The sequence below is a fragment of the Ambystoma mexicanum genome, chromosome 10 (genome assembly GCF_040938575.1).
Source record: "Ambystoma mexicanum isolate Mex_15411 chromosome 10, UKY_AmexF1_1, whole genome shotgun sequence".
NCBI classification, from domain to species: domain Eukaryota; kingdom Metazoa; phylum Chordata; class Amphibia; order Caudata; family Ambystomatidae; genus Ambystoma; species Ambystoma mexicanum.
Window position 1 is genome coordinate 1,711,677,764 of NC_090932.1, and position 1,153,433 is coordinate 1,712,831,196.

The following is a 1,153,433-nucleotide window of genomic DNA, read 5'->3' on the forward strand; positions in this document are numbered from 1 at the left end:
TGTGATATGGGATTTACATGAAAACATTACAGAACCATATAAAAAGTACAACGCTGCATGTTCAATCACCACATTCAATGAAATGTAGCATCATAAGGAACAACAATTATATTCTAAACCCTAAACATTTCAACAAAATAATTCATGAATCACTTATGGCAAATTGAAACATTAAAATACCAGTAATAGGACAAAGTTAATCAAACCTACATGCTTTCTTTAAACCCATAGTATCAGCAAGTCAATATTTACCCAATTCTGATTTCAAATAGATTTTTTAAATATTTAGGGCAGACCTTGCTTTTACAAAGGTAACACATCCATGAGTCAATTTAAATATCGCCTGGAACTCATATTCCAAAGTAGGTAAAACGTTTAAACGAAATCTTAAACTCAAATTACTATTTATTACACAAAGATTTCCGCAAAGACTTTGAAATGATGCCTAGAGGCAAGTTCAACGTAGCTAACACTGGGATGTTCGAGGAATTGAATTCTACCTATTGTGCCAGAATTTCCGCTTGAAAAAAACAGGCTGGTGGAACGTGGTCTCCTTTGAAATACAGGAGTTCTGTCAGTGTAGTCTTGCAGTGGCTCATAAAATGGGTCTCTGGTGAGAAACATTCCAGCATACATCTGTCACAAGTCTGCATAAAGGGTCTTCTTCTCAGAGTGTATTATCTTGGTGTAGAGAACATTTCTTCCAGAGCATTCAGTGAAATACGGCCCAACTCAAGGTGCATCAGGGCCATACATATCCCCTGGGGTAACTTTAAAATAGATTTCCACATGAACACATCCAGTGTCGTAACCCAGTTCCACTTTGTAATTTCAAAGGTTCCCAAGCCATAAATTAATGAAGAGAACTTTAATTTTGTAAAAATTAATAACGGGAAGAGAATCAACAATATTTGTGATCTAACTTCCATGTAGGACTATAGAGGATTAGCTTTCGTTTTCACCCTTCATGGCAAATTTTCCATTCTCGCTTTAAAATACACTTTTAATGTTGGTGGGTGCTTATGCGCACATAACGAGAGGCTGCCCACAACTTCAAGCCTTTTGGCTGGAGAGTAGATTGAGAGCCAAGAAGAATGCGGGTTTCCCAGTTCCGAACATCCCACGTGCCTGATCTTAAGCGCCTCATTTAAAAAACAGTACCCACACTAGGAGTCAATGTTAACAAGCAGTTTACTCCATTACTGGGGTGGCCACAAAGGTGTATTCTTTTATTTTATATTTTTAAAGCGCTCACACTGCCCGCGGGCATCGAGGCGCTGTTACAGGAATTGTTTGTTTTTTAGTTGCGTAATTGTTTTTTTTTGGTTGTTGTCTTAGTTGCGTATTTATAACGTGCTTAAATACCCAGAGGTTTCTAAGCGCGGACCCGGGGATCGAACCTGTGTTGCTTTGTGTTGTCTTGCTTCCAAGGCGAACACTTTGCCGCTGAGCTATCCTCCCGGGACTAATGCTATTGGGTAAACTGCAAGTGCCCACAAGGCTAAATTAGCTATACTCAATCTTTGCCTTGGTTCCAGCATGTCAAAAACCTGTTGGTGCAATTAGAACTGGAAGATCTTTGGCTGAAGCCCCAGGGAATAACCCATGTGAACTAGAAGTACTTCCCTACTTGTTTTCATTTTAATACACTGCCAAATTACATGCCAAATGGTGCTAAAATAATGCGGATTGTACCAACCACTATAGTATTGTGTTTACATAGCGCGCGCAACCTAGCCCTGAGGCATCTGGGCACATTTCTTACAGTTACATATTACATATTACATATATTTATAAAAAGAATATACCAATATTTACATATGACATTGGAATCTTTGAGATAATGGGATATAAGCACGTGGGAAAAGTAATTTACGAAGGGAGGACGCTGAAGACTAGGTGCTAGCATTGGTCTTCATTTAGGGTGAGCCAGGTTTTTATGTTATTTCTGAATTTGTGGAAGGAAGGTTCAGCTCTGAGGGTGGGAGGTAAGGTGTTCCACGTTTTGGCTCCTAGGACAGGGAAGCTTCTGCCCCCAGCCTTTTGGAGGTTAATTCTAGGTATGATGAGGCAATGGGCTTGTGAGACTCTGGACCGTCGATCCAAGGATTTAGGTTTTTTAAAAAAAAAATTACATTTTATTTGTATTTGGCAAATAAGCCTTTACAAATCTTACATCATATTATAAAATTCATACAAAATCCATTATAAAATCACAACACATAACGTACAACTAATCTATTTACATATTTACATAAAAAAGAACATAAAAATTATACATCACAACACATCAAGGGATCATACCAGCGTTTCATTTTACTTCATCATATTCAGAGCAGATGTTCACTTTGCTAATTTCACTTACTACTTTTTTGTGCATTTCACACAGTATTCATCTCCTTATTACTATTCCAATTCCTCGAGATGAGCCTGCAGAGTTTTCAAAAAACGAGTTAAGGCCATGATCAGGGCCTGTCTAGAACCCCACATACATTGTGCCCATAATATTTCTCTTGACAAATTGAATTCTTGATTAAAATATGAGGCAAAGTGCATTATATGTAAACTTTCAAAAAATGTGCAATGTATCACCAGATGTTTTAGAGTTTCTTAGACTCTATTGCAGAGAATCTGCAACCTTTAATTCGACTCATATTGTTAGTTTTCTTCCAATGTTTGGTCCTTTCATTAGTGTGGAAGAGGTCAAGCTTGAATCTTAGATATAAACTTCTAGTTTTGCTACACGGAAAGATCAACAAATATTGCATCCTAGGGGATTGTTTGTGGGAGAAACTTGTAATATCTGTGTACGATTTGTACGAAGCATTCCGCTCAATCGTTTTTGCCCAATCGTATTGCATCCATCTCATTTTTATAGTTTGTGCACGTGCACACAGATCTTCTGGTTCGTTAGCAATCAGTTTTAGATACATGTTCATTTTGTTAACATAACTTTTCAATGAGGCAGGATATTCTGTCCCAACCATTCTAGCAAAGTCCTCATAAAACGAATTAGCGGGAGGATTTATCATTTTCCCATAGTTCACCAACATTCTCCACCCAAATTTGGCTGATAATGAGTTTAACCCCAGCTCATGAAGAATCATAGTGTTGGGCAATGCTTTTGGTAGGCCCAGCACCTGTTTCCAAATTTTGCCCTGTATTTTATTTAGCATAGATGTTCAGTCTAATAAACAGAGATCTAAGCCATACAGAATAATAGGTTCTATTTTGAGAATATAGAAGTCTAGAACCGGGACTAATGAAAATGTTGCATGTCTAGTGTATATTATTTTCATTTCAGAAATTAGGTGAATTATTTTTAGGTTGAGAGTTCTGTTAAATTATATCCCAAGTATCTTGTTTGAAGGACCCTTTCTATAGATATTCCCTCCAGGTTCCAATTGTATTTACATACTTTCTTTTTGTAAGCAAACACTAGAATTACACATTTCGAGGGATTAGTTGCAAGATTATGCTCGGTGGCATATGCATCAAACAGGCTCAACTTATTTTGCAGCCCATATGGTGTCCGAGCAAATAAAATAATATCATATGCGAAAGCCAACCAGTTGATTCTTGCTTTGCCTAACTTAACAGGAAAACTCACCAATTTTTCCCAGATATTATCCATGTCCACGATATACAAACTGAAAAGTATGGCCGCAAGTTGACACCCCTGCTTGACTCCAATTTCGGTCTCATTGTAATCTGTCACTAACCCAGATTTGTTTATTCGTATCTGATACGAGGTGTGATTGTGCACCAGGGCTATCAGTCCTACCATTGCTGTGGGTATCCCATATCGTATCATTTTATGCCACAGCAATGAACGAATAACCCTGTTGAATGCGGCAGACAAATCTAGTGATGCCATGTAAATTGCTCCTGTGTCTGTGTGGTGGGAAGTTTCTAGAAGGTGGGCAAGAATGGTAGCATTTAGTGAACCCAACTTGAAAGCGTGATAACAAATTATTCTCCTTTACCCATTTTTCAAGATCCCTGAGCAGCAAAGAAGCAAACACCTTAGCAGCTACATCTATCAACGATATAGGTCGATAGTTTTCTGGACCACCAACAGGGCCTTTTTTGTAAATTGGTACGATTATTGCAGTCCACCAAGATGGAGGAATCATTTTTGTTGCAAAAATCAGATCAAATATAGCTTTTAACATTTTGGCCCAAAAGCGGGGATGGTCTTTTAGTAAACACGCGAGTAGCCCATCAGTGCCAGCAGGATTAGAGTATTTTAGTTTGTTAATCGCCCATTGCACATCTTCTATGTCCCAAGGGCAGATACTCAGAATTTTATTGTTTCAAGATCAACAGCAGAAAAGGGGTTTGGTAGCATGTATTTTTGTCTGATGTATGTAGTCCATACCTGTCCGCTAATGTTACAACAGAACTCAGATCGAGGCTTGCTTATCGGATTTCTAAGTATGTTCCATACATCCTTAGTTTCCCGTTTACATAAAAGCCTGATCAGTTTCTGATTTTCATAAAGAGTTTTGGCCAGCTTCATTCCTTTAAGGTCAAATTTGAATTTATTTTGGAACTTATTTTTCTGCCTCTGAAAGACCTCATTCTTAATACAAATTTTTTTTTGCTCTTCTAGTTTCCCTATTCCTTGTAGATTTTAATACAGCAACTTCAATGTCATATCTGTTAACATAGATGGAATTTGGCATTGACTGCTGTAGTGCTAAACCTTTAAATTAAATTCTATCACCGCAGAATAATGCTCTACTAGGGAGGAGTGATCCTGTTTACTCATTAACATCTTCTCATATTTCCATATCTCTTGGTTAACTGAATATGCAAAAGTCCTACATAGTATCGCATTCCATCTAATTGAGATTCCAGGTCTATCAACCTCTATGAGAGCCAAATTAGGTACATGATTGACTAACTCTACCGGGATCTTAAATGTTGTCTGTAGAAGCTTGTGGTCACCCAAACCTAAATCACAGATCAGCGTTGGTGCACACATGTCGACTAGGTTTCTCGAGACAGCAATGTAATCTATCGAAGACATAGCATTCCCTCTCTTCCATGTAAACTGACTTTGGTCAGGCGCATATGGGACTAAGTGAAAACCCCAGTCTGTTAAAAAGTCCATCCAGGACCTCCCGTTTTCCCGGGATCTCAAGGTTGCATTATGTTGGCTCTGGCCTGGACTTTTCCCAATTGACTCCTCCAGTAAAGCATTAAAGTCCCCACCCATTATCATCTCATACTGTTCATTTTGTAGAAATGCTTTTTGTAGTGTCTCATCCAGATAGTTTTGAATCTTTTCTATAATACAGTTCACCGGATTCCAATATATGTTCATAATAAGTATCTGATAAGGATTGTTTGTTTGTTTTATTATTTGTATTGCGCACCAACCCAGAGGTATTCGGGTGTGAAAGCATAAAGAGGGTTGTTAAGCTTAAGTTACATACAGGAATAGTACAGCTCAGGTTACAATGCTGTATACAAAAACAATAGGCAGAGCAGGTAGGTATATACAGTAAGTAACAGGAGTAGGTATGAGGCACATGGATATAGCACAGGTAATGCAGTCACATATATACAAAAGATACTAGGAGGGATGCACGTCAGGGTGAATGTCAGGTGGGGTCAGACGTCGTGTCCTTTAGCCAGTGAATGATACTAGATCTAAATTGTAGGTAGGGTAAATCTTCCCTTAAAGCAGGGGGAAACGAGTTCCAATATTGAGCTGCTTTAACAGGGAAACTGCTCCCACCGGATTTAATGAGCTTAAATCTAGGTACTAGTAGCAGGTTGGAATTAGCTTTTCTTATGGGGCGGGAGGCTGTTTATCTAATGAGTCTGTCCGTGAGGTATTGTGGGGCTGCTTGGTTAAGTGTCAGGGATGCAGTTTTAAAGAGGATTTCATCTTTTGTAGAGAGCCAATTGACGGATCTTCTAAGATCAGATATATCTGCGTTTTTGGGGAGCATTAGAGCAGCACTCAGGGCATTATTTTGGAGGGTTTGAATTTTGGAAGTAATGGATTTATTGCTGCCTAAGTATAAGGCATTGCAATAATCCAATATGGATAAGATTAGGGCTCTCGCTAAAGTGATGCAGTTGTTGGGTGATAGGAATGGCTTGGCTCCTCTGATAAGCTTACAAGTGTAGGACGTGGCAGATGCCAAAGCGTTTACTTGTTTACCAAAGGTGAGCGTGGAGTCTATGTAGAAGCCGAGAGTTTTGACTACTTTGGCCACAGTAATGATGTTATTATCAATTATGAGGGAGGCATAATTAGGACCCAGTTTTTTAATGTTGGAGGGAGTACCTAGAATGAGGAGTTCAGTTTTGTCATCATTCAGGCATAGACCGTGGGAGGCCATCCATGCCTGGAGGATGAGGTACACTCTGTTCACAAAGGCCGAATCCTTATCATAATCTCCCGTCAGAGGGATGAGGATCTGTGTATCATCTGCATAGTTTGTGTAGGTGATACCTAGACCATCTAGACCATGGGTGCACAACATGCGGCCCGCCATGCTGTTTTGTCCGGCCCGCGAGGCACAAAGACTTTCCTAATGGAGGGCGGTCCGCAAGCAGCATCGGCCGCCCTCCATTAGGAAAGTCTTTGTTGTCTTCCGGGCCGGACAAAACACTGGCCCTCATTGGCTCAGCACACACGCACCACGTCGCTCCTACGAGCCACGTAGTGCGTGTGTGCTGCACCAATGGAGTGCCAGCATTACAGCTGGCGTGGTCCATAAGGCTTGATGCCGGAAGGCATTTCAGCCTTGGACCACGCCAGCCGTAGTACGATTCCAGTTACCTCGCCAGCGTTCCAGCTTACCTGCCTTCCAGCACGTCTCCGGTAATTGGTCTGTTTGTGTTTGTGTGTCGGGTCTGTTTTGCTGTATGTTTTTTTGTGTATGTTGAGATGCGAGGGTGTGGGGGGGTGGGGTGTGGGGGGGTGTCGGATGTGTATGAATGTTTGGTTTTGAATGTTTTTTTTGTGTATGTTGAGATGCGGGTGTGGGGGGGTGTCGGATGTGTATGAATGTTTGGTTTTGAATGTTTGTTTTGTGTATGTTGAGATGCGGGGCGGGGGTGTCAGATGTGTATGAATGTTTGGTTTTGAATGTTTGTTTTGTGTATGTTGAGATGCGGGGGTGGGGGTGTCGGGTGTGCATGAATGTTTGGTTTTGAATGTTTGTTTTGTGTATGTTGAGATGCGGGGCGGGGGTTCAGATGTGTATGAATGTTTGGTTTTGAATGTTTGTTTTGTGTATGTTGAGATGCGGGGGTGGGGGTGTCGGGTGTGCATGAATGTTTGGTTTTGAATGTTTTTTTGTGTATGTTGAGATGCGGGGCGGGGGGTCAGATGTGTATGAATGTTTGGTTTTGAATGTTTGTTTTGTGTATGTTGAGATGCGGGGGTGGGGGTGTCGGGTGTGCATGAATGTTTGGTTTTGAATGTTTTTTTGTGTATGTTGAGTTGCGGGGCGGGGGGGTCAGATGTGTATGAATGTTTGGTTTTGAATGTTTGTTTTGTGTATGTTGAGATGCGGGGGTGGGGGTGTCGGGTGTGCATGAATGTTTGGTTTTGAATGTTTGTTTTGTGTATGTTGAGATGCGGGGCGGGGGGGTGTCGGATGTGTATGAATGTTTGGTTTTGAATGTTTGTTTTGTGTATGTTGAGATGCGGGGGTGGGGGGTGTGTCGGATGTGTATGAATGTTTGGTTTTGAATGTTTTTTTTGTGTATGTTGAGATGCGGGTGTGGGGGGGTGTCGGATGTGTATGAATGTTTGGTTTTGAATGGTTTTTTTGTGTATGTTGAGATGCGGGTGTGGGGGGGTGTCGGATGTGTATGAATGTTTGGTTTTGAATGTTTGTTTTGTGTATGTTGAGATGCGGGGGTGGGGGGGTGTCAGGTGTGCATGAATGTTTGTTTTGGAGTGTAAGTGCGGTGTATGTTGAGATGCAGGGTCTGTATGTGTGCATGCTTGCTAGTTTGTATGCTGATTTGGGGATTGGGGGGTTCTGGTCTGTATGGGTGCATGCTTGAGAGTGTGTGCTGAGTTGGGGGGTGGGGGGTTTGGGTCTGTATGGGTGCTTGTTTGAGAGTGTGCTGATTTGGGGGGGTGGGGGTTCGGGTCTGTATGGGTGCATGCTTGAGAGTGTGCTGATTTGGGGGGGTGGGGGTTCGGGTCTGTATGGGTGCATGTTTGAGAGTGCTGATTTGGGGGGGTTCTGGTCTGTATGGGTGCATGCTTGAGAGTGTGTGCTGAGTTGGGGGGTTTGGGTCTGTATGGGTGCATGTTTGTGTGTGTGCTGAGTTGGGGGGTGGGGGGTTCGGGTCTGTATGGGTGCATGTTTGAGAGTGTGCTTATTTGGGGGGTGGGGGGTTTGGGCCTGTATGGGTGCATGTTTGAGAGTGTGCTGATTTGAGGGGTGGGGGGTTCGGGTCTGTATGGGTGCATGCTTGAGAGTGTGCTGAGTTGGGGGGTAGGGGGTTTGGGTCTGTATGGGTGCATGTGTGAGAATGTGCTGATTTGGGGGGTGGGGTGTTCGGAGTTGAGGGAGCCATGGGGCATAGTGTTTGGTTGGTGGTGAGGGGGGCCATGGGGCATAGTGTTTGGTTGGGGTGAGGGACATGGCGCACAGTGTTTGGTTAGGGGTGAGGGGGACATGGGGCATAGTGTTTGGTTAGGGGTGGTGAGGGGGCCATGGGGCATAGTGTTTGGTTAGGGGTGGGAGCCATGGCCATAGTGTTGCACTCCAAGAGTGAACCCAATAATAAAGCAAACACAGGCACAGTTAGGAGATGTACATCCTTTGGTTTTTGAGGAAATCTGACTCAACGAAGGCCATACTCCTCTTGGGCAACCCAAACAGCAAACTATAGCAGTCCAAAATAACAGAATGTCCAATCAAGGGTCAATAAAATATATATAATTTAATTAAACAGACGATATACAATAACTAAATAGAAATAAATTATAACAATGGAAAATGTGTAGTACAAAATGTAAGTTTGAAATGCAAATAAAAACCGTTACCCCTCAAAAACATATTCTTTTTCCATGTGTTTAATACAAATTGGGTGTTGAAAAGGCCTCCTGCCACGCCCCGCCTACCGCCCCGCCCACATTTACTTTTCGGCCCACTATAGCCCTCATGTAAGGTACTTTCAGCCCTCTGTCAAAATCAGTTGTGCACCCCTGATCTAGATCATCGAAAAGGGTCTTTGTGAAGATATTGTACAGAGTGGGCGAGACGCAGGAGCCTTGGGGTACACCGCATAGTATAGGCGCGGGGTCCGCAGCTGCTAGTGGAGAGAACACTCGCATTGTTCTGTTATCAAGGAAAGACTGGATCCAAGCAACTGCCTCCTGTGAGAAGCAGGCCGCGGAGACCAGGTGGTTGCAAAGTATTGAGTGGTCCACCAGATCGAACGCGGCTGAAAGGTCGAGGAGTAGTAGGAGTGCCGTCTTACCTTTGTCTCTTAGTGTGTCTATTTGTGCCTTGAGGTCCAAGAGTGCAGTCTCAGTACCATGCTGAGGTCTGAAGCCAGACTGGCGAACGCTTAGGTGTCAGTCTAGAAAAATAGATACCACACGATTGATGAGCAATATATAGTTTGGCCGAAGACCAACCGCCTCATGTACTAAATATCGGAAATACAGACTCATAAGGTTGACCAATGTGCAGCGGTTTTGAAGTAACTAGATTCGCCATTTTGTTCTCTAACGTTTGCTCCTTGCTTTTTGTTCTAAACTGCTTAGCCGAAAACACATTCTGCTTATTCCGCTTCATAGTTGCAATTGTTGAAACAACACGAAAGAGCAAGGCCGCGAGGCCGAGAGTTATTCATTGAAACATAACGTAGGCAGCCACAGACAGGAATGCCCAATCCCCTCCCACTTATAGCCTTGGAGGAGAGCAACACGGCATTTAATCATTTCACTGATGCCAGCTAGTCTCGTTAAAATGGTAGAAATGCTAGAAAGAAACAGTTAAAGGCTTGAATTATGCCTTTCTTACGGCCCCCCTTTCCTAAGCCCAGCACAGCGTGCTGACTCCCAGGCCACGAATAGCAAATAGGAGATAGCAAGGCTTGGAATGCGACTCTTCCACCATAAGCAGCTTGCTTGCAAGGACTCGCGGGAACAAAAGTACTGTGTTCTGTTCAACAAAGAAAGATGTCTCTAGACTTGCAATGTTGCATATTGTTGCTAAAATAGATGTTCAGAGGTGTCATATTCAACGAAATTGGGCAGTGTTAGAAATGTCATAACTGATTGTAAGATGTCCATTTTGTATATATGTAACTGATGTACGTTTTTCGCTCTCTTGCGTCCCTCGGGGTCTGGAAACACACGTCGCAGGGCCTGAGACCGAGTTGGCCAACTGAGACTATTTGCTTTGCAATAAACCCTAGCTTTTGGGAATACAACCTCGTGTCTGGCGTATCAGTTCGTGTGTGGTGATATGCCTTGTTTCCACAATACGAGGGTCCCCTAGGGGCCCCTTCATAGGAGGTGGTTTTGTTCCAGGTAGTGCTGAATTTGTAGGTATGCTACTTTATCCAGGATTTTTTGTGGGAATGGCACTGTGGTTATGGGGCGGTAATTAGTTGGGATGGAGGGGTCGAGGGTTTGTTTTTTGAGGAGGGGGAGGACCCAGGAGTGTTTCAGGTTGCTAGGTATGGTACCTGATGTGAATGACGCGTTAATGAGTTTAGTAATGAAGGGGGAAAGTTCACGGGTAGCGTCTTTTATAATTTGGGCTGGACATGGGTCGCCTTGACAAATGGATGGTTTGAGGGTGAGGATAGCTTTCTCAACTTCTTTGGTAGATACCTTGCGAAAGTGGAATCTAGGGGTCAGTGATATGGGAGGGGTTAAAGTTGATTGCTGTGGTGGTGAGGTATTCGTGGCTGTCTTGGAGGTGGTACCATTGATATCAGTTTTAGAAGCAGTAATGGTATCTTTTTTATTGTTAATCTTCATCTGGAGCGTTGTTATTTTATTGGCCAAGCATTTTGTACACTCGTGCACCAGTTCTTATCCTTAAGGCAGGAGTAGGGTGCTTGAATGGGGGATTCTATCTCTTTAAGGATAGCAAACAATTCTTTAGTATTTGAATTGGCTTAGGAGATTCGGGAGTTGTAGGATGTTTGTTTAGCTAAGATAATTCCTTTTTTATAGAGGGTGGCTAGTTTATTCAGGTTGTTTTTGCTGAGGTCAGAAGGGTCTGATCTCCAGATTTTTTCGCTTAGGCGTTTCTCTTGTCGGATAGCTTTCAGATGGGGCGTAAAACATGTGTTTAAGTGTTGACGGGGTTTGCTCTTGATCTTCAGTGGGGAAATGACGTCTAAGGAAGCGAGCATCACTTCGTTGTATATTTCTACCATGGTGGCTGGGTCGGTCTGGTCTGAGATGGAGTTTAGTGTGGGAAGGATGAGGGGGATAAGGTTTTCAGGGGTAATATTTCTTTTATTTCTAGTGGGAGCGGCAGGAGCTATGTTGTTAGTATTCGTGGGTGGTGTGGCTTCTAGGGTGAAGGATATCAAATAGTGGTGGGACCATGGCTGAGGCATTATGGAGGTGATAGTGGTTGGGCAGTTGTGTTCGGCGATCCAGTCAAGGGTCCTTCCTTTGATATGCGTGGGTTCTGTGATCTTTTGGGTGAATCCTAGTTCCTCGAGGGAGTTAGTCTCCTAGGATAAGGCAGTGTGAAGAATTTTTTAAATTGTCAGATAGTAAGTTCATGAGGTCTTCCTCGAATGAATTTAGGGGGTCTGGTGGACGGTATATCAGATGAATGGTGATAGTTTGGTTGTTGCCGATGGTAAGTTTGGCCGTGAGGGATTCGCAGGAATTTGAGTTAGGAGGTGTGGAGAGTCTTAGCGTTAAATTGTTCTTAATAATTATGGCGAGTCTTATGAGGGTATAGTTGTCTGGCGTGGCTAGCATAATTGCTGGGCCTGCTGCAGGGTGGAGCCAGGATTCGGTAATGGCCAGAAGGTCTATGTTTTCATTTTGGATTATGTCTGATATATCTGTGGCATGGGCTACCATAGAGCGGGCATTTATTAATGCGCCTTTTATGCCAGTTTGGGTGGATAGAGCAGATAGCGGCTGACCTTTGTGTTGGCAATTCGAGGAGGAGGTGTGATCTCTAAAGAGTCGATGGTTAAGCTGAAGTGGGTGTTGGCCGATATTGTCTTTATGGTGTGGGATATTGGTGGTAGGCAGGGTGTCCCTGGGGCGATTAGTGGAGAGGTGGGCATTGGTTAGGGGATCATAGATTCTTGGGAGTCTGGCGCAAAGTTTAAGGTTTCTCTGTTGGATGCTACAAGGTTTAGTAGCCAATGCCGGCAAACTCAAGAGGTGCACGTGCATGTGTTAATTGGTACTGAGACTGGGACATGTTAAGATTTTGTAGGGTGATCAAGTTTAGGATAGTTCCGAGTAGAACAGTGTAGAGTGATGGCAGATACATAGTTTGTTTGTGACGTCGGCTTATGATATGATAATGATATGATGTATGATAGTTTATTTATATAGTGCCTATACACAATGTGTTTCAAAGCGCTTCAAGGCAAGGGAGGGAACAAGGGAAAATACAATGACATTCTTACAGGCCATGAACAGTAAGGATGTGAAATTAACTATCGTACTCGGCCTGACGACATTTCAGATAGTGCAAGTGCTAAGACATAGATAAGGAAGGGAGGGGGAGTGGGAAGGAAATAGAAACAGACGGGCGACTACCGTACTAGGCCGGACGACATTTCTGTAAGAGCTGGAGAAAACAAAAGGTGAGGGAGAGGGGTGCAGAAAGGGAGGGGAGGAACAAAACAAGCGACTATCATACTAGGCCTGGCGACATTTCAGATAGTGCTGGAGGGGGGTGGGGAGGAAAAAAACAGTAATGGGAGGGTGGAGGAAACAGACGAGGTTGCTATCATATTAGGTCCAGGGACAATTCTGATAGAGTAAGTGCATAGAAGAAAGTAAGGGGAGGAGATAGGAAAAGGGAGAAGGGAAAGGAGGAGAGAACAGAGAGTAAGCAGTCAAAAAGAGTGGAGAAGCAAGAGGGGAGAGCGAATACAATTGCAGAAGTCAGTAGTAACACATAATGTTGCAAGCCAGGATAAAGATGAAGATGGGAACAGCATGATTCAGGGCCACCATGAGTACAAGATGCAAAGGAAGTCCCGCATGAGAGTTGAGAAAGGGTGACGCACCATGAATGAATGAAGTCCATAAAAGTCAAATCCAGCTTTGGCCACAAGACGGTGATGGTGAAACCAGAATGTATCAGGACAGACTCCTGCAGAAGTAGGATGGAGGAGGTTGAGTGGGAGCAGGGTAGAATAATCAAGCAAAACAGGCAACACCTGTGTGCTAGAAGGGGGGGAGCACAAGGGAACATCACAGGGGGACCAGAGGGGGTGGGGATGGCCTTTGGGGACAGAGGGAGTAAACAAATGTTGGTGCATGCTTACCTGCTGTCCGAGCAGGGGGTCGGGCCCTGGGTCCTCCTGGTCCAAACAGGTACAAACAGGAATTGCCCTTTTCTTCGTCTGCCCTTCGCTTAGGACGCCCGGGCGAGAGACGCCCTTGATCTAATAGTTAAGAGCAGAAAGGAAGAGGCAGGGCTAAGAAGGTGGGTGGTGCTTGCTAAGTGGTGAAAAAGAGCGGCAAACAGGAAGGCACCAGGTGGGCGGGGCTTAGGCCAGGCTTGAGTGCTGGAACGGCTCGAGTGCTCATTGAAGTTCAAGGTTCATAGTAGGGCTAAGAGGCAGTATGCAAATAGGTAGGTACAATTGTGACACTAGGAGTTCACCTAAGTTCGAATTCACGGTGAAGGCTAAACAGTGCATCCGGTAGGTGCAGTTATGGCAATGGGTTCACCTAGATTCAAAATTCACATTTGAGGCTAAACAATGCCAAACAGGGCGAAACAGTGCAACAGGTAGGTGCAGTTATGGCAATGGGTTCACCTGGATTCAAGATTCACATTTGAGGCTAAACAGTGGCAAACATTTGAGGCTAAACAGTGCCAAACAGGGCTAAACAGTGCAACAGGTAGGTGCAGTTATGGCAATGGGTTCACCTGGATTCAAGATTCACATTTGAGGCTAAACAGTGGCAAACATTTGAGGCTAAACAGTGCCAAACAGGGCTAAACAGTGCAACAGGTAGGTGCAGTTATGGCAATGGGTTCACCTGGATTCAAAATTCACATTTGAGGCTAAACAGTGCCAAACATTTGAGGCTAAACAGTGCCAAACAGGGCTAAACAGTGCAACAGGTAGGTGCAATTATGGCAATGGGGTTCACCTAGATTCAGAAGTCGCCGTAGAGACTAAGAACGCAGTGTGCAGGCAAGTTAGCGTAGGTTTCAGCATCCTTTAACAAGTGCAATAGTTGCAGGTCACAAAGTGGGGTGGGTAATTTATCATTTATGATGAAAGTAGTCTCAGGCTAGTAGATGGGTATAGGGGGGGAGGCGTAATGATAGCCTTTAGAGTTTGTTTTGATAGGTTCCTGGTTTGCCGCGTGGGTCGCTACAAGCAATGGTATTGTGGCGGCGCTGCAGGTAGTGGAGGGGGCGAATGAGGGCTTCAGTAAGGGTGGTGGCCTCATAGGAGAGTCAGTAAAACAGATGGATATAACGGTGAATTTCTGTGCATAGTACCTTAGTCGGGCGACATACGGGAGAAGGTTCCTTCAAATAGGGATGCAGCGTTCCTGGCAGACGGCAGGGACCGGCAAGGACAGGCTGGGACAGGTGATGTGCCTTGCTTTTCGTGCCTTTGTTTTTGGGCCGGCTTTGCCTTCCGGTGATTTCCGATAGGCTACTTGGGCCGCGGTGAGGCCAATCAGCTGGTGGGGCGGGCTGCTGGCAGGCAGAAAGGCAAAAATCAAAGATTAATGATGGCGGCGGCCATCTTGAAATGGATAGAACCCTCGTGGTTCTTAATGGCGGCGAGTCGAGGCAGACGTTTTTCTTTAGTTGGTTACTTTCTTTTCAAAATATATGGCTGGCGTAGCTTCTGCACTACGCGTGCAGGTATTTTCCGACTTTGCTTCCGATGCGCGGATGATGCATATAATAATGGGCATATTAGTAGGTAAACAACCCCAGATGTATGCAAACCTCTGTGATAAGCAGTTCATCACTATTTTGGACCAAATTTGCGGTGCTGTAATTAGCTCCAAGATCCCTTTGCGGGTTGGATTTTAACGCCTGCAAAAAGCAGGCGTTAAAGTCTACAATCCGCAAAGGGACTTCGTAGTACGGCGGTAAGGGTTAACGGTCACCGGTACCATTAACGGTGACCGTTAACCCTTACCGCCGTCCGTGTAATGAGGCCCAATGTCTTGAGACTTACGCAAGGTAGGAATTTGCTGGAATACGTTTAGCAAGTGGTTGCGATTTATCCTCTCCCTTCCATTTACTTCCAACTCACTACTCCACTCAATGAACAGTTGCATTTCTTTGGATAGCTCCTCATGGGAGGGACCACTTACTAGTGACTTTTCACATCCTATCTGTTCTCCTTCACTCCCCCTGGCCTCTCTTTTCTTACACATTTGCTCTTGTATTTTCGTCTCCTTACTTATTTCACCTTTCTCAGCTATTCTAGTTTTGCCATCATTGGCGCTACTTGATTGCTTAGGCACTGCGGGCAGAGATACCATTAAGTCCTGCTTAGGCTTTTCTTTCATAGAATTACTATGCTTCAAACATATATACGGTGTTTGAGTATCTGTTTTCTTTGCAGGACCAGGCAAGGTAATTTCTCTGGCGTGTTCTCCATCACAACTGTCTTTTCTGAATGTTCTTTTATTTTTAACCATTGGGTAAAAGGCAGCCAGATTAGGCCGTTTCATGGGTACAGACTCCTCTGCCACTATGACTGTAGAGCAAACTTTCCTCCCTGTAGCAGTAGCATTTTCAGAATGGACTTGTTTCTTTTGGAGTTTTTTAACTGTCACTGGATTTTGCCCTTCTAACTGCAGTGAGTTTATAGATTCAGCATCCGACTGACTCGAGGCTGTACACCGCCCTACCTCCTGGCTTGTCCCACTCTTCGAGAGACCCTGACTATGGTCTTTTTCTTCGCAAACACAATTTTTTAAATTTTTTGCATTTGACTGCCCATCCGATGTCCGCTTTGCAGCTTTTTGTTGTTGTTTTTTAGCTCTTAATTGCAATTTCTTTGTTTTGCGTGACATAAATTATTTTCACTCTTGATTATCTTCAAGTTCCTTTTCAACTTCCTCACTCTCTTTCTTTCCCTTGGACTTTTGCTCATCTTCCTCAATAATTTTCATCAAATGGGAGGGACTAGCAGGAGTGTTAGTAATCTGAGTTACTTCAACAAGCTGCTCATCCTGTGGTGCCCAATCATCCAAGGACATCAGATTTACTTTCCTCAAGAGATTTTCTAACATCAATATTCGGTCATGATGTAATTTTGCCACTTTTATAAGTTCGATCTTGTCCATTTCATCTATTGAGGGAAAAAATCTGTCTAACTTCTGTAAGGATTTCACTTCATTACTAATATTCATCTCATAATTGTAAAGATTAGAGTCTGTCTGACAAGCCTGCGACTCCTACATCACATTCACCATCGTCGACTCAAGGGAGTCAATTGGCGTCCGAGTCATTTTGTGTGTAAGGATTCCTTGACTCGGAGTAAACCTCTCATGTGCTAGCATAAATCCTTCCAATCTGATCAATTTGCCAGTCATTTCAGCAATAGACCCTTTCATTTCTCTGATGGTATAGTGAGTACATTCATATCCCTTGTCTAACAGGTTTAGAATCCGTGTTAGCGAGGGAAATATGTGGACATTTTGATCATTTAAATCTAACATAGTTTCGTTGAGGAGGTAGTTTTCTTGGGCTTTGTCGAACAAGTGTATATTCTCTTTTCCTTTCCATAGGGAAAGGATCAAACCCACCAAAATCATTCACATTATGGATTTTCTCATCAACTCCCCCTCTACTCTCTGTGGGGGGATTAGTACCATTCACCAAATGGTTGTCATCTTCCCCCTCAAAAGGCGGTATCTTATCACACCTCATAGCGGGCACAGTACTATGTAAATGTACTTAATCTCTATGTTTTCTCGGCGTGGATACCGGGGTAGAGGGCCCTAAAGACATACATAAACGCTTGTAAAACTCCACCATAATTGCTGGAGCTAACAGAGACATAAGCTATGTCGTATGAAGATTTTATACCATCCAACATGCCGAAAGGATGGGAATGAGACTTTACAGTTTCCACACCATTCATTCGCAGTGTCCTGCGCACCATTCAGTTCACTCAAAAATAACACTTTCTCTGCACAAATCGCCGTCTGTGAAGTAGGAGTTAGTAACACTTCACTCTCGGGTTGCTCTTGGTGTCCCACTGAAGCGTTGTATGGCAACTTAGATAAGTTAGGTATTCAAGGACCACATCCCTCTCATTCTCTTTCTTTGAGATGTTTTTATTATTTATTTTCTCATTTTTATTCCCATTTCTGTGTAGGGAATCCATTTCGATTTGTTCACAGAATTGTATACAACAACTTAGCACTCAATATCTTGACTTCCACCTTACAACTATATGTACATCCACCTTATTGCGATCTCATAGATAAATCACAGAGGGGTTCAAAGAATTAGTTTCGACAGTCACCCCACTAAGAGGAACCACACTTTGTACAGTGACAAGAAGTAATACTCGTCAAAACCGGGCTATACTGCAAAAAGAAAATCGGGCTCAAAGGCTCTAGGCCCTCAGTTACCCTTTGCAGACAAGAGCGCTCTCGCAGTGGCCCAAGTTTGGAATATTTTCACATACAGGTTGTAAAGAGAGGTGGGGCTCAAAGGCTCGATGCCCGCAGTCACCTCACGCTCCCTACCTTTTCTCTTTGTGATCGTAAACACTCTCAATGTTGTGCTGTTCTCTGTACCACACCTCACACGTTCTATGTGTCAGTACAACACTGACCTAACGCTTTATCACAATGTTTCCTTTAACATGCAGCGCTCCCGGGACTCACAGAGATCACAAGCTTACCGGTACCTCACAGGCTTGTGCGCCCCTCGCATAAGCTATACTCGGCTCTAATGACTCATGAAATGTAACACACAAAGTCATCACACTTTGTTTACAGCTGGAATCTACCAAGAGCGCTATTTTCTCCTTAAGCGCTTACTCAAAACACACCTGAGCCCCTTCATATGAGAAGAGCAGGGCCTAAGCAGACGCAAGTGCACAGTCCACTTCCCCTCAAATCAGTCACTCTAAGTGCATCTTCCATAACACGTGGAGCGGTCCTTCAGACGAAGCCCACACCGCAAGAAGCGGTCTAATTCCTTCAAATGTTAGACTGAAAGTATCCTCACGCAGTTAAACAGCGACCCCTGACAGCCCTTTTACTAGGACACCAGATAGATAGACTTGCACTTCGACACTCACCGTTTGCAGCGTACCACGATGATAACACGATGCTTCAAGATGGGCTCACATGCGCTCCAGCGCCCACCGCACACAAAACACACTGCTGGGCTGCTCGGAGATGTTACACAGTCTTCCAAACACTAAGGCACAAGAGCAGCCACGTATAGACGGGGACATTTTAAGCACTTTTGGGGCCCTGGGCACGGATATCTTTAGGGCCCCCCTCCACCAAACCAAAGGAATTAAGGTATCAAGAAAACTGGTTGTGCCCCCCACCCGCCACCCGTCGCGCTCACATCCTATAGATTGATCTGTTTTCTCGCAGCATAATGAGCACATTTACTCCCTTTAAGTCCCCTTGCCCTCTTCATTCTTCCTCTAATCAGAATGAAAAACAAGTAGCCTTTCAAGACCAACATTAGCAGTCTACGAAGGGGTTACTGTTCTGGTACATACAGGATACTTTTTATCAATAACATCCAGGAAGGTACATGTAGTATTAATGCAGGATTGTATGTAAAAGGTACATGTAATCCATAATAGACAGAGATCTCACATTAGCTGCCCCAGAGAATGCAAAAGTGCTCGAGCATGGATAGAGACCACCAGTTGGAAGGAAGGAGAACACTACACATACCGTAGCATGGATAGTGGAGGCAGATTAGACGCTACCAGGAATGTGTCTTTATGCAGACAGGTTGAGATTAGAAGTGGGATATGGTTTTCAAATAGTGTTCCATTAGATATCAAAGGAACAAATGCCTGTGGTGTGTGATATAAACATGCTCACTATGAACACAGTGAAACCATGAATAAGGCTTTTATGAAGATCATACCATGAGAAGGAAATCACTCGGAAGGGCTGACCATTTTGAAAGGTTTAGGGACTGGCAATATTGAGAGGTTAGGCAATACAAGATTAAATGAGATGTCCAGGTTCACACTTTGGTGAAGGGGTGAAGCTGGGATTTCTGCCAACTCTGCAATTTCTGCATTTGAACACGTTCTTTTCCAGTTCTTACCCTGACCTAAAACAATCTCATTTTCTTAAAAAACGGAGTTGGAAAGTACACAAATCACATTACCAATCATGACAATTTTTAAACAAAATATTATAGAAGGGTGATATGCAAAATGGGAATGAAACTAGCTTCATTCTCTCCATCATCAAGGGAAGTATGTAAGAACCAGCACACCAATCAATGTGATTTAACAAATTTAATCTGGTTTTGTTTTTTGTATTTTAAAGCTGTAAATACTTCCAAAACAATGGCTTGTGACATTTTCATTTATAAACGTGCATACAAACCTTTGACTTTTCCCAAAAAGCAAACCGTTTTTTGTGTCAAACAAGCAGACCTTAAAATATACTTGCCTGAGGCCTGCAACATCTGGACCGCTCTCTTCTGTCTACCAACCCTTCCACCCAAATGGCCTACATAGGAAGAAAGATCAAGTAATGGGCTAAACGATACCAGCAGCATGCGAGAAGGCAAACCTCACAGAAGACAGCACAGTAATGTAAGATATATTAGATGATTTGAGCAGGATCACTGTATCGTCTGCTGGCAAATCCAGGATACAAACATGAACGCTGTCGGTCCATAGTCTTGAATTTGGATACTTATTAACCTCTTGGACAAACAGTTTATGCCATTGTTGGAGGCGATTGCCTAGGTTTTACAACACCCTATCTGAACAAACCAATTTCTAGACCTTCAACATACGGATGATATGTTAATTTGTCAAGTCAAGTTACTTACCAACTGGTAACGTTCTTTCGATTGGATGCTCCTCCAACGTATTCCACATCTTTGACATGTAATGTCCACAGCTGTGTACTTCGGAAACTTTTTCGGCAGAGGACGTCGTGCGTCGATGGCGTCGGGTCGATGTCCCTCAAAGGCCTCCGTCGAGGGCGACGTCGCCGGATGTTGTAAATAGGACGCACAGCGTCCATAGCCTCAGTTTATGTTTTTCCCCCATAACGTGTGGCACCAATCCAATGCCTGCTTGACTGCACATAGCCTTGCGGAAAAGTAAGCTGCAATCGCATAGGAAATTCTCCAGAGGCAGGCTCGGAGGGCGATGTGGAATACGTTGGAGGAACATCCAATCGAAAGAACCTTACCAGTTAAGTTGGTAAGTAACTTGTTCTTCGAATGGACTGTGTCCTCCAACGTATTCCACATCTTTGACAGACTCCCAAAGCAGTACCAGAAAATGGAGGGGGGAAAAGAATTTAGAGCACCCAATCAGATGGCGGAATAAAGAACCGCCTTACCAAAGGCCATATTTTGACCATGGATCGTATCCAGGGAGTAATGTTTAACAAAGGTGTGGATAGAAGCCCATGTGGCTGCATCACAAATATTCCTAATAGGAACTCCCCCGTTGTAGGGCTGTGGAAGTAGCCACGCCCCTAGTGGAATGAGCATGCAGCCCTTCAGGAGGGTCCTTACCCGCCAAACGGTAACATTCAGTAATGGTGAGGATAATCCACCTGCACAAGGTCTGTTTGGTAACAGCCTGGCCCAATCGGTGTCCAGCATATCCCACAAAGAGTTGATCGTCCACTCTGACCCTGGACATCCTAGAAATATTAAAGCTCAGAGCTCTCCTAGGATTCAACCTATGGAGTTGCTCCTCTTCCTTCACAGGATGAGGAGGAGGATAGAAAGAAGGAAGAACCACTTTCTGACTCAAGTGAAATTCAGAGGCTATCTTAGGTAGAAAGGAAGGACGTAACCTTAGTACAACCCTGTCCTTGTGGAACACAGTAAAGGGCGGCTTAGAGGAAAGTGCCTGCAATTCACTCACTCTGCGAGCGGAAGTAACTGCAACCAAGAACACTGTCTTGAAGGACAATAATCTCAAAGGACAAGAGTGCAAAGGTTTAAACGGAGCAGCCATTAGAAATTTCAAAACCAAATTCAAATCCCAAAACGGCACCTGGAAAGGGGACGGCAGGAACACATTAGCCAGTCCTTTAAGAAATTGAGAAATCAAAGGAATCTTAAAGTAAGAACATTCTTCAGACGAGCGCTTAAATATAGACAGCACCGCCAGGTAACCTTTAATGGTATCAACTTGAAGGCCCCTGTGGGCCAAAGAAAGTGAGAAAGACAAAACCATAGGAATGGAACACTGAAAAGGATCAACATTTTGTGCTCTGCACCAGTCGCAAAACTTACGCCAACAGCAACGGTACAGGGATTTTGTTGCTGGCCTTCTGGCCGAAAGCAACACCTCCATCACATCATCCGGGAGATCCCAATCCTTATATCTCAACCTTTCAGATAGCAAACATGAAGGTTGAGAGTCCTGACCTCTGGATGGAGAACCTGACCCCCCCCTGTCGCGAGAGCCGATCCTCTCGGTAGGGAAGACGGCGTGGAGGGCAGATGGACATTTCTAGAAGGTCCGGGTACCACGCTCTCCTGGCCCAATCCGGAGCAATGAGGATCATGTGGGATCCGAACCTCTAACACTTGAGGAATGGAAATGAGTACAGAAGTGGGAATGACCAATCCACTACGAATGCGTCTCCCAAGGCTCCTGTCGGAGGAAATTCCCTTGAGCAGAATCTCTCGCACTTCCGGTTGGCACTGGTGGCGAAGAGATCCACTTGCGGGGTTCCCCAAAGGGCGAAGATCCCTAGAAGGACTGCCTGAGCCAACTCCTACTCGTGAGAGATCGTGCTCTGCCTGCTCAGAGCGTCCGCCGCTGCATTTTCCTCTCCGGCCAGATGAACTGCCGAGAGCGAAATTCCCTGCTGGATGGCCCAGAACCAGAGCTGCATTGCCTCTCTGCACAACGGGAGTGACCCTACCCCCCATTTTTTGTTGAGATAATGCATGGCCACTGTGTTATCCGTCATGATCAGGACACTCTTCCCCTGCACAGATGGCAGAAAAGCCTTCAGGGCTAGCCTGATGTCCTTGAGTTCTAACAGATTGATGAGGAGTTTGGACTCCGACGGAGACTAACGACCGCTGGTGGTCCAGTCGTTAGCATGAGCGCCCCATCCTGTGATGGAAGCATCCGTCACTACAGTCACCTCCGGCCACGGTTGCCAAAACGGCTCCCCCTTCATCAGGTTCCCTTCATTGGCCCACCACAGAAGATCCTGGGAGACCGAGAATGGAATCTGAACGGGATCTGACATCTTGCCTGAGAACTGCAACCACTGCATCTTGAGGACCCACTGCAGAGATCTCATCCGCAGTCTGGCCTCTAGCACCAGAAAAATGCAGGATGACATGAAGCCGAGCAACCTTAAGAATTCGAAAGCCGGGAGACTCTGGGCTTGTTGAAACTTGTCCACCATCTGCACAATGTGATGAGCCCTCACCTTGGGAGGCTAGCATTTCCCCGATGTACTGGAGCTGTTGGGAAGGTGTCAGGTGCGACTTCTTGAAATTGAGGGAGAAGCCCAGCCTGTGGAGGGAGCGGCAGGTGAGACCGAGGTGATCCAATGCTTGCTCGGGAGAACGTGCACGGATCAGCCAGTCGTCCAGGTAGGGGTAGACGTGAATCCCCCCTTGCCTGAGATATGCTGCCACCACCACCATTAGCTTGGTGAAGACCCTCGGGCGGAGGTCAATCCGAATGGCAGGACCCGAAACTGAAAATGCAAGTCGCCAGCCGCAAACCTCAGGTACTTTCTGTGCTTGGGATGAATCGGCACATGAAAGTAAGCATCCTGTAGGTCTAAAGACACCAACCCATCCTGAAGCTGAAGGGCCTGGAGGACTTGAGAAAGAGTGACCATCTTGAACGTGTCCTTCCTGAGAAGTTTGTTCAACCAATGCAAGCCCAGTATGGGTCTCAATCCCCCATCTTTCTTTAGGATCAAAAAATAAGGTGAATACCATCCCTTGTTCCTCTCCGCTACAGGCACCAGTTCTATGGCGCCTTTCTCTAGCAGGGTCAAGATTTCCTGCACAAGGAGCGGATCCGGAAGCTTCAAAGAGAGATTCCCCGGTGGATTGTCGTGAGGCCGCTTTAGGAAAGGAAGGCAGTAGCCGTGGGCGATTGTATCCAGAACCCACGCATCTGAAGTAATGGCTCGCCACTCTTCGAGATGCTGAGACAGTCTGCCCCCAACCGGCGAACCATGGGACATGCCCTCCTGACTGTTTTGGAGCTGCTGCGGCAGCGCCTGAAGGCAAAGAGACAGCTGCTTGAACGGCTTTGGCAACTCTATTTCCCCGACCACCACGGGTACTTTTAGGTTGACCCCTTTGACTGGCGGCTCCTCTCGTTCTACCAAAGGAGGAGTATTAACGAAAAGAACCTCCCCTCCACTGCTGTCCCTTAGGATGAAAAGGCAGAGGTTGACACAGCTGCGCTTAAAGATTTTGCCGCAGCTTTTGAGGTCTGCAACCTCTCAAGGCTCTCGTCAGCCTTGCTGCCAAACAAATGCGCGCCATCAAAGGGCATGTTCAAAAGATGGGCTTGCACATCAGCGGCAAAACCCGACTTCTGCAACCACGCAAATCTGCGTATAACGGTGCTCGCAGCCATCGACCGGCTAACACCGTCACTCTGTTCGGCTGTTAACAAATCGTTGACAAAGAAATACTGCCCTTCCGGTAGTGACCCCAGCTACCTTTTGTCTCACCCCACTCCTGAGAGTTGGTGGTTCAGGCAGCTACAGCCAACTCGAGGCAGGCGGCGTACCCAAACATCCTTCCTAATAGGGACGACAAACGCTTTGACGGTTGGGCACGCAAGGTGTTTTCTGTGGGGAGTATGGCGCTGAAGTCGGCCAACTCCACCTGTGCCTTGGCAAGATTTTCACACACTCTTTGAAATTGTTTCTCTTGTGGCTGAGCATATTCCCGAAGGGGAAGAAAGGGATGGGTTCCTTGTTCTCGTGCAAGCTGGCAAGGATGCCATGTGTGAATACCTTCAGCCGTGTCCAAACCCGACTGAAGGTAGGGCATGGTTGATTAGGTGTAGGTCTGACAGTATATGGTTTTATCCATTGGTCAGGAGTTAAAGGTTGGGATTCTTCAATGAGGTCAAATTCTTGGGTTTAGTGGCAGTTCGGTCAAGTTAGAAGGTGGTGGGCTTGACACGGTCTGATCGGGGTAGATTGGTGGCCATGGATAAGGTGAAACTAGGTCCATTAGGTATGGTTTGGGCCTTCTGTTGAGGATATTTAGCGTAGCCAGGTACAATATGGCCAAAGGCCAGATCTGCCATGGCGTACAGGATGTAGGTTACCAAACTGGTTAGTGCACTTAGAATATTAAGCCAGGGATGGTACATGACCAAATTGTGATGGTTGGAGCAAGTTGAAAAGTCTGGGAAGATTATAGTAGTGACAAACTAGTGTGCGCGACAATGCTGGAGCTGTGTCTGTAGGATAAGACCTATATGGTCCCATAAGGGTATATGGGACTAGGATTATAGAACGTATACAAGGTTTTAATAACAATTTTTATACTACATACATTTTCTGTATTTAATTAACTTTTTTCTTGATTTATTGTATCTGTTATGTTCTCTTAATATGTGTATTCATGGCAAATGACAATTGTCCAATTGAAAGTAACTACCCCAGGGAGTCTGTATGCCCCATGACTGACAAATAAGAGGTGGAGCCATGCAGCTCAGTGCTCCCATCCACAGAGCAGACTAGACGATCTGGTCGACACAGCGACATAAACAGGGAAAAGGGACTCACCAATAGGAAACCCACGATGGCAGAACTAAGTTTTAAATCCTGTGGGAAGAAGCAGCAGAGGACGGCAAGTGTACCATCTGCCAAGATGTCCCTGGAAGGTCCACCGTGGTTAGGCTGGACCAAGAGACCCAAAGCAAACCAGCCAGCCAGCCAGGCGAGAAGGCTGGAGAGAGCTGCCTGGCTCATGCAGCCCAGCAGCAGGGAGCTGCTGTGGAGGCGCTGCAGTCCCTGGGAGGATCGGAAGACGCCGGAGAGAGGAGAAGCCTGCAAACAACTGAGTGGTAAGTGCCCGGAAGAGGGTGGGAATACTGGAACGGTTGCACGGCCCCAGAAAGGCAGAGAAACAATATAATATGGGTCTGGGAGCCCCACCACTTGCAAAGTTGCATCCAGAGTAATCTTTGTTTTTTGAAAATCAAGTTATGCTTACCGTGCTCACGGAGCAGCCCTTCGGCAAAATCGCCCGTCCGCTCCGTGCATCTGTGGGGAAAAACAATAAGATTGCAGTAAGTTGCCAGCGGTATGGTATGATTTTCATTTCACAGAAGTAACATTGTAAGCCATTTGAATAGGCACCCGCAGGGAGCATGTCTTTGTCCTCGAATTACAAAATGATTACAGCAGCATGCAGTAGTCTGTGAGATCGATATCAAACGGGTAGTAACCGCACATCTAAAGAACCCTCCCTTAGCTTCCCATAGCACCTCCCCGCTACCCACCGAGAGCCCATTACCCGACAAACACTCACCTCCGCTCCGAGGAAAGGACAATACTCGGACGGGGAATCGGCCAGTCACATCAGGGACAATCTTTTTCCCTGGGGATGCCAGCTGGCGTGAGAGATAGAGGACTCTGGGGACACTAAACGACCAACAACCGAGCCAGCGATTCGAAGGAGCAGACACCCAGAGAGGCGTGACAACACAGGTTATGGGGAGAATGCTCACTGATGCCGCGGCGGCATAGCTGTGTGACAGCTGCAGATGAGAAGGAAGGGATGGTTGCCATGACTTGCGGGGCTAACAAATTTAAAGGGACAAATGACTCTGCATACAAGGTCTGGGATTGGATGCCCATGGTACAACCTCCTTTAAAAGACAGGGAATTGGAATTAATGGCGTTCAATCGTGTCGTTACAGGGAGGGGAGCCACAAAGAGAAGAAGCTGCCCACTGGTGGGCCTATTAGGAGAACTCGTGGAGGGATAGGGGGGGGCGGGGGAGAATAGGAAGTCTCGCTTATTCAAGGGGGGAAACCAGTGAATTCAAGCAAAGGAGAAACTCAGACGGTAAAGTAGCCTGAAATGGACTGCCTGTCAAATGATTAAACCAACCCTTGTTGAGTCTGTCTGTCTATCTCGCACCATCACAATACAAAAGAGCTGCCACCAACATGAGTCACTCAAGGAGCAGATTGGTGGCACCTGCTCTGGGTAACAGATGAGAGTACTTTTGAAGGACCCCAACTTGAGTGTCTAAGGGACTAAACATGGAGTTTTAATGGGGACTTAATGGGGATAAAAGTGATTTGTGAACCGTGAAGTACAAAGCAAATATGGCACGGGACGCGCAGGGAATCTTAGTTGAGGACATTCACCCTTGTCAAAAGCAGTCATCCATGTATAAGCATCATTTAATATGGACCTTGAAGACATTGTTCCTTAGATAACATGCTACAACAGTTCTTGCTCTTTGACGATCCTGGATAACTTCCTCAGTGCTCCATCTGTAAGTGGAGCCTCAAAAAGACAGACCATCATTGCCAATTTAAAATATGAACTGGCATGGCAGATTGATGCCGCCGTTGCAAACTGCTGGTGTTAAGACACATGGAAGCTGGGCAAGCCTTTTTATACTGGGGAGGACATCCTTGAATTCCACAGGCAGAGTTCTGTAACCTGCGTCACCCAGATATCTTGAATGCCACCAAATATTGCCAAGGATATTTCTGCACTAGGAACATTGCCTCTTGATGGGCATAGCCCTGCAGAAACACACATTCTGTCCAAGACCCAAGACAGGCTGCCACCTGAGCCAGGAGACTTCAAAGTCCTCTGCTTCAGCACCAGAAGGAATTGTACACCCTTTAACTGTCATAAAATGCATTTGTGATGCACCCCGAGGTGTTGTCACTGCTTTAGATGGGGAGCCCCTTTCCACGGTGCCAGGGAGGTGAGGCCACTGCCAGATAATGCCCCTGGGGGTGGTACTCAGTGGGCTCTCATAGGTAGGGAGGACCAAATTGAGAGTAGTGACCATCCCGGGAGAATGCACTATCCCTTTCTCCCTCTCATCTGCCCGCAAAACCCCTCCAATTCCACACTACCTATGGACCCTATGTGCTTTTGCAACCTCTCAGGCGAGAACTACTGGGACGAGGAAGAGGCCATGAGAAATGAAGATCACCGATGTGAACCAACATACCTGTTCTAGTCTTTCGAATGATCCGATTGGCCAGCTGTCATTCAAGACACAAGAGAGGAAAATAACAATGGCGTCTTCCTCTCGGCACAGACAGAGAACCTGGCAGAGGGTCAGAGTGGAGGAGTCAACGAGATCAGGACAGAGGTACACCGAGAGCACCACGAAGCTGGAAGCGGACCTGGGAGGAAGAAAGACTTACCAGTGTCCGAGGGTGCTGGAGCGCAGAGAAACCAACGTCCAGCCGCAGGAGAGTCCCATGAGAGACAAGTGAATGCCCCGGAGAGCCATAGAAGCTGCGGAAGACCCTGGGAGACCAGAGAGCAACCAGAAGGTGCCTGCCAAAGGCATGCAGGTACAAGGGTGGCCAAATCTATGATTGGGGAGATCCAGAAGGGGCAGGAAAAGTGCACACAAATACTGAATAGATATTCAGAAAGGCAACACAGCAAGGGGAAGGGGGTCTGGGACCCAAACTGGGAAAGCATATCCTGGAAAGTAGTAGTGAGAGACCTTGGCAGGAGCGTAAACCAGTGCTGTGGGTGGAAGCGAATTCAGAGAGAAACACGTGAGGAGGAGAATGTGGAGTTCCCTACTTGGCAGGTGAGTGGACCAAGGAAGGGATACTGAGAAAAGGGTCTGAAACCTTCAGTGCGGTTTTGGCGAGAGAACCAAGCTATTGTTCGTCGTAGTACCTGGGAGCCGGCTCTGCTCAGAAAGGGTCAGGGACCGTCTGCACAGCTTGGGAGAGACCAAAGGCTATTCTTCCTCGTCGCAGTACCTGGGAGTCGGGTCTACTCAAAAAGGATCAGGGACCCTCAAGACGGCTTGGAAAAGGTATCCAGGCCATTGCTGCAGGGCCTGGGAGTCCGGCCTATCAGGTAAACGATAAGGAACAATCTTGCCCATTAAAGCCGCATACAGCTGGATGAACTCTGCAAAGACTTTGGGGAAAGGGAATCAACTCCTCGAGTCTCATGGAACGTGTGCTTGCTTCCTACACTTTTGTAACTTATTTTGAAATACAAGGTCAGGCTGCAGGTCAGCAGTCAAGAGACATTTCCCTTTTCACCTTCTGTCGAGTTTAGCTTGTGGGGGATAGATCAGGATTTGGACACAGGATGATCATCTTTACTTTGGACATTCGGACAGAGACCGTTTCATTAGCCAGTTTTTAATTAGGGTTAGTAAGGATTTTCAACAACTCACCCCCGTTTTTGTTATTAATAAAAGGCTTTGCAAATCAACATGCCAGCATTGTGTGTGACTCGTACTCCTACATCACATATTACATACCTATAATTTGAACAGTTCCAACAACAAAACAAGCCACGTAGGCCTGCAGCCACAAATTGAGCATTCATATTGATTTGGACAGGAATGCATTTCACAAGTGTGCATTCCAACTATTTGGCTTGACAGCTTCACCTTTTCAAGCACAACTGAAAATAAACTGAACATAATTGAGCCTTACACAACACATGGCATTGTTAATCTGTTTTAACTGCCAGCCACAAACGCAATGTGCATCACAATTGCATATTTCCATGTGAAAAATGCAGGATGTAAATGCAATGTGCAAAAGGCCTCTTCTAACCTGACCCATTTACAAATTGTGTTTCAAAGCAAACGCTCCCCTGCTCTGCCACAATGAGTGCACAGCCATTTTATCAGCATTATAGATATAGTCAGAGTGCCGCAATTCAAAACAAACTACTTCTGGTGAAGCACTGAAGTATTTTGAATAGACAATTGCACATTGCAAAACATACACAGCAATTGGATTGCAAATCGGGATAGAATGTTTACATACAATGTAAAATCTGAAGATATCCATGTAAACAAAAAAGATGCGAGCTGAAAAAAAACACAAAACCAGCGCAAACTATTAATTGAAACAAGGGAATAGATGCAAATGTTTTGGATAAGCAGACATTTTGTACTCTTTGGCAAAGGTCCCCCTGGTTAGAAACAGCCATGTTTACATGGATGTGATCAATAACAGGTCTGCTTCATTTCAAACATAATGAAACAAGCTGGTCATCTGTTAGGATCGGATCAGCTAACAGGGCAGTGCCTGCTCCTTTTATAAACCAGCTGGTTTAGCAGGTTGGGATGCTCTTCTGAAATTATACTGAAGGCTAGGGCAGCGAGGAAGGGGAAGAGCCTGGAGGACCACTGACCCCAGAAGACTTTACCAGCATGGGTAAGGAAGCAAGCAGAAACGATAAAGACTAGGCAAAGAATGTAATTCTAGTCAATGCATCAGCACATTCTAGTCAATGCATCAGCACTTTGCCAATTTTTCCAAATTCAGATTTGTAATGCTTGTTTCAATAATTTAAAGGCAAAGGTAAATCATACAACTGAACTGCCTTGGAAACAAGCATTAAACAGCTTTCAGATGCCCCCCCCAACTCCCAAGACAGTAAACTGCTTATTGGGCTAACATCTTGGCACATTTTCTAAACTCCTACTTCTTGACCGTTTTAATATTGTAGGGGCTGAAAATGGGCATTTTTACCCATTGTTGCAAAATAGATTTTTCTTTTCCATTGCAGCACCCTTAAGAGATAACGTGATGTATTTGTTTAAGGTTCGCCTTTAATCTTTCCCTGTGCTGGTGAAACACTGCCTTTAAGGTGGTACCGAGTTTCTGCACAGGATCCATAACTTATTCCCCTGGCTGCTTTTTGGCCAGGATAAGTGATGCCATCAAAGCAGAGGAAGAGGCAAAGTAATCTCCACAGGACAATGTCAAAGGCTTTACCTGTAATCTTTTTGATCCATGGTTGTAGATCACTTTCAGGTTATTTTTAGTTAACTGGTCAAACGACATGGAATTTCTGATTGTGCTTTAACCCTTGCCACCTAATGGGTTATCCAGGCATAGAACAGTACAGCCTTCACCCATCTCTGATTGTACGTAGTGTTAACGTTTTATATGTGAATAGAAGCGTAGGATGCTGGGTACCCATTTAACTATTTTATTTGTAATATTAGGAACTGTGTATTGTTGGAGTGTTCTGTTTTTAATGCTCACGTGTGAGTGAGAGCATTCTTAATGTTTGTCTAATCAGGAGTATAAAGGACACTATTAAAAGTGCAAATACGTGCTGTTGCTTTTCTTGCACTAAAGTCCGACACAACTTTCTCCAGAGCCTTGCTTCATGTACACCACTATTCTCTGCAGCAAAACCGGTCATAGCCCCACATCAGCATTTAGACCACGTTTGGGCTGGAGATTAGGCTCAGACATGAAAGGGTATGATGCAAATCATGACAGCACCATGGTGGCTTTGTGCTCCAAGAAGGTCTCGGCCCTCAGCAACTGTCGAGCACTTGATTTCCCCCCCCCTCACTAGAACTCCAGAAATCCAAATTCACCAATAGTTGTGTACCCTCATGTGTCCCCTGCCTCAGTCTTCAGCTCTGGAGACTTCCTCCCAAGGGCTGTACATAAGAGACTATTCATTCGCGTTTTAAAAGACAAACTGAATACAATGTCCTGCCTTATGACGACAGATCCCGTTCCCCATCTGCAGGACCATAGCAAACCTCTGTGCAAAGGACCTACTGCAGCAACTCATTTAGATATACCGAGTCTACTTCACACAGTGCAATGCACTTACCTCTAGTTCAACCACTCGCTCTCATTCTCAGAGCTGCAAACATGTCCACAAAGTGACGTTTGCGCTTTGCAACACAAGAATATAGCACTTGCACTGAAAGTAAAGCTGAAGCCTGCGGGGTTATGAGCATGGCACGCCAGTAGAACCGATACTTCTGGGTAGCTGGTGCAAGTCAATGGCACAGCCTGCAGCCAGTCCTTTGCCGCCAACGTTAAATGTTTACAGGCCGATTCATGTAAATAATGTGCGCGGAAAAACTGATGCACGCGTGCGAAAACGTGCGATTCGCAGTGAAAGAGCGAAAATCGCAGTGCAAGTGTGATTATCGCAGAGAAAACATCGCACATTGATTCATGGAAGTCCGTGCGCGAGTAAAATGTGGGATGTGCGCGGAAAAAGTGCGCGTCGCACGCTGGCGCACAGGTCATCTAACGCTGTGCAATAAGGCAACAGCGAAAGCGCACATAGCGCGGCGCACATCACAAAAGTAGGCTGAAAACGGGGCGTGACACGCAGAATGGGGAACAACTCTTGAAAATGTGGGCGTCACGGGGGAAGTACAGGAGGCAAGTGCGCGGAACGCCCACACGCTCGCCTACAACACGTATTCATGGAATCGCATAGGGAAAACCAGCGCACGGGCAAAGACGGGCACAGCCCCATACATGTACGCCACACGAAAGCAGGCGGTAGCGTCCCAGCGCCGGCATAAAATGCACGCAAAATTGTGCGCTAACCAAAAACACCTACATACAGCTCTGATGAATGTCCCATACTGGGGCCCTGTCTGACAAATGACGTGCAAAGGAGTATGCGACAAAAACAGACTCCCACTGTGTGAATAATAGCGTGTGCGTGTATTTTGGGGGTGCGCGAGAAGTTCTACACGCGATTGGGCTGGGGACGTGTATTTTAGGGGTGTGCAAGATGTTCTACACGCGATTGGGCTGGGTACGTGTATTTCAGGGGTGCGCGAGAAGTTCTACACGCGATTGTGCTGGGTACGTGCATATCAGGGGTGCACGAGATGTTCTACACCCGATTGGGCTGGGTACGTGTATTTCAGGGGTGCGCGAGAAGTTCTACACGCGATTGTGCTGGGTACGTGCATTTCAGGGGTGCGCGAGATGTTCTACACGCGATTGGGCTGGGTACGTGTATTTCAGGGGTGCGCGAGAAGTTCTACACACGATTGTGCTGGGTACGTGCATTTCAGGGGTGCGCGAGATGTTCTACACGCGATTGGGCTGGGTACGTGTATTCCAGGGTTGCGCGAGATGTTCTACACGCGATTGGACTGTGTACGTGTATTTCCGGGGCTCGCGTGTAGTTCCACACGCGATCGGGCCTGGGGGAGTGGGGTACGTGTATCTCAGGGGCTCGCGTGTGGTTGCACACGCGATCGGGCCTGGGGGAACGGGGTACGTGTATTTCAGGGGCTCGCGTGTGGTTTCACACGCGATCGGGCCTGGGTCTGGGGGAGCGGGGTACCACTCACCGTCTGCCTTAAGAACGCGTAGCCAACACCCACCCGCTGTGAAGCAATAGCGTGTGAACCCCAACCGCTGGAAAACACACGCACCGCCCCCCCCGAAAAGCACGTACAGAGAAATGGAAATCCACGTGGGATCTCCAAGCCCTGCCAGGGCAACGCCCGTGCGCGATACGTTACAGACGCGCTTACGCTGCAAGGGCCTTTGGTCCAATTAAATCGCGTACGCGTGCTGACGCGCTTACGCGCTAAGGGCCTTTCGTCGAATTACATGCAGACGTGCTGCATTTTTACGTGCCAAATCACTCCGTATCAAGCTGGCCACGCGTAAGCACACGGAAGACCACGCTCCTGCCCGAAAGGCCGAATTAATGCCCCCCAGATCCCCGAGCAGCCTCCCACGAGCCATCTGCTGCTGCCTGCCTGTCTGCCTGCCTGCCTGCTGCCACCGTGCCCTGCCATTTGGTGCCTGCACATCAGCCATCTGCAGGGTTCCAGTTGCTGTGTCCACCCCTGCTGGAACAGAAGACTCCCGACTGGGATACCATCGCTCCACAGCCCAGCCCCAGGACCCAGTTGCCCACCCACGCCTGCCTCTGGGGTTTCCATGTCGGGACCACCACCATCTGGCAGCACTGGCAACCCCCAGCCAGAGAGGCAGAGGGCCACCAGCTTCACGGCCACCGAAGTTGGTGTCCTGGTGGAGCATGTCCTGGGGCAGTATGATGCCCTCTTCGGAACAAGACGCGCCAACAGGGAAGGACGGGATCGGATCTGGGCGGACATCGTGACTGCCATCAACGCGGAGGAGGTGGCAGTCCGCTAATTCCATCATGTGAAGAAGCGCTGGGAGGATTTGAGGTCCAGGACCCTCATAAAGGCCCGGCGCCTCGTGGAGGGGGGCCCTGGCAGCCTGAGTCCCATCCAGCTGAGGGTCCTGGAACGCGTACGCCCAGCGCTCCACGCCCAGATCCTTCGGAGGCAGACCCGTCTGGAGTTGAGCGGTAAGTGGACAAGCATTGCTGTGTGAGGCAGGGCATGTTGCAGTGTGCTGGTTGTCTGATACTTGCCTGTATGTATGGGGAGCTCTATGCGTAATGGACACATGAAAGCATGCCAGTCTCTGTTCATGAACATGGGTGGGGGTGAGGGATGGGTGCTGATGCCATGTACATGTACGGTGTCCATGTCTGTGTGTCTGACCTGCGTGTCTGTGACTTGTTAATGCCAGGGATGCATGACACATGTCTGTGACAATGTTCAGATTCACTGATGCAGCCTAGTCATCCTTGTATCCACTGTGTCTGGGGTGTACAAGTCCCGATGGATGAAACTACGGTGAGGTGTGTGCATGTGATAGGCATGACCCATGATGCATGTGAGTTACAAACCGACACTGTATGTTTCAAGAGTCCCTTGGACATGTATGCTAATGTCCATAGCATGCGCCATGCCTGTTGCTGCATGTGTTTAGCCTGCACTGACCCATGTGTTGTGGAGGGACATGATGGAAGTGATGTCTGACAGTGCCACTTATCTGCTATTGCTTCATGTCTAGGGAACCATTGTACAGTACCCTGATGCTTGTGTTCTATGTCTCCCTCTACACAGCGCCAGGTGAAGAAGAGGGCAGAGACGGCGCTGTGGAGACAAGCGGCGGGGATGCCCCCACGGCTGCAGCGGAAGGGGTGGGTGAGCTCCCACAGGGGCTTGCTACCGCGAAAGACGGTGTGGAGACATCCAGGTTGGTGGTTTCCACAGAGGAGGAGGAGGCCGCCACTGAGCCGCACATGGGGCCTGGTGGGGGCATCCCTGCTGGTGCAAGTGGTGCAGTCCAGGGCCAGGGGCAGGAGGCAGCACAGGTCGCCGTGGAGGGGCCTGTGCATGTCACTGTCCCTGACACTGTGACTGCACCACCATGCACGAGCAGGGATGCCCCATCCCAGGCCCGTCCGTAGGTAGGGGGGTCGTCCATGTCATCTGACACTCCTCTACCTGCGGACGATGGGACCCCTGACCGTATGGGCAAGGTACTGATTGGGCTTGCGTTGCGCACGAAGGTCATTCGTGATGATGTGCGTGCTTCCCGGTTGGAGCACGCATGTCATCACAACTGTCATGGGCCAGTTGGGAGTGGCCATGGTCGGGGGTTTTGTGCATGTGTCGGCCTCTCTGGCGGCCCTCTCCTCCTCTGTGGAGACTATGCGCCAGTCGTTCTCCATGCTGTCTTCCGGCCCAGATGCCACCAGGGCACCCTGTGGACCTGCCCTGACCAACGCAGCCAGCTCGGTGGGGATCCCATCCCTGCCACAGTCGGGAGTCGGAGGACCAGCAGGGGTGGACACACCAGCAACTGGAGCCCAGCAGATGGAGGTTGTAACGGCATCATCTGGCAGGGCACGTGCACGACGGCGTCGGTGGATTCCATCAGCCTGGATGCCGTCGTGCTGGCAGAGGCAGTTGCGTCGGAGGCAGCGGCAGGCTCGACGTGGGAGGCATCATGGCTCGGGGCCATCTACATCGGAGGGGCAGGCATAGGCCGGAGGGCAGGAGGACCCAGGACAGGATGTGTCTTCCGTGTGGCAGCGGTTGGGCCAGCGCATAGATGCGGAGCGGCAGCGGGCGGAAGAGGCGCGGCTCGCCATGGTCAGGGCGGAGTTCTCCATGCGATGGGCGTTGAGGCGGGCTGAGTGCCTCGAGGCAACTCGCAGGGAGTTGGAGGTGGACATGGCGTTATCCCTGCGAGACCTCAGGGCCAGGACAGAGTCCCGCCTCCAGGACGTCGACATGGAGTTCGAGGATGCCCTGGCCCGCAACATCACAGAGTGAGCTGCTGGACTTGCCCGCTGCCCTTGTAAATAGTTCTTTAGTGTTAAGTTTCCTTTCTTTTTCTCATTATTTTGGTTGCGCCTGGACAATGCACCACTTTTTTGTGTATAGTTTCTTATTAGTTAGTTTTTGTTAGGTTTAATTTCATCAGTTGGGCTCATGGACCCTGGATTGTTGTATATAGTTCAACATTGGATTCTTCTTTCGTTATTTTTGATTTCACCATGGAGTAATGGTTTTCACTTTTTTTTCCGTCTTGGATTTCATTTGGAGGACTGTGACTTTGGACACCATTTCTTTTGGATTTCTTTGGATTTTGATTTCTGGTTTTTAATTATTTCATGGACATCCAGCTCTTCTGTGTTTTTATTCCCATAGTTGTTTTATTATTTAGAATCGCTTTCATTTTGTGTTTAATAGATTTTTTAATTCATACTTCCATGTGTGGTATTCTCTCATTGGTTTCATGCATGTCAAGATATGGGTTTTCACATTCACTTGCGACCATTGTGTGTGGGTGACGGACATGTGTTCATTTACATACTTGCCATTGGGGTTGTATCATGTAATTGCCCTTACTATGTGGGCGGATGGAATACTTGGTTGGGTTTTTGAGCTGGGTAGACTGGCAATAAGGGACATGATTGTGGATCGTCATGAGATGGGGGCAGGGGCACATGAGTGGGACATGAGTGGGGGCCTGCTGGCAGGTGCCCCACACTGCTGGGGGGTGGGGATGCTGGTGGACATGAGTGGGGGCCTGCTGGCAGGTGCCCCACACTGCTGGGGGTTGGGGGTGCTGGTGGACATGAGTGGGGGCCTGCTGGCAGGTGCCCCACACTGCTGGGGGGTGGGGGTGCTGGTGGACATGAGTGGGGGCCTGCTGGCAGGTGCCCCACACTGCTGGGGGGTGGGGGTGCTGGTGGACATGAGTGGGGGCCTGCTGGCAGGTGCCCCACACTGCTGGGGGGTGGGGGTGCTGGTGGACATGAGTGGGGGCCTGCTGGCAGGTGCCCCACACTGCAGGGGGGTGGGGGTGCTGGTGGACATGAGTGGGGGCCTGCTGGCAGGTGCCCCACACTGCAGGGGGGTGGGTGTGCAGGGGGACATGAGTGGGTGTTCAGTTGTGCAGGGTGACATGTGGCTTGGCTGGGGGGCATGTCCATGGGGGATGGGCTGACTGCGGGACATGACCAGGGGTGCAGGGTAGTCCCTTGTGGTGTGGGCTGCCTGCAGGGGCTGTGGAGGGTGTACAGGGTACACCTGGGAGGACCCACACTGCCAAATCACGTGTAGGACTCCCCAGCACACCTGAAATACACGTACCCAGCCCGATCGTGTGTAAAACTTCTCGCGCACCCCTGAAATACACGCACACGCTCCCCCAGGCCCGATCGCGTGTAGAATTTCTTGCGCACCCCTGAAATACACGTACCAAGCCCAATCGCGTGTAGTATTTCTCGCGCACCCCTGAAATACACGTACCCAGCACAATCGCGTGTAGTAATTCTCGCGCACCCCTGGAATACACGTACCCAGCCCGATCGCGTGTAAAACTTCTTGTGCACCCCTGAAATACACGCACACGCTCCCCCAGGCCCGATCGCATGTAGAATTTCTCGCACACCCCTGAAATACACGTACCCAGCCCAATCGCGTGTAGTATTTCTCGCGCATCCCTGAAATACACGTACCCAGCACAATCGCGTGTAGTATTTCTCGCGCACCCCTGAAATACACGTACCCAGCACAATTGCGTGTAGTAATTCTCGCGCACCCCTGGAATACACGTACCCAGCCCGATCGCGTGTAAAACTTCTTGCGCACCCCTGAAATACACGCACACGCTCCCCCAGGCCCGATCGCGTGTAGAATTTCTCGCGCACCCCTGAAATACACGTACCCAGCCCAATCGCGTGTAGTATTTCTCGCGCACCCCTGAAATACACGTACCCAGCACAATCGCGTGTAGTATTTCTCGCGCACCCCTGAAATACACGTACCCAGCACAATCTCGTGTAGTAATTCTCGCGCACCCCTGGAATACACGTACCCAGCCCGATCGCGTGTAAAACTTCTCGCGCACCCCTGAAATACACGCACACGCTCCCCCAGGCCCGATCGCGTGTAGAATTTCTCGCGCACCCTGACATACACGTACCCAGCACAATCGCGTGTAGTAATTCTCGCGCACCCCTGGAATACACATACCCAGCCCGATCGCGTGTAAAACTTCTCGTGCACCCCTGAAATACACGCACACACTCCCCCAGGCCCGATCGCATGTAGAATTTCTCGCACACCCCTGAAATACACGTACCCAGCCCAATCGCGTGTAGTATTTCTCGTGCACCCCTGAAATACACGTACCCAGCACAATCGCGTGTAGTATTTCTCGCGCACCCCTGAAATACACGTACCCAGCACAATCGCGTGTAGTAATTCTCGCGCACCCCTGGAATACACGTACCCAGCCCGATCGCGCGTAAAACTTCTTGCGCACCCCTGAAATACATGCACACGCTCCCCCAGGCCCGATCGCGTGTAGAATTTCTCGCGCACCCCTGAAATATACATACCCAGCCCAATCGCATGTAGTATTTCTCGCGCACCCCTGAAATACACGTACCCAGCACAATCGCGTGTAGTATTTCTCGCGCACCCCTGAAATACACGTACCCAGCACAATCGCGTGTAGTAATTCTCGCGCACCCCTGGAATACACGTACCCAGCCCGATTGCGTGTAAAACTTCTCGCGCACCCCTGAAATACACGCACACGCTCCCCCAGGCCCGATCGCGTGTAGAATTTCTCGCGCACCCCTGACATACACGTACCCAGCACAATCGCGTGTAGTAATTCTCGCGCACCCCTGGAATACACGTACCCAGCCGATCGCGTGTAAAACTTCTCGTGCACCCCTGAAATACACGCACACGCTCCCCCAGGCCCGATCGCATGTAGAATTTCTCGCACATCCCTGAAATACACGTACCCAGCCCAATCGCGTGTAGTATTTCTCACACACCCCTGAAATACACGTACCCAGCACAATCGTGTGTAGTATTTCTCGCGCACCCCTGAAATACACGTACCCAGCACAATCGCGTGTAGTAATTCTCGCGCACCCCTGGAATACACATACCCAGCCCGATCGAGTGTAAAACTTCTTGCGCACCCCTGAAATACACGCACACGCTCCCCCAGGCCCGATCGCGTGTAGAATTTCTCACGCACCCCTGAAATACACGTACCCAGCCCAATCGCGTGTAATATTTCTCGCGCACCCCTGAAATACACGTACCCAGCACAATCGCGTGTAGTATTTCTCGCGCACCCCTGAAATACACGTACCCAGCACAATCGCGTGTAGTAATTCTCGCGCACCCCTGGAATACACGTACCCAGCCCGATTGCATGTAAAACTTCTCGCGCACCCCTGAAATACACGCACACGCTCCCCCAGGCCCGATCGCGTGTAGAATTTCTCGCGCACCCCTGACATACACGTACCCAGCACAATCGCGTGTAGTAATTCTCGCGCACCCCTGGAATACACGTACCCAGCCGATCGCGTGTAAAACTTCTCGTGCACCCCTGAAATACACGCACACGCTCCCCCAGGCCCGATCGCATGTAGAATTTCTCGCACATCCCTGAAATACACGTACCCAGCCCAATCGCGTGTAGTATTTCTCACACACCCCTGAAATACACGTACCCAGCACAATCGCGTGTAGTAATTCTCGCGCACCCCTGGAATACACATACCCAGCCCGATCGAGTGTAAAACTTCTTGCGCACCCCTGAAATACACGCACACGCTCCCCCAGGCCCGATCGCGTGTAGAATTTCTCACGCACCCCTGAAATACACGTACCCAGCCCAATCGCGTGTAATATTTCTCGCGCACCCCTGAAATACACGTACCCAGCACAATCGCGTGTAGTATTTCTCGCGCACCCCTGAAATACACGTACCCAGCACAATCACGTGTAGTAATTCTCACGCACCCCTGGAATACACGTACTAAGCCCGATCGCGTGTAAAACTTCTCGCGCACCCCTGAAATACACGCACACGCTCCCCCATGCCCGATCACGTGTAGAATTTCTCGCGCACCCCTGACATACGCGTACCCAGCCCAATCGCGTGTAGTATTTCTCGCGCACCCCTGGAATACACGCACCCAGGCCAATCGCGTGTTACCGCGAAACCCGTAATACACGTTCCCCGCTTGACGTTTGCTGTTTGGCAGTCCGGTAAACTGGTCCAGGGTTGGCGCAGCCCTTTGCGATGGTTTGGGGATTTTTATGGCTTTTTCTTGCGCGAGGGCGTTTTTGGGGGCGTAACTGGCGCTGCTGCAGGGTCGCTGCGCCACTCTGCGCCACGGTGGCTTTAGGAGGATAAAATCCATCAATACGCTGTGCGCAGAAATTGATTTTATCGCACGCGGCTGGCGCAGACATTCGCACGGGAACGCTGTGCACGAGCCGCGTGCGACACTTTTGAGTGAAATTACATGAATCGGCCTGATATTGTCTAAGCTACTTCATGTGGATTATTTGCACATTTATTTATTGTTCATTTGAGAGGTGCTTATACAGGAAGCAAATACTGTTTCAAAGCGCCTTGGTTGCCCTTCTGATGTATAGGCGCTGTATAAATGCCCAATAAAACAATGGAACTATATTCCCTGCGCTGCTCCCCACAAACCCCATTTCCACACCCCCTCCTACACACAATACAAATACCCAAACAAATGTGCCTGCAGTTTAAGCGAACGTTCAGTGCAAGTTTCAACTGCTTCCTACACTTCTTTTATAACAAAACCATTCTGGAACGGTTTCTTTAAGGCACAGTAAAACGTAACAAAAAAGTAAAGGAGCACGGCTCCCGCCCATTTCGACCACTGATTTTATCCCATAACTCGACGATTGTCTGGAGTCTGGAGGGAAGTGAGAAAGGTTTCAGAACAGAAGATAGTTACTTGTGCAAAGCAGAGCAGATGGTGGTGGATAGACATGTAACACTAAAAGCAGGGAGACTGTCAAAGATCAGACCAGTTGACTAGTCTCCTCTGCAGCACAAGGCATCACAAAGAACTCTCAGGAGGAATTAAAAGAAAAGGAGCCATAACTCTGCACCTTCCCAATATTCTATATTTAGTCACCTTTACAGTGCCTTAGAACAGAACCATATCGCAAAACTAAAAGGCAGAAGGTCAGAGAGGCGCACCTAGATCCTTGGCTTCAAAGAAAGCCAACATGGGTGTCAGAAAGCACCAACTGCAACACTTTAGGACTCTTCCGGCTTTGACCAGAGTTAAAACAACTGAATCCATTGCAAGATAAGGAGTCCTGCTCAAAACCAACCTCCGGTGCATTGCCTCTGGATGTGAAAACCTTTGGAACAATGCACCAAATGGCCCAGGATTACACTTCACTTGTTTCTACCTTGAATTCAAAGATTCCATATCATTCCAAAAGGTGCAAGGAAAGGAAAGGATGGCTTTTAAATCCTAAAGCAGGTAACAAAACCATAAATGTTTAAAAATGGAATTCCTTTAATGTGTTCTGGTTAACAAATGTAAACCTTTTATGTTGTTACACAACAGATCTAACTCGATTCAAACCATCATAAATTAAACGGTAATTGCAAAATTCAGGACAATAAAATGTATCTACAAACAAAAAAAGATTTGACCAAAATAAGTATAAATGTATTACAGAAATCCTGAATGATACCCAATATCACTTGTATCCAGTATCTCGTGCGATTCATCCCCAAAATACTTCCGATGCCATACGCAGGGGGTTGTGTAAAAATCTACCTAAATCCATCAGCTCTCCTTGGAAAAGTCACAATACACTTTTTTAAAAATAATTGTGATATGGGATTTACATGAAAACCCTACAGAACCGTATAAAAGGTACAACGCTGCATGTTCAATCACCACATTCAATGAAATGTAGCATCATATAAGGAACAAAAAATATATTCTAAACCCTAAACATTTCTACAAAATAATTCATGATTCACTTACGGCAAATTTAAATTTTAAAATACCAGGAACAAAGTTATTCAAACCTACATGCTTTTTAAAAACCCATAGTATCAGCAAGTCTAATATTTGCCCGATTCCGATATTTCATATAGGATTTTTAAATGTCCTACTTTTTACAAAAGGTAACACATCCACGAGTCAATTTAAATTTCGCCTGGAACTCTCTCATTTCCAAGTAACTAAAGGTTTAAACGAAATTTTAAAATCAAATAACTATTTATTACACAAAGATTTCCGCAAAGACTTGGAAATAATGCCTAGAGGCAAGTTCAATGTATGTAACACTGGGATGTTCGAGGAATTGAATTCTACCTATTGTGCCAGAATTTCCGCTTGAGAAATACAGGCTGGTGGAACGTGGTCTCCTTTGCAATACAGGAGTTCTGTCAGTGTAGTCTTGCAATGTCTCATAAAATGTGTTGTTTGGTGAGAAATATTCCAGCATACATCTGTCACAAGTCTGCATAAAGGGTCTTCTTCTCAGAGTGCATTATCTTGGTGTAGAGAACATTTCTTCCAGAGGATTCAGTGAAATATGGCCCAACTCAAGGAGTATCGGGGCCATAGATAGGCCATGGGTAACTTTAAAATAGGTTTCCACGTGAACACATCCAGTGTCGTAACCCAGTTCCACTTTGTAATTTCAAAGGTTCCCAAGCCATAAATTAATGGAGAACTTTGATTTTGTAAAAATTACTAACAGGAAGAGAATCACCCATATTTGTGCATTTGTGATCTAACATCCATGTAGGACTATAGAGGATTAGCTTTCGTTTTCACCCTTTATGGCGAATTCCCCATTCTTGCTGTAAAATACACTTTATTTTGAATGTTGGTAGGTGCTTATGCGCACATAAGGGAGGATGCCCACAACGCAAGCCTTTTGGCTGGAGAGTAGATTGAGAGCCAAGAAGAATGTGGGCTTCCCAGTTCCGAACATCCCACATGCCCGATCTTAAGTGCCTCATTTAAATCAGAGTACCCACACTAGGAGGCAATGTTAAGCGGTTTACTCCATTACTGGGGTGGGCACAATGGTGTATTCTAATGCTATTGGGTAAACTGCAAGTACCCACAAGGCTAATGTAACTATACTCTACCTTTGCCTTGGTTCCAGCATGTCAAAAACCTGTTGCAAATGGAACTGGGAGATCTTTGGCTGAACCCCCAGGGAATTACCCATGGTGATCTAAAAGTACTTCCCTACTTGTTTGCATTTCATCACTCTGCCAAATTACATGCCAAATGGTGCTAAAATAATGCAGACTGTACCGAAAACTTTTAGAACGTATTGAAGGTTTTATTAACAATTTGTATACTGTATCATTTTCTCGTATTGTGTTAATGAACTATTTTTCTTGATTTATTGTATCTGGTATGTTCTCTTAATATGTCGGCACACCCACTCCCTCCTTCCCTGCAGCTCTCTGGCCGGCCTCCCTTGGCCCCCTCCCTGCCCCTACCTGCAAGGCAAAAAACCTCGGGGTCATCTTCGACTCCACACTCTCCTTCTCTCCTCATATATCTGACGTCTCTAAAAAGTCACACTACCAGCTGCACCTCCTCAGAGGTATTCTTCCCTTCCTCTCCTTCCCCCAGAAGCTCACTGTCTCCCGATCCCTGGTTCTCTCGAAGCTGGACTACTGTAACAGCCTCTATCTTAATCTGCCTGCCTCCACTCTCCGCCCTCTGCAACTCATCCAGAACAGAACTGCAAGACTTGTCCTTGGCCTCAAGCCCAGGGACCGTATCTCTCCAGGACTGAAATCTCTACACTGGCTCCCAGTGGCTGCGAGGATTAAGTTCAAAAGCCTCTGCATTGTCCACAAGGCCTTCTGAGGCCTGGGGCCTAAATACCTTCAACTCTCTCTTCCTAAATATCTTCCTTCCCGAGCCCTTCACTCATCCGTCTCCAACTCCCTCAGGGTCAGCCGCTTCTCGAAGCAACGAGCTGGGGGTAGATCTCTCTCTGCGGCAGGGGCCTCCCTCTGGAACAGCCTTCCTGCCTCCCTGAAACTTGAGGAGAACCATCTCCGGTTCCAGAAGCACCTCAAAACCTTCCTCTTTGCTTCTGCTTTCGCTCTCCCTCTCCCCTGCTAAATTCTTCACTGTAACTGCACTGAATCTGCAACTGGGCCTTCTCACCGACCTCGGTCTTGGGCCCAGCCACTCTCCACTGGCACTGCCTCCCTGGCAACCCCTGCACTGCGGGACTGTCTCTGTATCCCTACAGTCCCCCCCCTTCCCAGCACTTGTCTGCACTTACCTTGCACTTGCCACCAGCTGGCCCTATTTATTTATTTATTTTTATCCTACTTACTTTATTCTACTTACTTTGTACTACACTTCCCCCCTCCCCTTCCCCTTGCACTTTTTTCCCCTCCCCCTACCCCTGCACTTGCACGATCTGAATGACACCTGGCCTAGTAGGATCGTTTTCTGTCTTCCCCTTGTTCCCCCCTCCCTGCCTCGTCGCGCCTTGAAACACTTGTGTATAGGCGCGTTACAAATGCCATATCATATCATATCATATCATGGCAAATGACTTGTCAAATAAAAGCCACTTGAATTGAAAGTAACTACCCCAGGGAGTCTGTATGCCCCATGACTGACAAATAAGAGGTGGAGCCATGCAGATCAGTGCTCCCAACCACACAGAGCAGACTAGACAATCTGGTCGACATAGCGACAAACAGGGAAAAGGGACACACCAATAAGAGACCCACCCTGGCGGAACTGGGAGTTTTAAATCCTGTGGGAAGAAGGAAGACGCAGCAGAGAACGGGAAGTGTACTTGTCTGCCTAGTTTTCCCCGGAAGGTCTGCCGTGGTTAGGCTGGACCAAGAGACCTGAAGTGAAGCAGCCAGCCAATGAGAAGGCTGGAGAGAGAGCTGCCTGGGTCGTGCAGCCCAGCAGCAGGGAGCAGCTGTGGAGGCTGGAGAGAGGAGAAGAAGCCTGCAGACAACCGAGTGGTAAGTGCCTGGAAGAGGGTGGGAATACTGTAACGGTTGCACGGCCCCTGAAAGGCAGAGAAACAATATAATATGGGTCTGGCAGCCGCTCCCCATGCAAAGTTGCATCCAGAGTAATCTTTGTGGCAGTACCTGGTAGGATAGTGCGCCAGGGCTGCCAAGTTCCCAGGGCTGCCAAGTTCCCAGGAACGGGAAATGCGGGCCTGGGACACACATCCAGTAAAAACAATACAGAAGAATAGTTGCATACAGAACAAGACCTGGCAGGATAGCAAACAGGTTGGGCAAAGCCAAGAGGAAGCCACATCCGGGTCGAGGACCCATACAGACAAGTCTAAAGGAGACCAGAGGAAGGGAGGAATTCCCCCTGGTGTTGGAAAACTCAACAGAAAAGTCAAGGAAAAGGGAAGCATCCACCCTAGCCTTAAGAACAGTGAAAGCTAAAAGTAACCAGGGGAAGGGAGACATTCCCGCTGGCGTTGTGAAGTCTAAGGAAGACCAGGGGAAGAGCAGCATAACCCCGTGGTGTTGAGAAAATGACGAATGAGGAATCCTGGAGAAGGGAGTCATTCTCCAGGGAACGCAATAGACACATTAACTGTGGGCAATAAAGAATGGACATTTTGTAATTTGTAAACTTTTTCATCTGAAGACATTTTAAGCAGGAACTCTGATCCATAGTCCAGAAGAAGGGAGACGTTCTTGGGGTCCAAGTGGAGACATTATTTCTCTTTCAGTGTAGATCAGGCGTTAAGGGATGGAAATGGGTTTTTGACCCGACGGTGGACATTCTTTACCTGCTTTGACATTCCGACACGGCCCTTGCTATTTTCATTGAGGCAGGGAAACCCCGCTCAGAAGTTAGGGATAGTTAGGTTTTTCCTCTTTCTCTTTATTACAATAAATGTTTATAGCAATCAGCATGCCACCCTTGTGCCAGTCCCGTACCTCTGCACCCTTACACTAGTTGGAGAAAGTAGTAGAGAGGCAGGTAAAGGAGTAGGCTGAGCAGCAGTCAACTTGGCAGAGCATGAGGAGATTAGTGTTTTTGTAGAGTGTTTAGTAAGAAAATTACACTTTTCGAATGTTGAGGTTTATACGAGTGGCAGAGTCAGTGATTAATTGATGCTTGGGTAGTGGGGGGTGTGATGAATATGTTGTCACTCCTTTCCAGCAGTGACCCCTGCCTGAGAGGCCATGGGACAGCAGCCAGTTACCTGATCCTGGGGGCGGACCACATGGGGGGGAGGCGACCCTCAGACGGGTTATACAACATCATTGGATGAGATATGGTATCCCCCCGTCCCCCCATTTCCTTTTAGGGATAACCCTTCCATTCCCCATGCCTCAATGGCATCGCCATGGCTCCCTTCAACCACCCATGGAAGCTGAGAATTCCTTCCAATGTTCTATACATGTTACCAAGAACTGACTACCACTTCCAAGCATGAGAAAGTACTGCAACGAGAAAGCCTAGCAAAGTAATAAGGGTCAGTAAAGGTGAGAAGCACAAGATGCGCTCTACTGGTTGGGAGCGCATAAATATGTGCTGGGACATTATAAAACCCTAACCAGCTGACAGTAGGGGACGCTGCCTGGTGAATCCTTGTCCTCTCTGTGGTGACTGAGGGACTACTGTTCTGCAAGGGGGACCGTGGAGCCAACCGGCTCAAGGGGAAGGCCAGAGGAAGAAGACTGCAGAAGCCGGTATGCCGCGTAGAAGTCACAAGAGGGAGAGGAACATTTCCTGGAGAGCAATATCCACTTTGTCCGAACACTGAAGCACACAGCACGTGGGCAGGAGCCGCTGGCGCAGGAGCCTGCAAACTAAGTCGGTGAGTGGGGGAAGTGGGGGCAGGATGCCGGAGACCCATTTTGTGTTTATCGCAGGAGAACTGAAAGACTCCACAGAAGGCTGGTGAGTCCTCAGGAGGGAAACTGGGACACTGGGTGCTTTGGAAACCTTATCAAGGACACTTAAAGATGAAGGAAGTGCATACAAGGGAATATGAGACCCAATCTTTAAAAAGGGGAAATAACAGAATGAATGCAAGATATACACAAGTTTGCAAGTGTCTCAAGTGAAGCAGATGAGAAAGCCCTGGGCAGGAGAGTATACCAGGCAAAGGCAAGTTTCCAAATGTGTAAGCAAATCACATGAGGAAGTCCTGGTAGGAGAAGACTGTGAGTGAGAAAAGGTTACATTAAAGTGGAGAAGAAACCTTGCAGGGGACTATATTGGGTATTCTGTGAAATTGGACCCAACAACCAAGTTGTTTAATGTACAAGTTGTTCTTTTGTTGATCAGAGAATTTGAAGGAAAATTCATACCCTTAGGAGTTTTAAGTATTGTGAAGAGAGAACCTCGGCTAGGGAGCAATCCCCTGGAACTGTGACCTTTATTCATTGATAACTTGTGTTGGAGTTATGCCTTTCCTTTTGTGCTTGAACATTTGTGCACCATCAAGGCCAAAGACATTATCCTTTTCACCTTAGAGTTACTTTTAGAATGCGAGAGCCAGAGTAGTATTTCTGATACAGGACATTTTTTGCTTTGGACATCTTGACAACAGGCAGACCCTCAGTTTTGGTTGAGGTAGGACACCTCCTACAATAGGGACATCTAGCTATTTTTTAAAACCACTTATTTTGAATAAAGGTTTATAGCCAAAACTATGAGCTCTGTGTCTGTCTCATTCCTGGCTCCACACAAGGGGCACTATAAAAGACGACCCCAAGATTGCAAGCCTTGTGCAAGGGAACAAGTAGATAGAGTGGGAAGGAAATAGGCGATGGCATTGGAAGACGGGAGAAAGAGGACTTCTGTTTTTGAAGAGTTCAGCAGGATGCAGCCGAGAACCGTCCAGTGGTGAATTTCAGTGAGACAGCTCATAATCTGTTCCAAGCTGGCTGGGGTGAAGCAGGGAAAGAAGAGAAAAAGGAGTGTAAACAGCAAAAAGGGGATTGTGACAGCCAAAGGATGAGGCAAGTCTCCTTAGGGCAGAGGTATAGAAGGTGGAAAAGAGTTCCAAGGACTGATCCTTGGGGTACACCACCATGGAGAGAAGTGGGGTCAGAGGTTTGTTAGTTGGAGCTCTGGCTGGGCTGCCTTACAGCCTTTCCCTCTGGGGAAGAATGTAGACCCTGCCGGAACTGCCACTGGACGTGGGGTCATTCCGCCCACATGGGAGACAGCCACCCAGGTCCAGGGACATCACCCCCGACAAATCCTGGAGCTCTGGCTCGGCTGTGTTACAGAATTTCCCTCGGGGAAGGGATGGGGACACTGCCGGGGCTCCCTGGGACAGCCACTGCACTTAGTGATGGTCGCCCCATATGGGAGACAGCCCAACAAGGCCAGGGACTTTACCCCCAAATATCCTGGAGCTCTGGCTGGCCTGGTTTGCAGCTTATCCCTCCAAGAAAGGTTGGGGACCCTGCCAGGGCTCCCTGGGACTGCCGTTGGACTTGTGGACGGTCGACACTTTCTTTTCCACCCAGGTAGGTGCACCCTCACATGTGAGGTACCATTTTTGTCGGGACACCTGTGGGAACGCCAGAAGGTAGGACATGTGTTGGTGGTGTGTTTCGTTGGGTTGGCGGAGGGAAATGTCTGAAAATTGTGGGGGTTTTTGGCCAAATTTCTGGATGCAGGGGGTTGTGGGTAATTTATCCGGCGATTTGCGCAAGTCAGACCTCATTGGATTCTCACGGGTGTCTTCTTTTCGGAAATGCATGGTGTTCCCTGTTCTCGTTGGTGGCTTCGACACCTTAGGCCCAAATCTGTAGGTTGTCCACAAGAGCAAAATCCCGCAAAATCTGCTCTGCCGAAAGACTTGGGGTTACCAGTGTTTTAGCGTTTTCCCTTTGCGCCCAGGTAGGTGCACCCACACGAGGAACCGTTTTCATCGGGACACCTGTGGAAATGCAGGAAGGTAGGACATTTGTTGCGTTTGCTTGGTTTTCATAACGTTTTCGTACATTTGCTGCTGCACTTGTCACACAACCCTTTCATTTCCCAAATGTGACCTACATTTAGTCGCTGCTTTAGGCACTATACGCTTTTGTAACCTGCACAAGTCACCTACCCGTCAAAAGGTCTGCCTGTGACCTTTCAAAAAAGGTGTGCTTGCCCTTCCTCACCACATTTGTTTTCCTTACTTACACATGCTAGGTACATCTGTTTAGGCCGTAAGCATAAGTATACAAAAGGGAGAGCTGACCTACCCACATGGGTTGTTTCCCACACTACTAATTTCCGTCTGATTATTTTCTGCAGGTGAGGCTCATATAGAGTTTACCTCCAAACGCAGTAAATGTAGAACCCAACCAATGCTCTGGATATATCAATACGTCTATATCTCCGGCTGACCCATTTGTAGGCAATGGCACCAATCTGGAGCGGGGACCCTGTGAACCTTGCACAAGCTCCCTATAGTGCAATTGCACTACACTCGACCCCCACGCAAGGGGCCCACTCTCTTCAGTGACAACAGTAGCACTCTATCTCAAGGTGGGTGCGGCCAGCTCCGGCATCTATTTGCCACTAAATGCATTTTAGGAATTGTATATATGAACCCCCTACCCCCTTCTTTTCCTCTAAAGCGCTATATAAATAAAAATAAATACAAATACAAATATTCAATTATCGATCTACTTGTAGGCCAGGTGTAGACGTGCTTTATTTCTCCTCACGTACTCTATCCAATTTTTTTAACCAAATGCTCTCTCTTTCCTTGTAGAGCGACATCCGTAGGTCCAGATGAAGGTAGCCTTTACTGCTCGTCGAAACGTCATTGGACACGTAATTACATTGCGGCCCACCTCTAAATCATCAGGAATACATCTACCGACGTTGACCTAGGACTGGTCTCTACACACCCACAGCATTTATTAACTTACCCCTGAGTCCACCAGGAAATTATTTCATCTCCTTTGGAACTGGTTCAATACTAGAAACAGCTTATTCTGAAGCCTTACTACTAAGTACTTGTCTTCTATACCATCTCTCAAGTGGCTAGACTCCTGTAGGTGATCAATTCATTTGACTTCTTTCACCACACACGACCATGGCAGAACTAGTCTGCCTCAATTACCATGTTCACAGAACTAATGTTGATGTTTTAGGTGTCTGGTCATTTTGTATATTTAGATATGTGCATTTGGAATTAACTCTTCGCAAATATCTCTGTTCATTATGTATGTGTCATTATTTGTGACACTTGGTTTTTCTCATTTAAAGCATGTATGAATTTATATGTATGCACACCATCTGTTGGTTAAAGTCTGCAATTCAATATGTACACCATCTATTGGCGACCACCTGAAATTGAAATTGTTTCACTCTTTTTAAAGAAATGTTTATTTTGTCAAAAACAATTTCAATTAAAAATGGCTACTAAGTCAAAACAGTAGTCAACCAGTGTTATTGCTCGCCCGCTCCAGATTGGTGCCATTGCCTACAAATGGGTCAGCCGGAGATATAGACGTATTGATATATCCAGAGCATTGGTTGGGTTCTACATTTACTGCCTTTGGAGGTAAACTCTATATGAGCCTCACCTGCAGAAAATATTAGCAGTGTGGGAAACAACCCATGTGGGTAGGTCAGCTCTCCCTTTGCATACTAGTGTTTGATGCCCTTTTTTGACCTTCCCATTGTATAGAGCTTTCCCTTTTGTTTACCTAGGCCGTAAGCATAACCTGTGTACCATGGCTCAGTTTTTGGCTTGTGGTATTGCTCGTTTTGTGAAACATTACTAAAAATGTGTGATTTCCTAACTGGAAGAGTTAGTGGAAATGTAGCGGAGCATTGCTTTTCTCAAAATTCACAGAAGTCATTGCCTCACCGGGCCAACCATGTCCACCACATACCTATCTGTCATTTTCCCAATTGTTCCCCAAACTATGCAATTTTTCTCTACATAGTTGTTGCCCGACCTGCGCAAATCGCCCCTTCCTAAACCTGGAATTTTGTCTACTTTTCAGAAATGTTTGCCTTTCTATCTTCCCATTCAGCTTTCCTACCCTCTTCTTCCATTCCGTCCACGCATGTCCTATTGGGGAAAAAAAAAGGACAAAATCGCCTACGTCTCACAAAACGGCTGGCAACCATATCAAAATATTTTTTTCTGGTTTCCACTTAACCTGTTCTTGAAAGCCTCGGAAATGGCCAATTCAGAACAGCAAAGCATTTGTTCCTAGCTCATACAAGGAAAAAACCAGAGGCTTCGTTGTACACCATGTTATTGGCATTTTCTGAAAAAAAACCAAAATGTTCTCCCTTTTTGTTTTTATTCTCTCATCCCCTACAGCAAACTAGGATTCCTTGGTGGCGTTACGACTGCCTACATGTGGGAAGAAAAGGGGCAAAATGTGGCTGAGATACCTCATGTAACAAAACAGTTACAAGGGGTTGAATGGCCACATACCGAAATCCCCAAAAAAGGCCTTGGCACTGGGAGGGTGGCGGGGGGAACCCTTGGCAGTTAAGGGGTTAAAATAGCCCATAAAAGTTGGGGTAGGGTCAGGTTGGCTTTTAGGGAATAAAAAGGGATACCATGTCTCAACTGACTGTATCTCACCCCGAATCTCCAGGGACTCTCCACCCAGGTGATCCTTCCTCGCTTTTCCACCCCCAGGCTCAGGATCCAAAAGCGATGGCCTTTCCCTGACCACGTCTCTAGAGGATCCAAGGGGAGTAGGAGGGAGAATGCCCTCAGGTTTCTCACAGTACATCCACAGTTTTCCATAGAATTAAAAATACTGTTGTGCGTCTCTTGACTCCTTTGTCTCAAAAAATGTAAATGCCCAATGGAATTCGACACTTGGTTCCAAATGCTCAAAGCTTGAGTCACTGAGTGGAGCATAGATTAACAAAGGACTAGAGCTGAAACTGCACAGAAGCTCAGGGATGTGTCCTTATGCTCACTCATTGGACTAGAGCTCAGAATGCACAGAAGCTCAGTAATGGGTCCTAATGCTCACTCGTTGGACTAGAGCTCAAACTGCACAGAAGCTCAGTAATGGGTCCTAATGCTCACTTGTTGGACTAGAGCTCAAACTGCACAGAAGCTCAGCAATCGGTCCTTATGCTCACTCATTGGACTAGAGCTGAAACTGCACAGAAGCTCAGTAATGGGTCCTTATGCTCACTCATTGGACTAGAGCTGAAACTGCACAGAAGCTCAGTAATGGGTCCTTATGCTCACTCATTGGACTAGAGCTGAAACTGCACAGAAGCTCAGTAATGGGTCCTAATGCTCACTTGTTGGACTAGAGCTCAAACTGCACAGAAGCTCAGTAATGGGTCCTTATGCTCACTCATTGGACTAGAGCTGAAACTGCACAGAAGCTCAGTAATGGGTCCTTATTCTCATTCGTTGCCACAAGATTTGGTTTCAGCAGCTAAATAACTAGATCTTTATTCCGATTGATTAATTGCCACAATCACTCATTACCCAGATTCTATATAAATGGTCAGAATAGCTTGTTAATTAGGTCCTCATTAACTGAGTAAAGTATGGATTGTAGCAGTTCATTAGTTTGTCTCTTGTGCCCATCAACTGCCCCATCTTGAAGTAATGCAAGACGCTCATTAACTGACAACAGCTTTTTTAGTTTCCAAAAATAATATTTGCCCATTATGTTCCAAAGCAGCTCTAAACGATGGCGGGGGTGTATGCTCAAGTCATTGGAGGCTTCTCTCATACAACGTACTGCAAGTACCAGAAAGTGAGGGAGCAGCCGTCATGCACTCAGTCATCATGCAAACAACTCTCACCTTTGCTGTGGAAGTGCATCACAGGGCCAACCCTTTCCTGAATGCTAGTCTTGCAATTGGATGCACGTTCTCCAATGGCACCCGCCAGAGCCATCATGGCAAAATCAGCAATTGTGCACAAGCTGTGTCAGTCCGCACTTGTGTACGAGCGCGTTACAAATATCATATCATATCATATCATACTGATGTGGCCTCCATGGGAAAAGGTGGGTTAAGGGATTCACTCAATCTTTTACAAAGTCTTAAAGGGGAGATGTGTACGCAGCCATCCCCTACTGTTCGTGCTCCCCGGGTGATGTAGCTACACAGGTAAAACTGCGCTACTGCCAAATGCTGGAGGATTGTGGTTCAGAGATGGGGCACGTGCTTTCCCGCCTCCGAGGTCCCAGGCTCCTGTGCCAAATCCACCACTACCTCCACGCACTGCCGTGCCATGTTTGGTAGCTAATGTAGTTTGAGGAACTGCACATTAAACTAGGCTTCAGTTAGGTGTCCGGACGCTTTCTGGTTCACCTCACTTCCCACTAAAATCATCCTACAACATGCTCTACTTCATAGATTGGACTCTTGTAAGGCATTTTAATACACACAATGCTCTGATGCGTCTTCAAAGGATTTGCTTTTAGGGAAGCAGTAGGCTGCATCTGCGGCCACTGAAGGACTCTACCTCATTGCAACATTTCAAATGTACTAGAGATGCCAGTGTTAGTGATTAAGACGTACACAGCACGCAGTTATGAATCCTCTAGACGCATCAGTCGCAGTGTTCAGCAACTAGAATGAATGTCTTAGCTTCGCAGATGACAGCAAGAAACTCCTTCTGAAGAGTATTTATATAGACTTTCCTCAACTCCGGCTGCTCGTGATCAGCAGAGCTCAGAATAAACAACTTGCAATCTTCACTATGGCCTCCGTCTCGCTTTATGAACAATTTGTCATTTCCAATGGAAGCTACTAAAGATCCCATGGATATCCCAAAATGGCGCAAAACATTTATTGTTCTAGATTTGCCATTCCCAATGGAAGCTACTGAAGATCCCATGGATATCCTAACGCGACTCAAAACATTCATTGTTCCAGATTTGCCATTTCCACTGGAAGCTACTGAAGATCCAATGGATATTCCAAGACGGCACAAAACATTCATTGGGGGTCATTACGATTATGGTGGTAGCCATGGAGCAATTAGCTCCATGGCTGCCTCCCATACCGTGACTGTGTCCGGTGTGGTGCAATGGGGACTTACCGGTCTAGTCCGACCCTGGCGGGACCGGTAAGTCCCCATTGCACCAACCATTCCCCATTCCCATTTTAGCCCCCATAGGGCTCAATGGGAATGGGGAAGGCGCTATTTACGGGCCTGCTAATGGCAGGCCCGTAATTAGCGGCCTGGTCCCCTAACGGGACCCGTAAGGGACGTGTGATCTGACCGTCCCCTGACGGTTTCTGTTAGGGGACCTCGGAATCGGGCAGTAGGGGATTACCGGCACCGGTCTCCTTACTGGTGCCCGGTATCCCCTACCACCTGACTCGTAATGACCCCCATTGTTCCAGATTTGCCATTTCCACTGGAAGCTATTGAAGATCCCATGGATATCCTAAGTTGGTTCAAAACATTCATTGTTCCAGATTTGCCATTTCCAATGGAAGCTACTGAAGATCCCATGGATATCCTAAGACGGCTCAGAACATTCATTGTTCCAGATTTGCCATTTCCACTGGAAGCTACTGAAGATCCCATGGATATCCTAAGACGGCTCAGAACATTCATTGTTCCAGATTTGCCATTTCCAATGGAAGCTATTGAAGATCCCATGGATATCCTAAAACGGCTCAAAGCCTTCATCGTTCCAGATTTGCCATTTCCAATGGAAGCTACTAAAGATCCCATGGATATCCTAAGATGGCTCAGAACATTCATTGTTCCAGATTTGCCATTTCCAATGGAAGCTATTGAAGATCCCATGGATATCCTAACATGGCTCAAAACATTCATTGTTCCCGATTTGCCATTTTCAATGGGAGCTACTGAAGATCCCATGGATATGCTAACACGGCTCAGAACATTTATTGTTCCAGATTTGCCATTTCCAATGGAAGCTACTAAAGATCCCACGGATATCCTAAGACGGCTCAGAACATTCATTGTTCCAGATTTGCCATTTCCAATGGAAGCTACTGAAGATCCCAAGGATATCCTAACACGGCTCAAAACATTAATTGTTCCAGATTTGCCATTTCCAATGGAAGCTATTGAAGATCCCATGGATATCCTAACATGGCTCAAAACATTAATTGTTCCCGATTTGCCATTTCCAATGCAAGCTATTGAAGATCCCATGGATATCCTAAGACGGCTCAGAACAATCATTGTTCCAGATTTGCCATTTTGAATGGAAGCTTCTGAAGATCCCATGGATATCCTAACACGGCTCAAAACATTCATTGTTCCAGATTTGCCATTTCCAATGGAAGCTACTGAAGATCCCATGGATATCCTAACACGGCTCAAAACATTAATTGTTCCAGATTTGCCATTTCCAATGGGAGCTACTAAAGATCCCATGGATATCCTAAGACGGCTCAGAACATTCATTGTTCCAGATTTGCCATTTCCAATGGAAGCTATTGAAGATCCCATGGATATCCTAACATGGCTCAAAACATTCATTGTTCCAGATTTGCCATTTCCAATGGAAGCTACTGAAGATCCAAAGGATATCCTAAGACGGCTCAGAACATTCATTGTTCCAGATTTGCCATTTCCAATGGAAACTACTGAAGACCCCATGGTTATCCTAAGACAACTCAAAGCATTAATTGTTCCAGATTTGCCCTTTCCAATGGAAGCTACTGAACATCCAATGGATATCCTAAGTCGACTCAGAACATTCATTGTTCCAGATTTGCCATTTCCAATGGAAGCTTCTGAAGACCCCATGATTACCCTAAGACGGCTCAAAGCATTCATTGTTCCAGATTTGCCATTTCCAATGGAAGCTACTAAAGATCCCATGGATATCCTAACATGGCTCAAAACATTCATTGTTCCAGATTTGCCATTTCCAATGGAAGCTACTGAAGATCTAAAGGATATCCTAAGACGGCTCAGAACATTCATTGTTCCAGATTTGCCATTTCCAATGGAAACTACTGAAGACCCCATGGTTATCCTAAGACAACTCAAAGCATTAATTGTTCCAGATTTGCCATTTCCAATGGAAGCTACTGAAGATCCAAAGGATATCCTAAGACGGCTCAGAACATTCATTGTTCCAGATTTGCCATTTCCAATGGAAACTACTGAAGACCCCATGGTTATCCTAAGACAACTCAAAGCATTAATTGTTCCAGATTTGCCCTTTCCAATGGAAGCTACTGAACATCCAATGGATATCCTAAGTCGACTCAGAACATTCATTGTTCCAGATTTGCCATTTCCAATGGAAGCTTCTGAAGACCCCATGATTATCCTAAGACGGCTCAAAGCATTCATTGTTCCAGATTTGCCATTTCCAATGGAAGCTACTAAAGATCCCATGGATATCCTAACATGGCTCAAAACATTCATTGTTCCAGATTTGCCATTTCCAATGGAAGCTACTGAAGATCTAAAGGATATCCTAAGACGGCTCAGAACATTCATTGTTCCAGATTTGCCATTTCCAATGGAAACTACTGAAGACCCCATGGTTATCCTAAGACAACTCAAAGCATTAATTGTTCCAGATTTGCCCTTTCCAATGGAAGCTACTGAACATCCAATGGATATCCTAAAACGGCTCAGAACATTCATTGTTCCAGATTTGCCATTTCCAATGGAAGCTACTGACGATCCCATGGATATCCTAAGACGGCTCAAAGCATTCATTGTTCCAGATTTGCCATTTCCAATGGAAGCTACTGACAATCCCATGGATATCCTAACACGGCTCAAACATGAATTGTTTCAGATTTGCCATTTCCAATGGAAGCTACTGAAGATCCCATGGATATCCTAAAACGGCACAAAACATTAATTGTTCCAGATTTGCCATTTCCAATGGAAGCTACTAAAGATCCCATGGAAATCCTAAGACGGCTCAAAACATTCATTATTCGTGATTTGCCATTTCCACTGGAAGCTACTGACGAGCCCATGGATATCCTAAAACGGCTCAAAACATTGTTCTAGAATTGCTATTTGGGAACGGGGTTCTGCATGTTTCCCAAGGTAAATTTGGATTGAACTATGCATTTTAAGGGCACTTAAAGGTTAAGCAAACATTTCATGCTATAAGTTGATGTGACATTTTGGGATTTGCAGAAATATAAGTGGAGTGCTTAGAGAAAGTGTTAAGATGTACAAAATATATTACTCAAAAAAAGCTAAAACTTTGGCAAATAGAACATGAGCATATGTAGAAATAAATCCTTGGTGGCCATTTTAGACGGGTCAAGTGGGACTGTTTGTCATCAGAAAATAGTGGATTAATATTTCCTTGGTTGCACTATGGTGCTTGACATGATCTTGATATTTATCATTTATAATTGTTCTTTTATAACATGCTTAATACCAAGGACCAGTTTCGAAGCACAAGCCCGGGATTCAAAATGTGTTGCTATGCATTGCCTTCAGTCCAAGACAAAGGCATTTCCCCCGAGCTATCTTTCCGGCCTGATATCGTCAACAAATTATTTACAATTTTGGATATTTGTTACTTATGGATGGATTGTAATTTCTATGGTCTCATTTGACAGCAGTTTTCTGGCTTAAATAAAGGGAACTTAACATTTAATCTGAAGGCTTGAGTCTCGAACATATCCATAACACAAGCGCTCGAGAGGAAGAGACTTCCATTTGCCTCTATATGCCAACAAAGACATTAGTTCCTGTTAGGCAGAATTATATGCAGCACCCTTTGGGAACACCACACACAATTAAGACTACAAGTGACAGTACAAATTCCTCTTTGGTACAAGCCTGTACTACACAGTAAAAGTGGTAGCAATGGCTGAGCATCCAGACTTATCTCAAGAGCAAGTGAGCAGTATCAATAGTTACACAAAGGACAGCAATTACTATGATTCAAACAAACACTGACTCAAGGTTTCTGAGTAAAAGAATATACATTTATTTACGCATCAGTTGTATAACATTTCACTAAAGTAAAGCAGTTAAAAAATAATCACACTCTTAATACACCACACCACTCCCTATAGCGTCCAGACAAGATAAGCTCACAAAATGAAGTGGGAGCAAAATGGCACTCTAGTAATTAAAAAGGGAGGGAAAGACAAAGTTAGGCAGAATTAGAGAAGCACCAACAGGTAAGTAAGCAGGGCAATCTAGAAAGAGGTACTACAGTGATGGAATCAAATCAAAATAGGCTTAGGGCCAAAGTCAATAGGACAAAAGTATTTTGCTCAAGATCACACAGTGCAGGGTAGTTCGCGGTTAAATCTTTGCCAAGAGTTCCGGACAAAGTTGGTCGGCAGAAAAGTTAGTTTAAAGAGTAGAAAAGGACAAGCCCTCGGATTGGCGAAAGGTTTCACACACCTTCATCGGGGCTGGACGAAACGAACAACCGGATTTGCACAGTACCTTTAAATGGAGAAGGAGAAGAAGCTGTAGCTGAGGCGGACGTTCCTGGCAGATCCTGCAGGCTCACGGTTCCTGAAGCGACTGTCGAACTGACATGAAGTAGGAAGATTGGAGGGTCCTGCACTGCCCAGGGAAGAAACCAGCAGCAGAGCAAAGCAACGAACAAAAGGTGCGCTCCTTAAAACCCAAGCGGGGTCCGACCTTCCTGGCTATCCGGCCCACTGTAGCTCTGTACAGCGAATTCGACCAGAGGAGGGAGTCCTGGCTTGCAGTTTGGGCAAACTGGTTGGTCATTGGAGTTCGAGGATTTGGGCCTGCGGCAGGGCTTCACCGGGCAGTTCAGTCGTGGTAGGGTCCTCTTCCATCAGCTCCTCGTCGGTTCTTTCGTTCCAGTGGCGACTCTGCCTTTCCAGACCCAGAGACCTGCTTTTTATGCAGTTTTCCCCATTCACACAGCCTGGCTCTCAATCACACAGCAGGGTGGTTGTCCTGGCCACACAGTCACCTAGCCAATCAAACAGGAGTGCGACTTGGGTTACCAAGGGAACCCATGGCAGGGGTCCTAAAACCCCTCCCTCACATCATGCCTACCCAGACTTTCAGGCGCCTAAGGAGGGCTTCTGTGTAGAAGCCCACGAAGAGACGGTGAACAAAGGAACCAAACCTGGTTTGGCACGCAGAGAAAAACACAAGAAAGACATTTTCAAAAAGAAATGGCGAATAAACCCAGCCGGAACCGTATAAAAACTTATATGGTCTAGCGGGTTTAAGTTCGAGGCTACAAAGATAGCCTAAAACAATGCCAAGGTTATTTAAGATAACCACGGTAGGAAAAATAGGGTAGTTACCACTGCCACCAGTCAAGTCTTGATGAAAAGGGAGCAAAACAATGCTCCAAGAGAAACAGACAAAAAGGGATAAGTATTAACCCTTTCCAGTACTCCATGTAAGATGGTTTGTACTGTGTCTGTGGATTTAAAAAGACTAATAAAGTCAATGGCAACTTTACATGTTCTGGGAGACAGTAGTCAGTCCCAGAAAATGGAGTCTGAGTTGGGAAGTCTAAAAGACAACCCTGTGTCACTGCACTGAAGGTGCTGTGTAACACACAGTAAAACGATGATGCCTGTGGAGTAGGTGAGGCGCCATAGTCCATGAACACAAAAATGTTAAACACATACAGCAAAACACATGAAAGAGTGGTAAAAAAAAGGCTCACACTCTTACCAGGTGAAAAAAATAAATCCTAGAAATCCAGCAAAGCTGCTGACGGACTCAGTAGGTAAGGGAAATTAGCCATTCCTGAGAATTCTCCCTAACAGTTCCAAACTCAAAATCGGCTGAAAAACTACTTTATGCTGTAAGAATTCCAAAGAATGCAAATAGTAATTATAAACTCTTTGCAGAACACTCTGAAAAATCCAGCTGCAGAATAAACCAATGTAATGCAAGGTGCGTCGGTTGCGTTACAAGAAGTGTACACACAGATTCTTCACCACTGCGAGCACGTCGGTTGCGGTGCAGACCTCTCCCCCACCCTACCAGCATCTGAATTGGCAGGGGAGCCAAGCATTAAGGTGAGGCTCTCGGGCTTGAGGCACACTTGCGTTTTGTTCGTTCAACGGTGTGTAATTTGCACATCGACCACTTCACAGGAGCCAAGGGCTGCCAGCAAGGCTCGTTAACCCAGGAAACTGCAGAACGAATGGGCACATAACAGCGCAAGGCATCGATTTCATAACATCATGGGCGCCCTCTTAATCGGTACTGAAGTAGACAACCATGTCACCTTCACAAGGATTGGCTCACAATGCACCACTTCTAGCCAATCGGTAGCCGGCAGGTGACTAAGCCGGCCCCCAGCACTGAAGGCCCGCATCTAAGGCCCTGTATGTGCCTATGCGGTCCTCGGAGGGCGCAGAGGGCCCCCTTCCCTTTCCCTCCACGGCAAACCATGGAGCAGTCCTCAGGCAGGCAGCCTGATACCCCACGAAGTTGGGCCCACAACTCCACGCATCCTGCAGAATGCCTACGACTGATGGCTGAACTTTGTCATTGCCTCTCCACCAACTCTAACAATTGTTTAACCAATGTACCCTCCATTTTGCAATGCATCTGTGTGCTTTCTGGACATTTCAATGTGTGTTTTACATCTCTGCACCCGCCATCTTGTACTGAATATGTATGCTCACTCACCTTTCACTGCCCTCTTCCATCTTTACCCTGTCCTCTACTACCCGTCTCCCCCCTCTTTCCTCTTCTATGTTCACAGCACTTGCAATCTTCCCCCCCTTGCTGCCTGTCCCTCAACCCCGCCATTTTATGTCACAGCACTTGCACTATCTGAAATGTCGTCGGGTCCAGTACGGTAGTTTGTTTCTATATTCTGTCCGTTTGGTATAACAGCATGTGCTGTTCAGTTTGTACCATTATAACACTATAGCACTCACCCATTCAGAATGATTGGAAGCCTACTGAGAATGCTTTGACTGCATTGTCCCCTGTTCCCTCTCCTGCCTTGAAGCGCTTTGCAACACTGTATAGGCGCTATACACTAACCAACAAATGTAATCTTGATAAGATTACAGGCCGAATAAAAAAAAATACAAAAACTGTCAGTGCATGAAGGTTCTGGTGGGAATTTAGTGAGCATGAAGGAGCTCCCTGTATAGGATCCCAATGTGTCAATACAGAAAAACAAAATGGCTGCATGTTTTTGGATGAACATGAAGCTAAAAGGCATCTATTGCACATTGTTTGCACTGAAAATGCAGGTCAAAAGATGGAGGATCCTGCTCAGTTGGGTGAAACTACCCAATGGGAACTGGAGTGGAGTGGGCGCATCAGCCCAAAAGCTGCTCATTTATACACCACCGCTCTTTTGCTTCCAGCCGCATTGGGAGGAAGACTGCCAGCTCTCAAGTCCCCAAGAAAGTGCAGGCCGTAACCTCCCAGGAGTCCCTCCACCCCTCGCCCTTACATCCACTCACCCACACAACACCCTCCTGACCCTCCCCAGGTCCAGATGTGTGCTGCTGGGGAGTCAAGAGATGCAACAGCACTTTACTTGGGCCCTCCCAGGGCAGTCAGTGTTGGGCAGAGGATAAGGGCAAGTCCTTGTTTGCCTATTCGCCGGCTGCCCTACACTGCAGGCTCTCACCAACCCATGGGATCAAGGAGAACAGATGGTGTGATGTGCTGTCAAGTAACATTTTGCCTCTGGAATCCGTGACCCTGAGTTCTGGTCGCTGTGGGGCTTTGTTGCTATAGAGCTCTCCCGTTGTGAGGTTTTACTACTGTAGAAGCCATCACACTCTGGAGTTCAGCCACTGTGAAATCTTGCCAATCTAGGGAACCTTTTTCATGTTCTCCCTCTTGCCATTGCAGGGTCTGAACAGTGTATAACTGAGGCTCTGCCATCGATGGTGCTCTACCCACCGAGAGAATGCAAACAAAATTTTTGATAATGCGAGAGAGACTTCACCACTGTACTGTCTGGAAATTGACCTTTTTTCTCTAATCCGAGTCGCAACATGCGAGAACCTGCTGTTCGGAAACATTGTATGTAGTAGCCCTGTGGGAGACTACACCAGCCTTGTCCTCTTGGCAATAGGTAACCCAACCTTTGGTATAGGCCTGTAGTACACAGGTTGGTAGAGTGACTGAGCAGCCAGGCTCGTCTCAAGAGGGGTCAATGTGCGCTGTAGGGGTGCAACAGAGATTCACAGTGACATGTATTCAAATAACACTTCTACTCAAGTGTTCTTGACTAAAATAATGATTAATTTAACAGTCTGTTTTAAAATAAGACTTCTTTAGAATGGAGCAATATGCAACACTTAAATACACTTAAAAAATGCACTCCTTCAGTTCAGTAAGTAGATACCCTTTTGGGATGACACACAGATACTTCCTAAAAAAAGGAAACGGTTAGGGAAGGAAACAAAGGAAGAACGAACCGAGAAAACACATAAATGGTTGATAACCACGAAACGATAAATGGCAGGCTAGGCACAATTAGAATTGGCACATTAAATGTCAAGGGACTCAATTCCCCCACCAAACGTTCACTAGTTTCCAGAGAATTATTCAAAAGGGCAAAGCTCGACATACTCTTGGTGCAGGAAACCAGATATAGTAGGGGCGAAGAAAGTAGGGTCCTCCACTCCAAGAAAGGCACCGAATACTGGAGTTCAGCACCACTTAAAAAAGCTGGGGTTGGCATTCTGATCGACAAACAGCTCCGCTTTGAACTCATGAAAACCTGGACCGACGTAAGCGCAGGGCTCTCGTACTGGTCGGCAAGATACACGGTACTACCATCACGTTTGCATCCGTATACGCCCCCAATGCCGGACAGTCCAGATTTTTACAACATATACTTCCTAAAATCATGCTTGAAGCGGAAGGTGAAGTAATCATAGGAAGCGATCACAATATGTGGATAGACCCAGCAATGGACAGACAAGCCAGAAACCCAGCAGCCCCCACCCAACCAGAGGCCGGTCGCACACAAGTAACAGAAATGATAGCCGCCTACAAACTCGAGGACGCCTGGTGACACATGAATCCTCAGCAAGCAGGCTTCACCTTCTACTCAGCGCCACACGCTACATACACGAGAATCGACTACATCTATCTCACCCCGGAACTAACTGCGGCGATGTCCACATCCGAAATAACTCCGGTAACATGGTCGGACCATGACATGGTCACAGTCACTCTCAATCGACTGGCGGTCCCACACAGAAGTACGATATTGCGCTGCAATGAAACGCTTTGGAAAGATCCAATATTGCGAGAACAACTTAAGAAAGACATCGATCAGTATTTCGAGCAGAATAATACGGGCGAAGTCTCGGTGAACACGGTCTGGGAGGCAGGGAAAGCTACGTGGAGAGGGATACTCATCAAAGAAGACGCAGTAAAGAAAAGAGAACGCCAACTCATAGAAAACAAGCTCAGAAACGAAATAACTCAGCTAGACTTCAGCGCCCAGACTGCCTGCCCTGATAGACCCCAAAAAATAGAAGAAGCCAACAGCAAAAGGGAGGAATTGCGACAACTGGAAGCGGACCAAATCGTGCGCAAGCTTCAGTACTTGAAACAGAAGCACTACGAGAAAGAAGACAAGGCAGACGCCCTGCTCGCCGCCAGACTCTGCGGGCAGCATAAAGAAAGATGGGTGTCAACCATAGAAAGCAAGCCCAATTCCAATGTAGATCACCCTCCGAGCATCCCAGAGGCCTTTGCCAGTTTCTATGAAAAACTATACACTTCGGACTCCACATCACAAGAGCAAGCAATCGCAGAATATATGAGTAAGATATCTCTCCCGAGCCTGCCTCAGGATATAGCCCAAACTATCAACGCTCCCATCACTGGCGAAGAGATAGAAGAAGCAATCAAGAGGCTCCCAACGGGGAAAGCCCTCGGAAACGATGGCTACACGGCCAGCTTCTATAAAACCTTCATCAACACCCTCCTCCCGTTCATGGTTGAACTCTTCAATAACATTCTCCAATCAGGTACGGCTCTTGACTCCTTCTCCGAGGCGCTAATCACAGTCATCCCCAAAGAAGGTAAAGACTCCAAACTATGCACATCCTACCGCCCTATCTCTCTTCTAAATACGGATGCCAAAATCTATGCGAGAGTCCTCACCGCACGATTAGAGTAGCATATGCTAGCCATAATCCACAACGACCAGGTGGGATTCATCCTAGGCAGACAGGGAGCGGACTCCACTCGCAAAACCCTCCACCTGATACATGAAGCCAAGAAGTTGCCCTACACACCTGTACTGTTCTCGATCGACGCGGAGAAAGTGTTCGACAGAGTCGAATGGCGATTCCTTGAGGCCACGCTAAAGAAAATAGGTCTACCCCCGGCCCTCAGACGAGGAATCAAAGCCGTCTACACCTCACCACGGGCATCCATCGCGGTGAACTCCCAGTACTCACGCTGGTTCCCCCTGACCAGAGGAACGAGACAGGGATGCCCCCTCTCCGCCATACTATTCCCACTGTCACTGGAACCACTGGCACAGAAGATCAGAACGAGCGACGGCGTCGAGGGACTACGCGTGAGCGGCCGTGAATATAAGCTGGCCCTGTATGTAGATGACATCCTGCTTCACGTGCAGAATCCAATAACCTCTATCCCACAGGCAATTCACCTTATAGAAGAATACGGAGCACTATCAGGCTTTAAAATGAACAAATCCAAATCCATCCTCTTCCCGCTGCACGAACCGTCGCCGGAACAACAAACAGAATGTGAACGCTTGGGACTCATCATTGGCGGCCCCACATTAAAATACCTAGGCGTCAATTTGACCAGAGAAGTTGCGGACATATACGAAGCCAACTTCCCCCAACTCCTTGCTGCCCTCAACGCAGACCTCACAAAGTGGCAACCGCTCACAATTTCATGGATGGGACGTCTTAACGCTGTGAAAATGGTTAGTCTCCCACGCTTCTTGTATTCCTTTCAGGTACTCCCGGTAACGATTAGGGAGCACTTCTTTAAGCAAGTGAGAAGGGCTATAACCAGATTTCTATGGGAGGGAAAGAAACCTAGAATACCTTACAAAACCCTGATACTACCCAAGGATCAAGGAGGAGTCGGCCTCCCAGACATTGAACGATATTATCAGGCGGCCCAACTAAGAATCCTCATCCCCCACCTCAGGGACAGGAAAGACCTGCAATGGGTTCAATTGGACAACGATAATCTAACTCCCGTGACCCTTGCAGAATGGATATGGGTTCCCCGACAACAGCTTACTAGGAGATTGTGCAATCATCCAATACTAGGGACTATATGGAACATATGGAAAGTTGGAAAAGGAATGGTGGGTGTAACCATGTGTCCCTCCCCCCTGAGCCACCTCTGGGTCCCAGGGATCAGAGAAGAAATCCCAGAACACCCGAGATATCAAACTTGGTTTGACGCAGGACTTGAAAGAGTGGGCCAGTTATGGAGAAAAGACACATTCATATCCGTCACAGAGCTAGAAGAAGCCCTCCAGATACATCCCATACCGATTTTCTTATATCTGCGCTTGAAAGGCGTTATGTCCAAGAAGGAATGGAAAGACAAAATTTGAAGAGAGCTACCGCCCTTTGAGACAATCCTGGACACGGTCACCACAAACAAGGGCCTGATAGCACGCATGTACAGTGCCCTAATTTGCACCAATCAAGCCCCAAGCCTCCGTCTAAAAAAAAAGTGGGAAAAAGATTTCGGCCAGGAATTCGACCAACAAACGTGGGACAAGATTTGCAGCACCCCATCCTGGATATCAATCGCCTCCCAATACAAACTACATGCAATAAAGTTACTACACAGATGGCAGTATGACCCTCTCCGACTGTCAAAAATGTACCAAACCAACAGTCCTAAATGCTGGAGACAATGCGGAATGGAAGCTAACTACTGGCATATGTGGTGGGACTGTCCCAAAGTCTGTATATACCGGAATGAAGTCCTCGGATGGATCAAACAGATGGATGGTATCGAGAGGAACCCAGCTCCCCTCCTAATGCTGTTCGGCCTAGAGGAAGAAGAAGAGGACCTCACTAGGACCAAAGGAGTGGTGTCATCGCTCCTATTAGCAGCTAGAGCGTGCCTGGTCATCCAATGGAAGTCCACACACCTCCCAGCCAAGAAAGAATGGATACACATCGCCAGAAACATCCACACAATGGAGAAGATTACCGCAGCCCTTCACGACAAAGCGGCGCGACATGAAGAAACATGGTGTGACTTTGTCAATCAGTACATACGAAATGAATAATCAAACGAGCCCTTAAGCAACGACTGGTGAAAACAACATCCCAGAATGTCAAAGGAACAATCCCGAATACACCCCAAGAAACCTAGCCTGCCACGTAACCTATGCATAAATGAAACACACGAGAACAATGTCCCACTCTATGACTAATGCGAGCCGAACTCTTGCCGACAAATTTGTGGAAACGGGAATGCCGTCAGAGGGAGGCAGTGGGGAGGGAGGGATCTCAACACCCGCACCTTGTATGGGTGGGGAGGACAATAACATCATAATGCAAGACATTTATCCAATTGAAGTCTCGTATTGATGCACAATGTGAATTTAACCTGCTTATAAATGTCTGTATTTCTCATAAGATTAAAAATCAATAAAACTTAAATTAAAAAAAATAAAATGACCTAGGCTGTACCATCGACTCTGGCCTAAACCTCTCCCGTCAGATCAGCAATGTGTCAAAATGCCTTTGAATTTTAGGCCAATTGCACTGATTGATGTCTCGGCTAAAATCTTTGTACTTGTTCTACTAAAAGAAGTTGAAAATCACATCACCAAAAACTGTATACTTAATAAAGTTCAGACAGGCTTTAGAAAAAACATGGGGACCCAACTCAATGCCACAATTCTCGCACATTTAATAGCGGAGTCTCTTCGTCCCTATCATGGACCGATTTTCATAGCCTCATTAGATTTGTCATCTGCATTTGACTGAGTAATTCGTAGCAGACTCTGGCATAAAATGCTAAAGTATAATTTTCCACCTTCTTTAGTGGCGCTTATTGCTCTGTTACATCATATTACTTCTATCAGAGTACGGATTTCTAGCAAAGGGCTTTTGACCGAGCCGATTCCAACTGCAATTGGTGTTAAGCAAGGATGCAACCTTGCAGCAGTCCTTTTTAATTTATATCTTTCTGACATTGAGGGCATATGGGATTTCTCTAAATCCAACAACGTCCGTCTCGGCAAGCTTCAATTATCATGGCTGGCATATGCCGACCATGTGCTCCTCTTTGATAGCACACATTCGGGCCTCCAGAACAAATTGGAAGCTTTTGACTATTATTGCAGAGCAAACAATCTCGCAATAAATTCCTCCAAATCGACCATTCTTGTGCTATCTTCAAAGAAAAAGGTGCGCAAATTCTGCTGGCACATTGATTCCCAAAATGTTCAAATTGTGAAACAAACCATTTATCTAGGTTACAATTTGTCAAATAATTTTTCTGCTTTCTTTTGGCACAAGGCGTTAGCTGAAAAAGTATTACCGCTACAAAATCAAATGAAAATAATTTTTCGGAAATACTGCAAGTTTTCCTTATTGCCATTATTTGAATTTTATTCTAAAAAGGTGGAAGCAATTATTTTATATGGTCTCGATGTGTGTTTACTGGAGCTATCACCCTTTCTTAATAAACTACAAGCCAAGCTGTGGAAAGCAACCTTGGGTCTTCCTAATTATCTACCCAATGCGATTTTACGCCATGAATTAGGTTTAAATTCCTTGGCATCGCGATATAATTGGCGCATTCTCAATACATTTGTAAAAATGCGCTTTCCTTTAGTAAATTTGCTTTATGAAGACCTAATTAACATGTTGAGGGAATCCCATCCTGTGTCGATTGTAAGACTACATAAGCGTATACTGACTATACTATCTAGCATTAATATCCTTCCAGAAGATTTGCAACAGAAACTAAGCTTAGCACACAAACGCATATTTTTGAATGACTGGGCTACAACTTCTTCTCAAATAACGTCCTATTCTTCATTTACAGAATATGCACTATTTAGACACAAGCAAAAGCCTTGTTTGCAATATCTCGTCTTGTGTCCCAGTGTTGACATCCGGACATCATATATGCGCTTTCGTCTAGATCTTTTATACACGAAAGAGAGAACTAAACATTGGTTTGGTAATATTGACAACTCCTATGATATCACCTGTAGATTTTGCAAAAAGATGGAATATATTGAAACCTTAAAACACCTCTTTCTTGTATGTCCTTATTTTGAAGCAGAAAGAGTAAAAACGATTACCTCCTTTAGTGTCACGGATGACGGGAACCAACGGAGTGTCCTCCAAATCTGATAGATCAATGTCCACCTCCCCTTTCTCCTCACCTGTCTCTTTTGGAACGGTTTCTCGTCTGGAGACCTTGTTCTGGGGCTTTTTCTTCTTTGTGAAGAGGTACGGCCGTCCGCGGGAAGAAGCCACCCTGATCCCCTGATAAACAGGGAAGCAGCCGGCCCCTGTCCCGCAGAAACCAAGACGAGAGGAAAAAAGCAGCAGCTAAAAAAAACCTCTCTACGAATGTAGTTGGTACGGATGCTGTGCAGGAAGAGATGACTGGCGAGTCCGGGAAATGCAGGAGAAACCGGAGCAGGAGATTCAAGGTAAGTCTCTTGGCGCGGCAGTAAGCTGGATAGTCCGGAGATGCTGGTTCTGAACTAGGAGCAGTGCGAGGGACTGGAATGGAAGCACCGCCAGGAAACAGGAACGAGAAAGGAAGGAGAGAAGGTACCCCGAAAGGTAAGAGGGCCGAGAGGGCGGAAAGGCAGAAAAAGGGAAGGAAGGGGAAGAAGCTGAGAGAAAGGATACCGCGATAAACTCCGCGGAAAATGGCAACAGGAATAAGCACAAAAAACAACGTAGCACGGCAACCAGGAAAAGGAAACAAAGTTGCAACGCACAGAGCCCAGGAGAGGGCGTGGTTAAATACAGAAACAAGAGAAAAAGACTAGACCGCCAAACCAGGAAGTGAAAGGAAAAAGACGGAACAATCTAATGGCGCCGCCAACGCCAAGCCTTCCATAACCGCCAGCGACCACCAAAGAACGGCGGCATGACAGTATGCCCCCCCCCCCAAGGAACACCCCCCCGGCTTACCCGGGAACAGGCGGTGAAACCGCTGAATCAACGCTGGAGCGTGCACATGAGACACCGGTTCCCAGGAGTCCTCTGAGTGGGGGTACCCTTTCCAGTGGATGAGATACTCCAAGCGACCCCGCCGATAGCGGGAGTCACGAACGGAGGCCACCTCATACTCATCGGAAGGAACCACCTTGGGGACCGGGTCCCGTGGCAAAGGACGACGGTAGGGATCACCCCTACATTCCCTCAGGAGAGAGGAATGAAACACAGGATGGAGACGGTGCATGTGTTTGGGCAACTGGAGGCGGAAAGCCACTGGGTTGGTCTGGCGAAGTATGGGGAAAGGACCCAGGTACCGGGGAGACAGTTTAGAGGGGCGAAGCCAGCGAGGCAGAAACCTAGTAGATAACCAGACCTTGGTGCCCTTCCGCCATGCCGGAACGGGCTGGCGCTTAAGATTGCAGTATGATCGATACCGAAGAGCGCTTGCTCGCAAACATCCTGTAGCAGACTTGTGAGCCTCCGAGATACTAGTAAGCAGGGCATCCACAGACGGAGTGGTAGAAGGAGGAAAGGAGAGAGAAGGAATAAAGCTGGGATGGAAACCATAGGAACAAAAGAAAGGACTGAGACCTGTGGCACTGTTTTTGGCATTGTTATAGGCAAATTCCGCGGTGACCAACAGACTAACCCAATTATCCTGTTGGGCATTTGTGAAGCATCGAAGATACTGCTCCAGCGTGGCATTGGTTCTTTCAGTTTGCCCGTTAGTCTGCGGGTGGAAGCCAGATGACAACACGCGTTCCATACCCAGTCTCTCACAAAGCTCCTTCCAGAACTTTGAAGTATACTGAGAACCTCTGTCAGAAATAATCTTGTCTGGAGTACCATGTAAGCGAAATATCTCTCTGGCAAATACCGCTGCCATCTCAGCGGCAGTGGGAAGACCAGCCAAGGAAGTGAAATGTGCCATCTTAGTGAAGCAGTCGACTGTTATCATGATGCATGAACAACCTTCCGAGGGTGGCAGATCCACAATAAAATCTGTGAAAATAAGGCTCATGGGTCTTTCGGGAAGGTCCGGTTGTTGGAGAAATCCAATCTACTTTTGAGTGCAGTTTTTGGATCGACAGCATACCGGACATGACTTGACGTAGGTTGAAACATCTTTGGCCATACCGGCCCACCAGAACCTGCGATGAAGCAATTCCAAGGTGTTCTTAACACCCCTGTGTCCTGCCGTTGGATCATCGTGGCACCACTTTAAAGCCGACTGACGGGTGGAACTGTCTGGCAGAAACAATTGCTGTTGCTTGAAACATAAACCATCTTGAATGGATAAGTCCTTTGAGAGAGGAGAGGTGGACCGCGTGGCCTTGCGGACCCTTTCTAAGAAAGACTCCACCGAACAGATTACCTTGACCTCCGGAAGCATGAGACTGGGAAATTCCTTCTGAGATACGTCTGGATAGGGCTTTCTAGAAAGGGCATCAGCTAGTATGTTCTTGGAACCTGGTAAGTAAGTCAATGTGAAATCATATTGGGAGAAAAAATGCGCCCAGCGAGCCTGACGGGAGTTGACACATTCCATCTTTTGTAGAATTTTAAGATTCTTGTGGTCAGTTCTGATCTCAAAGGGATGGTTTGCTCCTTGTAGGAGATGTCTCCAATCTTCGCATGCGGATTTCATGGCCAAGAGTTCTTTTTCTATCACCGAATAGTGTGTCTGGCTGTCATTCAGTGTCCTGGACATGTAGGCAACAGGATACTCCAAACCTTCATGTTCCTGTAAAAGAGCTGCACCAATCGCCGCAGAAGAGGTGTCAGTCTCCACAATGAATCTTAGATTCTGATCTGGTTGACGAAGTACCGGGGCAGAACAGAATTCCTCCTTAAGTCATTGGAAAGCTCGGTCTGCCTCACAAGACCAGAGAAAAGGCATTGAAGACTTTTTTAACAGCCTCGTAATGGGAAGAACTCGATCCGAGAAACCTTGGATGAATTTGCGATAAAAATTGGCTAGCCCTAGGAACCTTTGGACGTCTTTGATGGAATGGGGTGTAGGCCATTGCAATATGGCGTCGATCTTAGTGAGATCCATGCGGATTCCTTCCGAAGACAGGATAAAGCCAAGGTAGTTGACCTCGGAGGCTTGAAAGATGCATTTATCAGCATTGGCCTTAAGTAGATTGTTTCGCAGTCTTTGAAGGACTTTGTGGAGATGATCAGAATGGAGTTGGGCGTTTTTAGAATAGATCAGAATGTCATCAAGATAGACGACGGCACAATGGAAAAGTAGATCAGAAAAGATGGGTTCCATGAATCTTTGGAATATCGATGGAGCGTTGACTAGGCCAAAGGGCATGACACAATATTCGTAGTGTCCGAAGGGAGTGCGAAAGGCCGTCTTCCATTCATCGCCTGCTCGTATCCGCAAAAGGTGGTAGGCTCTTCTTAAATCGATCTTGGAAAAGACTTTCGCCCCTTGAACTGCTTCCAGAATGTCTCCAATAAGTGGCATGGGATACCTATCCCTAAGCGTGACTTGGTTTAGGCCCCTATAATCAATGCAAGGACGAAGTTCATTTGAACCTTTCTTTGGAACAAAAAAAAGTGAAGCTCCAGCGGGAGAGAATGAAGGTCGGATAAGGCCATGATGTGAATTAGAATCCAGATATTCCTTGAGAGCCTTCTTTTCCTTGAGAGAAAGAGAAAACATTCGTCCAAAAGGGACAACAGCATTGGGCTGGAGAATGATCTGACAATCCTCTGGTCTATGAGGAGGTAACTCCTGCGGGCCATCGTCCGTAAACACCTCCTGATAGCGGAGATATTCTTTAGGGATGCTGTTTACCTTCAATACATCTGAACTGGATGTTATATCTGGAAAAACGTGGACAGAAGTGTGCATGGTCTGCAAAGAACATGACCGATGACAAAATGTTGAAGTAAATGACAGTTGATTCTTTGTCCAATCAATGGTTGGGTTATGCTTCCGAAGCCAAGAGATACCCAGGATTACTGGAAAATGCCCTGCTCGGATAAGGTCGAATTGAATGGTTTTGTTGTGATGGAGGATCTTCATCTGCACGGGAGGCGTGGTATGGGTGATAAGACCCGAGCTGAGTGGTCTGCCATCCACACCTTCCACCTTTTGGTCCTCGTCTTTCTGCAAACGGCGAATACCGACCTTTTCCGCCCAAACTAAGTCCATAAAGCAACCAGCAGCGCCACAATCCAGTAGTGCCAGAACCTCATAGGACTGCTGAGAGATGCATAACTCTACTCCGACCACCATGAGACGATTGTCTTCTGTAGTAAGCATGGGTGTGACTGATAAAGAAACGAAGGGACCAGGAAATCCCCCTCGGTAACTTGTCCCTACTAGTTCCGAGGACTGGCGTTTCCCGAACGTCTTGGTGGTAGGTACATTAGGGCATGCTCTAAGACTATGCTGGTTAGATCCACAATACATACACAGGTTGTTCTCCCTGCGTCTTTTTCTTTCTTCCGAGGTGAGTGGCCCTCGAGTAGTCCCAATTTGCATTGGCTCTTCTTTCGACAAACAGGTAGGAGAAGGAGAAGGAGAGGTAATCCCAGGATCAGGCGTAGCAGGAAATCCACGCTGTTTTCGACGTTCAGACCGTCGTTCTGAGAGATGGAAATCCAGCTGAACCACTGTAGACCACAAGTCGGTTAAAGTGACTGGTCTGGTTACCCTTGCCAATTCATCTTTAAGGTCTTCCCTTAATCCTCGGCGGAAAATGGTGTACTGAGCGTTCTCTTGCCAGCCTGCATCTGCAGCCACCCGTTTAAAACAGGAGATGTAGGACAGAAGATCTGAACTTCCCTGTCGAATGTCCAGTAGCTGTTCACTGGCGACTACCGCAGTCTCTTGCCTCTCGAAGGCCAATTTGAACTGGGCGGTGAAACCGGCGTAATCGTGTAGTAACGGGCTGGCACCGGTCACGAGCGGAGTAGCCCAGGAAAGAGCGTTACCCGTTAGGTTAGAAATCAGAAAACCTATGCGGGCTGCATCTGAGGCATATGTCTGAGGTCTGAAGGTGAAATAGATTATGCAAGCCTCCATGAATTCCTTAAATCCAGTAGGTGAACCATCATATTTACTGCAGGCTAAGGGCATGGGAGGCAGGTCACTCCGGGACTGTTCGAAGTGGTCGACTCTCTGTCTCAAAGCAGCGTTTTCGGCCTTCACAGCCTGTAATTCTAATGTCACATTCTGCATTGCGGTAAGAAGCTCTTGGACCTTTTCCGGAATAGACATTGTAATCTCTTTTTGGCGTTGCAAACTGTCACGGATGACGGGAACCAATGGATTGTCCTCCAAATCTGATAGATCAACGTCCACCTCCCCTTTCTCCTCACCTGTCTCTTTCGGAACGGTTTCTCGTCTGGAGACCTTGTTCTGGGGCTTTTTCTTCTTTGTGAAGAGGTACGGCCGTCCGCGGGAAGAAGCCACCCTGATCCCCTGATAAACAGGGAAGCAGCCGGCCCCCGTCCCGCAGAAACCAAGATGAGAGGAAAAAAGCAGCAGCTAAAAAAAACCTCTCTACGAATGTAGTTGGTACGGATGCTGTGCAGGAAGAGATGACTGGCGAGTCCGGGAAATGCAGGAGAAACCGGAGCAGGAGATTCAAGGTAAGTCTCTTGGCGCGGCAGTAAGCTGGATAGTCCGGAGATGCTGGTTCTGAACTGGGAGCAGTGCGAGGGACTGAAATGGAAGCACCGCCAGGAAACAGGAACGAGAAAGGAAGGAGAGAAGGTACCCCGAAAGGTAAGAGGGCCGAGAGGGCGGAAAGGCAGAAAAAGGGAAGGAAGGGGAAGAAGCTCAGAGAAAGGATACCGCGATAAACTCCGCGGAAAATGGCAACAGGAATAAGCACAAAAAACAACCTAGCACGGCAACCAGGAAAAGGAAACAAAGTTGCAACGCACAGAGCCCAGGAGAGGGCGTGGTTAAATACAGAAACAAGAGAAAAAGACTAGACCGCCAAACCAGGAAGTGAAAGGAAAAAGACGGAACAATCTAATGGCGCCGCCAACGCCAAGCCTTCCATAACCGCCAGCGACCACCAAAGAACGGCGGCATGACATTTAGCTCTACTTACACTGAATTCGGAAGGGATTTAATTTGGGCAAGATGTATGTGGGGTTCATGTAATTCCATAATTATTGCGACAGTACGCTTAGTGAAAATTATTGAGGCAGCTTTATCTATGTCTTTAGAGACTTAGAGAGTACAAGTATTGTTACTGATTTGCTTATTCATGATGCTTTTTTAATGAAAATATGACTATGCGTCATATTATGAATTTCTTGTACATAAGGTATTATGTCTCTGTTGTAAAGAAAATTGCTTATTTGGAATGTACCTGTCTGTGTAATTGTTATTGTTCTTCTTTTTTTGTTTATGTTATTAATTATGAATAATGTGTATATGTCAATTTTTAAATTTGTGTAAGTATGATCTAAAGATTAAGATGGAAATTGAATGGTGATGTAATTTTGTAAAGATGCGTAAGCATCAAAAACAAAATCACTCAATAAAAATGTTTATTAAAAAAAAATAAATGTGTCAAAATGCTGTCACTACCATCTCAAACTTCTCAGACGCATCTTTCCCTACCACTCCTTCCCGAGCAGACTTGCCGCAGTTATGTCTAATGTAATGTCGAGACTGGACTATGCCAACTCCCTATACTTAGGAGCCCCGGCTTACCGTCTTAACAAACTCCAAAGAGCGCAAAACGCTGCTGCTAAACTGTTCATCCCACTGGGTCGAAGAGACCACATCTCTCCAGCTCTCTGAACCCTCCACTGGTTCCCAGTCGGACGAAGGGCCACTTTCAAGACACTGCATCACTCACTGTGCAGTGCACAAGACCGGCCCATTATACCTGCAAGAAAAGATAAAACCATACCTTCCATCCCACACATTAAGATTAAGCACTGCCCTCCTCTTAGTGATTCCAACCTCCAACTCTGTCAGGATCGGAGGATCCGCCTTCTCAACCTTAGCCCCGACTCTGTGGAACTCGCTTCCCCCACATATTCGAAACACCCAAGACTATTTGACATTCTGCAAAGCTCTAAAAACGTGGCTCTTTCCATAATCACCAACCATGACTGCTGATACGATTGGATCCTTAGCAACTCGATGACTAATGCACAATGAAACTCCCAACAATGTCATCAATCAATACGCTCATTAATTTGGCTATTGAACTACCGTATGCCTGAAAAGCAGAATAATGATCTCCTTAGATCATATTTCCACGCAATTCTCTCTCCTTACTAATATTCACATATCCTTGCTAGTAACCCTGCCGCCTCCTCACTATACCAAACCCTCAACATAGCCTCTGTCAACTCCCTGTCCTTACTAATATTCACATATCCTTGCCCGTATCCTGCTGCCTCCTCACTATACCAGACCCTCAACATAGCCTCCGTCAACTCCCTGTCCTTACTAATATTCACATATCCTTGCCCGTATCCCTGCCGCCTCCTCACTATACCAGACCCTCAACATAGCCTCTGTCAACTCCCTGTCCTTACTAATATTCACATATCCTTGCTAGTAACCCTGCCGCCTCCTCACTATACCAAACCCTCAACATAGCCTCTGTCAACTCCCTGTCCTTACTAATATTCACATATCCTTGCTAGTATCCTGCTGCCTCCTCACTATACCAGACCCTCAACATAGCCTCCGTCAACTCCCTGTCCTTACTAATATTCACATATCCTTGCCCGTATCCCTGCCGCCTCCTCACTATACCAGACCCTCAACATAGCCTCTGTCAACTCCCTGTCCTTACTAATATTCACATATCCTTGCTAGTAACCCTGCAGCCTCCTCACTATACCAGACCCTCAACATAGCCTCCGTCAACTCCCTGTCCGCCTCAGATACACTTCTCGCTCCATGATGTCCCTAAGTACTACCACCCCCTCTCTGCCTTCCTGTGTTGTTGCTGGGTACCCCCATCCCCGTCAGGTTCCTGTGATGTCGCTATACACCGCATCCCCTACGGTCTACTGTTTACCACTGTGTGCCCCCCATACCTCTTTGGTCCCCCGTGTTGTCGCTGTGTACCCTCTGGCTCCCCATGTTGTTATTGTGTTCCCCTCTGGTTTCCTGTGCTGTCGCTGTATGGCCACCCCTCTAGTCCCCGTGATGTCGCTGTGTACCCCTCTAGCCCCCTGTCGCTGTATGCCCAGCCCCTCAAGCCCCTGTGTGCCCCTAACCCCTCCAGTTCCCCGTGTTGTTGCTGTGTACCCCCGCCCTCTGTTTCCCCGTGATGTTGCTGTTTGCCCCAGCCCCTCATTTCCCTTGTCGTCACTGTGTACCCACAACCCCTTAGGTCACCACGTTTCACTGTGTGCCCAGACCCCCTGGTTCCCATCTCGTCACTGCGCCTCCAACCCCCCTCATCCCCCGGTCCAGTGTGATGCCCCCAGCTTCTCACCTGGTCCCCTAAGATATTGCCATCTACCCCATGCCCTTTCGTGTCCCATGTTGTTGCTGTGTGCCCCCAGCCCCATCTGGTCACCCTTGATGTCGCTGTATACCCCCAGACCCTCTGGTCCCGTGATGTCTGGCCCCTGAATAGTGTTGCTGTTTGCCCCTACCCCCGGTCTCCTGCGATGCCGCTGTGTACTCAACCCCTCCGGTACTCGTGTACAGTTCCCAGGCATGCCCTCCTGTCTGTGCCCTGGCACCTGCACTGTCTAGGTGTCTGTAGACCGAGAGTAAAAGCTAGTCTTCACATGCGTGCTGTTCATGCCCTGTGGGAGGGTCTTTGCTTTCTCCCTCTTTCCCTCCCTTCTCATCGAACGCCTTCGAAGCGTATTGCGCTTAGGCGCCGTGTGCATGAACCATCATATCATATCATATCACTATGCTTACTCTCTACACCATCACACAATTAGAGTGCAGATATACCCCTCGATCAATTTGGCCTAGCTGCTCACATACGAACACTACCCCACAAATAACTCATCTAATAAAACACAGCTATATCCCATGACAAACCGGCCTAGCTGCACACATAAGCGTCCTACAGGCCTAACGCAGCCAGAACCCAGTCTGCGTGTCCACCCACCAGACTGCACACATCCAACTGATATCATCACCACCACACCCAATGCTAGGATGCAGCTACCATCAGGCAATTACATCAGCTGCACGCATAACTGGTGCACCCATGCACCCTACGACACTTACTCTCTCAACTGACCTGGACTGCAGTCCCAGAGGGCGTTCAACCTACCAGCGCTTTGAGGTCATACCAATGATATATAGAGCGCTATATAAATTCCATAACATAACAATAGGTGCCCAATAGTGTCAGGCTATTTACCTAGACATACACCCCAGTCTGTTGAGTATCATGTAACAGATTCAAAATATATATACTGTATAGCTTATGAATTATATCTTTTTTATCACTACCAAGGAGTTCGCCAGGCTGAAGTTTCAAGGCACAGCTAAATAATTCCTACTGAACAGTATGTGATGTTCCATCCCACTCTGCTAGTCCTGTCAGCAAGCATAGATGTACATGCCCCCATTTGCTTTATTGGCCCACATTCTGTATAGTTATAGGCCATTTGTAGCCGGAGAAGTTACGCTGTTTTGATCAATGTTAACACAAAGAAGCAAAGTAGTAGAGAAGCAATCAAGTTTTACGCTGATTATTTTATTCTTTACAATGAAATATGTATTAAGAGAAAATAAATTGCAAACGTCGGCAAGAATATTTTTTGGGACAACTTTGAAGCAATGGCCCTCAGAAGGAGGTTGGTATGAAATTCAGGTCACCTACACAAGCCAACGCTGAATGCTCCAATGGGGATAACTTCTCTCTAAGTGTAAAGAGATGAAAAACGTAAGGCTCAACAAAGATTGGGATGCATACAATAGCCACCAAAATGTAACGTATGACAGCATGAACATATTAATCAATAATGTATTTGGTATTTATAATGCGCCTATACAGCAAATGATGTATCAAGGCACAGATATTTATAATAGTAATGTGAAATTCAAAATGACAATGTACATGTCATCAGAGTGAACTGGACCTTCCAGCCCTTTAAGATGAGATAGCAATACCCTTGAGATAGATGGGGATGCAGAATTGTATTCAAACATCAATAATCGAAACAACTCAGGTAGTTGGCAAAAGGATAACTGTTTTAATATCAATTATCTAAAACAGGGAGTATAACGGACATCAGCAGACGTCTCTCATCACAATCCCAAAGTGTTTCATAAAAAAATCACACCTTTATAGTAAATATTCGTCATTGATGACGTTAACCTGTGTATCACAAACGTCATCCTACGTGGCAAAACTTAAATACCTATGGGTGAATGTGATAGAGTCTAAACAAATCATCTAGGTATACGATCCATACTCGTTTGGGCAGTGAAATAAAGTGATAGGCTTCTTAACATCAGGTGGGGCAACTAAGCCCTTCCCTAAAATATGTCAATATGAACGTCACTAAATATACGACGTCTATTTGGCTACACAACTATAGGACCCTTGATCATGGGGTCCTCTATCATTGGTTACTTTCCAACCTCCGTCAGTACCCTCCCAACCTAGGTTAGCAGCGCGCAGGCTGAGCGTCCAGGTGCAGATAAACTTGTCTTAACCACAGCTTCCCAACAATTAACATGACCATCCATCATCACCACAGTGGTCTGCTGTCAATTAGGGCTTTGAACTCGTCCTTGGAAAATGTTCCTTGCTACTGAAGAATTCAGTGGAGTGAAGGCACACTCTGCCTTCGTGCGTAGGTGTGACCATCATGCTCTTCCCACTTCTTCCCACTTCTTCTCCCCACGTAACTAAAGACCACGAAATTGAGCTTTCAGTGTATTAAAATGCTATTGTCTAATAGACCTCTGACCTCTTCTTGTTTCCGTCCATGACTTCTGAACAGAAGCTTTGTTCTTTCACACAATTTGTATCCAGTATCAGCTCTCCCCAGTCTGATAAGGCCTTGGCTTCTTGGCTCATCCCACCTCGCCTTTCCGAGTTTTCGCATGTAATTCACTTGTTTTTCTGATTGCGACAAATGAAAAAAACGACCTTCCTTCTTTTGCTCAGCACTACTAATGTACATAGTGGGAACATCCATCCTTTACTGACTCCAATATATATATGTACATGTTGGCGCATGCCGCACTCTATTCACTATAAAGCTAGCTTCAAGGATACTTCATCTGCTTGCGTTTCTTTGCATATTTAGACGTGTGACATTGCTTGGTATCTTCATTACTTCTGTAACATAAGCTTCTTCATCTTGATCCCAAGAGGTCATTCGTCTCGATACTCTCTTGTTGCCTTATAGAATCGTCTACAGCCTCTGGTTTCTGCATCTCTTCTCTATATACGACGTCATTATTTCTCTTCGTTTCTTCAATTTGTCCTGATTTCTTCTGGACTATCACTGGGACAGCCATCATACTGTCTCATATGGGTATGGTTGTCTCAAAGGGAACCTTTCTTCTAGGATTCTCCTTGGTATTTTTAGTTCAAAGGGCTTTGTACGTGTGTCATATTCTGGTGTCCAGCAGATTGGCAATATGGGCGAAGTGATTGAGGTGGCTATACTTAGCTCCTTCTCTACAACAGTAAGCACAATGGTCTGCAAGTTCAGGCCCAGGTATCCTGCGGAGAATCATACAATAATTGTGAGCCCAATCTAACAGTTCTTGGGGTCTGGTCACCTGAGGTGCTCCAGCACCCTGTTTCCCACAGTTCTGAGGTTGTTTTCTCCTTTGTTCTCTGTCCCAGGTGCTCGTACAAAAATTGGAGACTGTGAGTGCATTCAAGGTTTATGGGATATTGTTATTCCTGTCTCATTAAATAAGTAAACCTACACGAACCTCCCCAAACTAGAAACTGTTGAGCCACAGCTGCCCAGAGGATGGAGAACGGGATGCCAAGATGCTTACCAACTGCAGAGTGAGGCAGTTAAAGGAAGTGTGGCAAGGAAGCTGTGTCTCCAGGTGTCACAGGCCCTCTGTCTGTTACGCAGGGGCAGCACAAACTCATGCATCCCGTAGGGTTATGGCACCTGCACTATAGTAGTACACAGGCCACTGTGACCCCTCAGAGATAGAGGGTTAGGGTCCATTGGATTGGATAGGCACAGGGAGGTAGGGTAACTGGAAAGAGAGTTAGGTAGAGGGTGTGGAAAGCAAGGGGAAGTAGGGTAAGGAACAAGTTACTTACCTGTAACTGTTCTTCTCCAGCATGCGTCTGGCATGGATTCACATGCTCATGAATATTCCCTGTCACCGGAATGGGAATCCTCGGTATAAGAAAAAACAGTTTCACTTTTGTTTATAAATTGTCTTTCTCCTATAAACCAAGGACTGCGCTCCGGGTCATACTGCCCCCAGCCAATGACTGCTCTCTCCCTAAGCCCCTCCTCTGGCAGCCATCTTCAGATTTGGTAGCACGTAAAGTGGCTGTATGACCAAGAAGAGCCGCAGAGGGCCAGAAGGGAGGGTTTGCATGTGAATCCATGACAGACCGATGCTGGAGAACAACAGTTACAGGTAAGTAAATTGTTCCTTCTCCAGCATGGGGTCTGGCATGGATTCACATGCTCATAAATAAGGAACGCATAGCAGCACATACATACACGACCACGGGAGGTGGCAATGCTCAACAGAAGGAATTACTCTTAGCTCCTCACCTTCAAGCAACCAGGTTGCGTAGCACTGGTTGGCCGACTCTGGAGTCCTCTCTGAAATCCCTGTCAACGCAGTAGAATTTTGTGAAGGTGTGGATAGACCTCCACATAGCAGCCCTGCAGATGTCCAGCAGGGGCTCACCAGACAGGAACGCCGTCGTTGCAGCGATCGCTCTGGTGGAGTGGGCTCTCAGACGGCCAGCCAGCTTTTGGTTTGCCAACCAGTGACAATAAGTGATGCAGCTGGAGAGCCACCTGGATATGGAAGCCTTGGACAAGGCCTACCCATGGTTAACAGGACCAAAGTTAACAAAAAGCTGAGAAGTCTTCCGGAAACTCTTCATGCGGGCCACAGAAAACTGCAGCCCTCGAGCCACATCCAGCGAGTGCAAATTCTTTTAAGCCAGCGACGAAGGCGTCAGAAAAAACACAAGCAACACCAAGGGTTCGTTGAGATGAAATTCGGATGGAAACTTGCCCATGAAGGAGTGGTGCGTCCGCAGCACCACCCTCATCTTGTGGAAAGGGAAATAAGGCTGCTTGCAGGACAAGGCCTGGATCTCAGAAATTCTCCTGGCAGAGGTGATGGCCACGAGGAAACCTGTCTTCCAAGACAGGAACTTGAGCGGAGCTTAATGCATAGGCTCGAAAGGAGCCCCCGTGATCCTAGTTAGCACCACGTTATGCTCCCACACAGGGACAGCGCCTTCACCAGCCGGAACGATCGGAACAGTCCCTTGATGATCTCCTTGACTAGATGGTGCAACCAAATCGAAGACTGTCCTGGAGCCCTGGTGAAGCGGGAGATTGCCGCCAGATGCACCAGGATGGTGGCGTGCGCCAGCCCCAACGTAGCCAATGACAACAAGTTGGAAGGACTTGTGGGGCCGTGACCCTCAGAGGGTTAATCTTCTGCGATCGGTACGAAGTTGCAAAATGCTTCCATCTGTGTCTGTAACACTTCGGAGTCCACAACGCCCTGGCCTTGGTGAGGACCTCCCTGCAGTCCGCAGGAAGCTCCTAACAAACGATCTCGAATGCTGCAGGAGCCAGGGCTTCAGGTTCAGTGATCCTGGGTTGTGGTGCAGGATTGCGCCTCCTTCCCTGGTGAGAAGATCTACGACCACTGGTAGCTTGATTGGAGGGGAGGCTGACATGCTGAGAAGGTCCGGGTACCAGATTTACCTCGAAAACACTGGCGCGACGAGGATCATCCTGCACCGGCACCGTCTGAGTTGACTGATGACTTGTAGTAGCAGCAGCAATGGAGGGAACGCATACAGGAACAGCCCTTCACAAAAGGGAAGGTATATGCGTTCCCCATGCTCCTTGGCTGGGGTAAGCTGATGGTGAACCTCCGGCACTTGGTGTTCGTCGCAGTCGCAAACAGATTGATGTGGGGACTGCCCCACCTGAGGAAGAGGTTGTCCACTTCACCCTGCTGAAGCTCCCACTCGTGGCAAGAGCGCAGATCCCTGCTGAAGGATTCGTCAATGTTTTTGACTCCCGCCAAGTGAAAAGGAATGAGAAACATCCCCTGGGTGACGGCACAGTGTCACAATTCCTGCGCCTCACTGGAGAACGCTGGGAATCTCGTGCCCTCCTGCTTCCGGATGTAAAACATTGTGGTGGTATTGTCTGTGAAGACCCTCACCACTTGCCCTTGACGGACAGAAGAAATGACTTGACGACCCAAAACACTGCCCGTAGTTCCAGGACGTTAATGTGTAGTATCTTCTCCGATAGACATAGGCCTCTGGCGTGGAGACATCCGTTGTGGGCTCCCCAGCCCTCCAGGGATGTGACCCATCCAGTGTGACCCTCTCCTGGTACGACGGGCTCTGAAGTCTATGCCCCTGACGATTGGAGCGCACGCACCACCACCTTATTGCTCGACGGAACTTCTCATCGAGCACGACACTGTCCTTGAAGCTTCCGGACACCTGGATCCAACGGGAGTCCAGTAATTCTTCGAGTAGTTGGATAGGTACACATGAATTTTCTGTAGTCGCAGATGGGCTGCCAGCCAAGCCATGCACTTCGTAAAGACTCTGGGTGCCGACTTCAGTCCAAAAGGCGGAGCCGAAAAACAGATCCCCGTTAATCGGATGAAGAAACGATGGAGCACACGGACTCGATTGAACAAAAATAGAGTTTTCCGAGTCAAAAAGCGCAAAAAATGCAGAAGGCTCTAAGAGTGAAACACAGGACTCCCGATACTTGAATGTGCGGTAAAAATCGGAAGATGGCTGCCAGAGGAGGGGCTTAGGGAGAGGGCAATCATTGGCTGGTGGCATTATGAACCAGAGCTCAGTGAATGGTTTATAGGAGAAAGACTGTTTATAAACGAAAGTGAAACTGTTTTCACAAGCATCAGAATCCATGCCAGACTGTAATATCAGAAAGAACAAACATTTTTTATTTTTTGGATTGGTGGAGAGAAGAACCGTGCGGCATGAAGACAGAAAAAGATCATCCTAGGACCATCACCAGGTGTCAACCCACTAAAGGAAGGTGTGCACCAACCATCCAGCTTTGTGAGCGGGGATGGATAGGTGGTGAGATAAGGAATCTGCGGGAGAAGAATCCATAGAAAGAACATTACGATAAGTAATTTCTCCTTCAATGGATTGCCTTTCTCCCGCAGATTCCTCATCTGATAGACTGCCCAAGCAGTGAGGCAAGTGTAGGCGGGCAGAAAGCTATAACAACAGATTTTGAAGCACTGCCATGCCAAAACACGCATCAGCCCACCTGGCAACGTCTAGACTGTAGTGTCTAGTGATTAAGGTCCCAATCTCAGACAACAGAGGGAGTTGGCGGAAACATATTTACAAGGCCCTTTAGGAATTGGGCACAGACAAGGCCACCAACTATCCTTTGACTGTGGTGACCTGAAGGCCTGCTGAGGCCAGTTACAGAAGGAACTCCATCACTGTAGTGGTGGGACAAGAGATGGGGTCCGTCTCACGTTCCCTGCGCAACCACGCCTCAAACCTTCTCCATCTGCGCGCGTACAGAGTGCTTGACCTGTGTGCAGCCAGCAACACCTCAAGTACTTCCTCAGAGAGGTCCCAGTCATCGTATCTCATCCTCTCAAGAGCAACGAATGTAGGTTGAGGGACTCCGGGTTCGGTTGAAAAACCTGGCCTTCTGACTGGGTTAGGAGATCCGGCCACCGAGGCAACCGGAGAGGCGGGCAGATGGTTAGATCCAGAAGATCCGAGTACCACGTCCTGCTCGCCCAATCCTGGGCGATCAAGATCGTGGTGACTCCAAACCTCTTGAGCCTTCTGAGAACCCAAGGAATGACGGGAATCGGAGGGAAGGCGTAGTGGAGAGGGAAGGTCCAATTCACCAGAAACTTGTCATCTAGTGCACCATTCGCTGGGAATTCTCTTGAGCAAAACTGTCTGCACTTCCTGTTGGATTCCGTGGCAAAAAGGTCCACTGACGAGGTACTCCAGCGAGAGAAGATGTCCTCCAGGACTTCCTGGCACACTTCCCACTCGTATGAGACTGTGCTATGCCTGCTCAGAGCATCCGCCAAACTGTTCTCTGTGCCTGCCAGATGAACTGCTGAGACCGAGATCCGGTTCTCCAATGCCAAAACACGCATCAGCCCACCTGGCAACGTCTAGACTGTAGTGTCTAGTGATTAAGGTCCCAATCTCAGACAACAGAGGGAGTTGGCGGAAACATATTTACAAGGCCCTTTAGGAATTGGGCACAGACAAGGCCACCAAATATCCTTTGACTGTGGTGACCTGAAGGCCTGCTGAGGCCAGTTACAGAAGGAACTCCATCACTGTAGTGGTGGGACAAGAGATGGGGTCAGTCTCACGTTCCCTGCGCAGCCACACCTCAAACCTTCTCCACCTGCACGCATACAGAGTGCTTGACCTGTGTGCAGCCAGCAACACCTCAAGTACTTCCTCAGAGAGGTCCCAGTCATCGTATCTCATCCAATAACCAGAACCACAGCTGCATCGCCTCTCTGCACAGGGGGAGGGAGTGCACACCACCTTCCTTGTTCAGGTAGTGCATGGTCACTGTATTGTCAGTCAGAATCAGGACATGCTCCCCACCAGAGACGGAGTGAATGCCCTCAGGCCTGACCTGATGGCTGGCAACTCCAGCCTGCTGATATGCCACCTGCCTTCCATCACTGACCAGAGGCCGCTCACCTGCAAGTCCTTGCAGTGAGCGCCCCAACCCTTCATGAGGCCTAAGAGGCGGAGGAAGGACGCTGCTGGTAAGGCGGCGTGGTTCCGGAACTGGTCTACCATCTGTACAATGCTGTTGACTCTCTCCTGGGGGAGAAAGGCCTTCCCCACCCGAGTGTCTAGGACTGCCCCGGTGAACTAGAACCTCTGGACTGGTGTCATATGGGACTTCTTCAAATTCAGGGAGAAGCCCAGCCTGTGCAGTAGTAAGCAGGTGTCCTCTAGGTGAGACAGACTTCCCCTGGTTCAGGCAGTCGTCCAGGTACGGGAATAAGTGGACTCCAGATCTCCTGAGGTGAGCCGCGACTACCGCCAGGAGCTTGGTGAAGACCCTTGGAGCAGAGGGCAACCTAAAGGGACGCACCTTGAACTGATGGTGCTTGTCCCCTATGAGGAACCTCAGGAACTTCCTGTGCTTTCGATGTATCGATACGTGGGAATAAGTGTCCTGTAGCAATATGGATATTTGCTGAATATGGAGAATTGTTATTAGCTTGAAATTAACGTCCTCTTTAGGCAGACTAAGGGCGACTTTTAAGAACGGATTCCTCCAGTAAGGCATCCCCATATGAGATGAGGTGTCTGATGCTGCCCAACCAACATTGTATTGCACTTTATTAGCGAATTTGCACTTTACTATTGCACTGAGAAATGAATTGGAGTCAACACTGCACTATTGGTTTTAGTTTTGTATAGGAAGGGTGTGGTTTTATGAATATTATTATGTATGTTTTTTACTTGCTATTAGTTTTAGGATGTATTTTACAATATGCAAGATGCTAATATTGTAGATTAGTGCCTCTGAAAATGGTATGTGTGTTATATTTGTATATATCTATCGGTTGAATTTGTATGTGCGTCCCCAGTGACTAAATAAATGATACATGGTTTAAAGAAATTTAACGACTCAGGACCTATTTGGTACATGGACCTAGTCGGGTAGTTTATGGATTGAAGAGGAAGAGGGAGTAAGACTGTTTGGTTCTTTAGTTTGTGATTGTCCATTTGCTAGCTAAGGGCTGAACCTAGCGGTCTATAAATTAGCCCAATCTAGTCTCTTTTTTGTTTTCAGCAATATGGACACAGGCCAATCCTGCAATTCGAGAGCATGGAGAATTTTTCTCAACGTCACCATCTTGAACTTGTCTTTCCTTTGGAACTTATTCAAGGCCCTGAGGTCCAAAACGGGACAGCAATCTCCTCCCTTCTTGGACACTAGGAAATACTGGGAATGCAACCCAATCCTCTCTACGCGGGCAGCACCTCTTCCACGGCACCCTTCAACAACAGGACTCTCAGTTCTTCCTGGAGCTCCTGTCCCAGGTGGCTTGGAGGTGGTGGGGGTCTGTCCGGGTGTTTTCTTAAGAAGGGTAGACAATAGCCCCACTGCACGAGCTCCAGGGCCCAGGTGCCGGGGTAATCTCCTGACATTGGGGCCAATGCTCTGCCAGTCATCCACCAACTGGTAAATTGTGGGAGGAGAAAATCAAAGTGGCTTAGAGGGCGGAGTCTCCACAGCCGCTGCTTGATGACCTCTGGAAGCCCACATGCCTCTTCCGAGGCACGAGAAATGCTTCTGCCCTTGCCTGGCCCACGGGAGCTGCAACTTCCTGCCGTAACGGACATAGCGTCTGTAGCCCCTGCCCCTAGAGGCGAAGCTGAAGGCAGGTTTGGCCGGCTGCGCAGCTAGGCCCAGTGACTTTGCAGCAATCTTTGACTCCTTACATTTTTCTAGGGAGTCCACGGCCTTCTGGCCAGTCCTAGTGGAGCTGACCGGGGGGATGTAGCAGGGATGCTGACACAGGGAGGCTATTGGGTCAGCAATCGCCGGATTCAGGGGCATATCCCTTTCGGTAACTGGACCCTCATCCAGTATATCAGTCAGCTCCTGACCGTGGACTGCCGCAGCATGCAGCCCTAAGGTATCAACCACCCTATCTACTAGTGTCTGAAACTTGGCACGAGTGTGAGTATATGGCTGGCCTTGCTGAATCACTAAGCCAGGTGATGTGTCCAGCCCGCTGGCATCGTGAAGCACCTGTGCCAACTCTAAAAGTTTTGCTTGGTTGTCGAAATATTTCGATGCCCTCTGTTTCCATGTACGCGGTATCGGTTCCCCCTTGATCATCCGCGTCATCTACGCTGAAAATGGATGATATGGTACAGAAAAATGTGGTCCGGGAGAGGAGGCTAAATGATGTTTCACTGAGCGTCGGCGCCTAGTGCTTGTCCTTAGGTGCCGACAAAGTGACTGTCAGCATCGGCCTGGGCTGTGACAGCAAGATAGCATCATGAACATTCAAGTCCTGAGGTGCGCGTGAAGGCCCCGGCATTGAAGGCATCAGCGCCTTCATCAGCGTCGAGCCCGAAGGCTTCCCTGACGCCAATGGTGTCAGCGCTGGGGCATGTGTGTGGTCGGCTGTACTGAGCGCTACTGCTGCCTCCTTGGCCTGCTGCTTGGGGGGGAATACCCACGCTTGCAGTGCAAGTTTCTGAAACATTTAGAGCATTTAGACCTTACAATCTTCACACTCCTGTCAAGTGGTCAGCCCAGACGATGGCTTACCTTGTTCCGCAGAAGATTCGGAATCCCGACTTTGACGGTGGCGCCTCTTGGTCTTGTGGCTTGACGACGAGAAAGAGTGACTCCTAGAATGGGACCTCTTCTTCGTCTTATGTCAACGCTACTCACTCTCATTTTGGGGGGTAGGCCACTCCGTCTCGGCCCTAGAGGACCGGATGGTCGACCGTGGCAGAGATTTTAAAGGCAGTCGGCCCAATGCGAGTTTAGCAGCCTGCTCATGGACCAATTTCGGGTGCATCTTGGCGCAGGACTCACACTCCTCCATGTCATGACCCGTGCCGAGGCACCAGAGGCATAACTGATGCAGGTCGGTAACTGACATTTTGGAGTGGCAGTCAGAACACTGTTTGAAACCTAAAACCCGAGGCACGGACATCTTGCAGTCGAATGAAGAAAAGATTTTCGGACGAAAATGCGTCAAAGAGTCGAAGACTTGATAACCGTGTTACTAAAGCATAATTTCAAGCGTGTGGAAAAAAGGAACTGAGGTATGAGATGTAGTGACATAGTATATATAAGACGCCCAACGTAACTTCCGGAGCCGACGATCAAGCAGCAAAGCAAGGCGGATCGATGGGTGAGTCGAGGTCCACTACGCCCCCTGTTGAAGACTTTGTTCAGAAGAGCTGGAGAGGATATCTATCGGATGAGGAATCTGCAGGAGAAAGGCAATCCATTGAAAAAGTAAACCAACAAGGGGGAGCACAAGCCCTCTGAGTGCGGCTGATAGTCTACTTGGACGATATCTGCATGATGTTATAGGATGCCGAGCTGCTGCGCGAACAGGTGGAAGAGGCAGCACAGTTGCTGGAGCAGCTGGGGTTTGTGGTTAACTGGGAGAAGTCCCAAGTGACCGCCATGCGAAGCATAGAGTTCCAGGGGTTTGTTGTAGGCTCAGTGCAGGCAACGTTGAGTCTACCCTTGCAGAAAGTCAAGGACTTCAGGAAGGAAATCAAGGGGATTCTCTCCTAAACACAAGTGTCGTTGAGAGAGTTGGCCAGGGAAGTTGGGAGGCTCACGTCCTCCACCCAGGCAATCTTCCCCAGCACTCTGCATTACCGAGAACTGCAGAAGGTGAAGATCCAGCATCTGGGTCAGGGCCGCTCCTACAAGCACAAGGTCCCGCTGAGCCAGGAGATAAGGACGAAGCTGTATTGGTGGATTCAGCACATGGAGGCCTGAAATGGGAAGGCCATTTTTGGTTCTCGGTGGGACCTAGTGATAGAATCGGACAGCAGCCGTAAGGGCTGGGGAGCCCGCTGCGGGGCAATGTCGACGGGGGAGACGCTGGTCTCCCTCATCAAACAGGCTGCATATCAATTGCCTGGAACTGCAAAATGACTCCTTTGCAATTCGGAGCCTGACGCAGGACAGAGTCCACTGCTGCATCTTGCTGAAGATGGACATTGTCTCAGCAGTAAGGTACATTAATCGGCTCGGCGGAACAAAGTCCATGATGTTGGCAGAGATAGTCAAAGAATTCTGGCTGCTCTGTCTAGCCCGGAAGATCAGCATGACAGCAGAGTACTTGCCCAGGCTGGCGAACCAGGTAGCGGATTGGAATTCCTGGTACCTTAAGGGATTCCAGTGACTGCCAGCTAGACAAGGAAGTCTTTCGCAGCCTGATGTTATGTTATTTTATACAAATGTTTAAAGCGCACTACCGCCACAAAGCATCTTGGCGCTAGGACAGCTGTAATATGGAACGCCGTCTCTAACCTCAAAGAGTAAATGCAAGGTGACCCGAAACCTGTTTCAATACAAGCGGCAGAGAATTCCATAGCCGAACTGCTGCTACCGAGAAAGCTTGGCCCCCCACCCTGCATCGTCTAAAAGTAGGGACCACCAAAAGGCCTGCTGTCTGTGAGCATAAATCGCGACCCGGAAAATAGCGAATTCATTTTTCCTGCAGGTATCCGTCCCCAAGACCCTGCAAAGCGCGGTGAACCAGACACATTGATTTGAAATCAACACGCTTGGACACTGGAATCCAAGCAGGCGACATAGGGTGGGGGTAATATGAGCTCCATATAGGGAGCCTGTCACCACCTGAGCTGCTAGATTTTGGAGAAGCTGCAAACGCTGGATCAAGTACCTCGGCTAGGCAAGATACAGTGAATTGCAGTAGTCGATTCGACTGAGTATAAGGGCAGCTACTACTGGTGGATGGAGGAGAGACAGAATCAATGGAAGCACTTTCATAGAATCCGAAACTGGAAATTACAAGCTTTACAAACTGCTGCCACTTGCTTAGTCATAGACAGGGTAGCTGAGAACATCACCCCCAGATTGATTTTTTACTACCAGGACTGGAATTGACTGGAAAAGACTCCCCAAAGAGGAAGGCCAAAAGGCAGACATCCAAAGTGACAGATTAGCAGAAGCGCCCACCACCAACACTTCCGTCTGATGAGCTGGATAGGCCCCTGCGGGATGGACCTGTTCGCATCCAGGGTCAACCGACAACTGGTGCGCTTTTTCAGTTGGAGGCCAGCCCCGGAGGCAGCCACCATGGACGCGTTCCTGCAGAAATGGGGCTTAAAGCCAGTTTAAGTTTTCCCGCTATTCCCAATGATTGCAAGAACCTAGCGCAAGCGAGGAGGCAACACGTGAGGCTGGTGCTCATCACGCCAGCTTGGAGGAGTCAAGCCTTGTTCCCCGATCTGCTGACTCTGTCATGCGATGATCTGGTGTTGTTACCCAGTTGGCCAAGGATTCTTTGGTATCCGGAGGGGCTTCCCCACTCATTGATGCTTGTGGAGACCCTTCGATTGGTAGCCTGGGTGATTTCATGGGTTCCTGGAGAAAGTCAGGCCTATCGGGAGAGGCTGACCGCCTCATTGGATAATCATGGGTGCCCTGAACGACCAAGTGCTATAGAGCAGCCTGGGCGTGATGGCGCGATTGGTGTCCGGCTAGGGACGTCCATCCCGCTTCGGCGGATGTGATTTATGTGGCCCTAGCGCGCAAGCGAAGGCATTCAGGATGTCAATACCTTCCGGTCAGCCATCTCAGTGGGGCATGTGCATGTAGCAGGCGCCCCTATAGGTGAGCACGCCCTGTTCATGAGGCTGCTCAAGGGAGTACAGGCCATTTGACCTCCCAGGCCGAACAATACACGTGTGGGACATGGTTATCGTATTGAAATTCTTGCTGAGATGGCCAGACAACCACGAGCTGACCAGGAATGAGCTCTCCACCAAGTTAGCCATGCTTCTGTGTTTAGTTGCATGCAGGAGAGTGTCAGACGTAGAGGCGCTAGAACTGGACAGCAAGCCCTTCACTCTGGAGGGAGGTAACGTTTCATGTGAGGAAGAAGACCAAGATGGCTATCACTTCATTGTCATTCCCAGGTTTAATGGGGCAGCCCAAGTTGTGCCGTGTTAGAAGTCTCACAGATATGAGCCCAGGACTAATCTGCTGAGGCTCTCTGGAGAGAGCGGCCTATTTATCACATCGCAAAAGCCTTTCAAGGTGGCGTAAGTGGCCACCTTGGCCCGGTGGGTCAAATGGATCATGTTCCAAGCAGGGATTGACATAGAGAGTTTTGGGGCCCACTCAGTGCAAAGGCCTCAAAAGCCTTTGTTAGCGGAGCGCGCCTCCAAGACATAATGAAGGCTGCAGATTGAATCAACCTTCAAAATGTTTTATTTCAAGCCCGGGATCGGGTGGCCTCGTTGGAGGTAAGTAAGCTTTGAACAAGCATACAACAAGCCTCTGTGTCTCGACGTAGAATTCAGATTTTCCAGACTAACGTCCAGGAAAGTCATAATTGTATAAAAATTCTATATTCGATGCGGCTAGTAGTTTTTACCATTGTTCGTAAATTTCACAATTTACATCACATTGTATCAAAAAACTCCCCCTTGTGTACAATTCAACCAGTCTGTTACAAAAGGAATGAATTGCCATTTGCAACTGTGGGTCACTTTTTCATTGGTGCCTGAGACAATTTTATGCCCCAGTCCAACGCTGGTGGCCAACCATGCTTGGATAGTGTCATACATTCTGTTGATGTAGCTGGAGTCTTGGTCATAAATCCCTGAGAGGGGAATGAGGATTTGGGCATCATCGGCATAGTTGGTATAAGATATGTCCAGAGCGTCTAGATGGTCGAATAGTGGTTTTGTATAAATGATGTAAAATGTTGGGGAGACGCATGAACCTTGAGGGACCCCGCAGGGAACTTGAGTTGGATGGGCAGCAGTGCTTCCAGCATAGACACTGTCTGCCTGCAAGAAATTAGGCAATCCATTTGGTGAACTTGGGTGAAATGTTGGCAGCTAAAGTGAGGTGGTGGCAGAGTGTTTGGTGGTTGACCAGGTCAAACGCTGCCGATAGGTCAAGAAGAAGGAGGAGGGCTAGGTTGCCAGTGTTGTGGATATCGTTGAGTTGGTTTTTCAGGTCAAGGAGGGCAGATTCTTTGCCATGGACAGGTCTGAAGCCTGACTGGTGAGGGCTGAGGATGTTGTGTTGTTTCAGGTAGGCCTGTATTTTAATGTATGATATGATATGATATGGCATTTATAGAGAGAGGACGAAACAACAATCTTACTAGGTCTTGTGTCATTTAGATCGTGCAAGTGCTGGGAAGGGGAGAAGTGCAAGGGGGGGTAGAGAAGTGCATGTAATCAAAAGTGCAGCCAACGGGTGGCTCATGAGTGCAGAGCGAAATGGCTGTAGGGTTACAGATACAGACCCCAAGTTCTGGGGCAACCAAAAGGCAGTGCAAGGTGCAACTGTACAGGCAGGGACCTGGGCCCAAGTTCAGAGGGTGGGCAGGTGACCAGTGCATGGACCAGATGGGTCATCAGCAGGGGAGAGGCTTAACCCCGGCGAGGATTGCAAAATTCAACAAAGAGGCAACATCTAACTGCCCCAGGTGCGGCAGAGCAGATGCACACATGATGCACATGTTTTGGGAATGCGAGTCTGTGCAGAGGTTCTGGAGTGCGATCAAGCACATCAGTGTTAAGACAGGTATCACGAGGTACCAATGGACCCACAGGAATGCATTCTGGAAATGTATCCCAGAGTTGGTAAACATAAACACACTGTCAGATTTATGGACTTGGCTTGTGTTTTGGGTAAGAGATGCATCGCTATGACGTGGAAGTCAAGTAAGGGACCCAAGTATGAGGTGTGGCGCTGGAGTGTGGCGGAAACTATGGCTTGGGGCCGGGCCATAGACGTACATGGTGGCAAAGTGGGCCTCCTCTTTGAGGCATGGAAGTCCGTGGTTAATGCTGCGTTATATCCCTCAGATGACAAACCCCCGTGAACCCTGGATACCTGATGCATGGTATGCTCTCCTTTCTTGTTTACTTTATTGTACGGACAATGTGGACACAGAGACTTACACCTATATCTGAGTATGAGTTAATACTAGTGGAGGTGGGGAGAACCTGAACTACAGCGGCATAATTGGTTGGCATAATTGGTTGTTTTTTTTTATTTTTGTTTTTTTTTTGGTTGGTTGATCTTCCTTTCTACCCAACAAAACGACATATAGCAATGCGATGTGCACAACTGTTTCCTGTTTTTGCTTGTTGTTCTACTTGTTATTTGAAAATTGCCAATAAAAAACATTTACAAAAAAAATCAGCAGGGGAGAGGAAGAGAGAAAGCAGAAGCGAAGAGGAAGTTCTTAAGTTGCTTCCGGAACCGGAGATGGTTCTCATGTTTCAGAGCGGCAGGAAGGCTGTTCCAGAGGGAGGCCCCAGCCGAAGAAAGAGATCGACCACCAACTTGTTGCTTGGAGAAGCGACTGACCCAGAGGGAGTTGGAGGTGGATGAGCGAAGAGCTCGAGAAGGAAGCTATTTAGGAAGAGAGAGTTGAAGATATTGAGGCCCCATAAGGCCTTGTGGAGAATGCAGAGGGTTTTTTAACTTAATCCTCGAAGCCACTGGGAGCCAGTGCATAGATTTCAATCCTGGAGAGATACGATCCCTGGGCTTGAGGCCAAGGACAAGTCTTGCAGTCCTGTTTTGGATGAGTTGTAGAGGGCAGAAAGTAGAGGCAGGCAGATTTAACAGTGAGCTTCTGGGGGAAGGAGAGGAAAGGACGAATACCTATGAGGAGGTGCAGCTGGTAGTGTGAATTCTTAGAGACGTCAGAGATGTGAGGAGAGGAGAGTGAGGAGTCGAAGAGTGCCCTGAGGTTTTTAGCCTCACAAGTGTGAGCAGGAAGAGGGCCAAGAGAGGCCGGCCAGAGAGTGACAGGTAAGGAGAGAGCAGGTGTGCCGATGAGGAGAATCTCAGTCTTACTGGCATTAAGGCAGAGATCATTGGCAGCACACCACTACTGGATAGCAGACAGGGCAGACAGTCAGAGATGAGAGAAGGAGAAGAATGTGGCTGAAGGGAGCCTGAAAATGAGCTGAGTGTCATCCACATAGCACTGAAAGTTGGGGCAGAGAGCGGCAATGCGGTGGGCAAGAAGTGCCAGGTAATGGTTGAACAGCCAGGGAGAGAGGTTGACCCCTGGGGGACACCACAGGTAGAGGTAGAGATAGAGATAGAGGAGAGGAAGGACCCGAGTTGAACCTGGGATGGTCGGTCAGAGAGGAAAGAAGTCAGCCACGCCAGGGCCTGATCGGTGATACCAAGGTTATCACGGAGAAGGTTTAGCAGGATGGCATGGTTGACCGTGTCAAAGGCAGGAGAGAGATCAGGTAAGATGAGTACACAGGGTGTGTTGGAATCTAGGTTGGAGAGCAGGTCTTCACGGATGTTCAGGAGAGCGGTTTCCATGCTTCTGGCAGCTCTGAAGCCAGACAAGTGTAGACAACCAACAGATTCAGAGTGGTAGAGGTGTAGCACAGACTGGCAGAGATTCAGAAAGGTTGCAGGTTAGCCGCCTGTCAGATGGTTATATGTAACATGGAAGCCACAGCTATTGAGGGCAGGGTCGGACTGGGGCATACAATTGTTTCGGGTACCAATGAAAAAGTGGACCACAGATGCAAAGGGCAATTAATTCCTTTTGTGACACACGGTTTGAGTAGTATCCACGGGGGAGTCTGTGTGATGGCAATTGTACATTTAAAAAAATATTTATTCTGCAACACTGGTCAAAACTACGAGCCGCATAATGAAGCAACTTATCAAACTGGCCGACATGTGACAAAAAAGTGGCACACACCAGCATTTTGCATTTGAGGTTCGGACTGGGCATTGCCCTGTAGGCCAGTCCAAGACTGGTTGAGGGTCAGCCTGGCAGTGGTCTAGGATGGCAGGATGGCAGAGGGTCAGAAGGCAGTGGATTAGCCTGTCAGCGTAGCTTGGCTGAGGTTCAAAAAGGTAGCAGGTTTGCCTGTCAGGCTTGGCAGAGGGTCAGAAAGGTAGCAGGTTTGCCTGTCAGGGTAGGTAGCTTGGCAGAGGGTCAGAAAGGAAGCAGGTTAGCCTGTCAGGGTAGGTAGCTTGGCAGAGGGTCAAAAAATGTACTAGGTTTGCCTGTCAGGGTAGGTAGCTTGGCTGAGGTTCAAAAAGGAAGCAGGTTAGCCTGTCATGGTAGGTAGCTTGGCTGAGGGTCAGAAAGGAAGCAGATTTGCCTGTCAGGGTAGGTAGCTTGGCAGAGGGTCAGAATGGAAGCAGGTTAGCCTGTCAGGGTAGGTAGCTTGGCAGAGGGTCAGAAAGGAAGCAGGTTAGGCTGTCAGGGTAGCTTGGCAGAGGGTCAGAAAGCAAGCAGTTAGCCTGTCAGGGTAGGTAACTTGGCTGGGGGTCAGAAAGGAAGCAGGTTTGCCTGTCAGGGTAGGTATCTTGGCAGAGGATCAGAAAGGAAGCAGGTTAGCCTGTCAGGGTAGGTAGCTTGGCTGAGGGTCAGAAAGGAAGCAGGTGAACCCGTCAGGGTAGCTTGGTTGAGGGTCAGAAAGGAAGCAGGTTAGCCTGTCAGGGTAGCTTGGCAGAGGGTCAGAAAGGCAGCAGGTTTGCCTGTCAGGGTAGGTAGCTTGGCAGGGGGTCAGAAAGGAAGCAGGTTAACCTGTCAGGGTAGGTAGCTTGGCAGAGGGTCAGACAGGTAGCAGGTTTGCCTGTCAGGGTAGCTTGGCTGAGGGTCAGAAAGGAAGCAGTTAGCCTGTCAGGGTAAGTAGCTTGGCTGAGGGTCAGAAAGGAAGCAGGTTTGCCTGTCAGGGTAGGTAGCTTGGCAGAGGGTCAGAAAGGAAGCATGTTAGCCTGTCAGGGTACGTAGCTTGGCAGAGGGTCAGAAAGGAAGCAGGTTAGCCTGTCAGGGTAGGTAGCTTGGCAGAGGGTCAGAAAGGAAGCAGGTTTGCCTGTCAGGGTAGCTTGGCAGAAGGTCAGAAAGGAAGTAGTTGTGCCTGTCAGGGTAGGTAGCTTGGCAGAGGTTCAGACAGGTAGCAGGTTTGCCTGTCAGGGTAGGTAGCTTGGCTGAGGGTCAGAAAGGTAGCAGGTTAGCCTATCAGGCTAGGTAGCTTGGCAGAGGGTCAGAAAGGTAGCAGGTTAGCCTGTCAGGGTCGGTAGCTTGGCTGAGGGTCAGAAAGGAAGCAGGTTTGCCTATCAGGGTAGGTAGCTTGGCTGAGGGTCAGAAAGGAAGCAGGTTTGCCTGTCAGGGTAGGTAGCTGGCAGAGGGTCAGAAAGGAAGCAGGTTAGCCTGTCAGGGTAGGTAGCTTGGCAGAGGGTCAGAAAGGAAGCAGGTTAGACTGTCAGGGTAGGTAGCTTGGCAGAGGGTCAGAAAGGTAGCAGGTTTGCCTGTCAGGATAGGTAGCTTGGCTGAGGATCAGAAAGGTAGCAGGTTTGCCTGTCAGGATAGGTAGCTTGGCTGAGGGTCAGAAAGGAAGCAGGTTAGCCTATCAGGGTAGCTTGGCAGAAGGTCAGAAAGGTAGCAGGTTTGCCTGTCAGGAGAGGTAGCTTGGCAGAAGGTCAGAAAGGTAGCAGGTTTGCCTGTCAGGGTAGGTAGCTTGGCAGAGGGTCAGAAAGGAAGCAGGTTAGCCTGTCAGGGTATGTAGCTTGGCAGAGGGTCAGAAACGCAGCAGGTTAGCCTGTCAGGGTAGGTAGCTTGGCAGAGGGTCAGAAAGGAAGCAGGTTAGCCTGTCAGGGTAGGTAGCTTGGCAGAGGGTCAGAAAGGTAGCAGGGTTGCCTGTCAGGGTAGGTAGCTTGGCAGAGGGTCAGAAAGGAAGCAGGTTAGCCTGTCAGGGTAGGTAGCTTGGCAGAGGGTCAGAAAGGAAGCAGGTTAGATTGTCAGGGTAGGTAGCTTGGCAGAGGGTCAGAAAGGAAGCAGGTTAGATTGTCAGGGTAGGTAGCCTGGCAGAGGGTCAGAAAGGAAGTAGTTTTGCCTGTCAGGGTAGGTAGCTTGGCAGAGGGTCAGACAGGTAGCAGGTTTGCCTGTCAGGGTAGGTAGCTTGGCTGAGGGTCAGAAAGCTAGCAGGTTAGCCTATCAGGCTAGGTAGCTTGGCAGAGGGTCAGAAAGGTAGCAGGTTAGCCTGTCAGGGTAGGTAGCTTGGCTGAGGGTCAGAAAGGAAGCAGGTTAGCCTGTCAGGGTAGGTAGCTTGGCTGAGGGTCAGAAAGGAAGCAGGTTTGGCTGTCAGGGTAGGTAGCTTGGCAGAGGGTCAGAAAGGAAGCAGGTTAGCCTGTCAGGGTAGGTAGCTTGGCAGAGGGTCAGAAAGGAAGCAGGTTTGCCTGTCAGGGTAGGTAGCTTGGCAGAGGGTCAGAAAGGAAGCAGGTTAGCCTGTCAGGGTAGGTAGCCTGGCAGAGGGTCAGAAAGGAAGCAGGTTAGGCTGTCAGGGTAGCTTGGCAGAGGGTCAGAAAGGAAGCAGTTAGCCTGGCAGGGTAGGTAACTTGGCTGGGGGTCAGAAAGGAAGCAGGTTTGCCTGTCAGGGTAGGTAGCTTGGCAGAGGATCAGAAAGGAAGCAGGTTAGCCTGTCAGGGTAGGTAGCTTGGCTGAGGGTCAGAAAGGAAGCAGGTTAACCCCTTCAGGGTAGCTTGGTTGAGGGTCAGAAAGGAAGCAGGTTAGCCTGTCAGGGTAGCTTGGCAGAGGGTCAGAAAGGCAGCAGGTTTACCTGTCACGGTAGGTAGCTTGGCAGAGGGTCCGAAAGGAAGCAGGTTAACCTGTCAGGGTAGGTAGCTTGGCAGAGGGTCAGACAGGTAGCAGGTTTGCCTGTCAGGGTAGCTTGGCTGAGGGTCAGAAAGGAAGCAGTTAGCCTGTCAGGGTAAGTAGCTTGGCTGAGGGTCAGAAAGGAAGCAAGTTTGCCTGTCAGGGTAGGTAGCTTGGCAGAGGGTCAGAAAGGAAGCATGTTAGCCTGTCAGGGTAGGTAGCTTGGCAGAGGGTCAGAAAGGAAGCAGGTTAGCCTGTCAGGGTAGGTAGCTTGGCAGAGGGTCAGAAAGGAAGCAGGTTAACCTGTCAGGATAGCTTGGCAGAGGGTCAGAAAGGTAGCAGGTTTGCCTGTCAGGGTCGGTAGCTTGGCTGAGGGTCAGAAAGGTAGCAGGTTAGACTATCAGGCTAGGTAGCTTGGCAGAGGGTCAGAAAGGTAGCAGGTTAGCCTGTCAGGGTCGGTAGCTTGGCTGAGGGTCAGAAAGGAAGCAGGTTTGCCTATCAGGGTAGGTAGCTTGGCTGAGGGTCAGAAAGGAAGCAGGTTTGCCTGTCAGGGTAGGTAGCTGGCAGAGGGTCAGAAAGGAAGCAGGTTAGCCTGTCAGGGTAGGTAGCTTGGCAGAGGGTCAGAAAGGAAGCAGGTTAGCCTGTCAGGGTTGGTAGCTTGGCTGAGGGTCAGAAAGGAAGCAGGTTTGCCTATCAGGGTAGGTAGCTTGGCTGAGGGTCAGAAAGGAAGCAGGTTTGCCTGTCAGGGTAGGTAGCTGGCAGAGGGTCAGAAAGGAAGCAGGTTAGCCTGTCAGGGTAGGTAGCTTGGCAGAGGGTCAGAAAGGAAGCAGGTTAGACTGTCAGGGTAGGTAGCTTGGCAGAGGGTCAGAAAGGTAGCAGGTTTGCCTGTCAGGATAGGTAGCTTGGCTGAGGGTCAGAAAGGTAGCAGGTTTGCCTGTCAGGATAGGTAGCTTGGCTGAGGGTCAGAAAGGAAGCAGGTTAGCCTATCAGGGTAGCTTGGCAGAGGGTCAGAAAGGTAGCAGGTTTGCCTGTCAGGAGAGGTAGCTTGGCAAAAGGTCAGAAAGGTAGCAGGTTTGCCTGTCAGGGTAGGTAGCTGGCAGAGGGTCAGAAAGGAAGCAGGTTAGCCTGTCAGGGTAGGTAGCTTGGCAGAGGGTCAGAAAGGAAGCAGGTTAGACTGTCAGGGTAGGTAGCTTGGCAGAGGGTCAGAAAGTTAGCAGGTTTGCCTGTCAGGATAGGTAGCTTGGCTGAGGATCAGAAAGGTAGCAGGTTTGCCTGTCAGGATAGGTAGCTTGGCTGAGGGTCAGAAAGGAAGCAGGTTAGCCTATCAGGGTAGCTTGGCAGAAGGTCAGAAAGGTAGCAGGTTTGCCTGTCAGGAGAGGTAGCTTGGCAGAAGGTCAGAAAGGTAGCAGGTTTGCCTGTCAGGGTAGGTAGCTTGGCAGAGGGTCAGAAAGGAAGCAGGTTAGCCTGTCAGGGTATGTAGCTTGGCAGAGGGTCAGAAAGGCAGCAGGTTAGCCTGTCAGGGTAGGTAGCTTGGCAGAGGGTCAGAAAGGAAGCAGGTTAGCCTGTCAGGGTAGGTAGCTTGGCAGAGGGTCAGAAAGGTAGCAGGTTTGCCTGTCAGGGTAGGTAGCTTGGCAGAGGGTCAGAAAGGAAGCAGGTTAGCCTGTCAGGGTAGGTAGCTTGGCAGAGGGTCAGAAAGGAAGCAGGTTAGATTGTCAGGGTAGGTAGCTTGGCAGAGGGTCAGAAAGGAAGCAGGTTTGCCTGTCAGGGTAGGTAGCTTGGCAGAGGGTCAGAAAGGAAGTAGTTTTGCCTGTCAGGGTAGGTAGCTTGGCAGAGGGTCAGACAGGTAGCAGGTTTGCCTGTCAGGGTAGGTAGCTTGGCTGAGGGTCAGAAAGCTAGCAGGTTAGCCTATCAGGCTAGGTAGCTTGGCAGAGGGTCAGAAAGGTAGCAGGTTAGCCTGTCAGGGTAGGTAGCTTGGCTGAGGGTCAGAAAGGAAGCAGGTTAGCCTGTCAGGGTAGGTAGCTTGGCTGAGGGTCAGAAAGGAAGCAGGTTTGGCTGTCAGGGTAGGTAGCTTGGCAGAGGGTCAGAAAGGAAGCAGGTTTGCCTGTCAGGGTAGGTAGCTTGGCAGAGGGTCAGAAAGGAAGCAGGTTTGCCTGTCAGGGTAGGTAGCTTGGCAGAGGGTCAGAAAGGAAGCAGGTTAGCCTGTCAGGGTAGGTAGCCTGGCAGAGGGTCAGAAAGGAAGCAGGTTAGGCTGTCAGGGTAGCTTGGCAGAGGGTCAGAAAGGAAGCAGTTAGCCTGGCAGGGTAGGTAACTTGGCTGGGGGTCAGAAAGGAAGCAGGTTTGCCTGTCAGGGTAGGTAGCTTGGCAGAGGATCAGAAAGGAAGCAGGTTAGCCTGTCAGGGTAGGTAGCTTGGCTGAGGGTCAGAAAGGAAGCAGGTTAACCCCTTCAGGGTAGCTTGGTTGAGGGTCAGAAAGGAAGCAGGTTAGCCTGTCAGGGTAGCTTGGCAGAGGGTCAGAAAGGCAGCAGGTTTACCTGTCACGGTAGGTAGCTTGGCAGAGGGTCCGAAAGGAAGCAGGTTAACCTGTCAGGGTAGGTAGCTTGGCAGAGGGTCAGACAGGAAGCAGGTTTGCCTGTCAGGGTAGCTTGGCTGAGGGTCAGAAAGGAAGCAGTTAGCCTGTCAGGGTAAGTAGCTTGGCTGAGGGTCAGAAAGGAAGCAGGTTTGCCTGTCAGGGTAGGTAGCTTGGCAGAGGGTCAGAAAGGAAGCATGTTAGCCTGTCAGGGTAGGTAGCTTGGCAGAGGGTCAGAAAGGAAGCAGGTTAGCCTGTCAGGGAAGGTAGCTTGGCAGAGGGTCAGAAAGGAAGCAGGTTAACCTGTCAGGATAGCTTGGCAGAGGGTCAGAAAGGTAGCAGGTTTGCCTGTCAGGGTCGGTAGCTTGGCTGAGGGTCAGAAAGGTAGCAGGTTAGACTATCAGGCTAGGTAGCTTGGCAGAGGGTCAGAAAGGTAGCAGGTTAGCCTGTCAGGGTCGGTAGCTTGGCTGAGGGTCAGAAAGGAAGCAGGTTTGCCTATCAGGGTAGGTAGCTTGGCTGAGGGTCAGAAAGGAAGCAGGTTTGCCTGTCAGGGTAGGTAGCTGGCAGAGGGTCAGAAAGGAAGCAGGTGAGCCTGTCAGGGTAGGTAGCTTGGCAGAGGGTCAGAAAGGAAGCAGGTTAGCCTGTCAGGGTTGGTAGCTTGGCTGAGGGTCAGAAAGGAAGCAGGTTTGCCTATCAGGGTAGGTAGCTTGGCTGAGGGTCAGAAAGGAAGCAGGTTTGCCTGTCAGGGTAGGTAGCTGGCAGAGGGTCAGAAAGGAAGCAGGTTAGCCTGTCAGGGTAGGTAGCTTGGCAGAGGGTCAGAAAGGAAGCAGGTTAGACTGTCAGGGTAGGTAGCTTGGCAGAGGGTCAGAAAGGTAGCAGGTTTGCCTGTCAGGATAGGTAGCTTGGCTGAGGGTCAGAAAGGTAGCAGGTTTGCCTGTCAGGATATATAGCTTGGCTGAGGGTCAGAAAGGAAGCAGGTTAGCCTATCAGGGTAGCTTGGCAGAGGGTCAGAAAGGTAGCAGGTTTGCCTGTCAGGAGAGGTAGCTTGGCAGAAGGTCAGAAAGGTAGCAGGTTTGCCTGTCAGGGTAGGTAGCTTGGCAGAGGGTCAGAAAGGAAGCAGGTTAGATTGTCAGGGTAGGTAGCTTGGTAGAGGGTCAGAAAGGAAGCAGGTTTGCCTGTCAGGGTAGGTAGCTTGGCAGAGGGTCAGAAAGGAAGCAGGTAAGCCTGTCAGGGTAGGTAGCTTGGCAGAGGGTCAGAACGGAAGCAGGTTAGCCTGTCAGGGTAGGTAGCTTGGCAGAGGGTCAGAAAGGAAGCAGGTTAGATTGTCAGGGTAGGTAGCTTGGCAGAGGGTCAGAAAGGAAGCAAGTTTGCCTGTCAGGGTAGGTAGCTTGGCAGAGGGTCAGAAAGGAAGCAGGTAAGCCTGTCAGGGTAGGTAGCTTGGCTGAGGGTCAGAAAGGAAGCAGGTTTGCCTGTCAGGGTAGGTAGCTTGGCAGAAGGTCAGAAAGGAAGCAGGTTAGCCTGTCAGGGTAGCTTGGCAGAAGGTCTGAAAGGAAGTAGTTTTGCCTGTCAGGGTAGGTAGCTTGGCAGAGGGTCAGACAGGTAGCAGGTTTGCCTGTCAGGGTAGGTAGCTTGGCTGAGGGTCAGAAAGCTAGCAGGTTAGCCTAACAGGCTAAGTAGCTTGGCAGAGGGTCAGAAAGGTAGCAGGTTAGCCTGTCAGGGTAGGTAGCTTGGCTGAGGGTCAGAAAGGAAGCAGGTTAGCCTGTCAGGGTAGGTAGCTTGGCTGAGGGTCAGAAAGGAAGCATGTTTGCCTGTCAGGGTAGGTAGCTTGGCAGAGGGTCAGAAAGGAAGCAGGTTAGCCTCTCAGGGTAGGTAGCTTGGCAGAGGGTCAGAAAGGAAGCAGGTTAGCCTGTCAGGGTAGGTAGCTTGGCTGGGGTCAGAAAGGAAGCAGGTTTGCCTGTCAGGGTAGGTAGCTTGGCAGAGGGTCAGAAAGGAAGTAGGTTTGCCTGTCTGGGTAGGTAGCTTGGCAGAGGGTCAGAAAGGTCGCAGGTTTGCCTGTCAGGGTAGGTAGCTTGGCTGAGGGTCAGAAAGGAAGCAGGTTTGCCTGTCAGGGTAGGTAGCTTGGCAGAAGGTCAGAAAGGAAGCAGTTGTGCCTGTCAGGGTAGGTAGCTTGGCAGAGGGTCAGAAAGGAAGCAGGTTAGCCTGTCAGGGTAGTTAGCTTGGCAGAGGGTCGGAAAGGAAACAGGTTAGTCTGTCAGGGTAGGTAGATTGGCTGAGGGTCAGAAAGGAAGCAGGTTTGCCTGTCAGGGTAGGTAGCTCGGCAGAGGGTCAGAAAGGTAGCAGTTTAGCCTGTCAGGCTAGGTAGCTTGGCAGAGGGTCAGAAAGGTAGCAGGTTAGCCTGTCAGGGTAGGTAGCTTGGCTGAGGGTTAGAAAGGAAGCAGGTTAGCCTGTCAGGGTAGCTTGGCAGACGGTCAGAAAGGAAGCAGGTTAGCCTGTCAGGGTAGGTAGCTTGGCAGAGGGTCAGAAAGGAAGCAGGTTAGCCTGTCGGGGAAGGTAGCTTGGCAGAGGGTCAGAAAGGAAGCAGGTTAGCCTGTCAGGGTAGCTTGGCAGAGGGTCAGAAAGGAAGCAGGTTAGCCTGTCAGGGTAGGTAGCATGGCAGAAGGTCAGAAAGGAAGCAGGTTTGCCTGTCAGGGTAGGTAGCTTGGCAGAGGGTCAGAAAGGAAGCAGGTTAGCCTGTCAGGGTAGGTAGCTTGGCTGAGGGTCAGAATGGAAGCAGGTTAGCCTGTCAGGGTAGGTAGCTTGGCTGAGGGTCAGGAAGGAAGCAGGTTTGCCTGTCAGGGTAGGTAGCTTGGCAGAAGGTCAGAAAGGAAGCAGGTTTGCCTGCCAGGGTAGGTAGCTTGGCAGAGGGTCAGAAAGGAAGCAGGTTTGCCTGTCAGGGTAGGTAGCTTGGCTGAGGGTCAGAAAGGAAGCAGGTTTGCCTGTCAGGGTAGGTAGCTTGGCTGAGGGTCAGAAAGGAAGCAGGTTAGCCTGTCAGGGTAGGTAGCTTGGCTGAGGGTCAGAAAGGAAGCAGGTTAGCCTGTCAGGGTAGGTAGCTTGGCTGAGGGTCAGAAAGGAAGCAGGTTTGCCTGTCAGGGTAGGTAGCTTGGCAGAGGGTCAGAAAGGAAGCAGGTTAGCCTGTCAGGGTAGCTTGGCAGAAGGTCAGAAAGGAAGTAGTTGTGCCTGTCAGGGTAGGTAGCTTGGCAGAGGTTCAGACAGGTAGCAGGTTTGCCTGTCAGGGTAGGTAGCTTGGCCGAGGGTCAGAAAGGAAGCAGGTTTGCCTATCAGGGTAGGTAGCTTGGCTGAGGGTCAGAAAGGAAGCAGGTTTGCCTGTCAGGATAGGTAGCTTGGCTGAGGGTCAGAAAGGTAGCAGGTTTGCCTGTCAGGATAGGTAGCTTGGCTGAGGGTCAGAAAGGAAGCAGGTTAGCCTATCAGGGTAGCTTGGCAGAGGGTCAGAAAGGTAGCAGGTTTGCCTGTCAGGGTAGGTAGCTTGGCAGAAGGTCAGAAAGGTAGCAGGTTTGCCTGTCAGGGTAGGTAGCTTGGCAGAGGGTCAGAAAGGAAGCAGGTTAGCCTGTCAGGATAGGTAGCTTGGCAGAGGGTCAGAAAGGCAGCAGGTTAGCCTGTCAGGGTAGGTAGCTTGGCAGAGGGTCAGAAAGGAAGCAGGTTAGCCTGTCAGGGTAGGTAGCTTGGCAGAGGGTCAGAAAGGCAGCAGGTTAGCCTATCAGGGTAGGTAGCTTGGCAGAGGGTCAGAAAGGAAGCAGGTTAGCCTGTCAGGGTAGCTTGGCAGAGGGTCAGAAAGGCAGCAGGTTTGCCTGTCAGGTTAGGTAGCTTGGCTGAGGTTCAAAAAGGTCGCAGGTTAGCCTGTCATGGTAGGTAGCTTGGCAGAGGGTCAGAAAGGAAGCAGGTTAGCCTGTCAGGGTAGCTTGGCAGAGGGTCAGAAAGGAAGCAGGTTAGACTGTCAGGGTAGCTTGGCTGAGGGTCAGAAAGGAAGCAGGTTAGCCTGTCAGGGTAGGTAGCTTGGCAGGGGGTCAGAAAGGTAGCAGGTTTGCCTGTCAGGATAGTTAGCTTGGCTGAGGGTCAGAAAGGTAGCAGGTTTGCCTGTCAGGATAGGTAGCTTGGCAGAGGGTCAGAAAGGAAGCAGGTTAACCTGTCAGGGTAGCTTGGCTGAGGGTCAGAAAGGCAGCAGGTTAGCCTGTCAGGGTAGGTAGCTTGGCTGAGGGTCAGAAAGGAAGCAGGTTTGCCTGTCAGGGTAGGTAGCTTGGCTGAGGGTCAGAAAGGAAGCAGGTTTGCCTGTCAGGGTAGGTAGCTTGGCTGAGGGTCAGAAAGGAAGCAGGTTAGCCTGTCAGGGTAGGTAGCTTGGCTGAGGGTCAGAAAGGAAGCAGGTTAGCCTGTCAGGGTAGGTAGCTTGGCTGAGGGTCAGAAAGGAAGCAGGTTTGCCTGTCAGGGTAGGTAGCTTGGCAGAGGGTCAGAAAGGAAGCAGGTTAGCCTGTCAGGGTAGCTTGGCAGAAGGTCAGAAAGGAAGTAGTTGTGCCTGTCAGGGTAGGTAGCTTGGCAGAGGTTCGGACAGGTAGCAGGTTTGCCTGTCAGGGTAGGTAGCTTGGCTGAGGGTCAGAAAGGAAGCAGGTTTGCCTATCAGGGTAGGTAGCTTGGCTGAGGGTCAGAAAGGAAGCAGGTTTGCCTGTCAGGATAGGTAGCTTGGCTGAGGGTCAGAAAGGTAGCAGGTTTGCCTGTCAGGATAGGTAGCTTGGCTGAGGGTCAGAAAGGAAGCAGGTTAGCCTATCAGGGTAGCTTGGCAGAGGGTCAGAAAGGTAGCAGGTTTGCCTGTCAGGGTAGGTAGCTTGGCAGAAGGTCAGAAAGGTAGCAGGTTTGCCTGTCAGGGTAGGTAGCTTGGCAGAGGGTCAGAAAGGAAGCAGGTTAGCCTGTCAGGATAGGTAGCTTGGCAGAGGGTCAGAAAGGCAGCAGGTTAGCCTGTCAGGGTAGGTAGCTTGGCAGAGGGTCAGAAAGGAAGCAGGTTAGCCTGTCAGGGTAGGTAGCTTGGCAGAGGGTCAGAAAGGCAGCAGGTTAGCCTGTCAGGGTAGGTAGCTTGGCAGAGGGTCAGAAAGGAAGCAGGTTAGCCTGTCAGGGTAGCTTGGCAGAGGGTCAGAAAGGCAGCAGGTTTGCCTGTCAGGTTAGGTAGCTTGGCTGAGGTTCAAAAAGGTCGCAGGTTAGCCTGTCATGGTAGGTAGCTTGGCAGAGGGTCAGAAAGGAAGCAGGTTAGCCTGTCAGGGTAGCTTGGCAGAGGGTCAGAAAGGAAGCAGGTTAGACTGTCAGGGTAGCTTGGCTGAGGGTCAGAAAGGAAGCAGGTTAGCCTGTCAGGGTAGGTAGCTTGGCAGGGGGTCAGAAAGGTAGCAGGTTTGCCTGTCAGGATAGTTAGCTTGGCTGAGGGTCAGAAAGGTAGCAGGTTTGCCTGTCAGGATAGGTAGCTTGGCAGAGGGTCAGAAAGGAAGCAGGTTAACCTGTCAGGGTAGCTTGGCTGAGGGTCAGAAAGGAAGCAGGTTAGCCTGTCAGGGTAGCTTGGCAGAGGGTCAGAAAGGCAGCAGGTTAGCCTGTCAGGGTAGGTAGCTTGGCAGAGTGTCAGAAAGGCAGCAGGTTTGCCTGTCAGGGTATGTAGCTTGGCAGAGGGTCAGAAAGGCAGCAGGTTAGCCTGTCAGGGTAGCTTGGCAGAGGGTCAGAAAGGAAGCAGGTTTGCCTGTCAGGGTAGGTAGCTTGGCAGAGGGTCAGAAAGGAAGCAGGTTAACCTGTCAGGGTAGGTAGCTTGGCAGAGGGTCAGACAGGTAGCAGGTTTGCCTGTCAGGGTAGCTTGGCTGAGGGTCAGAAAGGAAGCAGTTAGCCTGTCAGGGTAGGTAGCTTGGCTGAGGGTCAGAAAGGAAGCAGGTTTGCCTGTCAGGGTAGGTAGCTTGGCAGAGGGTCAGAAAGGAAGCATGTTAGCCTGTCAGGGTAGGTAGCTTGGCAGAGGGTCAGAAAGGAAGCAGGTTAGCCTGTCAGGGTAGGTAGCTTGGCAGAGGGTCAGAAAGGAAGCAGGTTTGCCTGTCAGGATAGGTAGCTTGGCTGAGGGTCAGAAAGGAAGCAGGTTAGCCTATCAGGGTAGCTTGGCAGAGGGTCAGAAAGGTAGCAGGTTTGCCTGTCAGGATAGGTAGCTTGGCTGAGGGTCAGAAAGGAAGCAGGTTAGCCTATCAGGGTAGCTTGGCAGAGGGTCAGAAAGGTAGCAGGTTTGCCTGTCAGGAGAGGTACCTTGGCAGAAGGTCAGAAAGGTAGCAGGTTTGCCTGTCAGGGTAGGTAGCTTGGCAGAGGGTCAGAAAGGAAGCAGGTTTGCCTGTCAGGGTAGGTAGCTTGGCAGAGGGTGAGAAAGGAAGCATGTTAGCCTGTCAGGGTAGGTAGCTTGGCAGAGGGTCAGAAAGGAAGCAGGTTAGCCTGTCAGGGTAGGTAGCTTGGCAGAGGGTCAGAAAGGAAGCAGGTTAACCTGTCAGGATAGCTTGGCAGAGGGTCAGAAACGTAGCAGGTTTGCCTGTCAGGGTCGGTAGCTTGGCTGAGGGTCAGAAAGGTAGCAGGTTAGACTATCAGGCTAGGTAGCTTGGCAGAGGGTCAGAAAGGTAGCAGGTTAGCCTGTCAGGGTCGGTAGCTTGGCTGATGGTCAGAAAGGAAGCAGGTTTGCCTATCAGGGTAGGTAGCTTGGCTGAGGGTCAGAAAGGAAGCAGGTTTGCCTGTCAGGGTAGATAGCTGGCAGAGGGTCAGAAAGGAAGCAGGTTAGCCTGTCAGGGTAGGTAGCTTGGCTGAGGGTCAGAAAGGAAGCAGGTTTGCCTGTCAGGGTAGGTAGCTTGGCAGAGGGTCAGAAAGGAAGCATGTTAGCCTGTCAGGGTAGGTAGCTTGGCAGAGGGTCAGAAAGGAAGCAGGTTAGCCTGTCAGGGTAGGTAGCTTGGCAGAGGGTCAGAAAGGAAGCAGGTTTGCCTGTCAGGATAGGTAGCTTGGCTGAGGGTCAGAAAGGAAGCAGGTTAGCCTATCAGGGTAGCTTGGCAGAGGGTCAGAAAGGTAGCAGGTTTGCCTGTCAGGATAGGTAGCTTGGCTGAGGGTCAGAAAGGAAGCAGGTTAGCCTATCAGGGTAGCTTGGCAGAGGGTCAGAAAGGTAGCAGGTTTGCCTGTCAGGAGAGGTACCTTGGCAGAAGGTCAGAAAGGTAGCAGGTTTGCCTGTCAGGGTAGGTAGCTTGGCAGAGGGTCAGAAAGGAAGCAGGTTTGCCTGTCAGGGTAGGTAGCTTGGCAGAGGGTGAGAAAGGAAGCATGTTAGCCTGTCAGGGTAGGTAGCTTGGCAGAGGGTCAGAAAGGAAGCAGGTTAGCCTGTCAGGGTAGGTAGCTTGGCAGAGGGTCAGAAAGGAAGCAGGTTAACCTGTCAGGATAGCTTGGCAGAGGGTCAGAAACGTAGCAGGTTTGCCTGTCAGGGTCGGTAGCTTGGCTGAGGGTCAGAAAGGTAGCAGGTTAGACTATCAGGCTAGGTAGCTTGGCAGAGGGTCAGAAAGGTAGCAGGTTAGCCTGTCAGGGTCGGTAGCTTGGCTGATGGTCAGAAAGGAAGCAGGTTTGCCTATCAGGGTAGGTAGCTTGGCTGAGGGTCAGAAAGGAAGCAGGTTTGCCTGTCAGGGTAGATAGCTGGCAGAGGGTCAGAAAGGAAGCAGGTTAGCCTGTCAGGGTAGGTAGCTTGGCAGAGGGTCAGAAAGGAAGCAGGTTAGCCTGTCAGGGTTGGTAGCTTGGCTGAGGGTCAGAAAGGAAGCAGGTTTGCCTATCAGGGTAGGTAGCTTGGCTGAGGGTCAGAAAGGAAGCAGGTTTGCCTGTCAGGGTAGGTAGCTGGCAGAGGGTCAGAAAGGAAGCAGGTTAGCCTGTCAGGGTAGGTAGCTTGGCAGAGGGTCAGAAAGGAAGCAGGTTAGACTGTCAGGGTAGGTAGCTTGGCAGAGGGTCAGAAAGGTAGCAGGTTTGCCTGTCAGGATAGGTAGCTTGGCTGAGGGTCAGAAAGGTAGCAGGTTTGCCTGTCAGGATAGGTAGCTTGGCTGAGGGTCAGAAAGGAAGCAGGTTAGCCTATCAGGGTAGCTTGGCAGAGGGTCAGAAAGGTAGCAGGTTTGCCTGTCAGGAGAGGTAGCTTGGCAGAAGGTCAGAAAGGTAGCAGGTTTGCCTGTCAGGGTAGGTAGCTTGGCAGAGGGTCAGAAAGGAAGCAGGTTAGATTGTCAGGGTAGGTAGCTTGGTAGAGGGTCAGAAAGGAAGCAGGTTTGCCTGTCAGGGTAGGTAGCTTGGCAGAGGGTCAGAAAGGAAGCAGGTAAGCCTGTCAGGGTAGGTAGCTTGGCAGAGGGTCAGAACGGAAGCAGGTTAGCCTGTCAGGGTAGGTAGCTTGGCAGAGGGTCAGAAAGGAAGCAGGTTAGATTGTCAGGGTAGGTAGCTTGGCAGAGGGTCAGAAAGGAAGCAGGTTTGCCTGTCAGGGTAGGTAGCTTGGCAGAGGGTCAGAAAGGAAGCAGGTAAGCCTGTCAGGGTAGGTAGCTTGGCTGAGGGTCAGAAAGGAAGCAGGTTTGCCTGTCAGGGTAGGTAGCTTGGCAGAAGGTCAGAAAGGAAGCAGGTTAGCCTGTCAGGGTAGCTTGGCAGAAGGTCTGAAAGGAAGTAGTTTTGCCTGTCAGGGTAGGTAGCTTGGCAGAGGGTCAGACAGGTAGCAGGTTTGCCTGTCAGGGTAGGTAGCTTGGCTGAGGGTCAGAAAGCTAGCAGGTTAGCCTAACAGGCTAAGTAGCTTGGCAGAGGGTCAGAAAGGTAGCAGGTTAGCCTGTCAGGGTAGGTAGCTTGGCTGAGGGTCAGAAAGGAAGCAGGTTAGCCTGTCAGGGTAGGTAGCTTGGCTGAGGGTCAGAAAGGAAGCATGTTTGCCTGTCAGGGTAGGTAGCTTGGCAGAGGGTCAGAAAGGAAGCAGGTTAGCCTCTCAGGGTAGGTAGCTTGGCAGAGGGTCAGAAAGGAAGCAGGTTAGCCTGTCAGGGTAGGTAGCTTGGCTGGGGTCAGAAAGGAAGCAGGTTTGCCTGTCAGGGTAGGTAGCTTGGCAGAGGGTCAGAAAGGAAGTAGGTTTGCCTGTCTGGGTAGGTAGCTTGGCAGAGGGTCAGAAAGGTCGCAGGTTTGCCTGTCAGGGTAGGTAGCTTGGCTGAGGGTCAGAAAGGAAGCAGGTTTGCCTGTCAGGGTAGGTAGCTTGGCAGAAGGTCAGAAAGGAAGCAGTTGTGCCTGTCAGGGTAGGTAGCTTGGCAGAGGGTCAGAAAGGAAGCAGGTTAGCCTGTCAGGGTAGTTAGCTTGGCAGAGGGTCAGAAAGGAAACAGGTTAGTCTGTCAGGGTAGGTAGTTTGGCTGAGGGTCAGAAAGGAAGCAGGTTTGCCTGTCAGGGTAGGTAGCTCGGCAGAGGGTCAGAAAGGTAGCAGTTTAGCCTGTCAGGCTAGGTAGCTTGGCAGAGGGTCAGAAAGGTAGCAGGTTAGCCTGTCAGTGTAGGTAGCTTGGCTGAGGGTTAGAAAGGAAGCAGGTTAGCCTGTCAGGGTAGCTTGGCAGACGGTCAGAAAGGAAGCAGGTTAGCCTGTCAGGGTAGGTAGCTTGGCAGAGGGTCAGAAAGGAAGCAGGTTAGCCTGTCGGGGAAGGTAGCTTGGCAGAGGGTCAGAAAGGAAGCAGGTTAGCCTGTCAGGGTAGCTTGGCAGAGGGTCAGAAAGGAAGCAGGTTAGCCTGTCAGGGTAGGTAGCATGGCAGAAGGTCAGAAATGAAGCAGGTTTGCCTGTCAGGGTAGGTAGCTTGGCAGAGGGTCAGAAAGGAAGCAGGTTAGCCTGTCAGGGTAGGTAGCTTGGCTGAGGGTCAGAAAGGAAGCAGGTTAGCCTGTCAGGGTAGGTAGCTTGGCTGAGGGTCAGAAAGGAAGCAGGTTTGCCTGTCAGGGTAGGTAGCTTGGCAGAAGGTCAGAAAGGAAGCAGGTTTGCCTGCCAGGGTAGGTAGCTTGGCAGAGGGTCAGAAAGGAAGCAGGTTTGCCTGTCAGGGTAGGTAGCTTGGCTGAGGGTCAGAAAGGAAGCAGGTTTGCCTGTCAGGGTAGGTAGCTTGGCTGAGGGTCAGAAAGGAAGCAGGTTTGCCTGTCAGGGTAGGTAGCTTGGCTGAGGGTCAGAAAGGAAGCAGGTTAGCCTGTCAGGGTAGGTAGCTTGGCTGAGGGTCAGAAAGGAAGCAGGTTAGCCTGTCAGGGTAGGTAGCTTGGCTGAGGGTCAGAAAGGAAGCAGGTTTGCCTGTCAGGGTAGGTAGCTTGGCAGAGGGTCAGAAAGGAAGCAGGTTAGCCTGTCAGGGTAGCTTGGCAGAAGGTCAGAAAGGAAGTAGTTGTGCCTGTCAGGGTAGGTAGCTTGGCAGAGGTTCAGACAGGTAGCAGGTTTGCCTGTCAGGGTAGGTAGCTTGGCTGAGGGTCAGAAAGGAAGCAGGTTTGCCTATCAGGGTAGGTAGCTTGGCTGAGGGTCAGAAAGGAAGCAGGTTTGCCTGTCAGGATAGGTAGCTTGGCTGAGGGTCAGAAAGGTAGCAGGTTTGCCTGTCAGGATAGGTAGCTTGGCTGAGGGTCAGAAAGGAAGCAGGTTAGCCTATCAGGGTAGCTTGGCAGAGGGTCAGAAAGGTAGCAGGTTTGCCTGTCAGGGTAGGTAGCTGGCAGAAGGTCAGAAAGGTAGCAGGTTTGCCTGTCAGGGTAGGTAGCTTGGCAGAGGGTCAGAAAGGAAGCAGGTTAGCCTGTCAGGATAGGTAGCTTGGCAGAGGGTCAGAAAGGCAGCAGGTTAGCCTGTCAGGGTAGGTAGCTTGGCAGAGGGTCAGAAAGGAAGCAGGTTAGCCTGTCAGGGTAGGTAGCTTGGCAGAGGGTCAGAAAGGCAGCAGGTTAGCCTGTCACGGGTAGGTAGCTTGGCAGAGGGTCAGAAAGGAAGCAGGTTAGCCTGTCAGGGTAGCTTGGCAGAGGGTCAGAAAGGCAGCAGGTTTGCCTGTCAGGTTAGGTAGCTTGGCTGAGGTTCAAAAAGGTCGCAGGTTAGCCTGTCATGGTAGGTAGCTTGGCAGAGGGTCAGAAAGGAAGCAGGTTAGCCTGTCAGGGTAGCTTGGCAGAGGGTCAGAAAGGAAGCAGGTTAGACTGTCAGGGTAGCTTGGCTGAGGGTCAGAAAGGAAGCAGGTTAGCCTGTCAGGGTAGGTAGCTTGGCAGGGGGTCAGAAAGGTAGCAGGTTTGCCTGTCAGGATAGTTAGCTTGGCTGAGGGTCAGAAAGGTAGCAGGTTTGCCTGTCAGGATAGGTAGCTTGGCAGAGGGTCAGAAAGGAAGCAGGTTAACCTGTCAGGGTAGCTTGGCTGAGGGTCAGAAAGGAAGCAGGTTAGCCTGTCAGGGTAGCTTGGCAGAGGGTCAGAAAGGCAGCAGGTTAGCCTGTCAGGGTAGGTAGCTTGGCAGAGTGTCAGAAAGGCAGCAGGTTTGCCTGTCAGGGTAGGTAGCTTGGCAGAGGGTCAGAAAGGCAGCAGGTTAGCCTGTCAGGGTAGCTTGGCAGAGGGTCAGAAAGGAAGCAGGTTTGCCTGTCAGGGTAGGTAGCTTGGCAGAGGGTCAGAAAGGAAGCAGGTTAACCTGTCAGGGTAGGTAGCTTGGCAGAGGGTCAGACAGGTAGCAGGTTTGCCTGTCAGGGTAGCTTGGCTGAGGGTCAGAAAGGAAGCAGTTAGCCTGTCAGGGTAGGTAGCTTGGCTGAGGGTCAGAAAGGAAGTTGGTTTGCCTGTCAGGGTAGGTAGCTTGGCAGAGGGTCAGAAAGGAAGCATGTTAGCCTGTCAGGGTAGGTAGCTTGGCAGAGGGTCAGAAAGGAAGCAGGTTAGCCTGTCAGGGTAGGTAGCTTGGCAGAGGGTCAGAAAGGAAGCAGGTTTGCCTGTCAGGATAGGTAGCTTGGCTGAGGGTCAGAAAGGAAGCAGGTTAGCCTATCAGGGTAGCTTGGCAGAGGGTCAGAAAGGTAGCAGGTTTGCCTGTCAGGATAGGTAGCTTGGCTGAGGGTCAGAAAGGAAGCAGGTTAGCCTATCAGGGTAGCTTGGCAGAGGGTCAGAAAGGTAGCAGGTTTGCCTGTCAGGAGAGGTACCTTGGCAGAAGGTCAGAAAGGTAGCAGGTTTGCCTGTCAGGGTAGGTAGCTTGGCAGAGGGTCAGAAAGGAAGCAGGTTAGATTGTCAGGGTAGGTAGCTTGGCAGAGGGTCAGAAAGGAAGCAGGTTTGCCTGTCAGGGTAGGTAGCTTGGCAGAGGGTCAGAAAGGAAGCAGGTAAGCCTGTCACGGTAGGTAGCTTGGCAGAGGGTCAGAACGGAAGCAGGTTAGCCTGTCAGGGTAGGTAGCTTGGCAGAGGGTCAGAAAGGAAGCAGGTTAGATTGTCAGGGTAGGTAGCTTGGCAGAGGGTCAGAAAGGAAGCAGGTTTGCCTGTCAGGGTAGGTAGCTTGGCAGAGGGTCAGAAAGGAAGCAGGTAAGCCTGTCAGGGTAGGTAGCTTGGCAGAGGTTCAGAAAGGAAGCAGGTTTGCCTGTCAGGGTAGGTAGCTTGGCTGAGGGTCAGAAAGGAAGCAGGTTTGCCTGTCAGGGTAGGTAGCTTGGCAGAAGGTCAGAAAGGAAGCAGGTTAGCCGGTCAGGGTAGCTTGGCAGAAGGTCTGAAAGGAAGTAGTTTTGCCTGTCAGGGTAGGTAGCTTGGCAGAGGGTCAGACAGGTAGCAGGTTTGCCTGTCAGGGTAGGTAGCTTGGCTGAGGGTCAGAAAGCTAGCAGGTTAGCCTAACAGGCTAGGTAGCTTGGCAGAGGGTCAGAAAGGTAGCAGGTTAGCCTGTCAGGGTAGGTAGCTTGGCTGAGGGTCAGAAAGGAAGCAGGTTAGCCTGTCAGGGTAGGTAGCTTGGCTGAGGGTCAGAAAAGAAGCATGTTTGCCTGTCAGGGTAGGTAGCTTGGCAGAGGGTCAGAAAGGAAGCAGGTTAGCCTCTCAGGGTAGGTAGCTTGGCAGAGGGTCAGAAAGGAAGCAGGTTAGCCTGTCAGGGTAGGTAGCTTGGCTGGGGTCAGAAAGGAAGCAGGTTTGCCTGTCAGGGTAGGTAGCTTGGCAGAGGGTCAGAAAGGAAGTAGGTTTGCCTGTCTGGGTAGGTAGCTTGGCAGAGGGTCAGAAAGGTCGCAGGTTTGCCTGTCAGGGTAGGTAGCTTGGCTGAGGGTCAGAAAGGAAGCAGGTTTGCCTGTCAGGGTAGGTAGCTTGGCAGAAGGTCAGAAAGGAAGCAGTTGTGCCTGTCAGGGTAGGTAGCTTGGCAGAGGGTCAGAAAGGAAGCAGGTTAGCCTGTCAGGGTAGGTAGCTTGGCAGAGGGTCAGAAAGGAAACAGGTTAGTCTGTCAGGGTAGGTAGCTTGGCTGAGGGTCAGAAAGGAAGCAGGTTTGCCTGTCAGGGTAGGTAGCTCGGCAGAGGGTCAGAAAGGTAGCAGTTTAGCCTGTCAGGCTAGGTAGCTTGGCAGAGGGTCAGAAAGGTAGCAGGTTAGCCTGTCAGGGTAGGTAGCTTGGCTGAGGGTTAGAAAGGAAGCAGGTTAGCCTGTCAGGGTAGCTTGGCAAACGGTCAGAAAGGAAGCAGGTTAGCCTGTCAGGGTAGGTAGCTTGGCAGAGGGTCAGAAAGGAAGCAGGTTAGCCTGTCGGGGAATGTAGCTTGGCAGAGGGTCAGAAGGAAGCAGGTTAGCCTGTCAGGGTAGCTTGGCAGAGGGTCAGAAAGGAAGCAGGTTAGCCTGTCAGGGTAGGTAGCATGGCAGAAGGTCAGAAAGGAAGCAGGTTTGCCTGTCAGGGTAGGTAGCTTGGCAGAGGGTCAGAAAGGAAGCAGGTTAGCCTGTCAGGGTAGGTAGCTTGGCAGAGGGTCAGAAAGGAAGCAGGTTAGCCTGTCAGGGTAGGTAACTTGGCTGAGGGTCAGAAAGGAAGCAGGTTTGCCTGTCAGGGTAGGTAGCTTGGCAGAAGGTCAGAAAGGAAGCAGGTTTGCCTGCCAGGGTAGGTAGCTTGGCAGAGGGTCAGAAAGGAAGCAGGTTTGCCTGTCAGGGTAGGTAGCTTGGCTGAGGGTCAGAAAGGAAGCAGGTTTGCCTGTCAGGGTAGGTAGCTTGGCTGAGGGTCAGAAAGGAAGCAGGTTTGCCTGTCAGGGTAGGTAGCTTGGCTGAGGGTCAGAAAGGAAGCAGGTTAGCCTGTCAGGGTAGGTAGCTTGGCTGAGGGTCAGAAAGGAAGCAGGTTAGCCTGTCAGGGTAGGTAGCTTGGCTGAGGGTCAGAAAGGAAGCAGGTTTGCCTGTCAGGGTAGGTAGCTTGGCAGAGGGTCAGAAAGGAAGCAGGTTAGCCTGTCAGGGTAGCTTGGCAGAAGGTCAGAAAGGAAGTAGTTGTGCCTGTCAGGGTAGGTAGCTTGGCAGAGGTTCAGACAGGTAGCAGGTTTGCCTGTCAGGGTAGGTAGCTTGGCTGAGGGTCAGAAAGGAAGCAGGTTTGCCTATCAGGGTAGGTAGCTTGGCTGAGGGTCAGAAAGGAAGCAGGTTTGCCTGTCAGGATAGGTAGCTTGGCTGAGGGTCAGAAAGGTAGCAGGTTTGCCTGTCAGGATAGGTAGCTTGGCTGAGGGTCAGAAAGGAAGCAGGTTAGCCTATCAGGGTAGCTTGGCAGAGGGTCAGAAAGGTAGCAGGTTTGCCTGTCAGGGTAGGTAGCTTGGCAGAAGGTCAGAAAGGTAGCAGGTTTGCCTGTCAGGGTAGGTAGCTTGGCAGAGGGTCAGAAAGGAAGCAGGTTAGCCTGTCAGGATAGGTAGCTTGGCAGAGGGTCAGAAAGGGAGCAGGTTAGCCTGTCAGGGTAGGTAGCTTGGCAGAGGGTCAGAAAGGAAGCAGGTTAGCCTGTCAGGGTAGGTAGCTTGGCAGAGGGTCAGAAAGGCAGCAGGTTAGCCTGTCAGGGTAGGTAGCTTGGCAGAGGGTCAGAAAGGAAGCAGGTTAGCCTGTCAGGGTAGCTTGGCAGAGGGTCAGAAAGGTAGCAGGTTTGCCTGTCAGGGTAGGTAGCTTGGCAGAAGGTCAGAAAGGTAGCAGGTTTGCCTGTCAGGGTAGGTAGCTTGGCAGAGGGTCAGAAAGGAAGCAGGTTAGCCTGTCAGGATAGGTAGCTTGGCAGAGGGTCAGTAAGGAAGCAGGTTTGCCTGTCAGGGTAGGTAGCTTGGCAGAGGGTCAGAAAGGAAGCAGGTTAGCCTGTCAGGGTAGGTAGCTTGGCTGAGGGTCAGAAAGGAAGCAGGTTAGCCTGTCAGGGTAGGTAGCTTGGCTGAGGGTCAGAAAGGAAGCAGGTTTGCCTGTCAGGGTAGGTAGCTTGGCAGAAGGTCAGAAAGGAAGCAGGTTTGCCTTCCAGGGTAGGTAGCTTGGCAGAGGGTCAGAAAGGAAGCAGGTTTGCCTGTCAGGGTAGGTAGCTTGGCTGAGGGTCAGAAAGGAAGCAGGTTTGCCTGTCAGGGTAGGTAGCTTGGCTGAGGGTCAGAAAGGAAGCAGGTTAGCCTGTCAGGGTAGGTAGCTTGGCTGAGGGTCAGAAAGGAAGCAGGTTAGCCTGTCAGGGTAGGTAGCTTGGCTGAGGGTCAGAAAGGAAGCAGGTTTGCCTGTCAGGGTAGGTAGCTTGGCAGAGGGTCAGAAAGGAAGCAGGTTAGCCTGTCAGGGTAGCTTGGCAGAAGGTCAGAAAGGAAGTAGTTGTGCCTGTCAGGGAAGGTAGCTTGGCAGAGGTTCAGACAGGTAGCAGGTTTGCCTGTCAGGGTAGGTAGCTTGGCTGAGGGTCAGAAAGGAAGCAGGTTTGCCTATCAGGGTAGGTAGCTTGGCTAAGGGTCAGAAAGGAAGCAGGTTTGCCTGTCAGGATAGGTAGCTTGGCTGAGGGTCAGAAAGGTAGCAGGTTTGCCTGTCAGGATAGGTAGCTTGGCTGAGGGTCAGAAAGGAAGCAGGTTAGCCTATCAGGGTAGCTTGGCAGAGGGTCAGAAAGGTAGCAGGTTTGCCTGTCAGGGTAGGTAGCTTGGCAGAAGGTCAGAAAGGTAGCAGGTTAGCCTGTCAGGGTAGGTAGCTTGGCAGAGGGTCAGAAAGGAAGCAGGTTAGCCTGTCAGGATAGGTAGCTTGGCAGAGGGTCAGAAAGGGAGCAGGTTAGCCTGTCAGGGTAGGTAGCTTGGCAGAGGGTCAGAAAGGAAGCAGGTTAGCCTGTCAGGGTAGGTAGCTTGGCAGAGGGTCAGAAAGGCAGCAGGTTAGCCTGTCAGGGTATGTAGCTTGGCAGAGGGTCAGAAAGGAAGCAGGTTAGCCTGTCAGGGTAGCTTGGCAGAGGGTCAGAAAGGCAGCAGGTTTGCCTGTCAGGGTAGGTAGCTTGGCTGAGGTTCAAAAAGGTCGCAGGTTAGCCTGTCATGGTAGGTAGCTTGGCAGAGGGTCAGAAAGGAAGCAGGTTAGCCTGTCAGGGTAGCTTGGCAGAGGGTCAGAAAGGAAGCAGGTTAGACTGTCAGGGTAGCTTGGCTGAGGGTCAGAAAGGAAGCAGGTTAGCCTGTCAGGGTAGGTAGCTTGGCAGGGGGTCAGAAAGGTAGCAGGTTTGCCTGTCAGGATAGTTAGCTTGGCTGAGGGTCAGAAAGGTAGCAGGTTTGCCTGTCAGGATAGTTACCTTGGCAGAGGGTCAGAAAGGAAGCAGGTTTGCCTGTCAGGGTAGGTAGCTTGGCAGAGGGTCAGAAAGGAAGCAGGTTAGCCTGTCAGGGTAGGTAGCTTGGCAGAGGGTCAGAAAGGCAGCAGGTTAGCCTGTCAGGGTAGGTAGCTTGGCAGAGGGTCAGAAAGGAAGCAGGTTAGCCTGTCAGGGTAGCTTGGCAGAGGGTCAGAAAGGTAGCAGGTTTGCCTGTCAGGGTAGGTAGCTTGGCAGAAGGTCAGAAAGGTAGCAGGTTTGCCTGTCAGGGTAGGTAGCTTGGCAGAGGGTCAGAAAGGAAGCAGGTTAGCCTGTCAGGATAGGTAGCTTGGCAGAGGGTCAGTAAGGAAGCAGGTTTGCCTGTCAGGGTAGGTAGCTTGGCAGAGGGTCAGAAAGGAAGCAGGTTAGCCTGTCAGGGTAGGTAGCTTGGCTGAGGGTCAGAAAGGAAGCAGGTTAGCCTGTCAGGGTAGGTAGCTTGGCTGAGGGTCAGAAAGGAAGCAGGTTTGCCTGTCAGGGTAGGTAGCTTGGCAGAAGGTCAGAAAGGAAGCAGGTTTGCCTTCCAGGGTAGGTAGCTTGGCAGAGGGTCAGAAAGGAAGCAGGTTTGCCTGTCAGGGTAGGTAGCTTGGCTGAGGGTCAGAAAGGAAGCAGGTTTGCCTGTCCGGGTAGGTAGCTTGGCTGAGGGTCAGAAAGGAAGCAGGTTTGCCTGTCAGGGTAGGTAGCTTGGCTGAGGGTCAGAAAGGAAGCAGGTTAGCCTGTCAGGGTAGGTAGCTTGGCTGAGGGTCAGAAAGGAAGCAGGTTAGCCTGTCAGGGTAGGTAGCTTGGCTGAGGGTCAGAAAGGAAGCAGGTTTGCCTGTCAGGGTAGGTAGCTTGGCAGAGGGTCAGAAAGGAAGCAGGTTAGCCTTTCAGGGTAGCTTGGCAGAAGGTCAGAAAGGAAGTAGTTGTGCCTGTCAGGGTAGGTAGCTTGGCAGAGGTTCAGACAGGTAGCAGGTTTGCCTGTCAGGGTAGGTAGCTTGGCTGAGGGTCAGAAAGGAAGCAGGTTTGCCTATCAGGGTAGGTAGCTTGGCTAAGGGTCAGAAAGGAAGCAGGTTTGCCTGTCAGGATAGGTAGCTTGGCTGAGGGTCAGAAAGGTAGCAGGTTTGCCTGTCAGGATAGGTAGCTTGGCTGAGGGTCAGAAAGGAAGCAGGTTAGCCTATCAGGGTAGCTTGGCAGAGGGTCAGAAAGGTAGCAGGTTTGCCTGTCAGGGTAGGTAGCTTGGCAGAAGGTCAGAAAGGTAGCAGGTTAGCCTGTCAGGGTAGGTAGCTTGGCAGAGGGTCAGAAAGGAAGCAGGTTAGCCTGTCAGGATAGGTAGCTTGGCAGAGGGTCAGAAAGGGAGCAGGTTAGCCTGTCAGGGTAGGTAGCTTGGCAGAGGGTCAGAAAGGAAGCAGGTTAGCCTGTCAGGGTAGGTAGCTTGGCAGAGGGTCAGAAAGGCAGCAGGTTAGCCTGTCAGGGTATGTAGCTTGGCAGAGGGTCAGAAAGGAAGCAGGTTAGCCTGTCAGGGTAGCTTGGCAGAGGGTCAGAAAGGCAGCAGGTTTGCCTGTCAGGGTAGGTAGCTTGGCTGAGGTTCAAAAAGGTCGCAGGTTAGCCTGTCATGGTAGGTAGCTTGGCAGAGGGTCAGAAAGGAAGCAGGTTAGCCTGTCAGGGTAGCTTGGCAGAGGGTCAGAAAGGAAGCAGGTTAGACTGTCAGGGTAGCTTGGCTGAGGGTCAGAAAGGAAGCAGGTTAGCCTGTCAGGGTAGGTAGCTTGGCAGGGGGTCAGAAAGGTAGCAGGTTTGCCTGTCAGGATAGTTAGCTTGGCTGAGGGTCAGAAAGGTAGCAGGTTTGCCTGTCAGGATAGGTACCTTGGCAGAGGGTCAGAAAGGAAGCAGGTTAACCTGTCAGGGTAGCTTGGCTGAGGGTCAGAAAGGAAGCAGGTTAGCCTGTCAGGGTAGCTTGGCAGAGGGTCAGAAAGGCAGCAGGTTTGCCTGTCAGGGTAGGTAGCTTGGCAGAGGGTCAGAAAGGCAGCAGGTTAGCCTGTCAGGGTAGCTTGGCAGAGGGTCAGAAAGGAAGCAGGTTTGCCTGTCAGGGTAGGTAGCTTGGCAGAGGGTCAGAAAGGAAGCAGGTTAACCTGTCAGGGTAGGTAGCTTGGCAGAGGGTCAGACAGGTAGCAGGTTTGCCTGTCAGGGTAGCTTGGCTGAGGGTCAGAAAGGAAGCGGTTAGCCTGTCAGGGTAGGTAGCTTGGCTGAGGGTCAGAAAGGAAGCAGGTTTGCCTGTCAGGGTAGGTAGCTTGGCAGAGGGTCAGAAAGGAAGCATGTTAGCCTGTCAGGGTAGGTAGCTTAGCAGAGGGTCAGAAAGGAAGCAGGTTAGCCTGTCAGGGTAGGTAGCTTGGCAGAGGGTCAGAAAGGAAGCAGGTTATCCTGTCAGGATAGCTTGGCAGAGGGTCAGAAAGGTAGCAGGTTTGCTTGTCAGGGTAGGTAGCTTGGCAGAGGGTCAGAAAGGAAGCAGGTTTGCCTGTCAGGGTAGGTAGCTTGGCAGAGGATCAGAAATTAAGCAGGTTTGCCTGTCAGGGTAGCTTGGCAGAGGGTCAGAAAGGCAGCAGGTTTGCCTGTCAGGGTAGGTAGCTTGGCTGAGGTTCAAAAAGGTCGCAGGTTAGCCTGTCATGGTAGGTAGCTTGGCAGAGGGTCAGAAAGGAAGCAGGTTAGCCTGTCAGGGTAGCTTGGCAGAGGGTCAGAAAGGAAGCAGGTTAGACTGTCAGGGTAGCTTGGCTGAGGGTCAGAAAGGAAGCAGGTTAGCCTGTCAGGGTAGGTAGCTTGGCAGGGTGTCAGAAAGGTAGCAGGTTTGCCTGTCAGGATAGTTAGCTTGGCTGAGGGTCAGAAAGGTAGCAGGTTTGCCTGTCAGGATAGGTAGCTTGGCAGAGGGTCAGAAAAGAAGCAGGTTAACCTGTCAGGGTAGCTTGGCTGATGGTCAGAAAGGAAGCAGGTTAGCCTGTCAGGGTAGCTTGGCAGAGGGTCAGAAAGGCAGCAGGTTTGCCTGTCAGGGTAGGTAGCTTGGCAGAGGGTCAGAAAGGCAGCAGGTTTGCCTGTCAGGGTAGGTAGCTTGGCAGAGGGTCAGAAAGGCAGCAGGTTAGCCTGTCAGGGTAGCTTGGCAAAGGGTCAGAAAGGAAGCAGGTTTGCCTGTCAGGGTAGGTAGCTTGGCGGAGGGTCAGAAAGGAAGCAGGTTAACCTGTCAGGGTAGGTAGCTTGGCAGAGGGTCAGACAGGTAGCAGGTTTGCCTGTCAGGGTAGCTTGGCTGAGGGTCAGAAAGGAAGCAGTTAGCCTGTCAGGGTAGGTAGCTTGGCTGAGGGTCAGAAAGGAAGCAGGTTTGCCTGTCAGGGTAGGTAGCTTGGCAGAGGGTCAGAAAGGAAGCATGTTAGCCTGTCAGGGTAGGTAGCTTGGCAGAGGGTCAGAAAGGAAGCAGGTTAGCCTGTCAGGGTAGGTAGCTTGGCAGAGGGTCAGAAAGAAAGCAGGTTAACCTGTCAGGATAGCTTGGCAGAGGGTCAGAAAGGTAGCAGGTTTGCTTGTCAGGGTAGGTAGCTTGGCAGAGGATCAGAAAGGAATCAGGTTTGCCTGTCAGGGTAGGTAGCTTGGCAGAGGATCAGAAATGAAGCAGGTTTGCCTGTCAGGGTAGGTAGCTTGGCTGAGGGTCAGAAAGGAAGCAGGTTTGCCTGTCAGGGTAGGTAGCTTGGCTGAGGGTCAGAAAGGAAGCAGGTTTGCCTGTCAGGGTAGGTAGCTTGGCAGAGGGTCAGAAAGGAAGCAGGTGAGCCTGTCAGGGTAGCTTGGCAGAAGGTCAGAAAGGAAGTAGTTGTGCCTGTCAGGGTAGGTAGCTTGGCAGAGGTTCAGACAGTTAGCAGGTTTGCCTGTCAGGGTAGGTAGCTTGGCTGAGGGTCAGAAAGGTAGCAGGTTAGCCTATCAGGCTAGGTAGCTTGGCAGAGGGTCAGAAAGGTAGCAGGTTAGCCTGTCAGGGTCGGTAGATTGGCTGAGGGTCAGAAAGGAAGCAGGTTTGCCTATCAGGGTAGGTAGCTTGGCTGAGGGTCAGAAAGGAAGCAGGTTTGCCTGACAGGGTAGGTAGCTGGCAGAGGGTCAGAAAGGACGCGGGTTAGCCTGTCAGGGTAGGTAGCTTGGCAGAGGGTCAGAAAGGAAGCAGGTTAGACTGTCAGGGTAGGTAGCTTGGCAGAGGGTCAGAAAGGTAGCAGGTTTGCCTGTCAGGATAGGTATCTTGGCTGAGGGTCAGAAAGGTAGCAGGTTTGCCTGTCAGGATAGGTAGCTTGGCTGAGGGCAGAAAGGAAGCAGGTTAGCCTATCAGGGTAGCTTGGCAGAGGGTCAGAAAGGTAGCAGGTTTGCCTGTCAAGAGAGGTAGCTTGGCAGAAGGTCAGAAAGGTAGCAGGTTTGCCTGTCAGGGTAGGTAGCTTGGCAGAGGGTCAGAAAGGAAGCAGGTTAGCCTGTCAGGGTAGGTAGCTTGGCAGAGGGTCAGAAAGGCAGCAGGTTAGCCTGTCAGGGTAGGTAGCTTGGCAGGGGGTCAGAAAGGAAGCAGGTTAGCCTGTCAGGGTAAGTAGCTTGGCAGAGGGTCAGAAAGGTAGCAGGTTTGCCTGTCAGGGTAGGTAGCTTGGCAGAGGGTCAGAAAGGAAGCAGGTTAGCCTGTCAGGGTAGGTAGCTTGGCAGAGGGTCAGAAAGGAAGCAGGTTAGATTTTCAGGGTAGGTAGCTTGGCAGAGGGTCAGAAAGGAAGCAGGTTTGCCTGTCAGGGTAGGTAGCTTGGCAGAGGGTCAGAAAGGAAGCAGGTAAGCCTGTCAGGGTAGGTAGCTTGGCAGAGGTTCAGAAAGGAAGCAGGTTTGCCTGTCAGGGTAGGTAGCTTGGCTGAGGGTCAGAAAGGAAGCAGGTTTGCCTGTCAGGGTAGGTAGCTTGGCAGAAGGTCAGAAAGGAAGCAGGTTAGCCTGTCAGGGTAGCTTGGCAGAAGGTCTGAAAGGAAGTAGTTTTGCCTGTCAGGGTAGGTAGCTTGGCAGAGGGTCAGACAGGTAGCAGGTTTGCCTGTCAGGGTAGGTAGCTTGGCTGAGGGTCAGAAAGCTAGCAGGTTAGCCTATCAGGCTAGGTAGCTTGGCTGAGGGTCAGAAAGGTAGCAGGTTTGCCTGTCAGGGTAGGTTGCTTGGCTGAGGGTCAGAAAGTAAGCAGGTTAGCCTGTCAGGGATCGGATCACGTAGCTTGGCTGAGGGTCAGAAAGGAAGCAGGTTTGCCTGTCAGGGTAGGTAGCTTGGCAGAGGGTCAGAAAGGAAGCAGGTGAGCCTGTCAGGGTAGCTTGGCAGAAGGTCAGAAAGGAAGTAGTTGTGCCTGTCAGGGTAGGTAGCTTGGCAGAGGTTCAGACAGGTAGGCGGTTAGCCTATCAGGCTAGGTGGCTTGGCAGAGGGTCAGAAAGGTACCAGGTTAGCCTGTCAGGGTCGGTAGATTGGCTGAGGGTCAGAAAGGAAGCAGGTTTGCCTATCAGGGTAGGTAGCTTGGCTGAGGGTCAGAAAGGAAGCAGGTTTGCCTGACAGGGTAGGTAGCTGGCAGAGGGTCAGAAAGGACGCGGGTTAGCCTGTCAGGGTAGGTAGCTTGGCAGAGGGTCAGAAAGGTAGCAGGTTTGCCTGTCAGGATAGGTATCTTGGCTGAGGGTCAGAAAGGTAGCAGGTTTGCCTGTCAGGATAGGTAGCTTGGCTGAGGGCAGAAAGGAAGCAGGTTAGCCTATCAGGGTAGCTTGGCAGAGGGTCAGAAAGGTAGCAGGTTTGCCTGTCAAGAGAGGTAGCTTGGCAGAAGGTCAGAAAGGTAGCAGGTTTGCCTGTCAGGGTAGGTAGCTTGGCAGAGGGTCAGAAAGGAAGCAGGTTAGTCTGTCAGGGTAGGTAGCTTGGCAGAGGGTCAGAAAGGCAGCAGGTTAGCCTGTCAGGGTAGGTAGCTTGGCAGAGGGTCAGAAAGGAAGCAGGTTAGCCTGTCAGGGTAAGTAGCTTGGCAGAGGGTCAGAAAGGTAGCAGGTTTGCCTGTCAGGGTAGGTAGCTTGGCAGAGGGTCAGAAAGGAAGCAGGTTAGCCTGTCAGGGTAGGTAGCTTGGCAGAGGGTCAGAAAGGAAGCAGGTTAGATTTTCAGGGTACGTAGCTTGGCAGAGGGTCAGAAATGAAGCAGGTTTGCCTGTCAGGGTAGGTAGCTTGGCAGAGGGTCAGAAAGGAAGCAGGTAAGCCTGTCAGGGTAGGTAGCTTGGCAGAGGTTCAGAAAGGAAGCAGGTTTGCCTGTCAGGGTAGGTAGCTTGGCTGAGGGTCAGAAAGGAAGCAGGTTTGCCTGTCAGGGTAGGTAGCTTGGCAGAAGGTCAGAAAGGAAGCAGGTTAGCCTGTCAGGGTAGCTTGGCAGAAGGTCTGAAAGGAAGTAGTTTTGCCTGTCAGGGTAGGTAGCTTGGCAGAGGGTCAGACAGGTAGCAGGTTTGCCTGTCAGGGTAGGTAGCTTGGCTGAGGGTCAGAAAGCTAGCAGGTTAGCCTATCAGGCTAGGTAGCTTGGCAGAGGGTCAGAAAGGTAGCAGGTTAGCCTGTCAGGGTAGGTAGCTTGGCTGAGGGTCAGAAAGGAAGCAGGTTTGCCTGTCAGGGTAGGTAGCTTGGCAGAGGGTCAGAAAGGAGGCAGGTTAGCCTGTCAGGGTAGGTATCTTGGCAGAGGGTCTGAAAGGAAGCAGGTTAGCCTGTCAGGGTAGGTAGCTTGGCTGGGGGTCAGAAAGGAAGCAGGTTTGCCTGTCAGGGTAGGTAGCTTGGCAGAGGGTCAGAAAGGAAGTAGGTTTGCCTGTCTGGGTAGGTAGCTTGGCAGAGGGTCAGAAAGGTAGCAGGTTTGCCTGTCAGGGTAGGTAGCTTGGCTGAGGGTCAGAAAGGAAGCAGGTTTGCCTGTCAGGGTAGGTAGCTTGGCAGAAGGTCAGAAAGGAAGCAGTTGTGCCTGTCAGGGTAGGTAGCTCGGCAGAGGGTCAGAAAGGTAGCAGTTTAGCCTGTCAAGCTAGGTAGCTTCGCAGAGGGTCAGAAAGGTAGCAGGTTAGCCTGTCAGGGTAGGTAGCTTGGCTGAGGGTCAGAAAGGAAACAGGTTAGCCTGTCAGGGTAGCTTGGCAGAAGGTCAGAAAGGTAGCAGGTTTGCCTGTCAGGGTAGGTAGCTTGGCAGAGGGTCAGAAAGGAAGCAGGTTTGCCTGTCACGGTAGGTAGCTTGGCTGAGGGTCAGAAAGCTAGCAGGTTAGCCTATCAGGCTAGGTAGCTTGGCAGAGGGTCAGAAAGGTAGCAGGTTAGCCTGTCAGGGTAGGTAGCTTGGCTGAGGGTCAGAAAGGAAGCAGGTTTGCCTGTCAGGGTAGGTAGCTTGGCAGAGGGTCAGAAAGGAGGCAGGTTAGCCTGTCAGGGTAGGTATCTTGGCAGAGGGTCTGAAAGGAAGCAGGTTAGCCTGTCAGGGTAGGTAGCTTGGCTGGGGGTCAGAAAGGAAGCAGGTTTGCCTGTCAGGGTAGGTAGCTTGGAAGAGGGTCAGAAAGGAAGTAGGTTTGCCTGTCTGGGTAGGTAGCTTGGCAGAGGGTCAGAAAGGTAGCAGGTTTGCCTGTCAGGGTAGGTAGCTTGGCTGAGGGTCAGAAAGGAAGCAGGTTTGCCTGTCAGGGTAGGTAGCTTGGCAGAAGGTCAGAAAGGAAGCAGTTGTGCCTGTCAGGGTAGGTAGCTCGGCAGAGGGTCAGAAAGGTAGCAGTTTAGCCTGTCAAGCTAGGTAGCTTGGCAGAGGGTCAGAAAGGTAGCAGGTTAGCCTGTCAGGGTAGGTAGCTTGGCTGAGAGTCAGAAAGGAAACAGGTTAGCCTGTCAGGGTAGCTCTGCAGAAGGTCAGAAAGGTAGCAGGTTTGCCTGTCAGGGTAGGTAGCTTGGCAGAGGGTCAGACATGTAGCAGGTTTGCCTGTCAGGGTAGGTAGCTTGGCTGAGGGTCAGAAAGGAAGCAGGTTTGCCTATCAGGGTAGGTAGCTTGGCTGAGGGTCAGAAAGGAAGCAGGTTTGCCTGTCAGGATAGGTAGCTTGGCTGAGGGTCAGAAAGGTAGCAGGTTTGCCTGTCAGGATAGGTAGCTTGGCTGAGGGTCAGAAAGGAAGCAGGTTAGCCTATCAGGGTAGCTTGGCAGAGGGTCAGAAAGGTAGCAGGTTTGCCTGTCAGGGTAGGTAGCTTGGCAGAAGGTCAGAAAGGTAGCAGGTTTGCCTGTCAGGGTAGGTAGCTTGGCAGAGGGTCAGAAAGGAAGCAGGTTAGCCTGTCAGGATAGGTAGCTTGGCAGAGGGTCAGAAAGGGAGCAGGTTAGCCTGTCAGGGTAGGTAGCTTGGCAGAGGGTCAGAAAGGAAGCAGGTTAGCCTGTCAGGGTAGGTAGCTTGGCAGAGGGTCAGAAAGGCAGCAGGTTAGCCTGTCAGGGTAGGTAGCTTGGCAGAGGGTCAGAAAGGAAGCAGGTTAGCCTGTCAGGGTAGCTTGGCAGAGGGTCAGAAAGGTAGCAGGTTTGCCTGTTAGGGTAGGTAGCTTGGCAGAAGGTCAGAAAGGTAGCAGGTTTGCCTGTCAGGGTAGGTAGCTTGGCAGAGGGTCAGAAAGGAAGCAGGTTAGCCTGTCAGGATAGGTAGCTTGGCAGAGGGTCAGTAAGGAAGCAGGTTTGCCTGTCAGGGTAGGTAGCTTGGCAGAGGGTCAGAAAGGAAGCAGGTTAGCCTGTCAGGGTAGGTAGCTTGGCTGAGGGTCAGAAAGGAAGCAGGTTAGCCTGTCAGGGTAGGTAGCTTGGCTGAGGGTCAGAAAGGAAGCAGGTTTGCCTGTCAGGGTAGGTAGCTTGGCAGAAGGTCAGAAAGGAAGCAGGTTTGCCTTCCAGGGTAGGTAGCTTGGCAGAGGGTCAGAAAGGAAGCAGGTTTGCCTGTCAGGGTAGGTAGCTTGGCTGAGGGTCAGAAAGGAAGCAGGTTTGCCTGTCCGGGTAGGTAGCTTGGCTGAGGGTCAGAAAGGAAGCAGGTTTGCCTGTCAGGGTAGGTAGCTTGGCTGAGGGTCAGAAAGGAAGCAGGTTAGCCTGTCAGGGTAGGTAGCTTGGCTGAGGGTCAGAAAGGAAGCAGGTTAGCCTGTCAGGGTAGGTAGCTTGGCTGAGGGTCAGAAAGGAAGCAGGTTTGCCTGTCAGGGTAGGTAGCTTGGCAGAGGGTCAGAAAGGAAGCAGGTTAGCCTGTCAGGGTAGCTTGGCAGAAGGTCAGAAAGGAAGTAGTTGTGCCTGTCAGGGTAGGTAGCTTGGCAGAGGTTCAGACAGGTAGCAGGTTTGCCAGTCAGGGTAGGTAGCTTGGCTGAGGGTCAGAAAGGAAGCAGGTTTGCCTATCAGGGTAGGTAGCTTGGCTAAGGGTCAGAAAGGAAGCAGGTTTGCCTGTCAGGATAGGTAGCTTGGCTGAGGGTCAGAAAGGTAGCAGGTTTGCCTGTCAGGATAGGTAGCTTGGCTGAGGGTCAGAAAGGAAGCAGGTTAGCCTATCAGGGTAGCTTGGCAGAGGGTCAGAAAGGTAGCAGGTTTGCCTGTCAGGGTAGGTAGCTTGGCAGAAGGTCAGAAAGGTAGCAGGTTAGCCTGTCAGGGTAGGTAGCTTGGCAGAGGGTCAGAAAGGAAGCAGGTTAGCCTGTCAGGATAGGTAGCTTGGCAGAGGGTCAGAAAGGGAGCAGGTTAGCCTGTCAGGGTAGGTAGCTTGGCAGAGGGTCAGAAAGGAAGCAGGTTAGCCTGTCAGGGTAGGTAGCTTGGCAGAGGGTCAGAAAGGCAGCAGGTTAGCCTGTCAGGGTATGTAGCTTGGCAGAGGGTCAGAAAGGAAGCAGGTTAGCCTGTCAGGGTAGCTTGGCAGAGGGTCAGAAAGGCAGCAGGTTTGCCTGTCAGGGTAGGTAGCTTGGCTGAGGTTCAAAAAGGTCGCAGGTTAGCCTGTCATGGTAGGTAGCTTGGCAGAGGGTCAGAAAGGAAGCAGGTTAGCCTGTCAGGGTAGCTTGGCAGAGGGTCAGAAAGGAAGCAGGTTAGACTGTCAGGGTAGCTTGGCTGAGGGTCAGAAAGGAAGCAGGTTAGCCTGTCAGGGTAGGTAGCTTGGCAGGGGGTCAGAAAGGTAGCAGGTTTGCCTGTCAGGATAGTTAGCTTGGCTGAGGGTCAGAAAGGTAGCAGGTTTGCCTGTCAGGATGGGTACCTTGGCAGAGGGTCAGAAAGGAAGCAGGTTAACCTGTCAGGGTAGCTTGGCTGAGGGTCAGAAAGGAAGCAGGTTAGCCTGTCAGGGTAGCTTGGCAGAGGGTCAGAAAGGCAGCAGGTTTGCCTGTCAGGGTAGGTAGCTTGGCAGAGGGTCAGAAAGGCAGCAGGTTAGCCTGTCAGGGTAGCTTGGCAGAGGGTCAGAAAGGAAGCAGGTTTGCCTGTCAGGGTAGGTAGCTTGGCAGAGGGTCAGAAAGGAAGCAGGTTAACCTGTCAGGGTAGGTAGCTTGGCAGAGGGTCAGACAGGTAGCAGGTTTGCCTGTCAGGGTAGCTTGGCTGAGGGTCAGAAAGGAAGCGGTTAGCCTGTCAGGGTAGGTAGCTTGGCTGAGGGTCAGAAAGGAAGCAGGTTTGCCTGTCAGGGTAGGTAGCTTGGCAGAGGGTCAGAAAGGAAGCATGTTAGCCTGTCAGGGTAGGTAGCTTAGCAGAGGGTCAGAAAGGAAGCAGGTTAGCCTGTCAGGGTAGGTAGCTTGGCAGAGGGTCAGAAAGGAAGCAGGTTATCCTGTCAGGATAGCTTGGCAGAGGGTCAGAAAGGTAGCAGGTTTGCTTGTCAGGGTAGGTAGCTTGGCAGAGGGTCAGAAAGGAAGCAGGTTTGCCTGTCAGGGTAGGTAGCTTGGCAGAGGATCAGAAATGAAGCAGGTTTGCCTGTCAGGGTAGCTTGGCAGAGGGTCAGAAAGGCAGCAGGTTTGCCTGTCAGGGTAGGTAGCTTGGCTGAGGTTCAAAAAGGTCGCAGGTTAGCCTGTCATGGTAGGTAGCTTGGCAGAGGGTCAGAAAGGAAGCAGGTTAGCCTGTCAGGGTAGCTTGGCAGAGGGTCAGAAAGGAAGCAGGTTAGACTGTCAGGGTAGCTTGGCTGAGGGTCAGAAAGGAAGCAGGTTAGCCTGTCAGGGTAGGTAGCTTGGCAGGGGGTCAGAAAGGTAGCAGGTTTGCCTGTCAGGATAGTTAGCTTGGCTGAGGGTCAGAAAGGTAGCAGGTTTGCCTGTCAGGATAGGTAGCTTGGCAGAGGGTCAGAAAGGAAGCAGGTTAACCTGTCAGGGTAGCTTGGCTGATGGTCAGAAAGGAAGCAGGTTAGCCTGTCAGGGTAGCTTGGCAGAGGGTCAGAAAGGCAGCAGGTTTGCCTGTCAGGGTAGGTAGCTTGGCAGAGGGTCAGAAAGGCAGCAGGTTTGCCTGTCAGGGTAGGTAGCTTGGCAGAGGGTCAGAAAGGCAGCAGGTTAGCCTGTCAGGGTAGCTTGGCAGAGGGTCAGAAAGGAAGCAGGTTTGCCTGTCAGGGTAGGTAGCTTGGCGGAGGGTCAGAAAGGAAGCAGGTTAACCTGTCAGGGTAGGTAGCTTGGCAGAGGGTCAGACAGGTAGCAGGTTTGCCTGTCAGGGTAGCTTGGCTGAGGGTCAGAAAGGAAGCAGTTAGCCTGTCAGGGTAGGTAGCTTGGCTGAGGGTCAGAAAGGAAGCAGGTTTGCCTGTCAGGGTAGGTAGCTTGGCAGAGGGTCAGAAAGGAAGCATGTTAGCCTGTCAGGGTAGGTAGCTTGGCAGAGGGTCAGAAAGGAAGCAGGTTAGCCTGTCAGGGTAGGTAGCTTTGCAGAGGGTCAGAAAGAAAGCAGGTTAACCTGTCAGGATAGCTTGACAGAGGGTCAGAAAGGTAGCAGGTTTGCTTGTCAGGGTAGGTAGCTTGGCAGAGGATCAGAAAGGAATCAGGTTTGCCTGTCAGGGTAGGTAGCTTGGCAGAGGATCAGAAATGAAGCAGGTTTGCCTGTCAGGGTAGGTAGCTTGGCTGAGGGTCAGAAAGGAAGCAGGTTTGCCTGTCAGGGTAGGTAGCTTGGCTGAGGGTCAGAAAGGAAGCAGGTTTGCCTGTCAGGGTAGGTAGCTTGGCAGAGGGTCAGAAAGGAAGCAGGTGAGCCTGTCAGGGTAGCTTGGCAGAAGGTCAGAAAGGAAGTAGTTGTGCCTGTCAGGGTAGGTAGCTTGGCAGAGGTTCAGACAGGTAGCAGGTTTGCCTGTCAGGGTAGGTAGCTTGGCTGAGGGTCAGAAAGGTAGCAGGTTAGCCTATCAGGCTAGGTAGCTTGGCAGAGGGTCAGAAAGGTAGCAGGTTAGCCTGTCAGGGTCGGTAGATTGGCTGAGGGTCAGAAAGGAAGCAGGTTTGCCTATCAGGGTAGGTAGCTTGGCTGAGGGTCAGAAAGGAAGCAGGTTTGCCTGACAGGGTAGGTAGCTGGCAGAGGGTCAGAAAGGACGCGGGTTAGCCTGTCAGGGTAGGTAGCTTGGCAGAGGGTCAGAAAGGAAGCAGGTTAGACTGTCAGGGTAGGTAGCTTGGCAGAGGGTCAGAAAGGTAGCAGGTTTGCCTGTCAGGATAGGTATCTTGGCTGAGGGTCAGAAAGGTAGCAGGTTTGCCTGTCAGGATAGGTAGCTTGGCTGAGGGCAGAAAGGAAGCAGGTTAGCCTATCAGGGTAGCTTGGCAGAGGGTCAGAAAGGTAGCAGGTTTGCCTGTCAAGAGAGGTAGCTTGGCAGAAGGTCAGAAAGGTAGCAGGTTTGCCTGTCAGGGTAGGTAGCTTGGCAGAGGGTCAGAAAGGAAGCAGGTTAGCCTGTCAGGGTAGGTAGCTTGGCAGAGGGTCAGAAAGGCAGCAGGTTAGCCTGTCAGGGTAGGTAGCTTGGCAGGGGGTCAGAAAGGAAGCAGGTTAGCCTGTCAGGGTAAGTAGCTTGGCAGAGGGTCAGAAAGGTAGCAGGTTTGCCTGTCAGGGTAGGTAGCTTGGCAGAGGGTCAGAAAGGAAGCAGGTTAGCCTGTCAGGGTAGGTATCTTGGCAGAGGGTCAGAAAGGAAGCAGGTTAGATTTTCAGGGTAGGTAGCTTGGCAGAGGGTCAGAAAGGAAGCAGGTTTGCCTGTCAGGGTAGGTAGCTTGGCAGAGGGTCAGAAAGGAAGCAGGTAAGCCTGTCAGGGTAGGTAGCTTGGCAGAGGTTCAGAAAGGAAGCAGGTTTGCCTGTCAGGGTAGGTAGCTTGGCTGAGGGTCAGAAAGGAAGCAGGTTTGCCTGTCAGGGTAGGTAGCTTGGCAGAAGGTCAGAAAGGAAGCAGGTTAGCCTGTCAGGGTAGCTTGGCAGAAGGTCTGAAAGGAAGTAGTTTTGCCTGTCAGGGTAGGTAGCTTGGCAGAGGGTCAGACAGGTAGCAGGTTTGCCTGTCAGGGTAGGTAGCTTGGCTGAGGGTCAGAAAGCTAGCAGGTTAGCCTATCAGGCTAGGTAGCTTGGCTGAGGGTCAGAAAGGTAGCAGGTTTGCCTGTCAGGGTAGGTTGCTTGGCTGAGGGTCAGAAAGTAAGCAGGTTAGCCTGTCAGGGATCGGATCACGTAGCTTGGCTGAGGGTCAGAAAGGAAGCAGGTTTGCCTGTCAGGGTAGGTAGCTTGGCAGAGGGTCAGAAAGGAAGCAGGTGAGCCTGTCAGGGTAGCTTGGCAGAAGGTCAGAAAGGAAGTAGTTGTGCCTGTCAGGGTAGGTAGCTTGGCAGAGGTTCAGACAGGTAGGCGGTTAGCCTATCAGGCTAGGTGGCTTGGCAGAGGGTCAGAAAGGTACCAGGTTAGCCTGTCAGGGTCGGTAGATTGGCTGAGGGTCAGAAAGGAAGCAGGTTTGCCTATCAGGGTAGGTAGCTTGGCTGAGGGTCAGAAAGGAAGCAGGTTTGCCTGACAGGGTAGGTAGCTGGCAGAGGGTCAGAAAGGACGCGGGTTAGCCTGTCAGGGTAGGTAGCTTGGCAGAGGGTCAGAAAGGTAGCAGGTTTGCCTGTCAGGATAGGTATCTTGGCTGAGGGTCAGAAAGGTAGCAGGTTTGCCTGTCAGGATAGGTAGCTTGGCTGAGGGCAGAAAGGAAGCAGGTTAGCCTATCAGGGTAGCTTGGCAGAGGGTCAGAAAGGTAGCAGGTTTGCCTGTCAAGAGAGGTAGCTTGGCAGAAGGTCAGAAAGGTAGCAGGTTTGCCTGTCAGGGTAGGTAGCTTGGCAGAGGGTCAGAAAGGAAGCAGGTTAGTCTGTCAGGGTAGGTAGCTTGGCAGAGGGTCAGAAAGGCAGCAGGTTAGCCTGTCAGGGTAGGTAGCTTGGCAGAGGGTCAGAAAGGAAGCAGGTTAGCCTGTCAGGGTAAGTAGCTTGGCAGAGGGTCAGAAAGGTAGCAGGTTTGCCTGTCAGGGTAGGTAGCTTGGCAGAGGGTCAGAAAGGAAGCAGGTTAGCCTGTCAGGGTAGGTAGCTTGGCAGAGGGTCAGAAAGGAAGCAGGTTAGATTTTCAGGGTACGTAGCTTGGCAGAGGGTCAGAAATGAAGCAGGTTTGCCTGTCAGGGTAGGTAGCTTGGCAGAGGGTCAGAAAGGAAGCAGGTAAGCCTGTCAGGGTAGGTAGCTTGGCAGAGGTTCAGAAAGGAAGCAGGTTTGCCTGTCAGGGTAGGTAGCTTGGCTGAGGGTCAGAAAGGAAGCAGGTTTGCCTGTCAGGGTAGGTAGCTTGGCAGAAGGTCAGAAAGGAAGCAGGTTAGCCTGTCAGGGTAGCTTGGCAGAAGGTCTGAAAGGAAGTAGTTTTGCCTGTCAGGGTAGGTAGCTTGGCAGAGGGTCAGACAGGTAGCAGGTTTGCCTGTCAGGGTAGGTAGCTTGGCTGAGGGTCAGAAAGCTAGCAGGTTAGCCTATCAGGCTAGGTAGCTTGGCAGAGGGTCAGAAAGGTAGCAGGTTAGCCTGTCAGGGTAGGTAGCTTGGCTGAGGGTCAGAAAGGAAGCAGGTTTGCCTGTCAGGGTAGGTAGCTTGGCAGAGGGTCAGAAAGGAGGCAGGTTAGCCTGTCAGGGTAGGTATCTTGGCAGAGGGTCTGAAAGGAAGCAGGTTAGCCTGTCAGGGTAGGTAGCTTGGCTGGGGGTCAGAAAGGAAGCAGGTTTGCCTGTCAGGGTAGGTAGCTTGGCAGAGGGTCAGAAAGGAAGTAGGTTTGCCTGTCTGGGTAGGTAGCTTGGCAGAGGGTCAGAAAGGTAGCAGGTTTGCCTGTCAGGGTAGGTAGCTTGGCTGAGGGTCAGAAAGGAAGCAGGTTTGCCTGTCAGGGTAGGTAGCTTGGCAGAAGGTCAGAAAGGAAGCAGTTGTGCCTGTCAGGGTAGGTAGCTCGGCAGAGGGTCAGAAAGGTAGCAGTTTAGCCTGTCAAGCTAGGTAGCTTGGCAGAGGGTCAGAAAGGTAGCAGGTTAGCCTGTCAGGGTAGGTAGCTTGGCTGAGGGTCAGAAAGGAAACAGGTTAGCCTGTCAGGGTAGCTTGGCAGAAGGTCAGAAAGGTAGCAGGTTTGCCTGTCAGGGTAGGTAGCTTGGCAGAGGGTCAGAAAGGAAGCAGGTTTGCCTGTCACGGTAGGTAGCTTGGCTGAGGGTCAGAAAGCTAGCAGGTTAGCCTATCAGGCTAGGTAGCTTGGCAGAGGGTCAGAAAGGTAGCAGGTTAGCCTGTCAGGGTAGGTAGCTTGGCTGAGGGTCAGAAAGGAAGCAGGTTTGCCTGTCAGGGTAGGTAGCTTGGCAGAGGGTCAGAAAGGAGGCAGGTTAGCCTGTCAGGGTAGGTATCTTGGCAGAGGGTCTGAAAGGAAGCAGGTTAGCCTGTCAGGGTAGGTAGCTTGGCTGGGGGTCAGAAAGGAAGCAGGTTTGCCTGTCAGGGTAGGTAGCTTGGCAGAGGGTCAGAAAGGAAGTAGGTTTGCCTGTCTGGGTAGGTAGCTTGGCAGAGGGTCAGAAAGGTAGCAGGTTTGCCTGTCAGGGTAGGTAGCTTGGCTGAGGGTCAGAAAGGAAGCAGGTTTGCCTGTCAGGGTAGGTAGCTTGGCAGAAGGTCAGAAAGGAAGCAGTTGTGCCTGTCAGGGTAGGTAGCTCGGCAGAGGGTCAGAAAGGTAGCAGTTTAGCCTGTCAAGCTAGGTAGCTTGGCAGAGGGTCAGAAAGGTAGCAGGTTAGCCTGTCAGGGTAGGTAGCTTGGCTGAGGGTCAGAAAGGAAACAGGTTAGCCTGTCAGGGTAGCTCTGCAGAAGGTCAGAAAGGTAGCAGGTTTGCCTGTCAGGGTAGGTAGCTTGGCAGAGGGTCAGAAAGGAAGCAGGTTAGCCTGTCAGGGTAGGTAGCTTGGCAGAGGGTCAGAAAGGCAGCAGGTTAGCCTGTCAGGGTAGGTAGCTTGGCAGAGGGTCAGAAAGGAAGCAGGTTAGCCTGTCAGGGTAAGTAGCTTGGCAGAGGGTCAGAAAGGTAGCAGGTTTGCCTGTCAGGGTAGGTAGCTTGGCAGAGGGTCAGAAAGGAAGCAGGTTAGCCTGTCAGGGTAGGTAGCTTGGCAGAGGGTCAGAAAGGAAGCAGGTTAGATTTTCAGGGTACGTAGCTTGGCAGGGGGTCAGAAAGGAAGCAGGTTTGCCTGTCAGGGTAGGTAGCTTGGCAGAGGGTCAGAAAGGAAGCAGGTAAGCCTGTCAGGGTAGGTAGCTTGGCAGAGGTTCAGAAAGGAAGCAGGTTTGCCTGTCAGGGTAGGTAGCTTGGCTGAGGGTCAGAAAGGAAGCAGGTTTGCCTGTCAGGGTAGGTAGCTTGGCAGAAGGTCAGAAAGGAAGCAGGTTAGCCTGTCAGGGTAGCTTGGCAGAAGGTCTGAAAGGAAGTAGTTTTGCCTGTCAGAGTAGGTAGCTTGGCAGAGGGTCAGACAGGTAGCAGGTTTGCCTGTCAGGGTAGGTAGCTTGGCTGAGGGTCAGAAAGCTAGCAGGTTAGCCTATCAGGCTAGGTAGCTTGGCAGAGGGTCAGAAAGGTAGCAGGTTAGCCTGTCAGGGTAGGTAGCTTGGCTGAGGGTCAGAAAGGAAGCAGGTTTGCCTGTCAGGGTAGGTAGCTTGGCAGAGGGTCAGAAAGGAGGCAGGTTAGCCTGTCAGGGTAGGTAGCTTGGCAGAGGGTCTGAAAGGAAGCAGGTTAGCCTGTCAGGGTAGGTAGCTTGGCTGGGGGTCAGAAAGGAAGCAGGTTTGCCTGTCAGGGTAGGTAGCTTGGCAGAGGGTCAGAAAGGAAGTAGGTTTGCCTGTCTGGGTAGGTAGCTTGGCAGAGGGTCAGAAAGGTAGCAGGTTTGCCTGTCAGGGTAGGTAGCTTGGCTGAGGGTCAAAAAGGAAGCAGGTTTGCCTGTCAGGGTAGGTAGCTTGGCAGAAGGTCAGAAAGGAAGCAGTTGTGCCTGTCAGGGTAGGTAGCTTGGCAGAGGTTCAGACAGGTAGCAGGTTTGCCTGTCAGGGTAGGTAGCTTGGCTGAGGGTCGGAAAGGTAGCAGGTTAGCCTATCAGGCTAGGTAGCTTGGCAGAGGGTCAGAAAGGTAGCAGGTTAGCCTGTCAGGGTCGGTAGATTGGCTGAGGGTCAGAAAGGAAGCAGGTTTGCCTATCAGGGTAGGTAGCTTGGCTGAGGGTCAGAAAGGAAGCAGGTTTGCCTGACAGGGTAGGTAGCTGGCAGAGGGTCAGAAAGGACGCGGGTTAGCCTGTCAGGGTAGGTAGCTTGGCAGAGGGTCAGAAAGGTAGCAGGTTTGCCTGTCAGGATAGGTATCTTGGCTGAGGGTCAGAAAGGTAGCAGGTTTGCCTGTCAGGATAGGTAGCTTGGCTGAGGGCAGAAAGGAAGCAGGTTAGCCTATCAGGGTAGCTTGGCAGAGGGTCAGAAAGGTAGCAGGTTTGCCTGTCAAGAGAGGTAGCTTGGCAGAAGGTCAGAAAGGTAGCAGGTTTGCCTTACAGGGTAGGTAGCTTGGCAGAGGGTCAGAAAGGAAGCAGGTTAGCCTGTCAGGGTAGGTAGCTTGGCAGAGGGTCAGAAAGGCAGCAGGTTAGCCTGTCAGGGTAGGTAGCTTGGCAGAGGGTCAGAAAGGAAGCAGGTTAGCCTGTCAGGGTAAGTAGCTTGGCAGAGGGTCAGAAAGGTAGCAGTTTTGCCTGTCAGGGTAGGTAGCTTGGCAGAGGGTCAGAAAGGAAGCAGGTTAGCCTGTCAGGGTAGGTAGCTTGGCAGAGGGTCAGAAAGGAAGCAGGTTAGATTTTCAGGGTACGTAGCTTGGCAGAGGGTCAGAAAGGAAGCAGGTTTGCCTGTCAGGGTAGGTAGCTTGGCAGAGGGTCAGAAAGGAAGCAGGTAAGCCTGTCAGGGTAGGTAGCTTGGCAGAGGTTCAGAAAGGAAGCAGGTTTGCCTGTCAGGGTAGGTAGCTTGGCTGAGGGTCAGAAAGGAAGCAGGTTTGCCTGTCAGGGTAGGTAGCTTGGCAGAAGGTCAGAAAGGAAGCAGGTTAGCCTGTCAGGGTAGCTTGGCAGAAGGTCTGAAAGGAAGTAGTTTTGACTGTCAGGGTAGGTAGCTTGGCAGAGGGTCAGAAAGGAAGCAGGTTTGCCTGTCAGGGTAGGTAGCTTGGCTGAGGGTCAGAAAGCTAGCAGGTTAGCCTATCAGGCTAGGTAGTTTGGCAGAGGGTCAGAAAGGTAGCAGGTTAGCCTGTCAGGGTAGGTAGCTTGGCTGAGGGTCAGAAAGGAAGCAGGTTTGCCTGTCAGGGTAGGTAGCTTGGCAGAGGGTCAGAAAGGAGGCAGGTTAGCCTGTCAGGGTAGGTATCTTGGCAGAGGGTCTGAAAGGAAGCAGGTTAGCCTGTCAGGGTAGGTAGCTTGGCTGGGGGTCAGAAACGAAGCAGGTTTGCCTGTCAGGGTAGGTAGCTTGGCAGAGGGTCAGAAAGGAAGTAGGTTTGCCTGTCTGGGTAGGTAGCTTGGCAGAGGGTCAGAAAGGTAGCAGGTTTGCCTGTCAGGGTAGGTAGCTTGGCTGAGGGTCAGAAAGGAAGCAGGTTTGCCTGTCAGGGTAGGTAGCTTGGCAGAAGGTCAGAAAGGAAGCAGTTGTGCCTGTCAGGGTAGGTAGCTCGGCAGAGGGTCAGAAAGGTAGCAGTTTAGCCTGTCAAGCTAGGTAGCTTGGCAGAGGGTCAGAAAGGTAGCAGGTTAGCCTGTCAGGGTAGGTAGCTTGGCTGAGGGTCAGAAAGGAAACAGGTTAGCCTGTCAGGGTAGCTTGGCAGAAGGTCAGAAAGGTAGCAGGTTTGCCTGTCAGGGTAGGTAGCTTGGCAGAGGGTCAGAAAGGAAGCAGGTTAGCCTGTCAGGGTAGGTAGCTTGGCAGAGGGTCAGAAAGGCAGCAGGTTAGCCTGTCAGGGTAGGTAGCTTGGCAGAGGGTCAGAAAGGAAGCAGGTTAGCCTGTCAGGGTAAGTAGCTTGGCAGAGGGTCAGAAAGGTAGCAGGTTTGCCTGTCAGGGTAGGTAGCTTGGCAGAGGGTCAGAAAGGAAGCAGGTTAGCCTGTCAGGGTAGGTAGCTTGGCAGAGGGTCAGAAAGGAAGCAGGTTAGATTTTCAGGGTACGTAGCTTGGCAGAGGGTCAGAAAGGAAGCAGGTTTGCCTGTCAGGGTAGGTAGCTTGGCAGAGGGTCAGAAAGGAAGCAGGTAAGCCTGTCAGGGTAGGTAGCTTGGCAGAGGTTCAGAAATGAAGCAGGTTTGCCTGTCAGGGTAGGTAGCTTGGCTGAGGGTCAGAAAGGAAGCAGGTTTGCCTGTCAGGGTAGGTAGCTTGGCAGAAGGTCAGAAAGGAAGCAGGTTAGCCTGTCAGGGTAGCTTGGCAGAAGGTCTGAAAGGAAGTAGTTTTGCCTGTCAGAGTAGGTAGCTTGGCAGAGGGTCAGACAGGTAGCAGGTTTGCCTGTCAGGGTAGGTAGCTTGGCTGAGGGTCAGAAAGCTAGCAGGTTAGCCTATCAGGCTAGGTAGCTTGGCAGAGGGTCAGAAAGGTAGCAGGTTAGCCTGTCAGGGTAGGTAGCTTGGCTGAGGGTCAGAAAGGAAGCAGGTTTGCCTGTCAGGGTAGGTAGCTTGGCAGAGGGTCAGAAAGGAGGCAGGTTAGCCTGTCAGGGTAGGTAGCTTGGCAGAGGGTCTGAAAGGAAGCAGGTTAGCCTGTCAGGGTAGGTAGCTTGGCTGGGGGTCAGAAAGGAAGCAGGTTTGCCTGTCAGGGTAGGTAGCTTGGCAGAGGGTCAGAAAGGAAGTAGGTTTGCCTGTCTGGGTAGGTAGCTTGGCAGAGGGTCAGAAAGGTAGCAGGTTTGCCTGTCAGGGTAGGTAGCTTGGCTGAGGGTCAGAAAGGAAGCAGGTTTGCCTGTCAGGGTAGGTAGCTTGGCAGACGGTCAGAAAGGAAGCAGTTGTGCCTGTCAGGGTAGGTAGCTCGGCAGAGGGTCAGAAAGGTAGCAAATTAGCCTGTCAAGCTAGGTAGCTTGGCAGAGGGTCAGAAAGGTAGCAGGTTTGCCTGTCAGGGTAGGTAGCTTGGCTGAGGGTCAGAAAGGAAGCAGGTTAGCCTGTCAGGGTAGCTTGGCAGAGGGTCAGAAAGGAAGCAGGTTAGCCTGTCAGGGTAGGTAGCTTGGCAGAGGGTCAGAAAGGAAGCAGGTTAGCCTGTCAGGGTAGCTTGGCAGAGGGTCAGAAAGGAAGCAGGTTAGCCTGTCAGGGTAGGTATCATGGCAGAAGGTCAGAAAGGAAGCAGGTTTGCCTGTCAGGGTAGGTAGCTTGGCAGAGGTTCAGAAAGGAAGCAGGTTAGCCTGTCAGGGTAGGTAGCTTGGCTGAGGGTCAGAAAGGAAGCAGGTTAGCCTGTCAGGGTAGCTTGGCAGAAGGTCAGAAAGGAAGTAGTTGTGCCTGTCAGGGTAGGTAGCTTGGCTGAGGGTCAGAAAGGAAGCAGGTTTGCCTATCAGGGTAGGTGGCTTGGCTGAGGGTCAGAAAGGAAGCAGGTTTGCCTGTCAGGGTAGGTAGCTTGGCAGAAGGTCAGAAAGGTAGCAGGTTTGCCTGTCAGGGTAGGTAGCTTGGCAGAGGGTCAGAAAGGAAGCAGGTTAGCCTGTCAGGGTAGGTAGCTTGGCAGAGGGTCAGAAAGGAAGCAGGTTAGCCTGTCAGGGTAGCTTGGCAGAAGGTCAGAAAGGAAGTAGTTTTGCCTGTCAGGGTAGGTAGCTTGGCAGAGGGTCAGACATGTAGCAGGTTTGCCTGTCAGGGTAGGTAGCTTGGCTGAGGGTCAGAAAGCTAGCAGGTTAGCCTATCAGGCTAGGTAGCTTGGTAGAGGGTCAGAAAGGTAGCAGGTTAGCCTGTCAGGGTAGGTAGCTTGGCTGAGGGTCAGAAAGGAAGCAGGTTTGCCTGTCAGGGTAGGTAGCTTGGCTGAGGGTCAGAAAGGAAGCAGGTTTGCCTGTCAGGGTAGGTAGCTTGGCAGAGGGTCAGAAAGGAAGCAGGTTAGCCTGTCAGGGTAGGTAGCTTGGCAGAGGGTCAGAAAGGAAGCAGGTTAGCCTGTCAGGGTAGGTAGCTTGGCTGGGGGTCAGAAAGGAAGCAGGTTTGCCTGTCAGGGTAGGTAGCTTTGCAGAGGGTCAGAAAGGAAGTAGGTTTGCCTATCAGGGTAGGTAGCTTGGCAGAGGGTCAGAAAGGTAGCAGGTTTGCCTGTCAGGGAAGGTAGCCTGGCTGAGGGTCAGAAAGGAAGCAGGTTTGCCTGTCAGGGTAGGTAGCTTGGCAGAAGGTCAGAAAGGAAGCAGTTGTGCCTGTCAGGGTAGGTAGCTTGGCAGAGGGTCAGAAAGGAAGCGGGTTAGCCTGTCAGGGTAGGTAGCTTGGCTGAGGGTCAGAAAGGAAGCAGGTTTGTCTGTCAGGGTAGGTAGCTTGGCAGAAGGTCAGAAAGGAAGCAGGTTAGCCTGTCAGGGTAGCTTGGCAGAAGGTCAGAAAGGAAGTAGTTTTGCCTGTCAGGGTAGGTAGCTTGGCAGAGGGTCAGACATGTAGCAGGTTTGCCTGTCAGGGTAGGTAGCTTGGCTGAGGGTCAGAAAGCTAGCAGGTTAGCCTATCAGGCTAGGTAGCTTGGTAGAGGGTCAGAAAGGTAGCAGGTTAGCCTGTCAGGGTAGGTAGCTTGGCTGAGGGTCAGAAAGGAAGCAGGTTTGCCTGTCAGGGTAGGTAGCTTGGCTGAGGGTCAGAAAGGAAGCAGGTTTGCCTGTCAGGGTAGGTAGCTTGGCAGAGGGTCAGAAAGGAAGCAGGTTAGCCTGTCAGGGTAAGTAGCTTGGCAGAGGGTCAGAAAGGAAGCAGGTTAGCCTGTCAGGGTAGGTAGCTTGGCTGGGGGTCAGAAAGGAAGCAGGTTTGCCTGTCAGGGTAGGTAGCTTTGCAGAGGGTCAGAAAGGAAGTAGGTTTGCCTATCAGGGTAGGTAGCTTGGCAGAGGGTCAGAAAGGTAGCAGGTTTGCCTGTCAGGGAAGGTAGCCTGGCTGAGGGTCAGAAAGGAAGCAGGTTTGCCTGTCAGGGTAGGTAGCTTGGCAGAAGGTCAGAAAGGAAGCAGTTGTGCCTGTCAGGGTAGGTAGCTTGGCAGAGGGTCAGAAAGGAAGCAGGTTTGCCTGTCAGGGTAGGTAGCTTGGCAGAGGGTCAGAAAGGAAGCAGGTTAGCCTGTCAGGGTAGGTAGCTTGGCTGAGGGTCAGAAAGGAAGCAGGTTAGCCTGTCAGGGTAGCTTGGCAGAAGGTCAGAAAGGAAGTAGTTGTGCCTGTCAGGGTAGGTAGCTTGGCTGAGGGTCAGAAAGGAAGCAGGTTTGCCTATCAGGGTAGGTAGCTTGGCTGAGGGTCAGAAAGGAAGCAGGTTTGCCTGTCAGGGTAGGTAGCTTGGCAGAAGGTCAGAAAGGTAGCAGGTTTGCCTGTCAGGGTAGGTAGCTTGGCAGAGGGTCAGAAAGGAAGCAGGTTAGCCTGTCACGGTAGGTAGCTTGGCAGAGGGTCAGAAAGGCAGCAGGTTAGCCTGTCAGGGTAGGTAGCTTAGCAGAGGGTCAGAAGGAAGCAGGTTAGCCTGTCAGGGTAGGTAGCTTGGCTGAGGGTCAGAAAGGAAGCAGGTTTGCCTGTCAGGGTAGGTAGCTTGGCAGAAGGTCAGAAAGGAAGCAGGTTAGCCTGTCAGGGTAGCTTGGCAGAAGGTCAGAAAGGAAGTAGTTTTGCCTGTCAGGGTAGGTAGCTTGGCAGAGGGTCAGACATGTAGCAGGTTTGCCTGTCAGGGTAGGTAGCTTGGCTGAGGGTCAGAAAGCTAGCAGGTTAGCCTATCAGGCTAGGTAGCTTGGTAGAGGGTCAGAAAGGTAGCAGGTTAGCCTGTCAGGGTAGGTAGCTTGGCTGAGGGTCAGAAAGGAAGCAGGTTTGCCTGTCAGGGTAGGTAGCTTGGCTGAGGGTCAGAAAGGAAGCAGGTTTGCCTGTCAGGGTAGGTAGCTTGGCAGAGGGTCAGAAAGGAAGCAGGTTAGCCTGTCAAGGTAGGTAGCTTGGCAGAGGGTCAGAAAGGAAGCAGGTTAGCCTGTCAGGGTAGGTAGCTTGGCTGGGGGTCAGAAAGGAAGCAAGTTTGCCTGTCAGGGTAGGTAGCTTTGCAGAGGGTCAGAAAGGAAGTAGGTTTGCCTATCAGGGTAGGTAGCTTGGCAGAGGGTCAGAAAGGTAGCAGGTTTGCCTGTCAGGGAAGGTAGCCTGGCTGAGGGTCAGAAAGGAAGCAGGTTTGCCTGTCAGGGTAGGTAGCTTGGCAGAAGGTCAGAAAGGAAGCAGTTGTGCCTGTCAGGGTAGGTAGCTTGGCAGAGGGTCAGAAAGGAAGCAGGTTTGCCTGTCAGGGTAGGTAGCTTGGCAGAGGGTCAGAAAGGAAGCAGGTTAGCCTGTCAGGGTAGGTAGCTTGGCTGAGGGTCAGAAAGGAAGCAGGTTAGCCTGTCAGGGTAGCTTGGCAGAAGGTCAGAAAGGAAGTAGTTGTGCCTGTCAGGGTAGGTAGCTTGGCTGAGGGTCAGAAAGGAAGCAGGTTTGCCTATCAGGGTAGGTAGCTTGGCTGAGGGTCAGAAAGGAAGCAGGTTTGCCTGTCAGGGTAGGTAGCTTGGCAGAAGGTCAGAAAGGTAGCAGGTTTGCCTGTCAGGGTAGGTAGCTTGGCAGAGGGTCAGAAAGGAAGCAGGTTAGCCTGTCAGGGTAGGTAGCTTGGCAGAGGGTCAGAAAGGCAGCAGGTTAGCCTGTCAGGGTAGGTAGCTTAGCAGAGGGTCAGAAGGAAGCAGGTTAGCCTGTCAGGGTAGGTAGCTTGGCTGAGGGTCAGAAAGGAAGCAGGTTTGCCTGTCAGGGTAGGTAGCTTGGCAGAAGGTCAGAAAGGAAGCAGGTTAGCCTGTCAGGGTAGCTTGGCAGAAGGTCAGAAAGGAAGTAGTTTTGCCTGTCAGGGTAGGTAGCTTGGCAGAGGGTCAGACATGTAGCAGGTTTGCCTGTCAGGGTAGGTAGCTTGGCTGAGGGTCAGAAAGCTAGCAGGTTAGCCTATCAGGCTAGGTAGCTTGGTAGAGGGTCAGAAAGGTAGCAGGTTAGCCTGTCAGGGTAGGTAGCTTGGCTGAGGGTCAGAAAGGAAGCAGGTTTGCCTGTCAGGGTAGGTAGCTTGGCTGAGGGTCAGAAAGGTAGCAGGTTTGCCTGTCAGGGTAGGTAGCTTGGCTGAGGGTCAGGAAGGAAGCAGGTTTGCCTGTCAGGGTAGGTAGCTTGGCAGACGGTCAGAAAGGAAGCAGTTGTGCCTGTCAGGGTAGGTAGCTCGGCAGAGGGTCAGAAAGGTAGCAAATTAGCCTGTCAAGCTAGGTAGTTTGGCAGAGGGTCAGAAAGGTAGCAGGTTTGCCTGTCAGGGTAGGTAGCTTGGCTGAGGGTCAGAAAGGAAGCAGGTTAGCCTGTCAGGGTAGCTTGGCAGAGGGTCAGAAAGGAAGCAGGTTAGCCTGTCAGGGTAGGTAGCTTGGCAGAGGGTCAGAAAGGAAGCAGGTTAGCCTGTCAGGGTAGCTTGGCAGAGGGTCAGAAAGGAAGCAGGTTAGCCTGTCAGGGTAGGTATCATGGCAGAAGGTCAGAAAGGAAGCAGGTTTGCCTGTCAGGGTAGGTAGCTTGGCAGAGGTTCAGAAAGGAAGCAGGTTAGCCTGTCAGGGTAGGTAGCTTGGCTGAGGGTCAGAAAGGAAGCAGGTTAGCCTGTCAGGGTAGCTTGGCAGAAGGTCAGAAAGGAAGTAGTTGTGCCTGTCAGGGTAGGTAGCTTGGCTGAGGGTCAGAAAGGAAGCAGGTTTGCCTATCAGGGTAGGTAGCTTGGCTGAGGGTCAGAAAGGAAGCAGGTTTGCCTGTCAGGGTAGGTAGCTTGGCAGAAGGTCAGAAAGGTAGCAGGTTTGCCTGTCAGGGTAGTAGCTTGGCAGAGGGTCAGAAAGGAAGCAGGTTAGCCTGTCAGGGTAGGTAGCTTGGCAGAGGGTCAGAAAGGCAGCAGGTTAGCCTGTCAGGGTAGGTAGCTTAGCAGAGGGTCAGAAGGAAGCAGGTTAGCCTGTCAGGGTAGGTAGCTTGGCTGAGGGTCAGAAAGGAAGCAGGTTTGCCTGTCAGGGTAGGTAGCTTGGCAGAAGGTCAGAAAGGAAGCAGGTTAGCCTGTCAGGGTAGCTTGGCAGAAGGTCAGAAAGGAAGTAGTTTTGCCTGTCAGGGTAGGTAGCTTGGCAGAGGGTCAGACATGTAGCAGGTTTGCCTGTCAGGGTAGGTAGCTTGGCTGAGGGTCAGAAAGCTAGCAGGTTAGCCTATCAGGCTAGGTAGCTTGGTAGAGGGTCAGAAAGGTAGCAGGTTAGCCTGTCAGGGTAGGTAGCTTGGCTGAGGGTCAGAAAGGAAGCAGGTTTGCCTGTCAGGGTAGGTAGCTTGGCTGAGGGTCAGAAAGGAAGCAGGTTTGCCTGTCAAGGTAGGTCGCTTGGCAGAGGGTCAGAAAGGAAGCAGGTTAGCCTGTCAGGGTAGGTAGCTTGGCAGAGGGTCAGAAAGGAAGCAGGTTAGCCTGTCAGGGTAGGTAGCTTGGCTGGGGGTCAGAAAGGAAGCAGGTTTGCCTGTCAGGGTAGGTAGCTTTGCAGAGGGTCAGAAAGGAAGTAGGTTTGCCTATCAGGGTAGGTAGCTTGGCAGAGGGTCAGAAAGGTAGCAGGTTTGCCTGTCAGGGAAGGTAGCCTGGCTGAGGGTCAGAAAGGAAGCAGGTTTGCCTGTCAGGGTAGGTAGCTTGGCAGAAGGTCAGAAAGGAAGCAGTTGTGCCTGTCAGGGTAGGTAGCTTGGCAGAGGGTCAGAAAGGAAGCAGGTTAGCCTGTCAGGGTGGGTAGCTTGGCTGAGGGTCAGAAAGGAAGCAGGTTTGCCTGTCAGGGTAGGTAGCTTGGCAGAAGGTCAGAAAGGAAGCAGGTTAGCCTGTCAGGGTAGCTTGGCAGAAGGTCAGAAAGGAAGTAGTTTTGCCTGTCAGGGTAGGTAGCTTGGCAGAGGGTCAGACATGTAGCAGGTTTGCCTGTCAGGGTAGGTAGCTTGGCTGAGGGTCAGAAAGCTAGCAGGTTAGCCTATCAGGCTAGGTAGCTTGGTAGAGGGTCAGAAAGGTAGCAGGTTAGCCTGTCAGGGTAGGTAGCTTGGCTGAGGGTCAGAAAGGAAGCAGGTTTGCCTGTCAGGGTAGGTAGCTTGGCTGAGGGTCAGAAAGGAAGCAGGTTTGCCTGCCAGGGTAGGTAGCTTGGCAGAGGGTCAGAAAGGAAGCAGGTTAGCCTGTCAGGGTAGGTAGCTTGGCAGAGGGTCAGAAAGGAAGCAGGTTAGCCTGTCAGGGTAGGTAGCTTGGCTGGGGGTCAGAAAGGAAGCAGGTTTGCCTGTCAGGGTAGGTAGCTTTGCAGAGGGTCAGAAAGGAAGTAGGTTTGCCTATCAGGGTAGGTAGCTTGGCAGAGGGTCAGAAAGGTAGCAGGTTTGCCTGTCAGAGAAGGTAGCCTGGCTGAGGGTCAGAAAGGAAGCAGGTTTGCCTGTCAGGGTAGGTAGCTTGGCAGAGGGTCAGAAAGGAAGCAGGTAAGCCTGTCAGGGTAGGTAGCTTGGCAGAGGTTCAGAAAGGAAGCAGGTTTGCCTGTCAGGGTAGGTAGCTTGGCTGAGGGTCAGAAAGGAAGCAGGTTTGCCTGTCAGGGTAGGTAGCTTGGCAGAAGGTCAGAAAGGAAGCAGGTTAGCCTGTCAGGGTAGCTTGGCAGAAGGTCTGAAAGGAAGTAGTTTTGACTGTCAGGGTAGGTAGCTTGGCAGAGGGTCAGAAAGGAAGCAGGTTTGCCTGTCAGGGTAGGTAGCTTGGCTGAGGGTCAGAAAGCTAGCAGGTTAGCCTATCAGGCTAGGTAGCTTGGCAGAGGGTCAGAAAGGTAGCAGGTTAGCCTGTCAGGGTAGGTAGCTCGGCTGAGGGTCAGAAAGGAAGCAGGTTTGCCTGTCAGGGTAGGTAGCTTGGCAGAGGGTCAGAAAGGAGGCAGGTTAGCCTGTCAGGGTAGGTATCTTGGCAGAGGGTCTGAAAGGAAGCAGGTTAGCCTATCAGGGTAGGTAGCTTGGCTGGGGGTCAGAAAGGAAGCAGGTTTGCCTGTCAGGGTAGGTAGCTTGGCAGAGGGTCAGAAAGGAAGTAGGTTTGCCTGTCTGGGTAGGTAGCTTGGCAGAGGGTCAGAAAGGTAGCAGGTTTGCCTGTCAGGGTAGGTAGCTTGGCTGAGGGTCAGAAAGGAAGCAGGTTTGCCTGTCAGGGTAGGTAGCTTGGCAGAAGGTCAGAAAGGAAGCAGTTGTGCCTGTCAGGGTAGGTAGCTCGGCAGAGGGTCAGAAAGGTAGCAGTTTAGCCTGTCAAGCTAGGTAGCTTGGCAGAGGGTCAGAAAGGTAGCAGGTTAGCCTGTCAGGGTAGGTAGCTTGGCTGAGGGTCAGAAAGGAAACAGGTTAGCCTGTCAGGGTAGCTTGGCAGAAGGTCAGAAAGGTAGCAGGTTTGCCTGTCAGGGTAGGTAGCTTGGCAGAGGGTCAGAAAGGAAGCAGGTTAGCCTGTCAGGGTAGGTAGCTTGGCAGAGGGTCAGAAAGGCAGCAGGTTAGCCTGTCAGGGTAGGTAGCTTGGCAGAGGGTCAGAAAGGAAGCAGGTTAGCCTGTCAGGGTAAGTAGCTTGGCAGAGGGTCAGAAAGGTAGCAGGTTTGCCTGTCAGGGTAGGTAGCTTGGCAGAGGGTCAGAAAGGAAGCAGGTTAGCCTGTCAGGGTAGGTAGCTTGGCAGAGGGTCAGAAAGGAAGCAGGTTAGATTTTCAGGGTACGTAGCTTGGCAGAGGGTCAGAAAGGAAGCAGGTTTGCCTGTCAGGGTAGGTAGCTTGGCAGAGGGTCAGAAAGGAAGCAGGTAAGCCTGTCAGGGTAGGTAGCTTGGCAGAGGTTCAGAAAGGAAGCAGGTTTGCCTGTCAGGGTAGGTAGCTTGGCTGAGGGTCAGAAAGGAAGCAGGTTTGCCTGTCAGGGTAGGTAGCTTGGCAGAAGGTCAGAAAGGAAGCAGGTTAGCCTGTCAGGGTAGCTTGGCAGAAGGTCTGAAAGGAAGTAGTTTTGCCTGTCAGAGTAGGTAGCTTGGCAGAGGGTCAGACAGGTAGCAGGTTTGCCTGTCAGGGTAGGTAGCTTGGCTGAGGGTCAGAAAGCTAGCAGGTTAGCCTATCAGGCTAGGTAGCTTGGCAGAGGGTCAGAAAGGTAGCAGGTTAGCCTGTCAGGGTAGGTAGCTTGGCTGAGGGTCAGAAAGGAAGCAGGTTTGCCTGTCAGGGTAGGTAGCTTGGCAGAGGGTCAGAAAGGAGGCAGGTTAGCCTGTCAGGGTAGGTAGCTTGGCAGAGGGTCTGAAAGGAAGCAGGTTAGCCTGTCAGGGTAGGTAGCTTGGCTGGGGGTCAGAAAGGAAGCAGGTTTGCCTGTCAGGGTAGGGAGCTTGGCAGAGGGTCAGAAAGGAAGTAGGTTTGCCTGTCTGGGTAGGTAGCTTGGCAGAGGGTCAGAAAGGTAGCAGGTTTGCCTGTCAGGGTAGGTAGCTTGGCTGAGGGTCAGAAAGGAAGCAGGTTTGCCTGTCAGGGTAGGTAGCTTGGCAGAGGGTCAGAAAGGAAGCAGGTTAGCCTGTCAGGGTAGGTAGCTTGGCAGAGGGTCAGAAAGGAAGCAGGTTAGCCTGTCAGGGTAGCTTGGCAGAGGGTCAGAAAGGAAGCAGGTTAGCCTGTCAGGGTAGGTATCATGGCAGAAGTTCAGAAAGGAAGCAGGTTTGCCTGTCAGGGTAGGTAGCTTGGCAGAGGTTCAGAAAGGAAGCGGGTTAGCCTGTCAGGGTAGGTAGCTTGGCTGAGGGTCAGAAAGGAAGCAGGTTAGCCTGTCAGGGTAGCTTGGCAGAAGGTCAGAAAGGAAGTAGTTGTGCCTGTCAGGGTAGGTAGCTTGGCTGAGGGTCAGAAAGGAAGCAGGTTTGCCTATCAGGGTAGGTAGCTTGGCTGAGGGTCAGAAAGGAAGCAGGTTTGCCTGGCAGGGTAGGTAGCTTGGCAGAAGGTCAGAAAGGTAGCAGGTTTGCCTGTCAGGGTAGGTAGCTTGGCAGAGGGTCAGAAAGGAAGCAGGTTAGCCTGTCAGGGTAGGTAGCTTGGCAGAGGGTCAGAAAGGCAGCAGGTTAGCCTGTCAGGGTAGGTAGCTTAGCAGAGGGTCAGAAGGAAGCAGGTTAGCCTGTCAGGGTAGGTAGCTTGGCTGAGGGTCAGAAAGGAAGCAGGTTTGCCTGTCAGGGTAGGTAGCTTGGCAGAATGTCAGAAAGGAAGCAGGTTAGCCTGTCAGGGTAGCTTGGCAGAAGGTCAGAAAGGAAGTAGTTTTGCCTGTCAGGGTAGGTAGCTTGGCAGAGGGTCAGACATGTAGCAGGTTTGCCTGTCAGGGTAGGTAGCTTGGCTGAGGGTCAGAAAGCTAGCAGGTTAGCCTATCAGGCTAGGTAGCTTGGTAGAGGGTCAGAAAGGTAGCAGGTTAGCCTGTCAGGGTAGGTAGCTTGGCTGAGGGTCAGAAAGGAAGCAGGTTTGCCTGTCAGGGTAAGTAGCTTGGCTGAGGGTCAGAAAGGAAGCAGGTTTGCCTGTCAGGGTAGGTAGCTTGGCAGAGGGTCAGAAAGGAAGCAGGTTAGCCTGTCAGGGTAGGTAGCTTGGCAGAGGGTCAGAAAGGAAGCAGGTTAGCCTGTCAGGGTAGGTAGCTTGGCTGGGGGTCAGAAAGGAAGCAGGTTTGCCTGTCAGGGTAGGTAGCTTTGCAGAGGGTCAGAAAGGAAGTAGGTTTGCCTATCAGGGTAGGTAGCTTGGCAGAGGGTCAGAAAGGTAGCAGGTTTGCCTGTCAGGGAAGGTAGCCTGGCTGAGGGTCAGAAAGGAAGCAGGTTTGCCTGTCAGGGTAGGTAGCTTGGCAGAAGGTCAGAAAGGAAGCAGTTGTGCCTGTCAGGGTAGGTAGCTTGGCAGAGGGTCAGAAAGGAAGCGGGTTAGCCTGTCAGGGTAGGTAGCTTGGCTGAGGGTCAGAAAGGAAGCAGGTTTGCCTGTCAGGGTAGGTAGCTTGGCAGAAGGTCAGAAAGGAAGCAGGTTAGCCTGTCAGGGTAGCTTGGCAGAAGGTCAGAAAGGAAGTAGTTTTGCCTGTCAGGGTAGGTAGCTTGGCAGAGGGTCAGACATGTAGCAGGTTTGCCTGTCAGGGTAGGTAGCTTGGCTGAGGGTCAGAAAGCTAGCAGGTTAGCCTATCAGGCTAGGTAGCTTGGTAGAGGGTCAGAAAGGTAGCAGGTTAGCCTGTCAGGGTAGGTAGCTTGGCTGAGGGTCAGAAAGGAAGCAGGTTTGCCTGTCAGGGTAGGTAGCTTGGCTGAGGGTCAGAAAGGAAGCAGGTTTGCCTGCCAGGGTAGGTAGCTTGGCAGAGGGTCAGAAAGGAAGCAGGTTAGCCTGTCAGGGTAGGTAGCTTGGCAGAGGGTCAGAAAGGAAGCAGGTTAGCCTGTCAGGGTAGGTAGCTTGGCTGGGGGTCAGAAAGGAAGCAGGTTTGCCTGTCAGGGTAGGTAGCTTTGCAGAGGGTCAGAAAGGAAGTAGGTTTGCCTATCAGGGTAGGTAGCTTGGCAGAGGGTCAGAAAGGTAGCAGGTTTGCCTGTCAGAGAAGGTAGCCTGGCTGAGGGTCAGAAAGGAAGCAGGTTTGCCTGTCAGGGTAGGTAGCTTGGCAGAGGGTCAGAAAGGAAGCAGGTAAGCCTGTCAGGGTAGGTAGCTTGGCAGAGGTTCAGAAAGGAAGCAGGTTTGCCTGTCAGGGTAGGTAGCTTGGCTGAGGGTCAGAAAGGAAGCAGGTTTGCCTGTCAGGGTAGGTAGCTTGGCAGAAGGTCAGAAAGGAAGCAGGTTAGCCTGTCAGGGTAGCTTGGCAGAAGGTCTGAAAGGAAGTAGTTTTGACTGTCAGGGTAGGTAGCTTGGTAGAGGGTCAGAAAGGAAGCAGGTTTGCCTGTCAGGGTAGGTAGCTTGGCTGAGGGTCAGAAAGCTAGCAGGTTAGCCTATCAGGCTAGGTAGCTTGGCAGAGGGTCAGAAAGGTAGCAGGTTAGCCTGTCAGGGTAGGTAGCTCGGCTGAGGGTCAGAAAGGAAGCAGGTTTGCCTGTCAGGGTAGGTAGCTTGGCAGAGGGTCAGAAAGGAGGCAGGTTAGCCTGTCAGGGTAGGTATCTTGGCAGAGGGTCTGAAAGGAAGCAGGTTAGCCTGTCAGGGTAGGTAGCTTGGCTGGGGGTCAGAAAGGAAGCAGGTTTGCCTGTCAGGGTAGGTAGCTTGGCAGAGGGTCAGAAAGGAAGTAGGTTTGCCTGTCTGGGTAGGTAGCTTGGCAGAGGGTCAGAAAGGTAGCAGGTTTGCCTGTCAGGGTAGGTAGCTTGGCTGAGGGTCAGAAAGGAAGCAGGTTTGCCTGTCAGGGTAGGTAGCTTGGCAGAAGGTCAGAAAGGAAGCAGTTGTGCCTGTCAGGGTAGGTAGCTCGGCAGAGGGTCAGAAAGGTAGCAGTTTAGCCTGTCAAGCTAGGTAGCTTGGCAGAGGGTCAGAAAGGTAGCAGGTTAGCCTGTCAGGGTAGGTAGCTTGGCTGAGGGTCAGAAAGGAAACAGGTTAGCCTGTCAGGGTAGCTTGGCAGAAGGTCAGAAAGGTAGCAGGTTTGCCTGTCAGGGTAGGTAGCTTGGCAGAGGGTCAGAAAGGAAGCAGGTTAGCCTGTCAGGGTAGGTAGCTTGGCAGAGGGTCAGAAAGGCAGCAGGTTAGCCTGTCAGGGTAGGTAGCTTGGCAGAGGGTCAGAAAGGAAGCAGGTTAGCCTGTCAGGGTAAGTAGCTTGGCAGAGGGTCAGAAAGGTAGCAGGTTTGCCTGTCAGGGTAGGTAGCTTGGCAGAGGGTCAGAAAGGAAGCAGGTTAGCCTGTCAGGGTAGGTAGCTTGGCAGAGGGTCAGAAAGGAAGCAGGTTAGATTTTCAGGGTACGTAGCTTGGCAGAGGGTCAGAAAGGAAGCAGGTTTGCCTGTCAGGGTAGGTAGCTTGGCAGAGGGTCAGAAAGGAAGCAGGTAAGCCTGTCAGGGTAGGTAGCTTGGCAGAGGTTCAGAAAGGAAGCAGGTTTGCCTGTCAGGGTAGGTAGCTTGGCTGAGGGTCAGAAAGGAAGCAGGTTTGCCTGTCAGGGTAGGTAGCTTGGCAGAAGGTCAGAAAGGAAGCAGGTTAGCCTGTCAGGGTAGCTTGGCAGAAGGTCTGAAAGGAAGTAGTTTTGCCTGTCAGAGTAGGTAGCTTGGCAGAGGGTCAGACAGGTAGCAGGTTTGCCTGTCAGGGTAGGTAGCTTGGCTGAGGGTCAGAAAGCTAGCAGGTTAGCCTATCAGGCTAGGTAGCTTGGCAGAGGGTCAGAAAGGTAGCAGGTTAGCCTGTCAGGGTAGGTAGCTTGGCTGAGGGTCAGAAAGGAAGCAGGTTTGCCTGTCAGGGTAGGTAGCTTGGCAGAGGGTCAGAAAGGAGGCAGGTTAGCCTGTCAGGGTAGGTAGCTTGGCAGAGGGTCTGAAAGGAAGCAGGTTAGCCTGTCAGGGTAGGTAGCTTGGCTGGGGGTCAGAAAGGAAGCAGGTTTGCCTGTCAGGGTAGGGAGCTTGGCAGAGGGTCAGAAAGGAAGTAGGTTTGCCTGTCTGGGTAGGTAGCTTGGCAGAGGGTCAGAAAGGTAGCAGGTTTGCCTGTCAGGGTAGGTAGCTTGGCTGAGGGTCAGAAAGGAAGCAGGTTTGCCTGTCAGGGTAGGTAGCTTGGCAGAGGGTCAGAAAGGAAGCAGGTTAGCCTGTCAGGGTAGGTAGCTTGGCAGAGGGTCAGAAAGGAAGCAGGTTAGCCTGTCAGGGTAGCTTGGCAGAGGGTCCGAAAGGAAGCAGGTTAGCCTGTCAGGGTAGGTATCATGGCAGAAGTTCAGAAAGGAAGCAGGTTTGCCTGTCAGGGTAGGTAGCTTGGCAGAGGTTCAGAAAGGAAGCGGGTTAGCCTGTCAGGGTAGGTAGCTTGGCTGAGGGTCAGAAAGGAAGCAGGTTAGCCTGTCAGGGTAGCTTGGCAGAAGGTCAGAAAGGAAGTAGTTGTGCCTGTCAGGGTAGGTAGCTTGGCTGAGGGTCAGAAAGGAAGCAGGTTTGCCTATCAGGGTAGGTAGCTTGGCTGAGGGTCAGAAAGGAAGCAGGTTTGCCTGGCAGGGTAGGTAGCTTGGCAGAAGGTCAGAAAGGTAGCAGGTTTGCCTGTCAGGGTAGGTAGCTTGGCAGAGGGTCAGAAAGGAAGCAGGTTAGCCTGTCAGGGTAGGTAGCTTGGCAGAGGGTCAGAAAGGCAGCAGGTTAGCCTGTCAGGGTAGGTAGCTTAGCAGAGGGTCAGAAGGAAGCAGGTTAGCCTGTCAGGGTAGGTAGCTTGGCTGAGGGTCAGAAAGGAAGCAGGTTTGCCTGTCAGGGTAGGTAGCTTGGCAGAATGTCAGAAAGGAAGCAGGTTAGCCTGTCAGGGTAGCTTGGCAGAAGGTCAGAAAGGAAGTAGTTTTGCCTGTCAGGGTAGGTAGCTTGGCAGAGGGTCAGACATGTAGCAGGTTTGCCTGTCAGGGTAGGTAGCTTGGCTGAGGGTCAGAAAGCTAGCAGGTTAGCCTATCAGGCTAGGTAGCTTGGTAGAGGGTCAGAAAGGTAGCAGGTTAGCCTGTCAGGGTAGGTAGCTTGGCTGAGGGTCAGAAAGGAAGCAGGTTTGCCTGTCAGGGTAGGTAGCTTGGCTGAGGGTCAGAAAGGAAGCAGGTTTGCCTGTCAGGGTAGGTAGCTTGGCAGAGGGTCAGAAAGGAAGCAGGTTAGCCTGTCAGGGTAGGTAGCTTGGCAGAGGGTCAGAAAGGAAGCAGGTTAGCCTGTCAGGGTAGGTAGCTTGGCTGGGGGTCAGAAAGGAAGCAGGTTTGCCTGTCAGGGTAGGTAGCTTTGCAGAGGGTCAGAAAGGAAGTAGGTTTGCCTATCAGGGTAGGTAGCTTGGCAGAGGGTCAGAAAGGTAGCAGGTTTGCCTGTCAGGGAAGGTAGCCTGGCTGAGGGTCAGAAAGGAAGCAGGTTTGCCTGTCAGGGTAGGTAGCTTGGCAGAAGGTCAGAAAGGAAGCAGTTGTGCCTGTCAGGGTAGGTAGCTTGGCAGAGGGTCAGAAAGGAAGCGGGTTAGCCTGTCAGGGTAGGTAGCTTGGCTGAGGGTCAGAAAGGAAGCAGGTTTGTCTGTCAGGGTAGGTAGCTTGGCAGAAGGTCAGAAAGGAAGCAGGTTAGCCTGTCAGGGTAGCTTGGCAGAAGGTCAGAAAGGAAGTAGTTTTGCCTGTCAGGGTAGGTAGCTTGGCAGAGGGTCAGACATGTAGCAGGTTTGCCTGTCAGGGTAGGTAGCTTGGCTGAGGGTCAGAAAGCTAGAAGGTTAGCCTATCAGGCTAGGTAGCTTGGTAGAGGGTCAGAAAGGTAGCAGGTTAGCCTGTCAGGGTAGGTAGCTTGGCTGAGGGTCAGAAAGGAAGCAGGTTTGCCTGTCAGGGTAGGTAGCTTGGCTGAGGGTCAGAAAGGAAGCAGGTTTGCCTGTCAGGGTAGGTAGCTTGGCAGAGGGTCAGAAAGGAAGCAGGTTAGCCTGTCAGGGTAGGTAGCTTGGCAGAGGGTCAGAAAGGAAGCAGGTTAGCCTGTCAGGGTAGGTAGCTTGGCTGGGGGTCAGAAAGGAAGCAGGTTTGCCTGTCAGGGTAGGTAGCTTTGCAGAGGGTCAGAAAGGAAGTAGGTTTGCCTATCAGGGTAGGTAGCTTGGCAGAGGGTCAGAAAGGTAGCAGGTTTGCCTGTCAGGGAAGGTAGCCTGGCTGAGGGTCAGAAAGGAAGCAGGTTTGCCTGTCAGGGTAGGTAGCTTGGCAGAAGGTCAGAAAGGAAGCAGTTGTGCCTGTCAGGGTAGGTAGCTTGGCAGAGGGTCAGAAAGGAAGCAGGTTTGCCTGTCAGGGTAGGTAGCTTGGCAGAGGGTCAGAAAGGACGCAGGTTAGCCTGTCAGGGTAGGTAGCTTGGCTGAGGGTCAGAAAGGAAGCAGGTTAGCCTGTCAGGGTAGCTTGGCAGAAGGTCAGAAAGGAAGTAGTTGTGCCTGTCAGGGTAGGTAGCTTGGCTGAGGGTCAGAAAGGAAGCAGGTTTGCCTATCAGGGTAGGTAGCTTGGCTGAGGGTCAGAAAGGAAGCAGGTTTGCCTGTCAGGGTAGGTAGCTTGGCAGAAGGTCAGAAAGGTAGCAGGTTTGCCTGTCAGGGTAGGTAGCTTGGCAGAGGGTCAGAAAGGAAGCAGGTTAGCCTGTCAGGGTAGGTAGCTTGGCAGAGGGTCAGAAAGGCAGCAGGTTAGCCTGTCAGGGTAGGTAGCTTAGCAGAGGGTCAGAAAGGAAGCAGGTTTGCCTGTCAGGGTAGGTAGCTTGGCTGAGGGTCAGAAAGGAAGCAGGTTAGCCTGTCAGGGTAGCTTGGCAGAAGGTCAGAAAGGAAGTAGTTGTGCCTGTCAGGGTAGGTAGCTTGGCTGAGGGTCAGAAAGGAAGCAGGTTTGCCTATCAGGGTAGGTAGCTTGGCTGAGGGTCAGAAAGGAAGCAGGTTTGCCTGTCAGGGTAGGTAGCTTGGCAGAAGGTCAGAAAGGTAGCAGGTTTGCCTGTCAGGGTAGGTAGCTTGGCAGAGGGTCAGAAAGGAAGCAGGTTAGCCTGTCAGGGTAGGTAGCTTGGCAGAGGGTCAGAAAGGCAGCAGGTTAGCCTGTCAGGGTAGGTAGCTTAGCAGAGGGTCAGAAGGAAGCAGGTTAGCCTGTCAGGGTAGGTAGCTTGGCTGAGGGTCAGAAAGGAAGCAGGTTTGCCTGTCAGGGTAGGTAGCTTGGCAGAAGGTCAGAAAGGAAGCAGGTTAGCCTGTCAGGGTAGCTTGGCAGAAGGTCAGAAAGGAAGTAGTTTTGCCTGTCAGGGTAGGTAGCTTGGCAGAGGGTCAGACATGTAGCAGGTTTGCCTGTCAGGGTAGGTAGCTTGGCTGACGGTCAGAAAGCTAGCAGGTTAGCCTATCAGGCTAGGTAGCTTGGTAGAGGGTCAGAAAGGTAGCAGGTTAGCCTGTCAGGGTAGGTAGCTTGGCTGAGGGTCAGAAAGGAAGCAGGTTTGCCTGTCAGGGTAGGTAGCTTGGCTGAGGGTCAGAAAGGTAGCAGGTTTGCCTGTCAGGGTAGGTAGCTTGGCTGAGGGTCAGAAAGGAAGCAGGTTTGCCTGTCAGGGTAGGTAGCTTGGCAGACGGTCAGAAAGGAAGCAGTTGTGCCTGTCAGGGTAGGTAGCTCGGCAGAGGGTCAGAAAGGTAGCAAATTAGCCTGTCAAGCTAGGTAGCTTGGCAGAGGGTCAGAAAGGTAGCAGGTTTGCCTGTCAGGGTAGGTAGCTTGGCTGAGGGTCAGAAAGGAAGCAGGTTAGCCTGTCAGGGTAGCTTGGCAGAGGGTCAGAAAGGAAGCAGGTTAGCCTGTCAGGGTAGGTAGCTTGGCAGAGGGTCAGAAAGGAAGCAGGTTAGCCTGTCAGGGTAGCTTGGCAGAGGGTCAGAAAGGAAGCAGGTTAGCCTGTCAGGGTAGGTATCATGGCAGAAGGTCAGAAAGGAAGCAGGTTTGCCTGTCAGGGTAGGTAGCTTGGCAGAGGTTCAGAAAGGAAGCAGGTTAGCCTGTCAGGGTAGGTAGCTTGGCTGAGGGTCAGAAAGGAAGCAGGTTAGCCTGTCAGGGTAGCTTGGCAGAAGGTCAGAAAGGAAGTAGTTGTGCCTGTCAGGGTAGGTAGCTTGGCTGAGGGTCAGAAAGGAAGCAGGTTTGCCTATCAGGGTAGGTAGCTTGGCTGAGGGTCAGAAAGGAAGCAGGTTTGCCTGTCAGGGTAGGTAGCTTGGCAGAAGGTCAGAAAGGTAGCAGGTTTGCCTGTCAGGGTAGGTAGCTTGGCAGAGGGTCAGAAAGGAAGCAGGTTAGCCTGTCAGGGTAGGTAGCTTGGCAGAGGGTCAGAAAGGCAGCAGGTTAGCCTGTCAGGGTAGGTAGCTTAGCAGAGGGTCAGAAGGAAGCAGGTTAGCCTGTCAGGGTAGGTAGCTTGGCTGAGGGTCAGAAAGGAAGCAGGTTTGCCTGTCAGGGTAGGTAGCTTGGCAGAAGGTCAGAAAGGAAGCAGGTTAGCCTGTCAGGGTAGCTTGGCAGAAGGTCAGAAAGGAAGTAGTTTTGCCTGTCAGGGTAGGTAGCTTGGCAGAGGGTCAGACATGTAGCAGGTTTGCCTGTCAGGGTAGGTAGCTTGGCTGAGGGTCAGAAAGCTAGCAGGTTAGCCTATCAGGCTAGGTAGCTTGGTAGAGGGTCAGAAAGGTAGCAGGTTAGCCTGTCAGGGTAGGTAGCTTGGCTGAGGGTCAGAAAGGAAGCAGGTTTGCCTGTCAGGGTAGGTAGCTTGGCTGAGGGTCAGAAAGGAAGCAGGTTTGCCTGTCAGGGTAGGTAGCTTGGCAGAGGGTCAGAAAGGAAGCAGGTTAGCCTGTCAGGGTAGGTAGCTTGGCAGAGGGTCAGAAAGGAAGCAGGTTAGCCTGTCAGGGTAGGTAGCTTGGCTGGGGGTCAGAAAGGAAGCAGGTTTGCCTGTCAGGGTAGGTAGCTTTGCAGAGGGTCAGAAAGGAAGTAGGTTTGCCTATCAGGGTAGGTAGCTTGGCAGAGGGTCAGAAAGGTAGCAGGTTTGCCTGTCAGGGAAGGTAGCCTGGCTGAGGGTCAGAAAGGAAGCAGGTTTGCCTGTCAGGGTAGGTAGCTTGGCAGAAGGTCAGAAAGGAAGCAGTTGTGCCTGTCAGGGTAGGTAGCTTGGCAGAGGGTCAGAAAGGAAGCAGGTTAGCCTGTCAGGGTAGGTAGCTTGGCTGAGGGTCAGAAAGGAAGCAGGTTTGCCTGTCAGGGTAGGTAGCTTGGCAGAAGGTCAGAAAGGAAGCAGGTTAGCCTGTCAGGGTAGCTTGGCAGAAGGTCAGAAAGGAAGTAGTTTTGCCTGTCAGGGTAGGTAGCTTGGCAGAGGGTCAGACATGTAGCAGGTTTGCCTGTCAGGGTAGGTAGCTTGGCTGAGGGTCAGAAAGCTAGCAGGTTAGCCTATCAGGCTAGGTAGCTTGGTAGAGGGTCAGAAAGGTAGCAGGTTAGCCTGTCAGGGTAGGTAGCTTGGCTGAGGGTCAGAAAGGAAGCAGGTTTGCCTGTCAGGGTAGGTAGCTTGGCTGAGGGTCAGAAAGGAAGCAGGTTTGCCTGTCAGGGTAGGTAGCTTGGCAGAGGGTCAGAAAGGAAGCAGGTTAGCTTGTCAGGGTAGGTAGCTTGGCAGAGGGTCAGAAAGGAAGCAGGTTAGCCTGTCAGGGTAGGTAGCTTGGCTGGGGGTCAGAAAGGAAGCAGGTTTGCCTGTCAGGGTAGGTAGCTTTGCAGAGGGTCAGAAAGGAAGTAGGTTTGCCTATCAGGGTAGGTAGCTTGGCAGAGGGTCAGAAAGGTAGCAGGTTTGCCTGTCAGAGAAGGTAGCCTGGCTGAGGGTCAGAAAGGAAGCAGGTTTGCCTGTCAGGGTAGGTAGCTTGGCAGAAGGTCAGAAAGGAAGCAGTTGTGCCTGTCAGGGTAGGTAGCTTGGCAGAGGGTCAGAAAGGAAGCAGGTTTGCCTGTCAGGGTAGGTAGCTTGGCAGAGGGTCAGAAAGGAAGCAGGTTAGCCTGTCAGGGTAGGTAGCTTGGCTGAGGGTCAGAAAGGAAGCAGGTTAGCCTGTCAGGGTAGCTTGGCAGAAGGTCAGAAAGGAAGTAGTTGTGCCTGTCAGGGTAGGTAGCTTGGCTGAGGGTCAGAAAGGAAGCAGGTTTGCCTATCAGGGTAGGTAGCTTGGCTGAGGGTCAGAAAGGAAGCAGGTTTGCCTGTCAGGGTAGGTAGCTTGGCAGAAGGTCAGAAAGGTAGCAGGTTTGCCTGTCAGGGTAGGTAGCTTGGCAGAGGGTCAGAAAGGAAGCAGGTTAGCCTGTCAGGGTAGGTAGCTTGGCAGAGGGTCAGAAAGAAGCAGGTTAGCCTGTCAGGGTAGGTAGCTTAGCAGAGGGTCAGAAGGAAGCAGGTTAGCCTGTCAGGGTAGGTAGCTTGGCTGAGGGTCAGAAAGGAAGCAGGTTTGCCTGTCAGGGTAGGTAGCTTGGCAGAAGGTCAGAAAGGAAGCAGGTTAGCCTGTCAGGGTAGCTTGGCAGAAGGTCAGAAAGGAAGTAGTTTTGCCTGTCAGGGTAGGTAGCTTGGCAGAGGGTCAGACATGTAGCAGGTTTGCCTGTCAGGGTAGGTAGCTTGGCTGAGGGTCAGAAAGCTAGCAGGTTAGCCTATCAGGCTAGGTAGCTTGGTAGAGGGTCAGAAAGGTAGCAGGTTAGCCTGTCAGGGTAGGTAGCTTGGCTGAGGGTCAGAAAGGAAGCAGGTTTGCCTGTCAGGGTAGGTAGCATGGCTGAGGGTCAGAAAGGAAGCAGGTTTGCCTGTCAGGGTAGGTAGCTTGGCAGAGGGTCAGAAAGGAAGCAGGTTAGCCTGCCAGGGTAGGTAGCTTGTCAGAGGGTCAGAAAGGAAGCAGGTTAGCCTGTCAGGGAAGGTAGCCTGGCTGAGGGTCAGAAAGGAAGCAGGTTTGCCTGTCAGGGTAGGTAGCTTGGCAGAAGGTCAGAAAGGAAGCAGTTGTCCCTGTCAGGGTAGGTAGCTTGGCAGAGGGTCAGAAAGGAAGCAGGTTTGCCTGTCAGGCTAGGTAGCTTGGCAGAGGGTCAGAAAGGAAGCAGGTTAGCCTGTCAGGGTAGGTAGCTTGGCTGAGGGTCAGAAAGGAAGCAGGTTAGCCTGTCAGGGTAGCTTGGCAGACGGTCAGAAAGGAAGTAGTTGTGCCTGTCAGGGTAGGTAGCTTGGCTGAGGGTCAGAAAGGAAGCAGGTTTGCCTATCAGGGTAGGTAGCTTGGCTGAGGGTCAGAAAGGAAGCAGGTTTGCCTGTCAGGGTAGGTAGCTTGGCAGAAGGTCAGAAAGGTAGCAGGTTTGCCTGTCAGGGTAGGTAGCTTGGCAGAGGGTCAGAAAGGAAGCAGGTTAGCCTGTCAGGGTAGGTAGCTTGGCAGAGGGTCAGAAAGGCAGCAGGTTAGCCTGTCAGGGTAGGTAGCTTAGCAGAGGGTCAGAAGGAAGCAGGTTAGCCTGTCAGGGTAGGTAGCTTGGCTGAGGGTCAGAAAGGAAGCAGGTTTGCCTGTCAGGGTAGGTAGCTTGGCAGAAGGTCAGAAAGTAAGCAGGTTAGCCTGTCAGGGTAGCTTGGCAGAAGGTCAGAAAGGAAGTAGTTTTGCCTGTCAGGGTAGGTAGCTTGGCAGAGGGTCAGACATGTAGCAGGTTTGCCTGTCAGGGTAGGTAGCTTGGCTGAGGGTCAGAAAGCTAGCAGGTTAGCCTATCAGGCTAGGTAGCTTGGTAGAGGGTCAGAAAGGTAGCAGGTTAGCCTGTCAGGGTAGGTAGCTTGGCTGAGGGTCAGAAAGGAAGCAGGTTTGCCTGTCAGGGTAGGTAGCTTGGCTGAGGGTCAGAAAGGAAGCAGGTTTGCCTGTCATGGTAGGTAGCTTGGCAGAGGGTCAGAAAGGAAGCAGGTTTGCCTGTCAGGGTAGGTAGCTTGGCAGAGGGTCAGAAAGGAAGCAGGTTACCCTGTCAGGGTAGGTAGCTTGGCAGAGGGTCAGAAAGGAAGCAGGTTAGCCTGTCAGGGTAGGTAGCTTGGCTGGGGGTCAGAAAGGGAGCAGGTTTGCCTGTCAGGGTAGGTAGCTTTGCAGAGGGTCAGAAAGGAAGTAGGTTTGCCTATCAGGGTAGGTAGCTTGGCAGAGGGTCAGAAAGGTAGCAGGTTTGCCTGTCAGGGAAGGTAGCCTGGCTGAGGGTCAGAAAGGAAGCAGGTTTGCCTGTCAGGGTAGGTAGCTTGGCAGAAGGTCAGAAAGGAAGCAGTTGTGCCTGTCAGGGTAGGTAGCTTGGCAGAGGGTCAGAAAGGAAGCAGGTTAGCCTGTCAGGGTAGGTAGCTTGGCAGAGGGTCAGAAAGGAAACAGGTTAGTCTGTCAGGGTAGGTAGCCTGACAGAGGGTCAGACAGGTAGCAGGTTATCCTGTCAGGGTAGGTAGCTTGGCTGAGGGTCAGAAAGGAAGCAGGTTTGCCTGTCAGGGTAGGTAGCTCGGCAGAGGGTCAGAAAGGTAGCAGTTTAGCCTGTCAGGCTAGGTAGCTTGGCAGAGGGTCCGAAAGGTAGCAGGTTAGCCTGTCAGGGTAGGTAGCTTGGCTGAGGGTCAGAAAGGAAGCAGGTTAGCCTGTCAGGGTAGCTTGGCAGAGGGTCAGAAAGGAAGCAGGTTAGGCTGTCAGGGTAGGTAGCTTGGCAGAGGGTCAGAAAGGAAACAGGTTAGCCTGCCAGGGTAGGTAGCTTGGCAGAGGGTCAGAAAGGAAGCAGGTTAGCCTGTCAGGGTAGCTTGGCAGAGGGTCAGAAAGGGAGCAGGTTAGCCTGTCAGGGTAGGTAGCATGGCAGAAGGTCAGAAAGGAAGCAGGTTTGCCTGTCAGGGTAGGTAGCTTGGCAGAGGGTCAGAAAGGAAGCAGGTTAGCCTGTCAGGGTAGGTAGCTTGGCTGAGGGTCAGAAAGGAAGCAGGTTAGCCTGTCAGGGTAGGTAGCTTGGCTGAGGGTCAGAAAGGAAGCAGGTTTGCCTGTCAGGGTAGGTAGCTTGGCAGAAGGTCAGAAAGGAAGCAGGTTTGCCTGCCAGGGTAGGTAGCTTGGCAGAGGGTCAGAAAGGAAGCAGGTTAGCCTGTCACGGTAGGTAGCTTGGCTGAGGGTCAGAAAGGAAGCAGGTTTGCCTGTCAGGGTAGGTAGCTTGGCAGAGGGTCAGAAAGGTAGCAGTTTAGCCTCTTGGGCTAGGTAGCTTGGCAGAGGGTCAGAAAGGTAGCAGGTTAGCCTGTCAGAGTAGGTAGCTTGGCAGAGGGTCAGAAAGGAAGCAGGTTTGCCTGTCAGGGTAGGTAGCTTGGCCGAGGGTCAGAAAGGAAGCAGGTTTGCCTGTCAGGGTTGGTAGCTTGGCAGAGGATCAGAAAGGAAGCAGGTTAGCCTGTCAGGGTAGGTAGCTTGGCTGAGGGTCAGAAAGGAAGCAGGTTTGCCTTTCAGGGTAGGTAGCTTGGCAGAGGGTCAGAAAGGAAGCAGGTTAGCCTGTCAGGGTAGGTAGCTTGGCTGAGGGTCAGAAAGGAAGCAGGTTAGCCTGTCAGGGTAGGTAGCTTGGCAGAAGGTCAGAAAGGAAGCAGTTTAGCCTGTCAGGCTAGGTAGCTTGGCAGAGGGTCAGAAATGAAGCGGGTTTGCCTGTCAGGGTAGGTAGCTTGGCTGAGGGTCAGAAAGGAAGCAGGTTTGCCTGTCAGGGTAGATAGTTTGGCTGAGGGTCAGAAAGGAAACAGGTTAGCCTGTCAGGGTAGGTAGCCTGGCAGAGGGTCAGACAGGTAGCAGGTTAGCCTGTCAGGGTAGGTAGCTTGGCTAGGGTCGGAAAGGAAGCAGGTTTGCCTGTCAGGGTAGGTAGCTTGGCTGAGGGTCAGAAAGGAAGCAGGTTAGCCTGTCAGGGTAGGTAGCTTGGCAGAAGGTCAGAAAGGAAGCAGTTTAGCCTGTCAGGCTAGGTAGCTTGGCAGAGGGTCAGAAATGAAGCGGGTTTGCCTGTCAGGGTAGGTAGCTTGGCTGAGGGTCAGAAAGGAAGCAGGTTTTCCTGTTAGGGTAGATAGTTTGGCAGAGGGTCAGAAAGGAAACAGGTTAGCCTGTCAGGGTAGGTAGCCTGGCAGAGGGTCCGAAAGGAAGCAGGTTTGCCTGTCAGGGTAGGTAGCTTGGCAGAGGGTCAGAAAGGAAGCTGGTTAGCCTGTCAGGGTAGCTTAGCAGAGGGTCAGAAAGGAAGCAGGTTTGCCTGTCAGGGTAGGTAGCCTGGCAGAGGGTCAGACAGGTAGCGGGTTAGCCTGTCAGGGTAGGTAGCTTGGCTAGGGTCAGAAAGGAAGCAGGTTTGCCTGTCAGGGTAGGTAGCTTGGCAGAGGGTCAGAAAGGAAGCAGGTTTGCCTGTCAGGGTCGCTTGGCAGAGGGTTATATGTAACGTGGAAGTCACAGCTGTTGAGAGTCAGCCTGTCAGGGGCAACATCCACATTAAGTTACCTTTGATCATTTTAATATGCCATGGACAGCAACTTTTGAAAAATATTCTTTAGGAAAAAAAATAGATTGTACACCATGACACTTGTACCTATAAGGTCATGCCACCGTAATAAGTGACTAGACCGACTGCACCAAAATGCTATTCTAGCCAGATAGCACATATGCTGAAGAAAGAACCAAGTGCGCACATAAGCCCCTACCCTTGGATGTGAAAGTACACATAATATGGTTATATCATGGCTCACATCTGTGTGGGAGGGGGCTGATGTGAGCATTTGATTTTGCTGCAGCAGATGGGCTATGGATGTCATGAAAGTAGCAGCTTTCATGTTTTACTGTGTTTATGTAAGTACATTTTTCAGCATCTGCACAGTAAAACTTTAATGCTGCCAGTTTCAGTAAAGGCTTCCCTCCTCACCTCTCTGCCAATAGCAAGCGTGCACATCAGTCCCTTCCAGGGGTGCACCTAGGCTAAAATGTCAGGGATGGGGGGTCTAACCCTGCAAATAACGGTGGAGGCGCTAACTTCAGAGAATGTGGAGCATGGGCAAACGTACTTCTGTGGGGGCAACTAACTTCTTTCCACATTTCAATGACACTATTCTAGTGAAGCTTCAATGTTAAAAATAGTTAAGTTTTCCCTTTACCTCTGAAAGCACCCACTTAAGGACTGCTGTGATAATGAGCAGTCTCCCGTGCCCCCCTCTACCCTTACATACATATATTCATTTTATTTTGACATCTATTTTTAATTTTTTTGTTTCGTTTTATTAAGGTTTTCAAACACATTAAACATATGAGGGAAACATTACTTAATACACAATATGAGCATCAACTTTTCATCTCCTTTTTCCCCCAAACAAAACCTCATTGCCTTTGCTATAGCTCCCCTTCCTCCCTTCCTCCTTCTCCCCCCATGGAACAGAGTCTTCTACTACATTTGTCAATTTCCATTGGCCTCACGGCCATGGTGTGTGGGCCGGTTGACCTTTGAAATCCAAAAGTGGTTTAGGCCGCTGCCTTAAGGTCGACCTTTATTTTTATTTTGTTTTTTGGTTTTTGTTTTTTTTTGTTTTTTTTAACAAACCCGACCTTTTTATCTTTTTTTTTCTTTTTCTTTTTTTGAACAAACCCGACCTTTATTTACTTTTTATTTTGATTTTGGTTCTACTCAGACGAGAGTTTGCAACAGAGTGTGTTGTCAATGTCTGGGTGTGACCAGCGATTCCATATACTCGGTACTCTCCTAAATTCTCCCCATAGCATTTCATATGGGGTGGATTTCCCATGGAGAGTTGCGGTTATCATTTCCGTTGTACAAATAATATTGGCAACATGAATCCTTAACCCCTTTCCATTGCATCACAAGGCAGGCCTGTGCCGCTAGTAGGAGAGATGCTGCTAGCCCCTTCAACCTTGTGTGCTCCCCCTCATATTCCTCCATCCCAAATAGTATAAGAAGTGGTTCATTAGTACGTTGGATCCCATCCAGTTCCCTGATCACCCCAAAACCTTGTCCCAGAATACCTTTATATGGGACATCCCCACAATATATGCCCGTAATCTACCCTCTCACCACATTGGCGCCAGCACAGGGGACTAGTTGACTGAAACATCTTGGATAATCTATGTGGGTCATATTGCCACCTGCGCAGGAGCTTAATAGGGTGTAATTTATCCTGGCTTGAAATCGACTTTTGTGAGGCCCCTTCGCAGATCTTCCCCCACAGGCCGGGGTCTATTTCGGATCCGAGATCCCCTTCCCATCTAAGCCTCAGGGTTTCAGTTGACCTCTTCCCTGCATCTCTCAAAGCCCTCTACATGGCAGAGATCACGCTGTTTGAGTAACTCCTTTTATCTAGAAGTTCTTTGTTAGGGATAATTTTTTTAAATGTGCTCATTCCCTCCACCTTAGAGACCCCCAGCAACTTTGCTGGATTTTGAGGACTTGATTTTTTTAACCTGGAGAGAGTGTGACCCTTTTTCCCACTCTCTTGTGTGTTGTAATGTGATTGTGTACACTTTGTTTTCTTTGGTTATGGAGTCTGACAAACTCCATAGGCATCATCTTTTACATTGTGTCACACAGCACCTTCAGTGCAGTGACACAGGGAAGCCTTTCATGCTTTCCAAAGGTTTAACTACCTTCTCTGGGATAAACTACTATTTCCCAGAGCAGTAAAGTGAAATTGACTTTACTTACCGTTGTACATTTCTAGACCCAGCACACCGTACCTTACAATAGAGGGCTGGAGGGGTTACGTAGTATCCCCTGTGTCTAGCTACTCATGTAACATTTTTATGTTACCCTTTTCTCACAGAATGGCTGGTGGCAGTGGTTTCGTTATGAACTACCATGGTTTGCATTTACTGCAGCTGTTCGCAGCTCCGGTAACGCTAAACCGCGGGAGCCATCTTTTTCAAAATGGTGCAGAGACATCTTTGTCATAATGGTCCTCGGTCTTCTTTTTTCGCCATATCTTTGTGGAAAGGTCCTTCTAGAGATTTTCTCTGCGCGCCAAACCAGGTTTGGTCTCTTTGTTCATTTCGCCTTTGGTGGGCTTCAGGAGTGAAACCCGCCTCTGGCTCCAGAGTGTCTGGGGTAGGAAGGAAGTGAGGGAGGTGCCCGAAACGACTTAGTCTCTTAGGAGACCCAAATGCACTTTGTGGTGATTTATTTATTTATTTTAATTTGATTTATTTTAATTTTTGTAACGTGCCAACATGCCCGCGGACCTCGGGGCGCATTGGCTAGCTGACTGTCCGGCAAGGACAGCCACCCTGCTGGGTGAGTGACAGCTAGGCTGGAATGAATGGGAGAGAACTGAATAAAAGGCGAGTCTTTTGGCTTGGAAGGCAGAGTCCACCACTGGACGAAGGAACCGAAGAAGAGCTTGAAGAGGACGCCTGCTGCAACTCCTAGACAGTTGGTTTGCCCAGTGAAGCCCTGTTGCAGTGCCGAAATGCCAAGTTTGCATCGACAGAGAAGCCCCTGCAAGGACGACTTCTCCCTTTGAGTTGGTGGGACCAATCGACTCCAAAGTAGCCACCTGGGCACCCATCTCGGAGCTGGTTGACTGGTCCACAGAGTTGCTGCTGGAAACCGTATCGCCAGGGAGCCAGGGAGCCAGGGAGAGGAACACCAGATTGTGTGCGTTACTTTTAAGCTGAATCAAAAATTAGTCATGGACGCCCCTCTATGAGAATGAACACAGCAAAAATGGCCTGTTCTTTGGCATGGTACCCACTCTAGAGTCCACAGCCACACGTTAGCTCACTGTACCTTTCACAGATGGGAAATATCCATTTGCATATCAGTCTTTGTCACGCCCACATGGGCAGTCCAGCACTGAAATGCTATGGCAATTCCCTTCTGAACAAGAGTACCAACAGCAACCCCATACATGTGTTTCAGCCTTGTTGGGCATCATCAGTGAGGTGGAGATGTGCCTCTCTAAGCGCAGTGAGCAAGGGGTCCACGTCTGGATGACCCTAGGAAACTAAGGGTGACTAAACCTAAGTCCCTAGAAAAAATCAAAATTAGTCATGGGTGCCCCTCTATGAGAACGAACATGGCAAAAATTGCCTGTTCTTTGGGATGGTACCCACTCTAGAGTCCGCAGCCACACTTTAGCTCACTGTACCTTTCGCAGATGGAAAATATCCATTTGCATATCAGTCTTTGTCCCGCCCACACGGGCAGTCCAGCACCGAAATGCTATGGCAATTCCCTTCTGAACAAGAGTACCAACAGCAACCCCATAGACGTGTTTCAGCCTTGTTGGGCATCATCAGTGTATGTGTATGTGTGTGTGTACGTGTATGTGGTTGCTGTTGGTACTCTTGTTCAGAAGGGAATTGCCATAGCATTTCGGTGCTGGACTGCCCGTGTGGGCGTGACAAAGACTGATATGCAAATGGATATTACCCATCTACGAAAGGTACAGTGGGCTAAAGTGTGGCTGCGGACTCTAAAGTGGGTACCTTCCCATAGAACAGGCCATTTTTGCCTTGTTCGTTATCATAGAGGGGCACCGATGACTATTTTTTGATAACTTTTAAGCTGGCCTAAAGCTTTTGGAAGATCCTCTGGACTCCCACGAAGTAGGACCGACCAAGCCTGAGCCCCCTCAGCCGAGTGCGGGACACCAGAAGCCAGGAAAGTCCACCTTGACAGCCAGGAATCACGTTGTTGCTATCTGCTGTAGATCCGAGTAGCTGAAACGCGAAACAGCCACTGAAAGTGAAGTTTGCCGGTTGCAAGTTTTGACCGTCCCAGTGCAGTGCAGGAGTCCCCCGACGTCCTCCCTCTTGTCCCCACGACTGAGGCCCAGGAACAGCGAGATCTGCAGATTCATCAGATGCATCTTTTTCGTTCATTCCAAGGTACTGTAAAACAAGTCTGAGAGAACTTACCTCTCACTGTAAAAGTGCTTGAAACCTCTACAACTCACAAGTCTAATCAGCTTGTGGCCCTACATTTGATTCTTCTTTTCTTCAAAGACTCCTAAGTACTTGTGAAAAGACCTTTCCATTTACTCACCAGAAGTGCTTGATCCTCTACAAGACTTTAGCCCTTTGACTTTGGCTTAGCCTATTGAATTGAATACTCTTCTAGTGAACTCTAAAAGTATTTACACTGCTTATGAATATTTGTGGTCTCTTGTATTCTAAATAACCTTTGTCTTTTACAAACTTCTTAGAGTATTCTGAATACCAACAGTAAGATATTAATGTCCCCAGCACCCTAGTTACTGAAGTCACCTGTGGGTGTAGGTTGTGTAGGTGGGCCATCCCAAAAGGGTCTTTTCTGAAGTATTGAAGTGTATTTGTGTGTTACTATTTTGTTGCTCCCTTCTGAAGAAGGCTTTATAACTGACTGATAAATAAATTAATAATTGTTTATGCAAGAAACCTTGATTATAGGAGTTTATTTGAATACCTGTAACTGTGAACCTCTGTGTAACTCTATTACTGCTCACATTTCCCCTCTTGAGATAAACCTGGCTGCTCAACACGCTACCGAAACTGTGTAGTACAAGCTTTTCCCAAAGGTTGGTTTGCCTATACCTGTAGTCATAGTTGTTTGTAGTGTTCCCAGAGGGTACTGCATACAAACTTTGCCTAACACTCTTCAAATGGGGTAAGGTCTCTCTGGATCTTCTCCCTCCATTTGTCCCTCGTGAAGATCCCTTTGAGCTGAAGAAAGGGAAAGACCGGTAGAGGGCCCATCTTTAGTGCCTCATCTAGTTCTGTGATCGTAACAAAAGTGCCTCCCCTCCAGAGTTGTCCCACTCTCTCTAGCCCTGCTTCAAACCAGGATTGGAATCTTTAGTGATCAGGGATGTCTTCTCGACCCCGGGTGCCCAGATGTGACTTAAGGGAGAGGGCCATGTTGTGATCCCCCGCATGTCAACACCTTCCCACCAGATTTCCCATATAGTGCCCTGTATTGGGTTGTCTCTAATCCTGCGTGTGAGCTTGTTTTGCGGAAGCCATAGCCATTCCGCCACCGTGGCTGGGGACAAGCTAACGTTATCTAGATCGTTCCACTGAAGTCCTTTCTGCCCTCTGAGGTGGGAGATGAGGACTCTTAACTGCGCCGCCTAGTAGTACTTCTGGAGATCTGGGAGGCCTACCCCACCCCTGTCTTTGGGTAATGTTAAGACCTCATATGAGACTCTCGCCCTTTTTCCCTGCCACAAAAACCTCAGGATGGCCCTCTTTACCTCACTAAAGAAAGGTTTCGGAAGACGAATCGGGAGTATTTGAATTGGATATAGGAACCTGGGCAGGCACACCATCTTCATTGTGTTAAGTCTCCCAAGTCAGGATATAGTGAGCTTCTCCCATTTTTCTAGGTCGGCCCAGAAGCTCGAGAGAAGGGAAGGAAAGTTGGCATCATATAGGGTATCTAAATCTCTTGTTAAATGTATTCCCAAGTAGCGAAGGGTGTCACCACCAATCATCAGCCCGGGCGAGGCAAATCTGCCAGTGTCCACCTGCTCGGGTTTCTGGAGCGGGGATAGAATTGACTTGGCCTGTTTGATCTTAAAACCAGCCAATGCGCCATACTGTTCAATCATGTGAATTGCCCTAGGTATGGATGTGACAGGGTTCTGTATACGTAGCAGCAGATTTTCTGCCTATAAGGCTACTTTGTATTCTCTTCCACTCACCTTCAGTCCATCCACCTGTGGGTCTTCTCTAAGTCTCTGAGCCAAAGGCTCAAGAGACAGAGCAAACAGTATCGCAGAGAGGGGGAACCCCTGCCGTGTTCCACTGCCCAGGTCAAACCATTGAGAATAGTCACCGTTAACCGATACTGACGCCTTGGGAGGGTGGTGGGAGGGGAGTATAAACCGCCTTGACACCCCTTCTAAACCTTGAACCCAGTCCAACCTTGCCCAGGACCGCCTCCAGGATATCGAACGCCTTTTCCGCATCTACTGAAAGGAAGACATGGTCCCCTACCATGTTTTGTGACTTGTGATTCAAATGTGTAACATCTTCCACATCGTATCTGTGCCTTGTCGCCCAATATAGACTCAACTTGGTCCGGGTGTATCAGCTGAGGCATGTGTGTTTCAAGCCTTGCTGCAAGTACTCTTGTGTAGATCTTGGCATCAAGGTTTAATAGCGAGATGGGGCAGTAGTATCCACATTTCTTGGGGTCCCTGCCCTCCTTGGGGATCACGGTGATGAGCGCACGCGAGAAAGATTCAGGGGCTATTCCCATCTCGAGAATATCATTGAATAATTCAACCAAGAAGGGGTGGAGAGAAGAGAGGAAAGACCTATAGAACCCCATCGTGTAACCATCTTCCCCAAGGGCCTTCCCTAGCGACAGTCTCTTTACAGCTTTCTTGATTTCTTCAGGAGTAATTGTGGCGTCAAGTTCGTCAGTCTCTTCACGAAATAGTTTTGGCATCTATACGGTCCCTATGTATTCATCTATTTCCGACCGGACTTGGCCAGTCTCAGACTTATATAGGTTCTCATAAAATTTTGCAAATGCTTCCGGGATTCCCTCTGTCCCTGAATTATAAGCACCCTCCCCCTCTACTATGGTCGCCGCCGCTCTATCAACGTGCTGTCCCCGGTGTCTGGCAGTCAACAGTGTGTTCGCCTTGTCTCCTTTCTCATAAAACTTCTGTTTAAGAAGTTGCACCTTCCAGACTGTCTGGCCTTCTTTCAGGGAACAAAGCTCTTCTCTCTTACGTTTGGCTTCCTGGACCTTGAGCTCCCTCTCATCCGTGGCGTTTCACGTTGCTCTATCCAGGTGTGCTATCTCTTTTCGCAAAATCTTTTCTATTAGGGCCCTCTCTCTCTTTTTCCTGGCACCCTCCCTGATCAAGATCCCCCGCTATGTTGCCTTTCCCGCCTCCCACACCGTCGCCTTTGAAATTTCTCCTGTGTTGTTCGTTTTGAAGTGTTCCATTATTTCCCCCTCCATCTCAGTTCGGAAGACCAGGTCCTTCCACAATGACTCGTTGCATTTCCACTTCGGTCCTTATGTGGGAGACCTGCCCAGTCTAAATCTACCGTGACCATGATGTCATGATCGGACCATGGGATTGGGGAGATTTCAGATTGCATTGCGACCTCCCACAGCCCACCCGTGATATACAAATCGTCGATCCTGGTGAATGTCCCATGTGGTGTGGAATAGAAGGTATACCCTTTCTAGTTCAGGTGGAAACCTTGCCATGTATCTCTTAGCCCGTAAACATCAAGTATTTCCATGATCCCCGCCCGACCCCTATCCTGCGGGTCTCTTGTTTCGGGATTGCCCACCTGCCTGTCAAGTTTAATGTCGGCCAGGAGGTTGAAACCCCCCCTCCAATATTACATGGCCAGAGGCCTCCAACATTATTTTTGGAAGTGTTCTCTGCAAAAAATGGGATTGGCCCATATTCGAGGGAGTACACCGTTGCCGGTGTGAATGAAACTTTCTGTACAGTGCCCAGCAACATAAGAGCCCTACCTTCCACGTCTGCCCATACCTTGTTTACTTCCAAATTCAGATCTTTCCTAATGACAAGAATCCCCAAACCAGCCTTTCTCAGGGGGCCCGAACCCCAGTATTCCACCCCTGATCTCAGACCCAGGATCCTACGTTCCTTTCCTCGTGCATATTTGGTTTCTTGCAGAAACAACACGTCAAGTGTCGCTCTTCGAAACTCTCTGGCTACTAGAGACCTTTTCGAAGGCGAGTTCAACCCCTTAACGTTAATTGTCCCTATCCTGAGGAGGCTGTTCATTTGAGAACTGAAATGTACTGCCATTTCTTTCGTAATGTATCCGGTGGGGTCTTATTAAGCCCTGGCAGCCAAGCAAATAATTCATCACACACACCATCATTTGTAGGCCCCATTCCTACCCTGTCCACTAGCCCTACCCTTCCCCGAAAGGGTGTCCGATACTGCCAGGTAAATATCACCAGGCTGAGTCCAGACCACCAGCGGGAACCAGATACCTCTCGGTCCCCTCGTATAACAACCTCATTAACATTGAGCCCCCTCTGTCCCCCCCTCCAATTAACTTCAAACACAAAAGAAACAACACACGGATTCAGACGCACCCCAAAAATTCTCCCGGTGGTCATACTCCCTCTGCCATTACCTCAACAGACTCGATATAACCCGGGGCTCCCACGGTCTCCATCCCTTACTGCCTAGATTCCCCAATACCACTCTAGCCCAACGTTACCATAACAGCGTGAGGTCCGGGCGTCGATACTTAATCCAGCATTTGTGGAGCCTAATTTTCTGGTTCTGACGAGAGTCTCCAGGAAATCCCAAGGCCCTACCTTCTCACAGTGAGTCTGGGGCATTCAGAAATTAGTCATGCCCTGAGGTTCCCACCTTCGGACTAGCGCGTAGTCCTGCGCCAGCGGGATCCATTTATTTACGGGGTACTAAAGTTCTTAGGTTCAGTGCTCCGCTACTTCCAGAGATTTTTAGCCATCCGTCCCTGGGGAGGCATTCATTCTCCTGTATTTTCTGGAGCCTGGTATGTGTCTCCGTCTAGGCTCTTGGATCTGCCATTGTCTGTTGTCCTCTCGCCTTCTGTCTGTTTCTGCTCGCTTTCCTGATTGCCCAAGAGTTCGTCCATGCAGTTTTTGATGTATCCCTCTGTCCTCAACCTCTCCTTTCGTTCCTCCAGTTCAAATGTAAGAGAGAATGGGTACCCACATCTGTAGCAGATTCCTTGATCCTTCAGCCATTTCGTAAGTGGCATGCACATTCGTCTCAGGGCCATGGTCAGTGAAGACAGGTCTTGGAAGATTGTCACTCTGGCTGCGTCAAGGGTGACTGCGCCACTGCGTTTAGCCTTTTTGTAAATCCTGGCCCTGTCACCGTAATTGTGGAACCAGACCAGGATGGTCCTCTGGCCGCCAGCAGCTCCCCCTGCTCTGTGAATCCTTTCTATTTTTGCCTCATCGATGGATTCATCTTCAAATAAGAGCTTCATAATGTTGTCTAGCGTCCTTTTCAGGTCGTGTTCAGATTCCCTCTCCGGAATCCCAAACAGTCTTAGGTTATCCCGCCGTTCCCGATTTTCCAAATTGCCCATCTTTAGGCGGAATTCTTCTTCCCGGGTCTCTATGTCAGCTATCCTCTGATCCATCTATGTCTTGAGAGTGTTCAGGGAGGTCTGACTGTTTTCAACACCTTTGAGTCCCTCTTCCATCTTATCGATCCTGTGGGTGATTCTGTCGACCTTTCCCCCAATGTCTGCTCTCATGTTTTTGATTTCCTCCAACAAAGCTGCCACATCTCCTTTGGTTGCAGCGGAGTCCGTCTCTGATGCCGCCATGGTGTACTTATGTGGGATCTCGAGTTTTGTACCTGAATGTGGCTTCTCCCTTATTTCCATGCACTAGGATTCAGGCGCTTGTGCGTCGACTTCTGCCCTCTCAGTGAATTATCTCTTTGTCTTCAAACAATACTGACCCTCACAGTGTAATGGTTCAAACGGCGGTCTGGGTTCTCCTCGTTTTGGGTGTTCATTCTAGTGGCCTTGTGGCAGGCACACGGCCCTTTGTCGGGCGCCCACACCACAAGAGGGGTACTGTTCCAAGGGGCAGGAAGTGCTTCTCTATTCCAAGGATGTGGTTGCAGTTGCTTGAGTTATTCCTCGCTCCAGAATACCGAATGAGGGTACACGCCCCAATACTGGGGGCCCAACCCTTCGAAACGCCAGTCTGCATCTTTCACGCAGGTTTCTGAGGGTGAGGAGGGGGACTCTTCGTGCCCTGAGGATGGTGAAGAGCTCTTTTGTTCTACATTTGGCATTCTCAATTCTGTTGTCACAGGTCTCTTTTTTTGGCCCTGAGGATAGCGGTTTTGTAGGAGGTGGCCGCAACCGTGAAAAGAATTTTGTTGGCCTGGTTGGGTTTTTCTCCAGGTGGCTTCCGCCGCTCGTTTGGCATTCCGAAGGATTTTAAGCTCAGGGGTGAACCATTTGTTCAGGTGGGCTGCTGGTTTGGCTTTGGTGAGTTTGATAGGAGCAATGATATCTACTGCTGAATGGAGTGTTTTATTGTAGAGGTCAGCGAGTTGATCCGCATCAAGGTTGGAGTAGTTTGCGGGAGCAAGAATGCTGTGGATTAGAGGACAAAGGCTCTGCAAAGTGATGTTGCGGTTACCCTGGTGAGGGTTTGTGGGATGGTAGCTGGAGGGGTATTCGGTTGCGTCTTCCCTTGGATGGAGAAGGAGATGGCGTGGTGGTCAGACCACGCGATTGGTTCATTTTTAAGGATGGAGATGGAGCAGTTGTGATCCGCCAACCAGTCCAATGTTCGGCCTTTGTTATGAGTAGGGGCTGTAATCCTCTGTTTGAACCCTAGTTGGGAGATCGTGTTTTCTAGGGATAGCGCATTGGCATCATTAGGATCACTGAGGCCCAAGTTGAGGTCCCCTAGTAGGATGACTTGAGATCCTGTTTTCGTATTAGTGGTCAGGAGGTCTGATATCTCTTCCTCAAATGAGGAGCTGGGGCCTTGTGGTCTGTAGACGAGGTGCATAAGGATGGATTGTGTAGCGGAAAGTTGGAATTTAGCTGACAGAGGTTCGGCAGACCAGAAGCTGGGCAGGCGGGTCGTTCTAAGGCCAAGGGATGTTTTGGCGATAAAAGCTACTCCTCCTCCTTTACCTGAATCCCTGTCGTTCCTTAGTATAGAATAGCCCTCTAGAATGGCAAGGGATAGTGCAGGGCCTGCTGCTTGATGTAGCCATGTCTCAGTAATAGCCAGGAAGTGCAGGCTGTTAGCGGAGATGTAGTCTGCGATGTCAAGTGCATGGGCGGCCAGTGATCGAGTGTTGATGAGAGCACCTTTGATTAAAGAGTGTTCAGTTATGCCAGTGTTTTTTTTTGGGAGTTGTCCAGGATTTGCGAGGGGTTGGCTTGTACTTGGTTAGGGTGAGAGTGAGAGGGGTGTTTTTTGATGGGAGACCTTGATGGTATGAGCCGGGTACCGAGTCTCAGGTTTCTGTCCTTTAGAGGGCACGGGATCCATGGAGTGGGAGGAGCAGTAAATTGGCAAATCCATTCTAATGGGCTAATGAGGCAGTTTGGGGGCTCATTTTGTAAGGTATCAACATGCCGCATAGGTCTAGTGAGACGTTGATGTAGGGGTGATTGGGGTGATTGAGGAGGAGGGTTGTGTTGTTGGGGTGGGTGAAGTGTTGCCGTTAGGATGAGAATAGTTATGACGAGGTTTGCTGTGAACAGACTGTTTGGGTCTGGGCTTCGCTGGAGTTTGTTCTGGCACAGTGGGCAGGTACGAACAGGAGCCGTGGCAGGAATTTTGTTGGGCAGAATGGGCTAGCTCAGTTGTGGAGGTACAGTTTAGGCTAGTACCGGTTAGGCACAGTGTGCAGTGTGGATACAGTAGGCTGGTTCACTTGGGTAGAATACCCCGTATCCTAGTTCAGATTGGGCACAGTGGGCTACAAAAAGCTGGAGGTACAATCATGCAGAATTTCGCATCGAGGTAGACCTGGCTGGGTATATAGGTACACTCCGATAAGATTTGGCAGCAGCGCAGACCTGGCTGGGCATATAGGTACACTCCGATAAGATTTGGCAGCAGCGCAGACCTGGCTGGGCATATAGGTACAATCAGACAGGATTTGGCTGCAGCGCAGGCCTGGCTGGGCATAAAGGTACAATCAGACAAGATTTGGCAGCAGCGCAGGCCTGGCTGGGCATAAAGGTACACTCCGATAAGATTTGGCAGCAGCGCAGACCTGGCTGGGCATATAGGTACAATCAGACAGGATTTGGCAGCAGTGCAGGCCTGACTGGGCATATAGGTACAATCAGACAAGATTTGGCTGCAGCGCAGGCCTGGCTGGGCATAAAGGTACAATCAGACAAGATTTGGCAGCAGCGCAGGCCTGGCTGGGCATAGTGTTTGGGCGGACACTGTGGGGAGGGGAGAACTTCATACTTCTTCAAACTGGGGGGCTGGGCTCCTAGGGGGTCTGAAGTTGTGTTGGGGTTGCTAAACGTTTTTAAAAATTAAGATAACTTTTTAATATAACATGGATTATGAAGGTGGTTGTTTTTAATAGAAAATCTGCTTGTATTGTAAAGCGCGGGGTGGGGAGGGGCATGGTCTCCCTTTGTGGGGGCGGGGGCTCGTATGAGTTTGAATACCACTGCTAGAATGTTATAGGGTGGCGCCGCTAAGGGCCTCTTTCTTTCCCCTTTTGCACAGACTCTAACATAGCTCTCAACCTTTCACAACTGCTTGGAGGGTGAGAGCCTGGGTTGGACACCGGAGGTGGCGCCCGGTGTTACAGGAAGTGACATCACAGGAAGGTGTGCACAAAAGATCCCAATATTAACTAAGTAGGGTGCTGCAACACTAGGCCCTTTTGCATGCAACCATTGTACCAAGTAAATGCAGTTAAAAAATACAAACATATTTTTATTCTGTACAGTTTATATTTTGTTCCCCCAGAAGAGCACCTGTAAGACGGTGCTGAAGCAGTGGACATAGGGCATTTTTGCCACTAATAGCAATGGGGATGGAAATTGTAATGTTATGCAAGCAGCACTTGGGATCTGTGGAATAATCAGGTTCTGTAAGGCCAACACTGAACAGGAGGCCTGTGGCAGGTGTTGGCTAGTGTGTTGTCACCAGTGGTGTACCGCGCGGGGTGGATAGCTCCCCGCACCAGCTCTTTTGAGAGCCTGACCAGGATTTTTGTCAGCGGGTCATTTCTACCGTTCAGCACCTCAATGAGGGTGCCCAACGGGAAAGGTGTCCCACTGGGAGGACAACCTGTGCTGAGCAATTCGTGCTCAGCATGCTCATTGTCCTGGCAGCAGGATACGTTACCCTTTCTGAACGGGAGAGGTGTCCTGCTGCCAGGACAATGTCCCAGGGCGCTCCGGGCAGCAGAAGAGCTCTCATGTTGCTCTGTGTCAACAGAGCATTTCAATGTAAGCCATTAGGCACTGATGGGAGGGAGGGGGTGACTATTACAGGGACTTTTGTCCCTTTAGAAATGTGCATGGTAGGAAGTGATCAGCAGTGAGAAGGAAAGGGTGCATAATGGTGCATGCTTTATTCATTTATTTGTGTTTTTATTTTAACAGCGTGTTTAATACTTGTGTGAAATAATGACTATGGCTTTACCCAAGGGGGATTTGTTAGGCACACATTAACCTGCATGATGCTATTGTGACTTTGCATGCAGAATGGGGAGAATAAAACTAAAGCCACACTCTTATTGCTCAACATATTTCTATAATGATGTATATAATGTAAAGCTAATTATGAAAGGCACGTTTACAAATTTAGTATTATTTAAGCACTTGAAATGCAAAGGGAAACCTTAATAAATATCTCTATCAACTAAACCTGTGAAGAAGTGGTCAGTTGCTTAAATTGTCAACATCCCAGTTCCACCATTTAACCAAATGGTGTGATCCTGGGCAGATCTGCAGCTCTGTAAGTGTTTTACTCTGCAAGTGTTTTATTGCAGAGCGTATGTTAATATATCATGCTGTTATTTTAAAAAGACCTGCCTACACTATAGAGTGGATCCAAATATAACAATCGTGCAATTTAGGTATTTTGAACCACAAAGTTATTTGCCACTTAGCTTACTTATGGCAACTTATTCTAAAGTATACTTCCATGGTGCCTCCAAATATCAAAGACTGATACAAAGTCCTTTTCTGTGAAGTCACTTCTGTTGGTGCAATCCATATGCAAGTTAGGAGGTTTGTATGTATTTTGCCCCAGAGCGCCTGGACAGAGCTCTAATAGATGAGTTCCCTGCATCTGTAATGATTTGCAGTTTTTTTTGTTATGTGTTAAAATGCCATCTGCCATTAATGTTAACAAAAATCAGAAATGTATTTTAAACTTGAAAAAGTGGCCAGGCAGTCACTCTCTCTGTCCACTTTTTCAAATTTAAAATACATTTGCGAAATTAATATCTGACTAGCATTGTGCTTGGCATCTATCTGCTAGAAACTGCGAGCATGCTGAAGCCATAGAGCAGAAGAGGGAGAGTATTACCCCATGTCTACTTCAGCAGGGCCTACATGGGCATGGCCTGCATGGGCATGGCCACATGGGCTGCAGGGCCTACATGGGCATGGCCTGCATGGGCATGGCCACATGGGCTGCAGGGCCTGCATGGGCATGGCCACATGGGCTGCAGGGCCTACATGGGCATGGCCTGCATGGGCATGGCCACATGGGCTGCAGGGCCTGCATGGGCATGGCCACATGGGCTGCAGGGCCTACATGGGCATGGCCTGCATGGGCATGGCCACATGGGCTTCAGGGCCTACATGGGCATGGCCTGCATGGGCATGGCCACATGGGCTGCAGGGCCTGCATGGGCATGGCCACATGGGCTTCAGGGCCTACATGGCCATGGCCTGCATGGCCTACATGGGCATGGCCTGCATGGGCTGCAGGGCCTACATGGGCATGGCCTGCATGGGCATGGCCACATGGGCTGCAGGGCCTACATGGGCATGGCCTGCATGGGCATGGCCACATGGGCTTCAGGGCCTACATGGGCATGGCCTGCATGGGCATGGCCACATGGGCTGCAGGGCCTGCATGGGCATGGCCTACATGATGGGCTGCAGGGCCTACATGGGCTGCAGGGCCTACATGGCATGGCACGACTGTCCACACAAGGAGTCCTGGAAGAGCCGTAGCTCGGCGGATCCGAGGCCCTCTCAGCAGTGCCCACGAAGCCAGGAGGCGTCAGGTGCTGCAGCACCTCACGTTGCCTGCAATGGCGGAGAGAATCACTTGGCAGCCAGCGGTGAACGCTTTGGCGGCGAGTTGAGAGCTGTGCTCTAATCTGCCAAGATGTCCGAAAAAGCAGACATGGCAGAGGGTGAGAAATTCAGAAAGGCAGGAGAAAACCAGACTGCCATGAAGGGAGAGTGGGTACAGCTATGCAACGGCAAGCCACATTTATTGGCAAATGTACTTTTCATTCATTATGAGAGCAACATTTTTTTAGAATCTTCTATTTTGGTTAACTTTTTTTAATCGGCTGTTAAATGGATTTTATTTTCGAGTAGATGAGATGATTGTAGTGAATTTTCGTGAATTTTCATTATATTTAGATCACGTGACGCAAGTATAATTATGATTATATTATAAGTTTAATACGGAGGAGCCCCCGAAGCGGCCTTCACAGCTGAGGCACATCTTCGTATGACATTCCATCAACATTCTGGAATGTCACACGAAGACGTAACTATGGCAACAATCTACATTCTTACAATGATAGGAAATAAAACCGTGATAACAACGCTGTGTGTGAGGCGGCGGCTGTCGCAGCAGAATGAGCGAAAAATGCCCGCCAGAAAAGGGCCCTTTGGGTTCCTGCCCTGGCCCCGCCGCGCATGCGCAGAGGCGGCCCCGCGCAGGCGCGCATGCGCAGAGGCGGCCCCGCCGCGCATGCGCAGTACGCGGGGAAGGAGGCGGTTGGCGCAGCAGCGCCACCTTCGCTTGGAGGCTGGCAGCGCGTGCTGAGGAGAGCGCGCCTGACTGACTGAGGCGGCCCGGCCCCCCCTCAGCACTGGGCTTGAGAGGGACCCCCATCGCCGACACAGGTAAGTGCCGGGGCCCACGAGTGTGCGCTGCTCCGCGGGGGCACCGGGGCCCCGGGCGGGCCGCAGAGAAGAGGCGCAGGACGGACGTCTCTCTCTGGCGGCCCGGGTAAAAAAACAAGAGGCTGCATCTGTCCCTCATGGTTCGGGTGGGTGTATTTGCAAGAAGGTTGCACGGATGTAGATGTACACTCCACAAACCCGCCAACATTCTGCGACCAAAACGATGTAGAATATTTCAACTTTCAAAAATGACATCACAGGAAATTACAAAACGTATATTGTTGGCACCACTGCAGCCTTCTAAAATACACAACCCATCAAACAGCACAACATGGAAAGATGCTCAAATGTTTAAAATGTATACTTCTGAATGGTAAGTTAACACCGAATTCAATGGCCTAACTTCACAGAAAGTAATCACACAGAGCTGGTGGGCAACGTTTGCCACTGCTCTGTAGCAGCAGCCCGGGCAGTACATATGTATTCCTGCAGTGCAAGATGAATAACTGAACAACATGGAGACTGATGCCCTCCTCAGTCTGATAGGCAGATGCTGTGTGACGGTGGAACGCTCTGCCACTTGCCTTCACTGGTGGTTCATCTAAGGTCTGTACCGGCAAGAGTGCAGAGCCGAGTCATGTAGCTGTCAGGTCAGTGGATTGATCTGAGCCCATCACTCACACTTATCACTTTCCCGCCCACCACACAGGCAGATGAATTGCCTTAGCGTCACCTAAATTACCGACCACGGTAAAAAGCAGTAGGATCTGTTGCTCAAATCTGTAGGTGGTAGGACTGCTTAAAAAAGTAGGGTAAAGCCGCCCTAGTGGCCACTTAACTAACAATATTTGGGGGTGGATTGCTCCAGTTCCGTTACTCCTGCTTCTACATATATTACGCTTTCTGTTAATGCTAGACAACTATGAATACATTTTCACTATATTCCAGTCCATAACGAGCTCAAGGCCCGCATATTAATCAATGTTCAACTAGTCTCATTCCCCTGTGTAAACAGGATCACCCACCCACTTACCCCCCTGTGTCAATGGTGCAAGTTCCTCAGGAATCACCATCTCGCCGGCCTCGGTCCGCCTCTCTTTCCAGCCAACCCTGCAAATACAACCATGTCATCACCTCCTCTGGAGTATCAAAGAAGAGAGCTTTGCTCTTATGCAACACTTTAAGCTTCGCCGGGTACAGAAGCATGTACTTGATGCTTGCTTCGCGCAGCCTCCTTTTGACGGCCACATAGTTGTATCTCTGCCGCTGCACCAGCATCGTATAATCCGGGTATGCCGTGACGTTAGTGGATGCTCTTTCTATTGTTCCGCCTTTACGAAAAATTCCAGGATCTTTTCCCTGTCCCTATAATTCAAAATCCTCGTGATGATCGGTCTCGGTGGAGCCCCAGGTCGTGGTTTCCTCATCAAGGCACGATGCGCTCATTCCACCGTGAACCCCTGCGATAGTTTGTCAGCTCCTATCTCCTGGAGGATCATGTTCTCCACGTAGTTCGTGGGGTCCTGGCCTTCTTCTCCCTCCGGCAGGCCGACCACCCGTATGTTATTTCTTCTCGCCCTCCCTTCCGCTTCTTCCACTCGATTTTCAAGATTGGCCACCTGCTGTTTTAGCACATGGACTTCCTTGGCATTACTTGTGCTAACCTCTGTGTTGGTCTTTACTGCGCTTTCCAAACCACTGGTTCTTTCAGCCAGCGCTCTTACATCTTGCCTTAACAGAGTGAGTTCAGTCCCCAACGCATCCATTTTATTTTCAAGGGCTGTCCGTAGGTCCGCCATTGCCAAGCCCCATTTCGTGCTCGGCTCCGTTATAGCCTCCAGGATCTGATGTTTGTCTCCCTCTGGGGCTTCCTCTGTAGAAGCCGTATCCTTGCTCTGCGCCAACGTAGTAGGGGTCCTCTGCGTCTTCGCGAAGACCTCCATTGTAGATTGTTTGGTCTTAGTCTTTGCTGTTCTCGCCGACATGTTTTCACCCTTCGTACGTGTGCTGCACCGGCTCAATGTTGTTGTTAACTCCACAAGTTTTGCCGGTTGTTAGGGTCTTTATCTTCTGATTTTTGTTTACTTGTGTCCCATGCAATTGCTATTCAAATGGGTTGCAGCCTCCCACGTATTCCCTACCACTGACCTAAGCCTCCATAGTCGAGTTGCCTGGGCCCATGTGACATGTGCAAGGTCAGGCGTCTTCTTTAAATAATGGTGTTCACTTCTAGCAATCAGTACCTGGCCTTTTTCAGTGCCCCACTGTGCTTCTACTAGTGGTGCGCCAACGTGCACTCCACTAGCTTCCTATGTCTCACAGGCCATTTTATGCAAGCTTACTCTGTATCTGTATCACATTCCAGCATCAACCCTCCTGCATCCACCTCTGCGCATCTGCTGGCCATATCATTTGGTAATGCACATATGCGGGCTTATGGTCATTTAATCACTCAGCCACAGCTTTCCGTATTAACTATGCAGCGGGGCCTTATGACACGGCCGTCTCAGTCTGCAGCGCCTTCTCAAGCTACTTTGCGCTGCTGTGCTATTTCAAGTCCATGTAGCACAAGGCCGTTCCACTGGCAGCCCTTTCCATCGGTGCCGTTGACTTCCCTTTCCTCGCGAGCGCGCCCACACTGCACACAGGCCGGCGCCACGTTCACTTTTCGCTGCCAGCTGACCCAGTTATTTGAAGCGAGACGTTCCCAGCAGACGCTCGCTGGGGCACCGCTTCGTCAATGTGGGGTCCAGGGCCCACCTAGCGTCCTTCAAATACGGTCGGTGCCCCTGATTTCACACGCAGTGGGGTCCGGCCGTAATGTGTGTGCCTGCAAGCTGCCTCCGTTTCGCTGATTCAAGCGATTCCATACCTCAAAGTCGCCGTCGCCAATCCGCCTCGGGGTTTCAATATACTGACACAGTTTCACCAGGACACACAGTATCCGTGCTCAGGCAGACGCCTGCGGTCGCTCGATAAAATGCAAAGAGTCAGTTTCATTTCGGTTCAGCTTTTCCTTTGTGTGCCGCCATCTTGGCGACAAAGTATCTTCACAGCTGCAGTTTAGAAAACCATTTTCCTCGCGATCTGCAGGCCCAGCTCACTCTCCCTTTCAGATTCCTGTAGCACATATATTCCGATGCTCAGTCCTATTATTTCAGGGCACGCGTGCCAGTTTAAAAAGCGTAATTTAGCGAGATGTCGTCGGATCATCAGGAGCCCAGCACGGAGCACTTCCTATTCCATTTCTAGTTAGCCACGCGCCCCCCTCCCTCCAAATATTTAATCTGAACAACAGTGGGTTATGTTATGTTAAGAAAATGTGTAAAGCGTAAAAACGCACAGAGGCATCTTGGCGCTAACTGCAGGCAAGTGGGGGAGGAGAAGCCAAAAACATTAAAACAAATAACACTTGAGAGAATGCCAACATGATGGGTGGTTGTCCCTAGTACGGAGTGGCAGCGGGAGAGTTCCAAAGTGTAGCAGCTGCTATAGAGAACTAAGAGGAAATCAGACGAGGCCTTAAATGCTGCATGGTATTTGAAATCTGAAGTGTGTTCTTATCCAGGAGATGGAAATCATGGCTATTTGTTTTACAGGACAGGCAGAATCACTGTTCCTACGGAGTCATTCATTACAAAGAAAGAGGAAAACCCACACCCGATCCACTCTCCGGAAACAGAAGCAAGGAAAGAAAGTCTCGGCTGAGTCGTATGCCTAGGTATGGAATCTACACGTCCCCTTCTCCTTACCTTGCTCTGCTCCAATTCCTAAGTCCAGGAATCACATTGTATATTACCAATAATATGAAAATGTTACAAACCTCAGAATTATACCTTAAAATGTTTATCCTGTGAACATACTCTATTATGTCATTTAAATCCAATAACAAAGCGATACCAAAAGCTGTGCTGGTTGTAGCCTTATCTTCAAGCAATAACTTTTTTGTTGTTGGGGTCACAACACATTTACTGCCTGATTGGAGAATTAATTACACTGATTTTGTAGATTCTTTCCAAACCACAGGGGTCCTCTCTGCGGATGGAAACACTGATTATGTGCTTATCTCTCCACTGGCTCCCTGTGGCTGCAAGAATCAAGTTCAAGACCCTCTGCATAGTCTGCAAGGCTTTCTGGGGCAGAGGACCGCCCTATCTACAATGCTTTCTTCTTAAATACTCTCCCTCTAGAGCCGTCCGCTCATCCTCCTCCAACTCTCTGCGGGTGAGACACTTTTCCAAACAGAGATTTAGGGGTTGATCTTTATTCTCTGCAGGTGCCTCCCTCTGGAACAGCCTCCCTGCCTCTCTCCGTCTTGAGCCGGAGCACCTTAAGTTCTGGAAACTCCTCAAGACCTTCCTCTTCTCTTCCTCCTTCTCTCTCCCTCTCCCCTGCTAACCTCCCACTCCTTCTCTTCCGAACTGTTCAGCTTTTACTGACGTTGCCTGGTTCACGTCCAGAACCAGTCCTAGGCACCCCCTCCAGTCTTGCACTTGCCTCCGGGCCTCTGCACTTTGTTCAACATTATTGCACTTACTGCCTATGATCCATGAGAGGGGTAACCACTCTGCAATTAGCCCAGGGCGCTGCTGGTCTGGGTGCATTTGTCCCCTCCTCCCTTCCTTGCCTTTCTGTCTGTACACTTGCATGCCCTGAAAGTAGTTGGACTAGTAAGTTAGTTGTTCTGGCCCTCTCATCCCCCTTTTTTGTCTCTTCCCAGCCTGATCACGCCTGAAACACTTTATGCACTTGCACTAGGAGTAATGCCGCCAAGCCTAGTACGCTCGTTTTTCTGTTAGATCATTTGGAAACTCAAGGCCCAATGACTACTGTTTTCCCTTGTTCCCTTCTCGCCTTGAAGCGCTTTGAAGCACTCCACATGTGTATAAGCACTGTACAAATAATAAACAATAAATAAATAAAATAAATAGAGAACCCTTGTGACATTGAAGGCAAAGTACAGTATCTTAAAAGCTATGACGACCTCCGAGAAACCGATGAAACTGAATCAGACGAGTGTTACACGCTTAATTCTACAGCAATAGATTTCTAGGCTGTTTTTGAGCACTCAGCTTTTCCATTCTGACAATGTTTCAAATACTGTCAGCTAAAAAGGGTTACACACAAACTGTAATTAAAATATGTAATCGCTAGGTGTAGGTTTAAACCTTTTTATTTTGCGATTGTTTAAAACGCACAATCTGTAATTTCTGAAACACTGAGCATTATCAGCTTGTTTTTGTGATTTTGTTTGAGGGAAGATGAAGCCTCAGCTTCAGTTTTTGTTGCTCATTGTGGAGAGGAAATAGGAGGAGGGTACATGCACTCAGAGCCAGGTGAGTTAATACTGACCCTAAGGAAGTCTTTGTGAGAGCAGTAAATGAAGGCATTGCTGGTGGAGCTCATTTTGCAGTCTGACTGGGAACAGCGACACATGATAGGTTTTTGTTCTTTTGATAAAAGAGTACTTTCTTTTCAGATTTCAATCTAGGGCAATGGACTGCATATTTGCACAGCGCAAAAAGAACACATGCTAGTTTCTAGGTGCTGCTAAGGTCCCTGAAGATTGATTATAAAAACCAAACATCAATTGATGTGCAAGAGGTGATCCTTTGGGCTAATAGAAAGTATATTGGTGAGACGTTGTGAGTGTTGCTGTACACGGCGGGTACAGGCAACTGGATGGATGTTGCGCTCAGGCGGTGGCGGCCATTTTGGGCGTCTGCTTACAGGGGCTTTCAGATTTTCTCGGTCGCCTGGCCAGATGGGGATGGTAAACCTAGTCGGCCAGAGCCCTCCACCTCACAGATTCGGTCGAGGTGCTTGGTTGGCTTGTTATCCCCAGAAATCAGGATATTAACACAGGATTTATTCGGCGCCTGCGGGAGCTCAGCGGGCTCACATCCACATCTTTCGCGTGCAGGCCACGCCCCCATCCCATCCTTTTTTTTTGAAGGGGATACCAAATATAATGGCTAATATAGGGTTGTAATATTTGGTATCCCCTTGATTTTGAGGGGTAACATTTAACAACGCACTGCTTGAACTATCCCTTGCATTGGGGAGGGGAGTACATCATAAGCCTACACTGTGACAGCTTCTGGAAGCCATCCCATCCTTTTTTTGAAGGGGATACCAAATATAATGGCTAATATAGGGTTGTAATATTTGGTATCCCCTTGATTTTGAGGGGTAACATTTAACAAAGCACTGCTTGAACTATCCCTTGCATTGGGGAACGGGAGTACATCATAAGCCTACACTGTGACAGCTTCTGGAAGCCATCTCATCCTTTTTCTGAAGGGGATACCAAATATTACAGCTAATATAGGGTTGTAATATTCGGTATCCCCTTGATTTGGAGGGGTAACATTTAACAATGCACTGCTTGAACTATCCCTTGCATTGGGGAGGGGAGTACATCATAAGCCTACACTGTGACAGCTTCTGGAAGCCATCCAATCCTTTTTTTGAAGGGGATACCAAATATAATGGCTAATATAGGGTTGTAATATTTGGTATCCCCTTGATTTTGAGGGGTAACATTTAACAACGCACTGTTTGAACTATCCCTTGAATTGGGGAGGGGAGTACATAATTTCTGTGCTCTGTGACTCTGGGCCAGCCCAACGGGTGCTCGGGGCACCAACACACAATTAATGTGGCAGGGATTTCCCTGATCGTCGTGGTCACACGACAAGACCGCAGCTGTCGTGGGCTCCCGGACAAGCAGCTGCTCTGCGATCACACAGAGGGCCAGTGGCCTGGTGGCACCCAGGTTACACATGCTGGTCTGCAGGCACCCAGACTAGCAGGGCCACAGGCCTATGATCACACGGGGTTGGCCTGCAGGCCCAGCACAACGAGACACAGAGACAGAGTGCCATTACATTTAGTCTACCGCCATGGTATTGCACATGCGTGCAGAGGCTCCTTCTTTTCCCAGTCAGGTATGAGGCTGTCATGACACATCCTTAGAGGGGCAATACATATTCTTAAAAGGGAAACACCACAAATACTCCCACTATGCTATGAGATGTGTAATATATATATATTGTCAGTCTCATTTATTGTGCGATTTATCTGCGTTTCATGTCAACCCTGTAAAATGAAATATTATTTAGATGTGTTTTACGTGCCTGCCATGATGACTGCACCGCTACACCACACCCTCTACAGTGAACCCATCTATCGGGTCAATTTCCCTAAGGACGTAGTATTCCGGAGTATTTTTTCAATTTCCAAGCGTAGTTTGTGTACCCATTTCCATCACTGTTGGCAGCTGTGATTTATTAAGCTACTAATAACCATATAACCTACCAAGTGTTGGCAGCTGTGATTTCTTGAGCTACAAATAACCATATAACCAACTAAGTTTAATTTAACTCAATACAGTTCAGCTGAATGATCAAGTAACAGTGCCATACCGAGCCCGGGGTTGCGGGGGGGGGCACGTTGCCACCCCACACACTCTTTTTAGAGCCTGACCAGGACTTTCATCAGTGGGCCACCCTTCCTGGTCGGCACCTCAATGAGGGTGCCCAATGAGAAAGGTGTCCCCCTGGCAGGACAATGTGTGCTCAGTAATTCCTGCTCAGCGCAGTAATTGTCCTGGCAGCAGGACACCTTGTCTTTCTGAAACCTCTGGCAGGACAATGTCCCAAGGAGCTCAGGGCAGCAGCAGAGAGGCTCTCAAGTTGCTCTGTGTCAACAGAGCATTTCAATGTGAACCATTAGGCACTGCTGAGAGGGAGGGTGGACTATTAGCAAGGACTGTAGTCCCTTTAGAAATGTGCATGGCAGGGAGTTATCAGGTGTAATAATAATAATATCTTTAATGTGATTTAGTTTAAATAATAAACTTTACACATATACTGTTACAACACAACTCATGGTACATGAACCTATATCCTTATTTCTTCTTCATTAACTTGACGACTATACTCATATTGAAATGCCTGGTCTATATTACTATAGAAATGAACAGATCAGTTTCATGAAATAATCTATTATACCCATCCTCCCCCCTCATCCTGTTCCCATCTGTCTCCTGTATGTCTCCTGTATGTCTCCTAGTATGTCTCCCCATATTTCTATGCTTCTCTTCATATTAGTTACTCTTTGCAGACTTGATTTACAACTACTCATATATAATTAGTAATATCTACAACTTCAAGTCTACTCTAGTTTAAATTGCACATTAGTGAATTTAACTAATGAATATGTCATAAGAAATCATAATATTGTTGTCAAGATCATTCACTCTGTTAATCCTTTATGGTTACCCGTTTCTTTCAAAGTCTGTAACTTGTTAGCACATGTATTATACTCAATATTTAGAACAATAAAAATCATTAAAATAAAAAAAAAATACATTTTATATCAAAATCAAATGAAGCACCACACAACAGTAGTCTTTGTCTCTTAGTCTTGGTATATTATATAACACGTTAACCTCATTCTTCATTACCACAGTCTCCATACGCCAGCTTGGCCTGTGTATGTCATGACAGGCCTCATAGTGATACACCCAGTTTGACTTCCACCTTCAGCCACACATTATAGAGCGCAGTTAACAGATGCATGCTTTCGATATTAACACAATGGTTCCAAAACGACATCTCCCCTATAGTATCCCAGTTGTGTACATACTTTCCAAGGTAATATTTTATGTCACCCACCATTGCATGGCATTCAGTGAGGACATGCTTAGCTGATTCAGGTAATTCCTGCTTCTGGCAGAGGCGACAGAATCGCTGTTCTTTAGGTATCTTATCTATCACCCCCGTAGTCATCTTGGTGGGAAGATGTTCTAATCTTAATAGGAGTATAAATCTTCTGAGCCTATTGGACGGGCATAGTATCAGATATTGTTGCGGCTTCTTAAATGTGTATAACCTAGATTGCACAAAATTATACCTTTTCAGCTTGCGGAGATGTTCGTAATTCTCCAGCCAGTCCCATAGCTCTACCCATCTTCCCAATACAGCCTGCATTGCCTCCGTATAAGGCCCTGCTCGGTGTGACCAACAGATGTCCCTCAACATTTGTTCCATCTGGTTTGCCAGTTGGCAGGTAGAACTTTCTTTATTGATTTCCAGGGCGACTGTCGTCAATAGAGCATTTCCCGTTTCATTCACAATTTTTAAATATAGCCCTGCTCTCTTTTTCAAGACCAATGCTTTTAAAGATATCAGTCCGAGCTCAAGTATTAGAAGAGCCATTGGAATACAGGTCGGGAGTCCCAATACCGTCCTCCAATATTTTCCCTCAATGAGTTGTAGCCAGTTCAGCTCCAGTTGAATCAGTGCTTCTAACCCATACACCATCATAGGAGAGAATACTTGGATATATAGATGGCGAGTTCCCCAAAGGGTATAGCCTCCCTGTATTATTGTGATACTTTTGATGAGGGCTGTAATTTGAGCTGCTCTTATCATACGGTTACGCTTAGATATGAGATATTCGCCTTTAGGTTCAAAATCGATTCCGAGGTATCTATACACAGGAACATATGTGATTTCGACGCTATTAATATAGAGCTTAACACGTGTAGTTCTTTTACTTGTATATTTTTATTTTTATTTATTTTTATTTATTTATTTGTAATGCGCCGGTAACTCGCAAATTTCGGGGCGCAGAGACATGGACACGAAGACAAACAGAAATGTGACGAGACAGTTCCTAATGAAATCAAGGATTAGTGGGTCAGGGATGGCGGGGTCAATTAAAGAAGTAGTTAGGTTCTTTCCTTATGTGGACTGGTAGGTTGTTCCAGATGCCTGCTGTAATGACTGGGAAAGATTTTCCTAGTCCAGACCTACGTTTGTGTGGCATCACTGCGATCCTGTTTTGATCTGTGGATCTTGGGGCGCGGCTTGGAACATAAGGACGTACTTTGCATTTTAGGTAGCCTGGTGCCTTCTGTGAGCTATTGTAAGCGCCTTGAAGTGGGTTCTACTCTCCACTTTGAGCCAGTGTAATTCCTTCCCGGAGTTACTGATGTGGTCTGATTTAGATTTGCCTTTGATTATTCTAACTGCGTTATTTTGGATGATCTGGAACGCCTGTATGCTTTTTTTGTTGGCTCCTAGCATAAGTGTGTTCCCATAATCTAATCTGGAGAGGACAGTTGCTCTGGCTACTGTGGCACAGTTGTTCTCTGAAAGGTACGGTCTAATGGCTCTGAGGAGTCTCAAGTAATAGTTACATGTTTTTTTTATGTACTGAGTTTGGGCTTCTGCTCCTAGAGATGCTTCCATCATCATGCCCAGGGTTTTTACTTTTTCAAGTACTTTGATGTTGACGTCTTTGATCCTAAAGTTTGCGTAGTCTTGGGGCAGTGTGTTTCTGGCTTGGGTGGATCCAAAGACCATCAGCTCTGTTTTGCTGCTGTTCAAACACATCCAGTTGGAATCCATCCATTGTTCTATGATGTTATATATTCTGATTAGATTGTCGTTGTCAGTTTTATGGTCCCCGCTAAGTTCTAGCACCAGCTGCGTATCATCCGCATAGTTGGTGAAAACTATATCTGCATGATCTAGAATGTAGCATAGGTATCTAATATAGAGGTTGAACAGCAGTGGGGACATGTGGCTCCCTGGGGAACCCCGCAGAGGATCTCCCTTTCCATGGAGAATTTGTCTCCCCAGTGTACTCGAGATGTCCTGTTTTTTAAAAAAGACATTATCCATGTTTTTGCCGCTTGTGAGCAGTTTGCCGTTTTGCCTAGAGCTACTTCGAGCAGATTATGATCTAGTAAATCGAAGGCGGCACTGAGGTCTAACAAGATGAGAAGTCCCGTTTTTCCCTTGTCTAAGATGCTGAGCATCTTTGTCTGTAAGTCCAGCATAGCTGATTCAGTGCTATGAGATGGTCTGAACCCAGATTGTTGGGGGTGTTGTGCATCGGAGGCCTCAATGTGTGCCTGTAATTGTGCGGTGGCTACTTTGTCCATGATCTTAAGCAGGAAGTTACAGTTGGTTATTGGCCTAAGGTTGCTTGGGTCTCTTGGATCCAAGCCAGGTTTTTTTATTAATGGCGTAACTGTGACTTTTTTTATGGCCTGGGGGACTTGTTGGTCCTTGAAGGAAGTGTTGACAATTTTAGCAAGTGTAGGGGCGAAGATGTCTGGGTTTTCTATAATTATTTTGGCGGGTAGGATGTTTTCCGCGCACGAAGTAGGTTTCATAGAGACAAGTGTTTTTTTCATCTCTTCTGTAGTGATGAACGAGAAGTGAAAGGGTTCTATGTTCTCAAGAGGTTTTTCTGCTGGCATTTTGATGATATTAGGTTTGTTTAGTTGTGATTTTGTCTCTAGCCTTTTCTAGTTTCTCAAAAAAAGCCTTTTGGGTGTTGTCACATTCCTGTTGTGAAGGTGAGAACGGTGGCGAAATGGCAGGGGGTTTGTCTAAGGACTTCAAGATATTAAAAAGTTTACTTGAGGTATTTTCTGCTGCCATAATTTGTTTGTTAAAATACTGTTTCTTAGCCTCTATTATTTCTTTCTTGTATTTTGATTCAATAGTTTTCCATTTTTCCCTATTTTCAGGTGTAGGATTTTTTTTCCAGGTGTTTTCCAGTTTTCTTTTGGTTCCCTTAAACCCGGATAGTTCTTTGGAGAACCATTCTTGCAATTTGCTTTTGGTTCTAAATGTTTTAGTCTGTAAGGGTGCATTTTGCTCTACTAACATTTTGAGATAGTCTAAGAGGGTAGACATCATAATGTCGCATGACTCCTCTTCTTTGGTACTGGTGGTGAAGTCTTTTATGCAGGATTCCAGTTGTTCTTTCTTGATGTTTTTAAAGTTCCTTTGCATAATTTTTTAGGGGGATTGGGATTTTTTCCTTTGGGCCTGGGGAGAGAGACCTGAAATGAGACACTGTAATGGTCTGACCAAATACAAGGTTTGGTTAGGTAGTCGTGTGTTTCGAGGTTATTGGTGATTATCCAATCCAGTTGATGACCATTTTTCATGGTTGGTTCTTTATTTGTGATGGTGTGGTCTATGTTTCTTTCTAGATTGATGGCGTCTTTGTCAGCCTGGTTGCCGTACCATCTATTAAGATCTCCGACCGCCAGTGTGGCGCAGTTTGGTCCTTTGAGGAGGTTTAGGAGATGGATAAAGTTATCATTGAATTCCGGGGTGGGAGATGGTGGTCGATAGACTACCAGTAGGTTGAGGCAATTATTTTCAGTGGGCATGTGCTTGAGGTGAATCATTTCGCATCCACCGCATGAGGATTTGCCTTGGAAGAGAGCAATAAAGCTTTTAGCGATAACTGCGACTCCTCCTCCTTTACCGGTTTCCCTGTTGGTACAATAGATTACATACCCATCAGGGACAGCAATGTCGCAAGTAGGGCCTATGGGATCAGTGAGCCAGGTTTCAGTGATACAAAAGATGTCAATGTTCTCCTCAATGATCCTATCATGGATACATTGGGCGTGTTTATTGAGTGATTGTGTATTAAGTAGGCAGATTTTTAAATCGGTGATACTTTTTGTAGTGGTAGGTATAGCTGACAACTGAGTGGCTAGGGGTTTGTTTTTTATTTGTTGTCTTTTGATTGCAAGTTCCTCTTTGTTGCTGTTTTGTTTTTTGTCCTGGATAAGTCGGGTGGCTATCGTGGCTTTGTTTAAGCGGAAAAGTTTTTGTTGCTCAAGGAGCAGGGTGTTCAAAGGAAGGAGGCCCATTTTGGCCTGGTTTCAAAGCAAGGAAATGTATGTTGTATGGCTCTCTTGGTTCAACTGGGATGTGCGACAGCCTCGTTTTCAACCAATCACTCAGACCGCCCGATAGCAGTTTTAGGCTTATGCAGCCACAGCTGCTTGTTGTGTCGCCGACCCCCAGTGTAGCAAAGCCAGCTTTGCGCCCCTCACCATAGAGCCCAGGTAGTGATGTAAACAGATAGTGAATCCCACACACTGCACGCCTTTATCCGTCTGATGCAGCACTACAGTGCCAACAGCGTACTTCTTATTAGTGCATGCCAATGGGCATTGGACAGTCCCTGTTCGCAGTTGGGCACCAGCAGACTTCAATATTCATGCCCCTGTCTTCACATCTAATTCAGTTCTCAGCCAATCAGATGGGGGATAACCTCTTGCTGCTTATGTGGGCTGTCCCCGTCTACTCTTCAAGACCTGCGTTGGAGCCTCAGTTTGTACGGCTAGTACTAGCCACTGAGACCAGTGATGTACAGGCTCACCCCGCTTTGCGCAGTCCCACAACGCTGGTTTCCACAGCTCGCCCACCGCACTTTAACCACTTCTCGGTGGAGACCTCTTCTCAGTGCCTTAAGCAGCGGGATTTTCAACCCCTTGCAAGCTGCTCAGGTCGCAGTGCTAGTGCTTCCAGAGTGTTTATTGCGCCAATAGCCAGTTATGGAGTTATGGTAGCCTTATAGTTCAGGAGACTCCAGCTCACTCCCCTCACGTGTGCAATGCTGTAGCAGTCTTACCCGCAGCCGCGTACCTTACTATTGATGTTCCTTAATTACTTCCATGAGTTGCAGGCAACGCGCACACCAGGTTTCAGCGGGGCATGAAACTACCCGTTTCGCCCACAGTGAACCGCGTCTAATGTGAGATCAGTTGCCGGCCGTGCCCCCAGCACTTTGCGACAGCCTCATAGTGCGCTCCTCCTCACATGGTCCGAGATCCTCCTGTACCCCCACAGGCTCCGCTCGTTCACTTGCTGCGTACCACCTGCCTCAGTATACGTGCAACGGTATGGCGCCAGATAGCCTCAGCTCACCTTTCAGACAGGGATCACACGTCTGGGCTCAATGACTCCAGCCCGGTCCACCGCTGCACGCTTCTATTGCACTCTCTAGTTCGGGGAGGCGCTGTCTTGTCTGGAGTCAGCACTGAGCTCGTTCCGCATTCGCAGGCTCGTGGGACAGGCCTGTCGACCGCAACCCCTCCTCACCCACAGAGTCAAATCACGGATCCGTCCGCCATCTTACACATCAGGGCCCGTTACTTTTAACCTTCTTTCCTGCAATGTAAACGCTCTGATTTTTTCCAGTATTCCGCTCAGAGGTGGCCGGACCACTTCACACGTCCGGAGATATGTTTGCAATGGTCCTGCAGGCTATGGGCACTGCGCTCCACTGTGGGGCCGAGGTCCCCGAGTCTAGAAGGGGGATGGGGCTCGTGTGTCGTCGCTGCAGGCACAGTGGGAAATCTCGTTTTTTTTAACGAGTCCGATGCCTATTTTCATACGGACCCTGCTTCGTGTAGTATTCAGCCTCCGGGGGGGTCAAGTAGTGGGGGCTTTCACTGCGTTACGGCACTCAAGACGCGGAGCTCACTTGAAAGAGGCGAGTATCCCTGCGCCCCCTGGTGGCATTATATATCTTTATATATTATTATATATTATATATCATTATATATCTTATCACATGGGTTTTCTCTACATTAATAGCGAGGCCATTGTTTCCAGAGTATTCCCAAAGGGCTAGGGCTGATCGACGTAGTCCACTAATGGTGTGATCAACTATCACCAGATCATCAGCATATGCAAGAACCGGGCAAGGGATTTTGCCAATGCTCGGAGGGCAATTATTAGCCAAGGCTATTGTCAGGGGTACATCATGTACATATAAATTGTACACTAAGGGGGCAGTCACACACCCCTGTTTCACCCCTCTGTTCTGTAGGACTTCATCGGACATATGGTCTTCCTGGTCTAATTTTAATTTCACCTTAGTATTCTGGTGTAATAACCTGAGATAATACAGGAGGTCTTCTGGGCAGCCTAGTTTTTGTAGCTTCATCCATAGTTTCTCTCTGGGAATAGAATCAAATGCTGCCTTAAAATCGACATAAAGCGCGTACAGGGGGGGTTGCCCACTCTGTCGCGCCCTACTGCGCATAATGTCCATAACCAGAAGGTTATGGGTGGTGGAATAGCCTTGCCTGAAACCGCATTGAAACTTGCATAAGATGTTAGATCAATCCACCCATAGCTGTCATTTTTTCAATATTAGTGAGGCAAATAATTTGCTAGTGGTGTCGAGCATAGAGAGTAATCTAGTTTTTTTATTTTAAACAATTTTTATTATTTAAAAAAACAAACAACATTACAACCTTTTAGGACGTTCATAGTCCGTATCACATATCATATTACACAGAGATATTTACTGTCCTCCCCCCTCCTTCCCCTAAACTCGAGCCGTCACATCTGTGCCATCTACATGAGCATCTTCGGGAATCTCAGTGCTCGTCGACTCATCCGAGTCTTCTGTTTCGTGATTGTCCTGGTGAGGGTTCACCATTGAGGTCACCAGTTGCCTCCAGGCTATCAGGGGGCCTACTTCCTCCTCTCCTCCCCTGGTAACAGCTTCAAACCATATCACAGTTTCTGCTTCTGCCCATCTCAAGAGGTCCGCCCACCAAATCTCCACCCTAGGCCTGTGGGCCGCCTTCCAACTCATTGCGATTCTCCGCTTGGCCAGAACGTAGGCCAGATCTTTCATTTTACTGATATGTTTTGAAGTACATGGTCTGGAAAAAATCCCAAGCATGCATGCCCAAGCAGACCTCACATCAAGTTCCACTACCCCGCCAGAATCTCTGTATCTCAGGGCAGGCCCAGAACATGTGCAGCAATCCTGCCTCCTCCTCCCCGCACCTGGGGCATTTCTGTATAGCCGAGCCTCCAAACCTGGCTATTCTTCTGGGGTCAAATAGGCTCTATGGGTGACATACAGCTGGATCTGCTGGAGCCTCGCGTTCCGGGACACCTTCTTGTGGTACCTTTGGGCTCCACCCCACTGTCCCTCTGTCATAGGTTCTCCCACCTCCTCCTCCCAGGCATTCCTCAGTTGGGGCAGCTCCTTCCCTGCCTTCGTACTCAGGAGCTCATATATCCTTGATATTTCCTGCCCCCCCTCAGAGACGTCATACATCATTTCCAAAGTGGCATCAGGTTCTTCCGTTAACACCGTCTCAGGCCACCTCTCCCTCACCCGTTTAATAAGCCTAGTGTAAGTAATATATTGGCCTCCATGCACCCCTGTCTCCTCCTGCAACCTCTGAAATTCCACTGCCTCCCCGTCCCGCCATATATCTCCGAGGGTAGCTATGCCCACCGGTTCCCAGTATCTGCGGACCCCTTTAAGCAGTTGGGAGTCTGCCCCACATAGCGCCACCAGCGGGACTTGCTGTGAAAGCGGGTCTGGGTCGCCCACTGTTCTCCATGCTCTGCGCCAGATCTCCCAGCCCAGCATCAACAATCTCCCCATCTCCGCCACTTTTGTTCTATGCAGCCACATTGTCTCGTTTAGGAAGTAAGGGGCAGAGTCACCTCGTAAAAGCCTGGCTTCCGCAGTCTTCCGCAGACAACCACCTAGCCACATATAACAGCTGTCCCGCTAAGTAGTACAATTCGAAATTCGGCAGGTTTATGCCCCCCTTATCACTTGTATTTTGCAGTTTCCACAGGGCAACCCTATTCCTGGAGTTGCCCCATAGGAAGCCCCTACACATGCTGTGAAGTCTCACAAAAAAGCGTCTGGGAACAAGGAACGCTTGTTCCCAAAAGTCTGGGCAAAACCACCATTTTGAGCAGGGCTGCTCTTCCCACCATGCCCAGGGGTAGTCGAGACCAGAACACCATGCTATTCTTAATGCCCTCGACTGCCTTCACTGTATTATGTTTGTGCTCTATCTCTATCCTATGGTAAATGTTTACGCCCAGATACCGGAATGTCACCGGCTGCCAGGGTATCTGCAGGATGGGTAATCTCTCCAGTGGGGTGTTCCTATATCTACCCAAGGGGAACAAACTGGACTTCCCGGGGTTCACTGATATGCCCGAGAGGGTGGCATAACGGTTCATCACCTCCAACACATACTGTAGGTTCTCCTCAGGGTAGCGCAGATAGAGGAGCATATCGTCTGCATACAATGATATCAGGTGTGTGCCGCCTGTCGTTCGGATCCCCCACCTCCCCGCATTGTTGCCGCAGGCATATTGCCAGCGGCTCTAATGCCAAAATGTATAACATGGGCGACCAGGGACATCCCTGTCTGGTCCCCCTGCTGAGCTGCCATTTATCAGAGATGATGGTTCCCGTTTTAACTGTTAGGCGGAAACCTGTGCAGTTCCCTCTGGGAACACTGCAAAAGATTTAGGACTACAGGTGTTGGCAGTAAACCCACTTGGTAGCAGTCTGCACCACACAGATTCACTGTTGGTAGCTGTGGCTGAGCAGTCAGACTTCCCTCAAGAAGAGTTAGGCAGTATGTAAAGTATACACAATAGGCACTTGGTCATAATAGCACAAGCAAACACTGACAAGAGCTTTAGGGTTTCAAGGTATATAATTATTTATTTAAAAAGACACACTTAAAGAAACACTCCAGCACTAGATTCAAAAAAGATACTTCTAAACACACTGTTACTATTATCTGGATACTCCACAAATTCCCTATCAGACAACTCTCGGTTAACACCACTTATTTCCAGACAGAGGTGAGCGCTTAACGAAAGATGGCACTCTGATAGGTTAATGAATTGGGAGGGAAAAAGCAGAGATTAGGAGAGCACACAACACATAGGCTTTAGGACGAGTATGCAAGGCAAGAAAAGGTCGAGTCTATCGGTGGGCCAAAGTCCATAGGCTGGGCCCGCTCTTAGAGAGAGTTAGGCACAAATGTGTCCAGGATCACACGGATTAGACAAAGTCAAAAGTCTTGCAAATAGTCTTTAATGACAGAAAGTGAGCTTAAGAAAAGATTAGTTAGGGTGTCCCAGGCTAACCAGGATCGAGAGCCGAGGGCTAAAACTACCTCGTACAATCGGTTGCAAGGGAAGCCGGGCGGAACACAGTACCTTATGTGGAAAGGATCCTCCAGCGGTGGCAGACGTTCCTGGCAGTCGGTGTAAGTCGCAGCGTCGTCTCGAGGCAGAGGAGGTCTCGACGAAGAAGAAGATGAAGGTCGTTGCACTGCCAGGGATGAGGCCAGCCGTGGGGTTACCCAGCCACAGGGTACAACCCTTTGTTCGCGGTTGTGGTAAATTGCGGTATTCCGGCTACCAAAAGTGCTTGGCACAGGTAGGTCGGACACGAAAGGTTCCAGGAGCGAAAAAGGAAGACAGAAACTGGTTGTCCCCACCAGTCAAAGGAAGAAGACTCTCCGGTCTGGAGATCTCCTCTGTCGTTGGGAGTGAAGAGTCAGTTCAGCAGGGCTCCACCGGTGGTGTTGTCTTGGCAGGTCGGCTCAGCAGCTCCCTCGTCGGATTCTTAGGTCCTGTGGCGACTTCTGAAGAACCAGTCCCAAAGACCCTGCTTTTATGCAGGAAACCCCCATTCATTCAGCCTAGCTGTCACTCAAACATGCTAAGTGGTGAGCGGGGCGGCTCACCACTTGGGCCAATCACACCAGAGTGCGACATGAGTTGGCAAGGCAACTCAGTCCAGGGTGCCTAAACCCCCTCCCACAACCCCTGTGGTACCCAGACAGAATGGCACCACTTTGGAGGGCCTCTGTGTAGAAGCCCGCCAAAAGTGGAACAAAGGGCTCAACGTTGGGTCAGACTCACAGAAGAAAACACCTACGCCATTTTAGAACCGAGTTTCGGCAAAAACTACCAACCTGAGAATTAATAATAATTAAATAAACCGGCGGTATGTTCGAGGCTACCGTAAATAATTAAATAAAGATAGTAGCCTAGAACAATGGGAAAATCCCATAGGGAAATATTCGCGGTTGAATATTTCCAGTAGTATCCACTGCCACCAGCCAAAAGGGGGGACAGAGACGTGCCCCCTCGAACAACAGACCCCGGGGCAATTGAATTGCCCCGACCAGTATGTCCACAATAAGATGGTTTGTACTGGTTCTGTTGAGAATTTAAGACTAGTAAAGTCAATGGTGACTTTACATGCCCTGGGAGACAGTAGTCAGTCCCAGGGTATGGAGTCTATGTTGGGGGGTCTCTAAGACACCCCTGTGTTACTGCACCGAGGGTGCTGTGTAACACACATCACAAAAACACATGAAGCCCTATGGAGTAAAAGACCCCATAGCCCATTAAACACATATAGATTCAAAGGAACACACGCCAATCATGTCCAAGAGTGAGGGTAAAAGAGTATCACTCTTGGCAGGAGAAAAAAATAACCCCAAAAAATCCAGCAAAGCTGCTGGGGGACTCACTAGGTTAGGAAATTCAGCCTAAACAGAGAATTCTCCCTAACATTAACTCTCGCAATCGGGGAGCTATATAACATCTGGACCCATCTGGTATATCCTGGCCCATCCCGTATCCCTTCAGGGCCGCTTTCAACCATGGCCACCTCACTGAATCGAATGCTTTGACCGCGTCCAATGGCACGATAGCCAGTTCACCCGGGTCTCCTTCGGCCTGATCAATAATATGGTGCAGCCTCCTATGGTTATCTGTAATGTTTCTACCGGGGACATAGCCTGTTTGGTCTGAGTGTATCAGCTTGCCAATTACCCTCTTTAACCTATTGGCCAGCACTGCCGTGAGTATTTTGATTGAGCATAGACAGGGGCCTGTAAGACCCGCAGTCCACGTCTGGCTTGCCTGGTTTCAGGAGCGGGATGATTACTGCCTCACGGAGAGACGCCAGCAGTTCCCCTTGCTCATAGGCCTCATTAAACATGGCAAGTAGCGGCTGAAGTAGCTCCTGCTTATATGTTTTATAAAACTCACTGGGTAACCCATCCGACCCAGGCGCTTTACATGTGGGCAGGTGTTGGATCACCATCTCCAATTCGTCTGAGGTGATGGGGGCGTCTAGCGCCGCACGTTCCAAATCATCTAAGGTGGGCAGCCCTATGTCCTCTATTGTTTCTTGTATTTCTTGGCTCATTTCTTCTCCTGCATCCTCGTATAGTCGTCTATAATACTTGAGGAACTCCCCATTTACTTCTTCCTGGGTATTATAGATTTGGCCTTCCGCGTCCTTGACCTCTCTGATCATCGGACGGGGGGTCTCGTTTTTGTATAACCAGGCTAGTAATCTACCCGGCTTGTCTCCCCCTGCATGTAGCCTCTCTGTATATTTGTTGTAATTTAGTCTGCATAATCTGTCCCAGAGTTCACTACAGGTCATCTGTAAATCCCTAATCCTGGCGCTGTCCCCACTGGTGGTCCCCCCACTTTGTATCAAGCCCTCTAGCTCTCTTTCTGTTTCTTGCAGTTCCCGTTCAATACCCCCTTGGACCCCATTGGATTTGGATATAGCCACCCCGCGCACCACCACCTTAAATGCTTCCCATACTGTTCCCTCGGAGCGTACACTGCCGGTGTTAATTTAAAAATATTCCTCAATAGCCTCCCTCAGGTCCTCTCGAAATCCCGAATCCTGTAAGGCCTCAGTTCTGAGCCTCCATGTCGGGATCCGCGCTCTGGGGGGTTGATGTCGCCATTCGACGACCAAAGGTGAATGGTCGGACAGCACCCGGGCCTTGTATTCCACGCCCACCATTTCTCCCATAATCCCGGCATTCGCAAACACATAATCCAGCCTTGTGTAAAGGTCCTGAGGTGCTGCATAGTGCGAATAATGCCTGTCCTCTGGGTGCAGTCGTCTCCACACATCCTCTAGGCCAAGGTCTGTCAGCAGTGTCAACAACGACTTGGCTGCCGGCACCGGCTTTTCTAGTTTGTCATCTGACCTGTCTTCCCTGGGATTCAGGGTGGAATTAAAGTCCCCTCCCCACACCGTTGCGCCACCCACCATGGGGCTAATTTTGCTATATAGGGATCTGAAGTATGCCGCTGTGTCATGGTTGGGGGCGTACAAATTTATGATGTTTACTTCTCTATTTTCCAGGAGTCCCGCCACCACCACCATCCTGCCCTCTGGGTCTATCGTCGAGCTGAGCAGCTGAAATGGCACGTGTGGTGCCACCCATGTAATTACCCCTCTTGCATATGCAGAGTATGTGGCCCCTATGACATTGCCTCTCCATTTTCTCTTGACCACCTCCAGCTTCTCTTTAGTGAGGTGGGTCTCCTGTAGCAGAGCTATGTCAATCTGCATCCTCCTCAGGTACATCATCACCTTATTACATTTTAGGTAACTATTGAGGCCCCGCACATTCCAGGTAACAATTCTGAGATTACCCGATGCCATTGGCATGATGCATGCAATACAGATCCCACTTCCGTCTCAGTGCCCCTAGGCTCGTTCCCCAGTTCAAACTTCCCCCCCAATTCAAACTTCCTAAAACTACAAACACTCCCAACTTCCCTTCCCTCCTCCCCCCCGCTTCCCTTTCCTCAACTACAACAAACCACCGCACACAAGCCCTTCCCTCCCCCCCCCGCCCTACCCGAAAAAATGCCCAGCTCCATCCCTGGATCTCAGGCTCCCCCTGCGTTTGGACCTACCCTGGAACCCCAGGCCAAGACCCCAGCAGGGTGTCACCACACTATTGGTGACCTAACTAACTTCTAAATGGGGTGTAAAGACTAGCGCTGCAAGGCTCCATAATGAAGCAATAGTCACAGTGCTCATGTTTCATTTTCTATTCCAGTCTAGTTCTACTGGCCAATGGGCCTCATCAATGACTATAATGAAGTCCCATAGTCCCCAGCCGCACCTCCGTCAGGCGCCCCGCCCCCACTGTGCATTAGTTATCTCCTCCATCTTCTCCTCTCATCTGGGTGTCCGACTCCTGGGGGCAGCCTTGCATATCGAGCCATCCCATGGCCGCCTCCGGAGTTTCAAAAAATAAAGTTCTGTTTTTGTGAAAGACTTTCAATTTTGCCGGGTAAAGCAACATGTACTTAAGGTCGGCTTCTCTCAATCTCCTCTTGATGGCCCCAAAGTTCATTCGGCTCCGCTGCACCATCAAAGTATAGTCCGGGTAGGCCGTTGTGTGCCGCCCCCTTTGAATTGTACCACCTTTGCGGAAGTGCTCCAGTATCCTTTCTCGATCCCGGTAGTTGAGGGTTTTGGCGATCACTGGCCTAGGTGGGTTACCCGGCGGCGGCTTCCTCATCAGAGCCCTATGCGCCCTTTCCACCGGGAACCCCTGAGACAGGACCCCTCCAGGTATCTCCTGCAGCAACATGGATTCGATAAACTCCGTGGGGTTGTGGCCTTCTGCTCCCTCCGGCAAGCCCATAATGCGGATGTTATTTCTCCGGGCCCGTCCTTCCGCTTCCTCCACCCTGTTTTCCAAATTACCCACCCGCTGCAACGGGGCGTGTAGTTCCGACTTGTGTGAAGCAAAGTGCGCCGTGTTCAGGCTCACCTCTTTCTCAAGGTTCTCGGTGCGCTCCGCCAGTGACCTTACATCCTGCCGGAGAAGGTTCACCTCTTCCTGCACTTCTCCGACTTTGCGGTCCAGCGCTGTTTTTAGTTCAGTCACAGCCAATTCAAGCTTGGCCTCCCATGCCAACTTCAAGTCTGCAATTGCAGCCAGGACCTCTTGGTTTGTGCCCACGACGGCCATGCTGCTAGCAGGGGGCCTGTCCTTGCTCCTGGCACCTTCCGGGCGGCGTCCTGGCGTATTCGTCCAGCGTAGGCTGTTTCCCTTTGAGTGTTGGAGGTTTGTTGGACATGGCGCTTCAGCTATATATAATAGGTCAGCCCCACCACTCGTGGTCTGCAGTTCCAGCGGGGCGACCCGTTTCAGTCTCTCGTGTTTAAGGCAGCCTCCTCAGAAGTGTTCCGAGCCTAGCCCTTATTTGCCGCAATGGATTGTGCTCTCCCACATAATCCAATGAGTCCTCCACGGGGATGCCCTATGACTCTTATCCGGATCACCGGCGAGTGACTACTGCCACTGAAGGCCCCAGTTTCAGTTATCGGGCCCCACCCATGGGTCTTGCCGCCTCTAGCCACATCCTGGGCCCACAAGTCAATTCCTTTATACTTCTACGGAGATGCCCTATGATCCGTGTCCGGATCACCGGCGGATGACTGCCACAATTGCAGGCCCCAGTTTCAATTGTCAGGACACACACATGGGCCTTGCAGCCTCCATTCACACCCTGAGTCCACCATACACCAGGCTTGCTGGCCGGCTAGCGCGTGGCCTTTTGATCATGGGCCCCGTTTTCTATTGACATTTATTTGGGCTACGCGCCCATTGGAGACATTGTATCCTCAATTGCCAGCCGGTCTGCTCCTCCCCTCCTTCCTTGCTGTTGGGGCAGTGCCGGGATGCCAGCGATGGTCATGTATCTGGCCTTAGGATTTGCACCATTAAATGTATTGTGGTACAGTGTAGGTTGCTGTAGACAATTCACAGACCCAATGCTGGCCTTCTAAACACTGCTCATTCAAGTTGTTGCAGGCAAGCGTGCGTTTATTCATTCGGTGCTCAGTTAGTGTCACGCTCACATTCGCCTCTGCAGCTTCGTCTGGCCGGATTCCTTCTCCCTCCCGCTCCTCATGTGGGGCGCTATAACTGCTCCGTTACCCAGCCGCTCGCTTGTGCCTTACCCGCAGGCTCCGCACCATCCAACTGGGCCGATGCCCGTCACGGTCCCCTGCACGACCCGAACTTCCTCACGCAGGCTGTAGGGAGCCTGCGAGCGGGCGTCTCAGTCAGTCCCGGCGCCGCCGTCCCAGCTCCCGGCGGTCCGCTCAGGACTGGGGCCCACCTCTCCCCCTCGTCCACCAGATGCTTCGGGGCACTTGTCCTGTTCGGGCCGCGTGGTCCGCTTTGTTCCACACGACTCCGGCGCAGTCCTAGTGCCGGCAGTCCCTCCGTCTCGCGCTGTCTTCGGGGGTTTTTCTCCCGATTCCAGGCAGCCCAGAGCACTTGTGCACGCCGGTGGCACGCCTCAGGGTGTAATGTCCCACGGCTCCGCCTGCCCCTGAGTCTATTTCCCAGTAAGCGCCTCCATAGATCTGCTGCTCTCTTCTTCTTTGTCTCCGAGGATCGCCATTTTTTATTTTCCGGTCCTCATCTCATCCGGGCTTCGCGCGCTTCCATCAGCTGTTCTAAATGTCATGCAGGCTCCAGAATGACACCGGGTGTTCACTTAGTTTTCTGAAGCTGATGCTTATGTTTCCATGCTCGCCAGTCCAGTGCAACTGCACTTTATCAACGGATGATTGTAGGATCACCAGGAGCCCCGCAACAAGCAAGTCTGCTCGCATGGCCTTGTAGCCACGCCCCCCCAGAGAGTAATCTATAGTTATTAGGATCCAGGCGATTTCCCTTTTTAAATATTGGTATTAGGATCGCCGACTCCCAGGAGCGCGGGACCTTGCCTACACTCAAAATCTTCACAAACAAGATATTGAGCAGAGTAGCCCAAAAGTCGGGATGGCTCTTAATTACAATATTGGCCAGTCCGTTAGGTCCAGGGGCCCTAGAAGATTTCAACAATTTGATCTCGGACAAGATTGAGTCATAAGAGATATCTATAGTGGGTTCAGATGGTATTTTACTTACCAACGTTGTTTCCTCAAACTTGGTTGCTATATTACGGTTCTCCAGAAACCTAATCCACTCGGCACTACCAATGGGGTTTGCTGTCTGTCGTGTCTTATTCCCCCTAGCTTCATTTAGTAAAGCCCAGATGTTACATGCTTTCCTCGAGCAGACGGTCTGCACTAACCTTTGCCATGTTTTATTTCTATCTAAACTTCTCTTAGCCTTTATATCTGCCCGATATCTGTTCTTTAATCTCTTAATAGTAGAGAGATAGGTCTCCCATGTCATGCTAGATTTCTTAGCTCGTCTGAGTTCCGCCCTCAACGATCTCTTTGCGTCTCGGATGTATCTATCATATGTAGGAGGTTTCCCCTGTTCGCTGATCATAGCTCTTACTGGGGTTGATGCATGTTTGTCAGCGAGCAGGTGAATCCATTCCTCAACGTCATCAATGGACATCACGTTGAATTCTTCAAAATCCGGGTAGCAATCATTGTTTAGGGCTTCCGCCGCTCGTTGTACATTCCTGTCGGACCACCGAATGCTGGTGCCTGCATGATTCACTTTTATGTTCCCCATGCTACTCAGTTGGATATCAGCTTCTGGAGTGTCAAATGAACATGCCAAAATGGCATGATCACTCCAGTTGTTTGGTACAACAGCCATATCGTTAACAGGAAGTAACATACTCGAGGAAACAAAGATGTAGTCCAATGTACTGACCAATGGTCCATTGTTCCATGTATGTTTACCTGGATGATCACTTTTCGTTCAACCATTGATCATCTCAAGCTCCCAATTTTGAAAGAATTGCACCCAGCCTCACCCTTCCCCCTCTACTTTACGATGCACCATTAGACATTGTGAATGCAGTTTTGGGTTGTTAGTTCTCAGTTCTCCCCCTAACATATGAGCATAAAGTCTCCAACCACACAAACATCAGCATTCTCTTGAATTGTTAACCAGTTAGCCAGAAGCTCATGCAGGGCTTCCTGTATTGGCTCTCTCATCACTGCCCCAGGTGGATTATATAGGCAAACCACTAGCAATCTATCAGAACTCCCCTTGCCTTTATGCGCTATTTCAACAGCGATCATGTGGTCGTCTTGGCTTGCATCAATCCTCCTAGAGCAAAAGATATTAGACGCCCCAATCCATAGTCCCCCATTGGGCCGTCCCCTTTCTCCTCTTTTAGCAAATGTCTGATAACCCTTGAACCCATCCAAGAACAAGGAGTTCATTGCCAATGTTTCTTGCAGACAGATGCAATTGTGTGTAATTAACTGGGTCATCAGCCCCTTTGGATTTAATAAATGGGCAAAGCCCCGGCAGTTCCATGACACCAAAGATCATTTTCATTTGCATGCTGTGACCATAGGTAGTGCCTCCGCCAACCACTTCAGCACAGATTGTACATCTGTCAGTTCCACCTTCTTTCCAATTGGAAGGCTAGGGCAGGCGACTATAGAGTCAGCTGAAACTGTTTCCGGCTTCTGGCAGCTGGGTTCGTTGTACTTCAAGTCCGCATCTATCTCGATATCCACTGTCCTCAGCTCTTCTTTATGTGTCCCTAATAATTGGGCTGTAGATATAAATTTACAGTGCAATGCTGACACCTTAGGGTTGGATCCTGACAATGGTTCCAGGAATTGAAAATCATCAGATTGTAGTACTCTTAATTGGGGCACTGAAAACATTCTCTTCAGAAATTCCGAACATGAGAGCCATGTACATTCGCCACTTTGATATAGATTTTTAATGAGACAAATGCGATTTCCCCAAACTTCATCGCCCTCTTTAATAGATTCTGAAGTAGAGAATGCCGGATTGAATGGACTGCCTTGGACACTCGCAGCCTTGGAGGTGTTTAAGGGAATAAGATCTTCCTCAGGTAAAGACTCGATAATCGAAGTCTCTAGTTCCAAGGCCCCGTGTGGGGCTTCCACATCCTTCGCTATCAGCCAGCTAGTCAATCGGCCATCCCCCAAAGCATTCCGTTTCTTGGCACGGGCAGCTCTCTTTTTAGCTTTTTTAGAACGAAGAGAAGTCATCACCGGCTCTGTCAAAGGTGACCCGTGGCTGCTCGCTCTTTTCCCCCTGGGTGCTTACCTGGCCATTCTTCGCTGCTTGCGTGTAAGTGGAACGTCTGTGTATTCCAATAGAACTGGATCTGGGTCCGGTACTTGTTGGTGCTGTGTCTCGTTCGCAATCTGAATGGCTTCTGATACATTACATTCAACCTCCTCGACCACATTCTGTCTTTGTGCATTATCATTGATCAATGCATCCGTGTTTGCCAATGTACGCCCAGAAATCTGTAGTAAAATGTTTAATGCAAACTGCAGAGACACCACAGATGCGTGTAGTTCAGCAGTTTCCATAGCACCGGGATAGCTGTTACTTACTCTTTCCACTTCAATGTCAGAGGTAGTATCAATGATTAAATTGGGTGAGGCAGATAATCTGCCCATGGTCCCCACAAGATTAGATGGGTCTACATGATCTTTAGACTGTCTCTCCATCTGTGGGATATCCATGCTCCCAATAGGCACTGCTAGCTGTGGGGCCATGCCTCTCTTTATGCTCAGGCATAGATCTAAAAGGGAGTTATTATCAATGTCTTCAAAGTTCAACGAGCTGCCCAAAAATAGAGGTGTTCGTCTCGCGCACAATTGGAGCATCCAGAGCTGTAGAGTTTATTTCAACTGGGGGATTCAAGGGGAAAAAATCCTGTGATCCTACCTTGATTGGCAGGAATACCCTTCTTGGGTTTATTCTTCTTGCCTTTCAATTCGTCTACGGAAACCACCATAGCTTGCTCCTTCTTTTTTCTTCTTAGGGTATAATTAGAAAGAGTGGGCTTTTTTGTAGGTGCCATTCACTTGTGTCTTTGTAGACACTGCTCACGCCTAATTTACCCCAAACCGGGTGCAAACGGCTATGTTATAGGCTAGTAGAGGTTCAGCTCACAACTGTTTAAAGAGCAGATCACAAAGAGACTATCTTAGTTGAGACAGGGTTCAGGATCAAAGGGAATAAATCCCCATAGTCTCCTGACCACTGCCGCTAGCTATGTCTCAGCTCTTAGATTGGGAAGGGGGTGCAAATTACCGTGGCTGGAAAGGTGCCCAATCTGTGCTGGAACAGTAGCCACAACACACGCCCATAGATTCTTGCTGCTCCCAGTATCAATAGACTGCGCTACGCCGCACCTCGAGAAGCACAGCCGAGCCACCCCAGACAACAACCTTTAGGATAGTCAAAGACTGCCTTATATAGCTTTATATGGCAGATCACAAAGATGAAGGGTGGAGCGTGTAGCTGTAGCCGTAGTTACGGAGGGGCCCAACCTGTGCTGATGTGAACAGCCACAACACCCAGCCATATGAGGCTCACCTGTGCCCAAAGATTCTAGCTGCTCCCAGTTTCAACGGACAGCACGGCACAGCAGGCAATACCACCAGGTCACCACAGCCCGCTACCTACGAGGCCATTCAGCTATAGCCCCGCTCTCCGCTCCGCTCTCGGCTCCTGCTCTCAACTCTCAGCTCTTCACCAAAACAGCGGCGATAGCAGCACGCTTGCTTCCTCGCTTCCTCACCGGAGTCGGGGGAGTCAGAGAAAGGGACCCTCACTTTCCGAGGAGCAGCGTGCTACACGCAATGCCGGACGAACGCAGTAGGCGTGTCAAGCCGCACCTCAGCTTGCAGAAAACAGAATAAGGCCGCCTCCGACACTCCGCCAGTGATCAGGTGTGAGAAGGTTGCATAATGCTTCAGGCTTTATGAAATAATGACTATGGCTTTACCCAAGGGGGATTTGTTAGGCTCAAATGAATCTGCATGATGCTATTGTGACTTTGCATGCAGGATGGGGAGAATAAAACCAAATCCATCCTCTTATTGCTCAACATATTTCTATAATGATGTATAGTGTAAAGTTAATAATGAAAGGGACGTTTGTTATGTAATGTGCTTTGCTTACAAGGCATTGATATAAATAAAGTAGTATTTAAGCACATGAAATGCAAAGGGAAACCTTAATAAATATCTATATGAACTAAAACTGTGAAGATTGTATGCCTGGTTCTGCTTTGTTGCATGTCTTTGGGTAGGCAGCTGGTGATCACCTATGACCATGGTATGCCTGGTTCTGGTGTGTAGCATGTCTTGGGGTGGGCAGCTGGTGATCACCTATGACCATGGTATGCCATGTTCTGCTTTGTTGCATGTCTTGGGGTGGGCAGCTGGTGATCACCTATGACCATGGTATGCCTGGTTCTGGTGTGTAGCATGTCTTGGGGAGGGCAGCTGGTGATCACCTATGACCATGCTGTGCCTGGTTCTGCTTTGTTGCATGACTTTGTGTGGGCAGCTGGTGATTACCTATGACCATGGTGTGCCTGGTTCTGGTGTGTTGCATGTCTTGGGGTGGGCAGCTGGTGTTCACCTATGAGCATGGTATGCATGGTTGTGGTGTGTTGAATGTCTTGGGGTGGGCAGCTGGTGATCACCTATGACCATGATATGCCTGGTTCCTGATTGTTGCATGTCTTTGGGAGGGCAGCCGGTGATCACCTATGACCATGCTGTGCCTGGTTCTGGTGTGTTGCATGTCTTGGGGTGGGCAGCTGGTGATCGCCTATTACCATGGCATGCCTGGTTCTGCTTTGTTGCATGTCTTGGGGTGGGCAGCTGGTGATCCCCTATGACCATGGTGTGCCTGGTTCTGGTGTGTTGCATGTCTTTGGGTGGGCAGTTGGTGATCACCTATGACCATGCCGTGCCTGGTTCTGGTGTGTAACATGCCTTGGGCTGGACAGATGATCATCACCTATGACCATGCTGTGCCTGGTTCTGGTGTGTTACATGTCTTGGGGTGGGCAGCTGGTGATCGCCTATTACCATGGTATGCCTGGTTCTGCTTTGTTGCATGTCTTGGGGTGGGCAGCTGGTGATCCCCTATGACCATGGTATGCCTGGTTCTGGTGTGTTGCATGTCTTGGGGTGGGCAGCTGGTGGTCGCCTATGACCATGGTGTGCCTGGTTCTGGTGTGTTGCATGTCTTTGGGTAGGCAGCTGGTGATCACGTATGACCATGGTATGCCTGGTTCTGCTTTGTTGCATGTCTTGGGGAGGGCAGCTGGTGATCACCTATGACCATGGTATGCATGGTTGTGGTGTGTTGCATGTCTTGGGGTGGGCAGCTGGTGATCACCTATGACCATGGTATGCCTGGTTCTGCTTTGTTGCATGTCTTGGGGTGGGCAGCTGGTGATTGCCTATGACCATGGTATGCCTGGTTCTGCTTTGTTGCATGTCTTGGGGTGGGCAGCTGGTGATCGCCTATTACCATGGTATGCCTGGTTCTGCTTAGTTGCATGTCTTGGGGTGGGCAGCTGGTGATCCCCTATGACCGTGGTATGCCTGGTTCTGGTGTGTTGCATGTCTTGGGGTGGGCAGGTGGTGATCACGTATGACCATGGTATGCCTGGTTCTGGTTTGTTGCATGTCTTGGGGTGGGAAGCTGGTGGTCACCTATGACCATGGTATGCCTGGTTCTGGTGTGTTGCATGTCTTGGGGTGGGCAGCTGGTGATCACCTATGAACATGGTATGCCTGGTTCTGCTTTGTTGCATGTCTTGGGGTGAGCAGCTGGTGATCACCTATGACCATGGTATGCCTGGTTCTGGTGTGTTGCATGTCTTGGGGTGGGCAGCTGGTGATCACCTATGACAATGATATGCCTGGTTCTGCTTTGTTGCATGTCTTTGCGTAGGCAGCTGGCGATCACCTATGAGCATGCTATGCCTGGTTCTGCTTTGTTGCATGTCTTGGGGTGGGCAGCTGGTGATCACCTATGAACATGGTATGCCTGGTTCTGGTGTGTTGCATGTCTTGGGGTGGGCAGTTGGTGATCACCTATGAGCATGCTATGCCTGGTTCTGCTTTGGTGCATGTCTTGGGGTGGGCAGCTGGTGATCGTTTATGACCATGTTGTGCCTGGTTCTGGTGTGTTGCATGTCTTTGGGTGGGCAGCTGGTGATCGCCTATGACCATGCTGTGCCTGGTTCTGGTGTGTAGCATGTCTTGGGGTGGGCAGCTGGTGATCGCCTATGACCATGCTGTGCCTGGTTCTGGTGTGTAGCATGTCTTGGGGTGGGCAGCTAGTGATCACCTATGACTATGGTGTGCCTGATTCTGGTGTGTTGCATGTCTTTGGGTGGGCAGTTGGTGATCACCTATGACCATGGTGTGCCTGGTTCTCGTGTGTTGCATGTCTTTGGGTGGGCAGCTGTTGATCACCTATGACCATGCCGTGCCTGGTTCTGGTGTGTAACATGCCTTGGGCTGGACAGATGATCATCACCTATGACCATGCTGTGCCTGGTTCTGGTGTGTTACATGTCTTGGGGTGGGTTGCTGGTGATTGCCTATGACCATGGTATGCCTGGTTCTGCTTTGTTGCATGTCTTGGGGTGGGCAGCTTGTGATCACCTATGACCATGGTATGCCTGGTTCTGGTGTGTTGCATGTCTTGGGGTGGGCAGCTGGTGATCACCTATGAACATGGTATGCCTGGTTCTGCTTTGTTGCATGTCTTGGGGTGGGCAGCTTGTGATCACCTATGACCATGGTATGCCTGGTTCTGGTGTGTTGCATGTCTTGGGGTGGGCAGCTGGTGATCGCCTATGACCATGCTGTGCCTGGTTCTGGTGTGTAGCATGTCTTGGGGTGGGCAGCTGGTGATCGCCTATGACCATGCTGTGCCTGGTTCTGGTGTGTAGCATGTCTTGGGGTGGGCAGCTGGTGATCGCCTATGACCATGCTGTTCCTGGTTCTGGTGTGTTGCATGTCTTGGGGTGGGCAGCTGGTGTTTACCTATGAGCATGGTGTGCCTGGTTCTGGTGTGTTGCATGTCTTGGGGTGGGCAGCTGGTGATCGCCTATGACCATGCTGTGCCTGGTACTGGTGTGTACCATGTCTTGGGGTGGGCAGCTAGTGATCACCTATGACTATGCAATGCCTGGTTCTGTTGTGATGCATGTCTTGGAGTGGGCAGCTCTGGTGATCGCCTATGACCATGGTATGCCTGGTTCTGCTTTGTTGCATGTCTTTGAGTAGGCAGCTGGTGATCGCCTATGACCATGCTGTGCCTGGTTCTGGTGTGTTGCATGTCTTGGGGTGGGCAGCTGGTGATCACCTATGACCATGGTGTGCCTGATTCTGGTGTGTTGCATGTCTTTGGGTGGGCAGTTGGTGATCACCTATGACCATGGTGTGCCTGGTTCTGGTGTGTTGCATGTCTTTGGGTGGGCAGCTGGTGATCGCCTATGACCATGCTGTGCCTGGTTCTGGTGTGTTGCATGTCTTCGGGTGGGCAGCTGGTGATCACCTATGACCATGGTGTGCCTGATTCTGGTGTGTTGCATGTCTTTGGGTGGGCAGTTGGTGATCACCTATGACCATGCCGTGCCTGGTTCTGGTGTGTAACATGCCTTGGGCTGGACAGATGATCATCACCTATGACCATGCTGTGCCTGGTTCTGGTGTGTTACATGTCTTGGGGTGGGTAGCTGGTGATTGCCTATGACCATGGTATGCCTGGTTCTGCTTTGTTGCATGTCTTGGGGTGGGCAGCTGGTGATCACCTATGAGCATGGTATGCCTGGTTCTGCTTTGTTGCAGGTCTTGGAGTGGGCAGCTTGTGATCGCCTATGCACATGGTATGCCTGGTTCTGCTTTGTTGCATGTCTTGGGGTGGGCAGCTGGTGATCCTCTATGACCGTGGTATGCCTGGTTCTGGTGTGTTGCATGTCTTGGGGTGGGCAGCTGGTTGTGGCCTATGACCATGGTGTGCCTGGTTCTGGTGTGTTGCATGTCTTTGGGTAGGCAGGCGGTGATCACGTATGACTATGGTATGCCTGGTTCTGCTTTGTTGCATGTCTTGGGGTGGGCAGCTTGTGGTCACCTATGACCATGGTATGCCTGGTTCTGGTGTGTTCCATGTCTTGGGGTGGGCAGCTGGTGATCACCTATGAACATGGTATGCCTGGTTCTGCTTTGTTGCATGTCTTGGGGTGAGCAGCTGGTGATCACCTATGACCATGGTATGCCTGGTTCTGGTGTGTTGCATGTCTTGGGGTGGGCAGCTGGTGATCACCTATGACCATGATATGCCTGGTTCTGCTTTGTTGCATGTCTTTGGGTAGGCAGCTGGTGATCACCTACGAGCATGCTATGCCTGGTTCTGCTTTGTTGCATGTATTGGGGTGGGCAGCTGGTGATCGGTTATGACCATGTTGTGCCTGGTTCTGGTGTGTTGCATGTCTTGGGGTGGGCAGCTGGTGATCGCCTATGACCATGCTGTGCCTGGTTCTGGTGTGTAGCATGTCTTGGGGTGGGCAGCTGGTGTTCGCCTACGACCATGCTGTGCCTGGTTCTGGTGTGTAGCATGTCTTGGGGTGGGCAGCTAGTGATCACCTATGACTATGCTATGCCTGGTTCTGTTGTGATGCGTGTCTTGGAGTGGGCAGCTCTGGTGATCGCCTATGACCATGGCATGCCTGGTTCTGCTTTGTTGCATGTCTTTGGGTAGGCAGCTGGTGATCGCCTATGACCATGCTGTGCCTGGTTCTGGTGTGTTGCATGTCTTGGGGTGGGCAGCTGGTGATCACCTATGACCATGGTGTGCCTGATTCTGGTGTGTTGCTTGTCTTTGGGTGGGCAGCTATTGATCACCTATGACCATGCCGTGCCTGGTTCTGGTGTGTAACATGCCTTGGGCTGGACAGATGATCATCACCTATGACCATGCTGTGCCTGGTTCTGGTGTGTTACATGTCTTGGGGTGGGTAGCTGGTGATTGCCTATGACCATGGTATGCCTGGTTCTGCTTTGTTGCATGTCTTGGGGTGGGCAGCTGGTGATCACCTATGACCATGGTATGCCTGGTTCTGGTGTGTTGCATGTCTTGGGGTGGGCAGCTTGTGATCACCTATGAACATGGTATGCCTGGTTCTGCTTTGTTGCATGTCTTGGGTTGAGCAGCTGGTGATCACCTATGACCATGGTATGCCTGGTTCTGGTGTGTTGCGTGTCTTGGGGTGGGCAGCTGGTGATCACCTATGAGCATGGTATGCCTGGTTCTGGTGTGTTGCATGTGATCGCCTATGCACATGGTATGCCTGGTTCTGGTGTGTTGCATGTCTTGGGGTGGGCAGCTGGTGATCACCTATGGCCATGATATGCCTGGTTCTGCTTTGTTGCTTGTCTTTGGGTAGACAGCTGGTGATCACCTATGACCATGCTGTGCCTGGTTCTGCTTTGTTGCATGTCTTGGGGTGGGCAGCTGGTGATCGCCTATGACCATGGTGTGCCTGGTTCTGCTTTGTTGCATGTCTTGGGGTGGGCAGCTGGTGATCGCCTATGACCATGGCATGCCTGGTTCTGCTTTGTTGCATGTCTTGGGGTCGGCAGCTGGTGATCGCCTATGACTATGCTGTGCCTGGCTCTGCTTTGTTGCTTGTCTTGGTGTGGGCAGCTGGTGATCGCCTATTACCATGGTATGCCTGGTTCTGCTTTGTTGCATGTCTTGGGGTGGGCAGCTGGTGATCCCCTATGACCGTGGTATGCCTGGTTCTGGTGTGTTGCATGTCTTGGGGTGGGCAGCTGGTTGTGGCCTATGACCATGGTGTGCCTGGTTCTGGTGTGTTGCATGTCTTTGGGTAGGCAGGCGGTGATCACGTATGACTATGGTATGCCTGGTTCCGCTTTGTTGCATGTCTTGGGGTGGGCAGCTTGTGGTCACCTATGACCATGGTATGCCTGGTTCTGGTGTGTTGCATGTCTTGGGGTGGGCAGCTGGTGATCACCTATGAACATGGTATGCCTGGTTCTGCTATGTTGCATGTCTTGGGGTGAGCAGCTGGTGATCACCTATGACCATGGTATGCCTGGTTCTGGTGTGTTGCATGTCTTGGGGTGGGCAGCTGGTGATCACCTATGACCATGATATGCCTGGTTCTGCTTTGTTGCATGTCTTTGGGTAGGCAGCTGGTGATCACCTATGAGCATGCTATGCCTGGTTCTGCTTTGTTGCATGTCTTTGGGTAGGCAGCTGGTGATCACCTATGAGCATGCTATGCCTGGTTCTGGTGTGTTGCATGTCTTGGGGTGGGCAGCTGGTGATCGCCTATGACCATGCTGTGCCTGGTTCTGGTGTGTAGCATGTCTTGGGGTGGGCAGCTGGTGTTCGCCTACGACCATGCTGTGCCTGGTTCTGGTGTGTAGCATGTCTTGGGATGGGCAGCTAGTGATCACCTATGACTATGCTATGCCTGGTTCTGTTGTGATGCGTGTCTTGGAGTGGGCAGCTCTGGTGATCGCCTATGACCATGGCATGCCTGGTTCTGCTTTGTTGCATGTCTTGGGGTGGGCAGCTGGTGATCACCTATGACCATGGTGTGCCTGATTCTGGTGTGTTGCTTGTCTTTGGGTGGGCAGTTGGTGATCACCTATGACCATGGTGTGCCTGGTTCTGGTGTGTTGCATGTCTTTGGGTGGGGAGCTGTTGATCACCTATGACCATGCCGTGCCTGGTTCTGGTGTGTAACATGCCTTGGGCTGGACAGATGATCATCACCTATGACCATGCTGTGCCTGGTTCTGGTGTGTTACATGTCTTGGGGTGGGTAGCTGGTGATTGCCTATGACCATGGTATGCCTGGTTCTGCTTTGTTGCATGTCTTGGGGTGGGCAGCTGGTGATCACCTATGACCATGGTATGCCTGGTTCTGGTGTGTTGCATGTCTTGGGGTGGGCAGCTTGTGATCACCTATGAACATGGTATGCCTGGTTCTGCTTTGTTGCATGTCTTGGGTTGAGCAGCTGGTGATCACCTATGACCATGGTATGCCTGGTTCTGGTGTGTTGCGTGTCTTGGGGTGGGCAGCTGGTGATCACCTATGAGCATGGTATGCCTGGTTCTGCTTTGTTGCATGTCTTGGAGTGGGCAGCTTGTGATCGCCTATGCACATGGTATGCCTGGTTCTGGTGTGTTGCATGTCTTGGGGTGGGCAGCTGGTGATCACCTATGAGCATGGTATGCATGGTTGTGGTGTGTTGCATGTCTTGGGGTGGGCAGCTGGTGATCACCTATGAGCATGGTATGCCTGGTTCTGCTTTGTTGCATGTCTTGGGGTGGGCAGCTGGTGATCGCCTATGACCATGGTGTGCCTGGTTCTGCTTTGTTGCATTTCTTGGGGTGGACAGCTGGTGATCACCTATGACAAGGTATACATGGTTGTGGTGTGTTGCATGTCTTGGGGTGGGCAGCTGGTGATCACCTATGACCATGATATGCCTGGTTCCGGATTGTTGCATGTCTTTGGGAGGTCAGCTGGTGATCACCTATGACCATGGTATGCCTGGTTCTGCTTTGTTGCATGTCTTGGGGTGGGCAGCTGGTGATCGCCTATGACCATGCTGTGCCTGGTACTGGTGTGTACCATGTCTTGGGGTGGGCAGCTAGTGATCACCTATGACTATGCAATGCCTGGTTCTGTTGTGATGCATGTCTTGGAGTGGGCAGCTCTGGTGATCGCCTATGACCATGGTATGCCTGGTTCTGCTTTGTTGCATGTCTTTGAGTAGGCAGCTGGTGATCGCCTATGACCATGCTGTGCCTGGTTCTGGTGTGTTGCATGTCTTGGGGTGGGCAGCTGGTGATCACCTATGACCATGGTGTGCCTGATTCTGGTGTGTTGCATGTCTTTGGGTGGGCAGTTGGTGATCACCTATGACCATGGTGTGCCTGGTTCTGGTGTGTTGCATGTCTTTGGGTGGGCAGCTGGTGATCGCCTATGACCATGCTGTGCCTGGTTCTGGTGTGTTGCATGTCTTCGGGTGGGCAGTTGGTGATCACCTATGACCATGCCGTGCCTGGTTCTGGTGTGTAACATGCCTTGGGCTGGACAGATGATCATCACCTATGACCATGCTGTGCCTGGTTCTGGTGTGTTACATGTCTTGGGGTGGGTAGCTGGTGATTGCCTATGACCATGGTATGCCTGGTTCTGGTGTGTTGCATGTCTTTGGGTGGGCAGTTGGTGATCACCTATGACCATGGTATGCCTGGTTCTGGTGTGTTGCATGTCTTTGGGTGGGCAGTTGGTGATCACCTATGACCATGCCGTGCCTGGTTCTGGTGTGTAACATGCCTTGGGCTGGACAGATGATCATCACCTATGACCATGCTGTGCCTGGTTCTGGTGTGTTACATGTCTTGGGGTGGGTAGCTGGTGATTGCCTATGACCATGGTATGCCTGGTTCTGCTTTGTTGCATGTCTTGGGGTGGGCAGCTGGTGATCACCTATGAGCATGGTATGCCTGGTTCTGCTTTGTTGCAGGTCTTGGAGTGGGCAGCTTGTGATCGCCTATGCACATGGTATGCCTGGTTCTGCTTTGTTGCATGTCTTGGGGTGGGCAGCTGGTGATCCTCTATGACCGTGGTATGCCTGGTTCTGGTGTGTTGCATGTCTTGGGGTGGGCAGCTGGTTGTGGCCTATGACCATGGTGTGCCTGGTTCTGGTGTGTTGCATGTCTTTGGGTAGGCAGGCGGTGATCACGTATGACTATGGTATGCCTGGTTCTGCTTTGTTGCATGTCTTGGGGTGGGCAGCTTGTGGTCACCTATGACCATGGTATGCCTGGTTCTGGTGTGTTCCATGTCTTGGGGTGGGCAGCTGGTGATCACCTATGAACATGGTATGCCTGGTTCTGCTTTGTTGCATGTCTTGGGGTGAGCAGCTGGTGATCACCTATGACCATGGTATGCCTGGTTCTGGTGTGTTGCATGTCTTGGGGTGGGCAGCTGGTGATCACCTATGACCATGATATGCCTGGTTCTGCTTTGTTGCATGTCTTTGGGTAGGCAGCTGGTGATCACCTACGAGCATGCTATGCCTGGTTCTGCTTTGTTGCATGTATTGGGGTGGGCAGCTGGTGATCGGTTATGACCATGTTGTGCCTGGTTCTGGTGTGTTGCATGTCTTGGGGTGGGCAGCTGGTGATCGCCTATGACCATGCTGTGCCTGGTTCTGGTGTGTAGCATGTCTTGGGGTGGGCAGCTGGTGTTCGCCTACGACCATGCTGTGCCTGGTTCTGGTGTGTAACATGTCTTGGGGTGGGCAGCTAGTGATCACCTATGACTATGCTATGCCTGGTTCTGTTGTGATGCGTGTCTTGGAGTGGGCAGCTCTGGTGATCGCCTATGACCATGGCATGCCTGGTTCTGCTTTGTTGCATGTCTTTGGGTAGGCAGCTGGTGATCGCCTATGACCATGCTGTGCCTGGTTCTGGTGTGTTGCATGTCTTGGGGTGGGCAGCTGGTGATCACCTATGACCATGGTGTGCCTGATTCTGGTGTGTTGCTTGTCTTTGGGTGGGCAGCTATTGATCACCTATGACCATGCCGTGCCTGGTTCTGGTGTGTAACATGCCTTGGGCTGGACAGATGATCATCACCTATGACCATGCTGTGCCTGGTTCTGGTGTGTTACATGTCTTGGGGTGGGTAGCTGGTGATTGCCTATGACCATGGTATGCCTGGTTCTGCTTTGTTGCATGTCTTGGGGTGGGCAGCTGGTGATCACCTATGACCATGGTATGCCTGGTTCTGGTGTGTTGCATGTCTTGGGGTGGGCAGCTTGTGATCACCTATGAACATGGTATGCCTGGTTCTGCTTTGTTGCATGTCTTGGGTTGAGCAGCTGGTGATCACCTATGACCATGGTATGCCTGGTTCTGGTGTGTTGCGTGTCTTGGGGTGGGCAGCTGGTGATCACCTATGAGCATGGTATGCCTGGTTCTGGTGTGTTGCATGTGATCGCCTATGCACATGGTATGCCTGGTTCTGGTGTGTTGCATGTCTTGGGGTGGGCAGCTGGTGATCACCTATGGCCATGATATGCCTGGTTCTGCTTTGTTGCTTGTCTTTGGGTAGACAGCTGGTGATCACCTATGACCATGCTGTGCCTGGTTCTGCTTTGTTGCATGTCTTGGGGTGGGCAGCTGGTGATCGCCTATGACCATGGTGTGCCTGGTTCTGCTTTGTTGCATGTCTTGGGGTGGGCAGCTGGTGATCGCCTATGACCATGGCATGCCTGGTTCTGCTTTGTTGCATGTCTTGGGGTCGGCAGCTGGTGATCGCCTATGACTATGCTGTGCCTGGCTCTGCTTTGTTGCTTGTCTTGGTGTGGGCAGCTGGTGATCGCCTATTACCATGGTATGCCTGGTTCTGCTTTGTTGCATGTCTTGGGGTGGGCAGCTGGTGATCCCCTATGACCGTGGTATGCCTGGTTCTGGTGTGTTGCATGTCTTGGGGTGGGCAGCTGGTTGTGGCCTATGACCATGGTGTGCCTGGTTCTGGTGTGTTGCATGTCTTTGGGTAGGCAGGCGGTGATCACGTATGACTATGGTATGCCTGGTTCCGCTTTGTTGCATGTCTTGGGGTGGGCAGCTTGTGGTCACCTATGACCATGGTATGCCTGGTTCTGGTGTGTTGCATGTCTTGGGGTGGGCAGCTGGTGATCACCTATGAACATGGTATGCCTGGTTCTGCTATGTTGCATGTCTTGGGGTGAGCAGCTGGTGATCACCTATGACCATGGTATGCCTGGTTCTGGTGTGTTGCATGTCTTGGGGTGGGCAGCTGGTGATCACCTATGACCATGATATGCCTGGTTCTGCTTTGTTGCATGTCTTTGGGTAGGCAGCTGGTGATCACCTATGAGCATGCTATGCCTGGTTCTGCTTTGTTGCATGTCTTTGGGTAGGCAGCTGGTGATCACCTATGAGCATGCTATGCCTGGTTCTGGTGTGTTGCATGTCTTGGGGTGGGCAGCTGGTGATCGCCTATGACCATGCTGTGCCTGGTTCTGGTGTGTAGCATGTCTTGGGGTGGGCAGCTGGTGTTCGCCTACGACCATGCTGTGCCTGGTTCTGGTGTGTAGCATGTCTTTGGGTGGGCAGTTGGTGATCACCTATGACCATGGTGTGCCTGGTTCTGGTGTGTTGCATGTCTTTGGGTGGGGAGCTGTTGATCACCTATGACCATGCCGTGCCTGGTTCTGGTGTGTAACATGCCTTGGGCTGGACAGATGATCATCACCTATGACCATGCTGTGCCTGGTTCTGGTGTGTTACATGTCTTGGGGTGGGTAGCTGGTGATTGCCTATGACCATGGTATGCCTGGTTCTGCTTTGTTGCATGTCTTGGGGTGGGCAGCTGGTGATCACCTATGACCATGGTATGCCTGGTTCTGGTGTGTTGCATGTCTTGGGGTGGGCAGCTTGTGATCACCTATGAACATGGTATGCCTGGTTCTGCTTTGTTGCATGTCTTGGGGTCGGCAGCTGGTGATCGCCTATGACTATGCTGTGCCTGGCTCTGCTTTGTTGCTTGTCTTGGTGTGGGCAGCTGGTGATCGCCTATTACCATGGTATGCCTGGTTCTGCTTTGTTGCATGTCTTGGGGTGGGCAGCTGGTGATCCCCTATGACCGTGGTATGCCTGGTTCTGGTGTGTTGCATGTCTTGGGGTGGGCAGCTGGTGGTCGCCTATGACCATGGTGTGCCTGGTTCTGGTGTGTTGCATGTCTTTGGGTAGGCAGGTGGTGATCACGTATGACCATGGTATGCCTGGTTCTGCTTTGTTGCATGTCTTGGGGTGGGCAGCTGGTGATCACCTATGACCATGGTATGCCTGGTTCTGGTGTGTTGCATGTCTTGGGGTGGGCAGCTGGTGATCACCTATGAACATGGTATGCCTGGTTCTGCTTTGTTGCATGTCTTGGGGTAGGCAGCTGGTGATCACCTATGACCATGGTATGCCTGGTTCTGGTGTGTAGGCAGTGGTACCGCCTCTACCTTGGGCCTGCCTCCGACCCTTCCACCTGTGCCTCCCTTGTCTCCATTTGACAAGACTCCAGCAGTGCCAGACGTCGATGTGACGCCGGTCGATCCTGATGCGCTGGACGACCCACAGGCAGATCAGGATAGTGAGGACCAGCCCCGCTCTGTCTGAGCATTCCATGACTGGGTCTTGAACATGATGTCTCTCCTTGACATCCCAGTACATGAGGCACCCGCTCCGCAGGAGGGGTGCTTTCCGGGGCATTCAGCTTGTCTCTGCAGGAGCGTACCGGCCTGTTTCTTCAGAGGGATGTTCTGGCCGAGGCTCGCAAGGTCTGGGGTAAGCCCCACACCGGGCTGCATATCAGCAAAAGATTTGATGCCCGTTACAGGCTCCACACATCTGAAGAAGTAGCCTTGGCATCGGGTTCGCTCCGTTCCTCTACAGTTGTAGCGGCCACCACTCTGCAAGCCAGTCCGGCCTCTGTGACTTCTGCAGCTGCAGCTCAGGTTTTGGCCAAGGAAGACAAATTGTTAGACTCCTTGGGCAAGAAGGTTTTTGCTAATTCGGCGCTGCAGTTGGGTCAGGCTAACGCAGAGCTCATCTTGGCGGCGGCCAATATGAAATTGTGGAGAGATTTGGCTGATTTCCAGGAGTTCATTCCTGTGGACAGGCTGGAAGAGTTTAAGAGCGGCCTATGGGGCGCTAAAGGTCTGGCGCAGGATATACTGGAGGCCGCTGTGCTTCATGTTGATACCTCAGTGTTAGGTAGAATTCTCATAAATGGCTGATTTCCCTTACCTAATGAGTCCCTCAGCAGCTTTGCTGGATTTCTAGGGTTTATTTTTTACACCTTGGAGCATTGTTTCGCTCCCTTTCCATTAAGACTTGGCTGGTGGCAGTGGTAACTACCCTATTATTTCTACCGCGGGTATTTTATATAACCATGGTATTGTTTTAGGCTATTATATTAGCCTCGAACTTAAACCCGCTTGACCATATTGATTTTAATATTGTTCCGGCTGGGTTTAGTCGCCATTTCTTTTTGGTAAAGTATTTCTCGTGTTTCACTCTGCGCGCCAAACCAGGTTTGGTCCCTTTGTTCACTGTCTTTTCGCGGGCTTCTGCACAGAAGCCCTCCTTTAGGCGCCTGAAAGTCTGGATAGGCAGGATGTGAGGGAGGGGTCTTCGGACCCCTGCCATGGGTTCCCTTGGTAACCCAAGTCGCACTCCTGTTTGATTGGTTAGGGGACTGTCCGGCTAGGACAGTCACCCCTGCTGTGTGATTGACAGCCAGGCTGTGTGAATGGGTGAAAACTGCATAAAAAGCAGGTCTCTGGGACTGGAAGAGCAGAGTCGCCACTGGAACGAAAGAACCAACAAGGAGCTGATGGAAGAGGACCCCTACCACGACTGAACCGCCCGGTGAAGCCCTGCTGCAGGTCCAAGTCCTCAAACTCCAATGACAGAGAAGATCCTCCAGGAAACTTCTTCCCTTGAGCTGGTGGGATCAACCAGTTCGCCTAAACTTTAAGCCAGGACCCCTCCTCTGGTCGAATTCGCTGTACAGAGCTACAGTGGGCCGGAGAGCCAGGAAGGTCAGACCCTGCTTGGGTTTTAAGGAGTGCACCTTTTATTTGTTGTTTTGCTCCGCTGCTGTTTTCTTCCCTGGGTAGCGCAGGACCCTCCAGCTTCCTACTTCGTGTCAGTCCGACAGTCGCTTCAGGAACCATGAGCCTGCAGGAACTACCAGGAACGTCCGCCGCAGTGAGAGCTTCCTCTCCGTTTTAAGGTACTGTGCAAATCCGGTTGTTCGTTTCGTTCAGCCACGGTGAAAGTGTGTGAAATCTTTCTCCAAACCGAGGGCTTGTCCTTCTCTTCTCTTCGAACTAACTTTTCTACCAACCAACCTCGTCCAGCACCCGCGAACTACCCTGAACTCTGTGATCTTGACCAAAAGACTTTTGACCCATTGACTTTGGCCCTAAGCCGTTTCTACCTGATGCTATCACTGTAGTTTCTATTGTTCAATTGCCCTGAGTACTTACCTGTTGGTGTGGTTCAATTTCTACCTAACTTTGTTTTTCCCTCCCATTTAAATTGCTGGAGTGCCATTTTGCTCCCACTTCATTTTGTGAGCTTAACTTGTCTGGAATTTATGGGAAGTGGTGTGGTGTATTAAGAGTGTGATTTTTAAGACTGCTTATAATAGTGTAATGTTATTCAACTGAAGAGTGAAATAAATGTATATTCTTTTACTTGGAAAACTTGAGTCAGTGTCTGCCTGAACCATAGTAATTGTCCTTTGTGTAAATATTTTGATACTGCTCACTTACTCTTGAGATAAGTCTGGCTGCTCAGTCACTGCTACCACTTTTTCTTTGTGGCACAGGCTTGTACCAAAGGTCAATATGTGCTGCTCCTTGTAGTCTTAATCCTGTGTAGTGTTCCCAAAGGGTACTGCATAGGATTCTGCCTAACACTGGTGTACAGCGGTGAGGATCAAAGTATAGTAATTACACTTAGAGTGCTGCTATTACCTTGGATCAACTAACCACAAGGCTAACATCACTAAAAAGCAATATTAATCATGTCAGATATGGGTAACCACAATCAGGAGACCCTCCTGAGTTACACTGCAGATCATTTAAGAAACCTGTGTAAAGAAAGGAAACTCTCTGCTAAAGGCAAAATGTCAGAATTAGTTCAAAAGTTGTTAAAGAACCAAAGTCTAGGGAGTGGGTCTGAAATACCTGACTCTCTAGCAAATGTGGAAAGTATTGAGGATGATGATATGTCTATTAATGATGAGTTGGAAGAGGCAGATGTGTCTCCTAATGTAGGCCTCTCTGCTCCCTTGCCTGCTCAGCAACCTCAACCCATGTCCACTGGGACCCCCACAGGTCCTACACTCAGTCCTGAGTTCATTGTTCTAGAAAAGATGAGGCTTGAATTGGAATTCAAACGGTTAAATGCTCAAACTGAACAGAAACATCAAGAACTTAAACTCAGAGAAATGGAGTTGAATCATAAACTTGAAATGAAGAAATTGTCTCTTGAGAATGCTTCTCTCCCAGAGTCCTCTAGGTCTTCCAGTCCTAAGTGACCCTGTATGCCTAAAGAAATTATGGATATGTATGATGTTAAGATTGATATTATGGATTGGTTGGCAATGTTTGAATATAGCCATGGGATTCAAGACATTACAGGGAATCAGTTGCTTCCCTGGCTCTTCTCTAGGCTACCCCCATGTTGCATCTGATGTTGTAATGGAAGTGGGGGAGGTGGATTGACTGGATTATGAGTGTGTGAAGCTAGCTTTAATTGCTAGATTTGGGAAGACCCATTCCCAGTACCTTAAGAGGTTTAGGACCCTCAAAAAGCATGATGGTACCCCTTGGGCTACCTGGGTATGTGAATGTTTGAAAAACTTAGATGGGTGGATTAAGGGTTACAGAGTGAACACCTATGAAGGTCTGAGGAATCTTGTTATGTTGGAGTCTATTTTTGATGCCTGCTCTCCTGAGCTCAGACAGCACTTGGCTGATTCTAAAGAGATAGCTCTGAGGAAGTTAGCTAAGGCTTCTGACTTGTGGGCTGCCAACAGGGCTACTCACAAGGATTCTGGGGCAACTCAGAAGAAGGATGAGGGAAAGCAGCCAAAGAAAGATAACAAGGAGAATTTGAATACCTCCCATCCAGAAGAGGCCCCCAAACATAACCAGGATAAGCCACATGGGAAACCAAATAGGGCTAGTGAATCCTCTGGTGCTCAACCAGAGGGAGGCCAGCAGAAGCCCCCATTCCAGAGAGCATTTCGTAAATGCTATGTCTGTGGGTCAACTGACCATATCAAAGGTGATCCCAGGTGCAAGGGTACACCTGCAGGGATCAGCACTGCCTCCTTAGCCTTCTCCCCAGATGAAGAAGTACAAAGTGCTAGTGCTCACTTTGCACTATTTGCTGAAGCACCCTTGGACAGTATTCTTGTCAATGGCCAGGATACTCCTGCCAGGAGAGACACTGGGGCCAGAACAGTAGTGGATGAAAGCTTTTTCAAGCCTGAGGATGTTGCCAAGGCACCCAAAGGTCCCACTACATTTTCTGGAGGCCCTGTCCAGTTGGTTCCAATTCTGCCAGCTCTCATTCAGTGTAATAACATGACAGTGAGGATTCCTGTCAGTGTCCAGGTAACTGGGAAAGTCCTGTTGGAGAATGATTTAAAAGCTCTAGGAGTAGTATCCAGTACTCCCAGGCCTCCCAGTAAGGAGAAACAGAACCAAACCAAATTGGCTAGAGAGGCAACCTTAAGAGACCACTCTGAGTCTGTGGGAACCTCTACAGAGAACCCCACTACAAGCCGCAAGCCCTGGTGTTAGTAAGTTGACCTCTAACCCAGGCAAATCTGAGGCTAGTATAGTAGGGAAATGGGAGCCCCAACCGAGCTCCATCATTGCCCATCCAAGTTTAAAGTCTTTGACTCCCCCTTCTCCTGGGGAAGAGGTGGATAGACAAATTGGACCCCTCTCTAGGCCTGTGAGAACTGGTAATTCTCAAAACTAGTGGAAATCCAGGAAAAATAGGCCTAAGGCTAAACACATTAAGGCTATTGTGGCTTCTACTGAAGACTCCAATGAAAATCCTAGTATTAGGAAGGAAACTTCTAAAATAGGTAAGGTCAGATCTTAGAGGAAGTGGCAACATGTACCTTGCTTGACCACAGCCCCTCCAACCAATATACCTGAGACCAAACCTGCTCTTGTAAGAGAGGTGGTGAGGAACCATGGAGGCCCCTCTAGATCTAAGGGATTCCTTTCTAAGGACCCCTTGAAAAAGCCTATGGTAAGTTCAGAGGTTGTTACAACTTCTGAGGGACTGTTAGATCAGATCCCCTATACATTTAGAAAGAGTGATGTACCTCAACAGGTTTGTAGGTCGTATAGTCTACAAATAAAGACTGTTACCACCAAAATGCTGCTGGGGTCTCTAGGATGTTTTTAACCGACTAGAGGTAGAGATTCATGCAGGAGATAAGTCTGGCTGCTCATTCACTGCTATCACTTTTTCTTTGTGGCACAGGCTTGTACCAAAGGTGAATTTGTGCTGCTCCTTGTAGTCTTAATTTTGGGTAGTGTTCCCAAAGGGTACTGCATGGGATTCTGCCTAACACTCGGCTCGAGGCCTCATGTTGGGGGTAGACCCCTCTCGTCAGGCTTGGCTTCATGCAACAAAGTTTTCGAAGGAGGTCCAAGATAAAGTTCTGGACCTGCCTTTTGACGGCAAAGAGTTGTTTCATTCCTCAACGGATGATGAGCTGACAAAGACTAAGGCCAGCACACAGAATGCAAGGTCTCTCTCGGTCCTAGTGAAGGCCCCAGTCAAAGCTCAGAGATCTGCATCTCAGTCTCGATTCTCCTCAGGCTTTGGGGGTTTTCAAGACCGCAGGTCGCGTAGAACTGATCCTCCGGCTGGTGGCTCCCGTCGAAAGCAGCAACAGGGCCGATTTGTCTCTCGGTCATTAGCCTCCACTTCAGGGACAGGTTGTCTCGCCGCCGAAAAATCTACCAAATGATATTTTTTTGCACCCACACGTGACTCATGTGGGAGGACGGATTGCATCTCATCTGGAGGCGTGGCAGACCATCACCGAAGATCGGTGGGTTTTGTCCATCGCTCGGGCTGGCTTCCGCTTGCCCCTCCCCCTCCCACCCTTCAATCCTCCCTTTCAACAGTCGGGGATGCCCTCCCTCATGGCCGAGGTCCAGAAGCTTCTAGACCTCAAGGCGGTGGAACCCGTTCCCCTAGCGGAGCGAGGGGAGGGCTTCTACTCTCGTCTGTTTACGGTGCCCAAACCCAACCTGGCTGGCCTGCGCACCATCCTCGACCTTTCCCAGTTCAACCTTTCTCTTCCCCAAGAGAAATTCAAGATGATCACGCCCTGCCAGATAAAGTCCTCTCTTCAGAAGGGCGACTGGCTCAGTGTGGTGGACCTTCATGACGCGTACATGCATATCCTGATTTGGGGTCCGCATCGCAAATATCTGCGATTCTCCCTGGGAAAGGAGCACTTCCAGTTTCGAGTGCTCCCATTTGGTCTCAGCTTGGCGCTGCGTGTCTTCACAAAGATGATGTCGGTCATCACAGCTTTTCTTCGGCTACAGGGTATCCATGTATATCCGTATTTGGACAACTGGCTTCTACACAGTCCTTGTCCATTGAAAGTTTCGAGCAACCTCCAGTCTCTTTTTCAGCTCCTGTTCTGTCTTGGGTTGTCGGTGAACTGGCGGAAGTCTTCCATGATGGTCTCTCAGGACCTGATTTTCCTGGGTTTCCGTTGGAACACGATAGACTGCAGGGTGCACGTGACTGTGGACAGAATGGCAGATCTATAGGCCATGTGTCAGATTTTCATTCGGTCAGAGAGCATGTCGGCCTGGTGGTTCCAGAGGCTCCTGGACCTCATGACCTTGTGCATGCTTGCTCTTCCCCTTGTGCGTCTCAAGATGAGGCGCATGCAGATGGCTCTTCAGAGCTCCTGGCTTCAGGCAGTGGATCCGGATAACAAAATGATTCCGGTTCCGCCCTTCATGATGACAGACCTTCGTTGGTGGTCTTCTTCCAGCAATCTGTCGGTGGGTGCCCCTTTTCAGGATTCCTGCCCACAGACGACTATCACGACGGACTCCTCCTCCTTGGGGTGGGGCGCGACCCTGGATCATCTTCAGGTTTCCGACCTGTGGTTGCCGCAGGACAGACTGCTTCCCATAAATCATTTGGAGCTTTTGCCGATTTTCCTGGTGCTCAAAGCGTTCAAGCCAGGCATTGTGAACAAAGTGGTCCGCATCTGCACGGACAATGCAGTATCCATGTTTTACATCAACAAACAGGGTGATACAAAGTCTCCTCCCCTTGTGGATCTTGCCATCCATATCTGGGAATGGGCCATTCAGCATGGTGTTTGGCTGTTGGCTGTACACATTCCGGGCCAGCTGAATGTCACTGCGGACTCTCTCAGCCGGCAAGTGGTGGTCAGTTACGAGTGGGAACTGAACACGGAGAGCCTCTGACATATTTCGGCATTGGGGTACTCCAGAAGTGGACCTCTTTGCGACATGGTCGAACAGGAAACTTCCTCTTTATGCTTCCAGGAAAGGACTCGGAGAGGAGCTCTTCTCTGGGGGATGCTCTCGAGATTCCGTGGCACAACATGAGGGCCTATGCCTTCCCGCCTCTTCCTCTAATTCATCGGGCGCTGTACAAGCTAAGGAAAATGACGAATTGCATTCTCTTGTTCTCTCGAAGCTGGACTACTGTAACAACCTCTATCTAAATCTGCCTGCCTCTACTCTCCGCCCGCTGCAACTCATCCAGAACAGGACTGCGAGACTTGTCCTTGGCCTCAAGCCCAGGGACCGTATCTCTCCAGGACTGAAATCGCTACACTGGCTCCCTGTGGCTGCGAGGATTAAGTTCAAAACCCTCTGCATTGTCCACAAGGCCTTCTGGGGCCTTGGGCCAAAATACCTTCAACTCTCTCTTCCTAAATATCTTCCTTCTCGAGCTCTTCGCTCTGCCGCCTCCAATTCCCTCAGGGTCAGCCACTTCTCCAAGCAACGAGTTGGTGGGAGATCTCTCTCCGCAGCAGGGGCCTCCCTCTGGAACAGCCTTCCTGCCTCCCTGAAACTTGAGGAGAACCATCTCCGGTTCCGGAAGCACCTCAAAACCTTCCTCTTTGCTTCTGCTTTCTCTCCCCCTGTCCCCTGCTAAACCACTGAAACTGTACTGAATCAGCAACTGGGCCACTCACCAATCTCGGTCCTTGGCCCAGCCACTCTCCCCTGCACTGCCTCCCTGGCAACCCCTGCACTGCGGGACTGTCTCTGTATCCCTACAGCCCCCCTTCCCAGCACTTGTCTGCACTTATCCTGCAGTTGCCACCAGCTGGCCCTTATTATTTATCTTGTATTTTACTAATCACTTTGTACTGCACTTTCCCCTCTCCCTTTCCCCCTTGCACTTTTCCCGTTCCCCCCTACCCATGCACTTGCACAATCTGAATGACACCTGGCCTAGTATGATCGTTTGTCTCCCCGTGTTCCCCCCTCCCTGCCTTGTCGTGCCTTGAAACACTTGTGTATAGGCGCGTTAAAAATGCCATATCATATCCTATCATATCATAGCCCCTTGGTGGCCAGCCAGGTTCTGGTTTTCGGAACTTCAGTATCTGTCTGTGTACCCCCCGATCAGGCTTCCTCTGATTCCCAATCTACTTCACCAGAGCGACCAGCAGTTGTGGCAACCCGCCCCACAATCGTTCAGCTTGGCGGCCTGGTGCCTGAGTTCAAATCCTTAGGACGTTTCAACTTGTCCGCGGATAATATGCGTATCATCCAGGCGGCCAGGAAACATTCGACGAGGTCTCGGTATAGGAGCTCCGGTTTTGCCACTGGTGTTTAGCTAAGAAGCTGGACCCCAGACATGCTACTATTGACACGGTTCTGTCTTTTGTTTCTCATCTGGCAGCCTCAGGCATCCATGTCTTCTCTTGTAGGACTTATCGGCTATTGCCGCTTACCTGTCCACGGACACATGCTCCTTTTCATGGACAAATCCTGTCATTAAGTGGCATTTTGCAGGTTTATTGCACCTTTATCCTCCTGTTCGCAGCCCACATCCAAGGTGGGATCTGAATGTGGTCCTCACTGCCTTATGCCATAAGCCTTTTGAGCCCATGGCTACGGTGGACTTAAAGTTTCTTTCGTGGAAAATGGCTTTCCTGATTGCGGTGACTTTGGCAAGGCGTGTAAGTGAGCTTCAGGCCTTGTCGATAGAACAACCTTTCCTCACCTTTCATAAGAATAAGTTTGTACTCTGGACTAATCCTTTGTTCCTTCCGGAGCTGGTATCCGATTTTCATCTGAACCAATCTATTTCGCTACCTGTCTTCTTCCCTGACCCGGCCTCAGATGCCGAGAGGGTATTGCACAATTTGGATGTCCGGAGAGCTCTTAGGTTCTACTTAGACAGAACATCTGAACTTAGGAACTCTTCCCAGCTCTTTGTGACCTTCGGAGATCCAAAGGGAAAGCCGGCCTCAAAAGCCACCATATCCTGGTGGATTGCTTCCTGTATTTCAGAGGCGTATACCGTTCAGGGCCTTCAGCCTCCGAAGGGAATTCATGCCCATCTTGTGCGGGGCAAGGCGGCTGCCGTTGCCTTCCAGAAATATGTTCCCTGGGAAACCATTGCCAGAGCAGCTACCTGGGCTTCCCCATCAGCTTTTTGTAAGCATTACTGTTTATAGCTGAGCTCCAGGGCCGATGCTCAGTTTGGTCAGGCTGTTCTTAAGAACCTCTTTCAGTAAGGGAGTCCATCCACCCGTTTCCTGTGAGAGTGCTTGGTAAGCTCCCAAAAGTATGGAGGAAAGGGGATGGGACGTAGGAGTATATCAAAGTTACTCAGCATAGTGACTATCTTACTCCTAGTCCATAGTCCCCTTTCATCCAGATGCCTGCCCGCCGTCCCCTCTAATAAGTATCCTCTGTTATTGCTTAAAGGTCTCAGACCTGGCGATAGAAAAGGACTGAAGGGCGATGCGCGGGGCAGAGCTCAGGAGGGTGGGGTTACGGCTACATGCAGTAACCCGCGTAAAAAGAGAAGAAGGACACAGTTTTTTACAAATTTGATGTTTTTTTACAAAAAGTGCTCTGGGTTCGTCCCACATGACGGAATGTCGGAATGTCCCAAAAGTATGGAGGAAAGGGGACTATGGACTAGGAGTAAAATAGTCACTACAGTGAGTAACTTTGTTAAATTACTCCATTGAAATTCACGGTTCAAGATTGTTGCAATTCAAAATCAACCATCTTGCTCCTGGTGTTTTTATTTAACTGTTATAGTCATTAAAGTGGCGCCTCAAAAGAATTATTTTTCTTGTAACTAAAAACCGAATTTGTCTGTGTATTGTGTGCATTACCAAACAAATTCCTATTTGCATCTGTCCTATTAAACCCAAACCGTTGTTCCCATTGTGAGCAATCCCTTTTGCCTAGAAGTCTACCTGTTATGTGCCTCTGTCCTTGTCATTGAAAACCGATTGGCCTATTTTAAGCTAATACCCTTCCCTGAGCTGCCTGTCATTGTAAACCTCAGCATAAACAAATTTCCATTTGCCACTGTATTTTCCCTTTGCATTTGTTTCCTCCCAAAACCAATGTTCCCACTTCATATCTATTTTTGCCCTGGTGTGCTGATTAGTATTCTCTAAACTTTCGCTATCTCCTAAGTGTAAGCAATACACATTTCTTTCTATTCTGTCCCGTAGCAGTTCTGTGAAATAACCAAAATTCTATTCTTCCATTTTGCTCCAAAAACAGCTTTTTCCTTTCTTTGCTGGCTTCCCATCTGGTGGTGGTGGGCCTTACGCCAAATCCGATTTTCTCTCTCTATTGCTACTCCTTGCCACTGCCTTCCATTCAAAGGAATCAAGTTTAATTGATGTTTGGTGGTGAGTGTTGCAGAGGGGAGTGCTAAACCCTGGTGCTATCACTTTGCCATTAAATACCTGAGTGAACTGTAATAGGATATATTAACCTGGTTGTTCTGTAGAGATCATTGCATTTTGTGTTGCCACAACATTGGTGGCTGCTGTATTTTGATTATTTTCGGTAAAGGTAAAGGCACTCGTCCAAGAGACATTCGTCCACGAAGCACTCGTCGACGGATAGGCTACCGTCCACGAAATCTTCCACGCATTCGTCAACGGATAAAGGCAAGCCACCGTCCACGAAATCTTCGTCCACGGAACTGCCGTAGACGAGGCCGTTGTCGATGAAATCTTCGACCACGGCTCCGTGAGTTTTTTTACCGACGGAAGAAATAGGGCCCAAAACGCCCCTCGCTGATGCCACTATTACGCCAACCAATGAAGACAGTCTTCCTGAGTCTTTAGAAGCACCGCCTCAGTTTGTGGACGCTCTTGAACCACAGGGAACACAATTATCTCCCTTAGGAGAAATGACAAAGCTACCTGACGTCATCCTGCAAGAGGAGTTTTCAGACACTGAGTGTGTTGAGGAACAGCATTGCCTTACACCTAAGGAACACAACCCTCCTTTGCAACCTACTACAGAGATGCCTGCTGATCCTTATGACCCTGTGCTAATGTTATCAATACAAAGGATCATGGAAGAGTTCAACACACGCCAGCATGAAAAAAGCAAGGCAGCTGTACAGAGAGAGTCCAACCTTCAGCACAGGGAGTTTTCACCTCGGCAAAGCACGCCAAGACATTCGCCTTCCAGGAGTAGGCCACAGAAAAGGGTGCGTTCACCCGAGCCACCGCGCAGGTCTAGGAGCAGGACACTTAGTGCTTCACCGACAAGGGTCCCTTCTCCAGCATCGTCACACAGGACAAGGTCTCCAACTAAAGGTCCAACGATTGTACCACCCTCTGTTTCGGTCTCAGACTGGGAAGAAGATCCTTTCAGAGAATTTTCTGAACCAGAAGAAGGCGTGTTAGGGAGAATTTTCATTTCATGGCTAATTTCCCTTACCTAGTGAGTCCCTCAGCAGCTTTGCTGGATCTCTGGAGTTATTTTCTTCCACTTGGTAAGAGTGTGAGCTTTTCCCCCACTCTTGCTTGTGTTTTGCTATGTGTTTTTACCTGTTTTTGTGATTGTGGACTCTGGAGTACACCACTTCAGCAGTCCCCTTCTTTTGTGTGTCACACAGCACCTTCAGTGCAGTGACACAGGGTTGTCATTCAGACTTCCCACCGACTCCATTTCTGAGGCTGACTACTGTCCCCCAGAAAAGCGTAAAGTTACCATTAACTTTACTTAGTCAAATTTAACCACAGATCCAGTACACACCATCTTACATGGAGTGCTGGAAAGGGTTACTCATTAGCCCTTTGTATCTGTACCTCCCAGAGCGTTGTTTCGCTCTTTTAACATTTAGACATGGCTGGTGGCAGTGGTATCTACCCTAATTTTCTACCGTGGTTATCTTATATAACCGTGGTAATATTGTAGGCTATTGTATTAGCCTCGAACTTAAACCCGCTTGACCAAATGCTTTTTCTTTTGGCTGCGGTGCGGTGTATTCCCCATTTCTTTTTGTTAAACTCCTTGTGTTTTACTTTGCGCGGCAAACCAGGTTTGCCTTCTTTGTGCACTGTCTTTTGGCGGGCTTCTGCCAAGAAGCCCTCCTCAAGGCGCCTTGGTGTCTAGGTGGGCTGAATGTGAGGGAGGGGTGTAGTCACCCCCTGCACAGGGTATCCTAGGGAACCCAAGTCGCACTTTGTCATGATTGGCCAGGGTGGTTGTCCGGGCTGGACAACCCCCCTGCTGGGTGATTGACAGCCAGGCTGTGTGAATGGGGGATTTTCACATAAAAGGCAGGTCTCTTGGGCTGGAAGTCAGAGAGTCACTACTGGAACTACAAGGAACCGAAGAGAAGCGGAGGAGAGGTCGACTGCTGCAACTATCCCGTCCCGGTGAAGCCCTGCTGCAGTCCTGAGCTATCTACCCTTCAACGACTAAGAGGAGATCCAGTCCGGAGTCTTCTTCCCTTGAGCCTGGTGGGGATAACCAACTCATCTTCTTCAGCCAGAGGTCCCCTTCGTGGTTGAAATTGCTGCACACTGCTGTAGTGGTCTGGATAGCCACCTGAAGAGCCTCTCCTGTTTTTAAGGAGCGCACCTTTTATTCATCGTCGCTGCTGCCGGCCTCATCCCTGTGTGGTGTAGACCCCCTTCATCGTCCTTCTTCGTGCCGAAGCCAGGAATCGTGGTTCCGCAGGAAACTACCAGGAACAACTGCCGTGGCACCAGCTTCGTCTTTGAAAAGGTACTGTGTCCTGCTTGAGGAATCTTGGGTGAAATCCCTATTTCGAATGGATTGTGTCCTCCCACGTATTCCTCATCTTATGATAATTCGTTATCTCCAGCTTCGTTGCTTCGGAAAAGAAATTTCTCGGCAGAGGGCGCTGTGCTCAAGGTCGTGGCGTCGATTGTCCCTCGACGGGCTCTGTACTCTGTCGACGTCACTGATGGTATAAATAGCTCGAGCCGCGCCCGTTGCTTCAGTTCCGTTTTTCCGATCGCTTCGCTATCGAGAACGGCGCGCTTTGAGATTTTCTGTGGAAAATGTCGTCTTCTACGTCTTCGACACCCAAGACTGGGTTTAAGAAGTGCATCGACTGTGGATCGAAAATGTCGATTACGGATCCTCACCGAGTTTGTCTTTGGTGCCTCGGTTCAAGTCATCGAACCGACGACTGTGGCTCCTGTCAGTTTATGACGGAGAAGGCCCTTCGTGAGAGGAGAGGTAAACTGTCGGTGGGGAGGGAAGCTTCTAAAGCTAAGGCTGTGTCCAAAAAACATAAAAAAATCGACCGATTCGAAGGAATCGGATCGCCATAGACTTTCCAAGAGATCTCGATCTCGTAGCAGATCAAGACGCTCTTCGTCTTCCTCGTCTAAAAAAGTGAAGAGGAGACATAGATCTCCCTCATCATCTTCCGAGTCATCGACTGAAGAAATTCGATGTCCGACAAAATCGGATTCCCCCAGAAAATGGGAGGAATTTCGAAAAAAGATGATGAGGTATTCGAGAATGCAGCCCGACCCCCTCGAATAAACCTCAGAAGAGCCATACCCCTAAAATCGCTCCATTGGACGACAAAGGGAAGTCGAAAACTACTATGGTTAAGGCCAGTAGTGTCGAGGATACTCGAAAAACTCGAGTCGACGCCAAGTCGTCGAGGACTCTTCGAGAGTTGAGTACCTCTCCGGTGCCACACAAAAAACATAAGTCTTCCAAGACTTCCACGACTTCGTCGACGCCATCGGCGTCGATTGCTTCGGCATCGAAGCCAAAAGCGTCTTCGACGCCTGTGTTGAAGTCCTCATAGAAGTCATCGAAGATTCCTTCGACAACTTCGAAGGATTTTTCCATTCCTTCGACAAATATTGTGGAGGAAGAGAGGAGATTTACTCCATTACCCAGATCTGACTTTTATAAGTCTATGTCCTCAATTTATGAGGAATCTGGCTCAGAGGATGAGGAAGTCTCTTCTTTTGGAGTACAGTATGGCACAAGGCAAGTTCCAGAGGAACTTATAGATCCAGAGTCTAGAATGAGAGACCTGAGTGACACTCTGCATTCTGCTAGTGGCATTGACACGTCACCAGAATTAGTTTGCCAAACCTGATCCTGCAGAACACGCAGATTCAGGGTACAGGAGTTTTATGACTAGAGTAATTGAATATATGGGTTGGGGTAACACTTCACCCGTTTTTGAACAGGATGATATGACAGACATAATTGTCAGAGTTCCTCAAAAAGATCCAGTTCTCCCTTTCCAGAAGGCTCTTCAGAGGACAGTGGAAAAGAACTGGGAAAATCCGGAAAGTATTGCTGCTGCAAACAGCAATTTTCCCAAGAAATATAGACCAGCTGGCTCTGATCCTGAATACTTAAACAGGCATCCGACTCCAGAAAGTCTAGTTATTCAGGCAGCATCTACATCAAAACAAACAGCATATCCCACTATCCCTCCGGATAGAGAGGATAAAAAAGTTGATGCTTGGGCCCGTAAAGTTTTCACCTCAGGCAGCATGGCCCTTAAATCAACTAATGTCACCTGTACCCTGGCCAGGTTCACCCATACCCTGTGGGACTGTATTTCAGCGGCGGCTGAACATATTCCGGAAGGCGAGGAAAGGGAAGGCTTCCTGAATATAGTCAAAGACGGGAAGGAGGCAATGGGGGAATGTCTCCAGTCTGGACTGGATACTGCTGAAAGTATCAGCAGATCCATGGCTGCAAGCACGGTTCTACGCAGATTTGCGTGGTTGAGGAAGTCGGGGTTTGCACCAGATGTGCAGGCCAGACTCCTCAACATGCCTTTTGATGGCTCGAGGCTGTTTGGCAGTAAGGCTGATGAAAGCCTAGAAAAACTCCACACCTCGAAAGCGGCAGCTAAATCTCTTAGTGCCTCCATGCGCCAGCCTCAGAAACCCTATTCCGGCTCATCTTCCTGGAGGGGTCGTTCTTTTCGATACTACTCCTCTTTTGGTAGAGGTAGAGGACAGGCTTTTCAAAGAGGCAAAAGAAATTTCCCTCGTGGTGCACGAGGAAGAGGTGCAAAATCAGCCTCAGGAGCGGCATCTTTGCCCTCAGCCACTCCTGCAGCCGCCTCCAAATCTCTCTGAGACCTTATTACACAAAACCCCAGTGGGAGGCAGGATCTCTCAGCATCTGAAGGAATGGCGGGGCATTACCTCAGATGCTTGGGCCCTGGAAACAGTAGCTCAAGGTTACTGTCTCCCCTTCCAAAGAAGGCCTCAGAATCATCCACCAGGAGCCATCTCCGTCAAAATTCCAGACCCGCTCCTGTTGCAGGAAATTTTAACCCTGCTAGAGAAAGGTGCTATAGAACAAGTACCTGTAGCGGAGAGGAACAGGGGTTGGTACTCCCCATACTTTCTCATCCCAAAAAAGGACGGAGGATTGAGACCCATCTTGGACTTAAGAAACTTGAACAAGTTCCTCAGGAAGGACAAGTTCAAGATGGTGTCCCTTTCTCAGATCCTTCAGGCTCTACAACTCCAAGACTAGTTGGTATCATTGGACCTTCAGGATGCTTACTTTCATGTGTCAATCCATCCCAAGCACAGAAAGTACCTGAGGTTCGCGATTGGCAACTCTCATTATCAGTTTCGAGTTCTGCCATTCGGGTTGACCTCCGCCCCAAGGGTTTTCACCAAATTAATGGCGGTGGTGGCAGCGAGTCTCAGGAGAGCGGGGATTCACGTCTACCCCTACCTGGACGATAGGTTGATCAGAGCACGTTCTCCCGAACAAGCTCAGGAACATCTTTCGATCACCTGCCACTTCCTTCACAAATTGGGCTTCTCCCTCAATTTCAAGAAGTCCCACATGATACCATCCCAAAAGCTCCAATTTATCGGAGCAGTCTTGGATACTTCCTCGGGAAAAGCCTCGCTTCCCGAGTTGAGAGCTCTCCACATTCTGCAGATGGTCACAGTAATTGCGGTCCCTTTGTGTAATCTCTTCTACTGCTCATATACTCTTGAGATAAGCCTGGCTGCTCCGCTACTGCTACCACTTTAAAATAGTAGTACAGGCTTGTACCAAAGGTAAAACTTGTATTGCCACCTGTAGTCTTAATTGTGTGTAGTGGTCCCTAAGGGCACTGCACAGGATTCTGCCTAACTAGGCGAAATCACGCAAGAGCCAGATACTAGCGAATGGGAATATTACATTGTCAAAAAGCCCAGAAAGAATGATTCTCTGGATGGCTCTTCACCGCCGGACGATCTAGTCTCCTTTCATACTAACATCGGCAAAGCCGCAGAATTGTTCCAGTTAACAAGTCACATCGGAGGAGAAGAAGTCGGTGCTCTATGAGCACAGGGACAAACGTAGGAGAACTGTGACTACATTCCTCGCCTCGACACCATCTGGGAGTCCGGATCCAAGATATTGGCCACACCCTTATCCACTCCGGCTCTAGTTTCCAGGCCAGAGAAAAAATACAAGGCTCCGGAGTCTGCACCTCTTTGTCTACGAGGTCATACAAAACCGGACTCTGTCGTCACAGTAGCAGTTAGGAAAAAGTTGGCCAATCCAGCATCGCCTTTATCAGCCCCACCGGACAAGGACAGTCGCAAACTAGAGGCTATGGGCAGGAAAGTGTCTGCATCAGCATTGCTTACCATCAGAGCGGGCAACGCTCTGGCCATGACGGCGAGATTCAACCGCAAGTTTTGGCTCTGCATGTCCAAGCTGGCCAAACAGCTACCTGTAGAACTCCAGGAGGAAGCCAGGTCAATTATCGCCGATGGGGAAGCAGCTTCGGATCACATGATTGACGCTGCAGTCGATGTGGCGGAGTTAGGTTTCCAGCAGATGGCCCACGGTACGGTGCTGAGAAGATAGGCCTGGATGAAGGCTACCAATTTCAGGCCTGAAGTCCAAGCGCAGATATTGGACATGCCCTTCGATGGTCAAGAACTCTTTGGGAAAAAGATCGATGACCACCTCAAAGGAATCAAAACAGACACGTACACGGCACGTGCCATCAGCTCCTTGAAAGACAAAGACAAGGATCGCTGGTCGTTTCGTCCTTTTCGAGGTTCATCCTTGAAGTACAGAGGGTTTAATTGCCCTTCCTACGGCCAGAATTCGCAAAGTAGTTCATACCAGGACACCAAATACCAATCTTCCAATAAGTACGCCCAGAGAGGGAGGCGGGGCTCCGCTCAAGGAAAGCCGCAGAGCAAACAAAACTGACAGTCCAGCTCCTCCCCCTCAACGTCACACCCCGGTGGGGGGAAGGGTGAGCCAGTTCTTTCAACGCTGGCAGTCAATAACATCTGACAAATGGGTTTTGCAGGTGGTCCGCGAGGGACACACATTAGAATTTCTAAACCAGCCCCCTTCCTTGCCCCCGACACCGCGCAAGGTGCATATGTTAAAGCAAGTCATGTCCGAAATCCAGAAACTGCTGCACAAGGCAGCAATAGAGCCAGTTTCTTACTCTCTAAGGGGGAAGGGTTTCTACTCCCGTTTCTTCCTCATCAAAAAGAAGAATGGTCAATGGCGCCCCATCTTGGACCCGAGAGCGCTAAACAAATATATCAAGCGCATCAAATTCAAGATGATAACTTTGCAAGGAGTGCTCCCTTGGCTAAACATGCACGATTTCTTGGCCACTCTGGACTTGGAGGACACATACTTCCACGTACCAATCCACCCAGCACACAGAAAATTCTTCAGGTTCACTGTGGACGATCTTCATTTTCAATTTTGAGTGCTCCCGTTCGGTCTGAGATCAGCTCCGAGAGTGTTCACAAAATTCCTGGCACCAGTGGCTGCAAAACTCAGAAGGACAGGAACAGAAGTCTTTCTATATCTGGACGACTGGTTGATAAGAGCGAGTTCCGCCTCAAGCGCACGTTTGGCAGTTTCAAAGACAACAAATCTCCTAAGAGGGTTAGGTTTCGCCATAAACAACACAAAGTCCTGCCCTGTTCCCAGCGAGACAGTTTTGTTCCTTGGAGCCGAGCTAGACACCAACATTCCCAGGGTGAGACCGTCGGCAGAAAGAGCAACAGCAATTCTCCGCTTGACCTCGTGGTTCTTAAGGAGAGATGCGACATCGGTGCGCTCTTACAAATCCCTCCTGGGCATGATGTCCTCATGTATATTCCTCATACCAAATTGCAGGCTTCGCATGAGGCCTGTTCAGGAGGCACTGGACCACCAATGGAAACAGGCTCTTGGCTCTTGGGAGGACATCATCCAGATCCAACGACGCTGCACAAGGCTCTTCGATGGTGGAACGTTCCGCAGAACCTCTTACAAGGGATGCCGTTTCAGGCACCAACATTGACCCTTCTCTTGAGGACGGACGCGTTTCTTTCGGGCTCGGGGGCTCATCTTGCGGACCTACAAACCAAGGGTTCCTGGTCACCCCAGGAGTCCCAACTCCACGTCAACGTGTTGGAACTCAGGGCCATACGGTGGGCACTGAAAGCTTTCCTACCCTAGTAGCGGAGCAGGTGCTCACTGTGCAGACAGTCAACACGACCTCAATGCACTACACAAACAAGCAAGGAGGCACGAGGTCGGAGATTTTATCCCAAGAAGCTCAACTACTATGGACATGGACCTTGCATCACGGTGTCCAAATCAATGCAGAACACCTTCCGGGAGTGGACAGTGTCCTAGCGGACAAACTGAGCAGGGACTACACGTCTTCTCACGAGTGGGAGCTGCACTAAAAGGAAGCCCAACGGTTCTTCGCCTTATGGGGCCAGCCACATCTCGATCTTTTTGCCAACAGGGCCAACAAATGCAGAGTGTTCGCCTCCAGGTACCCAGAGAGTCAATCAGTAGGGGACGCGTTCTCAGTGGATTGGACGGGGAAATTCCTTTCCCCCTTTCCCCTCATCTCCAGAATACTACGCAGACTGAAAGAGCAGAAGTATTCCATGATCCTAATTACAACAGACTGGGCACGGTAGGTTTGGTACTCGACCCTGCAGCACCTGTCCCGATGGCCCCTGATTCTCCTCAAAGTGCATCAGTATCTATTGACGCAACAGAACCGCAAGCTTCTCCATCACGATCCAGTGAGCCTGTCGCTCAAGGCCTGGTTCCTGAGCAGCGTAAGGTAATGAATCTCAATCTGCCTGTGGAATGCTGGTATATAATCAGGGCCTCAAGGGCTCCTTCTACACGCATCACTTACACTAGGAAATGGACTCGTTTTTCCAAGTGGTGTGAGACATATGCTATTGATCCTCTCATCACTTCGGTTGAGCAAGTACTTCCCTACTTATTGCACTTAGCCAAAGCAGGTCTTTCACTGTCTTCAATCAAGGTCCACCTATCGGCCATTATGGCATACACGACGGCCCAGGAGACGCAGTCCTTACTCTCCCTCCCGGCCGTTAAGGTCTTCCTTAAAGGTCTTTTGCGTACATACCCGCCTACGCCCACGCCGGTTCCAGCCTGAAGCTTGAACACTGTGCTAACAGTCCTCATGGAGCCTCCTTACGAGCCTATCCACAGGTGCGACATAAAAATAAAATTCTTGTCTTGGAAAACGGCTTTCTTGATAGCCATTGCTTCGGCCAGGAGGATCAGTGAGTTGCAAGCCTTATCTTCTGAACCTCCTTTTACCTTGTTCCATAAGGACCATGTCATTTTAAGACCACTCCCTAAGTTCCTTCCGAAGGTAGTATCGGAAAGGACGCTCACAGAACGCATTGTCTTACCAACTTTCTTCCAGAATCATTCTTCGGAAGCAGAACGAACATTGCATTCTCTGGACATAGCAAGAGTTTTAAAGTTCTATTTGCAAAGGACTAGAGAGTTCCGTTCTTCAAATAGACTGTTCATCGCCTTCTCTGGCCATACAAGGGGCCAGCATATTTCCAAATTTCCAAAAAAGGTCTGACCTGCTGGGTCTCTTCTTGCATCACCCACTGCCATCAGACGGAAGGCGACCTCCTTTCCAAACCACCCTCAGCGCACTCCACCAGAGGCAGAGCGGCATCAACAGCATTCCACGCAGGGGTGGCCTTGAAGGACATATGCAGAGCCGCCACTTGGAGCACTCTGCACACGTTCGCTAAACACTACTGCCTGGCTGAAGATACCAACAAAGAAACTGGACAGGCAGTGCTCCGCCATCTCTTTCCATAAGGTAGGACCAGCCTCCTTTTCCCACCTTTCCCTGAGTATGTAACCGTTGTGTTGCTGCATGGTAAAGGTTTGATCAGAAATATGTTTTCTGTATATTGCAAATATGGATACGATGGAGGCATGTTTTTAACTGATTGGTATTCTATTCAAGCATCTGAATCTATGAAAGATCCAATGCTGGCAAAGTCTTAGTTACTTAACTGTAACTGTATTTCGAATGGATTGTGTCCTCCCACGTATTCCTCATCTTATGATAAATCGTTATCCTGCCAGCTTTGCTGCTTTGGAAACATTTTTTCAGCAGAGGGCGCTGTGCACGAGGTTGTGGGGTCGATGTCCCTCGACAGGCTCCATACCGTGTCGACGTCACCATCAGTATAAATAGCTTGTGCCGCGGCCTTTGGCTTCAGTTTTGTTTTTCCGATTGCTTCGCTCTCGAGAACGGTGCGCTTTGAAATTTTCTTCTGAAAATGTTGTCTTCTTCTACCCCTTCTACTCCCAAGACGGGGTTCAAAAAGTGTATCGACTGCAGATCGAAATGTCGATCTCAGATCCTCACCGCGTTTGTCTCTGGTGCCTAGGTTCAAACCATCGAACCGGCGACTGTGGCTCCTGTCAGTCGATAACGGAGAAGGCCCTTCGTGAGAGGAAAGGTAAACCGGCAGTGGGGTGGGAAGCTTCTAAGGCCTCGAAGGCCTCGTCAAAAAAACATTAAAAAATCGAGCGATTCGAAAGAATCGGATCGTCGTAGACACTCTAAGAGATCCCGATCTTGTAGTAGATTGAGGTGCTCTTCATCTTCCTCCTCAAAAAGAGTAAAAAAGGGACATAGATCTCCCTCTTCATCATCGGATTCATCTACTGAACTGGTTCGATGCCCGACAAAGTCTGATTCCCCAAGAAAATGGGAAGATTTTAGAAGGAAGATGATGGAGGTCTTTGAGAATGCGGCCTCGACCCTCTCAAAGAAACCTCAGAAGAGCCAGACCCCTGTCGCTCCATCGGACGACATAGGGAAGTCAGGAACTACTGTGGTAAAACCCAGTAGTATGGACGAAACTCAGAAAAACTCGAGTCGACGCCAAGTCATCGAAGACTCCTCGAGAGTCGAGGATTTCTCCGACACCATTCAAAAAACAGAAGTCGTTGAAAACATCCACGACTTCGTCGACGCCATCGGCGCTGACAGCTTCGACATCGAAGCCAAAAGCGTCCTTGACGCCTGTGTCGAAGACATCATCGGTGTCCTTGAAGATTCCTTCGATACCATCGAAGGTTATGTCGATTCCTTCGACTAAACCTCTTGAACAAGACAGGAGATTTACTCCTTTACCAAAATCAGACTTTTTTAAGTCTTCAATTTTTGAAGAAAGTGGCTTTGAAGGAGAGGATGTTTCTCCTTTTGGAGTACAATATGGTACTAGAGAGGTCCCAGAACAACTTATCGATCCAGAATCGAAAATGAGAGCACTCTGCTAGTGGCATTGATACGTCACCTGAGTTAGAGTTTGCAAAACCTGACCCTGCAGAATATGCAGATTGGGGGTACATGAGTTTAATGAATAGAGTGGTGGAATACATGGGCTGGGGTAGAGCCTCACCCACTTTTGATCAGGACGATATGACGGACATAATTATTCGGGCCCCCAGAAGAATCCAGTTCTCCCCTTCCATAGGGCACTTCAGAGAACAGTGGAAAAGAACTGGGAAGTTCTTGATAATATTGCTGCAGTAAACAGTAATTTTCCCAAAAAATATAGAACTTCTAGTTCTGATCCTGAATATTTAAACAGACATCCCACTCCAGAAAGTCTGGTTATTCAAGCTGCAACTACCGCAAGACAGACTGCATATCCTTCTATCCCCCCGGATAGAGCGGATAAGAAGGTGGATGCTTGGGCCCGTAAAGTGTTTACTTCGGGTAGCATGGCTCTAAAGTCAACTAATGTCACCTGTACCCTGGCCAGGTTCACCCATACCCTGTGGGACTGCATTTCGGCGGCGGCTGATCATATTCCGGAAGGCGAGGAAAGGGAAGGCTTCCTGAATATTGTCAAAGATGGAAAGGAGGCAATGGGGGAATGTCTCCAGTCTGGATTGGATACTGCTGATAGTATCAGCAGATCCATGGCTGCAAGCACAGTGCTACGCAGATTTGCGTTTTTGAGGAAGTCGGGGTTCGCACCAGATGTGCAGGCCAGGCTTCTCAACAAACCTTTTGATGGCTTGAGACTGTTTGGTAGTAAGGCTGACGAAAGCCTAGAAAAACTACAGACCTCAAAAGCGGCAGTTAAATCTCTTAGCGCCTCCATGCGACAGCCCCAGAAACCCTATTCGGGCTCATCTTCCTGGAGGGGTCGTTCTTTTCGGAACTACTCCTCTTTTGGTAGAGGAAGAGGACAAGCTTTTCAAAGAGGCAAGAGAAATGTCACCCGTGGTGGACGAGGAAAGACTGCAAAGCCAACCTCAGGAACGGCAGCCGCCTCCAAATCACTCTGAGACCTTGTTACACAAAACCCCAGTGGGAGGCAGGATCTCTCAGCATCTAAAGGAATGGCGGGGCATTACCTCAGATGGTTGGGCACTGGAAACAGTAGCTCAGGGTTACTGTCTCCCCTTCCTAAAAAGGCCTCAGGACCATCCACCGGGAACCAACTCTGTCAAAATTCCAGATCCGCTCCTGTTGCAGGAAATTTTAACCCTGCTAGAGAAAGGTACTATAGAACAGGTACCTATAGTGGAGAGGAACAAGGGTTGGTACTCCCCATACTTTCTCATCCCAAAGAAGGACGGAGGATTGAGACCCATCTTGGACTTAAGAAACTTGAACAAGTTCCTCAGGAAGTAAAAGTTCAAGATGGTAACCCTTTCTCAGATCCATCAGGCTCTCCAACTCCAAGACTGGTTGGTATCATTGGACCTTCAGGATGCTTACTTTCATGTGCCAATCCATTTCAGGCACAGAAAGTACCTGAGGTTCGCGATTGGCAATTCTCACTATCAGTTTCGAGTTCTGCCATTCGGGTTGACCTCCGCCTGAGGGTTTTCACCAAATTGATGGCGGTGGTGGCAGCGAGTCTCAGGAGAGGGGGGATTCACGTCTACACCTACCTGGACGATTGGTTGATCAGAGCACGTTCTCCCGAACAAGCTCAGGAACATTTATCCATCACCTGTCCTTCCTTCACAAACTGGGCTTCTCCATCAATTTCAAGAAGTCCCACTTGATACCATCCCAAGAGCTTCAATTTATCGGAGCAGTTTTGGACACTTCCTCGGGCAAAGCCTCGCCTCCCGAGATGAGAGCTCTCCACATTCTGCAGATGGTAGCAAAGTTCCAGAATGCCCAGCATCTGCCGGCCTTTGATTTTCTGAGGTTGCTCGGCCTCATGGCATCCTGCATTTTTCTGGTGCCAGAGGCCAGATTGAGAATGAGATCCCTTCAATGGGCCCTCAGAACTCAGTGGTCCCAGTTCTCAGGGAATATGTCGGATCATCTGCAAGTCCCGAGCGCAGTTGCTCAGGATCTACTATGGTGCGCTTGCAACGACAACATCCTCAAGGGAGAATCTTTTTGGCAACCATGGCCGGAGATAACAGTAGTAACCAACGCCTCACTCACGGGGTGGGGAGCCCATACCAACGATCTGACAATCAGCGCTCGTTGGTCTCCATCGGAGTCCAAACTACACATCAACCTATTGGAGCTGAGGGCAATCAGACTAGCGCTGAAGGCCTTTCTGCCCTCTGTACATGGAAAAAATGTCCTGTTAATGACGGACAACACAGTGGCCATGTACTACCTCAACAAGGGAGGAGGTGTAGGGTCACTACCACTCTGCAAAGAGGCAATGCAGCTCTGGTTCTGGGCAATACGAGAAGGAATCTCTCTATCGGCAGTTCACCTAGCCGGAGAGCAGAACACGGCGGCAGATGCTCTGAGCAGGCAGAGCACAGTCTCCCACGAGTGGAAGCTAGCTCAGGAAGTCCTTCTGGAGATCTTCGCCCTTTGGGGAACCCCTCAAGTGGATCTGTTCGCCACCGCGTTCAACCGGAAGGGCGAGCAGTACTGCCCAAGGGAATTTCCTCAAAGAGGAGCTCTCGGAGACGCATTTGTGGTGGAGTGGAAGTTTCCACTGCTGTACGCGTTTCCTCCAGTCCCCGTGATTCCTCAAGTAATCAGGAGGTTGAGAAAGTTCAGGAAAACCATGATCCTAATTGCCCCGGATTGGGCCAGGAGGACGTGCTACCTGGACCTTCTGGACATGTCCATCTGCTCTCCAATACGTCTTCCGCAAAGAGAGGATCTTCTCTCGCAAGAGGAAGGTCGGGTTCTCCATCCAGAGGTCAAGACACTCAACCTTCATGCATGATTTCTGAGAGGTTGAGATACAAGGATTGGGATCTTCCGGATGACGTAATGGAGATTTTGCTTTCGGCCAGAAGGCCAGCAACAAAATCCTTGTACCAGTGTCGTTGGACCAAGTTCAGTAACTGGTGCAAAGATAAGGATGTGGACCCTTTTCAACGTGGCACCCCAATGGTGCGTTCATTCCTATTGCATCTAGCCAATCTGGGGCTCCAAATTGGAACGATTAAAGGATATCTAGCTGCGCTGTCCATTTTCAAGCGCTCCTCGGAAGAGGTTTCTTACTTCAAAATTCCATTGATAATTCAATTCCTGAAAAGGCTCACTAATGTAAACCCTCCAGTCCCTTTTTATGTCCCAACTTGGGATTTAAATCTAGTACTTAAGTTTCTAACTTGTATACCTTTTGAGCCTCTGCACTCTTGTCCCTTGAGGCTTCTAACATGACTGTCCTTCTTGTGGCCTTAACATCAGCCCGCAGGGTTAGTGAACTACAGGCTCTCTCATGTAAAACTCCATATACTACTTTTTACAAGGACAAGGTTGTTCTTAAAGTTAAACCCTCTTTCTTACCAAAAGTAGTTTCTGACTTCCATTTGTCACAAAAAATCATATTACCAACTTTCTATCCTCCTCCTCATTTGGGAAAAGAAGAGGAGAGACTGCATAGACTAGACCCCAAAAGGGCTCTCAGTTTTTACATTTCAAGAATGTCAAAATTACGTCAAGATGACCAACTTTTTGTAGGTTATACAGGTCATAAATTGGGATTAGCGGTGACAAAACAAACCATATCCCGCTGGATCATTCTGGCTATAATTGAGTGCTACAGATTGGCGGGAAAGGACCTCCCAGATGGGCTTCGAGCCCATTCCACTAGGGGGATGGCTACTTCTGAGGCTCTGAAGAGGGGATTCCCTACAGCAGATATTTGTTCAGCTGCAACATGGACATCAATGCATACCTTCATTATGCATTATTGCTTAGATGCTTCTTCCCCCAATGAGCGTTTATTTGCCAAGGCGGTACTTCATTCCGTCCATGAAAACAATAACTAGTACTCCCACCTCCAAAATTACCACTGCTATGGGAGTCTATCATAAGATGAGGAATACGTGGGAGGACACAATCCATTCGAAGAACAAGTTACTTACCAAATGTAACGTTCTTTCGACTGGATGTTCCTCCCACGTATTCCTCATCGCCCCTCCCATCCTACCCCGCAGTACAGTTTGTGTTTCTTACACTTTCCTCTCACGAAGAGTCTATCAGTCATGAGGCACGCCTGGGTGTTCCTCGAATATTTCCGCGAAAAAACAGTACGTAAGCCAACGGGCGCGGCACGAGCTATTTATACTGATGGTGACATCGACACGGTACGGAGCCCGTCGAGGGACATCGATGCCATGACCTCGTGCACAGCGCTCCCTCTGCCGAAAAAAAAATTCCAAAGCAGTGAAGCTGGCAGGATAATGATTTATCATAAGATGAGGAATACGTGGGAGGAACATCCAGTCGAAAGATTGTTACAGTTGGTAAGTAACTTGTTCTTCGAAGGGATTGTGTCCTCCGATGTATTCCTTATCTATGATAATTGTATCTCCAGCTTGCTGGACTCGGAAAATATTTTCCCAGTAGAGGGCGCTGCGCGTCGACGTCCGTCGAGTAAGTGTCCGTCGACAGCCACCGTATTGATGCCGACATCATCATGCCCATAAATAGTCACGCGCAGCGTCCGTTGCTCAGTTCCGTTTTTCCGCGCTTCGTGTGCCTCGGAATACCGTTGCTCAGTTCTTCAGTCGAATATATAATCCTTTATTACCTCGAAATACGACTCGTACTCGATGGCTTCCTCCTCCGACCTGACGACTCCTCGGTCTGGTTTCAAAAAATGCCGAGACTGCGGGAAGAAAATGTCGTTGACGGATCCTCACAGGATCTGTTTGTGGTGTCTGGGAGTCGAACACCAGTGTTCGGAGTGCGAGGAATGCCTATCCATGACGGCGAAAGCCTTGAAGGAGCGTAAGGGGAAGCTCGAGAGAGGTAGGTCAGTTTTAACTTCCTCGAAAGTTTCCGCGGTAGAGTCGAGACATTCGTCTCCTCACCATCGAAAGCACTCTCGGTCTAGATCTCGAAGTGGCTCCCACCACTCGTCGACATCTAGACACTCAAAGAAGAGACGTAGAAGATCCCCTTCATCGTCTTCTTCGAGTTCCCCTGAAAAAATACCTTGCCCCACAAAACACAGCTCTCAGGCTGAGTGGGAGGAATTCAGAAAAAAGATGCTAAGCGTCTTCGAGAAAGCGGCCTCGACCCCCTCGAAGACAGCTGAGGGTGATACCCCGGGTAAAAATCCCAAAAAATCTAAATGCTGCGAGTCGCAGCACCCGGCGAAAGAGTCCACCCGAAAGCGCCACGAGCCATCGGGAAGTAAAGCATCTTCGACGCCATCGTCGAAAGCCCCTTCGAAGCATAGATCGGCGCCATGGACGCCGTTATCGAAGGGTTGTTCGACACATCCGTCGATCGAGTCGATGCCGGCGTCGACGCCGACATCGACGCCGATAAAAGAAAAAACCTCGGCTACTCTACAGCCAACGGTTAGACAAAGAGCCTCCGACACGACGCCGAGAGCGTCGTCGACATCCTCGAGCAGGATTCCAATCCTCTCGAGTTCTTCGAGGCCTCTTCCAGTTTTCTCGACGCCTTTGACGGCGCCTTCGAGGACTTTCACATCGGTGTCGACGACATCGACCTTTTCAAGGCCAGTGATGATGGGTCCTTCTGCCTTAGAGATGGGTTTCATACCTTTTCACAGGCCAGAGCACCCCCCTTTAACTTCAATTTATGAGGAAAGGGAAGACTCGGATCAAGATTTTGGCCTGCAGAGGACCACATCACCACAACCAGAGACTTTTGGCTCTGAGGAAAGAAGGTTGAAAGATCTTCAGGATGTGCTACAGGAGGCAAGTGGTTTAGACACTTCCCCTGAAGTGGAATTTATAAAACCAGACCCAGGAGAACACACTGAAACTCCTTATAGAACTCTAATGTCAAGAATAATGGAGTTCATGGGTTGGTCTGCACCTTCACCTGTTTTTCAGCAGGATGATCTTACTGACATTCTGGATAAAGGTCCATAGGAGGATCCTGTGGTTCCATTTCACTCTGCCTTACAGAGAAGGATCTTAACCAATTGGGAAACTCCTGAGGTTATCCCTGCGGTTAACAAGAAATTGTCAACAAAATACAGGGTATCTACTTCTGACCCTGAATACCTATCAAAACACCCTACTCCAGAGAGTTTGGTGGTACAGGCAGCAACTTCATCAGGCAGTACATCTGCATATCCCACTGCTCCACAGGACAGGGATGATAAAAAAATATGATGCCATGGCTAAGAAAGTCTTTTCTGCCTGTAGCATGGCTTTCAAATCTATTAATGCGACTTGTACGCTCGCTAGGTTCAGCCAAACTCTTTGGGAGTGTGCTTCATCAGCGGCTGACTGCCTCCAGGAAGGAGAAGAAAGGGACGCATTTTTAAATATCATCAGAGATGGTAAAGATGCAATGTGTGAGTCCCTGCAAACTGGCATTGATTCTGGTGACAGTATTAGTAGGGCCATGGCGGCAAGTACCACAATCCGCAGGCATGCGTGGTTGAGAAAGTCCGGCTTTGCTTCTGACGTACAGGCCAGACTTTTAAATATGCCCTTTGACGGCTCTACCCTATTCGGCAAAAAGGCGGATGACTGTTTGGAAAAACTGCAAACATCCAAAGCAGTGGCCAAGTCATTAGGAGCTGCAATCCGCCAAACTACTTTTCGTCCCTCAGGATCATCGTGGAGAGGACAGTCCTTTCGCTACTATTCCTCATATGGAAGAGGCAGAGGACGGCCGGCTCAAAGAGGCCAAGGAAGATTTACCCGTGGTGGACGGGGTAGAGGAAAGAAAGCCGCATCAGCAGGAGCAGGAGCCGCTTTACCTTCGGCAAATGCATCAGCCGCTCCCAAACCACTCTGAGGTCTCCCCTCACAGGACACCTGTAGGGGGCAGGTTAACTCACCATCTGACGGAATGGCAGGCTATTACGTCAGATGCTTGGGCTCTGGAGACAGTGGCCCAAGGTTACTGCCTGCCTTTTCTACGCACCCCTCAGAGTCACCACCGGGGAACAACTCTTTGAAGATTCCAGATCCGCTCCTTTTGCAGGATATTCTAGACCTGCTAGAGAAAGGTGCCATAGAACCGGTACCTGCAGCGGAAAGGAACAAGGGTTGGTACTCCCCCTACTTCATAATACCGAAGAAGGACGGAGGACTGAGACCCATCTTGGACTTACGAGAATTGAACAAGTTCCTCAGAAAGGACAAGTTCAAGATGGTGACTCTCTCTCAGATCCTTCAGGCCCTCCAGCTTCAGGACTGGTTGGTATCTCTGGACCTCCAGGATGCTTATTTCCATGTGCCGATTCATCCCAAGCACAGGAGATACCTGAGGTTCGCAATTGGCAACTCTCATTATCAATTTCGAGTTCTGCCATATGGGCTGACCTCCGCCCCGAGGGTCTTTACCAAGCTGATGTCGGTTGTGGCTGCAAGTCTAAGGAGGGAAGGGATTCACGTCTACCCCTACCTAGACGACTGGTTGATCAGAGCTGTATCTTCGGAACAAGTTCAGATACAACTAGATTATGTCTGCCACTTCCTTCACAAGCTGGGCTTCTCCCTCAATTTAAAGAAGTCACAGATGATACCATCACAGAGACTCCAGTTCATTGGAGCAGTCCTGGACACTTCCCTGGGAAAAGCCTCGCCACCAGAGGTGAGGGCTCAAGATATTCTGCAGATGGTCACCAGGTTTCAGAATGCCCAACTTCTCCCAGCCTACGACTTTTTGAGGTTGCTAGGCCTCATGGCATCCTGCATATTCCTTGTGCCAGAGGCTCGCCTGAGAATGAGATCTCTTCAGTGGGCACTAAAAACTCAGTGGAGTCACAGTTCTCAGGAAGGATGACAGATCTACTTCAGATCCCGGTCAGAGTGGCTCAAGATCTTCATGTGGTGGGACGGTCGGGAGAACATTCTGAAAGGAGAACTGTTTTGGCAACCATGGCCGGAGATTACAGTAGTCACAGATGCCTCACTCACGGGGTGGGGAGCCCATGCCAACGACTTGACCATCAGCGGTTGTTGGTCTCCATCGGAGTCCAGACTACATATCAACCTGTTGGAGCTGAGAGCCATCAGACTAGCACTGAAGGCTTTTCTGCCATCTGTACGGGGGAGAAACGTCCTGATAATGACGGACAATACAGTGGCCATGCACTACCTCAACAAAAGAGGCGTAGGTTCGCTACCACTGTGCAGAGAGGCAATGCAGCTCTGGTTTTGGGCAATCCAGGAAGGGATCTCTCTATCGGCAATTCACCTAGCTGGAGAGAAGAACTTGACAGCGGACGCTCTGAGCAGGCAGAACACAGTCTCCCACGAGTGGGAGATAGCTCAGGAAGTCCTTCAAGAGATCTTCGCCCTTTGGGGAACCCCTCAAGTGGATCTGTTCGCCACCAGTATCAACAGGAAGTGCGACAGGTTCTGCTCAAGGGAATTTCCCCCGAGAGGAGCTCTAGGAGACGCGTTCGTAGTGGACTGGGAGTTCCCACTTCTGTACGCGTTTCCTCCGGTCCCTGTCATTCCTCAAATGATCAGGAGGTTGAGAAGGTTTCGGAAGACCATGATCCTAATTGCCCCAGATTGGGCCAGGAGATCGTGGTACCCGGACCTTCTAGAGATGTCCATCTGCCCTCCAATTCGTCTTCCATACAGAGAAGACCTGCTCTCACAGAAGGGAGGTCAGGTTCTCTATCCAGCCATCAAGACCCTCAACCTTCACGCTTGGTATCTGAAAGGTTGAGGTACAAGGATTGGGACCTTCCAGATGACGTCATGGAGGTGTTGCTTTCGGCCAGAAGGCCAGCAACTAAAACTCTATACCGCTGCCGTTGGAATAAGTTTTGCAGCTGGTGCAGAGAAAAGAATATCGAACCCTTTTCATGTGGTACACCTGCGGTGTTATCCTTCTTACTTTACTTGGCAAATTCAGGCCTTCAAGTTGGCACTATTAAGGGCTATCTCGCAGCGCTATCAATCTTCAAGCGCACTGCAGAGGAGCCTTCATATTTCAAAATTCCATTAGTGGTACAATACCTGAAAGGACTAACTAATGTGTATCCTCCAAGACCATTCCAAGTCCCCTTATGGGACTTAAATCTAGTTTTAAACTTCCTAAAGGGTGCTCCATTTGAACCACTCCACTCTTGTTCATTGAAGTTTCTCACCCTCAAAACTGTCTTATTAATAGCATTAACATCTGCTAGAAGGGTTAGCGAGTTACAAGCCCTATCTTGTAAACCTCCTCATACAATTTTTCATAAGGACAAAATTGTTCTATAGGTGAAGCCTAACTTCCTCCCAAAGGTAGTTTCTGAATTTCACATCACTCAGAAGATTACTTAACCTTCATTCTATCCTCCTCCCCATCCGGGGAAAGAGGAAGAGAGACTACACAGGCTGGACCCTAAGCGAGCCTTGAGTTTTTATATCAGCAGACTTGCTAAGATTAGGCAAGCAGACCAACTCTTCGTAGGTTACGCAGGACATAAGTTGGGATTACCAATAACGAAACAAACCATTTCCAGATGGATTATTTTGGCCATTTTGGAATGCTACAAATTGGCAGGAAAGGAGCCCCCTCAAAATCTAAGGGCTCATTCAACCAGGGGTATCGCAGTCTCCTCAGCTCTCCAAAGAGGGGTGCTAATTTGAGACATATGTGCGGCTGCCTGGATTCCTCCTATAGTCAAGAGACTAGATTTGGCAAAGCTGTGCTACACTCTGTCCATTCTTAGAGGGTAACATGGCATATCTTACTCCCGCCTCCATTCATATACTACTGCTATGGGAGTCTATCATAGATAAGGAATACGTCGGAGGACACAGTCCCTTCGAAGAACAAGTTACTTCTTACCTGGTAATGTTCTTTCGATGGGATGTTCCTCCGACGTATTCCTTATCGCCCCTCCCATCCATCCCTGCAGTAACATTTCCCTTGTGGTTGCAGCTTACGCTCCTTCAAGGGTAGTAACTAATTCATGCAAAAACACTATCTTACTCTACAAAACGGAACTGAGCAACGGACGCTGCGCATGACTATTTATGGGCATGATGACGTCGGCGTCGATACGGTGGCTGTCGACGGACACCTACTCGACGGACGTTGACGCGCAGCGCCCTCTACTGGGAACATTTTTTCCGAGGCCAGCAAGCTGGAGATACAATTATCATAGATAAGGAATACGTCGGAGGAACATCCCATCGAAAGAACGTTACCAGGTAAGAAGTAACTTGTTCTTCTCCAGCATTGGTTTCTTTCATAGATTCACAGGCACCCACCTGCCTCCCCTGAGAGGCTTCTCCTACGCTCAGCATCCATCATACTGTAGTCTCTACGGTTCAGAATCTGAATATGGCTGCCGGGGGCGGAGCTTAAGCCCTGCCACCTCATTGGTTGGGTTCATAAAGGACCAAAGTGAGGTGGTGGGACTACACAATAGAATGGCTCATAGGCCATAATCGACTATGTACATGCATTGCTAATTGGCAATGGGTGTATATTAAAAATGTTTTAATAATTATTTTTATCACTGAGGATTCCTGGTCTGACGACGGGGAATATTCAAGCATGTGAATCTATGAAAGATTCCAATGCTGGAGAAATACAGTTATGTGAAAACAGGAAAATAATATGAGGCCCGGAAGCCCAAAAGGAAACACACCAACACAGGTTACAAAGAAACATACAAGTAGTTTATTTCAAGTAACAACAGTTACCAAGTCAATTGACAAATGGATAGCTATTCGGCTCTCAGTATAACACACGAACTTCAACGAGGGTTCGGTATGCTTAGTGAGAGACCGCACATAGGAACACCCAGGTGTTTTATACAGTTTGTGCGGTCCTCGTCCAACCCCCTTACAAGTTAACTATTCTGTGAAATGCAATACGGGTCTAGGGTTTCTTGCCAGGTCAAACTGTTAATATATGCGTACTTGATTAGTTTTGCTGATATAGGTGGTACATTTACATATAGGTCAACAGTAGGACAAGGTCTCAGTTCGCGACCCCGACAAGTGGCCTGCAGGCATATTAAACATTCAACTGTATGGAGGTCACAACGGCCAGAATCTATTCGAAAACGTCATTCGGCCTCCATTTTGGTGTTCAGGGTGACTTCTATATTACAATATAGCCTAAAATGGCGGCTTGATTCAAGATGGCGGCTTACATTGGTTTCTCTGAGGTCAAGACATTGCCATGGAGTTTATTCGCACACGATGCTTAGACAACTTGGCGTAGGCCAATATAAACATGAACATTACAATAGGAGGCATAACATAATTCCAATTTCCGACAAACCCTCCTTTTGGCCTATGCCAAGTGCTAAACTACTTTTGGTGTCTTTGCAAATAACTCCATACATCGTCGTCCATACATCCTGAATCACTACCCGAAATGTCTATAGCCATTAGGTCGTTCACCAGAATTTCTTGTAGCACATATTCCTTAGATGTTGTATCTGGGGCGTACATTTTATGTCCTATCGTGCTTACCGCCTGAGCACAACATCCCCCTAGCATCGCACATATACTAGGCAGACATTGGATACAGCAACAAAGGAATAGCAGAATCCCCAAAATAGCCAATAGGACAGAAAGCACCTTCCAACCCCAGGATCGTAAGGAGTCCCACAGCCAAGCACTGAGACTCCAATCTCCCACAGGAACATGTACTTCTGAACTAAGGACGTGCAAGTTCTGTATTGCCTTGAAAATTGTCGGGGAAGAATCTGGCACGAAAACACAGCAAGCGGACCCCACTAATTTACATACTCCACCCCGCTCTGCCAGAATGACATCTAATGCCATCCGGTTTTGGAGCGCTACTAATCTTATCGCTTTCTGTTCCAGTGTCATATTATAGAGTATATCCATGGTCCGGTTGATGGTTCTCTCCAGTACTCTTGCTAATCAGAATTCGCTATCTGTCCCCAAAATGGCACGACTGACTTCGCTATATCTCCCAAGATTTGTCCAGGGGTATCACCATTCTCGTCCCGCCGTGGACGAGCCTTGGAAACTTCCAAGGTGCTAGCTATGAATACCCCAGGTAACAGGATCCCTAAATAACAAGTTCCCTGCCAATCCTTGGGCAACCATGGAAATGCTGTATTACCGCAAACGAAATAGACTGGCCCCCCTACATACAAAGGCCTGTTCTCCCTGGTCAAATTTACTATATTCGCACAACCTTCAAAATCACCCATTGACCGGGTACCATTCCTCTGTACACAGAAGGGAACTGAATCAGGGCTATGATTAATAGAGTAGGAAGGAGGCACGGCATCCTTATTGCCTATCGGAGCCATTTTAAAGGAAATTAGAGTTTGGAAAGGAAGAGACAGTTTGTCAGATGGCCTAATAGAAGCAACATTAGGCTTACTTCTATTTGCAAAAAGCGAACATCCCAGGGGAGTCAATACACGTTTCTCAAAATCATTCAAATTAGTTCCATCGAAGTTCCCCGAGATGCTATCATTCCAACGGCCAAAGAATAGTGCTCTAAGAGAGGCATAGCAAGCAGTTGTTAAAGGTAAAGGGTGAATATACCATCCTAGCCCCTTATCCCCATGTTGCGGTAAATGAGTGCAGATCCAGCAGTTGCTCTTATTAAAAATGGCATGTGTTGAACTCATAATTAACATTAAGGTGTTATTGTGATACTTTCGTCTATGCTGGGAGTCCCTAGGTGACAGAGTATGAAGGTTGACAGAGGGTGTCTGAACAGTAGGTACAATTTTACTTGGCAAAAGAGGCTCTAGAGGATAAATCTCCTCTACATACCAAAGTCCCACGGCAGTGACTATCAAAATCCCAATTATTATCATCACAATACAGCAATGCGTTTTCGGGGCCCAGGCACATTGTTCATTGTCCGAGTTGGTCACCCCCTTATTTACAAGTCCAATACGAGCGGTGGTGGTGGCAGACATCGTAGTTGTTCAATCGACGACCCCAATGTTCGTTGCTGGCGACACTACTGCCGCGCGACTTCTTAGTCCTTCCCCAACCCTAGCCAGCAGAGTTCCCCTTTTCAAACTTTTTTCTTTGCAAAAAAAAAAAATCTCTCAATGACTCTTCTTTTTCCAATTGCACAGGCAAGACCTGTGCTGTAGTTCTATTTTTTCCGTCGGTGGTTGTATCTGGTAGCTCCCGGTACTACTTGATCCGGAAATAAGGTAACGTCACTTCCTGAGGGAAGCAACGTATCAGAGGCAACGGAAGTTGCGGGGTTTGAAACAGTGTTTTCCGGCAATGGCTTTTCCGGAGAGTGTGGGGACGAAATGGAAGGTTCCCCAAGCTCCTTGGGCTTAGAGATTCTCCGACACACTCACAGTGCTATTTGCTGCTCCAAGATCAGAGATTGTAGCATCGGCAAGGGGTTCTGCTTCTTCTGTAACGTGCGGCGTCGGGTGAGGAAGTTTCTTGACATGTGTCGCGTGGATCCAATTCTTCTTTCCTGCCACCCGCACTGCTGTCTGGGTGACCAACAGCACCTGGTAGGGTCCCCGCCACCGGGGCGCGAGGCAAGAGGACCTGTCGTAGGCCTTCACCAGGACCCACCTTCCAGGCTGAATATTGTGTCCCGGGCCCGCAAACCGTAAAGGTAAAGCTGATCGAACCTGATGATAAATGAAATACAGATTTTTAGTCAACTGGTTACAGTAGTCGGCAAGTAATACATTCTCAACATCCCTCAGCGCTTTCGGTTTTGGAAGGCCCCAGATATTAGCAGGCCTCCCCATCACCACTTCATATGGAGAGAGCCCAGTCTTAGTTTGAGGGGTAGTACGCATGGCTAACAACACAATAGCTAAGGCGTCCGGCCATTTCAATTTGGTGCCGGCACACGTTTTAGCAAGCTTATTCTTTAGAATACCATTATGTCTCTCTACCAACCCAGCACTTTGAGGATGTCTAGCCGAATGGAATCGTTTTTTAATACCTAATGTTGTGCACATCTGCAAGATTACTGCTGCAACAAAATGTGGACCGTTGTCTGACCAGATGACTCTTGGCAACCCGAATCGTGGGAAGAACTCTTTCACCATCATTTTCGCAGTGGTCACGGCAGTAGCATCTTTAACGGGAAAAGCCTCAACCCATTTACTAAAGGCACAAATGACCACAAGGACATATTTTAGATTGTTACACCGCTCCATCTCAATAAAATCAAAGTGGATGACCTCGAAGGGGACAGAAGGAGGCCCAAAACTTCCCCTTGGAGTTGCTGTCCCCTTCCCCACATTGTGCTGCAAGCAAATCATGCAATTCTGAACAAAACTCTGAGCAATCTTTGAAATGTTATCATTTACCCAGACTTCCTCTAACATTTTCGTGATCTGCTGAGCACACACATGCGTAGGACCGTGTGCCATGGTAACCATCATTAGCACATATGAAGTAGGGAGCAACCATTTTCCTTCAATCGTGTCCACCCAACACCCATCTTTGTCTAGTCTCCCCATCCCTTCAGCCCACCTTTTGGATTCTTCCATTGTGGCATCAGCTTGGATATCTCGTACAGACCCAATACCCTCATCCATTACATAAGCATCTCTTGTTTCTCTTAAGGCATACATGTCTGTACTAAGGTCTGTGGCCGTTTGCCTGGCTATCTGATCAGCAAAAGCGTTCCCTTTCCCTATATCATCTATGACCTTGCGATGCGCTGCGCACTTCATAATCGCTAACTGACTAGGGAGCGCGAGTGCCGAGAGCAATTGCACTATGAGGGGGCCATGCTGAATCTTGGTCCCATGTGAGGTTAGGAACCCTCTTTCCGACCACAGCCTCCCAAAGTTGTGAGCCACCCCAAAGGCATACTGGCTATCAGTATATATATTTACTGTACGCCCTTTGGAGAGTTCACAAGCTCGGGTCAGCGCTATAATCTCTGTGGCCTGCGCGGAGTTATGCAGAACTCTCTTGGTTTCAACAACCGTATTCAATGTAGTAACTGCATAAGCAGCTGTAGATGTACCATCCGGAAGTTTGAAACAGGTGCCATCACAAAACAGCTCCCCTTCCGCATTATTCAAAGGAGTATCTGTAAGGTCCACTCTGCCCTTTGTTTCCTGTTCAGTCGTATACAGGCAGTCATGTGACTCTTCGTCACTGCAAACAGTATTTTGCGGGAAAGGTAGGAGTTCAGCCGGATTAAGAACACAGCACCTCTTAATTTGAATGTGGGGAGCAAACAAAATCAATTCATATCTCGTCAGCCGTGCAGAGGTGAGGTGTTGAGTTTGAGTTTTATTCAATAGAACATCTACAGAGTGGGGCACCATTAGGGTTAAATCATGCCTTAGGGCCATTCCCTCACTCTGTTTTACCGACGCGGCAGCAGCAGCGACAGCTCGCAAACATCTTGGCAAAGCGCATGCGACAGGATCGAGGGCGGAAGAGTAGTAATCGCACGGTCTATTCTTCCCTCCATGTTCCTGCGTTAATACAGCCAAAGCACATCCATCACATTCATGCACAAACAACACAAAGGCCTTATTGTAATTTGGAGTACACAGAACCGGTGCAGAGCATAATGCGGTTTTGAGAAGCTCAAATGATCGTTGATGTTCCGACTTCCATGGCAGCGGCGAAGAAATGCCCTTCTTCGTCAAGGCCAACATCGGTTTTATCACTAGTGAAAAGTTCGGGATCCACAGCCTACAGTAAGAAGCCATGCCTATTAAGGCTCTGACTTCCTTCTGTGTATTTGGGACAGACATGCCAGAAATGTGTTTTATTCTTTCAGGTGTCAATCTTCTTCCCTCCTTTGACAGGAGGTAGCCTAGATAGGCGACCTCCTGGCAACAATACTGAAATTTCTTAAGCGAAGCTTTATGACCATGTTTAGCCAAATGGATAAGCAGTAATACAGTGCCTTCTTTACAAGCAGTTTCAGAATCTGCAGCTAGAAGCAAATCATCGACATACTGAAGCAGTGTACAAGTAGGGGGCAATTCAAGGGTATCAAGCTGCTCTTTTAGAGCCCTACTATAAATACTAGGACTTTCAGTATACCCTTGGGGTGCACGAGTGAATGTGAACGAGCGTCCCCCCAAAGTGAACACGAACAAATATCTACTATCGTTGTGTATAGGAATACTGAAGAAAGCATTCTTCAGATCCACAACACTAAAGTGAGTAGCTGTAGCAGGGATCATGGTTAATATCGTTGTTACATCAGGCACAATTGGAAATTGTGGAGCGACAACTTTATTAATAGCGCGCAGATCTATTATGAAGCGGAATGGAATTGCATTGTCGCCTTTTTTGTACACGGGTAGAATCGGACTATTACATAAACTACCTGCAATCTCCTCAATCACCCCTCGATGCACAAAATCAGAAACAATGCACTTCAAAGCACGCTCACCCTCAACTGAGATTTTATATTGCGGAATGCGTGGTAGTTTAACTCCATGTTTCAAAACTATCTTAACGGGTTCAACCTGTAAAACCCCAACATCATTGTCGTCAATCGCCCACAAACATTCCGGGACAATGCTAAATTCAGGAGGCAAAGGTCGAGTCAAAAACTGAGAGTTGGGAAGTTGCTGTGGTGAAATCGTCAATCACACTCCATCAGAGGAACAATGAATCACCGCATTTCATTTCTTTAACAGATTTAACCCCAGCAAATTCTCTCCACAGTTTGAAGTCAAGAGGAATGGACAGTGATCCGTAAAGGGACCCAAAGAAACAGGCACCGGCGAAGAAACCGGACAAACGACTGGCGTGCCAGAAAACCCTACAGAGACATTAGTTTGCCCTGACAGTGGAATGTTTGGAACCCGAGAATGATCAATGGAGCACTTCTGTGCTCCAGTGTCTATCAAGAACTGATGTTTCCTATTCCCCACTAGCATTTCAACGTAGGGACCTTTCTGACTAACGGGAATAGGTGAAGGTTCCAAACCCTGCTTCGGGCAATCCTAACGAAACAAAATGTCGTCGAAAGAAAGCTCTTCAGAAAGGTAAGCAGCAGAAGGGTGATCAAATATGTTTCTTGTGTCCACACTCGAAGTCTGATTGTCCCGTGAAAAAGGTTGCTGAGGATCTCGTGAGAATTGACCTCTATCAGGGCCCCCCACCCCGGGGCGACCTCTGGGTCGTCTACCCATATTCCCAAATGTGTTGTTCGACCTCTGTCGAAGGACGGGACATTGTGCACGCCAATGACCTTCCTGGCGACAATAGGCACACTGGTTAACATTCACAGGACCCAAGGGGACATTCCCTTGCGGAACATACTGACCTCTGGTCTGTGATTTACCTCCTCTGGGATTTCTAACAATTTGCTGTAACAATACTTTAGTTTTCAAGACTCCCTTCCTCTTCTCGACTCTTATCTTTTTCATTATTGACACGGTTCTCGTAATACTGAGCCATGTGCAATACTTCAGATTGCGATTTTGCCTGCCAAGCGCTCTCAGAGGACATAATCTGTGACTGGATGTCAGGCAATAATCCACACACAAATTTGTCCACAAACAACCTTTTCCCAGACTCTGTGCCCAAGTCCTGTCCACTGAAATCAGAGAATACCTGTTCGAATCGATTAAAGAATTCGGTGGCACCCTCAGATTTTCCTTGAACACAGGCTGTAAGCTTGTCCCAAATAATTCTTTTCTCAGGAATCACGGTTTTTAATTTTGCAACAATTCTATCAGGCAAAGTAAGTATTACCTGAGGCGGTTTCTCACCAGCTGTCTTTCCCCATCAAGCCTAGTTATGTTAGCCCAAATATCTCCCAACCCAGGTACATCATCTATTGTTCGAACCTGCTTCCATAAATCTACGGGCAGGAGTACGGGGAATAACAAGTCAATATCACTTAAGGTGAACACTGAAGACTGCAAAACGGACTCTATCTCTTTGTAGAATCCTGTCGGATTTTTCCTAATATCAGGAATTGATTGTCTAATAGTGTTCACTTCCTGTCGCGAAAATGGGACGTGAACAAACTGTGATACATAATGTGCGGGAATGTCCACAGCTGGTGCACCTGTCCCAACATTAGCGGGAATCTCAACCTTTGGGACAAATGTCGGAGGAACCTCTCTCTTAGGCAACTGAGATATAGGTAATTCCGATCGCTTACTAAGCAACAGAGCCAGGTCGAGCGCTAAGGCAGTTGAAGAAGTGTCGAGCGAGAAAGCCCTTTTACAAATACCCAATAGCTCTGTGGGACAACTAACCTTCTTCCTTACACATTCATCCTGTAGATACTCCACCATCACCTGAATCACCTTCCTCTGCATTTCTACTGTATACTGACTATAAGTGTCATATACTTCATCTGGAGGTATCGATGAATCCGAAATCCATCGAATCGCATCTTTTGTACAGATTCGTACTTCCTCAGATGCCGATTTACGACACGGAAGAAATCGTTTCTGCATATACATACTATCATCTTCATCATCCTCATTCCGCAATTTTTCTAAGTCCCTCCTGTACTCAAATAACCTCTCGACATGTCCATATACTTTCTCCTTAGTGTCCCTTGAGAGTGCTAAAGCATTCAGATCCCTCAACCCTTGTGGGAGATCTGCATTATGTAATCTACCCCACATTACACATAAATGAGTCCCCAAACCTTCAATAAAACATTTTTCTTGGGAAAATTGTCCATATTTGATAATGTGGAAAAAACATTAGCTTGATCATCCTTCTCCATACAATGCTTAGCCCATGCAAACAATTCCTGTTTCTTTTCTGCAGGGACAGTATTCCGAGTGACAACCTTTGACCCCGCTCCCTGATCAACTACAGTCGGTACAGAACCACTCGGGAGCGGAGGTGCGGGCAAATTCAATGGAGGTGTAACTACTGGCGCAAGGGGAAGAGGTGGTAGAGTAGGTGGAGGAACAACAACTGGAGGAATAGGAACAGTAGGTTGAACAGGGAGAGCAGGAATAACAGCAGGAAGAGGCAAGGCAACAGGGAGAGGAACATACGGAGGTGGCGCTGAGGCACCAGGCCTTCGTTCATTCAGCAATTTATTAATAAATTCGTCGGAAACATGAAAATCTTTAGAGGGATACATTTTCTGGATACCGAGTGAGAAAGCCCTTTCCATACTCCTAACTGACTCTGAATGCTTTTCTTGATCATATAACAGCGCCTTCTCGGCGTTCGTTTTATGACGACGTTCATATTTTTCCCTACTTTTAAGCTGCTGCAATGCTTCTTTTTTCCAATTCTGCAAAACATCAAATGCTGCAGGTCTGGCCTTCTTCTTTAACAAGACCGACTCTAGGTATTCAATACGAGGGATCTCAAAACTACCATTGATTGGCCACTGAAATTCGGAGGCATGTCTGGTTTGTCTGTGCCAAATTTCATTAAATACTATACTTCCAATGCCATGCTTACAGTCCATAGTACACGCCGGCGACCCCTCCTGTGGTGCGGGACGGCTAAATTCCAAAGATTGTCGATCACTGCGGAACAGTGCCCTAAAGCAGCTAGACAATTTCCCAGGCATTTCTCAAAAAACTGGTGCTACCTGGTCAATAATTGTGTCTGCAGATACAATACACCAAATTCAAATTGTCAGGGTTAAATTAAGAGCCGGGTCACGACTACACCTGACCAAACCTAAGGAGGACCGTACGGTTTACCAAAGAACTTACCTAACGAATTTTACCCTGTGTTTGGTGGTTTCGGCAAATCTGCCCACCTCAAAAAATGGACCCTCGTCAAGATGCCGTTTCAGACCACACGGCTATCGTCCAAGGATCGGATCGTGCAGCGCTGCTGAGGTGTCGCGTCTTGTTCAGTCGGGCCCACAGTATCACACCGTCCGATCCCGGTCCGATAGCCTGCGTCAACCTTCAATGATCCGGCATCAATCTTGAGGGTCCCTATTCGGGCGCCAACTGTGAAAACAGGAAAATAATATGAGGCCGGGAAGCCCAAAAGGAAACACACCAACACAGGTTACAAAGAAACATACAAGTACTTTATTTCAAGTAACAACAGTTACCAAGTCAATTGACAAACGGATAGCTATTCGGCTCTCAGTATAACACACGAACTTCAACGAGGGTTCGGTATGCTTAGTGAGAGACCGCACATAGGAACACCCAGGTGTTTTATACAGTTTGTGCGGTCCTCGTCCAACCCCCTTACAAGTTAACCATTCTGTGAAATGCAATACGGGTTTAGGGTTTCTTGCCAGGTCAAACTGTTAATATATGCGTACTTGATTAGTTTTGCTGATATAGGTGGTAAATTTACATATAGGTCAACAGTAGGACAAGGTCTCAGTTCGCGACCCCGACAAGTGGCCTGCAGGCATATTAAACATTCAACTGTATGGAGGTCACAACAGCCAGAATCTATTCGAAAATGTCATTCGGCCTCCATTTTGGTGTTCAGGGTGACTTCTATATTACAATAGAGCCTAAAATGGCGGCTTGATTCAAGATGGCGGCTTACATTGGTTTCTCTGAGGTCAAGACCTTGCCATGGAGTTTATTCGCACACGATGCTTAGACAACTTGGCGTAGGCCAATATAAACATGAACATTACAATAGGAGGCATAACATAATTCCAATTTCCGACAGTTACAGGTAAGTAACTAAGACTTCTTTACTCTGCAGCCTATACAGTAATTAAACATTAGCATAACTTCACATTTAGAGTTACAGATATTTAATATGACACCTTCTCGCCGCAATTACCTGTGTGACCTCTGCCCCAAGCCAAGAGGAAATTAAGAACTAAATACTGCCAAGGATAAGTGTGCTTGCTTTCTCATTGAATTCACAAAGTATCCTTTAGGGTAAACACTTTCTCCAGGATTGGATCTTTCATGGATTCACATGCTGTGAATATTCCCCGTCGTCAGGCTGGGAAACCCCGGTAACTTTAACTTAGTAGTTTTCCTATGGAAAAAATGTGACAGCTTGAGTGTCCCATCATCGTCGTTGTGGGTGCTTTTGGCAGCACCAATGGGACGTCGAGTGTATAGCTCTGCCCCAGCAGCTTCCCCTCAGATTTTAACTTCTCCAGATGGAGGATGTCCTATAACGGATGTCTGCTTGAGGGGGGAGACTGGAGGCCGCATGTGAATCCATGAAAGATACCAACGCTGGAGAAATGGATTTACAGGTATGAAACTATTCCCTTCTTTACTGCTTTATACTCAAAAGACTTAATGCTTAGATGGGATGAAATGCTTGATCAAAGTTTACCTTGCATCCTAAAATCATTTTAGCTTGCATTCCCTTTTTTTACTGAAGATTTCATTGAATGTGTTTTTATAGCACTATTTTTATCCCATGGTCAAACTGCCTTGAGAATTATCTTTCTTAAAACATAAACTGTCATAACTTGTAATTCATTTTCTTTTCCTTTAAACAAACTATTTGTTTGTCTGCCTACAGGTGTTCACCCTACAACTCCCAATTGCCTTCTAAAATGGCCAACGCCACTCTGAAGAGAATAGTCCTCCTCCAATGATGCCTGAAAACTAGAAAATGAAACAAAGTGCTTCTGACTTGGATTCTGAAAAAACAACAATTGAGATAAGTGCCTTTATAATTGCTGTGAGTGTGCACAGAGTACTCGCGTCACAGCGAAGATGCCCAACTTCAGGAAACATTTGCGGGCAACTTTGTGAGAGAACTTGTCAGCTCGCACTTCTGTCCTAACGCCCATATATACTGCTGCAGCATTTACTGATAGTTCATATACTGATACAATTTCTTCCTAAGAAATATGGTTTTAAATTGTTCTCTAAAATGCTGCGACAGTAAGTAGATTCCTGAGCTGATTCTCCAGGTAGACTTGTTTCAAAGCTTTTCTCTTGAAATGTTTACATGAATTAGGCCTCTGAGTAGGAGTAAAAAACACAGGTTATATCTTCTCCAGTGAAACTGATGAAAGGCTGTGTTAGGAATTTCAGAACCTGGAAGCCCAGGCAAACTTGGAGGCTGCATTAATAGCAATCACCTCTTCAAAGACGGCCGCCGCCCAGAGGCATTATTTCCACCAGACATTATCAGACTAGTGTAATTCCACCTTCCTCCAGCAGGGGGATCAGCAACATAAAACGCAGCAGAGACATTGCTCGCTGCGTTGCTACTTTCCTAGCATGCTTCCTGGAACTCCCTCAAGCTGTTACCTGAGCGACCATGGACCCAGCCTTCCCGAACCCGGTAATCACTTTCCCTCTTTTGCTCTGCTTGCGGGCCCCCTCACAGCATCTATCCCTTCCATCCTTTGTGCTTTCCTACTCTACCCGTCCATTTCTTTTCCTGCTGCCCTTCAGCTCCACCAATTCCTTTCCCTCTTTTTGCCTTCCTGCTTGCGCCTTCTAAGCGCAAAAGTACAAACAGCCCTTCGGCTGCACCAATCATCTCTTTAATCCTCTCAGCTTTCTTGAGCTCATTACTTGCGCGAACGTTCTCTACGACTCCGCCGTACATCTTCATTCTGAAGTGCTTTCATCACTGCGCTCGTCAGCGCAAAATTGCCACTACTAATCTGCTCTGCTGTACCTCATCTTCATTCTGAGTTACTTTCTTTACTGCGCTCGTCGTTGCGAATTTGCCACCATTAATCTGCTCTGCTGGGCCTCTGTTCTTTCTGCATGACTTGGTTATATCTGTGCTAACTCTTTCCTCATTGATACGTGCAGGCCAGCGCTCTGTGTATTTCTTCTCACATAGGCATAATTCCATGCCCATGTTGCATTGCAACAGCTCGCAGACGTGGTTGCCTCATTCCATCCTTTGCGTAATTTCCTTTTCTGCATCCTGGACCTGACATCATATCTTCCTCCTCTTCTGGACCACGGATCTTCCAACCACCATCCCGTCCCTCAGAAGACAGCCGGGCTACTCATCCGACCGTAGAGGAACCATACCACTCTGGGGGTTTTTCCCTTCAATTGTGTTTTTCCCCCATTCCTGCAAGACCCTCTGTTATTATCCAGAGGTCTGACAGGAATAGGGATTGGCCTACTCTCATCCCTCAGACTTCGCCTGATACCTAAGGTCAGTGAATTACTAAACCTAACAGGCGGTTAGAAAAGTGAGTTCTTCCAATCTGGTCTCAACATTCTATTTTGGAGCTACTCCTGTGAGAACCCCCCATCTTGGCTTGGGCTAGATCCCAATTCTCCATCTTGTGGAGAGTAGTCCGCATATCTCTGCAGCAAATCATTAAGGAAACAAGGGTTGTACAAAAGGGACTACTTTAACCCTGCTACTTAGTCTGTAAATCCTTACCCCCAACATGGAGCTAGCCACCAGCCTTCCTATGCCCCTGACAGTAACCCCTCACAAGGACCTGTTCCAGAGCCTGGTTTCAACGGGAACCTTGTAGGTAGAGACTTTAGGGACTCCATTAGTTTTCTCCAGTGGAGGTTTAAGGAGCTCACAATACTAATTTGGAACAATTTAAGGGTTTCCATTTATAAGCCCTACATCCCCTCAGTAGCAGCAGAGGATACACATGTATCTATGTGAGCATGATTTTATAGTATGAGGTGCTGCATATTGTGGCAGTCTTGAAGCGAGAAGAGATCCTGTGTTGTTTTTTAATTTTTCCAATTCCCCTTTCCCTCTCTGCTGACCTGTGGGGCACTGTTACTAACCAGTGGTCCACAGAGCAGTAGGAAGGGAACTGCAGGGTTCAGCAGCTCCTATGGAGAAGGGGAGACCAGGACCTCAACCTCCAGGTGTAATACCTTTAGGCTAGCTTTATTTGTATTTATTTATTATTTATATATTGCCTTACGCCAAGGTGCTGTACAGAACCAATTTACAGTACAAATGGATTTGAGACATAATAAAAGAAATAAACAATACATAAGCAGTTCAATAAAAAAGAGGTAAAGTAGTAGAAAGTTTTTCATGGCAGAATGAAAGCAGAGTAAGAATCAATAGAGCGAAGAGAGAGAAGAAGAGCATTCCAGTGAAAGGGAGCAAGCACAGAAAAGAACGAAAATGTGATTGCGCACAAGGAGGACGCGGAACAGATAACAGAGAGATTGAGAGCGAACATAAAAGGAAACCAGGGATGCAAGATAGATTGGCACAAGGCCATGAAGAGATTCAAATACCATACAGAGAACATTGAATTTAAGTCATGAATGGAAAGATAGCCGTCCAAGAGAAGATAGCGAGGTAGAAATAGAATCACGAGGGGAAAGCAAATAGAGAAGACAAAATGAGGAGTTAAAGAGTAGTGTAGAGCAATAGAGTAACTTTGTGAAAATAAGTGACCAAATCAAAGGTTTAGTAGCACTAAAGGTAAGAAGGGACCTAACCTTACATTAAACAAAATGAAATTGACAAGAATGACGGGAAATAGAACTATGGTGAGAAAAAGATAGATCTTGTCAAGGTGAAAGCCAAGATTACGGGCAGTAAGGGAGATGGGAATAGCAGAAATACAAGCCGAGAGATTCATATGAATAGTAGGAGTAAAAGAAGAGAAAGACAAGAAAAGTTGGGTATCATCAGCATAGACGTGATGAGATAACCCAATGTAGGAAATAATGGAAGCAAGAGGCAAGGTATAAATGGAAAAAAGAAAAAGACCACAAACAGATCCCTGTGAGACACTGTGAGAAAGCGGAGAGGCATCAGAGCAAGTTTCGGCCGATTAGATAAGACTAAAACCAAGATAATACAGAACCAGAGAAACCAAAGGAAGAGACAGACTGGAGAAGGAACTTATGGTCCACGTATGTTACCTCAACAGGGTATTTAGCACTTTGCTCTGACGCTTTATAAAGCATCCTTCAGGTTTGCAGTGTTTCCATTCAATGTTTGTGCTGGCACTAGGGGGCAGAATTCAAACCGTTTCCAATAATACCCCTTGATAGATCTATTTTCATGGTGAATAGGTGTTCTTCCTTCTTGGCCAGCGTGTCAAAAGCCCCATGTTTATTGTAAGGCAGTGTGATAAAAGTGGCCCCATCAAAATTGTCTCTACCCATCAGCAGCTACTAATCCTCTTTCTTAGACTAGTTCAGGAGTTCAGAAAACCCATAGCTAAGGGACTTAGGCACTTCAGTGCATGCACTTCAAAAATTTAGTAGTAAAACCATACTCCCAAGCGTACCGAGGTAAACAAACACAAATAAATCGATTATGATTACTCTCCTTCGAAATAAGACATCTCCTCCTGATATTTTCCCCCTTTAATGTATTTTGTTTTTTGGAGACTGCTTGACCCTTTTGATCAGTTTCCACCCCACTCGCTGAGCGCACTCCAGTATAGATAGTTACGGGACCCTCACCCTGACCAAGTATCCTGAAAGAACGAAACGCTGGAGGCCCAGTGTTTACAGGGAGTGTGAAGTCACAGAGACAGGAATCCCTATCCCATCAGCCATGCAACCACTACCTTTTCGTGGTGGACAGAGCGCCCCTCCAACGATGCTGAAACTACAACGCTGAGGAAACAGCAAGACTTTCAGCTTACCTGCTGCCATAAATGGTCCCAGAAAGAGTGAGGGCTGAGAGTGGGAGGTCAGATGCGTTGAGAAGCCGAGGAAACAGCTCCCCTGCAGACTGAAAGGTAACGGGGAGAACTGTGAGGCCACTGGGGATTAGTTATGAAGCAGGCAAAACTGGTCTTAGTGAAATTGTGAGGCATTTAATTTAAAGTTGATGAAGTGGAACTGTAATGTGAGAAAGAGAATCGCAAATAAATCTAAACGAGATAGCTCTACGACCGGGGCTCAAATACCCTGGAAAGAGGGGCAGGTACCCCATAAATCAAGAAATAAAGTGGAGAATATTGGAGAGTATTCTATGACTGTGAAGAAAAGCCAGGGGAACTACTTAAGGGAAAAATACTCAGACTTCTTCCTCTCCTCTAAGACCCAACAAGGCATTTCACAACTAAGAAGATATATGTTACTGAACTCAAAAGAGTATAGTAACCCGAATTGGAGAAGAATAAAGAGACCATAAAGAGGGTACTGGAAAACTATACCTAAAGGTGAAGGAATATCCAAAGATATGGTGAAAGAGTGGCAAGAACTGATACAGGAAGTGGCAAGAGACTATGTAAGAATAGCCTACCAAAATGGTGCAGGGTTCAGCTCGCAGTAAATCAAATGTACTGAAAGCAGCAGGGACCATGCGCCTGAAATGGATTCGTAACGAATGCAGGAAGTCCATTAACGAGTAGCCGAGGTTAGATACCGGGAAGACAGTGCTGAAGGAAAGGGTACTGGGTTGTCAGAGCAGGAAGACAGAGTACCAAGATACAAATCCGGGATGCCAAGAAGTGGTCCAGAAGCCAGGAAGTCAGAACGTCGGGAAGTCAGGCAGAACAGTAGTTAGAACGGGAAACAGCAACCATGCCGGGCGAACGCGACAGTTAAGGAGCGTTGCCTGGCAACTGCGAGGAAGCTTTAACCAGTAGCTTCCGTGTCATGCGGGAGACGCGATGACGTGTACCCCGCTCTTGGACCGCTAGAAACTGTAGTTTCCCACCGGCGCTGCCCCTGTGAGAGATGCCAGGGCAGTTGCCAACGTTTTATTGCAGAACGCACAACCAGCTTTCCATGAAGCAAGGGTGATTCCTGACAGTGAGCCACTGTGCCCCACGGGCTCTATACTGGACACTACCTTTTTAGCACCTGGCTTACAAAATAATGGAAAACATTTCGGGTTCTTAGAGTCCTTTTGTTGAGGCCTTTTGTTGCTATTCAATGGTGTCTGAGTACTTAATGTAATCCGTTGCACTACCGTGCCCCTCAGCATGCAAAATGTGCCAGATCCTGTGACAGTAACAGTCAGTTTTGTCTTGTGCAACTAGCAGCCGATGGGGGGGAACACACTTCAACCATTTCATCAGTGTGAGTCTACTTTTTGCGGGATAGCTTTGACTCCAAACATTTTGATCATTTTGCCAGAGCCCCAAGAGGTGTGGAGTTTAACCGCCTAGTATGTTGGTGTTCTACAGTGATACATGTAGTTTTGAATATGATCCTGGCAGGGAGGAGGAGCCAGTGAAGCATGCACAGTGTTGGAGAGCTATGGCCGAATTTGCTGGCACCTTTAATGAGGCCCGCTGCAGTGCGGAGCGCTACTTTGATGGGGGCCTTATTCGAAATAGTAAAGCACTGCTCTAAGCCAACACCTGTCCCAGAGGAGCAGGACTCACAAGACAAATGCAATGGAATAAACACCTTCTTCATAAACGCAAGTGATAAAATCAAGGGTCACATCGATGCCTCAAAGCCAGACAAAGCCCTGCTATCCATCCCCCCCAAACTCCAGGCACTGTCCTCCTGGACAGACTGCTCCTTCCTCTCTCCTGAGTATCTCTCAGGCACACTCACTACACTCAACCCCACTACGTACATGGATGACCTGCCCCCAGAGTCCCTCATTAAAGAACTCACTGGCCCAGCACTTAACACACTCCTCTGTACTGCAAAAGCCTCCCTCAGTGAAGATACATTCCCAGACATGTTGAAGACCGGTCTCATACAACCCCTTATCAAAAAACCCTGACTTTGACGGAGTGATAGGTTTTAGGCCGTTGGCTACTCTGCCAATGGTTGAGGGACCCAGGTCGGTGGATTGTAAAGTGGAACAAAAGCAACACTGCAGAGTATACTGTTCAATTAATGATTTTTATTTGAATAAAATGTAAATTAGGGCGCTATCGCCTAGTGTCACAGTCAGAGCCACAATAACAAGCCTGGTGCAGAACCGTCCTTGACCCTTTCCGCTATTAAAATATGTTTCCAAGACGACCCTGGATCTTATCGAATCGTCCTCCGGATGAGGGGAGGTGTCGAGTCTCCGGGATCTTAAATTGTCCTCCGGATGAGGGGAGGTGTCGGGTCTCCGGGATCTTAAATTGTCCTCCGGATGAGGGGAGGTGTCGGGTCTTGGCACCTCCATCACTGCAAAAGTGTCTCTCGACGACCTCCTGGGTATCGTACCCGACTCCGCTCCATTGTCCTGCTTCTCATATCGGGGCTGCCCGACCTGGGCATCGTTCCTCGCTGTGTACGATCCTCTGAACTGCAAACTTCCTCTCCCGGGGCACAGATTTAAAGGCTGTAGGGCAATGATGCCACAAGGGACTGCCAGCAGAGGCGTGTGATGTGATGAGTGATGTCCTAAGAGGCTGCCGGGGCAGGGGATGTGATAATTCTACATGCAGATGCCCTGGTCATGTGCCACCAGACATTTCCGCGCAAATACAAGTAGGAAGGTCTCCTAACCCATACCTCCACCTACCACCGCACCTGCCTTTTACTCTAATTAGACTCGCCACTCATTTATCCTTGTTTACTGTACTGTCGTTTGTGGACCTACATTTCATCACAGCCATAAGCAATGGCACCTCGTACTACCCTGTGGTGCCTCCATGAAGCCACGCCCCCTCATTCTTGTGACGCTGCTCCTTCACGTGAGCGTCTTCCCTTAAAGGCCCCGCCTTCTCTCCCTCCTCCCACTCCTACAGGTTCGCTCGATCCCAAGTTGCCGTGGGAACAGCGTGATGTTCCAGCCGGCCGGCGCTGCGGCGCTGGTGACGTTAGACAGCAAGCTTGCGCGGCTGAGCGTATATGAGGGCCGCGCGGACTGCAGTCCTTGTGTCAGTTCTGGGAGCAGGGTGAGCCCCCTGTGCGGAGCGAGGCCCCTGCATCGGCAGCACGTGACCATAAAATCCATTGATCCGATGAGCCCACCTTTTCAAGCAATACTTTCAAGAGGCATATTTCTGAGACAGATTGAAATCTATGTAGAGTTGCTCTGGGCAGATCTGTAAAACGGGCAATCACGTCTCTTGCATATAGTCTTCCCACCTTTGGAATTCCATTCTACCAACATCAGAAAATGATCTAACCCTCTGAGGTTATCAAAAGGCTACACGAAATTCTATATCCAGTTTGACTCTTATGCAGCTTATTCGAAGGGTAGATGATGTTCTTGGAATGGGAAGATTAGGGGGGATGCTCGTCTCAGAATGTTAGTCACAGGCAAAGGATCACACTTCTGAACTGGACAGAGAAAAGAGCATCATTCATCGGGAATGAAACGCGTTTTATAGTTTTGTTTTCACAATCATAAAACAGCAATACAAAGAACATTGGCAAGTTTTACTTAATGAATAAATACCTGCACTTCATCAAAAATCCAAGTTATCCTTTGCACATCTTCTAAGTTTCCTCACGTAACCCAAAATCTGTCTAATACAAATATCCAAGCATTTCCTTCCAAATCACTCTAAATTCATCTGATACCGTTGCATGATATAGCTTACTTTCTCTGCAGACAAATATTATTACTAGAACCTTATGCCCACTGTAGGGGCCATTACAGTCCCTGGCTATCAAATGCCCTGCGAAAGAACAAGAATAAAGATCAGTTACTTCAATGGATTTTGTAGTCAAACAACAAAATATATTTCAGGGCTTCCTAAATATCTAAGCAAAGAAACAAATAAAGAAAGAGTGAAGTGTTTTCTGAATCCAGGTTACAGAGTTTCACGTTAGGCCAAACCCCTATAAATTGGCAAACAAATTGCTGATGAACTAATACACCAACTGATGACACATAGATCAGCTTAATTTGGAGAAAATGTTACCGGATTGCAGGATGGATCCATGAAGCTTTCCTCTCAGGCACCCGTATCAACAATACTTAATCAGCCCTCCGTGGCTGATATCATATATATATATATAACATTTTCTAGCAAGACATACAGAATACGCTATATCATCAGCCAATTGGAAAGATAATGTCAAGGTTATGTGGTACCCAAACACGATATGCATCGTGAAACTAATGCATTCCTTGTAAACACACCACTGGGTGCACAGTATAAGTTAACTCGCAGCCAGATATCAGCCGTATGAACAGGTAACATATTATATGTTATCTACATGTCTGGAATCAAATCACAAACTCTGTAAATCACCTATTGCACTAGGCCAATATGGCCGAAATGCAATTCTGGGTTTGCAGCATTTTAGGAAAACTAGTCCTTTTATTGTGTCTACACCTAAACTTTCTTGCCTGCCCCTCTTTCATGTCTTTTAAATGGGTGTTTGACAATGAGGCAAATCATTGTGAACAAGCAACGAGTTGGCCGCAGAACGCGTGAACATCTCGGCAAGCTAATTGTTGCACTTGGGAGGACCCATGTATTTTGGTCTTTTTTGAATTTTTAAAGGAAGGAAGATATTTTTTGGCAACTAAGGTTTGGACCCGGCAGCATTTTTTCCAATGTGGATTGATTTTGCCTGAAACTTCTGTGGAGAGTACAGCTCAAATCTCTTGCATGCAATGGCAGTATTGTAAACATTATTACACGCTGGAACGTGTCGGCGCGGAGCGGAGCACCAGTGTCAACATTGGAGGAGGAGCATGCGGCTAACACATGCAAAGTTGACTTTGTGTCCCGCTGTTGCTCGGATTGCAGCACAAGAACACGACAACAAACGTGAGTACGGGGCAGCAGCCAGAAAACACTTTTGCAAAACGGACCCACACGTTGAAGAACGGGTGGAAAAGTGGAGCAGGGGAAGTGCGGAGGCTGCGCTGGGAAGTGGGACAGTGTTTAAACGAGAAGATTTCTTGCAACCCTTATTCCTTGTAATAGTACACGACTCAGACTACAAAGACTTTTGAACAGAGTTCCACAGCTAGGCAGTTCATGTCAGTTTTCTCACACATGCTGTGTGGGTTTCCAGGCAGAATTAATAAATAGATGAGCCGGTACTTCCACACCTTGGCTACTTCCTTTCCAGGGAAATAGCAAACATGGCCAACTCCCAAGTGCACAAAGAAGCAACATGACGGGCACAAGCCCTCACATTATTTAATGAAACATTGAAGCCAACCAAAAAAGATACGTCTTTTGCAGCAACGCCTAAAAATGACAGCGAGATCGGCCTGCTTAAAGAACTAGAAAAACTGCAACGCAAGGAAGTGAGCAAGTGGTGGGAAGAACATTCACTCAAAAACTACATAGAAGTGGGTAGAATACCACGTGGGTTGAGAATCCTAACCATTCCATCATTTGAAGAACAGGATCCACTTATGTTACAAGAATGGAGTGACGCCACAAATGGATGTTCAAAGACTTTCCTATTGTTGCTTATAAAATATGCAGGCAGTGACCGTTCTGGACTGTTAGAAAAAATAACTGAAGTGGAAGAAAAACTGAAACTACTAACAGAAACGGAAGAGGGGAGGAAGCTAAAGAGTACTATGGAGAAGAACTTAACACAATACGAGGAAGAAATTAAACAAAGAAAACAAAGAAAGTTTCTACAGGACAAGGAGGACTATGAAACAGGGAGAGTATACACTTTTGCAAAAAGGTTTGAACAACTGAGACAAGCATCACTAAATGAGCCACCATCAGTCACCGAAGAAAGCACAGCAAGCACTAGTGAAACTTCCTCATTATCAGAATCAGATCTGAAGGGGAGTGATTTGGAGGAACCACAGACACGTTTACATTTTTTAGACGAAATGCGCTTGCTGCGCCGAGACGGAAAAAAGAACAAACAAAAAGAGGTGGAAGTGCAAATCGGGGCAAAGGACGAGGCGGCCGAAACAAACGAGGAGGGGACAAAGGAACAGGAGGTTCCCTGAACAATATGCCGGCTACATCTCTGCGCTCTGGCAAATGAGTGGTGGCATTGAACCCAATGAGGGTATTTTCAAGATAATAAATTTGTCGAACCATACTCCAATTGCTACCCAGCATAAAGTACTAAGTTTGGGTCTTAACTTCTGTCCGAACGCGACAAATGAATACGTAGAGACCAGAATAGATCTAGATCATTTTATCCGAAAAGTACGACTCAAGACATTTTTTGCAACCAATAGCTGGCACCAACGCAAAAAGGAGGCACAAACAGGAAGAACGCAAATTGAAATCAGAGAATTGGACATATTGTCTGATCTCATGGAACTTGAAAGAGGCACAGTCATGGGAGGAGCAATTGGGCCCATATATCTTACAGAAGTAGGAACTAACACAGATTGGAGGGCAAAAAGCAGTTTCAAATCTAAATCCAGATTTAACCCTACTACGAATGTCGGAAGCAACATTGAGGTGTTTCATAGTCTAGTAATTGACGACCTAAAAAGTTTACGCAGAATAACCAAGTATCTAACACTCAAAGACAACTTAACATTGAACGAGAGACGAGCCCTGCAAGAACTTCAGGAGCTGAAGAACTGCATAATTAAACCCTCTTATAAGGGGCGAAACATAGTCTTACTCAATAGAGATGAATACATTAAAGAGGCGTACAACCACAACTCAACGACACAAGCTGCTACATGAAATTAAAGTCCAATCCCATGATAGAACTGGAACAGACAGTGATATCATTCCTTGACAGATGGGAACAAAGGGGCATCATATCTGAAGAAACTTCAACATTTTTGGGGATCAGTCATGCCATAACACCCACTATATACTTTTTACCGAAAGTTCACAAAAATCTGAAAAATCCACCTGGGAGACCCATAGTCTGTCTCATAGGGTCAGCTTTGGAAAATGTGTCCAAATACACATTTGAAGTATTGTTTCCTTTCATTTCTGCACTTCCGTCATACATAAAAGATATTAAAGATTTTTTGCGCAAAATTGAAAATATCCCTTGGGAAGCGGAATACTTAATGACAACGATGGATGTTTCCTTATACACATCCATCGGACATGAGGATGGAAAAAGAGCGTGCCTACATTATTTGAACACTAAATCATTGAATTACTTGGAACATACTCAAATGGTGATGGACATTATCGATCTATGTTTAACTAATAACGCCTTCCTCTTTAACGATTAATATTTTAGACAGGTCCAAGGGACCGCAATGGGCACAACATTTGCACCCTCATATGCCAACCTCATGATGGGAGCATGGGAGGAACTAGAGGTCTGGACGGATACAAACCAAGAATTCACACAGAATGTTGTCTTGTGGCTCAGACACATCGATGATCTGTTCATTATCTGGAACGCGACTGCAAAGTGTTGGCTGAAATATGTTGAAAAATTGAATCAAAATTCTAAAAACTTAAGATTCACCGAAACTCACAGCAGGACATTAATCACCTTCCTTGATGTAAATGTAAGAATAGTGAACAACAAAATCACGTGCGAATTACATAGGAAAAAGGTGGGCTCAAATACACCACTACATGCGCTCAGTGGACACCCGAAGAGTCTGATTTGGAGTGTCCCCTATGGTGAATTTGTTAAACTAAGAAGGAACAACACCACCTTAGAAGCATATGATAAAGAGAGCAAAATCACGGCCGCAGGTTTTCAACGACAGATGTATCCCAAACGAGTCATTGAAAGGGCTTTTCTGAAAGCTAGACAGCTAGAAAGACAGACCTTACTGACAAGCTGTCACAAAAAACAGGAACCAGAGGAAGAAAAAAACAACATAAGGGCTATCCTCACGTTCGACAGACAAGCTAAAACAATTCGACACATTCTGCAAAAACATTGGAACATTCTTTTAGCAGACCCAGACCTCGCAAAAAGTCTCAAAAGTCACCCACAGATAAATTTTAGAAGAAACAGATCATTCAAAGACATCCTTGTCCAGAGTTTTATGTCCAAAAAAGAACGAAAGACACAAACAAACTGGTCGACCACGAAAAAGAAGGGGTTCCATAAGTGCACAAAGTGCAATATTTGCAAATATGCGATTAACTCTGAAGCTTTTACACATCCGGTGACAGGCCAAAGAGTTGGGATCCAACAATGGATCACATGCGAAACTGACCATGTGGTATATGCCCTTAGCTGTCCCTGCCAGAAATGGTATATTGGCAGCACGAAGTGTAAATTAAAAATCCGTATCCAACAACACGTGCGTGCAATTCTTAACAATGACGCAAACTACCCAATGGCTAAACACTTCTCTGATTGTCACCAAAGTAACATTGAGAGTTTTAGTTTCTTTGGACTACATAAAATAGAAATGGGCCCGAGGGGAGGTAACAAGGAGAAAATGTTGAGACAAAAAGAAACACGTTGTATTCTTGACTTTGAAAGCAAACAACCTACTGGACATATTATCGACGAAGAGTTGTATACTTTTCCTGGGTGCTAACAAACTCCGATGGTCCCTGCTACATGGGTACATAGGTATTTGTGAGGGCAAATAGGTGAAGAACAATGGGAGTCCCCTACCTAATATTGAAAGAGAAGTCACTCCTCTGCATGCTGAAAGCTTTCTGGAACCCGACAAAACGTCTGCACATAAAAGATGTGATCATGGTTAATCGTAATAGTACGAATGCCAGCAATGTTTTAATTAAGGTTTTAAATTTCAAATGTGCTTTTTAGGTGATTGTTTCTATTGCACTTGTGTCTATGAAAAGTATTGAATTATATTTTGACGAGGGAGAAGGCGAAGAAGGGGTTAGAAAAGGTGGCTGTAATTACCATGCAAAACTGTTTTGGTGACTATGCTGATTAGTATCGAACAAATGCGAGTACAAAATTGATCTACTGGGGTACATACAAGAGATGTGTTGCACAATGAATAACCATGACCTGCACTATGCACTTTATTGGTATCTGAAAAACTGATACGTTGGTATAAAAGTTGGCACTTTGCACTAATGGTAGTATGCTGCTAGAGCACTTCGCACTTTAAGAAAGCAATGTATGAAGCTATTTGTGATGGTTCAAATATGACGTAGGAAATCATGTCTTTTGCACTATGTACTTATGTTCCATATGCCAGGTATGTACTAGGCACTTGTGAGGCATTCATGTATGCTATTGAACTCTAGCATGGAAGAGAAGCTTACATGTCAAATGTTTCGTGGCACTATGCACTTTATTGCTCTGAGAATATGCTGCTAACGCACCCAGCACTTTAATTTTAAAAGTATGCTGCCAGCACACATAGTACCCCTATTCAGGACCTCTATGTGTAATGCTTTTTTAAATCACTGAAACATTTAAAGTATTTTATGGGCACATGCCCTAATACCATTTTCTAGCAAGAGATACAGAATACCCTATATCATCAGCCAATTGGAAAGATAATGGGCCTCATTACAACCCAGGCGGTGGACCATGGTGCTATTAGCACCATGGTCCATGCCGGATTCCGCCATGGTGAATGGCGGAATTACCGCCCCATTCCAAGGTTGGCGGGGTGGTAATTCCCCATTCACCAAGGCCCCTTCCCCATTCCCATTTTTGGCCCATAGGGCTCAATGGGAATGGGGAAGGCGGTAATTACAGCACCGTAAATTACGGTGCCGTAATTACCTCCAAGGTCCCTTTGCGGGTTCGTTTTTTAACGCCTGCTAAAAACAGGCATTAAAGTGCAACCCGCAAAGGGACCTCGTAATGAGGCGTTAAGGGTTTAACGGCGCCAACACCTTTTACAGCGCTGTTAACCCCTTAACGCCTGGGTTGTAATGAGGCCCAATGTCAAGGTTATGTGGTACCCAAACACGATATGCATCGTGAAACTAATGCATTCCTTGTAAACACACCATTGGGTGCACAGTATAAGTTAACTCGCAGCCAGATATCAGCCGTATAAACAGGTAACATATTATATGTTACCTACATGTCTGGAATCAAATCACAAAATCTGTAAATCCCCTATTGCACTAGGCCAATATGGCCGAAATGCAATTCTGGGTTTGCAGCATTTTAGGAAAACTAGTCCTTTTATTGTGTCTACACCTAAACTTTCTTGCCTGCCCCTCTTTCATGTCTTTTAAATGGGTGTTTGACAATGAGTCAAATCGCTGTGAACAAGCGGCGAGTTGGCCGCGGAACGCGTGAACGTCTCAGCAAGCTAATTGTTGCACTTGGGAGGACCCATGTATTCTTTTTTGAATTTTTAAAGGATTTCCATGTTTGGTCTACTTTACGATTTTCCCTGTTCTTAAAAATAAAGGAAGATATTTTTTGGCAACTAAAGTGTGGACACGGCAGCATTTTTTCCAATGTGGATTGAGTTTGCCTGAAACTTCTGTGGAGAGTGCAGCTCGAATCTCCTGCATGCAATGGCAGTATTGTGTGTGTGTGTGTGTGTATGTGTATATATATATTTCTGATGTTTGTTAATCTGCTTAGAATCACATGCTGTGCATAGGTCCGACATCCAGTGGTCACTGCGGAGTATTGCATTTTGTTTTTCGTAGTCGAAAAGGGACGTCGACAAGGCGTGTCTGAAACACTATCCCTATAGTGACGTGCGTTGTACCCACAATCCCTCACGTGTCGAGGTCCCTCAGATTGTTTTTTTCCGCCCAGCTACTGGTCGCCTTTACGCGGAGCTCCTCGAGAGACATTGCAAATTTCATCTCCTCGACCTTTGGTCGTTTTCTCATTAATATCAAACATATACTCCCTCCCTCGACGCAGTTGTGAAGCTGTTCTCCGCCGAGCAAGATCTTCGACGGAGGGTCGAGCGGAGGAGATCCTTCGGCGTTGCCGAACACGTGGCCTGGCCTCGCAGGCCATATACAGTAGGGAGAGTGGGGTCGTGGGACATCTCTGGTTCTTTTCTGAGAATGCCTTTCCCTTTCCCCTTCCTTTCCCTTCGGGTGGTTATCACGATTTATTACCTCCGCTATGGAGAGGACACCCTTTAGATTTTGCCCGCTTTGCAAAGGCAAATTTACTTGGAAGGACAAGCATTCACGGTGTAACCGCTGCTTGCCCCTCGATCACAAGGAGGAAGGTTGCGCGGCTTGTCGGCTTCTTAAGCCTAAAACTCTAAAAGACCGTAGGGTTAAAAGGTGGGCGGCCTACGCGATGTCGAAGGCCGAAGGTTCACCCGCCGCTGCTACCACCGACAGTGATGAGGAACGCGATAACACGACCTCCGCTACGGAAGTCGAAAACCCCTCTAAGGAGCGCTCGTGCGCTTCGTCGTCTGTCCCCGGCCCCGACGGGCTCGGCTCACGCCCTGCTTATGGGGATGAACGCCCCGGCGACATTGACGCACACAAAAACACACTTAAGCACACAACCCACGGCTCTTCTTCGTCTAAGACGAAGAGAGCTTTGGCACCCAAGGAGACGCAGGTTCCACCGGCGGCCTCCTCGGACCGTTCGGGTTCGAAGCCCCTCTCGCAACCGCAGCCGCGACCAGCGACTGGGCTTTCGGCAAATAAGGGCGCCGCCCCCAAACCATCGGCCGGCGCGCATCAACAAAAGGCGCATGCCGCCGTAGAGCGATCGACAACCGTAGCGTCGAAAACGCAGGCCTCCGCTGACAAACGAGTCGCCGACAAACGAGTCGCCGAGAGCTTGGCGAGGATCGCTGTAGCCGACGCCCATAAGCGTACGCCGAAGGACACGTCGAGCGCTACGCAGAAGTCAAAAGACACGCCGAAAAAGCCCGAAGAAAGGCAGGGACTACCCCCTTCAGTCGGGGGGTCACCCAGCACACCTGAAGGCTTTTCGGAGGGCGACGGGACACTTTCCTCGACGCTTTGGGAGAGGTCGAGCCGTTTTCAACTAGATGACTCTATTTTTCCCCCGCCAGACCGCTCTGGGGTACCCCATGAAACCATGGAAAGACTCCACCTCTGTATGGAGAGGATGGAAAGGTTTATGAATACCCAGACCTCTCAAACTCCCAAGAGGACTAGAGAAGGGCTTCAGGAGGACCCCAGGGCCAAATATCCGAGGCTAGTCGATCCCCAGGTGGACACAGCCTCAGACTTCCATAATGTATACGACCTCACTGGAGAGGAACATTACTTGGAGGAGGAGGATGATTTCATGGACGATGAAGAAAGACAGAACCAGGAGGAATGTCTGGAAGACAGGCCAGACATTATAGAAGAAGACTTCGGAGAAGGACCTTCGCACCCCTGGCAATCCCCATCAGTATATTCCGACACTGATGTCCTAAACCTAAATCCTCCTGACAATTCACCGGTTAGGAACACGTCTCCAATTGACGATCAGCCCACTTTCAATGCACTGTTGCGCAGAGCAGCAGCACATTTCGAACTGGACACTGGGGAGCTCTCTCCAGAATTGGACTTTGTGGAAAGAGTAATTAAAGAGAAACCCCCGGTCAGCCAGACCATTCCCCTCCTAGCTTCAGTGAAGAGAAGAATCATCCCTTAGCTGGCCACTCCCGCATTAATCAGAGGGGTCAATCCGAGAATTGAAAAACTTTTCACTCCTTCTCCCTCAGACCCGCTCTACATTAGGGGACATTCCATTCCGGATTCCCTAGTAGTATCTAATACTAGAAAGAGGGCAGGGGTACCACTTTCCACCAGTGAGGCACCCCCTGACAAGGAGGGCAAAAGGCTATATGCCCTTGCAAAAAGAGTAACTTCCTCGGCTGCCTTCTCAGCAAGAATTGCGAACAACAATTCTTTGCTTGCTAGCTATGCAGACGCGCAGTGGGCCAAACTGCTCAAGGACGCCGAGGAAGCACCGGAGCCTTTACGTACACGCCTACTTTCAACTATTGGCGAAGGAACCCAGGTGAACCAGAGCATTGTAAAAATCTCTCTGGACGCGGCAGAAACAGCGGGACGTTCCCTGGTGCAGGGAATACTCCTAAAACGCCATGTATGGCTGCGCAACTCAGGGTTTAAACCGGAGACACAGGCGTCTTTAATAAATAAACCTGTGGAAGACTCTACCCTCTTCGGGAAAGCGGTGGATGAAGCTCTAGAGATGGCTAAAAAAGAGTTCGATACTATCAAGACTCTTGACCAAATCTCTAAGCCCACTACCAGACGCGGCTATGGCAACAAACGCTTTTTTCGTGGCCAACAACAACAACAAAGTCAGCATCAACAATACCCTGCCACCAATTACCAGACCAATAGTGGGCAGTACAGCCAAAGAGGCCAGCGCCGGGGTAAAGGGAGAGGTCGGGGATCCCCCCCCAGAGGCTCCCAAGCCCCCAACAACTCCAAGTGACGCGAAGATTCGCGTCCCCTCCCATGCAACACCGGTCGGGGGCCGGATAACATCCTTTCCTCCTGCATGGGAGGAGATAACATCAGACCGTTGGGTACTTTCCACCGTAGCCCACGGATACTGTATCGAATTCAACAGTTCCCCATCCTACAGACCCCCGAGGGGACGTCGCATGACACCGGAACATCTTGCCATCCTTCTCCAAGAAGTACAACAACTGCTGGAAAAGGGAGCCATAGAGGTCGTGCCTCTATCTCAGGTAACGGAAGGTATTTATTCAGTGTACTTCCTTGTACCCAAAAAGGATCTAACCATGCGCCCTGTATTAGATCTGCGCCCAGCGAACAAGTTTATCAAACCCCAAAAGTTTCGTATGGTAACCTTACAGGAAGTGATCCCACTGCTTTCTCAGGGAGATTACATGACAACATTGGACATGAAAGATGCATACTTTCATATTTTAATGTTGCCAGCGCACAGAAAATACCTCAGGTTCATGATAGAGGACAAACACTACCAGTTCAAAGTGCTACCCTTCGGCATAGCATCAGCACCAAGGGTATTCACGAAGGTGCTGGCAGTGGCAGCGGCCCACCTGCGCAGGTTGTCCATCCCAGTTTACCCTTACCTCGACGACTGGCTCATAACAGGGGATTCTTACGAAACATGCTTCTCCAATACCCAAAAGACGGTAGACCTTTTGTTCCAGTTGGGCTTCTCCATCAACGAAAAGAAGTCCAGTTTAGACCCCAGTCAAATCAAGCAATTCCTAGGGGCTCTAATTCAAACAAAGGACGGCCTCGTCTTCACCTCCAAAGAGAGGGTCCAAAACATGCTGTTTCAGATCCCTCAATATGTGACCGGTCGAGAGGTGACGGTACGCAAAGCAATGCGCTTGCTAGGAATGATGGCGTCGTGTATTTATTTGGTACCTCACGCGCGCCTGCGCATGCGCCCAATGCAAGAGTGGCTCAACAGCCAGTGGTGTCAGGCCAGCGGACTATGGGAGGATCTAGTAGTGGTCTCGCAAGCCTTGGTTCTCTCGCTACGGTGGTGGACAAAGGAAAACATGGAAAAAGGGAAACCCTTTGCCATACCCGCGGCGGAAGCCACTCTAACCACAGACGCATCCCTCACAGGATGGGGGGGCGCACCTATCCCATCAGACTGCTCACGGAGTGTGGACTCCGAACGTAGCATCCAAACACATAAATCTACTGGAGCTACTAGCTGTGTTCAAGGCGCTAAGAGCCTTCCAGGAACACCTACAAGGCAAAACAGTAATGGTCCTTACAGACAGCACCACAGCCATGTACTACATCAACAAGCAGGGGGGCACCCACTCTCCAGGCCTGTCCAAGCTGGCCCAGAATATATGGAAGTGGGCTCTCAAACAGGACATGTTCCTACTATCACTACATGTACCCGGGGAACTCAATCTGCTGGCAGACAGACTCAGCAGAGATTTCCCCCTGCCCGAAGAGTACGAATGGCGCCTGCACGAAGACATCGTCTTCGACGTCTTCACACAATGGGGATTCCCAGAAATAGACCTGTTCGCAACCCTGGAAAACTCACAATGCCTAAATTACACCTCCAGGTATCCCCAGAACCAATCCAAGGGGAACGGTCTGTCGATGCAATGGTCAGGGAAATTTGTTTACGCTTTTCCCCCGACTCCCCTTCTCAACAGGGTGGTGCACAAGATGCACCAGGAACAAGTAACCATGATACTAGTGGCCCCAATGTGGGCCCGTCAACCATGGTTCGCTCACTTGATGGAAATGTCTCTATCTCCCCCAGTGAGACTCCCCTGCCCGTACAACATGCTGTCTCAGGACAAGGGCAGGACTCTGCATCCATGCCCCCAGAACATGAACTTAGCAGCTTGGCTCCTGAAATCATAGAGTTCGGACATCTACAGCTCCCGCAAAAATGCATGGACATCCTCAAGGAAGCCAGAAAACCTAACACTCGCCACTGCTATTCTAGCAAGTGGAAAAGATTTGTTATCTGGTGCAGGAGTTAAAGCATCAATCCTATTGACTGCTCTCCCACACATGTTGTCCTATACCTGACCCACCTTTTGGATTCAGGTCTAGTGTTTAACTCCATTAAAATCCACCTAGCGGCCCTTTCTGCATACACCACTTCCCAACTCAAGGTGTCGTGGTGGAGGATCCCTGTTATAAAAGCCTTCATGGAGGGAGTAAAGAGAATACACCCCCCGATAGCTGACCCAGCTCCCGGATGGGACCTTAATGTGGTACTTACCAGACTCATGGGCTCGCCATTCGAACCCATGCACAAAGCATCTCTTAAACACCTCACTCTTAAGACTGCTTTTTTAATAGCTATCACCTCCATCAGGAGAGTAAGTGAACTTCAGGCTCTTTCTATTCTAGACCCCTTCGTTACAGTTCACAGAGATAAGGTGGTTCTACGCACTCACCCTAGGTTTGCCCCTAAATTTATTTCTAAATTCCACGTAAACCAATCTATAGAACTACCAACGTTCTTTCAAAATCCTTCCAATTTGGGAGAAAGGACTCTGCACACACTAGATGTACGCAGAGCAGTCATGTTCTAGATGGAAAGAACCAGACCACTGAGGAAGACTAATCAGTTCTTCGTCTCGGTGGCAGCAGGAAGAGAAGGAGATGCGATTTCAAAGTCCACTATTTCTAGATGGATGGTTCAATGCATCACTCTCTGCTATACTCTTGCTAAGAGAGAACTGCCCTTTAGGCCAAGAGCACACTCTACTCGAGGCACGGGGGCATCCATAGCATTCATTGCAAATGTTCCCCTTGAGTCCATCTGCAAAGCGGCTACCTGGAGTTCTGTGCACACCTTTACAAAACACTACTGTCTAGATGCACACTCTAGATCTGACTCCCAGGTGGGACAGGCAGTATTACGACACCTTTTCTCTACTGTTCCTTCTCATAACCCACCGCCAACTCCGGGTACTGCTCGCTAGTCTATGCACAGCATGTGATTCTAAGCAGATTAACAAACATCAGAAGACAATGCATTACTTACCGTAAAAGCATTTCTGATGGTTGTATCTGCTTAGATTCACATGCGCCCACCCTTCCTCCCCGCTCGGATGGAAGGAACATAGACTTCCTTTATATATCTCTCTCTTTTCTGTACTCACTCACGTCTAGAAGGCTCCCTCAGGGCAGAAAAATACAAACAGAGGGACCTCGACGCGTGAGGGATTGTGGGTACAACGCACGTCACTATAGGGTTAGTGTTTCAGGCACGCCTTGTCGACGTCCCTTTTCGACTACGAAAAACAAAATGCAATACTCCGCAGTGACCACTGGATGTCGGACCTATGCACAGCATGTGAATCTAAGCAGATACAACCATCAGAAATGCTTTTACGGTAAGTAATGCATTGTCATAAATATATATATATATATTCAGTGAAAAAACTTTGTTAAAGGGACGTTACGGTTAAGTTGCACTAATAAAAACCTATGAAATTCAGTGAAAAAACTTAGTTAAAGGGACGTTATGGTTCAAAGTAAAACCGAAAACCCCCTGAAATTCGGCAGTTATGGTAAGATAAGCAACCATAACTCGCGCCACCGTGCACTGCTAACACTAACACCCAGGACATCAAAGATGACATCACTGATGACATCACATGTCTGGCTCCCCCCTTTTTTCCTTTACTGACATATCTAGGCCACATGGTTTTGCTCAGTAACAGTCAAGTTGCCTCATTACGACCCTGGCGCTAAAGGATTACCGGTACCTGTAAGGGTACCGGTACCGGTAATCCCTTAGCGCCTGGTTACAAGGTCCCTTTGCGGGTCCCTTTGCGGGTTCCCACCTTAACGGCTGGTTTTACCAGCCGTTAAGGATTGGACCCGCAAAGGGACCTTGGTGCTAATTACGGTACCTTCACAGTACGCAAAACTCTAATAAGAAAGCAGTTATCATTTCACTATTCAACATGGCAAGATTATGAATATTGCACCTTCATCATGTATGCTGCACACACTGCCTATGTTTCTGCATAAGTAGCTTACTATACTGGATAGAACTTCATAATAGAATGCTATTTATATCAATGCATTGCTTAATGCACTAATTAGCTCATGATATTTATCCCAATGATCCTTGACAGGTTTTGGTCAGCATTATAAGAATCCCTTGTACAGAGTTTTCATGAAAAGTAAATGCACATGTGATGTCATCAATGACATTTGTGATGTCATCTTTGATGTCCTGGGTGTTAGTGTTAGCAGTGCACGGTGGCGCGAGTTATGGTTGCTTATTTTACCATAACTGCCGAATTTCAGGGGTTTTTCGGTTTTACTTTGAACCATAACGTCCCTTTAACAAAGTTTTTTCACTGAATTTCATAGGTTTTTAGTAGCACAACTTAACCATAATATCCCTGACTTCATATACATGTAACATAGAACATACTGAACCCCTATCTAGTGATTTTGATGTCCGCAGACTACCGCTATGTCCATGGACATATCGAAAATCTGAGCGTGGTTAATGTAAATTTAAATAGTGTGCCACATTTCCCCTTTGAAGTTGGCTCTGAAAAGAGACGTTCTTTTTTGTTTTTTTTACAGATGCTTGACAGACACCTGTTATTTTGTATTTTTTTTCTTGTTTTTTTTTCTTACTTTACTCCTAAAATCTTCACATAACCTTCTCCAAAGCAACCCTTACATTCCAAAATAGAAAGGCATTTCCTGTAAAAGATAAAGAGATGCCATCTTCTTTAAAATTAACAGCATTACTGGCATCAATATTCTCATTATCACAGAAGAACATACCAGCTCTAAGCATGACGGCACGCATGCCTCGGTTGATGACACACCTAGCAATGTTTTGCTGAGGACAAAAAACTGAACTATTGTCCCATATTGCCCTAGGTAGTAATCCAGAAAAAATTACTTTCGCATTTGGAAGGATCTTCATTACGGCTTCAACCAAGCGCTCCAAATCAGCCAACAAAGTAATGGACAGCACCATAGTGCAAAACGACCACATGCGGACTGTTCATCGTGGCCATATCCTCACAAACCCTGTACATTGCAATCAGGCACAGTGCTCCACACCACCTCCACTCCTTTCACATCAAAGTTCTTTTCAACATGCCTGCATTGAGCGTATTGTTGTAAAGAATGCACAAACATATCTCCAAGCACTAACACCCTGACTTTCTCTACTCCTGCCATCTTCGCCACACACAGTCTCTTTCAACACAAATCCACAACCTCGACATCTGATTGGCTGATCGTACAGTCTTCTTTCCATGTTCGATTTCCTGTAAAAACCCGGATGTACCACGCCCTGTCCACGATCAGCGGCGGTGTCCGCGGACGGCGTCCACTTTACTCTGCCCCATTCCCTCATTGCATACAGCTAAGCAATCACACAATATGAAGAACGTCCTCAGAACACCCCCATTTTCTGAATTTTCGAACATTTCAGGACAATTATCATTTTATTATTCAACATATTAAAATTACAAATATTATACTTTCATCTTGTACTCTGCACACAATGCTATGTTTCTCCATTAGTAGTTCAGTATACTAGATAGAATCCCATAATACAATGCTATTTATATCAATGCATCAGTCAAAGCACTATAACGGTATGATATTTATTGCAATGATCCTTGACACTTTTTTCGCAACATTATCATAAAAATCCCTAGTACACAAATTCCATGAAAAGTACATACACATGTGATGTCATCTTTGATGTCCTGGGTGTTAATCTTTGCAGTGCAGGGTGGTGGCGCGAGTTATTGCGCACAGCTTACCATAACGTCGATTTTCAGGGGTCTTTCGGCTGTACTTAGAACCATAACGTCTCTTAAACAAACTTTTTTTAATATCACGCAAACAATATACAAACATGGCGTGCAAAAACCAACTTCTCACAGACGTCTTTACACAGAATGTTGCAAAGTAAGAATTTATGCTCGTTCACAGTGAAGGTCAGCTGCTTCCATTTTTTTCTCGTGCCCCGGAGAGGCTCACGAAGCGGACTATAAGGTTGTATTGTGTTTTGACCTTGACAGACAGAGATTGCGATGAAAGACTTCTCTTGGAGTGTTGCTAAGAGGTAAGAGACGATAAGGATGAACTTTCTGAAACGAAACCACTTTTATATATTATATCACTATGCGAAAGATTGTTCGCACACGCGGAGTCGTATTTTGGGACTGCACAACTCGTAGACAATGGAAATTTCAATTCTAATGTAAGTAACCCTTTAGATTATTTTATACCAAATATAATTACAATAGCGTAGCATTAAAGACCGCTTAAGTCGAACTTCTTCGTTCAAAGTTGCATAATGTTTTCTACTGCGCACTATCACTGCCGAATTGATCCCCTGTCGTTTAGAGGGCTCTGAAAAAGGCAGACGACACAGGGTGGGTTAATAGAAATAATGTAACCGGTCTATAGGCGGTCAAGGCTCTACTCGCTGTGCCACTTCACTGTAGCCTGTCAAGTGGCACAGCGAGTACAACGCTCGCTTTGACATCCGTGCACAGCCTGCTAACGCAAGTTCGAATCCCGGCAAGGCCAAACTCAGCCTCTCATCCTTCCGTGGTAGATAAATGAGCACCACACACCGTGGGTAATAATAAGCACCGCTTAGATACCTCACGGTTCTTAGCGCTATATGAATTGGAAAATATTATTATTTTATTATTAACATACTCCGTTGCACTATCTTCGATAGCAAATAGTTTCACGCCCTAATAAATAAAATGATGATTTTTAATGAAGATCGTCTGGTGACACTAATTTATGTTTTTAAAAACGGATATATGGCCCCATTTTGCCTGTGCCACGACTTCCAGACTCCAGGGGATGGGGTCTTCAACTGCCAGGTGCAGGTCGAGATCAGCAACTTCATAACCCTCACCATTTTATCGGCTACAAACAACATACCAACCAATAGGGTGGTCTAATGGCTCGTTGTTGGAGCAACCTTCCGATTATCAGAGCGACCATTTACTGCTTTTATCATAAACCAACAGCCTATCTACCGCAAAGGAACAACGCGTGCATCAAAATAAACTTTTGCTGATCGACAGCAGAGACAATAGCAAATCGCTGAATATTCACTAAACATTTCATGTGAAATAAATGTACTTTACCAAATGTACAATCCTGCTGTTTACTTTTAAACCACACTTTCATATTCCGAATTGTGTCACACTGTGTTGTAAGCTGATCTAACACCCTCTGTACCGCAAAGGAACATCGCGTGCCTCAACATGAACTTTTGCGGATCGACAACAAAGACAAATGCAAATTGCTGAATATTCTCTAAACATTTGATGTCAAATAAATGTACTTTACAAAATGTACAATCTTGCTGTCTGCTTTTAAATCACTGTTTCATATTCCAAATTGTGGCGCGCTGTGTTGTGACATAATATGTGTTGTCTTCCGGGTTCTCTGTAAAGTCGCTTAGGACTGGAGAGGACTGGGCGCGTTTCATGACGCACCCTGTAACGTCACGGAGAGAGGCGGGGAATATGAATGCTATGATAATATCAGGCTTAGGGGCGGGAGATATGATTTAGTGTCGCAAAAGCAAGTCAGCCAGGTCAATTGTGCCAGTCATAGGATTATCACATAATGTCGGCGCACACCAGCCGGATTTATCATTTCTTTAGTGGACAAAAAGTCGGTTGACGCCCATAGGAAATTGTACTATCAGCGGACAAAAGGAGTGGTCTTAAAACACTTTCACCCTGACAACGAACAATACAAACAACGTTCTCAGAACACCCCCATTTTGGGTAATTGCAACCATTTCGGGACACCGCGAGTGTTCTTAGAACACATTCAACTAGACAGATTACAATATGGACAGCGTCCTGAGGACACCCCCAGTTTGTGTATTTACGAACAATTAAGTACACCGCGAGTGTTGATAGCTCATTTTTCTCCAGCATGGGGTCTGACATGGATTCACATGCTCATGAATATTCCCCGTCGTCAGGCTGGGAATCCTCGGTAAAGGAAAAACCAGTATCAGTTTTGTTTCTGATCTGTCTTTCGTAGTAGTAACCAATCACTGGTCTCTGCGTCATACTGACCACAGCCAATGACTGCCCTCTACCTAAGCACCGCCTCTGGCAGCCATCTTCAGATTTTTACCGCACGTTCATGTGTTGGGATCCTCGTGCTATTGCTCTCGAGCGTTAGTGCTATTTTTTTCACGTTTTTTCTCAAAAACTTTGTTTTTTCGGTCAAAAGAGCCTCAAGCTCCACCGATTCTCCATCCGATCAACGGGGACCCGTGTCGGATTCGTCTGCGCCCCTCAAGGGTGAAGATTTCGTCGAGCTACGCTTTTGGAGGACTCCAGAAGTTTCTCAGGCCCGGTCATGGCCCAGGAGAAGGGAAGCTCGACGCCCGGAAAGCTGTTCAGGGTCTGCCCTGGATGCCAGCTGCAGAACGTCTTCAAGGAGGACGAACACTCTTTTTGTCTTTACTGCCTACATGAGGACAAGACGCACGTGGAGAAGGACTGTGCGTTTTGCGGCAACATGTCGGAGCGGACCATGAAGGACCGCCATCAACGTCTCGCCAACTGGCTGGGAGGGAAGAGCCCGTCCGGCGAGAAGAAGAGGAAGAAATCCGAGCGGTCTTCTAAGACCTTTGAGGACGCCCCGGCGACGGGGGTCCAACATAAGGCCAAGCACCGCGAGTCCGCTGGCACCGGGAGCGCCGAACGGTCGGGCTCTCCGGGCGCCAGGCAGGGCGCACCCTCCCCGGCACCATCAACCACGAGCCAACGCTCTGGGTCGGGTAAGAGGAAGGCCGAGCACCCGGCGAAGCTCCTGGAGAGGCCCCGGTCGAGCTCGAAGGCGGAGGGGGAGCGAGGCAGTGTCCCCCCCCTCAAGGATAAGGCGGTGAGCGCACCTAAGGTGGTGAAGGCCTTAATCCATCCGGCCAAGCCCTCTATCGAAACTGTCGCGGCGGCCCTGGCTCAGCCTGTGGAGGCTACACCAGTGGTGGCGACCTCGGGGCTCAGAGTCTCCCTGCCACCTCGGAGGGAGTCCTCTTTTGTGCCCATCGATAGGACCCCCGTGAAATCCCCCGTGGGGAAGAAAAAGGGGGGGCAGGGCGTCGTAGATTCGGCCTCAACCTCGGAGGAGGAGCTGGTCGAGGTCTTAAGCCACGGCCTCGGCGTGGAAGAAGACCGGCCCGTCGGGATGGATCCCGACGCAGGTGACGACGACATCGTCGAGGGTACCGACGGGGCCCCTGATCGCCCGTCGGATTCCCCTCTGCCAGCGCCGCGAGACAACTCGGCGGCCATTTTGTTGGCTATACAGTCCTTATGCTCAGAGATAAGGACGAGACTACCGTTGCCGACGGAACCTCTCCCGTCGGGGGACCCAGAACCGGGACCTTCTGGTGTTCCCCCTACCAAGAAAAGAAGGATCCACCCTCCGCCTCCTTTTCAGCCGTCGCGCCCCTTCCAGCCCTCCTCCCCGTCCACCCGAGGGGATGATACGGGGACGGACACGGCAGCGACGGGTACGGACGACGAGGTATACGACGAGGATGTACCGTCGTCGCCTCCCACCAGGGCTTCTCCGCCCGACGAGATTGGATCGTTCCACTCTATGATCACCAGGGCATCCGAGCTTTTCCAACTCTGCCCTGAGGAGAAGAAGAAGGAAGGTTTCCTTTATCAGCGGCGCGAGGCCAAGAGGAAGACGGTCCTCGCAGTGCCTCTATTGGACGACATTTGGGATGAGGGCCTCACCCTCCTCAAGAACCCTTCCACGACGCCAGCTAGAAGAGACCGGTACGAGAAGAAGTACCGGGTCCCGGACACGGCCCCCCTGTGCCTCCGGGCGCAGCCTACCCCGGACTCCGTCGTCTCCGCGGCGGCCAGGAAAAAAGCGGGGGAGGGGTGCGGCCTCCACATCGACTTCCCCACCGGACGGCGAGGGAAAGAAATTGGACGCTATGGGACGCAGAGTCATCTCGTCTGCGGCGACGACGATTAAATCGGCCAACGCCTTGGCTATCGTGGCCCGCTACGACAGGGAGCTCTGGTACAAACTGGCTCCCCTGCTGGACTTCTTGCCGGACGACAAGAGGGCAGAGGCCCTGGAGATCCTGCAGGAAGGTGAGGTGGCTTCGGACCACGCCATTACCGTTGCGACGGACATCGCCGACACTGGGTTCCGCCAGTTGGGCAACGGCGTTTGCCTTAGGCGGCCTGGATGGCTCAAGGCTACGGACTTCCGTCAAGACGTTCAGACCAGAGTCCTGGACATGCCCTTCGATGGGAACAACCTGTTTGGGAAAACAGTGGACGATTCCCTTCAGGCCATCAAAGCGGACACCGAGACGGCCCGGGCCCTTGGAGTTCTGCAACAACGACGGACGCCCTTTCGGAGCAGCGGAGGCAAGGGCGCCTCCAAAAGTTCCGGCGGCGGTTTCTCCACCTACCGTCAGGCGGCCCGCTCGTCGGCTCAGGAGGCCTACAGAGGACGAGGCAAGTCTGGCGGACCCCGCCGTCGTCGCCAAGGAGGTCAAGGCGGCAAAGCCTCGTCAAAGCAGGATTGAACCGGCCGTGAATAAGTATGCAATAATATGTATTTCTAGTTTTCACAATTAAAATACTTTAGTTATGATTACCTGATAATCCTCTGCAAATGCCAAGAGGATATTTTCTTATAATATTATTAGTTTTCTCTGGTGAATTACTCTTTAAAAAGAATAGCACTCAAAGTTAAATTTGTTCAACAAGTGTTCATATTCCTTATAAATAGAATGTGCACCATTTAATTTTAAATGAGAACTCTTCTTCTTTCAGAACTACTTGAGACTCAAATAAAAAAATAAAGTAGAGAGTTCTTTAGTATGTCTTGAAGTCATAACTCATTAGTTGAACTGTATCTCAGTTTTATGGATCACAAGGCAGAAGCAAAATTAACTGAACCATTAAGGATTAAACCGAACTGAGTTCCTTCTTTTCCTTTAAGAATTGTTACTGTTGACGTCACTCTGGTGAGTTTTCAAAAGATGACATTTGATTATACAGTTTTAAATAAATTGCATCTGAAGAACTGAATTCTTGTCTTGAAATAAACTCTGTATAGTTGTTAATTCAAAAAATGTTTCTTTGTTCTAAAACTCTTACTTCCATAGAACATTTCACTTAAAAATAGTAATTTGTTAGTTGCATTGAAAAGGAGCTTTCAAAAAATCAATTTCACTCAAAGGAAAGTCTCTGTCTAATGCAGTTCAGTCACTGCGCACGCGTAATAGCGTTCATGAGGAATGTAAACAAGCGAACTGAAAACTAGACGTTCGCGTAGCCACAAAAAATAAGTAAAAAATGAAACTTCAGGCAAAAACAAGAATCGCTTACCTTATCTTCAAGTCCCAACCCTGAAAGGATTTACAAAAGGAAACGAGCATCCGCACAACGCTGAATCTGTTCAGAACAACACCGTCACACGCGGCAGTCACACGTGACCCAAAATACGCAGCTCATCAACCAGAAACAAAAGAAGGAAGACGAAAGGATTCTCTAGAGGTAAGCAGATTTAAAATTAGATTAAGCAACTAATTACATTTTAAAACAACACGTGCATAAAAATGCTAGCGCTAATAACAACACATGCATAAAAATGACCGCGTGATAAAAAATAAAGCAAGAGTCAAAAATAATTAAAACCCTAAATAATCTGGATCATATGAACAAAGAATGAAGTGTCTTAAGTAAGAATATTTCTTTCCACACAGAATCCACAATTATCCATGAAGTGGTACTTAGCTTTTGAACTGGAGTTTCATGTAGATGCACTTTAAGTCTTCGTAAAACAGAATCGAAATCTTCTTTCTTTAGAGTTGAGAAGAATCCAAAACAGGTTCTTTCAGAATACTTTTCTTTTCTTGAAGAAAAAAGGCTCTAGGCATAAAACTCAGGAGAACACAGAAACATGACTTGTTTTCAAGAATCACAAAATGAAAGGCAGTTTAGAATGTTCAGGTTTAGCCTTTGTTTTTCTCTCAACCAATCATGGCTCTGGCTGCTTTCCACCATCTTGGCTTGGGCTCCCAACTGCACACTGAAACTAAAGTTAAGGCCTAACCAGAAAATAGAAGGAAACTTAATCATAAATAAAATATTAACCTTTATTTTTTCTCAAGGACTAGTATTAACTTTTATTTCTTTATTTCTCATGGACCTGCCTTTGTCCCGAGACCTGACAGGTATTGGTTCATGGTCAGATCAGAGGAGTCGTATTTGTGCTTATAACATTTTGCTTTATTATTGCTTTTGCAATTCCACAAGGCAAATTAGAAACATCTTAGTGGCAGATAACGCCAGTTGTTGAACATTGGTGAGTGCATACAGCCGACGCGCGTTTTGGCCTAAGTCTTTTTCAGGGCCAAGTTGAGTAGTATCGTGAGCTCTGATTAGGGCTGATAGCTGGTCCTCCTGTGTCCGGGTGCCAGTGGGGCTGATTAGCCTGATCTGGCGCCGCGATTGGCGGAGGGGAGCGTAGATGCTGTTTCACGAGGATTGCGTGAAACAGGATCTACGCTCCCCTCCGCCGACCAATACCTAAGCGTAACTGCTATATTCTTGGACTATTGAATCCCCCCAGCGCCTGTCATTATCCATAGGTTTGTCATCCCACCTAATTATACGTTTCAGCATTACTCTACAATTTAAGGATAATTTTAATATTTTTTGTGTTGGAGATTGAATTTTCAAAGGTATTTATTCTTGTTGTGGCTTGCTGACACATGGGTAGTCATACCATGTACGTCCAGTTTGTCTGTGGTGCAAATTCCATTATTGGTTGCATTTCTTTTTTTAACATTGTTTCATTGAATTTGAAACAGCTTGCAAGAGTTGGCATTAAGGCCATACAATTGACATTTTTGTGCGCCAATTGTTCCATAACATCAGTAGCACATGCGTTATCGCCATAAAGTGCATGAATGTGCCGGTTTTTCAATATTGCTTGTGCTTCTTGAGATAGTACACCAACTCTTAATACTTTTTAAAATGTTGGCGTAAGTGAGATCTGCAGATTGACGCATGTTTTCTGTTAATTCTCTGTATTCGAAATGTTGCCAAAGGTTGACATTTCCTATGTTGCCAACAGTTTTACGGCAGAGTTTGTGTCCTAAGGTTTTAAAGAATAGGTTCACCTTTCACTGGTGTCAATTGTAGAAGATCTCCGAAAACGATAATGTGTTTCCCTGCAAAGAGTTCTTCGTACTTTGTTTTAAGTACTTCTTGCAATCTGAGGTGAATCAAAGCCAACATTAAGTTGGAGACCATGCCCACTTCATCTATTAGTAGCATTTTCATTTGTTTTAACACTCTGCGTAGTTCCATTGCAGCTTCTGCAGAAAGTTTGTAATAGTTATGTTATGTTATGTTAAGGGATTTGTAATGCGCACCTGGTACCCGAAGGCCGATGGGCGCATAGTCTAATTTGTTTTGGTGTTCTACTGGAAGGAGTAGTAATCGGTGTAAAGTGACACCGCCTATGTTGTAGGCAGCTAAACCTGTGGGGGCAGTTACAACAGCTGACAGTTTGTTGTTTGTCAATTGTTGAAGGAACTTGCTGATGATTTTAATTAAGAATGTTTTTCCTGACCCAGCTTCACCACTGACGTACAGTAGTATAGGTTTGTAATTTTGGCAGGTACATTCTTTATTTTGGTGTTGTACACCATGTGCAATTTCTTTTGTTACTTCTTCAAAAATGGTGCGCTGATCTTTGTTAAGTTTTGATTGCAGTACAGTTAAGTCTTATATATCTTCTTCATAGTGACACATGGTGTTTTCCACTTCTATCATAGCTAATTCTGCCTCATTTGCTATTAGTGGCTGTCCTAGTGGTTCTTGACTTCCTGTTACAGAAGGTTGACTACTGTCGGAAGAGTCTTTATTTAGTTGGGGCCGAAGTTCTTCTTCGTGTTGCTGTTCATTGTGCAACATTGTTTTGTACTGCGTAAAGTTCACATCGGTGATAGTGCTTTCATTTGCTTTGAAAGCATCTTCATAGCAGTCATAGTTATCTAGTATCTGTTCCTCTTTTCTCCATGGTTTAAAAAGTTGTAGCAAGGACATGTAATATAGTTCTTTCTGTTGAGGAGTTTTTAATGACAATTTGACATGATTAATTAAGCTTCGTTTGGTAAGTTTCACTAAGCTGCCTTCACAATCTGTCACTCTATCTACCTTTGCTTTCATCGGGTTTTACATTATTTTTGTATGCAAAGTTTTGAGCTATGTGGTATAGACACATGGTTTCCAAAGTGGTACTCCTGTTTGGATAGTATGTGTCCAGTAAATTGTTTTTTTAAATTTCTTGGCTGTTGGGATCATTTTTGGCAATTGTTTCTATGTCTTCATATGATTTCAGAACTCTTTTCCTAGATTTAGCAGGACCAAGACTTAGCCATACTATGTTTTCTGATTTTCCATCCAAAGCAGTGCCAGTTAAATGATCTGCAGCTTCATAGGCGCCACATTCTCTATGAGAGAGCATTTTTATGCCTAGGCTGTACAATTTCTGAGCTAGTGTTTTGTCTGATGATAGGTCATTCCAGAGGTCTTGAAGCTCTGTTTTTTCTGCTTTTGTTAAGTAGGCTGTAACATATCGTGCAACTGCAGTGGAATTGTCTGCAATGTACTGCATATCTATGTTTGCATTCCATAAGAGGGCAATGATTGCATTGTAATCATTGATATATTTTGATTCTTCTGTTCTTTTTATGTAATACGTGTTCTTAGGTGATTTACCTTTAACACTATGTCGAACTGAAGACATGAAGTTGTTCACTTCACCTGTTTCTGTAACTGGTCTAAGGAAACCAAAGCGGCATTTGGTGTACTATTTCCCTTTGCTTTTCTATTTGCGACGACAGTATTTGCCACATTTGTGTCTTTGAAATTGTAAAATCTGTCTATGAAGGTCACTATGTGTCCGTTGTGAAGGGATTTCACAAGTGACATATTTTTGGATGAACTGCAAAACAGTGGCATCACTGTCCTGACCAAATTTAGGTGCACCTTTGATCCATAAAAGCATGTGAATATGTGGTGCTCCTCTGGCTTGGTATTCTTTTCTCCAAAAGAAGTGTTGCACTTCTCCAAAGGGAGGAACAGTTTTATTACAAATAAAGTGTAGCATAGCAATGAAACGATGATGGAAATATCTTGACACATTAACAGGATCTAGAGAGCAAAGTTCTCCAGGTGTTAGTATATCTATGTTGATTTTGTTGTTGTTTGATATGTGTAGGAAATCATGTAAATCTTCCCATGCATACTCTGCACAACTTAATGTAACAAACCAAGCGGGTGGTCCAAGGTTTCTGATCATACAACGTACATCTCCGTGCAGTTGGAACGAGTACTCTTTCGTACCACGCATGTTTGCAAACAGATTTGTTATACTTAATTGTAAACCATCATCTTTTTCTTGCACTTTTTGCATTAATTGCGTAGCTGACATATTTTGAAAGTGGGTTCCAGATTTCAATATGTGTGCAACTCCATAACATAGGGTTGCTAGTTCACTTTCAAAGAGTAGGTGGAATATGTATTCCACATTTTGTCTAAATCTGGGATCTTGAAATACATTCGTAATGAGCGGTATTTTGATGCTGTAATCTGAGTGGGTCTATCATCGTATCTTCCGCCTTTGCCAGTAGGAAATAGCAGTGGAAAAGCATGTGCTTGTATACTTTTTTCTTATATGCTCATTGGTGACCCTTTGGTTTGTCACATTTGGTAAGTTTCTAGTGCATCATCTATGCTCTCAGTAGAGTGCAATGGATGAATTGTGTAATGGTCCAAAAAAGTGGATACTGCAGCAGGATCCAGAAGTTCATATTGACCAGTTTCTGATGACTCTTTAATTATTTCAGTTGTTTCCCTTAAGCTTTCTTCAATATTTATTTCTTTGTAGTATTCGTTATTGTCTTTCAGGTATTGCAAGGCTTGTCTAACTTTATGTAAGTCCACCAGTTGTTGCCAATTTTTTTTGTCTTTTGTTGGTACACCATTTACTAAGACAATTAAACAATGCTCTATTGGACGTTGCACTCCTAGAGTGTGCACATTTTTTGTCCGATCTAATGGCAAATAAACTACTTTGCCACGAATGCCTTTCACCAATTCAGATGGATTTAATTTTGCTGAAGGCGTATTATTGCTTGAAATTGGTGAACTGTTTGAATTATGATGATCTCATACAAATTGAGTTGTTGCAGGGCTTTTGGTAGTGGGAATAATTCCAAATTATTTGTGATAGCACGTGAAGGAGTTTGGTTGTTGTCCAGTTTTGTAGTGCAGTAACTGCAACATATTAGGGGTTCACTTATTTGGTATTTGTTTTCTGCTAAAAGGTAGAGAGCTAATTCAAACCATTTGGAATCTTCATTGTCTTCTATTTTGTATGTTACATCTATAGTTTTTGTGTTCCTTTTGTAAAACGTTCTGCGGCAACACACACACACACACATGGTTTGGTATTTCAGCCGATGTACTTTTAAATTTTAGTATTTCTTTTTTGTATGTGTGTAATAGAAGGTTGCTATGTGCAGAATTGTTGCTAGTCTGTTCTAAAACTATTGCATTTTGTAAGTGGCTTCCACTTCCAAAATATTTTCTCTGGATACGGTCGATTTCTTCTTGTAGGTATTTGGGTGTACCATGCAGAAGAGTGTTATTTAAATTGGCTAATTCTAAAGCTGGACCTTCAGCATAGTACAGTTTATACACTAGATTTCTTACATGTGAATGATGGATTGATATCCTTTTGATGTCATGGAAGGTGCTTTTGCAATAGGTCCTGCAATGCAGGCTAATGAATGTCCTTGTAGTCCTGTGTATTTGCGCACTGGACAGATATCCATATTTTGCAGCACTTTCATTTTGATTTTGTCCTTACCTTTCACATACTGATTGAGGAACTGACGTAAAGATTTGAAAGATTTGTTAGGAATGTTACACATTGACGTGCACAGCCATTTGTATACTGGACAGTCTGGTTCAGTCGAATGGAGAGGTCATTCTGAGTTTTCAGGGGATACTTTTGTAAGCAATGTTTCTTATTCCATGATGGTAGTATTGATTTTGTTTGTATGCTTCTTCAGTCAAATATGGTTCTGTGGTTGTTGTGTGACTCCATTCACCTCCACAAATATTTAAGAAGTTATTTTTGTTGACATTCCGTTTATTGAGAAGTTTCTTTTGTAGTTTAGTACTTAGTTTTGTTAGTGGTTTCATCCTATTTAACACTAAAATAAATAACTTCCTTTTCAGAAGGAATGCACTGTCTACGAGAACTTGTAGGATTAATTTTCTACGGTAGGTTTTAAGGATGAGGATGATTTAGTTCCTCTTCTTATTAGATTCTGAAGGACTCTGGCGAAACATTTTTGCTAAAATACTTTTTTTACTATGGGTTCTTGCTGCTGTATCAGGATTCATAGGAGCATTGTTAGCAGTACTGGTAACCGATTTTTTGTAAAGCGCTTTTTGTTTGGTGCCACATTTTGATAGATGAGCCAAAGTTTCGGTAGTTGAAGCTTCCTTTGTTTTGCTAAATGACTGTATTAGCTGTTTTGTTTCAACCTTCTGTACAAACTCTGCTAGAGATGGATGCTTACTTTGGACACTTTTATTTTCATTTGCTCTATTTCTGCGTTCCTTTCTACGGACTTGCTATTTGGTAGGCATTCTTTGGGGTCTGTTGAAAAAAAAGAAGGCATGGTTTGGTCTGTTTTACAATGTATGTGTGCTGTGTGCATGCGTGCATGAGTTTGATGGGGAAGCTGTTTGTGATGGTGTGTGAATGTGCATTGGGCAGTTACAATGAGTTGGGAAGGCTATTTTTCTGTTTGCATATTACTACACTGTGCTTCAGATGAAAGTAGAAAGTGAGGTAGTGGTGAGGCGAAGCATTAATAGTAAACGTAATGGTATAACATTAAAACAACTATTTGTTTTGTAGTACTAACATGCTAAGCCTTCTGTATGTTGTTTGTTTTCCAAAACCACAGGGATTTGTGTGCCATTCTGACTGTTATTCTTTGTTCAATAAATGGGGATGTGTGGGTAGAATGGTTCTATGTTTTTTTGGTGTGCAAATTTCATAAATAACCCACACATTCTCTTTGAGGAACAGTAAGAATATGAAGGTAGTACTGTACTTACTTTTTTTTGCGGAATGACCAGGTTTCTTCGGATATGTTGTTTGCAGTGTAGATGCTGTTGATTTTCAGGAGAGTAGTCTTTACTGCAATTGTAAAAGGAAGAAGACAGCAAGTTTGTGTGTTTAAAGCAGTGCTGTTAATGTACACGTTCATTTTGCATCTTTCGTCTAAGTATTCTCCTTTCATATCTCAATACAGTGCATGTGTGCATTTCATTTCACTATGTGCAGCCTTTATATGTTATTTGCAGTATGTTACTTGAACCTGCTTCGCAAATGAGTACAATTTGCACTTCATGAAATTCCCTTGTTTTTTTTTAAGCTGTATTTTCCATAGCAGAGAGGTTTGTAAGTGGTAGGTCATTAAAGTAGATGGGGAAAAATTTGACTACTTTCATATTATAACTACGAATGCGAAAAATCGGGATAACCTCAGAGGGAGATATCACCACAGAAATTGGGAACGTTTATTTTTTTCATACGATCGCATTGGAAGTAGCATTAATTTAGGCAGAAGACAGTAACAAATTGTGACATTTTCAAATGGAAAATCAAGTTTCCCGCCTAAATCGGGAGGGTTGTTACGTATGTATAGGTTATGCGGGAGACAGTAAGAAGTACTGCGGTTTCTCAATGATAAATCGGAAGTCTTGCACTTAAAGGGGAAGCGTTGGTATGTATTGCCTATGCACATTTAGTGGTATTAATTTGTTTAAATAAAATCATAAGGGTTGCACATGTTCTGTGACTAAAATATGCATACCTGTTCTTTGTACTCATGCATGAGTGTATGCATGGAGCTGTAAGTCGAAATCCGCAACACTTGCACAGTAATTTTTGCAGTAGGTGCTTTGTAGTGATATGCGACTTGCATTCAGAGCGATGAATAGTTCATTTGAAGTGCGAAACTCTGATGACGGAGTTACATGTAGAGATCTTGAATGTGATTGGTGGATGAATTGTGACTGCTTAGCTGTGTCCAATGAGGGAATAGATTTGCGAGTGATGTGGAAAGGGTAGAAGGACTGGCTAAGAGTTACGTGCCGCACGGCCACCGCGCTTGTCCGCGGGTAGGGCGGGCCACATACGGGGTTCTACAGCAAATCCAGCATGTAAAGGGGACTGTAGGCATCAGCCAATCAGATGTTCACATTGTTCATTTGTGTCGAAAGACAGTACGTGTAGTGAAGATGGCAGAGGTGGAGACAGTCAGGGTGTTGGTGCTCTGAGATATTTTTCTCCACGGTTTACAGCACTATTCCGAAAGTAGGCATGTGGCACACAATTTCGATGTCAGAGGAGTGGAGGTGGTATAGAGCGCTGCAACTGATTGCAATGTTGCGGCAATTCTCCAAGATTGCCGAGACATGCGTAGGATGACCATTCCCCATGTGGTAGTTTTGCACTACGGTGCTTGCCATTTGGGCTACGTGAGTTCACGTTCTTTGTTGGAAGATTTGGAACACCCTCTTAGGTTGGTGGAAATGCCCTGCCATTAGGGGAGAGTCGTCCCTGCTGCGTCACTCAACCTTCAACCTCACAACTTGCCCCAAAGATCCAGAATTTAAAAGAGTGCATGGAAGTTCTGAAATAGCCACCGCCCCCATGCCCTGACCTTCCCACACAAACACACTGCAAAGCCCCCGGAGTTACTCAATGTCAGAGTCGATCATTTGTGATGGGGGAAGGGAGAGACAGTGTGTGGGCAGTAGGCTGAACCCTTGGCACTTAGTCTGCAGCACAGGCGGGACTCCACCGAGCAGAACAGAATGAGAACCTCTCACCCAAGCAAGAGCAGCAGCTGCCAGGAGCACCCAAAAGTGCCCCGGAAATGAAAGCTTGGGCACTCCCAGACCCCCTCCTCCACTGCCCTTGGCCACAGCTGAGCTATCCAACCTCTGTGAGTAGCCCAGCTTGCTCTCTGCCTTTGCGTCAAGGCCTGCAGTCACTCTGCCTGTGTGCTGCGGCAGGGCAGCACACAGGCAGAGAAAGCAGACGTGCGCATATATATCTCTTCTCCCGGCTGCTGCCAGCATACTTCCCTCAGTGGCTTTGCTCTCAGTGGGAAGGAAACACATCAGCTGGCCCGGGGCCAGAGAAAATGAAACAAAAACACACCAGAGGTTCAGTTCTCCCAAAGCAGTTCTACATGATGAAAAGGTGTCTGCAGAGGTGGTGTGGTGGAGTGGATCGGGGGCGTGGCAATGGAGAATACTAGTGGCACTGGAAGTGATGGAGTCTGTTGGAGAAGCGGTAAACTCTAGGAGATGCTTCCTGTTGGAGGAGACTGGTGGTCTGTGAATGAGATAAGGTCTGGTAGAGGAGATGAGGTCCATAGAGGAGAATGATGGTCTGTGGAATAGATAATTTAGAAGGGATTGTGTCCTCTGACGTATTTCTTATCTTTGATGTTAATCCTTCCAGCTTGCTGGCCTCGGAAATTTTTTTCAGCAGAGGGCGCTGCGCGTCGAAGTCCCTCGAGTCGATGTCCCTCGACAGCCTCCGTATCGATGCCGACGTCATCGTGTATATAAATAGCTTGCGCAGCGTCCGTTACTCAGTTCCGTTTTTCCGCGTGTTTGTGGGCCTCGGAATCGTGTTACTCAGTTCGTTATTCAAGAAGATACGTATTCCTCAAGTATATCTTACCCTTTTCGATGGCTTCCTCATTCCTCATCTGAACCGTCGACCCAACGGTCCGGCTTCAAAAAGTGTTGAGATTGTGGAAAAAAGATGTCGTTGACAGATCCTCACAGGATCTGTTTGTGGTGCCTGGGATCGGAGCACCATTGTTCAGAATGCGAGGACTGCATGTCCATGACGACGAAAGCCTTAAAAGAGCGTAAGGGTAAGATTATTAAAACTTCTACTTCTTCGAAGGTTTTCTCGGCAGAGTCGAGACATTAGTCTCCTCGCCATCACAGGAAACATTCTCGTTCGAGGTCTCGAAGTAGTTCCCATCACTCTTCGAGATCCAAACATTCGAAAAAGAGGCGTTGAAGATCTCCCTCTTCTTCGTCTTCTTCTGTTTCCCCGGAAAGGGTCACCTGCCCCACAAAATACAGCTCTCCAGCTAAGTGGGAGGAATTCAGATTAAAAATGCTTAACGTCTTCGAGTAACCGGCCTCGACCCCCTCGGAGACGGCTAAAGGTGATACCCTGGGTGAAAGACCCAAAAAATCTAAACGCTGCGAGTCGTTGCACCCGGCGACAAAAACTGCCCGAGAGAGTCACAAATCCTCGAGAAAAGGCAATAAGACTGCGTCATCGATGCCATCGTCGAAGGCCGCTTCGATTCATAAAACTGCGTCATCGACGCCATTGTCGAAGGACCTATCGACGCATAGATCGGTCGAATCGATGCTGTCCTCGACGCCGATGTCGACGCCGATAAAGAATAAGCCTACGGCTGTCACTATTTCGCAGCCAGTAATCACACCGAGGGCTCCCATCATGACTTCGAGAATGTCGTCGATAACCTCGACAACTCTGAGTAGGATTCCGATTCTCTCGAGTTCTTCGAGGTCCTGTCATACCTTGTCGACGCCTTTTTCGTTTTCTTCGAAACCTTTGACTTCTACGTCGACAGCGTCGACGTTTTCTCAACCAGTTACTACTAGCTTGGCCCCTTCTGCTTTAGAAATGGGTTCTAAGCCCTTTCCAAGGACAGACTACTTCAGAGCCTTGTCCTCTATTTATGAAGAAGGGGAGGATTCTGATCAGGAAAGACCTTTCGGGCTGCAGAGAACTATAACACCTGTACCAGAAGAGTTTATCTCTGAAGAAAATAGGTTGAAGGACCTTCAAGAGTCCTTACATGATGCAAGTGGGCTAGATACTTCCCCAGAAGTAGAATTTGCCAAACCAGACCCAGGGGAACATGCTGAGACCCCTTATAGAACCTTAATGGCCAGAATAATAGAATTCATGGGTTGGTCTACACCTTTACCTGCTTTTCAACAAGATGACCTTACAGACATCCTAATTAAAGGCCCACAGGAAGATCCTGTGGTTCCATTCCATTCTGCATTACAGAGGAAAATATCAGTCAACTGGGAAACTCCTGAAGTTATCCCGGCAGTTAACAAAAAACTATCTGCAAAATATAGGGTATCTGCTTCTGACCCTGAATATTTGTCCAAACATCCAACTCCAGAGAGTCTGGTTGTTCAAGCAGCAACTTCATCAAACAGTAGATCTGCATACCCTAATGTTCCACAAGACAGGGATGACAAGAGATTTGACGCTATGTCAAAAAAGGTCTTTTCCGCGTGTAGCATGGCACTTAAATCCATCAATGCTACTTGTACGCTCGCAAGATTCAGCCATACACTTTGGGAGTGTGCTTCATCAGCGGATGACTGTCTCCCGGACGGAGAAGAAAGGGAAGCCTTTTTAAATATCATTAAATATGGTAAAGACGCAATGTGCGAATCCCTTCAAACTGGCATTGATTCTGCTGACAGTATCAGCAGGGCCATGGCGGCAAGCACCACAATCCGTAGATTTGCGTGGTTGCGGAAGTCTGGTTTTGCTCCAGATGTGCAGGCCAGACTCCTGAACATGCCTTTTGATGGCACTTCTTTATTTGGGAAGACGGCTGATGACAGCCTAGAGAAACTGCAGACATCCAAAGCTGCAGCGAAATCCCTTGGGGCTGCAATCAGACAGACTCCAAATCGTCCTTCAGGAGATTCCTGGAGGGGTAAGCCTTGTCGCTTCTATTCCTCATTTGGAAGAGGCAGAGGACAGCCATCCCAAAGAGGCCAGAGACGCTTTGCCCGTGGTAGAGGGGGCAAAGATACAAAAGCCGCAACAACAGCAGGCGCCGCTTTACCTTCGGCATCTGCGTCAGCCGCTTCTAAATCCCTCTGAGGTCCCCCTCACAAGACACCAGTAGGGGGCAGGTTAACTCAACATCTGACAGAATGGCAGGCTATTACGTCAGATGCTTGGGCATTGGAAACAGTTGCCCATGGTTACTGCCTGCCCTTCCTACACATTCCTCAGAGTCACCCACCGGGGAACAACTCTTTGATCCGCTCCTTATGCTGGAGATTGTAGACCTGCTAGAGAAGGGTGCCATAAAACCGGTACCCGTAGTGGAGAGGAACAAGGGTTGGTATTCCCCCTACTTCCTAGTACCGAAGAAGGACGGAGGACTGAGACCCATCTTGGACTTGCGAGAATTGAACAAGTTCCTCAGGAAGGACAAATTCAAGATGATAACTCTTTCTCAGATCCTTCAGGCCCTCCAGCTTCAGGACTGGTTGGTATCTCTAGACCTTCAGGATGCTTATTTCCATGTGCCAGTCCATCTCAAACACAGGAAATACCTGAGGTTCGCAATTGGCAACTCTCACTATCAATTTCGAGTTCTGCCATTTGGGCTGACCTCCGCCCGAGGGTCTTCACCAAACTAATGGCGGTTGTGGCTGCATGTCTAAGGAGGGATGGGATTCACGTCTACCCCTACCTGGACGACTGGTTGATCAGAGCAGTATCTTCGGAACAAGCTCTGAATCACCTAGATTATGTCTACCACTTCCTCCACAAGCTGGGCTTCTCCCTCAACTTAAAGAAGTCACAGATGATACCATTGCAGAGACTCCAGTTCATTGGAGCAGTCCTGGACACTTCCCTGGGAAAAGCCTCGCCACCAGAGGTGAGGGCTCAAGATATTCTACAGATGGTCACCAAGTTTCAAATTGCCCAACGTCTACCAGCCTTCGACTTTTTGAGGTTGCTAGGTCTCATGGCATCCTGCATCTTCCTTGTGCCAGAGGCTCGCCTGAGAATGAGATCCCTCCAGTGGGCACTAAGAACCCAATTCTCAGGGAGAATGACAGATCTCCTTCAGATCCCACACAAAGTGGCTCAAGACCTTCAGTGGTGGGCCTGTCGGAAGAACATTTTGAAAGGAGAACTGTTTTGGCAACCATGGCCGGAGATAACAGTAGTCACGGATGCCTCACTCACGGGGTGGGGAGCTCATGTCAATAACTTGACCATCAGCGGTCGTTGGTCTCCATCGGAGTCCAGACTACACATCAACCTGTTAGAGCTGGGAGCAATCAGACTAGCGCTGAAAGCTTTTCTGCCATCAGTACAGGGGAAGAATGTCCTGATAATGACGGACAACACAGTGGCCATGCACTACCTCAACAAAAGAGGAGGCGTAGGGTCACTGCCACTGTGCAGAGAGGCAATGCAGCTCTGGTTTTGGGCAATTCGAGAAGGAATCTCTCTATCGGCTGTACATCTAGCTGGGGAGAAGAACTTGACGGCGGACGCTCTGAGCAGGCAGAGTACAGTTTCCCATGAGTGGGAACTAGCTCAGGGCGTCCTTCAAGAGATCTTCACCCTTTGGGGAACCCCTCAGGTGGATCTTTTCGCCACCAGCATGAACAGAAAGTGCGATCAGATTTGTTCAAGGGAATTTCCCCCGAGAGGAGCTCTAGGGGACGCGTTCGTAGTGGACTGGAAGTTCCCACTCCTGTACGCATTTCCTCCAGTCCCTGTCATTCCGCAAATGATCAGGAGGTTGAGAAGATTCCGGAAAGCCATGATCCTAATTGCCCCGGATTGGGCCAGGAGAACGTGGCACCCGGACCTTCTGGACATGTCCATCTGCCCTCCAATTCGTCTTCCGCTAAGAGAGGACCTTCTCTCGCAGAAAGGAGGTCAGGTTCTCCATCCAGACATCAGAACCCTTAACCTTCACGCTTGGTTTCTGAAAGGTTGAGATACAAGGATTGGGATCTCCCGGATGACGTCATGGAGGTGTTGCTTTCGGCGAGAAGGCCAGCAACAAAAACTCTATACCGCTGCCGTTGGAAAAAAATTTGCAGCTGGTGCAGAGAAAAGAATATTGAACCCTTTTCATGCAATACACCTATGGTGTTATTATTCTTGCTTTACTTAGCAAATTCAGGTCTTCAAGTTGGTACAATTAAGGGCTATCTTGCAACGCTGTCAATCTTTAAGCGTACTGCTGAGGAGCCTTCATATTTCAAGTTACCTTTAGTAATTCAATTTCTGAAGGGATTAACTAATGTTTATCCCCCAAAACCTTTTCAGGTTCCATTGTGGGACCTAAATACAGTCCTGAAATGTCTAATGGGTACTCCTTTTGAACCACATTCTTGTTCATTAAGGTTTCTTACGCTGAAAACAGTTTTTCTTGTAGCTATATCATCTGCCAGGAGAGTGAGCGAATTACAAGCTCTATCTTGCAAACCTCCTCATACAATCTTTCATAAAGACAAGGTTGTTTTACAAGTGAAGCCTAATTTCCTCCCAAAGGTGGTCTCTGAATTCCACATTACTCAAAAAATAACTTGACCTTTGTTCTTTCCTCCTCCCCACCCAGGGAAAGAGGAAGAAAGGTTACACAGGCTAGATCCAAGGCGTGCTTTGAGTTTTTATATTAGCAGACTTGCTAGGATAAGACAAGCAGACCAATGGTTTGTAGGATACACAGGGCACAAATTAGGTTTACCAATTACAAAACAGACCATTTCAAGGTGGATTATTTTAACCTTCCTAGAATGTTACAAATTAGCAGGAAAAGAGCCCCCTCAACATCTTAGGGCTCATTCAACCAGAGGTATCGCTGCCTCTTCTCCTCTCCAAAGAGGAGTCCCAATAAGAGACATATGTGCGGCTGCCACATGGTCGTCCGCACATACCTTTACTAAATTTTACAGCCTGGACTCCTCCTCTAGTCAGGAAACAAGATTTGGGAAAGCTGTGTTGCACTCTGCATTCTTAAAAGGAAATAATCCATTCTTACTCCCACCTCCTGTTTACATTACTGCTATGGGAGTCTATCAAAGATAAGGAATACGTCGGAGGACACAATCCCTTCGAAGAACAAGTTACTTTCTTACCTTGTAACGTTCTTTCGATGGGATGTTCCTCCGACGTATTCCTTATCGCCCCTCCCATCCATCCCCGCAGTAAGAACTTTCCTTGTAATTGCAGCTTACGCTCTTTCAAGGTTAATAACCATGTCATACAAAATAATTTGCAAGCTTCAAAACTGAACTGAGTAACAGACACTGCGCCAGCTATTTATATACACGACGACGTCGGCATCGATACGGAGGCTGACGAGGGACATCGACTCGAGGGACTTTGACGCGCAGCGCCCTCTGCTGGAAAAAATTTCCGAGGCCAGAAAGCTGGAAGGATTAACATCAAAGATAAGGAATACGTCGGAGGAACATCCCATCGAAAGAACGTTACAAGGTAAGAAAGTAACTTGTTCGTCTAGTGACGATGTGGTCTAATGGAGGAGATGTGGTCTGAAGGAGTGTGGCGGTCTGTGGAGGAGATTGGTCTGGTGGAGATGTGGTGGGATGGAGAGCGTGGTCGTGTGTAGAAGATCTAGCTTCCTGGATGTGTGGTTTCATGCTACAGATGTGGTCTAGTTCTTAAATTGCAGACTAAAGCAAATATCTAGATTCTAACCCCGGATTTCCTGTTTAGCCACACTGTGTGATCCTGGGCAAATCCCTCTGTGTCTCAGTCACCCATCTGCCGAGTGCTTGCAACCATTCTGAGCAGCACTACTCCAGGGCTCATGCGAAGGTACCCGCTGGTGGACGGAGTCCCCTCCTCCCCACACTTTTTCAGAGGGCAACTTGATATGCTAATTTCTGGTGACCATTCAATTGGTATGCTAATGAGTCCCCCACTTTCTTTTAAGACTTAACCCCTGACTACTACGAACTGAGTAAAAAGACAACTGTGTAAAGTGCCTGAGGCTACCTTTTAATAATCTCTTTCTCGTGGTTTTAAACTGCTCCCTCCACATATGAACTCGTTGAGCGAACTCTGTAGGGAGTCCGGAGAGTCCTGCGGCGAGACTCTTATGCTTGTGGGTAACCAACAAATGCCTGGCCCAGGCAAGTACATTTAGTCAGCAGTAGAAGACATAGAGGCCATCAAGGTGCATGCAGAGTGTAAGAGCTGCAGCAGGGGAGACAGGCAGACACTGAAATATGGAGACATCGTGGGAGATGTACAGACTGCCAGCCAAGTACAGTCAGGCAGCAGGGGAGACAAGCAGACACATAGAGGTGCAGGTAGACTGGAAGTTCTACAGATACCCAGTCCCTAAACAGACCAGTATCAGGACCACAGGCATGAAGACCTCAAACGGACAACTGTGATGTCAGGGTACCCCTAAAGAGACCCACAGAGACCACGCACAGACCACTCCAGGGCCCAGCAGCACAAGACCTCAAATAGAGCGCTGTAGGTCCTGCGGCCCTGCAGAACCCAAACAGCTTTCGGTGGGGTTAGGACACCCCAGACAGATCAGTAGTATGATTACTGGCACAGGGACCCTAAACAGATCACTGCAAGGACCACAGATATATCACTGTAAGGGTCACAGGTCCAGGCACCCTGGACAGATCACTTCCCAGCTCACAAGTATGCACTGCCGTCAAAGTGATGTTGTGCCTGCACACACACACATACAATGTCAAACACACAAAGACACTATTCTACATACAGATATACATGGTCATAGCCTAAGCCTATAAACCCAAAACGGAGCACTGTGAGGCCAGGGGAGCCCACAAAGGCCAAAGTGAGGGCCAGACCTGCAGATGTCTAAGAGACAGCCAGAAGACCCCCCAAAAGATTACGAGACTACAGGGAGAATGGAGTGTCGCCCAAAGGACATCAGGCCTCATTACCTGTGAAATAATGGAGGAAAATGGTGACGATCATTAGAACTAGTGACCAAGAAATTATTGGAGGAATTTGAAATAGTGCACTCTGTTTGCCGCTGTTGAGGTTCAATTGGAATTCCCTTTCTAGGGCTGTGCAGCGGCAGAGGAACAACAATGCCTGTCTTCCTTCGGGGGAGCGGAGGACCAGTTCTAAATCTGTCCTCTCTGCCGCTCCTCGCCGATGTAAATTTCTTTTTTTTTTTTTAGTTATTTCTTTATTCCACAGTAAATGTAAATAAAAACATGAACAATTCATAACTTTTTACAAAACAATTAACAATTATCCCATTGTCACATCGTCTACCAATATAACATCAAATCAATTAACTGTGTACATATTAAACAACAATGAAAAAGCCCCAGATTCAATAAATATCCAGAAATGTACCCCAAATTTTCTCGAAAATATTCAGATTCTTTTGTCTCCTAAATATCACCCTCTCTACACTCGACAAAGAATGCATTTCGGATATCCAATCAGATGACATTGGAATTGTTTCTGATTTCCACACCCTTAAGATCAACGTTTTACCAACCAATGCCCCCCTGAACAGACATTTTTTGTGTGACTGTGTGAGTTCATCCAAAAAATTGTTACCACCTGAATCATCGTTTCAAAATCTAGTGCGATGTCAATTCCTAACACACATAAACACATTCCACATATATCAGACCAAAATCCACGGACTCTCGAACAGTGCCATAACATGTGCTCCAATGTACCAACATCACTCAAACACTTCCAACATTCATCAGACTCAGACATTCCATGCCTCTACATCCTTTCCGGACTCCAGTATACCCTGTTCAATATCTTGATCTGTCTAGATCTTTCACCCAAATTTATTGAACATAGTCTCACATTAATACACATCTCCATCCACTCCCACTCCGTGATATCGCACCCTAGCCAACGACTCCATTCTTCTCTCAAATGCACATTTTCTTTATATTTCGAAACAATATGCTTACAAATCCTGCTAGCAAGTTCACTTTCACCATGCTTTCTCATTATAGTTAACAGTTCTAAATTCAGATCATCCTCCCATTTCACCAACCCAATACTGCTCTTCAAGCGTTTGTAGTCACACTCCAAAAAATTTGCTATATGTCACTTCTCAATCACCTCTCTTTTCGTTAGCCATTTCCCATTCTGCCGCATATCACCAATCCAGTTCACTCCGGCTAAGAACCATTCCACCCAGAACAACATCCTTCCTTTCTCCTTAATAGCTGAATTGAACCAAATCGATGCTTGCGGCGAGCGTATAGCATCAGAACCCACTAATTCATACAACTGTTTCCAACATTTCCTCAAAAATTCTGTTACAGGATTCCTCTGAGTCACCTTACTCGACGTAGTCAGAACTGCTCTTGGTAATAGCGGACCCACCAATCCCATTTAAGCAACCGTCCAGTCATCTGTTACCGCTTCTAGAAATGGTATAATAAACTGACATGAATAAGCCAAATGATAGGCATGAAAATTTGGCAAGCCCAACCCCCCTGAAGTTTCCATAATTGCAACTTCGGGGCTTTTTTATCCCATATAAATGACTGTATCAAAAAGTCTATTTCCTTCCATATTGAGGATTTAATCTCCAATGGTAAAATGCTAAGCATGTAGTTAATTTTAGGTGCAGCAGTCATCTTCAAAGCATTGGCCTTACCCCACAACGAAAGTCTCAACAAAGACCACCTCTCCAGATTAGCTTTAAACTCTCTGCACACCTCACCCATGTTTTCTTCAACCATGCTCTCCACAAATGGGATGAGCCAAATTCCTAGATACTTCATCCTCCTCTCACACCATTGGAATCCCAAATTTGAAATAAATATTTTATCACAAGTAGGCGTCAACGGCATCACCTCTGATTTTGAGCAATTCATTTTATACCCCGCCACCTTATAAAAATGATCCAGCAATTCCAATAAGTTAGGTAATGACTCCTTCAGATCTCTTAGAATTAACAGGAAATCATCCGCAAAGAACCATATTTTTTGTCCCACCCCTTGAAAACCATTGCCCTTAATATCCATTCTCTGCCTCAATGTAATAGCCAAAGGTTCTAAAGCCAAAACAAATAGCAACGGTGATAAGGGGCAACCCTGTCTAGTACCTCTTTTCAAAAGAAAGGGAGTAGACCACAAACCATTAGTCCTTACATCAGCTGTTGGCAGAGGATACAAAAGGCGTATCCAGGAAATAAAACTTTCTCCTAGATTCATCTTAGTAAAAACAGACAAGAGATACCCCTAAAGAGACCCACAGAGACCACACACAGACCACTCCAGGGCCCAGCAGCACAGATACCTCCAATAGAGCGCTGTGGGGCCTGCGGCCCTGCAGAACCCAAACAGCTTTCGGTGCGGGTAGGACACCCCAGACAGACCAATAGTATGATTACTGGCACAGGGTCCCTAAACAGATCACTGCAAGGACCACAGATATATCACTGTAAGGGTCACAGGTCCAGAACCCTGGACAGACCACTTCCCAGCTCACAGTTATACACTGCCGTTGAAGTGATGTTGTGCATGCACACACACACATACAATGCCAAACACATAAAGACACTATTCTACATACAGATATACATGGCCATAGCCTAGGCCTATAAACCCAAAACAGAGCACTGAGAGGCCAGGTGAGCCCACAAAGGCCAAAGTGAGGGCCAGACCTGGAGATGTCTAAGAGACAGCCAGAAGACCCCCCCAAAAGATTACGAGACCACAGGCCTCTTTCAACAAACAGATCACTGTGAAAGTGGGATCCTCCAACTAGACCCCACTCAGAACCACAGGTCTGTGGACCCCCATATCATAGCTGTGAAACTCAAGCTTGTATGATATATGATCAGGCATTTATAACGCACCTGTACAAGTGTTTCTAGGCGCAACAAGACAAGGAGGGGGGAACCAAAGGTAGGGACAAAACGACGATCTTTCTAGGCCGTGTGTCAATCTGATCATACAACAGCGGGGAAGAGAGAAGGGAGAAGTGCAGGTAAATCAATAAGTGCGGCCAGCAGGTGGCTCATAAGTGCAGTGAGAAGGGACTGCAGGGTTGCAGAACAGACCCTCAAGTGCTGGGGGACCACGGAGGCAGTGCGAGGACAACTGGACAAGTATCCTGGGCCTGACTTCTGAGGGTATCCAGGTGACCAGTGCGCGGAGCAGTCAGGTACGTCAGCAGGGGATCGAAGAGAGAAAGTGGAAGCGAAAAGGAAGGTATTGAGTTGCTTCCGGAACCAGAGGTGGTTCTGCTCACGTTTGAGAGAAGCATGGAGGCTGTTCCAGAGGAAGGCCCCAACCGAGGAGAGAAATCTGCCCCCAACTCTCTGCTTGGAGGAGCGTCTGACCCAGGAGAGAGACGCAGAGAAGCCAGGCACTGCAGCCAGTGTGACATGGAAGATACCTAGAGAAGCCAGGTACTGCAGCCATTGTGAAGGGGGAGAGACCCAGAGAGGTCAGGAACTGCAGGCTTTGCGACAGGGATGGGAACCAGAGAGGCCAGGCGACTGCAGCCACTGCAACACAGGGAAGATACCCAGAGAAGCCAGGCACTGCAGCCAGTGCGGCTGCAGCCACTGCAACACAGGGAAGATACCTAGAGAAGCCAGGTACTGCAGGCTGTGCGTCAGGGGAAAGATCCAGAGAGGCCAGGCGGCTGCAGCACTGCAGCACAGGGAAGATACCCAGAGAAGCCAGGCAGTGCAGCCAGTGTGACATGGAAGATACCTAGAAAAGCCAGGTACTGCAGCCAGTGTGAAGGGGGAGAGACTCAGAGAGGCCAAGCGGCTGCAGCCACTGGCTGTATACAGATCGTGCAAGTGCGGGAGGGCAAAGGAGGGGCAGGGGACCAAGTGCGCCAGTCAGTAGAGACTGGTGAAGTGTGGAGAGAAGCTCTCCTGGTTTATTTCAAGTGCAGTGGGGTGCGGGACCTTGCGGCAAGTGCAGAAGGACTGGCAGGGGTGCCTGGGACCTGTAAGACTCTGAGGTACACCAGGCGGCCAGTCAATAAGCTATGTGGAAGGAGGGAGAGAAGGAAGAGCAGGGAGCTAGGTTAGCAGGGTAGGGTGGGCAAGAAGGAAGAGGAGAAGGGGAAGGTCTTGAGGAGTTTCCGGAACTTGAGAATTTCAGGCTCAAGGAAGAGGGTGACAGGGAGGCTGTTCCAGAGGGAGGCACCTGCTGAGGAAAGCGATCTCCCTTCAAATCTCTGCTTGGCGAACCAGCTCACTCGCAGAAGGTTGGAGGACGATGAGTGGAGGGCTCAAGAGGAACAGTATTTAGTAAGGCAACATTGATGGTAAGTAGGTCCCAGGCCCCAGAAAGCCTTGTGGACAATGCAGAGGGTCTTAAATTTGATCTTTGCAGCCAAAGGGAGCCAGTCAAGGGATTTCAGCGCCGGAGAGATGCGGTCCCTAAGCTTGAGGCCAAGGATAAGTCTTGCGTTTCTATTCTGTATGAGTTGCAGAGGACGCAGGGCGGAAGCAGGGAGGTTGAGGAAGAGGTTGTTGCGGTAGTCCAGCCTGGAGAGAACTAGGCCTCTGGAGACAGTGAGCCGCTGAGGGAAAGTGAGAAAAGGTAGTGTACCTCTAAGAAGTTGTAGTTGATAGTTAGATTTTTTTTGAAATGTCAGAAATGTGAGAGGAGAAGGAGCGAGTGGAGTTGAAAATGACCCCAAGGTTTTTGGCCTCACTAGTGGGGGTAGGCACAGGGCCAAGGGAGGCCGGCCAGAGTAAGAGGGGGAAAGCCAGAGCCGGTGTCCCAATGCGAACAATCTTAGTTTTACTGGCATTGAGACAAAGGTCGTTTGCAGCACTCCATGACTGAATAGCGGACAGACACTCAGATATGAGTGAGGAGGAGGAGGTGGCTGAGGGGAGCCTAAAGGACAGTTGCATGTCATCCACATAACACTGGAAATTAGAGGTGAAAGTGGCAATAATACGAGCCAGGGCAGCCATGTAGACGTTGAAGAACCAGGGGGATAGGTTAGAACCCTGGGAACGCCGCAGGTTGAGTGGTGATATTCGAGGGAAAGGCACCAAGTTCGACCTGGGATGGGCGGTCGGAGGGAAAAGAGGTTAACCAAGCCAGAGCCTGAATGTGATTCCCAAGGTGTCACAAAGCCGTGAGACCAGGATGTTGTGGTTAACCATGTTAAAGGTGGAGGAGAGATCGAGAAGAGGGAGGACAGAGGGAGTGTTAGTGTCAAGATTTGAGAGCAGGTCTTCACAGGTGCTCAGAAGAGCAGTTTCTGTGCCTCTGGATGCTCTAAAGCCGGACTGATGCCGTGGAAACATTGATTCCGTGTGGAAGTTTAGCTGAGAGATAGCCAGCTTCTCCCAGAGTTTGCCCGGGAAAGGAGTGATAGAGATCGAGCGGTAGTGAGATGTAATGGAAGGGTCAGCAGAGGGTTTCTTGAGAAGAGGGTGCACAAGGGTGTGCTTGAGAGCAGTTAGGAAAACTCCAGTGGAAAAGGAGAGGTTGCAAAGGTCAGCTAAGGCTGGTACGAGGGAATCAATGTTGTCCTTGACAGTTTTGGATGGGCAAGGTTCAACTTGCTTGGATGAAACCTTCATAGACCGGACTTGTCTGGTGACCGCATCAGGTGTGATGGGAGAGAGAGAAGAGAGTGGAGGTGGGGCCAAGGGAGGCACGGGTGCTGGTGTGTACTGTGCACACCACAGCACACACCACAGTAGGGGGAAGGGAGGAGAGGATGTCTTGGCTTTTTTGTGGTGAAGTGTGCTGCCAGGGAGTGACTGAGGAGGAGGCTGCTGCAGGATTGGCCAGTTCCTTGCAGTCTTTGAAAAGTTTGGCCATGTTGTTTGATGCCGCTGAGATGCAGGCTTGAATAAAGACTCTTTTCTTGGAGCTGATGCAGAGTCGATATTGCCTTTGAAGATGGCTGCATGCCAGTTTGTTAGATGGTCCACTAGACAAATTCCATTTCCGCTCAGCTTCCCTGCACTTGCGTTTAAGGGCAGCCACGTCGGAGTCGTACCAAGAGTTGCACATTTTGGAAGGCTTCAGTTGGACCCTCATGACAGGGGCAAGAATATCAAGAGTGTTAGAGATAGAGAGATTAAGGGCAGAGAGGGCTGTGTCAGGGTGGGAGGAAATGGAGGAGAGTAGGTGGAGGCAAAGGCAGCCACAGTCACTTTTGTCATGGGTCTGGCGATCTTGAAGCCGAGAGGCTGTGCCAGGTGAGTTGCTGCCAGAGGAGAGGAGAGCTTCAGGTGAGTTGATAGAAGAGAGTGGTCAGTCCTAGAGAGAGGCATAGTGAGAGGGATAGAGAGTTGGATGCCAGTAGAGATGAGAGCATCCAACGTGTGGCCCATGGTATGAGTACAACCAGAGGGTAGAATAGAGAGGGAGAGAGAGTCACATAAATTATGGAAAGGTCCAGGAGGAGGAGAGTAGAGAAGAGGCTAGGTCGGCCCATTCCGAGAGGAAGAGAGTGAGCTGTCCAGGTTGCCGATAGAAGGTGGCCATGAGGAGAGAAGATTCAGAAGAGAGTGAGAGCCTACAGACAAGGCATTCCAAAGAGGAGTAGGTCTGAATGGGGATAATAGACACAGATATCCATTCAGGGAACATCAGTGCTACTTCACCACCTGCCTTCTTCAACCTGGGTGCAGAAAAGATTTTGTAGCCTTTAGGGAGGAGAGTGTCAAAGCTTGTGACAGAGCAGTTTTTTAACCATGTTTCAGTGATGGCAAGCACATCAAGAACCATGAGTTTGAGGAGGTTGCAGATATTAGTTGAGTGTTTTACAGCAGAGCGAGTGTTAGGGGTGGCAATGTGGAGTGGCTTGCCATCCTTAAAGGTCTTCCGTGGGGGGTTGCATGGGACAGTGCACCCCGCCCCCTGAGGGTGGAAAGAGGGCCAGAGAGATAGTAGTGGATGGAGGAGGAGTCAAGGCCGAAGGGGGGTTCGGGACAGAAGAGCGAGGCCCTGGCATCTGAACAGATGATACGGAAGGTGTAGTGGGTAAGGGGGCCTGCATAGAGGAGGAGGAAGGCACAGTGGGCAAGTGAGCCTGGCTGGAGGGGGAGGTAAGATTAGAGAGGCGATAGAGGAGCCTGTCAAAGAGAAGAAGGTTGGGTTCAGGACGCTGAACCATGATGGTTCTTTTGAAATAGACATTAATGATGACTCTGGAAATGGTGGAGAGGTCAAAGAGGACCTCCCAGCGAGTGCCACCATAATGGGAGAAGAGGCGATAGGATAGAGAAAACTGACCATGTAGCGAGTCCAAAGGTCAGGAGAGTTTATGAAGAAGAGGATGTCAATGACAGTCTCTCTGGCGGAAGCCTTGACACTGGTGTATGCAATAGGAAGGCCTGGGTTGGAGCTCAGGGTGTCCTTCTTAAGTTTCTTCCAGCCAGATTTAGTGATAGGAGAAGGATAGATGAGCGTGAAGCAGTTGGAGCGGATAGGAGAGATAGATAGCGACATGGTAGGCAGAAGAAGGGGGGAGGAAGACACTTGCCAGACTGAAGCCCTAATGCATTTGGTGGAGGCGGAGGGGGAGGCAGAGGCAGGTGCGCCTTGTCTGTCATGAATGGCCGTTTTCGACCCTTCTGGACTACTTGGTCCATGATGCATCGCGGCATAAACTCTGCGACATTCCAAGATGGCAGCCGAAGCAGGACTGTGGCGGTCTAGTCTTGCTTGCTACAGTTCCTAGATATTCAGCACGCCCCCGCGGCTCCACGCGTCTCAACTCAACCCATACGAGTCACAGACGTTGTTCGAGTTCGCTCCTTGCTCTTGTACTTCTTACTCCCTGTTCCTGGACCCCCCCCCTCTTTTCTATCTCTTACCTTTGTGGATTCTCTCTCCTGGATGTTGCGCTTGTTCCTGGAATTGCACGTTGTCGGCTTGGCAGCCGGCTTCCACGCTGGAACCCGAGGACTTGCGTTCCGGGTTATACAAATCCCGGTCAGTGAAGAAGAAGGAAGCCTCGTCCCAGAAGGAAAAGAAGGTGAGAAAAAAGAGAGCTTCTGACAGATTGAGACGCCCAGAAATTGATACGGAATTAGACATGGAAGCGGCAGTCCAGGACCTCATGAGAGGCATGCAAGAATTAACCACTGAGGTTCAGAATCTTAAAGCAGAAAATGCAGCCTTAAAGCAGCTAGTTCTATCCCGGGATTCAGCAGTTAAGGAAAGCGTGTTAGTAGGAGGTATTGTGGACAAATATGATGGATCATCCAGGCCCCTACGTTCTTTCCTTGATGCCTGTTTGGTGCACTTCACTTTCAAACCTTACTACTTTTCGACGCCACGAGCAAAGGTTGGATTTATGATATCCCACTTAACGGGTAACGCATTAACCTGGGCTACTCCCTTGGTCAATGCGGAAGACCCGCTCCTGGACAATTATGAAGGATTTGTGGATGCCCTAAAGGAAATGTTCGATCGACCAGAGCTTGTGTGTAGTGCTCAGGAAAGACTTCTTGATTTTAAGCAAGGAAGTCAGGACATGCTCTCCTATGTGACTCGCTTCAAGCAATTAATCAAGGAAGCGGATTGGTCACAAGAAGCCAGTTTTACCCTCTTTAGGAGGGGTTTAAATGATGAAGTCAAGGATGAATTAGCAAGAGTGGCACGTCCAGGAAGCTTCCAGGCCCTTATGGATCTTTCCTTGCAGATTGATTTTAGGATCCAGGAGAGAAAGGCTGAGAAAAAAAAAGTGAAAACATTTCCAAAGCCAACCAGCGAATACCCATCTACCAAAGAGACCACTGTTCCGCGCACCCCTGATCCAGAACCTATGCAACTGGGTGCATTCAGGGGACCTATTTATCCACAAGAAAGACTTCGCCGAATCGATACAGGTCTCTGTAGGTACTGTGCTTCAGACAAGCATCTGGTGAGAGAATGTCCCATAGCTCCACCCCAGCGTTCGGGAAACGCCAGCTCCCGATCCTAAACGGAGCACAGCTTCGGGAGAAAGATGCCTGCTCTGCATCCGTTCCTTCCTTGAATACTCCTGGACAGAATACCCTAGTGCTTCTTCAAACTGTTCTGATGATTTCAGAGAATGTATCATTCCCCATCCTGGCACTCGTGGACTGCGGTGCCATGGGAGTTCATCAATCAAGAATGGGCCGCAGTCCATAATATTCCGAGAGAACTCAAAGACATGATACAACCAGTGGAAGGAATCGATGGTAGATCATTGTCTTCAGGTCCTATCACTCACCATACAAAGGAACTACAACTGTCAATAAACACCCACCATGAAAGGCTACGATTTGACATTATAAGAGCTGCCCATTACCCCATGGTGTTAGGCATGCCCTGGTTACAAAGACACAATCCTTACATCAATTGGACTGCAGGTTCATTGTTTCTTGGTTCAGAATTTTGTATGTCCCACTGTTTATCTCAGGAAACATCCAGGATCTCAACAGTGAATTCTCAAAACACTGAAGCTTCATCCTTATGTGTGTCTAATATAACACAAGTGCCTGAATCTTACCGGTCCTACTCCGATGTATTTTCATCAGACATTGTTCAAAATCTTCCGCCCCACAGACCCGAGGATTGTGCCATTGAAAGGGATTCTTCTGCCGTGATTCTCTTTGGAAGAATGTTTATACTCTCCGAACCTGAGAAGAAGGCCTTACGAGAGTACCTGGATACCAACTTGGCAAATGGCACTATCAGGACTTCAAAATCACCCGCTGGTGCATCCTTGTTCTTTGTTCCTAAGAAGAATACTAAAGAGTTAAGACCCTGTTTGGATTATCGTGGATTAAATCAATGCACCCTAAAGGACCGCTACCCATTACCACTCATATCAGACATCCTGGAGGCTGTTCGAGGAGCTGTTATTTTTTACCAAACTTGACCTTAGGGGAGCCTACCATCTTATTCGAATCAAGGAAGGTGATGAATGGAAGACCGCTTTTAGAAAACCCTTTGGTCACTTCAAATACTTGGTCATGCCCTTCGGCCTTGCTAACGCTCCTGCGGTTTTTCAACGTTTCATGGATAGAGTATTCTCGGATATGCTGTTCCTTTTTGTTATTGTATACCTGGATGATATATTGATCTATTCCAAAGAACCCCAGATTCACCAAGAGCATGTCAAGGCAGTATTACAGCGTTTACGAGAAAACAAACTCCTGGCGAAACCTGAAAAATGTTTATTCCATGTTCAAACCGTTCATTATCTTGGATTCGTGCTTAGTCCTAACGGAATTGGAATGGAACCAGAGAAGGTTGATTCTATATTATCCTGACCAGCACCAACCACGGTGAAACAGATACAATCTTTCCTGAGACTTGCCAATTTCTACAGAAAATTCATTCCTGCCTTTTCCGAAATTGTACATCCCATTGTGGCGCTTTTGAAGAAGGATACACCATTCAACTGGTCAACAGAACAAGACAAGGCCTTCCAATACTTAAAGAAAAGGTTCACTGAAGCTCCTATCCTTGCCCAACCTGACATTAACTGAATCTTCCTGGTGGAAACCGATGCTTCTGATTATGCCATTGGGGCAGTCTTAAAACAAGAGTTTGAAGACAAAATGGAACATCCAATTGCCTACCTCTCCCGGACCTTGACTCCCAGCGAAAGTCATTATTCCGTCCTTGAGAAGGAGTTGTTAGCCATTCGACAAGCATTCACTGATTGGCGTCACCTACTCCTGGGAGCCAAGCACCCTGTACAAGTACGAACAGATCATCGAAATTTTCAAGTGTTACAATCTATGGAGTGCAGAAACAGCAGGCAGGCGCGTTGGGCCTTCTTTTTTGCACAATACCAATTTCAAATCAACCATCTTCCTGGAATTAACAACATCGTCGCTGACGCCTTGTCCAGACGTCCAGACTACGAACCTATCGAAGTCAGAACCTTTCCCAAGATGTTTCCTAAAACTGTGTTTGTGGCTCAAGCCAGTCTCATCCTGGAAGATATCCGTGTTCATACTCCCACCTCACACCTCTGGAAGGAATACACCCAGAGTAATTGTTGGAACCTAAACACTAAGGATGGTTACCTCTTCAAAGATCAACGATTAGTCATTCCAACACAACCCTTGAGAGACAGGATTATGAACCTATGTCATGACACCTTCCATTCAGGACATCGAGGCATTACCACAACCATCCATCTTGTACAGAGACAGTTTTGGTGGCCAAGAATGAATACTGACATCAGATCCTATATTCAATCATGTGCTGTGTGTAACCAAAACAAACACGATAACAGGAAACCTGCAGGACTCCTCCATCAACCTACATTACCTACATGTCCTTGGGAAATCATTGCTACAGATTTCATCGTGGAATTGCCTCCATCCCGGGGTTACACGACCACAATGGTAACAATTGATTTATTTACCCATACAGCTCATTTCACTTCACTGTTCAAGCTGCCCTCTTCGCTTGAACTTGCCGGCATATTTCTTGAACACATCTTTCGACTCCATGGATTACCGTCCAAGATCATCTCTGACAGAGGTCCTCAGTACATATCCCAATTCTGGAAACAACTTTGCCAGATACTAGGCATTCAACGGGCACTGTCTTCCGGATACCATCCCCAGACCAACGGCATCACAGAAAGGACAAACCAGACATTGGAACAATATCTTCGCTGTTTTTCCAGCAAGGTCCAGGATGACTGGTCTCTCTTGATCCCGGTAGCTGAATTCGCCTACAACAACTCAGATCACTCAGCCATCAAGACAAGACCTTTTTTTGCAGCCAAGGATTCCATCCGGCGGTTTTACCATCCATTTTGCCACATCCTACTCCGGTACCAGCAGTTGATTCCTGGATTGAAAGCTTGGTGAATGTGCACAAGGATGCTAAGGACCATCTAGAAAAGGCCAAATAGCTGTTAAACGGTATGCAGATGTCAAGCGAAGACCTGGCCCTTCTTATTCTGCAGGGGACCAGGTCTGGCTATCCTCCAGGCTCCTTCCTCGACATCTGCGACCTAACAACCTCGCACCTAGGTATTATGGTCCTTTTACCATCAAAGAGGTCATTAACCCAGTGGCATATCGACTTCAACTCCCGGATTCCTGGAGAAGAATCCATCTGGTGTTCCACACCTCCTTATTGAAACCATACACACAATCTGCACGGTCAGTTCCTAGGCCTAATCTTGTACTTGTTAATGAGCAAGTTGAATTCGAAATTTCCAGGATATGTGATTCCAGATACAGAGGAGGACAGCTTCAATACTTGGTTGAGTGGAAAGGATATCCCCCAGTGAACGTACTTGGGAACCGGTTTCTAATATGAATGCTCCTCACTTACTACAAAGATTTCACCGTATACATCCTGGCAAACCCGGTGGTTCCGTTCTCAGGAGGAGGCATGCTGTCATAAATGGCCGTTTTCGACCCTTCTGGACTACTTGGTCCATGATGCATCGCGGCATAAACTCTGCGACATTCCAAGATGGCCGCCGAAGCAGGACTGTGGCGGTCTAGTCTTGCTTGCTACAGTTCCTAGATATTCAGCATGCCCCCGCGGCTCCGCGCGTCTCAACTCAACCCATACGAGTCACAGACGTTGTTCGAGTTCGCTCCTTGCTCTTGTACTTCTTACTCCCTGTTCCTGGACCCCCCCCTCTTTTCTATCTCTTACCTTCGTGGATTCTCTCTCCTGGATGTAGCGCTCATTCCTGGAATTGCACGTTGTCGGCTTGGCAGCCGGCTTCCACTGTCATGCCTGCGCCATGGGCGCATACATTGGCGATCAATATGGACAAATTGTTATTCAGTTATCTGCAGAAAACTCTTGGATCAACCGCTATTCACTTCTTGGACCTTATTCCCCATTTGCGAGACTTTGGTGCCTTTCTATTTTTCCCAACAAACTACACTTACCACAATGCACTTGGCTATAACTATCTATTCCTGGCTATTCCTATTTGTCATCATTGTAACTACAATCCCCAGAAGCACTAGGGATCAGCTCTGCTTACATCAGCTCAGGAACAGAGAGGGAGGAGGCAGATTGTTTGCAGGTGTGCTGATCCAGGTTCTGCCAATTAGCCTGCCTCTGTGCTCGGCAGGGCAGTATAAAGGCTGCTGCCTGCAGAGGCTCAGTCTCTTGCATTAAGAGTCCTTCCAGCACCCTTTTGCTTCGTGTTACTTACCTTGTATGCTGTTTCCTGCTTACACCTGCTTGTTCCAGTGCCCTGCCGGGCTTTCTGCATTGCAGCCGATCATGCTGTGCTGCCTTCTACCTACAGCCCTAGCCTTTTGGGCTCCCTGCCTCAGCCCTGCTCCTCTGGGCGTCCTGCCTTGCAGCCTGCTGCTGCCTACAGCCCTAGCCTTTTGGGCTCCCTGCCTCAGCCCTGCCCCTCTGGGCATCCAGCCTTGCAGCCTGCTACACCCTGCTGCCTACAGCCCTAGTCTTTTGGGCTCCCTGCCTCAGCCCTACTCCTCTGGGCGTCCTGCCTTGCAGCCTGCTACACCCTGCTGCCTACAGCCCTAGTCTTTTGGGCTCCCTGCCTCAGCCCTACTCCTTTGGGCGTCCTGCCTTGCAGCTTGCTTCACCCTGCTGCCTACAGCCCAAGCCTTTGGGCTCCCTGCCTTGCAGTCTGCATCTCTCCACTGCTTACTGCCCTTGTCCTCTGGAACCCCTGTCTCGCAGCTTGCTACACCCCTCTGCCTTCAGCCCTTGTCCTTTGGGCTCCTTGTCTTGCAGCCTGCCTTACTCTGCTGCCTACAGCCCTTTTTCCTTTGGGCTCCCTTCCTTACAGCCCTGCTCCTTTGGGCTTGCTCCTTGCTGTCCTGCTCTCCTGAGCTCTCTACCTTGCACCCTACAGTCCTCTGCAATCCACAACTGTTTACCTGCATTTATTACTTTCAGTTATTGCAGACCCCCTGTTTCCTGGCTGCTGCTCCCTTGCTTTCTTTCTCATTTTTGACCCTCAGTTCTTTATCCCTGTCCAATTCAGTTATACTACTTTCCTTTCATTTCCTTCTGCTAGTTTGCTAATCGACTTCCCTACTCCTGGATTTGTCTGTTATTGTCTTCTCTTGTATCGTTTGTAGACCCCTTTGTACAGGGCTTGTCTGTTGGTTCCCGGCAAGCAACCTCTGCCCCTTCCCTTGTCTAGTTTCTGTGTTACAGACACCTACAGCTGTTGTTCCCAGCCATGAGCAAACAGCGTGGGCCTCTGTTATAGCAAACTGTGCAGAAGGCTAGAGTTTATCCTAAGGTCCGTGGAATACTCTTTCCCTATATCTGCATACACCCCAAGAGGGAATCCATTCTGTTGTACCTTTATTTCCTTGCTACACTTGCCTACTCTTTGTTTCTCTCTTACTTTCCGCTGTGTGTGTACTTTCTGTCCACCTTACTTCTGCACAACCACCCAAATCCTTCCTGGGTGTCCTGTGCCACTCTTAACAGAGTGTCATCCGTGACAGAATGCAAGAGCTAAGAATTTCTTGTTCCATAGGCAGGAAAGGCACACACGGACCAAGGACACTTTCCTTTCGAGTTAAGAAACCTTTGCAAAAATCTATAGTCTCCCTAAAGAACAGTCTCGCCTTAGTAAACAAAGATTTACAAGCAAGGTACTACACTCACTGGCTTGCTGACCCTTCTTCCATGTATAACTATTATGACGTTTGCGACTACGATCCACAGACCTTATCTGTTGAAGAGCTACAGCAAGATAACAAATTCTTACAGATCTGTTTAGCCCAAACAGTGAAAAACACTCCTGCATCTTCTGACAATTCTTCTAACACCGCTACAACCGAATTTTCTGCTACACCAGATTCTGAAACTTTAGATCAGGCTAATGGAACTTACCTGCTACAAGAACAACTTCTACGCATAAAAAGAAAGACCGAAGATCTTTATGATGACTTTGTTTATTTACATAGTAAAAATTCAATGAAGGGACATGATATTCCAGGCTTTCTGACATTATCTCCTACACCCGACATTCTGTCTCTAGAGATCGACATAATAAGGCCTGGAATTGCCACGCAGAAAATGATACAGATTTATTCCATGCAGATGGAAGACCTATATCTAGCACATGCATCCCTTCTAAAGTCTGACACAGCTCTTTCACTTTCCAGCCACAGTAACTCAGGTTGTAGTACAGACAGTAAAGAATCAACTCCTTCGGTGGGCCAAATCACTCACACTGACATTACACCAAAAGTCAAGTGTAATCTTCTGATTGGAGATGCTTCTGAGTCAAAGGACTGTTCCGCTCTTACCCCTGACTGCTGTCCATTACTCACACTTACAGCCTCTTCTGAAGTGATCATATCAGAAATGTACTCTGCTTCTAAGGGTTCTTGTATTCCAGACCACGATTCAAATTCTGATCAATACCCGGTACCTGTCTGGAATCCAGCCTTTTCATCAGTCAATACCCCAGACCCACCTAGCAGTCTGAGCACACCAGGCTTTGAAGATCAGCCTTCAGAACGCCTACCCTATCCTGAACCCACATCTGTTATACTACCGGTTACTGTATCTGCTAGCCCAATCTCTGCTGCTCCTCCTGCTAATACTTCTAAATCTGCTACTGTTGCAGCATCTCACATCACTCTTTCTGCAGCAGAAGCACCCCCTTCCTCTCTGCCTGCAAGGACAGAACCTGTTGCTAAGTCTGATAACAACTCTTCTTTTAGGACTACAGCACCGGTTGTTCCTGCTGGTGCCTCTGCAGCACTTAGACTACCAGATTCTACTCTATCGTACTCAGGTGCGTCACTGCCCGCTGGTTCTTCTATGGCACCCACACTCCCAGTTGCTACTGCATCGGAACTATCTACAGCCATTCATGATCTCTCTGCTGCGGTGGCTTCTGAACTTCCTACAAATCATGGAGAACCCGCCACTGTGACTCCTGAATTTTCTGCGGATAATCTTGACTTTGCCAGTGCTGATTCTGATACCTTGGAAACCCTACCCAGAGCAACCAACTCTGCTGTGCCTCTAGCTTCACCTTTCAACACCTTACTGTTGCCTTTCAAAGCAAGATTTGCCATGGAGCCTACAGCAGTCTCTCACAGCTCCTCTGTCCATAAACACACTGTTGGGTTTTGTGCTCCAAAGACTTTGTCATTTCTGAATTCTACCCCAAGGGTTCAGAACATTGGTACTGTCCCCGTTCTTCAAGACTCTCACCTTGCAAACTCAAACAGTTTTTGGTGCCTCATGATGTGCCTTTTTGGTATGAGACTCTTTCACGGTGTGATAGACATTCTTCTTGTTGGTCGGTCTTCAGGGGGCCTGGAGAGGGGCCTGGAGAGGAGCATACTGTCATGCCTGCGCCATGGGCGCATGCATTGGCGATCAATATGGACAAATTGTTATTCAGTTATCTGCAGAAAACTCTTGGATCAACCGCTATTCACTTCTTGGACCTTATTCCACATTTGCGAGACTTTGGTGCCTTTCTATTTTTCCCAACAAACTACACTTACCACAATGCACTTGGCTATAACAATCTATTCCTGGCTATTCCTATTTGTCATCATTGGAACTACAATCCCCAGAAGCCCTAGGGATCAGCTCTGCTTACACCAGCTCAGGAACAGAGAGGGAGGAGGCAGATTGTTTGCAGGTGTGCTGATCCAGGTGCTGCCAATTAGCCTGCCTCTGTGCTGGGCAGGGCAGTATAAAGACTGCTGCCTGCAGAGGCTCAGTCTCTTGCATTAAGAGTCCTTCCAGCACCCTTTTGCTTCGTGTTACTTACCTTGTATGCTGTTTCCTGCTTACACCTGCTTGTTCCAGTGCCCTGCCAGGCTTTCTGCATTGCAGCCGATCACGCTCTGCTGCCTTCTACCTACAGCCCTAGCCTTTTGGGCTCCCTGCCTCAGCCCTGCTCCTCTGGGCGTCCTGGCTTGCAGCCTGCTACACCCTGCTGCCTACAGCCCTAGCCTTTTGGGCTCCCTGACTCAGCCCTGCTCCTCTGGGCGTCCAGCCTTACAGCCTGCTACACCCTGCTGCCTACAGCCCTAGTCTGTTGGGCTCCCTGCCTCAGCCCTACTCCTCTGGGCGTCCTGCCTTGCAGCCTGCTACACCCTGCTGCCTACAGCCCTAGTCTTTTGGGCTCCCTGCTTCAGCCCTACTCCTCTGGGCGTCCTGCCTTGCAGCTTGCTACACCCTGCTGCCTACAGCCCGAGCCTTTGGGCTCCCTGCCTTGCAGTCCGCATCTCTACCCTGCTTACTGCCCTTGTCCTCTGGAACCCCTGTCTCGCAGCTTGCTACACCCCTCTGCCTTCAGCCCTTGTCCTTTGGGCTCCTTGTCTTGCAGCCTGCCTCACTCCGCTGCCTACAGCCCTTTTTCCTTTGGGCTCCCTTCCTTACAGCCCTGCTCCTTAGGGCTTGCTCCTTGCTGTCCTGCTCTCCTGAGCTCTCTACCTTGCACCCTACAGTCCTCTGCAATCCACAACTGTTTACCTGCATTTATTACGTTCAGTTATTGCAGCCCCCCTGTTTCCTGGCTGCTGCTCCCTTGGTTTCTTTCTCATTATTGACCCTCAGTTCTTTATCCCTGTCCAATTCAGTTATACTACTTTCCTTTCATTTCCTTCTGCTAGTTTGCTAATCGACTTCCCTACTCCTGGATTTGTCTGTTATTGTCTTCTCTTGTATCGTTTGTAGACCCCTTTGTACAGGGCTTGTCTGTTGGTTCCCGGCAAGCAACCTCTGCCCCTTCCCTTGTCTAGTTTCTGTGTTACAGACACCTACAGCTGTTGTTCCCAGCTATGAGCAAACAGCGTGGGCCTCTGTTATAGCAAACTGTGCAGAAGGCTAGAGTTTATCCTAAGGTCCTTGGAATACTCTTTCCCTATATCTGCATACACCCCAAGAGGGAATCCATTCTGTTGTACCTTTATTTCCTTGCTACACTTGCCTACTCTTTGTTTCTCTCTTACTTTCCGCTGTGTGTGTACTTTCTGTCCACCTTACTTCTGCACAACCACCCAAATCCTTCCTGGGTGTCCTGTGCCACTCTTAACAGAGTGTCATCCGTGACATCCACGCTGGAACCCGAGGACTCGCGTTCCGGGTTATACAAATCCTGGTCGGTGAAGAAGAAGGAAGCCTCGTCCCAGAAGGAAAAGAAGGTGAGAAAAAAGAGAGCTTCTGACATTGTGGGGGCACAAACAGCCGCAAAGCACAATCAAAATTGGTTGTCCAGCATGGAAGATGAAATGCAGTACACTCGACAGGCTAAATGCGACTTTAGGACAGGGCAGGTGACACAATCAGTTAATGTCAGGGATAGATAAGATGAAGAACAGATGCAGTAAAGTGAGAGGTCATCAGACCCGGTGTAGAGCGAAGGATTTGAGAGCTAGTACACGGATCTGACCTTCAGAAGAGTGCTTGGAAGTGAATTTGTCACCATGTGTCCAGGGAACATGGTGTTTTCCTTGGCCTCCATATGTATATTGGTGGTGTGTAGGAGAGGACCCCCAAAGACCCAGCAAGACCCGGCCAGACAGCGAACAGACAGGGGCCTTAGGAGTGGGCCTTGGTAAGGGGGCCGGCTAAGCCTGCGGTCCCCGACTGGCTTCACATGGAAGTTCAACAGCCAGCACACGATCAAAGAAAGTACTTCAGGCTCCCAGCCTAAGCAGAGAAGAAAAGCAGAATGGCCATGATGAAAGCACTGCATGTCTGCTGCATGGGCAGGCGAAAAATCAGAAGAAGACACAATATGTCCATGAAACAGGCAGCAGGATGGTAAAAACACACTGCCAGGTGATGTGATGTTGTAGCGCTCAAATTATACTAATGTGGGATTGTATATCCTTGTGCGTCTATGTCTGTGGGAGTGTATGTCTGTGGGAAAGTGTGCCTGAGTGTGCTCTATGTATCTGGGAGAGCGTGTGCTTATGTCCGTGGAACAGTGAGTAGGTCTGTGAGATTGCATGTCCTTGGAAGTGTGTTTCTATGTCTGAGGTAGTGCATGTATGTGGTATTGTATGTCTGACCATGGGAGTGTATGTCTGCCAAAGGGTGCACCCAGGGCTTTAAGTGGGCCAGGGCCAACTGGACCGAGCCTCAGCAAGCTCTGAAATCTCGTTTTGAGGCAGGGTCCTCCCGGGATTTACTAATCTCCCCTAGCAGTCCCGCCAACTACATGACAAGGATTGTTTCTAAAGCCTGAAGTTCTCGCTCCTGTGCGAAAGCTTCATGCTTCTGAAAAAAATGCCTTTCATCCATAATGGTGGCGCCGCACCTGCGAGGCATCCGTTCGAGCAAGAGATGCCCGTGGGCCGGCGCCACCATTATGGAGAGAAACCTGTGGCCGCTGGAAGCAGAGGCCTTGCTTTCTAAATCCTGAAGCTTCCGAGGTATTTGCGGGAGTTTCAGTCTTTAGGAAAAAAGCCTCAGCTTCCAGGGCCTCACCTTTTCCGCTTTAATGGGGACACTGCCCCTCCCCAGCTGGCGAGGGGCAGCGCCACCATTAAGGCTGAATAGGCGAGGTGCTGTCCCTTGCAGGCAAGCCTATAGAATATAAATGCAGAGATTGGCACCCTCTTCCTCAATGTGAGAGGGTGCTGATCTTTACAAAAGGCTGCCTGCCGGGGGTGCCTGTAGTCCACTGAGCTGGGGCTCGTCAAGGGGGGCGTGGCCTAATAGGCTAGCAGGTGACCACCTGCCGTTTTGCCACGCCCCTTGTTTTGCAGTGCCATTTAAGCCACTGGCTGAGCGTATATCTGGGAGAGAGTGCTTATTTGTGTGTGGACTGTATATACTTGTGTGTCTATGTTTGTGGTTGTGTGAGTCTTTGTTCGAGGGTTTTTTTGTTGCTGGCAGAGCGTGTGTTTGTGATTGGTAGGGCGTGTTTCTTTCTTGGTGGAAACTGAGAACCGTGTCCATAAACGTGGTCGCTGTAGAGTGTGCCCATGTATGTAGGGAGCGTGGGTCTATGTACACGAGAAGACCTGTATTTGCAGAAGTTACAAGGCAGGGGGGTGATAACGTAGTCGTGCGAGTTTACTGGTCATACGCCAAGTAATACGCAATTAATTGTGACATGAATTGAAGCGTTATATTTTCTTGACACAGTGTTTGTGGGGTAAGGGGACAGGCTGTGTTTGTAGGAACGGAAACAACGGGCTAAGAGGGGGAAAAGGGGGGCACGCAGCGACTAGGGGTGGAAGGGGGACTGGGATGAGGATGTGGAGTGGACAATGGAGTAAGAGAGAAGATGCAATAGAGTGGGGGGAGACAGAGGTGGGAGAGAAGGAGGGAATGGGTCAGTAAAAAGGCGGCCTGAATGGAGGGAAGATGTGGGGAAAGGTTTTCGAGAGGAGAGAAGAAAAGGGGGGTGGGGAGACGGATAGGGCGGGAAGGCAGGCGGGAGCAGGGCATAGAGATGGAGGAAGGGAGAATGGAGTGTCGCCCCCATACACAGAACTAGTGACCGCAGTGGGAAATTAAACCAGCAACCCGTGAAATGTGACTACAGTGTGATTTAGGAAAATAGAGGCAGTTTGTCATATACTTCCCAAGACAGTGAGAGATACACTCTACGCAACAACATTACATTTGGCCACTGTCACATTAATTGTAGCTTGTCAATGCATAAAGGATATCAGGCCTTATTACCGTTATCTTTGGTGCTGCAAAAAGATGTTCACAAGAAAGGTGATCACTGAGAGTCCAATAGGAACTAGAATGTGTTTGTTCCATATGCATGTTTGAGCAGTTTGTTGTTCTTTTAGGAGTTTTTGTAAAGCTTGTTTTCTTCTTCGGCAGTGGTCCAATTTCTTTTTTGTGGTGCAATATAGGGCTAAGACCCTTCGTACTTCAGCCCGGCTTTTCCGTAAGAGCTGCTTGGTTGTGCCTGCTCGGGGTGTGGAGTCACCCCCGGCTGATGGGCCTGCTCGGGGTGTGGAGTCCCGATCTTGGGGTCGGGTTGGTGCCTGGCCTTCTCGGGATCGGGTTGGTGCCTGGCCTTATCGGGATCGGGTTGATGCCTGGCCTTCTCGGGATCAGGTTGATGCCTGGCCTTCTCGGGATCAGGTTGATGCCTGGCCTTCTCGGGATCGGGATCAGGTTGGTGCCTGGCTTTCTCGGGATCGGAAAATAGAGGCACTTTGTCATATACTTACCAGGACTGTGAGAGATACACTCTACGCAGCAACATTACATTTCGACACTGTTACATTCATTGTATCTTGTCAATTCACAAAGGATATCAGGACTTATCACTTCATTTTTGCGCTGTAAAAAGGTGTTGAATATGAATGTGATCAGCGTGAGTGCGATAGGTATTATCATTTCTGTTATCCATCTCCATCGTGCTGCTTCTTTTTTTGCGTTCAGGAGTTGCTGTAGCGATTTTCTGGCTTCCCTGCAGCGCTTTAATTTTTTTTGGGACATCCAGTAAAGGGCCATGGCCTTCTTAAGAGCAGCCCTGCATCTGATTAAGGCTTGTCTCGTTGAAGGGGCTCCACGGCCACGCGGGGCTCCTCGAGCTTGTAGGACTGGAGCGCGGCCACGCGCGGCTCCTCGAGCTTGTAGGACTGGAGCACGGCCAACGTCACACAATCCAAATGTCGAACACAATTTGGGGATTTCAAAAGTACAGCCAAAGGTGTTCTTGGAAAAGCAATATTCCACACCATGTCAATCCTATATAGAACATCATTCCAATATCCATTCACCTTTGTGCAATCCCATAACATATGTAACATGGTGCCCCTTTCCTTCAAACAACCCCAACACTTATCACTATCACTCAGGCCAAATCTATACATTCTATCTGGAGCCCAATAAAGTCGTCCTAAAATTCTCTGTTGAATGTAGCGTAAATTCATGTCCACTTTCGCCTTTATCGGGACTCTCCATATGTTTTCCCATTCTTTCAAAGACAAATCTACTCCTAACTCATTAGACCATGCAAGCCTCAAGTTATCCCAGGAATCAACTGAATGACCCTCCACCGGGAAGAGTTTCAAAAAGCTTGACACTTTATGGGGAGCAGCCACAATAAAATCACATCTCTCGGGTCTTTGTACCAGAGGAGTGGACATCATATTTCGTCTTTCAATTAACAACGTTTTTAACAAGTTATACCTTCTTTGTTCCCGCTTTTGTAGGCCATACTTCCTTTGTAGGTACTCAAAGGTTTGCATCCCCCCCACCATCATTACACAAAACATCTTCTAGCAACAATATGCCTCTGTTGATCCAACTCCTCCAACACAACATTCAATTATCAATTTGTAAGCCTGGATGGAGGCCTCCCCGTACACGTACAACCCTTGACCACTACTCAAAATCAATGAAGTGACAGCATCCTTTGAAGATAATACCGTTTGTAAATTCACAACTTGTTTGGGTACCCTACTGAAAGAATACAGACTTTTAAGGAGAAACGGTCTCATTTTGTATTCTTCAATCCGAGCCCAAAGTGGAGTCCCCAACACAATTGTAGAAAAATAAAAAGCCGATTTCTTTGTCAAAAAACCTTTATAATAATTATCAAGTACAGGGTAACCAAACCCTCCATCATTAAAACTTCGAACCATAAGATACCTTGGTATCTTGGGTCTTTTCCCAATAGCCCACAGAAAATTTTGAAAAATTCTATCTACTCGACCCAAAACCTTCTTGGTGAATCTTAATGGAAGTGACTGAATGACGTATAAGACTTTAGGCAAGAGAACCATTTTGATGGCATTAATCTTAGCCCAAATAGATAATGAAAGCCTTCCCCATTTACAAATATCCCGCCAAAGAATATCTATGACTCTATCTAGATTAAACCCAGCCATGTCTTTTACGTCTCTAGTGAGATATACCCCTACATATTTCACACATTCATTTTCCCATTTGCAGTTCCAGTCCATCAACTGGTTATGTACAGGAGTATTCCGTACTGGAAATACCACAGTTTTTCCCCAGTTTATTTTGTAACCTGAGAGTCTACCAACCTCCTCAATCATATTTCTCAAAACAGTACCCCCCTCCTCAGGGTTGCCAAGAACAATCGTAACATCATCTGCATAGGCTAGCATTTTAATTTCGAGCTCCCCCACTCTAAACCCCGAAAGACACAGAGCATGTCGAATATAAATTAAAAAAGGCTCCAAAGCCAAATTAAAAAGATAAGGTGACAAAGGACACCCCTGACGTGTGCCCTTAAAAAGCTTAAAAGAAGCTGACAAGACTCTATTTACCCTAACCCTGGCACTGATATCCGACTGTAGTGCTCCAACTGCATTAATGAACAGAGGGCCAAAACCCATCCTCAACAGAGTGAAATTTAAATTTGGCGCGCACCTGTGAAGTACTGTTGGCTGTTGAGGAACTCTGCTAATCTCGACTGAAATTCGGACCGGAGGACGGTTATTGTGGCTGCACCACTTTCGACAGTGAAGTGCACTGGACCTTTAAGAAAAGAGCTTGAGCTCGCGCTCACGTGACCTCTACATCCCGCCCCTGGGACAAGTTAAATATCCAGCCCCCTGCGCACCCTGCACGCGCACCTGTGAAGTACTGAAGTACTGTTGGCTGTTGAGGAACTCTGCTAATCTCGATTGAAATTCGGACCGGAGGACGGTTATTGTGGCTGCACCACTTTCGACAGTGAAGTGCACTGGACCTTTAAGAAAAATAATTGCTTACGAGCATCCTGACCTGTGCTATGCTTAATATTGTCACCCTTTAAAGTTGTGCAGTGCGTGCATTGTATTAATTATACAAGTTGTTTCCTTTTCTGTGACACCTCCCCTTAGTGTGTTCACTAAAGCCCGCCCTTTGTTTCCATCTTAGGAGCTTGAGCTCACGCTCACGTGACCTCTACATCCCGCCCCTGGGACAAGTTAAATATCCAGCCCCCTGCGCACCCTGCGCGCGCACCTGTGAAGTACTGAAGTACTGTTGGCTGTTAGCTGTGCGATGCGCGTTGCGCGGTAAGCAGGGGGTTGGTGTATCTGTGTGAAGCTTTGATTTCAATTTTTGTTTGGCTATATACGCTTTTCCATTACGCCAACTTATTGAAGGTGTTGCATATTGAGAAAAGAAAAGTTGCTAATTAGAAAAATGGCCGGGGGACTGCGCAGTAAAGGCAATGAGTTTGTCTTGCTTTCCACTCCCCCCCCCCCTGACATCTACCAGCATTGATGCAATGATTTGTAAAGGTCGAACTTCCTATATTGAACCTAATAAGTTGGAAGTTGAAACCTTGAGTGAAATTGGTGAAACTATTCTTCAGTCGAACCCGGCATCTCATGCTGTGATGATTCACGTTACTGAAATTAGTCCATTCTCCTCCATCTCCACCGCACTCTCCCCCGTGCATAATAAGCTAAATCGCCCACTTAGCCAACATATTGATTTAGTGCATGAAACCTGTCCACTATCTCTAGAGACTAATCAAGTCTCTAATGAACTCCATGACTGCACTATGGAAAAGATGGCTGCCCTTGACGAACGAATATCTCATGCCATATCTACGTTAACCCCGTTAGTCTGTTCCCCTCTGAAAAAGCAGCAAGTGATAAATTCACGTATGATAGGAGACCTAAGCTTCAGTAACGAACTTGACAATGAGGGGCACCGAGGCACTGATAGTGCGTTGCTGCCACCCCGTTTATCATTTTCTTCTGAACTGCCTGATGTATCGATCAGGCCCACTCAATTAGATCTATCAGAAGCGTATGCTCGGCCTATCGAGAATGATACCCAATCTCCGTGTACCTTTCCAGTGATCATCAAAATACTTGACCTACTGGACAAAGGACACAACCTGACTCATTTGGAACTAAAAAACGTTAAAGTGACATTACGTTCCCAAATGGATAAGATTGAGGGGTTTATTATTGCTGCTGACACAATAAGATCTATGAATAGTCAAGCAACGTCATATGTTCCGGCACTGTCACTGCCCAGCATCGACATAGGAGATAAGTCTCCCTTACATCCAGCTCCAATCCCTGTTAGCCAAAGCTGTAATTGCTCCCAAGGGATCATTGAATTGAAAGCATCCGTCGACGCAGTGAATTCGTTGATTTCATCACATTTTGCTTCGTTGCCCCAACAGGAATATTCTCCGGATAGTCCTTCAACCCTTGTGAAAGCAATTAACGAGCAAAATCAGAAGGATCAGGGTGATTCCCATGTGGGAGAGAACTTACCCTTTATGTCACGCCGTGCAAAAAAAACACATTTGAGAGCAACGAAAAGATTCTTAAAGAGGCGAAAAGAAGCCTTGGCTAAGCAGTTAAATGGCAAGAAAGATACCAATGTGTTACCACTATTACCTGATTTCGTACATACCACAGGCCTTGAAGGAGTGATAGCTATCTCTGATGAAGATGGCATCGATGTTCAGCAGCTATCTAGGGAGAGTCAGGAAGCACTTACACCGATGCCTAACCTCAAAGTATCATCCATAGGAGCAATTGAAAAGGTGAAGCCACCCTTTAACACATGTAAGAAAATAATGAAGGGGTCAAGCCCTGACGTAAAGTCAAGTGGTACCGCACGGAATGCCTCCATGGCTAAATCTGAAATAAGAACGAATGAAACAGAGTACAGGGACTAAAACACTTATGACCACAAAAATGAAAGCTAATTTAACCAGTTACTTTCCGGTAAAGGGAAGAAGTTGTACGACTAGGAATGTACCTATATCTGAACAATCCTCTTGCACTTCTATTATGGTGATAAATCCACCATTGACAAAATCATATAGCGCTGCCTGTTCTCAGGTAGCACAGGGACTGGAGCCCCCACCGTTAGCAAAGATGTGTAATAAAATCAATGTACCAAACATGTTTAACGGTGTGGGCAAAACTGCATTAGTAGAAGCTCCAGTTGCAAAAGACAAATCTGATTATGTTGTAATTATTAGTGATAGAGAAAAATCACCCCTGCCAAACTTGGATGAGATGAAGAAATCCACCATTTCCTCCAAAATTCAAATTTCCAATGAAAAGGAGGTCTCTAAAACGTCTTCAACTACCAATCGCATATTTATACATGGCCCTGCCCTAAGCAGAGCATTGCCTAGAACAAGTAACGTGGAGACTGTTAATATTTCTCATGATCCGCTTAATATTCTGAACAAGGCTCTCCAAGATGGTACATTCAACGTAGAAACATTGATGCAGCTTTCCACTTTTATACCAGTGGAGGCAGGAGGGATGGAAGGTACATCACTACCCAGTTTGGCAAGGAGAATTGTTGAAGACACTGATAATGACCACCTAGAATCTCAGAGATCTCCCCCCATAATGCCTGCACATTCTGTTTCATCTATACATGTGCCGCAGCCTCGAACTGCAATTGCCCCTGCACTTTCAACTGATAAGAACAGTCAGATACCTACAAACAAAGCGAATGAAGTATCATATCTGGTTGGCTTTGAAGGGGATGCGACCATTATGGATGGGAAGCGTATTAATCGCTCTTATTTTAGCTCTTTTTGCTCGCATCCCCCAACTGCGAATAATACAGTCACAGGATATTTTGAGACTATCAATGGCCCAGACCAATAATTATAGAGCTGTGTGCTACCTGAGCTCAGAATCTATCTTAAAATTCCTCTGGTTCAACCGTGAGGTGTTGAAAAACCATGGACTCAGGCTATTTACCTTTCAACTGGAAGCTACTGCAGACGATTTTCTTTCATATGTCGATCCCATGCTGACTAAAACAATGCTATCAGATGAGACTATTCAGGCATCTAATTCTAATGTCGAACCTGACTTGCAGGCTTTAATTTTGCAGATAGCAACATCGACTGCCATGCCATGGCTGGAACCATTATTCAATGTAATAGTGGGGTCTTCCAAGCTGCAGGCAAAGTCATAGCCTCCAGATAGAATCCCTTTCAACGTTCTTTCATGGAATACATGCGGCTTTTCTAATCTCATGTCTTGGTGCTCTTTGCTAGCGCTCAGGGATGAACCTACCATTTTGATCTTACAGGAAACTATGCAGATGAATATTCTCACAATTCCAGGTTATAATACATATTGCATGCCTGCAAAGAGGTCACAACAAGGTCGCCCAAGCGGGGGACTTGCTATAGCGGTCCACAATTCTGTTAACCTAAAGTCAAAACGGATATGGGAATCTACGAGCTTACTAGGGGTACTAGTGGAAACCTACTCAAAGATAGCACCATTTATCCTTATATTATCTTTATATTGGAATCCTGCTGTAGTGGCACTTGATGCAATACTGGAAGAACTAGATGATTGTTTATCAAACATATCTAATAACCATCAATCTCTTGAAATTATTCTTGGTGGGGATTTCAATTGCGACTGTAGGGACCCAAGTGGGCATGGATTTATCAAATCCTCGTCCCTATCATCTGGAAGGGGCTCGAAATTTAGAGAGCTTTTGGGTGATTGGGATATGGACATGATACTAAATGGAGATGATGAATCGCAAATTACTTGGTCACGTGGAAATAAGTCATCAACTATTGACTTCACATTTACCACAAGGATGCTTACAGTTTTCACTTCATCCCTGCAGACCAGTCAAATTTTAGGCAGTGATCATGCCCGGATCTCGTGCATGCTCAACGTGGAATGTGAACTACTAGCCATTGAACCAGCTTTGGCTTTGATAGAGAATGATCGCCCATTGATATCCGTAAGATGGAACCATAACCTATGCATCCAATTTGTCAAATATGTCTCGTCTGAGGCACATGCTCTTATCTACTTGAACACCACTAATATAATGCTAACTATTCAGTCCCTTACGGAACTGTTTAAGAAAGCACTTATTCATTTTAATAAGAAATATATCAAGGTGGAACATTTCCATCCGTTCAATGCTACATGCAAATCTTTAAAAAGAGGAAAAAATAAGGCTCTAAGACAACTCAAAATTACTTCTTTGGGAGTGTTCAACTATCAAATGAAGCGCTGCCAAATTTTGAAATCTTATAAGCAAGACCTTAGGAATGCTCGTATCTTAAATTACAACAGGGAGAACTGTAATCTTATAAAAGCAGTAGCATTGCATGATACTAGAGCGATTTGGCGAGCTCTGAGGAGCGGTGATAAATCTTCTATACTGGTAACGCATAATTGCATTTCCAATCAAGACTGGGAAGCTTATATATTAGGCAAATACCAGATGCCCATTGAATTTGAAGCTGTACCAGGCCTTGAGCTTTGTTACAGTAAGATTGCTCGCTTGGAATGGTCTCTGACTGATATTAAATGGGCAATCTCGAAACTCTCCTTTTCTAAATCTGCCGGCCCGGATGGCCTTCCCCCGTGCCTTTACAAAACCGACCCTGAATTCTGGGCAAGTTTTTTGAAAATCAAATTTGAATCCATTATCAACACCGGCATCACTCCAGCTTCATGGTCCTCTGCGAACATTGTACCTATTTTTAAAAAGGGCGATCCTGCACTTCCACAAAACTATAGACCCATTTTGTTGATTGATACCGATGCGAAGTTATTTTCTATCTTACTTCTATACGAATTAGAAAAATGTATAGCTGATAACGATCTGTATTCAAGATACCAAACCGGATTTAGGAGAGGAATGAGCTCTTCCCTAAATGCTGCTATCATGGCCCACATGATAGAGAGCACACGAGTGGGCCAAACTGTCTATGTGGCTATGATAGACATGACGGCAGCTTTTGACAATGTAATTCGCAATCTATTGTGGAACAAAATGCGCAAGATGGGAATCCCGTCTGTCTTACTTTATTGGATCACTAAACTTCACTCGAATACTTCGTATCGAATTAAGATCTCAGTCGATGGACATACTACAGATCCGATTAAAACTTTGATTGGCCTCAAGCAAGGTTGTAATCTTGCGGCAACATTCTTCAATCTTTACCTCGCAGATTTAGATAAAGAGTGGGAATGTCACAATTTGTTCTCAGTAAAAGTCGGCTCCTTACGCCTTAAATGGATGGCCTTTGCAGACGACATTGTTATTCTCGATCCTACACCTGTGGGTTTACAAAAGAAACTTTTATTGTTTGAAGAATTTGCTATGGCCCATAATTTGGCCCCGAATCCTGCAAAAACTGCGATTCTAAAATTTACTTTCGTTCCAAAAATTCTTTATATGAAGATTTGCATGGATTGATAGACTCTTCCAATTTGGCGTCTTTTGCTAGATACAAATCTACCATGGAATATTTACTGAATTTGTTGAGTATCTCCATAGTAGATGTCCATCAGCGACCGGCTTATGCCAAAAAAAACTGTTTGAACAAGATTGGAGGCTGACAATAGAAAGGATTGCGCTTTATAAAATGCACAGGGAATATGGTATGTTTACCAAACCTCGTCTGCCAAGATTCGATCATGTAACTCTCTTCCCATGCAACTTCATAACGAAGGCTTATATATGGTTTAGAATGAACCTGTATTACACCAGAGAGAGAACTGCTAATTGGAGCAGCTATGGCGGTATACATACTAATTGTCGTTTTCCTGAATGCAATGAACCATTGGAAACGTTGAAGCATTTAATCCTTGAATGCCCTCATTTCAAATCTATGCCCACGAACCGCCTGATGAAATTTGTTAACATCGATTTTGAAGAGTGCTTACAATTCCTTTGGGCACGGATGATGCAAGGTGTGCATAAACCTCTTGTCTTTGAACTGGTCAGCTTTTGCAAGTATATCGAAAAAGAACTTCATAAATATGCGATATAAATGTTTTATCTTTAAGAATTGTAAAATCTATTTTAATTGTAAATATGATAACAAGTATGAATATAATCATTTTTATTGTGTTTTTACTAAACTTATTTTTGTAAAGGTCCAATAATTGTAATTGAACCATACACAAATAAAAAGAAAGAGTGAAAACTAAGAATGTCCAATTTACACTATCAAACGCTTTCTCTGCATCCAAAAAAATAAAGAGAAAGTTTCCTGTTTCTGTGTTTGACAGGTTCAGAATGTCAAGGAGGGTTCAAATATTGTCATAACCATAGTGATGCTTCATAAAACCTACTAAGACCTTTTTACAGCAGCCCGGCTTCTGGCTAAGGCCTGTCTCGTTGCGGTTCTCCTAGATTCATCTTAGTAAGAACAGACAAGAGATACCCCAAAAGAGACCCACAGAGACCACACACAGACCACTCCAGGGCCCAGCAGCGCAGAGACCTCAAATAGAGCACGGTGGGGCCTGCGGCCCTGCAGAACCCAAACAGCTTTCGGTGGGGGTAGGACACCCCAGACAGACCAATAGTATGATTACTGGCACAGGGACCCTAAACAGATCACTGCAAGGACCACAGATATATCATTCTAAGGGTCACAGGTCCAGATACCCTGGACAGATCACTTCCCAGCTCACAGGTATGCACTGCCGTCGAAGTGATGTTGTGCCTGCACACACACACACATACAATGCCAAACACACAAAGACACTATTCTACATACAGATATACATGGTCATAGCCTAGGCCTATAAACCCAAAACAGAGCACTGTGAGGCAAGGGGAGCCCACAAAGGCCAAAGTGAGAGCCAGACCTGCAGATGTCTAAGAGACAGCCAGAAGACCCCCCCAAAAGATTACGAGACTACAGGGAGAATGGAGTGTCGGCCAAAGGACATCAGGCCTCATTACCTGTGAAATAATGGAGGAAAATGGTGACGATCATTAGAACTAGTGACTAAGAAATTATTGGAGGAATTTGAAATAGTGCACTCTGTGTGCCGCTGTTGAGGTTCAATTGTAATTCCCTTTCGAAGGGATTGTGTCCTCCGACGTATTCCTTATCTTAGATATAAATCCTTCAGCTTTGCTGGCCTCGGAAAATTTTTTCGCCAGAGGGCGCTGCGCGTCGATGATCGCCGAGTCGATGACCCTCGACGGCCTCCGTGCCGACGTCGACGTCATCCTGCCTATAAAGGCCGCGCGCAGCGTCCGTTGCTCAGTTCCGTTTTTCCGCGCTTCGTTGTGCCTCGGAACACCGTTGCTCAGTTCTCGTCAAGATAACGTATATAATAACTACTATTTACCTCGATATCGATGGCATCCTCCTCCGACCCGACGACCCCTCGGTCCGGTTTCAAAAAGTGCCGAGACTGCGGGAAGAAAATGTCGTTGACGGACCCTCACAGGGTCTGTTTGTGGTGTCTGGGAATCACGCACCAGAGTTCGGAGTGTGAGGAATGCCTTTCCATGACGGCGAAAGCCTTGAAGGAGCGTAGGGGGAAGCTCGAGAGAGGTAGGTCAACTTTAACTTCCTCGAAAGCTTCTTCGGTAGAGTCGAGACGTTCGTCTCCTCACCATAAAAAACACTCTCGATCTAGATCACGAAGTGGCTCCCACCACTCGTCGACATCGAGACACTCGAAGAAGAGACGTAGGAGATCCCCTTCGTCATCTTCGTCGAGTTCTCCTGAGAGAGTTCATTGCCCCACAAAACGCAGCTCGCAAGCTGAGTGGGAGGAATTCAGGAAAAAGATGCTAAGCGTCTTCGAGAAAGCGGCCTCGTCCCCCTCGAAGACAGCTGAGGGTGATACCCCGGGTAAAAAACCCAAAAAATCTAAACGCCGCGAGTCGCAGTACCCGGCGGAAAAGTCAACCCGAAAGCGCCTCGAGCCATCGGGAGATAAAGCATCATCGACGCCATCGTCGAAAACTCCTTCGAAACAGAGGTCGGCGCCATCGACGCCGTTGTCGAAGGATTCATCGGCGCATCAGTCGATCGAGTCGACGCCGACGTCGACGCCGATATCGACGCCGGTGAAGGAAAGAACCACGGCTACTCCACAGCCAACGGTTAGACAAAAGACCTCCGACTCGACGCCGAGAACGTCGACGTCGTTCTCGAGCAAGACTCCGATCCTTTCGAGTTCTTCGAGGCCTAGTACACATTTCTCGACGCTTTTCACGGCGCCTTCGAGTACTTTCACGTCGGTGTCGACGACATCGACGTTTTCAAGGCCTGTGATGATGGCTCCTTCTGCATTGGAAATGGGGTTTATACCATTCCAAAAACCAATGTATCCCCCTTTAACCTCGATTTTTGAGGAAAGGGAGGATTCAGACCAAGATATTGATTTACAGAGGACCACATCACCAGAGCCAGAGACTTTCGCCTCTGAGGAAGGAAGATTAAAAAATCTTCAGGATGCACTTCAGGAAGCTAGTGGCTTGGACACTTCTCCTGAAGCAGAATTTATCAAACCAGACCCAGGAGAACATGCGGAGACTCCATATAGAGCTCTGATGTCTAGAATCATAGAATTTATGGGTTGGTCTGCACCTTCTCCTGCCTTTCAGCAGGATGATCTCACTGACATACTGGACAAGGGCCCACAGGAGGATCCTGTGGTTCCATTTCACTCTGCTCTACAGAGAAGGATTTTGACAAACTGGGAAACGCCAGAAATTATCCCGGCAGTAAATAAAAAACTGTCAACAAAATACAGGGTGGCTAGTTCTGACCCTGAATATTTGTCAAAACACCCTACTCCTGAGAGCTTGGTTGTACAGGCTGCAACCTCATCAGGCAGCACATCTGCATACCCCACTGCTCCGCAGGATAGGGATGACAAAAAATATGATGCCATGGCTAAGAAGGTTTTTTCTGCCTGTAGCATGGCGTTAAAGTCTATTAACGCGACCTGTACGCTCGCTAGGTTCAGCCACACCCTTTGGGAGTGCGCTTCATCAGCGGCTGACTGCCTCCAAGAAGGAGAGGAAAGGGACGCATTTTTAAACATCATCAGGGATGGTAAAGATGCGATGTGCGAGACCCTACAAACTGGCCTAGATTCTGCTGACAGTATCAGCAGGGCCATGGCGGCAAGTACCACAATCCGCAGGCATGCGTGGTTGAGGAAGTCTGGTTTTGCCTCTGACGTGCAGACCAGGCTTTTGAATATGCCCTTTGACGGTTCTACCCTCTTTGGAAAGAAGGCGGATGACAGTTTGGAGAAACTGCAAACGTCCAAGGCAGCAGCCAAGTCATTGGGAGCTGCTATCCGTCAGAATACCTTTCGTCCTTCGGGATCATCGTGGAGAGGACGGTCCTTTCGTTACTATTCCTCATATGGAAGGGGCAGGGGACGACCGGCTCAAAGAGGCCAAGGAAGATTTACCCGTGGTGGACGGGGTAGGGGAAAGAAAGCCGCACCCGCAGGAGCAGGAGCCACTTTACCTTCGGCAACTGCATCAGCCGCTTCAAAACCACTCTGAGGTCTCCCCTCACAGAACACCAGTAGGGGGCAGGTTAACTCACCATCTGACGGAATGGCAGGCTATTACGTCAGATGCTTGGGCTCTGGAGACAGTAGCCCAAGGTTACTGCCTGCCCTTCCTACATATCCCTCAGAGTCATCCACCGGGGAACAACCCTTTGAAGCTTCCAGATCCGCTCCTCTTGCAGGAGGTTTTAGACCTGCTAGAGAAAGGTGCCATAGAACTGGTACCTGTAGCGGAAAGGAACAAGGGTTGGTACTCCCCCTACTTCATAATACCGAAGAAGGACGGAGGACTGAGACCCATCTTAGACTTACGGGAATTGAACAAATTCCTCCGAAAGGACAAGTTCAAGATGGTGACTCTCTCTCAGATCCTTCAGGCCCTCCAGCTTCAGGACTGGTTGGTATCTCTAGACCTCCAGGACGCTTATTTCCATGTGCCGATCCATCCCAGGCACAGGAGATACCTGAGGTTCGCAATTGGCAGCTCTCATTATCAATTTCGAGTTCTGCCATTTGGGCTAACCTCCGCCCCGAGGGTCTTTACCAAGCTAATGTCGGTTGTGGCTGCAAGTCTAAGGAGGGAAGGGATTCATGTCTACCCTTACCTAGACGATTGGTTGATCAGAGCTGTATCTTCGGAACAGGCTCAGAGACAACTAGATTATGTTTGCCACTTCCTTCACAAGCTGGGCTTCTCCCTCAATTTAAAGAAGTCACAGATGATACCATCACAGAGACTCCAATTCATTGGAGCAGTCCTGGACACTTCCCTGGGAAAAGCCTTGCCACCAGAGGTGAGGGCTCGAGATATTCTGCAGATGGTCATCAGATTTCAGAATGCCCAATATCTCCCAGCCTACGACTTTCTGAGGTTGCTAGGCCTCATGGCATCCTGCATATTCCTCGTGCCGGAGGCTCGCCTGAGAATGAGATCCCTCCAGTGGGCACTGAGAACTCAGTGGTCACAGTTCTCAGGAAGGATGACAGATCTCCTTCGGATCCCGGTCAAAGTAGCCCGAGACCTTCAGTGGTGGGCCTGTCGGGAGAACATCCTGAAAGGAGAAATGTTTTGGCAACCATGGCCGGAGATAACAGTAGTCACGGATGCCTCACTCACGGGGTGGGGAGCTCACGCCAACGACTTGACCATCAGCGGTCGTTGGTCTCCATCGGAGTCCAGACTACATATCAACCTGTTGGAGCTGAGAGCCATCAGACTAGCGCTGAAGGCTTTTCTGCCGTCTGTACGGGGAAGAAACGTCCTAATAATGACGGACAATACAGTGGCCATGCACTACCTCAACAAAAGAGGAGGCGTAGGCTCACTACCACTGTGCAGAGAGGCGATGCAGCTCTGGTTTTGGGCAATTCAGGAAGGAATCTCTCTATCGGCAATTCACCTAGCCGGAGAGAAGAACTTGACAGCGGACGCTCTGAGCAGGCAGAGCACAGTCTCTCACGAGTGGGAGATAGCTCAGGAAGTCCTTCAAGAGATCTTCGCCCTTTGGGGAACCCCTCAAGTGGATCTGTTCGCCACCAGTATCAACAGGAAGTGCGACAGATTTTGCTCAAGGGAATTTCCCCCGAGAGGAGCTCTAGGAGATGCGTTCGTAGTGGACTGGGAGTTCCCACTTCTGTACGCGTTCCCTCCGGTCCCTGTCATTCCTCAAATGATCAGGAGGTTGAGAAGGTTTCGGAAGACCATGATCCTAATTGCCCCGGATTGGGCCAGGAGAACGTGGTACCCGGACCTTCTAGACATGTCCATCTGCCCTCCAATTCGACTGCCATACAGAGAGGATCTTCTCTCGCAGAAGGAAGGTCAGGTTCTCCATCCAGCCATCAAGACCCTCAACCTTCACGCTTGGTGTCTGAAAGGTTGAGGTACAAGGATTGGGACCTTCCGGATGATGTTATGGAGGTGTTGCTTTCGGCCAGAAGGCCGGCAACTAAAACTCTATACCGCTGCCGTTGGAACAAATTTTGCAGCTGGTGCAGAGAAAAGAATATTGAACCCTTTTCTTGTGGTACACCTATGGTGTTGTCATTCTTACTTTACCTGGCTAATTCAGGCCTACAGGTTGGCACAATTAAGGGCTATCTCGCAGCGCTATCAATCTTTAAGCGCACTGCAGAGGAGCCTTCATACTTCAAAATTCCATTGGTAATACAATACCTAAAAGGATTAACTAATGTTTATCCCCCGAAACCTTTTCAAGTTCCCTTATGGGATTTAAACCTAATTTTAAACTTCCTAAAGGGTGCCCCTTTTGAACCACTACACTCTTGTTCATTGAAGCTTCTCACCCTCAAAACTGTTTTGCTAATAGCATTGACATCTGCTAGAAGGGTTAGCGAGTTGCAAGCCTTATCGTGTAAACCTCCACATACAATCTTTTACAAGGACAAAGTTGTTCTTCAGGTGAAGCCTAACTTCCTCCCGAAGGTAGTCTCGGAGTTTCACATCACTCAGAAGATTATATTACCTTCTTTCTACCCTCCTCCTCATCCGGGGAAGGAGGAAGAGAGACTGCACAGGCTGGACCCTAAGCGAGCCTTGAGCTTCTATATCAGCAGATTGGCTAAGATCAGACAAGCAGACCAACTCTTTGTAGGTTATGCAGGACATAAGTTGGGCCTTCCAATAACAAAACAAACCATCTCCAGATGGATTATTTTAGCCATTCTGGAATGCTACAAATTGGCAGGAAAGGAGCCTCCTCAAAATCTAAGGGCTCATTCTACCAGGGGTATCGCAACATCCTCAGCCCTTCAAAGAGGGGTGCCAATTCGAGATATATGTGCGGCTGCCACATGGTCGTCCGCACATACATTTACCAAATTCTATAGCCTGGATTCCTCCTCTAGTCAAGAAACTAGATTCGGCAAGGCTGTGTTACACTCTGTCCATTCTGGAAGGGTAACATAACTTTTATTACTCCCGCCTCCAGTCACAATACCACTGCTATGGGAGTCTATCTAAGATAAGGAATACGTCGGAGGACACAATCCCTTCGAAGAACTAGTTACTCTTACCTTGTAACGTTCTTTCGATGGGATGTTCCTCCGACGTATTCCTTATCGACCCTCCCATCCATCCCCGCAGTATGACTTCCTGTGGGTTTGCAGCCTATGCTCCTTCAAGGTGATTAGTCTAATCCAAAAACATTACTGGGGACTACAAAACGGAACTGAGCAACGGACGCTGCGCGCGGCCTTTATAGGCAGGATGACGTCGACGTCGGCACGGAGGCCGTCGAGGGTCATCGACTCGGCGATCATCGACGCGCAGCGCCCTCTGGCGAAAAAATTTTCCGAGGCCAGCAAAGCTGAAGGATTTATATCTAAGATAAGGAATACGTCGGAGGAACATCCCATCGAAAGAACGTTACAAGGTAAGAGTAACTAGTTCTTCTATGGCTGTGCAGCGGCGGAGGAACAACAATGCCTGTCTTCCTTCGGGGGAGCGGAGGAGCAGTTCTAAATCTGTCCTCACAGCCGCTCTTCGCCGATGTAAATTTTTAAATTTCTTTTTTTTTTAGTTATTTCTTTATTCCACAGTAAATGTAAATAAAAACATGAACAATTCATAACTTTTTACAAAACAATTAACCATTATCCCATTGTCACATCATCTACCAATATAACATCAAATCAATTAACTGTGTACATATTAAACAACAATGAAAAAGCCCAGATTCAATAAATATCCAGAAATGTACCCCAAATTTTTGCTAAAATGTTCAGATTCTTTTGTCTCCTAAATATCACCCTCTCTACTCTCGACAAAGAATGCATTTCGGATATCCAATCTGATGACATTGGAATTGTTTCTGATCAACTTTTTACTAACCAATGCCCCCCTGAACAGAATTTATTTTTGTGACTGTGAGTTCATCCAACAAATTGCTACCACCTAAAATCATTCATTTAAAATCTAGTGCAATGTCAATTCCTAACATATAAACACATTCCACATATATCAGACCAAAATCCACGGACTCTCGAACAGTGCCATAACATGTGCTCCAATGTACCAACATCACTCAAACACTTTCAACATTCATCAGACATTCCACGCCTCACCATCCTTTCCGGACTCCAGTATACCCTGTTTAATATCTTGATCCGTCTAGATCTTTCACCCACATTTATTGAACCTAGTCTCACATTACTACACATCTCCATCCACTCCGACTCCGTGATATCGCATCCTAGCCTACGACTCCATTCTTCTCTCATATGCACATTTTCTTTATATTTGGAAACAATATGCTTATAAATCCTGCTAACAAGTCCACTTTCACCATGCTTTCTCATCATAGTTAACAGTTCTAAATTCAGATCTTCCTCCCATTTCACCAACCCAATACTGCTCTTCAAGCGTTTGTAGTCACACTACGAAAAATTCGCTATATGTCACTTCTCAATCACCTCTCTTTTCGTTAGCCATTTCCCATTCTGCCGTATATCACCAATCCAGTTCACTCCGGCTAAGAACCATTCCACCCAGGACAACATCCTTCCTTTCTCCTTAATAGCTGAATTGAACCAAATTGATGCTTGCGGCGAGCGTATAGCATCAGCACCTACTAATTCATACAACTGTTTCCAACATTTCCTCAAAGATTCTGTTACAGGATTCCTCTGAGTCACCTTACTCGACGTAGTCAGAACTGCTCTTGGTAATAGCGGACCCACCAATCCCATTTAAGCAATCGTCCAGTCATTTGTTACCGCTTCTAGAAATGGTTTAATAAACTGACATGGATAAGCCAAATGATATGCATGAAAATTTGGCAAGCCCAACCCCCCCTGAAGTTTCCATGATTGCAACCTCGGGGCTTTTTTATCCCATATAAATGACTGTATCAAAAAGTCTATTTCCTTCCATATTGAGGATTTAATCTCCAATGGTAAAATGCTAAGCATGTAGTTAATTTTAGGTGCAGCAGTCATCTTCAAAGCATTGGCCTTACCCCACAACGAAAGTCTCAACAAAGACCACCTCTCCAGATTAGCTTTAAACTCTCTGCACACCTCACCCATGTTTTCTTCAACCATGCTCTCCACAAATGGGGTGAGCCAAATTCCTAGATACTTCATCCTCCTCTCACACCATTGGAATCCCAAATTTGAAATAAATATTTTATCACAAGTAGGCGTCAACGGCATCACCTCTGATTTTGAGCAATTCATTTTATACCCCGCCACCTTATAAAAATGATCCAGCAATTCCAATAAGTTAGGTAATGACTCCTTCAGATCTCTTAGAATTAACAGGAAATCATCTGCAAAGAACCATATTTTTTGTCCCACCCCTTGAAAACCATTGCCCTTAATATCCATTCTCTGCCTCAATGCAATAGCCAAAGGTTCTAAAGCCAAAACAAATAGCAACGGTGATAAGGGGCAACCCTGTCTAGTACCTCTTTTCAAAAGAAATGGAGTAGACTGCAAACCATTAGTCCTTACATCAGCTGTTGGCAGTGGATACAAAAGGCGTATCCAGGAAATAAAACTTTCTCCTAGATTCATCTTAGTAAGAACAGACAAGAGATGCCCCTAAAGAGACCCACAGAGACCACACACAGACCAATCCAGGGCCCAGCAGCACAGATACCTCAAATAGAGCGCTGTGGGGCCTGCGGCCCTGCAGAACCCAAACAGCTTTTGGTGCGGGTAGGACACCCCAGACAGACCAATAGTATGATTACTGGCACAGGGTCCCTAAACAGATCACTGCAAGGACCACAGATATATCACTGTAAGGGTCACAGGTCCAGAACCCTGGACAGACCACTTCCCAGCTCACAGTTATACACTGCCGTTGAAGTGATGTTGTGCCTGCACACACACACACACATACAATGTCAAACACATAAAGACACTATTCTACATACAGATATACATGGCCATAGCCTAGGCCTATAAACCCAAAACAGAGCACTGAGAGGCCAGGGGAGCCCACAAAGGCCAAAGTGAGGGCCAGACCTACAGATGTCTAAGAGACAGCCAGAAGACCCCCCAAAAGATTACGAGACCACAGGCCTCTTTCAACAAACAGATCACTGTGAAAGTGGGATCCTCCAACTAGACCCCACTCAGAACCACAGGTCTGTGGACCCCCATATCATAGCTGTGAAACTCAAGCCTGTATGATATGAAATGATCAGGCATTTATAACGAACCTGTACACAAGTGTTTCTAGGCGCAACAAGACAAGGAGGGGGGGAAACAAAGGTAGGGACAAAACGACGATCTTTCTAGGCCGTGTGTCAATCTGATCATGCAAGTGCGGGGAAGAGAGAAGGGGGAGGTGAAGAGAGAAGTGCAGGTAAATCAATAGGTGCGGCCAGCAGGTGGCTCATAAGTGCAGTGAGAAGGGATTGCAGGGTTGCAGAACAGACCCTCAAGTGCTGGAGGACCGCGGAGGCAGTGCGAGGGCAACTGGACAAGTATCCTGGGCCTGACTTCTGAGGGTATCCAGGTGACCAGTGCGCGGAGCAGTCAGGTACGTCAGCAGGGGATCGAAGAGAGAAAGTGGAAGCGAAAGTTAAGGTATTGAGTTGCTTCCGGAACCAGGGGTGGTTCTGCTCACGTTTGAGAGAAGCATGGAGGCTGTTCCAGAGGAAGGCCCCAACCGAGGAGAGAAATCTGCCCCCAACTCTCTGCTTGGAGAAGCATCTGACCCAGGAGAGAGACGCAGAGAAGCCAGGCACTACAGCCAGTGTGACATGGAAGATACCTAGAGAAGCCAGGTACTGCAGCCATTGTGAAGGGGGAGAGACCCAGAGAGGTCAGGAACTGCAGGCTGTGCGACAGGGATGGGAACCAGAGAGGCCAGGCGACTGCAGCCACTGCAACACAGGGAAGATACCCAGAGAAGCCAGGCAGTGCAGCCAGTGTGACATGGAAGATACCTAGAAAAGCCAGGTACTGCAGCCAGTGTGAAGGGGGAGAGACCCAGAGAGGCCAAGCGGCTGCAGCCACTGGCTGTATACAGATCGTGCAAGTGCGGGAGGGCAAAGGAGGGGCAGTGGACCAAGTGCGCCAGTCAGTAGAGACTGGTGAAGTGTGGAGAGAAGCTCTCCTGGTTTATTTCAAGTGCAGTGGGGTGCGGGACCTTGCGGCAAGTGCAGAAGGACTGGCAGGGGTGCCTGGGACCTGTAAGACTCTGAGGTACACCAGGCGGCCAGTCAATAAGCTATGTGGAAGGAGGGAGAGAAGGAAGAGCAGGGAGCTAGGTTAGCAGGGTAGGGTGGGCAAGAAGGAAGAGGAGAAGGGGAAGGTCTTGAGGAGTTTCCGGAACTTGAGAATTTCAGGCTCAAGGAAGAGGGTGACAGGGAGGCTGTTCCAGAGGGAGGCACCTGCTGAGGAAAGCGATCTCCCTTCAAATCTCTGCTTGGCGAACCAGCTCACTCGCAGAAGGTTGGAGGACGATGAGTGGAGGCCTCAAGAGGAACAGTATTTAGGAAGGCAACATTGATGGTAAGTAGGTCCCAGGCCCCAGAAAGCCTTGTGGACAATGCAGAGGGTCTTAAATTTGATCTTTGCAGCCAAAGGGAGCCAGTCAAGGGATTTCAGCGCCGGAGAGATGCGGTCCCTAAGCTTGAGGCCAAGGATAAGTCTTGCGTTTCTATTCTGTATGAGTTGCAGAGGACGCAGGGCGGAAGCAGGGAGGTTGAGGAAGAGGTTGTTGCGGTAGTCCAGCCTGGAGAGAACTAGGCCTCTGGAGACAGTGAGCCGCTGAGGGAAAGTGAGAAAAGGCAGTGTACCTCTAAGAAGTTGTAGTTGATAGTTAGATTTTTTTTGAAATGTCAGAAATGTGAGAGGAGAAGGAGCGAGTGGAGTCGAAAATGACCCCAAGGTTTTTGGCCTCACAAGTGGGGGTAGGCACAGGGCCAAGGGAGGCCGGCCAGAGTTCGAGGGGGGAAAGCCGGAGCCGGTGTCCCAATGCGAACAATCTCAGTTTTACTGGCATTGAGACAAAGGCCGTTTGCAGCACTCCATGACTGAATAGCGGACAGACACTCAGATATGAGTGAGGAGGAGGAGGTGGCTGAGGGGAGCCTAAAGGACAGTTGCATGTCATCCACATAACACTGGAAATTAGAGGTGAAAGTGGCAATAATACGAGCCAGGGCAGCCATGTAGACATTGAAGAACCAGGGGGATAGGTTAGAACCCTGGGAACGCCGCAGGTTGAGTGGTGATATTCGAGAGAAAGGCACCAAGTTTGACCTGGGATGGGCGGTCGGAGGGAAAAGAGGTTAACCAAGCCAGAGCCTGACCTGTGATTCCCAAGGTGTCACAAAGCCGTGAGACTAAAGGTGGAGGAGAGATCAAGAAGAGTGAGGACAGAGGGAGTGTTAGTGTCAAGATTTGAGAGCAGGTCTTCACAGGTGCTCAGAAGAGCAGTTTCTGTGCCTCTGGATGCTCTAAAGCCAGACTGATGCCGTGGAAACATTGATTCCGTGTGGAAGTTTAGCTGAGAGATAGCCAGCTTCTCCCAGAGTTTGCCCGGGAAAGGAGTGATAGAGATCGGGCGGTAGTGAGATGTAATGGAAGGGTCAGCAGAGGGTTTCTTGAGAAGAGGGTGCACAAGGGAGTGCTTGAGAGCAGTTAGGAAAACTCCAGTGGAAAAGGAGAGGTTGCAAAGGTCAGCTAAGGCTGGTGCGAGGGAATCAATGTTGTCCTTGACAGTTTTGGATGGGCAAGGTTCAACTTGCTTGGATGAGGCCTTCATAGACCGGACTTGTCTGGTGACCTCATCAGGTGTGATGGGAGAGAGAAGAGAGTGGAGGTGGGGCCAAGGGAGGCACAGGTGCTTCTGTGTGCTGTGCACACCACATTAGGGGGAAGGGAGCAGAGGATGTCTTGGCTTTTTTGTGGTGAAGTGTGCTGCCAGGGAGTGACAGAGGAGGAGGAGGCTGCTGCAGGATTGGCCATTTCCTTGCAGTCTTTGAAAAGTTTGGCCATGTTGTTTGATGCCGCTGAGATGCAGGCTTGAATAAAGACTCTTTTCTTGGAGCTGATGCAGAGTCGATATTGCCTTTGAAGGTGTCTGCATGCCAGTTTGTCAGATGGTCCACTAGACAAATTCCATTTCCTCTCAGCTTCCCTGCACTTGCGTTTAAGGGCAGCCACGTCGGAGTCGTACCAAGAGTTGCACATTTTGGAAGGCTTCAGTTGGACCCTCATGACGGGCAAGAATATCAAGAGTGTTAGAGATAGAGAGATTAAGGGCAGAGAGGGCTGTGTCAGGGTGGGAGGAAATGGAGGAGAGTAGGTGGAGGCAAAGGCAGCCACAGTCACTTTTGTCATGGGTCTGGCGATCTTGAAGCCGAGAGGCTGTGCCAGGTGAGTTGCTGCCAGAGGAGAGGAGAGCTTCAGGTGAGTTGATAGAAGAGAGTGGTCAGTCCTAGAGAGAGGCATAGTGAGAGGGATAGAGAGTTGGATGCCAGTGGAGATGAGAGCATCCAACGTGTGGCCCATGGTATGAGTACAACCAGAGGGTAGAATAGAGAGGGAGAGAGAGTCACATAAATTATGGAAAGGTCCAGGAGGAGGAGAGTAGAGAAGAGGCTAGGTCGGCCCATTCCGAGAGGAAGAGAGTGAGCTGTCCAGGTTGCCGATAGAAGGTGGCCATGAGGAGAGAAGATTCAGGAGAGAGTGAGAGCCTACAGACTAGGCATTCGAAAGAGGAGTAGGTCTGAATGGGGATAATAGACACAGATATCCATTCAGGGAAGATCAGTGCTACTTCACCACCTGCCCTCTTCAACCTGGGTGCAGAAAAGATTTTGTAGCCTTTAGGGAGGAGAGTGTCAAAGCTTGTGACAGAGCAGTTTTGTAACCATGATTCAGTGATGGCAAGCACATCAAGATCCATGAGTTTGAGGAGGTTGCAGATATTAGTTGAGTGTTTTACAGCAGAGCGAGTGTTAGGGGTGGCAATGTGGAGTGGCTTGCCATCCTTAAAGGTCTTCCGTGGGGGGTTGCATGGGACAGTGCACCCCGCCCCCCGAGGGTGGAAAGAGGGCCAGAGAGATAGTAGTGGATGGAGGAGGAGTCAAGGCCGAAAGGGGGTTCGGGACAGAAGAGCGAGGCCCAGGCATCTGAACAGATGATACGGAAGGTGTAGTGGGTAAGGGGGCCTGCATAGAGGAGGAGGAAGGCACAGTGGGCAAGTGAGCCTGGCTGGAGGGGGAGGTAAGATTAGAGAGGCGATAGAGGAGCCTGTCAAAGAGAAGAAGGTTGGGTTGAGGATGCTGAACCATGATGGTTCTGTTGAAATAGACATTAATGATGACTCTGGAAATGGTGGAGAGGTCAAAGAGGACCTCCCAGCGAGTGCCACCATAATGGGAGAAGAGGCGATAGGATAGAGAAAACTGACCATGTAGCGAGTCCAAAGGTCAGGAGAGTTTACGAAGAAGAGGATGACAATGACAGTCTCTCTGGCGGAAGCCTTGACACAGGTGTCTGCAATAGGAAGGCCTGGGTTGGAGCTCAGGGTGTCCTTCTTAAGTTTCTTCCAGCCAGATTTAGTGATAGGAGAAGGATAGATGAGCGTGAAGCAGTTGGAGCGGATAGGAGAGATAGATAGCGACATGGTAGGCAGAAGAAGGGGGGAGGAAGACACTTGCCAGACAGAAGCCCTAATGCACTTGGAGGAGGTGGAGGGGGAGGCAGAGGGAGGTGCGCCTTGTGGGGGCACAAACAGCCGCAAAGCACAATCAAAATTGGTTGTCCAGCATGGAAGATGAAATGCAGTACACTCGACAGGCTAAATGCGACTTTAAGACGGGGCAGGTGACACAATCAGTTAATGTCAGGGCTAGATAAGATGAAGAACAGATGCAGTAAAGTTGGGTGACCCCAACAAAATCAAAACACACTGGTCAAAGACCCATACAAGACAGAAGAAACACACCCAGTGCAAGAAGAGAACCCATGATAATACAAGGGGGTCTGGGACCCACACAGAAGAGAAAAGCTAGCAAACAAGTCAGGGAAACTGAGACAGCCCAGAGGAACCTGGGACTCATGTAAGTAAGAAAACAAGGTGCAAGAAAGTAATACAAGGGGCCGAGAACCCATTACCAAAAAATGAGACACTTTCTGGAATTGCAAGTTCTCCAGTCAAGTCTGGCAGGCTAGTACATCAGACTTGGCGCTAAAATATTATTTTTCTGGAGAAAGGAACAGGGGAAGAGATTTCCCTATGATATTTGAGTGCTGTGTTTTGTAATAAGATCTACAGTGAAATCTGGCAGGATGGTGCACCAGACTTCACACATTGCTTTACTAAAGGGAAGAAGAAGGGGAAGAGACTCCTCCCACCCCCGCTATACTTGGGAACTGTTTTTTACAGAGTCACTCATTGTGTTTTCTCATCAAGAACTGAACATTAAAAATCTGTATCCAGAACTAGAGAAGCCTTGTTCTGGATGAAGACACCCAGGTTTTCCTTAGTTTAGCATGTAAGGGATGAAAATAGGGTTGGACACAGGACAGTGCACATTTTAGTTTAGAAGACATCCCGATTTGTTGAGGAAGGGCAACCCCTCATAGAAATAGGGCAAATGGGTTTTCCTTTTTTAACTTGTATATAAATAAGTCTCTACCTACAAGCATGCCACCACTATGTCAGACTCGTACTTCTGCACCCTTACAGATGGAAGATAGAATTTAGAGTGGCGGCCCCCTGTTTTGTAGCGCTCATTCAACAGTCAAAAGTCAAAGAATTGAGAGAAGTGGGCTCTGAATGACTAAATTTACTTACATGTGAAGCCGCAAGGCTCTTTGTATCATTATCCAACTTGAACTGCTTTACACATTATTTTAATATTTTATTTTAATTAGCATTTCGTTCCCTACTAGTTACTTATATGAGCTCCTGCTTGGGAGTAGCATGGACGCTTTTCTCTTTACTTTTAGGTGCCATTTTTGTTCTTTGTCGGTCCTACTAGTGCCTGGGCTCAATTTCTCATCTACTATCTGGCACAGGCAGCCCCCTTATTGGTAGCACTGATCTGACTTTCTGAAGCCAGAAACTTTATGGAGACAGGCCCTACCTTGCTTACTTGTGAAGTGGCAAGGCTATTAGCAACATTAGCCCATTTCAGCCACTCTACACATTCTTTTAATTATTTTAGCTCGCATTTTATTTCCCTTATGACTTTGTTCATTGTATGAGCTAGTGCTCTGGGTTGTCTGGCCCTTTTTCACTTTTCTTTATTTATTGCCCATTTTTGTTCCTTGTAGGTCCTCCTGGACTGGCGTATGCCTGGACTACCATTTCCCCTTCTACCAGCTAATGTGCTGTTGTGACTACATTCACTGCTTTCTTACCTTAGCAGTCCAGTCAGAATTCAATATTTTGAGTACCTATTATTTTAATGTGTTATGTTAGCTCACATTTTATTTCCCTTATGACTTTGTTCCTTGTATGAGCTAGTGCTCTGGGTTGCCTGGCCCATTTTCACTTTCCTTTATTGCCCATTTCTGTTCCTTGTAGGTCCTCTTGGACTGTGGAGTATGCCTGGACTCCCATTTCCCTTCTACCAGCTAATGTGCTGTTGTGACTACATTCACTGCTCTCTGACCTTAGCAGTCCTGTCAGAATTCAATATTTTGAGTACCTATTATTTTAATTTGTTAATTTAGTTCGCATTTTATTTCCCTTATGAATTTGTTCTTTGTATGAGCTAGTGCTCTGGGTTGCCTGGCCCATTTTCACTTTCCTTTATTGCCCATTTTTGTTCCTTATAGGTCCTCCTGGACTGGGGTATGCCTGGACTCCCAGTTCCATTCTACCAGCTAATGTGCTGTTGTGACTACATTCATTGCTTTCTAACCTTAGCAGTCCTGTCAGAATTCAATATTTTGAGTACTTATTATTTCAGTTTGTTATTTTAGCTCGCTTTTTATTTCCCTTATGACTTTGTTCCTTGTATGAGCTAGTGCTCCGGGTTGCCTGGCCCATTTTCACTTTGCTTTATTGCCCATTTTTGTTCCTTGTAGGTCCTCTTGGACTGTGGAGTGTGCCTGCACTCCCGTTTCCCTTCTATCAGCTAATGTGCTGTAGTGACTGCATTCACTGCTCTCTGACCTTAGCAGTCCTGTCAGAATTCAATATTTTGAGTTTCTATTTTAATTTGTTAATTTAACTCGCATTTTATTTCCCTTATGACTTTGTTCCTTGTATGAGCTAGTGCTCTGGGTTGCTTGGCCCATTTTCACTTTCCTTTATTGCCCATTTTTGTTCCTTGTAGGTCCTCTTGGACTGTGGAGTGTGCCTGGACTCCCGTTTCCCTTCTACCAGCTAATGTGCTGTTGTGACTACATTCACTGATCTCTGACCTTAGCAGTCCAGTCAGAATTCAATATTTTGAGTACCTATTATTTTAATGTGTTATGTTAGCTCACATTTGTTTTCCCTTATGACTTTGTTCCTTGTATGAGCTAGTGCTCTGGGTTGCCTGGCCCATTTTCACTTTCCTTTATTGCCCATTTTTGTTCCTTGTAGGTCCTCTTGGACTGTGGAGTGTGCCTGGACTCCCATTTCCCTTCTACCAGCTAATGTGCTGTTGTGACTACATTCACTGATCTCTGACCTTAGCAGTCCAGTCAGAATTCAATATTTTGAGTACCTATTATTTTAATGTGTTATGTTAGCTCACATTTTATTTCCCTTATGACTTTGTTCCTTGTATGAGCTAGTGCTCTGGGTTGCCTGGCCCATTTTCACTTTCCTTTATTGCCCATTTTTGTTCCTTGTAGGTCCTCTTGGACTGTGGAGTATGCCTGGACTCCTATTTCCCTTCTACCAGCTAATGTGCTGTTGTGACTACATTCACTGCTTTCTTACCTTAGCAGTCCTGTCAGAATTCAATATTTTGAGTACCTTTTATTTTAATTTGTTAATTTAGCTCGCATTTTTTTTCTCTTGTGACTTTGTTCCTTGTATGAGCTAGTGCTCTGGGTTACTTGGCCCATTTTCACTTTTCTTTATTTATTGCCCATTTTTGTTCCTTGTAGGTCCTCCTGGACTGGAGTATGCCTGGACTCCCATTTCCCTTCTACCAGCTAATGTGCTGTTGTGACTACATTCACTGCTCTCTGACCTTAGCAGTCCTGTCAGAATTCAATATTTTGAGTACCTATTATTTTAATTTGTTAATTTAGTTTGCATTTTATTTCCCTTATGAATTTGTTCTTTGTATGAGCTAGTGCTCTGGGTTGCCTGGCCCATTTTCACTTTCCTTTATTGCCCAGTTTTGTTCCTTGTAGGTCCTCCTGGACTGGGGTATGCCTGGACTCCCATTTCCCTTCTACCAGCTAATGTGCTGTTGTGACTACATTCACTGCTTTCTAACCTTAGCAGTCCTGTCAGAATTCAATATTTTGAGTACCTATTATTTTAGTTTATTATTTTAGCTCGCTTTTTATTTCCCTTATGACTTTGTTCCTTGTATGAGCTAGTGCTCTGGGTTGCCTGGCTCATTTTCACTTTCCTTTATTGCCCATTTTTGTTCCTTGTAGGTCCTCTTGGGCTGTGGAGTGTGCCTGGACTCCCATTTCCCTTCTACCAGCTAATGTGCTGTTGTGACTACATTCATTGCTTTCTGACCTTAGTAGTCCTGTCAGAATTCAATATTTTGAGTATCTAATATTTTAATTTGTTAATTTAGCTCGCATTTTATTTCCCTTATGACTTTGTTCCTTGTATGAGCTAGTGCTCTGGGTTGCCTGGCCCATTTTCACTTTCCTTTATTGCCCATTTTTGTTCCTTGTAGGTCCTCTTGGACTGTGGAGTGTGCCTGTACTCCCATTTCCCTTCTACCAGCTAATGTGCTGTTGTGACTACATTCACTGCTCTCTGACCTTAGCAGTCCTGTCAGAATTCAATATTTTGAGTATCTATTATTTTAATTTGTTATTTTAGCTCACATTTTATTTCCCTTATGACTTTGTTCCTTGTATGAGCTAGTGCTCTGGGTTGCCTGGCCCATTTTCACTTTACTTTATTGCTCATTTTTGTTCCTTGTAGGTCTTCCTGGACTGGAGTATGCCTGGACTCCCATTTCCCTTCTACCAGCTAATGTGCTGTTGTGACTACATTCACTGCTCTCTGACCTTAGCAGTCCTGTCAGAATTCAATAGTTTGAGTACCTATTATTTTAATGTGTTATTTTAGTTAGCATTTTATTTCCCTTATGACTTTGTTCCATGTATGAGCTAGTGCTCTGGGTTGCCTGGCCCATTTTCACTTTGCTTTATTGCCCATTTTTGTTCCTTGTAGGTCTTCTTGGACTGTGGAGTGTGCTTCCACTCCCATTTCCCTTATATGAAGCAATGTACTGTTGTGACTAAATTCACTGCTCTCTGACCTTAGCAGTCCAGTCAGAATTCAACCTTTGCGTACCTATTCTTTTAATTAGTTGCTTTATGGTTTTGTTCCTTGTATTAGCTAGTACTTGAAGGGGGAGGGATTGGGGTTGAGGGGGTCAGTGCTTGGACTCTGTTTCCCATCTACCAGCTTAAGTTCAGCGGGTGGTAGGTAAATTCCATATTCTATGGTGGACATAATATAGATGGGTGGCCATCTAAATGGCTTTGGGCAGTCACATGAGTGCAACTAAATTCTTTATGGAGGTGGCCATGGCCTGGCTGAATCTAAATCTACCTGTGAGTCAGCAATGCCCTTACCAGCCTTGTTTGATTTCAACCTTGGTGTACTGTAAGGGTGCAGAAGGAGGAGACTGACACACACGTGGTATAGTCCTTGATATAAACTTTTATTGTTTAAGAAATTAAAGCGAAAACCTAACTTTATGTAACTCGTTTCCCTACCTCAACTAAATGACTAATTGCTATGTCAGAATGTCCATGTAAATCAATAGTCTCCACCATCCTGTGTCAAACAAAACCCCCACTTCTGTTCCTTACACTTAACATTAAACTAAAGATAAAATAGATCTTGGTTCAGCAGAATGACTCCCTTCCTCTGGACTGTGAGTAGACGTGTGTTCCCAAGTATTGGTTTCTTCCTGGGGGAATAGCTCTCTTCCCCTGGCCTTTTCTCTTGTAGCTTCAAATACACAGCTCTCAAATGTTAGAAGGGTCCCCTGACCCTGGTCACTTTTCGTCTTTGATTGGATTCACTTGGTAACCAAGTACTGCGACGAGGAAGATGATTCATGTGACTTGCTGATTTCGGGTCCCAGGACCCTGGCTTCTCTCTCTGTTCAGTTGGGCCCACTTGGTTCACTCTTCTGCAGAGTATGACCCTGAGGAAGATGCCCCGCTTCCTGGTTTGGGTCCCCGATACCTGTGTCTCACTCTCTGGAGGCGAGTGGTTTTTGTTAGGCTGCAGGGCTGAGAAAGTGTTCCTCGGATATAGGACACCTCTGCCATCTGCCCTGTGTCCCTACCGGGCCTCCCGAACTTCCCTGTAGCTGCTGTTGGAATCGGGTAGCTCTCCAGTACTTCCTGCGATTGGCCGTCCTTGTGGCGGCAGTGGCTTTCGTTCTCCCTTGGTTCGTTGGCGGCTCTGGTCTGCAGTCTGCTTCTCACAGCCTCGCCATCACACGGTTCTTCAGGACTGGTGGGGAGGTTGCTTCCTGCGCGTCATCCTCCGGACTTCCACGGCTGCTCACCTGCGTCCGCCACTCTGCCTGGCTCTTCTCTGGACAAGATTCGAAACTCCCGGGTTCGTCACTGGCTGAAGACAAGTCATTCTTAGGTTTCCTTTTTGTTATGCAGGCTCCAGCATAGTGCAACGTCCACACCTGCAGTAATTCTTTGCTCTATAAGAGCACAGATAAATGTTCACAGCCCCAGCACACTACGTGAAGAAACCTCAGACCCTGGAAGGCAATTATTCACACATACACACACACACTCAGCTAGATTATAAAATGGCTCTTTTATGACCTATTTATTCATCAAAAGCATACAGAAATGAATAGAAACAAGAATAAGTAATACAAATGGTTTTGATAAAATACTTCACTGTTGACACAGCTTTAAAGTACACCCTCATCTCATCAAACTGCACTGAAAGCTCCCACACAGGCAGGCAGAGAGATCTTGTGCAGAAACGGGCCTTGGAGCGATGCATCCATCCTCCAGCGAAGTTTTCTCTGTATGACTGCTCGGGTGTCCCCTCTTCTTAAACCATTGCAAATGCATGATGGCATTTTCTAGAACTTTCTGGCTTTTCCCAAGTCTCTAGCAGTTGAATGTAGCCATGTGCCCGCCGCCGGAGTGACTCATGGCAACCCCCAAGCAGCAAAGCTTTCCCTTTCTCATGAGAGCGTGAAAACAGCTACATACATTTTCTTCAGCTTTGCAAGATTCCCTCGCAATGTTATCAAATACCAGCTTGCACCTTCTTCAGAACAGTCCTTGAAGCAATGCAGAAGCAAGAAAACATGTTTGCCAGTAGAAGAATACAAACCATGTTATGAGTTCACATCAAATGCAGCTTTCACTGAGGCCTGTAGAAAATTTGCAGATTTCACTGAGGCCCGAAGCACATGTCCATTATGGCTCTGGGAGACCCCAAAATGCACTGCACACAGGCGCCATGTTTTACAAGCATTGGCTGTCATATCAGTCCGTATCACTCTTCTGGGCAACCTCGTTCCAGTACTTGTCAGGAAAAGCCTCATGGCTCTCAATGATCTTCTTCCTCCCCGTACTTCTGGTTAGGTTAACCTTGCAGATGTTAAAGAAGTACATGGGTCTACTCTCTCTAGGGGAGCTTGTGTTTGAACAGTGTTTTTAAGGACTGTTGGGGTGTTGGAGGGTATTGGTGGATGGTGGTGGCTAAACCGCATTCTCCTGAGCTGTTCTCCCTTGTGCCCAGAGGGGATGTGTCTTCCCGCTGGGTACCACTCCTAGGGGACTACCGGGTAGAGCCTCACCACCCTGGCCTCTTGTGGAGGTGCTTACCCTCGTGGAGGAGTGACATCTCTGGATTCGTCACAGTACCTATTCTTTTAATTAGCTTGAGTTGGCAATTTGTTTTTCTTATCACTTGTTTCCTTGTATGAGCTAGCGCTTTGGGGTTACCTGGCACCTTTTCTCTGTGAATTGCTCATGTTCTTTACTTGTAATACCTCCTGCACCGTGTAGTGCATGGTTTCCCATTTGTCAGCTAACATTAATTACCGTCACCGATTAATTGATAATTCCAAAATGGTTGATCGAGTTTATAGAAGTGGCTCCTTTATCCAACTGGGCCGGCTACATAATCGGTACTGGGCGGTTTACGGAAGAGGGGTTGGTGTGCCGGTGCAGTTGATGTACCAGACACACGTCTGCCTCCCATCCATGCTGGCAATGGACACAGGGCTGAAAAAGCTGCTGGCCCACTGATTTCTTAAACATAAAATGAGCTTTGCTTTAACCAGGCACGTCATATGTAGTAAAGTAAATGTTTCTCTGAAAAGAGTTTAACATTCTTGTAGAAGCTGTGGCAATTGTCTGAAACAAGTATACAGTGTGGTAATGCCAAGCAACGTCACACAATGAATGTGTTTTGAAAAGGTATTATTTAAATGTCAGGAAACCAACATAGGAACTAGAGAAATAGCAATGTTCCCAAAGCAAACTGTTGAGGATGGCGTAACACAGAGGGGTTTTCTGTGGATTTCCACTGCCTCCACAGATTAAAAAAATCAGGTTACGAACCTTGTGATTTTTACGAGTCCTTGCTACTCTACAAGCACTTTACAAAACATGTTCCAACAATGTGGCCTACATAAGGTTCCAAGTCCTAATCTTAAGCAGTCAAAACTTGAACACACCATAACATCACTCAAACACTTTCAACATTCATCAGACTCAGACATTCCATGCCTCACCATCCTGAATGCCAACACCGCCAGGTCAGTCAATTTCCACTGTGTTTGCCCTTGGAAGTCTGCAGAGGGCTAATTCTAAGCCGATTTAATAGTTTGGTCCAGTGGTAGTGGAATAGTATGGGATTTACGTGTGGGTCCAAGTTTTCTTCTAATTGTAAGGCCTTTCTATGCTGATGTAAATTTCGGCACAGTAGTATTAGCCTTAGTGTTGCGGCTCTTTGATGTCTTCTTATCCTCCGGGCTGTGCGCCTTCGGCGCCTCTGCTCTCTTCTTTCTTGTTCTGCCTGTATTAGGAAGCGTTGCTGAAAGACGCTAGTAAGTATTGCTCGGCTTGCTTCTACGATCGCTACCTCCATCGATACTATGACAAGCACGAGCGAAACCCACGTGGTGCAGAGTAGCCCACGTGGTGAGGCGGAGCGTTGCTATGCTTCGTTTCTCCATTACGTTGTATTGAATGTGACCCTCGCGTCGGGGGCAGTCGGTAATGCCCCCGCCGCGAGGGACAAATAGCTATTAGTGCTCCGTCCCGCAAGATCTGCGTGACCGGGGCACTAAAAGCAATTTTTCTGTCACGAAAAGCTGCAGCATTTCGTCACAGAAAAAAAAGAAGCGACCAAGAAAATGGCCACCATGGAAAGGGAAAACGGAGTCCGTTTTCCCTTTCCATGGCGGCCATCGGGAGCGGACGAGCTGGGAACAAAAGTTTTACCCTTAAGATCAACTTTTTACCAACCAATGCCCCCCTGAACAGAATTTTTTTTTGTGACTGTGTGAGTTCATCCAACAAATTGTTACCACCTAAAATCATTGTTTTAAAATCTAGTGCGATGTCAATTCCTAACACACATAAACAAATTCCACATATATCAGACCAAAATCCACAGACTCTCGAAAAGTGCCGTAACATGTGCTCCAATGTACCAACATCACTCAAACACTTTCAACATTCATCATCATCAGACTCAGACATTCCACGCCTCACCATCCTGAATGCCAACACCGCCAGGTCAGTCAATTTCCACGGTGTTTGCCCTGGGAGTCTGCGGAGGGCTAATTCTATGCCGATTAATAGTTTGGTCCAGTGGTAGTGGAATAGTATGGGATTTACGTGTGGGTCCAGGTTTTCTTCTAATTGTAAGGCGTCTCTATGCTGATGTAAATTTCGGCACAGTAGTATTAGCCTTAGTGTTGCGGCTCTTTGATGTCTTCTTATCCTTCGGGCTGTGCGCCTTCGGCGCCTCTGCTCTCTTCTTTCTTGTTCTGCCTGTATTAGTAAGCGTTGCTGAAGGACGCTAGTAAGTATTGCTCGGCTTGCTTCTACGATCGCTACCTCCATCGTTACTATGACAAGCACGATCAAAACCATATTTTTTGTCCCACCCCTTGAAAACCATTGCACTTAATATCCATTCTCTGCCTCAATGCAATAGCCAAAGGTTCTAAATCCAAAACAAATAGCAACGGTGATAAGGGACAACCCTGTCTAGTACCTCTTTTCAAAAGAAATGGAGTAGACCGCAAACCATTAGTCCTTACATCAGCTGTTGGCAGAGTATACAAAAGGCGTATCCAGGAAATAAAACTTTCTCCTAGATTCATCTTAGAAAGAACAGACAAGAGATACCCCTAAAGAGACCCACAGAGACCACACACAGACCACGCCAGGGCCCAGGAGCGCAGAGACCTCAAACAGATCGCTGTGGGGCCTGCGGCCCTGCAGAACCCAAACAGCTTTCGGTGCGGGTAGGACACCCCAGACAGACCAATAGTATGATTACTGGCACAGGGACCCTAAACACATCACTGCAAGGACCACAGATATATCACTGTAAGGGTCATAGGTCCAGACACCCTGGACAGATCACTTCCCAGCTCACAGGTATGTACTGCCATTGAAGTGATGTTGTGCCTGCACACACACACACATACAATGCCAAACACAAAGACACTATTTCTACATACAGATATACATGGTCATAGCCTAGTCCTATAAACCCAAAACAGCACTGTGAGGCCAGGGGAGCCCACAAAGGCCAAAGTGAGGGCCAGACCTGCAGAGACAGCCAGAACCCCCCCCCCCCAAAAGATTATGAGACAACATGGAGAATGAAGTGTCGGCCAAAGGACATCAGGCCTCATTACCTGTGTAATAACGGATGAAAATGTTGCCGATGGTTGCCACCAGTGCAGTAGAAATGACTTGTAGTGCATTTAATGGTGCACTCTGTGTGCAGTCCAATTCCCTTTCAAGGGTTTGCAATAGGTGGAGGCACAGTGTTGCTTCCTGGGCTGTTCTCTCTGCCGCTGTTCTCTCTGCCGCTATTCTCTCTGCCGCTCTTCTGGCCTCTGCCTGGCAATGTCTTCTTGCCCATCTTCATTCGAGTTGCAGCCTCCTCTGAAGTAGCTGTCTCTCCCTTCTCAATCTTTCTACCATCTGTCCAGAAGTTCACGATCTGTGATGGTATAATTAACCTCCGCCGGAGCCAACCTCTTAGAAAAATAAGCCACAGGATGCAACTGTCCTGTTAGTTGATGTCTTTGTGATAACACGGCACCCACTGCTGCATTTGATGCATCTGCTTCCAGGAAAAAAGGTTGAGCAGGACGGGAATGGATCAAAATTGGAGCCTCAGTGAAATTCCTTTTAAGATCTTGAAATGCAGATTCAGTTTGATCTGACCATTCAAATTTCAATCCTTTTCGTAACAATCTCGTGATGGGAGAGACCTTCAAAGAGAAATCTTTGATGAATCGCCGATAAAAATTTGCAAAACATAAAAAACTTTGCACCTCTTTAACGGTAGTTGGAGACGGCCAATCAGAAACTGCTTGAACCTTTCGAAATTCCATTTCCAGACCCTGAGGAGAAATTACAAATCCCCAAAACTCTACCTCCTTAGTGTGAAATTGGGACTTCTCCAACTTGGCAAAAAGATGATTGTCTCTCAATTTTTGCAAAACTCTCAACATGTTCTTGATGTATAGTCTCATCTTGAGAATAAATTAAAATGTCATCAATGTAAACAATAACGAAAACATCCAAAAATTCCCAGAGGACTTCATTAATGAAAAATTGAAAAGCCGCAGGTGCGTTGCAAAAACCAAAGGGCATGACCAAATATTCAAATAGCCCAAATTTCGTTTTGAAAGCGGTCTTCCATTCATCTCCTTCACGAACCCTTATGAGATGGTAAGCCCTCCGTAAATCCAATTTTGTGAAAACATTTGCCCCTTGGATTTGATCAAGCATGACAGAAATTAGTGGAAGAGGGTAACGGTTCTTAATTGTGATACGGTTAAGTGCACGAAAGTCAATGCAAGTTCTTAACGTTTTATCCTTCTTAGGAACAAAAAAGAGCGGCGAGGCTGCAGGAGACTGCGATGGTCTAATAAACCCCTTTGCCAGATTTTCCTCCAGATACTCTTTAAGATGTTCATTTTCTTTTTCAGTAAGAGCATATACACGACTACAAGGTATGGGAGCCCCCACTTCCAAGTCAATTTTACAGTCGTAGGGTCGATGGGGTGGTAATTCATCAGCCTCAACTTGGTCAAACACGTTCCAAAACTCCTCATAACACCCAGGTAATTGTCCCACTACTGCTCCAATACTAGTCTTCCCTGCACCACCTTCAGCCTACCAAACAGCATCATTACCTACTCCCTCCCTAGCAATCAAATTTTCCTCACAGGACTTGTTTCCATCATCAAAGCAATGTGACAAGCACAAATTTGAACCAAAACGGATTGACCGTTTCTCCCAATCCACTATAGGGTTATGCAACGTAAGCCATGGCATACCCAGAATCAATAACAATTGTGGAGCATCGATCAATTCAAAAGCTAACTCTTCCCCATGTCCACCTTCAATTTCCATCCATAAGAGTACCGTCTCATGAGTTATTGGTCCTGAAGAGAGTTGAGTTCCATCTACCGCCCTGACCTGTTCTGGACTATCCTTCACACTGACTGGAATACCTAAAGACTTGGCCAACCCCCAGTCCATAAAATTTCCTGTGGCAACTGAATCTAACATAGCAGGTCCGTTCCCTTTAACCTTCCCAGCCAAGTATAAGGATACGTTCAAGGTGATATGAGGAACTGCAGACTGTACAGAATTAGCAACAAGTTGTGGATGAGGCGAAGAGACAGGAACCCTTCGAACAATCCTGGGACAATCCTTAAGAAGATGGCCTAACTTTCCACAATACATACACAAGCCCTCTCTGACTCTCTTTTCTCTTTCCTCTTTAGACAAAGGGCCTCTAGGTTTTGAATTTCCTTCCTTATTTCCAAAAGAAGGTTTAAATTCCCTATTGACAAAAGTTCCTTTTGGTCTCTCAGGTCTAAGACAAGGCTTAACATCCAACTGAACCTTCCTTCGCTCTCCTCTACGTTCACCAAGTCTGAAATCCAATTGCATTACCAAAGTGATAAGGTCCTCACAGGACGCAGGTCTCAAGAATATTGGACAAGGCATCTTTTAAATCATCTCTCTACCCTCTATAAAACAAGGCAGATCTCTTTTCCTCCGGCCAGTTCGACTCCAACACCAGAGATTGAAACTGAGTTATGTAACTAATCAAATCTTTACTTCCCTGCCGTAATTCCAATAACTCTGTATCAATTTCCTGAGAAAGAGAACGTCTGTCAAACATTCTACCAAATTCTCTCATGAAACCTTTAAAATCAGTCAAAAAAGGACTCAGCTGATTAACAAGTAGAACAGACCACGCTGTTGCCTCACCAGATAAATATGACAAAACAAATGCCACCTTTGATGTTCCAGTGGTAAAAACCTCAGGTCGGCATAAGAAATGTAATTGACATTGCGTGACAAATACTGAAAATGTTTTAGAATCTCCCCCATAACGCTCTGTAGCTGGAATATGAGAATGATGACAACTTCTAATTCCACCAAAATTGTCTTTTCTGTCTCTGACCACCGGCTTATCCATGTGTGTAAGAACAGGTGGGCCTATATCCGCACCTAACTCTTCCGGTAACAGAGTACCTTGAACCTGTAATTCACTAACCTTCTCTACTAAGGCTTCCACCTTCGAATTCAAAAACTTATTATCATTTCTGACAGCCCTTAACTCCTGTCTGATCTCAAACAAAACCTCCCATAAAGCACTAAGTGAAAGACCTGTGGGATCCATAACAGCTCAGATGGAAATTTCACCTTGGGCCTTTCATACTGTCATGTCCTCTTCTGGCTTTCCGTAGGAGCTGCTGGACCCCACAGTCCCTCAATAGCTGCCTAGTGTTCCACTACCTGATTATACAGTGGAATTCAATTCAGCTAGAGGGGGAAGGGGAGATGGGACAAAATAACAGAGCTCTTCTCGCTTCTCTACCAGATGCACCCTGTATAGTAAGTAAGGGGTTAATACATCTTACTTTACAATAAATATATTTCTGAACTCAAATCAAACATTCAAATACCTGTGTATGCTCCGCAAAATGCCTGGAGAATAATTACTTTTATATTTGCAGATTAACTTGCTGCTCAAAAGTTCCAAATTCTTCTTTCATTTGTACTATGACTTGCCATGGAATGTTTTCTTTCAAAGAGATCCTATTTCTGCCTTCTTTTATCTTAATTAAATCTGCTTCAGTTTGTTTGCTTGTATTCACATTTTCTCCAATAAATGTAGTTGCCAAAAAAGAAACTCTGCTTAACTTTTGCCTTTTCCTTTGCTCCAAAATATAGTTAAACTTGCATTAAATCAGTATACTTAATCTTTTTACCTAAACTGATAATATACCTAAATATGTAATACTCCTAAACACTCTTGATGAGTGAACTTCATAAAACAACCTGTAGGGGCAGACTTTTATGTAGCACGCATGCGCGCATATCCAAAAATGAAATAAGAATTGAAACTTTTGTTTTTCAACATTAAAATGATAGCTTTCGTGCCGCTTGAGTCTTTAAGGTAAATCCAAAAGATGAATTCATTTAATTTCAAATGACAGTTTTATAATGTGCCAACACGAAAATCCTCCATTACATGCAGACTGCTGGGAACTGAGTAACTGTTTGTTTCTTTACCTCGCGCACTAACTGAAACAAAAACAGTGCGCAGGCGAAAATAAACAAACCATTAATTGTCTGCCAAAAACTATGCTTCTTCTGCTATGATATGATATGACATGATATGGCATTTATAACGCGCCTATACACAAGTGTTTCAAGGCGCGACGAGGCGGGGGGGGGACACGGGGAGACAGACAACGATCCTACTAGGCCAGGTGACATTCAGACCGCGCAAGTGCAAGGGTAGAGGGGACTGGGAAAAGTGCAAGGGGAAGGGGAGAGGGGGAAAGTGCTGAACATGGTTAGTATAATACAAGATAAATAATAGGGCCAGCTAGTGGTAAGTGCAAAGGAAGTGCAGTACATGGTTAGTAGAAACAAGATAAATAATAGGGCCAGCTGGTGGCAAGTGCAAGGTAAGTGCCGGGAGAAGGGGCTGTGGGATACAGAGACAGACCCGTAGTGCAGGTAGGCAGTGCAGGGAAGAGTAGCTGGGCCAAGGACCGAGATCAGTGAGTGGCCCAGTAGCAGATTCGGAGCAGGTTCAGTGATTTTAGCAGGGGAGAGAGGGAGAGAAAGCGGAGGCAAAGAGGAAGGTTTTGAGGTGCTTCCGGAACCGAAGATGGTTCTCCTCAAGTTTCAGGGAGGCAGGAAGGCTGTTCCAGAGGGAGGCCCCTGCTGCGGAGAGAGATCTACCCCCAGCTCGTTGCTTGGAGAAGCGGCTGACCCTGAGGTAGTTTGGAGGTGGCTCTCTGAACACGGAGACACGAGCAGTCAATTTAAACACCTTTTTTAAAGAGGCTTTCACTCGCTTATGTAAGCGAGCCAGAAAATGTGTAACCAAAGTCTTTTTTAAAATGAAAAAATTTCACTTAAGGCAAAATAAAAAAAATATATTCACAGATTGCCTTCTTCGAATCAAATCACGCTGCTTTCATAAATTAAGTTTAACAAATTCAATTAAATAATAGCGCATCGCCTGTCTAATTGCAGCGCTCCCACCAGATTAGTAGATAGATGTCTTCTGAAGTTTTCTTTTCAGCATTTTCTCAGGAACAGTTCTTATTATAATGAGTCTTGAGGGAGCTAAATTAAACAGGACTTAACATAAGGGAATTTAGATGAAAGGCAGTTGGGACTTGGGCAGGAAGCCCAAACATCCCTCAACATTCTCAATTAGAACCCAGCTGTCCAGAGCCTCCATTTTGGACTGGGCTCAATCCCAATCCTCCATTTTGAGCACATTGCTCAGCAGATCTCTGTGAAAAGTGATTAAGGAAAACTGACATTCCCTTTATAATACTCCCACTGCCACACCTCAAGGTACAAACAGCACCACCCAGCCTAGAACCAAACCCAGTTCTACCACCAGATCCCCTGATGCCCCTGACAGCTAGTCTCAAGTCTAATTCCCTTTCTAGGGCTTCCAAGTGGCGGAGGAACAAGAATGCTTGTGTTGCTTCATGGGAGCGGAGGAGCAACTCTAAAGGTGTCCTCTCTGCCGCTCTTCTTCGCCAATATAAATTCCTTATGGCCGCTGCCTGGCGGCGTCTTAGTGCCCTTCTTCGTTGCAGCCTCCTCTGATGTAATAGCCTTCTCCGTCTCAATCTTTCTACTATCTGTCGGTACCTCCTGTTACTTCGCTCCATTGGTAACGACTAGACATTTGAAAAATGGACTATAGCAACGGTCCGCCTCTGCTGCGTCACGTGGGCTGCTCTGCACCACGTGGGTTTTGCACGAGCGAGAAGGTGCAGCGGCAAGGCGTTGCACGAGCGGGAGAGATTCCTATAGTTAGGGTGGCAGTCCAGGTAAATCGCCCGGAGTCCCGCAAGTTTCTTCATTTTAGAAACCCCGTCCGGGGTTTGCATGGTTAGGCGACTATGATAAAAAAAATTGCAATTATTTTTCACAACACGTTCAGAATCGAACACCATACCTTCCTTTCAGGCACAAGTCACAACACTTACTGTGTGTTACTGCGGGAGGGGGCTGCGGGGGCTTCCTCAGTGGTTGAGGGCTATGTACTGGCTCTCGTGAGGTCGCCACGGAGGAGGGCAAAGTTGAGCGCAGCAGGTTCGGAGGGGGATCTTGTGAGTTCTTCCCAGGCAGCTTGAAGTGCAGCGGTTATTTCTGCCAGCCGGTGTTGTATGCTATCCTGCATTCCCATGGTAGCTTGTGGGAGGCAGTGTTCGGCAATCTTCGGAGCCACGCTCACTTGGATGCCCCGCCCACCTACAGCCATACAAACAGTGTACAAATGAAAAATGAGAAAATACAGCGGCATAGCCCGCCCTCCAACAGCTCCGTTCCTGGGATTGGCCAGTGATGTCTTTGTAGCTCCGCCCCTGCCCAGAATATCATAAAAAAAGGGCAGGCACGCAACAAAATGTTAGCTGCTAACAGTTCAAAGGATCAGAAACATGGGACGCATTTTGTTTCTTCACAGTGTCACAGCCTCTCCTAGACACAGAGTCCGCATAATAAACCCAACAACACGTTTATTTTTCTTTTGTCATGGGCAGCCGAGGCTTGCTTATTCATAATGGTGACTTTCCAACTGAAAGACCACCAGTCACCTTGCAAATCTGTTACAGGGAAAGTGAGCAGCACAATAAAGCACCCTTTTAAAATGTGTTCACACCCATAACGTCTAATAGCTTGATATCCTAAAACGTAAAGTGTGCTTTCATGTCCTCAGTTGAATGTTCTTAAAACCATGCATAACAACACGCTGGAGGTTTGAGACAAATCTCCAAACCAAAGTGATTTTTGTAGCCTCTTTTATTGTGTGTCTTAAAGCGCTGAAAATAAAGTGAGTACATGGATATTTTCCTTTTGCATCTAATAGTTTTCCATTCAGGATGTGGAAAATAAAGGTACACTGACATTATTTTGGCTCAACATGCTGCTATAAGTATTTAGATGTTGTCATGATGCTTTACTATGCAATTTGTGGATTTTGCAGGTAAACTCTATAGGACAGTATTATTGTAGGTCTTGACACCCAAAACTTACATTTTTGTTCCAAGTAAAGCGTGGAAGAAGATGGCCGTGCCCAAATTGCAGAGTGGGTTAAAATCCCTGCTTCGCTGTTTAGCGTAAGTGTGTGATCCTGGGCAAATAATGTAATCTCACAGTGGGCCTCATTACAAGTCCAGCGGTAACCCTGCCGGTGCTACCAGCGGGTTGCCGCCGGACTTGCAATATTTAGTGGCACCTGGCTTGCCGGAAACACCGGGGGATTACAACCCCAGTGTTCCGGGAAGTCAGGCACCGGTAAATGGTAAATCCCCATTCCCATTTGAGTCCCGTAGGACTCAATGGGAATGGGGATGACGGAAGCACCGGTGCAGGTGCTCCGTGAAAGTCTGCGGGCGGGTGCCATTCCGCCCGCCAGGTCTGACCCTTATGGGCGGGACGGCACCCACCCGCAGGCTCACAGTGTGTCGGTCCGCTAACAATGGGCCCGATTCATAGATTCCAGCGCAGAAGCAACGCAAGGGCCGCGCGCCGAGAGGCAGCATGCGCCATATGGGGCACAAAGCAGAATCTGAGCGCCATGCGTATTCATGGATTTCCCGAGCCATTACCACCCGTGGCGCAGTGCACATCCATCTGTGCCAGTAACGCCCCCAACACCGCCCCTTGCGCAGGAAAAAGCAAGTGAAATGGCCAATACGGCGCAAGACCCTGCGCCATCCGTGGGCCAGCACACAGCCCCTCTCCATCGTAATAACGTGAAAAATCGGAGCGTACCCCGCTCGCGCCAGCCAAATTGTGTGAAAAGGCCCTCACGTACCCCTGCAAAATTCCGTAACCCGCTCGCGCCAGCCAAAACGTGTGAAAAGGCCCTCACGTACCCCCGCGAAATCGCCTACCCCGCTCGCACAAGCCAAATCGTGTGAAATGGCCATCTCCTACCCCCGCGAAATTGGCTACCCCGCTCGCGCCAGCCAAACCGCGTGAAAAGGCCCTCGTGTACACCCGCGAAATCGGTTACCCCTCGCGCCAGCTAAATCGCATGAAAATGCCCTCGCGTACACCCGCAAAATTGCGTACCATGCTCGCGCCAGCCAAATCGCGTTAAAAGGGCCGGCCGTGCTGCCATCAGCCGAGAACACACCCATAGGCAGCCCACAAAAAGGTACCCATCACCCGGGACCATACCCGCAAGCAGCCCACACCACAAGGGATGCCCCCATCACCCGTGACCATACCCGCAGGCAGCCCACACCACATGGGCCCCCCCATCACCCGTGATCATACTCCGCAGGCAGCCCACACCACAAGGGACCCCCATCACCCGTGACCATACCCCACAGGCAGCCCACCTGTGACCATACCCGCAGGCAGCCCACACAACAAGGGTTCCCCCATCACCCATGACCATACCCGCAGGCAGCCCACACCACAAGGGACCCCACCATCACCTGTGACCATACCCGCAGGCAGCCCACACCACATGGGACCCCCATCACCCGTGACCACACCCGCAGGCAGCCCACACCACAAGGGACCCCACCATCACCCCTGACCATACCCACAGGCTGCCCACACCACAAGGGACCCCCCATCACCCGTGACCATACCCCGTAGGCAGCCCACCCGTGACCATACCCCCGCAGGCAGCCCGCACCACAAGGGATCACCTGTGACCATATCCGCAGGCAGCCCACACCACAAGGGACCCCCCATCACCCGTGACCATTCCCGCAGGCAGCCCACCACAAGGGACCCCACCATCACCCGTGACCATACCCGCAGGCAGCGCACACAACAAGGGACCCCACCATCACCCCTGACCATACTCGCAGGCAGCCCACACCACAAGGGACCCCATCACCCCTGACCATACCCGCAGGCAGCCCACACCGCAAAGGATCCCACCATCACCCCTGACCATACCCGGAGGCAGCCCACACCACAGGGGACTCCCCATCACCCGTGACCATACCCGCAGGCAGCCCACACCACAAGGGACCCCACCATCACCCGTGACCATACCCGCAGGCAGCCCACACCACATGGGACCCCCCCATCACCCGTGACCATACCCCGCAGGCAGCCCACACCACAAGGGACCCCCATCACCCATGACCATACCCTGCAGGCAGCCCACCCATGACCATACCCACAGGCAGCCCACACCACAAGGGACCCCGCCCATCCCCTGTGACCCTACCCGCAGGCAGCCCACACCACAAGGGACCCCACCATCACCCCTGACCATACCCGCAGGCAGCCGACACCACAAGGGACCCCACCATCACCTGTGACCATACCTGCAGGCAGCCCACACCACATGGGACCCCCCATCACCCGTGACCATACCCCGCAGGCAGCCCACACCACAAGAGATCCCACAATCACCCCTGACCATAACTGCAGACAGCCCACACAACAAGGTACCCCACCATCACCCATTACCATACCCGCAGGCAGCCCACACCACAAGGGACCCCACAATCACCCCTGACCATACCCGCAGTCAGCCCACACCACAAGGGATCACCCATGACCATAACCGCAGGCAGCCCACATTTCAAGGGACCGCACCATCATCCGTCACCATTTCCGCAGGCAGCCCACACCACAAGGGACCCCCCCATCACCCGTGACCATACCCGCAGGCAGCCCACACCACATGGGACCCCCCCATCACCCGTGATCATACCCCGCAGGCAGCCCCCACCACAAGGGACTCCCATCACCCGTGACCATAACCACAGGCAGCCCACACCACAAGGGACCCGCCCATCACCCGTGACCATACACCCAGGCAGCCCACACCACAAGGGACCCCACCATCACCCCTGACCATACCCGCAGGCAGCCCACACCACAAGGGACCCCACCATCACCTGTGACCATGCCCGCAGGCAGCCCACACCACATGGGACCCCCATCACCCATGACCATACCCCGCAGGCAGCGTACCCGTGACCATACTCGCAGGCAGCCCACACCACAAGGGATCCCACCATCACCCCTGACCATAACTGCAGGCAGCCCACACAACAAGGTACCCCACCATCACCCATTACCATACCCGCAGGCAGGTAACAGAGTGCCTGCCTTTAAATCTTTAAACATTGTTCCAGAAATCCCGGGAAAGGCAGCAGCAGCAGGGCCATCATGCCTTACATTGGAGAGCCACAACCATGGCTTTCCCCCTCCCCCCATCAAGGGGAAGATTTGTGCTATAGAGGGAGTTGTTTCCAGTCACCTGCCAGTAAAATCAAGTGCGAAAAATACAAGTACCAGAATCCTCAGAGCTAATTAACTTGCCACACCTGAAAAAGAAATGCAGACCCGCCTTAAAAAACAAAGAAACTCAGCCTCCCTGAAGATTGATGAAGTCATGAAAACGTGCGTTAGGAGGAGAAGCTAAAGACTGGTAACAGAGCGCCTGCCTTTACATCTTTAAACATTGTTCCAGAAATCCCGGGAAAGGCAGCAGCAGCAGGGCCATCATGCCTTACATTGGAGAGCCACAACCATGGCTTTCCCCCTCCCCCCATCAAGGGGAAGATTTGTGCTATGGAGGGAGTTGTTTCCAGTCACCTGCCAGTAAAATGAAGTGCGAAAAATACAAGTACCAGAATCCTCAGAGCTAATTAACTTGCCACACCTGAAAAAGAAATGCAGACCCGCCTGAAAAAACAAAGAAACTCAGCCTCCCTGAAGATTGATGAAGTCATGAAAATGTGTGTTAGGAGGAGAAGCTAAAGACTGGTAACAGAGCGCCTGCCTTTACATCTTTAAACATTGTTCCAGAAATTCCGGGAAAGGCAGCAGCAGCAGCAGGGCCATCATGCCTTACATTGGAAAGCCACAACCATGGCTTTCCCCCTCCCCCCATCAAGGGGAAGATTTGTGCTATGGAGGGAGTTTCCAGTCACCTGCCAGTAAAATCAAGTTGGAAAAATACAAGTACCAGAATCCTCAGAGCTAATTAACTTGCCACACTTGAAAAAGAAATGCACACCCCCCTGAAAAAACAACGAAACTTAGCCTCCCTGAAGATTGATGAAGTCATGAAAACGTGCGTTAGGAGGAGAAGCTAAAGACTGGTAACAGAGCGCCTGCCTTTACATCTTTGAATATTGTTCCAGAAATCCCGGGAAAGGCAGCAGCAGCAGCAGGGCAATCATCCCTTACATTGGAGAGCCACAACCATGGCTCCCCCCCCCCATCAAGGGGAAGATTTGTGCTATGGAGGGAGTTGTTTCCAGTCACCTGCCAGTAAAATCAAGTGCGAAAAATACAAGTACCAGAATCCTCAGAGCTAATTAACTTGCCACACCTGAAAAAGAAATGCAGACCCGCCTGAAAAAACAAAGAAACTCAGCCTCCCTGAAGATTAATGAAGTCATGAAAACGTGGGTTAGGAGGAGAAGCTAAAGACTGGTAACAGAGCGCCTGCCTTTACATGTTTAAACATTGTTCCAGAAATCCCGGGAAAGGCAGCAGCAGCAGGGCCATCATGCCTTACATTGGAGAGCCACAACCATGGCTTTCCCCGTCCCCCCATCAATGGGAAGATTTGTGCTATGGAGGGAGTTGTTTCCAGTCACCTGCCAGTAAAATCAAGTGTGAAAAATACAAGTACCAGAATCCTCAGAGCTAATTAACTTGCCACACCTGAAAAAGAAATGCAGACCCGCCTGAAAAAACAAAGAAACTCAGCCTCCCTGAAGATTGATGAAGTCATGAAAACGTGCGTTAGGAGGAGAAGCTAAAGACTGGTAACAGAGCGCCTGCCTTTACATCTTTAAACATTGTTCCAGAAATCCCGGGAAAGGCAGCAGCAGCAGCAGGGACATCATACATTACATTGGAAAACAACAACTGTTGGCTTTCCCCCTCCCCCCATCAAGGGGAAGGTTTGTGCTATGGAAGGAGTTGTTTCCAGTCACCTGCCAGTAAAATCAAGTGCGAAAAATACAAGTACCAGAATCCTCAGAGCTAATTAACTTGCCACACCTGAAAAAGAAATGCAGACCCGCCTGAAAAAACAAAGAAACTCAGCCTCCCTGAAGATTGATGAAGTCATGAAAACGTGCGTTAGGAGGAGAAGCTAAAGACTGGTAACAGAGCGCCTGCCTTTACATCTTTAAACATTGTTCCAGAAATCCCGGGAAAGGCAGCAGCAGCAGCAGGGCCATCATGCCTTACATTGGAGAGCCACAACCATGGCTTTCCCCCTCCCCCCATCAAGGGGAAGATTTGTGCTATGGAGGGAGTTGTTTCCAGTCACCTGCCAGTAAAATCAAGTGCGAAAAATACAAGTACCGGAATCCTCAGAGCTAATTAACTTGCCACACCTGAAAAAGAAATGCAGACCCGCCTGAAAAAACAAAGAAACTCAGCCTCCCTGAAGATTGATGAAGTCATGAAAACGTGCGTTAGGAGGAGAAGCTAAAAACTGGTAACAGAGCGCCTGCCTTTACATCTTTAAACATTGTTCCAGAAATCCCGGGAAAGGCAGCAGCAGCAGGGCCATCGTGCCTTACATTGGAGAGCCACAACCATGGCTTTCCCTCTACCCCATCAAGGGGAAGATTTGTGCTATGGAGGGAGTTGTTTCCAGTCACCTTCCAGTAAAATCAAGTGCGAAAAATACAAGTACCAGAATCCTCAGAGCTAATTAACTTGCCACACCTGAAAAAGAAATGCAGACCAGCCTGAAAAAACAAAGAAACTCAGCCTCCCTGAAGATTGATGAAGTCATGAAAACGTGTGTTAGGAGGAGAAGCTAAAGACTGGTAACAGAGCACCTGCCTTTACATCTTTAAACATTGTTCCAGAAATCCCGGGAAAGGCAGCAGCAGCAGGGCCATCATGCCTTACATTGGAGAGCCACAACGATGGATTCCCCCCCCCCCATCAAGGGGAAGATGTGTGCTATGGAGGGAGTTGTTTCCAGTCACCTGCCAGTAAAATCAAGTGCGAAAAATACAAGTACCAGAATCCTCAGAGCTAATTAACTTGCCACACCTGAAAAAGAAATGCAGACCCGCCTGAAAAAACAAAGAAACTCAGCCTCCCTGAAGATTGATGAAGAGCGCCTGCCTTTACATCTTTAAACATTGTTCCAGAAATCCCGGGAAAGGCAGCAGCAGCAGGGCCATCGTGCCTTACATTGGAGAGCCACAACCATGGATTTCCCCCTCCCCCCATCAAGGGGAAGATTTGTGCTACGGAGGGAGTTGTTTCCAGTCACCTGCCAGTAAAATCAAGTGCGAAAAATACAAGTACCAGAATCCTCAGAGCTAATTAACTTGCCAAACCTGAAAAAGAAATGCAGACCAGCCTGAAAAAACAAATAAACTCAGCCTCCCTGAAGATTGATGAAGTCATGAAAACGTGCGTTAGGAGGAGAAGCTAAAGACTGGTAACAGAGCACTTGCCTTTACATCTTTAAACATTGTTCCAGAAATCCCGGGAAAGGCAGCAGCAGCAGGGCCTTCGTGCCTTACATTGGAGAGCCACAACCATGGATTTCCCCCTCCCCCCATCAAGGGGAAGATTTGTGCTATGGAGGGAGTTGTTTCCAGTCACCTGCCAGTAAAATCAAGTGCGAAAAATACAAGTACCAGAATCCTCAGAGCTAATTAACTTGCCACACCTGAAAAAGAAATGCAGACCCGCCTGAAAAAACAAAGAAACTCAGCCTCCCTGAAGATTGATGAAGTCATGAAAACGTGCGTTAGGAGGAGAAGCTAAAGAATGGTAACAGAGCGCCTGCCTTTACATCTTTAAACATTGTTCCAGAAATCCCGGGAAAGGCAGCAGCAGGGCCATCATGCCTTACATTGGAGAGCCACAACCATGGCTTTCCCCCTACCCCATCAAGGAGAAGATTTGTGCTATGGAGGGAGTTGTTTCCAGTCACCTGCCAGTAAAATCAAGTGCGAAAAATACAAGTACCAGAATCCTCAGAGCTAATTAACTTGCCACACCTGAAAAAGAAATGCAGACCCGCCTGAAAAAACAAAGAAACTCAGCCTCCCTGAAGATTGATGAAGTCATGAAAACGTGCGTTAGGAGGAGAAGCTAAAGAATGGTAACAGAGCGTCTGCCTTTACATCTTTAACCATTGTTCCAGAAATCCCGGGAAAGGCAGTAGCAGGGCCATCATGCCTTACATTGGAGAGCCACAACCATGGCTTTCCCCCTACCCCATCAAGGGGAAGATTTGTGCTATGGAGGGAGTTGTTTCCAGTCACCTGCCAGTAAAATCAAGTGCGAAAAATACAAGTACCAGAAACTCAGAGCTAATTAACTTGCCACACCTGAAAAAGAAATGCAGACCCGCCTGAAAAAACAAAGAAACTCAGCCTCCCTGAAGATTGATGAAGTCATGAAAACGTGCGTTAGGAGGAGAAGCTAAAGAATGGTAACAGAGCGCCTGCCTTTACATCTTTAAACATTTTTCCAGAAATCCCGGGAAAGGCAGCAGCAGGGCCATCATGCCTTACATTGGAGAGCCACAACCATGGCTTTCCCCTACCCCATCAAGGGGAAGATTTGTGCTATGGAGGGAGTTGTTTCCAGTCACCTGCCAGTAAAATCAAGTGCGAAAAATACAAGTACCAGAATCCTCAGAGCTAATTAACTTGCCACACCTGAAAAAGAAATGCAGACCCGCCTGAAAAAACAAAGAAACTCAGCCTCCCTGAAGATTGATGAAGTCATGAAAACGTGCGTTAGGAGGAGAAGCTAAAGCCTGGTAACAGAGCGCCTGCCTTTACATCTTTAAACATTGTTCCAGAAATCCCGGGAAAGGCAGCAGCAGGGCCATCATGCCTTGCATTGGAAAGCCACAACCATGGCTTTCCCCCTCCCCCCATCAAGGGGAAGATTTGTGCTATGGAGGGAGTTGTTTCCAGTCACCTGCCAGTAAAATCAAGTGCGAAAAATACAAGTACCAGAATCCTCAGAGCTAATTAACTTGCCACGCCTGAAAAAGAAATGCAGACCCGCCTGAAAAAACAAAGAAACTCAGCCTCCCTGAAGATTGATGAAGTCATGAAAACGTGCGTTAGGAGGAGAAGCTAAAGACTGGTAACAGAGCGCCTGCCTTTACATCTTTAAACATTGTTCCAGAAATCCCGGGAAAGGCAGCAGCAGCAGGGCCATCATGCCTTACATTGGAGAGCCACAACCATGGATTCCCCCCCATCAAGGGGAAGATTTGTGCTATGGAGGGAGTTGTTTCCAGTCACCTGCCAGTAAAATCAAGTGCGAAAAATACAAGTACCAGAATCCTCAGAGCTAATTAACTTGCCACACCTGAAAAAGAAATGCAGACCCGCCTGAAAAAACAAAGAAACTCAGCCTCCCTGAAGATTGATGAAGAGCGCCTGCCTTTACATCTTTAAACATTGTTCCAGAAATCCCGGGAAAGGCAGCAGCAGCAGGGCCATCATGCCTTACATTGGAGAGCCACAACCATGGCTTTCCCCCTCCCCCCATCAAGGGGAAGATTTGTGCTATGGAGGGAGTTTCCAGTCACCTGCCAGTAAAATCAAGTGCGAAAAATACAAGTACCAGAATCCTCAGAGCTAATTAACTTGCCACACCTGAAAAAGAAATGCAGACCCGCCTGAAAAAACAAAGAAACTCAGCCTCCCTGAAGATTGATGAAGTCATGAAAACGTGCGTTAGGAGGAGAAGCTAAAGACTGGTAACAGAGCGCCTGCCTTTACATCTTTGAATATTGTTCCAGAAATCCCGGGAAAGGCAGCAGCAGCAGCAGGGCCATCATCCCTTACATTGGAGAGCCACAACCATGGCTCCCCCCCCCCCATCAAGGGGAAGATTTGTGCTATGGAGGGAGTTGTTTCCAGTCACCTGCCAGTAAAATCAAGTGCGAAAAATACAAGTACCAGAATCCTCAGAGCTAATTAACTTGCCACACCTGAAAAAGAAATGCAGACCCGCCTGAAAAAACAAAGAAACTCAGCCTCCCTGAAGATTAATGAAGTCATGAAAACGTGGGTTAGGAGGAGAAGCTAAAGACTGGTAACAGAGCGCCTGCCTTTACATCTTTAAACATTGTTCCAGAAATCCCGGGAAAGGCAGCAGCAGCAGCAGGGACATCATACATTACATTGGAAAACAACAACTGTTGGCTTTCCCCCTCCCCCCATCAAGGGGAAGGTTTGTGCTATGGAGGGAGTTGTTTCCAGTCACCTGCCAGTAAAATCAAGTGCGAAAAATACAAGTACCAGAATCCTCAGAGCTAATTAACTTGCCACACCTGAAAAAGAAATGCAGACCCGCCTGAAAAAACAAAGAAACTCAGCCTCCCTGAAGATTGATGAAGTCATGAAAACGTGCGTTAGGAGGAGAAGCTAAAGACTGGTAACAGAGCGCCTGCCTTTACATCTTTAAACATTGTTCCAGAAATCCCGGGAAAGGCAGCAGCAGCAGCAGGGCCATCATGCCTTACATTGGAGAGCCACAACCATGGCTTTCCCCCTCCCCCCATCAAGGGGAAGATTTGTGCTATGGAGGGAGTTGTTTCCAGTCACCTGCCAGTAAAATCAAGTGCGAAAAATACAAGTACCGGAATCCTCAGAGCTAATTAACTTGCCACACCTGAAAAAGAAATGCAGACCCGCCTGAAAAAACAAAGAAACACAGCCTCCCTGAAGATTGATGAAGTCATGAAAACGTGCGTTAGGAGAAGCTAAAAACTGGTAACAGAGCGCCTGCCTTTACATCTTTAAACATTGTTCCAGAAATCCCGGGAAAGGCAGCAGCAGCAGGGCCATCATGCCTTACATTGGAGAGCCACAGCCATGGCTTTCCCCCTCCCCCTATCAAGGGGAAGATTTGTGCTATGGAGGGAGTTGTTTCCAGTCACCTGCCAGTAAAATCAAGTGCGAAAAATACAAGTACCAGAATCCTCAGAGCTAATTAACTTGCCACACCTGAAAAAGAAATGCAGACCAGCCTGAAAAAACAAAGAAACTCAGCCTCCCTGAAGATTGATGAAGTCATGAAAACGTGTGTTAGGAGGAGAAGCTAAAGACTGGTAACAGAGCACCTGCCTTTACATCTTTAAACATTGTTCCAGAAATCCCGGGAAAGGCAGCAGCAGCAGGGCCATCATGCCTTACATTGGAGAGCCACAACGATGGATTCCCCCCCCCATCAAGGGGAAGATTTGTGCTATGGAGGGAGTTGTTTCCAGTCACCTGCCAGTAAAATCAAGTGCGAAAAATACAAGTTACAGAATCCTCAGAGCTAATTAACTTGCCACACCTGAAAAAAAAATGCAGACCCGCCTGAAAAAACAAAGAAACTCAGCCTCCCTGAAGATTGATGAAGTCATGAAAACGTGCGTTAGGAGGAGAAGCTAAAGAATGGTAACAGAGCGCCTGCCTTTACATCTTTAAACATTGTTCCAGAAATCCCGGGAAAGGCAGCAGCAGGGCCATCATGCCTTACATTGGAGAGCCACAACCATGGCTTTCCCCTACCCCATCAAGGGGAAGATTTGTGCTATGGAGGGAGTTGTTTCCAGTCACCTGCCAGTAAAATCAAGTGCGAAAAATACAAGTACCAGAATCCTCAGAGCTAATTAACTTGCCACACCTGAAAAAGAAATGCAGACCCGCCTGAAAAAACAAAGCAACTCAGCCTCCCTGAAGATTGATGAAGTCATGAAAACGTGCGTTAGGAGGAGAAACTAAAGCCTGGTAACAGAGCGCCTGCCTTTACATCTTTAAACATTGTTCCAGAAATCCCGGGAAAGGCAGCAGCAGGGCCATCATGCCTTACATTGGAAAGCCACAACCATGGCTTTCCCCCTCCCCCCATCAAGGGGAAGATTTGTGCTATGGAGGGAGTTGTTTCCAGTCACCTGCCAGTAAAATCAAGTGCGAAAAATACAAGTACCAGAATCCTCAGAGCTAATTAACTTGCCACGCCTGAAAAAGAAATGCAGACCCGCCTGAAAAAACAAAGAAACTCAGCCTCCCTGAAGATTGATGAAGTCATGAAAACGTGCGTTAGGAGGAGAAGCTAAAGACTGGTAACAGAGCGCCTGCCTTTACATCTTTAAACATTGTTCCAGAAATCCCGGGAAAGGCAGCAGCAGCAGGGCCATCATGCCTTACATTGGAGAGCCACAACCATGGATTCCCCCCCATCAAGGGGAAGATTTGTGCTATGGAGGGAGTTGTTTCCAGTCACCTGCCAGTAAAATCAAGTGCGAAAAATACAAGTACCAGAATCCTCAGAGCTAATTAACTTGCCACACCTGAAAAAGAAATGCAGACCCGCCTGAAAAAACAAAGAAACTCAGCCTCCCTGAAGATTGATGAAGAGCGCCTGCCTTTACATCTTTAAACATTGTTCCAGAAATCCCGGGAAAGGCAGCAGCAGCAGGGCCATCATGCCTTACATTGGAGAGCCACAACCATGGCTTTCCCCCTCCCCCCATCAAGGGGAAGATTTGTGCTATGGAGGGAGTTTCCAGTCACCTGCCAGTAAAATCAAGTGCGAAAAATACAAGTACCAGAATCCTCAGAGCTAATTAACTTGCCACACCTGAAAAAGAAATGCAGACCCGCCTGAAAAAACAAATAAACTCAGCCTCCCTGAAGATTGATGAAGTCATGAAAACGTGCGTTAGGAGGAGAAGCTAAAGACTGGTAACAGAGCGCCTGCCTTTACATCTTTGAATATTGTTCCAGAAATCCCGGGAAAGGCAGCAGCAGCAGCAGGGCCATCATCCCTTACATTGGAGAGCCACAACCATGGCTCCCCCCCCCCCATCAAGGGGAAGATTTGTGCTATGGAGGGAGTTGTTTCCAGTCACCTGCCAGTAAAATCAAGTGCGAAAAATACAAGTACCAGAATCCTCAGAGCTAATTAACTTGCCACACCTGAAAAAGAAATGCAGACCCGCCTGAAAAAACAAAGAAACTCAGCCTCCCTGAAGATTAATGAAGTCATGAAAACGTGGGTTAGGAGGAGAAGCTAAAGACTGGTAACAGAGCGCCTGCCTTTACATCTTTAAACATTGTTCCAGAAATCCCGGGAAAGGCAGCAGCAGCAGGGCCATCATGCCTTACATTGGAGAGCCACAACCATGGCTTTCCCCCTCCCCCCATCAAGGGGAAGATTTGTGCTATGGAGGGAGTTGTTTCCAGTCACCTGCCAGTAAAATCAAGTGTGAAAAATACAAGTACCAGAATCCTCAGAGCTAATTAACTTGCCACACCTGAAAAAGAAATGCAGACCCGCCTGAAAAAACAAAGAAACTCAGCCTCCCCGAAGATTGATGAAGTCATGAAAACGTGCGTTAGGAGGAGAAGCTAAAGACTGGTAACAGAGCGCCTGCCTTTACATCTTTAAACATTGTTCCAGAAATCCCGGGAAAGGCAGCAGCAGCAGCAGGGACATCATACATTACATTGGAAAACAACAACTGTTGGCTTTCCCCCTCCCCCCATCAAGGGGAAGGTTTGTGCTATGGAGGGAGTTGTTTCCAGTCACCTGCCAGTAAAATCAAGTGCGAAAAATACAAGTACCAGAATCCTCAGAGCTAATTAACTTGCCACACCTGAAAAAGAAATGCAGACCCGCCTGAAAAAACAAAGAAACTCAGCCTCCCTGAAGATTGATGAAGTCATGAAAACGTGCGTTAGGAGGAGAAGCTAAAGACTGGTAACAGAGCGCCTGCCTTTACATCTTTAAACATTGGTCCAGAAATCCCGGGAAAGGCAGCAGCAGCAGCAGGGCCATCATGCCTTACATTGGAGAGCCACAACCATGGCTTTCCCCCTCCCCCCATCAAGGGGAAGATTTGTGCTATGGAGGGAGTTGTTTCCAGTCACCTGCCAGTAAAATCAAGTGCGAAAAATACAAGTACCGGAATCCTCAGAGCTAATTAACTTGCCACACCTGAAAAAGAAATGCAGACCCGCCTGAAAAAACAAAGAAACTCAGCCTCCCTGAAGATTGATGAAGTCATGAAAACGTGCGTTAGGAGGAGAAGCTAAAAACTGGTAACAGAGCGCCTGCCTTTACATCTTTAAACATTGTTCCAGAAATCCCGGGAAAGGCAGCAGCAGCAGGGCCATCATGCCTTACATTGGAGAGCCACAGCCATGGCTTTCCCCCTCCCCCTATCAAGGGGAAGATTTGTGCTATGGAGGGAGTTGTTTCCAGTCACCTGCCAGTAAAATCAAGTTAGAAAAATACAAGTACCAGAATCCTCAGAGCTAATTAACTTGCCACACCTGAAAAAGAAATGCAGACCCGCCTGAAAAAACAAAGAAACTCAGCCTCCCTCAAGATTGATGAAGTCATGAAAACGTGTGTTAGGAGGAGAAGCTAAAGACTGGTAACAGAGCGCCTGCCTTTACATCTTTAAACATTGTTCCAGATATCCCGGGAAAGGCAGCAGCAGCAGGGCCATCGTGCCTTACATTGGAGAGCCACAACCATGGCTTTCCCCCTACCCCATCAAGGGGAAGATTTGTGCTATGGAGGGAGTTGTTTCCAGTCACCTGCCAGTAAAATCAAGTGCGAAAAATACAAGTACCAGAATCCTCAGAGCTAATTAACTTGCCACACCTGAAAAAGAAATGCAGACCAGCCTGAAAAAACAAAGAAACTCAGCCACCCTGAAGATAGATGAAGTCATGAAAACGTGTGTTAGGAGGAGAAGCTAAAGACTGGTAACAGAGCACCTGCCTTTACATCTTTAAACATTGTTCCAGAAATCCCGGGAAAGGCAGCAGCAGCAGGGCCATCATGCCTTACATTGGAGAGCCACAACGATGGATTCCCCCCCCCCCCATCAAGGGGAAGATTTGTGCTATGGAGGGAGTTGTTTCCAGTCACCTGCCAGTAAAATCAAGTGCGAAAAATACAAGTACCAGAATCCTCAGAGCTAATTAACTTGCCACACCTGAAAAAGAAATGCAGACCCGCCTGAAAAAACAAAGAAACTCAGCCTCCCTGAAGATTGATGAAGAGCGCCTGTCTTTACATCTTTAAACATTGTTCCAGAAATCCCGGGAAAGGCAGCAGCAGCAGGGCCATCGTGCCTTACATTGGAGAGCCACAACCATGGATTTCCCCTCCCCCCATCAAGGGGAAGATTTGTGCTATGGAGGGAGTTGTTTCCAGTCACCTGCCAGTAAAATCAAGTGCGAAAAATACAAGTACCAGAATCCTCAGAGCTAATTAACTTGCCAAACCTGAAAAAGAAATGCAGACCAGCCTGAAAAAACAAATAAACTCAGCCTCCCTGAAGATTGATGAAGTCATGAAAACGTGCGTTAGGAGGAGAAGCTAAAGACTGGTAACAGAGCACTTGCCTTTACATCTTTAAACATTGTTCCAGAAATCCCGGGAAAGGCAGCAGCAGCAGGGCCATCGTGCCTTACATTGGAGAGCCACAACCATGGATTTCCCCCTCGCCCCATCAAGGGGAAGATTTGTGCTATGGAGGGAGTTGTTTCCAGTCACCTGCCAGTAAAATCAAGTGTGAAAAATACAAGTACCAGAATCCTCAGAGCTAATTAACTTGCCACACCTGAAAAAGAAATGCAGACCCGCCTGAAAAAACAAAGAAACTCAGCCTCCCTGAAGATTGATGAAGTCATGAAAACGTGCGTTAGGAGGAGAAGCTAAAGAATGGTAACAGAGCGCCTGCCTTTACATCTTTAAACATTGTTCCAGAAATCCCGGGAAAGGCAGCAGCAGGGCCATCATGCCTTACATTGGAGAGCCGCAACCATGGCTTTCCCCCTACCCCATCAAGGGGAAGATTTGTGCTATGGAGGGAGTTGTTTCCAGTCACCTGCCAGTAAAATCAAGTGCGAAAAATACAAGTACCAGAATCCTCAGAGCTAATTAACTTGCCACACCTGAAAAAGAAATGCAGACCCGCCTGAAAAAACAAAGAAACTCAGCCTCCCTGAAGATTGATGAAGTCATGAAAACGTGCGTTAGGAGGAGAAGCTAAAGAATGGTAACAGAGCGCCTGCCTTTACATCTTTAAACATTGTTCCAGAAATCCCGGGAAAGGCAGCAGCAGGGCCATCATGCCTTACATTGGAGAGCAACAACCATGGCTTTCCCCTACCCCATCAAGGGGAAGATTTGTGCTATGGAGGGAGTTGTTTCCAGTCACCTGCCAGTAAAATCAAGTGCGAAAAATACAAGTACCAGAATCCTCAGAGCTAATTAACTTGCCACACCTGAAAAAGAAATGCAGACCCGCCTGAAAAAACAAAGAAACTCAGCCTCCCTGAAGATTGATGAAGTCATGAAAACGTGCGTTAGGAGGAGAAGCTAAAGACTGGTAACAGAGCGCCTGCCTTTACATCTTTAAACATTGTTCCGGAAATCCCGGGAAAGGCAGCAGCAGGGCCATCATGTCTTACATTGGAAAGCCACAACCATGGCTTTCCCCCTCCCCCCATCAAGGGGAAGATTTGTGCTATGGAGGGAGTTGTTTCCAGTCACCTGCCAGTAAAATCAAGTGCGAAAAATATAAGTACCAGAATCCTCAGAGCTAATTAACTTGCCACGCCTGAAAAAGAAATGCAGACCCGCCTGAAAAAACAAAGAAACTCAGCCTCCCTGAAGATTGATGAAGTCATGAAAATGTGCGTTAGGAGGAGAAGCTAAAGACTGGTAACAGAGCGCCTGCCTTTACATCTTTAAACATTGTTCCAGAAATCCCGGGAAAGGCAGCAGCAGCAGGGCCATCATGCCTTACATTGGAGAGCCACAACCATGGATTCCCCCCCCATCAAGGGGAAGATTTGTGCTATGGAGGGAGTTGTTTCCAGTCACCTGCCAGTAAAATCAAGTGCGAAAAATACAAGTACCAGAATCCTCAGAGCTAATTAACTTGCCACACCTGAAAAAGAAATGCAGACCCGCCTGAAAAAACAAAGAAACTCAGCCTCCCTGAAGATTGATGAAGAGCGCCTGCCTTTACATCTTTAAACATTGTTCCAGAAATCCCGGGAAAGGCAGCAGCAGCAGGGCCATCATGCCTTACATTGGAGAGCCACAACCATGGCTTTCCCCCTCCCCCCATCAAGGGGAAGATTTGTGCTATGGAGGGAGTTTCCAGTCACCTGCCAGTAAAATCAAGTGCGAAAAATACAAGTACCAGAATCCTCAGAGCTAATTAACTTGCCACACCTGAAAAAGAAATGCAGACCCGCCTGAAAAAACAAATAAACTCAGCCTCCCTGAAGATTGATGAAGTCATGAAAACGTGCGTTAGGAGGAGAAGCTAACGACTGGTAACAGAGCGCCTGCCTTTACATCTTTGAATATTGTTCCAGAAATCCCGGGAAAGGCAGCAGCAGCAGCAGGGCCATCATCCCTTACATTGGAGAGCCACAACCATGGCTCCCCCCCCCCCCATCAAGGGGAAGATTTGTGCTATGGAGGGAGTTGTTTCCAGTCACCTGCCAGTAAAATCAAGTGCGAAAAATACAAGTACCAGAATCCTCAGAGCTAATTAACTTGCCACACCTGAAAAAGAAATGCAGACCCGCCTGAAAAAACAAAGAAACTCAGCCTCCCTGAAGATTAATGAAGTCAGGAAAACGTGGGTTAGGAGGAGAAGCTAAAGACTGGTAACAGAGCGCCTGCCTTTACATCTTTAAACATTGTTCCAGAAATCCCGGGAAAGGCAGCAGCAGCAGGGCCATCATGCCTTACATTGGAGAGCCACAACCATGGCTTTCCCCCTCCCCCCATCAAGGGGAAGATTTGTGCTATGGAGGGAGTTGTTTCCAGTCAACTGCCAGTAAAATCAAGTGTGAAAAATACAAGTACCAGAATCCTCAGAGCTAATTAACTTGCCACACCTGAAAAAGAAATGCAGACCCGCCTGAAAAAACAAAGAAACTCAGCCTCCCTGAAGATTGATGAAGTCATGAAAACGTGCGTTAGGAGGAGAAGCTAAAGACTGGTAACAGAGCGCCGGCCTTTACATCTTTAAACATTGTTCCAGAAATCCCGGGAAAGGCAGCAGCAGGGCCATCATGCCTTACATTGGAGAGCCACAACCATGGCTTTCCCCCTCCCCCCATCAAGGGGAAGATTTGTGCTATGGAGGGAGTTGTTTCCAGTCACCTGCCAGTAAAATCAAGTGCGAAAAATACAAGTACCGGAATCCTCAGAGCTAATTAACTTGCCACACCTGAAAAAGAAATGCAGACCCGCCTGAAAAAACAAAGAAACTCAGCCTCCCTGAAGATTGATGAAGTCATGAAAACGTGCGTTAGGAGGAGAAGCTAAAAACTGGTAACAGAGCGCCTGCCTTTACATCTTTAAACATTGTTCCAGAAATCCCGGGAAAGGCAGCAGCAGCAGGGCCATCATGCCTTACATTGGAGAGCCACAGCCATGGCTTTCCCCCTCCCCCTATCAAGGGGAAGATTTGTGCTATGGAGGGAGTTGTTTCCAGTCACCTGCCAGTAAAATCAAGTTAGAAAAATACAAGTACCAGAATCCTCAGAGCTAATTAACTTGCCACACCTGAAAAAGAAATGCAGACCCGCCTGAAAAAACAAAGAAACTCAGCCTCCCTGAAGATTGATGAAGTCATGAAAACGTGTGTTAGGAGGAGAAGCTAAAGACTGGTAACAGAGCGCCTGCCTTTACATCTTTAAACATTGTTCCAGATATCCCGGGAAAGGCAGCAGCAGCAGGGCCATCGTGCCTTACATTGGAGAGCCACAACCATGGCTTTCCCCCTACCCCATCAAGGGGAAGATTTGTGCTATGGAGGGAGTTGTTTCCAGTCACCTGCCAGTAAAATCAAGTGCGAAAAATACAAGTACCAGAATCCTCAGAGCTAATTAACTTGCCACACCTGAAAAAGAAATGCAGACCAGCCTGAAAAAACAAAGAAACTCAGCCTCCCTGAAGATTGATGAAGTCATGAAAACGTGTGTTAGGAGGAGAAGCTAAAGACTGGTAACAGAGCACCTGCCTTTACATCTTTAAACATTGTTCCAGAAATCCCGGGAAAGGCAGCAGCAGCAGGGCCATCATGCCTTACATTGGAGAGCCACAACGATGGATTCCCCCCCCCCCATCAAGGGGAAGATTTGTGCTATGGAGGGAGTTGTTTCCAGTCACCTGCCAGTAAAATCAAGTGCGAAAAATACAAGTACCAGAATCCTCAGAGCTAATTAACTTGCCACACCTGAAAAAGAAATGCAGACCCGCCTGAAAAAACAAAGAAACTCAGCCTCCCTGAAGATTGATGAAGAGCGCCTGCCTTTACATCTTTAAACATTGTTCCAGAAATCCCGGGAAAGGCAGCAGCAGCAGGGCCATCGTGCCTTACATTGGAGAGCCACAACCATGGATTTCCCCCTCCCCCCATCAAGGGGAAGATTTGTGCTATGGAGGGAGTTGTTTCCAGTCACCTGCCAGTAAAATCAAGTGCGAAAAATACAAGTACCAGAATCCTCAGAGCTAATTAACTTGCCAAACCTGAAAAAGAAATGCAGACCAGCCTGAAAAAACAAATAAACTCAGCCTCCCTGAAGATTGATGAAGTCATGAAAACGTGCGTTAGGAGGAGAAGCTAAAGACTGGTAACAGAGCACTTGCCTTTACATCTTTAAACATTGTTCCAGAAATCCCGGGAAAGGCAGCAGCAGGGCCATCATGCCTTACATTGGAGAGCCACAACCATGGCTTTCCCCCCTACCCCATCAAGGGGAAGATTTGTGCTATGGAGGGAGTTGTTTCCAGTCACCTGCCAGTAAAATCAAGTGCGAAAAATACAAGTACCAGAATCCTCAGAGCTAATTAACTTGCCACACCTGAAAAAGAAATGCAGACCCGCCTGAAAAAACAAAGAAACTCAGCCTCCCTGAAGATTGATGAAGTCATGAAAACGTGCGTTAGGAGGAGAAGCTAAAGAATGGTAACAGAGCGCCTGCCTTTACATCTTTAAACATTGTTCCAGAAATCCCGGGAAAGGCAGCAGCAGGGCCATCATGCCTTACATTGGAGAGCCACAACCATGGCTTTCCCCCTCCCCCCATCAAGGGGAAGATTTGTGCTATGGAGGGAGTTGTTTCCAGTCACCTGCCAGTAAAATCAAGTGCGAAAAATACAAGTACCAGAATCCTCAGAGCTAATTAACTTGCCACACCTGAAAAAGAAATGCAGACCCGCCTGAAAAAACAAAGAAACTCAGCCTCCCTGAAGATTGATGAAGTCATGAAAACGTGCATTAGGAGGAGAAGCTAAAGACTGGTAACAGAGCGCCTGCCTTTACATCTTTAAACATTGTTCCAGAAATCCCGGGAAAGGCAGCAGCCGGGCCATCATGCCTTACATTGGAAAGCCACAACCATGGCTTTCCCCCTCCCCCCATCAAGGGGAAGATTTGTGCTATGGAGGGAGTTGTTTCCAGTCACCTGCCAGTAAAATCAAGTGCGAAAAATACAAGTACCAGAATCCTCAGAGCTAATTAACTTGCCACACCTGAAAAAGAAATGCAGACCCACCTGAAAAAACAAAGAAACTCAGCCTCCCTGAAGATTGATGAAGTCATGAAAACGTGCGTTAGGAGGAGAAGCTAAAGACTGGTAACAGAGCGCCTGCCTTTACATCTTTAAACATTGTTCCAGAAATCCCGGGAAAGGCAGCAGCAGCAGGGCCATCATGCCTTACATTGGAGAGCCACAACCATGGATTCCCCCCATCAAGGGTAAGATTTGTGCTATGGAGGGAGTTGTTTCCAGTCACCTGCCAGTAAAATCAAGTGCGAAAAATACAAGTACCAGAATCCTCAGAGCTAATTAACTTGCCACACCTGAAAAAGAAATGCAGACCCGCCTGAAAAAACAAAGAAACTCAGCCTCCCTGAAGATTGATGAAGTCATGAAAACGTGCGTTAGGAGGAGAAGCTAAAGACTGGTAACAGAGCGCCTGCCTTTACATCTTTAAACATTGTTCCAGAAATCCCGGGAAAGGCAGCAGCAGGGCCATCATGCCTTACATTGGAAAGCCACAACCATGGCTTTCCCCCTCCCCCCATCAAGGGGAAGATTTGTGCTATGGAGGGAGTTGTTTCCAGTCACCTGCCAGTAAAATCAAGTGCGAAAAATACAAGTACCAGAATCCTCAGAGCTAATTAACTTGCCACACCTGAAAAAGAAATGCAGACCCGCCTGAAAAAACAAAGAAACTCAGCCTCCCTGAAGATTGATGAAGTCATGAAAACGTGCGTTAGGAGGAGAAGCTAAAGAATGGTAACAGAGCGCCTGCCTTTACATCTTTAAACATTGTTCCAGAAATCCCGGGAAAGGCAGCAGCAGGGCCATCATGCCTTACATTGGAGAGCCACAACCATGGCTTTCCCCCTACCCCATCAAGGGGAAGATTTGTGCTATGGAGGGAGTTGTTTCCAGTCACCTGCCAGTAAAATCAAGTGCGAAAAATACAAGTACCAGAATCCTCAGAGCTAATTAACTTGCCACACCTGAAAAAGAAATGCAGACCCGCCTGAAAAAACAAAGAAACTCGGCCTCCCTGAAGATTGATGAAGTCATGAAAACGTGCGTTAGGAGGAGAAGCTAAAGAATGGTAACAGAGCGCCTGCCTTTACATCTTTAAACATTGTTCCAGAAATCCTGGGAAAGGCAGCAGCAGGGCCGTCATGCCTTACATTGGAGAGCCACAACCATGGCTTTCCCCTACCCCATCAAGGGGAAGATTTGTGCTATGGAGGGAGTTGTTTCCAGTCACCTGCCAGTAAAATCAAGTGCGAAAAATACAAGTACCAGAATCCTCCGAGCTAATTAACTTGCCACACCTGAAAAAGAAATGCAGACCCGCCTGAAAAAACAAAGAAACTCAGCCTCCGTGAAGATTGATGAAGTCATGAAAACGTGCGTTAGGAGGAGAAGCTAAAGACTGGTAACAGAGCGCCTGCCTTTACATCTTTAAACATTGTTCCAGAAATCCCGGGAAAGGCAGCAGCAGGGCCATCATGCCTTACATTGGAAAGCCACAACCATGGCTTTCACCCTCCCCCATCAAGGGGAAGATGTGTGCTATGGAGGGAGTTGTTTCCAGTCACCTGCCAGTAAAATCAAGTGCGAAAAATACAAGTACCAGAATCCTCAGAGCTAATTAACTTGCCACACCTGAAAAAGAAATGCAGACCCGCCTGAAAAAATAAAGAAACTCAGCCTCCCTGAAGATTGATGAAGTCATGAAAACGTGCGTTAGGAGGAGAAGCTAAAGACTGGTAACAGAGCGCCTGCCTTTACATCTTTAAACATTGTTCCAGAAATCCCGGGAAAGGCAGCAGCAGCAGGGCCATCATGCCTTACATTGGAGAGCCACAACCATGGATTCCCCCCCATCAAGGGTAAGATTTGTGCTATGGAGGGAGTTGTTTCCAGTCACCTGCCAGTAAAATCAAGTGCGAAAAATACAAGTACCAGAATCCTCAGAGCTAATTAACTTGCCACACCTGAAAAAGAAATGCAGACCCGCCTGAAAAAACAAAGAAACTCAGCCTCCCTGAAGATTGATGAAGAGCGCCTGCCTTTACATCTTAAAACATTGTTCCAGAAATCCCGGGAAAGGCAGCAGCAGCAGGGCCATCATGCCTTACATTGGAGAGCCACAACCATGGCTTTCCCCCTCCCCCCATCAATGGGAAGATTTGTGCTATGGAGGGAGTTGTTTCCAGTCACCTGCCAGTAAAATCCAGTGCGAAAAATACAAGTACCAGAATCCTCAGAGCTAATTAACTTGCCAGACCTGAAAAAGAAATGCAGACCCGCCTGAAAAAACAAAGAAACTCAGCCTCCCTGAAGATTGATGAAGTCATGAAAACGTGCGTTAGGAGGAGAAGCTAAAGACTGGTAACAGAGCACCTGCCTTTACATCTTTAAACATTTTTCCAGAAATCCCGGGAAAGACAGCAGCAGCAGGGCCATCGTGCCTTACATTGGAGAGTCACAACCATGGATTTCCCCCTCCCCCATCAAGGGGAAGATTTGTGCTATGGAGGGAGTTGTTTCCAGTTACCTGCCAGTAAAATCAAGTGCGAAAAATACAAGTACCAGAATCCTCAGAGCTAATTAACTTGCCACACCTGAAAAAGAAATGCAGACCAGCCTGAAAAAACAAATAAACTCAGCCTCCCTGAAGATTGATGAAGTCATGAAAACGTGCGTTAGGAGGAGAAGCTAAAGACTGGTAACAGAGCACCTGCCTTTACATCTTTAAACATTGTTCCAGAAATCCCGGGAAAGGCAGCAGCAGCAGGGCCATCGTGCCTTACATTGGAGAGCCACAACCATGGCTTTCCCCCTACCCCATCAAGGGGAAGATTTGTGCTATGGAGGGAGTTGTTTCCAGTCACCTGCCAGTAAAATCAAGTGCGAAAAATACAAGTACCAGAATCCTCAGAGCTAATTAACTTGCCACACCTGAAAAAGAAATGCAGACCCGCCTGAAAAAACAGAAACTCAGCCTCCCTGAAGATTGATGAAGTCATGAAAACGTGCATTAGGAGGAGAAGCTAAAGACTGGTAACAGAGCGCATGCCTTTACATCTTTAAACATTGTTCCAGAAACCCGGGAAAGGCAGCAGCAGCAGGGCCATCATGCCTTACATTGGAGAGCCACAACCATGGATTCCCCCCCGCCCCATCAAGGGGAAGATTTGTGCTATGGAGGGAGTTGTTTCCAGTTACCTGCCAGTAAAATCAAGTGCGAAAAATACAAGTACCAGAATCCTCAGAGCTAATTAACTTGCCACACCTGAAAAAGAAATGCAGACCAGCCTGAAAAAACAAATAAACTCAGCCTCCCTGAATATTGATGAAGTCATGAAAACGTGCGTTAGGAGGAGAAGCTAAAGACTGGTAACAGAGCACCTGCCTTTACATCTTTAAACATTGTTCCAGAAATCCCGGGAAAGGCAGCAGCAGCAGGGCCATCATGCCTTACATTGGAGAGCCACAACCATGGATTTCCCCCTCCCCCCATCAAGGGGAAGATTTGTGCTATGGAGGGAGTTGTTTCCAGTTACCTGCCAGTAAAATCAAGTGCGAAAAATACAAGTACCAGAATCCTCAGAGCTAATTAACTTGCCACACCTGAAAAAGAAATGCAGACCCGCCTGAAAAAACAAAGAAACTCAGCCTCCCTGAAGATTGATGAAGTCATGAAAACGTGCGTTAGGAGGAGAAGCTAAAGAATGGTAACAGAGCGCCTGCCTTTACATCTTTAAACATTGTTCCAGAAATCCCGGGAAAGGCAGCAGCAGGGCCATCATGCCTTACATTGGAGAGCCACAACCATGGATTCCCCCCCATCAAGGGGAAGATTTGTGCTATGGAGGGAGTTGTTTCCAGTCACCTGCCAGTAAAATCAAGTGCGAAAAATACAAGTACCAGAATCCTCAGAGCTAATTAACTTGCCACACCTGAAAAAGAAATGCAGACCCGCCTGAAAAAACAAAGAAACTCAGCCTCCCTGAAGATTGATGAAGAGCGCCTGCCTTTACATCTTTAAACATTGTTCCAGAAATCCCGGGAAAGTCAGCAGCAGCAGGGCCATCATGCCTTACATTGGAGAGCCACAACCATGGCTTTCCCCCTCCCCCCATCAAGGGGAAGATTTGTGCTATGGAGGGAGTTTCCAGTCACCTGCCAGTAAAATCAAGTGCGAAAAATACAAGTACCAGAATCCTCAGAGCTAATTAACTTGCCACACCTGAAAAAGAAATGCAGACCCGCCTGAAAAAACAAATAAACTCAGCCTCCCTGAAGATTGATGAAGTCATGAAAACGTGCGTTAGGAGGAGAAGCTAAAGACTGGTAACAGAGCACCTGCCTTTACATCTTTAAACATTGTTCCAGAAATCCCGGGAAAGGCAGCAGCAGCAGGGCCATCGTGCCTTACATTGGAGAGCCACAGCCATGGATTTCCCCCTCCCCCCATCAAGGGGAAGATTTGTGCTATGGAGGGAGTTGTTTCCAGTCACCTGCCAGTAAAATCAAGTGCGAAAAATACAAGTACCAGAATCCTCAGAGCTAATTAACTTGCCACACCTGAAAAAGAAATTCAGACCAGCCTGAAAAAACAAATAAACTCAGCCTCCCTGAAGATTGATGAAGTCATGAAAACGTGTGTTAGGAGGAGAAGCTAAAGACTGGTAACAGAGCACCTGCCTTTACATCTTTAAACATTATTCCAGAAATCCCGGGAAAGGCAGCAGCAGCAGGGCCATCGTGCCTTACATTGGAGAGCCTTAACCATGGATTTCCCCCTCCCCCCATCAAGGGGAAGATTTGTGCTATGGAGGGAGTTGTTTCCAGTTACCTGCCAGTAAAATCAAGTGCGAAAAATACAAGTACCAGAATCCTCAGAGCTAATTAACTTGCCACACCTGAAAAAGAAATGCAGACCAGCCTGAAAAAACAAAGAAACTCAGCCTCCCTGAAGATTGATGAAGAGCGCCTGCCTTTACATCTTTAAACATTGTTCCAGAAATCCCGGGAAAGGCAGCAGCAGCAGGGCCATCATACCTTACATTGGAGAGCCACAACCATGGCTTTCCCCCTCCCCCCATCAAGGGGAAGATTTGTGCTATGGAGGGAGTTTCCAGTCACCTGCCAGTAAAATCAAGTGCGAAAAATACAAGTACCAGAATCCTCAGAGCTAATTAACTTGCCACACCTGAAAAATAAATGCAGACCCGCCTGAAAAAACAAATAAACTCAGCCTCCCTGAAGATTGATGAAGTCATGAAAACGTGCGTTAGGAGGAGAAGCTAAAGACTGGTAACAGAGCACCTGCCTTTACATCTTTAAACATTGTTCCAGAAATCCCGGGAAAGGCAGCAGCAGCAGGGCCATCGTGCCTTACATTGGAGAGCCACAACCATGGATTTTCCCCTCCCCCCATCAAGGGGAAGATTTGTGCTATGGAGGGAGTTGTTTCCAGTTACCTGCCAGTAAAATCAAGTGCGAAAAATACAAGCACCAGAATCCTCAGAGCTAATTAACTTGCCACACCTGAAAAAGAAATGCAGACCCGCCTGAAAAAACAAAAGAAACTCAGCCTCCCTGAAGATTGATGAAGTCATGAAAAGGTGCGTTAGGAGGAGAAGCTAAAGAATGGTAACGGAGCGCCTGCCTTTACATCTTTAAACATTGTTCCAGAAATCCCGGGAAAGGCAGCAGCAGGGCCATCATGCCTTACATAGGAAAGCCACAACCATGGCTTTCCCCCTCCCCCATCAAGGGGAAGATTTGTGTTATGGAGGGAGTTGTTTCCAGTCACCTGCCAGTAAAATCAAGTGCGAAAAATACAAGTACCAGAATCCTCAGAGCTAATTAACTTGCCACACCTGAAAAAGAAATGCAGACCCGCCTGAAAAAACAAAGAAACTCAGCCTCTCTGAAGATTGATGAAGTCATGAAAACGTGCGTTAGGAGGAGAAGCTAAAGACTGGTAACAGAGCGCCTGCCTTTACATCTTTAAACATTGTTCCAGAAATCCCGGGAAAGGCAGCAGCAGGGCCATCATGCCTTACATAGGAAAGCCACAACCATGGCTTTCCCCCTCCCCATCAAGGGGAAGATTTGTGCTATGGAGGGAGTTGTTTCCAGTCACCTGCCAGTAAAATCAAGTGCGAAAAATACAAGTACCAGAATCCTCAGAGCTAATTAACTTGCCACACCTGAAAAAGAAATGCAGACCCGCCTGAAAAAACAAAGAAACTCAGCCTCCCTGAAGATTGATGAAGAGCGCCTGCCTTTATATCTTTAAACATTGTTCCAGAAATCCCGGGAAAGGCAGCAGCAGCAGGGCCATCATGCCTTACATTGGAGAGCCACAACCATGGCTTTCCCCCTCCCCCCATCAAGGGGAAGATTTGTGCTATGGAGGGAGTTTCCAGTCACCTGCCAGTAAAATCAAGTGCGAAAAATACAAGTACCAGAATCCTCAGAGCTAATAAACTTGCCACACCTGAAAAAGAAATGCAGACCCGCCTGAAAAAACAAAGAAACTCAGCCTCCCTGAAGATTGATGAAGTCATGAAAACGTGCGTTAGGAGGAGAAGCTAAAGAACGGTAAAAGAGCGCCTGCCTTTACATCTTTAAACATTGTTCCAGAAATCCCGGGAAAGGCAGCAGCAAGGCCATCATGCATTACATTGGAGAGCCACAACCATGGCTTTCCCCCTACCCCATCAAGGGGAAGATTTGTGCTATGGAGGGAGTTGTTTCCAGTCACCTGCCAGTAAAATCAAGTGCGATAAATACAAGTACCATAATCCTCAGAGCTAATTAACTTGCCACACCTGAAAAAGAAATGCAGACCCGCCCGAAAAAACAAAGAAACTCAGCCTCCCTGAAGATTGATGAAGTCATGAAAACGTGCGTTAGGAGGAGAAGCTAAAGACTGGTAACAGAGCGCCTGCCTTTACATCTTTAAACATTGTTCCAGAAATCCCGGGAAAGGCAGCAGCAGCAGGGCCATCATGCCTTACAATGGAGAGCCACAACCATGGCTTTCCCCCTCCCCCCATCAAGGGGAAGATTTGTGCTATGGAGGGAGTTGTTTCCAGTCACCTGCCAGTAAAATCAAGTGCGAAAAATACAAGTACCAGAATCCTCAGAGCTAATTAACTTGCCACACCTGAAAAAGAAATGCAGACCCGCCTGAAAAAACAAAGAAACTCTGCCGCCCTTAAGATTGATGAAGAGCGCCTGCCTTTACATCTTTAAACATTGTTCCAGAAATCCCGGGAAAGGCAGCAGCAGCAGGGCCATCATGCCTTACATTGGAGAGCCACAACCATGGCTTTCCCCCTCCCCCCATCAAGGGGAAGATTTGTGCTATGGAGGGAGTTTCTAGTCACCTGCCAGTAAAATCAAGTGCGAAAAATACAAGTACCAGAATCCTCAGAGCTAATTAACTTGCCACACCTGAAAAAGAAATGCAGACCCGCCTGAAAAAACAAATAAACTCAGCCTCCCTGAAGATTGATGAAGTCATGAAAACGTGCGTTAGGAGGAGAAGCTAAAGACTGGTAACAGAGCACCTGCCTTTACATCTTTAAACATTGTTCCAGAAATCCCGGGAAAGGCAGCAGCAGCAGGGCCATCGTGCCTTACATTGGAGAGCCACAACCATGGATTTCCCCCTCCCCCCATCAAGGGGAAGATTTGTGCTATGGAGGGAGTTGTTTCCAGTCACCTGCCAGTAAAATAAAGTGCGAAAAATACAAGTACCAGAATCCTCAGAGCTAATTAACTTGCCACACCTGAAAAAGAAATGCAGACCAGCCTGAAAAAACAAATAAACTCAGCCTCCCTGAAGATTGATGAAGTCATGAAAACGTGCGTTAGGAGGAGAAGCTAAAGACTGGTAACAGAGCACCTGCCTTTACATCTTTAAACATTGTTCCAGAAATCCCGGGAAAGGCAGCAGCAGCAGGGCCATCGTGCCTTACATTGGAGAGCCACAACCATGGCTTTCCCCCTCCCCCCATCAAGGGGAAGATTTGTGCTATGGAGGGAGTTGTTTCCAGTCACCTGCCAGTAAAATCAAGTGCGAAAAATACAAGTACCAGAATCCTCAGAGCTAATTAACTTGCCACACCTGAAAAAGAAATGCAGACCCGCCTGAAAAAACAAAGAAACTCGGCCTCCCTGAAGATTGATGAAGTCATGAAAACGTGGGTTAGGAGGAGAAGCTAAAGACTGGTAACAGAGCGCCTGCCTTTACATCTTTAAACATTGTTCCAGAAATCCCGGGAAAGGCAGCAGCAGGGCCATCATGCCTTACATTGGAAAGCCACAACCATGGCTTTCCCCCTCCCCCCATCAAGGGGAAGATTTGTGCTATGGAGGGAGTTGTTTCCAGTCACCTGCCAGTAAAATCAAGTGCGAAAAATACAAGTACCAGAATCCTCAGAGCTAATTAACTTGCCACACCTGAAAAAGAAATGCAGACCCGCCTGAAAAAACAAAGAAACTCAGCCTCCCTGAAGATTGATGAAGTCATGAAAACGTGCGTTAGGAGGAGAAGCTAAAGACTGGTAACAGAGCGCCTGCCTTTACATCTTTAAACATTGTTCCAGAAATCCCGGGAAAGGCAGCAGCAGCAGGGCCATCATGCCTTACATTGGAGAGCCACAACCATGGATTCCCCCCCCATCAAGGGGAAGATTTGTGCTATGGAGGGAGTTGTTTCCAGTCACCTGCCAGTAAAATCAAGTGCAAAAAATACAAGTACCAGAATCCTCAGAGCTAATTAACTTGCCACACCTGAAAAAGAAATGCAGACCAGCCTGAAAAAACAAATAAACTCAGCCTCCCTGAACATTGATGAAGTCATGAAAACGTGCTTTAGGAGGAGAAGCTAAAGACTGGTAACAGAGCGCCTGCCTTTACATCTTTAAACATTGTTCCAGAAATCCCGGGAAAGGCAGCAGCAGCAGGGCCATCATGCCTTACAATGGAGAGCCACAACCATGGCTTTCCCACTCCCCCCATCAAGGGGAAGATTTGTGCTATGGAGGGAGTTGTTTCCAGTCACCTGCCAGTAAAATCAAGTGCGAAAAATACAAGTACCAGAATCCTCAGAGCTAATTAACTTGCCACACCTGAAAAAGAAATGCAGACCCGCCTGAAAAAACAAAGAAACTCAGCCTCCCTGAAGATTGATGAAGAGCGCCTGCCTTTACATCTTTAAACATTGTTCCAGAAATCCCGGGAAAGGCAGCAGCAGCAGGGCCATCATGCCTTACATTGGAGAGCCACAACCATGGCTTTCCCCCTCCCCCCATCAAGGGGAAGATTTGTGCTATGGAGGGAGTTTCCAGTCACCTGCCAGTAAAATCAAGTGCGAAAAATACAAGTACCAGAATCCTCAGAGCTAATTAACTTGCCACACCTGAAAAAGAAATGCAGACCCGCCTAAAAAAACAAATAAACTCAGCCTCCCTGAAGATTGATGAAGTCATGAAAACGTGCGTTAGGAGGAGAAGCTAAAGACTGGTAACAGAGCACCTGCCTTTACATCTTTAAACATTGATCCAGAAATCCCGGGAAAGGCAGCAGCAGCAGGGCCATCGTGCCTTACATTGGAGAGCCACAACCATGGATTTCCCCCTCCCCCCATCAAGGGGAAGATTTGTGCTATGGAGGGAGTTGTTTCCAGTCACCTGCCAGTAAAATCAAGTGCGAAAAATACAAGTACCAGAATCCTCAGAGCTAATTAACTTGCCACACCTGAAAAAGAAATGCAGACCCGCCTGAAAAAACAAAGAAACTCAGCCTCCCTGAAGATTGATGAAGTCATGAAAACGTGCGTTAGGAGGAGAAGCTAAAGACTGGTAACAGAGCGCCTGCCTTTACATCTTTAAACATTGTTCCAGAAATCCCGGGAAAGGCAGCAGCAGGGCCATCATGCCTTACATTGGAGAGCCACAACCATGGCTTTCCCCTTCCCCCCATCAAGGGGAAGATTTGTGCTATGGAGGGAGTTGTTTCCAGTCACCTGCCAGTAAAATCAAGTGCGAAAAATACAAGTACCAGAATCCTCAGAGCTAATTAACTTGCCACACCTGAAAAAGAAATGCAGACCCGCCTGAAAAAACAAAGAAACTCAGCCTCCCTGAAGATTGATGAAGTCATGAAAACGTGCGTTAGGAGGAGAAGCTAAAGACTGGTAACAGAGCACCTGCCTTTACATCTTTAAACATTGTTCCAGAAATCCCGGGAAAGGCAGCAGCAGCAGGGCCATCGTGCCTTACATTGGAGCCACAACCATGGATTTCCCCCTCCCCCCATCAAGGGGAAGATTTGTGCTATGGAGGGAGTTGTTTCCAGTCACCTGCCAGTAAAATCAAGTGCGAAAAATACAAGTACCAGAATCCTCAGAGCTAATTAACTTGCCACACCTGAAAAAGAAATGCAGACCAGCCTGAAAAAACAAATAAACTCAGCCTCCCTGAAGATTGATGAAGTCATGAAAACGTGCGTTAGGAGGAGAAGCTAAAGACTGGTAACAGAGCACCTGCCTTTACATCTTTAAACATTGTTCCAGAAATCCCGGGAAAGGCAGCAGCAGCAGGGCCATCGTGCCTTACATTGGAGAGCCACAACCATGGATTTCCCCCTCCCCCCATCAAGGGGAAGATTTTTGCTATGGAGGGAGTTGTTTCCAGTCACCTGCCAGTAAAATCAAGTGCGAAAAATACAAGTACCAGAATCCTCAGAGCTAATTAACTTGCCACACCTGAAAAAGAAATGCAGACCAGCCTGAAAAAACAAATAAACCCATCCTCCCTGAAGATTGATGAAGTCATGAAAACGTGCGTTAGGAGGAGAAGCTAAAGACTGGTAACAGAGCACCTGCCTTTACATCTTTAAACATTGTTCCAGAAATCCCGGGAAAGGCAGCAGCAGCAGGGCCATCATGCCTTACATTGGAGAGCCACAACCATGGCTTTCCCCCTCCCCCCATTAAGGGGAAGATTTGTGCTATGGAGGGAGTTGTTTCCAGTCACCTGCCAGTAAAATCAAGTGCGAAAAATACAAGTACCAGAATCCTCAGAGCTAATTAACTTGCCACACCTGAAAAAGAAATGCAGACCTGCCTGAAAAAACAAAGAAACTCAGCCTCCCTGAAGATTGATGAAGTCATGAAAACGTGCGTTAGGAGGAGAAGCTAAAGACTGGTAACAGAGCGCCTGCCTTTACATCTTTAAACATTGTTCCAGAAATCCCGGGAAAGGCAGCAGCAGCAGGGCCATCATGCCTTACATTGGAGAGCCACAACCATGGCTTTCCCCCTTCCCCCCATCAAGGGGAAGATTTGTGCTATGGAGGGAGTTGTTTCCAGTCACCTGCCAGTAAAATCAAGTGCGAAAATTACAAGTACCAGAATCCTCAGAGCTAATTAACTTGCCACACCTGAAAAAGAAATGCAGACCCGCCTGAAAAAACAAAGAAACTCAGCCTCCCTGAAGATTGATGAAGTCATGAAAACGTGCGTTAGGAGGAGAAGCTAAAGACTGGTAACAGAGCGCCTGCCTTTACATCTTTAAACATTGTTCCCGAACGCCCGGGAAAGGCAGCAGCAGCAGGGCCATCCTGCCTTACATTGGAGGGCCACAACCATGGCTTTCTCCCTCCCCCATCAAGGGGAAGATTTGTGCTATGGAGGGAGTTGTTTCCAGTCACCTGCCAGTAAAATCAAGTGCGAAAAATACAAGTACCAGAATCCTCAGAGCTAATTAACTTGCCACACCTGAAAAAGAAATGCAGACCCGCCTGAAAAAACAAAGAAACTCATTCTCCCTGAAGATTGATGAAGTCATGAAAACGTGCGTTAGGAGGAGAAGCTAAAGACTGGTAACAGAGCGCCTGCCTTTACATCTTTAAACATTGTTCCAGAAATCCCGGGAAAGGCAGCAGCAGCAGCGCCATCATGCCTTACATTGGAGAGCCACAACCATGGCTTTCCCCCTACCCCCATCAAGGGGAAGATTTGTGCTATGGAGGGAGTTGTTTCCAGTCACCTGCCAGTAAAATCAAGTGCGAAAAATACAAGTACCAGAATCCTCAGAGCTAATTAACTTGCCACACCTGAAAAAGAAATGCAGACCCGCCTGAAAAAACAAAGAAACTCAGCCTCCCTGAAGATTGATGAAGTCATGAAAACGTGTGTTAGGAGGAGAAGCTAAAGACTGGTAACAGAGCGCCTGCCTTTACATCTTTAAACATTGTTCCAGAAATCCCGGGAAAGGCAGCAGCAGCAGGGCCATCATGCCTTACATTGGAGAGCCACAACCATGGCTTTCCCCCTCCCCACTCAAGGGGAAGATTTGTGCTATGGAGGGAGTTGTTTCCAGTCACCTGCCAGTAAAATCAAGTGCGAAAAATACAAGTACCAGAATCCTCAGAGCTAATTAACTTGCCACACCTGAAAAAGAAATGCAGACCCACCTGAATAAACAAAGAAACTCAGCCTCCCTGAAGATTGATGAAGCCATGAAAACGTGCGTTAGGAGGAGAAGCTAAAGACTGGTAACAGAGCGCCTGCCGGTCAATTCTCTCTGCTGTTCTGAAAAGTTCTCAATATCAGCTATCATAGATGCAGTAAATTGTCTACATTTTGTTCCTGTCCAAGAAATTTGGTTCCCCGCTTGATTAACATTAATATTATACTCAAACCCAATATTAGACACAGGTGGCACAATAATACTTATATCCACGGACAAGATGCAATGATCGCTCACAGTGGTCTCAATGCACTGTATATTACCTGAGGAATTAAACAGGTCCCCTGAACATATGATATAATCGAGGATTGAATTGCAGCCTCTGGCTCTCCAAGTTGGCTGAATATTTGTCAGGATTTCCAAACCCCACGTCTCAGCGAAGTGGGACCACATCCTCCCCCTACCTATTAGCTTATCAACCCTAGGATTTTGTTCCCCCAATTTGCTAATCAACACTTCGCCCGTGAACAGGTCCCCCTGTATAGTAGCATTGAGATCACCTGCGATCACCACCTGGCCTCCTGTATTAGTTACCAACCAGTTCTGCACTAAAAAGTCTAAATTACATAGTTCCAGGCATAGTTGCTTGTCCGACAAATCAGCCGGGTTCCAGTAAATGTTAACCAACAAAAAAGGTGTAACCCTGTTGTTATATAACTGTACAAAGCCCACTGCCAGAAAATGATGTGCAAAGGCCCATTCTGCCATAATTTTAGGATGCAAATGGTTCTTTACTGCAATAAATAGGCCTCCTTTAGGACGACCCCTGCCACCACCTTGGGCACAAAGTGAGCACACCGTAAATCCCTCCCAACATAGAGTGACTTTGACCACGTTTCTTGGATAAACAGTAAGTCGTATTGTGCCGAATCCCCCATTAGATTCACATTATTTAGGAGATTTGCCGACCCTCTCGAATTCCAAGTTAACAATTTCAGAGTACCATTTTTCTTTACTAGAGTGGCTTCCCTAGTTTTTTAAGATTATCAATGGACTCTCTCAGGGACAAGGCGAGCCATCTCCAATCCTTTACCCTCTCCTCCTTCCTTTCTCCTTCGTAATTGTTCAAAGGATTATCCCTCTGTTCTCTGCCTGAATTTCTAGATGTCCCACTTGGATGAGACTGGGTCTGTACATATTCAAAAATATCAAAGCCCCTACGATACAGTTCCTCTGCTTCCTTCATCAAAAGGTTTCTAACCCTAGGGGTCCCTTGCGTTCTGGAAACAAGGCAAATAACCATACGCAAAAAGATACGCCAGACACGAGGTTGTTATCCCAATGCTAGGGTTTATTGCGAATAAAATAGTCTCAATTGGCCAATTGGTCTCACGCCCCTGCGACGTGTATCTCAAGACCTCGAGGGACGCAAGAGAGCGAACAACACATCGCAGTAACATATATACAAAATGTTCTCCATGTAATCAGTATATGACACATTTATTACCACCCCTCTCTGAGTTCCTTTGAACTCGGGGTGATGATGGACAGTGCTGTTAGCATGACATCTTTGAATATGTACTTTAATAACAATATGCAACAGTATTGTATCAAATGAGCAACATGGCGGGCACAGAGACATATTTCTGTTGTTGAACAGAACATTGTGCTTTTGTTCGCTAAGTATCTTCGGAGCCCTGCTATCTGTGGGTTTCTATTCGTGTCCTGGGAGCCGACATGCTCTATGGGCTACTCGGAAAAGGGGAAAAGGGGGGGCCGTGGAAAGTCTATCATTCAGGCCTCTTGCTGCCTTATTCTAGTGTTTTAACAGTGTCTAACAAGTCTGGCTGGCAGCTGTGGTACGATAAAAATGCTCCACGGCCCTTCTTCAAGGCTACAGGGAGGGAGTGTGAGCATTCCTCTCGGTGGCGGATAAGAACAGTTTCAGCAAATTCTCCAGCCTTGCAGCCCTTGCCCCTTCGTGCACAGACAACCATAGATAATAAAAGATCGGAGTAAACAGAATCTTCAAGAACCGTGAGCTGCACAGCAATGAAACAGAAGGCAAAATAAGCAATGGTTATAAGAGCTAAACGGCAATCCTTGCTTATTAAAATGGCTGCACATTGGTCAAGCATATCATGGCATAGCATAGTTCAGCAATTTCCATCGTTCTGCGCATGAGACGGTTTGGCCTTCGGCCACCAAAATACATTAGTTATACCGGAATGAAAGGTGTTCAACTTTTCTAGACTGACAGTATCACAATACGAACATAGTCCAGTCTCTGTCTATGTATATAGTCAACCAGATATATGTCCGAAGTTTCAATTAAACTTAAGTTTGGAATCTGACCCAATAGGGACAAAATATGTGGTCTATTTAAGGAGGTGTTGTACTGGTCCCGAAACAATGTAGTCAGTACTAGTGCCAGGAGGTCTGGTCTCACCGGATCCTTCAGGTCCAATACCTGAGATTGATGGAGCTAATCCTTCTCCTTCCTCACATTTTCCCTTCCATAAACCTCTCCCTTCCCTCCATCACAATATTCTTCATAGGTCTCCTCCCCCATATTATTCTGTCGCAGTTCCCTCCCAATGTTCGGTACCTCCTGCAGTTGTTTGTCTCTTAAAACCCTTAATATATTTTGATATAGGGATTCATCATTTGCGTTCTCCTTTATTTTGCCTGCAAGTATCTGGTTCTCCTGGTGGACGCTGTTTCCCATCTGAACCCCCCCAATGACTTCCCCGGTCAAATCACCCGGATGCTTTAACCCACTCTCCACTCCCAATTCTTGGTTACCAAGGATGGGATCCTCCAAGATCATACTCAGCTGAATTTTAAGTACATTGCCTGGAGGAATCTTCCAGTCCCTACTCCCCAATCCCTCCTTCACTGCAATAGGGATTATATTCCTTCCCGGGGCTTTCTTCTTGGGTATATCATTCATCTTCGTGATATTTTTAGACATGGATCCCTCCTTGCTAATACAGCGATTAATGTCTTTATCTTTAACAGGCCACCCCATATTCGTTGTAATTTCCTGAGGGGGAACCACATTGAAGATTTCATATACCTCATCATTTTTGTTTTTGTTTTTCAGTGTTTCACAGAGTTGTCGATCCCCTTGTACATATATAAACTTTGCGTGGCTTGATCCTTCATCTTCTCGGAGGTGCTTCCCACCTCCCTTCGACTCTTTTTATTCTGCTGTTGTATATTACCTCTCATTGGAGATTCCTCCAGATCCTCGCCCTGACTAATATTTCTCATAAATTTTCTGGATGATTTGGGCATTATACCACTTTTATTAGCATTTTTATTTTTTGTTTGGCAATTTTTTTGGTCTGTCTTTTAGACAGTTTAAATTCATTCATCGGAACCACCTGCCCGTAAGTCCCCGTTGTAGCATCCGGACCAATTAGGTCAATTTCCTCCATTAAGATAGTTCCCCCATCTCGACCACATCACGGGATGGTTCCTGTGAGGCATCGACCATAATTATCTCTCCCGGGCGAGGCTCTGTAGCAAGGTCCATCGGCCTTACATCCCCTTCCCACTCTTTCCTGAGAGATTTTAACAGTATCTGATATTCCGTCTGGTAATATTTTGATTTCAGCGATTAGATTTGCCAAACACCCCGTTTGCTTACGAAGTTCCGACAAAATTAAGCTGTTAAAGATAGTCATCATAACCGTGAATTCCAACGGGGAGGCATTCTATCCCATCTCATTTGTCTTCTCCTTATCAAAAGTAGTGCCATTAGAGAAGTCCAACAATTTATCATAATTCAAATTATCATAGATGGCATTATTATTGCATTTACAAGTATTTTCTTGCTCTTTATTTCTGTTGGTTACAACATTATCCTTGCACTTAGGAGGATTCACTTGCTCTTTATTTCTATTGGTTACGACATTATCCTTGCACTTAGGAGTATTCACTTGCTCTTTATTTCTATTGGTTACAACATTATCCTTGCACTTAGGAGTATTCACTTGCTCTTTATTTCTATTGGTTACAACATTATCCTTGCACTTAGGAGTATTCACTTGCTCTTTATTTCTATTATTTGCCATCCCCATAGGTTGTTCAGGGTTCCCTATATCATCCTCCCCAAAGAGCGATTGAGAGGAATCAACCAAGTCCTCATTCATTTTCTCCAGAAGGGACCGTTCTTGGGCAATTTTTAAGAATTCGGCCTCTTGCGAGGGATCAATTTGGTCCTCAGCCTGATTATCTAACTGGGGACCTTGTTGTGCACATTGAAGTAGATCTACCTCCTCCTCATTGGCCTCAGGCAACGGTAAAGCAGCTGCCCTGGCCAAACTCGCCCTTCTAGTCCTTACTGCCACAAAGAAATCCGCCCTCGCATCTTTGCGGGGCGGAAGTTTAGCTTTCCCCATTTCACACACCAGGAGGTGCTTAAAGCTGATTCAAACTTCAAACATACCAATTCACCTTAACACCACACACCCCCTAAGCAACACAACACAACACCCCCGGCTCCTATACAGTTCCGCAAATTGAACCTCACAAGGTTCAGCAAATTGAGCCCCACCAAAGTTCAGCAAAATTGCACCCACCTCAGTTTAGCGATCTGAAACCCACCAAAGTTCCACCAATTGAAATCAACAATATGAAAAAGCTCACACATTCACCACATTACCCTTGTGTGAGAAACGATGGAAAAAGCAGATGTGCTAACAATATATATGAATGAGCTTTACATGCGTTTTAGCATACCTTCCTAAAACTCTTTTCATTAGGAGAGGCAACGCCAGCATAGCATACAGAAAGGAAAAAAATTAAGGAAAACACAATGCTATTATCAGACCCGCCGGTCAGTCATATGCTTTGAAGTATTGTTGTTAACAATCCCGTTGCTCAATGCACACAGGTTTTTACTTGATGGATAAAAAAAGGGGGGCTCCTTACTTCTGCCGCACAGGCCAACAGCCGCACTTCCAAAGCACTTCGGATGCGCGCGCGAGATGCTCGTGCACCAGTGCTTTTGAGGAAGAGGCTGTGGGAGGAGAGCGGGCGGGAGACAGGAGGCGGAGCAATCTGGCCTGGGCTGGGAGAAAGGAAACAGAATAGGGAGTGGGTTACACCCTCACGGCTCAGCAAGACACAGCAAAACCCACGGCAAAACCCACGGTTTTGCAAGTTAACAATAATCACCTAAGTGAATTCCCAATGGAGTGTGGACAGTCTTTCAGCAGCGCGTTACACGGCAATGCAAGCTTCCTCTTGCTGACTCCGTGCAGTAACAAAGTCGTCACAGGCCAGTCACAGGAATCACCAGTCCAGAGCTCCCAGCCCAACAGCCGCACTTCCAAAGCACTTCGGATGCGCAAATGATATTGTGATGCTGGAAATGCCTTATGGAGGGACAAGGCCACCTAGTCCTTGTCCTACCACTTCCCTGTGTGTGTTTTCTTTGTATTCTGCCACTGAGGTCCAGCTGGACCTCTGGCACTGCAGCTCTCTATGTTTTCCTTTTGGTGAACAACACCCATGGGATACCCTTATGGCACCGATGGGTGGGGGGAAACCCTTGTACCCCCTAGTTGCGTTTCTGGGTAGCTGTGTGTTTCCCAAAGAGCAGGGTATGGGCTGGTGGCAGCTACATGCTGACTTGACAGTGTCTCTGAGTGTCCTCCATTTTTGGAACACCCAGGACCTGCCATAGTGATCAGTGGATTCCTGACAGAAGGCAAGATGGCCCCTGTGGCCTCTTGGTTTCTATTGCCTTTAACCTTGTTTGCCAAAGTCCTGGGGAACCCTTCCTCCTGAATGGCTGATGGGTGGAAACACAATGTATGTCTGGTGCTTTCCCCCTGACTGGATGTTGGGTGGAAATACCATATATGGCTCTGGGGCTGCCTCCTGTCAGACTGACTGGAGCCTTCCCAGAGGCTGTGTGTTGTGGGTACACCCTAGGGGTGGGACCTGTGTGAATGGAGTCTGAAGTGAACATACACTGTGTTATGGGTGACTGGGTGTGGGGTGTGTGACACAGTGCCTGAGACAGCCCTGACTGAAACTGACATGAATGCAGTGTAGTGTGCAACGAATCACCACCCCATGATTGTTTAAGTGATCCCTTGAGCGATATTCCATCATGTGACTGCGCGTGTTTCAAAAATTACCTATAACACATCGATTACCAGACATGCAATTACTACCTTAGAGAGCATTGTAAGGAGTAAGAGAATTCGCGATGACTTGACGCAAGCTGCGGAAACAATTGCACTAACTAAAGGTTGTGAACTTTTTGAAAACTGAACATAATACATTAATAACCATATGCAACCTCCTGCATTAATACATTTATCTAATACATTAATAGCCAGCACGCCGTGGGCATGGTACATCATTTTTAGTTGACTTTGGATTGGTTGGGTTTTGATTTGATATATAGAGTTGGAATTCAAGATGGCCATTTGATTGTACGATCATTGTCTGCCCCTAACTTTCCGAAACACGAAGCGAAATGATACCCCTAGACGCCAAGCGAGAAGCAGCATGAAAAATAGGAGAGGGACAAACAATCGGTGATTTGAATACTAAGATGATAATAGTGCAGTCGAAAGAAATATCCTGTATGATAGAGAATAGGATTGTTATTAACAAAGAACTGAAGGCCGAGAGTGGGTTGAGGGCTCCGCTGAGAAAATCGGAGGATTGGTTGGGTGAATGAAGAGACAGAATGTAGGGTGTGCTCCTTAAAGAGAAAGCAAGCGATGAAGAATTGTATGTTAAAATATCTACCTGTTTTCCTCCATCTGTTATGGCCTAAATAATACAAAAGTTGCGGAAACCAAAGCCAAAACCCGATCAGAGGGGACCGAGACGTGCCCCCTCGAACAACAGACCCCGGGGCAATCGAATTGCCCCGATAAGTACGTCCACAATAAGATGGTTTGTACTGGTTCTGTTCAGAATTTAAGACTAGTAAAGTCAATGGTGACTTTACATGCCCTGGGAGACAGTAGTCAGTCCCAGGGTATGGAGTCTATGTTTGGGGGCCACTATGACACCCCTGTGTTACGGCACTGAGGGTGCTGTGTAACACACATCACAAAAACACATGAAGCCCTATGGAGTAAAAGACCCCATAGCCCATTAAACACATCTAGAGTCAAAGACACACTCTCAAATCATGTCCAAGAGAGAGGGTAAAAGAGTCTCACTCTGGGCAGGATAAAAAAAGAAACCCAAGCTGGGGGACTCACTAGGTTAGGAAATTCAGCCTAAACAGAGAATTCTCCCTAACACTGCCCCCCCGCCCCAGACTAAGGGACAGGAGGATTTAATCCACTCCTGGATGAATCTCATACCTCTAGTCGATGACATACATCCTAGAGAGACCATCAGCATTTTGGTGGTGACACCCTGACCTGTGCTCAATGGTAAAATCAAACCCTTGCAGGCAGATTGACCATCTCAATAGTTTTGGATTTTCCCCTTTCATTTGCATCAACCATCTCAAGGGTTGTTGGTCTGTCTGAATGACAAAAGTAGAACCATACAAGTATGGCCTAAACTTCTTCAGAGCCCACACAATAGCAAAGCATTCTCTTTCGATTGTTGCCCACCTTGTCTCAGGATCCTTCAGCTTTCTGCTGATGAAGCAAATGGGGTGCTCCCTACCTTTCTCATCCAGTTGACTAAGGACTGCACCTATACCTACATTGGAAGCATCAGTTTGTACAATGAAAGTTTGGTGGTAGTCAGGAGCTCTCAGTACTGGTGCTTGGCACAGAGCTTTCTTTAGGTTTTCAAATGCCTGTTTGCACTCCTCATTCCATTTGACCTTTTTAGGGAATTTTGGAGAGGAGATTACATTCAGTGGAGAAGCTATGGTCCCATAGTTCTCAATGAAATTCCTGTAGTACCCAGTGAGGCCTAAGAAGGCTCTCACCTGGGTCTGAGTAGTAGGTGTTGTCCAATTTTGCACAGCTTCAATCTTACTGAGCAAAGGCCTTATTTCTCCACCTCCTACCTCATGCCCAAGGTAGACCACATTACTCTGTCCAATCTGGCATTTACTAGCCTTTATGGTCAGATGGGCCTGTTCCAGAGCCTGCAAAACATGTCCAAGGTGGTTCACATGTTCCTCCCAGGAGTGGCTGAAGACTGCAATGTCATCCAAGTATGCCATGCAGAAGTCCCCCATCCCAGCTAGAACTTGGTTCACCATCCTCTGAAATGTAGCAGGTGCATTTTTCAGTCCAAAAGGCATAACCTTGAATTGGTATAAGCCAACTGGGGTAGAAAATGCAGTTCTCTCCTTGGCATGGTCTGTCAGGGCTATTTGCCAATAGCCTGACGTAAGGTCAAATGTGCTGAGGTACTTGGCTGAGCCAAGTCTATCCACCAACTCATCTGTCCTTGGCAAAGGGTGGGCATCAGTCTTAGTGACTGCATTAAGAGCTCTATAGTCCACACAGAATTTCAATTCTTTGGATCCTGCCTTTGGTACTAACACCACTGAGCTAGACCATGGACTAGTAGAGGGCTCTATTACCCCGAGATCAAGCATCTTCTTGACCTCACCTTTGATGTGGGTTCTGACATGTTCTGACATCCTGTACTCTCTACTTTTGACTGGCAGACAGTCACCAGTGAGAATATCATGCTGTCCCCAAGGGGTCAAGCCTGGTGAAAGTGAGAACAGGGAGGCAAACTGATTTAACATAGATTTGCACTCCTCCTGTTGCTCAGGGGTCAGATCTGAAGAGAGATTAACTCCTTCAACCTTTTCGTCCAAAGGTAAGCCTCTGAGGAGGTCAGGTAGAGCTTCACTCTCCTCCTCCTTTTCTGATGAAGCTAGAAGCAAGGCTCCTACTTCAGGTCTAGAGACATAGGCTTTGAGGCGGTTTGTGTGGAAGACTCTGGGAGCTTCCCTGGGTTTGCCCAGATCCACCAGATAGTTGACCTCTCCAAGTTTTCCCACAACCTTGAAGGGTCCCTTCCATTTATCTTGCAAGGCCCTCTGCCTTGTTGGAAGCATAACTAGAACTAGCTGTTCTTGAGTAAACTCAACCATGTTAGACTTCTGATCTTGCCAATGTTTGACCAGAGCCTGTACAGCTTTCAAGTAATCACTTGCTTCTGTCATCATTTGTGACCTTCACTCTCAGAGGGTGATACAACCCAACTGGGTCCGTGAGGAGGTCTTCTCTTTGTGGCAACACTCGTGGATAGTCGGCTATCAGTTCCATCAGTGCTGGAAACCAGACTTGCGACTTCCATATCGGGACTATTATTAGCATATTCGCTGCCTCCCTGCGAACTTTCGTTAAAGCTCTGCTTATCATTATAAATGGAGGAAACGCATATAGTGTTTGTCCTTTCCAATCTTGCAGAAAAGCATCTGTCCCTGCTGCTGCTGGGTCCAGCCTCCAGCTGAAAAATCTGCTCTTCTGAGCGTTCAGTCTGGACGCAAATAGATCTGTGTGTATCGGCCCTCAGAGCTTCTCTATCTGCAGGAAGGTTGCTCTGTCCAGCCTCCAGTCGCTGGAGTCTGTTAGATGTCTGGAATTCCAGTCTGCCACTACGTTCTGGGCGCCTGGTAAATACTCTGCCGTCACTGCTGTTCCTGACTCCAGACAGGAGTGCCAGAAGTCCTTGGCTATCTCCGCTAACAATCTGGACTTCGTCCCTCCTAAGTGATTTATGTATCTGACTGCTGAGATGTTGTCCATCAGGATACACAAATTTACTTTGTCCTTGGTGAAGGCCTTGATCGCAAAAGAGCCGGCCAATAATTCCAGGCAGTTTATGTGCAGTTTGAGCTCCTCCGAGCTCCATCTGCCTCCCGTTTGCTGAATCAGCAAGGGTGGCCGTGGAGCAGGAGGTAGCTATGGCGACAAAGGCCCATACACGCAGGAATACTCTAAAATCAATGCGAGCGCGGTAGAAGAGTAGGGTGCGACTGAATGCCCATGCTGCAGATAGGACTGCCCAAATGTTGCTCCAGCCAAGAGTCATACTACAGCAAAGGCAATAAGGCATATAGTTCCCTTGCTGCTAAATTGCATAAGCAGCAGGCCAGGAATTACATAGCGCAACTGCAAGAGGAGGGGGAGAATTGCAAGGGGGTTGGGGGAGAGAAACTAGGTGTAATGGAAGCCAACTACCAACGATTGGTGGAATCAGAGTGTTTGCAGCCCATGGACCAGGAGATGTTTATTCGGCGAGTGCGTTTGCACCAGTTGTCCGAAGAGGACAGGATGGGGTTGGAGGTACTGACAACGGTGGAGGAGGGGGGCATTGATTCACTGCCCCCAACAAGGCACTAGGCCCCAATGGATTTGGGAATGGTTTATAGGGCTTTTAAACCATGGCCGGTTGGGCCGCTGGCTAGGCGGTTTACTCTCATTTGGGACACCAGAAGGATCTCCCGGCATATGGGTACAACGCTGATACTCAAGCCTAACAAAGACCCACCATAATGCAACAGACTGGATGGGCTAAGAGGGGCAAAAGGGGGGCACGCAGCGACTAGGGATTGAAGGGGGGACTGGGATGAGGATGTGGATAGTGGAGTAAGAGAGAAGTTGCAATAGAGTGAGGGGAGACAGAGGTGGGAGAGAAGGAGGGAATGGGTCAGTAAAACGGCGGCCTGAATGGAGGGAAGATGTGGGGAAACATTTGTGAGAGGAGAGAAGGAAAGGGGGGTGGGGAGACAGATAGGGCGGTAAGATAGGTGGGAGCAGGGCATAGAGATGGGGGAAGGGAGAATGGAGTGCTGCCCCCATACACAGAACTAGTGACCGCTGTGGGAAATTAAACCAGCAACCCGTGAAATGTGCGTGCAGTGTGACTTAGGGAAATAGAGGCACTTTGTCATATACTTCCCAGGACAGTGAGAGATACACTCTACGCAGCAACATTACATTTGGACACTGTCACATTCATTGTAGCTTGTCAATGCATAAAGGATATCAAGCTTTCTTACCATTATGTTTGGCGCTGCCAAATCAAGTGTAGAATAAAGTTCAGCACTGTGAATATAGTAGGAATAACAAAGTTTTGGTTCCACATTGCCGCATGTTCTTGTTCTTTTATGTGATGTTTTAATGCTGTTTGTTTTGCTCTGCACCGGCGCAATTTTCTTTTGGTGCTGCGGTATTTCTTTAAAACATGTCTTAATTTAGCCTGGCTGTGTAATAGCTCCTCGTTTGTGTCTGGTTGGGATGATGGCTTGTCAAAATTCCGGATGTTAGGCAGGTATGCTGCGCATGGAACCATCTGTTCCATGCTGCGTCGTAGCTCCTTCTAGTCGACGGAGCCCAAGACTCTGCGATGAGGCTTGCAGCTTGTGCGGAAATTCCTGGGAGATTCCAGCGTCTCCTGCTATCCTGCACGCCATCAGCGGCATCGTCCCCTTCACTCTCAGAGGGTGATACGACCCAACTGGGTCCGTGAGGAGGTCTTCTCTTTCTGGCAACACTCGTGGATAGTCGACTATCAGTTCCATCAGTGCTGGAAACCAGACTTGCGACTTCCATATCGGGACTATTATTAGCATATTCGCTGCCTCCCTGCGAACTTTCGTTAAAGCTCTGCTTATCATTATAAATGGAGGAAACGCATATAGTGTTTGTCCTTTCCAATCTTGCAGAAAAGCATCTGTCCCTGCTGCTGCTGGGTCCAGCCTCCAGCTGAAAAATCTGCTCTTCTGAGCGTTCAGTCTGGACGCAAATAGATCTGTGTGTATCGGCCCTCAGAGCTTCTCTATCTGCAGGAAGGTTGCTCTGTCCAGCCTCCAGTCGATGGAGTCTGTTAGATGTCTGGAATTCCAGTCTGCCACTACGTTCTGGGCGCCTGGTAAATACTCTGCCGTCACTGCTGTTCCTGACTCCAGACAGGAGTGCCAGAAGTCCTTGGCTATCTCCGCTAACAATCTGGACTTCGTCCCTCCTAAGTGATTTATGTATCTGACTGCTGAGATGTTGTCCATCAGGATACACAAATTTACTTTGTCCTTGGTGAAGGCCTTGATCGCAAAAGAGCCGGCCAATAATTCCAGGCAGTTTATGTGCAGTTTGAGCTCCTCCGAGCTCCATCTGCCTCCCGTTTGCTGAATCAGCAAGGGTGGCCGTGGAGCAGGAGGTAGCTATGGCGACAGAGGGCCATACACGCAGGAATACTCTAAAATCAATGCGAGCACGGTAGAAGAGTAGGGTGCGACTGAATGCCCATGCTGCAGATAGGACTGCCCAAATGTTGCTCCAGCCAAGAGTCATACTACAGCAAAGGCAATAAGGCATATAGTTCCCTTGCTGCTAAATTGCATAAGCAGCAGGCCAGGAATTACATAGCGCAACTGCAAGAGGAGGGGGAGAATTGCAGGGGGGTTGGGGGAGAGAAACTAGGTGTAATGGAAGCCAACTACCAACGATTGATGGAATCAGAGTGTTTGCAGCCCATGGACCAGGAGATGTTTATTCGGCGAGTGCGTTTGCACCAGTTGTCCGAAGAGGACAGGATGGGGTTGGAGGTACTGACAACGGTGGAGGAGGGGGGCATTGATTCACTCCCCCCAACAAGGCACTAGGCCCCAATGGATTTGGGAATGGTTTATAGGGCTTTTAAACCATGGCCGGTTGGACCGCTGGCTAGGCGGTTTACTCTCATTTGGGACACCGGAAGGATCTCCCGGCATATGGGTACAACGCTGATACTCAAGCCTAACAAAGACCCACCATAATGCAACAGACTGGATGGGCTAAGAGGGGCAAAAGGGGGGCACGCAGCGACTAGGGATTGAAGGGGGGACTGGGATGAGGATGTGGATAGTGGAGTAAGAGAGAAGATGCAATAGAGTGGGGGAGACAGAGGTGGGAGAGAAGGAGGGAAAAGGTCAGTAAAACGGCGGCCTGAATGGAGGGAAGATGTGGGGAAATATTTGTGAGAGGAGAGAAGGAAAGGGGAGTGGGGAGACGGATAGGGCGGTACGATAGGTGGGATCAGGGCATAGAGATGGGGGAAGGGAGAATGGAGTGCTGCCCCCATACACAGAACTAGTGACCGCTGTGGGAAATTAAACCAGCAACCCGTGAAATGTGCGTGCAGTGTGACTTAGGGAAATAGAGGCACTTTGTCATATACTTCCCAGGACAGTGAGAGATACACTCTACGCAGCAACATTACATTTGGACACTGTCACATTCATTGTAGCTTGTCAATGCATAAAGGATATCAAGCTTTCTTACCATTATGTTTGGCGCTGCCAAATCAAGTGTAGAATAAAGTTCAGCACCGTGAATATAGTAGGAATAACAAGGTTTTGGTTCCACATTGCCGCATGTTCTTGTTCTTTTATGTGATGTTTTAATGCTGTTTGTTTTGCTCTGCACCGGCGCAATTTTCTTTTGGTGCTGCGGTATTTCTTTAAAACATGTCTTAATTTAGCCTGGCTGTGTAATAGCTCCTCGTTTGTGTCTGGTTGGGATGATGGCTTGTCAAAATTCCAGATGTTAGGCAGATATGCTGAGCATGGAACCATCTGTTCCATGCTGCGTCGTAGCTCCTTCTAGTCGACGGAGCCCAAGACTCTGCGATGAGGCTTGCAGCTTGTGCGGAAATTCCCGGGAGATTCCAGCGTCTCCTGCTATCCTGCACGCCATCAGCGGCATCGTCCCCTTCACTCTCAGAGGGTGATACGACCCAACTGGGTCCATGAGGAGGTCTTCTCTTTGTGGCAACACTCGTGGATAGTCGGCTATCAGTTCCATCAGTGCTGGAAACCAGACTTGCGACTTCCATATCGGGACTATTATTATCATATTCGCTGCCTCCCTGCAAACTTTCGTTAAAGCTCTGCTTATCATTATAAATGGAGGAAACGCATATAGTGTTTGTCCTTTCCAATCTTCCAGAAAAGCATCTGTCCCTGCTGCTGCTGGGTCCAGCCTCCAGCTGAAAAATCTGCTCTTCTGAGCGTTCAGTCTGGACGCAAATAGATCTGTGTGTATCGGCCCCCAGAGCTTCTCTATCTGCAGGAAGGTTGCTCTGTCCAGCCTCCAGTCGATGGAGTCTGTTAGATGTCTGGAATTCCAGTCTGCCACTACGTTCTGGGCGCCTGGTAAATACTCTGCCGTCACTGCTGTTCCTGACTCCAGACAGGAGTGCCAGAAGTCCTTGGCTATCTCCGCTAACAATCTGGACTTCGTCCCTCCTAAGTGATTTATGTATCTGACTGCTGAGATGTTGTCCATCAGGATACATGAATTTACTTTGTCCTTGGTGAAGGCCTTGATCGCAAAAGAGCCGGCCAATAATTCCAGGCAGTTTATGTGCAGTTTGAGCTCCTCCGAGCTCCATCTGCCTCCCGTTTGCTGAATCAGCAAGGGTGGCCGTGGAGCAGGAGGTAGCTATGGCGACAGAGGCCCATACAGGCAGGAATACTCTAAAATCAATGCGAGCACGGTAGAAGAGTAGGGTGCGACTGAATGCCCATGCTGCAGATAGGACTGCCCAAATGTTGCTCCAGCCAAGAGTCATACTACAGCAAAGGCAATAAGGCATATAGTTCCCTTGCTGCTAAATTGCATAAGCAGCAGGCCAGGAATTACATAGCGCAACTGCAAGAGGAGGGGGAGAATTGCAGGGGGGTTGGGGGAGAGAAACTAGGTGTAATGGAAGCCAACTACCAACGATTGGTGGAATCAGAGTGTTTGCAGCCCATGGACCAGGAGATGTTTATTCGGCGAGTGCGTTTGCACCAGTTGTCCGAAGAGGACAGGATGGGGTTGGAGGTACTGACAACGGTGGAGGAGGGGGGCATTGATTCACTCCCCCCAACAAGGCACTAGGCCCCAATGGATTTGGGAATGGTTTATAGGGCTTTTAAACCATGGCCGGTTGGACCGCTGGCTAGGCGGTTTACTCTCATTTGGGACACCGGAAGGATCTCCCGGCATATGGGTACAACGCTGATACTCAAGCCTAACAAAGACCCACCATAATGCAACAGACTGGATGGGCTAAGAGGGGCAAAAGGGGGGCACGCAGCGACTAGGGATTGAAGGGGGGACTGGGATGAGGATGTGGATAGTGGAGTAAGAGAGAAGATGCAATAGAGTGGGGGGAGACAGAGGTGGGAGAGAAGGAGGGAATAGGTCAGTAAAACGGCGGCCTGAATGGAGGGAAGATGTGGGGAAATATTTGTGAGAGGAGAGAAGGCAAGGGGGGTGGGGAGACGGATAGGGCGGTAAGATAGGTGGGATCAGGGCATAGAGATGGGGGAAGGGAGAATGGAGTGCTGCCCCCATACACAGAACTAGTGACCGCTGTGGGAAATTAAACCAGCAACCCGTGAAATGTGCGTGCAGTGTGACTTAGGGAAATAGAGGCACTTTGTCATATACTTCCCAGGACAGTGAGAGATACACTCTACGCAGCAACATTACATTTGGACACTGTCACATTCATTGTAGCTTGTCAATGCATAAAGGATATCAAGCTTTCTTACCATTATGTTTGGCGCTGCCAAATCAAGTGTAGAATAAAGTTCAGCACTGTGAATATAGTAGGAATAACAAAGTTTTGGTTCCACATTGCCGCATGTTCTTGTTCTTTTATGTGATGTTTTAATGCTGTTTGTTTTGCTCTGCACCGGCGCAATTATCTTTTGGTGCTGCGGTATTTCTTTAAAACATGTCTTAATTTAGCCTGGCTGTGTAATAGCTCCTTGTTTGTGTCTGTTTGGGATGATGGCTTGTCAAAATTCCGGATGTTAGGCAGGTATGCTGAGCATGGAACCATCTGTTCCATGCTGCGTCGTAGCTCCTTCTAGTCGACGGAGCCCAAGACTCTGCGATGAGGCTTGCAGCTTGTGCGGAAATTCCCGGGAGATTCCAGCGTCTCCTGCTATCCTGCACGCCATCAGCGGCATCGTCCCCTTCACTCTCAGAGGGTGATACGACCCAACTGGGTCCATGAGGAGGTCTTCTCTTTGTGGCAACACTCGTGGATAGTCGCTATCAGTTCCATCAGTGCTGGAAACCAGACTTGCGACTTCCATATCGGGACTATTATTAGCATATTCGCTGCCTCCCTGCGAACTTTCGTTAAAGCTCTGCTTATCATTATAAATGGAGGAAACGCATATAGTGTTTGTCCTTTCCAATCTTGCAGAAAAGCATCTGTCCCTGCTGCTGCTGGGTCCAGCCTCCAGCTGAAAAATCTGCTCTTCTGAGCGTTCAGTCTGGACGCAAATAGATCTGTGTGTATCGGCCCCCAGAGCTTCTCTATCTGCAGGAAGGGTTGCTCTGTCCAGCCTCCAGTCGCTGGAGTCTGTTAGATGTCTGGAATTCCAGTCTGCCACTACGTTCTGGGCGCCTGGTAAATACTCTGCCGTCACTGCTGTTCCTGACTCCAGACAGGAGTGCCAGAAGTCCTTGGCTATCTCCGCTAACAATCTGGACTTCGTCCCTCCTAAGTGATTTATGTATCTGACTGCTGAGATGTTGTCCATCAGGATACATGAATTTACTTTGTCCTTGGTGAAGGCCTTGATCGCAAAAGAGCCGGCCAATAATTCCAGGCAGTTTATGTGCAGTTTGAGCTCCTCCGAGCTCCATCTGCCTCCCGTTTGCTGAATCAGCAAGGGTGGCCGTGGAGCAGGAGGTAGCTATGGCGACAGAGGCCCATACAGGCAGGAATACTCTAAAATCAATGCGAGCACGGTAGAAGAGTAGGGTGCGACTGAATGCCCATGCTGCAGATAGGACTGCCCAAATGTTGCTCCAGCCAAGAGTCATACTACAGCAAAGGCAATAAGGCATATAGTTCCCTTGCTGCTAAATTGCATAAGCAGCAGGCCAGGAATTACATAGCGCAACTGCAAGAGGAGGGGGAGAATTGCAGGGGGGTTGGGGGAGAGAAACTAGGTGTAATGGAAGCCAACTACCAACGATTGGTGGAATCAGAGTGTTTGCAGCCCATGGACCAGGAGATGTTTATTCGGCGAGTGCGTTTGCACCAGTTGTCCGAAGAGGACAGGATGGGGTTGGAGGTACTGACAACGGTGGAGGAGGGGGGCATTGATTCACTCCCCCCAACAAGGCACTAGGCCCCAATGGATTTGGGAATGGTTTATAGGGCTTTTAAACCATGGCCGGTTGGACCGCTGGCTAGGCGGTTTACTCTCATTTGGGACACCGGAAGGATCTCCCGGCATATGGGTACAACGCTGATACTCAAGCCTAACAAAGACCCACCATAATGCAACAGACTGGATGGGCTAAGAGGGGCAAAAGGGGGGCACGCAGCGACTAGGGATTGAAGGGGGGACTGGGATGAGGATGTGGATAGTGGAGTAAGAGAGAAGATGCAATAGAGTGGGGGAGACAGAGGTGGGAGAGAAGGAGGGAAAAGGTCAGTAAAACGGCGGCCTGAATGGAGGGAAGATGTGGGGAAATATTTGTGAGAGGAGAGAAGGAAAGGGGAGTGGGGAGACGGATAGGGCGGTAAGATAGGTGGGATCAGGGCATAGAGATGGGGGAAGGGAGAATGGAGTGCTGCCCCCATACACAGAACTAGTGACCGCTGTGGGAAATTAAACCAGCAACCCGTGAAATGTGCGTGCAGTGTGACTTAGGGAAATAGAGGCACTTTGTCATATACTTCCCAGGACAGTGAGAGATACACTCTACGCAGCAACATTACATTTGGACACTGTCACATTCATTGTAGCTTGTCAATGCATAAAGGATATCAAGCTTTCTTACCATTATGTTTGGCGCTGCCAAATCAAGTGTAGAATAAAGTTCAGCACCGTGAATATAGTAGGAATAACAAAGTTTTGGTTCCACATTGCCGCATGTTCTTGTTCTTTTATGTGATGTTTTAATGCTGTTTGTTTTGCTCTGCACCGGCGCAATTTTCTTTTGGTGCTGCGGTATTTCTTTAAAACATGTCTTAATTTAGCCTGGCTGTGTAATAGCTCCTTGTTTGTGTCTGGTTGGGATGATGGCTTGTCAAAATTCCGGATGTTAGGCAGGTATGCTGAGCATGGAACCATCTGTTCCATGCTGCGTCGTAGCTCCTTCTAGTCGACGGAGCCCAAGACTCTGCGATGAGGCTTGCAGCTTGTGCGGAAATTCCCGGGAGATTCCAGCGTCTCCTGCTATCCTGCACTCCATCAGCGGCATCGTCCCCTTCACTCTCAGAGGGTGATACGACCCAACTGGGTCCATGAGGAGGTCTTCTCTTTGTGGCAACACTCGTGGATAGTCGGCTATCAGTTCCATCAGTGCTGGAAACCAGACTTGCGACTTCCATATCGGGACTATTATTAGCATATTCGCTGCCTCCCTGCGAACTTTCGTTAAAGCTCTGCTTATCATTATAAATGGAGGAAACGCATATAGTGTCAGGCTTAAGAACTTCCTCCCCCTCCTCCTCACCTGGCTCCTCAGAGGTATACTCTATTGGGATGGTCTCGGTCTTCTTTCCTTCCTTCCGTGACGTAAGGGTGTCCCTCTTGGGTGTCCTGATCTTCTTTTCGTGCAAGTAGGGTCTGGCCCCTCCGGAGGCCACTTTGGCAGAGAAGAAACCCTAACCGCGGGGACCCCCAGGGCGCCAGCCCTAAACAGGGAAAAAGCACAAAGGCGGAAAAAACCCTGTAATTTCTGATGGGTTCAGTTGGCTGTGATAACTTCCTTGATGACCTGAAGGCAGCCGGTGTTGGTAGAATTCAAGGGAAGGTTTGATGGTGGCAGGAGTTTGATGAATAGCTGGAAAAGGAGGGTTAACGAAAATGGAAAGGAGTAGAAGAAAAACCCGATAGTGACAGGGACCAGGGAATAGAGAGAAACAGTCAGAGCCAGTAAGTAAGTACCGAACAAGGAGCAGTAAGGTGCTTACGGAGCGGGAACCGCTCAATAAACTAAATAGAGGTGCCGGAACCGGCTACCGAAAAGGGCGTAATAAAGGTAGTCTAGCCAGGTACAAAACGGGAAGACAGAAAACCAGGTAGAGTGTGCAAACAACCTTAGAAAGGAACTAGAGATAAACAGGAGGAAGTAAATTATTAGGACACAGGAAACAAAAAATCTATACTGGAAAGACTGGAGGTGGCAAGAATAGCAACGGATAAGGAGCAGGCAACGGGAGGATACGAAAGGTAGAAAGGAAGTAGACGATCCGACGAGACGGACCAGGAAAGCTGAAAAGGAAAAGACGGGAAGAGGCAATGAGAATTTAACGGACAAAACTTCCTCTCGAACCGTAGCGTTGGTAAACAGATACAACGCATCGGTCGGTGGGAGGAGTCAGCATATAAGGACTCGTCCGCCATCTTGGGTGAGGACTGAAACGCGCGTGCGACGATCAATGCCTCCAGCGTTTCCAGACCCTCCAACTCGTCCGCCATCTTGGGTGAGGACTGAAACGCGCGTGCAACAATCAATGCCTCCAGCGTTTCCAGACCCTCCAATCCAAGTTCCTGACAGTATGCCCCCTTCTTCTCGGAGATCCCCCGGGTTTGCCCGGATGAAGTCGGTGGAATTGTCGTACTAATTGTGGGGCATGAACATGGCTCACTGGTTCCCAAGTCCGCTCTTCCACTGGATAACCCTTCCAGTGGACCAGATAGTACAGTCGTCCTTTAAGGTATCTGGAATCCACTAAATGGGATACTTCATATTCGTCGGGGGCAGGAGACACTTGAGTACGCCCTCTGAACACGGGCCTCTCGAAAGGGTCCTCCTTATGTTCTTTCAAAAGGGAAACGTGGAAGACTGGGTGCACCCTTTTGAGATATTCCGGAAGCTTGAGCTTAAATGCCACAGGGTTTATTTGTTGTAAAATTGGAAATGGTCCAAGGAAGCGCGAGGAGAATTTGCCTTTATGAACCCATCTCGGCAGGAATCTGGTGGATAACCAGACCAACTGCCCTATCTTCCATGCAGGATTGCCACTCCTTCCCTTGTCTGCCCATTTCTTTTGTGACTGTTGACTTACTTGATGTGCTTCTTTGGCCAATCTGTGTACATTTAGTAAGTCCTGTAGAACTCCCTCAAGAGCTGGGATTTGGTAGAAGGAGGGGTAAGCCAAGGTAAGTGTTGGGGATGGTACCCATATGTACAATAGAAGGGACTCATCTGGATCGAGGTATGTAAGGCGTTATTATAGGCAAATTCTGCTTGAGGGAGGAAACGGTACCATTCTTCTTGTTGAGGACTGCAGAAGCATCGGAGATATTGTTCAAGGCTGGCGTTTAACCTTTCTGTTTGTCCATTGCTTTGCGGGTGATACCCTGAAGAGAGAGCCTTGTGAATACCCAGGATTTGGCAGAGAGAGGTCCAAAATTTGGATGTGAATTGGGGGCCTCTGTCCGACACGATGGTTCTGGGTAAACCATGTAGACGGACTATGTCCTGGAGAAAGGTAGCTGCCATCTCGGAGGCAGACGGTATCTGTTTGAAAGCAGAAAAATGGGCCAATTTGCTGAATGAGTCAATGGTCACCATGATGACTGTCATGCCATAGGATGAAGGGAGGTCTACTATAAAATCAGTGGATATGTGCTCCCAAGGGCGGTTTGGTAAGGAATGTTGCTGCAACAAACCTAGGGGTTTTCCAGTTCGGTATTTGTTCGAGGCACAGACTGAACAAGTAGAAACATACTGAATTACATCCCTTCTTAATGTTGGCCACCAAAAACCTCTCCGTAGGAGGTCATAGGTCTTCCTTATGCCTGAGTGTCCTGTTAAAGGCGTATCATGACACCAAGACAATATCTGTGCCTGTAGTTTCTTGGTCGGAATATAGAGTGCACTTTCATGGTAATACATTCCGTCCTTGTCTCGGCTCACTTTAGATGGAAACTCCGTGCACATCTGATACTGTGGTACCAGATCTTGTAGAAAGGAAACCGTAGATGCCAACACAGTAAGTTTTGGGAAAATAAGCTCCTGTCCCTTATAGGAACCAGATTCTTCTCCCAGGCTTCTTGACAAGGCGTCAGCCTTCTTATTCTCCGTTCCTGGTATGTATGTAATAACGAAATCATTCTGTAAAAAGAAATAAGCCCATCTGGCATGTCTGGCGTTGGAACATTCCATCTGCTGCAAAACCCGAAGGTTGCGATGATCCGTTCGAATGGTAAATTGATGGTTAGCTCCCTGTAGTAGATGTCTCCACTCTTGACAGGCCAATTTAATCGCCAAAAGCTCCTTCTCGATGACAGAATAATTGCGTTCGCTACAGGTAAGTGTCTTAGAATAGTATGCTACAGGGTGTTCATATCCATCTTCCTGCTCTTGAAGTAGGACTGCCCCCACAGCTCCTGAAGAGGCGTCCGTCTCCAGAATGTACGGACTGGTCGGATCAGGTTGGACCAAGATGGGTGCTGTAGAAAAGCATTTCTTTAGAAATTGGAGCGCCCTTTGGGGTTCATCGCCAAAAATGAACTTAACACCCTTCTTCAATAAAGAGGTCAGAGGTAACACCTTGTTGGAGAAGTTGGGGATGAACCTCCGATAAAAATTGGCCAATCCTAAGAAGCTCTGTAGCTCCTTGATGTTACCTGGATTCTTCCACTCCGTAATGGCCCTTACCTTGTTGGCATCCATTTCGATACCTCCTTTGGACAAAACGAATCCCAAGTAGGACACAGAGGTGGATTCGAAAATGCATTTCTCTGGTTTAACCAGCAACTGATGGGATTGAAGACGTTGTAGGACCTGCTTGACCAATGATCTGTGATCTGGAAGAGTCTTGGAGAAGACGAGAATGTCATCAAGATACACTACCACGGATACAAATAGCATATCCGAAAAAACCTTGTCCATGTACCTTTGGAACACTGCTGGAGCATTTACTAGGCCAAACGGCATCACTCTATACTCGAAGAGTCCAAAAGGGGTACGGAACGCTGTCTTCCATTCGTCCCCCTGTCTTATTCTCAGAAGGTGATAAGCTCCTCTAAGGTCAAGCTTAGTAAAGTATTCCGCTCCTTGAACCGCCTCCAGGATATCTCGAATCAAGGGCATGGGGTATCTATCCCGGATGGTGACCTTGTTCAAGCCCCGGTAATCTATACAAGGGCGAAGTTCAGCTGAGTCTTTTTTCGGAATGAAGAACAACGAAGCTCCACAAGCAGACTTAGATTCTTGGATGAGTCCGTTCTGTATGTTTGCGTCAAGGTAATCCCTTAATGCCTTCCTTTCGGTTAACGACAGTGGATACATCCTCCCAAAGGGAACCACTGCATCTGGTGTTAGGTCTATGCAGCAGTCTTCCGCTCTATGTGGTGGGAGTTGTCGGGGTATGGTATCTAGGAATACCTCAGAGAATTCCTGATAGTGGAGAGGAACAGAAGCAACAGTGATCCGTTCTGGGATTCTGCTTATGGAAGACTCCGGTTTCTTTGAAACCGATGGTAATTCAAAACAGTGAGATTTACAAAACTTGGAGTCGAAGTGCACCTTGTTGGCGGTCCAATCTATATGAGGGTTGTGCCTCCTTAACCATGGAATACCGATAACCAAAGGAAAATGGGCTGCTCGGATCTGATCGAAGACCAGAAACTCCTCGTGGTGTTTTAACTGCATTCTCAAGGGGATTGTCTCCTTAGTTATCGGCCCAGACGACAAGGGTCTACCGTCGACCCCTTCCACTGGAATAGGTGTGGCCTTGGTTCTAGTGGATACAAGATGTTCCGCTGCCCACTTGGAGTCTATAAAGTTCCCTGCTGCTCCACAGTCAAGCATAGCTAATACTTCAGTGGGACCGGCCTCTGTCAGCCAAAGGTGAACTCGGAACACCATCAAACTGCAATCCTCCGGAGTGTTTACTGCTCTTGTATGGTTGCAAGGGTGTTGAAGACTTCCCCCGATACTTCCCTTGCTGTAGATCGGGGGTTGTAGTTTCCCTGTCTTCTAGGAGGTACTTCAGGACAATTTCTTAATAGGTGCTTTGAAGAGCCGCAATACATACACAACCCATAGTCTCTTCTTCTCTTTCTTTCTTCCTGCGTTAACGGTCCTCGGGTTGTTCCGATCTGCATAGGTTCATCAGGGGGATGAGAAGACCTGGTAGGAGGATTAGATGAGGGTAGAGGGGTTGGTCGAGCTGTGCCTCGGTTTCTTCTTCTTTCGGATCGTCTTTCCTTCAAACGAAACTCTATCTGAAGGGACAATGTAACAAGGTTCTGAAAAGACACAGGTCGGGCTACTCGGGCTAGCTCATCCTTGATATCTTCATGAAGGCCGCGTCGATATATGGTTTGCTGGGCGGAATCTGGCCAATCCGCCTTGGCTGCCAGTCTCTGAAAACGGGAGAGATAGGTCTGGACATCAGTGTTTCCTTGTTCGACATCTAAGATTGCTTCTAAAGAAGAGTAAAACACCTCCGGTCTGTCGAAGCGTTCCTTAAACACCTCCGTAAAACGATCATAGTCGTCCAAAATTGGTTCATTTCTGGTGACAAATGGTGTAGCCCATGAAAGTGCATTTCCCATTAGATTGGCTATTATAAACCCAACCTTTGATCGAGCAGTCTCGTAGGTGTGGCTACGAAAGGCAAAATATACCTTGCATGCATCGAGGAAATCCTTCATTCCTCCGGGGTGCCCATCATACTTGCCAAAGGATAGAGGCATCGTAGGCAAGTCTCCACGGCCGTCACGATGCATTACAACCTGTTGTCGGAGGGTGATATTTTCAGTTCTTAAGGTCTGGACCTCCATCGTTAGATTCTGCATGGCTGCCACTAGTTCCTGATACTGTTCCAATGACGCCATGGTGGATTCTGGGCGTTGTATTCTGTCAGGCTTAAGAACTTCCTCCCCCTCCTCCTCACCTGGCTCCTCAGAGGTATACTCTATTGGGATGGTCTCGGTCTTCTTTCCTTCCTTCCGTGACGTAAGGGTGTCCCTCTTGGGTGTCCTGATCTTCTTTTCGTGCAAGTAGGGTCTGGCCCCTCCGGAGGCCACTTTGGCAGAGAAGAAACCCTAACCGCGGGGACCCCCAGGGGGCCAGCCCTAAACAGGGAAAAAGCACAAAGGCGGAAAAAACCCTGTAATTTCTGATGGGTTCAGTTGGCTGTGATAACTTCCTTGATGACCTGAAGGCAGCCGGTGTTGGTAGAATTCAAGGGAAGGTTTGATGGTGGCAGGAGTTTGATGAATAGCTGGAAAAGGAGGGTTAACGAAAATGGAAAGGAGTAGAAGAAAAACCCGATAGTGACAGGGACCAGGGAATAGAGAGAAACAGTCAGAGCCAGTAAGTAAGTACCGAACAAGGAGCAGTAAGGTGCTTACGGAGCGGGAACCGCTCAATAAACTAAATAGAGGTGCCGGAACCGGCTACCGAAAAGGGCGTAATAAAGGTAGTCTAGCCAGGTACAAAACGGGAAGACAGAAAACCAGGTAGAGTGTGCAAACAACCTTAGAAAGGAACTAGAGATAAACAGGAGGAAGTAAATTATTAGGACACAGGAAACAAAAAATCTATACTGGAAAGACTGGAGGTGGCAAGAATAGCAACGGATAAGGAGCAGGCAACGGGAGGATACGAAAGGTAGAAAGGAAGTAGACGATCCGACGAGACGGACCAGGAAAGCTGAAAAGGAAAAGACGGGAAGAGGCAATGAGAATTTAACGGACAAAACTTCCTCTCGAACCGTAGCGTTGGTAAACAGATACAACGCATCGGTCGGTGGGAGGAGTCAGCATATAAGGACTCGTCCGCCATCTTGGGTGAGGACTGAAACGCGCGTGCGACGATCAATGCCTCCAGCGTTTCCAGACCCTCCAACTCGTCCGCCATCTTGGGTGAGGACTGAAACGCGCGTGCGACAATCAATGCCTCCAGCGTTTCCAGACCCTCCAATCCAAGTTCCTGACATATAGTGTTTGTCCTTTCCAATCTTGCAGAAAAGCATCTGTCCCTGCTGCTGCTGGGTCCAGCCTCCAGCTGAAAAATCTGCTCTTCTGAGCGTTCAGTCTGGACGCAAATAGATCTGTGTGTATCGGCCCTCAAAGCTTCTCTATCTGCAGGAAGGTTGCTCTGTCCAGCCTCCAGTCGCTGGAGTCTGTTAGATGTCTGGAATTCCAGTCTGCCACTACGTTCTGGGCGCCTGGTAAATACTCTGCCGTCACTGCTGTTCCTGACTCCAGACAGGAGTGCCAGAAGTCCTTGGCTATCTCCGCTAACAATCTGGACTTCGTCCCTCCTAAGTGATTTATGTATCTGACTGCTGAGATGTTGTCCATCAGGATACACAAATTTACTTTGTCCTTGGTGAAGGCCTTGATCGCAAAAGAGCCGGCCAATAATTCCAGGCAGTTTATGTGCAGTTTGAGCTCCTCTGAGCTCCATCTGCCTCCTGTTTGCTGAATCAGCAAGGGTGGCCGTGGAGCAGGAGGTAGCTATGACGACAGAGGCCCATACACGCAGGAATACTCTAAAATCAATGCGAGCACGGTAGAAGAGTAGGGTGCGACTGAATGCCCATGCTGCAGATAGGACTGCCCAAATGTTGCTCCAGCCAAGAGTCATACTACAGCAAAGGCAATAAGGCATATAGTTCCCTTGCTGCTAAATTGCATAAGCAGCAGGCCAGGAATTACATAGCACAACTGCAAGAGGAGGGGGAGAATTGCAGGGGGGTTGGGGGAGAGAAACTAGGTGTAATGGAAGCCAACTACCAACGATTGGTGGAATCAGAGTGTTTGCAGCCCATGGACCAGGAGATGTTTATTCGGCGAGTGCGTTTGCACCAGTTGTCCGAAGAGGACAGGATGGGGTTGGAGGTACTGACAACGGTGGAGGAGGGGGGGCATTGATTCACTCCCCCCAACAAGGCACTATGCCCCAATGGATTTGGGAATGGTTTATAGGGCTTTTAAACCATGGCCGGTTGGACCGCTGGCTAGGCGGTTTACTCTCATTTGGGACACCGGAAGGATCTCCCGGCATATGGGTACAACGCTGATACTCAAGCCTAACAAAGACCCACCATAATGCAACAGACTGGATGGGCTAAGAGGGGCAAAAGGGGGGCACGCAGCGACTAGGGATTGAAGGGGGGACTGGGATGAGGATGTGGATAGTGGAGTAAGAGAGAAGATGCAATAGAGTGGGGGGAGACGGAGGTGGGAGAGAAGGAGGGAATAGGTCAGTAAAACGGCGGCCTGAATGGAGGGAAGATGTGGGGAAATATTTGTGAGAGGAGAGAAGGAAAGGGGGGTGGGGAGACGGATAGGGCGGTAAGATAGGTGGGATCAGGGCATAGAGATGGGGGAAGGGAGAATGGAGTGCTGCCCCCATACACAGAACTAGTGACCGCTGTGGGAAATTAAACCAGCAACCCGTGAAATGTGCGTGCAGTGTGACTTAGGGAAATAGAGGCACTTTGTCATATACTTCCCAGGACAGTGAGAGATACACTCTACGCAGCAACATTACATTTGGACACTGTCACATTCATTGTAGCTTGTCAATGCATAAAGGATATCAAGCTTTCTTACCATTATGTTTGGCGCTGCCAAATCAAGTGTAGAATAAAGTTCAGCACCGTGAATATAGTAGGAATAACAAAGTTTTGGTTCCACATTGCCGCATGTTCTTGTTCTTTTATGTGATGTTTTAATGCTGTTTGTTTTGCTCTGCACCGGCGCAATTTTCTTTTGGTGCTGCGGTATTTCTTTAAAACATGTCTTAATTTAGCCTGGCTGTGTAATAGCTCCTCGTTTGTGTCTGGTTGGGATGATGGCTTGTCAAAATTCCGGATGTTAGGCAGGTATGCTGAGCATGGAACCATCTGTTCCATGCTGCGTCGTAGCTCCTTCTAGTCGACGGAGCCCAAGACTCTGCGATGAGGCTTGCAGCTTGTGCGGAAATTCCCGGGAGATTCCAGCGTCTCCTGCTATCCTGCACGCCATCAGCGGCATCGTCCCCTTCACTCTCAGAGGGTGATACGACCCAACTGGGTCCATGAGGAGGTCTTCTCTTTGTGGCAACACTCGTGGATAGTCGGCTATCAGTTCCATCAGTGCTGGAAACCAGACTTGCGACTTCCATATCGGGACTATTATTATCATATTCGCTGCCTCCCTGCGAACTTTCGTTAAAGCTCTGCTTATCATTATAAATGGAGGAAACGCATATAGTGTTTGTCCTTTCCAATCTTGCAGAAAAGCATCTGTCCCTGCTGCTGCTGGGTCCAGCCTCCAGCTGAAAAATCTGCTCTTCTGAGCGTTCAGTCTGGACGCAAATAGATCTGTGTGTATCGGCCCTCAGAGCTTCTCTATCTGCAGGAAGGTTGCTCTGTCCAGCCTCCAGTCGCTGGAGTCTGTTAGATGTCTGGAATTCCAGTCTGCCACTACGTTCTGGGCGCCTGGTAAATACTCTGCCGTCACTGCTGTTCCTGACTCCAGACAGGAGTGCCAGAAGTCCTTGGCTATCTCCGCTAACAATCTGGACTTCGTCCCTCCTAAGTGATTTATGTATCTGACTCCTGAGATGTTGTCCATCAGGATACACAAATTTACTTTGTCCTTGGTGAAGGCCTTGATCGCAAAAGAGCCGGCCAATAATTCCAGGCAGTTTATGTGCAGTTTGAGCTCCTCTGAGCTCCATCTGCCTCCCGTTTGCTGAATCAGCAAGGGTGGCCGTGGAGCAGGAGGTAGCTATGGCGACAGAGGGCCATACACGCAGGAATACTCTAAAATCAATGCGAGCACGGTAGAAGAGTAGGGTGCGACTGAATGCCCATGCTGCAGATAGGACTGCCCAAATGTTGCTCCAGCCAAGAGTCATACTACAGCAAAGGCAATAAGGCATATAGTTCCCTTGCTGCTAAATTGCATAAGCAGCAGGCCAGGAATTACATAGCGCAACTGCAAGAGGAGGGGGAGAATTGCAGGGGGGTTGGGGGAGAGAAACTAGGTGTAATGGAAGCCAACTACCAACGATTGATGGAATCAGAGTGTTTGCAGCCCATGGACCAGGAGATGTTTATTCGGCGAGTGCGTTTGCACCAGTTGTCCGAAGAGGACAGGATGGGGTTGGAGGTACTGACAACGGTGGAGGAGGGGGGCATTGATTCACTGCCCCCAACAAGGCACTAGGCCCCAATGGATTTGGGAATGGTTTATAGGGCTTTTAAACCATGGCCGGTTGGACCGCTGGCTAGGCGGTTTACTCTCATTTGGGACACCGGAAGGATCTCCCGGCATATGGGTACAACGCTGATACTCAAGCCTAACAAAGACCCACCATAATGCAACAGACTGGATGGGCTAAGAGGGGCAAAAGGGGGGCACGGTGCGACTAGGGATTGAAGGGGGGACTGGGATGAGGATGTGGATAGTGGAGTAAGAGAGAAGTTGCAATAGAGTGGGGGGAGACAGAGGTGGGAGAGAAGGAGGGAATGGGTCAGTAAAACGGCGGCCTGAATGGAGGGAAGATGTGGGGAAATATTTGTGAGAGGAGAGAAGGAAAGGGGGGTGGGGAGACAGATAGGGCGGTAAGATAGGTGGGATCAGGGCATAGAGATGGGGGAAGGGAGAATGGAGTGCTGCCCCCATACACAGAACTAGTGACCGCTGTGGGAAATTAAACCAGCAACCCGTGAAATGTGCGTGCAGTGTGACTTAGGGAAATAGAGGCACTTTGTCATATACTTCCCAGGACAGTGAGAGATACACTCTACGCAGCAACATTACATTTGGACACTGTCACATTCATTGTAGCTTGTCAATGCATAAAGGATATCAAGCTTTCTTACCATTATGTTTGGCGCTGCCAAATCAAGTGTAGAATAAAGTTCAGCACCGTGAATATAGTAGGAATAACAAAGTTTTGGTTCCACATTGCCGCATGTTCTTGTTCTTTTATGTGATGTTTTAATGCTGTTTGTTTTGCTCTGCACCGGCGCAATTTTCTTTTGGTGCTGCGGTATTTCTTTAAAACATGTCTTAATTTAGCCTGGCTGTGTAATAGCTCCTTGTTTGTGTCTGGTTGGGATGATGGCTTGTCAAAATTCCGGATGTTAGGCAGGTATGCTGAGCATGGAACCATCTGTTCCATGCTGCGTCGTAGCTCCTTCTAGTCGACGGAGCCCAAGACTCTGCGATGAGGCTTGCAGCTTGTGCGGAAATTCCCGGGAGATTCCAGCGTCTCCTGCTATCCTGCACGCCATCAGCGGCATCGTCCCCTTCACTCTCAGAGGGTGATACGACCCAACTGGGTCCGTGAGGAGGTCTTCTCTTTGTGGCAACACTCGTGGATAGTCGGCTATCAGTTCCATCAGTGCTGGAAACCAGACTTGCGACTTCCATATCGGGACTATTATTAGCATATTCGCTGCCTCCCTGCGAACTTTCGTTAAAGCTCTGCTTATCATTATAAATGGAGGAAACGCATATAGTGTTTGTCCTTTCCAATCTTGCAGAAAAGCATCTGTCCCTGCTGCTGCTGGGTCCAGCCTCCAGCTGAAAAATCTGCTCTTCTGAGCGTTCAGTCTGGACGCAAATAGATCTGTGTGTATCGGCCCTCAAAGCTTCTCTATCTGCAGGAAGGTTGCTCTGTCCAGCCTCCAGTCGCTGGAGTCTGTTAGATGTCTGGAATTCCAGTCTGCCACTACGTTCTGGGCGCCTGGTAAATACTCTGCCGTCACTGCTGTTCCTGACTCCAGACAGGAGTGCCAGAAGTCCTTGGCTATCTCCGCTAACAATCTGGACTTCGTCCCTCCTAAGTGATTTATGTATCTGACTGCTGAGATGTTGTCCATCAGGATACACGAATTTACTTTGTCCTTGGTGAAGGCCTTGATCGCAAAAGAGCCGGCCAATAATTCCAGGCAGTTTATGTGCAGTTTGAGCTCCTCTGAGCTCCATCTGCCTCCTGTTTGCTGAATCAGCAAGGGTGGCCGTGGAGCAGGAGGTAGCTATGGCGACAGAGGCCCATACACGCAGGAATACTCTAAAATCAATGCGAGCACGGTAGAAGAGTAGGGTGCGACTGAATGCCCATGCTGCAGATAGGACTGCCCAAATGTTGCTCCAGCCAAGAGTCATACTACAGCAAAGGCAATAAGGCATATAGTTCCCTTGCTGCTAAATTGCATAAGCAGCAGGCCAGGAATTACATAGCACAACTGCAAGAGGAGGGGGAGAATTGCAGGGGGGTTGGAGGAGAGAAACTAGGTGTAATGGAAGCCAACTACCAACGATTGGTGGAATCAGAGTGTTTGCAGCCCATGGACCAGGAGATGTTTATTCGGCGAGTGCGTTTGCACCAGTTGTCCGAAGAGGACAGGATGGGGTTGGAGGTACTGACAACGGTGGAGGAGGGGGGGCATTGATTCACTCCCCCCAACAAGGCACTATGCCCCAATGGATTTGGGAATGGTTTATAGGGCTTTTAAACCATGGCCGGTTGGACCGCTGGCTAGGCGGTTTACTCTCATTTGGGACACCGGAAGGATCTCCCGGCATATGGGTACAACGCTGATACTCAAGCCTAACAAAGACCCACCATAATGCAACAGACTGGATGGGCTAAGAGGGGCAAAAGGGGGGCACGCAGCGACTAGGGATTGAAGGGGGGACTGGGATGAGGATGTGGATAGTGGAGTAAGAGAGAAGATGCAATAGAGTGGGGGGAGACAGAGGTGGGAGAGAAGGAGGGAATAGGTCAGTAAAACGGCGGCCTGAATGGAGGGAAGATGTGGGGAAATATTTGTGAGAGGAGAGAAGGAAAGGGGGGTGGGGAGACGGATAGGGCGGTAAGATAGGTGGGATCAGGGCATAGAGATGGGGGAAGGGAGAATGGAGTGCTGCCCCCATACACAGAACTAGTGACCGCTGTGGGAAATTAAACCAGCAACCCGTGAAATGTGCGTGCAGTGTGACTTAGGGAAATAGAGGCACTTTGTCATATACTTCCCAGGACAGTGAGAGATACACTCTACGCAGCAACATTGCATTTGGACACTGTCACATTCATTGTAGCTTGTCAATGCATAAAGGATATCAAGCTTTCTTACCATTATGTTTGGCGCTGCCAAATCAAGTGTAGAATAAAGTTCAGCACCGTGAATATAGTAGGAATAACAAAGTTTTGGTTCCACATTGCCGCATGTTCTTGTTCTTTTATGTGATGTTTTAATGCTGTTTGTTTTGCTCTGCACCGGCGCAATTTTCTTTTGGTGCTGCGGTATTTCTTTAAAACATGTCTTAATTTAGCCTGGCTGTGTAATAGCTCCTCGTTTGTGTCTGGTTGGGATGATGGCTTGTCAAAATTCCGGATGTTAGGCAGGTATGCTGAGCATGGAACCATCTGTTCCATGCTGCGTCGTAGCTCCTTCTAGTCGACGGAGCCCAAGACTCTGCGATGAGGCTTGCAGCTTGTGCGGAAATTCCCGGGAGATTCCAGCGTCTCCTGCTATCCTGCACGCCATCAGCGGCATCGTCCCCTTCACTCTCAGAGGGTGATACGACCCAACTGGGTCCGCGAGGAGGTCTTCTCTTTCTGGCAACACTCGTGGATAGTCGACTATCAGTTCCATCAGTGCTGGAAACCAGACTTGCGACTTCCATATCGGGACTATTATTAGCATATTCGCTGCCTCCCTGCGAACTTTCGTTAAAGCTCTGCTTATCATTATAAATGGAGGAAACGCATATAGTGTTTGTCCTTTCCAATCTTGCAGAAAAGCATCTGTCCCTGCTGCTGCTGGGTCCAGCCTCCAGCTGAAAAATCTGCTCTTCTGAGCGTTCAGTCTGGACGCAAATAGATCTGTGTGTATCGGCCCTCAGAGCTTCTCTATCTGCAGGAAGGTTGCTCTGTCCAGCCTCCAGTCGCTGGAGTCTGTTAGATGTCTGGAATTCCAGTCTGCCACTACGTTCTGGGCGCCTGGTAAATACTCTGCCGTCACTGCTGTTCCTGACTCCAGACAGGAGTGCCAGAAGTCCTTGGCTATCTCCGCTAACAATCTGGACTTCGTCCCTCCTAAGTGATTTATGTATCTGACTGCTGAGATGTTGTCCATCAGGATACACAAATTTACTTTGTCCTTGGTGAAGGCCTTGATCGCAAAAGAGCCGGCCAATAATTCCAGGCAGTTTATGTGCAGTTTGAGCTCCTCCGAGCTCCATCTGCCTCCCGTTTGCTGAATCAGCAAGGGTGGCCGTGGAGCAGGAGGTAGCTATGGCGACAGAGGCCCATACACGCAGGAATACTCTAAAATCAATGCGAGCACGGTAGAAGAGTAGGGTGCGACTGAATGCCCATGCTGCAGATAGGACTGCCCAAATGTTGCTCCAGCCAAGAGTCATACTACAGCAAAGGCAATAAGGCATATAGTTCCCTTGCTGCTAAATTGCATAAGCAGCAGGCCAGGAATTACATAGCACAACTGCAAGAGGAGGGGGAGAATTGCAGGGGGGTTGGGGGAGAGAAACTAGGTGTAATGGAAGCCAACTACCAACGATTGGTGGAATCAGAGTGTTTGCAGCCCATGGACCAGGAGATGTTTATTCGGCGAGTGCGTTTGCACCAGTTGTCCGAAGAGGACAGGATGGGGTTGGAGGTACTGACAACGGTGGAGGAGGGGGGGCATTGATTCACTCCCCCCAACAAGGCACTATGCCCCAATGGATTTGGGAATGGTTTATAGGGCTTTTAAACCATGGCCGGTTGGACCGCTGGCTAGGCGGTTTACTCTCATTTGGGACACCGGAAGGATCTCCCGGCATATGGGTACAACGCTGATACTCAAGCCTAACAAAGACCCACCATAATGCAACAGACTGGATGGGCTAAGAGGGGCAAAAGGGGGGCACGCAGCGACTAGGGATTGAAGGGGGGACTGGGATGAGGATGTGGATAGTGGAGTAAGAGAGAAGATGCAATAGAGTGGGGGGAGACAGAGGTGGGAGAGAAGGAGGGAATAGGTCAGTAAAACGGCGGCCTGAATGGAGGGAAGATGTGGGGAAATATTTGTGAGAGGAGAGAAGGAAAGGGGGTGGGGAGACGGATAGGGCGGTAAGATAGGTGGGATCAGGGCATAGAGATGGGGGAAGGGAGAATGGAGTGCTGCCCCCATACACAGAACTAGTGACCGCTGTGGGAAATTAAACCAGCAACCCGTGAAATGTGCGTGCAGTGTGACTTAGGGAAATAGAGGCACTTTGTCATATACTTCCCAGGACAGTGAGAGATACACTCTACGCAGCAACATTACATTTGGACACTGTCACATTCATTGTAGCTTGTCAATGCATAAAGGATATCAAGCTTTCTTACCATTATGTTTGGCGCTGCCAAATCAAGTGTAGAATAAAGTTCAGCACCGTGAATATAGTAGGAATAACAAAGTTTTGGTTCCACATTGCCGCATGTTCTTGTTCTTTTATGTGATGTTTTAATGCTGTTTGTTTTGCTCTGCACCGGCGCAATTTTCTTTTGGTGCTGCGGTATTTCTTTAAAACATGTCTTAATTTAGCCTGGCTGTGTAATAGCTCCTCGTTTGTGTCTGGTTGGGATGATGGCTTGTCAAAATTCCGGATGTTAGGCAGGTTTGCTGAGCATGGAACCATCTGTTCCATGCTGCGTCGTAGCTCCTTCTAGTCGACGGAGCCCAAGACTCTGCGATGAGGCTTGCAGCTTGTGCAGAAATTCCCGGGAGATTCCAGCGTCTCCTGCTATCCTGCACGCCATCAGCGGCATCGTCCCCTTCAATCTCATAGGGTGATATGACCCAACTGGGTCCATGAGGAGGTCTTCTCTTTGTGGCAACACTCGTGGATAGTCGGCTATCAGTTCCATCAGTGCTGGAAACCAGACTTGCGACTTCCATATCGGGACTATTATTATCATATTCGCTGCCTCCCTGCGAACTTTCGTTAAAGCTCTGCTTATCATTATAAATGGAGGAAACGCATATAGTGTTTGTCCTTTCCAATCTTGCAGAAAAGCATCTGTCCCTGCTGCTGCTGGGTCCAGCCTCCAGCTGAAAAATCTGCTCTTCTGAGCGTTCAGTCTGGACGCAAATAGATCTGTGTGTATCGGCCCCCAGAGCTTCTCTATCTGCAGGAAGGTTTGCTCTGTCCAGCCTCCAGTCGCTGGAGTCTGTTAGATGTCTGGAATTCCAGTCTGCCACTACGTTCTGGGCGCCTGGTAAATACTCTGCCGTCACTGCTGTTCCTGACTCCAGACAGGAGTGCCAGAAGTCCTTGGCTATCTCCGCTAACAATCTGGACTTCGTCCCTCCTAAGTGATTTATGTATCTGACTGCTGAGATGTTGTCCATCAGGATACATGAATTTACTTTGTCCTTGGTGAAGGCCTTGATCGCAAAAGAGCCGGCCAATAATTCCAGGCAGTTTATGTGCAGTTTGAGCTCCTCCGAGCTCCATCTGCCTCCCGTTTGCTGAATCAGCAAGGGTGGCCGTGGAGCAGGAGGTAGCTATGGCGACAGAGGCCCATACACGCAGGAATACTCTAAAATCAATGCGAGCACGGTAGAAGAGTAGGGTGCGACTGAATGCCCATGCTGCAGATAGGACTGCCCAAATGTTGCTCCAGCCAAGAGTCATACTACAGCAAAGGCAATAAGGCATATAGTTCCCTTGCTGCTAAATTGCATAAGCAGCAGGCCAGGAATTACATAGCACAACTGCAAGAGGAGGGGGAGAATTGCAGGGGGGTTGGGGGAGAGAAACTAGGTGTAATGGAAGCCAACTACCAACGATTGGTGGAATCAGAGTGTTTGCAGCCCATGGACCAGGAGATGTTTATTCTGCGAGTGCGTTTGCACCAGTTATCCGAAGAGGACAGGATGGGGTTGGAGGTACTGACAACGGTGGAGGAGGGGGGCATTGATTCACTCCCCCCAACAAGGCACTATGCCCCAATGGATTTGGGAATGGTTTATAGGGCTTTTAAACCATGGCCGGTTGGACCGCTGGCTAGGCGGTTTACTCTCATTTGGGACACCGGAAGGATCTCCCGGCATATGGGTACAACGCTGATACTCAAGCCTAACAAAGACCCACCATAATGCAACAGACTGGATGGGCTAAGAGGGGCAAAAGGGGGGCACGCAGCGACTAGGGATTGAAGGGGGGACTGGGATGAGGATGTGGATAGTGGAGTAAGAGAGAAGATGCAATAGAGTGGGGGGAGACAGAGGTGGGAGAGAAGGAGGGAATAGGTCAGTAAAACGGCGGCCTGAATGGAGGGAAGATGTGGGGAAATATTTGTGAGAGGAGAGAAGGAAAGGGGGTGGGGAGACGGATAGGGCGGTAAGATAGGTGGGATCAGGGCATAGAGATGGGGGAAGGGAGAATGGAGTGCTGCCCCCATACACAGAACTAGTGACCGCTGTGGGAAATTAAACCAGCAACCCGTGAAATGTGCGTGCAGTGTGACTTAGGGAAATAGAGGCACTTTGTCATATACTTCCCAGGACAGTGAGAGATACACTCTACGCAGCAACATTACATTTGGACACTGTCACATTCATTGTAGCTTGTCAATGCATAAAGGATATCAAGCTTTCTTACCATTATGTTTGGCGCTGCCAAATCAAGTGTAGAATAAAGTTCAGCACCGTGAATATAGTAGGAATAACAAAGTTTTGGTTCCACATTGCCGCATGTTCTTGTTCTTTTATGTGATGTTTTAATGCTGTTTGTTTTGCTCTGCACCGGCGCAATTATCTTTTGGTGCTGCGGTATTTCTTTAAAACATGTCTTAATTTAGCCTGGCTGTGTAATAGCTCCTCGTTTGTGTCTGGTTGGGATGATGGCTTGTCAAAATTCCGGATGTTAGGCAGGTATGCTGAGCATGGAACCATCTGTTCCATGCTGCGTCGTAGCTCCTTCTAGTCGACGGAGCCCAAGACTCTGCGATGAGGCTTGCAGCTTGTGCGGAAATTCCCGGGAGATTCCAGCGTCTCCTGCTATCCTGCACGCCATCAGCGGCATCGTCCCCTTCACTCTCAGAGGGTGATACGACCCAACTGGGTCCATGAGGAGGTCTTCTCTTTGTGGCAACACTCGTGGATAGTCGGCTATCAGTTGCATCAGTGCTGGAAACCAGACTTGCGACTTCCATATCGGGACTATTATTATCATATTCGCTGCCTCCCTGCGAACTTTCGTTAAAGCTCTGCTTATCATTATAAATGGAGGAAACGCATATAGTGTTTGTCCTTTCCAATCTTGCAGAAAAGCATCTGTCCCTGCTGCTGCTGGGTCCAGCCTCCAGCTGAAAAATCTGCTCTTCTGAGCGTTCAGTCTGGACGCAAATAGATCTGTGTGTATCGGCCCCCAGAGCTTCTCTATCTGCAGGAAGGGTTGCTCTGTCCAGCCTCCAGTCGCTGGAGTCTGTTAGATGTCTGGAATTCCAGTCTGCCACTACGTTCTGGGCGCCTGTTAAATACTCTGCCGTCACTGCTGTTCCTGACTCCAGACAGGAGTGCCAGAAGTCCTTGGCTATCTCCGCTAACAATCTGGACTTCGTCCCTCCTAAGTGATTTATGTATCTGACTGCTGAGATGTTGTCCATCAGGATACATGAATTTACTTTGTCCTTGGTGAAGGCCTTGATCGCAAAAGAGCCGGCCAATAATTCCAGGCAGTTTATGTGCAGTTTGAGCTCCTCCGAGCTCCATCTGCCTCCCGTTTGCTGAATCAGCAAGGGTGGCCGTGGAGCAGGAGGTAGCTATGGCGACAGAGGCCCATACAGGCAGGAATACTCTAAAATCAATGCGAGCACGGTAGAAGAGTAGGGTGCGACTGAATGCCCATGCTGCAGATAGGACTGCCCAAATGTTGCTCCAGCCAAGAGTCATACTACAGCAAAGGCAATAAGGCATATAGTTCCCTTGCTGCTAAATTGCATAAGCAGCAGGCCAGGAATTACATAGCACAACTGCAAGAGGAGGGGGAGAATTGCAGGGGGTTGGGGGAGAGAAACTAGGTGTAATGGAAGCCAACTACCAACGATTGGTGGAATCAGAGTGTTTGCAGCCCATGGACCAGGAGATGTTTATTCGGCGAGTGCGTTTGCACCAGTTGTCCGAAGAGGACAGGATGGGGTTGGAGGTACTGACAACGGTGGAGGAGGGGGTGCATTGATTCACTCCCCCCAACAAGGCACTATGCCCCAATGGATTTGGGAATGGTTTATAGGGCTTTTAAACCATGGCTGGTTGGACCGCTGGCTAGGCGGTTTACTCTCATTTGGGACACCGGAAGGATCTCCCGGCATATGGGTACAACGCTGATACTCAAGCCTAACAAAGACCCACCATAATGCAACAGACTGGATGGGCTAAGAGGGGCAAAAGGGGGGCACGCAGCGACTAGGGATTGAAGGGGGGACTGGGATGAGGATGTGGATAGTGGAGTAAGAGAGAAGATGCAATAGAGTGGGGGGAGACAGAGGTGGGAGAGAAGGAGGGAATAGGTCAGTAAAACGGCGGCCTGAATGGAGGGAAGATGTGGGGAAATATTTGTGAGAGGAGAGAAGGAAAGGGGGTGGGGAGACGGATAGGGCGGTAAGATAGGTGGGATCAGGGCATAGAGATGGGGGAAGGGAGAATGGAGTGCTGCCCCCATACACAGAACTAGTGACCGCTGTGGGAAATTAAACCAGCAACCCGTGAAATGTGCGTGCAGTGTGACTTAGGGAAATAGAGGCACTTTGTCATATACTTCCCAGGACAGTGAGAGATACACTCTACGCAGCAACATTACATTTGGACACTGTCACATTCATTGTAGCTTGTCAATGCATAAAGGATATCAAGCTTTCTTACCATTATGTTTGGCGCTGCCAAATCAAGTGTAGAATAAAGTTCAGCACCGTGAATATAGTAGGAATAACAAAGTTTTGGTTCCACATTGCCGCATGTTCTTGTTCTTTTATGTGATGTTTTAATGCTGTTTGTTTTGCTCTGCACCGGCGCAATTTTCTTTTGGTGCTGCGGTATTTCTTTAAAACATGTCTTAATTTAGCCTGGCTGTGTAATAGCTCCTCGTTTGTGTCTGGTTGGGATGATGGCTTGTCAAAATTCCGGATGTTAGGCAGGTTTGCTGAGCATGGAACCATCTGTTCCATGCTGCGTCGTAGCTCCTTCTAGTCGACGGAGCCCAAGACTCTGCGATGAGGCTTGCAGCTTGTGCGGAAATTCCCGGGAGATTCCAGCGTCTCCTGCTATCCTGCACGCCATCAGCGGCATCGTCCCCTTCAATCTCATAGGGTGATACGACCCAACTGGGTCCATGAGGAGGTCTTCTCTTTGTGGCAACACTCGTGGATAGTCGGCTATCAGTTCAATCAGTGCTGGAAACCAGACTTGCGACTTCCATATCGGGACTATTATTATCATATTCGCTGCCTCCCTGCGAACTTTCGTTAAAGCTCTGCTTATCATTATAAATGGAGGAAACGCATATAGTGTTTGTCCTTTCCAATCTTGCAGAAAAGCATCTGTCCCTGCTGCTGCTGGGTCCAGCCTCCAGCTGAAAAATCTGCTCTTCTGAGCGTTCAGTCTGGACGCAAATAGATCTGTGTGTATCGGCCCCCAGAGCTTCTCTATCTGCAGGAAGGGTTGCTCTGTCCAGCCTCCAGTCGCTGGAGTCTGTTAGATGTCTGGAATTCCAGTCTGCCACTACGTTCTGGGCGCCTGGTAAATACTCTGCCGTCACTGCTGTTCCTGACTCCAGACAGGAGTGCCAGAAGTCCTTGGCTATCTCCGCTAACAATCTGGACTTCGTCCCTCCTAAGTGATTTATGTATCTGACTGCTGAGATGTTGTCCATCAGGATACATGAATTTACTTTGTCCTTGGTGAAGGCCTTGATCGCAAAAGAGCCGGCCAATAATTCCAGGCAGTTTATGTGCAGTTTGAGCTCCTCCGAGCTCCATCTGCCTCCCGTTTGCTGAATCAGCAAGGGTGGCCGTGGAGCAGGAGGTAGCTATGGCGACAGAGGCCCATACACGCAGGAATACTCTAAAATCAATGCGAGCACGGTAGAAGAGTAGGGTGCGACTGAATGCCCATGCTGCAGATAGGACTGCCCAAATGTTGCTCCAGCCAAGAGTCATACTACAGCAAAGGCAATAAGGCATATAGTTCCCTTGCTGCTAAATTGCATCAGCAGCAGGACAGGAATTACATAGCACAACTGCAAGAGGAGGGGGAGAATTGCAGGGGGGTTGGGGGAGAGAAACTAGGTGTAATGGAAGCCAACTACCAACGATTGGTGGAATCAGAGTGTTTGCAGCCCATGGACCAGGAGATGTTTATTCGGCGAGTGCGTTTGCACCAGTTATCCGAAGAGGACAGGATGGGGTTGGAGGTACTGACAACGGTGGAGGAGGGGGGCATTGATTCACTCCCCCCAACAAGGCACTATGCCCCAATGGATTTGGGAATGGTTTATAGGGCTTTTAAACCATGGCCGGTTGGACCGCTGGCTAGGCGGTTTACTCTCATTTGGGACACCGGAAGGATCTCCCGGCATATGGGTACAACGCTGATACTCAAGCCTAACAAAGACCCACCATAATGCAACAGACTGGATGGGCTAAGAGGGGCAAAAGGGGGGCACGCAGCGACTAGGGATTGAAGGGGGGACTGGGATGAGGATGTGGATAGTGGAGTAAGAGAGAAGATGCAATAGAGTGGGGGGAGACAGAGGTGGGAGAGAAGGAGGGAATAGGTCAGTAAAACGGCGGCCTGAATGGAGGGAAGATGTGGGGAAATATTTGTGAGAGGAGAGAAGGAAAGGGGGGTGGGGAGACAGATAGGGCGGTAAGATAGGTGGGAGCAGGGCATAGAGATGGGGGAAGGGAGAATGGAGTGCTGCCCCCATACACAGAACTAGTGACCGCTGTGGGAAATTAAACCAGCAACCCGTGAAATGTGCGTGCAGTGTGACTTAGGGAAATAGAGGCACTTTGTCATATACTTCCCAGGACAGTGAGAGATACACTCTACGCAGCAACATTACATTTGGACACTGTCACATTCATTGTAGCTTGTCAATGCATAAAGGATATCAAGCTTTCTTACCATTATGTTTGGCGCTGCCAAATCAAGTGTAGAATAAAGTTCAGCACCGTGAATATAGTAGGAATAACAAAGTTTTGGTTCCACATTGCCGCATGTTCTTGTTCTTTTATGTGATGTTTTAATGCTGTTTGTTTTGCTCTGCACCGGCGCAATTTTCTTTTGGTGCTGCGGTATTTCTTTAAAACATGTCTTAATTTAGCCTGGCTGTGTAATAGCTCCTCGTTTGTGTCTGGTTGGGATGATGGCTTGTCAAAATTCCGGATGTTAGGCAGGTATGCTGAGCATGGAACCATCTGTTCCATGCTGCGTCGTAGCTCCTTCTAGTCGACGGAGCCCAAGACTCTGCGATGAGGCTTGCAGCTTGTGCGGAAATTCCCGGGAGATTCCAGCGTCTCCTGCTATCCTGCACGCCATCAGCGGCATCGTCCCCTTCACTCTCAGAGGGTGATACGACCCAACTGGGTCCATGGGGAGGTCTTCTCTTTGTGGCAACACTCGTGGATAGTCGGCTATCATTCCATCAGTGCTGGAAACCAGACTTGCGACTTCCATATCGGGACTATTATTATCATATTCGCTGCCTCCCTGCGAACTTTCGTTAAAGCTCTGCTTATCATTATAAATGGAGGAAACGCATATAGTGTTTGTCCTTTCCAATCTTGCAGAAAAGCATCTGTCCCTGCTGCTGCTGGGTCCAGCCTCCAGCTGAAAAATCTGCTCTTCTGAGCGTTCAGTCTGGACGCAAATAGATCTGTGTGTATCGGCCCCCAGAGCTTCTCTATCTGCAGGAAGGGTTGCTCTGTCCAGCCTCCAGTCGCTGGAGTCTGTTAGTTGTCTGGAATTCCAGTCTGCCACTACGTTCTGGGCGCCTGTTAAATACTCTGCCGTCACTGCTGTTCCTGACTCCAGACAGGAGTGCCAGAAGTCCTTGGCTATCTCCGCTAACAATCTGGACTTCGTCCCTCCTAAGTGATTTATGTATCTGACTGCTGAGATGTTGTCCATCAGGATACATGAATTTACTTTGTCCTTGGTGAAGGCCTTGATCGCAAAAGAGCCGGCCAATAATTCCAGGCAGTTTATGTGCAGTTTGAGCTCCTCCGAGCTCCATCTGCCTCCCGTTTGCTGAATCAGCAAGGGTGGCCGTGGAGCAGGAGGTAGCTATGGCGACAGAGGCCCATACAGGCAGGAATACTCTAAAATCAATGCGAGCATGGTAGAAGAGTAGGGTGCGACTGAATGCCCATGCTGCAGATAGGACTGCCCAAATGTTGCTCCAGCCAAGAGTCATACTACAGCAAAGGCAATAAGGCATATAGTTCCCTTGCTGCTAAATTGCATAAGCAGCAGGCCAGGAATTACATAGCGCAACTGCAAGAGGAGGGGGAGAATTGCAGGGGGGTTGGGGGAGAGAAACTAGGTGTAATGGAAGCCAACTACCAACGATTGGTGGAATCAGAGTGTTTGCAGCCCATGGACCAGGAGATGTTTATTCGGCGAGTGCGTTTGCACCAGTTGTCCGAAGAGGACAGGATGGGGTTGGAGGTACTGACAACGGTGGAGGAGGGGGGCATTGATTCACTCCCCCCAACAAGGCACTAGGCCCCAATGGATTTGGGAATGGTTTATAGGGCTTTTAAACCATGGCCGGTTGGACCGCTGGCTAGGCGGTTTACTCTCATTTGGGACACCGGAAGGATCTCCCGGCATATGGGTACAACGCTGATACTCAAGCCTAACAAAGACCCACCATAATGCAACAGACTGGATGGGCTAAGAGGGGCAAAAGGGGGGCACGCAGCGACTAGGGATTGAAGGGGGGACTGGGATGAGGATGTGGATAGTGGAGTAAGAGAGAAGATGCAATAGAGTGGGGGAGACAGAGGTGGGAGAGAAGGAGGGAAAAGGTCAGTAAAACGGCGGCCTGAATGGAGGGAAGATGTGGGGAAATATTTGTGAGAGGAGAGAAGGAAAGGGGAGTGGGGAGACGGATAGGGCGGTAAGATAGGTGGGATCAGGGCATAGAGATGGGGGAAGGGAGAATGGAGTGCTGCCCCCATACACAGAACTAGTGACCGCTGTGGGAAATTAAACCAGCAACCCGTGAAATGTGCGTGCAGTGTGACTTAGGGAAATAGAGGCACTTTGTCATATACTTCCCAGGACAGTGAGAGATACACTCTACGCAGCAACATTACATTTGGACACTGTCACATTCATTGTAGCTTGTCAATGCATAAAGGATATCAAGCTTTCTTACCATTATGTTTGGCGCTGCCAAATCAAGTGTAGAATAAAGTTCAGCACCGTGAATATAGTAGGAATAACAAAGTTTTGGTTCCACATTGCCGCATGTTCTTGTTCTTTTATGTGATGTTTTAATGCTGTTTGTTTTGCTCTGCACCGGCGCAATTTTCTTTTGGTGCTGCGGTATTTCTTTAAAACATGTCTTAATTTAGCCTGGCTGTGTAATAGCTCCTTGTTTGTGTCTGGTTGGGATGATGGCTTGTCAAAATTCCGGATGTTAGGCAGGTATGCTGAGCATGGAACCATCTGTTCCATGCTGCGTCGTAGCTCCTTCTAGTCGACGGAGCCCAAGACTCTGCGATGAGGCTTGCAGCTTGTGCGGAAATTCCTGGGAGATTCCAGCGTCTCCTGCTATCCTGCACGCCATCAGCGGCATCGTCCCCTTCACTCTCAGAGGGTGATACGACCCAACTGGGTCCGTGAGGAGGTCTTCTCTTTGTGGCAACACTCGTGGATAGTCGGCTATCAGTTCCATCAGTGCTGGAAACCAGACTTGCGACTTCCATATCGGGACTATTATTATCATATTCGCTGCCTCCCTGCAAACTTTCGTTAAAGCTCTGCTTATCATTATAAATGGAGGAAACGCATATAGTGTTTGTCCTTTCCAATCTTGCAGAAAAGCATCTGTCCCTGCTGCTGCTGGGTCCAGCCTCCAGCTGAAAAATCTGCTCTTCTGAGCGTTCAGTCTGGACGCAAATAGATCTGTGTGTATCGGCCCCCAGAGCTTCTCTATCTGCAGGAAGGTTGCTCTGTCCAGCCTCCAGTCGCTGGAGTCTGTTAGATGTCTGGAATTCCAGTCTGCCACTACGTTCTGGGCGCCTGGTAAATACTCTGCCGTCACTGCTGTTCCTGACTCCAGACAGGAGTGCCAGAAGTCCTTGGCTATCTCCGCTAACAATCTGGACTTCGTCCCTCCTAAGTGATTTATGTATCTGACTGCTGAGATGTTGTCCATCAGGATACATGAATTTACTTTGTCCTTGGTGAAGGCCTTGATCGCAAAAGAGCCGGCCAATAATTCCAGGCAGTTTATGTGCAGTTTGAGCTCCTCCGAGCTCCATCTGCCTCCCGTTTGCTGAATCAGCAAGGGTGGCCGTGGAGCAGGAGGTAGCTATGGCGACAGAGGCACATACAGGCAGGAATACTCTAAAATCAATGCGAGCACGGTAGAAGAGTAGGGTGCGACTGAATGCCCATGCTGCAGATAGGACTGCCCAAATGTTGCTCCAGCCAAGAGTCATACTACAGCAAAGGCAATAAGGCATATAGTTCCCTTGCTGCTAAATTGCATAAGCAGCAGGCCAGGAATTACATAGCGCAACTGCAAGAGGAGGGGGAGAATTGCAGGGGGGTTGGGGGAGAGAAACTAGGTGTAATGGAAGCCAACTACCAACGATTGGTGGAATCAGAGTGTTTGCAGCCCATGGACCAGGAGATGTTTATTCGGCGAGTGCGTTTGCACCAGTTGTCCGAAGAGGACAGGATGGGGTTGGAGGTACTGACAACGGTGGAGGAGGGGGGCAGTGATTCACTCCCACCAACAAGGCACTAGGCCCCACTGGATTTGGGAATGGTTTATAGGGCTTTTAAACCATGGCCGGTTGGACCGCTGGCTAGGCGGTTTACTCTCATTTGGGACACCGGAAGGATCTCCCGGCATATGGGTACAACGCTGATACTCAAGCCTAACAAAGACCCACCATAATGCAACAGACTGGATGGGCTAAGAGGGGCAAAAGGGGGGCACGCAGCGACTAGGGATTGAAGGGGGGACTGGGATGAGGATGTGGATAGTGGAGTAAGAGAGAAGTTGCAATAGAGTGGGGGGAGACAGAGGTGGGAGAGAAGGAGGGAATGGGTCAGTAAAACGGCGGCCTGAATGGAGGGAAGATGTGGGGAAATATTTGTGAGAGGAGAGAAGGAAAGGTGGGTGGGGAGACAGATAGGGCGGTAAGATAGGTGGGAGCAGGGCATAGAGATGGGGGAAGGGAGAATGGAGTGCTGCCCCCATACACAGAACTAGTGACCGCTGTGGGAAATTAAACCAGCAACCCGTGAAATGTGCGTGCAGTGTGACTTAGGGAAATAGAGGCACTTTGTCATATACTTCCCAGGACAGTGAGAGATACACTCTACGCAGCAACATTACATTTGGACACTGTCACATTCATTGTAGCTTGTCAATGCATAAAGGATATCAAGCTTTCTTACCATTATGTTTGGCGCTGCCAAATCAAGTGTAGAATAAAGTTCAGCACCGTGAATATAGTAGGAATAACAAAGTTTTGGTTCCACATTGCCGCATGTTCTTGTTCTTTTATGTGATGTTTTAATGCTGTTTGTTTTGCTCTGCACCGGCGCAATTTTCTTTTGGTGCTGCGGTATTTCTTTAAAACATGTCTTAATTTAGCCTGGCTGTGTAATAGCTCCTCGTTTGTGTCTGGTTGGGATGATGGCTTGTCAAAATTCCGGATGTTAGGCAGGTATGCTGAGCATGGAACCATCTGTTCCATGCTGCGTCGTAGCTCCTTCTAGTCGACGGAGCCCAAGACTCTGCGATGAGGCTTGCAGCTTGTGCGGAAATTCCCGGGAGATTCCAGCGTCTCCTGCTATCCTGCACGCCATCAGCGGCATCGTCCCCTTCACTCTCAGAGGGTGATACGACCCAACTGGGTCCATGAGGAGGTCTTCTCTTTGTGGCAACACTCGTGGATAGTCGGCTATCAGTTCCATCAGTGCTGGAAACCAGACTTGCGACTTCCATATCGGGACTATTATTATCATATTCGCTGCCTCCCTGCGAACTTTCGTTAAAGCTCTGCTTATCATTATAAATGGAGGAAACGCATATAGTGTTTGTCCTTTCCAATCTTGCAGAAAAGCATCTGTCCCTGCTGCTGCTGGGTCCAGCCTCCAGCTGAAAAATCTGCTCTTCTGAGCGTTCAGTCTGGACGCAAATAGATCTGTGTGTATCGGCCCCCAGAGCTTCTCTATCTGCAGGAAGGGTTGCTCTGTCCAGCCTCCAGTCGCTGGAGTCTGTTAGATGTCTGGAATTCCAGTCTGCCACTACGTTCTGGGCGCCTGGTAAATACTCTGCCGTCACTGCTGTTCCTGACTCCAGACAGGAGTGCCAGAAGTCCTTGGCTATCTCCGCTAACAATCTGGACTTCGTCCCTCCTAAGTGATTTATGTATCTGACTGCTGAGATGTTGTCCATCAGGATACATGAATTTACTTTGTCCTTGGTGAAGGCCTTGATCGCAAAAGAGCCGGCCAATAATTCCAGGCAGTTTATGTGCAGTTTGAGCTCCTCCGAGCTCCATCTGCCTCCCGTTTGCTGAATCAGCAATGGTGGCCGTGGAGCAGGAGGTAGCTATGGCGACAGAGGCCCATACAGGCAGGAATACTCTAAAATCAATGCGAGCACGGTAGAAGAGTAGGGTGCGACTGAATGCCCATGCTGCAGATAGGACTGCCCAAATGTTGCTCCAGCCAAGAGTCATACTACAGCAAAGGCAATAAGGCATATAGTTCCCTTGCTGCTAAATTGCATAAGCAGCAGGCCAGGAATTACATAGCGCAACTGCAAGAGGAGGGGGAGAATTGCAGGGGGGTTGGGGGAGAGAAACTAGGTGTAATGGAAGCCAACTACCAACGATTGGTGGAATCAGAGTGTTTGCAGCCCATGGACCAGGAGATGTTTATTCGGCGAGTGCGTTTGCACCAGTTGTCCGAAGAGGACAGGATGGGGTTGGAGGTACTGACAACGGTGGAGGAGGAGGGCATTGATTCACTCCCCCAAACAAGGCACTAGGCCCCAATGGATTTGGGAATGGTTTATAGGGCTTTTAAACCATGGCCGGTTGGACCGCTGGCTAGGTGGTTTACTCTCATTTGGGACACAGGAAGGATCTCCCGGCATATGGGTACAACGCTGATACTCAAGCCTAACAAAGACCCACCATAATGCAACAGACTGGATGGGCTAAGAGGGGCAAAAGGGGGGCACGCAGCGACTAGGGATTGAAGGGGGGACTGGGATGAGGATGTGGATAGTGGAGTAAGAGAGAAGATGCAATAGAGTGGGGGGAGACAGAGGTGGGAGAGAAGGAGGGAATATGTCAGTAAAACGGCGGCCTGAATGGAGGGAAGATGTGGGGAAATATTTGTGAGAGGAGAGAAGGAAAGGGGGGTGGGGAGACGGATAGGGCGGTAAGATAGGTGGGATCAGGGCATAGAGATGGGGGAAGGGAGAATGGAGTGCTGCCCCCATACACAGAACTAGTGACCGCTGTGGGAAATTAAACCAGCAACCCGTGAAATGTGCGTGCAGTGTGACTTAGGGAAATAGAGGCACTTTGTCATATACTTCCCAGGACAGTGAGAGATACACTCTACGCAGCAACATTACATTTGGACACTGTCACATTCATTGTAGCTTGTCAATGCATAAAGGATATCAAGCTTTCTTACCATTATGTTTGGCGCTGCCAAATCAAGTGTAGAATAAAGTTCAGCACCGTGAATATAGTAGGAATAACAAAGTTTTGGTTCCACATTGCCGCATGTTCTTGTTCTTTTATGTGATGTTTTAATGCTGTTTGTTTTGCTCTGCACCGGCGCAATTTTCTTTTGGTGCTGCGGTATTTCTTTAAAACATGTCTTAATTTAGCCTGGCTGTGTAATAGCTCCTCGTTTGTGTCTGGTTGGGATGATGGCTTGTCAAAATTCCGGATGTTAGGCAGGTATGCTGAGCATGGAACCATCTGTTCCATGCTGCGTCGTAGCTCCTTCTAGTCGACGGAGCCCAAGACTCTGCGATGAGGCTTGCAGCTTGTGCGGAAATTCCCGGCAGATTCCAGCGTCTCCTGCTATCCTGCACGCCATCAGCGGCATCGTCCCCTTCACTCTCAGAGGGTGATACGACCCAACTGGGTCCATGAGGAGGTCTTCTCTTTGTGGCAACACTCGTGGATAGTCGGCTATCAGTTCCATCAGTGCTGGAAACCAGACTTGCGACTTCCATATCGGGACTATTATTATCATATTCGCTGCCTCCCTGCGAACTTTCGTTAAAGCTCTGCTTATCATTATAAATGCAGGAAACGCATATAGTGTTTGTCCTTTCCAATCTTGCAGAAAAGCATCTGTCCCTGCTGCTGCTGGGTCCAGCCTCCAGCTGAAAAATCTGCTCTTCTGAGCGTTCAGTCTGGACGCAAATAGATCTGTGTGTATCGGCCCCCAGAGCTTCTCTATCTGCAGGAAGGGTTGCTCTGTCCAGCCTCCAGTCGCTGGAGTCTGTTAGATGTCTGGAATTCCAGTCTGCCACTACGTTCTGGGCGCCTGGTAAATACTCTGCCGTCACTGCTGTTCCTGACTCCAGACAGGAGTGCCAGAAGTCCTTGGCTATCTCCGCTAACAATCTGGACTTCGTCCCTCCTAAGTGATTTATGTATCTGACTGCTGAGATGTTGTCCATCAGGATACATGAATTTACTTTGTCCTTGGTGAAGGCCTTGATCGCAAAAGAGCCGGCCAATAATTCCAGGCAGTTTATGTGCAGTTTGAGCTCCTCCGAGCTCCATCTGCCTCCCGTTTGCTGAATCAGCAAGGGTGGCCGTGGAGCAGGAGGTAGCTATGGCGACAGAGGCCCATACACGCAGGAATACTCTAAAATCAATGCGAACACGGTAGGAGAGTAGGGTGCGACTGAATGCCCATGCTGCAGATAGGACTGCCCAAATGTTGCTCCAGCCAAGAGTCATACTACAGCAAAGGCAATAAGGCATATAGTTCCCTTGCTGCTAAATTGCATAAGCAGCAGGCCAGGAATTACATAGCACAACTGCAAGAGGAGGGGGAGAATTGCAGGGGGGTTGGGGGAGAGAAACTAGGTGTAATGGAAGCCAACTACCAACGATTGGTGGAATCAGAGTGTTTGCAGCCCATGGACCAGGAGATGTTTATTCTGCGAGTGCGTTTGCACCAGTTATCCGAAGAGGACAGGATGGGGTTGGAGGTACTGACAACGGTGGAGGAGGGGGGCATTGATTCACTCCCCCCAACAAGGCACTATGCCCCAATGGATTTGGGAATGGTTTATAGGGCTTTTAAACCATGGCCGTGTCGGGGGTAAATTCTGCCGGGGTCGGCCGGGCCGTCCGCAGACCTCCGGGCAGGGAGGCCCCAACTCCTCCCGTATATCCCAGATGAGACAGAGTACGAGACACACACAAGGAGCAAAGTGACTCTGCTGTTTATTTAGACAAAACGGCAGGGATGGGTCAAGGAACGTACGCGTCCGTCCTGACACACACACAATCGAGGGCTCGCAGGCCCTTTTTACTGTATTATGACGCGCTACTTGCGTCACTTCAGAAAGATAACAAAAAACCTATTGCCACTCTTAATTGGTTGCTCGAGTGGTAGGGTTAGTATAGCACACATATAGAGAATGATATTAGTGGATAAGATGTAGTCAGGTGGTATATCTGGGCTGTCCCTACAATTAGATACATAAGAATTGTTACATGAAGACTCCTGAGGATTGGCTAATGTTACTGACGTCTGAGATAAGAGCCCCATGTTCTGATTGGTGCATCCGTGAGCCTCCCAGCCTGGGACCACCGTCGTTCCCAGCTCTCGGTGCACCTGTGATTGCAACAATGTTTCAATATGGGTACGTGCAGACAATGTGAGGATTTATTCATAGGTGGAAGGCTGACCGCTCCCACTGTAGCAGATGTCCATTGAGCCTTTCAAGTGTATCGGCCTGTGTCTCGTAGTGAGGGACCCAGACGCCTTTTCTCTCCTGGGTTTTGGCATCTCGTCAGGTTCGGCTTGGTCACGTGGGGAGGGACCGTGAAAGAGGCAGAATTCTGCACAATTAATATTGTTTTTCCTACTGCGCGTCTGGTTTAATTTGCCGGCGTGACTTTATCCTTGGGGCGCGGAGTGCGAAGTTGCAACATCGTGCCTTTGATGATTTGTTCTTGGATGTGGGTTTGCAACATTGCGACCTTGGCTGGTTGCTCCACCGTGTTCTTTCTGCAGGATCAGCAACCTGACTCTTGCTTTGCTAACGTCCACTGGAGCTCTTGTTTGAGGCCTACTCGGGCCTGGTGCTTGCATAGGTGCTTTTAGGTTATAGTGGCATATATTTTCATGACCAGTATCGTGTTTCCATTATACCTCTCATGGTGGTAACGGGTTTCAAGAGAAGCGTGAGCAAGCGTTATAGATGAATTCTTGATGCGTCTTGCGTTTCTGCATTCTGAAAACCTATGTTAAAAAAATAATAAAGATGCACGTCCGTGAATATGCCTGTCGCCTACGTCAGAGCACTGAGTATGTTCTTCGTGTAGATTGGTGTGGAAATGTTCAGTGTGTATATCTGTACAGATGTGCTTCCCGTTGTCTAGGTCGTCATGGCATCTCTAACGACGTGTGGATTTTAGTCTAGCTGATCCGAGCCGCAGGCGTCGGCATGGCCAGTGCGGGCTGCTGGGCAGGTAGATGGACACATCCGTATGTTCCTGTACCAGGGTACCTGGTCATCTGGTAACTGGACAAACTCTTCTCGCGGCGGGTGTCTGGGCCGTGACCCTCTAGGCCAAACGCGAGAGGTGAAGGACGGGAGCCTGGTCTTCCATTCTCCCACTTCAGTCCCCCCTCTGGTCGACTTGTCGACCACAAACATATCCTTCTCGTTATCTCCTCGTACCCTCCATATCTTTGTTATCCCTCCGAGATGTCCATAATGGTTTACATGATCTTCAAATGACCAATACATATATTCACATGTTCCTCCAGGAGTACAGTATACCCATCTCCCTATGTAGCTCCTGGGGTTCCGTGGATTCTCGATCTTCACTGATGGTGGGTCTAGATGGTTGGTGATGATTTGGGTGCGCAACTTCTCCCTCTCTTGTATTATCACACCTGTATGCTGGCCGTCATCTGCTGGCATTAAGGGGTGCATTCCCACCATTTCCAGCAACTCGTCAGTCGTGCGTGCCTTCCGGGCCTTCCAAAATCTAATTATGATCAGAGTAGCTCCAGCCAAGATAGTACACCCCACTATTATTTTCAGTCCGTCTGACAGCCAAGATGGCATCCATGACCATAATAGTGAGAACCAGCTCTTATCCTTGTTTACACCGTTACTTTCATCCATCATTTTGGAGTGCATCTGGGCCAATTGTGAAACTGCTTCTGTCAGTGTTCCATTGTCAGCATCATTGGCAGGTATGAACGTGCAGCAAGATTGTCCTATCTTTGCACAAACTCCTCCCTCCATTGCTGTGAGAAGGTCCAATACATATCTGTTCTGGAGTGCTACCATCCTTACAGCTCGCAGCTCCTCTTTAATTGCGTTGAACCCATTTACTGTTGAATTGATGGTCATCATTAGTTCCCATCTGGTTATTTGGAGCCATTTTGCGTTTGCGTAGGCCTGCAGTCCCGGATGTATTATTGAGGAGAAGAACATTGCTGCTCTGCTGAATAGTCTGTGTTCTGGCGGTATTGATGTTAGTTCCGTTTCCGACCTTCCCCACAGGTAATTTCCTGTCAGTGGCTCTCCTTGTCTTTTTCTCCTATTTAGGACAGTATCATTGCTGTTGGTCCTGTTCTCTTGCTCCTTCTGAAGTGGTGCAGATCTCTTTCTTCTCTTATCCCCTTCATCCATTTTCGGAAATTTCGCCACATCGACATTCTTCTTAGGTACCACTAGTGATGGTACATTGACGTGTACCATTGTGCACACACCATTCCACAGGGGAGGCAGTGTATGATATGCCCTTTCTCCACAGGCCCAATAATGGTCCATTATTACTGCTGTTCCCGCTCCCCCCTCAGGTAACTCCATGACGCTCGCACAATTGGTGTTATATCCTACGTTCACCTCTCCTTTATGTTGGTAGCATACTTTGGGCGCAGTCAATGGTAGTATTGTTATTGGGTCTTCATCTTCTTCTACCCACGTGAGCATTGGTACATACTTGATCCACGTCGTCCAACATCGATGATTGTGTGTCTCGATGGTTGAGATAGTTTCTTTTGTTACCATGTTGCTGCCAACCACTCCTATCTCCCAGCTGTTGCCCAGATACACCTTTCCTGTTATCGCCAGTAGCGGCCTCTCCCAGCATCCTTGTTTACCCGGAACTTCAGTGGCGTACCAATCACATGGTAGATACTGCAGTGTTACCTTCTTTGTTTCTCCTTTTGCAGGGCCACTCGTTATGTATCTGAATGCTTCAGCGTGTAGACTGGTCTTGTGATAACTCAGATAGGTCTTGAGGAAGTTGTTTTCATATGGGTATGAGTCTCGTGTTTTCCATGTCATGTGCACTACTGTTCCTTGAAATCTTCCTTTCGTTTGGAACAGGGCCAAATATATTATGCACCGTGCTATTTTTTCATCTATTTCTGTGGCAACAAATGTTCGTGAAGCGCTCATGGCGTATGGTATTAATGAGCAAACGTAGCAGCTATCCTCAGTTGTCTGCTTACCAATGCGGGTCATGTGCTGGTACCATATGTTGTTTGCGACGTGTGCTGAATCTTGTACATAATTATCAATACCTTTATTGTCTGAGTATGTGCTGCGTTTAACTTTATTTTGCTTGGGTGCAAGGTTACTATTACCACCTGACGTAACACCTGTTGCAGCAGGGGACGGGGGTATATTAGGTTTAGGTGCAGCAATAAAATCAATAGCATAGCTGTACTGCCATACAGAGGCAGCCAAAAACCCGGTGATCATAAAAATCCCTATTATTTTTATTACATATGCTAATTTCACCGGCATTTTGCTCTTACCTTGCTGCAGTCCTGGCAGCTTATTCTTGCGACGTTACAGTTGCCCGCCTAAAAATTCTCAAAAGTGCTCGTTATTAAATGTTAGTTTTAAGCTCTCCCTATCAAGTAGTCATTCAGTGCCCAGGCGAAGAGCTGCTCCCACGCTACTCTAAGTGATGGGTCTCTTAAGACCGGCAAGTATGGGTGGAGGTGGGGCATGTGATATTCTATGGCCAGGAGGAAGGCTGTGTAGTAGACACGTACCCTTCTCCTTTTTAAGTATGTTGGCCTCTTTATTTCGTACACGAACTGGTGTGACAATTCTTCTGGGTAGTTATCGTCTGGCAGCACCATCTACACCTGCACACTGAATTTGTTAATTATCTTTCTTAACGATACAATATTACGCAGTTCCTGTATGTGCGAGAGAAAAAGGAGAACATTCACGTGTTTACATGTGTATTAGTGCAAGCATGTCCTTCAGTTTTAGTTACAACTGTTCTTAGCAGTCAATGGGGGGGGGGTTTGTGCTCAAATGACGGAAGTATTTTTACTCTTTGAGCGAGTGATCATGGGGTGGGCAGTATGGGGATCACCCCCTTCTTCGTCAGTTATTCTCTCCGAGGGAACAATTGGGTCGTTGTCTGTGGTGGAACTTTCTTCCGCTGTAGGGGATGTGGTTGCTGTTCTTCCAATGGACCTGTCGTTGGCGCTGGGGCGGGTCTGCAGTTTGTAGATCTTTACGTCATGTAGGTGGTTCCAGGCACGCTTATCCTTTAGTTTTACTGCTCTTGTTGATACGTCCTCTACCAGATGGGGGCCAGTGAACCTCTTCTGGTTCCACTTTCTATTGAAATTGCGAAGTAGTACGTGGTCACCTTTGGCAAGTTTGCACGAGTTCTCCTTTCCCAATTCCGTACTTTCGTCTTTTTCTTGATTGCTGGTAGACCCGCCCCGTGTGCGCTCGAGCTGTTGAGACACAAACACGACACTAGTAATCAAAGAAGACACATATTGATACATTTCATCACCTAACACATTCGCTGAACTTTCGTGGTCGGTGAATGCCCTTGATGTTGGTGTTAGGGGAAGGCGCATTTGACGTCCAGTGACCACTTCGTGAGGGGTGAGGTGGTGGTCGGACCCTGGCCTGTTTCTAAGTTCAAACAATGCTAACGGAAGGCAATACAACCAACTTTTCTTTGTTGTTTGTTGTATTTTAGCAATTGCTTCCTTCAATAAGCCATTCAGGCGTTCACATACACCATTAGCCTGTGGGTGGTATGCACATGCAAATTTGTGTTTAATGTTCAGCAGGGATGTGATATGCTGGAACATTTCATTTGCGAAATGGGGGCCGTTGTCTGATCTTAACACCTCGCACACTCCCCACCTGGGGAAGACCTCCCTTACTATGAATTTGGCTGCTCTAAACGCATCAGGGTGTGAACAGGGCCCTGCTTCAATCCACCTAGAAAATGGGCATACTACTACAATCATATACCTATTACCTTGACATATGTTGATCATATCAACATAGTCAATGTGAAGGTGCCGAAAAGGTCCTTCTGGCCGGGGTATGGTACCTCTTATCACTTTTAAAGTATGACCGGCCGTAAACTGTTGACATGTGAGGCAATTGCTGATAAAATTTGACACATGAGAGGTTAACTCGGGACAAAACCAATCTTCTCTAATTCGTGCTGCAATTATTTCCTTGCCTGTATGGGCAGGGTGATGTAATTGGCTCAGGGCGGTATTTAACAGTGCCAACGGTATTACAACTTTCCCAGTGCCACCCTGGCGCCATAGTGCGTCAGTTGGTGACATTGTGCATCCTCTTTTCACCCATACTTCTTTTTCGGCCATTGGTGCAGCCGCTTGTAGTTCCATAATCTGTGTGGCTGGGAGATGGGTGTACCCTTCTCTTATTAACATCTCCCTAGCTATTCCCCTCCCTCTCCCTCTCTGTGAGTCTGTGGGGTTCCACATCTCACCAAAATATGCAGCATATTTCGCATGTGCGTCTGCTGCTGCATTTCCTTTTGATACGTAGTCTTCTCCATTGGTGTGTGCGGTGCATTTTACTAGGGCTAGTTCTTGGGGGTCGTTTATTACTTCAATTAGTTCAGCCAACAAAAGGGCATGTTGTACTGGAGTGCCATCAGCTCTCCTAAACCCTCTTCTTCTCCATTTTGATAGCCCTGAGTGGACAGTGGATGTAACATATGCACTGTCGGAATATATAGTTACTCTTTTATTAAAACTTTCCTTTAATGCCAATATTAGTGCAACGAGTTCCGCGGCTTGAGCAGAGTAATGCTGTGGTAATTGTACACACTTCATAGCCACACACACCGGCGCCTCCATCATTTTTACTACTGCTGCCCCAGTCCTTCTTATCCCATCTCCTTGATCAATAGTTGATGACCCATCAATAAACAAAAGCTCACCTCCTTCTAGTGCGTTTTCTTCAACTTTCCTAGTACATGAGTACATTTCAGTTACTTGGGTGCAGTCGTGGGCGTAATCGCCCTCTTCAATTACTTCTGCTAGGAACCTTGCAGGGTTAACCGTGCTACATCTAACAATTGCTAGTTCAGCTTTAGACAAAATAATCTCATAACCTGATGCCCTCTGTGTTGTTAGTGTGGACTTAGGTTTAGTCAATATCGCAAATAATGCATGTTCCACAAATAGTGTAGTTGGACACCCCATAGTTATTGCTGATGCTTTTTCTACTGCAAAAGCAGCTGCAGCAAGACCTTGTTCACAAGAGAAGTGGCCTAACATTATAGGGTCTAAGTGACCGCTGTAAAATGCTACTGGTTTATAGCCCATGCTAGTTTTTTGGGCCAACACTGCTTTCATCACTGCTGAGTCGCAATGTGAAAATATAAAGAAGCGCCGCTCATAGTCTGGGGATGCCAGTACTGGAGCAGTTGATATCGCGTCCTTTAATTCGTCAAATGCCTCCCTCATTTCCATAGTCCATCCCAACTTTTTCTCCCCTTTATTTGCTACCTTCAAACCCTCAAGCAGGGGTCCTATGTATGAGCTATAATCAAATACCCATGCTCTACAGTAGTTGCACAGCCCCAGAAATTGCTGCAGTTCTCTCACAGTCTGTGGCACGGGAGTGCTTGAGATGGCCTGTGCTCTTTGTGGTGCAATCCTTCTTCCATGTTGGGATATCAGTTGGCCAATGTAAAGTACCTGTTCCTGACAGTATTGTATCTTTTCCATGTCTACCTTGTACCCCTTTTCGGCCAATATTGTCAACATTTTTAAGGAGTCCTCTCTACATTTGCTTTCGTTTATACTGCAAATTATTATGTCGTCCACATACTGTAACACTGTGCTTTCCACCTCAACGTTACCCAAATCCATCTGTATTACTCTATTGAAAATTGAGGGTGATTCACAATACCCCTGTGGTAATCTGGTATGTTTCCACTTTGTATTTCGGTAAGTGAAGCTTGTCAAATCTTGTGAGTCTGGGTGTAATGGTATTGAGAAAAAAGCATTTTTAAGGTCAATCACTGTAAATCGTGATGCTTCTGCTGGAATGCCACACAATATTGTGGCCGGGTTTGCTGTTACTGGATACTCTGCTTCTACTATGTTGTTCAAGGGTCTGAGGTCCTGTATGAAGCGCCAAGACCCCCCTTTAGCCTTGCGCACCGGGTACACAGCTGTGTTACATGGTGATTCTGAGGGGACCAATATGCCATTGTTTATAAGGGCCGTTATGGTTTCATATATGCCCTCATCTGCCTCTTTTGACAATGGGTACTGTTTCACTCTTGGCAGTATGGCACCTTTTTTCAATTTTATCCTTACACCCCCTATGCTTTTTATGCATCCCACGTCATAAGGGCTAATAGTCCATAATGATTTGGGCACCTTTGACATATCCTCCTTAAAAAATGGGACTGGGGTGCCTGCGGGTGCCTCAAGTGCCATTGCAATTTTCTGTGCTACTTGTTTGTGAGCCACTCTTAGCCATATTTCTACACTCATCATGAACACCATTTCATTTTCTTCCTTTTCTTCTGAGAACAGCTCTTCATCTGACACCTGGGTCAGCCTACACCCTTCTGCTAGTGCTATCACCGCCCTCCATGCTCTCCCTTCTTTATCTTGGGCGTGCACAGCAACATAATCAGCCGTTGCAATAATGCTCTCAATGTCCACTACAAACACCTTCCCTTCTAGTTCATTAACTGGTGTTTCTGGTCGGAATAGATAGGCTGCTGGTCTCCTCCATATTTTCCCTTCTATCCCTGGCATCCATGCAAATGCCATGTCTGTGCCATATTGGAATATCTCGCCATCCAGTGGCTCCGCCCTAATCGCTGTCTGTCCACAGTATGCTTGCAAAATCTGTCGTGCTGCGAGCATGTTAATCCCTGGAGTAGAGCAAATTATGCCATCCTCTGTAAAGGAGATCGTCATATTCAACCTGTTCATTATGTCTCTCCCCAGTATATTTACTGGCGAGGCACTATAATACAAAAGTGGGACTGACAGATCATAATCTCCAATAGATAAGGGAACGTTATCAGTAAATGGAACCAACCCTTTAGCCCCAGAAAATCCTTGGGTGTTCATGGCTTCGCCTGACATCTTAAATTTACCTTCCCTTATGCAAGACCGGGTTGCCCCGGTGTCAACAAGGAATGATAATTTTTTGTCACCTATCGTTACCTCTATGCGTGGCTCCTCCGCACTATTAGGTGTTACTGACAGGATGGGACACACCAAGGCCGTCTGTGGGCTGGCCTATTGGGGGTACAATGATTGGCCATTCCCTGTGTAAGGGTTGTGCCCCAACACCGACACCCCACCCAATTGTGTTCGTTCAGTTTGAGGTGGTGGTTGTATTACCGCCACTTGTTGTTCTTGCGGCGTCAGTTGCTGTGTTATTTGTTGTTGTGGCAGTGAATAGGTTTGTGGCTGTCGTGTTTGTTGTTGTTGGTCACTCCCTTGTTGTGACATCTGCTGTTGTTGCATGCCCTGCTGTTCTTGTGAGGTCCTAGGTTGTGCTTGTTCATTCCATGCTGGTGTTCCTGGCCTGACCCTACATGTACGTGACATGTGTCCTAGTAGTCCGCAGCTCCAACACACGGGTGGTTCCCTGTTTTGCCATGGGAAGCTCCCTGTGTTGTCCTGGTATACGGGTTGCCCTGTGGGGTAGTAATTTCTGAGTCCCCCAGCCTGTTGCTGGGTATTATATCCATATCCTCTCCCCTTCATAAACCCTCCTCTCCCTCTGTTATAACTATAATACCCAGTTCCTTGCATTGGGTACCCTCCTCCCATGTTCGGTGTGTGTGATTGCAGAGGCGGCACTTGCTGTATTACACCTTGTGGGGGCGCTATTTGAGCTGGATCTTGTGCAGCCACTACTTGCGTTGGGCTTTGGGCCATTGGTGTGGGTGTAGTTATTAGTGCCCCTTCCATTGTATATTTAGTAAGTTTTTTCTGTACTAATTTGGCCTCTTCTGTTTTCCTGTCCTCCTCCTTTTGTTTCATTTTCCCTTGCCATGTCCTGCAGTGATGTACTATAGTCAGTTGTATTTCTGGCCATGGTTTTGCTTCCATTCCCACTACTTTCTTTAACTGTTTCTGAACTCCTTCTGGGAGCCCTTGTACTAGTATATGATAAAATATGGCTGGTGTTTTGTCCCATTGTTCTCTAGTTTCCATGCGCCACTTCTCTTGAATATCCTGGATATAATCAACAGGATCCTCATTTTCACCCATCTTACGGGAAGTAATGGCTCCTATGTCTGATGTGTCTGGGTACTGCACTCTCAGTGCCTGCCATAGCGCATGTCTGCAGTTTGCAAATGGTGCCCCATCATGCGATGTGTTTGTTATTGTTACCCCATGGAATCCCGCTCTTTTCCAAATGTCATCCGCTCTATCCCCTAATATTGATATTAACAGGCCCTTCACATCTCCTACTGCTAGTTTCTGTCCTGCGGTGTGTTTTTCCATTTCATATATCCACTTACCCGCCCCTCCACTTAGTGATGGGAGCCTACATTTTATATTTTCCTTATCCGTATGTTTCCAAGGTACATACTGTGGTCTAACCCCTCCTCTCTCCAGCAGTGGCATTAAATTCTGTCTTGTGTCACCCTTTACGCTCCACGATATTGAGTCTTCACACCCCTCCTCTTCCCCCATTTCTTTTACTACCTCAAATTCTTCCTTACTACCTCTGCCCCTACCTCCCTCTTCTTCCTTTCCCCTTCTTTCATCATTTCCTGTGTTCAATATGGGTATGTTTATTTGTCTATCTTGCCTGCGACTAGGGAGGTCCCTTAGCCGACATGCATAAGGTGTAAGTTCGTTCATGAAGGGCGCGAGCTTTATTCTGTGCAGAGAGCGTGCGGTGGTTGAACATGTAGGTAGTGACGTGGGAGGGCGGCGTGATGGGGATGTGGGTGGCGTGGTTTCATTGGTTTGTGTTTCCCCTATTCTTTTCGTTTCCTCCTTACTTCTCTCCAGCTCCTCCCCTCTTCTACTTATCCAGGGCGAATCTATGTTTGTTCTAGTGAGGTACAGTTTATCTAAGCTTTCCCTTTCACTCTTTCTTCCATCCTTCTCCACTCCTTCTTCCTCCTCACTGCAAAAATCATTTATAAATGGCACCCCCCACTCTGCCTTTTTTCCTTTTATTGTTACTGTTTTCAAATCTATTAGATCTCTTTCTCCCCTTTCGTTGTTACCAACTGTCCCCCCTAGTGCTGATGTCGTTGCTACCTCCCTACTTTTATATACATCTCCCCATCTTTCACTCTCCCTACCCCTCCCTTCTCTTCCTTCTTCACTTCTCTCCTCCATTTCCCTACTATTTTCCTCCCTTTTCCTTTTTAATTCCTCCATTACTTCGTTGCTCATCTGTTCCAATATCCTTTCATCCTCCCTCTTCCTTTCCCATTTCACCCTTTCTCTTTCTACTATACTCTCTATTACCTTCTCCTCTTCATATTTTTTAGCTGTCTCAGATATTATCCTCCTCCTCCATATTTCCATTTCTTTTTCCTTTTCTTCTTCTTCCTTCTTCTCTCTCAGTACTACTCTTGATACCCTATCTGCTGCTGCTTTTACCCTTTCAACTTCTCTCTTTTGCTCCTCACTTCGTTCCCTTAATCTTTCCAATTCGTCCTTTCCTTCTTTCCTTTTCCTCACTCTCTCTCTTTCCTTCTTCTCAAGTTGTTTGATCAGTTCATTCTGCTCATCCCTTAGTTTTGCTAATCTTTCCTCCAAAATCTCTTCTTTCTGCCGTAGTAGCTCCTCTCCCCTCATTTCACTCTCTCTGGCACTATCCTTGTTTGTTCTCCTTACCGCCTCCCTTTCTTCTCCACTTAGTGAGCCTCGTAATTTCAACAATATCTGTGCAGCTACCCACTCATCGTTTCCTATCTCTACAGTCTGCTCTTCTCTAATCCTCCCTTCCCCCATTGGTATCTTCCCATGAGCCACATATGGTGGAGGGCTGTATGCCGGGTTTGAGTATCCTTCAGCCGCCCTTAACTGTCCTTCTATTTCTCCTAATTCTCTTAAGGGGTACAACCCTCCTCCCTCCGTTTTCACTCCAGGTGTTATGGGTATCTCATTGCTCGGTTCCTTTTTTATGTCATCTGATTTATCAACCTTTTCTCCTCCCTGTCTTTCGTTCCCCGTATTCTTTGTGCTTTCGCACTCCTTTTCCCCACCCGTTCCTTCTTTCTTAATCTCCTTTTCTTCCGGTATTTCCCCCATAGTGAACATCCCATTTGGTCCTGGTCGAGACCCCTGGAACATCCTCCATAAGTTAAACACCTCCACGTGGTTTGCCAACTTCTTCCCCTTGTATGTATTGTGCAGATGGTTCAGTAGTGAATGTTGGGCATATGGATCGAAACTACCATTAGGCGGCCATGGTGTTAACATTTTGTTGTCTGTCCCCTGGGTCCACTCTATGCTGTACTTAATTAACTTCTCCCTGTGTGGTGGTAGTGTGGTGCATATGTGCTGTAGTGGGGTAGTGAGGGTGTTCCCCCACCCTCCCGACCCTCTCCCATATGACATGGTTGCACTCCCCTAGTTACCCTCCCCCTTACTAGCAGTTTACAATATACAACCGTGTATTGCTTACCTCGCCCCGCAAGTGTGGGGACTTACGACAATCCTTTGACAATTATGCAATAATAATAAATATGATGTTATATTATATTCCTTCCCCTACGGCCCCCTGCGGCCGAAGCGCACGCAGCCCCCTGCGGCTGCGTACCCCTTACGACGATCTTATACAGTCGTCCTGTTTCTCCGTTCTCCTCCCCCTTTTACACTTGCCGTGGCCGGCGTTCTCCGTGCGCAGCCACGCCTCCTTCCCCTTCTTCTTTCGATCCACTGGTTTATAGTTTATCTCCGTATCAGCTCCTTTATCATGCTTCTCTTCCCCACCACTCTCAAACCCAATGTTCCTTGTGCTCGCGATATCCTATTAAATCCCTACTGGTGACGTCACCGATTTCTTCGAGCTACTGGTACACTTGCAATCTACCCCGCTAACCCTACAGCTGTCTTCCTGTCTCTCCTGGAACAAGGTAATCTCATCAATACTATAACCGGACTGCGCACGCTGCGTCGCCTCGCGTGTGATACGCCCCTCAACAGGAGGGCTTAACCAGCCAATTATCTTCCGTTTTGGGCAACTACGTAACTAGCCACCGCCCACAGGGAAACGTCATCTACCTATCGAGTTTCTTGCTCGAACAATAGGGAACCTCATCTACTCATTGAATAATAAATATCAAATCGTAGGAAACCACACACCCACCCTCACACGTAGTCGCGATTTAGGCCAATCAGTGTCTTACGAGCAGCTGCACGTAATGTTTTCGTGCCCCGCCCCCCTCTTTCTCGTAACGTTAGCTCACTGTTACGAGCGGCTGCACGTGATGTTTTTCGTGCCCCGCCCCCCTCTTTCGCATAACGTTAGCCGACTATTCTCGCACTCGTTTCACTACCATTCATTCCATTAACAACACTCAGTTAAACCTTCGCCCCATATCTATACAATACCTCCCTCCTCCCTTATTTACTTCCTCCCCCTCCCTCACAATTTCACATTGCTTGTTGTGCGTGTCATGCTCACCAAGTTCTCTCGATGCAGGGCCGCTCGACTGCGTGCACCCCTCCAAGCGGCTCGCCACCTCCCCTCGTCTGGACCACGTCTGGACACTCGCCGACTGCGGGCGGGATACTTCTCAACCGGCACCCGAGGGCCAATATCCGGATTGCGCTGTCCGGTCTTCTCGCAGCTCCGCGATGGTCCTGTAGTCCTCCGAAGGGGGCAACGGCAGAGGGGGCCGCGCCGCCGGGCCTCCTCGCAACGGGAGTGCCTGGAAAAATTAAAAATAAAAGTCGATCTCAAACAGATCTCAGCAGTGCCTCCAACTTGTCGGGGGTAAATTCTGCCGGGGTCGGCCGGGCCGTCCGCAGACCTCCGGGCAGGGAGGCCCCAACTCCTCCCGTATATCCCAGATGAGACAGAGTACGAGACACACACAAGGAGCAAAGTGACTCTGCTGTTTATTTAGACAAAACGGCAGGGATGGGTCAAGGAACGTACGCGTCCGTCCTGACACACACACAATCGAGGGCTCGCAGGCCCTTTTTACTGTATTATGACGCGCTACTTGCGTCACTTCAGAAAGATAACAAAAAACCTATTGCCACTCTTAATTGGTTGCTCGAGTGGTAGGGTTAGTATAGCACACATATAGAGAATGATATTAGTGGATAAGATGTAGTCAGGTGGTATATCTGGGCTGTCCCTACAATTAGATACATAAGAATTGTTACATGAAGACTCCTGAGGATTGGCTAATGTTACTGACGTCTGAGATAAGAGCCCCATGTTCTGATTGGTGCATCCGTGAGCCTCCCAGCCTGGGACCACCGTCGTTCCCAGCTCTCGGTGCACCTGTGATTGCAACAATGTTTCAATATGGGTACGTGCAGACAATGTGAGGATTTATTCATAGGTGGAAGGCTGACCGCTCCCACTGTAGCAGATGTCCATTGAGCCTTTCAAGTGTATCGGCCTGTGTCTCGTAGTGAGGGACCCAGACGCCTTTTCTCTCCTGGGTTTTGGCATCTCGTCAGGTTCGGCTTGGTCACGTGGGGAGGGACCGTGAAAGAGGCAGAATTCTGCACAATTAATATTGTTTTTCCTACTGCGCGTCTGGTTTAATTTGCCGGCGTGACTTTATCCTTGGGGCGCGGAGTGCGAAGTTGCAACATCGTGCCTTTGATGATTTGTTCTTGGATGTGGGTTTGCAACATTGCGACCTTGGCTGGTTGCTCCACCGTGTTCTTTCTGCAGGATCAGCAACCTGACTCTTGCTTTGCTAACGTCCACTGGAGCTCTTGTTTGAGGCCTACTCGGGCCTGGTGCTTGCATAGGTGCTTTTAGGTTATAGTGGCATATATTTTCATGACCAGTATCGTGTTTCCATTATACCTCTCATGGTGGTAACGGGTTTCAAGAGAAGCGTGAGCAAGCGTTATAGATGAATTCTTGATGCGTCTTGCGTTTCTGCATTCTGAAAACCTATGTTAAAAAAATAATAAAGATGCACGTCCGTGAATATGCCTGTCGCCTACGTCAGAGCACTGAGTATGTTCTTCGTGTAGATTGGTGTGGAAATGTTCAGTGTGTATATCTGTACAGATGTGCTTCCCGTTGTCTAGGTCGTCATGGCATCTCTAACGACGTGTGGATTTTAGTCTAGCTGATCCGAGCCGCAGGCATCGGCATGGCCAGTGCGGGCTGCTGGGCAGGTAGATGGACACATCCGTATGTTCCTGTACCAGGGTACCTGGTCATCTGGTAACTGGACAAACTCTTCTCGCGGCGGGTGTCTGGGCCGTGACCCTCTAGGCCAAACGCGAGAGGTGAAGGACGGGAGCCTGGTCTTCCATTCTCCCACTTCAGCCGGTTGGACCGCTGGCTAGGCGGTTTACTCTCATTTGGGACACCGGAAGGATCTCCCGGCATATGGGTACAACGCTGATACTCAAGCCTAACAAAGACCCACCATAATGCAACAGACTGGATGGGCTAAGAGGGGCAAAAGGGGGGCACGCAGCGACTAGGGATTGAAGGGGGGACTGGGATGAGGATGTGGATAGTGGAGTAAGAGAGAAGATGCAATAGAGTGGGGGGAGACAGAGGTGGGAGAGAAGGAGGGAATAGGTCAGTAAAACGGCGGCCTGAATGGAGGGAAGATGTAGGGAAATATTTGTGAGAGGAGAGAAGGAAAGGGGGGTGGGGAGACGGATAGGGCGGTAAGATAGGTGGGATCAGGGCATAGAGATGGGGGAAGGGAGAATGGAGTGCTGCCCCCATACACAGAACTAGTGACCGCTGTGGGAAATTAAACCAGCAACCCGTGAAATGTGCGTGCAGTGTGACTTAGGGAAATAGAGGCACTTTGTCATATACTTCCCAGGACAGTGAGAGATACACTCTACGCAGCAACATTACATTTGGACACTGTCACATTCATTGTAGCTTGTCAATGCATAAAGGAAATCAAGCTTTCTTACCATTATGTTTGGCGCTGCCAAATCAAGTGTAGAATAAAGTTCAGCACCGTGAATATAGTAGGAATAACAAAGTTTTGGTTCCACATTGCCGCATGTTCTTGTTCTTTTATGTGATGTTTTAATGCTGTTTGTTTTGCTCTGCACCGGCGCAATTTTCTTTTGGTGCTGCGGTATTTCTTTAAAACATGTCTTAATTTAGCCTGGCTGTGTAATAGCTCCTTGTTTGTGTCTGGTTGGGATGATGGCTTGTCAAAATTCCGGATGTTAGGCAGGTATGCTGAGCATGGAACCATCTGTTCCATGCTGCGTCGTAGCTCCTTCTAGTCGACGGAGCCCAAGACTCTGCGATGAGGCTTGCAGCTTGTGCGGAAATTCCCGGGAGATTCCAGCGTCTCCTGCTATCCTGCACGCCATCAGCGGCATCGTCCCCTTCACTCTCAGAGGGTGATACGACCCAACTGGGTCCGTGAGGAGGTCTTCTCTTTGTGGCAACACTCGTGGATAGTCGGCTATCAGTTCCATCAGTGCTGGAAACCAGACTTGCGACTTCCATATCGGGACTATTATTATCATATTCGCTGCCTCCCTGCGAACTTTCGTTAAAGCTCTGCTTATCATTATAAATGGAGGAAACGCATATAGTGTTTGTCCTTTCCAATCTTGCAGAAAAGCATCTGTCCCTGCTGCTGCTGGGTCCAGCCTCCAGCTGAAAAATCTGCTCTTCTGAGCGTTCAGTCTGGACGCAAATAGATCTGTGTGTATCGGCCCCCAGAGCTTCTCTATCTGCAGGAAGGGTTGCTCTGTCCAGCCTCCAGTCGCTGGAGTCTGTTAGATGTCTGGAATTCCAGTCTGCCACTACGTTCTGGGCGCCTGGTAAATACTCTGCCGTCACTGCTGTTCCTGACTCCAGACAGGAGTGCCAGAAGTCCTTGGCTATCTCCGCTAACAATCTGGACTTCGTCCCTCCTAAGTGATTTATGTATCTGACTGCTGAGATGTTGTCCATCAGGATACATGAATTTACTTTGTCCTTGGTGAAGGCCTTGATCGCAAAAGAGCCGGCCAATAATTCCAGGCAGTTTATGTGCAGTTTGAGCTCCTCCGAGCTCCATCTGCCTCCCGTTTGCTGAATCAGCAAGGGTGGCCGTGGAGCAGGAGGTAGCTATGGCGACAGAGGCCCATACACGCAGGAATACTCTAAAATCAATGCGAGCACGGTAGAAGAGTAGGGTGCGACTGAATGCCCATGCTGCAGATAGGACTGCCCAAATGTTGCTCCAGCCAAGAGTCATACTACAGCAAAGGCAATAAGGCATATAGTTCCCTTGCTGCTAAATTGCATAAGCAGCAGGCCAGGAATTACATAGCACAACTGCAAGAGGAGGGGGAGAATTGCAGGGGGGTTGGGGGAGAGAAACTAGGTGTAATGGAAGCCAACTACCAACGATTGGTGGAATCAGAGTGTTTGCAGCCCATGGACCAGGAGATGTTTATTCGGCGAGTGCGTCTGCACCAGTTATCCGAAGAGGACAGGATGGGGTTGGAGGTACTGACAACGGTGGAGGAGGGGGGCATTGATTCACTCCCCCCAACAAGGCACTATGCCCCAATGGATTTGGGAATGGTTTATAGGGCTTTTAAACCATGGCCGGTTGGACCGCTGGCTAGGCGGTTTACTCTCATTTGGGACACCGGAAGGATCTCCCGGCATATGGGTACAACGCTGATACTCAAGCCTAACAAAGACCCACCATAATGCAACAGACTGGATGGGCTAAGAGGGGCAAAAGGGGGTCACGCAGCGACTAGGGATTGAAGGGGGGACTGGGATGAGGATGTGGATAGTGGAGTAAGAGAGAAGATGCAATAGAGTGGGGGAGACAGAGGTGGGAGAGAAGGAGGGAAAAGGTCAGTAAAACGGCGGCCTGAATGGAGGGAAGATGTGGGGAAATATTTGTGAGAGGAGAGAAGGAAAGGGGAGTGGGGAGACGGATAGGGCGGTAAGATAGGTGGGATCAGGGCATAGAGATGGGGGAAGGGAGAATGGAGTGCTGCCCCCATACACAGAACTAGTGACCGCTGTGGGAAATTAAACCAGCAACCCGTGAAATGTGCGTGCAGTGTGACTTAGGGAAATAGAGGCACTTTGTCATATACTTCCCAGGACAGTGAGAGATACACTCTACGCAGCAACATTACATTTGGACACTGTCACATTCATTGTAGCTTGTCAATGCATAAAGGATATCAAGCTTTCTTACCATTATGTTTGGCGCTGCCAAATCAAGTGTAGAATAAAGTTCAGCACCGTGAATATAGTAGGAATAACAAAGTTTTGGTTCCACATTGCCGCATGTTCTTGTTCTTTTATGTGATGTTTTAATGCTGTTTGTTTTGCTCTGCACCGGCGCAATTTTCTTTTGGTGCTGCGGTATTTCTTTAAAACATGTCTTATTTAGCCTGGCTGTGTAATAGCTCCTCGTTTGTGTCTGGTTGGGATGATGGCTTGTCAAAATTCCGGATGTTAGGCAGGTATGCCGAGCATGGAACCATCTGTTCCATGCTGCGTCGTAGCTCCTTCTAGTCGACGGAGCCCAAGACTCTGCGATGAGGCTTGCAGCTTGTGCGGAAATTCCCGGGAGATTCCAGCGTCTCCTGCTATCCTGCACGCCATCAGCGGCATCGTCCCCTTCACTCTCAGAGGGTGATACGACCCAACTGGGTCCGTGAGGAGGTCTTCTCTTTCTGGCAACACTCGTGGATAGTCGACTATCAGTTCCATCAGTGCTGGAAACCAGACTTGCGACTTCCATATCGGGACTATTATTAGCATATTCGCTGCCTCCCTGCGAACTTTCGTTAAAGCTCTGCTTATCATTATAAATGGAGGAAACGCATATAGTGTTTGTCCTTTCCAATCTTGCAGAAAAGCATCTGTCCCTGCTGCTGCTGGGTCCAGCCTCCAGCTGAAAAATCTGCTCTTCTGAGCGTTCAGTCTGGACGCAAATAGATCTGGGTGTATCGGCCCTCAGAGCTTCTCTATCTGCAGGAAGGTTGCTCTGTCCAGCCTCCAGTCGCTGGAGTCTGTTAGATGTCTGGAATTCCAGTCTGCCACTACGTTCTGGGCGCCTGGTAAATACTCTGCCGTCACTGCTGTTCCTGACTCCAGACAGGAGTGCCAGAAGTCCTTGGCTATCTCCGCTAACAATCTGGACTTCGTCCCTCCTAAGTGATTTATGTATCTGACTGCTGAGATGTTGTCCATCAGGATACACAAATTTACTTTGTCCTTGGTGAAGGCCTTGATCGCAAAAGAGCCGGCCAATAATTCCAGGCAGTTTATGTGCAGTTTGAGCTCCTCCGAGCTCCATCTGCCTCCCGTTTGCTGAATCAGCAAGGGTGGCCGTGGAGCAGGAGGTAGCTATGGCGACAGAGGCCCATACACGCAGGAATACTCTAAAATCAATGCGAGCACGGTAGAAGAGTAGGGTGCGACTGAATGCCCATGCTGCAGATAGGACTGCCCAAATGTTGCTCCAGCCAAGAGTCATACTACAGCAAAGGCAATAAGGCATATAGTTCCCTTGCTGCTAAATTGCATAAGCAGCAGGCCAGGAATTACATAGCGCAACTGCAAGAGGAGGGGGAGAATTGCAGGGGGGTTGGGGGAGAGAAACTAGGTGTAATGGAAGCCAACTACCAACGATTGATGGAATCAGAGTGTTTGCAGCCCATGGACCAGGAGATGTTTATTCGGCGAGTGCGTTTGCACCAGTTGTCCGAAGAGGACAGGATGGGGTTGGAGGTACTGACAACGGTGGAGGAGGGGGGCATTGATTCACTGCCCCCAACAAGGCACTAGGCCCCAATGGATTTGGGAATGGTTTATAGGGCTTTTAAACCATGGCCGGTTGGACCGCTGGCTAGGCGGTTTACTCTCATTTGGGACACCGGAAGGATCTCCCGGCATATGGGTACAACGCTGATACTCAAGCCTAACAAAGACCCACCATAATGCAACAGACTGGATGGGCTAAGAGGGGCAAAAGGGGGGCACGCAGCGACTAGGGATTGAAGGGGGGACTGGGATGAGGATGTGGATAGTGGAGTAAGAGAGAAGTTGCAATAGAGTGGGGGGAGACAGAGGTGGGAGAGAAGGAGGGAATGGGTCAGTAAAACGGCGGCCTGAATGGAGGGAAGATGTGGGGAAATATTTGTGAGAGGAGAGAAGGAAAGGGGGGTGGGGAGACAGATAGGGCGGTAAGATAGGTGGGAGCAGGGCATAGAGATGGGGGAAGGGAGAATGGAGTGCTGCCCCCATACACAGAACTAGTGACCGCTGTGGGAAATTAAACCAGCAACCTGTGAAATGTGCGTGCAGTGTGACTTAGGGAAATAGAGGCACTTTGTCATATACTTCCCAGGACAGTGAGAGATACACTCTACGCAGCAACATTACATTTGGACACTGTCACATTCATTGTAGCTTGTCAATGCATAAAGGATATCAAGCTTTCTTACCATTATGTTTGGCGCTGCCAAATCAAGTGTAGAATAAAGTTCAGCACCGTGAATATAGTAGGAATAACAAAGTTTTGGTTCCACATTGCCGCATGTTCTTGTTCTTTTATGTGATGTTTTAATGCTGTTTGTTTTGCTCTGCACCGGCGCAATTTTCTTTTGGTGCTGCGGTATTTCTTTAAAACATGTCTTAATTTAGCCTGGCTGTGTAATAGCTCCTCGTTTGTGTCTGGTTGGGATGATGGCTTGTCAAAATTCCGGATGTTAGGCAGGTATGCTGAGCATGGAACCATCTGTTCCATGCTGCGTCGTAGCTCCTTCTAGTCGACAGAGCCCAAGACTCTGCGATGAGGCTTGCAGCTTGTGCGGAAATTCCCGGGAGATTCCAGCGTCTCCTGCTATCCTGCACGCCATCAGCGGCATCGTCCCCTTCACTCTCAGAGGGTGATACGACCCAACTGGGTCCATGAGGAGGTCTTCTCTTTGTGGCAACACTCGTGGATAGTCGGCTATCAGTTCCATCAGTGCTGGAAACCAGACTTGCGACTTCCATATCGGGACTATTATTATCATATTCGCTGCCTCCCTGCGAACTTTCGTTAAAGCTCTGCTTATCATTATAAATGGAGGAAACGCATATAGTGTTTGTCCTTTCCAATCTTGCAGAAAAGCATCTGTCCCTGCTGCTGCTGGGTCCAGCCTCCAGCTGAAAAATCTGCTCTTCTGAGCGTTCAGTCTGGACGCAAATAGATCTGTGTGTATCGGCCCCCAGAGCTTCTCTATCTGCAGGAAGGGTTGCTCTGTCCAGCCTCCAGTCGCTGGAGTCTGTTAGATGTCTGGAATTCCAGTCTGCCACTACGTTCTGGGTGCCTGGTAAATACTCTGCCGTCACTGCTGTTCCTGACTCCAGACAGGAGTGCCAGAAGTCCTTGGCTATCTCCGCTAACAATCTGGACTTCGTCCCTCCTAAGTGATTTATGTATCTGACTGCTGAGATGTTGTCCATCAGGATACATGAATTTACTTTGTCCTTGGTGAAGGCCTTGATCGCAAAAGAGCCGGCCAATAATTCCAGGCAGTTTATGTGCAGTTTGAGCTCCTCCGAGCTCCATCTGCCTCCCGTTTGCTGAATCAGCAAGGGTGGCCGTGGAGCAGGAGGTAGCTATGGCGACAGAGGCCCATACAGGCAGGAATACTCTAAAATCAATGCGAGCACGGTAGAAGAGTAGGGTGCGACTGAATGCCCATGCTGCAGATAGGACTGCCCAAATGTTGCTCCAGCCAAGAGTCATACTACAGCAAAGGCAATAAGGCATATAGTTCCCTTGCTGCTAAATTGCATAAGCAGCAGGCCAGGAATTACATAGCGCAACTGCAAGAGGAGGGGGAGAATTGCAGGGGGGTTGGGGGAGAGAAACTAGGTGTAATGGAAGCCAACTACCAACGATTGGTGGAATCAGAGTGTTTGCAGCCCATGGACCAGGAGATGTTTATTCGTCGAGTGCGTTTGCACCAGTTGTCCGAAGAGGACAGGATGGGGTTGGAGGTACTGACAACGGTGGAGGAGGAGGGCATTGATTCACTCCCCCAAACAAGGCACTAGGCCCCAATGGATTTGGGAATGGTTTATAGGGCTTTTAAACCATGGCCGGTTGGACCGCTGGCTAGGTGGTTTACTCTCATTTGGGACACAGGAAGGATCTCCCGGCATATGGGTACAACGCTGATACTCAAGCCTAACAAAGACCCACCATAATGCAACAGACTGGATGGGCTAAGAGGGGCAAAAGGGGGGCACGCAGCGACTAGGGATTGAAGGGGGGACTGGGATGAGGATGTGGATAGTGGAGTAAGAGAGAAGATGCAATAGAGTGGGGGGAGACAGAGGTGGGAGAGAAGGAGGGAATAGGTCAGTAAAACGGCGGCCTGAATGGAGGGAAGATGTGGGGAAATATTTGTGAGAGGAGAGAAGGAAAGGGGGGCGGGGAGACGGATAGGGCGGTAAGATAGGTGGGATCAGGGCATAGAGATGGGGGAAGGGAGAATGGAGTGCTGGCCCCATACACAGAACTAGTGACCGCTGTGGGAAATTAAACCAGCAACCCGTGAAATGTGCATGCAGTGTGACTTAGGGAAATAGAGGCACTTTGTCATATACTTCCCAGGACAGTGAGAGATACACTCTACGCAGCAACATTACATTTGGACACTGTCACATTCATTATAGCTTGTCAATGCATAAAGGATATCAAGCTTTCTTACCTTTATGTTTGGCGCTGCCAAATCAAGTGTAGAATAAAGTTCAGCACCGTGAATATAGTAGGAATAACAAAGTTTTGGTTCCACATTGCCGCATGTTCTTGTTCTTTTATGTGATGTTTTAATGCTGTTTGTTTTGCTCTGCACCGGCGCAATTTTCTTTTGGTGCTGCGGTATTTCTTTAAAACATGTCTTAATTTAGCCTGGCTGTGTAATAGCTCCTTGTTTGTGTCTGGTTGGGATGATGGCTTGTCAAAATTCCGGATGTTAGGCAGGTATGCTGAGCATGGAACCATCTGTTCCATGCTGCGTCGTAGCTCCTTCTAGTCGACGGAGCCCAAGACTCTGCGATGAGGCTTGCAGCTTGTGCGGAAATTCCCGGGAGATTCCAGCGTCTCCTGCTATCCTGCACGCCATCAGCGGCATCGTCCCCTTCACTCTCAGAGGGTGATACGACCCAACTGGGTCCGTGAGGAGGTCTTCTCTTTGTGGCAACACTCGTGGATAGTCGGCTATCAGTTCCATCAGTGCTGGAAACCAGACTTGCGACTTCCATATCGGGACTATTATTATCATATTCGCTGCCTCCCTGCGAACTTTCGTTAAAGCTCTGCTTATCATTATAAATGGCGGAAACGCATATAGTGTTTGTCCTTTCCAATCTTGCAGAAAAGCATCTGTCCCTGCTGCTGCTGGGTCCAGCCTCCAGCTGAAAAATCTGCTCTTCTGAGCGTTCAGTCTGGACGCAAATAGATCTGTGTGTATCGGCCCTCAGAGCTTCTCTATCTGCAGGAAGGTTGCTCTGTCCAGCCTCCAGTCGCTGGAGTCTGTTAGATGTCTGGAATTCCAGTCTGCCACTACGTTCTGGGCGCCTGGTAAATACTCTGCCGTCACTGCTGTTCCTGACTCCAGACAGGAGTGCCAGAAGTCCTTGGCTATCTCCGCTAACAATCTGGACTTCGTCCCTCCTAAGTGATTTATGTATCTGACTGCTGAGATGTTGTCCATCAGGATACACAAATTTACTTTGTCCTTGGTGAAGGCCTTGATCGCAAAAGAGCCGGCCAATAATTCCAGGCAGTTTATGTGCAGTTTGAGCTCCTCCGAGCTCCATCTGCCTCCCGTTTGCTGAATCAGCAAGGGTGGCCGTGGAGCAGGAGGTAGCTATGGCGACAGAGGCCCATACACGCAGGAATACTCTAAAATCAATGCGAGCACGGTAGAAGAGTAGGGTGCGACTGAATGCCCATGCTGCAGATAGGACTGCCCAAATGTTGCTCCAGCCAAGAGTCATACTACAGCAAAGGCAATAAGGCATATAGTTCCCTTGCTGCTAAATTGCATAAGCAGCAGGCCAGGAATTACATAGCACAACTGCAAGAGGAGGGGGAGAATTGCAGGGGGGTTGGGGGGGAGAAACTAGGTGTAATGGAAGCCAACTACCAACGATTGGTGGAATCAGAGTGTTTGCAGCCCATGGACCAGGAGATGTTTATTCGGCGAGTGCGTTTGCACCAGTTGTCCGAAGAGGACAGGATGGGGTTGGAGGTACTGACAACGGTGGAGGAGGGGGGGCATTGATTCACTCCCCCCAACAAGGCACTATGCCCCAATGGATTTGGGAATGGTTTATAGGGCTTTTAAACCATGGCCGGTTGGACCGCTGGCTAGGCGGTTTACTCTCATTTGGGACACCGGAAGGATCTCCCGGCATATGGGTACAACGCTGATACTCAAGCCTAACAAAGACCCACCATAATGCAACAGACTGGATGGGCTAAGAGGGGCAAAAGGGGGGCACGCAGCGACTAGGGATTGAAGGGGGGACTGGGATGAGGATGTGGATAGTGGAGTAAGAGAGAAGATGCAATAGAGTGGGGGGAGACAGAGGTGGGAGAGAAGGAGGGAATAGGTCAGTAAAACGGCGGCCTGAATGGAGGGAAGATGTGGGGAAATATTTGTGAGAGGAGAGAAGGAAAGGGGGTGGGGAGACGGATAGGGCGGTAAGATAGGTGGGATCAGGGCATAGAGATGGGGGAAGGGAGAATGGAGTGCTGCCCCCATACACAGAACTAGTGACCGCTGTGGGAAATTAAACCAGCAACCCGTGAAATGTGCGTGCAGTGTGACTTAGGGAAATAGAGGCACTTTGTCATATACTTCCCAGGACAGTGAGAGATACACTCTACGCAGCAACATTACATTTGGACACTGTCACATTCATTGTAGCTTGTCAATGCATAAAGGATATCAAGCTTTCTTACCATTATGTTTGGCGCTGCCAAATCAAGTGTAGAATAAAGTTCAGCACCGTGAATATAGTAGGAATAACAAAGTTTTGGTTCCACATTGCCGCATGTTCTTGTTCTTTTATGTGATGTTTTAATGCTGTTTGTTTTGCTCTGCACCGGCGCAATTTTCTTTTGGTGCTGCGGTATTTCTTTAAAACATGTCTTAATTTAGCCTGGCTGTGTAATAGCTCCTCGTTTGTGTCTGGTTGGGATGATGGCTTGGCAAAATTCCGGATGTTAGGCAGGTATGCTGAGCATGGAACCATCTGTTCCATGCTGCGTCGTAGCTCCTTCTAGTCGACGGAGCCCAAGACTCTGCGATGAGGCTTGCAGCTTGTGCGGAAATTCCCGGGAGATTCCAGCGTCTCCTGCTATCCTGCACGCCATCAGCGGCATCGTCCCCTTCACTCTCAGAGGGTGATACGACCCAACTGGGTCCATGAGGAGGTCTTCTCTTTGTGGCAACACTCGTGGATAGTCGGCTATCAGTTCCATCAGTGCTGGAAACCAGACTTGCGACTTCCATATCGGGACTATTATTATCATATTCGCTGCCTCCCTGCGAACTTTCGTTAAAGCTCTGCTTATCATTATAAATGGAGGAAACGCATATAGTGTTTGTCCTTTCCAATCTTGCAGAAAAGCATCTGTCCCTGCTGCTGCTGGGTCCAGCCTCCAGCTGAAAAATCTGCTCTTCTGAGCGTTCAGTCTGGACGCAAATAGATCTGTGTGTATCGGCCCCCAGAGCTTCTCTATCTGCAGGAAGGGTTGCTCTGTCCAGCCTCCAGTCGCTGGAGTCTGTTAGATGTCTGGAATTCCAGTCTGCCACTACGTTCTGGGCGCCTGGTAAATACTCTGCCGTCACTGCTGTTCCTGACTCCAGACAGGAGTGCCAGAAGTCCTTGGCTATCTCCGCTAACAATCTGGACTTCGTCCCTCCTAAGTGATTTATGTATCTGACTGCTGAGATGTTGTCCATCAGGATACATGAATTTACTTTGTCCTTGGTGAAGGCCTTGATCGCAAAAGAGCCGGCCAATAATTCCAGGCAGTTTATGTGCAGTTTGAGCTCCTCCGAGCTCCATCTGCCTCCCGTTTGCTGAATCAGCAAGGGTGGCCGTGGAGCAGGAGGTAGCTATGGCGACAGAGGCCCATACACGCAGGAATACTCTAAAATCAATGCGAGCACGGTAGAAGAGTAGGGTGCGACTGAATGCCCATGCTGCAGATAGGACTGCCCAAATGTTGCTCCAGCCAAGAGTCATACTACAGCAAAGGCAATAAGGCATATAGTTCCCTTGCTGCTAAATTGCATAAGCAGCAGGCCAGGAATTACATAGCACAACTGCAAGAGGAGGGGGAGAATTGCAGGGGGGTTGGGGGAGAGAAACTAGGTGTAATGGAAGCCAACTACCAACGATTGGTGGAATCAGAGTGTTTGCAGCCCATGGACCAGGAGATGTTTATTCGGCGAGTGCGTTTGCACCAGTTGTCCGAAGAGGACAGGATGGGGTTGGAGGTACTGACAACGGTGGAGGAGGGGGGGCATTGATTCACTCCCCCCAACAAGGCACTATGCCCCAATGGATTTGGGGATGGTTTATAGGGCTTTTAAACCATGGCCGGTTGGACCGCTGGCTAGGCGGTTTACTCTCATTTGGGACACCGGAAGGATCTCCCGGCATATGGGTACAACACTGATACTCAAGCCTAACAAAGACCCACCATAATGCAACAGACTGGATGGGCTAAGAGGGGCAAAAGGGGGGCACGCAGCGACTAGGGATTGAAGGGGGGACTGGGATGAGGATGTGGATAGTGGAGTAAGAGAGAAGATGCAATAGAGTGGGGGGAGACAGAGGTGGGAGAGAAGGAGGGAATAGGTCAGTAAAACGGCGGCCTGAATGGAGGGAAGATGTGGGGAAATATTTGTGAGAGGAGAGAAGGAAAGGGGGTGGGGAGACGGATAGGGCGGTAAGATAGGTGGGATCAGGGCATAGAGATGGGGGAAGGGAGAATGGAGTGCTGCCCCCATACACAGAACTAGTGACCGCTGTGGGAAATTAAACCAGCAACCCGTGAAATGTGCGTGCAGTGTGACTTAGGGAAATAGAGGCACTTTGTCATATACTTCCCAGGACAGTGAGAGATACACTCTACGCAGCAACATTACATTTGGACACTGTCACATTCATTGTAGCTTGTCAATGCATAAAGGATATCAAGCTTTCTTACCATTATGTTTGGCGCTGCCAAATCAAGTGTAGAATAAAGTTCAGCACCGTGAATATAGTAGGAATAACAAAGTTTTGGTTCCACATTGCCGCATGTTCTTGTTCTTTTATGTGATGTTTTAATGCTGTTTGTTTTGCTCTGCACCGGCGCAATTTTCTTTTGGTGCTGCGGTATTTCTTTAAAACATGTCTTAATTTAGCCTGGCTGTGTAATAGCTCCTCGTTTGTGTCTGGTTGGGATGATGGCTTGTCAAAATTCCGGATGTTAGGCAGGTATGCTGAGCATGGAACCATCTGTTCCATGCTGCGTCGTAGCTCCTTCTAGTCGACGGAGCCCAAGACTCTGCGATGAGGCTTGCAGCTTGTGCGGAAATTCCCGGGAGATTCCAGCGTCTCCTGCTATCCTGCACGCCATCAGCGGCATCGTCCCCTTCACTCTCAGAGGGTGATACGACCCAACTGGGTCCATGAGGAGGTCTTCTCTTTGTGGCAACACTCGTGGATAGTCGGCTATCAGTTCCATCAGTGCTGGAAACCAGACTTGCGACTTCCATATCGGGACTATTATTATCATATTCGCTGCCTCCCTGCGAACTTTCGTTAAAGCTCTGCTTATCATTATAAATGGAGGAAACGCATATAGTGTTTGTCCTTTCCAATCTTGCAGAAAAGCATCTGTCCCTGCTGCTGCTGGGTCCAGCCTCCAGCTGAAAAATCTGCTCTTCTGAGCGTTCAGTCTGGACGCAAATAGATCTGTGTGTATCGGCCCCCAGAGCTTCTCTATCTGCAGGAAGGGTTGCTCTGTCCAGCCTCCAGTCGCTGGAGTCTGTTAGATGTCTGGAATTCCAGTCTGCCACTACGTTCTGGGCGCCTGGTAAATACTCTGCCGTCACTGCTGTTCCTGACTCCAGACAGGAGTGCCAGAAGTCCTTGGCTATCTCCGCTAACAATCTGGACTTCGTCCCTCCTAAGTGATTTATGTATCTGACTGCTGAGATGTTGTCCATCAGGATACATGAATTTACTTTGTCCTTGGTGAAGGCCTTGATCGCAAAAGAGCCGGCCAATAATTCCAGGCAGTTTATGTGCAGTTTGAGCTCCTCCGAGCTCCATCTGCCTCCCGTTTGCTGAATCAGCAAGGGTGGCCGTGGAGCAGGAGGTAGCTATGGCGACAGAGGCCCATACACGCAGGAATACTCTAAAATCAATGCGAGCACGGTAGAAGAGTAGGGTGCGACTGAATGCCCATGCTGCAGATAGGACTGCCCAAATGTTGCTCCAGCCAAGAGTCATACTACAGCAAAGGCAATAAGGCATATAGTTCCCTTGCTGCTAAATTGCATAAGCAGCAGGCCAGGAATTACATAGCACAACTGCAAGAGGAGGGGGAGAATTGCAGGGGGGTTGGGGGAGAGAAACTAGGTGTAATGGAAGCCAACTACCAACGATTGGTGGAATCAGAGTGTTTGCAGCCCATGGACCAGGAGATGTTTATTCGGCGAGTGCGTTTGCACCAGTTATCCGAAGAGGACAGGATGGGGTTGGAGGTACTGACAACGGTGGAGGAGGGGGGCATTGATTCACTCCCCCCAACAAGGCACTATGCCCCAATGGATTTGGGAATGTTTTATAGGGCTTTTAAACCATGGCCGGTTGGACCGCTGGCTAGGCGGTTTACTCTCATTTGGGACACCGGAAGGATCTCCCGGCATATGGGTACAACGCTGATACTCAAGCCTAACAAAGACCCACCATAATGCAACAGACTGGATGGGCTAAGAGGGGCAAAAGGGGGGCACGCAGCGACTAGGGATTGAAGGGGGGACTGGGATGAGGATGTGGATAGTGGAGTAAGAGAGAAGATGCAATAGAGTGGGGGGAGACAGAGGTGGGAGAGAAGGAGGGAATAGGTCAGTAAAACGGCGGCCTGAATGGAGGGAAGATGTGGGGAAATATTTGTGAGAGGAGAGAAGGAAAGGGGGGTGGGGAGACGGATAGGGCGGTAAGATAGGTGGGATCAGGGCATAGAGATGGGGGAAGGGAGAATGGAGTGCTGCCCCCATACACAGAACTAGTGACCGCTGTGGGAAATTAAACCAGCAACCCGTGAAATGTGCGTGCAGTGTGACTTAGGGAAATAGAGGCACTTTGTCATATACTTCCCAGGACAGTGAGAGATACACTCTACGCAGCAACATTACATTTGGACACTGTCACATTCATTGTAGCTTGTCAATGCATAAAGGATATCAAGCTTTCTTACCATTATGTTTGGCGCTGCCAAATCAAGTGTAGAATAAAGTTCAGCACCGTGAATATAGTAGGAATAACAAAGTTTTGGTTCCACATTGCCGCATGTTCTTGTTCTTTTATGTGATGTTTTAATGCTGTTTGTTTTGCTCTGCACCGGCGCAATTTTCTTTTGGTGCTGCGGTATTTCTTTAAAACATGTCTTAATTTAGCCTGGCTGTGTAATAGCTCCTCGTTTGTGTCTGGTTGGGATGATGGCTTGTCAAAATTCCAGATGTTAGGCAGGTATGCTGAGCATGGAACCATCTGTTCCATGCTGCGTCGTAGCTCCTTCTAGTCGACGGAGCCCAAGACTCTGCGATGAGGCTTGCAGCTTGTGCGGAAATTCCCGGGAGATTCCAGCGTCTCCTGCTATCCTGCACGCCATCAGCGGCATCGTCCCCTTCACTCTCAGAGGGTGATACGACCCAACTGGGTCCATGAGGAGGTCTTCTCTTTGTGGCAACACTCGTGGATAGTCGGCTATCATTCCATCAGTGCTGGAAACCAGACTTGCGACTTCCATATCGGGACTATTATTATCATATTCGCTGCCTCCCTGCGAACTTTCGTTAAAGCTCTGCTTATCATTATAAATGGAGGAAACGCATATAGTGTTTGTCCTTTCCAATCTTGCAGAAAAGCATCTGTCCCTGCTGCTGCTGGGTCCAGCCTCCAGCTGAAAAATCTGCTCTTCTGAGCGTTCAGTCTGGACGCAAATAGATCTGTGTGTATCGGCCCCCAGAGCTTCTCTATCTGCAGGAAGGGTTGCTCTGTCCAGCCTCCAGTCGCTGGAGTCTGTTAGATGTCTGGAATTCCAGTCTGCCACTACGTTCTGGGCGCCTGGTAAATACTCTGCCGTCACTGCTGTTCCTGACTCCAGACAGGAGTGCCAGAAGTCCTTGGCTATCTCCGCTAACAATCTGGACTTCGTCCCTCCTAAGTGATTTATGTATCTGACTGCTGAGATGTTGTCCATCAGGATACATGAATTTACTTTGTCCTTGGTGAAGGCCTTGATCGCAAAAGAGCCGGCCAATAATTCCAGGCAGTTTATGTGCAGTTTGAGCTCCTCCGAGCTCCATCTGCCTCCCGTTTGCTGAATCAGCAAGGGTGGCCGTGGAGCAGGAGGTAGCTATGGCGACAGAGGCCCATACACGCAGGAATACTCTAAAATCAATGCGAGCACGGTAGAAGAGTAGGGTGCGACTGAATGCCCATGCTGCAGATAGGACTGCCCAAATGTTGCTCCAGCCAAGAGTCATACTACAGCAAAGGCAATAAGGCATATAGTTCCCTTGCTGCTAAATTGCATAAGCAGCAGGCCAGGAATTACATAGCGCAACTGCAAGAGGAGGGGGAGAATTGCAGGGGGGTTGGGGGAGAGAAACTAGGTGTAATGGAAGCCAACTACCAACGATTGATGGAATCAGAGTGTTTGCAGCCCATGGACCAGGAGATGTTTATTCGGCGAGTGCGTTTGCACCAGTTGTCCGAAGAGGACAGGATGGGGTTGGAGGTACTGACAACGGTGGAGGAGGGGGGCATTGATTCACTGCCCCCAACAAGGCACTAGGCCCCAATGGATTTGGGAATGGTTTATAGGGCTTTTAAACCATGGCCGGTTGGACCGCTGGCTAGGCGGTTTACTCTCATTTGGGACACCGGAAGGATCTCCCGGCATATGGGTACAACGCTGATACTCAAGCCTAACAAAGACCCACCATAATGCAACAGACTGGATGGGCTAAGAGGGGCAAAAGGGGGGCACGCAGCGACTAGGGATTGAAGGGGGGACTGGGATGAGGATGTGGATAGTGGAGTAAGAGAGAAGTTGCAATAGAGTGGGGGGAGACAGAGGTGGGAGAGAAGGAGGGAATGGGTCAGTAAAACGGCGGCCTGAATGGAGGGAAGATGTGGGGAAATATTTGTGAGAGGAGAGAAGGAAAGGGGGGTGGGGAGACAGATAGGGCGGTAAGATAGGTGGGATCAGGGCATAGAGATGGGGGAAGGGAGAATGGAGTGCTGCCCCCATACACAGAACTAGTGACCGCTGTGGGAAATTAAACCAGCAACCCGTGAAATGTGCGTGCAGTGTGACTTAGGGAAATAGAGGCACTTTGTCATATACTTCCCAGGACAGTGAGAGATACACTCTACGCAGCAACATTACATTTGGACACTGTCACATTCATTGTAGCTTGTCAATGCATAAAGGATATCAAGCTTTCTTACCATTATGTTTGGCGCTGCCAAATCAAGTGTAGAATAAAGTTCAGCACCGTGAATATAGTAGGAATAACAAAGTTTTGGTTCCACATTGCCGCATGTTCTTGTTCTTTTATGTGATGTTTTAATGCTGTTTGTTTTGCTCTGCACCGGCGCAATTTTCTTTTGGTGCTGCGGTATTTCTTTAAAACATGTCTTAATTTAGCCTGGCTGTGTAATAGCTCCTCGTTTGTGTCTGGTTGGGATGATGGCTTGTCAAAATTCCAGATGTTAGGCAGGTATGCTGAGCATGGAACCATCTGTTCCATGCTGCGTCGTAGCTCCTTCTAGTCGACGGAGCCCAAGACTCTGCGATGAGGCTTGCAGCTTGTGCGGAAATTCCCGGGAGATTCCAGCGTCTCCTGCTATCCTGCACGCCATCAGCGGCATCGTCCCCTTCACTCTCAGAGGGTGATACGACCCAACTGGGTCCATGAGGAGGTCTTCTCTTTGTGGCAACACTCGTGGATAGTCGGCTATCATTCCATCAGTGCTGGAAACCAGACTTGCGACTTCCATATCGGGACTATTATTATCATATTCGCTGCCTCCCTGCGAACTTTCGTTAAAGCTCTGCTTATCATTATAAATGGAGGAAACGCATATAGTGTTTGTCCTTTCCAATCTTGCAGAAAAGCATCTGTCCCTGCTGCTGCTGGGTCCAGCCTCCAGCTGAAAAATCTGCTCTTCTGAGCGTTCAGTCTGGACGCAAATAGATCTGTGTGTATCGGCCCCCAGAGCTTCTCTATCTGCAGGAAGGGTTGCTCTGTCCAGCCTCCAGTCGCTGGAGTCTGTTAGATGTCTGGAATTCCAGTCTGCCACTACGTTCTGGGCGCCTGGTAAATACTCTGCCGTCACTGCTGTTCCTGACTCCAGACAGGAGTGCCAGAAGTCCTTGGCTATCTCCGCTAACAATCTGGACTTCGTCCCTCCTAAGTGATTTATGTATCTGACTGCTGAGATGTTGTCCATCAGGATACATGAATTTACTTTGTCCTTGGTGAAGGCCTTGATCGCAAAAGAGCCGGCCAATAATTCCAGGCAGTTTATGTGCAGTTTGAGCTCCTCCGAGCTCCATCTGCCTCCCGTTTGCTGAATCAGCAAGGGTGGCCGTGGAGCAGGAGGTAGCTATGGCGACAGAGGCCCATACACGCAGGAATACTCTAAAATCAATGCGAGCACGGTAGAAGAGTAGGGTGCGACTGAATGCCCATGCTGCAGATAGGACTGCCCAAATGTTGCTCCAGCCAAGAGTCATACTACAGCAAAGGCAATAAGGCATATAGTTCCCTTGCTGCTAAATTGCATAAGCAGCAGGCCAGGAATTACATAGCGCAACTGCAAGAGGAGGGGGAGAATTGCAGGGGGGTTGGGGGAGAGAAACTAGGTGTAATGGAAGCCAACTACCAACGATTGATGGAATCAGAGTGTTTGCAGCCCATGGACCAGGAGATGTTTATTCGGCGAGTGCGTTTGCACCAGTTGTCCGAAGAGGACAGGATGGGGTTGGAGGTACTGACAACGGTGGAGGAGGGGGGCATTGATTCACTGCCCCCAACAAGGCACTAGGCCCCAATGGATTTGGGAATGGTTTATAGGGCTTTTAAACCATGGCCGGTTGGACCGCTGGCTAGGCGGTTTACTCTCATTTGGGACACCGGAAGGATCTCCCGGCATATGGGTACAACGCTGATACTCAAGCCTAACAAAGACCCACCATAATGCAACAGACTGGATGGGCTAAGAGGGGCAAAAGGGGGGCACGCAGCGACTAGGGATTGAAGGGGGGACTGGGATGAGGATGTGGATAGTGGAGTAAGAGAGAAGTTGCAATAGAGTGGGGGGAGACAGAGGTGGGAGAGAAGGAGGGAATGGGTCAGTAAAACGGCGGCCTGAATGGAGGGAAGATGTGGGGAAATATTTGTGAGAGGAGAGAAGGAAAGGGGGGTGGGGAGACAGATAGGGCGGTAAGATAGGTGGGAGCAGGGCATAGAGATGGGGGAAGGGAGAATGGAGTGCTGCCCCCATACACAGAACTAGTGACCGCTGTGGGAAATTAAACCAGCAACCCGTGAAATGTGCGTGCAGTGTGACTTAGGGAAATAGAGGCACTTTGTCATATACTTCCCAGGACAGTGAGAGATACACTCTACGCAGCAACATTACATTTGGACACTGTCACATTCATTGTAGCTTGTCAATGCATAAAGGATATCAAGCTTTCTTACCATTATGTTTGGCGCTGCCAAATCAAGTGTAGAATAAAGTTCAGCACCGTGAATATAGTAGGAATAACAAAGTTTTGGTTCCACATTGCCGCATGTTCTTGTTCTTTTATGTGATGTTTTAATGCTGTTTGTTTTGCTCTGCACCGGCGCAATTTTCTTTTGGTGCTGCGGTATTTCTTTAAAACATGTCTTAATTTAGCCTGGCTGTGTAATAGCTCCTCGTTTGTGTCTGGTTGGGATGATGGCTTGTCAAAATTCCGGATGTTAGGCAGGTATGCTGAGCATGGAACCATCTGTTCCATGCTGCGTCGTAGCTCCTTCTAGTCGACGGAGCCCAAGACTCTGCGATGAGGCTTGCAGCTTGTGCGGAAATTCCCGGGAGATTCCAGCGTCTCCTGCTATCCTGCACGCCATCAGCGGCATCGTCCCCTTCACTCTCAGAGGGTGATACTACCCAACTGGGTCCATGAGGAGGTCTTCTCTTTGTGGCAACACTCGTGGATAGTCGGCTATCAGTTCCATCAGTGCTGGAAACCAGACTTGCGACTTCCATATCGGGACTATTATTATCATATTCGCTGCCTCCCTGCGAACTTTCGTTAAAGCTCTGCTTATCATTATAAATGGAGGAAACGCATATAGTGTTTGTCCTTTCCAATCTTGCAGAAAAGCATCTGTCCCTGCTGCTGCTGGGTCCAGCCTCCAGCTGAAAAATCTGCTCTTCTGAGCGTTCAGTCTGGACGCAAATAGATCTGTGTGTATCGGCCCCCAGAGCTTCTCTATCTGCAGGAAGGGTTGCTCTGTCCAGCCTCCAGTCGCTGGAGTCTGTTAGATGTCTGGAATTCCAGTCTGCCACTACGTTCTGGGCGCCTGGTAAATACTCTGCCGTCACTGCTGTTCCTGACTCCAGACAGGAGTGCCAGAAGTCCTTGGCTATCTCCGCTAACAATCTGGACTTCGTCCCTCCTAAGTGATTTATGTATCTGACTGCTGAGATGTTGTCCATCAGGATACATGAATTTACTTTGTCCTTGGTGAAGGCCTTGATCGCAAAAGAGCCGGCCAATAATTCCAGGCAGTTTATGTGCAGTTTGAGCTCCTCCGAGCTCCATCTGCCTCCCGTTTGCTGAATCAGCAAGGGTGGCCGTGGAGCAGGAGGTAGCTATGGCGACAGAGGCCCATACAGGCAGGAATACTCTAAAATCAATGCGAGCACGGTAGAAGAGTAGGGTGCGACTGAATGCCCATGCTGCAGATAGGACTGCCCAAATGTTGCTCCAGCCAAGAGTCATACTACAGCAAAGGCAATAAGGCATATAGTTCCCTTGCTGCTAAATTGCATAAGCAGCAGGCCAGGAATTACATAGCGCAACTGCAAGAGGAGGGGGAGAATTGCAGGGGGGTTGGGGGAGAGAAACTAGGTGTAATGGAAGCCAACTACCAACGATTGGTGGAATCAGAGTGTTTGCAGCCCATGGACCAGGAGATGTTTATTCGGCGAGTGCGTTTGCACCAGTTGTCCGAAGAGGACAGGATGGGGTTGGAGGTACTGACAACGGTGGAGGAGGAGGGCATTGATTCACTCCCCCAAACAAGGCACTAGGCCCCAATGGATTTGGGAATGGTTTATAGGGCTTTTAAACCATGGCCGGTTGGACCGCTGGCTAGGTGGTTTACTCTCATTTGGGACACAGGAAGGATCTCCCGGCATATTGGTACAACGCTGATACTCAAGCCTAACAAAGACCCACCATAATGCAACAGACTGGATGGGCTAAGAGGGGCAAAAGGGGGGCACGCAGCGACTAGGGATTGAAGGGGGGACTGGGATGAGGATGTGGATAGTGGAGTAAGAGAGAAGATGCAATAGAGTGGGGGGAGACAGAGGTGGGAGAGAAGGAGGGAATAGGTCAGTAAAACGGCGGCCTGAATGGAGGGAAGATGTGGGGAAATATTTGTGAGAGGAGAGAAGGAAAGGGGGGTGGGGAGACGGATAGGGCGGTAAGATAGGTGGGATCAGGGCATAGAGATGGGGGAAGGGAGAATGGAGTGCTGGCCCCATACACAGAACTAGTGACCGCTGTGGGAAATTAAACCAGCAACCCGTGAAATGTGCGTGCAGTGTGACTTAGGGAAATAGAGGCACTTTGTCATATACTTCCCAGGACAGTGAGAGATACACTCTACGCAGCAACATTACATTTGGACACTGTCACATTCATTATAGCTTGTCAATGCATAAAGGATATCAAGCTTTCTTACCTTTATGTTTGGCGCTGCCAAATCAAGTGTAGAATAAAGTTCAGCACCGTGAATATAGTAGGAATAACAAAGTTTTGGTTCCAGATTGCCGCATGTTCTTGTTCTTTTATGTGATGTTTTAATGCTGTTTGTTTTGCTCTGCACCGGCGCAATTTTCTTTTGGTGCTGCGGTATTTCTTTAAAACATGTCTTAATTTAGCCTGGCTGTGTAATAGCTCCTTTTTTGTGTCTGGTTGGGATGATGGCTTGTCAAAATTCCGGATGTTAGGCAGGTATGCTGAGCATGGAACCATCTGTTCCATGCTGCGTCGTAGCTCCTTCTAGTCGACGGAGCCCAAGACTCTGCGATGAGGCTTGCAGCTTGTGCGGAAATTCCCGGGAGATTCCAGCGTCTCCTGCTATCCTGCACGCCATTAGCGGCATCCTCCCCTTCACTCTCAGAGGGTGATACGACCCAACTGGGTCCGTGAGGAGGTCTTCTCTTTGTGGCAACACTCGTGGATAGTCGGCTATCAGTTCCATCAGTGCTGGAAACCAGACTTGCGACTTCCATATCGGGACTATTATTAGCATATTCGCTGCCTCCCTGCGAACTTTCGTTAAAGCTCTGCTTATCATTATAAATGGCGGAAACGCATATAGTGTTTGTCCTTTCCAATCTTGCAGAAAAGCATCTGTCCCTGCTGCTGCTGGGTCCAGCCTCCAGCTGAAAAATCTGCTCTTCTGAGCGTTCAGTCTGGACGCAAATAGATCTGTGTGTATCGGCCCTCAGAGCTTCTCTATCTGCAGGAAGGTTGCTCTGTCCAGCCTCCAGTCGCTGGAGTCTGTTAGATGTCTGGAATTCCAGTCTGCCACTACGTTCTGGGCGCCTGGTAAATACTCTGCCGTCACTGCTGTTCCTGACTCCAGACAGGAGTGCCAGAAGTCCTTGGCTATCTCCGCTAACAATCTGGACTTCGTCCCTCCTAAGTGATTTATGTATCTGACTGCTGAGATGTTGTCCATCAGGATACACAAATTTACTTTGTCCTTGGTGAAGGCCTTGATCGCAAAAGAGCCGGCCAATAATTCCAGGCAGTTTATGTGCAGTTTGAGCTCCTCCGAGCTCCATCTGCCTCCCGTTTGCTGAATCAGCAAGGGTGGCCGTGGAGCAGGAGGTAGCTATGGCGACAGAGGCCCATACACGCAGGAATACTCTAAAATCAATGCGAGCACGGTAGAAGAGTAGGGTGCGACTGAATGCCCATGCTGCAGATAGGACTGCCCAAATGTTGCTCCAGCCAAGAGTCATACTACAGCAAAGGCAATAAGGCATATAGTTCCCTTGCTGCTAAATTGCATAAGCAGCAGGCCAGGAATTACATAGCACAACTGCAAGAGGAGGGGGAGAATTGCAGGGGGGTTGGGGGAGAGAAACTAGGTGTAATGGAAGCCAACTACCAACGATTGGTGGAATCAGAGTGTTTGCAGCCCATGGACCAGGAGATGTTTATTCGGCGAGTGCGTTTGCACCAGTTGTCCGAAGAGGACAGGATGGGGTTGGAGGTACTGACAACGGTGGAGGAGGGGGGGCATTGATTCACTCCCCCCAACAAGGCACTATGCCCCAATGGATTTGGGAATGGTTTATAGGGCTTTTAAACCATGGCCGGTTGGACCGCTGGCTAGGCGGTTTACTCTCATTTGGGACACCGGAAGGATCTCCCGGCATATGGGTACAACGCTGATACTCAAGCCTAACAAAGACCCACCATAATGCAACAGACTGGATGGGCTAAGAGGGGCAAAAGGGGGGCACGCAGCGACTAGGGATTGAAGGGGGGACTGGGATGAGGATGTGGATAGTGGAGTAAGAGAGAAGATGCAATAGAGTGGGGGGAGACAGAGGTGGGAGAGAAGGAGGGAATAGGTCAGTAAAACGGCGGCCTGAATGGAGGGAAGATGTGGGGAAATATTTGTGAGAGGAGAGAAGGAAAGGGGGTGGGGAGACGGATAGGGCGGTAAGATAGGTGGGATCAGGGCATAGAGATGGGGGAAGGGAGAATGGAGTGCTGCCCCCATACACAGAACTAGTGACCGCTGTGGGAAATTAAACCAGCAACCCGTGAAATGTGCGTGCAGTGTGACTTAGGGAAATAGAGGCACTTTGTCATATACTTCCCAGGACAGTGAGAGATACACTCTACGCAGCAACATTACATTTGGACACTGTCACATTCATTGTAGCTTGTCAATGCATAAAGGATATCAAGCTTTCTTACCATTATGTTTGGCGCTGCCAAATCAAGTGTAGAATAAAGTTCAGCACCGTGAATATAGTAGGAATAACAAAGTTTTGGTTCCACATTGCCGCATGTTCTTGTTCTTTTATGTGATGTTTTAATGCTTTTTGTTTTGCTCTGCACCGGCGCAATTTTCTTTTGGTGCTGCGGTATTTCTTTAAAACATGTCTTAATTTAGCCTGGCTGTGTAATAGCTCCTCGTTTGTGTCTGGTTGGGATGATGGCTTGTCAAAATTCCGGATGTTAGGCAGGTATGCTGAGCATGGAACCATCTGTTCCATGCTGCGTCGTAGCTCCTTCTAGTCGACGGAGCCCAAGACTCTGCGATGAGGCTTGCAGCTTGTGCGGAAATTCCCGGGAGATTCCAGCGTCTCCTGCTATCCTGCACGCCATCAGCGGCATCGTCCCCTTCACTCTCAGAGGGTGATACGACCCAACTGGGTCCGTGAGGAGGTCTTCTCTTTGTGGCAACACTCGTGGATAGTCGGCTATCAGTTCCATCAGTGCTGGAAACCAGACTTGCGACTTCCATATCGGGACTATTATTATCATATTCGCTGCCTCCCTGCGAACTTTCGTTAAAGCTCTGCTTATCATTATAAATGGAGGAAACGCATATAGTGTTTGTCCTTTCCAATCTTGCAGAAAAGCATCTGTCCCTGCTGCTGCTGGGTCCAGCCTCCAGCTGAAAAATCTGCTCTTCTGAGCGTTCAGTCTGGACGCAAATAGATCTGTGTGTATCGGCCCCCAGAGCTTCTCTATCTGCAGGAAGGGTTGCTCTGTCCAGCCTCCAGTCGCTGGAGTCTGTTAGATGTCTGGAATTCCAGTCTGCCACTACGTTCTGGGCGCCTGGTAAATACTCTGCCGTCACTGCTGTTCCTGACTCCAGACAGGAGTGCCAGAAGTCCTTGGCTATCTCCGCTAACAATCTGGACTTCGTCCCTCCTAAGTGATTTATGTATCTGACTGCTGAGATGTTGTCCATCAGGATACATGAATTTACTTTGTCCTTGGTGAAGGCCTTGATCGCAAAAGAGCCGGCCAATAATTCCAGGCAGTTTATGTGCAGTTTGAGCTCCTCCGAGCTCCATCTGCCTCCCGTTTGCTGAATCAGCAAGGGTGGCCGTGGAGCAGGAGGTAGCTATGGCGACAGAGGCCCATACACGCAGGAATACTCTAAAATCAATGCGAGCACGGTAGAAGAGTAGGGTGCGACTGAATGCCCATGCTGCAGATAGGACTGCCCAAATGTTGCTCCAGCCAAGAGTCATACTACAGCAAAGGCAATAAGGCATATAGTTCCCTTGCTGCTAAATTGCATAAGCAGCAGGCCAGGAATTACATAGCACAACTGCAAGAGGAGGGGGAGAATTGCAGGGGGGTTGGGGGAGAGAAACTAGGTGTAATGGAAGCCAACTACCAACGATTGGTGGAATCAGAGTGTTTGCAGCCCATGGACCAGGAGATGTTTATTCGGCGAGTGCGTTTGCACCAGTTATCCGAAGAGGACAGGATGGGGTTGGAGGTACTGACAACGGTGGAGGAGGGGGGCATTGATTCACTCCCCCCAACAAGGCACTATGCCCCAATGGATTTGGGAATGTTTTATAGGGCTTTTAAACCATGGCCGGTTGGACCGCTGGCTAGGCGGTTTACTCTCATTTGGGACACCGGAAGGATCTCCCGGCATATGGGTACAACGCTGATACTCAAGCCTAACAAAGACCCACCATAATGCAACAGACTGGATGGGCTAAGAGGGGCAAAAGGGGGGCACGCAGCGACTAGGGATTGAAGGGGGGACTGGGATGAGGATGTGGATAGTGGAGTAAGAGAGAAGATGCAATAGAGTGGGGGGAGACAGAGGTGGGAGAGAAGGAGGGAATAGGTCAGTAAAACGGCGGCCTGAATGGAGGGAAGATGTGGGGAAATATTTGTGAGAGGAGAGAAGGAAAGGGGGGTGGGGAGACGGATAGGGCGGTAAGATAGGTGGGATCAGGGCATAGAGATGGGGGAAGGGAGAATGGAGTGCTGCCCCCATACACAGAACTAGTGACCGCTGTGGGAAATTAAACCAGCAACCCGTGAAATGTGCGTGCAGTGTGACTTAGGGAAATAGAGGCACTTTGTCATATACTTCCCAGGACAGTGAGAGATACACTCTACGCAGCAACATTACATTTGGACACTGTCACATTCATTGTAGCTTGTCAATGCATAAAGGATATCAAGCTTTCTTACCATTATGTTTGGCGCTGCCAAATCAAGTGTAGAATAAAGTTCAGCACCGTGAATATAGTAGGAATAACAAAGTTTTGGTTCCACATTGCCGCATGTTCTTGTTCTTTTATGTGATGTTTTAATGCTGTTTGTTTTGCTCTGCACCGGCGCAATTTTCTTTTGGTGCTGCGGTATTTCTTTAAAACATGTCTTAATTTAGCCTGGCTGTGTAATAGCTCCTCGTTTGTGTCTGGTTGGGATGATGGCTTGTCAAAATTCCAGATGTTAGGCAGGTATGCTGAGCATGGAACCATCTGTTCCATGCTGCGTCGTAGCTCCTTCTAGTCGACGGAGCCCAAGACTCTGCGATGAGGCTTGCAGCTTGTGCGGAAATTCCCGGGAGATTCCAGCGTCTCCTGCTATCCTGCACGCCATCAGCGGCATCGTCCCCTTCACTCTCAGAGGGTGATACGACCCAACTGGGTCCATGAGGAGGTCTTCTCTTTGTGGCAACACTCGTGGATAGTCGGCTATCATTCCATCAGTGCTGGAAACCAGACTTGCGACTTCCATATCGGGACTATTATTATCATATTCGCTGCCTCCCTGCGAACTTTCGTTAAAGCTCTGCTTATCATTATAAATGGAGGAAACGCATATAGTGTTTGTCCTTTCCAATCTTGCAGAAAAGCATCTGTCCCTGCTGCTGCTGGGTCCAGCCTCCAGCTGAAAAATCTGCTCTTCTGAGCGTTCAGTCTGGACGCAAATAGATCTGTGTGTATCGGCCCCCAGAGCTTCTCTATCTGCAGGAATGGTTGCTCTGTCCAGCCTCCAGTCGCTGGAGTCTGTTAGATGTCTGGAATTCCAGTCTGCCACTACGTTCTGGGCGCCTGGTAAATACTCTGCCGTCACTGCTGTTCCTGACTCCAGACAGGAGTGCCAGAAGTCCTTGGCTATCTCCGCTAACAATCTGGACTTCGTCCCTCCTAAGTGATTTATGTATCTGACTGCTGAGATGTTGTCCATCAGGATACATGAATTTACTTTGTCCTTGGTGAAGGCCTTGATCGCAAAAGAGCCGGCCAATAATTCCAGGCAGTTTATGTGCAGTTTGAGCTCCTCCGAGCTCCATCTGCCTCCCGTTTGCTGAATCAGCAAGGGTGGCCGTGGAGCAGGAGGTAGCTATGGCGACAGAGGCCCATACACGCAGGAATACTCTAAAATCAATGCGAGCACGGTAGAAGAGTAGGGTGCGACTGAATGCCCATGCTGCAGATAGGACTGCCCAAATGTTGCTCCAGCCAAGAGTCATACTACAGCAAAGGCAATAAGGCATATAGTTCCCTTGCTGCTAAATTGCATAAGCAGCAGGCCAGGAATTACATAGCACAACTGCAAGAGGAGGGGGAGAATTGCAGGGGGGTTGGGGGAGAGAAACTAGGTGTAATGGAAGCCAACTACCAACGATTGGTGGAATCAGAGTGTTTGCAGCCCATGGACCAGGAGATGTTTATTCGGCGAGTGCGTTTGCACCAGTTGTCCGAAGAGGACAGGATGGGGTTGGAGGTACTGACAACGGTGGAGGAGGGGGGGCATTGATTCACTCCCCCCAACAAGGCACTATGCCCCAATGGATTTGGGAATGGTTTATAGGGCTTTTAAACCATGGCCGGTTGGACCGCTGGCTAGGCGGTTTACTCTCATTTGGGACACCGGAAGGATCTCCCGGCATATGGGTACAACACTGATACTCAAGCCTAACAAAGACCCACCATAATGCAACAGACTGGATGGGCTAAGAGGGGCAAAAGGGGGGCACGCAGCGACTAGGGATTGAAGGGGGGACTGGGATGAGGATGTGGATAGTGGAGTAAGAGAGAAGATGCAATAGAGTGGGGGGAGACAGAGGTGGGAGAGAAGGAGGGAATAGGTCAGTAAAACGGCGGCCTGAATGGAGGGAAGATGTGGGGAAATATTTGTGAGAGGAGAGAAGGAAAGGGGGTGGGGAGACGGATAGGGCGGTAAGATAGGTGGGATCAGGGCATAGAGATGGGGGAAGGGAGAATGGAGTGCTGCCCCCATACACAGAACTAGTGACCGCTGTGGGAAATTAAACCAGCAACCCGTGAAATGTGCGTGCAGTGTGACTTAGGGAAATAGAGGCACTTTGTCATATACTTCCCAGGACAGTGAGAGATACACTCTACGCAGCAACATTACATTTGGACACTGTCACATTCATTGTAGCTTGTCAATGCATAAAGGATATCAAGCTTTCTTACCATTATGTTTGGCGCTGCCAAATCAAGTGTAGAATAAAGTTCAGCACCGTGAATATAGTAGGAATAACAAAGTTTTGGTTCCACATTGCCGCATGTTCTTGTTCTTTTATGTGATGTTTTAATGCTGTTTGTTTTGCTCTGCACCGGCGCAATTTTCTTTTGGTGCTGCGGTATTTCTTTAAAACATGTCTTAATTTAGCCTGGCTGTGTAATAGCTCCTCGTTTGTGTCTGGTTGGGATGATGGCTTGTCAAAATTCCGGATGTTAGGCAGGTATGCTGAGCATGGAACCATCTGTTGTATGCTGAGCATGGAACCATCTGTTCCATGCTGCGTCGTAGCTCCTTCTAGTCGACGGAGCCCAAGACTCTGCGATGAGGCTTGCAGCTTGTGCGGAAATTCCCGGGAGATTCCAGCGTCTCCTGCTATCCTGCACGCCATCAGCGGCATCGTCCCCTTCACTCTCAGAGGGTGATACGACCCAACTGGGTCCATGAGGAGGTCTTCTCTTTGTGGCAACACTCGTGGATAGTCGGCTATCATTCCATCAGTGCTGGAAACCAGACTTGCGACTTCCATATCGGGACTATTATTATCATATTCGCTGCCTCCCTGCGAACTTTCGTTAAAGCTCTGCTTATCATTATAAATGGAGGAAACGCATATAGTGTTTGTCCTTTCCAATCTTGCAGAAAAGCATCTGTCCCTGCTGCTGCTGGGTCCAGCCTCCAGCTGAAAAATCTGCTCTTCTGAGCGTTCAGTCTGGACGCAAATAGATCTGTGTGTATCGGCCCCCAGAGCTTCTCTATCTGCAGGAAGGGTTGCTCTGTCCAGCCTCCAGTCGCTGGAGTCTGTTAGATGTCTGGAATTCCAGTCTGCCACTACGTTCTGGGCGCCTGGTAAATACTCTGCCGTCACTGCTGTTCCTGACTCCAGACAGGAGTGCCAGAAGTCCTTGGCTATCTCCGCTAACAATCTGGACTTCGTCCCTCCTAAGTGATTTATGTATCTGACTGCTGAGATGTTGTCCATCAGGATACATGAATTTACTTTGTCCTTGGTGAAGGCCTTGATCGCAAAAGAGCCGGCCAATAATTCCAGGCAGTTTATGTGCAGTTTGAGCTCCTCCGAGCTCCATCTGCCTCCCGTTTGCTGAATCAGCAAGGGTGGCCGTGGAGCAGGAGGTAGCTATGGCGACAGAGGCCCATACAAGCAGGAATACTCTAAAATCAATGCGAGCATGGTAGAAGAGTAGGGTGCGACTGAATGCCCATGCTGCAGATAGGACTGCCCAAATGTTGCTCCAGCCAAGAGTCATACTACAGCAAAGGCAATAAGGCATATAGTTCCCTTGCTGCTAAATTGCATAAGCAGCAGGCCAGGAATTACATAGCGCAACTGCAAGAGGAGGGGGAGAATTGCAGGGGGGTTGGGGGAGAGAAACTAGGTGTAATGGAAGCCAACTACCAACGATTGGTGGAATCAGAGTGTTTGCAGCCCATGGACCAGGAGATGTTTATTCGGCGAGTGCGTTTGCACCAGTTGTCCGAAGAGGACAGGATGGGGTTGGAGGTACTGACAACGGTGGAGGAGGGGGGCATTGATTCACTCCCCCCAACAAGGCACTAGGCCCCAATGGATTTGGGAATGGTTTATAGGGCTTTTAAACCATGGCCGGTTGGACCGCTGGCTAGGCGGTTTACTCTCATTTGGGACACCGGAAGGATCTCCCGGCATATGGGTACAACGCTGATACTCAAGCCTAACAAAGACCCACCATAATGCAACAGACTGGATGGGCTAAGAGGGGCAAAAGGGGGGCACGCAGCGACTAGGGATTGAAGGGGGGACTGGGATGAGGATGTGGATAGTGGAGTAAGAGAGAAGATGCAATAGAGTGGGGGAGACAGAGGTGGGAGAGAAGGAGGGAAAAGGTCAGTAAAACGGCGGCCTGAATGGAGGGAAGATGTGGGGAAATATTTGTGAGAGGAGAGAAGGAAAGGGGAGTGGGGAGACGGATAGGGCGGTAAGATAGGTGGGATCAGGGCATAGAGATGGGGGAAGGGAGAATGGAGTGCTGCCCCCATACACAGAACTAGTGACCGCTGTGGGAAATTAAACCAGCAACCCGTGAAATGTGCGTGCAGTGTGACTTAGGGAAATAGAGGCACTTTGTCATATACTTCCCAGGACAGTGAGAGATACACTCTACGCAGCAACATTACATTTGGACACTGTCACATTCATTGTAGCTTGTCAATGCATAAAGGATATCAAGCTTTCTTACCATTATGTTTGGCGCTGCCAAATCAAGTGTAGAATAAAGTTCAGCACCGTGAATATAGTAGGAATAACAAAGTTTTGGTTCCACATTGCCGCATGTTCTTGTTCTTTTATGTGATGTTTTAATGCTGTTTGTTTTGCTCTGCACCGGCGCAATTTTCTTTTGGTGCTGCGGTATTTCTTTAAAACATGTCTTAATTTAGCCTGGCTGTGTAATAGCTCCTTGTTTGTGTCTGGTTGGGATGATGGCTTGTCAAAATTCCGGATGTTAGGCAGGTATGCTGAGCATGGAACCATCTGTTCCATGCTGCGTCGTAGCTCCTTCTAGTCGACGGAGCCCAAGACTCTGCGATGAGGCTTGCAGCTTGTGCGGAAATTCCCGGGAGATTCCAGCGTCTCCTGCTATCCTGCACGCCATCAGCGGCATCGTCCCCTTCACTCTCAGAGGGTGATACGACCCAACTGGGTCCGTGAGGAGGTCTTCTCTTTGTGGCAACACTCGTGGATAGTCGGCTATCAGTTCCATCAGTGCTGGAAACCAGACTTGCGACTTCCATATCGGGACTATTATTATCATATTCGCTGCCTCCCTGCGAACTTTCGTTAAAGCTCTGCTTATCATTATAAATGGAGGAAACGCATATAGTGTTTGTCCTTTCCAATCTTGCAGAAAAGCATCTGTCCCTGCTGCTGCTGGGTCCAGCCTCCAGCTGAAAAATATGCTCTTCTGAGCGTTCAGTCTGGACACAAATAGATCTGTGTGTATCGGCCCTCAGAGCTTCTCTATCTGCAGGAAGGTTGCTCTGTCCAGCCTCCAGTCGCTGGAGTCTGTTAGATGTCTGGAATTCCAGTCTGCCACTACGTTCTGGGCGCCTGGTAAATACTCTGCCGTCACTGCTGTTCCTGACTCCAGACAGGAGTGCCAGAAGTCCTTGGCTATCTCCGCTAACAATCTGGACTTCGTCCCTCCTAAGTGATTTATGTATCTGACTGCTGAGATGTTGTCCATCAGGATACACAAATTTACTTTCTCCTTGGTGAAGGCCTTGATCGCAAAAGAGCCGGCCAATAATTCCAGGCAGTTTATGTGCAGTTTGAGCTCCTCCGAGCTCCATCTGCCTCCCGTTTGCTGAATCAGCAAGGGTGGCCGTGGAGCAGGAGGTAGCTATGGCGACAGAGGCCCATACACGCAGGAATACTCTAAAATCAATGCGAGCACGGTAGAAGAGTAGGGTGCGACTGAATGCCCATGCTGCAGATTGGACTCCCCAAATGTTGCTCCAGCCAAGAGTCATACTACAGCAAAGGCAATAAGGCATATAGTTCCCTTGCTGCTAAATTGCATAAGCAGCAGGCCAGGAATTATATAGCGCAACTGCAAGAGGAGGGGGAGAATTGCAGGGGGGTTGGGGGAGAGAAACTAGGTGTAATGGAAGCCAACTACCAACGATTGGTGGAATCAGAGTGTTTGCAGCCCATGGACCAGGAGATGTTTATTCGGCGAGTGCGTTTGCACCAGTTGTCCGAAGAGGACAGGATGGGGTTGGAGGTACTGACAACGGTGGAGGAGGGGGGCATTGATTCACTGCCCCCAACAAGGCACTAGGCCCCAATGGATTTGGGAATGGTTTATAGGGCTTTTAAACCATGGCCGGTTGGACCGCTGGCTAGGCGGTTTACTCTCATTTGGGACACCGGAAGGATCTCCCGGCATATGGGTACAACGCTGATACTCAAGCCTAACAAAGACCCACCATAATGCAACAGACTGGATGGGCTAAGAGGGGCAAAAGGGGGGCACGCAGCGACTAGGGATTGAAGGGGGGACTGGGATGAGGATGTGGATAGTGGAGTAAGAGAGAAGATGCAATAGAGTGGGGGGAGACAGAGGTGGGAGAGAAGGAGGGAATAGGTCAGTAAAACGGCGGCCTGAATGGAGGGAAGATGTGGGGAAATATTTGTGAGAGGAGAGAAGGAAAGGGGGGTGGGGAGACGGATAGGGCGGTAAGATAGGTGGGATCAGGGCATAGAGATGGGGGAAGGGAGAATGGAGTGCTGCCCCCATACACAGAACTAGTGACCGCTGTGGGAAATTAAACCAGCAACCCGTGAAATGTGCGTGCAGTCTGACTTAGGGAAATAGAGGCACTTTGTCATATACTTCCCAGGACAGTGAGAGATACACTCTACGCAGCAACATTACATTTGGACACTGTCACATTCATTGTAGCTTGTCAATGCATAAAGGATATCAAGCTTTCTTACCATTATGTTTGGCGCTGCCAAATCAAGTGTAGAATAAAGTTCAGCACCGTGAATATAGTAGGAATAACAAAGTTTTGGTTCCACATTGCCACATGTTCTTGTTCTTTTATGTGATGTTTTAATGCTGTTTGTTTTGCTCTGCACCGGCGCAATTTTCTTTTGGTGCTGCGGTATTTCTTTAAAACATGTCTTAATTTAGCCTGGCTGTGTAATAGCTCCTCGTTTGTGTCTGGTTGGGATGATGGCTTGTCTTGTAGGGGTTGGGATGATGGCTTGTCTTGTAGGGGTTGGGATGATGGCTTGTCTTGTAGGGGTTGGGATGATGGCTTGTCTTGTAGGGGTTGGGATTGGGTTGACTGGATTTCTTGCGGTGTGGAGGTGCGTGATCTCTCCATTTTTTTTAACGGTAATCTGAGAAAAGGACCTCTTCCTCACGTGACTCCGACGCTTCCGGAGCACGTTCAGTGAGCGGGGGCTACGTGGGAATTGTGAACGCTCTGGCTACCTGTGCAGCTGATGGGGAGAGCATTTTAATTGGGACGGCAGGAACATCCCAGCTGCGCCCATAGTAGATTTGCCTCACAATGCGCCCAGAAGCGTGTTTCTTGGAACTGTTAAGGGAGGGGGGGGGGCATGCAAGTGAGCGTGGCTCCGAAGAGTGCGGGGGCAGAACACGAAACACGGGCAGGATAAGAATCGTCCCTCCCCCTACTCACCGGTATGGTGGTAGCTGCTGCGTGGAGCCCGCACCGCTCTCCGTGCTCTGGTGCGTCCCAAGGTGGTCTCAGGATGTGTGGGGGCGTGGCGTGGGGGGGTTGGTGGCTGCACCCCAGCTGACAGCAAAGCCTGCTCTGCCATCTCTATGGTCAACCTGAGGGAGGAGCTGGAGGTGCTGGGGTACAGCCCGGGGCTCATTTCCCTAGACTCCCGGGCACTCTACTGCACCTGGCTGCTCGCCCTCTCCAGCAATGCGGCCTCTCCGTCCCCGGCTCCTACTTCCCCCACCCGCCACCCCACGGAGCCGCTGAGTCCGGGCGCCGTGGGACGCCCTAGAGCAGGAAGCTAAGGAGCTGCGCCCCGCCTGCCCCTCCTGGAGGTGAGCATACCTGCCTAACATCTGGAATTTTTCCGGAGACTCCGGAATTTTAAGCATATCTCCGGGTCTCCGGAAAAGTCCTGTGAATCTCAGGAATTTTGAGATTCTTTCCGGGTCCCGTAATATTCTCCACCTGATTGGCTGCCGTCGGTAGCCAATCGGGTGGAGAAGTGGCCGGGACCCGGAAACAGCGCCCAATGCGACCCCCGACCCCTGTAATAGTGCTTTCAATCCATATAATTGGATTGAAAGCAGTATTATTACGGCGGCGGTGCCACGTTCATTTTGCTTACCAAAATCATTCATTCAATGCTATAGTAAGCAAAATGAAGGCGGCGCCGCAGCAGTAATAATGCGGCTTTCAATCCAGTGATATGGATTGAAAGCAGCATTATTTTGGCGGCGACGGCGCCTTCAGTTTGCTTACTATAGCATTGAATGAATTATTTTCAATGCTATAGTAAGCAAACTGAAGCATACAACAACCGAGTTTACCTGTTGGGCGTGTGGGCGGAGCCATGTGCAAACGGGTGGAGTCTTGTGTGGCTGTGGGCGGGGCATACATCTCAGGAATTTTGATTTTCAAAGGTAGGCAGGTATGGAGGTGAGTGCGGCCCCTGTAAGGGAGTTTGGGGGGGGGAGCACAGAGTCACGCTGCCTCTTAGAACCTTGCATGCTGGGGCCTGTGCCCTATTGTCGGAACCCAATGCTAGCTTTGGGGCAGAAATCGAACCTCCTGTATTTCTCATCTTCAGAGCTTAGTCCTCGCTGGTGGGACTTATATTTTCTCTGTAGTGGCCAGGAGTGCACACGGTGCAGGGATGTGGGTGTGCTCACACAGTGCACATGGAGCAAGGATGTGGTATGTGGGGCAGTCGGGAGTGCACACGGTGCAGGGATGTTGGTGTGCTCACACAGTGCACATGGGGCAGGGGTGTGGTATGTGGGGCAGTCGGGAGCGCACACGGTGCAGGTATGTGGGTGTGCTCACACAGTGCACATGGGGCAGGGGTGTGGTATGTGGGGCAGTCGGGAGCGCACACGGTGCAGGGATGTGGGTGTGCTCACACAGTGCACATGGAGCAAGGATGTGGTATGTGGGGCAGTCGGGAGCGCACTCGGAGCAGGGATGTGGGTGTGCTCACACAGTGCACATGGAGCAGATATGTGGGGCAGTCGGGAGCGCACTCGGAGCAGGGATGTGGGTGTGCTCACACAGTGCACATGGGGCAGGGGTGTGGTATGTTGAGCAGTCGGGAGCGCGCTCGGAGCAGGGATGTGGGTGTGCTCACACAGTGCACATGGAGCAGATATGTGGGGCAGTCGGGAGCGCACTCGGAGCAGGGATGTGGGTGTGCTCACACAGTGCACATGGGGCAGGTGTGTGGTATGTGGGGCAGTGGGTGTGCTCACACAGTGCACATGGAGCAAGGATGTGGTATGTGGGGCAGTCGTGAGCGCCCTCGGAGCAGGGATGTGGGTGTGCTCACACAGTGCACATGGAGCAGATATGTGGGGCAGTCGGGAGCGCACTCGGAGCAGGGATGTGGGTGTGCTCACACAGTGCACATGGGGCAGGGGTGTGGTATGTGGGGCAGTGGGGAGTGCACACGGTGCAGGGATGTGGGTGTGCTCACACAGTGCACATGTGGCAGGGGTGTGGTATGTTGCGCAGTCGGGCGCGCGCTCAGAGCAGGGATGTGGGTGTGCTCACACAGTGCACATGGGGCAGAGGTGTGGTATGTGGGGCAGTCAGGCGCGCACTCGCAGCAGGGATGTGGGTGTGCTCACACAGTGCACATGGAGCAGGGGTGTGGGGCAGTCGGGAGCGCGCTCGGAGCAGGGATGTGGGTGTGCTCACAGTGCACTTGAGGCAGGGGTGTGGTATGTGGGGCAGTCGGGAGCGCACTCGGAGCAGGGATGTGGGTGTGCTCACACAGTGCACATGGAGCAGGGATGTGGGGCAGTCGGGAGCGCACTCGGAGCAGGGATGTGGGTGTGCTCACACAGTGCACATGGGGCAGGGGTGTGGTATGTGGGGCAGTCGGGAGCGCACACAGTGCATTGATGTGGGTGTGCTCACACAGTGCACATGGAGCAAGGATGTGGTATGTGGGGCAGTCGGGAGCGCACTCGGAGCAGGGATGTGGGTGTGCTCACACAATGCACATGGAGCAGATATGTGGGGCAGTCGGGAGCGCACTCGGAGCAGGGACGTGGGTGTGCTCACACAGTGTACATGGAGTTCAGCCGAGTTGTTAGATGCCGCAGAGATGCGGGCTTGGATATGAGCTCTCTTCTTGGTGAGGACAGAGCCGGTATTGCCTTTGGAGCAGGCCAGTTTGTAAGAGGATGCACATGAAGCCCACCATGCCCTCTCGGCCACCCTGCACTTGTGTTTGAGGGTGACTAGGTCAGAGTCGTACTAGGAGTTGCACGTGGCTTTTGGCGGATCCTCACGACAGGGGCAAGAACATCGAGAGTATCGTATGACAGAGTGGAGCATGGAAAGGGCTGTGTCCGGGTGTGAGTCAGCCAAAGGGGGAGGGGAGTAGGTGAGAAAGTGGTGGGTAGGATGACCGAGAAGGTGGGTGGCAGTGCTGGAGTTGGCTTGGCCTGTGGAGTAGAGTGAGCTGGGAGGAAAGGAGAAAGTGATCACTGCAGGAGAGTGAAGTGGTGAGAGGGATAGAAAGGGGAAGGTCTGAGATCAGAGCATCCAGAGTGTGCCCTGCAGAGTGAGTCGGACCAGAGGGGAGAATAGAGAGTGAGAGTTACAGAGGTTGCGAATAGAGAGTGAGATTTACAGAGGTTGCGAAAGAGTCCAGAGGAAGGACAGGAAGCATCCAGGTGGATGTTAAAGTCTCCAAGAAGGAGGAGTGAAGTGGTTGAGGCCAGGAGGGAAGAGGAGAAGTCCGCCCACTCAGAGGAAGGAGGAGATCTGACCAGGTGGGCGATAGATAGCCACAGTAAGGGAATGCACCATAGAGTAGGTAGGTAGAGGAGCGAAGAGGAAGGGGAGAATACTAGGGAAGGACACAGGGCAGGGTGCAAGCAGACGGGACAGAGATGAGACAGGTAGACGATTGGACAATACTACCGACACTTAGACACTAAAGACTTTCACAATGCAATTTTAAATACCTTCGCAATGCAATCATAAACACACATGAGAACACACCCAAGTTTGAGAGTCTGCTATGTGGACAGGGAAGTGCAGGGTGGAGTGGGGGTCTAAACCTTGTTAACGCTGGCAACTGGCTTCACCTGCAGACAGCTCCAGGAGCCACCCTTTGCCTGGGGCCCTTAGCCACAGGGGCTGCCAGGCAGGGTTGCCCTAGGGAGGGTCAATTAGGACCAGCGAGATCCAATCAGGGGAGGAGGCGGGCAGCGGGAGGGAAGGAGGAAGAATCCATGTGGGCACCGGGCCCAGGGGAGCAAAAACACACCGAAAATAAATTACAGGCCCAAGGGGGGTCGTGGCAAGAGCCCCACTCACTGCAGTGTCATAGGTTTGACTATCACCAACCAGGTCCCTTTTTTTAGAAAGGGACAGACCCGAAGAGGGTAAAGGAAAATACACAAAGACAGACAACAGTAACCAAAAGGACCTAGTAGTGAACATCTCCAAGTATGAGTGGTCAAGATTTGAATTGAGTGGGTTATAGAAGGGGTTTCATGTGTGCCACAACATAGTCGCTTTAAGGAAACTCAAATGAAAAGGTTTTTTGACTCATTAGAGGAAGCTATTAGCAGCAAGGAGGGCTCTGAATTTCCGGAAATGGCACAGAAGAGTACTTTTGACCCACCTGTACAGAACACGATTTTGACGCCTTTGACAAAAAAGTACTCTAGAGATCTAAAATGATCAACCGAAGAAGCAAAGTAATTTCAGCAATAGAGAGACGGGGACAGGTGCCGAGAGGATTGTTGGATAACACAAGGTTGATTTTTAAACTGGCAGACAAAAGGTGGGGCACTTGTCCTTCGTGACAAAGCTGATTACTTGAATGATGCCAAGAGGCAATTGTCTGATGGTGAGACGTACCAGGAGATCTCCTATGACCCCACAGAGAAGGGTAGGACATTAATCACGCAAGTCCTGGATGAGGCCGAGAGTAGAAGAGTCATCTCTGAGCGCACAAGAAGGTTCTTGGAAACTACTCATCCAGTGATGCCGGTTTTTTATATCCTACCCAAGATTCACAAGTTTGATTAATCCACCGGGATGCCCGATATTGCAGCAATGGGCAGTCTATTGGAACCACTTGCCAAGTTTTTGGATAAGGGAATATAACCACTAGTATAAAATATATTACTTTCACCTGTCAGGGACCAGCATGGGAGCAGCCATGGCTCGGAGTTATGCAAACACCTACATGCTCTACTTAGACACAGACCCCATCTTGAACTCGCCCAGATGGATGCAGCATCTTCCCATCTTTGTATGGTTTACATACAGTGTCTTTGGCATCTGGAACAGACCCGTTAGCGAATTGATAGTTTTTTTTTTTTTAAATGATGAACCAAATGCACCCAAGAATAAGGTTCACTACTCAGCACAGTGAAACCAAGATACATTTTTGGGATATAGAGATATATCATGAGAAGAATCAGCACAGTGAAACCAAGATACATTTTTGGGATATAGAGATATATCATGAGAAGAATCAGCACAGTGAAACCAAGATACATTTTTGGGATATAGAGATATATCATGAGAAGAATCAGCACAGTGAAACCAAGATACATTTTTGGGATATAGAGATATCATGAGAACAATGGGCTGGACACCAGGATCTTCACAAAGCCGACAGACAAATAGTTTGCTGCTAGCAGCCAGCTTCCATCCCCAACGAACGATTGATAATGTACCACTCATTACATTTTTTGAGGTATCTAAGGAACATTCCAACACAGAGGAATATAAAAAAACAAGTGCAAGAACTACAGGGCAAATTCCTGGAATGAAAATACAATAATGAGAAAGTGAAGATATCGAGGAAGTCCCGATTGACAATGAAAGCTCCCAAGGCTAGTCCACCTCTGGTACATATGACAACACACTCAATACAGAGTGCCAGAATCAAGAATCTTATTAAACACTGGGCCATGATGCGAATTGACCCTACCTTACAGAGACTATCCGGAAGCTCCCACGTTCTCCTATAGTAATAGTCAGGCCCTCCGCAACACACTGGTGAGAGCAGATACAGCACCATCCAAAAGATCTAAAGGCCATAACGGAACACCATCCTGCTGAAATTGTCAACATTGCAGCAATGCTATCAAGGGAAACAAGATCACATCTGCACGCAGGCAGAAAAATTGACCCGAGACACTCATGTACGCGTGAATCCACTAATGTGGTGTATGCACTGTTAGGGAGAATTCTCATAAATGGTTGATTTCCCTTACCCGAGTCCCTCAGCAGCTTTGCTGGATTTCTAGGATTTCTGTCTTTTGTGTAACTATCTGATACTGCTCACTTACTCTTGAGATAAGTCTTCCTGCTCTGCTACCACTTTAACTGTGTAGTACAGGCTTGTATCAAAGGTGAAATTGTACTGTCACTTGTAGTCTTAATTGTGAGTGGTGTTCCCAAAGGGTACTGCATATAAGTCTGCCTAACATGCACTGAGATGCCCCTGTGGGTATTATGTGGGAATGACAATGCGCAAGGCAAAGGAAAGATGGGAGGAGCATACTTTGAACAAAATTTGAAATCCCCGGTTGCAACACATGTTGAGGCAAGACATAATGTAGCACAACTTAAATGTGTTATGTTAGAACACTTTTCCCTACACAATAGAGGTTGTGACCTCTGCAGAAAATTACTTCAAAGGGAGATAGCTTGGATAGAGTTAGAGGACACTTGCCCCTAGCGGGGTGCATTGTGAATGGGACCTCATGTTCTGTCTAGATTGTGAGCAGGATTTACCCCGAGAGAATTGAGATACTAGGCCGGCCGCTGTATGGAAGCTACTGCTCAGACCCCCATATATGTGCTGTGACAAACTGAGTAGGCCCTAAGATTCTTTGTACAGAACTCTTGACATGCACTGTTACATGATTTTGGGACAAACCTATATGGGATTATAAGGAACTGACCATTGCAGGGTAGTTGAGGCATTGATTTACCCCAAGAGCCCTAGAGAGTGAGCAGGATACATATGAGAAAACTGAAGGACTGGTGTACTTTTAGGGGGAAACAGTATATGACATTACACAGGATTGCGGATTAAGACTTTGGTTGGACTGTCACTAGGATTACTGTTCTAATGGGACTCAACAGTTATGTATCGAATTGTCTGTGCATGTGCAAATAGCAGTATTGATTGGGCCTACAGGCACAATAGAAAGTGAGCAGGGGAATCCTGCGAGGGTCGGAGGGCAGGGGTCCGTCTGACCGATAGGTGAATCGGGTTGTGTAGTAAGGTTGCAGTAATGAGAAATATCGACTGCTCGACCAGGGCTGGAGCGGCTTTAAGAAATGTGTCCTGATGGGATGCATGGGTCCGTAACTGGATTCACGCTAGACACAACCTATCGGTCACGTGATGTATACAATGTACCGGACAAATTAGGCAGGTCTATCCTCTGCTCTTTTAATTGAGTCGACTGCTTATTTGAATAGCACAATGTTTCAAAGCACTTCAAGGGGGGAGAGTACATGGGAGAATACAGTTACATTCTTACAGGTCCTTGAAACAAATCTCAATGTGAAAAATAACTATCACATCATAAGCGATAGTACAAGTGCATGAAATAATAAGGGAGAGGCGAGGAAGGAAAAAAAGGAGACAAGGCTAGCAGTCGCATTGCTATGCCTGACGGCAATTGTTGCAGTGCAAGAATGACGGGGGGAGGGGAGAGAAGGGAAGAGGAACGAACAATTGAATATCTTAACGGGACAATGCCTGATCAAGGTAGTGTTGGGAGGAGAAAACAAGAGGGGGGGCAGACAAGCTGTCATCAAAGGTCAAGAGACAATGATAAGAGTAAGTGCTAAAATGAAGAAAGGTGAAGGGGGGGAGGGCTGAACAGAGAGACTCAGGGGGCCAAGTGTGGGGGCACAACAGTAGGAAAAAGGGGCACACAGGGACCGGGGACACACAGCGGGACACGGGGGGGGCACACAGTGGGACACGGGGAACCAGCGGGACACGGGGAACAGAGGGGGGGTACACAGGGATCAGGGGGGACACAGGGACCAGGGGGTGGCACACAAACAGGGACCATGGGGGGGGGCGCACACACACAGGGACCAGGGGGGGGCACACACACAGGGACCAGGGGGGGCACACACACAGGGACCAGGGGGGGGCACACACACAGGGACCAGGGGGGGCACACACACAGGGACCAGGGGGGGGCACACACACAGGGACCAGGGGGGGGGCACACACACAGGGACCAGGGGGGGCACACACACACAGGGACCAGGGGGGGACACACACACACAGGGACCAGGGGGACACACACACACACACACAGGGTCCAGGGGGGGACACACACACACACACAGGGACCGGGACACACACACACACACACACACACAGGGACCAGGGGGGAGGACACACACACAGGGACCGGGGGGGGGGAGGATACACACACAGGGACCAGGGGGGGGGGGGACACACACAGGGACCAGGGGGGGGGAGGACACACACAGGGACCAGGGGGGGGAGGACACACACACAGGGACCAGGGGGGTGGAGGACACACACAGGGACCAGGGGGGGGCACACACACAGGGACCAGGGGGGCACACACACACAGGGACCAGGGGGGACACACACACACACACAGGGACCAGGGGGACACACACACACACACACACACACACACACAGGGACCAGGGGGACACGCACACACACACACAGGGACCAGGGGACACACACACAGGGACCAGGGGGGGGGGGGCGCACACACACAGAGGGACCGGGGGGGGCGCACACACACAGGGACCAGGGGGGGGACGCACACACAGGGACCAGGGGGGGGGGGCGCACACACACAGGGACCAGGGGGGACACAGGGACCCGTGGGGGCACAACAGCGGGACACAGGGACCCGTGGGGCACAGGAACCAGCAGGACACGGGGGGGGATCAGTGGGGGCACAACAGCAGGGGCACAGGAACCAGCGGGACACAGAGACCAGGGGGGGCACACACACACAGGGACCAGGGGGGACACACACAGGGACCAGGGGGGAACACACACACAGGGACCAGCAGGGCACGGGGGGGGGGAAATCAGTGGGGGCACAACAGCAGGACAAGGGGGATCAGGGGGGGCACAACAGTGGGGGACACAGGAACCAGCGGGACACGGGGACCAGCAGGGGCACACAGAGGGACACGGGGACCAGTGGTATTTTATGTTGCCCATTTCTTACCTTAACTCACACAAAGGAATTGTTTCAATGCATAGTTGAAAAGCCCTATGAGAACTTGAGAATAGGCCAGTGCACCCCTGGGAGCCTGCGCACATGGGGGGGTCAGGGGATGGTAATCGGCTAGTCCCCCCTGGCTGCCTGTGCGCTTGGGGGTGGGGGGTGTGGGGAATGGAATAGGCCAGTGCACCCCTGAGAGCCTGCGCACATGGGGGGGGGGGGGGGCTCAGGGGATGGTAATAGGCTAGTCCCCCTTGGCTGCCTGTGCACATGGGGGGGTGGGGGAATGGGAATAGGCCAGTCCCACTCTGGCAGCCTGTGCACCTGGGGGGGAATAGGAATAGGCCAGTGCCCCCCTGGCAGCCTGTGTGCCTGGGGGTGGGGAATAGGAATAGGCCAGTGCACCCCTGGCAGCCTGTGCACCTGGGGGTGGGGGAACTGGGAATAGGCCAGTCCCCCTCTGGCAGCCTGTGTGCATAGGGGTGTGGGGGGATGGGAACAGGCCAGTCCCCCCTGGCTGCCTGTGCGCTTGGGGTGGGGGGAATGGGAATAGGCCAGTGCACCCCTGGGAGCCTGCGCACATGGGGGGTGGGGGGAATGGGAATAGGCCGGTGTCCCTCTGGCAGCCTGTGCACATGGGGGGGTCAGGGGATGGTAATAGGCCAGTCCCCCCTGACAGCCTGTGCGCCTGGGGGGGGAATAGGAATAGGCCAGTGCCCCCCTGGCAGCCTGGGGGGTGGGGAATAGGAATAGGCCAGTGCCCCCCTGGCAGCCTGTGCACCAGGGGTTGGGGGGACCGGGAATAGGCCAGTCCCCCTCTGGCAGCCTGTGTGCATAGGGGTGTGGGGGGATGGGAACAGGCCAGTCCCCCTCTGGCAGCCTGTGCACATGGAGGGGGTGGGGGAATGGGAATAGGCCAGTGCCCCTCTGGCAGCCTGTGCACATGGGGGGGGTCAGGGCATGGTAATAGGCCAGTCCCCCCTGACAGCCTGTGTGCAGGAATAGGCCAGTGCACCCCTGGCAGCCTGTGCACCTGGGGGTGGGGGAACTGGGAATAGGCCAGTCCCCCTCTGGCAGCCTGTGTGCATAGGGGTGTGGGGGGATGGGAACAGGCCAGTCCCCCCTGGCTGCCTGTGCGCTTGGGGTGGGGGGAATGGGAATAGGCCAGTGCACCCCTGGGAGCCTGCGCACATGGGGGGTGGGGGGAATGGGAATAGGCCGGTGTCCCTCTGGCAGCCTGTGCACATGGGGGGGTCAGGGGATGGTAATAGGCCAGTCCCCCCTGACAGCCTGTGCGCCTGGGGGGGATAGGAATAGGCCAGTGCCCCCCTGGCAGCCTGGGGGGTGGGGAATAGGAATAGGCCAGTGCCCCCCTGGCAGCCTGTGCACCAGGGGTTGGGGGGACCGGGAATAGGCCAGTCCCCATCTGGCAGCCTGTGTGCATAGGGGTGTGGGGGGGATGGGAACAGGCCAGCCCCCCTCTGGCAGCCTGTGCACATGGAGGGGGTGGGGGAATGGGAATAGGCCAGTGCCCCTCTGGCAGCCTGTGCACATGGGGGGGGGGGGTCAGGGGATGGTAATAGGCCAGTCCCCCCTGACAGCCTGTGTGCAGGAATAGGCCAGTGCCCCCCTGGCAGCCTGTGCACCAGGGGGTGGGGGACTGGGAATAGGCCAGTCCCCCTCTGGCACCTGTGTGCATAGGGGTGTGGGGGATGGGAACAGGCCAGTCCCCCTCTGGCAGCCTGTGCACATGGGGGGGGTGGGGAATGGGCATAGGCCAGTCCCCCTCTGGCAGCCTGTGCACATGGGAGGGTGGGGGAATGGGAATAGGCCAGTGCCCCCCTGGCAGCCTGTGCACATGGGGTGGTGGGGGAATGGGAATAGGCCAGTGCCCCCCCCCCCCTGGCAGCCTGTGCACATGGGGGGTGGGGGAATGGGAATAGGCCAGTTCCCCCCCTGGCAGCCTGTGTGCCTGGGGGGTGGGGAATAGGAATAGGCCAGTGCACCCCTGGCAGCCTGTGCACCAGCGGGTGGAGGGACTGGGAATAGGCCAGTCCCCCTCTGGCAGACTGGGACTCAGGTGGGGGGGGGGTGCAGTGTTGATCACCTGAGAAACACAAAGCGCCTAGAAGCAAGTCTGCAGTGTGGACGGCGGAGGGGCCCCCGGCGAGGGGAAGGAGGCGCTGGAGCGGCCGCCCCGCTGCAGAGGGCGCATAGCCGGGCACAGTGGAAGGGCCTGGAGTCCAGGGAAATGGGCCCCGGTCGGTACCCCAGCGCCTCCAGCTCCTCACGCAGCTCAACGTTAGACAGGGCGCCTCCCACGGGTCAGTCAGCCGGCCCGCACTGCGGGGGGCCCCGGCGCACTTAAAGGCGCCGTGTAGCGGCCTGGCACGCCTGTGTTGTATGCTATGGCCCATGTCCAGCCGCGCCTCAGAGGGCGGCTGCCAATACCGAGGGACACCAACTCTATGCTCAAATGAACGGGCTCACAGCTCCTCCCTTTATAGCGCCTCCTGTAATCACCGCCTTGCTACACCTGGCGCCGCCTCCGACAATGAAACGCGTGCGATTGCCTCCTCCCCCCTGTTCTGGCTCCGCACCTGCAAGGCGGCACCAGGTGCAAATGTGCCGTCATCACCAGGAAAGGCGCTACTTCAGGATGTGCTGCGAGGCGCCTTCCAGGCACTATGGAGCACTATGGGAGACGCTGCAGCCCTGAGGTTCACTAATAATAATAATAATAATTTGGCATTTATATAGCGCTACGAACCCTCAGGTATCTGAGCACTGCTTATTATTACCCACGGTGTGTGGTGCTCATTTATCGACCTCGGAAGGATGAAAGGCTGAGTTTGGCCCAGCCGGGATTCGAACCTGCGTTGGCAAGCTCTGCACGGATGTCAAAGCGAGCACTCTACTCGCTGTGCCACTTGACCGGCTATGTGGGGGCAGTAAGAGCTGTTGGGCAGCCTGGGTGAAGAAAAGCCATGGGCCACTCAGTGGAGCAGCCCACTTGAAGACAGCGGCACATTGCTGAGGGTGCGGGCCTTGCCCGAAGCTACAAAAAGGACACTGGTGCAGCGATGATCCAAGGCGGTGTCCCCTGTTGACATGGGGACACCACCTGACTGCAAGATGGCAATGCAGGCTGTGCAGTGATGGACCACACGCTCATTGGGCTGCCCTGAAGATTTCTAAAGAGCTGCAGGTGCAGCAGTGGGGACTACGGGTGGACCCCCACTCACACAGTGGGCCGGCCAGTACATATATAGGAGTGCAGGGGCGCAGAGACAGTGGGTGGTCCATTGTGGTGGACTGAGCCACCCTGAAGAAAGGCCAGCAAAGCAACCAGAAAGCAAGATATTACACATTTCTTTTTTACCTACCTTTTGGCAGTTTAAAAAAAATAATAATAAACTACTGGACAGATTTACACCAAATTTACAAAAGCACTCGTTTGGGACAAAGTTGCTGCTCCTGGTGCAAAATTGGTGAAAATCCATCGAACAGTATGGGCTGTAGGCGTAAGCAAACATTTGTTCCCATTGTGTCTATGAGGAATTCCACACATTTTAAGTTATAAGCCGCCCAAAAAGTGCTCTGCCTATGGGTTGAGCAGCTTAACCTTAACTAAAGGGCTGCTACCACAGGCCCTGTCATATACTATATATGTATTTATAACACCAAGAAAGTTATCGCCTGAAATGTGCTCAGAACTGGAGGTGAACTTCCAGCGATGGCTACTAGGTGGCGCTGTGCAATGTGTGACTTGGCTCAAATTGACTTTCATACATATATAAATGGGGTAGAGTGGATTCTGGCTGGCTCCAAACAAACTTTATTTCCAAACAAATACCAGAATTCCTTGCTGCAACATCCTAGTACTTACCAGAGGGATTCAAACTTACACACCTGAATCCAATCAGCCTCCCTGAAGATTGCAGAGGCATATTATTATTATTATTATTAAAGTGTGCTTAGAGGAGAACATTGCTGGACAGTTGAGCTGATTGCAGCTGTATATTTATCATTAAGAAGTAGATTACACTTTTAAGTAGGGAGTAGGACAGTTAACGGGAATGTTAAGTAGGTGTAGGTTGTTGTAGGGAGTATATGAAAAAAGGCAATAGAGGGGAGGTACCCTGGTGTGAGGTAGTGGGGAGGATGTGGCAGCCTGCCTGAGGCCCCTGGCCTCAAACGCCATGTGGGTAGTACCGGACTTAGGTAGGGGGTCTGTTGCATCAGGCTCACCCCAAGGGTCCCTGAAACCCCTCCAAGGAAGGGTGACATGATTTGACAGGTCCCCATCTAGTTGGAGCCCACGCCACGGTAATCCTAGGGAAACTAAAATTGTTTTGTAATAAAGAAGGGTCCCTCCGTTGAGATCCCTATGAAATTCACTCTGGTGACTGTGTCCATTAGTGATCTAAGAACTCGGGGTGTAGCCCATCTCCTGCAAAGGGGGGTGGGAGGGTTTCCATGGGAACTGCCCCTGACCTGGGCCAGGCATGGATGCTCCCTGGCTTGGGTGGAGGCCGGCAAACCTGGGCTAAACTGTATCTTTCAAAGATTCACATTCTGTGAATATCCCCAGTTTTTAGGCTGGGAAGCCTTGGTAACAGAGCAGTTTACCTGCAACTTCAGTCACTTTATTGCTCTATTGTCATCCTTTTGGGTCATACTGCCAACACCCAATGGAAAGGGCTACCTTCGCTCCACCCCTGGAGGTCATCTTCAGATTTTACCGCACGTTTCGTGTTTGGAGTCCTCTACAACGCTCTTCATTCGAAATGATAAATATTTACAAAGCACTGTTCAAAAGTTTTTCAATGCCGGATCCTATATCTCAGTGCCGAGGAGTTTTACTCAGCATTGTTCCAGCCAGTCAGCGCTCCTCCCACCCACGGGAAAGCAGTCTTTAGGAACTACGCCATTCAGGCCTACGGCAATGACTGAGGCAAAGAAGAAAAGTTTTTCAGGGCCTGCGGCCTAAAGAATGTCTTCTTGGAGGATCTGCATGAGATGCGCCTCTACTGCCTCCACCCTCATCACATCATTGAATAGTGTGAAATGTGTCAGTCCTCCCATAAATCCCAGAGGGACCGTCATCAGAGACTGGTGGCATGCCACGTCGATGCCAGTGAGGCCTCTGACTCTGCATCCGTACAGAGTCATGCTTCTCCAACCGTAGAAGTAGTATATAGAGCAAGAAACTCCCGAATCCTTTTATTCCAGGATGTTTCATCATTGTATCCACACCATTCCTATGGCTTTTAGTTTTGATTAGGCCACGTCCGAAGGAACCAGACAAAATCTAAATAAAGAGTACATCACCACCACTGAAGGCAAATTACACTTCCTTTCCAGTAGACTAAGCCAAGTAAGATGGAAAGGTCCACGCTCCATTGATTTACTAGCCTTAGTCGACAAATGTCCAACTTGAAAAAACAAATGCAATGAAAAACATAAAAACAACCCTTAAAATGTTAATACATACAATTAAAACCAGCACTTCAATCTATACACATATATACGAGTCCATTAATGCAGAGATGTTAACAAGCATACACAAATCCAGAAAAGAAAAGTATCATGAACACAAACAGTTGCCATATTACTTAAGTTACTTTTCTTTAAGTAAGCAACCATGCTCTAAATACAGAAGGTGCTCCTGTGAAAATCTCTTGCATACAGCCCCTGCCCTTGACAAAGATGTATGCCAAGCAGCCACTAAGGTTTCTCCGCCAAATCTCATACAATGGGCAGAAAACCAAAGTGCAGCACCATCTCCCTGTCTGTAATGCACAATGTGCATTTGTCACTGCTCAACACTCACTATGCCACCTTTTCTTAGTTCTCCCTTCTCCCCCAGCCCCTCCAATGGTCCGTATCCTAGATTCTGTACAGCATGCTGCCCTGGAATAAATAGCACTCACTATGCCACCTTATCTTAGTTCTCCCTTCACCCCCTCCAATGCTCAGCATCCTAGATTCTGTACAGCATGCTGCCCTGGAATAAATAGCACTCACTATGCCACCTTATCTTAGTTCTCCCTTCACCCCCTCCAATGCTCAGCATCCTAGATTCTGTACAACATGCTGCCCTGGAATAAATAGCACTCACTATGCCACCTTATCTTAGTTCTCCCTTCTCCCCCACCCCCGCCAATGCTCAGTATCCTAGATTCTGTACAGCATGCTGCCCTGGAATAAATAGCACTCACTATGCCACCTTATCTTAGTTTTCCCTTCTCCCCCACCCCCGCCAATGCTCAGCATGCTGCCCTGGAATAAATAGCACTCACTATGCCACCTTATCTTAGTTCTCCCTTCTCCCCCACCCTCTCCAATTCTCAGTATCCTAGATCCTGTACAGCATGCTGCCCCGGAATAAATAACACTCACTATGTCACCTTATCTTAGTTCTGCCTTCTCACCCAGCCCTCCAATGCTCAGTATCCTATATTCTGTACAGCATGCTGCCCTGGAATAAATAGCACTCACTATGCCAATTTATCTTAGTTCTCCCTTCTCCGTGTCTTGTTCTGCAGAACACTGGTGTACCCCTGCCCCAGCCATTCCTGCAACATGGCCGCCGACTCGATCTCACCAACAGGCACTGGACTACAAAGGGTAACAGGCGCCCCTCACCAGAAAGAGCACGGCACGATAACCTGTTCAGTGGTTTTTACCCACTTTGAGAGTCCGCAGCCATCGCCTTTTGCTCACTATACATTTCTCAAAGGAGGAATATCCATTTGCATATCATTCCTTGTCCTGCCCACAAAGGCAGTCCAGCGCCGAAATGAAGGGCAAACCTCCTTTGAACAAGAGTACCAACAGCAACCCCATACACGTGTTTCAGCCTTGTTGGGCCTCATCAGTGAGGTGGAGCTGTGCCTCTGAGCACAGTGAGAAAGGGGTCCACGTCTGGGTTCCCCCAGGTAACTTAGGGTGACCAACCTCAGGTTCCTTTAAAAATAAAAAAAAGGTAGTGTCTCATTTAAAACCAAGTACCCACACTGGGAGGCAATGTTAACAAGCGGGTTACTCCATTACTGGGGTGGGCGAAATGGTGTATTCTAATGCTATTGGGTAAACTGCAAGTGCCCACAAGGCTAATGTAGCTATACTCGAGCTTTGCCTTGGTTCCAGCATGTCAAAAACCTGTTGGTGCAAATGGAACTGGAGATCTTTGGCTGAACCCCCAGGGAATTACCCACGGTGATCTAGAAGTACTTCGCTACTCGTTTGCATTTCATCACCCTGTCAAATTACATGCCAAATGGTGCTAAAATAATGCGGAATGTACCAACCACTATTGTATTGTATTTATATAGCGCAACCAAGCCCTGGGGCATCCGGGCACATTTCTTACAGTTACATAGAGAATTTACACTTGCATATTACATATATTTATAAAAAGAATATACCAATATTTACATATAACATTGAAAATCATTATACAGGAGACATTCATTGTAATCTTTGAGATAATGGGATATAAGCACGTGGGAAAAGTAATTTACGAAGGGAGGACGCTGAAGACTAGGTGCTAGTATTGGTCTTCATTTAGGGTGAGCCAGGTTTTTATGTTGTTTCTGAATTTGTGGAAGGAAGGTTCAGCTCTGAGGGTGGGAGGTAAGGTGTTCCAAGTTTTGGCTCCTAGGACAAGGAAGCTTCGCCCCCAGCCTTTTGGAGTTTAAATCTAGGTATGAGGCAATTGGGTTGTGAGACTCTGGACGGTCGATCCGAGGATTTAGATTTGAATTTGTCGCAAAGATACATGGGTGCTAGATTATTTAGGCATTTGAAGGTGAGTGATAATGTTTTGAGTCTAATTCTTTGGTTAATAGAGAGCCAGTGGACATTACGTTTCAACTCTGAGATATGGAGTGATCTAGGAAAATTGGTCGCTGCTCTAAGCGCTATGTTTTGAAGGATTTGTAACTTCTTTAGGTTGTGTTGGCTGGTAACTAGCTGTAATGCATTACAATAGTCTAATTTAGTTAGGACTAGTGCCCTGGCTAGGGTAATGCAATAATCTGTGGTCAGAAATGGGCTACAAGCGTTTGAGCTTGCACGTGTAAACCGTAGTAGAGGCAGTTGCGTTGATTTGTCTGGATAGTGAGAAAAAAGAGTCGATCTATATACCTAAGGTTTTCACATCCTTAGATAACTTGATACCGTCAGTGTTGAGTGCATTGAACCTTTTGTCAAGTCTAGCTTGGGTTCCTACAAGGAGTAACTGTCTTATCTTCGTTAAGACAGAGTCCATGTTTATCCATCCAAGCTTCAATGAATAAGTAGATGTCATTTAGCGTCTATGTGGTAGTCACTTCTGATGCGGAATCAGGATTTGGGTGTCATCTGCGTAATTAGTATAGGAGACACCCAAATGGTCTAGGTCATCAAATAGAGGCTTTGTGAATATATTATAAAGCGTGGGGATACGCAGGAACCCTGCGGGACGCCACATGTGACAGGAATAGGTGTGGCAGATGCAGTCGGTGCAAAAACTCGTAGTTCTGTTATTAAGGAAGGATTGGATCCACGAGGTGGCATCGTCTGAGAAATGTGCCGCTGTCAAGAGATGGTTGCAGAGTGTGTTATGGTCCACCAAGTCGAAGGCAGCTGATAGGTCTAGCAACATAAGGAGTGCTAAGTTGCCTTCATCTTTTATAGTTTCTATTTGTTTTCCCAGTTCTATCAGGGGAGTTTCCGTTCCATGTCTAGGTCGGGAGCCTGATTGTCGGAGCCCTGGTAGGTTTTTACTTTCCAGTTGATGCTCTATCTGTAGGTAGGCAGCCCTATCCAGGAAGGGTACTGTGGCAATCGGTCTATAGTCAGGGTGTTTGGTTCCAGGGAGGGTTTCTTTAATAGTAGCAAGACCCAGGCGTCCTTGAGATTGGTTGGTACCGAATTAGTTGCAAAGGAGGCATTTAATACTGCGGTAATGAAGGGTGCAAGATCCTTCACCGTCTCTTTGATCATAGTTGCTGGACAGACATCGCCCCGGCATCTAGACTGTTTTAGGCTAAGGATGATATCCTCAACTTCCTTAGTGCCAAGGTGGAGAATCTCAATAGATCCTGCTGATTCTGTAGTGGTGATTGTGTTGCAAGTTGGGGTAAGTTATTGCCAAGACTAGTTTTTTTAGTCTCTATTTTAGTTTGGAGGTGCTCAATTTTATCAGAGATCGCTTTCTGAATGTTATTGCACCATGTGAGGTCTTTAGTGCAAGAGATAGATGGTACGGTAGGAGATTCTGATTCTCTGAGTATACTAAATAATTCTATCGTGTTGGATTTAGCTTGATCGTTGTAGGAGTCGCATTTGGCTAAGAAGATAGCTGTTTTATAAGTGGATGAGGCTGTAGTAAAGTTATCTTTATTGGCTGATGAGGGGAGGTTTCTCCAACTGGTTTCAGCAGCTCTTTTGTTCTTGCGCACGGTTCTAAGATGAGGTCAAGTGTTTAGGTGTGAGCAAGCTTTTGCATTACGCATTTTTTGTGGTGCAATCTGATTGATAGCATTAAGTATTGTAAAGGTCCACAAGGGCAGCAGGGTCATCGTTCGATGTGGAGAAGTTAGTAATTGTTTGAAGAAGCGGGCGTAGCTTATGAGCCGTTATGTTCTGCATATTTCGGCTAGTCTGGATCGTGCCACTAGTTAATTAGGATTAGATTTAATGCCGTTTTGTAAGGTGAAGAGAATAGCATAAGGGTCGGACCAAGCTCAAGGCTGGTTAGATAGAATGTGGACGTCGCAATTGGTATCTGTGATCCAGTCTAATAGTCTGCCTTTATTATGGGTAGGTTGGGAAACCGGTTGTGAAAGGCCCAGTCCTGAAATATGATTAGCAATGGTTGACGCGTTGATGTCTTTGGGGTTGTGCAATCCTAGGTTAAAGTCTCCTAGGAGCATGACTTGTGAGCCTAGCCTGGAGTTAGCTGTGAGGCGTGAGGTTATGTCTTCATCAAATGTGGAACTTGGGACTGGGGGTCTGTACATAAGGTGCATAGTTCTAGTTTTTTGGTGGGCGACAAAGGTAGCTTGATTGTAAGTAGTTCTCCAGAGATCAAGGTTTGAATCGGGACAGGTCTAAGTCCTAAGGAGGTTTTTGCGATGAAGGCTATGCCACCGCCTTTCACCGCCGTTCTATCCTGTCTGATAATCCTGTAATTGTCTGGGATAGCTAGTGAGAGCAGTGGCCCAGATGTATGGCTAAAGAATAGAGGTCATTGGTAGTTATAAAGTCATTGGGCCTCATTCCGAGTATGGCGGTAAGGGATAGCGGCCACCGCTAACGAGAGCGGTGGCGGTAATCCCCTACCGCCATACTCCGAGTTCCCTTTGCGCCATGGAGGTTTTAACACCTGCTTTTAGCAGGTGTTAAAAACCATGGCGCTAAGGGACCTTGATGTTAATTACGCCACCGTAATTTACGGTGGCGTAATTAACGCCTTCCCCACTCCCATTATGCCCTATGGGGCAAGAATGGGAATGGGGAAGGGTAAATGGGGATTGGGGAATTACCGCCCCGCCAACCTTGGAATGGGGCGGTAATTCCGCCATCCACCAAGGCGCTGCCGTTCCGGGTACGGCGTCAACCAAGGCGTTAATAGCGCCATTGGTTAGTGCCGTACTCGGAATGAGGCCCATTGATGTCTAGAGCGTGGGCTGTTAGCGATCTGGCATTAATGAGTCCCCTATGATAGGGAGCATTTTATCATCAATGGACACTTTGCTTGCCTGAAGGTTTTTGCATAGGTATGGCGATTTATTTTAGGCGTCTTATTAGTTATGCTAGCTTCTTTCTGACCTGTAGGTGTACGTTTGGAGCTGGTTATATGAGAACTTCTAGTTGAGGATTGGTTGCTTTTGGTAAATCTATAGCCCAGTCTATAATTTCTGGTTGTGATAGGGCATGGTCGATTAGGTGTAGGGGTTGGGTATTCAACGAGGTCAAATTCAGTTTTGTGGCAGTTAGGTCAAGTTGAGGTAAGAAGGTGGTGGGCATGACACTGTCTGATCGGGGTAGATTGGGGGCCATGGATAAGGTGAAACTAGGTCCATTAGGTATGGTAAGGGCATTCCGTCAAGGAGCTTTACCGTAGCCAGGTACAATAGTGCCAAAGGCCGGATCTGCCATGGCGTACAGGATGTAGGTTATCAAACTGGTTAGTTCGCTTACAGTATTAAGCCAGGGATGGTACATGACGAAATTGTGATGGTTGGAGCAAGTTGAAAGGTCCAGGAAGATTATAGTAGTGACAAGAGTAGGCGCGACAATGTTGGAGCGATGTCTGTAGGATAAGACCTCAGCGTAAGGCTATACGGGACTAGGATTTTAGAACTTATGCAAGGTTTTAATAACAATTTTTATACTATTTAATTTTTCTGTATTGTCTTAATGAACTATCTTTGTTGATTTATTGCATCCGTTATGTTCTCTTAATATGTGTATTCATGGCAAATGACAATTGTCCAATTGAAAGTAACTACCCCAGGGAGTCTGTATGCCCCATGACTGACAAATAAGAGGTGGAGCCATGCAGCTCAGTGCTCCCATCCACACAGAGCAGACTAGACGATCTGGTCGACACATCGACAAACAGGCAAAAGGGACTCACCAATAGGAGACCCATCATGGCAGAACTAAGTTTAAGATCCTTTGGGAAGAAGCAGCAGAGGATTGCAAGTGTACCAGTTTGCCAAGTTGTACCCGGAAGGTCCACCGTGGTTAGGCTGGACCAAGAGACCCAAAGCGGAGCAGCCAGCCAGGCGAGAAGGCTGAAGAGAGCTGGCTGGGTCGCGCAGTACAGCAGCCGGGAGCTGCTGTGGAGATGCCGCAGTCCCTGGGAGGATCAGAAGACGCCGGAGAGAGGAGAAGAAGCCTGCAGACAAACTCAGTGTCCGAAGAGGGTGGGAATACTGGAACGGTTGCACGGCCCCAGAAAGGCAGAGAAACAATATAATATGGGTCTGGGAGCCCCACCACTTGCAAAGTTGCATCCAGAGTAATCTTTGTTTTTTAAAATTCAAGTTATGCTTACCGTGCTCACTGAGCCGCCCTACAAAATCTGCCGTCCGCTCCGTGCATCTGTGGGGAAAAACAATAAGATTGCAGTAGGTTGCCAGCGGGTTGGTATGATTTTCATTTCACAGAAGTAACATTGGAAGCCATTTGAATAGGCACATGCAGGGAACATATCTTTGTCCTCGGATTACAAAATGATTACAGCAGCATGCAGTAGTCTGTGAGATTAACACTGAACAGGTAGTTGCAGCACATCTAAAGAACCCTCCCTCAGCTTCCAATAGTAGCTCGCCGCTACCCACTGAGAGCCCATTACCCGACACTCACCTCAGCTCTGAGGAAACGCTAGGACTGAGACAGGGAATCGGTCAGTCACATCAGGGATGATCTTATTCCCTGGGGATGCCGGCTGGCGTGAGAGACAGAGGACTCTGGGGACACTAAACGACCAACGGAGCCAGCGATGCGAAGGAGCAGATACCCAGAGAGGCGTGACAACACAGGGTATGGGGGAGAATGCTCACTGATGCCGCGGGGGCATAGCTGTGTGACAGCTGCAGATGAGCAGGAAAGGATGGTTGCCATGACCGGCAGGGCTAACAAATGTAAAGGGACAAATGACTCTGCATACAAGGACTGGGATTGGATGCCCATGGTACAACCTCCTTTAAAAGACAGGGAATTGGAATTAATGGCGTTCACTCGTGTCATTACAGGGAGGGGAGCCACAAAGAGAAGGAGTTGCGCACTGGTGGGCCTATTAGGAGAACTTGTGGGGGGACGAGGGGGTGGGGAGAATAGTAAGTCTCACTTATTCAAGGGGGAAAACCAGTGAACTCAAGCGAAGAAGAAACACAGAGGATAAAGTAGCCTGAAAACTGATTAGCCTGAAATGGACTGCCTGTCAAATGATTAAACCAACTCTTGTTGAGTCTGGCTGTCTATCTTGCACCATCACAATACAAAAGAGCTGCCACCAACATGAGTCACTGAAGGAGCTGATCGGTGGCACCCGCTCTGAGTAACAGATTAGAGAGTACTTTTGAGGGACCCCAACTTGAGTGTCTAAGGGACTCAACATGGAGTTTTAATGAGGACTTAATGGGGATAAAAGTGATTTGTGAACCGTGAAGTACAAAGCAAATATGGCACGGGACGTGCAGGGATTCTTAGATGAGGACATTCACCCATGTCAAAGACCGCATTCAGGAAGGCAGTCATCCATGTAAAAGCATCATTTAATATGGACCTTGAAGACATTGCTCCTTAGATAACATGCTACAACAGTTCTTGATCTTTGACTATCCTGGATTACTACCTCAGTGCTCCATCTGTAAGTGGAGCCTCAAAAAGACAGACCAGCATTGCCAATTTAAAATATGAACTGGCATGGCAGATTGATGCCGCCGTTGCCATCTGTTTGTGTAAAGACAAATGGAAGCTCGGCAAGCCTTTTTATACTGGGAGGACATCCTTGAATTCCACAGGCAGAGTTCTGTAACCTGCGCCACCCAGATATCTTGAATGCCACCAAACATTGCCAAGGATATTTCTGCACCAGGAACATTGCCTCTTGATGGGCATAGTCTTGCAGCAACACATTCTGTGTAAGACCTAAGCCAGGCTGCCCCCTGAGCCCGGAGACATCAAAGGCCTCTGCTTCAGCACCAGAAGGAATTGTACACCATTTAACTGTCATAAACTGCATTTTTGATGAACCCCGAGGTGTTGTCACTGCTTTAGATGGGGAGCCCCTCCCTTCCCATGGGGCCAGGGAGGTGAGGCTGCTACCAGATAGTCCCCCTGAGGGTGGTACTCAGCGGGCTCTCCTGGGTAGGGAGGACCAAATTGAGAGTAGTGACCATCCCAGGAGAATGCAGTATCCCTTTCTCCCTCCCACCTGCCCTCAAAACCCCTCCAATTCCACACTACCTTTGGCCACCATATGCCTTTGCAACCTCTCAGGCGAGAACTACTGGATGAGGAAGAAGCCACGAGGAATGAAGACCACCGATGTGAATCAACATGCCTGTTAAAGTCTTTTGAATGATCCGATTGGCCAGCTGTCATTCAAGACACGAGAGAGGAAAATAACAATGGCGTCTTCCTCACGGCACAGACAGATAACCTGGCAGAGGGTCAGAGTGGAGGAGCCAATGAGATTCGGGACAGAGGTGCACCGAGAGCACCACAAAGCTGGAAGTGGACCTGGGAGAAAGAAAGACTTCAGTGTCCGAGGGTGCTGGAGCGCAGAGAAACCAACGTCGAGCTGCAGGAGAGTCCCACGAGAGACAAGTGAATGCCCCGGAGAGCCATAGAAGTGGAAGACCCTGGGAGACCAGAGTGCAACCAGAAGGTGACTGCCAAAGCCATGCAGGTACAAGGGTGGCCAAACCTATGGGTGGGGAGAACCAGAGGGGAGAGGAAAAGTGCACACAAATACTGAATAGATATTCAGAAAGGCAAGACAGCAAGGCGAAGGGGGTCTGGGACCCGAACTGGGAAAGCATATCCTGGAAAGTAGTAGTGAGAAAAGCAATCTTTGTGAGTGGGAGACCTTGGCAGGAGCGTAAACCAGTGCTGTGGGTGGAAGCGAATTCAGAGAGAAACACGTGAGGAGGAGAATGTGGAGTTCCCTACTTGGCAGGTGAGTGGACCAAGGAAGGGATACTGAGAAAAGGGTCTGAAACCCTCAGTGCAGCTTTGGGGAGAGAACCAAGCTATTGTTGGCATAGTACCTGGGAGCCGGCTCTGCTCAGAAAGGGTCAGGGACCTTCTGCACAGCTTGGGAGAGACCAAAGCTATTCTTCCTCGTCGCAGTACCTGGGAGCCAGGTCTACTCACAAAGGATCAGGGACCCTCAAGACGGCTTGGAAAAGGTATCCAGGCCATTGCTGCAGGGCCTGGGAGTCCGGCCTATCAGGTAAACGATAAGGAACTATCTTGACCATTAAAGGCGCATACAGCTGGATGAACTCTGCAAAGACTTTGGGGAAAGGGAATCAACTCCTCGAGTCTCATGGAACTTGTGCTTGCTTTCTACACTTTTGTAACTTATTTTGAAATACAAGGTCAGGCTGCAGGTCAGCAGTCAAGAGACATTTCCCTTTTCACCTTCTGTTGAGTTTAGCTTGTGGGGGATTGGTCAGGATTTGGACACAGGATCGCGATCTTTACTTTGGACATTCGGACAGAGACCGTTTCATTAGCCAGTTTTTAATTAGGGTTAGTAAGGATTTTCAACAACTCACCCCCGTTTTTGTTATTAATAAAAGGCTTTGCAAATCAACATGCCAGCATTGTGTGCGACTCGTACTCCTACATCACATATTACATACCTATAATTTGAACAGTTCCAACAACAAAACAAGCCACATAGGCCTGCAGCCACAAATGAAGCATTCCTATTGATTTGGACAGGAATGCATTTCACATGTGCGCATTCCAACTATTTGGCTTGACAGCTTCACCTTTTCAAGCACAACTGAAAATAAACTGAACATAATTGAGCCTTACAGAACTCATGGCATTGTTAATCTGTTTTAACTGCCAGCCACAAACGCAATGTGCATCACAATTGCATATTTCCATGTGAAAAATGCAGGATGTAAATGCAATGTGCAAAAGGCCTCTTCTAACCTGACCCATTTACAAATTGTGTTTCAAAGCAAACGCTCCCCCCTGCTCTGCCACACTGAGTGCACTGCCATTTTATCAGCATTATAGATATAGTCAGAGTGCCGCAATTCAAAACAAAATTACTTCTGGTGAAGCACTGAAGTATTTTGAACAGACAATTGCACATTGCAAAACATACACAGCAATTGGATTGCAAATCGGGATAGAATGTTTACATACAATGTAAAATCTGAAGATATCCATGTAAACAAAAAAGATGCGAGCTGGAAAAAAACACAAAACCAGCGCAAACTATTAATTGAAACAAGGGAATAGATGCAAATATTTTGGGTAAGCAGACATTTTGTACTCTTTGGCAAAGGTCCCCCTGGTTAGAAACAGCCATGTTTACATGGATATGATCAATAACGGGTTGGCTTCATTTCAAACATAATGAAACAAGCTGGTTATCTGTTAGGTTCGGATCAGCTAACAGGGCAGTGCCTGCTCCTTTTATAAACCAGCTGGTTTAGCAGGTTGGGATGCTCTTCTGAAATTATACTGAAGGCTAGGGCAGCGAGGAAGGGGAAGAGCCTGGAGGACCACTGACCCCAGAAGACTTTACCAGCATGGGTAAGGAAGCAAGCAGAAACGATAAAGACTAGGCAAAGAATGTAATTCTAGTCAATGCATCAGCACTTTGCCAATTTTTCCAAATTCAGATTTGTAATGCTTGTTTCAATAATTTAAAGGCAAAGGTAAATCATACAACTGAACTGCCTTGGAAACAAGCATTAAACAGCTTTCAGATGCCCCCCCCCCCAACTCCCAAGACAGTAAACTGCTTATTGGGCTAACATCTTGGCACATTTTCTAAACTCCTACTTCTTGACCGTTTTAATATTGTAGGGGCTGAAAATGGGCATTTTTACCCATTGTTGCAAAATAGATTTTTCTTTTCCATTGCAGCACCCTTAAGAGATAACGTGATGTATTTGTTTAAGGTTCGCCTTTAATCTTTCCCTGTGCTGGTGAAACACTGCCTTTAAGGTGGTACCGAGTTTCTGCACAGGATCCATAACTGATTCCCCCGGCTGCTTTTTGGCCAGGATAAGTGATGCCATCAAAGCAGAGGAAGAGGGAAAGTAATCTCCACAGGACAATGTCAAAGGCTTTACCTGTAATCTTTTTGATCCATGGTTGTAGATCACTTTCAGGTTATTTTTAGTTAACTGGTCAAACGACATGGAATTTCTGATTGTGCTTTAACCCTTGCCACCTAATGGGTTATCCAGGCATAGAACAGTACAGCCTTCACCCATCTCTGATTGTACGTAGTGTTAACGTTTTATATGTGAATAGAAGCGTAGGATGCTGGGTACCCATTTAACTATTTTATTTGTAATATTAGGAACTGTGTATTGTTGGAGTGTTCTGTTTTTAATGCTCACGTGTGAGTGAGAGCATTCTTAATGTTTGTCTAATCAGGAGTATAAAGGACACTATTAAAAGTGCAAATACCTGCTGTTGCTTTTCTTGCACTAAAGTCCGACACAACTTTCTCCAGAGCCTTGCTTCATGTACACCACTATTCTCTGCAGCAAAACCGGTCATAGCCCCACATCAGCATTTAGACCACGTTTGGGCTGGAGATTAGGCTCAGACATGAAAGGGTATGATGCAAATCATGACAGCACCATGGTGGCTTTGTGCTCCAAGAAGGTCTCGGCCCTCAGCAACTGTCGAGCACTTGATTTCCCCCCCCCTCACTAGAACTCCAGAAATCCAAATTCACCAATAGTTGTGTACCCTCATGTGTCCCCTGCCTCAGTCTTCAGCTCTGGAGACTTCCTCCCAAGGGCTGTACATAAGAGACTATTCATTCGCGTTTTAAAAGACAAACTGAATACAATGTCCTGCCTTATGACGACAGACCCCGTTCCCCATCTGCAGGACCATAGCAAATTTCCTTGCAAAGGACCTACTGCAGCAACTCATTTAGATATACCCAATCTAATTCACACAGTGCAATGGACTTACCTCTAGTTCAACCACTCGCTCTCATTCTCAGAGCTGCAAACATGTCCACAAAGTGACATGTTTGCACTTTGCAACACAATAATATAGCACTTGCACTGAAAGTAAAGCTGAAGCCTGCAGGGTTATGAGCATGGCACGCCAGTAGAACCGATACTTCTGGGTAGCTGGTGCAAGTCAATGGCACAGCCTGCAGTCAACATGAGATTGTCAGCCGGCCCTTTGCCGCCAATGTTAAATGCATAGAGTTTAAAATTTCAGAGCCTGCCAAGCTACTTCATGTGGATTATTTGCACATTTATTTCTCACATGGTAGGCACTTCTACAGGAAGCAAATACTGTTTCAAAGCTCCCTGGTTGCCCATCTAATGTATAGGCGCTTTATAAATACCCAATTAAAAAAATTGAACTATATTCCCTGCCCTGCTCCCCACAAACTCCATTGCCACGCCCCCTCCTACACACAATACAAATATCCAAACAAATGTGCCTGCAGTTTAAGCGAACGTTCAGTGCAAGTTTCAACTGCTTCCTACACTTCTTTTAAAACAAAACCATTCCGGAACGGTTTCTTTAAATAAAAAAAAAGCAAAGGCACAGGAAAATGTAATAAAAAAGTAAAGGAGCACGGCTCCCGTCCACTTCGGCCCCCGATTATATCCCATAACTCGATGAACTGGAGTTGAGGGAAGAGAAAGGTTTCAGCAGAGAAGATAATTACTTGTGCGACGTGGAGAGGATGGTTGGACAGTCCTGCGACACTAAAAGCAGAGAGAATGTCAAAGATCAGACCAGTTGACTAGCCTCCTCAGCAGCACAAGGCACCACCTAGAACTCTCAGGTGGATTTAAAAGAAAAGGAGCCATAACTCTGCACCTTTGCAATATTTTATATTTAGTCAACATTGTTAGGCAGAAACCTGTGCAGTTCGCTTAGGGAGCACTACAGAACATTAAGACTACAGGTATATACAATAAATCCCCTTTGGTATCAGTCTGTACCACAAACATTTAGTTGGTAGCTGTGGCTAAGCAGTCAGACTTATCTCAAGAGGGAGATGAGCGGTATTCAGGGTTTACACAATAGGGCTACAGTACTATGGAACAAGGAAAAACTGACTAAAGCTTTGTATCAAAACTAATATATATTTATTTTACACTCTTAAGTCAACACACCAATCACTATAATTAAAGCAAGTTAAAACAGTCAAGAAAAGTATACACAACTCCCTATTTGAATTGTAGACACGTTTGAGCAAGAGTGAAAACTGAGCAAAACGGCACAGTGTAAATCAAGCAGAAATGGCACTCTAACAATTTCTTCAGAGGGGGGGGAAAGGCCAAGCTATATAGGGTTAGACTCCTAAACACACCAGCAACACTTCCCAATCGGATTGTGAACAAGTTAGGCAAGGCAGTACTTTAGCATCAGCAATACTTTGGTGAAAACCGAGCATAATGGCACTTCAACAATATAGAAAGGGGAAGGAAAGGTGGTTATAAGTGTTTAGGTACACCTACACATCTAGAGAAGGCAGTTGTAACAGATTTAGCCAGAGTCAAGAGGCTTGTGCCAGAGTCTATGGTACAGGCAAAGTGCCTAGGTTCAAAATGTTCTAGTTGCTGCAGTCAATTCTTTGTTAAAGATTGAAAATGCGGTTACAGAAAGTCAAAAGATCATGTTAGACGGTAGGGGCGGCCAACCCAGAAGGTAAGTAAAGGATTTAAAACACCTTTAGTAGTACCCAACTAAACGGGAGGCCTGGCGGAACAATGTACCTTGAAAGTGGAAGAGGCTCCTGCGGTGGCAGTAGTTCCTGGCAGTTCCTGCAGTTCGGGAGATCCAGCAAAGGAAGAGAGGCTCTCGTCGTGGAGGAAGGTTTGAGTTACTGCACTGCCCAGGGATGAAGCCAGCCGCGGGGTGATGCCAAATCAGAATAAAAGGTACGCTCCTTTAAATCGCGGTCGTGGTGGACGGGTGCCTGGCTATCCGGTCTCCTAGTGCTTGGCACTGGCGATTCGACCATGGCAGGTTCCGGAAGGTAATTGGCAAACTGGTTGGCCCCACCAGCTCAAGACTCTTGCAGGTGAAGATCTTCGAGTTGTTGGAGAAAAGTGGTAAGGATCTGCAGCAGGGCTTCACTGGTGGTTCAGTCGTTGCAGATGTCTTCAGCTTCTCTCCTCTTTGGCTTCTTAGTTCCAGTGGTGACGTCTTGTCCTCCAGTCCTCAGGTCCCTGCTTTTATGCAGAAAAACCCCCATTCATACAGCCTAGCTGGCACTCACACAGTGGGGTGGCTATCCTGGCGGGATAACCCCCCAGCCTATCAGGGCAGAGTGCGACTTGGGTTGGCTAGGTAACCCTGTCCAGGTTGCCTATTTCCCCTCCCACACATCTGGTCTACCCCAGACTCAGTGGCGCCGAAAGGAGGGCTTCTGTGCAGAAGCCCTCCAAAAGGACGAACAAGGATTCCCGACCTGGGTTTGGATTTCAGAGAAAGACACGAGAAAGAAATATTATCGAAGATCTGGCAATAAAAACCTACCTGAGTAAAGTTAGTATTAGAATAAACCGGCGGTATGTTAGAGGATGTCAGTAAATGTGGTAGCCTCAAACAATGGGAAAATCCCATAGGGAAATATTTGCGGTCGAATATTTACGGTAGTAACCACTGCCACCAGCCAGAAACTTTTGAGAGGGACTGTACGGTACCCCCTCGAAAATGAACACAAGGGTAAAACTATTAACCCTTTCCAGTACTTCCATAATACGATGGGTTGTACTGGTTTTGTTCATAACTATTGACTAGTAAAGTCAATGGTAACTTTACATGCCCTGGGAGACAGTAGTCAGTCCCAGGGTATGGAGACTATGTTTGGGGTCGCTACGACACCCCTGTGTCACTGCACTGAGGGTGCAGTGTAACACACATGTAAAAAGATGATACCTATGAGGGTGAGAAAAACCCCATAGACCATAAGCTTACAAAATAGCCTAAGACACACATCAGCAACTTGTCTAAGAGTGGGAAAAAGGAGTCTCACTCTTAGCAGGAGAAAAAAAATAAACCCTTCAAATCCAGCAAAGCTGCTGGGGGACTCTATAGGTAAGGGAAATTAGCCTTAGAAGAGAATTCTCCCTAACAAACGTTAGTCCCTTAGAACAGAACCATATCACAACACTAAAAGGCAAGTGGTCAGAGAGGCGCACCAAGATCCTTGGCTTCCAAGAATGCCAACATGAGTGTCAGAAAGCACCAACTGCAACACTTTAGGACTCTTCAGACTGTGACTAGAGTAAAACAACTGAAACCATTGCCAGATGAGGAGTTCTGATCCAACCCTACCTCGGGTGCATTTCCCCTGGATGTGAAAACCTTTTAAACAATGCACCAAATGTCCCAGGATTACACTTCACTTGTTTCTACCTTGAATTCAAAAATACCATATTATTCCAAAAGGATGCAAGAAAAAGAAAGGATGACTTTTAAATCCCATAACGCAGATAACAAAGCAATACATTTATTTAATGTGTTCTGGTTTACAAATCTAAATCTTTTATAATGTTACACAACAACAGATCTAACTTGATTTAAATAATCCTACATTAAACGGTAATTGCAAAATACAGTCTTCTTGTAGTTTCAGGAGAATACATTTCAGTTACATGGATCTACAAACCAAAAAGGTTTGACCAAAATGCAAGTACCAATATCACTCGTATCCGTTATCTTCTGCAGTGCATGCCATACGCAGGAGGTTGTGTAAAAATCTACCTTAATCCATAAGCTCTCCTTGGAAAAGTCACAATACACTTTTTAAAAAAATAAAAAGTACAACGCTGCATATTCAATCACAACATTCAATGAGATTTATCAACATAAGGAACAAAAATTATATTCTAAACCCTAAACATTTCTACAAAATAATTCATGAAACACCAATGGCAAATTGAAACGTTAAAATACCAGTAATAGGAAGAAAGTTAATCAAATCAACATGCTTTTTTTTAAACCCATAGTATCTGCAAATTAATATTTACCCGATTCCCATATTTCATATAGGATTTTTAAATGTTTGGGGCTGGCCTTGGTTTTTACAAAGGTAACACATTTGTGAGTCAATTTAAATATTGCCTGAAACTCATTTCCAAAGTATTTAAACGAAAACTTAAAATCAAATAACTATTTATTACACAAAGATTTCCGCAAAGACTTTGAAATAATGCCTAGAGGCAAGTTCAATGTAGGTAACACACTGGGATGTTCGAGGATTTGAATTCTACCTGTTGTGAAACAATTTCTGCTTGAGAAATACAGGCTGGTTGAAGGTGGTCTCCTTTGAAATACAGGAGTTCTGTCAGTGTAGTCTAGCAATGGCTCATAAAATGTGTGTCTGGTGAGAAACATTCCAGCCTACACCTGTCACAAGTCTGCATAAAGGGTCTTCTTCTCAGAGTGCATTATCTTGGTGTAGAGAACATTTCTTCCAGAGGATTCAGTGAAATACGGCCCAACTCAAGGAGTATCGGACCATACATATCCCTTGGGGTAACTTTAAAATAGGTTTCCACATGAACACATCCAGTGTCGTAACCCAGTTCCACTTTGCAATTTCAAAGGTTCCCAAGCCATAAATTAATGAAGAGAACTTTATGTAAAAATTAACAGGAAGAGAATCTCCCATATTTGTGATCTAACTTCCATGTAGGACTATAGAGGATTAGAGCTTTCGTTTTCAGCCTCTATGGTGAATTCTCCATTCTTGCTTTAAAATACACTTTATTTTGAATGTTGGTGGGTGTTTATGCACATAAGGAGAGGCTGCCCACAACTTCAAGCCTTTTGGTTGGAGAGTAGATTGAGAGCCAAGAAGAATCCGGGCTTCCCAGTTCCGAACATCCCACATGCCCGATCTTAAGTACCCACACAAGGAGGCAATGTTAACAAGCCGGTTACTCCATTACTGGGGGGGGGGGGGGGACAACGCCGTATTCTTATGCTATTGGGTAAACTGCAAGTGCCCACATCGCTAATGTAGCTATATTCGATCTTTGCCTTGGTTACAGCATGTCGAAAATCTGTTGGTGCAAATGAAACTGTGAGATCTTTGGCTGAACCCCCAGGGAATTACCCATGGTGATCTATAAGTACTTCCCTACTTGTTTGCATTTTATCACCCTGTCAAATTACATGCCAAATGGTGCTAAAAGAATGCGGATTGTACCGACCACTAGGATTTTAGAACATATTCAAGGTTTTAATAATTTTTATACTATATAATTTTTTTGTATTGTCTTAATGAACTATTTTTCTTGATTTATTGTATATGTTATGTTCTCTTAATATGTGTATTTATGGCAAATGTCCAATAAAAGCCAATTGAATTGAAAGTAACTACCCCAGGGCGTCTGTATGCCCCATGACTGACGAATAAGAGCTGGATCCATGTAGATCAGAGCTCCCATCCATGGAGCAGACTAGACAATCTGGTCGACACAGTGACATAAACAGGGAAAAGGGCCTCACCAATAGGAGACCCACCCTTGCAGAACTGGAAGTTTTAAATCCTGTGGGAAGAAGCAGCAGAGGACGGGAACTGTACCAGTCTGCCGAGATGTACCCGGAAGGTCCGCCGTGGTTAGGCTGGACCAAGAGACCCAAAGCTGAGCAGCCAGACAGGCGAGAAGGCTGGCGAGAGCTGCCAGGGTTGCGCTGCTGTGGAGGCGCTGAAGTCCGTGGGAGGATCGGAAGATGCCAGAGAGAGGATAAGAAGGCTGCAGACAACCGAGTGGTAAGCGCCTGGAAGAGGGCGGGAATACTGGAATGGTTGTACGGCCCCAGAAAGGCAGAGAAACAATATAATATGGGTCTGGGAGCCCCACCCCATGCAAAGTTGCATCCAGAGTAATCTTTGTGGCAGTACCTGGTAGGACAGTGCACCAAGTTCCCAAGAACGAGAAATGAAGGCCTGGGACAGATCCGGTAAAATCAATACAGAAGAATTGTTGCATACAGAACAAGACCTGGCAGGATAGTGAACAGGTTGGGCAAAGCCAAGAGGAAGCCACATCCGGGTCGAGGACCCATACAGACAAGTCTAAAGGAGGCCCGGGGAAGGGAGGCATTCCCCCTGGTGTTGGAAAACCTGACAGAGAAGTCAAGGAAAATTGAGGCATTCCCATAGCCTTAAGAACTGTGAAAGCAAAAAGTAACCAGGGGAAGGGAGACATTCCCGCTGGCGATGTGAAGTCTAAGGAAGACCAGGGGAAGAGCAGCATACGCCCTGGTGATGTGAAGTCTAAGGAAGACCAGGGGAAGGGCAGCATACGCCCTGGTGATGTGAAGTCTAAGGAAGACCAGGGGAAAAGAGACATTCCTGCTGGCGATTTGAAGTCTAAGGAAGACCAGGGGAAGGGAGACATTCCCGCTGGCGATGTGAAGTCTAAGGAAGACCAGGGGAAGAGCAGCATACGCCCTGGTGATGTGAAGTCTAAGGAAGACCAGGGGAAGAACAGCATACGCCCTGGCGATGTGAAGTCTAAGGAAGACCAGGGGAAGAGCAGCATACGCCCTGGCGATGTGAAGTCTAAGGAAGACCAGGGGAAGGGCAGCATATGCCCTGGTGATGTGAAGTCTAAGGAATACCAGGGGAAGGGAGACATTCCCGCTGGTGATGTGAAGTCTAAGGAAGACCAGGGGAAGGGAGACATTCCCGCTGGTGATGTGAAGTCTAAGGAAGACCACGGAAGAGCAGCATACGCCCTGGTGTTGAGAACATGACAAATGAGGAATCCTGGAGAAGGGAGTCATTCTTCAGGGAACCCAATAGAGGCATTAACTGTGTGGGCAATAATGAATGGGCATTTTGTCATTTGCAAGCTTTGTTTTTCATCTAAAGACATTTTAACCAGGAACTCTGATCCATAGTCCAGAAGAAGGGAGACATTCTTTGGGACCAAGAAGAGACATTATTTTTCTTTAAGTGTAGATTAGGCGTTAAGGGATGGAAATTGGTTTTTGAGACAACGGTGGACATCAACACGGCGGCCCTTGCTATTTTCACTGAGGCAGGGAAATCCCTCTTAGAAGTTGGGGATAGTTCGGTTTTTCCTTTCTTTTCAATAAAGGTTTATAGCAATCAGCATGCCACCCTTGTGCCAGTCCCATACCTCTGCACCATTACACTAGTTGGAGAGAGTAGTAAAGAGGTAGGTAGAGGAGTAGGCTTGAGCAGCAGTCACCTTGGCGGAGCAGGAGGAGATTAGCGTTTTTGTAGAGTGTTTAGTAAGGAAATGACACTTTCCGAATGTTGAGGTTTACACGAGTGGCAGAGTCAGTGATTCATTGTTGCTTGGGGAGTGGCAGGTGTGATGAATGTTGTCACTACTTTCCCAGCGGTGACCTCTCCCCGAGTGGCCAGGGGACGGCAGCCACTACCTGATCCTGGGGGCAGTCCACATGGGGGGAGACGACCCTCCGAGGGGTTATACGACATCATTAGATGAGACGTGGAGCCTCTTCCCCCTACCTGAGCCCCTCATTTCCTCTTAGGGATACCCCTTCGATTCCCCATGCTTTAATGGCATTACCATGGCTCCCTTCAACCACCCATGGAAGCTGAGAATTCCTTCCAAGTTCTATAAATGTTGCCAAGTACCGACTACCACTTCCAAGCATGTGAAAGTACTGCAACGAGAAAGCCGAGCAGAGTAATAAGGATCAGTAAAGGTGAGAAGCACAAGACGTGCTCTAAGTGGTTGTGAGCGCATAATGTGCTGGGACATTAAAAACCCTAACCAGCCGACAGGTAGGGGATGCTGCCTGGTGAATCCTTGTCCTCTCGGTGCTGACCGAGGGACTACTGTTCTGTAAGGGGGATCGTGGAGCCAACCGGCTCAAGGGGAAGGCCAAAGGAAGACTGCAGAAGCCGATCTGCCACGTAGAAGCCACAAGAAGGATAGGAAAACTTCCTGGAGACCAGTATCCACATTACCTGAACCCTGAAGCACACAGCAGGTGGGTATGAGCCGTGGATGCAGGAGCCGACAAACTAAGTCCATGAGCCGCAGAAGTGGGGGCGGGATGCCCAAGACCCACTTCACATTTATCCCAGGAAACCCGAAACACTCCACAGAAAGCCGGTGAATCCTCAGGAGGGAAACCGGGACACATCCTTACCAAAGACGCCACAGAATGCGGGTGAGCTGGTGAGCCCTCGAGCAGGGAGCTGGGATCCCAGGGCACTTTGGCAACCTTATCAAGGACATTTAAATATAAAGAAAGTGCATACAAGGGAATATGAGACCCTATGTTTAAAAGGGGGAAACAGAATTAATGCAAGAAATACACAAGTTTGCAAGTGTGTCAAGTGAAGCAGATGAGAAAGCCCTGGGCAGGAGAGTATACCAGGCAAAGTCAAGTTGCCAAATATGTAAGTAAATCTCATGGGGAAGACCGGGTAGGAGAAGACACCAGGCAAAGTAAAGTGTGTGAGAAAAGGTTACATTAAAGTGGAGAAGAAACCTTGCAGGGGAGTACATTGGGTATCCTGTGAAATTGGAACTAACAACCAAGTTGTTTAATGTATAAATTGTTCTTTTGTTAATCAGCGAATTCCAAGGACGATTCATACCCTTAGGAGTTTATAGTATTGTGAAGAGAAAACCTGGGGTAGGGAGCAATCCCCTGGAACTGTGAACATTGAGGCAATAAGCCCCGAGACAGCGGGCCAATACGGCCCCAGGTAATGGCCCCGGGCCTGTAGTTAACGAATCCCCTGGGGCTTTACCGTGGGTGGTATTGGCCCGCTGTTGAGGGGCTTATAACCATTAGTACCCGGATCGTTAGAACGGGGTACTAATAGCATGTTATTCTGCTCTGAAACTGCACTGGCTTTTGCTCATATGTTCTGGGGAAACTGAAATGTCCTTCAGACTGTCAGTACTGGGAAACATTGTTTCCGTTAGTTGTGTTACTGTGTTAATAGTTTATCACTTGTGGTAACTTTTCATCATTGTACAATGCAGCTTACACTGCAGTACAATGGGGTGCATTTTTGTTTTTCCCTAGACTAACACTCAGGATTTTTGGTTCCTCTAGGTGTGCTAAAAGGATAAGCTGGTGGCAGCAGTGACTTAACCCCACTTTTTGGGGCTTTTAGTTTTAGCTTTACTGCGTTTACCGCATTTGGCTACTAACTGGCTAGTGTCCAAACATGGCCGTGCCACATGGTTTTTCACCTGTCCTTTTGCCATCTTGTTCTTTAGCCTTCTTCCTGGCCTGAGAGGCTAGGAACATACTTATAAGAACTTCCAGTGCCCGGGAAAGCAGAAGGTTTTGGCGGTCTACTGGAGGGCTGTGTGTGGGTTTGCTGGCAGGATAGGGGCTGGGACTGTCTGATCCCAATCCACAAACTGGTTTCAGTGTGTCTGAGTGGTATGCATTAATGTTCCTGCCAGTGGTCCCGATTGGACCTCTGCTGGTGTATGAGGACTAGTCCTGCTATCGGCTAATGAGGGCAGCAGCTCTTACCTGGCTTTTAGGATAAGACGAGGACCCCTGCGCCCATTCTTCAGAGATCCTGGAGAAACCTGAAGGAGCCAAGTATCCTGCCCGGCTGTGAGACCTGCGAAGAAACCGGAGACCCAACTGAAGGAGGCCTGGCAACCAACTTCTGCTCCTGTCCTGGAGGAGCCCTGTCTTGCTTGTGATCTTCAGCAGTCCTGCGAAGGAGCTGCAACCCTTGGAGTGAAGGGACCATCCATTCCAGACGTCTGCTCGATTACCTGCCAAAGGAAGCCTTTGGAAGTGCCTTGGAGCGATCCGGTGGCTGACTAGCTTCGTTTTTTGGGCTACCGTGCTGCTGGCGTCACCGAACTGAGTTTGTCTGAAACTGGGGGGATCCTCAGGGTTCTATGTGATTTCATTGCTGGCAATTTCATCGCAGGTTTTTTGCCGCAGATTTTTTGTCGGAAAAACCCCCATTTTTTTTTCTCTTTTTTTTTATAAACCCGAACACCCACACCAATTTAAAAAGAAATGTACCCCCCCAAAAAATGCGATTTTTTTTTTTTTTTTTTTGTCCCTTTGTGCCGCTGTGCTGCGGTGACCACCGTATGAAATCGCTTACCTGACCAGAGTCCAGTCCTGTGAGGGGTCCTGCATAGAGTTTTGCTGCATTCTTCAATCGAGAGTCCTTGCAAGAGTGAAAGATACCAACCAGAGATCAGCTCAAACATGTAACCCCAGGGAATCTAGGACTGTGACTTTCAGCGGGAAAAGGAAATGCCCACTGAAATACAACACTTTGTTCCAATCCTCAAAGCTCAAGTCACTGAGTGGAGCCCAGATCAACAAAGGACTAGAGCTCAAACTGCACAGAAGCTCAGTAATGGGTACTTATGCTCACTCATTGGACTAGAGCTCAAACTGCACAGAAGCTCAGTAATGGGTCCTTATGCTCACTCATTGGACTAGAGCTCAAACTGCACAGAAGCTCAGTAATGGGTCCCAATGCTCACCCGTTGACTAGAGCACAGACTGCAAAGACACTCAGCAATGGGTCTTTATGCTTAGTCATTGGACTAGAGCTCAAACCGCACAGAAGCTCAGTAATGGGTCCTTATTCTCACCTGTTGCCACAAGATTTGACTGCAGCAGCTCAATAACTAGATCTTTATTCCGATTAATTGCCACAATCACTCATTACCTAGATTCTTGATAAATGGTCAGAATAGCTCGTTATTAGGTCCTCATTAACTGCGTAAAGTATGGATTGTAGCAGTTCATTAGTTGGTGTCTTGTGTCCATCAACTGCCCCATCTTGAAATACTGCAAGACGCTCATTAACTGACAGATTTATTATTTTCAATTAAGTATTTGCCCATTACTTCCCAAAGCAGCTCTAAACGATGGCGGGGGTGTATGCTCAAGTCATTGGGGGCCGCTCCCACACAACCTGCTGCAAGTACCAGAAAGTGAGGGAGCAGCCATCACGCACTCAGCCATCATGCACTCAACTCTCGCCTTTGCTGCATAAGTGCATCACAGCGCCAACCCTTTCCTGAATGCTGGTCTTGCAATTGGACAGGTTCTCCAATGGCACCCGCCAGAGCCATCACAGCACAATCAGCAATTGTGCAAAAGCTGTGTCGGCTCATACCGATGTGGCCTCCATGGGAAAAGCTGGGATAAGGAATTCACACAATCTTTTACGAAGTCTTAAAGGGGAGATGTTTACGCAGCCATCCCCTGCTGTTCGTGTTCCCCCGGGTGATGTAGCTACACAGGTAAAACTGCGCTACTGCCAAATGCTGGCGGATTGTCCTTTAGGTTCAGAGATGGGGCACGTGCTTTCCCACCTCCAAGGTCCCAGGCTCCTGTGCCAAATCCACCACCACTACGCACTGCAGTGGCATGTTTGGTAGCTAATGTAGTTTGAGGAACTGCACATTAAACTAGGCTTCAGTTAGGTGTCCGGACGCTTTCTGGTTCACCTCACTTCCCACTAAAATCATCTTAAAACATGCTCTACTTCATAGATTGGACTCTTGTAAGGCATTTTAATACACACAATGCTCTGATACGTCTCAAAGGATTTGCTTTTAGGGAAGCAGTAGGCTGCATCTGCGGCCACTGAAGGACTCTACCTCATTGCAACATTTCAAATGTACTAGAGATGCCAGTGTTAATGATTAAGATGTGCACAGCACGCAGTTATGAATCCTCTAGAAGCATCAGTCGCAGTGTTCAGCAACTAGAATGAATTTCTTAGCTTCGCAGATGACAGCAAGAAACTCCTTCTGAAGAGTATTTATATAGACTTTCCTCGACTCCGGCTGCTCGTGATCAGCAGAGCTCAGAATAAACAACTTGCAATCTTCACAATGCCCTCAGTCTCGCTTTATGAACGATTTGCCATTTCCACTGGAAGCTACTGAAGATCCCATGGATATCCTAAAACGGCTCAAAACATTCATTATATCAGATTTGCCATTTGGGACCGGGATCGCCATGTTTCCTGAGGTAAATTTGGATTGAACTATGCATTTTAAGGGCACTTAAAGGGTTAAGCAAACATTTCATGCTACAGGTAGGTAAATCAAACAGTGGCGTTTTGGGAATTGGCAGGAATATAAGTGGGATGCTTAGAGAAAGTGTTAAAAAATACAAAATATATTACTCAAAAAAAGCGAAGACTTTGGCAAATAGAACAGGAGCATATGTAGAACAAATTCCTTAGTGGCTGTTTTCGTCGAGTCAAGTGGGACTGTGTCATCAGAAGATCGTGGATTAATACTTTCCTTGGTTGCACTATGGTGCATGACGTGATCTTGATATTTATAATTGTTCTTATATAACGCAGTTTCCAAGCACGAGCCCAGGATTCAGAATTTGTGTCGCTATGCATGGTCTTGCTTCCAAGACAAACGCGTTGCCCCGAGCTATCTTCCCAGCCTGATATCGTCAAGATGGTCACCAACGAAGTGTATACAATTTTGAATATGTGTTACTTATGGATGGATTGTGATTTCTATGGTCTCATTCCACAGATTTACTGGTTTTAAAAAAGTGACCTTAACATCGGAATGCTTGAGTCTCGAACATATCCATAACACAAGCGCTCGAGAGGAAGAGACTTCCATTTGCCTCTATATGCCAACAAAGACTTTTGTTCCGAGCTCAAAATCGGCTGAAAAGCTACTTGATGCTGTAAGAATTCCAAATGAATGCAAATAGTCATTATGAACTCCTTGCAGAACACTCTAAAATCCAGCTGCAGAAGAAATAAACCAATGTAATGCAAGGTGTGTCTGTTGCGTTACAAGAAGTGTACACACCGATTCCTCAAGACTACGAGCACAGCTGTTGCTGCGCAGACCTCTCCCCACCCTACCAGCATCTGAACTCGCTCTGACAGGGGAGCCAAGCATTAAGGTAAGGCTCTTGGGCATGGGGCACACTTGCGCTTCGTTCGGCGGTGTGTAATTTGCACATCGCCACTTAACGTGGCCACGGGCTGCCAGCAAGTCTCTTTAACCCAGGAAACTGCAGAACGAACATGCGCATTGTAGCGCAAGACAGGGATTTCTTAACATCATGGCCGCCCTCTTCATTGGCACTGGAGTACCTTCTTGTTAGGGTGACTCCCGAAACCCAAAGCCGGTGATTGCCATTGATTGAGATGTTCGCCAAAATAAGCACCAATCAGCCATCCACCTCCACTAGATCTCATCCCACCTACCTGTCTCCCGCACAAACTGAAGCAGGAACCTACACTGTTCATCCACCACCCCTCTTTTCCAACTGAACAGATCAGATAACCCCTGTACAACCACCCGAATGCCACTCGTCCGGATTTTGAGCGATTCCCGCTGCACATCAAACCTCACACAGTCCAACATATGAGACGCTGTCTCCGGGCACCTGCAAGCCTCACACGCCGCCGATGCAACTCTACCCATCAAACACTTCCATCCAGCCAACCCTGCATGACCAACCCTAAGGCGATTCAACATAGTTTCCTCCCTTCATATCAACTCTACCCCCCCAAACGCACAAACCTGCTCCTCCCTGCACACTGCATACAACTGCCGTCCCTTTGAACTCACATCCCACCGATCGTGCCACATATCCTTAATTTTTCCACGCACCATCACCTGTACCTCAGCCACACTCGATAGGACTTTCACATCCACCTCCCCACCGCAACGTAGCCCCATACGCAGCCCGATCCACCAAATTACCCAAGACCCCACAATGACCGGGAACCCAAGCCAACTCCACCACGGTACCCCCTGCAACACACTCCTCTAATCGCCGTCTAAGAGCACAACTATATCCCTCCTATCACCATTCCCCTCCTTGATAGCCAACAACACACATCGAATCCACAAACATAACCACCCTAGCCAACTGTTTCCCCATAATCCGAAGCACCGCCATATTAACAGTCATCAACTCTGCCATGCAGACGTATACATCATCCGACAACCTAGCCACCCAAAGCTCCTCATCCGCCTGAAACTAGCAAGCCATACCAACCCTGTTCCTCTCCGGATTCCTGGAACCATCCGTATATACCTGAGTGCCAACTTTCCCCTCCACATACTGCACCGCCAATCTCTTAATCACCCCTCGATCGCCACCTTAGCCAAATCCAAACAGACAATTGGATCATGCTGCATCCAAACCAGCCCGATCCACATCTTCCACCACACACAACCCCTCCACCCCCAATCGTTTCACCAGCTTGTCCGCATGGAATCCAAAAGTCCCCCCTTTCCTCTCCCAACTTCCACTCTTATAAGCATGCATCCAAATAACCGCCAGCCACTTCTTCACAGGATGCCACACACTGAGGGACGTACAACGCAACCTCTACCTAGCACTCCGCTCCTCCCTTCTCAAATCCAATGGCAACATCCCTGCCAACACTTGCACAGCCTCTGTGGGGGATGACCAAACCGTCCCAGTCACAATTCTCATTGCCCTTGCCTGGACACCATCCAACACATTAAGCTGAGTCCTACTATTACTGCACTGCAGGTGAACTCCGAACTCCAGCACACTCCTGACCAACCCCACATACAACATCCTCATACTCCTCTGCCCACCACCCCACTCCTGACCCAACACCGCCTTCAACAAATGAAGACGCTGTTTCCACTTTTCCACTTGCAACTTCCTTAACAGGCACTCATCCAAGAGCACACCAAGATACCGGAATTCTGACACCCGGACCAACACATCCCCGCTGTACTTGAGATCCAAACTGACACCACAACGTCGCCTGTTAAACAACATACACACAGTTTTAGAGGAGGACACCTTAAATCCCCAATCCTGACACCACCTTTCCATTACCTCCAAAGCCTCCTGCAACCTTCCTTGATTCACTCCTCCCACCTTACCCCTTGCCCAAATCACTCCATCATCTGCATAGAATCCCACCTGACAACCACACTCCCGAACTCTCTCTATAAGGCCATCCACAGCTACAAGAAACAATAGAGCTGATAACACTACCCTGGGGCGTCCCATTTTATATCAAAAACTCTCAGGACAACACATCTCCAACACGCACCCGAAACACCCTATTCATCAGAAAATCCTAAATCCAGGAAAACATCTTCCCCTCAACACCTTTCTCTCGCAACACAAATAGCAACCCATCCCTCCACACCATATCATACACCTTATCCACATCAACAAAGATCGCCCCCACCATTTCCCGACAGGACAATGTCTCCTCCACATCTGTTGCCAATGCCACAGCTGCATCCATCACGGATCTAGAATTACGGAACCCATGCTGAAACACTCAGCCGCTGCTCCGACTCAGGAAAGTGCACCAGACTGCCAAACACCATTTTTTCCATCACCTTGCACAGAACAGAAGTCAAAGCAATGGGCCGATCGGACCCACACAAGCCAGCCGGCTTCCCCAATTTCAGAATCAGCAGGATGACAGCCCTCTTCCACCCACTAGGCAGTGTACCGTGACCCCACAGAACATTAAACAGCCACAACACCTCCAGCAAGCAAACGTCCGGCAAATGCTGCAAATAAATATAACACACCCCATCCTCACTTGAATCCCGTCGGCCCCTTAGCACAGCCCGTAACTCACTCAAAGTGAAAGACATATCCATACTGGATGGCCACTTGTCCACATTTCTCATCGCACCCTGATTAACAGCCATGAACTCTGCCATTTTCCATCTGGACACCAGAGAATAATTTTCCGTGCTGTGCACACCCGCAAAATACTTTCCAAGTACTTCCACTTTACCACCATATCACACCCCACATCTGTAATTACCGAAATTCAAGTTCCACCTCTCGCCTGCCCGGACATACGCTGAAACCTCGCCCACACCTTTGACAAACATGATTCACTAGAGAGAGTACTACAAAAATTCCTCCAATACGCTTATGACATGGAATCACCTTCTGCACCAGTGCCCTAGCGTTTTTATACGCGACAATGTCCCCCACCGCTTTAGTATGCATGGCCTTCCACCGCCTCCTCTTCCTATGCTGAACAGCCACTGTACATTCTGACGACCACCACGGGACTTCCGGAAAAACTTACCTCGAGACGGGGCCACTTCTGCCACAACTCAGATATCTTGCAGAGCCAAATCCATTGCATACAGTTGGTGGCACCCCCACCCCCCTGAGCATCACCCAACACCATAACACCCATCAACCTGCTACACCCCTCTCCAAACTTCACCCAATCCAAATTACGGAAGTTACACGCCCTCGGGGCAGGACTTGCCGACTTAACCACCCTGACATCTACCTCTACGGATATAGACCCATGATCACTCCCCATCTCCCCATCCGTCCTCAGTTTCCAAACACTTAGAAACCATAGATGCTGATACCCATGTCAAATCCAAACAAGATCCCATACCGGAATGAACATCAGTCCTGGTATGCCCCGGCGAGTTCAATAAAACAAGCCCACACTCAGGAGCCAGCACCTCCAGACTGGCCCCATTAACATCTGTCACAGCACTCTTCCACAATGTATTGTGACAGTTAAAATACCCACAAAAATATATCTGTCACGCTGCCCCAAGGCCTGCTCCAAAGCCTCCATATCAAGAGGTCTACACGGATTGTAGAAGTTCAAAACCACCAACACATTAGAACCCGTAAACAACCTCACACCAATCAATTCCAACTTCCCTCCAAACTCAAGGTCAGAACACTGAATACCAATGTTCAGCAAAATGCAAACCCCCTCCCCACGACCCGCCACACTTTCCTAAACATACCCCCGAAAGAGAAAATGAATACCCTCCCTCAACCACGTGTCCTGAACACACACACAACCTCAACATCAGCCAACTCTTTCTTCAACTCCTGCCCATTCACAAACAAACTCCTCCCATTCCATTGCCACAGCCTCAGACCCCTGAACCCTCATGGGGGACATCACCACCACTCATCGTATGTACATCCTTATCTGTGAGATTTCCAATCCTTAAATACATCTTTGCTGCCTTCACCACTGCCTGTAACCTGTCCGATTTCGACAGACAACCAGCCGTCATATTAATAGTTGCGATAATAAAACACAACAAATCCTCTATTCTGATCTTGACACCCCCTCCAATCACCCCTCAAACTCCAAAGACTGAATCTCCCCCCACCTGCTTCACCATTGCAGCAGGACTACCCACCACAACCGCCTGCTCCTCCCGCACCTTCTGAACTGCTGCTGCATAACTGATGTTATGACTCACCTTAGTGCTCACAACCTTACTGGCCTCCACCTGTGCAACACACCCCCTACAAGAAGCAACATGATCCCCACTATAATTGCAACACTTCGGTGTACAAACCAAAACACACTCCTTAATATCATAGGGACCACACACTTACCACACCTCCTCTCCCTCCTACAAGACTGTGCCACATGACCATACTGACAATTCTAGCACCTAAGGGGGGCTGGGACATAAGGCTTCACCCGAAAATGCTGAAACCCCAAAAACACATGCTCCGCACCTCTCTCAGCCTAAACCGAATAGCCACAGTTGTAGAAATTACACCGCCATCAGGATCTTTCCTACCCAACATCCACACCTCCAAAACCACCACCTCCTGCAAGGAACTCACAATATTCCTGTCATGCACACAAGGAGGTACCCCATAAATCACTCCCTTACACACCACACCGCACCACCCTGTTCTGACATGGAAACAGGATGTCTCCCAAGACATCCCAAATCCAACGCATTGTTCCAGGTCACCTCACATCACACCCTTAACCAACAAACGCCCCCACTAATTGCCTGGACAGACTGCACAGCAGCAATCCCTTTCTGGACCCACTCAGATACCACGAAAGGGCTAACACCACTAAGACCCGGATCGGGCTTCGTCGACTTTATGACCACCTGCCAACCTGACTCTGCCTCCATGGATTCAACCGCAGCCTCACACCCACCCACATACTGCTGTCTACCACCAGAACCCCCACTGCCCTCCGATCCACAGGGGATCTACTACGAAGCAGCGCCTCACTTTCATCCCCAAAAGACCCCCCCCCCCTTCCTCCTCCCAACATCAACACTCCTCCCAGCATTAACACCAACACCTGCCAAACACTGGTGACCACCACCTGTACCCAATTTCCCTTTCCCACCATCACTCTTGCCATTCTTCTTCCCACCTTCCCCCCCGCATTCCTAAGGGACCCCCTTGTCAGATGCACCACCACCCCCTGTAGACCCATGGGTCCCCTTACCGCCAAATGTATCACTCTTACCAGACGCAGGCTGTACGCCATCTTGCACCCCCACACCACCGCCCGCAGCCGCTGTCTCCAGAGTATTTCCCTTGCCCACTCATAACGGCAGGCAGGGACACCCACCACACACGTACCAACAACAAACTAGCATGTCACTTTCGACCTCCCAAACACCGAACACACACAACCCCCTCCAGCAACAAAGCACGCCACCTTTGCAACAACAAAAAAAAAGCCTGCCACTCCCATAGCAACCCGGCATGTCCCGCTGCACCTCACCCTTCTTCCTCGAAGTGCTCCCGCCTCCGCAAAAACGCACCTCCTCGCGCATCCAGCTCGCACCGGCAGCACCCCGGAAGTATCACCCCAGGAAGTGCATCCCACCGGAGTACCTCCAAGGGTTCCCAAGACAGCCATGTCACCTTCACACAGATTGGTTCACAATGCACCCCTTCTAACCAATCGGTAGCTGGCAGGCGACTAAGCCGTCCCTCAGCACCGAAGGCCCGCCTCTGAGGCCCTGATTGTGCCTATGCGGGCCTAGAAGGGCACACAGGGCACCTTCCTCCCCCCACCTCCACAGCAAACCATGGAGCAGTCCTCGGGCAGGCAGCCTGTAACACTACGAAGTCGGGCCCGCAACTCCACGCATCCTGCAGAATGCCTGTGAGCGATGGCTGAACTTTGTCATTGCCTCTCCACCAACTCTAAGAACTGTTGAACCAATGTACCCTCCATTTTTCAATGCATCTGTGTTCTTTCTGGACATTTGAATGTGTGTTTTACATCTCTGCACCCGCCATCTTGTACTGCACATGTATGCTCACTCACCTTTCACTACCCTCTTCCATCTTTACCCTGTCCTCTACTACCCGTCTCCCCCCTATTTCCTCTTCTATGTTCACAGCACTTGCATTCTTCTCCCCCTTCATTTTATGTCGCAGCACTTGCACTATCGGAAATGTCGTCAGGCCTTGTACAGTAGTTTTCTATATTCTGTCCGTTTCCTATAACAGCATGTGCTGCTCAGTTTGTAACACTATAGCACTCGCCCATTCTGAAGGACTCGAAGCCTAGTGAGAATGTTCTTTGACTGCATTGTCCCCTGTTCCCTCTCCTGCCTCGAAGCGCTTTGAAACACTGTATAGGTGCTATACAAATAATCAATAAATAAATGTAATCTTGATAAGATTACAGGCCAGATTAACTGTCAGTGCATGAAGGTTCTGATGGGAAGTCAGCGAGCACGAAGGAGCTCCCGGTACAGGATCCCAATGTGGCAGTTGTTAGGCAGAATTATATGCAGTACCCTTTGGGAACACCACACACAATTAAGACTACAAGTGACAGTACAATTTCACCTTTGGTACAATCCTGTACTACACAGTTATAGTGGTAGCAGTAGCGGAGCAGCCAGACTTCTCTCGAGAGTAAGTGAGCAGTATCAAATAGTTACACAAAGGATAGCAATTACTATGGTTCAGGCAAACACTGACTCAAGGTTTCTAAGTAAAAGAGTATACATTTACTCAACAGTTGTATAACATTTAACTATTCTAAGCAAGTTAAAAATCACAATAATAAATACACCACACCACTTTGCTTAAATTCCAGACAAGTTAAGCTCACAAAATGAAGTGGGAGCAAAATGGCATTCCAGCAATTTAAAAGGGAGGGAAAGACAAAGTTATTAGAATTTAGGCAAAACCAACAGGTAAGTACTCAGGGCAATTGAACAAGCGAGACTACACTGAGGAGATCAGCTAGCAAAGGCCTAGGTACAAAGTCAATGGGTCAAAAGTCTTTTGCTCAAGATCACACAGTTCAGGGTAGTTTGCGGTAAAGTTTGTGGCACAGATTCCGGACGAGGTTGGTTGGTAGAAAAGTTAGTTCGAAAAGAAGGACAAGCCCTCAGATTGGAGAAAGATTTCAAACACTTTCACCGCGGCTGAACGAAACGAACAACCGGATTTGCACAGTACCTTAAAACGGAGTGCGAACTGTAGCTGAGGCAGACGTTCCTGGTAGTTCCTGCAGGCTCACAGTTCCTGAAGCGACACTGATCAGAAGTAGGAAGACTGGAGGGTCCTGCACTACGCAGGGAAGAAACCAGCAGCAGAGCAAAGCAACAAATAAAAGGTGCGCTCCTTAAAACCCAATCAGGGTCTGACCTTCCTGGCTATCCGGCCCACTGTAGCTCTGTACAGTGAATTCAACCAGAGGAGGGGTCCTGGCTTGTAGTTTGGGCGAACTGGTTGGTCCCACCAGCTCAAGGGAAGAGGTTTCCTGGAGGATCTTCTCTGTCATCGGATTCAGAGATTCAGACCTGCAGCATGGCTTCACCGGGCGGTTCAGTCGTGGTAGGGATACTCTTCTTCCAGTTCCTCGTTGGTTCTTTCGTTCCAGTGGCAACTCTGCTCTTCCAGTCCCAGAGACCTGCTTTTTATGCAGTTTTCCCCCATTCATTTAGCCTGGCTGTCATTCACACAGCAGGGTGGCTGGCCTGGCAAGGCCAGTCCCCTTAGCCAATCAGACAGGAGTGCGACTTGGGTTACCAAGGGAACCCATGGCAGGGGTCCGAAGATCCCTCCCTCACATCCTGCCTACCTAGACTATCAGGCGCCTGTGCAGAAGCGGAACCAGAGGACCAGAGAGCAGACATGGATACACATAGTGAGAGTGGCAGTGAGGTGTGGGGGCTCTGGAACCGGAGGACCAAAGATCAGACATGGATACACACAGTGAGAGTGGCAGTGAGAAGCGTGGGGGTTCCGGAACCGGAGGCCCAGAGAGCAAACATGGATACACATAGTGAGAGTGGCAGTGAGAGACGTGGGGGCTCCGGAACCGGAGGACCAAAGAGCAGACATGGATACACACAGTGAGTGGCAGTGAGAGGCATGGGGCCTCTGGAACCGGAGGACCAGAGAGCAGACATGGATACACCTAGTGAGAGTGGCAGTGAGTGGCGTGGGGGCTCCGGAACCGGAGGACCAGAGAGCAGACATGGATACACATAGTGAGAGTGGCAGTGAGAGGCCTGGGGGCGCCGGAACCGGAGGACCAGACAGCTGACATGGATACACACAGTGAGAGTGGCAGTGAGAGGCGTGGGGGCCCCGGAACCAGAGGACCAGAGAGCAGACATGGATACACATAGTGAGAGTGGCAGTGAGAGGCGTGGGGGCTCCGGAATCGGAGGACCAGAGCGCAGACATGGATAAACATCGTGAGAGTGGCAGTGAGAGGCGTGGGGGCTCCGGAGGACCAGAGAGCAGACAGGGATACACCTAGTGAGAGTGGCAGTGAGACGTGGGGGCTCCGGAACCGGAGGACCAGGGAGCAGACATGGATACACATAGTGAGAGTGGCAGTGAGAGGCGTGGGGGCTCCGGAACCGGAGGCCCAGAGAGCAGACATGGATACACCTAGTGAGAGTGGCAGTGAGAGGCGTGGGGGCTCCGGAACCGGAGGACCAGAGAGCAGACATGGATACACATAGTGAGAGTGGCAGTGAGAGGCATGGGGGCTCCGGAACCGGAGGACCAGAGAGCAGACCTGAATACACAGTGAGAGTGGCAGCGAGAGGTGTGGTGGCTCTGGGACCAGAGAGCAGACATGGATACACATAGTGAGAGTGGCAGTGAGAGGCGTGGGGGCTCTGGGACCAGAGAGCAGACATGGATACACATAGTGAGAGTGGCAGTGAGAGGTGTGGGGGCTCCGGAACCGGAGGACCAGAGAGCAGACATGGATACACATAGTGAGAGTGGCAGTGAGAGGTGTGGGGGCTCCGGAACTGGAGGACCAGAGAGCAGACATGGATACACATAGTGAGAGTGGCAGTAAGAGGCGTGGGGGCTCTGGAACCGGAGGACCATAGAGCAGACATGGATACACAGTGAGAGTGGCAGTGAGAGGCGTGGGAGCTCTGGGACCAGAGAGCAGACATGGATACACCTAGTGAGAGTGGCAGTGAGAGACGCAGGGGCTCCGGAACCGGAGGACCAGAGAGCAGACATGGATACACAGTGAGAGTGGCAGTGAGAGGTGTGGGGGCTCCGGAACCAGAGGACCAGAGAGCAGACATGGATACACACAGTGAGAGTGGCAGTGAGAGATGCAGGGGCTCCGGAACCGGAGGACCAGCGAGCAGACATGGATACACAGTGAGAGTGGCAGTGAGAGGTGTGGGGGCTCCGGAACCGGAGGACCAGAGATCAGACATGGATACAGACAGTGAGAGGTGTGGGGGCTCTGGAACCGGAGGACCAGAGAGCAGACATGGATACACCTAGTGAGAGTGGCACTGAGAGGCGTGGGGGCTCCGGAGGACCAGAGAGCAGACATGGATACACCTAGTGAGAATGGCACTGAGAGGCGTGGGGGCTCCGGAGCCCCAGAGAGCAGACATGGATACACATAGTGAGAGTGGCAGTGAGGTGTGGGGGCGCCGGAACCGGAGGACCAGAGAGCTGACATGGATACACACAGTGAGAGTGGCAGTGAGAGGCGTGGGGGCTCCGGAATCGGAGGACCAGAGAGCAGACATGGATAAACATCGTGAGAGTGGCAGTGAGAGGTGTGGGGGCTCCGGAGGCCCAGAGAGCAGACATGGATACACCTAGTGAGAGTGGCAGTGAGAGGCGTGGGGGCTCCGGAACGGGAGGACCAGAGAGCAGACATGGATACACACAGTGAGAGTGGCAATGAGACGTGTGGGGGCTCCGGAACCAGAGGACCAGAGAGCAGACATGGATACACATAGTGAGAGTGGCAGTGAGGCCTGGGGGCGCCAGAACCGGAGGACCAGAGAGCAGACATGGATACACACAGTGATAGTGGCAGTGAGGCCTGGGGGCGCCAGAACCAGAGGACCAGAGAGCAGACATGGATACACACAGTGAGAGTGGCAGTGAGAGGCGTGGGGGCTCTGGAACCAGAGGACCAGAGAGCAGACATGGATACACATAGTGAGAGTGGCAGTGAGAGGCGTGGGGCTCCAGCACCGGAGGACCCAAGAGCAGACATGGATACACCTAGTGAGAGTGGCAGTGAGAGGCGTGGGGGCTCCGGAACCGGAGGACCATAGAGCAGACATGGATACACATAGTGAGAGTGGCAGTGAGAGGCGTGGGGGCTCCGGAACCGGAGGACCATAGGGCAGACATGGATACACACAGTGAGAGTGGCAGTGAGAGGCGTGGGGGCTCTGGGACCAGAGAGCAGACATCGATACACATAGTGAGAGTGGCAGTGAGAGGCGTGGGGGCTCTGGGACCAGAGAGCAGACATGGATACACATAGTGAGAGTGGCAGTGAGGCATGGGGGCTCTGGAACCGGAGGACCAGGGAGCAGACATGGATACACCTAGTGAGAGTGGCACTGAGAGGCATGGGGGCTCCGGAACCGGAGGACCAGAGAGCAGACATGGATACACATGGTGAGTGGCAGTGAGAGGCGTGGGGCCTCCGGAACCGCAGGTCCAGAGAGCAGACATGGATACACACAGTGAGAGTGGGGGCTCGAGAACCATAGGACGCAGATCTGTTGTATCCGGTGGAATTAGTGGAAGCAACACAAGCTGCCTCTCTTTGTTGGTCTATGAGGACATGTCTGCAGAAGACCTTCAGGGTCGTTAGTTTGGACAAAGGACACAAGAGTACGGTAAAAACCACTAACTTTTTGCCCCATCAGAGAAGATTCTAATTCCATCAATGAAGCAGTGCGATCTGGGCTCATGGCTGAACTTACGGCTTTGGTGCCTTGATAATTACACACCTCACTTCCACCACACTTCACCACACGGATAAAAGGCGGAGCACGAAAGCACACTTTGAGCAAGGCCAAACGCACAAGGAAGCAGCTATTCCGGGATGGCAGTAAAATGAGTAGAAAGGCGGCGAGACCAGAGAGTATGACAAGGAGGGAGTTACCCTTGTCCTTTTCACAAACTGATTGCGACTTATAAGAAGCCTCAAGGAAAAGAAACCCAAGACCAGAAATCACAGCTGACCAACGGTGTAGCGTGTGTCAATGGTACACGGGGCCCTCCCGCATTGATAGCCAAGACGGGGAGAAGCGATTGCCACCGTGGTACTTTCCTTGACTCCGACAGAAAAACCACACCAACAAGTTCAGCAGAAGCCGGTGAGTCACGAGAAACTGATAGCTAACAGGACTGCGTTATGCACAAGGTTGCAAGCGGCAACATTGTATGAACCAAGAACTTGTGTGCGATTGAACTTTATGAAATCCAGTTAGGTACCACATACAGAGTGGTTTGGCGCGTGAAGGTCTCAATTTGGTACCCCCAGCCCCTGCCCAGCATTAAATATTGAATGGTGAAATTGAAGTGGTCCTGCAGAGGGCTAAGTTAAATCCTGTGCACATTCGAAAGACTGATTCTCTACGAACTGAAATTGGTCTGAGCCCGGAAGAGGGGGGCCAATTGGTCAAAAGGGGATCTGAGTCGAAAAGAGGGGGATCCAGGGTGAACAGTAAAACTCACTGTGAAGATATTATTGTGGCAAATGTGAACTCAACTGAGGGAGACCTGCAAATTAAAGTTGGTCTGAACCCGACTGAGGGAGGCTAATTGTGAAAGAAGGATCTGAGCCTGGCTGAGGGGGATCCCGGGCGACAATTGCACAGACTTCAATATTGGAAAGGAAATGTTGTTTTGGTGCATCAGGCCCTTGGAAGCAAGAAACTTTGAATAAAAGACTTGGGCACAGAAGGCTCTGATGTTGGTGAAGGGAATTGTGACCTCATGCCAAGAAGCCCATGAGTGTGCTGTGCTCGAGTGACCCGCCTTGTCCCGTGCTAAAAATGTGGGGAAGTGAGGTCAATGGCCTAAACATCCTGACTTATCACTTTTTGTTGTGAACATTATCCCACATTATTTTGTAGCATAACAGTAAGGATTGGCAATAGGTTTTTTAAGTATAGGCCCTTTTTATTTGACTATACTCCACTGGACTATTAGATCGTCGTAGCTTGCTCCCATCTTAGGTTTAGATAGGCATTTTTCACACCCCTGATAAAGTTCAATTAGCACCCTTGATCTGTGATCGCTTGCGTTTTACTTTGATACCATGCCATCCTTACACTATGGAGCAGCATAGACTATAGACAGGCCATTAGGTATAGTAACCATGGCCCTCACAGCAAGGCCTTTTCTGGCATGTATGTTCCCCCTGTACCTCCTTCTCTACTCAAGATCTCAGAGAGCTCTAAAGGTAATTGTGGTTCAAGTGTCCCTCGTGATCGCCTGGCTGAAGATGATGCTCGCTGGGAGTGGCCATTGACCGTTACAGCAGAGAACGGCCACACGTTCCTAGTCAGCATTTGTTATGTTGACGTGGAACACGAGGGGACACATCTATTTGAACAAGAAGGCCTATTTGAAGTGATTTATAGTCTCTGTATTACTGCATTGCAAGAAACCTGGCTCACTTCGCCACTATTGAGGGATGGAACACTATCAATAAATCAGCAATACAGGGACCTGGGGGAAGGCCTAAGGGCGGCTTACTTCTTATTGATGCACCTTGTGGAAGTTGAAAGACCAATTCCATTTTGGCTGGTAAATTAACACTTACTGATAGTGAACACAGGGATACGAGAGTGAGGTTATATTACTGTGTATGATCCCCCACATGAGTCGCATTGTGGAATCCTCAAGGAGCCCTTGCTCCTCAACCTTGCACGTTCCATTCCTGCCCTCCTAAGTGGTGATCTTAATGCAAGGGTGCCAAGCGATGGCCCTACGGGCGGCCATGAGCAAGAGCCGAGTTCTGCCCCAAGTGTTACTGGTAGGTAGCGTGAGTTGGGCCAATCTGCTTTACTCGTTTGGTTTTATCATGGTGGCAATCTTCCTTCTGATGTGCCTCCTCAATATACCTGGACTTCTAATGTCAGAGCTGCCATTATTGATTATATGTTTGTCTCCTATCTGCACTCATTGATTATGGATAGGAGCACTGTTCAAAGGCATGTAGTGACCACTACTCATCTCTAGTCTGGACTAGCCCTCCTATATGTCATGAGCAACAAAGCACTATTAGTGCCAATCATCGGTTAAATCATATTACATGGACTTCCAACTGCTTAACAATGGTCGGTGTTGTGGCTAATCTCCTACTCACAACATAATGCCAAGAGGGAATTGCTGTCCAAAACGTTGCAGGTTAGGGAGGCGGCAGATATGGTCAAATCACCTAATTTCTCTGAGTGGGCAGACCTCTCCTCCTCCCTCCTGGCCTCTACCACTCAACCCCTCCTCCTCAGGGACCTCAATATACATTTAGAATGTCCTTGTTCCTCCTCTAATCTTCCGTGACCTCTGCAACTCCCTCTCCCTGTCCATCCTCCCCTCTGGCCCGACTCACTCTGCAGGGCACACACTCAATGTCTTTATCTACTCTGACCTCCCCCTCTCCATCCCTCCGACTACTCCTCTCTCCTCTAGCGATCACTCCCTCCTCTCATCTCATCTCTCCCTCTCTTACCCCCAAGCCAAGCCCACCCTAAAACTGCCACCTACCTTCTCGGACATCCGGCCCATGAAGCGTGTGTCAGTTGAGGCTTTTGCCGCCACTTTCTCTCCCCCTCCACCTTTGGCTGTCTCACATCCTGACACCGCCCTGTCTCTGCTCTACTCTTCAATGTCTGATATTCTTGATGCTCTTGCCCCCGTCATGATGATCTGTTTGAAGTCCAAAGCCAAGTGCAATTCCTGGTATGACTCCGACCTAGCAACACTTAAACGTAAGTGTAGGGCGGCTGAGAGGAAATGGAGGGCTTTCCTGTTCATCCTCTGACAAACTGGCCTGTCATCTGCTACAAAGGCAATGCCGACTCTCTGTTCTCACCAAGAAGAGAGTCCACATTCAAGCTCGTGTATCTGCGGCACCTAACAACTCGGTGAAACTCTTAAATCTGCAAGGAGCTGGCCAACACTGCTGCAGCCTCTACCCCTCCTGTTGCCTCCCAGGCTCTTTGCAATGCCTTTGCCTCTCACTTCATTAAAAGAACCCAGGACATCCTGTCCACCCTCTCCACCCACACCCCTCCTCTCCACTCTCCATCTGTGCTTGCTGACCCTCCTTTAGCCACCCCCCAACATCCTTCTCGTCCTTTCCTCTTTTCTCCCCTGATGAGGTCGCTAGACAAGTCCGATCTATGAAAGCCTCGTCAAAAAAGGTTCATCCCTGTTCCTCTAAAACCATCAAGGACCACACTGACACTGTGGCTCCGGCCCTTGCTGATTTTTGCAACCACTCCTTTGCCTCAGGATCCTCCCCCTCCCCTCTGATGCACTCCCTTCTGTATCCTGTTCTCAAGAAACCCATAGCTGATCCTTCTTGTCCAACTATCGCCAAATTTCTATTACTCCCTTTCTGGGCAAACTCCTGGAAAAGTTGGCCATCCCAGCTTGAATTTCATTCCAATTGGGTTGGCTGTCTCCACGACCACCAGTCTCTCTTCAGAGCTGCCATAAGCATGGAAACTGTTCTCCTGAACATCCGTGAAGATCTGTTCTCCAACCTTGACTAACATTCCCTCTCTCCTCATACATCTCTCTTCTGCCTTGGACACAGTCAACCATACCATCCTGCTCAACCGTCTGTGATAACCTGGATATCACTGATCAGGCTTTGGCCTGGCTGACCTCTTTCCTCTGTGATCGACCCTCCCGGGTCCTTCCTATCATCTATCGTCCTCTCTACCGGTGATGTTCCCCAGGGGTCTAACCTCTCGCCCTGGCTTTTCAACCAATACCTGGCAACTCTCGCCCACTGCATTGCCATTTTATGCTCAGATTTCCAGTGCTACGCTGACGACAACTCATTCTCAGGCTGCCCTCGGCCACCTCCTCTCCCTCTCTAATCGCCTAACTGCCATTCAAGATAGGTGTGCCGCCAATGATCTTTGTCTGAAAGCCAGCAAAACGGAGATCCTCCTCCTCGGCACACCTTCACCATCCTTTCCCCTCACTCTCTGGCCGGCCTGCCTTGGCCCTCCTCCTACCCCCACCTGCGAGATTAAGAACCTCAGGGTCATCTTTGACTCCACACTTTCCTTCTCCGCCCACATCTCTGATGTCTCTAAAAAAGTCAAACTTCTTACTGCACCTCCTTAAAGGCACTCTTCCTTTCCTCTCCTTCCCCCAGAAGCTCATGGTCTTCCAAGCTCTGGTTCTCTCTAGGTTGGACTATTAGAACAGCCTCTTTCTAAATCTACCTGCCTCTACTCTCTGCCCTTTCCAACTAATCCAGAACAGGACTGCGAGACTTGTCCTTGGCCTCAAGCCCTGGGATCATATCTCCAGCTCTGGAATCCCTCCATTGGCTCCCAGTGAATGCAAGGATTAAATTCAAAACCCTCTGCATTGTCCACAAGGCTTTCTGGGGCCTGGGTCCAAAATACCTTCAGCTATCCCTCCGCAAATACATCCCCTCTCGAGCTCTTCGCTCCTCTACCTCCAGGTCAGTCATTTTTCAAAGAAACGAGCTGGGGTAGATCTCGGTCTTCGGCTGGGCCTCCCTCTGGAACAGCCTCCCTGCCACTCTGGAACTTGAGGAGAACCATCTCTGGTTCCGGAAGCACCACAAGACCTTCCTCTTCTGCCTTCGCTCCCCCTCTCCCTGCTGATCTGTTCTCTTGGTACCGTGCACCTGGCCACCCTCTGTCCTCCGGGCCCAGGTACCTGCTCAACCTGCCACCTCCCGCACTGCCTCCGGGCCACCCCTTGCACTGGGGTTTGTATCTGTACCCATACAGACCCCCTTTTTCTTCCTGCACTTATCAGACCTACCCTATCTGCTGCATTAAACCTAGCACTTGCCAATTGCTGGCTGCACTACCACGGTTTGTTGCCTTTATTATTTAATTATTATTTATCTGTTTCTCATTTGCTTCACACTTTCCACTTCTCCCCTTCCATGCACTTTTCCCCTCCCCCATGCACTTGCGCGTTCTCAATGTCACTGGGCCTAGTAAGATCATTGTTTTGTTGTCCCCTGTTCCCCTGCCTTGTCGCACTCTGAAACACTATATATGAGCGCGATAGAAATAAAAAGTCAATATCAATATGGGAATATCCAAATACAAAAGCTATGTCGAGGAGATTAAAAGCAGCATCTTGAAAAATGAAGGAAGATCACTTAGAAAGTGTGCTGATTCAAGTAAGACTGTACATCGTCATGAATTTGACATAGTATTGAGAGATAGGAAAAGGCAACTTGGATCTGATGTGCAAGAAAAATAATAACACTTGTACAGTGTAGCCATGATCTTTCATGCATCGAGGACCCAGGTTGCTTTTGTTCTGCCATGAGGGAGTCTGAAGAGAATGCGTGAGTAAGTACAGAAGGATAGGAGAGATGTCTATGCTCTTTCAACTGCAAGCAGGGAGGAAGGGTGCGTGCATGTGAATCCAAGCAGATACAAACACCAGAAATAGGATTACGGTGAGTAATGCATGGCTGCTTATGCTGGTTGCTTAGAATCACATGCTGTGCATAGACTAGCGAGCAGTACCAGGAGATGGTGGGATGTTGGAAGGAACAGCGGCAAAAAGAGGTCATAACCCCACCTGAGAATCAGTCTTAGAATGCATCTAAGCAGGAATGTTCTGTAAAGATGCGACTAGAAATCCAGGTAGCCGCTTTGCAAATAGCATCTATGTGCAATGAAGGCATAAGTAGCTCCTGTGCCTCGCGTATAATGTAATCTACACGTATAAGGTGGAACTCTTCTGAAGAGTAACATCTGGATACATCCAACAATCCATTTTGAGACAGGATGCCCTTCTCTACCAGAGGCAATGGAGACAATGGATCCGTCTTCCAAAGTTGTTTTGTTTTATCGAGGTAGCACATTACTGCTCTCCTGACATCCAGTGTATGGAGACTTCTTTCAGCTGAAAGATGGATTTTGAAAGAAAGCTGGACGTTCTATGGCTTGATTTACATGGAATTTGGAGATTAATTTAGGTACAAAGCATGGATGTGTGTGATAAGAAGTAATAGCTACCAGACAGGCAGTCTTATAGGGGAGAAACCGAAGACTCGCTTTGTGCATTGGCTCAAAAGGAGGGCCCATAAATCTAGCAAGGACGACATTCAAGTTCCATCCAGGAGTTGGATTAGACATGGGGGGTGAAGTCTTTTCACCACTTCCATAAAAGCCTTAATTACAGGGATTTTCCACCGGGAAACCTTGCTTTGAGAGGTAGTGTAAGCAGAGAGGGCCGCAAGGTGGACCTTTAGTGAGTTCAAAACTAGTCCTGAGTCTAAGAGGGGAGTAACATAAAGGACTATGGGTGGGAGAACAGTCAATAGATTGATGTTGCGAGTACCACACTAAATGACAAATCGTTTCCATTTGTTGTAATAGCAATGTCTGGTATTTGGTTTACACGACTCTTTAAGAATGTACATACATCTTTGAGGCAGCTGAAAATGGCCAAACTCTATGACCTCAGGAGCCAAGCTTCTATGTTAAGTTTGAGGCCATGGGTGCAGTGTTGTCCCTCGATCTTGGGACAGCATGTTGTAGGGGCACGGCAGTGTCACTGGAGGGCAAAGTGACATTTGCTTGAGATGCGAGAACTACGACTGATGCACCGACATTGGTGCTATTGGAATCAGTAACTTGTTCCTGGTGCATCTTGAGAATTATCATGTTGGGGGAGCGAGGGGGTGAGGCGTAAGCAAATCTCTGACCATTTGATCCAGAGACTGTTCCCCGTGGACATTTTTTGTGTATACCTGTAGATGTAGTCTGGGCATTGTGCGCTGTCCAGTGTTGCAAACAGGTCGATGTCTGCATGCCCCCATTGTGAAAAGACGTGCAAAAACATGCCTGTGGTGCCGCCTGTAAGAACTAGAACGGTTTTCCCCTGCAGCTGTTGAAGATTTTTAGGGCTTTAACACTGCTAGAAGTTCTAACAGGTTGATATGTTTGCCACGGATTGTGCCCACGTACTGTTTGATGTGTGGTGGAGAAGGTGTGCTCCCCACCCTAACAGATGCGTGTGTGGTGAGTGGCCTCTACTGCAGGGTTGGTGAATGATTTCCCCGTCACAAGGTTTTCCTTGTCCACCACTGCAGTGATAGTACAAGGTGTTTTGAGACAACCACTAGGTCATTCCACTGACCGCTTGCTTGACACCATTAGCTCGAGGGCCACTCTTGCATCGGGCACATGCGCAGACGGGCATATGGCACCAGAAAAATACAGGAAGCCATCATTCCTTTGGCTGCATGGCTTTCCGTCCAGTTATCCGACCGGCTATATACACACTTAGGAATTTGGAACAAAATGTTGGACCCTCTCGTTGGAGGGGAAGACAAGCCTGTTTTCTGCTGAATTAGAGCTCCTAGAAATTGTTTCACTTGGCTGAGGACAAGACTTGACTTTCGTGTTGATGGAGAACCCCAGTTGGAAGGGTAGGTCTATAGTCTTTTGGGCGTTTTCTAGACATGCTTGATGCATGTTTCCCGTTATTAGCCAGTCTTCTAGATAAGGGTACACCAAAATGGACTGTCTGCATAAGGGAGCCACCGCCAGAACCTTGGTAAAAATCCGTGCGCTGAGGCAATGGCGGAGGAAGGACTTTGAACTGATAGTGGGCCTCATTCCAAGTCTGGCGGTCCGTTAATAAGGATGCCGGTATCAACGTACCAGCACCCTTTCCGGACTGCCAGACTACGAGATTGCCTGCTCTGACTTGCCGGGATTATCGGCCCATGCAGGCATGGTTTTCACGGAAGCCCTGGCACCATCGTGAATGGTGCTGGTGCTTTCGTGTCCCTATTCCCGTGGAGTCCTACGGGACTCCAGGGGAATGGAGACTTACAGTTTCTGCCGCCTGACATCCGGCCCATTGCCACCTGTAATGTCCCAGTGCCAGCACGGTAGCACTAGCGGGTTACTGCTGACCTCGCAATGAGGCCCAGTGTCACGTTTTGAACCAGAGATACTTTGTGCGCTGGCAACATTGAAATCTGAAAGTATGCTTCTTTCATATCCAAGGTGGCTATGTAATCCTGTGCTCCAGCAGTGGAATTACATCCTGCAGAGTGGTCATCCTGAACCTCTGAGGCTTGACATACTTGGTCTAATATAGGGTGCATGGTTCGATCCTTTTTGGGTACAAGGAAGTATATTGAACAGAGCCCCATTCACCTGATCTGGGACGAGTTATATCGATCTTTGGCAGCACGGCCTCCACTCTGCTTGAAGGATAAGATTGTCTTGAGTTATTTTTCTGGTCTTTGGCAGGTGGTACGGAGGTGTCTGCAGGAACTCGATCCGGTATCCCTCAGCCACTGTTTTCAGCACCCACTTTTCTGATGTAATCCCCTCCCATGTTTGGGTGAAGGGTTATCCGACCCCCTACCCGAGATGTATGGGAGGGTACCTGGACTAGAGAGTTTTGTTGGCAGGGGAGCCTGTGACTGCTGCATTTCCATCTCTTCCTTTGCCACAGCAAAAAATTGAGTGGTTTGATAGATGCTTGGCGAACCTTGAGTGGAGTACCAGGGTGAACCCCCTGTGACGTAGGCCGCCGGCGTAGCTCTGGGAAAGGACTGCCCTCAAAAGGACCGGCGGGTGTTGAAAACCCTGCGTTGCAGGTAAGGTTTGTTAGATATTTGATTTCATGACTACAGTTTCGTGCCCTTTCTTTGACATCTTGAGTGCTTCGTCAACTGCCTTCCCAAACAAAGCAGAATCCTATATAGGTTTGATAAGGGAAGCCCGAGTCTCTGGTTTGAACCCTGAGTTTTGTAACCATGCGTGGCACTTCAATCGAGTTCCCTCAGCTAAGACTCTGCCAGCTGTTTCCGCATAGTCTAAAGTTTGTTAAAAATATGTTAGGTGACTTGTCTTCCCTCCTAAACAATAGTGAGCAATTTGGGACTTGGCTGGCTCAGGGATACTTTCCAGGCCCTCTTGTACAAGGCCCCATTGAACAGCTTTAAAACTGGCAAGCAAAGTAGTCCGGTTTGCAATACGCGAGGTATAAGCTGCTGAAGTTGAGATCCTTTCGCCCAAGGTGTACAACTTCTTGCATTCTTTGCCTCACCCGACGACAGTGGGACTGCCGCACCTTGCCCCGATTGTAGTAACGACTAGTGAATCAGGAACAGAATGTCCCCGAGTGTACAGGGGATCCGAGGAAGCAGGTCTAAAAAAGAAAAAAGAATTTGAACTCGCGGATTGACTGCTTGGGTCAGAAGGCGTAAGCAGAGAAGGGGCAATTTGCTTCTTTATAGCGTTAAGTAAAAGACTAGATTGACTCACCGGCTTCTCTTTCCTCAGCAAAGTCAGGGTCAGGCACAGTCTCCCGAGTGAGAACCTTAAAATGTTCTGCCGCTTTCTTCAGAATATTATTAACAGCAGCTGATCATCAATGGGAGATGTGTCTTGAGGCTGCACCACATATTGTCTGGCTCAGCCTCATAAGTGGGGGTTGCAGGCCAAGACCCCTGATCATGGTCGTCCTGAAGCCAAGTGTCTGGGTCCTGGGAAATAGGGTCCTGGACGTGGTCTCCTTGGTCTGGGACATAATACAAATCGTCAATGGGATCATATTGATCTTGAAAAATATCAGTGTGTTTAGGTATAGGTGAAGCAGCTTGAAAAGAAGGGGGCTGAAGTCAAGGAGAATTAAATGGCCCAGGGCCTTCAAGGGATGAGAACTATTAGGAACTCAGTCAGAAAAAGAAATACCTTTTCTGACTGTCTCGATGGTCTGCTCAAATTTCTCCTTTGTTCATTTAAATTGTTATTTATAACACGCTTAATACTGAGAAGTTTCTAAGCGTGGACCCGGGAATCGAACCTGTGGTGTTCCATGTTGTCTTGCTTCCAAGATGAGCACGTTGTCCCTGAGCTATCCTCCTGCCCCATGTCCCTGTTTCAGGAGTTTCAGTGAGGGGAAAACAATGTCATCTTGTCTAGGACTTTTGTTTCTTTGTAAGAACTGAGACAAACTGGAAGAGGCTTGTACATAACCTTGTGACAAAGTAGGAGAGAAGTCCTGGGTCCCAGTACTAAGAGTGTGAGTTTGCTAAGGTTTTTAAGAAAGTTTCTCCCTTAACTCAGGGTGAGTTTAAAGTATCGACATGTCCTAAACATCCAAAGGTTTAGGGAAATGCACCTCTAACTTCAAGTGGAGGAAGAAGCGCAAGCGCGGTGGTTTGAGAACCAGTAGAATCTGCACGTTTTGTTGTGGGTGTCGACGTACCTGTAGGTGCGGTTGGCTTTTTCGACGGTATAGTTAAGGAATGCCTGTGGGTTGTGTGTTTAGCCTTTGTGTGAGCATGTGTGCCCCTGTCACCAGTGGGTGCGTCCCCCATAGCAGTGTGTTTTACGTGCCCGTCCCCAGCCCCGCAAGGCATGCCGAAGTCTGAAGACTCTACTACAATGTTTTCGGCATCCAAGTCTGTGGCTACTGGATTGTTCCTTGTCCGACATGATGCACCGGTGGGGGAATGGGATTCTGCCTGCATTGAGTATGTCACCCACTGCTTAGTGCACCGTGCTTTAGTGTTTTAGGCTTTAAGAGTTGACAGGCCTTGCAATGCAGTTAGTCGTAGTCACGAGGCAAACTGTTACCCTCTACGAGTGACCTCCAAGGGAACTTCCTGTTACAGGAATGGCAACATTTGATGGCGTTCTCTCCATAACCAAATATAATAGAAAAAGCAGCCAGACACGGGAAAGCATAAGGAAGGTAAAGAAAAGGCATTCTCTAAAGAAGAATGTCGAGAATAAGACCCTCCCACTCCCTAACGTTGAAGGCTGACGCCTGATGAAAACCACAGCCAGTCATCGAGAGTCTGGAAGAGGTCTTCAGACGGTAGAGGGAGACCGAAGGGACGTTGAAAGTACGTTGAATATTAAAGTATGTCGAATATTAACTGTTGGCTCCAATATTAGCAATATATCAGTAGCAAGCTACGAGTTCCGCATTACGTGACCGACCAGTATGGTGGAAAAAAACCAATCTGGGGGCCCTCGACGTGTGAAGGATCATGGGCACTACACATCACAGTAGAGATAGTGTTACAAACACGCCCAGTCTACATCCCTTTTCAAACTTCAAAACAAGATACAATTCTCCGTGATTACCACTAGATGTCGGACTATATGCACAGCATGCGATTCTAAGCAGATTCACAAGCATCAGAAGTATACATATACAAAAATCTAGGGCAGAATTGGTACTTTATCCAGATAAAGGTCTCCGTGGGCTAACGTAGAGGCTCCGCCCATCTCCACAGTCCAGCCATTTGCATATACCGATGCACTGCATACACACATTGAAAGTAAACAGATATTGTGGAGGACAGTAAACGGCAATGTCTGAATATTGAGCTGCAGTGAAGTGAAAGGCCAAAATCTAAACTGCACGTAGAACGGTACAGCGCTCTCCTGCTATAAGTGTGGGTGTGGGGCGGGCAATCAGATATGAATCTAGCTGCCCGCCCACCCTCTTCCCAGTGTCCTGTGTCAGGTGGGAGCATTAAGAGCTGAGGAATGCAGCCATCATACATCATGGTGGGGAAGAGAGCCTAATGGGTCCACATTTTATCCTTTTGCCAGACTCATTCTTTCAGCCATATTTTCTCATGGAGGTAGTGGGAAGGCATCACGAAGCAGACAGGAAACAGATGAAAGTTTACCTCTCAATTCTTTATTAACTTAAAATGTAGGATGGGAAAAGGCCTAACTTGCCCTATGCTAAGGTAGAATTACCTACCTAAAGAAAACTAAGGATAGTCTGTCAGGAAGTCCAAAGAAAATATCTGTGTCCAAAACCTACACTTGCCCTCACACATAAATAGATGTAATGTGTAGGGATATCGGCTTCAAAATAAATAGTGTTCAAATAAGAGTTCCGCGCTTCGTCCAGCTCTTAATCTCAAACCAGGTTTCCTTCCCCAAGTTCAAGACAGTTCAGTTTTCCAAAACACAATCCTCAGAACACTTCTCAACTCTTGATATAGAAACTTTTCACCAGTTCATGTATTCAATTCTGTTCCTTGGATTCAGGTCAGACACGCTATTCAAATACAAGCTTCTTTACATATTCTTTTCATTGGCTTTTTCCATTGCAACGGTGTACCTGTTCTAGGCGCAGTTGTCGGACCATACGGTCCACCCATTACAGGTCACGCAACCAGTACACCTAGATGGCGTCCTTTTCACCAACACGTTGCCACTGCTCTTGACAATCCTTGTTCACCAATGCTTTTTCTCTCCAAGTGTCACAAACTTGATTTCACCCAGATCAGTATTCCAAGGTGGTTATTCTCATTTGATTCGGTATACAACTAAATAACTTGCTTTCATTCACCTTAGTGTTCATTGCGTGTTAGCCTGCCAACCCGGTGTCCCCTTTGCTTGGTTGACTCAACGGTCAGAGCAGTGTCTTTGAGGCATCCTGCCGCCACTGCGTGGCACCTCGTTCGGCATCCCAGCGGTTCTCTGTGGCTTCACTCACACAGCGATGCTGCTCCTGCAGCTTGGGCTTCAGGCAACTGCTTTGCCTGTTAAACACTGGTTCTCCTCTCGAGGTCTGCCACCGGCCTCCAGCATCCCTCAGCTTCACTTCCTGCTGCATACACACTGCATCCTTCAAAGGGTCTCGAGCACTCTGCTTGCCATGGCACTTTCCCGGAGGGTTCTGCATTCACCAAGCAGTTCACAACACTGCTTCCACCGCTGACTCTTTTCACGTCTGGCTTTTAAAGTTCCCACCATCAGGATTGGTCAAAAAGAAAAAGACTACACCGCTCATTGTGAAAACGGGAATCTTGCATTACTCTTGGTGGCCTCCTCCGTGTCTCAGTACACAATTGATGTGTGTGCGTGTATGTGAGTGTTAATAACGTGACAACGAATCCCTCTAGCGGCCCTCTTCCTCGTCGCAGTACTAACTGGTATTTCCTGGGGAAGGTTCTCAGGGAACAGGGAAATGACTGACAGTAGTCTACAAGGGATTGGGGACAGAAGACTTCAGTATGAAAGGGAAATGGGGGATACCATGTCTCACACCCACTCCCCAAGTCTTCACGCAGGTGGTCCTCCCTCGCATATCCACCCCCACGGTTAGGATCCAAGAGCAATGGCATTTCCCTGGCCAGCCGAGATGAGGATGCCCTCAGGTTCCTCACAGTAGCCATCTCCTCACTCACCAACCCCCCCACCCCATGCACCCCCGTCCACCACCCCTCCCCGAGAGATTGCTGCGCAAGTGACACCAATATCCAGCCATTGTACCCTGGATATGCCCCAGGGTGCAAAAGGTCTTCACCCTCGCTGTGGTGGGCGGACATGGCCACTAACAGCCTACCGCCTTCACTTCGCTTGGACCTACCTAGGCTCGGACTGGCGGGCCATTACCAGCCAAGTCTGCGCCCCACAGCGGGGGTGAAACCCATCGTAAACTCAGGTATTCTGTGCATTCAGGGGCAATCTTGGTAAACTGAACACAACACTTACACTGAAAAACAGTATGCCAGTAGAGAGCACGCTTGCAAAAACCTAGAACTTGAAAGAAATATGTATGTGGCTGTCGCAGTAGACATTAAGCTCCATACTAAATAATTAATAAAAGTTGTAGCTGCAGTCAGGAGAATATGGAAACCAGGGTATTCATGATTTGCTACAAAGTGGTCCTGCAACGGGTCAAGCCAAACCCCATGCACATTCGAATGTCTTCGATACTTGATGTTAAAATTGATATTGGTCTGAGCCCGGCTGACAGACTAATTGTGTTGAAAGGATCTGAGCCCAGCTTAGAGGGGGATCTGGGGTGAACAGTCAGTCACCCAAAAAAGAATAACCTGCAAACATTGTGTGAAAATAGTGCAAGGTGAAAGACAGGCTGGATAGAGGGAAGCCTGTGCAGAACTTTGTACTAAGGACCTGAGCCCGGTTTAGGCGGACAAAAGTAACAGTTCCTCTGAAAAAGGTCAAGGGCACTTCCCTCCTTGCAATCTCCTTTTGTTTTGCCCTCTTCCTCCTAGTGTTAAACTGCCATCTTGGAACTGCTGCTTTGTGTGCTTTGGCTTTCTCAGAGAGCTTGTGTGCTCCGCCTTTTATCCGTGTGGCTAAGTGTAACGGAAGTCAGGTGTGTGTGATGCTCAGTAATTGCCAGACCATAAATTGGGACATGTCAGGTATGCTGCTTGGGTGTTAGTCTGCTTTCCATAGCGGGCGGTCTGTGTGAAAGTGGTAATGTTGTAAAAGAAAAAATTAAAATAAATAAAAAGGCGGGGGGAAGAGTTCCTACGTATCCCACCTGGCAGGATGGGGTAAAGGTATTACAGGGAAGTGTATTCTGTGTCTCACCATCTGGTGTCCCACTCCCCGAAGACCCCTCACCCAGGTGATCCTCCCGCACTGGTCCACCCCCAGGAAGTGGATCCAAAAGCGATGGCCACGTCCTGGCCACCTGGATGACAGATCACCCGGGGACCAGCGCAGGAGACACCTTCTGGTTTCTCCCAACTCTGCCAAAAGGTTACATTTCAAAATCTCTATGTGGGGGTGAATTCAACCAAACCAGGTTATTACTCTTTACACCTTCAGATTCTGCCTGTGTCCATTTGCCTCAGCTAAGGGGTACCATTGCCTCCAGGGGTGCCAAGGGGTTCTATTGCCTCCAGGGGTGCCATGGGGTACCATTGCCTCCAGGGGTGCCAAGGGGTACCATTGCCTCCAGGGGTGCCATGGGGTACCATTGCCTCCAGGGGTGCCATGGGGTACCATTGCCTCCAGGGGTGCCAAGGGGTACCATTGCCTCCAGGGGTGCCAAGGGGTACCATTGCCTCCAGGGGTGCCATGGGGTACCATTGCCTCCAGGGGTGCCATGGGGTACCATTGCCTCCAGGGGGGCTAAAGGGTACCATTGCCTCCAGGGGGGCCAAGGGGTACCATTGCCTCCAGGGGTGCCAAGGGGTACCATTGCCTCCAGGGGTGCCATGGGGTACCATTGCCTCCAGGGGTGCTAAGGGGTACTATTGCCTCCAGGGGTGGGCAACATATGACTTGGAACTGGCATGAATCAGATTTATTGCCCCCAAAGCAGTGGTTTAATTCTAGTAAAATATTCAGCTTCTTGGATAGCGGACTGTAAGCAACAATGTTCTTTTGCAGCTTCCCCTCCAATGACATCAATGTAACCGTCCCCCCCATGCCTCCCCCTAACCTTTGGCTATTCTTTGCTTCCTGTCCTGACTTCTGAAGGTAAGTAAATCACTTTGATCTGCTTTACTTTCCTTGCTCATCAAATCTTTTTGTGGGTGCTGGTCAGCCACCGAGGCTACCCAGTGCAGTACTATTTATGAAATGCCCATTCCCAGGCAATGCTTTGACTTTTCTGGGCAAAGCGGTAGAATCTGTCCGAATGCGAGGGCTGGACCCATATAGTCCTAATCCATGCTCTGGCCATGGATAGGTCTGTTGCTGGGCGATTGTGGGGCAAGGGGCAGTCCAGGACTGAACAGCCCTTGCCAGTTCAAATGGTGCAGATCCTTTCCGCTAGAGGACTGGTGGCAACCCTGGCTCAAATTCAGGATATAAGGAATACTCCTGCAGCCCACAGGAAACTTCCAGCATTGCCTCCATCCAAGTCCCAATCTCCTTAACACCCACAATGGGGGATTAGGGATGGTGGGACCAACAAGTCCAGACCCTTGGAGCCTTTGCAAGTGTCCCAGAACCATCCTAAGGGCTGACCAGCGCCATTCAAGTCCTCTGCTGTGCAGGAGTCCCCATTCCGGGTTTCGTCTTGAAACTCTGCAGGTCTCCAGTATGTGGTCCAAGACCATTCCTGCTTTAGCTGCTGCTCTCCATCTCCAAGAGGTGCCTTCAAGCGACAGTGTCTTGGTCCTCACCACATGAGCCATCCGCCAGTGCCTCAATGCAGTGTTCTTTGCTACTGCCCACTCCATAATGTCCAAGGGGACTCTCGGTCGTCGTAGGACTTGTGCTGGTGTTCATCTAAGGTGTCTGTTACGAAGATGTATCAGTTTTATGCTTAGTCCCCTCTCCTAGTGAGACCCCCAGTGCTTTTTGCTGCACTTCTGGACCTTTGTTGTTCTCCTGAATGAGGGGAGCCTTTCCCCACTCATTCATTCCTATTTGCTGTAACCATGGGGACTTTGTTCTTTATGTTGTACCTTATTTTATGGAGTCTTGCTTTCCTCCACTTCTCTTAAAGGCATCGTTGTTACACTTTTGCAGCACACAGCTCCCCAGGTGCAGTGTTGCTGGGAACCCTTTGGGTTCTCCTTTTACTATTCTTAAGGAAAGAGGGGTACTTTGTATCCCTCCTAAAACTTTAACTTCTGAGAGATCAGCACACCCCACCTTATGGGGAGTGCTGAGGGGATGCTCAGTCCCTGTAACTGAATTTGGGTTGAGAGATGGGAGAGTTTAGTGCTGATGTAGACGTTTTACACATGGTACGAGTCAGCATCACAGACTGCTTGGAAGTTTAGTGGGACTGGTGGGGAAGAGTGCAGAGGGGCCTTGAATTCTGAGATCTTGGTATTGCTGGTTGTTTCAGTAGAAGGATTTTTTGACCTTCCGTATTTTTACCCTGTAAGCTCCGATCTAACTGGCTTAGACAGCTCTATTCTGGGGAGATGTGGCAGGCCACCATTTGCGCTCCAGGATGTGGTTAAGTGTTTTGAGGGATTTGAGAGTAAACCATCTGGGGAGGGGCCTCGTCTGTGGGAGGAGGATCTGGAGGGGGCGAGTGGTTTGAGGGCATCAGAGAGCCAAAGGTCAAAGTGGCTGATGGAGAGCAGACCTCCCTGGAGAGGTAGAGAGATTGGCTAGGGAGGCCAGCAGGGAGTCAGCCAAGTCCGGAGTAACTATGACCTTGTTCCACAGCGGGAAGTGGGTGGACAGTCTGCTGTTAGTCCCGCGGGCAGGGGGGTGGCAATTGATTGAGAGAAGAAGATGCTGCCTGGTCCGTGGAGATTAGATGTTGGGGGGCATCATGGAGATCAGATTGGAGGGGATGAACATTGCATCTAGGGTATGTCCTGCAGTGTGCGTGGCGCCTGAAATCAGTTGGGTCATGTGGAGGGCTTCCAGGATGTCTAGGAGTGTTCGAGTCCTGGGATTATGTGGAGGCATTGAACCATACATTGATATCTCCCAGCATGGTGAGGGAGGGGTAGGTGCGCTATGGAGTCACTAAGAGAAGTTTTGGTTATAGCCTGGTGGTCTGTATAGGAGTAGTACGGTGTTTGATGAGGAATTTCACTAGGCATGACTCGCAGTCTGCGTTGCAGGCTTGTTCCTTGGAGTGTGAGACGGTGAGGGGTAGTTTGTTGAGGATGGCGATCCTGCCTGCTCTGCTGGTTCTGTTATGTACCATTAATGTGTAGCTGGGGGGGAGGGGATGCAATTGAAACCAGGTTTCTATGATAAAGAGGATATCTGGACTTTTAGAGGAAACTAAGTTGAATATGATGTTAACTCCCATCATCCATCACTCCCTTATCCCTCCCTCCCTTCCTCTTGATTTTCTTCTTTATTTTTTCTTTTGTTCCTTCCTCTCCCATCCTCCCCTTTGTTTCATGGGCATCTTTACTCTCCTCCTTTCCTTCCTCTCACATTGTTTCCTTCCTGTGTCCCTACCATCTTTCCTCTTAACATTACCCCCATCCTTCTACCCTCCTTGTTTTTGTCTCTTCTACCATTCCTCCTTATTTCTTTCCTTCCTCACTCTAATTCCTACCCCATTGTAATATTGGGAAATAGCAGTTAAAGATAAATTACTGTGCATGGGTCAACAGGCTAGGGTGCACTCGAGTCAAGTGCGATGATGGGCGCTGCAGCATTCTTGAATCACAGCTGATACCAAAGGGCAGCTGCATCAACAAGCCCTTAGTCGAGACAGCACGAGAGTGTGATAAATCCATGTTCAGACAGAAGCATTTAATCTAAGCATGCATCAAGCCCACATCAGGGTCTGTCTAGGTATAGGTCTCACGGGATTAGGGGCCAGGAATTACAAAGCTTGTCTGTGTTGTCTAGTCCTGCAGGTAAGGTGCCAGGAAAGGGTGATGTCCGCTAGCATGCAGTTTCAGCTACGACTTAATAATGCCACAATTCACCACAACCATGGTGCCACCACACCTCATGCCGTTCAGACAATCCCCAATCTAAAGCAACGCCACAATACATTTATCACCTCCCCAATTCTACAGCGTGAGAACCAACCCTCGTTAAATCAGGGTAATGCACCTAGACTACTGAGGTGCGATTGCTGGCTGGAAAATTAAGAAAACCGGTCCTCAGCGCACCACGTGATGCTCATACCAGTATGACACTGCGTGCTGCAGAACTGGCACAAGTGATAACCTGGCTTTAGATAGTTGTATTTAGACTTTAGTGAAGTGAGAAGCTCTCACTTTCCACAACTTCCTGTTTTCTGTCGAAAGCCCTGAGCAAACATGCTCTACACCAGAAATCATGCATTCAAAGGAAACGGGGTGCAATAAACCTTATGACCTTCAGGCACACAAATGGCCCAAGAAAACAGGCCTTGATGCAACTTCAGAAAGGGTCCTCAAAGCAGCCACTGAGTCTGAACCATACACAGCCTCCAAGAGGTCTCTTACTGGGGGGCCGGTAACAACACTTGCAATGCACAGGGAAGCACAGAGAAAACATTGTTTCATATCATTGAGTATTGGCGTTCAGCCTTGCAAGTGCACAGGCACAATAACAGAACAGGAAGGATATGTACATTCAACCATACATCCAATATCTATTAAAGCAGGCTGTTTGGAATAAGGGCCAGCGTTTAGATGTCAGAGACCGTGACTAACGTTGGAATAAACAAAACTGAGCTTTTAAGAGAATAATGACCGTACGCCTCAGGTATCAGCAAATGCAACTGTCTGCCCGCATAAATGTTCTTTTTATTTCACCCACCCTGGACCTGCAAAGGTAAGGAGGAAGCAGTGTGCATGACATTCTGGGAAATAGTTTTTTAAAATGAAATTAGTTTTGCTGATTGCCTTAAACCCCATATTCTGGATATATAGTACATTCTGAAATACAATCCTAGGGCTTACAAAACGCGACAGCCGTATGCTGCAAAGTTTGGAAACAAGGTCAAACACTAGGCTCCAAAGCCAACAGTTTGGACTGAGAGCGGAAAGACCACATTATGACAAATTATAGTGCACACTTGTGCTTGCCACACTTTATACCTAATGCAGAAGTACAATTGACTGTCCTATAATTGTACACTGGAACTTAGGAAATCGCTCTTGCAAGAAGCACTGTGCATTGGACACTCCTAGTCAACGGGCATGCACAGCATACACATACATGCAGCAATATTTACTAGAGTTTAAGGAATATTTCCATTTCTGTAAACGAAAATTATGAAGCTGTGTCCTGGCCTGTACCGTTTTGTCCATGTTGAATTTCAGACATTTTTAGAAGATGAGCACTTTCGCTCATTGGTTAAAAAGAGACACGTGGCGTGGATGCACTTCATTTTCAGTCTCAGAGCTTTCAAAGAGGCGTGATCATGACCTGATAAGTGTGACTGACAATCTCACTGCATGAAGGATCCAGCAGATACCATACCAGACCCAGGGCAGCCGAGGTCAAAACCGAGCTTCCTGCACATATTTACTGCGACACCGACGCCACGTAAATACTGTATCGTCACCACACCCTCCCGAGCCCACCCAATTTAAACCTTTGCAATTAACCGCCTTCATCGTGCTTTTTTAACACTGACACACGGAGTAGGATCAAATGCCTTTACTACTGGGCAGCACTGAGTGTTTTTACCACAGAACACCATCACATTCACATGCCTTTAACACAAAGCAGCACTGACAGGAGCATAGCACCTTTGACAGCAGCGTAAACATCTTTCGCTGAGTAGCATCACAGAGCAGCGTCCATGTTTTATACATTAGGCTGCACATTTGGTAGCTGTCCTGACTTTGCTGCAGCAGTTAACCACATCAGAAACAGTCCCGACTGATTTGCCTAAACTGTTGTCGGACCTCCTCCATTTGTAGAGCCCTCCAGCGAGTAGCACTCCAAAGAAGTGAGGGCCCAGGCTGTCTTAAAAGGGATAGACAAGCGCAGACTCTCTGACTTGCGACCAGAAACCCAGTGCTCACAAGCGAGCATCAGTGGGGCTGCCTCCAACAAACCAACTGAGCTGCACCATAAAGGCCTTATGCACAGACAAGCAACATGGACAGCCATGTCCCCAACACCCCCTGGAACCACATTATGAGAAATCGGATTAAATTGAATACTTGGGGCCAGGCTTGATAGAATATGGAGAGTGCAGACAGGAAGATACAGGTAAAAGGGGAATGGGAAATTTGAGCAGGTCCACGCTTCAATTAGTAGAATGAAAGACTGCACAATGATAACATTTCTGAAAACTTCACATCAACCTGGATAGGACCCTTCACCTTTCGCTGCACCCGGTCTGTCCAGGGAAGCTCTTCCACGTGGGCCAAGTCCACACTACTTTAAGCGTGTGTTCTGGCATTCATTCAAATTGGCAATCCTGCACGTGCACATTTATGTACACACAAATGGGTCATGTTACAATTCAGTGTTCCCCTCTCCCATGGTGCACTTTCATTAGGACTAGGACTGCTACATAGGCCGGCCCTCCACCGCTGTCTAGCCCACAGTGAGCCAGGTGTTGCAAGCAATGACCCACGCAGACCAGGACACGGTTCCCTTCTGCACCAGCTCTGGCTACAGCATCGTGTAAGTCATCTCATGCTCCCACCACCATATGCCATGGATGGAGGGGTGCTGCTGCCTGCAACAGGTGTTTGAGAAAACCTGTTCTTCACTCAATTAGTCTAATTGGAAATGTGATTTCTTTTTTGTCATGCTGACACGACGATTGCACAGCTGTGAAACGCACTTAGTGGCAGTGCTCTGGCCCTTTCTCGGCTAGCAGAGATAGTAACAATTCATTACAGACACTTCATTTGACTGTTCTCGTTCAGAGTGACTGCCTCTTCTGACTCCCGCTGGCACATTCAATTTTATGTTTTTATTACTTACTTTGTGTAACCCACATGCACAAATTTTGTCTACAGAGACTCCGCAGTTTACGGCTCGACCAGGCAGCTCGAATAGACCCCTCGCTGTCGGGTGTGCTTTGCTTGAGGCCTGCTCCCTCCTCTGTCAGCAACACTTCCTTACTAATATCTGCGCATTGTGCTGGTGTGGCATGCAGCAACACACCAATGCACATGACGGCACACGCATCTTGAGCATGATTGCCTACCACTGCCAGCCTGCTACATATCAACAGGCCCCCTGCCCTGAGAGAGCGAAGGCTCAAGAGTCATCTCCAGGTCAGAACCGCCCTGCCCCCACCAAAGGCAGGCAAAAGCAAACTTGATGTAGAGCCCACACCCCACAATAGGAATTGTTGGTGTTCTCGAAGAGAACGTGAAGCTGCCTGCCAGGAGCCAAGCCAGTGGATGGCCAGGGCACTGGCAGGCCCACGACTCATGCCATTTGTGCATCAAAGAAAAATGACTTAGTAAGTGTTAACTTTTCTCTGATGATGTTCTCCGACTGACACTGTGCATTCTAATCATAAATACATCAGTTTGCCACAGTGCGGCGAGCTGGCGGCAGGCTGAGTAAGGCAACATAACAAGTACAACTTCAGTTACAAAAATCCAGCCCAGCTGCATGGATATTAACGTGGCTCATAAAACCGGCCCCAGAGTGGCTTATAAAACCGGCCTCAGGGCCATTCAACGTACATTTGGATTCTGCCAGTGGCAGAATGGCAGATAGGCCAGTCTGCCCCCGTTTCTGCCCAAAGCTGTGAGAAGCCATTAAAATGTGGCGTTTTAAACTGCATATACACGGGCATTATTGCAGTAATTTATTTTCCCTTTCTAAAACACCTTGACTAAGGTGCTGTACAAGTATTAATGAGATGGTATAGGGAACAGATCAAGAATAGGGAAGATAAGAAAAAGGAGATGACCCAGGATGAAAGTCATGAGTAAACTGCAGGGATTAATCAAATCTATGGAGAGCAACTGGAGGTTTAGTACAGAGCAAAGTCCATTTCTTGGCACAAACAATCAAGGGAGAAAAAACAAATCAATTTATAAAGACTGAAAAATAAAGGAATGTGTCAGACGCGGGCAGGGAATGGGGACCAAGCAGCTGAAAGAAGGGTGCAGAGCAACGGTCTTTGGGCGAGCAGGCACCACAAACAAGGGAGACTCAACAACATGAGGTCAGGATGCCAGTAGCACAAAGTCCAAACTCTCCCAGAATTCAAAGACTGCTGAGACCCTTGCACTTTGGCTTCTCCCATGCACCCTTACTTCATTCCCACTTGGCTTCTCCCGAGGATCCATGCCAGTAAGGTGGGATCGGGCAGGCAGCAGCACCATCAGGTACCAATGCAAGCAGATGGAAAATGCTGCAGGTGACAAAGTGAAGCAGGAACAGAGCTGCAAATGGCAGCACAAACACGCATTAAAAAAGCCAGGATGTTACATTACACTATGGTGCCTTTCTTTAAAGTGGTCCAAGTTCGATGTTTGGGCACACCAAGAGTTAAAAAAAAAAGAAAAAAAAAAAAAGAAGGGAGGCAAATTTCTGTTTGAGAGCTAAGACACATGGAGGCAAACTAGATTATAGACCTATGCACTCTCCAACCCGGAAGGCCATGGAAGTGAGGAACTTCACCTGTTCCTTACTGACCAATAACGACAAAACTATGCTGCTTTGGAACTGTGAAGGCTCCATTTCCACAGGACTGAACTGCAAATGTGCACATTCCTTGCTTAAGTACTTAGATCGACCCTATATGGTGTTGGAAGAAGTTAGTAATAGTTTTTGGTACTAGATGATATAATACATTATACTGCTTTCAATGTTCTAAAACCCAATTACAAAATGAAGACGAGGCAGACGTTGGGGATTGATCCAGTAATGAAGATGTCCATGATCCATTTGTGGGAAACATAGTAACAGTATTGATAGGGTTGCTAGGCTGACTTGGTCCCATGAATTGGGCAGTCTGTGTTGAAATGTTTCATGGCATCAAACATGTCAATAAGCGAGCTGGTCAAAGTGAAGAAAGCCATTTTATGCCATTCAAAGATGGCCCCCAGATTATCCCAGTGGCACCATGCAATGTTGTCTTAACACTGCAGATAACGTGGGGAGTGTACAAAAGATTTTACCCTTGACCGGCATGCTTGTCCCACTAAATGGAGATACTGTATATTTCTATGCCCAGTGCCTCCTGCCTTCTCTGGTTCCATAAACAACGGAGGGGAATGAACAATCCTAGAACAGGTGATTCTTCAGTTAACAAATAAAACTTGTGATGACCGGGTACTGCTTGAGTGTAGGAGTGCTTTACGAATGTACAGTTCTTAAGATATAAAATGGCCAAAATATGATTGTGTGGAGAAGAAAGAGACGAGCATTAAAAAGAAAGAGGCAGAATAAGGAGTATGAGGGAGTCCATGCAAGAACAGTGAGCTAGAATGTGGGCTGAAATTCCCTGCCTGGTGCTGCGGACGAACCAATGTGGTGACTGAAGGAGCCAGTTGCCCCTCTGACAAGTGGATATTGGACCCTGGGGCGGTAGCTCTGACTGACCATTGTGGTTACTCAAGGAGCCAGTTAACGCTCTGACAAGTGGATATTGGACCCTGGGGAGGTAGCTCTGTCTGAGATGGCGGTGCTCCCTGGGAATCTGGAGGAAGTCATCTTGAGCACATACCTACATTTCTATAAATAGTTTAATATGTGCAAGAGTCAACTGACCTAATCTACTTGGGTGGGTGGATAAAACACCAAGAGGTAATGGGAGCGGCTCTGGGATTTCTTGACAGTAAAAACATAGAATCACCTTCAGGGCCTGGCCATTCCTAGTTCATATAGAGACGAGGAGGCAGAAAGTGGGTGGAGGCAAATGTGTGATTGAGCCCCCTATCTGGTTCTGGTTTGGGTGACTTAGGGGGCAGGGTGACATCTTGGGACAGTGGGGGAGCATGGACAGGATCCTTACATCACCTTACCTTTGTCCCCTTTCAGGTGACAATCCCAGGCCCTCACCACAGGCTGCTCCTGAGGGATTTGACTCTCTACACCCCATCAGCCCATTAGGGCACATCACCCCTGAAAGTCCTGGTCCTACCCAAAACTCTTATGCGACCTCTCAGGGCAATAATAAGGCACCCCATCCAGAGTTAAGAGAACCTAATGTTCCCTCAGGGCAGAAGCAAAGGATCCAAGCTAGAACTGGACCAGCTTCCCCTAGAGAGCATCAAAGGAGCCATTTCACAGAGTTTGCTGGAGTCCCGTGTAATTCCACAGCTCCACAGATACAATGTTGCCAATCTGGGTTTTCCAGAATACTGAAGATTCTACACAGGAACCCAAGTCACATAATCGCTGTTCCCCAGCCTTCAGTTCACAATACGGAGACAAAGCCTGGATGAACTCTCTCAACGGTGATCTGCAGGCGCTGGCAAATATCCTAGTGAAATTTGTTTAGGTTTGCGGGATCCCACCAAATCTGCCCAAGTGTCCTTTAAGAGCTTTAACTCTTCGGGGACGTTCTGGGGAAGTACAAGCAGGGTCAGGCTAATTCTTGGGGGAAAAACCCCACAAAATCAAAAAAAGGCTCCAGGAAGGGAGAGACAGGTTAAGGGAAATGAGGAGACAGGCCATGCTGAGAGGAGGACAGCACATTAAACTCAGCAGTAAGATATGGGTTTGAAACTGGGTAAGAAGAACTCCGCCTTTCATTCTTCTGAAGTTGATCAAATTAGAAAAGTTGAAGTGGGGCATTGTAAGATTGCATGTCAGACCAGCAGTCGGGCATGCCTGGGTCTGCATTCCATCATTCAGAGGTCGACACTTTGAGTATTATTGAGGGTTATGATATTTCAATATAAGGGATTCTTGCCACATGGACCTCTGAAGAGCCGAAGGTCTGGGGAACAGTCAGTCATGCATTAGTGGGTGTCATCCTGCAGAGTTTGCTTCCATGAGGTTATTTCATAGGGAGAGCCATGGCTCCAGGTCAACAACCTCAAAGGCCAGTAGGACTGAGGCAGAGTCAGTCACTTGTCAAGCATTCATGATATAGACGCCAACCTTCCTTATAGGGATTTAGTCCTGTGGGATATGAAAAGTCATTTATAATGTGCCTGTGCACAAGTGTTTCTAGGCTCGACAAAAGAAGGGAGGGAAGACAAGGCAACGATCTTACTAGGCCTTGTGCCATTCAGATCATGCAAGTGCAAGGGATGGGGAAGAGGAAAGTGCCGGGGGGGGCGGTGGGGAATAGGGGAAGTGCAGTCAGGTCAGCAATGTGTAACGCTCACCTGGTATCCACGGGGACGCCACTCAGCCTGTCTGGACTTCCGACCACTTCAAACCCTTCCTTGGAATCTGCTCAACCAAACACTGGGTCTGAAACACAGGATTGCCAGAGGTCAACTCCCTATTGGTTTTGCTTGTCTGACCTCCCCTTCTTCCGTGGGTCCTCTCCTCACCTTGTTTTCTGATGTGGGGCGCTCTCCGTCCTGCCTTCAGTGCAGGGGTGCGTTGGGTGCTGCGGGCTGGATGATGCCTAGTTGCTTCACTGGCACGGGCCCGGTGGACAGGTCTTGCTGTGACTTCAGCCCGACCGGTAAGTGGAATGAGCCTTGCGAAAGGTTCTGATGGCTCTAGTCTCTTTATACTGTGTCTTTCCTTCCTTAGGTGGTGAAGGACTTGAGGATGGCAAGGTGCTGCTGAGGTGAGTAAGAGTGCGGAGTGCGATGCTAGTTGGTTTCCTTCACACTAACCAATGTTAGTTTTTTCTGTGTCGTTTTAGGTGCCGCAGTAACCCAGCATGGAAGCGAGCTGAGGAGATGAGCTGCGATAAGTAAGCGCGATGTGCGGCGCCTCTTAAATGTTTTTGCGCTATCTGATGTGTCTTTGCCCCTTTTCAGATCAGCGGAATGCTCCGGAACCGAAGAAGTCCGCTCGGCAGGAATTCAGGTAAGGAACTAACTCCTTGCCGTTTCGAGAGAGTTAAGGTATTGCTGATTGCTTACTAATGCTTTTCTTCTGTTCTTCTCTCCTTTCGTAGGCGCGGCGTGCCGAGATGAAGATGGCACCGCCGATGGACTCCGCAAGACTGGGGGAAGAGCTGGGCAGAAGCTGGATGCTCTTCAAGGTGAGTATTGTTAATGATGCTCTTGCAGGAACGCTGGCGGGGAAGAAAGAAGTAGGCCTCTTTGAGAGAGATCCGAGCACAGTGAGTGTCACGCTGCAGGTGCAGAGAAACGCTAAGCAAGTTTCTTGTGCCAGGCGTGGTTTAAATAGTCTGTAGGTATCCCAGGAATCCCTGGGCTGAGCCACACCCAAAAGGCTAGACTGCTCTTTCAGTTCAGGGAACTGAATTACATGGGGGGCATCCATTGGCCCATAATACATTGCAAGTCCAATGCTAAGTGGATCTTAGGGCTGTGTGTGAGATTGGTGCGAAAGGCGCCAAGTCTGAGTCCAAGTAGGTCTCTGGGGAGATGGAGAGGCCCTTAGAGGCCAACTAGGTGATCGTGGCCTGGCTCCAGCTGGACATGCCGGAGGGCTGGGGGCAGGAATCGTGACACATAGCTCCAAGTAAGAGCATCCAGGGCAGCGTGTCTCTGGTTAAGTGCAAGGGGGAAGGGGACAGCCCCTAAGTGCGCGGTAGGCCCAGAGGCAGTGCAGGGGAGGCTGGTCATGGAGGAGCATGGTGCCCAGTGAGAGACTGAGGGTAGTCAAGCAACCCGTTGGTACAGCAGACGGGTGGCTCAGCAAGAGGGAGCGAGAAAGGAGAAAGGGAAGGCCTTGAGACGGTTCTGGAACTTCCGGTGGGCCGGCTCAAGTTTGAGAGGGGCAGGGAGACCGTTCCAGGGGGAGGCACCTGAAGAGGAGAGAGATCTACCCCTCCCCCCCACACACTCTGCTTGGAGAAGCATCTCACCACCAGAGAGTCAGAGGTAGCTGCGCGAAGGGCTTGAGAGGGAAGGTATTTAGGAAGAGGGTTGGATGTAGTGCGGGCCCCAGAAAGCCTTTCAAACGATGCAGAGGGTCTTGAACTTACTTGATCCTTGCAGCCACTGGGAGCCAGTGGAGTGATTTCAAGGCTGTAGAGATCCGGTCCCTGGGCTGGAGGCTAAGGACAAGTTTCACAGTCCTGTTCTGGATTAGGTGCAGAGGGCTGAGAGTAGAGGAAGGTAGGTTGACAATGAGGCTGTTGCAGTAGTCCAGCCTAGAGAGAACCAGGGCTCTGGAGAAAGCTTCTGGGGGAAAGTGAGAAAAGAAGAATACCTCAGAGAAGGTGCAGCTGGTAGTGGCCCTTCTTGACACAGTCCGTGATAGGAGGAGAGTGTGGAGTTGAAAATGACGCCAAAGTTACTTGCCTCAATGGAAGACGAAGGAAGATGGCCCAGGGAGGGCGGCCAGAGAAAGGGGAAAGCGGAAGTAGGAGGCCCCAATGAGAAGGATCTCTGTCTTACTGCCATTAAGGCCAAGACCGTTGGAGGCGCACCAATCCAATCACGGATAGACATTCGGGAACAAGCGAGAGAGGAGGCCGAGTGGAGGCCCAAAGAGCTGGGCGTCATCTGCATAAAACTGAAAGTTAGAGGAGAAAGATCAGGTGGGCCAAAGGGGCCAAGTAGACATTGAAGAGCCAGGGTGAGAGGTTAGAGCGCTGGGGAACACCACATGTGGAGAGGGAGGTGGTGGAGAGAATGACCCAAGTTGGACCGGAGGTCGGTCGGTCTAGGAGGAAGGAGGACAATCATTCCAGGGTCAGACCCGTGATGACGAGGTTCACACTGAGTCCACTTATCAGGATGGCACCATTGACTATCGAATGCAGAGGAAAGATCAAGGAGGAGGAGGACATAAGAAGGCTGGAGTCAAGATTAACAAGCAGATCGTCACAGGTGTTCAGGAGAGCAGTTTGTGCCCTGGGCTGTTCCGAAGCCAGACTGATTGTCATGGAGATAACCAACAGATTCAGTGTGGAGGGTAAGCTGGGAGGTAGCCAACTTTTCCAGAAAAGGAGTGATGAGATCGGGCGATAGTTTGCTGGGCAGGTAGGAACGGCAGAAGGCTTTAGGAGGGGGTTGGTGGGTGCACAAGCTAGTGCTTGAGGAGAGGGGAACGATCCAGTGGCAAAGAAGTGATTGCAGAAATCGGCCAAGGCTGGCGCGACGGTGACAATGTGGTCCTTGATGGTTCTGGAGGAGCAGGGTAGCACCTGTTTGGACAACACTTTCATAGATTGGACTGGTCTAGAAACATTGGAGAGAAAGGAGAGGGAGAGGCGTCCAGAGGAGGGCCAAGAGAGGGAGAGGAAGAGGGGAGTGATGACTTGATGTCCTGAGTTTGAGGTGAAGTGAGAATCCAGAGCTGTACAGTGGGCCTGGAAGGGAACAGGAGAGGTGGAGGGTCCAGCAGGATTGGCCAGTTCCTTGCAGATCAGCCGTGTTAGAGGCCGCAGACTTGGATGTGGACTCTTCATGGATAGGACAGAAAGGTCTATCATTATAGCAATCTTATGAGCTCTGTACATGGGACAATCTTGAACAGCTACAGTAATAGGCCTATTCTCAAAACATGTGTTGGTGCAAGTCATGAGATGTGCAAGTGCATTTCAGCCCTTGTGCCCTCTTCACAAAGTAACTTTCTTATTTTGCATTTAGTTTAATTACAAAACCTCAAGCACTTTTCTATAGAACAAGATTTCAAAGGAGAAAAAAAACACATTTAAGATGTAGTGATATCATACATGTTTTTAAAGTGTTCGAAAAACAAGCATATATAAAAAGACATTTCATTTACCTTACATAATTTCCATATAAAAAATGAAATTCAATCAATAGCTCGATCTTCTTTAATGCTAAATTCCATATAGCAAATGCAGCAGCAGTAATCACTACAGATTGCGCCCCAATGAGTGTAGACCAAAATTGATCACCACGTATATTTTCAATGCAGCCAACATATTCACCATATCCCCTCTGATAACATTTTTTCACGGCTGGGCAAACAGTTAGGACATGGCGGCTTGTTTCAGTATCCCTTTGACAGAGCATAGAGAGAAGATCTTGTGTTCTGGAAGAATGCTAAGAGTTCAAATACTCATAGTGGGAAGAATATCGAATCGAAGAAGCATAATGAAGCACTTCAATTCAGCAGAACAGATTTTAATTAGGTAACTACTTGGTTTATTTCTGGTAAAGGTCTGGTAAGAGTATTGTCTATATCTTTTATAATTATGTAGTTTATTGATATTCCAAGTGGTGTTCCATTGAGTTTTGGCTTTAATTATCGCTTCATAATTAAGGTATCGAAAATATCATGTTCAATTTCCAAGATTGTTAGATGATCTATACTGAAAGTTTTAAAATTCTATATAAATGAGTTGTTGTTCTCTGTATCCAATCTTTCGCCCAAGATTTGTAACAGTGGGTTAGAAATGCGATGATTTCGCAGTTTAGCGTGAAGCAAGACTGATACTCCAAAAGGAGTTAAACGATGGCAGATCGTATTCGGGCCTTTGTAAAGTCTACAAAACAGCAGAAAAGGTTAGTCCTTCTTAGTGACATGCTTTGCAATAGGAAATTGGAGTGTACAAATATTTGTAATTGTGCTCAAGGATTTTCTGAAACCTGTTCTGGAAAACACTAAGTAGTTTTGACTCGAGTCCATCATTGCCAATCAGCAATAATTTGATGGCTCTAGACTATTACCTTTTCTTAAAAATTGGTACCAAAACCAAAATTTTCTCCAGTTTACTGGAATAGTACCAGTCTGCTATTTGTGTATAGCAAACTTGCAGTATTTGCGCCCATAATTCTGGCTGTTCTTTAAAGACTATATTGGGCACACCGCCCGGGCCCCTCCCCCTACCCATAAGGGAGGCTTTGGTATTACTTATTAGTAAAAGGTTTTCTTCTTAAAGTTGAAATAGGAAGGACATTGTATCGTATTTGCTGTTGCCAGTATTTCATCACGGTCAACATACAGGGCAACAGGTTCAAAGTTGCCTTGAGTACAATAAAACTCCTGTATATGTTTAAACCATATCTCCTGAGATAGAGGATTAAGTTCAATGGGAGACAATGCTTTAAGGAAGTCTTACTGGGACCAGAATTTCCTCTCATTATGCGTTCTTAACCATTGGAACGGTTTTAGCCAATTGAGTTATGGACAGAGAGCTTATGTTGAGAGCTTATGTTGTTTCAGGCAATTTCTATATTCTCCAGCATGGGGTCTGGCATGGATTCACATGCTCATGAATATTCCCCGTCGTCAGGCTGGGAATCCTCGGTAAAGAAAAAACCAGTATCAGTTTCGTTTCTGATCTGTCTTTCGTAGTAATAACCAATCACTGGTCTCTGCGTCATACTGACCACAGCCAATGACTGCCCTCTACCTAAGCACCGCCTCTGGCAGCCATCTTCAGATTTTTACTGCACGTTCATGTGTTGGGATCCTCGTGCTATTGCTCTCGAGCGTTAGTGCTATTTTTTCACGTTTTTTGCTCAAAAACTTCGTTTTTTCGGTCAAAAGAGCCTCAAGCTCCACCGACTCTCTATCCGATCAACGGGGACCCGTGTCGGATTCGTCTGCGCCCCTCAAGGGTGAAGATTTCGTCGAGCTACGCTTTGGAGGGCTCCAGAAGCTTCTCAGGCCCGGACATGGCCCAGGAGAAGGGAAGCTCGACGCCCGGAAAGCTGTTCAGGGTCTGCCCTGGATGCCAGCTGCAGAACGTCTTTAAGGAGGACGAGCACTCCTTTTGTCTCTACTGCTTACATGAGGACAAGACGCACGTGGAGAAGGACTCTGCGTTTTGCGGCAATATGTCGGAGCGGACCATGAAGGACCGCCATCAACGTCTCGCCAACTGGCTGGAAGGGAAGAGCCTGTCAGGCGAGAAGAAGAGGAAGAAATCCGAGCGGTCTTCTAAGACCTTTGAGGACGCCCCGGCGACGGGGGTCTAACACAAGGCCAAGCACCGCGAGTCCGCTGGCACCGGGAGCGCCGAACGGTCGGGCTCTACGGGCGCCAGGCTGGGCGCACCCTCCCCGGCACATCAACCACGAGCCAACGCTCTGGGTCAGGTAAGAGGAAGGGCGAGCACCCGGCAAAGCTCCTGGAGAGGCCCCGGTCGAGCTCGAAGGCCCCATCGGAGGGGGAGCGAGGCAGTGTCCCCCCCCTCAAGGATAAGGCGGTGAGCGCACCTAAGGTGGTGAAGGCCTTAATCCATCCGGCCAAGCCCTCTATCGATACTGTCGCGGCGACCCTGGCTCAGCCTGTGGAGGCTACACCAGTGGTGGCGACCTCGGGGCTCAGAGTTTCCCTGCCACCTCGGAGGGAGTCCTCTTTTGTGCCCATCGATAGGACCCCCGTGAAATCCCCGGCGGGGAAGAAGAAGGGGGGGCAGGGCGTCGTCGTAGATTCGGCTTCAACCTCGGAGGAAGAGCTGATCGAGGTCTTAAGCCACGGCCTTGGCGTGGAAGAAGACCGGCCCGTCGGGTTGGATCCCGACGCAGGTGACGACGACATCGTCGAGGGTGCCGATGGGGCCCCTGATCGCCCGTCGGATTCCCCTCTGCCAGCGCCGCAGGACAACTCGGCGGCCATTTTGTTGGCTATACAGTCCTTATGCTCAGAGATAAGGACGAGACTACCGTTGCCGACGGAGGAACCTCTCCCGTCGGGGGAGCCTGAACCGGGACCTTCTGGCGTTCCCCCACCCAAGAAAAGAAGGATTCACCCTCCACCTCCTTTTCAGCCGTCGCGCACCGTCCAGCCCTCCTCCCCGTCCACCCGAGGGGATGATACGGGGACTGACACGGCAGCGACGGGTACGGACGACGAGGTATACGACAAGGATCTACCGTCGTCACCTCCCACCAGGGCTTCTCCGCCCGACGAGATTGGTTCGTTCCACTCCATGATCGCCAGGGCATCCGAGCTTTTCCAACTCTGCCCTGAGGAGAAGAAAAAGGAAGGATTCCTTTATCAACGGCGCGAGGCCAAGAGGAAGACGGTCCTCGCGGTGCCTCTACTGGATGACATTTGGGATGAGGGCCTCGCCCTCCTCAAGAACCCTTCCACGACGCCAGCTAGAAGAGACCGGTACGAGAAGAAGTACCGGGTCCCGGACGCGGCCCCCCTGTGCCTCTGGGCGCAGCCTACCCCGGACTCCGTCGTCTCCGCGGCAGCCAGGAAGAAAGCGGGGGGGGGGGTGCGGCCTCCACATCGACTTCCCCACCGGACGGCGAGGGAAAGAAATTGGACGCTATGGGACGCAGGGTCATCTCGTCTGCAGCGACGACGATTAAAGCGGCCAACGCCTTGGCTATCGTGGCCCGCTACGACAGGGAGCTATGGTACAAACTGGCTCCCCTGCTGGGCTTCCTACCGGACGACAAGAGGGCGGATGCCGTGGAGATCCTACAGGAAGGTGAGGTGGCTTCGGACCACGCCATCACTATTGCGACGGACATCGCCGACACTGGGTTTCGCCAGTTGGGCAACGGCGTGTGCCTTAGGCGGCGTGGATGGCTCAAGGCTACAGACTTCCGTCAAGACGTACAGACCAGAGTCCTGGACATGCCGTTCGATGGGAACAACCTGTTTGGGAAAACAGTGGACGATTCCCTTTAGGCCATTAAAGCGGACACTGAGACGGCCCGGGCCCTTGGGGTTCTACAGCAACGACGGACGCCCTTTCGGAGCAGCGGAGGCAAGGGCGCCTCCAAAGGTTCCGGCGGCGGTTTCTCTACCTACCGTCAAGCGGCCCGCTCGTCGTCTCAAGAGGCCTACAGAGGACGAGGCAAGTCTGGAGGACCCCGCCGTCGTCGCCAAGGAGGTCAAGGCGGCAAAGCCTCGTCGAAACAGGATTGAACCGGCCGTGGGGTCGGGCCCCCACCGAAGCACCCCGGTGGGAGGCCGACTGGCGAACTTCGTCAGCGTGTGGGAGTCCATCTCCACCGACCGTTGGGTGCTGGACGCCTTAGCCCGGGGCCGCGCGCTCGAGTTTCAAAGAAGGTGCCCGCGCGTCCCCCCCATGGCCAGGAGAGAGCTTCACGTCCCTCAGCTTCTCCTGGAGGTAAAGGCGTTGCTCAGGAAGGGCGCCATCGAACTCGTCCCAAAGAGGCTTCGGGGCTCCGGAGTTTACTCGAGATACTTCCTCGTGAAGAAGAAGACGGGAGGATGGCGCCCCATCCTAGACCTGCGACGTCTGAACAAGTTCATCAAGGCGCAGAAGTTCCGGATGGTCACCCTCCAGCACGTCCTGGGTCAGCTGGAGGAAGGAGACTTCCTGTCGTCGTTGGATTTGGAGGATGCCTACTTCCATATTCCCATCCTAAAGGGGCACCGAAAATTCCTCAGGTTTGTGGTCCAAGGGCGTCACTACCAGTTCAAAGCCCTCCCCTTCGGACTACGGTCGGCACCCAGGGTATTTACTAAGTGCCTTGCACCGGTGGCGGCGCAGCTGCGCCGCGAGGGGATCCACGTCTACCCCTACCTGGACGACTGGCTCATCCGAGCCAAGACGAGGGAGCTCGCCGTGGAGCACACGGCAAGGACCGTCCAACTTCTCACGGACCTGGGATTCTCCGTGAACTACGCCAAGTCCCACCTGGTACCCGTGCAAAACGCACTGTTTCTGGGAGCGAAGCTCGACACAGTGTCCCTTCTGGCCTCCCCTTCGGAGGAAAGGACCAGGTCCATCCTGGGCAAGGTACAGCGGATGTTGGTTTCCGACGCGGCCAAGGTGAGGTCCATCAAGTCCCTCCTCGGAATGATGTCCTCTTGCATCTACCTCATTCCCATGTGCAGGCTCCGGATGCGCCCGTTGCAGGAGTTCCTGGACGCGCGCTGGATCCAAACGACGGGCGGCTTCGAGGAGAGGATCACACTCGACGAGAGTTTCCGCCGAGCGGTCCGGTGGTGGGGCACCCGCGCGCATCTGACGGCGGGCATGGACTTCCAGACCCCAGACCACCAGGAGACAGTGACCACGGATGCCTCCCTGGAAGGGTGGGGAGCACACACCGAAAATCTGCACGCGAGAGGCCTCTGGCTCCCGACGGAGAAGTCCCTCCATATCAACGTCCTGGAGCTCCGTGCAGTGTTCTGGGCCCTCAGGTCCTTCCTTCTGTCCCTCAAGGGCAAGGTGGTGAGGATCTTCACCGACAACACCACCACCATGTTTTACATCAGGAAACAGGGCGGAGCCAGGTCCCCAGCACTGTCCAAGGAGGCGCAGGACCTGTGGCATTGGGCCGTCGCCCAAAGGATGTTTCTGGTGCCGTTTCATCTGGCAGGGATAAAAAACACCATCGCCGACTCACTCAGCAGTGAGCTGCGCTCGTGCCACGAGTGGGAACTACGGCAGGATCTAGTGGATCGCCTCTTCCGACGGTGGGGCACACCCCAGATCGACCTGTTCGCGACGGCGACGAACTCCCAAGTGCCGGAGGTTCGCCAGCAGGTTTCCCCAGGCGAGGAGCATGGGCGATGCTTTCTCGTTCCCCTGGGAGGGCCTGTTCCCCTAGGCGTTCCCTCCTTTGACACTGCTAATCCGGCTCGTCAACCAGCTCAAGAGGTCACGGTGCAGGATGTTCCTCGGCGCACCTGCGTGGCCGAGGCAGATATGGTTCCCGGACCTTCTGGACTTATCAGCGTCCCCGCCAATCAGGCTGCCGTTGGACGCGGATCTACTCTCCAGGGAAGGAGGCGCCATCCTCCACCACGACCCGAAATCGCTGAACTTGCAGGCCTGGCTCCTGCAGCGCTAGAGTTTGGAGGATACGACATACCGGCCGACTGCAGAGAGGTTCTTGCAAAGGCCAGGGCGTCCTCGACTCTTAAATGCTACGGACACAAATGGAAGAGGTTCTCTGTCTGGTGCCACGCACAGAAGATTAACCCTCTACGGATTATGGCTCCCCAGGTACTGCCGTACCTGCTGACGCTGGCCAAAGCTGGACTGGCACACGCGTCCATCAAGATTCATCTTGCTGCGATCTCCCGATACACCAGGACCACGGGCCGGACGTCCTTGTGGTCTCATCGTCTGGTGGAAGAGTTCATGAAGGGACTGTTCAGATCGTTCCCGCCGGTGAAGGCTCCGGCCCCGGCGTGGGAGCTCAACGTGGTGCTGACCAAGCTCATGGGACCTCCGTTCGAGCCTCTGCACTCGGCCCCGTTGAAGTTTCTGTCGTGGAAAACAGCGTTTCTTGTGGCCATCACCTCCGCACGACGGGTGGGAGAGATCCAGGCCCTTTCCTGCAATGCCCCGTACTTGACTTTTCACGACACGAGGGTAGTGCTCAGGACGCACCCCTCCTTCATGCCCAAGGTACCGTCGGACTTCCATCTCAACGAACCCTTGGTGTTGCCTGTGTTCTTCCCGTCGCCTTCGTCGCCGGCTGAGAGGACTTTGCACTCGCTGGATGTGGCTAGAGCGCTGAAGTTCTACGTGGACCGCACGAAGTGTTTTCGGAAGACGTCACAACTCTTTATGAATTTTGGACCTGTCAATCAGGGGAAGGCTCTCTCGAAGGCTTCCATTTCCAGATGGCTCTCCGGCTGTGTCATGTACTGTCATCGGTTGGCAAACCGACCGCTGCCTGGCCGTCCGAGAGCCCATTCCACCAGAGCGATCGCAGCCACCACGGTGTTCCTTTCTGGTGTGCCCCTGCTGGACATATGCAGGGCTGCTACGTGGAGGTCGACGCACACCTTCACGAAATTCTACTGCGTCGATCGGGATTCCAGGGAGGAGTCCAGGGTCGGCCAAGCAGTGCTGCGCAACCTGTTCGCCTGAGGTGAGCCTGGTGAGGAGGTAAGATGCTTAATGTTGGGTTTGATGTAATGCTTAATGTTGAGCCTTTGCCACCTCCCGTGGTTGTGCATGTGTGTACTGCTATGTATTCTTTATTCATGAGCATGTGAATCCATGCCAAACCCCATGCTGGAGAAGGAACAAGTTACTTACCTGTAACTGTTGTTCTCCAGCATGGGTCTGGCATGGATTCACATGCGAACCCTCCCGCCTACCCCTCTGCGGCTCTTCACTTGGTCATACTGCCACTTCACGTGCTTCCAAATCTGAAGATGGCTGCCAGAGGCGGTGCTTAGGTAGAGGGCAGTCATTGGCTGTGGTCAGTATGACGCAGAGACCAGTGATTGGTTATTACTACGAAAGACAGATCAGAAACGAAACTGATACTGGTTTTTTCTTTACCGAGGATTCCCAGCCTGACGACGGGAATATTCATGAGCATGTGAATCCATGCCAGACCCATGCTGGAGAACAACAGTTACAGGTAAGTAACTTGTTCCTTTTGTAGTCAGATGTGTTAAAATGTTCAGTTTTACCTTGGCTTTCAGACCAGGGTTGGCTCTAATAGCTGCTCTGTCCATTTGAAGTACAATCTTCGTTCAGTCTATAGAAGGGAGCGCTATTTTTAAAAGTATCAGTGATACTAATCCGGTTCTTTATTGGCAAAAAACTGTTTTGACGGTAACCATTTTACCCAGATCGCAGAGCTCAAGGCTTCTACCAGGCTTGTTTGCGCACAAGATAACATCTAGTTTGTAATTTGAATATTCTTGGGAGTCCAACGCAAACAATTGCGGATGTTAACAGAAATGTCCAGCTTTCTAAAAGTTTGCTTAGACTGGTTTATTGCATCCATAGACTAGCCAAGGACTGTGTGGTCACTCAATCTATTATGCATCAGTTTCGTAGAACTGCATCTGGTCTTGAGATCCAAAGTCAGCAAAACATAATCAATGTGTGGCTTTACAATCCCATTAGACCAAGTATAATTACTCGATTATGGGTCCATAGGCAAGAAATCAAGAAACGTTAAGTCAAAATTGGCCATAGTTTGTGCCACAAGCTTCGAGCAAATTAGTCTACTATGGTGGCTAGGTGCAAATCTTGTTAAGGTCTCCAGTGATCACTACTCTGCCAGCAGAGGACCATTGACATCTAGAGATTTCTAAAGTTTCTTGGATGATTTTCGTTGATAATCCTTCCTCCCGGGGGGGTGGGGGGGGGGGAATCAAAGATTAAAGTTCTATCGGATTTGATAGTAGATGAGTGTAAGATACCCATCAACACAAATGGTGAATTGGAGCAATATGGAAAAGGGGTGGTCAGGTTTAGACTTGATATAGCCCCAATTGCCAATTCACCACTGGTCCTTCCTTTCTTTGAGGGAATCGCTGCTTGGGAAAGAACGTGAAAGCCGCCAATGGTGAATGCTTTGGTGCACCCGGTTTCTTGTAAAGCGAAGACGTCCTGTCTGTTAGTAAGTCATTACCCTCCGGGGGTACCAGGAAGGAGCGAAAGCCTTGAATGTGCCATGAAAGCCAATAATGTTCTGTAGTTGATTGGTTAATTTGCATCATTTAATGGACTTTCTGGCATCCAGTATTCCCAGTCAAAGTTCCTTTGAATGTGTGCATCATAGAGATCAAACTACATACTACTACACTAGCACAATACCATAGGGCACAAAGAATACCACATGGCTTGAGGGTCTCCCTGGAACCCACCCTCTAAAAACAAACCAACCTTTGTAAAAACGCTGGTGACAGATTCTAAATGAATGTTCCTTGGACCTCATTTTATTAACGATTGATGAACTAGCACAAAACCCCAGTACCTTGGGTGAAGAGAATTGATCAAAGTCACTGAGAGGCAGTTTGTCCCAGGAATAAATTCTAGAAGAGACTAATTAAAAATTGGGTAAATATAAGAAGCCAAAAAGAGCAGAAAATGCAGGAGGGACACAGGACTATAAATTAGACAGTTTACAGTTGGCAAGAATACTATGGACAGAGTTCCTAAGCTCAACTGTTCCAAAACCTAGAATTCCGAATGCAGAAGCATACTCTGACGCCTTGAATACAGAGTTGGAGACCACTCCAGGGATTGAAGTAGCTGCTTCGGCGACGCCATTGATATATGATATGATATGGCATTTATAATGCGCCTATACACAAGGGTTTCAAGGCGCGATGAGGCAAGGCAGGGGAACAGAAGGAAGACGGACAGCGATCCTACTAGGCCAGGTGTCATTCAGATCGCACAAATGCATGGGAGGGGGAAGTGGTAAAGTACGGGGGGAAGGGGAGGGGACAGTGCAGTACATAATAGAATAAATAACACTAAGTAAAAGTACGGTCAGCAGGTGGCAAGTGCAGGGGTAAGTGCAGATAACAGCTGTCAAGTGCTGGTAGTGGGACTGTAGGGATACAGAAACAGTCCCCAAGTGCAGGGGTTGCCAGGAAGGCAGTGCAGGTGTGCGACTGGCGGGGGAGGGGACCTGGGCCCGAGATCAGAAGGTGGCCAAGTAACCAGTGCAGTTTCAGTTTTGGTCATAAAGTCAGCAGGGGTGAGGAGGAGAAAAAGCAAAAGCAAAGAAAGGTTTTGAGGTGCTTCCGGAACCAGAGATGATTCTCCTCATGTTTCAGGGAGGCTGTTTCAGAGGGAGGCCCCAGCCGAAGAAAGATCTACCGTCAACTCGTTACTTGGTGAAGCGATTGACCCTGAGGGAGTTGGAGGCAGATGAGCGAAGAGCTCGAGAAGGAAGAGAGAGTTTAATGTATTGAGGCCCCAGAAGGCCTTGTGGACAATGCAGAGGGTTTTGAACTTAATCCTTGCAGCCACTGGGAGCCAATGGAGAGATAGTCCTGGAGAGATACGATCCATGGTCTCGCAGTCCTGTTTTTGATGAGTTGCAGAGGGCCGAGAGTAGAAGCAGGCAGATTTAGAAAGAGGCTGTTGCAATAGTCCAGCCTAGAGAGAACCAGAGCTCTGGAGACGGTGAGATTCTGGGGGAAGGAGAGGAAGGGAAGAATACCTCTGAGGAGGTGCAGCTGGTAGTGTGACTTCTTAGAGAAGTCAGATGTGGGGACAGAAGGAGAGTGTGGAGTCGAAGATGACCCCAAGGTCATTAGCCTCGCAGGTGGGAGCAGGAAGAGGGCCAAGTGAGGCCGGCCAGGGAGTGACCGGAAAGGAGGGAGCAGGTGTGCCAATGAGGAGAAACTCAGTCTTACTGGCATTAAGGCAGAGATCATTGGCAGCACACCACTTCTGGATAGCGGAGAGACAGTCGGAGACGAGAGAGGGAGAAGAGGAGGCTGAAGGTAGCCTGAAAATGAGCTGAGTGTCATCCGCATAGCAGTGAAAGTTGGGGCATAGCGCGGCAATGCGGTGGGCAAGAAGTGCAAGGTATTGGTTGAACAGCCAGGGAGAGAGATTAGAACCCTGGGGAACACCACAGGTAGATATATAGATAGAGGAGAGGAAAGACCCAAGTTGAACCTGTGAGGGTTAATCAGAGAGGAAAGAAGTCAGCCACGCCAGGGCCTGACCGGTGATTCCCAGGTTGTCATGGAGACGGTTGAGCAGGATGGCATGGTTGACCGTGTCAAAGGCAGAAGAAAGATCAAGTAAGATGAGGACACAGGTGGTGTTGGAATCAAGGTTGGAGAATAGGTCTTCACGGATGTTCAGGAGAGCAGTTTCCATGCTTCTGGCGGCTCTGAAGCCAGAATGATGGTCATGGAGGCAACCAACAGATTCAGTGTGAAGATTGAGCTGGGAGATGGCCAGCTTTTCCAGGTGTTTTCCCAGGAAAGGAGTGATGGAGTTTTGCCGATCGTTAGCTGGGAAGGACGGGTCGGCAGAGGGTTTCTTAAGAGGGTGCACAAGGGAGTGATTCAGGGGGATGGGAAGACTCCAGTGGCGAAGGAGTGGTTGCAGAAGTCACCTAGAGCAGGGGCCAGGGAGTCAATGTGGTCCGTGATAGTTTTGGAGGAACAGGGAGGAACCTGCTTTGGCAAGACTTTCATAGATCGGACTTGTCTAGAAACCTTGTCTGGGGAGAACAGTGGAAAGGCAGAGAAGGAGGGAGGAGAGGTGGCCGAAGAAGGGCCAGAGGAGGAGCTGGGAATAGAGGGAGGAGGGCGAGAGGAGCAGAGAGAGGACAGGATGTCCTGAGTTTTAGAGATGAAATGAGAAGCCAGTGCTGTGCAGAGGGCCTTGGAAGGGACAGGAGAAGTAGAGACTGCTGCAGGATTGGCCGGTTCCTTGCAGATTTGAAAGAGTTCAGCCGAGTTGTTAGATGCCGCAGAGATGCAGGCATGGATATGAGCTCTCTTCTTGGTGAGGACAGAGCCGGTATTGCCTTTGGAGCAGGCAGCAGGCCAGTTTGTAAGAGGATGTACATGAAGCCCACCATTTCCTCTCAGCCACCCTGCACTTGTGTTTGAGGGTGACAAGGTCTGAGTCGTACTAAAAGTTGCACTTGGCTTTTGGCTTCAGGCGGATCCTCATGACAGGGGCAAGAACATAGAGAGTATCAGATATGGCAGAGTGGAGCATGGAAAGGGCTGTGTCCGGATGTGAGTCAGCCAAAGGGGGAGGTGAGAAAGTGGTGGGGAAAGCCTCAACTGACACACGCTTCATGGGTCGGATGACAGAGAAGGTGGGTGGCAGTGCTGGAGTTGGCTTGGCCTGTGGAGTAGAGGGTGAGCTGGGAGGAAAGGAGAAAGTGATCACTGCAGGAGAGGGAAGTGGTGAGAGGGATAGAAAGGGGAAGGTTGGAGATCAGAGCATCCAGAGTGTGCCCTGCAGAGTGAGTCGGACCAGAGGGGAGAATAGAGAGTGAGAGTTACAGAGGTTGCGAAAGAGTCCAGAGGAAGGACAGGAAGCATCCAGGTGGATGTTAGTCTCCAAGAAGGAGGAGTGAAGTGGTTGAGGCCAGGAGGGAAGAGGAGAGGTCCACCCACTCAGAGGAAGGTGGAGATCTGACCAGGTGGGCGATAGATAGCCACAGTAAGGGAATGCACCATAGAGTAGGTAGAGGGGCGAAGAGGAAGGGAGAGGGAAGGGGAGAATACTAGGGAAGGACACAGGGCATGGTGCGAGTAGACAGGACAGAGAGAGACGAGACAGGTAGACGATGGACAAGACTACCAACACTTAGACACTAAAGACTTTCACAATGCAATTTTAAATACCTTTGCAATGCAATCATAAAAACACATGAGAACACACCTATGTTTGAGAGTCTGCTATGTGGACAGGGAAGTGCAGGCTGGAGTGAGGGTCCAAACCTGGTTGATGCTGGCAACTGGCTTCCCCTGCAGACACAGCCAGGAGCAGCCCTTTGCCTGGGGCACTTAGCTGCAGGGGCTGCTGGGCAGGGGGCTGCCCTAGGGAGGGTGGACCAGTGAGATCCCATCAGGGGAGGAGGCGGGCAGCGGGCTGGGAGGCGGCAGGGAAGGAGGAAGAATCCACGTGGGCGCCAGGCCCAGTGGAGCAAAAAACACACAGAAAACAAATTACAGGCTCAAGAAGGGTCGTGGCAAGAGCCCCACTCACTGCAGTGTCATAAGCTTGACTATCACCAACCAGGTCCCTTTTTGTTAGAAAGGGAAAGACCCGAAGAGGGTAAAGGAAAATACACAAAGACAGACAACAGTAACCAAAAGGACCTAGTAGTGAACATCTCCAAGTATCAGTGGTCAAGATTTGAAGTGAGTGGGTTATAGAAGGGGTTTCATTTGTGCCACAACATAGTCTCTTTAAAGAAAAATAGACTTAATCAAACTGATGAGGAAACTCAAATTAAAAGGTTTTTGACTCGGAGGAAGCTATTACCAGCAAGGAGGGCTCTGAATTCCTGGAAATAGCACAGAAGAGTACTTTTGACCCACATGTACAGAACACGATTTTGTCGCCCTTTGACAAAAAAGTACTCTAGTGATTTAAGATGAGCAACCGAAGAAACAAAGTAATTTCAGCAATAGAGAGACGGGGACAGGTGCCGAGAGGATTGTTGGATAACACAAGGTAGATTTTTAAACACGCAGACAAAGGTGGGGCACTTGTCCTTATTGACAAAGCGGATTACTTGAAGGATGCCAAGAGGCAATTGTCTGATGGTGAGACGTAGCAGGAGATCTCCTATGACCCCACGGAGAAGGGTAGGACATTAATCACGCAAGTCCTGGATGAGGCCAAGAGCAGAAGAGTCATCTCTGAGCGCACAAGAAGGTTCTTGGAAACTACTCATCCAGTGATGCCGGTTTTTTATATCCTACCCAAGATTCACAAGAGTTTGATTAATCCACCGGGATGCCCGATATTGCAGCAATGGGCAGTCTATTGGAACCACTTGCCAAGTTTTTGGATAAGGGAATATAACCACTAGTATAAAATATATTACTTTCACCTGTCAGGGACCAGCATGGGAGCAGCCATGGCTCGGAGTTATGCAAACACCTACATGCTCTACATAAGACACAGACCCCATCTTGAACTCGCCCAGATGGATGCAGCATCTTCCCATCTTTGTACGGTTTACATACAGTGTCTTTGGCATCTGGAACAGACCCGTTAGCAAATTGATACAGTTTTTTTTTTTAATGATGAACCAAATGCACCCAAGAATAAGGTTCACTACTCAGCACAGTGAAACCAAGATACATTTTTTGGATATAGAGATATATCATGAGAAGAATCAGCACAGTGAAACCAAGATACATTTTTGGGATATAGAGATATATCATGAGAAGAATCAGCACAGTGAAACCAAGATACATTTTTGGGATATAGAGATATCATGAGAACAATGGGCTGGACACCAGGATCTTCACAAAGCCGACAGACAAATAGTTTGCTGCTAGCAGCCAGCTTCCATCCCCAACGAACGATTGATAATGTACCACTCATTACATTTTTGAGGTATCTAAGGAACATTCCAACACAGAGGAATATAAAAAACAAGTGCAAGAACTACAGGGCAAATTCCTGGAATGAAAATACAATAATGAGAAAGTGAAGATATCGAGGGAGTCCCGATTGACAATGAAAGCTCCCAAGGCTAGTCCACCTCTGGTACATATGACAACACACTCAATACAGAGTGCCAGAATCAAGAATCTTATTAAACACTGGGCCATGATGCGAATTGACCCTACCTTACAGAGACTATCCGGAAGCTCCCACGTTCTCCTATAGTAATAGTCAGGCCCTCCGCAACACACTGGTGAGAACAGATACAGCACCATCCAAAAGATCACTATACCCGAACACAACCCTGCTGCAATTGTCAACGTTGCGGCAATGCCATCAAGGGAAACAAGACCACACATCCGCATGCAGGCAGAAAAATGTACCCAAGACACTCATGTACGCGTGAATACACTAATGTGGGGTATGCACTGAGATGCCCCTGTGGGTATTATGTGGGAATGACAATGCGGAAGGGAAAGGAAAGATGGGCAGAGCATACATTGAACAAAATTTGAAATCCCCGGTTGCAACACATGTTGAGGCAGGGCATAATGTAGCGCAACTTAAATGTGTTATGTTGGAACACTGTTTCCCTACACAATAGAAGTGGTGACTTCTGCAGGAAACTACTTCAAAGGGAGATATCTTGGATAGAGTTAGTGGACACATGCCCCTAGGGGGATGCATTGGGAATAGACCTCATGTTCTGTCTAGATTGTGAGCAGGATTTACCGGAGAGAATTAAGATACTTGGCCGGCCGCCGTATGGAAGCTACAGGTCAGACCCCCATATATGTGCTGTGACAAACTGAGTAGGACCTAAGATTCTTTGTACAGAACTCTTGACATTCGCTACTGTTACATGATTTTTGGACAAACCTATTTGGGATTATAACGAACTGGCCATTGCAGGGTAGTTCGATGCATTGATTTACCTCAAGAGCCGTAGAGAGTGAGCAGGATCCATATGAGAAAACTGAAGGACTTGTGTCCTTTTAGGGGGAACAGTATGTGGCATTACACAGGATCAAGGATTAAGATTTTGGTTGGACTGTCACTAGGATTACTGTTCTAATGGGACTTGCATTGAACCCGATGGGAAAACAAACACAATGTTTGTTTGGTGGCAAACGGAACGTGAAACTACGCACGTGAAACCATTCTTCAAAAACACGTGGTGGAGATACCACAAGGACCAAATTAAAATAACAGAATTGCGTGATACCCGCCATCTCGTTTTAATGGCCCCCCAAGAAAGGGCAACGAAAAAACACAGCTGGCCCCAAAAAGATCCTGCTGCGCACCTGACTGGCACTAAGGCGATCCCGCCGCACGTATAGTAAGCGCATTTCACATATAAACCATTCCCATATAAATACCGTTCTTCGTGGAAGCATGGACATATACATATGCAGCCTTTCAGCCAAACAATTCCCATTAAACTGCCAAACCTATTGACAAAAGACCCCAACTGCATTCTGGGACTTGTAGTCTCAGTAGGTATCATGGGGAACTATACGTACAAAAACCATGCATCAAGGAAACCCGAAATTCACAACAATTTCGTGCAGTGTCCCTGCCTTTAAAAACGGATCCTTTAATGCATCATAAGTCAGACACAATCGTAATTTCCCTAAATCACATTTGGACGCAGTGGCCCATGCCGCATGCTGCCCCCCAAAATCAAATGATGCATGGTTCGCCCACTGAAACGTGCGCCGACCCACAGCCTCAACAAAACTCTAATCTTAACATTCCAGAAGAATCCTGCCTGCAGAAACATCCTTTTACACTTTCATTACTGAACGCGGGCAGTTCCAAATTAACATTCTTCAAAATACTCCTGGATATCAGTGGAAGACAGGCAAAAGAAGAAGAAATAAAGAAGAAACGCATACAGAATGCGGGGGAGGGGGGGTAATGATACCGCCCGCGCACCATTACCTAAAATGCACATCGATGGCATTGAAAGAAGAGGGAACGTCCGACACCGAGGCCCAAACTTCTCCTTTGGAAACATAGGCCCAGAAGTGATCCGTGACTAGGGCGAAACAAGGTGCCCATAGTGTTAGCACTGTATGAGAAGGGGAAATGAAGCAACCCCCAGCCCTGCGCGACAATGCCCTTTACATCCCCCATTTAATGAATCGTGCGTCTGCCCGCTATAAGACAGTACGGCAAGCGCGCCATCCTGTATATAGACATTTAAATACCGTAGAGTGGCACGGCACCGCGCCCACTGGTCAAAACCAGAAATAAATCCCAGACAGTGCCCTCCTGCACCACCCGTGCACCACCCACCAGACCCTGAACTTGCTGCTGCTGCCTGGGCTGCATTGAACGCATGAAATGAAACACTTCATTTCTTCAGCCATACTAGCACCGCGAAGGTGCGTGCTCAGTGTTCCTGCTTTCACGCCCATTAGCTCCAGCAGCCAGATGAGCAAATCCGGCCCCGCGAGGCCCCCTTCCGCCCGCCAGCAGCCGCCCTTTCTGTTCACAGTGCTAAGCACTTCAGGCCCCATTACAGCGTTTAACGAGAGCCTTTCAATAAAGTGCAAGGACTCGACGCGTGGCTTTCTGCATGTCATTGTCACCCATACTACCAGGCACACTCTGCCCCCCTTGCCCTGGCCCAAAGGGAAGCATACACCCAGTGCCCACTAACCTGCCCCCAGGTTGCGACCCCGAAGCTGCATGACGCCGCAGTGCCACCCCTCCTTCTGCTCTAGCACCCCCATGCCATGCACGCTGGCAAGCCGGAGCAGACATCAGCGAACTACTCCGAGGCCTTGGAGCGACTGGCCCGCCCAGCCATACAAGAGGTTATGTGTCACCCCCCCCCCAAGGCAAGGGGGGAGGGTAGCCATGACAGAGAGCCCCACAGCCCTGTCCCCTGGCCCTCCCCCACACTTACCTATAGGAGGGGGAGGGTAGCCACGACAGAGAGCCCCACAGCTCTTTCCCCTGGCCTTCCCCCACACTTACCTATAAAATAGGACCTGTAGCACCACAGAGGCAAGGGGGGAGGGTAGCCACGACAGAGAACCCCCCCACAGCCCTGTCCCCTGGCCCTCCCCCACACTTACCTATAAACTAGGACCTCTAGCACCACAGAGGCAAGGGGGAGGGTAGCCACGACAGAGAGCCCCACAGCCCTGTCCCCTGGCCCTCCCCCACACTTACCTATAAACTAGGACCTCTAGCACCACAGAGGCAAGGGGGGAGGGTAGCCACGACAGAGAGCCCCACAGCTCTGTCCCCTGGCCTTCCCCCACACTTAGCTATAAAATAGGACCTGTAGCACCACAGAGGCAAGGGGGGAGGGTAGCCACGACAGAGAACCCCCCCACAGCCCTGTCCCCTGGCCCTCCCCCACACTTACCTATAAACTAGGACCTCTAGCACTACAGAGGCAAAGGGGGAGGGTAGCCACGACAGAGAGCCCACCCACAGCCCTGTCCCCTGGCCCTCCCCCAACCTACCTATAAACTAGGACCTCTAGCACCACAGAGGCAAGGGGGGAGGGTAGCCATGACAGAGAGCCCCACAGCCCTGTCCCTCCCCCATACTAACCTATAGGAGGGGGAGGGTAGCCACGACAGAGGGCCCCACAGCTCTGTCCCCTGGCCTTCCCCCACACTTACCTATAAAATAGGACCTGTAGCACCACAGAGGCAGGGGGGAGGGTAGCCACGACAGAGAACCCCCGCACAGCCCTGTCCCCTGGCCCTCCCCCACACTTACCTATAAACTAGGACCTCTAGCACTACAGAGGCAAGGGGGGAGGGTAGCCACGACAGAGAACCCCCCACAGCCCTGTCCCCTGGCCCTCCCCCACACTTACCTATAAACTAGGACCTCTAGCACTACAGAGGCAAGGGGGGAAGGTAGCCATGACAGAGAGCCCCCCCACAGCCCTGTCCCCTGGCCCTCCCCCACACTTACCTAAAAACTAGGACCTCTAGCACTACAGAGGCAAGGGGGGAGGGTAGACACGACAGAGAGCCCCACAGCCCTGTCCCCTGGCCCTCCCCCACACTTACCTATAAACTAGGACCTCTAGCACTACAGAGGCAAGGGGGGAGGGTAGCCACGACAGAGAGCCCCACAGCCCTGTCCCCTGGCCCTCCCCCACACTTAGCTATAAACTTTTGCACATGTCCTGAGCATGCAACACATGAATGAGTGTCTGTACTGGGACTGGTGGGTGATTACTTGGATTGGGCTCAGACCAATCCACTGACCCGACAGCTGCGTGACTGTGCTCCCAGCCCCGCCCCCTTTTCTCACGCGTTTCTGGCTAGTCTTGTGTCCACCTCCCCTTACAGGGGCCCCACTCACCACAAGAGGGGCAGGCGGGGCGCAGCTCTCTCCCTTCCCGCTTTAGGGCGTCCCACGGCGCCTGGACCCAGCGGCGCCGTGTGGGGGGGAAGCCCCATATGAGGGTGGGGGCGGCAGAGGGGCCCCCCAGCAAGGGGAAGGAGGAGCGGGGGATGGAGAGGCCGCCCTGCTTGTGAGTATGCTTAGCCGGGCACAGTAGAGTGCCCGGGAGTCTCTAGTAATCGGCCCTGGGCTGTACCCCAGCGCCTCCAGCTCTTCCCTCAGTTTGGCATCAGACACGGCAGGGCAGGCCCTGCGCAGCGGCTGCCCTAATATAAGCCTCCTCCCGCGGGTCAGTCAGCCGGGCCGGGTCGCGGGGGGCCCCTACGCACTTAAAGCCGCTGTGTAGCAGCCTGCCGCGCCTGCACTGCATTACACTCACCTCTTCAGGATGGATGCATGCAGCTGAACTTGGCCGGGCAAGCGTGTGGGCTCGGGCCAGGACCCCCAACGGCGAGGCAGTGTCACAAGTGTGTGCCTCCTGCAGCCAATGTGCTGTAAAATGGGCCGTTTCATTTGCCTCACATTGTTTGCGTGTTAAAACTTAAACAATTAGAATGGCCATAAAGTATGCATGATGTGTGAGGCCCAAGCAGCACTTGGCGTTCTGCTCCTCAACCCTAAAATGGGAGGCGTGATCCCCTGCTTTGAACATTTGGGGTGAAAATGATGCAGTGGAGCAACTTTCTTCATAAATCCTGTCAGTGCTGCCTTTCGAACTCACCCCTCCCCCGCAATTCTCATTAACAGAGCAACGCAATCTGTGGCAGTTAAGGAGGACACATGGGGGGGGGGGGTAGGGAGAATGGGGGGCGGCAGTGTAAGCGAGGGAGGGGACAAGAGAAGCCTTGAGAGAGGGGAAGAGAAAACATCTAAGTCCGGCAAAGTGATGGGGAAAAACAAAAAGGGGAGAGGAGACCGGCAGGTGCATGAGAAAGATGAAAGGAGGGCAGCAGGCACTGAGGGAAGAGGAGAAAAACAGCCAAAAAGCTAAGAAGCGATTCAGGGAGGCCCCCAGCAACTGTCCCGCTGGCCATCTTGTGATAATCAGCAGGTATGTCTGAAGAGGAACACATGTGTTCTTGAGTCACAGATCCTTACTAGATGAGTATCGGGGCTAGGCCACAACAGGCAGTTCTTTCCTGTGATCTCTTCAAGGCCATACGCACTTCAGATCATTTCCTTTCATGTGACGTCATTTCCTGTGATGTCATCATTATGCTAATTACTATTTTTGAAACTTTAAGATTCCTACAGACTTTTGGTCACAGAATGTTGGCATGTATGAGACTGGCGCAGGGTCAAAGCTCTCATGACAACATTAGTTTGGGCCGGGAAGCAACCTTGGGTGGCATACGGGACCCTGGTTAAGCCCTAAGAGGTGGGAGGGCTGGATTATCCTGACGTACAGGTGCATTACGCCACTTGGTGGTACGCGGACCAGCACAAATACCCCCATCAAGAAGGCGGTCGTACACCCAGCAATTTGAGAGCCATATTTTGGGGGAAATGCACCTATGTAAGGAATCAGATACAGGCGATAGCCACAACCCAGGCAGCCAGAAAGAAAATGGCGAAGAGGGTTGGGCTGGGCAGGCTGTATTCTCCAGCATTCTCCATATTCCACGTGGAGGCTGTTCCCTTAACTCAAGACTTTTTCAATCAGCAGCACTTTGAAGCACTGGGGTTAAACACACTGGGGGGGCCTCTTCCCAGACAGTGACCTGATATCACTACAGCAACTGCAGGAGAGGGACCCTGCCAACAATCTTATATCCTTCCTACATGTGAGACTCAAAACCACACTGAGACAGCACATCGCAAGAGGCCCTCACGGTCCACTGTTCTCTCCCTTAGCAGAACATATAACCCCCCCCCTCCCCTAGCTTCAATAAGATGGTGTCTGCAGTCTACAGACTGCTCAAGACTCAGACATGGGCCACAACTGGCAGCCAGGGAGAGATGGGAGGCTTCCCATCAGGACACACTCGCAGAAGAACAGTGGACACTAACTAGGACTGTAGGCCTGAACGCACTCCAGATATCTTCATCAGTCTTACCACGCCCCTTCGAGTTACCCAAATAAAATAGCACTGCATCCCCTCACTAGGAAAGGTGCAACACAGAGGATGCAGAATTCCTACACTTACCCGGGGGATGCCCGAAGGTGAAGGAATGGGGGTCTCAGATAATTGCCATTACTTGTAATATAACTGACTTGGTACTGCCTGCTGCTCCCAAGGTCTGGCTTTTGGGGCTGTTTAACAATGTAGGCACATGTTTGAGGAGATTTCTGAGCTTGGCTTCCATTTAAGTCAGATCCCTTGTAGTGTGAGGGTGGTATAGGGGATCGTCTCCTACAACCGAGTATTGGCTATGGCTCCTACACCCCAGCATTGGCTATGGCTCCCACACTCCAGCATTGGCTACGGCTCCTACACTCCAGCATTGGCTACGGCTCCTACACCCCAGCATTGGCTACAGCTTCTACACCCCAGCACTGGCTATGGCTCCTACACCCCAGCATTGGCTACGGCTCCTACACCCCAGCATTGGCTACGGCTCCTACGCCCCAGCATTGGCTACGGCTCCTACGCCCCAGCATCCGCAAAGTTAGTCCCCACCACCTGATTCCCCAGTGTCCAGACCATGTCAATGAATAGACTCTGTGATGGCAGAAAGGTGGAAGGGAAAAGTCACTTTATGTGATCAATCGATACGAAGGTCCGCAAGGTTAGTCCCCACCACCTGATTCCCCAGTGTCCAGACCATGTCAATGCATGGACTCTGTGATCGCAGAAAGGTGGAAGGGAAAAGTCACCTGATGTCATCAATCAATAAAAAGGTCCGCAAGGTTAGTCCCCACCACCTGATTCCCCAGTGTCCAGACCATGTCAATTTGTGGACACTGTGATCGCAGAAGGGTGGAAGGGAAAGTCACTTTATGTCATCAATCGATTCGAAGGTCCGCAAGGTTAGTCCCCACCACCTGATTCCCAGTATACAGACCATGTCAATGCATGGACTCTGTGATCTCAGAAAGGTGGAAGGGAAAAGTCACCAGATGTCATCAATGGATACGAAGTTCACCAGGTTAGCCCCCACCACCCGATTCCCCACTGTCCAGACCATGTCAATGCATGGACTCTGTGATCTCAGAAAGGTGGAAGGGAACATTCACCTGATGTCATCAATCGATTTGAAGGTCCGCCAGGTTAGTCCCCAACACCTGATTCCCCACTGTCCAGAACATGTCAATGCATGGACTCTCTGATCACAGAAAGGTGGAAGGGAAAAGTCACTTCATGTCGTGAATTGATAGGACGGTCTGCAAGGTTAGCCCCCACCAGCCGATTCCCCACTGTCCAGACCATGTCAATGCATGGACTCTGTGATCACAGAAAGGTGGAAGGGAACATTCACCTGATGTCGTCAATTGATAGGAGGGTCTGCAAGGCTAGTCCCCACCACCTGATTCCCCAGTGTCCAGATCATGCCAATGAATGAACACTGCGATCGCAGAAAGGTGGAAAAGAAAGGTCACCTGATGCCATCAATCGATACGAAGGTCCGCCAGGTTAGTCCCCACCACCTGATTCCCCACTGTCCAGACCATGTCAATGCATTAATACTGTTATCAGAAAATGGTGGCAGGGAAAGATCACCTGATGTTGTCAATCGATATGAAGGTCTGCAAGGTTAATCCCCTCCACCTGTTTATCCACTGTCCAGACCATGTCAATGCATGAACACTGTGATCGCAGAAAGGTGGAAGGGAAAAGTCACCTGATGTCGTCAATTGATAGGAGGGTCTGCAAGGTTTGTCCCCACCACCTGATTCCCCAGTGTCCAGATCATGCCAATGCATGAACACTGTGATCACAGAATGGTGGGAAAAAGGTCACCTGATGTCATCAATCAATATGAAGGTCTGCAAGGGTAGTCCCCACCACCTGATTCCCCACTGTCCAGACCATGTCAAAGCATGGACTCTGTGTTCACAGAAAGGTGGAAGGGAAAAGTCACATGCTGTCATCAATCGATACAAAGGTCCGCAATGTTAGTCCCCACCACCTGATTCCCCAGTGTCCAGACCACGTCAATGCATGGACTCTGTGATCGCAGAAAGGTGGAAGGGAAAAGTCACATGATGTCATCAATCGATACGAAGTTCCACAAGGTTAGTCCCCACCACCGATTCCCCACTGTCCAGACCATGTCAAAGCATGGACTCTGTGTTCACAGAAAGGGGCAAGGGAAAAGTCACATGCTGTCATCAATCGATACAAAGGTCCGCAAGGTTGGTCCCCACCACCTGATTCCCCAGTGTCCAGACCACGTCAATGCATGGACTCTGATCGCAGAAAGGTGGAAGGGAAAAGTCACATGATATCATCAATCGATATGAAGGTCCACCAGGTTACTCCCCACCACCTGATTCCCAGTATACAGACCATGTCAATGCATGGACTCTGATTGTAGAAAGGTGGAAGGGAAAAGTCACCAGATGTCATCAATGGATACGAAGTTCGCCAGGTTAGCCCCCACCACCCGATTCCCCACTGTCCAGACCATGTCAATGCATGGACTCTGTGATCTTAGAAAGGTGGAAGGGAACATTCACCTGATATCAATCGATTTGAAGGTCCGCCAGGTTACTCCCCACCACCTGATTCCCCACTGTCCAGACCATGTCAATGCATGGACTCTGTGATCTCAGAAAGGTGGAAGAGAAAAGTCACATGATGTCATCAATCAATAAAAAGGTCTGCAAGGTTAGTCCCCACCACCTGATTCCCCAGTGTCCAGACCATATCAATGCATGAACACTGTGATCGCAGAAAGGTGGAAGGGAAAGGTCACCTAATGTCATCAATCAATAAAAAGGTACGCAAGGTTAGTCCCCACCACCTGATTCCCCAGTGTCCAGACCATGTCAATGTGTGGACACTCTGATCGCAGAAAGGTGGAAGGGAAAGTCATTTTATGTCATCAATAGATACGAAGGTCCGCAAGGTTAGTCCCCACCACCTGATTCCCCAGTATCCAGTCATGTCAATGCATGGACTCTGTGATCGCAGAAAGGTGGAAGGGAAGAGTCACCTGATGTCATCAATCGATTTGAAGGTCCGCCAGGTTAGTCTCCAACACCTGATTCCCCACTGTCCAGAACATGTCAATGCATGGACTCTCTGATCACAGAAAGGTGGAAGGGGAAAGTCACTTCATGTCGTGAATTGATAGGACGGTCGGCAAGGTTAGTCCCCAGCACCTGATTCCCCACTGTCCAGACCATGTCAATGCATGGAATCTGTGATCGCAGAAAGGTGGAAGGGAAAAGTCACCTGATGTCGTCAATTGATAGGAGGGTCTGCAAGGTTAGTCCACACCACCTCATTCTCCATTGTGCAGACCATGTCTGGAGAGGCCAAGCCTCTCCATTTCAAACAGCAAGGAGCGGTGTAAAGTTGAGATCTACTGCTTTGGGGGAGGCTAATCTAGAATATGTCTGGAGAGCCCAAGCCTCTCCACTTCAAACAGCAAGGCGCGGTGTAAAGTTGAGGTCTTTGTTAGACACAATCACCTGCAGTACCCTTTGGGAACACTACAGGTAAATAGGACTACAAATGTAAGCACAATTTCACCTTTGGTACAAGCCCGTACTACACAGTAAAGTGGTAGCGATGGCTGAGCAGGACTGTGATGCATGGACTGTGATCGCAGAAAGGTGGAAGGGAAAAGTCACCTGATGTCATCAATCGATACGAAGGTCCGCATGGTTAGTCCCCACCACCTGATTCCCCAGTGTCCAGACCATGTCAATGCGTGGACACTGTGATTGCAGAAAGGTGGAAGGGAAAGTCACTTTATGTCATCAATCGATACGAAGGTCCGCAAGGTTAGTCCCCACCACCTGATTCCCCAGTATCCAGACCATGTCAATGCATGGACTCTGTGATCGTGTCATGACGCGCGCGCCATGGAAGCTATGGAGCCAATGGAAGGGCTGATTCCGTTTCTCCCACCAGCAGTCTAGTCTCCCACGCACCGCACGTCACCGTCATGACGCACTTAAATAGGCGTCACACGCGGAAGTATATGCGTTGCAACCTTGCTTCCTCGCCAGGTTCGTACGCTAGTACTCCGCTCTTGCTCCGCTTGAGATTTCCCCTCTTGCTTCCTCTTGTCCGCCCGCTGTGATTGCCGGCTCGTCTCCGAGCCCCTTTCCCTTCTGGTGCTCTCTCCTCTCCTCTTTCCCCCCGCTCGAGCAGCCCGTGTTTCCTTCCCCCGCTCGAGTGCCTTTCCTTGTGTGTTTCCCTGCTTATGTGCGCACAGCTGCCATCGTACGCTCCTTCCACCGCAGCACTCTGCAGCCTTCTTCCTCATTCCTCGGCTAATGTATCCCTCCAAGCAGCTGCTCCGGATACCCACACTAGCCCGCTTCCAGCAGTGCCTTCTGGGAATTGGAGTCCTCTCATCTTCCTCAACGGAAAGCCTCCTGCCATTACATCCGTGGTGCAGACTACATTCCAGCACACCAGGGTTTTTCAGCCACGCTTTTCCCTGGTTTTGGGGGCAGACTCCCTGAGGGCCCCCTCTACCTTGCTGTCTGCCAGCAGGCAAGGTGGCCTCCAGTGGAGATCGTCCCAAGTTCAACAAGACAGGACTGGACCTCTGGAGAGAAAGAAGGGCCATAGACACGGACAGTTCCTCAGCAGAACCCAGTACAGGTGAGGAGGAAGAGGAGGGAACCAAAGAGGGTATTTGTCAAGCACCCAATACTTCATCGCATGACAGTTTGCAACGCAAAAGGATGGCTAGCTTAGAGCAGTATTAAGAACTGGTCAATGCCATACAGGGTGTCAGAATCGTTCTTGCCCTCGTAGTGTAGCCGAGGAATTCTTCTGACCAATCTACCCAACTAGTTGATTTATTTACAACCAGTACTGCGGATTGGCCAAAAGATGGAGTACCAATGACGAACCTGGAACCACAGGAAACCGAATACAGCGACACGGTATACCCCAAGAGCATAGGCGAGAACCCCAGGCCACTGTAAGAAAAGCAGAACAATGCTATTCGTAACAGTCCTTTAATATGCAATTCGTAATATTACTGGGTTGTACAACAAACAAGACGTTCACTAACCTGGTCGTTATCGTGAGACAACGAAAAGCGGTGGGAACCGGGTAAGTAACTGGGAGGCAGTCCAGAGTTGAGCAGCGTGATCAGGTTACTTGACAACAAGAGCAAAGAAGTCCAAGATGTTCCTTAAAATTCCAAAAATCCACACACCTATCCCGACGGCACGCGGACGCCTAACGGGTACAACAAAGCAGTCTCTAGTCCATGTACCAGAGAGCAGGATCCAAATAACAATGTTCAAAGTTCCAAGAAAAGAAGCAGAGTTCCTAAAACGTTCCGAGGTCGATTAGCTATGCGGGCAGTGAAGGTACAAAAGGGTGCAAGGCAAGAAATCCTGTAACGGTCCGTGGTCGTGCAATTCAGGAAGGCAACAAAGTATCAAGGAGTGAGCGAGGCAAGTACAATAGCGGTCCGAGGTCTGGCAGCGTGGCAGGCAGTGAAGGTACCAGGGGTAGATCCAAAATCAATCCGTGAGCAATCCAGGTCCAGAGTCGAGGGAGAGCAGTATTCAAGGGAAACATGGGAACAAGGCAAGAAATCTAGGGACAGAAAACACGCCGTAGAATACAAGATTCAGAAGCGCCGATATGCTGTAAGGCGGAGCTTAAATAACAGTCACATGATGACAATGCGACGCTCATCAGCATGCTAGACGAAACAGGAAGTACCGACAGGACGCCAACGTTTCCATGCCAACTTCCAAGCTCCCGGCAGCCGCGAACTCACGGGAACGGTAACCACAGATCCTTTGCACGAACAAGCTTCAGAGTAAGCTCGTTTATTAACTGTTTTAACTATATTGCGACCCAACACAGTTGAATATCGCCAATATCTGACAGTTTCCTTCCCCAAAGAAGCTCCTCCTCTCCGAGCCCTCCAAAAACGAGACAACAAAACAGGGGCATGAACGTTCTCCGCCGGTTCCCAGGTACGATCCTCCGGACCGTAGCCTTTCCAGTCAACATAGTAGAGTCTCTTACCATTCCGAACTTTGGTATCCAGAACTGCTGACACTTCGTACTCCACAGCTCCCCGTACCCTAACAGGTGGGGGATGTGATGGGAGTCGGGTAGCGGGATGACATGGTTTTATTAGAGACACATGGAACACCGGATGAAGCTTCCATGACTGTGGAAGAACCAAGCGTACCACGGCCGGGTTGATGACTTGCGACACCGCATAAGGACCAATAAAGCGTGGAAGCAAGGACTTCCAACCAGGTAAACGCAAGTTACACGTACACAACCACACCTTCATGCCAGGTTGGTAGACAGGGGCAGGAGAACGATGCCTATCAGCATAAACCTTAGCCTTCTCTTGAGCAACTCCCAGATGCCGTTTCACGCTAACATGGGTGTCGGAGATGTCTCTAACACAGGCAAGGGCAGCCGGATTATGTATAGGAACGTCAGGAACCAGAGGCAAGGAACACGGATGTTGCCCATAAAGGGCAAAGAAGGGAGAAACTTGCGTAGCCGTGTGAAGGGAATTGTTGTAAGCGAACTCTGCCAAAGACAAAACGGAAACCCAATCCTCCTGGCGCTGAAAAATGAGACACCTTAATGTCATGACTACGGGGTTCCCTCTCAATTTCCTGGGTGGCCGCTTACAAGTCCTGGTCAAGGAATAGGTAGGGTGGGGCTCTTCCTCATCAACCAACATGGCCGCCTGATGTTACAACCACTAGATTGGGCAAGCGGTCTAGTTTTCTGTCACTCTGGAGTACTTAAGCCCCTCCCCCCTTGTTCAACGGCGCTTCGCGTCTTCAGCTGTGTCAGCGGACACTTACCGCGGTTCATCCCTCTGACAGGAATTCCTCAGTTTCCCTTGTAATCCATAGATACCCTCTCTGTAGTGCCATGGCCATTGTTTTCCTGTTCCATTCCGCGGCAACAATTCTGTGAACTCTGTGTGGAGTTTGCGTTCGTCAGTGTGTGAGCTGGCGGAGACGCATTTCCTTTTGGGTGTTTGGTTTGTGAGGAGATTTTCGAGGCACTCATTCCTGGTCGGTCTCCTTCCACAGCAAGTATTCATTACCCATTTTTTCCTCTATACCGATTTATCGGTTCCTAAAAGGCTAGTGCGCTGTGTACATTGTTCTTATAGGGTGAGTGTATGTTTAACCACCGTATCGTATTAGCCTTACGGAGCTAGGGGGTTGTGAGGAGATTTTTTGTTCTATGAACAGAAGTGTTCCGTTTTTTCTGTCACAGTTAGGTACACTAATTCGACACATTAAGGAACATAAAATGTTTAGGGTTGTGCACATTCGGTTTTAGACACAGTAAGGTTTTTTCTTGTTAGTAGTTTGTTGCAATACCATTCCTGACTGGGTATATTTTAGGAGTAGCACCTTTGAGATATTTTTAGGATTTCCAGAGAACAACCCTTCCTCTTCAGTCACGGTTGTGTTGTTGAAAATAGGTTATTCTCTTTCCACCTCACCATAGTCATTTATTTATAACCGAAAATTCATATTGGGCAGTCTATCTTCCCTAGTTTTGACCCTTCTTCAGAACATGCACCCCTGCACAGAAACAGGATGGAGAGCTAACCAAATCACCAACTAAGGTAACGGAACTACACAGTTTTAAGAATTTGAACCTTTTAATATTTTCACTACATTAGAACTCTTTTCCTTCATTTTGTGTGGTAATTTGTTTTTGTGGTATAGAAAGAGAGTCCAGTTGGGGTAGTGAACAAAAGATAACTGCGCACCCTGAGAAGTTCAGAATATCACGTGGTGTCCCTGAGGAGTCTAAGGTAAGCGTTACAGAACGCGAAGCGCCATAAAAAAATACTCCGCCTGGGCATCATGGGAACTTCTGAGGTAGACCAGTTAGCTCAACTATTGGGAGAACTTAGAGCTGAAGTCCATGCAGCCCGGACCGAAACCGGTGCTCTTAGAAGGGAACTGGGAATCAATAGGGAACGAACTGAAGAATTGGCTCGCCAGTTATTACAGAATCAGGCGGGACAGGTTCCCCTTCCCCAAAGTAATGCCCAAGCTTCCTCATCAACATCGCCTTCAGTTCCAGTCCAAGTGGTGATTCTAGGGAATATTCCCTTGGCCCCTCCCGAAAGATTCACGGGGAACCCAAAAAGGTTTGCAGTGTTTTTAAATCAGTGCAGACTACATTTTTTGTGCAGACCTGGCGTGTTCTCCACTGACCAATCAAAGGTTGCCTTTGTGTTGTCTTATTTAGGTGGTCATGCAGCCGATTGGTCCATTCCTTTGGTTAATCGGGATGATCCCGTGTTACAGAACTTTTCAGAATTCCAACGAGAGTTAGAGAAACTGTTTGCTCGCCATTCACAAGGTCAGGCATTGGACAATGAGTTACTGTCACTTAAGCAGGGCAATCAGGAGCTGCTTGCATATGTAGCCACTTTTAATCGATTAGTGGCAGAAACAAATTGGCCTACAGAAAAGAGAGTGACGTTGTTTTATCGTGGTCTGCGCAATGAGCTGAAGGATGTTCTCGCTCAAGTTGTCAATCCGCCTGAATGTCTCACAGAATTCATAGATCTGACGATTCAGTTGGATCATCGTCTTCAGGATAGGAGGACGGATCGAGCTCGTCAGGACAGTCGACCCTTTGTAGTCCGTCCAAGAGAACCAGTGTCGAAGTCAGGATTGGATGTTCCCAATGAACCCATGCAGTTGGGCGGAATTCGAGGCCCTATTTCCCAAGCAGAAAGAGAGAAGAGACGACAACTACAGTTGTGTTTGTATTGTGGCAAGGCCGGTCACTTTTTAAAGGGTTGTCCAGTAAAACCTTCACGGAAGCCTTTAGGAGGAATTAATCCGGATAAAAAAGAACAGACCGCGGAAAACTCCAGTGCCCGACAAGTCTAGAGGTCCGCTTGTCGAGCATGGAAAAGGTTGCAGCGACCTCACACTTCGTGTGTCCTATAGTCCTTTCTTGCCAGAAGAACCCCACAGAGAGGCATGCATTAGTTGCATACATAGACTGTGGGGCCATTGGCAACTACATGGATCAACATCTGGCTAGTAAATTGGGATTCCCTTTGAGGAATAAGTTGGAAGCTGAAAATGTTTCCGGGGTGGATGGCACACCTTTGGTGTCAGGCCCCGTAACCCAGTGCACTGACCCCCTCATGATGCTTTGCCAGGAAGAACACAGGGAGAGGATCTCTTTTGACCTGATTCAAGCTCCTCAATTCCAGATCATCTTGGGAATACCTTGGTTGGAGAAGCATAACCCTGTGATCGATTGGTGTTCCCGGACATTGACGTTTAACTCCAAATGTCAGAGTATGTGTTTTTCTGCAGAAGGTTCGAAAAACGCCAGGCAGTTTGAGATAACAAGCAACACCACTTTAGGTCTCATCGGTTCGTTACCAGTAGAATACAAAAGATTCCAGGCTATTTTTCAAGAAGAACGGCAGGCGGAAATTTTGCCCCCGCACAGACCATATGACTGTCAAATCGATCTCATTCCAGGGGCTCAGCTTCCTTGCAGCAGAATATATGCCCTCACTGAAAAAGAAAATGCGCATCTGAAGTCTTATCTGGATCAATACCTGGCCAATGGGTTTATTAGACCGTCCAAGTCACCGGTGGCATCTCCTCTTTTTTTTGTGCCCAAGAAGGAAGGGGATTTGCGAACCTGCATAGATTACAGAGCACTGAATCAAATCACTGTGAAGAACCGCTATCCTCTTCCCCTTATTTCGACTTTGCTGGATCAGGTGAAGCAGGCACGAATATTCACCAACCTTGATCTTAGAGGTGCCTATCATCTCATTCGTATTAAGAAAGGTGAGGAGTGGAAAACCGCTTTTCGAACACGATTCGGCCTCTTCGAGTATCAAGTCATGCCCTTCGGGCTTTGCAATGCTCCTGCTGCCTTTCAGTCCTTTATGAATGATATCTTTAGAGAACTACTGGACATCTGTGTGGTGGTCTATGTGGATGACATTCTAATTTTCTCTGCGAACCTGGCGGATCATGTTAAGCACGTCACATCGGTGCTTCAAAGGCTCCAAGAAAATTCTCTGTATGTGAAATTGGAGAAGTGTCATTTCCATGTCCCCGAAATTGAATTCTTGGGGTTCATTCTATCTTCAAGTGGAATCAAAATGGATAACAGAAAAGTTGATGCCATCCTGTCTTGGCCTGCTCCAACTTCTGTCAAAGGAATCCAGAGTTTTCTGGGATTTGCAAATTTCTATAGGCGGTTTATTTCTGATTTCTCTCGCCTAGTTCATCCTATCACCTTCAGCCCAGGAGTGCGAAATGGAAAGGCGGATGCCTTGTCACGAATGGGTAACGGGGAAGAAGCCTATGTGCCGGTGAATCCTGTGGAGATAATTTCTGGAGAAAAAATCCTGGGAGTAATGAACACGACAGACTCTGCCCTTGAAGAATTAAAAATGGAAATTCAAAACCACCTTACGCAGGATGAATTGTTGAACTGGGAATCCAGAGGAGAAGGCTTTACTGTGCAGGAGGGCCTTCCCTTTTATCAGGAACGGTTGTACTTGCCCACGCCACAACTGCAAGAAAAGGTGGTTACCAACTACCATGACGCTCTTTTGGAAGGTCACCCCGGAATCAAAAAGACCATGGAGAAGGTTAAGAGGTCATATTGGTGGCCTACTTGGAGAAAAGATATCATTCAGCATTTGAAAACTTGTGGTAACTGCGCTCAAAACAAGAATCAAAAAAAGAAACCTGCTGGCTTGCTTCTGCCGTTGAATGTGCCACCAACCCCTTGGCACACCATCTCCATGGACTTCATCACAGATTTGCCTCCTTGTGAAGGGTTTGACACGATCATGGTGGTGGTGGACTTGTTCTCCAAGATGGCGCATTTTATAGCATTGAAAGGATTACCATCAGCCTCAGTGCTGGCAAAAACCTTTTTGGAGAATATTGTGAAGCTGCATGGATTTCCTACGGTGATAATCTCTGATCGAGGAAGCCAATTTGTCTCCAAGTTTTGGAGAAAATGTTGTGAATTGGCTAAAATCGATGTACGTTTGTCCACCAGTCATCATCCCCAAATTGACGGTCAAACTGAGCGAACCAATCAAACCTTGGAGCAGTACCTTAGATGTATGTTACATCAACTAGAAGACACCTGGCTGAACGTTTTGTGGATAACTGAATATGCATATAACAATTCTGTCCATTCCTCCACTGGTTTGAGTCCTTTTTACACCTTGCATGGTCGACATCCACGTACCTCAGTTTACGATCCACCGGAACCGTTAGAAATGCCAGCAGTAAAATCTCTGCATGAAAAAATCACCACTGCCATAGCTCAAGCTCGAGAACAATTATCTGTGGCTAAAGAATCCCAGAAGAAATTTGCTGATGACAAAAGATGTGTTGCACCAGAGTATGAAGTGGGAAATTTGGTTTGGTTAGCCACTCGAAATCTGACCTTGAAGGGATCTAGAAAATTCCTTCCCCGCTTCCTGGGACCTTTTGCTATTGAAAAAATCATCAATCCTGTGGCCATGAAGCTAACCCTTCCAAAAACCATGAAAATCCATTCAGTATTTCATGTATCCCTTTTAAAACCTGTTAATCCAAACACACGAATTTCCGAAGCACCAGCCCCTGTAGTTGTAGATAATGACCAACTAGAATATGAAGTCAAGGCCATCTTAGATTCTAAGATTGTGCGTAATAAGCTATTCTACTTAGTGGATTGGAAGGGTTATGGCCCTCAAGACAGAACTTGGGAACCATGCGAGAATGTTCATGCCCCTAGGTTACTCAGAACCTTTCACCGCAACCACCCGTCCAAACCAGGGAGGGGGGAATTCAGTTTAGGAGGGGCCTTGGGGGGGAATACTGTCATGACTACGGGGTTCCCTCTCAAAAGAATTTCCAAAATTTCCTGGGTGGCCGCTTACAAGTCCTGGTCAAGGAATAGGTAGGGTGGGGCTCTTCCTCATCAACCAACATGGCCGCCTGATGTTACAACCACTAGATTGGGCAAGCGGTCTAGTTTTCTGTCACTCTGGAGTACTTAAGCCCCTCCCCCCTTGTTCAACGGCACTTCGCGTCTTCAGCTGTGTCAGCGGACGCTTACCGCGGTTCATCCCTCTGACAGGAATTCCTCAGTTTCCCTTGTAATCCATAGATACCCTCTCTGTAGTGCCATGGCCATTGTTTTCCTGTTCCATTCCGCGGCAACAATTCTGTGAACTCTGTGTGGAGTTTGCGTTCGTCAGTGTGTGAGCTGGCGGAGACGCATTTCCTTTTGGGTGTTTGGTTTGTGAGGAGATTTTCGAGGCACTCATTCCTGTTCGGTCTCCTTCCACAGCAAGTATTCATTACCCATTTTTTCCTCTATACCGATTTATCGGTTCCTAAAAGGCTAGTGCGCTGTGTACATTGTTCTTATAGGGTGAGTGTATGTTTAACCACCGTATCGTATTAGCCTTACGGAGCTAGGGGGTTGTGAGGAGATTTTTTGTTCTATGAACAGAAGTGTTCCGTTTTTTCTGTCACAGTTAGGTACACTAATTCGACACATTAAGGAACATAAAATGTTTAGGGTTGTGCACATTCGGTTTTAGACACAGTAAGGTTTTTTTCTTGTTAGTAGTTTGTTGCAATACCATTCCTGACTGGGTATATTTTAGGAGTAGCACCTTTGAGATATTTTTAGGATTTCCAGAGAACAACCCTTCCTCTTCAGTCACGGTTGTGTTGTTGAAAATAGGTTATTCTCTTTCCACCTCACCATAGTCATTTATTTATAACCGAAAATTCATATTGGGCAGTCTATCTTCCCTAGTTTTGACCCTTCTTCAGAACATGCACCCCTGCACAGAAACAGGATGGAGAGCTAACCAAATCACCAACTAAGGTAACGGAACTACACAGTTTTAAGAATTTGAACCTTTTAATATTTTCACTACATTAGAACTCTTTTCCTTCATTTCGTGTGGTAATTTGTTTTTGTGGTATAGAAAGAGAGTCCAGTTGGGGTAGTGAACAAAAGATAACTGCGCACCCTGAGAAGTTCAGAATATCACGTGGTGTCCCTGAGGAGTCTAAGGTAAGCGTTACACTTAAGTACTGTTCTATCGTAGCATTAAGTCGCTCTGTCTGACCATCCGTCTGAGGATGGTAGGCACTAGAAAATAGAGCCTCAACACCCAAGGCGGCGGTCAAGGCCCTCCAGAAACGTGAGGTGAACTGAGGACCACGGTCTGAGATTATAAGCGAAGGTAGACCAAACAACCTGAGAACATTCCATAGAAAGAGATCTGCCAGTTTAGGAGCTGTTGGGATCCCCTGACAGGGAACAAATACTGCCATTTTGGTGAAATAATCGATTACCACCCAGATAGTATCGAAACCTTCCACCATAGGCAATTCCACCACAAAATCCATGGAGATGAATAACCAAGGACGGTCCGGAAGGGGCATCGGTTGTAAGAGACCAACAGGTTTGCCATATGAAGATTTGCATTGGGCGCAAACCGAACATGTAGCTATATACTCAATGACGTCTTGAAGCAGGGACGGCCACCAACACCATCTTTTCAATAGATCCGCAGTCTTCCTGATACCGGGATGTGCGGCCAACGAGGAATCATGACACCATTGTATCGCACTGCGTCGCGTTTCCAGCGTAGGCAAAAAGATTTTACCCTGTTTATAGGGCAAGGAATTTACTATGTCCAAACCGTGAGTGACCACCTCTGGCGGATCGGTTCGAAGCCATTCCTGAAGCCTGGATTTCATTGATGGACGCAGGGAACAACCACACACCACCTGAGTTGGTAACATAGGAGCACTGGTGATGGGAGAAGATTCTGCAGGTCCGTGAAGGCGAGAGAGAGCATCAGCCTTAGAATTCTGAGACCCAGGACGATAGGAAATGGTGAAATCGAACATTGAAAAGAACTCATGCCAACGTGCATGACGTGCAGTAGTGCATTTTACGGATTGAAGAGCCAATAAATTCCTATGGTCGGTGAAAACCTGGACTGGTGATTGAGAGCCCAACAAATGATGCCTCCAGACCAAAAAGGCGTCCCGGATGGCTAACAACTCACGCTCTGTGATGGTATAATTCCTTTCATAAGAAGTGAGCTTTCTGGAATGAAAGGCGACAGGATGGAGACCAGTATCATCTGGGCAATGTTGAGAAAGGATCGCACCCAGGGCAACATCCGATGCATCTGCCTCTACAATAAATGCCTGGGTCGGATCGGGATGTTGAAGGACCGGTGCTGAGGTGAAAGCAGACTTCAGGGAGTCAAAAGCCTGTTGTGCTTCGTGATACCAGTGGAAGGATTTCTTAGAACTCGTCAAGGCTGTAAGTGAACACACAATGGCTGAAAAGTCCTGAATAAAGCGCCTATAAAAGTTTGCGAATCCCAGAAATGATTGCAATGCCTTCAAATTGTTAGGGACCGGCCAATCCAAAATGGCAGAGACTTTAGATCTACTCATTTGAACTCCTTTGTGGGTGATGTTATACCCTAGGAATTCCACCTCTTGCACATGGAAGAGGTGGAATGCACTTCTCCATTTTAGCGTAAAGCTGGTTGTCACGTAGACGTTGTAAGACCTTGCTAACATGTCCCACGTGAGTGTCATAGGTGGGAGAATAAATCAGGATGTCGTCCAAATAAACGACCAAATATTGATCCAGCATATCATGAAACACTTTGTTGATAAAATACTGGAACGTAGTTGGGGCATTGCTTAGACCGAACGGCATCACAGTGTATTCATAGAGACCGTACTTAGTGTTAAAAGCGGTCTTCCATTCATCCCCATCTCGTATGCGCACCAGGTTATACGCCCCACGTAGATCTTACTTAGTAAAGATCTTGGCCGAGCCGAGTTGATCAAGCAAAACTGATATTAGAGGTATCGGATATTGATTCCTGACTGTTATAGCATTTAATGCCCGGTAATCAATGCATGGGCGAAGGTCCCCCTCCTTCTTTGGGACAAAGAACAGAGGGGAAGCCGCCGGAGAACGTGAAGGCCGGATGAAACCTGATTTTAAGGATTTGTCAATATATTCCTTAAGAATGACATCTTCCTTAGGTGTTAAGGAATAAATCCGGCCTGATGGTATCTTGGCCCCCGGAACCAATTCTATAGGACAATCGTATGGCCTGTGAGGTGAGAGGATTTCCGACCCACCTGCGTCAAACACATCCTGATACTCCCGATACTCCGAGGGTAGGTGGGTGTTAACAACAGCCCCGATCGTGGAAGCAGAATCCATGAGTGCAAAGCTAGGGCTGGAGGACTTTTGACATGGTGTCAGGCAGAACCGCTCATAATGATCTGAAAGGAAACTCACTTCCCCAGTGTGCCAATCCACCACCGGGTTATGAAGTTTCAACCATGGAAGCCCAAGGATCGCTTTCAACTGCGGGGCCGAAATTAGGTCAACCGTGATTTTTTCCATATGACCGCATTCCGTTCTCATAACCAATTCACTAGTTCGTTCAGTCACGGGACCTGAAACAAGTGATGAGCCGTCAACCGCATTAACAGCCTCAGGACAGTCCTTGGGAACGACCTGTATAACCAACTCCTGGGCATAATCATTGTCGATATAGTTGCCTGTAGCACCTGAGTCCAAAACAACTGAAACAACTCGTCTCCCCAGAGAAGCGGAAGTCAGTGTCACTGATAAACAGTGATGAGTAGAACTGATGGGGTCACTAAGAAAACCACCCGGCAACTGGACCCTATTTATTGCCGGGCTTTCGCGTTTCCCTGTTTCTTGACAGGTTTCTTTGAACATGAACGCAATAAATGTTCTGATGACCCATAATAGAAACAAAGACCGTTCTTTCTTCTGTGTTCCCTGGTTTCCGCTGACAAGGGACCTCTTAATACTCCTATTTGCATGGGTTCTGGGGGTCCAACCACAGGTGTGGAAGCAGTATTCACGAGCGGAGGAGTGGGTCTTCTTTCTCATTTTCTCTCTGCTTGTCTGGAGTCGACTTGTAATACCAGGTCAAGCAGTTCAGGAAAAGCAGTAGGGATTACAGGTACTGTGGCCAGTGTATCCTTAAGGGAATCAGACAACCCCTTATAAAACAAAGAAGATTTCTTTTCCTCCGGCCAGTTAGTTTCAGCAACCAACTGGTTGAATTTGGCCAAATAAACCAATAGAGGGGTGTTTCCCTGTTGTAACCCCAGCAATTGCAGGTCGGTAGCTTGTGTGGCATACCGCGTATCAAAAACCCGACTCATAGCCTCAATCAATGCATCACAATTGTACAAGAGATGGCTCCCGTCCTCTAGTAACGGGTTGGCCCATGCCGCTGCCGTGCCACCCAAATGCGATAATAAAAAGGCCACCTTAGTGGTAGAATCCGGAAAAGAGGCAGGTCTGCACAGAAAGTGCAACCTACACTGATTCAGGAATGTTCGGTATGTCTTGGGATCTCCTGAAAACCGCTCTGGCGGGGCCAGGGGAAACTGTGCGGTCATGTACACGGGTCCGGAATCATGACTGGCAGGCGGTAATCCAGACCCAGATGCTACCGCGGGAGACGACGCCCCCGCACCTGTAGACTGGATACCAGCCTGTAGCTCATTCCTGCGTCTTTCGGTGGCAATGTGAACATTAGCCATTTCAGTACGCAATTCAGCCACCATTTGCATGATGGCTGCCAAGGAGTCATTGGCATCCATTGTAGAAGGCTTCTGAATATGTCAGAATCGTTCTTGCCCTCGTAGTGTAGTCGAGGAATTCTTCTGACCAATCTACCCAACAAGTTGATTTATTTACAACCAGAACTGCGGATTGGCCAAAAGATGGAGTACCAATGACGAACCTGGAACCACAGGAAACCGAATACAGCGACACGGTATATCCCAAGAGCATAGGCGAGAACCCCAGGCCACTGTAAGAAAAGCAGAACAATGCTATTCGTAACAGTCCTTTAATATGCAATTCGTAATATTACTGGGTTGTACAACAAACAAGACGTTCACTAACCTGGTCGTTATCGTGAGACAACGAAAAGCGGGGGGAACCGGGTAAGTAACTGGGAGGCAGTCCAGAGTTGAGCAGCGTGATCAGGTTACTTGACAACAAGAGCAAAGAAGTCCAAGATGTTCCTTAAAAGTCCAAAAATCCACACACATATCCCGACGGCACGCGGACGCCTAACGGGTACAACAAAGCAGTCTCTAGTCCATGTACCAGAGAGCAGGATCCAAATAACAATGTTCAAAGTTCCAAGAAAAGAAGCAGAGTTCCTAAAACGTTCTGAGGTCGATTAGCTATGCGGGCAGTGAAGGTACAAAAGGGTGCAAGAAATCCTGTAACGGTCCGTGGTCGTGCAATTCAGGAAGGCAACAAAGTATCATGGAGTGAGCGAGGCAAGTATAATAGCGGTCCGAGGTCTGGCAGTGAAGGTACCAGGGGTAGATCCAAAATCAATCCGTGAGCAATCCAGGTCCAGAGTCGAGGGAGAGCAGTATTCAAGGGAAACATGGGAACAAGGCAAGAAATCTAGGGACAGAAAACACGCCGTAGAATACAAGATTCAGAAGCGCCGATATGCTGTAAGGCGGAGCTTAAATAACAGTCACATGATGACAATGCGACGCTCATCAGCGTGCTAGACGAAAATAGGAAGTACCGACAGGACGCCAACGTTTCCATGCCAACTTCCAAGCTCCCGGCAGCCGCAAACTCACGGGAACAGTAACCACAGATCCTTTGCACGAACGAGCTTCAGAGTAAGCTCGTTTATTAACTATATTGCGACCCAACACAGTTGAATATCGCCAATATCTGACACAGGGGATAACTGCCGAGCTCCAAATCATGAAGGTAGAAAACACAGCGCTTAAGGCTGACAATGCCGCTCTGAGACAACAAATGATACTGAGAGAAGAAGTTCGGGGAGATCTCCCACCTATGCCCTTACCCTGTGGGAAGTATGAAGGAAACCCCAAGAGGATTAAGGAATTCCTCGACGCCTGTAGGGTATACTTCACTTATCGCCCTAAGATGTATGAATTTGACCAGGCAAAGGTAGGCTTCCTCGTCTCAAACCTTGGGGGCAACGCCCTCGCTTGGGCCACCCCGTTGGTCAACAAAGCTGACCCTGTGTTGAATGATTACAATGCCTTTGTTCTACGATTCAGAGAACGCTTTGAAAGGTCTGAAGCCTTATACGCTTCTTATGAAGACATACTAGACCTTAAACAAGGTCTTTCTGATGTACAAACCTATGCTTCGAACTTCCAGAGGGTAGCTTTGGAGACAGGATGGCCTGACTCAGCTAAACAAACTCTCTTTCGGAGAGGGTTACATGAAGACTTGAAGGATGAACTCTCTCGGGTAGCCAGACCCTCCTCCTTCCAAGAACTGGTAGCCCTAGCCCTCCAGATGGAATATCGGATATCCGAAAGACGAGCAGAAAGAAGAAAGACCAGACCCAATCCGCTTTCTACTCCCTCCTCCTACTCGCTAACCGCTCCAGACAGATCTCATTCCCAGACTGAAGAGCCCATGCAAATAGGTGCAGCGAGGGGACCCCTTAGTGCTGCAGAAAGAAAGAGACGTAAAGACCTAAGCTTGTGTATGTACTGCGGTTCTGAGAAGCACCTGCTAAGAGACTGTCCGGACGTACCTCCCAGAAGATCGGGAAACGAAAGACCCCGACCCTGAGCAGGGACACGGAAGGGGCTTCACTGGCTAATCCCTGTGTTACAAGTCCACCCATAACTTGTACCCCCTCAAACCAACTTATGGTCCTGAAGATCGTCCTGGAATGGACCTCAACCCAAGCAGTAGAGTGTCTAGCTATGCTAGACTGGGGTGCAGCTGGGAAATTTATGGACGACCTATGGGCTAGTAAATACGCCATTCCCAGAAGAGAAAAGCCACAACCCATACCCGTAGAAGGGGTGGATGGTACCCCATTGTCTTCCGGTCTCATCCGACAGGAAACCACAGAAGTCACAGTTAAGATGAAGACTCACCATGAAACCCTGGTATTTGATCTGATAAAGGCAGCCCACTTCCCAGTGATACTCGGGATACCTTGATTAAGAAAGCACAATCCGGGAATCGACTGGGTAACTAACATTGTGGAATTCAGGTCAGACCTTTGTATGCAGTCCTGCTTGAAAGAAGTAGGGCAGCATTCACATCAGGGTGATACAGTGCCTGCGAGGAGTATCAACTCCGTTCCTGTGACCTATCAAGAATTTACCGACATCTTTACAGACACTCTACCCAGACCTCTTCCTCCACATCGAGCCGAGGATTGTAAGATCGATCTTATACCTAATTCGGTAGTTCCATTTGGGAGAATGTATCCCTTATCCCTTCCGGAGAAGGAAGCATTAAGGGACTACCTAGCAAGCAATTTACAGAATGGCTTGATACAGGAATCAACTTCTTCGGCTGGAGCTTCCCTGTTCTTTATACCAAAAAGGGGAACCAAGGAACTCAGACCTTGTATTGACTTCAGGGGCCTGAATAGCCAAACCATTCGAGATAGATACCCGATGCCTCTAATAAAGGAGATCATGGAAGCAGTACAAGGGGCAAAATGGTTTACCAAATTAGACCTTAGAGGAGCCTATCATCTCCTACGTATCAAACAAGGGGACGAATGGAAGACCGCCTTTCGTACTTCCTTAGGTCATTTTGAGTACAAGGTGATGCCCTTTGGGTTGGTCAACGCGCCAGCCCAGTTCCAAAGATTTATGGACAAAGTTTTCAGTGATCACCTGTTTAAGTCCACAGTAGTCTACTTGGATGACATCTTGGTTTACTCTCACACGTTAGAACAACATCGTCTACATGTATGGGAAGTGCTCAAGAGACTCCGAGACCACCACCTATTAGCCAAACCTGAGAAGTGTCTTTTCGAGGTTTCTACAGTTCCGTATTTGGGCTTTATTCTGTCAGAAGACCGCCTTGAGATAGACCCTAACAAGACAGCCTCCATTAACAATTGGCCTGTTCCCAGCTCAGACAAGGACATCCAGAGGTTCTTGGGTCTGACAAATTTCTATCGGAAATTCATCACAAGCTTCTCCAACACAGTCCTACCTATTACAGCTTTGTTAAAGAAGGGGGTGAAGTTCCATTGGACGCCAGAAGCAGATTCCGCCTTTCATTAGCTCAAACAAGCATTTACCTCTGCATCTATCCTCAGGCAGCCTGATCAGTCTCAGCCCTTTATCGTAGAAGCTGACGCCTCACAAGGGGCTATTGGGGCAGCTCTACTACAACGGAAGGAGGATCAACTCGAACATCCCATCGCCTATTATTCCAGAACACTCACCTCCAGTGAAAGAAACTATTCGGTGATTGAAAAAGAACTGTTAGCAATCAAACAGGCTTGTGAGGAGTGGCGTCATCTGTTGCAAGGAGCGAGATACCCGTTTCAAGCTCGGACTGATCACAGGAACCTCAGTATTCTCCAACAGATGGAATGCAGGAACTCTCGTCATGCTCGTTGGGCTTATTACTACTCCCAATTCGATTTCGTACTCACATACTTACCTGGTAAAGAAAACCACTTAGCCGATGCACTCTCCCGCAGCCACGGAGAAGGATCAGGGAATTACGCAGAAGAGGAATGTCTGCTCAATGGGAAGAGATTCATCGGAACCGTCAATAAATACTTACAACAAGTTCTGGAAGCCCAAAAGACCGCCTCTCTTCCAAGAAACCCTTCTCTGACCTACAAAGGAGAATACCTGTTTAAGGACGACTTGCTTTACCTGCCCACCCAAGAACTCCAGAACCAAGCAATTTTGTGGTACCATGACCTGCCCATGGCTGGTCACAAAGGACGTACTGCTACACTGGATCTGCTTAAGAGGAATTTCTGGTGGCCAAAGATGAATAAAGACGTAGTGGAGTATGTCTCTTCCTGTCCCATATGTGCTCAAAGCAAACACAGTATGGCTAAACCATTGGGGCTTCTGCAACAAGATGAACCACCTGCCGGGCCCTGGCAACATATATCCATGGATTTTATCGTTGAGCTACCCAAATCGGAAGGATATTCAGCTATCATGGTAGTGGTCGACTCCTTCAGTAAGCTGGCTCATTTCATTCCCCTTAGAGGCACTCCTGCACAACCACAGCGAACGTATTCTTAAAGGAGATAGTCCGTCTCCATGGACTACCATCCTCGATTGTGTCTAATAGAGGAACACAGTTCACCTCCAAGTTCTGGACAACCTAGTGTAAACAGTTGCATATTCAGAGAGCGTTATCTTCTGGCTTTCACCCCAAAACAAACGGACAGACCGAACGCCTCAACGCTACACTTGAACAGTTTCTTAGGTGTTACTGCAACCAGACTCAGGACAACTGGTATCATCTCTTATCGGTTGCAGAATTCTCTTACAACAACACCAAACATACTGCAATCGGAATGAGTCCTTTCAAATGTACCTATGGGTACGAACCCAAACACATCCCATTTCCTACGGTTCAACCCACCAATGTCCCTACCATAGCCCAACTACTGGACACTCTTAAACAAACTCATAAATCTGCTCAAGAAACTCTGTTAGCCAGTCATCAGACTTACAAGAGATGGGCTGATAAAAGCAGAAGACCAAATCCCGATTGGAAGAAAATAGACAAGGTATGGTTGTCCACTAGATATCTCCCTAGGAGAGTCCATCCAGGTAAATTCACTCCGAGATATATTGGACCGTTTTCCATAGAACAACTGATCAATCCTGTGGCCTTTCGGTTAAACCTTCTGCACTCTCTTCGAAGAATACATCCAGTATTCCATACCTCGCTTCTTAAAGACAATAAACTTGATCCTTTTTTGAGAACCATCAGAAGAAAGATACCCAGTGTGGATGACGACACCCAAGAGTATGAGGTTTCACGCATCTTGGACTCTCGATACAAACACAGAGTCCTACAATACCTCATACTGTGGAAGGGATACCCTTGGACGGAAAGATCGTGGGAACCAGCCAAAAATCTACATGCCTCCAGACTCCTACGCATATTCCACAGACACCATCCAGGTAAGCCTGTAGGAAGGCCTAGGCGAAGGGGTTATACTGTCATGACGCGCGCGCCATGGAAGCTATGGAGCCAATGGAAGGGCTGATTCCGTTTCTCCCACCAGCAGTCTAGTCTCCCACGCACGTCACCGTCATGACGCACTTAAATAGGCGTCACACGCGGAAGTATACGCGTTGCAACCTTGTTCCTCGCCAGGTTCGTACGCTAGTACTCCGCTCTTGCTCCGCTTGAGATTTCACCTCTTGCTTCCTCTTGTCCGCCCGCTGTGATTGTCGGCTTGTCTCTGAGCCCCTTTCCCTTCTGGTGCTCTCTCCTCTCCTCTTTCCCCCCGCTCGAGCAGCCCGTGTTTCCTTCCCCCGCTCGAGTGCCTTTCCATGTGTGTTTCCCGGCTTATGTGCGCACAGCTGCCATCGTACGCTCCTTCCACCGCAGCACTCTGCAGCCTTTTTCCTCATTCCTCGGCTACTGTATCCCTCCAAGCAGCTGCTCCGGATACCCACACTAGCCCGCTTCCAGCAGTGCCTTCTGGGAATTGGAGTCCTCTCATCTTCCTCAACGGAAAGCCTCCTGCCATTACATCCGTGGTGCAGACTACATTCCAGCACACCAGGGTTTTTCAGCCACGCTTTTCCCTGGTTTTGGGGGCAGACTCCCTGAGGGCCCCCCCTGCCCTGCTGTCTGCCAGCAGGCAAGGTGGCCCCCGGTGGAGCTCGTCCCAAGTTCAACAAGACAGGACTGGACCTCTGGAGAGAAAGAAGGGCCATAGGCACGGACAGTCCCTCAGCAGAACCCAGTACAGGTGAGGAGGAAGAGGAGGGAACCAAAGAGGGTATTTGTCAAGCACCCAATACTTCATCGCATGACAGATCGCAGAAAGGTGGAAGGGAAAAGTCACCCGATGTCATCAATGGATACGAAGGTCCGCCAGGTTAGTCCCCACCACCTGACTCCTCACTGTCCAGACCATGTCAATGCATGAAATCTGTGATCGGAGAAAGGTGGAAGGGAAGAGTCACCTGATGTCATCAATCGGTTTTAAGGTCCGCCAGATTAGTCCCCAACACCTGACTCTCCCTTCAAACTATCGCATTCTGCACCATGACCGTCCACCTCCTAAGCGCGGTGGAGGCATTGCAGTCATCTCTAAAGATACATATATGGTTCCCAGATACCATGCCCACATACATTAAGTATTGAAGCCCTCCTCTGTCGGTGCATACTTTCGCCTTCGAGCGTTACTCACCTCCTGCTCATTTACCGCCCTCCGGGTCCCATAGGCCCTTTTGGGAAAGACTTCGCCGATCTTGTAGCTGATCTAAATATGCATTACACCAATCTTGTGATATTAGGTGACTTTAATCTACATTTTAATCTACCTAGATCGGACGAACTCAATTCCTTTTTTGACCTCCATTTCTGCCAACTGATTCAAGCCCCCACCCACCTCCATGGTAATATCCTTGACCTGGTATTTGTGTTGCATTGGCATGATCTGGACACTGGGGAATCAGGTGGTGGGGAATAACCTTGCAGACCCTCCTATCAATTGACGACATCAGGTGACTTTTCCCTTCCACCTTTCTGTGATCACAGAGTCCATGCACAGGCATGGTCTGGACAGTGGAGAATTAGGTTGTGGGGACTTACCTTGCAGACCTTTGTATCGATTGATACATCATGTGACTTTTCCCTTCCACCTTTCTGCGATCACAGAGTCCATACATTGACATGGTCTCCACAGTTGGGAATCAGGTGGTGGGGACTAACCTTGCGGACCTTCGTATCGATTGATGACATCAGGTGATCTTTCCCTTCCACCTTTCTGCGATCACAGAGTCGACACACTGACATGGTCTGGACATTGGGGAATCAGGTGTTGTGGACTAACCTGGTGGACCTTAAAATCGATTGATGACATCAGGTGACTCTTCCCTTCCACCTTTCTCCGATCACAGATTTCATGCATTGACATGGTCTGGACAGTGAGGAGTCAGGTGGTGGGGACTAACCTGGCGGACCTTCGTATCCATTGATGACATCGGGTGACTTTTCCCTTCCACCTTTCTGCGATCACAGAGTCCATGCATTGACATGGTCTGGACACTGGGGAATCAGGTGGTGGGGTAACCTTGCGGACCTTTTTATTCATTGATGACATCAGGTGACTTTTCCCTTCCACCTTTCTGAGATCACAGAGTCCATGCATTGACATGGTCTGGACACTGGGGAATCAGGTTATGGGGACTAACCTTGCAGACCTTTTTATTGATTGATGACATCAGGTGACTTTTCCCTTCCACCTTTCTGTGATCACAGAGTCCATGCACAGACATGGTCTGGACAGTGGAGAATTAGGTTGTGGGGACTTACCTTGCAGACCTTTGTATCGATTGATACATCATGTGACTTTTCCCTTCCACCTTTCTGCGATCACAGAGTCCATACATTGACATGGTCTCCACAGTTGGGAATCAGGTGGTGGGGACTAACCTTGCGGACCTTCGTATCGATTGATGACATCAGGTATTGTTTCCCTTCCCCCTTTCTGCGATCACAGAGTCGACACACTGACATGGTCTGGACATTGGGGAATCAGGTGTTGTGGACTAACCTGGTGGACCTTAAAATCGATTGATGACATCAGGTGACTCTTCCCTTCCTCCTTTCTCCGATCACAGATTTCATGCATTGACATGGTCTGGACAGTGAGGAGTCAGGTGGTGGGGACTAACCTGGCGGACCTTCGTATCCATTGATGACATCGGGTGACTTTTCCCTTCCACCTTTCTGCGATCACAGAGTCCATGCATTGACATGGTCTGGACACTGGGGAATCAGGTGGTGGGGTAACCTTGCGGACCTTTTTATTGATTGATGACATCAGGTGACTTTTCCCTTCCACCTTTCTGAGATCACAGAGTCCATGCATTGACATGGTCTGGACACTGGGCAATCAGGTTATGGGGACTAACCTTGCGGACCTTTTTATTGATTGATGACATCAGGTGACTTTTCCCTTCCACTTTTCTGCGATCACATAGCATGCATTGACATGGGGCCTCATTACACGGTAGGCGGTAAAAATTGGAATTTTACGGCATGGCGCCATTAGCGTGTCCGCCCTCGCAAGAGGCCGCTAATAGCGTCCCATCACGAGTACGCGGACATGAGCATAGCGCCATGCCGTAAATGACCGTTCCGCCCTGCCGCTAAATACCCCAAAAAGCCCCTTACCGGCGCCCGCAAAACCGCCGATAGCGCCTCCGCCCTCCCGCTACCTGTAAATAGCGGTCACCGCTATTACCGGTCACCGTTAAAAGGCAGAACCGGAAATAACGTCATCGCACAGGAACGGGAAAGAGCACAGCGGCCATCTTTAAAAGCACAATCCATTGCCATCCTCTGCATCCAGGACATATATCCAGGCAACTCCGACCAGGAACCATACCGGATAGCTCAAGGATGCCGAAGGCGCTTAAAAAAACTGCTGATCGCCAGCGCAAAGAAAAGTTTTCTAATGAGGAACTTATGATGCTGACCACCACACTTGCTGCAAATGCAGAAGTAGTATTTGTGAACGATATGCGACGGGAGGCCCTCCTTAAGAAGAAGGCCGTCTGGGCCAAAGTCGCGCAAAAAGTCAGTGCGGTGGGCACCACCACCCGGAGTGTCAGGGAATGCCGCAAGAGGTGGGACGACCTGCGGGTGCGTGTGCGCAATATTTTATCTGTGAACCGCAACATGGCAATGGCCACAGGAGGTGGCGCAGAGTCCCCCTTGAAGATGAAGGAGTGGGAGGAGATATGTGCCTCCACAATTGGAGTCGAGTCGATAGAGGGGGTCGGCGATATGGAGCATGGCGTGGCCGTTTCATCGGATGGAGGTGAGTGTATACACCCAAAAATGCGCAGTGAAGGGTGAGGGGTCCCACAATCATGTGTCCATATGAATGCCGTGGATCCAGCCACAAACAGACATGCATGCATCATCACATACCCGCCAACACAGGGCCAATCATGCATGAGCCAGCCAACATCCCCATTCCATGCCTCCACAATGATGACCCCAAAATGCATCAAACTGCATGACGTATACATCTGCCATAATGCAGGTAGACCCATAGATGATGATTTACCCTTTTTATCACCCCTGCAGGATCACACACGGAAAATGAGGAGCCACGCACGTCAGGACCCACTCCCACACCCATGTAAAAAGCCAGGAGGGATGCCACCGGGGACCACGCAACATCCTCTAGGGGACCCAAGAGTAGTGACCGGGACAAAGGCAGCAGGAGCAGCAGTGCCACGCAGCCAGAGGCCATGCCTGCCGCTGTTGTGGTAACCACGGCAGTGTGTCTCCCATCAATTGAAGGCAGCATGGAGGGAGTGCACTCTGCTGCCACCAGCTCTACGGGTGAGGCAGCAGCCACTGCCCCACTTTCCGATGCAGAGGAAGCACCGGTGATTGAGGATCTGAGTCAGATCCCCATCCCGACACGCCACTTACTCACATCCCCAATGTTTTCACCAGGTCCGTTTAGCCAAGGCAGATCGCCCACCCACACACATGATGTGTCATGGAGCCCCCTGGAATCCACACCTGATGCCAGTGCTATTGATCCAGGCGCATCAGCCATTCCACCGGCAGACACCGTGCAACTTGACCTATCAGCCATCTTCCAGAGGCAGACCGAAATGGCTGGTCTGGTAGGTCAACATGTGGCTGAGACAGGGCGCCTGAGGGAGGACATTGGTGCATTCGCACGGCAGACGAGGGAGGGCATGGAGGCATGCACCAACCGGATCTGCAATGAGATGGGGCAACTCAGGCAGGCCATGAACCGCATTGCAGAGGCTATTGAGCGCAGATGTCCACTCCCTACCCAGGAGGAAACAGGCCCAGCCTCCTCTGGGAGTTCACGGCAAACAAGCCCCCTACGCCGCTCTATGCGCAACCTCAGGTGCACAACATCGCAAACACCCGAAGAAGGAGCGGACAAATAGGGCCATCAAGGAATATCGGCCACATTTGGGGAAGGACATGTTCACGCCTTGAGACTCGCGTGGGAGTGTTGTGGGGGGGGGTGTATTCGGGGGTGTTGTGGGGGGAGGGGGGTGAGGGTGTATTCGGGGGTGTTGTGGGGGGAGGGGGGAGGGTGTATTCGGGGGTGTTGTGGGGGGAGGGGGGTGAGGGTGTTTGCACAGTTGGGGTAATGCACTTTCTGTTCACGTTATGTTCAAAATACACTCTTCTGCAGTTGAAAAACAGGCATGGTCTCCATCATTGTGTATGTGTGATTTTCTTTGGGAGAAGGCCCTTTGTGGGCCTCAAGACGGCCACAAGGGCAACAATGCACATCTCTCCATGCATGATATTCCACCTTTGTTCCTGATGCTATTCCTGATTCAGATGCTGACGCGGATCCTGTCCCGCCATGCCATCGCCTCTTGCATGTCCGGGCTGGGCATTTCAACAATACTCATCCACATCCACATCATGCTCATCTGGTGTTTGCATGGTGCCATGGGCACATTCTATCAGATGCACATTTAGTTGTGCCTTACACATACCATGGTCATCTTCGCCTTGATTCCGGGGGTTTGTTGGCTGCCCTTGTGGTGTTTCTGGGTGCCCCGGTGGTGCTTGCTGCGCCAGTCTCGACCTCCTCCTCCTCCTCCTACTCCTACGTCTCTTCGGTGCTGCCTGTTGTTGTTGGTGCTGCACTGCATTCATGTACGCAGGCCCATGTCATGCTGCTGGTGTTGGGACCATCTTGCTGTGGGAAGGGGTGTGGGAAGGGGTGTGGTGTGCTCTTTAGTGCTGGCTGTCTCCATTGACTCCACCTGTGCTGGTTGTGTCCACCTGGGGCAGATGGGAACACTGCTCAGGTCTCTTAACGTGTGGTTTTCGATGCTGTTATTAGCTCCATGCCGGTAAATGCTTTTTGGGTCTTTGGGATGCCGGTATTGCCGTGTACGCATGGGTTGTGATTGCGTGCTATTAGCGCCATGGCGCTATTTACGGTGTGGGGGTCGCGCGCAAGCGGCCACGCCGCTATTGGTGGCGCCGTACTTTACGGGTCCACTAATAGCGGTGGGTCCGGGTCGTGATCGGCTTGGAAAAAACAGTTACCGGCATTTCGTTACCGGTAACGGTATTCCCTTACCGCCTACCGTGTAATGAGGCCCATGGTCTGGAGACTGGGGAATCAGGTGGTGGGGACTAACCTTGCAGACCTTCGTATAGATTGACATTAGGTGACTTTTCTCTTTCACGTTTCTGCGATCAAAGTGTTAATGCGTTGACATGGACTGGACACTGGGGAATCAGGTGGTGGGGACAAACCTTGCGGACCTTTGTATCGATTGATGACATCAGGTGACTTTTCCCTTCCACCTTTCTGCGATCACAGTCCATGCATCACAGTCCTGCTCAGCCATCGTTACCACTTTACTGTGTAGTACGGGCTTGTACCAAAGGTGAAATTGTGCTTACACTTGTAGTCCTATTTACCTGCAGTGTTCCCAAAGGGTACTGCAGGTGATTGTGCCTAACATAGACCTCAACTTTACACCGCTACTTGCTGTTTGAAATGGAGAGGCTTGGGCTCTCCAGACATGGGGCCTCATCACAACTTGGGCGGTAACCCTTAAATCCGGCGGTAGCGCTATTACCGCCGGATTTAAGGGTCCGCCGAATCAGGGCCTCGGCAGATTTCGCTCCAGCTCTGAGCTGGTGTGAAATCCGCTGAGAATTCGCGCTATTACCGCCGGCGGGAAATCCGCCGGCGGTAAGAGCGCGAAAATTCCCCATTGAGCCCAATGGGAAATGGGGCATTCCCGAATGGGCTCAATGGGGAATAGAGACTTCCAAGTCCGCCCAAGTCGTGATCCCGCGCTATTAGCGCCGGGGGCTATGGCGGTCGTGCTAATAGCCCCCGCGCTAATAGCGTTACCGTTACCGCCCAGTCGTGATGAGGCCCATGGTCTGCACAATGGAGAATCAGGTGGTGTGGACTAACCTTGTGGACCTTCATATCGATTGATGACATCATGTGACTTTTCCCTTCCACCTTTCTGCGATCACAGAGTCCATGCATTGAATTGGTCATTACAATGGGGAATTGGGTGGTGGGGACTAACCTTGTGGACCTTCGTATCGATTGATGACATCATGTGACTTTTCCCTTCCACCTTTCTGCGATCACAGGGTCCATGCATTGACATGGCCTGGACAGTGGGGAATCGGTTGGTGGGGACTAACCTCGCAGACCTTTGTATCGATTGATGACATCATGTTACTTTTCCCTTCCACCTTTCTATGATCACAGTGCTCATGCATGGACATGGTCTGGACAGTGGATAAACAGGTGGAGGGGATTAACCTTGCAGACCTTCATATCGATTGACGACAACAGGTGATCTTTCCCTGGCACCATTTTCTGATCACAGTATTAATGCATTGACATGGTCTGAACAGTGGGAAATCAGGTGGTGGGGACTATACTGGCGGACCTTCGTATTGATTGATGGCATCAGGTGACCTTTCTTTTCCACCTTTCTGCGATCGCAGTGTTCATGCATTGGCATAATCTGAACACTGGGAAATTAGGTGGTGGGGACTAACCTTGCAGACCCTCCTATCAATTGACGACATCAGGTGACTTTTCCCTTCCACCTTTCTGCGATCACAGCTTCCATGTATTGACATGGTCTGGACAGTGGGGAATCAGGTGGTGGGGACTTACCTTACAGACCTTTTTATCGATTGATACATCATGTGACTTTTCCCTTCCACCTTTCTGCGAACACAGAGTCCATACATTGACATGGTCTGCACAGTTGGAAATCAGGTGGTGGGGACTAAGCTTGCGGACCTTTGTATCGATTGATGACAACCGGTTGATCTTTCCCTTCCACCTTTCTGTGATCATAGAGTCGACACACTGACATGGTCTGGACATTGGGGAATCAGGTGGTGTGGACTAACCTTGCAGACCGTCCTATCAATTCATGACATGAGGCGACTTTTCCCTTCCACCTTTCTGTGATCAGAGAGTCCATGCATTGACATGGTCTGGACAGTGTGGAATCAGGTGTTGGGGACTAACCTGGCGGACCTTCAAATAGATTGATGACATCAGGTGACTTTTCCCTTCCACCTTTCTGCGATCACAGAGTCCATGCATTGACATGGTCTGGATACTGGGGAATCAGGTGGTGGGGACTAACCTTGCGGACCTTCGTATCTATTGATGACATAAAATGACTTTCCCTTCCACCTTTCTGCGATCACAGTGTCCACGCATTGACATGGTCTGGACACAGGGGAATCAGGTGGTGGGGACTAACCTTGCAGACGTTTTTATTGATTGATGACATGAGGTGACTTTTCCCTTCCACCTTTCTGAGATCACAGAGTCCATGCATTGACATGGTCTGTACAGTGGGGAATCAGGTGGTGGGGAGTAACCTGGCGGACCTTCAAATCGATTGATGACATCAGGTGCATGTTCCCTTCCACCTTTCTGAGATCACAGAGTCCATGCATTGACATGGTCTGGACAGTGGGGAATCGGGTGGTGGGGGCTAACCTGGCGGACCTTCGTATCCATTGATGACATCTGGTGACTTCTCCCTTCCACCTTTCTGCGATCACAGAGTCCATGCATTGACATGGTCTGTACACTGGGAATCAGGTGTGGGGACTAACCTTGCGGACCTTCGTATCGATTGATGACATTAAGTGACTTTCCCTTCCACCTTTCTGCGATCACAGTGTCCACGAATTGACATGGTCTGGACACTGGGGAATCAGGTGGTGGGGACTAACCTTGCGGACCTTTTTTATTGATTGATGATATCAGGTGACTTTTCCCTTCCACCTTTCTGCGATCACAGAGTCCATGCATTGACATGGTATGGACACTGGGGAATCAGGTGGTGGGGATTAACCTTGTGGACCTTTTTTCGATTGATGACAGCATATGAATTTTCCCTTCCACCTTTCTGCGATCACAGAGTCCATGCATTGACATGGTCTGGAGACTGTGGAATCAGGTGGTGGGGACTAACCTTGTAGACCTTCGTATTGATTGACGACATCAGGTGACTTTTCTCTTTCACTTTTCTGCGATCAAAGTGTTCATGCATTGACATGGTCTGGACACCGGGGAATCAGGTGGTAGGGACTAACCTTGCGGACCTTCGTATCGATTGATGACATCAGGTGACTTTTCCCTTTCACCTTTCTGCGATCACAGTCCATGCATCACAGTCCTACTCAGCCATCGCTACCACTTTACTGTGTAGTACGGGCTTGAACCAAAGGTGAAATTGTGCTTACACTTGTAGTCCTAATTACCTGTAGTGTTCCCAAAGGGCACTGCAGGTGATTCTGCCTAACGTAGACCTCAACTTTACACCGTTGCTTGCTGTTTGAAGTGGAGAGGCTTCGGCTCTCCAGACATATTCTAGATTAGCCTCCCCCACAGGAGTATACCTCAACTTTACACCGCTCCTTGCTGTTTGAAATGGAGAGGCTTGGGCTCTCCAGACATGGTCTGCAGAATGGAGAATCAGGTGGTGTGGACTAACCTTGTAGACCTTCATATCGATTGATGACATCATGTGACTTTTCCCTTCCACCTTTCTGCGATCACAGAGTCCATGCGTTGAGTTGGTCTGGACAATGGGGAATCGGATGGTGGGGACTAACCTTGTGGACCTTCGTATCGATTGATGACATCATGTGACTTTTCCCTTCCACCTTTCTGCGATCACAGAGTCCATGCATTAACATGGTCTGGACACTGGGGAATCAGGTGGTGTGGACTAACCTTGTGGACCTTCATATCGATTGATGACATCATGTGACTTTTCCTTTACACCTTTCTGCGATCACAGTGTCCATGCATTGACATGGTCTGGACACTGGGGAATCAGGTGGTGGGGACTAACCTTGCGGACCTTTGTATCGATTGATGACAGCATGTGACTTTTTGTCACGATTATCACCTTCCGCCCCCTGCTCCTCACCTGAAGATTCTTCTTGGCTTTCTTGAACCCTGAATGGCTTCTTACGTAGCACCTTGGGAGGTTCCTTTGATTGTTTCTCCTTTGACTTCCTGTCATGCAAGTAAGGTCTGGCTCCCTCGGAGGCCACCTCGACAGGGAGTGGGACCTGTCTTGAGGGGGGCCCCGAGGAGCCAAGCCCCAAAAGACAGGGAAAAAGCCTATGGACGGCACCAAAAAACCCTGCTGGTGGTTCTCGGAAGTCTTTAAAGTTCGAATGCGAAGAGTAACCGGCAAGTCCCAGGAACGAGCACAATGAAATGTCCAGTTAATTGGGAGGAGTTGCAGTCCACTGCAACTTGTAACATCAAGGATTGTGAAATACCAGGAAGAAAGATGAAAAGCTGAAAGACAAAGGGAAGAAAAAGGAAGAGCAGAAGGTAAGTAGAGTCCCAACCCCAAAGCAAGACAGAACACCGGAGCAAAAAGGGGGGAGCGCAAGGAGGTGTGAGATGAGCGGAGGAGACCGTGAGTCGGAACGGCCAGACGCCGAAGGTAAGGTAGTAGGTAGAAAGGACGAGCGGCGGACGCCGCGGAAAGGAAACAGAAAAGGCAAAAATTAGTTGGCAAGGTAAGCGAAGGAACAAAGGCAGGACAACAGTAACAGTAGTCGGCTGAGAGGAAAGTCGAGCGAGCATATCGAAAGGAATCACAGATACAACGCGCAGGGGAGTGGGCGGGGCCAGCTTAAGTAACGGTGGCCGCCATGTTGGTAGAGGGCTAGACCGATACTATCGGTTTCTTCATAGTTTCCAGTTGTGCCATAGTTTCCAGGGGCGGATCATGACAGTATGACCTCTCCCTCCCCGGAATCCCCCTGGTTTACCTGGATACCTCAGATGGAACCTTTTTACGAGTCTGGGTGCGTGGAGATGGTACTTGGGTTCCCAAGTCCTTTCCTCTTCAGAATAACCCTTCCAATGGACCAGGTATTGGAGTCTTCCTTGATGATAACGTGAATCCACTAAGTAATCCACCTCATATTCTTGGGATTCTTGTACCTCTGGAGACTTGGTCTTCTGGGTCTTACGGTGAAAGGGATCCTCCTTGTGTTCCTTGAGTAATGAGGTGTGGAAGACTGGATGTACTCTTTGAAGACCCTTAGGTAAGCGTAGTTCATAGGCTACGGGGTTGATCTGTCTGACGATAGGATACGGTCCCAGGAAACGAGGTGCAAACTTGCCTGTGTGTATCCATCTCGGAAGGTGTTTGGTAGACAACCAAACTCTTTGTCCAGGCTTCCATTCCGTATTGGACCGTCTGCCTCTGTCTGCCCATCTCTTCTGTGTAATCCGACTGCCTTCCAGAGCTTCTTTAGCAGCTCTATGAACATCCTTGAGTTCTGACAGTCTGTCGTCTATGGCGGGAGATTTGGTAGGCTGCATCCCAGTCCAGGGCAGTTGTTGCGGATGATACCCGTAAGTGCAGTAAAACAGACTCATGTGAATGGACGTGTGGTAGTTATTGTTGTAGGCGAATTCTGCCTGAGAGAGAAAGGCCAACCATCTTTCTTGTTTGTGGCTACAGAAACACCTCAGGTATTGTTCCAACCCAGCATTGAGTCTCTCTGTCTGACCGTTTGTTTGTGGGTGAAATCCTGAGGACAGCGCTCGGTTGATGCCCAATTGATGACATAGCATTGTCCAGAATTTGGAGGTGAATTGGGTTCCGCGGTCAGAAATGATGGTCCGAGGCAACCCATGGAGGCGTATAATGTCTCTAAGAAAGACCGAGGCTGTTTCTGGAGCTGACGGGAGACCTGGGAGTGCAGAAAAGTGGGCCATCTTACTGTAGGTATCTACAGTGACCATAATCGCTGTCATGTCCTCGGATCTTGGCAGATCCACAATGAAATCCATGGAAATTAGTTCCCAAGGTCTCGTGGGTAGGATGGGCTGCTGTAACCGACCTAACGGTTTCCCTGTTTGGTATTTGTTGGCAGCGCATACGGGACAGGTGGTAACATATCTCTTGACGTCCTTGGGTAGTCCTGCCCACCAGAACCTGCGACTTATGAGTTCCTGTGTTTTCTTGATTCCTGGATGACCTGCCAGAGGGGTGTCGTGACACCATGATAGTACCTGTTCTTTGAGCTCCCTGGAAGGGAGGAATAGTTCTGTACCGTGGTAGAGCAGACCATCATTAGCCTGTGTGACAGAGGTTGGCATAACCGATAGATGTCTGTATTGGTTTACCAAATCATGAAGCAGAGGCACGACCCTGGCAGTAATCTTTAGATTCGGGAACAAAAGGTTGTACTCTTGCCGTGGGTTAATATCCTCTTCTTGACATCTGGAGAGTGTGTCTGCCATCTTGTTTTCGGTACCTGGTACGTACGAAATGGTGAACTCAAACTGGGAGAAGTAATAGGCCCACCTGGCATGTCGAGCATTAGTGCACTCTATTTGCTGCAGAACACGAAGGTTGCGGTGGTCTGTAAGGATTTGGAAAGGATAAGTGGCTCCCAGAAGAAGGTGCCTCCACTCTTGACAAGCCGACTTGATGGCAAGCAGTTCCCTTTCCAAGACAGAATAATTACGTTCGCTCTTCGTCATAGTCCTTGAGTAGTAGGCAACAGCATGTTTGAGACCATCGTCCGTTCTTTGAAGAAGTACTGCTCCTAGTGCTCCTCCAGATGCGTCTGTTTCTACAATAAAGGGTCTGGTTTGATCTGGTTGTACCAGTATGGGAGCCGAAGTGAATAACTCCTTAAGGCTAACGAATGCCTTCCTTTGATCTGGACCAAAAACGTACCTAACTCCCTTCTTGAGAAGTCCTGTAATGGGTAACATCAGGTCGGAGAAGTTCGGAATGAATTGGTGATAAAAATTGGCCAAACGCAAGAATATCTGAACCTCCTTAACCCCTTTGGGTTCCTTCCACTCGATGATGGCTCTTATCTTCTCGGGTTCCATCTGGATACCTTCTTTGGATAGGATATAGCCTAGATAAGAGACGGATGTAACCTCGAACTGGCACTTCTCGGGTTTTACCAGAAGGTGGTTGGCCTGGAGTCGATGTAACACTTGTCTGACATGATCTTGGTGTTCTTGAAGTCTTTCAGAGTAGATAAGGATGTCTTCCAGATATATCACAACTGACACAACTGACACAAACAACAAGTCGGAAAATATCTTATCGATGAATCTTTGGAAGACTGCTGGGGCGTTCACAAAACCAAAGGGCATGACCCGGTATTCGTACAACCCAAATGAGGTACGAAATGCAGTCTTCCATTCATCGCCGGTCCTTATCCTGAGAAGATGATAGGCTCCCCTGAGGTCTAGTTTCGTGAAGTATGATGCCCCCCTGACGGTTTCCAGAATATCCCTGATTAAAGGCATTGGATAGCGGTCACGAACAGTGATCTGGTTGAGTCCCCTGTAATCTATACAAGGCCGTAATTCTGTGGTGTCTTTTTTGGGGATGAAGAATAACGAAGCTCCACCTGACGATCGGGATTCCTGAATTAGTCCGTTCTGTAGGTTATCGTCCAAGTAGATTCTCAAGGCTTGTTTTTCGGATGGGGATAATGGGTACATTCTACCAAAGGGTACCATGGACCCTGGGTGGAAATTTAAGGCACAGTCCTCTGGTCTATTAGGAGGTAAGAGCTTGGGTACAATGTCCTGAAATACCTCAGCATATTCCTGGTACCGCAGGGGAATAGCGGCTACTACCTTAAGCTGGGGTGTGCGGTGTTCTTTGTCTTCCTTCCCAGTGGGAGGATAGATGGTGCAGTGGTCCTTACAATAAGTGGAGTCAAAACGCACCTTATTGGTGGTCCAATCAATCTGAGGGTTGTGGCGCCTAAGCCACGGTATGCCTATCACCAAAGGGAAATGTGCTGCTAGTATTAGGTCGAAAATCATGGATTCGTGGTGTTCTCCCAAGACCAAGTGTAAGGGTAAAGTCTCGGAATCAATGGGACCTGAGGACAAGGGTTCTCCGTCTACTCCTTCTACCGGGATGGGTTTCTCCTTGCGTCTAATAGCGATCTGTTGTGCCTTTGCCCATTCGATATCCATGAAGTTTCCTGCGGCTCCGCAGTCCAACATTGCAAGAACTTCTATGGGAGAGGATTCTGTAATCCATAGTTGTACCCGAAAGATCATCAGGCTGTTGTCTTCCCCTAATTCCGAGGGTCTGGTAAGGTTGCAAGGGCTACTTCTTGCTCCCCCGAGACCACCCTTGCAAAGGACCGGGGGTTGGAGTTTTCCTTTCTTCGTGGAGGTACCTCAGAGCAGTCTCTGAGTAAATGTTTCGATGAACCGCAATATAGAGGGAGACCGGAGTCTCTTCTTCTCTTACGTTCAACAGGTGTCAAAGGACCTCGGGCTGTTCCTATCTGCATAGGTTCTTCTGAGGTAGGCTGGTCTCTGTGAGGATGCGGAGCAGGGTTAGGTGATGGTATATAAAGTCGAGGTCTTCTTCTTTCTTGCCTGCATTCGGATAGTCGGTATTCCAATTGTAGGGTCAGTGTCGTAAGATCCTGGAACCACTGTGGGCGGGCTACCCTTGCCAACTCGTCCTTAAATTCGTCCTGGAGACCTCTCCTGAAAATTGTTTGCTTGGCCGAATCAAGCCAGTCAGTCTTGGCAGCTAGTCTCAGGAATCAGGTTAGGTAGGTCTGCACGTCTGTGTTCCCCTGTTTAACATCGAGTATTGCCTCCAGTGAGATGTATAGAACCTCAGGTCGATCGAATCTCCCCTTGAAGAGATCCACAAACAGGTCATAGTTGTTAAGAGCGGGATCGTTTCTGGTCACCAAAGGGGTGGCCCACGTCAAAGCGTTACCTGTTAGGTTGACGATGAGGAAACCGACCTTAGCTCTGGCAGCTTCAAAGGCATGAGGTCGAAAAATGAAGTGGACTTGACAGGCATCAAGGAATTCCTTGAGACCGCCGGGATACCCATCATACTTCCCAAAGGTCAGGGGCATCGGCGGCAAGTCTCCCTGGTCATCTCTATGGAGGACCACCTGTTGGCATAAAGCTGCATTCTCAGTCTTCAGGGCTTGTACTTCTAAGGTTAAACCTTGTAAGGCGGCAACCAACTCTTGGTACTGTTCCAAAGAAGCCATCGGTATGTTTGGGCGTTGTATTCTGTCACGATTATCACCTTCCGCCCCCTGCTCCTCACCTGAAAATTCTTCTTGGCTTTCTTGAACCCTGAATGGCTTCTTACGTAGCACCTTGGGAGGTTCCTTTGATTGTTTCTCCTTTGACTTCCTGTCATGCAAGTAAGGTCTGGCTCCCTCGGAGGCCACCTCGACAGGGAGTGGGACCTGTCTTGAGGGGACCCCGAGGAGCCAAGCTCCAAAAGACATTGAAAAATCCGATGGACGGCACCAAAAAACCCTGCTGGTGGTTCTCGGAAGTCTTTAAAGTTTGAATGCGAAGAGTAACCGGCAAGTCCCCGGAACGAGCACAATGAAATGTCCAGTTAATTGGGAGGAGTTGCAGTCCACTGCAACTTGTAACATCAAGGATTGTGAAATACCAGGAAGAAAGATGAAAAGCTGAAAGACAAAGGGAAGAAAAAGGAAGAGCAGAAGGTAAGTAGAGTCCCAACCCCAAGGCAAGACAGAACACTGGAGCAAAAAGGGGGGAGCGCGAGGAGGCGTGAGATGAGCGGAGGAGACCGCGAGTCGGAACGGCCCGACGCCGAAGGTAAGGTAGTAGGTAGAAAGGACGAGCGGCGGACGCCGAAACAGAAAAGGCAAAAATTTGTTGGCAAGGTAAGCGAAGGAACAAAGGCAGGACAACAGTAACAGTAGTCGGCTGAGAGGAAAGTCGAGCGAGCGTATCGAAAGGAATCACAGATACAACGCACAGGGGAGTGGGCGGGGCCAGCTTAAGTAACGGTGGCCGCCATGTTGGTAGAGGGCTAGACCGATACTATCGGTTTCTTTGTAGTTTCCAGTTGTGCCATAGTTTCCAGGGGCGGATCATGACACTTTTCCCTTCCACCTTTCTGCGATCACAGAGTCCATGCATTGACATGGTCTGGACAGTGGGGAATCGATTGGTGGGGACTAACCTCGCAGACCTTTGTATCGATTGATGACATCATGTTACTTTTCCCTTCCACCTTTCTGTGATCACAGTGTTCATGCATTGACATGGTCGAGACACTGGGGAATCAGGTTGTGGGGACTAACCTTGCAGATCTTCGTATCGATTGATGACATCAGGTGACTTTTCCTCCCACCTTTCTGCAATCACAGTGTTCATGCATTGACATGTTCTGGACAGTGGGAATCAGGTGGTAAGGACTAACCTTGCATATCTACGTATCGATTGATGACATCATGTGATTTTCTCTTCCACCTTTCTTTGATCACAGAGTCCATGCACTGACCTGGTCTGAACAGGTGGGAATCAGGCGGTGGGGACTAACCTTGCGGACCTTTGTATCGATTGAGGACAGCATGTGACTTTTCCTTTCCGCCCTTCTGTGATCAGAGAGTCCATGCACAGACATGGTATGGACACGGGGGAATAAGGTGCTGGCAGTAACCTTGCAGACCTTCCTATCGATTGATGACATCATGTGACTTTTCCCTTCCACCTTTCTGCAATCACAGTGTTCATGTATTGACATGGTCTGGACACTGGGGAATCAGTTGGTGGGGACTAACCTTGCGGACCTTCGTATCGATTGATGACATCAGGTGGCTTTTCCCTTCCACCTTTCTGCGATCACAGTCCATGCATCACAGTCCTGCTCAGCCATCGCAACCACTTTACTGTGTAGTACGGGCTTGTACCAAAGGTGAAATTGTGCTTACACTTGTAGTCCTAATTACCTGTAGTGTTCCCAAAGGGTACTGCAGGTGATTCTGCCTAACATAGACCTCAACTTTACACCGCTCCTTGCTGTTTGAAATGGAGAGGCTTGGGCTCTCCAGACATGGTCTGCACAATGGAGAATCAGGTGGTGTGGACTAACCTTGTGGACCTTCATATCGATTGATGACATCATGTGACTTTTCCCTTCCACCTTGCGATCACAGCGTCCATGCATTGACTTGGTCTGGACAATGGGGAATCGGGTGGTGGGGACTAACCTTGTGGGCCTTCGTATCGATTGATGACATCATGTGACTTTTCCCTTCCACCTTTCTGCGTTTACAGAGTCCATGCATTGACATGGTCTGGACACTGGGGAATCAGGTGGTGGGGACTAACCTCAGGTGATCTTTCCCTTCCACCTTTCTGCGATCACAGAGTCGACACACTGACATGGTCTGGCCATGGGGAATCAGGTGGTGGGGACTAACCTTGTGGACCTTCGTATCGATTGATGACATCAGGTGATCTTTCCCTTCCACCTTTCTGCGATCACAGAGTTGGCACACTGACATGGTCTGGACATTGGGGAATCAGGTGGTGGGGACTAACCTTGCGGACCTTTGTATCGATTGATGAAATCATGTGACTTTTTCCGTCCACCATTCTGCGATCACAGAGTCCATGCATTGACATGGTCTGGACAGAGGGGAATCAGGTGGTGGGGACTAACCTTGCGGACCTTTATATCGATTGATGACATCATGTGACTTTTTCCGTCCACCTTTCTGCGATCACATAGTCCATGCATTGACATGGTCTGGACACTGGGGAATCAGGTGCTGGGGACTAACCTTCCAGACCGTCCTATCAATTCACGACATGAGGTGACTTTTCCCTTCCACCTTTCTGTGATCAGAGAGTCCATGCATTGACATGGTCTGGACAGAGGGGAATCAGGTGGTGGGGACTGACCTTCCAGACCGTCCTATCAATTCACGACATGAGGTGACTTTTCCCTTCCACCTTTCTGTGATCAGAGAGTCCATGCATTGACATGGTCTGGACAGTGGGGAATCAGGTGCTGGGGACTAACCTTGCGGATCTTCGTATCGATTGATGACATCATGTGACTTTTCCCTTCCACCTTTCTGCGATCACAGAGTCCATGCATTGACATGGTCTGGACAGTGTGGGAAGCAGGTGGTGGGGACTAACCTTGCGGACCTTTGTATCGATTGATGACATCATGTGACTTTTTCCAACCACCTTTCTGTGATCAGAGAGTCCATGCATTGACATGGTCTGGACAGTGGGGAATCAGGTGGTGGGGACTAACCTTGCAGACCTTTATATCGATTGATGACATCATGTGACTTTTTCCGTCCACCTTTCTGCGATCACATAGTCCATGCATTGACATGGTCTGGACAGTGGGGAATCAGGTGGTGTGGACTGACCTTCCAGACCGTCCTATCAATTCACAACATGAGGTGACTTTTCCCTTCAACCTTTCTGTGATCAGAGAGTCCATGCATTGACATGGTCTGGACACTGGGGAATCAGGTGCTGGGGACTAACCTTCCAGACCGTCCTATCAATTCACGACATGAGGTGACTTTTCCCTTCCACCTTTCTGTGATCAGAGAGTCCATGCATTGACATGGTCTGGACAGAGGGGAATCGGGTGGTGGGGACTGACCTTCCAGACCGTCCTATCAATTCACGACATGAGGTGACTTTTCCCTTCCACCTTTCTGTGATCAGAGAGTCCATACATTGACATGGTCTGGACAGTGGGGAATCAGGTGCTGGGGACTAACCTTGCAGATCTTCGTATCGATTGATGACATCATGTGACTTTTCCCTTCCACCTTTCTGCGATCACAGAGTCCATGCATTGACATGGTCTGGACAGTGTGGGAAGCAGGTGGTGGGGACTAACCTTGCGGACCTTTGTATCGATTGATGACATCATGTGACTTTTTCCGTCCACCTTTCTGTGATCAGAGAGTCCATGCATTGACATGGTCTGGACAGTGGGGAATCAGGTGGTGGGGACTGACCATCCAGACCGTCCTATCAATTCACGACATGAGGTGACTTTTCCCTTCCACCTTTCTGTGATCACAGAGTCCATGCATTGACATGGTCTGGACAGTGGGGAATCAGGTGCTGGGGACTAACCTTGTGGACCTTCATATCGATTGATGACATCATGAGACTTTTCCTTTCCACCTTTTTGCGATCACAGAGTCCATGAATTGCCATGGTCTATACAGAGGGGAATCAGGTGCTGGGGACTAACCTTGCCTACCTTTGTATCGATTGATGACATCATGTGACTTTTTCTGTCCACCTTTCTGTGATCAGAGAGTCCATGCATTGACATGGTCTGGACAGTGGGGAATCAGGTGCTGGGGACTAACCTTGTGGACCTTCATATCGATTGATGACATCATGAGACTTTTCCTTTCCACCTTTCTGTGATCACAGAGTCCATGCATTGACATGGTCTGGACAGAGGGGAATCGGGTGCTGGGGACTAACCTTGTGGACCTTCATATCGATTGATGACATCATGAGACTTTTCCTTTCCACCTTTCTGTGATCAGAGAGTCCATGCATTGACATGGTCTGGACACTGGGGAATCAGGTGGTGGGGACTAACCTTGCAGACCGTCCTATCAATTCACCACATGAGGTGACTTTTCCCTTCCACCTTTCTGTGATCAGAGAGTCCATGCATTGACATGGTCTGGAGTGTGAGGAGTCAGGTGCTGGGGACTAACCTTGCGGATCTTCGTATCGATTGATGACATCATGTGACTTTTTCCGTCCACCTTTCTGTGATCAGAGAGTCCATGCATTGACATGGTCTGGACACTGGGGAATCAGTTGGTGGGGACTAACCTTGCAGACCGTCCTATCAATTCACGACATGAAGTGACTTTTCCCTTCCACCTTTCTGTGATCAGAGAGTCCATGCATTGACATGGTCTGGAGTGTCGGGAGTCAGGTGGTGAGGACTAACCTTGCGGACCTTTGTATCGATTGATGACATCATGTGACTTTTTCCGTCCACCTTTCTGTGATCAGAGAGTCCATGCATTGACATGGTCTGGACACTGGGGAATCAGTTGGTGGGGACTAACCTTGCAGACCGTCCTATCAATTCACGACATGAGGCGACGTTTCCCTTCCACCTTTCTCCCTCTGTCAGTTGGAAATTGAGCTGGACAAAGGGGGGACCGGTGGATGTTTCCTTCCCTCATTTACTTGTCTTATTTGTAACCTTATTACCTTCTGTATAATCCGAACCCACTAAAGTCAAGTAACCAATCTTAACGCTGTGCTAATGGTTCAATTTGATAAAAAGATTTTTTTTTAAATGTCAGGTGTAATGAAAACAGGCTGACAAGCCTACCTGATGCAGCATAATCGTTCATTTCAAAATCAAGAAACGATGCAATTTGGTCGGGCTCCTATCCCCTGATTATGCTTCTTAACGTTGATGATGGGTTTAGCCTCTCCCAGCACAGAGCATTGATTATTTGCTTGGACATGAACTGGATATGTTTTGGTGGAATGGATGGAATGGATGGAATGGAATGGATGGATGTATGGAATGGAATGGAATGGAATGGAATGAATGAATGAATGGAATGGATGAAATGGAATGGATGAAATGGAATGGATGAAATGGATAGAAAGGATGGATGGAATGGATAGAATCAGGTGCTGGGGACTAACCTTGCAGACCTTCCTATCAATTGATGACATCATGTGACTTTTCCCTTCCACCTTTCTGTGATCACATTGTTCATGCATTTACATGGTCTGGACAATGGATAAACAGGTGGAGGGGATTAACCTTGCAGACCTTCGTATCGATTGACGACATCAGGTGATCTTTCCCTGCCACCATTTTCTGATCACAGTATTAATGCATTGACATGTCTGAACAGTGGGGAATCAGGTGGTGGGGACTCACCTGGCGGAGATTCGTATCAATTGATGGCATCAGGTGACCTTTCTTTTCCACCTTTCTGCGATCACAGAGTCCATACATTGACATGGTCTGCACAGTTGGGAGTCAGGTGGTGGGGACTAACCTTGCAAAAGGTGGTAGGGAAATGTCACCTGATGTCATCAATCAATAAAAAGGTCTGCAAGGTTAGTCCCCACCACCTGATTCCCCAGTGTCCAGACCATGTCAATTCGTGTACACTGTGATCACAGAAAGGTGGAAAAGAAAGGTCACCTGATGCCATCAATCGATACGAAGGTCCGCCAGGTTAGTCCCCATCACCTCATTCCCCACTGTCCTGATCATGTCAATGCATTAATACTGTGCAGAAAATGGTGGCAGGGAAAGATCACCTGATGTTGTCACTCGATACGAAGGTCTGCAAGGTTAATCCCCTCCACCTGTTTATCCACTGTCCAGACCATGTCAATGCATGAACACTGTGATCACAGAAAGGTGGAAGGGAAAAGTAACATGATGTCATCAATCAATACGAAGGTCTGCAAGGTTAGTCCCCACCACCTGATTCCCCAATGTAAAGACCATGTCAGTGTGTCGACTCTGTGATCGCAGAAAGGTGGAAGGGGAAGATCACCTGATGTCATCAATCGATACGAAGGTCTGCAAGGTTAGTCCCCACCACCTGATTCCCAACTGTGCAGACCATGTCAATGTATGGACTCTGTGATCGCAGAAAGGTGGAAGCGAAAAGTCACATGATGTATCAATCGATACAAAGGTCTGCAAGGTAAGTCCCCACCATCTGATTCTCCACTGTCCAGACCATGTCAATGCATTAATACTGTGCAGAAAATGGTGGCAGGGAAAGATCACCTGATGTTGTCACTCGATACGAAGGTCTGCAAGGTTAATCCCCTCCACCTGTTTATCCACTGTCCAGACCATGTCAATGCATGAACACTATGATCACAGAAAGGTGGAAGGGAAAAGTAACATGATGTCATCAATCGATACAAAGGTCTGCGAGGTTAGTCCCCACTTACCGATTCCCCACTGGCCAGACCATGTCAATGCATGGACTCTGTGATCACAGAAAGGTGGAAAAAAGGTCACCTGATGTCATCAACCAATATGAGGGTCCGCAAGGGTAGTCCCCACCACCTGCTTCCCCACTGTCCAGACCATGTCAATGCATGGACTCTGTGTTCGCAGAAAGGTGGAAAGGAAAAGTCACATGCTGTCATCAATCGATACAAAGGTCCGCAAGGTTGGTCCCCACCACCTGATTCCCCAGTGTCCAGACCATTTCAATGCATGGACTCTGTGATCGCAGAAAGGTGGAAGGGAAAAGTCACATGATGTCATTAATCGATACGAAGGTCCACAAGGTTAGTCCCCACCACCCGATTCCCCATTGTCCAGACCAAGTCAATGCATGGACTCTGTGATCGCAGAAAGGTGGAAGGGAAAGTCACTTTATGTCATCAATCGATACAAAGGTCTGCAAGGTTAGTCCCCACCACATGATTCCCCATTGTCCAGACCAAGTCAATGCATGGACTCTGTGATCGCAGAAAGGTGGAAGGGAAAGTCACTTTATGTCATCAATCGATACAAAGGTCCACAAGGTTAGTCCCCACCACCCGATTCCCCATTGTCCAGACCAAGTCAATGCATGGACTCTGTGATCGCAGAAAGGTGGAAGGGAAAGTCACTTTATGTCATCAATCGATACAAAGGTCTGCAAGGTTAGTCCCCACCACATGATTCCGTGTGTACAGACCATGTCAATGCATGGACTCTGTGATCGCAAAAAGGTGGAAGGGAAAAGTCACCCGATGTCATCAATGGATACGGAGGTCCGCAAGGTTAGTCCACACCACCTGATTCCCCAGTGTCCAGAGCATGTCAATGCATGGACTCTGTGATCGCAGAAAGGTGGAAGGGAAAAGTCAACTGATGTCGTCAATTGATAGGAGGGTCTGCAAGGTTAGTCCCCACCACCTGATTCCCAAGTGTCCAGATCATGCCAATGCATGAACACTGCGATCACAGAAAGGTGGAAAAGAAAGGTCACCTGATGCCATCAATCGATACGAAGGTCCGCCAGGTTAGTCCCCACCACCTGATTTCCCACTGTTCCGACCATGTCAATGCATTAATACTGTTATCAGAAAATGGTGGCAGGGAAAGATCACCTGATGTTGTCAATCGATATGAAGGTCTACAAGGTTAATCCCCTCCACCTGTTTATCCACTGTCCAGACCATGTCAATGCATGAACACTGTGATCACAGAAAGGAGGAAGGGAAAAGTAACATGATGTCATCAATCGATACAAAGGTCTGCGAGGTTAGTCCCCACCAACGGATTCCCCACTGTCCAGCCCATGTCAATGCATGGACTCTATGATCACAGAAAGGTGGAAAAAAGGTCACCTGATGTCATCAACCAATATGAAGGTCCGCAAGGTTAGTCCACACCACCTGATTCTCCATTGTGCAGACCATGTCTGGAGAGCCCAAGCCTCTCCATTTCAAACAGCAAGGAGTGGTGTAAAGTTGAGGTCTACTCCTGTGGGGGAGGCTAATCTAGAATATGTCTGGAGAGCCCAAGCCTCTCCACTTCAAACAGCAAGGAGCGGTGTAAAGTTGAGGTCTATGTTAGGCAGAATCACCTGCAGTACCCTTTGGGAACACTACAGGTAATTAGGACTGCAAGTGTAAGTACAATTTCACCTTTGGTACAAGCCCGTACTACACAGTAAAGTGGTAGCGATGGCTGAGCAGGACTGTGATGCATGGACTGTGATCGCAGAAAGGCGGAAGGGAAAAGTCACCTGATGTCATCAACCGACACGAAGGTCTGCAAGGTTAGTCCCCACCACCTGATTCCCCAGTGTCCAGACCATGTCAACGCATGAACACTGTGATCGCAGATAGGTGGAAGGGAAAATTCACATGCTGTCATCAATCGATGCAAAGGTCCGCAAGGTTAGTCCCCACCACCTGACTCCCCACTGTCCAGACCATGTCAATGCATGGACTCTCTGATCACAAAAAGGTGGAAGGGAAAAGTCACCTGATGTCGTCAATTGATAGGAGGGTCTGCAAGGTTAGTCCCCACCACCTGATTCCCCACTGTCCAGACCATGTCAATGCATGTACGCTGTGATCGCAGAAAGGTGGAAGGGAAAAGTCACCTGATGTCGCCAATTGATAGGAGGGTATGCAAGGTTAGTCCCCACCACCTGATTTCCCAGTGTCAAGATCATGCCAATGCAGGAACACTGCGATCGCAGAAAGGTGGAAAAGAAAGGTCACCTGATGCAATCAATCGATACGAAGGTCCGACAGGTTAGTCCCCACCACCTGATTCCCCACTGTTCAGACCATGTCAATGCATTAATACTGTGATCAGAAAATGGTGGCAGGGAAAGATCACCTGATGGAGTCAATCGATAAGAAGGTCTGCAAGGTTAATCCCCTCCACCTGTTTATCCACTGTCCAGACCATGTCAATGCATGAACACTCTGATCACAGAAAGGTGGAAGGGAAAAGTCACATGATGTCATCAATCGATACAAAGGTCCGCAAGGTTAGTCCCCACCACCTGATTCCCCAAAGTCCAGACCATGTCAGTGTGTCGACTCTGTGATTGCAGAAAGGTGGAAGGGAAAGATCTTCTGATATCATCAATCGATACGAAGGTCCGCAAGGTTAGTCCCCACCACCTGATTCCCCACTGTCCAGACCATGTCAATGCATGGACTCCGTTATCACAGAAAGGTGGAAGGGAAAAGTCACATGATGTCATCAATCGATAGGTAGGTCTGCAAGGTTAGTCCCCATCACGTGATTCCCCTCTATCCAGACCATGTCTTTGCATGGACTCTCTGATCACAGAAAGGTGGAAGGGAAAAGTCACATGCTGTCATCAATCGATACAAAGATCCGCAAGGTTAGTCCCCACCACCTGATTCCCACCTGTTCAGACCATGTCATTGATGGACACTGTGATCGCAGAAAGGTGGGAGGAAAAGTCACCTGATGTCATCAATCGATACGAAGATCCGCAAAGTTAGTCCCCAGCACCTGATTCCCCTCCGTCCAGACCATGTTTGTGCATGGACTCTCTGATCACAGAAAGGTGGAAGGGAAAAGTCACATGCTGTCATCAATCTATACAAAGGTCCGCAAGGTTAGTCCCCACCACCTGATTCCCAACTGTTCAGACCATGTCAGTGCATGGACTCTGTGATCGCAGAAAGGTGGAAGGGAAAATCACATGATGTCATCAATCGATACGTAGATATGCAAGGTTAGTCCTCACCACCTGATTCCCAATGTCCAGAACATGTCAATGCATGAACACTGTGATCGCAGAAAGGTGGAAAGGAAAAGTCACATGATGTCATCAATCGATATGAAGGTCCACAAGGTTAGTCCACACCACCTGATTCCCCAGTGTCCAGACCATGTCAATGCATGGACTCTGTGATCGCAGAAAGGTGGAAGGGAAAAGTCATATGATGTCATCAATCGATACGAAGGTCCCCAAGGTTAGTCCCCACCACCCGATTCCCCATTTTCCAGACCATGTCAATGCATGGACTCTGTGATCGGAGAAAGGTGGAAAGAAAAGTCACATGATGTCATCAATCGATATGAAGGTCCACAAGGTTAGTCCACACCACCTGATTCCCCAGTGTCCAGACCATGTCAATGCATGGGCCCTCATTACAACCCAGGCGGTAAGTATTCTACATTTCCGGCATGGCATAAATAACGTGTCCGCCCTGGTCCGAAGCCGTAAAATGTGGCACATTACGACCCATCGTGCACAAGCATTACGCCATGCCGGTAATGTAAACTACGCCATGGCGTAAATGCCCCCAAAACGGCACCTACCAGCATCGTACGCCGCGCAAGGTGCACTACCGCCACCCCTGCCACCGATCTTAGCAGCGACCGTAATTAGCGGTCACCGCAATTAGCGGTGACTGTAAATAAGCGGAACGGGAAGTAGCGTCATCGCGGCGGAACGGGAAAGAGCACGGCGGCCATCTTTAAAAACACAATCCATTGGCATCCTCCGCAACCAGTGGACATCCGACCCTGAGACCCGGCAAAACCCATTACCTACCCATTTCCTGCTAGAAAATGCCAAAAGTTGTTAAAAAAGCCTGTGACCGCCAGTGGCAAGACCGTTTCACAAGGGAGGAGCTCAATATGTTGGCGGAGACCCTCCAGGAGAATTCCGCTGTGGTCTTTTCTCCACAAATGACCAGGCCGGCAATTGCTAAGAAGAAGGCCACATGGGCCCTAGTTGCACAGCGGGTCAGTGCTGTGGGAACCGTACCCCGCAACGCGAGGCAGTGCCGGAAGCGGTGGGACGATCTCCGGCTCCGCGTCAGGAGCATCCTATCGGCTAACCGCAACATGGGCATGGCAACCGGGGGAGGATCGGAGTCCCCAATTAAACTTCAGCCCTGGGAGGAAATCTGTGCCTCTACAATCGGCCTGGAGAGCATTGAAGGGGTAGGAGGAATGGAGAGAGGAGCACCGACATCAGGCGATGGAGGTAGGTGCCTCAAATCAAGCCATGCTAAAGTCACTGAAGTCCATTCATGTGAAGCACAATGTTGCCCTATAGTGTAAATGCAACACATCAGCAGGAGACTGCCTACAGCCACATCCGACCCCCACCCTGTACACATGCAGTATGCACACCCTAACTGCAGGCACCCACATACCTCCATGCTACTTCCACACAAAAGGGAGACAACCTGTATGCCCCTGCCTCAAATGTGCCGCATCTGGTAACCAACATGATGTCAGTCATCACGATGCCCGCTCAATGTCCGCAGACCCATCAATAACACTCTTCCTCCTTTGCTCCACCACAGGCTCAAATTCCGACCTCGATGATGAGGACAACCCTGACACCACACCTGCCAAGAGGGCCAGGACCACAGTGCCCACACAACAACCCTCCACCTCTGCTGTAGCAACCAAAACCCCACAGCAGACAAAATCTGTTGCCAAAAAACAGGACAGGCCACTGACAGGCACCCCAGCAGGCAGCACGGTAGCAGAAGCAGAAGACATCCCCCAAATGGTGCCCACAGAAGGGACAGGTTCAGCAGGAAGCAGCACTATTGGTGAAACTGCTGTCATTGCAGCTTGCTCCGACAGTGATGCAGGGAATGAAGAGGATATTGATGTGGGACTCCCCACTGCCCACCCTCATTCCCCCTACCTGTCCCAAAGCAGCCCGCATGAGGATGCCACACAGGATCAATTTGATGAGGAGGATTGGCCATCCCCCCCCAAGCCCTGTTGAAAGTCTGCAGGAGGGGAGCAGCCCCATGGACACACCACAGGCAATAGCCATGGCACAGAAGAACCAACAGACCCTGGAGGAGATAATAACACGCCAGCACCAACTCTCCTCGCTCCTTAAAGAGCATGTCACAGAATGTGGGGGTGCAAGGGCAGCCATGGAACAATGCACAGAGACCCTGAGGGCAGCAATGGAGCAAAGCACCGAAACCCTGAGGGCTGAAATGCAGTCCTCCACAAAGGACATTTGTGCCGAACGTGCCGCCATGCGGCACATGCTCTCTGAGCTAGCACACTCTATTCGGGACATGCATTCAAATGAGCAGCCAGGCACCTCCTCCGCTGCCAGTTCTACCCTGAGCAGCCCCGTCCGCCGATCGGGCAGGAACCTGCGGAGCACAGGCAGGGGTGCCCCGGGGTCTGGGAGAGGGGGCTGCCAATAGTGGCTGCCCGGTGCAATAATACATTAGCCACTTAATCACAGGGGGTGTTGGGGAGTTCGGGGGGGAGGGGGGAGTGGGTGTGTTGGGGAGTTCAGGGGGGAGGGGGGAGGAGGAGTGGGTGTGTTGGGGAGTTCAGGGGGGAGGGGGGAGTGGGTGTGTTAGCCAAAATCACATTCAAAATACACTTTTCCTTTTTGCACTAATCACATGTATGGACATTGCTCTTTGCGTATGTGTGATTTATTGGTGAACAGTCCCCAGTGTCCATATGACAGACACACACAGTGCCACAATTGTCATCTCCATGTGACACCCTCCATCCGCCTGTGCTAGAAACATTGGTTGATCAGAGTACTACGCATTTCACGCCCCTCCTGTGCATCGCCGCCTACCTGAGGTGCTGCCACATCCCCACCCTCCTCATCCTCATCGTCAGGTGGTTGCAGTTCTGCGTCAGGGGGCAGGGGCACATTTCGTCTGACGCACATATTGTGTAGCATGACACATGCCATGACGTCCTTTGCAACCTTCTCATGGCGGTACAGGAGTGCCCCGCCAGACCTGCTGAGGCAGCGAAAACGTGCCTTCAGTAGGCCGAATGCCTGCTCAATCACCATACGGGTACATGCATGTGCACGGTTGAAGTCCTCCTCGTGCTGGTTCTGTGGGTTCCGGACTTGTGTAAGGAGCCACCTCTTCAGGGGATAGCCTGCATCACCTGTATGTGGGCAACAATGTATGTGTCAGTGATGACATCTAATTCTAAACATGACGTGCCACCATGGCTGCATTCAACTGTTACTTTGGACCAATTTTAATTGCACTAATGGATTCACACTATGCAACCGGTATATGTTCATGGCTCTCATGGACTGTTTTGGATGCCAACAAACAATGTATGCAGGGGGGTCAAGTGCCTTGTGAGTGCCCATCCACTGTGTCTGTTCATGCCGTTTGTTTAGGTGACCTGGCACGTGTCCTGTGATGTCAACACTCACATGATTGCAACATTGCTGTCAGCCTCATTATGATCCCAGTGAACAATACTGATGTTGATAGGGATATTTTGTGGGCCTTGCTGTCTGTGTTATGGTGTATTGATGTTTCTGTTTGTCATGTGCCTCCTTTGTGCGCTGTTATGGGGGACAGGCCTTTCAGTAGATGGTGTTTGGTGACGTGCATGTAGGTGCACTTCGTTGGAGTCAATGTGGTCTGAATTGGTACAATGCACTTGCAGATGGTTGTGTCATGGTTGGGACACACCATCATTCACATGGTAAGGCTGCTTACATCAGGCATTGTGTTTACAGGTGTCAGATGACGTTTGTGCTGCTTTAGGGTATGATCTGGCTACATTGTCTCGGCTAGTCGCAGCCAGGTGAAGTATGCATCATTCCCCCCCCCCTTTCTGCCAGGTGAAGTATGCATCATTACCCCCCCTTTCTGCCAGGTCAAGTATGCATCATCCCCTCCCCCCTTTCTGCCAGGTGAAGTATGCATCATTCCCCCACCCTTTCTGCCAGGTGAAGTATGCATTGGTACGTCGATCACCTACCCACTTCACATTTCCATGGTCATGACATGAGACTCACCGAGTAGCCAGGATCTTGGCCCTGCATGTCGCTCCATGTAGCGTGGTATTGTGGAGTTCCTCAGGACCATTGAATCATGGGTTGATCCGGGGAATCGGGCACAACAATGTGTGAGGATCCTGTTGGAGTCACAGACCATTTGCACGTTGATTGAGTGAAATAGTTTACGGTTGCGGTACGGTACCTCCATGGCATGTGGGACCAACAATTCCACATGGGTGCAGTCGATGGCACCAATGCAACCAGGTATGCCGGCTAGTGCATGGAAACCCACTTTGGAGTTCGCAATCTCCTAGTCAGACCGTGGTAATGAGATGTGGTCGTCTGTGTGCTTGAGGAGGGCATCGAGCACTTGGATCAGTGTACGTGAGAATAATGGTTGTGAAATGCCATGCAAGTGCCCCACTGTGTGCTGGTAGGTGCCTGTGGCCAGGAAGTGGAGAACAGACACTACCTTCAGTAGGGGTGGGATGGCGGTTGGTGTTTCTATCATGCTGACGATGTCGTTGTGTGTCATGTCCACGATGACGGTGATGGTGTCCCGGTCCAAACGGTACAGGGTGTGATCTGCTCAGCGGTGAGGTTGAATGGACTGGCTCTAATGCGTGGGATTGTGGGCTGCCTGCGTGGTGGTACTGGCTGTGCTGGTGGGGCTTGCTGGCCCTGTCTTGCCCTCCTTCTCCTCCTGCGTCTCCTCTGTGCAGCTTGTTGTTGTTGTAGTTGAAGTTGTAGCACTTGCATTGCTACCAGGTCCCCCAGCCCACACATTGCTAGTCCTATTGGAATCATTGTGAAGTGTGACTGGGTGTGGGAAGGGGTGGGGTGTGCTCTTTTTGTACTTGCTGAGTCTGTATTGCCTCCACCTGTGCTGATTCTGTGCACCTGTGGCAGCTGGATTCAATGCACATGGCCATTTACGGTTGGTTCGCGATGGCGTAATTAGCGCCATGGCGGTAAGGTACTTAACGGGCTGTGTGATGGCGTTAGGAGCATGTCCGCTTGCTTCGTGATTCGCGTAGCTTTGCGGCATGCCAGTATTTACGCCGTGGCCGGTCGCGTGCGCGCGACCTTGTTGCAGTTAGTGGCGGCGTTAAGTACGATGCCGCTAATGGCATCGTAGTTAATGGTCATGGGTCATGATCGGACCTAGCGGAAAACGATGCCGGAAATCATTTACCGGCATCGTTTTTCACTTACCGCCTGGGTTGTAATGAGGGCCATGGACTCTGTGATCGCAGAAAGGTGGAAAGGAAAAGTCACATGAGGTAATCAATCGATATGAAGTTCGACAAAGTTAGTCCACTCCACCTGATTCCCCAGTGTCCAGACCATGTCAATGCATGGACTCTGTGATCGCAGAAAGGTGGAAGGGAAAAGTCACCCGATGTCATCAATGGATACGAAGGTCCGCCAGGTTAGTCCCCACCACCTGATTCCCCAGTGTCCAGACCATGTCAATGCATGGACTCTGTGATCGCAAAAAGGTGGATGGAAAAATTCACTGATGTCATCAATCGATACAAAGGTCCGCAAGGTTAGTCCCCACCACCTGATTCCCCAATGTCCAGACCATGTCAATGCATTAATACTGTGATCAGAAAATGGTGGCAGGGAAAGATCACCTGATGTCGTCAATCGATAAGAAGGTATGCAAGGTTAATCCCCTCCACCTGTTTATCCACTGTCCAGACCATGTAAATGCATGAACACTGTGATCACAGAAAGGTGGAAGGGAAAATTCACATGATGTCATCAGTCGTTAGGAAGGTCTGCAAGGTTAGTCCCCATCACCTGATTCCCCAGTGTCAAAATCATGCCAGTGCATGAACACTGCGATCGCAGAAAGGTGGAAAAGAAAGGTCACCTGATGCAATCAATCGATACGAAGATCCGCCAGGTTAGTCCCCACCACCTGATTCCCCACTGTTCAGACCATGTCAATGCATTAATACTGTGATCAGAAAATGGTGGCAGGGAAAGATCACCTGATGTCGTCAATCGATAAGAAGGTCTGCAAGGTTAATCCCCTCCACCTGTTTATCCACTGCCCAGACCATGTCAATGCATGAACACTCTGATCACAGAAAGGTGGAAGGGAAAAGTCACATGATGTCATCAATCGATACAAAGGTCCGCAAGGTTAGTCCCCACCACCTGATTCCCCAATGTCCAGACCATGTCAGTGTGTCGACTCTGTGATCGCAGAAAGGTGCAAGGGAAAGATCTTCTGATGTCATCAATCGATACGAAGGTCCGCAAGGTTAGTCGCCACCACCTGATTCCCAACTGTGCAGACCATGTCAATGTATGGACACTGTGATCGCAGAAAGGTGAAAGGGAAAAGTCACATGATGTATCAATCGATACGAAGGTCCGCCAGGTTAGTCCCCATCACCTGATTCCCCTTTGTCCAGACCATGGGCCTCATTACACGGTAGGCGGTGAGCCATGGCGCTATTAGCGCCATGGCTCATGCCGGTAAAATACCGGCACCGCCTTGGCGGAAAGGGGATTTCCAAGTTTGGAGGGGCGGTAAATCCCCTTTCCGCCATTGCCCTTCCCCGTTCCCATTTCTGCCCCATAGGGCTCTATGGAAATGGGGAAGGCGCTAATTACGGCACCGCAATTTTGCGGTGCCGTAATTAGCTCCGAGGTCCCTTAGCGGGTTGGATTTTAACGCCTGCAAGAAGCAGGCGTTAAATCCTCCAACCCGCAAAGGGACCTCGTAGTACGGCGGTAAGGGTTAACGGTCACCGTTGCCATTAACGGTGACCGTTAACCCTTACCGCCGTCCGTGTAATGAGGCCCCATGTCTGTGCATGGACTCTGTGATCGCAGAAAGGTGGAAGGGAAAATCACATGATGTCATCAATCGATACGTAGATATGCAAGGTTAGTCCTCACCACCTGATTCCCAATGTCCAGAACATGTCAATGCATGAACACTGTGATCGCAGAAAGGTGGAAAGAAAAAGTCACATGATGTCATCAATCGATATGAACGTCCACAAGGTTAGTCCACACCACCTGATTCCCCAATGTCCAGACCATGTCAATGCATTAATACTGTGATCAGAAAATGGTGGCAGGGAAAGATCACCTGATGTCGTCAATCGATAAGAAGGTCTGCAAGGTTAATCCCCACCACCTGTTTATCCACTGTCCAGAACATGTAAATGCATGAACACTGTGATCACAGAAAGGTGGAAGGGAAAATTCACATGATGTCATCAGTCGTTAGGAAGGTCTGCAAGGTTAGTCCCCATCACCTGATTCCCCTCTGTCCAGACAATGTCTGTGCATGGACTCTAGGATCGCAGAAAGGTGGAAGGTAAAAGTCACCTGATGTCATCAATTGATAGGAGGGTCTGCAAGGTTAGTCGCCACCACCTGATTCCCCAGTGTCAAGATCATGCTAGTGCATGAACACTGCGATCGCAGAAAGGTGTAAAAGAAAGGTCACCTGATGCAATCAATCGATACGAAGGTCCGCCAGGTTAGTCCCCACCACCTGATTCCCCACTGTTCAGACCATGTCAATGCATTAATACTGTGATCAGAAAATGGTGGCAGGGAAAGATCACCTGATGTCGTCAATCGATAAGAAGGTCTGCAAGGTTAATCCCCTCCACCTGTTTATCCACTGTCCAGGCCATGTAAATGCATGAACACTGTGATCACAGAAAGGTGGAAGGGAAAATTCACATGATGTCATTAGTCGTTAGGAAGGTCTGCAAGGTTAGTCCTCATCACCTGATTCCCCTCTGTCCAGACAATGTCTGTGCATGGACTCTAGGATCGCAGAAAGGTGGAAGGTAAAAGTCACCTGATGTCATCAATTGATAGGAGGGTCTGCAAGGTTAGTCCCCACCACCTGATTCCCCAGTGTCAAGATCATGCCAGTGCATGAACACTGCGATCGCAGAAAGGTGTAAAAGAAAGGTCACCTGATGCAATCAATCGATACGAAGGTCCGCCAGGTGAGTCCCCACCACCTGATTCCCCACTGTTCAGACCATGTCAATGCATTAATACTGTGATCAGAAAATGGTGGCAGGGAAAGATCACCTGATGTCGTCAATCGATAAGAAGGTCTGCAAGGTTAATCCCCTCCACCTGTTTATCCACTGTCAAGACCATGTAAATGCATGAACACTGTGATCACAGAAAGGTGGAAGGGAAAATTCACATGATGTCATCAGTCGTTAGGAAGGTCTGCAAGGTTAGTCCCCATCACCTGATTCCCCTCTGTCCAGACAATGTCTGTGCATGGACTCTAGGATCGCAGAAAGGTGGAAGGGAAAAGTCACCTGATGTCATCAATTGATAGGAGGGTCTGCAAGGTTAGTCCCCACCACCTGATTCCCCAGTGTCAAGATCATGCCAGTGCATGAACACTGCGATCGCAGAAAGGTGGAAAAGAAAGGTCACCTGATGCATTCAATCGATACGAAGGTCCGCCAGGTTAGTCCCCACCACCTGATTCCCCACTGTTCAGACCATGTCAATGCATTAATATTGTGATCAGAAAATGGTGGCAGGGAAAGATCACCTGATGTCGTCAATCGATAAGAAGGTCTGCAAGGTTAATCCCCTCCACCTGTTTATCCACTGTCCAGACCATGTCAATGCATGAACACTCTGATCACAGAAAGGTGGAAGGGAAAAGTCGCATGATGTCATCAATCGATACAAAGGTCCGCCAGGTTAGTCCCCACCACCTGATTCCCCACTGTTCAGACCATGTCAATGCATTAATATTGTGATCAGAAAATGGTGGCAGGGAAAGATCACCTGATGTCGTCAATCGATAAGAAGGTCTGCAAGGTTAATCCCCTCCACCTGTTTATCCACTGTCCAGACCATGTCAATGCATGAACACTCTGATCACAGAAAGGTGGAAGGGAAAAGTCGCATGATGTCATCAATCGATACAAAGGTCCGCAAGGTTAGTCCCCACCACCTGATTCCCCAAGGTCCAGACCATGTCAGTGTGTCGACTCTGTGATCGCAGAAAGGTGGAAGGCAAAGGTCTTCTGATGTCATCAATCGATACGAAGGTCCGCAAGGTTAGTCCCCACCACCTGATTCCCCAATGTCCAGACCATGTCAGTGTGTCGACTCTGCGATCGCAGAAAGGTGGAAGGGAAAGATCTTCTGATGTCATCAATCGATACGAAGGTCCGCAAGGTTAGTCGCCACCACCTGATTCCCAACTGTGCAGACCATGTCAATGTATGGACACTGTGATCGCAGAAAGGTGAAAGGGAAAAGTCACATGATGTATCAATCGATACGAAGGTCCGCCAGGTAAGTCCCCATCACCTCATTCCCCACTGTCCAGACCATGTCAATGCATGAACTCTGTGATCACAGAAAGGTGGAAGGGAAAAGTCACATGATGTCATCAATCGATAGGAAGGTCTGCAAGGTTAGTCCCCAGCACCTGATTCCCCTCTGTCCAGACCATGTCTGTGCATGGACTCTGTGATCGCAGAAAGGTGGAAGGGAAATCACATGATGTCATCAATCGATACGTAGATATGCAAGGTTAGTCCTCACCACCTGATTCCCAATGTCCAGAACATGTCAATGCATGAACACTGTGATCGCAGAAAGGTGGAAAGGAAAAGTCACATGATGTCATCAATCGATATGAACGTCCACAAGGTTAGTCCACACCACCTGATTCCCCAGTGTCCAGACCATGTCAATGCATGAACTCTGTGATCGCAGAAAGGTGGAAGGGAAAAGTCACATGATGTCATCAATCGATACGAAGGTCCACATGGTTAGTCCCCACCACCCGATTCCCCATTGTCCAGAACAAGTCAATGCATGGACTCTGTGATCTCAGAAAGGTGGAAGGGAAAAGTCACATGCTGTCATCAATCGATACAAAGGTCCGCAAGGTTAGTCCCCACCACCTGACTCCCCACTGTCCAGACCATGTCAATGCATGGACTCTCTGATCACAGAAAGGTGGAAGGGAAAAGTCACCTCATGTCGTGAATTGATAGGACGGTCTGCAAGGTTAGTCCCCACCACCTGATTCCCCAGTGTCCAGACCATGTCAATGCATGGACTCTGTGATCACAGAAAGGTGGAAGGGAAAAGTCTTATGATGTCATCAATCGATACGAAGGTCCACAAGGTTAGTCCCCACCACCAGATTCCCCATTGTCCAGCCCAAGTCAATGCATGGACTCTGTGATCGCAGAAAGGTGGAAGGGAAAAGTCACCCGATGTCATCAATGGCTACGAAGGTCCGCCAGGTTAGTCCCCACCACCTGACTCCCCACACTCCAGACAATGTCAATGCATGAAATCTGTGATCGCAGAAAGGTGGAAAAGAAAGGTCACCTGATGCAATCAATCGATACGAAGGTCCGCCAGTTTAGTCCCCACCACCTGATTCCCCACTCTTCAGACCATGTCAATGAATTAATACTGTGATCAGAAAATGGTGGCAGGGAAAGATCACCTGATGTCGTCAATCGATAAGAAGGTCTGCAAGGTTAATCCCCTCCACCTGTTTATCCACTGTCCAGACCATGTCAATGCATGAACACTGTGATCACAGAAAGGTGGAAGGGAAAAGTCACACGATGTCATCAATCGATAGGAAGGTCTGCAAGGTTAGTCCCCATCACCTGATTCCCCTCTGTCAAGACCATGTCTGTGCATGGACTCTGTGATCGCAGAAAGGTGGATGGGAAAAGTCACCTGATGTCGTCAATTGATAGGAGGGTCTGCAAGGTTAGTCCCCTCCACCTGATTCCCCAGTGTCAAGATCATGCCAGTGCATGAACACTGCGATCGCAGAAAGGTGGAAGCGAAAAGTCACATGATGTATCAATCGATACAAAGGTCTGCAAGGTAAGTGCCCACCACCTGATTCCCCACTGTCCAGACCATGTCAATGCATGGACTCTGTGATCACAGAAAGGTGGAAGGGAAAAGTCACCTGATGTCGTCAATTGATAGGAGGGTCTGCAAGGTTAGTCCCCACCACCTGATTCTCCAGTGTCAAGATCATGCCAATGCATGAACACTGCGATCGCAGAAAGGTGGAAAAGATAGGTCACCTGATGCAATCAATCGATACGAAGGTCCGCCAGGTTAGTCCCCACCATCTGATTCCCCACTGTTCAGACCATGTCAATGCATTAATACTGTGATCAGAAAATGGTGGCAGGGAAAGATCACCTGATGTCGTCAATCTATAAGAAGGTCTGCAAGGTTAATCCCCTCCACCTGTTTATCCACTGTCCAGACCATGTCAATGCATGAACGCTGTGATCACAGAAAGGTGGAAGGGAAAAGTCACATGATGTCATCAATCGATACAAAGGTCCGCAAGGTTAGTCCCCACCACCTGATTCCCCAATGTCCAGACCATGTCAGTGTGTCGACTCTGTGATTGCAGAAAGGTGGAAGGGAAAGATCTTCTGATGTCATCAATCGATACGAAGGTCCGCAAGGTCAGTCACCACCACCTAATTCCCCACTGTCCAGACCATGTCAATGCATGGACTCCGTGATCACAGAAAGGTGGAAGGGAAAAGTCACATGATGTCATCAATCGATAGGTAGGTCTGCAAGGTTAGTCCCCACCACCTGATTCCCACCTGTTCAGACCATGTCATTGATGGACTCTGTGATCGCAGAAAGGTGGGAAGAAAAGTCACCTGATGTCATCAATCGATACGAAGATCCGCAAAGTTAGTCCCCAGCACTTGATTCCCCTCTGTCCAGACCATGTTTGTGCATGGACTCTCTGATCGCAGAAAGGTGGAAGGGAAAATCACATGATGTCATCAATCGATACGTAGATATGCAAGGTTAGTCCTCACCACCTGATTCCCAATGTCCAGAACATGTCAATGCATGAACACTGTGATCGCAGAAAGGTGGAAAGGAAAAGTAACATGATGTCATCAATCGATATGAAGGTCCACAAGGTTAGTCCACACCACCTGATTCCCCACTGTCCAGACCATGTCAATGCATGGACTCTGTCATCGCAGAAAGGTGGAAGGGAAAAGTCACATGATGTCATCAATTGATACGAAGGTCCACAAGGTTAGTCCCCACCACCCGATTCCCCATTGTCCAGACCAAGTCAATGCATGGACTCTGTGATCGCAGAAAGGTGGAAGGGAAAAGTCACATGCTGTCATCAATCGATACAAAGGTCTGAAAGGTTAGTCCCCACCACCTGATTCCCCAGTGTCCAGACCATGTCAATGCATGGACTCTCTGATCGCAGAAAGATGGAAAGCAAAAGTCACATGATGTCATCAATTGATATGAAGGTCCACAAGGTTAGTCCACACCACCTGATTCCCCAGTGTCCAGACCATGTCAATGCATGGACTCTGCGATCGCAGAAAGCTGGAAAGGAAAAGTCACATGAGGTAATCAATCGATATGAAGTTCGACAAGGTTAGTCCACACCACCTGATTCCCCAGTGTCTAGACCATGTCAATGCATGGACTCTGTGATCGCAGAAAGGTGGAAGGGAAAAGTCTCATGATGTCCTCAATCAATACGAAGGTCCACAAGGATAGTACCCACCACCAGATTCCCCATTGTCCAGACCAAGTCAATGCATGGACTCTGTGATCGCAGAAAGGTGGAAGGGAAAAGTCATATGCTGTCATCAATCGATACAAAGGTCTGCAAGGTTACTCCCCACCACCTGATTCCCCAGTGTCCAGACCATGTCAATGCATGGACTCTGCGATCGCAGAAAGGTGGAAAGGAAAAATCACATGAGGTAATCAATCGATATGAAGTTCGACAAGGTTAGTCCACACCACCTGATTCCCCAGTGTCTAGACCATGTCAATGCATGGACTCTGTGATCGCAGAAAGGTGGAAGGGAAAAGTCTCATGATGTCATCAATCAATACGAAGGTCCACAAGGTTAGTCCCTACCACCAGATTCCCCATTGTCCAGACCAAGTCAATGCATGGACTCTGTGATCGCAGAAAGGTGGAAGGGAAAAGTCACCCGATGTCATCAATAGATACGAAGGTCCGCCAGGTTATTCCCCACCACCTGACTCCCCACACTCCAGACCATGTCAATGCATGAAATCTGTGATCGCAGAAAGGTGGAAGGGAAGAGTCACCTGATGTCATCAATCGATTTGAAGGTCCGCCAGGTTAGTCCCCAACACCTGATTCCCCACTGTCCAGACCATGTCAATGCATGGACTCTCTGATCACAGAAAGGTGGAAGGGAAAAGTCACCCCATGTCGTGAATTGATAGGACGGTCTGCAAGGTTAGTCCCCACCACCTGATTCCCCAGTGTCCAGACCATGTCATTGATGGACTCTGTGATCGCAGAAAGATGGGAAGAAAAGTCACCTGATGTTATCAATCGATACGAAGATCCGCAAAGTTAGTCCCCAGCACCTGATTCCCCTCTGTCCAGACCATGTTTGTGCATGGACTCCGTGATCACAGAAAGGTGGAAGTGAAAAGTCACATGATGTCATTAATCGATAGGTAGGTCTGCAAGGTTAGTCCCCACCACCTGATACCCACCTGTTCAGACCATGTCATTGATGGACTCTGTAATCGCAGAAAGGTCGGAAGAAAAGTCACCTGATGTCATCAATCGATACGAAGATCCGCAAAGTTAGTCCCCAGCTCCTGATTCCCCTCTGTCCAGACCATGTTTGTGCATGGACTCTCTGATCGCAGAAAGGTGGAAGGGAAAATCACATGGGGCCTCATTACGACCCAGGCGGTAAGGGGTTTACGGTGGCGTAAACAGCGCCGACCCTTACCGCCTGATTCCGAGGTCCCTTAGCGCCATGGAGGATTTAACACCTGCTTTTAGCAGGTGTTAAAATCCATGGCGCTAAGGGACCTTGTTGTTAATTACGCCACCGTAATTTACTGTGGCGTAATTAACGCCTTCCCCACTCCCATTATGCCCTATGGGGCAAAAATGGGAATGGGGAAGGGTAAATGGGGATTGGGGACTTACCGCCCCGCCAACCTCGGAATGGGGCGGTAAGTCCGCCAACCACCATGGCGTAAACGTAGTTTACGCCATGGTGGTAAAGGTACGACCTAGGCGGTAACTTACCGCCTGGGTCGTAATGAGGCCCATGATGTCATCAATCGATACGTAGATATGCAAGGTTAGTCCTCACCATCTGATTCCCAATGTCCAGAACATGTCAATGCATGAACACTGTGATCGCAGAAAGGTGGAAAGGAAAAGTCACATGATGTCATCAATCGATATGAAGGTCCACAAGGTTAGTCCACACCACCTGATTCCCCAGTGTCCAGACCATGTCAATGCATGGACTCTGTGATCGCAGAAAAGTGGAAGGGAAAAGTCACATGATGTCATCAATTCATACGAAGGTCCACAAGGTTAGTCCCCACCACCCGATTCCCCATTGTCCAGACCAAGTAAATGCAGGGACTCTGTGATCGCAGAAAGGTGGAAGGGAAAAGTCACATGCTGTCATCAATTGATACAAAGGTCTGCAAGGTTAGTCCCCACCACCTTATTCCCCAGTGTCCAGACCATGTCAATGCATGGACTCTCTGATCGCAGAAAGATGGAAAGGAAAAGTCACATGATGTCATCAATCGATATGAAGGTCCACAAGGTTAGTCCACACCACCTGATTCCCCAGTGTCCAGACCATGTCAATGCATGGACTCTGTGATCGCAGAAAGGTGGAAAGGAAAAGTCACATGAGGTAATCAATCGATATGAAGTTCAAAAAGGTTAGTCCACACCACCTGATTCCCCAGTGTCCAGACCATGTCAATGCATGGACTCTGTGATCGCAGAAAGGTGGAAGGGAAAACTCTCATGATGTCATCAGTCAATACGAAGGTCCACAAGGTTAGTCCCCACCACCAGATTCCCCATTGTACAGACCAAGTCAATGCATGGACTCTGTGATCGCAGAAAGGTGGAAGGGAAAAGTCACCCGATGGCATCAATGGATACGAAGGTCCACCAGGTTATTCCCCACCACCTGACTCCCCACACTCCAGACCATGTCAATGCATGAAATCTGTGATCGCAGAAAGGTGGAAGGGAAGAGTCACCTGATGTCATCAATCGATTTGAAGGTCCGCCAGGTTAGTCCCCAACACCTGATTCCCCACTGTCCAGACCATGTCAATGCATGGACTCTCTGATCACAGAAAGGTGGAAGGGAAAAGTCACCTCATGTCGTGAATTGATAGGACGGTCTGCAAGGTTAGTCCCCACCACCTGATTCCCCAGTGTCCAGACCATGTCAATACATGGACTCTGTGATCGCAGAAAGGTGGACGGAAAAATTCACATGATGTCATCAATCGATACAAAGGTCCGCAAGGTTAGTCCCCACCACCTGATTCCCCAATGTCCAGTCCATGTCAATGCATTAATACTGTGATCAGAAAATGGTGGCAGGGAAAGATCACCTGATGTCGTCAATCGATAAGTAGGTCTGCAAGGTTAATCCCCTCCACCTGTTTATCCACCGTCCAGACCATGTAAATGCATGAACACTGTGATCACCGAAAGGTGGAAGGGAAAATTCACATGATGTCATCAGTCGTTAGGAAGGTCTGCAAGGTTAGTCCCCATCACCTTATTCCCTTCTGTCCAGACCATGTCTGTGCATGGACTCTCTGATCACAGAAAGGTGGAAGGGAAAAGTCACCTCATATCGTGAATTGATAGGATGGTCTGCAAGGTTAGTCCCCACCACCTGATTCCCCAGTGTCCAGACCATGTCATTGATGGACTCTGTGATCGCAGAAAGATGGGAAGAAAAGTCTCCTGATGTTATCAATCGATACGAAGATCCGCAAAGTTAGTCCCCAGCACCTGATTCCCCTCTGTCCAGACCATGTTTGTGCATGGACTCCGTGATCACAGAAAGGTGGAAGTGAAAAGTCACATGATGTCATTAATCGATAGGTAGGTCTGCAAGGTTAGTCCCCACCACCTGATACCCACCTGTTCAGACCATGTCATTGATGGACTCTGTAATCGCAGAAAGGTCGGAAGAAAAGTCACCTGATGTCATCAATCGATACGAAGATCCGCAAAGTTAGTCCCCAGCTCCTGATTCCCCTCTGTCCAGACCATGTTTGTGCATGGACTCTCTGATCGCAGAAAGGTGGAAGGGAAAATCACATGGGGCCTCATTACGACCCAGGCGGTAAGGGGTTTACGGCGGCGTAAACAGCGCCGACCCTTACCGCCTGATTCCGAGGTCCCTTAGCGCCATGGAGGATTTAACACCTGCTTTTAGCAGGTGTTAAAATCCATGGCGCTAAGGGACCTTGTTGTTAATTACGCCACCGTAATTTACTGTGGCGTAATTAACGCCTTCCCCACTCCCATTATGCCCTATGGGGCAAAAATGGGAATGGGGAAGGGTAAATGGGGATTGGGGACTTACCGCCCCGCCAACCTCGGAATGGGGCGGTAAGTCCGCCAACCACCATGGCGTAAACATAGTTTACGCCATGGTGGTAAAGGTACGACCTAGGCGGTAACTTACCGCCTGGGTCGTAATGAGGCCCATGATGTCATTAATCGATACGTAGATATGCAAGGTTAGTCCTCACCATCTGATTCCCAATGTCCAGAACATGTCAATGCATGAACACTGTGATCGCAGAAAGGTGGAAAGGAAAAGTCACATGATGTCATCAATCGATATGAAAGTCCACAAGGTTAGTCCACACCACCTGATTCCCCAGTGTCCAGACCATGTCAATGCATGAAATCTGTGATCACAGAAAGGTGGAAGGGAAGAGTCACCTGATGTCATCAATCGATTTGAAGGTCCGCCAGGTTAGTCCCCAACACCTGATTCCCCACTGTCCAGACCATGTCAATGCATGGACTCTCTGATCACAGAAAGGTGGAAGGGAAAAGTCACCTCATGTCGTGAATTGATAGGACGGTCTGCAAGGTTAGTCCCCACCACCTGATTCCCCAGTGTCCAGACCATGTCATTGATGGACTCTGTGATCGCAGAAAGATGGGAAGAAAAGTCACCTGATGTTATCAATCGATACGAAGATCCGCAAAGTTAGTCCCCAGCACCTGATTCCCCTCTGTCCAGACCATGTTTGTGCATGGACTCCGTGATCACAGAAAGGTGGAAGTGAAAAGTCACATGATGTCATTAATCGATAGGTAGGTCTGCAAGGTTAGTCCCCACCACCTGATACCCACCTGTTCAGACCATGTCATTGATGGACTCTGTAATCGCAGAAAGGTCGGAAGAAAAGTCACCTGATGTCATCAATCGATACGAAGATCCGCAAAGTTAGTCCCCAGCTCCTGATTCCCCTCTGTCCAGACCATGTTTGTGCATGGACTCTCTGATCGCAGAAAGGTGGAAGGGAAAATCACATGGGGCCTCATTACGACCCAGGCGGTAAGGGGTTTACGGCGGCGTAAACAGCGCCGACCCTTACCGCCTGATTCCGAGGTCCCTTAGCGCCATGGAGGATTTAACACCTGCTTTTAGCAGGTGTTAAAATCCATGGCGCTAAGGGACCTTGTTGTTAATTACGCCACCGTAATTTACTGTGGTGTAATTAACGCCTTCCCCACTCCCATTATGCCCTATGGGGCAAAAATGGGAATGGGGAAGGGTAAATGGGGATTGGGGACTTACCGTACCGCCCCGCCAACCTCGGAATGGGGCGGTAAGTCCGCCAACCACCATGGCGTAAACATAGTTTACGCCATGGTGGTAAAGGTACGACCTAGGCGGTAACTTACCGCCTGGGTCGTAATGAGGCCCATGATGTCATCATTCGATACGTAGATATGCAAGGTTAGTCCTCACCATCTGATTCCCAATGTCCAGAACATGTCAATGCATGAACACTGTGATCGCAGAAAGGTGGAAAGGAAAAGTCACATGATGTCATCAATCGATATGAAGGTCCACAAGGTTAGTCCACACCACCTGATTCCCCAGTGTCCAGACCATGTCAATGCATGAAATCTGTGATCGCAGAAAGGTGGAAGGGAAGAGTCACCTGATGTCATCAATCGATTTGAAGGTCCGCCAGGTTAGTCCCCAACACCTGATTCCCCACTGTCCAGACCATGTCAATGCATGGACTCTCTGATCACAGAAAGGTGGAAGGGAAAAGTCACCTCATGTCGTGAATTGATAGGACGGTCTGCAAGGTTAGTCCCCACCACCTGATTCCCCAGTGTCCAGACCATGTCATTGATGGACTCTGTGATCGCAGAAAGATGGGAAGAAAAGTCACCTGATGTTATCAATCGATACGAAGATCCGCAAAGTTAGTCCCCAGCACCTGATTCCCCTCTGTCCAGACCATGTTTGTGCATGGACTTCGTGATCACAGAAAGGTGGAAGTGAAAAGTCACATGATGTCATTAATCGATAGGTAGGTCTGCAAGGTTAGTCCCCACCACCTGATACCCACCTGTTCAGACCATGTCATTGATGGACTCTGTAATCGCAGAAAGGTCGGAAGAAAAGTCACCTGATGTCATCAATCGATACGAAGATCCGCAAAGTTCCGCAACCTGATTCCCCACTGTCCAGACCATGTCAATGCATGGACTCTCTGATCACAGAAAGGTGGAAGGGAAAAGTCACCTCATGTCGTGAATTGATAGGACGGTCTGCAAGGTTAGTCCCCACCACCTGATTCCCCAATGTCCAGTCCATGTCAATGCATTAATACTGTGATCAGAAAATGGTGGCAGGGAAAGATCACCTGATGTCGTCAATCGATAAGTAGGTCTGCAAGGTTAATCCCCTCCACCTGTTTATCCACCGTCCAGACCATGTAAATGCATGAACACTGTGATCACCGAAAGGTGGAAGGGAAAATTCACATGATGTCATCAGTCGTTAGGAAGGTCTGCAAGGTTAGTCCCCATCACCTTATTCCCTTCTGTCCAGACCATGTCTGTGCATGGACTCTCTGAACACAGAAAGGTGGAAGGGAAAAGTCACCTCATATCGTGAATTGATAGGATGGTCTGCAAGGTTAGTCCTCACCACCTAATTCCCCAGTGTCAAGATCATGCCAGTGCATGAACAATGCGATCGCAGAAAGGTGGAAAAGAAAGGTCACCTGATGCAATCAATCGATACGAAGGTCCGCCAGGTTAGTCCCCACCACCTGATTCCCCACTGTTCAGACCATGTCAATGCATGAATATTGTGATCAGAAAATGGTGGCAGGGAAAGATCACCTGATGTCGTCAATCGATAAGAAGGTCTGCAAGGTTAATCCCCTCCACCTTTTATCCCCTGTCCAGACCATGTCAATGCATGAACACTCTGATCACAGAAAGGTGGAAGGGAAAAGTCACATGATGTCATCAATCGATACAAAGGTCCGCAAGGTTAGTCCCCACCACCTGATTCCCCAATGTCCAGACCATGTCAGTGTGTCGACTCTGTGATCGCAGAAAGGTGGAAGGGAAAGATCTTTTGATGTCATCAATCGATACGAAGGTCCACAAGGTTAGTCGCCACCACCTGATTCCCAACTGTGCAGACCATGTCAATGTATGGACACTGTGATCGCAGAAAGGTGAAAGGGAAAAGTCACATGATGTATCAATCGATACGAGGTCCGCCAGGTTAGTCCCTATCACCTCATTCCCCACTGTCCAGAGCATGTCAATGCATTAATACTGTGCAGAAAATTGTGGCAGGGAAAGATCACCTGATGTTGTCACTCGATAGGAAGGTCTGCAAGGTTAATCCCCTCCACCTGTTTACCCACTGTCCAGACCATTTCAATGCATGAACACTGTGATCACAGAAAGGTGGAAGGGAAAACTCACATGATGTCATCAATCGATAGGAAGGTCTGCAAGGTTAGTGCCCATCACCTGATTCCCCTCTGTCCAGACCATGTCTGTGCATGGACTCTGTGATCGCAGAAAGGTGGAAGGGAAAAGTCACCCGATGTCATCAATGGATACGAAGGTCCGCCAGGTTAGTCCCCACCACCTGACTCCCCACACTCCAGACCATGTCAATGCATGAAATCTGTGATCGCAGAAAGGTGGAAGGGAAGAGTCACCTGATGTCATCAATCGATAGGAAGGTCTGCAAGGTTAGTCCCAATCACCTGATTCCCCTCTGTCCAGACCATGTCTGTGCATGGACTCTGTGATCGCAGAAAGGTGGAAGGGAAAAGTCACCTGATGTCGTCAATTGATAACAGGGTCTGCAAGGTTAGTCCCCACCACCTGATTCCCCAGTGTCAAGATCATGCCAGTGCATGAACACTGCGATCGCAGAAAGGTGGAAGCGAAAAGTCACATGATGTATCAATCGATACAAAGGTCGGCAAGGTAAGTCCCTACCACCTGATTCCCCACTGTCCAGACCATGTCAATGCATGTACGCTGTGATCGCAGAAAGGTGGAAGGGAAAAGTCACCTAATGTCTTCAATAGATAGGAGGGTCTGCAAGGTTAGTCCCCACCACCTAATTCCCCAGTGTGAAGATCATGCCAATGCATGAACACTGCGATCGCAGAAAGGTGGAAAAGAAAGGTCACCTGATGCAATCAATCGATACGAAGGTCCGCCAGGTTAGTCCCCACCACCTGATTCCCCACTGTTCAGACCATGTCAATGCATTAATACTGTGATCAGAAAATGGTGGCAGGGAAAGATCACCTGATGTCGTCAATCGATAAGAAGGTCTGCAGGGTTAATCCCCTCCACCTGTTTATCCACTGTCCAGACCATGTCAATGCATGAACACTGTGATCGCAGAAAGGTGGAAGGGAAAAGTCACACAATGTCATCAAATGATAGGAAGGTCTGCAAGGTTAGTCCCCATCACCTGATTCCCCTCTGTCAAGACCATGTCTGTGCATGGACTCTGTGATCGCAGAAAGGTGGGAGGGAAAAGTCACCTGATGTCGTCAATTGATAGGAGGGTCTGCAAGGTTAGTCCCCACCATCTGATTCTCCAGTGTCAAGATCATGCCAATGCATGAACACTGCGATTGCAGAAAGGTGGAATAGAAAGGTCACCTGATGCAATCAATCGATACGAAGGTCCGCCAGGTTAGTCCCCACCATCTGATTCCCCACTGTTCAGACCATGTCAATGCATTAATACTGTGATCAGAAAATGGTGGCAGGGAAAGATCACCTGATGTCGTCAATCGATAAGAAGGTCTGCAAGGTTAATCCCCTCCACATGTTTATCCACTGTCCAGACCATGTCAATGCATGAACACTGTGATCACAGAAAGGTGGAAGGGAAAAGTCACATGATGTCATCAATCGATACAAAGGTCCGCAAGGTTAGTCCCGACCACCTGATTCCCAAATGTCCAGACCATGTCAGTGTGTCGACTCTGTGATTGCAGAAAGTTGGAAGGGAAAGATCTTCTGATGTCATCAATCGATACGAAGGTCCGCAAGGTTAGTCCCCACCACCTGATTCCCCACTGTCCAGACCATGTCAGTGCATGGACTCCGTGATCACAGAAAGGTGGAAGGGAAAAGTCACATGATGTCATCAATCGATAGGTAGGTCTGCAAGGTTAGTCCCCACCACCTGATTCCCACCTGTTCAGACCATGTCATTGATGGACTCTGTGATCGCAGAAAGGTGGGAAGAAAAGTCACCTGATGTCATCAATCGATACGAAGATCCGCAAAGTTAGTCCCCAGCACCTGATTCCCCTCTGTCCAGACCATGTTTGTGCATGGACTCTCTGATCGCAGAAAGGTGGAAGGGAAAATCACATGATGTCATCAATCGATACGTAGATATGCAAGGTTAGTCCTCACCACCTGATTCCCAATGTCCAGAACATGTCAATGCATGAACACTGTGATCGCAGAAAGGTGGAAAGGAAAAGTCACATGATGTCATCAATCGATATGAAGGTCCACAAGGTTAGTCCACACCACCTGATTCCCCTCTGTCCAGACCATGTTTGTGCATGGACTCTCTGATCGCAGAAAGGTGGAAGGGAAAATCACATGGGGCCTCATTACGACCCAGGCGGTAAGGGGTTTACGGCGGCGTAAACAGCGCCGACCCTTACCGCCTGATTCCGAGGTCCCTTAGCGCCATGGAGGATTTAACACCTGCTTTTAGCAGGTGTTAAAATCCATGGCGCTAAGGGACCTTGTTGTTAATTACGCCACCGTAATTTACGGTGGCGTAATTAACGCCTTCCGCACTCCCATTATGCCCTATGGGGCAAAAATGGGAATGGGGAAGGGTAAATGGGGATTGGGGACTTACCGCCCCGCCAACATCGGAATGGGGCGGTAAGTCCGCCAACCACCATGGCGTAAACGTAGTTTATGCCATGGTGGTAAAGGTACGACCCAGGCGGTAACTTACAGCCTGGGTCGTAATGAGGCCCATGATGTCATCAATCGATACGTAGATATGCAAGGTTAGTCCTCACCATCTGATTCCGAATGTCCAGACCATGTCAATGCATGGACTCTGTGATCGCAGAAAGGTGGAAGGGAAAAGTGACATGATGTCATCAATTCATACGAAGGTCCACAAGGTTAGTCCCCACCACCCGATTCCCCATTGTCCAGACCAAGTCAATGCATGGACTCTGTGATCGCAGAAAGGTGGAAGGGAAAAGTCACATGCTGTCATCAATCGATACAAAGGTCTGCAAGGTTAGTCCCCACCACCTGATTCCCCAGTGTCCAGACCATGTCAATGCATGGACTCTCTGATCGCAGAAAGATGGAAAGGAAAAGTCACATGATGTCATCAATCGATATGAAGGTCCACAAGGTTAGTCCACACCACCTGATTCCCCAGTGTCCAGACCATGTCAATGCATGGACTCTGTGATCGCAGAAAGGTGGAAAGGAAAAGTCACATGAGGTAATCAATCGATATGAAGTTCGAAAAGGTTATTCCACACCACCTGATTCCCCACTGTCCAGACCATGTCAATGCATGGACTCTGTGATCGCAGAAAGGTGGAAGGGAAAATTCTCATGATGTCATCAATCAATACGAAGGTCCACAAGGTTAGTCCCCACCACCAGATTCCCCATTGTCCAGACCAAGTCAATGCATGGACTCTGTGATCGCAGAAAGGTGGAAGGGAAAAGTCACCCGATGTCATCAATGGATACGAAGGTCCGCCAGGTTATTCCCCACCACCTGACTCCCCACACTCCAGACCATGTCAATGCATGAAATCTGTGATCGCAGAACGGTGGAAGGGAAGAGTCACCTGATGTCATCAATCGATTTGAAGGTCCGCCAGGTTAGTCCCCAACACCTGATTCCCCACTGTCCAGACCATGTCAATGCATGGACTCTCTGATCACAGAAAGGTGGAAGGGAAAAGTCACCTCATGTCGTGAATTGATAGGACGGTCTGCAAGGTTAGTCCCCACCACCTGATTCCCCAGTGTCCAGACCATGTCAATACATGGACTCTGTGATCGCAGAAAGGTGGACGGAAAAATTCACATGATGTCATTGTCATGACCACTGCTTCCAAAGAGTCAGGACCTACCCAACATCCTTGGAAGCAGGCTCATAACATATACTAGCGGCACCAGCAAGTCCCAATAGGGACCTTTTGGACCTTGTCCTGGCACCGGTGGTGCCAGGCTCATAGCATGGACCCGTCCCGGCACAGGAAGCGCCGGGCTCATAACAAGTGTGAAAGTGCTTGGGTGGACCTACCTGCAGCAGACCATGCTGCTTACTTACCAGCAAGATGATGTTTCACTCTCTTCTGGCAGGGACTACTTTTCCTTCTGGGTGGGGCAGGCTCCACTCCCTGGATCATTGATGCTGGAACCCTTCTGGAAGCAGGAACTCTTTTGCCTGGGCGAGGCTGTGGAAGAAGACCCCTAAGCACTCCTATGGACTATTTAAACCACACCCGATTGGTGCAATGTGCTTCGCGTTATTCTACATCTGCAGCAGGACGCTCACCGTGTCAGCTCCAGCGAATCTTCAGTTCCGGATCCTGTGAATACGAAAATTACCTGCTGGGAACCAATCCTCAGTCTTCAACAGCTCCTGCAAAACAAAAGGCACAGGTTTGGCAAAGGCAAAGTTAGCGGTTCAACTTACCCGATCCATCGGCAGCATTCAAGGCGTTTTTTCTGCATATCTCGTCCGGCATCGGGCCTGCAAAGACAAAGAACATTGGTTAGTAACGCTTAGTTACAAAACTGCTTACCTGTGTTACGCTCGCTCCAACTCTGCTCGCGCTGCATTCCGGCACCTGTAAAGACAAAAGAGACATTAAGGTGCATTCTACAGCCCTAGAGCAGCCTTTGTACTTACGTGCCTTCGCATTCACCATCTTCTTGTTACGCTCTCTGCCACGAACCTGGGGGGAGCATTTTCTTCGGCACCGACAGCATCTGAAAGGGAAAAGACATAGGCCCTCATTACGACCCTGGCGGAAAGTAACCGACCGGACCGCCATAGCGTAAATAGCGTTTCCGCCATTGCACGACGGAGTAAAGTGCGGCTAATTCTGACCCATCGGGCACGAGCACTACGCCATGGCGGAAGTGCAAAGTCCGCGATGGCGAAAATGTCCCCAAAACGCCCCTCACCGCCGTCGTACGGCGCCCTAGGTGCAATTCCGCCACCCATCATAGCGGTCACCGTAATGAGCGGCAATCGGAAAATACGGTGACCGTAAATATACGGAAACGGAAGTAAAAACATGGTCCCGGAACGGGAAACAGCACGCCGTACACCTATAAAATCAGAATTCCCACACAACCATTAAAAATACTACCCTGAGACACATCCCAACCCGTTAGCCACCCTAGTGAAAACAATAAAAATGGGAAAAGTAGCGAAAAAAGCGTGCGACCGCAAGCGGCAGGTCCACTTCTCCCCTGAGGAACTCACCGTGCTCACAGAGACCCTCCAGGAGAATGCTGCCGTCGTCTTCTCGACGCAAATGACCAGGACGGCACTTGCAAACAAGAAGGCCATATGGGCCCTGGTGGCACAGCGGGTAAGTGTGGTGGGTACCGCACCCCGCAACCCACAGCAATGCAGAAAGCGATGGGACGACTTGCGATACGCGTACGGAGCATACTATCCGCCAACCGTAACATTGCCACAGCTACCGGGGGAGGATCGGAATCACCCATCAAGTTGACCCCCTGGGAAGAAATCTGTGCCTCCACCATTGGAATGGAGAGTATAGAGGGAGTCGGAGGGATGGAGAAAGGAGTGCAGACATCCGAAGAATCAGGTAGGTGGGCCAAATAAAACAATGCTAAATCCACAATGTCCAATCATGTGTCCACATAGTGCAACAGAAACACATGTCCAGGAGAACGTCCACATACATTGGCCTGATAGCGCACTTTAAAAGTCACATTAAATACATAAATAATTAAAAATCCTAAAAACACCCTCTACACGTGCAGCAGGCACACCCTAACTGCAGGCTGCAAAACAACTGCATCCTCAATCCACACAAAAATTAAACCACCTCCAAGGCCCTGACCCAAATCACCCTCAGGTACCACCCCAATGCATGTGATACATTGCCATTCCAATTTCCACAGACCCATTAATAACGCTCGCCCTCCTTTACTCCACCACAGGGTCCGATTCAAACGACGAGCTCCAGGACACCCCTACCAGCACACCTGCAAAGAGGGCCAAGACCAACGGCCAAAGACCCTCCACCTCAGCTGCACGGATCAAGACACGGCAGCAGCACAAATCAAGTGGCAGCACACAGGAGGGAACTTCAACAGGCACCCCAGCAGCCAGCATGCCCACAACAGCACCACCACAGGTCCCCCCAATGGATGCCACAGAAGGCACTGCTTCTGGTGGCAGCAGCACCATAGGTGACACTGCATTAATGGCAGCATGCTCCGACACAGAAAACGGGGATGTCGATCTAGGATCCATCCATGACCTGTCTCAATCCCCCTGTTTGTTTCATCCCGTACACCATGAGGATACCACGCAGGGGCACCCACAAGACGACGACTGGCCATCCCCCACAAGCCCTGTGTCAAGGCAACATGAGGTGATCAGCCCCTCTGTGACACCACCGCAAATGGCCATGGCCCAGCAGAGGCAACAGTCCCTCGACCAGGTGATCGTGCAACAGCAGCAACTGGCCACGCTCCTCAAGGACCATGCTGATGAATGTGGGGGTACTAAGGCAGCCATAGAAACATCTACTGAGACACTTAGGGCAGAAATGGAGAGAAGCACCGAGAGCCTGAGGGTACAAATGGAGAGAAGCACCGAGAGCCTGAGTGGGGAACTGCATGCGACGTCCAAAGACGTATGTGCTGAACTTGCCGCTGTGCGCCGTGTGCTCACTGAGCTCTCACAAACCCTTAGGGACATGCATGGACGTGAGCAGGCAGAGACATCATCCGTTGCAAGTTCCGTCCAGGGCAGCCCCCAACGTAGATCTGGGAGGAACCTGCGCTCCACAGGCAGGGGTGCCCCTGATACCCGGAGAGGGGGCTTGCAATAGCGTCTGCCCACTGACAATGAGCATCTTTGGACACTGGTGTTCGGGGGGGAGGTAGGAGGGTGGAGGGGGTGTGTTGGGCTTACTTGGGTGGCGGGTCGATGGGGTGTGTAACATAATTTCACATATGCTATAAACATTTCACAATCATCCAATGAGATGTGTGGACATTGATCTTTGTGTATGAGGCCTTTATAGGCGTACAGGCCATATTGTGCATGTTCCAGACACACACAGTGCCACAAGTCCCGTGTCCATGTATCAGCCACCAGGTGTGAGTGCTAGAAGCATGAATCTATGAGAATCTGACGAATTTCACGGCCCTCCTGTGCCTCGCGGACTCCTTGAGGTGCTGCCACATCCCCACCCTCATCATGACCATCTTCAGGTGCTTGCAGTTCTGCGTCAGGGGGCATGGGCACATTTCTACGTACGCACATGTTGTGTAGCATGACACATGCCATGACCATCTTTGCAACCTTCTCATGGCGGTACAGGAGTGCCCCGCCAGACCTGCTGAGGCAGCGGAAACAACCTTTCAGTAGGCCGAATGCCTGTTCTATGACTACACGGGTACGTGAGTGGGCATGGTTGTAGTCCTCCTCATGCTGGTTCTGTGGGTTCCGGAGTGGTGTAAGGAGCCATCTCTTCAGTGGATACCCGGCATCACCTGTATGTGGACAATAAAGGATGTTTGTGGAATGACATTGCTACGTACGCACCCCCCCCCTTCCTGCCAGGTTATTGCCGCATCACATACCCCACATTATCATGCATGAAATGAGACTCACCGAGTAGCCAGGATCTGTTCCCTGCGTGTCGCTCCATGTAGCGTGGTATTGTAGAGTTCCTCAAGACCATAGAATCATGGGTTGATCCAGGAAATCGGGCACAACAATGTGTAATGATCCTGTTGGAGTCACACACCATTTGTACATTAAGAGAATGATATTGTTTTCGGTTGCGGTACTGGGCCTCCATGGCATGTGGGACAACCAATTCCACATGGGTGCAGTCGATGGCACCAATGCAACCCGGTATGCCGGCAAGTGCATGGAATCCCACTTTTGTGTTCGTAATTTCCTGCTGCGAGCGTGGTAGAGAGATGTAGTCGTCTGCGTGCTTCAGGAGGGCATCGAGCACTTGCAATAGTGTCCGTGACAACAGTGGCTGTGAAATGCCATACAACTGTCCGACTGTGTGCTGGTAGGTGCCTGTGGCCAGGAAGTGGAGTACAGACACCACCTTCAGTAGGGGTGGGATGGCGGTTGGGCTATCTATCATGCTGACAAGGTCAGCGTGTGTCATGTCCACAATGGCGGTTATGGTGTCCGGGTCCAAACGGTAGAGGGTGTGGATCTGCTCATCAGTGAGGTTGAACGGATGTGCTCGGAGGCGTGGGATTGCGGGCTGCCTGCGTGGTGGTAGTGGCTGTGCTGGTGGGCCTTGCTGGCCCTGCCTTGCCCTCCTCCTCCTCCTGCGTCTCCTCTGTGCGGTAGGTTGTTGTAGTAGTTGGTGTTCGTCTTCTTCTTGAAGTTGGAGTACTTGCAGTGCTATCAGGTCCCCCAGGGCCAACATCGCTAATCCTGCCGGTAGCATTTTGGAGTGGGTGTGGTTGTGGGAGGGGGTTGGGTGTGCAATTTATGTGTCTTCAGGCTGTATAGCCTCCACCTGTGGTGATTCATTCCACCTGTGCAAGCTGCTATCCCCTTTGGGCGAGCACGTCCCGCACACAACGCTGCAATTCGACGCATGGCATCTTGCTATTACAATCATGTATTTAATCCCGATGGCAGTGAAATATTGGTTCATATGTTCATTCTGCTATGGTCCCATTGTTTCACATACTATCTTTGCAGTCGCGAACAAACTTGTGAAGGGTCAGTGGAATGTAGTACTCGATTAACGGTGGACCCTCATGCAGCACTGTACCGAGGTTCACCGACGGGCGGGGCGTCCCATTTGTGAGTGAAGCCAGTTGCCATTTTCACACACTGCCGCACTACACGGATGGATTTGTGATTTCAAGCGGTCACAGATGCCTTTTCGACGTGATGTTGCAAATGAGGAATTCAAAGGACAGCGCTTTCGGTTTTCAGCTAGCGGCGAGGAGACGCCCACAGGTCTGACTGCAGATATAAAGTTCTATTGTTTAATGTCCTTCGGACAGGGGCCATAGCGAGAATGCAATGATTGATATGAATAGTATGGGATGCGCAATAGCGTAGTGGACGATAAGGCCGGACGTTCCCAAATACATGTTACTTCACAACACTGGAATTCCGGGCTGGAGCACAGTGGATTTTGCAGACTGCATTACGCACAGACTCAATGGAAATTTCACATGTTATGTGAGTAAATAATCAGGCGTTTTCATACCGGGATGAGGGAATGATGTATGGATGCATGGACAGATGATTTAATAGTGAGTTTGCCATGTACATGGCTTTTTGGAATCTATCCACTTCCCCTGCGCTATGTGATGCAGGGCTGCCATAGTGGGACCATCGTCTATCTGCCCTTGTTGAACCCTCCCTGTCTCGACGCGCCTTCAAACACTTGTGTCTATGCACGTTACTAATCCCATCTAATGTATTCTGTTTTAACAGACGCATGCACACAAACACTCGTTTGTAATAGTGTTTTCACCTCGATTTATATAGTTATGATTCGCAAGTGATTTTTGGGTGGGAATAATCCTTTTGAGTGGGCTAGCATGCATATGGCTGTGGATTTAGTGTGATCATTGAAGTGAGTAATTCAAATGAAGTTCTGATGGCCATACTATTCTTTTTCATTTCATTTGGGTGACAGGTATCTCCTCCCCTTTTGCCACTGCCATCTGTATGCCACTCCTGCAGATGGATTTTACTCCCGACACCTGCTGCTTCGTGTTAATCAGTGGAGCACCATTACGATCTTATGGGACGATCGCCAATGGGCCACATGCCCTTACGCAGTACTAGTGGCTAGGAGCAACATATCGACCTTTCAGCTGGACTAGTGCCTACCTAATGGGACGGCCCTGCGGTTCTAGGCGCTTCCATGTTGCCTTTTTGAACGTGAATGTAGCCCCTGTGTACCATGAAGGAACAGGGCGTCACACAAGAAGAAGCTGGTCATTTATTGCGGATGCAGCCCACAATGATGAAATATATTTTGGAGTTCATGACCTAATAGCTGTATGGGCTTGGTGATTTTGTTGTGCATTAAATTTTGTTTATGATATTGACCGTGTAGCGTTATTCTTTGCAAGTAATGTAGCATATTCCTATTTGTGGAGCGATGTATTGTGAGAAGATCTGCATTGGGTTCCGGCTTCTGAGTATAGTTGCGTGGTACTGTACTGGGCGCATTTGCCTACGAAGCCCAGTGAGGTCAGGGATAGGGGCTACCATTATGACTGTTTTAATGATGTCATGCTCAGGGGCGGGGGATTAGCTTTTGTGTAACAGATGCCGGTCAGCCAGGTGGATTGGTGGAATGATGTGATTATCAGAATATGGCTGGTCACAGGTGCCTGTGTTTGCGTGCGTTTCTTGGAGGGAGACTGAGGTCATGTCCATTGGAATAGCTTCTGTATTCGTGCCATCTGTGCCCTGCAGCTCCCATTGGCCCCTCTTGAGATGAGCCTGGCTGCTCAGTCACTCTGCCAACTTGAGTGGTACATGCTTATGCTGATGGTTGGTTTGTTTACTGGCAGGAGTACAGGGCTGGTGCCGTCTCATTCAGGATACTGCTTTGAATGTTGCCTTACACTGGTGTCAGGCGATGGGGGGCCTGTTTTTGTTTGTCTCATATTTCAGTTCATGTTGCTGTACTTGAACCTTCACATGCCTGTGCTGCATCAGTACGGCAATGGTGCCATGGCAAATATGGATGGCCACTCAGAAGGCACTTGGAGCCCCTAGATTCATTTGTTCGTTGGCATGCATGGGTGACTTGTACATTTCACTGGTTGCATTGTGTGACTTCATTGCACCTACGAGGAGTTGTGCAATGTGGCCAGGGAGTGGTGTACAGGCACTCAGTAGGGCCTTTTACGGTTGGTTCGCGATGCCGTACTTCTCACCATGGCGGAATGGTACTTTCCGCCATGCTTGATGGCGTTAGGTAAATGTCCGCTAGGGTCAGAATTCGCGTACCGTTGCGCCATGGTGGTAATTACGGTTTGGCATGGCGCGCGTGCGCGTACTTGGTGCAGTTAGCGTTGGCGTTCACTACGGTGTCGCTAATGGCATCGTACTTTACGGTGACGGGTCATAATCGCACCGAGCGCTATTCGATGGCGGTATTGCATTTCCGCCATCGTTTTTCGATTTCCGCCAGGGTCGTAATGAGGGCCATAGACATTAAGGAGATAAGACATTTGAAGCGAGCAATCTAAAGGGAACTTTAATACTTACAAGTCACGCTCGTGCAGCACACGGCGGCATCGCTCTCAACTTACCCTCTGCAATTAAGAGGCTGAACTCATATCCAGTGAAGTAACTGGACCCAGCGCCCCTGCATGAGACGCAGGATGGAGAGCCCAGCATTCACCTATTTAAGGTGAGCACAACAATCGACCGAGTACCATGGGGAGAGAGGGTGAGAGGGGCTTGGAACTTCTCCCAACCTTCCAGCCACTAATACCTTGATTTTCCACTTGCAGACACCTCACCCTTCAGGTCAAACTTTCGGTGAGAAAGGGGCCAAATCCGGGAGCCAAACGAATCCTACGCCTGACGTTGAAGACGGTTTCACCGCCCAGTCAAGACCCGCGCCTCCGAGGGAACCAGGTGAGCGTTACAGAACGCGAAGCCATACCACATATTTCCCGCCCAGGCGCAATGGAAACTTCAGACACAGACCAATTGGCCCAGTTGCTCGGGGAGTTGAGAGCAGAAGTACACGCAGCGCGCCAGGAAACAAATGCCCTAAGGAGGGAGTTAGTGGTTTCTAAGGAACGAACAGACGATTTGGCTAGACAATTGTTGCAAGCCCAAGCGGGACAAACTCCTCTGCCTACCCCTGGGGGGAGCCATGCTCCAACGACTTCCTCTAATCCGGTGCAAATTAATCTACCAGGAAATGTACCTTTGGCCCCGCCCGACCGCTTTTCAGGTGATCCGAAAAGATATGCTGTGTTCATCAATCAGTGTCGTTTGCACTTTTTGTGTAGACCTGCCGCTTTTCCAACGGACCAGGCTAAGGTGGCCTTCGTGCTCTCATTTCTTAGTGGCAGTGCCGCAGATTGGTCTATTCCTTTAGTGACTCAGGATAACCCAATTCTTTACAATTTCCAGGACTTCCAAGCTAGTATGGAAAGATTGTTCGCAAGACATTCTCAGGGACAGGCCCTGGACAATGAACTTCTTTCACTACGACAGGGCAATCACGATCTTCTGGCCTACATTGCATCATTTAACAGACTAGTGGTTGAAACCGGATGGCCTGAGGATAAGAGGATCACCCTTTTCTACAGAGGCCTGCGTGGAGAACTCAAAGACGTTCTGGCTCAGGTGGTGAACCCTCCACAAGACTGTTCCGAATACATCGATCTGGTGGTTCAATTGGATCATAGAATACAAAATCGAAAAGCCGATCATTCCAGAATTGAGACTCGAACTTTTTCAAGACCACAGAGTTCCGCTAAAGGAAATGATACCGTGGAACCCATGCAGATTGGGGTTGTGAAAGGACCTCTAACCCAAAAGGAAAGGGAAAGGAGAAGACAACTGCAATTGTGCCTCTATTGCGGAAACTCAGGGCATTTCCTTCAAGATTGCCCAGTGAAACCAAGGAAGAAGATAGTAGGAGCTTCCGATAAAGGTGCCAAGGGTTCAGAGTCGGAAAACGACCTCGCCCGACAAGTGTAGAGGTCCGCTTGCCGAGCGTTAAAACCAGTTCTTTGACCTCGCATTTCATCATGCCCATGGTCCTCGTGAGTCCAGAACAACCCAATCGTATGTATGCCATTAAAGCATACATTGATAGTGGCGCAATCGGCAATTACGTGGACTGTGAATTGGCCGCCAGGATGAATCTATCTCTTTGTCCTAAGACGGTGAAAGACATCATCACCACCGTGGATGGTACGGAAATAGCTTCCGGACCAGTAACTCACACCACCATGGAAGTGACGTTGGTAAGCCAAGATGGACATCAAGAGAAGATCGTGTTTGATGTGATCAAGGCTCCGCAGTTTCAAGTTATCCTGGGAATCCCTTGGTTGGAGAAACACAATCCCCAAATCGATTGGCGAGCAAAGACAATCCGGTTTCCAGAATGCGCTCCTACCTGTTATCCTCAGCCTACCACTAAGCTAGTAGCAACTACTTCTGAGAGTCATCACCTGCCTCCTGAATACCGGGAATTTCAGGATGTCTTTCGGAAAGATCAAGCTTATTCGCTGCCTCCTCACAGATCATACGACTGCCAGATAGACTTGGTTCCGGGATCCACTCCTCCGTGCAGTCGAATTTATGCCCTCACAGAACCTGAAAATCTTCACCTGAGGCAGTATTTGGACCAGTACCTGGCTAATGGATTTATCCGTCCTTCGAAGTCCCCAGCCTCTTCAGCTTTGTTCTTCGTTCCAAAAAAAGAAGGAGACCTGAGAACATGTATAGATTACCGTGCCCTGAACCAGATTACGATTAAGAACAGATATCCGTTACCATTGATCCCTGAACTTCTTGACCAAGTTAAAAGTGCCTGTATCTACACAAAGCTGGACCTCAGAGGAGCTTACCATTTAGTACGAATAAAAGAGGGCGACGAATGGAAGACGGCCTTTCGTACTAAATATGGACTGTTCGAGTATCAAGTAATGCCCTTTGGGTTATGCAACGCACCGGCTGCTTTTCAGTATTTTATGAATGACGTCCTCAGAGAGCTCATCGACGTATGTGTAGTTGTCTATATTGATGACATTCTGGTCTACTCGTCCTCTGAGGCGGATCATCGAAAACACGTCACAGCAGTACTGGAGAGGCTCCGAAAACACAGACTTTTTGCAAAGCTGGAGAAATGCGTTTTTCATGTCACGGAGGTCGAATTTTTGGGATTTATTTTGTCACCTAATGGAGTCCACATGGACTCAAGAAAAGTGGACGCTATCATTAAGTGGCCCTCACCAACGTCTGTGAAAGGAGTTCAAAGCATGTTGGGCTTTGCCAACTTTTATCGTAGATTTATTCCTGATTTTTCTCAAGTATTCCAACCCATTACTGCCCTTCTCAGAAAGAATAAACGTTTCGAGTGGTCTACGGAGGCTGAACAAGCTTTTCAGGAACTAAAAACAAAATTCACCTCGGCTCCAGTTTTAATACATCCTCGCCCGGAACTTCCCTATATTGTGGAGACTGATGCTTCCAGTCTCGCAATGGGAGCAGTGCTCTCGCAAAGAGACCCAGAAACAAACCAGTTACACCCAGTAGCATTTTGGTCCCGCAAATTTTCGGCTCCCGAAAACTATACCATTACAGATAAGGAACCTTTGGCTATTAAGTCCGCCTTTAAAGCCTGGCGGCATTATCTCCTGGGAGCCCGACACACAGTCACCGTCATCACGGATCATCGTAATTTACAGTACCTTAAATCAGCCAAAGCTCAATCCTCTAGACAACTTCGCTGGGCATTATTTTTTGCCGAATTCGACTTTGTGATAATTTACCGACCAGGCAACAAGAATGGTAAAGCAGATGCTCTCTCCCGAATTGGAGTAGATGAACTCACGACCAAACCTGAACCAGTACCCATAATTCCGGAACAGAGAATCCTGGGTTTGATAAGTGCACAAACCATTGAAGACATTGAAGCTAAAGTTAAAGAACTTCTGACTCCAGCAGAAGTGCAAGACTGGCAACTCAAGGGAAAAGATTTCACAATGGATAAGAACTTACTATACTTTCGAGGAAGATTATATCTACCATGTACCAATTTACAAAGACAGGTGATCTCTTGTTACCATGACTCCTTAATGGAAGGACATCCCGGCATTGCCAAAACGTCGGAAAAGATAAAAAGACATTTCTGGTGGCCGTCTTGGAGAAAGGACATTAAGGATTTCATAAATTCCTGTGGTGTGTGCGCTCAAAGCAAAAGCCAGAAGGAGAAGCCTGCAGGTCTCTTACATCCAATAGACATTCCTCCACACCCATGGCATACTCTCTACATGGACTTCATCACGGATTTACCACTATGCTCCGGATTTAATACAATCTTAGTGATTGTGGACCTATTCTCGAAGATGGCTCATTTTATCCCATTGAAAGGGTTACCTACAGCTTCAATTCTGGCCCGAGAGTTCCTCGAAAACATCGTTCGGTTGCACGGCTTTCCTTCAGTTTTAATCTCAGATAGAGGAAGTCAATTTATTTCCCACTTCTGGCGGAGTTGTTGTCGCCTAGCCCAAATTGACATAAGGCTTTCAACCAGCCATCATCCCCAGACCGACGGGCAGACCGAGAGGACCAACCAAACCCTGGAACAGTATCTGCGCTGCATGTTACAACAGTCGGAGGGCACTTGGAAAGACATTCTCTGGATTGCGGAGTACGCTTATAATAATTCAGTCCATGCCGGAACCGGAAAAACTCCTTTTTTTCTTTTATATGGACTCCACCCTCGCACTTCAAATCTTGATCCACCTCAAAATCTTGGGACACCCGCTGTAGATCATCTGCATTCTACAATCACTCAAGCCTTTGAAGAGGCCACGTCTCACCTTAAGCAGGCCAAGGAACAATACAAGAAGTGTGCGGACATACATCGAAAGGAAGCTCCTCAATATCTTGTGGGAGATCAAGTCTGGCTATCCACCAAACATTTACCTCTAAAAGGACCGCGTACTTTCAATCCGCGATACCTGGGACCTTACCCTATCACTGCCATAATTAATCCAGTGGCAGTTAAATTAGGCCTACCTGCCCATATGAAAATACATCCAGTTTTCTACGTTTCTGTACTAAAACCCTTGCAACCTGGAACCCGTTTGACGAAATCTCCAGACCCTATTCTTGTGGACGGAGAACTGGAATTCGAAATACAAGACATCTTAGACTCCAAGATTTCCAAATCAAAATTATACTATCTGATTGACTGGAAAGGTTATGGCCCCCAGGAACGATCTTGGGAACCGTCGGAACATGTTCATGCACCCCGTCTGGTTAAGAAGTTTCATCGAACTTTTCCTGATAAACCGAAACCCCCGGAGAAGACGAATTTGGGAGGGGCCTTGAGGGGGGGTGCTGTCATGACCACTGCTTCCAAAGAGTCAGGACCTACCCAACATCCTTGGAAGGAGGCTCATAACATATTCTATCGGCACCAGCAAGTCCCAATAGGGACCTTTTGGACCTTGTCCTGGCACCGGTGGTGCCAGGCTCATAGCATGGACCCGTTCCGGCACAGGAAGCGCCGGGCTCATAACAAGTGTGAAAGTGCTTGGGTGGACCTACCTGCAGCAGACCATGCTGCTTACTTACCAGCAAGATGATGTTTCACTCTCTTCTGGCAGGGACTACTTTTCCTTCTGGGTGGGGCAGGCACCACTCCCTGGATCATTGATGCTGGACCCCTTCTGGAAGCAGGAACTCTTTTGCCTGAGCGAGGCTGTGGAAGAAGACACCTAAGCACTCCTATGGACTATTTAAACCACACCCGATTGGTGCAATGTGCTTCGCGTTATTCTGCATCTGCAGCAGGACGCTCACCGTGTCAGCTCCAGCGAATCTTCAGTTCCGGATCCTGTGAATACGAAAATTACCTGCTGGGAACCAATCCTCAGTCTTCAACAGCTCCTGCAAAACAAAAGGCACAGGTTTGGCAAAGGCAAAGTAAGCGGTTCAACATACCCGATCCATCGGCAGCATTCAAGGCGTTTTTTCTGCATATCTCGTCTGGCATCGGGCCTGCAAAGACAAAGAACATTGGTTAGTAACGCTTAGTTACAAAACTGCTTACCTGTGTTACGCTCGCTCCAACTCTGCTCGCGCTGCATTCCGGCACCTGTAAAGACAAAAGAGACATTAAGGTGCATTCTACAGCCCTAGAGCAGCCTTTCTACTTACGTGCCTTCGCATTCACCATCTTCTTGTTACGCTCTCTGCCACGAACCTGGGGGGAGCATTTTCTTCGGCACCGACAGCATCTGAAAGGGAAAAGACATAGACATTAAGGAGATAAGACATTTGAAGAGAGCAATCTAAAGGGAACTTTAATACTTACAAGTCACGCTCGTGCAGCACACGGCGGCATCGCTCTCAACTTACCCTCTGCAATTAAGAGGCTGAACTCATATCCAGTGACGTAACTGGACCCAGCGCCCCTGCATGAGACGCAGGATGGAGAGCCCAGCATTCACCTATTTAAGGTGAGCACAACAATCGACCGAGTACCACGGGGAGAGAGGGAGAGAGGGGCTTGGAACTTCTCCCAACCTTCCAGCCACTAATACCTTGATTTTCCACTTGCAGACACCTCACCCTTCAGGTCAAACTTTCGGTGAGAAAGGGGCCAAATCCGGGAGCCAAACGAATCCTACGCCTGACGTTGAAGACGGTTTCACCGCCCAGTCAAGACCTGCACCTCCGAGGGAACCAGGTGAGCGTTACAGTCATCAATCAATACAAAGGTCCGCAAGGTTAGTCCCCACCACCTGATTCCCCAATGTCCAGTCCATGTCAATGCATCAATACTGTGATCAGAAAATGGTGGCAGGGAAAGATCACCTGATGTCGTCAATCGATAAGTAGGTCTGCAAGGTTAATCCCCTCCACCTGTTTATCCACCGTCCAGACCATGTAAATGCATGAACACTGTGATCACAGAAAGGTGGAAGGGAAAATTCACATGATGTCATCAGTTGTTAGGAAGGTCTGCAAGGTTAGTCCCCATCACCTGATTCCCTTCTGTCCAGACCATGTCTGTGCATGGACTCTCTGATCACAGAAAGGTGGAAGGGAAAAGTCACCTCATATCGTGAATTGATAGGATGGTCTGCAAGGTTAGTCCCCACCACCTGATTCCCCAGTTTCAAGATCATGCCAGTGCATGAACAATGCGATCGCAGAAAGGTGGAAAAGAAAGGTCACCTGATGCAATCAATCGATACGAAGGTCCGCCAGGTTAGTCCCCACCACCTGATTCCCCACTGTTCAGACCATGTCAATGCATTAATACTGTGATCAGAAAATGGTGGCAGGGAAAGATCACCTGATGTCGTCAATCGATAAGAAGGTCTGCAAGTTTAATCCCCTCCACCTGTTTATCCCCTGTCCAGACCATGTCAATGCATGAACACTCTGATCACAGAAAGGTGGAAGGGAAAAGTCACATGATGTCATCAATCGATACAAAGGTCCGCAAGGTTAGTCCCCACCACCTGATTCCCCAATGTCCAGACCATGTCAGTGTGTCGACTCTGTGATCGCAGAAAGGTGGAAGGGAAAGATCTTTTGATATCATCAATCGATACGAAGGTCCACAAGGTTAGTCGCCACCACCTGATTTCCAACTGTGCAGACCATGTCAATGTATGGACACTGTGATCGCAGAAAGGTGAAAGGGAAAAGTCACATGATGTATCAATCGATACGAGGTCCGCCAGGTTAGTCCCTATCACCTCATTCCCCACTGTCCAGAGCATGTCAATGCATTAATACTGTACAGAAAATTGTGGCAGGGAAATATCACCTGATGTTGTCACTCGATACGAAGGTCTGCAAGGTTAATCCCCTCCACCTGTTTATCCACTGTCCAGACCATGTCAATGCATGAACACTGTGATCACAGAAAGGTGGAAGGGAAAAGTCACATGATGTCATCAGTTGTTAGGAAGGTCTGCAAGGTTAGTCCCCATCACCTGATTCCCTTCTGTCCAGACCATGTCTGTGCATGGACTCTCTGATCACAGAAAGGTAGAAGGGAAAAGTCACCCGATGTCATCAATGGATACGAAGGTCCGCCAGGTTAGTCCCCACCACCTGACTCCCCACACTCCAGACCATGTCAATGCATGAAATCTGTGATCGCAGAAAGGTGGAAGGGAAGAGTCACCTGATGTCATCAATCGATAGGAAGGTCTGCAAGGTTAGTCCCAATCACCTGATTCCCCTCTGTCCAGACCATGTCTGTGCATGGACTCTGTGATCGCAGAAAGGTGGAAGGGAAAAGTCACCTGATGTCGTCAATTGATAGGAGGGTCTGCAAGGTTAGTCCCCACCACCTGATTCTCCAGTGTCAAGATCATGCCAGTGTATGAACACTGCGATCGCAGAAAGGTGGAAGCGAAAAGTCACATGATGTATCAATCGATACAAAGGTCGGCAAGGTAAGTCCCCACCACCTGATTCCCCACTGTCCAGACCATGTCAATGCATGTACGCTGTGATCGCAGAAAGGTGGAAGGGAAAAGTCACCTGATGTCTTCAATAGATAGGAGGGTCTGCAAGGTTAGTCCCCACCACCTGATTCCCCAGTGTGAAGATCATGCCAATGCATGAACACTGCGATCGCAGAAAGGTGGAAAAGAAAGGTCACCTGATGCAATCAATCGATACGAAGGTCCGCCAGGTTAGTCCCCACCACCTGATTCCCCACTGTTCAGACCATGTCAATGCATTAATACTTTGATCAGAAAATGGTGGCAGGGAAAGATCACCTGATGTCGTCAATCGATAAGAAGGTCTGCAAGGTTAATCCCCTCCACCTGTTTATCCCCTGTCCAGACCATGTCAATGCATGAACACTCTGATCACAGAAAGGTGGAAGGGAAAAGTCACATGATGTCATCAATCGATACAAAGGTCCGCAAGGTTAGTCCCCACCACCTGATTCCCCAATGTCCAGACCATGTCAGTGTGTCGACTCTGTGATCGCAGAAAGGTGGAAGGGAAAGATCTTTTGATGTCATCAATCGATACGAAGGTCCACAAGGTTAGTCGCCACCACCTGATTCCCAACTGTGCAGACCATGTCAATGTATGGACACTGTGATCGCAGAAAGGTGAAAGGGAAAAGTCACATGATGTATCAATCGATACGAGGTCTGCCAGGTTAGTCCCTATCACCTCATTCCCCACTGTCCAGAGCATGTCAATGCATTAATACTGTGCAGAAAATTGTGGCAGGGAAAGATCACCTGATGTTGTCACTCGATACGAAGGTCTGCAAGGTTAATCCCCTCCACTTGTTTATCCACTGTCCAGACCATGTCAATGCATGAACACTGTGATCACAGAAAGGTGGAAGGGAAGAGTCACCTGATGTCATCAATCGATTTAAAGGTCCGCCAGATTAGTCCCCACCACCTGACTCCCCAATGTCCAGACCATGTCAATGCATGAAATCTCTGATCACAGAAAGGTGGAAGGGAAAAGTCACCTCATGTCGTGAATTGATAGGACGGTCTGCAAGGTTAGTCCCCACCACCTGATTCCCCAGTGTCCAGACCATGTCAATGCATGAACACTGCGATCGCAGAAAGTTGGGAAAGAAAGGTCACCTGATGCAATCAATCGATACGAAGGTCCGCCAGGTTAGTCCCCAACACCTGAATCCCCACTGTTCAGACCATGTCAATGCATTAATACTTTGATCAGAAAATGGTGGCAGGGAAAGATCACCTGATGTCGTCAATCGATAAGAAGGTCTGCAAGGTTAATCCCCTCCATCTGTTTATCCACTGTCCAGACCATGTCAATGCATGTACGCTGTGATCGCAGAAAGGTGGAAGGGAAAAGTCACCTGATGTCTTCAATCGATAGGAAAGTCTGCAAGGTTAGTCCCCACCACCTGATTCCCCAATGTCCAGACCATATCAGTGTGTCGACTCTGTTATCGCAGAAAGGTGGAAGGGAAAGATCTTCTGATGTCATCAATCGATACGAAGGTCCGCAAGGTTAGTCGCCACCACTTGATTCCCAACTGTGCAGACCATGTCAATGTATGATCTCTGTGATCGCAGAAAGGTGAAAGGGAAAAGTCACATGATGTATCAATCGATACAAAGGTCTGCAAGGTTAGTCCCCACCACCTGATTCCCCAGTGTCCAGACCATGTCAATGCATGAACTCTGTGATCACAGAAAGGTGGAAAAGCAAGGTCACCTGATGCCATCAATCAATACGAAGGTCCGCCAGGTTAGTCCCCATCACCTCATTCCCCACTGTCCAGACCATGTCAATGCATTAATACTGTGCAGAAAATGGTGGCAGGGAAAGATCACCTTATGTTGTCACTCGATACGAAGGTCTGCAAGGTTAATCCCCTCCACCTGTTTATCCACTGTCCAGACCATGTCAATGCATGAACACTGTGATCAGAGAAAGGTGGAAGGGAAAAGTCACATGATGTCATCAATCGATAGGAAGGTCTGCAAGGTTAGTCCCCAGCACCTGATTCCCCTCTGTCCAGACCATGTCTGTGCATGGACTCTCTGATCACAGAAAGGTGAAAGGGAAAAGTCACCTGATGTCACCAATCAATACGAAGGTCCACAAGGTTAGTCCCAACCACCTGATTCCCCAGTGTCCAGACCATGTCAATGCATGGACTCTGTGATCGCAGAAAGGTGGAAGGAAAAGATCACCTGATGTCATCAATCGATACGAAGGTCCGCAAGGTTAGTCCCCACCACCTGATTCCCTACTGTCCATACCATGTCAATGCATGGACTCCGTGATCACAGAAAGGTGGAAGGGAAAAGTCACATGATGTCATCAATCAATAGGAAGGTCTGCAACTTTAGTCCCCAGCACCTGATTCCCCTCTGTCCAGACCATGTCTGTGCATGGACTCCGTGATCGTAGAAAGGTGGAAGGGAAAAGTCACATGATGTCATCAATCGATACGAAGGTCCACAAGGTTAGTCCCCACCACCCGATTACCCATTGTACAGACCAAGTCAATGCATGGACTCTGTGATCGCAGAAAGGTGGAAGGGAAAAGGCTCATGATTGCATCAATCAATACGAAGGTCCACAAGGTTAGTCCACACCACCTGATTCCCCAGTGTCCAGACCATGTCAATGCATGGACTCTGTGATCGCAGAAAGGTGGAAGGGAAAAGGCTCATGATGTCATCAATCAATACGAAGGTCCACAAGGTTAGTCACCACCACCCGATTCCCCATTGTCCAGACCAAGTCAATGCATGGACACTGTGATCGCAGAAAGTTGGAAGGGAAAAGTCACATGATGTGATCAATCGATATGAAGGTCCACAAGGTTAGTCCACACCACCTGATTCTCCATTGTGGAGACCATGTCTGGAGAGCCCAAGCCTCTCCATTTCAAACAGCAAGTAGCGGTGTAAAGTTGAGGTCTACTCCTGTGGGGGAGGCTAATCTAGAATATGTCTGGAGAGCACAAGCCTCTCCACTTCAAACAGCAAGGAGTGGTGTAAAGTTGAGGTCTTTGTTAGGCAGAATCACCTGCAGTACCCTTTGGGAACACTACAGGTAATTAGGACTACAAGTGTAAGCACAATTTCACCTTTAGTACAAGCCCGTACTACACAGTAAAGTGGTAGCGATGGCTGAGCAGGATTGTGATGCATGGACTGTGGTCGTAGAAAGGTGGAAGGGAAAAGTCACCTGATGTCATCAATCGACACGAAGGTCCGCAAGGTTAGTCCCCACCACCAGATTTCCCAGTGTCCAGACCATGTCAATGCATGAAAACTGTGATCGCAGAAACGTGAAAGAGAAAAGTCACCTGATGTCAATCAATACGAAGGCCTGCAAGGTTAGTCCCCACCACCTGATTCCACAGTCTCCAGACCATGTCAATGCATGGACTCTGTGATCGCAGAAAGGTGGAAGGGAAAAGTCACCCGATGTCATCAATGGATACGAAGGTCCGCTGGGTTAGCCCCCACCACCGGATTCCCCACTGTCCAGACCATGTCAATGCATAGACTCTGTGATCTCAGAAAGGTGGAAGGGAAAAGTCACCTTATGTCATCAATCAATAAAAAGGTCCGCAAGGTCACCCCACCACCTCATTCCCCAGTGTCCAGACCATGTCAATGGATGGACTCTGCGATCGCAGAAAGGTGGAAAAGAAAGGTCACCTGATGCCATCAATTGATACGAAGGTCCGCCAGGTTAGTCCCCACCACCTGATTCCCCACTGTTCAGACCATGTCAATGCATTAATACTGTGATCAGAAAATGGTGGCAGTGAAAGATCACCTGATGTCGTCAATCGATACGAAGGTCTGCAAGGTTAATCCCCTCTACCTGTTTATCCATCGTCCATACCATGTCAATACATGAACACTGTGATCACAGAAAGGTGGAAGGGAAAAGTCACATGATGTCATAAATTGATAGGAAGGTCTGCAAGGTTAGTCCCCAGCACCTGATTCGCCTCTGTCCAGACCATGTCTGTGCATGGACTCTCTAATCACAAAAAGGTGAAAGGGAAAAGTCACATGCTGTCATCAATCAATAGGAAGGTCTGCAAGGTTAGTCCCCAGCACCTGATTCGCCTCTGTCCAGACCATGTCTGTGCATGGACTCTCTGATCACAGAAAGGTGGAAGGGAAAAGTCACATGCTGTCATCAATCGATACAAAGGACCGCAAGGTTAGTCCCCACCACCTGATTCCCACCTGTTCAGACCATGTCAGTGCATGGACTCTGTGATCGCAGAAAGGTGGAAGGGAAAATCACATGATGTCATCAATCGATACGTAGATATGCAAGGTTAGTCCTCACCACCTGATTCCCACTGTCCAGAACATGTCAGTGCATGAACTCCGTGATCACAGAAAGGTGGAAGGGAAACGTCACATGATGTCATCAATCAATAGGAAGGTCTGCAAGGTTAGTCCCCAGCACCTGATTCCCCTCTGTCCAGACCATGTCTGTGCATGGACTCTCTGATCACAGAAAGGTGGAAGGGAAAGATCACCTGATGTCATCAATCAATACAAAGGTCCGCAAGGTTAGTGCCCACCATCTGATTCCTAACTGTGCAGACCATGTCAATGCATGGACTTCACCATCGACACCATCAAGATACCTGTATCAGACAGACTCAGTCAAAACTCTTGGAGTCTATCTAGACTCTAACCTTTCCATGGACAGACAAGTCAACGCCATTGCCTCCTCAGCCGCATATCATGCTAAACTGATCAACGCAGTCAGGCCTTTCCTCTCCAAAGAGAACTGCACAAACATAGCCAGAGCCATCACCGGCTCCAGGCTAGACTACTGTAATATACTCTTCCTAGGAACCTCTAAAAGAAACTTGGAGAGGCTACAAGTCATCCAGAATAGTGCTCTCCGAGCAGCCCAAGGTATTGCCAAAAGGGACCACATCTCAGAAGCCAGAAAACTAGCCCACTGGCTCCCAATAAAGGAGAGAATAATTTTCAAAGCTCTCACACTGACACACAAATGCATCCATCTCACTGCCCCCGACTACCTCTCACAAAGAATCCACCCCGTCGCCTCTACAAGGCCAACAAGATCACCCTACACCAACATGCTCTCTGTGCCATTAGTAAAAAGATCCAGAGCAGGTGGATCTAGCTTCCCCTATCTCGCACCCACTCATTGGAATGCCCTACCTCCCACCATCCGCAGTGAGCCCTCCCTCCTAGCCTTCCGCAAAGCATTGAAAACCACCCTCTTCTCATAAGGTCCCTCGCAGCAGCATGAATACCAACCATAGGACCCACTGCTTAAATTGTATTGACCAACCGCATAATCTGCAATGATAACCGTGCTTGTTCCTTTCTGTAATATGCCTCTTGTTGATACCATGCCTGTAACTAAGCTCATGCAAGTAACAGCGCCTCAATGCCCCTGGGCTGCTTGCGTGCTATACAAATTTCAATAAATAAATTTAAAAAAAATGGACACTGTGATCGCAGAAAGGTGGAAAGGAAAAGTCACATGATGTCATCAATCGATATGAAGGTCCACAAGGTTAGTCCACACCACCTGATTCCCCAGTGTCCACACCATGTCAATGCATGGACTCCGTGATCGTAGAAAGGTGGAAGGGAAAAGTCACATGATGTCATCAATCGATACGAAGGTCCACAAGGTTAGTCCCCACCACCCGATTCCCCATTGTCTAGACCAAGTCAATGCATGGACTCTGTGATCGCAGAAAGGTGGAAGGGAAAAGTCACATGCTGTCATCAGTCGTTAGGAAGGTCTGCAAGGTTAGTCCCCATCACCTTATTCCCTTCTGTCCAGACCATGTCTGTGCATGGACTCTCTGATCACAGAAAGGTGGAAGGGAAAAGTCACCTCATATCGTGAATTGATAGGATGGTCTGCAAGGTTAGTCCCCACCACCTGATTCCCCAGTGTCAAGATCATGCCAGTGCATGAACAATGCGATCGCAGAAAGGTGGAAAAGAAAGGTCACCTGATGCAATCAATCGATACGAAGGTCCGCCAGGTTAGTCCCCACCACCTGATTCCCCACTGTTCAGACCATGTCAATGCATTAATACTGTGATCAGAAAATGGTGGCAGGGAAAGATCACCTGATGTCGTCAATCGATAAGAAGGTCTGCAAGGTTAATCCCCTCCACCTGTTTATCCCCTCTCCAGACCATGTCAATGCATGAACACTCTGATCACAGAAAGGTGGAAGGGAAAAGTCACATGATGTCATCAATCGATACAAAGGTCCGCAAGGTTAGTCCCCACCACCTGATTCCCCAATGTCCAGACCATGTCAGTGTGTCGACTCTGTGATCACAGAAAGGTGGAAGGGAAAGATCTTTTGATGTCATCAATCGATACGAAGGTCCACAAGGTTAGTCGCCACCACCTGATTCCCAACTGTGCAGACCATGTCAATGTATGGACACTGTGATCGCAGAAAGGTGAAAGGGAAAAGTCACATGATGTATCAATCGATACGAGGCCGCCAGGTTAGTCCCTATCACCTCATTCCCCACTGTCCAGAGCATGTCAATGCATTAATACTGTGCAGAAAATTGTGGCAGGGAAAGATCACCTGATGTTGTCACTTGATACGAACGTCTGCAAGGTTAATCCCCTCCACCTGTTTATCCACTGTCCAGACCATGTCAATGCATGAACACTGTGATCACAGAAAGGTGGAAGGGAAAAGTCACATGATGTCATCAATCGATAGGAAGGTCTGCAAGGTTAGTCCCCATCACCTGATTCCCCTCTGTCCAGACCATGTCTGTGCATGGACTCTGTGATCGCAGAAAGGTGGAAGGGAAAAGTCACCCGATGTCATCAATGGATACGAAGGTCCGCCAGGTTAGTCCCCACCACCTGACTCCCCACACTCCAGACCATGTCAATGCATGAAATCTGTGATCGCAGAAAGGTGGAAGGGAAGAGTCACCTGATGTCATCAATCGATAGGAAGGTCTGCAAGGTTAGTCCCAATCACCTGATTCCCCTCTGTCCAGACCATGTCTGTGCATGGACTCTGTGATCGCAGAAAGGTGGAAGGGAAAAGTCACCTGATGTCGTCAATTGATAGGAGGGTCTGCAAGGTTAGTCCCCATCACCTGATTCCCCAGTGTCAACATCATGCCAGTGCATGAACACTGCGATCGCAGAAAGGTGGAAGCGAAAAGTCACATGATGTATCAATCGATACAAAGGTCGGCAAGGTAAGCCCCCACCACCTGATTCCCCACTGTCCAGACCATGTCAATGCTTGTACGCTGTGATCGCAGAAAGGTGGAAGGGAAAAGTCACCTGATGTCTTCAATAGATAGTAGGGTCTGCAAGGTTAGTCCCCACCACCTGATTCCCCAGTGTCCAGACCATGTCAATGCATGAACACTGCGATCGCAGAAAGTTGGAAAAGAAAGGTCACCTGATGCAATCAATCGATACGAAGGTCCGCCAGGTTAGTCCCCACCAAATGATTCCCCACTGTTCAGACCATGTCAATGCATTAATACTGTGATCAGAAAATGGTGGCAGGGAAAGATCACCTGATGTCGTCAATCGATAAGAAGGTCTGCAAGGTTAATCCCCTCCACCTGTTTATCCACTGTCCAGACCATGTCAATGCATGAACACTGTGATCACAGAAAGGTGGAAGGGAAAAGTCACATGATGTCATCAATCGATACAAAGGTCCGCAAGGTTAGTCCCCACCACCTGATTCCCCAATGTCCAGACCATGTCAGTGTGTCGACTCTGTGATCGCAGAAAGGTGGTAGGGAAAGATCTTTTGATGTCATCAATCAATACGAAGGTCCACAAGGTTAGTCGCCACCACCTGATTCCCAACTGTGCATACCATGTCAATGTATGGACACTGTGATCGCAGAAAGGTGAAAGGGAATAGTCACATGATGTATCAATCGATACGAGGTCCGCCAGGTTACTCCCTATCACCTCATTCCCCACTGTCCAGAGCATGTCAATGCATTAATACTGTGCAGAAAATTGTGGCAGGGAAAGATCACCTGATGTTGTCACTCGATACGAAGGTCTACAAGGTTAATCCCCTCCACCTGTTTATCCACTGTCCAGACCATGTCAATGCATGAACACTGTGATCACAGAAAGGTGGAAGGGAAAAGTCACATGATGTCATCAATCGATAGGAAGGTCTGCAAGGTTAGTCCCCATCACCTGATTCCCCTCTGTCCAGACCATGTCTGTGCATGGACTCTGTGATCGCAGAAAGGTGGAAGGGAAAAGTCACCCGATGTCATCAATGGATACGAAGGTCCGCCAGGTTAGTCCCCACCACCTGACTCCCCACACTCCAGACCATGTCAATGCATGAAATCTGTGATCGCAGAAAGGTGGAAGGGAAGAGTCACCTGATGTCATCAATCGATAGGAAGGTCTGCAAGGTTAGTCCCAAACACCTGATTCCCCTCTGTCCAGACCATGTCTGTGCATGGACTCTGTGATCGCAGAAAGGTGGAAGGGAAAAGTCACCTGATGTCGTCAATTGATAGGAGGGTCTGCAAGGTTAGTCCCCACCACCTGATTCCCCAGTGTCAAGATCATGCCAGTGCATGAACACTGGGATCGCAGAAAGGTGGAAGCGAAAAGTCACATGATGTATCAATCGATACAAAGGTCGGCAAGGTAAGTCCCCACCACCTGATTCCCCACTGATGATGTCATCAATCGATACGAATGTCCACAAGGTTAGTCCACACCACCTGATTCCCCAGTGTCCAGACGATGTCAATGCATGGACTCTGTGATCGCAGAAAGGTGGAAGGGAAAAGTCTTATGATGTCATCAATCGATACGAATGTCCACAAGGTTAGTCCCCACCACCAGATTCCCCATTGTCCAGCCCAAGGCAATGCATGGACTCTGTGATCGCAGAAAGGTGGAAGGGAAAAGTCACCCGATGTCATCAATGGATACGAAGGTCCGCCAGGTTAGTCCCCACCACCTGACTCCCCACACTCCAGACCATGTCAATGCATGAAATCTGTGATCGCAGAAAGGTGGAAGGGAAGAGTCACCTGATGTCATCAATCGATAGGAAGGTCTGCAAGGTTAGTCCCAAACACCTGATTCCCCTCTGTCCAGACCATGTCTGTGCATGGACTCTGTGATCGCAGAAAGGTGGAAGGGAAAAGTCACCTGATGTCGTCAATTGATAGGAGGGTCTGCAAGGTTAGTCCCCACCACCTGATTCCCCAGTGTCAAGATCATGCCAGTGCATGAACACTGGGATCGCAGAAAGGTGGAAGCGAAAAGTCACATGATGTATCAATCGATACAAAGGTCGGCAAGGTAAGTCCCCACCACCTGATTCCCCACTGATGATGTCATCAATCGATACGAATGTCCACAAGGTTAGTCCACACCACCTGATTCCCCAGTGTCCAGACGATGTCAATGCATGGACTCTGTGATCGCAGAAAGGTGGAAGGGAAAAGTCTTATGATGTCATCAATCGATACGAATGTCCACAAGGTTAGTCCCCACCACCAGATTCCCCATTGTCCAGCCCAAGGCAATGCATGGACTCTGTGATCGCAGAAAGGTGGAAGGGAAAAGTCAACCTATGTCATCAATGGATACGAAGGTCCGCCAGGTTAGTCCCCACCACCTGACTCCCCACACTCCAGACCATGTCAATGCATGAAATCTGTGATCGCAGAAAGGTGGAAGGGAAGAGTCACCTGATGTCATCAATCGATTTGAAGGTCCGCCAGGTTAGTCCCCAACAACTGATTCCCCACTGTCCAGACCATGTCAATGCATGGACTCTCTGATCACAGAAAGGTGTAAGGGAAAAGTCACCTCATGTCGTGAATTGATAGGACGGTCTGCAAGGTTAGTCCTCACCACCTGATTCCCCAGTGTCCAGACCATGTCAATGCATGGACTCTGTGATCGCAGAAAGGTGGAAGGAAAAGATCACCTGATGTCATCAATCGATACGAAGGTCCACATGGTTAGTCCCCACCACCCGATTCCCCATTGTCCAGACCATGTCAATGCATGAAATCTCTGATCACAGAAAGGTGGAAGGGAAAAGTCACCTCATGTCGTGAATTGATAGGACGGTCTGCAAGGTTAGTCCCCACCACCTGATTCCCCAGTGTCCGGACCATGTCAATGCATGAACACTGCGATCGCAGAAAGTTGGAAAAGAAAGGTCACCTGATGCAATCAATCGATACGAAGGTCCGCCAGGTTAGTCCCCAACACCTGGTTCCCCACTGTCCAGACCATGTCAATGCATTAATACTTTGATCAGAAAATGGTGGCAGGGAAAGATCACCTGATGTCGTCAATCGATAAGAAGGTCTGCAAGGTTAATCCCCTCCATCTGTTTATCCACTGTCCAGACCATGTCAATGCATGAACACTGTGATCACAGAAAGGTGGAAGGGAAAAGTCACATGCTGTCATCAGTCGATAGGAAAGTCTGCAAGGTTAGTCCCCAGCACCTGATTCCCCTCTGTCCAGACCATGTCTGTGCATGGACTCTCTGATCACAGAAAGGTGGAAAGGAAAAGTCACATGATGTCATCAATCGATACAAAGGTCCGCAAGGTTAGTCGCCACCACTTGATTCCCAACTGTGCAGACCATGTCAATGTATGATCTCTGTGATCGCAGAAAGGTGAAAGGGAAAAGTCACATGATGTATCAATCGATACAAAGGTCTGCAAGGTTAGTCCCCATCACCTCATTTCCCACTGTCCAGACCATGTCAATGCATTAATACTGTGCAGAAAATGGTGGCAGGGAAAGATTACCTTATGTTGTCACTCGATACGAATGTCTGCAAGGTTAATCCCCTCCACCTGTTTATCCACTGTCCAGACCATGTCAATGCATGAACACTGTGATCAGAGAAAGGTGGAAGGGAAAAGTCACATGATGTCATCAATCGATAGGAAGGTCTACAAGGTTAGTCCCCAGCACCTGATTCCCCTCTGTCCAGACCATGTCTGTGCATGGACTCCGTGATCGTTGAAAGGTGGAAGGGAAAAGATCACCTGATGTCATCAATCGATACGAAGGTCCACAAGGTTAGTCCCCACCACCCGATTACCCATTGTCCAGACCAAGTCAATGCATGGACTCTGTGATCGCAGAAAGGTGGAAGGGAAAAGTCACATGCTGTCATCAATCGATACAAAGGTCCGCAAGGTTAGTCCCCACCACCTGATTCCCCAGTGTCCAGACGATGTCAATGCATGGACTCTGTGATCGCAGAAAGGTGGAAGGGAAAAGTCTTATGATGTCATCAATCGATACGAATGTCCACAAGGTTAGTCCCCACCACCAGATTCCCCATTGTCCAGCCCAAGGCAATGCATGGACTCTGTGATCGCAGAAAGGTGGAAGGGAAAAGTCAACCTATGTCATCAATGGATACGAAGGTCCGCCAGGTTAGTCCCCACCACCTGACTCCCCACACTCCAGACCATGTCAATGCATGAAATCTGTGATCGCAGAAAGGTGGAAGGGAAGAGTCACCTGATGTCATCAATCGATTTGAAGGTCCGCCAGGTTAGTCCCCAACACCTCATTCCCCACTGTCCAGACCATGTCAATGCATGGACTCTCTGATCACAGAAAGGTGTAAGGGAAAAGTCACCTCATGTCGTGAATTGATAGGACGGTCTGCAAGGTTAGTCCTCACCACCTGATTCCCCAGTGTCCAGACCATGTCAATGCATGGACTCTGTGATCGCAGAAAGGTGGAAGGAAAAGATCACCTGATGTCATCAATCGATACGAAGGTCCACATGGTTAGTCCCCACCACCCGATTCCCCATTGTCCAGACCATGTCAATGCATGAAATCTCTGATCACAGAAAGGTGGAAGGGAAAAGTCACCTCATGTCGTGAATTGATAGGACGGTCTGCAAGGTTAGTCCCCACCACCTGATTCCCCAGTGTCCGGACCATGTCAATGCATGAACACTGCGATCGCAGAAAGTTGGAAAAGAAAGGTCACCTGATGCAATCAATCGATACGAAGGTCCGCCAGGTTAGTCCCCAACACCTGGTTCCCCACTGTTCAGACCATGTCAATGCATTAATACTTTGATCAGAAAATGGTGGCAGGGAAAGATCACCTGATGTCGTCAATCGATAAGAAGGTCTGCAAGGTTAATCCCCTCCATCTGTTTATCCACTGTCCAGACCATGTCAATGCATGAACACTGTGATCACAGAAAGGTGGAAGGGAAAAGTCACATGCTGTCATCAGTCGATAGGAAAGTCTGCAAGGTTAGTCCCCAGCACCTGATTCCCCTCTGTCCAGACCATGTCTGTGCATGGACTCTCTGATCACAGAAAGGTGGAAAGGAAAAGTCACATGATGTCATCAATCGATACAAAGGTCCGCAAGGTTAGTCGCCACCACTTGATTCCCAACTGTGCAGACCATGTCAATGTATGAACTCTGTGATCGCAGAAAGGTGAAAGGGAAAAGTCACATGATGTATCAATCGATACAAAGGTCTGCAAGGTTAGTCCCCATCACCTCATTTCCCACTGTCCAGACCATGTCAAAGCATTAATACTGTGCAGAAAATGGTGGCAGGGAAAGATTACCTTATGTTGTCACTCGATACGAATGTCTGCAAGGTTAATCCCCTCCACCTGTTTATCCACTGTCCAGACCATGTCAATGCATGAACACTGTGATCAGAGAAAGGTGGAAGGGAAAAGTCACATGATGTCATCAATCGATAGGAAGGTCTACAAGGTTAGTCCCCAGCACCTGATTCCCCTCTGTCCAGACCATGTCTGTGCATGGACTCCGTGATCGTTGAAAGGTGGAAGGGAAAAGATCACCTGATGTCATCAATCGATACGAAGGTCCACAAGGTTAGTCCCCACCACCCGATTACCCATTGTCCAGACCAAGTCAATGCATGGACTCTGTGATCGCAGAAAGGTGGAAGGGAAAAGTCACATGCTGTCATCAATCGATACAAAGGTCCGCAAGGTTAGTCCCCACCACCTGATTCCCCAGTGTCCAGACCATGTCAATGCATGGACTCTGTGCTCGCAGAAAGGTAGAAAGGAAAAGTCACATGATGTCATCAATCGATATGAAGGTCCACAAGGTTAGTCCACACCACCTGGTTCCCCAGTGTCCAGACCATGTCAATGCATGGACTCTGTGATCGCAGAAAGGTGGAAGGGAAAAGGCTCATGATTGCATCAATCAAGACGAAGGTCCACAAGGTTAGTCCACACCACCTGATTCCCCAGTGTCCAGACCATGTCAATGCATGGACTCTGTGATCGCAGAAAGGTGGAAGGGAAAAGGCTCATGATGTCATTAATCAATACGAAGGTCCACAAGGTTAGTCACCACCACCCGATTCCCCATTGTCCAGACCAAGTCAATGCATGGACACTGTGATCGCAGAAAGTTGGAAGGGAAAAGTCACATGATGTGATCAATCGATATGAAGGTCCACAAGGTTAGTCCACACCACCTGATTCTCCATTGTGCAGACCATGTCTGGAGAGCCCAAGCCTCTCCATTTCAAACAGCAAGGAGCGGTGTAAAGTTGAGGTCTACTCCTGTGGGGGAGGCTAATCTAGAATATGTCTGGAGAGCAAAAGCCTCTCCACTTCAAACAGCAAGGAGTGGTGTAAAGTTGAGGTCTTTGTTAGGCAGAATCACCTGCAGTACCCTTTGGGAACACTACAGGTAATTAGGACTACAAGTGTAAGCACAATTTCATCTTTAGTACAAGCCCGTACTACACAGTAAAGTGGTAGCGATGGCTGAGCAGGATTGTGATGCATGGACTGTGATCACAGAAAGGTGGAAGGGAAAAGTCACCTGATGTCATCAATCGACACGAAGGTCCGCAAGGTTAGTCCCCACCACCGGATTCCCCAGTGTCCAGACCATGTCAATGCATGAAAACTGTGATCGCAGAAACGTGAAAGAGAAAAGTCACCTGATGTCGTCAATCAATACGAAGGTCTGCAAGGTTAGTGCCCACCACCTGATTCCACAGTCTCAGACCATGTCAATGCATGGACTCTGTGATTGCAGAAAGGTGGAAGGGAAAAGTCACCCGATGTCATCAATGGATACGAAGGTCCGCTGGGTTAGCCCCCACCACCGGATTCCCCACTGTCCAGACCATGTCAATGCATAGACTCTGTGATCTCAGAAAGGTGGAAAGGAAAAGTCACCTGATGTCATCAATCAATAAAAAGGTCCGCAAGGTCACCCCACCACCTCATTGCCCAGTGTCCAGACCATGTCAATGGATGGACTCTGCGATCGCAGAAAGGTGGAAAAGAAAGGTCACCTGATGCCATCAATTGATACGAAGGTCCGCCAGGTTAGTCCCCACCACCTGATTCCCCACTGTTCAGACCATGTCAATGCATTAATACTGTGATCAGAAAATGGTGGCAGTGAAAGATCACCTGATGTCGTCAATCGATACGAAGGTCTGCAAGGTTAATCCCCTCCACCTGTTTATCCATCGTCCATACCATGTCAATACATGAACACTGTGATCACAGAAAGGTGGAAGGGAAAAGTCACATGATGTCATAAATTGATAGGAAGGTCTGCAAGGTTAGTCCCCAGCACCTGATTCGCCTCTGTCCAGACCATGTCTGTGCATGGACTCTCTAATCACAAAAAGGTGAAAGGGAAAAGTCACATGCTGTCATCAATCAATAGGAAGGTCGGCAAGGTAAGTCCCCACCACCTGATTCCCCACTGTCCAGACCATATCAATGCATGTACGCTGTGATCGCAGAAAGGTGGAAGGGAAAAGTCACCTGATGTCTTCAATAGATAGGAGGGTCTGCAAGGTTAGTCCCCACCACCTGATTCCCCACTGTTCAGACCATGTCAATGCATTAATACTGTGATCAGAAAATGGTGGCAGGGAAAGATCACCTGATGTCGTCAATCGATAAGAAGGTCTGCAAGGTTAATCCCCTCCACCTGTTTATCCACTGTCCAGACCATGTCAATGCATGAACACTGTGATCACAGAAAGGTGGAAGGGAAAAGTCACATGATGTCATCAATCGATAGGAAGGTCTGCAAGGTTAGTCCCCATCACCTGATTCCCCTCTGTCCAGACCATGTCTGTGCATGGACTCTGTGATCGCAGAAAGGTGGAAGCGAAAATCACATGATGTCATCAATCGATACGTAGATATGCAAGGTTAGTCCTCACCACCTGATTCCCAATGTCCAGAACATGTCAATGCATGAATACTGTGATCGCAGAAAGGTGGAAAGGAAAAGCCACATGATGGCATCAATCGATATGAACGTCCACAAGGTTAGTCCACACCACCTGATTCCCCACTGTCCAGACCATGTCAATGCATGGACTCTGTGATCGCAGAAAGGTGGAAGGGAAAAGTCACATGATGTCATCAATCGATACGAAGGTCCACATGGTTAGTCCCCACCACCCGATTCCCCATTGTCCAGACCAAGTCAATGCATGGACTCTCTGATCACAGAAAGGTGGAAGGGAAAAGTCACCTCATATCGTGAATTGATAGGATGGTCTGCAAGGTTAGTCCCCACCACCTGATTCCCCAGTGTCAAGATCATGCCAGTGCATGAACAATGCGATTGCAGAAAGGTGGAAAAGAAAGGTCACCTGATGCAATCAATCGATACGAAGGTCCGCCAGGTTAGTCCCCACCACCTGATTCCCCACTGTTCAGACCATGTCAATGCATTAATACTGTGATCAGAAAATGGTGGCAGGGAAAGATCACCTGATGTCGTCAATCGATAAGAAGGTCTGCAAGGTTAATCCCCTCCACCTGTTTATCCCCTGTCCAGACCATGTCAATGCATGAACACTCTGATCACAGAAAGGTGGAAGGGAAAAGTCACATGATGTCATCAATCGATACAAAGGTCCACAAGGTTAGTCCCCACCACCTGATTCCCCAATGTCCAGACCATGTCAGTGTGTCGACTCTGTGATCGCAGAAAGGTGGAAGGGAAAGATCTTTTGATGTCATCAATCGATACGAAGGTCCACAAGGTTAGTCGCCACCACCTGATTCCCAACTGTGCAGACCATGTCAATGTATGGACACTGTGATCGCAGAAAGGTGAAAGGGAAAAGTCACATGAATGTATCAATCGATACGAGGTCCGCCAGGTTAGTCCCTATCACCTCATTCCCCACTGTCCAGAGCATGTCAATGCATTAATACTGTGCAGAAAATTGTGGCAGGGAAAGATCACCTGATGTTGTCACTTGATACGAAGGTCTGCAAGGTTAATCCCCTCCACCTGTTTATCCACTGTCCAGAACATGTCAATGCATGAACACTGTGATCACAGAAAGGTGGAAGGGAAAAGTCACATGATGTCATCAATCGATAGGAAGGTCTGCAAGGTTAGTCCCAATCACCTGATTCCCCTCTGTCCAGACCATGTCTGTGCATGGAGTCTGTGATCGCAGAAAGGTGGAAGGGAAAAGTCACCTGATGTCGTCAATTGATAGGAGGGTCTGCAAGGTTAGTCCCCACCACCTGATTCCCCAGTGTCAAGATCATGCCAGTGCATGAACACTGCGATCGCAGAAAGGTGGAAGCGAAAAGTCACATGATGTATCAATTGATACAAAGGTCGGCAAGGTAAGTCCCCACCACCTGATTCCCCACTGATGATGTCATCAATCGATACGAATGTCCACAAGGTTAGTCCACACCACCTGATTCCCCAGTGTCCAGACGATGTCAATGCATGGACTCTGTGATCGCAGAAAGGTGGAAGGGAAAAGTCACATGCTGTCATCAGTCGATAGGAAAGTCTGCAAGGTTAGTCCCCAGCACCTGATTCCCCTCTGTCCAGACCATGTCTGTGCATGGACTCTCTGATCACAGAAAGGTGGAAAGGAAAAGTCACATGATGTCATCAATCGATACAAAGGTCCGCAAGGTTAGTCGCCACCACTTGATTCCCAACTGTGCAGACCATGTCAATGTATGATCTCTGTGATCGCAGAAAGGTGAAAGGGAAAAGTCACATGATGTATCAATCGATACAAAGGTCTGCAAGGTTAGTCCCCATCACCTCATTTCCCACTGTCCAGACCATGTCAATGCATTAATACTGTGCAGAAAATGGTGGCAGGGAAAGATTACCTTATGTTGTCACTCGATACGAATGTCTGCAAGGTTAATCCCCTCCACCTGTTTATCCACTGTCCAGACCATGTCAATGCATGAACACTGTGATCAGAGAAAGGTGGAAGGGAAAAGTCACATGATGTCATCAATCGATAGGAAGGTCTACAAGGTTAGTCCCCAGCACCTGATTCCCCTCTGTCCAGACCATGTCTGTGCATGGACTCCGTGATCGTTGAAAGGTGGAAGGGAAAAGATCACCTGATGTCATCAATCGATACGAAGGTCCACAAGGTTAGTCCCCACCACCCGATTACCCATTGTCCAGACCAAGTCAATGCATGGACTCTGTGATCGCAGAAAGGTGGAAGGGAAAAGTCACATGCTGTCATCAATCGATACAAAGGTCCGCAAGGTTAGTCCCCACCACCTGATTCCCCAGTGTCCAGACGATGTCAATGCATGGACTCTGTGATCGCAGAAAGGTGGAAGGGAAAAGTCTTATGATGTCATCAATCGATACGAATGTCCACAAGGTTAGTCCCCACCACCAGATTCCCCATTGTCCAGCCCAAGGCAATGCATGGACTCTGTGATCGCAGAAAGGTGGAAGGGAAAAGTCAACCTATGTCATCAATGGATACGAAGGTCCGCCAGGTTAGTCCCCACCACCTGACTCCCCACACTCCAGACCATGTCAATGCATGAAATCTGTGATCGCAGAAAGGTGGAAGGGAAGAGTCACCTGATGTCATCAATCGATTTGAAGGTCCGCCAGGTTAGTCCCCAACACCTCATTCCCCACTGTCCAGACCATGTCAATGCATGGACTCTCTGATCACAGAAAGGTGTAAGGGAAAAGTCACCTCATGTCGTGAATTGATAGGACGGTCTGCAAGGTTAGTCCTCACCACCTGATTCCCCAGTGTCCAGACCATGTCAATGCATGGACTCTGTGATCGCAGAAAGGTGGAAGGAAAAGATCACCTGATGTCATCAATCGATACGAAGGTCCACATGGTTAGTCCCCACCACCCGATTCCCCATTGTCCAGACCATGTCAATGCATGAAATCTCTGATCACAGAAAGGTGGAAGGGAAAAGTCACCTCATGTCGTGAATTGATAGGACGGTCTGCAAGGTTAGTCCCCACCACCTGATTCCCCAGTGTCCGGACCATGTCAATGCATGAACACTGCGATCGCAGAAAGTTGGAAAAGAAAGGTCACCTGATGCAATCAATCGATACGAAGGTCCGCCAGGTTAGTCCCCAACACCTGGTTCCCCACTGTTCAGACCATGTCAATGCATTAATACTTTGATCAGAAAATGGTGGCAGGGAAAGATCACCTGATGTCGTCAATCGATAAGAAGGTCTGCAAGGTTAATCCCCTCCATCTGTTTATCCACTGTCCAGACCATGTCAATGCATGAACACTGTGATCACAGAAAGGTGGAAGGGAAAAGTCACATGCTGTCATCAGTCGATAGGAAAGTCTGCAAGGTTAGTCCCCAGCACCTGATTCCCCTCTGTCCAGACCATGTCTGTGCATGGACTCTCTGATCACAGAAAGGTGGAAAGGAAAAGTCACATGATGTCATCAATCGATACAAAGGTCCGCAAGGTTAGTCGCCACCACTTGATTCCCAACTGTGCAGACCATGTCAATGTATGAACTCTGTGATCGCAGAAAGGTGAAAGGGAAAAGTCACATGATGTATCAATCGATACAAAGGTCTGCAAGGTTAGTCCCCATCACCTCATTTCCCACTGTCCAGACCATGTCAATGCATTAATACTGTGCAGAAAATGGTGGCAGGGAAAGATTACCTTATGTTGTCACTCGATACGAATGTCTGCAAGGTTAATCCCCTCCACCTGTTTATCCACTGTCCAGACCATGTCAATGCATGAACACTGTGATCAGAGAAAGGTGGAAGGGAAAAGTCACATGATGTCATCAATCGATAGGAAGGTCTACAAGGTTAGTCCCCAGCACCTGATTCCCCTCTGTCCAGACCATGTCTGTGCATGGACTCCGTGATCGTTGAAAGGTGGAAGGGAAAAGATCACCTGATGTCATCAATCGATACGAAGGTCCACAAGGTTAGTCCCCACCACCCGATTACCCATTGTCCAGACCAAGTCAATGCATGGACTCTGTGATCGCAGAAAGGTGGAAGGGAAAAGTCACATGCTGTCATCAATCGATACAAAGGTCCGCAAGGTTAGTCCCCACCACCTGATTCCCCAGTGTCCAGACCATGTCAATGCATGGACTCTGTGCTCGCAGAAAGGTAGAAAGGAAAAGTCACATGATGTCATCAATCGATATGAAGGTCCACAAGGTTAGTCCACACCACCTGGTTCCCCAGTGTCCAGACCATGTCAATGCATGGACTCTGTGATCGCAGAAAGGTGGAAGGGAAAAGGCTCATGATTGCATCAATCAAGACGAAGGTCCACAAGGTTAGTCCACACCACCTGATTCCCCAGTGTCCAGACCATGTCAATGCATGGACTCTGTGATCGCAGAAAGGTGGAAGGGAAAAGGCTCATGATGTCATTAATCAATACGAAGGTCCACAAGGTTAGTCACCACCACCCGATTCCCCATTGTCCAGACCAAGTCAATGCATGGACACTGTGATCGCAGAAAGTTGGAAGGGAAAAGTCACATGATGTGATCAATCGATATGAAGGTCCACAAGGTTAGTCCACACCACCTGATTCTCCATTGTGCAGACCATGTCTGGAGAGCCCAAGCCTCTCCATTTCAAACAGCAAGGAGCGGTGTAAAGTTGAGGTCTACTCCTGTGGGGGAGGCTAATCTAGAATATGTCTGGAGAGCAAAAGCCTCTCCACTTCAAACAGCAAGGAGTGGTGTAAAGTTGAGGTCTTTGTTAGGCAGAATCACCTGCAGTACCCTTTGGGAACACTACAGGTAATTAGGACTACAAGTGTAAGCACAATTTCATCTTTAGTACAAGCCCGTACTACACAGTAAAGTGGTAGCGATGGCTGAGCAGGATTGTGATGCATGGACTGTGATCACAGAAAGGTGGAAGGGAAAAGTCACCTGATGTCATCAATCGACACGAAGGTCCGCAAGGTTAGTCCCCACCACCGGATTCCCCAGTGTCCAGACCATGTCAATGCATGAAAACTGTGATCGCAGAAACGTGAAAGAGAAAAGTCACCTGATGTCGTCAATCAATACGAAGGTCTGCAAGGTTAGTGCCCACCACCTGATTCCACAGTCTCAGACCATGTCAATGCATGGACTCTGTGATTGCAGAAAGGTGGAAGGGAAAAGTCACCCGATGTCATCAATGGATACGAAGGTCCGCTGGGTTAGCCCCCACCACCGGATTCCCCACTGTCCAGACCATGTCAATGCATAGACTCTGTGATCTCAGAAAGGTGGAAAGGAAAAGTCACCTGATGTCATCAATCAATAAAAAGGTCCGCAAGGTCACCCCACCACCTCATTGCCCAGTGTCCAGACCATGTCAATGGATGGACTCTGCGATCGCAGAAAGGTGGAAAAGAAAGGTCACCTGATGCCATCAATTGATACGAAGGTCCGCCAGGTTAGTCCCCACCACCTGATTCCCCACTGTTCAGACCATGTCAATGCATTAATACTGTGATCAGAAAATGGTGGCAGTGAAAGATCACCTGATGTCGTCAATCGATACGAAGGTCTGCAAGGTTAATCCCCTCCACCTGTTTATCCATCGTCCATACCATGTCAATACATGAACACTGTGATCACAGAAAGGTGGAAGGGAAAAGTCACATGATGTCATAAATTGATAGGAAGGTCTGCAAGGTTAGTCCCCAGCACCTGATTCGCCTCTGTCCAGACCATGTCTGTGCATGGACTCTCTAATCACAAAAAGGTGAAAGGGAAAAGTCACATGCTGTCATCAATCAATAGGAAGGTCGGCAAGGTAAGTCCCCACCACCTGATTCCCCACTGTCCAGACCATATCAATGCATGTACGCTGTGATCGCAGAAAGGTGGAAGGGAAAAGTCACCTGATGTCTTCAATAGATAGGAGGGTCTGCAAGGTTAGTCCCCACCACCTGATTCCCCACTGTTCAGACCATGTCAATGCATTAATACTGTGATCAGAAAATGGTGGCAGGGAAAGATCACCTGATGTCGTCAATCGATAAGAAGGTCTGCAAGGTTAATCCCCTCCACCTGTTTATCCACTGTCCAGACCATGTCAATGCATGAACACTGTGATCACAGAAAGGTGGAAGGGAAAAGTCACATGATGTCATCAATCGATAGGAAGGTCTGCAAGGTTAGTCCCCATCACCTGATTCCCAATGTCCAGAACATGTCAATGCATGAATACTGTGATCGCAGAAAGGTGGAAAGGAAAAGCCACATGATGGCATCAATCGATATGAACGTCCACAAGGTTAGTCCACACCACCTGATTCCCCACTGTCCAGACCATGTCAATGCATGGACTCTGTGATCGCAGAAAGGTGGAAGGGAAAAGTCACATGATGTCATCAATCGATACGAAGGTCCACATGGTTAGTCCCCACCACCCGATTCCCCATTGTCCAGACCAAGTCAATGCATGGACTCTCTGATCACAGAAAGGTGGAAGGGAAAAGTCACCTCATATCGTGAATTGATAGGATGGTCTGCAAGGTTAGTCCCCACCACCTGATTCCCCAGTGTCAAGATCATGCCAGTGCATGAACAATGCGATTGCAGAAAGGTGGAAAAGAAAGGTCACCTGATGCAATCAATCGATACGAAGGTCCGCCAGGTTAGTCCCCACCACCTGATTCCCCACTGTTCAGACCATGTCAATGCATTAATACTGTGATCAGAAAATGGTGGCAGGGAAAGATCACCTGATGTCGTCAATCGATAAGAAGGTCTGCAAGGTTAATCCCCTCCACCTGTTTATCCCCTGTCCAGACCATGTCAATGCATGAACACTCTGATCACAGAAAGGTGGAAGGGAAAAGTCACATGATGTCATCAATCGATACAAAGGTCCACAAGGTTAGTCCCCACCACCTGATTCCCCAATGTCCAGACCATGTCAGTGTGTCGACTCTGTGATCGCAGAAAGGTGGAAGGGAAAGATCTTTTGATGTCATCAATCGATACGAAGGTCCACAAGGTTAGTCGCCACCACCTGATTCCCAACTGTGCAGACCATGTCAATGTATGGACACTGTGATCGCAGAAAGGTGAAAGGGAAAAGTCACATGAATGTATCAATCGATACGAGGTCCGCCAGGTTAGTCCCTATCACCTCATTCCCCACTGTCCAGAGCATGTCAATGCATTAATACTGTGCAGAAAATTGTGGCAGGGAAAGATCACCTGATGTTGTCACTTGATACGAAGGTCTGCAAGGTTAATCCCCTCCACCTGTTTATCCACTGTCCAGAACATGTCAATGCATGAACACTGTGATCACAGAAAGGTGGAAGGGAAAAGTCACATGATGTCATCAATCGATAGGAAGGTCTGCAAGGTTAGTCCCAATCACCTGATTCCCCTCTGTCCAGACCATGTCTGTGCATGGAGTCTGTGATCGCAGAAAGGTGGAAGGGAAAAGTCACCTGATGTCGTCAATTGATAGGAGGGTCTGCAAGGTTAGTCCCCACCACCTGATTCCCCAGTGTCAAGATCATGCCAGTGCATGAACACTGCGATTGCAGAAAGGTGGAAGCGAAAAGTCACATGATGTATCAATTGATACAAAGGTCGGCAAGGTAAGTCCCCACCACCTGATTCCCCACTGATGATGTCATCAATCGATACGAATGTCCACAAGGTTAGTCCACACCACCTGATTCCCCAGTGTCCAGACGATGTCAATGCATGGACTCTGTGATCGCAGAAAGGTGGAAGGGAAAAGTCACATGCTGTCATCAGTCGATAGGAAAGTCTGCAAGGTTAGTCCCCAGCACCTGATTCCCCTCTGTCCAGACCATGTCTGTGCATGGACTCTCTGATCACAGAAAGGTGGAAAGGAAAAGTCACATGATGTCATCAATCGATACAAAGGTCCGCAAGGTTAGTCGCCACCACTTGATTCCCAACTGTGCAGACCATGTCAATGTATGATCTCTGTGATCGCAGAAAGGTGAAAGGGAAAAGTCACATGATGTATCAATCGATACAAAGGTCTGCAAGGTTAGTCCCCATCACCTCATTTCCCACTGTCCAGACCATGTCAATGCATTAATACTGTGCAGAAAATGGTGGCAGGGAAAGATTACCTTATGTTGTCACTCGATACGAATGTCTGCAAGGTTAATCCCCTCCACCTGTTTATCCACTGTCCAGACCATGTCAATGCATGAACACTGTGATCAGAGAAAGGTGGAAGGGAAAAGTCACATGATGTCATCAATCGATAGGAAGGTCTACAAGGTTAGTCCCCAGCACCTGATTCCCCTCTGTCCAGACCATGTCTGTGCATGGACTCCGTGATCGTTGAAAGGTGGAAGGGAAAAGATCACCTGATGTCATCAATCGATACGAAGGTCCACAAGGTTAGTCCCCACCACCCGATTACCCATTGTCCAGACCAAGTCAATGCATGGACTCTGTGATCGCAGAAAGGTGGAAGGGAAAAGTCACATGCTGTCATCAATCGATACAAAGGTCCGCAAGGTTAGTCCCCACCACCTGATTCCCCAGTGTCCAGACGATGTCAATGCATGGACTCTGTGATCGCAGAAAGGTGGAAGGGAAAAGTCTTATGATGTCATCAATCGATACGAATGTCCACAAGGTTAGTCCCCACCACCAGATTCCCCATTGTCCAGCCCAAGGCAATGCATGGACTCTGTGATCGCAGAAAGGTGGAAGGGAAAAGTCAACCTATGTCATCAATGGATACGAAGGTCCGCCAGGTTAGTCCCCACCACCTGACTCCCCACACTCCAGACCATGTCAATGCATGAAATCTGTGATCGCAGAAAGGTGGAAGGGAAGAGTCACCTGATGTCATCAATCGATTTGAAGGTCCGCCAGGTTAGTCCCCAACACCTCATTCCCCACTGTCCAGACCATGTCAATGCATGGACTCTCTGATCACAGAAAGGTGTAAGGGAAAAGTCACCTCATGTCGTGAATTGATAGGACGGTCTGCAAGGTTAGTCCTCACCACCTGATTCCCCAGTGTCCAGACCATGTCAATGCATGGACTCTGTGATCGCAGAAAGGTGGAAGGAAAAGATCACCTGATGTCATCAATCGATACGAAGGTCCACATGGTTAGTCCCCACCACCCGATTCCCCATTGTCCAGACCATGTCAATGCATGAAATCTCTGATCACAGAAAGGTGGAAGGGAAAAGTCACCTCATGTCGTGAATTGATAGGACGGTCTGCAAGGTTAGTCCCCACCACCTGATTCCCCAGTGTCCGGACCATGTCAATGCATGAACACTGCGATCGCAGAAAGTTGGAAAAGAAAGGTCACCTGATGCAATCAATCGATACGAAGGTCCGCCAGGTTAGTCCCCAACACCTGGTTCCCCACTGTTCAGACCATGTCAATGCATTAATACTTTGATCAGAAAATGGTGGCAGGGAAAGATCACCTGATGTCGTCAATCGATAAGAAGGTCTGCAAGGTTAATCCCCTCCATCTGTTTATCCACTGTCCAGACCATGTCAATGCATGAACACTGTGATCACAGAAAGGTGGAAGGGAAAAGTCACATGCTGTCATCAGTCGATAGGAAAGTCTGCAAGGTTAGTCCCCAGCACCTGATTCCCCTCTGTCCAGACCATGTCTGTGCATGGACTCTCTGATCACAGAAAGGTGGAAAGGAAAAGTCACATGATGTCATCAATCGATACAAAGGTCCGCAAGGTTAGTCGCCACCACTTGATTCCCAACTGTGCAGACCATGTCAATGTATGAACTCTGTGATCGCAGAAAGGTGAAAGGGAAAAGTCACATGATGTATCAATCGATACAAAGGTCTGCAAGGTTAGTCCCCATCACCTCATTTCCCACTGTCCAGACCATGTCAATGCATTAATACTGTGCAGAAAATGGTGGCAGGGAAAGATTACCTTATGTTGTCACTCGATACGAATGTCTGCAAGGTTAATCCCCTCCACCTGTTTATCCACTGTCCAGACCATGTCAATGCATGAACACTGTGATCAGAGAAAGGTGGAAGGGAAAAGTCACATGATGTCATCAATCGATAGGAAGGTCTACAAGGTTAGTCCCCAGCACCTGATTCCCCTCTGTCCAGACCATGTCTGTGCATGGACTCCGTGATCGTTGAAAGGTGGAAGGGAAAAGATCACCTGATGTCATCAATCGATACGAAGGTCCACAAGGTTAGTCCCCACCACCCGATTACCCATTGTCCAGACCAAGTCAATGCATGGACTCTGTGATCGCAGAAAGGTGGAAGGGAAAAGTCACATGCTGTCATCAATCGATACAAAGGTCCGCAAGGTTAGTCCCCACCACCTGATTCCCCAGTGTCCAGACCATGTCAATGCATGGACTCTGTGCTCGCAGAAAGGTAGAAAGGAAAAGTCACATGATGTCATCAATCGATATGAAGGTCCACAAGGTTAGTCCACACCACCTGGTTCCCCAGTGTCCAGACCATGTCAATGCATGGACTCTGTGATCGCAGAAAGGTGGAAGGGAAAAGGCTCATGATTGCATCAATCAAGACGAAGGTCCACAAGGTTAGTCCACACCACCTGATTCCCCAGTGTCCAGACCATGTCAATGCATGGACTCTGTGATCGCAGAAAGGTGGAAGGGAAAAGGCTCATGATGTCATTAATCAATACGAAGGTCCACAAGGTTAGTCACCACCACCCGATTCCCCATTGTCCAGACCAAGTCAATGCATGGACACTGTGATCGCAGAAAGTTGGAAGGGAAAAGTCACATGATGTGATCAATCGATATGAAGGTCCACAAGGTTAGTCCACACCACCTGATTCTCCATTGTGCAGACCATGTCTGGAGAGCCCAAGCCTCTCCATTTCAAACAGCAAGGAGCGGTGTAAAGTTGAGGTCTACTCCTGTGGGGGAGGCTAATCTAGAATATGTCTGGAGAGCAAAAGCCTCTCCACTTCAAACAGCAAGGAGTGGTGTAAAGTTGAGGTCTTTGTTAGGCAGAATCACCTGCAGTACCCTTTGGGAACACTACAGGTAATTAGGACTACAAGTGTAAGCACAATTTCATCTTTAGTACAAGCCCGTACTACACAGTAAAGTGGTAGCGATGGCTGAGCAGGATTGTGATGCATGGACTGTGATCACAGAAAGGTGGAAGGGAAAAGTCACCTGATGTCATCAATCGACACGAAGGTCCGCAAGGTTAGTCCCCACCACCGGATTCCCCAGTGTCCAGACCATGTCAATGCATGAAAACTGTGATCGCAGAAACGTGAAAGAGAAAAGTCACCTGATGTCGTCAATCAATACGAAGGTCTGCAAGGTTAGTGCCCACCACCTGATTCCACAGTCTCAGACCATGTCAATGCATGGACTCTGTGATTGCAGAAAGGTGGAAGGGAAAAGTCACCCGATGTCATCAATGGATACGAAGGTCCGCTGGGTTAGCCCCCACCACCGGATTCCCCACTGTCCAGACCATGTCAATGCATAGACTCTGTGATCTCAGAAAGGTGGAAAGGAAAAGTCACCTGATGTCATCAATCAATAAAAAGGTCCGCAAGGTCACCCCACCACCTCATTGCCCAGTGTCCAGACCATGTCAATGGATGGACTCTGCGATCGCAGAAAGGTGGAAAAGAAAGGTCACCTGATGCCATCAATTGATACGAAGGTCCGCCAGGTTAGTCCCCACCACCTGATTCCCCACTGTTCAGACCATGTCAATGCATTAATACTGTGATCAGAAAATGGTGGCAGTGAAAGATCACCTGATGTCGTCAATCGATACGAAGGTCTGCAAGGTTAATCCCCTCCACCTGTTTATCCATCGTCCATACCATGTCAATACATGAACACTGTGATCACAGAAAGGTGGAAGGGAAAAGTCACATGATGTCATAAATTGATAGGAAGGTCTGCAAGGTTAGTCCCCAGCACCTGATTCGCCTCTGTCCAGACCATGTCTGTGCATGGACTCTCTAATCACAAAAAGGTGAAAGGGAAAAGTCACATGCTGTCATCAATCAATAGGAAGGTCGGCAAGGTAAGTCCCCACCACCTGATTCCCCACTGTCCAGACCATATCAATGCATGTACGCTGTGATCGCAGAAAGGTGGAAGGGAAAAGTCACCTGATGTCTTCAATAGATAGGAGGGTCTGCAAGGTTAGTCCCCACCACCTGATTCCCCACTGTTCAGACCATGTCAATGCATTAATACTGTGATCAGAAAATGGTGGCAGGGAAAGATCACCTGATGTCGTCAATCGATAAGAAGGTCTGCAAGGTTAATCCCCTCCACCTGTTTATCCACTGTCCAGACCATGTCAATGCATGAACACTGTGATCACAGAAAGGTGGAAGGGAAAAGTCACATGATGTCATCAATCGATAGGAAGGTCTGCAAGGTTAGTCCCCATCACCTGATTCCCCTCTGTCCAGACCATGTCTGTGCATGGACTCTGTGATCGCAGAAAGGTGGAAGCGAAAATCACATGATGTCATCAATCGATACGTAGATATGCAAGGTTAGTCCTCACCACCTGATTCCCAATGTCCAGAACATGTCAATGCATGAATACTGTGATCGCAGAAAGGTGGAAAGGAAAAGCCACATGATGGCATCAATCGATATGAACGTCCACAAGGTTAGTCCACACCACCTGATTCCCCACTGTCCAGACCATGTCAATGCATGGACTCTGTGATCGCAGAAAGGTGGAAGGGAAAAGTCACATGATGTCATCAATCGATACGAAGGTCCACATGGTTAGTCCCCACCACCCGATTCCCCATTGTCCAGACCAAGTCAATGCATGGACTCTCTGATCACAGAAAGGTGGAAGGGAAAAGTCACCTCATATCGTGAATTGATAGGATGGTCTGCAAGGTTAGTCCCCACCACCTGATTCCCCAGTGTCAAGATCATGCCAGTGCATGAACAATGCGATTGCAGAAAGGTGGAAAAGAAAGGTCACCTGATGCAATCAATCGATACGAAGGTCCGCCAGGTTAGTCCCCACCACCTGATTCCCCACTGTTCAGACCATGTCAATGCATTAATACTGTGATCAGAAAATGGTGGCAGGGAAAGATCACCTGATGTCGTCAATCGATAAGAAGGTCTGCAAGGTTAATCCCCTCCACCTGTTTATCCCCTGTCCAGACCATGTCAATGCATGAACACTCTGATCACAGAAAGGTGGAAGGGAAAAGTCACATGATGTCATCAATCGATACAAAGGTCCACAAGGTTAGTCCCCACCACCTGATTCCCCAATGTCCAGACCATGTCAGTGTGTCGACTCTGTGATCGCAGAAAGGTGGAAGGGAAAGATCTTTTGATGTCATCAATCGATACGAAGGTCCACAAGGTTAGTCGCCACCACCTGATTCCCAACTGTGCAGACCATGTCAATGTATGGACACTGTGATCGCAGAAAGGTGAAAGGGAAAAGTCACATGAATGTATCAATCGATACGAGGTCCGCCAGGTTAGTCCCTATCACCTCATTCCCCACTGTCCAGAGCATGTCAATGCATTAATACTGTGCAGAAAATTGTGGCAGGGAAAGATCACCTGATGTTGTCACTTGATACGAAGGTCTGCAAGGTTAATCCCCTCCACCTGTTTATCCACTGTCCAGAACATGTCAATGCATGAACACTGTGATCACAGAAAGGTGGAAGGGAAAAGTCACATGATGTCATCAATCGATAGGAAGGTCTGCAAGGTTAGTCCCAATCACCTGATTCCCCTCTGTCCAGACCATGTCTGTGCATGGAGTCTGTGATCGCAGAAAGGTGGAAGGGAAAAGTCACCTGATGTCGTCAATTGATAGGAGGGTCTGCAAGGTTAGTCCCCACCACCTGATTCCCCAGTGTCAAGATCATGCCAGTGCATGAACACTGCGATCGCAGAAAGGTGGAAGCGAAAAGTCACATGATGTATCAATTGATACAAAGGTCGGCAAGGTAAGTCCCCACCACCTGATTCCCCACTGATGATGTCATCAATCGATACGAATGTCCACAAGGTTAGTCCACACCACCTGATTCCCCAGTGTCCAGACGATGTCAATGCATGGACTCTGTGATCGCAGAAAGGTGGAAGGGAAAAGTCTTATGATGTCATCAATCGATACGAATGTCCACAAGGTTAGTCCCCACCACCAGATTCCCCATTGTCCAGCCCAAGGCAATGCATGGACTCTGTGATCGCAGAAAGGTGGAAGGGAAAAGTCAACCTATGTCATCAATGGATACGAAGGTCCGCCAGGTTAGTCCTCACCACCTGACTCCCCACACTCCAGACCATGTCAATGCATGAAATCTGTGATCGCAGAAAGGTGGAAGGGAAGAGTCACCTGATGTCATCAATCGATTTGAAGGTCCGCCAGGTTAGTCCCCAACACCTGATTCCCCACTGTCCAGACCATGTCAATGCATGGACTCTCTGATCACAGAAAGGTGTAAGGGAAAAGTCACCTCATGTCGTGAATTGATAGGACGGTCTGCAAGGTTAGTCCTCACCACCTGATTCCCCAGTGTCCAGACCATGTCAATGCATGGACTCTGTGATCACAGAAAGGTGGAAGGTAAAAGTCACACGATGTCATCAATGGATACGAAGGTCCGCCAGGTTATTTATCCCCCACCATCCAATTCCCCACTGTCCAGACCATGTCAATGCATGGACACTGTGATCGCAGAAAGGTGGAAGGGAAAAGTCACCTGATGTCATCAATCAATAAAAAGGTCCGCAAGGTTAGTCCCTACCACCTGATTCCCCAGTGTCCAGACCATGTCAATGCATGGACTCTGTGATCTCAGAAAGGTGGAAGGGAAAAGTCACCTGATGTCATCAGTCAATAAAAAGGTCTGCAAGGTTACCCCACCACCTGATTCCCCAGTGTCCAGACCATGTCAATGCGTGGACACTGTGATCGCAGTAAGGTGGAAGGGAAAAGTCACCCGATGTCATCAATGGATACAAAGGTCCGCCAGGTTAGTCCCCACCACCTGACTCCCCAATAACCAGACCATGTCAATGCATGAAATCTGTGATCGCAGAAAGGTGGAAGGGAAGAGTCATCTGATGTAATCAATCGATTTAAAGGTCCGCCAGGTTAGTCCCCACCACCTGACTCCCCAATGTCCAGACCATGTCAATGCATGAAATCTCTGATCACAGAAAGGTGGAAGGGAAAAGTCACCTCATGTCGTGAATTGATAGGACGGTCTGCAAGGTTAGTCCCCACCACCTGATTCCCCAGTGTCCAGACCATGTCAATGCATGAACACTGCGATCGCAGAAAGTTGGAAAAGAAAGGTCACCTGATGCAATCAATCGATACGAAGGTCCGCCAGGTTAGTCCCCAACACCTGATTCCCCACTGTTCAGACCATGTCAATGCATTAATACTTTGATCAGAAAATGGTGGCAGGGAAAGATCACCTGATGTCGTCAATCGATAAGAAGGTCTGCAAGGTTAATCCCCTCATCTGTTTATCCACTGTCCAGACCATGTCAATGCATGAACACTGTGATCACAGAAAGGTGGAAGGGAAAAGTCACATGCTGTCATCAATCGATAGGAAAGTCTGCAAGGTTAGTCCCCAGCACCTGATTCCCCTCTGTCCAGACCATGTCTGTGCATGGACTCTCTGATCACAGAAAGGTGAAAGGGAAAAGTCACCTGATGTCACCAATCAATACGAAGGTCCGCAAGGTTAGTCCCAACCACCTGATTCCCCAGTGTCCAGACCATGTCAATGCATGGACTCTGTGACCGCAGAAAGGTGGAAGGAAAAGATCACCTGATGTCATCAATCGATACGAAGGTCCGCAAGGTTAGTCCCCACCACCTGATTCCCTACTGTCCATACCATGTCAATGCATGGACTCCGTGATCACAGAAAGGTGGAAGGGAAAAGTCACATGATGTCATCAATCAATAGGAAGGTCTGCAACTTTAGTCCCCAGCACCTGATTCCCCTCTGTCCAGACCATGTCTGTGCATGGACTCCGTGATCGTTGAAAGGTGGAAGGGAAAAGTCACATGATGTCATCAATCGATACGAAGGTCCACAAGGTTAGTCCCCACCACCCGATTACCCATTGTCCAGACCAAGTCAATGCATGGACTCTGTGATCGCAGAAAGGTGGAAGGGAAAAGTCACATGCTGTCATCAATCGATACAAAGGTCCGCAAGGTTAGTCCCCACCACCTGATTCCCCAGTGTCCAGACCATGTCAATGCATGGACTCTGTGATCGCAGAAAGGTGGAAGGGAAAAGGCTCATGATTGCATCAATCAAGACGAAGGTCCACAAGGTTAGTCCACACCACCTGATTCCCCAGTGTCCAGACCATGTCAATGCATGGACTCTGTGATCGCAGAAAGGTGGAAGGGAAAAGGCTCATGATGTCATCAATCAATACGAAGGTCCACAAGGTTAGTCACCACCACCCGATTCCCCATTGTCCAGACCAAGTCAATGCATGGACACTGTGATCGCAGAAAGTTGGAAGGGAAAAGTCACATGATGTGATCAATCGATATGAAGGTCCACAAGGTTAGTCCACACCACCTGATTCTCCATTGTGCAGACCATGTCTGGAGAGCCCAAGCCTCTCCATTTCAAACAGCAAGGAGCGGTGTAAAGTTTAGGTCTACTCCTGTGGGGGAGGCTAATCTAGAATATGTCTGGAGAGCAAAAGCCTCTCCACTTCAAACAGCAAGGAGTGGTGTAAAGTTGAGGTCTTTGTTAGGCAGAATCACCTGCAGTACCCTTTGGGAACACTACAGGTAATTAGGACTACAAGTATAAGCACGATTTCACCTTTAGTACAAGCCCGTACTACACAGTAAAGTGGTAGCGATGGCTGAGCAGGATTGTGATGCATGGACTGTGATCGCAGAAAGGTGGAAGGGAAAAGTCACCTGATGTCATCAATCGACACGAAGGTCCGCAAGGTTAGTCCCCACCACCGGATTCCCCAGTGTCCAGACCATGTCAATGCATGAAAACTGTGATCGCAGAAACGTGAAAGAGAAAAGTCACCTGATGTCGTCAATCAATACGAAGGTCTGCAACGTTAGTCCCCACCACCTGATTCCACAGTCTCAGACCATGTCAATGCATGGACTCTGTGATCGCAGAAAGGTGGAAGGGAAAAGTAACCCGATGTCATCAATGGATACGAAGGTCCGCTGGGTTAGCCCCCACCACCGGATTCCCCACTGTCCAGACCATGTCAATGCATAGACTCTGTGATCTCAGAAAGGTGGAAGGGAAAAGTCACCTGATGTCATCAATCAATAAAAAGGTCCGCAAGGTCACCCCACCACCTCATTGCTCAGTGTCCAGACAATGGATGGACTCTGCGATCGCAGAAAGGTGGAAGGGAAAAGTCACCTGATGTCGTCAATTGATAGGAGGGTCTGCAAGGTTAGTCCCCACCACCTGATTCCCCAGTGTCAAGATCATGCCAGTGCATGAACACTGCGATCGCAGAAAGGTGGAAGCGAAAAGTCACATGATGTATCAATCGATACAAAGGTCGGCAAGGTAAGTCCCCACCACCTGATTCCCCACTGTCCAGACCATGTCAATGCATGTACGCTGTGATCGCAGAAAGGTGGAAGGGAAAAGTCACCGGATGTCTTCAATAGATAGGAGGGTCTGCAAGGTTAGTCCCCACCACCTGATTCCTCAGTGTGAAGATCATGCCAATGCATGAACACAGCGATCGCAGAAAGGTGGAAAAGAAAGGTCACCTGATGCAATCAATCGATACGAAGGTCCGCTAAATTAGTCCCCACCACCTGATTCCCCACTGTTCAGACCATGTCAATGCATTAATACTGTGATCAGAAAATGGTGGCAGGGAAAGATCACCTGATGTCGTCAATCGATAAGAAGGTCTGCAAGGTTAATCCCCTCCACCTGTTTATCCACTGTCCAGACCATGTCAATGCATGAACACTGTGATCACAGAAAGGTGGAAGGGAAAAGTCACATGATGTCATTAATCGATAGGAAGGTCTGCAAGGTTAGTCCCCATCACCTGATTCCCCTCTGTCCAGACCATGTCTGTGCATGGACTCTGTGATCGCAGAAAGGTGGAAGGGAAAATCACATGATGTCATCAATCGATACGTAGATATGCAAGGTTAGTCCTCACCACCTGATTCCCAATGTCCAGAACATGTCAATGCATGAACACTGTGATCGCAGAAAGGTGGAAAGGAAAAGCCACATGATGTCATCAATCGATATGAACGTCCACAAGGTTAGTCCACACCACCTGATTCCCCACTGTCCAGACCATGTCAATGCATGGACTCTGTGATCGCAGAAAGGTGGAAGGGAAAAGTCACATGATGTCATCAATCGATACGAAGGTCCACATGGTTAGTCCCCACCACCCGATTCCCCATTGTCCAGACCAAGTCAATGCATGGACTCTGTGATCGCAGAAAGGTGGAAGGGAAAAGTCACATGCTGTCATCAATCGATACAAAGGTCCGCAAGGTTAGTCCCCACCACCTGACTCCCCACTGTCCAGACCATGTCAATGCATGGACTCTCTGATCACAGAAAGGTGGAAGGGAAAAGTCACCTCATGTCGTGAATTGATAGGACGGTCTGCAAGGTTAGTCCCCACCACCTGATTCCCACCTGTTCAGACCATGTCAGTGCATGCACTCTGTGATCGCAGAAAGGTGGAAGGGAAAATCACATGATGTCATCAATCGATACGTAGATATGCAAGGTTAGTCCTCACCACCTGATTCCCACTGTCCAGAACATGACAGTGCATGAACTCCGTGATCACAGAAAGGTGGAAGGGAAACGTCACATGATGTCATCAATCAATAGGAAGGTCTGCAAGGTTAGTCCCCAGCACCTGATTCCCCTCTGTCCAGACCATGTCTGTGCATGGACTCTCTGATCACAGAAAGGTGGAAGGGAAAGATCACCTGATGTCATCAATCGATACAAAGGTCCGCAAGTTTAGTCCCCACCACCTGATTCCTAACTGTGCAGACCATGTCAATGCATGGACACTGGCCCTCATTACGACCCTGGCGGAAATCGAAAAACGATGGCGGAAATGCAATACCGCCATCGAATAGCGCTCGGTGCGATTATGACCCGTCACCGTAAAGTACGATGCCATTAGCGACACCGTAGTGAACGCCAACGCTAACTGCACCAAGTACGCACACGCGCGCCATGCCAAACCGTAATTACCACCATGGCGCAACGGTACGCGAATTCTGACCCTAGCGGACATGTACCTAACGCCATCAAGCATGGCGGAAAGTACCATTCCGCCATGGTGAGAAGTACAGCATCGCGAACCAACCGTAAACGGCCCTACTGAGTGCCTGTACACCACTCCCTGGCCACATTGCACAACTCCTCGTAGGTGCAATGAAGTCACACAATGCAACCAGTGAAATGTACAAGTCACCCATGCATGCCAACGAACAAATGAATCTAGGGGCTCCAAGTGCCTTGTGAGTGGCCATCCATATTTGCCATGGCACCATTGCCGCACTGATGCAGCACAGGCATGTGAAGGGTCAAGTCCAGCAACATGAACAGAAAAATGAGACAAACAAAAACAGGCCCCCCCATCGACTGACACCAGTGTAAGGCAACATTCAAAGCAGTATCCTGAGTGACACTGCACCAGCCCTGTACTCCTGCCAGTAAACAAACCAACCATCAGCATAAGCATGTACCACACAAGTTGGCAGAGTGACTGAGCAGCCAGGCTCATCTCAAGAGGGGCCAATGGGAGCTGCAGGGCACAGATGGCACGAATACAGAAGCTATTCAAATGGACATGACCTCAGTCTCCCTCCAAGAAACGCACGCAAACACAGGCACCTGTGACCAGCCATATTCTGATAATCACATCATTCCACCAATCCACCTGGCTGACCGGCATCTGTTACACAAAAGCTAATCCCCCGCCCCTGAGCATGACATCATTAAAACAGTCATAATGGCCGCCCCTATCCCTGACCTCACTGGGCTTCGTAGGCAAACGCGCCCAGTACAGTACCACGCAACTATACTCCGAAGCTGGAACCCAATGCAGATCTCCTCACAATACATCGCTCCACAAATAGGAATATGCTACATCACTTGCAAAGAAGAACGCTACACGGTTAATATCAGAATAGAAATTTAATGCACAACAAAATCACCAAGGCCATACAGCCATTAGGTCATGAACTCCAAAATATATTTCATTATTGTGGGCTGCATCCGCAATAAATGACCAGCTTCTTCTTGTGTGACGCCCTGTTCCTTCATGGTACATAGGGGCTACATTCACGTTCAAAAAGGCAACATGGAAGCGCCTAGAACCGCAGGGCCGTCCCATTAGGTAGGCACTAGTCCAGCTGAAAGGTCCATATGTTGCTCCTAGCCACTAGTACTGCGTAAGGGCATGCGGCCCATTGGCGATCGTCCCATAAGATCGTAATGGTGCTCCACTGATTAACACGAAGCAGCAGGTGTCGGGAGTAAAAGCCATCTGCAGGAGTGGCATACAGATGGCAGCGGCAAAAGGGGAGGAGATACCTGTCACCCAAATGAAATGAAAAAGAATAGTATGGGCATCAGAACTTCATTTGAATTACTCACTTCAATGATCACACTAAATCCACAGCCATATACATGCTAGCCCACTCCAAAGGATTATTTCCACCCAAAAACCACTTGCGAATCATAACTATATAAATCGAGGTGAAAACCCTATTACAAACGAGTGTTTGTGTGCATGCGTCTGTTAAAACAGAATCCATTAGATGGGATTAGTAACGTGCATAGACACAAGTGTTTGAAGGTGCGTGGAGACAGGGAGGGTTCAACAAGGGCAGATAGACGATGGTCCCACTATGGCAGCTCTGCATCACATAGCGCAGGGGAGGTGGATAGATTCCAAAAAGCCCTGTACATGGCAAACTCTCCATTAAATCATCTGTCCATGCATCCATACATCATTCCCTCATCCCGGTATGAAAACGCCTGATTTTATACTCACATAACATGTGAAATTTCCATTGAGTCTGTGCGTTATGCAGTCTGCAAAATCCACTGTGCTCCAGCCCGTAATTCCAGTGTTGTGAAGTAACATGTATTTGGGAACGTCCGGCCTCATCGTCCACTACGCTATTGCGCATCCCATACTATTCATACCAAGGACATTGAACAATAGAACGTTATATTTGCAGTCAGACCTGTGGGCATCTCCTCGCCGCTAGCTGAAAACCGAAAGCGCCGTCCTTCGAATTCCTCATTTGCAACATCACGTCGAAAAGGCATCTGTGACCGCTTGAAATCACAAATTCATCCATGTAGTGCGGCAGTGTGTGAAAATGGCAACTGGCTTCACTCACAAATGGGACGCCCCGCCCTTCGGTGAACCTCGGTACAGTGCTGCATGAGGGTCCACCGTTAATCGAGTACTACATTCCACTGACCCTTCACAAGTTTGTTCGCGACTGCAAAGATAGTATGTGAAACAATGGGACCATAGCAGAATGAACATATGAACCAATATTTCACTGCCATCGGGAACAAATACATGATTGTAATAGCAAGATGCCATTCGTCGAATTGCAGCGTTGTGTGCGGGACGTGCTCGCCCACAGGGGATTGCAGCTTGCACAGGTGGAATGAATCACCACAGGTGGAGGCTATACAGCCTGAAAACACATAAATTGCACACCCAACCCCCTCCCACAACCACACCCACTCCAAAATGCTACCGGCAGGACTAGCGATGTTGGCCCTGGGGGACCTGATAGCACTGCAAGTACTCCAACTTCAAGAAGAAGACGAACACCAACTACTACAACAACCGGCCGCACAGAGGAGACGCAGGAGGAGGAGGAGGGCAAGGCAGGGCCAGCAAGGGCCGCTAGCACAGCCACTACCACCACGCAGGCAGCCCGCAATCCCACGCCTTCGAGCACATCCGTTCAACCTCACTGCTGAGCAGATCCACACCCTCTACCGTTTGGACCGGGACACCATAACCGCCATTGTGGACATGACACAGGCTGACCTTGTCAGCATGATAGATAGCCCAACCGCCATCCCACCCCTACTGAAGGTGGTGTCTGTACTCCACTTCCTGGCCACAGGCACCTACCAGCACACAGTCGGACAGTTGCATGGCATTTCACAGCCAGTGTTCTCACGGACACTATTGCAAGTGCTCGATGCCCTCCTGAAGCATGCAGACGACTACATCTCTCTACCACGCTCGGAGCAGGAAATTACGAACACAAAAGTGGGATTCCATGCACTTGGCGGCATACCGGGTTGCATTGGTGCCATCGACTGCACCCATGTGGAATTGGTCGTCCCACATGCCATGGAGGCTCAGTACCGCAACCGAAAACAATTTCATTCTCTTAATGTACAAATGGTGTGTGACTCCAACAGGATCATTACACATTGTTGTGCCCGATTTCCTGGATCAACCCATGATTCTATGGTCTTGAGGAACTCTACAATACCACGCTACATGGAGCGACACGCAGGGAACAGATCCTGGCTACTCGGTGAGTCTCATTTCATGCATGATAATGTGGGGTATGTGATGCGGCAATGACCTGGCAGGAAGGGGTGGGTGCGTACGTAGCAATGTCATTCCACAAACATCCTTTATTGTCCACATACAGGTGATGCCGGGTATCCACTGAAGAGATGGCTCCTTACACCACTCCGGAACCCACAGAACCAGCATGAGGAGGACTACAACCATGCCCACTCACGTACCCGTGTAGTCATAGAACAGGCATTCGGCCTACTGAAGACTCGTTTCCGCTGCCTCAGCAGGTCTGGCGGGGCACTCCTGTACCGCCATGAGAAGGTTGCAAAGATGGTCATGGCATGTGTCATGCTACACAACATGTGCGTACGTAGAAATGTGCCCATGCCCCCTGACGCAGAACTGCAAGCACCTGAAGATGGTCATGATGAGGGTGGGGATGTGGCAGCACCTCAAGGAGTCCGCGAGGCACAGGAGGGCCGTGACATTCGTCAGCATATCATAGATGCATGCTTCTAGCACTCACGCCTGGTGGCTGATACATGGACACGGGACTTGTGGCACAGTGTGTGTCTGGAACATGCACAATATGGACTGTACGCCTATAAAGGCCTCGTACACAAAGATCAATGTCCACACATCTCATTGGATGATCGTGCATTGTTTATAGCATATGTGAAATTATGTTACACACCCCATCGACCCGCCACCCAAGTGAGCCCAACACACCCCCTCCACCCTCCTACCTCCCCCCCGAACACCAGTGTCCGAAGATGCTCATTGTCAGTTTGCAGACGCTATTGCAAGCCCCCTCTCCGGGTATCAGGGGCACCCCTGCCTGTGGAGCGCAGGTTCCTCCCAGATCTACGTTGGGGGCTGCCCTGGACGGAACTTGCAACGGATGATGTCTCTGCCTGCTCACGTCCATGCATGTCCCTAAGGGTTTGTGAGAGCTCAGTGAGCACAGCGGCAAGTTCAGCACATACGTCTTTGGACGTCGCATGCAGTTCCCCCCTCAGGCTCTCGGTGCTTCTCTCCATTTGTGCCCTTAGTGTCTCTGTACTTCTCTCCATTTCTGCCCTAAGTGTCTCAGTTGATGTTTCTATGGCTGCCTTAGTACCCCCACATTCATCAGCATGGTCCTTGAGGAGCGTGGCCAGTTGCTGCTGTTGCACGATCACCTGGTCGAGGGACTGTTGCCTCTGCTGTGCCATGGCCATTTGCGGTGGTGTCACAGAGGGGCTGGTCACCTCATGTTGCCTTGCCACAGGGCTTGTGGGGGATGGCCAGTCATCGTCTTGTGGGTGCCCCTGCGTGGTATCCTCATGGTGTACGGGATGGAACAAACAGGGGGATTGAGACAGGTCATGGATGGATCTTACTTCGACATCCCCGTTTTCTGTGTCGGAGCATGCTGCCATTAATGCAGTGTCACCTATGGTGCTGCTGCCACCAGAAGCAGTGCCTTCTGTGGCATCCATTGGGGGGACCTGTGGTGGTGCTGTTGTGGGCATGCTGGCTGCTGGGGTGCCTGTTGAAGTTCCCTCCTGTGTGCTGCCACTTGATTTGTGCTGCTGCCGTGTCTTGATCCGTGCAGCTGAGGTGGAGGGTCTTTGGCCGTTGGTCTTGGCCCTCTTTGCAGGTGTGCTGGTAGGGGTGTCCTGGAGCTCGTCGTTTGAATCGGACCCTGTGGTGGAGTAAAGGAGGGCGAGCGTTATTAATGGGTCTGTGGAAATTGGAATGGCAATGTATCACATGCATTGGGGTGGTACCTGAGGGTGATTTGGGTTGGGGCCTTGGAGGTGGTTTCATTTTTGTGTGGATTGAGGATGCAGTTGTTTTGCAGCCTGCAGTTAGGGTGTGCCTGCTGCACGTGTAGAGGGTGTTTTTAGGATTTTTAATTATTTATGTATTTAATGTGACTTTTAAAGTGCGCTATCAGGCCAATGTATGTGGACGTTCTCCTGGACATGTGTTTCTGTTGCACTATGTGGACACATGGTACTTCACATGATTGGACATTGTGGATTTAGCATTGTTTTATTTGGCCCACCTACCTGATTCTTCGGATGTCTGCACTCCTTTCTCCATCCCTCCGAATCCCTCTATACTCTCCATTCCAATGGTGGAGGCACAGATTTCTTCCCAGGGGGTCAACTTGATGGGTGATTCCGATCCTCCCCCGGTAGCTGTGGCAATGTCACGGTTGGCGGATAGTATGCTCCGTACGCGTATCCGCAAGTCGTCCCATCGCTTTCTGCATTGCTGTGGGTTGCGGGGTGCGGTCCCCACCGCACTTACCCGCTGTGCCACCAGGGCCCATATGGCTTTCTTGTTCGCAAGTGCCGTCCTGGTCATTTGCGTCGAGAAGACGACGGCAGCATTCTCCTGGAGGGTCTCTGTGAGCACGGTGAGTTCCTCACGGGAGAAGTGGACCAGCCGCTTGCGGTCGCACGCTTTTTTCGCTACTTTTCCCATTTTTATTGCTTTCACTAGGGTGGATGACGGGTTGGGATAAGTCTCAGGTAGTATTTTTAATGGTTGTGTGGAAATTGTGATTTTATAGGTGTACGGCGTGCTGTTTCCCGTTCCGGGACCATGTTTTTACTTCCGTTTCCGTATATTTACGGTCACCGTACTTTCCGATTGCCGCTCATTGCGGTGACCGCTAAGATGGGTGGCGGAATTGCACCTAGGGCGCCGTACGGCAGCAGTGAGGGCCGTTTTGGGGACATTTACGCCATCGCGGACTTTGCAGGTCAGTCACTTTCCGCCAGGGTCGTAATGAGGGCCACTGTGATCGCAGAAAGGTGGAAAGGAAAAGTCACATGATGTCATCAATCGATATGAAGGTCCACAAGGTTAGTCCACACCACCTGATTCCCCAGTGTCCACACCATGTCAATGCATGGACTCCGTGATCGTAGAAAGGTGGAAGGGAAAAGTCACATGATGTCATCAATCGATACGAAGGTCCACAAGGTTAGTCCCCACCACCCGATTCCCCATTGTCCAGACCAAGTCAATGCATGGACTCTGTGATCGCAGAAAGGTGGAAGGGAAAAGTCACATGCTGTCATCAGTCGTTAGGAAGGTCTGCAAGGTTAGTCCCCATCACCTTATTCCCTTCTGTCCAGACCATGTCAATGCATGAAATCTCTGATCACAGAAAGGTGGAAGGGAAAAGTCACCTCATGTCGTGAATTGATAGGACGGTCTGCAAGGTTAGTCCCCACCACCTGATTCCCCAGTGTCCAGACCATGTCAATGCATGAACACTGCGATCGCAGAAAGTTGGAAAAGAAAGGTCACCTGATGCAATCAATCGATACGAAGGTCCGCCAGGTTAGTCCCCAACACCTCATTCCCCACTGTTCAGACCATGTCAATGCATTAATACTTTGATCAGAAAATGGTGGCAGGGAAAGATCACCTGATGTCGTCAATCGATAAGAAGGTCTGCAAGGTTAATCCCCTCCATCTGTTTATCCACTGTCCAGACCATGTCAATGCATGAACACTGTGATCACAGAAAGGTGGAAGGGAAAAGTCACATGCTGTCATCAATCGATAGGAAAGTCTGCAAGGTTAGTCCCCAGCACCTGATTCCCCTCTGTCCAGACCATGTCTGTGCATGGACTCTCTGATCACAGAAAGGTGGAAAGGAAAAGTCACATGATGTCATCAATCGATACAAAGGTCCGCAAGGTTAGTCGCCACCACTTGATTCCCAACTGTGCAGACCATGTCAATGTATGATCTCTGTGATCGCAGAAAGGTGAAAGGGAAAAGTCACATGATGTATCAATCGATACAAAGGTCTGCAAGGTTAGTCCCCATCACCTCATTTCCCACTGTCCAGACCATGTCAATGCATTAATACTGTGCAGAAAATGGTGGCAGGGAAAGATCACCTTATGTTGTCACTCGATACGAAGGTCTGCAAGGTTAATCCCCTCCACCTGTTTATCCACTGTCCAGACCATGTCAATAAATGAACACTGTGATCAGAGAAAGGTGGAAGGGAAAAGTCACATGATGTCATCAATCGATAGGAAGGTCTGCAAGGTTAGTCCCCAGCACCTGATTCCCCTCTGTCCAGACCATGTCTGTGCATGGACTCTCTGATCACAGAAAGGTGAAAGGGAAAAGTCACCTGATGTCACCAATCAATACGAAGGTCCGCAAGGTTAGTCCACGCCACCTGATTCCCTACTGTCCATACCATGTCAATGCATGGACTCCGTGATCACAGAAAGGTGGAAGGGAAAAGTCACATGATGTCATCAATCAATAGGAAGGTCTGCAACTTTAGTCCCCAGCACCTGATTCCCCTCTGTCCAGACCATGTCTGTGCATGGACTCCGTGATCGTTGAAAGGTGGAAGGGAAAAGTCACATGATGTCATCAATCGATACGAAGGTCCACAAGGTTAGTCCCCACCACCCGATTACCCATTGTCCAGACCAAGTCAATGCATGGACTCTGTGATCGCAGAAAGGTGGAAGGGAAAAGTCACATGCTGTCATCAATCGATACAAAGGTCCGCAAGGTTAGTCCCCACCACCTGATTCCCCAGTGTCCAGACCATGTCAATGCATGGACTCTGTGATCGCAGAAAGGTAGAAAGGAAAAGTCACATGATGTCATCAATCGATATGAAGGTCCACAAGGTTAGTCCACACCACCTGATTCCCCAGTGTCCAGACCATGTCAATGCATGGACTCTGTGATCGCAGAAAGGTGGAAGGGAAAAGGCTCATGATTGCATCAATCAAGACGAAGGTCCACAAGGTTAGTCCTCACCACCTGATTCCCCAGTGTCCAGACCATGTCAATGCATGGACTCTGTGATCGCAGAAAGGTGGAAGGGAAAAGGCTCATGATGTCATCAATCAATACGAAGGTCCACAAGGTTAGTCACCACCACCCGATTCCCCATTGTCCAGACCAAGTCAATGCATGGACACTGTGATCGCAGAAAGCTGGAAGGGAAAAGTCACATGATGTGATCAATCGATATGAAGGTCCACAAGGTTAGTCCACACCACCTGATTCTCCATTGTGCAGACCATGTCTGGAGAGCCAAAGCCTCTCCATTTCAAACAGCAAGGAGCGGTGTAAAGTTGAGGTCTACTCCTGTGGGGGAGGCTAATCTAGAATATGTCTGGAGAGCAAAAGCCTCTCCACTTCAAACAGCAAGGAGTGGTGTAAAGTTGAGGTCTTTGTTAGGCAGAATCACCTGCAGTACCCTTTGGGAACACTACAGGTAATTAGGACTACAAGTATAAGCACAATTTCACCTTTAGTACAAGCCCGTACTACACAGTAAAGTGGTAGCGATGGCTGAGCAGGATTGTGATGCATGGACTGTGATCGCAGAAAGGTGGAAGGGAAAAGTCACCTGATGTCATCAATCGACACGAAGGTCCGCAAGGTTAGTCCCCACCACCGGATTCCCCAGTGTCCAGACCATGTCAATGCATGAAAACTGTGATCGCAGAAACGTGAAAGAGAAAAGTCACCTGATGTCGTCAATCAATACGAAGGTCTGCAAGGTTAGTCCCCACCACCAGATTCCACAGTCTCAGACCATGTCAATGCATGGACTCTGTGATCGCAGAAAGGTGGAAGGGAAAAGTAACCCGATGTCATCAATGGATACGAAGGTCCGCTGGGTTATCCCCCACCACCGGATTCCCCACTGTCCAGACCATGTCAATGCATAGACTCTGTGATCTCAGAAAGGTGGAAGGGAAAAGTCACCTGATGTCATCAATCAATAAAAAGGTCCGCAAGGTCACCCCACCACCTCATTGCCCAGTGTCCAGACCATGTCAATGGATGGACTCTGCGATCGCAGAAAGGTGGAAGGGAAAAGTCACCTGATGTCGTCAATTGATAGGAGGGTCTGCAAGGTTAGTCCCCACCACCTGATTCCCCAGTGTCAAGATCATGCCAGTGCATGAACACTGCGATCGCAGAAAGGTGGAAGCGAAAAGTCACATGATGTATCAATCGATACAAAGGTCGGCAAGGTAAGTCCCCACCACCTGATTCCCCACTGTCCAGACCATGTCAATGCATGTACGCTGTGATCGCAGAAAGGTGGAAGGGAAAAGTCACCTGATGTCTTCAATAGATAGGAGGGTCTGCAAGGTTAGTCCCCACCACCTGATTCCCCAGTGTGAAGATCATGCCAATGCATGAACACTGCGATCGCAGAAAGGTGGAAAAGAAAGGTCACCTGATGCAATCAATCGATACGAAGGTCCGCCAGGTTAGTTCCCACCACCTGATTCCCCACTGTTCAGACCATGTCAATGCATTAATACTGTGATCAGAAAATGGTGGCAGGGAAAGATCACCTGATGTCGTCAATCGATAAGAAGGTCTGCAAGGTTAATCCCCTCCACCTGTTTATCCACTGTCCAGACCATGTCAATGCATGAACACTGTGATCACAGAAAGGTGGAAGGGAAAAGTCACATGATGTCATCAATCGATAGGAAGGTCTGCAAGGTTAGTCCCCATCACCTGATTCCCCTCTGTCCAGACCATGTCTGTGCATGGACTCTATGATCGCAGAAAGGTGGAAGGGAAAATCACATGATGTCATCAATCGATACGTAGATATGCAAGGTTAGTCCTCACCACCTGATTCCCAATGTCCAGAACATGTCAATGCATGAACACTGTGATCGCAGAAAGGTGGAAAGGAAAAGTCACATGATGTCATCAATCGATATGAACGTCCACAAGGTTAGTCCCCACCACCTGATTCCCCACTGTCCAGACCATGTCAATGCATGGACTCTGTGATCGCAGAAAGGTGGAAGGGAAAAGTCACATGATGTCATCAATCGATACGAAGGTCCACATGGTTAGTCCCCACCACCCGATTCCCCATTGTCCAGACCAAGTCAATGCATGGACTCTGTGATCGCAGAAAGGTGGAAGGGAAAAGTCACATGCTGTCATCAATCGATACAAAGGTCCGCAAGGTTAGTCCCCACCACCTGACTCCCCACTGTCCAGACCATGTCAATGCATGGACTCTATGATCACAGAAAGGTGGAAGGGAAAAGTCACCTCATGTCGTGAATTGATAGGACGGTCTGCAAGGTTAGTCCCCACCACCTGATTCCCACCTGTTCAGACCATGTCAGTGCATGGACTCTGTGATCGCAGAAAGGTGGAAGGGAAAATCACATGATGTCATCAATCGATACGTAGATATGCAAGGTTAGTCCTCACCACCTGATTCCCACTGTCCAGAGCATGTCAGTGCATGAACTCCGTGATCACAGAAAGGTGGAAGGGAAACGTCACATGATGTCATCAATCGATACAAAGGTCCGCAAGGTTAGTCCCCACCACCTGATTCCTAACTGTGCAGACCATGTCAATGCATGGACACTGTGATCGCAGAAAGGTGGAAAGGAAAAGTCACATGATGTCATCAATCGATATGAAGGTCCACAAGGTTAGTCCACACCACCTGATTCCCCAGTGTCCACACCATGTCAATGCATGGACTCCGTGATCGTAGAAAGGTGGAAGGGAAAAGTCACATGATGTCATCAATCGATACGAAGGTCCACAAGGTTAGTCCCCACCACCCGATTCCCCATTGTCCAGACCAAGTCAATGCATGGACTCTGTGATCGCAGAAAGGTGGAAGCGAAAAGTCACATGCTGTCATCAGTCGTTAGGAAGGTCTGCAAGGTTAGTCCCCATCACCTTATTCCCTTCTGTCCAGACCATGTCTGTGCATGGACTCTCTGATCACAGAAAGGTGGAAGGGAAAAGTCACCTCATATCGTGAATCGATAGGATGGTCTGCAAGGTTAGTCCCCACCACCTGATTCCCCAGTGTCAAGATCATGCCAGTGCATGAACAACGCGATCGCAGAAAGGTGGAAAAGAAAGGTCACCTGATGCAATCAATCGATACGAAGGTCCGCCAGGTTAGTCCCCACCACCTGATTCCCCACTGTTCAGACCATGTCAATGCATTAATACTGTGATCAGAAAATGGTGGCAGGTAAAGATCACCTGATGTCGTCAATCGATAAGAAGGTCTGCAAGGTTAATCCCCTCCACCTGTTTATCCCCTGTCCAGACCATGTCAATGCATGAACACTCTGATCACAGAAAGGTGGAAGGGAAAAGTCACATGATGTCATCAATCGATACAAAGGTCCGCAAGGTTAGTCCCCACCACCTGATTCCCCAATGTCCAGACCATGTCAGTGTGTCGACTCTGTGATCGCAGAAAGGTGGAAGGGAAAAGTCAGATGATGTATCAATCGATACGAGGTCCGCCAGGTTAGTCCCTATCACCTCGTCCCCACTCTCCAGAGCATGTCAATGCATTAATACTGTGCAGAAAATTGTGGCAGGGAAAGATCACCTGATGTTGTCACTTGATACGAAGGTCTGCAAGGTTAATCCCCTCCACCTGTTTATCTACTGTCCAGACCATGTCAATGCATGAACACTGTGATCACAGAAAGGTGGAAGGGAAAAGTCACATGATGTCATCAATCGATAGGAAGGTCTGCAAGGTTAGTCCCCATCACCTGATTCCCCTCTGTCCAGACCATGTCTGTGCATGGACTCTGTGATCGCAGAAAGGTGGAAGGGAAAAGTCACCCGATGTCATCAATGGATACGAAGGTCCGCCAGGTTAGTCCCCACCACCTGACTCCCCACACTCCAGACCATGTCAATGCATGAAATCTGTGATCGCAGAAAGGTGGAAGGGAAGAGTCACCTGATGTCATCAATCGATAGGAAGGTCTGCAAGGTTAGTCCCAATCACCTGATTTCCCTCTGTCCAGACCATGCCTGTGCATGGACTCTGTGATCGCAGAAAGGTGGAAGGGAAAAGTCACCTGATGTCGTCAATTGATAGGAGGGTCTGCAAGGTTAGTCCCCACCACCTGATTCCCCAGTGTCAAGATCATGCCAGTGCATGAACACTGCGATCGCAGAAAGGTGGAAGCGAAAAGTCACATGATGTATCAATCGATACAAAGGTCGGCAAGGTAAGTCCCCACCACCTGATTCCCCACTGTCCAGACCATGTCAATGCATGTACGCTGTGATCGCAGAAAGGTGGAAGGGAAAAGTCACCTGATGTCTTCAATAGATAGGAGGGTCTGCAAGGTTAGTCCCCACCACCTGATTCCCCAGTGTGAAGATCATGCCAATGCATGAACACTGCGATCGCAGAAAGGTGGAAAAGAAAGGTCACCTGATGCAATCAATCGATACGAAGGTCCGCCAGGTTAGTCCCCACCACCTGATTCCCCACTGTTCAGACCATGTCAATGCATTAATACTGTGATCAGAAAATGGTGGCAGGGAAAGATCACCTGATGTCGTCAATCGATAAGAAGGTCTGCAAGGTTAATCCCCTCCACCTGTTTATCCACTGTCCAGACCATGTCAATGCATGAACACTGTGATCACAGAAAGGTGGAAGGGAAAAGTCACATGATGTCATCAATCGATAGGAAGGTCTGCAAGCTTAGTCCCCACCACCTGATTCCCCTCTGTCCAGACCATGTCTGTGCATGGACTCTGTGATCACAGAAAGGTGGAAGGGAAAATCACATGATGTCATCAATCGATACGTAGATATGCAAGGTTAGTCCTCACCACCTGATTCCCAATGTCCAGAACATGTCAATGCATGAACAATGTGATCGCAGAAAGGTGGAAAGGAAAAGTCACATGATGTCATCAATCGATATGAATGTCCACAAGGTTAGTCCACAGCGCCTGATTCCCCACTGTCCAGACCATGTCAATGCATGGACTCTGTGATCGCAGAAAGGTGGAAGGGAAAAGTCACATGTTGTCATCAATCGATACGAAGGTCCACATGGTTAGTCCCCACCACCCGATTCCCCATTGTCCAGACCAAGTCAATGCATGGACTCTGTGATCGCAGAAAGGTGGAAGGGAAAAGTCACATGCTGTCATCAATCGATACAAAGGTCCGCAAGGTTAGTCCCCACCACCTGACTCCCCACTGTCCAGACCATGTCAATGCATGGACTCTCTGATCACAGAAAGGTGGAAGGGAAAAGTCACCTCATGTCGTGAATTGATAGGACGGTCTGCAAGGTTAGTCCCCACCACCTGATTCCCCATTTTCCAGACCATGTCAATGCATGGACTCTGTGATCGCAGAAAGGTGGAAAGGAAAAGTCACATGAGGTAATCAATCGATATGAAGTTCAACAAGGTTAGTCCACACCACCTGATTCCCCAGTGTCCAGACGATGTCAATGCATGGACTCTGTGATCGCAGAAAGGTGGAAGGGAAAAGTCTTATGATGTCATCAATCGATACGAATGTCCACAAGGTTAGTCCCCACCACCAGATTCCCCATTGTCCAGCCCAAGGCAATGCATGGACTCTGTGATCGCAGAAAGGTGGAAGGGAAAAGTCAACCTATGTCATCAATGGATACGAAGGTCCGCCAGGTTAGTCCCCACCACCTGACTCCCCACACTCCAGACCATGTCAATGCATGAAATCTGTGATCGCAGAAAGGTGGAAGGGAAGAGTCACCTGATGTCATCAATCGATTTGAAGGTCCGCCAGGTTAGTCCCCAACACCTGATTCCCTACTGTCCAGACCATGTCAATGCATGGACTCTCTGATCACAGAAAGGTGTAAGGGAAAAGTCACCTCATGTCGTGAATTGATAGGACGGTCTGCAAGGTTAGTCCTCACCACCTGATTCCCCAGTGTCCAGACCATGTCAATGCATGGACTCTGTGATCTCAGAAAGGTGGAAGGGAAAAGTCACCTGATGTCATCAGTCAATAAAAAGGTCTGCAAGGTTACCCCACCACCTGATTCCCCAGTGTCCAGACCATGTCAATGCGTGGACACTGTGATCGCAGTAAGGTGGAAGGGAAAAGTCACCCGATGTCATCAATGGATACAAAGGTCCGCCAGGTTAGTCCCCACCACCTGACTCCCCACACTCCAGACCATGTCAATGCATGAAATCTGTGATCGCAGAAAGGTGGAAGGGAAGAGTCACCTGATGTCATCAATCGATAGGAAGGTCTGCAAGGTTAGTCCCAATCACCTGATTTCCCTCTGTCCAGACCATGCCTGTGCATGGACTCTGTGATCGCAGAAAGGTGGAAGGGAAAAGTCACCTGATGTCGTCAATTGATAGGAGGGTCTGCAAGGTTAGTCCCCACCACCTGATTCCCCAGTGTCAAGATCATGCCAGTGCATGAACACTGCGATCGCAGAAAGGTGGAAGCGAAAAGTCACATGATGTATCAATCGATACAAAGGTCGGCAAGGTAAGTCCCCACCACCTGATTCCCCACTGTCCAGACCATGTCAATGCATGTACGCTGTGATCGCAGAAAGGTGGAAGGGAAAAGTCACCTGATGTCTTCAATAGATAGGAGGGTCTTCAAGGTTAGTCCCCACCACCTGATTCCCCAGTGTGAAGATCATGCCAATGCATGAACACTGCGATCGCAGAAAGGTGGAAAAGAAAGGTCACCTGATGCAATCAATCGATACGAAGGTCCGCCAGGTTAGTCCCCACCACCTGATTCCCCACTGTTCAGACCATGTCAATGCATTAATACTGTGATCAGAAAATGGTGGCAGGGAAAGATCACCTGATGTCGTCAATCGATAAGAAGGTCTGCAAGGTTAATCCCCTCCACCTGTTTATCCACTGTCCAGACCATGTCAATGCATGAACACTGTGATCACAGAAAGGTGGAAGGGAAAAGTCACATGATGTCATCAATCGATAGGAAGGTCTGCAAGCTTAGTCCCCACCACCTGATTCCCCTCTGTCCAGACCATGTCTGTGCATGGACTCTGTGATCACAGAAAGGTGGAAGGGAAAATCACATGATGTCATCAATCGATACGTAGATATGCAAGGTTAGTCCTCACCACCTGATTCCCAATGTCCAGAACATGTCAATGCATGAACAATGTGATCGCAGAAAGGTGGAAAGGAAAAGTCACATGATGTCATCAATCGATATGAATGTCCACAAGGTTAGTCCACAGCGCCTGATTCCCCACTGTCCAGACCATGTCAATGCATGGACTCTGTGATCGCAGAAAGGTGGAAGGGAAAAGTCACATGTTGTCATCAATCGATACGAAGGTCCACATGGTTAGTCCCCACCACCCGATTCCCCATTGTCCAGACCAAGTCAATGCATGGACTCTGTGATCGCAAAAAGGTGGAAGGGAAAAGTCACATGCTGTCATCAATCGATACAAAGGTCCGCAAGGTTAGTCCCCACCACCTGACTCCCCACTGTCCAGACCATGTCAATGCATGGACTCTCTGATCACAGAAAGGTGGAAGGGAAAAGTCACCTCATGTCGTGAATTGATAGGACGGTCTGCAAGGTTAGTCCCCACCACCTGATTCCCCATTTTCCAGACCATGTCAATGCATGGACTCTGTGATCGCAGAAAGGTGGAAAGGAAAAGTCACATGAGGTAATCAATCGATACGAAGTTCAACAAGGTTAGTCCACACCACCTGATTCCCCAGTGTCCAGACGATGTCAATGCATGGACTCTGTGATCGCAGAAAGGTGGAAGGGAAAAGTCTTATGATGTCATCAATCGATACGAATGTCCACAAGGTTAGTCCCCACCACCAGATTCCCCATTGTCCAGCCCAAGGCAATGCATGGACTCTGTGATCGCAGAAAGGTGGAAGGGAAAAGTCAACCTATGTCATCAATGGATACGAAGGTCCGCCAGGTTAGTCCCCACCACCTGACTCCCCACACTCCAGACCATGTCAATGCATGAAATCTGTGATCGCAGAAAGGTGGAAGGGAAGAGTCACCTGATGTCATCAGTCAATAAAAAGGTCTGCAAGGTTACCCCACCACCTGATTCCCCAGTGTCCAGACCATGTCAATGCATGGACTCTGTGATCTCAGAAAGGTGGAAGGGAAAAGTCACCTGATGTCATCAGTCAATAAAAAGGTCTGCAAGGTTACCCCACCACCTGATTCCCCAGTGTCCAGACCATGTCAATGCGTGGACACTGTGATCGCAGTAAGGTGGAAGGGAAAAGTCACCCGATGTCATCAATGGATACAAAGGTCCGCCAGGTTAGTCCCCACCACCTGACTCCCCAATAACCAGACCATGTCAATGCATGAAATCTGTGATCGCAGAAAGGTGGAAGGGAAGAGTCACCTGATGTAATCAATCGATTTAAAGGTCTGCCAGGTTAGTCCCCACCACCTGACTCCCCAATGTCCAGACCATGTCAATGCATGAAATCTCTGATCACAGAAAGGTGGAAGGGAAAAGTCACCTCATGTCGTGAATTGATAGGACGGTCTGCAAGGTTAGTCCCCACCACCTGATTCCCCAGTGTCCAGACCATGTCAATGCATGAACACTGCGATCGCAGAAAGTTGGAAAAGAAAGGTCACCTGATGCAATCAATCGATACGAAGGTCCGCCAGGTTAGTCCCCAACACCTGATTCCCCACTGTTCAGACCATGTCAATGCATTAATACTTTGATCAGAAAATGGTGGCAGGGAAAGATCACCTGATGTCGTCAATCGATAAGAAGGTCTGCAAGGTTAATCCCCTCCATCTGTTTATCCACTGTCCAGACCATGTCAATGCATGAACACTGTGATCACAGAAAGTTGGAAGGGAAAAGTCACATGCTGTCATCAATCGATAGGAAAGTCTGCAAGGTTAGTCCCCAGCACCTGATTCCCCTCTGTCCAGACCATGTCTGTGCATGGACTCTCTGATCACAGAAAGGTGGAAGGGAAAAGTCACATGATGTCATCAATCGATAGGAAAGCCTGCAAGGTTAGTCCTCAGCACCTGATTCCCCTCTGTCCAGACCATGTCTGTGGATGGACTCTCTGATCACAGAAAGGTGGAAAGGAAAAGTCACATGATGTCATCAATCGATACAAAGGTCCGCAAGGTTAGTCCCCACCACCTGATTCCCCAATGTCCAGACCATGTCAGTGTGTCGACTCTGTTATCGCAGAAAGGTGGAAGGTAAAGATCTTCTGATGTCATCAATCGATACGAAGGTCCGCAAGGTTAGTCGCCACCACTTGATTCCCAACTGTGCAAACCATGTCAATGTATGATCTCTGTGATCGCAGAAAGGTGAAAGGGAAAAGTCACATGATGTATCATTCGATACAAAGGTCTGCAAGGTTAGTCCCTACCACCTGATTATCCACTGTCCAGACCATGTCAATGCATGAACACTGTGATCAGAGAAAGGTGGAAGGGAAAAGTCACATGATGTCATCAATCGATAGGAAGGTCTGCAAGGTTAGTCCCCAGCATCTGATTCCCCTGTGTCCAGACCATGTCTGTGCATGGACTCTCTGATCACAGAAAGGTGAAAGGGAAAAGTCACCTGATGTCATCAATCGATACGAAGGTCCGCAAGGTTAGTCCCCACCACCTGATTCCCTACTGTCCATACCATGTCAATGCATGGACTCCGTGATCACAGAAAGGTGGAAGGGAAAAGTCACATGATGTCATCAATCAATAGGAAGGTCTGCAACTTTAGTCCCCAGCACCTGATCCCCCTCTGTCCAGACCATGTCTGTGCATGGACTCCGTGATCGTAGAAAGGTGGAAGGCGCACCCGTGTAAAGCCCCGTTAAGTCCCGCTTTGCCGCGGACTTCTCTCCAGCGCTTTCCCGAGGACTGTGGATTTGTTTGCTGCATCTACTACAAGACCCAGCAGGCTTCACTGCACTAAGGGCTGGGAGGAGCTATATAAGCTCAGGGGCGCGCACAACGTGCGCGCGCACCCGTGTAAAGCCCCGTTAAGTCCCGCTTTGCCGCGGACTTCTCTCCAGCGCTTTCCCGAGGACTGTGGATTTGTTTGCTGCATCTACTACAAGACCCAGCAGGTGAAAGAGTGAACTGTATGAAGAAATACTAACTGCAAAATAGACTGCAAAACAGACTATAATACACTTCTCCTTTATTTAGGCTTCACTGCACTAAGGGCTGGGAGGAGCTATATAAGCTCAGGGGCGCGCGCACCGCGCGCGCGCACCCGTGTAAAGCCCCGTTAAGTCCCGCTTTGCCGCTTCGCTGCGGCAACGCGGTCAGTGCCGGTCATTTAAGTTGTTATTTTGTCTTGCGGTTAGACAGCTAGACAATAAGAAGGCGCATTGTAACAAAGTGCTATAAAAACTTTGTGGTGTCGAAATAGAGGCACTACTGTGTAAACATGTACACACTTCGTACTGGCATGCCATGTACGGAACGAGTGCGTGCCCTACTGGAGTCCACCTCAAGAGACAGTCCAGCGTCTTCTACAAAAATGGTACGACCGTCTGTTAAAAGTGCTCCATGGGACAAGCGAATAAAGAAGAGAAGACCACGACTTGATTCCGTCATGGGTGATTTGAGAAACTTTGGGTTTAACATCTCTCGGACTCCACGCCCTGTGGCGAGAATGCCTGAACTTAATAATCTAAGTGTATCAAATATAGAGGCGCAGCCCCTCTGTATTGAATTGGAGGTGGGCCCTGCCAGCAATCTGCCGTGAATCCACAGCTGGTAACGGTTACAAATGGTGGTAATGAGGTGGAGGAACAGTTATGTAATATCTCACTGTCTGACTCGATGATGCTGCAGAATGCTCGATCAGGGGTTGCTAGTTTAACTCCCCTCCTTAAAGATAGCTAGGATGCTGATGTTGTTAAAGATGTTGCAATCATAGAGCTAGAGTCATCGGACTCTTGTTTTGTGGCCAAGGAAGACGAATCTGATCTTTCTAAATCTCCAGCGCTATTTAATACTGGAGATATTTCCGAATCTGAAAGTTCGATTTCATTCATTCCGCCGACCCCTAGGAGACTAATCAGAAACAGCTCGGTTAAAAGTCAGGACCCTGTGACAAAAAAAGAAGCTCCAGTAACATTGGAAATTATGAACATGGCATTGATGTCCTTGGCTAGATTATTTGAAACTCTAGATTCAAAAATTAATGTGATACAAGATAATGTTAATAATCTCAAAAGATCACAGAAGGCATTCGGTCTGTCCTTGGCCCGGAAACAAGAATCTGACTCCGAGCAGGCAGCTCTTTTCTCAAAGAAATTGGGTATGTTGTTATTAACATGTAAAAAAACAGATGACAAACTAAACGGCAAATTGGGCTCAGTTACAGTTGGGGAAAACACACGGAATGTTAATACTGCGGTGCCTTTTGTTGAGGGCATCATAAGAGAAGTAACAGCTGAGGAGACCATGAATGCATCTCTGGTGTTACAGTCAGGTCCAGGGATAAGAATAGCAAAATCTGTTGACGGTGTGAGGAAAGGAAATCTTGTGAAGATGACAGTAACGGTTCCCTCATGCGACCAGTTTGGGCCGAGTGAAGAGGAAGCAGAGGTTCTAATAGCTGATGATTCAAAAACAAGAGAAATACAGCAGTCAAAAGGGGCTTAAACGATTTTTGCGAAAAAGTCTAAGGGCCTCTCTAATCAAGCGCAGACAAATGCAAAGAAGTCAAAAAATCAAAAGTCCAAAATAATGACTTCGACTGGGACTACGAAACAATTCTTTAAATCTCTATCCAAACCAGATAGATGCTCAATGTTAGCTTCCAATGCGATTACAAAAAAATATCAGAACTTATCTCAAGAAAGACAAAGAAGGATGAATAAGGGTACGGACCCCCACCCTGTAGCTCCCCCTTATGCTCCCCTAGACGAGTTGGTGCATATTGCGCAGGAGCTAGAGGGTGGAGCCAGAAAGGTATCGGCCCAGACTCAAGTGCCAACTGTACTAAAGAATAATCAAGTGAAAGTTGACCCAGTGCCTAATGCAATAGTTAATACGGAGGATCTTAGAAAGGCTGTGGATGAGTATATGAGCCAATACCATCCTAAGCCGCTTTTGACTCATCCCCTGTCTCGGATTTCTATTCCATCAGTGGAAAAACCTGAGCTAGAGTGCGATGAGAATACTAACGCTGAGAGGGCCCTTCCTAGTCATGAAGCAAAGTTCTCTAACAATGACTTACTAATAACCAAAGCAACTTCGGATGCTCAAGACAATCTGCAAAATAACATCTTATGCACAATTAAAGACTGTCTAGTTGCTCTGACTTCAGAACAAAAAATTGTTAAATCGTCCTTGAAGGCAATGAGGAATGGCCATTCTGATGTGGTAAATTCATCTCATGAAGGAAGTACCTCTAAAAATGTTTCGTTTAAATCCCCATTGGAGGAGACAAATTGTGACATGAATAGAGAAACATCAAGCAAGCAGAGTTACCCTGTTGTCAAGGCACTGCCCATGAGTAAAAAGCCCACCCAGTTGTTTTCTTTGTTTCTTTGCTGTCGTGGGGGTCCCTTTCCAACATATACAATGAACAGAGGAAGTATTATGCAAATATTTTCAGACATCCCAAATTTGGAGGATATCTCCTCACGGGATGTGGTACAAGTTGAGTTCCCTGATGATAATGATCCAACGGTGTCCTGCATATGTTTAAGCTCTCGTATTATTTATAATATCATCTGGTCTGCTAGATCTGAACTGTTTGATTTGGGCTTCAACTTAATTCCAACCACAAAAGATTCCCTACCGGTGGAAGCTACCTTTAAACCTGCTAGTCAGGTGACTAATGGTGAGCATACCTCAGGTAGGGGATGTAGTTGTGGGAAAGCGTAACTAGAAACCGATTATTCCGAGGCCCGAGGTCAGAAAATGGTAGTCATGAGCTGGAATACTAGGGGACATAAACATCTGTTAAATGACACTAATTGTGATGTCAAAGAGTGTGATCTAGTTCTTATGCAAGAAACTTGGCTAACCGTCCCCCTATCATGGGAGAACCATTATGTCCATTTAGTACCAGCAATTAAGGGACAAAAAGGCAGACCCATGTCTGGTTTGGCAATCATTTCCAATATGTCCACGATAAGTATTATCTCTGAGAGGCCCAATCCAAACCCTTATTTGCAATGCTCAGTAATAATGTTCCAAAAACTGAAATTCTTAGTCATAAACATATATTGGAACCCAATTGCAATTGCAACTCCTACTTTCCTCAATGATTTGAATGCATTGATGGAAGACACTATAACTATCCCAGATATTGTGCATGTAATATTAGCTGGGGATCTGAACATACATCTGTTAGCACCTTCTAAGAAAAGAAATATGGATCGGGTCTCGCTGTGGAGGGAATTTATTAATACTTGGGATCTAGTTATGCTAAATGGAGCAGTGGAAACTGATGATCCTCCATTGTATACTTGGTCTTGTGGTACTCAAAATGCTATAATTGACTACATGTATGTTGATAGAGGGCTGTTTGAGAAAATCTCTGAGTTTAGGGTAGTTCCCACCACTGCGAGTGATCATTGGATTCTGAGGGCTGAGTTTTTAATTCAAACTAAGGAAGAACTTCGCTCTAGCCGAAATCAATTAAGTGGCCTAATTATAAATCCTCAACGAAACAGACTTCATTGGTCAAGTGATGCACTGCAAACATTTGTGTGCAGTGTAACAAATGACCACCAGCGACTGTCAAGAGGTCTGAACATTACTGATTATCATGATAAAATGCATCTTTTTGTCCCTGTTTCAACCCCAGATATTAAGAAGAGTAAGTGTAATATCCATGTATTTGATCTGGCCATTAGGGAGAGAAAGAGGCAACATCGAAAACAGAAAAGGCAGATTTATCATTTACCGGTACATTGTCGAGAGCTGGCCCTACGCAAATTGAAGACTAAATATAGAAATTGGATCCGAGGTCATAAAGCAGTTATGTTGCAACAGGATGGAGAAAGGTGGTTACAGATGGCTAAAACTAAAAATACATCACAAATCTGGAAAATGATAAATAATGGAGTGGGTGCTCCCCAACTAACAGCTCAACTTAATGGTGTGTCGGAGAAAAGTTGGGTCACTTATTTCTCCAGTATTTATGATCTTCCATCCAATAATACTCCGAAGCTGGATTGGAAAGTAAATAATCCATCTTTTCAGATTAATTTTGATCGCGAAGATGTTTTGTTTTACATCAACAAAGCTAGTTCTTCAAGAGCTCCAGGGCCTGACGGCTTGTCAAATTATGTCTTAAAACAGAATCCGGAACTATGGGCGTCTATTCTTTACGCTGTCTTCCAAACCCTGCAAATAAAACAGGCAGTTCCTCCATCGTGGTGTAAGGCCATTACAGTGCCAATTTATAAGAAGGGCGATCGAGCGAATCCTGCAAGTTATCGTCCGATTTCTCTTCTTGACGCCCCGGCAAGATCTTCAGTAGAATTGTCTTAAGAGATCTCAACAATTGGGCGTCAGAAGAGAATCGGCGAGACCCATTTCAAACTGGTTTTGTGGTAGGTCTTGGCACTAGTATCAACATAACGACTCTTAATGCAATCAAAGAGCTGAATGCCATAAGAAACCAACCAATATACTTGGCGTATGTTGATTTTCGAGTAGCTTTTGACTCGGTAGATCGAAGCATGCTATTCGGAAAACTGCTAAAATTTGGTTGTCCAACCTCACTTGTGTATCTAATATATTTACTTCATTCAAACACCTCAATGAAAGTTAAATTGAACTTAGAAGGACTTTTATCGGAAGAAATACCCACCAAACGCGGCCTGAAACAAGGCTGCATTCTAGCCTCTACATTGTTTAATTTGTTTATACTTGATTTGGGCAATGAATTCAGCAACGTTGTGAATGATGCTCCGAAACTTGGCAACCAGATCATTGCATGGCTTTTGTATGCAGACGACTTAGTTCTCATTTCACAAACGCCGAGAGGCCTACAAAACATGCTTGATAAACTGGATCAGTATGTTGCCAAGAATAATTTGACCCTAAACCTGGAAAAAACACAAGTGATGGAACTGGGGAGGCATAGATCTAGATCGAAGAAACAGTATTGTTGGTATCTGAACAACCAAAAGTTGAATGTAGTTAATGAATATAAATACTTAGGTGTCATATTTAGCAATTCTCCTATTAACATGCCTCAGAGAGACAGTATAAAGGGTAAACTGTCGACTTTAATATCGCAAGCGAGGATTTTACAATATAAATATGGCAGTTTTCATGCAAGCACATACTTATTTTCTACCAGCAGAAAGTAATTCCTATTGTTACCTATGGATCTGAATCCTGGTCGCCCCTGCAGGCCGGTTATTGGGACAAAATTGAGGCAAGGTTTTGGAAAAAAGTATTGAATCTCCCAGACTCAAGCCCAACGGCATTGCTTCGTTTTGAGTTGGGAATCCTCTCGGTGAATATTCAAGCATCCTGGAAGAGATGTTGCTTATTTCGAAAATGTGTGTTGGGTCTATCTAGCAATAGTGTATTAAGAACTCTGGCAGATTATCTATTGCGATCGGAACATTTATTCCCTTCAAACTGGAGAGCGGCTGTTTTAGCGGACCTAACAGAAGCAAACATCTCATTAGATCTTTTACTATCTAATCCCACCAAAGCCAAAACAAAACTGTATCAACTGGATTGGCACTTAACTCAACAGAACTGTGTAAAACTAAAAGACTTTGATAGAGCTCTGTTTGGGCATAAGAAAATCCGGCAAACTGCTGACTATTTATTAAAATGTCCCTCACACAAATTGAGAAATCAAATATTGAGGTTTCGCCTGAATTTATGGCCAACTAAACAAATCTTATTAAGGAGGGGTATTATTAAGATAGACTCCTCATTCTGTCGATTCTGCAATGATGGGAAAACCAAAGAAACCTTGAAACATTTATTGATAGAATGTGTTGCACTCCAATTGCAGAGAAAAGACATACTTGACAAATTAACAAGGTACCATTACACAAGTCGCTCTAACGATGAGCTATGGCAGGAGCTGTTCGCGACCTCAAAGATAACTGTAAGAATAGCCACTATCCAATTTCTAAATAAAATACTGTGTCCAATATATCCAAGTAAGTAAGCCGTTTGGTTAATGGAAAAAAATTGGGTGAAATTTGGCTCTCTATGTACATCGATAACCATTTGAATATGAAGTGCTTATATCTAATTTTAATATGTTATTATTGTCTGACTCATAGAATTAGACATGCTAACTGGAAGTGGTTTCATAGGAGGTTTTACTTATTTTTCTCTTAATCATCAGTTAAGCAAATGTATTTTTTATCTTATTTGTCAAATTCGTTTTTCTTATGATATCTGTGTTTTTATTTGATGTATGTTTTGAAAGGTTGATATAATCAGCCATCCAAAATAAAAAAATAAAAAAATAATAAAGAAAGGTGGAAGGCAAAAGTCACATGATGTCATCAATCGATACGATGGTCCACAAGGTTAGTCCCCACCACCCGATTACCCATTGTCCAGACCAAGTCAATGCATGGACTCTGTGATCGCAGAAAGGTGGAAGGAAAAAGTTACATGCTGTCATCAATCGATACAAAGGTCTGCAAGGTTAGTCCCCACCACCTGATCTCCAGTGTCCAGACCATGTCAATGCATGGACTCTGTGATCGCAGAAAGGTAGAAAGGAAAAGTCACATGGTGTCATCAATCGATATGAAGGTCCACAAGGTTAGTCCACACCACCTGATTCCCCAGTGTCCAGACCATGTCAATGCATGGACTCTGTGATCGCAGAAAGGTGGAAGGGAAAAGGCTCATGATTGCATCAATCAATACGAAGGTCCACAAGGTTAGTCCACACCACCTGATTCCCCAGTGTCCAGACCATGTCAATGCATGGACTCTGTGATCGCAGAAAGGTGGAAGGGAAAAGGCTCATGATGTCATCAATCAATACGAAGGTCCACAAGGTTAGTCACCACCACCCGATTCCCCATTGTCCAGACCAAGTCAATGCATGGACACTGTGATCGCAGAAAGTTGGAAGGGAAAAGTCACATGATGTGATCAATCGATATGAAGGTCCACAAGGTTAGTCCACACCACCTGATTTTCCATTGTGCAGACCATGTCTGGAGAGCCCAAGCCTCTCCATTTCAAACAGCAAGTAGCGGTGTAAAGTTGAGGTCTACTCCTGTGGGGGAGGCTAATCTAGAATATGTCTGGAGAGCACAAGCCTCTCCACTTCAAACAGCAAGGAGCGGTGTAAAGTTGAGGTCTTTGTTAGGCAGAATCACCTGCAGTACCCTTTGGGAACACTACAGGTAATTAGGACTACAAGTGTAAGCACAATTTCACCTTTAGTACAAGCCCGTACTACACAGTAAAGTGGTAGCGATGGCTGAGCAGGATTGTCATGCATGGACTGTGATCGCAGAAAGGTGGAAGGGAAAAGTCACCTGATGTCATCAATCGACACGAAGGTCCGCAAGGTTAGTCCCCACCACCGGATTCCCCAGTGTCCAGACCATGTCAATGCATGAAAACTGTGATCGCAGAAACGTAAAAGAAAAAAGTCACCTGATGTCGTCAATCAATACGAAGGTCTGCAAGGTTAGTCCCCACCACCTGATTCCACAGTCTCCAGACCATGTCAATGCATGGACTCTGTGATCGCAGAAAGGTGGAAGGGAAAAGTCACCCGATGTCATCAATGGATACGAAGGTCCGCTGGGTTAGCCCCCAACCACCGGATTCCCCACTGTCCAGACCATGTCAATGCATAGACTCTGTGATCTCAGAAAGGTGGAAGGGAAAAGTCACCTGATGTCATCAATCAATAAAAAGGTCCGCAAGGTCACCCCACAGCCTCATTCCCCAGTGTCCAGACCATGTCAATGGATGGACTCTGCGATCGCAGAAAGGTGGAAAAGAAAGGTCACCTGATGCCATCAATTGATACGAAGGTCCGCCAGGTTAGTCCCCACCACCTGATTCCCCACTGTTCAGACCATGTCAATGCATTAATACTGTGATCAGAAAATGGTGGCAGTGAAAGATCACCTGATGTCGTCAATCGATACGAAGGTCTGCAAGGTTAATCCCCTCCACCTGTTTATCCATCGTCCATACCATGTCAATACATGAACACTGTGATTACAGAAAGGTGGAAGGGAAAAGTCACATGATGTCATAAATTGATAGGAAGGTCTGCAAGGTTAGTCCCCAGCACCTGATTCGCCTCTGTCCAGACCATGTCTGTGCATGGACTCTCTAATCACAAAAAGGTGAAAGGGAAAAGTCACATGCTGTCATCAATCAATAGGAAGGTCTGCAAGGTTAGTCCCCAGCACCTGATTCCCCTCTGTCCAGACCATGTCTGTGCATGGACTCTCTGATCACAGAAAGGTGGAAGGGAAAAGTCACATGCTGTCATCAATCGATACAAAGGACCGCAAGGTTAGTCCCCACCACCTGATTCCCACCTGTTCAGACCATGTCAGTGATTGGACTCTGTGATCGCAGACAGGTGGAAGGGAAAATCACATGCTGTCATCAATCGATACAAAGGTCCGCAAGGTTAGTCCCCACCACCTGATTCCTAACTGTGCAGACCATGTCAGTGCATGGACACTGTGATCGCAGAAAGGTGGAAAGGAAAAGTCACATGATGTCATCAATCGATATGAAGGTCCACAAGGTTATTCCACACCACCTGATTCCCCAGTGTCCACACCATGTCAATGCATGGACTCCGTGATCGTAGAAAGGTGGAAGGGAAAAGTCACATGATGTCATCAATCGATACGAAGGTCCACAAGGTTAGTCCCCACCACCCGATTCCCCATTGTCCAGACCAAGTCAATGCATGGACTCTGTGATCGCAGAAAGGTGGAAGGGAAAAGTCACATGCTGTCTGTCATCAGTCGTTAGGAAGGTCTGCAAGGTTAGTCCCCATCACCTTATTCCCTTCTGTCCAGACCATGTCTGGGCATGGACTCTCTGATCACAGAAAGGTGGAAGGGAAAAGTCACCTCATATCGTGAATTGATAGGATGGTCTGCAAGGTTAGTCCCCACCACCTGATTCCCCAGTGTCAAGGTCATGCCAGTGCATGAACAATGCGATCGCAGAAAGGTGGAAAAGAAAGGTCACCTGATGCAATCAATCGATACGAAGGTCCGCCAGGTTAGTCCCCACCACCTGATTCCCCACTGTTCAGGCCATGTCAATGCATTAATACTGTGATCAGAAAATGGTGGCAGGGAAAGATCACCTGATGTCGTCAATCGATAAGAAGGTCTGCAAGGTTAATCCCCTCCAACTGTTTATCCCCTGTCCAGACCATGTCAATGCATGAACACTCTGATCACAGAAAGGTGGAAGGGAAAAGTCACATGATGTCATCAATCGATACAAAGGTCCGCAAGGTTAGTCCCCACCACCTGATTCCCCAATGTCCAGACCATGTCAGTGTGTCGACTCTGTGATCGCAGAAAGGTGGAAGGGAAAAGTCACATGATGTCATCAATCGATACGAAGGTCCACAAGGTTAGTCGCCACCACCTGATTCCCAACTGTGCAGACCATGTCAATGTATGGACACTGTGATCGCAGAAAGGTGAAAGGGAAAAGTCACATGATGTATCAATCGATACGAGGTCCGCCAGGTTAGTCCCTATCACCTCATTCCCCACTGTCCAGAGCATGTCAATGCATTAATACTGTGCAGAAAATTGTGGCAGGGAAAGATCACCTGATGTTGTCACTTGATACGAAGGTCTGCAAGGTTAATCCCCTCCACCTGTTTATCCACTGTCCAGACCATGTCAATGCATGAACACTGTGATCACAGAAAGGTGGAAGGGAAAAGTCACATGATGTCATCAATCGATAGGAAAGTCTGCAAGGTTAGTCCCCATCACCTGATTCCCCTCTGTCCAGACCATGTCTGTGCATGGACTCTGTGATCGCAGAAAGGTGGAAGGGAAAAGTCACCCGATGTCATCAATGGATACGAAGGTCCGCCAGGTTAGTCCCCACCACCTGACTCCCCACACTCCAGACCATGTCAATGCATGAAATCTGTGATCGCAGAAAGGTGGAATGGAAGAGTCACCTGATGTCATCAATTGATAGGAGGGTCTGAAAGGTTAGTCCCCACCACCTGATTCCCCAGTGTCAAGATCATGCCAGTGCATGAACACTGCGATCGCAGAAAGGTGGAAGCGAAAAGTCACATGATGTATCAATCGATACAAAGGTCGGCAAGGTAAGTCCCCACCACCTGATTCCCCACTGTCCAGACCATGTCAATGCATGTACGCTGTGATCGCAGAAAGGTGGAAGGGAAAAGTCACCTGATGTCTTCAATAGATAGGAGGGTCTGCAAGGTTAGTCCCCACCACCTGATTCCCCAGTGTGAAGATCATGCCAATGCATGAACACTGCGATCACCTGATGCAATCAATCGATACAAAGGTCTGCCAGGTTAGTCCCCACCACCTGATTCCCCACTGTTCAGACCATGTCAATGCATTAATACTGTGATCAGAAAATGGTGGCAGGGAAAGATCACCTGATGTCGTCAATCGATAAGAAGGTCTGCAAGGTTAATCCCCTCCACCTGTTTATCCACTGTCCAGACCATGTCAATGCATGAACACTGTGATCACAGAAAGGTGGAAGGGAAAATTCACATGATGTCATCAATCGATAGGAAGGTCTGCAAGGTTAGTCCCCATCACCTGATTCCCCTCTGTCCAGACCATGTCTGTGCATGGACTCTGTGATCGCAGAAAGGTGGAAGGGAAAATCACATGATGTCATCAATCGATACGTAGATATGCAAGGTTAGTCCTCACCAGCTGATTCCCAATGTCCAGAACATGTCAATGCATGAACACTGTGATCGCAGAAAGGTGGAAAGGAAAAGTCACATGATGTCATCAATCGATATGAACGTCCACAAGGTTAGTCCACACCACCTGATTCCCCACTGTCCAGACCATGTCAATGCATGGACTCTGTGATCGCAGAAAGGTGGAAGGGAAAAGTCACATGATGTCATCAATCGATACGAAGGTCCACATGGTTAGTCCCCACCACCCGATTCCCCATTGTCCAGACCAAGTCAATGCATGGACTCTGTGATCGCAGAAAGGTGGAAGGGGAAAGTCACATGCTGTCATCAATCGATACAAAGGTCCGCAAGGTTAGTCCCCACCACCTGACTCCCCACAGTCCAGACCATGTCAATGCATGGACTTTCTGATCACAGAAAGGTGGAAGGGAAAAGTCACCTCATGTTGTGAATTGATAGGACGGTCTGCAAGGTTAGTCCCCACCACCTGATTCCCCATTTTCCAGACCATGTCAATGCATGGACTCTGTGATCGCAGAAAGGTGGAAGGGAAAAGTCTTATGATGTCATCAATCGATATGAAGTTCAACAAGGTTAGTCCACACCACCTGATTCCCCAGTGTCCAGACGATGTCAATGCATGGACTCTGTGATCGCAGAAAGGTGGAAGGGAAAAGTCTTATGATGTCATCAATCGATACGAATGTCCACAAGGTTAGTCCCCACCACCAGATTCCCCATTGTCCAGCCCAAGGCAATGCATGGACTCTGTGATCGCAGAAAGGTGGAAGGGAAAAGTCACCCTATGTCATCAATGGATACGAAGGTCCGCCAGGTTAGTCCCCACCACCTGACTCCCCACACTCCAGACCATGTCAATGCATGAAATCTGTGATCGCAGAAAGGTGGAAGGGAAGAGTCACCTGATGTCATCAATCGATTTGAAGGTCCGCCAGGTTAGTCCCCAACACCTGATTCCCCACTGTCCAGACCATGTCAATACATGGACTCTGTGATCACAGAAAGGTGGAAGGTAAAAGTCACACGATGTCATCAATGGATACGAAGGTCCGCCAGGTTATCCCCCACCACCCAATTCCCCACTGTCCAGACCATGTCAATGCATGGACTCTCTGATCGCAGAAAGGTGGAAGGGAAAAGTCACCTGATGTCATCAATCAATAAAAAGGTCCGCAAGGTTAGTCCCTGCCACCTGATTCCCCAGTGTCCAGACCATGTCAATGCATGGACTCTATGATCTCAGAAAGGTGGAAGGGAAAAGTCACCTGATGTCATCAATCAATAAAAAGGTCTGCAAGGTTACCCCACCACCTGATTCCCCAGTGTCCAGACCATGTCAATGCGTGGACACTGTGATCGCAGTAAGGTGGAAGGGAAAAGTCACCCGATGTCATCAATGGATACAAAGGTCCGCCAGGTTAGTCCCCACCACCTGACTCCCCAATAACCAGACCATGTCAATGCATGAAATCTGTGATCGCAGAAAGGTGGAAGATAAGAGTCACCTGATGTCATCAATCGATTTAAAGGTCCGCCAGGTTAGTCCCCACCACCTGACTCCCCAATGTCCAGACCATGTCAATGCATGAAATCTCTGATCACAGAAAGGTGGAAGGGAAAAGTCACCTCATGTCGTGAATTGATAGGACGGTCTGCAAGGTTAGTCCCCACCACCTGATTCCCCAGTGTCCAGACCATGTCAATGCATGAACACTGCGATCGCAGAAAGTTGGAAAAGAAAGGTCACCTGATGCAATCAATCGATACGAAGGTCCGCCAGGTTAGTCCCCAACACCTGATTCCCCACTGTTCTGACCATGTCAATGCATTAATACTTTGATCAGAAAATGGTGGCAGGGAAAGATCACCTGATGTCGTCAATCGATAAGAAGGTCTGCAAGGTTAATCCCCTCCATCTGTTTATCCACTGTCCAGACCATGTCAATGCATGAACACTGTGATCACAGAAAGGTGGAAGGGAAAAGTCACATGCTGTCATCAATCGATAGGAAAGTCTGCAAGGTTAGTCCCCAGCACCTGATTCCCCTCTGTCCAGACCATGTCTGTGCATGGACTCTCTGATCACAGAAAGGTGGAAGGGAAAAGTCACATGCTGTCATGCTGTCATCAATCAATACGAAGGTCCACAAGGTCAGTCACCAGCACCCGATTCCCCATTGTCCAGACCAAGTCAATGCATGGACACTGTGATCGCAGAAAGTTGGAAGGGAAAAGTCACATGATGTGATCAATCGATATGAAGGTCCACAAGGTTAGTCCACACCACCTGATTCTCCATTGTGCAGACCATGTCTGGAGAGCCCCAGCCTCTCCATTTCAAACAGCAAGGAGCGGTGTAAAGTTGAGGTCTACTCCTGTGGGGGAGGGTAATCTAGAATATGTCTGGAGAGCACAATCCTCTCCACTTCAAACAGCAAGGAGCGGTGTAAAGTTGAGGTCTATGTTAGGCAGAATCACCTACAGTACCCTTTGGGAACACTACAGGTAATTAGGACTACAAGTGTAAGCACAATTTCACCTTTAGTACAAGCCCGTACTACACAGTAAAGTGGTAGCGATGGCTGAGCAGGATTGTGATGCATGGACTGTGATCGCAGAAAGGTGGAAGGGAAAAGTCACCTGATGTCATCAATCGACACGAAGGTCCGCAAGGTTTGTCCCCACCACCGGATTCCCCAGTGTCCAGACCATGTCAATGCATGAAAACTGTGATCGCAGAAACGTGAAAGAGAAAAGTCACCTGATGTCGTCAATCAATACGAAGGTCTGCAAGGTTAGTCCCCACCACCTGATTCCACAGTCTCAGACCATGTCAATGCATGGACTCTGTGATCGCAGAAAGGTGAAAGGGAAAAGTCACCCGATGTCATCAATGGATACGAAGGTCCGCTGGGTTAGCCCCCACCACCGGATTCCCCACTGTCCAGACCATGTCAATGCATAGACTGTGATCTCAGAAAGGTGGAAGGGAAAAGTCACCTGATGTCATCAATCAATAAAAAGGTCCGCAAGGTCACCCCACCACCTCATTCCCCAGTGTCCAGACCATGTCAATGGATGGACTCTGCGATCGCAGAAAGGTGGAAAAGAAAGGTCACCTGATGCCATCAATTGATACGAAGGTCCGCCAGGTTTGTCCCCACCACCTGATTCCCCACTGTTCAGACCATGTCAATGCATTAATACTGTGATGAGAAAATGGTGGCAGTGAAAGATCACCTGATGTCGTCAATCGATACGAAGGTCTGCAAGGTTAATCCCCTCCACCTGTTTATCCATCGTCCATACCATGTCAATACATGAACACTGTGATCACAGAAAGGTGGAAGGGAAAAGTCACATGATGTCATAAATTGATAGCAAGGTCTGCAAGGTTAGTCCCCAGCACCTGATTCGCCTTTGTCCAGACCATGACTGTGCATGGACTCTCTAATCACAAAAAGGTGAAAGGGAAAAGTCACATGCTGTCATCAATCGATACAAAGGACCGCAAGGTTAGTCCCCACCACCTGATTCCCACCTGTTCAGACCATGTCAGTGCATGCACTCTGTGATCGCAGAAAGGTGGAAGGGAAAATCACATGATGTCATCAATCGATACGTAGATATGCAAGTTTAGTCCTCACCACCTGATTCCCACTGTCCAGAACATGTCAGTGCATGAACTCCGTGATCACAGAAAGGTGGAAGGGAAACGTCACATGATGTCATCAATCGATACAAAGGTCCGCAAGGTTAGTCCCCACCACCTGATTCCTAACTGTGCAGACCATGTCAATGCATGGACACTGTGATCGCAGAAAGGTGGAAAGGAAAGGTCACATGATGTCATCAATCGATATGAAGGTCCACAAGGTTAGTCCACACCACCTGATTCCCCAGTGTCCACACCATGTCAATGCATGGACTCCGTGATCGTAGAAAGGTGGAAGGGAAAAGTCACATGATGTCATCAATCGATACGAAGGTCCACAAGGTTAGTCCCCACCACCCGATTCCCCATTGTCCAGACCAAGTCAATGCATGGACTCTGTGATCGCAGAAAGGTGGAAGGGAAAAGTCACATGCTGTCATCAGTCGTTAGAAAGGTCTGCAAGGTTAGTCCCCAGCACCTGATTCCCCTCTGTCCAGACCATGTCTGTGCATGGACTCTCTGATCACAGAAAGGTGGAAGGGAAACGTCACCTCATATCGTGAATTGATAGGATGGTCTGCAAGGTTAGTCCCCACCACCTGATTCCCCAGTGTCAAGATCATGCCAGTGCATGAACAATGCGATCGCAGAAAGGTGGAAAAGAAAGGTTACCTGATGCAATCAATCGATACGAAGGTCCGCCAGGTTAGTCCCCACCACCTGATTCTCCACTGTTCAGACCATGTCAATGCATTAATACTGTGATCAGAAAATGGTGGCAGGGAAAGATCACCTGATGTCGTCAATCGATAAGAAGGTCTGCAAGGTTAATCCCCTCCACCTGTTTATCCCCTGTCCAGACCATGTCAATGCATGAACACTCTGATCACAGAAAGGTGGAAGGGAAAAGTCACATGATGTCATCAATCGATACAAAGGTCCGCAAGGTTAGTCCCCACCACATGATTCCCCAATGTCCAGACCATGTCAGTGTGTCGACTCTGTGATCGCAGAAAGGTGGAAGAGAAAGATCTTTTGATGTCATCAATCGATACGAGGTCCACAAGGTTAGTCCCTATCACCTCATTCCCCACTGTCCAGAGCATGTCAATGCATTAATACTGTGCAGAAAATTGTGGCAGGGAAAGATCACCTGATGTTGTCACTCGATACGAAGGTCTGCAAGGTTAATCCCCTCCACCTGTTTATCCACTGTCCAGACCATGTCAATGCATGAACACTGTGATCACAGAAAGGTGGAAGGTAAAAGTCACACGATGTCATCAATGGATACGAAGGTCTGCAAGGTTAGTCCCGATCACCTGATTCCCCTCTGTCCAGACCATGTCTGTGCATGGACTCTGATCGCAGAAAGGTGGAAGGGAAAAGTCACCCGATGTCATCAATGGATACGAAGGTCCGCCAGGTTAGTCCCCACCACCTGACTCCCCACACTCCAGACCATGTCAATGCATGAAATCTGTGATCGCAGAAAGGTGGAAGGGAAGAGTCACCTGATGTCATCAATCGATTTGAAGGTCCGCCAGGTTGGTCCCCAACACCTGATTCCCCACTGTCCAGACCATGTCAATGCATGGACTCTCTGATCACAGAAAGGTGTAAGGGAAAAGTCACCTCATGTCGTGAATTGATAGGACGGTCTGCAAGGTTAGTCCTCACCACCTGATTCCCCAGTGTCCAGACCATGTCAATGCATGGACTCTGTGATCACAGAAAGGTGGAAGGTAAAAGTCACACAATGTCATCAATGGATACGAAGATCCGCCAGGTTATCCCCCACCACCCAATTCCCCACTGTCCAGACCATGTCAATGCATGGACACTGTGATCGCAGAAAGGTGGAAGGGAAAAGTCACCTGATGTCATCAATCAATAAAAAGGTCCGCAAGGTTAGTCCCTACCACCTGATTCCCCAGTGTCCAGACCATGTCAATGCATGGACTCTGTGATCTCAGAAAGGTGGAAGGGAAAAGTCACCTGATGTCATCAATCAATAAAAAGGTCTGCAAGGTTACCCCACCACCTGATTCCCCACTGTCCAGACCATGTCAATGCGTGGACACTGTGATCGCAGTAAGGTGGAAGGGAAAAGTCACCCGATGTCATCAATGGATACAAAGGTCCGCCAGGTTAGTCCCCACCACCTGACTCCCCAATAACCAGACCATGTCAATGCATGAAATCTGTGATCGCAGAAAGGTGGAAGGGAAGAGTCACCTGATGTCATCAATCGATTTAAAGGTCCGCCAGGTTAGTCCCCACCACCTGACTCCCCAATGTCCAGACCATGTCAATGCATGAAATCTCTGATCACAGAAAGGTGGAAGGGAAAAGTCACCTCATGTCATGAATTGATAGGACGGTCTGCAAGGTTAGTCCCCACCACCTGATTCCCCAGTGTCCAGACCATGTCAATGCATGGACACTGCGATCGCAGAAAGTTGGAAATTGAAGGTCACCTGATGCAATCAATCGATACGAAGGTCCGCCAGGTTAGTCCCCAACACCTGATTCCCCACTGTTCAGACCATGTCAATGCATTAATACTTTGATCAGAAAATGGTGGCAGGGAAAGATCACCTGATGTCGTCAATCGATAAGAAGGTCTGCAAGGTTAATCCCCTCCATCTGTTTATCCACTGTCCAGACCATGTCAATGCATGAACACTGTGATCACAGAAAGGTGGAAGGGAAAAGTCACATGCTGTCATCAATCAATAGGAAAGTCTGCAAGGTTAGTCCCCAGCACCTGATTCCCCTCTGTCCAGACCATGGGCCTCATTACACGGTAGGCGGTAACCATGGCGCTATTAGCGCCATGGTTGCCGCCGGTACCGTACCGAGTCCGCCTTGGTGGATGGCGGAATTACCGCCCTACTCCAAGGTGAGCGGGGGAGGTAATTCCCCAATCCCCATTTACCCTTCCCCATTCCCATTTTTGCCCCATAGGGCATAATGGGAATGGGGAAGGTGCTAATTACGGTACCGCAAATTGCGGTACCGTAATTAGCTCTGAGGTCCCTTTGCGGGTCCCGTCCTTAACGCCTGGAAAAACCAGGCGTTAAGGGAGGACCCGCAAAGGGACCTCGTAGTAAGGCGGTAAGGGTTTACCAGTACCGGTGCCCTTACCGGTACCGGTAAACCCTTACCGCCTACCGTGTAATGAGGCCCCATGTCTGTGCATGGACTCTCTGATCACAGAAAGGTGGAAGGGAAAAGTCACATGATGTCATCAATTGATACAAAGGTCCGCAAGGTTAGTCCCCACCACCTGATTCCCCAAGTCCAGACTATGTCAATGTATGATCTCTGTGATCGCAGAAAGGTGAAAGGGAAAAGTCACATGATGTATCAATCGATACAAAGGTCTGCAAGGTTAGTCCCCACCACCTGATTCCCCAGTGTCCAGACCATGTCAATGCATGAACTCTGTGATCACAGAAAGGTGGAAAAGCAAGGTCACCTGATGCCATCAATCAATACGAAGGTCTGCCAGGTTAGTCCCCATCACCTCATTCCCCACTGTCCAGACCATGTCAATGCATTAATACTGTGCAGAAAATGGTGGCAGGGAAAGATCATCTTATGTTGTCACTCGATACGAAGGTCTGCAAGGTTAATCCCCTCCACCTGTTTATCCACTGTCCAGACCATGTCAATGCATGAACACTGTGATCAGAGAAAGGTGGAAGGGAAAAGTCACATGATGTCATCAATCGATAGGAAGGTCTGCAAGGTTAGTCCCCAGCACCTGATTCCCCTCTGTCCAGACCATGTCTGTGCATGGACTCTCTGATCACAGAAAGGTGGAAGGGAAAAGTCACATGATGTCATCAATCAATACGAAGGTCCGCAAGGTTAGTCCCAACCACCTGATTCCCCAGTGTCCAGACCATGTCAATGCATGGACTCTGTGATCGCAGAAAGGTGGAAGGAAAAGATCACCTGATGTCATCAATCGATACGAAGGTCCGCAAGGTTAGTCCCCATCACCTGATTCCCTACTGTCCATACCATGTCAATGCATGGACTCCATGATCACAGAAAGGTGGAAGGGAAAAGTCACATGATGTCATCAATCAATAGGAAGGTCTGCAACTTTAGTCCCCAGCACCTGATTCCCCTCTGTCCAGACCATGTCTGTGCATGGACTCCGTGATCGTAGAAAGGGGAAGGGAAAAGTCACATGATGTCATCAATCGATACGAAGGTCCACAAGGTTAGTCCCCACCACCCGATTACCCATTGTCCAGACCAAGTCAATGCATGGACTCTGTGATCGCAGAAAGGTGGAAGGGAAAAGTCACATGCTGTCATCAATCGATACAAAGGTCCGCAAGGTTAGTCCCCACCACCTGATTCCCCAGTGTCCAGACCATGTCAATGCATGGACTCTGTGATCGCAGAAAGGTAGAAAGGAAAAGTCACATGATGTCATCAATCGATATGAAGGTCCACAAGGTTAGTCCACACCACCTGATTCCCCAGTGTCCAGACCATGTCAATGCATGGACTCTGTGATCGCAGAAAGGTGGAAGGGAAAAGGCTCATGATGTCATCAATCAATACGAAGGTCCACAATGTTAGTCACCACCACCCGATTCCCCATTTTCCAGACCAAGTCAATGCATGGACACTGTGATCGCAGAAAGTTGGAAGGGAAAAGTCACATGATGTGATCAATCGATATGAAGGTCCAGAAGGTTAGTCCACACCACCTGATTCTCCATTGTGCAGACCATGTCTGGAGAGCCCAAGCCTCTCCATTTCAAACAGCAAGGAGCGGTGTAAAGTTGAGGTCTACTCCTGTGGGGGAGACTAATCTAGAATATGTCTGGAGAGCACAAGCCTCTCCACTTCAAACAGCAAGGAGCGGTGTAAAGTTGAGGTCTATGTTAGGCAGAATCACCTGCAGTACCCTTTGGGAACACTACAGGTAATTAGGACTACAAGTGTAAGCACAATTTAACCTTTAGTACAAGCCGGTACTACACAGTAAAGTGGTAGCGATGGCTGAGCAGGATTGTGATGCATGGACTGTGATCGCAGAAAGGTGGAAGGGAAAAGTCACCTGATGTCATCAATCGACACGAAGGTCCGCAAGGTTAGTCCCCACCACTGGATTCCCCAGTGTCCAGACCATGTCAATGCATAAAAACTGTGATTGCAGAAACGTGAAAGAGAAAAGTCACCTGATGTCGTCAATCAATACGAAGGTCTGCAAGGTTAGTCCCCACCACCTGATTCCACAGTCTCCAGACCATGTCAATGCATAGACTCTGTGATCTCAGAAAGGTGGAAGGGAAAAGTCACCTGATGTCATCAATCAATAAAAAGGTCCGCAAGGTCACCCCACCACCTCATTCCCCAGTGTCCACACCATGTCAATGGATGGACTCTGCGATCACAGAAAGGTGGAAAAGAAAGGTCACCTGATGCCATCAATTGATACGAAGGTCCGCCAGGTTAGTCCCCACCACCTGATTCCCCACTGTTCAGACGATGTCAATGCATTAATACTGTGATGAGAAAATGGTGGCAGTGAAAGATCACCTGATGTCGTCAATCGATACGAAGGTCTGCAAGGTTAATCCCCTCCACCTGTTTATCCATCGTCCATACCATGTCAATACATGAACACTGTGATCACAGAAAGGTGGAAGGGAAAAGTCACATGATGTCATAAATTGATAGGAAGGTCTGCAGGGTTAGTCCCCAGCACCTGATTCGCCTCTGTCCAGACCATGTCTGTGCATGGACTCTCTAATCACAAAAACGTGAAAGGGAAAAGTCAAATGCTGTCATCAATCAATAGGAAGGTCTGCAAGGTTAGTCCCCAGCACCTGATTCCCCTCTGTCCAGACCATGTCTGTGCATGGACTCTCTCATCACAGAAAGGTGGAAGGGAAAAGTCACATGCTGTCATCAATCGATACAAAGGACCGCAAGGTTAGTCCCCACCACCTGATTCCCCAAGTCCAGACCATGTCAATGTATGATCTCTGTGATCGCAGAAAGGTGAAAGGGAAAAGTCACATGATGTATCAATCGATACAAAGGTCTGCAAGGTTAATCCCCTCCACCTGTTTATCCATCGTCCATACCATGTCAATACATGAACACTGTGATCACAGAAAGGTGGAAGGGAAAAGTCACCTGATGCCATCAATTGATACGAAGGTCCGCCAGGTTAGTCCCCACCACCTGATTCCCCACTGTTCAGACCATGTCAATGCATTAATACTGTGATGAGAAAATGGTGGCAGTGAAAGATCACCTGATGTCGTCAATCGATACGAAGGTCTGCAAGGTTAATCCCCTCCACCTGTTTATCCATCGTCCATACCATGTCAATACATGAACACTGTGATCACAGAAAGGTGGAAGGGAAAAGTCACATGATGTCATAAATTGATAGGAAGGTCTGCAGGGTTAGTCCCCAGCACCTGATTCGCCTCTGTCCAGACCATGTCTGTGCATGGACTCTCTAATCACAAAAACGTGAAAGGGAAAAGTCAAATGCTGTCATCAATCAATAGGAAGGTCTGCAAGGTTAGTCCCCAGCACCTGATTCCCCTCTGTCCAGACCATGTCTGTGCATGGACTCTCTCATCACAGAAAGGTGGAAGGGAAAAGTCACATGCTGTCATCAATCGATACAAAGGACCACAAGGTTAGTCCCCACCACCTGATTCCCACCTGTTCAGACCATGTCAGTGCATGGACTCTGTGATCGCAGAAAGGTGGAAGGGAAAATCACACGATGTCATCAATCGATACGTAGATATGCAAGGTTAGTCCTCACCACCTGATTCCCACTGTCCAGAACATGTCAGTGCATGAACTCCGTGATCACAGAAAGGTGGAAGGGAAACGTCACATGATGTCATCAATCAATAGGAAGGTCAGCAAGGTTAGTCCCCACCACCTGATTCCTAACTTTGCAGACCATGTCAATGCATGGACACTGTGATCGCAGAAAGGTGGAAAGGAAAAGTCACATGATGTCATCAATCGATATGAAGGTCCACAAGGTTAGTCCACACCACCTGATTCCCCAGTGTCCACACCATGTCAATGCATGGACTCCGTGATCATAGAAAGGTGGAAGGGAAAAGTCACATGATGTCATCAATCGATACAAAGGTCCACAAGGTTAGTCCCCACCACCCGATTCCCCATTGTCCAGACCAAGTCAATGCATGGACTCTGTGATCGCAGAAAGGTGGAAGGGAAAAGTCACATGATGTCATCAATCGATACAAAGGTCCGCAAGGTTAGTCCCCACCACCTGATTCCCCAATGTCCAGACCATGTCAGTGTGTCGACTCTGTGATCGCAGAAAGATGGCAGGGAAAGATCTTTTGATGTCATCAATCGATACGAAGGTCCACAAGGTTAGTCGCCACCACCTGATTCCCAACTGTGCAGACCATGTCAATGTATGGACACTGTGATCGCAGAAAGGTGAAAGGGAAAAGTCACATGATGTATCAATCGATACGAGGTCCGCCAGGTTAGTCCCTATCACCTCATTCCCCACTGTCCAGAGCATGTCAATGCATTAATACTGTGCAGAAAATTGTGGCAGGGAAAGATCACCTGATGTTGTCACTCGATATGAGGGTCTGCAAGGTTAATACCCTCCACCTGTTTATCCACTGTCCAGACCATGTCAATGCATGAACACTGTGATCACAGAAAGGTGGAAGGGAAAAGTCACATGATGTCATCAATCGATAGGAAGGTCTGCAAGGTTAGTCCCCATCACCTGATTCCCCTCTGTCCAGACCATGTCTGTGCATGGACTCTGTGATCGCAGAAAGGTGGAAGGGAAAAGTCACCCGATGTCATCAATGGATACGAAGTTCCGCCAGGTTAGTCCCCACCACCTGACTCCCCACACTCCAGACCATGTCAATGCATGAAATCTGTGATCGCAGAAAGGTGGAAGGAAGAGTCACCTGATGTCATCAATCGATAGGAAGGTCTGCAAGGTTAGTCCCAATCACCTGATTCCCCTCTGTCCAGACCATGTCTGTGCATGGACTCTGTGATCGCAGAAAGGTGGAAGGGAAAAGTCACCTTATGTCGTCAATTGATAGGAGGGTCTGCAAGGTTAGTCCCCACCACCTGATTCCCCAGTGTCAAGATCATGCCAGTGCATGAACACTGCGATCGCAGAAAGGTGGAAGCGAAAAGTCACATGATGTATCAATCGATACAAAGGTCGGAAAGGTAAGTCCCCACCACCTGATTCCCCACTGTCCAGACCATGTCAATGCATGTACGCTGTGATTGCAGAAAGGTGGAAGGGAAAAGTCACCAGATGTCTTCAATAGATAGGAGGGTCTGCAAGGTTAGTCCCCACCACCTGATTCCCCAGTGTGAAGATCATGCCAATGCATGAACACTGCGATCGCAGAAAGGTGGAAAAGAAAGGTCACCTGATGCAATCAATCGATACGAAGGTCCGCCAGGTTACTCCCCACCACCTGATTCCCCACTGTTCAGACCATGTCAATGCATTAATACTGTGATCAGAAAATGGTGGCAGGGAAAGATCACCTGATGTCGTCAATCGATAAGAAGGTCTGCAAGGTTAATCCCCTCCACCTGTTTATCCACTGTCCAGACCATGTCAATGCATGAACACTGTGATCACAGAAAGGTGGAAGGGAAAAGTCACATGATGTCATCAATCGATAGGAAGGTCTGGAAGGTTAGTCCCCTTCACCTGATTCCCCTCTGTCCAGACCATGTCTGTGCATGGACTCTGTGATCGCAGAAAAGTGGAAGGGAAAATCACATGATGTCATCAATCGATACGTAGATATGCAAGGTTAGTCCTCACCACCTGATTCCCAATGTCCAGAACATGTCAATGCATGAACACTTTGATCGCAGAAAGGTGGAAAGGAAAAGTCACATGATGTCATCAATCGATATGAACGTCCACAAGGTTAGTCCACACCACCTGATTCCCCACTGTCCTAACCAAGGCAATGCATGGACTCTGTGATCGCTGTCATCAATCGATAGAAAGGTCTGCAAGGTTAGTCCCCACCACCTGACTCCCCACTGTCCAGACCATGTCAATGCATGGACTCTCTGATCACAGAAAGGTGGAAGGGAAAAGTCACCTCATGTCGTGAATTGATAGGACGGTCTGCAAGGTTAGTCCCCACCACCTGATTCCCCATTTTCCAGACCATGTCAATGCATGGACTCTGTGATCGCAGAAAGGTGGAAGAGAAAAGTCTTATGATGTCATCAATCGATACGAATGTCCACAAGGTTAGTCCCCACCACCAGATTCCCCATTGTCCAGCCCAAGGCAATGCATGGACTCTGTGATCGCAGAAAGGTGGAAAGGAAAACTCACCTTATGTCATCAATGGATACGAAGGTCCGCCAGGTTAGTCCCCACCACCTGATTCCCCAGTGTCCAGACCATGTCAATGCATGGACTCTGTGATCGCAGAAAGGTAGAAAGGAAAAGTCACCCGATGTCATCAATGGATACAAAGGTCCACCAGGTTAGTCCCCACCACCTGACTCCCCAATAACCAGACCATGTCAATGCATGAAATCTGTGATTGCAGAAAGGATGAAGGGAAGAGTCACCTGATGTCATCAATCGATTTAAAGGTCCGCCAGGTTAGTCCCCACCACCTGATTCCCCAATGTCCAGACCATGTCAATGCATGGACTCTGTGATCTCAGAAAGGTGGAAGGGAAAAGTCACCTGATGTCATCAATCAATAAAAAGGTCCGCAAGGTTAGTCCCTACCACCTGATTCCCCAGTGTCCAGACCATGTCAATGCATGGACTCTGTGATCTCAGAAAGGTGGAAGGGAAAAGTCACCTGATGTCATCAATCAATAAAAAGGTCTGCAAGGTTACCCCACCACCTGATTCCCCAGTGTCCAGACCATGTCAATGCGTGGACACTGTGATCGCAGTAAGGTGGAAGGGAAAAGTCACCCGATGTCATCAATGGATACAAAGGTCCGCCAGGTTAGTCCCCACCACCTGACTCCCCAGTGTCCAGACCATGTCAATGCATGGACACTGCGATCGCAGAAAGTTGGAAAAGAAAGGTCACCTGATGCAATCAATCGATACGAAGGTCCGCCAGGTTAGTCCCCAACACCTGATTCCCCACTGTTCAGACCATGTCAATGCATTAATACTTTGATCAGAAAATGGTGGCAGGGAAAGATCACCTGATGTCGTCAATCGATAAGAAGGTCTGCAAGGTTAATCCTCTACATCTGTTTATCCACTGTCCAGACCATGTCAATGCATGAACACTGTGATCACAGAAAGGTGGAAGGGAAAAGTCACATGCTGTCATCAATCAATAGGAAAGTCTGCAAGGTTAGTCCCCAGCACCTGATTCCCCTCTGTCCAGACCATGGGCCTCATTACACGGTAGGCGGTAACCATGGCCCTATTAGCGCCATGGTTGCCGCCGGTACCGTACCGAGTCCGCCTTGGTGGATGGCGGAATTACCGCCCTACTCCAAGGTGAGCGGGGGCGGCAATTCCCCAATCCCCATTTACCCTTCCCCATTCCCATTTTTGCCCCATAGGGCATAATGGGAATGGGGAAGGTGCTAATTACGGTACCGCAAATTGCGGTACCATAATTAGCTCTGAGGTCCCTTTGCGGGTCCCGTCCTTAACGCCTGGAAAAACCAGGCGTTAAGGGAGGACCCGCAAAGGGACCTCGTAGTAAGGCGGTAAGGGTTTACCGGTACCGGTGCCCTTACCGGTACCGGTAAACCCTTACCGCCTACCGTGTAATGAGGCCCCATGTCTGTGCATGGACTCTCTGATCACAGAAAGGTGGAAGGGAAAAGTCACATGATGTCATCAATCGATACAAAGGTCCGCAAGGTTAGTCCCCACCACCTGATTCCCCAAGTCCAGACCATGTCAATGTATGATCTCTGTGATCGCAGAAAGGTGAAAGGGAAAAGTCACATGATGTATCAATCGATACAAAGGTCTGCAAGGTTAGTCCCCACCACCTGATTCCCCAGTGTCCAGACCATGTCAATGCATGAACTCTGTGATCACAGAAAGGTGGAAAAGCAAGGTCACCTGATGCCATCAATCAATACGAAGGTCCGCCAGGTTAGTCCCCATCACCTCATTCCCCACTGTCCAGACCATGTCAATGCATTAATACTGTGCAGAAAATGGTGGCAGGGAAAGATCATCTTATGTTGTCACTCGATACGAAGGTCTGCAAGGTTAATCCCCTCCCCCTGTTTATCCACTGTCCAGACCATGTCAATGCATGAACACTGTGATCAGAGAAAGGTGGAAGGGAAAAGTCACATGATGTCATCAATCGATAGGAAGGTCTGCAAGGTTAGTCCCCAGCACCTGATTCCCCTCTGTCCAGACCATGTCTGTGCATGGACTCTCTGATCACAGAAAGGCGGAAGGAAAAGATCACCTGATGTCATCAATCGATAGGAAGGTCTGCAAGGTTAGTCCCCATCACCTGATTCCCTACTGTCCATACCATGTCAATGCATGGACTCCATGATCACAGAAAGGTGGAAGGGAAAAGTCACATGATGTCATCAATCAATAGGAAGGTCTGCAAGGTTAGTCCCCAGCACCTGATTCCCCTCTGTCCAGACCATGTCTGTGCATGGACTCCGTGATCGTAGAAAGGTGGAAGGGAAAAGTCACATGATGTCATCAATCGATATGAAGGTCCACAAGGTTAGTCCCCACCACCCGATTACCCATTGTCCAGACCAAGTCAATGCATGGACTCTGTGATCGCAGAAAGGTGGAAGGGAAAAGTCACATGCTGTCATCAATCGATACAAAGGTCCACAAGGTTAGTCCCCACCACCTGATTCCCCAGTGTCCAGACCATGTCAATGCATGGACTCTGTGATCGCAGAAAGGTAGAAAGGAAAAGTCACATGATGTCATCAATCGATATTAAGGTCCACAAGGTTAGTCCACACCACCTGATTCCCCAGTGTCCAGACCATGTCAATGCATGGACTCTGTGATCGCAGAAAGGTGGAAGGGAAAAGGCTCATGATGTCATCAATCAATACGAAGGTCCAGAAGGTTAGTCCACACCACCTGATTCTCCATTGTGCAGACCATGTCTGGAGAGCCCAAGCCTCTCCATTTCAAACAGCAAGGAGCGGTGTAAAGTTGAGGTCTACTCCTGTGGGGGAGGCTAATCTAGAATATGTCTGGAGAGCACAAGCCTCTCCACTTCAAACAGCAAGGAGCGGTGTAAAGTTGAGGTCTATGTTAGGCAGAATCACCTGCAGTACCCTTTGGGAACACTACAGGTAATTAGGACTACAAGTGTAAGCACAATTTAACCTTTAGTACAAGCCCGTACTACACAGTAAAGTGGTAGCGATGGCTGAGCAGGATTGTGATGCATGGACTGTGATCGCAGAAAGGTGGAAGGGAAAAGTCACCTGATGTCATCAATCGACACGAAGGTCCGCAAGGTTAGTCCCCACCACCGGATTCCCCAGTGTCCAGACCATGTCAATGCATAAAAACTGTGATCGCAGAAACGTGAAAGAGAAAAGTCACCTGATGTCGTCAATCAATACGAAGGTCTGCAAGGTTAGTCCCCACCACCTGATTCCACAGTCTCCAGACCATGTCAATGCATGGACTCTGTGATCGCAGAAAGGTGGAAGGGAAAAGTCACCCGATGTCATCAATGGGTACGAAGGTCCGCTGGGTTAGCCCCCACCACCGGATTCCCCACTGTCCAGACCATGTCAATGCATAGACTCTGTGATCTCAGAAAGGTGGAAGGGAAAAGTCACCTGATGTCATCAATCAATAAAAAGGTCCGCAAGGTTACCCCACCACCTGATTCCCCAGTGTCCAGACCATGTCAATGCATGGACACTGTGATCTCAGAAAGGTGGAAGGGAAAAGTCACCTGATGTCATCAATCAATAAAAAGGTCTGCAAGGTCACCCCACCACCTCATTCCCCAGTGTCCAGACCATGTCAATGGATGGACTCTGTGATCACAGAAAGGTGGAAGGGAAAAGTCACATGATGTCATAAATTTATAGGAAGGTCTGCAGGGTTAGTCCCCAGCACCTGATTCGCCTCTGTCCAGACCATGTCTGTGCATGGACTCTCTAATCACAAAAAGGTGAAAGGGAAAAGTCACATGCTGTCATCAATCAATAGGAAGGTCTGCAAGGTTAGTCCCCAGCACCTGATTCCCCTCTGTCCAGACCATGTCTGTGCATGGACTCTCTGATCACAGAAAGGTGGAAGGGAAAAGTCACATGCTGTCATCAATTGATACAAAGGACCACAAGTTTAGTCCCCACCACCTGATTCCCACCTGTTCAGACCATGTCAGTGCATGGACTCTGTGATCGCAGAAAGGTGGAAGGGAAAATCACACGATGTCATCAATCGATACGTAGATATGCAAGGTTAGTCCTCACCACCTGATTCCCACTGTCCAGAACATGTCAGTGCATGAACTCCGTGATCACAGAAAGGTGGAAGGGAAACGTCACATGATGTCATCAATCAATAGGAAGGTCAGCAAGGTTAGTCCCCACCACCTGATTCCTAACTTTGCAGACCATGTCAATGCATGGACACTGTGATCGCAGAAAGGTGGAAAGGAAAAGTCACATGATGTCATCAATCGATATGAAGGTCCACAAGGTTAGTCCACACCACCTGATTCCCCAGTGTCCACACCATGTCAATGCATGGACTCCGTGATCGTAGAAAGGTGGAAGGGAAAAGTCACATGATGTCATCAATCGATACAAAGGTCCACAAGGTTAGTCCCCACCACCCGATTCCCCATTGTCCAGACCAAGTCAATGCATGGACTCTGTGATCGCAGAAAGGTGGAAGGGAAAAGTCACATGATGTCATCAATCGATACAAAGGTCCGCAAGGTTAGTCCCCACCACCTGATTCCCCAATGTCCAGACCATGTCAGTGTGTCGACTCTGTGATCGCAGAAAGGTGGCAGGGAAAGATCTTTTGATGTCATCAATCGATACGAAGGTCCACAAGGTTAGTCGCCACCACCTGATTCCCAACTGTGCAGACCATGTCAATGTATGGACACTGTGATCGCAGAAAGGTGAAAGGGAAAAGTCACATGATGTATCAATCGATACGAGGTCCGCCAGGTTAGTCCCTATCACCTCATTCCCCACTGTCCAGAGCATGTCAATGCATTAATACTGTGCAGAAAATTGTGGCAGGGAAAGATCACCTGATGTTGTCACTCGATACGAAGGTCTGCAAGGTTAATCCCCTCCACCTGTTTATCCACTGTCCAGACCATGTCAATGCATGAACACTGTGATCACAGAAAGGTGGAAGGGAAAAGTCACATGATGTCATCAATCAATAGGAAGGTCTGCAAGGTTAGTCCCCATCACCTGATTCCCCTCTGTCCAGACCATGTCTGTGCATGGACTCTGTGATCGCAGAAAGGTGGAAGGGAAAAGTCACCCGATGTCATCAATGGATACGAAGTTCCGCCAGGTTAGTCCCCACCACCTGACTCCCCACACTCCAGACCATGTCAATGCATGAAATCTGTGATCGCAGAAAGGTGGAAGGAAGAGTCACCTGATGTCATCAATCGATAGGAAGGTCTGCAAGGTTAGTCCCAATCACCTGATTCCCCTCTGTCCAGACCATGTCTGTGCATGGACTCTGTGATCGCAGAAAGGTGGAAGGGAAAAGTCACCTTATGTCGTCAATTGATAGGAGGGTCTGCAAGGTTAGTCCCCACCACCTGATTCCCCAGTGTCAAGATCATGCCAGTGCATGAACACTGCGATCGCAGAAAGGTGGAAGCGAAAAGTCACATGATGTATCAATCGATACAAAGGTCGGAAAGGTAAGTCCCCACCACCTGATTCCCCACTGTCCAGACCATGTCAATGCATGTACGCTGTGATTGCAGAAAGGTGGAAGGGAAAAGTTACCAGATGTCTTCAATAGATAGGAGGGTCTGCAAGGTTAGTCCCCACCACCTGATTCCCCAGTGTGAAGATCATGCCAATGCATGAACACTGCGATCGCAGAAAGGTGGAAAAGAAAGGTCACCTGATGCAATCAATCGATACGAAGGTCCGCCAGGTTACTCCCCACCACCTGATTCCCCACTGTTCAGACCATGTCAATGCATTAATACTGTGATCAGAAAATGGTGGCAGGGAAAGATCACCTGATGTCGTCAATCGATAAGAAGGTCTGCAAGGTTAATCCCCTCCACCTGTTTATCCACTGTCCAGACCATGTCAATGCATGAACACTGTGATCACAGAAAGGTGGAAGGGAAAAGTCACATGATGTCATCAATCGATAGGAAGGTCTGGAAGGTTAGTCCCCTTCACCTGATTCCCCTCTGTCCAGACCATGTCTGTGCATGGACTCTGTGATCGCAGAAAAGTGGAAGGGAAAATCACATGATGTCATCAATCGATACGTAGATATGCAAGGTTAGTCCTCACCACCTGATTCCCAATGTCCAGAACATGTCAATGCATGAACACTTTGATCGCAGAAAGGTGGAAAGGAAAAGTCACATGATGTCATCAATCGATATGAACGTCCACAAGGTTAGTCCACACCACCTGATTCCCCACTGTCCTAACCAAGGCAATGCATGGACTCTGTGATCGCTGTCATCAATCGATAGAAAGGTCTGCAAGGTTAGTCCCCACCACCTGACTCCCCACTGTCCAGACCATGTCAATGCATGGACTCTCTGATCACAGAAAGGTGGAAGGGAAAAGTCACCTCATGTCGTGAATTGATAGGACGGTCTGCAAGGTTAGTCCCCACCACCTGATTCCCCATTTTCCAGACCATGTCAATGCATGGACTCTGTGATCGCAGAAAGGTGGAAGAGAAAAGTCTTATGATGTCATCAATCGATACGAATGTCCACAAGGTTAGTCCCCACCACCAGATTCCCCATTGTCCAGCCCAAGGCAATGCATGGACTCTGTGATCGCAGAAAGGTGGAAAGGAAAACTCACCTTATGTCATCAATGGATACGAAGGTCCGCCAGGTTAGTCCCCACCACCTGATTCCCCAGTGTCCAGACCATGTCAATGCATGGACTCTGTGATCGCAGAAAGGTAGAAAGGAAAAGTCACCCGATGTCATCAATGGATACAAAGGTCCACCAGGTTAGTCCCCACCACCTGACTCCCCAATAACCAGACCATGTCAATGCATGAAATCTGTGATTGCAGAAAGGATGAAGGGAAGAGTCACCTGATGTCATCAATCGATTTAAAGGTCCGCCAGGTTAGTCCCCACCACCTGATTCCCCAATGTCCAGACCATGTCAATGCATGGACTCTGTGATCTCAGAAAGGTGGAAGGGAAAAGTCACCTGATGTCATCAATCAATAAAAAGGTCCGCAAGGTTAGTCCCTACCACCTGATTCCCCAGTGTCCAGACCATGTCAATGCATGGACTCTGTGATCTCAGAAAGGTGGAAGGGAAAAGTCACCTGATGTCATCAATCAATAAAAAGGTCTGCAAGGTTACCCCACCACCTGATTCCCCAGTGTCCAGACCATGTCAATGCGTGGACACTGTGATCGCAGTAAGGTGGAAGGGAAAAGTCACCCGATGTCATCAATGGATACAAAGGTCCGCCAGGTTAGTCCCCACCACCTGACTCCCCAGTGTCCAGACCATGTCAATGCATGGACACTGCGATCGCAGAAAGTTGGAAAAGAAAGGTCACCTGATGCAATCAATCGATACGAAGGTCCGCCAGGTTAGTCCCCAACACCTGATTCCCCACTGTTCAGACCATGTCAATGCATTAATACTTTGATCAGAAAATGGTGGCAGGGAAAGATCACCTGATGTCGTCAATCGATAAGAAGGTCTGCAAGGTTAATCCTCTACATCTGTTTATCCACTGTCCAGACCATGTCAATGCATGAACACTGTGATCACAGAAAGGTGGAAGGGAAAAGTCACATGCTGTCATCAATCAATAGGAAAGTCTGCAAGGTTAGTCCCCAGCACCTGATTCCCCTCTGTCCAGACCATGGGCCTCATTACACGGTAGGCGGTAACCATGGCCCTATTAGCGCCATGGTTGCCGCCGGTACCGTACCGAGTCCGCCTTGGTGGATGGCGGAATTACCGCCCTACTCCAAGGTGAGCGGGGGCGGCAATTCCCCAATCCCCATTTACCCTTCCCCATTCCCATTTTTGCCCCATAGGGCATAATGGGAATGGGGAAGGTGCTAATTACGGTACCGCAAATTGCGGTACCATAATTAGCTCTGAGGTCCCTTTGCGGGTCCCGTCCTTAACGCCTGGAAAAACCAGGCGTTAAGGGAGGACCCGCAAAGGGACCTCGTAGTAAGGCGGTAAGGGTTTACCGGTACCGGTGCCCTTACCGGTACCGGTAAACCCTTACCGCCTACCGTGTAATGAGGCCCCATGTCTGTGCATGGACTCTCTGATCACAGAAAGGTGGAAGGGAAAAGTCACATGATGTCATCAATCGATACAAAGGTCCGCAAGGTTAGTCCCCACCACCTGATTCCCCAAGTCCAGACCATGTCAATGTATGATCTCTGTGATCGCAGAAAGGTGAAAGGGAAAAGTCACATGATGTATCAATCGATACAAAGGTCTGCAAGGTTAGTCCCCACCACCTGATTCCCCAGTGTCCAGACCATGTCAATGCATGAACTCTGTGATCACAGAAAGGTGGAAAAGCAAGGTCACCTGATGCCATCAATCAATACGAAGGTCCGCCAGGTTAGTCCCCATCACCTCATTCCCCACTGTCCAGACCATGTCAATGCATTAATACTGTGCAGAAAATGGTGGCAGGGAAAGATCATCTTATGTTGTCACTCGATACGAAGGTCTGCAAGGTTAATCCCCTCCCCCTGTTTATCCACTGTCCAGACCATGTCAATGCATGAACACTGTGATCAGAGAAAGGTGGAAGGGAAAAGTCACATGATGTCATCAATCGATAGGAAGGTCTGCAAGGTTAGTCCCCAGCACCTGATTCCCCTCTGTCCAGACCATGTCTGTGCATGGACTCTCTGATCACAGAAAGGCGGAAGGAAAAGATCACCTGATGTCATCAATCGATAGGAAGGTCTGCAAGGTTAGTCCCCATCACCTGATTCCCTACTGTCCATACCATGTCAATGCATGGACTCCATGATCACAGAAAGGTGGAAGGGAAAAGTCACATGATGTCATCAATCAATAGGAAGGTCTGCAAGGTTAGTCCCCAGCACCTGATTCCCCTCTGTCCAGACCATGTCTGTGCATGGACTCCGTGATCGTAGAAAGGTGGAAGGGAAAAGTCACATGATGTCATCAATCGATATGAAGGTCCACAAGGTTAGTCCCCACCACCCGATTACCCATTGTCCAGACCAAGTCAATGCATGGACTCTGTGATCGCAGAAAGGTGGAAGGGAAAAGTCACATGCTGTCATCAATCGATACAAAGGTCCACAAGGTTAGTCCCCACCACCTGATTCCCCAGTGTCCAGACCATGTCAATGCATGGACTCTGTGATCGCAGAAAGGTAGAAAGGAAAAGTCACATGATGTCATCAATCGATATTAAGGTCCACAAGGTTAGTCCACACCACCTGATTCCCCAGTGTCCAGACCATGTCAATGCATGGACTCTGTGATCGCAGAAAGGTGGAAGGGAAAAGGCTCATGATGTCATCAATCAATACGAAGGTCCAGAAGGTTAGTCCACACCACCTGATTCTCCATTGTGCAGACCATGTCTGGAGAGCCCAAGCCTCTCCATTTCAAACAGCAAGGAGCGGTGTAAAGTTGAGGTCTACTCCTGTGGGGGAGGCTAATCTAGAATATGTCTGGAGAGCACAAGCCTCTCCACTTCAAACAGCAAGGAGCGGTGTAAAGTTGAGGTCTATGTTAGGCAGAATCACCTGCAGTACCCTTTGGGAACACTACAGGTAATTAGGACTACAAGTGTAAGCACAATTTAACCTTTAGTACAAGCCCGTACTACACAGTAAAGTGGTAGCGATGGCTGAGCAGGATTGTGATGCATGGACTGTGATCGCAGAAAGGTGGAAGGGAAAAGTCACCTGATGTCATCAATCGACACGAAGGTCCGCAAGGTTAGTCCCCACCACCGGATTCCCCAGTGTCCAGACCATGTCAATGCATAAAAACTGTGATCGCAGAAACGTGAAAGAGAAAAGTCACCTGATGTCGTCAATCAATACGAAGGTCTGCAAGGTTAGTCCCCACCACCTGATTCCACAGTCTCCAGACCATGTCAATGCATGGACTCTGTGATCGCAGAAAGGTGGAAGGGAAAAGTCACCCGATGTCATCAATGGGTACGAAGGTCCGCTGGGTTAGCCCCCACCACCGGATTCCCCACTGTCCAGACCATGTCAATGCATAGACTCTGTGATCTCAGAAAGGTGGAAGGGAAAAGTCACCTGATGTCATCAATCAATAAAAAGGTCCGCAAGGTTACCCCACCACCTGATTCCCCAGTGTCCAGACCATGTCAATGCATGGACACTGTGATCTCAGAAAGGTGGAAGGGAAAAGTCACCTGATGTCATCAATCAATAAAAAGGTCTGCAAGGTCACCCCACCACCTCATTCCCCAGTGTCCAGACCATGTCAATGGATGGACTCTGTGATCACAGAAAGGTGGAAGGGAAAAGTCACATGATGTCATAAATTTATAGGAAGGTCTGCAGGGTTAGTCCCCAGCACCTGATTCGCCTCTGTCCAGACCATGTCTGTGCATGGACTCTCTAATCACAAAAAGGTGAAAGGGAAAAGTCACATGCTGTCATCAATCAATAGGAAGGTCTGCAAGGTTAGTCCCCAGCACCTGATTCCCCTCTGTCCAGACCATGTCTGTGCATGGACTCTCTGATCACAGAAAGGTGGAAGGGAAAAGTCACATGCTGTCATCAATTGATACAAAGGACCACAAGTTTAGTCCCCACCACCTGATTCCCACCTGTTCAGACCATGTCAGTGCATGGACTCTGTGATCGCAGAAAGGTGGAAGGGAAAATCACACGATGTCATCAATCGATACGTAGATATGCAAGGTTAGTCCTCACCACCTGATTCCCACTGTCCAGAACATGTCAGTGCATGAACTCCGTGATCACAGAAAGGTGGAAGGGAAACGTCACATGATGTCATCAATCAATAGGAAGGTCAGCAAGGTTAGTCCCCACCACCTGATTCCTAACTTTGCAGACCATGTCAATGCATGGACACTGTGATCGCAGAAAGGTGGAAAGGAAAAGTCACATGATGTCATCAATCGATATGAAGGTCCACAAGGTTAGTCCACACCACCTGATTCCCCAGTGTCCACACCATGTCAATGCATGGACTCCGTGATCGTAGAAAGGTGGAAGGGAAAAGTCACATGATGTCATCAATCGATACAAAGGTCCACAAGGTTAGTCCCCACCACCCGATTCCCCATTGTCCAGACCAAGTCAATGCATGGACTCTGTGATCGCAGAAAGGTGGAAGGGAAAAGTCACATGATGTCATCAATCGATACAAAGGTCCGCAAGGTTAGTCCCCACCACCTGATTCCCCAATGTCCAGACCATGTCAGTGTGTCGACTCTGTGATCGCAGAAAGGTGGCAGGGAAAGATCTTTTGATGTCATCAATCGATACGAAGGTCCACAAGGTTAGTCGCCACCACCTGATTCCCAACTGTGCAGACCATGTCAATGTATGGACACTGTGATCGCAGAAAGGTGAAAGGGAAAAGTCACATGATGTATCAATCGATACGAGGTCCGCCAGGTTAGTCCCTATCACCTCATTCCCCACTGTCCAGAGCATGTCAATGCATTAATACTGTGCAGAAAATTGTGGCAGGGAAAGATCACCTGATGTTGTCACTCGATACGAAGGTCTGCAAGGTTAATCCCCTCCACCTGTTTATCCACTGTCCAGACCATGTCAATGCATGAACACTGTGATCACAGAAAGGTGGAAGGGAAAAGTCACATGATGTCATCAATCAATAGGAAGGTCTGCAAGGTTAGTCCCCATCACCTGATTCCCCTCTGTCCAGACCATGTCTGTGCATGGACTCTGTGATCGCAGAAAGGTGGAAGGGAAAAGTCACCCGATGTCATCAATGGATACGAAGTTCCGCCAGGTTAGTCCCCACCACCTGACTCCCCACACTCCAGACCATGTCAATGCATGAAATCTGTGATCGCAGAAAGGTGGAAGGAAGAGTCACCTGATGTCATCAATCGATAGGAAGGTCTGCAAGGTTAGTCCCAATCACCTGATTCCCCTCTGTCCAGACCATGTCTGTGCATGGACTCTGTGATCGCAGAAAGGTGGAAGGGAAAAGTCACCTTATGTCGTCAATTGATAGGAGGGTCTGCAAGGTTAGTCCCCACCACCTGATTCCCCAGTGTCAAGATCATGCCAGTGCATGAACACTGCGATCGCAGAAAGGTGGAAGCGAAAAGTCACATGATGTATCAATCGATACAAAGGTCGGAAAGGTAAGTCCCCACCACCTGATTCCCCACTGTCCAGACCATGTCAATGCATGTACGCTGTGATTGCAGAAAGGTGGAAGGGAAAAGTCACCAGATGTCTTCAATAGATAGGAGGGTCTGCAAGGTTAGTCCCCACCACCTGATTCCCCAGTGTGAAGATCATGCCAATGCATGAACACTGCGATCGCAGAAAGGTGGAAAAGAAAGGTCACCTGATGCAATCAATCGATACGAAGGTCCGCCAGGTTACTCCCCACCACCTGATTCCCCACTGTTCAGACCATGTCAATGCATTAATACTGTGATCAGAAAATGGTGGCAGGGAAAGATCACCTGATGTCGTCAATCGATAAGAAGGTCTGCAAGGTTAATCCCCTCCACCTGTTTATCCACTGTCCAGACCATGTCAATGCATGAACACTGTGATCACAGAAAGGTGGAAGGGAAAAGTCACATGATGTCATCAATCGATAGGAAGGTCTGGAAGGTTAGTCCCCTTCACCTGATTCCCCTCTGTCCAGACCATGTCTGTGCATGGACTCTGTGATCGCAGAAAGGTGGAAGGGAAAATCACATGATGTCATCAATCGATACGTAGATATGCAAGGTTAGTCCTCACCACCTGATTCCCAATGTCCAGAACATGTCAATGCATGAACACTGTGATCGCAGAAAGGTGGAAAGGAAAAGCCACATGATGTCATCAATCGATATGAACGTCCACAAGGTTAGTCCACACCACCTGATTCCCCACTGTCCAGACCATGTCAATGCATGGACTCTGTGATCGCAGAAAGGTGGAAGGGAAAAGTCTTATGATGTCATCAATCGATACGAATGTCCACATGGTTAGTCCCCACCACCCGATTCCCCATTGTCCAGACCAAGTCAATGCATGGACTCTGTGATCTCAGAAAGGTGGAAGGGAAAAGTCACATGCTGTCATCAATCGATACAAAGGTCTGCAAGGTTAGTCCCCACCACCTGACTCCCCACTGTCCAGACCATGTCAATGCATGGACTCTCTGATCACAGAAAGGTGGAAGGGAAAAGTCACCTCATGTCGTGAATTGATAGGACGGTCTGCAAGGTTAGTCCCCACCACCTGATTCCCCATTTTCCAGACCATGTCAATGCATGGACTCTGTGATCGCAGAAAGGTGGAAGAGAAAAGTCTTATGATGTCATCAATCGATACGAATGTCCACAAGGTTAGTCCCCACCACCAGATTCCCCATTGTCCAGCCCAAGGCAATGCATGGACTCTGTGATCGCAGAAAGGTGGAAAGGAAAAGTCACATGAGGTAATCAATCGATATGAAGTTCAACAAGGTTAGTCCACACCACCTGATTCCCCAGTGTCCAGACGATGTCAATGCATGGACTCTGTGATCGCAGAAAGGTGGAAGGGAAAAGTCTTATGATGTCATCAATCTATACGAATGTCCACAAGGTTAGTCCCCACCACCAGATTCCCCATTGTCCAGCCCAAGGCAATGCATGGACTCTGTGATCGCAGAAAGGTGGAAGGGAAAAGTCACCTTATGTCATCAATGGATACGAAGGGTCGCCAGGTTAGTCCCCACCACCTGACTCCCCACACTCCAGACCATGTCAATGCATGAAATCTGTGATCACAGAAAGGTGGAAGGGAAGAGTCACCTGATGTCATCAATCGATTTGAAGGTCCGCCAGGTTAGTCCCCAACACCTGATTCCCCACTGTCCAGACCATGTCAATGCATGGACTCTCTGATCACAGAAAGGTGTAGGGGAAAAGTCACCTCATGTCGTGAATTGATAGGATGGTCTGCAAGGTTAGTCCTCACCACCTGATTCCCCAGTGTCCAGACCATGTCAATGCATGGACTCTGTGATCACAGAAAGGTGGAAGGTAAAAGTCACACAATGTCATCAATGGATACGAAGGTCCGCCAGGTTATCCCCCACCACCCAATTCCCCACTGTCAAGACCATGTCAATGCATGGACACTGTGATCGCAGAAAGGTGGAAGGGAAAAGTCACCTGATGTCATCAATCAATAAAAAGGTCTGCAAGGTTAGTCCCTACCACCTGATTCCCCAGTGTCCAGACCATGTCAATGCATGGACTCTGTGATCTCAGAAAGGTGGAAGGGAAAAGTCACCTGATGTCATCAATCAATAAAAAGGTCTGCAAGGTTACCCCACCACCTGATTCCCCAGTGTCCAGACCATGTCAATGCGTGGACACTGTGATCGCAGAAAGGTGGAAGGGAAAAGTCACCTGATGTCATGAATCAATAAAAAGGTCTGCAAGGTTAGTCCCCATCACCTGATTCCCTACTGTCCATACCATGTCAATGCATGGACTCCATGATCACAGAAAGGTGGAAGGGAAAAGTCACATGATGTCATCAATCAATAGGAAGGTCTGCAAGGTTAGTCCCCAGCACCTGATTCCCCTCTGTCCAGACCATGTCTGTGCATGGACTCCGTGATCGTAGAAAGGTGGAAGGGAAAAGTCACATGATGTCATCAATCGATACGAAGGTCCACAAGGTTAGTCCCCACCACCCGATTACCCATTGTCCAGACCAAGTCAATGCATGGACTCTGTGATCGCAGAAAGGTGGAAGGGAAAAGTCACATGCTGTCATCAATCGATACAAAGGTCCGCAAGGTTAGTCCCCACCACCTGATTCCCCAGTGTCCAGACCATGTCAATGCATGGACTCTGTGATCGCAGAAAGGTAGAAAGGAAAAGTCACATGATGTCATCAATCGATATTAAGGTCCACAAGGTTAGTCCACACCACCTGATTCCCCAGTGTCCAGACCATGTCAATGCATGGACTCTGTGATCGCAGAAAGGTGGAAGGGAAAAGGCTCATGATGTCATCAATCAATACGAAGGTCCAGAAGGTTAGTCCACACCACCTGATTCTCCATTGTGCAGACCATGTCTGGAGAGCCCAAGCCTCTCCATTTCAAACAGCAAGGAGCGGTGTAAAGTTGAGGTCTACTCCTGTGGGGGAGGCTAATCTAGAATATGTCTGGAGAGCACAAGCCTCTCCACTTCAAACAGCAAGGAGCGGTGTAAAGTTGAGGTCTATGTTAGGCAGAATCACCTGCAGTACCCTTTGGGAACACTACAGGTAATTAGGACTACAAGTGTAAGCACAATTTAACCTTTAGTACAAGCCCGTACTACACAGTAAAGTGGTAGCGATGGCTGAGCAGGATTGTGATGCATGGACTGTGATCGCAGAAAGGTGGAAGGGAAAAGTCACCTGATGTCATCAATCGACACGAAGGTCCGCAAGGTTAGTCCCCACCACCGGATTCCCCAGTGTCCAGACCATGTCAATGCATAAAAACTGTGATTGCAGAAACGTGAAAGAGAAAAGTCACCTGATGTCGTCAATCAATACGAAGGTCTGCAAGGTTAGTCCCCACCACCTGATTCCACAGTCTCCAGACCATGTCAATGCATGGACTCTGTGATCGCAGAAAGGTGGAAGGGAAAAGTCACCCGATGTCATCAATGGGTACGAAGGTCCGCTGGGTTAGCCCCCACCACCGGATTCCCCACTGTCCAGACCATGTCAATGCATAGACTCTGTGATCTCAGAAAGGTGGAAGGGAAAAGTCACCTGATGTCATCAATCAATAAAAAGGTCCGCAAGGTTACCCCACCACCTGATTCCCCAGTGTCCAGACCATGTCAATGCATGGACACTGTGATCTCAGAAAGGTGGAAGGGAAAAGTCACCTGATGTCATCAATCAATAAAAAGGTCTGCAAGGTCACCCCACCACCTCATTCCCCAGTGTCCAGACCATGTCAATGGATGGACTCTGCGATCACAGAAAGGTGGAAAAGAAAGGTCACCTGATGCCATCAATTGATACGAAGGTCCGCCAGGTTAGTCTCCACCACCTGATTCCCCACTGTTCAGACCATGTCAATGCATTAATACTGTGATGAGAAAATGGTGGCAGTGAAAGATCACCTGATGTCGTCAATCGATACGAAGGTCTGCAAGGTTAATCCCCTCCACCTGTTTATCCATCGTCCATACCATGTCAATACATGAACACTGTGATCACAGAAAGGTGGAAGGGAAAAGTCACATGATGTCATAAATTTATAGGAAGGTCTGCAGGGTTAGTCCCCAGCACCTGATTCGCCTCTGTCCAGACCATGTCTGTGCATGGACTCTCTAATCACAAAAAGGTGAAAGGGAAAAGTCACATGCTGTCATCAATCAATAGGAAGGTCTGCAAGGTTAGTCCCCAGCACCTGATTCCCCTCTGTCCAGACCATGTCTGTGCATGGACTCTCTGATCACAGAAAGGTGGAAGGGAAAAGTCACATGCTGTCATCAATCGATACAAAGGACCACAAGTTTAGTCCCCACCACCTGATTCCCACCTGTTCAGACCATGTCAGTGCATGGACTCTGTGATCGCAGAAAGGTGGAAGGGAAAATCACACGATGTCATCAATCGATACGTAGATATGCAAGGTTAGTCCTCACCACCTGATTCCCACTGTCCAGAACATGTCAGTGCATGAACTCCGTGATCACAGAAAGGTGGAAGGGAAACGTCACATGATGTCATCAATCAATAGGAAGGTCAGCAAGGTTAGTCCCCACCACCTGATTCCTAACTTTGCAGACCATGTCAATGCATGGACACTGTGATCGCAGAAAGGTGGAAAGGAAAAGTCACATGATGTCATCAATCGATATGAAGGTCCACAAGGTTAGTCCACACCACCTGATTCCCCAGTGTCCACACCATGTCAATGCATGGACTCCGTGATCGTAGAAAGGTGGAAGGGAAAAGTCACATGATGTCATCAATCGATACAAAGGTCCACAAGGTTAGTCCCCACCACCCGATTCCCCATTGTCCAGACCAAGTCAATGCATGGACTCTGTGATCGCAGAAAGGTGGAAGGGAAAAGTCACATGATGTCATCAATCGATACAAAGGTCCGCAAGGTTAGTCCCCACCACCTGATTCCCCAATGTCCAGACCATGTCAGTGTGTCGACTCTGTGATCGCAGAAAGGTGGCAGGGAAAGATCTTTTGATGTCATCAATCGATACGAAGGTCCACAAGGTTAGTCGCCACCACCTGATTCCCAACTGTGCAGACCATGTCAATGTATGGACACTGTGATCGCAGAAAGGTGAAAGGGAAAAGTCACATGATGTATCAATCGATACGAGGTCCGCCAGGTTAGTCCCTATCACCTCATTCCCCACTGTCCAGAGCATGTCAATGCATTAATACTGTGCAGAAAATTGTGGCAGGGAAAGATCACCTGATGTTGTCACTCGATACGAAGGTCTGCAAGGTTAATCCCCTCCACCTGTTTATCCACTGTCCAGATCATGTCAATGCATGAACACTGTGATCACAGAAAGGTGGAAGGGAAAAGTCACATGATGTCATCAATCGATAGGAAGGTCTGCAAGGTTAGTCCCCATCACCTGATTCCCCTCTGTCCAGACCATGTCTGTGCATGGACTCTGTGATCGCAGAAAGGTGGAAGGGAAAAGTCACCCGATGTCATCAATGGATACGAAGTTCCGCCAGGTTAGTCCCCACCACCTGACTCCCCACACTCCAGACCATGTCAATGCATGAAATCTGTGATCGCAGAAAGGTGGAAGGGAAGAGTCACCTGATGTCATCAATCGATAGGAAGGTCTGCAAGGTTAGTCCCAATCACCTGATTCCCCTCTGTCCAGACCATGTCTGTGCATGGACTCTGTGATCGCAGAAAGGTGGAAGGGAAAAGTCACCTTATGTCGTCAATTGATAGGAGGGTCTGCAAGGTTAGTCCCCACCACCTGATTCCCCAGTGTCAAGATCATGCCAGTTCATGAACACTGCGATCGCAGAAAGGTGGAAGCGAAAAGTCACATGATGTATCAATCGATACAAAGGTCGGAAAGGTAAGTCCCCACCACCTGATTCCCCACTGTCCAGACCATGTCAATGCATGTACGCTGTGATTGCAGAAAGGTGGAAGGGAAAAGTCACCAGATGTCTTCAATAGATAGGAGGGTCTGCAAGGTTAGTCCCCACCACCTGATTCCCCAGTGTGAAGATCATGCCAATGCATGAACACTGCGATCGCAGAAAGGTGGAAAAGAAAGGTCACCTGATGCAATCAATCGATACGAAGGTCCGCCAGGTTACTCCCCACCACCTGATTCCCCACTGTTCAGACCATGTCAATGCATTAATACTGTGATCAGAAAATGTTGGCAGGGAAAGATCACCTGATGTCGTCAATCGATAAGAAGGTCTGCAAGGTTAATCCCCTCCACCTGTTTATCCACTGTCCAGACCATGTCAATGCATGAACACTGTGATCACAGAAAGGTGGAAGGGAAAAGTCACATGATGTCATCAATCGATAGGAAGGTCTGGAAGGTTAGTCCCCTTCACCTGATTCCCCTCTGTCCAGACCATGTCTGTGCATGGACTCTGTGATCGCAGAAAGGTGGAAGGGAAAATCACATGATGTCATCAATCGATACGTAGATATGCAAGGTTAGTCCTCACCACCTGATTCCCAATGTCCAGAACATGTCAATGCATGAACACTGTGATCGCAGAAAGGTGGAAAGGAAAAGCCACATGATGTCATCAATCGATATGAACGTCCACAAGGTTAGTCCACACCACCTGATTCCCCACTGTCCAGACCATGTCAATGCATGGACTCTGTGATCGCAGAAAGGTGGAAGGGAAAAGTCTTATGATGTCATCAATCGATACGAATGTCCACATGGTTAGTCCCCACCACCCGATTCCCCATTGTCCAGACCAAGTCAATGCATGGACTCTGTGATCTCAGAAAGGTGGAAGGGAAAAGTCACATGCTGTCATCAATCGATACAAAGGTCTGCAAGGTTAGTCCCCACCACCTGACTCCCCACTGTCCAGACCATGTCAATGCATGGACTCTCTGATCACAGAAAGGTGGAAGGGAAAAGTCACCTCATGTCGTGAATTGATAGGATGGTCTGCAAGGTTAGTCCCCACCACCTGATTCCCCATTTTCCAGACCATGTCAATGCATGGACTCTGTGATCGCAGAAAGGTGGAAGAGAAAAGTCTTATGATGTCATCAATCGATACGAATGTCCACAAGGTTAGTCCCCACCACCAGATTCCCCATTGTCCAGCCCAAGGCAATGCATGGACTCTGTGATCGCAGAAAGGTGGAAAGGAAAAGTCACATGAGGTAATCAATCGATATGAAGTTCAACAAGGTTAGTCCACACCACCTGATTCCCCAGTGTCCAGACGATGTCAATGCATGGACTCTGTGATCGCAGAAAGGTGGAAGGGAAAAGTCTTATGATGTCATCAATCTATACGAATGTCCACAAGGTTAGTCCCCACCACCAGATTCCCCATTGTCCAGCCCAAGGCAATGCATGGACTCTGTGATCGCAGAAAGGTGGAAGGGAAAAGTCACCTTATGTCATCAATGGATACGAAGGTCCGCCAGGTTAGTCCCCACCACCTGACTCCCCACACTCCAGACCATGTCAATGCATGAAATCTGTGATCACAGAAAGGTGGAAGGGAAGAGTCACCTGATGCCATCAATCGATTTGAAGGTCCGCCAGGTTAGTCCCCAACACCTGATTCCCCACTGTCCAGACCATGTCAATGCATGGACTCTCTGATCACAGAAAGGTGTAGGGGAAAAGTCACCTCATGTCGTGAATTGATAGGATGGTCTGCAAGGTTAGTCCTCACCACCTGATTCCCCAGTGTCCAGACCATGTCAATGCATGGACTCTGTGATCACAGAAAGGTGGAAGGTAAAAGTCACACAATGTCATAAATGGATACGAAGGTCCGCCAGGTTATCCCCCACCACCCAATTCCCCAATAAAAAGGTCTGCAAGGTTACCCCACCACCTGATTCCCCAGTGTCCAGACCATGTCAATGCGTGGACACTGTGATCGCAGAAAGGTCAATGCATGGACACTGTGATCGCAGAAAGGTGGAAGGGAAAAGTCACCTGATGTCATCAATCAATAAAAAGGTCTGCAAGGTTAGTCCCTACCACCTGATTCCCCAGTGTCCAGACCATGTCAATGCATGGACTCTGTGATCTCAGAAAGGTGGAAGGGAAAAGTCACCTGATGTCATCAATCAATAAAAAGGTCTGCAAGGTTACCCCACCACCTGATTCCCCAGTGTCCAGACCATGTCAATGCGTGGACACTGTGATCGCAGAAAGGTGGAAGGGAAAAGTCACCTGATGTCATCAATCAATAAAAAGGTCCACCAGGTTAGTCCCCACCACCTGACTCCCCAATAACCAGACCATGTCAATGCATGAAATCTGTGATTGCAGAAAGGTGGAAGGGAAGAGTCACCTGATGTCATCAATCGATTTAAAGGTCCGCCAGGTTAGTCCCCACCACCTGACTCCCCAATGTCCAGACCATGTCAATGCATGAAATCTCTGATCACAGAAAGGTGGAAGGGAAAAGTCACCTCATGTCGTGAATTGATAGGACGGTCTGCAAGGTTAGTCCCCAGCACCTGATTCCCCTCTGTCCAGACCATGTCAATGCATGGACTCCGTGATCACAGAAAGGTGGAAGGGAAAAGTCACATGCTGTCATCAATCGATAGGAAAGTCTGCAAGGTTAGTACCCACCACCTGATTCCCTACTGTCCATACCATGTCAATCCATGGACTCCGTGATCACAGAAAGGTGGAAGGGAAAAGTCAAATGATGTCATCAATTAATAGGAAGGTCTGCAACTTTAGTCCCCAGCACCTGATTCCCCTCTGTCCAGACCATGTCTGTGCATGGACTCCGTGATCGTAGAAAGGTGGAAGGGAAAAGTCACATGATGTCATCAATCGATACGAAGGTCCACAAGGTTAGTCCCCACCACCCGATTACCCATTGTCCAGACCAAGTCAATGCATGGACTCTGTGATCGCAGAAAGGTGGAAGGGAAAAGTCACATGCTGTCATCAATCGATACAAAGGTCCGCAAGGTTAGGCCCCACCACCTGATTCCCCAGTGTCCAGACCATGTCAATGCATTAATACTGTGATCAGAAAATGTTGGCAGGGAAAGATCACCTGATGTCGTCAATCGATAAGAAGGTCTGCAAGGTTAATCCCCTCCACCTGTTTATCCACTGTCCAGACCATGTCAATGCATGAACACTGTGATCACAGAAAGGTGGAAGGGAAAAGTCACATGATGTCATCAATCGATAGGAAGGTCTGGAAGGTTAGTCCCCTTCACCTGATTCCCCTCTGTCCAGACCATGTCTGTGCATGGACTCTGTGATCGCAGAAAGGTGGAAGGGAAAATCACATGATGTCATCAATCGATACGTAGATATGCAAGGTTAGTCCTCACCACCTGATTCCCAATGTCCAGAACATGTCAATGCATGAACACTGTGATCGCAGAAAGGTGGAAAGGAAAAGCCACATGATGTCATCAATCGATATGAACGTCCACAAGGTTAGTCCACACCACCTGATTCCCCACTGTCCAGACCATGTCAATGCATGGACTCTGTGATCGCAGAAAGGTGGAAGGGAAAAGTCTTATGATGTCATCAATCGATACGAATGTCCACATGGTTAGTCCCCACCACACGATTCCCCATTGTCCAGACCAAGTCAATGCATGGACTCTGTGATCTCAGAAAGGTGGAAGGGAAAAGTCACATGCTGTCATCAATCGATACAAAGGTCTGCAAGGTTAGTCCCCACCACCTGACTCCCCACTGTCCAGACCATGTCAATGCATGGACTCTCTGATCACAGAAAGGTGGAAGGGAAAAGTCACCTCATGTCGTGAATTGATAGGATGGTCTGCAAGGTTAGTCCCCACCACCTGATTCCCCATTTTCCAGACCATGTCAATGCATGGACTCTGTGATCGCAGAAAGGTGGAAGAGAAAAGTCTTATGATGTCATCAATCGATACGAATGTCCACAAGGTTAGTCCCCACCACCAGATTCCCCATTGTCCAGCCCAAGGCAATGCATGGACTCTGTGATCGCAGAAAGGTGGAAAGGAAAAGTCACATGAGGTAATCAATCGATATGAAGTTCAACAAGGTTAGTCCACACCACCTGATTCCCCAGTGTCCAGACGATGTCAATGCATGGACTCTGTGATCGCAGAAAGGTGGAAGGGAAAAGTCTTATGATGTCATCAATCTATACGAATGTCCACAAGGTTAGTCCCCACCACCAGATTCCCCATTGTCCAGCCCAAGGCAATGCATGGACTCTGTGATCGCAGAAAGGTGGAAGGGAAAAGTCACCTTATGTCATCAATGGATACGAAGGTCCGCCAGGTTAGTCCCCACCACCTGACTCCCCACACTCCAGACCATGTCAATGCATGAAATCTGTGATCACAGAAAGGTGGAAGGGAAGAGTCACCTGATGTCATCAATCGATTTGAAGGTCCGCCAGGTTAGTCCCCAACACCTGATTCCCCACTGTCCAGACCATGTCAATGCATGGACTCTCTGATCACAGAAAGGTGTAGGGGAAAAGTCACCTCATGTCGTGAATTGATAGGATGGTCTGCAAGGTTAGTCCTCACCACCTGATTCCCCAGTGTCCAGACCATGTCAATGCATGGACTCTGTGATCACAGAAAGGTGGAAGGTAAAAGTCACACAATGTCATCAATGGATACGAAGGTCCGCCAGGTTATCCCCCACCACCCAATTCCCCACTGTCAAGACCATGTCAATGCATGGACACTGTGATCGCAGAAAGGTGGAAGGGAAAAGTCACCTGATGTCATCAATCAATAAAAAGGTCTGCAAGGTTAGTCCCTACCACCTGATTCCCCAGTGTCCAGACCATGTCAATGCGTGGACACTGTGATCGCAGAAAGGTGGAAGGGAAAAGTCACTCGATGTCATCAATGGATACAAAGGTCCACCAGGTTAGTCCCCACCACCTGACTCCCCAATAACCAGACCATGTCAATGCATGAAATCTGTGATTGCAGAAAGGTGGAAGGGAAGAGTCACCTGATGTCATCAATCGATTTAAAGGTCCGCCAGGTTAGTCCCCACCACCTGACTCCCCAATGTCCAGACCATGTCAATGCATGAAATCTCTGATCACAGAAAGGTGGAAGGGAAAAGTCACCTCATGTCGTGAATTGATAGGACGGTCTGCAAGGTTAGTCCCCAGCACCTGATTCCCCTCTGTCCAGACCATGTCAATGCATGGACTCCGTGATCACAGAAAGGTGGAAGGGAAAAGTCACATGCTGTCATCAATCGATAGGAAAGTCTGCAAGGTTAGTACCCACCACCTGATTCCCTACTGTCCATACCATGTCAATCCATGGACTCCGTGATCACAGAAAGGTGGAAGGGAAAAGTCAAATGATGTCATCAATTAATAGGAAGGTCTGCAACTTTAGTCCCCAGCACCTGATTCCCCTCTGTCCAGACCATGTCTGTGCATGGACTCCGTGATCGTAGAAAGGTGGAAGGGAAAAGTCACATGATGTCATCAATCGATACGAAGGTCCACAAGGTTAGTCCCCACCACCCGATTACCCATTGTCCAGACCAAGTCAATGCATGGACTCTGTGATCGCAGAAAGGTGGAAGGGAAAAGTCACATGCTGTCATCAATCGATACAAAGGTCCGCAAGGTTAGTCCCCACCACCTGATTCCCCAGTGTCCAGACCATGTCAATGCATGGACTCTGTGATCGCAGAAAGGTAGAAAGGAAAAGTCACATGATGTCATCAATCGATATGAAGGTCCACAAGGTTAGTCCACACTACCTGATTCCCCAGTGTCCAGACCATGTCAATGCATGGACTCTGTGATCGCAGAAAGGTGGAAGGGAAAAGGCTCATGATTGCATCAATCAATACGAAGGTCCACAAGGTTAATCCACACCACCTGATTCCCCAGTGTCCAGCCATGTCAATGCATGGAATCTGTGATCGCAGAAAGGTGGAAGGGAAAAGGCTCATGATGTCATCAATCAATACGAAGGTCCACAAGGTTAGTCACCACCACCCGATTCCCCATTGTCCAGACCAAGTCAATGCATGGACACTGTGATCGCAGAAAGTTGGAAAAGCAAGGTCACCTGATGCCATCAATCAATACGAAGGTCCGCCAGGTTAGTCCCCATCACCTCATTCCCCACTGTCCAGACCATGTCAATGCATTAATACTGTGCAGAAAATGGTGGCAGGGAAAGATCACCTGATGTTGTCACTCGATACGAAGGTCTGCAAGGTTAATCCCCTCCACCTGTTTATCCACTGTCCAGACCATGAACACTGTGATCAGAGAAAGGTTGAAGGGAAAAGTCACATGCTGTCATCAATCGATAGGAAAGTCTGCAAGGTTAGTCCCCACCACCTGATTCCCTACTGTCCATACCATGTCAATGCATGGACTCCGTGATCACAGAAAGGTGGAAGGGAAAAGTCAAATGATGTCATCAATTAATAGGAAGGTCTGCAACTTTAGTCCCCAGCACCTGATTCCCCTCTGTCCAGTCCATGTCTGTGCATGGACTCCGTGATCGTAGAAAGGTGGAAGGGAAAAGTCACATGATGTCATCAATCGATACGAAGGTCCACAAGGTTAGTCCCCACCACCTGATTCCCCACTGTCCAGCCCATGTCAATGCATGGACTCTCTGATCACAGAAAGGTGTAGGGGAAAAGTCACCTCATGTCGTGAATTGATAGGACGGTCTGCAAGGTTAGTCCTCACCACCTGATTCCCCAGTGTCCAGACCATGTCAATGCATGGACTCTGTGATCACAGAAAGGTGGAAGGTAAAAGTCACACGATGTCATCAATGGATACGAAGGTCCGCCAGGTTATCCCCCACCACCCAATTCCCCACTGTCCAGACCATGTCAATGCATGGACACTGTGATCGCAGAAAGGTGGAAGGGAAAAGTCACCTGATGTCATCAATCAATAAAAAGGTCTGCAAGGTTAGTCCCTACCACCTGATTCCCCAGTGTCCAGACCATGTCAATGCATGGACTCTGTGATCTCAGAAAGGTGGAAGGGAAAAGTCACCTGATGTCATCAATCAATAAAAAGGTCTGCAAGGTTACCCCACCACCTGATTCCCCAGTGTCCAGACCATGTCAATGCGTGGACACTGTGATCGCAGAAAGGTGGAAGGGAAAAGTCACTCGATGTCATCAATGGATACAAAGGTCCACCAGGTTAGTCCCCACCACCTGACTCCCCAATAACCAGACCATGTCAATGCATGAAATCTGTGATTGCAGAAAGGTGGAAGGGAAGAGTCACCTGATGTCATCAATCGATTTAAAGGTCCGCCAGGTTAGTCCCCACCACCTGACTCCCCAATGTCCAGACCATGTCAATGCATGAAATCTCTGATCACAGAAAGGTGGAAGGGAAAAGTCACCTCATGTCGTGAATTGATAGGACGGTCTGCAAGGTTAGTCCCCAGCACCTGATTCCCCTCTGTCCAGACCATGTCTGTGCATGGACTCTCTGATCGCAGAAAGGTGAAAGGGAAAAGTCACATGATGTATCAATCGATACAAAGGTCCGCAAGGTTAGTCCCCACCACCTGATTCCCCAGTGTCCAGACCATGTCAATGCATGAACTCTGTGATCACAGAAAGGTGGAAAAGCAAGGTCACCTGATGCCATCAATCAATACGAAGGTCCGCTAGGTTAGTCCCCATCACCTCATTCCCCACTGTCCAGACCATGTCAATGCATTAATACTGTGCAGAAAATGGTGGCAGGGAAAGATCACCTGATGTTGTCACTCGATACGAAGGTCTGCAAGGGTAATCCCCTCCACCTGTTTATCCACTGTCCAGACCATGAACACTGTGATCAGAGAAAGGTGGAAGGGAAAAGTCACATGCTGTCATCAATCGATAGGAAAGTCTGCAAGGTTAGTCCCCACCACCTGATTCCTACTGTCCATACCATGTCAATGCATGGACTCCGTGATCACAGAAAGGTGGAAGGGAAAAGTCAAATGATGTCATCAATTAATAGGAAGGTCTGCAACTTTAGTCCCCAGCACCTGATTCCCCTCTGTCCAGACCATGTCTGTGCATGGACTCCGTGATCGTAGAAAGGTGGAAGGGAAAAGTCACATGATGTCATCAATCGATACGAAGGTCCACAAGGTTAGTCCCCACCACCCGATTACCCATTGTCCAGACCAAGTCAATGCATGGACTCTGTGATCGCAGAAAGGTGGAAGGGAAAAGTCACATGCTGTCATCTATCGATACAAAGGTCCGCAAGGTTAGTCCCCACCACCTGATTCCCCAGTGTCCAGACCATGTCAATGCATGGACTCTGTGATCGCAGAAAGGTGGAAGGGAAAAGTCACATGCTGTCATCAATCGATACAAAGGTCTGCAAGGTTAGTCCACACTACCTGATTCCCCAGTGTCCAGACCATGTCAATGCATGGACTCTGTGATCGCAGAAAGGTGGAAGGGAAAAGGCTCATGATTGCATCAATCAATACGAAGGTCCACAAGGTTAGTCCACACCACCTGATTCCCCAGTGTCCAGACCATGTCAATGCATGGACTCTGTGATCGCAGAAAGGTGGAAGGGAAAAGGCTCATGATGTCATCAATCAATACGAAGGTCCACAAGGTTAGTCACCACCACCCGATTCCCCATTGTCCAGACCAAGTCAATGCATGGACACTGTGATCGCAGAAAGTTGGAAAAGCAAGGTCACCTGATGCCATCAATCAATACGAAGGTCCGCCAGGTTAGTCCCCATCACCTCATTCCCCACTGTCCATACCATGTCAATGCATTAATACTGTGCAGAAAATGGTGGCAGGGAAAGATCACCTGATGTTGTCACTCGATACGAAGGTCTGCAAGGTTAATCCCCTCCACCTGTTTATCCACTGTCCAGACCATGAACACTGTGATCAGAGAAAGGTGGAAGGGAAAAGTCACATGCTGTCATCAATCGATAGGAAAGTCTGCAAGGTTAGTCCCCACCACCTGATTCCCTACTGTCCATACCATGTCAATGCATGGACTCCGTGATCACAGAAAGGTGGAAGGGAAAAGTCAAATGATGTCATCAATTAATAGGAAGGTCTGCAACTTTAGTCCCCAGCACCTGATTCCCCTCTGTCCAGACCATGTCTGTGCATGGACTCCGTGATCGTAGAAAGGTGGAAGGGAAAAGTCACATGATGTCATCAATTGATACGAAGGTCCACAAGGTTAGTCCCCACCACCCGATTACCCATTGTCCAGACCAAGTCAATGCATGGACTCTGTGATCGCAGAAAGGTGGAAGGGAAAAGTCACATGCTGTCATCAATCGATACAAAGGTCCGCAAGGTTAGTCCCCACCACCTGATTCCCCAGTGTCCAGACCATGTCAATGCATGGACTCTGTGATCGCAGAAAGGTAGAAAGGAAAAGTCACATGATGTCATCAATCGATATGAAGGTCCACAAGGTTAGTCCACACTACCTGATTCCCCAGTGTCCAGACCATGTCAATGCATGGACTCTGTGATCGCAGAAAGGTGGAAGGGAAAAGGCTCATGATTGCATCAATCAATACGAAGGTCCACAAGGTTAGTCCACACCACCTGATTCCCCAGTGTCCAGACCATGTCAATGCATGGACTCTGTGATCGCAGAAAGGTGGAAGGGAAAAGGCTCATGATGTCATCAATCAATACGAAGGTCCACAAGGTTAGTCACCACCACCCGATTCCCCATTGTCCAGACCATGTCAATGCATGGACACTGTGATCGCAGAAAGTTGGAAGGGAAAAGTCACATGATGTCATCAATCGATATGAAGGTCCACAAGGTTAGTCCACACCACCTGATTCTCCATTGTGCAGACCATGTCTGGAGAGCCCAAGCCTCTCCATTTCAAACAGCAAGGAGCGGTGTAAAGTTGAGGTCTACTCCTGTGGGGGAGGCTAATCTAGAATATGTCTGGAGAGCACAAGCCTCTCCACTTCAAACAACAAGGAGCGGTGTAAAGTTGAGGTCTATGTTAGGCAGAATCACCTGCAATACCCTTTGGGAACACTACAGGTAATTAGGACTACAAGTGTAAGCACAATTTCACCTTTAGTACAAGCCCGTACTACACAGTAAAGTGGTAGCGATGGCTGAGCAGGATTGTGATGCATGGACTGTGATCGCAGAAAGGTGGAAGGGAAAAGTCACCTGATATCATCAATCGACACGAAGGTCCGCAAGGTTAGTCCCCACCACCGGATTCCCCAGTGTCCAGACCATGTCAATGCATGAAAACTGTGATCGCAGAAACGTGAAAGAGAAAAGTCACCTGATGTCGTCAATCAATACGAAGGTCTGCAAGGTTAGTCCCCACCACCTGATTCCACAGTCTCCAGACCATGTCAATGCATGGACTCTGTGATCGCAGAAAGGTGGAAGGGAAAAGTCACCCGATGTCATCAATGGATACGAAGGTCCGCTGGGTTAGCCCCCACCACCGGATTCCCCACTGTCCAGACCATGTCAATGCATAGACTCTGTGATCTCAGAAAGGTGGAAGGGAAAAGTCACCTGATGTCATCAATCAATAAAAAGGTCCGCAAGGTCACCCCACCACCTCATTCCCCAGTGTCCAGACGATGTCAATGGATGGACTCTGCGATCGCAGAAAGGTGGAAAAGAAAGGTCACCTGATGCCATCAATTGATACGAAGGTCCGCCAGGTTAGTCCCCACCACCTGATTCCCCACTGTTCAGACCATGTCAATGCATTAATACTGTGATCAGAAAATGGTGGCAGTGAAAGATCACCTGATGTTGTCAATCGATACGAAGGTCTGCAAGGTTAATCCCCTCCACCTTTTTATCCATCGTCCATACCATGTCACTACATGAACACTGTGATCACAGAAAGGTGGAAGGGAAAAGTCAAATGATGTCATCAATAAATAGGAAGGTCTGCAACTTTAGTCCCCAGCACCTGATTCCCCTCTGTCCAGACCATGTCTGTGCATGGACTCCGTGATCGTAGAAAGGTGGAAGGGAAAAGTCACATGATGTCATCAATCGATACGAAGGTCCACAAGGTTAGTCCCCACCACCAGATTCCCCATTGTCCAGCCCAAGGCAATGCATGGACTCTGTGATCGCAGAAAGGTGGAAGGGAAAAGTCACCTTATGTCATCAATGGATACGAAGGTCCACCAGGTTAGTCCCCACCACCTGACTCCCCACACTCCACACCATGTCAATGCATGAAATCTGTGATCACAGAAAGGTGGAAGGGAAGAGTCATCTGATGTCATCAATCGATTTGAAGGTCCGCCAGGTTAGTCCCCAACACCTGATTCCCCACTGTCCAGACCATGTCAATGCATGGACTCTCTGATCACAGAAAGGTGTAGGGGAAAAGTCACCTCATGTCGTGAATTGATAGGACGGTCTGCAAGGTTAGTCCTCACCACCTGATTCCCCAGTGTCCAGACCATGTCAATGCATGGACTCTGTGATCACAGAAAGGTGGAAGGTAAAAGTCACACAATGTCATCAATGGATACGAAGGTCCGCCAGGTTATCCCCCACCACCCAATTCCCCACTGTCCAGACCATGTCAATGCATGGACACTGTGATCGCAGAAAGGTGGAAGGGAAAAGTCACCTGATGTCATCAATCAATAAAAAGGTCTGCAAGGTTAGTCCCTACCACCTGATTCCCCAGTGTCCAGACCATGTCAATGCATGGACTCTGTGATCTCAGAAAGGTGGAAGGGAAAAGTCACCTGATGTCATCAATCAATAAAAAGGTCTGCAAGGTTACCCCACCACCTGATTCCCCAGTGTCCAGACCATGTCAATGCGTGGACACTGTGATCGCAGAAAGGTGGAAGGGAAAAGTCACCCGATGTCATCAATGGATACAAAGGTCCACCAGGTTAGTCCCCACCACCTGACTCCCCAATAACCAGACCATGTCAATGCATGAAATCTGTGATTGCAGAAAGGTGGAAGGGAAGAGTCACCTGATGTCATCAATCGATTTAAAGGTCCGCCAGGTTAGTCCCCACCACCTGACTCCCCAATGTCCAGACCATGTCAATGCATGAAATCTCTGATCACAGAAAGGTGGAAGGGAAAAGTCACCTCATGTCGTGAATTGATAGGACGGTCTGCAAGGTTAGTCCCCACCACCTGATTCCCCAGTGTCCAGACCATGTCAATGCATGAACACTGCGATCGCAGAAAGTTGGAAAAGAAAGGTCACCTGATGCAATCAATCGATTCGAAGGTCCACCAGGTTAGTCCCCAACACCTGATTCCCCACTGTTCAGACCATGTCAATGCATTAATACTTTGATCAGAAAATGGTGGCAGTGAAAGATCACCTGATGTCATCAATCGATAAGAAGGTCTGCAAGGTTAATCCCCTCCATCTGTTTATCCACTGTCCAGACCATGTCAATGCATGAACACTGTGATCGCAGAAAGGTGGAAAGGAAAAGTCTTATGATGTCATCAATCGATACGAATGTCCACAAGGTTAGTCCCTACCACCTGATTCCCCAGTGTCCAGACCATGTCAATGCGTGGACACTGTGATCGCAGAAAGGTGGAAGGGAAAAGTCACCCGATGTCATCAATGGATACAAAGGTCCACCAGGTTAGTCCCCACCACCTGACTCCCCAATAACCAGACCATGTCAATGCATGAAATCTGTGATTGCAGAAAGGTGGAAGGGAAGAGTCACCTGATGTCATCAATCGATTTAAAGGTCCGCCAGGTTAGTCCCCACCACCTGACTCCCCAATGTCCAGACCATGTCAATGCATGAAATCTCTGATCACAGAAAGGTGGAAGGGAAAAGTCACCTCATGTCGTGAATTGATAGGACGGTCTGCAAGGTTAGTCCTCAGCACCTGATTCCCCTCTGTCCAGACCATGTCAATGCATGGACTCCGTGATCACAGAAAGGTGGAAGGGAAAAGTCACATGCTGTCATCAATCGATAGGAAAGTCTGCAAGGTTAGTCCCCACCACCTGATTCCCTACTGTCCATACCATGTCAATGCATGGACTCCGTGATCACAGAAAGGTGGAAGGGAAAAGTCAAATGATGTCATCAATTAATAGGAAGGTCTGCAACTTTAGTCCCCAGCACCTGATTCCCCTCTGTCCAGACCATGCCTGTGCATGGACTCTGTGATCGTAGAAAGGTGGAAGGGAAAAGTCACATGATGTCATCAATCGATACGAAGGTCCACAAGGTTAGTCCCCACCACCCGATTACCCATTGTCCAGACCAAGTCAATGCATGGACTCTGTGATCGCAGAAAGGTGGAAGGGAAAAGTCACACGCTGTCATCAATCGATACAAAGGTCCGCAAGGTTAGTCCCCACCACCTGATTCCCCAGTGTCCAGACCATGTCAATGCATGGACTCTGTGATCGCAGAAAGGTAGAAAGGAAAAGTCACATGATGTCATCAATCGATATGAAGGTCCACAAGGTTTGTCCACACTACCTGATTCCCCAGTGTCCAGACCATGTCAATGCATGGACTCTGTGATCGCAGAAAGGTGGAAGGGAAAAGGCTCATGATTGCATCAATCAATACGAAGGTCCACAAGGTTAGTCCACACCACCTGATTCCCCAGTGTCCAGACCATGTCAATGCATGGACTCTGTGATCGCAGAAAGGTGGAAGGGAAAAGGCTCATGATGTCATCAATCAATACGAAGGTCCACAAGGTTAGTCACCACCACCCGATTCCCCATTGTCCAGACCAAGTCAATGCATGGACACTGTGATCGCAGAAAGTTGGAAAAGCAAGGTCACCTGATGCCATCAATCAATACGAAGGTCCGCCAGGATAGTCCCCATCACCTCATTCCCCACTGTCCATACCATGTCAATGCATTAATACTGTGCAGAAAATGGTGGCAGGGAAAGATCACCTGATGTTGTCACTCGATACGAAGGTCTGCAAGGTTAATCCCCTCCACCTGTTTATCCACTGTCCAGACCATGAACACTGTGATCAGAGAAAGATGGAAGGGAAAAGTCACATGCTGTCATCAATTGATAGGAAAGTCTGCAAGGTTAGTCCCCACCACCTGATTCCCTACTGTCCATACCATGTCAATGCATGGACTCCGTGATCACAGAAAGGTGGAAGGGAAAAGTCAAATGATGTCATCAATTAATAGGAAGGTCTGCAACTTTAGTCCCCAGCACCTGATTCCCCTCTGTCCAGACCATGTCTGTGCATGGACTCCGTGATCGTAGAAAGGTGGAAGGGAAAAGTCACATGATGTCATCAATCGATACGAAGGTCCACAAGGTTAGTCCCCACCACCTGATTCCCCACTGTCCAGACCATGTCAATGCATGGACTCTCTGATCACAGAAAGGTGTAGGGGAAAAGTCACCTCATGTCGTGAATTGATAGGACGGTCTGCAAGGTTAGTCCTCACCACCTGATTCCCCAGTGTCCAGACCATGTCAATGCATGGACTCTGTGATCACAGAAACGTGGAAGGTAAAAGTCACACGATGTCATCAATGGATACGAAGGTCCGCCAGGTTATCCCCCACCACCCAATTCCCCACTGTCCAGACCATGTCAATGCATGGACACTGTGATCGCAGAAAGGTGGAAGGGAAAAGTCACCTGATGTCATCAATCAATAAAAAGGTCTGCAAGGTTAGTCCCTACCACCTGATTCCCCAGTGTCCAGACCATGTCAATGCATGGACTCTGTGATCTCAGAAAGGTGGAAGGGAAAAGTCACCTGATGTCATCAATCAATAAAAAGGTCTGCAAGGTTACCCCACCACCTGATTCCCCAGTGTCCAGACCATGTCAATGCGTGGACACTGTGATCGCAGAAAGGTGGAAGGGAAAAGTCACCCGATGTCATCAATGGATACAAAGGTCCACCAGGTTAGTCCCCACCACCTGACTCCCCAATAACCAGACAATGTCAATGCATGAAATCTGTGATTGCAGAAAGGTGGAAGGGAAGATTCACCTGATGTCATCAATCGATTTAAAGGACCGCCAGGTTAGTCCTCACCACCTGACTCCCCAATGTCCAGACCATGTCAATGCATGAAATCTCTGATCACAGAAAGGTGGAAGGGAAAAGTCACCTCATGTCGTGAATTGATAGGACGGTCTGCAAGGTTAGTCCCCAGCACCTGATTCCCCTCTGTCCAGACCATGTCTGTGCATGGACTCTCTGATCGCAGAAAGGTGAAAGGGAAAAGTCACATGATGTATCAATCGATACAAAGGTCCGCAAGGTTAGTCCCCACCACCTGATTCCCCAGTGTCCAGACCATGTCAATGCATGAACTCTGTGATCACAGAAAGGTGGAAAAGCAAGGTCACCTGATGCCATCAATCAATACGAAGGTCCGCCAGGTTAGTCCACATCACCTCATTCCCCACTGTCCAGACCATGTCAATGCATTAATACTGTGCAGAAAATGGTGGCAGGGAAAGATCACCTGATGTTGTCACTCGATACGAAGGTCTGCAAGGGTAATCCCCTCCACCTGTTTATCCACTGTCCAGACCATGAACACTGTGATCAGAGAAAGGTGGAAGGGAAAAGTCACATGCTGTTATCAATCGATAGGAAAGTCTGCAAGGTTAGTCCCCACCACCTGATTCCCTACTGTCCATACCATGTCAATGCATGGACTCCGTGATCACAGAAAGGTGGAAGGGAAAAGTCAAATGATGTCATCAATTAATAGGAAGGTCTGCAACTTTAGTCCCCAGCACCTGATTCCCCTCTGTCCAGACCATGTCTGTGCATGGACTCCGTGATCGTAGAAAGATGGAAGGAAAAAGTCACATGATGTCATCAATCGATACGAAGGTCCACAAGGTTAGTCCCCACCACCCGATTACCCATTGTCCAGACCAAGTCAATGCATGGACTCTGTGATCGCAGAAAGGTGGAAGGGAAAAGTCACATGCTGTCATCAATCGATACAAAGGTCCGCAAGGTTAGTCCCCACCACCTGATTCCCCAGTGTCCAGACCATGTCAATGCATGGACTCTGTGATCGCAGAAAGGTAGAAAGGAAAAGTCACATGATGTCATCAATCGATATGAAGGTCCACAAGGTTAGTCCACACTACCTGATTCCCCAGTGTCCAAACCATGTCAATGCATGGACTCTGTGATCGCAGAAAGGTGGAAGGGAAAAGGCTCATGATTGCATCTATCAATACGAAGGTCCACAAGGTTAGTCCACACCACCTGATTCCCCAGTGTCCAGACCATGTCAATGCATGGACTCTGTGATCGCAGAAAGGTGGAAGGGAAAAGGCTCATGATGTCATCAATCAATACGAAGGTCCACAAGGTTAGTCACCACCACCCGATTCCCCATTGTCCAGACCAAGTCAATGCATGGACACTGTGATCGCAGAAAGTTGGAAAAGCAAGGTCACCTGATGCCATCAATCAATACGAAGGTCCACCAGGTTAGTCCCCATCACCTCATTCCCCACTGTCCATACCATGTCAATGCATTAATACTGTGCAGAAAATGGTGGCAGGGAAAGATCACCTGATGTTGTCACTCGATACGAAGGTCTGCAAGGTTAATCCCCTCCACCTGTTTATCCACTGTCCAGACCATGAACACTGTGATCAGAGAAAGGTGGAAGGGAAAAGTCACATGCTGTCATCAATCGATAGGAAAGTCTGCAAGGTTAGTCCCCACCACCTGATTCCCTACTGTCCATACCATGTCAATGCATGGACTCCGTGATCACAGAAAGGTGGAAGGGAAAAGTCAAATGATGTCATCAATTAATAGGAAGGTCTGCAACTTTAGTCCCCAGCACCTGATTCCCCTCTGTCCAGACCATGTCTGTGCATGGACTCCGTGATCGTAGAAAGGTGGAAGGGAAAAGTCACATGATGTCATCAATTGATACGAAGGTCCACAAGGTTAGTCCCCACCACCCGATTACCCATTGTCCAGACCAAGTCAATGCATGGACTCTGTGATCGCAGAAAGGTGGAAGGGAAAAGTCACATGCTGTCATCAATCGATACAAAGGTCCGCAAGGTTAGTCCCCACCACCTGATTCCCCAGTGTCCAGACCATGTCAATGCATGGACTCTGTGATCGCAGAAAGGTAGAAAGGAAAAGTCACATGATGTCATCAATCGATATGAAGGTCCACAAGGTTAGTCCACACTACCTGATTCCCCAGTGTCCAGACCATGTCAATGCATGGACTCTGTGATCACAGAAAGGTGGAAGGGAAAAGGCTCATGATTACATCAATCAATACGAAGGTCCACAAGGTTAGTCCACACCACCTGATTCCCCAGTGTCCAGACCATGTCAATGCATGGACTCTGTGATCGCAGAAAGGTGGAAGGGAAAAGGCTCATGATGTCATCAATCAATACAAAGGTCCACAAGGTTAGTCACCACCACCCGATTCCCCATTGTCCAGACCAAGTCAATGCATGGACACTGTGATCGCAGAAAGTTGGAAGGGAAAAGTCACATGATGTGATCAATCGATATGAAGGTCCACAAGGTTAGTCCACACCACCTGATTCTCCATTGTGCAGACCATGTCTGGAGAGCCCAAGCCTCTCCATTTCAAACAGCAAGGAGCGGTGTAAAGTTGAGGTCTACTCCTGTGGGGGAGGCTAATCTAGAATATGTCTGGAGAGCACAAGCCTCTCCACTTCAAACAGCAAGGAGCGGTGTAAAGTTGAGGTCTATGTTAGGCAGAATCACCTGCAATACCCTTTGGGAACACTACAGGTAATTAGGACTACAAGTGTAAGCACAATTTCACCTTTAGTACAAGCCCGTACTACACAGTAAAGTGGTAGCGATGGCTGAGCAGGATTGTGATGCATGGACTGTGATCGCAGAAAGGTGGAAGGGAAAAGTCACCTGATATCATCAATCGACACGAAGGTCCGCAAGGTTAGTCCCCACCACCGGATTCCCCAGTGTCCAGACCATGTCAATGCATGAAAACTGTGATCGCAGAAACGTGAAAGAGAAAAGTCACCTGATGTCGTCAATCAATACGAAGGTCTGCAAGGTTAGTCCCCAACACCTGATTCCACAGTCTCCAGACCATGTCAATGCATGGACTCTTTGATCGCAGAAAGGTGGAAGGGAAAAGTCACCCGATGTCATCAATGGATACGAAGGTCCGCTGGGTTAGCCCCCACCACCGGATTCCCCACTGTCCAGACCATGTCAATGCATAGACTCTGTGATCTCAGAAAGGTGGAAGGGAAAAGTCACCTGATGTCATCAATCAATACGAAGGTCTGCAAGGTTAGTCCCCAACACCTGATTCCACAGTCTCCAGACCATGTCAATGCATGGACTCTTTGATCGCAGAAACGTGGAAAAGAAAGGTCACCTGATGCCATCAATTGATACGAAGGTCCGCCAGGTTAGTCCCCACCACCTGATTCCCCACTGTTCAGACCATGTCAATGCATTAATACTGTGATCAGAAAATGGTGGCAGTGAAAGATCACCTGATGTCGTCAATCGATACGAAGGTCTGCAAGGTTAATCCCCTCCACCTGTTTATCCATCGTCCATACCATGTCAATACATGAACACTGTGATCACAGAAAGGTGGAAGGGAAAAGTCAAATGATGTCATCAATTAATAGGAAGGTCTGCAACTTTAGTCCCCAGCACCTGATTCCCCTCTGTCCAGACCATGTCTGTGCATGGACTCCGTGATCGTAGAAAGGTGGAAGGGAAAAGTCACATGATGTCATCAATCGATACGAAGGTCCACAAGGTTAGTCCCCACCACCAGATTCCCCATTGTCCAGCCCAAGGCAATGCATGGACTCTGTGATCGCAGAAAGGTGGAAGGGAAAAGTCACCTTATGTCATCAATGGATACGAAGGTCCGCCAGGTTAGTCCCCACCACCTGACTCCCCACACTCCAGACCATGTCAATGCATGAAATCTGTGATCACAGAAAGGTGGAAGGGAAGAGTCACCTGATGTCATCAATCGATTTGAAGGTCCGCCAGGTTAGTCCCCAACACCTGATTCCCCACTGTCCAGACCATGTCAATGCATGGACTCTCTGATCACAGAAAGGTGTAGGGGAAAAGTCACCTCATGTCGTGAATTGATAGGACGGTCTGCAAGGTTGATCCTCACCACCTGATTCCCCAGTGTCCAGACCATGTCAATGCATGGACTCTGTGATCACAGAAAGGTGGAAGGTAAAAGTCACACGATGTCATCAATGGATACGAAGGTCCGCCAGGTTATCCCCCACCACCCAATTCCCCACTGTCCAGACCATGTCAATGCATGGACACTGTGATCGCAGAAAGGTGGAAGGGAAAAGTCACCTGATGTCATCAATCAATAAAAAGGTCTGCAAGGTTAGTCCCTACCACCTGATTCCCCAGTGTCCAGACCATGTCAATGCATGGACTCTGTGATCTCAGAAAGGTGGAAGGGAAAAGTCACCTGATGTCATCAATCAATAAAAAGGTCTGCAAGGTTACCCCACCACCTGATTCCCCATTGTCCAGACCATGTCAATGCGTGGACACTGTGATCGCAGAAAGGTGGAAGGGAAAAGTCACCCGATGTCATCAATGGATACAAAGGTCCACCAGGTTAGTCCCCACCACCTGACTCCCCAATAACCAGACCATGTCAATGCATGAAATCTGTGATTGCAGAAAGGTGGAAGGGAAGAGTCACCTGATGTCATCAATCGATTTAAAGGTCCGCCAGGTTAGTCCCCACCACCTGACTCCCCAATGTCCAGACCATGTCAATGCATGAAATCTCTGATCACAGAAAGGTGGAAGGGAAAAGTCACCTCATGTCGTGAATTGATAGGACGGTCTGCAAGGTTAGTCCCCACCACCTGATTCCCCAGTGTCCAGACCATGTCAATGCATGAACACTGCGATCACAGAAAGTTGGAAAAGAAAGGTCACCTGATGCAATCAATCGATTCGAAGGTCCACCAGGTTAGTCCCCAACACCTGATTCCCCACTGTTCAGACCATGTCAATGCATTAATACTTTGATCAGAAAATGGTGGCAGTGAAAGATCACCTGATGTCATCAATCGATAAGAAGGTCTGCAAGGTTAATCCCCTCCATCTGTTTATCCACTGTCCAGACCATGTCAATGCATGAACACTGTGATCGCAGAAAGGTGGAAGGGAAAAGTCTTATGATGTCATCAATCGATACGAATGTCCACAAGGTTAGTCCCCACCACCAGATTCCCCATTGTCCAGCCCAAGGCAATGCATGGACTCTGTGATCGCAGAAAGGTGGAAGGGAAAAGTCACCTTATGTCATCAATGGATACGAAGGTCCGCCAGGTTATTCCCCACCACCTGACTCCCCACACTCCAGACCATGTCAATGCATGAAATCTGTGATCGCAGAAAGGTGGAAGGGAAGAGTCACCTGATGTCATCAATCGATTTGAAGGTCTGCCAGGTTAGTCCCCAACACTTGATTCCCCACTGTCCAGACCATGTCAATGCATGGACTCTCTGATCACAGAAAGGTGGAAGGGAAAAGTCACCTCATGTCGTGAATTGATAGGACAGTCTGCAAGGTTAGTTCCCACCACCTGATTCCCCAGTGTCCAGACCATGTCAATACATGGACTCTGTGATCGCAAAAAGGTGGACGGAAAAATTCACATGATGTCATCAATCAATACAAAGGTCCGCAAGGTTAGTCCCCACCACCTGATTCCCCAATGTCCAGTCCATGTCATTGCATTAATACTGTGATCAGAAAATGGTGGCAGGGAAAGATCACCTGATGTCGTCAATTGATAAGTAGGTCTGCAAGGTTAATCCCCTCCACCTGTTTATCTACCGTCCAGGCCATGTAAATGCATGAACACTGTGATCACAGAAAGGTGGAAGGGAAAATTCACATGATGTCATCAGTCGTTAGGAAGGTCTGCAAGGTTAGTCCCCATCACCTGATTCCCTTCTGTCCAGACCATGTCTGTGCATGGACTCTCTGATCACAGAAAGGTGGAAGGGAAAAGTCACCTCATATCGTGAATTGATAGGATGGTCTGCAAGGTTAGTCCCCACCACCTGATTCCCCAGTGTCAAGATCATGCCAGTGCATGAACAATGCGATCGCAGAAAGGTGGAAGGGAAAAGTCACCTGATGCAATCAATCGATACGAAGGTCTGCCAGGTTAGTCCCCACCACCTGATTCCCCACTGTTCAGACCATGTCAATGCATGAACACTCTGATCACAGAAAGGTGGAAGGGAAAAGTCACATGATGTCATCAATCGATACAAAGGTCCGCAAGGTTAGTCCCCACCACCTGATTCCCCAATGTCCAGACCATGTCAATGCATGGACTCTGTGATCGCAGAAAGGTAGAAAGGAAAAGTCACATGATGTCATCAATCGATATGAAGGTCCACAAGGTTAGTCCACACTACCTGATTCCCCAGTGTCCAGACCATGTCAATGCATGGACTCTGTGATCGCAGAAAGGTGGAAGGGAAAAGGCTCATGATTGCATCAATCAATACGAAGGTCCACAAGGTTAGTCCACACCACCTGATTCCCCAGTGTCCAGACCATGTCAATGCATGGACTCTGTGATCGCAGAAAGGTGGAAGGGAAAAGGCTCATGATGTCATCAATCAATACGAAGGTCCACAAGGTTAGTCACCACCACCCGATTCCCCATTGTCCAGACCATGTCAATGCATGGACACTGTGATCGCAGAAAGTTGGAAGGGAAAAGTCACATGATGTCATCAATCGATATGAAGGTCCACAAGGTTAGTCCACACCACCTGATTCTCCATTGTGCAGACCATGTCTGGAGAGCCCAAGCCTCTCCATTTCAAACAGCAAGGAGCGGTGTAAAGTTGAGGTCTACTCCTGTGGGGGAGGCTAATCTAGAATATGTCTGGAGAGCACAAGCCTCTCCACTTCAAACAACAAGGAGCGGTGTAAAGTTGAGGTCTATGTTAGGCAGAATCACCTGCAATACCCTTTGGGAACACTACAGGTAATTAGGACTACAAGTGTAAGCACAATTTCACCTTTAGTACAAGCCCGTACTACACAGTAAAGTGGTAGCGATGGCTGAGCAGGATTGTGATGCATGGACTGTGATCGCAGAAAGGTGGAAGGGAAAAGTCACCTGATATCATCAATCGACACGAAGGTCCGCAAGGTTAGTCCCCACCACCGGATTCCCCAGTGTCCAGACCATGTCAATGCATGAAAACTGTGATCGCAGAAACGTGAAAGAGAAAAGTCACCTGATGTCGTCAATCAATACGAAGGTCTGCAAGGTTAGTCCCCACCACCTGATTCCACAGTCTCCAGACCATGTCAATGCATGGACTCTGTGATCGCAGAAAGGTGGAAGGGAAAAGTCACCCGATGTCATCAATGGATACGAAGGTCCGCTGGGTTAGCCCCCACCACCGGATTCCCCACTGTCCAGACCATGTCAATGCATAGACTCTGTGATCTCAGAAAGGTGGAAGGGAAAAGTCACCTGATGTCATCAATCAATAAAAAGGTCCGCAAGGTCACCCCACCACCTCATTCCCCAGTGTCCAGACGATGTCAATGGATGGACTCTGCGATCGCAGAAAGGTGGAAAAGAAAGGTCACCTGATGCCATCAATTGATACGAAGGTCCGCCAGGTTAGTCCCCACCACCTGATTCCCCACTGTTCAGACCATGTCAATGCATTAATACTGTGATCAGAAAATGGTGGCAGTGAAAGATCACCTGATGTTGTCAATCGATACGAAGGTCTGCAAGGTTAATCCCCTCCACCTTTTTATCCATCGTCCATACCATGTCACTACATGAACACTGTGATCACAGAAAGGTGGAAGGGAAAAGTCAAATGATGTCATCAATAAATAGGAAGGTCTGCAACTTTAGTCCCCAGCACCTGATTCCCCTCTGTCCAGACCATGTCTGTGCATGGACTCCGTGATCGTAGAAAGGTGGAAGGGAAAAGTCACATGATGTCATCAATCGATACGAAGGTCCACAAGGTTAGTCCCCACCACCAGATTCCCCATTGTCCAGCCCAAGGCAATGCATGGACTCTGTGATCGCAGAAAGGTGGAAGGGAAAAGTCACCTTATGTCATCAATGGATACGAAGGTCCACCAGGTTAGTCCCCACCACCTGACTCCCCACACTCCACACCATGTCAATGCATGAAATCTGTGATCACAGAAAGGTGGAAGGGAAGAGTCATCTGATGTCATCAATCGATTTGAAGGTCCGCCAGGTTAGTCCCCAACACCTGATTCCCCACTGTCCAGACCATGTCAATGCATGGACTCTCTGATCACAGAAAGGTGTAGGGGAAAAGTCACCTCATGTCGTGAATTGATAGGACGGTCTGCAAGGTTAGTCCTCACCACCTGATTCCCCAGTGTCCAGACCATGTCAATGCATGGACTCTGTGATCACAGAAAGGTGGAAGGTAAAAGTCACACAATGTCATCAATGGATACGAAGGTCCGCCAGGTTATCCCCCACCACCCAATTCCCCACTGTCCAGACCATGTCAATGCATGGACACTGTGATCGCAGAAAGGTGGAAGGGAAAAGTCACCTGATGTCATCAATCAATAAAAAGGTCTGCAAGGTTAGTCCCTACCACCTGATTCCCCAGTGTCCAGACCATGTCAATGCATGGACTCTGTGATCTCAGAAAGGTGGAAGGGAAAAGTCACCTGATGTCATCAATCAATAAAAAGGTCTGCAAGGTTACCCCACCACCTGATTCCCCAGTGTCCAGACCATGTCAATGCGTGGACACTGTGATCGCAGAAAGGTGGAAGGGAAAAGTCACCCGATGTCATCAATGGATACAAAGGTCCACCAGGTTAGTCCCCACCACCTGACTCCCCAATAACCAGACCATGTCAATGCATGAAATCTGTGATTGCAGAAAGGTGGAAGGGAAGAGTCACCTGATGTCATCAATCGATTTAAAGGTCCGCCAGGTTAGTCCCCACCACCTGACTCCCCAATGTCCAGACCATGTCAATGCATGAAATCTCTGATCACAGAAAGGTGGAAGGGAAAAGTCACCTCATGTCGTGAATTGATAGGACGGTCTGCAAGGTTAGTCCCCACCACCTGATTCCCCAGTGTCCAGACCATGTCAATGCATGAACACTGCGATCGCAGAAAGTTGGAAAAGAAAGGTCACCTGATGCAATCAATCGATTCGAAGGTCCACCAGGTTAGTCCCCAACACCTGATTCCCCACTGTTCAGACCATGTCAATGCATTAATACTTTGATCAGAAAATGGTGGCAGTGAAAGATCACCTGATGTCATCAATCGATAAGAAGGTCTGCAAGGTTAATCCCCTCCATCTGTTTATCCACTGTCCAGACCATGTCAATGCATGAACACTGTGATCGCAGAAAGGTGGAAAGGAAAAGTCTTATGATGTCATCAATCGATACGAATGTCCACAAGGTTAGTCCCTACCACCTGATTCCCCAGTGTCCAGACCATGTCAATGCGTGGACACTGTGATCGCAGAAAGGTGGAAGGGAAAAGTCACCCGATGTCATCAATGGATACAAAGGTCCACCAGGTTAGTCCCCACCACCTGACTCCCCAATAACCAGACCATGTCAATGCATGAAATCTGTGATTGCAGAAAGGTGGAAGGGAAGAGTCACCTGATGTCATCAATCGATTTAAAGGTCCGCCAGGTTAGTCCCCACCACCTGACTCCCCAATGTCCAGACCATGTCAATGCATGAAATCTCTGATCACAGAAAGGTGGAAGGGAAAAGTCACCTCATGTCGTGAATTGATAGGACGGTCTGCAAGGTTAGTCCTCAGCACCTGATTCCCCTCTGTCCAGACCATGTCAATGCATGGACTCCGTGATCACAGAAAGGTGGAAGGGAAAAGTCACATGCTGTCATCAATCGATAGGAAAGTCTGCAAGGTTAGTCCCCACCACCTGATTCCCTACTGTCCATACCATGTCAATGCATGGACTCCGTGATCACAGAAAGGTGGAAGGGAAAAGTCAAATGATGTCATCAATTAATAGGAAGGTCTGCAACTTTAGTCCCCAGCACCTGATTCCCCTCTGTCCAGACCATGCCTGTGCATGGACTCTGTGATCGTAGAAAGGTGGAAGGGAAAAGTCACATGATGTCATCAATCGATACGAAGGTCCACAAGGTTAGTCCCCACCACCCGATTACCCATTGTCCAGACCAAGTCAATGCATGGACTCTGTGATCGCAGAAAGGTGGAAGGGAAAAGTCACACGCTGTCATCAATCGATACAAAGGTCCGCAAGGTTAGTCCCCACCACCTGATTCCCCAGTGTCCAGACCATGTCAATGCATGGACTCTGTGATCGCAGAAAGGTAGAAAGGAAAAGTCACATGATGTCATCAATCGATATGAAGGTCCACAAGGTTTGTCCACACTACCTGATTCCCCAGTGTCCAGACCATGTCAATGCATGGACTCTGTGATCGCAGAAAGGTGGAAGGGAAAAGGCTCATGATTGCATCAATCAATACGAAGGTCCACAAGGTTAGTCCACACCACCTGATTCCCCAGTGTCCAGACCATGTCAATGCATGGACTCTGTGATCGCAGAAAGGTGGAAGGGAAAAGGCTCATGATGTCATCAATCAATACGAAGGTCCACAAGGTTAGTCACCACCACCCGATTCCCCATTGTCCAGACCAAGTCAATGCATGGACACTGTGATCGCAGAAAGTTGGAAAAGCAAGGTCACCTGATGCCATCAATCAATACGAAGGTCCGCCAGGATAGTCCCCATCACCTCATTCCCCACTGTCCATACCATGTCAATGCATTAATACTGTGCAGAAAATGGTGGCAGGGAAAGATCACCTGATGTTGTCACTCGATACGAAGGTCTGCAAGGTTAATCCCCTCCACCTGTTTATCCACTGTCCAGACCATGAACACTGTGATCAGAGAAAGATGGAAGGGAAAAGTCACATGCTGTCATCAATTGATAGGAAAGTCTGCAAGGTTAGTCCCCACCACCTGATTCCCTACTGTCCATACCATGTCAATGCATGGACTCCGTGATCACAGAAAGGTGGAAGGGAAAAGTCAAATGATGTCATCAATTAATAGGAAGGTCTGCAACTTTAGTCCCCAGCACCTGATTCCCCTCTGTCCAGACCATGTCTGTGCATGGACTCCGTGATCGTAGAAAGGTGGAAGGGAAAAGTCACATGATGTCATCAATCGATACGAAGGTCCACAAGGTTAGTCCCCACCACCTGATTCCCCACTGTCCAGACCATGTCAATGCATGGACTCTCTGATCACAGAAAGGTGTAGGGGAAAAGTCACCTCATGTCGTGAATTGATAGGACGGTCTGCAAGGTTAGTCCTCACCACCTGATTCCCCAGTGTCCAGACCATGTCAATGCATGGACTCTGTGATCACAGAAACGTGGAAGGTAAAAGTCACACGATGTCATCAATGGATACGAAGGTCCGCCAGGTTATCCCCCACCACCCAATTCCCCACTGTCCAGACCATGTCAATGCATGGACACTGTGATCGCAGAAAGGTGGAAGGGAAAAGTCACCTGATGTCATCAATCAATAAAAAGGTCTGCAAGGTTAGTCCCTACCACCTGATTCCCCAGTGTCCAGACCATGTCAATGCATGGACTCTGTGATCTCAGAAAGGTGGAAGGGAAAAGTCACCTGATGTCATCAATCAATAAAAAGGTCTGCAAGGTTACCCCACCACCTGATTCCCCAGTGTCCAGACCATGTCAATGCGTGGACACTGTGATCGCAGAAAGGTGGAAGGGAAAAGTCACCCGATGTCATCAATGGATACAAAGGTCCACCAGGTTAGTCCCCACCACCTGACTCCCCAATAACCAGACAATGTCAATGCATGAAATCTGTGATTGCAGAAAGGTGGAAGGGAAGATTCACCTGATGTCATCAATCGATTTAAAGGACCGCCAGGTTAGTCCTCACCACCTGACTCCCCAATGTCCAGACCATGTCAATGCATGAAATCTCTGATCACAGAAAGGTGGAAGGGAAAAGTCACCTCATGTCGTGAATTGATAGGACAGTCTGCAAGGTTAGTCCCCAGCACCTGATTCCCCTCTGTCCAGACCATGTCTGTGCATGGACTCTCTGATCGCAGAAAGGTGAAAGGGAAAAGTCACATGATGTATCAATCGATACAAAGGTCCGCAAGGTTAGTCCCCACCACCTGATTCCCCAGTGTCCAGACCATGTCAATGCATGAACTCTGTGATCACAGAAAGGTGGAAAAGCAAGGTCACCTGATGCCATCAATCAATACGAAGGTCCGCCAGGTTAGTCCACATCACCTCATTCCCCACTGTCCAGACCATGTCAATGCATTAATACTGTGCAGAAAATGGTGGCAGGGAAAGATCACCTGATGTTGTCACTCGATACGAAGGTCTGCAAGGGTAATCCCCTCCACCTGTTTATCCACTGTCCAGACCATGAACACTGTGATCAGAGAAAGGTGGAAGGGAAAAGTCACATGCTGTTATCAATCGATAGGAAAGTCTGCAAGGTTAGTCCCCACCACCTGATTCCCTACTGTCCATACCATGTCAATGCATGGACTCCGTGATCACAGAAAGGTGGAAGGGAAAAGTCAAATGATGTCATCAATTAATAGGAAGGTCTGCAACTTTAGTCCCCAGCACCTGATTCCCCTCTGTCCAGACCATGTCTGTGCATGGACTCCGTGATCGTAGAAAGATGGAAGGAAAAAGTCACATGATGTCATCAATCGATACGAAGGTCCACAAGGTTAGTCCCCACCACCCGATTACCCATTGTCCAGACCAAGTCAATGCATGGACTCTGTGATCGCAGAAAGGTGGAAGGGAAAAGTCACATGCTGTCATCAATCGATACAAAGGTCCGCAAGGTTAGTCCCCACCACCTGATTCCCCAGTGTCCAGACCATGTCAATGCATGGACTCTGTGATCGCAGAAAGGTAGAAAGGAAAAGTCACATGATGTCATCAATCGATATGAAGGTCCACAAGGTTAGTCCACACTACCTGATTCCCCAGTGTCCAAACCATGTCAATGCATGGACTCTGTGATCGCAGAAAGGTGGAAGGGAAAAGGCTCATGATTGCATCTATCAATACGAAGGTCCACAAGGTTAGTCCACACCACCTGATTCCCCAGTGTCCAGACCATGTCAATGCATGGACTCTGTGATCGCAGAAAGGTGGAAGGGAAAAGGCTCATGATGTCATCAATCAATACGAAGGTCCACAAGGTTAGTCACCACCACCCGATTCCCCATTGTCCAGACCAAGTCAATGCATGGACACTGTGATCGCAGAAAGTTGGAAAAGCAAGGTCACCTGATGCCATCAATCAATACGAAGGTCCACCAGGTTAGTCCCCATCACCTCATTCCCCACTGTCCATACCATGTCAATGCATTAATACTGTGCAGAAAATGGTGGCAGGGAAAGATCACCTGATGTTGTCACTCGATACGAAGGTCTGCAAGGTTAATCCCCTCCACCTGTTTATCCACTGTCCAGACCATGAACACTGTGATCAGAGAAAGGTGGAAGGGAAAAGTCACATGCTGTCATCAATCGATAGGAAAGTCTGCAAGGTTAGTCCCCACCACCTGATTCCCTACTGTCCATACCATGTCAATGCATGGACTCCGTGATCACAGAAAGGTGGAAGGGAAAAGTCAAATGATGTCATCAATTAATAGGAAGGTCTGCAACTTTAGTCCCCAGCACCTGATTCCCCTCTGTCCAGACCATGTCTGTGCATGGACTCCGTGATCGTAGAAAGGTGGAAGGGAAAAGTCACATGATGTCATCAATTGATACGAAGGTCCACAAGGTTAGTCCCCACCACCCGATTACCCATTGTCCAGACCAAGTCAATGCATGGACTCTGTGATCGCAGAAAGGTGGAAGGGAAAAGTCACATGCTGTCATCAATCGATACAAAGGTCCGCAAGGTTAGTCCCCACCACCTGATTCCCCAGTGTCCAGACCATGTCAATGCATGGACTCTGTGATCGCAGAAAGGTAGAAAGGAAAAGTCACATGATGTCATCAATCGATATGAAGGTCCACAAGGTTAGTCCACACTACCTGATTCCCCAGTGTCCAGACCATGTCAATGCATGGACTCTGTGATCACAGAAAGGTGGAAGGGAAAAGGCTCATGATTACATCAATCAATACGAAGGTCCACAAGGTTAGTCCACACCACCTGATTCCCCAGTGTCCAGACCATGTCAATGCATGGACTCTGTGATCGCAGAAAGGTGGAAGGGAAAAGGCTCATGATGTCATCAATCAATACAAAGGTCCACAAGGTTAGTCACCACCACCCGATTCCCCATTGTCCAGACCAAGTCAATGCATGGACACTGTGATCGCAGAAAGTTGGAAGGGAAAAGTCACATGATGTGATCAATCGATATGAAGGTCCACAAGGTTAGTCCACACCACCTGATTCTCCATTGTGCAGACCATGTCTGGAGAGCCCAAGCCTCTCCATTTCAAACAGCAAGGAGCGGTGTAAAGTTGAGGTCTACTCCTGTGGGGGAGGCTAATCTAGAATATGTCTGGAGAGCACAAGCCTCTCCACTTCAAACAGCAAGGAGCGGTGTAAAGTTGAGGTCTATGTTAGGCAGAATCACCTGCAATACCCTTTGGGAACACTACAGGTAATTAGGACTACAAGTGTAAGCACAATTTCACCTTTAGTACAAGCCCGTACTACACAGTAAAGTGGTAGCGATGGCTGAGCAGGATTGTGATGCATGGACTGTGATCGCAGAAAGGTGGAAGGGAAAAGTCACCTGATATCATCAATCGACACGAAGGTCCGCAAGGTTAGTCCCCACCACCGGATTCCCCAGTGTCCAGACCATGTCAATGCATGAAAACTGTGATCGCAGAAACGTGAAAGAGAAAAGTCACCTGATGTCGTCAATCAATACGAAGGTCTGCAAGGTTAGTCCCCAACACCTGATTCCACAGTCTCCAGACCATGTCAATGCATGGACTCTTTGATCGCAGAAAGGTGGAAGGGAAAAGTCACCCGATGTCATCAATGGATACGAAGGTCCGCTGGGTTAGCCCCCACCACCGGATTCCCCACTGTCCAGACCATGTCAATGCATAGACTCTGTGATCTCAGAAAGGTGGAAGGGAAAAGTCACCTGATGTCATCAATCAATACGAAGGTCTGCAAGGTTAGTCCCCAACACCTGATTCCACAGTCTCCAGACCATGTCAATGCATGGACTCTTTGATCGCAGAAACGTGGAAAAGAAAGGTCACCTGATGCCATCAATTGATACGAAGGTCCGCCAGGTTAGTCCCCACCACCTGATTCCCCACTGTTCAGACCATGTCAATGCATTAATACTGTGATCAGAAAATGGTGGCAGTGAAAGATCACCTGATGTCGTCAATCGATACGAAGGTCTGCAAGGTTAATCCCCTCCACCTGTTTATCCATCGTCCATACCATGTCAATACATGAACACTGTGATCACAGAAAGGTGGAAGGGAAAAGTCAAATGATGTCATCAATTAATAGGAAGGTCTGCAACTTTAGTCCCCAGCACCTGATTCCCCTCTGTCCAGACCATGTCTGTGCATGGACTCCGTGATCGTAGAAAGGTGGAAGGGAAAAGTCACATGATGTCATCAATCGATACGAAGGTCCACAAGGTTAGTCCCCACCACCAGATTCCCCATTGTCCAGCCCAAGGCAATGCATGGACTCTGTGATCGCAGAAAGGTGGAAGGGAAAAGTCACCTTATGTCATCAATGGATACGAAGGTCCGCCAGGTTAGTCCCCACCACCTGACTCCCCACACTCCAGACCATGTCAATGCATGAAATCTGTGATCACAGAAAGGTGGAAGGGAAGAGTCACCTGATGTCATCAATCGATTTGAAGGTCCGCCAGGTTAGTCCCCAACACCTGATTCCCCACTGTCCAGACCATGTCAATGCATGGACTCTCTGATCACAGAAAGGTGTAGGGGAAAAGTCACCTCATGTCGTGAATTGATAGGACGGTCTGCAAGGTTGATCCTCACCACCTGATTCCCCAGTGTCCAGACCATGTCAATGCATGGACTCTGTGATCACAGAAAGGTGGAAGGTAAAAGTCACACGATGTCATCAATGGATACGAAGGTCCGCCAGGTTATCCCCCACCACCCAATTCCCCACTGTCCAGACCATGTCAATGCATGGACACTGTGATCGCAGAAAGGTGGAAGGGAAAAGTCACCTGATGTCATCAATCAATAAAAAGGTCTGCAAGGTTAGTCCCTACCACCTGATTCCCCAGTGTCCAGACCATGTCAATGCATGGACTCTGTGATCTCAGAAAGGTGGAAGGGAAAAGTCACCTGATGTCATCAATCAATAAAAAGGTCTGCAAGGTTACCCCACCACCTGATTCCCCATTGTCCAGACCATGTCAATGCGTGGACACTGTGATCGCAGAAAGGTGGAAGGGAAAAGTCACCCGATGTCATCAATGGATACAAAGGTCCACCAGGTTAGTCCCCACCACCTGACTCCCCAATAACCAGACCATGTCAATGCATGAAATCTGTGATTGCAGAAAGGTGGAAGGGAAGAGTCACCTGATGTCATCAATCGATTTAAAGGTCCGCCAGGTTAGTCCCCACCACCTGACTCCCCAATGTCCAGACCATGTCAATGCATGAAATCTCTGATCACAGAAAGGTGGAAGGGAAAAGTCACCTCATGTCGTGAATTGATAGGACGGTCTGCAAGGTTAGTCCCCACCACCTGATTCCCCAGTGTCCAGACCATGTCAATGCATGAACACTGCGATCACAGAAAGTTGGAAAAGAAAGGTCACCTGATGCAATCAATCGATTCGAAGGTCCACCAGGTTAGTCCCCAACACCTGATTCCCCACTGTTCAGACCATGTCAATGCATTAATACTTTGATCAGAAAATGGTGGCAGTGAAAGATCACCTGATGTCATCAATCGATAAGAAGGTCTGCAAGGTTAATCCCCTCCATCTGTTTATCCACTGTCCAGACCATGTCAATGCATGAACACTGTGATCGCAGAAAGGTGGAAGGGAAAAGTCTTATGATGTCATCAATCGATACGAATGTCCACAAGGTTAGTCCCCACCACCAGATTCCCCATTGTCCAGCCCAAGGCAATGCATGGACTCTGTGATCGCAGAAAGGTGGAAGGGAAAAGTCACCTTATGTCATCAATGGATACGAAGGTCCGCCAGGTTATTCCCCACCACCTGACTCCCCACACTCCAGACCATGTCAATGCATGAAATCTGTGATCGCAGAAAGGTGGAAGGGAAGAGTCACCTGATGTCATCAATCGATTTGAAGGTCTGCCAGGTTAGTCCCCAACACTTGATTCCCCACTGTCCAGACCATGTCAATGCATGGACTCTCTGATCACAGAAAGGTGGAAGGGAAAAGTCACCTCATGTCGTGAATTGATAGGACAGTCTGCAAGGTTAGTTCCCACCACCTGATTCCCCAGTGTCCAGACCATGTCAATACATGGACTCTGTGATCGCAAAAAGGTGGACGGAAAAATTCACATGATGTCATCAATCAATACAAAGGTCCGCAAGGTTAGTCCCCACCACCTGATTCCCCAATGTCCAGTCCATGTCAATGCATTAATACTGTGATCAGAAAATGGTGGCAGGGAAAGATCACCTGATGTCGTCAATTGATAAGTAGGTCTGCAAGGTTAATCCCCTCCACCTGTTTATCTACCGTCCAGGCCATGTAAATGCATGAACACTGTGATCACAGAAAGGTGGAAGGGAAAATTCACATGATGTCATCAGTCGTTAGGAAGGTCTGCAAGGTTAGTCCCCATCACCTGATTCCCTTCTGTCCAGACCATGTCTGTGCATGGACTCTCTGATCACAGAAAGGTGGAAGGGAAAAGTCACCTCATATCGTGAATTGATAGGATGGTCTGCAAGGTTAGTCCCCACCACCTGATTCCCCAGTGTCAAGATCATGCCAGTGCATGAACAATGCGATCGCAGAAAGGTGGAAGGGAAAAGTCACCTGATGCAATCAATCGATACGAAGGTCTGCCAGGTTAGTCCCCACCACCTGATTCCCCACTGTTCAGACCATGTCAATGCATGAACACTCTGATCACAGAAAGGTGGAAGGGAAAAGTCACATGATGTCATCAATCGATACAAAGGTCCGCAAGGTTAGTCCCCACCACCTGATTCCCCAATGTCCAGACCATGTCAATGTATGGACACTGTGATCGCAGAAAGGTGAAGGGAAAGATCTTTTGATGTCATCAATCGATACGAAGGTCCACAAGGTTAGTCCGCACCACCTGATTCCCAACTGTGCAGACCATGTCAATGTATGGACACTGTGATCGCAGAAAGGTGAAAGGGAAAAGTCACATGATGTATCAATCGATACGAGGTCCGCCAGGTTAATCCCTATCACCTCATTCCCCACTGTCCAGAGCATTGCAATGCATTAATACTGTGCAGAAAATTGTGGCAGGGAAAGATCACCTGATGTTGTCACTTGATACGAAGGTCTACAAGGTTAATCCCCTCCACCTGTTTATCCACTGTCCAGACCATGTCAATGCATGAACACTGTGATCACAGAAAGGTGGAAGGGAAAAGTCACATGATGTCATCAATCGATAGGAAGGTCTGCAAGGTTAGTCCCCATCTCCTGATTCCCCTCTGTCCAGACCATGTCTGTGCATGGACTCTGTGATCGCAGAAAGGTGGAAGGGAAAAGTCACCCGATGTCATCAATGGATACGAAGGTCCGCCAGGTTATTCCCCACCACCTGACTCCCCACACTCCAGACCATGTCTGTGCATGGATCTGTGATCGCAGAAAGGTGGAAGGGAAAAGTCACCTGATGTCGTCAATTGATAGGAGGGTCTGCAAGATTAGTCCCCACCACCTGATTCCCCAGTGTCAAGATCATGCCAGTGCATGAACACTGCGATCGCAGAAAGGTGGAAGCGAAAAGTCACATGATGTATCAATCGATAGAAAGGTCGGCAAGGTAAGTCCCCACCACCTGATTCCCCACTGTCCAGACCATGTCAATGCATGTACGCTGTGATCGCAGAAAGGTGGAAGGGAAAAGTCACCTGATGTCTTCAATAGATAGGAGGGTCTGCAAGGTTAGTCCCCACCACCTGATTCCCCAGTGTGAAGATCATGTCAATGCATGAACACTGCGATCGCAGAAAGGTGGAAAAGAAAGGTCACCTGATGCAATCAATCGATACGAAGGTCCGCCAGGTTAGTCCCCACCACCTGATTCCCCACTGTTCAGACCATGTCAATGCATTAATACTGTGATCAGAAAATGGTGGCAGGGAAAGATCACCTGATGTCGTCAATCGATAAGAAGGTCTGCAAGGTTAATCCCCTCCACCTGTTTATCCATCGTCCATACCATGTCAATGCATGAACACTGTGATCACAGAATGGTGGAAGGGAAAAGTCACATGCTGTCATCAATCAATAGGAAGGTCTGCAAGGTTAGTCCCCAGCACCTGATTCCCCTCTGTCCAGACTATGTCAATGTATGGACACTGTGATCGCAGAAAGGTGAAAGGGAAAAGTCACATGATGTATCAATCGATATGAGGTCCGCCAGGTTAGTCCCTATCACCTCATTCCCCACTGTCCAGAGCATGTCAATGCATTAATACTGTGCAGAAAATTGTGGCAGGGAAAGATCACCTGATGTTGTCACTCGATACAAAGGTCTGCAAGGTTAATCCCCTCCACCTGTTTATCCACTGTCGAGACCATGTCAATGCATGAACACTGTGATCACAGAAAGGTGGAAGGGAAAAGTCACATGATGTCATCAATCGATAGGAAGGTCTGCAAGGTTAGTCCCCATCACCTGATTCCCCTCTCTCCAGACCATGGCCCTCATTACAACTGAGGTGCTAAGTGCACCAACTTTACCACCATGGTGTAAACTATGTTTACACCATGGTGGATGGCGGATTTACCGCCCCATTACAAGGTGAGTGGGGCGGTAAATCCCCATTTCCCATTTTCCCTTCCCCATTCCCATTTTTGCCCCATAGGGCATAATGGGAGTGGGGAAGGCGCTAATTACGGCACCGTAAATTACGGTGCCGTAATTAGCACCAAGGTGCCTTAGCACCATGGAACTTAACGCCTGCAAAAAGCAGGCGTTAAGGTGGGAATCAGGCGTTAAGGGTTAACGGTGGCGTTAACCCTTAATGCCTGAGTTGTAATGAGGGCCCATGTCTGTGCATGGACTCTGTGATCGCAGAAAGGTGGAAGGGAAAAGTCACCCGATGTCATCAATCGATAGGAAGGTCTGCAAGGTTAATCCCCTCCACCTGTTTATCCACTGTCCAGACCATGTCAATGCATGAACACTGTGATCACAGAAAGGTGGAAGGGAAAAGTCACATGATGTCATCAATCGATAGGAAGGTCTGCAAGGTTAGTCCCCATCTCCTGATTCCCCTCTGTCCAGACCATATCTGTGCATGGACTCTGTGATCGCAGAAAGGTGGAAGGGAAAAGTCACCCGATGTCATCAATGGATACGAAGGTCCGCCAGGTTATTCCCCACCACCTGACTCCCCACACTCCAGACCATGTCAATGCATGGAATCTGTGATCGCAGAAAGGTGGAAGGGAAGAGTCACCTGATGTCATCAATCGATAGGAAGGTCTGCAAGGTTAGTCCCAATCACCTGATTCCCCTCTGTCCAGACCATGTCTGTGCATGGACTCTGTGATCGCAGAAAGGTGGAAGGGAAAAGTCACCTGATGTCGTCAATTGATAGGAGGGTCTGCAAGGTTAGTCCCCACCACCTGATTCCCCAGTGTCAAGATCATGCCAGTGCATGAACACTGAGATCGCAGAAAGGTGGAAGCGAAAAGTCACATGATGTATCAATCGATAGAAAGGTCGGCAAGGTAAGTCCCCACCACCTGATTCCCCACTGTCCAGACCATGTCAATGCATGTACGCTGTGATCGCAGAAAGGTGGAAGGGAAAAGTCACCTGATGTCTTCAATAGATAGGAGGGTCTGCAAGGTTAGTCCCCACCACCTGATTCCCCAGTGTGAAGATCATGCCAATGCATGAACACTGCGATCGCAGAAAGGTGGAAAAGAAAGGTCACCTGATGCAATCAATCGATACGAAGGTCCGCCAGGTTAGTCCCCACCACCTGATTCCCCACTGTTCAGACCATGTCAATGCATTAATACTGTGATCAGAAAATGGTGGCAGGGAAAGATCACCTGATGTCGTCAATCGATAAGAAGGTCTGCAAGGTTAATCCCCTCCACCTGTTTATCCATCGTCCATACCATGTCAATGCATGAACACTGTGATCACAGAATGGTGGAAGGGAAAAGTCACATGATGTCATCAATCGATAGGAAGGTCTGCAAAGTTAGTCCCCATCACCTGATTCCCCTCTGTCCAGACCATGTCTGTGCATGGACTCTCTGATCACAGAAAGGTGAAAGGGAAAAGTCACATGCTGTCATCAATCAATAGGAAGGTCTGCAAGGTTAGTCCCCAGCACCTGATTCCCCTCTGTCCAGACCATGTCAATGTATGGACACTGTGATCGCAGAAAGGTGAAAGGGAAAAGTCACATGATGTATCAATCGATACGAGGTCCGCCAGGTTAGTCCCTATCACCTCATTCCCCACTGTCCAGAGCATGTCAATGCATTAATACTGTGCAGAAAATTGTGGCAGGGAAAGATCACCTGATGTTGTCACTCGATACAAAGGTCTGCAAGGTTAATCCCCTCCACCTGTTTATCCACTGTCGAGACCATGTCAATGCATGAACACTGTGATCACAGAAAGGTGGAAGGGAAAAGTCACATGATGTCATCAATCGATAGGAAGGTCTGCAAGGTTAGTCCCCATCACCTGATTCCCCTCTCTCCAGACCATGGCCCTCATTACAACTGAGGTGCTAAGTGCACCAACTTTACCACCATGGTGTAAACTATGTTTACACCATGGTGGATGGCGGATTTACCGCCCCATTACAAGGTGAGTGGGGCGGTAAATCCCCATTTCCCATTTTCCCTTCCCCATTCCCATTTTTGCCCCATAGGGCATAATGGGAGTGGGGAAGGCGCTAATTACGGCACCGTAAATTACGGTGCCGTAATTAGCACCAAGGTGCCTTAGCACCATGGAACTTAACGCCTGCAAAAAGCAGGCGTTAAGGTGGGAATCAGGCGTTAAGGGTTAACGGTGGCGTTAACCCTTAACGCCTGAGTTGTAATGAGGGCCCATGTCTGTGCATGGACTCTGTGATCGCAGAAAGGTGGAAGGGAAAAGTCACCCGATGTCATCAATGGATACGAAGGGCCGCCAGGTTAGTCCCCAACACCTGACTCCCCACACTCCAGACCATGTCAATGCATGAAATCTGTGATCGCAGAAAGGTGGAAGGGAAGAGTCACCTGATGTCATCAATCGATAGGAAGGTCTGCAAGGTTAGTCCCAATCACCTGATTCCCCTCTGTCCAGACCATGTCTGTGCATGGACTCTGTGATCGCAGAAAGGTGGAAGGGAAAAGTCACCCGATGTCATCAATGGATACGAAGGTCCGCCAGGTTAGTCCCCACCACCTGACTCCCCACACTCCAGACCATGTCAATGCATGAAATCTGTGATCGCAGAAAGGTGGAAGGGAAGAGTCACCTGATGTCATCAATCGATAGGAAGGTCTGCAAGGTTAGTCCCAATCACCTGATTCCCCTCTGTCCAGACCATGTCAATGCATTAATACTGTGATCAGAAAATGGTGGCAGGGAAAGATCACCTGATGTCGTCAATCGATAAGAAGGTCTGCAAGGTTAATCCCCTCCACCTGTTTATCCATCGTCCATACCATGTCAATGCATGAACACTGTGATCACAGAATGGTGGAAGGGAAAAGTCACCTGATGTCATCAATCGATAGGAAGGTCTGCAAAGTTAGTCCCCATCACCTGATTCCCCTCTGTCCAGACCATGTCTGTGCATGGACTCTCTGATCACTGAAAGGTGAAAGGGAAAAGTCACATGCTGTCATCAATCAATAGGAAGGTCTGCAAGGTTAGTCCCCAGCACCTGATTCCCCTCTGTCCAGACCATGTCAATGTATGGACACTGTGATCGCAGAAAGGTGAAAGGGAAAAGTCACATGATGTATCAATCGATACGAGGTCCGCCAGGTTAGTCCCTATCACCTCATTCCCCACTGTCCAGAGCATGTCAATGCATTAATACTGTGCAGAAAATTGTGGCAGGGAAAGATCACCTGATGTTGTCACTCGATACGAAGGTCTGCAAGGTTAATCCCCTCCACCTGTTTATCCACTGTCGAGACCATGTCAATGCATGAACACTGTGATCACAGAAAGGTGGAAGGGAAAAGTCACATGATGTCATCAATCGATAGGAAGGTCTGCAAGGTTAGTCCCCATCACCTGATTCCCCTCTCTCCAGACCATGGCCCTCATTACAACTGAGGTGCTAAGTGCACCAACTTTACCACCATGGTGTAAACTACGTTTACACCATGGTGGATGGCGGATTTACCGCCCATTACAAGGTGAGTGGGGCGGTAAATCCCCATTTCCCATTTTCCCTTCCCCATTCCCATTTTTGCCCCATAGGGCATAATGGGAGTGGGGAAGGCGCTAATTACGGCACCGTAAATTACGGTGCCGTAATTAGCACCAAGGTGCCTTAGCACCATGGAACTTAACGCCTGCAAAAAGCAGGCGTTAAGGTGGGAATCAGGCGTTAAGGGTTAACGGTGGCGTTAACCCTTAACGCCTGAGTTGTAATGAGGGCCCATGTCTGTGCATGGACTCTGTGATCTCAGAAAGGTGGAAGGGAAAAGTCACCCGATGTCATCAATGGATACGAAGGGCCGCCAGGTTAGTCCCCAACACCTGACTCCCCACACTACAGACCATGTCAATGCATGAAATCTGTGATCGCAGAAAGGTGGAAGGGAAGAGTCACCTGATGTCATCAATCGATAGGAAGGTCTGCAAGGTTAGTCCCAATCACCTGATTCCCCTCTGTCCAGACCATGTCTGTGCATGGACTCTGTGATCGCAGAAAGGTGGAAGGGAAAAGTCACCCAATGTCATCAATGGATACGAAGGTCCGCCAGGTTAGTCCCCACCACCTGACTCCCCACACTCCAGACCATGTCAATGCATGAAATCTGTGATCGCAGAAAGGTGGAAGGGAAGAGTCACCTGATGTCATCAATCGATAGGAAGGTCTGCAAGGTTAGTCCCAATCACCTGATTCCCCTCTGTCCAGACCATGTCTGTGCATGGACTCTGTGATCGCAGAAAGGTGGAAGGGAAAAGTCACCTGATGTCGTCAATTGATAGGAGGGTCTGCAAGGTTAGTCCCCACCACCTGATTCCCCAGTCTCAAGATCATGCCAGTGCATGAACACTGCGATCGCAGAAAGGTGGAAGCGAAAAGTCACATGATGTATCAATCGATACAAAGGTCGGCAAGGTAAGTCCCCACCACCTGATTCCCCACTGTCCAGACCATGTCAATGCATGTACGCTGTGATCGCAGAAAGGTGGAAGGGAAAAGTCACCTGATGTCTTCAAAAGATAGGAGGGTCTGCAAAGTTAGTCCCCACCACCTGATTCCCCAGTGTGAAGATCATGCCAATGCATGAACACTGCGATCACCTGATGCAATCAATCGATACCAAGGTCCGCCAGGTTAGTCCCCACCACCTGATTCCCCACTGTTCAGACCATGTCAATGCATTAATTCTGTGATCAGAAAATGGTGGCAGGGAAAGATCACCTGATGTCGTCAATCGATAAGAAGGTCTGCAAGGTTAATCCCCTCCACCTGTTTATCCACTGTCCAGACCATGTCAATGCATGAACACTGTGATCACAGAAAGGTGGAAGGGAAAATTCACATGATGTCATCAATCGATAGGAAGGTCTGCAAGGTTAGTCCCCATCACCTGATTCCCCTCTGTCCAGACCATGTCTGTGCATGGACTCTGTGATCGCAGAAAGGTGGAAGGGAAAATCACATGATGTCATCAATCGATACGTAGATATGCAAGGTTAGTCCTCACCACCTGATTCCCAATGTCCAGAACATGTCAATGCATGAACACTGTGATCGCAGAAAGGTGGAAAGGAAAAGTCACATGATGTCATCAATCGATATGAACGTCCACAAGGTTAGTCCACACCACCTGATTCCCCACTGTCCAGACCATGTCAATGCATGGACTCTGTGATCGCAGAAAGGTGGAAGGGAAAAGTCACATGATGTCATCAATCGATACGAAGGTCCACATGGTTAGTCCCCACCACCCGATTCCCCATTGTCCAGACCAAGTCAATGCATGGACTCTGTGATCGCAGAAAGGTAGAAGGGAAAAGTCACATGCTGTCATCAATCGATACAAAGGTCCGCAAGGTTAGTCCCCACCACCTGACTCCCCACTGTCCAGACCATGTCAATGCATGGACTCTCTGATCACAGAAAGGTGGAAGGGAAAAGTCACCTCATGTTGTGAATTGATAGGACGGTCTGCAAGGTTAGTCCCCACCACCTGATTCCCCATTTTCCAGACCATGTCAATGCATGGACTCTGTGATCGCAGAAAGGTGGAAGGGAAAAGTCTTATGATGTCATCAATCGATATGAAGTTCAACAAGGTTAGTCCACACCACCTGATTCCCCAGTGTCCAGACGATGTCAATGCATGGACTCTGTGATCGCAGAAAGGTGGAAGGGAAAAGTCTTATGATGTCATTAATTGATACGAATGTCCACAAGGTTAGTCCCCACCACCAGATTCCCCATTGTCCAGCCCAAGGCAATGCATGGACTCTGTGATCGCAGAAAGGTGGAAGGGAAAAGTCACCCTATGTCATCAATGGATACGAAGGTCCGCCAGGTTAGTCCCCACCACCTGACTCCCCACACTCCAGACCATGTCAATGCATGAAATCTGTGATCGCAGAAAGGTGGAAGGGAAGAGTCACCTGATGTCATCAATCGATTTGAAGGTCCGCCAGGTTAGTCCCCAACACCTGATTCCCCACTGTCATGACCATGTCAATGCATGGACTCTCTGATCACAGAAAGGTGTAAGGGAAAAGTCACCTCATGTCGTGAATTGATAGGACGGTCTGCAAGGTTAGTCCACACCACCTGATTCCCCAGTGTCCAGACCATGTCAATGCATGGACTCTGTGATCACAGAAAGGTGGAAGGTAAAAGTCACACGATGTCATCAATGGATACGAAAGTCCGCCAGGTTATCCCCCACCACCCGATTCCCCACTGTCCAGACCATGTCAATGCATGGACACTGTGATCGCAGAAAGGTGGAAGGGAAAAGTCACCTGATGTCATCAATCAATAAAAAGGTCCGCAAGGTTAGTCCCTACCACCTGATTCCCCAGTGTCCAGACCATGTCAATGCATGGACTCTGTGATCTCAGAAAGGTGGAAAGGAAAAGTCACCTGATGTCATCAATCAATAAAGAGGTCTGCAAGGTTACCCCACCACCTGATTCCCCAGTGTCCAGACCATGTCAATGCGTGGACACTGTGATCGCAGTAAGGTGGAAGGGAAAAGTCACCCGATGTCATCAATGGATACAAAGGTCCGCAAGGTTAGTCCCCACCACCTGACTCCCCAATAACCAGACCATGTCAATGCATGAAATCTGTGATCGCAGAAAGGTGGAAGGGAAGAGTCACCTGATGTCATCAATTGATTTAAAGGTCCGCCAGGTTAGTCCCCACCACCTGACTCCCCAATGTCCAGACCATGTCAATGCATGAAATCTCTGATCACAGAAAGGTGGAAGGGAAAAGTCACCTCATGTCGTGAATTGATAGGACGGTCTGCAAGGTTAGTCCCCACCACCTGATTCCCCAGTGTCCAGACCATTTCAATGCATGAACACTGCGATCGCAGAAAGTTGGAAAAGAAAGGTCACCTGATGCAATCAATCGATACGAAGGTCCGCCAGGTTAGTCCCCAACACCTGATTCCCCACTGTTCTGACCATGTCAATGCATTAATACTTTGATCAGAAAATGGTGGCAGGGAAAGATCACCTGATGTCGTCAATCGATAAGAAGGTCTGCAAGGTTAATCCCCTCCATCTGTTTATCCACTGTCCAGACCATGTCAATGCATGAACACTGTGATCACAGAACCATGCCAATGCATGGACTCTGTGATCGCAGAAAGGTGGAAGGGAAAAGGCTCATGATGTCATCAATCAATATGAAGGTCCACAAGGTTAGTCACCACCACTCGATTTCCCATTGTCCAGACCAAGTCAATGCATGGACACTGTGATCGCAGAAAGTTGGAAGGGAAAAGTCACATGATGTGATCAATCGATATGAAGGTCCACAAGGTTAGTCCACACCACCTGATTCTCCATTGTGCAGACCATGTCTGGAGAGCCCAAGCCTCTCCATTTCAAACAGCAAAGAGCGGTGTAAAGTTGAGGTCTACTCCTGTGGGGGAGGCTAATCTAGAATATGTCTGGAGAGCACAAGCCTCTCCACTTCAAACAGCAAGGAGCGGTGTGAGGTTGAGGTCTATGTTAGGCAGAATCACCTGCAGTACCCTTTGGGAACACTACAGGTAATTAGGACTACAAGTGTAAGCACAATTTCACCTTTAGTACAAGCCCGTACTACACAGTAAAGTGGTAGCGATGGCTGAGCAGGATTGTGATGCATGGACTGTGATCGCAGAAAGGTGGAAGGGAAAAGTCACCTGATGTCATCAATCGACACAAAGGTCCGCAAGGTTAATCCCCACCACTGGATTCCCCAGTGTCCAGACCATGTCAATGCATGAAAACTGTGATCGCAGAAACGTGAAAGAGAAAAGTCACCTGATGTCGTCAATCAATACGAAGGTCTGCAAGGTTAGTCCCCACCACCTGATTCCACAGTCTCCAGACCATGTCAATGCATGGACTTTGCGATCGCAGAAAGGTGGAAAAGAAAGGTCACCTGATGCCATCAATTGATACGAAGGTCCGCCAAGTTAGTCCCCACCACCTGATTCCCCACTGTTCAGACCATGTCAATGCATTAATACTGTGATCAGAAAATGGTGGCAGTGAAAGATCACCTGATGTCGTCAATCGATACGAAGGTCTGCAAGGTTAATCCCCTCCACCTGTTTATCCATCGTCCATACCATGTCAATACATGAACACTGTGATCACAGAAAGGTGGAAGGGAAAAGTCACATGATGTCATAAATTGATAGGAAGGTCTGCAAGGTTAGTCCCCAGCACCTGATTCGCCTCTGTACAGACCATGTCTGTGCATGGACTCTCTAATCACAAAAAGGTGAAAGGGAAAAGTCACATGATGTCATCAATCGATACGTAGATATGCAAGGTTAGTCCTCACCACCTGATTCCCACTGTCCAGAACATGTCAGTGCATGAACTCCGTGATCACAGAAAGGTGGAAGGGAAACGTCACCTGATGTCATCAATCGATACAAAGGTCCGCAAGGTTAGTCCCCACCACCTGATTCCTAACTGTGCAGACCATGGGCCTCATTACGACCCAGGCGGTAAGTTACCGCCTGGGCCGTGACTTTACCACCATGGCGTAAACTAAGTTTACGCCATGGTGGTTGGCGGATTTACCGCCCCACTCCAACCTTGGCGGGGCGGTAAATCCCCATTTTCCCATTTACCCTTCCCCATTCCCATTTTTGCCCCATAGGGCATAATGGGAGTGGGGAAGGCGTTAATTACGCCACCGTAAATTACGGTGGCGTAATTAACTCCATGGTCCCTTAGCGCCATGGATTTTAACACCTGCTAAAAGCAGGTGTTAAAACCTCCATGGCGCTAAGGGACCTCGTACTCAGGCGGTAAGGGTCGGCGCTGTTTACGCCGCCGTAAAACCCTTACCGCCTGGGTCGTAATGAGGCCCCATGTCAATGCATGGACACTGTGATCGCAGAAAGGTGGAAAGGAAAAGTCACATGATGTCATCAATCGATATGAAGGTCCACAAGGTTAGTCCACACCACCTGATTCCCCAGTGTCCACACCATGTCAATGCATGGACTCCGTGATCGTAGAAAGGTGGAAGGGAAAAGTCACATGATGTCATCAATCGATACGAAGGTCCACAAGGTTAGTCCCCACCACCCGATTCCCCATTGTCCAGACCAAGTCAATGCATGGACTCTGTGATCGCAGAAAGGTGGAAGGGAAAAGTCTCATGCTGTCATCAGTCGTTAGGAAGGTCTGCAAGGTTAGTCCCCATCACCTTATTCCCTTCTGTCCAGACCATGTCTGTGCATGGACTCTCTGATCACAGAAAGGTGGAAGAGAAAAGTCACCTCATATCGTGAATTGATAGGATGGTCTGCAAGGTCCCCACCACCTGATTCCCCAGTGTCAAGATCATGCCAGTGCATGAACAATGCGATCGCAGAAAGGTGGAAAAGAAAGGTCACCTGATGCAATCAATCGATACGAAGGTCTGCCAGGTTATTCCCCACCACCTGATTCCCCACTGTTCAGACCATGTCAATGCATTAATACTGTGATCAGAAAATGGTGGCAGGGAAAGATCACCTGATGTCGTCAATCGATAAGAAGGTCTGCAAGGTTAATCCCCTCCACCTGTTTATTCCCTGTCCAGACCATGTCAATGCATGAACACTCTGATCACAGAAAGGTGGAAGGGAAAAGTCACATGATGTCATCAATCGATACAAAGGTCCGCAAGGTTAGTCCCCACCACCTGATTCCCCAATTTTTATTCATTTATTTATTTATTTATTTATTTGTTTATTTGTTACACGCCCAGACCCTCGGGTGTCACGGCGAGGTTATAAGATAGCTTAGCAATTAGTCACATTCAAACATTACATTGGTTGCATTACATGATATAGGTTACAACATATTCACAACAATATACAGTGGCCTAAGTATTCACGACAGTATCCGATGGAGGGGTCCTATCTTAGGGTGCTAATATTGGTTGAATAACCAGGTTTTTAGCTGTTTCTTAAAGAGCGTGAAGGAAGCTGCTTTTTGATGGTGATGGGTAGGGTGTTCCAGTGTTTGGGGGCTAAAGTGGTGAAGCTGCTGCCCCCTGCTCGAGTGGTTTTGAATCGGGGGGGTCCAGGAGGAGTTTGTCGTTGGATCTCAGTAATCTTATGTTAGTTTTAGGATGCAGGGTGTTATTGAGGTAGATAGGTCCTTTTTTTGTAATGCATTTGTGGGTGATGCATAGTGTTTTGAAAATGATGCGGGCTTTGATGGGGAGCCAGTGGGCATCTTTCCTGGTCTTGGATATATGGTCTGATTTTTTTATGCCTAGCGCTGCCCTCAGAACTTTGTTTTGCAGAAGTTGCATTTTGGCTAGGTTGGTGTTGGAGGTGCCCAGTAGTAATACATTACAGTAGTCCAATTTTGATAGGACCAGTGCTCTGGACAGGGTGAGGCAGTTTGCTGGGGTCAGAAATTGTCGGCTGAGTGCGATTAATTTGGACGTGTAGGCCGTGGAAGAGGAAAGTGCATTGATCTGTTTGGTCATGGTCAGGCTAGCTTCGAGGTAGACGCCCAGTGTTTTTACTTGTTTTGAAACTGGGATATTGGTGCCGTCGATGTTGATGGTTGAGTATTCTGGCTGAAGGGTTGCTAATTTGGCTGGAGCTCCTACGATGAGGACTTCCGTCTTCTCATCGTTAAGACATAGGCTGTTTAATGCCATCCAGTTTTGTATGATGACGTAAATTTTATTGATTGCTAAAGTGTCCTGGTCATAGTTGCCTGTAAGAGGTATAAGGATCTGGGTGTCATCCGCAAAATTGGTGTAAATGACACCCATATCGTCAAGTGCTGAGAACAGGAGCTTGGTATATGCGTTATACAGCGTGGGAGAAAGGCAAGAGCCTTGGGGCACTCCTATGGGTACTGGGATGGGGTTGGCTGCTTCTTTGCCTATGGACACTCTGGAGGTGCGGTCAGTTAAGAATGATTTCACCCAAGCAGTGGCTGCCCCAGAGAAATTGAATTCACGGGCAAGTGAGTTGCAGAGTTTGTCGTGGTCCACCAAGTCGAACGCTGCTGAGAGGTCCAACAACAGGAGAATGCAAAGTTTCCCTGAATCTCTAATGGCATCCATCTGGATTTTGAGGTCCAAGAGAGCTGCTTCAGTGCTGTGGTTGGGCCTGAAGCCTGATTGTCTGGTGCCGAGGAGCTGGTTAGATTCTAAATGGGTTTGAATTTGGTTGTAGGCTAGTTTGTCGATGATTTTGAGTAAGAATGGGACCGTGGTTATGGGGCGATAGTTAGTTGGAATGGTGGGGTCTAGATTTGATTTTTTTAGAAGTGGTGTAACCCAGGCTTCTTTAATGCAAGTCGGAACTGTATTGGAGTTGAATGAGGCATTGACAAATTTGGTGATAAGGGGGGTCAAGGTGGGTGCACAGGCTTTAACTAGTTTGGCTAGGAAAGTATCTCCTTTGCAGTTGGATGCTTTTAGTTTGGAGATAGTATCGAGTACGAGATTGTGGGTGACTGGTGTGAATTGGAAGGGGGGGTTGGAGTTGTCACTGGAAAGGGTACAGGGGTTAGGGAAGGGGGGGGGTTTGTAGCTAGGAGTAATTTTTTGGAGTTGATTTTGTTTTGTAACGTAGTGATTTTGGAGGCAAGAGCATCTTGAATGGTGGTACACCATTCTTTGCTTGTGTTAGTGGATGTGACGGTCGGGAGTGGATTTTCAAGTTCTCTAAGGATAGAGAAGAGTTCTTTGGAGTCGGATGCTGCATTGCTAATGCGAGCATTGTAGGCGTTAGCTTTATGAGAGATGATAGCTGATTTGTAGAGGGTATTTGCGTCTTTGAATGCTTTGGCTGGGTCCGGGGAGGGATGTTTATTATGGGCATGCTCAAGAGAGCGTTTTTTCCTTCTAAGGGCGATTAATTCCTCGTTGAACCAGAAGTTAGATTTTTTGTTGAGGCGCCTTAGTTTGGAGGTTACAGGTGCTATGGTGTTAATCGCTGTGGAGAGGCATTTGTGGTAGTACTCAGCGAGAGTAGTTGTGTCATTGCTGAGGATTGAGTGGGTATCTAGCAATTTGTTCAAGGTGGGGTCGAAGTTCTCAGCTGTGAGCTTTTTGGAGTTTCTGCTTTCGATGATGTCCATAGATATGTTCTTGGGTGTGCAAGGGTCGTCACTAGTGATAGTAAATTCTATGCAGAAGTGGTCTGACCAATTCAGTGCGGTAATCTGGCCTAAGGTGATGTTGGTGTTGAGGGTGAGGATCCAATCAAGGGTTCTGCCCTTGGTATGGGTGGGGACATTGACGTGTTGGCAGAAGTTCATGTCATTTATTGCCAGGATGAGGGCGGTTGCTTTGGTGTCTTGGTTATCATTAAAACCTAGATTCAAGTCACCAATGATGATACATTTCGTTTTGGGTTTGAGGAGGGGCGCCAGTATTAGTGGGATGTCTGTTTCTGGGTGGCTGTTTGTGCTAGGGGCTCTATAGATGACCACTATGTTAATTGTGGTGTTTTCATTCAATGAGAGTTTGGCGAGTAGTAGTTCGTACCCTGAGATTATTTCAATGGAACTTGATCTAAGTTTGATAGTGTTTTTTGCTATGATGGCCACACCGCCTCCTGGAGTGGTGGTTCTATCAGATCTGAGAATGGTGTAGTCTGGTGGAATAGCCAATGCTAGCAGAGGGCCTGATGCTAGGTGTAGCCAGGTTTCTGTGATTACTAACATGTCAAGGTCAAGTTCGATGATGAGGTCATGAATATCAATGGCGTGGGCTCCAAGGGAGCGGGCATTGATGAGAGCATTTTTTAGACTAATGGGAGGGTTGGGCTCCTTAGTGGGAGTATTTATGGTTGGTGGGCCACTTAGTGGAGTAGTTTTAGTTGCTCTAGGCTGGGTGTGTTTGTCGTTTGTTGTGTGGGCCGTGGGTTTAGGTGATCTGGGAGGCTGGGTCATGGTAGTAGGGTTGCGGTGTGGTGGCCTTGTGCGAGCTCTTAAACAGGGTGTTCTCTCGTATCCTAGGATAGGGTGTGTTTTACCATTGCTTGAGGGGTTGAGGTGTGCATGTGGATCATCAGTGGTGGTCGAGGTGGGATGGTGTTCCTTACTGGTTGCGTAGGAGTCTTTGAGCCTGGAAAAGAGAATGGAGGAGGATGGGAAGGGAGGTGTGGTAGGGAGGAAGGGGGAAGGACAGGGGATGGGATTGTGTCTTGGGCAGGCTAGTTTGGTGAGGCCATTACTGAGGGCGAGGAAGTGAGTGCCAGTGCACGGGGTGTCCGCTCGGACAAGGCAGAAGGGGAACATAATGCACAATATCCAACTTAACATAGCTAGGGATATAGGGGGTGGTGTAAAATGAGGCTCGGCTCGCTTTAATGCCCAATTGGGCTAGATACAGTAGTTAACAGTGAAATACTGTTAGGCTAATAGCAAGAATCCTAGGAGGGCCTGTGAGCGGTCAGGAGCGACCATAAGGCACAACACAATATCACAGTGGTCTCTGAGCGACCATAAGGCACAACACAAAATCACAGTGGTCTCTGAGCGACCATAAGGCACAACACAAAATCACAGTGGTCTGTGAGCGACCATACCATTGGCAAACGACCAGGAGGGTCTCGAATGGGTCAAAAGGTGTATTCGTAGAGGACCATGTTTATGCAGTAGGTGGTGAGAAACACACTGTTCAGGGCTGCTGAAGCTGTAACAGTACTATGAAGGTCTGCCTAATGTGGGCGCTAAATTTCAAATAAACACGGAGAGCTGGATAGGCTATTTCAATTGGGCATACTGGACAGAGAATAGTATATGCACAGTGGCTAAGATTCAAGTAGCAAGGGCCCAGTGGGTAGCAGAAACTAAGTTACACAAAATTAAGGAGGGCATGGTTCAGTATAGTCTCCATAGGCTGCAATGACTACGATACTCATGGGCACAGTGGGCAGAAATCAGCATAGGCGCAGTGGGCTGCAGTGACTAAGGTGCAAGTAGCAAGGCACGCAGGGCTATAATGATTGCATTTCAAATGGCATAGGAACAGTGCAGGCAACAAGGTAAAAGCAGGTGACCATATCGCTGGCAGTGATGGATAGCATATTATAGCTACCTATTGAACTGTGATGGGCAAGCCTGAGCACCCATGTAGTGGCTAGTTTCAACACATATGGGGAATACCTTATTGAAAAAGTGCAGTCATTATGGTAAGTCGAGCCTCGTGCTTTGGGACTGTGAAAGCTGCACGATAGTGGGCAGAGTTATATGAGCACAGCTCGCAGCAGCGCAAGAAGTGATACAGGATGGCTCTATGTCATTAGTTGGAGCGTAGATACTGGATCACGATTTCAAAGTTTTTCGTTTCCCTACTGGAGGTGCAAATTGAGGCCCCAAGGCTTACCGTGATAGGGGCCCACCGTAGAGAAGGACGAGGCTCCCTCCGAACTGACTTTAGTGAACAGGGGTGAAGGGAAGGGCACTTCCTCGCCTTCCAGTCGCCAAACAGGCGCAAACAGGGCCTTTATACGGCCTTAATGCAGGCCGCCGGCGCATCCGCCTGCCGGCGGATTCTGGATTCAAAATATGGGGCAGATCGAGGCTCAGCCTTGCTGTGGCGCCGCGTCGCGCCCGGCATGGGCGGGTCCGGCGGAAGATTGGGACACGGTCAGGCAGGCCGTGTGATGCCGGTCTGCGCTACAGCCTGGTGTCCGTGGCTGCGGGATGGGAGGGGGGCACCTGCCCGCTACCCTCGAAGGTCATCTTGCAGTGGGGGACCTGGGCGCAAACAGGGCCTTTATACGGCCTTAATGCAGGCCGCCAGCGCATCCGCCTGCCGGCGGATTCTGGATTCAAAATATGGGGCAGATCGAGGCTCAGCCTCGCTGTGGCGCCGCGTCGCGCCCGGCATGGGCGGGTCAGGCGGAAGATTGGGAAACGGTCAGGCAGGCCGTGTGATGCCGGTCTGCGCTACAGCCTGGTGTCCGTGGCTGCGGGATGGGAGGGGGGCTCCTGCCCGCTACCCTCGAAGGTCATCTTGCAGTGGGGGACCTGGGCGCAAACAGGGCCTTTATACGGCCTTAATGCAGGCCGCCGGCGCATCCGCCTGCCGGCGGATTCTGGATTCAAAATATGGGGCAGATCGAGGCTCAGCCTCGCTGTGGCGCCGTGTCGCGCCCGGCATGGGCGGGTCAGGCGGAAGATTGGGACACGGTCAGGCAGGCCGTGTGATGCCGGTCTGCGCTACAGCCTGGTGTCCGTGGCTGCGGGATGGGAGGGGGGCTCCTGCCCGCTACCCTCGAAGGTCATCTTGCAGTGGGGGACCTGGGCGCAAACAGCGCCTTTATACGGCCTTAATGCAGGCCGCCGGCGCATCCGCCTGCCGGCGGATTCTGGATTCAAAATATGGGGCAGATCGAGGCTCAGCCTCGCTGTGGCGCCGCGTCGCGCCCGGCATGGGCGGGTCAGGCGGAAGATTGGGACACGGTCAGGCAGGCCGTGTGATGCCGGTCTGCGCTACAGCCTGGTGTCCGTGGCTGCGGGATGGGAGGGGGGCTCCTGCCCGCTACCCTCGAAGGTCATCTTGCAGTGGGGGACCTGGGCGCAAACAGGGCCTTTATACGGCCTTAATGCAGGCCACCGGCGCATCCGCCTGCCGGCGGATTCTGGATTCAAAATATGGGGCAGATCGAGGCTCAGCCTCGCTGTGGCGCCGCGTCGCGCCCGGCATGGGCGGGTCAGGCGGAAGATTGGGACACGGTTAGGCAGGCCGTGTGATGCCGGTCTGCGCTACAGCCTGGTGTCCGTGGCTGCGGGATGGGAGGGGCGCTCCTGCCCGCTACCCTCGAAGGTCATCTTGCATCCGGCGGCCTGCATTAAGACCAATGTCCAGACCATGTCAGTGTGTCGACTCTGTGATCGCAGAAAGGTGGAAGGGAAAAGTCACCCGATGTCATCAATGGATACGAAGGTCCGCCAGGTTAGTCCCCACCACCTGACTCCCCACACTCCAGACCATGTCAATGCATGAAATCTGTGATCGCAGAAAGGTGGAAGGGAAGAGTCACCTGATGTCATCAATCGATAGGAAGGTCTGCAAGGTTAGTCCCAATCACCTGATTCCCCTCTGTCCAGACCATGTCTGTGCATGGACTCTGTGATCGCAGAAAGGTGGAAGGGAAAAGTCACCTGATGTCGTCAATTGATAGGAGGGTCTGCAAGGTTAGTCCCCACCACCTGATTCCCCAGTGTCAAGATCATGCCAGTGCATGAACACTGCGATCGCAGAAAGGTGGAAGCGAAAAGTCACATGATGTATCAATCGATACAAAGGTCGGCAAGATAAGTCCCCACCACCTGATTCCCCACTGTCCAGACCATGTCAATGCATGTACGCTGTGATCGCAGAAAGGTGGAAGGGAAAAGTCACCTGATGTCTACAATAGATAGGAGGGTCTGCAAGGTTAGTCCCCACCACCTGATTCCCCAGTGTGAAGATCATGCCAATGCATGAACACTGCGATCGCAGAAAGGTGGAAAAGAAAGGTCACCTGATGCAATCAATCGATACGAAGGTCCGCCAGGTTAGTCCCCACCACCTGATTCCCCACTGTTCAGACCATGTCAATGCATTAATACTGTGATCAGAAAATGGTGTCAGGGAAAGATCACCTGATGTCGTCAATCGATAAGAAGGTCTGCAAGGTTAATCCCCTCCACCTGTTTATCCACTGTCCAGACCATGTCAATGCATGAACACTGTGATCACAGAAAGGTGGAAGGGAAAAGTCACATGATGTCATCAATCGATAGGAAGGTCTGCAAGGTTAGTCCCCATCACCTGATTCCCCTCTGTCCAGACCATGTCTGTGCATGGACTCTGTGATCGCAGAAAGGTGGAAGGGAAAATCACATGATGTCATCAATCGATACGTAGATATGCAAGGTTAGTCCTCACCACCTGATTCCCAATGTCCAGAACATGTCAATGCATGAACACTGTGATCGCAGAAAGGTGGAAAGGAAAAGTCACATGATGTCATCAATCGATATGAACGTCCACAAGGTTAGTCCACACCACCTGATTCCCCACTGTCCAGACCATGTCAATGCATGGACTCTGTGATCGCAGAAAGGTGGAAGGGAAAAGTCACATGATGTCATCAATCGATACGAAGGTCCACATGGTTAGTCCCCACCACCTGATTCCCCATTGTCCAGACCAAGTCAATGCATGGACTCTGTGATCGCAGAAAGGTGGAAGGGAAAAGTCACATGCTGTCATCAATCGACGATACAAAGGTCCGCAAGGTTAGTCTCCACCACCTGATTCCCCATTTTCCAGACCATGTCAATGCATGGACTCTGTGATCGCAGAAAGGTGGAAAGGAAAAGTCACATGAGGTAATCAATCGATATGAAGTTCAACAAGGTTAGTCCACACCACCTGATTCCCCAGTGTCCAGACGATGTCAATGCATGGACTCTGTGATCGCAGAAAGGTGGAAGGGAAAAGTCTTATGATGTCATCAATCGATACGAATGTCCACAAGGTTAGTCCCCACCACCAGATTCCCCATTGTCCAGCCCAAGGCAATGCATGGACTCTGTGATCGCAGAAAGGTGGAAGGGAAAAGTCACCCTATGTCATCAATGGATACGAAGGTCCGCCAGGTTAGTCCCCACCACCTGACTCCCCACACTCCAGACCATGTCAATGCATGAAATCTGTGATCGCAGAAAGGTGGAAGGGAAGAATCACCTGATGTCATCAATCGATTTGAAGGTCCGCCAGGTTAGTCCCCAACACCTGATTCCCCACTGTCCAGACCATGTCAATGCATGGACTCTCTGATCACAGAAAGGTGGAAGGTAAAAGTCACACGATGTCATCAATGGATACGAAGGTCCTCCAGGTTATCCCCCACCACCCAATTCCCCACTGTCCAGACCATGTCAATGCATGGACACTGTGATCGCAGAAAGGTGGAAGGGAACAGTCACCTGATGTCATCAATCAATAAAAAGGTCCGCAAGGTTAGTCCCTACCACCTGATTCCCCAGTGTCCAGACCATGTCAATGCATGGACTCTGTGATCTCAGAAAGGTGGAAGGGAAAAGTCACCTGATGTCATCAATCAATAAAAAGGTCTGCAAGGTTACCCCACCACCTGATTCCCCAATAACCAGACCATGTCAATGCATGAAATCTGTGATCGCAGAAAGGTGGAAGGGAAGAGCCACCTGATGTCATCAATCGATTTAAAGGTTGCCAGGTTAGTCCACACCACCTGACTCCCCCATGTCCAGACCATGTCAATGCATGAAATCTCTGATCACAGAAATGTGGAAGGGAAAAGTCACCTCATGTCGTGAATTGATAGGACGGTCTGCAAGGTTAGTCCCCACCACCTGATTCCCCAGTGTCCAGACCATGTCAATGCATGAACACTGCGATCGCAGAAAGTTGGAAAAGAAAGGTCACCTGATGTCACGTCCCTGGTCCTGCCCTCCTCCCGTCACTCACCAGGCACCATCCGTTCCCGTACCCACCACCCACACCAACGGGGAAGACACGGCAGGCGGGATGTCCGAGGGGGCAGAACCACCTCTTTCCGCCCATTTCCATGCTGGCGCTTGCCATGGCGTCTCATCCATGCCCGACGGCTCCGGCGTCGTCGGCTCCAGCTTCCACGCACGGGGGAACCTGATCGCGTCTCGCTCAGACGATCACGTGACTGGTCACGGGATCGTCTGTAGCCGACGCTGGCGTCCACATCGGACGAACACCAATCACTGATGGCGTCCGACCATCACGTGACGCTCCTGTGCGGTCACGTGCCCTGTCATGTGATCTAACTTTCCTTCAAAAAGAGCTGAGAGGAAACACTCAGTGCCTCACAGCTGTTTCCACCAGAGACCTGTTCGGCATTACCCTTGTTCTTCTTGATACACTTTGGAACTCGACCACGGACCGTTACTTGGACTTGTCTTGGATTTCCCTTTTGTTTCAACGCATCTTCTGGACCCTTGGAACTCTTGACCCCCCTTTCTGGCCCTGGAATTGCTCTGGATTACCCTTCTGTTTTGGCGAACTTCTACCCACGCAATTCCTGTCGATCACGTTTTGTCTCCTGAGTCATTTGGGGTTCACCACCTGGACCTTGGATGGACTTGCTATCTGGTCACGCTCTGGCTACCGGTGTGAGTTTAAGGAAGTGCTGTACATCCCAGCCTGCTGTCGGTCTTCCCTCGTTGTCTATTCAGGTTTACTACCTGTCCTATCATCCCCAGGGTAAGCTTTGTCGTTTTTCCTTGTTTGCTTGCACTGCCATTATTGTTCAAAGTATACCTGATCCTAACCTTTGCCTTACAGCACTCAGGGGTCCTTCCGGTGTTCCTGGTATCTGATTGACGACGCCACTCATCACCTGTGGCCTCAAAGATTGCTAGGGCAGTATTCTTTACCTGCTCGAGCGGTACTTGGGGACGGAGGTAGTTTATAGCTGCACGACCATCAAGGCGGATCACCAAGATCAGAACACCTGATGCAATCAATCGATACGAAGGTCCGCCAGGTTAGTCCCCATCACCTCATTCCCCACTGTCCAGACCATGTCAATGCATTAATACTGTGCAGAAAATGGTGGCAGGGAAAGATCACCTTATGTTGTCACTCGATACGAAGGTCTGCAAGGTTAATCCCCTCCACCTGTTTATCCACTGTCCAGACCATGTCAATGCATGAACACTGTGATCAGAGAAAGGTGGAAGGGGAAAGTCACATGATGTCATCAATCGATAGGAAGGTCTGCATGGTTAGTCCCCAGCACCTGATTCCCCTCTGTCCAGACCATGTCTGTGCATGGACTCTCTGATCACAGAAAGGTGAAAGGGAAAAGTCACCTGATGTCACCAATCAATACGAAGGTCCGCAAGGTTAGTCCCCACCACCTGATTCCCTACTGTCCATACCATGTCAATGCATGGACTCCGTGATCACAGAAAGGTGGAAAGGAAAAGTCACATGATGTCATCAATCAATAGGAAGGTCTGCAACTTTAGTCCCCAGGACCTGATTCCCCTCTATCCAGACCATGTCTGTGCATGGACTCCGTGATCGTAGAAAGGTGGAAGGGAAAAGTCACATGATGTCATCAATCGATACGAAGGTCCACAAGGTTAGTCCCCACCAGCCGATTACCCATTGTCCAGACCAAGTCAATGCATGGACTCTGTGATCGCAGAAAGGTGGAAGGGAAAAGTCACATGCTGTCATCAATCGATACAAAGGTCCGCAAGGTTAGTCCCCACCACCTGATTCCCCAGTGTCCAGACCATGTCAATGCATGGACTCTGTGATCGCAGAAAGGTAGAAAGGAAAAGTCACATGATGTCATCAATCGATATGAAGGTCCACAAGGTTAGTCCACACCACCTGATTCCCCAGTGTCCAGACCATGTCAATGCATGGACTCTGTGATCGCAGAAAGGTGGAAGGGAAAAGGCTCATGATTGCATCAATCAATACGAAGGTCCACAAGGTTAGTCCACACCACCTGATTCCCCAGTGTCCAGACCATGTCAATGCATGGACTCTGTGATCGCAGAAAGGTGGAAGGGAAAAGGCTCATGATGTCATCAATCAATACGAAGGTCCACAAGGTTAGTCACCACCACCCGATTCCCCATTGTCCAGACCAAGTCAATGCATGGACACTGTGATCGCAGAAAGTTGGAAGGGAAAAGTCACATGATGTGATCAATCGATATGAAGGTCCACAAGGTTAGTCCACACCACCTGATTCTCCATTGTGCAGACCATGTCTGGAGAGCCCAAGCCTCTCCATTTCAAACAGCAATGAGCGGTGTAAAGTTGAGGTCTACTCCTGTGGGGGGGGCTAATCTAGAATATGACTGGAGAGCACAAGCCTCTCCACTTCAAACAGCAAGGAGCGGTGTAAGGTTGAGGTCTATGTTAGGCAGAATCACCTGCAGTACCCTTTGGGAACACTACAGGTAATTAGGACTACAAGTGTAAGCACAATTTCACCTTTAGTACAAGCCCGTACTACACAGTAAAGTGGTAGCGATGGCTGAGCAGGATTGTGATGCATGGACTGTGATCGCAGAAAGGTGGAAGGGAAAAGTCACCTGATGACATCAATCGACACGAAGGTCCGCAAGGTTAGTCCCCACCACCGGATTCCCCAGTGTCCAGACCATGTCAATGCATGAAAACCGTGATCGCAGAAACGTGAAAGAGAAAAGTCACCTGATGTCGTCAATCAATACGAAGGTCTGCAAGGTTAGTCCCCACCACCTGATTCCACAGTCTCCAGACCATGTCAATGCATGGACTCTGTGATCGCAGAAAGGTGGAAGGGAAAAGTCACCCGATGTCATCAATGGATACGAAGGTCCACTGGGTTAGCCCCCACCACCGGATTCCCCACTGTCCAGACCATGTCAATGCATAGACTCTGTGATCTCAGAAAGGTGAAGGGAAAAGTCACCTGATGTCATCAATCAATAAAAAGGTCTGCAAGGTCACCCCACCACCTCATTCCCCAGTGTCCAGACCATGTCAATGGATGGACTCTGCGATCGCAGAAAGGTGGAAAAGAAAGGTCACCTGATGCCATCAATTGATACGAAGGTCCGCCAGGTTAGTCCCCACCACCTGATTCCCCACTGTTCAGACCATGGGCCTCATTCCGAGGCTGGCGGTAAGGGTTAACGGTCACCGTTAATGGCAACGGTGACCGTTAACACTTACCACCATATTCCGAGTTCCCTTTTGTGGGTTGGCATTTAACGCCTGCTTTTAGCAGGCGTTAAAAATCCAACCCGCAAAGGGACCTTGGAGTAAATTACGGCACCGTAATTTACCGTGCCGTAATTTACTCCTTCCCCATTCCCATTGAGCCCTATGGGGGCAGGAATGGGGATGGGGAACCGGTATGGTGAATGGGGAATTACCGGTCCCTCCAACCTTGGAATGGACCGGTAATTACTCCATTCACCATGCCGGATTTCCATGGAGTAAATAGCTCCATGGTTGCTTACCATGGTGCTCTTTACTCCATGGATAACGCCAGCCTCGGAATGAGGCCCCATGTCAATGCATTAATACTGTGATCAGAAAATGGTGGCAGTGAAAGATCACCTGATGTCGTCAATCGATACGAAAGTCTGCAAGGTTAATCCCCTCCACCTGTTTATCCATCGTCCATACCATGTCAATACATGAACACTGTGATCACAGAAAGGTGGAAGGGAAAAGTCACATGATGTCATAAATTGATAGGAAGGTCTACAAGGTTAGTCCCCAGCACCTGATTCGCCTCTGTCCAGACCATGTCTGTGCATGGACTCTCTAATCACAAAAAGGTGAAAGGGAAAAGTCACATGATGTCATCAATCGATACGTAGATATGCAAGGTTAGTCCTCACCACCTGATTCCCACTGTCCAGAACATGTCAGTGCATGAACTCCGTGATCACAGAAAGGTTGAAGGGAAACGTCACATGATGTCATCAATCAATAGGAAGGTCTGCAAGGTTAGTCCCCAGCACCTGATTCCCATCTGTCCAGACCATGTCTGTGCATGGACTCTCTGATCACAGAAAGGTGGAAGGGAAAAGTCACATGATGTCATCAATCTCTACAAAGGTCCGCAAGGTTAGTCCCCACCACCTGATTCCTAACTGTGCAGACCATGTCAATGCATGGACACTGTGATCGCAGAAAGGTGGAAAGGAAAAGTCACATGATGTCATCAATCGATATGAAGGTCCACAAGGTTAGTCCACACCACCTGATTCCCCAGTGTCCACACCATGTCAATGCATGGACTCCGTGATCGTAGAAAGGTGGAAGGGAAAAGTCACATGATGTCATCAATCGATACGAAGGTCCACAAGGTTAGTCCCCACCACCCGATTGCCCATTGTCCAGACCAAGTCAATGCATGGACTCTGTGATCGCAGAAAGGTGGAAGGGAAAAGTCACATGCTGTCATCAGTCGTTAGGAAGGTCTGCAAGGTTAGTCCCCATCACCTTATTCCCCAGTGTCAAGATCATGCCAGTGCATGAACACTGCGATCGCAGAAAGGTGGAAGCGAAAAGTCACATGATGTATCAATCGATACAAAGGTCGGCAAGGTAAGTCCCCACCACCTGATTCCCCACTCTCCAGACCATGTCTGTGCATGGACTCTCTGATCACAGAAAGGTGGAAGGGAAAAGTCACCTCATATCGTGAATTGATAGGATGGTCTGCAAGGTCCCCACCACCTGATTCCCCAGTGTCAAGATCATGCCAGTGCATTAATACTGTGATCAGAAAATGGTGGCAGGGAAAGATCACCTGATGTCGTCAATTGATAAGAAGGTCTGCAAGGTTAATCCCCTCCACCTGTTTATCCCCTGTCCAGACCATGTCAATGCATGAACACTCTGATCACAGAAAGGTGGAAGGGAAAAGTCACATGATGTCATCAATCGATACGAAGGTCCACAAGGTTAGTCGCCACCACCTGATTCCCAACTGTGCAGACCATGTCAATGTATGGACACTGTGATCGCAGAAAGGTGAAAGGGAAAAGTCACATGATGTATCAATCGATACGAGGTCCGCCAGGTTAGTCCCTATCACCTTATTCCCCACTGTCCAGAGCATGTCAATGCATTAATATTGTGCAGAAAATTGTGGCAGGGAAAGATCACCTGATGTTGTCACTCGATACGAAGGTCTGCAAGGTTAATCCCCTCCACCTGTTTATCCACTGTCCAGACCATGTCAATGCATGAACACTGTGATCACAGAAAGGTGGAAGGGAAAAGTCACATGATGTCATCAATCGGTAGGAAGGTCTGCAAGGTTAGTCCCCATCACCTGATTCCCCTCTGTCCAGACCATGTCTGTGCATGGACTCTGTGATCGCAGAAAGGTGGAAGGGAAAAGTCACCCGATGTCATCAATGGATACGAAGGTCCGCCAGGTTAGTCCCCACCACCTGACTCCCCACACTCCAGACCATGTCAATGCATGGAATCTGTGATCGCAGAAAGGTGGAAGGGAAGAGTCACCTGATGTCATCAATCGATAGGAAGGTCTGCAAGGTTAGTCCCAATCACCTGATTCCCCTCTGTCCAGACCATGTCTGTGCATGGACTCTGTGATCGCAGAAAGGTGGAAGGGAAAAGTCACCTGATGTCGTCAATTGATAGGAGGGTCTGCAAGGTTAGTCCCCACCACCTGATTCCCCAGTGTCAAGATCATGCCAGTGCATGAACACTGCGATCGCAGAAAGGTGGAAGCGAAAAGTCACATGATGTATCAATCGATACAAAGGTCGGCAAGGTAAGTCCCCACCACCTGATTCCCCACTCTCCAGACCATGTCAATGCATGTACGCTGTGATCGCAGAAAGGTGGAAGGGAAAAGTCACCTGATGTCTTCAATAGATAGGAGGGTCTGCAAGGTTAGTCCCCACCACCTGATTCCCCAGTGTGAAGATCATGCCAATGCATGAACACTTCGATCGCAGAAAGGTGGAAAAGAAAGGTCACCTGATGCAATCAATCGATACGAAGGTCCGCCAGGTTAGTCCCCACCACCTGATTCCCCACTGTTCAGACCATGTCAATGCATTAATACTGTGATCAGAAAATGGTGGCAGGGAAAGATCACCTGATGTCGTCAATCGATAAGAAGGTCTGCAAGGTTAATCCCCTCCACCTGTTTATCCACTGTCTAGACCATGTCAATGCATGAACACTGTGATCACAGAAAGGTGGAAGGGAAAAGTCACATGATGTCATCAATCGATAGGAAGGTCTGCAAGGTTAGTCCCCATCACCTGATTCCCCTCTGTCCAGACCATGTCTGTGCATGGACTCTGTGATCGCAGAAAGGTGGAAGCGAAAATCACATGATGTCATCAATCGATACGTAGATATGCAAGGTTAGTCCTCACCACCTGATTCCCAATGTCCAGAACATGTCAATGCATGAACACTGTGATCGCAGAAAGGTGGAAAGGAAAAGTCACATGATGTCATCAATCGATATGAACGTCCACAAGGTTAGTCCACACCACCTGATTCCCCACTGTCCAGACCATGTCAATGCATGGACTCTGTGATCGCAGAAAGGTGGAAGGGAAAAGTCACATGATGTCATCAATCGATACGAAGGTCCACATGGTTAGTCCCCACCACCCGATTCCCCATTGTCCAGACCAAGTCAATGCATGGACTCTGTGATCGCAGAAAGGTGGAAGGGAAAAGTCACATGCTGTCATCAATCGATACAAAGGTCCGCAAGGTTAGTCCCCACCACCTGACTCCCCACTGTCCAGACAATGTCAATGCATGGACTCTCTGATCACAGAAAGGTGGAAGGGAAAAGTCACCTCATGTCGTGAATTGATAGGACGGTCTGCAAGGTTAGTCCCCACCACCTGATTCCCCATTTTCCAGACCATGTCAATGCATGGACTCTGTGATCGCAGAAAGGTGGAAAGGAAAAGTCACATGAGGTAATCAATCGATATGAAGTTCAACAAGGTTAGTCCACACCACCTGATTCCCCAGTGTCCAGACAATGTCAATGCATGGACCCTGTGATCACAGAAAGGTGGAAGGGAAAAGTCTTATGATGTTATCAATCGATACGAATGTCCACAAGGTTAGTCCCCACCACCAGATTCCCCATTGTCCAGCCCAAGGCAATGCATGGACTCTGTGATCGCAGAAAGGTGGAAGGGAAAAGTCACCCTATGTCATCAATGGATACAAAGGTCCGCCAGGTTAGTCCCCACCACCTGACTCCCCACACTCCAGACCATGTCAATGCATGAAATCTGTGATCGCAGAAAGGTGGAAGGGAAGAGTCACCTGATGTCATCAATCGATTTGAAGGTCCGCCAGGTTAGTCCCCAACACCTGATTCCCCACTGTCCAGACCATGTCAATGCATGGACTCTCTGATCACAGAAAGGTTTAAGGGAAAAGTCACCTCATGTCGTGAATTGATAGGACGGTCTGCAAGGTTAGTCCTCACCACCTGATTCCCCAGTGTCCAGACCATGTCAATGCATGGACTCTGTGATCACAGAAAGGTGGAAGGTAAAAGTCACACGATGTCATCAATGGATACGAAGGTCCGCCATGTTATCCCCCACCACCCAATTCCCCACTGTCCAGACCATGTCAATGTATGGACACTGTGATCGCAGAAAGGTGAAAGGGAAAAGTCACATGATGTATCAATCGATACGAGGTCCGCCAGGTTAGTCCCTATCACCTCATTCCCCACTGTCCAGAGCATGTCAATGCATTAATACTGTGCAGAAAATTGTGGCAGGGAAAGATCACCTGATGTTGTCACTCGATACGAAGGTCTGCAAGGTTAATCCCCTCCACCTGTTTATCCACTGTCCAGACCATGTCAATGCATGAACACTGTGATCACAGAAAGGTGGAAGGTAAAAGTCACACGATGTCATCAATGGATACGAAGGTCCGCCAGGTTATCCCCCACCACCCAATTCCCCACTGTCCAGACCATGTCAATGCATGGACACTGTGATCGCAGAAAGGTGGAAGGGAAAAGTCACCTGATGTCATCAATCAATAAAAAGGTCCGCAAGGTTAGTCCCTACCACCTGATTCCCCAGTGTCCAGACCATGTCAATGCATGGACTCTGTGATCTCAGAAAGGTGGAAGGGAAAAGTCACCTGATGTCATCAATCAATAAAAAGGTCTGCAAGGTTACCCCACCACCTGATTCCCCAGTGTCCAGACCATGTCAATGCGTGAACATTGTGATCGCAGTAAGGTGGAAGGGAAAAGTCACCCGATGTCATCAATGGATACAAAGGTCTGCCAGGTTAGTCCACACCACCTGACACCCCAATAACCAGACCATGTCAATGCATGAACTCTGTGATCGCAGAAAGGTGGAAGGGAAGAGCCAACTGATGTCATCAATCGATACAAAGGTCGGCAAGGTAAGTCCCCACCACCTGATTCCCCACTGTCCAGACCATGTCAATGCATGTACGCTGTGATCGCAGAAAGGTGGAAGGGGAAAGTCAACTGATGTCTTCAATAGATAGGAGGGTCTGCAAGGTTAGTCCCCACCACCTGATTCCCCAGTGTGAAGATCATGCCAATGCATGAACACTGCGATCGCAGAAAGGTGGAAAAGAAAGGTCACCTGATGCAATCAATCGATACAAAGGTCCGCCAGGTTAGTCCCCACCACCTGATTCCCCACTGTTCAGACCATGTCAATGCATTGATACTGTGATCAGAAAATGGTGGCAGGGAAAGATCACCTGATGTCGTCAATCGATAAGAAGGTCTGCAAGGTTAATCCCCTCCACCTGTTTATCCACTGTCTAGACCATGTCAATGCATGAACACTGTGATCACAGAAAGGTGGAAGGGAAAAGTCACATGATGTCATCAATCGATAGGAAGGTCTGCAAGGTTAGTCCCCATCACCTGATTCCCCTCTGTCCAGACCATGTCTTTGCATGGACTCTGTGATCGCAGAAAGGTGGAAGGGAAAATCACATGATGTCATCAATCGATACGTAGATATGCAAGGTTAGTCCTCACCACCTGATTCCCAATGTCCAGAACATGTCAATGCATGAACACTGTGATCGCAGAAAGGTGGAAAGGAAAAGTCACATGATGTCATCAATCGATATGAACGTCCACAAGGTTAGTCCACACCACCTGATTCCCCACTGTCCAGACCATGTCAGTGCATGGACTCTGTGATCGCAGAAAGGTGGAAGGGAAAAGTCACCCGATGTCATCAATGGATACGAAGGTCCGCCAGGTTAGTCCCCACCACCTGACTCCCCACACTCCAGACCATGTCAATGCATGAAATCTGTGATCGCAGAAAGGTGGAAGGGAAGAGTCACCTGATTTCATCAATCGATAGGAAGGTCTGCAAGGTTAGTCCCAATCACCTGATTCCCCTCTGTCCAGACCATGTCTGTGCATGGACTCTGTGATCGCAGAAAGGTGGAAGGGAAAAGACACCTGATGTCGTCAATTGATAGGAGGGTCTGCAAGGTTAGTCTCCACCACCTGATTCCCCAGTGTCAAGATCATGCCAGTGCATGAACACTGCGATCGCAGAAAGGTGGAAGCGAAAAGTCACATGATGTATCAATCGATACAAAGGTCGGCAAGGTAAGTCCCCACCACCTGATTCCCCACTGTCCAGACCATGTCAATGCATGTACGCTGTGATCGCAGAAAGGTGGAAGGGAAAAGTCACCTGATGTCTTCAATAGATAGGAGGGTCTGCAAGGTTAGTCCCCACCACCTGATTCCCCAGTGTGAAGATCATGCCAATGCATGAACACTGCGATCGCAGAAAGGTGGAAAAGAAAGGTCACCTGATGCAATCAATCGATACGAAGGTCCGCCAGGTTAGTCCCCACCACCTGATTCCCCACTGTTCAGACCATGTCAATGCATTGATACTGTGATCAGAAAATGGTGGCAGGGAAAGATCACCTGATGTCGTCAATCGATAAGAAGGTCTGCAAGGTTAATCCCCTCCACCTGTTTATCCACTGTCTAGACCATGTCAATGCATGAACACTGTGATCACAGAAAGGTGGAAGGGAAAAGTCACATGATGTCATCAATCGATAGGAAGGTCTGCAAGGTTAGTCCCCATCTCCTGATTCCCCTCTGTCCAGACCATGTCTGTGCATGGACTCTGTGATCGCAGAAAGGTGGAAGGGAAAAGTCACCCGATGTCATCAATGGATACGAAGGTCCGCCAGGTTAGTCCCCACCACCTGACTCCCCACACTCCAGACCATGTCAATGCATGAAATCTGTGATCGCAGAAAGGTGGAAGGGAAGAGTCACCTGATTTCATCAATCGATAGGAAGGTCTGCAAGGTTAGTCCCAATCACCTGATTCCCCTCTGTCCAGACCATGTCTGTGCATGGACTCTGTGATCGCAGAAAGGTGGAAGGGAAAAGACACCTGATGTCGTCAATTGATAGGAGGGTCTGCAAGGTTAGTCTCCACCACCTGATTCCCCAGTGTCAAGATCATGCCAGTGCATGAACACTGCGATCGCAGAAAGGTGGAAGCGAAAAGTCACATGATGTATCAATCGATACAAAGGTCGGCAAGGTAAGTCCCCACCACCTGATTCCCCACTGTCCAGACCATGTCAATGCATGTACGCTGTGATCGCAGAAAGGTGGAAGGGAAAAGTCACCTGATGTCTTCAATAGATAGGAGGGTCTGCAAGGTTAGTCCCCACGACCTGATTCCCCAGTGTGAAGATCATGCCAATGCATGAACACTGCGATCGCAGAAAGGTGGAAAAGAAAGGTCACCTGATGCAATCAATCGATACGAAGGTCCGCCAGGTTAGTCCCCACCACCTGATTCCCCACTGTTCAGACCATGTCAATGCATTGATACTGTGATCAGAAAATGGTGGCAGGGAAAGATCACCTGATGTCGTCAATCGATAAGAAGGTCTGCAAGGTTAATCCCCTCCACCTGTTTATCCACTGTCTAGACCATGTCAATGCATGAACACTGTGATCACAGAAAGGTGGAAGGGAAAAGTCACATGATGTCATCAATCGATAGGAAGGTCTGCAAGGTTAGTCCCCATCACCTGATTCCCCTCTGTCCAGACCATGTCTGTGCATGGACTCTGTGATCGCAGAAAGGTGGAAGGGAAAATCACATGATGTCATCAATCGATACGTAGATATGCAAGGTTAGTCCTCACCACCTGATTCCCAATGTCCAGAACATGTCAATGCATGAACACTGTGATCGCAGAAAGGTGGAAAGGAAAAGTCACATGATGTCATCAATCGATATGAACGTCCACAAGGTTAGTCCACACCACCTGATTCCCCACTGTCCAGACCATGTCAATGCATGGACTCTGTGATCGCAGAAAGGTGGAAGGGAAAAGTCACATGATGTCATCAATCGATACGAAGGTCCACATGGTTAGTCCCCACCACCCGATTCCCCATTGTCCAGACCAAGTCAATGCATGGACTCTGTGATCGCAGAAAGGTGGAAGGGAAAAGTCACATGCTGTCATCAATCGATACAAAGGTCCGCAAGGTTAGTCCCCACCACCTGATTCCCCTCTGTCCAGACCATGTCTGTGCATGGACTCTGTGATCGCAGAAAGGTGGAAGGGAAAAGACACCTGATGTCGTCAATTGATAGGAGGGTCTGCAAGGTTAGTCTCCACCACCTGATTGCCCAGTGTCAAGATCATGCCAGTGCATGAACACTGCGATCGCAGAAAGGTGGAAGCGAAAAGTCACATGATGTATCAATCGATACAAAAGTCGGCAAGGTAAGTCCCCACCACCTGATTCCCCACTGTCCAGACCATGTCAATGCATGTACGCTGTGATCGCAGAAAGGTGGAAGGGGAAAGTCAACTGATGTCTTCAATAGATAGGAGGGTCTGCAAGGTTAGTCCCCACCACCTGATTCCCCAGTGTGAAGATCATGCCAATGCATGAACACTGCGATCGCAGAAAGGTGGAAAAGAAAGGTCACCTGATGCAATCAATCGATACGAAGGTCCGCCAGGTTAGTCCCCACCACCTGATTCCCCACTGTTCAGACCATGTCAATGCATTGATACTGTGATCAGAAAATGGTGGCAGGGAAAGATCACCTGATGTCGTCAATCGATAAGAAGGTCTGCAAGGTTAATCCCCTCCACCTGTTTATCCACTGTCTAGACCATGTCAATGCATGAACACTGTGATCACAGAAAGGTGGAAGGGAAAAGTCACATGATGTCATCAATCGATAGGAAGGTCTGCAAGGTTAGTCCCCATCACCTGATTCCCCTCTGTCCAGACCATGTCTTTGCATGGACTCTGTGATCGCAGAAAGGTGGAAGGGAAAATCACATGATGTCATCAATCGATACGTAGATATGCAAGGTTAGTCCTCACCACCTGATTCCCAATGTCCAGAACATGTCAATGCATGAACACTGTGATCGCAGAAAGGTGGAAAGGAAAAGTCACATGATGTCATCAATCGATATGAACGTCCACACCACCTGATTCCCCACTGTCCAGACCATGTCAGTGCATGGACTCTGTGATCGCAGAAAGGTGGAAGGGAAAAGTCACCCGATGTCATCAATGGATACGAAGGTCCGCCAGGTTAGTCCCCACCACCTGACTCCCCACACTCCAGACCATGTCAATGCATGAAATCTGTGATCGCAGAAAGGTGGAAGGGAAGAGTCACCTGATTTCATCAATCGATAGGAAGGTCTGCAAGGTTAGTCCCAATCACCTGATTCCCCTCTGTCCAGACCATGTCTGTGCATGGACTCTGTGATCGCAGAAAGGTGGAAGGGAAAAGACACCTGATGTCGTCAATTGATAGGAGGGTCTGCAAGGTTAGTCTCCACCACCTGATTGCCCAGTGTCAAGATCATGCCAGTGCATGAACACTGCGATCGCAGAAAGGTGGAAGCGAAAAGTCACATGATGTATCAATCGATACAAAAGTCGGCAAGGTAAGTCCCCACCACCTGATTCCCCACTGTCCAGACCATGTCAATGCATGTACGCTGTGATCGCAGAAAGGTGGAAGGGGAAAGTCAACTGATGTCTTCAATAGATAGGAGGGTCTGCAAGGTTAGTCCCCACCACCTGATTCCCCAGTGTGAAGATCATGCCAATGCATGAACACTGCGATCGCAGAAAGGTGGAAAAGAAAGGTCACCTGATGCAATCAATCGATACAAAGGTCCGCCAGGTTAGTCCCCACCACCTGATTCCCCACTGTTCAGACCATGTCAATGCATTGATACTGTGATCAGAAAATGGTGGCAGGGAAAGATCACCTGATGTCGTCAATCGATAAGAAGGTCTGCAAGGTTAATCCCCTCCACCTGTTTATCCACTGTCTAGACCATGTCAATGCATGAACACTGTGATCACAGAAAGGTGGAAGGGAAAAGTCACATGATGTCATCAATCGATAGGAAGGTCTGCAAGGTTAGTCCCCATCACCTGATTCCCCTCTGTCCAGACCATGTCTTTGCATGGACTCTGTGATCGCAGAAAGGTGGAAGGGAAAATCACATGATGTCATCAATCGATACGTAGATATGCAAGGTTAGTCCTCACCACCTGATTCCCAATGTCCAGAACATGTCAATGCATGAACACTGTGATCGCAGAAAGGTGGAAAGGAAAAGTCACATGATGTCATCAATCGATATGAACGTCCACAAGGTTAGTCCACACCACCTGATTCCCCACTGTCCAGACCATGTCAGTGCATGGACTCTGTGATCGCAGAAAGGTGGAAGGGAAAAGTCACCCGATGTCATCAATGGATACGAAGGTCCGCCAGGTTAGTCCCCACCACCTGACTCCCCACACTCCAGACCATGTCAATGCATGAAATCTGTGATCGCAGAAAGGTGGAAGGGAAGAGTCACCTGATTTCATCAATCGATAGGAAGGTCTGCAAGGTTAGTCCCAATCACCTGATTCCCCTCTGTCCAGACCATGTCTGTGCATGGACTCTGTGATCGCAGAAAGGTGGAAGGGAAAAGACACCTGATGTCGTCAATTGATAGGAGGGTCTGCAAGGTTAGTCTCCACCACCTGATTCCCCAGTGTCAAGATCATGCCAGTGCATGAACACTGCGATCGCAGAAAGGTGGAAGCGAAAAGTCACATGATGTATCAATCGATACAAAGGTCGGCAAGGTAAGTCCCCACCACCTGATTCCCCACTGTCCAGACCATGTCAATGCATGTACGCTGTGATCGCAGAAAGGTGGAAGGGAAAAGTCACCTGATGTCTTCAATAGATAGGAGGGTCTGCAAGGTTAGTCCCCACCACCTGATTCCCCAGTGTGAAGATCATGCCAATGCATGAACACTGCGATCGCAGAAAGGTGGAAAAGAAAGGTCACCTGATGCAATCAATCGATACGAAGGTCCGCCAGGTTAGTCCCCACCACCTGATTCCCCACTGTTCAGACCATGTCAATGCATTGATACTGTGATCAGAAAATGGTGGCAGGGAAAGATCACCTGATGTCGTCAATCGATAAGAAGGTCTGCAAGGTTAATCCCCTCCACCTGTTTATCCACTGTCTAGACCATGTCAATGCATGAACACTGTGATCACAGAAAGGTGGAAGGGAAAAGTCACATGATGTCATCAATCGATAGGAAGGTCTGCAAGGTTAGTCCCCATCTCCTGATTCCCCTCTGTCCAGACCATGTCTGTGCATGGACTCTGTGATCGCAGAAAGGTGGAAGGGAAAAGTCACCCGATGTCATCAATGGATACGAAGGTCCGCCAGGTTAGTCCCCACCACCTGACTCCCCACACTCCAGACCATGTCAATGCATGAAATCTGTGATCGCAGAAAGGTGGAAGGGAAGAGTCACCTGATTTCATCAATCGATAGGAAGGTCTGCAAGGTTAGTCCCAATCACCTGATTCCCCTCTGTCCAGACCATGTCTGTGCATGGACTCTGTGATCGCAGAAAGGTGGAAGGGAAAAGACACCTGATGTCGTCAATTGATAGGAGGGTCTGCAAGGTTAGTCTCCACCACCTGATTCCCCAGTGTCAAGATCATGCCAGTGCATGAACACTGCGATCGCAGAAAGGTGGAAGCGAAAAGTCACATGATGTATCAATCGATACAAAGGTCGGCAAGGTAAGTCCCCACCACCTGATTCCCCACTGTCCAGACCATGTCAATGCATGTACGCTGTGATCGCAGAAAGGTGGAAGGGAAAAGTCACCTGATGTCTTCAATAGATAGGAGGGTCTGCAAGGTTAGTCCCCACGACCTGATTCCCCAGTGTGAAGATCATGCCAATGCATGAACACTGCGATCGCAGAAAGGTGGAAAAGAAAGGTCACCTGATGCAATCAATCGATACGAAGGTCCGCCAGGTTAGTCCCCACCACCTGATTCCCCACTGTTCAGACCATGTCAATGCATTGATACTGTGATCAGAAAATGGTGGCAGGGAAAGATCACCTGATGTCGTCAATCGATAAGAAGGTCTGCAAGGTTAATCCCCTCCACCTGTTTATCCACTGTCTAGACCATGTCAATGCATGAACACTGTGATCACAGAAAGGTGGAAGGGAAAAGTCACATGATGTCATCAATCGATAGGAAGGTCTGCAAGGTTAGTCCCCATCACCTGATTCCCCTCTGTCCAGACCATGTCTGTGCATGGACTCTGTGATCGCAGAAAGGTGGAAGGGAAAATCACATGATGTCATCAATCGATACGTAGATATGCAAGGTTAGTCCTCACCACCTGATTCCCAATGTCCAGAACATGTCAATGCATGAACACTGTGATCGCAGAAAGGTGGAAAGGAAAAGTCACATGATGTCATCAATCGATATGAACGTCCACAAGGTTAGTCCACACCACCTGATTCCCCACTGTCCAGACCATGTCAATGCATGGACTCTGTGATCGCAGAAAGGTGGAAGGGAAAAGTCACATGATGTCATCAATCGATACGAAGGTCCACATGGTTAGTCCCCACCACCCGATTCCCCATTGTCCAGACCAAGTCAATGCATGGACTCTGTGATCGCAGAAAGGTGGAAGGGAAAAGTCACATGATGTCATCAATCGATACAAAGGTCCGAAAGGTTAGTCCCCACCACCTGATTCCCCTCTGTCCAGACCATGTCTGTGCATGGACTCTGTGATCGCAGAAAGGTGGAAGGGAAAAGACACCTGATGTCGTCAATTGATAGGAGGGTCTGCAAGGTTAGTCTCCACCACCTGATTGCCCAGTGTCAAGATCATGCCAGTGCATGAACACTGCGATCGCAGAAAGGTGGAAGCGAAAAGTCACATGATGTATCAATCGATACAAAAGTCGGCAAGGTAAGTCCCCACCACCTGATTCCCCACTGTCCAGACCATGTCAATGCATGTACGCTGTGATCGCAGAAAGGTGGAAGGGGAAAGTCAACTGATGTCTTCAATAGATAGGAGGGTCTGCAAGGTTAGTCCCCACCACCTGATTCCCCAGTGTGAAGATCATGCCAATGCATGAACACTGCGATCGCAGAAAGGTGGAAAAGAAAGGTCACCTGATGCAATCAATCGATACGAAGGTCCGCCAGGTTAGTCCCCACCACCTGATTCCCCACTGTTCAGACCATGTCAATGCATTGATACTGTGATCAGAAAATGGTGGCAGGGAAAGATCACCTGATGTCGTCAATCGATAAGAAGGTCTGCAAGGTTAATCCCCTCCACCTGTTTATCCACTGTCTAGACCATGTCAATGCATGAACACTGTGATCACAGAAAGGTGGAAGGGAAAAGTCACATGATGTCATCAATCGATAGGAAGGTCTGCAAGGTTAGTCCCCATCACCTGATTCCCCTCTGTCCAGACCATGTCTTTGCATGGACTCTGTGATCGCAGAAAGGTGGAAGGGAAAATCACATGATGTCATCAATCGATACGTAGATATGCAAGGTTAGTCCTCACCACCTGATTCCCAATGTCCAGAACATGTCAATGCATGAACACTGTGATCGCAGAAAGGTGGAAAGGAAAAGTCACATGATGTCATCAATCGATATGAACGTCCACACCACCTGATTCCCCACTGTCCAGACCATGTCAGTGCATGGACTCTGTGATCGCAGAAAGGTGGAAGGGAAAAGTCACCCGATGTCATCAATGGATACGAAGGTCCGCCAGGTTAGTCCCCACCACCTGACTCCCCACACTCCAGACCATGTCAATGCATGAAATCTGTGATCGCAGAAAGGTGGAAGGGAAGAGTCACCTGATTTCATCAATCGATAGGAAGGTCTGCAAGGTTAGTCCCAATCACCTGATTCCCCTCTGTCCAGACCATGTCTGTGCATGGACTCTGTGATCGCAGAAAGGTGGAAGGGAAAAGACACCTGATGTCGTCAATTGATAGGAGGGTCTGCAAGGTTAGTCTCCACCACCTGATTCCCCAGTGTCAAGATCATGCCAGTGCATGAACACTGCGATCGCAGAAAGGTGGAAGCGAAAAGTCACATGATGTATCAATCGATACAAAGGTCGGCAAGGTAAGTCCCCACCACCTGATTCCCCACTGTCCAGACCATGTCAATGCATGTACGCTGTGATCGCAGAAAGGTGGAAGGGAAAAGTCACCTGATGTCTTCAATAGATAGGAGGGTCTGCAAGGTTAGTCCCCACCACCTGATTCCCCAGTGTGAAGATCATGCCAATGCATGAACACTGCGATCGCAGAAAGGTGGAAAAGAAAGGTCACCTGATGCAATCAATCGATACGAAGGTCCGCCAGGTTAGTCCCCACCACCTGATTCCCCACTGTTCAGACCATGTCAATGCATTGATACTGTGATCAGAAAATGGTGGCAGGGAAAGATCACCTGATGTCGTCAATCGATAAGAAGGTCTGCAAGGTTAATCCCCTCCACCTGTTTATCCACTGTCTAGACCATGTCAATGCATGAACACTGTGATCACAGAAAGGTGGAAGGGAAAAGTCACATGATGTCATCAATCGATAGGAAGGTCTGCAAGGTTAGTCCCCATCACCTGATTCCCCTCTGTCCAGACCATGTCTGTGCATGGACTCTGTGATCGCAGAAAGGTGGAAGGGAAAATCACATGATGTCATCAATCGATACGTAGATATGCAAGGTTAGTCCTCACCACCTGATTCCCAATGTCCAGAACATGTCAATGCATGAACACTGTGATCGCAGAAAGGTGGAAAGGAAAAGTCACATGATGTCATCAATCGATATGAACGTCCACAAGGTTAGTCCACACCACCTGATTCCCCACTGTCCAGACCATGTCAATGCATGGACTCTGTGATCGCAGAAAGGTGGAAGGGAAAAGTCACATGATGTCATCAATCGATACGAAGGTCCACATGGTTAGTCCCCACCACCCGATTCCCCATTGTCCAGACCAAGTCAATGCATGGACTCTGTGATCGCAGAAAGGTGGAAGGGAAAAGTCACATGCTGTCATCAATCGATACAAAGGTCCGCAAGGTTAGTCCCCACCACCTGACTCCCCACTGTCCAGACCATGTCAATGCATGGACTCTCTGATCACAGAAAGGTGGAAGGGAAAAGTCACCTCATGTCGTGAATTGATAGGACGGTCTGCAAGGTTAGTCCCCACCACCTGATTCCCCATTTTCCAGACCATGTCAATGCATGGACTCTGTGATCGCAGAAAGGTGGAAAGGAAAAGTCACATGAGGTAATCAATCGATATGAAGGTCCGCAAGGTTAGTCCACACCACCTGATTCCCCACTGTCCAGACCATGTCAATGCATGGACTCTCTGATCACAGAAAGGTGGAAGGGAAAAGTCACCTCATGTCGTGAAATGATAGGACGGTCTGTAAGGTTAGTCCCCACCACCTGATTCCCCAATTTCCAGAACATGTCAATGCATGAACACTGTGATCGCAGAAAGGTGGAAAGGAAAAGTCACATGATGTCATCAATCGATATGAACGTCCACAAGGTTAGTCCACACCACCTGATTCCCCACTGTCCAGACCATGTCAATGCATGGACTCTGTGATCGCAGAAAGGTGGAAGGGAAAAGTCACATGATGTCATCAATCGATACGAAGGTCCACATGGTTAGTCCCCACCACCCGATTCCCCATTGTCCAGACCAAGTCAATGCATGGACTCTGTGATCGCAGAAAGGTGGAAGGGAAAAGTCACATGCTGTCATCAATCGATACAAAGGTCCGCAAGGTTAGTCCCCACCACCTGACTCCCCACTGTCCTGACCATGTCAATGCATGGACTCTCTGATCACAGAAAGGTGGAAGGGAAAAGTCACCTCATGTCGTGAATTGATAGGACGGTCTGCAAGGTTAGTCCACACCACCTGATTCCCCAGTGTCCAGACGATGTCAATGCATGGACTCTGTGATCGCAGAAAGGTGGAAGGGAAAAGTCTTATGATGTCATCAATCGATATGAATGTCCACAAGGTTAGTCCCCACCACCAGATTCCCCATTGTCCAGCCCAAGGCAATGCATGGACTCTGTGATCACAGAAAGGTGGAAGGAAAAAGTCACCCTATGTCATCAATGGATACGAAGGTCTGCCAGGTTAGTCCACACCACCTGATTCCCCACTGTCCAGACCATGTCAATGCATGGACTCTGTGATCACAGAAAGGTGGAAGGTAAAAGTCACACGATGTCATCAATGGATACGAAGGTCCGCCAGGTTATCCCCCACCACCCAATTCCCCACTGTCCAGACCATGTCAATGCATGGACACTGTGATCGCAGAAAGGTAGAAGGGAAAAGTCACCTGATGTCATCAATCAATAAAAAGGTCCGCAAGGTTAGTCCCCAGCACCTGATTCCCCAGTGTCCAGACCATGTCAATGCATGAAATCTGTGATCGCAGAAAGGTGGAAGGGAGAAGTCACCTGATGTCATCAATCGATTTAAAGGTCCGCCAGGTTAGTCCCCACCACCTGACTCCCCAATCTCCAGACCATGTCAATGCAAGAAATCTCTGATCACAGAAAGGTGGAAGGGAAAAGTCACCTCATGTCGTGAATTGATAAGACGGTCTGCAAGGTTAGTCCCCACCACCTGATTCCCCAGTGTCCAGACCATGGCCCTCATTATGACCCTGGCGGAAATCGAAAAACGATGGCGGAGATGCAATACCGCCATCGAATAGCGCTCGGTGCGACTATGACCCGCCACCGCAAAGTACGAAGCCATTAGCGACACCGCAGTGAACGGCAACGCTAACTGCACCAAGTACGCGCGCGCGCGCCATGCCAAACCGTAAATACCACCATGGCGCAAGGGTACGCGAATTCCGACCCTAGCGGACATGTACCTAACGCCATCAAGCATGGCGGAAAGCACCATTCCGCCATGGTGAGAACTACGGCATCGCGAATCAACCGTAAACGGCCCCACTGAGTGCCTGTACACCGCTCCCTGCCCACAAAGTACAACTCCCCGTAGGTGCAATGAAGTCACAATGCAACCAGTGAAATGTACAAGTCACCCATGCATGCCAACGAACAAAAGACTCACAAGAGGGGCCAATGGGAGCTGCAGGGCACAGATGGCACGAATACAGAAGCCATTCCAATGGACATGACCACAGTCCCCCCCCCCGAAACGCACGCAAACACAGGCACCTGTGACCAGCAATATTCCGAAAATCACAACATTCCACCAGTCCACCTGGCTGACCGGCGTCTGTTACACAAAACCCAATCCCCCGCCCCTGAGCATGACAACATTCAAACAGTCATATTGGCAGCCCCCATCCCTGACCTCACTGGGCTCCGTAGGCAAACGCGCCCAGCACAGTACCACGCGACTATACTCCGAAACCGGAACCCAATGCAGATCTCCTCACAATACATCGCACCCAAAATAGGAATATGCCACATCACTCGCAAATAAGAACGCTACACGGCCCATATCAGAATACAAATTTAATGCACAACTAATTCACCAAGCTCATACAGCCATTAGTCCATGAACTCAAAAACACATATCACCATTGTGGGCTGCATCCGCAAGGAATGACCAGCTACTACTTGTGTGACGCCCTGTTCCATCATGGTACACAGAGCCACATTCACGTACGAAAAGGCAACATGGAAGCGCACTGAACCGCAGGCCCGTCCCAATGGGGAGGCACTAGTCCAACTGAAAGGCCGAAATGTTGCTCCGAGCCACTAGTACTGCGTAAGGGCATGTGGCCCATTGGCGATCGTCCCATAAGATCGTAATGCTGCTCCACTGATTAACACGAAGCAGCAGGTGTCGTGAGTAAACGCCATCTGCAGGAGTGGCATACAGATGGCAGTGGCAAAAGGGGAGGAGATACCTGTCAACCAAAAGAAAAGAAAAAGAACAGAATGGCCATCAGAACTACATTCGAACAACTCACTCCAATGATCACACTAAATCCACAGCCATATGCATGCTAGCCCACTCCAAAGGATCATCACCACCCCAAAACCACTTGCGACTCATAACCATCTATATCGAGGTGTAAACACCATCACAAACGAGTGTACCTGTGCATGCGACTGTCAAAACAGATTCCATCAGATGGGAATGTTAACGTGCATGGACACAAGTGTCTGAAGGCGCGTCGAGACAGGGAGGGCTCAACAAGGCCAGATAGACGATGGTCCCACTATGGCAGCCCTGCATCACATAGCGCAGGGGAGGCGGATAGATCCCAAGAAGCACTGTACATGGCAAACCCTGTATCAAATCACCTGCCCATGCATCCATTCATCATTCCCTCATCCTGTTATAAAAACGCCTGAAAATGTACTCACAAAACATTCGATTTTTCCATTGAGTCTGCGTTATGCAGCCTGCAAAATCCACAGTGCCCCAGCCCGTAATTCCAGTGTTGTGAAGTTACATGTATTTGGGAACGTCCGGCCTCATCGGCCACGTCACGATTGCGCATCCCAAACTATTCATATCAATCATTGCTTCCTCGCCATGGCCTCTGTCTCAAGGACATCGAACAATAGAACGTTATATTTGCAGTCAGACCTGTGGGCATCTCCTCTCCGCTAGCCGAAAACCGAAAGCGCCGGCCTTCGAATTCCTCATTTGCAACATCACGTCGAAAAGGCATCTGTGGCCGTTTGAACTCACAAATTAATCCATCTAGTGCGGCTGTGTGTGAAAATGGTAACTGCCATCACCCACTAATGGGACGCCCCGCCCGTCGTTGCAACTCGGTACAGTGATGCATGAGGGCCCACCGTTACTCGAGTACTACGTTCCACTGACCCATCACAAGTCTGTTCGCGACTGCAAAGATTGTATGTGAAACAATGGGACCATAGCCGAATGTACATAACAACAAATGTTACACGGCCATCGGGTACAAATACATGATTGCAATAGCAAGATGCCATTCCTCGAATAGCAGCGTTGTGTGCGGGACGTGCTTGCCCAAAGGGGAGAGCAGCTTGCACAGGTGGAATGAATCAACACAGGTGGAGGCCATACAGCCTGATAACACATAAAGTGCACACCCAGTCTCCTCCCACAACCACACCCACTCCGAAATGCTACCGGCAGGACTCGCGATGTTGGCCCTGGGGGACCTGATAGCACTGCAAGTACTCCAACTCCAAGAAGAAGACGAACACCAACTACAACCGGCCGCACGGAGGAGACGCAGGAGGAGGAGGAGGCCAAGGCAGGGCCCGCAAGGGCCGCCAGCACAGCCACTACCACCACGCAGGCAGCCCGCAATCCCACGCCTCCGAGCACATCCGTTCAACCTCACTGATGAGCAGATCCACACCCTCTACCGTTTGGACCAGGACACCATAGCCGCCATAGTGGACATGACACAGGCTGACCTTGTCAGCATGATAGATAGCCCAACCGCCATCCCACCCCTACTGAAGGTGGTGTCTGTACTCCACTTCCTGGCCACAGGCACCTACCAGCACACAGTCGGACAGTTGCATGGCATTTCTCAGCCACTGTTCTCACGGACACTATTGCAAGTGCTCGATGCCCTCCTGAAGCACGCAGACGACTACATCTCTTTACCACGCTCGGAGCAGGAAATTACCAACACCAAAGTGGGATATCATGCACTTGCCGGCATTCCGGGTTGCATTGGTGCCATCGACTGCACCCATGTGGAATTGGTAGTCCCACATGCCATGGAGGCCCAGTACCGCAACCGAAAACAATTTCATTCCCTGAATGTACAGATGGTGTGTGACTCCAACAGGATCATTACACATTGTTGTGACAGATTCCCTGGATCAACCCATGATTCTATGGTCTTGAGGAACTCTACTATACCACGCTACATGGAGCGACACGCAGGGAACAGATCCTGGCTACTCGGTGAGTCTCTTTTCATGCATGATGATGTGGGGTATGTGATGCGGCAATGACCTAGCAGGAGGGGGGGGGGGTGTGCGTACGTAGCAATGGCATTCCACATCATACTTTATCGTCCACATACAGGTGATGCTGGGTATCCACTGAAGAGATGGCTCCTCACACCAGTCCGGAACCCACGGGACCAGCAAGAGGAGGACTACAACCATGCCCACTCACGTACCCGTGTGGTCATTGAACAGGCATTCGGCCTACTGAAGACTCGTTTCCGCTGCCTCAGCAGGTCTGGCGGGGCACTCCTGTACCGCCATGAGAAGGTTGCAAAGATGGTGATGGCATGTGTCATGCTCCACAACATGTGCGTACGTAGAAATGTGCCCATGCCCCCTGACGCAGAACTGCAAGCACCTGATGATGGTCATGATGAGGGTGGGGATGTGGCAGCACCTCAAGGAGTCTGCGAGGCACCGGAGGGCCGTGACATTCGTCAGCATCTCATTGATGCATGCTTCTAGCACTCACGCCTGGTGGCTGATACATGGACACGGGACTCGTGGCACTGTGTGTGTCTGGTACCTGCACAATATGGACTGTACGCCTATGATGGCCTAGTACATAATGATCATTGTCGACACATCTCATTGGTTGATCGTGCACTTGTTTATGGCATATGTGATATCATGTTGAACACCCTATCGACCCGCCACCCAAGTGAGCCCAACACACCCCCTCCACCCTCCTACCTCCCCCCCCGAACACCAGTGTCCAAAGATGCTCATTGTCAGTGGGCTGTCGCTATTGCAAGCCCCCTCTGCGGGTATCAGGGGCACCCCTGCCTGTGGAGCGCAGGTTCCTCCCAGATCTACGTTGGGGGCTGCCCTGGACGGAACTTGCAACGGATGATGTCTCTGCCTGCTCACGTCCATGCATGTCCCTAAGGGTTTGTGAGAGCTCAGTGAGCACACGGCGCACTGCGGCAAGTTCGGCACATACGTCTTTGGACGTCGCATGCAGTTCCCCCCTCAGGCTCTCGGTGCTTCTCTCCATTTGGACTCTCAGGCTCTCGGTGCTACTCTCCATTTGTGCCCTTAGTGTCTCTGTACCTCTCTCCATTTCTGCCCTAAGTGTCTCAGTTGATGTTTCTATGTCTGCCTTAGTGCCCCCACATACATCGGCATGGTCCTTGAGGAGCGTGGCCAGTTGCTGCTGTTGCACGATTAACTGGTCGAGGGACTGTTGCCTCTGCTGGGCCATGGACATTTGCGGGGGTGTCACAGAGGGGCTGTTGACCTCATGTTGCCTTGCCACAGGGCTTGGGTGGGATGGCCAGTCGTCGTCTTGTGGGTGCCCCTGCGTGGTATCCTCATGTTGTACGGGATGGGACAGACAGGGGGATTGGGACAGGTCATGGATGGATCTGACTTCGACATCCCCGTCTTCTGTGTCGGAGCATGCTGCCATCAATGGGGTGTCACCTATGGTGCTGCTGCCACCAGAGGCAGTGCCTTCTGTGGCATCCGTTTTGGGGGACCTGTGGTGGTGGTGTTGTGGGCATGCTGGCTGCTGGGGTGCCTGTTGATGTTCCCTCCTCTGTGCTGCCACCTGATGTGTGCTGCTGCCGTGTCTTGAAGCGTGCAGCTGAGGTGGAGGGTCTTTGGCCGTTGGTCTTGGCCCTCTTTGCAGGTGTGCTGGTAGGGGTGTCCTGATGCTCGTCGTTTGGATCGGACCCTGTGGTGGAGTAAAGGAGGGCGAGGGTTAATAATGGGTCTGTGGGTATTGGAATGGCATTGTATCACATGCATTGGGGTGGTACATGAGGGTGATTTGGGTCGGGGCCTTGGAGGTGCTTTCATTTGTGTGTGGGGTGAGGGTGCAGTTGTTTGGCAGCCTGCAGTTAGGGTGTGCCTGCTGGACGTGTGGTGGGTGTTTTAGGGGTTTTTAATTATTTATGTATTTATTGTGGTTTTAAAGTGCGCTATGAGGGCGATGTGTGTGTACGTTCTCCTGGACATGTGTTTCTGTTGCACTATGTGGACACATGGTAGTTCACATGATTGGACATTGTGGATTTAGCATTGTTTTATCTGGCCCACCTACCTGATTCTTCTGATGTCTGCACTCCTTTCTCCATCCCTCCGACTCCCTCAATGCTCTCCATTCCGATGGTGGAGGCACAGATTTCTTCCCAGGGGGTCAACTTGATGGGTGATTCAGGACCTCCCCCGGTGGCTGTGGCAATGTTGCGGTTGGCAGAGAGTATGCTGCGGACGCGTATCCGCAGGTCGTCCCACCGCTTTCTGCATTGCTGTGGGTTGCGGGGTGCGGTCCCCACCGCGCTTACCCGCTGTGCCACCAGAGCCCATATGGCCTTCTTGTTCGCAAGTGCCGTCCTGGTCATTTGCGTGGAGAAGACGACGGCAGCATTCTCCTGGAGGGTCTCTGTTAGCACGGTGAGTTCCTCACGGGAGAAGTGGACCTGCCGCTTGCGGTCGCACGCTTTCTTCGCTACTTTTCCCATTTTTCTTGGTTTCGCTAGGGTGGATGACGGGTTGGGGTGTGTCTCGGGGTAGTGTTTTTAGTGGTTGTGTGGTTTTAGTGGTTTTATAGGTGTACGGCGGGATGTTTCCCGTTCCGGGCCCATGTTTTTACTTCCGTTTCCGTATATTTCCGGTCATCGTACTTTCCGGTAGGCGCACTCTGCGGTGTCCGCTGTGATGGGTGGCGGTATGGCACCTAGGGCGACGTACGGCGGCGGTGTGGGCCGTTTTGGGGTCATTTCCGCCATCGCGGACTTTGCACTTCCGCCATGGCGTGGTGCTCGTGCCCGATGGGTCGGAATGGACCGCTCTTTGCTCCTTCGTGCAATGGCGGAAACGCTATTTACGCTGTTGCGGTCCGGTCAGTCACTTTCCGCCAGGGTCGTAATGAGGGCCCATGTCAATGCATGAACACTGCGATCGCAGAAAGTTGGAAAAGAAAGGTCACCTGATGCAATCAATCGATACGAAGGTCCGCCAGGTTAGTCCCCAACACCTGATTCCCCACTGTTCAGACCATGTCAATGCATTAATACTTTGATCAGAAAATGGTGGCAGGGAAAGATCACCTGATGTCGTCAATCGATAAGAAGGTCTGCAAGGTTAATCCCCTCCATCTGTTTATCCACTGTCCAGACCATGTCAATGCATGAACACTGTGATCACAGAAAGGTGGAAGGGAAAAGTCACATGCTGTCATCAATCGATAGGAAAGTCTGCAAGGTTAGTCCCCACCACCTGATTCCCTACTGTCCAGACTATGTCAATGCATGGACTCCGTGATCACAGAAAGGTGGAAGTGAAAACTTAAATGATGTCATCAATTAATAGGAAGGTCTGGAACTTTAGTCCCCAGCACCTGATTCCCCTCTGTCCAGACCATGTCTGTGCATGGACTCCGTGATCGTAGAAAGGTGGAAGGGAAAAGTCACATGATGTCATCAATCGATACGAAGGTCCACAAGGTTAGTCCCCACCACCCGATTACCCATTGTCTAGACCAAGTCAATGCATGGACTCTGTGATCGCAGAAAGGTGGAAGGGAAAAGTCACATGCTGTCATCAATCGATACAAAGGTCCGCAAGGTTAGTCCCCACCACCTGATTCCCCAGTGTCCAGACCATGTAAATGCATGGACTCTGTGATCGCAGAAAGGTAGAAAGGAAAAGTCACATGATGTCATCAATCGATATGAAGGTCCACAAGGTTAGTCCAAACCACCTGATTCCCCAGTGTCCAGACCATGTCAATGCATGGACTCTGTGATCGCAGAAAGGTGGAAAGGAAAAGTCACCTGATGTTGTCAATTGATAGGAGGGTCTGCAAGGTTAGTCCCCACCACCTGATTCCCCAGTGTCCAGACCATGTAAATGCATGGACTCTGTGATCGCAGAAAGGTAGAAAGGAAAAGTCACATGATGTCATCAATCGATACAAAGGTCCGCAAGGTTAGTACCCACTACCTGATTCCCCAGTGTCCAGACCATGTCAATGCATGGACTCTGTGATCGCAGAAAGGTGGAAGGGAAAAGGCTCATGATGTCATCAATCAATACGAAGGTCCACAAGGTTAGTCCACACCACCTGATTCCCCAGTGTCCAGACCATGTCAATGCATGGACTCTGTGATCGCAGAAAGGTGGAAGGGAAAACGCTCATGATTGCATCAATCAATACGAAGGTCCACAAGGTTAGTCCACACCACCTGATTCCCCAGTGTCCAGACCATGTCAATGCATGGACTCTGTGATCGCAGAAAAGTGGAAGGGAAAACGCTCATTATTGCATCCATCAATACCAAGGTCCACAAGGTTAGTCCACACCACCTGATTCCCCAGTGTCCAGACCATGTCAATGCATGGACTCTGTGATCGCAGAAAGGTGGAAGGGAAAAGGCTCATGATGTCATCAATCAATACGAAGGTCCACAAGGTTAGTCCACACCACCTGATTCCCCAGTGTCCAGACCATGTCAATGCATGGACTCTGTGATCGCAGAAAGGTGGAAGGGAAAACGCTCATGATTGCATCAATCAATACGAAGGTCCACAAGGTTAGTCCACACCACCTGATTCCCCAGTGTCCAGACCATGTCAATGCATGGACTCTGTGATCGCAGAAAGGTGGAAGGGAAAAGGCTCATGATGTCATCAATCAATACCAAGGTCCACAAGGTTAGTCACCACCTCCCGATTCCCCATTGTCCAGACCAAGTCAATGCATGGACACTGTGATCGCAGAAAGGTGGAAGGGAAAAGTCACATGATGTGATCAATCGATATGAAGGTCCACAAGGTCAGTCCACACCACCTGATTCTCCATTGTGCAGACCATGTCTGGAGAGCCCAAGCCTCTCCGTTTCAAACAGCAAGGAGCGGTGTAAAGTTGAGGTCTACTGTGGGGGAGGCTAATCTAGAATATGTCTGGAGAGCACAAGCCTCTCCACTTCAAACAGCAAGGAGCGGTGTAAAGTTGAGGTCTATGTTAGGCAGAATCACCTGCAGTACCCTTTGGGAACACTACAGGTAATTAGGACTACAAGTGTAAGCACAATTTCACCTTTAGTACAAGCCCGTACTACACAGTAAAGTAGTAGCGATGGCTGAGCAGGATTGTGATGCATGGACTGTGATCGCAGAAAGGTGGAAGGGAAAAGTCACCTGATGTCATCAATCGACACGAAGGTCCGCAAGGTTAGTCTCCACCACCGGATTCCCCAGTGTCCAGACCATGTCAATGCATGAAAACTGTGATCGCAGAAAGGTGAAAGAGAAAAGTCACCTGATGTCGTCAATCAATACGAAGGTCTGCAAGGTTAGTCCCCACCACCTGATTCCACAATCTCCAGACCATGTCAATGCATGGACTCTGTTATCGCAGAAAGGTGGAAGGGAAAAGTCACCCGATGTCATCAATGGATACGAAGGTCCGCTGGGTTAGCCCCCACCACCGGATTCCCCACTGTCCAGACCATGTCAATGCATAGACTCTGTGATCTCAGAAAGGTGGAAGGGAAAAGTCACCTGATGTCATCAATCAATAAAAAGGTCCGCAAGGTCACCCCACCACCTCATTCCCCAGTGTCCAGACCATGTCAATGGATGGACTCTGCGATCGCAGAAAGGTGGAAAAGAAAGGTCACCTGATGCCATCAATTGATACGAAGGTCCGCCAGGTTAGTCCCCACCACCTGATTCCCCACTGTTCAGACCATGTCAATGCATTAATACTGTGATCAGAAAATGGTGGCAGTGAAAGATCACCTGATGTCCTCAATCGATACGAAGGTCTGCAAGGTTAATCCCCTCCACCTGTTTATCCATCGTCCATACCATGTCAATACATGAACACTGTGATCACAGAAAGGTGGAAGGGAAAAGTCACATGATGTCATAAATTGATAGGAAGGTCTGCAAGGTTAGTCCCCAGCACCTGATTCGCCTCTGTCCAGACCATGTCTGTGCATGGACTCTCTAATCACAAAAAGGTGAAAGGGAAAAGTCACATGCTGTCATCAATCAATAGGAAGGTCTGCAAGGTTAGTCCCCAGCACCTGATTCCCCTCTGTCCAGACCATGGGCCTCATTACGACTCAGGCGGTAAGGGGTTTACGGCGGCGTAAACAGCGCCGACCCTTACCGCCTGAGTACGATGTCCCTTAGCGCCATGGCGGATTTAACACCTGCTTTTAGCAGGTGTTAAAATCCATGGCGCTAAAGGACCATGGAGTTAATTACGCCACCGTAATTTACGGTGACGTAATTAACGCCTTCCCCACTCCCATTATGCCCTATGGGGCAAAAATGGGAATGGGGAAGGGTAAATGGGGATTGGGGACTTACCGCCCCGCCGACCTCGGAATGGGGCGGTAAGTCCGCCTACCACCATGGCGTAAACGTAGTTTACGCCATGGTGGTAAAGTCACGGCCCAGGTGGTAACTTACCGCCTGGGTCGTAATGAGGCCCCATGTCTGTGCATGGACTCTCTGATCACAGAAAGGTGGAAGGGAAAAGTCACATGCTATCATCAATCGATACAAAGGACCGCAAGGTTAGTCCCCACCACCTGATTCCCACCTGTTCAGACCATGTCAGTGCATGGACTCTGTGATCGCAGAAAGGTGGAAGGGAAAATCACATGATGTCATCAATCGATACATAGATATGCAAGGTTAGTCCTCACCACCTGATTCCCACTGTCCAGAACATGTCAGTGCATGAACTCCGTGATCACAGAAAGGTGGAAGGGAAACATCACATGATGTCATCAATCAATAGGAAGGTCTGCAAGGTTAGTCCCCAGCACCTGATTCCCATCTGTCCAGACCATGTCTGTGCATGGACTCTGTGATCGCAGAAAGGTGGAAGGAAAAAGTCACATGATGTCATCAATCGATATGAAGGTCCACAAGGTTAGTCCACACCACCTGATTTCCCAGTGTCCACACCATGTCAATGCATGGACTCCGTGATCGTAGAAAGGTGGAAGGGAAAAGTCACATGATGTCATCAATCGATACAAAGGTCCACAAGGTTAGTCCCCACCACCCGATTCCCCATTGTCCAGACCAAGTCAATGCATGGACTCTGTGATCGCAGAAAGGTGGAAGGGAAAAGTCACATGCTGTCATCAGTCGTTAGGAAGGTCTGCAAGGTTAGTTCCCAACACCTTATTCCCTTCTGTCCAGACCATGTCTGTGCATGGACTCTCTGATCACAGAAAGGTGGAAGGGAAAAGTCACCTCATATTGTGAATTGATAGGATGGTCTGCAAGGTTAGTCCCCACCACCTGATTCCCCAGTGTCAAGATCATGCCAGTGCATGAACAATGCGATCGCAGAAAGGTGGAAAAGAAAGGTCACCTGATGCAATCAATCGATACGAAGGTCCGCCAGGTTAGTCCCCACCACCTGATTCCCCACTGTTCAGGCCATGTTAATGCATTAATACTGTGATCAGAAAATGGTGGCAGGGAAAGATCACCTGATGTCGTCAATCGATAAGAAGGTCCGCAAGGTTAATCCCCTCCACCTGTTTATCCCCTGTCCAGACCATGTCAGGGTGTCGACTCTGTGATCGCAGAAAGGTGAAAGGGAAAAGTCACATGATGTATCAATCGATACGAGGTCCGCCAGGTTTGTCCCTATCACCTCATTCCCCACTGTCCAGAGCATGTCAATGCATTAATACTGTGCAGAAAATTGTGGCAGGGAAAGATCACCTGATGTTGTCACTCGATACGAAGGTCTTCAAGGTTAATCCCCTCCACCTGTTTATCCACTGTCCAGACCATGTCAATGCATGAACACTGTGATCACAGAAAGGTGGAAGGGAAAAGTCACATGATGTCATCAATCGGTAGGAAGGTCTGCAAGGTTAGTCCCCATCACCTGATTCCCCTCTGTCCAGACCATGTCTGTGCATGGACTCTGTGATCGCAGAAAGGTGGAAGGGAAAAGTCACCCGATGTCATCAATGGATACGAAGGTCCGCCAGGTTAGTCCCCACCACCTGACTCCCCACACTCCAGACCATGTCAATGCATGAAATCTGTGATCGCAGAAAGGTGGAAGGGAAAAGTCACCCGATGTCATCAATGGATACGAAGGTCCACCAGGTTAGTCCCCACCATCTGACTCCCCACACTCCAGACCATGTCAATGCATGAAATCTGTGATCGCAGAAAGGTGGAAGGGAAAAGTCACCCGATGTCATCAATGGATACGAAGGTCCGCCAGGATAGTCCCCACCATCTGACTCCCCACACTCAAGACCATGTCAATGCATGAAATCTGTGATCGCAGAAAGGTGGAAGGGAAAAGTCACCTGATGTCGTCAATTGATAGGAGGGTCTGCAAGGTTAGTCCCCACCACCTGATTCCCCAGTGTCAAGATCATGCCAGTGCATGAACACTGCGATCGCAGAAAGGTGGAAGGGAAAAGTCACATGATGTCATCAATCGATACGAAGGTCCACATGGTTAGTCCCCACCACCCGATTCCCCATTGTCCAGACCAAGTCAATGCATGGACTCTGTGATCGCAGAAAGGTGGAAGGGAAAAGTCACATGCTGTCATCAATCGATACAAAGGTCCGCAAGGTTAGTCCCCACCACCTGACTCCCCACTGTCCAGACCATGTCAATGCATGGACTCTCTGATCACAGAAAGGTGGAAGGGAAAAGTCACCTCATGTCGTGAATTGATAGGACGGTCTGCAAGGTTAGTCCCCACCACCTGATTCCCCATTTTCCAGACCATGTCAATGCATGGACTCTGTGATCGCAGAAAGGTGGAAAGGAAAAGTCACATGAGGTAATCAATCGATATGAAGTTCAACAAGGTTAGTCCACACCACCTGATTCCCCAGTGTCCAGACAATGTCAATGCATGGACCCTGTGATCACAGAAAGGTGGAAGGGAAAAGTCTTATGATGTTATCAATCGATACGAATGTCCACAAGGTTAGTCCCCACCACCAGATTCCCCATTGTCCAGCCCAAGGCAATGCATGGACTCTGTGATCGCAGAAAGGTGGAAGGGAAAAGTCACCCTATGTCATCAATGGATACAAAGGTCCGCCAGGTTAGTCCCCACCACCTGACTCCCCACACTCCAGACCATGTCAATGCATGAAATCTGTGATCGCAGAAAGGTGGAAGGGAAGAGTCACCTGATGTCATCAATCGATTTGAAGGTCCGCCAGGTTAGTCCCCAACACCTGATTCCCCACTGTCCAGACCATGTCAATGCATGGACTTTCTGATCACAGAAAGGTTTAAGGGAAAAGTCACCTCATGTCGTGAATTGATAGGACGGTCTGCAAGGTTAGTCCTCACCACCTGATTCCCCAGTGTCCAGACCATGTCAATGCATGGACTCTGTGATCACAGAAAGGTGGAAGGTAAAAGTCACACGATGTCATCAATGGATACGAAGGTCCGCCAGGTTATCCCCCACCACCCAATTCCCCACTGTCCAGACCATGTCAATGTATGGACACTGTGATCGCAGAAAGGTGAAAGGGAAAAGTCACATGATGTATCAATCGATACGAGGTCCGCCAGGTTAGTCCCTATCACCTCATTCCCCACTGTCCAGAGCATGTCAATGCATTAATACTGTGCAGAAAATTGTGGCAGGGAAAGATCACCTGATGTTGTCACTCGATACGAAGGTCTGCAAGGTTAATCCCCTCCACCTGTTTATCCACTGTCCAGACCATGTCAATGCATGAACACTGTGATCACAGAAAGGTGGAAGGTAAAAGTCACACGATGTCATCAATGGATACGAAGGTCCGCCAGGTTATCCCCCACCACCCAATTCCCCACTGTCCAGACCATGTCAATGCATGGACACTGTGATCGCAGAAAGGTGGAAGGGAAAAGTCACCTGATGTCATCAATCAATAAAAAGGTCCGCAAGGTTAGTCCCTACCACCTGATTCCCCAGTGTCCAGACCATGTCAATGCATGGACTCTGTGATCTCAGAAAGGTGGAAGGGAAAAGTCACCTGATGTCATCAATCAATAAAAAGGTCTGCAAGGTTACCCCACCACCTGATTCCCCAGTGTCCAGACCATGTCAATGCGTGGACATTGTGATCGCAGTAAGGTGGAAGGGAAAAGTCACCCGATGTCATCAATGGATACAAAGGTCTGCCAGGTTAGTCCACACCACCTGACACCCCAATAACCAGACCATGTCAATGCATGAACTCTGTGATCGCAGAAAGGTGGAAGGGAAGAGCCACCTGATGTCATCAATCGATTTAAAGGTCCGCCAGGTTAGTCCCCACCACCTGACTCCCCAATGTCCAGACCATGTCAATGCATGAAATCTCTGATCACAGAAAGGTGGAAGGGAAAAGTCACCTCATGTCGTGAATTGATAGGACGGTCTGCAAAGTTAGTCCCCACCACCTGATTCCCCAGTGTCCAGACCATGTCAATGCATGAACACTGCGATCGCAGAAAGTTGGAAAAGAAAGGTCACCTGATGCAATCAATCGATACGAAGGTCCGCCAGGTTAGTCCCCACGACCTGATTCCCCACTGTTCAGACCATGTCAATGCATTAATACTGTGATCAGAAAATGGTGGCAGGGAAAGATCACCTGATGTCGTCAATCGATAAGAAGGTCTGCAAGGTTAATCCCCTCCACCTGTTTATCCCCTGTACAGACCATGTCAATGCATGAACACTCTGATCACAGAAAGGTGGAAGGGAAAAGTCACATGATGTCATCAATCGATACAAAGGTCCGCAAGGTTAGTCCCCACCACCTGATTCCCCAACTGTGCAGACCATGTCAATGTATGGACACTGTGATCGCAGAAAGGTGAAAGGGAAAAGTCACATGATGTATCAATCGATACGAGGTCCGCCAGGTTAGTCCCTATCACCTCATTCCCCACTGTCCAGAGCATGTCAATGCATTAATACTGTGCAGAAAATTGTGGCAGGGAAAGATCACCTGATGTTGTCACTCGATACGAAGGTCTGCAATTTTAATCCCCTCCACCTGTTTATCCACTGTCCAGACCATGTCAATGCATGAACACTGTGATCACAGAAAGGTGAAGGGAAAAGTCACATGATGTCATAAATCGATAGGAAGGTCTGCAAGGTTAGACCCCATCACCTGATTCCCCTCTGTCCAGAGCATGTCTGTGCATGGACTCTGTGATCGCAGAAAGGTGGAAGGGAAAAGTCACCCGATGTCATCAATGGATACGAAGGTCCGCCAGGTTAGTACCCACCACCTGACTCCCCACACTCCAGACCATGTCAATGCATGAAATCTGTGATCGCAGAAAGGTGGAAGGGAAGAGTCACCTGATGTCATCAATCGATAGGAAGGTCTGCAAGGTTAGTCCCAATCACCTGATTCCCCTCTGTCCAGACCATGTCTGTGCATGGACTCTGTGATCGCAGAAAGGTGGAAGGGAAAAGTCACCTGATGTCGTCAATTGATAGGAGGGTCTGCAAGGTAAGTCCCCACCACCTGATTCCCCACTGTTCAGACCATGTCAATGCATGTACGCTGTGATCGCAGAAAGTGGAAGGGAAAAGTCACCTGATGTCTTCAATAGATAGGAGGGTCTGCAAGGTTAGTCCCCACCACCTGATTCCCCAGTGTGAAGATCATGCCAATGCATGAACACTGCGATCGCAGAAAGGTGGAAAAGAAAGGTCACCTGATGCAATCAATCGATACGAAGGTCTGCCAGGTTAGTCCCCACCACCTGATTCCCCACTGTTCAGACCATGTCAATGCGTTAATACTGTGATCAGAAAATGGTGGCAGGGAAAGATCACCTGATGTCGTCAATCGATAAGAAGGTCTGCAAGGTTAATCCCCTCCACCTGTTTATCCACTGTCCAGACCATGTCAATGCATGAACACTGTGATCACAGAAAGGTAGAAGGGAAAAGTCACATGATGTCATCAATCGATAGGAAGGTCTGCAAGGTTAGTCCCCATCACCTGATTCCCCTCTGTCCAGACCATGTCTTTGCATGGACTCTGTGATCGCAGAAAGGTGGAAGGGAAAATCACATGATGTCATCAATCGATACGTAGATATGCAAGGTTAGTCCTCACCACCTGATTCCCAATGTCCAGAACATGTCAATGCATGAACACTGTGATCGCAGAAAGGTGGAAAGGAAAAGTCACATGATGTCATCAATCGATATGAACGTCCACAAGGTTAGTCCACACCACCTGATTCCCCACTGTCCAGACCATGTCAGTGCATGGACTCTGTGATCGCAGAAAGGTGGAAGGGAAAAGTCACCCGATGTCATCAATGGATACGAAGGTCCGCCAGGTTAGTCCCCACCACCTGACTCCCCACACTCCAGACCATGTCAATGCATGAAATCTGTGATCGCAGAAAGGTGGAAGGGAAGAGTCACCTGATTTCATCAATCGATAGGAAGGTCTGCAAGGTTAGTCCCAATCACCTGATTCCCCTCTGTCCAGACCATGTCTGTGCATGGACTCTGTGATCGCAGAAAGGTGGAAGGGAAAAGACACCTGATGTCGTCAATTGATAGGAGGGTCTGCAAGGTTAGTCTCCACCACCTGATTGCCCAGTGTCAAGATCATGCCAGTGCATGAACACTGCGATCGCAGAAAGGTGGAAGCGAAAAGTCACATGATGTATCAATCGATACAAAGGTCGGCAAGGTAAGTCCCCACCACCTGATTCCCCACTGTCCAGACCATGTCAATGCATGTACGCTGTGATCGCAGAAAGGTGGAAGGGGAAAGTCAACTGATGTCTTCAATAGATAGGAGGGTCTGCAAGGTTAGTCCCCACCACCTGATTCCCCAGTGTGAAGATCATGCCAATGCATGAACACTGCGATCGCAGAAAGGTGGAAAAGAAAGGTCACCTGATGCAATCAATCGATACGAAGGTCCGCCAGGTTAGTCCCCACCACCTGATTCCCCACTGTTCAGACCATGTCAATGCATTGATACTGTGATCAGAAAATGGTGGCAGGGAAAGATCACCTGATGTCGTCAATCGATAAGAAGGTCTGCAAGGTTAATCCCCTCCACCTGTTTATCCACTGTCTAGACCATGTCAATGCATGAACACTGTGATCACAGAAAGGTGGAAGGGAAAAGTCACATGATGTCATCAATCGATAGGAAGGTCTGCAAGGTTAGTCCCCATCACCTGATTCCCCTCTGTCCAGACCATGTCTTTGCATGGACTCTGTGATCGCAGAAAGGTGGAAGGGAAAATCACATGATGTCATCAATCGATACGTAGATATGCAAGGTTAGTCCTCACCACCTGATTCCCAATGTCCAGAACATGTCAATGCATGAACACTGTGATCGCAGAAAGGTGGAAAGGAAAAGTCACATGATGTCATCAATCGATATGAACGTCCACAAGGTTAGTCCACACCACCTGATTCCCCACTGTCCAGACCATGTCAGTGCATGGACTCTGTGATCGCAGAAAGGTGGAAGGGAAAAGTCACCCGATGTCATCAATGGATACGAAGGTCCGCCAGGTTAGTCACCACCACCTGACTCCCCACACTCCAGACCATGTCAATGCATGAAATCTGTGATCGCAGAAAGGTGGAAGGGAAGAGTCACCTGATTTCATCAATCGATAGGAAGGTCTGCAAGGTTAGTCCCAATCACCTGATTCCCCTCTGTCCAGACCATGTCTGTGCATGGACTCTGTGATCGCAGAAAGGTGGAAGGGAAAAGACACCTGATGTCGTCAATTGATAGGAGGGTCTGCAAGGTTAGTCTCCACCACCTGATTGCCCAGTGTCAAGATCATGCCAGTGCATGAACACTGCGATCGCAGAAAGGTGGAAGCGAAAAGTCACATGATGTATCAATCGATACAAAAGTCGGCAAGGTAAGTCCCCACCACCTGATTCCCCACTGTCCAGACCATGTCAATGCATGTACGCTGTGATCGCAGAAAGGTGGAAGGGGAAAGTCAACTGATGTCTTCAATAGATAGGAGGGTCTGCAAGGTTAGTCCCCACCACCTGATTCCCCAGTGTGAAGATCATGCCAATGCATGAACACTGCGATCGCAGAAAGGTGGAAAAGAAAGGTCACCTGATGCAATCAATCGATACGAAGGTCCGCCAGGTTAGTCCCCACCACCTGATTCCCCACTGTTCAGACCATGTCAATGCATTGATACTGTGATCAGAAAATGGTGGCAGGGAAAGATCACCTGATGTCGTCAATCGATAAGAAGGTCTGCAAGGTTAATCCCCTCCACCTGTTTATCCACTGTCTAGACCATGTCAATGCATGAACACTGTGATCACAGAAAGGTGGAAGGGAAAAGTCACATGATGTCATCAATCGATAGGAAGGTCTGCAAGGTTAGTCCCCATCACCTGATTCCCCTCTGTCCAGACCATGTCTTTGCATGGACTCTGTGATCGCAGAAAGGTGGAAGGGAAAATCACATGATGTCATCAATCGATACGTAGATATGCAAGGTTAGTCCTCACCACCTGATTCCCAATGTCCAGAACATGTCAATGCATGAACACTGTGATCGCAGAAAGGTGGAAAGGAAAAGTCACATGATGTCATCAATCGATATGAACGTCCACAAGGTTAGTCCACACCACCTGATTCCCCACTGTCCAGACCATGTCAGTGCATGGACTCTGTGATCGCAGAAAGGTGGAAGGGAAAAGTCACCCGATGTCATCAATGGATACGAAGGTCCGCCAGGTTAGTCCCCACCACCTGACTCCCCACACTCCAGACCATGTCAATGCATGAAATCTGTGATCGCAGAAAGGTGGAAGGGAAGAGTCACCTGATTTCATCAATCGATAGGAAGGTCTGCAAGGTTAGTCCCAATCACCTGATTCCCCTCTGTCCAGACCATGTCTGTGCATGGACTCTGTGATCGCAGAAAGGTGGAAGGGAAAAGACACCTGATGTCGTCAATTGATAGGAGGGTCTGCAAGGTTAGTCTCCACCACCTGATTCCCCAGTGTCAAGATCATGCCAGTGCATGAACACTGCGATCGCAGAAAGGTGGAAGCGAAAAGTCACATGATGTATCAATCGATACAAAGGTCGGCAAGGTAAGTCCCCACCACCTGATTCCCCACTGTCCAGACCATGTCAATGCATGTACGCTGTGATCGCAGAAAGGTGGAAGGGAAAAGTCACCTGATGTCTTCAATAGATAGGAGGGTCTGCAAGGTTAGTCCCCACCACCTGATTCCCCAGTGTGAAGATCATGCCAATGCATGAACACTGCGATCGCAGAAAGGTGGAAAAGAAAGGTCACCTGATGCAATCAATCGATACGAAGGTCCGCCAGGTTAGTCCCCACCACCTGATTCCCCACTGTTCAGACCATGTCAATGCATTGATACTGTGATCAGAAAATGGTGGCAGGGAAAGATCACCTGATGTCGTCAATCGATAAGAAGGTCTGCAAGGTTAATCCCCTCCACCTGTTTATCCACTGTCTAGACCATGTCAATGCATGAACACTGTGATCACAGAAAGGTGGAAGGGAAAAGTCACATGATGTCATCAATCGATAGGAAGGTCTGCAAGGTTAGTCCCCATCACCTGATTCCCCTCTGTCCAGACCATGTCTGTGCATGGACTCTGTGATCGCAGAAAGGTGGAAGGGAAAATCACATGATGTCATCAATCGATACGTAGATATGCAAGGTTAGTCCTCACCACCTGATTCCCAATGTCCAGAACATGTCAATGCATGAACACTGTGATCGCAGAAAGGTGGAAAGGAAAAGTCACATGATGTCATCAATCGATACGAAGGTCCACATGGTTAGTCCCCACCACCCGATTCCCCATTGTCCAGACCAAGTCAATGCATGGACTCTGTGATCGCAGAAAGGTGGAAGGGAAAAGTCACATGCTGTCATCAATCGATACAAAGGTCCGCAAGGTTAGTCCCCACCACCTGACTCCCCACTGTCCAGACCATGTCAATGCATGGACTCTCTGATCACAGAAAGGTGGAAGGGAAAAGTCACCTCATGTCGTGAATTGATAGGACGGTCTGCAAGGTTAGTCCCCACCACCTGATTCCCCATTTTCCAGACCATGTCAATGCATGGACTCTGTGATCGCAGAAAGGTGGAAAGGAAAAGTCACATGAGGTAATCAATCGATATGAAGGTCCACAAGGTTAGTCCACACCACCTGATTCCCCACTGTCCAGACCATGTCAATGCATGGACTCTCTGATCACAGAAAGGTGGAAGGGAAAAGTCACCTCATGTCGTGAAATGATAGGACGGTCTGTAAGGTTAGTCCCCACCACCTGATTCCCCAATTTCCAGAACATGTCAATGCATGAACACTGTGATCGCAGAAAGGTGGAAAGGAAAAGTCACATGATGTCATCAATCGATATGAACGTCCACAAGGTTAGTCCACACCACCTGATTCCCCAATTTCCAGAACATGTCAATGCATGGACTCTGTGATCGCAGAAAGGTGGAAGGGAAAAGTCACATGATGTCATCAATCGATACGAAGGTCCACATGGTTAGTCCCCACCACCCGATTCCCCATTGTCCAGACCAAGTCAATGCATGGACTCTGTGATCGCAGAAAGGTGGAAGGGAAAAGTCACATGCTGTCATCAATCGATACAAAGGTCCGCAAGGTTAGTCCCCACCACCTGATTCCCCACTGTTCAGACCATGTCAATGCATTGATACTGTGATCAGAAAATGGTGGCAGGGAAAGATCACCTGATGTCGTCAATCGATAAGAAGGTCTGCAAGGTTAATCCCCTCCACCTGTTTATCCACTGTCTAGACCATGTCAATGCATGAACACTGTGATCACAGAAAGGTGGAAGGGAAAAGTCACATGATGTCATCAATCGATAGGAAGGTCTGCAAGGTTAGTCCCCATCACCTGATTCCCCTCTGTCCAGACCATGTCTTTGCATGGACTCTGTGATCGCAGAAAGGTGGAAGGGAAAATCACATGATGTCATCAATCGATACGTAGATATGCAAGGTTAGTCCTCACCACCTGATTCCCAATGTCCAGAACATGTCAATGCATGAACACTGTGATCGCAGAAAGGTGGAAAGGAAAAGTCACATGATGTCATCAATCGATATGAACGTCCACAAGGTTATTCCACACCACCTGATTCCCCACTGTCCAGACCATGTCAGTGCATGGACTCTGTGATCGCAGAAAGGTGGAAGGGAAAAGTCACCCGATGTCATCAATGGATACGAAGGTCCGCCAGGTTAGTCCCCACCACCTGACTCCCCACACTCCAGACCATGTCAATGCATGAAATCTGTGATCGCAGAAAGGTGGAAGGGAAGAGTCACCTGATTTCATCAATCGATAGGAAGGTCTGCAAGGTTAGTCCCAATCACCTGATTCCCCTCTGTCCAGACCATGTCTGTGCATGGACTCTGTGATCGCAGAAAGGTGGAAGGGAAAAGACACCTGATGTCGTCAATTGATAGGAGGGTCTGCAAGGTTAGTCTCCACCACCTGATTGCCCAGTGTCAAGATCATGCCAGTGCATGAACACTGCGATCGCAGAAAGGTGGAAGCGAAAAGTCACATGATGTATCAATCGATACAAAAGTCGGCAAGGTAAGTCCCCACCACCTGATTCCCCACTGGCCAGACCATGTCAATGCATGTACGCTGTGATCGCAGAAAGGTGGAAGGGGAAAGTCAACTGATGTCTTCAATAGATAGGAGGGTCTGCAAGGTTAGTCCCCACCACCTGATTCCCCAGTGTGAAGATCATGCCAATGCATGAACACTGCGATCGCAGAAAGGTGGAAAAGAAAGGTCACCTGATGCAATCAATCGATACGAAGGTCCGCCAGGTTAGTCCCCACCACCTGATTCCCCACTGTTCAGACCATGTCAATGCATTGATACTGTGATCAGAAAATGGTGGCAGGGAAAGATCACCTGATGTCGTCAATCGATAAGAAGGTCTGCAAGGTTAATCCCCTCCACCTGTTTATCCACTGTCTAGACCATGTCAATGCATGAACACTGTGATCACAGAAAGGTGGAAGGGAAAAGTCACATGATGTCATCAATCGATAGGAAGGTCTGCAAGGTTAGTCCCCATCACCTGATTCCCCTCTGTCCAGACCATGTCTTTGCATGGACTCTGTGATCGCAGAAAGGTGGAAGGGAAAATCACATGATGTCATCAATCGATACGTAGATATGCAAGGTTAGTCCTCACCACCTGATTCCCAATGTCCAGAACATGTCAATGCATGAACACTGTGATCGCAGAAAGGTGGAAAGGAAAAGTCACATGATGTCATCAATCGATATGAACGTCCACAAGGTTAGTCCACACCACCTGATTCCCCACTGTCCAGACCATGTCAGTGCATGGACTCTGTGATCGCAGAAAGGTGGAAGGGAAAAGTCACCCGATGTCATCAATGGATACGAAGGTCCGCCAGGTTAGTCCCCACCACCTGACTCCCCACACTCCAGACCATGTCAATGCATGAAATCTGTGATCGCAGAAAGGTGGAAGGGAAGAGTCACCTGATTTCATCAATCGATAGGAAGGTCTGCAAGGTTAGTCCCAATCACCTGATTCCCCTCTGTCCAGACCATGTCTGTGCATGGACTCTGTGATCGCAGAAAGGTGGAAGGGAAAAGACACCTGATGTCGTCAATTGATAGGAGGGTCTGCAAGGTTAGTCTCCACCACCTGATTCCCCAGTGTCAAGATCATGCCAGTGCATGAACACTGCGATCGCAGAAAGGTGGAAGCGAAAAGTCACATGATGTATCAATCGATACAAAGGTCGGCAAGGTAAGTCCCCACCACCTGATTCCCCACTGTCCAGACCATGTCAATGCATGTACGCTGTGATCGCAGAAAGGTGGAAGGGAAAAGTCACCTGATGTCTTCAATAGATAGGAGGGTCTGCAAGGTTAGTCCCCACCACCTGATTCCCCAGTGTGAAGATCATGCCAATGCATGAACACTGCGATCGCAGAAAGGTGGAAAAGAAAGGTCACCTGATGCAATCAATCGATACGAAGTTCCGCCAGGTTAGTCCCCACCACCTGATTCCCCACTGTTCAGACCATGTCAATGCATTGATACTGTGATCAGAAAATGGTGGCAGGGAAAGATCACCTGATGTCGTCAATCGATAAGAAGGTCTGCAAGGTTAATCCCCTCCACCTGTTTATCCACTGTCTAGACCATGTCAATGCATGAACACTGTGATCACAGAAAGGTGGAAGGGAAAAGTCACATGATGTCATCAATCGATAGGAAGGTCTGCAAGGTTAGTCCCCATCACCTGATTCCCCTCTGTCCAGACCATGTCTGTGCATGGACTCTGTGATCGCAGAAAGGTGGAAGGGAAAATCACATGATGTCATCAATCGATACGTAGATATGCAAGGTTAGTCCTCACCACCTGATTCCCAATGTCCAGAACATGTCAATGCATGAACACTGTGATCGCAGAAAGGTGGAAAGGAAAAGTCACATGATGTCATCAATCGATATGAACGTCCACAAGGTTAGTCCACACCACTTGATTCCCCACTGTCCAGACCATGTCAATGCATGGACTCTGTGATCGCAGAAAGGTGGAAGGGAAAAGTCACATGATGTCATCAATCGATACGAAGGTCCACATGGTTAGTCCCCACCACCCGATTCCCCATTGTCCAGACCAAGTCAATGCATGGACTCTGTGATCGCAGAAAGGTGGAAGGGAAAAGTCACATGCTGTCATCAATCGATGCAAAGGTCCGCAAGGTTAGTCCCCACCACCTGACTCCCCACTGTCCAGACCATGTCAATGCATGGACTCTCTGATCACAGAAAGGTGGAAGGGAAAAGTCACCTCATGTCGAGAATTGATAGGACGGTCTGCAAGGTTAGTCCCCACCACCTGATTCCCCATTTTCCAGACCATGTCAATGCATGGACTCTGTGATCGCAGAAAGGTGGAAAGGAAAAGTCACATGAGGTAATCAATCGATATGAAGGTCCACAAGGTTAGTCCACACCACCTGATTCCCCACTGTCCAGACCATGTCAATGCATGGACTCTCTGATCACAGAAAGGTGGAAGGGAAAAGTCACCTCATGTCGTGAAATGATAGGACGGTCTGTAAGGTTAGTCCCCACCACCTGATTCCCCAATTTCCAGAACATGTCAATGCATGAACACTGTGATCGCAGAAAGGTGGAAAGGAAAAGTCACATGATGTCATCAATCGATATGAACGTCCACAAGGTTAGTCCACACCACCTGATTCCCCACTGTCCAGACCATGTCAATGCATGGACTCTGTGATCGCAGAAAGGTGGAAGGGAAAAGTCACATGATGTCATCAATCGATACGAAGGTCCACATGGTTAGTCCCCACCACCCGATTCCCCATTGTCCAGACCAAGTCAATGCATGGACTCTGTGATCGCAGAAAGGTGGAAGGGAAAAGTCACATGCTGTCATCAATCGATACAAAGGTCCGCAAGGTTAGTCCCCACCACCTGACTCCCCACTGTCCTGACCATGTCAATGCATGGACTCTCTGATCACAGAAAGGTGGAAGGGAAAAGTCACCTCATGTCGTGAATTGATAGGACGGTCTGCAAGGTTAGTCCACACCACCTGATTCCCCAGTGTCCAGACGATGTCAATGCATGGACTCTGTGATCGCAGAAAGGTGGAAGGGAAAAGTCTTATGATGTCATCAATCGATACGAATGTCCACAAGGTTAGTCCCCACCACCAGATTCCCCATTGTCCAGCCCAAGGCAATGCATGGACTCTGTGATCGCAGAAAGGTGGAAGGAAAAAGTCACCCTATGTCATCAATGGATACGAAGGTCTGCCAGGTTAGTCCACACCACCTGATTCCCCACTGTCCAGACCATGTCAATGCATGGACTCTGTGATCACAGAAAGGTGGAAGGTAAAAGTCACACGATGTCATCAATGGATACGAAGGTCCGCCAGGTTATCCCCCACCACCCAATTCCCCACTGTCCAGACCATGTCAATGCATGGACACTGTGATCGCAGAAAGGTAGAAGGGAAAAGTCACCTGATGTCATCAATCAATAAAAAGGTCCGCAAGGTTAGTCCCCAGCACCTGATTCCCCAGTGTCCAGACCATGTCAATGCATGAAATCTGTGATCGCAGAAAGGTGGAAGGGAGAAGTCACCTGATGTCATCAATCGATTTAAAGGTCCGCCAGGTTAGTCCCCACCACCTGACTCCCCAATCTCCAGACCATGTCAATGCAAGAAATCTCTGATCACAGAAAGGTGGAAGGGAAAAGTCACCTCATGTCGTGAATTGATAGGACGGTCTGCAAGGTTAGTCCCCACCACCTGATTCCCCAGTGTCCAGACCATGTCAATGCATGAACACTGCGATCGCAGAAAGTTGGAAAAGAAAGGTCACCTGATGCAATCAATCGATACGAAGGTCCGCCAGGTTAGTCCCCAACACCTGATTCCCCACTGTTCAGACCATGTCAATGCATTAATACTTTGATCAGAAAATGGTGGCAGGGAAAGATCACCTGATGTCGTCAATCGATAAGAAGGTCTGCAAGGTTAATCCCCTCCATCTGTTTATCCACTGTCCAGACCATGTCAATGCATGAACACTGTGATCACAGAAAGGTGGAAGGGAAAAGTCACATGCTGTCATCAATCGATAGGAAAGTCTGCAAGGTTAGTCCCCACCACCTGATTCCCTACTGTCCAGACTATGTCAATGCATGGACTCCGTGATCACAGAAAGGTGGAAGTGAAAACTTAAATGATGTCATCAATTAATAGGAAGGTCTGGAACTTTAGTCCCCAGCACCTGATTCCCCTCTGTCCAGACCATGTCTGTGCATGGACTCCGTGATCGTAGAAAGGTGGAAGGGAAAAGTCACATGATGTCATCAATCGATACGAAGGTCCACAAGGTTAGTCCCCACCACCCGATTACCCATTGTCCAGACCAAGTCAATGCATGGACTCTGTGATCGCAGAAAGGTGGAAGGGAAAAGTCACATGCTGTCATCAATCGATACAAAGGTCCGCAAGGTTAGTCCCCACCACCTGATTCCCCAGTGTCCAGACCATGTAAATGCATGGACTCTGTGATCGCAGAAAGGTAGAAAGGAAAAGTCACATGATGTCATCAATCGATATGAAGGTCCACAAGGTTAGTCCAAACCACCTGATTCCCCAGTGTCCAGACCATGTCAATGCATGGACTCTGTGATCGCAGAAAGGTGGAAAGGAAAAGTCACCTGATGTTGTCAATTGATAGGAGGGTCTGCAAGGTTAGTCCCCACCACCTGATTCCCCAGTGTCCAGACCATGTAAATGCATGGACTCTGTGATCGCAGAAAGGTAGAAAGGAAAAGTCACATGATGTCATCAATCGATACAAAGGTCCGCAAGGTTAGTACCCACTACCTGATTCCCCAGTGTCCAGACCATGTCAATGCATGGACTCTGTGATCGCAGAAAGGTGGAAGGGAAAAGGCTCATGATGTCATCAATCAATACGAAGGTCCACAAGGTTAGTCCACACCACCTGATTCCCCAGTGTCCAGACCATGTCAATGCATGGACTCTGTGATCGCAGAAAGGTGGAAGGGAAAACGCTCATGATTGCATCAATCAATACGAAGGTCCACAAGGTTAGTCCACACCACCTGATTCCCCAGTGTCCAGACCATGTCAATGCATGGACTCTGTGATCGCAGAAAAGTGGAAGGGAAAACGCTCATTATTGCATCCATCAATACCAAGGTCCACAAGGTTAGTCCACACCACCTGATTCCCCAGTGTCCAGACCATGTCAATGCATGGACTCTGTGATCGCAGAAAGGTGGAAGGGAAAAGGCTCATGATGTCATCAATCAATACGAAGGTCCACAAGGTTAGTCCACACCACCTGATTCCCCAGTGTCCAGACCATGTCAATGCATGGACTCTGTGATCGCAGAAAGGTGGAAGGGAAAACGCTCATGATTGCATCAATCAATACGAAGGTCCACAAGGTTAGTCCACACCACCTGATTCCCCAGTGTCCAGACCATGTCAATGCATGGACTCTGTGATCGCAGAAAGGTGGAAGGGAAAAGGCTCATGATGTCATCAATCAATACCAAGGTCCACAAGGTTAGTCACCACCTCCCGATTCCCCATTGTCCAGACCAAGTCAATGCATGGACACTGTGATCGCAGAAAGGTGGAAGGGAAAAGTCACATGATGTGATCAATCGATATGAAGGTCCACAAGGTCAGTCCACACCACCTGATTCTCCATTGTGCAGACCATGTCTGGAGAGCCCAAGCCTCTCCGTTTCAAACAGCAAGGAGCGGTGTAAAGTTGAGGTCTACTGTGGGGGAGGCTAATCTAGAATATGTCTGGAGAGCACAAGCCTCTCCACTTCAAACAGCAAGGAGCGGTGTAAAGTTGAGGTCTATGTTAGGCAGAATCACCTGCAGTACCCTTTGGGAACACTACAGGTAATTAGGACTACAAGTGTAAGCACAATTTCACCTTTAGTACAAGCCCGTACTACACAGTAAAGTAGTAGCGATGGCTGAGCAGGATTGTGATGCATGGACTGTGATCGCAGAAAGGTGGAAGGGAAAAGTCACCTGATGTCATCAATCGACACGAAGGTCCGCAAGGTTAGTCTCCACCACCGGATTCCCCAGTGTCCAGACCATGTCAATGCATGAAAACTGTGATCGCAGAAAGGTGAAAGAGAAAAGTCACCTGATGTCGTCAATCAATACGAAGGTCTGCAAGGTTAGTCCCCACCACCTGATTCCCCTCTGTCCAGACCATGTCTGTGCATGGACTCTGTGATCGCAGAAAGGTGGAAGGGAAAAGACACCTGATGTCGTCAATTGATAGGAGGGTCTGCAAGGTTAGTCTCCACCACCTGATTGCCCAGTGTCAAGATCATGCCAGTGCATGAACACTGCGATCGCAGAAAGGTGGAAGCGAAAAGTCACATGATGTATCAATCGATACAAAGGTCGGCAAGGTAAGTCCCCACCACCTGATTCCCCACTGTCCAGACCATGTCAATGCATGTACGCTGTGATCGCAGAAAGGTGGAAGGGGAAAGTCAACTGATGTCTTCAATAGATAGGAGGGTCTGCAAGGTTAGTCCCCACCACCTGATTCCCCAGTGTGAAGATCATGCCAATGCATGAACACTGCGATCGCAGAAAGGTGGAAAAGAAAGGTCACCTGATGCAATCAATCGATACGAAGGTCCGCCAGGTTAGTCCCCACCACCTGATTCCCCACTGTTCAGACCATGTCAATGCATTGATACTGTGATCAGAAAATGGTGGCAGGGAAAGATCACCTGATGTCGTCAATCGATAAGAAGGTCTGCAAGGTTAATCCCCTCCACCTGTTTATCCACTGTCTAGACCATGTCAATGCATGAACACTGTGATCACAGAAAGGTGGAAGGGAAAAGTCACATGATGTCATCAATCGATAGGAAGGTCTGCAAGGTTAGTCCCCATCACCTGATTCCCCTCTGTCCAGACCATGTCTTTGCATGGACTCTGTGATCGCAGAAAGGTGGAAGGGAAAATCACATGATGTCATCAATCGATACGTAGATATGCAAGGTTAGTCCTCACCACCTGATTCCCAATGTCCAGAACATGTCAATGCATGAACACTGTGATCGCAGAAAGGTGGAAAGGAAAAGTCACATGATGTCATCAATCGATATGAACGTCCACAAGGTTAGTCCACACCACCTGATTCCCCACTGTCCAGACCATGTCAGTGCATGGACTCTGTGATCGCAGAAAGGTGGAAGGGAAAAGTCACCCGATGTCATCAATGGATACGAAGGTCCGCCAGGTTAGTCACCACCACCTGACTCCCCACACTCCAGACCATGTCAATGCATGAAATCTGTGATCGCAGAAAGGTGGAAGGGAAGAGTCACCTGATTTCATCAATCGATAGGAAGGTCTGCAAGGTTAGTCCCAATCACCTGATTCCCCTCTGTCCAGACCATGTCTGTGCATGGACTCTGTGATCGCAGAAAGGTGGAAGGGAAAAGACACCTGATGTCGTCAATTGATAGGAGGGTCTGCAAGGTTAGTCTCCACCACCTGATTGCCCAGTGTCAAGATCATGCCAGTGCATGAACACTGCGATCGCAGAAAGGTGGAAGCGAAAAGTCACATGATGTATCAATCGATACAAAAGTCGGCAAGGTAAGTCCCCACCACCTGATTCCCCACTGTCCAGACCATGTCAATGCATGTACGCTGTGATCGCAGAAAGGTGGAAGGGGAAAGTCAACTGATGTCTTCAATAGATAGGAGGGTCTGCAAGGTTAGTCCCCACCACCTGATTCCCCAGTGTGAAGATCATGCCAATGCATGAACACTGCGATCGCAGAAAGGTGGAAAAGAAAGGTCACCTGATGCAATCAATCGATACGAAGGTCCGCCAGGTTAGTCCCCACCACCTGATTCCCCACTGTTCAGACCATGTCAATGCATTGATACTGTGATCAGAAAATGGTGGCAGGGAAAGATCACCTGATGTCGTCAATCGATAAGAAGGTCTGCAAGGTTAATCCCCTCCACCTGTTTATCCACTGTCTAGACCATGTCAATGCATGAACACTGTGATCACAGAAAGGTGGAAGGGAAAAGTCACATGATGTCATCAATCGATAGGAAGGTCTGCAAGGTTAGTCCCCATCACCTGATTCCCCTCTGTCCAGACCATGTCTTTGCATGGACTCTGTGATCGCAGAAAGGTGGAAGGGAAAATCACATGATGTCATCAATCGATACGTAGATATGCAAGGTTAGTCCTCACCACCTGATTCCCAATGTCCAGAACATGTCAATGCATGAACACTGTGATCGCAGAAAGGTGGAAAGGAAAAGTCACATGATGTCATCAATCGATATGAACGTCCACAAGGTTAGTCCACACCACCTGATTCCCCACTGTCCAGACCATGTCAGTGCATGGACTCTGTGATCGCAGAAAGGTGGAAGGGAAAAGTCACCCGATGTCATCAATGGATACGAAGGTCCGCCAGGTTAGTCCCCACCACCTGACTCCCCACACTCCAGACCATGTCAATGCATGAAATCTGTGATCGCAGAAAGGTGGAAGGGAAGAGTCACCTGATTTCATCAATCGATAGGAAGGTCTGCAAGGTTAGTCCCAATCACCTGATTCCCCTCTGTCCAGACCATGTCTGTGCATGGACTCTGTGATCGCAGAAAGGTGGAAGGGAAAAGACACCTGATGTCGTCAATTGATAGGAGGGTCTGCAAGGTTAGTCTCCACCACCTGATTCCCCAGTGTCAAGATCATGCCAGTGCATGAACACTGCGATCGCAGAAAGGTGGAAGCGAAAAGTCACATGATGTATCAATCGATACAAAGGTCGGCAAGGTAAGTCCCCACCACCTGATTCCCCACTGTCCAGACCATGTCAATGCATGTACGCTGTGATCGCAGAAAGGTGGAAGGGAAAAGTCACCTGATGTCTTCAATAGATAGGAGGGTCTGCAAGGTTAGTCCCCACCACCTGATTCCCCAGTGTGAAGATCATGCCAATGCATGAACACTGCGATCGCAGAAAGGTGGAAAAGAAAGGTCACCTGATGCAATCAATCGATACGAAGGTCCGCCAGGTTAGTCCCCACCACCTGATTCCCCACTGTTCAGACCATGTCAATGCATTGATACTGTGATCAGAAAATGGTGGCAGGGAAAGATCACCTGATGTCGTCAATCGATAAGAAGGTCTGCAAGGTTAATCCCCTCCACCTGTTTATCCACTGTCTAGACCATGTCAATGCATGAACACTGTGATCACAGAAAGGTGGAAGGGAAAAGTCACATGATGTCATCAATCGATAGGAAGGTCTGCAAGGTTAGTCCCCATCACCTGATTCCCCTCTGTCCAGACCATGTCTGTGCATGGACTCTGTGATCGCAGAAAGGTGGAAGGGAAAATCACATGATGTCATCAATCGATACGTAGATATGCAAGGTTAGTCCTCACCACCTGATTCCCAATGTCCAGAACATGTCAATGCATGAACACTGTGATCGCAGAAAGGTGGAAAGGAAAAGTCACATGATGTCATCAATCGATATGAACGTCTACAAGGTTAGTCCACACCACCTGATTCCCCACTGTCCAGACCATGTCAATGCATGGACTCTGTGATCGCAGAAAGGTGGAAGGGAAAAGTCACATGATGTCATCAATCGATACGAAGGTCCACATGGTTAGTCCCCACCACCCGATTCCCCATTGTCCAGACCAAGTCAATGCATGGACTCTGTGATCGCAGAAAGGTGGAAGGGAAAAGTCACATGCTGTCATCAATCGATACAAAGGTCCGCAAGGTTAGTCCCCACCACCTGACTCCCCACTGTCCAGACCATGTCAATGCATGGACTCTCTGATCACAGAAAGGTGGAAGGGAAAAGTCACCTCATGTCGTGAATTGATAGGACGGTCTGCAAGGTTAGTCCCCACCACCTGATTCCCCATTTTCCAGACCATGTCAATGCATGGACTCTGTGATCGCAGAAAGGTGGAAAGGAAAAGTCACATGAGGTAATCAATCGATATGAAGGTCCACAAGGTTAGTCCACACCACCTGATTCCCCACTGTCCAGACCATGTCAATGCATGGACTCTCTGATCACAGAAAGGTGGAAGGGAAAAGTCACCTCATGTCGTGAAATGATAGGACGGTCTGTAAGGTTAGTCCCCACCACCTGATTCCCCAATTTCCAGAACATGTCAATGCATGAACACTGTGATCGCAGAAAGGTGGAAAGGAAAAGTCACATGATGTCATCAATCGATATGAACGTCCACAAGGTTAGTCCACACCACCTGATTCCCCAATTTCCAGAACATGTCAATGCATGGACTCTGTGATCGCAGAAAGGTGGAAGGGAAAAGTCACATGATGTCATCAATCGATACGAAGGTCCACATGGTTAGTCCCCACCACCCGATTCCCCATTGTCCAGACCAAGTCAATGCATGGACTCTGTGATCGCAGAAAGGTGGAAGGGAAAAGTCACATGCTGTCATCAATCGATACAAAGGTCCGCAAGGTTAGTCCCCACCACCTGATTCCCCACTGTTCAGACCATGTCAATGCATTGATACTGTGATCAGAAAATGGTGGCAGGGAAAGATCACCTGATGTCGTCAATCGATAAGAAGGTCTGCAAGGTTAATCCCCTCCACCTGTTTATCCACTGTCTAGACCATGTCAATGCATGAACACTGTGATCACAGAAAGGTGGAAGGGAAAAGTCACATGATGTCATCAATCGATAGGAAGGTCTGCAAGGTTAGTCCCCATCACCTGATTCCCCTCTGTCCAGACCATGTCTTTGCATGGACTCTGTGATCGCAGAAAGGTGGAAGGGAAAATCACATGATGTCATCAATCGATACGTAGATATGCAAGGTTAGTCCTCACCACCTGATTCCCAATGTCCAGAACATGTCAATGCATGAACACTGTGATCGCAGAAAGGTGGAAAGGAAAAGTCACATGATGTCATCAATCGATATGAACGTCCACAAGGTTATTCCACACCACCTGATTCCCCACTGTCCAGACCATGTCAGTGCATGGACTCTGTGATCGCAGAAAGGTGGAAGGGAAAAGTCACCCGATGTCATCAATGGATACGAAGGTCCGCCAGGTTAGTCCCCACCACCTGACTCCCCACACTCCAGACCATGTCAATGCATGAAATCTGTGATCGCAGAAAGGTGGAAGGGAAGAGTCACCTGATTTCATCAATCGATAGGAAGGTCTGCAAGGTTAGTCCCAATCACCTGATTCCCCTCTGTCCAGACCATGTCTGTGCATGGACTCTGTGATCGCAGAAAGGTGGAAGGGAAAAGACACCTGATGTCGTCAATTGATAGGAGGGTCTGCAAGGTTAGTCTCCACCACCTGATTGCCCAGTGTCAAGATCATGCCAGTGCATGAACACTGCGATCGCAGAAAGGTGGAAGCGAAAAGTCACATGATGTATCAATCGATACAAAAGTCGGCAAGGTAAGTCCCCACCACCTGATTCCCCACTGGCCAGACCATGTCAATGCATGTACGCTGTGATCGCAGAAAGGTGGAAGGGGAAAGTCAACTGATGTCTTCAATAGATAGGAGGGTCTGCAAGGTTAGTCCCCACCACCTGATTCCCCAGTGTGAAGATCATGCCAATGCATGAACACTGCGATCGCAGAAAGGTGGAAAAGAAAGGTCACCTGATGCAATCAATCGATACGAAGGTCCGCCAGGTTAGTCCCCACCACCTGATTCCCCACTGTTCAGACCATGTCAATGCATTGATACTGTGATCAGAAAATGGTGGCAGGGAAAGATCACCTGATGTCGTCAATCGATAAGAAGGTCTGCAAGGTTAATCCCCTCCACCTGTTTATCCACTGTCTAGACCATGTCAATGCATGAACACTGTGATCACAGAAAGGTGGAAGGGAAAAGTCACATGATGTCATCAATCGATAGGAAGGTCTGCAAGGTTAGTCCCCATCACCTGATTCCCCTCTGTCCAGACCATGTCTTTGCATGGACTCTGTGATCGCAGAAAGGTGGAAGGGAAAATCACATGATGTCATCAATCGATACGTAGATATGCAAGGTTAGTCCTCACCACCTGATTCCCAATGTCCAGAACATGTCAATGCATGAACACTGTGATCGCAGAAAGGTGGAAAGGAAAAGTCACATGATGTCATCAATCGATATGAACGTCCACAAGGTTAGTCCACACCACCTGATTCCCCACTGTCCAGACCATGTCAGTGCATGGACTCTGTGATCGCAGAAAGGTGGAAGGGAAAAGTCACCCGATGTCATCAATGGATACGAAGGTCCGCCAGGTTAGTCCCCACCACCTGACTCCCCACACTCCAGACCATGTCAATGCATGAAATCTGTGATCGCAGAAAGGTGGAAGGGAAGAGTCACCTGATTTCATCAATCGATAGGAAGGTCTGCAAGGTTAGTCCCAATCACCTGATTCCCCTCTGTCCAGACCATGTCTGTGCATGGACTCTGTGATCGCAGAAAGGTGGAAGGGAAAAGACACCTGATGTCGTCAATTGATAGGAGGGTCTGCAAGGTTAGTCTCCACCACCTGATTCCCCAGTGTCAAGATCATGCCAGTGCATGAACACTGCGATCGCAGAAAGGTGGAAGCGAAAAGTCACATGATGTATCAATCGATACAAAGGTCGGCAAGGTAAGTCCCCACCACCTGATTCCCCACTGTCCAGACCATGTCAATGCATGTACGCTGTGATCGCAGAAAGGTGGAAGGGAAAAGTCACCTGATGTCTTCAATAGATAGGAGGGTCTGCAAGGTTAGTCCCCACCACCTGATTCCCCAGTGTGAAGATCATGCCAATGCATGAACACTGCGATCGCAGAAAGGTGGAAAAGAAAGGTCACCTGATGCAATCAATCGATACGAAGTTCCGCCAGGTTAGTCCCCACCACCTGATTCCCCACTGTTCAGACCATGTCAATGCATTGATACTGTGATCAGAAAATGGTGGCAGGGAAAGATCACCTGATGTCGTCAATCGATAAGAAGGTCTGCAAGGTTAATCCCCTCCACCTGTTTATCCACTGTCTAGACCATGTCAATGCATGAACACTGTGATCACAGAAAGGTGGAAGGGAAAAGTCACATGATGTCATCAATCGATAGGAAGGTCTGCAAGGTTAGTCCCCATCACCTGATTCCCCTCTGTCCAGACCATGTCTGTGCATGGACTCTGTGATCGCAGAAAGGTGGAAGGGAAAATCACATGATGTCATCAATCGATACGTAGATATGCAAGGTTAGTCCTCACCACCTGATTCCCAATGTCCAGAACATGTCAATGCATGAACACTGTGATCGCAGAAAGGTGGAAAGGAAAAGTCACATGATGTCATCAATCGATATGAACGTCCACAAGGTTAGTCCACACCACTTGATTCCCCACTGTCCAGACCATGTCAATGCATGGACTCTGTGATCGCAGAAAGGTGGAAGGGAAAAGTCACATGATGTCATCAATCGATACGAAGGTCCACATGGTTAGTCCCCACCACCCGATTCCCCATTGTCCAGACCAAGTCAATGCATGGACTCTGTGATCGCAGAAAGGTGGAAGGGAAAAGTCACATGCTGTCATCAATCGATACAAAGGTCCGCAAGGTTAGTCCCCACCACCTGACTCCCCACTGTCCAGACCATGTCAATGCATGGACTCTCTGATCACAGAAAGGTGGAAGGGAAAAGTCACCTCATGTCGAGAATTGATAGGACGGTCTGCAAGGTTAGTCCCCACCACCTGATTCCCCATTTTCCAGACCATGTCAATGCATGGACTCTGTGATCGCAGAAAGGTGGAAAGGAAAAGTCACATGAGGTAATCAATCGATATGAAGGTCCACAAGGTTAGTCCACACCACCTGATTCCCCACTGTCCAGACCATGTCAATGCATGGACTCTCTGATCACAGAAAGGTGGAAGGGAAAAGTCACCTCATGTCGTGAAATGATAGGACGGTCTGTAAGGTTAGTCCCCACCACCTGATTCCCCAATTTCCAGAACATGTCAATGCATGAACACTGTGATCGCAGAAAGGTGGAAAGGAAAAGTCACATGATGTCATCAATCGATATGAACGTCCACAAGGTTAGTCCACACCACCTGATTCCCCACTGTCCAGACCATGTCAATGCATGGACTCTGTGATCGCAGAAAGGTGGAAGGGAAAAGTCACATGATGTCATCAATCGATACGAAGGTCCACATGGTTAGTCCCCACCACCCGATTCCCCATTGTCCAGACCAAGTCAATGCATGGACTCTGTGATCGCAGAAAGGTGGAAGGGAAAAGTCACATGCTGTCATCAATCGATACAAAGGTCCGCAAGGTTAGTCCCCACCACCTGACTCCCCACTGTCCTGACCATGTCAATGCATGGACTCTCTGATCACAGAAAGGTGGAAGGGAAAAGTCACCTCATGTCGTGAATTGATAGGACGGTCTGCAAGGTTAGTCCACACCACCTGATTCCCCAGTGTCCAGACGATGTCAATGCATGGACTCTGTGATCGCAGAAAGGTGGAAGGGAAAAGTCTTATGATGTCATCAATCGATACGAATGTCCACAAGGTTAGTCCCCACCACCAGATTCCCCATTGTCCAGCCCAAGGCAATGCATGGACTCTGTGATCGCAGAAAGGTGGAAGGAAAAAGTCACCCTATGTCATCAATGGATACGAAGGTCTGCCAGGTTAGTCCACACCACCTGATTCCCCACTGTCCAGACCATGTCAATGCATGGACTCTGTGATCACAGAAAGGTGGAAGGTAAAAGTCACACGATGTCATCAATGGATACGAAGGTCCGCCAGGTTATCCCCCACCACCCAATTCCCCACTGTCCAGACCATGTCAATGCATGGACACTGTGATCGCAGAAAGGTAGAAGGGAAAAGTCACCTGATGTCATCAATCAATAAAAAGGTCCGCAAGGTTAGTCCCCAGCACCTGATTCCCCAGTGTCCAGACCATGTCAATGCATGAAATCTGTGATCGCAGAAAGGTGGAAGGGAGAAGTCACCTGATGTCATCAATCGATTTAAAGGTCCGCCAGGTTAGTCCCCACCACCTGACTCCCCAATCTCCAGACCATGTCAATGCAAGAAATCTCTGATCACAGAAAGGTGGAAGGGAAAAGTCACCTCATGTCGTGAATTGATAGGACGGTCTGCAAGGTTAGTCCCCACCACCTGATTCCCCAGTGTCCAGACCATGTCAATGCATGAACACTGCGATCGCAGAAAGTTGGAAAAGAAAGGTCACCTGATGCAATCAATCGATACGAAGGTCCGCCAGGTTAGTCCCCAACACCTGATTCCCCACTGTTCAGACCATGTCAATGCATTAATACTTTGATCAGAAAATGGTGGCAGGGAAAGATCACCTGATGTCGTCAATCGATAAGAAGGTCTGCAAGGTTAATCCCCTCCATCTGTTTATCCACTGTCCAGACCATGTCAATGCATGAACACTGTGATCACAGAAAGGTGGAAGGGAAAAGTCACATGCTGTCATCAATCGATAGGAAAGTCTGCAAGGTTAGTCCCCACCACCTGATTCCCTACTGTCCAGACTATGTCAATGCATGGACTCCGTGATCACAGAAAGGTGGAAGTGAAAACTTAAATGATGTCATCAATTAATAGGAAGGTCTGGAACTTTAGTCCCCAGCACCTGATTCCCCTCTGTCCAGACCATGTCTGTGCATGGACTCCGTGATCGTAGAAAGGTGGAAGGGAAAAGTCACATGATGTCATCAATCGATACGAAGGTCCACAAGGTTAGTCCCCACCACCCGATTACCCATTGTCCAGACCAAGTCAATGCATGGACTCTGTGATCGCAGAAAGGTGGAAGGGAAAAGTCACATGCTGTCATCAATCGATACAAAGGTCCGCAAGGTTAGTCCCCACCACCTGATTCCCCAGTGTCCAGACCATGTAAATGCATGGACTCTGTGATCGCAGAAAGGTAGAAAGGAAAAGTCACATGATGTCATCAATCGATATGAAGGTCCACAAGGTTAGTCCAAACCACCTGATTCCCCAGTGTCCAGACCATGTCAATGCATGGACTCTGTGATCGCAGAAAGGTGGAAAGGAAAAGTCACCTGATGTTGTCAATTGATAGGAGGGTCTGCAAGGTTAGTCCCCACCACCTGATTCCCCAGTGTCCAGACCATGTAAATGCATGGACTCTGTGATCGCAGAAAGGTAGAAAGGAAAAGTCACATGATGTCATCAATCGATACAAAGGTCCGCAAGGTTAGTACCCACTACCTGATTCCCCAGTGTCCAGACCATGTCAATGCATGGACTCTGTGATCGCAGAAAGGTGGAAGGGAAAAGGCTCATGATGTCATCAATCAATACGAAGGTCCACAAGGTTAGTCCACACCACCTGATTCCCCAGTGTCCAGACCATGTCAATGCATGGACTCTGTGATCGCAGAAAGGTGGAAGGGAAAACGCTCATGATTGCATCAATCAATACGAAGGTCCACAAGGTTAGTCCACACCACCTGATTCCCCAGTGTCCAGACCATGTCAATGCATGGACTCTGTGATCGCAGAAAAGTGGAAGGGAAAACGCTCATTATTGCATCCATCAATACCAAGGTCCACAAGGTTAGTCCACACCACCTGATTCCCCAGTGTCCAGACCATGTCAATGCATGGACTCTGTGATCGCAGAAAGGTGGAAGGGAAAAGGCTCATGATGTCATCAATCAATACGAAGGTCCACAAGGTTAGTCCACACCACCTGATTCCCCAGTGTCCAGACCATGTCAATGCATGGACTCTGTGATCGCAGAAAGGTGGAAGGGAAAACGCTCATGATTGCATCAATCAATACGAAGGTCCACAAGGTTAGTCCACACCACCTGATTCCCCAGTGTCCAGACCATGTCAATGCATGGACTCTGTGATCGCAGAAAGGTGGAAGGGAAAAGGCTCATGATGTCATCAATCAATACCAAGGTCCACAAGGTTAGTCACCACCTCCCGATTCCCCATTGTCCAGACCAAGTCAATGCATGGACACTGTGATCGCAGAAAGGTGGAAGGGAAAAGTCACATGATGTGATCAATCGATATGAAGGTCCACAAGGTCAGTCCACACCACCTGATTCTCCATTGTGCAGACCATGTCTGGAGAGCCCAAGCCTCTCCGTTTCAAACAGCAAGGAGCGGTGTAAAGTTGAGGTCTACTGTGGGGGAGGCTAATCTAGAATATGTCTGGAGAGCACAAGCCTCTCCACTTCAAACAGCAAGGAGCGGTGTAAAGTTGAGGTCTATGTTAGGCAGAATCACCTGCAGTACCCTTTGGGAACACTACAGGTAATTAGGACTACAAGTGTAAGCACAATTTCACCTTTAGTACAAGCCCGTACTACACAGTAAAGTAGTAGCGATGGCTGAGCAGGATTGTGATGCATGGACTGTGATCGCAGAAAGGTGGAAGGGAAAAGTCACCTGATGTCATCAATCGACACGAAGGTCCGCAAGGTTAGTCTCCACCACCGGATTCCCCAGTGTCCAGACCATGTCAATGCATGAAAACTGTGATCGCAGAAAGGTGAAAGAGAAAAGTCACCTGATGTCGTCAATCAATACGAAGGTCTGCAAGGTTAGTCCCCACCACCTGATTCCACAATCTCCAGACCATGTCAATGCATGGACTCTGTTATTGCAGAAAGGTGGAAGGGAAAAGTCACCCGATGTCATCAATGGATACGAAGGTCCGCTGGGTTAGCCCCCACCACCGGATTCCCCACTGTCCAGACCATGTCAATGCATAGACTCTGTGATCTCAGAAAGGTGGAAGGGAAAAGTCACCTGATGTCATCAATCAATAAAAAGGTCCGCAAGGTCACCCCACCACCTCATTCCCCAGTGTCCAGACCATGTCAATGGATGGACTCTGCGATCGCAGAAAGGTGGAAAAGAAAGGTCACCTGATGCCATCAATTGATACGAAGGTCCGCCAGGTTAGTCCCCACCACCTGATTCTCCACTGTTCAGACCATGTCAATGCATTAATACTGTGATCAGAAAATGGTGGCAGTGAAAGATCACCTGATGTCGTCAATCGATACGAAGGTCTGCAAGGTTAATCCCCTCCACCTGTTTATCCATCGTCCATACCATGTCAATACATGAACACTGTGATCACAGAAAGGTGGAAGGGAAAAGTCACATGATGTCATAAATTGATAGGAAGGTCTGCAAGGTTAGTCCCCAGCACCTGATTCGCCTCTGTCCAGACCATGTCTGTGCATGGACTCTCTAATCACAAAAAGGTGAAAGGGAAAAGTCACATGCTGTCATCAATCAATAGGAAGGTCTGCAAGGTTAGTCCCCAGCACCTGATTCCCCTCTGTCCAGACCATGGGCCTCATTACGACTCAGGCGGTAAGGGGTTTACGGCGGCGTAAACAGCGCCGACCCTTACCGCCTGAGTACGATGTCCCTTAGCGCCATGGCGGATATAACACCTGCTTTTAGCAGGTGTTAAAATCCATGGCGCTAAAGGACCATGGAGTTAATTACGCCACCGTAATTTACGGTGACGTAATTAACGCCTTCCCCACTCCCATTATGCCCTATGGGGAAAAAATGGGAATGGGGAAGGGTAAATGGGGATTGGGGACTTACCGCCCCGCCGACCTCGGAATGGGGCGGTAAGTCCGCCTACCACCATGGCGTAAACGTAGTTTACGCCATGGTGGTAAAGTCACGGCCCAGGTGGTAACTTACCGCCTGGGTCGTAATGAGGCCCCATGTCTGTGCATGGACTCTCTGATCACAGAAAGGTGGAAGGGAAAAGTCACATGCTGTCATCAATCGATACAAAGGACCGCAAGGTTAGTCCCCACCACCTGATTCCCACCTGTTCAGACCATGTCAGTGCATGGACTCTGTGATCGCAGAAAGGTGGAAGGGAAAATCACATGATGTCATCAATCGATACATAGATATGCAAGGTTAGTCCTCACCACCTGATTCCCACTGTCCAGAACATGTCAGTGCATGAACTCCGTGATCACAGAAAGGTGGAAGGGAAACATCACATGATGTCATCAATCAATAGGAAGGTCTGCAAGGTTAGTCCCCAGCACCTGATTCCCATCTGTCCAGACCATGTCTGTGCATGGACTCTGTGATCGCAGAAAGGTGGAAGGAAAAAGTCACATGATGTCATCAATCGATATGAAGGTCCACAAGGTTAGTCCACACCACCTGATTTCCCAGTGTCCACACCATGTCAATGCATGGACTCCGTGATCGTAGAAAGGTGGAAGGGAAAAGTCACATGATGTCATCAATCGATACAAAGGTCCACAAGGTTAGTCCCCACCACCCGATTCCCCATTGTCCAGACCAAGTCAATGCATGGACTCTGTGATCGCAGAAAGGTGGAAGGGAAAAGTCACATGCTGTCATCAGTCATTAGGAAGGTCTGCAAGGTTAGTTCCCATCACCTTATTCCCTTCTGTCCAGACCATGTCTGTGCATGGACTCTCTGATCACAGAAAGGTGGAAGGGAAAAGTCACCTCATATTGTGAATTGATAGGATGGTCTGCAAGGTTAGTCCCCACCACCTGATTCCCCAGTGTCAAGATCATGCCAGTGCATGAACAATGCGATCGCAGAAAGGTGGAAAAGAAAGGTCACCTGATGCAATCAATCGATACGAAGGTCCGCCAGGTTAGTCCCCACAACCTGATTCCCCACTGTTCAGGCCATGTTAATGCATTAATACTGTGATCAGAAAATGGTGGCAGGGAAAGATCACCTGATGTCGTCAATCGATAAGAAGGTCCGCAAGGTTAATCCCCTCCACCTGTTTATCCCCTGTCCAGACCATGTCAGTGTGTCGACTCTGTGATCGCAGAAAGGTGAAAGGGAAAAGTCACATGATGTATCAATCGATACGAGGTCCGCCAGGTTAGTCCCCACCACCTGATTCCCCACTGTTCAGACCATGTCAATGCATGAACACTGTGATCACAGAAAGGTGGAAGGGAAAAGTCACATGATGTCATCAATCGGTAGGAAGGTCTGCAAGGTTAGTCCCCATCACCTGATTCCCCTCTGTCCAGACCATGTCTGTGCATGGACTCTGTGATCGCAGAAAGGTGGAAGGGAAAAGTCACCCGATGTCATCAATGGATACGAAGGTCCGCCAGGTTAGTCCCCACCACCTGACTCCCCACACTCCAGACCATGTCAATGCATGAAATCTGTGATCGCAGAAAGGTGGAAGGGAAAAGTCACCCGATGTCATCAATGGATACGAAGGTCCACCAGGTTAGTCCCCACCATCTGACTCCCCACACTCCAGACCATGTCAATGCATGAAATCTGTGATCGCAGAAAGGTGGAAGGGAAAAGTCACCCGATGTCATCAATGGATACGAAGGTCCGCCAGGATAGTCCCCACCATCTGACTCCCCACACTCAAGACCATGTCAATGCATGAAATCTGTGATCGCAGAAAGGTGGAAGGGAAAAGTCACCTGATGTCGTCAATTGATAGGAGGGTCTGCAAGGTTAGTCCCCACCACCTGATTCCCCAGTGTCAAGATCATGCCAGTGCATGAACACTGCGATCGCAGAAAGGTGGAAGGGAAAAGTCACATGATGTATCAATCGATACAAAGGTCGGCAAGGTAAGTCCCCACCACCTGATTCTCCACTGTCCAGACCATGTCAATGCATGTACGCTGTGATCGCAGAAAGGTGGAAGGGAAAAGTCACCTGATGTCTTCAATAGATAGGAGGGTCTGCAAGGTTAGTCCCCACCACATGATTCACCAGTGTGAAGATCATGCCAATGCATGAACACTGCGATCGCAGAAAGGTGGAAAAGAAAGGTCACCTGATGCAATCAATCGATACGAAGGTCCGCCAGGTTAGTCCCCACCACCTGATTCCCCACTGTTCAGACCATGTCAATGCATTAATACTGTGATCAGAAAATGGTGGCAGGGAAAGATCACCTGATGTCGTCAATCGATAAGAAGGTCTGCAAGGTTAATCCCCTCCACCTGTTTATCCACGGTCCAGACCATGTCAATGCATGAACACTGTGATCACAGAATGGTGGAAGGGAAAAGTCACATGATGTCATCAATCGATAGGAAGGTCTGCAAAGTTAGTCCCCATCACCTGATTCCCCTCTGTCCAGACCATGTCTGTGCATGGACTCTGTGATCCCAGAAAGGTGGAAGGGAAAATCACATGATGTCATCGATCGATACGTAGATATGCAAGGTTAGTCCTCACCACCTGATTCCCAATGCATGAACACTGTGATCGCAGAAAGGTGGAAAGGAAAAGTCACATGATGTCATCAATCGATATGAACGTCCACAAGGTTAGTCCACACCACCTCATTCCCCACTGTCCAGACCATGTCAATGCATGGACTTTGTGATCGCAGAAAGGTGGAAGGGAAAAGTCACATGATGTCATCAATCGATACGAAGGTCCACATGGTTAGTCCCCACCACCCGATTCCCCATTGTCCAGACCAAGTCAATGCATGGATTCTGTGATCGCAGAAAGGTGGAAGGGAAAAGTCACATGCTGTCATCAATCGATACAAAGGTCCGCAAGGTTAGTCCCCACCACCTGACTCCCCACTGTCCAGACCATGTCAATGCATGGACTCTCTGATCACAGAAAGGTGGAAGGGAAAAGTCACCTCATGTCGTGAATTGATAGGACGGTCTGCAAGGTTAGTCCCCACCTTCCCCATTTTCCAGACCATGTCAATGCATGGACTCTGTGATCGCAGAACGGTGGAAAGGAAAAGTCACATGAGGTAATCAATCGATATGAAGTTCAACAAAGTTAGTCCACACCACCTGATTCCCCAGTGTCCAGACGATGTCAATGCATGGACTCTGTGATCGCAGAAAGGTGGAAGGGAAAAGTCTTATGATGTCATCAATCGATACGAATGTCCACAAGGTTAGTCCCCACCACCAGATTCCCCATTGTCCAGCCCAAGGCAATGCATGGACTCTGTGATCGCAGAAAGGTGGAAGGGAAAAGTCACCCTATGTCATCAATGGATACGAAGGTCCGCCAGGTTAGTCCCCACCACCTGACTCCCCACACTCCAGACCATGTCAATGCATGAAATCTGTGATCGCAGAAAGGTGGAAGGGAAAAGTCACCCGATGTCATCAATGGATACGAAGGTCCGCCAGGTTAGTCCCCATCATCTGACTCCCCACACTCCAGACCATGTCAATGCATGAAATCTGTGATCGCAGAAAGGTGGAAGGGAAAAGTCACCCGATGTCATCAATGGATACGAAGGTCCACCAGGTTAGTCCCCACCATTTGACTCCCCACACTCCAGACCATGTCAATGCATGAAATCTGTGATCGCAGAAAGGTGGAAGGGAAAAGTCACCTGATGTCGTCAATTGATAGGAGGGTCTGCAAGGTTAGTCCCCACCACCTGATTCCCCAGTGTCAAGATCATGCCAGTGCATGAACACTGCGATCGCAGAAAGGTGGAAGGGAAAAGTCACATGATGTATCAATCGATACAAAGGTCGGCAAGGTAAGTCCCCACCACCTGATTCCCCACTGTCCAGACCATGTCAATGCATGTACGCTGTGATCGCAGAAAGGTGGAAGGGAAAAGTCACCTGATGTCTTCAATAGATAGGAGGGTCTGCAAGGTTAGTCCCCACCACCTGATTCACCAGTGTGAAAATCATGCCAATGCATGAACACTGCGATCGCAGAAAGGTGGAAAAGAAAGGTCACCTGATGCAATCAATCGATACGAAGGTCCGCCAGGTTAGTCCCCACCACCTGATTCCCCACTGTTCAGACCATGTCAATGCATTAATACTGTGATCAGAAAATGGTGGCAGGGAAAGATCACCTGATGTCGTCAATCGATAAGAAGGTCTGCAAGGTTAATCCCCTCCACCTGTTTATCCACGGTCCAGACCATGTCAATGCATGAACACTGTGATCACAGAATGGTGGAAGGGAAAAGTCACATGATGTCATCAATCGATAGGAAGGTCTGCAAAGTTAGTCCCCATCAGCTGATTCCCCTCTGTCCAGACCATGTCTGTGCATGGACTCTGTGATCCCAGAAAGGTGGAAGGGAAAATCACATGATGTCATCAATCGATACGTAGATATGCAAGGTTAGTCCTCACCACCTGATTCCCAATGTCCAGAACATGTCAATGCATGAACACTGTGATCGCAGAAAGGTGGAAAGGAAAAGTCACATGATGTCATCAATCGATATGAACGTCCACAAGGTTAGTCCACACCACCGGATTCCCCACTGTCCAGACCATGTCAATGCATGGACTTTGTGATCGCAGAAAGGTGGGAGGGAAAAGTCACATGATGTCATCAATCGATACGAAGGTCCACATGGTTAGTCCCCACCACCCGATTCCCCATTGTCCAGACCAAGTCAATGCATGGACTCTGTGATCGCAGAAAGGTGGAAGGGAAAAGTCACATGCTGTCATCAATCGATACAAAGGTCCACAAGGTTAGTCCCCACCACCTGACTCCCCACTGTCCAGACCAAGTCAATGCATGGACTCTCTGATCACAGAAAGGTGGAAGGGAAAAGTCACCTCATGTCGTGAATTGATAGGACGGTCTGCAAGGTTAGTCCCCACCTTCCCCATTTTCCAGACCATGTCAATGCATGGACTCTGTGATCGCAGAAAGGTGGAAAGGAAAAGTCACATGAGGTAATCAATCGATATGAAGTTCAACAAGGTTAGTCCACACCACCTGATTCCCCAGTGTCCAGACGATGTCAATGCATGGACTCTGTGATCGCAGAAAGGTGGAAGGGAAAAGTCTTATGATGTCATCAATCGATACGAATGTCCACAAGGTTAGTCCCCACCACTAGATTCCCCATTGTCCAGCCCAAGGCAATGCATGGACTCTGTGATCGCAGAAAGGTGGAAGGGAAAAGTCACCCTATGTCATCAATGGATACGAAGGTCCGCCAGGTTAGTCCCCACCACCTGACTCCCCACACTCCAGACCATGTCAATGCATGAAATCTGTGATCGCAGAAAGGTGGAAGGGAAGAGTCACCTGATGTCATCAATCGATTTGAAGGTCCGCCAGGTTAGTCCCCAACACCTGATTCCCCACTGTCCAGACCATGTCAATGCATGGACTCTCTGATCACAGAAAGGTGTAAGGGAAAAGTCACCTCATGTCGTGAATTGATAGGACGGTCTGCAAGGTTAGTCCTCACCACCTGATTCCCCAGTGTCCAGACCATGTCAATGCATGGACTCTGTGATCACCGAAAGGTGGAAGGTAAAAGTCACACGATGTCATCAATGGATACGAAGGTCCGCCAGGTTATCCCCCACCACCCAATTCCCCACTGTCCAGACCATGTCAATGCATGGACACTGTGATCGCAGAAAGGTGGAAGGGAAAAGTCACCTGATGTCATCAATCAATAAAAAGGTCCGCAAGGTTAGTCCCTACCACCTGATTCCCCAGTGTCCAGACCATGTCAATGCATGGACTCTGTGATCTCAGAAAGGTGGAAGGGAAAAGTCACCTGATGTCATCAATCAATAAAAAGGTCTGCAAGGTTACCCCACCACCTGATTCCCCAGTGTCCAGACCATGTCAATGCGTGGACACTGTGATCGCAGAAAGGTGGAAGGGAAAAGTCACCCGATGTCATCAATGGATACAAAGGTCTGCCAGGTTAGTCCCCACCACCTGACTCCCCAATAACCAGACCATGTCAATGCATGAAATCTGTGATCGCAGAAAGGTGGAAGGGAAGAGTCACCTGATGTCATCAATCGATTTAAAGGTCCGCCAGGTTAGTCCCCACCACCTGACTCCCCAATGTCCAGACCATGTCAATGCATAAAATCTCTGATCACAGAAAGGTGGAAGGGAAAAGTCACCTCATGTCGTGAATTGATAGGACGGTCTGCAAGGTTAGTCCCCACCACCTGATTCCCCAGTGTCCAGACCATGTCAAAGCATGAACACTGCGATCGCAGAAAGTTGGAAAAGAAAGGTCACCTGATGCAATCAATCGATACGAAGGTCCGCCAGGTTAGTCCCCAACACCTGATTCCCCACTGTTCAGACCATGTCAATGCATTAATACTTTGATCAGAAAATGGTGGCAGGGAAAGATCACCTGATGTCGTCAATTGATAAGAAGGTCTGCAAGGTTAATCCCCTCCATCTGTTTATCCACTGTCCAGACCATGTCAATGCATGAACACTGTGATCACAGAAAGGTGGAAGGGAAAAGTCACATGATGTCATCAATCGATAGGAAGGTCTGCAAGGTTAGTCCCCAGCACCTGATTCCCCTCTGTCCAGACCATGTCTGTGCATGGACTCTCTGATCACAGAAAGGTGGAAGGGAAAAGTCACATGATGTCATCAATCGATGCAAAGGTCCGCAAGGTTAGTCCCCACCACCTGATTCCCCAATGTCCAGACCATATCAGTGTGTCGACTCTGTTATCGCAGAAAGGTGGAAGGGAAAAGTCACATGATGTATCAATCGATACAAAGGTCCGCAAGGTTAGTCCCCACCACCTGATTCCCCAATGTCCAGACCATATCAGTGTGTCGACTCTGTTATCGCAGAAAGGTGGAAGGGAAAAGTCACATGATGTATCAATTGATACAAATGTCTGCAAGGTTAGTCCCCACCACCTGATTCCCCACTGTCCAGACCATGTCAATGCATGAACTCTGTGATCACAGAAAGGTGGAAAAGCAAGGTCACCTGATGCCATCAATCAATACGAAGGTCCGCCAGGTTAGTCCCCATCACCTCATTCCCCACTGTCCAGACCATGTCAATGCATTAATACTGTGCAGAAAATGGTGGCAGGGAAAGATCACCTGATGTTGTCACTCGATACGAAGGTCTGTAAGGTTAATCCCCTCCACCTGTTTATCCACTGTCCAGACCATGTCAATGCATGAACACTGTGATCAGAGAAAGGTGGAAGGGAAAAGTCACATGATGTCATCAATCGATAGGAAGGTCTGCAAGGTTAGTCCCCAGCACCTGATTCCCCTCTGTCCAGACCATGTCAATGCATGGACTCCGTGATCACAGAAAGGTGGAAGGGAAAAGTCAAATGATGTCATCAATTAATAGGAAGGTCTGCAACTTTAGTCCCCAGCACCTGATTCCCCTCTGTCCAGACCATGTCTGTGCATGGACTCCGTGATCGTAGAAAGGTGGAAGGGAAAAGTCACATGATGTCATCAATCGATACGAAGGTCCACAAGGTTAGTCCTCACCACCCGATTACCCATTGTCCAGACCAAGTCAATGCATGGACTCTGTGATCTCAGAAAGGTGGAAGGGAAAAGTCACATGCTGTCATCAATCGATACAAAGGTCCGCAAGATTAGTCCCCACCACCTGATTCCCCAGTGTCCACACCATGTCAATGCATGGACTCTGTGATCGCAGAAAGGTAGAAAGGAAAAGTCACATGATGTCATCAATCGATATGAAGGTCCACAAGGTTAGTCCACACCACCTGATTCCCCAGTGTCCAGACCATGTCAATGCATGGACTCTGTGATCGCAGAAAGGTGGACGGGAAAAGGCTCATGATTGCATCAATCAATACAAAGGTCCACAAGGTTAGTCAACACCACCTGATTCCCCAGTGTCCAGACCATGTCAATGCATGGACTCTGTGATCACAGAAAGGTGGAAGGGAAAAGGCTCATGATGGCATCAATCTATACGAAGGTCCACAAGGTTAGTCACCACCACCCGATTCCCCATTGTCCAGACCAAGTCAATGCATGGACACTGTGATCGCAGAAAGTTGGAAGGGAAAAGTCACATGATGTGATAAATCGATATGAAGGTCCACAAGGTTAGTCCACACCACCTGATTCTCCATTGTGCAGACCATGTCTGGAGAGCCCAAGCCTCTCCATTTCAAACAGCAAGGAGCGGTGTAAAGTTGAGGTCTACTCCTGTGGGGGAGGCTAATCTAGAATATGTCTGGAGAGCACAAGCCTCTCCACTTCAAACAGCAAGGAGCGGTGTAAAGTTGAGGTCTATGTTAGGCAGAATCACCTGCAGTACCCTTTGGGAACACTACAGGTAATTAGGACTACAAGTGTAAGCACAATTTCACCTTTAGTACAAGCCCGTACTACACAGTAAAGTGGTAGCGATGGCTGAGCAGGATTGTGATGCATGGACTGTGATCGCAGAAAGGTGGAAGGGAAAAGTCACCCTATGTCATCAATCGACACGAAGGTCTGCAAGGTTAGTCCCCACCACCGGATTCCCCAGTGTCCAGACCAAGTCAATGCATGAAAACTGTGATCGCAGAAACGTGAAAGAGAAAAGTCACCTGATGTCGTCAATCAATACGAAGGTCTGCAAGGTTAGGCCCCACCACCTGATTCCACAGTCTCCAGACCATGTCAATGCATGGACTCTGTGATCGCAGAAAGGTGGAAGGGAAAAGTCACCCGATGTCATCAATGGATACGAAGGTCCGCTGGGTTAGCCCCCACCACCGGATTCCCCACTGTCCAGACCATGTCAATGCATAGACTCTGTGATCTCAGAAAGGTGGAAGGGAAAAGTCACCTGATGTCATCAATCAATAAAAAGGTCTGCAAGGTCACCCCACCACCTCATTCCCCAGTGTCCAGACCATGTCAATGGATGGACTCTGCGATCGCAGAAAGGTGGAAAATAAAGGTCACCTGATGCCATCAATTGATACGAAGGTCCGCCAGGTTAGTCCCCACCACCTGATTCCCCACTGTTCAGACCATATCAATGCATTAATACTGTGATCAGAAAATGGTGGCAGTGAAAGATCACCTGATGTCGTCAATCGATACGAAGGTCTGCAAGGTTAATCCCCTCCACCTGTTTATCCATCGTCCATACCATGTCAATACATGAACACTGTGATCACAGAAAGGTGGAAGGGAAAAGTCACATGATGTCATAAATTGATAGGAAGGTCTGCAAGGTTAGTCCCCAGCACCTGATTCGCCTCTGTCCAGACCATGTCTGTGCATGGACTCTCTAATCACAAAAAGGTGAAAGGGAAAAGTCACATGCTGTCATCAATCAATAGGAAGGTCTGCAAGGTTAGTCCCCAGCACCTGATTCCCCTCTGTCCAGACCATGTCTGTGCATGGACTCTCTGATCACAGAAAGGTGGAAGGGAAAAGTCACATGATGTCATCAATCGATACAAAGGTCCGCAAGGTTAGTCCCCACCACCTGATTCCCCAATGTCCAGACCATATCAGTGTGTCGACTCTGTTATCGCAGAAAGGTGGAAGGGAAAAGTCACATGATGTATCAATCGATACAAAGGTCCGCAAGGTTAGTCCCCACCACCTGATTCCCCAATGTCCAGACCATATCAGTGTGTCGACTCTGTTATCGCAGAAAGGTGGAAGGGAAAAGTCACATGATCTATCAATCGATACAAAGGTCTGCAAGGTTAGTCCCCACCACCTGATTCGCCACTGTCCAGACCATGTCAATGCATGAACTCTGTGATCACAGAAAGGTGGAAAAGCAAGGTCACCTGATGCCATCAATCAATACGAAGGTCCGCCAGGTTAGTCCCCATCATCTCATTCCCCACTGTCCAGACCATGTCAATGCATTAATACTGTGCAGAAAATGGTGGCAGGGAAAGATCACCTGATGTTGTCACTCGATACGAAGGTCTGCAAGGTTAATCCCCTCCACCTGTTTATCCACTGTCCAGACCATGTCAATGCATGAACACTGTGATCAGAGAAAGTTGGAAGGGAAAAGTCACATGATGTCATCAATCGATAGGAAGGTCTGCAAGGTTAGTCCCCAGCACCTGATTCCCCTCTGTCCAGACCATGTCTGTGCATGGACTCTGTGATCGCAGAAAGGTGGAAGGAAAAGATCACCTGATGTCATCAATCGATACGAAGGTCCGCAAGGTTAGTCCCCACCACCTTATTCCCTACTGTCCATACCATGTCAATGCATGGACTCCGTGATCACAGAAAGGTGGAAGGGAAAAGTCAAATGATGTCATCAATTAATAGGAAGGTCTGCAACTTTAGTCCCCAGCACCTGATTCCCCGCTGTCCAGACCATGTCTGTGAATGGACTCCGTGATCGTAGAAAGGTGGAAGGGAAAAGTCACATGATGTCATCAATCGATACGAAGGTCCACAAGGTTAGTCCCCACCACCCGATTACCCATTGTCCAGACCAAGTCAATGCATGGACTCTGTGATCGCAGAAAGGTGGAAGGGAAAAGTCACATGCTGTCATCAATCGATACAAAGGTCCGCAAGGTTAGTCCCCACCACCTGATTCCCCAGTGTCCAGACCATGTCAATGCATGGACTCTGTGATCGCAGAAAGGTAGAAAGGAAAAGTCACATGATGTCATCAATCGATATGAAGGTCCACAAGGTTAGTCCACACCACCTGATTCCCCAGTGTCCAGACCATGTCAATGCATGGACTCTGTGATCGCAGAAAGGTGGAAGGGAAAAGGCTCATGATTGCATCAATCAATACGAAGGTCCACAAGGTTAGTCCACACCACCTGATTCTCCAGTGTCCAGACCATGTCAATGCATGGACTCTGTGATCACAGAAAGGTGGAAGGGAAAAGGCTCATGATGTCATCAATCAATACGAAGGTCCACAAGGTTAGTCACCACCACCCGATTCCCCATTGTCCAGACCAAGTCAATGCATGGACACTGTGATCGCAGAAAGTTGGAAGGGAAAAGTCACATGATGTGATCAATCGATATGAAGGTCCACAAGGTTAGTCCACACCACCTGATTCTCCATTGTGCAGACCATGTCTGGAGAGCCCAAGCCTCTCCATTTCAAACAGCAAGGAGCGGTGTAAAGTTGAGGTCTACTCCTGTGGGGGAGGCTAATCTAGAATATGTCTGGAGAGCACAAGCCTCTCCACTTCAAACAGCAAGGAGCGGTGTAAAGTTGAGGTCTATGTTAGGCAGAATCACCTGCAGTACCCTTTGGGAACACTACAGGTAATTAGGACTACAAGTGTAAGCACAATTTCACCTTTAGTACAAGCCCGTACTACACAGTAAAGTGGTAGCGATGGCTGAGCAGGATTGTGATGCATGGACTGTGATCGCAGAAAGGTGGAAGGGAAAAGTCACCTGATGTCATCAATCGACACGAAGGCCCACAAGGTTAGTCTCACCACCGGATTCCCCAGTGTCCAGACCATGTCAATGCATGAAAACTGTGATCGCAGAAACGTGAAAGAGAAAAGTCACCTGATGTCGTCAATCAATACGAAGGTCTGCAAGGTTAGTCCCCACCACCTGATTCCACAGTCTCCAGACCATGTCAATGCATGGACTCTGTGATCGCAGAAAGGTGGAAGGGAAAAGTCACCCGATGTCATCAATGGATACGAAGGTCCGCTGGGTTTGCCCCCACCACCGGATTCCCACTGTCCAGACCATGTCAATGCATAGACTCTGTGATCTCAGAAAGGTGGAAGGGAAAAGTCACCTGATGTCATCAATCAATAAAAAGGTCCGCAAGGTCACCCCACCACCTCATTCCCCAGTGTCCAGACCATGTCAATGGATGGACTCTGCGATCGCAGAAAGGTGGAAAAGAAAGGTCACCTGATGCCATCAATTGATACGAAGGTCCGCCAGGTTAGTCCCCACCACCTGATTCCCCACTGTTCAGACCATGTCAATGCATGAATACTGTGATCAGAAAATGGTGGCAGTGAAAGATCACCTGATGTCGTCAATCGATACGAAGGTCTGCAAGGTTAATCCCCTCCACCTGTTTATCCATCGTCCATACCATGTCAATACATGAACACTGTGATCACAGAAAGGTGGAAGGGAAAAGTCACATGATGTCATAAATTGATAGGAAGGTCTGCAAGGTTAGTCCCCAGCACCTGATTCGCCTCTGTCCAGACCATGTCTGTGCATAGACTCTCTAATCACAAAAAGGTGAAAGGGAAAAGTCACATGCTGTCATCAATCAATAGGAAGGTCTGCAAGGTTAGTCCCCAGCACCTGATTCCCCTCTGTCCAGACCATGTCTGTGCATGGACTCTCTGATCACAGAAAGGTGGAAGGGAAAAGTCACATGCTGTCATCAATCGATACAAAGGACCGCAAGGTTAGTCCCCACCACCTCATTCCCACCTGTTCAGACCATGTCAGTGCATGGACTCTGTGATCGCAGAAAGGTGGAAGGGAAAATCACATGATGTCATCAATCGATATGTATATATTCAAGGTTAGTCCTCACCACCTGATTCCCACTGTCCAGAACATGTCAGTACATGAACTCCGTGATCACAGAAAGGTGGAAGGGAAAATCACCTGATGTCATCAATCGATACAAAGGTCTGCAAGGTTAGTCCCCACCACCTGATTCCTAACTGTGCAGACCATGTCAATGCATGGACACTGTGATCGCAGAAAGGTGGAAAGGAAAAGGCACATGATGTCATCAATCGATATGAAGGTCCACAAGGTTAGTCCACACCACCTGATTCCCCAGTGTCCACACCATGTCAATGCATGGACTCTGTGATCGTATAAAGGTGGAAGGGAAAAGTCACATGATGTCATCAATCGATACGAAGGTCCACAAGGTTAGTCCCCACCACCCGATTCCCCATTGTCCAGACCAAGTCAATGCATGGACTCTGTGATCGCAGAAAGGTGGAAGGGAAAAGTCACATGCCGTCATCAATCGATACAAAGGTCCGCAAGGTTAGTCCCCACCACCTGATTCCCCAGTGTCCAGACCATGTCAATGCATGGACTCTGTGATCGCAGAAAGGTAGAAAGGAAAAGTCACATGATGTCATCAATCGATATGAAGGTCCACAAGGTTAGTCCACACCACCTGATTCCCCAGTGTCCAGACCATGTCAATGCATGGACTCTGTGATCGCAGAAAGGTGGAAGGGAAAAGGCTCATGATTGCATCAATCAATACGAAGGTCCACAAAGTTAGTCCACACCACCTGATTCCGCAGTGTCCAGACCATGTCAATGCATGGACTCTGTGATCGCAGAAAGGTGGAAGGGAAAAGGCTCATGATGTCATCAATCAATACGAAGGTCCACAAGGTTAGTCACCACCACCCGATTCCCCATTGTCCAGACCAAGTCAATGCATGGACACTGTGATCGCAGAAAGTTGGAAGGGAAAAGTCACATGATGTGATCAATCGATATGAAGGTCCACAAGGTTAGTCCACACCACCTGATTCTCCATTGTGCAGACCATGTCTGGAGAGCCCAAGTCTCTCCATTTCAAACAGCAAGGAGCGGTGTAAAGTTGAGGTCTATGTTAGGCAGAATCACCTGCAATACCCTTTGGGAACACTACAGGTAATTAGGACTACAAGTGTAAGCACAATTTCACCTTTAGTACAAGCCCGTACTACACATTAAAGTGGTAGCGATGGCTGAGCAGGATTGTGATGCATGGACTGTGATCGTAGAAAGGTGGAAGGGAAAAGTCACCTGATGTCATCAATCGACACGAAGGCCCACAAGGTTAGTCCCCACCACCTCATTCCCACCTGTTCAGACCATGTCAGTGCATGGACTCTGTGATCGCAGAAAGGTGGAAGGGAAAATCACATGATGTCATCAATCGATATGTATATATGCAAGGTTAGTCCTCACCACCTGATTCCCACTGTCCAGAACATGTCAGTACATGAACTCCGTGATCACAGAAAGGTGGAAGGGAAAATCACCTGATGTCATCAATCGATACAAAGGTCTGCAAGGTTAGTCCCCACCACCTGATTCCTAACTGTGCAGACCATGTCAATGCATGGACACTGTGATCGCAGAAAGGTGGAAAGGAAAAGTCACATGATGTCATCAATCGATATGAAGGTCCACAAGGTTAGTCCACACCACCTGATTCCCCAGTGTCCACACCATGTCAATGCATGGACTCTGTGATCGTATAAAGGTGGAAGGGAAAAGTCACATGATGTCATCAATCGATACGAAGGTCCACAAGGTTAGTCCCCACCACCCGATTCCCCATTGTCCAGACCAAGTCAATGCATGGACTCTGTGATCGCAGAAAGGTGGAAGGGAAAAGTCACATGCCGTCATCAATCGATACAAAGGTCCGCAAGGTTAGTCCCCACCACCTGATTCCCCAGTGTCCAGACCATGTCAATGCATGGACTCTGTGATCGCAGAAAGGTAGAAAGGAAAAGTCACATGATGTCATCAATCGATATGAAGGTCCACAAGGTTAGTCCACACCACCTGATTCCCCAGTGTCCAGACCATGTCAATGCATGGACTCTGTGATCGCAGAAAGGTGGAAGGGAAAAGGCTCATGATTGCATCAATCAATACGAAGGTCCACAAAGTTAGTCCACACCACCTGATTCCGCAGTGTCCAGACCATGTCAATGCATGGACTCTGTGATCGCAGAAAGGTGGAAGGGAAAAGGCTCATGATGTCATCAATCAATACGAAGGTCCACAAGGTTAGTCACCACCACCCGATTCCCCATTGTCCAGACCAATTCAATGCATGGACACTGTGATCGCAGAAAGTTGGAAGGGAAAAGTCACATGATGTGATCAATCGATATGAAGGTCCACAAGGTTAGTCCACACCACCTGATTCTCCATTGTGCAGACCATGTCTGGAGAGCCCAAGTCTCTCCATTTCAAACAGCAAGGAGCGGTGTAAAGTTGAGGTCTATGTTAGGCAGAATCACCTGCAATACCCTTTGGGAACACTACAGGTAATTAGGACTACAAGTGTAAGCACAATTTCACCTTTAGTACAAGCCCGTACTACACATTAAAGTGGTAGCGATGGCTGAGCAGGATTGTGATGCATGGACTGTGATCGCAGAAAGGTGGAAGGGAAAAGTCACCTGATGTCATCAATCGACACGAAGGTCCGCAAGGTTAGTCCCCACCACCGGATTCCGCAGTGTCCAGACCATGTCAATGCATGAAAACTGTGATCGCAGAAACGTGAAAGAGAAAAGTCACCTGGTGTCGTCAATCAATACGAAGGTCTGCAAGGTTAGTCCCCACCACCTGATTCCACAGTCTCCAGACCATGTCAATGCATGGACTCTGTGATCGCAGAAAGGTGGAAGGGAAAAGGCTCATGATGTCATCAATCAATACGAAGGTCCACAAGTTTAGTCCACACCACCTGATTCCCCAGTGTCCACACCATGTCAATGCATGGACTCCGTGATCGTAGAAAGGTGGAAGGGAAAAGTCACATGATGTCATCAATCGATACGAAGGTCCACAAGGTTAGTCCCCACCACCCGATTCCCCATTGTCCAGACCAAGTCAATGCATGGACTCTGTGATCGCAGAAAGGTGGAAGGGAAAAGTCACATGCTGTCATCAATCGATACAAAGGTCCGCAAGGTTAGTCCCGACCACCCGATTCCCCAGTGTGCAGACCATGTCAATGCATGGACTCTGTGATCGCAGAAAGGTGGAAAGGAAAAGTCACATGATGTCATCAATCGATATGAAGGTCCACAAGGTTAGTCCACACCACCTGATTCCCCAGTGTCCTGACCATGTCAATGCATGGACTCTGTGATCACAGAAAGGTGGAAGGGAAAAGGCTCATAATTTCATCAATCAATACAAAGGTCCACAAGGTTAGTCCACACCACCTGATTCCCCAGTGTCCAGACCATGTCAATGCATGAACACTGTGATCGCAGAAAGGTGGGAGGAAAAGTCTCATGATGTCATCAATCAATACGAAGGTCCACAAGGTTAGTCCCCACCACCCGATTCCCCATTGTCCAGACCAAGTCAATGCATGAACACTGTGATCACAGAAAGGTGGAAGGGAAAAGTCACATGATGTCATCAATCGGTAGGAAGGTCTGCAAGGTTAGTCCCCATCACCTGATTCCCCTCTGTCCAGACCATGTCTGTGCATGGATTCTGTGATCGCAGAAAGGTGGAAGGGAAAAGTCACCCGATGTCATCAATGGATATGAAGGTCCGCCAGGTTAGTCCCCACCACCTGACTCCCCACACTCCAGACCATGTCACTGCATGAAATCTGTGATCGCAGAAAGGTGGAAGGGAAAAGTCACCCGATGTCATCAATGGATACGAAGGTCCGCCAGGTTAGTCCCCACCATCTGACTCCCCACACTCCAGACCATGTCAATGCATGAAATCTGTGATCGCAGAAAGGTGGAAGGGAAAAGTCACCCGATGTCATCAATGGATACGAAGGTCCGCCAGGATAGTCCCCACCATCTGACTCCCCACACTCAAGACCATGTCAATGCATGAAATCTGTGATCGCAGAAAGGTGGAAGGGAAAAGTCACCTGATGTCGTCAATTGATAGGAGGGTCTGCAAGGTTAGTCCCCACCACCTGATTCCCCAGTGTCAAGATCATGCCAGTGCATGAACACTGCGATCGCAGAAAGGTGGAAGGGAAAAGTCACATGATGTATCAATCGATACAAAGGTCGGCAAGGTAAGTCCCCACCACCTGATTCCCCACTGTCCAGACCATGTCAATGCATGTACGCTGTGATCGCAGAAAGGTGGAAGGGAAAAGTCACCTGATGTCTTCAATAGATAGGAGGGTCTGCAAGGTTAGTCCCCACCACATGATTCACCAGTGTGAAGATCATGCCAATGCATGAACACTGCGATCGCAGAAAGGTGGAAAAGAAAGGTCACCTGATGCAATCAATCGATACGAAGGTCCGCCAGGTTAGTCCCCACCACCTGATTCCCCACTGTTCAGACCATGTCAATGCATTAATACTGTGATCAGAAAATGGTGGCAGGGAAAGATCACCTGATGTCGTCAATCGATAAGAAGGTCTGCAAGGTTAATCCCCTCCACCTGTTTATCCAATGTCCAGACCATGTCAATGCATGAACACTGTGATCACAGAATGGTGGAAGGGAAAAGTCACATGATGTCAACAATCGATAGGAAGGTCTGCAAAGTTAGTCCCCATCACCTGATTCCCCTCTGTCCAGACCATGTCTGTGCATGGACTCTGTGATCCCAGAAAGGTGGAAGGGAAAATCACATGATGTCATCGATCGATACGTAGATATGCAAGGTTAGTCCTCACCACCTGATTCCCAATGCATGAACACTGTGATCGCAGAAAGGTGGAAAGGAAAAGTCACATGATGTCATCAATCGATATGAACGTCCACAAGGTTAGTCCACACCACCTGATTCCCCACTGTCCAGACCATGTCAATGCATGGACTTTGTGATCGCAGAAAGGTGGAAGGGAAAAGTCACATGATGTCATCAATCGATACGAAGGTCCACATGGTTAGTCCCCACCACCCGATTCCCCATTGTCCAGACCAAGTCAATGCATGGACTCTGTGATCGCAGAAAGGTGGAAGGGAAAAGTCACATGCTGTCATCAATCGATACAAAGGTCCGCAAGGTTAGTCCCCACCACCTGACTCCCCACTGTCCAGACCATGTCAATGCATGGACTCTCTGATCACAGAAAGGTGGAAGGGAAAAGTCACCTCATGTCGTGAATTGATAGGACGGTCTGCAAGGTTAATCCCGACCTTCCCCATTTTCCAGACCATGTCAATGCATGGACTCTGTGATCGCAGAAAGGTGGAAAGGAAAAGTCACATGATGTAATCAATCGATATGAAGTTCAACAAGGTTAGTCCACACCACCTGATTCCCCAGTGTCCAGACGATGTCAATGCATGGACTCTGTGATCGCAGAAAGGTGGAAGGGAAAAGTCTTATGATGTCATCAATCGATACGAATGTCCACAAGGTTAGTCCCCACCACCAGATTCCCCATTGTCCAGCCCAAGGCAATGCATGGACTCTGTGATCGCAGAAAGGTGGAAGGGAAAAGTCACCCTATGTCATCAATGGATACGAAGGTCCGCCAGGTTAGTCCCCACCACCTGACTCCCCACACTCCAGACCATGTCAATGCATGAAATCTGTGATCGCAGAAAGGTGGAAGGGAAAAGTCACCCGATGTCATCAATGGATACGAAGGTCCGCCAGGTTAGTCCCCATCATCTGACTCCCCACACTCCAGACCATGTCAATGCATGAAATCTGTGATCGCAGAAAGGTGGAAGGGAAAAGTCACCCGATGTCATCAATGGATACGAAGGTCCACCAGGTTAGTCCCCACCATTTGACTCCCCACACTCCAGACCATGTCAATGCATGAAATCTGTGATCGCAGAAAGGTGGAAGGGAAAAGTCACCTGATGTCGTCAATTGATAGGAGGGTCTGCAAGGTTAGTCCCCACCACCTGATTCCCCAGTGTCAAGATCATGCCAGTGCATGAACACTGCGATCGCAGAAAGGTGGAAGGGAAAAGTCACATGATGTATCAATCGATACAAAGGTCGGCAAGGTAAGTCCCCACCACCTGATTCCCCACTGTCCAGACCATGTCAATGCATGTACGCTGTGATCGCAGAAAGGTGGAAGGGAAAAGTCACCTGATGTCTTCAATAGATAGGAGGGTCTGCAAGGTTAGTCCCCACCACCTGATTCACCAGTGTGAAAATCATGCCAATGCATGAACACTGCGATCGCAGAAAGGTGGAAAAGAAAGGTCACCTGATGCAATCAATCGATACGAAGGTCCGCCAGGTTAGTCCCCACCACCTGATTCCCCACTGTTCAGACCATGTCAATGCATTAATACTGTGATCAGAAAATGGTGACAGGGAAAGATCACCTGATGTCGTCAATCGATAAGAAGGTCTGCAAGGTTAATCCCCTCCACCTGTTTATCCACGGTCCAGACCATGTCAATGCATGAACACTGTGATCACAGAATGGTGGAAGGGAAAAGTCACATGATGTCATCAATCGATAGGAAGGTCTGCAAAGTTAGTCCCCATCACCTGATTCCCCTCTGTCCAGACCATGTCTGTGCATGGACTCTGTGATCCCAGAAAGGTGGAAGGGAAAATCACATGATGTCATCAATCGATACGTAGATATGCAAGGTTAGTCCTCACCACCTGATTCCCAATGTCCAGAACATGTCAATGCATGAACACTGTGATCGCAGAAAGGTGGAAAGGAAAAGTCACATGATGTCATCAATCGATATGAACGTCCACAAGGTTAGTCCACACCACCTGATTCCCCACTGTCCAGACCATGTCAATGCATGGACTTTGTGATCGCAGAAAGGTGGAAGGGAAAAGTCACATGATGTCATCAATCGATACGAAGGTCCACATGGTTAGTCCCCACCACCCGATTCCCCATTGTCCAGACCAAGTCAATGCATGGACTCTGTGATCGCAGAAAGGTGGAAGGGAAAAGTCACATGCTGTCATCAATCGATACAAAGGTCCGCAAGGTTAGTCCCCACCACCTGACTCCCCACTGTCCAGACCATGTCAATGCATGGACTCTCTGATCACAGAAAGGTGGAAGGGAAAAGTCACCTCATGTCGTGAATTGATAGGACGGTCTGCAAGGTTGGTCCCCAACACCTGATTCCCCACTGTCCAGCCCAAGGCAATGCATGGACTCTGTGATCGCAGAAAGGTGGAAGGGAAAAGTCACCCTATGTCATCAATGGATACGAAGGTCCGCCAGGTTAGTCCCCACCACCTGACTCCCCACACTCCAGACCATGTCAATGCATGAAATCTGTGATCGCAGAAAGGTGGAAGGGAAGAGTCACCTGATGTCATCAATCGATTTGAAGGTCCGCCAGGTTAGTCCCCAACACCTGATTCCCCACTGTCCAGACCATGTCAATGCATGGACTCTCTGATCACAGAAAGGTGTAAGGGAAAAGTCACCTCATGTCGTGAATTGATAGGACGGTCTGCAAGGTTAGTCCTCACCACCTGATTCCCCAGTGTCCAGACCATGTCAATGCATGGACTCTGTGATCACCGAAAGGTGGAAGGTAAAAGTCACACGATGTCATAAATGGATACGAAGGTCCGCCAGGTTATCCCCCACCACCCAATTCCCCACTGTCCAGACCATGTCAATGCATGGACTCTGTGATCTCAGAAAGGTGGAAGGGAAAAGTCACCTGATGTCATCAATCAATAAAAAGGTCTGCAAGGTTACCCCACCACCTGATTCCCCAGTGTCCAGACCATGTCAATGCGTGGACACTGTGATCGCAGAAAGGTGGAAGGGAAAAGTCACCCGATGTCATCAATGGATACAAAGGTCCGCCAGGTTAGTCCCCACCACCTGACTCCCCAATAACCAGACCATGTCAATGCATGAAATCTGTGATCGCAGAAAGGTGGAAGGGAAGAGTCACCTGATGTCATCAATCGAATTAAAGGTCCGCCAGGTTAGTCCCCACCACCTGACTCCCCAATGTCCAGACCATGTCAATGCATGAAATCTCTGATCACAGAAAGGTGGAAGGGAAAAGTCACCTCATGTCGTGAATTGATAGGACGGTCTGCAAGGTTAGTCCCCACCACCTGATTCCCCAGTGTCCAGACCATGTCAAAGCATGAACACTGCGATCGCAGAAAGTTGGAAAAGAAAGGTCACCTGATGCAATCAATCGATACGAAGGTCCGCCAGGTTAGTCCCCAACACCTGATTCCCCACTGTTCAGACCATGTCAATGCATTAATACTTTGATCAGAAAATGGTGGCAGGGAAAGATCACCTGATGTCGTCAATTGATAAGAAGGTCTGCAAGGTTAATCCCCTCCATCTGTTTATCCACTGTCCAGACCATGTCAATGCATGAACACTGTGATCACAGAAAGGTGGAAGGGAAAAGTCACATGATGTCATCAATCGATAGGAAGGTCTGCAAGGTTAGTCCCCAGCACCTGATTCCCCTCTGTCCAGACCATGTCTGTGCATGGACTCTCTGATCACAGAAAGGTGGAAGGGAAAAGTCACATGATGTCATCAATCGATGCAAAGGTCCGCAAGGTTAGTCCCCACCACCTGATTCCCCAATGTCCAGACCATATCAGTGTGTCGACTCTGTTATCGCAGAAAGGTGGAAGGGAAAAGTCACATGATGTATCAATCGATACAAAGGTCCGCAAGGTTAGTCCCCACCACCTGATTCCCCAATGTCCAGACCATATCAGTGTGTCGACTCTGTTATCGCAGAAAGGTGGAAGGGAAAAGTCACATGATGTATCAATCGATACAAATGTCTGCAAGGTTAGTCCCCACCACCTGATTCCCCACTGTCCAGACCATGTCAATGCATGAACTCTGTGATCACAGAAAGGTGGAAAAGCAAGGTCACCTGATGCCATCAATCAATACGAAGGTCCGCCAGGTTAGTCCCCATCACCTCATTCCCCACTGTCCAGACCATGTCAATGCATTAATACTGTGCAGAAAATGGTGGCAGGGAAAGATCACCTGATGTTGTCACTCGATACGAAGGTCTGCAAGGTTAATCCCCTCCAACTGTTTATCCACTGTCCAGACCATGTCAATGCATGAACACTGTGATCAGAGAAAGGTGGAAGGGAAAAGTCACATGATGTCATCAATCGATAGGAAGGTCTGCAAGGTTAGTCCCCAGCACCTGATTCCCCTCTGTCCAGACCATGTCTGTGCATGGACTCTCTGATCACAGAAAGGTGAAAGGGAAAAGTCACCTGATGTCACCAATCAATACGAAGGTCCGCAAGGTTAGTCCCCACCACCTGATTCCCTACTGTCCATACCATGTCAATGCATGGACTCCGTGATCACAGAAAGGTGGAAGGGAAAAGTCAAATGATGTCATCAATTAATAGGAAGGTCTGCAACTTTAGTCCCCAGCACCTGATTCCCCTCTGTCCAGACCATGTCTGTGCATGGACTCCGTGATCGTAGAAAGGTGGAAGGGAAAAGTCACATGATGTCATCAATCGATACGAAGGTCCACAAGGTTAGTCCTCACCACCCGATTACCCATTGTCCAGACCAAGTCAATGCATGGACTCTGTGATCTCAGAAAGTTGGAAGGGAAAAGTCACATGCTGTCATCAATCGATACAAAGGTCCGCAAGGTTAGTCCCCACCACCTGATTCCCCAGTGTCCACACCATGTCAATGCATGGACTCTGTGATCGCAGAAAGGTAGAAAGGAAAAGTCACATGATGTCATCAATCGATATGAAGGTCCACAAGGTTAGTCCACACCACCTGATTCCCCAGTGTCCAGACCATGTCAATGCATGGACTCTGTGATCGCAGAAAGGTGGACGGGAAAAGGCTCATGATTGCATCAATCAATACAAAGGTCCACAAGGTTAGTCAACACCACCTGATTCCCCAGTGTCCAGACCATGTCAATGCATGGACTCTGTGATCACAGAAAGGTGGAAGGGAAAAGGCTCATGATGGCATCAATCTATACGAAGGTCCACAAGGTTAGTCACCACCACCCGATTCCCCATTGTCCAGACCAAGTCAATGCATGGACACTGTGATCGCAGAAAGTTGGAAGGGAAAAGTCACATGATGTGATAAATCGATATGAAGGTCCACAAGGTTAGTCCACACCACCTGATTCTCCATTGTGCAGACCATGTCTGGAGAGCCCAAGCCTCTCCATTTCAAACAGCAAGGAGCGGTGTAAAGTTGAGGTCTACTCCTGTGGGGGAGGCTAATCTAGAATATGTCTGGAGAGCACAAGCCTCTCCACTTCAAACAGCAAGGAGCGGTGTAAAGTTGAGGTCTATGTTAGGCAGAATCACCTGCAGTACCCTTTGGGAACACTACAGGTAATTAGGACTACAAGTGTAAGCACAATTTCACCTTTAGTACAAGCCCGTACTACACAGTAAAGTGGTAGCGATGGCTGAGCAGGATTGTGATGCATGGACTGTGATCGCAGAAAGGTGGAAGGGAAAAGTCACCCTATGTCATCAATCGACACGAAGGTCTGCAAGGTTAGTCCCCACCACCGGATTCCCCAGTGTCCAGACCATGTCAATGCATGAAAACTGTGATCGCAGAAACGTGAAAGAGAAAAGTCACCTGATGTCGTCAATCAATACGAAGGTCTGCAAGGTTAGTCCCCACCACCTGATTCCACAGTCTCCAGACCATGTCAATGCATGGACTCTGTGATCGCAGAAAGGTGGAAGGGAAAAGTCACCCGATGTCATCAATGGATACGAAGGTCCGCTGGGTTAGCCCCCACCACCGGATTCCCCACTGTCCAGACCATGTCAATGCATAGACTCTGTGATCTCAGAAAGGTGGAAGGGAAAAGTCACCTGATGTCATCAATCAATAAAAAGGTCCGCAAGGTCACCCCACCACCTCATTCCCCAGTGTCCAGACCATGTCAATGGATGGACTCTGCGATCGCAGAAAGGTGGAAAAGAAAGGTCACCTGATGCCATCAATTGATACGAAGGTCCGCCAGGTTAGTCCCCACCACCTGATTCCCCACTGTTCAGACCATGTCAATGCATTAATACTGTGATCAGAAAATGGTGGCAGTGAAAGATCACCTGATGTCGTCAATCGATACGAAGGTCTGCAAGGTTAATCCCCTCCACCTGTTTATCCATCGTCCATACCATGTCAATACATGAACACTGTGATCACAGAAAGGTGGAAGGGAAAAGTCACATGATGTCATAAATTGATAGGAAGGTCTGCAAGGTTAGTCCCCAGCACCTGATTCGCCTCTGTCCAGACCATGTCTGTGCATAGATTCTCTAATCACAAAAAGGTGAAAGGGAAAAGTCACATGCTGTCATCAATCAATAGGAAGGTCTGCAAGGTTAGTCCCCAGCACCTGATTCCCCTCTGTCCAGACCATGTCTGTGCATGGACTCTCTGATCACAGAAAGGTGGAAGGGAAAAGTCACATGCTGTCATCAATCGATACAAAGGACCGCAAGGTTAGTCCCCACCACCTCATTCCCACCTGTTCAGACCATGTCAGTGCATGGACTCTGTGATCGCAGAAAGGTGGAAGGGAAAATCACATGATGTCATCAATCGATATGTATATATGCAAGGTTAGTCCTCACCACCTGATTCCCACTGTCCAGAACATGTCAGTACATGAACTCCGTGATCACAGAAAGGTGGAAGGGAAAATCACCTGATGTCATCAATCGATACAAAGGTCTGCAAGGTTAGTCCCCACCACCTGATTCCTAACTGTGCAGACCATGTCAATGCATGGACACTGTGATCGCAGAAAGGTGGAAAGGAAAAGTCACATGATGTCATCAATCGATATGAAGGTCCACAAGGTTAGTCCACACCACCTGATTCCCCAGTGTCCACACCATGTCAATGCATGGACTCTGTGATCGTATAAAGGTGGAAGGGAAAAGTCACATGATGTCATCAATCGATACGAAGGTCCACAAGGTTAGTCCCCACCACCCGATTCCCCATTGTCCAGACCAAGTCAATGCATGGACTCTGTGATCGCAGAAAGGTGGAAGGGAAAAGTCACATGCCGTCATCAATCGATACAAAGGTCCGCAAGGTTAGTCCCCACCACCTGATTCCCCAGTGTCCAGACCATGTCAATGCATGGACTCTGTGATCGCAGAAAGGTAGAAAGGAAAAGTCACATGATGTCATCAATCGATATGAAGGTCCACAAGGTTAGTCCACACCACCTGATTCCCCAGTGTCCAGACCATGTCAATGCATGGACTCTGTGATCGCAGAAAGGTGGAAGGGAAAAGGCTCATGATTGCATCAATCAATACGAAGGTCCACAAAGTTAGTCCACACCACCTGATTCCGCAGTGTCCAGACCATGTCAATGCATGGACTCTGTGATCACAGAAAGGTGGAAGGGAAAAGGCTCATGATGTCATCAATCAATACGAAGGTCCACAAGGTTAGTCACCACCACCCGATTCCCCATTGTCCAGACCAAGTCAATGCATGGACACTGTGATCGCAGAAAGTTGGAAGGGAAAAGTCACATGATGTGATCAATCGATATGAAGGTCCACAAGGTTAGTCCACACCACCTGATTCTCCATTGTACAGACCATGTCTGGAGAGCCCAAGTCTCTCCATTTCAAACAGCAAGGAGCGGTGTAAAGTTGAGGTCTATGTTAGGCAGAATCACCTGCAATACCCTTTGGGAACACTACAGGTAATTAGGACTACAAGTGTAAGCACAATTTCACCTTTAGTACAAGCCCGTACTACACATTAAAGTGGTAGCGATGGCTGAGCAGGATTGTGATGCATGGACTGTGATCGCAGAAAGGTGGAAGGGAAAAGTCACCTGATGTCATCAATCGACACGAAGGTCCGCAAGGTTAGTCCCCACCACCGGATTCCGCAGTGTCCAGACCATGTCAATGCATGAAAACTGTGATCGCAGAAACGTGAAAGAGAAAAGTCACCTGGTGTCGTCAATCAATACGAAGGTCTGCAAGGTTAGTCCCCACCACCTGATTCCACAGTCTCCAGACCATGTCAATGCATGGACTCTGTGATCGCAGAAAGGTGGAAGGGAAAAGGCTCATGATGTCATCAATCAATACGAAGGTCCACAAGTTTAGTCCACACCACCTGATTCCCCAGTGTCCACACCATGTCAATGCATGGACTCCGTGATCGTAGAAAGGTGGAAGGGAAAAGTCACATGATGTCATCAATCGATACGAAGGTCCACAAGGTTAGTCCCCACCACCCGATTCCCCATTGTCCAGACCAAGTCAATGCATGGACTCTGTGATCGCAGAAAGGTGGAAGGGAAAAGTCACATGCTGTCATCAATCGATACAAAGGTCCGCAAGGTTAGTCCCGACCACCCGATTCCCCAGTGTGCAGACCATGTCAATGCATGGACTCTGTGATGGCAGAAAGGTGGAAAGGAAAAGTCACATGATGTCATCAATCGATATGAAGGTCCACAAGGTTAGTCCACACCACCTGATTCCCCAGTGTCCTGACCATGTCAATGCATGGACTCTGTGATCGCACAAAGGTGGAAGGGAAAAGGCTCATAATTTCATCAATCAATACGAAGGTCCACAAGGTTAGTCCACACCACCTGATTCCCCAGTGTCCAGACCATGTCAATGCATGAACACTGTGATCGCAGAAAGGTGGGAGGAAAAGTCTCATGATGTCATCAATCAATACGAAGGTCCACAAGGTTAGTCCCCACCACCCGATTCCCCATTGTCCAGACCAAGTCAATGCATGGACACTGTGATCGCAGAAATTTGGAAGGGAAAAATCACATGATGTGATCAATCGATATGAAGGTCCACCAGGTTAGTCCACACCACCTGATTCTCCATTGTGCAGACCATGTCTGGAGAGCCCAAGCCTCTCCATTTCAAACAGCAAGGAGCGGTGTAAAGTTGAGGTCTACTCCTGTGGGGGAGGCTAATCTAGAATATGTCTGGAGAGCACAAGCCTCTCCACTTCAAACAGCAAGGAGCGGTGTAAAGTTGAGGTCTATGTTAGGCAGAATCACCTGCAGTACCCCTTGGGAACACTACAGGTAATTAGGACTACAAGTGTAAGCACAATTTCACCTTTGGTACAAGCCCGTACTACACAGTAAAGTGGTAGCGATGGCTGAGCAGGACTGTGATGCATGGACTGTGATCGCAGAAAGGTGGAAGGGAAAAGTCACCTGATGTCGTCAATTGATAGGAGGGTCTGCAAGGTTAGTCCCCACCACCTGATTCCCCAGTGTCCAGATCATGCCAATGCATGAACACCGCGATCGCAGAAAGGTGGAAAAGAAATGTCACCTGATACCATCAATTGATACAAAGGTCCGCCAGGTTAGTCCATACACCTGATTCCCCAGTGTCCAGACCATGTCAATGCATGGACTCTTTGATCGCAGAAAGGTGGACGGAAAAAGTCAAATGATGTCATCAATCGATACAAAGGTCCACAAGGTTAGTCTCCACCACCAGATTCCCAACTGTGCAAACCATGTCAATGTATGGACTCTGTGATCGCAGAAAGGTCTAAGAGAAAAGTCACATGATGTATCAATCGATACAAAGGTCCGCCAGGTTAGTCCCCACCAGCTGACTCCCCACTGTCCAGACCATGTCAATGCATGGACTCTGTGATCACAGAAAGTTGGAAGGGAAAATTCACCTGATGTCATCAATCGATACGAAGGTCCGCCAGGTTAGTCCATACACCTGATTCCCCACTGTTCAGACCATGTCAATGCATTAATACTGTGATCAGAAAATGGTGGCAGGGAAAGATCACCTGATGTCGTCAATCGATACGAAGGTCTGCAAGGTTAATCCCCTCCACCTGTTTATCCACTGTCCAGACCATGTCAATGCATGAACACTCTGATCACAGGAAGGTGGAAGGGAAAATTCACCTGATGTCATCAATAGATACGAAGGTCAGCAAGGTTAGTCCCAACCACCTGATTCCCCAGTGTCCACGCCATGTCAATGCATAGACTCTGTGATCGCAGAAAGGTGGAAGGGAAAAGTCACCCGATGTCATCAATGGATACGAAGGTCTGCCAGGTTAGCCCCCACCACCCGATTCCCCAACTGTCCAGACCATGTCAATGCATGGACTCTGTGATCTCAGAAAGGTGGAAGGGAAAAGTCACCTGATGTCATCAATCAATAAAAAGGTCTGCAAGGTCCCCCCACGACCTGATTCCCCAGTGTCCAGACCATGTCAATGCGTGGACACTGTGATCACAGAAAGGTGGAAGGGAAAAGTCACATGATGTCATCAATCGATAGGAAGGTCTGCAAGGTTAGTCCCCAGCACCCGATTCCCCAACTGTCCAGACCATGTCAATGCATGGACTCTGTGATCTCAGAAAGGTGGAAGGGAAAAGTCACCTGATGTCATCAATCAATAAAAAGGTCTGCAAGGTCCCCCCACGACCTGAATCCCCACTGTCCAGACCATGTCTGTGCATGGACTCGCTGATCACAGAAAGGTGGAAGGGAAAAGTCACCTGATGTCACAAACAATCAATACGTAGATATGCAAGGTTAGTCCTCACCAACTGATTCCCACTGTCCAGAACATGTCAATGCATGAACACTGTGATCGCAGAAAGGTGGCAGGGAAAAGTCACTTGATGTCATCAATCGATAGGAAGGTCTGCAAGGTTTGTCCCCAGCACCCGAATCCCCTCTGTCCAGACCATGTCTGTGCATGGACTCTGTGATCGCAGATGTCAGAAAGCTCAGTAATGTCTTCTTCCTCTTGTGAAGAGTCTGATTCCCCGTCCTCCCCTTCCTCCTCACCTCTGATTTTCCGGCGTAATGTGAGCTTCGGGTTTTCCTTGGTACGAGTCTTCACCTTTTTTTTATGAAGATAAGGACGACCGTGAAAGGACGCCACAGTGACACCCCAAGGGTGAACTGTGGCTACCCTCCTCAGCCGTAAGACAGTGGGGAAAAGCCAAAGGCACAAAAAAAACCAGAATGATGCTTCTCTGTTTTAGCGATGGATTGTTACTAGGAAACTCCAGGAGTGGCAAGCTATAGAGTACAATTGGTAACTGCAGTTCCGGAGGTGGAAGAAGACGGATGGCCTCGAACGGAGTAAACAGGTAATGCTAGAAGAAAGCTCTGGTGACACCAAATCAGTAGAGGCATAGGCAAGCTATCCAATAGACAGGCAGTGGTCGGTACACAGGAAAACAAGGATAGGCCGATAAGGATTAGGCAAGGAAGTCCGTAGAAACAAGCAGAGGTCGGTAACAGGAAGACCGAGGGCTAAAGGGAAAAAGAAAGGGGCTGGGTGTTGCGGAGCAAAACTCAGAGGAGGAAACAAGTAGACGGGAAGAACAACACAAGGCGGGAGGCAAGGACGGGAGGAAGACGGGAACGGAAAAGTAGCGAGGAGGGGCGAGGTAAGCAGGGAACGGGAGGAAGTAGCTAGAAAGTAGAAAGGGGGAAGGACGGGGAGACGGGACCAAGGGCAAGAGAAACAAATCTGTGGAGAGAGCTCAAAAGCACGGCAGCGCAGGCGATCAGGGTAGACTGTTTGTTGCAACGCATCCGAAACCGGAAATGGGAGGCTAAAGAGCTGGCGTCGGAATGCGTTGCACAAAAAAGACTAGACCCGTAATCCGCGCTTCGCCGTACGTGAAGGAACCAGCAATGGAGGGCGCAACTTCCATTTAGACCAAAGTCGCCAGGTTCCCTGAGGTGTGACAGCATGCCCCTTCCTAAGATCCACCCCTCCTGGTTTACTTGGATGACTACCGTGGAACTTATGTAACAGTAGGGGAGTATTCAAATGAGCCCTAGGTTCCCAGGTGTTTTCAGAACTAGGGTATCCTTTCCAGTGAACTAGATACTCTAGGCGCCCTCTGTGATACCGGGAGTCACATATCTGAGCCACCTCGTAAACATCTTTAGAAGGATCCTTAGGTATTGAAGTGTTGCTCGTCTTTCGGGCCCATCTATCTTCCACAAAGGTCTTCAATTGAGAAGTGTGAAACACTGGATGAACTCGACGTAAGCGTGCAGGTAGCTGTAGGCGAAAGGCTACAGGGTTGATGACTTGGGTAATCTTGTATGGTCCAATGTATCTAGGGGACAGCTTAGATGGACGTACCCAACGTGGTAGGAATTTAGTTGACAAGAGTACCTTAGAACCAACATCCCATTCAGGAACTGGTCTGCGGTGTTTATCAGCTTGGGATCTGTTTCTTTCTCGGGCCTCCGTCAATCCCAGTCTAGCCTTGTTATGTGCCTCTCGAATAATTGTCAAGGTAGCTTTGGCAGAAGGTACAGAGGTTTCTATGTGAGCTAATGGAAGTAGGGTGCGGGGATGGTAACCATACGTACAATAGAAGGGGCTAATCCCGAGGGCAGAGTGTCTAGTGTGATTGTAAGAGAATTCTGCCGTCGGAAGTAATTGGACCCAATTGTCTTGCTGTTGGTTCACAAAACACCGGAGATACTGCTCTAAAGTACCATTGAGGCGCTCCGTCTGCCCGTTGGATTGTGGATGAAATCCTGAGGTAAGAGCTCTTTCTATACCTAACCTTTTACAGAGAGCAGACCAGAAATGAGATGTGTATTGGCTACCTCGGTCCGAGATTATCTTGGTTGGTAGTCCGTGTAACTTGAATATGTCTCGCAGGAAGATCTCTGCCATACCAGAGGCAGAAGGAACTCTGGGTAATGGTGAGAAATGTGCCAACTTAGTGAAAAAATCGATTACCACCATTATACAGGTACAACCTTGTGACTCAGGCAAATCCACAATGAAGTCGGTAGAGACTGTGGTCCGTGGGCCAGTAGGAATGGCACAGGGTTCCAACAGTCCCAAAGGTCGTTGAGTAGAGGATTTGTTCCGAAGGCAGGTGGTACAAGACTGGACATATTGTTTGGTATCTTCCCTCATGTTGGGCCAAAAGAAATACCGTACCAGGTACTCTTGAGTGCAACGAATGCCCCGATGGCCAGCAAACTTGGAGTCACGACACCAAGATAGGGCGGTCTTCCTTAATGATGGAGTGGGCAGGTACAATTTGTCGTTCACCAGATACAGTCCGTCTTTAATGATGTACTCAGTCATGTTGCCATGCATTTCATCTTCGAATCTTCCTTCTGAACTGTCCTTGACTTGTTGCAGAAACTTAGATATGACTCCTATCCGTTGAGACCTTGAAAACATCAACTCCGTCGCGGATTCCGGTTCAGACAAATAGTCACTGCGTCGGGACAGGGCGTCAGCCACCAGGTTTTGTTCGCCCGGTATGTAGGTAATATCGAAGTCGAACTGGGCAAAGAAATGTGCCCACCTTGCCTGCCTTGTATTCTAGCATTCAAATTGGCGTAATACCTGCAGATTTTTGTGATCCGTTCGAAGGGTAAAAGGGTGTTTCCCACCTTGGAGAAGGTGGCGCCATTCAGCACAGGCTAATTTCATAGCGAGTAATTCCTGTTCTATCACCGAGTACTTCCGTTGGCTGGTGTTTAGGGTTTTGGAGAAATAGGACACTGGGTGTTCCTTACCATGATGTTCTTGTAGTAAGACCGCTCCTACCGCGGCTGAAGAGGCGTCAGTCTCCACCATGAAGGGATAGTGCTGGTCCGGCTGTCTTAAAACGGGAGCCGAACAGAAAGTCTGTTTGAGTTGTTGAAAACTCTTCTCGTCCTGGGGAGACCATTGGAACGGAGAGGAGGACTGCTTGAGTAGGGAGGTCATCGGGAGTACCAGTGGTGAGAAATTTGGGAGGAATTTTCGGTATAAATTAGAAAGGCTGAGAAATCTCTGGATGTCCTTAACAGTCATAGGGGATGGCCAGTCAAGGATGGAATTGACTTTTTGTGGGTCCATGGCTATGCCCTCAGAAGAAAGGATATAACCTAAGTAGGAGATGGACCTAGCCGAAAAGACACACTTTTCAAGTTTGACCGAGAGATGATTGTCTTTTAATCTGTGAAACACCTCCTGGACATGAATATTATGCTCTTCTTGGGTGAGAGAAAAGACTAGGACATCATCAAGATAAATGATGATTGAGTGCCCCAGGAGATCAGAAAAGAGTCTGTCCATAAAGCGTTGGAAAATGGAGGGAGCATTGACAAGGCCAAAAGGCATTACTTGATACTCATAAAGCCCGAAGGGGGTCCTGAACGCGGTTTTCCACTCATCCCCTGATTGGACACGTAACAGATGGTAAGCGTTACGAAGATCCAGTTTAGTGAATACTGTGGCCGACTGAACGGCGTGAATGATTTCGGATATAAGTGGCATGGGATATCTGTCCCTTGTAGTTACTTTATTTAGCCCCCTGTAATCGATACACGGACGTAGCTCATGTGTGTCTTTATTGGGGATAAAAAATAAAGAGGCTCCTGCAGGAGATCTAGAAGGTCTGATTAAGTCATTTGCCAGGTTCTTGTCGAGATATTCTCGAAGATACTTTCTTTCTTGGAGAGTTAAAGGATACATCCGGCAAAAGGGGACCAGAGCCCCGGAATGAAGATCTATCCTGCAATCTTCGGGTCTGTCTGGAGGAAGTTCAAGAGGAATCTTCTCCGTCACTACATCAGTGTATTCTTTTAGATAGGAGGGTAAACAATGTATGGTCTTGGACTCCACTCCACAGGAGGTTCGCACCGCAGCAAAGGTTGGTTTAGGCAGACAGTTCGTCTTACAGAAGGTGGAGTGGAAACTTAGTAGGTTTCTGGTCCAATCAATGGTGGGGTTGTGACGGCGAAGCCAGCCTATGCCCAAAATAAGAGGGAAGTGGGCTGCTCGGATGATGTCAAAGGATAGACGTTCTGAATGTTGCATGATACACATGGTAAGGACTTCCGTAGAATGTGTGATGAGGCCTGAGCTTAAAGGCTCGCCGTCAACTCCCTCTACTTTATGATCCTCGGTCTTGGCTACTCGTATCAGTCCTTGGCTTTCTGCCCACTGGGTATCAATGAAGTTGCCTGTGGCCCCGCAATCTAGGAGGGCCTGAGTTTGAATCGATGTCTTGCCTACCAGTAGGGTAACTGCCATCACCATGAGACGGTCATCGTCGGTGCATTCCAAGGTAGTGATAGAAAGAGTAACAAAGGGACTAGGATTATTCCCGCGGTAGTGCGTCCCCAAACTTACCAAGGGTGCTTGTTTCCCGAGATTCTCGGGGGTATATCTGGACAGTCTCGAAGTAAATGAGTCGAGGACCCACAGTACATACACAAGTTTCCCTCTCGTCTTCTCTTGCGTTCTTCAACCGTGAGGGGAGCACGGGTGGTACCAATCTGCATGGGCTCTTCTCGAGCGGAGCGTGTCGAGGAAGGTGATGTCAGAGGGAGGGGAACTGGGGGTATAGAGGTCCCAATCTTTATTCTTCGACGCTCAGTACGTCATTCTGTTAACCGAAAATCAATCCGTAATGTGGCTGTAATAAGATCTGTGAAGGTGAGAGGTCTTTCTATACGTGCTAGTTCGTCTTTTAACTCTTCTCGCAGGCCTCTCCGGAATATGGTATATTGTGCCTGTTCTTGCCAACCAGCCTCAGCAGCAATCTGTTTAAATAATGTGATATAGGACTTTAAGTCTGAGTTCCCTTGTCTGATGTCTAAAAGATCCTCGGAGGCCAAATAAGTGCTCTTGGTGCGTAGGAAGGTCAGTTTCATCAATTTCTTGAAAGCTTCATAATCTTGTAGTACGGGATCAGCTCTGTTGACCAGCGGGGTGGCCCAGGCCAGTGCATTGCCTGACATGTGAGTAATCATGAACCCAACCTTAGCATGTCCTGAAGAGAACGTTTGGGAGCGAAAGGAAAAATGCAGGTTACAGGCATCCAAAAACTCCTTTAGTCTCTTGGGTGTTCCATCAAACTTCCCTGAGACTAGTGGTAATGGAGGCAGATCCGTAGTAGGGGGGTCCCGCTCCTCCATTCTCTGTTGTAAAGTGGCATTAGCGCCCTTGAGATTTTGGACTTCTAAATTCAGGTTCTGGACTGCTGCCACTAACTCTAGCACCTGTTGCGGCGTGGCCATGTTGGTCTGTTGGCGTTGCAAACTGTCAGAAAGCTCAGTAATGTCTTCTTCCTCTTGTGAAGAGTCTGATTCCCCGTCCTCCCCTTCCTCCTCACCTATGATTTTCCGGCGTAATGTGAGCTTCGGGTTTTCCTTAGTACAAGTCTTCACCTTTTTTTTATGAAGATAAGGACGACCGTGAAAGGACGCCACAGTGACACCCCAAGGGTGAACTGTGGCTACCCTCCTCAGCCGTAAGACAGTGGGGAAAAAGCCAAAGGCACAAAAAACCCCAGTATGATGCTTCTCTGTTGTAGCGATGGATTGTTACTAGGAAACTCCAGGAGTAGCAAGCTATAGAGTACAATTGGTAACTGCAGTTCCGGAGGTGGAAGAAGACGGATGGCCTGGAACGGAGTAAACAGGTAATGCTAGAAGAAAGTTCTGGTGACACCAAATCAGTAGAGGCATAGGCAAGCAATCCAATAGACAGGCAGTGGTCGGTACACAGGAAAACAAGGATAGGCCGATAAGGATTAGGCAAGGAAGTCCGTAGAAACAGGCAGAGGTCGGTAACAGGAAGACCGAGGGCTAATGGGAAAAAGAAAGGGGCTGGGTGTTGCGGAGCAAAACTTAGAGGAGGAAACAAGTAGACGGGAAGAACAACACAAGGCGGGAGGCAAGGACGGGAGGAAGACGGGAACGGAAAAGTAGCGAGGAGGGGCGAGGTAAGCAGGGAACGGGAGGAAGTAGCTAGAAAGTAGAAAGGGGGAAGGACAGGGAGACGGGACCAAGGGCAAGAGAAACAAATCTGTGGAGAGAGCTCGAAAGCACGGCAGCGCAGGCGATCAGGGTAGACTGTTCGTTGCAACGCATCCGAAACTGGAAATGGGAGGCTAAAGAGCTGGCGTCGGAATGCGTTGCACAAAAAAGACTAGACCCGTAATCCGCGCTTCGCCGTACGTGAAGGAACCAGCAATGGAGGGCGCAACTTCCATTTAGACCAAAGTCGCCAGGTTCCCTGAGGTTTGACAGCAGAAAGGTGGAAGGGAAAAGTCACATGCTGTCATCAATCGATACGAAGATCCGCAAGGTTAGTCCCCACCACCTGATTCCCCTTTGTCTAGACCATGTCAATGCATGAACACTGTGATTGCAGAAAGTTGGAAGGGAAAGTCACATGATGTCATCAATCGATACAAAGGTCTGCGAGGTTAGTCCCCACCAACCGATTCCCCACTGTCCAGACCATATCAATGCATGAACACTGTGATCACAGAAAGGTGGAAGGGAAAAGTCACATGATATCATCAATCGATAGGAAGGTCTGCAAGGTTACTCCCCAGCACCTGATTCCCCTCTGTCCAGACCCTGTCTTTGCATGGACTCTCTGATCACAGAAAGGTGGAAAGGAAAAGTCACATACTGTCATCAATCAATACGAAGATCCGCAAGGTTAGTGCCCAACACCTGATTCCCCAATGTCCAGACCATGTCAATGCATGAAAACTGTGATCGCAGAAACGTGAAAGAGAAAAGTCACCTGATGTCGTCAATCAATACAAAGGTCTGCAAGGTTAGTCCCCACCACCTGATTCCACAGTCTACAGACCATGTCAATGCATGGACTCTGTGATCGCAGAAAGGTGGAAGGGAAAAGTCACCCGATGTCATCAATGGATACGAAGGTCCGCTGGGTGAGCCCCCACCACCCGATTTCCCACTGTCCAGACCATGTCAATGCATGGACTCTGCGATCGCAGAAAGGTGGAAAAGAAAGGTCACCTGATGCTATGAATTGATACGAAGGTCCGCCAGGTTAGTCCCCACCACCTGATTCCCCACTGTTCAGACCATGTCAACGCATTAATACTGTGATCAGAAAATGGTGGCAGGGAAAGATCACCTGATGTCGTCAATCGATACGAAGGTCTGCAAGGTTAATCCCCTCCACCTGTTTATCCATCGTCCATACCATGTCAATGCATGAACACTGTGATCACAGAAAGGTGGAAGGGAAAAGTCACATGATGTCATCAATTGATAGGAAGGTCTGCAAGGTTAGTCCCCAGCACCTGATTCGCCTCTGTCCAGACCATGTCTGTGCATGGACTCTCTGATCACAAAAAGGTGAAAGGGTAAAGTCACATGCTGTCATCAATCAATACAAAGGTCTGCAAGGTTAGTCCCCACCACCTGATTCCCCAGTGTCCAGACCATGTCAATGCATGGACTCTGTGATCGCAGAAAGGTGGAAGGGAAAAGTCACATGATGTCATCAATCGATACGAAGGTCCACAAGGTTAGTCCTGTAACACTCACCTGAAAACTCTGCAGGAACCCTCTGGAACTCCAACTGACTTCTACCTTCCTGGGAACTAGACACTGAATTTCTGTGAAGAAAATAACAATTTCCCTTCCTTAGTTTTCTCCTGTAAAACAGAAGGTCAAAACTGGTAATATGGGAGCCAGCAAATATCTCACCTTGGTATTTAATTAGTTGAGCTCTCCATCCTGTTTTATACAGGGGCGCAAGTTCTGAAGAGGGGACACTGGATAACAGTTTCTTTTGAAAGGGACTAAATGGCACTAAAACAATGACATAAACCCTATGCTAATTGAACCTAAAAGGGGGCAATAAGCTGAGGTGTAATGCAAGTGTAGAATTACAGAAAAAACTACCTCACTACACTACGAGACGGAAACAGGAAAACACCCTATCACTGAGCGTAATAGGAACCTTAGTGTGACCAAAATTTTCTGACTAGAATATCCGCTTCCCAGACAAAACTCCACAGGAAAAGGGCGCGAAACCGCCAAAAACAACGTAATATCCTGAAGATGCGTGAGGAATTCAAATAACATTCATCCACAATTTCAATGTATCTGATAAGGCAACAAGGCAACAAAAACGAAGCAAATGCATTTGCATATAATAGGTGTACTTGCATGAGAGAAGACTGCTACGAACTGAGAGCTGAGGAGAACGCTATGACAGGACTTCAACTATGGACTGTGACTGAGCCGGGAACGGCAGCAACTGGAAAACACAGGAAGGGAGCTGATAACTAATTAAAGTTACTCAAGGAATGAATGGAATTTTCTGAGGACAAGGTATATTGAGCGGTGACAGGGAACGGAGGTACGCGGCGAGCGTTCAGTCTGAACTCAGACAAACGACGCGAAGCGTGAGCCTCCTGAGGGGCGGGGCTTAAATAGCTGGCACAAGAAAACAACTAGACCCGCTAACTAACTGACCAGAGGAGCCACCTAGCGGCCATTAAAGAAACTCAACCAACCATTAATATGGGGAGTTAGAATCAATAACTAGCTAGGGCAAATAAATTCCCTATGAACCTGCAACTCTTAGGACAAGTATGGGAAAATAAACTAACCTGTGGTCATGACAGTACCCCTCCTCAAGGACTCTCCTCCCGGTTTATTGGGGTGATTCTGATGAAACTTTTTTAACAATCTTGTGGCATGTATGTTTTCTTTAGGTTCCCAGGATCTATCTAAGGGACCGTAACCCTTCCAGTCAATCAGATAAAAAACCTTGCGCCTGACAATCTTAGAGTCTAAAATATCCTTCACTTCATATTCAGATTGATTGTCTTCAAACTCAACGGGAGCAGGAGCTGGTTCTAAACGAGTATCTGGCGTTACTGGTTTCAGTAAAGACACATGAAAAACTGGATGAATTTGCATCTTCCGAGGAAGGGTCAATTTCATTGCCACTGGGTTGATGATGGCTTCTATGGAGAACGGACCCAAAAATCGAGGAAGAAATTTCTTTGAACCTTTCAACATCAAATTTCTGGAGGATAGCCACACAGAGTCTCCGCCTTGAAACCTAGGAGCTACACTTCGATGGCGATCAGCAAACTTCTTCTGACTTTCCTTGGCTGCGGACAAGCTAGCTTGAGCCCTAGTGTGGGCCGTTGAGATGAATTCATGGAGAGTTTTCACAGCAGGCATCTCTAAAGGTTCTGGAGGGTCAAAGGCTGAAGTTCGAGGATGTTTGCCATGTAATGTATAGAATGGAGTAAGCCCAGTAGAGGAATGAGTTGAATTGTTGTAAGCATATTCTGCCACCCACAATATATCCAACCAAGAGTCTTCTGTTTGGTGAAGCATGCATCGTAAATACTGTTCTAAGGTCTGGTTAGTGCGCTCCATCTGACCATCGGTTTGGGGATGATGGCTGGTGGATAGTCGAACATCAATCTTGGCCAGAGCACAACATTGCCTCCAAAATTTAGAAACAAATTGACTACCACGATCTGAGATTACAATGGAGGGAAAACCATGCGCCTTAACAATATTCTCCAGAAATATCTTGGCCAATCCAGAAGCTGTCGGAAGTCCTTGGACTGTGATAAAATGTGCCATCTTGGAGAATAAGTCAACCACCACTAGAATGGTGTCAAAACCCCTACATGGAGGAAGATCGGTAATAAAATCCATTGACACGGTATGCCAAGGACTCGGTGGTACATCCAATGGTTGAAAAATACCGGCCGGTCTTTTCTTAGTATTCTTATTTTGTGCACAGGTTCCACAGGTTTGAATAAATTGAATGACATCTTTGCGCCATGTAGGCCACCAGTAGTGTCTCTTGATTTTTTCCAAAGACTTTGTGACCCCTGGATGTCCCTCAATCAAGGAGCTATGGTAGTTAGCAATTACTTGTCTTCTCAATTCTTCAGTAGGTAGGTACAAGCGATTTTGATAATGCGGGATATCCTCCTGCAGGGTGAATTGATCGCCTCGATTTGTCCAGGTAAGCAGCTCTTCAGGAACCACATTCCTCTTGACTTCCTTCCGCAGTTCTTCATAAAAAGGGTCTGAAGTGTTTAGCAATCCTAAAACCCTGTCTCCAGCAATGATGTTGTTTGGAACTTGGGGAGCAAAGGTCTCATCTTCATTGCCAATCCGGGACAAGGCGTCGGCCTTCCCATTTCGAACTCCTGGCCGAAAAGTGATGACAAAGTCGTACTCTGCGAAGAATAAAGCCCATCGCAGTTGTCTAGCCGATTGGGCCTTGACTGAGCGGAGATACTGCAAGTTTCGGTGGTCGGTAAGGATGGTGACGGTGTATTGGGCACCAAGCAAATAATGTCTCCATTCCTTTAAGGCGCACTTGATTGCCAACAGTTCCCTGTCGGTAATGGTATAATTTCGTTCTGCAGCTGAAATTTTTTTCGACCAAAACGCCACTGGATGCAAAACTTGAGTCTGTGGATCTCGTTGAGACAAAACAGCCCCCATGGCAGCACTCGAGGCATCAGTCTCTACAATAAAAGGTAAGTCAGGACGAGGATGTCTCAAAATAGGAGCCTCAGTAAACTTGGACTTGAGAGTCTGAAAAGCAATGGTGGCCTCTGTTGTCCAGGCAAACTTCTGATTCTTTCTAAGCAAGGACGTGATTGGATGAACCAACTGCGAGAAATTTTCCACAAATCTTCTATAGAAATTTGCAAAACCTAAAAAACTTTGGACTCCTTTCACCGAAGTTGGAACTGGCCATGAAAGAATCGCCTCTACCTTACGAACATCCATCTTCACTCCTTGAGAGGACAGCACAAACCCTAGAAACTCTACTTCAGGAACATGAAATGAACACTTTTCCATCTTCACAAAAAGGGAGTGCTCTCGCAATCTTTTCAAAACTGCTGAAACGTGATTCACATGCTCCGAGAGGGTTGCTGAAAAGATCAAGATATCGTCAATATATACTACTGCGCAGACATCGAGCAAATCTTTCAAAACGTCATTCATAAAGCACTGAAATGCTGCTGGAGCGTTGCATAACCCGAATGGCATGACTTGGTATTCGAAGAGGCCATACTTTGTGCGAAAGGCAGTCTTCCACTCGTCGCCTTCCTTCACTCGGATCAGGTGATACGCCCCTCTAAGATCCAGCTTGGTGAATATCTGAGATCCTTTAATTTGGTCCAACAAATTTGAAATGAGGGGAATAGGATATTGATTCTTGACAGTAATCTGGTTGAGTGCTCGGTAATCGATGCAAGTTCTGAGATCGCCTTCCTTCTTTGCAACAAAAAAAAGAGGCGAAGCAGCAGGAGACTTAGAGGGTCGGATGAAACCATTGGCTAAGTATTGGTCTAAGTATTTCTTTAGGTGAGCATCTTCTTTCTCCGTTAGTGAATAAATCCGACTACACGGAATTTCACTTCCAGGAAGAAGATCAATCTGACAATCATAGGGCCGATGTGGAGGAAGCTCCTCGGCCAATTTCTCTTCAAAGACGTCTCAAAATTCTGCATACTCGTGAGGTAGTAAGCCGATGATTCCTAACGTTGATACAGAGACCTTCTCCATTAAACGGGAATCATCCTGGGTGTTTGTTTTACAGCAAGATTCTCTACACTCAGCAGCAAAGGTCAAAGACCGAGTTCGCCAATCAATCCTTGGGTTATGTTTCTCCAACCAGGGTAAGCCAAGTATAATTTGGAGTTGGGGAGCGCTAATAAGGTCGAACGTGATTCTCTCTTCATGTTTTCCCTGACAACACATAATAAGGTTCTCCGTGCATTGAGTAATAGGACCTGAAGCCAAGGGCGTACCATCGACTGCTGATACATTTTCAGCTTCGTGCTTGTTCGTACAAGGAAAACCCATCCTAGTTGCCAAATCGATATCCATGTAATTCCCAACTGCTCCACAATCGATGTAGGCTTGCAAAGTCTGCATTCTGGTGGGCTGTTTCGTACTGGATAAGGTAATGGGAAAAACAAAATGTGAGGTCACCAAACCTTTTTCCATGCTCGACAAGTTGACCTCTACACTTGTCGGGCACTGGAGTTTTCCGAACCCGAGTCCTTCTTGTCTGGGTTAACACCTCCAATAGGCTTCCTGGAAGGTTTAATAGGACACTCCTTGAGAAAATGACTAGCCTTACCACAGTAAAGACACAACTGTTGTTGGCGTCTCTTGTCTCTTTCAGCTTGTGATATCGGTCCTCTGACGGCTCCCAACTGCATGGGTTCAACGGAACTCTCTGAACTGGTTCTCAACTGATTTTCCTTGGGACGCACAAAATAAGTTCTGTTTTCTGAACGAGAGCGATCCATTCTTCTGTCTTGCAATCTTTGGTCAAGTTGTACCGTTAGATCAATGAATTCTGCAATTCCTTCTGGAGGATTCACCACCTGAGCCAGGACGTCCTTCAATTCATTACGTAATCCTCTCTGAAATAAGGTGGTTCTTTTCTCTGTGGGCCAGTTTGTTTCTGCCACCAATCTGTTAAAGGTTGCTACATATGCCAACAAATCCTGGTTACCTTGGCGAAGTGAAAGCAACTCATTATCCAGAGCCTGACCCTGAGCATGACGTGCAAACAATTTCTCCATCTCCTTCTGAAATTCTACAAGATTTCTCAAAATCCGATCATCCCTATTTACTAACGGGATTGACCAATCAGCTGCATAACCACCCAAATAGGATAATATAAACGCTACCTTGGCCTGATCAGAAGGAAATACCCCAGGGCGACAGAGGAAATGAAGCTGGCATTGGTTGAGAAAAACCGCAAACTTCTTAGGATCTCCTAGAAAGCGTTCAGGAGGAGCTAATGGGATATTGCCGGGAACAATTACTTGAACTGGTGAGGGAGGCGTGACTGAAACGGGGGCAGATGCACTGGGAGAAGGCAAGGGAGTTTGACCCGCTTGGGCTTGCAACATCTGACGAGCTAACTCCTCAGTGCGATCCCGGTTAACAATTAATTCTCTCCGGAGAGCACTGGTTTCTGAGCGGGCTGCATGGACCTCAGCCCTTAGTTCTCCCAATAACTGAGCCAACTGGTCTACTTCTGGAGTTTCCATAATGTCCAGGCAGAGTATTTTTTTTAAAAGCGGCTTCGCGTTCTGTAACGCTCACCTGAAAACTCTGCAGGAACCCTCTGGAACTCCAACTGACTTCTACCTTCCTGGGAACTAGACACTGAATTTCTGTGAAGAAAATAAAAATTTCCCTTCCTTAGTTTTCTCCTGTAAAACAGAAGGTCAAAACTGGTAATATGGGAGCCAGCAAATATCTCACCTTGGTATTTAATTAGTTGAGCTCTCCATCCTGTTTTATACAGGGGCGCAAGTTCTGAAGAGGGGACACTGGATAACAGTTTCTTTTGAAAGGGACTAAATGGCACTAAAACAATGACATAAACCCTATGCTAATTGAACCTAAAAGGGGGCAATAAGCTGAGGTGTAATGCAAGTGTAGAATTACAGAAAAAACTACCTCACTACAATACGAGACGGAAACAGGAAAACACCCTATCACTGAGCGTAATAGGATCCTTAGTGTGACCAAAATTTTCTGACTAGAATATCCGCTTCCCAGACAAAACTCCACAGGAAAAGGGCGCGAAACCGCCAAAAACAACGTAATATCCTGAAGATGCGTGAGGAATTCAAATAACATTCATCCACAATTTCAATGTATCTGATAAGGCAACAAGGCAACAAAAACGAAGCAAATGCATTTGCATATAATAGGTGTACTTGCATGAGAGAAGACTGCTACGAACTGAGAGCTGAGGAGAACGCTATGACAGGACTTCAACTATGGACTGTGACTGAGCCGGGAACGGCAGCAACTGGAAAACACAGGAAGGGAGCTGATAACTAATTAAAGTTACTCAAGGAATGAATGGAATTTTCTGAGGACAAGGTATATTGAGCGGTGACAGGGAACGGAGGTACGCGGCGAGCGTTCAGTCTGAACTCAGACAAACGACGCGAAGCGTGAGCCTCCTGAGGGGCGGGGCTTAAATAGCTGGCACAAGAAAACAACTAGACCCGCTAACTAACTGACCAGAGGAGCCACCTAGCGGCCATTTAAGAAACTCAACCAACCATTAATATGGGGAGTTAGAATCAATAACTAGCTAGGGCAAATAAATTCCCTATGAACCTGCAACTCTTAGGACAAGTATGGGAAAATAAACTAACCTGTGGTCATGACAAGTCCCCACCACCTGATTCCCCAGTGTCCAGACCATGTCAATGCATGGACTCTGTGATCGCAGAAAGGTGGAAAGGAAAAGTCACGTGATGTCATCAATCGATATGAAGGTCCACAAGGTTAGTCCCCACCACCTGATTCCCCAGTCTCCAGACCATGTGAATGCATGGAATCTGTGATCGCAGAAAGGTGGAAGGGAAAAGTCACCCGATGTCATCAATGGATACGAAGGTTTGCTGGGTTAGCCCCCACCACCCGATTCCCCACTGTCCAGACCATGTCAATGCCACGACTCTGTGATCTCAGAAAGGTGGAAGGGAAAAGTCACCTGATGTCATCAATCAATAAAAATGTCCGCAAGGTCACCCCACCACCTGATTCCCCACTGTTCAGTCCATGTCAATGCATTAATACTGTGATCACACAAAGGTGGAAGGGATAAGTCACATGATGTCATCAATCGATAGGAAGGTCTGCAAGGTCAGTCCCCAGCACCTGATTCCCCTCTGTCCAGACCATGTCTGTGCATGGACTCTCTGATCACAGAAAGGTGGAAGGGAAAAGTCACATGATGTCATCAATCGATACAAAGGTTAATGTTAATGTTAAAGGACATTTGTACCACGCACTATCACCACCGGAGTGGTCCCCTGGCGCTCTGGCGGCTCTGAAAAAGGGAGGGAGAGGTGGGTTAGTGGGTGGAGGCTGGAAAAGTGCAAGATTGCAGTGATGTGCTGTTGGCAGCCTCAGCCCAGTGGTTCCGTCGGCTGGGCCTGGGGTGTATGCGGCCGGTAGTCTTTGTGTGCTGATATGCGAGTCTATGTGTGTTTTTTGTTTTGTTGTTGCAGTGTAGTGAAGTTCGTGCGGTTTGTTGTGCTGGAGGTTTGTGGTTGTGTTTTGTTTGGAGTTTGAGAGGTGTATGCAGAGAAGGAGATTGTTAGTGGTATTGGTTAGTTGGTATCTCTATCCTGGATTGACCAGTTGGGCTCGCTTAGTCTCACACGATGGGGTGCTTGCGCACCCTGTGCGTGAGAAGGTTTGTGCCCGTTTTGCATTCAAGGCCCCTTGAGCATTTAGCTGCCCCCTCCGCCCGCTCCCTCAATAACCTTGCATGCTCCTCACCCCCACCCACATGGCCAGCGCACCAGCTAGTGTCCGTACTTCAGATTGTGTGGTGATTGGTGGTATCTCGCCCGTTCCACAATCCAGTGGTACCTAGTTGTAGCTGTACGGGCGGTGGGGGATGGTAAGGATTGGCTGGGGTTGTAGCCTCACTCTCCCTGGGTCTCGCAGGTGGACCCCTCTGTCCAGCGTCACCCCTACTGGTGCTCAGAGTACTTCTGTCGGTTCTAGGGGCTTGTAAATGTCCTTTCCTGTTGAGTCATTTGTCTTACTGTTGTTTCGGTTTTAGTCTCTGGTATTGAAGAGCCAGGTTTTCAGTAATTTTCTGAATTTTAGGTGATCTTTGGTGTTCCTTATTACTTTTGGGATGTTGTTCCAGGTTTTCGCGGCTAAGTGGTAGAAGGCGGTGCCTCCGAGTTTTTTCTTGATGTAAGGTTTTAGTTCCAGTCGGATTTCGTTGGTTGACCTGAGCGGTCTCGTTATCTTGTAGATTGTTATTTTCTTTTGTAGGAATTCTGCTCCTTGTCCGTAGATTGCCCTGTGCGTTATGCACATTGTTTTGAAGGTGATACGGTGTTTTACTGGGAGCCAGTGTAGTGTTTTTAGGGCCGGGGTGATGTGGTCTCTTCTGGATAGTTTGAGGAGTAGTCTGGCTGCTGTGTTTTGGATCCGTTGTAGCTTCTTCAGTAGGTGTTCCGGTATACTGAGATAGAGGCTGTTTGCATAGTCGATACTTGACATGATGAGGCCGACGATAGTGAGTGTTTTGTGTGTGAAGGAGAGGAAAGGTAGTATTTTTCTTGCCGTGTGGAGGAGGAAGAAGCAAAGGTCCACAAGGTTAGTCCCCACCACCAACTGATTCCCCAATGTCCAGACCATGTCAGTGGGCCTCATTACATGGAAGGCTGTAGCCATGGCGCTATTAGCGCCATGGCTACCCCCTTACCGCCGTCGGAGGCTGGGTTCCCGGAATAGGGGCTTACCGGCCTACTCCGACCTTTGCGGGACCGGTAAATCCCCATTCAAGGAACCATTCCCCATTCCCATTGAGCCCCGATAGGGCTCAAAGGGAATGGGGAAGGAGCAAATAACGGTACCGCAATTTGCGGTACTGTTATTTGCACTGAAGTCCCTCAGCGGGTCCTGTCCTTAACCTGTGGTCTGACCACACGTTAAGGACGGGACCCGCTGAAGGACCTCGTAGTAGGGCGGTAGGGATTACCGGTACCGGTGCCCTTACCGGTGCCGGTAATCCCCTACCGCCTTCCGTGTAAAGAGGCCCAGTATGTCGACTCTGTGATCGCTAGAAAGGTGGAAGGGAAAGGTCACCTGATGCCATCAATTGATACGAAGGTCCGCCAGGTTAGTCCCCATCACCTCATTCCCCAATGTCCAGACCATGTCAATGCATTAATACTGTGCAGAAAATGGTGGCAGGGAAAGATCACCTGATGTTGTCACTCGATACGAAGGTCTGCAAGGTTAATCCCCTCCACCTGTTTATCCACTGTCCAGACCATGTCAATGCATGAACACTGTGATCGCAGAAAGGTGGTAGGAAAAGTCTCATGATGTCATCAATCAATACGAAGGTCCACAAGGTTAGTCCCCACCACCCGATTCCCCATTGTCCAGACCAAGTCAATGCATGGACTCTGTGATCGCAGAAAGGTGGAAGGGAAAAGTCACATGATGTCATCAATCGATAGGAAGGTCTGCAAGGTTTGTCCCCAGCACCCGAATCCCCTCTGTCCAGACCATGTCTGTGCATGGACTCTCTGATCACAGAGAGGTGAAAAGGAAAAGTCACCTGATGTCACCAATCAATACGAAGGTCCGCAAGGTTAGTCCCCACCACCTGATTCCCCACTGTCCAGACCATGTCAATGCATGGACTCTCTGATCACAGAAAGGTGGAAGGGAAAAGTCACCTCATGTCGTGAATTGATAGGACGGTCTGCAAGGTTAGTCCCCACCTCCTGATTCCCACCTGTTCAGACCATGTCAGTGCATGAAATCTGTGATCGCAGAAAGGTGGAAGGGAAAATCACATGATGTCATCAATCGATACGTAGATATGCAAGGTTAGTACTCACCAACTGATTCCCACTGTCCAGAACATGTCAATGCATGAACACTGTGATCGCAGAAAGGGTGGAGGAAAAGTCACCTGATGTCATCAATCGATACGAAGGTCCGCCAGGTTAGTCCCCACCACCTGATTCCCCACTGTCCAGACCATGTCAATGCATTAATACTGTGCAGAAAATGGTGGCAGGGAAAGATCACCTGATGTCGTAAATCGATACGAAGATCTGCAAGATTAATCCCCTCCACCTGTTTATCCACTGTCCAGACCATGTCAATGCATGAACACTGTGATCACAGAAAGGTGGAAGGGAAAAGTCACATGATATCATCAATCGATAGGAAGGTCTGCAAGGTTAGTCCCCAGCAGCTGAATCCCCTCTGTCCAGACCATGGGCCTCATCACGACCTGAGCTGTAGGGCTGGCGCTATTAGCGCGGGGGGCTATTAGCGCGACCGCCATAGTCCCCGGCGCTAAAAGCACGGGATCACGAGTTGGGCGGACTTGGAAGTCCCCATTCCCCATTGAGCCCATTCGGGAATGCCCCATTTCCCATTGGGCTCAATGGGGAATTTTCGCGCTCTTACCGCCGGCGGATTTCCCGCCGGCGGTAATAGCGCGAATTTTCAGCGGATTTCCCCCCAGCTCAGAGCTGGGGAGAAATCCGCTGAAGCCTTGATTCGGCGGACCCTTAAATTCAGCGGTAATAGCGCTACCGCCGGATTTAAGGGTTACCGCCGAAGTCGTGATGAGTCCCCATGTCAGTGCATGGACTCTCTGATCACAGAAAGGTGAAAAGGAAAAGTCACCTCATGTCACCAATCGATAGGAAGGTCCACAAGGTTAGTCCACACCACCTGATTCCCCACTGTCCACACCATATCTGTGCATGCACTCTCTGATCACAGAAAGGTGAAAAGGAAAAGTCACCTGATGTCACCAATGAATACGAAGGTCCACAAGGTTAGTCCACACCACCTGATTCCCCACTGTCCAGACCATGTCAATGCATGGACTCCGTGATCACAGAAAGGTGGAAGGGAAAAGTCACATGATGTCATCAATCGATAGGAAGGTCTGCAAGGTTAGTCCCCGGCACCTGATTCCCCTCTGTCCAGACCATGTCTGTGCATGGACTCTCTGATCACAGAAAGGTGGAAGGGAAAAGTCACCTGATGTCACCAATCAGTACGTAGATATGCAAGGTTAGACCTCACCAACTGATTCCCACTGTCCAGAACATGTCAATGCATGAACACTGTGATCGTAGAAAGGTGGGAGGAAAAGTCACCTGATGTCATCAATCGATACGAAGATCCGCAAGGTTAGTCCCCACCACCTGATTCCCCTCTGTCCAGACCATGTCAACGCATGAACACTGTGATCACAGAAAGGTGGAAGGGAAAAGTCACATGATGTCATCAATCGATAGGAAGGTCTGCAAGGTTTGTCCCCAGCACCCGAATCCCCTTTGTCCAGACCATGGGGGTCATTCCGAGCATGGAGGTAAGGTACAAACCATGCCGGTAATGATTTACCGGCATGGTTTCCCGCTCCATGCCATTCCGACCCCTCAGACCGTAAATTACGGCACTCTAAACTACAATGCCGTAATTTACGGTCTTGGGTCGCGCGCGCGCCCCACCATGGTGGAATTAACGGCATGGCGTAAACCGGAGCTGATCTCAAGTAAGGAGCACACGTAAATTACGGCCTCCTCAAGGCCGTAAAGTACCTTACCGGCATGGAGTACATACAGGCATCTCAGAGAAGGAGTAAAGAACCCTGAGCAGTGGGAACCAGAGCCACAGGTGCACACATGAAACACAGACGGAGGCCAGGAGTCTGCCACAGCAGAAAAGGAACACACCCAGACACCACCCCCTCCCACACCAAGATGACACCAATCGAACAAGCAAGGCCACAACCACACAAACCCCTGCAACAACACCACACCCCCCAACTGAGGAGACACAGGGGTAGAAGGAGGGGGGAGACAGGCCCTGCATGCAGCACCAGTGCAGCCTCCGTTGCCACCCCAGCAGCCCCCATGCACACGCAGCATGTCCGGCCGCTCTAGTAGAAGTCCTACCAGATAGACACCCCTGACCACCTAGACTGTGACACCGTCACCACCATATTGCGCCACAGACACAAGAAAAGCAAGCACCATACAAATGTACAGTGCCAACCCGGCACAAGTGATGGTGTTGCCTTTGCCCCACACTCATGCCAAAGGCACCCACCAGCACGCAGTGGCATGTCACAACCGTCCATCATGCGGCCACATATACAAGTGCCGTTACACCTCCCCAAGCACACAAGGGTCCACCAATCCCCAACATGGACCACCCATGAGATACACAACAGTAAAGCTGGACCTAATGCAAATGGAGGCATACCAAATGACAATGGTGCCCCTGACAGCACCCACAGGTCGTTTGTGGACCAGCTTGGCATGCACGTTGCGGACAGCAACTGCAAACAATACCACTCCCCCTACGTGCAGATGGAATGCAATGCTAACAAGAACCGCACACATGGGTGGGCCCGACACCAAACAACTACACATGACTCAAAGGGCCAGCTGATCACCACGCTACCGCGCCACATGGCCCAACATGCCAGATGACCTGTCTGGCTGGCTGTTGAGTCGTCTGACTGTGTCATGCAAGTGCACTGGTGCCACGGGCTGGTGCCTGCATGAACCAACTGTGTTGAAACGATGAAGCCATTGTACGGCGTTCACCCCGACAACAAACCTGCCACAGAACCAGTGCAACGGCACATATGAACAGATTCCCACTTTGCCAGAATAAGGCACCCACATCACACTACATCTCCACCAACTGACAAGGGCTAAGCACACTACACCAGCACCACTCATTGGCGGACACCGCAACCGTAAGCGCATATCAGAGGACACACTGCACATGCACAATGTGGCATCCCCCAGCCTGGCACCACATTGGAGACCCATCCCTGGGAGTGGAATTCACGGAGGGCAGCAGGGGTACGATATCACGTCACCAGCACGGCACCCCCATAGGAGTGTTGGGAATCACCATAGAATGGATCAGAGCAGGATGATGACCATGATCCACAGACTACAGCCATCACACCCAAATAAGAATGTACACAGTACACAGCACCACAATGATCCGACATCAGGACAGCAGCATGCAACAAAGGAACATGTACCCCAAGATGTCCACACCATCGTTCAGGGACCATCATGTAGACACAACACCCCACTGCATTACATTGCATCGGACACATATTTGTGTCCCTGATCGTGCCCAATACATCCATGGACATGTCCATATGGCCATCATTGAAAACCTGCCATGACAGTCAAGTACTGTTCTCCACCATGACAGTCCACACAGCCACCCCATTTTGCGACACATGCAGCTGTTGTTGGCTGTCCCTTGACAGCAAGCCACATGACCCCTGTTATGAACCCCCTGAACAAGCCCATGGGGCAACCAGACTATGGCCATACCTGTGCATGCGTGTAGATGAAGCAGTCACCAGGCTTGTGTGATGCACATATGTGCCGGCGAACCAGGACTGGTGGCTGACCCCTCCACTGATATCTGGTGTCGAATGGGCCCATGCCATATGTGCAGATGGACAAAAAGTGCATCCCTACGTGAGCGGCTATCACCCCTGACCTGGTACTGCTACAACCACAGGACGATGCGGTGAAGGCGGAGGGTGAAGTGCCAACAAAGGTTCATTGAGGCTGTGCACTTGAGGGACTATGCTCTGTACTAACAGTGGACAAGGTCTCCAGGACACAAGTCAGTAGAGTGTGTCATGACATGGGCACACAGGGCAACGGACTCGTGCATACTTGTACACCATGCACTGGCAGTAGTCAATGAACAAATGTGCAATAATGAATGTCCACAACGGTTGAACTTTGCGACACCAATTGTGTATTGTGATAAAAAAAAGAAATAATAGTGCTTACATCAGCAACTGGCCATGCCCCCTCCCCCCAACTCCAGAACACAACATCACCCCCCTCCCCCAACTCCAGAACACAACATCACCCCCCTCCCCACTCCCCCCAACTCCAGAACACATCACCCCCCTCCCCCCAACTCCAGAGCAGTCGTCCCATGTAGGATGTGGGTCCCACATGTGGCAGGAATGCCTAATGTCTCTTGCCCCCCTTGTCTGGGGGAGGCAAATCCCGTTGACGCAAGGAACGCCGAGTGCGCCTCTCCGGGCTGCATTGCGTGGCCTCCCTGGTCGCGGACGTGTCCTCCTGCTGTGGCTCGGTATTTTGATGCCCTGTCTCAAGGGCATTTGCTATGCGATTAAGGACATGGCATAGCCGGGTCGTGCTGTCCGTCATAGAGTCGCACAATCTGGTGGTGCAGTCGGTGAGGGACTGCTGCATTTGAATTAGTCCTTCCGGCAGTTCTACCCTGGACTGGCGATTGTCCTCAATGTAGTTCTCAATGAGATCACTCAACTGGCGCACTCGGTGCTGTTCAAGAGAAGGGAGACCATCTGAGGATCCACTTGCACCAGCATGCTCTGCAGGGGGTGGTATGGGTGGACTGGGAGGAACGACGTCATACCCCTGCGGGTCAAGTTCCAGACTGTGCACAGGTGATGGTGCATCCCCGGAGTCACTGCATGACGCCAGGGTCACAAGGCATGGCTCCGGCCTGTGCATACTGTCTTGGTCGTCCTCTGACATGGGCCCCTGGATGGGTGGCAGGCTGGGCTCCCACTCATCCGGTGCGGTAGCAGCAGCCTCCCCTGAGACGCTCGACTGTGCCGAGCTAGGGGTTTGCACAGTTGCTGCCGACGATGCTGTGTGGGTTGCTGGTCTGCCAGCTTCAAGTGGCCTTTCCGTAGGCTGGGGGGTGGTTTTTTTGCTGCTGGCTTCGGCCTGACCCTGCCAGTACCCGCGGAGGTGCTTGGCCGGCTTTCTTGGGGCTCTGTGCTGTCATGGTCTGTGCCTGTGGGGGTAGGAGAGAGGGACAACATTAGTGTATGTGCAATGTCCTATTTGCATACATGCTTGCATGGACATTTCGGTCATTTACGGTTGGTTCAGTTTGGGGGGTAGCTATAGCAGTGGTACATGTGCATGGTGATGACATACACACAATTTTGGGAGTGATTCGTTGTGCCCTGTTCATGTACATTTTGGCTGGTACTATGCCTACCACGCTGGACAGTGTGCATGATGGGCTGTGCAAGTCAATGCACTATGGTTGATGTGCGTTATGTACTCGCACTTGGGCCAGCATTAGGCGGCACTTGCCTCCGCATTTGGTGGATGGGGGGATGCATTGGATGGGGGGAGGGCAACACGAGAGGGTGCCTTCGATGGCCCCTGGGTCAGTTTACATCATGCAATGGACATTGCCAGTGTACACTGTCGACACTCACCTCCTTCTGCAGAAGTCGTTCCCCCGCACTCCATGGTCCCCACGCCCTCAATGGATTCAGTGCCAATGAGCTCCGCACAGGTCTCCTCCCACGGCTCAAGTTGGACTGCAGTACTTGGCCCACCTCCCGTCTGCAGGGCCTGGCTGCGGTTGCTGGAGAGGAGGCCCCGCACCCGCAGGTCGTCCCACCGGTTGCGGCAGTCCCTATGGGTGCGGGGGGTGTTGCCAACAGCGTTCACCCTCTGTGCCAGTTCCGCCCAGATGGTCTTCTTGCGGAGGGTCAATTCCTTCCGCATGTCGCTGCTGAAGACTACATCTGCATGCTCTGCCAGGTAGTCTACCATGGCCTGGAGTTCATCGGGGCAGAATCTCTGCTTGCGGATGCGATCCGCCGCCCTTTTTGGTGCTTTCGGCATGTCCTGCGGTGCCTGGTCCAGTTCCCAACTTTAGTTTCCTCACAGGGCTGCTGTCAGCTACGGATGGCAATGGATTGTGTTTTTAAAGATGGCCGCCGCTCTCCTTCCCGTTCCTGTGCGATGTCGTAATTTCCGGTTCCTTTTTTTTTTTTCGGTGACCGTAATTTACGGTCTCCGTAAATTACGGTCACCGTTATGCACTGACGCTAATGCTTACAGGGCGGTGTTGTACTTTACGTGTCGCTGCATGCCGGTAGGGGTTTTTCGGGGGGTTTGCGGCAGGCCGCGCTGTCCTTTTCCGGCATGGCGGAAAGCGCGTGTCCGAGAGCTCGGAATGGGACGAAATTTTCGGTCTTCAACCAGCACGGTGTCGTACTTTACGCCATGCCGGAAAGTACCGATACTTACCGGCATGGCTCGGAATGAGGGCCCATGTCTGTGCATGGACTCTCTGATCACAGAAAGGTGAAAAGGACCATGGGCCTCATCACGACCTCAGCTGTAGGGCTGGCGCTATTAGCGCGGGGGCTATTAGCGCGACCGCCATAGTCCCCGGCGCTAAAAGCACGGGATCACGAGTTGGGCGGACTTGGAAGTCCCCATTCCCCATTGAGCCCATTCGGGAATGCCCCATTCCCCATTGGGCTCAATGGGGAATTTTCACGCTCTTACCGCCGGCGGATTTCCCGCCGGCGGTAATAGCGCGAATTTTCAGCGGATTTCCCCCCAGCTCAGAGCTGGGGAGAAATCCGCTGAAGCCCTGATTCGGCGGACCCTTAAATTCAGCGGTAATAGCGCTACCGACGGATTTAAGGGTTACCGCCGAAGTCGTGATGAGTCCCCATGTCAGTGCATGGACTCTCTGATCACAGAAAGGTGAAAAGGAAAAGTCACCTCATGTCACCAATCGATAGGAAGGTCTGCAAGGTTAGTCCCCAGCACCTGAATCCCCTCTGTCCAGACCATATCTGTGCATGCACTCTCTGATCACAGAAAGGTGAAAAGGAAAAGTCACCTGATGTCACCAATCAATACGAAGGTCTGCAAGGTTACCCCACCACCTGATTCCCCAGTGTCCAGACCATGTCAATGCATGGACTCTGTGATCGCAGAAAGGTGGAAGGGAAAAGTCACATGCTGTCATCAATCGATACGAAGGTCCGCAAGGTTAGTCTCCACCACCTGATTCCCACCTGTTCAGACCATGTCAGTGCATGGACTCTGTGATCGCAGAAAGGTGGAAGGGAAAAGTCACTTCATGTCGTGAATTCGATAGGACGGTCTGCAAGGTTAGTCCCCACCACCTGATTCCCCAGTGTCCAGACCATGTCAATGCATGGACTCTGTGATCGCAGAAAAGTGGAAGGGAAAGGTCATCTGATGTCATCAATCGATACGAAGGTCCGCAAGGTTAGTCCCCACCACCTGATTCCCAACTCTGCAGACCAAGTCAATGGGCCTCATTATAACTCGCCCGGTATGGAAACAACGGTGGCGGTAAACCCGCCGCCCCCATTGTTTCCATGCCGGGCGATCACAACTCCTGCATGCGGGAGGTGATGTTCCCGCTGTTAGGCAGAAACCTGTGCAGTTCCCTTTGGGACCACTGCAAAAGATTTAAGACCACAGGTGTTTGGCCATGAACCCACTTGGTAGCAGTCTGTACCACACAGATTCACTGTGGTAGCTGTGGCTGAGCAGCCAGACTTCCCTCAAGAAGAGTTAAAGTTGTATGTAGAGTATACACAATAGGTACCAAGGCACAATAGTCAATCAAACACAGATAAGAGCTTTAGTATTCAAAAGGTATATGATTATTTATTAAAAAGACACACTTGGAAGAAATACTTTAGCACTAAAATGAAAAACACTTCAAGAAACACTGTTACTATTAGATACTCCACAAATTACCTATCAGACAAGTCTTGGTTAACACCACTTATTTCCAGACAGAGGTGAGCGCTTAACGAAAGATGGCACTCTGATAAGTTAATGAATTTTGGAGGGAAAAAAAGAAACACAAAGGTTTAGGAAAGCACACCACACACAGGCTTTAGAACGAAATGCAAGGCAAGAGAAGGTCGAGTCTATCAGTGGCCAAAGTCCATAGGCCGGGCAGCTCTTTGAGAGAGTCAAGCACAAATGTGTTCAGGTTTACACGAAATAGACAAAGTTAAAAGTCTTGCAAGAGAGTTCTTAAAGACAGCAGTGAACTTCAGAAAATATTAGTTAGGGTGTCCCAGGCCAACCAGGATCGAGAGCCGAGGACTAAATCTACCTCGTACAATCGGTTGCAAGGGAAGCCGGGCGGAACACAGTACCTGAAGCGGAGAGGATCCTCCAGCGGGGGCAGACGTTCTTGGCAGTGGGTGCAAAGTGCAGCTTCGTCCAGAGGAAGAGGAGTTCTCGTCGAAGAAGACAGAAGAAGGTTGTTGCACTGCCAGGGATGAAACCAGCCGGGGAGGTCACTCAGCTACCGAGTACAACCCTTTCTTCGCAGTAGGAGCAAATCGGTGCAATTCCGGCTACCAAAAGTGCTACCAAAAGGAAGACCGGTTGTCCCCACCAGTCAAAGGAAGAAGACTCTCCGGGCGGGAGATCCTCTCTGTCGTTAGGGGTGCAAAGTCGGTTCTGCAGGGCTCCACCGGTGGTGTCGTCGTGGCAGGTCGGCTCAGCAGCTCCTTCGTCGGATTCTTGGTCCTGTGGCGACTTCTGAAGAACCAGTCCCAGAGACCCTGCTTTTATGCAGCAAACCCCCATTCATTCAGCCTAGCTGTCACTCAAACATGCTAAGTGGTGAGCGGGGTCGCTCACCACTTGGGCCAATCACACCAGAGTGCGACATGAGTTGGCAAGGCAACTCAGTCCCGGGTGCCTAAACCCCTCCCACACTCCCAGTGGTACCCAGACAGAATGGCACCACTTTGGAGGGCTTCTGTGCAGAAGCCCGCCAAAAGTGGAACAAAGGGCTCAACTTTGGGTCCGAGTCACAGAAGCAAACACATACGCCATTTTAGAACCGAGTTTCGGCAAAAAATACCAACCGGAGAATTAACAATAAATAAATAAACCGGCGGTATGTTCGAGGCTACCGTAAATAATTAAATAAAGGAAATAGCCTCGAACAATGGGAAATCCCATAGGGAAATATTCGTGGTTGAATATTTCGAGTAGTATCCACTGCCACCAGCCAAAACTCGATCAGGGGGGACGGAGACGTGCCCCCTCGAACAACAGACCCCGGGGCAATCGAATTGCCCCGACCAGTACGTCTACAATAAGATGGTTTGTACTGGTTCTGTTAAGAATTTGAGACTAATAAAGTCAATGGTGACTTTACATGCCCTGGGAGACAGTAGTCAGTCCCAGGGTATGGACTCTATGTTTGGGGGTCTCTAAGACACCCCTGTGTTACGGCACTGAGGGTGCTGTGTAACACACATCACAAAAACACATGAAGCCCTATGGAGTAAAAGACCCCATAGCCCATAAAACACATTTAGAGTCAAAGGAACACTCAAATCATGTCCAAGAGTGAGGGTTAAAAGAGTCTCACTCTTGGCAGGAGAAAAAAATAAACCTAAGAAATCCAGCAAAGCTGCTGGGGGACTCACTAGGTTGGGAAATTCAGCCTAAACAGAGAATTCTCCCTAACACTCGCCCCCCCAGACTAAGGGACAGGAGGATTTAATCCACTCCTGGATGAATCTCATACCTCTAGTCGATGACATACATCCTAGAGAGACCATCAGCATTTTGGTGGTGACACCCTGACATGTGCTCAATGGTGAAATCAAACCCTTGCAGGCAGATTGACCATCTCAATAGTTTTGGATTTTCCCCTTTCATTTGCATTAACCATCTCAAGGGTTGGTGGTCTGTCTGAATGACAAAAGTAGAACCATACAAGTGTGGCCTAAACTTCTTCAGAGCCCACACAATAGCAAAAGCACTCTCTTTCGATTGTTGCCCACCTTGTCTCCGGATCCTTCAGCTTTCTGCTGATGAAGCAAATGGGGTGCTCCCTACCTTTCTCATCCAGTTGGCTAAGGACTGCACCTTTACCTACATTGGAAGCATCAGTCTGTACAATGAAAGTTTGGTGATAGTCAGGAGCTCTCAGTGCTGGTGCTTGGCACAGAGCTTTCTTGAGGTTTTCAAATGCCTGATTGCACTCCTCATTCCATTTTACCTTTTTGGGGAATTTAGGAGAGGAGATGACATTCAGTGGAGAAGCTATGGTCCCATAGTTCTCAATGAAATTCCTATAGTACCCAGTGAGGCCTAGGAAGGCTCTCACCTGAGTCTGAGTTGTAGGTGTTGTCCAATTCTGCACAGCTTCTATCTTGCTGAGCAGAGGCCTTATGTCTCCACCTCCTACCTCATGCCCAAGGTAGACCACTTTACTCTGTCCAATCTGGCATTTACTAGCCTTTATGGTCAGATGGGCCTGTTCCGGAGCCTGCAAAACATGTCCAAGGTGGTTCACATGTTCCTCCCAGGAGTGGCTGAAGACTGCAATGTCATCCAAGTATGCCATGCAGATGTCCTCCATCCCAGCTAGAACTTGGTTTACCACCCTCTGAAATGTAGCAGGTGCATTCTTCAGTCCAAAAGGCATAACCTTGAATTGGTATAAGCCAACTTGGGTAGAAAATGCAGTTTTCTCCTTGGCATGGTCTGTCAGGGCTATTTGCCAATAGCCTGACGTAAGGTCAAATGTGCTGAGGTACTTGGCTGAGCCAAGTCTATCCACCAGCTCATCTGTCCTTGGCAAAGGGTGGGCATCAGTCTTAGTGACTGCATTCAGAGCTCTATAGTCCACACAGAATCTCAACTCTTTGGATCCTGCCTTTGGTACTAACACCACTGGGCTAGACCATGGACTAGTAGAGGACTATATTACCCCGAGATCAAGCATCTTCTTGACCTCACCTGTGATGTGGGTTCTGACATTTTCTGACATTCTATACCCTCTGCTTTTGACTGGCAGACAGTCACCAGTGAGAATATCATGCTGGCCCCAAGGGGTCAAGCCTGGTGAAAGTGAGAACAGGGGGGCAAACTGATTTAACATGGATTTGCACTCCTCCTGTTGCTCAGGGGTCAGATCTGAAGAGAGATTTACTCCTTCAACCTTTTCGTCCAAAGGTAAGCCTCTGAGGAGGTCAGGTAGAGCTTCATTCTCCTCCTCCTCCTCTGATGAAGCTAGAAGCAAGGCTCCTACTTCAGGTCTAGAGATATAGGCTTTGAGGCGGTTGGTGTGGAAGACTCTGGGAGCTTCCCTGGGCCTTCCCAGATCCACCAGATAGTTGACCTCTCCAAGTTTTCCCACAACCCTGAAGGGTCCCATCCACTTATCTTGCAAGGCCCTCTGCCTTGTAGGTAACATCACGAGAACTAGCTGGTCCTGCGTAAACTCAACCATGTTAGCCTTCTGATCATGCCAATGTTTGACCAGGGCTTGTCCAGCTTTCAAGTTGTCACTTGCTTCTGTCATCAGGTGTGACATTCTCCTCCGGAGACCTATCACGTAGGCAGTCACTCTGACTGGCTTGGGGGAAGGAGCACTCTCCAACCCCTCCTTGATCAGGGCCAATGGACCTCTGACCGGATGACCATAGAGAAGCTCAAAGGGAGAATAACCTACTCCCTCCTGAGGGACTTCTCTATAAGCAAAGAGAAGGCATGGCAGTAGAAGGTCCCACTTTCTTTTAAGGGGTTCTTCCAAAGCACCTATCATGCTCTTCATGGTTCTGTTGAACCTTTCCACCAATCCATTTGTTTGAGGGTGGTAAGCAGTTGACAACTTATAAGTAACTCCACAGGTTTTCCACATGGCTTTCGTGTAGTTGGACATAAAGTTAGATCCTCTGTCGGAGATTACTTCCTTAGGAAACCCAACCCTGGTAAAAATACCAAGGAGGGCCTTAGCCACAGCCGGAGCTGTGATAGTCCTCATAGGAATGGCCTCAGGGTATCTAGTAGCATGGTCTACTACAACAAGTATAAACCTGTTGCCTGAGGGAGTTGGGGGATCAAGGGGACCAACAATGTCAATCCCTACCCTCTCAAATGGGACTCCCACAACTGGGAGAGGCACTAATGGTGCCACATTCTTGGAACCCACCTTACCAGAAGTCTGGCAGGTATGGCAGCTCCTACAATACTTATCTACTTTGGCCCCCATCTTTGGCCAATAAAAGTAGAGAGAGAGCCTTTCCTTGGTCTTCTTAAAACTTAAGTGACCAGCCAAAGGTATCTCATGGGCTAGTTGTAAGAACTGTTGTCTGTTTTCTTGGGGTACTACAAGGCGCTTGTAGTCCCCAGGTTCAGACTCAATTGGTTCACTGTAGAAGAGGCCATCTTCCCAGTGTAACCTGTACTTCCCAGGCTCTTGCCCTTCAGCCTGAGAAGCTGCCTGGTGGCGGAGACCCTCCAGAGTTGGACATTCTCTTTGGCCCTTTCGAAAAGCTGATCTGCTGGGTCCACCTTCTGCCAGTAAAGACTGAAGCTCAGGATGGTCAGCTGAATCCAAATCTCCAATAAGGTCTGGGCCTCCTACTAGCTCTTCCTCAGAGTCTAGTTCAACCACACAGGGCTGGACCACCCTCTCAGCCTCAGCTGGAGGGGGAGTTACTGGTGTAACTTTGGACAACCTGGGGGAAGTCCTGGTTGGGAGCACTGGGGTGCTTGCTGGTGGCTGTTTCCTGGGAGTCTTGGGTTGCCCCTTGGCTCCTGATCTGGTTACTACTGCAGTAGTTGTCTCCAGTGGAGAAGGAGTGATCTCTTTCTTCATCATCTCCTCAACACAACCCCTTAAGGTCCTTTCTCTTGCAGTCTGAGTTAACTCCCTTAACCTTTTATTGGGGGGTCTGGGGGTAGGTGACACAACTCCAAGAGCTTTCAAGTCGTTACCCAACAGTACCCTCCCAGGTACCTCACATTGTACACTGACAGGTATTTTTACAGTCATATCATTGCACTGGATGAGAACTGGTAACTGGGGACACATCTGCACAGGTCCACCAGCTAACTTGGTGAGGCATTTGGGGGCCTTAGCAACCTCCTCTGCCTTGAAAAATGATTCATCCACCACAGTTATGCTGGCTCCAGTGTCCCTAATGGCAGGGGTCTCCTGACCATTCACCTGGACACTGTCCTTATAATACTCTTTAGTATTATCTGGGATAGAATTATACACATCTAAATTCTGTTGTTACCACAACCCCAGAGAGACTAAAGAAACACTGGCTGAGACTCCAATGGGTTCATCAGCCAGTAGTAGAAAGTTTCCACTTGCCATTTGGACTTCCTCTTCTTGAGCGAAGGCTAAGGAGACAAGTTGGACCCCTGAAGGTTTACCCTTACATCTGGGATCTCCTTTCACATGGTCAGTGGCCTTACAAACATAGCATGAGCCAAAGGCTCGTTGGAATGGAGGCTTGTTCTGACCCCCTTCTGGTCTGGGACCAGAAGGTACACTAGCCTGATTAGGTTTTCCCTTTGGGACCACTGCAAAAGATTTAAGACCACAGGTGTTTGGCAATGAACCCACTTGGTAGCAGTCTGTACCACACAGATTCACTGTGGTAGCTGTGGCTGAGCAGCCAGACTTCCCTCAAGAAGAGTTAAAGTTGTATGTAGAGTATACACAATAGGTACCAAGGCACAATAGTCAATCAAACACAGACAAGAGCTTTAGTATTCAAAAGGTATATGATTATTTATTAAAAAGACAAACTTGGAACAAATACTTTAGCACTAAGATGAAAAACACTTCAAGAAAAACTGTTACTATAAGATACTCCACAAGTTCCCTATCAGACAAGTCTTAGTTAACACCACTTATTTCCAGACAGAGGTGAGCGCTTAACGAAAGATGGCACTCTGATAAGTTAACGAATTTTGGAGGGAAAAAAAGAAACAAAGGTTTAGGAAAGCACACCACACACAGGCTTTAGAACGAAATGCAAGGCAAGAGAAGGTCGAGTCTATCAGTGGCCAAAGTCCATAGGCCGGGCAGCTCTTTGAGAGAGTCAAGCACAAATGTGTTCAGGTTTACACGAAATAGACAAAGTTAAAAGTCTTGCAAGAGAGTTCTTAAAGACAGCAGTGAACTTCAGAAAAGATTAGTTAGGGTGTCCCAGGCCAACCAGGATCGAGAGCCGAGGACTAAATCTACCTCGTACAATCGGTTGCAAGGGAAGCCGGGCGGAACACAGTACCTGAAGCGGAGAGGATCCTCCAGCGGGGGCAGACGTTCCTGGCAGTGGGTGCAAAGTGCAGCTTCGTCCAGAGGAAGAGGAGTTCTCGTCGAAGAAGACAGAAGAAGGTCGTTGCACTGCCAGGGATGAAACCAGCCGGGGAGGTCACTCAGCTACAGAGTACAACCCTTTCTTCGCGGTAGGAGCAAATCGGTGCAATTCCGGCTACCAAAAGTGCTTGGCACAGGTAGGTCGGACACGAAGTTGGTTCCAGGGGCGAAAAAAGGAAGGAAGACCGGTTGTCCCCACCAGTCAAGGGAAGAAGACTCTCCGGGCGGGAGATCCTCTCTGTCGTTAGGGGTGCAAAGTCGGTTCTGCAGGGCTCCACCGGTGGTGTCGTCGTGGCAGGTCAGCTCAGCAGCTCCTTCGTCGGATTCTTGGTCCTGTGGCGACTTCTGAAGAACCAGTCCCAGAGACCCTGCTTTTATGCAGCAAACCCCCATTCATTCAGCCTAGCTGTCACTCAAACATGCTAAGTGGTGAGCGGGGTCGCTCACCACTTGGGCCAATCACACCAGAGTGCGACATGAGTTGGCAAGGCAACTCAGTCCTGGGTGCCTAAACCCCCTCCCACACCCCCTGTGGTACCCAGACAGAATGGCACCACTTTGGAGGGCTTCTGTGCAGAAGCCCGCCAAAAGTGGAACAAAGGGCTCAACATTGGGTCCGAGTCACAGAAGCAAACACATACGCCATTTTAGAACCGAGTTTCGGCAGAAAATATCAACCGTAGAATTAATAATAAATAAATAAACCGGCGGTATGTTCGAGGCTACCGTAAATAATTAAATAAAGGAAATAGCCTCGAACAATGGGAAATCCCATAGGGAAATATTTGCGGTTGAATATTTCGAGTAGTATCCACTGCCACCAGCCAAGACTCGATCAGGGGGGACGGAGACGTGCCCCCTCGAACAACAGACCCCTGGGCAATCGAATTGCCCCGACCAGTACGTCCACAATAAGATGGTTTGTACTGGTTCTGTTAAGAATTTGAGACTAGTAAAGTCAATGGTGACTTTACATGCCCTGGGAGACAGTAGTCAGTCCCAGGGTATGGAATCTATGTTTGGGGGTCTCTAAGACACCCCTGTGTTACGGCACTGAGGGTGCTGTGTAACACACATCACAAAAACACATGAAGCCCTATGGAGTAAAAAAACCCATAGCCCATAAAACACATTTAAGTGTCAAAGGAACACTCAAATCATGTCCAAGAGTGAGGGTTAAAAGAGTCTCACTCTTGGCAGGAGAAAAAAATAAACCCAAGAAATCCAGCAAAGCTGCCTGGGAACTCACTAGGTTGGGAAATTCAGCCTAAACAGAGAATTCTCCCTAACACCCGCCAGGTCTGACCTGGCGAGTTAAACACCGCCCGCCTGCAGGCGGACGAGGAAACACCGGCAGCATTACGAGATGCTGCCGGTGTTTCCATGTTCCCCATTCCCATTGAGTCCCATAGGACTCAATGGGAATGGGGATTAACACCATTCCGCCTCCGTGATTCCTGGGAAACCGGGGTTGTAATGCCCCGGTAATTCTGGGAATCACAGAGGCGGAATGGTAATACAAGTCTGGCGGTAACCAGGCGGTTTTACCGCCGCGGTTACCGCCGGACTCATAATGAGGCCCAATGTATGGACTCTGTGATCGCAGAAAGGTGGAAGGGAAAAGTCACATGCTGTATCAATCGATACAAAGGTCCGCAAGGTTAGTCCCCACCACCTAATTCTCCACTGTCCAGAGCATGTCAATGCATGGACTCTGTGATCACAGAAAGGTGGAAAAGAAAGGTCACCTGATGCCATCAATCGATACAAAGGTCCGCCAGGTTAGTCCCCACCACCTGATTCCCCACTGTTCAGACCATGTCAATGCATTAATACTGTGATCAGAAAATGGTGGCAGGGAAAGATCACCTGATGTCGTCAATCGATAATAAGGTCTGCAAGGTTAATCCCCTCCACCTGTTTATCCACTGTCCAGACCAAGTCAATGCATGAACACTGTGATCACAGAAAGGTGGAAGGGAAAATTCACATGATGTCATCAATCGATAGGAAAGCCTGCAAGGTTAGTCCTCAGCACCTGATTCCCCTCTGTCCAGACAATGTCTGTGCATGGACTCTCTGATCACAGAAAGGTGGAAGGGAAAAGTCACATGATGTCATCAATCGAAACAAAAATCCGGAAGGTTAGTCCCCACCACCTGATTCCCCAGTCTCCAGACCATGTCAGTGCATGTTCTGAGATCGCAGAAAGGTGGAAGGGAAAAATCACATGCTGTCATCAATCGATACGAAGGTCCACAAGGTTAATCCCCACCACCTGATTCCCCAGTGTACAGACCATGTCAATGCATGGACTATGTGGTCGCAGAAAGGTAGAAGGGAAAAGTCACCCGATGTCATCAATGGATATGAAGGTCCGCCAGGTTAGTCCCAACCACCTGATTCCCCACTGTCCAGACCATGTCAATGCATGAAATCTGTGATCGCAGAAAGGTGGAAGGGAAGAGTCACCTGATGTCATCAATCGATTTGAAGGTCCGCCAGGTTAGTCCCCAACACCTGATTCCCCACTGTCCAGACCATGTCAATGCATGGACTCTCTGATCACAGAAAGGTGGAAGGGAAAAGTCACCTCATGTCGTGAATTGATAGGAAGGTCTGCAAGGTTACCCCACCACCTGATTCCCCATTGTCCAGACCATGTCAATTCATGGACTCTGTGATCACAGAAAGGTGGAAAAAAGGTCACCTGATGTCATCAATCAATATGAAGGTCCATAAGGGTAGTCCCCACCACCTGATTCCCCACTGTCCAGACCATGTCAATGCATGGACTCTGTGTTCGCAGAAAGGTGGAAGGGAAAAGTCACATGCTGCCATCAATTGATACAAAGGTCCACAAGGTTAGTCCACACCACCTGATTCTCCATTGTGCAGACCATGTCTGGAGAGCCCAAGCCTCTCCATTTCAAACAGCAAGGAGCGGTGTAAAGTTGAGGTCTATGTTAGGCAGAATCACCTGCAGTACCCTTTGGGAACACTAGAGGTAATTAGGACTACAAGTGTAAGCACAATTTCACCTTTGGTACAAGCCCGTACTACACAGTAAAGTGGTAGCGATGGCTGAGCAGGACTGTGATGCATGGACTGTGATCGGAGAAAGGTGGAAGGGAAAAGTCACCTGATGTCATCAATCGATACGAAGGTCCGCAAGGTTAGTCCCCACCACCTGATTCCCCAGTGTCCAGACCATGTCAACGCATGAACACTGTGATCGCAGAAACGTGAAAGAGAAAAGTCACCTGATGTCGTCAATCAATACAAAGGTCCGCAAGGTTAGTCCCCACCACCTGATTCCCCAGTGTCCAGACCATGTCAATGCATGGACTCTCTGATCACAGAAAGGTGTAAGGGAAAAGTCACCTCATGTCGTGAATTGATAGGACGGTCTGCAAGGTTAGTCCCCACCACCTGATTCCCAACTGTGCAGACCAAGTCAATGGGCCTCATTATAACTCGCCCGGTATGGAAACAACAGTGGCGGTAAACTCGCCGCCCCCGTTGTTTCCATGCCGGGCGATCACAACTCCTGCATGCGGGAGGTGATGTTCCCGCCAGGTCTGACCTGACGGGTTTAACACCGCCCGCCTGCAGGCGGACGAGGAAACACCGGCAGCATTACGAGATGCTGCCGGTGTTTCCATGATCCCCATTCCCATTGAGTCCCATAGGACTCAAAGGGAATGGGGATTAACACCATTCCGCCTCCGTGATTCCCGGGAAACCGGGGTTGTAATGCCCCGGTAATTCCGGGAATCACGGAGGCGGAATGGTAATACGAGTCTGGCGGTAACCAGGTGGTTTTACCGCCGCGGTTACCGCCGGACTCGTAATGAGGCCCAATGTATGGACTCTGTGATCGCAGAAAGGTGGAAGGGAAAAGTCACATGAAGTCATCAATCGATACAAAGGTCCGCAAGGTTAGTCCCCACCACCTGATTCCCAACTATGCAGACCATGTCAATGTATGGACGCTGTTATCGCAGAAAGGTGGAAGGGAAAAGTCACCTGATGTCATCAATCAATAAAAAGGTCCGCAAGGTTAGTCCCCACCACCTGATTCCCAACTGTGCAGACCATGACAATGTATGGAGTCTGTGATCGCAAAAAGGTGGAATTGAAAAGTAACATTATGTCATCAATCAATACGTAGATATGCAAGGTTAGTCCTCACCACGTGATTCCCACTGTCCAGAACATGTCAGTGCATGAACACTGTGATCGCAGAAAGGTGGGAGGAAAAGTCACCTGATGTCATCAATCGATACAATGATCCGCAAGGTTAGTCCCCACCACCTGATTCCCCAGTGTCTAGACCATGTCTATGCATGAACACTGTGATTGCAGAAAGTTGCAAGGGAAAAGTCACATGATGTCATCAATCAATACAAAGGTATGAGAGGTTAGTTCTCACCAACCGATTCCCCACTGTCCAGACCAAGTCAATGCATGGACTCTGTGATCACAGAAAGGTGGAAAAAAGGTCACCTGATGTCATCAATCGATACAAAGGTCCGCAAGGTTAGTCCCCACCAACTGATTCCCCAGTGTCCAGACCATGTCAATGCATGGACTCTGTGATCGCAGAAAGGTGGAAGGGAAAAGTCCCATGATTTCATCAATCCATACGAAGGTCCACAAGAATAGTCCCCACCATCCGATTCCCCAGTGTCCAGACCAAGTCAATGCATGGACTCTGTGATCGCAGAAAGGTGGAAGGGAAAAGTCACATGCTGTCAACAATCGATACAAAGGTCCGCAAGGTTAGTACCCACCACCTGATTCCCCAGTGTCCAGACCATGTCAATGCATGGACTCTGTGATCGCAGAAAGGTGGAAAGAAAAGTCACATGATGTCATCAATCGATATGAAGGTCCACAAGGTTAGTCCACACCACCTGATTCCCCAGTGTCCAGACCATGTCAATGCATGGACTCTGTGATCGCAGAAAGGTGGAAGGGAAAAGTCTCAAGATGTCATCAATCAATACGAAGGTCCACAAGGTTAGTCCACACCACCAGATTCCCCATTGTCCAGACCAAGTCAATGCATGGACTCTGATCGCAGAAAGGTGGAAGGGAAAAGTCACTCGATGTCATCAATGGATAGGAAGGTCCGCCAGGTTAGTCCCCACCACCTGACTCCCCACACTCCAGACCATGTCAATGCATGAAATCTGTGATCGCAGAAAGGTGGAAGGGAAGAGTCACCTGTTGTCATCAATCGATTTGAAGGTGCGCCAGGATAGTCCCCAACACCTGATTCCCCACTGTCCAGACCATGTCAATGCATGGACTCTCTGATCACAGAAAGGTGGAAGGGAAAAGTCACCTCATGTCAAGAATTGATAGGACGGTCTGCAAGGTTAGTCCCCACCACCTGATTCCCCAGTGTCCATACCATGTCAATGTATGGACTCTGTCATTGCAGAAAGGTGGAAAGGAAAAGTCACATGATGTCATCAATCGATACAAAGGTCCGCAAGGTTAGTCCCCACAACCTGATCCCCCAATGTCCAGACCATGTCAGTGTGTCGACTCTGTGATCGCAGAAAGGTAGAAGGGAAAGATCACCTGATGTCATCAATCGATACGAAGGTTCGCAAGGTTAGTCCCCACCACCTGATTCCCCAGTGTCCAGACCATGTCAATGCATGGACTCTGTGATCGCAGAAAGGTGGAAGGGAAAAGTCACATGATTTCATCAATCGATATAAAGGTCCACAAGGTTAGTCCCCACCACCCGATTCCCCATTGTCCAAACCAAGTCGATGCATGGACTCTGTGATCGCAGAAAGGTGGAAGGGAAAAGTCACATGCTGTCATCAATCGATACAAAGGTCCGCAAGGTTAGTACCCACCACCTGATTCCCCAGTGTACAGACCATGTCAATGCATGGACTCTGTGATCGCAGAAAGGTGGAATGAAAAGTCACATGATGTCATCAATCGATATGAAGGTCCACAATGTTAGTCCACACCACCTGATTCCCCAGTGTCCAGACCATGTCAATGCATGGACACTGTGATCGCAGAAAGGTGGAAGGGAAAAGTCTCATGATGTCATCAATCAATACGAAGGTCCACAAGGTTAGTCCCCACCACCAGATTCCCCATTGTCCAGACCAAGTCAATGCATGGACTCTGTGATCGCAGAAAGGTAGAAGGGAAGAGTCACCTGATGTCATCAATCGATTTGAAGGTCCGCCAGGTTAGTCCCCAACACCTGATTCCCCACTGTCCAGACCATGTCAATGCATGGACTGTGATCGCAGAAAGGTGGACGGAAAAAGTCACATGATGTCATTAATCGATACAAAGGTCCGCAAGGTTAGTCCCCATCACCTGACTCCCCACACTCCAGACCATGTCAAAGCATAGACTCTCTGATCACAGAAAGGTGGAAGGTAAAAGTCACCTCATGTCGTGAATTGATAGGACGGTCTGCAAGGTTAGTCCCCACCACCTGATTCCCCATTGTCCAGACCATGTCAATGCATGGACTGTGTGATCGCAGAAAGGTGGACGGAAAAAGTCACATGATGTCTTCAATCGATACAAAGGTCCGCAAGGTTAGTCCCCATCACCTGACTCCCCACACTCCAGACCATGTCAATGCATGGACTCTCTGATCACAGAAAGGTGAAAGGTAAAAGTCACCTCATGTCGTGAATTGATAGGACGGTCTGCAAGGTTAGTCCCCACCACCTGATTCCCCAGTGTCCAGACCATGTCAATGCATGGACTCTGTGATCGCAGAAAGGTGGACGGAAAAAGTCACATGATGTATCAATCGATACAAAGGTCCGCAAGGTTAGTCCCCACCACCTGATTCCCCAATGTCCAGACCATGTCAGTGTGTCGACTCTGTAATCGCAGAAAGGTGGAAGGGAAAGATCACCTGATATCATCAATTGATACGAAGGTCCGCAAGGTTAGTCCCCACCACCTGATTCCCAACTGTGCAGACCATGTCAATGTATGGACTCTGTGATCGCAGAAAGGTGGAAAGGAAAAGTCACATGATGTCATCAATCGATACGAAGGTCTGCAAGGTTAGTCCCCAGCACCTGATTCTCCACTGTCCAGACCATGTCAATGTATGAACTCTGTGATCACAGAAAGGTGGAAAAGAAAGGTCACCTGATGCCATCAATCGATACGAAGGTCTGCCAGGTTTGTCCCCATCACCTGATTCCCCACTGTCCAGACCATGTCAATGCATTAATACTGTGCAGAAAATGGTTGCAGGGAAAGATCACCTGATTTTGTCACTCGATACGAAGGTTTGCAAGGTTAATCCCCTCCACCTGTTTATCCATTGTCCAGACCATGTCAATGCATGAACACTGTGATCACAGAAAGGTGGAAGGGAAAAGTCACATGATGTCATCAATTGATAGGAAGGTCTGCAAGGTTAGACCCCAGCACCTGATTCCCCTCTGTCCAGACCATGTCTGTGCATGGACTCTCTGATCACAGAAAGGTGAAAGGGAAAAGTCACATGCTGTCATCAATCGATACAAAGGTCCGCAAGGTTAGTCCCCCCCACCTGATTCCCCAGTGTCCAGACCATGTCAATGCATGGACTCTGTGATCGCAGAAAGGTGGAAAGAAAAGTCACATGATGTTATCAATAGATATGAAGGTCCACAAGGTTAGTCCACACCACCTGATTCCCCAGTGTCCAGACCATGTCAATGCATGGACTCTGTGATCGCAGAAAGGTGGAAGGGAAAAGTCTCATGATGTCATCAATCAATACGAAGGTCCACAAGGTTAGTCCCCACCACCAGATTCCCCATTGTCCAGACCAAGTCAATGCATGGACTCTGTGATCGCAGAAAGGTGGAAGGGAAAAGTCACCCGATGTCATCAATGGATACGAAGGTCCGCCAGGTTAGTCCCCACCACCTGACTCCCCACACTACAGACCATGTCAATGCATGAAATCTGTGATCGCAGAAAGGTGGAATGGAAGAGTCACCTGATGTCATCAATCGATTTGAAGGTCCGCCAGCTTAGTCCCCAACACCTGATTGCCCACTGTCCAGACCATGTCAATGCATGGACTCTCTAATCACAGAAAGGTGGAAGGGAAAAGTCACCTCATGTCGTGAATTGATAGGACGGTCTGCAAGGTTAGTCCCCACCACCTGATTCCCCAGTGTCCAGACCATGTCAATGCATGGACTCTGTGATCGCAGAAAGGTGGACGGAAAAATTAACATGATGTCATCAATCGATACAAACGTCTGCAAGGTTAGTCCCCACCACCTGATTCCCCAATGTCCAGACCATGTCAGTGTATCGACTCTGTGATCGCAAAAAGGTAGAAGGGAAAGATCACCTGATGTCATCAATCGATTCGAAGGTCCGCAAGGTTAGTCCCCACCACCTGATTCCCAACTGTGCAGACCATGACAATGTATGGAGTCTGTGATCGCAAAAAGGTGGAATTGAAAAGTAACATTATGTCATCAATCAATACGTAGATATGCAAGGTTAGTCCTCACCACGTGATTCCCACTGTCCAGAACATGTCAGTGCATGAACACTGTGATCGCAGAAAGGTGGGAGGAAAAGTCACCTGATGTCATCAATCGATACAATGATCCGCAAGGTTAGTCCCCACCACCTGATTCCCCAGTGTCTAGACCATGTCTATGCATGAACACTGTGATTGCAGAAAGTTGCAAGGGAAAAGTCACATGATGTCATCAATCAATACAAAGGTATGAGAGGTTAGTTCTCACCAACCGATTCCCCACTGTCCAGACCATGTCAATGCATGGACTCTGTGATCACAGAAAGGTGGAAAAAAGGTCACCTGATGTCATCAATCGATACAAAGGTCCGCAAGGTTAGTCCCCACCAACTGATTCCCCAGTGTCCAGACCATGTCAATGCATTGACTCTGTGATCGCAGAAAGGTGGAAGGGAAAAGTCCCATGATTTCATCAATCCATACGAAGGTCCACAAGAATAGTCCCCACCATCCGATTCCCCAGTGTCCAGACCAAGTCAATGCATGGACTCTGTGATCGCAGAAAGGTGGAAGGGAAAAGTCACATGCTGTCAACAATCGATACAAAGGTCCGCAAGGTTAGTACCCACCACCTGATTCCCCAGTGTCCAGACCATGTCAATGCATGGACTCTGTGATCGCAGAAAGGTGGAAAGAAAAGTCACATGATGTCATCAATCGATATGAAGGTCCACAAGGTTAGTCCACACCACCTGATTCCCCAGTGTCCAGACCATGTCAATGCATGGACTCTGTGATCGCAGAAAGGTGGAAGGGAAAAGTCTCATGATGTCATCAATCAATACGAAGGTCCACAAGGTTAGTCCACACCACCAGATTCCCCATTGTCCAGACCAAGTCAATGCATGGACTCTGATCGCAGAAAGGTGGAAGGGAAAAGTCACTCGATGTCATCAATGGATACGAAGGTCCGCCAGGTTAGTCCCCACCACCTGACTCCCCACACTCCAGACCATGTCAATGCATGAAATCTGTGATCGCAGAAAGGTGGAAGGGAAGAGTCACCTGATGTCATCAATCGATTTGAAGGTGCGCCAGGATAGTCCCCAACACCTGATTCCCCACTGTCCAGACCATGTCAATGCATGGACTCTCTGATCACAGAAAGGTGGAAGGGAAAAGTCACCTCATGTCAAGAATTGATAGGACGGTCTGCAAGGTTAGTCCCCACCACCTGATTCCCCAGTGTCCATACCATGTCAGTGTATCGACTCTGTGATCGCAGAAACGTGGAAGGGAAAGATCACCTGATGTCATCAATCGATACGAAGGTTCGCAAGGTTAGTCCCCACCACCTGATTCCCAACTGTGCAGACCATGTCAATGTATGGACTCTGTCATTGCAGAAAGGTGGAAAGGAAAAGTCACATGATGTCATCAATCGATACAAAGGTCCGCAAGGTTAGTCCCCACAACCTGATTCCCCAATGTCCAGACCATGTCAGTGTGTCGACTCTGTGATCGCAGAAAGGTAGAAGGGAAAGATCACCTGATGTCATCAATCGATACGAAGGTTCGCAAGGTTAGTCCCCACCACCTGATTCCCAACTGTGCAGACCATGTCAATGTATGGACTCTGTCATTGCAGAAAGGTGGAAAGGAAAGGTCACATGATGCCATCAATCGATATGAAGGTCCACAAGGTTAGTCCACACCACCTGATTCCCCAGTGTCCAGACCATGTCAATGCATGGACTCTGTGATCGCAGAAAGGTGGAAGGGAAAAGTCACATGATTTCATCAATCGATACAAAGGTCCACAAGGTTAGTCCCCACCACCCGATTCCCCATTGTCCAAACCAAGTCGATGCATGGACTCTGTGATCGCAGAAAGGTGGAAGGGAAAAGTCACATGCTGTCATCAATCGATTTGAAGGTCCGCCAGGTTAGTCCCCAACACCTGATTCCCCACTGTCCAGACCATGTCAATGCATGGACTGTGATCGCAGAAAGGTGGACGGAAAAAGTCACATGATGTCATCAATCGATACAAAGGTCCGCAAGGTTAGTCCCCATCACCTGACTCCCCACACTCCAGACCATGTCAAAGCATAGACTCTCTGATCACAGAAAGGTGGAAGGTAAAACTCACCTCATGTCGTGAATTGATAGGACGGTCTGCAAGGTTAGTCCCCACCACCTGATTCCCCAGTGTCCAGACCATGTCAATGCATGGACTGTGTGATCGCAGAAAGGTGGACGGAAAAAGTCACATGATGTCTTCAATCGATACAAAGGTCCGCAAGGTTAGTCCCCATCACCTGACTCCCCACACTCCACACCATGTCAATGCATGGACTCTCTGATCACAGAAAGGTGGAAGGTAAAAGTCACCTCATGTCGTGAATTGATAGGACGGTCTGCAAGGTTAGTCCCCACCACCTGATTCCCCAGTGTCCAGACCATGTCAATGCATGGACTCTGTGATCGCAGACAGGTGGACGGAAAAAGTCACATGATGTATCAATCGATACAAAGGTCCGCAAGGTTAGTCCCCACCACCTGATTCCCCAATGTCCAGACCATGTCAGTGTGTCGACTCTGTAATCGCAGAAAGGTAGATGGGAAAGATCACCTGATATCATCAATTGATACGAAGGTCCGCAAGGTTAGTCCCCACCACCTGATTCCCAACTGTGCAGACCATGTCAATGTATGGACTCTGTGATCACAGAAAGGTGGAAAGGAAAAGTCACATGATGTCATCAATCGATAGGAAGGTCTGCAAGGTTAGTCCCCAGCACCTGATTCTCCACTGTCCAGACCATGTCAATGTATGAACTCTGTGATCACAGAAAGGTGGAAAAGAAAGGTCACCTGATGCCATCAATCGATACGAAGGTCTGCCAGGTTAGTCCCCATCACCTGATTCCCCACTGTCCAGACCATGTCAATGCATTAATACTGTGCAGAAAATGGTTGCAGGGAAAGATCACCTGATTTTGTCACTCGATACGAAGGTTTGCAAGGTTAATCCCCTCCACCTGTTTATCCATTGTCCAGACCATGTCAATGCATGAGCACTGTGATCACAGAAAGGTGGAAGGGAAAAGTCACATGATGTCATCAATTGATAGGAAGGTCTGCAAGGTTAGACCCCAGCACCTGATTCCCCTCTGTCCAGACCATGTCTGTGCATGGACTCTCTGATCACAGAAAGGTGAAAGGGAAAAGTCACATGCTGTCATCAATCGATACAAAGGTCCGCAAGGTTAGTCCCCACCACCTGATTCCCCAATGTCCAGACCATGTCAATGCATGGTCTCTGTGATCGCAGAAAGGTGGAAAGGAAAAGTCTCATGATGTCATCAATCGATATGAAGGTCCACAAGGTTAGTCCACACCACCTGATTCCCCATTGTCCAGACCATGTCAATGCATGGACTCTGTGATCGCAGAAAGGTGGAAGGGAAAAGTCACATGATGTCATCAATCTATACGAAGGTCCACACGGTTAGTCCCCACCACCTGATTCCCCATTGTCCAGACCAAGTCAATGCATGGACTCTGTGATCGCAGAAAGGTGGAAGGGAAAAGTCATATGCTGTCATCATTCGATACAAAGGTCCGCAAGGTTAGTCCCCACCACCTGATTCCCCAGTGTCCAGACCATGTCAATGCATGGACTCTGTGATCGCAGAAAGGTGGACAGAAAAATTCACATGATGTCATCAATCGATACAAAGGTCCGCAAGGTTAGTCCCCACCACCTGATTCCCCAAAGTCCAGACCATGTCAGTGTGTCGACTCTGTTATCGCAGAAAGGTAGAAGGGAAAGATCACCTGATGTCATCAATCGATTCGAAGGTCTGCAAGGTTAGTCCCCACCACCTGATTCCCAATTGTGCAGACCATGACAATGGCCCTCATTACGACCCTGGCGGAAAGGGTTTACGCCAGCGTAAATCATGGCGTACCCTTCCGCCTTACTACGAGTTCCCGTAGCGCCATGGAGCCTTTTTCGCCTGCTTTTTCCGGGCGGAAAAATCCATGGCGCTACGGGACCTTGATGTTAATTACGCCACTGTAATTTACGGTGGCGTAATTAACGCCTTCCCCACTCCCATTATGCCCTATGGGGCAAAAATGGGAATGGGGAAGGGCAAAATGGGGATTGGGGACTTACCTCCCCGCCAAGGTCGGAATGGGGCCGTAAGTCCGCCAACCCCCATGGCGGTGTTGGCAGCTTTGCGCCATGGTCCATGGTGCAAATTGCACCATGGATCTCCGCCAGGGTCGTAATGAGGGCCAATGTATGGAGTCTGTGATCGCAGAAAGGTGGAAGTGAAAAGTCACATGATGTCATCAATCGATACGTAGATATGCAAGGTTAGTCCTCACCACGTGATTCCCACTGTCCAGAACATGTCAGTGCATGAACACTGTGATCGCAGAAAGGTGGGAGGAAAAGTCACCTGATGTCATCAATCGATACGATGATCCGCAAGGTTAGTCCCCACCACCTGATTCCCCAGTGTCTAGACCATGTCTATGCATGAACACTGTGATTGCAGAAAGGTGCAAGGGAAAAGTCACATGATGTCATCAATCGATACAAAGGTCTGAGGGGTTAGTTCTCACCAACCGATTCCCCACTGTCCAGACCATGTCAATGCATGGACTCTGTGATCACAGAAGGGTGGAAAAAAGGTCACCTGATGTCATCAATCGATACAAAGGTCTGCAAGGTTAGTCCCCACCAACTGATTCCCCAGTGTCCTGACCATAACAATCCATGGACTCTGTCATCGCAGAAAGGTGGAAGGGAAAAGTCCCATGATTTCATCAATCGATATGAAGGTCCACAAGAATAGTCCCCACCATCCGATTCCCCATTGTCCAGACCAAGTCAATGCATGGACTCTGTGATCACAGAAAGGTGGAAGGGAAAAGTCACATGCTTTCAACTATCGATACAAAGGTCCGCAAGGTTAGTACCCACCACCTGATTCCCCAGTGTCCAGACCATGTCAATGCATGGACTCTGTGATCGCAGAAAGGTGGAAAGAAAAGTCACATGATGTCATCAATCGATATGAAGGTCCACAAGGATAGTCCACACCACCTGATTCCCCAGTGTCCAGACCATGTCAATGCATGGACTCTGTGATCGCAGAAAGGTGGAAGGGAAAAGTCTCATGATGTCATCAATCAATACGAAGGTCCACAAGGTTAGTCCCCACCACCAGATTCCCCATTGTCCAGACCAAGTCAATGCATGGACTCTGATCGCAGAAAGGTGGAAGGGAAAAGTCACTCGATGTCATCAATGGATATGAAGGTCCGCCAGGTTAGTCCCCACCACCTGACTCCCCACACTCCAGACCATGTCAATGCATGAAATCTGTGATCGCAGAAAGGTGGAAGGGAAGAGTCAACAGATGTCATCAATCGATTTGAAGGTGCGCCAGGATAGTCCCCAACACCTGATTCCCCACTGTCTAGACCATGTCAATGCATGGACTCTCTGATCACAGAAAGGTGGAAGGGAAAAGTCACCTCATGTCAAGAATTGATAGGACGGTCTGCAAGGTTAGTCCCCACCACCTGATTCCCCAGTGTCCAGACCATGTCAGTGTGTCGACTCTGTGATCGCAGAAAGGTAGAAGGGAAACATCACCTGATGTCATCAATCGATACGAAGGTTCGCAAGGTTAGTCCCCACCACCTGATTCCCAACTGTGCAGACCATGTCAATGTATGGACTCTGTGATCACAGAAAGGTGGAAGGGAAAAGTCACATGATTTCATCAATCGATACAAAGGTCCACAAGGTTAGTCCCCACCACCCGATTCACCATTGTTCAAACCAAGTCAATGCATGGACTCTGTGATCGCAGAAAGGTGGAAGGGAAAAGTCACATGCTGTCATCAATCGATACAAAGGTCCGCAAGGTTAGTACCCACCACCTGATTCCCCAGTGTCCAGACCATGTCAATGCATGGACTCTGTGATCGCAGAAAGGTGGAATGAAAAGTCACATGATGTCATCAATCGATATGAAGGTCCACAAGGTTAGTCCACACCACTTGATTCCCCAGTGTCCAGACCATGTCAATGCATGGACACTGTGATCGCAGAAAGGTGGAAGGGAAAAGTCTCATGATGTCATCAATCAATACAAAGGTCCACAAGGTTAGTCCCCACCACCGGATTCCCCATTGTCCAGACCAAGTCAATGCATGGACTCTGTGATTGCAGAAAGGTGGAAGGGAAAAGTCACTCGATGTCATCAATGGATACGAAGGTCCGCCAGGTTAGTCCCCCCCACCTGACTCTCACACTCCAGACCATGTCAATGCATGAAATCTGTGATCGCAGAAAGGTGGAAGGGAAGAGTCACCTGATGTCATCAATCGATTTGAAGGTCCACAAGGTTAGTCCACACCACCTGATTCCCCAGTGTCCAGACCATGTCAATGCATGGACTCTGTGATTGCAGAAAGGTGGAAGGGAAAAGTCACATGATTTCATCAATCGATGCAAAGGTCCACAAGGTTAGTCCCCACCACCCGATTCCCCATTGTCCAAACCAAGTCGATGCATGGACTCTGTGATCGCAGAAAGGTGGAAGGGAAAAGTCACATGCTGTCATCAATTGATACAAAGGTCCGCAAGGTTAGTACCCACCACCTGATTCCCCAGTGTACAGAGCATGTCAATGCATGGACTCTGTGATCGCAGAAAGGTGGAATGAAAAGTCACATGATGTCATCAATCGATATGAAGGTCCACAAGGTTAGTCCACACCACCTGATTCCCCAGTGTCCAGACCATGTCAATGCATGGACACTGTGATCGCAGAAAGGTGGAAGGGAAAAGTCTCATGATGTCATCAATCAATACGAAGGTCCACAAGGTTAGTCCCCACCACCAGATTCCCCATTGTCCAGACCAAGTCAATGCATGGACTCTGTGATCGCAGAAAGGTGGAAGGGAAGAGTCACCTGATGTCATCAATCGATTTGAAGGTCCGCCAGGTTAGTCCACAACACCTGATTCCCCACTGTCCAGACCATGTCAATGCATGGACTGTGATCGCAGAAAGGTGGACGGAAAAATTCACATGATGTCATCAATCGATACAAAGGTCCGCAAGGTTAGTCCCCATCACCTGACTCCCCACACTCCAGACCATGTCAAAGCATGGACTCTCTGATCACAGAAAGGTGGAAGGTAAAAGTCACCTCATGTCGTGAATTGATAGGACGGTCTGCAAGGTTAGTCCCCACCACCTGATTCCCCACTGTCCAGACCATGTCAATGCATTAATATTGTGCAGAAAATGGTGGCAGGGAAAGATCACCTGATGTTGTCACTCGATACAAAGGTCTGAAAGGTTAGTCCCCACCACCTGTTTATCCACTGTCCAGACCATGTCAATGCATGAACTCTGTGATCACAGAAAGGTGGAAAAGAAAGGTCACCTGATGCCATCAATCGATACGAAGGTCCGCCAGGTTAGTCCCCAGCACCTGATTCCCCTCTGTCCAGACCATGTCTGTGCATGTAGTCTGTGATCGCAGAAAGGTGGAAGGGAAAAGTCACCTGATGTCGTCAATTGATAGGAGGGTCTGCAAGGTTAGTCCCCACCACCTGATTACCCAGTGTCATGATCATGCCAGTGCATGAACACTGCGATCGCAGAAAGGTGGAAAAGAAAGGTCACCTGATGAAATCAATCGATACGAAGGTCCGCCAGGTTAGTCCCCATCACCTGATTCCCCACTGTCCAGACCATGTCAATGCATTAATACTGTGCAGAAAATGGTGGCAGGGAAAGATCACCTGATTTTGTCACTCGATACGAAGGTTTGCAAGGTTAATCCCCTCCACCTGTTTATCCATTGTCCAGACCATGTCAATGCATGAACACTGTGATCACAGAAAGGTGGAAGGGAAAAGTCACATGATGTCATCAATTGATAGGAAGGTCTGCAAGGTTAGACCCCAGCACCTGATTCCCCTTTGTCCAGACCATGTCTGTGCATGGACTCTCTGATCACAGAAAGGTGAAAGGGAAAAGTCACATGCTGTCATCAATCGATACAAAGGTCTGCAAGGTTAGTCCCCACCACCTGATTCCCCAATGTCCAGACCATGTCAATGCATGGTCTCTGTGATCACAGAAAGGTGGAAAGGAAAAGTCTCATGATGTCATCAATCGATATGAAGGTCCACAAGGTTAGTCCACGCCACCTGATTCCCCATTGTCCAGACCATGTCAATGCATGGACTCTGTGATCGCAGAAAGGTGGAAGGGAAAAGTCACATGATGTCATCAATCTATACGAAGGTCCACACGGTTAGTCCCCACCACCTGATTCCCCATTGTCCAGACCAAGTCAATGCATGGACTCTGTGATCGCAGAAAGGTGGAAGGGAAAAGTCATATGCTGTCATCATTCGATACAAAGGTCCGCAAGGTTAGTCGCCACCACCTGATTCCCCAGAGTCCAGACCATGTCAATGCATGGACTCTGTGATCGCAGAAAGGTGGACGGAAAAATTCACATGATGTCATCATTCGATACAAAGGTCCGCAAGGTTAGTCCCCACCACCTGATTCCCCAAAGTCCAGACCATGTCAGTGTGTCGACTCTGTTATCGCAGAAAGGTAGAAGGGAAAGATCACCTGATGTCATCAATCGATTCGAAGGTCTGCAAGGTTAGTCCCCACCACCTGATTCCCAACTGTGCAGACCATGACAATGTATGGAGTCTGTGATCGCAGAAAGGTGGAAGTCAAAAGTCACATGATGTCATCAATCGATACGTAGATATGCAAGGTTAGTCCTCACCACGTGATTCCCACTGTCCAGAACATGTCAGTGCATGAACACTGTGATCGCAGAAAGGTGGGAGGAAAAGTCACCTGATGTCATCAATCAATACGATGATCCGCAAGGTTAGTCCCCACCACCTGATTCCCCAGTGTCTAGACCATGTCTATGCATGAACACTGTGATTGCAGAAAGGTGCAAGGGAAAAGTCACATGATGTCATCAATCGATACAAAGGTCTGAGAGGTTAGTTCTCATCAACCTATTCCCCACTGTCCAGACAATGTCAATGCATGGACTCTGTGATCACAGAAGGGTGGAAAAAAGGTCACCTGATGTCATCAATCGATACAAAGGTCCGCAAGGTTAGTCCCCACCAACTGATTCCCCAGTGTCCTGACCATGTTAATGCATGGACTCTGTCATCGCAGAAAGGTGGAAAGGAAAACCCACATGACGTCATCAATCGATATGAAGGTCCACAAGGTTAGTCCACACCACCTGATTCCCCAGTGTCCAGACCATGTCAATGCATGGACTCTGTGATCGCAGAAAGGTGGAAGGGAAAAGTCCCATGATTTCATCAATCGATACGAAGGTCCACAAGAATAGTCCCCACCATCCGATTCCCCATTGTTCAGACCAAGTCAATGCATGGACTCTGTGATCACAGAAAGGTGGAAGGGAAAAGTCACATGCTGTCAACAATCGATACAAAGGTCCGCAAGGTTAGTACCCACCACCTGATTCCCCAGTGTCCAGACCGTGTCAATGCATGGACTCTGTGATCGCAGAAAGGTGGAAAGAAAAGTCACATGATGTCATCAATCGATATGAAGGTCCACAAGGTTAGTCCACACCACCTGATTCCCCAGTGTCCAGACCATGTCAATGCATGGACTCTGTGATCGCAGAAAGGTGGAAGGGAAAAGTCTCATGATGTCATCAATCAATACGAAGGTCCACAAGGTTAGTCCCCACCACCAGATTCCCCATTGTCCAGACCAAGTCAATGCATGAAATCTGTGATCGCAGAAAGGTGGAAGGGAAGAGTCAACTGATGTCATCAATCGATTTGAAGGTGTGCCAGGATAGTCCCCAACACCTGATTCCCCACTGTCTAGACCATGTCAATGCATGGACTCTCTGATCACAGAAAGGTGGAAGTGAAAAGTCACATGATGTCATCAATCGATACGAAGGTTCGCAAGGTTAGTCCCCACCACCCGATTCCCCAATGTCCAGACCATGTCAGTGTGTCGACTCTGTGATCGCAGAAAGGTAGAAGGGAAACATCACCTGATGTCATCAATCGATACGAAGGTTCGCAAGGTTAGTCCCCACCACCTGATTCCCAACTGTGCAGACCATGTCAATGTATGGACTCTGTGATCACAGAAAGGTGGAAGGGAAAAGTCACATGATTTCATCAATCGATACAAAGGTCCGCAAGGTTAGTCCCCACCACCCGATTCCCCATTGTTCAAACCAAGTCAATGCATGGACTCTGTGATCGCAGAAAGGTGGAAGGGAAAAGTCATATGCTGTCATCAATCGATACAAAGGTCCGCAAGGTTAGTACCCACCACCTGATTCCCCAGTGTCCAGACCATGTCAATGCATGGACTCTGTGATCGCAGAAAGGTGGAATGAAAAGTCACATGATGTCATCAATCGATATGAAGGTCCACAAGGTTAGTCCACACCACCTGATTCCCCAGTGTCCAGACCATGTCAATGCATGGACACTGTGATCGCAGAAAGGTGGAAGGGAAAAGTCTCATGATGTCATCAATCAATACAAAGGTCCACAAGGTTAGTCCCCACCACCAGATTCCCCATTGTCCAGACCAAGTCAATGCATGGACTCTGTGATCGCAGAAAGGTGGAAGGGAAAAGTCACTCGATGTCATCAATGGATACGAAGTTCCGCCAGGTTAGTCCCCCCCACCTGACTCTCACACTCCAGACCATGTCAATGCATGAAATCTGTGATCGCAGAAAGGTGGAAGGGAAGAGTCACCTGATGTCATCAATCGATTTGAAGGTCTGCCAGGTTAGTCCCCAAAACCTGATTCCCCACTGTCCAGACCATGTCAATGCATTGACTGTGTGATCGCAGAAAGGTGGACGGAAAAAGTCACATGATGTCATCAATCGATACAAAGGTCCGCAAGGTTAGTCCCCATCACCTGACTCCCCACACTCCAGACCATGTCAATGCATGGACTCTCTGATCACAGAAAGGTGGAAGGTAAAAGTCACCTCATGTCGTGAATTGATAGGACAGTCTGCAAGGTTAGTCCCCACCACCTGATTCCCCAGTGTCCAGACCATGTCAATGCATGGACTCTGTGATCGCAGAAAGGTGGACGGAAAAAGTCACATGATGTCTTCAATCGATACAAAGGTCCGCAAGGTTAGTCCCCACCACCTGATTCCCAACTGTGCAGACCATGTCAATGTATGGACTCTGTGATCGCAGAAAGGTGGAAGGGAAAAGTTATATGCTGTCATCATTCGATACAAAGGTCCGCAAGGTTAGTCCCCACCACCTGATTCCCCAGTGTCCAGACCATGTCAATGTATGAACTCTGTGATCACAGAAAGGTGGAAAAGAAAGGTCACCTGATGCCATCAATCGATACGAAGGTCTGCCAGGTTAGTCCCCATCACCTGATTCCCCACTGTCCAGACCATGTCAATGCATTAATACTGTGCAGAAAATATTGGCAGGGAAAGATCACCTGATTTTGTCACTCGATACAAAGGTTTGCAAGGTTAATCCCCTCCACCGGTTTATCCATTGTCCAGACCATGTCAATGCATGAACACTGTGATCACAGAAAGGTGGAAGGGAAAAGTCACATGATGTCATCAATTGATAGGAAGGTCTGCAAGGTTAGTCCCCAGCACCTGATTCCCCTCTGTCCAGACCATGTCTGTGCATGGACTCTCTGATCACAGAAAGGTGAAAGGGAAAAGTCACATGCTGTCATCAATCGATACAAAGGTCCGCAAGGTTAGTCCCCACCACCTGATTCCCCAATGTCCAGACCATGTCAATGCATGGTCTCTGTGATCGCAGAAAGGTGGAAAGGAAAAGTCTCATGATGTCATCATTCGATACAAAGGGCCGCAAGGTTAGTCCCCACCACCTGATTCCCCAGTGTCCAGACCATGTCAATGCATGGACTCTGTGATCGCAGAAAGGTGGAAAGGAAAATTCACATGATGTCATCAATCGATATGAAGGTCCACAAGGTTAGTCTCCACCACCTGATTCCCCAGTCTCCAGACCATGTCAATGCATGGACTCTGTGATCGCAGAAAGGTGGAAGGGAAAAGTCACCCGATGTCATCAATGGATACGAAGGTCCTGTTGGGTATTTTGTGGATATTTGGGGCCTGGCGGTATTTTCTTACCGCCAAAATATATTTAGCAATAATCACTCTCTGTATTCATATTGGGTCATGTATAACAACAATACAGTGCATTATTTCAGAACTCAGACATATTTGGATGGTATGCGTGGTTGGTTTGCGTGGTTATAGTGGTGAGCATAATTCCTTTGTTCTATTTGTGGCCCCAACATCCAGAACCCCTTGTTCTTGTTTAGATTTTTCTTGTGATCACCAGAGAGACCTCAGGCCTACATTTCAGGAATACCACATCTTCGGATTTAGTGTGCCACCATGGGCGATTCTCACTGAATTATTTACAACAGTGAGCTATATGTGGTAATTTTCACAAACTTATATACTCAAGTGAATTATGTCCAGAGAGTCTCTCTTCCCGTTGACTCATTTACCTCTAACAGGCTATCTCCCAAACAGTTATTCATAATTGTTCATACTGAACAGAATCATGCACACAGCTGCTTTAAAAATTACAATTGCACTGTTTAAACTTTTCCCCACCATAAAGAAAAGAGAAAAATAAAGCACACTATCTGTCTGCTTTCAGATATTCTTCATATTATAAATTGCATTTAACTATGATTATACTCTTTTTACAAAAATAAATGAGATAGCACAGTCAATGTTGTCAGTAACAAAATGAGAATAGAACGACAAGAGCATTCTAATTCGCAACTTTAAACATGTTGATAAAACATTGGAATTCCCCCTCCTACACTGACTGAAGAGCTTCGCACACACACACTACCCCCACACGCTGCAGAGTAATTACCTTATCTATTCCGCATGTGCTTTTCTCTGGCTGTTTTCTTTCTGAATGTGGCAATTCCCTTGAAGAGCACCCCCAGTGAAAACAGGCATCTGTTCTTAAACCGGGGTTATTGACTGGAACTCCCAGCTTCTGCAATGTAGTTGGGATCTGCTTCTCCCTCAATTATGAACTGCCCAGCCAGCAAGAAAGGTCCTTCTCCCAGCTCTGCCAAAATCCTCTGTCCCTTTACTTCCCCCAGATTCTGCAGCAAAAGCCTAGTCACAGCCTCTAACATGATGCTTGATGTGACGTGCTCCAATCAGAATCAATCATGTTCTTTCCTCCTACTCTCAACAATAGCTTTGCTTGTCCAGTTGCAACTGTAACAAGCTGATTTCCTACTTACTCGAGGTCTTTGCTTCCTGCAGTTACTGTGGACAGAGCACAGAAATGCAAAGAGAAAAAAAACTTGAATGTGTGTTTAAAACTGATTTTCAGAGTCTGCCTCATTTTGCAGTGAAGACACATTTTTTTATTAATGAGTTATTATTATGTTAGTTTTGTTAATAAGGTTAGTTTATTAATTATCAAATGTGTCTCTTGCAACATAGGCATTTCAGGTGAAAAATAGCGCGCGTTTTGAATGTACAAATGTGTGCTTTTAACTGTGAAAAAAATGATTTGCATTCTATATGTAAAAATCGTTTTTGACTGAATAATCTGCCCTCACTTATATGTCCATGTTACACTGGCAACACATAGCTTGAAACAATTGCATCATAGCAATACACCAAACCCATGTATTGGTGCTGCATAAAAAAAAACATGCTACACATTGATCCTGTGCAGTAGTTCTGTACTCTGTGCTGTAAAACACTCCAAATAGTCCTACATACCCCTCCTTTTTCTGAGGATTTGGCCCTTGTCCAAGCCAAGCCACAATCGGAAGAAATCCAACTTGCCCCCTTTCTTCTTTTCACAATGTAGCAATCCAACAAAATGAATATTCTCGTGCATAAATGAAAAAGTTGCAATCAACACAATATTAAAGTTCATTTGAGTCCCTCAGTTCATAAAATGTTCTACATTCGCCTTCCCAATGGAAGTATCTTTAGTCCAGTGTTTCAAATTTATAAGTCAATTGAAAACAATAAAATAAAACAACTAACTAAAACAAATAATTAACATAACAGATTAAAATAAATAATTAAAATAATAAATACGTGGAACTCCATATGCCAGGACACTTGTCTGCTTCTGATATGTCCCGACCAGGGATGTTGCATCATTTGGTTCATTCGAGTACTCTTTCACCTTGGCATTCTTGGATCCTTTTTTCCATAGGAGTCATCTCTTTTGGCATTCTGGTTATTTTGTCTTCACCTCCACCTGGAGACAGGCATCTTTTGGTCTTCATCCAGGGGACTCCAGGACTCCATCGTCTCCCGTGGCCTCTGTTCCCGGAACCTCTGACCAAATAATGTTAATTTTCTAAATCAAATAGAAAAGAAACAAATTAAGTACATAGCACAATACTAACTTCACCCTGTTGCCAAAAATAAAATATGGTTGGTAAAAATATTTCACCTTCTTTTTTTTTTTTTCTGAAATTAAACACAGGTTAAAAGAAAACAAACATATATAAAACAACATTTAACATTCAATCCATCTTCATTCTGCATACTAATCCCATTTTTTTTATATAATATATGTTTGCATTATCTGCATGTGTTGTTCTTTTGCATAGGTTATGCGGGTATCCGCAGAATGACCCTGGTCCCCGCCCTCAAGAAAACGGAGATTCGTTCACACAAGGTCGCACTTGAGTTTCTTCTGAGTGCCGAGTCAGTTTTTACATCCTGGGCTCTGTTGACCTTTTTAAAAAGAGGGATGTTTTTTAGAAAGAACTTATTAAATCTGCAAGGGGGGGTAGTTAGTGCTACTAATTTTTACAATGAACTGTGTATGGGGAAAAGTGGTTGAGTCTTGTTTTATGCTTGATTATAATGTATAACTTTTAAATATCCCCTCCCGATTGGCAAGTAAGTGCCAGTTATTTTTTTTATTATTGTAGATTGTGACTTGTAATTTTCGGTATCTACTTTTATCTGTCTTTTATATAATTGGTGTCTTTGTAATGTTGAAAACGTGTAATTTATCTCTTTTTGTCGTTTAATGGAAGTTTTTATACTTCCGAATAAACTTGTTTGATTGATTGATATATATATACATATATTACAGTGTTTATGTGCCATTATAACAATCAACTTTTTAACTTCTCTGTCACTACCTCCTGACTGTACCCATTTATTTTACCTTTTTGTGTTCAAGGGACTTTATCTGTTTCTACATGCTCAAGCTGCCTGATCTTGTGTCTGGGATGGCATGGCTTGATCTGATTTACATGGACAAACTGCTCTATCTCTGTTTCACCTTCATTCTTCAAAATTTGATAAACTACAGGAGAGATCTTATCTATAATTCGAAATGGCCCTTGCCAGGCTGCTAAAAAGTTAGCATTTTTCTGTTTACTTTTTCCAAAATGAAACTTGTACACCTGATCCCCAACACTGTATTCCTTTACTGATGTCTTTTTATCATAGTATTACTTTGCACTGTCAGCAGCTCTTTCCAGATTTCTCTGCACAAAAGCAAATGCCTGTTGCAAATGCTTCCTCAGTTCATCAATGTACTCATGAACTGTGGATGCACTCACAAGTGTTTGCTCGTGTGTTCTGTATAGCAGGTGTTGTGGTAACACCATTTTCCTACCTGTCAAGACCTCATGGGGGCTAACACCTGTTGCTTTGGCAGGAGTTGATCTGATTGCCATTAAGACTAAAGGTAGACGTAAATCCCAGCTGGAACCTGCTTCTGCCACAAATTTCTTTAAAATATCCACAACAGACCTATTGCTCCTTTCAACTCCACCTTAAGACGCGGCCTGATATGCGATATGTAGTTTCCTTTTCACACCCAGTATTTGCCATACCTTACTAATTAGAGTACTTGTGAAATGACTTCCTCTATCTGACTCAATTCTTTGTGGTAACCCAAACCTTGAGAACACATGGTTCACCAGCAATGTGGCTGCTGTTTGCGCACTACAATCTGGTGCAGGAATGCATTCAATCCACTTCGACATCAAACATACCACACTTAAAATATAACGGTTTACTCTGCTCGACCTTTTTAAAGGGCCTACATAGTCTATTTGCAAATCTGACCATGGAAGAGTTAGGCCTCTTTTCATTAATGGGGCTCTATGCATTGGTGAAGCAGGTTTAAATTGGGCGCATACTAGACATCCTCTAGTATATAATTCCACATCTTGGGACATATGTGGCCAGTAAGCATAATCTTTTAGTATATCCAGTGTTTTTTGTGAACCTCTGTGGCCTGCAGTTATGGCATCATGTGCATGGTGTAGCATCAGCCCTCTGAATGAAAGGGGTACCACCCACTGTATTTGTCCTGTTAAGGACTCTCTGATCATGAGTCCATCTTGTAATCTAATTTGTTTTTTATTCTTTAATAACACTCTCAACTCTTCTTTTCCCATGCAATCATTTTCTGTTAAAGGGTTTTGTTCAGGATCTATTAAATGATTGTAATAGATCCCCAAAATTCGATCATTCTTTTGTGCCTGAATCAAATCTTTGTCTGGCGTGTCATGACTCCACTGTACCACTGGTTGATCTACCTCCTTTGGTGCTTTAGAACGTGTTACTGCATCAATTTGTATTTCACCAAGTAAATCATCAATAGGTAGCAATTCTCCCATCACAGCCCCAATTTTAGCCAGGTGGTCTGCCTTATCATTTCCCTCCTTATCCTCTCCTGGTGTTTTTAAATGCCCACGAATTTTTCTCCAGTATATTTTTAAATCATTCTCTGACACCAATTTGTCTATGGCTTGTATCATTTTTCCATGTTTAAGTGGCTTTTTGTTGTATGTAATCATGCCTCTCGCTTTCCAGCCCGGTAAATACTCCACAAAGCTATTTCGTGCATAGTCAGAATCAGTCACCAGGACAATTTCACTGAACTTTTTATCAACTGCGGTAGCAATTGCTTTATAAATGGCTGACAACTCCGCCACTTGACAGCTCCTAGCTCCAATCCTCATCCCTATACTGGGAACCCCTTCACATTTCAACCAGACATTTCCTATTCCTGACACTAATTGTTTATTACTGTCATTTTCAATGTGAAAAGCACAACCATCCACATATACAGTTGGCAAATCCTTGAATGTTTTTTCATCAAAAGCTTTGTGTGGTGATTGTTCAAATTCCTGCAGACTAGTTTCCACCTCCATTTCATGTTCAGCTGCGCAGTCATGTAAGTCAGCTAACCCTTGAGAATTTGGGCTCTTTTTATTTTGTCCATATCTCACTTCTACAGGAAAACCTTGTAATGCCAGCGTCCATGAAGTGATTCTGGATTGCGCTAGATTACCTGACCTAATTCTTTTACTCTCTAAAAACTGCAAAGGTTAATGATTTGTTTCAATAATCACCTTTTCTCCCTGAACAATGGGGCGGAAATGTTGTAGCGCCCACACAGTGGTTAATAGGGCCTTTTCACATTCATTGAACTTCTTTTCGACTTGGGAAAATGCTTTACTTGCATAGGCAATAGTTTTGTGATTCAAATCGTGTTTTTGTGATAACACTGCTGACATACAATGTTCAGAAAAACCTATCTCTATAAAAAAAATCCCTGTCCTTTATGGGATATGCTAAACATGGTGCCTTTACAAGACATTTCTTTAATATAGCTACTGCCTCAGACTGCTCTTTTTCCCATTTACAGGGAGTATTCAGTTTAAGCAGTTTAGTCAATGGTTGAGTGATTTCAGCATAATTATCAATGAACTTTCTGTTATAGCCTGTCATCCCTAATAAACCTTTTACTCCTTTCACATTTTTAGGATCTTTTAATCGTTGTATGGCCTCTATCTTCTTCTTTTGTGGATTTAGCCCATGTTCAGTCACTTCATGGCCTAGAAAGTTCACTTTTTTCTTGCACCATTGTGCTTTTTGCAAAGATACTTTGGCGCCTGCTTTCTGCAATTGGCCAAGCACATGTCTTATTTCATCAAAAGGCTTTTCAGACCTTCATTTTTTATCAGGACATCGTCCACATAAACTATTGTTCCTCTTTCCGCTGCATCAGGCATGGCCTTTCTCAGAAATATGCCAAATTCACTCCCACTATTGATGTACCCGAACTGAGCTCTAAGCCATGCGTATTGAGTCTTATCAAACGAAAAGGAAAATAAATTCTGTATCTCCTCTGCCAATGGCACACACCAATAGCCAGAGGTGAGATACAATGTGGTAAATACTTTTGAACCCTGTACCTGAGCTAGGCCCTGATCAATGAATGGCAGTGGCCATCTGGATACTGGTACTCTTTTATTTAACTCCCTCAAGTCTGCACATAGCCGCCATTGACCGTTTGGCTTTAACACACCTAATATAGGTGTATTGGATGTGCTATGAATGGGCCTGATGATTCCCCGCGATTCAAAATTTTTAATAATCTCTGCCAATGATTCTAAACATGCCAGCGGTAGTCTATACTGGCGTACAAATACTGGACTTCTACTACACCCTTCTGGTAGTGTGGCCACATGTAAATCAGTTAAACCACAATCATAAGCATCTTTTGCAAATACATCCTTAAACTCCATAAATATCTCCCTCAGATTGTTTCTATCCTCATTGCTTTCACACGCATCCGCTAATAAAATCTGCTCTTCTACCATTTTGGAATATTCTGGAAAATCTTCTGGTAAGGGAATCTCGGCACTCTCCTCTAACTGTGTGGCTGTGTCTTTTTGTAAAGCTGCCACCTTTAAATATTTTGGCATATCAGCTTCCATTTCAATGGGCTGATTTTCTGTTTCATTTTCATTTAAATCAAATGTTATGCAATCCTCTTGATGGCAGCACACTGTCTCATTTGAATCATAAGGGTACACAGAATGCATTTTAAATATTCCTTTGGGTTGAGAATTTAGGTATTCTGGCAACTCACCTTTGGCATCTACATACCTTTCAGGTATATTTCCAATCACCATGTTATTTAGATCTGCAGTATAATGTGATTTTCGTATAGCCATTCCTAATGGAGAGTTTTCCTCTAAAAGAATATCTTGACAACCTTTACTATTCAACATAATTTTTACAGACCCTTCACCAATATTTACCAATGGAGTGCATTCATAATCCAGCCCTTGCTGTTTTATGGATTCATTCAGGCACACAAATGCATCAGAATCTTTCATCTGCTGTCCATTCTTACACCTCAGTGTTATCGCAACCTGTTTGGTGAATGCAGTGATAATAGTATCCTTCCTCATCTGTAATTCAACTGCATATGGGACCAGCTGTGCGCAATGATAAGCCCTTCTTTTGTCTTCAAATTCAGGTGCAGGCCCACCTAGGCGCGACCATATTTTTTGATTAAGGAAGTCTAACACCATACACATTCTGTGCATGATGTCATTGCCCATGTAAAAGTCATTTTGTGCTCCACTCACTATCCACACATTATGGTGAATTGTTTTTTGCCCAATGTTAATTTTCAGCATGCACCTGCCTGCAATTCGGTTTTCAAAATCTGGACTGTCCAAACCAGAGACATATTGGTACTTAATTCTAAATTTCGGGATCTCTTCCCTTTCTATCATTTTTTGCAATAATTTCTCATTAATGTAACTCCTTTCCTGTTCAAGCGCTAAAGTGGCTTTTATTGTTTTAAAACAGTCATTTATACCAACATGGACCCATGGTTGCTCATCTTCCATGTGTATTTCAGCCAGAGTGGTAATGTGTTTTTCTGAATCTGTTTTAGGAGCAATATTCTGTTTGCATGTTTTCTCTTTTAAATAAAAACGTAATGTGTGCTCATCTATGGCAGTCTGCCAATTTTTCCTCGGGTCCAAGTATATTTGTACAGGTAGTTTTTCATTGTCACTCTGTATTTTGTCTTGACACATCAATATAACAGTGACACTAGGTATGCAACTATTCTGGAGGTATACCTCCACTGTATCATTTGTTTTGGCAACGGTGTGATATTCATTTATGTTGTTGTTTTGTGATTTTAATTTCTTAGGCCTCAGTGGTTTTTTGGTTAAGGACCACAGTACTCCATTTACCCCATCTATGAGAGGAGATAATCTTTTCAGGCAATCTGTTCCCATCAGAAATGGAATTTCACAAATAGATGTGACCAATACCTCTTGTTTCATTCTGTGCTTTCCTATTTTTATGTCAACCTCAGTGACACCTATAATGGGCACCTCCTCCCCGTTAAAGTTATGCACTGGACCTTGATTTTCCTTCACTGTGATCTGATTCTGTGGGGATCTCCCTTCATTGATACTCTTTACCAATTCTTTAGACATAATTGTGGCCTGTGCGCCAGTGTCAATCATTGCAAATGTTTGGCATTTTTCTTCTACAGTGATGGGAGCATAATACCTGTCTTCAAATTCCTCTAACACACATAAGAAATGCGAATTCTTACTGATTTCAGGGCTCACCTTTCTCAGCCCTTTTTCATTTTTTGCTAAGCACATTGGTAAATGAAAAGACATTTTTCCCTCATTTTTGCCCATTTCCGCGCGAGATACTTTATTCATTTCTCCATTTTTAGAGGTTTTTTGGAGTGTGGCCACTGTTCGCCCATCCATCCAGGCATCATCAGAGGTCACACCACAATTCTCCAACTGAACATGTGTAACAACATCATTCAGCAATTTCTCATTGTTTAATTCTGTGCATTTGTGATCATTTATTGTGGTATTAGCCCTTTCAAATTCTTCAAAAATACGTGGCTCAAAAAATTCTTCAGATGATTGACTTATACCCTCCTTTTGAGTATTCCCTTTTTCTGCCTGTATCTGGTCATTGTTTTGATTGCCCAGGGAAGGGGCTACAGCATCCCCACTTACTCCCTGTTCACTGGTATTCCCCATGTATGAGTCATTTTTTTTAAATCTGTCTCTTTGTTCTTTTGGAACTTCAGGTGTTTCTTTTTTGTTTGCACAAACCTTCAATGTTTGATTTAACTCCAGGTTAAACCGTACCTCCTTTTTAGAATTATTTGTACTTTCTGTCACCTGTTCATTTACTGGCACTTTCACTTTTAAATCATTAGGCATCTCATAGTCGTTATGCAAAATTACATCAGAGCAATCTGTCTTTTTGGTACTGCAGGTATCATGAGTACTTAGTCACTTTTCGGAAGCCCCCCGGTCATTGTTATGGCCATCAGCCCCTTCTTTGGAAGGTTGTTTTTGCGCTGTATATAGCTTTCCTATTTGTTCAGCTAACATTTTCACTTGGGCCTCAAGGCACTGGAACCTTTCCATCTCTCTAGAATCCTCTTTCTGTGGCCTAGGTCGATATTGGTTGTTTTCCCCCTGATTGGATCTATTCTGATACCTCTCAGGTGATTGATTTCTGTTGGGATGGTTTCTGAACTCTTGATTCATTTGTTGAGGGGAGCGGGGCATGCCTATCCTTTGATTATATTCCCCTGGTGGGCAATCATTGTACTGATGTGGATTGTAGTTTATGTTCTGTCTCATGTCCTGTCTATCAGGTTGTGGGTACTGGCCCCTATGTTGATTCCCATTATCAGCAAATCGATCCACATATCGGGGTCTGTCCTGATTACCATATATCATGGTGTTGGGATCAAATCTGCTCTGTGTCCCCAATGTCTGGTAGGGACCATCATTTCTTTGATCTTGATTTTGTCTTTGGTTATTATTCATACCTGACATATCAGGCCGATATCCTGCTCGGGGTCTATCCCCTAAATACCTAGGGCTGATGTAGCTCTCCCTATTACTAGGATCATGTGATTGGAACGTTGGTACAGGAAATGACGATCTTTGTTGATTACCCCTTTGTTCAGGTGTCACATTATTTTTGCCTGGACTTTGAGCAGACTCAAGGGACATTTTGGCTGACCTGATTTCCATTACTGTGGCTGAGGGTTCTTTAGATTTAGGTCTAGTATCTTTCATTTTATCATTTTCTCTACCCTGACAATAGAGTACCTCATATAGTTTTGTGCTTTGATGTACAATCCATTCAAGGGACTTATCACGGTCATATTCACGGATTAATTGGGATATAATGGGCCTCATTCCGAGTACGGCGCTAACCAATGGCGCTATTAACGCCTTGGTTGATGCCGTACCCGGACCGGCAGCGCCTTGGTGGTTGGCGGAATTACCGCCCCATTCCAAGGTTGGCGGGGCGGTAATTCCCCAATCCCCATTTACCCTTCCCCATTCCCATTCTTGCCCCATAGGGCATAATGGGAGTGGGGAAGGCGTCAATTACGCCACCGTAAATTACGGTGGCGTAATTAACATCAAGGTCCCTTAGCGCCATGGTATTTAACGCCTGCTAAAAGCAGGTGTTAAAAGCACCATGGCGCTAAGGGAACTCGGAGTATGGCGGTAAGGGATTACCGCCACCGCTCTCGTTAGCGGTGGCCGCTATCCCTTACCGCCATACTCGGAATGAGGCCCAATGTCTTTCTGTAGCCCATAGAAGTAGGCAGTTTTAAACTCATTAGAATTGGTGTCAAAAGATACATCACAGCGGGAAAATGCTCTTTTTAAGTCTTGTAAAAACTGGTGAGGGGATGTATTAGGCCCAGCAGTGATTGTGTAGGCAACTTTCTTTGCCTCCTGCAATGACTGGAAAGGAGAAAAATGACGCCTGATTTCTTTTTCAAACTCTGCCCATGTCATATTCTGCTGTTCATTCAATCCTCTTATGATACTGGCTGTCGGGGCATCTAAAGTTAAATGAAAATACTGCCTATACTGTTCCTTAGGTATCTAGAGCGCTTTAAAAATGTTGTGCACCGCTTCTAAATGATCCTCAATGCAGCACTCACCTCCCTTTTTAAATGGTTTGATCAGAGCCTTAACAGATTTCATTATTTTTATGGGGCTACTTGTTGCAATGCATGGAATTGCACCATTTTGTGATTCAATCCTGGTTTCAGGTGTATGGGATTGGTGGCGGCCCCCACTGGGTGTATCAATTCCCCCAAGGGCGCTGCAGCCAAGTTCAGTCACCGGCCCAGTCACTGGGGCACTAACTCTTTGGGTAGAAATAGAATTCACCTCAACTCCATTGAAGGTGGTTCCTTGCCATTTATTCTGGGACCTGGGAATGCACATTTGTTGTTCTAAGTCCTTACACTTTTTAAGGAGCCTGTTTGCTTCGTTTTGCAAATAGTTATTTTCATCACTCATTTTATTAATCACCTCTTGCATATCGCACATTTGCATTTGGCATTCATTGAACTCTTTATTTCTCTTGTCTCTTTCTTGAGTCATTTTAATCATTTCTTGTCCTGCACTCTGGAGATCATTTTCTTTTTCAAAATGTTCTTTTTGTAAAATCTGCATTTCAAAAATAACCTCATCTTTATCCTGTCTAATGTGGTCCACTAAGGCTTTTAAGTGTACCAATTCTTGCTCACTGTCTTCAAACTGTTTCTTGCTTTTGCACAATTGAGAATCAAAATCCCTGCATTTTAACTGCATGTCTTTTTGGCATAAATCCAATTCTGCTCTTAACATTTCCTCTTTCTTATTTGCCCCATCTAGGTCTTTCTTTAATCTGTTAATTAGCTGGGTATCATTTTCTTGCATTCGCAGGGACCTATTCAAAATAAACCAGATCTTGGCGCACAGCCGTACCAGACAATCTTTTTCTACATGTTTATCAGCTGCATTCAATAACCTTAGAAGACAGACATGAACTATGCTGCCTTCAGCAAAGATACTGGGCCTCATTACGAGTTGGCCGTGGCGGAATGCGTTGTATCCGTGACGACGGCAACTCCACTTCCGCGACCGCAAGGTTGCGGAAAGAAGGGCCGATTACGGCACTTGGGTCGCGCACAACACACCGAGGCGCAAACGGAGTGTCCGCCGTCATGTAAACACCCACGCACATGGAATGTATGCCACAGTAAACGGTGCAAAATCTGTGTCCGCATCCGCCGACACGGAAACACCAGAGGCGGAAACACCACCTGCACGCGCAAAAACAGGGAGGCGGCCATATAAATACGCACAATCCACTGCCATCCTCAGACCACAGGTCAGAATACCTCCCCGAGACTGACAACTATTCGAATGGCATCCAGGATACCAGCACGCAGACAGCGAAAGTCGCGCTTCAGTGAGGCTGAGCTCACAGTTCTGGTAGACCACATTGTTGAACATGTGGAAATGACCTTCAGTGCCGACCAGCGGCGCGCCACTCAGCAACGGCGCAAGGACGTGTGGGCGAAGGCAGCACGCAAGTGCACAGCGGTCGGTGTGACCATACGCTCTGTGAAGGAGTGCCATAAGAGGTGGGATGACCTCAGGCTCCGGGTGCGCAACCTCATCACTGCACACCGCCAACACAGCAGCAGAACTGGTGGAGGCCCTGCATCCCCTCTCAAGTTGCAACCGTGGAGGAACGCTGCAGCAGTGTCATGCACCTCGAAGGCATCCACGGCATAGGAGATGCAGAGGCAGGAGTGAGCCCACTTGCACATGCTGGTAAGTGCACATAGTACAAAGCCATAAGTGTGAATGGGAGTGACCCAATGGACCCACTCACAATGCCCCCCCCCAACAGGGCAGGAGTGACCCAATGGACCCACTCACAATGCCCCCCCCAACAGGGCAGGAGTGACCCAATGGACCCACTGACTAGCCAGATGACAAGAAACACATACCCCAAGCATGTACCCTGAAAATGCACACAGTGCGTGCCTGACTGGAAGCAGACACACACACACCTGAGTGCATCAATAGTCACAAGTGTGTACATGCAAGTGGCCATGTATTATCATGTTTGATGCATGTGATGGACACATCTAGTAACATCACACAACTAACAGCATGCCCTCTGTATCCCCACAGCCGAGACAAGTGACAGCGACGACGGCCAAGATGCAACGCAGCGGCCACCTGCACGCGCCCAACTTAGCACTTCGGCCCAGGAGGCTGATGCCAGCTGCTCCCGCACACATGCACTGGCTACATCTGGCAGACCGGCTACATCTGGCACACCGGCTACATCTGGCACACCGGCTACATCTGGCACACCGGCCACACCGGCTACATCTGGCAGACCGGCTACATCTGGCACACCGGCCACACCAGCTACATCTGGCAGACCGGCTACATCTGGCACACCGGCCACACCGTCTACATCTGGCAGACCGGCTACATCTGGCACACTGGCCACACCGGCTACATCTGGCACACCGGCCACACCGGCTACATCTGGCACACCGGCTACATCTGGCACACCGGCAGACGCCACCATCCCCATGCAGGCACCCACCCCGGATACGCAGCCCATCTACACAGCTGAGGAGGGTGCATCAAGTGATGGAAGTGCCCCGGACATGCAGGCCGAAGCAGTACAACAGGGTGAGGGGGACTACATGGATGAGGTGTCACCCTTCCATGGCCTCCAGTACAGCCCCCCAGAAATGCACAGCCCCATGCGCCCCCAACTCCCTCCATGGCTGAGCTCAGTACACGCTTTCAGCACTACGAGCAACAACAGGCCACCCTGATGCAGCTGGTGGAAAGTCAGCTGGAGGAGGCCAGGCTGCAGCGTGAGGAGGCCAGGCTACAGCGGGAGGAGGCAGTGCATCAGCGTGAGGAGGCCAGGCTACAGCGTGAGGAGGCCAGGCTGCAGCGTGAGAGCAATGCCACGTCGGTGCGGCGGCTCTCCAGGTCTATTGGACGATTTGCATCCACTATTGTCACCCTGGCACGAGATATCAGGGATGGGAACACTGTGCAAACCAGCATTGCTGAATCACTGTTGGTAGCCCATCAGGCGTTCCAAGGGCGCCTGTCCACAGTGACACCGACAGTCACCACAACCAGCACCACCCCATCCAGCTCTGCCACTGCCAGCCCACGTAGGCGTTCTAGTCGGCTGACTGGATCCGCCAGCAAGGACACGGCACCGCTTAAGCACCCCCGCAAATAGTGCCATGTGGGGATGCCAGTGAACATGACATTTGTGTACACCATGGGTGTAGGGTGGTGGTTACGTGTGGGTGGTGGGTGCGCACGGGTGTACAGTTTACCTACCAAATGCACATTTCTTATCTGCGATTTGTAAATATTAAACCATCGAAAACTTTCACAATGAGTGTACATCTGTCATTTCATATGCAGTCCAATTACATTTGATTTCCGTCTGTCCCTAACTTATTATTGTCCCTACGGGTCGGCCATGTGTCATCAAACATCAATCGGTAGATCGTAGATGACGTTGCAATGGACCTTACCCGATTTACCGTCCACTAAACGAACGGAAATCTCAATCGAACATTAATAGACAATCATCTCCATATTCATGGTTCACAAGGGATGCAGTGCACGCGGACAATATGCAAAGATGGAGTGTAATAATCAAGTTCTCAGGGATGGCTTCACACAGAATGTTGCAAAGTAAGAATGTATGCACGTTCACAGTGAAGGTCAGCTGCCTCAATTCATTGCTCGCGGCCCAGACTGTCCCACGGCTCGCAGTATAAGGTCTGATTGTTTTTTGACCTTGAGACACAGGGACCGTGCCGACCGGCTCCATGATCAAATCAGCCATACCAAACTCGCCCTTACCAACCTGGGCCACGAAGATACGTCAGAGTGGTGGAAGAAGTATACCCCGAAGAAGAATATCAACAATACGAGACACGGGAACCCGAGCCGCAGATACACGACGAGTATGATGGACCACCTCCACCCAGGCAAGTGTCATACACAGGGCCTCAAGGCTATGCAGACTATGATGGAGGCCAATATGACCCGCATACCCAAGACGAATTTGTTAACCTAATACTAGATGAAGAAGTGGCACGGGAAGCACCCAGAATACAAGTCGAGATCTGCAACCAACAATTCTGCTTCTTAATCGACTCTGGTGCAACGGTCAACATCATGTGTGAAAAGGAATTCCAACAGCTACTCAACAGGCCTGCGCTGACCCAGACCACTTCCAAAATTTACCAGTGGGGCGCCGACACACCCTTATGCTGCACTGGGTCATTCCAAAGACGCCTCACATTCGGGGGCAGAACCACCACCACCGTAATCCACGTCATCAGGAGCCCGACTAAAGGCAGGTGCCTATTGAGCTACAAAACAGCATCACAGCTAGGTCTGATCAACATACTGGTCCATGAAGGTGATCTCATCAACTCTGCTGAACCGCAAACCTCACAACCAGCTCAAATATGCCACGTAGATCAAGGGGCTCTCACGCCCACCGTCTTAACCAAAGATGACATCATAAAGGAATTTCCCGACATTTGCCGTGGCCTAGGCAAACTGAACGGCCCGCTCATAAAGTTACACATAAATCCAGAAATTCACCCGGTGCACAACACCCACGGAGAGTGGGATTTCACCTACAAGAAGCCGTTTCGAAAGAAATACATCAGCTCTTGAAGGATGACATCATCGAACCGGCAACCGGACCCACCCCATGGGTGTCCCCTCTCGTAATCGTGCCGAAGGAAGGCGGCCGACTCAGACTATGCGTGGACATGAGGGTGGCCAATACGGCCATACAACTGGAACGGCACCCTGGTCCAAAAATTGAGGACATGATAGTCCAACTGAACAAGGCAGTCCTGTTCTCGAAGCTGGACCTCAACCAAGGGTACCACCAGCTGGTTCTTCACCCGGACTCACGACCAATCACCACATTTGCATCCCACGAAGGCCTATTCCGTTACAAGAGACTCAACTTTGGTATATCCTCCGCTGCTGAAGTCTTCCACGAGACGGTGAGGCAAATCATTCGACCCATCAAAGGGACGTTAAACTACAGTGACGACATCCTCGTTTTCGGAAAGACTTGGCAGGAACATGATGAGGCCTTACGGGCTACCTGTGAGGCGTTACGGAAAGCGGGTCTGACCCTAAATGTAGAGAAATGCCGGTTTGGAAAGGCCAAGCTCAAGTTTTTTGGCCACATCTTCTCGGCCGACGGGATGACCCCTGACCCTGACAAGGTTGTGACCATCCTCCACCTGGAAAAAGCCAACCAGGCGACAGACATCAGGTCGTTCCTGGGCATGGCGGGGTACTGTGCTCGCTACATACCGCAATTTGCGACCATCACAGAACCACTGAGACGCTTACTGCAAAAAGATGTCCCCTTTCACTGGACGGAGGAGTGCCAAGGTACATTTGACGACATCAAACAATCACTGGCGGAAGCCAGGAAGCTGGCATACTTTGATCCAGACTGGCATACTGAGATCGTGGTTGATGCCAGTCCCATGGGTTTGGGCGCAATTTTCGCGCAGACTAGTGGCCAGGAAACGTACCCCCGCCATGTGGTCGCCTACGCCAGCAGAGCTCTGGCTCCCCCAGAATCGGCCTACTCCCAGGCAGAAAAAGAGAGTCTGGCTGCCGTCTTGGCCTGTGAACACTTCCATCACTTTGGCCCTCATTACGACCCTGGCGGAATAGGAAAAACGATGGCGGAAATGTAATACCGCCATCGAATAGCGCCCGTTGCGATCATGACCCGTCACCGTAAAGTACGATGCCATTAGCGACACCGCAGTGAACGCCAACACTAACTGCACCAAGTACGCGCACGCGCGCCTTGCAAAACCGTAATTACCTCCATGGCGCAACGGTACGCGAATTCCGACCCTAGCGTACATGTACTTTACGCCATCAAGCATGGCGGAAAGTACCATTCCGCCATGGTGAGAAATACGGCATCGCGAACCAACCGTAAATGGCCCTACTGAGTGCCTGTACTCCACTCCCTGCCCACATTGCACAACTCCTCGTAGGCGCAATGCAGTCACACCATGCAACCAGTGAAATGCACAAGTCACCCAAGCATGCCAACGAACAAATGCATGCAGGGGCCCCAAGTGCCCTGTGAGTGGCCACCCACAATTGGCAACACACCATTGCCGTACCGATGCAGCACAGGCATCTGAAGGTGCAAGTACACCAAAATGAACTGAAGATACCATCATGACACAAAACAACAACTGTCCCCCATCGCCTGCCACCAGTGCAAATCAACATCCAAAGCAGCAACCTGAGGGAGACTGCACCAGCCCTGTACACATGCCAGTAGTCAAACCGACCATCAGCATAAGCAGGTACCACACAACTGTACCCAGGAGCCGGAACCCAATGCAGAACACCTCACAAAACATCGCGCCACAAAACGGAATATGCCACATTACTAGCAAAGAATAACGCTACACGGTTAACATCTGAATACAAATTTAATGCACATCGAAATCACCAAGGACATACAGCCATTAGAACAGGAACTCACAAATGATCAGCATTACTGTGGGCTGCATCCGCAATAAATGACCAGCTACCCCAAGTGTGACGCCCTGTACCCTCATGGCACACAGGGGCAACATCAACCTCCAAAAAGGCAACATGGAAGCGCCTAGGACCGCAGGGCCGTCCCATGAGGTAGGCACTAGTCCAGCTGGAAGCTAGGTATGCTGCACCTAGCCACAAGTACTGCGTAAGGGCATGTGGGCCATTGGCGATCGTCCCATAAGATCGTAATGGTGCTCCACTGATTAACTCGAAGATGCAGGTGTCGACTGTAGAAGCCATCTGCAGGAGTGGCGTACAGATGGCAGCGGCAGAAGGGGAGGAGATACCTGTCACCCAAAAGAAAAAAGAAGATAGAATGGGCATCCGAACTTCATATGTATTACTCACATCAATCAACACACCAAACCTACAACCACATGCATGTTAGCCCACTCATAAGGACCAATTGCACCCAAAAACCACTAGCGAATCATAACGACCCAAATCGATGTGAATACTCCATTACAAACGAGTGTCTGTGTGCATGCGCCTGTCAGAACAGGATGCATCAGATGGGATCATCAACGTGCATAGACACAAGTGATTGAAGGCGCGTCGAGACAGGGAGGGTACAACAAGGGCAGACAGACGATCGTCCTACCATGGCAGCCTTGCATCACATAGCGCAGGGGAAGGGGATAGATTCCAAATACCCATGTACATGGCAGACTCCCAATTAAATTAACTGTCCATGCATCCATTCATCATTCCCTCATCCCGTTATGAAGACGCCTGAATATTCACTCACATTACATTCGAAATTTCCATTGAGTCTGTGCGTAATGCAGCCTTCAAAATCCACTGTGCTCCTGGCCGGATTCCTTGTGTAGTGAAGTCACATGTATATGGGAACGTCCTGCCTTATCGTCCACTACGCTATAGCGCATCCCATTCAAATCATATCATTCATTGCATTCCCGTCATGGGCCCTGTCCCAAGGACATTCAACAATAGAACGTTACTTTTCCAGTCAGACCTGTGGGCGTCTCCACGCCACTAGTCGAAAACCGAAAGCGCTGCCCTTCGAATTCCTAATTTGCAACATCACGTTCAAAAGGCAGCTGTGGACGCTTGCATCCACAAATACATCTATGCAGTGCGGCTGTGTGTGAAAATGGCAACTGGCCACAATCACTGATGGGACTCCCCGCCGTCGGTTAACGTCTGTGCAGTGCTGCATGAGGGTCCACCGCTGATCGGGCACTACATTCCACCGACCCTTCAGAAGTCTGCTCTCAAATGCAAATGTAGTATGTGCAACAATGTGACCATAGCAGAATTAGCGTATAAACCAATATTCCACTGCCATCGGGATTAAGAACATGAATGCAAATGCAAGATGCCATGCGTCTAATTGCAGCGTCGTGTGCGGGACGTGCTCGCACGAAAGGCATTGCAGCTGACACAGGTGGAATGAATCACCACAGGTGAAGGCAATACAGCCTGTAAACACATAAATTGCACACCCAACCCCCTCCCACAACCACACCCACTCCAGAATGCTACCGGCAGGACTAGCGATTTTGGGCCTGGGGAACCTGATTGCACTGCAAGTACTCCAACTTGAAGAAGAAGACGAACGCCAACTACTACAACAAGCGGCCGCACAGAGGAGACGCAGGAGGAGGAGGAGGAGGAGGAGGAGGAGGGCAAGGCATGGCCAGCAAGCCCCACCAGCACAGCCACTACCACCACGCAGGCAGCCTGCAATCCCACGCCTCCGAGCTAATCCGTTCAACCTCACGGCTGAGCAGATCCACACCCTCTACCGTTTGGACCAGGACACCATAACCGCCATTGTCGACATGACACACGCTGACCTTGTCAGCATGATAGATAGCCCAACCGCCATCCCACCCCTACTGAAGGTGGTGTCTGTACTACACTTCCTGGCCACAGGCACCTACCAGCACACAGTTGGACAGTTGCATGGCATTTCACAGCCACTATTCTCACGGACACTATTCCAAGTACTTGATGCCCTCCTGAAGCACTCAGATGACTACATCACTTTACCACACACGGAGCAAGAGCTTACAAACACAAAAGTGGGATTCCATGCACTTGGCGGCATACCGGGTTGCATTGGTGCCATCGACTGCACCCATGTGGAATTGGTTGTCCCACATGCCATGGAGGCCTAGTACCGCAACCATAAGCAGTATCATTCTATCAATGTACAAATGGTGTGTGACTCCAACAGGATCTTCACACATTGTTCTGCCCGATTTCCAGGATCAACACATGATTCTATGGTCTTGCGGAACTCTAGAATACCACGCTACATGGAGCTACACGCAGGGCGCCGATCCTGGCTACTTGGTGAGTCTCATTAAATGCATGTTTATGTGGGGTAGGTGATGCGTGAGTGACCTGGCAGGAAGGGGGGGGGATGCGTACGTAGTAATGACATTCCACAAACATCCTTTGTTGTCCACATGCAGGTGATGGCGGGTATCCACTGAAGAGATGGCTCCTTACACCAATCCGGAACCCACGGGACCAGTATGAGGAGGACTACAACCATGCCCACTCACGTACCCGTGTGGTCATAGAACAGGCATTCGGCCTACTGAAGGGTCGTTTCCGCTGCCTCAGCAGGTCTGGCGGGGCACTCCTGTACCGCCATGAGAAGGTGGCAAAGATGGTCATGGCATGTGTCATGCTACACAACATGTGCGTACGTAGGAATGTGGCCATGCCCCCCGACGCAGAACTGCTAGCACCTGAAGATGGTCATGATGAGGGTGGGGATGTGGCAGCACCTCAAGGGGTCCACGAGGCACAGGAGGCCCGTGAGATCCGTCAAAATCTCATAGATGTATGCTTCTAGCACTCACGCCTGGTGGCTGTTACATGGACACGGGACTTGTGGCGCTGTGTGTGTCTGGAACATGCACAATGTGGACTGTACGCCAAGATAGGCCTCGTACACAGAGATCAATGTCCACGCTACTCATTTGATGGATGTGAAGATTTGTATTGCAGATGTGAAATGACATTACACACCCAATCGACCCGCCACCCGATGAAGCACAACACACCCCCTCCACCCTCCTACCCCCCCCCACACACACCAGTGTCCAATGGCGCTCAATGTCAGAGGGCTGACGCTATTGCAAGCCCCCTTTCCGGGTATCAGGGGCACCCCTGCCTGTGTAGCGGCGGGTCCTCCCAGATCTACGTTGGGGGCTGCCCTGGACGGAACTTGCAACGGATGATGTCTCTGCCTGCTCACATCCATGCATGTCCCTGAGGGTTTGTGAGAGCTCAGTGAGCACACGGCGCACAGCGGCAAGTTCACCACATACGTCTTTGGTCGTCGCATGCAGTTCCCCCCTCAGGCTCTCGGTGCTTCTCTGCATTTCTGCCCTCAGGCTCTCGGTACTTCTCTCCATTTCTGCCCTAAGTGTCTCAGTAGAGGTTTCAATGGCTGCCTTGGTACCCCCACATTCAGCAGCATGCTCCTTGAGGAGCGTGGCCAGTTGCTGCTGTTGCTCTACCATCTGCTCGAGTGACTGTTGCCTCTGCTGGGCCATGCCCATTTGCGGTGGTGTCACAGAGGGGCTGGACGCCTCATGTTGCCTTGCAACAGGCCTTGTGGGGGTTGGCCAGTCGTCGTCTTGTGGGTGCCCCTGCGTGGTTTCCTCATGGTGTACGGGATGGAACAAACAGGGGGATTGTGACAGGTCATGGCTGTGTCCTGCTTCGACAGCACCGTTTTCTGTGTCGGAGCATGCTGGCATGTATGCAGTGTCACCTGGGGTGCTGCTGCCACCAGAAGCAGTGCCTTCTGTGGCATCCATTGGGGGTACCTGTGGTGCTGATGTTGTGGACATGCTGGCTGCTGGGGTGCCTGTTGGAGTCCCCTCCAGTGTGCTGCCACTCGATTTGTGCAGCTGCCGTGTCTTGATCCGTGCAGCTGAGGTGGAGGGTCTTTGGCCGTTGGTCTTGGCCCTCTTTGCAGGTGTGCTGGTAGGGGTGTCCTGGAGCTCGTCGTTGGAATCGGACCCTGTGGTGGAGTAAAGGAGGGCGAGCGTTATTCATGGGTCTGTGGTATTGGAATGGCAATTGCATCACATGCATTGGGGTGGTACCTGGGGGTGATTTGGGTCAGGGCCTTGGGGGTGGTCTCATTTCTGTGTGAATTGGGGATGCAGTTATTTTGCAGTCTGCAGTTAGGGTGTGCATGGTGCACATGTAGAGTGTGTTTGTGGGAATTTTAATTATTTATTTGTTTAATCTGGCTTTTAAGGGTCGCTGTCATGGCAATGTATGTGGTCGTTCTCCTGGACATGTGTTTCTGTTGCACTATGGGGACACGTGGTACTTCACATGGTTGGTGAATGTGGATTTGGCATAGTTTAATTTGGGCCACCTACCTGATTCTTCTGATGTCTGCACTCCTTTCTCCATCCCTCCGACTCCCTCTATGCTCTCCATTCCAATGGTGGAGGCACAGATTTCTTCCCAGGGGGTCAACTTGATGGGTGATTCCGATCCTCCCCCGGTAGCTGTGGCAATGTTCCGGTTGGCAGAGAGTATGCTCCGGACGCGTATCCGTAGGTCGTCCCATCGCTTTCTGCATTGCTGTGGGTTGCGGGGTGCGGTCCCCACCGCACTTACCCGCTGTGCCACCAGGGCCCATATAGCCTTCTTGTTCGCAAGTGACGTCCTGGTCATTTGCGTGGAGAAGACGACGGCAGCAGCATTCTCCTGGAGGGTCTCAGTGAGCACGGTGAGTTCCTCGTGGGAGAAGTGGACCTGCCGCTTGCGGTCGCACGCTTTTTTTGCTACTTTGCCCATATTTATTATTTTACCTGGGGTGGCTAACGGGTTGGGATGTGTCTCAGGGTCGGATTTTTAATGGTTGTGTTGGGATTCTCTATTTATAGGTGTGCGGCGTGCAGTTTCCCGTTCCGGCCCCATGTTTTTACTTCCGTTTCCGTATATTTACGGTGACCGTATTTTGCGCTGACCGCTCATTACGGTGTCCGCTTGGATGGGTGGCGGAATTGCACCTAGGGCGAAGTACGACGGCGGTAAGGGGCGTTTTGGGGTCATTTCCGCCATCGCGGACTTTGCACTTCCGCCATGGCGTGATGCTCATGCCCGATGGGTCGGAATTGGCCGCACTTTCCTCCGTCGTGCCGTGGCGGAAACGCTATTTACGCTATGGCGGTCATGTCAGTCACTTTCCGCCAGGGTCGTAATGAGGGCCTTTGTCATCGGCAAGAAGTTCACCCTCATCACGGACCACCAGGCTCTCCTGTCCCTGTTTGGCAACCCGCGGACCAAGATGCCCCCCAGGATCGAGCGGTGGGGAATACGCCTGCAAGAATATGACTTCGAAATAATACACAGACCGGGGGGTGAGAACAACCCAGCTGATTACCTTTCGTGACACCCGGTCGGCATGCCGGCCCAGAGAAATGGAGATGCAGAATACATCAGCTACGTTACCGCAAATGCCCTGCCTCCAGCCATTTCCATCGAGACGGTGGCCGCAGCCTCAGTGGCTGACCCGTCTATGGCCCTAGCCATCAGCCATCAGTCTGACACGCAACAACAAGTGGAAAGAGTTCAGAAGAGCAGTTCAGACACATCCGGGACCCAGTCGTGACGAGCTCGAGAGACTGGCAAGAGTACACGTGGAACTGGCAGTCCAAGATGACGTCATCCTACTAAGAGGATGTAAAATAGTCATTCCCAACACCTTAAGAGCGGAAGTTATCAAAACGGCTCACGAAGGGCACAGAGGAGCAGAGAACACGAAGAGGTTGCTGCGGTACCATGTGTGGTTCCCGTTCATGGACGATATGGTCGACCGGTGGGTACGCAATTGCATAGCATGTCAATGCACCTCTAGACCAGAGCCACCAAACCCCCTCAGGATAACTACGATCCCGGACCACCCGTGGGAACGAGTCGCAACAGACTTCTATGGTCCGACAGAAGCTGGAGACTACCTGCTGCTCCTCATCGATGAACATTCTCGCTTCCCCATAGTGAAGCGAGTGAAATCCACAGTGTTCGCACACATGGCAGCAATGTTTGATGAAGTTATGAGTGGGGGATCCCCGACACGATAAAATCGGACAATGGCCATGAATTTGGTGTGTTTGCAAAACATATGGGGTTTCGACACCAGAAGGTATCCCCGAGATGGCCCCAGGCAAATGGCATGGCCGAAAGGTTCATGGCCTCCATCAAAAAGACCATGCAAAGAGCATGCCTTGAAAGGGCTGACCCCCACCAGGCGTTGTGCAGAATGCTGAGGGATTACCGGAACACGCCCCATGAAGCCACCAACAAAACCCCAGCAGAGCTCATGGTGAAGTACAGAGTAAAAACCAGAGTCGTAAACAATCCAGCGCTGTAGCCAAAACCAGACCCAGAGATTGCTCGAAGGGATGAAGCAAGGAAAGAAAAGGCACGTGAACAGACGGACCAAAGAAGAAGAGCACAACCCAAAGACTTTCAGATAGGCAATGAAGTGTGGGTGCAGCAAACAGTACCCAAAAAGACAGACCCTTTATTCTCGCCAGAGCCGCTACAAGTCATAGCCGTAAAAGGGACCATGGTAACAGCGGCAAATGATGAGAAAGAGGTGACAAGGAACAGCTCGCTGTTCAAGCATGCTGTGAAAGGAACGGAAGAAGAGCGACCACCCATCGATCCAGACCCAGAAGAGTGTGAGACGCGAGATGAAGAATGGGTCCCCCTCGAGCTACAAGCTCTTTGTCAACCTCACCCTGCATCCCAGGTTGACGGCGACCACGGCCAATGGTCGCGAGGACGACCCCAAAGGACAATCAAGAAACCTCCCAGGTTAGAGGAGGAGTGTTGGAAGTTGAAGAGTCCATAAAGTTGTTGACACAAAGACAATCACCTGTTATAGTTGTAAGGACATTTGTCCTAGGGTGTTGTTGCCGTGTACTGGCCCCTTAAGGGAAGACACGGCCCGGGAATACGTCACTCGGGAAGTGACGTGAGAGGGAGGAGGATGGAATGGGAAAAGGCAGTTTCCTGTATGTCGGAATAAAGAAGAGACGAACCTTTCCACGCTGGCTCCTCCATTTATTTCCAGCCGAGTAAGGCGGCTAACAAACATAAGGGAGGATAAGGATGCAAAACCTGAAACTAGACCGACTTCCATGTTTGTTCACTATAATAAATTTCATTGTCACAGACGGAGTGGTATCCAGGGACTGCATAAAGGCTTGACAATGGAAATTGGAAATATTATGTAAGTAACACTTTCGATGATTACATACCGGAATATTTTTACAATAGCGTCGCGTTCAAGCCAGGTCAAGTAGTACTTGTTCGTTCAGTGTGCATTCTGTACCGCGCACTATGAACGCCGAAGTGGTAGCCTGGCGCTCAGGCGGCTCTGAATGATGCAGAGGGGGGGGTTAGTGTGAGTAACGTAACATACTCCGTTGCACTATCCTCGCTAGTCAATAGTCATATGGCAAACAAATATTAAGCTTAATGTCAATGTAGATCAGCAGAAGATACTAATTTCTGTATTTCGTCACAGGTACGTCGTTCCCTACTGCCCATGCCACCATTACCAGACACCGTCCGACCGGTTCTACAACTGCCAGGTGCAGCTACATGTGAACAACTTCACCACCCTGACCATTTTATGGGACGATCGGCAAGGACCAATATGCCCTCACGCGGTACTAGCGGCTAGGAGCAACATAACAATCGTTACAGTGTTGTAGTGCCTCGTTGTTGGAACAGCCTTGCGATCATCAGTGCGACCATAGTGCTTCTTTCATCCTGAACCAACACGTACCGCAATGGAACAGCGCGTTACTCAGGATGAACATTTGGGGATCGAGAGCAAACACAAATGAAAAGCACTGATTATCCTCGGAACATTTGTTGGCAAATAAATGTACTTTACCAAATGTACAATCTTGCTGATTTCTTTCTATGCGCTGTTTCATATTCCGAAATTGTGGCGCGCTGTGTAGTGAGATGAGCTGTGTTGCTTACCGGCCTCTGTGTAAGGTCGCGTAGGACTGGAGTCGACTGGGCGCATTTGGCTATGCGGCCCAGTTACGTCACGGAGGGAGGCGTGGAATATGAATGCCTGGTTGATGTCAGGCGCAGGGGCGGGAGATGTGATTAAGCCCCGCAGGGCCAGGTCAGCCAGGGCGATGGGGCAAGTGATAGGATTGTCACATGATGTCGGCGCACAGCAGCCTGAATCTTCGTTTCTTCAGTGTACGAGAAGTCGGGTAGGGTCCATCGTTCATATTCATGCATTTCTATCATGTAGAGCATGATTGTTATGCATTTCATTTCATTCATGCATTCATCCATGCATGTAGGAACATGGCCGAGCCGTAGGGATAATTAGGATATTGGCAGGTAAATACCCTTTATTCATTTAGTGCCATCACCTTGTACAAGTCATGCTGTGGATGTGCTGTCTCTCAAAAGTAGATGCGAATCAGTGCATCACGTGCTCGTTGTCCATCTAGTGGACCCCCAGGAGGTGGTTGTGCTATCCCATCCCCATCTCCCTAACCATTCCCGTCTCCGTCACCATCCCCGTCTCCATCACCATCCCCATCTTCATCATCACCGCCTGGGGGCATTGGAATGTTCCTGCGCAGGCACAGATTGTGCAGCATGGCACAGACGAGCGTAATTTTACCCGTCTTCACTGGGCTGTACAGCAGTGCTCCGCCAGATCGGCTCAAACAGCGGAACCGGGCCTTCAGTAGTCCAAATGTCCTCTCAATGATGCCACGTGTGCGGGCATGTGCCCTGTTGTACGCATCCTCATGCCTGTCCCTTGGCCTCCATACAGGCATCATCAGCCATGGCGTGAGCGCATATCCCGCATCTCCTACATGGGATGGAGAAGTGGGAGACATGTAAGTGTTTGTAATATCATGTCTACATCAGATGCAGTGCAATCTTGTGTCATTGTTCATTCATGCGTATGTGTCATGCTGTGTTTTCACTGATGTGTGTTGATCTACTATGGACATCATGGTGGGGGTTTGCAGCTGGACATTGACAGATGCATTGGTGTGCATGTGGCTCGTGAGTGGGGCATTGTGCAGTGATGTGCACACATGGCAGGGTCACTCCACAGTGATGATATAGTACATGCAGGACGTCTCATGTACAGCCATCATGTGCATTGTGAGGGCTGTGTTGCTTTTTATGGGTGGGGGTTAGCTGTGGCTCCAGGTGTGTGTGTCAGCGGGAGTTCAGGCTGTGTGTGTCAGGTGGCAGGGTGTGTACGGCCACACTGTGGCTACCTGTCATGTGTTGCTTTGTGAAGTATGGGTTCTGCTGTCTATTCAGTGGATGGGCGGGGGTGATGCATGTGCAGTCGCAGCAGCCCACTCACGTAGCTCATTGCCCTGGTCACACACACACACCCCACTCACACAGGTCCGGAGCATTGGCAGCTGTACTCACCTAATAGCCATGTGCTTTGTCCAGCATAGCGTCCCATGTACCGTGGCAATGTTGAATTCCGCTGTACCATGGAGTCATGTGTTGAGCCCGGGAAACGTGCGCAGCAATGTGTAATGATTTGCGTGGCATCACATACCATCTGGACATTCAGTGAGTGGTACTGTTTCCTGTTGCGAAACACCATCTCGATTGCACGTGGTACTGTCAGCTCAATGTGCGTGCAGTCGACTGCACCTATGCAATTTGGCATGCCTGCTATGGCATGGAAGGGCAACTTGGTGGCAATCACCTGGGGGAGGGCACGGGGTAGGGCAATCTGTTCTGACACATGGCGCAACAGGGCATCCAGTACCTGTACCAGGATTATTGAGAAACAGGGTTGTGATAGGCCGTGCAGCTCATCGACCGTGTGTTGATAGGTACCGGTGCCAAGAAAGTGCAGTACAGACACCACCTTCAGGAGGGGGGGGTGGCGGTGGGGGTGTCTATGTGGCTGCTGATGTCGTCCTCTATCAGGCCGGTGATGTACAGGATTGTTGGACGGTCCAGCCGGTATAATGTGTGGATCTGTCTTGGGGTGAGGTTCCAGGGTGAGGCCCTGATGCGTGGTATTGCAGGCTGCCTGCGGGGTGCAGCCGGCTGGACTATGGGGTTTGCCATGGGTACAGGGTTAGCTGGTTGCCGCCTGCGCCTCCTACGCCTCCTCCTCCTCCTCCTCTGCAACATTACTGCCATCATGTGCAGTTCTGCCTGTTGGTTGAGTAGGCCCAGTCCCAATGCTGCTAGTGCTGCTGCATGCATGGTTCTGTCTTGAGTTGGGCTGTGTGTGGCCCTTTTGTAGGCTAGCAGTGGGCCACTGGGTCCAGCTGGCCTGTTTTGGTGCACCTGTGGCCATATTCTGGACCCCAGGCACAGTTTAACGTCATGTTCGCTGTGGCGGCGGTACCGCCAGCGTGATCACGGTTTTAACAGAATTTTGTTGGCGGTGTTTCCATGTCCGCACTACTTCTGAAACTTGCGGTGTTTCGTGTTGCTGGCGACGGAGGGGTTTCCGTGCAGGCGTAGTTTACGGGAGCTTTGACTCCGCGGTGGCGTATGGGGGTGATGCTGTTTACGGGTTCGCAGGTCATGATTAGGCGGACGCGGAAACGGTGCCGGATTGGTTATACCGGCGGCGTTAATTCTGCCACGGCCAACTCGTAATGAGGCCCACTGTCTAGTTTTTCTTTCTGCACTTCACCATGAATGCGGTCGTGCCATTCTGTGGCATTGTTCGACGACCACGTCCCATGTGCAAATAACTTTGCCTCTAAATATTGCACTAGCTCTAGGAATGTGGCTTCCATTTGAGACATTCTGAAATTCGTTTTTAGTGGCACACTGCTATTATAAAATGGGTTCCCTTTAATGTGCAAATGGCAGTGTGAGACACGCTTGCCACGCCTAGTAGGTACTCTATAATCACTTTCCCGGCCAACGCACCATAAATATGTTGGGTATTTTGTGGATATTTGGGGCATGGCGGTATTTTCTTACCGCCAAAATATATTTAGCAATAATCACTCTCGTATTCATATTGGGTCATGTATAACAACAATACAGTGCATTATTTCAGAACTCAGACATATTTGGATGGTATGCGTGGTTGGTTTGCGTGGTTATAGTGGTGAGCATAATTCCTTTGTTCTATTTGTGGCCCCAACATCCAGAACCCCTTGTTTTTGTTTAGATTGTTCTTGTGATCACTAGAGAGACCTCAGGCCTACATTTCAGGAATACCACATCTTCAGATTTAGTGTACCACCATGGGCGATTCTCACTGAATTATTTACAACAGTGAGCTATATGTGGTAATTTTCACAAACTTATATACGCAAGTGAATTATGTCCAGAGAGTCTCTCTTCCCGTTGACTCATTTACCTCCAACAGGCTATCTCCCAAACAGTTATTCATAATTGTTCATACTGAATAGAATCATGCACACAGCTGCTTTAAAAATGACAATTGCACTGTTTAAACTTTTCCCCACCACAAAGAAAAGAGAAAAAGAAAGCACACTATCTGTCTGCTTTCAGATATTCTTTATATTATAAATTGCATTTAACTATGATTATACTCTTTTTACAAAAATAAATGAGATAGCACAGTCAATGTTGTCAGTAACAAAATGAGAATAGAATGACAAGAGCATTCTAATTCGCAACTTTAAACATGTTGATAAAACATTGGAATTCCCTCTCCTACACTGACTGAAGAGCTTCGCACACATACACTGCCCCCACACGCTGCAGAGTAATTACCTTATCTATTCCGCATGTGCTTTTCTCTGGCTGTTTTCTTTCTGAATGTGGCAATTCCCTTGAAAAGCACCCCCAGTGAAAACAGGCATCTGTTCTTAAACCGGGGTTATTGACTGGAACTCCCAGCTTCTGCAATGTAGTTGGGATCTGCTTCTCCCTCAATTATGAACTGCCCAGCCAGCAAGAAAGGTCCTTCTCCCAGCTCTGCCAAAATCCTCTGTCCCTTTACTTCCCCCAGATTCTGCAGCAAAAGCCTAGTCACAGCCTCTAACATGATGCTTGATGTGACGTGCTCCAATCAGAATCAATCATGTTCTATCCTCCTACTCTCAACAATAGCTTTGCTTGTCCAGTTGCAACTGTAACAAGCTGATTTCATGCTCACTCGAGGTCTTTGCTTCCTGCAGTTACTGGGGACAGGGCACAGAAATGCAAAGAAAAAAAAAACTTGAATGTGTGTTTAAAACTGATTTTCAGAGTCTGCCTCATTTTGCAGTGAAGACACATTTTTTTATTAATGAGTTATAATTATGTTAGGTTTGTTAATAAGGTTAGTTTATTAATTATCAAATGTGTCTCTTGCAACATAGGCATTTCAGGTGAAAAATACTGCGCGTTTTGAATGTACAAATGTGTGCTTTTAACTGTGAAAAAAATTATTTGCATTCTATATATAAAAATCGTTTTTGACTGAATAATCTGCCCTCACTTATATGTCCATGTTACACTGGCAACATATAGCTTGAAACAATTGCATCATAGCAATGCACCAAACCCATGTATTGGTGCTGCATAAAAAAAAACATGCTACACATTGATCCTGTGCAGTAGTTCTGTACTCTGTGCTGTAAAACACTCCAAATAGTCCTACAGTCCGCTGGGTTAGCCCCCACCACCCGATTCCCCACTGTCCAGACCATGTCAATGCATGGACTCTGTGATCTCAGAAAGATGGAAGGGAAAAGTCACCTGATGTCATCAATCAATAAAAAGGTCCGCAAGGTTAGTCCCCACCACCTCATTCCCCAATGTCCAGACCATGTCAATGCATTAATACTGTGCAGAAAATGGTGGCAGGGAAAGATCACCTGATGACGTCAATTGATACGAAGGTCTGCAAGGTTAATCCCCTCCACCTGTTTATCCACTTTCCAGACCATGTCAATGCATGAACACTGTGATCACAGAAAGGTGGAAGGGAAAAGTCACATGATGTCATCAATCGATACAAAGATCCGCAAGGTTAGTCCCCACCACCTGATTCCACAATGTCCAGACCATGTCAGTGGGCCTCATTACACGGAAGGCGGTAGCCATGGCGCTATTAGCGCCATGGCTATACCCTTACCGCTGTCGGAGGCCGGGTTCCCGGAATAGGGACTTACCGGCCTACTCAGACCTTTGCGGGACCAGTAAGTGCCCATTCTGGGAACCATTCCCATTTGAGCCCCCTATAGGGCTCAATGGGAATGGGGCAGTAGCAAATAACGGTACCGCAATTTGCGGTACCATTATTTGCACTGAAGTCCCTCAACGGGTCCTGTCCTTAACGTGTGGTCTGATCACACGTTAAGGACGGGACCCGCTGAAGGACCTCGTAGTAGGGCGGTGGGGATTACCGGCACTGGTGCCCTTACCGGTGCCGGTAATCCCCTACCGCCTTCCGTGTAATGAGGCCCAGTATGCCGACTCTGTGATCGCAAGAAAGGTGGAAGGGAAAGGTCACCTGATGCCATCAATCGATACAAAGGTCCGCCAGGTTAGTCCCCATCACCTGATTCCCCACTGTCCAGACCATATCAATGCATTAATACTGTGCAGAAAATGGTGGCAGGGAAAGATCACCTGATTTTGTCACTCGATACGAAGGTCTGCAAGGTTAATCCCCTCCACCTATTTATCCATTGTCCAGACCATGTCAATGCATGAACACTGTGATCACAGAAAGGTGGAAGGGAAAAGTCACATGATGTCATCAATTGATAGGAAGGTCTGCAAGGTTAGTCCCCAGCACCTGATTCCCCTCTGTCCGGACCATGTCTATGCATGGACTCTCTGATCACAGAAAGGTGAAAGGGAAAAGTCACATGCTGTCATCAATCGATACAAAGGTCCACAAGGTTAGTCCCCACCACCTGATTCCCCAGTGTCCAGAGCATGTCAATGCATGGTCTCTGTGATCGCAGAAAGGTGGAAAGGAAAAGTCACATGATGTCATCAATCGATATGAAGGTCCACAAGGTTAGTCCACACCACCTGATTCCCCATTGTCCAGACCATGTCAATGCATGGACTCTGTGATCGCAGAAAGGTGGAAGGGAAAAGTCACATGATGTCATCAATCGAGACGAAGGTCCACAAGCTTAGTCTCCACCACCCGATTCCCCATTGTCCAGACCAAGTCAATGCATGGACTCTGTGATCGCAGAAAGGTGGAAAGGAAAAGTCACATGATGTCATCAATCGATATGAAGGTCCACAAGGTTAGTCCACACCACCTGATTCTCCATTGTGCAGACCATGGGCCTCATCACGACTTTGGAGGTAACCCTTAAATGCGGCGGTCGCGCTATTACCGCCGGATTTAAGGGTCTGCCGAATCAGGGCTTCGGCGGATTTCGCCCCAGCTCTGAGCTGGGGGGAAATCTGCCGAAAATTCGCGCTATTACCGCCGGCGGGAAATCCGCCGACGGTAAGAGCGCGAAATTTCCCCATTGAGCCCAATGGGGAATGGGGCATTCCCGAATGGGCTCAATGGGGAATGGTGAATTACTTTACCGCCGAACTCGTGATCCGGGGCTATTAGTCATCAATGGATACGAAGGTCCGCTGGGTTAGCCCCCACCTCCCGATTCCCCACTGTCCAGACCATGTCAATGCCACGACTCTGATCTCAGAAAGGTGGAAGGGAAAAGTCACCTGATGTCATCAATCAATAAAAAGGTCCGCAAGGTCACCCCACCACCTCATTCCCCAGTGTCCAGACCATGTCAATGTATGGAATCTGTGATCGCAGAAAGGTGGAAAAGAAAGGTCACCTGATGCCATCAATTGATATGTAGGTCCTAAAGGTTACACCCCACCACCTGATTCCCCACTGTCCAGACCATGTCAATGAATGGACTCTGTGATCGCAGAAAGGTTGAAGGGAAAAGTCACATGCTGTCATCAATCGGTACAAAGGTCCACAAGGTTAGTCCCCACCACCTGATTCCCACCTGTCCAGACCATGTCAATGCATGGACTCTGTGATCGCAGAAAGGTTGAAGGGAAAAGTCACATGCTGTCATCAATCGATACGAAGATCCCCAAGGTTAGTCCCCACCACCTGATTAGCCAGTGTCTAGACCATGTATATGCATGAACACTGTGATTGCAGAAAGGTGCAAGGGAAAAGTCACATGATGTCATCAATCGATACAAAGGTCTGAGAGGTTAGTTCTCACCAACCGATTCCCCACTGTCCAGACCATGTCAATGCATGGACTCTGTGATCACAGAAAGGTGGGAAAAAGGTCACTTGATGTCATCAATCAATATGAAGGTCCGCAAAGGTAGTCCCCACCACCTGACTCCCCACACTCCAGACCATGTCAATGCATGAAATCTGTGATCGCAGAAAGGTGGAAGGGAAGAGTCACCTGATGTCATCAATCGATTTGAAAGTCCGCCAGGTTAGTCCCCAACACCTGATTCCCCACTGTCCAGACCATGTCAATGCATGGACACTCTGATCACAGAAAGGTGGAAGAGAAAAGTCACCTCATGTCGAGAATTGATAGGACGGTCTGCAAGGTTAGTCCCCACCACCTGATTCCCCAGTGTCCAGAGAATGTCTGTGCATGGACTCTATGATCACAGAAAGGTGGAAGGGAAAAGTCACATGATATCATCAATCGATACAAAGGTCCGCAAGGATAGTCCCCACCACCTGATTCCCCAATGTCCAGACCATGCATGGACTCTGTGATCGCAGAAAGGTGGAAGGGAAAAGTCACATGTATCTGGTCAGATCATTTTTCTGTAAGTTTTCAGTCAGATCATAACCATACTAATAGCTCGAATAATCTGCCAATATCGCCTATCCTGTCAAGGAATATACGCAAAATCACGCAAGATGACTTTTGCACCACGGTTATACCTCTACTACCATCTCTAGAGATGTTCATGCCACTTGGTGATTTTGTAGCAAAAATAACATCTGCTCTTCATACTGCATTGGAAATATTGGCCCCACTCATATCATCCAACAAAAAAAAAGGAAAAAAAGCGGCCTATATTCCTTTCTCAGTTGAAATAACTGAGGCTCGCTCGAAAAAACGCCAATTGGAACGTCAATGGAGCAAACAGCCTTCTGAGTCTAGCCTTGAATTTTACAAGCGGGCCCTCCTACACTATAAGTCACTCATCCGCTCCACGAAAGAATTGCATCTCAACTCAAGGGTCTCTAAAGCCAAATCTAGCTCTAAAGAGCTCTTTAGCATCCTCCAGGAGCTTAAAGGCTGCACCTCAACATCGCTGTCTCCAGCGGACAGCGCTTGGTGTAAAAATATTCATAATAGTTTCACAAATAAAACCTTAACGCATCAAAATAACATCAGTGCTCAGGTTAAACTATTATCTAAAACCACTATTACGTTGGATAACTTGGATTCCTCCAACGATGCCCCTGTTTTTACTTTTAAATCTGTATCTATAGAAGATGTCATTGATACTGTTTTCAAATTGAAACCAACCTCCTGTAAAGGAGATGTCTTTCCAGCTTCCTTATTCAAAGAACATATCCATACTCTCGCCCCATGGATTACCACTTTTGTGAATAGATCCTTTCAGGAATCTTATGTCCCCGAGAACATAAAGGAAGCATGGGTTACACCTCTACTTAAGAAGGAAAATTTGGACCCTGCAGAGGCGGGTAATTATCGCCCAATTACCAATGTTCCCTTTTTGTTGAAAATTTTAGATAAAATCGCGTACTGCCAATATCAAACTTTCGTCGAAGAACATGACATACTGGCGTCACAACAATCTGGGTTTCGTCCTGATCATGGGACTGAGACTGCGCTCTTTGATTTAAAATCTTATATTGCCGGTCTTGTTGACAAAGGTCATACAGCCCTGTTGCTTTTACTAGATCTATCGGCCGCGTTCGACTTAGTTGATCACCAACTCTTGGCCGATAGACTAATCACTATTGGTAAATGTTCCCCAGAAGCTTCAGCTTGGTTTAAATCATTTTTGGGCCCACGAAACATGAGGGTAACAAACGATAATGCTCATTCTATAGCATCCCTTTTGTTATGCGGTGTCCCACAGGGATCATGTCTTTCCCCATTACTTTTTAACATTTACTCACGTCTTCTCTGCGCTCTTCTGTCAACCATGGGAATTTATTTTGCCAACTATGCCGACGACACGCAGATTGTTGTCCAACTTACTGGTGAGTACTCGAAAGATGCCGAACATATCAATGCTATCTTTGCTGAAATCCAGAGGTGGATGGCATTTAACTCATTAGCCCTTAACAACGCCAAGACTGAGCTGCTGATCTTAGGCACTCAGCAGAGATTAAAGAAACTTGATATGAAGTACGACAACTTCCTGATAGGCCAACACGTTATTGCTGTTTCCAAATCTGTAAAAAGTTTAGGGGTCTTTTTTGACCCTCAGTTATCTTTCACCCGTCAGGTTAATTACCTTAAATCTTCCTGCCACTATTACATCCAGCTCCTATGGCAGATTCGTCAGTTTCTATCTAAAGAAAATCTTGCCTTGATCGCAGCTGCCATTGTATACTGCAAGCTTGACTATTGTAATAGCCTGATGATTGGTACCTCGCAAGCCAACGTGAAAACCATGCAGATTATTCAAAACAGTGCAGTTCGGGCTGTAATAGGCCTTAAGCGCAATATGCACATCTCCGATGCTAGGCGTAGCCTACATTGGGTGCCAGTTAAATAGCGCCTTGATCATAAAGGTTTATCCATTGTCTTTAAATATCTGTTCGGTCAAGCACCATCCTATCTTACAGCTAGGCTTAGAAAGAAGAAAGCTACCCGCTCTTTGCGTTCGAATAGTAATATCATCTTGGCTCAATCACCATTTGCTCTGAAAAGATTTGGCGGTGTTAGTTTTGACTCTTGGGCTCCGGCTCTATGGAACTCACTTCCTAGCTATTTGGCTAACAGCGACTCCTTGCCTACCTTTAAGAAGCAACTAAAGACCTTGTTTGATAAAGGTTAGGACACTTTCAACTTTTTCCGACCCTGCACTCTGGTATCTGGTCTCTCTTCTGCCTTCTCTTCATCATGACTGGCCTGTGTGATGACTGGCATCCCTTGGTCACTGTGTTTTTGTTCTGCTTGTTTGTCACTGTTATTTGTTGTCTGCTCTCTTTCTCTCTTCTGTGATCGCCCTGAGGCCTTTGGGTTAGTGGCGCAATACAAGAGCATAGATAGATAGATAGATAGATGATTTCATCTATCGATACGAAGGTCCACAAGGTTAGTCCCCACCACCCGATTCCCCATTGTCCAGACCAAGTCAATGCATGGACTCTATGATCGCAGAAAGGTGGAAGGGAAAAGTCACATGCTGTCATCAATCGATACAAAGGTCCGCAAGGTTAGTACCCACCACCTGATTCCCCAGTGTCCAGACCATGTCAATGCAAGGACTCTGTGATCGCAGAAAGGTGGAAAGAAAAGTCACATGATTTCATCAATCGATATGAAGGTCCACAAGGTTAGTCCACACCACCTTATTCCTCAGTGTCCAGACCATGTCAATGCATGGACTCTGTCATCGCAGAAAGGTGGAAAGGAAAACCCACATGACGTCATCAAACGATATGAAGGTCCGCAAGGTTAGTCCACACCACCTGATTCCCCAGTGTCCAGACCATGTCAATGCATGGACTCTGTGATCGCAAAACGGTGAAAGGGAAAAGTTTCATGATGTCATCAATCAATACGAAGGTCCACAAGGTTAGTCCCCACCACCAGATTCCCCATTGTCCAGACCAAGTCAATGCATGGACTCTGTGATTGCAGAAAGGTAGAAGGGAAAAGTCACTCGATGTCATCAATGGATACGAAGGTCCGCCAGGTTAGTCCCCACCACCTGACTCCCACACTCCAGACCATGTCAATGCATGAAATCTGTGATTGCAGAAAGGTGGAAGGGAAGAGTCACCTGATGTCATCAATCGATTTGAAGGTCCGCCAGGTTAGTCCCCAACACCTGATTCCCCACTGTCCAGACCATGTCAATGCATGGACTGTGTGATCGCAGAAAGGTGGACGGAAAAAGTCACATGATGTCATCAATCGATACAAAGGTCCGCAAGGTTAGTCCCCATCACCTGACTCCCCACACTCCAGACCATGTCAATGCATGGACTCTCTGATCACAGAAAGGTGGAAGGTAAAAGTCACCTCATGTCGTGAATTGATAGGACGGTCTGCAAGGTTAGTCCCCACCACCTGATTCCCCAGTGTCCAGACCATGTCAATGCATGGACTCTGTGATCGCAGAAAGGTGGACGGAAAAAGTCACATGGTGTCTTCAATCGATACAAAGGTCCGCAAGGTTAGTCCCCATCACCTGACTCCCCACACTCCAGACCATGTCAATGCATGGACTCTCTGATCACAGAAAGGTGGAAGGTAAAAGTCACCTCATGTCGTGAATTGATAGGACGGTCTGCAAGGTTAGTCCCCACCACCTGATTCCCCAGTGTCCAGACCATGTCAATGCATGAACACTGCGATCGCAGAAAGGTGGACGGAAAAAGTCCCATGATGTCTTCAATCGATACAAAGGTCCGCAAGGTTAGTCCCCATCACCTGACTCCCCACACTCCAGACCATGTCAATGCATGGACTCTCTGATCACAGAAAGGTGGAAGGGAAAAGTCACTCGATGTCATCAATGGATACGAAGGTCCGCCAGGTTAGTCCCCACCACCTGACTCCCACACTCCAGACCATGTCAATGCATGAAATCTGTGATTGCAGAAAGGTGGAAGGGAAGAGTCACCTGATGTCATCAATCGATTTGAAGGTCCGCCAGGTTAGTCCCCAACACCTGATTCCCCACTGTCCAGACCATGTCAATGCATGGACTGTGTGATCGCAGAAAGGTGGACGGAAAAAGTCACATGATGTCATCAATCGATACAAAGGTCCGCAAGGTTAGTCCCCATCACCTGACTCCCCACACTCCAGACCATGTCAATGCATGGACTCTCTGATCACAGAAAGGTGGAAGGTAAAAGTCACCTCATGTCGTGAATTGATAGGACGGTCTGCAAGGTTAGTCCCCACCACCTGATTCCCCAGTGTCCAGACCATGTCAATGCATGGACTCTGTGATCGCAGAAAGGTGGATGGAAAAAGTCACATGGTGTCTTCAATCGATACAAAGGTCCGCAAGGTTAGTCCCCATCACCTGACTCCCCACACTCCAGACCATGTCAATGCATGGACTCTCTGATCACAGAAAGGTGGAAGGTAAAAGTCACCTCATGTCGTGAATTGATAGGACGGTCTGCAAGGTTAGTCCCCACCACCTGATTCCCCAGTGTCCAGACCATGTCAATGCATGAACACTGCGATCGCAGAAAGGTGGACGGAAAAAGTCACATGATGTCTTCAATCGATACAAAGGTCCGCAAGGTTAGTCCCCATCACCTGACTCCCCACACTCCAGACCATGTCAATGCATGGACTCTCTGATCACAGAAAGGTGGAAGGTAAAAGTCACCTCATGTCGTGAATTGATAGGACGGTCTGCAAGGTTAGTCCCCACCACCTGATTCCCCAGTTTCCAGACCATGTCAATGCATGGACTCTGTGATCTGTGATCGCAGAAAGGTGGACGGAAAAAGTCACATGTTGTATCAATCGATACAAAGGTCCGCAAGGTTAGTCCCCACCACCTGATTCCCCAATGTCCAGACCATGTCAGTGTGTCGACTCTGTGATCGCAGAAAGGTGGAAAAGAAAGGTCACCTGATGCCATCAATCGATACGAAGGTCTGCCAGGTTAGTCCCCATCACCTGATTCCCCACTGTCCAGACCATGTCAATGCATTAATACTGTGCAGAAAATGGTGGCAGGGAAAGATCACCTGATTTTGTCACTCGATACGAAGGTTTGCAAGGTAAATCCCCTCCACCTGTTTATCCATTGTCCAGACCATGTCAATGCATGAACACTGTGATCACAGAAAGGTGGAAGGGAAAAGTCACATGATGTCATCAATCGATAGGAAGGTCTGCAAGGTTAGTCCCCAGCACCTGATTCCCCTCTGTCCAGACCATGTCTGTGCATGGACTCTCTGATCACAGAAAGGTGAAAGGGAAAAGTCACATGCTGTCATCAATCGATACAAAGGTCCGCAAGGTTAGTCCCCACCACCTGATTCCACAATGTCCAGACCATGTCAATGCATGGTCTCTGTGAGCGCAGAAAGGTGGAAAGGAAAAGTCTCATGATGTCATCAATCGATGTGAAGGTCCATAAGGTTAGTCCACACCACCTGATTCCCCATTGTCCAGACCATGTCAATGCATGGACTCTGTGATCGCAGAAAGGTGGAAGGGAAAAGTCACATGATGTCATCAATCTATACGAAGGTCCACACGGTTAGTCCCCACCACCTGATTCCCCATTGTCCAGACCAAGTCAATGCATGGACTCTGTGATCGCAGAAAGGTGGAAGGGAAAAGTCACATGATGTCATCAATCGATAGGAAGGTCTGCAAGGTTAGTCCCCAGCACCTGATTCTCCACTGTCCAGACCATGTCAATGTATGAACTCTGTGATCACAGAAAGGTGGAAAAGAAAAGTCACATGATGTCATCAATCGATACGAAGGTCTGCCAGGTTAGTCCCCATCACCTGATTCCCCACTGTCCAGAATATGTCAATGCATTAATACTGTGCAGAAAATGGTGGCAGGGAAAGATCACCTGATTTTGTCACTCGATACGAAGGTTTGCAAGGTTAATCCCCTCCACCTGTTTATCCATTGTCCAGACCATGTCAATGCATGAACACTGTGATCACAGAAAGGTGGAAGGGAAGAGTCACCTGATGTCATCAATCGATAGGAAGGTCTGCAAGGTTAGTCCCCAGCACCTGATTCCCCTCTGTCCAGACCATGTCTGTGCATGGACTCTCTGATCACAGAAAGGTGAAAGGGAAAAGCCACATGCTGTCATCAATCGATACAAAGGTCCGCAAGGTTAGTCCCCACCACCTGATTCCACAATGTCCAGACCATGTCAATGCATGGTCTCTGTGAGCGCAGAAAGGTGGAAAGGAAAAGTCTCATGATGTCATCAATCGATGTGAAGGTCCACAAGGTTAGTCCACACCACCTGATTCCCCATTGTCCAGACCATGTCAATGCATGGACTCTGTGATCGCAGAAAGGTGGAAGGGAAAAGTCACATGATGTCATCAATCTATACGAAGGTCCACACGGTTAGTCCCCACCACCTGATTCCCCATTGTCCAGACCAAGTCAATTCATGGACTCTGTGATCGCAGAAAGGTGGAAGGGAAAAGTCATATGCATTCATCATTCGATACAAAGGTCCGCAAGGTTAGTCCCCACCACCTGATTCCCCAGTGTCCAGACCATGTCAATGCATGGACTCTGTGATCGCAGAAAGGTGGAAAGGAAAATTCACATGATGTCATCAATCGATATGAAGGTCCACAAGGTTAGTCCCCACCACCTGATTCCCCAGTCTCCAGACCATGTCAATGCATGGACTCTGTGATCGCAGAAAGGTGGAAGGGAAAAGTCACCCGATGTCATCAATGGATACGAAGGTCCTGTTGGGTATTTTGTGGATATTTGGGGCCTGGCGGTATTTTCTTACCGCCAAAATATATTTAGCAATAATCACTCTCTGTATTCATATTGGGTCATGTATAACAACAATACAGTGCATTATTTCAGAACTCAGACATATTTGGATGGTATGCGTGGTTGGTTTGCTTGGTTATAGTGGTGAGCATAATTCCTTTGTTCTATTTGTGGCCCCAACATCCAGAACCCCTTGTTTTTTTTTAGATTGTTCTTGTGATCACTAGAGAGACCTCAGGCCTACATTTCAGGAATACCACATCTTCAGATTTAGTGTACCACCATGGGCGATTCTCACTGAATTATTTACAACAGTGAGCTATATGTGGTAATTTTCACAAACTTATATACGCAAGTGAATTATGTCCAGAGAGTCTCTCTTCCCGTTGACTCATTTACCTCCAACAGGCTATCTCCCAAACAGTTATTCATAATTGTTCATACTGAATAGAATCATGCACACAGCTGCTTTAAAAATGACAATTGCACTGTTTAAACTTTTCCCCACCACAAAGAAAAGAGAAAAAGAAAGCACACTATCTGTCTGCTTTCAGATATTCTTTATATTATAAATTGCATTTAACTATGATTATACTCTTTTTACAAAAATAAATGAGATAGCACAGTCAATGTTGTCAGTAACAAAATGAGAATAGAACGACAAGAGCATTCTAATTCGCAACTTTAAACATGTTGATAAAACATTGGAATTACCCCTCCTACACTGACTGAAGAGCTTCGCACACATACACTGCCCCCACACGCTGCAGAGTAATTACCTTATCTATTCCGCATGTGCTTTTCTCTGGCTGTTTTCTTTCTGAATGTGGCAATTCCCTTGAAGAGCACCCCCAGTGAAAACAGGCATCTGTTCTTAAACCGGGGTTATTGACTGGAACTCCCAGCTTCTGCAATGTAGTTGGGATCTGCTTCTCCCTCAATTATGAACTGCCCAGCCAGCAAGAAAGGTCCTTCTCCCAGCTCTGCCGAAATCCTCTGTCCCTTTACTTCCCCCAGATTCTGCAGCAAAAGCCTAGTCACAGCCTCTAACATGATGCTTGATGTGACGTGCTCCAATCAGAATCAATCATGTTCTATCCTCCTCCTCTCAACAATAGCTTTGCTTGTCCAGTTGCAACTGTAACAAGCTGATTTCCTGCTTACTCGAGGTCTTTGCTTCCTGCAGTTACTGTGGACAGAGCACAGAAATGCAAAGAAAAAAAAAACTTGAATGTGTGTTTAAAACTGACTTTCAGAGTCTGCCTCATTTTGCAGTGAAGACACATTTTTTTATTAATGAGTTATAATTATGTTAGTTTTGTTAATAAGGTTAGTTTATTAATTATCAAATGTGTCTCTTGCAACATAGGCATTTCAGGTGAAAAATAGCGCGCGTTTTGAATGTACGAATGTGTGCTTTTAACTGTGAAAAAAATTATTTGCATTCTATATGTAAAAATCGTTTTTGACTGAATAATCTGCCCTCACTTATATGTCCATGTTACACTGGCAACATATAGCTTGAAACAATTGCATCAAAGCAATGCACCAAACCCATGTATTGGTGCTGCATAAAAAAAACATGCTACACATTGATCCTGTGCAGTAGTTCTGTACTCTGTGCTGTAAAACACTCCAAATAGTCCTACATACCCCTCCTTTTTCTGAGGATTTGGCCCTTGTCCAAGCCAAGCCACAATCGGAAGAAATCCAACTTGCCCCCTTTCTTCTTTTCACAATGTAGCAATCCAACAAAATGAATATTCTCGTGCATAAATGAAAAAGTTGCAATCAACACAATATTAAAGTTCATTTGAGTCCCTCAGTTCATAAAATGTTCTACATTCGCCTTCCCAATGGAAGTGTCTTTAGTCCAGTGTTTCAAATTTATAAGTCAATTGAAAACAATAAAATAAAACAACTAACTAAAACAAATAATTAACATAACAGATTAAAATAAATAATTAAAATAATAAATACGTGGAACTCCATATGCCAGGACACTTGTCTGCTTCTGATATGTCCCGACCAGGGATGTTGCATCATTTGGTTCATTCGAGTACTCTTTCACCTTGGCATTCTTGGATCCTTTTTTCCATAGGAGTCATCTCTTTTGGCATTCTGGTTATTTTGTCTTCACCTCCACCTGGAGACAGGCATCTTTTGGTCTTCATCCAGGGGACTCCAGGACTCCATCGTCTCCCGTGGCCTCTGTTCCCGGAACCTCTGACCAAATAATGTTAATTTTCTAAATCAAATAGAAAAGAAACAAATTAAGTACATAGCACAATACTAACTTCACCCTTTTGCCAAAAATAAAATATGGTTGGTAAAAATATTTCACCTTCTTTTTTTTTTTTCTGAAATTAAACACAGGTTAAAAGAAAACAAACATATATAAAACAACATTTAACATTCAATCCATCTTCATTCTGCATACCAATCCCATTTTTTTTTATATAATATATGTTTGCATTATCTATATTTTATATATATATATATTTATATACATATATTACAGTGTTTATGTGCCATTATAACAATCAACTTTTTAACTTCTCTGTCACTACCTCCTGACTGTACCCATTTATTTTACCTTTTTGTGTTCAAGGGACTTTATCTGTTTCTACATGCTCAAGCTGCCTGATCTCGTGTCTGGGATGGCATGGCTTGATCTGATTTACATGGACAAACTCCTCTATCTCTGTTTCACCTTCATTCTTCAAAATTTGATAAACTACAGGAGAGATCTTATCTATAATTCGAAATGGCCCTTGCCAGGCTGCTAAAAATTTAGCATTTTTCTGTTTACTTTTTCCAAAATGAAACTTGTACACCTGATCCCCAACACTGTATTCCTTTACTGATGTCTTTTTATCATAGTATGACTTTGCACTGTCAGCAGCTCTTTCCAGATTTCTCTGCACAAAAGCAAATGCATGTTGCAAATGCTTCCTCAGTTCATCAATGTACTCATGAACTGTGGATGCACTCACAAGTGTTTGCTCATGTGTTCTGTATCGCAGGTGTTGTGGTAACACCATTTTCGTACCTGTCAAGACCTCATGGGGGCTAACACCTGTTGCTTTGGCAGGAGTTGATCTGATTGCCATTAAGGCTAAAGGTAGAAGTAAATCCCAGCTGGAACCTGCTTCTGCCACAAGTTTCTTTAAAATATCCACAACAGACCTATTGACCCTTTCAACTCCACCTGAAGACGCGGCCCGATATGCGATATGTAGTTTCCTTTTCACACCCAGTATTTGCCATACCTTACTCATTAGAGTACTTGTGAAATGACTTCCTCTATCTGACTCAATTCTTTGTGGTAACCCAAACCTTGAGAACACATGGTTCACCCGCAATGTGGCTGCTGTTTGCGCACTACAATCTGGTGCAGGAATGCATTCAATCCACTTCGACATCAAACATATCACACTTAAAATATAACGGTTTCCTCTGCTCGACCTTTTTAAAGGGCCTACATAGTCTATTTGCAAATCTGACCATGGAAGAGTTAGGCCTCTTTTCATTAATGGGGCTCTATGCATTGGTGAAGCAGGTTTAAATTGGGCGCATACTAGACATCCTCTAGTATATAGTTCCACATCTTGGGACATATGTGGCCAGTAAGCATAATCTTTTAGTACTTCCAGTGTTTTTTGTGAACCTCTGTGGCCTGCAGTTATGGCATCATGTGCATGGTGTAGCATTAGTCCTCTGAATGAAAGGGGTACCACCCACTGTATCTGTCCTGTTATGGACTCTCTAATCAACAGTCCATCTTGTAATCTAATTCGTTTTTTATTCTTTAATAACACCCTCAACTCTTCTTTTCCCATGCAATCATTTTCTGTTAAAGGGTTTTGTTCAGGATCTATTAAATGATTGTAATAGATCCCCAAAATTCGATCATTCTTTTGTGCCTGAATCAAATCTTGGTCTGGCGTGTCATGACTCCACCGTACCACTGGTTGATCTACCTTCTTTGGTGCTTTAGAACGTGTTACTGCATCAATTTGTATTTCACCCAGTAAATCATCAATAGGTAGCAATTCTCCCATCACAGCCCCAATTTTAGCCAGGTGGTCTGCCTTATCATTTCCCTCCTTATCCTCTCCTGGTGTTTTTAAATGCCCACGAATTTTTCTCCAGTATATTTTTAAATCATTCTCTGACACCAATTTGTCTATGGCTTGTATCATTTTTCCATGTTTAAGTGGCTTTTTGTTGTATGTAATCATGCCTCTCGCTTTCCAGCCCGGTAAATACTCCACAAAGCTATTTCGTGCATAGTCAGAATCAGTCACCAGGACAATTTCACTGAACTTTTTATCAACTGCGGTAGCAATTGCTTTATAAATGGCTGCAAACTCCGCCACTTGACTGCTCCTAGCTCCAATCCTCATCCCTATACTGGGAACACCTTCACATTTCAACCAGACATTTCCTATTCCTGACACTAATTGTTTATTACTGTCATTTTCAATGTGAAAAGCACAACCATCCACATATACAGTTGGCAAATCATTGAATGTTTTTTCATCAAAAGCTTTGTGTGGTGATTGTTCAAATTCATGCAGACTAGTTTCCACTTCCATTTCATTTGATATTTGTTCAGCTGCGCAGTCATGTAAGTCAGCTAACCCTTGAGCAATTGGGCTCTTCTTATTTTGTCCATATCTCACTTCTACAGGAAAACCTTGTAATGCCAGCGTCCATGAAGTGATTCTGGATTGCGCTAGATTACCTGACCTAATTCTTTTACTCTCTAAAAACTGCAAAGATGGATGATTTGTTTCAATAATCACCTTTTCTCCCTGAACAATGGGGCGGAAATGTTGTAGCGCCCACACAGTGGTTAATAGGGCCTTTTCACATTCATTGAACTTCTTTTCAACTTGGGAAAATGCTTTACTTGCATAGGCAATGGTTCTGTGATTCAAATCGTGTTTTTGTGATAACACTGCTGACATACAATGTTCAGAAAAACCTATCTCTATAAAAAAAATCCCTGTCCTTTATAGGATATGCTAAACATGGTGCCTTTACAAGACATTTCTTTAATATAGCTACTGCCTCAGACTGCTCTTTTTCCCATTTCCAGGGAGTATTCCGTTTAAGCAGTTTAGTCAATGGTTGAGTGATTTCAGCATAATTTTCAATGAACTTTCTGTTATAGCCTGTCATCCCTAATAAACTTTTTAATCCTTTCACATTTTTAGGATCTTTTAATCTTTGTATGGCCTCTATCTTCTTCTTTTGTGGATTTAGCCCATGTTCAGTCACTTCATGGCCTAGAAAGTTCACTTTTTTCTTGCACCATTGTGCTTTTTGCAAAGATACTTTGGCGCCTACTTTCTGCAATTGGCCAAGCACATGTCTTATTTCATCAAAATGGCTTTTCAGACCTTCATTTATTATCAGGACATCGTCCACATAAACTATTGTTCCTCTTTCCGCTGCATCAGGCATGGCCTTTCTCAGAAATATGCCAAATTCACTCCCACTATTGATGTACCCGAACGGAGCTCTAAGCCATGCGTATTGAGTCTTATCAAACGAAAATGAAAATAAATTCTGTATCTCCTCTGCCAATGGCACACACCAATATCCAGAGGTGAGATCTAATGTGGTAAATACTTTTGAACCATGTACCTGAGCTAGGCCCTGATCAATGAATGGCAGTGGCCATCTGGATACTGGTACTCTTTTATTTAACTCCCTCAAGTCTGCACATAGCCGCCATTGACCGTTTGGCTTTAACACACCTAATATAGGTGTATTGGATGTGCTATGAATGGGCCTGATGATCCCCCGCGATTCAAAATTTTTAATAATCTCTGCCAATGATTCTAAACATGCCAGCGGTAGTCTATACTGGCGTACAAATACTCGACTTCTACTACACCCTTCTGGTAGTGTGGCCACATGTAAATCAGTTAAACCACAATCATAAGCATCTTTTGCAAATACATCCTTAAAGTCCATAAATATCTCCCTCAGATTGTCCCTATCCTCATTGCTTTCACACGCATCCGCTAATAAAATCTGCTCTTCTACCATTTTGGAATATTCTGGAAAATCTTCTGGTAAGGGAATCTCGGCACTCTCCTCTAACTGTGTGGCTGTGTCTTTTTGCTTCCATTTCTGTTTCATTTTCATTTAAATCAAATGTTATGCAATCCTGTTGATGGCAGCACACTGTCTCATTTGAATCATAAGGGTACACAGAATGCATTTTAAATATTCCTTTGGGTTGAGAATTTAGGTATTCTGGCAACTCACCTTTGGCATCTACATAGCTTTCAGGTATATTTCCAATCACCATGTTATTTAGATCTGCAGTATAATGTGATTTTCGTATAGCCATTCCTAATGGAGAGTTTTCCTCTAAAAGAATATCTTGACAACCTTAACTATTCAACATAATTTTTACAGACCCTTCACCAATATTTACCAATGGAGTGCATTCATAATCCAGCCCTTGCTGTCTTATGGATTCATTCAGGCACACAAATGCATCAGAATCTTTCATCTGCTGTCCATTCTTACACCTCAGTGTTATCGCAACCTGTTTGTTGAATGCAGTGATAATAGTATCCTTCCTCATCTGTAATTCAACTGCATATGGGACCAGCTGTGCGCAATGATAAGCCCTTCTTTTGTCTTCAAATTCAGGTGCAGGCCCACCTAGGCGCGACCATATTTTTTGATTAAGGAAGTCTAACACCATACACATTCTGTGCATGATGTCATTGCCCATGTAAAAGTCATTTTGTGCTCCACTCACTATCCACACATTATGGTGAATTGTTTTTTGCCCAATGTTAATTTTCAGCATGCACCTGCCTGCAATTCGGTTTTCAAAATCTGGACTGTCCAAACCAGAGACATATTGGTACTTAATTCTAAATTTCGGGATCTCTTCCCTTTCTATCATTTTTTGCAATAATTTCTCATTAATGTAACTCCTTTCCTGTTCAAGCGCTAAAGTGGCTTTTATTGTTTTAAAACAGTCATTTATACCAACATGGACCCATGGTTGCTCATCTTCCATGTGTATTTCAGCCAGAGTGGTAATGTGTTTTTCTGAATCTGTTTTAGGAGCAATATTCTGTTTGCATGTTTTCTCTTTTAAATAAAAACGTAATGTGTGCTCATCTATGGCAGTCTGCCAATTTTTCCTCGGGTCCAAGTATATTTGTACAGGTAGTTTTTCATTGTCGCTCTGTATTTTGTCTTGACACATCAATATAACAGTGACACTAGGTATGCAACTATTCTGGAGGTATACCTCCACTGTATCATTTGTTTTGGCAACGGTGTGATATTCATTTATGTTGTTGTTTTGTGATTTTAATGTCTTAGGCCTCAGTGGTTTTTTGGTTAAGGACCACAGTACTCCATTTACCCCATCTATGACAGGAGATAATCTTTTCAGGCAATCTGTTCCCATCAGAAATGGAATTTCACAAATAGATGTGATCAATACCTCTTGTTTCATTCTGTGCTTTCCTATTTTTATGTCAACCTCAGTGACACCTATAATGGGCACCTCCTCCCCGTTAAAGTTATCCACTGGACCTTGATTTTCCTTCACTGTCATCTGATTCTGTGGGGATCTCCCTTCATTGATGCTCTTTACCAATTCTTTAGACATAATTGTGGCCTGTGCGCCAGTGTCAATCATTGCAAATGTTTGGCATTTTTCTTCTACAGTGATGGGAGCATAATACCTGTCTTCAAATTCCTCTAACAAACATAAGAAATGCGAATTCTTACTGATTTCAGGGCTCACCTTTCTCAGCCCTTTTTCATTTTTGGCTAAGCACATTGGTAAATGAAAAGACATTTTTCCCTCATTTTTGCCCATTTCCGCGCGAGATACTTTATTCATTTCTCCATTTTTAGAGGTTTTTTGGAGTGTGGCCACTGTTCGCCCATCCATCCAGGCATCATCAGGGGCCACATTACAACTTTCCAACTGAACATGTGTAACAACATCATTCAGCAATTTCTCATTGTTTAATTCTGTGCATTTGTGATCATTTATTGTGGTATCAGCCCTTTCAAATTCTTCAAAAATACGTGGCTCAAAAAATTCTTCAGATGATTGACTTATACCCTCCTTTTGAGTATTTCCTTTTTCTGCCTGTATCTGGTCATTGTTTTGATTGCCCAGGGAAGGGGCTACAGCATCCCCACTTACTCCCTGTTCACTCGTATTCCCCATGTATGAGTCATTTTTTTTAAATCTGTCTCTTTGTTCTTTTGGAACTTCAGGTGTTTCTTTTTTGTTTGCACAAACCTTCAATGTTTGATTTAACTCCAGGTTAAACCGTACCTCCTTTTTAGAATTATTTGTACTTTCTGTCACCTGTTCATTTACTGGCACTTTCACTTTTAAATCATTAGGCATCTCATAGTCGTTATGCAAAATTACATCAGAGCAATCTGTCTTTTTGGTACTGCAGGTATCATGAGTACTTAGTCACTTTTCGGAAGCCCCCCGGTCATTGTTATGGCCATCAGCCCCTTCTTTGGAAGGTTGTTTTTGCGCTGTATATAGCTTTCCTATTTGTTCAGCTAACATTTTCACTTGGGCCTCAAGGCACTGGAACCTTTCCATCTCTCTAGAATCCTCTTTCTGTGGCCTAGGTCGATATTGGTTGTTTTCCCCCTGATTGGATCTATTCTGATACCTCTCAGGTGATTGATTTCTGTTGGGATGGTTTCTGAACTCTTGATTCATTTTTTGAGGGGAGCGGGGCATGCCTATCCTTTGATTATATTCCCCTGGTGGGCAATCATTGTACTGACGTGGATTGTAGTTTATGTTCTGTCTCATGTCCTGTCTCTCAGGTTGTGGGTACTGGCCCCTATGTTGATTCCCATTATCAGCAAATCGATCCACATATCGGGGTCTGTCCTGATTACCATATATCATGGTGTTGGGATCAAATCTGCTCTGTGTCCCCAATGTCTGATAGGGACCATCATTTCTTTGATCTTGGTTTTGTCTCTGGTTATTATTCATACCTGACATATCAGGCCGATATCCTGCTCGGGGTCTATCCCCTAAATACCTAGGGCTGATGTAGCTCTCCCTATTACTAGGATCATGTGATTGCAACATTGGTACAGGAAATGACGATCTTTGTTGATTACCCCTTTGTTCAGGTGTCACATTATTTTTGCCTGGACTTTGAGCAGACTCAAGGGACATTTTGGCTGACCTGATTTCCATTACTGTGGCTGAGGGTTCTTTAGATTTAGGTCTAGTATCTTTCATTTTATCATTTTCTCTACCCTGACAATAGAGTACCTCATATAGTTTTGTGCTTTGATGTACAATCCATTCAAGGGACTTATCACGGTCAAATTCACGGATTAATTGGGATATAATGTCTTTCTGTAGCCCATAGAAGTAGGCAGTTTTAAACTCATTAGAATTGGTGTCAAAAGATACATCAAAGCGGGAAAATGCTCTTTTTAAGTCTTGTAAAAACTGGTGAGGGGATGTATTAGGCCCAGCAGTGATTGTGTAGGCAACTTTCTTTGCCTCCTGCAATGACTGGAAAGGAGAAAAATGACGCCTGATTTCTTTTTCAAACTCTGCCCATGTCATATTCTGCTGTTCATTCAATCCTCTTATGATACTGGCTGTCGGGGCATCTAAAGTTAAATGAAAATACTGCCTATACTGTTCCTTAGGTATCTAGAGCGCTTTAAAAATGTTGTGCACCGCTTCTAAATGATCCTCAATGCAGCACTCACCTCCCTTTTTAAATGGTTTGATCAGAGCCTTAACAGATTTCATTATTTTTATGGGGCTACTTGTTGCAATGCATGGAATTGCACCATTTTGTGATTCAATCCTGGTTTCAGGTGTATGGGATTGGTGGCGGCCCCCACTGGGTGTATCAATTCCCCCAAGGGCGCTGCAGCCAAGTTCAGTCACCGGCCCAGTCACTGGGGCACTAACTCTTTGGGTAGAAATAGAATTCACCTCAACTCCATTGAAGGTGGTTCCTTGCCATTTATTCTGGGACCTGGGAATGCACATTTGTTGTTCTAAGTCCTTACACTTTTTAAGGAGCCTGTTTGCTTCGTTTTGCAAATAGTTATTTTCATCACTCATTTTATTAATCACCTCCTGCATATAGCACATTTGCATTTGGCATTCATTGAACTCTTTATTTCTCTTGTCTCTTTCTTGAGTCATTTTAATCATTTCTTGTCCTGCACTCTGGAGATCATTTTCTTTTTCAAAATGTTATTTTTGTAAAATCTGCATTTCAGAAATAACCTCATCTTTATCCTGTCTAATGTGGTCCACTAAGGCTTTTAAGTGTACCAATTCTTGCTCACTGTCTTCCAACTGTTTCTTGCTTTTGCACAATTGAGAATCAAAATCCCTGCATTTTAACTGCATGTCTTTTTGGCATACATCCAATTCTGCTCTTAACATTTCCTCTTTCTTATTTGCCCCATCTAGGTCATTTTTTAATCTGTTAATTAGCTGGGTATCATTTTCTTGCATTCGCAGGGACCTATTCAAAATAAACCAGATCTTGGCGCACAGCCGTACCAGACAATCTTTTTCTACATGTTTATCAGCTGCATTCAATAACCTTAGAAGACAGACATGAACTATGCTGCCTTCAGCAATGATACTGGGCCTCATTACGAGTTGGCCGTGGCGGAATGCGTTGTATCCGTGACGACGGCAACTCCACTTCTGCGACCGCAAGGTTGCGGAAGAAGGGCCGATTACGGCACTTGGGTCGCGCACAACACACCGAGGCGGAAACGGAGTGTCCGCCGTCATGTAAACACCCACGCACATGGAATGTACGCCACAGTAAACGGTGCAAAATCCGTGTTCGCATCCGCCGACACGGAAACACCAGAGGCGGAAACACCACCTGCACGCGCAAAAACAGGGAGGCGGCCATATAAATACGCACAATCCACTGCCATCCTCAGACCACAGGTCAGAATACCTCCCCGAGACTGACAACTATTCGAATGGCATCCAGGATACCAGCACGCAGACAGCGAAAGTCGCGCTTCAGTAAGGCTGAGCTCACAGTTCTGGTAGACCACATTGTTGAACATGCGGAAATGCTCTTCAGTGCCGACCAGCGGCGCGCCACTCAGCAACGGCGCAAGGACGTGTGGGCGAAGGCAGCACGCAAGTGCACAGCAGTCGGTGTGACCCACTCTCTGTGAAGGAGTGCCATAAGAGGTGGGATGACCTCAGGCTCCGGGTGCGCAACCTCATCACTGCACACCGCCAACACAGCAGCGGAACTGGCGGAGGCCCTGCATCCCCTCTCAAGTTGCAACCGTGGGAGGAACGCTGCAGCAGTGTCGTGCACCTCAAAGGCATCCACGGCATAGGAGATGCAGAGGCAGGAGTGAGCCCACCTGCACATGCTGGTAAGTGCACATAGTACAAAGCCATAAGTGTGAATGGGAGTGACCCAATGGACCCACTCACAATGCCCCCCCCCCAACAGGGCAGGAGTGACCCAATGGACCCACTCACAATGCCCCCCCCAACAGGGCAGGAGTGACCTAATGGACCCACTGACTAGCCAGATGACAAGAAACACATACCCCAAGCATGTACCCTGAAAATGCACACAGTGCGTGCCTGACTGGAAGCAGACACACACACACCTGAGTGCATCAATAGCCACAAGTGTGTACATGCAAGTGGCCATGTATTATCATGTTTGATGCATGTGATGGACACATCTAGTAACATCACACAACTAACAGCATGCCCTCTGTATCCCCACAGCCGAGACAAGTGACAGCGACTACGGCCAAGATGCAACGCAGCGGCCACCTGCACGCGCCCAACTTAGCACTTCGGCCCAGGAGGATGATGCCAGCTGCTCCCGCACACATGCACCGGCTACATCTGGCAGACCAGCTACATCTGGCACACCGGCTACATCTGGCAGACCGGCTACATCTGGCACACCGGCCACACTGGCTACATCTGGCAGACCAGCTACATCTGGCACACCAGCCACACCAGCTGCATCTGGCAGACCGGCTACATCTGGCACACCGGCCACACCGGCTACATCTGGCAGACCGGCTACATCTGGCACACTGGCCACACCGGCTACATCTGGCACACCGGCCACACCGGCTACATCTGGCACACCGGCCACACCGGCTTCATCTGGCACACCGGTACATCTGGCACACCAGCAGACGCCACCATCCCCATGCAGGCACCCACCCTGGCCCCGGCTGATGATACGCAGCCCATCTACACAGCTGAGGAGGGTGCATCAAGTGATGGAAGTGCCCCGGACATGCAGGCCGAAGCAGTACAACAGGGTGAGGGGGACTACATGGATGAGGTGTCACCCTTCCATGGTCTCCAGTACAGCCCCCCAGAAATGCACAGCCCCATGCGCTCCCCAACTCCCTCCATGGCTGAGCTCAGTACACGCTTTCAGCACTACGAGCAACAACAGGCCACCCTGACGCAGCTGGTGGAAAGTCAGCTGGAGGAGGCCAGGCTGCAGCGTGAGGCGGCCAGGCTACAGCGGAAGGAGGCAGTGCATCAGCGTGAGGAGGCCAGGCTGCAGCGGGAGGAGGCCAGGCTACAGCGTGAGGAGGCCAGGCTGCAGCGTGAGAGCAATGCCACGTCGGTGCGGCGGCTCTCCAGGTCTATTGGACGATTTGCATCCACCATTGTCACCCTGGCACTAGATATCAGGGATGGGAACACTGTGCAATCCAGCATTGCTGAATCACTGTTGGTAGCCCATCAGGTGTTCCAAGGGCGCCTGTCCACAGTGACACCGACAGTCACCACAACCAGCACCACCCCATCCAGCTCTGCCACTGCCAGCCCACGTAGGCGTTCTAGTCGGCTGACTGGATCCGCCAGCAAGGACACGGCACCGCTTAAGCACCCCCGCAAATAGTGCCATGTGGGGATGCCAGTGAACATGACATTTGTGTACACCATGGGTGTAGGGTGGTGGTTACGTGTGGGTGGTGGGTGCGCACGGGTGTACAGTTTACCTACCAAATGCACATTTCTTATCTGTGATTTGTAAATATTAAACCATCGAAAACTTTCACAATGTGTGTACATCTGTCATTTCATATGCAGTCCAATTACATTTGATTTCCGTCTGTCCCTAACTTATTATTGTCCCTACGGGTCGGCCATGTGTCATCAAACATCAATCGGTAGATCATAGATGACGTTGCAATGGACCTTACCCGATTTACCGTCCACTAAACGAACGGAAATCTCAATCGAACATTAATAGACAATCATCTCCATATTCATCGTTCACAAGGGATGCAGTGCACGCGGACAATATGCAAAGATGGAGTGTAATAATCAAGTTCTCAGGGATGGCTTCACACAGAATGTTGCAAAGTAAGAATGTATGCACGTTCACAGTGAAGGTCAGCTGCCTCAATTCATTGCTCGCGGCCCAGACTCTCCCACGACTCGCAGTATAAGGTCTGATTGTTTTTTGACCTTGAGACACAGGGACCGTGCCGACCGGCTCCACGATCAAATCAGCCATACCAAACTCGCCCTTACCAACTCGGGCCACGAAGATACGTCAGAGTGGTGGAAGAAGTATACCCCGAAGAAGAATATCAACAATACGAGACACGGGAACCCGAGCCGCAGATACACGACGAGTATGATGGACCACCTCCACCCAGGCAAGTGTCATACACAGGGCCTCAAGGCTATGCAGACTATGATGGAGGCCAATATGACCCGCATACCCAAGATGAATTTGTTAACCTAATACTAGATGAAGAAGTGGCACGGGAAGCACCCAGAATACAAGTCGAGATCTGCAACCAACAATTCTGCTTCTTAATCGACTCTGGTGCAACGGTCAACATCATGTGTGAAAAGGAATTCCAACAGCTACTCAACAGGCCTGCGCTGACCCAGACCACTTCCAAAATTTACCAGTGGGGCGCCGACACACCCTTATGCTGCACTGGGTCATTCCAAAGACGCCTCACATTCGGGGGCAGAACCATCACCACCGTAATCCACGTCATCAGGAGCCCGACTAAAGGCAGGTGCCTATTGAGCTACAAAACAGCATCACAGCTAGGTCTGATCAACATACTGGTCCATGAAGGTGATCTCATCAACTCTGCTGAACCGCAAACCTCACAACCAGCTCAAATATGCCACGTAGATCAAGGGGCTCTCACGCCCACCGTCTTAACCAAAGATGACATCATAAAGGAATTTCCCGACATTTGCCGTGGCCTAGGCAAACTTAACGGCCCGCTCATAAAGTTACACATAAATCCAGAAATTCACCCGGTGCCACAACACCCACGGAGAGTGGGATTTCACCTACAAGAAGCCGTTTCGAAAGAAATACATCAGCTCTTGAAGGATGACATCATCGAACCGCCAACCGGACCCACCCCATGGGTGTCCCCTCTCGTAATCGTGCCGAAGGAAGGCGGCCGACTCAGACTATGCGTGGACATGAGGGTGGCCAATACGGCCATACAACTGGAACGGCACCCTGGTCCAAAAATTGAGGACATGATAGTCCAACTGAACAAGGCAGTCCTGTTCTCGAAGCTGGACCTCAACCAAGGGTACCACCAGCTGGTTCTTCACCCGGACTCACGACCAATCACCACATTTGCATCCCACGAAGGCCTATTCCGTTACAAGAGACTCAACTTTGGTATATCCTCGGCTGCTGAAGTCTTCCACGAGACGGTGAGGCAAATCATTCGACCCATCAAAGGGACGTTAAACTACAGTGACGACATCCTCGTTTTCGGAAAGACTTGGCAGGAACATGATGAGGCCCTACGGGCTACCTGTGAGGCGTTACGGAAAGCGGGTCTGACCCTAAATGTAGAGAAATGCCGGTTTGGAAAGGCCAAGCTCAAGTTTTTTGGCCACATCTTCTCGGCCGACGGGATGACCCCTGACCCTGACAAGGTTGCGACCATCCTCCACCTGGAAAAACCCAACCAGGCGACAGACATCAGGTCGTTCCTGGGCATGGCGGGGTACTGTGCTCGCTACATACCGCAATTTGCGACCATCACAGAACCACTGAGATGCTTACTGCAAAAGGATGTCCCCTTTCACTGGACGGAGGAGTGCCAAGGTGCATTTGACGACATCAAACAATCACTGGCGGAAGCCAGGAAGCTGGCATACTTTGATCCGGACTGGCATACTGAGATCGTGGTTGATGCCAGTCCCGTGGGTTTGGGCGCGATTCTCGCCCAGACTAGTGGCCAGGACACGTACCCCCGCCATGTGGTCGCCTATGCCAGCAGAGCTCTGGCTCCCCCAGAATCGGCCTACTCCCAGGCAGAAAAAGAGAGTCTGGCTGCCCTCTGGGCCTGTGAACACTTCCATCACTTTGTCATCGGCAAGAAGTTCACCCTCATCACGGACCACCAGGCTCTCCTGTCCCTGTTTGGCAACCCGCGGACCAAGATGCCCCCCAGGATCGAGCGGTGGGGAATACGCCTGCAAGAATATGACTTCGAAATAATACACAGACCGGGGGGTGAGAACAACCCAGCTGATTACCTTTCGCGACACCCAGTCGGCATGCCGGCCCAGAGAAATGGAGATGCAGAATACATCAGCTACGTTACCGCAAATGCCCTGCCTCCAGCCATTTCCATCGAGACGGTGGCCGCAGCCTCACCGGCTGACCCGTCTATGGCCGTAGCCATCAGTCTGACACGCAACAACAAGTGGAAAGAGTTCAGAAGAGCAGTTCAGACACATTGGGAGCCAGTCGTGACGAGCTCGAGAGACTGGCAAGAGTACACGTGGAACTGGCAGTCCAAGATGACGTCATCCTACTAAGAGGATGTAAAATAGTCATTCCCAACACCTTAAGAGCGGAAGTTATCAAAACGGCTCACGAAGGGCACAGAGGAGCAGAGAACACAAAGAGGTTGCTGCGGTGCCATGTGTGGTTCCCGTTCATGGACGATATGGTCGACCGGTGGGTACGCAATTGCATAGCATGTCAATGCACCTCTAGACCAGAGCCACCAAACCCCCTCAGGATAACTACGATCCCGGACCACCCGTGGGAACGAGTCGCAACAGACTTCTATGGTCCGACAGAAGCTGGATACTACCTGCTACTCCTCATCGATGAACATTCTCGCTTCCCCATAGTGAAGCGAGTGAAATCCACAGTGTTCGCACACATGGCAGCAACATTTGATGAAGTTATCAGTGAGTGGGTGATCCCCGACACGATAAAATCGGACAATGGACCGCCGTTCAGTGGCCATGAATTTGGTGTGTTTGCAAAACATATGGGGTTTCGACACCAGAAGGTATCCCCGAGATGGCCCCAGGCAAATGGCATGGCCGAAAGGTTCATGGCCTCCATCAAAAATACCATGCAAAGAGCACGCCTCGAAGGGGCTGACCCCCACCAGGCGTTGTGCAGAATGCTGAGGGATTACCGGAACACGCCCCATGAAGCCACCAACAAAACCCCAGCAGAGCTCATGGTGAAGTACAGAATAAAAACCAGAGTCGTAAACAATCCAGCACTGAGGCCAAAACCAGACCCAGAGATTGCTCGAAGGGATGAAGCAAGGAAAGAAAAGGCACGTGAACAGACGGACCAAAGAAGAAGAGCACAACCCAAAGACTTTCAGATAGGCGATGAAGTGTGGGTTCAGCAAACAGTACGCAAAAAGACAGACCCTTTATTCTCGCCAGAGCCGCTACAAGTCATAGCCGTAAAAGGGACCATGGTAACAGCGGCGAACGACGAGAAAGAGGTGACAAGGAACAGCTCGCTGTTCAAGCCTGCTGTGAAAGGAACGGAAGAAGAGCGACCACCCATCGATCCAGACCCAGAAGAGTGTGAGACGCGAGATGAAGAATGGGTCCCCCTCGAGCTACAAGCTCTTTGTCAACCTCACCCTGCATCCCAGGTTGACGGCGACCACAGCCAATGGTCGCGAGGACGACCCCAAAGGACAATCAAGAAACCTCCCAGGTTAGTGGAGGAGTGTTGAAAGTTGAAGAGTCCATAAAGTTGTTGACACAAAGACAATCACCTGTTATAGTTGTAAGGACATTTGTCCGGGGGTGTTGTTGCCGTGTACTGGCCCCTTAAGGGAAGACACGGCCCGGGAATACGTCACTCGGGAAGTGACGTGAGAGGGAGGAGGATGGAATGGGAAAAGGCAGTTTCCTGTATGTCGGAATAAAGAAGAGACGCACCTTTCCACGCTGGCTCCTCCATTTATTTCCAGCCGCGTAAGGCGGCTAACAAACGTAAGGGAGGATAAGGATGCAAAACCTGAAACTAGACCGACTTCCATGTTTGTTCACTATAATAAATTACGTTGTCACAGATGGAGTGGTATCCAGGGACTGCATAACGGCTTGACAATGGAAATTGGAAATATTATGTAAGTAACACTTTCGATGATTACATACCGGAATATTTTCACAATAGCGTCGCGTTCAAGCCAGGTCAAGTAGTACTTGTTCGTTCAGTGTGCATTCTGTACCGCGCACTATGAACGCCGAAGTGGTAGCCTGGCGCTCAGGCGGCTCTGAATGATGCAGAGGAGAGGGGGGGGGTTAGTGTGAGTAACGTAACATACTCCGTTGCACTATCCTCGCTAGTCAATAGTCATATGGCAAACAAATATTAAGCTTAATGTCAATGTAGATCGGCAGAAGATACTAATTTCTGTATTTCGTCACAGGTACGTCATTCCCTACTGCCCATGCCACCATTACCAGACACCGTCCGACCGGTTCTACAACTGCCAGGTGCAGCTACATGTGAACAACTTCACCACCCTGACCATTTTATGGGACGATCGGCAAGGACCAATATGCCCTCATGCGGTACTAGCGGCTAGGAGCAACATAACAATCGTTACAGTGTTGTAGTGCCTCGTTGTTGGAACAGCCTTGCGATCATCAGTGCGACCATAGTGCTTCTTTCATCCTGAACCAACACGTACCGCAATGGAACAGCGTGTGACTCAGGATGAACATTTGCGGATCGAGAGCAAACACAAATGCAAAGCGCCGATTATCCTCGGAACATTTGATGGCAAATAAATGTACTTTACCAAATGTACAATCTTGCTGATTTCTTTCTATGCGCTGTTTCATATTCCGAAATTGTGGCGCGCTGTGTAGTGAGATGAGCTGTGTTGCTTACCGGCCTCTGTGTAAGGTCGCGTAGGACTGGAGTCGACTGGGCGCATTTGGCTATGCGGCCCAGTTACGTCACGGAGGGAGGCGTGGAATATGAATTCCTGGTTGATGTCAGGCGCAGGGGCGGCAGATGTGATTAAGCCCCGCAGGGCCAGGTCAGCCAGGGCGATGGGGCAAGTGATAGGATTGTCACATGATGTCGGCGCACAGCAGCCTGAATCTTCGTTTCTTCAGTGTACGAGAAGTCGGGTAGGGTCCATCGTTCATATTCATGCATTTCTATCATGTAGAGCATGATTGTCATGCATTTCATTTCATTCATGCATTCATCCATGCATGTAGGAACATGGCCGAGCCGTAGGGATAATTACGATATTGGCAGGTAAATACCCTTTATTCATTTAGTGCCATCACCTTGTACAAGTCATGCTGTGGATGTGCTGTCTCTCAAAAGTAGATGCGAATCAGTGCATCACGTGCTCGTTGTCCATCTAGTGGACCCCCGGGAGGTGGTTGTGCCATCCCATCCCCATCCCCGTCTCCGTCACCATCCCCGTCTCCGTCACCATCCCCGTCACCATCCCCATCTTCATCATCACCGTCTGGGGGCATTGGAATGTTCCTGCGCAGGCACAGATTGTGCAGCATGGCACAGACGAGCGTAATTTTACCCGTCTTCACTGGGCTGTACAGCAGTGCTCTGCCAGATCGGCTCAAACAGCGGAACCGGGCCTTCAGTAGTCCAAATGTCCTCTCTATGATGCCACGTGTGCGGGCTTGTGCCCTGTTGTACGCATCCTCATGCCTGTCCCTTGGCCTCCGTACAGGCGTCATCAGCCATGGCGTGAGCGCATATCCCGCATCTCCTACATGGGATGGAGAAGTGGGAGACATGTAAGTGTTTGTAATATCATGTCTACATTAGATGCAGTGCAATCTTGTGTCATTGTTCATTCATGCGTATGTGTCATGCTGTGTTTTCACTGATGTGTGTTGATCTACTATGGACATCATGGTGGGGGTTTGCAGCTGGACATTGACCGATGCATTGGTGTGCATGTGGCTCGTGAGTGGGGCATTGTGCAGTGATGTGCACACATGGCAGGGTCACTCCACAGTGATGATATAGTACATGCAGGACGTCTCATGTACAGCCATCATGTGCATTGTGAGGGCTGTGTTGCTTTTTATGGGTGGGGGTTAGCTGTGGCTCCAGGTGTGTGTGTCAGCGGGAGTTCAGGCTGTGTGTGTCAGGTGGCAGGGTGTGTACGGCCACACTGTGGCTACCTGTCATGTGTTGCTTTGTGAAGTATGGGTTCTGCTGTCTATTCAGTGGATGGGCGGGGGGTGATGCATGTGCAGTCCCAGCAGCGCACTCACGTAGCTCATTGCCCTGGTCACACACACACACACCCCACTCACACAGGTCCGGAGCATTGGCAGCTGTACTCACCTAATAGCCATGTGCTTTGTCCAGCATAGCGTCCCATGTACCGTGGCAATGTTGAATTCCGCAGTACCATGGAGTCATGTGTTGAGACGGGAAACGTGCGCAGCAATGTGTAATGATTTGCGTGGCATCACATACCACCTGGACATTCAGTGAGTGGTACTGTTTCCTGTTGCGAAACACCATCTCGATTGCACGTGGTACTGTCATCTCAATGTGGGTGCAGTCGACTGCACCTATGTAATTTGGCATGCCTGCTATGGCATGGAAGGGCAACTTGGTGGCAATCACCTGGGGGAGGGCACGGGGTAGGGCAATCTGTTCTGACACATGGCGCAACAGGGCATCCAGTACCTGTACCAGGATTATTGAGAAACAGGGTTGTGATAGGCCGTGCAGCTCACCGACCGTGTGTTGATAGGTACCGGTGCCAAGAAAGTGCAGTACAGACACGACCTTCAGGAGGGGGGGGATGGCGGTGGGGGTGTCTATGTGGCTGCTGATGTCGTCCTCTATCAGGCCGGTGATGTACAGGATTTTTGGACGGTCCAGCTGGTATAATGTGTGGATCTGTCCTGGGGTGAGGTTCCAGGGTGAGGCCCTGATGCGTGGTATTGCAGGCTGCCTGCGGGGTGCAGCCGGCTGGACTATGGGGTTTGCCATGCGTACAGGGTTAGCTGGTTGCCGCCTGCGCCTCCTACGCCTCCTCCTCCTCTGCAACATTACTGCCATCATGTGCAGTGCTGCCTGTTGGTTGAGTAGGCCCAGTCCCAATGCTGCTAGTGCTGCTGCATGCATGGTTCTGTCTTGAGTTGGGCTGTGTGGTGCCCTTTTGTAGGCTAGCAGTGGGCCGCTGGGTCCAGCTGGCCTGTTTTGGTGCACCTGTGGCCATATTCTGGACCCCAGGCACAGTTTAACGTCATGTTCGCTGTGGCGGCGGTACCACCAGCGTGATCACGGTTTTAACGGAATTTTGTTGGCGGTGTTTCCATGTCCGCACTACTTGTGAAACTTGCGGTGTTTCGTGTTGCCGGCGACAGAGGGGTTTCCGTGCAGGCGTAGTTTACGGGAGCTTTGACTCCGCGGTGGCGGATGGGGGTGATGCTGTTTACGGGTTCGCAGGTCATGATTAGGCAGACGCGGAAACGGTGCCGGATTGGTTATACCGGCTGCGTTAATTCCGCCACAGCCAACTCGTAATGAGGCCCACTGTCTAGTTTTTCTTTCTGCACTTCACCATGAATGCGGTCGTGCCATTCTGTGGCATTGTTCGACGACCACGTCCCATGTGCAAATAACTTTGCCTCTAAATATTGCACTAGCTCTGGGAATGTGGCTTCCACTTGAGACATTCTGAAATTCGTTTTTAGTGGCACACTGCTATTATAAAATGGGGTCCCTTTAATGTGCAAATGGCAGTGTGAGACATGCTTGCCACGCCCAGTAGGTACTCTATAATCACTTTCCCGGCCAACGCACCATAAATATGTTGGGTATTTTGTGGATATTTGGGGCATGGCGGTATTTTCTTACCGCCAAAATATATTTAGCAATAATCACTCTCGTATTCATATTGGGTCATGTATAACAACAATACAGTGCATTATTTCAGAACTCAGACATATTTGGATGGTATGCGTGGTTGGTTTGCGTGGTTATAGTGGTGGGCATAATTCCTTTGTTCTATTTGTGGCCCCAACATCCAGAACCCCTTGTTTTTGTTTAGATTATTCTTGTGATCACTAGAGAGACCTCAGGCCTACATTTCAGGAATACCACATCTTCAGATTTAGTGTACCACCATGGGCGATTCTCACTGAATTATTTACAACAGTGAGCTATATGTGGTAATTTTCACAAACTTATATACGCAAGTGAATTATGTTCAGAGAGTCTCTCTTCCCGTTGACTCATTTACCTCCAACAGGCTATCTCCCAAACAGTTATTCATAATTGTTCATACTGAATAGAATCATGCACACAGCTGCTTTAAAAATGACAATTGCACTGTTTAAACTTTTCCCCACCACAAAGAAAAGAGAAAAAGAAAGCACACTACCTGTCTGCTTTCAGATATTCTTTATATTATAAATTGCATTTAACTATGATTATACTCTTTTCACAAAAATAAATGAGATAGCACAGTCAATGTTGTCAGTAACAAAATGAGAATAGAACGACAAGAGCATTCTAATTCGCAACTTTAAACATGTTGATAAAACATTGGAATTCCCCCTCCTACACTGACTGAAGAGCTTCGCACACATACATTGCCCCCACACGCTGCAGAGTAATTACCTTATCTATTCCGCATGTGCTTTTCTCCGGCTGTTTTCTTTCTGAATGTGGCAATTCCCTTGAAGAGCACCCCCAGTGAAAACAGGCATCTGTTCTTAAACCGGGGTTATTGACTGGAACTCCCAGCTTCAGCAATGTAGTTGGGATCTGCTTCTCCCTCAATTATGAACTGCCCAGCCAGCAAGAAAGGTCCTTCTCCCAGCTCTGCCAAAATCCTCTGTCCCTTTACTTCCCCCAGATTCTGCAGCAAAAGCCTAGTCACAGCCTCTAACATGATGCTTGATGTGACGTGCTCCAATCAGAATCAATCATGTTCTATCCTCCTACTCTCAACAATAGCTTTGCTTGTCCAGTTGCAACTGTAACAAGCTGATTTCCTGCTCACTCGAGGTCTTTGCTTCCTGCAGTTACTGTGGACAAAGCACAGAAATGCAAAGAAAAAAAAACTTGAATGTGTGTTTAAAACTGACTTTCAGAGTCTGCCTCATTTTGCAGTGAAGACACATTTTTTTATTAATGAGTTATAATTATGTTAGTTTTGTTAATAAGGTTAGTTTATTAATTATCAAATGTGTCTCTTGCAACATAGGCATTTCAGGTGAAAAATACTGCGCGTTTTGAATGTACAAATGTGTGCTTTTAACTGTGAAAAAAATTATTTGCATTCTATATATAAAAATCGTTTTTGACTGAATAATCTACCCTCACTTATATGTCCATGTTACACTGGCAACATATAGCTTGAAACAATTGCATCATAGCAATGCACCAAACCCATGTATTGGTGCTGCATAAAAAAAAAACATGCTACACATTGATCCTGTGCAGTAGTTCTGTACTCTGTGCTGTAAAACACTCCAAATAGTCCTACAGTCCGCTGGGTTAGCCCCCACCACCCGATTCCCCACTGTCCAGACCATGTCAATGCATGGACTCTGTGATCTCAGAAAGATGGAAGGGAAAAGTCACCTGATGTCATCAATCAATAAAAAGGTCCGCAAGGTCACCCGACCACCTGATTCCCCATTGTCCAGACCATGTCAATGCATGGACACTGTGATCGCAGAAAGGTCGAAGGGAAAGTCACTTTATGTCATCAATCGATACGACGGTCTGCAAGGTTAGTCCCCACCACCTGATTCCCCATTGTCCAGACCATGTCAATGGATGGACTCTGCGATCGCAGAAAGGTGGAAGGGAAAAGTCACCTGATGTCGTCAATTGATAGGAGGGTCTGCAAGGTTAGTCCCCACCACCTGATTCCCCAGTGTCAAGATCATGCCAGTGCATGAACACTGCGATCGCAGAAAGGTGGAAGGGAAAAGTCACCTGATGTCGTCAATTGATAGGAGGGTCTGCAAGGTAAGTCCCCACCACCTGATTCCCCACTGTCCAGACCATGTCAATGCATTAATACTGTGCAGAAAATGGTGGCAGGGAAAGATCACCTGATTTTGTCACTCGATACGAAGGTCTGCAAGGTTAATCCCCTCCACCTATTTATCCATTGTCCAGACCATGTCAATGCATGAACACTATGATCACAGAAAGGTGGAAGGGAAAAGTCACATGATGTCATCAATTGATAGGAAGGTCTGCAAGGTTAGTCCCCAGCACCTGATTCCCCTCTGTCCGGACCATGTCTATGCATGGACTCTCTGATCACAGAAAGGTGAAAGGGAAAAGTCACATAATGTATCAATCGATACAAAGGTCTGCAAGGTTAGTTCCCACCACCTGATTCCCCCTTGTCCAGACCAAGTCAATGCATGGACTCTGTGATCGCAGAGAGGTGGAAGGGAAAAGTCACATAATGTATCAATCGATACAAAGGTCCACAAGGTTAGTCCCCACCACCAGATTCCCCCTTGTCCAGACCAAGTCAATGCATGGACTCTGTGATCGCAGAAAGGTGGACGGTAAAAGTCACCTCATGTCGTGAATTGATAGGACGGTCTGCAAGGTTAGTCCCCATCACCTGATTCCCCACTGTCCAGACCATGTCAATGCATTAATACTGTGCAGAAAATGGTGGCAGGGAAAGATCACCTGATGTTGTCACTCGATATGAAGGTCTGCAAGGTTAATCCCCTCCACCGGTTTATCCATTGTCCAGACCATGTCTGTGCATGGACTCTCTGATCACAGAAAGGTGAAAGGGAAAAGTCACCTGATGTCACCAATCAATACATAGATATGCAAGGTTAGTCCTCACCACCTGATTCCCACTGTCCAGACCATGTCAATGCATGAACACTGTGATCACAGAAAGGTGGAAGGGAAAAGTCACATGATGTCATCAATCGATACAAAGGTCTGCAAGGTTAGTCCCCAGCACCTGATTCCCCAATGTCCAGACCATGTCTATGCATGGACTCTCTGATCACAGAAAGGTGAAAGGGAAAAGTCACATGCTGTCATCAATCGATACAAAGGTCCGCAAGGTTAGTCCCCACCACCTGATTCCCCAGTGTCCAGACCATGTCAATGCATGGACTCTGTGATCGCAGAAAGGTGGAAAGGAAAAGTCACATGATGTCATCAATCGATATGAAGGTCCACAAGGTTAGTCCACACCACCTGATTCCCCAGTGTCCAGACCATGTCAATGCATGGACTCTGTGATCGCAGAAAGGTGGAAGGGAAAAGTCACATGCTGTCATCAATCGATACAAAGGTCCGTTGGGTTAGCCCCCACCACCCGATTCCCCACTGTCCAGACCATGTCAATGCATGGACTCTGTGATCGCAGAAAGGTAGAAGGGAAAAGTCACCCGATGTCATCAATGGATACGAAGGTCCGCTGGGTTAGCCCCCACCACCCGATTCCCCACTGTCCAGATCATGTCAATGCATGGACTCTGTGATCTCAGAAAGGTGGAAGGAAAAAGTCACCTGTCGTCATCAATCAATAAAAAGGTCCGCAAGGTCACTCCACCACCTGATTCCCCAGTGTCCAGACCATGTCAATGCATGGACTCTGTGATCGCAGAGAGGTGGAAGGGAAAAGTCACATGATGTCATCAATCGATACGAAGGTCTGCCAGGTTAGTCCCCACCACCTGATTCCCCACTGTTCAGACCATGTCAATGCATTAATACTGTGATCAGAAAATGGTGGCAGGGAAAGATCACCTGATGTCGTCAATCGATACGAAGGTCTGCAAGGTTAATCCCCTCCACCTGTTTATCCACTGTCCAGACCATGTCAATGCATGAACACTGTGATCACAGAAAGGTGGAAGGGAAAAGTCACATGATGTCATCAATCGATACAAAGGTCCACAAGGTTAGTCCCCACCACCTGATTCCCCAATGTCCAGACCATGTCAGTGGGCCTCATTACACGGAAGGCTGAAGCCATGGTGCTATTAGCACTATGGCTACCCCCTTACTGCCGTCGGAGGCCCGGTTCCCGGAATAGGGATTTACCGGCCTACTCCGACCTTTGCGGGACCGGTAAATCCCCATTCCGGGAACCATTCCCCATTCCCATTTGAGCCCCCATAGGGCTCAATGGGAATGGGGAAGGAGCAAATAACGGTGCCGCAATTTGCGGTACCGTTATTTGCACTGAAGTCCCTCAGCGGGTCCTGTCCTTAACCTGTAGTCTGACCACACGTTAAGGACGGGACCCGCTGAGGGACCTCGTAGTAGGGCGGTAGGGATTACCGGTACCGGTGCCCTTACCGGTGCCGGTAATACACTACCGCCTTCCGTGTAATGAGGACGAGTATGTCGACTCTGTGATCGCAAGAAAGGTGGAAGGGAAAGATCACCTGATGTCATCAATTGATACGAAGGTCCGCCAGGTTAGTCCCCACCACCTGATTCCCCACTGTGCAGACCATGTCAATGCATTAATACTGTGATCAGAAAATGGTGGCAGTGAAAGATCACCTGATGTCGTCAATCGAAACGAAGGTCTGCAAGGTTAATCCCCTCCACCTGTTTATCCATCGTCCATACCATGTCAATACATGAACACTGTGATCACAGAAAGGTGGAAGGGAAAAGTCACATGATGTCATCAATCGATACGAAGGTCCACAAGGTTAGTCCCCACCACCTGATTCCCCATTGTCCAGACCATGTCTGTGCATGGAATCTGTGATCGCAGAAAGGTGGAAGGGAAAGGTCACCTGATGTCATCAATCGATACGAAGGTCCGCAAGGTTAGTCCTCACCACCTGATTCCCACTGTCCAGACCATGTCAATGCATGAACACTGTGATCACAGAAAGGTGGAGGGAAAAGTCACAAGATGTCATCAATCGATACGAAGGTCTGCCAGATTAGTCCCCAGGGACAACGTGATCGCCTTGGAAGCAAGAAGTCACCGAGCACCACAGGTTCGATCCCCGGGTCCGCGCTTAGAAACCTCTGGGTATTAAGCGCATTATAAATAACCTATCATATCATATCATATGATAACACCTGATTCCCCTCTGTCCAGAGCATGTCAATGCATGAACTCTGTGATCGCAGAAAGGTGGAAGGGAAAAGTCTCATGATGTCATCAATCGATATGAAGGTCCACCAGGTTAGTCCCCACCACCTGATTCCCCACTGTCCAGACCATGTCAATGCATTAATACTGTGCAGAAAATGGTGGCAGGGAAAGATCACCTGATGTCGTCAATCGATACGAAGACCTGCAAGGTTAATCCCCTCCACCTGTTTATCCACTGTCCAGACCATGTCAATGCATGAACACTGTGATCACAGAAAGGTGGACAGAGAAAAGTCACATGATGTCATCAATCGATAGGAACGTCTGCAAGGTTAGTCCCCAGCACCTGATTCCCATCTGTCCAGACCATGTCTGTGCATGGACTCTCTGATCACAGAAAGGTGGAAGGGAAAAGTCACCCGATGTCACAAATCAATACGTAGATATGCAAGGGTAGTCCTCACCAACTGATTCCCACTGTCCAGAACATGTCAATGCATGAACACTGTGATCGCAGAAAGGTGGGAGGAAAAGTCACCTGATGTCACCAATCGATAGGAAGATCCGCAAGGTTAGTCCCCACCACCTGATTCCCTTCTGTCCAGACCATGTCAATGCATGAACACTGTGATCACAGAAAGGTGGAAGGGAAAAGTCACATGATGTCATCAATCGATAGGAAGGTCTGCAAGGTTTGTCCCCAGCACCTGAATCCCCTCTGTCCAGACCATGTCTGTGCAGGGACTCTCTGATCACAGAAAGGTGAAAAGGAAAAGTCACCTGATGTCACCAATCAATACGAAGGTCCACAAGGTTAGTCCCCACCACCCGATTCCCCAATGTCCAGACCATGTCAATGCATGGACTCTGTGATCACAGAAAGGTGGAAGGGAAAAGTCACATGCTGTCATCAATCGATACAAAGGTCTGCAAGGTTAGTCCCCACCACCTGATTGCCACCTGTTCAGACCATGTCAGTGCATGGACTCTGATCGCAGAAAGGTGGAAGGGAAAATCACATGATGTCATGAATCGATAGGAAGGTCTGCAAGTTTAGTCCCCAGGACCTGATTCCCCTATGTCCAGACCATGTCTGTGCATGGACTCTCTGATCACAGAAAGGTGGAAGGGAAAAGTCACCTGATGTCACCAATCAATACGTAGATATGCAAGGTTAGTCCTCACCAACTGATTCCCACTGTCCAGAACATGTCAATGCATGAACACTGTGATCACAGAAAGGTGGAAGGGAAAAGTTACATGATGTCATCAATCGATACAAAGGTCTGTGAGGTTTGTCCCCAGCACCTGAATCCCCTCTGTCCAGACCATGTCTGTGCAGGGACTCTCTGATCACAGAAAGGTGAAAAGGAAAAGTCACCTGATGTCACCAATCAATACGAAGGTCCACAAGGTTAGTCTCCACCACCTGATTCCCCAGTGTCCAGACCATGTCAATGCATGGACTCTGTGATCGGAGAAAGGTGGAAAGGAAAAGTCACATGATGTCATCAATCGATATGAAGGTCCACAAGGTTAGTCCCCACCACCTGATGCCCCATTGTCCAGACCATGTCAATGCATGGACTCTGTGATCGCAGAAAGTTGGAAGGGAAAAGTCACATGATATCATCTATCGATACGAAGATCCGCAAGGTTAGTCCCCAGCACCTGAATCCCCTCTGTCCAGACCATGTCTGTGCATGGACTCTGTGATCGCAGAAAGGTGGAAGGGAAAAGTCACATGCTGTCATAAATCGATACAAAGGTCCGCAAGGTTAGTCCCCACCACTGGATTCCCCAGTGTCCAGACCATGTCAATGCATGAAAATTGTGATCGCAGAAACGTGAAAGAGAAAAGTCACTTGATGTCGTCAATCAATACCAAGGTCTGCAAGGTTAGTTCCCACCACCTGATTCCCCAGTCTCCAGACCATGTCAATGCGTGGACTCTGTGATCGCAGAAAGGTGGAAAGGAAAAGTCACCCGATGTCATCAATGGATACGAAGGTCTGCCAAGTTAGCCCCCACCACCCGATTCCCCACTGTCCAGACCATGTCAATGCATGGACTCTGTGATCTCAGAAAGGTGGAAGGGAAAAGTCACCTGATGTCATCAATCAATATAAAGGTCTGCAAGGTTAGTCCCCATCACCTCATTCCCCACTGTCCTGACCATGTCAATGCATTAATACTGTGCAGAAAATGGTGGCAGGGAAAGATCACCTGATGTTGTCAATCGATACAAAGGTCTGCAAGGTTAATCCCCTCCACCTGTTTATACACTGTCCAGACCATGTCAATGCATGAACACTGTGTTCACAGAAAGGTGGAAGGGAAAAGTCACATGATGTCATCAATCGATAGGAAGGGCTGCAAGGTTAGTCCCCAGCACCTGATTCCCCACTGTCCAGACCATGTCAATGCATGGACTCTGTGATCGCAGAAAGGTGGAGGGAAAAGTCACCTGCTGTCATCAATCGATACAAAGGTCCGCAAGGTTAATCCCCACCACCTGATTCCCACCTGTTCAGACCATGTCAGTGCATGGACTCTGTGATCGCAGAAAGGTGGAAGGGAAAATCACATGATGTCATCAATCGATACGAAGATCCGCAAGGTAAGTCCCCACCACCTGATTCTCCTTTGTCTAGACCATGTCAATGCATGGACTCTCTGATCACAGAAAGGTGGAAGGGAAAATAACCTGATGTCGTCAATTGATAGGAGGGTCTGCCAGGTTAGTCCCCAACGCCTGATTCCCCACTGTCTAGACCATGTCAATGCATGGACTCTCTGATCACAGAAAGATGGAAGGGAAAAGTCACCTGATGTCGTCAATCGATATGAAGGTCTGCAAGGTTAATCCCCCTCCACCAATTTATCCACTGTTCAGACCATGCCAATGCATGAACACTGGTCACAGAAAGGTGGAAGGGAAAAGTAACATGATGTCATCAATCGATACAAAGTTCTGCAAGGTTAGTCCCCACCAACCGATTCCCCACTGTCCAGATCATGTCAATGCATGAACTATTTGATCACAGAAAGGTGGAAAAAAGGTCACCTGATGTCATCAATCATCAGCACCCAGTTCCTCCCGGTCCAGTGGGGGGGTAGCCCTGATCTTTCCTGAGTGGATTCCTGCCTCTATCATTCCCACTCAGACCTACTCCTCTTTTGAATGCCTTGTCTGTAGGCTTTCTCTCTTGCCTACCCATTCTCTTACTGTGGTTACCATCTACCGGCCTCCTGGTCAAATCACCTCAATTTCTCTCTGAGTGGGCAGACCTCTCCTCCTCCCTCCTGGCCTCTACCACTCAACTCCTCCTCCTCGGTGACCTAAATATACATTTAGACTCTCCTTGGTCCTCCTCTGTACTCTTCCGTGACCTCTGCGACTCCCTCTCCCTGTCCATCCTCCCCTCTGGCCCGACTCACTCTGCAGGGCACACACTTGATGTCTTGATCTCCTCTGACCTGCCCCTCTCCATCCCTCTGACCACTCCTCTCTCCTGGAGCGATCACTCCCTCCTCATCTCATCTCTCCCTCTCTTCCCCCCAAGCCAAGCCTACCCCAACACTGCCACCTACCTTCTCGGACATCCGGCCCATGAAGCGTGTGTCAGTTGAGGTTTTTGCCGCCACTTTCTCCCCCCCTCCACCTTTGGCTGTCTCACATCCTGACACCGCCCTGTCTCTGCTCTACTCTTCAATTTCTGATACGCTTGATGCTCTTGCCCCTGTCATGAGGATCCGTTTGAAGTCCAAAGCCAAGTGCAATTCCTGGTATGACTCTGACCTAGCTACACTTAAACGTAAGTGTAGGGCAGCTGAGAGGAAATGGAGGACTTCCCGTTTATCCTCTGACAAACTGACCTGTCGCCTGCTACAAAGGCAATACCGACTCTCTGTCCTCACCAAGATGAGAGTCCACATTCAAGCTCGTGTCTCTGCGGCATCTAACAACTCGGCCAAACTCTTTAAAATCTGCAAGGAGCTGGCCAACCCTGCTGCAGTCTCTACCTTTCCTGTTGCCTCCCAGGCTCTTTGCAATGCCCTTGCCTCTCACTTCATTTAAAAAACCCAGGACATCCTGTCCACCCTCTCTACCCACACCCCTCCTCTTCCCTCTCCATCTGTGCTTGCTGACCCTCCTTTAGCCACCCTCCCACCATCCTTCTCGTCCTTTCCTCTTTTCAACCCTGACGAGGTTGCTAGACAAGTCCGATCTATGAAAGCCTCTTCAAAACAGGTTCATCCCTGTTCCTCTAAAACCATCAAGGACCACATTGAGACCCTCGCTTCGGCCCTTGCTGATTTTTGCAACCACTCCTTTGCCTCCGGATCCTTCCCCTCCCCTCTGAAGCACACCTTTGTGCATCCTCTTCTCAAGAAACCCACAGCTGATCCTTCTTGTCCAGCTAACTATCGCCCAATTTCCATTACTCCCTTTCTTGGCAAACTCCTGGAAAAGTTGGCCATCTCTCAGCTTAACCTTCATTCCAATTCTGTTGGTCGTCTCCATGACCACCAGTCTGGCTTCAGAGCTGCCAGAAGCACGGAAACTGCTCTCCTGAAAAACCTTGAAGATCTGCTCTCCAACATTGACTCTAACATTCCCTCTGTCCTCATCCTCCTCGATCTCTCTTCTGCCTTCGACACGGTCAACCATACCATCCTGCTCAACCGTCTCCGTGAAAACCTGGGTATCACTGATCAGACTCTGGCCTGGCTGACTTCTTTCCTCTCAGATCGACCCTCCAAGGCCCAACTTGGGTCCTTCCTTTCATCTATCTTCCTCTCTACCTGTGGTGTTCCCCAGGGGTCTAACCTCTCGCCCTGGCTTTTCAACCAATACCTGGCAACTCTCGCCCACTGCATTGCCATTTTATGCTCAAATTTCCAGTGCTACGCTGACGACACTCAACTCATTTTCAGGTTGCCCTCTGCCACCTCCTCTCCCTCTCTCATCTCTGATTGCCTAACTGCCATTCAAGATTGGTGTGCCGCCAATGATCTTAGTCTGAATGCCAGCAAGATGGAGATCCTCCTCATCGGCACACCTTCACCATCCTTTCCCCTCACTCTCTGGCCGGCCTCCCTTGGCCCTCCTCCTACCCCCACCTGCGAGGCTAAGAACCTTGGGGTCATCTTTGACTCCACCCTTTCCTTCTCCGCCCACATCTCTGAGGTCTCTAAAAAGTCAAATTTCTGACTGCACCTCCTCAGAGGTACTCTGCCTTTCCTCTCCTTCCCCCAGAAGCTCATGGTATCCCAAGCTCTGGTTCTCTCTAGCTTGGACTATTGTAACAGCCTTTTTCTAAATCTACCTGCCTCTACTCTCCGCCCTCTGCAACTAATCCAGAACAGGACTGCGAGACTTGTCCTTGGCCTCAAGCCCTGGGATCGTATCTCTCCAGCTCTGAAATCTCCCCACTGGCTCCCAGTGGATGCAAGGATTAAATTCAAAACCTCTGCATTGTCCACAAGGCTTTCTGGGGCATGGGTCCAAAATACCTTCAGCTATCCCTCCGCAAATACCTCCCCTCTCAAGCTCTTCGCTCCTCTACCTCCATCTCCCTCAGGGTCAGTCGTTTTTCTAAGAAACGAGCTGGGGGTAGATCTCTGTCTTCGGCTGGGGCCTCCCTCTGGAACAGCCTCCCTGCCACTCTAAAACTTGAGGAGAACCATCTCCAGTTCCGGAAGCACCTCTTAAGGACGGGACCCGCAAAGGGACTTTGGTGCTAATAACGGTACCGCAATTAGCGGTACCGTTATTAGCGCCTTCCCCATTCCCATTGAGCCCTATGGGGGCTCAAATTGGAATGGGGAAGGGCCCTGGTGAATGGGGAATTACCGCCCCCGCCAACCTTGGAATGGGGTGGTAATAGCTCCATTCACCAGGGCGGAGTCGGTATGGGTTTGGAGGCAGCCATGGCGCTAATATCGCCATGGCTACCACCAAACTCGTAATGACCCCCCATGTCAATGCATGGACTCTGTGATCGCAGAAAGGTGGAAGGGAAAAGTCACCCGATGTCATCAACGATACGAAGGTCCGCCAGGTTAGTCCCCACCACCTGATTCCCCACTGTCCAGACCATGTCAATGCATGAAATCTGTGATCGCAGAAAGGTGGAAGGGAAGAGTCACCTGATGTCATCAATCGATTTGAAGGTCCGCCAGGTTAGTCCCCAACACCTGATTCCCCACTGTCCAGACCATGTCAATGCATGGACTCTCTGATCACAGAAAGGTGGAAGAGAAAAGTCACCTCATGTCGTGAATTGACAGGACGGTCTGCAAGGTTAGTCCCCACCACCTGATTCCCCAGTGTCCAGACCATGTCAATGCATGGACTCTGTGATCGCAGAAAGGTGGACGGAAAAATCACATGATGTCATCAATCGATACAAAGGTCCGCAAGGTTAGTCCCCACCAGCTGATTCCCCACTGTCCAGACCATGTCTGTGCATGGACTCTCTGATCACAGAAAGGTGGAAGGGAAAAGTCACATGCTGTCATCAATCGATGCAAAGGTCCGCAAGGTTAGTCCCCACCACCTGATTCCTACCTGTTCAGACCTGTTCAGACCATGTCAGTGCATGGACTCTGTGATCGCAGAAAGGTGGAAGGGAAAATCACATGATGTCATCAATCGGCACGTGGATATGCAAGGTTAGTCCTCACCACCTGATTCTCACTGTCCAGAACATGTCAATGCATGAACACTGTGATTGCAGAAAGGTGGAAGGGAAAAGTCACATGATGTCATCAGTCGATACAAAGGTCCGCAAGGTTAGTCCCCACCACCTGATTCCCCAGTGTCCAGACCATGATAATGGATGCTCTGTGATCACAGAAAGGTGGAAGGGAAAAGTCACATGATGTCATCAATCGATACGAAGGTCTACAAGGTTAGTCCCCACCACCTGATTCCCCACTGTCCAGACCATGTCAATGCATCGACTCTGTGATCGCAGAAAGGTGGAAGGGAAAAGTCACATGCTGTCATCAATCGATACAAAGGTCCGCAAGGTTAGTCCCCACCACCTGATTCCCCACTGTCCAGACCATGTCAATGCATCGACTCTGTGATCGCAAAAAGGTGGGAGGGAAAAGTCACATGATGTCATCAATCGATACGAAGGTCCACAAGGTTAGTCCCCAACACCTGATTCCCCAGCTCTGTGATCGCTCCTTGAAACACTTGTGTATAGGCGCGCTATTAATGCTATATCATATCATATCATATCGCAGAAAGGTGGAAGGGAAAAGTCACTGGGCCTCATTACACGGTAGGTGGTAGCCATGGTGCTATTAGCGCCATGGCTACCCCTTAACGCCTTCTGGGTCCGGCATGGCTGTATGGGGACTTACCGGGTCATTCCGACCCTGGGGGACCCAGTAAATCCCCATGTCAAATACCATTCCCCATTCCCATTTGAGCCCCCATAGGGCTCAATGGGAATGGGGAAAGAGCTAATAACGGTACCGTTATTTGCTCTGAAGTCCCTCAGCGGCTCCCTTCCTTAACGTGTGGTCAGACCACACATTAAGGACGGGACCCGCTGAGGGACCTCGTAGTAGGGCGATAGGGGATTACCGGCACCGGTGCCCTTACCGGTGCCGGTAATCCCCTACCGCCATCCGTGTAATGAGGCCCACTGTCTTAAATGTCTTAAAATATGCAAATAACAAGGGGGATATTTCTCCTTTGGGAAAGAAAGTGAGCTAAAGAATCTGGGTAAGGCTCTCGTAACCGGGACTAATATCCGGCAGAGGGACTCCCAACTCCCCTTGTTTTTTGCATATTTAAGTAACTTTGGGTCTCACCCTAAGTTACGAGGGGAATCCAGATGTGGGCCCCTTGCTCACTATTCTTAGAGAGGCACAGCTCCACCCTACTGATGAGGTCCAACCAGCCCGAAACACGTGTCTGGGGTTACTGTTGGTACTCTTGTGTTACGCTCACCTGATATGCCCGGGGGCGTCTGGAAGGCTCTGAGATCTGGAACCCCGGATGCGTAGTTGCCCAGTGCTGAATAATGAATCTGCAATTACAGAAGGGAGGATTTGTGATAACTGTCTCTAATGGGTGAATCTCCCTCCTCCCTATGACCGATCCCTTCCCACAGGGTCTTTCTCACCTTAGTTATTTGTAGGGTGAGCTATCCGTCCTGCGTTTCTTGTGCAGGGGCGCTTGATGTTTGTTGGTGGGCTGCCCAAGTTGCTTCACTGGTGCAGTGCGCCTCCTTAGGGCCCAGGCCTGCTGTTACCCCGAATCTGCTGCTTGGCAGGTAGGTTGGTTAATTGTAAGTCTTTGTTCTGTTTGTGTTGGGATTCCGATAATGTCTTTATCTCCTTCTTTTCAGGTGCGACGGTCTTGATGCTGGCTTGCCGGATGGAGAGGCATGTTCCTAGGTAAGAGAAAGCGCAAAGCGCAGCGCCTTTATTGTCTTTTAAAGCTAACCTGTGTTTTCTTCTTCTTCTCCTCACAGGCCGCTGTGGTGCTGCGAGTGGATGAGAGCGCGATGAAAAACAGGCCTCCGGAATCCATTAAGGTAAGTACAGCGCTGCGTGGTTGTTTAATATTGAAAGCGAACCTGAATATGTCTCTTTTCCTTTGCAGATGTTGCTGTGGTGCTCCGGATGGAAACGCGGCGTAGCGGGATGGAATTCAGGTAAGACTGATGGAATTCGATGTTTTGGAAGCGCACGCGTTCTAATATTGTTTTTCCTTTTCTCGCTATTGCAGGTCGCGATGTTCGAGCAGCAGTGGTGGTAGCAGTTCGCCGGAAGTCCTTAAGCTAGTACTCACAGGTGAGTGATGTTTCTTCTTCTCTCGGTTTCCACAGATTGCAGCCCAGTTGCGATGCTGAGTGCTGGATGGTGTTTTCTCAGGTAAGACAGAATAATCTTGTTCTTGTTCTTGCAGGATTACAGGAAGATGCTGAAGACCAAGAGCTGGACACAGTGAGCGTCACACTGCTGGTTGCAGAATAACGTGAAGCGTGTTCTGCAGTTAGGGTGTGGTTTATATAGCCCAGGTAAAGTAGTACCAGGGAAAGTAGTTCCAGGCCTGCCACACCCAAAACACTAGACCGCATGGCTTGTTTCTTAGAACTAGGCTGTGTGGGTGCTTCCATGTTGGATTTAAAGGCCCATGTACATAAATGGGACCTATTTTGAATAGCCCTTCCTTCCTACATATGGGCCTGGTGCCAAAGGCACCAGGACTGGCTCCAGGAGCCCTTTTGCAATGGTTTTAAGGCCCTCAGGGTGCTGGCGGGAGCCTGCTTGTGGCACAACTTGTGCCCCCTAACTGTGGTCATGACAGCACTCCCCCCCTCAAATTCAGGCTCTCCATCAACCAGCACATGTTTTGGTGGTGTTAAGACTCGGGTTCCTGGTTGTACAGGTTTTATAAGAGATACATGGAACACGAGATGAATTCGCATACTTGGTGGTAAGGCTAACTTGACGGCCACAGGATTTATCACCGATTTGATGGTATAGGGTCCTATATATCTTGGGCGAAAGGTCCGGGTACCTTTTATGGGCACATGTTTTGATGCTAACCAGACCTCGTCTCCGACTTGATAATCGGGAGCTTTCTTTCGATGCTGGTCCGAGAATTTTTTTTGTCTGTCTTTGGAAATGAGGACTTCATTAAACATCAAAAGACAATTCTGCTATTGAACCTCAAAACACACAATACAATGTATGCTTGCTTTACTATGTAATTAGCTGGGTTTTTGTGTTTTCAGCGTTTAAATATATACAGGTGGGATCAAATGGCCTTAGAGAAATAATGAAAGGTATATTCTGTCACAATGTAGAAAGCTGCCGGCTGGATGTCACATCACCTTTACTTTCTTGCAAAGGAGAAAAGACACATTTACTCTCAAAGTTTAAAAATAGTGAGTAAAATACTTCGACTTCCAAATCTTATCTGGAGCACTGGTATCACTGCTGTGACAAGGGAGATTACTCCTGAGTGCTTCTTGACTCTTGGTTCTCTGGGTATCACTGCTGTGAAGAGGGAGATTACTCCTGAGTGGTGCTTGACTATTGGTTCTCTGGGTATCACTACTGTGACAAGGGAGATTACTCCTTAGTTCTCTGGGTATCACTACTGTAATGATTGAGATTACTCCCGAGTGCTTCTTGACTCTTGGTTCTCTGGGTATCACCTCTGTGATGAGGGAGATTACTCCTGAGTGGTGCTTGACTCTTGGTTCTCTGGGTATCACTGCTGTGACAAGGGAGATTACTCCTGAGTGCTTCTTGACTCTTGGTTCTCTGGGTATCACTGCTGTGACAAGGGAGATTACTCCTGAGTGCTTCTTGACTCTTGGTTCTCTGGGTATCACTTCTGTGAAGAGGGAGATTACTCCTGAGTGGTGCTTCACTATTGGTTCTCTGGGTATCACTACTGTGACAAGGGAGATTACTCCTTAGTTCTCTGGGTATCACTACTGTAATGATTGAGATTACTCCCGAGTGCTTCTTGACTCTTGGTTCTCTGGGTATCACCTCTGTGATGAGGGAGATTACTCCTGAGTGGTGCTTGACTCTTGGTTCTCTGGGTAACACTGCTGTGACAAGGGAGTGAAGTGGGAAAATGGGACGATACCCTCCCGCCAGTCTCATCCAGACCATGGCCCAGAGGAGCACGACCTAGACATCCCGCACAAGACAAGTTTTCTACCTTCCAGATGACAAACTACCCTGGTTCAGAAACATACGAGGGGTATGTCCAACAGTCTCCCCGACTGAAGCTGACACCTGCAATATGGATTAACTCGACTAAGAACAACAGTTAAAGGAAACGAGTATCCACATTGTTAGAGATGCCATGACGACATAGCCAATAGACAGAAACAGACAAGAACATACGTGCCACCATGCACATTGGTCACTCACACACCAACCCACACGAAGAACATACTCAGTGCTATGACGTAGCGGACTGTCAGACCCACGGACAAGCATCGTTGTTATTTTTCACATAGGCCCTACAGCATTGCAGAAACGCAAGATGCCTGAAGAGTTTGTGTACATGCTTGCTGACGCTTCTCCACCACCCATTTCCATGACGATGCCACTATGTATATACAATGCTGCTTATGACACTTTGTCACCCTGCGATATCTACACTATGGATCATGCATCACTGCCCATGTACCAGGCCCGAGTAGGCCGCAAGCAAGAGTCCCCAGGCAGGAGCCTTGTAACGGAAATCCGCACAAAGCCAGGAGTACAAGTGCTGACCATGCAGAACGAGCCTCCAACAAGAGCCTTAAGCAAAGGCCATAATGTTGCAACTAGCACGCCGCGAGCATGGTGCCAAGGTTACACCTGCAAACACCAAGCCCTCAGAGACCAAATACAAAATCAAATGCTCATAATTCTGCTCCAGCTACGGTCTCTACACACGTGACCAAGCCGAACTGACAAGATGCCAGGGCCGAAGTCGCCAGGGTCCCATGGTCGAGACACAGGTTGCAACAATGAAGTGACTCGATGGACACCTACAGCGATGGGAACGACCCGATAACAAGCCTGTCAGCAGACCTGTCCGTTGCCTGCACAAACACATAGTTGCACATTGTTGCCAATGACAGGTACACCATGAGCTGGGAACGACGATGGTCCCAGGCTTGGGGGCTCGTGGGGTAACCAATCAGAACACAGGGGGCTTAGCACTGACGCCATTTCTCTTAGCCAATCAACGAAGGCCCCCTTGTAACTAATTTCATGTAACAATTGTTAGGGACAGCCCAAGTATACCACCTGACCTGTCTCCTTCCAATCCTCTTCTTTCCTATACTGTCTCTATACTAAGCCTACTACTCGAGGAGCCAATCACGAGTAGCAGTAGGTTCTTGCAAACCTTTCCCAGGTGACGCAGGAAACGCGTCATATCGTAGTAAAAAGGGCCTGCGAGCCCCACTAATGTTGAGACGGTTTTGTCGTATGCATGCGAACTAAACGTATCCCTGTTGTTATTATAATAAACAACAGTGTCAGCCTTGCTTCTTGTGTGTGTCTCATACTCTGTTGGGGACGCGGGAGGAGTTGGGGCCTCCCTGCCCGGAGGTCCGTGGACGGCTCTGCCGGCCCCGGGAAAATCACCTCAACAGGAGATTACTCCTTAGTTCTCTGGGTAACACTACTGTAATGATTGAGATTACTCCCGAGTGCTTCTTGACTCTTGGTTCTCTGGGTATCACCTCTGTGATGAGGGAGATTACTCCTGAGTGGTGCTTGACTCTTGGTTCTCTGGGTATCACTGCTGTGACAAGGGAGATTACTCCTGAGTGCTTCTTGACTCTTGGTTCTCTGGGTATCACTGCTGTGACAAGGGAGATTACTCCTGAGTGCTTCTTGACTCTTGGTTCTCTGGGTATCACTTCTGTGAAGAGGGAGATTACTCCTGAGTGGTGCTTCACTATTGGTTCTCTGGGTATCACTACTGTGACAAGGGAGATTACTCCTTAGTTCTCTGGGTATCACTACTGTAATGATTGAGATTACTCCCGAGTGCTTCTTGACTCTTGGTTCTCTGGGTATCACCTCTGTGATGAGGGAGATTACTCCTGAGTGGTGCTTGACTCTTGGTTCTCTGGGTAACACTGCTGTGACAAGGGAGTGAAGTGGGAAAATGGGACGATACCCTCCCGCCAGTCTCATCCAGACCATGGCCCAGAGGAGCACGACCTAGACATCCCGCACAAGACAAGTTTTCTACCTTCCAGATGACAAACTACCCTGGTTCAGAAACATACGAGGGGTATGTCCAACAGTCTCCCCGACTGAAGCTGACACCTGCAATATGGATTAACTCGACTAAGAACAACAGTTAAAGGAAACGAGTATCCACATTGTTAGAGATGCCATGACGACATAGCCAATAGACAGAAACAGACAAGAACATACGTGCCACCATGCACATTGGTCACTCACACACCAACCCACACGAAGAACATACTCAGTGCTATGACGTAGCGGACTGTCAGACCCACGGACAAGCATCGTTGTTATTTTTCACATAGGCCCTACAGCATTGCAGAAACGCAAGATGCCTGAAGAGTTTGTGTACATGCTTGCTGACGCTTCTCCACCACCCATTTCCATGACGATGCCACTATGTATATACAATGCTGCTTATGACACTTTGTCACCCTGCGATATCTACACTATGGATCATGCATCACTGCCCATGTACCAGGCCCGAGTAGGCCGCAAGCAAGAGTCCCCAGGCAGGAGCCTTGTAACGGAAATCCGCACAAAGCCAGGAGTACAAGTGCTGACCATGCAGAACGAGCCTCCAACAAGAGCCTTAAGCAAAGGCCATAATGTTGCAACTAGCACGCCGCGAGCATGGTGCCAAGGTTACACCTGCAAACACCAAGCCCTCAGAGACCAAATACAAAATCAAATGCTCATAATTCTGCTCCAGCTACGGTCTCTACACACGTGACCAAGCCGAACTGACAAGATGCCAGGGCCGAAGTCGCCAGGGTCCCATGGTCGAGACACAGGTTGCAACAATGAAGTGACTCGATGGACACCTACAGCGATGGGAACGACCCGATAACAAGCCTGTGAGCAGACCTGTCCGTTGCCTGCACAAACACATAGTTGCACATTGTTGCCAATGACAGGTACACCATGAGCTGGGAACGACGATGGTCCCAGGCTTGGGGGCTCGTGGGGTAACCAATCAGAACACAGGGGGCTTAGCACTGACGCCATTTCTCTTAGCCAATCAACGAAGGCCCCCTTGTAACTAATTTCATGTAACAATTGTTAGGGACAGCCCAAGTATACCACCTGACCTGTCTCCTTCCAATCCTCTTCTTTCCTATACTGTCTCTATACTAAGCCTACTACTCGAGGAGCCAATCACGAGTAGCAGTAGGTTCTTGCAAACCTTTCCCAGGTGACGCAGGAAACGCGTCATATCGTAGTAAAAAGGGCCTGCGAGCCCCACTAATGTTGAGACGGTTTTGTCCTATGCATGCGAACTAAACGTATCCCTGTTGTTATTATAATAAACAACAGTGTCAGCCTTGCTTCTTGTGTGTGTCTCATACTCTGTTGGGGACGCGGGAGGAGTTGGGGCCTCCCTGCCCGGAGGTCCGTGGACGGCTCTGCCGGCCCCGGGAAAATCACCTCAACAGGAGATTACTCCTTAGTTCTCTGGGTAACACTACTGCAATGAGGGAGATTACTCCTAAGTGTCTGGGTATCACTACTGTGATGAGGGAGATTACTCCTGAGTGCTTCTTGACAAATGTTCTCTGGGTATCACTGCTTTGATGAGGCAGATTACTCCCAAGTGGTTCTTGACTCTTGGTTCTCTGGGTAGCACTGCTGTGACAAGGGAGATTACTCCTTAGATCTCTGGGTAACACTACTGTAATGATTGAGATTACTCCCGAGTGCTTCTTGGCAAAAGTTCTCTGGGTATCACTGCTTTGATGAGGCAGATTACTCCCGAGTGGTTCTTGACTCTTGATTCTCTGGGTATCAGTGCTGTGAAAAGGGAGATTACTCCTTACTTCTCTGGGTATCACTACTGTAATGATTGAGATTACTCCTGAGTGCTTCTTTACTCTTGGTTCTCTGGGTATCACCTCTGTGATGAGGGAGATTACTCCTGAGTGGTGCTTGACTCTTGGTTCTCTGGGTATCACTGCTGTGACAAGGGAGATTACTCCTTAGTTCTCTGGGTAACACTACTGCAATGAGGGAGATTACTCCCAAGTGCTTCTTGACACTTAATTCTCTGGGTATCACTACTGTGATGAGGGAGATTACTCCCGAGTGGTTCTTGACTCTTGGTTCTCTGGGTATCACTACTGTGATGAGGGAGATTACTCCTGAGTGCTTCTTGACTCTTGATTCTCTGGGTACTACTGCTGTGAAGAGGGAGATAACTCCTGAGTGGTTCTTGACTCTTGGTTCTCTGGGTATCACTACTGTGAAGAGGGAGATTACACCCGAGTGGTTCTTCAGTCTTGGTTCTCTGGGTATCACTGCAGTGACAAGGGAGATTACTACTGAGTGGTGCTTGACTCATGGTTCTTTGGGTATCACTACTGTGATGAGGAGGATTACGCCAGAGGGCTTCTTCAGCATCAGTAGCTTTGATATTGCTACTGGAATGAGGGAGATGACTCCTGAGTGCTTCTTGACACTTAGTTATCTGGGTATCACTACTGTGATGAGGGAGATTACTCCTGAGTGCTTCTTGACACTTAGTTCTCTGGGCATCACTGTTGTGAAAAGGGAGATTATTCCTGAGTGGTGCTTGACTCTTGGTTCTCTGGGTATCACTGCTGTGACAAGGGCGATTACTCCTTAGTTCTCTGGGTAACACTACTGCAATGAGGGAGATTACTCCCAAGTGCTTCTTGACACTTAATTCTCTGGGTATCACTACTGTGATGAGGGAGATTACTCCCGAGTGGTTCTTGACTCTTGGTTCTCTGGGTATCACTACTGTGATGAGGGAGATTACTCCTGAGTGCTTCTTGACTCTTGATTCTCTGGGTACTACTGCTGTGAAGAGGGAGATAACTCCTGAGTGGTTCTTGACTCTTGGTTCTCTGGGTATCACTACTGTGAAGAGGGAGATTACACCCGAGTGGTTCTTCAGTCTTGGTTCTCTGGGTATCACTGCAGTGACAAGGGAGATTACTACTGAGTGGTGCTTGACTCTTGGTTCTTTGGGTATCACTACTGTGATGAGGAGGATTACGCCAGAGGGCTTCTTCAGCATCAGTAGCTTTGATATTGCTACTGGAATGAGGGAGATGACTCCTGAGTGCTTCTTGACACTTAGTTATCTGGGTATCACTTCTGTGATGAGGGAGATTACTCCTGAGTGCTTCTTGACACTTAGTTCTCTGGGCATCACTGTTGTGAAAAGGGAGATTATTCCTGAGTGGTGCTTGACTCTTGGTTCTCTGGGTATCACTGCTGTGACAAGGGAGATTACTCCTGAGTGGTGCTTGACTCTTGGTTCTCTGGGTATCACTACTGTGACAAGGGAGATTTCTCCTGAGTGCTCCTTGACTCTTGGTTCTCTGGGTATCACTTCTATTAAAAGGGAGATTACTCCTTAGTTCTCTGGGTATCACTACTGTGTATCACTACTGTAATGAGGGATATTACTCCCGAGTGCTTCTTGACACTTACTTCCCTGGGTATCACTACTGTGATGAGGGAGATTACTCCTGAGTGGTTCTTGACTCTTGGTTCTCTGGGTATCACTGCTGTGACAAGGGAGATTACTCCTGAGTGGTGCTTGACTCTTGGTTCTCTGGGTATCACTGCTGTGACAAGTGTCAGAATGCACCAAAGTATCAACTGAAAAGGATACAATATTCAAAAGGATACAGGAGGTAGGGTCTTCCGGATCCCTGTTCACCCGACTTGATAGTCGTGAAGTCAACAAAGACCTTCCAAATGATACAACCCTCTGGCTGATAAAACAGGCAGAGCGATGGATCACTGGAAAGGGCGTGGGTAAGGTATAGTAATCCAGCCTGGGACAAATTAAAGTATCATGAATAACTGCTCCAACCTGAGTATGATGAGTTAGATAATGACAGGAATGATCACACTGACCTGTATCTCTGGGTAGAACAATCCTGAAGTCTCTTGATGGATTTGAAATGAAGAACAAACGACAGGGAAGGGAAAATTAGTAAGGGAGACTTATCCCGGACGGAACGAGGCTCACGCTAGATACGGGTTGAATTCACCACAGGATAGCGTCCAAAGTTCAGTTCAAAGTCACTTCCAATAATCCTTGAAAGGCTTCCTTCCCACTTAGGGATCAATCCTTCTGTTAATTCCACAGATGCAGGAGTTAGAAGAAAATAGCGTTTGAAGACAACGTGAGCGTGTGGATTTACACGCGGGCAGGAATCGCGCAGCCTGGGCCAGCCGCGTGTGAAGACAACGTGCGCGTGTGGATTTTCACGCGGGCAGGATTCGCGCAGCCTTGGCCAGCCGCACTTGAAGACGAAGAGCGCGTGTGGATTTTACACGCGGGCAGGATTCACGCAGCCTGGGCCGGCCGCACTTGAAGACGAAGAGCGCGTGTGGATGTTACACGCGGGCAGGATTTACGCAACCTTGGCCAGCCGCGTATGAAGACAAAGAGCGCGTGTGGAATTTACACGCGGGCAGGATTCACGCAGCCTGGGCCGGCCGCACTTGAAGACGAAGAGCGCGTGTGGATTTTACACGCGGGCAGGATTCACGCAGCCTTGGCCAGCCGCGTATGAAGACAAAGAGCGCGTGTGGATTTTACACGCGGGCAGGATTCACGCAGCCTTGGCCAGCCGCGTATGAAGACAAAGAGCGCGTGTGGATTTTACACGCGGGCAGGATCCACGCAGCCTTGGCCAGCCGCGTGTGAAGACAAGGAGCGCGTGTGGATTATCACGCGAAGGGATAGCTCCAGGAATCAGCGTATGGCGGAACACACGCTATCGAAGGCCCAAAAGTAGCTGTAGGAATATACCAGGATGTAGATCAGAGGTTCAGCTACACGACGCCAATAGAGACGATCAGAAGCAGCGAGTGAAGTTTCTACGCTGCTTAAATACGTGATACCGTAGTTCACGTGTGAAGTTAGCGACGTGAAAAGTGTAAACGTCGTTTTCCCGGTAATGTATCGAATAGCCTCCATTTGGAGTAGAACGGTCTAGCTGTTCTACGAGCGTAGCGTCCAGCATGCATGACACAAGGGAGATTACTCCTGAGTGGTGCTTGACTCTTGGTTCTCTGGGTATCACTACTGTGAAAAGGGAGATTACTCCTTACTTCTCTGGGTATCACTACTGTAATGATTGAGATTACTCCTGAGTGCTTCTTGACTCTTGGTTCTCTGAGTATCACCTCTGTGATGAGGGAGATTACTCCTGAGTGGTGCTTGACTCTTGGTTCTCTGGGTATCACTGCTGTGACAAGGGAGATTACTCCTTAGTTCTCTGGGTAACACTACTGTAATGATTGAGATTACTCCTGAGTGCTTCTTGGCAAAAGTTCTCTGGGTATCACTGCTTTGATGAGGCAGATTACTCCCGAGTGGTTCTTGACTATTGGTTCTCTGGGTATCAGTGCTGTGAAAAGGGAGATTACTCCTTACTTCTCTGGGTATCACTACTGTAATGAGGGAGATTACTCCTGAGTGCTTCTTGACACTTAGTTCTCTGGGTATCACTACTGTGATGTGTTACGCTCACCTGGTCTCTGCAGAGGCTTTGGGGCACGGTTGCAGCCCTCCCTGTAATTCAATCACCCCCCCTTCAGGCCTCTCCCTCAGTAGAAAAGCTGTGAGTGGTGGTAGGCGGTGATACTGCTCCTGCGTGGAGATAAGAGTGTGTGAGTGTGCCAATCTGTGATTGTTGTAGCTCTCAAACCCTTCACCCCAAAGTATGGTTTCTGTGAGCCTACGCCGGCCCATAAAGCTCACCTGTGAATTATGGAAGACAAGCTCTCCGTCCTGCTACTTCTGGCAGGGGTGCGTCGAATGGGATCTAGTTCCTTCACTGATCCCTGTTAAGGATTAGTCCAGTCCATCTGCGACTATGCGTCTCCTTATGATTGGTAAGTCTTTCTTGAGCTCTTGTGATGCTGTTTGTTCTGTTTAATGTCTTTATATGTTGTTCCTATTTATGCCCGCAATAATGTCTCTCTTCTGTTTTCTTCCCTTAGATGGAAATGCGGCCTCAATGCAGCTGTGAGATGCGAGACGCGGCCGGATGGAAGATTGATGCTACCGCAATGTTCAACAGCAGGTAAGTGATGGTTTAAGGAAAAGTGTGAAGTATGGCGAAGCGCAACCTTAAACTGACTGTTTTATTGATGTCTAACCTTGTCTTCTGTTTTTCCTTTTAGGCGCTGCTGTTGACGGTGGAGCGTGTCGTGCTGCGGTGCTAAGATAAGGATTTCGGCATTCCAGAAAGAGTAAAGATGAATACTTGGTTCGCCGAAGTGATGTAGAGGTAAGAACAGCTTCCCCCAGTTGGTAAGTATGCTGGCAGGAAGCAGGATGTCCAGGAAGCAGGATCTTCAAAGGTAAGTCTGACCTCAGGCGACGGTGAGCGTTACGCTGCTTGCAAGTGCAGAATAACGCGAAGCGTCTGCCTTGAGGATCAGGGCAGCTTATATAGCTGAGATCGTGGGCACGCCCATTAGGGCCGGCTTACCAGCCACACCCTGCCACCCCTAGAGAGTGAGCACGTGCAAAGGCAATCCATTAGCAGCCACACACAAGAATACACTTGGGGCTGCTTAATGGATGGAATTTTCAAGGTTAATGCATCTGAAGTGCTATGTCCATAATAAAAGCTTTTTGGTGTTAAATGGATGTTCTTGTTTACTTTTGTTCATGAGCCTGGCGCCAAAGCGCCAGGACAGTGTCCACGCAGGTCTCCTGTGCATGCGACCCCTGCATGCCAGTGCCCCTGACTTCATGACCATGACAGCATTCCCCCTCAAGACCCCTCTCAAGGGTGGTTCTCCTCCCGGTCCTGGTGTGGTGAGATTATTGCGATGGAACTGTCTGATTAAACGCGGAGCATGGACGTGTTCACTGTGTTCCCAAGTTCGGTCTTGAGGTCCGTAACCTTTACAGTCAATTAGGTAATACAATTTTGATCGAACCAGTTTGGAGTACAGGATGGATTTGACTTCATATTCTGGTTGTCCATCTACTACTTCGGGCTCTGCCGGAGAACTAAGCCGTGTATTGGATTTCATTGGTTTGAGGAGAGAGACATGAAATACGGGGTGAATTTTCATGTGAGATGGTAACTCCAATTTCATGGCCACAGGATTGATTATGGACTTTATAGTATAGGGGCCCAGGTATCTTGGGCAGAAAGCTCTTGGCCCCTTCAGGGGAATATATTTGGATGCTAACCACACCTTTGCTCCAATCTGGTAGGCGGGAGCTTCCTTGCAATGTCGATCAGCAAACAGTTTTTGTCTTTCCTTGGCCTGGTCAGATGCTCTGTCGCCACCTTAAGAACCTGAGGGATGGTTTTATGCAAGTTTTTTTATGGCTGGCATTTCCAGGATATCGGGTGGATGAAATACTGATGTCCTCGGATGTCTGCCATGCACAGTGTAGAATGGAGTTTGCCCTGTGCTTGTGTGAACTGAGTTGTTGTATGCATACTCAGCTATCCAGAGTACATTTTTCCAAGAATCCTCGGACTGTTGCAACATACACCTGAGATATTGCTCTAAAGTTTGGTTGGTTCGTTCAGTTTGCCCATCAGTTTGAGGGTGATGGCTTGTGGACAACCGGAGATCGATTTTGGCAATCGTACAACACTTTCTCCAAAAGGCAGAAACAAATTGAGTTCCGCGATTAGATACTAATATTGATGGAAATCCATGCAATCGAACAATTTGCTCTAGGAACACAGAAGCGAGAGTTGACGCAGTTGGGAGTCCCTTCAGACGGATGAAATGGGCCATTTTGGAGAATAAATCCACAACGACTAATATGGTGTTGTATCCATGGATCTATGTGATCACTGCGCCGCCCATAACTGCGCCGGCCGAAATGCCGACGCCAGTTACGGCGCAGCACAGTGATCACAGTGCCCACTTCCCCGGCCTGCTTTTCCCTTCCTACCCCCCAACCCCAACCCCCAACTTACCTTTCACGGCGGCACACTTCTGTGTGTGCCGCCTGCACCCTGATATCCCTGCGGCATCAGCTCCTCCCACTAACGTGGGTAAGAGCTGACGCCACAGGGTGCTTTTCTTTTTTTTTTTTCTTTCGTGTCCCTTGCTTACCAAAATGGTAAGCAGGGGACACCCCCGCAACCCCTGACTTCCGTTACGGCACCCAAGCAGAGCGGGGGACACCCCTGCAACCCCCGCTCTGCTTGGGCGCAGTAAATGTCGCCCTCATTTTGTGTGCCCCAAAGTCGAAGTAACTGCGGGGGCGCACAAATGAGGGCGACATTTTTGTACGATTCCGTATCCATTGCAGGGTGGAAGATCTGTGATGAAGTCCATCGACAGGGTATGCCAAGGTGCTGGCGGTACTGCTAGGGGATGTGGTAAGACAGCAGGGTTCTGTTTCTGAGACTTGTGTTGTGCACAGACACTGCAGATTTCAATAAATTGGGCAATGGCCCTCATTACGACCCTGGCGGAGAGGGGTTTACGCCAGCGTAATGCATGGCGTACCTCTCCGCCTTACTACGACTTCCCGTAGCGCCATGGTGATTTTTACGCCTGCTTTTTGCAGGCGGAAAAATCCATGGCGCTACGGGACTCGTTGTTAATTACGCCACCGTAATTTACGGTGGCGTAATTAACGCCTTCCCCACTCCCATTATACCCTATGGGGAAAAAATAGGAATGGGGATGGGTAAATGGGGATTGGGGACTAACCGCCCCGCCAAGGTCGGAATGGGGCGGTAAGTCCGCCAACCCCCATGGCGGAGTTGGCAGCTCTGCGCCATGGTCCATGGTGCAAATTGCACCATGGATCTCCGCCAGGGTCGTAATGAGGGCCAATGTCTTTTCACCAGGTTGGCCACCAGTAGTTTTGTTTTACCTTAGCCTGAGTTTTGGCTATTCCTGCGTGTCCTTCCACTAATGAATCGTGTTAATTTGTGATGATTTGCTTTTGCAGTTCTTGGTCTTGGACATATAATCGTCCTTGGAAATACGGCAGATTGTCTTTGATGGTGTACTGGTCACCTTTTAACAGCCATACCTGTTGTGTTGATTGATCAATCTGGGATTGCAAACTGGTTCTTTGGTCATCCACACACGTGGTGGCAGCTATTCTGGTTTGAATTCTTTCCTCAGGAATTATGGCCACGGGTCGGATGCTGTAAAAGCCTCTTTTTCTTCACTCATGCGTGATAGAGCGTCTGCTTTCCCAGTGCGTACTCCAGGTCTATAAGTGATAATAAAATCATATTCCACGAAAAAGAGAGCCCAACGAAGTTGCCGCGAGGATTGTGCTTTGGCGGTTTTCAAGTATTGCAAGTTATGGTGGTCCGTGATGACAGTGACCATATGTCTCGCCCCAAGAAGGTAATGTCTCCAGGCCTTGAATGCTGCTTTAATTGCCAGTAATTCCTTATCTGTGATTGCGTAGTTCAACTCGGGGGCTGAAAATTTGCAGGACCAGAATGCGACGGGGTGTAGTTGTCCTGTTTCAGGGTCTCGTTGTGACAATACTGCTCCCATGGCTATTTTTGAAACATCTGTCTCACCTATGTAAGGTAGGTCTGGTCATGGGTGTCGAAGGACTGGTGCTGTAGTGAATGCTAGTTTCAACTTCTGGAAGGCTTCTTCAGCTTCTGTCAACCAATGGAACTTTTGATTTTTCTTTAACAAGGAGGTAATTGGATGTACAATTTGTGAAAACCCAGGTATAAACTGACGGTAAAAGTTGGCGAATATCAGCCCGCTTTGCACTCCTTTCATGGATGTTGGTGAGGGCCATTGGAGGATTGCATCCACCTTTCGTGTATCAATATGTACGCCTTGTGGTGTGAGCATGAAACCGAGAAACTCGACCTCGGTTAAATGGAGAAAAAAAAATCCAACTTGGCATACAATTGCTGTTGTTGAAGCTTCTCTAAGACTGCCCGGACATGGCCTACATGTTCTTCCATGGAGTTTGAGCAGATAAGAATGTCGTCAATGTAAACAAGAGCGCAAACGTCCAGTAGTTCATGGAGTACATCATTCATAAAGAATTGGAATGCCGCAGGGGCATTGGATAGCCCGATGGGCATTACCTGGTATTCAAAGAGACTGTACTTCGTGCGGAAGGCCGTTTTCTACTCGTCTCCCTCTTTTACTGTTACAAGATGGCATGCTCCTCTTAAATCCAGTTTTGTGTAGATTTGAGCATGTTTCACTTGCTCCAGGAGTTCTGGTATAAGTGGTAAAGGATATCGATTTTTTACTGTGATCTGACTGATGGCTCTATAGTCGATGCAAGTTCTTAAGTCTCCCTCCTTTTTAGGCACAAGGAATAAGGGCGAGGAGGCAGGTGACTTGGACGGGCGAATGAAACCGTTCGCCAGGTACTGATCCAGGTAAGTTCTAAGATGCTGATTTTCCTATTCTGTTAGAGCATACATTTGGCTGCAAGAGATCTGGGCTCTGAGTACAAGATCTATTTGACAATCGTAGGGTCTGCGCGGAGGCAGAATGTTGGCTTGCTCTTTTTTGAAGACATCCTGGTAATCTTGGTATTCAAGCGGTAAGGAGCTGATGAGGCCCAACACGATTCCTTTCTTTGGTTTTAGATTGGTGCCATTTCCTTTGTAACATGTGTTGCCACAATCATGAGGAAATGTCAGAACTCATTTTCGCCAGTCGATCCTAGGATTGTGGGTCTCCAGCCAGGGCATTCCCAATATCATCTGGAACTGAGGAGCACCAATGAGATTGAAAGTAATGTCCTCCTGATGCCCGTCCTGACACAGAAGCTTGACTTTCTCGTGTATTGTGTCACCGGGCCGGATGATAGCTAAGAACCATCCACAGCAGTGACATTTTCCGATTTCTGCTTCTGTCGGAGAGGAAGGCCTATTCGGAGAGCTAAATCTTGGTCAATGTAGTTACCCACAGCTCCACAGTCAATATATGCCTCCAAAGCATGTATTTTTGATGGTTGCTTGTGATTCACCAAAAGCACTGGAAGGACAAGATGTGAGGTCTGTACGGATTCCTTTTTCATGCTCGACAAGCAGACCCCTACACTTGCCGGGCATTGGCGTTTCCAGAGTTCTGTTCTTCTTCTTGATCAGTTTTGTCTGTTGCTCCAACCATTTTCTTGGGTGGTTTTACCGGGCAGTCACGGAAGAAATGACCTGCTTGTCCACAATATAAGCAAAGCTGTTGTCTTCTTTTTTCCCTTTCTGCTTTGGTAAGGGGACTTTGTAATCCACCAATTCGCATTGGCTCAGACTGTTCATGTGGTTTAGTCTGATTCTCACGAGGTCGTACGTAAACTGACCGTCCCTCTGATCTAGCTCGATCCATTTTCCGATTCTGCAACCTATGATCGAGTTGCACTGTCAGGTCTATGTAGTCCGCACACTTCTCAGGGGGATTCACCACTTGCGCCAACACATCCTTAAGTTCTCCATGTAACCCTCGGTAAGAGAGTGTAGTCCTCTTCTCTTCTGGCCAGTTGGTCTGGGCTATGAGACGATTGCAGGTTGCAATATAAGTTAATAGTTCTTGACTCCCTTGTCTGAGTGACAACAACTCGTTGTCCAGACCTTGTCCTTGAGTATGACGGGCAAACAATTTCTCCATCTCATGTTGGAAATTCTGAAAGTTACGGAGTGAAGGGTCATCTTGATTTACCAAAGGTATAGACCAGTCCGCCGCACTACCTCCTAAATACGAGAGTACAAACGCCACTTTGGCTTGGTCATTAGGAAAGGCTCCTGGTCTGCACAAGAAATGAAGGCGACATTGGTTCATAAATACAGCAAACTTGTTTGGGCCGCCGATGAAACGTTCGGGAGGGGCTAGAGGCACCGCTCCTAGAAGAACCACCTGAACCGGTGTTGATTGTTGTGGTGTGGAAGAATGAGAAGAATGGGTCACTCCAGGCAGCGGAACCTGTCCTGCTTGTGCTTGTAGCATTTGTCTTGCCAATTCATCAGTTCTTTCTCGAGTTAAAATAAGATCCCTCCGTAATGCATTGGTTTCCTGTCTTGAGGCATGTACTTCAGCCCGTAATTCCCCTAGTAAGAGGGCTAACTGATCTGTTTCTGAAGTTTCCATAACGCCCAGGCAGAGAGTATTAGAGGCTTTGCGTTCTGTTATGCTCACTTGGTCTCTGCGGAGGCGTTGGGGCACTGTTGCTGCCCTCCCTGAACTTGAATCACCCCCCTTCAGGCCTCTCCCTCAGTAGAAAAGCTGTGAGCGGTGGTACGTGGTGATACTGCTCCTGCGTGGAGATAAGAGTGTGTGATTGCGCCAATCTGTGATGACTGCAGCTCTCGAACCCTTCACCCCAAAGTATGGTTTCTGTGAGCATACACCGGCCCATAAAGCTCACCTGTGAATTACGAAAGATAAGCTCTCTGTCCTGCTACTTTTGGCAGGGGTGCGTCGAATGGGATCTAGTTACTTCACTGATCCTTGATAAGGATTAGTCCAGTCCAGCTGCGACTATGCTTCTCCTTATGATTGGTAAGTCTTTCTTGAGCTCCTGTGATGCTGTTCGTTCTGTTTAATGTCTTTATATGTTGCTCCTATTTATGCCCGCAAATGTCTCTCTTCTGTTTTCTTCCCTTAGATGGAAATGCGACTTCAATGCAGCTGTAAGACGCGAGACGCGGCCGGATGGAAGATGGATGCTACCGTAATGTTAGATAGCAGATAAGTGATGGTTTAAGGAAAAGCGTGAAGTATGGCGAAGCGCAACCTTAAACTGACTGTTTTTTCGATGGCTAACCTTGTCTTCTGTTTTTCCTTGCAGGCGCTGCTGTTGACGATGGAGCATGTCTTGCTGCAGTGCCAAGATGAAGATTTCGGCATTCCGGAAAGTGTAAAGATGAATACTTGGTTCGCCAAAGACATACAGGTAAGAAAAGCTTCCCACAGTTGGTAAGTATGCTGGCAGGAAGCAGGATGTCCAGGAAGTAGGATCTTCAAAGGTAAGTCTGACCTCAGGCGACGGTGAGCGTTACGCTGCTGGCAAGGGCAGAAGTAGCTTTGATATTGCTACTGGAATGAAGGAGATTACTCCTGAGTGGTTCTTGACTCTTGGTTCTCTGGGTATCACTGCTGTGACGAGGGAGATTACTCCCAAGTGGTTCTTGACTCTTGGTTCTCTGGGCATCGCTGCTGTGATGAGGGAGATTACTCCTGAGTGGTTCTTGACTCTTGGTTCTCTGGGTATCACTACTGTGATGAGGGAGATTACTCCTGAGTGGTGGCTGACTCTTGGTTCTCTGGGTATTACTGTTGTGACAAGGGAGATTACTCCTGAGTGGTGCTTGACTCTTGGTTCTGTGGGTATCACTACTGTGATGAGGGAAATTACTTTGAGTGGTGCTTGACTCTTGGTTCTCTGGGTATCACTGCTGTGTAAAGGGAGATTACTCCTTAGTTCTCTGGGTATCACTACTGTAATGAGGGAGATTACTCCTGAGTGCTTCCTGGCTCTTGGTTCTCTGGGTATCACTACTGTGATGAGGGAGAATACTCCCTAGTGCTTCTTGACACTTAGTTCTCTGGGTATCACTACTGTGATGAGGGAGATTACTACAGAGTGCTTCTTGACTCTTGGTTCTCTGGGTATCACTACTGTGATGAGAAAGAGTATGCCAGAGGGCTTCTTCAGCATCAGTAGCTTTGATATTGCTACTGTAATGAGGGAGATTACTCCTGAGTGTTTCCTGGCTCTTGGTTCTCTGGGTATCACTACTGTGATGAGGGAGAATACTCCCTAGTGCTTCTTGACACTTAGTTCTCTGGGTATCACTACTGTGATGAGGGAGATTACTCCCGAGTGCTTCTTGACTTTTGGTTCTCTGGGTATCACTACTGTGACAAGGGAGATTTCTCCCGAGTGCTCCTTGACTCTTGGTTCTCTGGTTATCACTTCTATGAAAAGGAAGATTACTTCTTAGTTCTCTGGGTATCACTACTGTAATGAGGGATATTACTCCAAAGTGCTTCTTGACATCTAATTCTTTGGATATCACTACTGTGATGAGGGAGATTACTCATGAGTGCTTCTTGACTCTTGGTTCTCTGGGTATCACTACTGTGACAAGGGAGATTTCTCCTGAGTGCTCCTTCACTCTTGGTTCTCTGGGTATCACTTCTATGAAAAGGAAGATTACTTCTTAGTTCTCTGGGTATCACTACTGTAATGAGGGATATTACTCCCAAGTGCTTCTTGACACTTAATTCTCTGGGTATCACTACTGTGATGACGGAGATTACTCCCGAGTGGTTCTTGACTCTTGGTTCTCTGGGTATCACTACTGTGATGAGGGAGATTACTCCTGAGTGCTTCTTGACTCTTGATTCTCTGGGTACTACTGCCGTGAAGAGGGAGATAACTCCTGCGTGGTTCTTGACTCTTGGTTCTCTGGGTATCACTACTGTGAAGAGGGAGATTACACCCGAGTGGTTCTTCAGTCTTGGTTCTCTGGGTATCACTGCAGTGACAAGGGAGATTACTACTGAGTGGTGCTTGACTCTTGGTTCTTTGGGTATCACTACTGTGATGAGGAGGATTACGCCAGAGGGCTTCTTCAGCATCAGTAGCTTTGATATTGCTACTGGAATGAGGGAGATGACTCCTGAGTGCTTCTTGACACTTAGTTATCTGGGTATCACTACTGTGATGAGGGAGATTACTCCTGAGTGCTTCTTGACACTTAGTTCTCTGGGCATCACTGTTGTGAAAAGGGAGATTATTCCTGAGTGGTGCTTGACTCTTGGTTCTCTGGGTATCACTGCTGTGACAAGGGAGATTACTCCTGAGTGGTGCTTGACTCTTGGTTCTCTGGGTATCACTACTGTGACAAGGGAGATTTCTCCTGAGTGCTCCTTGACTCTTGGTTCTCTGGGTATCACTTCTATTAAAAGGGAGATTACTCCTTAGTTCTCTGGGTATCACTACTGTGTATCACTACTGTAATGAGGGATATTACTCCCGAGTGCTTCTTGACACTTACTTCCCTGGGTATCACTACTGTGATGAGGGAGATTACTCCTGAGTGGTTCTTGACTCTTGGTTCTCTGGGTATCACTGCTGTGACAAGGGAGATTACTCCTGAGTGGTGCTTGACTCTTGGTTCTCTGGGTATCACTGCTGTGACAAGGGAGATTACTCCTGAGTGGTGCTTGACTCTTGGTTCTCTGGGTATCACTGCTGTAAAAACGGAGATTACTTCTTAGTTCTCTGGGTATCATCACTATAATGAGGGAGATTACTACAGAGTGCTTCTTGACACTTAGTTCTCTGGGTATCACTACTGTGATGAGGGAGATTACTCCTGAGTGCTTCTTGACACTTAGTTCTCTGGGTATCACTGCTGTGACAAGGGAGATTACTCCTGAGTGGTGCTTGACTCTTCGTTCTCTGGGTATCACTGCTGTGACAAGGGAGATTACTCCTGAGTGGTGCTTGACTCTTGGTTCTCTGGGTATCACTGCATTGACAAGGGAGATTACTACTGAGTGGTGCTTGACTCTTGGTTCTTTGGGTATCACTACTGTGATGAGGAAGATTACGCCAGAGGGCTTCTTCAGCATCAGTAGCTTTGATATTGCTACTGGAATGAGGGAGATGACTCCCGAGTTCTTCTTGACTCTTGGTTCTCTGGGTATCACTTCTGTGAAAAGGGAGATTACTCCTTAGTTTTCTGGGTATCACTACTGTGATGAGGGAGATTACTCCCGAGTGCTTCTTGACTCTTGGTTCTCTGGGTATCACTACTTTGACAAGGGAGATTTCTCCTGAGTGCTCCTTGACTCTTGGTTCTCTGGGTATCACTTCTATGAAAAGGAAGATTACTTCTTAGTTCTCTGGGTATCACTACTGTAATGAGGGATATTACTCCAAAGTGCTCCTTGACACTTAATTCTCTGGGTATCACTACTGTGATGAGGGAGATTACTCCCGAGTGGTTCTTGACTCATGGTTCTCTGGGTATCACTTCTATGAAAAGGTTGATTACTCCTGAGTGCTCCTTGACTCTTGGTTCTCTGGGTATCACTTCTGTGAAAAGGGAGATTACTCCTTAGTTCTCTCGGTATCACTACTGTGATGAGGGAGATTACTCCTAAGTGCTTCTTGACTCTTGGTTCTCTGGCTATCACTACTGTGATAAGGGAGATTTCTCCCGAGTGCTTCTTGACTCTTCGTTCTCTGGGTATCACTGCTTTGACAAGGTAGATTACTCCTGAGTGCTTCTTGACTCTTGGTTCTCTGGGTGTCACTGCTGTGACGAGGGAGATTACTCCTGAGTGGTTCTTGACTCTTGGTTCTCTAGGTATCACTACTGTGATGAGGGAGATTAATCATGAGTGGTGCTTGGCTCTGGGTTCTCTGGGTATCAACTTTGTGATGAGGGAGATTACTCCTGAGTGCTTCTTGACACTTAGTTCTCTGGGTATCACTACTGTGATGATGATGATTATGCCAAAGGGCTTCCTCAGCATTAGTAGCTTTGATATTGCTACTGGGATGAGGGAGATGACTCTCGATGCACTTATCAACCTTCTTCCAAGCCCCTACCGTGTCTATCGTAGCCCCTGTTACCTTTCTCTTGGAGCAACTACATTGCTGGTTCTTCCTGGGGTCTTGAACTCTGCAGCTCTGCTTGGCTGCTGCTTCTTTGTTGTCTGCTCCCCACCGCTCCGTGCTGGCTCTGAGTGGTGGCTGGCTCTTGAGTTGCAGGACCGAACGATCCACCTCAGCAAGATCACGCCACTGATGGCCATCTTCCAAATACTGGTTGTCTTGACACTCCAGGCTTCTTTCTGAGTGCCCTGCCGACCTGGATGCAGCGTCCTCTTTGCGTGGACCAACCTCTGCAGCTTGCCTTGATGCTCCAAGGTTTGAACTTTTCAGGGTTTCCAGCGTTCATGCCTGCTTCCTCTTTTCTCTAGTCCTTTCTCTCTCTTTATATTCTGAAGCTGATTCCTCCCCAGCATAAGGTCACAGTCCATCCTTTGTCTTGATGTGTCACTCTTCATGCCTCATGGTGGCCTCCTTGTCTCCGTACTCAGATGAATACTCAATATTCTTGCTTGAGTGCTCTTTTTCTTCTCAGTATTTTCATATAGTGAGTCAGGATTAGATTAAACCTCCAGACTAAGACATCTAGATCTGCTAGGAATAAGAGAAGGAGGTCACCGTAACATACTGTGGTGTTATTAGCTTTAGGTTCCCTAGATCTGGGAGACTTAAGGGTTTCATAGCCATCAGGCTTAGGGAGCTCCATTAAAGAATTGGAGTTCTTATACCCAAGAGGGGAGTCTCTTCCTGTGAGGTCCTCCTGCATTTTACTATCTCTAGGGGGGCTATTGGGTAGTGACGAGACCCTTTGAATCTTCACAGTAGACATTTCAGTATCGGCGTGGTAGAAGTGCAAACATGCTGATAAATCCAAGAAAGGTTTTGAACAAGCTCACGGTAAAACGCTAGGTTATGATTTCATCATAGAACGTTCATATATTTCTTATCAATTTGGGCTTAATAAAGGGTATGTGATTCACTGAAACATGTTATGCACTATGCTGAACTTAAAATTGTGAGGATTCACACTATCAATGGGATGCATACAAAAAGTTAAAGGAAGTACAACAAAGTGCTTTGTTTGTGAAACAAAGTGCTTTGTGTGTGAAACAAAGCAAACACTCCCCATGCAAACAGTATATCACCGTTGGCTGACAATTGAATAATGCTATACAATTAAACTGTACTCTATTTAATATGTGGAGTGCTACCAAAAAATGCATACACCAATGAAATTGAAAGCAGTTGATCAATTAGGGTACTATAGCTTCCCAGCTCCGGAGAATGTTACAACTCACTCAAGCTCACAAAATGATTCAGGGGTCTTTATTGATATTTTGTGGGCTCTCCGGCCGGCCGTCCTCTCTCTCGTCTTCTCGTGGCATTTCCTCCCTAACACGGGCGTCCATAATCCCAAGGTTGGCCCTATTGACCGGTAACCTCTACTGTCTCTTTCTGTTTTAGGCTATGGATTACTCTCTATGACACTGGCTCTCTAACCCCCTCAGCCTCTTCCTATCTGCCCATACTCTATCACGTTGTTAGTCTTGTAAGGGAATTTAGGAAAGTGCCTTGCTTTTGCTCAGTGGGATTGTTAGGCAGAATCCAGTGCAGTTCCCTTAGAGAGCACTACACCAGATTAAGACTACACGTATGAGCAAGAAAAATCCCCTTTGGTATCAGTCTGCACCACAAAGATTTAGTTGGTAGCTGTGGCTAAGCAGTCAGACTTACCTCAAGAGGGAGATGAGCAGTATTCTGGGTTTACACAATAGATATCACAGTACTATGGCACAAGGAAACACTGACCAAAGCTTTGTATCAAAAAGAGAATATATAGATTTATTTTATACACATCTAGTTCAACACATAAATCACAGTTGATAAAGCAAGTTAAGTTTAGTCAAGGAAAGTATATACAACTCCCTAGTCAATTGTAGACAAGTTTGCGGTAGAGTGAAAACTGAGCAAAACGGCACAGCGATAACCAACAATTTAGCGAAAGGGAGGGAAAGCACAAGTTAAACCGAAATATCTTCAGACACCCCCTAGCAACACTTCCCTGAAGTTTTGTGAACAAGTAATACACAGTAATACTTTATTAGAAAGATAAGTAATTGAAAACTGAGCAAAATGGCACTTCACAAGTTAAAACAGTAGGAAGGAAGAGGTGTTTACAAGATTCAGGTGCATCAACACATTTCTCATTGAGAATCAATCTAATGAGAGCAGATCTAACAAATCAGCCAGAGTCAATAGGCCTGAGCCAGAGTCAGTGGTACAGGACCAAGAGCATAGGAGCAAAAATGTTCTTGTAGCTGCAGTCAGGTCTTTGGTTAACGAATATTGAAAAGGTAGATGCAAACTGAAAAACAATGTTAGATGAAAGGGCGGCCAACCCAACAAGTAGATAAAGGATTTAAAACACCTTTAGGGCTACCACGGAGAAAGGGAGGTCTGGCGGAACAAAGTACCTTTGAATGAAGAAGTGGCTCCTGCGGTGGCGGTTGTTCCTGGTAGTTCCTGCAGTTTGGGGGATCCAGCAGAGGAAGAGAGGCTCTCGTCGTGGAGGAAAGTTCGAGTTACTGCACTACCCAGGGATGAAACCAGCCGCGGTGCTGCCCAATGAAAAAAAGGTACGCTCCTTTAAATCGCGGTCCGGGTGGATGGCTGCCTGGCTATCCGGCCTCCAAGTGCTGGGCACTGGCGATTCGACCAAGGCAGGTCCGAGGAAGCGATTGGTGAACTGGTTGGTCCCACCAGCTCAAGGGTAGAAGGCTCTTTCGATGAAGATCTCCTCTCGTCGTGTAGAAGAAAAGTGGTGAGACGCTGCAGCAGGGCTTCACCGGTGGTGCAGGTGCTGAAGATGTCCGTGGCTTCTCTCCCCTTCGGTTCCGTAGTTACAGTGGCGACGTCTTGCCCTTCCAGTCCTCAGGACCCTGCTTTTATGCAAAAAGAACCCCATTCATACAGCCTAGCTGTCACTCACGCAGTGGAGTGGTCATCTTGGCGTGAGACCATCCAGCCTATCAGGATAGAGTGCAACATGGGTTGCAGAGGCAACCCTGTCCAGGGGGCCTACTCCCCCTCCCACACAAAGGACCCACCCCAGACTCAGTGGCACCGAAAGAAGGGCTTCTTGGCAGAAGCCCGCCAAAAGGATGAACAAAGGACCCCAACCTGGGTTAGGAGTGTAGAGTAAGACACGAGAAAGAATTTATATTAAAGTTCTGGCAAATAAAACCTACCGGAGTAAAGTTAATAATAAAATAAACCGGTGGTATGTTAGAGGCTGTCAGAAAAAATGGTAGCCTCGAACAATGGGAAAATCCCATAGGGAAATATTCGCGGTCGAATATTTACGGTAGTAACCACTGCCACCAGCCAGAAACTTTAGAGAGAGGGACTTTACGGTACCCCCTCAAAAATGAACCTAAGGCAAAAACTATTAACCCTTTCCAGTACCTCCATAGTAAGATGGGTTGTACTGGTTAAGTTCATAAGAATTGACTAGTAAAGTCAATGGGGACTTTACATGCCCTGGGAGACAGTAGTCAGTCCCAGGGTATGGAGTCTATGTTTGGGGGTCGCTACGACACCCCTGTGTCACTGCACTGAGGGTGCTGTGTAACACATGTGAATAAAGATGGTTCCTATTGGGGAGTGAAAATCCCATAGGCATTAAACACAAAAATAGCCTAGAACAAACATAGCAAAAATGCCTAAGAGTGGGAAAAAGAGTCTCACTCTTAGCAAATAAAAAGAAACAAACCCTTCAAATCCAGCAAAGCTGCTGGGGGACTCTATAGGTAAAGGAAATTAGCCATAGAATGAGAATTCTCCCTAACAGGGATTCAGGCTTGTTCACTCACACCCGCGCTTACTTTTCATCTACTCTTATTGTCTTCCTCTAACTCCTCTCACCAGTTCTGTCCCTCCAATGTTTCACTCATTGTAGTTATCGTCTTCCCATTTTATGTTCCCTCTCCTCCCTCTTCAACTCTACTGCTCCCTCTTCCACTCTACTGCTCCACCTTCCAACCAATACTCCACCCTACAACTACTACTCCTACTCAAACACCCTCCTTCCCCCTGTTGTCATACCCTTCAGATACATTCTCTACACAAGCTTTTCTATACAATCACCACACAATCATGTACACTTACACTGTAGTACCCAAACAAGTCTCTATGCTCACCACTTTCTCCTTCCACCTGCTGGTCTCTTGGTCTGCCTCTTTCTTTTTCTCTGAACTTGCCCTCACAACCCACACTTCCCGTTTCCTGTCCGCTGCTTAGATCTCCATGATGTGTTGGTTTTTGTCCACAGGTCTCTATCTGATCATCTGTCTACGCCCCCCTTCCAGGGCATGTCTGTGCACACAAAGATTTAAAAAGGGCTCCTAGCGCCATCAATTTCTTCTGTTAAGGCATCGCCACTGGAGATTGTATGTCCAGGTTCAGGGTTGACCTATGGATAAGTCCAGGGAACCCTTCCCTCTTTTCCCTGGTGATCTAGGAGGTCAGTTCCTCTCCGGGGGCCATCAGCGGGCAGTGCTGAACTCATGCCTCATGTGGGCGTTTGGCGTGGCTGCACGATTGCCTGGCAGCAGTTGTTTGTGGTTCCCTTCTCTCTGGAGCTGTTGGCGTCGAGGTTTCATTCCTGCAGGCAGCTGTAATAAATGTTCCTCTCCTTGTCGAGAGTGTTGGGCTCCTTTCAGCATCTGCAAGGAAAGGAACAGCCTGGAAAGTCTCTGCATAGGGTGGCATGGTTAGCATGACGGTTCTGCAAGGAAAGGAACAGCCTGGAAAGTCTCTGCATAGGATGGCATGGTTAGCATGACGGTTCTGCCTGAAAGGAACGGGCCGGAAAGTCTCTGCATAGGATGGCATGGTTAGCATGAAGGTTCTGCAAGGAAAGGAACAGCCTGGAAAGTCTCTGCATAGGATGGCATGGTTAGCATGAAAGTTCTTCCTGAAAGGAACAGCCTGGAAAGTCTCTGCATAGAATGGCATAGTTAGCATGAAGGTTCTGCCTGAAAGGAACAGCCTGGAAAGTCTCTGCATAGGATGGCATGGTTAGCATGAAGGTTCTGCCTGCATTCATTCTGGCACATGGGGAAGGGATAGGGGTTGGGGCCATTCCCCGCCGGGATAGGACTGGAGCTGGGTTACCCCCTTTTAGACCCTGGACCACTGGCTGAGAAGGATCTGTGATGGATCCTGTGGAGTCATCAATAATTCCCCGGCGATGATCTCCTCTCATGTGGCCAGGGTATGGCAGCTGCTACCTGACCCTGGGGGTGGAAGTATGAGGGAGGATCACATGGGAGGAGCGTGCTGTTGGGGAGACATGATAACTCCATTGGATGAGGCATGGTATTTTCCCCTTCCTACTGAAGATCTTATAATACCTGAGTTTGTGATGGCTTGTTGTCACCTCACAAATCCTCTTTATTGTAGAACCCAGAAACCCCTTCCTTTAAATCACTGTAGACAAAACCACCTTCATACCGCCAACATACACAACACCCACATAACATCTCCTGTTTACACATGCCATATCATATCATATCTGATGTTTTTCTAAGTAAGACTTCTAAACAACATCATTCTAGAAATCCCATAATTTCTATGGACTTCAACTCCCATAAAGCCTCAGGTACTGGAGTTGATGCAGATTGAAAAAAAACCAAAACGGAATATATAGGCTAGTTGTTTGATTGAATCACGAGTGCGCAGGACATTTAAAAATGGCATCCTCCCTCAAAATGACGGCAGAACAGGAGAGGACCGCGTCGGAGGCAGTCGAGCGAACAGGCACATCTACGTGGTAGCTGACAAATCCGATAATCACATACTGGCATGGTACGCAGGAAGGAGAGATGCAGCGGGCATCTTTGGAGGATTATTAGAGTACCAGGAGCAGCAGAGAAGCTCCCGTAGACACGGCTGGGCCAGGAAGCAGCATTCTCTACTCCAGGCCACAGAGAAGCCGGCGGGTGAGCACGAAGCTGAAAGGAACACTGGAAGAAGGTCCGCATTGCAAGGGTAGCCTTCCCAGAGAGGATGCTTTATCGCAGAGACACGCTACGAGTCGGGGACGCTGCAGAATACCGGTGAGTCTGAAGAGCAGCTTTTGAAGTGACAAGAATTTTGGATCCATTGTTTACAGGTTGAATCAGCATCAGACAACCGGGAACAATTCCTTTAGAATAAGTCGGAGTAAATGGTAAACAATAGCGATAGTGAAGTCATGGTAATTATTTCTGCTTTTCACTTTCTGACATACAGGTATGCACTTAAAAACAATTGCTATCACTTTAAATAGTTAGCCAGAGGGAGCACGCCAGCACTGCATAATTATCTTTGTTTTTCGAAGTAGACATTTCGGTATCGCTGTGGTAGGAGGGTAAACACGCTGATAAATCCGAGAAAGGTTGTGAACATGCTCACAGGACGCCCGGAAGGTTTTAATTCCAATATAGAATGTTCATATATGTCTTATCGATTTGGGCTTTATAAAGGGTATGTCATTAGTTGAAAGGGTGGTATGCGCTATACTGGACTTAAAATTGTCTAAATTTACACTATAAATAAGATAAATAAAATAAGGTGAAGAAAATGGAAAACACTATTTTGTTTGTGGATCGCAGCAAAAGGTCCCTGTGTAAACAGTGTCCGTTACCCAAAATTGAATATTGCCATACAGTGTAATTGTACTTTTGTTAGCTCATTGAGCACCACCTAAAAATTAAACAAAGGCATTTTCTGTGTGCGGACGACAATCTAATTGAATGCAGTTGATCAATTGCAGTAGAGTAGCTTCCCAGCACCGGAGAGATAAAGCAATACAACATTCTAAATTAGCTTGTTTGAAGATATAGCTTTCACTGAAGCTATAGCCGCAACCCCAGCAACACAAGGAAGAGGTCCAGCTTTCACTGAAGCTATAGCCGCAACCCCAGCAACACAAGGAAGAGGTCCAGCTTTCACTGAAGCTATAACCGCAACAACAGCAACACAAGGAAGAAGTCTAGCTTTAACTGAAGCTATAACGGCAACAACAGCAACACAAGGAAGAAGTCCAGCTTTCACTGAAGCTATAGCCGCAACCCCAGCAACACAAGGAAGAGGTCCAGCTTTCACTGAAGCTATAGCCGCAACAACAGCAACACAAGGAAGAGGTCCAGCTTTCACTGAAGCTGTAGCCGCAACCCCAGCAACGCAAGGAAGAAGTCCAGCTTTCACTGAAGCTATAGCCGCAACAACAGCAACACAAGGAAGAAGTCCGGCGTTCACTGAAGCTATAGCCGCAACAACAGCAACACAAGGAAGAGGTCCGGCGTTCACTGAAGCTATAGCCCCAACAACAGCAACACAAGGAAGAAGTCCAGCTTTCACTGAAGCTATAGCCGCAACAACAGCAACACAAAGAAGAAGTCCAGCTTTCACTGAAGCGATAGCTGCAACAACAGCAACACATGGAAGAAGTCTAGCTTTCACTGAAGCTGTAGCCGCAACAACAGCAACACAAGGAAGAAGTCCAGCCTTCACTGAAGCTATAGCCACAACAACAGCAACACAAGGAAGAAGTCTAGCTTTCACTGAAGCTATAGCCGCAACAACAGCAACACAAGAAAGAAGTCCAGCCTTCACTGAAGCTATAGCCGCAACAACAGCAACACAAGGAAGAAGTCTAGCTTTCACTGAAGCTATAGCCGCAACAACAGCAACACAAGGAAGAAGTCTAGCTTTCACAGAAGCTATAGCCGCAACAACAGCAACACAAGAAAGAAGTCCAGCTTTCACTGAAGCTATAGCCGCACAACAGCAACACAAGGAAGAAGTCCAGCTTTCACTGAAGCTATAGCCGCAACAACAGCAACACAAGTAAGAAGTCCAGCTTTCACTGAAGCTATAGCCGCAACAACAGCAACACAAGTAAGAGGTCCAGCTTTCACTGAAGCGATAGCCGCAACAACAGCAACACAAAGAAGAGGTCCAGCTTTCACTGAAGCTATAACCGCAACAACAGCAACACAAGGAAGAAGTCCAGCTTTCACTGAAGCGATAGCCGCAACAACAGCAGCACAAGGAAGAAGTCCAGCTTTCACTGAAGCAATAGCCGCAACAACAGCAACACAAAGAAGAAGTCCAGCTTTCACTGAAGCTATAGCCGCAACAACAGCAACACAAGTCCAGCTTTCACTGAAGCTATAGCCGCAACAACAGCAACACAAGTCCAGCTTTCACTGAAGCTATAGCCGCAACAACAGCAGCACAAGGAAGAAGTCCAGCTTTCACTGAAGCGATAGCCGCAACAACAGCAGCACAAGGAAGAAGTCCAGCTTTCACTGAAGCAATAGCCGCAACAACAGCAACACAAAGAAGAAGTCCAGCTTTCACTGAAGCGATAGCCGCAACAACAGCAACACATGGAAGAAGTCTAGCTTTCACTGAAGCTGTAGCCGCAACAACAGCAACTCAAGGAAGAAGTCCAGCTTTCACTGAAGCTATAGCCGCAACAACAGCAACTCAAGTAAGAAGTCCAGCTTTCACTGAAGCTATAGCTGCAACAACAGCAACACAAGGAAGAAGTCCAGCTTTCACTGAAGCTATAGTCGCTACAACATCGACACAAGGAAGAAGTCCAGCTTTCACTGAAGCTATAGCCGCAACAACAGCAACACAAGGAAGAAGTCCAGCTTTCACTGAAGCTATAGCCGCAACAACAGCAACACAAGTAAGAAGTCCAGCTTTCACTGAAGCTATAGCCGCAACAACAGCAACACAAGGAAGAGGTCCGGCGTTCACTGAAGCTGTAGCCGCAACAACAGCAACACAAGGAAGAAGTCCAGATTCAACTGAAGCTATAGCCGCAACAACAGCAACACAAGGAAGAAGTCCAGCTTTCACTGAAGCTATAGCCACAACAACAGCAACACAAAGAAGAGGTCCAGCTTTCACTGAAGCTATAGCCGCAACAACAGCAACACAAAGAAGAAGTCCAGCTTTCACTGAAGGTATAGCCACAACAACAGCAACACAAAGAAGAGGTCCAGCTTTCACTGAAGCTATAGCCGCAACAACAGCAACACAAGGAAGAGGTCCAGCTTTCACTGAAGCTATAGCCGCAACAACAGCAACACAAGGAAGAGGTCCAGCTTTCACTGAAGCTATAGCCCCAACAACAGCAACACAAGGAAGAAGTCTAGCTTTCACTGAAGAAGCCGCAACAACAGCAACACAAGTAAGAAGTCTAGCTTTCACTGAAGAAGCTGCAACAACAGCATTACAAATAAGAAGTCCAGCTTTCATTGAAGCTATAACCACAACAACAGCAACACAAGGAAGAAGTCCAGCTTTCACTGAAGCTATAGCCGCAACAACAGCAACACAAGGAAGAAGTCTAGCTTTCACTGAAGCTACAGCCGCAACAACAGCAACACAAAGAAGACGTCCAGCTTTCACTGAAGCTATAGCTGCAACAACAGCAACACAAGGAAGAAGTCCAGCTTTCACTGAAGCTATAGCCGCAACAAAAGCAACACAAGGAAGAAGTCCAGCTTTCACTGAAGCTATAGCTGCAACAACAGCAACACAAGGAAGAAGTCCAGCTTTCGTTGATGCTGTAGCCGCAACAACAGCAACACAAGGAAGAAGTCCAGCTTTCATTGAAGCTATAGCCGCAACAACAGCAACACAAGGAAGTTCTCCAGCTTTCACTGAAGCTATAGCCGCAAGAACAGCAACACAAGGAAGAAGTCCAGCTTTCACTGAAGCTATAGCTGCAACAACAGCAACACAAGGAAGAAGTCCAGCTTTCACTGAAGCTATAGCCACAACAACAGCAACACAAGGAAGAAGTCCAGCTTTCACTGAAGCTCTAGCCGCAACAACAGCAACACAAGTAAGAAGTCCAGCTTTCACTGAAGCTATAGCCGCAACAACAACAACACAAGTCCAGCTTTCACTGAAGCTCTAGCCGCAACAACAGCAACACAAGGAAGAAGTCCAGCTTTCATTGAAGCTATAGCCGCAACAACAGCAACACAAGGAAGTTCTCCAGCTTTCACTGAAGCTATAGCCGCATCCCCAGCAACGCAAGGAAGAAGTCCAGCTTTCATTGAAGCTATAGTCGCTACAACATCGACACAAGTAAGAAGTCCAGCTTTCACTGAAGGCATAACCGCAACAACAGCAACACAAGGAAGAGGTCTAGCTTTTACTGAAGCTATAGCCGCAACAACAGCAACTCAAGTAAGAAGTCCAGCTTTCACTGAAGCTGTAGCCGCAACAACAGCAGCACAAGGAAGAAGTCCAGCTTTCACTGAAGCTATAGCCGCAACAACAGCAACACAAGGAAGAAGTCCAGCTTTCACTGAAGCTATAGCCGCAACCCCAGCAACGCAAGGAAGAAGTCCAGCTTTAACTGAAGCTATAACGGCAACAACAGCAACACATGGAAGAAGTCCAGCTTTCACTTAAGCGATAGCCGCAACAACAGCAACACAAGGAAGAAGTCCAGCTTTCACTGAAGCTATAACCACAACAACAGCAACACAAGGAAGAAGTCCAGCTTTCACTGAAGCTATAGCCGCAACAACAGCAGGACAAGGAAGTTCTCCAGCTTTCACTGAAGCTATAGCCACAACAACAGCAACACAAGGAAGAAGTCTAGCTTTCACTGAAGCTGTAGCCGCAACAACAGCAACACAAGGAAGAAGTCCAGCTTTCACTGAAGCTGTAGCCGCAACAACAGCAACACAAGGAAGAAGTCTAGCTTTCACTGAAGCTGTAGCCGCAACAACAGCAACACAAGGAAGAAGTCTAGCTTTCACTAAAGAAGAAGCTGTAACAGTTTTTAGTGTCAATTACGGGACATGAGCATCTCTTAAAAATTTAAACAATACTTAAAAATTAAGTGAATATAACTTTAAATGCCATAACTGTACTGGATTATTACAACGCATAGATCCCAAGAGTGTTGCGAATATTACTCAAACCAATGTTCTATAGAAATAGATTTCAATACATACAAAAACGTATATGGGACTTTTCAAGTGTTAACTCAACGTAATCTTAGCAACAATAACAGAGACACTTCAAGAATGACACATTGAAATGATGGAGTTAGAGACAGCCTAATCGGCTGAAAAGCCAACAAATTTGAAAAACGTACTTAGAGAGCAATAAAATACACATTGCACAAAGATATTGAAGACTTAATTGCAAAAATTCAAGAGGGATAATGTGGATTATAAATTTGAGAGCGTGTATTCATAACTGGGGACAAAACAAATCACATCCAGTAAGCCGACCTTTCTAAATTGACCAATTCATCAAAGAAGTTGATTTAAAATGTCAAAGAAGCACAACTTGGTTCTCACACCGAAGAGAAACATGAACAACTTTTTCTAGACCAAGAAAAATATTACCGAAGATACATGGAGGGGTGAATTCAGCACCCATAACAAGAATGAGAATGATATTGGAACGGGAATGTCTTATGCTGATGTAAAGAAACAGTATTTAATACACAAATTGAGCAGTTTTTAACATTAAATGATACAAGAATATGACACATTTGTACCACAAGGCACATTTAATGAACAAGTACAAAATGCTACTCTCCAAAGGTTTATCAATTCAGTGGGGGTAAAAGAATCCTAGTTGCAAGCGACTAGCCTGGTGTAAAAGGTGACTCCTGCACTTGCCACATGCCACTTCTTACTAGTGTGATGAATGCTATGGACTCCTTGCTAAACCCCTGTTTAACGTCTTCTCCCAGGCGGCTAGGGAAAGGCAGACGCGTTCTGATCCTCACCTTGGGGGTGGTGTTCTGTGGGAGGATCACCTGGTAGGAGAAAGGGCCCAGGGGCGGTGAGACACAGTATTTTTCTCAATGCCAAAGTATGTCATGGCTTGTTGTAATAATCATCTTTTTGTTCCACAAGCTAAACATGTAAATATGGGTGAAAACAATCACAAACTCCTAGGCATCAGGAGAAATAAAAACCCTTTCCAAAATCCTGAAGACTTATAAAGTGAAAAACCTCCCTACCGCCCAAAGGTACAGTGAAAGGCAATCTGGGAATAATAACGGTTTAACTTCTAAAGAACAGCATTCTTCTTTTCAAATAAGTCTGGTAACTGATCCTTCTGATATTCCTTTAAAGAATATTATGAGGAACAAAAATGAGTTTAAAAGCGAAATTCAAACTAGAAAAACTAACTTTGCCTATAGGGGCTTCAAGTCCCATAATTCCCTAAGTACGGGAACGAAGAAGAGGGCTAAAAAGATACAAGGCTGCCGGAGTGGTCAGATCATTAATGGAAATTACCCACACCTGAGGGAGACTGAAAGGCTTAAAAGGCCCCCTCAGGTGCAGGCTATAGGACAGAGCAAGAAGCAGAAACAGCATGAGCAGGAAACTGTTGATTCATGTAGGCAGTCGAGGTAGAAGCTGGAGGAGGGAGAAGACACCGGGACCTCTGTTTGCCAGAAGACAGCTGCCAGTCCTGAGAGGGTCTATGTCTCTAGTTGCCTGAAGTGCAGAGGTCACGCAGCGTGAAGTGTGCAGGAGGGAAGCTTGCCCTCTGGGGACCTGTTCTGCAGAAGCTGCACAGCGGGAAGCGTGCCGGAGGGAAGCTTTCCTTCCCAGGAGGCTGTCGCCAGTGGCTGCTGTGCACCAGAGGGCCTCAGGAGCAGGAGAAGCTCCAATTTCAGGTGGCACAGGGGACAGCAGACCAGGAGAAGCAGTTTACCGGGTCGCAAGGAGCCACAGAAGCAGAAGTCCTGCGAACAGCAAGGGGATTGGAAGCGCAAGACTTACCCGGTGAGTTCACAAGCTGGGAGTGACCCAGAACGATCCGGACCCGCTTGCGTGTTCAAGGCATTCAACAAGTGAGCAGCACTCGCGTATGAGTGAAAGCGATCCTAGAAGTGATTTTGAATGCCAAATTAGTAGAAAGCAGCACTCACGTATGAGTGAAAGTGGTCGTAGAAGTACATGTGGATACCAAACTATTAAAAAGCAGAGCAAGCTGCATTTTACAAACTAAAGTGTTTGTAACTTTAAACTTGTGAGTTTGTGCAGTATCAAGCAATCGGATGGGGCGAGATCAATGAGAACTAATGCACACTACCATTGCCCAAGCCAAGAGAGACTAACATTAAGGCAATTCAAATCAAACAGATATTGTCAAAGGCAAAAGGGTTCTGATGACGGATCCATGAGTTGTGAAACTTGCTGCCGATACTTGGTACAGCATATAGCAAACGTTAGTATGAACTCACATTGCCAAAGCCAAGGGAGAAGCCAAAAAAGACCCTATCCTTGTCAGTGTTTGGTTACTGATGCAGTGGGGAAACAATAGTGGAAAAAGGGCTGCCCTTCTAGAAAAGGTTATTCAGAAGGAGAGGAGCATTATTTGCACCAATTTGAATCTCGTTTTCCCTGAAAAGTTGTTAAACATTTTGAAGCTGCAAAATGATGAATACTGTGAAGCTGTTGTGAACCTATTCAGGCCGATTCATGGAATTAATGTGCGCCGAAAATGGCAGCACAAGTGTGAAAATCGCAGCGCAAGTGTGAAAATCGCAACGCAAGCGTGCCAAAGCCGCGCACATCGATTCATGGAAGTCAGTGCGCGTGTAAATCCTGGGATGTGCGCTAAAATCGTGGTTGGCGCACGCGGGCGTACACGTCATTAAACGGCGTGCGCTACTGTATGGGAGCGGGGGGCCAGCAGGCCCCCCATCATTTCCTTCTTAGTACAAACTTGGACCAAGTGCCTCCAGTGATGGGCTCGCCCGTGCCCTTATGCAAAGTCAGCCTTGGTTAACATTCGCGTAGATGGGACCACTGAGCAGGACACAGGGCATCCATTTTTTGTACCCCCTTTCGACTCCATCTTGGTGACTAGGCCTCACTGCGATAATACAAAATGCTTCTCTCCCTTCTTGCAGCGCCACACACACACACCCCGTGCACGTAGCCCCCACCATTTGCTCCCAGCCTGACTGGAAAACTCTGCGGCTCCATTCTCACGCTGAAACCGGAGGCAATTGCAACAAAGAGCAAATGTAACACATCACTCTTCCTCTGAGATCACTGTCCTGCACGTGAACCAGCAAGAGCCAAGCACATAGCTCATCCATCTCCACAAATGTGTCCTTGCCCCCATACCCTCGCCAGTGGAAACTTACTGCCATAGTAACCCTGTGCCCCAACAAGGTATTCCTTTTATTGACCAGACCACTGACCCCACCATGATGCCCACCCAACAGACCCCCAACTAACACTGGACCCCTGTCGCAGTATATTGTTGCCCAATACTAACAAACGTCAACATGCCAGAGATTCCTACTGACACAGACCCTCACTTCAAACAGTGTTATCATGGTGGTCAAACTCTTAACCTAACGCCCCCCATAAGATGATGTATTTACGGTACAGATATACTTGTGATGCTTAGAAGTACATAATAATTTCTCCAAGTACTCCTGACATGTATTATTTAGTGCATGTTTCTCGAGAATGTATTATGTTAGATTAGTTAGTTGCCACCCTGCTTCGCAACGACCTGAACTTCACCCATCGAGAGCACAGATGGCGAGATACCGGACGTTCATCCTCCTGCCAACCAAGTAGCCAATCTGGAAGGGAAGATGTCACCCACGCCATAGGGACCGCATGGACTGTCCAATCCTGAACCAAAATAGTACCTTATGTTAGTGGCGTCACCTATGACGCATTCGGTCTATAAAATGTACTGTAACAATCATTCTTGTCAGAGCGCTCTCTGAGGCAGCAAAGATCTTTGAATGCCATTTTTACTTATATAAACCTTACCCTGAACTCTCGCAGCCTGCTCTCCTTGCCTCATTCCCCGTACGGGGTGTGTCTATTTTATTCCTGTTGCACGCAGAAGACGGGGAGGGCACAAACATTTGGTGACCCCCTGCAACGTGAATTGGGAAGGTGCCTTGAGGCCGCGCCGTGCGGCGAGATCCGGGATGCCCCCCAGCAAAACCGTCGCTCTGCAGTCGACCAGCCGTGCGCACAACGAGGAAGGGTCAAGGGTTCCCGGTTGACGAATACCCAACTGTAAAAGCTGCTCGCCGAAGCGGGCCATGGCTTGGTTGGGGTGCGGACCAGAGTGAGGTCGGACCGTGAATGGTGACCCTCGGAGTACCCGATTGATGAACACGTGAGTGCCGGTTGCGAAAGTTCCCAAGGAAAGGTAAGGGGGAAAGGAAGGGAACAGGGGAATAGGTTGTAGTGGGTTAAAAGTAAGAATAGGGACTGTGTGAGTGATATTGAGGCTTTCCTGATCTATCCTTTATATGGCCATTAGGTTTTGTGAGAAATAAAGAAGAGAAGAAGAGGTATCCTAGCCCGAACGGGGTAGAAGGAGGCGCCGCATAGCATTGTCTCGTCCAGTGCAGATAAATAAGTGAAGATAAGAGAAAATAGTAGGAGTCTCGTATATTTAGTAGACTCGCAGTAGTTACATAGAATATTCTTCTTCTTGGGAAAAGAGCAAGGAAGGTGTAAGAGGTGGGGAGTGAATGAGAAGAATAGGTCAACAGGGGGGTGAAAAAACGTATAGTAACGGGAACAAGGGGAGAATAAAAGCGCGCAGGTAGTACATGTTATTTGTATGTGTCTTTTATTTGTTCATTGTTTTCACACGTGTCAAGATGTTATATGTGATCTGTTGGTAATGAGTTATACAGACAAAAAGTAAAATGTTGGGATTGAAAATGAAATAATTGCAAAGACGATATTGAGTATTGAGGCAGAAAATTATCAGTAATTGAGAACATTTATAATATTGTTAACCTATGATAAAGGAACGAAGTGGTTGAAGGGTGTGAAATATAAAGAGGTTAACAGATCTTGTACACGAGATTAAAGGAAGGGTGAGGGGCAAGTGCGTGCACAAGCTGAGGGAGAAGCATCGCCATGGGAAGAATAACACTGTTAGCCCATATTTGTCACCATCTCCCACTATATAGTGATAAAATACAGAAATATCATTACCAGTGGGTGACGGAGATAAAAGGGGACAGTGTGACATCAATTTGGCCCGATGGAGGGTCATTTGACAAAAGGGTGTTAGATTTAGTAGCGACACACTTATTGGCAAAATATAAGGGAAAACAGTTGCAAAACAGAAGGGAAGTGCTGGACCTGTGGCGTATGTTCGAAGAAGTTACCCCTACAACAGAGGTAAATGCTGAAAAAATAATCGAGAAGCAGTAAATGCGGGAAGAGGTAAGTGGAATACCAAAGGGTGAATGTACAACGACCACAGTTGAGAATGACACAACGAAAATATACCCCTTAATGACGAGACCAGCAGTAGGGTACAGCAAACCTCTATATGTACCAGCGTGCCCCACCCCCACTCAACAAGGTGGGGTGGCAGCCACTGCACCACCACCATATGATAAAGGAGGCCTTTATGGCCCGACTAACGCACCCCCTGTAAATCTAGCGCAATTAACCAGAGATTTAGATCGCCAGTTAGCACATGCACAGATGGAGATAACACGACTGAGAGCACTGTGTGATAGGGGCCAAATGCTGCCGGGGGGAGGGGAGGTAACGCCATTGTCCGTAGCAGACCTCACGCCCCCGCTAAGTGTAACAGGAGAATCAGCACCAGCGACACCAGGACCAGCGCAATCTACAGCATCCCAGGGAACACACACATCGCAAGGGAAAGAATGGCGATCCAGAGAGTTTCTGTTCCATTTGAACGATAAACCAGTAAGGATAATACGACCTACTACACCAGAAAGCCAGTGATGGGAAGGGCAGGAGGAGAATAATGAGCAAGAAGAGGAAATAGAAGAGGTGTGGAGTGATTTAGATGAATACGAAGAAGGGGTAGCAGCTGTGGGATCGCCACTACCGTATCATTTCAATGAATTAGATGAACGATCACCTCCACGGGCAGGGTAGATTACGACAGCGAGTAGGGAATATGCTGGTAAGTAAAACAAAGAAAGGAACGGTAAGGAAGACAGGAAAGAAACATAAATTACAGATGCCATTGATACACAAGGGAGCAGGCAGGCCACACTATATTCCGTGGGCCGAGCTGGACAAGAACAACCTGTTTAAACTCCTTCCCCCACTTGCTGGAGGTGCAGGGAAATGGATACATGCATTCGAGAAAAACACGGCAGGAGTGCCGTTAGCAATAGGTGATGTGAAGAGTTTGTTAGTGTCCGCTGTTGGCGATCAAGCAGATGCTGTGTGGGAAAAGGCAGGATACCCCGGAGTCACGATGAGTTGTGACCGCCATGACGGATCACCCTTCAACAATGTTCGAGCACAAGTGTGGGACGCGTTGCGGCGCACATTTCCAGATATTCCAGATTTACATTTAGTGATGCAATGTACAATGGAAGAGAATGAGGATCCTACGCAATTCATACTACGGGTACAAGACTTATGGAGAAGTGAAACTGGTACGGCGTGGAACCAATCTACCGCCTTGTTCTATTTTATATTCAAGAAAGCGCTGCCGAAGGAGGTACAGAAGGCCTTGTACAAAATATCTAGGATAGAAGCCAGGGGCTGGCCCGAAATACAGAGTATAATTGTGCACCACTGTAGGAGGATCAAAGAGAGAGAAATGGAGATAGCACAGAAAAGACTGGCAGACGAAGCGAAGCTGGTGCAAAATAAATTAGTGAAGGTCGCCGCCATAAACGCAAGCATAGCAAGCGATAGGGAGAGTGAGGGGGATGAAAGTACAGGAAGCAGGCCAGTCGGAATAGCAGCAATGTGGGCAGCAGGAGGACAAGGACAGTGGGACGGAAAGGAGCAACACAGAGGACCACAGTGGCAAGAAAGGCCGACAAGAGGACGAGGTGGGTACCGTGGTCAAAGAGGGGGGTTTGGAGGTATGGGAAATAGAGGGTTTGGCGGCCAAGGGATGAGAGGAGGACAGCAAGGGTCGTGTTGGAATTGTGGGAGATGGGGGCATTATTCGAGAGAATGCAGGATGCGCCCTTCAGGGTATTTCCAAGGGCAACCACCTATGGAAAATGAACAAGTATGGGGATGTCCACACCCAGGTAGCCCCTATGGTTTGCCAATGGGAGGGGGAAGACAACATGACCAATGTTATAATGAGCCCCAAATGAAGCAAAGACAGCCACCCCCATAGCCACATCACAGTGCCTCGCAACCCATGGCAAGACAAAACACTGTAGGAAATGTCAGCGGTAACATTTTTGCAACATCTGCAAACGGCGCACCTGCACTGTTCCACGGCACAGCCGTGGTAGGAGATAATGTTTTCTCCACGGCAGGACAGGAAAGGTACACAGACTAGGACAGCCCACAGGGAGCACTTGCGTGTCCAGTCCTATCCACCACCCTACGTGCAGAAGAGGAACCACTAGTGGGGGCAGAGATAGGAAATAATCAGTTTATCTTCATGATAGACTCAGGAGTGGAAAAATCATGTCTAATGGAAGGGCGGTTTCCGCTCTCAGGCAAGAATTTGGAAACGCAGGGGTTCTCTGGGGCTATTTGAAAAGTTCCTTACACCAAAGATCTGGACATAACGGTTGGGGGAAAAACAGTGCACGCACCCTTACTCTATCATGAAGATGCGCCAATTAATTTGCTGGGAAGAGATTTGTTGAGTAAGTTAAATATGACAATCTCATTTACTGAGCGGGGGAATAGTGTGTTCAACCCCAGGAGTATGCCCAGTACGAGCAATGTTAATTATTAGTACACTAACAAACAAAGTTGTGGTACGAGGGATACCTACAGACATAGACATGTTTATCTATGGCATTAAAGTGTTAGCCCGAGTAGTGCCAGAGATAATGAGAAAAGAATGGAGGACACCATCAGACTTCATATTCCGCCCCATTGCACACACGGATGTGGTGCCAGGCACTATACTGTCCATAGACATCGAGGCAGTTCAAGTATCAAGTAAACGTATTGTGGTCATAGGTCTGGACACGCATGGATGCGAGTGGAGAACTGTGTTATGTATAGACCCAAACATAATGCTAAGAGATTTAACTGATGAAGAGTTACTTACTGACAAAGAAGGTGATGGAGAAATAATAATGGAAATAAGTATACCGTGTGACATTATGATCCAGTACAGGGAGGTACACAACCCATTTATGGCCAATGTTAATGCCCCTCCAACAATATTTGAGGAAGATATGGCAAAGGTGTTGCCAGAGATATGGACCACAGGCCCTCACGATGTAGGGTTATTGCATGAAGTAACGCCCATGAAAATAAAACTCAAGCCAGGTGCCCTAGCGCCAAGAGTAAAACAATACCCAATATCAAGAGAGGCAGAGGAAGGGATTAGAGAAACAATAAATGCACTCCTAAATCAAGGTATAATAGTGCCATCAACCTCCCCATGCAACACATCAATCTTTCCGATCAAAAAAGCAAAAGGAGGGGCGTGGAGGATGATCCAAGACCTCCGCCCACTCAATGACGTCATTCAAAAAGAGTTCCCATTAGTGCCTAACCCGGCATCAATACTGTGCAGCATACCCAAGGAATCTACATGTTTTACTGTAGTTGATTTAAAGAACGCCTTCTTCTCAATACCACTTGACCCAGGATCACAATATCTTACGGCGTTCACCCTGGGAAACAACAGATATGAACATCGCAGACTCCCACAGGGATATTGCGAAAGCCCAAGCATTTTTAACAGAGTGTTACGTGAAGACATTGGAAATATAGCTGTAGAGAGCACCATCATCCAATACGTAGACGATTTACTCGTTTGCAGCAAAACGGAAGATAAGTGTAGAGAAGACTCTATAACATTGTTAAATGTTTTAGCCACCAAAGGATACAAGGTTGATAAAGGAAAACTCCAATACTGCCTTGCCGAGGTCGTGTACCTCGGACAGCTGATATCGAAAGATGGCAAACAAATACTTCCTGACAGAGCAGCTGCCATACGCAATATAATAATGCCCAAGACAGTGAAGGACATGCAAAAATTTCTTGGCATATGCAACTATTGCCGAGCATGGATCCTTGATTATGCAGCATACACGCGCCCACTATTGCAAGAGTTAAAGGAAGCGCAAAAAAGTAGGGCCCCAATAAAATGGACACAGGATATGATGACTCAGTACTTCAAATTGAAGGACCTTATTGCAGAAGCGCCAGTCTTCGCGAACCCAGACTACGATAGGGAATTTATCTTGTTCTCACACTGCAATGGAACTCTGATGACTGCAGTGTTAACACAAAAAACATCATTAGGACACAAGCCATTGGCCTATTATAGTGGAAAACTGGATGCAGTAATGCAAGCTCACTTCGCGTGCGAACAAGCCCTCGTAGCCGCAGCCTTTGACATTGAAAAAAGCACCACAATTGTAATGGGATGTTCAGTAACGTTATATGCAGAACATTCCTTATTCGCAATTCTTGAGCGGTCCAAATAAACACTGACAACACAAAGAGCCACCGTGCACGAGATAATAACTGAGTCCCGACGTGCATGTGGTCAGGTGCAAAACAGTAAACCCAGCAACATTCCTTACAGAACCATGTACTATGGAGGATATGCAGGAACACGACTGTGCAACGTATGAGGGGGAGGGTGATGACATTCCCAAGGCAAGCGAAAACGCTCTGCAGGAAGGAGAAATATACTTCATAGACAGTTCAGCATCAATAAATCCAGAAACAGGAGAGAAACATGTAGGGATGGCAGTAGTCCGGATGGAGGAAGATAGCTATGAAACAATCGTCCAAAAGCGCCTCCCTTCCCATTACTCTGCACAAGCGGCTGAACTAACAGCATTGATTGAAGCATTGCGCACAGCTAAAGGATGCACAGTGACTATATATTCAAATTCTGCATTCGCAACCACCACTGTACATTCAGGGTTATCACGCTGGCGTAGGAGAGGGTTCAGAAGAGCAGATGGCTCACCAGTACAGCATGCCGTTTTATTGAATGAGCTGATAGAGGCCTTAGCAGAACCATCGGTAGTGGCAGTGGTGAAATGCCAAGCCTATACCAATAACACAGACGCAGTCTTATTGGGAAACGCGGCAGCCGACGCAGCAGCGAAATAGGCCTTGTATTTTAGTACAACACCAGCGATAGAGTGCATCGTCAAAACAACCCCCACAGAACCACTAGAAGAGGCATACAGCAATACGCCCATAACACAGTTAATAGAGCTACAGAGAAGAGCACCAATAGAGGAACAGGAATTATGGAGCAAACAAGGATGTAGACAATCCTCGACAGATCTCATCTGGAGACAAGAAACGTCGGGAAAGGTGATGATGCCAGTAGAATTACTAGAGATAGCATTCCAGCAACTGCACTTCCCATCCCATGTGGCGAAACAACACATTGCAGCAGACATTCAGGAACACTGGTTCATCCCCAACCTGCAAGAACATCTGTCAAAATATATCATAGAGTGTACTACATGTCAAACGTACAACTCGGGGATGACTCTGAGGACATTACGAGGAACCTTACCACGTCCTGTGGGGCCCTTTAGGGAGCTCCACATCGATGATGCAGATATGGGGGAGAGATGCAATGGGGCTAGATACTTAATTGTAGTAGTATGCCCCTTTTCAAGGTGGATGAAAGCGGGACCATGCCCCTACCCAGACGCGAAGTGCGCAGCGAAGTTCTTGATGAGGGAAGTGTTTTCCCGGTGGGGAATATGTGATGTGATACGATCAGACAATGGCACACACTTTGTGAATGACCTCTTCAAGGAAGTGACATCACTCCTGGGGGTGAAACACAAACTGTGTTCCATTTACCATCCAATGGCTAACGGGATTGTGGAGAGGATCAACGGACTACTAAAAAGCAAATGATCTAAACTATGCAACACCCTAAAAATGAACTGGGTTTATTGCTTGCCCCTAGCACTGTTCCAACTCAGAACACAGCCATGCAAAGACCACCATTTAAGCCCCCATGAAATTGTAACTGGAAGGCGAATACATACGCCTCTTTCCCCAATCAGAAAAGCATCAGATGCGCACAGGGCTGCCACAGTGCTGGGGGAAGAATTCAAGGAATACCTGACCCAGCTGATGTGCGCAGTACGCAGCATAGCGCGACAGATAGCACCACCTTTTACTGACAACGCAGCCACGGATACAACTGTGCCGGCTGCAGACAGCCCTAATGGGCCACTAATGCCAGGAGCACAAGTGTATGCACAGAGTTTTGTCAGAAGGTGGAATTCACCAAGGTTCCATGGCCCATATGAGGTCATCTATAGTACACCCACTGCAGTTAAGGTTAAGGGACTGAAATATTGGGTGCACCTCTCAGATGTGAGGAGGGCACGCGATAGTGCACTCCCTCAAGATCAACAGGAACGTGCGATTGGCACTACAAGCGAGGTTGAAAATTTATGACAAACTGATGATAACAAAAAGTAGAAATGATGATATGAACCGTGATTTGCCTTGCTCTGTTTCTCTATCACTCCTACTCTCCTTCGCCTTTCCTTACTATATCTTTCTCTCACCGTAAAAAGGAACAGTAAAAATGGATATGTATATATATGTCTACATAAAACTGATAAAATAAAAAACGTGTACTGAAACATATCATTACAGTAAAATGAAACAAATGAGTAAATGCAATGTGTAAAAATGCATATAATGAACTTATTCTGGTGACTTAACAATTTTATATCGCCCCTCCAGGTGACAAAATGACCGAAAGGAGCACGTTCACAGAGAACAGTTTAACATTAGTTAGCGATAGGAAGGCCAATAGGGCTAATAAGTATAGCAATATTGAATGTGTTTTGAAATGTGCTGCTGTTTTGTTTTCTGTGATGCTGTTCTTCATGGCCTGGTATTACACGCTCTTATCCCTTGTTAATGATATGCACAAAGGGGGAAGCGGAGCTAAACTGATACGAGAAGGGTCAAGTCTAATATGGACTGGAGTAAAGACAATATGGGGGAAAACATATGTAATTGATGTCAATGAAACGAGTAGAACACAAACATCAGCTCACCTCCCTGTCAACCCAACAATTGTCTCCCTGTCACATCCTGGAATAAATATGAGTAATAATTATGAACAAAATGAGTATGACGGCGACTACTATTGGCCGAGTAATACAGCCAAAACAAGCGCCCGTGCACAGACAACCATAGAACCTACCTCATATTACGCTGCTGCTACTAACGAGTATAACGATATAATGCCTAACAGCAATGATACGGTCTGGGCTGGGATATTCCCCATATATTATCAAAGGGTGAAGGAAAAGGGAAACAAGAGAGGAAAAAGGGGGGCGGGAGGGGAAAGATATGACATATATCATGATCTGGGATTAGACGAAATAGAAGATCCCCGTCACCCTGATCAATCTAACAAATGGTATTCAGACATGAGTGCCACGGCAAAGCAAGCAACAAATGAAAGCTGCTATGTCTGTTCACTCATACCGCATGCATCAGGGACACCCAAAATGTTAGTGCCACAAGAAGTGCCCTTGTCGGAGGCCCAATGTTTAATTCACCTGGTTCTGTGTAGGATAAAAAGCACCTTCCAGGCACACACCGTCACCATACAAATGCTGGAAAACGAGAGAACATGCACAAGCAGGCGACAAGGAGTAATTTGCATCAAAGAGACATTTTTCGTAATAAAAGGGACAAGGTCCACGGAAAACAAATGGCACGATGAAACCATTGAATGCAAAGCAGAAGGGCTCTGGAGGCTACTAGAAGAGAACTTCCAGTGGGTAAAAGAGGTTTGTACCCCTATCTGGTTGCAACACGTCACTAAGCTAACATGGGTCACAGCACTGGAAAAACCAATAAAAATACAAAAGGAAATACTGCACGAACTTTGCTTCCATGGGGAGGAGAAAGTGAACATGGGAATGACAAAAAGATGCAACAAAACAATAATAATACCTGACATAAAGAAAGGAACTGCAGCACTCATGGACATGTACTGGATTTGCGGTAAGCAAGCCTACCTGCATCTACCTGCATCCTGGAAAGGCACTTGTGCCTTAGCAACCCTCCACACAGCCCTGATGGTAGTACCTAAAAGCCACATCCAAGGAACAGCAGGGGAATCGGCTGGCAAATCGGCAGCAGGAGAATCGGCTGGCAAATCGGCAGCAGGGCAATCGGCTGACCCATCGACAGCGCCCAAGCAAATAACAACAGAATCACCAGTTTACGAACTGTTGTCAGAACAAGAGCTGAAAACAAAATTATCTCGAAGCAAAAGGTCATCCAATTACATTTCATCTGAATCATCGAAACTCCTTGCTGATATCCCAGAAAAATACAAGCTCTTCACCTCTGCAGAGACATTCTTCGCATCGCTCCTGGCACCAGGACTCCAAGCACGAGCGAATGCCAAATGGTTACAAATAGTGCGCTGGGAGCTAATCCAACTGGCCAATGACACTGAAGAAGGATTCAACGTGATAAAGATAGAGCTCCGCACCTTGCGACTAATGACGATGCAGAACAGATATGTCTTAGACCTCCTCACGGCAATGGACGGTGGTGTTTGCCAAAAAATCAGGGGGGCCTGTTGCACATTCGTGCCATCTGAAGACGCAGATAACGGGACACTCTCCCATGTAATAACGGCAGTTCACAGCCTGGGGGAAAGAATGAGAACAGAGGGCGGAGTAGAACAAAGCACATGGTTCGACAACATGTTCAGCTGGATACCATCGTGGGTGAATGTGATGATGAAGATACTAGTTCCTGTCATCGTTGTTGTGCTGCTCTTTTTCTACGTGTGCCAATTGGGGCTCTGGTGTTGTGCAAAAAGTATGCCTACCACAACTATGATGATGGTAACAATGGGCCGCCTGACAATGGTAGCAGCTATGATAGATGTCTAGATACAAACAGGGGAATATAACCCTCCAAAATACAGGATGACTGCAATATACAGACAGTATGGGGACAGGGTTGATAATCTCTACCACACCACAATTAAAGAACCAAGGGAGCTCCAATGGTATAAAGAGGTATGGGTAGACCTGGACGGGGATGGTGGAATTTATCTATCTTGCACTCCTTATGAAGATGCAAGAAGAGGGCATAGCTTACGAAGTGTATGCAGAGCATGGATGCCTATCAAAGATACCCCAGCGTGGGAAGAAGCGGTTGCTGAAGCTGAGTATTACCGAAGGGAGAATAATAGAGCACAAGAACAATAGTTTGTTACTGTAGATGTAACGAAAGGGGGGAATGTATGGGAGCGGGGGGCCAGCAGGTCCCCCATCCTTTCCTTCTTAGTACAAACTTGGACCAAGTGCCTCCAGTGATGGGCTCGCCCCGTGCCCTTATGCGATGTCGGCCTTGGTTAACATTCGCGTAGATGGGACCACTGAGCAGGACACAGGGCATCCATTTTTTTGTACCCCCTTTCGACTCCATCTTGGTGACTAGGCCTCACTGCGATAATACAAAATGCTTCTCTTCCTTCTTGCAGCGCCACACACACACCCCACGCACGTAGCCCCCACCATTTGCTCCCAGCCTGACTGAAAAACTACGCAGCTCCATTCTCATGCTGAAACCGGAGGCAATTGCAACAAAGAGCAAATGTAACACATCACTCTTCCTCTGAGATCACTGTCCTGCATGTGAACCAGCAAGAGCCAAGAACATAGCTCATCCATCTCCACAAATGTGTCCTTGCCCCCGTACCCTCACCAGTGGAAACTTACTGCCATAGTAACCCTGTGCCCCAACAAGGTATTCCTTTTATGTGCCAGACCACTGACCCCACCATGATGCCCACCCAACAGACTCCCAACTAACACTGGACCCCTGTCGCAGTATATTGTTGCCCAATACTAACAAACGTCAACATGCCAGAGATTCCTACGGACACAGACCCTCACTTCGAACAGTGTTATCATGGTGGTCAAACTCTTAACCTAACGCCCCCCATAAAATGATGTATTTACGGTACAGATATACGTGTGATGCTTAGAAGTACATAATAATTTGTCTAAGTACTCCTGACATTTATTATTTAGTGCATGTTTCTCGAGAATGTATTATGTTAGATTAGTTAGTTGCCACCCTGCTTCGCAACAACCTGACCTTCACCCATCGAGAGCACAGATGGCGAGATACCGGACGTTCATCCTCCTGCCAACCAAGTAGCCAATCTGGAAGGGAAGATGTCACCCACGCCATAGGGACCGCATGGACTGTCCAATCCTGAACCAAAATAGTACCTTATGTTAGTGGCGTCACCTATGACGCATTCGGTCTATAAAATGTACTGTAACTTTCATTCTTGTCAGAGCGCTCTCTGAGGCAGCAAAGATCTTTGAATGCCATTTTTACTTATATAAACCTTACCTTGAACTCTTGAAATCTGCTCCCGTTGCCTCATTCCCCGTACGGGGTGTGTCTATTTTATTCCTGTTGCACGCAGAAGACGGGGAGGGCACAAACACTACACACACAGCGAAAGAGCACATAGCGCAGCGCAGACAACAAAAGTGGGCGTAACACGCGCGTAACACGCGGAATGGGGAACAACGCTTGAAAATGTGGGCATTACGGGGGAAGTACAGGAGGTAAATGCTCGCAACGCCCACACGCGCACCTACAACACGTAGTCATGGAATCGAACAGGGGAAAGCCGTGCGCCAAAAAAGACGCGCTAATCCGGAAACTGGTACGCCAGCAGGAAGCAGGCGTACGCGGCCCCGCGCAGCATAAAAGTGCACGCAAACAACAAACGAGCTCAGACGCTACAATGAATATACCGTTCCTCGCAGCAGTGGTCATGGGACACCACAGGAGGAGGAGGAGGATAGCCAGGCCCCGCATTTTTTCACCCAGGACCAGCCTTTTTGGGATGCCTGATGAGCAGGTGTATGGGAGGTACAGGTTTCCACCACACATAATACTCGACCTGGTGAGTGAGTGGGAGGTTGACCTCACATCACCCACCCTGTGCTCCCAAGCACTGAGCCCCTTGGAAAAGGTGCTCAATGTACTGCACTTCTTGGCTACTGGTTCATTTCAGCGGACAAGTGCCATAGTGGGGGGGTTGTCACAGGCCACGCAGTCACGTTGCCTACACCAGGTGTTGGCCATCATGATTGCACGCCCCTCAGTCCGCAGACACATATACATGCCCAGAACACCTGCAGAAAGGCAGGCTGCCGTCCAGGACTTTTACGGGGTGGCACACTTCCCCAAAGTGCTAGGTGCCATTGATTGCACCCATGTGGCTCTACGTCCTCCCAGGGCAACTGGGCACATCTATAGAAACCGCAAGCACTGGCATTCCATCAACGTGCAGGTAGTATGTGATGCCAAGGGAATCCTCACCTCAGTATATGCCAACTATCCAGGGTCCACCCATGATAGTTTCATTTTCAGAATGTCATCCCTAAACCGGGACCTAGAAGCTGGGCGGCATGGCGACACATGGCTGATTGGTGAGTATAAATGCCTCTGCACATGCATGCATGTCAGAAACTGAGTAATGTCACAACTCCACTAATGATACCCATCATCACCTCCCCAGGGGACAGTGCCTACCCTCTGAGCACCTACATGATGACACCAATTCGGAACCCCACCACACCACCCAAGGTAAGATACAACACAGCCCATATTGCAACCCGGGGCATAGTGGAGCGCACATTCGGAGTGCTCAAGTCATGCTTTCGCTCCCTCAACCGCTCTGGTGGGCAGCTGCTACATGCGCCCCCAGTAGTGTGCAGGATCATAGTGGCAGCATGTGTCTTGCACAACGTTGCAACCCGCCGGGGCCTGCCGGTGGACATGTTGGTGCCCCCACATCCCCAACCACATGCACGGCTGCTGCGCATGGGAGGTGAAGGGGCACATGGTGAGGTAGCCCGTACCCAGCTGGTGGCTAATTACTCCACCTAAAATCCTACCCCTGTGGAGTGCACACAGCCCTGGCACATACCAGCTGACAATCAATGCATTGCATTTTGCATTGTGTGCATCCCTACCTACTTAAACACAACCAATGCTGTGTGACAAAAAGACACATATTCATTCAGCATGAATGACTCCCCCTTGCAAAAAACCGCATGAAAATAGTGCCATGTCACCCAACCCCACCCCATCTCAGCTACCCAGCACACCATAGCACGGCATGCAATGTTAAAGCAACCAAATGAATGCACAACACATGACAAGTGTCACAAAGTGCACTGTCCCTAATGTAAACAGGTCACAGACAATATTCTCCAAGTAATCAATAAGAAACAGCACACATGAACAAATACTTACCAGCAACACAAAACAGCAACACAGGATGAAACAGTGGCAATATATCACAGTCCAAAATTAAAGTAGTGCAACTCTCACAACCTGACTAAGGCAGCACATCGACCCCTTCAAACTGCAGAGTGTTGCTGTAATGCCAATGTGTCAGTGTACATCATATAACATGAACTGCATCTGCAAAGAGACGGCCTTGTGAAGACATGAAGAAGGTACATGTGAATAAGGAGAAAGACATGGATGCACAAGCACATATCAATACACCATGCAGTGTTCAATCCAACAACAATCCCCACTAGGGATGTACACACAGTTTTGACTACAAACTGCCCACACAGCTCATGGGAGCTGTTAAGATGGATTTCTGAACTCCGACCAGGAGGGCCAGAGGTTCAGAAGGCCAGCCTAGTTTCTTGGAACAGGGTAACCTCTGGACAAGCCAGACCAATCAGGGTAGCGATGGCAGCGGTCAAGACTAAGTCTCAAGAGGGGTGAGGCTGACTAAAAGACCTCGATGAGCACACAGAGCAAGGACACTTACAAACTACTCCAAACAGGTGTTATATTAAAAATATAGACACATTTATTACAAGGCCTTTGTAACATCGACCACAGCAAAGAACCGCAATAATACTAAAGTAAACCAACACATCACAATCAATACAATATATATACAAGACCGAGGGGTCGAAGGAAGTAGAAGCACGAAATATGTAGACCACCTAGATGGGGAGGAAAACAGGCAGTGCAAGTAATCATTAGACCCTGTTCGACATTCGCAATACACCTAACTACAAGGAAGTCCGAGCCCTACGAAGAGAGGAGCCTTGTGCTCAAAAGTACCTGCACACGCTGGTGCCAATGGACAAAGGAGAGTCTCTTCAAAGACGTCAGGCAGTTCAGGAAGGTGAATAAAGCGATGCAGAACAAGTCCCCACTACTCAAGCAAGGCCTCCACTTGGGGGCAGAGGCAGGGTGAGTGCGGGATGGAGTCGCTGTCACAACAGCGGTAGAAAAGAAACGGGCTCCTACGCGAGGGGCGACCGGTTGGGTTATCGACTACTCACCGGTCCCCGAAGCAGGCAGACCCAGACTTCTCCAGTTCAGGTCACGGTACTGACAGGTTCGGATGCGATCAGCAGGACGGCTCGACACCGTGTAGATTCCGCGGGAACAGGATTCCGGGTCGAGGGTGTCCCAATTGCAGCGAACACGCACAAGTTGTTACCTCAGCAGGGCAACACGGCAACCGCGCTTGCTCTGGTCCAGATGCACTCGTCTCACTTCAGACCTGGGAACGCCAAGTGTACGAATTGGTCTGAGGGTGCCGTGGACACAGAGATTGCAGTAGGCCAGGTTTCGAGGGCTTCCCCGAAACGGCGGCGGTGACAGAGCAAACGTCCGGTGTAAGCTGGTCAGCCCACTGGTTGGCCCAGGGACACTTCCGAAGAGGCTTACGTGCAGGGTTTGATGAAGGTGCCAAGAATAGTTGGTCCCACTATTCCAATGGGTCGCAGCGCCTTTGCAGACCTTCTAGGACGATCAGATGCAGAGGGGACTCGCAGGACGACAGCGGCCTCAGGGTGCCAAACCTTCAGCGGGTCATCAGCGGTTCCTCGACTCAGCTTCTTGTTACAGGATACTTGGCTCCTTTATCCTTCGTTCGTGAGAACTCAGGAGATCGACATGGTAGTGGTGTTTCCAGCCGCCTCTTATCCGAAGTTCCCTTTGTGCCAAAACGAAGAGGACCCAATAGGAGATCTGCTTACAAAACACTCACTCCATACGTGGACCAATCACGGACCACGGTGGTCCCAGGCATTCAGGACACTCCAGACTCTCTGGCACCCAGGATGTGTATTGGGACCAGACATCCCAGCCCACATCCTGGAGCACACACACCAGGCATGCAGAAGCCCGCGAAAGCGTTGTGTTTCGCGGGAAAGTACATGACCATATAAGGACTTTCCCGGGTCAGCTCGACCTGGGGGGAGGTGAAGGGGCAAGACGGTCAACGGACAGGACAAAGAACCTCATGGCGTGGCCATCTTGGAAGCCAAGCCACTAAATCGTGCCAAGCACGGTAAGCGCAGAGTACATGGCAATAAAGGGTTAAAAGACACAAGAGAAACGATAGCTGCCACCAGTCCCGTCCGTAACACGCTTGCACAGTTCGTGATAAGTCCAGTGAGAGTATCTAGGGCCTTTCGAATGACTAGAGACCCAAGTGCGCGGTAAAGTAAGTTACGTGGCACACTTGTTCCATGTTGCACAAAAGCTGCAACATGAGAAAAGTACCAAGGGAAACAAACGTCTCCCGGTACTGACTGTCTTAAGGGCATGTCAGTTCCCCATAAAGTGAGCAAAAGCCCAGAGGAGTGCAGCTGAAGGTTGTGCTTCTCTGGCAAAGTCTAGATCAGGGTGTAAAACAGCAGCATAAAAGTTTGGGGGTTGACACATGCAGGGAAAATTACATACAATTAGGAAATGTTTCCTAACAGGAGCCCAATGTCACTGTGTAAGTTACTGTCACTTGGTCACACCCTTTGCAAGCCCATGGAAAGGGGAAGCAAGAGGGGTGTGTGTGTCAGGAACCAAAGCATCTAACCCAAAGACAGGACAAGCCTGCATGTGCCCAGCTGGAATACACAGTGGATGCCCACGGGAGCCACACAAGGCAACAAAAAGTAAAAAAAAAAAAAAAAAACGGCCATGTGTGGACTGGGGGGGGGGGAGAGGCCACCCAGGAGGTTCGAGGACAGGGTGCACCCCAACACCCACATGCGTGGATGTTGGGGAAAAAAAAATACCTCCATGGGCTCATGGCCTGCACGGCTACGCTACAGTGGGAGAACTGCCATCGCTCTCTTCACCCTCTGCTGCTACATAAGGAGGTGGCCGTGATATGGGAGGCAGCCCACGCAAAGCCCTGCTATGGTCCTCCATGGCAGCAAGCATGCGGGTCTGGAAGGTTTGGTTCTGGAGGATGATAGTACGGAGATCCCCATGCAGCACCTCACGGGTTGCCTGCATTTCTGCATGCATGGCCTCACGTGATGCCCGGATCTCTGCACGGGTTGCCTGGAGCTCAGCTGAGAGCGAACGTGTGAGGTGCTCCAGCTGCTGTTCTGACCTAAAATTCCGGGAAGCCTCAAGTTCACCCAGAGTATCCCTGAGGAACTGGTGTTCTATCCTCAGGGCTTCTCTGTGGGCCTGTGACTCTACAGATATGGCTTCGCGCAGAGACTCCACTGCCGTCCGTCGGTCCCTGTTGGACGCCAACATGTCCTCCCTGTGTGAGTGGCAAATGGAGTCTGTTGCCTGCTGCTGGAGCTCCATCTGCCTTTCAGGGGGGAGAATGGAAGTGGCCACCCTATCCATTCCCTGAACCATCATTTCGCACGATGCTCCCTGTTGTGCTGCTATACCGTACATGGAGTTCTCCCATGCAGTATTGCCTAGTGGCGCACGGCCACCGCGTCGGCGGGCACCACACCTGTTTGGGGCAAGGCGATCTGCACCTTGCTGTGCTGGCACTGCCTGAGGCTGCAGGACTGCATTCCCCCTTTGATCTGCTGGCCCAGGAACAGGAGCAAATGTTGTGGAGTGTGACCCTGCATCCGTAACCGCCAAAGGCGGAGTTACCAACACTGACATCCCCATAGAGGGGTCTACCCCCGGTGCAGGTGGGTTGGACAGAACAGCATCCCTACCAGAAACACTCACCTGCGGCGGCACATATGTCTCACCGTCCGATTCAGCACCTGAATCATAGAGGTCTGCAGAGGTGTACCCAGAGACACCCGTGGACAGTATGGTCTGCAGGAGGATTGGGTTTTTACCCACCACCACCCCACGTCCTCCACTGGTGCTTGGTTGTGGCTGAGATCCCTCCTGGGTCTGCACCATCACCTCCACAGCATCAAGTGCCTCATCACCTGCAAAAACATGAAAGACAACAAATAGAAACAGGCATGAGCACCATAGCACACACACAGGCCTGACAAGACAGAGATCCAGGTCATGAATTACACATGCCCCACATGACTATAACCCTGGCATGCATGCACTGTCAATGAGTTGGAAGGGGAGGTAAAAAGCAGACACTGAGGACTCCAAGATGGAAAAGCAACACATTTGCTGCATGCTGGATAGCACTGGCATCACACATTAGCCTGTGAGTTGCATGTCCAATACACATAAATGACACATGCCAGCACACAGATGGCACGAAGCATAGCCATGGTACATTTGACAACTACAGCCATATGTTAGTGAATGAGTACTGTCACCCATCCATGTGAGATGGACATGATGAGATGAAAAATGCAAAATAGTGTGACAAAATACGCATGTGCCACACACTGCAACACATCCAGTGTTCAATTATACAGTGATGGCAGGCAGATGGATACATCAATGGTTGGTCACTTCAACATGACAGGAGACAACAGTCATGTTCTACATTCAAACAGGGTCCAAAAATTAATGTGAGCAGGCCATTACTCAATAAGCCTGAATGGTCAAATGATTCCCATAACAAGGTAATAAATGTGGGCCGTTGTGGGATGTAATCTATGACAGAAGCATGTCACATATGTGGCATCAGGGCAGAAAAATGCGTAGTAAAAATGGGAGGATTGAAACAATCAGGCTGAATGAACACTGAACATTTTAAACAATGTTGTTGCAAGATGACAGTTCAAGGGCAACTGCAGTAATGTGGTGCTAATTGGCTACTGTGGTCAGAAGGGATACTGACATACCCAAATCCAAGGCCGGGAAATGGTTTGGATGAAGCACATGGGTGACCCATACCACTCATGAGTACACACCCTCACCTGGCACTCAATCACAACACATCACCCAAGCAACATACACATGGATTACACACACATGCATGGGCACTCACCGGACAATGCTTCATAATCTGGTAGGTCTCCCACGCCTTGGATCTGTTCCTCTGTGACAAAGGTTCCAGCAACAGACTCATGTTCAGTGAGTTGGTCGTCCTCTGGTGGAGACCCACCGCCAGTCACCAGAGTAGAGGCATGATTGGAAGCCAGCTTGTTCTTTGCTCTGCGTTTCAGGTCATTCCACCGCTTGTAGCAATCATCAGCTGTGCGCCTCAAAAATCCAAGGGCACTAATGTGGTCCGCGATGGTCTGCCAGTGGGTCCTACGTTGAGCAGGGGTAGTCTTGCAGCCTGCAGTCACCACCATTTTGCGGCTTTGTGCCAACACATAGGCCACAAGTGCATCAAGTTCGGCGTCATTGAAGCTAGGCTTCCTTGACGTGCCGGAGTGTGTAGCCGTGTCTGGGGTCTCAGCCTCTAGTGCAAGAGCACCCTTCTTCTTCTTGGAAGGTGGTGCGGATCGTGTGGCTTACGCCACTCTGGTTAGTAGGGTCAGAAGCGCAGGTGGACTGGGTACTTGAAGTTTGCGAATGCACAATGACCAAAGGTCTTGGTGCAGGCATTGGCTGCAGGGTGATGTTGGCAGGGCCAACGTCGGTGTGATGGACTTGGACCGACACTGTCCCGGCTGGGAGACTCGGAGCTGGGGTGGATTGAGCTGCAGCTGCCCCTGCAGCCTCCTCACCTTGGCTACTTGGGGCAGCAGATGACATTGCTGCCCCAGATCCACGTGGCCTGGTGACAGCAACTTTCACTGCCACACATGGCTTAGACTTGGTAACCTGGAAGTCAGCCTGGGAGTCATCCTGTGCCGGTTCAGTTGACAAAATGGGCCGGTTTAACAAGGGCTGAGCTGGGATTGTGTCAGCTACATTTCCCACAACCATGGGGGGCGGGCATAGGTGGCCCCGATTGGTCCTCCACACACTGGGCTCTAGGGGCACCCTGCAAATCCTGGCCACGTCCCCTACCGTGCCCACCACGCCCACCTCTTTGAGCTCGGCCACCTTTGCCTCACTTACTGCTTGGTCGCCTCCCAACCATGGCACTGATGCTGTTGTGCGTATGGGAGTTGCAGTAAACAATTGTCCTGGGCAATTGGGGTGAAAGGGGTAGGGTACTAGATGGAATTCGTACCCTAGTGCTCTAGCAAGGCTGTCTGTGACCCCTGGGGGAAGATGACGGGTCACGCAACGCACAGGCACCCCAAAAACAAAAGTAAACGTGCACGCAACCACTGGTAGACCACGTGCGTGGAAAAATGAACCCGCACTACGCTGTGGCACCCAGAAACACAAAAATAAGCGTACGCGTGTTACACGCAACCTACAATGACCTCTGAAGGGGTACACGACACACGGGGGCAACCACAGTTGGAAAATATATGCGCTACTCACCGTCTGCCTTGAAAAAGAACATGAAAAAGACGCGCATGTGCACGTTGGCAACACCTCCCCCAAATGAAGAAAAGAACGCAGTCTGAAGAAACAGGGAGTACGAACTGGAAACGTTGTGAAGTAATCGGGTGTGAACCGACAAGAAGTACAAGAATCACGCGCTCGCTCACCACAAAAAGCACGTACAAGGAAATGGCGTCCTACACTTTTAAGCCTGCCCACACGTGCAACGTCACAGACGCGCGTACGCGCTAAGGCCCTTTCCTCCAATAGCACGCTGACGTGCATTATTCTCACGTGCTTATTCACAATGCACCCGTGTTGTGGGAAAGGCCCGCGCGCGTACCGTCACAGACACGCTTACGCGCTAAGGGCCTTTCCTCGAATTTCACGCTGACGTGCAATTTTTTCACGTGCCAAATCACTCCGTATCAAGCTGGCCACGCAACAACACACGGAAGACCACGCTCCTGCCCAGAAGGCCATATTCCTGCCGCCCAGAGCCCCGAGCACGCTCCCACCTGCCATCTGCTGCTGCCTGCCTGCCTGCTGCCCACGTGCCCTGCTATTTGGTGCCTGCACGTCAGCCAGGGGTGCAGTTGCTGCGACCACCCCTGCTGGAACTGAAGACTCCCGACTGGGATACCATCGCTCCACAGCCCAGCCCAGGACCCAGTTGCCCACCCACACCTGCCTCAGGCAGAGAGGCAGAGGGCCACCAGCTTCAGTGCCAGTGAAGTTGGTGTCCTGGCGGAGCACGTCCTGGGGCAGTATGATGCCCTCTTTGGAAGTTCACGCGCCGACAATGAAGGACGGAAGAGGATCTGGATGGGCATTGTGACTGCCATCAACGAGGACGGGGTGGCAGTCCGCGACATTCAACACGTCCGGAAGCGCTGTGAGGACTTCAGGTCCAGGAACCTCAACAAGGCCCGGCGCCTCTTGAAGACAGCGGATGCCAAGGGGTGCCGGGTCTGCCTAACCACCATCCAAATGAGGGTCCTGGAACGTATACGCCCAGCGCTCCACGTCCAGGTCCTTCAGAGGCAGACCCGTCTGGAGTCGAGCGGTAAGTGTACATGCCTACTGATTGGACGCTGTGCGTGTTGTGGTGTGCCAGGTGGGTGCAGGCTGAACATTTGTCTATGTAGGGCCATGTATGGATGCGTATGTACAGGGACGTGAACCTGCCACATGTGATTCCTCTCATGTGTGAGACACATCAATGGTGTATGTGTTGGCAAGCATGCTGGGCAAATGCATGTGTGGGTGCACACATGTGAATATTATGTGCATGTACTGTGGCATGGTTGTGGTGTCACACATGGATGCTGGTTTCTGCTGCATGTATCTGCACTATGTACATGTGCATGTGTGTGTATTTGACAAGTGTGCAACTGTGATGCAACATGGATGCGTGTGACACTGACATGTGGGTGGCTGATTGCCAGTTGTGACATGGATGGTGACATATCACTTCAGTGGTGCAGATGTACAGATGCATGTTATTCCGGTAGCGTGTCTGCATGTGTTATGCACTCCCTGTGTTGCATGTGACGTCAGGCTCACCTTCGGCTGCTCGTGCTGTTGTTTGTGTATGGATGGTGCTGCCTGGTGCAACATTCCTGTTCATTTGCTCATGTGTGTGAGTTGAAATGACATGTGTGTTGGGGAGTGCGATGCTGTGTCTGAAGTTTGACACTACCACTCATGTACAACTGTCATGTGTGTATCAGTCCATTGTACAGTGCTCTGATGCCTGTGTTCTATCTCTCCCTGTCTGCAGCGTCAATTGATGAAGAGGGCGGAGAGGGTGCTGTGGAGCAAAGCGGCAGGGATCGCACCACCAGCCGGAAACGCAAGGCCCGGCTCCCCTCGCAGGTTGTCAACTCGTCGGGGAGTGAGGACTCTGGTGCCCCGTCCCAGGCTGCAGCTGCCGAGAGTAGGTCCAAGAGGCGGAGGTCGGAGGTGGACTCCTCGGCAGCAGAAGGGCAGCTGAGACCCCACAGGGTCCGACAGAGGAAGATGGCACGGAGTCATCCAGGTTGGTGGGGGGTTTGGTGGAGGAGGAGGCTGTGGAAGGGACACACACGGGGTCTGGTGGTAGGGATTCCACTGGTGCTAGTGGTGCAGTGCAGGGGCAGGGACAGGAGGCAGCACAGGCTGCCGCGGAGGTGCCTGTGTGTAATCCTGTCCCCGATCCTGTGACTGCATCATCCCGCACCAGCAGGGATGCCTACGTCCAGACCCGTTTTCAGGGTGGGGATGAGCACACAACAACAGGCCTTCCTCTCCCTGCGGACGCGGCAATCCGGGACCGGGTTGAGCCTGTCCTGGCTGGGATGGCGTTGCGTCAACAGGGCATGCAAGCTGACCTGCAGTGTTTTCGTGAAGACACTGCACGTCATCTCGGATGCCTCTTTCACCGCGTTGACCTGCTGGGATGGGTCACCAGTGCTGGATTCCTCTGTGTGCTGGACCTTCTTCCGACCCCCTCATCACCTGAACCCCCTACGCGCCAGTCGTCCTCCATGCCATCTTCCCACCCATGTATCACCTGGGTACCCTGTGGAGCTGCCTCTGACCCAGCGGCCAGGCTGGTGGAGGACACATCCCTGCCACAGTCGGGAGTCGGACGTCCAGCAGGGGTGGCCACCACAAGGACTGCACCCCAGCCGGAGGAGGACGTGCAGGCAGCAGAAGGCAGGGCACAGGCACAGCGGCAGCAGCATCAAGGTGGGAGCGATGATGGCTCGGGGCCATCAACATCCAAGGGGCAGGCATCGGCCAGAGGGCAGGAGGACCCAGGATTGGGAGTGTCTTCCGTGTGGCAGTGGTTGGGCAAGGCCATAGGTGCGGAGCGGCGCCGGGCGGAAGAGGCACGGCTCACAATGGTCAGGGCGGAGAACTCCATGCGGAGGGCACTGAGGCGGGCCGAGTGCCTCGAGGCTATTCGCAGGGAGTTGGAGTCCAACATGGCATCGTCCCTGCGAACCCTCAGGGCCATGGAAGAGGACCGCCTCCAGGACATTGAGCAGGAGTTCGATGATGCCCTGGCCCGGGACATTGGAAAGTGAGCCGTCGGACTAGCCCGCCGCCATTGTAAATAGTTTTTAGTCTTAGGTTTCGTTTTGCTTTATTTTGGGGTGATTGGACTATGCCCCACACTTTTGTATATAGTTATTTCTTAGGTAGTTTCTTTGATAGGTTTTATTTCTTTTGTTGGCCTCATGGACCCTTTGAAAATTGCTTGTACATAGTTGGACATTGGATTTATGTGTACATTTTCTTTGGATTTCACCATGGAGCAATGGATTTTAAATTTTACGTTTCCTTTGGATTTGTTTTGGTGGACGGAGAGTTTGGACCATTTTTCTTTAGGATTTCTTTGGATTGGTTCTACATTTCCTTGTTCATATTTTTGGACATGCATTTCATTTCATGTTTGTAATTTTGTTTATGCTTTCATTTCATTACATTGATTTTGTTCATAATACATTTTGATGTTTTACTTCCATGTGTGGGATTCGCTCATTGGGTTCATGCATGTCAAAATGTGGGTTTACACGATCTATGGCAACCAGTGTGTGTGTGACGGACATGTGTTGATGTACATGGTTGATTTTTGATTTGTGTCATGACATACGGCCTCATCACGAGTTTGGCTGTAGCCCTTAAATGCGGTGGTAACGGTATTACAGCCGCATTTAAGGGCTGGCCCTATCACGAGTTGGGCGCTAAATTGACGGTTTTACCTCCAGCTTTTTTCTGGAGGTGAAAATCCCTGTTTTCGGCTGTATTACAGCTGGCTGTATTAGCCCGCAGTATTAGCACCGAAAATTCCCCATTGGATCCAATGGACCCAATCAGGAATGGGGATTTTCCATTAAGGCCCAACTCGTGATCCGGTGGTAATACCACCGGAATGGTCGGTGTTAGGGCTATTACAGTCAGCGGTATTACAGCCGGGAATACAGCCGAACTCGTGATGAGGCCCATAGGCATGTCAGTGTGGGGTGGATTGGGGAAATCATTGCATGTCAAGACTGGGGTGGCGTGCTGTGGTATTTTTGTGCACATGAGGCTCATGATTGTGCAGCTTCATGTCGTGTTGCAGGGGGACATGAGTCGGGGCCTGCTGGCAGGTGCCCCTCACTTCTGGGGGGGTGGGGGTGCAGGGGGAAATGAGTTGGGGCCTGCTGGCAGGTGCCCCTCACTGCTGGGGGGGTGGGGGTGCAGGGGGAAATGAGTCGGGGCCTGCTGGCAGGTGCCCCTCACTGCTGGGGGGAGGGGGTGCAGGGGGACATGAGTCGGGGCCTGCTGGCAGGTGCCCCTCACTGCTGGGGGGTGGGGGTGCAGGGGGACATGAGTCGGGGCCTGCTGGCAGGCGCCCCTCACTGCTGGGGGGGTGGGGGTGCAGGGGGATGTGAGTCGGGGCCTGCTGGCAGGTGCCCCTCACTGCTGGGGGGGGTGGGGGTGCAGGGGGACATGAGTCGGGGCCTGCTGGCAGGTGCCCCTCACTGCTGGGGGGCGGAGGTGCAGGGAAACATGAGTCGAGGCCAGCTGGCAGGTGCCCCTCACTGCTGGGGGCGGGGGTGCAGGGGGACATGAGTCGGGCCTGCTGGCAGGTGCCCCTTGTTAAGACGGATTTCTGAACTCTGTCCTGGAGGGGCAGAGGTTCAGAAGGCCAGCCTAGTTTCTTGGAACAGGGTAACCTCTGGACAAGCCAGACCAATCAGGGTAGCGATGGCGGCGGTCAAGACTAGGTCTCAAGAGGGGTGAGGGTGACTGAAAGCCCGCAATGAGCACACACAACAAGGAGACTTACAAATTACTCTAGGCAGGTGTTATATTAAAAATATAGACACATTTATTACAAGGCCTTTGTAACATTGACCATAGTAAAGAATCACGGTAGAACTCTAGTAAACCAACACATCACAATCGAAATACAATATATATACAATTACCAAAGGGTCTAAAGAGTTAGATGCACGAAATGTGCAGACCACCTAGATGGGGAGGAAAACAGGCAGTGCACGTAATCTTTACACCCAGTCCGTCATCAGAGGACACCTAACTAGAAGGAAGTCCGCGCCCTACGAAGAGTGGAGCCTTGTGCTCAAAAGTACCTGCACACGCGGGTGCCAAAGGGCCAAGGAGAGTCTCTTCAGGGAAATCAGGCAGTTCAGAAAGGTGAGGCAAACGATCATGAACAGATCCCCGCTACTCAAGCGCGGCCTCCATTTGCGGGCAGAAGCAGAGCGCGAGTGCGGAAAAAGGGGTGCTGCGTAACACAGCGAGGGAAAGCCACAAGCTACTGCGGGAGGGCGACCGGGCCTTAGTATTGCTACTCACCGGTCCACGTTGCAGGCAGACCCAGGCTTCTCCGTGTCAGATTCAGAGCTGGCAGGTTCAGATGCGATCAGGGGACGTCTCGGCGCCGTGTAGATTCCGCGTCAGAAGAAGTTAGGCGAAGATGTTCCAAATGCAACGAACACGCACAGATCGTTACCACAGCAGGGCAACTCGGCAGCCGCTTGTATTTCAGTCCTAATGCACACTCCTCACTTCAGACCTGGGAACGCCAAGTGTACGAATCGTGTGAGAGTATCGAGGACTAGGAATACGCCAGCAGCCTGACGGCAGTGACAGAGCAAGACTCCTGTGTAGGCTGGTCAGTCCGCTGGATGGCCGAGGGACGCTTCCGAAGGCTTACGTGCAGGAGATGATGAAGATACCGAGAATAGTTGTTCCCACTATTCGAAGGGGTCGAAGCGCCAGTACAGTCCTTCTCGTTCGATCAGAGGCAGAGTGGTCTCACAGGACGACAGCAGTGCAGAGGAGCAAACCATCAGCGGGTCACCAGCGATTCCTTGACTCAGCTTCTTAGTTGCAGGATACTTGGCTCCTTATCATTCGTTCGTGAGAACTCAGGAGATCGACATGGTAGTGGTGTTTCCAGCCTCCTCTTATCCAGGTTTCCCTTCGCGCCAAAATGGAGAGGACCCAATAGGAGATCTGCTCACAAAACACTCACACCATACGTGGACCTATCACGGACCACGGTGGTCCCAGGCATTCAAGACACACTAGACTCTCTGGCACCCAGGATGTGTATTGGGACCAGACATCCCAGCCCACATCCTGGAGGCTCACACCGGGCATGCAGAAGCCCTCGAAAGCATCTGTGTTTCGCGGGAAAGTACATGCCCAAATAAGGAAGGCCCCGGGTCAGCGCGACCTGGGGAAGGTGAAGGGGCAAGACGGTCAGCGGGCAGGACAAAGAACCTCGTGGTCTGGCCATCTTGGAAGCCAGGCCACCCTTTTTGGGTGAAACGCGAGAAGCGCGCTTAACAGCCAAAAGGAGTTCAAAAACACAAAGAAACGATCGCTGCCACCAGTCCCATCCGTGATACTCTTGCACCGTTCATTAGCAATCCATTGAGAGTGGCTAGGGCCTGTAGAATGACTAGAGACCCAAGAGAGCAGTAACTTAACTTACAGTGCCCTCTTGTGTCATGTTGCGCGAAAGCTGCAACATGAGAAACAGAACTACGGAAAACGACGTTTCCCGAACAGAAGTGAGCGAAAAGCCCAGAGGAGCGCGGCAGAAGGCTGCGCTTCTCTGGCAAAGTCTAGATCAGGGTGTAAAACAACAGCAAAAGGTTTGGGGGTTGCCACATGGAAGGAAAATTACCCACAATTATGAAATCTTTCCTAACACTCGCCCCTCCCAGACTAAGGACAGGGGGAACTAATCCACCCCTGGATGAGTTTCTTGTTCAGGTCGGTTAAACATTCTGGACAACCCATCAGCAATGCTATGTTGGACACCTGGCCTATGCTCAATAGTGAAGTCAAAGCCTTGGAGACTTATCGACCATCTAAGCAACTTTGGATTCTCTCCCTTCATGTTAATCAGCCACTTTAAGGGCTTATGGTCAGTTTGCACAGTGAAGTGGGTCCCATAGAGGTAGGGCCTCAGCTTCCTTAGGGCCCACACAACAGAGAAACATTCTTTCTCTACTGTGGACCATCTGAGCTCTCTGTCCTTAAGCTGGCGACTAATGAAACCAATAGGGTGTTCCTTACCCTTCTTATCTACTTGTGATAGTACAGCTCCTATCCCAGTGTCCGAGGCATCTGTCTGCACAATAAAAGGTCTTTGATAATCAGGGCCCTGAGGACAGGGGCCTGGCACAAGGATTTTTTTAAGCCATTGAAGGCCTTCTCACACTCGTCAGTCCAAGTTACCTTCTTGGGTTTCTTCGGAGTGGTGAGAGCAGTCAGCGGGGCAGCTATGGTGCCATAGTCTGCCATGAAATTGCGGTAATACCCCGTGAGTCCTAAGAAGGCTCTCACTTGGGTTTGTGTAGTGGGGGTAGGCCAGTCTTGTACTGCTTGTACTTTACTGGGTAGAGGCTGTATCCTCCCTCCACCTACTTCATATCCAAGGTAAACCACGGAGCCTTGTCCAATCTGGCACTTACTGGCCTTTATGGTCAAGTGGGATTTCTGAAGAGCCTGTAGCACAATCCCGAGGTGTTTCACATGGTCTTCCCAGGTGGCACTGAAAACTGCTATATCGTCCAGATATGCAAGACAGAATTCATCCAACCCATTCAACACATGATTCACAAGCCGCTGGAAAGTGGCAGGTACATTCTTCAAACCGAACGGCATTACCCGGAATTGGTAAAGCCCGTCTGGAGTGGAAAACGCTGTCTTCTCCTTGGCATGTTCTGCTAAAGCTATTTGCCAATATCCAGCAGTGAGGTCAACCTTGCTGAGGTACTTGGAGGCACCCAAGGTATCCACCAGCTCATCTGTTCGAGGCAAGGGGTGTGCATCTGTCTTGGTGACAGCATTCAGAGCCCTGTAATCCACGCAGAACCTCAATTCAGAAGTGCCTGCCTTTGGAATCAAAACCACAGGGATAGACCAAGGACTACTGGAGGGTTCAATCACCCCAAAGTATAACATTTTGTTGACCTCGGTCTTAATGTAAGACTGTACTTTGTCTGACATCCTGTACCCCCTACTTTTGGTAGGTACGCTGTCTCCTGTGTCTATGTTATGTTTGCAACAAGGTGTCAAACCAGGGGACTGCGAAAACAGGGGGGAAAACTGCTGAAGCAAACTTTTCACCTCCGCCTGCTGATCAGAAGTGAGGTGAGGGGCCACTCGGACACCCTCAAAGGAGCTATCTGAAGGACCGCTTTGGAACAGGTCAGGGAGAGGTTCCGACTCCTCTTCCTCCACATCTGAAGCCAATAGCAGCGCTGCAATTTCAACTCTTGGGATGAAAGCCTTCAGCCTATTTACATGGAATACTTTTGGGGCCTGTCCTGGCCTTTCAAGATCCACTAAATAGTTAACCTCACCCAGGGGCTCAACCACTGTGTAAGGGCCGGACCATTTATCATGTAAAGCTCTAGGCCTTATAGGATTCATGATCAGGACTTGCTGACCAGGTGTAAAGTTGATGAGGGAAGCTTTCTGGTCATACCAATGTTTAACCAGCGCTTGTCCTGCCTTCAACTTATCACTAGCCAGACCCATCAGAAGTACCATCCGTTTTCTGAGCCCTAACACATTGGGCCTCATTACACGGTAGGTGTTAAGGGTTAACGGTCACCGTTAATGGTACCGGTGACCGTTAACACTTACCGGCTTACTACGAGGTCCCTTTGCGGGTCGGATACTTTAACGCCTGCTTTTTGCAGGCGTTAAAACCCAACCCGCAAAGGGACCAGGGAGCTAATTACGGTACCGCAATTTGCGGTGCCGTAATTGGCACCTTCCCCATTCCCATTGAGCCCTATGGGGCAAAAATGGGAATGGGGAAGGGCCTTGGAGGAAGGGGGAATTACCGCCCCACCAACCTTGGAATGGGGTGGTAATTCCCCTTTCCGCCAAGGTGGTACCGGTATGGTACCGGTATGGTTCCGGTGTCAACCAAGGTGCTAATAGCACCTTGGTTTAACACCTACCGGCCCATAGTCTACTACGTTGGTAGTGATAGGGGGAGTGGACATCTCCCATCCCTCCTTGACTATGGCTAAGGGTCCCCGCACAGGGTGACCAAACAGAAGTTTGAAGGGGCTGAAACCAACACCCTCCTGTGGTACCTCTCGGTAGGCAAACAGTAAGCATGGTAAAAGAAGATCCCATTTTCTTCTTTGAGGTTCTTCCAGAGCCCCAATCATACTTTTTAAGGTTCTGTTGAAACGTTCCACCAGGCCATTGGTCTGGGGGTGGTATGCAGAAGAGAACTTGTAGGTGACCCCGCATTCTTTCCACATAGCCTGCATATACTTTGACATAAAGTTGCTGCCTCGATCCGGCACAACTTCTTTAGGGAAGCCAACCCTAGTAAAGATGCCAGGTAACGCTTTTGCAACTGACTTGGCAGTTACAGTTTTCAATGGGATGGCCTCAGGATATCTGGTAGCATAGTCGACTAGTACCAGGATAAACCTATTGCTTGAGGATGTTTGCGGGTCAAGGGGACCAACGATGTCGATCCCTACCCTTTCGAATGGTATGCCCACAACAGGGAGCGGTACCAATGGAGCTTGGATTGTTGAGCCACTCTTACCAGATAACTGGCAGGAGGCACAACTCCTACAGTGACTTTCTACTTGCACCCCCATCTTGGGCCAGTAGAAGTGCATGGATAACCTTTGCTTGGTCCTCTTAATACCAAGGTGACCAGCAAGGGGCACTTCATGCGCCAGCTGCAGGAGGAAGGGTCTTACAGCAAGGGGAACCACCAACCTCCTATGGTCTCCTTCTGTAGACTCTGTGGGCTCACTATACAGGAGTCTACCTTCCCAATAAATCCGATGCTTCCCAGGAGGTTCACCTTCAAGCTGGGAGCAGGCCTGTCTCCTTAGGCCTTCCAGAGATGGGCACTCACGTTGGCCTTTACTGAATTCTTCCCGGTCAGGACCACCTTCTACTAACAAGTCGTTTAGTTCAGGATGGTCATTGGGGTCAAGTACTTCAGGCATCGCCACCTCCTCGTCAGGTCCGGGCGATTGACCAACTTCCTTCACCGCAGTGGTAGGTGAGTTTGGAGGAATATTTTCTTTCCCTCGTTTTGGTTTTTGTACTCCTTTAGCTTTGGGTTTCCCCTTTAGCTGAGGCAGCACATTGGTCTTGGCCAATACTGCCCTTGTTTGAGACCGTGTGCAGGGTCTGTCAGCAGTGTCTCCCACGAGCCCTAAAGCTCGGAGATCGTTGCCTAACAAGACCTTTCCTAGGACGTTTCTCTGAATGCTCACTGGAATCCTGACTGCTGTACCATTTAAAGTAAGATTTACAGGTATTACTGGAAACATGCGAGGTGGACCGTCAGCCAACTTAGTGGGCATCAGAGTAGCTCTGGCAACTTCCTCTGAGTCTACCAAGGTAGAATCCACTATAGTTCGACTGCACCCACTATCCCGAAGAGCTGGAGTATATACTCCATTGATCAGCACACTGTCTTTAAAGTAGTGCTTGGTGTTATCTGGAATCCTAGCATAAGCCTCAGCGACTTTAGGCTCCCAGGAACCCAGGGAAACTAAAACTACCTCAGCTTCTATCCCACTGGGGAAGGAGTCTGAGGAGAAGGATGCTCCTGTAATCTCTTCTTCCTCGTAGGAGGAGAAGGCCAGATTAGCGGAGTGGACCCCCAAAGGTTTAACCTTACACCAGGGATCCCCCTTCACGTGGTCAGTTGCTCCACAAGCAAAACAAGATCCATTGGGTCTGTTTACATAGGGAGGCTTACTATAACCAGAGTTCTGTTTCGGAGGCGAACCTCCACTACCTTGTGAGTTCTCTTGTGTCTTACCCTTATTTTTCTTTTTGTGGCCCTTTTGAGAAGAAGATTTATCAGATTCTCCACCCTCCTTATCTTTGGACTTTTTCCCTTACCAGGATGAGTCTTGTCCTTATGGGACACTCGATGTGACACCCATAAATCTGCTGCAATGGCCAGCTTCTTCGGATCTATCTCCTTAGAATCTGCCAAGTGCTGCTTAAGCTCCGGGGAAGAAGATGCAAAAATGTGTTCCAGCATGACAAGACTTATCATGCCTTCAAAGGTAGAAACCTTATAACCTTTGACCCAGCCAGTCAAGTTTTTTAAGGATTCGGTTACATAAGATACCCAAGTACCACCTTCTTTTTTCTTATACTCTCTGAATCGTTTTAAATATTGGACAGGAGTCTTTCCAAACTTTAAAATGAGAGTTTGCTTTAACATTGCAAAATCTGCTCGCTCAGCCTTCGACATTTCCATTATGGCACTGCAGCCAGAATGGGGCAGTCTGCTGAGTAATCATGCAACTTTATCAGCATTGTCAACTTGTTGAACCTCACATGCATACTCAAACGTATTCAGCCAGTCCATAATGTCATTCTTTTCCTCATACATACTGAGCAGATCTTTTGGAAACCTTGGATGAGAGGAGGCCCCAGACCCATGTCCAGGACCCTTGGATCCATTGGCAACTTGAAGCATGGCCAGTTCCAACTGGTGATCCCTGTCTTTCTGTTTTTCTGCCTGTTCGATTTTTAGTTTGGCCATATTGAATTCAAGCTCCTTCTGCCTAAACAGCAGCTCTTGCTTCTTGAATTCAAGCATGGCCTCCCCATCAGTACTGGCAGAGGAAACATTGGACATTACATCCTCCCTGTCCTCATGGTCGTCGTGGACCAGTGCTGCGACAGAACTGTTAGTTATGCCAGTGAGAGCAGCCCCACCTCCTTCCGCACTGTCCTCAGAAGTTATAGCGCTAAGCTGAGCTTCTTGCAACGCCATGATTCTTTGGATCATTTCCATTTTAGTGCCTTGAGAGGAGACACCTCTCTCAGCACACATCTTTTTCAATGTTTCTGATTTGGAAGCATTTAAAGTTAACAAGGTATTTGTTTCCATACTGTATAGATAGGACTATGGCCTTTAAAAAGTTATACTACGACAATTCACTACGTGTCCTGGTAGGAATAACTTGAAATGCCTTCGCTCGTGCGCAACACTAGGTATCATCAGTCCTATCCCACCGCTGTACACCAATTTGTTAAAACGGATTTCTGAACTCTGTCCTGGAGGGGCAGAGGTTCAGAAGGCCAGCCTAGTTTCCTGGAACAGGGTAACCTCTGGACAAGCCAGACCAATCAGGGTAGCGATGGCGGCGGTCAAGACTAGGTCTCAAGAGGGGTGAGGGTAACTGAAAGCCCGCAATGAGCACACACAACAAGGACACTTACAAATTACTCCAGGCAGGTGTTATATTAAAAATATAGACACATTCATTACAAGGCCTTTGTAACATTGACCATAGTAAAGAATCACAGTAGAACTCAAGTAAACCAACACATCACAATCGAAATACAATATATATACAATTACCAAAGGGTCTAAAGAGTTAGATGCACGAAATGTGCAGACCACCTAGATGGGGAGGAAAACAGGCAGTGCACGTAATCGTTAGAGCCAGTTCGTCATCAGAGGACATCTAACTAGAAGGAATTCCGCGCCCTACGAAAAGTGGAGCCTTGTGCTCAAAAGTACCTGCACACGCGGGTGCCAAAGGGCCAGAGTCTCTTCAGGGAAATCAGGCAGTTCATAAAGGTGAGGCAAACGATGATGAACAGATCCCCGCTACTCAAGCGCGGCCTCCACTTGCGGGCAGAAGCAGAGCGCGAGTGCGGAAAAAGGGGTGCTGCGTAACACAGCGAGGGAAAGCCACAGGCTACTGCGGGAGGGCGACCGGGTCTTAGTATTGCTACTCACCGGTCCCCGTTGCAGGCAGACCCAGGCTTCTCCGTGTCAGATTCAGAGCTGGCAGGTTCAGATGCGATCAGGGGACGTCTCGGCGCTGTGTACATTCCGCGGCAGCAGAAGTTGGGCGAAGATGTTCCAAATGCAGCGAACACGCACAGATCGTTACCACAGCAGGGCAACTCGGCAGCCGCTTGTATTTCAGTCCTAATGCACACTCCTCATTTCAGACCTGGGAACGGCAAGTGTACGAATCGTGTGAGAGTGTCGAGGACTAGGAATACGGCAGCAGCCTGACGGCGGTGACAGAGCAAGACTCCTGTGTAGGCTGGTCAGTCCTCTGGATGGCCCAGGGACGCTTCCGAAGGATTACGTGCAGGAGATGATGAAGATGCCGAGAATAGTTGTTCCCACTATTCTAAGGGGTCGAAGCGCCAGTACAGGCCTTCTCGTTCGATCAGAGGCAGAGTGATCTCACAGGACGACAGCAGTGCAGAGGAGCAAACCTTCAGCGGGTCACCAGCGATTCCTTGACTCAGCTTCTTAGTTGCAGGATACTTGGCTCCTTATCCTTCGTTCGAGAGAACTCAGGAGATCGACATGGTAGTGGTGTTTCCAGCCTCCTCTTATCCAGGTTTCCCGTCGCACCAAAACGGAGAGGACCCAATAGGAGATCTGCTCACAAAACACTCACACCACACGGTGGTCCCAGGCATTCAAGACACACTAGACTCTCTGGCACCCAGGATGTGTATTGGGACCAGACATCCCAGCCCACATCCTGGAGGCTCACACCAGGCATGCAGAAGCCCGCGAAAGCATCTGTGTTTCGCGGGAAAGTACATGCCCAAATAAGGAAGGCCCTGGGACAGCGCGACCTGGGGAAGGTGAAGGGGGCAAGACGGTCAGCGGGCAGGACAAATAACCTCGTGGTCTGGCCATCTTGGAAGCCAGGCCACCCTTTTTGGGTCAAACGCGAGAAGCGCGCTTAACAGCCAAAAGGAGTTCAAAAACACAAAGAAACGATCGCTGCCACCAGTCCCATCCGTGATACTCTGGCACCGTTCGTTAGCAATCCATTGAGAGTGGCTAGAGCCTGTAGAATGACTAGAGACCCAAGAGAGCAGTAACTTAACTTACAGTGCCCTCTTGTGTCATGTTGCGCGAAAGCTGCAACATGAGAAACAGAACTACGGAAAACAACGTTTCCTGAACAGAAGTGAGCGAAAAGCCCAGAGGAGCGCGGCAGAAGGCTGCGCTTCTCTGGCAAAGTCTAGATCAGGGTGTAAAACAACAGCAAGAAGTTTGGGGGTTGCCACATGGAAGGAAAATGACCTACAATTATGAAATCTTTCCTAACACCCCTCACTGCTGGGGGGGTGGGGGTGCAGGGGGACATGAGTCGGGGCCTGCTGGCAGGTGCCCCTCACTGCTGGGGGCGTGGGGGTGCAGGGGGACATAAGTCAGGGCCTGCTGGCAGGTGTCCCTCACTGCTGGGGGCTAAGGGGGCAGGGGGTCATGAGTTGGTGATAACTAGGGCTAGGTGACATGTGGCCTGGCTGGGGGGGGCATGCCCATGGCGGATGGGGTGCCTGCAGGACATGACCAGTGGTGCAGGGTAGTCCCCTGTGGTGTGGGCTGCCTGCAGGGGCCATGGAGGGGGGAGAGGGCACACCTGGGAGGGCCCACACTGCCAATTCACGTGTTGGACTCCCTGCGCACCCCACTGGATACACGTACACCGCTCTTAAAGCCGAATCGCGTGTTGGAGTACCCGCACACCCCACAAATACACGTGCCCCGCTCGCCCAAGGCCTACCGCGTGTGGGACTCCCCGCGCATCCCACTGGATACACGTATCCGCTCTGCAAGCGGAATCGCGTGTGGTAGTACCCGCGCACCCCACAAATACACGTGCCCCGCTCGCCCAAGCCCTATCGCGTGTGGGACTCCCCGCGCACCCCACTGGGTGCACGTACCCCGCTCTGCAAGCGAAATCGCATGTGGTAGTACCCACGCACCCGACAAATACACGTGCCCCGCTCGTCCAAGGCCTATTGCGTGTGGGACTCCCCGCACATCCCACTGGATACACGTATCCGCTCTGCAAGCGGAATCGCGTGTGGTAGTACCCGCGCACCCCACAAAAACACGTACCCCGCTTGCCCAAGCCCTATCATGTGTGGGACTCCCCACGCATCCCACTGGATACAGGTACCCCGCTCTGCAAGCAGAATCGCATGTGAATGTACCCGCTCACCCCAAATATTCACGTATCCCGCTCGCCCAAGCCCTATGGCGTGTGGGACTCCCTGGGCACCCCACTGGATGCACGTACCCCGCTCTGCAAGAGAAATCGCGCGTGGTAGTACCCGCGCACCCCAGAAATACACGTACCCCGCTCGCCCAAGGCCTACCGCGTGTGGGACTCCCCGCGCACCCCTCAGACAACACGTACCCCGCTCAGACAGCGAAATCGCGTGTGTTACTTCCCGCACACCCCAGGAATGGTCGTTCCCCGCTTGCGCGATTGCAGTATAGCGGCCCTGATAGCTGGTCCAGGGTTAGCGCAGCATTGGGGATTTCAATGGTTTTTCCTTGTGCAAGGGGCGTTCTTGGGGGCGTAACTGGCGCTGCGGGATGTTCTCTGCGCCACCGCTCAAAATGGCTTGCCAATTCCATGAATACGCGGTGCACCAGAATGCTGTTTAGCGCACACGGCTGGCGCACGCTGGCCCGCGCTCCCTCTCTGCGCTGCTCGCGTGCGCTGCCTCTGCGCCGAAATCTATGAATTACCCCGTTAGTCAGTTGATCTTAATCACAGAAGCGCTTGTTGTTGTGAAATGCTGTTTGGGCAGGGTATTATACCCGGATGGCACACCTTTGGAGGGGTAGGCCTGCCATGGGAAACAGTGATCAATCAGGTAATAGGAGGGTTCAATTTCAGGATAACTCCAACCAGAGGGGATTCAACGCAAACAGGAAAGCTTTTTTATACCGAGGCCAAAGAGGAGGAGGCTGAGGGAGAGGGCAAGACCTGGGTTCCCCCAGGATCACGAGGAGCAGTGGCAAGGTACTCTAACAACAACAGAATTACTAGTGATGAACCTTTCAAAATACACACTTTCCACTTCTGAGGTCAAAGGGTTACAAAAAGGTCTGAGTTTTGTGCCCAGAGCAGAATATGATGCCTTCCAAACCCGAATCGAACTTGCTAAACTGATAAGGAACATCCGATTACGCCAACACTTTGGCAATTTAGATTCTAATTCTGAAGTTATTAGGGAAACAGACGTGACTGGACTACATCCCAAGTCTATATTTTACCCTCAGAATATCTCTGCGGAATCTATCATCACCTTCGAAAAAGCCATCCTGAAAAAATTTGACGGCATTGAAAAGGAAGAGAAATTCATCTTTCAGACTATGGGCCTCATCACGAGTTGGGCGGTAACGCCGGCGCTAATAGCGCTGGCGTTATTAACCCTACCACCAAACCCACCGGCGCTATTAGCGCCAGATCACGGGTTTGGCGGAACAGGAAATCCTCATTCCCCACTGAGCCCATTCGGAAATTCCCCATTCCCCATTGGGCTCAATGGGGAAATTTCGCGCTTTTACCGCCGGCGGATTTCCCGCTGGAGGTAAAAGCGCCAAAAATCAGCAAAATCTCGCCAGATTTCCCCCCAGCTCAGAGCTGGGGGGAAATCAGCCAAAGCTGTGATTTGGCGGACCCTTAAATCCGGCGGTAACAGCGCTACTGCCGGATTTAAGGGCTACCGCCAAACTCGTGATGAGGCCCAATATCTGAAGAAGAACGGAATGCACTTCGTAACCTGAGCAACAACAATGATGTAATAATCAAACAGGCAGATAAAGGTGGGGCAATTGTTGTCATGAACCTACTGGATTATGACCTAATGGTAACTTCACTTCTCAACAATGGAGAACACTACAAAATGTTCCCGTGGGACCCGACGGATATACTCTGAAACCCTATTGCAGGCATAGTGGAAGAGGCAGCATGCAAAGGCTATATCAGCAATAAAGAAGCTGCTTTTTTGTTTCCAAAATTTACCAAAATACCTGTGTTCTATGCTTTGCCCATAGTACATAAGGGACCCCCCACCCACCGGGATGGCCCATTTTGGCCAGGATTGAATCTATCCTAGAGCCCTTATCAGAATTTGTCCACTATTTCCTGAGGCCAGAAATTCCTAAAATGAGATCCTACTTAAAGGACACGACAAGCATTTTGAATATGCTCAACAATGTAACATTTGATCCCAACACACAGCTTCTAGTCACCCTGGATATAGAAGCTTTATACAGCAACATACCCTGTTAAGTTAATGCTTTGGAGCAAAGTATCCAGACGGAGCCGTACATGGGTTACATATGGTCTTTACTGGGTTAAGTCTACAGGTAAGTACATGAGGGTAAAAAGGTAAAGTACATAGACAGGGAGAGACATCCACCGGCCCCCTAGTCCATTAAGATGCAGGTCCCAACTGTTTTCCTAGGAACACTCACAGCAATGTAGAACATTCATGCCAGTTCCATTCTAAACATTCTAGATCAACACTACAGTTGAGACACAAGCACACATACCATGGACAGGGGCAGATCAAAACCTAACATACCCCAGACTGAAACACTACAAATTGTAGAAAAAGTCCTGCTTGAGCTGACTCCATCATTAGAAATTCCACCTCAGTTTATTGTAAAACTTGCCGAAATAGCGTTGACTAAGATCTTTTTCCTTTACAAGAATACTTTTTTCAACAATGTTCAGGTAACGCCATGGGGGCTCTTTTGCCCCCTCCCTGGCGAGCCTATATGTTGCTGAATTCGAGGAGACACACATCTATTAAGTCTCTAACCGCTTTCGATCACAGGTCACTTTATGGAACAAGTATATTGACGACATTCTGGCAATATTCACAGGAACTGAGTCCTCATTCAGAGACTTCATGATCTGGCTGAACTCGAGGAATAGATATCTTAAGTTTACACACAGTATTACAAAAAACCTCATACATTTCCTCGATGTTGAGATAAAAGCAACCCAAGGAAAATTGGCGACGACGATCTTCAGAAAACCAACGGATCGCAATTCACTCTTGAAGTATTCCAGTTTCCATCCCAAAAGTCTCTGTGATAATTTGCCTTTCTGACAATTCCTGCGATACAGGAGAAACTGCTCCAGTCTTCAGGAATATGACATTCAATCTAGTGTCCTCACAGACCGATTGCTTGAATGAGGCTATCCTAAAAGGACAATAAAACAAGCTAGGAAACGGGCCAGAAATATCCCACGTGACATAACTTTGCAACAAAAGCAACGCCCGGAAAGCCAAAAAACGATTACAGCAGTCTTTAGCTATTCCAACAAGATTAACCGCATTAAAAAGGAAATCATCAAACTTTGGCCCAGATTGAATGTAGACCCTGTGACTCTCCCGACACCTCGTTTCACCGTAAAGAAGAGAAGGAACCTGTGTGATAGATTAATACACTCGTACCAACCTCCAGACCAAACTACAAACCAAACAACTTTATGGGATTCCGCGGCCCCACTGGGCCATACACCCTGTGGCCAGTGCAACGTGTGCACATTGACAAAACACACCAGGACGTTACAACTAGGGCTGAGGACCCCTGGGAAACCAAATTCTTTCACCAATTGTAACACTTCTAATGTTATCTTCATGATTAAATGCCCCTGTGACCGCATGTATATTGGCATGACTAGTAGACCAATAAAGAAACGCATACGGGAACACATGTCCTGCATTAGAATGAAATGGGAAAATGCCCCATTGGTGGACCCTTTTGTGTCAATGCAACACCATGTGCAGGAAATAGAATGGAATATCATTGAGAAAGTCACATGCCCCAGAAGAGGGGGAGACATAACCAGTTTTCTTCTCAAACGCGAGCAGAAATTGATATTCCGCCTAAAAATAGAGCAGAATGGCCTAAATGAGAGCATACTTTGGCAGTCCCTGGCACTAATAACATTGGCATATACTGACTGCACACCTCCCCTACTTGCCCTGTCCTGGCCCAACTTTAGTTACTATCATCAATTAATATTTATCAGTCCTATATTTTCTGGCACATCATCAGTAATGTGTAACTCGAGATAATCAATAAGAAAAACAGACAATTGTCATCAGTCTTTAATTAGTTACAGTATTTCCCCAGCAATGACTGTATGGTTACTTCGGTTATCCACCCGTGCTTTTGGTGACCCATACTACACACAATGGTTAGGTAATCATTTAATTGATGATAGCAGTCTCTGCATCTGATCACCCGCATGACCCTTGATACACTCATCCACAAGGAGCAGGGTTGGGACAGCCGGTCTTCTGGGTGTGCGTCCTGACGTCATGTCACTTGTTACGTATTCACTCCCCATTACTCAATAACCTTCATTACACTGGGGCAGGCACGTAAAATACGTCAGGCCTAATTCTCATGTGATGCGAGACACGTGACTGATACTTCTGTGCATTTCTTTCATGCTGAGAGAAATTACACACCTCGCGTAAACAGCGTTTTTTGAGTGTACATGTTGCTCTGAAAAGTAAGTGCCTTAATATATAATATGTCACATCCAACATCACGTAATGCAACAGCACATTGCCATAGCTCTCAACCATTTGTGTTGCAAAGGCGGGTGAAATCACCCGATTTTGTTTTTGGTGGGTGAGACGCCCATTAGAATGAATGGGCGTGCAGGAGGCTTGGCGGGTGAGTCAGCCCTTTACAGGGCGGGTGACACCCGCCAAAAGCGGTTGAGTTGAGAGCTATGACATTGCGCAGCTGCCTACGTTTATTAAGTTGCTTTTAGCATAATTGTGATGCTTCGCTATATTGGAAAAGCGCTTGCCATATTAAGATTCATTTGGCCCATATATGCCAGACTACAGCTATATAAATCTGTACTTGGATAATTATTGCCATTTTACATGCGCTGAGGGGCATCATTCTAAAAAAGTACTTTCTTGCCCACATGCAGAGAGTGCTATTTACAAACTGTCTTCGGTTCTTTCCGTGATGGTAGAATAACCGAATCTTTTCCACACTGATCAAGGGGGAGCCACTGTCAGGTTAGTCCCCCTCATTCATCTTAACTTGCATGCCAATGTGTGCTACACCAGCTAATGTATACATCTAGGAGAGTGGTAGCTATCATTGTCTTAGATAATCCTTTCGTGATACAAATTGAGTCGATTTACATATGTTGGCGTCTATCCTTCACCTTTTTATTGGCCTCAGACCTACCTGAACCTTCATGCATGCTGTCATTACCTCTATCCATATGAAGCAATCAATCCACTACCCGATTTTTAATTTTAATTTAATCAATTGCATTGAATTACCCCGCTTTGTCTCTAGGGAATGTGTTTGTTTCTATAGCCAGCATCAGAGTATTTATAAGAATGGCAACTAACTAGATTGCATATTCTTAGCCAATATATTGGGAGTTACAGCTAAGAGGTGACCCCGGTTTATTTTCCTTATATTCCTAGGTTCCTCCATGAGCTAATCCAGTTTAGGGGCACTCTCGAACAAGTGGTAAAGTATAAGCCACTTGACCTTTTTCCACCTGTTTTCTTTTGAAAAAATGAATAAACCAGTTTTTAAATGAAGACTGTTCTGATGAAAGTGGCCTGATCAACACCAGCGCCACTGAAACCGGTCGACGGTGGTTGCTACTTTCAAAATAAAGAAGATAAATCTTACTCTTGCACAAGGAGGAGAAAAGAACCTTCTACTTTTCTTTGTTGAATCATTGACGTATTAAGACTTTCTGTTGACAAGTTGAAGTTGCAAAGAACTGTGTTAGAACTTTGTTGCAAACTAGGATTTCCATATTTCTTTCTGGACCTGTGGAGCAGAATCTTGCTAAATCCTGAGGAATGAGAATTCACCCAGGTCATAAGGAGAGTGTGTTACATTTCAAACTCAATTGCTATACTAATTTTGTTCTCTTTGAACTGCCATGCATTACCTTATTAATGTATTGTACATAAGTGTGAGGGACAGATATCCTTTGTTGGAGTGGTTACTTTTAGTTTATTTTAGGCAGGGAAATCCTCTTCAGGGTAGGGATAGTGAGGCGTGTATACAACCTTCTAATTTAATAAAATGGCATTTGTTGAAAAAACTTCACAAAGTTGGCCGCCTCACATTTCTGACCCCTCACACTAGCCAAGATTCAAGTATCGACCGCCAATGGCTAGAAGTGATCGCAAATATAGAGGCCAAAAATACAACATGAAATCAAAAAGTGTGAATTCAAAAATAAAATAGTTATCCTATTCTAATGTATCAACTTCCCAGCATTGGAATCGTTACAACAATTGTGAACAAGTCATGGTATCACAAGCACGACAGACACAATGAAATTCAATCCAATGATCTTTTATTTATTAAATGAAAAGGGGTTGGAGACTTCCTCACTTGCCCTATAACTAAACTCGGAGTATTCTCAACCATGAACTAAAATGAAACAGTCCTAGACAATCTTTGGTCAAAGAAAATAATAAACCTAATGCAGGCCCTAATTCTAGATACAAAAGAGTGCGGGGGTTCAGCTTCACAATAACAACGGTGTAAAACAAAAAGCTGGGAAAATAACATGCATCTGAAGTGATGGGGCCGATCCCCAAGACTTCAAGGGAGGTGTTGTAGGCAGCAAAGTGATTAGCAAATACACACTTTAGTTGGCTGTGGGTTTTCGCTGGTTCTCTGGTTCCTTTTAACAGTTCAAACAAAATGTCTTTGTAAAAGTTCTCAATATCAAAACTGAATTCAAACAGTTCAATATTACCTTGGGTTCCCTTCCCCAAGCTTTGTTAGCCGAAGGCTTTCGAAACAGCATGTTTCATTTCTCCAGAACCATGCCTCACCACTCCGACATCCCTTTATACAAACGTCCTCCAGCAAAGCACTCTGGTACTTGTGGTTTAATAATCCAAAATTCGATTTAACAGTACTTTTCTCTTTCTTGACTGTCTTTGGCCTCCCTCGCTCGGGCTCGGGCCCTATTGTCCTTGCTTTTCACAATCACAATTCCTTAGGCTCCCCTCGACCGGGTGGAAGCCTCTTTTCTGACACTGTTCCTGTTTAATACCTTTAGAATACAGAACTTCCACAAATAGGCTTCCCTCAACTGGTTGCAAGACTATTTTCCTTCAATTCGATCACTTTCCTGATTTACATTAAAACAGAGACTTCTGATGGCTCTGTATCTTGCTTTCACTTTAAATGTTCGCCGTTCATTCGTATTATTGCTTCGCTTGTTCATCGCGTCTTTCACTTCACTGGCGCTACACTGTTATTCATACAATTTGACTTGGAAGGTTTGTTCCTGGATGATTAATCTTGCTTTCTTCTTTGATATCTTACTCGCGCTGGCTACCAAACCGGACTCCCATGTTCTCATAATTAACCCGCCGGTTGTAGCCTTCACATTCTTCAATAAGCTTGTGTCTTCCCATCTTTCACCACGAAGAAGACAGAAAATAGACAGCTAAAGACTTGGTTGAGACTCTCCCGGAGGCCTTGCACCCAAGAACAGGTCAATGGGCTGTATTCCTGCCGGTAGAGGGACTCCCAGAACACCCCTTGTTTTGCATATTAAGTAGCTTTGGGTTTCACCCTAAGTTACCAGGGGAATGCAGATGTGGCCCCTTGCTCACTGTTCTTAGAGAGGCACAGCTCCACCTCACTGATGAGGCCCGACTAGGCCGAAACACGCTTCTGGGGTTGCTGTTGGTACTCTTGTTCAGAGGAGAATTGCCTAGCATTTCGGTGCTGGACTGCCCCTGGGCAGGACAAAGACTGATATGCAGGGATATTTCTCCTCTGTGAAAGTGACAGTGAGTTAGACTTGGTTGAGACTCTCCCGGGGTACATCCACCCAAGAACAGGTCAATGGGCCGTGTTCGTGCCGGTAGAGAGACTCCCAGAACAACCCTTGTTTTGCATATTAAGTAGCTTTGGGTTTCACCCTAAGTTACCAGGGGAATCCAGACGTGGTCCCATTGCTCACTGTACTTGGAGAGGAACAGCTCCACCTCACTGATGAGGCCCGACTAGGCCGAAACACGTGTCTGGGTTGCTGTTGGTGCTCTTGTTCAGAGGATAATTGCCTAGCATGTTGGTGCTGGACAGCCCCTGGGCAGGACGAAGACTGATATGTAGGGCTATTTCTCCTCTGTGAAAGGGCCAGTGAGCTAAAGACTTGGTTGAGACTCTCCCGGGGGCCATCCACCCAAGAACAGGTCAATGGGCCGTATATGTGCTGGTAGAGGGACTCCCAGAACCCCCCCTTGTTTTGCAGAAAATAGGCATCGCTGTAAAGAGGCACCCCGCAGCTCGAGAGCTCGAACAGGTAACCTGGTGGGCAAGGAGGACAATGAGAGAGGGGAGGGGAGAGAACACGTGCTGCTGACACAGTGGCAGCCACTACTCCCTCACCTCTCACGCAGAGCTCCAAGTGGCCAGGCAGGATGAGGGACCCATCAGGGTGCCAAGGCAAGTGCCGCACCCAAGAGATCAGGGAGGCAGGAAGTCACAGGAGACCAACAATGGTCACCATGAGGTGCGCACTGATGTCGGCGCCAGCCGGTTGGGGGCGCAGGAAAGCCCCCGCAAGCACACATAGCCTAGGGCAAACCGTTTAGGATATAAGGGCCTGCCAGAAGAGCAAGAAAACAATCATTGGTACTCCGTAGGCAGCACCACAAGTAATTTGCGCACGCAGAATACTTTTCTTGTTCCCAATAACCCACCCACCCAAGAAAAGGAGAAAAAGAGGGAAGAATAGAAGTACAGGGCAACAAACGTGCCCACGTCGTCATGGGAAGAAGAAGGTGGCACGGCCCAGGGGGTACAACCCTGGAAAGCACCCTGGGCCGCGTGCCCAAAGTGTACATTATGTATTATATGGTTATGATATGTTGTGTAATATTACGTAATGTGCAATAAAAACCACAGCCTTTTATTGCCAAACACTTACACAATGTTTCAGTGACCAACCTCTTGGCTCAACGGGTTATAGTTCTTTAAGGAGTTCAACAATGAAACGGCTTTCTCTTGCTTCCGAGCTGCCTCTGCATGCAGTGGATGTCTCGCCTGGCCTTCACCCCGGCTTTCTCCAGCCTTCTCAGCCTCCTGGCCCCACTTGTTGCTCTGCTGCAGCTCACAAAGGACTGTCTCTCCTTGCCCCCAGCCTTCCTTACTGTGTGTCTCTGTGCTCCGCATTTTAATACAGATGGGGATGTGAATAAGTAACAGGTGTGGATATTGGATTTGGTGTACCTGACCCTGCCTGGCCTTGTTAGTGGGAAAAATGGGGGGACTCCCATAGGAAGCCTTAGTTCTATCATTTCTATGAGGGTAACCAAAGTAAGCCAGGTAGGGTTTCTGGGAAATGTAATGATTCAAAAAATAAGTCGGGTTAGAATTAGGGGATTGTTACGAAGTTGTCTTTAGCCAATGTAAATAGTTATTGTCTAGTAGTTCAATATTGTGTAAATAGTTAATGCTTGCTCTGCTACAGTGATGTATAGAATGTTCCATGAGTATAATGCAGGACTAATCTGTGGGGAACACTATTATGTGATATAGTTCTGTAGGGAATGCAAAGCTCAGCTGTTGTTGTAGAATGTTTAGGTTTAATCCTGGTTCGTTACCGTTGGAAGTGCTTTGCCCAACAAGGTTGTGCTGGGTGTCTGTACTCCATGCCACAGAATAAAGGTTACTTTATCATACTGGAAACCTAGTGGGTCCATTCTTCATTGGCGACGAGGATTACCTGATGGCTGACAGACACCCGGCACTGCAGACAGGTGGATAAGCAAACCACAAATCCTGCAGTTGCAACCTGGAAGCCACTCCGCCACCCGGCGTAAGCAGCGGCTAACGTGGGTGCTACAAGAAGTGATTTGCTGATAGACTGTGCCAAGCTGAGAAAGCATCAAGCTTCTCCGCCTTATGGACCCAAGGCGTCTGCAGCAGCCGACTTTGGGCAAGTACTACATATTGCAATGCTTTTTGAGGCGTAATAAAGATATAGCAATGCGTTTTGAGGCGTAATAAAGAAGCATTCCGAAATTCGGAACATATATGTAATGGGGAAATAATTACAAAATTCACTGTGAGCGCTGTTCTGATTCAACGTACTCAGCCGGCATCTTTTGAAAGCTGTGCGCACCTTCCGGGCTGCCTGGATGTATTTAGGAAATCAAAGGGCTGCGCATGTCATAGGAGAAAGACGTGCATGCCCATGGATACAGCGTTTAGCAGGTAAATGCCTGACTGCTTTTCAGACAGGAAAGCTGTGCTCATGCGCAAGGTGAAAAACTCGTATACGTTTTGATTAACGGAGTAATACGTATTTTAAGCACTAGGACAACAATTGTACAGTGCTAATTTAGAAGAATAAAGTAATTAACCCTGTACAAGATACATACGTGAAAAAGGGACATTTCAGAAAAACAAGGAGGAAGAGCTAAACAGTAAATGTATTAACACACATAAAGTGAAATAAAAAAGTCCACTAAGGAGATAATCCATGTTTTGCGAAAACATGGCCATGACAGGTGTGCCGGGTTCGTCGCTGTTTATGGCAACTCCAGGAAGTTCTAAAGTGAAGTGGTCCCAACGGAAGCAAGGATTTCAGCACTATGTAAGGGTGGCATGTGGCATGGAAAGGAAGGTAGCTCTTCTCATGCATTTTTTAGGTTCTGAGTGTCAAAGAATTTACGACCCGTTATGAGATATACCAGAAGCGGGAGAAGGAGATTGTATGACAGAATTAGACATCGCATTGAGGAAATTAGATATTCATTTTGAACCCAAAACAAGTACTATTCTTGAAAGATACAATTTTGGGGCGAGAGTCCAAGAAACTGGTGAGAGCATACAGGAATTTGTGACAGTGTTGAGACATCTAGCTTTGTCATGTAAATTCAGAGACTCATTTGATGATCGGATAAGGGATCAATTTATGATTAACTACCGAAGTAACAAAATTTGTGAAGAACTATGGTTGCGAGATGAACCTTCATTGGATGAGGTACTCAACATAGCAAAAAGAGTAGAACACTCCATGGCTTGCATTGCGAAGTTGTCAGAAAAGGACAGCAATGAAGGGAAAATTGAAGTACTCAATGTAGTGGAGTCAAACCAGAAGAGAAAGGAGAAGGAGAAGCCTGAATTCAAAAAGGAAGCATGGAAAGTGGAAAGAAGGGAAGAAAAGGAGAGTCTGTGTTTCAGATGTGCAAGTAATTTGCACTTTGCGGTAGCATTAGCATATCCTGGAAGGAGGGCAATATATGCAAAGTGCAAAAGACGTGAGCATTTTGCAAACTGTTGTAAAAATTACCAATCTTTCCAAAGAAGTGTTATGGTAGTAAATTATGAAGAGAGTGTTGGGTATTCAGAGGAAGAGGAAAACCTAAATGTGGAAAAGATCATTGTTAATGTGACAAATGATAATGATGAAATGGAGTGTGAGCATCCATATGCTATTGTGAAACTTAATGGGTGTGATGTTAGAACGATGGCAGATTCTGGATCTAAAATTTCATTGATGTCCAAGAAGGTATTTGAGGAGAAAATGAATGGGGACGTTAGAAATTTACTCGAGCCAGACATTAATCCAGGGGGTATAATGAGAACCGGATTGAACTTTTAGGATACTTGGTTGCAGATTTTGAATTTAAGGGAGGGTATGCTAAAGGAAAGGTTTACATTACTAAAAAGGGCAAGACTTTGTTTGGTTGGAGGGATCAGAAAAGATTAATGGTAAGGTTGGATCCCAATCAAGATGAACAGGTAATGCAAATAAACAATTCTCAGTTTGTGGAAGATAAGTATGAGAACGTGTTTAGAAAAGAGATTGGTAAAGGGAAAGGTATGCAGAATCGGATTGTGGTGAAGAAGGGATGTATTCCTGTGAGAGCAAAATTGAGATCTGTTCCTTTTGCTTTGAGAGAGGAAGTGAAGAAGGAACTGGCGAAATTGGCAAAAATGGGTGTGATCGAGAAAGCTGGTGGTGTGGAATGTATTTCTCCACTTGCGATTGTGAAGAAGCCAGCTGGAGACCTGAGACTATAGGCCTCATCACGACTTTGGCGGTAACCCTTAAATCCAGCGGTAGCGCTATTACGGCCGGATATAAGGGTCCGCCAAATCAGGACTTCGGCGGATTTCACCCCAGCTCTGAGCTGGGCGGAAATCTGCCGAATATTCACGCTATTTCCGCCGGCGGGACATCCGCCGGCGGTAAGAGCGCGAAAATTTCCCATTGAGCCCAATGGGGAATGGGGCATTCCCGAATGGGCTCAATGGGGAATGGGGATTAACATTACCGCCGAACTCGTGATCCGGCGCTGTTAGCGCCGGGGAGTTCGGCGGTAGGGCTAATACCGCCGGCAGTAATACCGCCTGTGTTACCGCCAAAGTCGTGATCAGGCCCTATGTGTGGATTTAAGGGAGGTGAATAAAGCGATTATGGTGGATAGGCATCCATTACCTAATATGAGCGAAATGTTATCGATGGTTGGACAGGGAAATGTTTTTTCAAAACTTGATATGACATCTGCGTACCATCAGGTTGAACTTGAAGAGAAATGCAGAAAGTTAACAGCATGCATTACACATGAAGGGGTGTTTCAGTACACGCGTATGCCATTTGGGCTTGTTTCTGCATCTTCTGTTTTTCTGAAGATTATGGATAGGTTATTTGGCTAAATAAGTGGTGTGTTTTGCTTTCAAGATGACATTCTAATATCTGGAGAGAATGTGGAGAACCGTGATCAGAGGTTGAATGAAGTGTTGAGAATTTTGAGTGAGAGTGGCATAACTCTAAGGAAATAAAAATGTGTATTTCATGGTGACAAGGTAGAGTACTTGGGAAATGTAATATCAGCCCAGGGTATAAAGCCAAACAACTCAATGGTGACCGCCATCAAAGAGGTTGCAGATCGCAAGAACAAAGGGGAATTACGATCTTTTGTTGGAATGCTTGAATTTTATCAAAAATGTATCATCAATTATGCAGAAAAGCTTACTGAGATGAGAACGTTATTGAGGTTTGTGTGAAGTGATGTGTGCCAGAGGGAATTTAAAAAGATTAAGGAGGAAATAAATTTGGCGGAGCCTTTAAAGAATTTTCACACAAGAAGAAAGTGCGTACTCACTGTTGATGCCAGTGATGTGGGTTTAGGGGTGGTTTTGTCTCAAGTTAATGCTGAGGGAGGTGAAGAGATTATAGTGCATACCTCTAGAGCATTGAGAGGTGAAGAATTAAAGTGCTCAGTCTTGGAAAAGGAAGCTTTGGGATGTCTGTGGGCGATTGAGAAATTCTAAAGTTTTATGTGGGGTACACATTTTGTGATCAGAACTGATCACAAACCATTGAAGTCTATTTTTGAAAGCAAAGGATTAGATAAAGTATTACAGAGAGTAGCAGGATGGGTTACCAGATTACAGTGTCATAGTTTTGAGGTGGTGGTCATATCAGGAAAGGAAAATGTGTTTGCAGATTGTTTATCTAGACTAGCGATGAAGGAAAATAAAGAAAGTCAAGGGGCCTCATTCCAGCTACGGGTTCTTTCAATGAGGAATAACCGGGTCATTCCAACATTGCAGGACCCAGTAATTCCTCATTGAAAAAACCCATCCCCATTCGAGCACCCATAGGGCTCAATGGGAATGGGGAGGGAGCTAATAACTGGCCCGTTCATAACGGGCCCGTTATTAGCTACCTGGTCCCCCTGCGGGACCCGGTGAGGACGTCTGGTTTGACAGATGTCCTGAGCGGGTCCCGCTAGGGGACCTCATAATAGGGCATTGCAGGACCCTTCATTACGGGAGCGCCAGCCTCGTAATGAGAGCCAAGGTGAGGAAACAGAAATTGTTTTTGCCAATAATGAAAATGTGATATGTAAGGAGGAATGGACGTGAGCGGTAGAAAACGATGAATTGTTGTCAAAAGTGAAAATGTAGATTCGAAGTTGTTGGCCTAAAAAGAGTGAATTGAATGTGAAAGAGAGGCCGTTTTGGGAAGTTAGAGAAGAATTGAGTATTGAAGACGGCATTGTATTTCAGTGGGGTAGAGCGGTAGTTCCAGAGGAGATCCGCAATAGGATGATTGATATAGCTAATAAAGGTCACATAGGGATCAGCAAGACAAAAGCTGTTTTGAGGGCTGATTATTGGTGGGCCGGATTTGATAAGGAGGTGGAGAAGAGATTGAAAGATGATACGGAATGTGCTGAGAGTGGTAAAGGGTTAGTAGCGAAGAAACATCCCGTGATATTTAAAGATGTTCCTGGAAGAGTATAGGAGGGGGTGGCATTTGATATTTTGGGTCCCGTAGAAAAGGGATATGATCAAGGAAAGTTTATATTGGTGATGGTTGATGCATTTTCTCGGTGGTGCGAGTATAAAATAGTCAGAGGCATAGATGGAGGCAATATTGTTAAGTTTTTGCGTACAGTATTTGGGAGAGAAGGATTTCCCAAGTATATATTGACAGATAATGCACTTCAGTTTACAGGGGGATGTTTTAAAGAATATGTGAGGAATTGTGGTATAATACACAAAAGAGCTGCATTGTACCATCCCAAAGGGAATGGGCTAGTGGAAAGAATGAACAGAGGTATTATGGAGGGTATTCAATTGGAGAGAGCATGTGGAGTGAGTAGGAGTGTGGCGGTAGAGGAAAGAATGGTTGCTTTGAGAATGGCACCACATTCTGTCACTGGAGTTTCGCCATTTGAATTGATGAGAGGGTAGAAGGGATATTCTGTGGTATGTCCTCCGTGGATGGAAAGAGGAGGAGAATCGGATTGTGAAATTGAGAAATTAAGGAGAAATCTCAAAAATAAGAAAGAGATGTACGTCATGAGGGAAAACCTGAGGAGATGTAGTAAGAAACTCAGAGTGGAATGTGGGGATTATGTGAGAATCAGGAAGGCTATAATCAAGAGAAAAGGAGATTCCTTATACTCGGATCCTGTGCGTGTGGTTGTAGTGTTGAAGGGTGCTGTGAGAGTGTGTGGGGGTCAGGTTTGCAATACAAACAGAATAGTTGCGGTGAGTGGATCCTGTGTGGAATAAGAGAGGGGGATATGTTATGAAGTTGTCTTTAGCCAATGTAAAAAGTTATTGGGCCTCATTACGAGGTATGCCGGTAGCCATGCCGCAATTTGCGGCATGGCTGCCGGCAAAACCGCATCTGTGTCCGTGTCCTCGGAATGAGGACTTACCGGGCAATTCTGAGTTCGGATGGCCCGGTAATTCCTCACTCGAGGACACGGACACGGTTCATCCCCATTCCCATTTCAGCCCCCATAGGGCTGAATGGGAATGGGGAGGGAGCTAATAACGGGCCCGTTCATTACGGGCCCGTTATTAGCTCCCTGGTCCCCTCGCGGGACCCGGTAAGTACGCCTGGTTTTCCCAGGCGTGCTTAACGTGTCCCGCGAGGGGACCTCGTAATGTGGTGGAACGGGTTGAACGGCACCGCAGCCTGTTACGGCGCCGTTTAACCCATTCCGCCAGGGTCGTAATGAGGCCCATTGTCTAGTAGCTCTATATTGTATAAATAGTTAACACTTGCTCTGCTACAGTCATGTATCGAATGTTCCATGAGTATGATACAGGACTAAATCTGTGTGGAAAACTATTATGTTATGCAGTTCTGTAGGGAATGCAGAGCTCAGCTGTTGTAGAATGTTTAGGTTTAATCCTGGTTTGTTACAGTAGCAGGTGCTTTGCCCAGCAAGGTTGTGCTGGGGGTCTGTACTCCATGTCACAGAATAAAGGCTATTTTATCATACTGGAAACCGAGTGGGACTATTCTTCAGGGGAGGAAGTTGAAGAAGGGTAATAGGGCCTCATTACGACCCTGGCAGTAGGGGGTTAACGGGGCCGGTAGAGCTGCCGGCCCCGTTAACCCCCTACCGCCTCATTACGAAGTCTGCTCGCGGGTCCCGCGAGCAGACCAGGATGCTAACAACGGGCACGTCATTAACGGGCACGTCATTAACAGGCCCGTTGTTAGCATCATCCCCATTCCCATTGAGCCCTATGGGGGGTGAAATGGAATGGGGATGAACCGGGTCCGGGTTCCTTGAATGGGGAAATACCGGGCCCTCCAAGGTCGTAATGGCCTGGTATTTCCTCATTCAGGAAACCTGGACCCGGTTCCCGGAATGGGGGTAGCCATGCCACAAAAAGCGGCATGGTTACCTCCAGGGTCGTAATGAGGCCCATAGTCTATTTCTAATTTCTTGTCTTGTTTTCTGGAAGGAAATGAAACATTATGAGTGGGATATTTTTGACATGTATTTGAAAACAATGGATTCATTTTTAATGGGGTTGTCAGAGGTACTACCTGCTCTTTTCCTAAGGGTTTTCAGGTTGATTTTCTTTGGTAGGGATAAAGTCTAGGTGGGGGAGCGTTGTCACTGCAATAGCCTATAAAGGCTGAGGGGATAAGCGGGTAAGGGAGTTGAAATTAGGGAGATGGAATACAGTGTCTCACCTACAGGTGGTCTCCCTAAAGTCCCCAAGGATCCCCTAACCAGGTCATCCTCCCTCTCTTGTTCACCCCCAGGGTTGGAATCCAAAAGTGATAGTCTGCCCCTGGCCACCTGAGCACAGGATCCCTGATGTCTAGCAGTGAGAACAACCTCAGGTTTCTCACATACCCTTCCCTTAAACACTGTCTACCCGCCAAAGGGAAATTTAATGAGGTAGGGGTTGTTGTTTCTTTTTCTTTCTCTTATGTTCTGCCCTAAATGCCAGTCCCAAATAGGGGAGGGGAGGAGAGGAGAAAGATTCCTCTTGTCAGTGTGTCAATGGAGAGAATTTGGGAGAGGAGGATGAATTTTCTTGAACAAGTGAAGAGAACTCTGGAAAATATCCCCCTTTGATAGCCTCTTCAGGGAGATCTGGTATAATAGCCGAGGGTATGACAGTGGTTTTTCCCCTGATGGTGATGCTATGGGAGTCTTAGGGTGAATCTCACTTTCTCTGTGGACGCATGTTATTTTAACAGGTTTTGATTTGTTTTATCGTCTGATGATATTAGATTTGCTTTGATGGCTGTTTGCTTACTTCCTGAGTCAATTAAAGCTTTGACTTGTTTTCCTTTTACCATTACCTGTTCATGAGTAAATTCATTAAAGGAATGGCAGAAGCAAACATGAGCGTCTCTATTTCGTCTTCTGGGTCTTCCCATTCTCCTATCATGCACCCTATTTCCATCGGTTCTTCCTTTTGAATTTTAGGGCATTGTCTAGCAATATGTCCCGTTTCTTTTCACGAAAAGCAGATAGGTGGTTGGAATTTAGGTGGTTTAGTTCCCTCTCCTTTGCATTCCTCTTTAGTTTTAACACCTAATTTCCTCACTTCAGGGTTTTCTCTCTGCGTCCACTGTTTAGATTTAAATGGTTGACCTTTCCGTGCATGACTGGATTGTGATTGCTGCAAGGGCCCTCTATGTTCCTTTTTATCAGCTGTTTAATGTAATGAATGGAAGTGTCGATTTGTATTAGAATAATGTTAAGCTGTTTCTACAGCCATAGTGAGAGTGGGTTTATTTAGCTGTGGTACTGCCCTTCGTAGAAATGGTGGTAGAGAGTTGATACATTGCTCTAATGTCAACATCTCTTTAATTTCTGGTAAGGTTTTCCTGGCAGTCCACAATGAGATAGTAATCTTAACCCTTTCACCCAATTCCAAGGGGGTTTCTCCTGAGTTCAATTTGATATTCCTCATTTTCCGTCTATAGAAATTGCTATTTTGCCCTACTGTTTGCAACAGGCCTTCTTTGATGTTAGCAAAAGTGATGCCTGCTTGGAGGTTTAATGATTGATATGAAGTTTGTAGCTCTCCTTTTAACAAAGGGCTTAAATAACAGATCTTCAAGTTATTATCCCAGTTGAATTGATCAGCAAGTCTTTCAAAATTCAAAATGAAATGCCCTAGATCTTCCCCTTCTAGGTATGGTTGTGGAACACCTTGGGGTAAGTGGTGTGTGGGGTGTATCGCAATTAGCTGTTCCAACCCAGCTTGAAGCCTATGCAAAACACAAAAATGAAGATCCAGGATTCTGCGCCCAGTAGTGTCAGTACATGTTTTATTGAGTTGCCCTTTAGAGACCACGTGTTTCGGCCCTCCTTGGCCTTTCTCAAATCAGGGCTCTTATGTTATTATAATTCACTACATTCTTCAATTGGCAAAATTAACATCATTAAACCAATATATTCGTTCACAGTATGCACCCAATCCAAGCAAAAACAACAAGAGAAAAAAAGAGAAAAAGCAGGTGAGCGTCCTTTGAGAACCATTATGGAATCACAGAAAAGAAGGGTACATGTAGGTTGTATCCACAACAATGTGTTAAAGTCACCACAGACAGAGAAATGCGGGTTGGCGTTGGGAATGGATGCATAGGGTAAAAAAATCAGCAATAAAACAAAATTATAAATATACAATGTATCAATGTAAGGTCAGTGAACATAAGTGAAATAAAAATATTGAGAAACAAATGTTGCAGGGGAGTGGTCAGAGAAAAGGATGGAGACAAGGGCATCAAAAAACAACAAGGGAGAAAGAGAAAAAGAAAAAACGGTAAGTTTACTGTCATCATTTCCCATTTCAGGTAAAGTATATGAGTTTATATCGTAATGTTACAATGAACTTACCCAGTGTAGGGTTAGTTGGTCAATTCTTAGCCTTATTGCTCGCACATTCGAATTACGGGTGCAATCCAATGCTCATATTTCTGGTGGGGTGTTGTTTAAATAAGAGTCATTAGTTCCTATATTATAATTATTTATGATCTAGTTTTCCGTATCAATATCCGTGATATTAGTTAAGTCCAGATTAGGAAACAACGAATCGGAATCCATGGCAAAATATAATAGAGAAAATGTTTCCAAATGCGCCAATGCATTGATGTCCTACTTATGTTAACAGTATGTAAGCAAAACACCCCATACATTTGCCAAAAGAGAAATGCTAGTACATGAAAGTGTCTTTGCACCGTTTCCAAAAGAACCCCAGTGTACTTGAATTCTATGCTTATTCCTGCTATTCCCTGGAACCCCCGTGATGCTTTCATTCATCAATGTCATATAAACAAACAAGAATCCATGCTGATCCTTGCAAAACACTTCCTTACGTAATGTGTGTATTTCAAATAAAAGGTTTCTATGCTACTTACTGGTGCTGCGGTCATCTGCGTTGGCTGCTTGCTGCGGAATCACTGCATGAGCCGCCATTTTGGGGATATTTATGTGTTGTCATGGTGATGCCATGAAACAGATTCCATTGGCCAGAGAGAAACGGGGGATAACATTTTCTTAATTCTTTCTAATCGTGTCTAGAAGAGTAAGTAGTGATAATATATTAGCGATAAGACTCCTTAGATGTAAGACAATTCTGTCATTTATATTTAAGTTGCCCCTGACGTGAAAAACTGAAGCAATGCATTTTGGGCAACGTAGTTTAGAGTTTAATCATTTCTAATTTAAAAATCCCCTGATATAACTAGCTGGGGCAATGTTTTAATGAAACTGTGGTTATGTCATTTATGTTTAAATTGCCCCTGACGTAAAACACTGGGCAATGCATTGTGGGCAACGTAGTTTGATGTTTGGTCATTATGGGCCTCATCACGACTTTGGCGGTAATCCTTAAATCTGGCGGTAGCGCTATTACCGCCAGATTTAAGGGTCCGCCAAATAAGGACTTCGGCGGATTTCGCCCCAGCTCTGAGCTGGGGGGAAATCCCCCGAAAATGTGCGCTATTACCGCCGGCGGGAAATCCGCCGGCGGTAAGAGTGCGAAAATTCCCCATTGAGCCCAATGGGGAATGGGGCATTCCCGAATGGGCTCAGTGGGGAATGGGGATTAACATTACCGCCAAACTCGTGATCCGGCGCTATTAGCGCCGGGGAGTTCGACGGTAGGGCTAATACCGCCGGCGGTAATACCACCGGCGTTACCGCCAAAGTCGTGATCAGGCCCTATGTATTAATGAAACCGTAGTTGTATCGGGACTCAAATAAAGTCTCTGTAGTTCCTATTTTTACAGTTTTTTGGACAGATATGATGCATGTAGACCTTGCTACCGGTGTCCTTGTAACCTTAACAGTCCATAACTGCTGCGTTTTGTATACAATAATGTGAGTGCACTTATATGAGAATATACACATTAATTCCCTTACAATGAGGTATTGGGCATTCCATGCGCTATTCCATTATTCATCAAGCTTTATCATGAAGTATTGTTCTTCAAAATCCATCAAAAGACATCATGTGTTGATATTAGCAAAGACACATTCTTTGTACTTAGCAGTCCATAGCTATCATCTACTAATTCCAATATAAAAGACATAATACTGAATTTGTGAATATAAGAGACACATAACAAAATGACATAATTACCACATTTTTAGACAAATGTTAAACATTAAAGTATATCGGTCAGTGCCTTTACGCTCTGTCTACCATCCAGAATGTTTGTACATATACTAATGTTTCCTCTAGTGGTGCTACAGGAACGACACCATTTCTGTATCAAAATTTAAACCTAACACTGTTGTGTTGAATAAGCAAATCAATCTCTCTTCCGCTTGGCGTAGTGCTTTCACTCTGTCGCCTCCTCTTTTGGATAGTGTTACTTGCTTTAAGCCCACAAATCTGATGAGGCTCGTATCATCCAATTGGTGATTTTTCTGCCAATGCATGGCTAACGGTAAAGTAAAATCTTGGCTGCCAGTCTTCATTAGGTGCTCCCGAATCCTAATTCTGAGCTCCCTTTTGGTACTGCCAATGTACATGTTTTTGCAGGTGCAAATTATTGCATACACTACATACTTTGTTCTGCAATTAATCATTTGTTGTATTACAATGTTTTTCCTCTGTTTTGTCATTTGCAAATCTGCACATTGTGCAAAAGCCGCATTTTCTGAAACCTGGTTGTTTAGTATTTAGCCATGTGTGTTGCGTTTCTCCTTTTACGTCCGGTAACAGTGATGGGCAAATAATGGATTTCAAAGTACTTGCTTTCTTGAAAGTAATAGTAGGTCTGTCCTCAATATAATGGTGTAAGTGTTCATCCAAATGAAGTAGATACCAATGTTTATGCAGGATCTTCCTAATTCTTTGGTGGTCCTTGTTGTATTGGGTTATGAGCACTGTTGTCCTTTGTTTCTCTTTTGATTTATTTTTTGGAGATAACGTGTCCTGTTGTTCTGCAAACATTTATTCGGATAGCCTCTTTTTTTGAAGCGGTTTCTGAGAAGATTACATTCCTGTTGGAATTTCAAGTCATCTTTGCAATTGCGTCTCGCTCTAATATATTCCCCAAGGGGGATGTTACGAATGGTTGTGTGTTGGTGACAGCTGTTAGCATGCAAAATAGAGTTGACTTCAGTTGGTTTCCTAAAGGTGTAAGTTTCCAAATGATCATCTTTAACATGTATGGTGAGATCCAAAAAGTTAATTAGGTGGGCATTGTTCTCTCCCGTGAAAGTTATATCAAAGGGGTTTTGATTGAGTCTAGGTGTGAATTGATGTAGTAATGAGTCTGGTCCATCCCAAATTAGAAATATATCATCGATATATCTGATCCATAATTTAACTCTCTCCTGAATGCATGGATCTTGGTATACTGTGAATTCCTCAAGCATCCCCATGGAGATGTTAGCTAGTGCGGGTGCATATTTCGTCCCCATTGCTACTCCTTTGATTTGTTGGTACAACCTATTATTGAAAGTGAACAAATTAGAGTCAAGTGTTATTTGTAACATCTCTTTGAGCATGTCAATTTGTAAATAATATGAAGCAGAGTCGTTCCTGAAAGCAAAGTCGATGGAGGCAAGTGCCCATTTGTGCTGAATTGATGTATATAGTGCTTTGACATCAATAGTAGCCAGTCTAAAATAATCTTGCCATACAACTGATTGAAGTATGTTGATAACACTGGACGAATCCTGTAGGTGAGATTTTACTTGACTTGCTCTTGGTTTCAGAATAGAATCCAAATATTCAGATAGATTTTCAGTCACCCATCCTATACCACTTAGGATAGGGCGACCCTCTGGGATGTTTTGGTAGTCTTTATGAATTTTCGGTAGAAAACGCATAGTTGGAGTCACTGGATTTTTGGTTATCAGATAAGATCTTTCTTCATCAGTAATGAAACCTTTTCTATGCTAGCTCATTATCAATTCTTCAATATTGACCAGTATTGCTTGATGTACTGCAAGGTTGATTAACCTGTAACATCCTGGTGTTGACAAATGATTTGCAGCCATAGTTAGGTAATCCTCACTGTCCATAATAACAATATTACCCCCTTTATCTGCCTCTTTGATAACTATAGAGGTATCCTCTGAAAGATTCTTAAGTGCTTTCCGTTCTCCTTTAGTCAGGTTATCTTGTTCCGAAATGGGGCATCTTGTATCATATGTAATATGTTGCGAGAGGTTGTATAGATCTTGCGTAACTGCTCTATAAAATGTATCAATAATATTGTCATTCGATAATTGAGGAATGAATTTGGATTTAGTTTTCAACTCTTTGGTGGTCAAGAGATCTGGTTTGATTTGTAATTCATGTAACGCAACACACACGGCTAAATACTAAACAACCAGGTTTCAGAAAATGCGGCTTTTGCACAATGTGAAGATTTGCAAATGACAAAACAAAGGAACTAGTAGGTCCAAACGGTAAAAACATTGTAATACAACAAATGATTAATTGCAGAACAAAGTATGTAGTGTATGCAATAATTTGCACCTGCAAAAAAATATACATTGGCAGTACAAAAAGGGAGCTCAGAATTAGGATTCGGGAGCACCTAATGAAGATTGGCAGCCAAGATTCGACTTTACCATTAGCCATGTCCTCTGACAAAGTAAGGGAATAGACCCTACCAGCTGGTATCTTGGCCCCTGGCAGTAAGTCAATCGGGAAGTCATAGGGTCTGTGCGGTGGCAACTGGTCTGCCGCCCCTTTGTCGAATCCATCTCGGAATGACTCATATTCAGAGGGTATTGTGGGTTCCGTAGCATTAGAGATGGCTCTGATTACCGACATAGAGGCCACCAAAGCCTGACAGGAACACTCCGGACACACACTAGTGTTTTGGAAACACCTTTCATTACATTCTGAGGAAGGAAACTGCACGGTTTTCTTTGCCCAGTCAATAGCTGGGTTGTGGTGTTGCAACCAGGGAATGCCCAAAATGACCTGGAATTGGGGAGCCTTGATTAAATCGAAAGAAATCGACTCTGCCTGCCCGTCCTCCGTTTGCATATGGACGAGGGACGTATTTTGTGTAACCAAGCCGGAGATTAAAGACGTGCCATCCACTGCGTGAACCGCCTCGAGTTGGGCCTTAGGCAAGATAGAAATGTTATTTCGAGTAACATAATCATAGTCCATGTAGTTCCCGGTTGCCCCAGAGTCAATGATGGCCATGGAAGGAAATGTACTGTCCGCAGTAGTAGTAAATACTACCGGCAGACTGACGGGAGCAGAGACAGCACAATATGAGTCCAGAGAAAGTACCCCCGGCGTAGGGACTCTATCTATCGCTGGGTTCTGGCATTTCTTGTCTTTTTGACAGGCTTTTTAGGACAGTCCTTCAATTGGTGTTCAGCTGAACCGCAGTACATACACAGATTATGTGATCTACGATGTCCGCGTTGTGCAGGAGTTAGAGGACCTTGCACTGCCCCTACCTGCATAGGTTCCGGAGCAGAAGTGGAAGGACTGATCTGGTCCAAAGGGGAAGGTACGGGGACTGGTGCCTTGTGTTCCCCCCTCCTTTTGGACCTTCTAGCGTCTATCTGCAAGACCAAGTCCAGCAAATTGCCAAACGTGTTAGCCAATATGTCCTTTAGTTCTTCTGACAACCCCTTATAGAAAACGGATGATTTTTTGTCTTCAGGCCAATCCGTCTCAGCAGCTAGCTTATTGAACCTGGCAAGATATGAAAACAGAGAGGTCGTGCCTTGGCGCAGGTTCAGGAACTCCAGATCGGTAGCCTGTGATTTGTAGCGGGTATCAAAGACCCTGTTCATGGCTGTGATAAGCGCATCACAGTCATGTAAGACATAGGGCCTCATTACAACCTTGGTGCTAAGTGCACCAACTTTACCACCATGGTGTAAACTCCGTTTACACCATGGTGGATGGCGGATTTACTGCCCCATTCCAAGGTGAGTGGGGCGGTAAATCCCCATTTCCCATTTTCCCTTCCCCATTCCCATTTTTGCCCCATAGGGCATAATGGGAGTGGGGAAGGCGCTAATTACTCCGCCGTAAATTACGGCGGCGTAATTAGCACCATGGCAGGTTAGCGCCATAGATTTTAATGCCTGCTAAAATCAGGCGTTAAAATCAGAATCAGGCGTTAAGGGTTAACGGTGGCGTTAACCCTTAACGCCTGAGTTGTAATGAGGCCCATAGCTATTGGATTCGAGCAGTGGATTGGCCCAAGCCGCCGCCAATCCTCCAAGATGCAAAAGGACAAAAGCTGCCTTTGTAGTGGAATTAGGGAAGGCAGCAGGCCGGCATAAAAAGTGCAACTTGCACTGATTAATGAACGTCCGGTACTGTTTAGGGTCTCCGGTAAAGCGTTCTGGGGGTGCCAACGGAAACTGTGTAGCCATAAGCACCGGGGCTGCAGTGAAGCCCGAGGCAGAGGCCATGGGGGCACCAGAACCCGAGGTTGTAGCACCGGACGTATCTATACCCAATGTTTGGGGAGTAGAGAAACTCTGCAGACTGTCGATCCTATGATGGATAGCGTCATGTGCCGCCGGCATGTCAGACCGAAGTTCGGACACCAATCGAACCAATGCGGTCAAAGGATCTGCGTCTTCCATGGCTTCTATTTTTGTTACTCACCGGTGAGGGGAACACGTGACAACAGACCAGGACTTTGAACTGGGTATTTGCTTGAAGAGCTCGAGTTAGAGCCTCCACCCGAGCCTCCTCTATGTGAGGGTAGATAGCTCTTTACAATAATATGACCCTCTGCTATATGAGGTACCAGACAAGGGGACCGATCATTCAAAAGAGCGGGCAGAATGCACCGCACAGACCCAGCTGCAAAGAAAGGACAAGAGATGAGTTTTCAGACAGAACAGATCCCTTCCTCCCCAAGTCCCTATCCTCTAAGGAATACCTGAGCAGTTTCCCCTTATGCAATAATAAAGACTGGAAGCAACCTACAAAGCAGAAGAAAAATTAGATACTCGTCTAATGAGGAAAAGCCAACAAGGATGATAAACTTGAAACAAAACCTTACCACTGGTGGAGGTGATAATGATTGGATGAGTCCAGGACACAACGAAAGTATAAAACAAAAAAAAAGGTTGGTTAGTAAGGTAGCTATACCCGGGCGGCACGAGGGTCGCGCTAGTTTAGGGGTGGTGCACAAACAGCAAAGCGTCCCTACATGCACTTAGTTGGAGGAGACTCAATCCAAGTGAAGAGTTCACAATCTATGACACAGGAATCAAAATGTATATAGGTTGGGTTTACCAGCGTTGCTAGACGAAATGCAGAAGTTGTAACAATCCCAGGAGAAGGACAGTATGCAGGGGATGCAGGCGTGAAAGATTGACAGTGGTGGAGCAGGTAAGTGTAACTGGTACACAGGCGGGCAGCGATCAAGTGCAAATCAAATGGTGAGAAGTCTGGTAACAGGCAAAATGGTCTGGTGCACGAGCGGGCCGTAAACAAGAGCAAAATCAATTGTCAAGAAAGTCCGCTAACAGGCAAAATGGTCTGGTGCACGAGCGGGCTGTAGCAGGAGCAAAATCAATTGGCAAGAAAGTCCGTTGGCAGGCAAATGGTCAGGTACACGAGAAAAGGACAAGAGGACAAGGGGGCACAGAAGTAGGAACTACAAACAGTGCCGGCTGTAACAGTAAACGGAAGTGGCGTTCCGAGAACAGTCGCAGGTTAAATGAACAAGGAGGCAGAACCGTAGTAAAACGAGGCTCCCATGCTAACGCCTCTGGCCTACACAGGAGTAAGGTTTTCTGGGTAGTGTAGTTTTATGCAGCTAATTTCCAGGGCAGCTGCCATTGCGAATAGAAAGGTGCAGTAAAGCGCCGCACACCCTTGTGGAGGGCTATAACTCTCTTGTGTTTCTTATTTGATGTGCTTAAGGAATCCCAACTGTTCTTACTAGAAAGTTAGTCCAGGGGGGCATGGGGTAGATGCCGGAGGAGACGACGAGGTAAGTGTCGAGGTGTAACAGTGAGAAGCTAATTGTGCCAGGGCTGCTTCAAAAGTAGCCATGTTGATACTAGGGATTAAAGTTTGGTATGATTGTATTTCGGATTTTGACAGAGGATTTACTGATTCACTATCCTCGTCAGAGACATTTTTTTTCTGGCTCTTCAATATCTAAAATATCTTGTGATATTGGGGAGGCTGGAACAAAAAGGGAAGTGGACGGCAGATTCAGCTCATTTATCTGTTTCCCTTTTAAATTGGATCCTAGAGCACTAGGTCGGATAAAGGTATTGGGGGGTCTTATCGTTAGAATGTTAGAATTAGCAGTCCCACTGTTGTAAATGTTAATTATGGATGGGTAATGTATATAATAGTAGTTGGGATTGAAAACATAAATCTTGGTCTTTCATAATTAATTTTGATGGCCGAAATGCGTTCTGAACTTTCTATATCAACAATGATTTTCTCTCCTACCGGAGGAAGGATAATTATTGACATGGGCTCCTCAATTTGTTTCAATTGAGCCTCATCCCACTACTGGCACCATATGTGAGGAAGTAATGGTATCACAAGCATGACAGACACAATGAAATTCAATTTAATGATCCTTTATTTACAAAATGAAAAGGGGTTGGAGACTTCCACACTTGCCCTATAACTAAACTGAGAGTATTCTCAACCATGAAGTAAAATAAAACAGTCCAGGTCAGTCTTTTGTAGAGGAGCAGTTAAATGCCTCTGTAGGAAATCCCGCCCCCCTACCTCCTATATGTTGGAAGCCTGAGATTGTGAAATGATTGACACCAGCAGTTGTGACCATACCACAGCGAATATTCGAAAGAAGATACCCTCTGAGAAAACCCTATAAAATGTATGCCCCCAAAGAGATGACAAGCTGAGGAAGGAACTCCCTGAAGGAATATGAAAAAAAGTGAAAGAGGAGCTGGTGATGTCACGAAAAACGAGTGTGAAGTCCTGAGAATACTGGCTGAAGAGAATGCATGGATCTTACAGAAACTAATGACAAAGTTAAGAATCGAGTAAACTTTCATATGCGAAAAGAAGATTGCACATGTGCGAAGCACTGCAGAAAATGCAAGCCATTCAATAACTGTACAGATGCTGTAACGCAAGTAGATTAATCTTAGAAGCTGGCTATATGTAGTGAATAGACTGCAGGTGACGTCACCACTGTATAGAAATCGGGCATCAGTGTCATGATTGTAGTAAGCCCAGACCCAGGTAGAGGAAAGGCTGTGAACTGTGTTGCAGAAAGAATAAGCTGAGATCGTGGACACGAATGGTGAGGCTGTTTGGCCTGGTGTCAAGCTGAAGCAGCCAAGGCCGGTTATCTATTCTTGAAGGCAGCAAACGTCAGAAGCTGTACCATCCCTCGTTAAGGTGCAAAGAAAGAACACCAAGCATGCCAAGTTTTATTCATTTAAGACATTTAAATGCTGCAAAATTGACCAAATCATGGTCCCCTGTCACGTGAGCCAAGGATGGAAATAGAGTTGAGCGTGGAGTTCTAGAACAACGATAGTGCTTGCTCGCACTCCCATATATTCCCTGAGACAAGAATACTTTGCAAGGCCAAGTTCAAAGACAATCTTCATGGCAGTAGGCATGGATGATGAGAGATGATTGGCTAATTTTGGTGGGGAGGTAAAGTCAAGTCCACCTCCTGGCACCTGGGTCTGAGCTTATGTGCTGCTAAGTTAACCGAATGTTCCAGACATGGCACGAGCATGCCAACCTATTGTAGAGGGCTGTATAATGAAGGGCCTTGTAGATTGAGAGCCATTGATATACCGTGTACTTAATAGTGTTGAAGTTGACATGTTGTTAGAGGTAGGCATAAATTGTCCACCTGACAGTAGATAGCCTATCACAATCCAACCCCTTATACAAAGTATACTTAGATGTTTCCCTAGAACCTAACATAATCCCTCGTAGGTTTTTCTCATTTGCCATGTAGTATGATGTCACCTCTGATGTATTATTTGTATATATGAGTGTTTTTATGAGAATTGCGTTGAGAGCTCGAGCAAATGTCAGTTGATGTCTGTTGTAACTCCCTGTTTTAGATAATTGTTAATAAAACAGCACCTTTGCCATCTTCCTGAGTTGGTTCGATTATTTGGTGTCCCCATCCATTGCATGCACGATACCCAAAGGGCCATATGCTCACGTGGTAGCGGTGCAGATTGTTGGAAAAGATCCAAACTAGTTTGTCCCCAGTCTTTCGGATGATCGAGTATCCTCCGCCATCGCAGGGTTTCCTGTGGAGAGCAGCTAATAGAAATAAACTTGCAAGAAGAAAAAAGACGGGGAGCAGGTCCCCCTTTGATGAAACCTATGCCCGGTTTCTACGGGCACTCTGCGGACGAAAGGCGAAGTAGCCGACTAGAAGGAGGAGTCAATAACGAAGGCCTCAAGTCGATTAACAAACAAATGGTGAGTAGACTAAGGGAGTGGCAAATGAAGGGGATGGGATTGTGATCATTTTTGATTAACAGGAAATATTGTCTGATGAAAAGGTAGCACCTAGAGTCCTGGCTCAAGGGATTTTCAGAAGGAGACGTTTCAAATCCCAACGGGGGTAGAACAGAAATATATAACGCATAAACAGCTTAAGGCAAGGTGACGTCTCAAACCCTGTATAGGGTATATAGCAAAGGCGAGAGAGAAATAGGTGATCACAATGTTTATTAATGTGTAAAGTTGACTAGTCTGTATGTTGTTTGTTGAGTAAAAATATCGCACAGGGAAATAAGTTGTCAAGTAATTGAAAAAAGTTGTGGAGCAATATGATATATGATATGATATGGCATTTATAACACGCCTATACACACATATGCCAAGGCGTGACGCGGCAAGGGAGGGGGAACAGAGGGAAGACAGAGACAACGATCTTACTAGGACAGGTGACATTGAGATTGTGCAAGTGCAGTGGAGGGGGGATAGGTGGCAGTGCAGTACATAGGATTGCAGTAAAATAAATAGAGACAATAAATAAAAAGTGTGGCCAGCTGGTGGTAAGTGCAAGGGCAAGTGCAGACAGCAGGTGTCAAGTGCTGGTAGAGGGCTGTAGGGATACAGAAACAGTCCCTGAGTGCAAGGGTTGTCATGGGGGGCAGTGCAGGTGTGCAACTGGCGGGGATGGGACCTGGGCCCGAGATAAGAGGGTAGCCAGGTAACCAGTGCAGTTTCAGTTTGAGCCAGGAGATCAGCAGGAGAGAGGAGAGAGAAAGCAGAAGCAAAGAGGAAGATGGTTCTCCTAAAGTTTCAGAGAGGCAGGGAGGCTGTTCCAGAGGGAGGACCCAGCAGAAGAGAGAGATCGACCACCAACTCGTTGCTTGGAGAAGCGACTGACCCCGAGAGAGTTGGAGGCGGATGAGCGAAGAGCTCGAGAAGGAAGATATTTAGGAAGAGAGAGTTGAAGGTATTGAGGCCCAAGGCCTAGTGATTAAACTTAGCAAAGTGGTTGGTGTCAACCTAAAGGTAGAGATAGCTAATAAAAAAATTAGAGGCTTGAGCGGCAATTGATGGTGCGTGCTCATATTTGTTGAAAAAGTGGTGATTTAAGTAAAAGTATAAAGGTTATTTTATAAGCCTGGTAAGTATTGACAGTCAATTGAGATGTCATTATGGGAGATACTCCTTCCTCTTGTGCCCTTATGTAAGACATTACCAAAACACATGCCCAAGCTCAAACAGTATAGTGCGGAATGGGTGAAAGGCACAGCAGATAAAATGTTTAGGCTGTGGCCACAAGGGGGATCACTGTCAAAAGCGGTATTGCAACCCATGATGACATACTTGCACTCTGCGTACGTTGGGAAGAAATTCGAGGAAATATTAGCGATTCTAGAGCTCTGGGAAATGTACCAGGAAGAGACAGAAGACACGCTACCTGAGGAGTGGGTGCTTAGTCAGCGTATGGGGGAAAGTGTTGAGCCCTCAACTCCCCTTACCTCGCTCGAAGTAAAAGGCACTAGTAGGGAAGAGATAGGATTGTATCCTTTAACGCAGTTGAACTCTGTGACAGGGTATAGAAACCCAATATACGGACCCCCAGCTTACAGTAGCAATGATAGTCCAGAGGAGAATGAGAGAAAAGAAGAGATATATAAGATCATACAAGACAAAGAATAAAGGAGTGACCAGTCGAATCTGTCAACAGAAATAGACAAGGGGATTAAGAGATGGAAAGGAGAGAAGGATAAGGCTGACGAGATAGCGCTCGTGCAGAACAAATGGATGGGAGGACAGATATTACTTAAGATAGATGGGAAAAGCATTGAGGAAGTTAGGCAGAGTGAAGATAAGGACGAACAAGATAGAAAAAACAAGGAACGACAGAAGAGATTGAAAGAATACAAGCAGAAAGATGTATCAGGAAGAGCAAGAGAAAAAGAAGAATAGGGAGAAGAGCAAAGAAAGTATGACAATAGACCGAGAGCAATAGAAGATAGGGATAGAAGAGAAAGGAAGAGAGAAGAGGCGGAAGCGCAAAGACTAAGGGACAAAAGAATACAGAGACAAAGGGAAGAAGAGGAAAGAAGGGAAGGGGTAAGGAGAGAAGAACAAATGCAGGAGGAAGAAAGAATTAGAAGGGATGCGAGAAAGCAAAGAGAACTAGACAAAGCAATAAAACAAAAGAGAAGACAGCAGGGTCTTGATACCAGTCTCATTCGTAAGGAACCAGTAGGGCCAAGCCCACAAATACGATGGGACAGAGTAGAAGAGTTCTTTCCAATAAAGGAAGCAATGTTAAGGGCATCCAGAGTAGTATTGGAAGAAGAAAACTTTGATGCTGTGAGCATCGGAGAAAGGATCGATAAGGATCGATAAGGCCTATCAAGAATTAAAGTAAGGTAGCAAGTATGTGAAGGAAAGGTGAGGAAGATAATAGTTACACTAGTTGGGGATAAGACATATCAGACATATCAGGCAAGGAAAGAGAATCCATCCTTGGGTAGAAGGATGGAGCGTGTGCACCCCTGAAGGAAGCCTGCAAATAGATAAAGAAGTAAGTTGGTTGGTTCTGGAACAACCTAAGTATATGACGCCAGATCCCATAGCATATCAAGAGCGTCCCTGAGGACGATCGTATAGTGAGAAGGGAGAGTCTCTATTACCGACAAGGAGACAGACAGGGACGATCGTCCCTGCCATGGATAGACTAACGATGGGAGCCAACTGTGGGTTGAGGTTCAAGACCAGAGTGTATTCCATGGCCGCAGATGCATAAGGACAATATAAGGTGTAAGCTCCTGAGTTTGATTTTGGGTGCTGGGAAATGGATACATGAATTAGAATAAATGACAGGAGGAAAGATGCTGCCCATAGTGTAAAAATATATTTAGTTTAGTGTCCTAAAAGGTATGCATATTGGCCTAAGCACACTCGCATCACGCTACAAACCTATTGCCACAAAAATGGTGGCCACGTTGCCATTTTGTTTTATTCGCCATCTTGGATGCAATGTTCAGTTCAAGTTCCTTGCACATTTTGCCTTACTCACTCTGAACGCGGTAGAAGACCACAGCATGAACTTTCTGTTATTTAGGAGACAAGAATGCACATTCTGCTGAGCGTGTTGTTTGTCTTACACTGTAGAACCTTGAGGTCCTTGCAGAAGCATAGCTAATCTATAAGTTAGGTGCCCACATGTCTCGACCATGTTTCTCCACTGAACCATTAATTGTAATAATGTGCAGCTGCAACATGCTTCTCTGGAGAAAATCCTGTTTTCCAAACTTTAGAGCAGACTGATCCAGAATCAAGGCTTGTTTTGCCTGTTTGAGAGATTGCCAGCCACGACGATTGTCCGTCTGACTTGATTTATTGGAAATCAGGTAAGTTTGTTTCGAGTAGGAAAAGCCCATATGATTTGATTGGTAGTAGTATTTACGCGTAAATATTTTGGCCCAGTAAGACTGTGATTTTAGTATGCCTGGTAAGTTGTCATCCTGTTTTGTAATGTTTTGTTGCTCAGGAAGACAATGTAGTAATTTGAAACATAGTCAACCCGCACCACCCGAGGGGTCGGCGGCCTATGATCTGTATGTATCGTATGGCCTAGGTGCTATTGTACTCAATGATATTTGGCATCGACAAACCAGACATGCTCCAGACTTTCAGTGGCCAGTGCTGGGTAGTTTTGAGTTGGCGATCTTTGGAATCTGTATTATTGCGTAAAAAAGCTAAACCAGCTCCATTTGACGCTATTAGAGATTGGAAGAAGGAAGCGAATAAGCAAAAATAGAGAGAATCATGCACGTAGACATATGACAAATGCCGAGAAGGCTTTAGTACACGATCAACAGAAACAAGGATAGGCCATTAGGAGTATGGATAGGGCCTTTCAATTAGATGTGCAGAAGATATATCCATCACAAGATTTGCACGTATCAAATGAGCTGTTGAATAAGCTACTGAATGAGCGAAGGTCTGATTCAGGAGCTGATTCAAGTTCACCACCTCCGTATGTACCTCCCCCTGCATCTGCACCCAGTACAATTGTAAGAGCTGCTGTACCAGCTATACCATCTGCACCAATATCAGTATTTCCTCCACCTCTGAGTGTGCATGATTTGTTTTTATTTTCTTTGATGGCTGCCTCCACTTCCACTCCCCCTCCAGTATATAATGTGATTGATACTGATTAAAGAATAGTGACGCGTAGTACGATATCTGCAGACAGAAAAAAGGAATTGCGTGAATGGGCTGAGATGTACATGGAAGGGGGTGATGAAACGGCTGCTGTGAGTGCAATATCAGACCACAGGGGTATTCCTCAGCAGAAGGTATTGATAGAACAAATGGGAGTGTATCTTGCTGAAGGGTGGGGCGATTTGACTGGTTCAGCTACTCCACAAGAATTGCGGGATTTGAATTTTTTGTCCCGTTCAAGAGATACTGCAATGAAAGTACGCGAACATGTCGCAAAATTGTTTGTATATAAGAGAGAACTTGATCGCTTACATAAGGATGAATTGAATAGGGATGAGCTACACACATTGTATGTAAAGAAATGTTTTTTTCCTCAATTGACACCCGTTAGTGAAGAAATGAAAATTTGCACGAGGGACGCGCTTAGATGGATTTCAGATCTATCCATTTCCCCTATTGAAGTGCATGATACATTTAGTCAGTATGCAGCGGCTATGCAGAGGAAGGTGTTGCAAGTGATGGTTGAATATTTACAAGATGAATGAATGAAAAGAAACTTGTGTTGTCCTGCAGACATGATGGTGATTTATAAGAGGGCATTTTCACCTGACACCACGCTAACCTCTTTGTCACTCGATTTGGCCCTATTGCTGAATAAACGTTCAGAACTTTCTTCTTTACAATTGCCTATGAGAGAGGTACCTCCGACATTGGTCCCGAAAGTAGAGTTTCCAGCTGTAGGACAGACACTTGCTACCACTATTCCAGTGCACTACATCTCGCAGTTTGTTCACGTTTTCGAGACATGGAGTGAAAACTATTAAGCAATCTATTCCAGACATTAGGAAGAATCCTACAGGGTTCTACAAGGAGATAGAATCAGTTTTGAATTTGTCAGTTTTCACCTTAGGGGATATTGACTTTTTTTTCCCATGATCCTACCTGCAGATGTATGGAAACAGATTAGGACCGTAGATGCTCAAGCAGGGATGGGTGATACTTGGGATGCCTTGACACAAGTTGATGGGGCCAGGAAAGTAGGCGAGAAACCACCTCAGGGTATATTGATGTTGCCGAATAATATAGTGACCAAACGAAAGACTTTAGTGCCCGAGAAGAGAATTATATGGGACAAATTGACAGCATGCATGCAAGGAAAGACCAAGGGTTCGACAGAATTTTTCAACAGGTTTGAACAAGTGTCTTTGTATTTTAGTGGGCAAGATTTGAGTACAGAACCGGAAAAGAGATTATTTGTTAACACATTTGTACGAGGATTGTTGCCTGACATCCAATCTCCGATCATGATGTCTGAGAGTGCATGGCAAGCAAAATCACAATCCGAAGTGCTGCACATGGCCCAGTATTATGAGAACAGGGTAAACACGGAGAAGTAGAATGTGGAAAAGATAAAAGGTGATTTGAAAACCAAGGGGTCAGTTCGCGCCACAAATGGGAGCACAGACGGGTCCTCCGCACATGTACCAGAGTGCGTATTGTAGACAGGAAGACCATTGGAGGGCACAGTGTCCGTCTCTCCAACAGCAAGCTAATAACCCATACGGTACGATCGGGAGGCAATCAAGGGGTCACCTCAGTATTGCGGGTCCTGGTAGATACCAATTTGCACAGAATCAGCAGACCCAACCACAAGATACGAATGCGGGTAGTCAGGGAGGACTGCAGCAGAATGTGAGTGGTGGGAATGTCTTCGATAATCCTATTAATCTTTGATAATTCGCCTATTTCACTGAAGATTTTACATCTGACGATGTACTGTTTCTCTAGGACAGCCCAAAGCAGGGTCTGGAACAGATACCTATTCCCATTGATCAAAAGGGGCCCTACGTCGAAATGAAGGTGGGGAATAGGGAGCATATCTTTCTAGTAGATAATGGAGCACAGAAATGTTCCATTGACCATATGCAGGTTCCAGATATTCCACTGTCAGGGCAGAGTAATGTTTCCGTAGGGTTCTCCGGTACGCCAGTAGCCAGTCCGGCCTCCCGGCTGGTACCAATTGCATTGGGGCCGTTTACTGATTCATGTCCATTTTTGTTGACAATGAATTGCACAGAAAACTTGTTGGGATTAAATTTGTTAGAGAAATTGAATGCTGTGATTTATTGTTCTCCAGATGGAGTGTATTTGACAATCCCTCCCCAACATAATTGTGCTTCACAATTTTTATCTATGCCTTTGCCGAGTGAGTTCAGTAAGGTGCCCACACACTTATGGGCGGTGAATGATAATGATGTGGGGATCCGTAATGTTGAGCGAGTACGAATAATTCTGAAAACAGGTATTACGCTGCCACATATCCCACAGTACAAAATATCGGTAGAATGTGAGCGTACATTGAAGAGTATTGTTTCGGATTGTATACACCGAGGTGTGATTGAAGACATTTCCTGGAGTGTGTGTGTAATAGTCCGATTCTACCTGTATATAAGAAAGGAGACAATGCCTTACCATACCGTTTCATAATTGATTTGCACGCAATTAACAAAATTGTCACGCCACAGTTTCCGATTGTGCCTGATGTTACAACCATTTTTACTATGATTCCAGCTAGGGCCACACATTTTAGTGTTATTGATTTGAAGAATGCTTTCTTTAGCATTCCTGTACACACAGATAGATACCTGTTTGCGTTTACCTTAGGTGGACGCTCTTTTACATTCACACGTGTTCCTCTGGATTATACTGAAAGTCCGAGCATATATAGTAGGGCATTGAAAGAACAGCTTGACACGCTTGAGTTGCCGTCAACCTGCACGTTGCTGCAGTACATTGATGACCTGCTTATTGCGCAGATTCTGAGGATGCTTGCAAGGAGGGAACTGTGCTACTACGTGCTAAATACGTGGGCTCGGGGGAATTCGTACTGTTGAAGAACTTCGAGAGGAAAACGTGCCTTGCACCACGCTGGAAAGGGCCTTACCAAGTGCTATTGACCATGCAGACAGCGGTACATGCGACCAGCAAGAAACATTGGATACACGCAATGCACGTGAAACAAATGCCACTGCCTTTGCCCCTCGACGAGTGTGAAAAAGGGAAATCGATCAACATGCGCCTGTCCTGATCGAGACCAAGAGTGATATGAAACCACGTCCTGAGTCAGTGGGGCTCAGGGAAACAGTTCTTTCTTCTTCCTCTGCATTGACTGACATTGTTCCTTCGAAGAGCAACAATCCTTTGTTCATCAACCATTCAGTAACCAGAGCTTTGAGGTACAATCTTCGACCACAGATTTAGTTCAGGGATTGACATTACGGTTTGCAATAGAATAGGAAAGTGTAGTAAGGATACTGCACCCTCAAGAAACCAAAGTTGTGCCATTCCCTCGTCAGTCCCCTGTGGACAAGAACAAGGGGCAGGGAGCGGCAAAAGAGACTACAAGCAAGATTGGCCACGTGGTCAGGTGCCACCAATGGATGAACTTATAAAACCTATCAGTGAGGCTTCTTCTCGGACACTGAAGGAGTATGCCCCCGGTTGGGGCTGCTCGGATAAATGAGGACATGGTACATTTCCAGGTTGATGAGCCTGCATATCAAGGGCCACGGTCTCTGAGGACAAAATTCATAATAATATTGGTGATAACCTGTATTATGGTCACATTGATGCCTGTACTATAGTATTTGGAAGGTGCACATCCATTCGATACACTGTTGCCAACTGTTAGTGCATCCACTATGTCTTCCCTACATGTGTATGCACACACTCTTCGTCCACGTGACCTCAGTGATACAGGGGGTTATCGTAACAACACCCTCATGATGATTATGAAAGCAACACATGCTATTCTGAATACAACCAATTGTTGGGTTTGCTCACATCTGCCACAGCATGGTGAGAAGGGGATAGGTTGCTATATTCATCCTCTCCCTCTGTCTACACCATGTTATGCCGCATTCAGGTCACTGTTCTTTGGACTATGCAACGATAGTAATTTTGATCGTACAAATGTTAATAAATTTGATCGGCTGGTACTATTGCCTCTAGGATGTTCAGTGTTTGCAAACAAAAGCACCCTCGATACTGCCACTGCCAAGCAGTCAGAGAAATATTCCAGACCCTACCAATCAATGATTTCTTTTAAAATGACTCCAGTAGGTAATAAGGAGGCTGCTCCTCCATCATACACCATCAACCATGACCGTGACTCTGTCCCATTCTGTTTACGGAAAGAGGGTTTTCGACCTATGGCCTGCTGCCTGCTCCAAATGCTATACCGGCTCTCTGTCCTCACCAAGAAGAGAGCTTATATCCAAGCCCACGTCTCTGCGGCATCTAACAACTCGGCTGAACTTTTTAAAATCTGCAAGGAACTGGCCAATCCTGCCGCAGTCTCTATCTCTCCTGTCCCCTCGCAGGCCCTTTGCACGGCCCTGGGTTCTCACTTCATCTCTAAAACTCAAGACATCCTGCCCTCACTCTCCTCCTCTCGTTTCCCTCCCTCTACTCCCTGCTCTCCCTCTGGCCCTTCTGCAGCCATCTCTCCTCCCTCCTTCTCTGCCTTTCCTCTGTTCTTCGCAGACAAAGTTTCTAGACAAGTCCGATCTATGAAAGTCTTGTCAAAACAGGTTCACCCCTGTTCCTCCAAAACCATCAAGGACCACATCGACTCCCTGGCTCCTGCCCTGGCTGACTTCTGCAACCACTCCTTCACCACTGGATTCTTACCATCCCCCCTGAAGCACTCCCTTGTGCACCCTCTTCTAAAGAAACCCTCTGCCGACCCCTCCTGTCCGGCTAACTATCGCCCAATCTCCATCCCCCCCTTTCTGGGCAAGCTCCTGGAGAAACTGGCCATCTCCCAGCTTAATCTCCACACTGAATCTGTTGGTTGTCTCCATGACCATCAGTCTGGCTTCAGAGCTGCCAGAAGCACGGCAACTGCTCTCCTGAACATCCGTGAAGACCTGCTCTCAAACCTTGACTCTAA

At 48.4% G+C, this 1,153,433-nt stretch overlaps 1 long non-coding RNA gene across 1 annotated transcript; it reads right to left on the bottom strand.

The window, feature by feature from the left end:
- Window positions 1-1,133,656: 1,133,656 nt before the first annotated feature.
- On the bottom strand, window positions 1,133,657-1,134,819 carry LOC138493389 (uncharacterized). Its single transcript, XR_011276417.1, has 3 exons — window positions 1,134,756-1,134,819; window positions 1,134,235-1,134,314; window positions 1,133,657-1,133,756 (listed from the first exon to the last, which is right to left on the bottom strand). It is a non-coding gene; the product is annotated as an uncharacterized lncRNA (long non-coding RNA).
- Window positions 1,134,820-1,153,433: the final 18,614 nt, after the last annotated feature.